General features: G+C 55.8%; 61 protein-coding genes, 5 long non-coding RNA genes and 1 pseudogene across 139 annotated transcripts; 33 read left to right on the plus strand and 34 right to left on the minus strand.

Annotated features, from left to right (window-relative positions):
• The first annotated feature begins 5,152 nt into the window (after positions 1-5,152).
• TACR1 (tachykinin receptor 1) lies at positions 5,153-15,359 on the plus strand. The gene is made up of 6 exons (XM_064400530.1): positions 5,153-6,460; positions 6,492-6,975; positions 9,639-9,833; positions 11,681-11,831; positions 12,226-12,422; positions 13,082-15,359. The coding sequence occupies exons 2-6, from the start codon at positions 6,578-6,580 to the stop codon at positions 13,374-13,376; spliced, it is 1,236 nt and encodes a 411-aa protein (XP_064256600.1). The 5' UTR covers positions 5,153-6,460; positions 6,492-6,577; the 3' UTR covers positions 13,377-15,359.
• Positions 15,360-19,802: 4,443 nt separating this feature from the next.
• On the plus strand, positions 19,803-27,269 carry NCAPH (non-SMC condensin I complex subunit H). Of its 3 annotated transcripts, none has more exons than XM_064400526.1 (17): positions 19,804-20,042; positions 20,321-20,411; positions 20,596-20,688; positions 20,860-20,998; positions 21,420-21,538; positions 22,009-22,198; positions 22,594-22,685; positions 23,085-23,257; positions 23,549-23,697; positions 23,859-23,965; positions 24,168-24,290; positions 24,492-24,599; positions 24,903-25,058; positions 25,436-25,534; positions 25,729-25,811; positions 26,204-26,279; positions 26,854-27,269. In XM_064400526.1, exons 1-17 carry the CDS (start codon positions 19,840-19,842, stop codon positions 26,911-26,913), a joined length of 2,061 nt encoding a protein of 686 aa, XP_064256596.1. In that variant the 5' UTR covers positions 19,804-19,839; the 3' UTR covers positions 26,914-27,269. The 3 variants fall into 3 exon arrangements, with proteins under 3 accessions (XP_064256598.1, XP_064256596.1, XP_064256597.1); XM_064400527.1 differs by having other exon boundaries at positions 23,862-23,965; XM_064400528.1 differs by lacking the exon at positions 24,903-25,058 and having other exon boundaries at positions 19,803-20,042.
• A 1,761-nt stretch (positions 27,270-29,030) lies between these two features.
• ARID5A (AT-rich interaction domain 5A) lies at positions 29,031-34,118 on the plus strand. Of its 2 annotated transcripts, none has more exons than XM_064400414.1 (7): positions 29,031-29,215; positions 30,673-30,760; positions 31,625-31,814; positions 31,904-31,956; positions 32,326-32,423; positions 32,518-32,653; positions 32,778-34,118. In XM_064400414.1, the coding sequence occupies exons 2-7, from the start codon at positions 30,707-30,709 to the stop codon at positions 33,930-33,932; spliced, it is 1,686 nt and encodes a 561-aa protein (XP_064256484.1). In that variant the 5' UTR covers positions 29,031-29,215; positions 30,673-30,706; the 3' UTR covers positions 33,933-34,118. The 2 variants fall into 2 exon arrangements, with proteins under 2 accessions (XP_064256484.1, XP_064256483.1); XM_064400413.1 differs by lacking the exon at positions 29,031-29,215 and adding an exon at positions 30,317-30,457.
• Positions 34,119-35,182: 1,064 nt separating this feature from the next.
• KANSL3 (KAT8 regulatory NSL complex subunit 3) lies at positions 35,183-51,926 on the minus strand. Of its 2 annotated transcripts, XM_064400412.1 has the most exons (20): positions 51,663-51,926; positions 49,975-50,145; positions 49,398-49,488; positions 48,690-48,875; positions 48,447-48,578; positions 47,790-47,906; positions 47,390-47,491; positions 47,213-47,284; positions 46,415-46,489; positions 45,523-45,680; positions 44,984-45,047; positions 44,351-44,551; positions 43,706-43,859; positions 41,142-41,327; positions 39,731-39,809; positions 38,763-38,905; positions 37,885-37,997; positions 36,968-37,184; positions 36,675-36,799; positions 35,183-35,446 (listed from the first exon to the last, which is right to left on the minus strand). In XM_064400412.1, the coding sequence occupies exons 1-20, from the start codon at positions 51,887-51,889 to the stop codon at positions 35,444-35,446; spliced, it is 2,616 nt and encodes an 871-aa protein (XP_064256482.1). In that variant the 5' UTR covers positions 51,890-51,926; the 3' UTR covers positions 35,183-35,443. The 2 variants fall into 2 exon arrangements, with proteins under 2 accessions (XP_064256482.1, XP_064256481.1); XM_064400411.1 differs by lacking the exon at positions 41,142-41,327 and having other exon boundaries at positions 35,187-35,446.
• A 1,001-nt stretch (positions 51,927-52,927) lies between these two features.
• On the plus strand, positions 52,928-71,486 carry FER1L5 (fer-1 like family member 5). The gene is made up of 49 exons (XM_064400217.1): positions 52,928-53,030; positions 53,149-53,204; positions 53,283-53,374; positions 53,446-53,554; positions 53,625-53,747; positions 53,824-53,952; positions 54,028-54,090; positions 54,187-54,237; positions 54,693-54,723; positions 55,021-56,012; positions 56,099-56,167; positions 56,262-56,305; positions 56,398-56,474; positions 56,549-56,625; positions 57,100-57,213; positions 57,294-57,438; positions 57,850-57,974; positions 58,349-58,440; positions 59,043-59,751; positions 59,837-59,950; positions 60,349-60,512; positions 60,601-60,703; positions 60,790-60,892; positions 61,069-61,223; positions 61,411-61,584; positions 61,852-61,930; positions 62,129-62,206; positions 62,277-62,458; positions 62,988-63,146; positions 63,234-63,338; positions 63,831-63,980; positions 64,047-64,245; positions 64,492-64,580; positions 64,675-64,716; positions 64,846-65,019; positions 65,415-65,528; positions 65,601-65,756; positions 65,833-65,924; positions 66,318-66,488; positions 66,927-67,075; positions 67,694-67,833; positions 68,432-68,520; positions 68,611-68,706; positions 68,893-69,034; positions 69,136-69,235; positions 69,616-69,956; positions 70,031-70,140; positions 70,212-70,350; positions 70,422-71,486. Exons 1-49 carry the CDS (start codon positions 52,946-52,948, stop codon positions 70,494-70,496), a joined length of 7,167 nt encoding a protein of 2,388 aa, XP_064256287.1. The 5' UTR covers positions 52,928-52,945; the 3' UTR covers positions 70,497-71,486.
• A 152,530-nt stretch (positions 71,487-224,016) lies between these two features.
• Positions 224,017-226,147, minus strand: BOLA3 (bolA family member 3). The gene is made up of 4 exons (XM_064400419.1): positions 226,052-226,147; positions 225,689-225,812; positions 224,808-224,896; positions 224,017-224,167 (listed from the first exon to the last, which is right to left on the minus strand). The coding sequence occupies exons 1-4, from the start codon at positions 226,079-226,081 to the stop codon at positions 224,102-224,104; spliced, it is 309 nt and encodes a 102-aa protein (XP_064256489.1). The 5' UTR covers positions 226,082-226,147; the 3' UTR covers positions 224,017-224,101.
• An 8,015-nt stretch (positions 226,148-234,162) lies between these two features.
• Positions 234,163-259,619, minus strand: TET3 (tet methylcytosine dioxygenase 3). Of its 3 annotated transcripts, none has more exons than XM_064400197.1 (10): positions 259,489-259,619; positions 243,020-245,243; positions 240,646-240,736; positions 240,259-240,352; positions 239,653-239,861; positions 238,892-239,042; positions 238,430-238,519; positions 238,200-238,337; positions 237,525-237,861; positions 234,163-237,207 (listed from the first exon to the last, which is right to left on the minus strand). In XM_064400197.1, exons 2-10 carry the CDS (start codon positions 245,196-245,198, stop codon positions 235,472-235,474), a joined length of 5,025 nt encoding a protein of 1,674 aa, XP_064256267.1. In that variant the 5' UTR covers positions 245,199-245,243; positions 259,489-259,619; the 3' UTR covers positions 234,163-235,471. The 3 variants fall into 3 exon arrangements, with proteins under 3 accessions (XP_064256267.1, XP_064256266.1, XP_064256265.1); XM_064400196.1 differs by lacking the exon at positions 259,489-259,619 and adding an exon at positions 255,991-256,155; XM_064400195.1 differs by lacking the exon at positions 259,489-259,619 and adding an exon at positions 254,868-255,161.
• Positions 259,620-261,144: 1,525 nt separating this feature from the next.
• Positions 261,145-265,729, minus strand: DGUOK (deoxyguanosine kinase). Of its 3 annotated transcripts, XM_064400590.1 has the most exons (8): positions 265,593-265,729; positions 264,795-264,907; positions 264,198-264,394; positions 263,037-263,184; positions 262,053-262,168; positions 261,850-261,949; positions 261,571-261,703; positions 261,145-261,510 (listed from the first exon to the last, which is right to left on the minus strand). In XM_064400590.1, the coding sequence occupies exons 1-7, from the start codon at positions 265,672-265,674 to the stop codon at positions 261,614-261,616; spliced, it is 846 nt and encodes a 281-aa protein (XP_064256660.1). In that variant the 5' UTR covers positions 265,675-265,729; the 3' UTR covers positions 261,145-261,510; positions 261,571-261,613. The 3 variants fall into 3 exon arrangements, with proteins under 3 accessions (XP_064256660.1, XP_064256659.1, XP_064256661.1); XM_064400589.1 differs by having other exon boundaries at positions 261,145-261,703; XM_064400591.1 differs by lacking the exon at positions 264,795-264,907 and having other exon boundaries at positions 261,145-261,703; positions 265,593-265,698.
• Positions 265,730-266,535: 806 nt separating this feature from the next.
• On the minus strand, positions 266,536-269,581 carry LOC135287224 (actin, gamma-enteric smooth muscle-like; annotated as a pseudogene).
• A 3,812-nt stretch (positions 269,582-273,393) lies between these two features.
• STAMBP (STAM binding protein) lies at positions 273,394-287,564 on the minus strand. Its single transcript, XM_064400592.1, is given in 13 exon segments — positions 273,394-273,859; positions 274,380-274,479; positions 275,051-275,163; positions 277,040-277,177; positions 278,261-278,278; positions 278,280-278,386; positions 278,954-278,976; positions 278,978-279,279; positions 279,875-279,971; positions 280,833-280,907; positions 285,812-286,018; positions 287,432-287,510; positions 287,513-287,564. Coding segments are annotated over 13 exon segments (1,353 nt in total). The 5' UTR covers positions 287,550-287,564; the 3' UTR covers positions 273,394-273,802.
• Positions 287,565-287,741: 177 nt separating this feature from the next.
• Positions 287,742-299,691, minus strand: DUSP11 (dual specificity phosphatase 11). 13 transcript variants are annotated; one of them, XM_064400576.1, is made up of 8 exons: positions 299,586-299,691; positions 298,413-298,488; positions 296,739-296,870; positions 294,843-294,966; positions 294,433-294,493; positions 292,990-293,036; positions 292,397-292,469; positions 287,742-290,124 (listed from the first exon to the last, which is right to left on the minus strand). In XM_064400576.1, exons 1-8 carry the CDS (start codon positions 299,618-299,620, stop codon positions 288,069-288,071), a joined length of 2,604 nt encoding a protein of 867 aa, XP_064256646.1. In that variant the 5' UTR covers positions 299,621-299,691; the 3' UTR covers positions 287,742-288,068. The 13 variants fall into 13 exon arrangements, with proteins under 13 accessions (XP_064256646.1, XP_064256645.1, XP_064256654.1 ...); XM_064400575.1 differs by having other exon boundaries at positions 294,843-295,008; positions 298,413-298,458; positions 299,586-299,633; XM_064400584.1 differs by lacking the exons at positions 294,433-294,493; positions 294,843-294,966; positions 296,739-296,870; positions 298,413-298,488; positions 299,586-299,691 and adding exons at positions 293,246-293,299; positions 293,432-294,322.
• A 1,915-nt stretch (positions 299,692-301,606) lies between these two features.
• On the plus strand, positions 301,607-308,713 carry PROM2 (prominin 2). Its single transcript, XM_064400478.1, has 23 exons — positions 301,607-301,982; positions 302,592-302,641; positions 302,757-302,959; positions 303,054-303,174; positions 303,358-303,421; positions 303,500-303,589; positions 303,693-303,892; positions 303,974-304,048; positions 304,135-304,198; positions 304,302-304,461; positions 304,572-304,724; positions 305,045-305,168; positions 305,659-305,750; positions 305,824-305,908; positions 306,013-306,159; positions 306,243-306,314; positions 306,387-306,479; positions 306,566-306,619; positions 306,934-307,014; positions 307,782-307,850; positions 307,968-308,057; positions 308,163-308,269; positions 308,518-308,713. Exons 1-23 carry the CDS (start codon positions 301,763-301,765, stop codon positions 308,579-308,581), a joined length of 2,478 nt encoding a protein of 825 aa, XP_064256548.1. The 5' UTR covers positions 301,607-301,762; the 3' UTR covers positions 308,582-308,713.
• Positions 308,714-320,430: 11,717 nt separating this feature from the next.
• Positions 320,431-326,356, plus strand: PRNP (prion protein (Kanno blood group)). The gene is made up of 2 exons (XM_064400350.1): positions 320,431-320,579; positions 324,241-326,356. The coding sequence occupies exon 2, from the start codon at positions 324,243-324,245 to the stop codon at positions 325,014-325,016; it is 774 nt and encodes a 257-aa protein (XP_064256420.1). The 5' UTR covers positions 320,431-320,579; positions 324,241-324,242; the 3' UTR covers positions 325,017-326,356.
• Positions 326,357-333,797: 7,441 nt separating this feature from the next.
• RASSF2 (Ras association domain family member 2) lies at positions 333,798-352,808 on the minus strand. The gene is made up of 12 exons (XM_064400417.1): positions 352,651-352,808; positions 352,144-352,284; positions 347,180-347,263; positions 345,683-345,758; positions 344,692-344,843; positions 343,450-343,538; positions 341,190-341,335; positions 340,039-340,140; positions 338,250-338,301; positions 337,174-337,295; positions 335,869-335,966; positions 333,798-334,836 (listed from the first exon to the last, which is right to left on the minus strand). The coding sequence occupies exons 3-12, from the start codon at positions 347,230-347,232 to the stop codon at positions 334,767-334,769; spliced, it is 960 nt and encodes a 319-aa protein (XP_064256487.1). The 5' UTR covers positions 347,233-347,263; positions 352,144-352,284; positions 352,651-352,808; the 3' UTR covers positions 333,798-334,766.
• A 3,737-nt stretch (positions 352,809-356,545) lies between these two features.
• On the minus strand, positions 356,546-411,223 carry SLC23A2 (solute carrier family 23 member 2). 3 transcript variants are annotated; one of them, XM_064400559.1, is made up of 16 exons: positions 411,085-411,223; positions 390,352-390,623; positions 389,286-389,384; positions 386,389-386,505; positions 384,810-384,967; positions 379,768-379,856; positions 378,504-378,574; positions 377,198-377,379; positions 373,188-373,308; positions 371,437-371,593; positions 368,030-368,177; positions 367,408-367,513; positions 364,582-364,711; positions 363,980-364,117; positions 361,752-361,847; positions 356,546-361,017 (listed from the first exon to the last, which is right to left on the minus strand). In XM_064400559.1, the coding sequence occupies exons 2-16, from the start codon at positions 390,484-390,486 to the stop codon at positions 360,785-360,787; spliced, it is 1,980 nt and encodes a 659-aa protein (XP_064256629.1). In that variant the 5' UTR covers positions 390,487-390,623; positions 411,085-411,223; the 3' UTR covers positions 356,546-360,784. The 3 variants fall into 3 exon arrangements, with proteins under 3 accessions (XP_064256629.1, XP_064256630.1, XP_064256631.1); XM_064400560.1 differs by lacking the exon at positions 411,085-411,223 and adding an exon at positions 397,182-397,200; XM_064400561.1 differs by lacking the exons at positions 390,352-390,623; positions 411,085-411,223 and adding an exon at positions 390,152-390,171.
• Positions 410,741-426,205, plus strand: LOC135287203 (uncharacterized). Of its 6 annotated transcripts, none has more exons than XR_010351025.1 (6): positions 410,741-410,880; positions 411,692-411,745; positions 413,879-414,093; positions 414,613-414,730; positions 422,056-422,127; positions 423,056-426,205. It is a non-coding gene; the product is annotated as an uncharacterized LOC135287203 (long non-coding RNA). The 6 variants fall into 6 exon arrangements; XR_010351023.1 differs by lacking the exon at positions 410,741-410,880 and adding an exon at positions 411,214-411,312; XR_010351028.1 differs by lacking the exon at positions 410,741-410,880 and adding an exon at positions 411,228-411,312 and having other exon boundaries at positions 411,698-411,745.
• TMEM230 (transmembrane protein 230) lies at positions 422,223-425,818 on the minus strand. Its single transcript, XM_064400562.1, has 3 exons — positions 425,685-425,818; positions 425,307-425,429; positions 422,223-423,318 (listed from the first exon to the last, which is right to left on the minus strand). Exons 1-3 carry the CDS (start codon positions 425,781-425,783, stop codon positions 423,178-423,180), a joined length of 363 nt encoding a protein of 120 aa, XP_064256632.1. The 5' UTR covers positions 425,784-425,818; the 3' UTR covers positions 422,223-423,177.
• Positions 426,206-429,505: 3,300 nt separating the features above from the next.
• On the minus strand, positions 429,506-434,163 carry PCNA (proliferating cell nuclear antigen). Of its 2 annotated transcripts, XM_064400503.1 has the most exons (7): positions 433,863-433,878; positions 433,473-433,742; positions 432,609-432,706; positions 432,150-432,217; positions 431,048-431,242; positions 430,097-430,220; positions 429,506-430,009 (listed from the first exon to the last, which is right to left on the minus strand). In XM_064400503.1, exons 2-7 carry the CDS (start codon positions 433,691-433,693, stop codon positions 429,927-429,929), a joined length of 789 nt encoding a protein of 262 aa, XP_064256573.1. In that variant the 5' UTR covers positions 433,694-433,742; positions 433,863-433,878; the 3' UTR covers positions 429,506-429,926. The 2 variants fall into 2 exon arrangements, with proteins under 2 accessions (XP_064256573.1, XP_064256572.1); XM_064400502.1 differs by having other exon boundaries at positions 433,473-434,163.
• Positions 434,164-434,303: 140 nt separating this feature from the next.
• On the plus strand, positions 434,304-455,264 carry CDS2 (CDP-diacylglycerol synthase 2). Its single transcript, XM_064400245.1, has 13 exons — positions 434,304-434,434; positions 441,448-441,590; positions 442,746-442,842; positions 443,535-443,632; positions 444,059-444,198; positions 444,569-444,627; positions 445,413-445,495; positions 446,728-446,815; positions 447,527-447,595; positions 448,238-448,390; positions 449,520-449,639; positions 450,834-450,937; positions 451,652-455,264. Exons 1-13 carry the CDS (start codon positions 434,372-434,374, stop codon positions 451,779-451,781), a joined length of 1,347 nt encoding a protein of 448 aa, XP_064256315.1. The 5' UTR covers positions 434,304-434,371; the 3' UTR covers positions 451,782-455,264.
• LOC135286987 (uncharacterized) lies at positions 451,079-457,271 on the minus strand. The gene is made up of 3 exons (XR_010350923.1): positions 456,784-457,271; positions 455,266-455,362; positions 451,079-451,200 (listed from the first exon to the last, which is right to left on the minus strand). It is a non-coding gene; the product is annotated as an uncharacterized LOC135286987 (long non-coding RNA).
• A 134-nt stretch (positions 457,272-457,405) lies between these two features.
• On the plus strand, positions 457,406-473,410 carry ARHGAP25 (Rho GTPase activating protein 25). The gene is made up of 11 exons (XM_064400244.1): positions 457,406-457,792; positions 461,896-462,065; positions 463,034-463,121; positions 463,866-463,985; positions 465,282-465,489; positions 466,526-466,658; positions 467,647-467,720; positions 468,518-468,639; positions 469,497-469,681; positions 470,094-470,653; positions 471,508-473,410. The coding sequence occupies exons 1-11, from the start codon at positions 457,732-457,734 to the stop codon at positions 471,716-471,718; spliced, it is 1,932 nt and encodes a 643-aa protein (XP_064256314.1). The 5' UTR covers positions 457,406-457,731; the 3' UTR covers positions 471,719-473,410.
• Positions 473,411-483,697: 10,287 nt separating this feature from the next.
• Positions 483,698-492,686, minus strand: BMP10 (bone morphogenetic protein 10). The gene is made up of 3 exons (XM_064400534.1): positions 492,564-492,686; positions 487,944-489,180; positions 483,698-484,641 (listed from the first exon to the last, which is right to left on the minus strand). Exons 2-3 carry the CDS (start codon positions 488,275-488,277, stop codon positions 483,698-483,700), a joined length of 1,278 nt encoding a protein of 425 aa, XP_064256604.1. The 5' UTR covers positions 488,278-489,180; positions 492,564-492,686.
• A 916-nt stretch (positions 492,687-493,602) lies between these two features.
• GKN2 (gastrokine 2) lies at positions 493,603-529,734 on the minus strand. Of its 9 annotated transcripts, XM_064400492.1 has the most exons (9): positions 529,380-529,734; positions 504,244-504,363; positions 501,846-502,043; positions 501,246-501,299; positions 500,618-500,749; positions 500,062-500,172; positions 499,151-499,304; positions 498,677-498,845; positions 496,521-496,953 (listed from the first exon to the last, which is right to left on the minus strand). In XM_064400492.1, exons 3-8 carry the CDS (start codon positions 501,855-501,857, stop codon positions 498,754-498,756), a joined length of 555 nt encoding a protein of 184 aa, XP_064256562.1. In that variant the 5' UTR covers positions 501,858-502,043; positions 504,244-504,363; positions 529,380-529,734; the 3' UTR covers positions 496,521-496,953; positions 498,677-498,753. The 9 variants fall into 9 exon arrangements, with proteins under 9 accessions (XP_064256559.1, XP_064256566.1, XP_064256561.1 ...); XM_064400489.1 differs by lacking the exons at positions 501,846-502,043; positions 504,244-504,363 and adding an exon at positions 493,603-495,482 and having other exon boundaries at positions 496,912-496,953; XM_064400493.1 differs by lacking the exon at positions 501,846-502,043 and having other exon boundaries at positions 496,520-496,953.
• On the plus strand, positions 527,643-537,753 carry LOC135287146 (homeobox-like protein HDP1). Its single transcript, XM_064400485.1, has 17 exons — positions 527,643-527,744; positions 528,210-528,362; positions 528,585-528,695; positions 529,202-529,349; positions 529,515-530,020; positions 530,466-530,618; positions 530,838-530,948; positions 531,459-531,600; positions 532,427-532,530; positions 532,996-533,148; positions 533,371-533,481; positions 533,994-534,141; positions 534,309-534,904; positions 535,394-535,579; positions 535,802-535,912; positions 536,827-536,968; positions 537,486-537,753. Exons 3-17 carry the CDS (start codon positions 528,636-528,638, stop codon positions 537,590-537,592), a joined length of 2,778 nt encoding a protein of 925 aa, XP_064256555.1. The 5' UTR covers positions 527,643-527,744; positions 528,210-528,362; positions 528,585-528,635; the 3' UTR covers positions 537,593-537,753.
• Positions 533,344-534,561, minus strand: LOC135287150 (uncharacterized). Its single transcript, XR_010350995.1, has 2 exons — positions 534,349-534,561; positions 533,344-533,554 (listed from the first exon to the last, which is right to left on the minus strand). It is a non-coding gene; the product is annotated as an uncharacterized LOC135287150 (long non-coding RNA).
• A 5,635-nt stretch (positions 537,754-543,388) lies between the features above and the next one.
• Positions 543,389-556,805, plus strand: LOC135286964 (uncharacterized). The gene is made up of 23 exons (XM_064400218.1): positions 543,389-543,450; positions 543,613-543,682; positions 545,761-545,814; positions 546,250-546,390; positions 546,611-546,721; positions 547,689-547,827; positions 548,652-548,767; positions 549,216-549,395; positions 549,538-549,648; positions 550,140-550,278; positions 550,702-550,790; positions 551,251-551,430; positions 551,573-551,683; positions 552,175-552,313; positions 552,696-552,784; positions 553,242-553,421; positions 553,564-553,674; positions 554,155-554,293; positions 554,675-554,763; positions 555,170-555,319; positions 555,539-555,649; positions 556,141-556,279; positions 556,693-556,805. The coding sequence occupies exons 1-23, from the start codon at positions 543,389-543,391 to the stop codon at positions 556,803-556,805; spliced, it is 2,763 nt and encodes a 920-aa protein (XP_064256288.1).
• A 1,343-nt stretch (positions 556,806-558,148) lies between these two features.
• LOC135287148 (uncharacterized) lies at positions 558,149-568,058 on the plus strand. 2 transcript variants are annotated; one of them, XM_064400486.1, is made up of 14 exons: positions 558,149-558,283; positions 558,699-558,787; positions 561,278-561,457; positions 561,675-561,785; positions 562,272-562,410; positions 562,834-562,922; positions 563,396-563,575; positions 563,793-563,903; positions 564,412-564,550; positions 565,099-565,202; positions 565,664-565,804; positions 566,027-566,137; positions 567,154-567,292; positions 567,841-568,058. In XM_064400486.1, the coding sequence occupies exons 1-14, from the start codon at positions 558,241-558,243 to the stop codon at positions 567,927-567,929; spliced, it is 1,665 nt and encodes a 554-aa protein (XP_064256556.1). In that variant the 5' UTR covers positions 558,149-558,240; the 3' UTR covers positions 567,930-568,058. The 2 variants fall into 2 exon arrangements, with proteins under 2 accessions (XP_064256556.1, XP_064256557.1); XM_064400487.1 differs by lacking the exons at positions 558,149-558,283; positions 558,699-558,787 and adding an exon at positions 560,717-560,804.
• A 1,963-nt stretch (positions 568,059-570,021) lies between these two features.
• GKN1 (gastrokine 1) lies at positions 570,022-573,025 on the plus strand. Its single transcript, XM_064400594.1, has 7 exons — positions 570,022-570,065; positions 570,517-570,765; positions 571,375-571,428; positions 571,569-571,709; positions 571,839-571,949; positions 572,268-572,409; positions 572,811-573,025. The coding sequence occupies exons 2-7, from the start codon at positions 570,754-570,756 to the stop codon at positions 572,897-572,899; spliced, it is 549 nt and encodes a 182-aa protein (XP_064256664.1). The 5' UTR covers positions 570,022-570,065; positions 570,517-570,753; the 3' UTR covers positions 572,900-573,025.
• A 2,125-nt stretch (positions 573,026-575,150) lies between these two features.
• Positions 575,151-641,148, plus strand: ANTXR1 (ANTXR cell adhesion molecule 1). The gene is given in 19 exon segments (XM_064400386.1): positions 575,151-575,805; positions 582,816-582,887; positions 583,560-583,631; positions 586,383-586,464; positions 587,397-587,430; positions 588,143-588,222; positions 590,489-590,557; positions 592,368-592,448; positions 598,398-598,458; positions 600,655-600,753; positions 605,560-605,629; positions 606,107-606,185; positions 607,983-608,078; positions 620,701-620,742; positions 626,483-626,578; positions 627,680-627,847; positions 633,386-633,466; positions 637,526-637,636; positions 637,638-641,148. Coding segments are annotated over 19 exon segments (2,157 nt in total). The 5' UTR covers positions 575,151-575,653; the 3' UTR covers positions 638,250-641,148.
• A 4,462-nt stretch (positions 641,149-645,610) lies between these two features.
• On the minus strand, positions 645,611-676,314 carry GFPT1 (glutamine--fructose-6-phosphate transaminase 1). Of its 2 annotated transcripts, XM_064400198.1 has the most exons (20): positions 676,161-676,314; positions 670,813-670,920; positions 670,324-670,431; positions 669,812-669,937; positions 668,993-669,051; positions 668,075-668,209; positions 666,929-666,990; positions 666,169-666,248; positions 663,404-663,457; positions 661,305-661,410; positions 659,581-659,744; positions 658,416-658,511; positions 658,074-658,171; positions 656,894-657,014; positions 655,728-655,885; positions 653,526-653,640; positions 652,501-652,628; positions 651,226-651,393; positions 650,770-650,931; positions 645,611-648,725 (listed from the first exon to the last, which is right to left on the minus strand). In XM_064400198.1, the coding sequence occupies exons 1-20, from the start codon at positions 676,165-676,167 to the stop codon at positions 648,681-648,683; spliced, it is 2,100 nt and encodes a 699-aa protein (XP_064256268.1). In that variant the 5' UTR covers positions 676,168-676,314; the 3' UTR covers positions 645,611-648,680. The 2 variants fall into 2 exon arrangements, with proteins under 2 accessions (XP_064256268.1, XP_064256270.1); XM_064400200.1 differs by lacking the exon at positions 663,404-663,457.
• A 2,341-nt stretch (positions 676,315-678,655) lies between these two features.
• NFU1 (NFU1 iron-sulfur cluster scaffold) lies at positions 678,656-685,832 on the minus strand. The gene is made up of 8 exons (XM_064400513.1): positions 685,721-685,832; positions 683,827-683,933; positions 683,392-683,527; positions 682,836-682,902; positions 682,292-682,406; positions 682,031-682,094; positions 680,447-680,621; positions 678,656-679,954 (listed from the first exon to the last, which is right to left on the minus strand). The coding sequence occupies exons 1-8, from the start codon at positions 685,765-685,767 to the stop codon at positions 679,907-679,909; spliced, it is 759 nt and encodes a 252-aa protein (XP_064256583.1). The 5' UTR covers positions 685,768-685,832; the 3' UTR covers positions 678,656-679,906.
• Positions 685,833-686,668: 836 nt separating this feature from the next.
• Positions 686,669-749,077, minus strand: AAK1 (AP2 associated kinase 1). 4 transcript variants are annotated; one of them, XM_064400509.1, is made up of 22 exons: positions 748,662-749,066; positions 748,287-748,585; positions 728,210-728,328; positions 726,353-726,461; positions 724,198-724,340; positions 720,862-720,983; positions 719,453-719,534; positions 717,626-717,758; positions 716,493-716,596; positions 715,498-715,577; positions 714,641-714,795; positions 714,283-714,560; positions 713,900-714,100; positions 713,131-713,339; positions 710,478-710,635; positions 710,011-710,127; positions 708,379-708,474; positions 703,051-703,152; positions 702,147-702,248; positions 701,316-701,426; positions 698,409-698,513; positions 695,307-697,388 (listed from the first exon to the last, which is right to left on the minus strand). In XM_064400509.1, the coding sequence occupies exons 2-22, from the start codon at positions 748,447-748,449 to the stop codon at positions 697,294-697,296; spliced, it is 2,784 nt and encodes a 927-aa protein (XP_064256579.1). In that variant the 5' UTR covers positions 748,450-748,585; positions 748,662-749,066; the 3' UTR covers positions 695,307-697,293. The 4 variants fall into 4 exon arrangements, with proteins under 4 accessions (XP_064256581.1, XP_064256578.1, XP_064256579.1 ...); XM_064400510.1 differs by lacking the exon at positions 708,379-708,474 and having other exon boundaries at positions 748,662-749,067; XM_064400511.1 differs by lacking the exons at positions 695,307-697,388; positions 698,409-698,513; positions 701,316-701,426; positions 702,147-702,248; positions 703,051-703,152 and adding an exon at positions 686,669-691,387 and having other exon boundaries at positions 748,662-749,077.
• Positions 711,650-712,552, plus strand: LOC135286959 (putative RNA polymerase II subunit B1 CTD phosphatase RPAP2). The gene is given in 3 exon segments (XM_064400214.1): positions 711,650-711,666; positions 711,780-712,164; positions 712,166-712,552. Coding segments are annotated over 3 exon segments (789 nt in total).
• Positions 749,078-756,723: 7,646 nt separating the features above from the next.
• ANXA4 (annexin A4) lies at positions 756,724-768,098 on the plus strand. Its single transcript, XM_064400512.1, has 13 exons — positions 756,724-756,825; positions 760,446-760,501; positions 761,579-761,654; positions 762,024-762,118; positions 762,372-762,485; positions 762,627-762,717; positions 763,375-763,454; positions 763,907-763,963; positions 764,358-764,451; positions 764,915-765,010; positions 765,448-765,506; positions 766,303-766,425; positions 766,682-768,098. Exons 2-13 carry the CDS (start codon positions 760,499-760,501, stop codon positions 766,739-766,741), a joined length of 948 nt encoding a protein of 315 aa, XP_064256582.1. The 5' UTR covers positions 756,724-756,825; positions 760,446-760,498; the 3' UTR covers positions 766,742-768,098.
• A 1,097-nt stretch (positions 768,099-769,195) lies between these two features.
• GMCL1 (germ cell-less 1, spermatogenesis associated) lies at positions 769,196-785,053 on the plus strand. Of its 2 annotated transcripts, none has more exons than XM_064400269.1 (14): positions 769,196-769,492; positions 769,746-769,869; positions 772,531-772,627; positions 773,486-773,583; positions 774,081-774,193; positions 774,658-774,723; positions 774,891-774,975; positions 775,154-775,244; positions 775,486-775,626; positions 778,483-778,552; positions 781,673-781,748; positions 782,419-782,564; positions 782,711-782,798; positions 783,812-785,053. In XM_064400269.1, the coding sequence occupies exons 1-14, from the start codon at positions 769,317-769,319 to the stop codon at positions 783,938-783,940; spliced, it is 1,500 nt and encodes a 499-aa protein (XP_064256339.1). In that variant the 5' UTR covers positions 769,196-769,316; the 3' UTR covers positions 783,941-785,053. The 2 variants fall into 2 exon arrangements, with proteins under 2 accessions (XP_064256339.1, XP_064256340.1); XM_064400270.1 differs by lacking the exon at positions 769,196-769,492 and adding an exon at positions 771,893-772,037.
• Positions 785,054-787,342: 2,289 nt separating this feature from the next.
• LOC135286992 (hexokinase-2) lies at positions 787,343-814,757 on the minus strand. 2 transcript variants are annotated; one of them, XM_064400257.1, is made up of 18 exons: positions 814,600-814,757; positions 806,916-807,078; positions 800,781-800,929; positions 800,552-800,671; positions 797,799-797,894; positions 797,584-797,683; positions 797,003-797,186; positions 795,938-796,093; positions 795,584-795,817; positions 794,266-794,570; positions 793,584-793,732; positions 792,789-792,908; positions 792,609-792,704; positions 791,744-791,843; positions 791,447-791,630; positions 791,048-791,203; positions 790,379-790,612; positions 787,343-789,326 (listed from the first exon to the last, which is right to left on the minus strand). In XM_064400257.1, exons 1-18 carry the CDS (start codon positions 814,660-814,662, stop codon positions 789,182-789,184), a joined length of 2,754 nt encoding a protein of 917 aa, XP_064256327.1. In that variant the 5' UTR covers positions 814,663-814,757; the 3' UTR covers positions 787,343-789,181. The 2 variants fall into 2 exon arrangements, with proteins under 2 accessions (XP_064256327.1, XP_064256328.1); XM_064400258.1 differs by lacking the exons at positions 795,584-795,817; positions 795,938-796,093; positions 797,003-797,186; ... (4 more) ...; positions 806,916-807,078; positions 814,600-814,757 and adding an exon at positions 795,284-795,348.
• LOC135287008 (uncharacterized) lies at positions 814,758-818,815 on the plus strand. Its single transcript, XR_010350931.1, has 2 exons — positions 814,758-814,874; positions 818,167-818,815. It is a non-coding gene; the product is annotated as an uncharacterized LOC135287008 (long non-coding RNA).
• Positions 818,816-830,752: 11,937 nt separating this feature from the next.
• LOC135287079 (beta-adducin-like) lies at positions 830,753-844,605 on the plus strand. Its single transcript, XM_064400397.1, is given in 17 exon segments — positions 830,753-830,876; positions 832,596-832,770; positions 833,323-833,461; positions 834,184-834,335; positions 835,582-835,662; positions 835,739-835,888; positions 836,983-837,126; positions 837,191-837,265; positions 837,267-837,290; positions 838,725-838,853; positions 838,855-838,905; positions 839,628-839,885; positions 840,393-840,512; positions 840,597-840,686; positions 841,187-841,337; positions 841,417-841,506; positions 842,297-844,605. Coding segments are annotated over 16 exon segments (2,127 nt in total). The 5' UTR covers positions 830,753-830,876; position 832,596; the 3' UTR covers positions 842,596-844,605.
• An 841-nt stretch (positions 844,606-845,446) lies between these two features.
• On the plus strand, positions 845,447-848,934 carry SNRNP27 (small nuclear ribonucleoprotein U4/U6.U5 subunit 27). Of its 2 annotated transcripts, none has more exons than XM_064400516.1 (7): positions 845,447-845,535; positions 845,683-845,819; positions 846,533-846,653; positions 847,796-847,905; positions 848,020-848,099; positions 848,181-848,245; positions 848,631-848,934. In XM_064400516.1, exons 2-7 carry the CDS (start codon positions 845,783-845,785, stop codon positions 848,683-848,685), a joined length of 468 nt encoding a protein of 155 aa, XP_064256586.1. In that variant the 5' UTR covers positions 845,447-845,535; positions 845,683-845,782; the 3' UTR covers positions 848,686-848,934. The 2 variants fall into 2 exon arrangements, with proteins under 2 accessions (XP_064256586.1, XP_064256587.1); XM_064400517.1 differs by lacking the exon at positions 845,447-845,535 and adding an exon at positions 845,565-845,667 and having other exon boundaries at positions 845,698-845,819.
• Positions 848,935-850,028: 1,094 nt separating this feature from the next.
• MXD1 (MAX dimerization protein 1) lies at positions 850,029-858,801 on the plus strand. Of its 4 annotated transcripts, none has more exons than XM_064400277.1 (6): positions 850,029-850,188; positions 850,272-850,371; positions 854,185-854,214; positions 855,180-855,294; positions 856,935-857,094; positions 857,173-858,801. In XM_064400277.1, exons 1-6 carry the CDS (start codon positions 850,092-850,094, stop codon positions 857,358-857,360), a joined length of 690 nt encoding a protein of 229 aa, XP_064256347.1. In that variant the 5' UTR covers positions 850,029-850,091; the 3' UTR covers positions 857,361-858,801. The 4 variants fall into 4 exon arrangements, with proteins under 4 accessions (XP_064256347.1, XP_064256348.1, XP_064256349.1 ...); XM_064400278.1 differs by having other exon boundaries at positions 857,176-858,801; XM_064400279.1 differs by having other exon boundaries at positions 856,938-857,094.
• A 2,174-nt stretch (positions 858,802-860,975) lies between these two features.
• On the plus strand, positions 860,976-865,328 carry SFTPB (surfactant protein B). The gene is made up of 6 exons (XM_064400219.1): positions 860,976-861,024; positions 861,641-861,798; positions 862,242-862,310; positions 863,272-863,370; positions 864,092-864,457; positions 864,942-865,328. Exons 1-6 carry the CDS (start codon positions 860,976-860,978, stop codon positions 865,326-865,328), a joined length of 1,128 nt encoding a protein of 375 aa, XP_064256289.1.
• Positions 865,313-872,447, minus strand: USP39 (ubiquitin specific peptidase 39). The gene is made up of 12 exons (XM_064400452.1): positions 872,096-872,447; positions 871,237-871,306; positions 871,055-871,149; positions 869,957-870,093; positions 869,353-869,505; positions 868,406-868,631; positions 867,763-867,840; positions 867,622-867,689; positions 866,582-866,913; positions 865,876-866,011; positions 865,708-865,794; positions 865,313-865,596 (listed from the first exon to the last, which is right to left on the minus strand). The coding sequence occupies exons 1-12, from the start codon at positions 872,430-872,432 to the stop codon at positions 865,549-865,551; spliced, it is 1,767 nt and encodes a 588-aa protein (XP_064256522.1). The 5' UTR covers positions 872,433-872,447; the 3' UTR covers positions 865,313-865,548.
• Positions 872,448-872,503: 56 nt separating this feature from the next.
• On the plus strand, positions 872,504-876,455 carry C28H2orf68 (chromosome 28 C2orf68 homolog). Its single transcript, XM_064400453.1, has 5 exons — positions 872,504-872,739; positions 872,839-872,957; positions 873,603-873,742; positions 874,555-874,727; positions 876,445-876,455. Exons 1-4 carry the CDS (start codon positions 872,630-872,632, stop codon positions 874,675-874,677), a joined length of 492 nt encoding a protein of 163 aa, XP_064256523.1. The 5' UTR covers positions 872,504-872,629; the 3' UTR covers positions 874,678-874,727; positions 876,445-876,455.
• On the minus strand, positions 875,149-878,391 carry LOC135287121 (vesicle-associated membrane protein 5-like). Its single transcript, XM_064400454.1, is given in 4 exon segments — positions 875,149-876,331; positions 876,334-876,511; positions 877,458-877,589; positions 878,205-878,391. Coding segments are annotated over 4 exon segments (384 nt in total). The 5' UTR covers positions 878,208-878,391; the 3' UTR covers positions 875,149-876,260.
• Positions 878,392-879,078: 687 nt separating this feature from the next.
• VAMP8 (vesicle associated membrane protein 8) lies at positions 879,079-880,971 on the minus strand. 2 transcript variants are annotated; one of them, XM_064400283.1, is made up of 4 exons: positions 880,734-880,958; positions 880,114-880,154; positions 879,859-880,020; positions 879,079-879,284 (listed from the first exon to the last, which is right to left on the minus strand). In XM_064400283.1, the coding sequence occupies exons 1-4, from the start codon at positions 880,735-880,737 to the stop codon at positions 879,141-879,143; spliced, it is 351 nt and encodes a 116-aa protein (XP_064256353.1). In that variant the 5' UTR covers positions 880,738-880,958; the 3' UTR covers positions 879,079-879,140. The 2 variants fall into 2 exon arrangements, with proteins under 2 accessions (XP_064256353.1, XP_064256354.1); XM_064400284.1 differs by lacking the exon at positions 880,114-880,154 and having other exon boundaries at positions 880,735-880,971.
• A 58-nt stretch (positions 880,972-881,029) lies between these two features.
• Positions 881,030-889,233, plus strand: GGCX (gamma-glutamyl carboxylase). The gene is given in 16 exon segments (XM_064400259.1): positions 881,030-881,126; positions 881,243-881,455; positions 882,006-882,164; positions 882,768-882,933; positions 883,333-883,411; positions 883,488-883,594; positions 884,562-884,725; positions 885,304-885,563; positions 885,797-885,928; positions 886,548-886,699; positions 887,619-887,788; positions 888,005-888,135; positions 888,211-888,342; positions 888,344-888,359; positions 888,783-888,972; positions 889,042-889,233. Coding segments are annotated over 16 exon segments (2,247 nt in total). The 5' UTR covers positions 881,030-881,107; the 3' UTR covers positions 889,199-889,233.
• Positions 889,234-889,634: 401 nt separating this feature from the next.
• Positions 889,635-894,981, minus strand: MAT2A (methionine adenosyltransferase 2A). 2 transcript variants are annotated; one of them, XM_064400268.1, is made up of 10 exons: positions 894,735-894,981; positions 894,352-894,537; positions 892,977-893,054; positions 892,775-892,897; positions 892,583-892,695; positions 892,362-892,505; positions 892,065-892,283; positions 891,629-891,811; positions 891,400-891,533; positions 889,635-891,063 (listed from the first exon to the last, which is right to left on the minus strand). In XM_064400268.1, exons 1-10 carry the CDS (start codon positions 894,964-894,966, stop codon positions 890,961-890,963), a joined length of 1,515 nt encoding a protein of 504 aa, XP_064256338.1. In that variant the 5' UTR covers positions 894,967-894,981; the 3' UTR covers positions 889,635-890,960. The 2 variants fall into 2 exon arrangements, with proteins under 2 accessions (XP_064256338.1, XP_064256337.1); XM_064400267.1 differs by having other exon boundaries at positions 894,352-894,639.
• A 712-nt stretch (positions 894,982-895,693) lies between these two features.
• Positions 895,694-900,167, minus strand: LOC135286947 (histone H2A.V-like). Of its 2 annotated transcripts, XM_064400191.1 has the most exons (5): positions 899,964-900,167; positions 897,255-897,332; positions 896,419-896,532; positions 896,214-896,343; positions 895,694-896,012 (listed from the first exon to the last, which is right to left on the minus strand). In XM_064400191.1, exons 1-5 carry the CDS (start codon positions 900,150-900,152, stop codon positions 895,951-895,953), a joined length of 573 nt encoding a protein of 190 aa, XP_064256261.1. In that variant the 5' UTR covers positions 900,153-900,167; the 3' UTR covers positions 895,694-895,950. The 2 variants fall into 2 exon arrangements, with proteins under 2 accessions (XP_064256261.1, XP_064256260.1); XM_064400190.1 differs by having other exon boundaries at positions 896,214-896,532.
• A 3,460-nt stretch (positions 900,168-903,627) lies between these two features.
• On the minus strand, positions 903,628-907,579 carry PURB (purine rich element binding protein B). The gene has a single exon (XM_064400187.1). It carries the CDS (start codon positions 907,562-907,564, stop codon positions 906,557-906,559), a length of 1,008 nt encoding a protein of 335 aa, XP_064256257.1. The 5' UTR covers positions 907,565-907,579; the 3' UTR covers positions 903,628-906,556.
• Positions 907,580-908,740: 1,161 nt separating this feature from the next.
• On the minus strand, positions 908,741-910,016 carry LOC135286948 (cytochrome c oxidase subunit 5B, mitochondrial). The gene is made up of 4 exons (XM_064400192.1): positions 909,838-910,016; positions 909,664-909,737; positions 909,339-909,438; positions 908,741-908,963 (listed from the first exon to the last, which is right to left on the minus strand). The coding sequence occupies exons 1-4, from the start codon at positions 909,929-909,931 to the stop codon at positions 908,851-908,853; spliced, it is 381 nt and encodes a 126-aa protein (XP_064256262.1). The 5' UTR covers positions 909,932-910,016; the 3' UTR covers positions 908,741-908,850.
• Positions 909,930-915,271, plus strand: LOC135286966 (calsenilin-like). Its single transcript, XM_064400221.1, has 9 exons — positions 909,930-910,211; positions 911,035-911,125; positions 912,924-913,048; positions 913,127-913,196; positions 913,272-913,342; positions 913,574-913,681; positions 913,765-913,857; positions 913,958-914,020; positions 914,229-915,271. Exons 1-9 carry the CDS (start codon positions 909,930-909,932, stop codon positions 914,274-914,276), a joined length of 951 nt encoding a protein of 316 aa, XP_064256291.1. The 3' UTR covers positions 914,277-915,271.
• A 323-nt stretch (positions 915,272-915,594) lies between these two features.
• On the plus strand, positions 915,595-918,426 carry LOC135286946 (fumarylacetoacetate hydrolase domain-containing protein 2-like). Of its 2 annotated transcripts, none has more exons than XM_064400189.1 (8): positions 915,595-915,640; positions 916,037-916,209; positions 916,646-916,862; positions 916,938-916,997; positions 917,711-917,873; positions 917,957-918,065; positions 918,135-918,222; positions 918,304-918,426. In XM_064400189.1, the coding sequence occupies exons 2-8, from the start codon at positions 916,040-916,042 to the stop codon at positions 918,364-918,366; spliced, it is 870 nt and encodes a 289-aa protein (XP_064256259.1). In that variant the 5' UTR covers positions 915,595-915,640; positions 916,037-916,039; the 3' UTR covers positions 918,367-918,426. The 2 variants fall into 2 exon arrangements, with proteins under 2 accessions (XP_064256259.1, XP_064256258.1); XM_064400188.1 differs by having other exon boundaries at positions 915,603-915,644.
• On the minus strand, positions 918,424-926,079 carry LOC135286967 (glycerol-3-phosphate acyltransferase 2, mitochondrial-like). Its single transcript, XM_064400222.1, has 22 exons — positions 926,071-926,079; positions 925,814-925,957; positions 925,108-925,224; positions 924,300-924,373; positions 923,329-923,439; positions 923,100-923,219; positions 922,284-922,383; positions 922,078-922,211; positions 921,901-922,000; positions 921,609-921,815; positions 921,313-921,426; positions 921,056-921,141; positions 920,888-920,982; positions 920,717-920,787; positions 919,946-920,177; positions 919,522-919,670; positions 919,347-919,427; positions 919,140-919,268; positions 918,939-919,059; positions 918,801-918,851; positions 918,648-918,703; positions 918,424-918,568 (listed from the first exon to the last, which is right to left on the minus strand). Exons 1-22 carry the CDS (start codon positions 926,077-926,079, stop codon positions 918,452-918,454), a joined length of 2,418 nt encoding a protein of 805 aa, XP_064256292.1. The 3' UTR covers positions 918,424-918,451.
• Positions 926,080-928,107: 2,028 nt separating this feature from the next.
• Positions 928,108-933,836, minus strand: ELMOD3 (ELMO domain containing 3). Of its 3 annotated transcripts, XM_064400273.1 has the most exons (12): positions 933,756-933,836; positions 933,373-933,480; positions 933,037-933,106; positions 932,684-932,746; positions 932,440-932,531; positions 932,213-932,336; positions 931,522-931,644; positions 931,337-931,411; positions 930,817-930,947; positions 930,277-930,353; positions 929,658-929,785; positions 928,108-929,055 (listed from the first exon to the last, which is right to left on the minus strand). In XM_064400273.1, exons 2-12 carry the CDS (start codon positions 933,475-933,477, stop codon positions 928,898-928,900), a joined length of 1,146 nt encoding a protein of 381 aa, XP_064256343.1. In that variant the 5' UTR covers positions 933,478-933,480; positions 933,756-933,836; the 3' UTR covers positions 928,108-928,897. The 3 variants fall into 3 exon arrangements, with proteins under 3 accessions (XP_064256343.1, XP_064256345.1, XP_064256344.1); XM_064400274.1 differs by lacking the exon at positions 931,337-931,411 and having other exon boundaries at positions 928,109-929,055; positions 933,756-933,834; XM_064400275.1 differs by lacking the exons at positions 930,817-930,947; positions 931,337-931,411.
• A 633-nt stretch (positions 933,837-934,469) lies between these two features.
• On the plus strand, positions 934,470-941,573 carry RETSAT (retinol saturase). The gene is made up of 11 exons (XM_064400262.1): positions 934,470-934,739; positions 935,354-935,536; positions 936,417-936,661; positions 937,147-937,348; positions 937,822-938,019; positions 938,105-938,224; positions 939,002-939,140; positions 939,274-939,383; positions 939,625-939,791; positions 940,202-940,361; positions 940,724-941,573. The coding sequence occupies exons 1-11, from the start codon at positions 934,571-934,573 to the stop codon at positions 940,867-940,869; spliced, it is 1,839 nt and encodes a 612-aa protein (XP_064256332.1). The 5' UTR covers positions 934,470-934,570; the 3' UTR covers positions 940,870-941,573.
• Positions 941,574-945,314: 3,741 nt separating this feature from the next.
• TGOLN2 (trans-golgi network protein 2) lies at positions 945,315-952,131 on the minus strand. Its single transcript, XM_064400393.1, has 4 exons — positions 951,969-952,131; positions 949,424-950,880; positions 947,960-948,043; positions 945,315-947,486 (listed from the first exon to the last, which is right to left on the minus strand). The coding sequence occupies exons 1-4, from the start codon at positions 952,036-952,038 to the stop codon at positions 947,481-947,483; spliced, it is 1,617 nt and encodes a 538-aa protein (XP_064256463.1). The 5' UTR covers positions 952,039-952,131; the 3' UTR covers positions 945,315-947,480.
• A 151-nt stretch (positions 952,132-952,282) lies between these two features.
• On the plus strand, positions 952,283-953,504 carry LOC135287212 (uncharacterized). Its single transcript, XR_010351034.1, has 2 exons — positions 952,283-952,552; positions 953,062-953,504. It is a non-coding gene; the product is annotated as an uncharacterized LOC135287212 (long non-coding RNA).
• Positions 953,505-956,599: 3,095 nt separating this feature from the next.
• On the minus strand, positions 956,600-975,042 carry TCF7L1 (transcription factor 7 like 1). 4 transcript variants are annotated; one of them, XM_064400265.1, is made up of 12 exons: positions 974,767-975,042; positions 974,628-974,688; positions 973,790-973,920; positions 963,057-963,140; positions 962,697-962,829; positions 961,642-961,744; positions 961,326-961,409; positions 960,299-960,442; positions 960,052-960,211; positions 959,204-959,311; positions 957,898-957,976; positions 956,601-957,810 (listed from the first exon to the last, which is right to left on the minus strand). In XM_064400265.1, exons 1-12 carry the CDS (start codon positions 974,965-974,967, stop codon positions 957,389-957,391), a joined length of 1,710 nt encoding a protein of 569 aa, XP_064256335.1. In that variant the 5' UTR covers positions 974,968-975,042; the 3' UTR covers positions 956,601-957,388. The 4 variants fall into 4 exon arrangements, with proteins under 4 accessions (XP_064256333.1, XP_064256335.1, XP_064256336.1 ...); XM_064400266.1 differs by having other exon boundaries at positions 956,601-957,807; positions 974,767-974,982; XM_064400263.1 differs by having other exon boundaries at positions 956,600-957,810; positions 974,628-975,042.
• A 2,627-nt stretch (positions 975,043-977,669) lies between these two features.
• Positions 977,670-989,970, plus strand: DBNL (drebrin like). 2 transcript variants are annotated; one of them, XM_064400460.1, is made up of 14 exons: positions 977,670-977,825; positions 978,621-978,676; positions 980,095-980,207; positions 981,086-981,160; positions 981,463-981,609; positions 982,038-982,115; positions 983,254-983,405; positions 983,999-984,053; positions 984,606-984,674; positions 984,767-984,869; positions 986,557-986,667; positions 987,768-987,871; positions 988,618-988,723; positions 988,954-989,970. In XM_064400460.1, the coding sequence occupies exons 1-14, from the start codon at positions 977,743-977,745 to the stop codon at positions 989,091-989,093; spliced, it is 1,392 nt and encodes a 463-aa protein (XP_064256530.1). In that variant the 5' UTR covers positions 977,670-977,742; the 3' UTR covers positions 989,094-989,970. The 2 variants fall into 2 exon arrangements, with proteins under 2 accessions (XP_064256530.1, XP_064256531.1); XM_064400461.1 differs by having other exon boundaries at positions 983,257-983,405.
• A 1,131-nt stretch (positions 989,971-991,101) lies between these two features.
• On the plus strand, positions 991,102-998,487 carry AEBP1 (AE binding protein 1). The gene is made up of 21 exons (XM_064400256.1): positions 991,102-991,362; positions 991,469-991,870; positions 992,068-992,127; positions 992,552-992,623; positions 992,697-992,783; positions 993,265-993,381; positions 993,484-993,573; positions 994,030-994,098; positions 994,178-994,252; positions 994,330-994,439; positions 994,950-995,089; positions 995,179-995,263; positions 995,340-995,484; positions 995,573-995,661; positions 995,907-996,030; positions 996,104-996,300; positions 996,525-996,704; positions 996,776-997,115; positions 997,205-997,344; positions 997,418-997,517; positions 997,600-998,487. The coding sequence occupies exons 1-21, from the start codon at positions 991,146-991,148 to the stop codon at positions 998,148-998,150; spliced, it is 3,390 nt and encodes a 1,129-aa protein (XP_064256326.1). The 5' UTR covers positions 991,102-991,145; the 3' UTR covers positions 998,151-998,487.
• Positions 998,435-1,005,494, minus strand: POLD2 (DNA polymerase delta 2, accessory subunit). 2 transcript variants are annotated; one of them, XM_064400272.1, is made up of 11 exons: positions 1,005,354-1,005,494; positions 1,004,726-1,004,955; positions 1,001,024-1,001,145; positions 1,000,406-1,000,529; positions 1,000,223-1,000,337; positions 999,854-1,000,052; positions 999,679-999,759; positions 999,243-999,400; positions 999,010-999,137; positions 998,832-998,933; positions 998,435-998,755 (listed from the first exon to the last, which is right to left on the minus strand). In XM_064400272.1, the coding sequence occupies exons 2-11, from the start codon at positions 1,004,943-1,004,945 to the stop codon at positions 998,598-998,600; spliced, it is 1,407 nt and encodes a 468-aa protein (XP_064256342.1). In that variant the 5' UTR covers positions 1,004,946-1,004,955; positions 1,005,354-1,005,494; the 3' UTR covers positions 998,435-998,597. The 2 variants fall into 2 exon arrangements, with proteins under 2 accessions (XP_064256342.1, XP_064256341.1); XM_064400271.1 differs by having other exon boundaries at positions 1,005,331-1,005,487.
• Positions 1,005,495-1,005,544: 50 nt separating this feature from the next.
• On the plus strand, positions 1,005,545-1,008,240 carry LOC135287005 (prosaposin-like). Of its 3 annotated transcripts, XM_064400282.1 has the most exons (6): positions 1,005,548-1,006,151; positions 1,006,999-1,007,123; positions 1,007,198-1,007,224; positions 1,007,279-1,007,407; positions 1,007,487-1,007,659; positions 1,008,143-1,008,240. In XM_064400282.1, the coding sequence occupies exons 1-5, from the start codon at positions 1,006,109-1,006,111 to the stop codon at positions 1,007,652-1,007,654; spliced, it is 492 nt and encodes a 163-aa protein (XP_064256352.1). In that variant the 5' UTR covers positions 1,005,548-1,006,108; the 3' UTR covers positions 1,007,655-1,007,659; positions 1,008,143-1,008,240. The 3 variants fall into 3 exon arrangements, with proteins under 3 accessions (XP_064256351.1, XP_064256350.1, XP_064256352.1); XM_064400281.1 differs by having other exon boundaries at positions 1,005,545-1,006,151; positions 1,007,002-1,007,123; positions 1,007,198-1,007,407; XM_064400280.1 differs by having other exon boundaries at positions 1,005,547-1,006,151; positions 1,007,198-1,007,407.
• A 2,024-nt stretch (positions 1,008,241-1,010,264) lies between these two features.
• On the minus strand, positions 1,010,265-1,016,395 carry GCK (glucokinase). 2 transcript variants are annotated; one of them, XM_064400260.1, is made up of 10 exons: positions 1,015,905-1,016,395; positions 1,013,961-1,014,123; positions 1,013,470-1,013,624; positions 1,013,147-1,013,266; positions 1,012,959-1,013,054; positions 1,012,569-1,012,668; positions 1,011,784-1,011,967; positions 1,011,421-1,011,576; positions 1,010,616-1,010,849; positions 1,010,265-1,010,526 (listed from the first exon to the last, which is right to left on the minus strand). In XM_064400260.1, exons 1-10 carry the CDS (start codon positions 1,015,947-1,015,949, stop codon positions 1,010,382-1,010,384), a joined length of 1,398 nt encoding a protein of 465 aa, XP_064256330.1. In that variant the 5' UTR covers positions 1,015,950-1,016,395; the 3' UTR covers positions 1,010,265-1,010,381. The 2 variants fall into 2 exon arrangements, with proteins under 2 accessions (XP_064256330.1, XP_064256331.1); XM_064400261.1 differs by lacking the exons at positions 1,012,569-1,012,668; positions 1,012,959-1,013,054; positions 1,013,147-1,013,266; ... (1 more) ...; positions 1,013,961-1,014,123; positions 1,015,905-1,016,395 and having other exon boundaries at positions 1,011,794-1,011,931.
• Positions 1,016,396-1,018,233: 1,838 nt separating this feature from the next.
• Positions 1,018,234-1,027,898, plus strand: YKT6 (YKT6 v-SNARE homolog). 2 transcript variants are annotated; one of them, XM_064400557.1, is made up of 8 exons: positions 1,018,234-1,018,350; positions 1,020,131-1,020,253; positions 1,023,075-1,023,157; positions 1,024,802-1,024,902; positions 1,025,736-1,025,840; positions 1,025,989-1,026,054; positions 1,026,379-1,026,480; positions 1,026,736-1,027,898. In XM_064400557.1, exons 2-8 carry the CDS (start codon positions 1,020,150-1,020,152, stop codon positions 1,026,769-1,026,771), a joined length of 597 nt encoding a protein of 198 aa, XP_064256627.1. In that variant the 5' UTR covers positions 1,018,234-1,018,350; positions 1,020,131-1,020,149; the 3' UTR covers positions 1,026,772-1,027,898. The 2 variants fall into 2 exon arrangements, with proteins under 2 accessions (XP_064256627.1, XP_064256628.1); XM_064400558.1 differs by having other exon boundaries at positions 1,018,235-1,018,354.
• CAMK2B (calcium/calmodulin dependent protein kinase II beta) lies at positions 1,027,541-1,050,925 on the minus strand. Of its 12 annotated transcripts, none has more exons than XM_064400545.1 (21): positions 1,050,761-1,050,925; positions 1,048,188-1,048,282; positions 1,043,726-1,043,785; positions 1,043,526-1,043,580; positions 1,043,370-1,043,435; positions 1,040,701-1,040,773; positions 1,040,183-1,040,285; positions 1,039,690-1,039,773; positions 1,039,202-1,039,296; positions 1,038,901-1,039,023; positions 1,038,735-1,038,818; positions 1,037,844-1,037,886; positions 1,037,314-1,037,388; positions 1,034,990-1,035,030; positions 1,034,829-1,034,900; positions 1,032,942-1,032,986; positions 1,032,689-1,032,737; positions 1,030,335-1,030,410; positions 1,030,142-1,030,236; positions 1,029,058-1,029,292; positions 1,027,541-1,028,987 (listed from the first exon to the last, which is right to left on the minus strand). In XM_064400545.1, exons 1-20 carry the CDS (start codon positions 1,050,823-1,050,825, stop codon positions 1,029,060-1,029,062), a joined length of 1,632 nt encoding a protein of 543 aa, XP_064256615.1. In that variant the 5' UTR covers positions 1,050,826-1,050,925; the 3' UTR covers positions 1,027,541-1,028,987; positions 1,029,058-1,029,059. The 12 variants fall into 12 exon arrangements, with proteins under 12 accessions (XP_064256615.1, XP_064256613.1, XP_064256616.1 ...); XM_064400543.1 differs by having other exon boundaries at positions 1,032,689-1,032,740; XM_064400546.1 differs by having other exon boundaries at positions 1,034,990-1,035,027; positions 1,050,761-1,050,923.
• On the plus strand, positions 1,044,571-1,047,104 carry LOC135286960 (mucin-12; the record flags this gene model as incomplete). Its single annotated transcript, XM_064400215.1, has 1 exon — positions 1,044,571-1,047,104. A coding segment is annotated over exon 1 (2,523 nt), but the record flags the coding sequence as incomplete, so codon positions are not given.
• Positions 1,050,926-1,052,280: 1,355 nt separating the features above from the next.
• On the minus strand, positions 1,052,281-1,078,077 carry NUDCD3 (NudC domain containing 3). Its single transcript, XM_064400555.1, has 6 exons — positions 1,077,855-1,078,077; positions 1,076,429-1,076,721; positions 1,063,022-1,063,154; positions 1,058,833-1,058,976; positions 1,053,759-1,053,947; positions 1,052,281-1,053,317 (listed from the first exon to the last, which is right to left on the minus strand). Exons 1-6 carry the CDS (start codon positions 1,078,044-1,078,046, stop codon positions 1,053,207-1,053,209), a joined length of 1,062 nt encoding a protein of 353 aa, XP_064256625.1. The 5' UTR covers positions 1,078,047-1,078,077; the 3' UTR covers positions 1,052,281-1,053,206.
• Positions 1,078,078-1,078,230: the final 153 nt, after the last annotated feature.

Here is a 1,078,230-nt window from a genome sequence, read left to right on the forward strand (position 1 = left end):
AACCAAGTGAAGATATCCAAGGAAAACACCCCAGGGATGGGAATAAAAATGGAAAATCCAGGGAAAAATCCTAAAAATCCAGGGGGAGCAGGGCATGGGATTAAGCATTCCTTGGGGAACTCCCCCTTTTCCCATCCAAACCTTTTCCTGCACAAAATCCAGGATATTTTTGAAGTCCAGGTCGTCGTAGTAGTGCCGGATTCCCTCCTGGATGTTGGAGTGGAAAACCTCGTGCATCTGGGATGGAGAAACCCAAAAGTTGGGAAAATTCATGGAAAACAGCCCAAAATTCCATGGTTTCCATACCAGAGGAGGGATTTAGCCCATCCCAGGGTGATTTTTTTGATAAAATCCACAATTTTGGAGCTGCCTGAATCCACTCCCGGCACGAATTTCCATCCACCTGACTTTTCCTGTTCCTCATTTGCATCTCAACCAAGCTGATTTGCATATTGCAATTAATTCCTACCTTGCTCTCGAAGATGATCTCCAGGAGGATCAGCAGCAGCTCCGTCAGGAAGATCAGCAGCAGCACCCAGAAGAACTGCAAGGAGGAGAGGACGGGACAGCCGGGAAATGAGGGATTCGCCTCCGGAATTCCGGATTTTCCTGGAATTTTTGGCCAAAATTCCGCCTTGGTGTCCCCAGGTGTCACTGTCCATTGGGAGGGACTGGGAAGGAGATTGGGAAGGATCAGGAAAGATTGGGAGGGATCGAGAAGGGACTGGGAAGGGACTGGGAAGGATCCAAAAGGGACTGGGAAGGAGATCAGGAAGGGACTGGGAAGGATCCCGAGGGTCTCCCCCAGCACAAAGCTCCAAAGCAATTCTGGATTTCTTGGAGAAACTTCCCGAGGAAATCTTTCTGCGGCCCTGCATGCTGAGTCAGGAAGAGCTGCTCGATTCCGATTCAATTAACGCGGCCGCTAACGAGCTCATCAATCCCAATTCCCGCAGCAACCTCGGGAATTGATGAATCCCTCTGGGAGCTGCTCCTTCCCTCCCTTAACGACCTCCGAGGTTTTGTTCCTCGTTAACTATTCCCAAATCCGGACGTTCCAGCCCCAAGACACCACATTCGGGTGGTTTAACTCCCGTCCCTCCGGAGCAAACTTGGGGTGAATTCCTCCCCCTCCGGAGCCCAGATCCCGTGGGCTGGGGTTGGGGTTTCCAGGCCGTGGATCCCGGGGATTTGGGGCCGTCGGGACCGGCGCGTTCCCACTGGATAAATGGGAACGGAGCGGCTGCGGAGGCGGAGATGGATGGAGCTGCCAGGATGGGCTGGAATTCCAGAGGGAATTGCACCAGAGATGGATGGAGCTGCCAGGATGGGCTGGAATTCCAGAGGGAATTGCACCGAGGGGCATAAATCAGCCGAATTCCAGCAGGAATTCCACTGAGAGGGGCACAAATCAGCCAAATTCCAGAGGGAATTGCACAGATCAGCCAAATTCCAGCAGGAATTCTACAGCCTCGGGAGAATCCACGGGAGAAACCAGCCCGGCTCCTACTGAACACCAATCCCAGATCCTTTAAAACACAAATCCCAGATCCTTTAAAACACAAATCCCAGATCCTTTTAAACATAATCCCAGATCCTTTAAAACACAAATCCCAGATCCTTTAAAACACAAATCCCAGATCCTTTTAAACATAATCCCAGATCCTTTAAAACACAAATCCCGATCCTTTAAAACACAAATGTGGATCCTTTAAACCACAATTTCCCCGTTTTCCATAAAAAACCCAAAAGCTGCAGCTGCCAGCCCAGCTCGGCTCCAAGAGCTCTCCAGGGCCTCTCTCCCTGATTGCTTTTGTTCTGGAATTCTCCTGGAGGGACAATTCCCGGTCCCACAAGGGCTCTGATTGCTCCTTCCCTTCCCGGCTTTTCACGGCCCCAATCCCACAAAACCCGGCTGGGCACGGAGCAGGAGGAGCTGCTCCTGGGAATTCGATGTTCCTGGGAATTCTCCTTGGGAATTCACATCCCGGGATGGACCTCGGGAGGGAAAATATCGGGAATTTCCTCCACGGATCCCCAAACCACGGAGACGACTCCAGATCCATGGAATTCCCAGACCATGGAGGTGACCCTGGATCCATGGAATTCCCAAACCATGGAGATGATTCAGAATCCATGGAATTCCTCCTTAGGAACTCCCAAACCATGGAGGTGACCCTGGACCCATGGAACTCCATGAAGATGACCCTGGACCCATGGAACTCCATGAAGATGACCCTGGATCCATGGAATTCCCAGACCATGGAGGTGACCCTGGATCCATGGAATTCCTCCTTAAGACCTCCCAAACCATGGAGGTGACCCCGGATCCATGAAACTCCATGGAGATGACCTCAGACCCATGGAGGTGACCCTGGGTCCATGGAATTCCCAAGCCATGGAAATTACTCTGGATCCACGGAACTCCATGGACATGACCCCAGATCCATGGAATTCCACAGAGGTGACCCTAAATCCCTGGACATGACCCTACATCCACGATACTCCATGGACATGACCCTGGAACCATGGAGGTGACCCTGGACTCATGGAATTCCCAAGCCATGGAAATTACCCTGGACCCATGGAATTCCACAGAGATGACCCCAGATCCCTGGACATGACCTTAGATCCATGACACTCCATGGATGTGACCCTGGACCCATGGAACTCCACGGAGATGACCCCGGATCCATGACGATGACCCCAGATCCATGGAACTCCACGGAGATGACCCTGGATCCACAAAGGTGACCCCGGACCCACGGAACTCCACGGAGGTGACCCCAAACCCCTGGACATGACCCCGGACCCACGGAACTCCACGGAGGTGACCCCAGACCCCTGGGACGCCCCCCGGGGCGCTGCCCTCCTCACCGTGCGCAGCAGGGCGCGGTTGTCGCGGAGGCTGCCCACCATGCCCACGAAGGACACCAGGAACATGCCGGATCCCAGCAGGAGCAGCAGCACGGCCGGCGCCAGGAAAATCCCCTCCAGCGTGCGGTGCCGCTGCCGCTCCGCCTCGGCGTAGATCCCCACGGCCAGCAGCAGCAGCCCCAGCAGCTGCACGGGGAAATCCGGGATTGACTCCGGGATTTATGGGGTTTACGGGGCGGTTTGGGGTTTTTGGATTCCCACGGCGGAATTGGCAGGAAAATCCCACAATTCCTTCAACACCCCAAAAACCTGTGGGAAACCCCAAACTGGGCGGGATCGGCTCCTTGGGAACCCAAATCTTGGGATTTGCCCCGGATTTGTTTGGAATATTGCACAAATCCCACCCAAAACCACACCCTGAGCCAGACACGTGGGAGAAATCTGGAATTTTTGGGGTTTATGGGAATATCACAGAGGTCTGGCCCCTCGGGGTTTTCCCACCTGACAGAGCCTGGAAAATCTGGGAGATAATCCCAAAAAAATCCAAATTTTGGTGATTTTTGGCCTTGGCCGAGCTCATTCACAGGTCAAGAATCAATAAAAAGCGAAATCAAAATCATTTCCGGGCACCTGCAGAGGAATTTCTGCGCTCACACCTGAAAAAACAGCCCCACCCCGGGGTTATTTAACCCTGAGGAGGAAATATTCTGAAATAAAGTCAGAATTACCCAAAATAAACCCCAAAAAGAGACCCCAAAACGGGCGGAATTCCCGGTTTTCACCTCCCCTCTCCCGCAGGTGTTTGCACCTCCCAGGTACGGGGAAATCCCGCCCCGAGCAGAGTCCAGGGCTTCAAAACCGCCTAAAAATCAATTTATTTGGGATTTTTCCGACAAAAAGGCGGCTGAAACCACCTCGATGTCTGCAGGGGGCACCTGGGGGGTGAAAAAAATGGGATTTTCACGGTTTTTTTCTGGTCCAAACGGGACTCGCAGCCATAAAGGAATCACGGGGGAGGATGTGCTTGGGAAAAAAAAACCAAAACCCGGGTTCACCCCAAAATCGCCAGGTTTGGAGCCCAAAATCGTCCTAAATCGCCACGTTTGGAGCCCAAAATCGCCCTAAATCGCCCAGTTTGGAGCCGGCCCCGGGGGTTTGGAGGCACCGCGGGTTTTCCTGAAGGATTTGGGGTTTGGGAAGGGGAAATTGGGACACAGGGAAGCGAAAGGGGCTGGAAAAGCCAATTCCGGTTGGGAAAAAACGGGAAAAACGTGGTGAAAATGGGGAAAATCGGACAAGTACGTACCGAGAAGAGCGTGGCGTAGGCGGAGAGCGAGAATTTGATGCCGTAGTAATAAAAATGGGACTCGCGGCAGGTCCGGGCCATGCCCGGCGCCTCCCGGCTGCAATTCCTGCGGGGAATTTCAACCCCCGGCTCTTCCCGCTGCAATTCCTGCGGGGAATTTCAACCCCCGGCTCTTCCCGCTGCAATTCCTGCGGGGAATTTGAACTTGGGGCCGATTTCCGCCCGCAGGGGCCGAGCGCGGCCGCGTTAACCCCTGCAAGGCTGCGCGCTGCGGGAAGGCGCGGCCGGGGAGGGATTTTGCAGCGGGGATAATCCCGGGAGCGCCTCAGGAATCACCGGCGCTCCCAGGGAATTCCAGCGGCTCCTCCTCCCCACGCGCGGCTCCCAGCCCGAACTGCTGCGGGATTTACCTGCCCAAAATCCGGGATTTGGGATCAGCCGCGGCCACAGCGGAGCGGCTTTCCCGGGAGGAAAAGCGGCGGCGCATCCCGAGGGAGGAGCAGAATTCCCGAGGGAAAAAAGCTCCTGGCAGCATTCCCGGCTGGAGCAGCAGGGCCGGGATGGATCTGGCAGCAGCGGAGCTCAAATCCCTGGATACGAACCCGGGCTGCGGGAAGAAACCTCAGATTAATTAAATTAATTAGGGAGAAGACGGAATTTCAGGGAGAGGGATTTTCATGGAGACGGATTTTTATGGAGAGGGATTTTCCAGCCCTTTTTTGGGGAGGCTGAAAAGGTTCGGGATAAATAAAGATAAAACCAATCAATAATCGATAAAATCATCGATAAAACCGCGGAGCTTTGCCGTTACCGAGATCTTTAATTCCCGCTGGAGTCGGGCCCCAAAAATGCTCGGGGAGATTTGGGGGGGAAGAGATGGGAGAGGGGATGTGGGGGGGAAATTTGGGATGGGGGCGCCTGGAAAGGCGGAGGAGCCGCAGCCGGCGGAGCTCGGAACGGCAGCGGGGCCTGCGGAGCCCCGGGAGCGGGACTGGGGGACCGGGGAGGGGACCGGGACCGGGGGGGCTGTCCCCGGCCGGCTCTGCCCACCCCGCTCCGGCACCGCCCGCGCCGCCCATAAAAGCCCCGCTCGTGCCTCGCCCGCCGCAGTCGGGTCCGCGGCACCGGCTGCGCCCCGAGCCCGCGGCGGGGCCGGGCGGAACCGCCGGCGGCCGGGAGCCAGCGCGGATCCGCAGCCCGAACCGGGGAATCCGCAGCCCGAACCGAGCGGGGATCCGCAGCCCGAACCGCGGAATCCGCAGCCGGAACCGGCTACATCCCGAACCGGGGAATCTGCATCCCCAACCGGGGAATCTGCATCCCCAACCGGCTGCAGCAGGTACCGACAGGAGCCGCATCTCGAACCGGCTGCTTCCCGGAGCGACTGAATCCCGAATCGCGAGGGATCCGCACCTGCTCTGCTGCACCCGCATCCCAGTGCGGTGCCGAACCGGGCGGGACCCGCGCCCCGAACCGGGCGGGACCCGCACTCCGAACCGGTAGGAATCCGAACCGTGGGGAAGCCGCAGCCGAGCCCGGAGGGAGCCGGACCCCGAACCAGCCCCGCAGCCCGAACCAGCCCCGCAGCCCGGGCCAGCCGTGCCCGAGCCGGGCGGGACCCGCAGCCCGGGCCAGCCCCACACCCCGGGCCAGCCGCGCCATGGCCGCGCTCCCGGCTCCAGCTGCCCCCGGGCACCGGAGGGACCGGCACCCCAAAGCTGCTGCACCCTGACCCAGACGGGTTCTGCACCCCAAAGCTGCTGCACCCTGAGCCAGACGGGTTCTGCACCCCAAAGCTGCTGTCCCCAAAGCGGGAGGTGCCCATGCCCTGAAGCAGCCACGCACCCCAAAGAGGCTGAGCCAGCAGGGATCTGCACCCCAAAACTGGCTGTGCACTGATCCTACTGCACCCCAAACCAGCAGGGATCTGCACCCCAAAACTGGCTGTGCACTGATCCTACTGCACCCCAAACCAGCAGGGATCTGCACCCCAAAACTGGCTGTGCACTGATCCTACTGCACCCCAAACCAGCAGGGATCTGCACCCCAAAACTGGCTGATCCAGGTCCCTGCACCTCAGATTGGCTGATCCCAGTTCCTGCACCCCAAACTGACTGATCCAGAACGTCCCTGCACCCCAAATTGGCTGATCAGGAGGTCCCTCACCCCAGTTTTGCTGATCCAAGAGGTTCCTGCACCCCAAGTTGGCTGATCCAGAAGGTCCTTCACCCCAGTTCTGATCAGGAGGTCCTTCACCCCAATTCTGCTGAGCAGGAGGTCCCTGCACCCCAAATTGGCTGATCAGGAGGTCCCTCACCCCAAATTGGCTGATCAGGAGGTCCCTCACCCCAATTCTCCTGATCAGGAGGTCCCTCACCCCCATCTCCCGTGGCCATGGATGAGGCCCCGCCGCTGGCGGCCGAGCTGGAGCTGGAGCCCCTCAACGCCTCCCTGAACGAGTCCTGGAGCAACCCGTTCGTGCAGCCGCCGTGGCAGGTGGCCCTGTGGGCCGTGGCCTACGCGCTCATCGTGGTGGTGGCCGTGGTGGGCAACGCCGTGGTCATGTGGATCATCCTGGCGCACAAGCGGATGCGCACGGTCACCAACTACTTCCTGGTGAACCTGGCCTTCGCCGAGGCCTCCATGGCCGCGCTCAACACCGTGGTCAACTTCAGCTACGCCGTGCACAACGAGTGGTACTTCGGGCACGCCTACTGCCGCTTCCACAACTTCTTCCCCATCGCCGCCGTCTTCGCCAGCATCTACTCCATGACGGCCATCGCGCTGGACAGGTCAGTGAGGGATCATCCATCCCTGGCCAGAGAACGGGGACAGGTCAGGGAGGGGTCATCCATCCCCGGCCGGAGTGGGACAGGTCAGTGACCAGGATTGGGTTTTCCCTGCCCAGTTCCTGCCAGATCCCACTGGGGCCATGATCCCAAGCTCAGCTGGATCCCAGATCCCACTTGTGCCATGATCCCGGATCCCACTGGAGCCATGATCCCACTGGGGTTTTGATCCCAGATCCCACTGGGGCCATGATCCTAGATCCCACTGGGGCCATGATCCCACTGGGGCCGTGATTCCAGATCCCACTGGGGCCATGATCTCCTTGGGGTTATGATCCCAGATCCCACTGGGGCCATGATCCCAAGCTCTGCCGGATCCCAGCGGGACGGGGGGACCCCAAAAGCCGCAGGATGTCCCTTCCCTCTCCCAGGAATTTGGGGTCATTTCCCCCTGGAGCCCCGGGACAAACCCCGGTTCCGGAGCGGCCCCGTGGCTCCCTCCGAGCCTTTCGGGTTTTTCCAAGGCCGCGTTCCCGGAGCCAGCCAGGCTCTGCCCCGTGCCTGTTCCCAGGGAATAAAGGGAATTCTGGCAGGGATCCGGGGGGGGAGGACGCTTCTCCTGCCTTTTCCAGCGCCTCTGGAGCTGCTGGCTCCGGGATTCCCTGCGGGAAGCGGGGCCGGGGCTGGGTGAGGCTCCCCGGGTGTCAAAAACAGCCCCAGGTTTGGTTTTGTCACCAAATCCTCTCCCCAAAATCCACGGGAATTTAGGCAACCATCAATAAAAACCGGGATATTTCCAGTTCCTCTCCCATGGTGCTGTTCCAAGAGGATCTTTGGGATTGGCTGGAAAAGCCCCTTTGGGGCTGGGATGAATTCCAGAGATTTTTTTTTGGGGTGAATAATTTAATTTACAGCCTTTGATCCACCCTGAAAATCCAGGAAAGCAAATCCAGGGAAGCTGCAGTAAAACAGGGAGGTCTGGGAGGCTGGGGCTGGAATTTTTTGGGGATTAGCATCCCAAAAAAAACCTTCCTGCACCTGCAAACCCTGAAGATGGGCTTGGTTTTCCAAAGAAATCCAGGCTCCCACCTGGAAGCTGCAGCTCCAACTGCATCCCAAACTCCAGCCAGGCATGGGGAAGGGAACAAACCCCAAATCCCCTCCAAACGTTGGGAAAATTGCTCTTTTTCCTGTGGCTGGGAGCTGCCAATGGAGCTGAAAGGCAGGAAAAGCAGATTTGTACCAGGAGCCGGGGAAGGGAGAATTGCTCCAGGGCAGCAGCAGGATCTGGGGGAATGGGGAGAGCTGGAAATGGGATTGGGGAAAACTGGAACTGGGAATGGGGAGAGCTGGGATTGGGAATGGGGAGAGCTGGGACTGGGATTGGGAATGGGGAGAGCTGGGACTGGGATTGGGATTGGGATTGGGAATGGGGAGAGCTGGAACTGGGAATGGGCAGAGCTGGAACTGGGATTGGGAATGGGCAGAGCCAGGACTGGGAATGGGCAGATCCAGGATCAGGAGCAGCAGGGCAGTGTGGGGGCTCCAGGCTGGAATTCCCAATTCCCACCAAAAATCAGGGAAGCAGCATGGAACGAGCCTCATGTTCCCAAAGTCCTGGGATGGGTGGGATTGGGAAGGACCTCAAATCCCACCCAGTGCCACCTTCCCCATCCCAGGCTGCCCCAAACCCCTCCAGCCCGGGATCCAGGGGAACCCCATGGGATTTTTTGTGGGATCCATCACGGATCCATGCGGGATTTTTGCTGGAAGTTTCTCCATCCCCTCCTTCCCCTGGAGCTGCTCCAGCCCTGGGCACGAAAGAAAAACAGCCGGAAGTTGTTCCAAACACTCGGGACAATGGCAGGAAATTCGGGATTGGGGCTGGCACTGCGAGAAGTGCATCAGGAAAATCCCAAAGAATTCAGGGCCTGGCAGCTCCCTCGGCTCCCAAATTCCCACCCCATCCTTTGTTTTCCCGAAGGGAACACGGGGATTTCCCAGCTCCCATTCCCACTGTTCCCAAAACTGGAGAACACTGGGATTTTCTGGCACTAATTCCTGCTGTTCCCAAAGCTGGAACATTGGGATGTTCCAGCTCTGATTCCCCCTTTTCCCAAAGGGAACACTGGGATTTTCCAGCCCTGATTCCCACTGTTCCCAGACCCAGAACCTCGGGATTTTCTGCCCGTATTCCCTCTGTTCCCAGACCCAGAACCTCGGGATTTTCTGCCTGTATTCCCACTGTTCCCAGAGCCAGCACCCCGGGATTTTCTGGCCCTGATTCCTGCTGTTCCCAGAGCCAGAACCTCGGGATTTTCTGCCCATATTCCCACTGTTCCCAGAGCCAGCACCCGGGGATTTTCTGGCCATATTCCCGCTGTTCCCAGACCCAGAACCCTGGGATTTTCCAGCCCTGATTCCCGCTGTTCCCAGAGCCAGAACCCCGGGATTTTCCGGCCATATTCCCGCTGTTCCCAGAGCCAGAACGCCGGGATTTTCTGGGATTTTCCAGCCCCAATTCCCGCTGTTCCCAGACCCAGCTCCCCAGGATTTTCCAGCCCTGATTCCCGCTGTTCCCAGAACCAGCTCCCCAGGATTTTCCAGCCCCAATTCCCGCCGTTCCCTGCGCCAGCCCCCCGGATTTCCCTGTTTTTCCCGCACAGGTACATGGCCATCATCCACCCGCTGCGGCCGCGCCTCTCGGCCGCGGCCACCAAGGCTCTGATCGGGCTGATCTGGCTGCTGGCGCTCCTGCTGGCCTTCCCACAGGGATATTTCTCCATCACCCACGAGCTCCCGGGACGCCTCGTCTGCCTCGTGGAGTGGCCGGAGCCCGGCGGAGCCGTGTCCGGGAAAACGTGAGTGGGAACGGGGAAAATGGGATGGGAACAGGGAGAAATGGGGTGGGAATGAGGAAAAATGGGGGGAAATGGAGGAAATTCAGGGGGGAAAAGGGGGGGAAAGGGGGAGGAAAAGGGACGGAAGGAAGGAAAGAAAGGGGAAAGAAAAAGGAAAAGAGGAAAGAAAGGGGGGAAAAAAAGAAAAGAGTTAAAAAAGAGGAAAATATGGAAAGAAGGGAGAAGGAAAAGAGGATGGGAAAAAGATGAAAAAAAGAGGAGGAAAATAGGACAATGCCACCGCTAAATCCACAAGGGATCCGCATCCCACACTCAGGAAATGGAAAACTGGGAAAGGAGATCCCCGGCAGCTTTGGGATGGCAAATCCCAAAGAATTTGGGGATTGGGAGGAACTCATGGCTCGGTGGCGGCTCCAGTCCTCGGGAACCCCGCGAGCAGATCCCAGGATGGGATTTTCCTGCCCTAAATAACTCGGGACAGGTGTTTGGGTCATTCCAGAGGTGTCATTCCAGCCCTTCCCCGCTCCATGGCCTCGGGGTGGATATTCTGGGAACGCTCCAGTGGCAGCTGCTCCGTTTGTGGCGCCAGGAGGAAAAAATTCCATCCTTTTTCCAGTTCCCAGGGAAAACAGGAGGAAAAACAGGGAAAACAGGAGAATTCCAACACTTCTGGGGGAATTCCTTCAGAAAACCTCTGGGAAGCACAACCCGGGTGTGCAGAGGGTACCAGAGCTGATTTCCCCTGGAGAACATCCCTGGTTTTGGCCGGAATGACAATTCTGCAGGATGGGATCCAGCCGTTGATCCCTGCTTCCCAAAGGGTTCAGGAATTCCCTTTGGGGTTTTGAGGGAAGGGAGAAGCCACCCTGGATCCCCTGGGAATTCAGGGATGTCCCTTCCATGCCAACACTGCCGGGATTCCCAGGGAAGGGAGGTGGCAGCTCCATCCTCCAGCATTCCACGATCCTCCATCCCACACCAGCTCCTAAAACCCTTCCAGCTGCAAACCCCAAATCTCCCGCAGCGCTGCGATCCCGGGAATGCTGCAGGCAGAGCAATTCCTAGTGCTTTTCCACCCTGGCATCCCAGAAGGATTCCTGGAGCTGTCTGGAAGGGCTCTCGGAGCCCAGACCCCTCTGGGAATGGGGCTCTGCGCTGCTGACGTTATCCCGCAGCTCCTCCAGACATTCCTGCAGCGCTCTGAGGATCCGGAATTCCATGGGAACCGCAACAAAATCCTCCTGCGGAGCCGCCAAGACGCCTCTGGAATGAGGCAAACAAAGTCCAGCCCCGCCAAGGCCATCCCAAATGGAATTAGGGCCGGGAAAATCAGATTGCGGTACCGAGCAGCAGCGGGGCCGGGGCCAGCCCCGTTCCCTGCGGGAGAATTCCCGGAGCCGCTCCTCACCCCCTGGAGCTGGGATTCAACCCGAGCTCCCGGGAAGAGGAGCGGGAGCAGGGCCTGGATTGGAGTCCCAATCCTTGGAAAGACAGAGGAGCAGGGAGCCCAAAAATATTTGGAGCCCAAAAATCCACCCAGAGGCCCCAAAGCCTTGGGAATAAAATCCCACTAACCAGGCAGGATTTGGGAAGTTTTCCAAGCCAGCTCCAGCCACATTTGTGGACTCGGTTTTTAGGGAAGAGAGGATTTTCCAGGATTTTCCCCAGGGTTGGAGCCTCTGCCCCTCTTGTGGTTAAACCCAGAATTATTGGATTCCCACTTAAACCAACTCCTCTCTAACAGAAGTCCTCACTGATCCACAGCATTCCCAGACTTCTCACGGCATTCCCAGTGCTTCCATGGCATTCCCAGTGCCGGATCCTCAGGGATTATCCCATTTTTCCAGGTACCACTTTTCCATGACCGTCCTGCTGTACGTGCTGCCGCTGCTGGTGATCGGCTGCGCCTACGCCGCCGTCGGCCGCACGCTCTGGGCCAGCGCCATCCCCGGAGACTCCTCCGACCGCTACCACGAGCAGGTGTCGGCCAAGAGGAAGGTGAGGGACTCCGGGAGGGGCTGGATCCAGAATTCCTGGCCAATCTCCATGAGGTGAGGAATTCTGGGAGGGGCTGGATCCAGAATTCCTGGCCAATCTCCATGAGGTGAGGAATTCCAGGAAGGGTTGGATCCAGAATTCCTGGCCAATCCCAACCATAAGCAGTCTTGGACAAGAAAATGGTGAGGAATTCAAGGAAGGGCTGGATCCAGAATGCCTGACCAATCTCCATGAGGTGAGGAGTTCCAGGAGGGGCTGGATCCAGCATTCCTGGCCATTCCCAACCATGAGGTGAGGAATTACAGGAGGGGCTGGATCCAGCATTCCTGGCCATTCCCAAACAAAGGCCATTCCCGAGGCGGGAGTGGCTGCAGGATGGCTCTCTCCTTGGCAGGTGGTGAAGATGATGATCATGGTGGTGTGCACCTTCGCGCTCTGCTGGCTGCCCTACCACGTCTACTTCACGCTGCAGTACCTGCGGCCCCAGTGGTACCTGCAGAGCTTCATCCAGCAGGTCTACCTGGCCGTCATGTGGCTGGCCATGAGCTCCACCATGTACAACCCCATCATCTACTGCTGCCTCAACGACAGGTGGGAGCGCGCGCAGCTCGGGAACGCGGAGGGGGTCCTGGAGGAGAGGATGGATGGGGTTTTTTGGGATGGTTCTGTCCCACCCTCTGCCTCTTTCAGCAGAGGTGGGGAGGCACAGTTCTCACCTGGAGTCTTTCCTAACCCTGTGGATTCTGAGGGCAAACATCAACTGAAGCAATCCCAACTCCTAATTGGTGTTTACCGGTGGGGGGGGGGGGGTCTTCCATTTCTCAGTGGATTTTTTCATTTCTTGGGGCGTTTTTCCTCCCCTCTGTGAAAGATCACAATTTTGTCATGTTTAGAAAAGCTCAGCTTTATTTCTCCCGTCCTTTGCCCATGTCTGTGTCTTTCCCCATTCCATTGGCCATGTCCATCCCATTCCTTCGGCCATGTCCATCCCATTCCTTCGGCCATGTCCTTCCCATTCCTTTGGCCATGTCCTTCCCATTCCTTCGGCCATGTCCATCCCATTCCTTTGGCCATGTCCTTCCCATTCCTTTGGCCATGTCCATCCCACTCCTTTGGCCATGTCCATCCCATTCCTTTGGCCATGTCCATCCCATTCCTTCGGCCATGTCCATCCCATTCCTTCGGCCATCTCCACATCCTTCCCCGTCCATGCCCGTGTCCATCCCACGCCCGTCCCGTCCTGTGGCCAGGTTCCGGGTGGGATTCAAGCACGCGTTCCGGTGGTGCCCGTGGGTCAGCGCCGGCGAGTACGAGGGGCTGGAGCTGCGCTCGGCGCGCTTCCTGCACACGCACAGCTCCGTGTCCAAGCTCAGCCGCATGGACACCACCACCGTGGCCTCGGCGCTCGGCGCGGCCGACGAGGAGCTGGACGAGCCCGGCCGGGCCAGGCGGCTCTCCCTGGACATGACCTCCAACGGCTCCTCCCGCAGCGACTCCAAGACGGTCTCCGAGAGCTTCAGCTTCTACTCCAACACCCTGACCTAGGGATGTCCCCTCAGTGCCACCCTGGTGTCACCGCCCTGCTTGTGCCATGCCGGCGCTCCCCGTGCTGTTTTCCCATCTCTTTCCTTGGGATGAGTTCTGTTGTGGGGCCAGACACCAGGAATGTTTGCACTGCCTGGTTGGAGATGGAGGGGATGCAGGAACGGGACAGAGCCGGGTTTTCCTCCGGAATTCCAACACTGGCCGGCACTTCCGTGCTCTCTCCAGGGCAGGAGGGACCTCTCGGTGCATCCCACCCCATGGAAAACGACCCCATCCTGCACCTCCCTCCTCCCATCCTTAATTTCATTCTCCCTGCTGGATATCCAGGGGGATCTTGAATCCCTAAATCCCAAAAAGGCTTTTCCAGCTCCATGGGGAGTCATTGGCCACAGCGCAGATTTTGGGATTCAAACAGGCCTGGCCCTGGTTCGGGTCTGTTTGGCAGAAAAACCGCGGCGCCTTTGGAAGCCGCAGCCAAGGATCCAGCGGCGCCTTTGGAAGCCGCAGCCAAGGATCCATCCGGGAGCCATTCCCATTGTTCGGAGCGTTTTTTCTGGGATTGCTGTGGATACAAGGCCAGCCCCGCCCATCCTTGTCTTTATTGTTGTTTTTATTTTCTGTCCCTCGAGGGCTCCTCATGGCCGAGCGTTCCAGGATGGAAGCTCAGGATCCGCTGTTTATGGAGCGTTCCCCCAGGGAATGACGGGATTTGGGTTTTTTGGGATTTCTGTGTCCTTGCTTGAGCCCTCGTGTGAGGTCACAGAGCCCAGCCTGGGAGCTCCGGGGGTTTATTTCCCATTAAAATCACCACAATCTGAAAGAAATCCAATTTTCAGCCTTCAGGACCCACTATGGGCCTTCCAGCCTTCCCCATTCTGGGATTTTGGGATTTATTCCTCTCCCAAACCCTGCCCCAAAATCCTGTGTCCAGCTGAAAATGGACACAATCGTTATAATGCAAAGTTTAGCACGGGAAACCCCTTTTTCCTTGGAATATCCAGCCCAAACCCATCCCTGCAAAATATCCACCTCAAATCCCATTCCTGCTGGAATATGCACCCCAAATCCTATCCCTGCAGAATATCCGCCCCAAATCCCATCTCTGTGGAATATCCACCCCGAATCCCATCCCTGTGGAGTATCCACCCCAAATCCCATTCCTGTGACTCTGACATCCCTGGGGAATTCAGGATGGCGGCAGCTGGAAGGAGCTTTCCAGGAAGTTCTTCCCATGGGAGCATCCCAAGAAAGAGGGAACCCAACCGTCCTTCCCAAAGTGTCTCAGGATTGTCCCAGCATGGATTTTCATGGATAAATATTCCTTTGATGTGGAGAATGGTTCGTTATCCCTTAACGAGGGGAGGAGGGGTGGGAGCGGGAAGAGGTGGAAAAGCTAAAATTCCATAAAAAATATGGATGATGGGTTTGGGGCACCTTCAGTGGGAGGGGTTTGCCCTGAAATTCACCGACACAGGAAAAGGGATAATTCCCAAAATTCCTCCTCAAATTCAGGGCTGGGAGTGCGGCACTGACTCCCAAATCACAGAAAAGGCTCCGATCCCTCCCGGAGCGCAGGCAGGGCTCAGGGCCGCTCCGTTCTCCAGGCGATTCCTGGCATTTCCAGCGTCCCTGATGGATCCCAGCTCCCGTTCCCGGGCTGGGCTTCCCCAGTCCCGCTGCTCCGCCAGGAACACGCATTCCGTGTTTTTCCAAGCGCGACATTCCAGGTGGGAATTGCGGGAGCATCCCGCCCCCGCTGGCGGTTCTGGCTGGCTGGAATTCTGGATTTTAATTAAAGCGGCGTTCCCAGGATCAGCTCAATCCCACAGGCCCAGTAAACTCCGGCTGTTGGTTTTCCATCAGTGATTTTATCCAGGATAAAGGAGGGAAGCGATAAACATCCACATGTTCCTGGCCGAGCTTCCCGTGAACACCAGGCTGGATCCCCTTTCCCAGCAGGATTCAGATCCCAACCGAGCCATTTGGGATCATCCCTTCCCAGCAGGATTCAGATCCCAACGGAGCCAATTGGGATCATCCCTTCCCAGCAGGATTCAGATCCCAACGGAGCCATTTGGGATCATCCCTTCCCAGCAGGATTCAGACCCCAATTGAGCCATTTGGGATCATCCCTTCCCAGCAGGATTCAGATCCCAACGGAGCCAATTGGGATCATCCCTTCCCAGCAGGATTCAGATCCCAACGGAGCCAATTGGGATCATCCCTTCCCAGCAGGATTCAGATCCCAACGGAGCCATTTGGGATCATCCCTTCCCAGCAGGATTCAGATCCCAACGGAGCCATGGGGATCATCCATCCCTTTAACACGGCCGTCCCTCATGGGGAATTTCCCCCCCACCCCATAAAATGAGGTACAAAAGTCCCCCTCAGCCACACACAGAAAGGGAATTCCACATTCCCAGGGCTTTGGGTCATTCCTCCATCTCCAATTCCCAGGAAAACCCCAAAATCAGGGATGATGCAAAAAACCCCAAATTTTGTCGTGTTTGGTGCTTTCCGAGCGGGATCTGCAGCTCTGGGTGAGCCCATCCCGCTGAATTCCCTCTCTGGTTCAACCTCATTTCCATGGATGCATTCCAGCGTTTTGCATAAATGTTTGCTTAATGCAGAGTCCAAAATATCCCGGAAAATAAAAAACCCCGGGAACTCAAGGCAGCTCCCGGCTCCCGGGGCGGATCCCGCAGTTTCCATGGCACCCGGGGGGCTCTGGGATGCTTCCCCAAAAATCGGAGCTCAGGGAGGAACGATTTGGATTCAGGACATCTGGATGGAAGTGAATTCACGTTTTTCAGGAATGCCCAGTTTCATTTTTGGGGCAGATTCCGGCAGATTTGGGGTTGCTGGAAGGTGGAGAATTCCAGCTTGTTCCCAGCAGTAATTAGCATTAATTACCCTGGTAATTACTGAGCTCTGAGCAGGAGCTGCCAGCAGATTGGGAACCAACCCCGGCTGGTGAGAATTTTGGGGTGGCAAATAAGGAATTCAATTGGATTTGGTGTTTCCAGGGCTGAGGAACCTCCTGGGCATCAGGAATTCCAGAAGGAAGGAAGGGAAAAGGGGAGAGAGGGAATTGCTTGCATAAGGATGGGCTTAATTAGAAATTAATTACTCATTGGAGCAACCAAAGGGTTGCAGGAGGATTTAAGGAATCCTGGGGGGATCCACGCTCTAGCCAGGATTTTTTAGGAAGAAATTCTTCCCTGAGGGGCTGGGATGGAATTCCCAGAGGAGCTGTGGCTGCCCCTCGATCCCTGGGAGTGTCCAACGCCAGGATGGACAGGGCACCAAAAATCTGGGAAATCCTGGGATTTGTGGCACAAGAATAAAAAACACAGGGGATAAAACACAGGGGATAAAACACAGGGAATGAGAGCACCAAAGGTCAGATCCTCACTGTTCATTGGGAATGAGGGGCAGGAGAAGGGATTGGGGCCATTCCCAGGGAATTGGGAGCAGAAGGGATTGGGGCCATTCCCAGGGCAGGGAAAAGGGACTGGGGCCACCCCGAGGTCTGTGACTTTTCCAGAACATTCCCACTAAAGGGAAAAGAATCCATCCCAGCTGGACACGAGCGACGCGTGCAGCAGCCAGGCAGAACAGAGCTTCCAATGAAATCTTGGAAAGATCCAACCCCTTTCCCTCTCCTGAGCTTTCCCTCGCGGCCATGGAGCCGCAGCTGGAGGGGATGGACACGGGCCTGGAAGGGGAAAGCAGGGGAGAATGCCCTGAAACCCCAAATCCGAGGCTTTTCCCAGGCTTCCATTCAGGGAATGATCCATGGATGGGCAGGGAATGGTCAGTTGGTCCCAGGGTGGGATTCCCTGCCCATTCTGAGGTCATTCCCTGACCAATCCCCACCCATTCCGTGGTCATTCCCTGCCCATTCCAGGCAAGGTCTCCAATCCCTGTTCCCTCCCCTTTTCCCAAGTTTCCCACCCCACAGCTTGGGGAACATCCCAGTGTCCCAAATCCTCCCAAGCTCAGCTGGAAAAGCCCCTGCAGCTCCAGAAGGAAACCTCTCCCTGCACCCAGGAGCATCCCCACATCCTCCCGGGCTTTTGGGAATGCAAACCCCTCTGCAATGTGGGGAGCTGGGAACTGCAGCTTTCCCAAGTCCTAGCAGGGATTTCTGGAGCCAGGGAGGGATCGCAGCCCTTTGCAGCACTGCTGTCACAGTGATCCATTCCCTTAATTCCCTCTTCCATCAGGGAACGTTCCTGCTGCTGCCGGGGGAAAATCCGATGCCGTTGCCAGGGCAGGAATGATTTATTCGGGCATAAAACCCGTCAGAATTCCTTGGAGTCTCCTCCGGGATGGGCTCAGCTGCAGAGATTGATTTGTTTACAGCAGCCACGGAAAGCGGGGGCTGCTCCCGGGAAAACACATCCCAGACTCAGCTGGGGATTTTCCAGCCTCTCCCGAATATCCTGGAGCAGCCGAGGGAAGGGACCGACCCCATTGCTCAGCCCCTAAATCATCAGGGGGACAAAAAAACCCCAAAGATTTTTTGGGATTTTTTGAGATTCAGATCCTCCAGGTTTGGGAGCCAGCCGGGGCCTCCGGGGTGCTTGGAATCTTCCAGGGAGATTCCGGGCTGCTCTTCCAAGGAGATTCCAGCTCCAAGCGTTGATTCCTTTGCCATTTTTGGGGTTGGGTGAAGGCAGAGCTGAGATCCCTCTGGCTCCGTCCTGGCGGGAATGGAGCCTGGCTCCAGAGGGATGGATGGAGCCAAAATCAAACTGGGATTTTGGGGTTAAGGACCACCTCTAGATCCACACATTCCTTAGGAAAAATTGGGTTTTCCTTCTTTGGTTAATGGATGGCTGTGTGTGGAATTCTATAAAAATCCAAGCGTGGATCAAGCTCAGCTCCAGAGGGATGGATGGAGCCAAAATCAAACTGGGATTTTGGGGTTAAGGATCACCCTAAATCCACACATTCCTTGGGGAAAATGGGATTTCCTTTGTTTGGCTGATGGATGGCTGTGTTTGCAAGGGGTTCTATGGAAACCCAGCTGTCACTGCTGTCCTGGGGACAGGGCTGGGCGGCGTTTCCTTGGATCAGCCCTTCCCGGGAGCCTGGAATAACCTGGATAGGGACATCATTCCCTAAATCCGGATTATCCCCCCACATCAGGGAGATCCCGCGGCTCCATCCCGAGCTGGAGCTCGGATTTGATGATCCCAGAGGTGTTTTCCACCCTCAGCAATTCCATGGCTCTGTGACTCCTTGGCTCCTCCTTCCGAGAACCATTCCTGCGGAGATCAATCCACGGCTTTTCCTCCTGCTCCATCCAGCGGCTCGGCCGGGAAAAACCACCGGGAAAAACGGCGGCACCCAGTCCCTAAACCCTAAATTCCGTCTGGGAATGCCAGAAAAGCTCCTGCTCCTGGTGGAGTCAAACCCCGCTTCCCAAACTTCGGAACGCAATGGGATTCCCAAGCTTTGGGGACGGATCTGGCACCTCCAGGCCATCCCAAATTTTTCCTAAAGCTCCCAGAGCACGAGGGATGCTCCAGGAGGGAAAACCATGGATTTCCTTCCCTCTTGGTGGAGCTTTGCCTCAGGCACAGAGCTCGGGGCTCTCCCAGGGATGTGGGACCTGGAGCCAGGAGAGGGGCACGGGGAATGGGAATTACACCTGGAGAATGATGGAGAATGTGCGAATACACCTGGAATCACAGGGAATGTGGGAATTACACCTGAAGAATGAGGGAATACACCTGGAATCACAGGGAATATGGGAATTACACCTGGAGAATGATGGAGAATGTGGGAATACACCTGGAATCACAGGGAATGTGGGAATTACACCTGGAGAATGATGGAGAATGTGGGAATACACCTGGAATCACAGGGAATGTGGGAATTACTCCTGGAGAAGGATGGAGAATGTGGGAATACACCTGGAATCACAGGGAATGTGGGAATTACACCTGGAGAATGATGGAGAATGTGCAAACACACCTGGAAGGGCAAAGAGAATATCGGGACCCACCTGGAGGGGAAGGCCTGGACGTTGCACTCAGTGACAAGGTGGGGATCGGGCCCACTCGGTGATCCCAAAGATCCCAACCTCAGCGATTCCGGGATAAGCGGCTCCTCCTCCTACCGTGGGGGGTTCCAGGGCAGTACCGGAGGCTGCTGACCCCGCTCCGGCTCCGGAATTGGGGGGGAAAGGGGGAAACAGCGCGGCCGCCCCTTCCCGTGCCGGGCCCCCTCACGGCTCCCTCAGAGCGCAGCCCCGCCCCCTTCGCCCTCGCGACCGTTACTGAGCGCGCGCCGCCGTTCAAACCCGCCTCGGGGGCGGGAGCGCCCCGCGCGCTGATTGGCTGGCGGGCAGGCGCCCCGCGCGCTGATTGGCTGGCGGGCAGGCACCCCGCGCGCTGATTGGCTGGCGGGCGAGGCGGGGCCGCCCGGAGCGCGGCGCGGAGCGGCAGCCATGGCCGCCCGCAGCCCCCGCGCTGCCGCCGCCGCCGCCGTGCCCGCCGCCTTCCTCTCCCCGACCCCGCGGGCTCCCGGCAGCACCGGCACCCCGGTGCTCGCTGAGTGCCCCGGCAACGACGATGAGCGCGAGAGGCGCCAGCGCCGCCGCTCCAGGGTTGTGGACTCGTCGCTGCAGGGCCTCGGCTCCCCATCACTTAGGTAGGGCCGGTGCGCTGGGCCCGGCTGAGGGGAGAGCCCAGCACCGACCCGGGCTGAGGGGACCCCCGGGCACCGACCCCGCTGTGTGCCGGGCTGAGGGGACCCCTGGGGCTGAGGGGACCCCCGGGCACTGACCTGGGCTGAGGGGAGAGCCCAGCACTGACCCGGGCTGAGGGGAGAGCTTGGCACTGACCCGGGCTGAGGGGATACCTGGGCACCAACCCTGCTCTGTCCCGGGCTGAGGGAACCCCGGGCACCGACCCCGCCGTGTCCCGCAGGAATGAGAGCTGGCAGCAGCCGCTGCCCCAATGGACCAACGCGCAGATCGCGGAGCACTACAGCACCTGCATCAAGCTCTCCACCGAGAACGTGAGTCGGGGCAGCCGCCTTTGGGCCCTGCAGGGTTTGAAGTCTCTCAGATCTTCTGATGAACTTCTGACAATTCTCTGCCCAGCTCTCGCTCCCCTTCCAAGGGGAAGCCGTGGCCACAGCCGTGTCCACGTTGTCCCCTCGGTCCCCAGGGTGTCAGGGTCCCAGCTGTGCTCTCTTGCAGAAAATCACCACCAAGAACGCCTTTGGGCTGCACCTGATCGATTACATGACGGACATCCTGAAGCAGAAGAACTCGGAGGTCACCAACTTCCAGGTCAGAGGGGTCCCTTGGGGGAGCTCATAGCTTTCCCTAAACCCTTTCCCTGTTATTTCATTCCTTTATCCCGGTTTTCCCAGGGGTGCTGAGCCCGGGGGTGGCCCGGCTGGGCAGTGCCCTGTGCGGGTGGCAGTGCCCTCTCCAGCTGGGCATTCCCGTTCCCTGCAGGTGGCAGCTGGCACTCTGGATGCCAGCGCCAAGATCTACGCCATGCGCGTGGATTCCGTGCACGCCGACACCTTCAGGGTCCTGGGCCACCTGGGCAAGGAGGCAGCCCCTGCCCGCGACCCCGGCAGCCCCCAGGAAGGTGGGAATTCCCTCTTTTCCTCCCAAAAAATCCTGCGATTCCATCATTTCCCACACGGGATCGGGGGAGCCTCGGCGCTCTTGGGAGTTCTGAGGAGGTTTGGGATTCATTTCCCAAGGGTTGGGAGATCCCAGATTGGTTCTCCTGGAATGCTGGAGCAGGGAGGGCTGGGAGGAGGAGCTGCATCTGTCGCTCAGTGATTTTAGATTTCAGTTTGGGGCTAAACAGGGGCACTTTGGGATCAGATAGGGGCAGTTTTTTGCCAAACAGAATCCATAAAAAGGCAGCAGAACGTTGCTGTCAGCAGATCCTGAGGAATTTCAATGCTTGCTGTAGTTTGCTGCACAAATTCCAGGTTTTCTCCCTCCTTTGGGGTATCCCAGCCCTTCTGAGGTGGAATTTGTCCCTTTTCCCATTCCAGACTCCAGCCCGGCCCCCGAGGCTGCCAGGAAGGCTCAGCCAAAGAAGAAGCAAAGCTTCAAAACCATCGAGCAGAACCTGAGCAACCTCAACGTGCCCGAGGGCAGCCGCAGGGCCGAGGTGGGCCTGGGCTGCTCCTCACCCTCCTCTTCCTCACTGCCCTGCTCCTCCTCCTCCCTGCCCTTCTGTCCTGCTTTTCCATCCCTGATTCCCTTCTCCATTCCCTAATTCCTATTCCCAGATTCCCATTCCCCGATTCCCCTCTCCACTCCCCCATCCCTGCTCCCTAATTCCCCCATCCATTTCCTGACTTCCTATCCCTATTCCCTGATTCCCACCTCCATTCCTGGGTTCCCTTCCCCATTTCCTAAGTCCCCCCTCCATTCCTGGGTTCCCATTCCCTGATTCCCCCCTCTGTTCCTGGGTTCCCATTCCCTGATTCCCCCCTCCATTCCTGGGTTCCCTTCCCCATTCCCTGATTCCCCCCTCCATTCCTGGGTTCCCTTCCCCATTCCCTGATTCCCCCCTCCATTCCCGGGTTCCCATTCCCTGATCCCCATTCCCTGACCCTCTCCGTTCCTGGTTTCCAGGTGGATCCCATGTTCCAGAGGGCAGTGGCCTCCTTTGACGAGTGCAGCTCTGCCGGCATTTTCCTGACGGGGCTGCGCTCCCAGGGCTTCCAGAGCCGGCTCCTCTTCCCCTCTGAAGTTGTCCCTCTGTCCTCCTCGGAGAGCCTGGCCCTGCCCAGCTCCCACCCCCTCACCGTGCCGGATCTGAAAGGTGAATCCCAGCCTTTCCCAGCCTTTGCCCTGCTTTTCCTGCCCTCCTTTTCCCATGTGTTCTCTGCTTGCATCGCTGGGATCTGGAAAACTGCTGGAAAACTGGGAATTTCCAGGCTGCTGAGAAACTGGGAATGTGAGAGGTTTGGGGTCCTGAGCCAGGTTTGGAATTCCAAAGCCAGGTGGGAATTCCTGAATTTGGGATCCTGTGCAGGAATTTTGGAGGTTTGAGGTCCAGAGCCAGATTAGGGATTCCTGAGGCACATAAGGAATTCCTGATTCAGGTGGGGATCCCAGAGCCGGGGGGGAATTCCTGATCCAGGCTGGGGATTCCTGACCCAGGTGGGAGTTCCTGCTGGGACCCCAGGAATTCAGCTGTGTCCCACCTCTCCGCAGCCCTGCTGGCCCCGTGCCTGGAGAAGCGCCGGATCTGCTCCTCCCTGGCCGGATTCCAGTTCACCAAGTGGGACGAGGAGTCCCACGACGAGGTGGGTGGGAATCCCTGAGCCAGGTTAGGGATTCCAGAGCGAGGCTGGGAATCCCTGAATCAGGTGGGAATTCCTAAGCCAGACTCCTGAGCCAGTCTGGACATTTCAGAGCCAGGTTAGGGATTCCAGAGCCGGGTGGGAATCCCTGAACCAGACTGGGAATTCCTGAGTCAGATTCCTGATCCAGGCTGGGAATTCCTGATCCAGGCAGGATTCCCAACCCAGGCTGGGAATCCCTGACCCAGGCAGGATCCCTGACCCAGGCTGGGAATCCCTGACCCAGGCTGGGAATCCCTGACCCAGGCTGGGAATCCCTGACCCAGGCAGGATCCCTGACCCAGGCAGGATCCCTGACCCAGGCAGGATCCCTGACCCAGGCTGGGGCCTCCTGTGTTGCAGTCGGTGTCGGCGCTCCTGGAGAAGTTCCGGATGAGCGAGCAGGCCTTCGATCCCAACGTGGATCCCGACAGCGAGGAGGGCGAGGGCTGGGCCCCCTCCCCGCCCGCGTCCCCAGCTGGGGATGGGACCCAGGAATTCCAGCCCAACGGAGACTCCCTGGGCCACAGCCAGAGGTGGGGCTGGGTTCCAGGGATGGAGGCTGGGCTGGGTTCCAGGGATCCCAATACCTGGGAGGAATTCCCAGTGCCAGGGAGGGAATCCTGGGAATGCCAAGGGAATTCTGAGCAGGGATAACAAATCCCTTGGGAGTACCCAGGCAATTCTGAGTAGGGGTAGCAAATCCCAGGAATTCTCAACAGGGATAACGAATCCTGAGAATGCCAAGGGAATTCCGAGCAGGGATAACAAATCCCCCAGGAATGCCGGTGGGATTCTGAGCAGCTGCCATTCCTGTCCTTTTCCAGGAGCACTGGAGCTCCCCTGGGCGAGGGGGACATTGGCACGCTGAGCCTGCACGTGTCCCTGAATCCCGGGGAATATTCCTACTTCAGCCCCCGCGTGCTCTCCATGTGGGCCGGCCCCGAGCACTGGCGCTTCCGGCCCCGCCAGCCCCGTGAGTGCCCAGGGCAGGGAATCCTGGAATTCTGGGCTGGGAGGGGCTGGAATCCTGGAATTCTGGGCTGGGAAGGGCCCAGTCCTGGAATTCCAGGCTGGGAACGGCTCAGTCCTGGAATTCCGAGCTTTCCCTTTCCCCCTTTCCCTGCTGTCCCTCAGCAGCCCCAGGCCTGGAGAAGGATTCCCGGCAGAGGATTCCCAGGAAGGTTTTCGAGCTGGATTTCCAGGAGGACATCAACTTCCAGGCCCATTTCCAGAAGACCAAGGTGCCCACGGAGCCCTTTTCCCACAGCAGCCTGGAATTCCCAGGATTTGGGCAGCTCCAGCTGCGTGTCCTGGGGGGCACCTCCCACCCTGCCCCTTCCCAGGCAAAACACTCCCTGGAAAGCTGGTGGAGCTTCCCATTTTTCCATGGAAAACTGGTGGAGCTTCCTGTTTTTCCATGGAGCTGTCCGATCCCATTCCCAGGCATCCACAACTTTGGCCAAATCCATCCTGGAAAGCCAGAACAGAAGGAGCACCACACTCCCTGAAGACTTCAACTACGACCCCCAGAACCTGCGGCAGCTCTTCCTCAAACCCCTGATCAAGGTGAGAATTCCCAAAAGAACTCCAGGGAATCATCCCAGGGAATCATTCCCAGCACCAAAGGTCTCCTCACCAAACCCTGGGAATGTTCTGGACGTTCCCCAGGGCTGCTCTCACCACAAACCCTCCTGGAATGGCAAAAAGGGGGATGAAGGGCCACGGCCCAGCCTTTTCCCAGGAACATTTTGGAATGTTTTCCCCCAGCTCAGCCCGAGCCCGGATCCAGTGGGAGCCTTGGACAGCGAGGCTGGAATTGGGGATTACGACTACAACAACCCCAACGACACCTCCAACTTCTGCCCTGCCCTGCAGGTACAGCAGGGACTGGGGAGCTCCTGCTGGGACCAAACCCACGGCCAGGGAACTCCTGAGGGGAGCAGTTGGAGCTGCAGGGCTCTGCTGGCATCCAGGCCTGGATATTCCCAGGGGTGGGAAGACTTTGGGATTTCTGCCCCCTGCAGCTGCCTTGCCTCAACCTTGCCTCAGTCCCATGGGGATAAACCCCAATCCCATGGATAAACCAATCCCAGGGGGAAGCCAGGCTGGAATTCGCACCCTCCTTCTGCCTCTGGCTCCTCCCAGGTGACTCTGGTGTCCCCCCGTGTCCCCTGGCAGGTCCCTGACAGCGATGACGATCCCGATCCCGCAGAATTCCCAGGCCAGGCGGGGCCGTTCCCGCTCCCGGCTCATCCCGAGGCTCCGGAGGTCCCCGGGATCAACGGGAATGGCCCGGCCTGTGGGGAGCTGGAGCTGATCGCCGAGCCCCACAAGGTCACTGGGAGCACTGGGAGGGACTGGGAGCACTGGGAATTCCTCGTTAGAACCGGGAATTCTTCCCTGGGCTGGGCTGGAGCAAAAACCTCTCAGCACCTCCAGGGTTAAAAATTCCAGGACACCGCTGTGATTCCAGGGATTGCCAGGATTGACATTCCCAGATTAAACACTGGGATTGGCATTCCCAGAGGAACAATTCCCAGATTGAGCACTGGGATTGGCATTCCCAGAGGAACAATTCCCAGATTGAACACGGGAATTGGCAGTGAGGCTGCACTCGCTGTTATTCCCACGGAAAATCGGGAATGCCAGTGGCTGTGATCCCAGTGATGATCCAGACGATGATCCCGGACAATCCTGGATTCCTCCCTCAGATCCACAAGATCCCCATCCAGTACGCCAGGACGGCCAAGAGGATGGACATGAGGAGACTGAAGAGGAACATGTGGGAGCTGCTGACGGAGCAAGGAGAGGTCTGGAAGGGAAATTCCTGCTGGGAATTCTGCAGGGGGTCCTTCCCAGCCCCAGGGATCAGCCCCAATCCCACAGGATAAACCCCAATCCCATGGGATCAGTCCCAAGCTTCCCATCGGCCAGGAGGGGCTGAGGTTCCCAGGGGTTTTCCTTGGAATTTCGGGGCTCTGCATTCCTGGATTTTCCCAAGCAGGGGGAGGAGGCCGAGGAAGGGACGGATGCGAAGGTGGCCGGAGAGAAAATGCTGAGTGACCTCATCAAGGATCTGCAGCCCAGGTCGGGAATGGGAACAATGGGAATGGGAAAATCCCAGATGGGAGTGGGAAAATCCTGAATGGGAATGGGAAAATCCCAGATGGGAGTGGGAAAATCCTTCGTGGGAATCAGAATGGGGCAGGGAAAATCTGAATGGGAAGGGGACAAGGAAAATCCCTCCTGGGAATGGGACAGGGAATGGGAAAATCCCTTATGGGAATGGGAGTGGGACTGGGAAAATCCCAAATGGGAATGGGAGAATCCCTCTGGCTGTTGGGATGGGACAGGGCAAACCCCTGTGGGTGTTCCCGGGAAGGGCAGAGCTGTGCCCACTCCCTGCTCCTGGGCATTCCTGGGCATTCCTGGCTGCTCTGGCATTCCCGGGCTCTGATCCCGATCCCGCTTTTCCACAGGCTCCCTCCTACCATGGCCACCAACCTGTCGGTGCCCTTGGCCTTCCTGTGCCTCCTGCACCTGGCCAACGAGAAGGTGAGAGCAGGAGCCATTCCCACCAGTCCTGGAATTCCAGGGAATGCAGCTCATCCCAACAATCCTGGAATTCCAGGGAATGCAGCTCATCCCACCAATCCTGGAATTCCAGGGAATGAAGCTCGTTCCAAATCCATCCCGGTTTTTCCATGGAATGCAGCTCGTCCCATCCATCCCAGTTTTTCCATGGAATGCAGCTCATTCCCAGTTTTTCCAGGGAATGGGAACATTCCCAGCTCCCAGTGCAGGGTTTGTCCCTCAGAGCCACCCTGCGCATTCCAGACTCTGGGTCAGGGAACAGCATTCCAAAATCCCAGAATTCCTGAGGCTGGAAGAGCTCTCCGAAGTCACAATGTGCCCAATCCCCACCTGGATTCCTTCCACATCCAGGAATTCCTTGGAATTCCTGCAGGGATGGAGACTCCAAGCCCCCCCTGGGGGCCCCTTCCCGTGAGGAAATTCCTGCTCTGTTCCTATTCCCTGGAAAAGCCCCGGGCGGGGCAGGAGGGGCTGGGATTGTTCCTGAGCCTCATCCCAGGGATTTCATTCCAGAGCTTTTCCTTCTCATTCCCAGAACCTGAAGCTGGAGAGCACCGAGGACCTGTCAGATGTCTGGGTGAGAGCAGGGGACTGACCCTGGAGCCACTCCAGATCCAGCAGGGAATGCTGAGAATTCCCAAAATCCCAAATCCCTGGGAAGGTTGGGATTTGGGGATGTCCTGGCTGGACACATCCAGCAGCTTTTCCCTGGGACTGGGAATTCTGCACTTCACTGTGAACCCAGGCTGCTCTGTGTCCCAAAATTTCCTCTGTATCCCGAAATTTCCTCTGTGTCCCAAAGTTCTGTCTGTCCCAAAATTCCTTCTGTCTGTCCCAGAATTCCCTCCCTGTGTCCTTCCCAGTCTGTAACTCCCAGTTTGGACTGTTACTCCTGGCCCCCATTCCCTTTTTTTACTGTTTCTAAGGATAATAAATTTTGCACACTTTGGAGAGGGGCCTGGAAGGAATAACCCTGGGAATAACGCGGGGTGGGGCAGGAAATGAGGACAAATCCCTAAAAAATGGGAATGAGGGATCAGAGCCTGGAGCAGCAGCTGGGAACGGGATCCAGGAGCCAAATTGTGGGGTGGGATCAGTTCTGGGGTGGGATCAGTTCTGGGATCAGTTCTGGGATGGGGATCCCGGGTCCTTCCTGGTGCTTTTGGGGGTGCTAGTGGGATTTGGGGCCGTGTCAGGACCTGGATTTTCCTCTTGGATTTTCCTCTTTGAGCTCTTCCCGCAGCCCCAGGATGAGCTGGGGGTCCCCAGGGGAGGGGTCTCCTCCTCTCCTGCCTTTCCTGGGATAAGGATTCCCAGAGGAGGGGGTCTCTTCTTCCAGGACCGCTGCTTTTCCTGGGGCTGGAACACCCAGAGCCGCAGTTCCCGACCCGCCGGGCTCCGCCCGCGCCTCTCCCCCGCTCTTCCCGGGATTTCTGCGCTCCGCTGCCCCCCGGGGCTCCGCGGGGGTTCCGGGAGGGATGTGCGGCCCTTCCCTCGCTCCTCCCGGGATGGGAATGCCAGGGGCTGCGGCTGCTCCGGGGGATGATTTACCAGGAATTGGTGCTCCAGGCATTGATGTTCTAGGAGCTGCTGCTCCAGGAATTGTTGTTCCAAGGGTTGATATTCCAGGGGTTGATATTCCCGGTGCGGGGGGATGCCAGGGCAGAGCTGAGGCTCCGGGACTTTCGGGCAGGGCTGGAGCGATCGAAGGCACCGGACCTTCCTCTTCACCTTCCTCCTCCTCCTCGCCGTGTCCCGAGCCCGGCCACGAACGGGTGCGGGGGCAGCACCGGAGAGGGTCCCAGAACCAGGGAAGGGGTCCCGGGAATGGGGAGGGGGCTCTGGGGGCTCCCCCCTGCAGCCGCTCCCCCGGCGCCCCTCGGGGCTCCTCCCCGGGCACCTCCTCAGGAAATCTTGGAAGGATTTCGGGATCTTCCACCCTCAGAGCTCTGGGGTCGGGACGGTTCCCAGCAGCGGCCTCGCCCAGGGGTGCTCAGCTGGCTCTGGAACCCGAGCTGTTCCTAAAAATCCCTTTATTTATTCCTGAAACCCGAGCTGTTCCTAAAAATCCCTTTATTTATTCCTGGAACCCGAGCTGTTCCTAAAATCCCGTTTATTCCTGAAACCCGATCTGTTCCTAAATCCCTTTATTTACTCCCGAAATCCCTTCCATCCCAGCGCCGACGGAGCTGGGAAGGCTGGACCGGGAGCGAGGGGAAACTGAGGCAGAGCCGCCCCTTCCCGCAGCTCCGGACAAAAACGGGGAATAAAACCCCGAGTGGGGCTTTTTGGTGTTTCTTTCACCCCTTCTCGCTGAATCCCGCATTTATCCCGGGAGGGCGGGGAGGGGGGGTCGGGGCACCCGCGGCTCCTTCACCCCCGGGAGGGGGACAGCGGCCCCGGGCCCGCCCGCCTTCCCCCGCTGCTGCTTTCTCGGGTTTTTGGCCCAAAATGAGTCACCGGGGGATTTTTTTTCTCTTTTTCTCTCATTTTTCGGGACTCTCACGAGTCGAGGCGGGGGGGGATTCTCGGGGGGCTGAGCCCCGGCTGTCCCCGGTGCCGCGGGACGGGGGCTGGCAATCCCGGGACAAGGGACAAGGGACAGGATTCCTGGAGCGCCGGGGAGCCCCGGCGGGGAGCGGGACGCGGAGCATCCCGCGTGTGCCCGCCCTCGGGGCGGCTCCGCCGCGGCCGGCGGCGCTCGGGGGCCGGGAAAGTCCGGCCCAGTCATTCGGGGCGCGGGGGGAGAAGCCCCGAAACGCGTCCGTTCCGGGAAGGAAGGAGTCAATGGCTGCGGCTCGCACACGCCACTTCCCCGAGCGGGGCTGACTCATCCCGGGCTCGGTCCCGCTCCGACACCCGCGCCGCGCTCCGGAGCCCGGCCCGAGCCTCCGCCGGTGAGTCCGGGGGTCCCGGGGGGCCGGGGGGGCGCGGGGCCCGCCCCGAGCCGCGCGTCCCGAGCGGGACCGGCCGGGAGCCCCGGAATGCCGCGGGGGTCCCGGAGCCCCGGAATGCCCCCGGGGGTGTCGGGGGGGTTTGGCCGGCCCGGGATGGGGAGGGCAGGATGACTCCAGCCCGTTACTCAGCCCCCGTCACGCCTGGCAGCGCTCCCGCGCCGTTCCGGGCCGTGACGCTCCGGCCCCCCCGGTTTGGGCCTAAACCGGCCGGGTTTGGGTGCCCCGGGGGGAGCGGCGGCCCCGGGGCCGAGGAGCGGGGCGGGTTCGGGAGGAGTTCGGACAGAGCCCGGAATTAGCGCTGCGGTAATGACTGCTGTTAGCTCATTACGGGTGTAATTAGAGCGCGGTGCCGGCTCGGGGGTGTCGTTCAGCCCCGAACCGGCCGCGTTTTGCCCCAAAGCCGCGGCGGCTTCCTGCGCTCGGGAAAGGAGGAAACCGCGGCAGCGGTGCCGGGAACCGAACCGGGGCCGCGGGGGCGGGACACGGGGACACCGGCACCGGGACCGGCACACACAGGGGCGTGGGGGACACCTGTACGTGTGTGTGACACCTGTACCTGTGTGTGACACCTGTACCTGTGTGTGACACCTGTACCTGTGTGTGACACCTCTACCTGTGTGTGGGACACCTGTACCTGTGTGTGACAGTGTAGCCACACACCTGTGTGTGGCACCTGTACTTCTGTGTGTGTGTGTGTGTGGCACCTGTACCTGTGTTTTACACCTGTACCTGCACACACAGGTGTGTGGGACACTGTAACTGCACACCTGTGTGTGACACCGGTACCTGTGTGTGACACCTGTACCTGCACGCCCCTGGCGCCCCCGTGCCCCGCACATGCGCACAGAGCCCCCGCGCTCACCTGCGCTCAGGTGCGCTCACCCCCCGCCGTGCGCGCTGCCGCTTCAGGACTACAGCTCCCAGCGTGCCTCTCGCGGGGGGGCGGGGACAGACGGCGCGACTGCCCAATGGGAGAAGGGGCGTGTTGCCGCCAGCCAATGAGAAGCGCGGGAGGCGTGTCGGCCCCGCCCCTCGGGCGCGGCCCGCGGTCACGTGGCGCGGGCGTGGCCGGTGAGCGCGGCGGGCCCGGGGGGCACCGGCGGGGCTCGGGCGGGACCGGGGGGCGCGGGGAGCACCCGGGGACCCCCGGCACCCCCTCTGCCCGCCCCGCGCCGCCCCCAGGTCCGCACCGCCGCTTTTCGCCGCTTTCGCGGGGTTTTCCCTCAAAAACCGGGGGGGATTCGGGGGCGGCGGGCCCGGAACGGGGGCGGCACGGGCGGAGCAGCCTCGGGCCGGTCCCGGTGCCCGGCGGGCGCCCCCAAATCCCCGCGATGGCCCCGTCATGGTGGGGGAGCAGCAGAAAGCCGGGGTCTCACCCTGCCCGTTCCCCCGGCCAGGTCCCGTCCCGAACGCGCCGGCGGCGATTCCCCCATGGAGACGAACCAGGAGCCGCGAGGAGACCCCCGCGACCCCCCCAGCCCCGCCGTGAGTGCCCCCCGGGGGGGGTTTGGGGTGCTGAGCGCCCCGAAATTCGCGGGAGGGAGGGAGGAGGGCGAGCAGCGCTTTGGGCGCCGGTGGAAGCGAGGATGAGGCAGAGAAATGAGGAATTCCAGCTCTGGGTGGGGGGCGAGGGGACCCAAAATGGCATTTTTGGGGGGAGAGGTGAGCGGGCCCGTGGGAACAGGATCGGTTTGTAATTGTTTTTTATCCTCGTGAGGAAAAGGGGTTTGGGGTTTGTGGCGCTGGAGCTTTTCCCTCCCCCCAGCAGCTTTTTATTTCACACACACACACAAAAAGAAAAAAAAAGCAACCCAAAAAAAGAAAAGAAAAAAAGAGAAAGCTTTGAACTCTTTCAGCCGCTAAAATCCGGTGTCTGTCACAAGCCGTTAAATGAATAGAAAGAACAAAAAAAAAAAAGAAAAAAGAAAAGACTGAAAAAAATAGAAAAGGACGGACTTGGGAGCCGAGCAGCTTCTTTGCCCAAAAATAGCAACAAGTTTTATAACTCCGGAAAATGTAGAACAAACAAACGAGGAACATTTTTAGCTGAGAAAGGCGGCGGCGCGGGGGGGGGGGCTGAATTTCGGAATTTCTGCGCGTCTGTTTTCCTGGAAGCCGCTCCTCGCGTTCTCGCCCGCTTCCAGCGCTCTGACCAACTTGGCCGCGGGCCCGGGGCTGCGGGGAACGGGCCCGGGGCTGCGGGGAACGGGCCCGGAGCTCCCCGGGGAAGGGGTCCGCTGCTCCCCGGAGCTCCCCGGGACCGGGCCCGGAGCTCTCCCGGCTGCAGAGAACGGGGGGCCCGGGAGGAGCGGCCGCAGCTCCCCCAGAACTCAGCCCCGTGTCCCGCAGGACGCGCCGGGGGCCGGGGATGGCGCCGAGAGGGACGAGGCGGCGGGACAAGGTGGGGACAAGGACAAGGAGGAGGAGGACAAGCAGAAGGAGAAGGAGGAGGAGGAGGCTTTCCTCGTCAGCCTCTACAAGTTCATGAAGGAGCGGCACACGCCCATCGAGAGGATCCCGCACCTCGGCTTCAAGCAGAGTATGTCCCCAGCCCGGGGACAGGGACAGGGACAGGGACAGGGGTGGCCTGCTCAGGACCCTCAGCATCTCCCCTTTAACTGTTCCCAGTTAACCTCTGGAAGATCTACAAAGCCGTGGAAAAGCTGGGAGCCTACGAGCTGGTGAGTGCTGGCCGGGGAGTCCCCCGGGCACCCCAGTGTCCCCTGGGTGCCAGGATGTCCCCTGGGTGCCAGGGTGTCCCCTGGGCACCAGGATGTCCCCTGGGCACCTCAGTGTCCCCTGGGCACCAGGATGTCCCCCGGGCACCCCAGTGTCCCCTGGGCACCTCAGTGTCCCCTGGGTGCCAGGGTGTCCCTTGGGCATCCCAGTGTCCCCTACATGCCCAGATGTCCCCTGGACATCAGGGCTGGACACCAGGGTGTCCCACAGGTGCTGGGGTGTCCCCTGGGTTCCAGGGTGTCCCCAGGGTGCCCCGATGTCCCCGGGGTGCCCGGGCTCACCCCTGCCTCTGTCCCTCTGTCCCGCCGCAGGTGACAGGCCGCCGGCTCTGGAAGAACGTCTACGACGAGCTCGGGGGCAGCCCCGGCAGCACCAGCGCGGCCACCTGCACCCGGCGCCACTACGAGAGGTGGGGCCGGGCCGGGCCGGGCCGAGCGCGGCCCCGCCGCGTGCCTCAGTTTCCCCCGGCGCGGCGCTGACCGCGCTCCCCGCTCGCCCCGCAGGCTCGTCCTTCCCTACGTGCGGCACCTCAAGGGCGAGGAGGACAAACCGCTGCCCCCCAGCAAGCCCCGCCGGCAGTACAAGGTCTCCAAGGACGACAGGAGCAAGCGGGCCCGGAAGGAGAAGGGCCGCGAGCAGGTGCGCGGCCCCTCGGGGGCACGGGAGCGGCACCGGGGGAGGGATGGCCCGGGAGGGAGAGCGGGGGTGGCGGCCGGGACCCCGGCCGGGGTGCGGCACCCACAGCCCGGCCCTCGGCTCGCAGGCGGCTCCGGAGCGGGCGCGGACGGAGGAGGCGGCGGAGCGGGGCCGGGGCACGGACGGACGCTGCAGCCCGGCCGCGCCGGCGCCCAGCCCCGCGGGGAGCTGTCCCAGCCCCTGCAGGAGCCACAGCGAGACCTACAAGCGCCTCTTCTCCAGCTTCTACTCCAGCGGGAACCACCCCATCATGTCCCCGCTGGCCAAGAAGAAGCTGCTGGCGCAGGTGAGCGAGGCCGAGTCCCTGCACTGCCACAAGCGCCGCTGCCCCGAGAGCCGCCGGCCACCGAGCCACAGCGGCCCCGCGCCGCCCGGGCCGGCGGAGCAGAGGAGCCCGGAGCCGTGCGGAGCTCCGGACAGAGCTCCGAGCGTGGCGAGCGAGGCGGGCCCGGCTCACAGTGCATCCCCGGCGGGCAGAGACGGCCCGGGCTGCCCGCAGGACGGGAGCGCGGCCCCCGCCGTCTTCACCGGCTACTTCCACGCGTACCGCAGCGAGGGCCCGCAGCCCGGCGGCTGTGCCCCGCTCTGGGGGTACTTCTCCAACCTGAAGGATTTTTTGGAGCCGCCCTGCGCCTTCCCGGCGCGGCCCGAGGAGCCCGAGCAGCCCGCGGAGCTGCGGAGCCGCCGGGCCGCCGCCGTCCAGGGCTGCTGGGTGCCCCCCGGGGCCACCTTCGGCCCCGCCGGCCACCAGGAGGAGGAGGAAGATGATGATGATGAGGATGAGGAGGACGAGGAGCCCTTCCGCCCCAGTGCCCAGACACGCGCCGCGTCCCCCTCGGCCAAGGAGGGCAGGGACAGGCGGAGCCGCTCGCCCGGGGGCCACCGAGTGCTGGCCAAACCCAAGGCCGTGGTGGCCGCCCCGGCTTTCACCGCGCCGCTGCCGCCGGACGCTTTCACGGGAGCCTCGCTGCGCTTCCCGGGCGGCCTCGGGAGCCCCCTGGAGCACCTGCGACCCCCGGGCGTGCCGCTGGCCCCGGCGCTCTCCGGGAGCCCGCTGGTGATCCCGGCCTTCCCCAGCCCCTTGGTGGTGGCCCCGGGCGCCGGCCGCTTGCCCGGCTCCTTGGGCAGCTCGCCGCGGCTGTTCCCGGCGGCTCCGTGGCACGGGCAGCGCTCCTGCGGCTCCCCGCACGCCCCGGCCTTCCCGCACCACGGCCGGCCCTAGCGCTGGCACGGCGGGGACAGCGCGGGGACAGCCCGAGGACAGCGAGGGGACAGCCCGGGGACAGCCCGGGGACAGCCCAGGCTGGGCCGTTCGGATCGCCCCGCTCAGGGCTGCTCATGGCACGGGCAGGGTTCTCTCTGTTTTCTATATATGCACACAGAAATCTATAAAAAAGGGAGCAACGGCGCTGCTGGAGGTGTCTGTTCGTGCCAGGGGATGGCTGTTCCCGGATTTGGGGTTTGGGTCACTCCGTCGGGGCTGGAAAGGGAACAAACGTGCCTGGCTGCTCCCCAGCTGGCAGGCTGGGCTGTCCTGGGATCAGGGCAGGGCTCGGGGGAGCCTCTCCCTGAAGCCAGAGCCGTGGGGCTGAGAACTCGTCTGTGGGGAGGGAAGGAGGAGCTTTTCCACCTCACTTTTGGGGGAATGTCCATGGAGCAGCCACGAGTCCAGGTGGGAACCAGCCCAGCAGCAGCTCCGGGTCCTTTGTGCCTCCAGGTCCTTTTTGGCTTCAGGTCCTTTTTTGCCTTCAGGTCCTTTTTGCCACCAGGTCCCTTTTTGCCTCTCCAGGTCCTTTTTGTCTTCTGGTCCTTTTTGCCACCAGGTCCCTTTTTGCCTCTCCAGGTCCTTTTTGTCTTCTGGTCCCTTTTTGCCTCCAGAATCCTTTGTGCTGCCCAGATCCTTTTTGCCTCCAGGTGCTTTTCCCCTCCAGGTGCTTTTTGCCCCCAGCAGCTCCACTGGAGCCGTTCCAGACCACGCCAAGGCTCTGTGGGAGCTCCAGGCCTCGCTCTGCCCCTGCAGGGACAGCGGGCAGGGCACAGGGACGGTGGCACCTCCTTGTCCCCAGGGCTGTGACAGCTTCAGGGGGAGCAGGAGCTGTGAGTCAGTGTGGAAGGGCCACAGAATCCATGGGAAGGCCAAGTTTGGGGACAGAAATTGGGAATAAACTGGATTTTGGGAAAGGTTCTTCCTCAGAGGGTGCTGGGCACGGCCCTGAGGCTGCCCAAGCTCAGATTTTGGGGTGTCTGGGCAGGGCCAGGGGCTGGGTTGATGATCCCAGTGGGTCCCTTGCTGCTCAGGAGATTCCAGAATTCCCTGATTATTTCAGAGAGCTGCCCAGTGTGGATCATCCCCTGCTCTGTCCCTCCATCCCTTCACTGTTCACAAAACCCACCCCCAACAAAAGCCACCCCTGGAGTGGCCACAGCCACAAACTCAATCCAAAAGCACAACCAAATTTAAAAAAATATTTTAAAAAAGGAGTTTTTTTATTAAACAACGACAAACCCAGAAAAACACCTCCCCTTTCCCACCCCCCAGGAGTTCTGGGGGTCCCCACGGCCCCCAGGCCAGCGTGGCTGCTGCTGGCCAGCCCCACAGTGTCCCCAGCATGTCCCCGCAGTGTCCTGGAGGTGCCACCTTGGGGTGCCCAGGCTGGCACGGGGCAGCCTCAGCAATGCCACAGCAGGCCAGGGCTGCCAGCCTGGCCTCCCACACCACGGGGCTCCGTGTGCTCACTGTGGACAAGGGGACAGGGTCAGTGCTCTGGGGACATCGTGCCCACCCTGGGCTGCACAACTGCCCCCCCCCGAGCCTGGTTCATCCCCAGCACTGGCACAGCCCAGGCAGGGCAAGCACAACGCCCAAACTGGCACAGCTCCATGCCCAGAGCACCCAAACTGGCACAGCTCCATGCCCAGAGCACCCAAACTGGCACAGTTCCATGCCCAGAGCACCCAAACTGGCACAGCTCCATGCCCAGAGCACCCAAACTGGCACAGCTCCACTGCCAGGGCACCCAAACTGGCACAGCTCCAGATCCAGCACCCAGATCCAGCTCCAGATCCAGGGGGAAGGAGAGGGAAGTGCCCACCCCGAAGCACAGCTCAGCCCCAAACTGAAACCCCAGCTTGCTGCAGAGCCCTGAGCTGGGGCTGCAAGGGAACCTCAGCTCTGGCTGTGCCCAGGCCTTTGGGGAAGGTTACGTAACCCCGCTGATGTCAGGGCTAAAATTAGGAACAAACCTCATTTCCTGTCAGAGCTGCTTTCAGTTTGCTCTGGAGCAGCCCTGGCACGGGTTGAGCCCTGCCTTGAACACACAACTCAGAGTTGTAAGCAAAAAATTAACCCCTTGCTGGATGGCCTCAGCCTGGAGACCAGGTCCAGCCCTGCTCCTGGGGGGGACAGGGACACCAAGGGGACAGGGACACCAAGGGCAGCACAGCAGCTCCGAGGGGCACTGAAAAGCACCAAAGCTGCCTCTGACACGGAATTTCAGACCTTTCCCCACTACCTGAGGGGCACCAGCTCTGGGCTGCAAGCTCTGAGCTCAGTGAGTGCAAGAAACCCAGGGAAGTCAAGGGAAGAAAATCCCAAAATCCTGAGATTTAGCCAAGACTCTGCCTGGAAACTCCTGGACACGACAGATGCAGGGTCAGGTCTGGGGCAGCAGGAGCCAAACCAGCCTGGCACAGTGGGAGGTGTCCCTGCCGTGGTGGGGGTGGCACTGGTGGGATTTGAGGTCCCTTGGAGCCCAAAGGGGCACTGGGTGGGATTTGAGGTCCCTTCCAGCCCAAACCATCCCACAATTCCATGGGATCAAGGACAATCAAAGCTGGACAGACACAGTGACACAATGACAATGCCCTGGCTCCTGTCACCCCTTCCTCACACCCCAGCCATGGAACAGCCACACCTGGCAGGGCAGGAGCTGCCCAGGTGAGCAAGGAGGGGTGTCCCCCTTACCTGAGGGCCCTGGGGCTGCTCCTCCAGCTGGGGCTGAGCTGTGCCCAGCCCTGCCTGGCTCAGGGTGCCCACGCGGCCGGGCTGTCCCCGCAGTGTCACCGTGATGGTGGCCGGGGCCTTGAGGCCTGCAGAGCACACGGAAATGTCCCTGAGACCCAGGGATGGTGGAGGCCACCTCCAAACTGGGCTCAGAGGGGCCTCTTGGGAAGCACCAGCCCGCAGAGCAGGAGGAGCTTGGGGAAAAAAGCTCCAGGAGCCAGCAGCACCTCCCTGCCTCCCTCCCTGCTGCTCACCTGCAGCCTGGTTGGAGATGTGGGCCAGCCCGGGCAGGCTGCTGGCCAGCTTGGCCAGCCCCCCGTTGCTCAGCAGCTGGTGGATGGCCGTGGGCTTGCCGCTGGCCGAGGCGCCCAGGGCCAGCGAGGTGGCCACGGGGATGGTGCGCACCAGGGCGGGCTCGGCGCTGATGGCAGCCAGGCTCTGCAGCGCCCCCGGGGCCTTCAGCGCCGAGCTCTGCAAGAGAGGGCGGCCTGAGCTCCTGCGGGGCCGGCTGAGCCGAGCTCAGCAAGGACAGGGCAGCCCTGCAGGGCCGGCTAAGCCGAGCTCTGCTAGGACAGGGCAGCGCTGAGCTCCTGCGGGGCCGGCTGAGCCGAGCTCAGCAAGGACAGGGCAGCCTGAGCTCCTGCAAGGCCGGGCTAAGCCGAGCTCAGCAAGGACAGGGCAGCCCTGCAGGGCCGGGCTAAGCCGAGCTCAGCAAGGACAGGGCAGCCTGAGCTCCTGCAGGGCCGGGCTAAGCCGAGCTCAGCAAGAGAGGGCAGCGCTGAGCTCTGGCTTCCTCACTGTTCCCTCCTGGAACTCTGAGTGATTCAAAGAGGGACCCTGGGAGGTGCCAGGGTGGCTTTTCCCAGGGAATTATCACTGATCCCTCCTGGAACTCTGAGGGGGACAAAGAGGGACCCTGGGAGGTGCCAGGGTGGCTTTTCCCAGGGAATCATCACTGATCCCTCCTGGAACTCTGAGTGATTCAAAGAGGGACCCTGGGAGGTGCCAGGGTGGCTTTTCCCACTGATCCCTCCCAGCGCAGCAGTCTGGGGCTGCCTGCACAGACACGGCTCCTCACAGAGCCCTTTGAGGAGCAGCCCTGCTCTCCCACCAGGCTCCCTGTGCCCCCCAGAGCCCCCCCTGCCCCGTGGGGTCTCCAGGGGCTGCTCACCTGCACAGGTGAGCCGGCGGCGGCCGCGCTGGGGGCCAGGCTGGAGGCCTTGGTGCCCATGTCCTGCAGGCTGAAGCTCAGCCCCTGGAGCAGGCTGCTGGCAGAGGCTGCTCCTGAAAACCCCGGCAAGGACAAGGTCAGCCTGGGAGGGGTCACCAGCACCAAATTCTGGGGCTGCAGAGCTGTTCTCCAACCTGAGGGCACTGGGGACCCTCCCACAGCTCCTTTATGGGATCTGGGAATGTCCTGAGCAGGAAGGGACCCACTGGGATCATCCAATCCAGCCCTGGGACACCCCAAAATCCCCCCCTGGGACCCTGCACAGACACTCCAAAATCCCACCCTGGAACCCTGCACAGACAACCCAAAATCCCACCTGAGACCCTGCACAGACACCCCAAAATCCCCCCCTGGGACCCTGCACAGACACTCCAAAATCCCACCCTGGAACCCTGCACAGACACCCCAAAATCCAAAGGCTCCTGGAGCTCTGGCAGCCTCGGGGCTGTGCCCATTCCCTGGGCAGTGCCCACACCCTCTGGAGCAGAACCTTTCCTAAAATCCACCCCAAACCTCCTCCTCTCTGGGCACAGACCCTTGCCCAGATCCCACCCAAACCTCCTCCCCTCTGGGCACAGACCCTTGCCCAGATCCCACCCAAACCTCCTCCTCTCTGGGCACAGACCCTTGCCCAAATCCCACCCCAAACCTCCTCCCCTCTGGGCACAGACCCTTGCCCAGATCCCACCCACCCCCTGCCCAGCTCCGTTCCCTGCTGCGGGCACAGAGCGGGCTGTGTGGCACAGCAGGATTTGGGGTTCTGCTGTGTGACACACACGTGCCACCATGCCCAGGGCTGAGGGAGCTGTCCCCGGTACCTGGCAGGCCCGGGGCCGGCGGGGCAGGCAGGCCGTGGCCGCTGCTGGCCACCAGCCGGCTCTGCAGGGCGTGGAAGGCGCTGGGGGTGGAGCTGCTGGGGATCTGAGCCGGGCTCAGCGAGGCCTCCGCGCTTGAGCTCAGCCTAGAAGGGAAGGGAGAGACCGCGGTGAGGGCTGGGACACAGAGCTGGCACTTCCCCAGGGCTGAGGGAGCCGAGCTGGGCTGGGAAAAACCCTAAAAATCATCAGTTCCAGGAGAAGCTTCCAGGGCAGCAGCCAAATGCAAGGATTTTCAGACTGGGAGAGCTTGGTGGCTGTGTGCACCTCCCAGGTCACCCTGTCCCTGCCTAAACCCCACTTCTGATTTATTTAAAATATAAAATTTAATTTTATAAATAAAATCATTTTATTTATTTCTTTAAAACCAGCTCTTCTTCCTCTCCTATTACAGAATCCTGGGATGCTTTGGGTTGGAAAGGGCCTTAAAGCCACCCAGGGCCACCAGCAGGGACACCTCCCCTGTCCCAGGTCACTCTGAGCCCTGTCCAACACCTCCCTGGCTCCTCTGGGAATGGGATCAGTCAGAGCCCAGTTCCCCAAAGCCTGAAAATGTTTCCATTTTAGGATGAAAAAAAGTGTCAGTGTGAGATTTACAACAGTGCACAGTTCACACCCTTTATGAGCTGATTTGAGGCTCCTTTACCCTGTCTTTGCAACAAAAATGTTCTTTTTATTGCAAAGGTGCCAGAAGGGAAGGATTAAACACAGAATTTCTGCCAAAGCCACCACAAAGACAGAGAGAAGCAAACCTGAGGCTGGGAAATCACAGCAGCCACAGCCACAGCCCCTCCACTCCACTGGAGTTTCCAGGAGCCCCAGAGCCTCCCCCATGCCAGAAAACTCCAGCGGGGAGCAAAGTTCCACGTGCAGGAGGGAAAGAGCCCCCAAATCCCCAAATTCCCACTCACTTGGGGGTGGAGAGCAGCCCTGAGAGCTCCTTGGTGCTGGGCACGGCCTGGCCCAGGGGCAGCGGCTTCCCGGAGACAACTGCAAAACAAAGAGGAGAACGCTCAGCTCCTGTCCCCACAAGGGATCCCCCTTTTTCCAAACACCCATCCAGCTCCCAGGGCATCTTCTGCAGGAATCCCAGACTGGGAGGAGCAAAATCCAGTTAGAGCACACAAAATGTGGGATTCCAGAGCCAGGAGGGAGGGAATCACCTCCTGAAATCCCTAAGGAACCTCAGGCCCCTGCCATCAAATGCAAATCTCTCTCCTGAAGGTTCTCTCCACTAATCCCCTCCTGTTCCTTGGATGGATTGCTGGGATCTGGGTGATTTTGTAAGGATTCTTGCTTCAAGACACTTTACAAAATACACAGGGATGCGACAGGTCACGGAATTTGTTTATTGCAGCACTGGGGGATACAACTGCATTCCTTCCTCGTGCATTCCTCCTGGCACAGAGGCAATTCTCGTTTGGGTTCATGTTTACTTCTGCAACTCATTTCCTTTCTGTGGAAAGAAGTAAAGTTTGGAAAATTAAAAATAATAATTTAGAAAACTGCTTCTGGAAAGCAGAGGTTTTCAAAGCTGCCGGAAGATCAAGTGAAACCTTCCAGAAGGAAGTGGATTTGTGTCTTGTGGCAGGAGGATGGAGCCCACCAGCTCCTCTGGGCATTGTCCAGGTGCAGAGGCAGGATGGGAGCTGGGATTTGCTGGGATGGGAACCCCAGGGGTGCCTGGCACACTCCAGCCCCAGGGGGACCAGCAGAGCTCGGCTGGGTGGGGAATCTGGAGGGCACAGAACTCTTCCAGAGGGAGCAACTTCAGCAGGATCCCTCAGGCAGCAGCGGGGTCCAGGCAGGAGGAATGTGGAGAGAGGGGTCCAGCACACCAGCAGCACCAGAACCCTGCTCAGAACCCTGCTCCCAGCAGCACCAGCAGCACCAGAACCCTGCTCCCAGTAGCACCAGTATCCACCCTGCTCCTACCAGGACCAGCATCCATCCTGCTCCCAAGCAGCACCAGTGTCCACCCTGCCCCAGCAGCAGCTCCAGGCCTCCAGAGGAAGGTGCCTGACCAGAGGGAGGTGCAGGATCCCCTCCCAGCTCCAGGCTGTTTCTCAGGAGTGCAGAATTCCAAGCCCGTGGAAAAATGGCTCCTGCCAAGCCCCTCCAGCCACTCACACTGCGTGTCTCCACCTTTCCCTGCAGCTAAATCCTCCAAAAAGCAGGGCTGAGGAAAAAGCCAGGGCTGAGGAAGGCGGGATTAAGGAAGCCAGGACTGAGGAAGCCAGGGCCGAGGAAGCCAGGGCTAAGGAAGCCAGGGCTCCCTCCCCACCAGGCCCTGCCAGGTGCCACAGCCAGGTGCCAACTCACTTTCAGCCTGGGTGCTGAGGGCTGCTCCGGGGCCCGTGGCATCTCCGTGGGAGACAATGGTCACCTTGATTTTGGCTCGTTTGGAGGCTTTGGTGCACGGGGTCGGGCTGGGGCTCTGCTGCCTCTTCAGCTGCACTCTCACATCATCTCTGTCAGCCCCCTCCGAGTGCTCGGGGGCCACAGGAACTGGGGGACACAGAAGGGGCTTCTGGAGTGCCCAGAGGGGAGCGTGCCCACAGCTCCCTGGTGCCAGCCTGCCCAGCTGCCGTGCTCAGGAACCCCTGAGACCCCAGAGCTGGGCGGGTGCCAGGGCTGCCCTGGCTCTGCACGGCTGCCACAGCTCCACGGGGCCATTTTCACCCCAAAATCCTGGGGTCAGCCCCTCCAGCAGCGCTGCTGGCCAGCTGAGGGGACGAGGTGAGGGCCTGCAGGGACAGAGGGGCAGAGCTCAGCTCCAGCACAGGCACAGGATCCCCCAGCTCCCCTCCTGGAGCTAGGCAGGCTCTGAGAGGCACCAAGCAAAGCAGAGGAGGAGCTGCAGCAAAGCCAAGCCCCAAAACCCCACACTGCAAGGGATGGGGGCAGAAACCCCACAGCTGAGAGCTCCCTGCCCCAAACACAAGCTCCCCGAGGCCAGGGCGACCCCAAAAAGCACAGAGGAGCCACAAGTGCAGTCCCCAGACACAGCTGCCAAGCCACATCTGCCACCACTGGGGTACAGCCCCCCGGCCCAGGCTGGAATGCTGAGAATTCCCAACATTCCCAAGGGGCATCCAGAGCACCCAGGAGAGCCCTGCAGGCCCCAGGGCCAGCAGCCAGGCAGGAGCCAGTGGCACATGCACAGGCACCAGGTGTCCATCCGTGTCCCCCTGGGACCCAGCTGTGTCCTTGTGTCCCCTGGGACCCAGCTGTGTCCTTGTGTCCCCAGGGACCCAGCTGTGTCCCTCTGTGTCCCCATCCCATTCCCCAGTCAGAGGCTCCACCCAGGTCCTGTCTCACAGCCGAGGCAGCACTAATGAACCCAGAGCTCTTAATTAGCCCCTGATGGCACAAGCAGGCAGGCCAGGCTGGGGCCAGGCTCTCCTGAGGTGTGTCCCCTGCAGGGGTGTCCCCTGCAGGTGTGTCCTGCCCTGGTGGCACAGGGGAGGCTCACAGGAGCTCCAGGGAACAAGGGATGTTTCAATCAGCCTGGAGAAGAAAGGAAGCCCCAAAAGCAGCAGTGGGGGCAGTGCCAGGCTCAGGAGAACACTCAGGGTGCCCAGGGGCAGCCCAGCCCTGGGGCCACCCCACAGGAGAAGTGACAGCCACAGCTCCAGTGACACCTGCAGCCTCCCAGGGCCTCGGGTCTGCACTCTGCTCCCTCTGCTGACCCCACAGCCATGGGCACTGAGGGTGGCACAATGTCCTGGCACAGCCTGGGCCCCTCCATCCCCCAGAGCAGGCATTGGGAATAACGACAGCGTTTCCAACAGAACCAGGCACTGGGAATTAACCCCAGCATTCCTGACAGAACCAGGCAGCAGGAATCACCACAGCACTCCTGAATCACCACAGCATTCCTGAATCACCACAGCACTCCTGACAAAACCAGGCACTGGGAATCACCACAGCATTCCCAACAAAACCAGGCACCAGGACACAGCTCCACCACAGGAGCACAACCCTTCAGGCTGAGGAATGAAGGCAGATCCAGGCTCCAGCTCCCCCTGGAGCCCATCCCTGAGCCAGGATGGGTGTGCAGGGTCACTGCAGGTGGCACTCAGGGACCTGCAGGGTCACTGCAGGTGGCACTGAGGGACCTGCAGGGTCACTGCTGCAGGTGGCACTCAGGGACCTGCAGGGTCACTGCAGGTGGCACTGAGGGACCTGCAGGGTCACTGCTGCAGGTGGCACTCAGGGACCTGCAGGGTCACTGCAGGTGGCACTGAGGGACCTGCAGGGTCACTGCTGCAGGGGACACCCACCAGCCTGTCCAGGTCTGTCCCGAGCACAGCAAGGAGAGGAGGGAGGATGCAGAGCCATCCCCAGGTGCTGCTGGGATTTGCCAGGAGGGATCTTCAGCCACAAAAGCAGTCCCTGAAGTCCCCAGGTTCACCCAAAGACTGAAGGTTTTTAACCAGCCTCTAACAGGACACAAAACCCCACAGCTCAAGCTGGTTCCTTCTCCACAGCAGCTTTTCCACAGGATAGTTCTGGAATTCCCCAAATCTCACAGTTTCCACGTCAACTCAACAGCCTCAACCATCTCCTGAGCACCTTCAGGGTGTCCCCAGGCAGCCCTGAAGGAGACACCAGCCCAGGGTGTCCCAAAAGGATCAGAGCACGGCTCCAGGGGGTTTGGTCAGCCAGAGAGAGAATCCTTCCCAGTCCCAACAGCAGCAAGGCTCCCCAAGCTGCAGAAACACCATTTCCAACCCCCCAAAGCAGTGACAGGCGCTGAGCTGCAGAGAAAGCTGCCACAGGGAGCCTGAAATTCAACACAGCACAGGGAAAAGGAAAACCTAGAGAGAAAGAAACCCCAAAAGTGCAGCTGCTGGAAGGGTGGGGGAGCTGCAGGGAGTTACCTTGTGCCTGCTTGTGGGTCAGGACAGCGTCTGGCCTGGGCACCTGCCTCCTCTGCAGCTGCGTGGGGCCCACCTGGCTGGCCTTGGGCAGGGCCAGGGCGGCCACCTTGGTCTTGGGGCTGGACGTGGGGCTGCTGGACACGCTGGACAGGTCCTGCAGGGACAGACGGACACTCAGCCCACGCCTGCCTGGGGCAGCCCTGCCCCTGAGCACTCACTGCCCTCACCGCGAGAATCCTGGGATTTTTAAGGCTGGAAAGACCTTCAGGATCAACAGCAGGGTCACCAGCAACCCCTGCCCCCCAGTGCCACATCCTGCTGTGTTTTGAACATCCCAGGGGTGGTGACTCCACCAGCCTGTTCCAAAGCCTTGCAACCCTTCCCATGAGACAATTGTCCCAAATCTCTCACCTAAGCCTCCCCTGAGGCCACATCCCCCCGGCTACCCTCTCCCAACACTCAGCACAGATTTGGGAGATTTAATTTTCCAAAATCTCTCACCTAAGCCTCCCCTGAGGCCACATCCCCCTGGGTACCCTCTCACCTCCCTCTCCCAACACCCAGCACAGATTTGGGAGATTCTGGCGGCACACAACCCCCAGTTTGCACACCCCCAGCTGGAGTTAGGCTGGGCAGAGCCCCCACCTCGGAGCCGGAGGGCGAGGCTGGCACTTTGGCTGCAGGGGAGGTGGGTCTGCTGCTCCTCTCGGGCAGCTCGAAGGACAGATCCCTCCTGCTGCACTCACGGGGCTTCTTCTTCCTCTCAGCGTCCAGGTCGCGCGGCTCGGAGCCCGAGTGGCTCTCGGCCCGGGTCAGCACCCCTGTCAGGAAGTCTGCAATCTCATCCTGGGAATTTTGGGAGAAACAGCAGGATTCAGTGCTCAGCAGGTGTCTGAGCAATGGATCTGCACAGCTCGAAGCAAGGGAATGAAGCATTCCCAAGGGGATACACGGGCAAGGCTCTGTGGGGTTGGTACTCTGCAGGAAATCCTCAAAACCTCACAGAGAGAATGTAGATTCCTCAGGGAAGCTCACAAAGCATTGATTTAGGACTTGTGGGGAAAAATCACAATGGCTCCTCCCAAAATGCTGCTGCGCCCCCAAGCAGGTGTGTTGGGACACTCAGGAAACTGCTCAGGTTAAGGGGCACCCCCAGGGATCTCACACCTCCCTTCCAAACCCCCCTCAGGAGAAGATTCCCTCCAATCCAGCCCATCCCTGCTGTAACCTGGGACACTCCAGCACAGACTCCTTCCTTTTCCTGATCCCTGTGGATACCTGGATGCACCTGTCCACCATGCTCTGGGTCAGGCCTTCTGACTTCTTTTTGGCTTTGCTTATCCTGGGGGAAAAAAAGAACCAAAACAGGTGGAAATCCACACTCTTCCATGAGCACACTCCCACCATTCTTCACCTGATCAAGACAAAGATCCTTTTTGCACCTCCCCAAAGCATTCTGCAAAGCCAACCTGACATTTCAGAGCTCTGCCTCCACACCCAGTGTCAGTTCAAGGTTTCTCTTTCCTCTCCTTTATGGATTTTCACTGCTAGAGATTCCTGACTCCTGTGATGCTCCAAAACCTCCTCTGTGCTGCTGGCTGCAGCCAGAAACCAAGCCCAGCCCTAAACCAGGCCCAGCCCTAGGTCAGGCCCATTCCCATGCAGGTTTTTCCTGCAGTTATTCCCAACACACAAGCCTGGAGTATTTCCATGCAATTCCCACCTTGTTCCTGCACCAGATTTGGGGCTGGCACCCCCAGCAGGCTCAGGTGCTGCTCAGAGTTCCCAGGAGGAGGGAGCCAGCTGGCAGAGCTCACCTGAGGTTGTCATCTGCTCCTCCCACCACCACCAAGCTGTTGTCCGCCCGGATCTTCTCCCGGAAATCCTCCATGGCTTCCACGTTGCACTGCAGGGAGTTCTGCCCGATGACGAAGAGCACCGGGGTCTTCATCTCCAGGAGGGGATCATCCACGTCCTGCAACAGGGCAGGGATGGAGCTGCAGCCCAGGATGGGGCTGAGGAGCTCCCAGGGGTGAGGCCCGCCGGGATCCACTGAGGCCAGAGGGAAACTCTGCTTGAGCTGCAGCGTGCTCCAGGAAATGGAGCAGGAGATGCCTTTCCAATGGAATTCCACTGCCCCTGGAAGGAGCCACTTCCCAGCCTGGCTGTGGCCATCAGCAGGCCCTGTCCAGTCACACCCAGAAGGGACAAATCTGGGCTCCGTGGAAATGACACAGAAAATGAGGGATACAGGACAGGGATGAGGGAGCCGGGACAGAGATAGTGAGGGACACGGGACAGGGATAAGGAGGGACACGGGACAGGGATAAGGAGGGACACGGGACAGGGATAGTGAGGGACACGGGACAGGGATAGTGAGGGACACGGGACAGGGATAGTGAGGGACACGGGACAGGGATAGTGAGGGACACGGGACAGGGATAATGATGGATCCAGGCCCCCTGGAAGGAGCTCCAAAACCCCACCACAGCAGAGACAAGCCAAGAGCACTCCTCACACCAGCCATGGATCAAGAATCCCATCAGGGCTGCCACAGCCCCTCCTCTGAGAGCAACAGCTCCTCCAAACAACAGTCACACCCACATTCCCCCAAAAACTCAGCCAGTTATCCAAGAATCATTCCACAGAACAACCCAGGGAGGTTTAAAGACAAGCAGAGCTCCTTAAGCAGCCCCATCTGGTCCTTACCCCTCTGGGGCCGTCCACGGTGAGCAGTGGGAAGCCAAGGCACACAACAGCAGTGACATATTCCATCACAGAAACCTGGGCAGGGAGAGAGCAGTCAGCATTCCCAGGGCACAGCACATCCCAGGAATGAAGGCTGCTGTGCCAGGCACAGAAAGACCTCAATAGCAACACCTTGGTAATTAACACAGTGATTAAATGACTCAAATTGCAAAGGGCCCACGATACAGAGGTCAAAGCCAGGCCCTGGGATGAGCACAGGGACAAAGAGAACCCCAGGAGTCATTGAAATCCAGCTCTGAGCCGAGGCTGCCAAGGGGCTCTGGGAGAATCACAGAACCCTGGAATGGTTTGGGAAGGACCTTGGAGCCCATCCCATCCCATCCCTGCCATGCCTGGACCTTCCACTGTCCCAGGCTGCTCCAGCCTGGCCTGGGACACTTCCAGCCACAGCTCCTCTGGGAATTCCAGCCCAGCCCCTCCCCACCCTCCCAGCCAGGAATTCCTACCCAATATCCTACTTAAATCTCCCCTTTCCCAGTGGGAAGCCATTCTCTGTGTCCTGTCCCTCCATCCCCTGTCCCCAGTCCCTTTTCAGCTCTCCTGGAGCCCCTTCAGGGCCTGGAATGTGCTGGAAGCTCTCCCTGGATCTTTCCCTTCTCCAGGGGAACATTCCCAGCTCTCCCAGCCCAGCTCCAGAGGCTCCAGCCCTGGAGCAGCTCCGTGGCCTCCTCTGGACCTGCCCTAAGAGACCCTCACCCCTCCTGTGCCCCCAAAGACACAGAGCACTGGGACACTCACGTGACAGGCCACCAAGGCACCCGTGTTCCACCCGATCAGGATGATCTGCTTGTGAGAGAAGTGGTTGTGGATCTGTGGGACACAAAACGAAGCTGGAGACACCGGGACAGACACGGGGACGATGCCCAGGGTGGGACAGCTCCCCCGGGCACAAGGGGACCTCCTGCTGTCCCTCACCTCGGCCACCTTGCCCCTGACGGCGCCGATCATGTGCTCCAGGCACTGCAGCACCCCCACCCCGCTGCCGTTGTTCAGCAGGGACGTGGAGATGGGGATCACCTGCAGGGAAAGGGGACATCAGGGACGGCCAGCAGGGCTGGGGAGAGCAGGGACGGCCAGCAGGGCTGGGGACAGCAGGGACAGCCAGCAGGGCTGGGGACAGTGTTGGGAACCCCACAGATCCAGTCCCACAGAGCAGCCCCACAGATCCAGCACCGCAGAGGAACCCCACAGAGCCGGCACCACAGAGGAACCCCACAGATCCGGCCCCACAGAGGAACCCCACAGAGCCGGCCCCACAGATCCAGCCCCACAGAGGAACCCCACAGATCCAGCCCCACAGAGGAACCCCACAGACCTTTCCCAGGCAGGAGAGCTGGGACTGCCAGAAGCGGTGCCGCCGGGACGTGGGGAACAGGGAGTTGGCGGGGCCGGAGGAGGCGATGAGGATCAGGGGGGATCCGGGCAGTTTGCTCTGCAAGGTCCAACAGCAGCCGGGTCAGGGACAGCACTGCTCCCAGGAAAGGCCTCCCTGCCCCACAGGGAAGAGGGAAGGATCTTGCACAGCTCGTAAACTGTGTTCCCAAGCCAAAGCTCCCTCAGGACACCCAGGAGAATTTCTCCAACAGAAGCTGTCCTGTCTGAGGGACAGCTCCAGCCTCTGATCCCTGGGACAGGACCCAGGGAATGGCTGGAGCTGGGCCAGGGCAGGCTCAGGCTGGGTTTTGGGAAAGGTTCCGCCCCAGAGGGTGTGGGCACTGCCCAGGGAATGGGCACAGCCCTGAGGCTGCCGGAGCTCCAGGAGCCTTGGGATTTTGGGGTGTCTGTGCAGGGCTCCCAGGGACGCTCAGGGTGGGATTTGGGGTGTCTTGGGGATTGCATTGATGATCCTGGTGAGTCCCTTCCATTCACAGAGCAGGTCTAAATCAGGGGCAGAAGAGCCCAGGGAGGGGACAGGGGCAGATCACGGGAAGACTGAAGCTGCCATGGGACCCCACACCCCCGGGGCACTCACTGGTTTATTATGGGACAGGACACCCACTGCTGGGTCCCAGGGTCTCTTGAGCAGCAGGGACAGCGCCTCAGCCCCTGCTGCTCCCGTCTTGGCCGTGGAGGAGAGCAGCATCCTGTCGATCAGCGCGGGGATCTGCAAGCACAGGCCAGGGGGCACTGAGAAACCGCACCCAAACCACGGGACAACAATTCCAGCCTCTCCCTCTGCCGGCTGTGACAGCCAGGCCTCCCCTGCTTTCGTCACCTTTCCCTTCAGGGTCTGCAGGGCATCCAGGTACGCAGCCAGCACGGGCAGGCTCAGGGTCTCCACCAGCGTGGTGTGGAGCCACTGGATGAGTTTGGTGTCCCAGTTGACGCTGGCCAGGGCCTGGCGCACCCTGCGGGCGCATTTATCCACGGCGATCCTCCTCAGCACGGGCTCGTTGCAGGCCTGCAAGCAGGAATTCCCAAACAACAGTTCAGGAGAAGGAAGATGGAGCATGGCACTGCAGCCCTATCCCCAGGGAAATGCCAGCATGGGCTGCCCAAACATCTGGAGTGAGGACAACAGCTGTTTGAGGGGAGCCCTCAGAGCAACCCAAACCTTCCAAGGGAAGCTCTGATCCCTGGGACAGCGACAGGACCCAGGGAATGGCTGGAGCTGGGCCAGGGCAGGCTCAGGCTGGATTCTGGGAAAGGTTCTGCCCCAGAGGGTGTGGGCACTGCCCAGGGAATGGGCACAGCCCTGAGGCTGCCGGAGCTCCAGCAGCCTTTGGATTTTGGGGTGTCTGTGCAGGGCTCCCAGGGGCTGCCCTGATGATCCACATGCGTCCTTCCAGCCCAGGACATTCTATAATCCCATAAAACCCACAGCTCAGGGGAGCTTGGGGAGCCCTCAAGGCCACCGCAGGGCCACATTCCCCTGCTGAGCAGCCCAGGTTTTGTGGCCAGGCTGGAGCCCAGCCCCTCTCACCCCTTCGTTGGCCAGGCGGGCCAGCCTGTCGGACTGCAGCGCTTTGTGGATCTTGTTGAACAGCTTGTTCTGGGCCATGGTCCAGCCCGTCCTGTGGGGACAGACACCCAGGTCACCCAGGGAAACACCAAACCATCCCTGCTTCCTCTGCCCTGGAATTGCCACCCCACTTCTTGATGTGCTCCGCTAGCCTGGACTCCCATTCCCTGGAATTCCCAGCCTGGACTCCCATTCCCTGGAATTCCCAGCCTAGACCCCCATTCCCTGGAATTCCCAGCTTGGATCCCCTTTCTCTGGAATTCCCAGCCCATACTCCCATTCCCAGCCCACATTCTCATTCCCTGACTGTATCCCCTGCCATTCCCAGCCCACATTCCCAGCTCATATCCCCTGCCACTCCCAGCCCATGTTCCCATTCTCAGCCCATATTCCCATTCCTAGAATGTATCCCCTGCCATTCCCAGCCGATATTCCCACTCTCGGCCCATATTCCCATTCCCAGCCCATATTCCCATTCCTAGCCCATATCCCCTGCCATTCCCAGTCCATATTCCCATTCCCACACTCCCATGCCCACCTGTTGACGTGCTCCTCCCAGTCGTCGGGCGGCGGCGGCGCGTCGGCGTCGGTGCGGGCGAACATGACGTGCCGCTCGCACTCGTTCATCACGCTCCGAGCCTTCTGGTTGTCGTACAGCGGCACCGGCGTGGGCGTCACCGTCTCCACGTCGATGGGGACATCGGCCTCCCTGCCACCCACATGGGGGTCAGGGCACGGGTGGGACATTCGGGGGGGTTGGAGCTCCAGGGGGTTTGGGGTTCCAGGGGGTTTCAGGAGGTTTGGGGTTTCAGGGGGTTTGGAGCTCCAGGGAGGTTTGGGGTTCCAGGGGGTTTGGGGCTCCAGGGGGTTTGGGGCTCCAGGGGGTTTCAGGGGGTTTGGGGTTTCAGGGGGTTTGGGGTTTCAGGGGGTTTGGAGCTCCAGGGGGTTTGGGGCTCCAGGGGGTTTGGGGCTCCAGGGGGTTTCAGGGGGTTTGGAGCTCCAGGGAGGTTTGGGGTTCCACGGGGTTTGGGGTTCTGGGGGGTTTGGAGCTCGAGGGGGATTTGGGGTTTCAGGAGGTTTGGGGTTTCAGGGGGTTTGGGGCTCCAGGGGGTTTCAGGGGGTTTGGGGTTCTGGGGGGTTTCAGGGGGTTTGGAGCTCCAGGGGTTTTGGGGTTCCGGGGGGTTTGGAGCTCCAGGGGGTTTCAGGGGGTTTGGAGCTCCAGGGGGTTTCAGGGGGTTTGGGGTTCTGGGGGGTTTCAGGGGGTTTGGGGCTCCAGGGGGTTCCAGGGGTTTGGGGTTCCAGAGGGTTTGGGCAGTGGTCCCAGGGATACACAGGGCAGGATTGACCCAGGGACCTCGGTACTCCTGGGCCACCAACTGGCGGCCCCTGGAGCACCAAACCAAGCACCTTGGACACCCCAAACTGAGACCTCTGGGCCCCCAAACCAAACCTATCCTGCACCCCCAAAGCCATCTCCCTGAAGCCCCAAACCAAGCATCCTGATCCATCAAAACTAGAGCCCCAAAACGGGGATCCCATGGAGCCCCAAACTGAGACTGCTGGAACCCACAAACGACAGCCCCTGGACCCCCAAACCATGGCACCTGGACCCCTCTGGACACCCCAAACCGAGACCTCTGGTCACCCCAAACCGAGACTCCTCACCACCCCCCTAACTCATCAGAAGCCCCCCCAGTACCCAGTTTCCCCTCACAACTCCCCCACTCGCCCTTATGACCACCCCCAGCCCCACAGGAGCTCTTCCTTTCACCTTAAATCCCTTCAGCCCTACAGGAAACCCCAAATTTCTCCCTCAGCCTCACAAGACCCCCTCCTTTCCCCTCACAACCCCACAAGACCCCCTCCTTTCCCCTCACAACCCCACAAGACCCCCTCCTTTCCCCTAAGGCCCCTCAGCCCCACAGGACCCCCTCAATTCCCCCTTCAGCTACACAAGGCCCCCTCACAGCCCCACAGGACCTGCTCCTTTCCCCACACAGTCCCCTAAGCCCCACAGGACCCCTCAGCCCCACAGGACCCCCTCAGCCCCACAGGACCCCCTCCTTTCCCCTCACAGCCCCACAGGACCCCCTCCTTTCCCCTCAGAGCCCCCTCAGCCCCACAGGACCCCCTCCTTTCCCCTCACAGCCCCCTCCGAGCCCCACAGGACCCCCCAGTTTCCCCCTCCGAGCCCCCGCCGTCCCCCCCGCCGCTCGGGGCTCTCACGGGGCGCTGCCGAGGTGCCTCCGCGGCGTGAGGAAGAGGAGCCGGGCGGGCCGGGCGGCGCTGGCGTCGGGGTGCGCGCTCCAGGGCTTGGCGTAGCTGTGGTCGAGGCACACCAGGTCGAGCTCCCGCTCGTGCGCCGACAGCTGCAGCAGCAGCGAGGTGCCCATCCTGCGGGCCGACCACTGCAGCTCCCGGTCGCGGTCGCGGTCCCCGGCCCGCTGCGACATGGCGGGAGCCCCGCCCCCAGCGCGCGTGCGCGGGGCGCGCTCCCGCCCCGTCCGGCCTGCCCCCCTCCCCAGGGCGCGTGCGCGGGGCGCGCTCCCGCGGGATGTCCCCGTGGGAACCCGGGAGTGTCCCTGGGATTGTCCCCAGGGATGTCCCCGTGGGAACCCGGGAATGTCCCTGGGATTGTCCCCAGGGATGTCCCCAGGGATGTCCCCGTGGGAACGGACCCCGGAATGTCTCTGAGATATCGCCAGGGATGTCCCCGTGGAAGGGGCCCGGGAATGTCCCTGAGATATCGCCAGGGATGTCCCCGTGGGAACGGACCCGGGAATGTCTCTGAGATGTCCCCGTGGGAACGGACCCCGGAATGTCTCTGAGATGTCCCCGTGGGAAGGGGCCCGGGAATGTCTCTGAGATATCGCCAGGGATGTCCCCGTGGAAGGGGCCCGGGAATGTCCCTGAGATATCGCCAGGGATGTCCCCGTGGGAACGGACCCGCGGGGACCCGGGAATGTCCATGGGATGTCCCCAGGAATGTCCCCGTGGGAACGGACCCGCGGGGACCCGGGGACGACTCTGGGATGTCCCCAGGAATGTCCCTGAGATGTCTCCGTGGAAGGGACCCGGGAATGTCTCTGGGATGTCCCTGCGATGTCCCCAGGAATGTCCCTGGGATGTCCCCAGGGATGTCCCCGGGCTGTCCCCGCGGAAGGGCCGCTCCAGGCTCACCCAGCCCCGCAGAGGTCCCTGAGGGGTCGCGCGTGGCGCGCGGGGACGCGGGGCCGCGGCTGGCGGTGACAGCGCCGCCCGCGCGACAGCCCCCGCGACAGCGCCGCCGTTGGCACCGGGACACGGCGAGCCAACGGCCGCGCTGCGGCCGCGGGGCTGGTGCCACTGCGGCTGGCACTGCTGTGGCACCCCCCGGTGGCAGCGCCTCGGGGTGGCCCGCTGGTGGCACCCCCGAGGTGACAAACCTGCGGCCATCCCCGGTGGCAGCGCCTCGGGGGCGGCCCGCTGGCGGCACCCCCCGGTGACAGCCCTGTCCCCGCTCGGTGGCCATGCTGCGGTGCCACGTTGTCGCCGCCCGCATCCCCGGGGCCACCGGCTTCGGTCCCGGTGTCCTGCTCTCCGTCTCCTTCCGAGGTACCGCGGGCTTGGGGACACCGCGGGGGCTGTCCCCACGGCACCGGGTGGCACCGCCACGCTGCCCGTGCCCCGTGTCCCCATCCTGAGGTGCCACCCCCCCTCCTGTCGCACGCAGGTGTCCCCAGGAGAACCCAGGTGGTGCCCGAGGAGCGCAGCCCCACCTGGAACGAGGTGAGGCGGCCCCGGGGGTGACCCGTGGTGGCACAGGGACACCGGGTCCCCCCCCCTGAGCCGTGCCACCCCCCTCAGGAGCTGGCGTGGCCGCTGGACGCGTGTCCCCTGAGTGCCACCGACGCGCTGGCCCTGCGCCTGCGGCGAGGGGACTGCCCGCTGCCCCAGGGGTGAGTGCCAGCCCCGAGGGGACACCCCGCGGCCACCGCGGCCACCCTCACCGTGTCGCCCGCCCCCACAGGGACCTGGGCGCCGCCACGGTGTCGCTGGGCGAGCTGGCGGCCACCCCCAGCCTGCCGCTGGCCCTCGGGGACATCCCGCTGCTGGACCACCGCGAGCGGCCCACGGGGGTGAGCCCTGCCCCGCCGCGCCCCGCCGCGCCCCGCGTGCCACTGTCCCCGTGTCGCTGTCCCCTTGCAGTGCACCGTCACCCTCTGCTGCTACCACGGCCCGCGCGGGGACGTCGCTGTCACCAGCGAGCAGGACCAGGTGGCCCTGGAGCCGCCCGCGGTGGCACCCGCCGACAGGAAAGAGGATTTCCAGGTAGGGCACCCGCGGGCGCGGTGGCACCGCGGGGGTGACGTCCCCTCGCGGCCAGCACGCCCGTGGCACCCCGCAGGTCCGGGTGAGGGTCATCAGGGGCCGCCAGCTGCGGGGCAATGGCATCAGGCCCGTGGTGCGGGTGCAGATCGGGAAGCGCCACTTCCGCAGCCGCAGCCGCAGCGGGAACAACCCCTACTTCGACGAGGTGACAGCGCCGAGGGGACGCGGGCGCCGCCGCTGTCCCTCGGCCCGCGCTCACCCTCCTTTCTCGGGGTTTTAGGTGTTCTGTCAGAATTTCCGCATGACGCCCGAGCAGCTGGTGGCACAGCCCATCCACATCCAGGTGGGGCGAGGGGTGGCACTGGGGGACAGGGACAGGGACAGGGACACGGGGACACAGGGACACAGGGACAGAAGGACAGCCGTGTCCCTGTCCCAGGTGCTCCGTTCACCAAACATCTGCACCAAACCCGTCATCGGCATCTTCGAGGTGAGGAGTGGGGGGATTGGGAATGGGGTTTGGGGAGTGAGGGATTGGGATTTTGGGATTGGGGTTTGGGAATGGGGTTTGGGATTGGGATTTTGGGACTGGGGGATTGGGATTGGGGTTTGGGAAGGGGAGTGAGGGATTGGGATTTTGGGAATGGGGTTTGGGAAGGGGAATGGGGGATTGGGATTGGGGTTTGGGAATGGGTTTTGGGATTGGGGTTTGGGAATGGGTTTTGGGATTGGGGTTTGGGAATGGCGTTTGGGATTGGGATTTTGGGATTGGGGTTTGGGAATAGGGCGCTGGAAATGGGATTTTGGGAATGGGGGATTGGGATTGAGGTTTGGGAATGAGGTTTTGGATTGGGGTTTAGGACTGGGGTTTGGGATTGGGATTTTGGGACTGGGGTTTGGGAATGGGCTGTCAGAGCACTCTCACCCCCTTTGCCGTTCCCACAGCTCGACATCGGCACCGTCTACTCTGCCCCAGGTAACGACAGGGTTGGGGTGACACTGGGTGACACTGGGTGACACATTTTGGGGTGCCACATTTCGGGGGGTGTTTCTGGCAGGGGTTAAACCTCATTTTGGGTGCACACCGTGCGTTTTGGGGCGGTTTTAGCCATGCCCTGGCGTGCCACGCTTTGGGCGCTGTTCCACGTCAGCACCAGCCAGGGGCGAAGCCTCATTTTGGGGGAGCCCCGCGCGTTTTGGGGAGGCGCCAGGCGGGGTCCGGGCGCGGCCCCGGTGCCACCGGGAGGTGACGGCGGTGTCCCCCGCGGGGCAGGGCGCAGCCTGAGCGGGAAGTGGCTGAGCCTGCAGCACCCGCGGCTCCGCGACGGCCGCTCGCAGGGCTGGCTGCAGGTCAGCCTGGTGGTGCGCCGAGCCGGAGAGAGCGCCCAGGTGAGCCCCGCGCCCCGAAATCCCCCAAAATCCCCGATGGGGCGTCCCCGCGCCGCCACCTCCATCCCTGCACGCCAGGAGCAGGAGGTGCCGGCGGGGGACGAGGATGTGGAGGCCAACCTGCTGCGGCCACCGCCGTGCGCCGCCACGCTGCAGATCCGCGTGTTCCGCGCCGAGCTCCTGCCGCTGGGTGGGGACACCGGGGATTGGGGTGGGGACATCGGGAATTGGGGTGGGGACACCGGGAATTGGGGTGGGGACACCGGGAATCGGGGTGGGAACTCCGGGGATTGGGGTGGGAACAGCGGGGATTGGGGTGGGGACATCGGGAATCGGGGTGGGGACACCGGGAATTGGGGTGGGGACATCGAGGTTAGGGTGGGAACCTCGGGAATTGGGATGGGGACATCGAGGTTAGGGTGGGAACACCGGGAATTGGGGTGGGGACATCAGGAATTGGGGTGGGGACATCGGGGATTGGGGTGGGAACCTCGGGAATTGGGGTGGGAACCTCGGGAATTGGGATGGGGACATCGGGATGTGGCGTTGGGACATTGGGGTTTGGAATGGGGGTGGTTTTGGGGACCCCCCCTTTCCCATCACAAGGTGGGCATGGGGGAATTTGGGGCAAAGGGTGGATTTGGGGACCCCCCCTGCTCACCACAGAGTGGGAACACTGGGATTTGGGGGCAAAGGGTGGAATTGGGGACCCCCCTGCTCACCACAGAGCAGGAGCTGGGGGTGGTTCGGGGTGGGGGTGGCTCTGGGGACCCCCCCAATGTCGCTGCTGGCCATCCCCGCGCAGCGGAGCCGCGCCTGGGCGGCGCCGCGGGCTCGCTGAAGGCGTCGGTGCGGGTCGGCTTTGCGGGCAGGACGGTGAGCGCCGGAGGGGAATTTGGGGTGCCCGGGGGGCCCTGGGGGTGCCCAACCCTTCCGGGGGCTCACGGGTGCCCCCGCCGCAGCTCTGCACCCGCTGGGTGCCCGCCGATGCCAGCCCCGAGTGGAACGAGGTTTTGTTCTTCCCCCTGCGGGTGAGGAGCGCCCCCGGCCCTAAAGAGGGGCACCCCAAAAAGGGGGGATGTCCCAATTTCCACTGCCACGCTCGGCGCTGTTCTGTCCCCGCAGCTGCCCCCCATCTGTGACGAGATCCTGCTGGAAATCCTGCGTGGGTGAGCGGGGGACACCCCGAGGGTTTGGGGGACACCCGGGGGGTTGGGGGACACCCCGAGGGTTTGGGGACCCTTGACCGTGCTCCCTCCAGGTCGTGCCGCAGCAAAGCCGTGGGCAGGGCCACCCTGAGGCTGTCCCAAATCTCCCGGGACCCCGACGAGCTCGAGGGTGAGCGGGGCTGTCCCTTTTTGGGGTCCCCGATAGCCCGAGGCCACCCTGAACCCCCTTTTCTCTGCCCCCAGAGGGGACCCCCGGGTTTTTCCCCTCCTTCGGGCCCAGCTTCCTGCCCTTCTACGGCCCCCGGGAGGACGCGGCCAGGGTACGGAGCAGGTTGGGGGGCAGTGGGGTTTTTGGGGGAAAATCAGGAGTTACTGGGGCAAAGGAAGGATTTCTGAGGGCCGTGGGATGTTTGGGGTGAGAACGGGGCAGCGCAGGAGGAAGTAGGGGGTTTGGAGGGGGAATGGGGTTGTGGGGCTTGTCAGAGGGTTTGGGGAATGGGAAAGGGAATTTGGGGTGTTGTCAAGGGCAAGTGGGACTTGTGGGGTGAAATGGGGTGGGGGGAACTGAGAATGGGGTGGAAATGGGGTGGAGAAATGGAGAATGGGGTGGAAATGGGGTGGGGGAAATGGAGAATAGGGTGGGGGAAATGGAGAACGGGATGAAAACGGGATGGGGCTAACTGAGAACGGAGCATTTAAGGGAAAGCAGCAAACGCTGGGGCAGGACTTTGGGGCACAGCGGGACATTTGGGGCGCCCCATGGGCCACCCCCCACGCCGGGGCTCCTTTCCCAGGACTCGGGGCCGGTCTATGGGGGCCGCCTGCTGCTGGAGCTCTGCACCCACCCGGGGTCCCCCCCCGGCCGCCCCCGCGACGCCGCGGCCCCGGTGGACGCCGAGCGGGCGCAGGTGGGGACAGGAGGGGACGCGGCGGGCCGGTGCCACCCGCGGGGCCGGCTGAGCGCTTTTGGGGTCTCTCCCGGCCGCAGAGCCGCCTGCCCCGCTGCCGCCTGGGGCTCTGTGGGGTTTTCTACTCGGCCACCATGGTGCCCGGCGGCCCCGAGGCGCTGAGCCTGGAGCTGGGCATCGGCTCCGCCGCGGCCGCCACCGCGCCCGCCCTGCCCGCCTTCGACGGTGAGCGGGGACAGGGGGACAGCGGGACAGGGGGACAGGGGGACAGCGGGACAGGGGGACAGCGGGGACAGGGGGACAGCGGGGACAGCGGGACAGCGGGGACAGCGGGACAGTGGGGACAGGGGGACAGCGGGGACAGCGGGACAGTGGGGACAGGGGGACAGCGGGGACACTGCCACCCGCCCGGGGCCTGGGGGGCGGGAGGGGGCGGTGGGACAGCGGGGCACTGATTGATTGTTGGGAGTGCTTGGTTAGTGGGGTTATTAAAGGGTTTGGTGGGCGTGGGTGGGAGGGATTGGGTGGTTTGGGGTTGTTTGGGGGGATTTTAGGGCGTTTTGGGCTGATTTTGGGGTGTCTGGGGGGTTTTTAGGGCGTTTTGGGCTGATTTTAGGGTGTTTTTCCCGGATTTAGGGAACCTCTACCACCACCTGCCGTGGTTCCGGGACAAGCCGGTGGTCGCTGTCACCTCGCTGTGGGAGGACGCCGGGCACCGCTGGGACAGCCTGAACCTCCTGCGAGCCCTGTGCCAGCGCCTGGTGAGACCCCAAATCCGGCTGGGAACGACCCCAAATCCGGCTGGGAACGACCCCAAATCCGGGCGGGACTGACCCCAAATCCGGGCGGGACTGACCCCAAATCCGGCTGGGAATGACCCCAAATCCGGCTGGGAATGTCCCTAAATCCAGGTGGGACTGACCCCAAATCCAGGCAGGACTCATCCCAAATCCAGCTGGGACTGATCCCAAATCTCTGCGGGGTTGACCCCAAATCCAGCTGGGATTTATCCCAAATCTGGATGGACTGATCCCAAATCCGGGCGGGACTGACCCCAAATCTGGCTGGGATTGATCCCAAATCTGGCTAGGACTGATCCCAAACCCATGTGGGGACATTTTGGGGCCGTTCCCAGGAGAGGAACCTGTCCGAGCTGCAGGGACACCGCGGGGACAGCGCCGGGGACATCGGGACAAAGCTGCTGCAGGAGCTGGAGCAGGACTGCGAGTGAGCCATCCCAAATCCCAAAATTGGGGTTTGGGGCCAGGGGATCCCGAACCTGGGGGGAAACGGGGCTGGCAGTGGGGGATTGGGACATTTGGGACACTTTGGGGGACAGGGGACATTCAGGAGGGGATTTGGGGTGGAAATGAGATGAGGGGGACGTGGGGATTTTGGGGTGGAAACGGGGTTTTTGGTGGGAGGATGGAGCGCTGGGGGAAAAAAAACTGAGGAATTGTTGGGGCAAAGAATTTTAGGGGTGAAACTGGGGATTTTGGGGTAATCCTGAAGGTTTTGGGGTGTTTTGGGGCACTGCAGGGATGCCCTGGGCTGGGGTGATTTTAGGATTATTTGGTGGTGATTTTGGATGTTTTGGGGGTGATTTTGGGGTAATTTTGGGGTGTTTGTGGTGGTGTAGGGGTGCCCTGGACTGAGATGGTTTTGGGGTGATTCTGGGATGTTTTTGGGTGATTTGCGGGTGGTTTTGGGCTGTTTTGGGCGCTGCAGGGCCGCCCTGGACTAGGACGTTTTTGGGGTGATTCTGGGATGTTTTTGGGGTGATTCCGGGATGTTTTTGGGTTGATTTTGGGCTGTTCTGGGCCCTGCAGGGCCGCCCTGCAGTGCCTGGAGGAGCAGCCCGCTCTGACCGCCCTGGACCAGCAGCTCCGGAGCTGCCGGCGCCGCCTCCTGCGGCGGCTGCGGAGCGAGGCCGGGGCCGGTGGCGGGCACGGGGACACCCTGGCGACAGTGGCCCAGGGCTGGCTGCGGCAGGCGGCCGCGCTGGCCGTGGAGGTGACACCCAAAACCCCAAAACGGGACAAATCCAAACCCCACAAGGCTGAGGCTGGGAGTGTCCAGGCTCCCTGTGGGGCCGTTCCTGTCCCCGTTGTGGCACCGCTCTCACCCCTGTCCCCTGTCCCCGTGTCCCCGCAGCCGCAGGCCGGTGTCCCCGACGTGCAGCTGTGGCTGCTGCGGGGCCAGCTGCGGGTGGCCTCGGCCCGTGTCGCCGCCACCGATGTCCTGCACTCGCCGCGCGGCCCCGGCGCCTGCGGCCGCCTCTGCGGGAGGATCCTCACCCTGTTCCTGGTGGGAGCTCCCCTGCCGTCCCTGCGTGTCCTCCTGGTGTCCCCTGGTGTCCCTTGGTGTCCCTCCGTGTCCCCTTGGTGTCCCTTCGTGTCCCCTCGGTGTCCCCACAGCCCTTCGTGTCCCTCCATGTCCCCCTTCCTCTCTGCTCCCTGTCCCCTCCGTCCCTGCTCCATGTCCCCTCCACACCCCCTCTGTCCCCTCCGTGTCCCCTCCGTGTCCCCATGTCCCCCTGTGCGTCCCCCCGCGTGTCCCCGCCCCTCGGTGGCACTGTGCCACGCTCTGTGCCACGCTCTGTGCCACGCTCTGTGCCGCGCAGGGCTGCGGGGACAGCCAGGCGCAGGTGCGGGTCCGGCTGTGGCTGGGGCGAGTGGCCGAGAGCGGCGAGCTGGCCGCGCTGCTCGGGGGGAGCCTGCGCTTCTACAGCGAGACGGTGGGGACAGCACGGGGACAGCGAGGGGACAGCGGGGGGACAGTACGGGGGACAGCGGGGGGACAGCGGGGGGACAGCACAGGGGATAGCAGGGGGACAGCGGGGGGACAATACAGGGGACAGCGGGGGGACAGCGGGGGGACAATACAGGGGACAGCATGGACACAATACAGGGGACAGCAGGGGGACAGCGAGGGGACAGCGAGGGGACAATACTGGGGACAGCGAGGGGACAATACAGGGGACAGTATGGGGACAATACAGGGGACATCATGGGGACAGCACAGGGTACAGAGGGGAAGGGACAGTGCCTGGTACGTGACAGCGGGGAGGGGACAGCATCGGGAGGGGACAGCGCCCCACCGTGTCCCCGAAGGCCAGCCGCTCTGTCCCCGCAGTACGAGCACCAGACGCGGCTCTTGGGGAAATGGGGCCCCCGGGGGCTTTTGGGGCGCCCCGCGTTCTCCGACAGCTCCGGCCGGGCCGCGCCCCCCCCGGACGAGCTGCGGCCCCCCAAGGGCTGGCGCTGGGACGGGCCCTGGAGCGTGGAGCGGCCGCGGCGGTGAGCCGAGGGGACAGCCAGCCGCCCCTGTCCCTGTCCCCGTGTCCGGAGGGCGCGGTGACGCCAGCCGTGTCCCCCGTGTCCCCAGGGTGCCGGCGCAGGGCGCGGGGAGCGCGGTGCTGGAGGAGCTCTACGAGAACCAGAGCCGCGACCCCAGCGGGGGCTGGGCCAGCACGGCCACCACGGACGCCGTGAGTGGGGGACAGCGCGGGGACAGCGCGGGGACAGCGCGGGTGACACCGGAGCGTCGCGGCTCAGCGCCCGCCTGGTTTCGCAGAAGGGAGTGGCGGTGCCACCGAAGGAGGAGGTGGCCTGTCCCCAGGGCTGGCGTGTCACCAGTGACTGGCACGTGGACGTGGAGGGGACCGAGGATGAGGACGGTGAGTGGGGGGTCCCCGGTGGGCACAGCATGGGTGGGGGGGACAGGGACAGGGGGAACGGGGGGAACAGGGGGTGACAGAGGTGAGGGTGGCAGGGACAGGGTGGCAGGGACACGGTGGCAGGGACAGGGTGACAATAACAGGGTGGCAGAGAAGCAGCTGACCCGTGCCCGCAGGTTGGCAGTACGGGGTGGGCACGGAGGATGGCGGCCCCCCGGCAGCGTGGCACAGCAAGGGACAGCAGTGCCACACGCTGCGGCGCCGGCGCTGGCTCCGGGTCCGCCACAGGGACAGCAACAGCTGGACACAGGAGCAGGACACGGACACCCTGGTGACACACGCGGGGACAGGGACGGGGCGGTGGCGGTGGAGGTGGCAGGGATGGGGGTGACAGAGGGGGGTGACAAGGATGGGGTGGCAGGGATGGGGGTGGTGGGACGATGATGACAGGGAAGGGGGTGATGGGGATGAGGGTGGCTGTCCCCGTGTCACGCTGTCCCCGCGCCCTGCCCCTCCAGGACCCCGAGGAGCTGTGGGAGGACGAGGCCTGGCAGCCCGAGTGCTTCTGGGGCTGCTCCTTCCAGCCCCCGGTTCCGGCCGGTCCCCGGTGCCGCCGGCGGCGCTGGCAGCGCAGCCTGGTGCCCGCCGAGCCCGCGGCCGTGGCGCCGCTCTTCCTGCTCCAGGGAGCCCCGGTAGGAGCGGGAGCGGGGCAGCGGGAGCGTCCGGGGCAACGGGAGGGTCCGGGGGAACGGGAGGAGTCCGGGGGAACGGGAGGAGTCCGGGGGAACGGGAGGAGTCCGGGGGAACGGGAGGGACCCGGGGGAACGGGAGGTGTCGGGAGGCAGGGGAGATGGAAGGGAGGGAAGGGCGAGGGATGGAGCCCTGTGGAGCGAGGCCACGGTGGGACACAGGACACGGGGACAGCAGCGTCCCCCCAGCCCGGCCCTGTCCCCTCCCAGGACACCGAGGAGCCGGCCCAGGACGGTGCAGCCGCGGTCCTGCAGCAGCCGCCCGTCTTCATCCTCTGCAGCTTCCAACGTGAGCCCGGGGCCGGCAGGGACCGGCAGGGACCGGGAGGGACCGGGAATGACCGGGAGTGACTGGAGAGAACCCGGGAGGGACCAGGAAGGGACCGGGAGTGACCGGGGAGGGACCGGGAGTGACCGGGAGTGACCGGGGAGGGACCCGGGAGGGGCCGGGGGCTCGCAGCCCCCCCTGACCCCCGGCTGTCCCCAGGGCCCGGCCGCTTCCAGCTCCGCTGTTACATCTTCCAGGCGCTGGATCTGGCGCCCGGCGGCTCCAGGATCTCCATAGGTGGGACCCCCCCGGCCCCCGGCGCCGCCCCCGGGGCAGCCCGGGGCGCTGACGGTGTCGCTGTCCCCAGATGCCGCGGCGCAGGTGTCGTTCGTGTCCCGGAGCCAGCGCACGCGGGCGGTGCGCGGCGCGCTGGACCCGCGCTGGGAGCAGACGCTGCTCTTCGCCGGGGTGCCGCTGTGCGGGGACCCCCGGGGCGTCCCGCGGGACCCCCCCGCCGTGGTGGTGGAGGTGTGCGAGCAGCGGGGACAGGTACGGGACACACCGGGAGAGAGGGAGGGAGGGATGGGAGGGAAAAGAGGGAGGGAGGGAGGGATGGGAGAAGAGGGAGGGATGAGGAATGGGACGTGGATAAGGATGGGGGATGAGGGATGGAAGGATGGAGGGAGGGATGGAGTGATGTGGGAGAGAGGGATGGATGGATGGATGGATGGATGGATGGATGGATGGATGGATGGATGGATGGATGGGGGAGGGAGGGATGGATGGAGGGGCAGGGCTCAGAGATGGAAGAATGGGGGTGTCAGGGACAGAAGGATGGAGGTGTCAGGGCCAGCCGGGTCAGGGAAGGAGGGGCAGGGGGCTCAGGGTTGGAAGGACAGGGAGTGAGGGATGGAAGGATGGGGGTGTCAGGGATGGAAGGATGGGGGTGTCAGGGATGGAAGGATGGAGGGGCAGGGATCAGAGGTGGAAGGATGGGGGTGTCAGGGCCAGCCGGGTCAGGGAAGGAGGGGCAGGGACGCCCCGGCCGGGCCGGCCCGCGCTCAGGCTGTCCCCGCAGGGCCCCGCGGCGCTGCTGGGCCGGTGCGTGGTCGCCCCGCGGGTCTGGCTGGACGCGGCGCTGCGGGAGCCGCCCCGGCTCCAGCCCCACCCGCTGCGGGGCCCGCGGGGCGCGGCCGGGGAGCTGCTGGCGGCCTTCGAGCTCCTGCACGAGCCCGAGGTGAGGCGGCGACAGCGGCCACGCAGGGGGGACACGGAGGGCACCCAGGGCCGGCGTGGCATTGTCGCGGTGTCCCCCCCACGGCAGGACGGGTCCCCGGCTCCGCTCAGCCCCCCGCCCCTGAGGAAGGACGGGCTGGGGTTCGGCATCCCCCCGGAGCTGCGGCCGCGCCTGCAGAGGGTGGCGCTGGAGGTGGGAGCCACCGGCGGGGGGGGGACAGCGCGGGGACAGCGCGGGGACAGGGGTGGGGACAGCGTGGGGACAGCGCGGGGGGAGCAAGGAATGGGATGGAGGGGGGGCTGGGATGGACACAGGGATAAAAGTGAATTTGGGACAGGGATAAAAGTGAATTGGGGACAGGGACAAAGGTGGGATGGGGACAGATGGGGACAGATGGGGACAAAGGTGAATTGGGGACAGGGATAAAGGTGGGATGGGGACCAGACTGGAGATGGAGCCTGGGCGTGGCACGGGCTGTGGGCAGAGCTGAAGCTCCTGGGGATGGGGACAAGGACAGGGGATGGGGACAGGGCAGGGACAAGAAGAGGAGGGACGATGAGCGTGGGCACGGGGGGCAGAGGCAAGGCCAGCACAGGGGTGGCGACAGGGACACGGATGGGGCCAGCAGCTTCAGGCTGGCGCCGGGGGAGCCCCGCGGGTGACAGGAGCCCGGTGTCCCGCCAGGTGCTGGCCTGGGGGCTGCGGGGGCTGCGCGGGGCCGTGCGGGAGCCGCGGCTGGAGCTGCAGTGGGGGGAGCAGAGCCTGTGGACCCCCCCGATCCAGGACACGGCCACCAACCCCAACTTCCCCAGCAACGCCTTCCTGCTGACGCTGGTGAGGGCGGCGCGGGGCGGGGGGCGGCCCGCGGGGTGGCCGCGGGTGACCGCGCTGTCCCCGCAGGCGCTGCCCGAGGAGCAGCGCTTCGTGCCGCCCATCCGCCTGCGGCTCTGGCACCGCGCGGGCTCCGAGCGCCGGCTGCTGCTGGGCCAGGCCAGCGTCAGGGACCTGCGCCAGTACCGCTGCCACCCGCCCGGCCAGCAGCAGCTGCTGCGCCCCGGCGGGCCCGGCAAGGGCCCTCACACGGCTGTGGCAATGCCAGGTGCTGACCGTCCCACCCCTGACCGTCCCTGGTGCCGCCTGTCCCATCCCTGGCATCACCTGTCCCATCCCTGCCCATGCCAGGTGTCCCCAGCCCTATTCCAGGTGTCTCCTGCCCCATCCCAGCTGTCCCCACCCCGTGCCAGCTGTCTCCTGCCCATCCCAGGTGTCCCCAGTCCCATCCCCAGTGTCCCCAGCCTGTCCCAGCTGTCCCCTCCCTCACCCCTGCTGTCCCCGTGTCCCTCAGACCAGCTCCTTCCCGCGCGGGTCCCCTGCAGCCCCTGCAGACGCTGGTGGTGCCTGCTCCTGGCCACAGCCCCGGCCAGGATGGCTCAGGTGAGTCCCCCCGGTCACCTGGCACCAGCCCTGGCACCGCGGGGCGCTGGCACCGCCCGGCCCTGTGCCTCAGTTTCCCCTTTGCTCCCTGCAGGGCCTGCTCGGCTGCCTGAGGAACAAGCGGGCTGAGGACGAGGTGGGCACAGGAACGGGGCGGCCACCAGGGCCACCAGGGCCACCAAGGCCACCAAGGCCACCAGGGCCACCAGGGCCACCTGTGCCCACCTGTGCCCACCTGTGCCCACCTGCTTCTGCTCCCCACCAGTACGAGGAAGACGAGGAGGAGGAGGAGGAAGATGATGATGATGATGAGGAGGACGAGGATGAGGACGAGGAGGACGAGGAGGAAGAGGAGAGGGACTGGTGGAGCAGATTCTACGCATCCATGGAGGACAAGGACCCCAAATCCCCGTGGAGAACCAACGGGGACAGACTGAAGGTGAGCCTGGGACAGGGACAGGGAAGGGACAGGGATGGGGACAGGATGGGGACAGGGATGGGGACGAGGATGAAGCTGGGGGGGACAAGGATGATGAAGCTGGGGAGGGAACAGGGATGATGATGAAGGTGGGGACAAGGACAAGGATGATGATGAAGGTGGGGAGGGGACAAAGATGGGGATGAAGCTGAGGAGGACAAGGATGGGATGAAGCTGAGGACAAGGACGGGGATGAAGCTGGGAGGAGGGACAGAGATGACGAAGCTGCAGAAGGGACAGGGATGAGGATGAGGAGGGAACGGGCACAAGGAGGAAGAAGGGGCCGGGCCAACGGTGGGGAGCAGCCCGGGATGGACCGGGCCCGGGGCTGATGCGGGGCCGGCCCTGCCCCGCAGATCTACGGCTGCGAGCTGGAGGCGGTGCCCGAGTTCCAGGGGCTGCAGGATTTCTGCCAGACCTTCCCCCTCTCCAAGCCCGGCCGCGCCGCCGAGCCCGTGGGCAGCTTCAAGGTGGGTGAACCCCCCCTCACACACCCCGACGGCACCCGGGGGACCCCCGGAGGGCACCGGGGGGTCTCTCAGGGGCTGTTCCGCATCTACCCCGTGCCCGAGGGGGCGGGAGCGGCCCCCGCCCCGCTCTGCTTCCAGCGGCTGCCCCCGCGCCAGCCGCAGCCGTGCCTGGTGCGCGTCTACGTGGTGCGAGCCTTCGACCTGTCCCCCCGCGATGTCACCGGCCTGGTGAGGACAGCGGGGACCCCCGCGGGGCCGGGCGGGCCGTGCTGGCCGCGGGGTCACCGCAGCGTCCCCTCCGCAGAGCGATCCCTACGTGCGGGTGGCGCTGGGCAAGAAGACGCTGGGGCAGCGGGACCAGTACGTGCCCAACACCCTGGAGCCCGTCTTTGGCAGGTGCGGCCGGGTGGCCCTGGCACTGTCACCCCCGGGGAGGGTGGCCCTGGCACTGTCACCCCCGGGGAGGGTGGCCCCGGCACTGTCACCCCCGGGGAGGGTGGCCCCGGCACTGTCACCCCCGGGGAGGGTGGCCCTGCCACTGTCACCTCCAGGGGCCACTGGGGGCGTTCACCAGGTCGCCATTCCCAGTGCTGTTGTGCCATCAGATCCCTGTGCCATTCCCTGTCCTGCTGTGCCCCTGTGTCCCCACCTGTCCCACTCCCTGTCCTGCCATTCCCTGTGTCCCCCCTGTCCCATGTCCCTGTGTCCTCTCCCCGTCCTGCCATGCCCCTGTGTCCCCATGTCCCAGTCCCCATGCCAGCCCCGGGCTGATGGCACTGCCACCGCCAGGATGTTCGAGCTGACGGCCACCATCCCCCTGGAGAAGGACCTGCGGGTGACAATCATGGACCACGACAAGGTGCCACCGGACCAGGAGATCGGCAGCACCACCATCGACCTGGAGGACAGGCTGCTGTCCCAGCGCCGCGCCCACTGCGGGCTGCCCGCCCTGTACCACACGTGCGTGGCACGGGACACGGCAGGGGACAGGGCAGGGACACGAGGGGACACGGCAGGGGACACGGGAGGGGACACGGGGAGGGACACGGGGGGCTGGGAGGGGGGACAGGAGGGGACATGGTGGGCACGCAGGGGCACAGGAGGATGGCACGGAGCGGGCACAGGGGGATTTGGGACACGAGGAGGGGGCACAGGAGGGTTTGGGGGACACAGGAGGGTTTGAGGGGCACAGCAGGATGGCACGGAGAGGGCACAGGGGGATTTGGGACACGAGAGGGGCAGGATGGGGGGCACAGGAGGGTTTGGGGGGCACAGGAGGGTTTGGGGGGGCACAGGAGGGTTTGGGGGGGCACAGCAGGATGGCACGGAGCGGGCACAGGGGGCCGGGGGCTGGCACAGGGCTCGCTCCCAGCTGAGGTGCCACTGCCCTGTCCCCAGCGCGGGCCCCGCGTGCTGGCGGGACCAGCTGTGCCCCAGCCGGGCCCTGGAGCTGCTGGCGGGCACCCGGGGGCTGCCCGGGCCCCGCTTCAGCCGCGGGGGCACCGCCCTGAGCCTGAGCGGGCAGCGCTTCGAGCTGCACCACTTCGGTGAGGGCAGCCAGGGGCCGGGGCTGGGGGGGCTGGGGGGGGGTTTGGGGGGGTTTGGGGGGTTTAGGGAGGGTCTGATGGGGATTTGGGGGGTCTGAGGAGGGTCTGGTGGGGATTTGGGGGGTTTGGGGAGGATCTGATGGGGATTTGGGGGGTCTGAGGAGGGTCTGGTGGGGATTTGGGGGGTTTGGGGAGGGTCTGATGGGGATTTGGGGGGTCTGAGGAGGGTCTGGTGGGGATTTGGGGGGTTTGGGGAGGAACTGGGGGGGGTTGGGGGGTTTAGGGAGGGTCTGATGGGGATTTGGGGACTTTGAAGAGGGTCTGGTGGGGATTTGGGGGGTCTGAGGAGGGTCTGATGGGGATTTGGGGGGTTTGGGGAGGGTCTGGTGAGGGTTTGGGGGGTCTGAGGAGGGTCTGTTGGGGATTTGGGGAGATCTGGGGAGTTTGGGGGGTTTTGAGGTGTCTGGGGTGGTTTATAGGGATCTGGGGAGTGTCTGGGGAGGATTTGGGGGGTCTGGGGAGTTTGGGAGAGTTTGGGGGGTCTGGAGGGGCTTTGGGGGGATCTGGCGGCTCTTTGGGGCGGCTGTGGGGCGGGTGGCAGGCGGCTCGGTGTCCCAGAGCGGGGCCACCCCCCGGCGCGACACGCGGGGCCCCCCCGGGAGCGCCTGGCCCTGCACGTGCTGAACCTGTGCGAGCTCGTCCCGGAGCACCTGGAGACCCGCGGGCTGCAGAGCCGCGCCCAGCCCGGCCTGGAGCAGGTGACAGCGACGCGGGGACAGCGACACCGGGACAGCGACACCCCGGGGACAGCGACACCGGGACAGTGACACCCCGGGGACAGCGACACCGGGACAGGGACACCGGGACAGGGACACGGGGACAGTGACACCGGGGACAGCGACACGGGGACAGGGACACCGGGACAGCGACACCCCGGGGACAGCCACACCCGGGACAGCCACAGCGGGGACAGCCACACCCCGGAGACAGCCACACCCGGGACAGCCACACCTGGGACAGCCACACCTGGGACAGCCACAGCGGGGACAGCCACACCCCGGAGACAGCCACACCCGGGACAGCCACAGCGGGGACAGCCACACCCGGGACAGCCACAGCGGGGACAGCGACACCGGGCTGGGGGTGTGGTGGGGACTCTGGGGTGACAGGGACACTGCAGTGACAGGGACACTGCTGAGGGCGCCAGGGAGCCCCGGAGTGCGTGATGGGGCCGGGGGGTGACAAGGACAGACGCTGGTGGGACAAAGGGACCCCGTGGTGATGAGGAGCCGTGGGGACAGAGAGGGGACACTTGGGGACGCTCGGGCCGGTGCCAGCCCGTGCCGCTGTCCCCAGGGCAAGGTGCAGATGTGGGTGGACATTTTCCCCGCCAGCCTCGGCCCCCCCGGGCCCCCGGTGAACATCGACCCCCGCAAGGCCGAGGGGTGAGTGAGGGACAGGGACAAGCCCCGAGGGGACAGGGACCAGCCCGCGGGGACAGCGCCACCCCGTGACACGTCCTGTCCCCTCCCGAGGTACGAGCTGCGCTGCGTGGTGTGGAACGTGCGGGACGCGGACCTTGGCGACGTCAACCTGCTGGGCCAGCGCATGAGTGACATCTACGTGTCGGGGTGTGTCCCCAGCGTGTCCCCTGTCACCCCCCAGTTCTGCCCTGCTCCCCCCAGAGCCTCTGGCACCCACCCGCGGGTCCTTTGTCACCCCAGGTCCCTGTCACCCCAGGGTCCCCATCCATGTGGGCACCGAGGTGACAGCGCTGTCCCCGGGGATGGCACACGGTGACAGCGCTGTCCCCGCAGGTGGCTGGACGGGCTCCCCGAGCAGCGGCAGCACACCGACATCCACTACCGCTCCCGGAACGGCAGCGGCGCCTTCAACTGGCGCTTCGTGTTCCCCTTCGAGTTCCTGGCGGCCGAGAAGCTCTGCGCCATCCAGCGCAAGGTCAGCCACAGCCGGGGCGGGACAGGCTTGGGGACACGCCTGGGGACACGCCTGGGGACATTCCCTGGGGACACGCGCGACCTTGCCGTGTCCCCGGGCAGGAGCACGTGTGGAGCTTGGACGCGACGCTGCTGAAGGTGCCGCCCAAACTCATCCTGCAGGTGTGGGACAACGACAAGTTCAAGGCGGACGATCTGCTGGGTGAGAGAGCCCGTGTCACCGCCGGGGGGACACCGCGGGGGACAGGGGACAGCCACTGGGGACAGGGGACAGCCACTGGGGACAGGGGACCGCCAGTGGGGCAGGGAACGGCCACAGGGGCAGGGAACGGCCAAAGGGGACAGGGGACATCCAGCAGGGACAGGGGACAGCCAGCGGGGACAGGGGACAGTCAGAGGGGACAGGGAACGGCCACAGGGGACAGGGAGCACCCATTGGTCATAAGAAGGACCCATAAGAAGGACGATTGATGATAAGAAGATCTCGTTGATGATAAGAAGTTCCCAGTGATGATAAGGAGCTCCCATTGGTGATAAGGAGCTCCCCCAGGTGACAGAGCTGTCCCCTGGCCTGTCCCGCAGGGATCCTGGAGCTGGAGCTGCTGCGGCTGCCCCGCCCGGCCCGCAGCCCCCGCCTGTGCCGGGCCACGCCGCCGGAGCTGCCCTGGCTCTCCTGGCCCTGGCTGTCCCGGGCCTGGCTCTGCCTGCCCCGCTTCTCCCGGGGCTGGCTGGCCCGGGCCTGGCTGTCGCTGCCCCGCTGCTCCCGGGGCTGGCTGCCGGTGGCGCGGCTCTCCCGGCGGCTCTCCCGGCGCTGGTGCCGGGCCCCGGCGCTGCAGCGCTCGCCGCTGAACCTGTTCCGCAGGAGAAGGGCCCGCGGCTGGTGGCCCTGCACCGTGCAGGAGGACGGCGGCCAGCGGCTCTCGGTAGGCTGGGGACAGGCTGGGGACACCCGCGCGGGGCTGGGGACAGCGGGGACAGATCCAGCCGGGCTCCGCAGGGGAAGCTGGAGCTCAGCCTGGAGCTGCTGACGGCGCGGGAGGCGGAGGAGCGGCCGGTGGGGAAGGGCCGGGAGGAGCCCAACAAGCACCCGGCACTGCCCGAGCCCAGGTGAGCCCGGGCCGGGCCAGGAGGGGCCAGCGGGAGGGCACAGGCGGTGGCTGAGCCCGGTGTCCCCACAGGCGCCCCAAGTCGTCGTTCCTGTGGCTGCGGTCCCCGCTGAGCCTCGTCCGCCACGGCATCCGCTGGCGCTACCTGCTGTGGCTCGGCCTGGGGCTGGCGGCGCTCCTGCTGCTCCTGCTGATCCACTCCTTCTTCCCGGTGAGCACCGCCCCCCGAGCGCCCCGCTGCCACCCCCGGGCGCGCCCTGAGCCCCCCGTGTCGCCCCGCAGGGCTCGCTCACGGTGAGGGTGGCTGAGCCGCGCCCGCTCCCGCCGGGCACGGAGCGTCCCGGAGCGCAGCGCTGAGGAGCAACCGCCCGGCCCCGCCATTCCCCGGCTCCGAGCCCCCTCCGGGTGTGCTCGGTGGGTTCTGCGGCCAGGAGGGGATGGCCCCGCTCCGGAGCCGCTGTCCATCCACGTTTCCCCCTAACAAAGCCGTGTCCGAGGAGCCCCGGAGCATCGTTCCCGTCTCTGGCGGTCGGGGGGGACAGGGACGCGCTGAGCCCAGCCCCGATCCCAAATCCAGCCCTAACTCCAGCCCCAGCCCCAGCTCCAGCTCCCAAATTCCTGCCCGAACCCCGATCCGCCACCAGCCCCCAGCCCAGCGCCAGCCCCGGTCCCCGGAGCGGGGAGGGAGGCGGGAGCGGCGCCGGCCCCGCTGCTCCCGGTGCCGGATCGCGGCGGGCCGTGGCGGCGGAGAGCCAGCCGGGCTCCCTGCCCGCCGGGCCGGGCCGGGCCGGCGGAAGCACGGACGGACACCGGCCGGAGCATCCCCCGGGGCGAGTGCAACAGAGACAGCACCGGCACCGATAATTCCCGGGAATGAGGAGGGCGGAGATCCCCCGGGGAGGGGAAAACGAACACCGGGGCGAGCATCCCGCCGGGACAACGACGATGCACGCCGGGGCGAGCATCCCCCCGGGGAAACGGCTGCGGCCACCGGCAGCCGTGCCCGCTCCGCACCGGAGCCCTGGGCCGACCGTGCCGGGGCAAGGCCGGGCCCCGGCCGGAGCACCCCCGGGGCCGGAGGGCGGAGATGCCCCGGCCCTGCCCCGGCCCTGCCCCGGGCCGAGCCGGACGCTCCCGGTGACCGGGCCCGGTGCGCCCCGGCCCCGCCCCGCGGAACCCTCCCAGCCAATCGCATCGCTCCGTCTCGCTCCGGCCCCGCCCCTCATTGTGTCCCAACAATGCAAAACGCGCTATGCCCCGCCCCTCCTTGGTGGCGCTCGGCTCCCATTGGCTGCCGCCGAGGGGGGGCGGGGCTAACCTGACTATATAAAGCGGCTGCGGGGGGGGGGGGGGGGGGGGGGGGGGGGGGGGGATTGGGGTCAGTCCGGCTCCAGCGGCGGAGCGGAGCGGAGACCCCGGCACCGGAGCTCCGGCAGCGCTCGGGACCCCCAACACCGGAGCTCTGGGAGCGCCTCGACCTCGGGGTCCCCAACACCGGAGCTCCGGCAGCGCCCGGGCCCTCGGGACCCCAGCCCGGAGCCCCTCCGGGGGTCGTGGGAGGGATGGGAGGGAGGTTGGGAGGGACAGGGATGCGCCGCTTCTCGCCGCCCTTGCGCCTTTTCTCGCCGCCGCCTTCCCGGTACCGGCACCGGCCCCTCCGACTGGCACCGGCGCCGCCCCCGGCCCAGCCAGGGTAAGGACCGAGCACCGCCGGGGCACCGAGGGACCACGCCGGGCTCCCGGAGAGAGACAAAAATAAAATTGGCAAAAAAATCCCCCATTAAATGGTGTGGCTGGTCTGTGCTGTCCCCACGAGCCGCGTGGCACCCACGTGAATCACAAAGACCCCCCAAAGTGGGGGTGGGACCCTCAAAAGTGGGCAGGGGACCCTCAGAGACCCCTCCCCGCGGGCCTGGGCACCCCAGAAATGAGGCTGGGAGCCACAGAGACCCCTCCCCATGGGCCCAAGACCACCAGAAATGGGCCTGGGTCCCTCCGAGACCCCTCCCCATGGAGCTGGGACCCCCTGAGACCCCTCCCCATAAACCTGGGCACCCCAGAAATAAGGCTGGGGCTGCCAGAGACCCCTTCCCATGGGGCTGGGCACCAAAAAATGGGGCTGAGACCCTCAGAGACCCCTTCCCATGGGCCTGGGCACAAAAAAATGGGGCTGAGACCCTCAGAGACCCCCTCCCATGGGCCTGTGGCCCGGAGTGGCCGGCTGCCTGCTGAAATTCCGCACGGATCAGGATACCTCCCAGATGCAAGGTGCCCCCACAGACAGCTGTGTCTGGTTTGAGAGTGCCAAGTGCCTCCTGCAAACTGACATCAGGAACCTGGCCTGGTGAGTTTTGTTTCTCAGGGGAAAGGGCATCGTTCGTGTCCAGGGCCCGGTGGCCCGGAGTGGCCGGCTGCCTGCTGAAATTCCGCATGCTTCAGGATATCTCCCAGATGCAAGGTGCCCCCACAGGCAACTGTGTCTGGTTTGAGAGTGCCAAGTGCCTCCTGCAAACTGACATCAGGAACCTGGCCTGGTGAGTTTTGTTTCTCAGGGGAAAGGCCATGGTTCGTGTCCAGGGCCCGGTGGCCCGGAGTGGCCGGCTGCCTGCTGAAATTCCGCATGCTTCAGGATATCTCCCAGATGCAAGGTGCCCCCACAGGCAACTGTGTCTGGTTTGACAGTGCCAAGTGCCTCCTGCAAACTGACATCAGGAACCTGGCCTGGTGAGTTTTGTTTCTCAGGGGAAAGGCCATCGTTCGTGTCCAGGGCCCGGTGGCCCGGAGTGGCCAGCTGCCTGCTGAAATTCCGCATGCTTCAGGATATCTCCCAGATGCAAGGTGCCCCCACAGGCAACTGTGTCTGGTTTGAGAGTGCCAAGTGCCTCCTGCAAACTGACATCAGGAACCTGGCCTGTTGAGTTTTGTTTCTCAGGGGAAAGGGCATCGTTCGTGTCCAGGGTCCGGAGGCCCGGAGTGGCCGGCTGCCTGCTGAAATTCCGCATGCTTCAGGATATCTCCCAGATGCAAGGTGCCCCCACAGGCAACTGTGTCTGCTTTGACAGTGCCAAGTGCCTCCTGCAAACTGACATCAGGAACCTGGCCTGGTGAGTTTTGTTTCTCAGGGGAAAGGGCATCGTTCGTGTCCAGGGCCCGGTGGCCCGGAGTGGCCGGCTGCCTGCTGAAATTCCGCATGCTTCAGGATATCTCCCAGATGCAAGGAGCACCCACAGGCAACTGTGTCTGGTTTGAGAGTGCCAAGTGCCTCCTGCAAACTGACATCAGGAACCTGGCCTGGTGAGTTTTGTTTCTCAGGGGAAAGGGCATGGTTCGTGTCCAGGGCCCGGTGGCCCGGAGTGGCCGGCTGCCTGCTGAAATTCCGCATGCTTCAGGATATCTCCCAGATGCAAGGTGCCCCCACAGGCAACTGTGTCTGGTTTGACAGTGCCAAGTGCCTCCTGCAAACTGACATCAGGAACCTGGCCTGGTGAGTTTTGTTTCTCAGGGGAAAGGGCATCGTTCGTGTCCAGGGTCCGGTGGCCCGGAGTGGCCGGCTGCCTGCTGAAATTCCGCATGCTTCAGGATATCTCCCAGATGCAAGGTGCCCCCACAGGCAACTGTGTCTGGTTTGAGAGTGCCAAGTGCCTCCTGCAAACTGACATCAGGAACCTGGCCTGGTGAGTTTTGTTTCTCAGGGGAAAGGCCATCGTTCGTGTCCAGGGCCCGGTGGCCCGGAGTGGCCGGCTGCCTGCTGAAATTCCGCATGCTTCAGGATATCTCCCAGATGCAAGGTGCACCCACAGGCAACTGTGTCTGGTTTGAGAGTGCCAAGTGCCTCCTGCAAACTGACATCAGGAACCTGGCCTGGTGAGTTTTGTTTCTCAGGGGAAAGGCCATGGTTCGTGTCCAGGGCCCGGTGGCCCGGAGTGGCCGGCTGCCTGCTGAAATTCCGCATGCTTCAGGATATCTCCCAGATGCAAGGTGCCCCCACAGGCAACTGTGTCTGGTTTGAGAGTGCCAAGTGCCTCCTGCAAACTGACATCAGGAACCTGGCCTGGTGAGTTTTGTTTCTCAGGGGAAAGGCCATCGTTCGTGTCCAGGGCCCAGTGGCCCGGAGTGGCCGGCTGCCTGCTGAAATTCCGCATGCTTCAGGATATCTCCCAGATGCAAGGTGCCCCCACAGGCAACTGTGTCTGGTTTGACAGTGCCAAGTGCCTCCTGCAAACTGACATCAGGAACCTGGCCTGGTGAGTTTTGTTTCTCAGGGGAAAGGCCATGGTTCGTGTCCAGGGCCCGGTGGCCCGGAGTGGCCGGCTGCCTGCTGAAATTCCGCATGCTTCAGGATATCTCCCAGATGCAAGGTGCCCCCACAGGCAACTGTGTCTGGCTTGAGAGTGCCAAGTGCCTCCTGCAAACTGACATCAGGAACCTGGCCTGGTGAGTTTTGTTTCTCAGGGGAAAGGGCATCGTTCGTGTCCAGGGCCCAGTGGCCCGGAGTGGCCGGCTGCCTGCTGAAATTCCGCATGCTTCAGGATATCTCCCAGATGCAAGGTGCCCCCACAGGCAACTGTGTCTGGTTTGACAGTGCCAAGTGCCTCCTGCAAACTGACATCAGGAACCTGGCCTGGTGAGTTTTGTTTCTCAGGGGAAAGGGCATCGTTTGTGTCCAGGGCCCGGTGGCCCGGAGTGGCCGGCTGCCTGCTGAAATTCCGCATGCTTCAGGATATCTCCCAGATGCAAGGTGCCCCCACAGGCAACTGTGTCTGGTTTGACAGTGCCAAGTGCCTCCTGCAAACTGACATCAGGAACCTGGCCTGGTGAGTTTTGTTTCTCAGGGGAAAGGTCATCGTTCGTGTCCAGGGCCCAGTGGCCCGGTGTGGCCGGCTGCCTGCTGAACTTCCGCATGCTTCAGGATATCTCCCAGATGCAAGGTGCCCCCACAGGCAACTGTGTCTGGTTTGAGAGTGCCAAGTGCCTCCTGCAAACTGACATCAGGAACCTGGCCTGGTGAGTTTTGTTTCTCAGGGGAAAGGGCATGGTTCGTGTCCAGGGCCCGGTGGCCCGGAGTGGCCGGCTGCCTGCTGAAATTCCGCATGCTTCAGGATATCTCCCAGATGCAAGGTGCCCCCACAGGCAACTGTGTCTGGTTTGACAGTGCCAAGTGCCTCCTGCAAACTGACATCAGGAACCTGGCCTGGTGAGTTTTGTTTCTCAGGGGAAAGGGCATGGTTCGTGTCCAGGGCCCGGTGGCCCGGAGTGGCCGGCTGCCTGCTGAAATTCCGCATGCTTCAGGATATCTCCCAGATGCAAGGTGCCCCCACAGGCAACTGTGTCTGGTTTGACAGTGCCAAGTGCCTCCTGCAAACTGACATCAGGAACCTGGTCTGGTGAGTTTTGTTTCTCAGGGCAAAGGGCATCGTTCGTGTCCAGGGCCCAGTGGCCCGGAGTGGCCGGCTGCCTGCTGAAATTCCGCATGCTTCAGGATATCTCCCAGATGCAAGGTGCCCCCACAGGCAACTGTGTCTGGTTTGACAGTGCCAAGTGCCTCCTGCAAACTGACATCAGGAACCTGGCCTGGTGAGTTTTGTTTCTCAGGGGAAAGGGCATCGTTCGTGTCCAGGGCCCGGTGGCCTGGAGTGGCCAGCTGCCTGCTAAAATTCCGCATGCTTCAGGATATCTCCCAGATGCAAGGTGCCCCCACAGGCAACTGTGTCTGGTTTGAGAGTGCCAAGTGCCTCCTGCAAACTGACATCAGGAACCTGGCCTGGTGAGTTTTGTTTCTCAGGGGAAAGGCCATGGTTCGTGTCCAGGGCCCGGTGGCCCGGAGTGGCCGGCTGCCTGCTGAAATTCCGCATGCTTCAGGATATCTCCCAGATGCAAGGTGCCCCCACAGGCAACTGTGTCTGGTTTGACAGTGCCAAGTGCCTCCTGCAAACTGACATCAGGAACCTGGCCTGGTGAGTTTTGTTTCTCAGGGGAAAGGCCATCGTTCGTGTCCAGGGTCCGGTGGCCCGGAGTGGCCGGCTGCCTGCTGAAATTCCGCATGCTTCAGGATATCTCCCAGATGCAAGGTGCCCCCACAGGCAACTGTGTCTGGTTTGACAGTGCCAAGTGCCTCCTGCAAACTGACATCAGGAACCTGGCCTGGTGAGTTTTGTTTCTCAGGGGAAAGGCCATCGTTCGTGTCCAGGGTCCGGTGGCCCGGAGTGGCCGGCTGCCTGCTGAAATTCCGCATGCTTCAGGATATCTCCCAGATGCAAGGTGCCCCCACAGGCAACTGTGTCTGGTTTGAGAGTGCCAAGTGCCTCCTGCAAACTGACATCAGGAACCTGGCCTGGTGAGTTTTGTTTCTCAGGGGAAAGGGCATCGTTCGTGTCCAGGGCCCGGTGGCCCGGAGTGGCCGGCTGCCTGCTGAAATTCCGCATGCTTCAGGATATCTCCCAGATGCAAGGTGCCCCCACAGGCAACTGTATCGGGTTTGACAGTGCCAAGTGCCTCCTGCAAACTGACATCAGGAACCTGGCCTGGTGAGTTTTGTTTCTCAGGGGAAAGGCCATGGTTCGTGTCCAGGGCCCGGTGGCCCGGAGTGGCCGGCTGCCTGCTGAAATTCCGCATGCTTCAGGATATCTCCCAGATGCAAGGTGCCCCCACAGGCAACTGTGTCTGGTTTGACAGTGCCAAGTGCCTCCTGCAAACTGACATCAGGAACCTGGTCTGGTGAGTTTTGTTTCTCAGGGCAAAGGGCATCGTTCGTGTCCAGGGCCCAGTGGCCTGGAGTGGCCGGCTGCCTGCTGAAATTCCGCATGCTTCAGGATATCTCCCAGATGCAAGGTGCCCCCACAGGCAACTGTGTCTGGTTTGACAGTGCCAAGTGCCTCCTGCAAACTGACATCAGGAACCTGGCCTGGTGAGTTTTGTTTCTCAGGGGAAAGGCCATCGTTCGTGTCCAGGGCCCGGTGGCCCGGAGTGGCCAGCTGCCTGCTAAAATTCCGCATGCTTCAGGATATCTCCCAGATGCAAGGTGCCCCCACAGGCAACTGTGTCTGGTTTGACAGTGCCAAGTGCCTCCTGCAAACTGACATCAGGAACCTGGCCTGGTGAGTTTTGTTTCTCAGGGGAAAGGCCATCGTTCGTGTCCAGGGCCCGGTGGCCCGGAGTGGCCGGCTGCCTGCTGAAATTCCGCATGCTTCAGGATATCTCCCAGATGCAAGGTGCACCCACAGGCAACTGTGTCTGGTTTGAGAGTGCCAAGTGCCTCCTGCAAACTGACATCAGGAACCTGGCCTGGTGAGTTTTGTTTCTCAGGGGAAAGGCCATGGTTCGTGTCCAGGGCCCGGTGGCCCGGAGTGGCCGGCTGCCTGCTGAAATTCCGCATGCTTCAGGATATCTCCCAGATGCAAGGTGCCCCCACAGGCAACTGTGTCTGGTTTGACAGTGCCAAGTGCCTCCTGCAAACTGACATCAGGAACCTGGCCTGGTGAGTTTTGTTTCTCAGGGGAAAGGGCATCGTTCGTGTCCAGGGTCCGGTGGCCCGGAGTGGCCGGCTGCCTGCTGAAATTCCGCATGCTTCAGGATATCTCCCAGATGCAAGGTGCCCCCACAGGCAACTGTGTCTGGTTTGACAGTGCCAAGTGCCTCCTGCAAACTGACATCAGGAACCTGGCCTGGTGAGTTTTGTTTCTCAGGGGAAAGGGCATCGTTCGTGTCCAGGGCCCAGTGGCCCGGAGTGGCCGGCTGCCTGCTGAAATTCCGCATGCTTCAGGATATCTCCCAGATGCAAGGTGCCCCCACAGGCAACTGTGTCTGGTTTGACAGTGCCAAGTGCCTCCTGCAAACTGACATCAGGAACCTGGCCTGGTGAGTTTTGTTTCTCAGGGGAAAGGCCATCGTTCGTGTCCAGGGCCCGGTGGCCCGGAGTGGCCGGCTGCCTGCTAAAATTCCGCATGCTTCAGGATATCTCCCAGATGCAAGGTGCCCCCACAGGCAACTGTGTCTGGTTTGAGAGTGCCAAGTGCCTCCTGCAAACTGACATCAGGAACCTGGCCTGGTGAGTTTTGTTTCTCAGGGGAAAGGGCATGGTTCGTGTCCAGGGCCCGGTGGCCCGGAGTGGCCGGCTGCCTGCTGAAATTCCGCATGCTTCAGGATATCTCCCAGATGCAAGGTGCCCCCACAGGCAACTGTGTCTGGTTTGACAGTGCCAAGTGCCTCCTGCAAACTGACATCAGGAACCTGGTCTGGTGAGTTTTGTTTCTCAGGGCAAAGGGCATCGTTCGTGTCCAGGGCCCAGTGGCCTGGAGTGGCCGGCTGCCTGCTGAAATTCCGCATGCTTCAGGATATCTCCCAGATGCAAGGTGCCCCCACAGGCAACTGTGTCTGGTTTGACAGTGCCAAGTGCCTCCTGCAAACTGACATCAGGAACCTGGCCTGGTGAGTTTTGTTTCTCAGGGGAAAGGCCATCGTTCGTGTCCAGGGCCCGGTGGCCCGGAGTGGCCAGCTGCCTGCTAAAATTCCGCATGCTTCAGGATATCTCCCAGATGCAAGGTGCCCCCACAGGCAACTGTGTCTGGTTTGACAGTGCCAAGTGCCTCCTGCAAACTGACATCAGGAACCTGGCCTGGTGAGTTTTGTTTCTCAGGGGAAAGGGCATCGTTTGAGTCCAGGGCCCGGTGGCCCGGAGTGGCCGGCTGCCTGCTGAAATTCCGCATGCTTCAGGATATCTCCCAGATGCAAGGTGCCCCCACAGGCAACTGTGTCTGGTTTGACAGTGCCAAGTGCCTCCTGCAAACTGACATCAGGAACCTGGCCTGGTGAGTTTTGTTTCTCAGGGGAAAGGCCATCGTTCGTGTCCAGGGCCCGGTGGCCCGGAGTGGCCGGCTGCCTGCTAAAATTCCGCATGCTTCAGGATATCTCCCAGATGCAAGGTGCCCCCACAGGCAACTGTGTCTGGTTTGAGAGTGCCAAGTGCCTCCTGCAAACTGACATCAGGAACCTGGCCTGGTGAGTTTTGTTTCTCAGGGGAAAGGCCATGGTTCGTGTCCAGGGCCCGGTGGCCCGGAGTGGCCGGCTGCCTGCTGAAATTCCGCATGCTTCAGGATATCTCCCAGATGCAAGGTGCCCCCACAGGCAACTGTGTCTGGTTTGACAGTGCCAAGTGCCTCCTGCAAACTGACATCAGGAACCTGGCCTGGTGAGTTTTGTTTCTCAGGGGAAAGGGCATCATTCGTGTCCAGGGCCCAGTGGCCCGGAGTGGCCGGCTGCCTGCTGAAATTCCGCATGCTTCAGGATAACTCCCAGATGCAAGGTGTCCCCACAGGCAACTGTGTCTGGTTTGACAGTGCCAAGTGCCTCCTGCAAACTGACATCAGGAACCTGGCCTTGTGAGTTTTGTTTCTCAGGGGAAAGGGCATCGTTTGTGTCCAGGGCCCAGTGGCCCGGTGTGGCCGGCTGCCTGCTGAACTTCCGCATGCTTCAGGATATCTCCCAGATGCAAGGTGCCCCCACAGGCAACTGTGTCTGGTTTGAGAGTGCCAAGTGCCTCCTGCAAACTGACATCAGGAACCTGGCCTGGTGAGTTTTGTTTCTCAGGGGAAAGGCCATGGTTCGTGTCCAGGGCCCGGTGGCCCGGAGTGGCCGGCTGCCTGCTGAAATTCCGCATGCTTCAGGATATCTCCCAGATGCAAGGTGCCCCCACAGGCAACTGTGTCTGGTTTGACAGTGCCAAGTGCCTCCTGCAAACTGACATCAGGAACCTGGCCTGGTGAGTTTTGTTTCTCAGGGGAAAGGGCATAGTTCGTGTCCAGGGCCCGGTGGCCCGGAGTGGCCGGCTGCCTGCTGAACTTCCGCATGCTTCAGGATATCTCCCAGATGCAAGGTGCCCCCACAGGCAACTGTGTCTGGTTTGAGAGTGCCAAGTGCCTCCTGCAAACTGACATCAGGAACCTGGCCTGGTGAGTTTTGTTTCTCAGGGGAAAGGCCATCGTTCGTGTCCAGGGCCCGGTGGCCCGGAGTGGCCAGCTGCCTGCTAAAATTCCGCATGCTTCAGGATATCTCCCAGATGCAAGGTGCCCCCACAGGCAACTGTGTCTGGTTTGAGAGTGCCAAGTGCCTCCTGCAAACTGACATCAGGAACCTGGCCTGGTGAGTTTTGTTTCTCAGGGGAAAGGCCATGGTTCGTGTCCAGGGCCCGGTGGCCCGGAGTGGCCGGCTGCCTGCTGAAATTCCGCATGCTTCAGGATATCTCCCAGATGCAAGGTGCCCCCACAGGCAACTGTGTCTGGTTTGACAGTGCCAAGTGCCTCCTGCAAACTGACATCAGGAACCTGGCCTGGTGAGTTTTGTTTCTCAGGGGAAAGGGCATCGTTCGTGTCCAGGGCCCGGTGGCCCGGAGTGGCCGGCTGCCTGCTGAAATTCCGCATGCTTCAGGATATCTCCCAGATGCAAGGTGCCCCCACAGGCAACTGTGTCTGGTTTGAGAGTGCCAAGTGCCTCCTGCAAACTGACATCAGGAACCTGGCCTGGTGAGTTTTGTTTCTCAGGGGAAAGGGCATCGTTCGTGTCCAGGGCCCGGTGGCCCGGAGTGGCCGGCTGCCTGCTGAAATTCCGCATGCTTCAGGATATCTCCCTGATGCAAGGTGCACCCACAGGCAACTGTTTCTGGTTTGACAGTGCCAAGTGCCTCCTGCAAACTGACATCAGGAACCTGGCCTGGTGAGTTTTGTTTCTCAGGGGAAAGGCCATGGTTCGTGTCCAGGGCCCGGTGGCCCGGAGTGGCCGGCTGCCTGCTGAAATTCCGCATGCTTCAGGATATCTCCCAGATGCAAGGTGCCCCCACAGGCAACTGTGTCTGGTTTGACAGTGCCAAGTGCCTCCTGCAAACTGACATCAGGAACCTGGCCTGGTGAGTTTTGTTTCTCAGGGGAAAGGGCATCATTCGTGTCCAGGGCCCAGTGGCCCGGAGTGGCCGGCTGCCTGCTGAAATTCCGCATGCTTCAGGATATCTCCCAGATGCAAGGTGCCCCCACAGGCAACTGTGTCTGGTTTGACAGTGCCAAGTGCCTCCTGCAAACTGACATCAGGAACCTGGCCTGGTGAGTTTTGTTTCTCAGGGGAAAGGGCATCGTTTGTGTCCAGGGCCCGGTGGCCCGGAGTGGCCGGCTGCCTGCTGAAATTCCGCATGCTTCAGGATATCTCCCAGATGCAAGGTGCCCCCACAGGCAACTGTGTCTGGTTTGACAGTGCCAAGTGCCTCCTGCAAACTGACATCAGGAACCTGGCCTGGTGAGTTTTGTTTCTCAGGGGAAAGGTCATCGTTCGTGTCCAGGGCCCAGTGGCCCGGTGTGGCCGGCTGCCTGCTGAACTTCCGCATGCTTCAGGATATCTCCCAGATGCAAGGTGCCCCCACAGGCAACTGTGTCTGGTTTGACAGTGCCAAGTGCCTCCTGCAAACTGACATCAGGAACCTGGCCTGGTGAGTTTTGTTTCTCAGGGGAAAGGCCATGGTTCGTGTCCAGGGCCCGGTGGCCCGGAGTGGCCGGCTGCCTGCTGAAATTCCGCATGCTTCAGGATATCTCCCAGATGCAAGGTGCCCCCACAGGCAACTGTGTCTGGTTTGACAGTGCCAAGTGCCTCCTGCAAACTGACATCAGGAACCTGGCCTGGTGAGTTTTGTTTCTCAGGGGAAAGGGCATCGTTTGTGTCCAGGGCCCGGTGGCCCGGAGTGGCCGGCTGCCTGCTGAAATTCCGCATGCTTCAGGATATCTCCCAGATGCAAGGTGCCCCCACAGGCAACTGTGTCTGGTTTGACAGTGCCAAGTGCCTCCTGCAAACTGACATCAGGAACCTGGCCTGGTGAGTTTTGTTTCTCAGGGGAAAGGGCATAGTTCGTGTCCAGGGCCCGGTGGCCCGGAGTGGCCGGCTGCCTGCTGAAATTCCGCATGCTTCAGGATATCTCCCAGATGCAAGGTGCCCCCACAGGCAACTGTGTCTGGTTTGACAGTGCCAAGTGCCTCCTGCAAACTGACATCAGGAACCTGGCCTGGTGAGTTTTGTTTCTCAGGGGAAAGGCCATCGTTCGTGTCCAGGGCCCGGTGGCCCGGAGTGGCCAGCTGCCTGCTAAAATTCCGCATGCTTCAGGATATCTCCCAGATGCAAGGTGCCCCCACAGGCAACTGTGTCTGGTTTGAGAGTGCCAAGTGCCTCCTGCAAACTGACATCAGGAACCTGGCCTGGTGAGTTTTGTTTCTCAGGGGAAAGGCCATGGTTCGTGTCCAGGGCCCGGTGGCCCGGAGTGGCCGGCTGCCTGCTGAAATTCCGCATGCTTCAGGATATCTCCCAGATGCAAGGTGCCCCCACAGGCAACTGTGTCTGGTTTGACAGTGCCAAGTGCCTCCTGCAAACTGACATCAGGAACCTGGCCTGGTGAGTTTTGTTTCTCAGGGGAAAGGGCATCGTTCGTGTCCAGGGCCCGGTGGCCCGGAGTGGCCGGCTGCCTGCTGAAATTCCGCATGCTTCAGGATATCTCCCAGATGCAAGGTGCCCCCACAGGCAACTGTGTCTGGTTTGAGAGTGCCAAGTGCCTCCTGCAAACTGACATCAGGAACCTGGCCTGGTGAGTTTTGTTTCTCAGGGGAAAGGGCATCGTTCGTGTCCAGGGCCCGGTGGCCCGGAGTGGCCCGCTGCCTGCTAAAATTCCGCATGCTTCAGGATATCTCCCAGATGCAAGGTGCCCCCACAGGCAACTGTGTCTGGTTTGAGAGTGCCAAGTGCCTCCTGCAAACTGACATCAGGAACCTGGCCTGGTGAGTTTTGTTTCTCAGGGGAAAGGGCATCGTTCGTGTCCAGGGCCCGGTGGCCCGGAGTGGCCGGCTGCCTGCTGAAATTCCGCATGCTTCAGGATATCTCCCAGATGCAAGGTGCACCCACAGGCAACTGTGTCTGGTTTGACAGTGCCAAGTGCCTCCTGCAAACTGACATCAGGAACCTGGCCTGGTGAGTTTTGTTTCTCAGGGGAAAGGCCATGGTTCGTGTCCAGGGCCCGGTGGCCCGGAGTGGCCGGCTGCCTGCTGAAATTCCGCATGCTTCAGGATATCTCCCAGATGCAAGGTGCCCCCACAGGCAACTGTGTCTGGTTTGACAGTGCCAAGTGCCTCCTGCAAACTGACATCAGGAACCTGGCCTGGTGAGTTTTGTTTCTCAGGGGAAAGGGCATCATTCGTGTCCAGGGCCCAGTGGCCCGGAGTGGCCGGCTGCCTGCTGAAATTCCGCATGCTTCAGGATATCTCCCAGATGCAAGGTGCCCCCACAGGCAACTGTGTCTGGTTTGACAGTGCCAAGTGCCTCCTGCAAACTGACATCAGGAACCTGGCCTGGTGAGTTTTGTTTCTCAGGGGAAAGGGCATCGTTTGTGTCCAGGGCCCGGTGGCCCGGAGTGGCCGGCTGCCTGCTGAAATTCCGCATGCTTCAGGATATCTCCCAGATGCAAGGTGCCCCCACAGGCAACTGTGTCTGGTTTGACAGTGCCAAGTGCCTCCTGCAAACTGACATCAGGAACCTGGCCTGGTGAGTTTTGTTTCTCAGGGGAAAGGTCATCGTTCGTGTCCAGGGCCCAGTGGCCCGGTGTGGCCGGCTGCCTGCTGAACTTCCGCATGCTTCAGGATATCTCCCAGATGCAAGGTGCCCCCACAGGCAACTGTGTCTGGTTTGAGAGTGCCAAGTGCCTCCTGCAAACTGACATCAGGAACCTGGCCTGGTGAGTTTTGTTTCTCAGGGGAAAGGGCATCGTTCGTGTCCAGGGCCCGGTGGCCCGGAGTGGCCGGCTGCCTGCTGAAATTCCGCATGCTTCAGGATATCTCCCAGATGCAAGGTGCACCCACAGGCAACTGTGTCTGGTTTGACAGTGCCAAGTGCCTCCTGCAAACTGACATCAGGAACCTGGCCTGGTGAGTTTTGTTTCTCAGGGGAAAGGCCATGGTTCGTGTCCAGGGCCCGGTGGCCCGGAGTGGCCGGCTGCCTGCTGAAATTCCGCATGCTTCAGGATATCTCCCAGATGCAAGGTGCCCCCACAGGCAACTGTGTCTGGTTTGAGAGTGCCAAGTGCCTCCTGCAAACTGACATCAGGAACCTGGCCTGGTGAGTTTTGTTTCTCAGGGGAAAGGGCATGGTTCGTGTCCAGGGCCCGGTGGCCCGGAGTGGCCGGCTGCCTGCTGAAATTCCGCATGCTTCAGGATATCTCCCAGATGCAAGGTGCCCCCACAGGCAACTGTGTCTGGTTTGACAGTGCCAAGTGCCTCCTGCAAACTGACATCAGGAACCTGGCCTGGTGAGTTTTGTTTCTCAGGGGAAAGGGCATAGTTCGTGTCCAGGGCCCGGTGGCCCGGAGTGGCCGGCTGCCTGCTGAAATTCCGCATGCTTCAGGATATCTCCCAGATGCAAGGTGCCCCCACAGGCAACTGTGTCTGGTTTGACAGTGCCAAGTGCCTCCTGCAAACTGACATCAGGAACCTGGCCTGGTGAGTTTTGTTTCTCAGGGGAAAGGGCATAGTTCGTGTCCAGGGCCCGGTGGCCCGGAGTGGCCGGCTGCCTGCTGAAATTCCGCATGCTTCAGGATATCTCCCAGATGCAAGGTGCCCCCACAGGCAACTGTGTCTGGTTTGACAGTGCCAAGTGCCTCCTGCAAACTGACATCAGGAACCTGGCCTGGTGAGTTTTGTTTCTCAGGGGAAAGGCCATCGTTCGTGTCCAGGGCCCGGTGGCCCGGAGTGGCCAGCTGCCTGCTAAAATTCCGCATGCTTCAGGATATCTCCCAGATGCAAGGTGCCCCCACAGGCAACTGTGTCTGGTTTGAGAGTGCCAAGTGCCTCCTGCAAACTGACATCAGGAACCTGGCCTGGTGAGTTTTGTTTCTCAGGGGAAAGGCCATGGTTCGTGTCCAGGGCCCGGTGGCCCGGAGTGGCCGGCTGCCTGCTGAAATTCCGCATGCTTCAGGATATCTCCCAGATGCAAGGTGCCCCCACAGGCAACTGTGTCTGGTTTGACAGTGCCAAGTGCCTCCTGCAAACTGACATCAGGAACCTGGCCTGGTGAGTTTTGTTTCTCAGGGGAAAGGGCATCGTTCGTGTCCAGGGCCCGGTGGCCCGGAGTGGCCGGCTGCCTGCTGAAATTCCGCATGCTTCAGGATATCTCCCAGATGCAAGGTGCCCCCACAGGCAACTGTGTCTGGTTTGAGAGTGCCAAGTGCCTCCTGCAAACTGACATCAGGAACCTGGCCTGGTGAGTTTTGTTTCTCAGGGGAAAGGGCATCGTTCGTGTCCAGGGCCCGGTGGCCCGGAGTGGCCCGCTGCCTGCTAAAATTCCGCATGCTTCAGGATATCTCCCAGATGCAAGGTGCCCCCACAGGCAACTGTGTCTGGTTTGAGAGTGCCAAGTGCCTCCTGCAAACTGACATCAGGAACCTGGCCTGGTGAGTTTTGTTTCTCAGGGGAAAGGGCATGGTTCGTGTCCAGGGCCCGGTGGCCCGGAGTGGCCGGCTGCCTGCTGAAATTCCGCATGCTTCAGGATATCTCCCAGATGCAAGGTGCACCCACAGGCAACTGTGTCTGGTTTGACAGTGCCAAGTGCCTCCTGCAAACTGACATCAGGAACCTGGCCTGGTGAGTTTTGTTTCTCAGGGGAAAGGCCATGGTTCGTGTCCAGGGCCCGGTGGCCCGGAGTGGCCGGCTGCCTGCTGAAATTCCGCATGCTTCAGGATATCTCCCAGATGCAAGGTGCCCCCACAGGCAACTGTGTCTGGTTTGACAGTGCCAAGTGCCTCCTGCAAACTGACATCAGGAACCTGGCCTGGTGAGTTTTGTTTCTCAGGGGAAAGGGCATCGTTTGTGTCCAGGGCCCGGTGGCCCGGAGTGGCCGGCTGCCTGCTGAAATTCCGCATGCTTCAGGATATCTCCCAGATGCAAGGTGCCCCCACAGGCAACTGTGTCTGGTTTGACAGTGCCAAGTGCCTCCTGCAAACTGACATCAGGAACCTGGCCTGGTGAGTTTTGTTTCTCAGGGGAAAGGTCATCGTTCGTGTCCAGGGCCCAGTGGCCCGGTGTGGCCGGCTGCCTGCTGAACTTCCGCATGCTTCAGGATATCTCCCAGATGCAAGGTGCCCCCACAGGCAACTGTGTCTGGTTTGAGAGTGCCAAGTGCCTCCTGCAAACTGACATCAGGAACCTGGCCTGGTGAGTTTTGTTTCTCAGGGGAAAGGGCATCGTTCGTGTCCAGGGCCCGGTGGCCCGGAGTGGCCGGCTGCCTGCTGAAATTCCGCATGCTTCAGGATATCTCCCAGATGCAAGGTGCACCCACAGGCAACTGTGTCTGGTTTGACAGTGCCAAGTGCCTCCTGCAAACTGACATCAGGAACCTGGCCTGGTGAGTTTTGTTTCTCAGGGGAAAGGCCATGGTTCGTGTCCAGGGCCCGGTGGCCCGGAGTGGCCGGCTGCCTGCTGAAATTCCGCATGCTTCAGGATATCTCCCAGATGCAAGGTGCCCCCACAGGCAACTGTGTCTGGTTTGAGAGTGCCAAGTGCCTCCTGCAAACTGACATCAGGAACCTGGCCTGGTGAGTTTTGTTTCTCAGGGGAAAGGGCATGGTTCGTGTCCAGGGCCCGGTGGCCCGGAGTGGCCGGCTGCCTGCTGAACTTCCGCATGCTTCAGGATATCTCCCAGATGCAAGGTGCCCCCACAGGCAACTGTGTCTGGTTTGAGAGTGCCAAGTGCCTCCTGCAAACTGACATCAGGAACCTGGCCTGGTGAGTTTTGTTTCTCAGGGGAAAGGGCATCGTTCGTGTCCAGGGCCCAGTGGCCCGGTGTGGCCGGCTGCCTGCTGAACTTCCGCATGCTTCAGGATATCTCCCAGATGCAAGGTGCCCCCACAGGCAACTGTGTCTGGTTTGAGAGTGCCAAGTGCCTCCTGCAAACTGACATCAGGAACCTGGCCTGGTGAGTTTTGTTTCTCAGGGGAAAGGGCATGGTTCGTGTCCAGGGCCCGGTGGCCCGGAGTGGCCGGCTGCCTGCTGAAATTCCGCATGCTTCAGGATATCTCCCAGATGCAAGGTGCCCCCACAGGCAACTGTGTCTGGTTTGACAGTGCCAAGTGCCTCCTGCAAACTGACATCAGGAACCTGGCCTGGTGAGTTTTGTTTCTCAGGGGAAAGGGCATAGTTCGTGTCCAGGGCCCGGTGGCCCGGAGTGGCCGGCTGCCTGCTGAAATTCCGCATGCTTCAGGATATCTCCCAGATGCAAGGTGCCCCCACAGGCAACTGTGTCTGGTTTGACAGTGCCAAGTGCCTCCTGCAAACTGACATCAGGAACCTGGCCTGGTGAGTTTTGTTTCTCAGGGGAAAGGCCATCGTTCGTGTCCAGGGCCCGGTGGCCCGGAGTGGCCAGCTGCCTGCTAAAATTCCGCATGCTTCAGGATATCTCCCAGATGCAAGGTGCCCCCACAGGCAACTGTGTCTGGTTTGAGAGTGCCAAGTGCCTCCTGCAAACTGACATCAGGAACCTGGCCTGGTGAGTTTTGTTTCTCAGGGGAAAGGCCATGGTTCGTGTCCAGGGCCCGGTGGCCCGGAGTGGCCGGCTGCCTGCTGAAATTCCGCATGCTTCAGGATATCTCCCAGATGCAAGGTGCCCCCACAGGCAACTGTGTCTGGTTTGACAGTGCCAAGTGCCTCCTGCAAACTGACATCAGGAACCTGGCCTGGTGAGTTTTGTTTCTCAGGGGAAAGGGCATCGTTCGTGTCCAGGGCCCGGTGGCCCGGAGTGGCCGGCTGCCTGCTGAAATTCCGCATGCTTCAGGATATCTCCCAGATGCAAGGTGCCCCCACAGGCAACTGTGTCTGGTTTGAGAGTGCCAAGTGCCTCCTGCAAACTGACATCAGGAACCTGGCCTGGTGAGTTTTGTTTCTCAGGGGAAAGGGCATCGTTCGTGTCCAGGGCCCGGTGGCCCGGAGTGGCCGGCTGCCTGCTAAAATTCCGCATGCTTCAGGATATCTCCCAGATGCAAGGTGCCCCCACAGGCAACTGTGTCTGGTTTGAGAGTGCCAAGTGCCTCCTGCAAACTGACATCAGGAACCTGGCCTGGTGAGTTTTGTTTCTCAGGGGAAAGGGCATCGTTCGTGTCCAGGGCCCGGTGGCCCGGAGTGGCCGGCTGCCTGCTGAAATTCCGCATGCTTCAGGATATCTCCCAGATGCAAGGTGCACCCACAGGCAACTGTGTCTGGTTTGACAGTGCCAAGTGCCTCCTGCAAACTGACATCAGGAACCTGGCCTGGTGAGTTTTGTTTCTCAGGGGAAAGGCCATGGTTCGTGTCCAGGGCCCGGTGGCCCGGAGTGGCCGGCTGCCTGCTGAAATTCCGCATGCTTCAGGATATCTCCCAGATGCAAGGTGCCCCCACAGGCAACTGTGTCTGGTTTGACAGTGCCAAGTGCCTCCTGCAAACTGACATCAGGAACCTGGCCTGGTGAGTTTTGTTTCTCAGGGGAAAGGGCATCATTCGTGTCCAGGGCCCAGTGGCCCGGAGTGGCCGGCTGCCTGCTGAAATTCCGCATGCTTCAGGATATCTCCCAGATGCAAGGTGCCCCCACAGGCAACTGTGTCTGGTTTGACAGTGCCAAGTGCCTCCTGCAAACTGACATCAGGAACCTGGCCTGGTGAGTTTTGTTTCTCAGGGGAAAGGGCATCGTTTGTGTCCAGGGCCCGGTGGCCCGGAGTGGCCGGCTGCCTGCTGAAATTCCGCATGCTTCAGGATATCTCCCAGATGCAAGGTGCCCCCACAGGCAACTGTGTCTGGTTTGACAGTGCCAAGTGCCTCCTGCAAACTGACATCAGGAACCTGGCCTGGTGAGTTTTGTTTCTCAGGGGAAAGGTCATCGTTCGTGTCCAGGGCCCAGTGGCCCGGTGTGGCCGGCTGCCTGCTGAACTTCCGCATGCTTCAGGATATCTCCCAGATGCAAGGTGCCCCCACAGGCAACTGTGTCTGGTTTGAGAGTGCCAAGTGCCTCCTGCAAACTGACATCAGGAACCTGGCCTGGTGAGTTTTGTTTCTCAGGGGAAAGGGCATCGTTCGTGTCCAGGGCCCGGTGGCCCGGAGTGGCCGGCTGCCTGCTGAAATTCCGCATGCTTCAGGATATCTCCCAGATGCAAGGTGCACCCACAGGCAACTGTGTCTGGTTTGACAGTGCCAAGTGCCTCCTGCAAACTGACATCAGGAACCTGGCCTGGTGAGTTTTGTTTCTCAGGGGAAAGGCCATGGTTCGTGTCCAGGGCCCGGTGGCCCGGAGTGGCCGGCTGCCTGCTGAAATTCCGCATGCTTCAGGATATCTCCCAGATGCAAGGTGCCCCCACAGGCAACTGTGTCTGGTTTGACAGTGCCAAGTGCCTCCTGCAAACTGACATCAGGAACCTGGCCTGGTGAGTTTTGTTTCTCAGGGGAAAGGCCATGGTTCGTGTCCAGGGCCCGGTGGCCCGGAGTGGCCGGCTGCCTGCTGAAATTCCGCATGCTTCAGGATATCTCCCAGATGCAAGGTGCCCCCACAGGCAACTGTGTCTGGTTTGACAGTGCCAAGTGCCTCCTGCAAACTGACATCAGGAACCTGGCCTGGTGAGTTTTGTTTCTCAGGGGAAAGGGCATCGTTTGTGTCCAGGGCCCGGTGGCCCGGAGTGGCCGGCTGCCTGCTGAAATTCCGCATGCTTCAGGATATCTCCCAGATGCAAGGTGCCCCCACAGGCAACTGTGTCTGGTTTGACAGTGCCAAGTGCCTCCTGCAAACTGACATCAGGAACCTGGCCTGCTGAGTTTTGTTTCTCAGGGGAAAGGTCATCGTTCGTGTCCAGGGCCCAGTGGCCCGGTGTGGCCGGCTGCCTGCTGAACTTCCGCATGCTTCAGGATATCTCCCAGATGCAAGGTGCCCCCACAGGCAACTGTGTCTGGTTTGAGAGTGCCAAGTGCCTCCTGCAAACTGACATCAGGAACCTGGCCTGGTGAGTTTTGTTTCTCAGGGGAAAGGGCATGGTTCGTGTCCAGGGCCCGGTGGCCCGGAGTGGCCGGCTGCCTGCTGAAATTCCGCATGCTTCAGGATATCTCCCAGATGCAAGGTGCCCCCACAGGCAACTGTGTCTGGTTTGACAGTGCCAAGTGCCTCCTGCAAACTGACATCAGGAACCTGGCCTGGTGAGTTTTGTTTCTCAGGGGAAAGGGCATAGTTCGTGTCCAGGGCCCGGTGGCCCGGAGTGGCCGGCTGCCTGCTGAAATTCCGCATGCTTCAGGATATCTCCCAGATGCAAGGTGCCCCCACAGGCAACTGTGTCTGGTTTGACAGTGCCAAGTGCCTCCTGCAAACTGACATCAGGAACCTGGCCTGGTGAGTTTTGTTTCTCAGGGGAAAGGCCATCGTTCGTGTCCAGGGCCCGGTGGCCCGGAGTGGCCGGCTGCCTGCTGAAATTCCGCATGCTTCAGGATATCTCCCAGATGCAAGGTGCCCCCACAGGCAACTGTGTCTGGTTTGAGAGTGCCAAGTGCCTCCTGCAAACTGACATCAGGAACCTGGCCTGGTGAGTTTTGTTTCTCAGGGGAAAGGGCATCGTTCGTGTCCAGGGCCCGGTGGCCCGGAGTGGCCGGCTGCCTGCTGAAATTCCGCATGCTTCAGGATATCTCCCAGATGCAAGGTGCCCCCACAGGCAACTGTGTCTGGTTTGAGAGTGCCAAGTGCCTCCTGCAAACTGACATCAGGAACCTGGCCTGGTGAGTTTTGTTTCTCAGGGGAAAGGCCATGGTTCGTGTCCAGGGCCCGGTGGCCCGGAGTGGCCGGCTGCCTGCTGAAATTCCGCATGCTTCAGGATATCTCCCAGATGCAAGGTGCCCCCACAGGCAACTGTGTCTGGTTTGACAGTGCCAAGTGCCTCCTGCAAACTGACATCAGGAACCTGGCCTGGTGAGTTTTGTTTCTCAGGGGAAAGGCCATCGTTCGTGTCCAGGGCCCGGTGGCCCGGAGTGGCCGGCTGCCTGCTGAAATTCCGCATGCTTCAGGATATCTCCCAGATGCAAGGTGCCCCCACAGGCAACTGTGTCTGGTTTGAGAGTGCCAAGTGCCTCCTGCAAACTGACATCAGGAACCTGGCCTGGTGAGTTTTGTTTCTCAGGGGAAAGGGCATCGTTCGTGTCCAGGGCCCGGTGGCCCGGAGTGGCCGGCTGCCTGCTAAAATTCCGCATGCTTCAGGATATCTCCCAGATGCAAGGTGCCCCCACAGGCAACTGTGTCTGGTTTGAGAGTGCCAAGTGCCTCCTGCAAACTGACATCAGGAACCTGGCCTGGTGAGTTTTGTTTCTCAGGGGAAAGGGCATCGTTCGTGTCCAGGGCCCGGTGGCCCGGAGTGGCCGGCTGCCTGCTGAAATTCCGCATGCTTCAGGATATCTCCCAGATGCAAGGTGCCCCCACAGGCAACTGAGTCTGGTTTGACAGTGCCAAGTGCCTCCTGCAAACTGACATCAGGAACCTGGCCTGGTGAGTTTTGTTTCTCAGGGGAAAGGCCATGGTTCGTGTCCAGCGCCCGGTGGCCCGGAGTGGCCGGCTGCCTGCTGAAATTCCGCATGCTTCAGGATATCTCCCAGATGCAAGGTGCCCCCACAGGCAACTGTGTCTGGTTTGACAGTGCCAAGTGCCTCCTGCAAACTGACATCAGGAACCTGGCCTGGTGAGTTTTGTTTCTCAGGGGAAAGGGCATAGTTCGTGTCCAGGGCCCGGTGGCCCGGAGTGGCCGGCTGCCTGCTGAAATTCCGCATGCTTCAGGATATCTCCCAGATGCAAGGTGCCCCCACAGGCAACTGTGTCTGGTTTGACAGTGCCAAGTGCCTCCTGCAAACTGACATCAGGAACCTGGCCTGGTGAGTTTTGTTTCTCAGGGGAAAGGGCATCGTTTGTGTCCAGGGCCCGGTGGCCCGGAGTGGCCGGCTGCCTGCTGAAATTCCGCATGCTTCAGGATATCTCCCAGATGCAAGGTGCCCCCACAGGCAACTGTGTCTGGTTTGACAGTGCCAAGTGCCTCCTGCAAACTGACATCAGGAACCTGGCCTGGTGAGTTTTGTTTCTCAGGGGAAAGGTCATCGTTCGTGTCCAGGGCCCAGTGGCCCGGTGTGGCCGGCTGCCTGCTGAACTTCCGCATGCTTCAGGATATCTCCCAGATGCAAGGTGCCCCCACAGGCAACTGTGTCTGGTTTGAGAGTGCCAAGTGCCTCCTGCAAACTGACATCAGGAACCTGGCCTGGTGAGTTTTGTTTCTCAGGGGAAAGGGCATCGTTCGTGTCCAGGGCCCGGTGGCCCGGAGTGGCCGGCTGCCTGCTGAAATTCCGCATGCTTCAGGATATCTCCCAGATGCAAGGTGCACCCACAGGCAACTGTGTCTGGTTTGACAGTGCCAAGTGCCTCCTGCAAACTGACATCAGGAACCTGGCCTGGTGAGTTTTGTTTCTCAGGGGAAAGGCCATGGTTCGTGTCCAGGGCCCGGTGGCCCGGAGTGGCCGGCTGCCTGCTGAAATTCCGCATGCTTCAGGATATCTCCCAGATGCAAGGTGCCCCCACAGGCAACTGTGTCTGGTTTGACAGTGCCAAGTGCCTCCTGCAAACTGACATCAGGAACCTGGCCTGGTGAGTTTTGTTTCTCAGGGGAAAGGCCATGGTTCGTGTCCAGGGCCCGGTGGCCCGGAGTGGCCGGCTGCCTGCTGAAATTCCGCATGCTTCAGGATATCTCCCAGATGCAAGGTGCCCCCACAGGCAACTGTGTCTGGTTTGACAGTGCCAAGTGCCTCCTGCAAACTGACATCAGGAACCTGGCCTGGTGAGTTTTGTTTCTCAGGGGAAAGGGCATCGTTTGTGTCCAGGGCCCGGTGGCCCGGAGTGGCCGGCTGCCTGCTGAAATTCCGCATGCTTCAGGATATCTCCCAGATGCAAGGTGCCCCCACAGGCAACTGTGTCTGGTTTGAGAGTGCCAAGTGCCTCCTGCAAACTGACATCAGGAACCTGGCCTGGTGAGTTTTGTTTCTCAGGGGAAAGGCCATCGTTCGTGTCCAGGGCCCAGTGGCCCGGAGTGGCCGGCTGCCTGCTGAAATTCCGCATGCTTCAGGATATCTCCCAGATGCAAGGTGCCCCCACAGGCAACTGTGTCTGGTTTGACAGTGCCAAGTGCCTCCTGCAAACTGACATCAGGAACCTGGCCTGGTGAGTTTTGTTTCTCAGGGGAAAGGTCATCGTTCGTGTCCAGGGCCCAGTGGCCCGGTGTGGCCGGCTGCCTGCTGAACTTCCGCATGCTTCAGGATATCTCCCAGATGCAAGGTGCCCCCACAGGCAACTGTGTCTGGTTTGAGAGTGCCAAGTGCCTCCTGCAAACTGACATCAGGAACCTGGCCTGGTGAGTTTTGTTTCTCAGGGGAAAGGGCATCGTTCGTGTCCAGGGCCCGGTGGCCCGGAGTGGCCGGCTGCCTGCTGAAATTCCGCATGCTTCAGGATATCTCCCAGATGCAAGGTGCCCCCACAGGCAACTGTGTCTGGTTTGACAGTGCCAAGTGCCTCCTGCAAACTGACATCAGGAACCTGGCCTGGTGAGTTTTGTTTCTCAGGGGAAAGGGCATAGTTCGTGTCCAGGGCCCGGTGGCCCGGAGTGGCCGGCTGCCTGCTGAAATTCCGCATGCTTCAGGATATCTCCCAGATGCAAGGTGCCCCCACAGGCAACTGTGTCTGGTTTGACAGTGCCAAGTGCCTCCTGCAAACTGACATCAGGAACCTGGCCTGGTGAGTTTTGTTTCTCAGGGGAAAGGCCATCGTTCGTGTCCAGGGCCCGGTGGCCCGGAGTGGCCGGCTGCCTGCTGAAATTCCGCATGCTTCAGGATATCTCCCAGATGCAAGGTGCCCCCACAGGCAACTGTGTCTGGTTTGAGAGTGCCAAGTGCCTCCTGCAAACTGACATCAGGAACCTGGCCTGGTGAGTTTTGTTTCTCAGGGGAAAGGGCATCGTTCGTGTCCAGGGCCCGGTGGCCCGGAGTGGCCGGCTGCCTGCTGAAATTCCGCATGCTTCAGGATATCTCCCAGATGCAAGGTGCCCCCACAGGCAACTGTGTCTGGTTTGAGAGTGCCAAGTGCCTCCTGCAAACTGACATCAGGAACCTGGCCTGGTGAGTTTTGTTTCTCAGGGGAAAGGCCATGGTTCGTGTCCAGGGCCCGGTGGCCCGGAGTGGCCGGCTGCCTGCTGAAATTCCGCATGCTTCAGGATATCTCCCAGATGCAAGGTGCCCCCACAGGCAACTGTGTCTGGTTTGACAGTGCCAAGTGCCTCCTGCAAACTGACATCAGGAACCTGGCCTGGTGAGTTTTGTTTCTCAGGGGAAAGGGCATCATTCGTGTCCAGGGCCCGGTGGCCCGGAGTGGCCGGCTGCCTGCTGAAATTCCGCATGCTTCAGGATATCTCCCAGATGCAAGGTGCCCCCACAGGCAACTGTGTCTGGTTTGACAGTGCCAAGTGCCTCCTGCAAACTGACATCAGGAACCTGGCCTGGTGAGTTTTGTTTCTCAGGGGAAAGGTCATCGTTCGTGTCCAGGGCCCAGTGGCCCGGTGTGGCCGGCTGCCTGCTGAACTTCCGCATGCTTCAGGATATCTCCCAGATGCAAGGTGCCCCCACAGGCAACTGTGTCTGGTTTGACAGTGCCAAGTGCCTCCTGCAAACTGACATCAGGAACCTGGCCTGGTGAGTTTTGTTTCTCAGGGGAAAGGGCATCATTCGTGTCCAGGGCCCAGTGGCCCGGAGTGGCCGGCTGCCTGCTGAAATTCCGCATGCTTCAGGATATCTCCCAGATGCAAGGTGCCCCCACAGGCAACTGTGTCTGGTTTGAGAGTGCCAAGTGCCTCCTGCAAACTGACATCAGGAACCTGGCCTGGTGAGTTTTGTTTCTCAGGGGAAAGGCCATGGTTCGTGTCCAGGGCCCGGTGGCCCGGAGTGGCCGGCTGCCTGCTGAAATTCCGCATGGTTCAGGATATCTCCCAGATGCAAGGTGCCCCCACAGGCAACTGTGTCTGGTTTGACAGTGCCAAGTGCCTCCTGCAAACTGACATCAGGAACCTGGCCTGGTGAGTTTTGTTTCTCAGGGGAAAGGTCATCGTTCGTGTCCAGGGCCCAGTGGCCCGGTGTGGCCGGCTGCCTGCTGAACTTCCGCATGCTTCAGGATATCTCCCAGATGCAAGGTGCCCCCACAGGCAACTGTGTCTGGTTTGACAGTGCCAAGTGCCTCCTGCAAACTGACATCAGGAACCTGGCCTGGTGAGTTTTGTTTCTCAGGGGAAAGGGCATAGTTCGTGTCCAGGGCCCGGTGGCCCGGAGTGGCCGGCTGCCTGCTGAAATTCCGCATGCTTCAGGATATCTCCCAGATGCAAGGTGCCCCCACAGGCAACTGTGTCTGGTTTGACAGTGCCAAGTGCCTCCTGCAAACTGACATCAGGAACCTGGCCTGGTGAGTTTTGTTTCTCAGGGGAAAGGCCATGGTTCGTGTCCAGGGCCCGGTGGCCCGGAGTGGCCGGCTGCCTGCTGAAATTCCGCATGCTTCAGGATATCTCCCAGATGCAAGGTGCCCCCACAGGCAACTGTGTCTGGTTTGACAGTGCCAAGTGCCTCCTGCAAACTGACATCAGGAACCTGGCCTGGTGAGTTTTGTTTCTCAGGGGAAAGGGCATCGTTTGTGTCCAGGGCCCGGTGGCCCGGAGTGGCCGGCTGCCTGCTGAAATTCCGCATGCTTCAGGATATCTCCCAGATGCAAGGTGCACCCACAGGCAACTGTGTCTGGTTTGACAGTGCCAAGTGCCTCCTGCAAACTGACATCAGGAACCTGGCCTGGTGAGTTTTGTTTCTCAGGGGAAAGGCCATGGTTCGTGTCCAGGGCCCGGTGGCCCGGAGTGGCCGGCTGCCTGCTGAAATTCCGCATGCTTCAGGATATCTCCCAGATGCAAGGTGCCCCCACAGGCAACTGTGTCTGGTTTGACAGTGCCAAGTGCCTCCTGCAAACTGACATCAGGAACCTGGCCTGGTGAGTTTTGTTTCTCAGGGGAAAGGGCATCGTTCGTGTCCAGGTCCCAGTGGCCCGGAGTGGCCGGCTGCCTGCTGAAATTCCGCATGCTTCAGGATATCTCCCAGATGCAAGGTGCCCCCACAGGCAACTGTGTCTGGTTTGACAGTGCCAAGTGCCTCCTGCAAACTGACATCAGGAACCTGGCCTGGTGAGTTTTGTTTCTCAGGGCAAAGGGCATAGTTCGTGTCCAGGGCCCGGTGGCCCGGAGTGGCCGGCTGCCTGCTGAAATTCCGCATGCTTCAGGATATCTCCCAGATGCAAGGTGCCCCCACAGGCAACTGTGTCTGGCTTGACAGTGCCAAGTGCCTCCTGCAAACTGACATCAGGAACCTGGCCTGGTGAGTTTTGTTTCTCAGGGGAAAGGCCATGGTTCGTGTCCAGGGCCCAGTGGCCCGGAGTGGCCGGCTGCCTGCTGAAATTCCGCATGCTTCAGGATATCTCCCAGATGCAAGGTGCCCCCACAGGCAACTGTGTCTGGTTTGAGAGTGCCAAGTGCCTCCTGCAAACTGACATCAGGAACCTGGCCTGGTGAGTTTTGTTTCTCAGGGGAAAGGCCATGGTTCATGTCCAGGGCCCGGTGGCCCGGAGTGGCCGGCTGCCTGCTGAAATTCCGCATGCTTCAGGATATCTCCCAGATGCAAGGTGCCCCGAAAGGCAACTGTGTCTGGTTTGAGAGTGCCAAGTGCCTCCTGCAAACTGACATCAGGAACCTGGCCTGGTGAGTTTTGTTTCTCAGGGGAAAGGCCATGGTTCGTGTCCAGGGCCCGGTGGCCCGGAGTGGCCGGCTGCCTGCTGAAATTCCGCATGCTTCAGGATATCTCCCAGATGCAAGGTGCCCCCACAGGCAACTGTGTCTGGCTTGACAGTGCCAAGTGCCTCCTGCAAACTGACATCAGGAACCTGGCCTGGTGAGTTTTGTTTCTCAGGGGAAAGGCCATCGTTCGTGTCCAGGGTCCGGTGGCCCGGAGTGGCCGGCTGCCTGCTGAAATTCCGCATGCTTCAGGATATCTCCCAGATGCAAGGTGCCCCCACAGGCAACTGTGTCTGGTTTGACAGTGCCAAGTGCCTCCTGCAAACTGACATCAGGAACCTGGCCTGGTGAGTTTTGTTTCTCAGGGGAAAGGCCATGGTTCGTGTCCAGGGCCCGGTGGCCCGGAGTGGCCGGCTGCCTGCTGAAATTCCGCATGCTTCAGGATATCTCCCAGATGCAAGGTGCCCCCACAGGCAACTGTGTCTGGTTTGACAGTGCCAAGTGCCTCCTGCAAACTGACATCAGGAACCTGGCCTGGTGAGTTTTGTTTCTCAGGGGAAAGGGCATGGTTCATGTCCAGGGCCCGGTGGCCCGGAGTGGCCGGCTGCCTGCTGAAATTCCGCATGCTTCAGGATATCTCCCAGATGCAAGGTGCCCCCACAGGCAACTGTGTCTGGTTTGACAGTGCCAAGTGCCTCCTGCAAACTGACATCAGGAACCTGGCCTGGTGAGTTTTGTTTCTCAGGGGAAAGGCCATCGTTCGTGTCCAGGGTCCGGTGGCCCGGAGTGGCCGGCTGCCTGCTGAAATTCCGCATGCTTCAGGATATCTCCCAGATGCAAGGTGCCCCCACAGGCAACTGTGTCTGGTTTGACAGTGCCAAGTGCCTCCTGCAAACTGACATCAGGAACCTGGCCTGGTGAGTTTTGTTTCTCAGGGGAAAGGGCATGGTTCATGTCCAGGGCCCGGTGGCCCGGAGTGGCCGGCTGCCTGCTGAAATTCCGCATGCTTCAGGATATCTCCCAGATGCAAGGTGCCCCCACAGGCAACTGTGTCTGGTTTGACAGTGCCAAGTGCCTCCTGCAAACTGACATCAGGAACCTGGCCTGGTGAGTTTTGTTTCTCAGGGGAAAGGCCATGGTTCGTGTCCAGGGCCCGGTGGCCCGGAGTGGCCGGCTGCCTGCTGAAATTCCGCATGCTTCAGGATATCTCCCAGATGCAAGGTGCCCCCACAGGCAACTGTGTCTGGTTTGACAGTGCCAAGTGCCTCCTGCAAACTGACATCAGGAACCTGGCCTGGTGAGTTTTGTTTCTCAGGGGAAAGGGCATCGTTCGTGTCCAGGGTCCGGTGGCCCGGAGTGGCCGGCTGCCTGCTGAAATTCCGCATGCTTCAGGATATCTCCCAGATGCAAGGTGCCCCCACAGGCAACTGTGTCTGGTTTGACAGTGCCAAGTGCCTCCTGCAAACTGACATCAGGAACCTGGCCTGGTGAGTTTTGTTTCTCAGGGGAAAGGCCATCGTTCGTGTCCAGGGTCCGGTGGCCCGGAGTGGCCGGCTGCCTGCTGAAATTCCGCATGCTTCAGGATATCTCCCAGATGCAAGGTGCCCCCACAGGCAACTGTGTCTGGTTTGACAGTGCCAAGTGCCTCCTGCAAACTGACATCAGGAACCTGGCCTGGTGAGTTTTGTTTCTCAGGGGAAAGGGCATCGTTCGTGTCCAGGGCCCGGTGGCCCGGAGTGGCCGGCTGCCTGCTGAAATTCCGCATGCTTCAGGATATCTCCCAGATGCAAGGTGCCCCCACAGGCAACTGTGTCTGGTTTGACAGTGCCAAGTGCCTCCTGCAAACTGACATCAGGAACCTGGCCTGGTGAGTTTTGTTTCTCAGGGGAAAGGGCATCGTTCGTGTCCAGGGCCCAGTGGCCCGGAGTGGCCGGCTGCCTGCTGAAATTCCGCATGCTTCAGGATATCTCCCAGATGCAAGGTGCCCCCACAGGCAACTGTGTCTGGTTTGACAGTGCCAAGTGCCTCCTGCAAACTGACATCAGGAACCTGGCCTGGTGAGTTTTGTTTCTCAGGGGAAAGGCCATCGTTCGTGTCCAGGGCCCGGTGGCCCGGAGTGGCCGGCTGCCTGCTGAAATTCCGCATGCTTCAGGATATCTCCCAGATGCAAGGTGCCCCCACAGGCAACTGTGTCTGGTTTGAGAGTGCCAAGTGCCTCCTGCAAACTGACATCAGGAACCTGGCCTGGTGAGTTTTGTTTCTCAGGGGAAAGGGCATCGTTTGTGTCCAGGGCCCGGTGGCCCGGAGTGGCCGGCTGCCTGCTGAAATTCCGCATGGTTCAGGATATCTCCCAGATGCAAGGTGCCCCCACAGGCAACTGTGTCTGGTTTGAGAGTGCCAAGTGCCTCCTGCAAACTGACATCAGGAACCTGGCCTGGTGAGTTTTGTTTCTCAGGGGAAAGGCCATGGTTCATGTCCAGGGCCCGGTGGCCCGGAGTGGCCGGCTGCCTGCTGAAATTCCGCATGCTTCAGGATATCTCCCAGATGCAAGGTGCCCCCACAGGCAACTGTGTCTGGTTTGACAGTGCCAAGTGCCTCCTGCAAACTGACATCAGGAACCTGGCCTGGTGAGTTTTGTTTCTCAGGGGAAAGGGCATCGTTCGTGTCCAGGGCCCGGTGGCCCGGAGTGGCCGGCTGCCTGCTGAAATTCCGCATGCTTCAGGATATCTCCCAGATGCAAGGTGCCCCCACAGGCAACTGTGTCTGGTTTGAGAGTGCCAAGTGCCTCCTGCAAACTGACATCAGGAACCTGGCCTGGTGAGTTTTGTTTCTCAGGGGAAAGGCCATCGTTCGTGTCCAGGGCCCGGTGGCCCGGAGTGGCCGGCTGCCTGCTGAAATTCCGCATGCTTCAGGATATCTTCCAGATGCAAGGTGTCCCCACAGGCAACTGTGTCTGGCTTGACAGTGCCAAGTGCCTCCTGCAAACTGACATCAGGAACCTGGCCTGGTGAGTTTTGTTTCTCAGGGGAAAGGTCATCGTTCGTGTCCAGGGCCCGGTGGCCCGGAGTGGCCGGCTGCCTGCTGAAATTCCGCATGCTTCAGGATATCTCCCAGATGCAAGGTGCCCCCACAGGCAACTGTGTCTGGTTTGACAGTGCCAAGTGCCTCCTGCAAACTGACATCAGGAACCTGGCCTGGTGAGTTTTGTTTCTCAGGGGAAAGGGCATCGTTTGAGTCCAGGGCCCGGTGGCCCGGAGTGGCCGGCTGCATGCTGAAATTCCGCATGCTTCAGGATATCTCCCAGATGCAAGGTGCCCCCACAGGCAACTGTGTCTGGTTTGAGAGTGCCAAGTGCCTCCTGCAAACTGACATCAGGAACCTGGCCTGGTGAGTTTTGTTTCTCAGGGGAAAGGCCATGGTTCGTGTCCAGGGCCCGGTGGCCCGGAGTGGCCGGCTGCCTGCTGAAATTCCGCATGCTTCAGGATATCTCCCAGATGCAAGGTGCCCCCACAGGCAACTGTGTCTGGTTTGAGAGTGCCAAGTGCCTCCTGCAAACTGACATCAGGAACCTGGCCTGGTGAGTTTTGTTTCTCAGGGGAAAGGCCATCGTTCGTGTCCAGGGCCCGGTGGCCCAGAGTGGCCGGCTGCCTGCTGAAATTCCGCATGCTTCAGGATATCTCCCAGATGCAAGGTGCCCCCACAGGCAACTGTGTCTGGTTTGACAGTGCCAAGTGCCTCCTGCAAACTGACATCAGGAACCTGGCCTGGTGAGTTTTGTTTCTCAGGGGAAAGGGCATCGTTTGAGTCCAGGGCCCGGTGGCCCGGAGTGGCCGGCTGCCTGCTGAAATTCCGCATGCTTCAGGATATCTCCCAGATGCAAGGTGCCCCCACAGGCAACTGTGTCTGGTTTGAGAGTGCCAAGTGCCTCCTGCAAACTGACATCAGGAACCTGGCCTGGTGAGTTTTGTTTCTCAGGGGAAAGGGCATCGTTCGTGTCCAGGGCCGGGTGGCCCGGAGTGGCCGGCTGTCTGCTGAAATTCCGCATGCTTCAGGATATCTCCCAGATGCAAGGTGCACCCACAGGCAACTGTGTCTGGTTTGACAGTGCCAAGTGCCTCCTGCAAACTGACATCAGGAACCTGGCCTGGTGAGTTTTGTATCTCAGGGGAAAGGCCATGGTTCGTGTCCAGGGCCCGGTGGCCCGGAGTGGCCGGCTGCCTGCTGAAATTCCGCATGCTTCAGGATATCTCCCAGATGCAAGGTGCCCCCACAGGCAACTGTGTCTGGTTTGAGAGTGCCAAGTGCCTCCTGCAAACTGACATCAGGAACCTGGCCTGGTGAGTTTTGTTTCTCAGGGGAAAGGCCATCGTTCGTGTCCAGGGTCCGGTGGCCCGGAGTGGCCGGCTGCCTGCTGAAATTCCGCATGCTTCAGGATATCTCCCAGATGCAAGGTGCCCCCACAGGCAACTGTGTCTGGTTTGACAGTGCCAAGTGCCTCCTGCAAACTGACATCAGGAACCTGGCCTGGTGAGTTTTGTTTCTCAGGGGAAAGGGCATCGTTCGTGTCCAGGGCCCGGTGGCCCGGAGTGGCCGGCTGCCTGCTGAAATTCCGCATGCTTCAGGATATCTCCCAGATGCAAGGTGCCCCCACAGGCAACTGTATCGGGTTTGACAGTGCCAAGTGCCTCCTGCAAACTGACATCAGGAACCTGGCCTGGTGAGTTTTGTTTCTCAGGGGAAAGGCCATGGTTCGTGTCCAGGGCCCGGTGGCCCGGAGTGGCCGGCTGCCTGCTGAAATTCCGCATGCTTCAGGATATCTCCCAGATGCAAGGTGCCCCCACAGGCAACTGTGTCTGGTTTGACAGTGCCAAGTGCCTCCTGCAAACTGACATCAGGAACCTGGCCTGGTGAGTTTTGTTTCTCAGGGGAAAGGCCATCGTCCGTGTCCAGGGCCCGGTGGCCCGGAGTGGCCGGCTGCCTGCTAAAATTCCGCATGCTTTAGGATATCTCCCAGATGCAAGGTGCCCCCACAGGCAACTGTGTCTGGTTTGAGAGTGCCAAGTGCCTCCTGCAAACTGACATCAGGAACCTGGCCTGTTGAGTTTTGTTTCTCAGGGGAAAGGGCATCGTTTGTGTCCAGGGCCCGGTGGCCCCGAGTGGCCGGCTGCCTGCTGAAATTCCGCATGCTTCAGGATATCTCCCAGATGCAAGGTGCCCCCACAGGCAACTGTGTCTGGCTTGACAGTGCCAAGTGCCTCCTGCAAACTGACATCAGGAACCTGGCCTGGTGAGTTTTGTTTCTCAGGGGAAAGGGCATCGTTCGTGTCCAGGGCCCGGTGGCCCGGAGTGGCCGGCTGCCTGCTGAAATTCCGCATGCTTCAGGATATCTCCCAGATGCAAGGTGCCCCCACAGGCAACTGTGTCTGGTTTGAGAGTGCCAAGTGCCTCCTGCAAACTGACATCAGGAACCTGGCCTGGTGAGTTTTGTTTCTCAGGGGAAAGGGCATCGTTCGTGTCCAGGGCCGGGTGGCCCGGAGTGGCCGGCTGCCTGCTGAAATTCCGCATGCTTCAGGATATCTCCCAGATGCAAGGTGCACCCACAGGCAACTGTGTCTGGTTTGACAGTGCCAAGTGCCTCCTGCAAACTGACATCAGGAACCTGGCCTGGTGAGTTTTGTTTCTCAGGGGAAAGGCCATGGTTCGTGTCCAGGGCCCGGTGGCCCGGAGTGGCCGGCTGCCTGCTGAAATTCCGCATGCTTCAGGATATCTCCCAGATGCAAGGTGCCCCCACAGGCAACTGTGTCTGGTTTGACAGTGCCAAGTGCCTCCTGCAAACTGACTTCAGGAACCTGGCCTGGTGAGTTTTGTTTCTCAGGGGAAAGGGCATGGTTCGTGTCCAGGGCCCGGTGGCCCGGAGTGGCCGGCTGCCTGCTGAAATTCCGCATGCTTCAGGATATCTCCCAGATGCAAGGTGCCCCCACAGGCAACTGTGTCTGGTTTGACAGTGCCAAGTGCCTCCTGCAAACTGACATCAGGAACCTGGCCTGGTGAGTTTTGTTTCTCAGGGGAAAGGGCATCGTTCGTGTCCAGGGCCCAGTGGCCCGGAGTGGCCGGCTGCCTGCTGAAATTCCGCATGCTTCAGGATATCTCCCAGATGCAAGGTGCCCCCACAGGCAACTGTGTCTGGTTTGACAGTGCCAAGTGCCTCCTGCAAACTGACATCAGGAACCTGGCCTGGTGAGTTTTGTTTCTCAGGGGAAACGGCATCGTTCGTGTCCAGGGCCCGGTGGCCCGGAGTGGCCGGCTGCCTGCTGAAATTCCGCATGCTTCAGGATATCTCCCAGATGCAAGGTGCCCCCACAGGCAACTGTGTCTGGTTTGAGAGTGCCAAGTGCCTCCTGCAAACTGACATCAGGAACCTGGCCTGGTGAGTTTTGTTTCTCAGGGGAAAGGGCATGGTTCGTGTCCAGGGCCCGGTGGCCCGGAGTGGCCGGCTGCCTGCTGAAATTCCGCATGCTTCAGGATATCTCCCAGATGCAAGGTGCCCCCACAGGCAACTGTGTCTGGTTTGACAGTGCCAAGTGCCTCCTGCAAACTGACATCAGGAACCTGGCCTGGTGAGTTTTGTTTCTCAGGGGAAAGGGCATCGTTCGTGTCCAGGGCCGGGTGGCCCGGAGTGGCCGGCTGCCTGCTGAAATTCCGCATGCTTCAGGATATCTCCCAGATGCAAGGTGCCCCCACAGGCAACTGTGTCTGGTTTGACAGTGCCAAGTGCCTCCTGCAAACTGACATCAGGAACCTGGCCTGGTGAGTTTTGTTTCTCAGGGGAAAGGGCATCGTTTGAGTCCAGGGCCCGGTGGCCCGGAGTGGCCGGCTGCCTGCTGAAATTCCGCATGCTTCAGGATATCTCCCAGATGCAAGGTGCCCCCACAGGCAACTGTGTCTGGTTTGAGAGTGCCAAGTGCCTCCTGCAAACTGACATCAGGAACCTGGCCTGGTGAGTTTTGTTTCTCAGGGGAAAGGCCATGGTTCGTGTCCAGGGCCCGGTGGCCCGGAGTGGCCGGCTGCCTGCTGAAATTCCGCATGCTTCAGGATATCTCCCAGATGCAAGGTGCCCCCACAGGCAACTGTGTCTGGTTTGAGAGTGCCAAGTGCCTCCTGCAAACTGACATCAGGAACCTGGCCTGGTGAGTTTTGTTTCTCAGGGGAAAGGCCATCGTTCGTGTCCAGGGCCCGGTGGCCCAGAGTGGCCGGCTGCCTGCTGAAATTCCGCATGCTTCAGGATATCTCCCAGATGCAAGGTGCCCCCACAGGCAACTGTGTCTGGTTTGACAGTGCCAAGTGCCTCCTGCAAACTGACATCAGGAACCTGGCCTGGTGAGTTTTGTTTCTCAGGGGAAAGGGCATCGTTTGAGTCCAGGGCCCGGTGGCCCGGAGTGGCCGGCTGCCTGCTGAAATTCCGCATGCTTCAGGATATCTCCCAGATGCAAGGTGCCCCCACAGGCAACTGTGTCTGGTTTGACAGTGCCAAGTGCCTCCTGCAAACTGACATCAGGAACCTGGCCTGGTGAGTTTTGTTTCTCAGGGGAAAGGGCATCGTTCGTGTCCAGGGCCCGGTGGCCCGGAGTGGCCGGCTGCCTGCTGAAATTCCGCATGCTTCAGGATATCTCCCAGATGCAAGGTGCACCCACAGGCAACTGTGTCTGGTTTGACAGTGCCAAGTGCCTCCTGCAAACTGACATCAGGAACCTGGCCTGGTGAGTTTTGTATCTCAGGGGAAAGGCCATGGTTCGTGTCCAGGGCCCGGTGGCCCGGAGTGGCCGGCTGCCTGCTGAAATTCCGCATGCTTCAGGATATCTCCCAGATGCAAGGTGCCCCCACAGGCAACTGTGTCTGGTTTGAGAGTGCCAAGTGCCTCCTGCAAACTGACATCAGGAACCTGGCCTGGTGAGTTTTGTTTCTCAGGGGAAAGGCCATGGTTCGTGTCCAGGGCCCGGTGGCCCGGAGTGGCCGGCTGCCTGCTGAAATTCCGCATGCTTCAGGATATCTCCCAGATGCAAGGTGCCCCCACAGGCAACTGTGTCTGGTTTGACAGTGCCAAGTGCCTCCTGCAAACTGACATCAGGAACCTGGCCTGGTGAGTTTTGTTTCTCAGGGGAAAGGCCATCGTCCGTGTCCAGGGCCCGGTGGCCCGGAGTGGCCGGCTGCCTGCTAAAATTCCGCATGCTTTAGGATATCTCCCAGATGCAAGGTGCCCCCACAGGCAACTGTGTCTGGTTTGAGAGTGCCAAGTGCCTCCTGCAAACTGACATCAGGAACCTGGCCTGTTGAGTTTTGTTTCTCAGGGGAAAGGGCATCGTTTGTGTCCAGGGCCCGGTGGCCCGGAGTGGCCGGCTGCCTGCTGAAATTCCGCATGCTTCAGGATATCTCCCAGATGCAAGGTGCCCCCACAGGCAACTGTGTCTGGCTTGACAGTGCCAAGTGCCTCCTGCAAACTGACATCAGGAACCTGGCCTGGTGAGTTTTGTTTCTCAGGGGAAAGGGCATCGTTCGTGTCCAGGGCCCGGTGGCCCGGAGTGGCCGGCTGCCTGCTGAAATTCCGCATGCTTCAGGATATCTCCCAGATGCAAGGTGCCCCCACAGGCAACTGTGTCTGGTTTGAGAGTGCCAAGTGCCTCCTGCAAACTGACATCAGGAACCTGGCCTGGTGAGTTTTGTTTCTCAGGGGAAAGGGCATCGTTCGTGTCCAGGGCCGGGTGGCCCGGAGTGGCCGGCTGCCTGCTGAAATTCCGCATGCTTCAGGATATCTCCCAGATGCAAGGTGCACCCACAGGCAACTGTGTCTGGTTTGACAGTGCCAAGTGCCTCCTGCAAACTGACATCAGGAACCTGGCCTGGTGAGTTTTGTTTCTCAGGGGAAAGGGCATGGTTCGTGTCCAGGGCCCGGTGGCCCGGAGTGGCCGGCTGCCTGCTGAAATTCCGCATGCTTCAGGATATCTCCCAGATGCAAGGTGCCCCCACAGGCAACTGTGTCTGGTTTGACAGTGCCAAGTGCCTCCTGCAAACTGACATCAGGAACCTGGCCTGGTGAGTTTTGTTTCTCAGGGGAAAGGGCATCGTTCGTGTCCAGGGCCCAGTGGCCCGGAGTGGCCGGCTGCCTGCTGAAATTCCGCATGCTTCAGGATATCTCCCAGATGCAAGGTGCCCCCACAGGCAACTGTGTCTGGTTTGACAGTGCCAAGTGCCTCCTGCAAACTGACATCAGGAACCTGGCCTGGTGAGTTTTGTTTCTCAGGGGAAAGGGCATCGTTCGTGTCCAGGGCCCAGTGGCCCGGAGTGGCCGGCTGCCTGCTGAAATTCCGCATGCTTCAGGATATCTCCCAGATGCAAGGTGCCCCCACAGGCAACTGTGTCTGGTTTGACAGTGCCAAGTGCCTCCTGCAAACTGACATCAGGAACCTGGCCTGGTGAGTTTTGTTTCTCAGGGGAAAGGGCATCGTTCGTGTCCAGGGCCCAGTGGCCCGGAGTGGCCGGCTGCCTGCTGAAATTCCGCATGCTTCAGGATATCTCCCAGATGCAAGGTGCCCCCACAGGCAACTGTGTCTGGTTTGACAGTGCCAAGTGCCTCCTGCAAACTGACATCAGGAACCTGGCCTGGTGAGTTTTGTTTCTCAGGGGAAAGGGCATCGTTCGTGTCCAGGGCCCGGTGGCCCGGAGTGGCCGGCTGCCTGCTGAAATTCCGCATGCTTCAGGATATCTCCCAGATGCAAGGTGCACCCACAGGCAACTGTGTCTGGTTTGACAGTGCCAAGTGCCTCCTGCAAACTGACATCAGGAACCTGGCCTGGTGAGTTTTGTTTCTCAGGGGAAAGGCCATGGTTCGTGTCCAGGGCCCGGTGGCCCGGAGTGGCCGGCTGCCTGCTGAAATTCCGCATGCTTCAGGATATCTCCCAGATGCAAGGTGCCCCCACAGGCAACTGTGTCTGGTTTGACAGTGCCAAGTGCCTCCTGCAAACTGACATCAGGAACCTGGCCTGGTGAGTTTTGTTTCTCAGGGGAAAGGCCATCGTTCGTGTCCAGGGTCCGGTGGCCCGGAGTGGCCGGCTGCCTGCTGAAATTCCGCATGCTTCAGGATATCTCCCAGATGCAAGGTGCCCCCACAGGCAACTGTGTCTGGTTTGAGAGTGCCAAGTGCCTCCTGCAAACTGACATCAGGAACCTGGCCTGGTGAGTTTTGTTTCTCAGGGGAAAGGGCATGGTTCGTGTCCAGGGCCCGGTGGCCCGGAGTGGCCGGCTGCCTGCTGAAATTCCGCATGCTTCAGGATATCTCCCAGATGCAAGGTGCCCCCACAGGCAACTGTGTCTGGTTTGACAGTGCCAAGTGCCTCCTGCAAACTGACATCAGGAACCTGGCCTGGTGAGTTTTGTTTCTCAGGGGAAAGGCCATCGTTCGTGTCCAGGGCCCAGTGGCCCGGAGTGGCCGGCTGCCTGCTGAAATTCCGCATGCTTCAGGATATCTCCCAGATGCAAGGTGCCCCCACAGGCAACTGTGTCTGGTTTGACAGTGCCAAGTGCCTCCTGCAAACTGACATCAGGAACCTGGCCTGGTGAGTTTTGTTTCTCAGGGGAAAGGCCATCGTTCGTGTCCAGGGCCCGGTGGCCCGGAGTGGCCGGCTGCCTGCTGAAATTCCGCATGCTTCAGGATATCTCCCAGATGCAAGGTGCCCCCACAGGCAACTGTGTCTGGTTTGAGAGTGCCAAGTGCCTCCTGCAAACTGACATCAGGAACCTGGCCTGGTGAGTTTTGTTTCTCAGGGGAAAGGGCATCATTCGTGTCCAGGGCCCAGTGGCCCGGAGTGGCCGGCTGCCTGCTGAAATTCCGTATGCTTCAGGATATCTCCCAGATGCAAGGTGCCCCCACAGGCAACTGTGTCTGGTTTGAGAGTGCCAAGTGCCTCCTGCAAACTGACATCAGGAACCTGGCCTGGTGAGTTTTGTTTCTCAGGGGAAAGGCCATCGTTCGTGTCCAGGGCCCGGTGGCCCGGAGTGGCCGGCTGCCTGCTGAAATTCCGCATGCTTCAGGATATCTCCCAGATGCAAGGTGCCCCCACAGGCAACTGTGTCTGGTTTGACAGTGCCGAGTGCCTCCTGCAAACTGACATCAGGAACCTGGCCTTGTGAGTTTTGTTTCTCAGGGGAAAGGCCATCGTTTGTGTCCAGGGCCCGGTGGCCCGGAGTGGCCGGCTGCCTGCTGAAATTCCGCATGCTTCAGGATATCTCCCAGATGCAAGGTGCCCCCACAGGCAACTGTGTCTGGTTTGAGAGTGCCAAGTGCCTCCTGCAAACTGACATCAGGAACCTGGCCTGGTGAGTTTTGTTTCTCAGGGGAAAGGGCATCGTTTGTGTCCAGGGCCCGGTGGCCCGGAGTGGCCGGCTGCCTGCTGAAATTCCGCATGCTTCAGGATATCTCCCAGATGCAAGGTGCCCCCACAGGCAACTGTGTCTGGCTTGACAGTGCCAAGTGCCTCCTGCAAACTGACATCAGGAACCTGGCCTGGTGAGTTTTGTTTCTCAGGGGAAAGGTCATCGTTCGTGTCCAGGGCCCGGTGGCCCGGTGTGGCCGGCTGCCTGCTGAAATTCCGCATGCTTCAGGATATCTCCCAGATGCAAGGTGCACCCACAGGCAACTGTGTCTGGTTTGAGAGTGCCAAGTGCCTCCTGCAAACTGACATCAGGAACCTGGCCTGGTGAGTTTTGTTTCTCAGGGGAAAGGGCATCGTTCATGTCCAGGGCCCAGTGGCCCGGAGTGGCCGGCTGCCTGCTGAAATTCCGCATGCTTCAGGATATCTCCCAGATGCAAGGTGCCCCCACAGGCAACTGTGTCTGGTTTGAGAGTGCCAAGTGCCTCCTGCAAACTGACATCAGGAACCTGGCCTGGTGAGTTTTGTTTCTCAGGGGAAAGGGCATAGTTCGTGTCCAGGGCCCGGTGGCCCGGAGTGGCCGGCTGCCTGCTGAAATTCCGCATGCTTCAGGATATCTCCCAGATGCAAGGTGCCCCCACAGGCAACTGTGTCTGGTTTGAGAGTGCCAAGTGCCTCCTGCAAACTGACATCAGGAACCTGGCCTGGTGAGTTTTGTTTCTCAGGGGAAAGGCCATCGTTCGTGTCCAGGGCCCGGTGGCCCGGAGTGGCCGGCTGCCTGCTGAAATTCCGCATGCTTCAGGATATCTCCCAGATGCAAGGTGCCCCCACAGGCAACTGTGTCTGGTTTGAGAGTGCCAAGTGCCTCCTGCAAACTGACATCAGGAACCTGGCCTGGTGAGTTTTGTTTCTCAGGGGAAAGGCCATCGTTCGTGTCAAGGGCCGGGTGGCCCGGAGTGGCCGGCTGCCTGCTGAAATTCCGCATGCTTCAGGATATCTCCCAGATGCAAGGTGCCCCCACAGGCAACTGTGTCTGGTTTGACAGTGCCAAGTGCCTCCTGCAAACTGACATCAGGAACCTGGCCTGGTGAGTTTTGTTTCTCAGGGGAAAGGGCATGGTTCGTGTCCAGGGCCCGGTGGCCCGGAGTGGCCGGCTGCCTGCTGAAATTCCGCATGCTTCAGGATATCTCCCAGATGCAAGGTGCCCCCACAGGCAACTGTGTCTGGTTTGACAGTGCCAAGTGCCTCCTGCAAACTGACATCAGGAACCTGGCCTGGTGAGTTTTGTTTCTCAGGGGAAAGGCCATGGTTCGTGTCCAGGGCCCGGTGGCCCGGAGTGGCCGGCTGCCTGCTGAAATTCCGCATGCTTCAGGATATCTCCCAGATGCAAGGTGCCCCCACAGGCAACTGTGTCTGGTTTGAGAGTGCCAAGTGCCTCCTGCAAACTGACATCAGGAACCTGGCCTGGTGAGTTTTGTTTCTCAGGGGAAAGGGCATCGTTCGTGTCCAGGGCCCGGTGGCCCGGAGTGGCCGGCTGCCTGCTGAAATTCCGCATGCTTCAGGATATCTCCCAGATGCAAGGTGCCCCCACAGGCAACTGTGTCTGGTTTGACAGTGCCAAGTGCCTCCTGCAAACTGACATCAGGAACCTGGCCTGGTGAGTTTTGTTTCTCAGGGGAAAGGGCATCGTTCGTGTCCAGGGCCGGGTGGCCCGGAGTGGCCGGCTGCCTGCTGAAATTCCGCATGCTTCAGGATATCTCCCAGATGCAAGGTGCACCCACAGGCAACTGTGTCTGGTTTGACAGTGCCAAGTGCCTCCTGCAAACTGACATCAGGAACCTGGCCTGGTGAGTTTTGTTTCTCAGGGGAAAGGCCATGGTTCGTGTCCAGGGCCCGGTGGCCCGGAGTGGCCGGCTGCCTGCTGAAATTCCGCATGCTTCAGGATATCTCCCAGATGCAAGGTGCCCCCACAGGCAACTGTGTCTGGTTTGACAGTGCCAAGTGCCTCCTGCAAACTGACATCAGGAACCTGGCCTGGTGAGTTTTGTTTCTCAGGGGAAAGGGCATGGTTCGTGTCCAGGGCCCGGTGGCCCGGAGTGGCCGGCTGCCTGCTGAAATTCCGCATGCTTCAGGATATCTCCCAGATGCAAGGTGCCCCCACAGGCAACTGTGTCTGGTTTGACAGTGCCAAGTGCCTCCTGCAAACTGACATCAGGAACCTGGCCTGGTGAGTTTTGTTTCTCAGGGGAAAGGGCATCGTTCGTGTCCAGGGCCCAGTGGCCCGGAGTGGCCGGCTGCCTGCTGAAATTCCGCATGCTTCAGGATATCTCCCAGATGCAAGGTGCCCCCACAGGCAACTGTGTCTGGTTTGACAGTGCCAAGTGCCTCCTGCAAACTGACATCAGGAACCTGGCCTGGTGAGTTTTGTTTCTCAGGGGAAAGGGCATCGTTCGTGTCCAGGGCCCGGTGGCCCGGAGTGGCCGGCTGCCTGCTGAAATTCCGCATGCTTCAGGATATCTCCCAGATGCAAGGTGCCCCCACAGGCAACTGTGTCTGGTTTGACAGTGCCAAGTGCCTCCTGCAAACTGACATCAGGAACCTGGCCTGGTGAGTTTTGTTTCTCAGGGGAAAGGGCATCGTTCGTGTCCAGGGCCCAGTGGCCCGGAGTGGCCGGCTGCCTGCTGAAATTCCGCATGCTTCAGGATATCTCCCAGATGCAAGGTGCCCCCACAGGCAACTGTGTCTGGTTTGACAGTGCCAAGTGCCTCCTGCAAACTGACATCAGGAACCTGGCCTGGTGAGTTTTGTTTCTCAGGGGAAAGGGCATCGTTCGTGTCCAGGGCCCAGTGGCCCGGAGTGGCCGGCTGCCTGCTGAAATTCCGCATGCTTCAGGATATCTCCCAGATGCAAGGTGCCCCCACAGGCAACTGTGTCTGGTTTGACAGTGCCAAGTGCCTCCTGCAAACTGACATCAGGAACCTGGCCTGGTGAGTTTTGTTTCTCAGGGGAAAGGGCATCGTTCGTGTCCAGGGCCCGGTGGCCCGGAGTGGCCGGCTGCCTGCTGAAATTCCGCATGCTTCAGGATATCTCCCAGATGCAAGGTGCACCCACAGGCAACTGTGTCTGGTTTGACAGTGCCAAGTGCCTCCTGCAAACTGACATCAGGAACCTGGCCTGGTGAGTTTTGTTTCTCAGGGGAAAGGCCATGGTTCGTGTCCAGGGCCCGGTGGCCCGGAGTGGCCGGCTGCCTGCTGAAATTCCGCATGCTTCAGGATATCTCCCAGATGCAAGGTGCCCCCACAGGCAACTGTGTCTGGTTTGACAGTGCCAAGTGCCTCCTGCAAACTGACATCAGGAACCTGGCCTGGTGAGTTTTGTTTCTCAGGGGAAAGGCCATCGTTCGTGTCCAGGGTCCGGTGGCCCGGAGTGGCCGGCTGCCTGCTGAAATTCCGCATGCTTCAGGATATCTCCCAGATGCAAGGTGCCCCCACAGGCAACTGTGTCTGGCTTGACAGTGCCAAGTGCCTCCTGCAAACTGACATCAGGAGCCTGACCTGGTGAGTTTTGTTTCTCAGGGGAAAGGCCATGGTTCGTGTCCAGGGCCCGGTGGCCCGGAGTGGCCGGCTGCCTGCTGAAATTCCGCATGCTTCAGGATATCTCCCAGATGCAAGGTGCCCCCACAGGCAACTGTGTCTGGTTTGACAGTGCCAAGTGCCTCCTGCAAACTGACATCAGGAACCTGGCCTGGTGAGTTTTGTTTCTCAGGGGAAAGGCCATCGTTCGTGTCCAGGGCCCAGTGGCCCGGAGTGGCCGGCTGCCTGCTGAAATTCCGCATGCTTCAGGATATCTCCCAGATGCAAGGTGCCCCCACAGGCAACTGTGTCTGGTTTGACAGTGCCAAGTGCCTCCTGCAAACTGACATCAGGAACCTGGCCTGGTGAGTTTTGTTTCTCAGGGGAAAGGCCATCGTTCGTGTCCAGGGCCCGGTGGCCCGGAGTGGCCGGCTGCCTGCTGAAATTCCGCATGCTTCAGGATATCTCCCAGATGCAAGGTGCCCCCACAGGCAACTGTGTCTGGTTTGACAGTGCCAAGTGCCTCCTGCAAACTGACATCAGGAACCTGGCCTGGTGAGTTTTGTTTCTCAGGGGAAAGGGCATCATTCGTGTCCAGGGCCCAGTGGCCCGGAGTGGCCGGCTGCCTGCTGAAATTCCGTATGCTTCAGGATATCTCCCAGATGCAAGGTGCCCCCACAGGCAACTGTGTCTGGTTTGAGAGTGCCAAGTGCCTCCTGCAAACTGACATCAGGAACCTGGCCTGGTGAGTTTTGTTTCTCAGGGGAAAGGGCATCGTTCATGTCCAGGGCCCGGTGGCCCGGAGTGGCCGGCTGCCTGCTGAAATTCCGCATGCTTCAGGATATCTCCCAGATGCAAGGTGCCCCCACAGGCAACTGTGTCTGGTTTGAGAGTGCCAAGTGCCTCCTGCAAACTGACATCAGGAACCTGGCCTGGTGAGTTTTGTTTCTCAGGGGAAAGGCCATCGTTTGTGTCCAGGGCCCGGTGGCCCGGAGTGGCCGGCTGCCTGCTGAAATTCCGCATGCTTCAGGATATCTCCCAGATGCAAGGTGCCCCCACAGGCAACTGTGTCTGGTTTGAGAGTGCCAAGTGCCTCCTGCAAACTGACATCAGGAACCTGGCCTGGTGAGTTTTGTTTCTCAGGGGAAAGGGCAGCGTTTGTGTCCAGGGCCCGGTGGCCCGGAGTGGCCGGCTGCCTGCTGAAATTCCGCATGCTTCAGGATATCTCCCAGATGCAAGGTGCCCCCACAGGCAACTGTGTCTGGCTTGACAGTGCCAAGTGCCTCCTGCAAACTGACATCAGGAACCTGGCCTGGTGAGTTTTGTTTCTCAGGGGAAAGGTCATCGTTCGTGTCCAGGGCCCGGTGGCCCGGTGTGGCCGGCTGCCTGCTGAAATTCCGCATGCTTCAGGATATCTCCCAGATGCAAGGTGCCCCCACAGGCAACTGTGTCTGGTTTGAGAGTGCCAAGTGCCTCCTGCAAACTGACATCAGGAACCTGGCCTGGTGAGTTTTGTTTCTCAGGGGAAAGGGCATCGTTCATGTCCAGGGCCCAGTGGCCCGGAGTGGCCGGCTGCCTGCTGAAATTCCGCATGCTTCAGGATATCTCCCAGATGCAAGGTGCCCCCACAGGCAACTGTGTCTGGTTTGACAGTGCCAAGTGCCTCCTGCAAACTGACATCAGGAACCTGGCCTGGTGAGTTTTGTTTCTCAGGGCAAAGGGCATCGTTCGTGTCCAGGGCCCGGTGGCCCGGAGTGGCCGGCTGCCTGCTGAAATTCCGCATGCTTCAGGATATCTCCCAGATGCAAGGTGCCCCCACAGGCAACTGTGTCTGGTTTGACAGTGCCAAGTGCCTCCTGCAAACTGACATCAGGAACCTGGCCTGGTGAGTTTTGTTTCTCAGGGCAAAGGGCATCGTTCGTGTCCAGGGCCCGGTGGCCCGGAGTGGCCGGCTGCCTGCTGAAATTCCGCATGCTTCAGGATATCTCCCAGATGCAAGGTGCCCCCACAGGCAACTGTGTCTGGTTTGACAGTGCCAAGTGCCTCCTGCAAACTGACATCAGGAACCTGGCCTGGTGAGTTTTGTTTCTCAGGGGAAAGGCCATGGTTCGTGTCCACGGCCCGGTGGCCCGGAGTGGCCGGCTGCCTGCTGAAATTCCGCATGGTTCAGGATATCTCCCAGATGCAAGGTGCCCCCACAGGCAACTGTGTCTGGTTTGACAGTGCCAAGTGCCTCCTGCAAACTGACATCAGGAACCTGGCCTGGTGAGTTTTGTTTCTCAGGGGAAAGGGCATCGTTCGTGTCCAGGGCCCCGTGGCCCGGAGTGGCCGGCTGCCTGCTGAAATTCCGCATGCTTCAGGATATCTCCCAGATGCAAGGTGCCCCCACAGGCAACTGTGTCGGGTTTGACAGTGCCAAGTGCCTCCTGCAAACTGACATCAGGAACCTGGCCTGATGAGTTTTGTTTCTCAGGGGAAAGGGCATCGTTCGTGTCCAGGGCCCAGTGGCCCGGAGTGGCCGGCTGCCTGCTGAAATTCCGCATGCTTCAGGATATCTCCCAGATGCAAGGTGCCCCCACAGGCAACTGTGTCTGGTTTGACAGTGCCAAGTGCCTCCTGCAAACTGACATCAGGAACCTGGCCTGGTGAGTTTTGTTTCTCAGGGGAAAGGGCATCGTTTGTGTCCAGGGCCCGGTGGCCCGGAGTGGCCGGCTGCCTGCTGAAATTCCGCATGCTTCTGGATATCTCCCAGATGCAAGGTGCCCCCACAGGCAACTGTGTCTGGTTTGACAGTGCCAAGTGCCTCCTGCAAACTGACATCAGGAACCTGGCCTGGTGAGTTTTGTTTCTCAGGGGAAAGGCCATCGTTCGTGTCCAGGGCCCGGTGGCCCGGAGTGGCCGGCTGCCTGCTGAAATTCCGCATGCTTCAGGATATCTTCCAGATGCAAGGTGTCCCCACAGGCAACTGTGTCTGGTTTGACAGTGCCAAGTGCCTCCTGCAAACTGACATCAGGAACCCGGTCTTGTGAGTTTTGTTTCTCAGGGGAAAGGGCATCGTTTGTGTCCAGGGCCCGGTGGCCCGGAGTGGCCGGCTGCCTGCTGAAATTCCGCATGCTTCAGGATATCTCCCAGATGCAAGGTGCCCCCACAGGCAACTGCGTCTGGTTTGACAGTGCCAAGTGCCTCCTGCAAACTGACATCAGGAACCTGGCCTGGTGAGTTTTGTTTCTCAGGGGAAAGGGCATCGTTCGTGTCCAGGGCCCGGTGGCCCGGAGTGGCCGGCTGCCTGCTGAAATTCCGCATGCTTCAGGATATCTCCCAGATGCAAGGTGCCCCCACAGGCAACTGTGTCTGGCTTGACAGTGCCAAGTGCCTCCTGCAAACTGACATCAGGAACCTGGCCTGGTGAGTTTTGTTTCTCAGGGGAAAGGTCATCGTTCGTGTCCAGGGCCCGGTGGCCCGGTGTGGCCGCCTGCCTGCTGAAATTCCGCATGCTTCAGGATATCTCCCAGATGCAAGGTGCCCCCACAGGCAACTGTGTCTGGTTTGACAGTGCCAAGTGCCTCCTGCAAACTGACATCAGGAACCTGGCCTGGTGAGTTTTGTTTCTCAGGGGAAAGGGCATCGTTTGAGTCCAGGGCCCGGTGGCCCGGAGTGGCCGGCTGCCTGCTGAAATTCCGCATGCTTCAGGATATCTCCCAGATGCAAGGTGCCCCCACAGGCAACTGTGTCTGGTTTGACAGTGCCAAGTGCCTCCTGCAAACTGACATCAGGAACCTGGCCTGGTGAGTTTTGTTTCTCAGGGGAAAGGCCATCGTTCGTGTCCCGGGCCCGGTGGCCCGGAGTGGCCGGCTGCCTGCTGAAATTCTGCATGCTTCAGGATATCTCCCAGATGCAAGGTGCCCCCACAGGCAACTGTGTCGGGTTTGACAGTGCCAAGTGCCTCCTGCAAACTGACATCAGGAACCTGGCCTGGTGAGTTTTGTTTCTCAGGGGAAAGGGCATCGTTCGTGTCCAGGGCCCAGTGGCCCGGAGTGGCCGGCTGCCTGCTGAAATTCCGCATGCTTCAGGATATCTCCCAGATGCAAGGTGCCCCCACAGGCAACTGTGTCTGGTTTGACAGTGCCAAGTGCCTCCTGCAAACTGACATCAGGAACCTGGCCTGGTGAGTTTTGTTTCTCAGGGCAAAGGGCATCGTTCGTGTCCAGGGCCCGGTGGCCCGGAGTGGCCGGCTGCCTGCTGAAATTCCGCATGCTTCAGGATATCTCCCAGATGCAAGGTGCCCCCACAGGCAACTGTGTCTGGTTTGAGAGTGCCAAGTGCCTCCTGCAAACTGACATCAGGAACCTGGCCTGGTGAGTTTTGTTTCTCAGGGGAAAGGCCATCGTTCGTGTCCAGGGCCCGGTGGCCCGGAGTGGCCGGCTGCCTGCTGAAATTCCGCATGCTTCAGGATATCTCCCAGATGCAAGGTGCCCCCACAGGCAACTGTGTCTGGCTTGACAGTGCCAAGTGCCTCCTGCAAACTGACATCAGGAACCTGGCCTGGTGAGTTTTGTTTCTCAGGGGAAAGGGCATCGTTTGTGTCCAGGGCCCAGTGGCCCGGAGTGGCCGGCTGCCTGCTGAAATTCCGCATGCTTCAGGATATCTCCCAGATGCAAGGTGCCCCCACAGGCAACTGTGTCTGGTTTGAGAGTGCCAAGTGCCTCCTGCAAACTGACATCAGGAACCTGGCCTGGTGAGTTTTGTTTCTCAGGGGAAAGGGCATCGTTCGTGTCCAGGGCCCAGTGGCCCGGAGTGGCCGGCTGCCTGCTGAAATTCCGCATGCTTCAGGATATCTCCCAGATGCAAGGTGCCCCCACAGGCAAATGTGTCTGGTTTGAGAGTGCCAAGTGCCTCCTGCAAACTGACATCAGGAACCTGGCCTGGTGAGTTTTGTTTCTCAGGGGAAAGGCCATCGTTCGTGTCCAGGGCCCGGTGGCCCGGAGTGGCCGGCTGCCTGCTGAAATTCCGCATGCTTCAGGATATCTCCCAGATGCAAGGTGCCCCCACAGGCAACTGTGTCTGGTTTGAGAGTGCCAAGTGCCTCCTGCAAACTGACATCAGGAACCTGGCCTGGTGAGTTTTGTTTCTCAGGGGAAAGGGCATCGTTCGTGTCCAGGGCCGGGTGGCCCGGAGTGGCCGGCTGCCTGCTGAAATTCCGCATGCTTCAGGATATCTCCCAGATGCAAGGTGCACCCACAGGCAACTGTGTCGGGTTTGACAGTGCCAAGTGCCTCCTGCAAACTGACATCAGGAACCTGGCCTGATGAGTTTTGTTTCTCAGGGGAAAGGGCATCGTTCGTGTCCAGGGCCCAGTGGCCCGGAGTGGCCGGCTGCCTGCTGAAATTCCGCATGCTTCAGGATATCTCCCAGATGCAAGGTGCCCCCACAGGCAACTGTGTCTGGTTTGACAGTGCCAAGTGCCTCCTGCAAACTGACATCAGGAACCTGGCCTGGTGAGTTTTGTTTCTCAGGGGAAAGGGCATCGTTTGTGTCCAGGGCCCGGTGGCCCGGAGTGGCCGGCTGCCTGCTGAAATTCCGCATGCTTCTGGATATCTCCCAGATGCAAGGTGCCCCCACAGGCAACTGTGTCTGGTTTGACAGTGCCAAGTGCCTCCTGCAAACTGACATCAGGAACCTGGCCTGGTGAGTTTTGTTTCTCAGGGGAAAGGCCATCGTTCGTGTCCAGGGCCCGGTGGCCCGGAGTGGCCGGCTGCCTGCTGAAATTCCGCATGCTTCAGGATATCTTCCAGATGCAAGGTGTCCCCACAGGCAACTGTGTCTGGTTTGACAGTGCCAAGTGCCTCCTGCAAACTGACATCAGGAACCCGGTCTTGTGAGTTTTGTTTCTCAGGGGAAAGGGCATCGTTTGTGTCCAGGGCCCGGTGGCCCGGAGTGGCCGGCTGCCTGCTGAAATTCCGCATGCTTCAGGATATCTCCCAGATGCAAGGTGCCCCCACAGGCAACTGCGTCTGGTTTGACAGTGCCAAGTGCCTCCTGCAAACTGACATCAGGAACCTGGCCTGGTGAGTTTTGTTTCTCAGGGGAAAGGGCATCGTTCGTGTCCAGGGCCCGGTGGCCCGGAGTGGCCGGCTGCCTGCTGAAATTCCGCATGCTTCAGGATATCTCCCAGATGCAAGGTGCCCCCACAGGCAACTGTGTCTGGCTTGACAGTGCCAAGTGCCTCCTGCAAACTGACATCAGGAACCTGGCCTGGTGAGTTTTGTTTCTCAGGGGAAAGGTCATCGTTCGTGTCCAGGGCCCGGTGGCCCGGTGTGGCCGCCTGCCTGCTGAAATTCCGCATGCTTCAGGATATCTCCCAGATGCAAGGTGCCCCCACAGGCAACTGTGTCTGGTTTGACAGTGCCAAGTGCCTCCTGCAAACTGACATCAGGAACCTGGCCTGGTGAGTTTTGTTTCTCAGGGGAAAGGGCATCGTTTGAGTCCAGGGCCCGGTGGCCCGGAGTGGCCGGCTGCCTGCTGAAATTCCGCATGCTTCAGGATATCTCCCAGATGCAAGGTGCCCCCACAGGCAACTGTGTCTGGTTTGACAGTGCCAAGTGCCTCCTGCAAACTGACATCAGGAACCTGGCCTGGTGAGTTTTGTTTCTCAGGGGAAAGGCCATCGTTCGTGTCCCGGGCCCGGTGGCCCGGAGTGGCCGGCTGCCTGCTGAAATTCCGCATGCTTCAGGATATCTCCCAGATGCAAGGTGCACCCACAGGCAACTGTGTCTGGTTTGAGAGTGCCAAGTGCCTCCTGCAAACTGACATCAGGAACCTGGCCTGGTGAGTTTTGTTTCTCAGGGGAAAGGGCATGGTTCGTGTCCAGGGCCCGGTGGCCCGGAGTGGCCGGCTGCCTGCTGAAATTCCGCATGCTTCAGGATATCTCCCAGATGCAAGGTGCCCCCACAGGCAACTGTATCGGGTTTGACAGTGCCAAGTGCCTCCTGCAAACTGACATCAGGAACCTGGCCTGGTGAGTTTTGTTTCTCAGGGGAAAGGGCATGGTTCGTGTCCAGGGCCCGGTGGCCCGGAGTGGCCGGCTGCCTGCTGAAATTCCGCATGCTTCAGGATATCTCCCAGATGCAAGGTGCCCCCACAAGCAACTGTATCGGGTTTGACAGTGCCAAGTGCCTCCTGCAAACTGACATCAGGAACCTGGCCTGGTGAGTTTTGTTTCTCAGGGGAAAGGGCATCGTTTGTGTCCAGGGCCCGGTGGCCCGGAGTGGCCGGCTGCCTGCTGAAATTCCGCATGCTTCAGGATATCTCCCAGATGCAAGGTGCCCCCACAGGCAACTGTGTCTGGCTTGACAGTGCCAAGTGCCTCCTGCAAACTGACATCAGGAACCTGGCCTGGTGAGTTTTGTTTCTCAGGGGAAAGGGCATCGTTTGTGTCCAGGGCGCAGTGGCCCGGAGTGGCCGGCTGCCTGCTGAAATTCCGCATGCTTCAGGATATCTCCCAGATGCAAGGTGCCCCCACAGGCAACTGTGTCTGGTTTGACAGTGCCAAGTGCCTCCTGCAAACTGACATCAGGAACCTGGCCTGGTGAGTTTTGTTTCTCAGGGGAAAGGGCATCGTTCGTGTCCAGGGCCCGGTGGCCCGGAGTGGCCGGCTGCCTGCTGAAATTCCGCATGCTTCAGGATATCTCCCAGATGCAAGGTGCCCCCACAGGCAACTGTGTCTGGTTTGACAGTGCCAAGTGCCTCCTGCAAACTGACATCAGGAACCTGGCCTGGTGAGTTTTGTTTCTCAGGGCAAAGGGCATCGTTCGTGTCCAGGGCCCGGTGGCCCGGAGTGGCCGGCTGCCTGCTGAAATTCCGCATGCTTCAGGATATCTCCCAGATGCAAGGTGCCCCCACAGGCAACTGTGTCTGGTTTGACAGTGCCAAGTGCCTCCTGCAAACTGACATCAGGAACCTGGCCTGGTGAGTTTTGTTTCTCAGGGGAAAGGGCATCGTTCGTGTCCAGGGCCCGGTGGCCCGGAGTGGCCGGCTGCCTGCTGAAATTCCGCATGCTTCAGGATATCTCCCAGATGCAAGGTGCCCCCACAGGCAACTGTGTCTGGTTTGAGAGTGCCAAGTGCCTCCTGCAAACTGACATCAGGAACCTGGCCTGGTGAGTTTTGTTTCTCAGGGGAAAGGCCATCGTTCGTGTCCAGGGCCCGGTGGCCCGGAGTGGCCGGCTGCCTGCTGAAATTCCGCATGCTTCAGGATATCTCCCAGATGCAAGGTGCCCCCACAGGCAACTGTGTCTGGCTTGACAGTGCCAAGTGCCTCCTGCAAACTGACATCAGGAACCTGGCCTGGTGAGTTTTGTTTCTCAGGGGAAAGGCCATCGTTTGTGTCCAGGGCCCAGTGGCCCGGAGTGGCCGGCTGCCTGCTGAAATTCCGCATGCTTCAGGATATCTCCCAGATGCAAGGTGCCCCCACAGGCAACTGTGTCTGGTTTGACAGTGCCAAATGCCTCCTGCAAACTGACATCAGGAACCTGGCCTGGTGAGTTTTGTTTCTCAGGGGAAAGGGCATCGTTCGTGTCCAGGGCCCAGTGGCCCGGAGTGGCCGGCTGCCTGCTGAAATTCCGCATGCTTCAGGATATCTCCCAGATGCAAGGTGCCCCCACAGGCAACTGTGTCTGGTTTGAGAGTGCCAAGTGCCTCCTGCAAACTGACATCAGGAACCTGGCCTGGTGAGTTTTGTTTCTCAGGGGAAAGGGCATCGTTCGTGTCCAGGGCCGGGTGGCCCGGAGTGACCGGCTGCCTGCTGAAATTCCGCATGCTTCAGGATATCTCCCAGATGCAAGGTGCACCCACAGGCAACTGTGTCTGGTTTGACAGTGCCAAGTGCCTCCTGCAAACTGACATCAGGAACCTGGCCTGGTGAGTTTTGTATCTCAGGGGAAAGGCCATGGTTCGTGTCCAGGGCCCGGTGGCCCGGAGTGGCCGGCTGCCTGCTGAAATTCCGCATGCTTCAGGATATCTCCCAGATGCAAGGTGCCCCCACAGGCAACTGTGTCTGGTTTGACAGTGCCAAGTGCCTCCTGCAAACTGACATCAGGAACCTGGCCTGGTGAGTTTTGTTTCTCAGGGGAAAGGCCATCGTTCGTGTCCAGGGTCCGGTGGCCCGGAGTGGCCGGCTGCCTGCTGAAATTCCGCATGCTTCAGGATATCTCCCAGATGCAAGGTGCCCCCACAGGCAACTGTGTCTGGTTTGACAGTGCCAAGTGCCTCCTGCAAACTGACATCAGGAACCTGGCCTGGTGAGTTTTGTTTCTCAGGGGAAAGGGCATGGTTCGTGTCCAGGGCCCGGTGGCCCGGAGTGGCCGGCTGCCTGCTGAAATTCCGCATGCTTCAGGATATCTCCCAGATGCAAGGTGCCCCCACAAGCAACTGTATCGGGTTTGACAGTGCCAAGTGCCTCCTGCAAACTGACATCAGGAACCTGGCCTGGTGAGTTTTGTTTCTCAGGGGAAAGGCCATCGTTCGTGTCCAGGGCCCGGTGGCCCGGAGTGGCCGGCTGCCTGCTGAAATTCCGCATGCTTCAGGATATCTCCCAGATGCAAGGTGCACCCACAGGCAACTGTGTCTGGTTTGACAGTGCCAAGTGCCTCCTGCAAACTGACATCAGGAACCTGGCCTGGTGAGTTTTGTTTCTCAGGGGAAAGGCCATCGTTCGTGTCCAGGGCCCGGTGGCCCGGGGTGGCCGGCTGCCTGCTAAAATTCCGCATGCTTCAGGATATCTCCCAGATGCAAGGTGCCCCCACAGGCAACTGTGTCTGGTTTGAGAGTGCCAAGTGCCTCCTGCAAACTGACATCAGGAACCTGGCCTGTTGAGTTTTGTTTCTCAGGGGAAAGGGCATCGTTTGTGTCCAGGGCCCGGTGGCCCGGAGTGGCCGGCTGCCTGCTGAAATTCCGCATGCTTCAGGATATCTCCCAGATGCAAGGTGCCCCCACAGGCAACTGTGTCTGGCTTGACAGTGCCAAGTGCCTCCTGCAAACTGACATCAGGAACCTGGCCTGGTGAGTTTTGTTTCTCAGGGGAAAGGGCATCGTTTGTGTCCAGGGCCCAGTGGCCCGGAGTGGCCGGCTGCCTGCTGAAATTCCGCATGCTTCAGGATATCTCCCAGATGCAAGGTGCCCCCACAGGCAACTGTGTCTGGTTTGAGAGTGCCAAGTGCCTCCTGCAAACTGACATCAGGAACCTGGCCTGGTGAGTTTTGTTTCTCAGGGGAAAGGGCATCGTTCGTGTCCAGGGCCCGGTGGCCCGGAGTGGCCGGCTGCCTGCTGAAATTCCGCATGCTTCAGGATATCTCCCAGATGCAAGGTGCCCCCACAGGCAACTGTGTCTGGTTTGAGAGTGCCAAGTGCCTCCTGCAAACTGACATCAGGAACCTGGCCTGGTGAGTTTTGTTTCTCAGGGGAAAGGCCATGGTTCGTGTCCAGGGCCCGGTGGCCCGGAGTGGCCGGCTGCCTGCTGAAATTCCGCATGCTTCAGGATATCTCCCAGATGCAAGGTGCCCCCACAGGCAACTGTGTCTGGTTTGAGAGTGCCAAGTGCCTCCTGCAAACTGACATCAGGAACCTGGCCTGGTGAGTTTTGTTTCTCAGGGGAAAGGCCATCGTTCGTGTCAAGGGCCGGGTGGCCCGGAGTGGCCGGCTGCCTGCTGAAATTCCGCATGCTTCAGGATATCTCCCAGATGCAAGGTGCCCCCACAGGCAACTGTGTCTGGTTTGAGAATGCCAAGTGCCTCCTGCAAACTGACATCCGGAACCTGGCCTGGTGAGTTTTGTTTCTCAGGGGAAAGGGCATCGTTCGTGTCCAGGGCCCAGTGGCCCGGAGTGGCCGGCTGCCTGCTGAAATTCCGCATGCTTCAGGATATCTCCCAGATGCAAGGTGCCCCCACAGGCAACTGTGTCTGGTTTGAGAGTGCCAAGTGCCTCCTGCAAACTGACATCAGGAACCTGGCCTGGTGAGTTTTGTTTCTCAGGGGAAAGGGCATCGTTCGTGTCCAGGGCCCGGTGGCCCGGAGTGGCCGGCTGCCTGCTGAAATTCCGCATGCTTCAGGATATCTCCCAGATGCAAGGTGCCCCCACAGGCAACTGTGTCTGGTTTGACAGTGCCAAATGCCTCCTGCAAACTGACATCAGGAACCTGGCCTGGTGAGTTTTGTTTCTCAGGGGAAAGGGCATCGTTCGTGTCCAGGGCCCAGTGGCCCGGAGTGGCCGGCTGCCTGCTGAAATTCCGCATGCTTCAGGATATCTCCCAGATGCAAGGTGCCCCCACAGGCAACTGTGTCTGGTTTGAGAGTGCCAAGTGCCTCCTGCAAACTGACATCAGGAACCTGGCCTGGTGAGTTTTGTTTCTCAGGGGAAAGGGCATCGTTCGTGTCCAGGGCCGGGTGGCCCGGAGTGACCGGCTGCCTGCTGAAATTCCGCATGCTTCAGGATATCTCCCAGATGCAAGGTGCACCCACAGGCAACTGTGTCTGGTTTGACAGTGCCAAGTGCCTCCTGCAAACTGACATCAGGAACCTGGCCTGGTGAGTTTTGTATCTCAGGGGAAAGGCCATGGTTCGTGTCCAGGGCCCGGTGGCCCGGAGTGGCCGGCTGCCTGCTGAAATTCCGCATGCTTCAGGATATCTCCCAGATGCAAGGTGCCCCCACAGGCAACTGTGTCTGGTTTGACAGTGCCAAGTGCCTCCTGCAAACTGACATCAGGAACCTGGCCTGGTGAGTTTTGTTTCTCAGGGGAAAGGCCATCGTTCGTGTCCAGGGTCCGGTGGCCCGGAGTGGCCGGCTGCCTGCTGAAATTCCGCATGCTTCAGGATATCTCCCAGATGCAAGGTGCCCCCACAGGCAACTGTGTCTGGTTTGACAGTGCCAAGTGCCTCCTGCAAACTGACATCAGGAACCTGGCCTGGTGAGTTTTGTTTCTCAGGGGAAAGGGCATGGTTCGTGTCCAGGGCCCGGTGGCCCGGAGTGGCCGGCTGCCTGCTGAAATTCCGCATGCTTCAGGATATCTCCCAGATGCAAGGTGCCCCCACAAGCAACTGTATCGGGTTTGACAGTGCCAAGTGCCTCCTGCAAACTGACATCAGGAACCTGGCCTGGTGAGTTTTGTTTCTCAGGGGAAAGGCCATCGTTCGTGTCCAGGGCCCGGTGGCCCGGAGTGGCCGGCTGCCTGCTGAAATTCCGCATGCTTCAGGATATCTCCCAGATGCAAGGTGCACCCACAGGCAACTGTGTCTGGTTTGACAGTGCCAAGTGCCTCCTGCAAACTGACATCAGGAACCTGGCCTGGTGAGTTTTGTTTCTCAGGGGAAAGGCCATCGTTCGTGTCCAGGGCCCGGTGGCCCGGGGTGGCCGGCTGCCTGCTAAAATTCCGCATGCTTCAGGATATCTCCCAGATGCAAGGTGCCCCCACAGGCAACTGTGTCTGGTTTGAGAGTGCCAAGTGCCTCCTGCAAACTGACATCAGGAACCTGGCCTGTTGAGTTTTGTTTCTCAGGGGAAAGGGCATCGTTTGTGTCCAGGGCCCGGTGGCCCGGAGTGGCCGGCTGCCTGCTGAAATTCCGCATGCTTCAGGATATCTCCCAGATGCAAGGTGCCCCCACAGGCAACTGTGTCTGGCTTGACAGTGCCAAGTGCCTCCTGCAAACTGACATCAGGAACCTGGCCTGGTGAGTTTTGTTTCTCAGGGGAAAGGGCATCGTTTGTGTCCAGGGCCCAGTGGCCCGGAGTGGCCGGCTGCCTGCTGAAATTCCGCATGCTTCAGGATATCTCCCAGATGCAAGGTGCCCCCACAGGCAACTGTGTCTGGTTTGAGAGTGCCAAGTGCCTCCTGCAAACTGACATCAGGAACCTGGCCTGGTGAGTTTTGTTTCTCAGGGGAAAGGGCATCGTTCGTGTCCAGGGCCCGGTGGCCCGGAGTGGCCGGCTGCCTGCTGAAATTCCGCATGCTTCAGGATATCTCCCAGATGCAAGGTGCCCCCACAGGCAACTGTGTCTGGTTTGAGAGTGCCAAGTGCCTCCTGCAAACTGACATCAGGAACCTGGCCTGGTGAGTTTTGTTTCTCAGGGGAAAGGCCATGGTTCGTGTCCAGGGCCCGGTGGCCCGGAGTGGCCGGCTGCCTGCTGAAATTCCGCATGCTTCAGGATATCTCCCAGATGCAAGGTGCCCCCACAGGCAACTGTGTCTGGTTTGAGAGTGCCAAGTGCCTCCTGCAAACTGACATCAGGAACCTGGCCTGGTGAGTTTTGTTTCTCAGGGGAAAGGCCATCGTTCGTGTCAAGGGCCGGGTGGCCCGGAGTGGCCGGCTGCCTGCTGAAATTCCGCATGCTTCAGGATATCTCCCAGATGCAAGGTGCCCCCACAGGCAACTGTGTCTGGTTTGAGAATGCCAAGTGCCTCCTGCAAACTGACATCCGGAACCTGGCCTGGTGAGTTTTGTTTCTCAGGGGAAAGGGCATCGTTCGTGTCCAGGGCCCAGTGGCCCGGAGTGGCCGGCTGCCTGCTGAAATTCCGCATGCTTCAGGATATCTCCCAGATGCAAGGTGCCCCCACAGGCAACTGTGTCTGGTTTGAGAGTGCCAAGTGCCTCCTGCAAACTGACATCAGGAACCTGGCCTGGTGAGTTTTGTTTCTCAGGGGAAAGGGCATCGTTCGTGTCCAGGGCCCGGTGGCCCGGAGTGGCCGGCTGCCTGCTGAAATTCCGCATGCTTCAGGATATCTCCCAGATGCAAGGTGTCCCCACAGGCAACTGTGTCTGGTTTGACAGTGCCAAGTGCCTCCTGCAAACTGACATCAGGAACCTGGCCTGGTGAGTTTTGTTTCTCAGGGGAAAGGCCATCGTTCGTGTCCAGGGCCCAGTGGCCCGGAGTGGCCGGCTGCCTGCTGAAATTCCGCATGCTTCAGGATATCTCCCAGATGCAAGGTGCCCCCACAGGCAACTGTGTCTGGTTTGACAGTGCCAAGTGCCTCCTGCAAACTGACATCAGGAACCTGGCCTTGTGAGTTTTGTTTCTCAGGGGAAAGGGCATCGTTCGTGTCCAGGGCCCGGTGGCCCGGAGTGGCCGGCTGCCTGCTGAAATTCCGCATGCTTCAGGATATCTCCCAGATGCAAGGTGCACCCACAGGCAACTGTGTCTGGTTTGACAGTGCCAAGTGCCTCCTGCAAACTGACATCAGGAACCTGGCCTGGTGAGTTTTGTTTCTCAGGGGAAAGGCCATGGTTCGTGTCCACGGCCCGGTGGCCCGGAGTGGCCGGCTGCCTGCTGAAATTCCGCATGCTTCAGGATATCTCCCAGATGCAAGGTGCCCCCACAGGCAACTGTGTCTGGTTTGACAGTGCCAAGTGCCTCCTGCAAACTGACATCAGGAACCTGGCCTGGTGAGTTTTGTTTCTCAGGGGAAAGGGCATCGTTCGTGTCCAGGGCCCCGTGGCCCGGAGTGGCCGGCTGCCTGCTGAAATTCCGCATGCTTCAGGATATCTCCCAGATGCAAGGTGCCCCCACAGGCAACTGTGTCTGGTTTGACAGTGCCAAGTGCCTCCTGCAAACTGACATCAGGAACCTGGCCTGGTGAGTTTTGTTTCTCAGGGGAAAGGGCATCGTTCGTGTCCAGGGCCCGGTGGCCCGGAGTGGCCGGCTGCCTGCTGAAATTCCGCATGCTTCAGGATATCTCCCAGATGCAAGGTGCCCCCACAGGCAACTGTGTCTGGTTTGACAGTGCCAAGTGCCTCCTGCAAACTGACATCAGGAACCTGGCCTGGTGAGTTTTGTTTCTCAGGGGAAAGGGCATCGTTTGAGTCCAGGGCCCGGTGGCCCGGAGTGGCCGGCTGCCTGCTGAAATTCCGCATGCTTCAGGATATCTCCCAGATGCAAGGTGCCCCCACAGGCAACTGTGTCTGGTTTGACAGTGCCAAGTGCCTCCTGCAAACTGACATCAGGAACCTGGCCTGGTGAGTTTTGTTTCTCAGGGGAAAGGCCATCGTTCGTGTCCCGGGCCCGGTGGCCCGGAGTGGCCGGCTGCCTGCTGAAATTCTGCATGCTTCAGGATATCTCCCAGATGCAAGGTGCCCCCACAGGCAACTGTGTCGGGTTTGACAGTGCCAAGTGCCTCCTGCAAACTGACATCAGGAACCTGGCCTGGTGAGTTTTGTTTCTCAGGGGAAAGGCCATCGTTCGTGTCCAGGGCCCGGTGGCCCGGAGTGGCCGGCTGCCTGCTGAAATTCCGCATGCTTCAGGATATCTCCCAGATGCAAGGTGCCCCCACAGGCAACTGTGTCTGGTTTGACAGTGCCAAGTGCCTCCTGCAAACTGACATCAGGAACCTGGCCTGGTGAGTTTTGTTTCTCAGGGCAAAGGGCATCGTTCGTGTCCAGGGCCCGGTGGCCCGGAGTGGCCGGCTGCCTGCTGAAATTCCGCATGCTTCAGGATATCTCCCAGATGCAAGGTGCCCCCACAGGCAACTGTGTCTGGTTTGAGAGTGCCAAGTGCCTCCTGCAAACTGACATCAGGAACCTGGCCTGGTGAGTTTTGTTTCTCAGGGGAAAGGGCATCGTTCGTGTCCAGGGCCCGGTGGCCCGGAGTGGCCGGCTGCCTGCTGAAATTCCGCATGCTTCAGGATATCTCCCAGATGCAAGGTGCCCCCACAGGCAACTGTGTCTGGCTTGACAGTGCCAAGTGCCTCCTGCAAACTGACATCAGGAACCTGGCCTGGTGAGTTTTGTTTCTCAGGGGAAAGGGCATCGTTTGTGTCCAGGGCCCAGTGGCCCGGAGTGGCCGGCTGCCTGCTGAAATTCCGCATGCTTCAGGATATCTCCCAGATGCAAGGTGCCCCCACAGGCAACTGTGTCTGGCTTGACAGTGCCAAGTGCCTCCTGCAAACTGACATCAGGAACCTGGCCTGGTGAGTTTTGTTTCTCAGGGGAAAGGGCATCGTTCGTGTCCAGGGCCGGGTGGCCCGGAGTGGCCGGCTGCCTGCTGAAATTCCGCATGCTTCAGGATATCTCCCAGATGCAAGGTGCCCCCACAGGCAACTGTGTCTGGTTTGACAGTGCCAAGTGCCTCCTGCAAACTGACATCAGGAACCTGGCCTGGTGAGTTTTGTTTCTCAGGGGAAAGGGCATCGTTCGTGTCCAGGGCCCGGTGGCCCGGAGTGGCCGGCTGCCTGCTGAAATTCCGCATGCTTCAGGATATCTCCCAGATGCAAGGTGCCCCCACAGGCAACTGTGTCTGGTTTGACAGTGCCAAGTGCCTCCTGCAAACTGACATCAGGAACCTGGCCTGGTGAGTTTTGTTTCTCAGGGGAAAGGGCATCGTTCGTGTCCAGGGCCCGGTGGCCCGGAGTGGCCGGCTGCCTGCTGAAATTCCGCATGCTTCAGGATATCTCCCAGATGCAAGGTGCCCCCACAGGCAACTGTGTCTGGTTTGACAGTGCCAAGTGCCTCCTGCAAACTGACATCAGGAACCTGGCCTGGTGAGTTTTGTTTCTCAGGGGAAAGGCCATCGTTCGTGTCCAGGGTCCGGTGGCCCGGAGTGGCCGGCTGCCTGCTGAAATTCCGCATGCTTCAGGATATCTCCCAGATGCAAGGTGCCCCCACAGGCAACTGTGTCTGGCTTGACAGTGCCAAGTGCCTCCTGCAAACTGACATCAGGAACCTGGCCTGGTGAGTTTTGTTTCTCAGGGGAAAGGGCATCGTTCGTGTCCAGGGCCCGGTGGCCCGGAGTGGCCGGCTGCCGGCTGAAATTCCGCATGCTTCAGGATATCTCCCAGATGCAAGGTGCACCCACAGGCAACTGTGTCTGGTTTGACAGTGCCAAGTGCCTCCTGCAAACTGACATCAGGAACCTGGCCTGGTGAGTTTTGTTTCTCAGGGGAAAGGCCATGGTTCGTGTCCAGGGCCCGGTGGCCCGGAGTGGCCGGCTGCCTGCTGAAATTCCGCATGCTTCAGGATATCTCCCAGATGCAAGGTGCCCCCACAGGCAACTGTGTCTGGTTTGACAGTGCCAAGTGCCTCCTGCAAACTGACATCAGGAACCTGGCCTGGTGAGTTTTGTTTCTCAGGGGAAAGGGCATGGTTCGTGTCCAGGGCCCGGTGGCCCGGAGTGGCCGGCTGCCTGCTGAAATTCCGCATGCTTCAGGATATCTCCCAGATGCAAGGTGCCCCCACAGGCAACTGTATCGGGTTTGACAGTGCCAAGTGCCTCCTGCAAACTGACATCAGGAACCTGGCCTGGTGAGTTTTGTTTCTCAGGGGAAAGGGCATGGTTCGTGTCCAGGGCCCGGTGGCCCGGAGTGGCCGGCTGCCTGCTGAAATTCCGCATGCTTCAGGATATCTCCCAGATGCAAGGTGCCCCCACAGGCAACTGTATCGGGTTTGACAGTGCCAAGTGCCTCCTGCAAACTGACATCAGGAACCTGGCCTGGTGAGTTTTGTTTCTCAGGGGAAAGGCCATCGTTCGTGTCCAGGGCCCGGTGGCCCGGAGTGGCCGGCTGCCTGCTGAAATTCCGCATGCTTCAGGATATCTCCCAGATGCAAGGTGCCCCCACAGGCAACTGTGTCTGGTTTGACAGTGCCAAGTGCCTCCTGCAAACTGACATCAGGAACCTGGCCTGGTGAGTTTTGTTTCTCAGGGGAAAGGGCATCGTTCGTGTCCAGGGCCCGGTGGCCCGGAGTGGCCGGCTGCCTGCTAAAATTCCGCATGCTTCAGGATATCTCCCAGATGCAAGGTGCCCCCACAGGCAACTGTGTCTGGTTTGAGAGTGCCAAGTGCCTCCTGCAAACTGACATCAGGAACCTGGCCTGTTGAGTTTTGTTTCTCAGGGGAAAGGGCATCGTTCGTGTCCAGGGCCCGGTGGCCCGGAGTGGCCGGCTGCCTGCTGAAATTCCGCATGCTTCAGGATATCTCCCAGATGCAAGGTGCCCCCACAGGCAACTGTGTCTGGCTTGACAGTGCCAAGTGCCTCCTGCAAACTGACATCAGGAACCTGGCCTGGTGAGTTTTGTTTCTCAGGGGAAAGGGCATCGTTTGTGTCCAGGGCCCAGTGGCCCGGAGTGGCCGGCTGCCTGCTGAAATTCCGCATACTTCAGGATATCTCCCAGATGCAAGGTGCCCCCACAGGCAACTGTGTCTGGTTTGACAGTGCCAAGTGCCTCCTGCAAACTGACATCAGGAACCTGGCCTGGTGAGTTTTGTTTCTCAGGGGAAAGGCCATCGTTCCTGTCCAGGGCCCGGTGGCCCGGAGTGGTCGGCTGCCTGCTGAAATTCCGCATGCTTCAGGATATCTCCCAGATGCAAGGTGCCCCCACAGGCAACTGTGTCTGGTTTGACAGTGCCAAGTGCCTCCTGCAAACTGACATCAGGAACCTGGCCTGGTGAGTTTTGTTTCTCAGGGGAAAGGCCATCGTTTCTGTCCAGGGCCCGGTGGCCCGGAGTGGCCGGCTGCCTGCTGAAATTCCGCATGCTTCAGGATATCTCCCAGATGCAAGGTGCCCCCACAGGCAACTGTGTCTGGTTTGACAGTGCCAAGTGCCTCCTGCAAACTGACATCAGGAACCTGGCCTGGTGAGTTTTGTTTCTCAGGGGAAAGGGCATCGTTCGTGTCCAGGGCCCGGTGGCCCGGAGTGGCCGGCTGCCTGCTGAAATTCCGCATGCTTCAGGATATCTCCCAGATGCAAGGTGCCCCCACAGGCAACTGTGTCTGGCTTGACAGTGCCAAGTGCCTCCTGCAAACTGACATCAGGAACCTGGCCTGGTGAGTTTTGTTTCTCAGGGGAAAGGTCATCGTTCGTGTGCAGGGCCCGGTGGCCCGGTGTGGCCGGCTGCCTGCTGAAATTCCGCATGCTTCAGGATATCTCCCAGATGCAAGGTGCCCCCACAGGCAACTGTGTCTGGTTTGACAGTGCCAAGTGCCTCCTGCAAACTGACATCAGGAACCTGGCCTGGTGAGTTTTGTTTCTCAGGGGAAAGGCCATCGTTCCTGTCCAGGGCCCGGTGGCCCGGAGTGGCCGGCTGCCTGCTGAAATTCCGCATGCTTCAGGATATCTCCCAGATGCAAGGTGCCCCCACAGGCAACTGTGTCTGGTTTGAGAGTGCCAAGTGCCTCCTGCAAACTGACATCAGGAACCTGGCCTGGTGAGTTTTGTTTCTCAGGGGAAAGGCCATCGTTCGTGTCCAGGGCCCGGTGGCCCGGAGTGGCCGGCTGCCTGCTGAAATTCCGCATGCTTCAGGATATCTCCCAGATGCAAGGTGCCCCCACAGGCAACTGTGTCTGGTTTGACAGTGCCAAGTGCCTCCTGCAAACTGACATCAGGAACCTGGCCTGGTGAGTTTTGTTTCTCAGGGGAAAGGGCATCGTTCGTGTCCAGGGCCCGGTGGCCCGGAGTGGCCGGCTGCCTGCTGAAATTCCGCATGCTTCAGGATATCTCCCAGATGCAAGGTGCCCCCACAGGCAACTGTGTCTGGCTTGACAGTGCCAAGTGCCTCCTGCAAACTGACATCAGGAACCTGGCCTGGTGAGTTTTGTTTCTCAGGGGAAAGGTCATCGTTCGTGTCCAGGGCCCGGTGGCCCGGTGTGGCCGGCTGCCTGCTGAAATTCCGCATGCTTCAGGATATCTCCCAGATGCAAGGTGCCCCCACAGGCAACTGTGTCTGGTTTGAGAGTGCCAAGTGCCTCCTGCAAACTGACATCAGGAACCTGGCCTGGTGAGTTTTGTTTCTCAGGGGAAAGGGCATCGTTCGTGTCCAGGGCCCGGTGGCCCGGAGTGGCCGGCTGCCTGCTGAAATTCCGCATGCTTCAGGATATCTCCCAGATGCAAGGTGCCCCCACAGGCAACTGTGTCTGGTTTGACAGTGCCAAGTGCCTCCTGCAAACTGACATCAGGAACCTGGCCTGGTGAGTTTTGTTTCTCAGGGGAAAGGCCATCGTTCGTGTCCAGGGTCCGGTGGCCCGGAGTGGCCGGCTGCCTGCTGAAATTCCGCATGCTTCAGGATATCTCCCAGATGCAAGGTGCCCCCACAGGCAACTGTGTCTGGCTTGACAGTGCCAAGTGCCTCCTGCAAACTGACATCAGGAACCTGGCCTGGTGAGTTTTGTTTCTCAGGGGAAAGGGCATCGTTCGTGTCCAGGGCCCGGTGGCCCGGAGTGGCCGGCTGCCTGCTGAAATTCCGCATGCTTCAGGATATCTCCCAGATGCAAGGTGCCCCCACAGGCAACTGTGTCTGGTTTGACAGTGCCAAGTGCCTCCTGCAAACTGACATCAGGAACCTGGCCTGGTGAGTTTTGTTTCTCAGGGGAAAGGGCATCGTTCGTGTCCAGGGCCGGGTGGCCCGGAGTGGCCGGCTGCCGGCTGAAATTCCGCATGCTTCAGGATATCTCCCAGATGCAAGGTGCACCCACAGGCAACTGTGTCTGGTTTGACAGTGCCAAGTGCCTCCTGCAAACTGACATCAGGAACCTGGCCTGGTGAGTTTTGTTTCTCAGGGGAAAGGCCATGGTTCGTGTCCAGGGCCCGGTGGCCCGGAGTGGCCGGCTGCCTGCTGAAATTCCGCATGCTTCAGGATATCTCCCAGATGCAAGGTGCCCCCACAGGCAACTGTGTCTGGTTTGACAGTGCCAAGTGCCTCCTGCAAACTGACATCAGGAACCTGGCCTGGTGAGTTTTGTTTCTCAGGGGAAAGGGCATGGTTCGTGTCCAGGGCCCGGTGGCCCGGAGTGGCCGGCTGCCTGCTGAAATTCCGCATGCTTCAGGATATCTCCCAGATGCAAGGTGCCCCCACAGGCAACTGTGTCTGGTTTGACAGTGCCAAGTGCCTCCTGCAAACTGACATCAGGAACCTGGCCTGGTGAGTTTTGTTTCTCAGGGGAAAGGGCATGGTTCGTGTCCAGGGCCCGGTGGCCCGGAGTGGCCGGCTGCCTGCTGAAATTCCGCATGCTTCAGGATATCTCCCAGATGCAAGGTGCCCCCACAGGCAACTGTATCGGGTTTGACAGTGCCAAGTGCCTCCTGCAAACTGACATCAGGAACCTGGCCTGGTGAGTTTTGTTTCTCAGGGGAAAGGGCATGGTTCGTGTCCAGGGCCCGGTGGCCCGGAGTGGCCGGCTGCCTGCTGAAATTCCGCATGCTTCAGGATATCTCCCAGATGCAAGGTGCCCCCACAGGCAACTGTGTCTGGTTTGACAGTGCCAAGTGCCTCCTGCAAACTGACATCAGGAACCTGGCCTGGTGAGTTTTGTTTCTCAGGGGAAAGGGCATCGTTCGTGTCCAGGGCCCGGTGGCCCGGAGTGGCCGGCTGCCTGCTAAAATTCCGCATGCTTCAGGATATCTCCCAGATGCAAGGTGCCCCCACAGGCAACTGTGTCTGGTTTGAGAGTGCCAAGTGCCTCCTGCAAACTGACATCAGGAACCTGGCCTGTTGAGTTTTGTTTCTCAGGGGAAAGGGCATCGTTCGTGTCCAGGGCCCGGTGGCCCGGAGTGGCCGGCTGCCTGCTGAAATTCCGCATGCTTCAGGATATCTCCCAGATGCAAGGTGCCCCCACAGGCAACTGTGTCTGGTTTGACAGTGCCAAGTGCCTCCTGCAAACTGACATCAGGAACCTGGCCTGGTGAGTTTTGTTTCTCAGGGGAAAGGCCATCGTTTCTGTCCAGGGCCCGGTGGCCCGGAGTGGCCGGCTGCCTGCTGAAATTCCGCATGCTTCAGGATATCTCCCAGATGCAAGGTGCCCCCACAGGCAACTGTGTCTGGTTTGACAGTGCCAAGTGCCTCCTGCAAACTGACATCAGGAACCTGGCCTGGTGAGTTTTGTTTCTCAGGGGAAAGGGCATCGTTCGTGTCCAGGGCCCGGTGGCCCGGAGTGGCCGGCTGCCTGCTGAAATTCCGCATGCTTCAGGATATCTCCCAGATGCAAGGTGCCCCCACAGGCAACTGTGTCTGGCTTGACAGTGCCAAGTGCCTCCTGCAAACTGACATCAGGAACCTGGCCTGGTGAGTTTTGTTTCTCAGGGGAAAGGTCATCGTTCGTGTGCAGGGCCCGGTGGCCCGGTGTGGCCGGCTGCCTGCTGAAATTCCGCATGCTTCAGGATATCTCCCAGATGCAAGGTGCCCCCACAGGCAACTGTGTCTGGTTTGAGAGTGCCAAGTGCCTCCTGCAAACTGACATCAGGAACCTGGCCTGGTGAGTTTTGTTTCTCAGGGGAAAGGCCATCGTTCGTGTCCAGGGCCCGGTGGCCCGGAGTGGCCGGCTGCCTGCTGAAATTCCGCATGCTTCAGGATATCTCCCAGATGCAAGGTGCCCCCACAGGCAACTGTGTCTGGTTTGACAGTGCCAAGTGCCTCCTGCAAACTGACATCAGGAACCTGGCCTGGTGAGTTTTGTTTCTCAGGGGAAAGGGCATCGTTCGTGTCCAGGGCCCGGTGGCCCGGAGTGGCCGGCTGCCTGCTGAAATTCCGCATGCTTCAGGATATCTCCCAGATGCAAGGTGCCCCCACAGGCAACTGTGTCTGGCTTGACAGTGCCAAGTGCCTCCTGCAAACTGACATCAGGAACCTGGCCTGGTGAGTTTTGTTTCTCAGGGGAAAGGTCATCGTTCGTGTCCAGGGCCCGGTGGCCCGGTGTGGCCGGCTGCCTGCTGAAATTCCGCATGCTTCAGGATATCTCCCAGATGCAAGGTGCCCCCACAGGCAACTGTGTCTGGTTTGAGAGTGCCAAGTGCCTCCTGCAAACTGACATCAGGAACCTGGCCTGGTGAGTTTTGTTTCTCAGGGGAAAGGGCATCGTTCGTGTCCAGGGCCCGGTGGCCCGGAGTGGCCGGCTGCCTGCTGAAATTCCGCATGCTTCAGGATATCTCCCAGATGCAAGGTGCCCCCACAGGCAACTGTGTCTGGTTTGACAGTGCCAAGTGCCTCCTGCAAACTGACATCAGGAACCTGGCCTGGTGAGTTTTGTTTCTCAGGGGAAAGGCCATCGTTCGTGTCCAGGGCCCGGTGGCCCAGAGTGGCCGGCTGCCTGCTGAAATTCCGCATGCTTCAGGATATCTCCCAGATGCAAGGTGCCCCCACAGGCAACTGTGTCTGGTTTGACAGTGCCAAGTGCCTCCTGCAAACTGACATCAGGAACCTGGCCTGGTGAGTTTTGTTTCTCAGGGGAAAGGGCATCGTTTGAGTCCAGGGCCCGGTGGCCCGGAGTGGCCGGCTGCCTGCTGAAATTCCGCATGCTTCAGGATATCTCCCAGATGCAAGGTGCCCCCACAGGCAACTGTGTCTGGTTTGACAGTGCCAAGTGCCTCCTGCAAACTGACATCAGGAACCTGGCCTGGTGAGTTTTGTTTCTCAGGGGAAAGGGCATGGTTCGTGTCCAGGGCCCGGTGGCCCGGAGTGGCCGGCTGCCTGCTGAAATTCCGCATGCTTCAGGATATCTCCCAGATGCAAGGTGCCCCCACAGGCAACTGTGTCTGGTTTGACAGTGCCAAGTGCCTCCTGCAAACTGACATCAGGAACCTGGCCTGGTGAGTTTTGTTTCTCAGGGGAAAGGGCATCGTTCGTGTCCAGGGCCCAGTGGCCCGGAGTGGCCGGCTGCCTGCTGAAATTCCGCATGCTTCAGGATATCTCCCAGATGCAAGGTGCCCCCACAGGCAACTGTGTCTGGTTTGAGAGTGCCAAGTGCCTCCTGCAAACTGACATCAGGAACCTGGTCTGGTGAGTTTTGTTTCTCAGGGGAAAGGGCATCGTTCGTGTCCCGGGCCCGGTGGCCCGGAGTGGCCGGCTGCCTGCTGAAATTCTGCATGCTTCAGGATATCTCCCAGATGCAAGGTGCCCCCACAGGCAACTGTGTCTGGTTTGAGAGTGCCAAGTGCCTCCTGCAAACTGACATCAGGAACCTGGCCTGGTGAGTTTTGTTTCTCAGGGGAAAGGGCATCGTTCGTGTCCAGGGCCGGGTGGCCCGGAGTGGCCGGCTGCCTGCTGAAATTCCGCATGCTTCAGGATATCTCCCAGATGCAAGGTGCACCCACAGGCAACTGTGTCTGGTTTGACAGTGCCAAGTGCCTCCTGCAAACTGACATCAGGAACCTGGCCTGGTGAGTTTTCTTTCTCAGGGGAAAGGGCATCGTTCGTGTCCAGGGCCCGGTGGCCCGGAGTGGCCGGCTGCCTGCTGAAATTCCGCATGCTTCAGGATATCTCCCAGATGCAAGGTGCCCCCACAGGCAACTGTGTCTGGTTTGACAGTGCCATGTGCCTCCTGCAAACTGACATCAGGAACCTGGCCTGGTGAGTTTTGTTTCTCAGGGGAAAGGCCATGGTTCGTGTCCAGGGCCCGGTGGCCCGGAGTGGCCGGCTGCCTGCTGAAATTCCGCATGCTTCAGGATATCTCCCAGATGCAAGGTGCCCCCACAGGCAACTGTGTCTGGTTTGACAGTGCCAAGTGCCTCCTGCAAACTGACATCAGGAACCTGGCCTGGTGAGTTTTGTTTCTCAGGGGAAAGGGCATCGTTCGTGTCCAGGGCCCGGTGGCCCGGAGTGGCCGGCTGCCTGCTAAAATTCCGCATGCTTCAGGATATCTCCCAGATGCAAGGTGCCCCCACAGGCAACTGTGTCTGGTTTGAGAGTGCCAAGTGCCTCCTGCAAACTGACATCAGGAACCTGGCCTGTTGAGTTTTGTTTCTCAGGGGAAAGGGCATCGTTTGTGTCCAGGGCCCGGTGGCCCGGAGTGGCCGGCTGCCTGCTGAAATTCCGCATGCTTCAGGATATCTCCCAGATGCAAGGTGCCCCCACAGGCAACTGTGTCTGGCTTGACAGTGCCAAGTGCCTCCTGCAAACTGACATCAGGAACCTGGCCTGGTGAGTTTTGTTTCTCAGGGGAAAGGGCATCGTTTGTGTCCAGGGCCCAGTGGCCCGGAGTGGCCGGCTGCCTGCTGAAATTCCGCATACTTCAGGATATCTCCCAGATGCAAGGTGCCCCCACAGGCAACTGTGTCTGGTTTGACAGTGCCAAGTGCCTCCTGCAAACTGACATCAGGAACCTGGCCTGGTGAGTTTTGTTTCTCAGGGGAAAGGGCATCGTTTGTGTCCAGGGCCCGGTGGCCCGGAGTGGCCGGCTGCCTGCTGAAATTCCGCATGCTTCAGGATATCTCCCAGATGCAAGGTGCCCCCACAGGCAACTGTGTCTGGCTTGACAGTGCCAAGTGCCTCCTGCAAACTGACATCAGGAACCTGGCCTGGTGAGTTTTGTTTCTCAGGGGAAAGGTCATCGTTCGTGTCCAGGGCCCGGTGGCCCGGTGTGGCCGGCTGCCTGCTGAAATTCCGCATGCTTCAGGATATCTCCCAGATGCAAGGTGCCCCCACAGGCAACTGTGTCTGGTTTGAGAGTGCCAAGTGCCTCCTGCAAACTGACATCAGGAACCTGGCCTGGTGAGTTTTGTTTCTCAGGGGAAAGGGCATCGTTCATGTCCAGGGCCCGGTGGCCCGGAGTGGCCGGCTGCCTGCTGAAATTCCGCATGCTTCAGGATATCTCCCAGATGCAAGGTGCCCCCACAGGCAACTGTGTCTGGTTTGAGAGTGCCAAGTGCCTCCTGCAAACTGACATCAGGAACCTGGCCTGGTGAGTTTTGTTTCTCAGGGGAAAGGGCATCGTTCGTGTCCAGGGCCCAGTGGCCCGGAGTGGCCGGCTGCCTGCTGAAATTCCGCATGCTTCAGGATATCTCCCAGATGCAAGGTGCCCCCACAGGCAACTGTGTCTGGTTTGAGAGTGCCAAGTGCCTCCTGCAAACTGACATCAGGAACCTGGCCTGGTGAGTTTTGTTTCTCAGGGGAAAGGGCATCGTTTGAGTCCAGGGCCCGGTGGCCCGGAGTGGCCGGCTGCCTGCTGAAATTCCGCATGCTTCAGGATATCTCCCAGATGCAAGGTGCCCCCACAGGCAACTGTGTCTGGTTTGAGAGTGCCAAGTGCCTCCTGCAAACTGACATCAGGAACCTGGCCTGGTGAGTTTTGTTTCTCAGGGGAAAGGGCATCGTTCGTGTCCAGGGCCCGGTGGCCCGGAGTGGCCGGCTGCCTGCTGAAATTCCGCATGCTTCAGGATATCTCCCAGATGCAAGGTGCCCCCACAGGCAACTGTGTCTGGTTTGAGAGTGCCAAGTGCCTCCTGCAAACTGACATCAAGAACCTGGCCTGGTGAGTTTTGTTTCTCAGGGGAAAGGCCATCGTTCGTGTCAAGGGCCGGGTGGCCCGGAGTGGCCGGCTGCCTGCTGAAATTCCGCATGCTTCAGGATATCTCCCAGATGCAAGGTGCCCCCACAGGCAACTGTGTCTGGTTTGACAGTGCCAAGTGCCTCCTGCAAACTGACATCAGGAACCTGGCCTGGTGAGTTTTGTTTCTCAGGGGAAAGGGCATCGTTTGAGTCCAGGGCCCGGTGGCCCGGAGTGGCCGGCTGCCTGCTGAAATTCCGCATGCTTCAGGATATCTCCCAGATGCAAGGTGCCCCCACAGGCAACTGTGTCTGGTTTGACAGTGCCAAGTGCCTCCTGCAAACTGACATCAGGAACCTGGCCTGGTGAGTTTTGTTTCTCAGGGGAAAGGGCATGGTTCGTGTCCAGGGCCCGGTGGCCCGGAGTGGCCGGCTGCCTGCTGAAATTCCGCATGCTTCAGGATATCTCCCAGATGCAAGGTGCCCCCACAGGCAACTGTGTCTGGTTTGACAGTGCCAAGTGCCTCCTGCAAACTGACATCAGGAACCTGGCCTGGTGAGTTTTGTTTCTCAGGGGAAAGGGCATCGTTCGTGTCCAGGGCCCAGTGGCCCGGAGTGGCCGGCTGCCTGCTGAAATTCCGCATGCTTCAGGATATCTCCCAGATGCAAGGTGCCCCCACAGGCAACTGTGTCTGGTTTGAGAGTGCCAAGTGCCTCCTGCAAACTGACATCAGGAACCTGGTCTGGTGAGTTTTGTTTCTCAGGGGAAAGGGCATCGTTCGTGTCCCGGGCCCGGTGGCCCGGAGTGGCCGGCTGCCTGCTGAAATTCTGCATGCTTCAGGATATCTCCCAGATGCAAGGTGCCCCCACAGGCAACTGTGTCTGGTTTGAGAGTGCCAAGTGCCTCCTGCAAACTGACATCAGGAACCTGGCCTGGTGAGTTTTGTTTCTCAGGGGAAAGGGCATCGTTCGTGTCCAGGGCCGGGTGGCCCGGAGTGGCCGGCTGCCTGCTGAAATTCCGCATGCTTCAGGATATCTCCCAGATGCAAGGTGCACCCACAGGCAACTGTGTCTGGTTTGACAGTGCCAAGTGCCTCCTGCAAACTGACATCAGGAACCTGGCCTGGTGAGTTTTGTTTCTCAGGGGAAAGGGCATCGTTCGTGTCCAGGGCCCGGTGGCCCGGAGTGGCCGGCTGCCTGCTGAAATTCCGCATGCTTCAGGATATCTCCCAGATGCAAGGTGCCCCCACAGGCAACTGTGTCTGGTTTGACAGTGCCATGTGCCTCCTGCAAACTGACATCAGGAACCTGGCCTGGTGAGTTTTGTTTCTCAGGGGAAAGGCCATGGTTCGTGTCCAGGGCCCGGTGGCCCGGAGTGGCCGGCTGCCTGCTGAAATTCCGCATGCTTCAGGATATCTCCCAGATGCAAGGTGCCCCCACAGGCAACTGTGTCTGGTTTGACAGTGCCAAGTGCCTCCTGCAAACTGACATCAGGAACCTGGCCTGGTGAGTTTTGTTTCTCAGGGGAAAGGGCATCGTTCGTGTCCAGGGCCCGGTGGCCCGGAGTGGCCGGCTGCCTGCTAAAATTCCGCATGCTTCAGGATATCTCCCAGATGCAAGGTGCCCCCACAGGCAACTGTGTCTGGTTTGACAGTGCCAAGTGCCTCCTGCAAACTGACATCAGGAACCTGGCCTGGTGAGTTTTGTTTCTCAGGGGAAAGGGCATCGTTTGTGTCCAGGGCCCGGTGGCCCGGAGTGGCCGGCTGCCTGCTGAAATTCCGCATGCTTCAGGATATCTCCCAGATGCAAGGTGCCCCCACAGGCAACTGTGTCTGGCTTGACAGTGCCAAGTGCCTCCTGCAAACTGACATCAGGAACCTGGCCTGGTGAGTTTTGTTTCTCAGGGGAAAGGTCATCGTTCGTGTCCAGGGCCCGGTGGCCCGGTGTGGCCGGCTGCCTGCTGAAATTCTGCATGCTTCAGGATATCTCCCAGATGCAAGGTGCCCCCACAGGCAACTGTGTCTGGTTTGAGAGTGCCAAGTGCCTCCTGCAAACTGACATCAGGAACCTGGCCTGGTGAGTTTTGTTTCTCAGGGGAAAGGGCATCGTTCATGTCCAGGGCCCGGTGGCCCGGAGTGGCCGGCTGCCTGCTGAAATTCCGCATGCTTCAGGATATCTCCCAGATGCAAGGTGCCCCCACAGGCAACTGTGTCTGGTTTGAGAGTGCCAAGTGCCTCCTGCAAACTGACATCAGGAACCTGGCCTGGTGAGTTTTGTTTCTCAGGGGAAAGGGCATCGTTCGTGTCCAGGGCCCAGTGGCCCGGAGTGGCCGGCTGCCTGCTGAAATTCCGCATGCTTCAGGATATCTCCCAGATGCAAGGTGCCCCCACAGGCAACTGTGTCTGGTTTGAGAGTGCCAAGTGCCTCCTGCAAACTGACATCAGGAACCTGGCCTGGTGAGTTTTGTTTCTCAGGGGAAAGGGCATCGTTTGAGTCCAGGGCCCGGTGGCCCGGAGTGGCCGGCTGCCTGCTGAAATTCCGCATGCTTCAGGATATCTCCCAGATGCAAGGTGCCCCCACAGGCAACTGTGTCTGGTTTGAGAGTGCCAAGTGCCTCCTGCAAACTGACATCAGGAACCTGGCCTGGTGAGTTTTGTTTCTCAGGGGAAAGGGCATCGTTCGTGTCAAGGGCCGGGTGGCCCGGAGTGGCCGGCTGCCTGCTGAAATTCCGCATGCTTCAGGATATCTCCCAGATGCAAGGTGCCCCCACAGGCAACTGTGTCTGGTTTGAGAGTGCCAAGTGCCTCCTGCAAACTGACATCAGGAACCTGGCCTGGTGAGTTTTGTTTCTCAGGGGAAAGGGCATCGTTCGTGTCCAGGGCCCAGTGGCCCGGAGTGGCCGGCTGCCTGCTGAAATTCCGCATGCTTCAGGATATCTCCCAGATGCAAGGTGCCCCCACAGGCAACTGTGTCTGGTTTGACAGTGCCAAGTGCCTCCTGCAAACTGACATCAGGAACCTGGCCTGGTGAGTTTTGTTTCTCAGGGGAAAGGGCATCGTTTGAGTCCAGGGCCCGGTGGCCCGGAGTGGCCGGCTGCCTGCTGAAATTCCGCATGCTTCAGGATATCTGCCAGATGCAAGGTGCCCCCACAGGCAACTGTGTCTGGTTTGAGAGTGCCAAGTGCCTCCTGCAAACTGACATCAGGAACCTGGCCTGGTGAGTTTTGTTTCTCAGGGGAAAGGCCATGGTTCGTGTCCAGGGCCCGATGGCCCGGAGTGGCCGGCTGCCTGCTGAAATTCCGCATGGTTCAGGATATCTCCCAGATGCAAGGTGCCCCCACAGACAGCTGTGTCTGGTTTGACAGTGCCAAGTGCCTCCTGCAAACTGACATCAGGAACCTGGCCTGGTGAGTTTTGTTTCTCAGGGCAAAGGCCATCGTTCGTGTCCAGGGCCCGGTGGCCCGGAGTGGCCGGCTGCCTGCTGAAATTCCGCATGCTTCAGGATATCTCCCAGATGCAAGGTGCCCCCACAGGCAACTGTGTCTGGTTTGACAGTGCCAAGTGCCTCCTGCAAACTGACATCAGGAACCTGGCCTGGTGAGTTTTGTTTCTCAGGGGAAAGGGCATCGTTCGTGTCCAGGGCCCGGTGGCCCGGAGTGGCCGGCTGCCTGCTGAAATTCCGCATGCTTCAGGATATCTCCCAGATGCAAGGTGCCCCCACAGGCAACTGTGTCTGGTTTGACAGTGCCAAGTGCCTCCTGCAAACTGACATCAGGAACCTGGCCTGGTGAGTTTTGTTTCTCAGGGGAAAGGGCATCGTTCGTGTCCAGGGCCCGGTGGCCCGGAGTGGCCGGCTGCCTGCTGAAATTCCGCATGCTTCAGGATATCTCCCAGATGCAAGGTGCCCCCACAGGCAACTGTGTCTGGTTTGAGAGTGCCAAGTGCCTCCTGCAAACTGACATCAGGAACCTGGCCTGGTGAGTTTTGTTTCTCAGGGGAAAGGGCATGGTTCGTGTCCAGAGCCCGGTGGCCCGGTGTGGCCGGCTGCCTGCTGAAATTCCGCATGCTTCAGGATATCTCCCAGATGCAAGGTGCCCCCACAGGCAACTGTGTCTGGTTTGAGAGTGCCAAGTGCCTCCTGCAAACTGACATCAGGAACCTGGCCTGGTGAGTTTTGTTTCTCAGGGGAAAGGCCATGGTTCGTGTCCAGGGCCCGGTGGCCCGGAGTGGCCGGCTGCCTGCTGAAATTCCGCATGCTTCAGGATATCTCCCAGATGCAAGGTGCCCCCACAGGCAACTATGTCTGGTTTGAGAGTGCCAAGTGCCTCCTGCAAACTGACATCAGGAACCTGGCCTGGTGAGTTTTGTTTCTCAGGGGAAAGGGCATCGTTCGTGTCCAGGGCCCGGTGGCCCGGAGTGGCCGGCTGCCTGCTGAAATTCCGCATGCTTCAGGATATCTCCCAGATGCAAGGTGCCCCCACAGGCAACTGTGTCTGGTTTGAGAGTGCCAAGTGCCTCCTGCAAACTGACATCAGGAACCTGGCCTGGTGAGTTTTGTTTCTCAGGGGAAAGGGCATCGTTTGAGTCCAGGGCCCGGTGGCCCGGAGTGGCCGGCTGCCTGCTGAAATTCCGCATGCTTCAGGATATCTCCCAGATGCAAGGTGCCCCCACGGGCAACTGTGTCTGGTTTGACAGTGCCAAGTGCCTCCTGCAAACTGACATCAGGAACCTGGCCTGGTGAGTTTTGTTTCTCAGGGGAAAGGGCATCGTTCGTGTCCAGGGCCCGGTGGCCCGGAGTGGCCGGCTGCCTGCTGAAATTCCGCATGCTTCAGGATATCTCCCAGATGCAAGGTGCCCCCACAGGCAACTGTGTCTGGTTTGAGAGTGCCAAGTGCCTCCTGCAAACTGACATCAGGAACCTGGCCTGGTGAGTTTTGTTTCTCAGGGGAAAGGGCATCGTTTGAGTCCAGGGCCCGGTGGCCCGGAGTGGCCGGCTGCCTGCTGAAATTCCGCATGCTTCAGGATATCTCCCAGATGCAAGGTGCCCCCACGGGCAACTGTGTCTGGTTTGACAGTGCCAAGTGCCTCCTGCAAACTGACATCAGGAACCTGGCCTGGTGAGTTTTGTTTCTCAGGGGAAAGGGCATCGTTCGTGTCCAGGGCCCAGTGGCCCGGAGTGGCCGGCTGCCTGCTGAAATTCCGCATGCTTCAGGATATCTGCCAGATGCAAGGTGCCCCCACAGGCAACTGTGTCTGGTTTGAGAGTGCCAAGTGCCTCCTGCAAACTGACATCAGGAACCTGGCCTGGTGAGTTTTGTTTCTCAGGGGAAAGGCCATCGTTCGTGTCCAGGGCCCGGTGGCCCGGAGTGGCCGGCTGCCTGCTAAAATTCCGCATGCTTCAGGATATCTCCCAGATGCAAGGTGCTCCCACAGGCAACTGTGTCTGGTTTGACAGTGCCAAGTGCCTCCTGCAAACTGACATCAGGAACCTGGCCTGGTGAGTTTTGTTTCTCAGGGGAAAGGCCATCGTTCGTGTCCAGGGCCCGGTGGCCCGGAGTGGCCGGCTGCCTGCTGAAATTCCGCATGCTTCAGGATATCTCCCAGATGCAAGGTGCCCCCAGAGGCAACTGTGTCTGGTTTGACAGTGCCAAGTGCCTCCTGCAAACTGACATCAGGAACCTGGCCTGGTGAGTTTTGTTTCTCAGGGGAAAGGCCATGGTTCGTGTCCAGGGCCCGGTGGCCCGGAGTGGCCGGCTGCCTGCTGAAATTCCGCATGCTTCAGGATATCTCCCAGATGCAAGGTGCCCCCACAGGCAACTGTGTCTGGTTTGAGAGTGCCAAGTGCCTCCTGCAAACTGACATCAGGAACCTGGCCTGGTGAGTTTTGTTTCTCAGGGGAAAGGGCATCGTTCGTGTCCAGGGCCCAGTGGCCCGGAGTGGCCGGCTGCCTGCTGAAATTCCGCATGCTTCAGGATATCTCCCAGATGCAAGGTGCCCCCACAGGCAACTGTGTCTGGTTTGACAGTGCCAAGTGCCTCCTGCAAACTGACATCAGGAACCTGGCCTGGTGAGTTTTGTTTCTCAGGGGAAAGGGCATCGTTCGTGTCCAGGGCCCGGTGGCCCGGAGTGGCCGGCTGCCTGCTGAAATTCCGCATGCTTCAGGATATCTCCCAGATGCAAGGTGCCCCCACAGGCAACTGTGTCTGGTTTGACAGTGCCAAGTGCCTCCTGCAAACTGACATCAGGAACCTGGCCTGGTGAGTTTTGTTTCTCAGGGGAAAGGGCATCGTTCGTGTCCAGGGCCCGGTGGCCCGGAGTGGCCGGCTGCCTGCTGAAATTCCGCATGCTTCAGGATATCTCCCAGATGCAAGGTGCCCCCACAGGCAACTGTGTCTGGTTTGACAGTGCCAAGTGCCTCCTGCAAACTGACATCAGGAACCTGGCCTGGTGAGTTTTGTTTCTCAGGGGAAAGGGCATCGTTCGTGTCCAGGGCCCGGTGGCCCGGAGTGGCCGGCTGCCTGCTGAAATTCCGCATGCTTCAGGATATCTCCCAGATGCAAGGTGCTCCCACAGGCAACTGTGTCTGGTTTGAGAGTGCCAAGTGCCTCCTGCAAACTGACATCAGGAACCTGGCCTGGTAAGTTTTGTTTCTCAGGGGAAAGGGCATCGTTTGAGTCCAGGGCCCGGTGGCCCGGAGTGGCCGGCTGCCTGCTGAAATTCCGCATGCTTCAGGATAACTCCCAGATGCAAGGTGCCCCCACAGGCAACTGTGTCTGGTTTGACAGTGCCAAGTGCCTCCTGCAAACTGACATCAGGAACCTGGCCTGGTGAGTTTTGTTTCTCAGGGGAAAGGCCATCGTTCGTGTCCAGGGTCCGGTGGCCCGGAGTGGCCGGCTGCCTGCTGAAATTCCGCATGCTTCAGGATATCTCCCAGATGCAAGGTGCCCCCACAGGCAACTGTGTCTGGTTTGAGAGTGCCAAGTGCCTCCTGCAAACTGACATCAGGAACCTGGCCTGGTGAGTTTTGTTTCTCAGGGGAAAGGCCATCGTTCGTGTCCAGGGCCCGGTGGCCCGGAGTGGCCGGCTGCCTGCTGAAATTCCGCATGCTTCAGGATATCTCCCAGATGCAAGGTGCCCCCACAGGCAACTGTGTCTGGTTTGACAGTGCCAAGTGCCTCCTGCAAACTGACATCAGGAACCTGGCCTGGTGAGTTTTGTTTCTCAGGGGAAAGGCCATGGTTCGTGTCCAGGGCCCGGTGGCCCGGAGTGGCCGGCTGCCTGCTGAAATTCCGCATGCTTCAGGATATCTCCCAGATGCAAGGTGCCCCCACAGGCAACTGTGTCTGGTTTGACAGTGCCAAGTGCCTCCTGCAAACTGACATCAGGAACCTGGCCTGGTGAGTTTTGTTTCTCAGGGGAAAGGCCATCGTTCGTGTCCAGGGTCCGGTGGCCCGGAGTGGCCGGCTGCCTGCTGAAATTCCGCATGCTTCAGGATATCTCCCAGATGCAAGGTGCCCCCACAGGAAACTGTGTCTGGTTTGAGAGTGCCAAGTGCCTCCTGCAAACTGACATCAGGAACCTGGCCTGGTGAGTTTTGTTTCTCAGGGGAAAGGCCATCGTTCGTGTCCAGGGCCCGGTGGCCCGGAGTGGCCGGCTGCCTGCTGAAATTCCGCATGCTTCAGGATATCTCCCAGATGCAAGGTGCCCCCACAGGCAACTGTGTCTGGTTTGAGAGTGCCAAGTGCCTCCTGCAAACTGACATCAGGAACCTGGCCTGGTGAGTTTTGTTTCTCAGGGGAAAGGGCATCGTTCGTGTCCAGGGCCCGGTGGCCCGGAGTGGCCGGCTGCCTGCTGAAATTCCGCATGCTTCAGGATATCTCCCAGATGCAAGGTGCCCCCACAGGCAACTGTGTCTGGTTTGAGAGTGCCAAGTGCCTCCTGCAAACTGACATCAGGAACCTGGCCTGGTGAGTTTTGTTTCTCAGGGGAAAGGGCATCGTTCGTGTCCAGGGCCCGGTGGCCCGGAGTGGCCGGCTGCCTGCTGAAATTCCGCATGCTTCAGGATATCTCCCAGATGCAAGGTGCCCCCACAGGCAACTGTGTCTGGTTTGAGAGTGCCAAGTGCCTCCTGCAAACTGACATCAGGAACCTGGCCTGGTGAGTTTTGTTTCTCAGGGGAAAGGGCATCGTTCGTGTCCAGGGCCCGGTGGCCCGGAGTGGCCGGCTGCCTGCTGAAATTCCGCATGCTTCAGGATATCTCCCAGATGCAAGGTGCCCCCACAGGCAACTGTGTCTGGTTTGAGAGTGCCAAGTGCCTCCTGCAAACTGACATCAGGAACCTGGCCTGGTGAGTTTTGTTTCTCAGGGGAAAGGGCATCGTTCGTGTCCAGGGCCCGGTGGCCCGGAGTGGCCGGCTGCCTGCTGAAATTCCGCATGCTTCAGGATATCTCCCAGATGCAAGGTGCCCCCACAGGCAACTGTGTCTGGTTTGACAGTGCCAAGTGCCTCCTGCAAACTGACATCAGGAACCTGGCCTGGTGAGTTTTGTTTCTCAGGGGAAAGGGCATCGTTCGTGTCCAGGGCCCGGTGGCCCGGAGTGGCCGGCTGCCTGCTGAAATTCCGCATGCTTCAGGATATCTCCCAGATGCAAGGTGCCCCCACAGGCAACTGTGTCTGGTTTGACAGTGCCAAGTGCCTCCTGCAAACTGACATCAGGAACCTGGCCTGGTGAGTTTTGTTTCTCAGGGGAAAGGGCATCGTTCGTGTCCAGGGCCCGGTGGCCCGGAGCGGCCGGCTGCCTGCTGAAATTCCGCATGCTTCAGGATATCTCCCAGATGCAAGGTGCCCCCACAGGCAACTGTGTCTGGTTTGACAGTGCCAAGTGCCTCCTGCAAACTGACATCAGGAACCTGGCCTGGTGAGTTTTGTTTCTCAGGGGAAAGGGCATCGTTCGTGTCCAGGGCCCGGTGGCCCGGAGTGGCCAGCTGCCTGCTGAAATTCTGCATGCTTCAGGATATCTCCCAGATGCAAGGTGCACCCACAGGCAACTGTGTCTGGTTTGACAGTGCCAAATGCCTCCTGCAAACTGACATCAGGAACCTGGCCTGGTGAGTTTTGTTTCTCAGGGGAAAGGGCATCGTTCGTGTCCAGGGCCCGGTGGCCCGGAGCGTCCGGCTGCCTGCTGAAATTCCGCATGCTTCAGGATATCTCCCAGATGCAAGGTGCCCCCACAGGCAACTGTGTCTGGTTTGACAGTGCCAAGTGCCTCCTGCAAACTGACATCAGGAACCTGGCCTGGTGAGTTTTGTTTCTCAGGGGAAAGGGCATGGTTCGTGTCCAGGGCCCGGTGGCCCGGACTGGCCGGCTGTCTGCTGAAATTCCGCATGCTTCAGGATATCTCCCAGATGCAAGGTGCCCCCACAGGCAACTGTGTCTGGTTTGAGAGTGCCAAGTGCCTCCTGCAAACTGACATCAGGAACCTGGCCTGGTGAGTTTTGTTTCTCAGGGGAAAGGGCATCGTTCGTGTCCAGGGCCCGGTGGCCCGGAGTGGCCGGCTGCCTGCTGAAATTCCGCATGCTTCAGGATATCTCCCAGATGCAAGGTGCCCCCACAGGCAACTGTGTCTGGTTTGAGAGTGCCAAGTGCCTCCTGCAAACTGACATCAGGAACCTGGCCTGGTGAGTTTTGTTTCTCAGGGGAAAGGGCATCGTTCGTGTCCAGGGCCCGGTGGCCCGGAGTGGCCGGCTGCCTGCTGAAATTCCGCATGCTTCAGGATATCTCCCAGATGCAAGGTGCCCCCACAGGCAACTGTGTCTGGTTTGAGAGTGCCAAGTGCCTCCTGCAAACTGACATCAGGAACCTGGCCTGGTGAGTTTTGTTTCTCAGGGGAAAGGGCATCGTTCGTGTCCAGCGCCCGGTGGCCCGGAGTGGCCGGCTGCCTGCTGAAATTCCGCATGCTTCAGGATATCTCCCAGATGCAAGGTGCCCCCACAGGCAACTGTGTCTGGTTTGACAGTGCCAAGTGCCTCCTGCAAACTGACATCAGGAACCTGGCCTGGTGAGTTTTGTTTCTCAGGGGAAAGGGCATCGTTCGTGTCCAGGGCCCGGTGGCCCGGAGTGGCTGGCTGCCTGCTGAAATTCCGCATGCTTCAGGATATCTCCCAGATGCAAGGTGCCCCCACAGGCAACTGTGTCTGGTTTGACAGTGCCAAGTGCCTCCTGCAAACTGACATCAGGAACCTGGCCTGGTGAGTTTTGTTTCTCAGGGGAAAGGGAATCGTTCGTGTCCAGGGCCCGGTGGCCCGGACTGGCCGGCTGCCTGCTGAAATTCCGCATGCTTCAGGATATCTCCCAGATGCAAGGTGCCCCCACAGGCAACTGTGTCTGGTTTGACAGTGCCAAGTGCCTCCTGCAAACTGACATCAGGAACCTGGCCTGGTGAGTTTTGTTTCTCAGGGGAAAGGGCATCGTTCGTGTCCAGGGCCCAGTGGCCCGGAGTGGCTGGCTGCCTGCTGAAATTCCGCATGGTTCAGGATATCTCCCAGATGCAAGGTGCACCCACAGGCAACTGTGTCTGGTTTGACAGTGCCAAGTGCCTCCTGCAAACTGACATCAGGAACCTGGCCTGGTGAGTTTTGTTTCTCAGGGGAAAGGGCATCGTTCGTGTCCAGGGCCCGGTGGCCCGGAGTGGCCGGCTGCCTGCTGAAATTCCGCATGCTTCAGGATATCTCCCAGATGCAAGGTGCCCCCACAGGCAACTGTGTCTGGTTTGACAGTGCCAAGTGCCTCCTGCAAACTGACATCAGGAACCTGGCCTGGTGAGTTTTGTTTCTCAGGGGAAAGGGCATCGTTCGTGTCCAGGGCCCGGTGGCCCGGAGTGGCCGGCTGCCTGCTGAAATTCCGCATGCTTCAGGATATCTCCCAGATGCAAGGTGCCCCCACAGGCAACTGTGTCTGGTTTGAGAGTGCCAAGTGCCTCCTGCAAACTGACATCAGGAACCTGGCCTGGTGAGTTTTGTTTCTCAGGGGAAAGGGCATCGTTCGTGTCCAGGGCCCGGTGGCCCGGAGTGGCCGGCTGCCTGCTGAAATTCCGCATGCTTCAGGATATCTCCCAGATGCAAGGTGCCCCCACAGGCAACTGTGTCTGGTTTGAGAGTGCCAAGTGCCTCCTGCAAACTGACATCAGGAACCTGGCCTGGCGAGTTTTGTTTCTCAGGGGAAAGGTCATCGTTCGTGTCCAGGGCCCAGTGGCCCGGAGCGGCCGGCTGCCTGCTGAAATTCCGCATGCTTCAGGATATCTCCCAGATGCAAGGTGCCCCCACAGGCAACTGTGTCTGGTTTGAGAGTGCCAAGTGCCTCCTGCAAACTGACATCAGGAACCTGGCCTGGTGAGTTTTGTTTCTCAGGGGAAAGGCCATCGTTCGTGTCCAGGGCCCGGTGGCCCGGAGTGGCCGGCTGCCTGCTGAAATTCCGCATGCTTCAGGATATCTCCCAGATGCAAGGAGCACCCACAGGCAACTGTGTCTGGTTTGACAGTGCCAAGTGCCTCCTGCAAACTGACATCAGGAACCTGGCCTGGTGAGTTTTGTTTCTCAGGGGAAAGGGCATCGTTCGTGTCCAGGGCCCGGTGGCCCGGAGTGGCTGGCTGCCTGCTGAAATTCCGCATGCTTCAGGATATCTCCCAGATGCAAGGTGCACCCACAGGCAACTGTGTCTGGTTTGACAGTGCCAAGTGCCTCCTGCAAACTGACATCAGGAACCTGGCCTGGTGAGTTTTGTTTCTCAGGGGAAAGGGCATGGTTCGTGTCCAGGGCCGGGTGGCCCGGAGTGGCCGGCTGCCTGCTGAAATTCCGCATGCTTCAGGATATCTCCCAGATGCAAGGTGCCCCCACAGGCAACTGTGTCTGGTTTGACAGTGCCAAGTGCCTCCTGCAAACTGACATCAGGAACCTGGCCTGGTGAGTTTTGTTTCTCAGGGGAAAGGGCATCGTTCGTGTCCAGGGCCCGGTGGCCCGGAGTGGCCGGCTGCCTGCTGAAATTCCGCATGCTTCAGGATATCTCCCAGATGCAAGGTGCCCCCACAGGCAACTGTGTCTGGTTTGACAGTGCCAAGTGCCTCCTGCAAACTGACATCAGGAACCTGGCCTGGTGAGTTTTGTTTCTCAGGGGAAAGGGCATCGTTCGTGTCCAGGGCCCGGTGGCCCGGAGTGGCCGGCTGCCTGCTGAAATTCCGCATGCTTCAGGATATCTCCCAGATGCAAGGTGCCCCCACAGGCAACTGTGTCTGGTTTGAGAGTGCCAAGTGCCTCCTGCAAACTGACATCAGGAACCTGGCCTGGTGAGTTTTGTTTCTCAGGGGAAATGGCATCGTTCGTGTCCAGGGCCCGGTGGCCCGGAGCGTCCGGCTGCCTGCTGAAATTCCGCATGCTTCAGGATATCTCCCAGATGCAAGGTGCCCCCACAGGCAACTGTGTCTGGTTTGACAGTGCCAAGTGCCTCCTGCAAACTGACATCAGGAACCTGGCCTGGTGAGTTTTGTTTCTCAGGGGAAAGGTCATCGTTCGTGTCCAGGGCCCGGTGGCCCGGAGCGGCCGGCTGCCTGCTGAAATTCCGCATGCTTCAGGATATCTCCCAGATGCAAGGTGCCCCCACAGGCAACTGTGTCTGGTTTGAGAGTGCCAAGTGCCTCCTGCAAACTGACATCAGGAACCTGGCCTGGTGAGTTTTGTTTCTCAGGGGAAAGGCCATCGTTCGTGTCCAGGGCCCGGTGGCCCGGAGTGGCCGGCTGCCTGCTGAAATTCCGCATGCTTCAGGATATCTCCCAGATGCAAGGTGCCCCCACAGGCAACTGTGTCTGGTTTGACAGTGCCAAGTGCCTCCTGCAAACTGACATCAGGAACCTGGCCTGGTGAGTTTTGTTTCTCAGGGGAAAGGGCATGGTTCGTGTCCAGGGCCCGGTGGCCCGGAGTGGCCGGCTGCCTGCTGAAATTCCGCATGCTTCAGGATATCTCCCAGATGCAAGGTGCCCCCACAGGCAACTGTGTCTGGTTTGAGAGTGCCAAGTGCCTCCTGCAAACTGACATCAGGAACCTGGCCTGGTGAGTTTTGTTTCTCAGGGGAAAGGCCATGGTTCGTGTCCAGGGCCCGGTGGCCCGGAGTGGCCGGCTGCCTGCTGAAATTCCGCATGCTTCAGGATATCTCCCAGATGCAAGGAGCACCCACAGGCAACTGTGTCTGGTTTGACAGTGCCAAGTGCCTCCTGCAAACTGACATCAGGAACCTGGCCTGGTGAGTTTTGTTTCTCAGGGGAAAGGGCATGGTTCGTGTCCAGGGCCCGGTGGCCCGGAGTGGCCGGCTGCCTGCTGAAATTCCGCATGCTTCAGGATATCTCCCAGATGCAAGGTGCCCCCACAGGCAACTGTGTCTGGTTTGACAGTGCCAAGTGCCTCCTGCAAACTGACATCAGGAACCTGGCCTGGTGAGTTTTGTTTCTCAGGGGAAAGGGCATGGTTCGTGTCCAGGGCCCGGTGGCCCGGAGTGGCCGGCTGCCTGCTGAAATTCCGCATGCTTCAGGATATCTCCCAGATGCAAGGTGCACCCACAGGCAACTGTGTCTGGTTTGAGAGTGCCAAGTGCCTCCTGCAAACTGACATCAGGAACCTGGCCTGGTGAGTTTTGTTTCTCAGGGGAAAAGCCATCGTTCGTGTCCAGGGCCCGGTGGCCCGGAGTGGCCGGCTGCCTGCTGAAATTCCGCATGCTTCCGGATATCTCCCAGATGCAAGGTGCCCCCACAGGCAACTGTGTCTGGTTTGAGAGTGCCAAGTGCCTCCTGCAAACTGACATCAGGAACCTGGCCTGGTGAGTTTTGTTTCTCAGGGGAAAGGCCATCGTTCGTGTCCAGGGCCCGGCGGCCCGGAGTGGCCGGCTGCCTGCTGAAATTCCGCATGGTTCAGGATATCTCCCAGATGCAAGGTGCCCCCACAGGCAACTGTGTCTGGTTTGAGAGTGCCAAGTGCCTCCTGCAAACTGACATCAGGAACCTGGCCTGGTGAGTTTTGTTTCTCAGGGGAAAGGGCATCGTTCGTGTCCAGGGCCCGGTGGCCCGGAGTGGCCGGCTGCCTGCTGAAATTCCGCATGCTTCAGGATATCTCCCAGATGCAAGGAGCACCCACAGGCAACTGTGTCTGGTTTGAGAGTGCCAAGTGCCTCCTGCAAAGTGACATCAGGAACCTGGCCTGGTGAGTTTTGTTTCTCAGGGGAAAGGGCATCGTTTGTGTCCAGGGCCCGGTGGCCCGGAGTGGCCGGCTGCCTGCTGAAATTCCGCATGCTTCAGGATATCTCCCAGATGCAAGGTGCCCCCACAAGCAACTGTGTCTGGTTTGACAGTGCCAAGTGCCTCCTGCAAACTGACATCAGGAACCTGGCCTGGTGAGTTTTGTTTCTCAGGGGAAAGGGCATCGTTCGTGTCCAGGGCCCAGTGGCCCGGAGTGGCTGGCTGCCTGCTGAAATTCCGCATGCTTCAGGATATCTCCCAGATGCAAGGTGCCCCCACAGGCAACTGTGTCTGGTTTGACAGTGCCAAGTGCCTCCTGCAAACTGACATCAGGAACCTGGCCTGGTGAGTTTTGTTTCTCAGGGGAAAGGGCATGGTTCGTGTCCAGGGCCCGGTGGCCCGGAGTGGCCGGCTGCCTGCTGAAATTCCGCATGCTTCAGGATATCTCCCAGATGCAAGGTGCCCCCACAGGCAACTGTGTCTGGTTTGAGAGTGCCAAGTGCCTCCTGCAAACTGACATCAGGAACCTGGCCTGGTGAGTTTTGTTTCTCAGGGGAAAGGGCATCGTTCGTGTCCAGCGCCCAGTGGACCAGAGTGGCCGGCTGCCTGCTTAAATTCCGCATGCTTCAGGATATCTCCCAGATGCAAGGTGCCCCCACAGGCAACTGTGTCTGGTTTGACAGTGCCAAGTGCCTCTAGCAAACTGACATCAGGAACCTGGCCTTGTGAGTTTTGTTTCTCAGGGGAAAGGGCATCGTTCGTGTCCAGCGCCCAGTGGACCAGAGTGGCCGGCTGCCTGCTTAAATTCCGCATGCTTCAGGATATCTCCCAGATGCAAGGTGCCCCCACAGGCAACTGTGTCTGGTTTGACAGTGCCAAGTGCCTCCTGCAAACTGACATCAGGAACCTGGCCTGGTGAGTTTTGTTTCTCAGGGGAAAGGGCATCGTTTGTGTCCAGGGCCCGGTGGCCCGGAGTGGCCGGCTGCTAGCTGAAATTCCGCATGCTTCAGGATATCTCCCAGATGCAAGGTGCCCCCACAGGCAACTGTGTCTGGTTTGAGAGTGCCAAATGCCTTCTGCAAACTGACATCAGGAACCTGGCCTGGTGAGTTTTGTTTCTCAGGGGAAAGGCCATCGTTCGTGTCCAGGGCCCAGTGGCCCGGAGTGGCCGGCTGCCTGCTGAAATTCCGCATGCTTCAGGATATCTCCCAGATGCAAGGTGCCCCCACAGGCAACTGTGTCTGGTTTGACAGTGCCAAATGCCTCCTGCAAACTGACATCAGGAACCTGGCCTGGTGAGTTTTGTTTCTCAGGGGAAAGGGCATCGTTCGTGTCCAGGGCCCGGTGGCCCGGAGTGGCCGGCTGCCTGCTGAAATTCCGCATGCTTCAGGATATCTCCCAGATGCAAGGTGCCCCCACAGGCAACTGTGTCTGGTTTGACAGTGCCAAGTGCCTCCTGCAAACTGACATCAGGAACCTGGCCTGGTGAGTTTTGTTTCTCAGGGGAAAGGGCATCGTTCGTGTCCAGGGCCCAGTGGCCCGGAGTGGCCGGCTGCCTGCTGAAATTCCGCATGCTTCAGGATATCTCCCAGATGCAAGGTGCCCCCACAGGCAACTGTGTCTGGTTTGACAGTGCCAAATGACTCCTGCAAACTGACATCAGGAACCTGGCCTGGTGAGTTTTGTTTCTCAGGGGAAAGGGCATCGTTCGTGTCCAGGCCCCAGTGGCCCGGAGTGGCCGGCTGCCTGCTGAAATTCCGCATGCTTCAGGATATCTCCCAGATGCAAGGTGCCCCCACAGGCAACTGTGTCTGGTTTGACAGTGCCAAGTGCCTCCTGCAAACTGACATCAGGAACCTGGCCTGGTGAGTTTTGTTTCTCAGGGGAAAGGGCATCGTTTGTGTCCAGGGCCCAGTGGCCCGGAGTGGCCGGCTGCCTGCTGAAATTCCGCATGCTTCAGGATATCTCCCAGATGCAAGGTGCCCCCACAGGCAACTGTGTCTGGTTTGAGAGTGCCAAGTGCCTCCTGCAAACTGACATCAGGAACCTGGCCTGGTGGGTTTTGTTTCTCAGGGGAAAGGGCATCGTTTGTGTCCAGGGCCCGGTGGCCCGGAGTGGCCGGCTGCCTGCTGAAATTCCGCATGCTTCAGGATATCTCCCAGATGCAAGGTGCCCCCACAGGCAACTGTGTCTGGTTTGACAGTGCCAAGTGCCTCCTGCAAACTGACATCAGGAACCTGGCCTGGTGAGTTTTGTTTCTCAGGGGAAAGGCCATCGTTCGTGTCCAGGGCCCGGTGGCCCGGAGTGGCCGGCTGCCTGCTGAAATTCCGCATGCTTCAGGATATCTCCCAGATGCAAGGTGTCCCCACAGGCAACTGTGTCTGGTTTGACAGTGCCAAGTGCCTCCTGCAAACTGACATCAGGAACCTGGCCTGGTGAGTTTTGTTTCTCAGGGGAAAGGGCATCGTTCGTGTCCAGGGCCCAGTGGCCCGGAGTGGCCGGCTGCCTGCTGAAATTCCCCATGCTTCAGGATATCTCCCAGATGCAAGGTGCCCCCACAGGCAACTGTGTCTGGTTTGAGAGTGCCAAGTGCCTCCTGCAAAGTGACATCAGGAACCTGGCCTGGTGAGTTTTGTTTCTCAGGGGAAAGGGCATCGTTCGTGTCCAGGGCCCGGTGGCCCGGAGTGGCCGGCTGCCTGCTGAAATTCCGCATGCTTCAGGATATCTCCCAGATGCAAGGTGCCCCCACAGGCAACTGTGTCTGGTTTGACAGTGCCAAGTGCCTCCTGCAAACTGACATCAGGAACCTGGCCTGGTGAGTTTTGTTTCTCAGGGGAAAGGCCATCGTTCGTGTCCAGGGCCCGGTGGCCCGGAGTGGCCGGCTGCCTGCTGAAATTCCGCATGCTTCAGGATATCTCCCAGATGCAAGGTGCCCCCACAGGCAACTGTGTCTGGTTTGAGAGTGCCAAGTGCCTCCTGCAAACTGACATCAGGAACCTGGCCTGGTGAGTTTTGTTTCTCAGGGGAAAGGCCATCGTTCGTGACCAGGGCCCGGTGGCCCGGAGCGGCCGGCTGCCTGCTGAAATTCCGCATGCTTCAGGATATCTCCCAGATGCAAGGTGCCCCCACAGGCAACTGTGTCTGGTTTGAGAGTGCCAAGTGCCTCCTGCAAACTGACATCAGGAACCTGGCCTGGTGAGTTTTGTTTCTCAGGGGAAAGGCCATCGTTCGTGTCCAGGGCCCGGTGGCCCGGAGCGGCCGGCTGCCTGCTGAAATTCCGCATGCTTCAGGATATCTCCCAGATGCAAGGTGCCCCCACAGGCAACTGTGTCTGGTTTGAGAGTGCCAAGTGCCTCCTGCAAACTGACATCAGGAACCTGGCCTGGTGAGTTTTGTTTCTCAGGGGAAAGGGCATGGTTCGTGTCCAGGGCCCGGTGGCCCGGAGTGGCCGGCTGCCTGCTGAAATTCCGCATGCTTCAGGATATCTCCCAGATGCAAGGTGTCCCCACAGGCAACTGTGTCTGGTTTGAGAGTGCCAAGTGCCTTCTGCAAACTGACATCAGGAACCTGGCCTGGTGAGTTTTGTTTCTCAGGGGAAAGGGCATGGTTCGTGTCCAGGGCCCAGTGGCCCGGAGTGGCCGGCTGCCTGCTGAAATTCCGCATGCTTCAGGATATCTCCCAGATGCAAGGTGCCCCCACAGGCAACTGTGTCTGGTTTGACAGTGCCAAATGCCTCCTGCAAACTGACATCAGGAACCTGGCCTGGTGAGTTTTGTTTCTCAGGGGAAAGGCCATCGTTCGTGTCCAGGGCCCGGTGGCCCGGAGTGGCCGGCTGCCTGCTGAAATTCCGCATGCTTCAGGATATCTCCCAGATGCAAGGTGCCCCCACAGGCAACTGTGTCTGGTTTGACAGTGCCAAGTGCCTCCTGCAAACTGACATCAGGAACCTGGCCTGGTGAGTTTTGTTTCTCAGGGGAAAGGGCATCGTTCGTGTCCAGGGCCCAGTGGCCCGGAGTGGCCGGCTGCCTGCTGAAATTCCGCATGCTTCAGGATATCTCCCAGATGCAAGGTGCCCCCACAGGCAACTGTGTCTGGTTTGACAGTGCCAAATGACTCCTGCAAACTGACATCCGGAACCTGGCCTGGTGAGTTTTGTTTCTCAGGGGAAAGGGCATGGTTCGTGTCCAGGGCCCAGTGGCCCGGAGTGGCCGGCTGCCTGCTGAAATTCCGCATGCTTCAGGATATCTCCCAGATGCAAGGTGCCCCCACAGGCAACTGTGTCTGGTTTGACAGTGCCATGTGCCTCCTGCAAACTGACATCAGGAACCTGGCCTGGTGAGTTTTGTTTCTCAGGGGAAAGGGCATCGTTTGTGTCCAGGGCCCGGTGGCCCGGAGTGGCCGGCTGCCTGCTGAAATTCCGCATGCTTCAGGATATCTCCCAGATGCAAGGTGCCCCCACAGGCAACTGTGTCTGGTTTGACAGTGCCAAGTGCCTCCTGCAAACTGACATCAGGAACCTGGCCTGGTGAGTTTTGTTTCTCAGGGGAAAGGGCATCGTTTGTGTCCAGGGCCCGGTGGCCCGGAGTGGCCGGCTGCCAGCTGAAATTCCGCATGCTTCAGGATATCTCCCAGATGCAAGGTGCCCCCACAGGCAACTGTGTCTGGTTTGAGAGTGCCAAGTGCCTCCTGCAAACTGACATCAGGAACCTGGCCTGGTGAGTTTTGTTTCTCAGGGGAAAGGCCATCGTTCGTGTCCAGGGCCCGGTGGCCCGGAGTGGCCGGCTGCCTGCTGAAATTCCGCATGCTTCAGGATATCTCCCAGATGCAAGGTGCCCCCACAGGCAACTGTGTCTGGTTTGACAGTGCCAAGTGCCTCCTGCAAACTGACATCAGGAACCTGGCCTGGTGAGTTTTGTTTCTCAGGGGAAAGGCCATCGTTCGTGTCCAGGGCCCGGTGGCCCGGAGTGGCCGGCTGCCTGCTGAAATTCCGCATGCTTCAGGATATCTCCCAGATGCAAGGTGCCCCCACAGGCAACTGTGTCTGGTTTGACAGTGCCAAGTGCCTCCTGCAAACTGACATCAGGAACCTGGCCTGGTGAGTTTTGTTTCTCAGGGGAAAGGGCATGGTTCGTGTCCAGGGCCCAGTGGCCCGGAGTGGCCGGCTGCCTGCTGAAATTCCGCATGCTTCAGGATATCTCCCAGATGCAAGGTGCCCCCACAGGCAACTGTGTCTGGTTTGAGAGTGCCAAGTGCCTCCTGCAAACTGACATCAGGAACCTGGCCTGGTGAGTTTTGTTTCTCAGGGGAAAGGGCATTGTTCGTGTCCAGGGCCCGGTGGCCCGGAGTGGCCGGCTGCCTGCTTGAATTCCGCATGCTTCAGGATATCTCCCAGATGCAAGGTGCCCCCACAGGCAACTGTGTCTGGTTTGAGAGTGCCAAGGGCCTCCTGCAAAGTGACATCAGGAACCTGGCCTGGTGAGTTTTGTTTCTCAGGGGAAAGGCCATCGTTCATGTCCAGGGCCCGGTGGCCCGGAGTGGCCGGCTGCCTGCTGAAATTCCGCATGCTTCAGGATATCTCCCAGATGCAAGGTGCCCCCACAGGCAACTGTGTCTGGTTTGAGAGTGCCAAGTGCCTCCTGCAAACTGACATCAGGAACCTGGCCTGGTGAGTTTTGTTTCTCAGGGGAAAGGGCATCGTTCGTGTCCAGGGCCCGGTGGCCCGGAGTGGCCGGCTGCCTGCTGAAATTCCGCATGCTTCAGGATATCTCCCAGATGCAAGGTGTCCCCACAGGCAACTGTGTCTGGTTTGACAGTGCCAAGTGCCTCCTGCAAACTGACATCAGGAACCTGGCCTGGTGAGTTTTGTTTCTCAGGGGAAAGGGCATCGTTTGTGTCCAGGGCCCGGTGGCCCGGAGTGGCCGGCTGCCAGCTGAAATTCCGCATGCTTCAGGATATCTCCCAGATGCAAGGTGCCCCCACAGGCAACTGTGTCTGGTTTGAGAGTGCCAAGTGCCTCCTGCAAACTGACATCAGGAACCTGGCCTGGTGAGTTTTGTTTCTCAGGGGAAAGGGCATCGTTCGTGTCCAGGGCCCAGTGGCCCGGAGTGGCCGGCTGCCTGCTGAAATTCCGCATGCTTCAGGATATCTCCCAGATGCAAGGTGCCCCCACAGGCAACTGTGTCTGGTTTGACAGTGCCAAGTGCCTCCTGCAAACTGACATCAGGAACCTGGCCTGGTGAGTTTTGTTTCTCAGGGGAAAGGCCATCGTTCGTGTCCAGGGCCCGGTGGCCCGGAGTGGCCGGCTGCCTGCTGAAATTCCGCATGCTTCAGGATATCTCCCAGATGCAAGGTGCCCCCACAGGCAACTGTGTCTGGTTTGACAGTGCCAAGTGCCTCCTGCAAACTGACATCAGGAACCTGGCCTGGTGAGTTTTGTTTCTCAGGGGAAAGGCCATCGTTCGTGTCCAGGGCCCGGTGGCCCGGAGTGGCCTGCTGCCTGCTGAAATTCCGCATGCTTCAGGATATCTCCCAGATGCAAGGTGCCCCCACAGGCAACTGTGTCTGGTTTGACAGTGCCAAGTGCCTCTAGCAAACTGACATCAGGAACCTGGCCTTGTGAGTTTTGTTTCTCAGGGGAAAGGGCATCGTTCGTGTCCAGCGCCCAGTGGACCAGAGTGGCCGGCTGCCTGCTTAAATTCCGCATGCTTCAGGATATCTCCCAGATGCAAGGTGCCCCCACAGGCAACTGTGTCTGGTTTGACAGTGCCAAGTGCCTCTAGCAAACTGACATCAGGAACCTGGCCTTGTGAGTTTTGTTTCTCAGGGGAAAGGGCATCGTTCGTGTCCAGCGCCCAGTGGACCAGAGTGGCCGGCTGCCTGCTTAAATTCCGCATGCTTCAGGATATCTCCCAGATGCAAGGTGCCCCCACAGGCAACTGTGTCTGGTTTGACAGTGCCAAGTGCCTCCTGCAAACTGACATCAGGAACCTGGCCTGGTGAGTTTTGTTTCTCAGGGGAAAGGGCATCGTTTGTGTCCAGGGCCCGGTGGCCCGGAGTGGCCGGCTGCTAGCTGAAATTCCGCATGCTTCAGGATATCTCCCAGATGCAAGGTGCCCCCACAGGCAACTGTGTCTGGTTTGAGAGTGCCAAATGCCTTCTGCAAACTGACATCAGGAACCTGGCCTGGTGAGTTTTGTTTCTCAGGGGAAAGGCCATCGTTCGTGTCCAGGGCCCAGTGGCCCGGAGTGGCCGGCTGCCTGCTGAAATTCCGCATGCTTCAGGATATCTCCCAGATGCAAGGTGCCCCCACAGGCAACTGTGTCTGGTTTGACAGTGCCAAATGCCTCCTGCAAACTGACATCAGGAACCTGGCCTGGTGAGTTTTGTTTCTCAGGGGAAAGGGCATCGTTCGTGTCCAGGGCCCGGTGGCCCGGAGTGGCCGGCTGCCTGCTGAAATTCCGCATGCTTCAGGATATCTCCCAGATGCAAGGTGCCCCCACAGGCAACTGTGTCTGGTTTGACAGTGCCAAGTGCCTCCTGCAAACTGACATCAGGAACCTGGCCTGGTGAGTTTTGTTTCTCAGGGGAAAGGGCATCGTTCGTGTCCAGGGCCCAGTGGCCCGGAGTGGCCGGCTGCCTGCTGAAATTCCGCATGCTTCAGGATATCTCCCAGATGCAAGGTGCCCCCACAGGCAACTGTGTCTGGTTTGACAGTGCCAAATGACTCCTGCAAACTGACATCAGGAACCTGGCCTGGTGAGTTTTGTTTCTCAGGGGAAAGGGCATCGTTCGTGTCCAGGGCCCAGTGGCCCGGAGTGGCCGGCTGCCTGCTGAAATTCCGCATGCTTCAGGATATCTCCCAGATGCAAGGTGCCCCCACAGGCAACTGTGTCTGGTTTGACAGTGCCAAGTGCCTCCTGCAAACTGACATCAGGAACCTGGCCTGGTGAGTTTTGTTTCTCAGGGGAAAGGGCATCGTTTGTGTCCAGGGCCCAGTGGCCCGGAGTGGCCGGCTGCCTGCTGAAATTCCGCATGCTTCAGGATATCTCCCAGATGCAAGGTGCCCCCACAGGCAACTGTGTCTGGTTTGAGAGTGCCAAGTGCCTCCTGCAAACTGACATCAGGAACCTGGCCTGGTGGGTTTTGTTTCTCAGGGGAAAGGGCATCGTTTGTGTCCAGGGCCCGGTGGCCCGGAGTGGCCGGCTGCCTGCTGAAATTCCGCATGCTTCAGGATATCTCCCAGATGCAAGGTGCCCCCACAGGCAACTGTGTCTGGTTTGAGAGTGCCAAGTGCCTCCTGCAAACTGACATCAGGAACCTGGCCTGGTGAGTTTTGTTTCTCAGGGGAAAGGGCATCGTTCGTGTCCAGGGCCCAGTGGCCCGGAGTGGCCGGCTGCCTGCTGAAATTCCGCATGCTTCAGGATATCTCCCAGATGCAAGGTGCCCCCACAGGCAACTGTGTCTGGTTTGAGAGTGCCAAGTGCCTCCTGCAAAGTGACATCAGGAACCTGGCCTGGTGAGTTTTGTTTCTCAGGGGAAAGGGCATCGTTCGTGTCCAGGGCCCGGTGGCCCGGAGTGGCCGGCTGCCTGCTGAAATTCCGCATGCTTCAGGATATCTCCCAGATGCAAGGTGCCCCCACAGGCAACTGTGTCTGGTTTGACAGTGCCAAGTGCCTCCTGCAAACTGACATCAGGAACCTGGCCTGGTGAGTTTTGTTTCTCAGGGGAAAGGCCATCGTTCGTGTCCAGGGCCCGGTGGCCCGGAGTGGCCGGCTGCCTGCTGAAATTCCGCATGCTTCAGGATATCTCCCAGATGCAAGGTGCCCCCACAGGCAACTGTGTCTGGTTTGAGAGTGCCAAGTGCCTCCTGCAAACTGACATCAGGAACCTGGCCTGGTGAGTTTTGTTTCTCAGGGGAAAGGCCATCGTTCGTGACCAGGGCCCGGTGGCCCGGAGCGGCCGGCTGCCTGCTGAAATTCCGCATGCTTCAGGATATCTCCCAGATGCAAGGTGCCCCCACAGGCAACTGTGTCTGGTTTGAGAGTGCCAAGTGCCTCCTGCAAACTGACATCAGGAACCTGGCCTGGTGAGTTTTGTTTCTCAGGGGAAAGGCCATCGTTCGTGTCCAGGGCCCGGTGGCCCGGAGCGGCCGGCTGCCTGCTGAAATTCCGCATGCTTCAGGATATCTCCCAGATGCAAGGTGCCCCCACAGGCAACTGTGTCTGGTTTGAGAGTGCCAAGTGCCTCCTGCAAACTGACATCAGGAACCTGGCCTGGTGAGTTTTGTTTCTCAGGGGAAAGGGCATGGTTCGTGTCCAGGGCCCGGTGGCCCGGAGTGGCCGGCTGCCTGCTGAAATTCCGCATGCTTCAGGATATCTCCCAGATGCAAGGTGTCCCCACAGGCAACTGTGTCTGGTTTGAGAGTGCCAAGTGCCTTCTGCAAACTGACATCAGGAACCTGGCCTGGTGAGTTTTGTTTCTCAGGGGAAAGGGCATGGTTCGTGTCCAGGGCCCAGTGGCCCGGAGTGGCCGGCTGCCTGCTGAAATTCCGCATGCTTCAGGATATCTCCCAGATGCAAGGTGCCCCCACAGGCAACTGTGTCTGGTTTGACAGTGCCAAGTGCCTCCTGCAAACTGACATCAGGAACCTGGCCTGGTGAGTTTTGTTTCTCAGGGGAAAGGGCATCGTTCGTGTCCAGGGCCCAGTGGCCCGGAGTGGCCGGCTGCCTGCTGAAATTCCGCATGCTTCAGGATATCTCCCAGATGCAAGGTGCCCCCACAGGCAACTGTGTCTGGTTTGACAGTGCCAAATGACTCCTGCAAACTGACATCCGGAACCTGGCCTGGTGAGTTTTGTTTCTCAGGGGAAAGGGCATGGTTCGTGTCCAGGGCCCAGTGGCCCGGAGTGGCCGGCTGCCTGCTGAAATTCCGCATGCTTCAGGATATCTCCCAGATGCAAGGTGCCCCCACAGGCAACTGTGTCTGGTTTGACAGTGCCATGTGCCTCCTGCAAACTGACATCAGGAACCTGGCCTGGTGAGTTTTGTTTCTCAGGGGAAAGGGCATCGTTTGTGTCCAGGGCCCGGTGGCCCGGAGTGGCCGGCTGCCTGCTGAAATTCCGCATGCTTCAGGATATCTCCCAGATGCAAGGTGCCCCCACAGGCAACTGTGTCTGGTTTGACAGTGCCAAGTGCCTCCTGCAAACTGACATCAGGAACCTGGCCTGGTGAGTTTTGTTTCTCAGGGGAAAGGCCATCGTTCGTGTCCAGGGCCCGGTGGCCCGGAGTGGCCGGCTGCCTGCTGAAATTCCGCATGCTTCAGGATATCTCCCAGATGCAAGGTGCCCCCACAGGCAACTGTGTCTGGTTTGACAGTGCCAAGTGCCTCCTGCAAACTGACATCAGGAACCTGGCCTGGTGAGTTTTGTTTCTCAGGGGAAAGGGCATCGTTCGTGTCCAGGGCCCGGTGGCCCGGAGTGGCCGGCTGCCTGCTGAAATTCCGCATGCTTCAGGATATCTCCCAGATGCAAGGTGTCCCCACAGGCAACTGTGTCTGGTTTGACAGTGCCAAGTGCCTCCTGCAAACTGACATCAGGAACCTGGCCTGGTGAGTTTTGTTTCTCAGGGGAAAGGGCATCGTTTGTGTCCAGGGCCCGGTGGCCCGGAGTGGCCGGCTGCCAGCTGAAATTCCGCATGCTTCAGGATATCTCCCAGATGCAAGGTGCCCCCACAGGCAACTGTGTCTGGTTTGAGAGTGCCAAGTGCCTCCTGCAAACTGACATCAGGAACCTGGCCTGGTGAGTTTTGTTTCTCAGGGGAAAGGCCATCGTTCGTGTCCAGGGCCCGGTGGCCCGGAGTGGCCGGCTGCCTGCTGAAATTCCGCATGCTTCAGGATATCTCCCAGATGCAAGGTGCCCCCACAGGCAACTGTGTCTGGTTTGACAGTGCCAAGTGCCTCCTGCAAACTGACATCAGGAACCTGGCCTGGTGAGTTTTGTTTCTCAGGGGAAAGGCCATCGTTCGTGTCCAGGGCCCGGTGGCCCGGAGTGGCCGGCTGCCTGCTGAAATTCCGCATGCTTCAGGATATCTCCCAGATGCAAGGTGCCCCCACAGGCAACTGTGTCTGGTTTGACAGTGCCAAGTGCCTCCTGCAAACTGACATCAGGAACCTGGCCTGGTGAGTTTTGTTTCTCAGGGGAAAGGGCATGGTTCGTGTCCAGGGCCCAGTGGCCCGGAGTGGCCGGCTGCCTGCTGAAATTCCGCATGCTTCAGGATATCTCCCAGATGCAAGGTGCCCCCACAGGCAACTGTGTCTGGTTTGAGAGTGCCAAGTGCCTCCTGCAAACTGACATCAGGAACCTGGCCTGGTGAGTTTTGTTTCTCAGGGGAAAGGGCATTGTTCGTGTCCAGGGCCCGGTGGCCCGGAGTGGCCGGCTGCCTGCTTGAATTCCGCATGCTTCAGGATATCTCCCAGATGCAAGGTGCCCCCACAGGCAACTGTGTCTGGTTTGAGAGTGCCAAGGGCCTCCTGCAAAGTGACATCAGGAACCTGGCCTGGTGAGTTTTGTTTCTCAGGGGAAAGGCCATCGTTCATGTCCAGGGCCCGGTGGCCCGGAGTGGCCGGCTGCCTGCTGAAATTCCGCATGCTTCAGGATATCTCCCAGATGCAAGGTGCCCCCACAGGCAACTGTGTCTGGTTTGAGAGTGCCAAGTGCCTCCTGCAAACTGACATCAGGAACCTGGCCTGGTGAGTTTTGTTTCTCAGGGGAAAGGGCATCGTTCGTGTCCAGGGCCCGGTGGCCCGGAGTGGCCGGCTGCCTGCTGAAATTCCGCATGCTTCAGGATATCTCCCAGATGCAAGGTGTCCCCACAGGCAACTGTGTCTGGTTTGACAGTGCCAAGTGCCTCCTGCAAACTGACATCAGGAACCTGGCCTGGTGAGTTTTGTTTCTCAGGGGAAAGGGCATCGTTTGTGTCCAGGGCCCGGTGGCCCGGAGTGGCCGGCTGCCAGCTGAAATTCCGCATGCTTCAGGATATCTCCCAGATGCAAGGTGCCCCCACAGGCAACTGTGTCTGGTTTGAGAGTGCCAAGTGCCTCCTGCAAACTGACATCAGGAACCTGGCCTGGTGAGTTTTGTTTCTCAGGGGAAAGGGCATCGTTCGTGTCCAGGGCCCAGTGGCCCGGAGTGGCCGGCTGCCTGCTGAAATTCCGCATGCTTCAGGATATCTCCCAGATGCAAGGTGCCCCCACAGGCAACTGTGTCTGGTTTGACAGTGCCAAGTGCCTCCTGCAAACTGACATCAGGAACCTGGCCTGGTGAGTTTTGTTTCTCAGGGGAAAGGCCATCGTTCGTGTCCAGGGCCCGGTGGCCCGGAGTGGCCGGCTGCCTGCTGAAATTCCGCATGCTTCAGGATATCTCCCAGATGCAAGGTGCCCCCACAGGCAACTGTGTCTGGTTTGACAGTGCCAAGTGCCTCCTGCAAACTGACATCAGGAACCTGGCCTGGTGAGTTTTGTTTCTCAGGGGAAAGGCCATCGTTCGTGTCCAGGGCCCGGTGGCCCGGAGTGGCCGGCTGCCTGCTGAAATTCCGCATGCTTCAGGATATCTCCCAGATGCAAGGTGCCCCCACAGGCAACTGTGTCTGGTTTGACAGTGCCAAGTGCCTCCTGCAAACTGACATCAGGAACCTGGCCTGGTGAGTTTTGTTTCTCAGGGGAAAGGCCATCGTTCGTGTCCAGGGCCCGGTGGCCCGGAGCGGCCGGCTGCCTGCTGAAATTCCGCATGCTTCAGGATATCTCCCAGATGCAAGGTGCCCCCACAGGCAACTGTGTCTGGTTTGACAGTGCCAAGTGCCTCCTGCAAACTGACATCAGGAACCTGGCCTGGTGAGTTTTGTTTCTCAGGGGAAAGGGCATGGTTCGTGTCCAGGGCCCGGTGGCCCGGAGTGGCCGGCTGCCTGCTGAAATTCCGCATGCTTCAGGATATCTCCCAGATGCAAGGTGTCCCCACAGGCAACTGTGTCTGGTTTGAGAGTGCCAAGTGCCTTCTGCAAACTGACATCAGGAACCTGGCCTGGTGAGTTTTGTTTCTCAGGGGAAAGGGCATGGTTCGTGTCCAGGGCCCAGTGGCCCGGAGTGGCCGGCTGCCTGCTGAAATTCCGCATGCTTCAGGATATCTCCCAGATGCAAGGTGCCCCCACAGGCAACTGTGTCTGGTTTGACAGTGCCAAATGCCTCCTGCAAACTGACATCAGGAACCTGGCCTGGTGAGTTTTGTTTCTCAGGGGAAAGGGCATCGTTTGTGTCCAGGGCCCGGTGGCCCGGAGTGGCCGGCTGCCTGCTGAAATTCTGCATGCTTCAGGATATCTCCCAGATGCAAGGAGCCCCCACAGGCAACTGTGTCTGGTTTGACAGTGCCAAGTGCCTCCTGCAAACTGACATCAGGAACCTGGCCTGGTGAGTTTTGTTTCTCAGGGGAAAGGGCATCGTTCGTGTCCAGGGCCCAGTGGCCCGGAGTGGCCGGCTGCCTGCTGAAATTCCGCATGCTTCAGGATATCTCCCAGATGCAAGGTGCCCCCACAGGCAACTGTGTCTGGTTTGACAGTGCCAAATGACTCCTGCAAACTGACATCAGGAACGTGCCCTGGTGAGTTTTGTTTCTCAGGGGAAAGGGCATCGTTCGTGTCCAGGGCCCAGTGGACCAGAGTGGCCGGCTGCCTGCTGAAATTCCGCATGCTTCAGGATATCTCCCAGATGCAAGGTGCCCCCACAGGCAACTGTGTCTGGTTTGAGAGTGCCAAGTGCCTCCTGCAAACTGACATCAGGAACCTGGCCTGGTGAGTTTTGTTTCTCAGGGGAAAGGCCATCGTTCGTGTCCAGGGCCCGGTGGCCCGGAGTGGCCGGCTGCCTGCTGAAATTCCGCATGCTTCAGGATATCTCCCAGATGCAAGGTGCCCCCACAGGCAACTGTGTCTGGTTTGAGAGTGCCAAGTGCCTCCTGCAAACTGACATCAGGAACCTGGCCTGGTGAGTTTTGTTTCTCAGGGGAAAGGCCATCGTTCGTGTCCAGGGCCCGGTGGCCCGGAGTGGCCGGCTGCCTGCTGAAATTCCGCATGCTTCAACATATCTCCCAGATGCAAGGTGCCCCCACAGGCAACTGTGTCTGGTTTGACAGTGCCAAGTGCCTCCTGCAAACTGACATCAGGAACCTGGCCTGGTGAGTTTTGTTTCTCAGGGGAAAGGGCATCGTTTGTGTCCAGGGCCCGGTGGCCCGGAGTGGCCGGCTGCCTGCTGAAATTCCGCATGCTTCAGGATATCTCCCAGATGCAAGGTGCCCCCACAGGCAACTGTGTCTGGTTTGAGAGTGCCAAATGCCTTCTGCAAACTGACATCAGGAACCTGGCCTGGTGAGTTTTGTTTCTCAGGGGAAAGGCCATCGTTCGTGTCCAGGGCCCAGTGGCCCGGAGTGGCCGGCTGCCTGCTGAAATTCCGCATGCTTCAGGATATCTCCCAGATGCAAGGTGCCCCCACAGGCAACTGTGTCTGGTTTGACAGTGCCAAGTGCCTCCTGCAAACTGACATCAGGAACCTGGCCTGGTGAGTTTTGTTTCTCAGGGGAAAGGGCATCGTTCGTGTCCAGGGCCCGGTGGCCCGGAGTGGCCGGCTGCCTGCTGAAATTCCGCATGCTTCAGGATATCTCCCAGATGCAAGGTGCCCCCACAGGCAACTGTGTCTGGTTTGACAGTGCCAAGTGCCTCCTGCAAACTGACATCAGGAACCTGGCCTGGTGAGTTTTGTTTCTCAGGGGAAAGGGCATCGTTCGTGTCCAGGGCCCAGTGGCCCGGAGTGGCCGGCTGCCTGCTGAAATTCCGCATGCTTCAGGATATCTCCCAGATGCAAGGTGCCCCCACAGGCAACTGTGTCTGGTTTGACAGTGCCAAATGACTCCTGCAAACTGACATCAGGAACCTGGCCTGGTGAGTTTTGTTTCTCAGGGGAAAGGGCATGGTTCGTGTCCAGGGCCCAGTGGCCCGGAGTGGCCGGCTGCCTGCTGAAATTCCGCATGCTTCAGGATATCTCCCAGATGCAAGGTGCCCCCACAGGCAACTGTGTCTGGTTTGAGAGTGCCAAGTGCCTCCTGCAAACTGACATCAGGAACCTGGCCTGGTGGGTTTTGTTTCTCAGGGGAAAGGGCATCGTTTGTGTCCAGGGCCCGGTGGCCCGGAGTGGCCGGCTGCCTGCTGAAATTCCGCATGCTTCAGGATATCTCCCAGATGCAAGGTGCCCCCACAGGCAACTGTGTCTGGTTTGACAGTGCCAAGTGCCTCCTGCAAACTGACATCAGGAACCTGGCCTGGTGAGTTTTGTTTCTCAGGGGAAAGGCCATCGTTCGTGTCCAGGGCCCGGTGGCCCGGAGTGGCCGGCTGCCTGCTGAAATTCCGCATGCTTCAGGATATCTCCCAGATGCAAGGTGCCCCCACAGGCAACTGTGTCTGGTTTGAGAGTGCCAAGTGCCTCCTGCAAACTGACATCAGGAACCTGGCCTGGTGAGTTTTGTTTCTCAGGGGAAAGGCCATCGTTCGTGTCCAGGGCCCGGTGGCCCGGAGCGGCCGGCTGCCTGCTGAAATTCCGCATGCTTCAGGATATCTCCCAGATGCAAGGTGCCCCCACAGGCAACTGTGTCTGGTTTGAGAGTGCCAAGTGCCTCCTGCAAACTGACATCAGGAACCTGGCCTGGTGAGTTTTGTTTCTCAGGGAAAAGGCCATCGTTCGTGTCCAGGGCCCGGTGGCCCGGAGCGGCCGGCTGCCTGCTGAAATTCCGCATGCTTCAGGATATCTCCCAGATGCAAGGTGCCCCCACAGGCAACTGTGTCTGGTTTGAGAGTGCCAAGTGCCTCCTGCAAACTGACATCAGGAACCAGGCCTGGTGAGTTTTGTTTCTCAGGGGAAAGGGCATGGTTCGTGTCCAGGGCCCGGTGGCCCGGAGTGGCCGGCTGCCTGCTGAAATTCCGCATGCTTCAGGATATCTCCCAGATGCAAGGTGTCCCCACAGGCAACTGTGTCTGGTTTGAGAGTGCCAAGTGCCTTCTGCAAACTGACATCAGGAACCTGGCCTGGTGAGTTTTGTTTCTCAGGGGAAAGGGCATGGTTCGTGTCCAGGGCCCAGTGGCCCGGAGTGGCCGGCTGCCTGCTGAAATTCCGCATGCTTCAGGATATCTCCCAGATGCAAGGTGCCCCCACAGGCAACTGTGTCTGGTTTGACAGTGCCAAATGCCTCCTGCAAACTGACATCAGGAACCTGGCCTGGTGAGTTTTGTTTCTCAGGGGAAAGGGCATCGTTTGTGTCCAGGGCCCGGTGGCCCGGAGTGGCCGGCTGCCTGCTGAAATTCCGCATGCTTCAGGATATCTCCCAGATGCAAGGTGCCCCCACAGGCAACTGTGTCTGGTTTGACAGTGCCAAGTGCCTCCTGCAAACTGACATCAGGAACCTGGCCTGGTGAGTTTTGTTTCTCAGGGGAAAGGGCATCGTTCGTGTCCAGGGCCCAGTGGCCCGGAGTGGCCGGCTGCCTGCTGAAATTCCGCATGCTTCAGGATATCTCCCAGATGCAAGGTGCCCCCACAGGCAACTGTGTCTGGTTTGACAGTGCCAAATGACTCCTGCAAACTGACATCAGGAACCTGGCCTGGTGAGTTTTGTTTCTCAGGGGAAAGGGCATGGTTCGTGTCCAGGGCCCAGTGGCCCGGAGTGGCCGGCTGCCTGCTGAAATTCCGCATGCTTCAGGATATCTCCCAGATGCAAGGTGCCCCCACAGGCAACTGTGTCTGGTTTGACAGTGCCATGTGCCTCCTGCAAACTGACATCAGGAACCTGGCCTGGTGAGTTTTGTTTCTCAGGGGAAAGGGCATCGTTTGTGTCCAGGGCCCGGTGGCCCGGAGTGGCCGGCTGCCTGCTGAAATTCCGCATGCTTCAGGATATCTCCCAGATGCAAGGTGCCCCCACAGGCAACTGTGTCTGGTTTGACAGTGCCAAGTGCCTCCTGCAAACTGACATCAGGAACCTGGCCTGGTGAGTTTTGTTTCTCAGGGGAAAGGCCATCGTTCGTGTCCAGGGCCCGGTGGCCCGGAGTGGCCGGCTGCCTGCTGAAATTCCGCATGCTTCAGGATATCTCCCAGATGCAAGGTGCCCCCACAGGCAACTGTGTCTGGTTTGACAGTGCCAAGTGCCTCCTGCAAACTGACATCAGGAACCTGGCCTGGTGAGTTTTGTTTCTCAGGGGAAAGGCCATCGTTCGTGTCCAGGGCCCGGTGGCCCGGAGTGGCCGGCTGCCTGCTGAAATTCCGCATGCTTCAGGATATCTCCCAGATGCAAGGTGTCCCCACAGGCAACTGTGTCTGGTTTGACAGTGCCAAGTGCCTCCTGCAAACTGACATCAGGAACCTGGCCTGGTGAGTTTTGTTTCTCAGGGGAAAGGGCATCGTTTGTGTCCAGGGCCCGGTGGCCCGGAGTGGCCGGCTGCCAGCTGAAATTCCGCATGCTTCAGGATATCTCCCAGATGCAAGGTGCCCCCACAGGCAACTGTGTCTGGTTTGAGAGTGCCAAGTGCCTCCTGCAAACTGACATCAGGAACCTGGCCTGGTGAGTTTTGTTTCTCAGGGGAAAGGCCATCGTTCGTGTCCAGGGCCCGGTGGCCCGGAGTGGCCGGCTGCCTGCTGAAATTCCGCATGCTTCAGGATATCTCCCAGATGCAAGGTGCCCCCACAGGCAACTGTGTCTGGTTTGACAGTGCCAAGTGCCTCCTGCAAACTGACATCAGGAACCTGGCCTGGTGAGTTTTGTTTCTCAGGGGAAAGGGCATCGTTCGTGTCCAGGGCCCGGTGGCCCGGAGTGGCCGGCTGCCTGCTGAAATTCCGCATGCTTCAGGATATCTCCCAGATGCAAGGTGCCCCCACAGGCAACTGTGTCTGGTTTGACAGTGCCAAGTGCCTCCTGCAAACTGACATCAGGAACCTGGCCTGGTGAGTTTTGTTTCTCAGGGGAAAGGGCATGGTTCGTGTCCAGGGCCCAGTGGCCCGGAGTGGCCGGCTGCCTGCTGAAATTCCGCATGCTTCAGGATATCTCCCAGATGCAAGGTGCCCCCACAGGCAACTGTGTCTGGTTTGAGAGTGCCAAGTGCCTCCTGCAAACTGACATCAGGAACCTGGCCTGGTGAGTTTTGTTTCTCAGGGGAAAGGGCATTGTTCGTGTCCAGGGCCCGGTGGCCCGGAGTGGCCGGCTGCCTGCTGAAATTCCGCATGCTTCAGGATATCTCCCAGATGCAAGGTGCCCCCACAGGCAACTGTGTCTGGTGTGAGAGTGCCAAGGGCCTCCTGCAAAGTGACATCAGGAACCTGGCCTGGTGAGTTTTGTTTCTCAGGGGAAAGGCCATCGTTCATGTCCAGGGCCCGGTGGCCCGGAGTGGCCGGCTGCCTGCTGAAATTCCGCATGCTTCAGGATATCTCCCAGATGCAAGGTGCCCCCACAGGCAACTGTGTCTGGTTTGAGAGTGCCAAGTGCCTCCTGCAAACTGACATCAGGAACCTGGCCTGGTGAGTTTTGTTTCTCAGGGGAAAGGGCATCGTTCGTGTCCAGGGCCCGGTGGCCCGGAGTGGCCGGCTGCCTGCTGAAATTCCGCATGCTTCAGGATATCTCCCAGATGCAAGGTGTCCCCACAGGCAACTGTGTCTGGTTTGACAGTGCCAAGTGCCTCCTGCAAACTGACATCAGGAACCTGGCCTGGTGAGTTTTGTTTCTCAGGGGAAAGGGCATCGTTTGTGTCCAGGGCCCGGTGGCCCGGAGTGGCCGGCTGCCAGCTGAAATTCCGCATGCTTCAGGATATCTCCCAGATGCAAGGTGCCCCCACAGGCAACTGTGTCTGGTTTGAGAGTGCCAAGTGCCTCCTGCAAACTGACATCAGGAACCTGGCCTGGTGAGTTTTGTTTCTCAGGGGAAAGGGCATCGTTCGTGTCCAGGGCCCAGTGGCCCGGAGTGGCCGGCTGCCTGCTGAAATTCCGCATGCTTCAGGATATCTCCCAGATGCAAGGTGCCCCCACAGGCAACTGTGTCTGGTTTGACAGTGCCAAGTGCCTCCTGCAAACTGACATCAGGAACCTGGCCTGGTGAGTTTTGTTTCTCAGGGGAAAGGCCATCGTTCGTGTCCAGGGCCCGGTGGCCCGGAGTGGCCGGCTGCCTGCTGAAATTCCGCATGCTTCAGGATATCTCCCAGATGCAAGGTGCCCCCACAGGCAACTGTGTCTGGTTTGACAGTGCCAAGTGCCTCCTGCAAACTGACATCAGGAACCTGGCCTGGTGAGTTTTGTTTCTCAGGGGAAAGGGCATCGTTCGTGTCCAGGGCCCGGTGGCCCGGAGTGGCCGGCTGCCTGCTGAAATTCCGCATGCTTCAGGATATCTCCCAGATGCAAGGTGCCCCCACAGGCAACTGTGTCTGGTTTGACAGTGCCAAGTGCCTCCTGCAAACTGACATCAGGAACCTGGCCTGGTGAGTTTTGTTTCTCAGGGGAAAGGCCATCGTTCGTGTCCAGGGCCCGGTGGCCCGGAGCGGCCGGCTGCCTGCTGAAATTCCGCATGCTTCAGGATATCTCCCAGATGCAAGGTGCCCCCACAGGCAACTGTGTCTGGTTTGACAGTGCCAAGTGCCTCCTGCAAACTGACATCAGGAACCTGGCCTGGTGAGTTTTGTTTCTCAGGGGAAAGGGCATGGTTCGTGTCCAGGGCCCGGTGGCCCGGAGTGGCCGGCTGCCTGCTGAAATTCCGCATGCTTCAGGATATCTCCCAGATGCAAGGTGTCCCCACAGGCAACTGTGTCTGGTTTGAGAGTGCCAAGTGCCTTCTGCAAACTGACATCAGGAACCTGGCCTGGTGAGTTTTGTTTCTCAGGGGAAAGGGCATGGTTCGTGTCCAGGGCCCAGTGGCCCGGAGTGGCCGGCTGCCTGCTGAAATTCCGCATGCTTCAGGATATCTCCCAGATGCAAGGTGCCCCCACAGGCAACTGTGTCTGGTTTGACAGTGCCAAGTGCCTCCTGCAAACTGACATCAGGAACCTGGCCTGGTGAGTTTTGTTTCTCAGGGGAAAGGGCATCGTTCGTGTCCAGGGCCCAGTGGCCCGGAGCGGCCGGCTGCCTGCTGAAATTCCGCATGCTTCAGGATATCTCCCAGATGCAAGGTGCCCCCACAGGCAACTGTGTCTGGTTTGACAGTGCCAAATGACTCCTGCAAACTGACATCAGGAACGTGCCCTGGTGAGTTTTGTTTCTCAGGGGAAAGGCCATCGTTTGTGTCCAGGGCCCGGTGGCCCGGAGTGGCCGGCTGCCTGCTGAAATTCCGCATGCTTCAGGATATCTCCCAGATGCAAGGTGCCCCCACAGGCAACTGTGTCTGGTTTGACAGTGCCAAGTGCCTCCTGCAAACTGACATCAGGAACCTGGCCTGGTGAGTTTTGTTTCTCAGGGGAAAGGCCATCGTTCGTGTCCAGGGCCCGGTGGCCCGGAGTGGCCGGCTGCCTGCTGAAATTCCGCATGCTTCAGGATATCTCCCAGATGCAAGGTGCCCCCACAGGCAACTGTGTCTGGTTTGACAGTGCCAAGTGCCTCCTGCAAACTGACATCAGGAACCTGGCCTGGTGAGTTTTGTTTCTCAGGGGAAAGGGCATCGTTTGTGTCCAGGGCCCGGTGGCCCGGAGTGGCCGGCTGCCAGCTGAAATTCCGCATGCTTCAGGATATCTCCCAGATGCAAGGTGCCCCCACAGGCAACTGTGTCTGGTTTGAGAGTGCCAAGTGCCTCCTGCAAACTGACATCAGGAACCTGGCCTGGTGAGTTTTGTTTCTCAGGGGAAAGGGCATGGTTCGTGTCCAGGGCCCGGTGGCCCGGAGCGGCCGGCTGCCTGCTGAAATTCCGCATGCTTCAGGATATCTCCCAGATGCAAGGTGCCCCCACAGGCAACTGTGTCTGGTTTGACAGTGCCAAGTGCCTCCTGCAAACTGACATCAGGAACCTGGCCTGGTGAGTTTTGTTTCTCAGGGGAAAGGGCATGGTTCGTGTCCAGGGCCCGGTGGCCCGGAGTGGCCGGCTGCCTGCTGAAATTCCGCATGCTTCAGGATATCTCCCAGATGCAAGGTGTCCCCACAGGCAACTGTGTCTGGTTTGAGAGTGCCAAGTGCCTTCTGCAAACTGACATCAGGAACCTGGCCTGGTGAGTTTTGTTTCTCAGGGGAAAGGGCATGGTTCGTGTCCAGGGCCCAGTGGCCCGGAGTGGCCGGCTGCCTGCTGAAATTCCGCATGCTTCAGGATATCTCCCAGATGCAAGGTGCCCCCACAGGCAACTGTGTCTGGTTTGACAGTGCCAAATGCCTCCTGCAAACTGACATCAGGAACCTGGCCTGGTGAGTTTTGTTTCTCAGGGGAAAGGGCATCGTTTGTGTCCAGGGCCCGGTGGCCCGGAGTGGCCGGCTGCCTGCTGAAATTCCGCATGCTTCAGGATATCTCCCAGATGCAAGGTGCCCCCACAGGCAACTGTGTCTGGTTTGACAGTGCCAAGTGCCTCCTGCAAACTGACATCAGGAACCTGGCCTGGTGAGTTTTGTTTCTCAGGGGAAAGGCCATCGTTCGTGTCCAGGGCCCGGTGGCCCGGAGTGGCCGGCTGCCTGCTGAAATTCCGCATGCTTCAGGATATCTCCCAGATGCAAGGTGCCCCCACAGGCAACTGTGTCTGGTTTGACAGTGCCAAATGACTCCTGCAAACTGACATCAGGAACGTGCCCTGGTGAGTTTTGTTTCTCAGGGGAAAGGCCATCGTTCGTGTCCAGGGCCCGGTGGCCCGGAGTGGCCGGCTGCCTGCTGAAATTCCGCATGCTTCAGGATATCTCCCAGATGCAAGGTGTCCCCACAGGCAACTGTGTCTGGTTTGACAGTGCCAAGTGCCTTCTGCAAACTGACATCAGGAACCTGGCCTGGTGAGTTTTGTTTCTCAGGGGAAAGGGCATGGTTCGTGTCCAGGGCCCAGTGGCCCGGAGTGGCCGGCTGCCTGCTGAAATTCCGCATGCTTCAGGATATCTCCCAGATGCAAGGTGCCCCCACAGGCAACTGTGTCTGGTTTGACAGTGCCAAGTGCCTCCTGCAAACTGACATCAGGAACCTGGCCTGGTGAGTTTTGTTTCTCAGGGGAAAGGCCATCGTTCGTGTCCAGGGCCCGGTGGCCCGGAGTGGCCGGCTGCCTGCTGAAATTCCGCATGCTTCAGGATATCTCCCAGATGCAAGGTGTCCCCACAGGCAACTGTGTCTGGTTTGAGAGTGCCAAGTGCCTTCTGCAAACTGACATCAGGAACCTGGCCTGGTGAGTTTTGTTTCTCAGGGGAAAGGGCATGGTTCGTGTCCAGGGCCCAGTGGCCCGGAGTGGCCGGCTGCCTGCTGAAATTCCGCATGCTTCAGGATATCTCCCAGATGCAAGGTGCCCCCACAGGCAACTGTGTCTGGTTTGACAGTGCCAAATGCCTCCTGCAAACTGACATCAGGAACCTGGCCTGGTGAGTTTTGTTTCTCAGGGGAAAGGGCATCGTTTGTGTCCAGGGCCCGGTGGCCCGGAGTGGCCGGCTGCCTGCTGAAATTCCGCATGCTTCAGGATATCTCCCAGATGCAAGGAGCCCCCACAGGCAACTGTGTCTGGTTTGACAGTGCCAAGTGCCTCCTGCAAACTGACATCAGGAACCTGGCCTGGTGAGTTTTGTTTCTCAGGGGAAAGGGCATCGTTCGTGTCCAGGGCCCAGTGGCCCGGAGTGGCCGGCTGCCTGCTGAAATTCCGCATGCTTCAGGATATCTCCCAGATGCAAGGTGCCCCCACAGGCAACTGTGTCTGGTTTGACAGTGCCAAATGACTCCTGCAAACTGACATCAGGAACGTGCCCTGGTGAGTTTTGTTTCTCAGGGGAAAGGGCATGGTTCGTGTCCAGGGCCCAGTGGCCCGGAGTGGCCGGCTGCCTGCTGAAATTCCGCATGCTTCAGGATATCTCCCAGATGCAAGGTGCCCCCACAGGCAACTGTGTCTGGTTTGACAGTGCCATGTGCCTCCTGCAAACTGACATCAGGAACCTGGCCTGGTGAGTTTTGTTTCTCAGGGGAAAGGCCATCGTTTGTGTCCAGGGCCCGGTGGCCCGGAGTGGCCGGCTGCCTGCTGAAATTCCGCATGCTTCAGGATATCTCCCAGATGCAAGGTGCCCCCACAGGCAACTGTGTCTGGTTTGACAGTGCCAAGTGCCTCCTGCAAACTGACATCAGGAACCTGGCCTGGTGAGTTTTGTTTCTCAGGGGAAAGGGCATCGTTTGTGTCCAGGGCCCGGTGGCCCGGAGTGGCCGGCTGCCTGCTGAAATTCCGCATGCTTCAGGATATCTCCCAGATGCAAGGTGCCCCCACAGGCAACTGTGTCTGGTTTGACAGTGCCAAGTGCCTCCTGCAAACTGACATCAGGAACCTGGCCTGGTGAGTTTTGTTTCTCAGGGGAAAGGGCATCGTTTGTGTCCAGGGCCCGGTGGCCCGGAGTGGCCGGCTGCCAGCTGAAATTCCGCATGCTTCAGGATATCTCCCAGATGCAAGGTGCCCCCACAGGCAACTGTGTCTGGTTTGAGAGTGCCAAGTGCCTCCTGCAAACTGACATCAGGAACCTGGCCTGGTGAGTTTTGTTTCTCAGGGGAAAGGGCATGGTTCGTGTCCAGGGCCCGGTGGCCCGGAGCGGCCGGCTGCCTGCTGAAATTCCGCATGCTTCAGGATATCTCCCAGATGCAAGGTGCCCCCACAGGCAACTGTGTCTGGTTTGACAGTGCCAAGTGCCTCCTGCAAACTGACATCAGGAACCTGGCCTGGTGAGTTTTGTTTCTCAGGGGAAAGGGCATGGTTCGTGTCCAGGGCCCGGTGGCCCGGAGTGGCCGGCTGCCTGCTGAAATTCCGCATGCTTCAGGATATCTCCCAGATGCAAGGTGCCCCCACAGGCAACTGTGTCTGGTTTGACAGTGCCAAATGCCTCCTGCAAACTGACATCAGGAACCTGGCCTGGTGAGTTTTGTTTCTCAGGGGAAAGGGCATCGTTTGTGTCCAGGGCCCGGTGGCCCGGAGTGGCCGGCTGCCTGCTGAAATTCCGCATGCTTCAGGATATCTCCCAGATGCAAGGTGCCCCCACAGGCAACTGTGTCTGGTTTGACAGTGCCAAGTGCCTCCTGCAAACTGACATCAGGAACCTGGCCTGGTGAGTTTTGTTTCTCAGGGGAAAGGCCATCGTTCGTGTCCAGGGCCCGGTGGCCCGGAGTGGCCGGCTGCCTGCTGAAATTCCGCATGCTTCAGGATATCTCCCAGATGCAAGGTGCCCCCACAGGCAACTGTGTCTGGTTTGACAGTGCCAAGTGCCTCCTGCAAACTGACATCAGGAACCTGGCCTGGTGAGTTTTGTTTCTCAGGGGAAAGGGCATCGTTTGTGTCCAGGGCCCGGTGGCCCGGAGTGGCCGGCTGCCAGCTGAAATTCCGCATGCTTCAGGATATCTCCCAGATGCAAGGTGCCCCCACAGGCAACTGTGTCTGGTTTGAGAGTGCCAAGTGCCTCCTGCAAACTGACATCAGGAACCTGGCCTGGTGAGTTTTGTTTCTCAGGGGAAAGGCCATCGTTCGTGTCCAGGGCCCGGTGGCCCGGAGTGGCCGGCTGCCTGCTGAAATTCCGCATGCTTCAGGATATCTCCCAGATGCAAGGTGCCCCCACAGGCAACTGTGTCTGGTTTGACAGTGCCAAGTGCCTCCTGCAAACTGACATCAGGAACCTGGCCTGGTGAGTTTTGTTTCTCAGGGGAAAGGGCATGGTTCGTGTCCAGGGCCCAGTGGCCCGGAGTGGCTGGCTGCCTGCTGAAATTCCGCATGCTTCAGGATATCTCCCAGATGCAAGGTGCCCCCACAGGCAACTGTGTCTGGTTTGACAGTGCCAAGTGCCTCCTGCAAACTGACATCAGGAACCTGGCCTGGTGAGTTTTGTTTCTCAGGGGAAAGGGCATCGTTCGTGTCCAGGGCCCGGTGGCCCGGAGTGGCCGGCTGCCAGCTGAAATTCCGCATGCTTCAGGATATCTCCCAGATGCAAGGTGCACCCACAGGCAACTGTGTCTGGTTTGACAGTGCCAAGTGCCTCCTGCAAACTGACATCAGGAACCTGGCCTGGTGAGTTTTGTTTCTCAGGGGAAAGGGCATCGTTCGTGTCCAGGGCCCGGTGGCCCGGAGTGGCCGGCTGCCTGCTGAAATTCCGCATGCTTCAGGATATCTCCCAGATGCAAGGTGCACCCACAGGCAACTGTGTCTGGTTTGACAGTGCCAAGTGCCTCCTGCAAACTGACATCAGGAACCTGGCCTGGTGAGTTTTGTTTCTCAGGGGAAAGGGCATCGTTCGTGTCCAGGGCCCGGTGGCCCGGAGTGGCCGGCTGCCTGCTGAAATTCCGCATGCTTCAGGATATCTCCCAGATGCAAGGTGCACCCACAGGCAACTGTGTCTGGTTTGAGAGTGCCAAGTGCCTCCTGCAAATTGACATCAGGAACCTGGCCTGGTGAGTTTTGTTTCTCAGGGGAAAAGCCATCGTTCGTGTCCAGGGCCCGGTGGCCCGGAGTGGCCGGCTGCCTGCTGAAATTCCGCATGCTTCAGGATATCTCCCAGATGCAAGGTGCCCCCACAGGCAACTGTGTCTGGTTTGAGAGTGCCAAGTGCCTCCTGCAAACTGACATCAGGAACCTGGCCTGGTGAGTTTTGTTTCTCAGGGGAAAGGGCATCGTTCGTGTCCAGGGCCCGGTGGCCCGGAGTGGCCGGCTGCCTGCTGAAATTCCGCATGCTTCAGGATATCTCCCAGATGCAAGGAGCACCCACAGGCAACTGTGTCTGGTTTGACAGTGCCAAGTGCCTCCTGCAAACTGACATCAGGAACCTGGCCTGGTGAGTTTTGTTTCTCAGGGGAAAGGGCATGGTTCGTGTCCAGGGCCCGGTGGCCCGGAGCGGCCGGCTGCCTGCTGAAATTCCGCATGCTTCAGGATATCTCCCAGATGCAAGGTGCCCCCACAGGCAACTGTGTCTGGTTTGACAGTGCCAAGTGCCTCCTGCAAACTGACATCAGGAACCTGGCCTGGTGAGTTTTGTTTCTCAGGGGAAAGGGCATGGTTCGTGTCCAGGGCCCGGTGGCCCGGAGTGGCCGGCTGCCTGCTGAAATTCCGCATGCTTCAGGATATCTCCCAGATGCAAGGTGCCCCCACAGGCAACTGTGTCTGGTTTGAGAGTGCCAAGTGCCTCCTGCAAACTGACATCAGGAACCTGGCCTGGTGAGTTTTGTTTCTCAGGGGAAAGGGCATGGTTCGTGTCCAGGGCCCGGTGGCCCGGAGTGGCCGGCTGCCTGCTGAAATTCCGCATGCTTCAGGATATCTCCCAGATGCAAGGTGCCCCCACAGGCAACTGTGTCTGGTTTGACAGTGCCAAGTGCCTCCTGCAAACTGACATCAGGAACCTGGCCTGGTGAGTTTTGTTTCTCAGGGGAAAGGCCATCGTTCGTGTCCAGGGCCCGGTGGCCCGGAGTGGCCGGCTGCCTGCTGAAATTCCTCATGCTTCAGGATATCTCCCAGATGCAAGGTGCCCCCACAGGCAACTGTGTCTGGTTTGACAGTGCCAAGTGCCTCCTGCAAACTGACATCAGGAACCTGGCCTGGTGAGTTTTGTTTCTCAGGGGAAAGGCCATCGTTCGTGTCCAGGGCCCGGTGGCCCGGAGTGGCCGGCTGCCTGCTGAAATTCCGCATGCTTCAGGATATCTCCCAGATGCAAGGTGCCCCCACAGGCAACTGTGTCTGGTTTGACAGTGCCAAGTGCCTCTTGCAACCTGACATCAGGAACCTGGCCTGGTGAGTTTTGTTTCTCAGGGGAAAGGGCATGGTTCGTGTCCAGGGCCCGGTGGCCCGGAGTGGCCGGCTGCCTGCTGAAATTCCGCATGCTTCAGGATATCTCCCAGATGCAAGGTGCCCCCACAGGCAACTGTGTCTGGTTTGACAGTGCCAAGTGCCTCCTGCAAACTGACATCAGGAACCTGGCCTGGTGAGTTTTGTTTCTCAGGGGAAAGGGCATGGTTCGTGTCCAGGGCCCGGTGGCCCGGAGTGGCCGGCTGCCTGCTGAAATTCCGCATGCTTCAGGATATCTCCCAGATGCAAGGTGCCCCCACAGGCAACTGTGTCTGGTTTGACAGTGCCAAGTGCCTCCTGCAAACTGACATCAGGAACCTGGCCTGGTGAGTTTTGTTTCTCAGGGGAAAGGGCATCGTTCGTGTCCAGGGCCCGGTGGCCCGGAGTGGCCGGCTGCCTGCTGAAATTCCGCATGCTTCAGGATATCTCCCAGATGCAAGGTGCCCCCACAGGCAACTGTGTCTGGTTTGACAGTGCCAAGTGCCTCCTGCAAACTGACATCAGGAACCTGGCCTGGTGAGTTTTGTTTCTCAGGGGAAAGGGCATGGTTCCTGTCCAGGGCCCGGTGGCCTGGAGTGGCCGGCTGCCTGCTGAAATTCCGCATGCTTCAGGATATCTCCCAGATGCAAGGTGCCCCCACAGGCAACTGTGTCTGGTTTGACAGTGCCAAGTGCCTCCTGCAAACTGACATCAGGAACCTGGCCTGGTGAGTTTTGTTTCTCAGGGGAAAGGCCATCGTTCGTGTCCAGGGCCCGGTGGCCCGGAGTGGCCGGCTGCCTGCTGAAATTCCGCATGCTTCAGGATATCTCCCAGATGCAAGGTGCCCCCACAGGCAACTGTGTCTGGTTTGAGAGTGCCAAGTGCCTCCAGCAAACTGACATCAGGAAGCTGGCCTGGTGAGTTTTGTTTCTCAGGGGAAAGGGCATCGTTCGTGTCCAGGGCCCGGTGGCCCGGAGTGGCCGGCTGCCTGCTGAAATTCCGCATGCTTCAGGATATCTCCCAGATGCAAGGTGCCCCCACAGGCAACTGTGTCTGGTTTGACAGTGCCAAGTGCCTCCTGCAAACTGACATCAGGAACCTGGCCTGGTGAGTTTTGTTTCTCAGGGGAAAGGGCATGGTTCGTGTCCAGGGCCCGGTGGCCCGGAGTGGCCGGCTGCCTGCTGAAATTCCGCATGCTTCAGGATATCTCCCAGATGCAAGGTGCCCCCACAGGCAACTGTGTCTGGTTTGACAGTGCCAAGTGCCTCCTGCAAACTGACATCAGGAACCTGGCCTGGTGAGTTTTGTTTCTCAGGGGAAAGGGCATCGTTCGTGTCCAGGGCCCGGTGGCCCGGAGCGGCCGGCTGCCTGCTGAAATTCCGCATGCTTCAGGATATCTCCCAGATGCAAGGTGCCCCCACAGGCAATTGTGTCTGGTTTGAGAGTGCCAAGTGCCTCCTGCAAACTGACATCAGGAACCTGGCCTGGTGAGTTTTCTTTCTCAGGGGAAAGGGCATCGTTCGTGTCCAGGGCCCGGTGGCCCGGAGTGGCCGGCTGCCTGCTGAAATTCCGCATGCTTCAGGATATCTCCCAGATGCAAGGTGCCCCCACAGGCAACTGTGTCTGGTTTGACAGTGCCAAGTGCCTCCTGCAAACTGACATCAGGAACCTGGCCTGGTGAGTTTTGTTTCTCAGGGGAAAGGCCATCGTTCGTGTCCAGGGCCCGGTGGCCCGGAGTGGCCGGCTGCCTGCTGAAATTCCGCATGCTTCAGGATATCTCCCAGATGCAAGGTGCCCCCACAGGCAACTGTGTCTGGTTTGACAGTGCCAAGTGCCTCCTGCAAACTGACATCAGGAACCTGGCCTGGTGAGTTTTGTTTCTCAGGGCAAAGGGCATCGTTCGTGTCCAGGGCCCGGTGGCCCGGAGTGGCCGGCTGCCTGCTGAAATTCCGCATGCTTCAGGATATCTCCCAGATGCAAGGTGCCCCCACAGGCAACTGTGTCTGGTTTGACAGTGCCAAGTGCCTCCTGCAAACTGACATCAGGAACCTGGCCTGGTGAGTTTTGTTTCTCAGGGGAAAGGGCATCGTTCGTGTCCAGGGCCCGGTGGCCCGGAGTGGCCGGCTGCCTGCTGAAATTCCGCATGCTTCAGGATATCTCCCAGATGCAAGGTGCCCCCACAGGCAACTGTGTCTGGTTTGACAGTGCCAAGTGCCTCCTGCAAACTGACATCAGGAACCTGGCCTGGTGAGTTTTGTTTCTCAGGGGAAAGGCCATCGTTCGTGTCCAGGGCCCGGTGGCCCGGAGTGGCCGGCTGCCTGCTGAAATTCCGCATGCTTCAGGATATCTCCCAGATGCAAGGTGCCCCCACAGGCAACTGTGTCTGGTTTGACAGTGCCAAGTGCCTCCTGCAAACTGACATCAGGAACCTGGCCTGGTGAGTTTTGTTTCTCAGGGGAAAGGGCATGGTTCGTGTCCAGGGCCCGGTGGCCCGGAGTGGCCGGCTGCCTGCTGAAATTCCGCATGCTTCAGGATATCTCCCAGATGCAAGGTGCCCCCACAGGCAACTGTGTCTGGTTTGACAGTGCCAAGTGCCTCCTGCAAACTGACATCAGGAACCTGGCCTGGTGAGTTTTGTTTCTCAGGGGAAAGGCCATCGTTCGTGTCCAGGGCCCGGTGGCCCGGAGTGGCCGGCTGCCTGCTGAAATTCCGCATGCTTCAGGATATCTCCCAGATGCAAGGTGCCCCCACAGGCAACTGTGTCTGGTTTGACAGTGCCAAGTGCCTCCTGCAAACTGACATCAGGAACCTGGCCTGGTGAGTTTTGTTTCTCAGGGGAAAGGCCATCGTTCGTGTCCAGGGCCCGGTGGCCCGGAGTGGCCGGCTGCCTGCTGAAATTCCGCATGCTTCAGGATATCTCCCAGATGCAAGGTGCCCCCACAGGCAACTGTGTCTGGTTTGAGAGTGCCAAGTGCCTCCTGCAAACTGACATCAGGAACCTGGCCTGGTGAGTTTTGTTTCTCAGGGGAAAGGCCATCGTTCGTGTCCAGGGCCCGGTGGCCCGGAGTGGCTGGCTGCCTGCTGAAATTCCGCATGCTTCAGGATATCTCCCAGATGCAAGGTGCCCCCACAGGCAACTGTGTCTGGTTTGACAGTGCCAAGTGCCTCCTGCAAACTGACATCAGGAACCTTGCCTGGTGAGTTTTGTTTCTCAGGGGAAAGGGCATGGTTCGTGTCCAGGGCCCGGTGGCCCGGAGTGGCCGGCTGCCTGCTGAAATTCCGCATGCTTCAGGATATCTCCCAGATGCAAGGTGCACCCACAGGCAACTGTGTCTGGTTTGACAGTGCCAAGTGCCTCCTGCAAACTGACATCAGGAACCTGGCCTGGTGAGTTTTGTTTCTCAGGGGAAAGGCCATCGTTCGTGTCCAGGGCCCGGTGGCCCGGAGTGGCCGGCTGCCTGATGAAATTCCGCATGCTTCAGGATATCTCCCAGATGCAAGGTGCCCCCACAGGCAACTGTGTCTGGTTTGACAGTGCCAAGTGCCTCCTGCAAACTGACATCAGGAACCTGGCCTGGTGAGTTTTGTTTCTCAGGGGAAAGGCCATCGTTCGTGTCCAGGGCCCGGTGGCCCGGAGTGGCCGGCTGCCTGCTGAAATTCCGCATGCTTCAGGATATCTCCCAGATGCAAGGTGCCCCCACAGGCAACTGTGTCTGGTTTGACAGTGCCAAGTGCCTCCTGCAAACTGACATCAGGAACCTGGCCTGGTGAGTTTTGTTTCTCAGGGGAAAGGCCATCGTTCGTGTCCAGGGCCCGGTGGCCCGGAGTGGCCGGCTGCCTGCTGAAATTCCGCATGCTTCAGGATATCTCCCAGATGCAAGGTGCCCCCACAGGCAACTGTGTCTGGTTTGACAGTGCCAAGTGCCTCCTGCAAACTGACATCAGGAACCTGGCCTGGTGAGTTTTGTTTCTCAGGGGAAAGGGCATGGTTCGTGTCCAGGGCCCGGTGGCCCGGAGTGGCCGGCTGCCTGCTGAAATTCCGCATGCTTCAGGATATCTCCCAGATGCAAGGTGCACCCACAGGCAACTGTGTCTGGTTTGACAGTGCCAAGTGCCTCCTGCAAACTGACATCAGGAACCTGGCCTGGTGAGTTTTGTTTCTCAGGGGAAAGGCCATCGTTCGTGTCCAGGGCCCGGTGGCCCGGAGTGGCCGGCTGCCTGATGAAATTCCGCATGCTTCAGGATATCTCCCAGATGCAAGGTGCCCCCACAGGCAACTGTGTCTGGTTTGAGAGTGCCAAGTGCCTCCTGCAAACTGACATCAGGAACCTGGCCTGGTGAGTTTTGTTTCTCAGGGGAAAGGGCATCGTTCGTGTCCAGGGCCCGGTGGCCCGGAGTGGCCGGCTGCCTGCTGAAATTCCGCATGCTTCAGGATATCTCCCAGATGCAAGGTGCCCCCACAGGCAACTGTGTCTGGTTTGACAGTGCCAAGTGCCTCCTGCAAACTGACATCAGGAACCTGGCCTGGTGAGTTTTGTTTCTCAGGGGAAAGGGCATCGTTCGTGTCCAGGGCCCGGTGGCCCGGAGTGGCCGGCTGCCTGCTGAAATTCCGCATCCTTCAGGATATCTCCCAGATGCAAGGTGCCCCCACAGGCAACTGTGTCTGGTTTGAGAGTGCCAAGTGCCTCCTGCAAACTGACATCAGGAACCTGGCCTGGTGAGTTTTGTTTCTCAGGGGAAAGGCCATCGTTCGTGTCCAGGGCCCGGTGGCCCGGAGTGGCCGGCTGCCTGCTGAAATTCCGCATGCTTCAGGATATCTCCCAGATGCAAGGTGTCCTCACAGGCAACTGTGTCTGGTTTGAGAGTGCCAAGTGCCTTCTGCAAACTGACATCAGGAACCTGGCCTGGTGAGTTTTGTTTCTCAGGGGAAAGGGCATGGTTCGTGTCCAGGGCCCAGTGGCCCGGAGTGGCCGGCTGCCTGCTGAAATTCCGCATGCTTCAGGATATCTCCCAGATGCAAGGTGCCCCCACAGGCAACTGTGTCTGGTTTGACAGTGCCAAATGCCTCCTGCAAACTGACATCAGGAACCTGGCCTGGTGAGTTTTGTTTCTCAGGGGAAAGGGCATCGTTTGTGTCCAGGGCCCGGTGGCCCGGAGTGGCCGGCTGCCTGCTGAAATTCCGCATGCTTCAGGATATCTCCCAGATGCAAGGTGCCCCCACAGGCAACTGTGTCTGGTTTGACAGTGCCAAGTGCCTCCTGCAAACTGACATCAGGAACCTGGCCTGGTGAGTTTTGTTTCTCAGGGGAAAGGGCATCGTTCGTGTCCAGGGCCCAGTGGCCCGGAGTGGCCGGCTGCCTGCTGAAATTCCGCATGCTTCAGGATATCTCCCAGATGCAAGGTGCCCCCACAGGCAACTGTGTCTGGTTTGACAGTGCCAAATGACTCCTGCAAACTGACATCAGGAACGTGCCCTGGTGAGTTTTGTTTCTCAGGGGAAAGGGCATGGTTCGTGTCCAGGGCCCAGTGGCCCGGAGTGGCCGGCTGCCTGCTGAAATTCCGCATGCTTCAGGATATCTCCCAGATGCAAGGTGCCCCCACAGGCAACTGTGTCTGGTTTGACAGTGCCATGTGCCTCCTGCAAACTGACATCAGGAACCTGGCCTGGTGAGTTTTGTTTCTCAGGGGAAAGGCCATCGTTTGTGTCCAGGGCCCGGTGGCCCGGAGTGGCCGGCTGCCTGCTGAAATTCCGCATGCTTCAGGATATCTCCCAGATGCAAGGTGCCCCCACAGGCAACTGTGTCTGGTTTGACAGTGCCAAGTGCCTCCTGCAAACTGACATCAGGAACCTGGCCTGGTGAGTTTTGTTTCTCAGGGGAAAGGCCATCGTTCGTGTCCAGGGCCCGGTGGCCCGGAGTGGCCGGCTGCCTGCTGAAATTCCGCATGCTTCAGGATATCTCCCAGATGCAAGGTGCCCCCACAGGCAACTGTGTCTGGTTTGACAGTGCCAAGTGCCTCCTGCAAACTGACATCAGGAACCTGGCCTGGTGAGTTTTGTTTCTCAGGGGAAAGGCCATCGTTCGTGTCCAGGGCCCGGTGGCCCGGAGTGGCCGGCTGCCTGCTGAAATTCCGCATGCTTCAGGATATCTCCCAGATGCAAGGTGCCCCCACAGGCAACTGTGTCTGGTTTGACAGTGCCAAGTGCCTCCTGCAAACTGACATCAGGAACCTGGCCTGGTGAGTTTTGTTTCTCAGGGGAAAGGGCATCGTTTGTGTCCAGGGCCCGGTGGCCCGGAGTGGCCGGATGCCAGCTGAAATTCCGCATGCTTCAGGATATCTCCCAGATGCAAGGTGCCCCCACAGGCAACTGTGTCTGGTTTGAGAGTGCCAAGTGCCTCCTGCAAACTGACATCAGGAACCTGGCCTGGTGAGTTTTGTTTCTCAGGGGAAAGGCCATCGTTCGTGTCCAGGGCCCGGTGGCCCGGAGTGGCCGGCTGCCTGCTGAAATTCCGCATGCTTCAGGATATCTCCCAGATGCAAGGTGCCCCCACAGGCAACTGTGTCTGGTTTGACAGTGCCAAGTGCCTCCTGCAAACTGACATCAGGAACCTGGCCTGGTGAGTTTTGTTTCTCAGGGGAAAGGCCATCGTTCGTGTCCAGGGCCCGGTGGCCCGGAGTGGCCGGCTGCCTGCTGAAATTCCGCATGCTTCAGGATATCTCCCAGATGCAAGGTGCCCCCACAGGCAACTGTGTCTGGTTTGACAGTGCCAAGTGCCTCCTGCAAACTGACATCAGGAACCTGGCCTGGTGAGTTTTGTTTCTCAGGGGAAAGGGCATGGTTCGTGTCCAGGGCCCAGTGGCCCGGAGTGGCCGGCTGCCTGCTGAAATTCCGCATGCTTCAGGATATCTCCCAGATGCAAGGTGCCCCCACAGGCAACTGTGTCTGGTTTGAGAGTGCCAAGTGCCTCCTGCAAACTGACATCAGGAACCTGGCCTGGTGAGTTTTGTTTCTCAGGGGAAAGGGCATTGTTCGTGTCCAGGGCCCGGTGGCCCGGAGTGGCCGGCTGCCTGCTGAAATTCCGCATGCTTCAGGATATCTCCCAGATGCAAGGTGCCCCCACAGGCAACTGTGTCTGGTTTGAGAGTGCCAAGGGCCTCCTGCAAAGTGACATCAGGAACCTGGCCTGGTGAGTTTTGTTTCTCAGGGGAAAGGCCATCGTTCGTGTCCAGGGCCCGGTGGCCCGGAGTGGCCGGCTGCCTGCTGAAATTCCGCATGCTTCAGGATATCTCCCAGATGCAAGGTGCCCCCACAGGCAACTGTGTCTGGTTTGACAGTGCCAAGTGCCTCCTGCAAACTGACATCAGGAACCTGGCCTGGTGAGTTTTGTTTCTCAGGGGAAAGGCCATCGTTCGTGTCCAGGGCCCAGTGGCCCGGAGTGGCCGGCTGCCTGCTGAAATTCCGCATGCTTCAGGATATCTCCCAGATGCAAGGTGCCCCCACAGGCAACTGTGTCTGGTTTGACAGTGCCAAGTGCCTCCTGCAAACTGACATCAGGAACCTGGCCTGGTGAGTTTTGTTTCTCAGGGGAAAGGGCATCGTTCGTGTCCAGGGCCCGGTGGCCCGGAGTGGCCGGCTGCCTGCTGAAATTCCGCATGCTTCAGGATATCTCCCAGATGCAAGGTGCCCCCACAGGCAACTGTGTCTGGTTTGACAGTGCCAAGTGCCTCCTGCAAACTGACATCAGGAACCTGGCCTGGTGAGTTTTGTTTCTCAGGGGAAAGGGCATCGTTCGTGTCCAGGGCCCGGTGGCCCGGAGTGGCCGGCTGCCAGCTGAAATTCCGCATGCTTCAGGATATCTCCCAGATGCAAGGTGCACCCACAGGCAACTGTGTCTGGTTTGACAGTGCCAAGTGCCTCCTGCAAACTGACATCAGGAACCTGGCCTGGTGAGTTTTGTTTCTCAGGGGAAAGGGCATCGTTCGTGTCCAGGGCCCGGTGGCCCGGAGAGGCCGGCTGCCTGCTGAAATTCCGCATGCTTCAGGATATCTCCCAGATGCAAGGTGCCCCCACAGGCAACTGTGTCTGGTTTGAGAGTGCCAAGTGCCTCCTGCAAACTGACATCAGGAACCTGGCCTGGTGAGTTTTGTTTCTCAGGGGAAAGGGCATCGTTTGTGTCCAGGGCCCGGTGGCCCGGAGTGGCTGGCTGCCTGCTGAAATTCCGCATGCTTCAGGATATCTCCCAGATGCAAGGTGCCCACACAGGCAACTGTGTCTGGTTTGAGAGTGCCAAGTGCCTCCTGCAAACTGACATCAGGAACCTGGCCTGGTGAGTTTTGTTTCTCAGGGGAAAGGGCATCGTTCGTGTCCAGGGCCCGGTGGCCCGGAGTGGCCGGCTGCCTGCTGAAATTCCGCATGCTTCAGGATATCTCCCAGATGCAAGGTGCACCCACAGGCAACTGTGTCTGGTTTGAGAGTGCCAAGTGCCTCCTGCAAATTGACATCAGGAACCTGGCCTGGTGAGTTTTGTTTCTCAGGGGAAAAGCCATCGTTCGTGTCCAGGGCCCGGTGGCCCGGAGTGGCCGGCTGCCTGCTGAAATTCCGCATGCTTCAGGATATCTCCCAGATGCAAGGTGCCCCCACAGGCAACTGTGTCTGGTTTGAGAGTGCCAAGTGCCTCCTGCAAACTGACATCAGGAACCTGGCCTGGTGAGTTTTGTTTCTCAGGGGAAAGGGCATCGTTCGTGTCCAGGGCCCGGTGGCCCGGAGTGGCCGGCTGCCTGCTGAAATTCCGCATGCTTCAGGATATCTCCCAGATGCAAGGAGCACCCACAGGCAACTGTGTCTGGTTTGACAGTGCCAAGTGCCTCCTGCAAACTGACATCAGGAACCTGGCCTGGTGAGTTTTGTTTCTCAGGGGAAAGGGCATCGTTCGTGTCCAGGGCCCGGTGGCCCGGAGCGGCCGGCTGCCTGCTGAAATTCCGCATGCTTCAGGATATCTCCCAGATGCAAGGTGCCCCCACAGGCAACTGTGTCTGGTTTGACAGTGCCAAGTGCCTCCTGCAAACTGACATCAGGAACCTGGCCTGGTGAGTTTTGTTTCTCAGGGGAAAGGGCATGGTTCGTGTCCAGGGCCCGGTGGCCCGGAGTGGCCGGCTGCCTGCTGAAATTCCGCATGCTTCAGGATATCTCCCAGATGCAAGGTGCCCCCACAGGCAACTGTGTCTGGTTTGACAGTGCCAAGTGCCTCCTGCAAACTGACATCAGGAACCTGGCCTGGTGAGTTTTGTTTCTCAGGGGAAAGGGCATGGTTCGTGTCCAGGGCCCGGTGGCCCGGAGTGGCCGGCTGCCTGCTGAAATTCCGCATGCTTCAGGATATCTCCCAGATGCAAGGTGCCCCCACAGGCAACTGTGTCTGGTTTGACAGTGCCAAGTGCCTCCTGCAAACTGACATCAGGAACCTGGCCTGGTGAGTTTTGTTTCTCAGGGGAAAGGCCATCGTTCGTGTCCAGGGCCCGGTGGCCCGGAGTGGCCGGCTGCCTGCTGAAATTCCGCATGCTTCAGGATATCTCCCAGATGCAAGGTGCCCCCACAGGCAACTGTGTCTGGTTTGACAGTGCCAAGTGCCTCCTGCAAACTGACATCAGGAACCTGGCCTGGTGAGTTTTGTTTCTCAGGGGAAAGGCCATCGTTCGTGTCCAGGGCCCGGTGGCCCGGAGTGGCCGGCTGCCTGCTGAAATTCCGCATGCTTCAGGATATCTCCCAGATGCAAGGTGCCCCCACAGGCAACTGTGTCTGGTTTGACAGTGCCAAGTGCCTCCTGCAAACTGACATCAGGAACCTGGCCTGGTGAGTTTTGTTTCTCAGGGGAAAGGGCATGGTTCGTGTCCAGGGCCCGGTGGCCCGGAGTGGCCGGCTGCCTGCTGAAATTCCGCATGCTTCAGGATATCTCCCAGATGCAAGGTGCCCCCACAGGCAATTGTGTCTGGTTTGAGAGTGCCAAGTGCCTCCTGCAAACTGACATCAGGAACCTGGCCTGGTGAGTTTTCTTTCTCAGGGGAAAGGGCATCGTTTGTGTCCAGGGCCCGGTGGCCCGGAGTGGCCGGCTGCCTGCTGAAATTCCGCATGCTTCAGGATATCTCCCAGATGCAAGGTGCCCCCACAGGCAACTGTGTCTGGTTTGAGAGTGCCAAGTGCCTCCTGCAAACTGACATCAGGAACCTGGCCTGGTGAGTTTTGTTTCTCAGGGGAAAGGGCATGGTTCGTGTCCAGGGCCCGGTGGCCCGGAGTGGCCGGCTGCCTGCTGAAATTCCGCATGCTTCAGGATATCTCCCAGATGCAAGGTGCCCCCACAGGCAACTGTGTCTGGTTTGACAGTGCCAAGTGCCTCCTGCAAACTGACATCAGGAACCTGGCCTGGTGAGTTTTGTTTCTCAGGGGAAAGGGCATCGTTCGTGTCCAGGGCCCAGTGGCCCGGAGTGGCCGGCTGCCTGCTGAAATTCCGCATGCTTCAGGATATCTCCCAGATGCAAGGTGCCCCCACAGGCAACTGTGTCTGGTTTGAGAGTGCCAAGTGCCTCCTGCAAACTGACATCAGGAACCTGGCCTGGTGAGTTTTGTTTCTCAGGGGAAAGGGCATCGTTCGTGTCCAGGGCCCGGTGGCCCGGAGTGGCCGGCTGCCTGCTGAAATTCCGCATGCTTCAGGATATCTCCCAGATGCAAGGTGCCCCCACAGGCAACTGTGTCTGGTTTGACAGTGCCAAGTGCCTCCTGCAAACTGACATCAGGAACCTGGCCTGGTGAGTTTTGTTTCTCAGGGGAAAGGGCATCGTTCGTGTCCAGGGCCCGGTGGCCCGGAGTGGCCGGCTGCCTGCTGAAATTCCGCATGCTTCAGGATATCTCCCAGATGCAAGGTGCCCCCACAGGCAACTGTGTCTGGTTTGAGAGTGCCAAGTGCCTCCTGCAAACTGACATCAGGAACCTGGCCTGGTGAGTTTTGTTTCTCAGGGGAAAGGGCATGGTTCGTGTCCAGGGCCCGGTGGCCCGGAGTGGCCGGCTGCCTGCTGAAATTCCGCATGCTTCAGGATATCTCCCAGATGCAAGGTGCCCCCACAGGCAACTGTGTCTGGTTTGACAGTGCCAAGTGCCTCCTGCAAACTGACATCAGGAACCTGGCCTGGTGAGTTTTGTTTCTCAGGGGAAAGGGCATCGTTCGTGTCCAGCGCCCGGTGGCCCGGAGTGGCCGGCTGCCTGCTGAAATTCCGCATGCTTCAGGATATCTCCCAGATGCAAGGTGCCCCCACAGGCAAGTGTGTCTGGTTTGACAGTGCCAAGTGCCTCCTGCAAACTGACATCAGGAACCTGGCCTGGTGAGTTTTGTTTCTCAGGGCAAAGGGCATCGTTCGTGTCCAGGGCCCGGTGGCCCGGAGTGGCCGGCTGCCTGCTGAAATTCCGCATGCTTCAGGATATCTCCCAGATGCAAGGTGCCCCCACAGGCAACTGTGTCTGGTTTGAGAGTGCCAAGTGCCTCCTGCAAACTGACATCAGGAACCTGGCCTGGTGAGTTTTGTTTCTCAGGGCAAAGGGCATCGTTCGTGTCCAGGGCCCGGTGGCCCGGAGTGGCCGGCTGCCTGCTGAAATTCCGCATGCTTCAGGATATCTCCCAGATGCAAGGTGCCCCCACAGGCAACTGTGTCTGGTTTGAGAGTGCCAAGTGCCTCCTGCAAACTGACATCAGGAACCTGGCCTGGTGAGTTTTGTTTCTCAGGGGAAAGGCCATCGTTCGTGTCCAGGGCCCGGTGGCCCGGAGTGGCCGGCTGCCTGCTGAAATTCCGCATGCTTCAGGATATCTCCCAGATGCAAGGTGCCCCCACAGGCAACTGTGTCTGGTTTGACAGTGCCAAGTGCCTCCTGCAAACTGACATCAGGAACCTGGCCTGGTGAGTTTTGTTTCTCAGGGGAAAGGCCATCGTTCGTGTCCAGGGCCCGGTGGCCCGGAGTGGCCGGCTGCCTGCTGAAATTCCGCATGCTTCAGGATATCTCCCAGATGCAAGGTGCCCCCACAGGCAACTGTGTCTGGTTTGACAGTGCCAAGTGCCTCCTGCAAACTGACATCAGGAACCTGGCCTGGTGAGTTTTGTTTCTCAGGGGAAAGGGCATCGTTCGTGTCCAGGGCCCGGTGGCCCGGAGTGGCCGGCTGCCTGCTGAAATTCCGCATGCTTCAGGATATGTCCCAGATGCAAGGTGCACCCACAGGCAACTGTGTCTGGTTTGACAGTGCCAAGTGCCTCCTGCAAACTGACATCAGGAACCTGGCCTGGTGAGTTTTGTTTCTCAGGGGAAAGGCCATCGTTCGTGTCCAGGGCCCGGTGGCCCGGAGTGGCCGGCTGCCTGCTGAAATTCCGCATGCTTCAGGATATCTCCCAGATGCAAGGTGCCCCCACAGGCAACTGTGTCTGGTTTGAGAGTGCCAAGTGCCTCCTGCAAACTGACATCAGGAACCTGGCCTGGTGAGTTTTGTTTCTCAGGGGAAAGGCCATCGTTCGTGTCCAGGGCCCGGTGGCCCGGAGTGGCCGGCTGCCTGCTGAAATTCCGCATGCTTCAGGATATCTCCCAGATGCAAGGTGCCCCCACAGGCAACTGTGTCTGGTTTGACAGTGCCAAGTGCCTCCTGCAAACTGACATCAGGAACCTGGCCTGGTGAGTTTTGTTTCTCAGGGGAAAGGCCATCGTTCGTGTCCAGGGCCCGGTGGCCCGGAGTGGCCGGCTGCCTGCTGAAATTCCGCATGCTTCAGGATATCTCCCAGATGCAAGGTGCCCCCACAGGCAACTGTGTCTGGTTTGACAGTGCCAAGTGCCTCCTGCAAACTGACATCAGGAACCTGGCCTGGTGAGTTTTGTTTCTCAGGGGAAAGGCCATCGTTCGTGTCCAGGGCCCGGTGGCCCGGAGTGGCCGGCTGCCTGCTGAAATTCCGCATGCTTCAGGATATCTCCCAGATGCAAGGTGCCCCCACAGGCAACTGTGTCTGGTTTGACAGTGCCAAGTGCCTCCTGCAAACTGACATCAGGAACCTGGCCTGGTGAGTTTTGTTTCTCAGGGGAAAGGCCATCGTTCGTGTCCAGGGCCCGGTGGCCCGGAGTGGCCGGCTGCCTGCTGAAATTCCGCATGCTTCAGGATATCTCCCAGATGCAAGGTGCCCCCACAGGCAACTGTGTCTGGTTTGACAGTGCCAAGTGCCTCCTGCAAACTGACATCAGGAACCTGGCCTGGTGAGTTTTGTTTCTCAGGGGAAAGGGCATCGTTCGTGTCCAGGGCCCGGTGGCCCGGAGTGGCTGGCTGCCTGCTGAAATTCCGCATGCTTCAGGATATCTCCCAGATGCAAGGTGCACCCACAGGCAACTGTGTCTGGTTTGACAGTGCCAAGTGCCTCCTGCAAACTGACATCAGGAACCTGGCCTGGTGAGTTTTGTTTCTCAGGGGAAAGGCCATCGTTCGTGTCCAGGGCCCGGTGGCCCGGAGTGGCCGGCTGCCTGCTGAAATTCCGCATGCTTCAGGATATCTCCCAGATGCAAGGTGCCCCCACAGGCAACTGTGTCTGGTTTGACAGTGCCAAGTGCCTCCTGCAAACTGACATCAGGAACCTGGCCTGGTGAGTTTTGTTTCTCAGGGGAAAGGGCATCGTTCGTGTCCAGGGCCCGGTGGCCCGGAGTGGCCGGCTGCCTGCTGAAATTCCGCATGCTTCAGGATATCTCCCAGATGCAAGGTGCCCCCACAGGCAACTGTGTCTGGTTTGAGAGTGCCAAGTGCCTCCTGCAAACTGACATCAGGAACCTGGCCTGGTGAGTTTTGTTTCTCAGGGGAAAGGGCATCGTTCGTGTCCAGGGCCCGGTGGCCCGGAGTGGCCGGCTGCCTGCTGAAATTCCGCATGCTTCAGAATATCTCCCAGATGCAAGGTGCCCCCACAGGCAACTGTGTCTGGTTTGACAGTGCCAAGTGCCTCCTGCAAACTGACATCAGGAACCTGGCCTGGTGAGTTTTGTTTCTCAGGGGAAAGGCCATCGTTCGTGTCCAGGGCCCGGTGGCCCGGAGTGGCCGGCTGCCTGATGAAATTCCGCATGCTTCAGGATATCTCCCAGATGCAAGGTGCCCCCACAGGCAACTGTGTCTGGTTTGAGAGTGCCAAGTGCCTCCTGCAAACTGACATCAGGAACCTGGCCTGGTGAGTTTTGTTTCTCAGGGGAAAGGGCATCGTTCGTGTCCAGGGCCCGGTGGCCCGGAGTGGCCGGCTGCCTGCTGAAATTCCGCATGCTTCAGGATATCTCCCAGATGCAAGGTGCCCCCACAGGCAACTGTGTCTGGTTTGACAGTGCCAAGTGCCTCCTGCAAACTGACATCAGGAACCTGGCCTGGTGAGTTTTGTTTCTCAGGGGAAAGGCCATCGTTCGTGTCCAGGGCCCGGTGGCCCGGAGTGGCCGGCTGCCTGCTGAAATTCCGCATGCTTCAGGATATCTCCCAGATGCAAGGTGCCCCCACAGGCAACAGTGTCTGGTTTGACAGTGCCAAGTGCCTCCTGCAAACTGACATCAGGAACCTGGCCTGGTGAGTTTTGTTTCTCAGGGGAAAGGGCATGGTTCGTGTCCAGGGCCCGGTGGCCCGGAGTGGCCGGCTGCCTGCTGAAATTCCGCATGCTTCAGGATATCTCCCAGATGCAAGGTGCCCCCACAGGCAACTGTGTCTGGTTTGACAGTGCCAAGTGCCTCCTGCAAACTGACATCAGGAACCTGGCCTGGTGAGTTTTGTTTCTCAGGGGAAAGGGCATCGTTCGTGTCCAGGGCCCGGTGGCCCGGAGTGGCCGGCTGCCTGCTGAAATTCCGCATGCTTCAGGATATCTCCCAGATGCAAGGTGCACCCACAAGCAGCTGTGTCTGGTTTGACAGTGCCAAGTGCCTCCTGCAAACTGACATCAGGAACCTGGCCTGGTGAGTTTTGTTTCTCAGGGGAAAGGCCATCGTTCGTGTCCAGGGCCCGGTGGCCCGGAGTGGCCGGCTGCCTGCTGAAATTCCGCATGCTTCAGGATATCTCCCAGATGCAAGGTGCCCCCACAGGCAACTGTGTCTGGTTTGAGAGTGACAAGTGCCTCCTGCAAACTGACATCAGGAACCTGGCCTGGTGAGTTTTGTTTCTCAGGGGAAAGGGCATCGTTCGTGTCCAGGGCCCGGTGGCCCGGAGTGGCCGGCTGCCTGCTGAAATTCCGCATGCTTCAGGATATCTCCCAGATGCAAGGTGCCCCCACAGGCAACTGTGTCTGGTTTGACAGTGCCAAGTGCCTCCTGCAAACTGACATCAGGAACCTGGCCTGGTGAGTTTTGTTTCTCAGGGGAAAGGCCATCGTTCGTGTCCAGGGCCCGGTGGCCCGGAGTGGCCGGCTGCCTGCTGAAATTCCGCATGCTTCAGGATATCTCCCAGATGCAAGGAGCACCCACAGGCAACTGTGTCTGGTTTGACAGTGCCAAGTGCCTCCTGCAAACTGACATCAGGAACCTGGCCTGGTGAGTTTTGTTTCTCACGGGAAAGGCCATCGTTCGTGTCCAGGGCCCGGTGGCCCGGAGTGGCCGGCTGCCTGCTGAAATTCCGCATGCTTCAGGATATCTCCCAGATGCAAGATGCCCCCACAGGCAACTGTGTCTGGTTTGGGAGTGCCAAGTGCCTCCTGCAAACTGACATCAGGAACCTGGCCTGGTGAGTTTTGTTTCTCAGGGGAAAGGCCATCGTTCGTGTCCAGGGCCCGGTGGCCCGGAGTGGCCGGCTGCCTGCTGAAATTCCGCATGCTTCAGGATATCTCCCAGATGCAAGGAGCACCCACAGGCAACTGTGTCTGGTTTGAGAGTGCCAAGTGCCTCCTGCAAACTGACATCAGGAACCTGGCCTGGTGAGTTTTGTTTCTCAGGGGAAATGGCATCGTTTGTGTCCAGGGCCCGGTGGCCCGGAGTGGCCGGCTGCCTGCTGAAATTCCGCATGCTTCAGGATATCTCCCAGATGCAAGGTGCCCCCACAGGCAACTGTGTCTGGTTTGAGAGTGCCAAGTGCCTCCTGCAAACTGACATCAGGAACCTGGCCTGGTGAGTTTTGTTTCTCAGGGGAAAGTCCATCGTTTTTGTCCAGGGCCCGGTGGCCCGGAGTGGCCGGCTGCCTGCTGAAATTCCGCATGCTTCAGGATATCTCCCAGATGCAAGGTGCCCCCACAGGCAACTGTGTCTTGTTTGACAGTGCCAAGTGCCTCCTGCAAACTGACATCAGGAACCTGGCCTGGTGAGTTTTGTTTCTCAGGGGAAAGGGCATCGTTCGTGTCCAGGGCCCGGTGGCCCGGAGTGGCCGGCTGCCTGCTGAAATTCTGCATGCTTCAGGATATCTCCCAGATGCAAGGTGCCCCCACAGGCAACTGTGTCTGGTTTGAGAGTGCCAAGTGCCTCCTGCAAACTGACATCAGGAACCTGGCCTGGTGAGTTTTGTTTCTCAGGGGAAAGGGCATGGTTCGTGTCCAGGGCCCGGTGGCCCGGAGTGGCCGGCTGCCTGCTGAAATTCCGCATGCTTCAGGATATCTCCCAGATGCAAGGTGCCCCCACAGGCAACTGTGTCTGGTTTGACAGTGCCAAATGCCTCCTGCAAACTGACATCAGGAACCTGGCCTGGTGAGTTTTGTTTCTCAGGGGAAAGGGCATCGTTCGTGTCCAGGGCCCGGTGGCCCGGAGAAGCCGGCTGCCTGCTGAAATTCCGCATGGTTCAGGATATCTCCCAGATGCAAGGTGCCCCCACAGGCAACTGTGTCTGGTTTGACAGTGCCAAGTGCCTCCTGCAAACTGACATCAGGAACCTGGCCTGGTGAGTTTTGTTTCTCAGGGGAAAGGGCATCGTTCGTGTCCAGGGCCCAGTGGCCCGGAGTGGCCGGCTGCCTGCTGAAATTCCGCATGCTTCAGGATATCTCCCAGATGCAAGGAGCACCCACAGGCAACTGTGTCTGGTTTGAGAGTGCCAAGTGCCTCCTGCAAACTGACATCAGGAACCTGGCCTGGTGAGTTTTGTTTCTCACGGGAAAGGCCATCGTTCGTGTCCAGGGCCCGGTGGCCCGGAGTGGCCGGCTGCCTGCTGAAATTCCGCATGCTTCAGGATATCTCCCAGATGCAAGATGCCCCCACAGGCAACTGTGTCTGGTTTGAGAGTGCCAAGTGCCTCCTGCAAACTGACATCAGGAACCTGGCCTGGTGAGTTTTGTTTCTCAGGGGAAAGGGCATGGTTCGTGTCCAGGGCCCGGTGGCCCGGAGTGGCCGGCTGCCTGCTGAAATTCCGCATGCTTCAGGATATCTCCCAGATGCAAGGTGCCCCCACAGGCAACTGTGTCTGGTTTGAGAGTGCCAAGTGCCTCCTGCAAACTGACATCAGGAACCTGGCCTGGTGAGTTTTGTTTCTCAGGGGAAAGGGCATCGTTCGTGTCCAGGGCCCGGTGGCCCGGAGTGGCCGGCTGCCTGCTGAAATTCCGCATGCTTCAGGATATCTCCCAGATGCAAGGTGCCCCCACAGGCAACTGTGTCTGGTTTGAGAGTGCCAAGTGCCTCCTGCAAACTGACATCAGGAACCTGGCCTGTTGAGTTTTGTTTCTCAGGGGAAAGTCCATCGTTTTTGTCCAGGGCCCGGTGGCCCGGAGTGGCCGGCTGCCTGCTGAAATTCCGCATGCTTCAGGATATCTCCCAGATGCAAGGTGCCCCCACAGGCAACTGTGTCTTGTTTGACAGTGCCAAGTGCCTCCTGCAAACTGACATCAGGAACCTGGCCTGGTGAGTTTTGTTTCTCAGGGGAGAGGCCATGGTTCGTGTCCAGTGCCCGGTGGCCCGGAGTGGCCGGCTGCCTGCTGAAATTCCGCATGCTTCAGGATATCTCCCAGATGCAAGGTGCCCCCACAGGCAACTGTGTCTGGTTTGACAGTGCCAAGTGCCTCCTGCAAACTGACATCAGGAACCTGGCCTGGTGAGTTTTGTTTCTCAGGGGAAAGGGCATCGTTCGTGTCCAGGGCCCGGTGGCCCGGAGTGGCCGGCTGCCTGCTGAAATTCCGCATGCTTCAGGATATCTCCCAGATGCAAGGTGCCCCCACAGGCAACTGTGTCTGGTTTGACAGTGCCAAGTGCCTCCTGCAAACTGACATCAGGAACCTGGCCTGGTGAGTTTTGTTTCTCAGGGGAAAGGGCATCGTTCGTGTCCAGGGCCCGGTGGCCCGGAGTGGCCGGCTGCCTGCTGAAATTCCGCATGCTTCAGGATATCTCCCAGATGCAAGGTGCCCCCACAGGCAACTGTGTCTGGTTTGAGAGTGCCAAGTGCCTCCTGCAAACTGACATCAGGAACCTGGCCTGGTGAGTTTTGTTTCTCAGGGGAAAGTCCATCGTTTTTGTCCAGGGCCCGGTGGCCCGGAGTGGCCGGCTGCCTGCTGAAATTCCGCATGCTTCAGGATATCTCCCAGATGCAAGGTGCCCCCACAGGCAACTGTGTCTGGTTTGACAGTGCCAAGTGCCTCCTGCAAACTGACATCAGGAACCTGGCCTGGTGAGTTTTGTTTCTCAGGGGAAAGGGCATCGTTCGTGTCCAGGGCCCGGTGGCCCGGAGTGGCCGGCTGCCTGCTGAAATTCTGCATGCTTCAGGATATCTCCCAGATGCAAGGTGCCCCCACAGGCAACTGTGTCTGGTTTGAGAGTGCCAAGTGCCTCCTGCAAACTGACATCAGGAACCTGGCCTGGTGAGTTTTGTTTCTCAGGGGAAAGGGCATCGTTCGTGTCCAGGGCCCGGTGGCCCGGAGTGGCCGGCTGCCTGCTGAAATTCCGCATGCTTCAGGATATCTCCCAGATGCAAGGTGCCCCCACAGGCAACTGTGTCTGGTTTGACAGTGCCAAATGCCTCCTGCAAACTGACATCAGGAACCTGGCCTGGTGAGTTTTGTTTCTCAGGGGAAAGGCCATCGTTCGTGTCCAGGGCCCGGTGGCCCGGAGTGGCCGGCTGCCTGCTGAAATTCCGCATGCTTCAGGATATCTCCCAGATGCAAGGTGCCCCCACAGGCAACTGTGTCTGGTTTGAGAGTGCCAAGTGCCTCCTGCAAACTGACATCAGGAAGCTGGCCTGGTGAGTTTTGTTTCTCAGGGGAAAGGGCATCGTTCGTGTCCAGGGCCCGGTGGCCCGGAGTGGCCGGCTGCCTGCTGAAATTCCGCATGCTTCAGGATATCTCCCAGATGCAAGGTGCCCCCACAGGCAACTGTGTCTGGTTTGAGAGTGCCAAGTGCCTCCTGCAAACTGACATCAGGAACCTGGCCTGGTGAGTTTTGTTTCTCAGGGGAAAGGGCATCGTTCGTGTCCAGGGCCCGGTGGCCCGGAGTGGCCGGCTGCCTGCTGAAATTCCGCATGCTTCAGGATATCTCCCAGATGCAAGGATCCCCCACAGGCAACTGTGTCTGGTTTGACAGTGCCAAATGCCTCCTGCAAACTGACATCAGGAACCTGGCCTGGTGAGTTTTGTTTCTCAGGGGAAAGGGCATGGTTCGTGTCCAGGGCCCGGTGGCCCGGAGTGGCCGGCTGCCTGCTGAAATTCCGCATGCTTCAGGATATCTCCCAGATGCAAGGTGCCCCCACAGGCAACTGTGTCTGGTTTGAGAGTGCCAAGTGCCTCCTGCAAACTGACATCAGGAACCTGGCCTGGTGAGTTTTGTTTCTCAGGGGAAAGGCCATCGTTCGTGTCCAGGGCCCGGTGGCCCGGAGAAGCCGGCTGCCTGCTGAAATTCCGCATGGTTCAGGATATCTCCCAGATGCAAGGTGCCCCCACAGGCAACTGTGTCTGGTTTGACAGTGCCAAGTGCCTCCTGCAAACTGACATCAGGAACCTGGCCTGGTGAGTTTTGTTTCTCAGGGGAAAGGGCATCGTTCGTGTCCAGGGCCCAGTGGCTCGGAGTGGCCGGCTGCCTGCTGAAATTCCGCATGCTTCAGGATATCTCCCAGATGCAAGGAGCACCCACAGGCAACTGTGTCTGGTTTGAGAGTGCCAAGTGCCTCCTGCAAACTGACATCAGGAACCTGGCCTGGTGAGTTTTGTTTCTCACGGGAAAGGCCATCGTTCGTGTCCAGGGCCCGGTGGCCCGGAGTGGCCGGCTGCCTGCTGAAATTCCGCATGCTTCAGGATATCTCCCAGATGCAAGGTGCCCCCACAGGCAACTGTGTCTGGTTTGAGAGTGCCAAGTGCCTCCTGCAAACTGACATCAGGAACCTGGCCTGGTGAGTTTTGTTTCTCAGGGGAAATGGCATCGTTTGTGTCCAGGGCCCGGTGGCCCGGAGTGGCCGGCTGCCTGCTGAAATTCCGCATGCTTCAGGATATCTCCCAGATGCAAGGTGCCCCCACAGGCAACTGTGTCTGGTTTGAGAGTGCCAAGTGCCTCCTGCAAACTGACATCAGGAACCTGGCCTGTTGAGTTTTGTTTCTCAGGGGAAAGTCCATCGTTTTTGTCCAGGGCCCGGTGGCCCGGAGTGGCCGGCTGCCTGCTGAAATTCCGCATGCTTCAGGATATCTCCCAGATGCAAGGTGCCCCCACAGGCAACTGTGTCTGGTTTGACAGTGCCAAATGCCTCCTGCAAACTGACATCAGGAACCTGGCCTGGTGAGTTTTGTTTCTCAGGGGAAAGGGCATCGTTCGTGTCCAGGGCCCGGTGGCCCGGAGTGGCCGGCTGCCTGCTGAAATTCCGCATGCTTCAGGATATCTCCCAGATGCAAGGTGCCCCCACAGGCAACTGTGTCTGGTTTGAGAGTGCCAAGTGCCTCCTGCAAACTGACATCAGGAACCTGGCCTGGTGAGTTTTGTTTCTCAGGGGAAAGGGCATCGTTCGTGTCCAGGGCCCGGTGGCCCGGAGAAGCCGGCTGCCTGCTGAAATTCCGCATGCTTCAGGATATCTCCCAGATGCAAGGTGCCCCCACAGGCAACTGTGTCTGGTTTGAGAGTGCCAAGTGCCTCCTGCAAACTGACATCAGGAACCTGGCCTGGTGAGTTTTGTTTCTCAGGGGAAAGGGCATCGTTCGTGTCCAGGGCCCAGTGGCCCGGAGTGGCCGGCTGCCTGCTGAAATTCCGCATGCTTCAGGATATCTCCCAGATGCAAGGAGCACCCACAGGCAACTGTGTCTGGTTTGAGAGTGCCAAGTGCCTCCTGCAAACTGACATCAGGAACCTGGCCTGGTGAGTTTTGTTTCTCAGGGGAAAGGCCATCGTTCGTGTCCAGGGCCCGGTGGCCCGGAGTGGCCGGCTGCCTGCTGAAATTCCGCATGCTTCAGGATATCTCCCAGATGCAAGGTGCCCCCACAGGCAACTGTGTCTGGTTTGAGAGTGCCAAGTGCCTCCTGCAAACTGACATCAGGAACCTGGCCTGTTGAGTTTTGTTTCTCAGGGGAAAGTCCATCGTTTTTGTCCAGGGCCCGGTGGCCCGGAGTGGCCGGCTGCCTGCTGAAATTCCGCATGCTTCAGGATATCTCCCAGATGCAAGGTGCCCCCACAGGCAACTGTGGCTGGTTTGAGAGTGCCAAGTGCCTCCTGCAAACTGACATCAGGAACCTGGCCTGGTGAGTTTTGTTTCTCAGGGGAAAGGGCATCGTTCGTGTCCAGGGCCCGGTGGCCCGGAGTGGCCGGCTGCCTGCTGAAATTCCGCATGCTTCAGGATATCTCCCAGATGCAAGGTGCCCCCACAGGCAACTATGTCTGGTTTGACAGTGCCAAGTGCCTCCTGCAAACTGACATCAGGAACCTGGCCTGGTGAGTTTTGTTTCTCAGGGGAAAGGGCATCGTTCGTGTCCAGGGCCCGGTGGCCCGGAGTGGCCGGCTGCCTGCTGAAATTCCGCATGCTTCAGGATATCTCCCAGATGCAAGGTGCCCCCACAGGCAACTGTGTCTGGTTTGACAGTGCCAAATGCCTCCTGCAAACTGACATCAGGAACCTGGCCTGGTGAGTTTTGTTTCTCAGGGGAAAGGGCATGGTTCGTGTCCAGGGCCCGGTGGCCCAGAGTGGCCGGCTGCCTGCTGAAATTCCGCATGCTTCAGGATATCTCCCAGATGCAAGGTGCCCCCACAGGCAACTGTGTCTGGTTTGAGAGTGACAAGTGCCTCCTGCAAACTGACATCAGGAACCTGGCCTGGTGAGTTTTGTTTCTCAGGGGAAGGGCATCGTTCGTGTCCAGGGCCCGGTGGCCCGGAGTGGCCGGCTGCCTTCTGAAATTCCGCATGCTTCAGGATATCTCCCAGATGCAAGGTGCCCCCACAGGCAACTGTGTCTGGTTTGAGAGTGCCAAGTGCCTCCTGCAAACTGACATCAGGAACCTGGCCTGGTGAGTTTTGTTTCTCAGGGGAAAGGCCATCGTTCGTGTCCAGGGCCCGGTGGCCCGGAGTGGCCGGCTGCCTGCTGAAATTCCGCATGCTTCAGGATATCTCCCAGATGTAAGGAGCACCCACAGGCAACTGTGTCTGGTTTGACAGTGCCAAATGCCTCCTGCAAACTGACATCAGGAACCTGGCCTGGTGAGTTTTGTTTCTCAGGGGAAAGGGCATCGTTCGTGTCCAGCGCCCGGTGGCCCGGAGTGGCCGGCTGCCTGCTGAAATTCCGCATGCTTCAGGATATCTCCCAGATGCAAGGTGCCCCCACAGGCAACTGTATCGGGTTTGACAGTGCCAAGTGCCTCCTGCAAACTGACATCAGGAACCTGGCCTGGTGAGTTTTGTTTCTCAGGGGAAAGGGCATCGTTCGTGTCCAGGGCCCGGTGGCCCGGAGTGGCCGGCTGCCTGCTGAAATTCCGCATGCTTCAGGATATCTCCCAGATGCAAGGTGCCCCCACAGGCAACTGTGTCTGGTTTGAGAGTGCCAAGTGCCTCCTGCAAACTGACATCAGGAACCTGGCCTGGTGAGTTTTGTTTCTCAGGGGAAAGGGCATTGTTCGTGTCCAGGGCCCAGTGGCCCGGAGTGGCCGGCTGCCTGCTGAAATTCCGCATGCTTCAGGATATCTCCCAGATGCAAGGTGCCCCCACAGGCAACTGTGTCTGGTTTGACAGTGCCAAGTGCCTCCTGCAAACTGACATCAGGAACCTGGCCTGGTGAGTTTTGTTTCTCAGGGGAAAGGGCATCGTTCGTGTCCAGGGCCCGGTGGCCCGGAGTGGCCGGCTGCCTGCTGAAATTCCGCATGCTTCAGGATATCTCCCAGATGCAAGGTGCCCCCACAGGCAACTGTGTCTGGTTTGAGAGTGCCAAGTGCCTCCTGCAAACTGACATCAGGAACCTGGCCTGGTGAGTTTTGTTTCTCAGGGGAAAGGGCATCGTTCGTGTCCAGGGCCCGGTGGCCCGGAGTGGCCGGCTGCCTGCTGAAATTCCGCATGCTTCAGGATATCTCCCAGATGCAAGGTGCCCCCACAGGCAACTGTGGCTGGTTTGACAGTGCCAAGTGCCTCCTGCAAACTGACATCAGGAACCTGGCCTGGTGAGTTTTGTTTCTCGGGGGAAAGGGCATCGTTCGTGTCCAGGGCCCGGTGGCCCGGAGTGGCCGGCTGCCTGCTGAAATTCCGCATGCTTCAGGATATGTCCCAGATGCAAGGTGCCCCCACAGGCAACTGTGTCTGGTTTGAGAGTGCCAAGTGCCTCCTGCAAACTGACATCAGGAACCTGGCCTGGTGAGTTTTGTTTCTCAGGGGAAAGGGCATCGTTCGTGTCCAGGGCCCGGTTGCCCGGAGTGGCCGGCTGCCTGCTGAAATTCCGCATGCTTCAGGATATCTCCCAGATGCAAGGTGCCCCCACAGGCAACTGTGTCTGGTTTGACAGTGCCAAGTGCCTCCTGCAAACTGACATCAGGAACCTGGCCTGGTGAGTTTTGTTTCTCAGGGGAAAGGGCATCGTTCGTGTCCAGGGCCCAGTGGCCCGGAGTGGCCGGCTGCCTGCTGAAATTCCGCATGCTTCAGGATATCTCCCAGATGCAAGATGCCCCCACAGGCAACTGTGTCTGGTTTGAGAGTGCCAAGTGCCTCCTGCAAACTGACATCAGGAACCTGGCCTGGTGAGTTTTGTTTCTCACGGGAAAGGCCATCGTTCGTGTCCAGGGCCAGGTGGCCCGGAGTGGCCGGCTGCCTGCTGAAATTCCGCATGCTTCAGGATATCTCCCAGATGCAAGGTGCCCCCACAGGCAACTGTGTCTGGTTTGACAGTGCCAAATGCCTCCTGCAAACTGACATCAGGAACCTGGCCTGGTGAGTTTTGTTTCTCAGGGGAAAGGGCATCGTTCGTGTCCAGGGCCCGGTGGCCTGGAGTGGCCGGCTGCCTGCTGAAATTCCGCATGCTTCAGGATATCTCCCAGATGCAAGGTGCCCCCACAGGCAACTGTGTCTGGTTTGAGAGTGCCAAGTGCCTCCTGCAAACTGACATCAGGAACCTGGCCTGGTGAGTTTTGTTTCTCAGGGGAAATGGCATCGTTTGTGTCCAGGGCCCGGTGGCCCGGAGTGGCCGGCTGCCTGCTGAAATTCCGCATGCTTCAGGATATCTCCCAGATGCAAGGTGCCCCCACAGGCAACTGTGTCTGGTTTGAGAGTGCCAAGTGCCTCCTGCAAACTGACATCAGGAACCTGGCCTGGTGAGTTTTGTTTCTCAGGGCAAAGGGCATCGTTCGTGTCCAGGGCCCGGTGGCCCGGAGTGGCCGGCTGCCTGCTGAAATTCCGCATGCTTCAGGATATCTCCCAGATGCAAGGTGCCCCGACAGGCAACTGTGTCTTGTTTGACAGTGCCAAGTGCCTCCTGCAAACTGACATCAGGAACCTGGCCTGGTGAGTTTTGTTTCTCAGGGGAGAGGCCATGGTTCGTGTCCAGGGCCCGGTGGCCCGGAGTGGCCGGCTGCCTGCTGAAATTCCGCATGCTTCAGGATATCTCCCAGATGCAAGGTGCCCCCACAGGCAACTGTATCGGGTTTGACAGTGCCAAGTGCCTCCTGCAAACTGACATCAGGAACCTGGCCTGGTGAGTTTTGTTTCTCAGGGGAAAGGGCATCGTTCGTGTCCAGGGCCCGGTGGCCCGGAGTGGCCGGCTGCCTGCTGAAATTCCGCATGCTTCAGGATATCTCCCAGATGCAAGGTGCCCCCACAGGCAACTGTGTCTGGTTTGAGAGTGCCAAGTGCCTCCTGCAAACTGACATCAGGAACCTGGCCTGGTGAGTTTTGTTTCTCAGGGGAAAGGCCATCGTTCGTGTCCAGGGCCCGGTGGCCCGGAGTGGCCGGCTGCCTGCTGAAATTCCGCATGCTTCAGGATATCTCCCAGATGCAAGGTGCCCCCACAGGCAACTGTGTCTGGTTTGACAGTGCCAAGTGCCTCCTGCAAACTGACATCAGGAACCTGGCCTGGTGAGTTTTGTTTCTCAGGGGAAAGGGCATCGTTCGTGTCCAGGGCCCGGTGGCCCGGAGTGGCCGGCTGCCTGCTGAAATTCCGCATGCTTCAGGATATCTCCCAGATGCAAGGTGCCCCCACAGGCAACTGTGTCTGGTTTGACAGTGCCAAGTGCCTCTAGCAAACTGACATCAGGAACCTGGCCTTGTGAGTTTTGTTTCTCGGGGGAAAGGGCATCGTTCGTGTCCAGGGCCCGGTGGCCCGGAGAAGCCGGCTGCCTGCTGAAATTCCGCATGCTTCAGGATATCTCCCAGATGCAAGGTGCCCCCACAGGCAACTGTGTCTGGTTTGACAGTGCCAAGTGCCTCCTGCAAACTGACATCAGGAACCTGGCCTGGTGAGTTTTGTTTCTCAGGGGAAAGGGCATCGTTCGTGTCCAGGGCCCAGTGGCCCGGAGTGGCCGGCTGCCTGCTGAAATTCCGCATGCTTCAGGATATCTCCCAGATGCAAGGTGCCCCCACAGGCAACTGTGTCTGGTTTGAGAGTGCCAAGTGCCTCCTGCAAACTGACATCAGGAACCTGGCCTGGTGAGTTTTGTTTCTCAGGGGAAAGGCCATCGTTCGTGTCCAGGGCCCGGTGGCCCGGAGTGGCCGGCTGCCTGCTGAAATTCCGCATGCTTCAGGATATCTCCCAGATGCAAGGTGCCCCCACAGGCAACTGTGTCTGGTTTGACAGTGCCAAGTGCCTCCTGCAAACTGACATCAGGAACCTGGCCTGGTGAGTTTTGTTTCTCAGGGGAAAGGGCATCGTTCGTGTCCAGGGCCCGGTGGCCCGGAGTGGCCGGCTGCCTGCTGAAATTCCGCATGCTTCAAGATATCTCCCAGATGCAAGGTGCCCCCACAGGCAACTGTATCGGGTTTGAGAGTGCCAAGTGCCTCCTGCAAACTGACATCAGGAACCTGGCCTGGTGAGTTTTGTTTCTCAGGGGAAAGGGCATCGTTCGTGTCCAGGGCCCGGTGGCCCGGAGTGGCCGGCTGCCTGCTGAAATTCCGCATGCTTCAGGATATCTCCCAGATGCAAGGTGCCCCCACAGGCAACTGTGTCTGGTTTGACAGTGCGAAGTGCCTCCTGCAAACTGACATCAGGAACCTGGCCTGGTGAGTTTTGTTTCTCAGGGGAAAGGGCATCGTTCGTGTCCAGGGCCCGGTGGCCCGGAGTGGCCGGCTGCCTGCTGAAATTCCGCATGCTTCAGGATATCTCCCAGATGCAAGGTGCCCCCACAGGCAACTGTGTCTGGTTTGACAGTGCCAAGTGCCTCCTGCAAACTGACATCAGGAACCTGGCCTGGTGAGTTTTGTTTCTCAGGGGAAAGGGCATCGTTCGTGTCCAGGGCCCGGTGGCCCGGAGTGGCCGGCTGCCTGCTGAAATTCCGCATGCTTCAGGATATCTCCCAGATGCAAGGTGCCCCCACAGGCAACTGTGTCTGGTTTGAGAGTGCCAAGTGCCTCCTGCAAACTGACATCAGGAACCTGGCCTGGTGAGTTTTGTTTCTCAGGGGAAAGGGCATCGTTCGTGTCCAGGGCCCGGTGGCCCGGAGTGGCTGGCTGCCTGCTGAAATTCCGCATGCTTCAGGATATCTCCCAGATGCAAGGTGCACCCACAGGCAACTGTGTCTGGTTTGACAGTGCCAAGTGCCTCCTGCAAACTGACATCAGGAACCTGACCTGGTGAGTTTTGTTTCTCAGGGGAAAGGCCATCGTTCGTGTCCAGGGCCCGGTGGCCCGGAGTGGCCGGCTGCCTGCTGAAATTCCGCATGCTTCAGGATATCTCCCAGATGCAAGGTGCCCCCACAGGCAACTGTGTCTGGTTTGACAGTGCCAAGTGCCTCCTGCAAACTGACATCAGGAACCTGGCCTGGTGAGTTTTGTTTCTCAGGGGAAAGGCCATCGTTCGTGTCCAGGGCCCGGTGGCCCGGAGTGGCCGGCTGCCTGCTGAAATTCCGCATGCTTCAGGATATCTCCCAGATGCAAGGTGCCCCCACAGGCAACTGTGTCTGGTTTGAGAGTGCCAAGTGCCTCCTGCAAACTGACATCAGGAACCTGGCCTGGTGAGTTTTGTTTCTCAGGGGAAAGGCCATCGTTCGTGTCCAGGGCCCGGTGGCCCGGAGTGGCCGGCTGCCTGCTGAAATTCCGCATGCTTCAGGATATCTCCCAGATGCAAGGTGCCCCCACAGGCAACTGTGTCTGGTTTGAGAGTGCCAAGTGCCTCCTGCAAACTGACATCAGGAACCTGGCCTGGTGAGTTTTGTTTCTCAGGGGAAAGGGCATCGTTCGTGTCCAGGGCCCGGTGGCCCGGAGTGGCCGGCTGCCTGCTGAAATTCCGCATGCTTCAGGATATCTCCCAGATGCAAGGTGCCCCCACAGGCAACTGTATCGGGTTTGACAGTGCCAAGTGCCTCCTGCAAACTGACATCAGGAACCTGGCCTGGTGAGTTTTGTTTCTCAGGGGAAAGGCCATCGTTCGTGTCCAGGGCCCGGTGGCCCGGAGTGGCCGGCTGCCTGCTGAAATTCCGCATGCTTCAGGATATCTCCCAGATGCAAGGTGCCCCCACAGGCAACTGTGTCTGGTTTGACAGTGCCAAGTGCCTCCTGCAAACTGACATCAGGAACCTGGCCTGGTGAGTTTTGTTTCTCAGGGGAAAGGGCATCGTTCGTGTCCAGGGCCCGGTGGCCCGGAGTGGCCGGCTGCCTGCTGAAATTCCGCATGCTTCAGGATATCTCCCAGATGCAAGGTGCCCCCACAGGCAACTGTGTCTGGTTTGAGAGTGCCAAGTGCCTCCTGCAAACTGACATCAGGAACCTGGCCTGGTGAGTTTTGTTTCTCAGGGGAAAGGCCATCGTTCGTGTCCAGGGCCCGGTGGCCCGGAGTGGCCGGCTGCCTGCTGAAATTCCGCATGCTTCAGGATATCTCCCAGATGCAAGGTGCCCCCACAGGCAACTGTGTCTGGTTTGACAGTGCCAAGTGCCTCCTGCAAACTGACATCAGGAACCTGGCCTGGTGAGTTTTGTTTCTCAGGGGAAAGGGCATCGTTCGTGTCCAGGGCCCGGTGGCCCGGAGTGGCTGGCTGCCTGCTGAAATTCCGCATGCTTCAGGATATCTCCCAGATGCAAGGTGCACCCACAGGCAACTGTGTCTGGTTTGACAGTGCCAAGTGCCTCCTGCAAACTGACATCAGGAACCTGGCCTGGTGAGTTTTGTTTCTCAGGGGAAAGGCCATCGTTCGTGTCCAGGGCCCGGTGGCCCGGAGTGGCCGGCTGCCTGCTGAAATTCCGCATGCTTCAGGATATCTCCCAGATGCAAGGTGCCCCCACAGGCAACTGTGTCTGGTTTGAGAGTGCCAAGTGCCTCCTGCAAACTGACATCAGGAACCTGGCCTGGTGAGTTTTGTTTCTCAGGGGAAAGGGCATCGTTCGTGTCCAGGGCCCGGTGGCCCGGAGTGGCCGGCTGCCTGCTGAAATTCCGCATGCTTCAGGATATCTCCCAGATGCAAGGTGCCCCCACAGGCAACTGTGTCTGGTTTGACAGTGCCAAGTGCCTCTAGCAAACTGACATCAGGAACCTGGCCTTGTGAGTTTTGTTTCTCGGGGGAAAGGGCATCGTTCGTGTCCAGGGCCCGGTGGCCCGGAGTGGCCGGCTGCCTGCTGAAATTCCGCATGCTTCAGGATATCTCCCAGATGCAAGGTGCCCCCACAGGCAACTGTGTCTGGTTTGAGAGTGCCAAGTGCCTCCTGCAAACTGACATCAGGAACCTGGCCTGGTGAGTTTTGTTTCTCAGGGGAAAGGGCATCGTTCGTGTTCAGGGCCCGGTGGCCCGGAGAAGCCGGCTGCCTGCTGAAATTCCGCATGCTTCAGGATATCTCCCAGATGCAAGGTGCCCCCACAGGCAACTGTGTCTGGTTTGACAGTGCCAAGTGCCTCCTGCAAACTGACATCAGGAACCTGGCCTGGTGAGTTTTGTTTCTCAGGGGAAAGGGCATCGTTCGTGTCCAGGGCCCAGTGGCCCGGAGTGGCCGGCTGCCTGCTGAAATTCCGCATGCTTCAGGATATCTCCCAGATGCAAGGAGCACCCACAGGCAACTGTGTCTGGTTTGAGAGTGCCAAGTGCCTCCTGCAAACTGACATCAGGAACCTGGCCTGGTGAGTTTTGTTTCTCACGGGAAAGGCCATCGTTCGTGTCCAGGGCCCGGTGGCCCGGAGTGGCCGGCTGCCTGCTGAAATTCCGCATGCTTCAGGATATCTCCCAGATGCAAGATGCCCCCACAGGCAACTGTGTCTGGTTTGAGAGTGCCAAGTGCCTCCTGCAAACTGACATCAGGAACCTGGCCTGGTGAGTTTTGTTTCTCAGGGGAAAGGGCATCGTTCGTGTCCAGGGCCCGGTGGCCCGGAGTGGCCGGCTGCCTGCTGAAATTCCGCATGCTTCAGGATATCTCCCAGATGCAAGGTGCCCCCACAGGCAACTGTGTCTGGTTTGACAGTGCCAAGTGCCTCCTGCAAACTGACATCAGGAACCTGGCCTGGTGAGTTTTGTTTCTCAGGGGAAAGGCCATCGTTCGTGTCCAGGGCCCGGTGGCCCGGAGTGGCCGGCTGCCTGCTGAAATTCCGCATGCTTCAGGATATCTCCCAGATGCAAGGTGCCCCCACAGGCAACTGTGTCTGGTTTGACAGTGCCAAGTGCCTCCTGCAAACTGACATCAGGAACCTGGCCTGGTGAGTTTTGTTTCTCAGGGGAAAGGGCATCGTTCGTGTCCAGGGCCCGGTGGCCCGGAGTGGCCGGCTGCCTGCTGAAATTCCGCATGCTTCAGGATATCTCCCAGATGCAAGGTGCCCCCACAGGCAACTGTATCGGGTTTGACAGTGCCAAGTGCCTCCTGCAAACTGACATCAGGAACCTGGCCTGGTGAGTTTTGTTTCTCAGGGGAAAGGGCATCGTTCGTGTCCAGGGCCCGGTGGCCCGGAGTGGCCGGCTGCCTGCTGAAATTCCGCATGCTTCAGGATATCTCCCAGATGCAAGGTGCCCCCACAGGCAACTGTGTCTGGTTTGACAGTGCCAAGTGCCTCCTGCAAACTGACATCAGGAACCTGGCCTGGTGAGTTTTGTTTCTCAGGGGAAAGGCCATCGTTCGTGTCCAGGGCCCGGTGGCCCGGAGTGGCCGGCTGCCTGCTGAAATTCCGCATGCTTCAGGATATCTCCCAGATGCAAGGTGCCCCCACAGGCAACTGTGTCTGGTTTGACAGTGCCAAGTGCCTCCTGCAAACTGACATCAGGAACCTGGCCTGGTGAGTTTTGTTTCTCAGGGGAAAGGGCATCGTTCGTGTCCAGGGCCCGGTGGCCCGGAGTGGCCGGCTGCCTGCTGAAATTCCGCATGCTTCAGGATATCTCCCAGATGCAAGGTGCCCCCACAGGCAACTGTGTCTGGTTTGAGAGTGCCAAGTGCCTCCTGCAAACTGACATCAGGAACCTGGCCTGGTGAGTTTTGTTTCTCAGGGGAAAGGCCATCGTTCGTGTCCAGGGCCCGGTGGCCCGGAGTGGCCGGCTGCCTGCTGAAATTCCGCATGCTTCAGGATATCTCCCAGATGCAAGGTGCCCCCACAGGCAACTGTGTCTGGTTTGACAGTGCCAAGTGCCTCCTGCAAACTGACATCAGGAACCTGGCCTGGTGAGTTTTGTTTCTCAGGGGAAAGGGCATCGTTCGTGTCCAGGGCCCGGTGGCCCGGAGTGGCTGGCTGCCTGCTGAAATTCCGCATGCTTCAGGATATCTCCCAGATGCAAGGTGCACCCACAGGCAACTGTGTCTGGTTTGACAGTGCCAAGTGCCTCCTGCAAACTGACATCAGGAACCTGGCCTGGTGAGTTTTGTTTCTCAGAGGAAAGGCCATCGTTCGTGTCCAGGGCCCGGTGGCCCGGAGTGGCCGGCTGCCTGCTGAAATTCCGCATGCTTCAGGATATCTCCCAGATGCAAGGTGCCCCCACAGGCAACTGTGTCTGGTTTGACAGTGCCAAGTGCCTCCTGCAAACTGACATCAGGAACCTGGCCTGGTGAGTTTTGTTTCTCAGGGGAAAGGGCATCGTTCGTGTCCAGGGCCCGGTGGCCCGGAGTGGCCGGCTGCCTGCTGAAATTCCGCATGCTTCAGGATATCTCCCAGATGCAAGGTGCACCCACAGGCAACTGTGTCTGGTTTGACAGTGCCAAGTGCCTCTAGCAAACTGACATCAGGAACCTGGCCTTGTGAGTTTTGTTTCTCGGGGGAAAGGGCATCGTTCGTGTCCAGGGCCCGGTGGCCCGGAGTGGCCGGCTGCCTGCTGAAATTCCGCATGCTTCAGGATATCTCCCAGATGCAAGGTGCCCCCACAGGCAACTGTGTCTGGTTTGAGAGTGCCAAGTGCCTCCTGCAAACTGACATCAGGAACCTGGCCTGGTGAGTTTTGTTTCTCAGGGGAAAGGGCATCGTTCGTGTCCAGGGCCCGGTGGCCCGGAGAAGCCGGCTGCCTGCTGAAATTCCGCATGCTTCAGGATATCTCCCAGATGCAAGGTGCCCCCACAGGCAACTGTGTCTGGTTTGACAGTGCCAAGTGCCTCCTGCAAACTGACATCAGGAACCTGGCCTGGTGAGTTTTGTTTCTCAGGGGAAAGGGCATCGTTCGTGTCCAGGGCCCAGTGGCCCGGAGTGGCCGGCTGCCTGCTGAAATTCCGCATGCTTCAGGATATCTCCCAGATGCAAGGTGCCCCCACAGGCAACTGTGTCTGGTTTGACAGTGCCAAATGCCTCCTGCAAACTGACATCAGGAACCTGGCCTGGTGAGTTTTGTTTCTCAGGGGAAAGGGCATCGTTCGTGTCCAGGGCCCGGTGGCCTGGAGTGGCCGGCTGCCTGCTGAAATTCCGCATGCTTCAGGATATCTCCCAGATGCAAGGTGCCCCCACAGGCAACTGTGTCTGGTTTGAGAGTGCCAAGTGCCTCCTGCAAACTGACATCAGGAACCTGGCCTGGTGAGTTTTGTTTCTCAGGGGAAATGGCATCGTTTGTGTCCAGGGCCCGGTGGCCCGGAGTGGCCGGCTGCCTGCTGAAATTCCGCATGCTTCAGGATATCTCCCAGATGCAAGGTGCCCCCACAGGCAACTGTGTCTGGTTTGACAGTGCCAAGTGCCTCCTGCAAACTGACATCAGGAACCTGGCCTGGTGAGTTTTGTTTCTCAGGGGAAAGGCCATCGTTCGTGTCCAGGGCCCGGTGGCCCGGAGTGGCCGGCTGCCTGCTGAAATTCCTCATGCTTCAGGATATCTCCCAGATGCAAGGTGCCCCCACAGGCAACTGTGTCTGGTTTGACAGTGCCAAGTGCCTCCTGCAAACTGACATCAGGAACCTGGCCTGGTGAGTTTTGTTTCTCAGGGGAAAGGGCATCGTTCGTGTCCAGGGCCCGGTGGCCCGGAGTGGCCGGCTGCCTGCTGAAATTCCGCATGCTTCAGGATATCTCCCAGATGCAAGGTGCCCCCACAGGCAACTGTGTCTGGTTTGACAGTGCCAAGTGCCTCCTGCAAACTGACATCAGGAACCTGGCCTGGTGACTTTTGTTTCTCAGGGGAAAGGGCATCGTTTGAGTCCAGGGCCCTGTGGCCCGGAGTGGCCGGCTGCCTGCTGAAATTCCGCATGCTTCAGGATATCTCCCAGATGCAAGGTGCCCCCACAGGCAACTGTGTCTGGTTTGAGAGTGCCAAGTGCCTCCTGCAAACTGACATCAGGAACCTGGCCTGGTGAGTTTTGTTTCTCAGGGGAAAGGCCATGGTTCGTGAACAGGGCCCGGTGGCCCGGAGTGGCTGGCTGCCTGCTGAAATTCCGCATGCTTCAGGATATCTCCCAGATGCAAGGTGCCCCCACAGGCAACTGTGTCTGGTTTGAGAGTGCCAAGTGCCTCCTGCAAACTGACATCAGGAACCTGGCCTGGTGAGTTTTGTTTCTCAGGGGAAAGGGCATGGTTCGTGTCCAGGGCCCGGTGGCCTGGAGTGGCCGGCTGCCTGCTGAAATTCCGCATGCTTCAGGATATCTCCCAGATGCAAGGTGCCCCCACAGGCAACTGTGTCTGGTTTGACAGTGCCAAATGCCTCCTGCAAACTGACATCAGGAACCTGGCCTGGTGAGTTTTGTTTCTCAGGGGAAAGGCCATCGTTCGTGTCCAGGGCCCGGTGGCCCGGAGTGGCCGGCTGCCTGCTGAAATTCCGCATGGTTCAGGATATCTCCCAGATGCAAGGTGCCCCCACAGGCAACTGTGTCTGGTTTGACAGTGCCAAATGCCTCCTGCAAACTGACATCAGGAACCTGGCCTGGTGAGTTTTGTTTCTCAGGGGAAAGGGCATCGTTCGTGTCCAGGGCCCGGTGGCCCGGAGTGGCCGGCTGCCTGCTGAAATTCCGCATGCTTCAGGATATCTCCCAGATACAAGGTGCCCCCACAGGCAACTGTGTCTGGTTTGAGAGTGCCAAGTGCCTCCTGCAAACTGACATCAGGAACCTGGCCTGGTGAGTTTTGTTTCTCAGGGGAAAGGGCATCGTTCGTGTCCAGGGCCCGGTGGCCCGGAGTGGCCGGCTGCCTGCTGAAATTCCGCATGCTTCAGGATATCTCCCAGATGCAAGGTGCCCCCACAGGCAACTGTGTCTGGTTTGACAGTGCCAAATGCCTCCTGCAAACTGACATCAGGAACCTGGCCTGGTGAGTTTTGTTTCTCAGGGGATAGGGCATGGTTCGTGTCCAGGGCCCGGTGGCCCGGAGCGGCCGGCTGCCTGCTGAAATTCCGCATGCTTCAGGATATCTCCCAGATGCAAGGTGCCCCCACAGGCAACTGTGTCTGGTTTGACAGTGCCAAGTGCCTCCTGCAAACTGACATCAGGAACCTGGCCTGGTGAGTTTTGTTTCTCAGGGGAAAGGGCATCGTTCGTGTCCAGGGCCCGGTGGCCCGGAGTGGCCGGCTGCCTGCTGAAATTCCGCATGCTTCAGGATATCTCCCAGATGCAAGGTGCCCCCACAGGCAACTGTGTCTGGTTTGACAGTGCCAAGTGCCTCTAGCAAACTGACATCAGGAACCTGGCCTTGTGAGTTTTGTTTCTCGGGGGAAAGGGCATCGTTCCTGTCCAGGGCCCGGTGGCCCGGAGTGGCCGGCTGCCTGCTGAAATTCCGCATGCTTCAGGATATCTCCCAGATGCAAGGTGCCCCCACAGGCAACTGTGTCTGGCTTGACAGTGCCAAGTGCCTCCTGCAAACTGACATCAGGAACCTGGCCTGGTGAGTTTTGTTTCTCAGGGGAAAGGCCATCGTTCGTGTCCAGGGCCCGGTGGCCCGGAGTGGCCGGCTGCCTGCTGAAATTCCGCATGCTTCAGGATATCTCCCAGATGCAAGGTGCCCCCACAGGCAACTGTGTCTGGTTTGACAGTGCCAAGTGCCTCCTGCAAACTGACATCAGGAACCTGGCCTGGTGAGTTTTGTTTCTCAGGGGAAAGGGCATGGTTCGTGTCCAGGGCCCGGTGGCCCGGAGTGGCCGGCTGCCTGCTGAAATTCCGCATGCTTCAGGATATCTCCCAGATGCAAGGTGCCCCCACAGGCAACTGTGTCTGGTTTGAGAGTGCCAAGTGCCTCCTGCAAACTGACATCAGGAACCTGGCCTGGTGAGTTTTGTTTCTCAGGGGAAAGGGCATGGTTCGTGTCCAGGGCCCGGTGGCCTGGAGTGGCCGGCTGCCTGCTGAAATTCCGCATGCTTCAGGATATCTCCCAGATGCAAGGAGCACCCACAGGCAACTGTGTCTGGTTTGAGAGTGCCAAGTGCCTCCTGCAAACTGACATCAGGAACCTGGCCTGGTGAGTTTTGTTTCTCAGGGGAAAGGCCATCGTTCGTGTCCAGGGCCCGGTGGCCTGGAGTGGCCGGCTGCCTGCTGAAATTCCGCATGCTTCAGGATATCTCCCAGATGCAAGGAGCACCCACAGGCAACTGTGTCTGGTTTGACAGTGCCAAGTGCCTCCTGCAAACTGACATCAGGAACCTGGCCTGGTGAGTTTTGTTTCTCAGGGGAAAGGGCATCGTTCGTGTCCAGGGCCCGGTGGCCCGGAGTGGCCGGCTGCCTGCTGAAATTCCGCATGCTTCAGGATATCTCCCAGATGCAAGGTGCCCCCACAGGCAACTGTGTCTGGTTTGACAGTGCCAAATGCCTCCTGCAAACTGACATCAGGAACCTGGCCTGGTGAGTTTTGTTTCTCAGGGGAAAGGCCATCGTTCGTGTCCAGGGCCCGGTGGCCCGGAGTGGCCGGCTGCCTGCTGAAATTCCGCATGCTTCAGGATATCTCCCAGATGCAAGGTGCCCCCACAGGCAACTGTGTCTGGTTTGACAGTGCCAAATGCCTCCTGCAAACTGACATCAGGAACCTGGCCTGGTGAGTTTTGTTTCTCAGGGGATAGGGCATGGTTCGTGTCCAGGGCCCGGTGGCCCGGAGTGGCCGGCTGCCTGCTGAAATTCCGCATGCTTCAGGATATCTCCCAGATGCAAGGTGCCCCCACAGGCAACTGTGTCTGGTTTGACAGTGCCAAGTGCCTCCTGCAAACTGACATCAGGAACCTGGCCTGGTGAGTTTTGTTTCTCAGGGGAAAGGGCATCGGACCACCAGAAATGAGACTGGGACTCTCAGAGACCCCTCCCCATGGGCCCAAGATGACAAAAAATGGGGCTGGGACCCACAGGGACCCACGGAGACCCCTCCCCATAAACGGGAACACCCCAGAAATGGAGCTGGGACCCCCAGAGACTGTCGCCCTGATTTTGTAAGATTTTCTAAGCCCTCTGATGTTTGCATTCTTATATCAAACTTTCTCACACGCTCTCTGTAAACCACTTATTGTTTTGCATTCTTTTATGGAGGAGGAGAACCTTGATGGGCTGTTGGTTTGTGGGCCTGGAGAGGTGGCACTGTCACCCTCCAATCCTCTGTCACCTTTGGGAATCTATAAATGCTGGAGTCAGAAAATAAACCGCCTTTTTTCTCCTGTCCCGAGAGCAGCAGTGTCTCTGTGTCCTGTTGTCTTGTGTCCTGCAGCGACAAGAGACCCCTCCCCATGGGCCTGGGCACCCTTAAAATGGAGCTGGGACCCTCAGAGACCCTTCCCCATGGGCCTGGGCACCCCAGAAATAAGGCTGGGGTCCCAGAGCCCCCTCCCCATGGACCGGGGCCACTCGGTCCCACGGGGTTCCGTTGTCATGACGCCGCCCTGGTGCCACCAGGCGTGGAACCCCTGCGTGTCACAACAGAGCCTGGGTTCCATCATTCCTGGCTCTGTGACATCATGGGATTCCATGGAGCCCGTGGGTTCTGTCATCGTCCTGGTGTCAGGGAAGCTTGAAATGGAAATGGGATTTAATGGCCTGAGTTTCCCTCCTTTAGGATTGCGATAGTCCCAATTTCCGGTGATCCAGTTGCAGTTTCCAATAATCTAATTCAAATTTTCAATAATTCAGCCCCAATTTCCAATAATCCCAATTTCCGTAGCGAAGAAATGAGGAGATGAAAGTGAAAAAAAATAACAATCTTTTATTAACAGGCAGGAAATTCCCCCCAAATCCCGGTTTTAGCATCGCCCCGCCCCCACCCCGCCCCCTCGGCTCGGGCCACGCCCCTTTTGGAACGCCCCGCCTCCCGACCAATCAGATCGCTCGGCTGCGCTTTGGTCCCGCCTCCCCGCTGTTTGCTCACAACGTGGAACGCTGCTTGCTCCGCCCCCACGCTGTTTTCTCGACTCCCATTGGCTGTCGTCCGGGGGCGTGGCTCAGGCCGGGTATATAAGGCGCCGGCGGGAGCGGGGGTCCCAGTTCGGCACCGGGAGCGGCGGAGGAATGGAACGGGGCGGAGCGGGAGGAGACCGGGCCCGGCGGCGGTGGACACGGGGAGACCGGGGCGGCCGGACACCGCGGGATCGCGGCAGTGGACACCGGCGGACCGGGGACCCGAGGGTCGCGGCGGTGGACACCGGAGCGGTCGGAGCCCCCCGGGGCGGCGGACATCGGAGGATCGCGGCGGTGGACGCCGGGGGAATCGGTCCGGCCGGACATTGGAGGATCGCGGCGATGGACACGGGAGTGGCCAGAGCCCCCGGACCGGGCGGCCGGTCACCCGAGGATCGCGGCGATGGACATGGGAGGATCGCGGCGATGGACACCGGGGCAGCCGGAGACCCCACCGGACACGGAGCCCACCCCAGCCCGCACTCAGGTAAGCACCAACCCAGCCAGGCGGCAGCCAGGGATGCCCTACTAACCCTCTCCTTTTTCTCCACAGCGGGTGCAGACGGCCCCGGCCCCCGGTAACTGCACGGGCGCGGAGACCCCACCGCTGACTCCGCTCCATGGAGACCGCCCCCCGCCCACATCACGGTAAGCACGGACGGAGGCGACCCGGCCCCCTCCCGGTAACGGGAAGGAGGCCGGAGATGACCCGATCTATCCCCTCGCAGTGGGCGCAGACGGTGCCGGTTCCCGGTAACCGACGGTGCGGCGATCACACCGGACACGGCTCCAGCGAGACCGGCCCCAGCCCAGGTTAAGTTAAGCAGAACTGGGACGCCCCAGGTAATGGGGGGAGGACGGAAATGGTCGGACCCCCCCGTTCATCCCCGCACAGGACGGGAGTGGAGCCGAACCGGCCCCTCTGTAACGGGGAGAACCGGGACGGACCGGCACCTCCTTAATGGAGGAGAACCGGGACCGCTGGCCCCTCCTTAACGGGGGAGAACCGAGACGGACCGGCCCTCCCATGACGGAGAAGGACCGAGACCGCTGGTCCCTCCATCCCGGAGGAGGACCGAGACTTTACCGGCCCTTCCATGACCGAGGAGGACCGAGACCAACCGGCTTCTCCATAACGGGGGAGAACCGGGACCCACCGGCCCCTCCTTAACGGAGGAGGACCGAGACCGACCGGCCCCTCCTTAACGGGAGTGGAGCCGAACCGGTCCCTCTTTAATGGGGAGAACGGAGACTTTACCGGCCCTTCAATGAGGGAGGAGGACCGAGACTTTACCGGCCCTTCCGTGACCGAGGAGAACCGAGACCGACCGGATTCTCCGTAACGGGGGAGGACCGAGACTTACCGGGCCCTCCTTAACGGGGGAGAACCGAGACCATCGGCCCTTCAATGACGGAGGAGGGCCGAGACCACCGGCCTCCCTCTGTAAGGGGCGAGGACCGAGACTTTACCGGCCCTTCCATGACGGAGGAGGACCGAGACGGACCGGCCCCTCTTAACGGGAGTGGAGCCGAACCGGTCCCTCTTTAATGGGGGAGAACCGAGACTTTACCGGCCCTTCAGTGAGGGAGAAGGACCGAGACCGCCGGTCCCTCCATCCCGGAGGAGAACCGAGACTTACGGGCCCTTCTGTGACTGAGGAGGACCGAGACTGACCGGCCCCTCCTTAACGGGGGTGGAGCCGAACCGGGACCACCGGTCCTTCTGTAACGGGGGAGATCCGAGACCAACCGTCTCCTGAATGGGGGTGGAGGCGAACCGGCCTCTCGTTAATGGGGGAGAACCGGGACGGACCGGCCCTTCAATGAGGGAGGAGGACCGAGACCACCGGCCTCCCTCTGTAAGGGGCGAGGACAGAGACTGACCGGCCCTTCCATGACCGAGGAGAACCGGGACCGACCGGCCCCTCTGTGTAACGGGGGGGATCTGAGACGGACCGGCCCTTCCATGAGGGAGGAGGACCGAGACTGACCGGCCCCTCTTAACGGGAGTGGAGCCGAACCGGCCCTTCTTTAATGGGGAGAACGGAGACTTTACCGGCCCTTCAGTGAGGGAGGAGGACCGAGACTTTACCGGCCCTTCCGTGACGGAGGAGAACCGAGACCGACCGGATTCTCCGTAACGGGGCAGGACCGAGACTTACCGGGCCCTCCTTAACGGGGGAGATCCGAGACTGACCGGCCCTTCCGTGACTGAGGAGGACCGAGACTGACCGGCCCCCCTTAACGGAGGAAAACCGGGACCGCCGGTCCCTCTGTAACGGAGGAGAACCGAGCCGGACCGGCCCTTCAATGACTGAGGAAGACCGAGACTTTACCGGCCTTTCCGTGACTGAGGGGGACCGAGACCGACCGGATTCTCCTTAATGGGGGAGAACCGAGACTTTACCGGCCCTTCAGTGAGGGAGGAGGACCGAGACCACCGGCCTCCCTCTGTAAGGGGCGAGGACCGAGACTGACCGGCCCTTCCATGACCGAGGAGAACCGGGACCGACCGGCCCCTCTGTGTAACGGGGGAGAACCGAGACGGACCGGCCCTTCCGTGACTGAGGAGGACCGAGACTTTACCGGCCCCTCTGTAACGGGGGAGATCCGAGACCAACCGTCCCTCCTGAACGGGGGTGGAGGCGAACCGGCCTCTCGTTAATGGGGGAGAACCGGGACGGACCGGCCCTTCAATGACTGAGGAAGACCGAGACTTTACCGGCCCTTCCATGACCGAGGAGGACCGAGACTTTATCGGTCCTTCCGTGACTGAGGAGGACCGAGACCGACCGGATTCTCCATAACGGGGGAGAACCGAGACCGGCCCCTCCTTAATGAGGGGAACCGAGCCGGACCGGCCCTTCCATGACTGAGGAGAACCGGGACCGCCGGCCCCTCTGTAACGGGGGAGAACCGAGACCGACCGGCCCTTCAATGACTGAGAAAGACCGAGACTGACCGGCCTTTCCGTGACCGAGGGGGACCGAGACCGACCGGATTCTCCGTAACGGGGGAGGACCGAGACTGACCGGCCCCTCTTAACGGGAGCGGAGCCGAACCGGTCCCTGTTCAATGGGGGAGAACCGGTCCGGACCGGCCCTTCAATGAGGGAGGAGGACCGAGACTTTACGGCCCTTCCGTGACCGAGGAGAACCGGGACCCCGGCCCCTCTTTACCGGAGGAGAACCGGGACACCGGCCCCTGTACCGGGAGGGCCGAGGCCGCCCGGTGCCCCCAAACGGAGACCCCAAAAGCAGAGACGGGCAGCGACCCCACCCCGTGAGCAGCAGGAGGACGGAGACCCCCGGTAACCCGGGAGGGGCAGACGGGGGGAGACCCCCCGGGAGCAGCAAATGGTGCAAAAAGCAGTTTTAGATGGGGAAAAATATCCAAATTTACAAAAATCCAGCTTTGCAAAAATCAAAATTTTACAATGCATGGAAAAATATCCAACTTGACAAAAATCAAAATTATGCAATGCATGGGAAAAAAAATCAAATTTTACAAAAATCAAATTTTAAAATGCATGGAAAAATACCCAACTTGACAAAAATCAAATTTTAAAATGCATGGAAAAAAATATCAAATTTTACAATGCATGGAAAAATATCCAACTTTACAAAAATCAAAATTTTGCAATGCATGGAAAAATACCCAACTTGACAAAAATCAAATTTTACAATGCATGGAAAAATATCCAGCTTGACAAAAATCAAAATTATGCAATGCATGGAAAAAAAAAATCAAATTTTACAAAAATCAAATTTTAAAATGCATGGAAAAATACCCAACTTGACAAAAATCAAATTTTAAAATGCATGGAAAAAAATATCAAATTTTACAATGCATGGAAAAATATCCAACTTTACAAAAATCAAAATTATGCAATGCATGGAAAAAAAATCAAATTTTACAAAAATCAAATTTTACAATGCATGGAAAAATATCCAGCTTGACAAAAATCAAAATGTTACAATGCATGGAAAAAAATCCAAATTTACAAAAATCAAAATTTTACAATGCATGGAAAAAAGAAATCAAATTTTACAATGCATGGAAAAAATCCATTTTTACAAAAATCAAATTTTACAATGCATGGAAAAATATCCAACTTGACAAAAATCAAAATTTCGCAATGCATGGAAAAAAAATCAAATTTTACAAAAATCAAAATTTTTAATGCATGGAGAAAATCCAACGTGACAAAAATCAAAATTCTACAATGAATGGAAAAATATACAACTTTACAAAAATCAACTTTCGCAATGCCTGGAAAAAAATCCAAATTTACAAAAACCAAAAACTTACAACGCATGGAAATAAAATCCAACTTTACAAAAATCAAAATTTTACAGCGCATGGAAAAAAATCAAATTTTGCAAAAATCAAACTTTACAACGCATGGAAAAAAAATCCAACTTTACAAAAATCAAACTTTACAATGCATGGAAAAAAATCCAGTTTTGCAAAAATCAAACTTTGCAACGCATGGAAAAACTCCAGTTTTACAAAAGGCCGAAAGCTTTGCTGATTTTGACTCCCCCAGGGAGTCCCCGAGGTGGAAACTCCAACAAACGAAATCCAAGGAAGGGCCCGGAGCTCCCTGGGCCGGGCCGTCCTTGGGAACGGGAGTCAGAGTCAGATTTATCGATTACTAATTTAATTTAAGATGTTAATTTGCCTTATTATTGGGCTGATTGGTAATTTGACTGATAATTGGGCAGATTGACAATTCAGCGGATTGATAATTTGGCTAATTGATAATTTGATTTATAATTAGGTGGATTGGTAATTTGGCTGATTCATAATTTGACTGATAATTTGGCTAATTGATAATTTGGCTTCTAATTTGGCTGATTGATAATTTGGCTTATTGGTAATTTGGCTGATTGATAATTGGGTTTATAATTTGGCTAATTGATAATTTGGCAGATTCTTAATTTGGCTCATTGATAATTTGGCTCATTGATAATTTGGCTCATTGATAATTTGGCTCATTGATAATTTGGCTCATTGATAATCTGGCGGATTTATAATTTGGTGCATTGATAATTTGATTAATAGATAATTTGGCTGATAATTTGGCGGATTGACAATTTGGCTGATTTATAATTCGGCTAATTGATAATTTGGCTCATTCATAATTTGGCTTACAATTTGGCTAATTGATAATTTGGCTCATTGAAAATCTGGCTGATACTTTGGCGGATTGATAATTTGATTAATAGATAATTTGGCTGATTGGCGATTTGGCTAATTGATAATCTGGCTGATAATTTGGCTCATTGACAATTTGGCGGATTGACAATTTGGCAGATTTATAATTTGGCTGATAATTCGGTTTATAATTTGGCTGATTGATAATTTGGCTAATTGATAATTTCGCTGATAATTTGGCGGATTGATAATTTGGCTAATTGAAAATTTGGCTGATTGATAATTTGGCTGATTTGACAATTTGGCTAATTGATAATTTGGCTCATAATTTGGCTAATTAATAATTTGGCTAATTGATAATTTGATTAATAGATAATTTGGCTGATTGACATTTTGGCGGATTGACAATTTGGCTGATTGACAATTTGGGTAATTGATAATTTGGCGGATTGATAATTTGGATAATTGATAATTCGGCTATTAATTTGGCTGATAATTGGGTTTATAATTTGGCTGTTAATTTGGCTGATAATTCGGTTTATAATTTGGCTGATTGATAATTTGGCTGATAATTCGATTTATAATCTGGCTGATAATTTGGCTAATTGATAATTCGGTTTATAATTTGGCTGATTGATAATTTGGCTGATTGATAATTTGGCTGATAATTTGGTTTATAATTTGGCTGATAATTTGGCTGATTGATAATTCGGTTTATAATTTGGCTGATTGATAATTTGGCTGTTAATTTGGCTGTTAATTTGGCTGATAATTCGGTTTATAATTTGGCTGATTGATAATTGGGTTTATAATTCGGCTGCTGATTTGGCTCACAATTGGCTTTCCAGACAATCTGGCTGTTAATTCGGTTAATACTTTAGCCGATAATTAGCTAATTATTTAGCCGATAATTAGCTAATTATTTTGCTGATGTTTGCTCTCCCAAGTGGCTCTTGCCATGAAAAGCAAATCCCAAACTGTGGGACTGGGAGCCCGGCCAGCCAGAGCTTCCATCCCTGTCACACCGGGGCTTTCAAGTGTGGAATTAAGTAATTAATTAATTAATTGTTAATTGTTGTGTGGGTTTAGAGGCACAGGGCACCCTCCCCCAGTCCTTAGTGCCCGCAGTGTGAGACGGACGGAGGCGCCCAGAGCATCCCCCGGGCTCTGAAAGAAATAAAAATAAAAGCTGAGAGCACAAAAGAGGCTTGGACTCATTATTTGTTATCAATTTTTATTTTGGTTATTTATTATCAATTTTTTATTTCAGTTATTTATTATCAATTTTTATTTTAGTTATTTATCATAATTTTTTATTTCAGTTATTTATTATCAATTTTTATTTCAGTTATTTACTATATATATTTAATATATTTTTATGTTTTATATATTTTTAATGTATTTTATATATATTTTAATATATTTTATATGTTTTATGTATTCCTATATTATTATTCATACACTACTTTACATATATATGTATATATATTATATTTTAATCTATTTTGAATATATTTTAATATTTTAAAATATAATTTAGACATTTTAAATTTCATTTATATATTTATTTATTTTTATTTTTTATCCCATCCCCACTTTTGTGGTGCCCAGCCCCACGGGGAGGGCTCTCTGGGGGTCCCAGCCCCACTTTTGGGGGTCCCAGCCCCATTTTTGGGGTCCCGGTCCCATTTTTGGAGTTCCCGCGCAAATTTGTTGCCCCGCCCCCGCGTGGGCGTGGTCACGCAGCCACTCCCAAGGCACGGCCACGCCCCCTTTGGCGAGATTCCCGCCCTTTCCTACAGCTCTCGCGAGAGTTGGCGGAGCGGGCCGGTCCTAGCCGGAGCGGCCGCCGCTCCCTCAGAGCAGCGCGGCTCGGTCCGGTGCCCTCAGTCCGCTCCCCTCAGCCCTTCCCACTGTCTCAGTCTGCTTCCCTCAGCCCTTTCCACTCCCCTCAGCCCTCTCCCTCATTCCTCCCCGCTCCCCTCACTCCGCTCCCCTCAGTCCTCCCCGCTCCCCTCAGCCCTCTCCCCTCAGTCCTTTCCCTCAGCCCTTCCCGCTGGGGAACAGACCCCCCTGCAATGACCCTTCTGGGCACCAAGCCTTAAAACAACAACAACAATAATAACAATAACAAGAACAGCCATCCCGCAGGGATCGAGCACACGGCACAGGGTGGGTTCAGGCCCAGGGGGGCGGCCCTGGGCCCCTCCTGGCGCTCTTTATTGGGGCCGGGGCAGCCTCAGCCCTTGGGGGCCGAGGTGAAGATGCGCAGGCCGTGCATGTGCTTGATCTCCTCGCTCAGCGCCTGCGGGGCACGCGCAGCTCAGCCCCACAGGTTTCCTCTCCCCCATTCCATTTCCCCACTCCCTCTTTCCCATTCCCTCATAACCCGTTCCCTCACATCCATTCCCTCTCACCCATTCCAGCTGTTCCCGTTCCCTCCCTCCCATTCCCTCTCTCTCCATCTGCTCTCCCCATTCCCTCACCCCTGTTCCCTCTCTCGGTCTCCTCTCCCCATTCCCCTCCCTCTCTCCCCTGTTCCCTCTCCCTCTCTCCTAGTTCCCTCTCCCCATTCATCTCCCTCTCTCCTCTGTTCCCTCTCCCCATTCCCCTCCCTCTCCTCATTCCCCCTCTCCCCTCCTTCCCTCTCCCCGTTCCCTCTCCCCATTCCCTCCTTCCCTCTCCCCGTTCCCTCTCCCCATTCCCTCCTTCCCTCTCCCCGTTCCCTCTCCCCATTCCCCCGTTCCCTCTCCCTGTTCCCTCTTTCCCTCTCCCCGTTCCCTCCTTCCCTCTCCCCGTTCCCTCTCCCCATTCCCTCCTTCCCTCTCCCCGTTCCCTCTCCCCATTCCCCCGTTCCCTCTCCCTGTTCCCTCTTTCCCTCTCCCCGTTCCCTCCTTCCCTCTCCCCATTCCCCCTCTCCCCGTTCCCCGTCCCCTGCCCCAGACCTGGGTCACCATCCTGTGCTGCTGCACCGTGCGCTTCTCCCGGAACTCCTCCGACTCCACGTGGATCTCGTACATGGCGCCGCAGCCTCCTGCCAGCCCGCGCCAATTAACGCCAATTAACGCCAATTAAAATAAATCACAAAGCCAGTTCAAGCCAAGGCTTGGGCAGCCTCACACTCCTGCCCCTTCTGGGGGTGCCCGCAGCCCACAGGGGCTGGAGACTGACTGGGTGCCCCCGAAAACCAGGTTTGGGCAACCAGGAGCGGGTTTGGGGCAATAATGGTGGGGTTTAGGGTGATAAAGAGCGGGTTTAGGAACACAAAGAGTGGGTTTAGGAACACAAAGAGCGGGTTTGGGGCAATAATGGTGGGGTTTAGGGTGATAAAGAGCGGGTTTGGGGCAACCAGGAGCGGGTTCAGGGTGATAAAGAGTGGGTTTAGGAACACAAAGAGCGGGTTTAGGATCACAAAGAGCTAGTTTAGGGCAACCAAGAGCAGGTTTAGGGCAATAATGACGGGGTTTAGGGTGATAAAGAGTGGGTTTAGGAATACAAATAGCGGGTTTAGGATCACAAAGAGCAGTTTTAGGATCACAGAGCGGGTTTAGGATCCCGAAGCAGTTTCAGGATCACAAGCAGGTTTAGGATCACAAGCGGGTTTAGGATCACAGGAGTGGGTTCAGGCCCCCAGAAGCAGTGTCAGGAGCACAGAGCGGGTTTGGGATCAGAAGCAGGTTTAGGATCACAAGCGGGTTTAGGATCAGAAGCAGGTTTAGGATCACAAGCGGGTTTAGGATCACAAGTGGGTTTAGGATCACAAAGAGCGGGTTTGGGATCAGAAGCAGTGTCCGGAGCACCGGCGGCCCAGCCCCACAGCCCCTACCTGAGATGTCCACCACCTTGATGGCCGAGGCCCGCGGGAACCGCTCCCGCAGCAGCCGCGCCAGGCGCGCCTCCCCGTCCGTGCCGGAGGCCAGGCCCCGCCAGCAGCGGCAGCGCAGGAACAGCTGCGGGGACACGGCCCTGAGACCGGGGACACCGGGAACAGCCCGGGAACAGCCCGGGAAGGGCGAGGGGAGCACGGGAACCGGAGCTGCCATCACCCCAGGGCCCGGGGCTGAGACAGCGGCCCGGGTTCAGCCGTGCCCGGGGGGCATTGGGAGGAGAGGAAGCACCGGGAGCGGCGCAAGGAACGGAGGGACACCGGGACAAGGACAGAGGGACAGAGGGACCGACGGACACTCACCGGGCCCCGGCCCAGCGCCGCCGCCGCCATCCCGGGGGCGCGCCGGGGTCACCTCCGGATCAGCCAATCAGAGCGCGCCGCTGGCGAAAGGGGCGGGGCCAGCGCTGCGCCGCCACAGCGCCCCCTGGCGGCTCGGAGGACCAGGAGAGGCCCCCGATGCCCCCACGAGGGTCCCCAAAAAGGGTCCCCTAATGACCCCACAAAGGGCCCCCTAATCACCCCAAAAAGGATCCCCTCATGACCCCAAAAAGGGTCCCCTCCTGACCCCACAAAAGTCCCGTCCTCCCCCCCCCCCAATTCCCATATCCAGAGTCCCATCCCGACCCCCAAAAGGATCCCAAAATAATCCCAAAAGGATCCCATCCCCTCTCTCATCCCACAGATGGACCCCCCCCATCCTTTTCCTCCCTAAAGGACCCCAATTCCCATACCCAGAACCCCATCCAGACCCCCCAATCCCAAAACCACAACCCCAAAACCCCCAAAAACCCCAACCCCAAACCCAATCCTACCCCCAATTCCCATACCCAGACTCCCCAAAAAACCCCAACCCCAAAAATCCCAACCCCAAAAACCCCAAAAATCCCAACCCCAAAACCCCAACCCCAAAAACCCCCAAAACCCCAATCCCAAAACCCCAACCCCACAGGAACTGCAGCCGAGCCTGGTGTTGAGTGCAAAAAATAAATATAAAATTTATTAAAACACCCACAATATTTTAAAGGTATCGGGAATAATAACACAGCCCAACTCAGAATAAAATACAAATTAAAAATAAACAACAACAGAACAAAAAAACCCCAAAAAAACAAAACCAAAACCGGAGGGGAGGATCCAAACTTGCGATTTTTAGGAATCCTAAAAAATAAATTTATTGAAACACTGGGGAGAAAGAAAAGGAGGGAAAAGGGGGAAAAAAACAACACAGAGAGAAAGGGAAAATGATACAAAATAAAATTATCGGCATCGATTTCCTGTCCTAGGAGTATCTACAGTTTAATTACATGTTAATTAATTCATTAATTAATTAATCCTATTGCCTTGAGACGTGGGAAAGAAATTCTAGCGCTCCTCATCCGCCCCGAAATCTTCATTTCAAGTAACCCCAGACCGAGCCCAGCCAGGAACCCCAAAAGGGTCTGGGACCCCCCGGTGCCTCCCCCGCAGCGCCGCCGTCCCCAGGACACCCCAAAGCGCCGGGAAAACCCCAAAATAATCCTCAAAAAGAGCTGGGACACCCCCGAGAAAACCCCAAAATAATCCTCAAAAAGAGCTGGGACACCCCCGAGAAAATCCCAAAAGAAATCCCAAATAACGCCGGAATACCTCAGAGAAAATCCCAAAAGAAACCCCAAAAAGAGCCGGAACACCCCAGGAAAAATCCCAAAAGAAATCCCAAAATAAATCCCAAATAACGCCGGAATACCCCCAAGAAAATCCCAAATACCCCAGAAAAAATCCCAAAAGAAACCCCAAAATAAATCCCAAATAACGCCGGAATACCCCCAAGAAAATCCCAAATACCCCAGAAAAAATCCCAAAAGAAATCCTAAAATAAATCCAAAATAACGCTGGAATATCTGCAAAAAAATCCCAAAAGAAATCTCAAAAAGAGCTGGGATACCCCAGAAAAAATCCCAAAATAAGCCCTAAAAGGAGCCGGAATACCCCAGGAAAAATCCCAAAATAAATCCCAAAAAGCGCTGGGATACCCCAGGAAAAATCCCCAAAGAAATTCCAAAATAAATCCCAAATAACGCTGAAATACCCCCAAGAAAATCCCAAATACCCCAGAAAAAATCCCAAAATACACCCCAAAAGCGCCAGGATACCCCTGAGAAAAATCCCAAAAGAAACCCCAAAAAGTGCCAGGATACCCCAGGAAAAATCCCCAAAGAAATTCCAAAATAAATCCCAAATAACGCTGGAATATCCGCGAAAAAATCCCAAAAGAAATCCCAAAAGAGCTGGGATACCCCAGGAAAAATCCCAAAAGAAACCCCAAAAAGTGCCAGGATACCCCAGGAAAAATCCCCAAAGAAATTCCAAAATAAATCCCAAATAATGCTGGAATACCCCCAAGAAAATCCCAAATACCCCAGAAAAAATCCCAAAATACACCCCAAAAGCGCCAGGATACCCCCGAGAAAAATCCCAAAAGAAACCCCAAAAAGTGCCAGGATACCCCAGGAAAAATCCCCAAAGAAATTCCAAAATAAATCCCAAATAATGCTGGAATACCCCCAAGAAAATCCCAAATACCCCAGAAAAAATCCCAAAATACACCCCAAAAGCGCCAGGATACCCCCGAGAAAAATCCCAAAAGAAACCCCAAAAAGACCTGGGATACCTCAGAAAAAATCCCCAAAGAAATCGCAAAATAAATCCCAAATAACGCTGGAATATCCGCAAAAAAACCCCAAAGGAAATCCCATAAAGAGCTGCAATACCCCAGAAAAAATCCCAAAATACACCCCAAAAAGAGCTGGGATACCCCTGAAAAAAATCCCCAAATAAACCCCAAAAACTGCCGGAATACCCCAGAAAAAAATCCCCCAAAAAAATCTCAATTAATGCTGGAATACCCCAAGAAAACCCCCAGAAGAAATCCCTCAATAAATCCCAAATAACGCTGGAATACCCTCAAAAAAATCCCAAAATAAATCCCAAATAACAGCAGAACAGCCCAGAAAAAATCCCAAAAAAATCCCAATAAGCACCGGAACACCCCTAAAAAAATCCCCAAAAAAATCCCCAAAAAGTCCCCAAACCTACAGGAATAACCCCAAAATAAATCCCAAAAGAAATCCCAAAAGAAATCCCCAAAAAAATCCCAAAAGAAATCCCCCAAAAAATCCCAAAAGAAATCCCAACGTGCCGGAAGCGCCGCCCCAGCTCCGGCCGAATTCCCGCATCCCACAAGAAACGCGCTCAGGTTGTAATTTTGGAATTGCCACGGTGCTAAAAAATAAAATAAAATAAAATAAAATAAAATCTAAAAAAATGAGAATTAAAAAAAAGAATTTCCAAATAAAGTAAAGTAAAATAAAATAAAGTAAAAAAATTAGAATAAAAAATTCTAAATAAAATAAAATAAAATAACTCAAAAAAATTTCCAAAAAAAAGGAAATAAAATAAAATAAAATAAAATAAAATAAAATAAAATAAAATAAAATAAAATAAAATAAAATAAAACAAAAATCCCACCAAGCCCAAATCCCTCCTCACTCCCGGAACCCAAATGAGGAAATTGCGGCGGGGTCGAAAATCCCTGAAGGAGGCGCAGAAATGGGGAAAACCCGGGTGGGAAAGGGAAAAGGGAAAAGGGAAAAGGGAAAAGGGAAAGGAGGGGAAATGGAGAGGATCCCTGACCCCAGAAACGCAGGAGAGGATCCCAAAAACGGGACAGGATCCCAGAAATGGGAGAGATGATCCCAAAATTGTGGGACAGGACCCCAGAACTGTGGGACAGGACCCCAGAACTGTGGGAGAGGATCCCAAAATGCGGGACAGGATCCCAAAACTCTGGGACAGGATCCCAGAACCGTGGGACAGGACCCCAGAACTGTGGGAGAGGATCCCAAAACTCTGGGACAGGATCCCAGAACCGTGGGACAGGACCCCAGAACTGTGGGACAGGATCCCAGAACTGTGGGACAGGATCCCAAAATTCTGGGACAGGATCCCAAAATGCGGGACAGGACCCCAGAACTCTGGGACAGGACCCCAGAACCGTGGGACAGGACCCCAGAACTGCAGGAAGGATCTCGGAGATGCGGGGGAGGATCCCTGATCCCGGACACGCCGCACCCGGGGCTGGGGCTGAGGTATCTGCTGGGGGGCGCGGGGGCGAAGTAGCACCAAGAAACCCCAAAAAAAGGAAAACCAACCCAAAAAAAGGGGAAGGGGAAAAGAAAGAGGCGGGAGGAGCGCAGGGGAGGCAGGAGGGGATGAGAGCGAGGAGCTGTGGGGGCCTGCACAGGGCTGGACACGGTGCTGGACACGGCATGGACACGGGATGGACACGGGATGGACATGGGATGGACACACTGATGGACACAATGATGGACATGGGATGGAAACACTGATGGACACAATGATGGACATGGGATGGACACGGTGATGGACACAAGATGGAAACACTGATGGACATGGGATGGACACAGTGCTAGACATGGGATGGACACGGTGATGGACATGGGATGGAAACACTGATGGACATGGGATGGACACAGGATGGACACGGTGCTGGACATGGGGCTGGCACGCTGCTGAGCACCAGGAGTGCAGGGTTGGTTGCTCAAGGTTGGTTGCTCAAGGGCCAGGACCAGGCCTGGCCAGGCAGTGCCATGGCGGTGCCCAGTGCCCGAGCAGCACCGAGCTGTGCACCGTGCAGGGTGGGCAACCACCGTGTCCATGCTTCGTGCCCAACCACCGTGTCCATGCTCCATGACCAACCACCGTGTCCATGCTCCATGACCAACCACTGTGTCCACGTTCTGTGCCCAACCATCATGTCCACGCTCTGGGCAACCACTGTGTCCACACACCATGTCCAAGCACCATGTCCATGCTCTGTGCCCAACCATCATGTCCATGTTCTGGGCAACCACCGTGTCCATGCTCTGTGCCCAACCACCATGTCCATGTTCTGGGCAACCACCGTGTCCATGCTCCATGCCCAAACACCGTGTCCAAGCCCACGACTGAGCGCTGTGTCCACACACCCAGCTCAGCACCATGTCCACACATCAAGCACCGTGCCCGGGGTGTGTGGCCAAGTGCCGTGCCCACACACCGTGCCCGAGCACCACCATGAGCACCACGCTCAAGCACCGTGCCCACAACACGTGGTCAAATCACGCCGTGGCCGAGCACCACGGCAGAGCACGGGCCCAGGAGCCATGGCCAAGCACCGAGCCCAAGCACCAAGCAGAGCACCTTGTCCATGTGCCACGTCTGAGCACCGTGTCCACCCACCACGTCCGAGCACCACGTCCACAGTGCATGGCCAAGCACCAGTGTCCACTCAGCATGTCCGAGCACCAATGTCCGAGCACCATGTCCACTCAGCATGTCCATGCGCCACGTCCAAGCACCAATGTCCAAGAACCAATGTCCGAGCACCATGTCTGAGCACCACGTCCATGCACCATGTCCACACATCATGTCTGAGCACCACGTCCAAGCACCACGTCCATGGTGGCATGGCTGAGCACCGTGCCCGAGCACCATGTCCATGCACCATGTCCGAGCACCATGTTGAACACCACGCCCTTGCACCGTGTCCGAGCACCGCGGTCAAGCACTGTCCACACATCAGGTCCACACACCACGGCTGAGCACCACGTCCATGGTGCATGGCTGAGCACCATGCCCGAGCACCATGTCCATGCACCATGTCCTAGAACCATGTCTGAGCGCTGTGGTCAAGCACCGTGTCCACACACCATGTCCATGCACCATGTCCGAGCACTGGGGTCAAGCACCACGTCCACACACGATGTCCGAGCACCACAGCAGAGCACCGTGCCCAAGCACCATGTCCATGCACCAAGTCCAAGCACCAAACACAGCACCATGTCCACACACCACGTCCATGATGTGTGTCCAAGCATGGCATCCAAGCACCGCGGTCAAGCACCATGTCCGAGCGTCACGTCCATCACGCGTGGCCAAGCACTGGGACCAAGCACCATGTCCAAGCACCACATCTGAGCACCACGTCCATCATGAGTGGCCAAGCACGGGGACCAAGCACCACGTCCACGCACATCTGAGCACCGCACTGAGCACCATGTCCGGGCACCGTGTCCACAAGGAGTGGCCGAGCACCGTTCCTGAGCGCCACGCCCATGACCACGCTATGTCCATGACCTGTGGCCGAGCACCACGACCGAGCACCACGCCCATGACCACGCTATGTCCATGACCTGTGGCCGAGCATTGAAGCCTGAGCACCGAGTCCGAGCACCGCGTCTACGATGCGTGACCGAGCACCGCATCCGAGCACCACAGCCACCACGTGTGACCGAGCACCGTGTCCGAGCACTTATGTCCACACCCCACGTCCGAACAGCCTGTCCAAGCACCGTGGCCCCACACCTGTCCAAGCACCACGACCACACACCTGTCCAGGCACCATGACCACACCCCTGGCCGAGCGCTGCGGACACCTGGCTGACCCCTACAGCTGGACATCACCTGCAGCACCTCATCCCGGGGCCACACCCGCCCCGGACCCGCAGGGAACGGCTCCAGCCCGGCGGCACGCCTCGGACGCGGCGCCTCTTTCAGTTTGCATAAACCCAAAACCGGCTCCCGGCACGCCTCGAGCTGTCGCTCCGGAAAAGTAAACTTCCTTCTCAACGACATTGCTTAAATTTTGTTTTTTTGTTTTTGTTTTTTTTTTTTATCTTGGTTCCTTAATTTGATATATACATTAGTAGCACCTCAGCGAGATGGAATCAGGCAGAAGCGTGATACAGTTTGTTAAAACACCATAGCACCGTTTGTATTACAAGATTTCATTTCATAAAAATATGCCTTATAGAGCCCACAAAGCGTACTCCAGTATTAAAAGGAAAAATCAGCACTTGAGGCACCTCAGGGATTCTGGTTTCCTTCTCCTTCCCATGCCTCATCCCGAGAGCATCGAGATGGAGGGGGACCCAAATTGCATCCCCCGTTTCCTGCCCGAGGCGAAGCACCGTGGCCAGAAAAACCAAAGCGGGACGGAGGAGCCGGTGGGGGCTCCCCGTGCCGAGCCCTCCCTGGGGTTCCCACCACGGCCGTTGTTCTAGCACCATTGTGGCCATGACCTGCTGCAAAACCAGGTCCCCACATCCCACTCGTTAAAAACATCCCTCCCCCCCGAGCTCCGCGACCCCCGCGGCTTCGGCACGGGCGGGACGAGCGCGGCCGCCGGGACGGGGAAAGGGAAAAGATTTTGCTTGGAAACAGCCTCTCAGCAGCAAGGGGTAAAGAGCTGTGCATAGATTTCGAGTTTGTGTAGAAGTCTGAAGCGTGCGAATTCGTAATGACTGAGAGTTGAGGTAGGTTAGACAAAGTTGATGTAGTGTAAAAACGTTGAGACTGCAGCAGTTCTCGCTCCCCGACCCGCGGCGCCGGCAGCTCCCCGCTCTCCCGGGCCGAACCCGCCGCGCCGACCGACCCCTCCCTGCACCGAAAAACCTCTGAGGAAGCAGGACTTAGACAGGTTACACGGACCATCGCCTTCTGCCAGCGCTCCTTCTCCTCCAAGGCACCCCCGTCACCGTCACGCCAGCCAGAGAGCCCGGGCGACACCAGCGGGGCCGGCACCCGAACCCGGCCCCGCATCGTCCCCGCTCCGCGTTCCGAACCGCGGCGGGTCCCCGGCGTCGCCCGCCGGCGTCCCTAAAGTCTGACTCTTACAATCCTGATATGCTATTGGGTATTTCTAAGAAAAGCGGGAATAGCTCGTTGAGTTTCCTTGTCAAATATACGCGACTTTACAGATTACGGTTAAAAAACGAACAGAAAACAAAAAAAACAAAAAAAAAATCATTAATGATGAAGGACGGACAAAGCATGTTAAATATTCTGCCAGTATTTACAGTTCTCCCACGATAATCTTGTTTAAAACATACTGCTTCAAGTTGGGGGGGAGTGGGGGGAGAGGAAAGAGGGGAGTTGTTTGCTTTTTTTAAGTTTCGCTTTCATTCTTTTTTTTTTGTTTTGTTTTGTTTTTAAATCTAGGTGAAAGTGCTTTTAAAAAAATTTCTTTCCCTATTTACAGGTTTAAAATCAGACCACGTCAATGTTCAGGCTGTTTTACCGAGATCCTGCTGATCCGTGCCCGTGCGCGAGGGGGGAGGAGGGTGACGGTAAACACGAGGTGATCCCGCACGGCGACGGCGTCGGCGCTGCCTCGCTGGCTCTCCAAAAGGCACCTCAAAGTGCAAAAGCAACGACCCCGGCCGGGGACGCCGGCTCCGGCCACGCCGCGCTGCCGGGGGCAGCTCGGCCGCGCCGCGCCCGTCCCGGTGCCGGGCGGGAAGCCTCGACTGAGAGTGTTCGAAAAGCACCACGCGGTTGTCGTCGTTGCTGGGTTGTTGGTTGGGTTGGGGTTTTTGTTTTGTTTTTTTTTTGTTTGTTTGTTTTGAGGGAAGAACGGTGATCCGTAGGAAGGAGGGATGGCACCCGGGGAGAGAAAAGAGCACCGAGCCCCGGCGGCGCTGCCGCGGCTCGCCGGCACCGGCGGGGAAGGCGGACCCGGCGGGGTTTTGGCCAGCCAAGTCTTGGGATTCGCTCTTCCCGGAGCCGATTGCACGGAGAAAGTCCCCCAGAGACGGAAAGCACCAGACTTTAGCAACAGTGATGTACAGAGAGCAACACTCGCTATTCACAGTTTGGGGTTGGTTTGTGGTTTTTTTTCCTGTTTTTTGTAATTTTTTTTTCTTTTTTTTTCTTCTGTTTTTGTCCCGTCGGCTCCTACGGAGACGCCGCCGCTGCCGCTCGCCCCGGAGGCCGTGGGCAAAGGAGCCCCAAGTCCGAGCCCGAGCGTGGCCCCCCGGCAGCGGCGTTCCCCAGCCCGGACGTGTCCTGAGGTCTCCGGCGCCAGGAGAGACGCCGGCTTTGCTCCGCGGCGGCAGAGCCGATCCCGCCAGAGGCGAGAGCCGGGCGGAGATGCGCCATCCCGGGACGGCCCGCTCGCTCGCGGGCTCCCGTTGCTGTGAGAAAGGTCTCCTCGAGCTGCAAAATTGGTATTTTTAGGTCCTTGGAATAAAAATAATTGGATGTTCAGCGTGTCCAGCTGACAGTAAAGCACACGGTCCCAGCAGCCCCCACGCGGCGGAGCTGGAGGGAGTCACCTCTTGCCTTTGAGCTGGTTTGGTGTTCAAGTTGGTTTGGATTCATGATTAGGGTGGTTTCTCAACGTTGGCTTCTCTTTCGAAGATCGGCTTCGTCGTTGTCATCGGAGTAAAAAATAAAATAAAATCAAATCCAACAAACAGGCCATTTGAAGTGGAATTAAAAACCTCTCCTTGCGAAAGGACGCTAGGAAATTCATCCGAGGCTAGATTAAAAAACATGGAGATATAAATATGAGATTACCTAAAATCATCAAACAGCATCGTTCCTCTTGGGTTTTTCACCCAAGTTTTGCTTGCTTTGCCAACTCCTCGCCGGGCGCAGCTCTCCGACGGCGTGAGCCCGCGCCGGCTCCGCTGCTCCCAAGCACACGCGTTGGGTTCGTTTCCTATGGGTTGGATTTTTTTTTTTGTTTTTTGTGGTTGTTGTGTTTCGCTTCGGTTTCGTCTATTTACTTTTGTTTTCTTCTCCCCCGCGCCCGAGGAGAAAGCACCACGAAGCAACGCCGGGCCGCGGCGCTGCCGAGGGTTGAGGTAAGATGGGGCCATGGCGGTCGCCTCGGTCTCAGATCCAGCGGCTGTAGGGGCCCGTCACCTTGGTGTAGGCGTAGGAGGACACAGTGATGGCGGAGTTGGTGGGGATTGCCACCGCCTGCCGCGTGGGGACTGAGTCCCTCCTCTCCTTGCTGGGCGCCTCGGTCGCCAACGCGCCGCCCCACTTGCGCTTCTTGGCAAAGGCTTTGGCGTCCGGCGGCAGCCCCAGACGCGCCGCCTCCTCCTGCCGGGCCCGAGCCCGCTCCGCCAGCTGCTTCACCTTGGCCTCCCACAGTGCCAGGCCGTGGTTGGGCTGGTTCAAGTTCTTGTGTTGGTAGAAGACGAGGGAGATGCGGGTGGGGTGGCAGCGGTTGGGTTTCTTCAGCGGGGTGGTGGCGTGCAGCTCGCGGCGGGCACACTCGATGAGGATGGAGCCGTGGGCGGGCGCCACGGCCACGCCGCCGATGTTCTCGTCCAGGAAGTTGTGCTCACTGTCCGACCACTCCTCTTCCTCTTCCTCCTCCTCTTCCTCCTCCTCTTCCTCTTCCTCCTTCACCGCCTTCTCCGGCAGATCCTCCTCCAGGCCAAAGGGGTCCCACGGCTTCTCCTGGCGGGGCCCTGCCGCCCCCTTCTCACCCGCCGCTGCCTCCCACGGCTTCTCCGCCAGCCCCGGGCTGGGTGCCGGTGTCCTCCGCTCCTCCACCTTCACGGAGCCCCACGGCTCCTCGGGGAAGCCGGGGAGCCCTGGCAGAGCCGAGCTGAACCCCAGCGACCCCAGCAGGCCCGGGGTGCCCGTGCCCGCCAGCGCCGTCTCCCCCAGCTTGCAGGGGCTCCACGATTTCGGCAGCAAGCCCGAGCCGTGCGCCGCCGCCGCCGTCTCTCCAGCCAGGACGTTGGACCACTGCTTCTCCGGCGGCGGCAAGCGCACGGCGGCATCGAAGGCGCTCAGCTTCTCCCGCCCGCCCGAGCCCGGCGCCAGCGCGCTCCACGAGCCCTCAGCCGTGCTAGTCCTCTCGGGGGAAGCCGTGCCCTGGGGAGCCTTGAAGGGGCTCCACCGCTGCTCCGGCGCTGTGCCGTGCGCGGGGACGGCCGGCAGCGTTAAACCAGCGCCGGGCACGGCCGCAGCGCTGGGAAGGGGCTCGATGGCAGGCGGGGGGTCGGGGGGCTCCTGCTTGATGGGCCTGCTGCCAAAACAGTTCTGTGCAAACGCCGGTGCCTCCTCCGAGCCCGAGCTAGTCCTGTGCGCCCCGGGCGCTGCCGCCGCCGCTTTCTGCTGGCTGGCGTAGCGGTTGGCTCGCTCGTAGGTGCGCTGGTGATGGTTTTTGCTCCGCACGCTGTGCGGGATGGGCTCGGGGAAATTGGTGTTCCCGTAGCTGTGGTTGAGGTTCTCCTGCAGCGCCGAGACGTCGGGCTTCTTCTCGTAGCCGTTGCTGACCCAGCTGCTCCCGCTCCTCTCGGGCGCCCCGTAATTGAGAAACTGCGAGGGGAACACGTGGTTGCTGGAAAAGCCGTAATACCCGAAGGAGGGAAGCGCGAACTTGGAGTGAAACCCGTTCACGGAAGGCAGATTGGGCTGTGCATAGTAGGAATGGTAAGAGTAAACACTGTTCATGCTGTACGGGTCGGAGGGCCGGCAGCTGCCCAGCACCGAGTAGCTCTCCACCACGGCGTTGCCGTTGTACTTGAAGGCGTTGTAATGGCTCTGGGGTTCCACCTTGATGGAAGGTTTCAGCGGCTGCGGGGCTATCCCGCCTTTCAACGCCATACCTGTGGGACAGCACACACAGCCCCCGTGACCTGCCGGCCGAGGGAGCCACCGGAGGGGAACCAGGACCCCAAAACAGTTGGCCAGACTCAGAAATCCCATGGTGATAGGTTTGCCAGCCTGCTGCAGAGGCTGGCATCACCTGCCATCAGCTGGCGCACCGACATCGATTCGCACCTTCGTGAAAACCCAGGTGGCACAGAGATGCCATCCAGCACCACAACACAGCGGCCCAAAAACATCCCCAGCCACACCCCCACCCCCTCACGCGCTTTCCGGGCGGCTCGGGGTGGCAGGACCTCACCTCTGCCCCCGTTACCTGCATTTGGCTGGAGCGTGGGGAGCTCCAGCGCTTCCTGCTTGATCTTCTCTGGTGTCATCAGCTTCTCTTTCTGCAGCTTCTTCCTCTCGGCAGCAGCTCTCCTGGCCTCCAGCTGCCGCTGCCGGCAGGACTTGGCGGGCTCGGGCAGCTTGCGGACCTCGCGGGGGAAGGACGTGAGCACCTGGATGGCCCCGCTGCCCACCTTGGCGTTTTGGTTCTCCTCACTGCCAAACTCATCTGTGCTGGACATCTTGTAGAGGGGGAGGACGTGCAGCTGCTCATCTTCAGGAATTTTCCCCACCACACGATTGTCTTCCTTCGTCAGCGTGCAGACCTGGCCAGAGCACGTGCTGTCAGTGGGATGCTGGTGGATGTGGCCCGTGCTGGACGAGCCAAACCTCACACTTCTTCCCCACACTGATGTGAAGCCACACCAGCCTGGCATCCCCCCAGCCTGCTCTGGTCCCCAGCTGGTATTTGGAAACCTCCCATGGGGTTTGGGTTGGACAAAAGGAGATGCTGGTCCCTGTTAGACCTGAGCAGCTCATGTGAGGTGCGCCCACACCAAACACCTGGAGTCACGAGGGTGGGACTGGGGATGGAGCCTCTCAAAAAGGAGCACCCCAAATTAGGGGGGAGCACCCCGAAAAGCCCTGCCAGGTGCCTGCTTACCACGGTGCAGCCGTTGTAGAGGTTGTGCTGGTCCTTGTGAGCATGAGCACAGAAGTCCATGCACGCCGTCACCCCCGAGAACGGCCTCCCCTCCTTCAAGCCCAGCCGGCAGTCGATGGCTACATCCTCATTGGTGACCTGTGGAAGGAGGAGCTGGTTACCCAAAATCCCCCAACAGCACCACCCCACACCCACTCCAGCTGTGTGCCAAGGGCTGGGGTGAGCAGGACCTGGTTTTGGTAGGCTTGCGGCGCCAGCCTCTTGTAAAGCGGAGCAACCTCGGTGGCCAAGTCCTGAAAGCTTCTCCGGAGCAGCTCTTCCTGTGGAAGGGAAAAGAGGAGGATGTTACCGAGGGGTTTTGGCAGCAGGGATGGAATTGGGGACAGAGCCCACAGACACCACACAGCAGCCAACCCTTGCCACGATATCCACCACGGCACCAACCCTTGCCACGATATCCACCACGGCACGAAGCATGTGGTTTAAATTCCTCGTGAGGATTTGGCCGTTCAAGCTCCAGCCTCTCTGTCTTCTGGGATTTCTACAGAGAATGGCATTCGTGCCACCTTTCCTTTCCTCATCTCTCGCCCATAAAAAACCCCACAAGGAATCCTATTTTCAGAGTCCTGACAGGAAAGGAGCTCCAAACCACTACCCCGGCGGCGCTGCCCCGCTCCACCTCCATCACCCACCTCTTTGGGGTTGTCTCCCACCAGCCTGAACTTGCGGGGAGTTTTGCTGCGGGCGTATTTGCAGCCGTTGAAGTACATGCTCCAGGAGCAGCCGAAGGAGAAGGAAGCTCCGCAGGTGTTGGGGTCCTTGCCTTGGCACGCGCAGGTCCGGCTGGGTGGGGACATGGGGTGGGAGCGTCAGCCGCCGGTGCCGCGCGGTGACGGCAGCTCTGGGAACGGGAGGGAGCCCCGCATCCCATTCCCACGCCCTGTTCCCGTACCCCGTTCCCATACCTAATTCCCCTACCCTATTCCCACATCCCATACCCTGCTCCTGTACCCCATTCCCGTACCCTGTTTCCACACTCCATATCCCGTACCCCGTATCCTGTTCCCACATCTCCTTCCCACACCCCGTTCCTGCACCCCATATCCCACACCACATTCCTATACCCCATTCCTGTACCTCATTTCCACACCCCATACCCACATCTCTTTCCCATACCCCCTTCCCACACCCTGTATGTTGTACTCCATATCCTGTACTCCATACCCCATACCCCATTCCTACACTCCATTCCTGTACCTCATCTCCCGTACGCCGTTCCCGTACCCCATATTCCGTACCCGTTCCTGTACCCCACATCCCATGCCCCATATCCTGTACCCGTTCCCGTACCCCATATCCTGTACCCCATTCCCATACCCCATATCCCGTACCCCACATCCTGTACCCGTTCCCACCCTGCCTCCCCACCCGGGGCGCTGCCGGTGGGACTCACTCGTCGTTGAGGCCGCAGCGGCGGCTGGTGGGGTTGCCGTACTTGGTGAGGGTGTCGGTGAGCTCCTGGTAGAGCGTGTCCCCCAGTGTGCGGGGGATGCCCTCCCAGGCCAGGATGAGGATGATGATGACGGCGTTCTGGCAGTGGTGGCCGGCGCGGTGCCGCACCAGGCACAGCAGCTTCTCCTCCTGGTTGTGTCTGCGGATCACCTGCGAACCAGAGGGGCCGGGTCAGACCTCATGGGATGGGGAGTCCCACAAGTCCTGGGGTGCCCTGAGCTGGCTGTGCCAGAAGGAGCTGCTGGCACTGGACACACCATTCCCTGGTGCCGGGTGTGGGGAGCCCCAAGGGGTTTCCCTGGGGGTGGATGTGAGTGAGGTTCCTTCAATTCCTTCTAGCCATAAATCCAGCATCCCTCCCCTGGCCATGGTGGAGCTGCAGCTCTGCTGGGTGGGAGATTCAGACTCCAAACCCCCTCCTCATCCTCCTCACCCTGCTCCCTACAGCTCCCACTGGGTTCTGCTGGGTGGGAGATGATCCCTCACCACAGGGACCTGCTGGTGGCCAGGCACAGAGGGGACAAGCCCGGGGACGAGAGGCACTCACCCACTTGGCGATGGGGCAGCCCCGGGAGCTCTTGCCCTCCTTGCCCGTGTAGATGACCTTCTCGATGCGGATGGCCTTGCCCTTCTCACCGTACCTGCCGGGGCACAGCCGTCAGCCCCACAGCCACACACAGTCCCACTCACCTTCACGGGCCCCTCAGGAGCCCCCAGGCACCCTCAGGAGCCCCCAGGCACCCTCACAAATCCCCACTCCCCTGACAGGACCCCACGCACCCTCTCAAGCACTCCTCTCAACAGGACCCCAGTCACTCTCCCAAGTTCCCACTCCCCTGACAGGACCCCAGCCACTCTCCCCACTCCCCTGACAGGACCCCAGTCACTCTCCCCACTCCCCTGACAGGACCCCAGCCCCGTGAGGGGCTCTCACCTCTCCTCCATGAGCTCCCGGATGGAGGCCACGGTGGGCCCCGAGCCCAGGTGGGTGTAATAGGGCCCCTCATCCTTCTCCACGATTTGCTCTGCAGAGACAGGAGGGGAACAGAGATTTGGGGTTTGCACCCTGGCCAGCTGCCCTGAAGGATTCCAAACACTCAAATCCCCTCAAACCGAGCAGTTCTGCACCAAAAATCAAGGGTTTGTTAACAGCAGCTCCTCATTCCCTGCTCTGGAGGATCCTGCCAGCACTGAAACGCTGCTGGAGAACCCTCACCCATTGATATCCACCCCTTTTTGGGACCCAAAACCCCCTGAGGAGCCACAGCCCTTGGAAGCAGCCTGGCACTGACCACAGCTCCATCCAGGGAATCTGGTCTGACCGCTGCAGCTCTGCTGGGTGGGAGATTCAGATCCCAAACCCCCTCCTCACCCTGCTCCCACCCAAGGTTCCTGTCCAGGACCTCTCACGGGCACCAGCCCAGCTGGATGCTGCCATCATGGGATGATTTTGGGAGCAGGAAGCTCTTCCAGCCTGCTTTAGGCTTTCCCAGAGGATTTGGGGGTGCTCACGGGATGCCCTGAGCTGGCTGAGCCCGTGCCAGGAAAGAGCTGCTGCATGGGGAAGGGTTTGGGCTGCAGGGGAAGGATTTGGGCTGTGGGAGAAGGGTTTGGGCTGTGGGAGAAGGGTTTGGGCTGTGGGAAAAGGGTTTGGGCTGTGGGAGAAGGGTTTGGGCTGTGGGAGAAGGGTTTGGGCTGTGGGAGAAGGGTTTGGGCTGTGGGAGAAGGATTTAGGCTATGGGAGAAGAATTCAGGCTACAGGAAAAGGGTTTGGGCTATGGGAGAAGGATTTGGACTACAGGAGGATCTTGGGGGTTGCAAGGAGAGGATCCAGGGGCTGCAAGGAAAGGATCCTGGAGCTACAGGAGTTGGATGCTGGAGCTGCAGGAGGATCCTGGGGCATCAAGAGGAGGATCCTGGGGCTGCAGGAGAAGGACACTGGGACACAGCCCTGCACACAGCAAACCCCCAGGGGCTTTCAGGGCATGAAGGAGCCGGGGTGGGAAGTGATGGATGCCCCAAGCAGCCCCAGCACACGGGGATGCTCCAAAACCACCAGCTGGGATGTGGCCTGCACCACGGCCAGGGCTGGTTTGTCTTTGCATCCCTCTGCTCTCACCACCCTGATTTTCATTCCCATCATGTCCAGCTGGCCGCGAGCCAGGCTGAGGAGAAAGCCAGGCTCAGCTGGGCTGCAGCTGTCCAGACAGGGATCAATATGGGATGCTTGGAAAAAGCTCATTTTGTTACAGCCTCCAACAGCTCCCGCGCCCAATAAAGCACCGAGCCCTCTCCTGCTGCATTTCTTTCTTCCACAGCTTTTCCTTGAGAAAACAGAGAAGGGCAAGGGGGGGAATCCCCCCTCTCACAGCCCCTAAACAAATCTTTTCCTGGCAAACTCTGAGGATGGGTTTGAGTGGCTTCAGGAAAGCTTTCCCTCCTCTCCATGGAGTTTGGGCTCATTCCTGCTGCCATTCACGAACAAATAAATAAAAAATCACAAGCCCCACTGATAAAGTGCAGCCTGTGCTTAGCCCAGGGCATCCCCTCCCAGCACTGGGGGGGTTGTTTTTCCAGCTGGATGCCCCCAAATCCTCACCCTGCTGCTCCCAGGCCAGCACACATGTCCACTCTAAATTTTGGGGAGGGAATATCCAGCTCCCCACGCTCGGATGGAGGTGGACTGGAAGGACTGGGCAGGAATTCTCTAGCACTTGCTGCAAAGTCTAACAAATGCCAAAATAACCACAAAAAAACACACAAATCCAAGAGTTTGGTGATTTTTCAAGGCACCCTGGTGGGACTGGCCAGTGAACAAGGCAGCATCCCAGCAGCAAGTATTTCTCCAGTGATAAGCACAAGCATCAAACCAAAGTCTGGGTTACTCAAAGCACCCTGAACCAGCTAATTTGGCTGAAAACAGCAGAAATAAGCAGGTGAGAGGGAGTTTAGGTGGGTATGGACACTGGGAGCACCATGGATTCAGGGGATTCAGCTGGTTAAGGTTAAATAGGAGAAAAACCCAAGAGCTCTTTGGTTTTGCTGCTCATCCAACCCCCAGCCCCAGCCCAGCCAGTGACACCAGTGCCACCCCCGTGGTGACACAGCCATTTCCATCCAACCTTAAAAACAAGAGAGGAGAAGAGAAAGCAAAAGGGAGCTCCACAGCACCAGGGTTTCACCACGTGAGGGCCTTTCCTCCCCACAAATCGGGGCTTTGCTGATGCCATCCTTCCGTTACCTTCCCAAGTCAACCCCACCCTGCACAGCCACCTCTGCCACCCTCCCCAGCTCGGCTGCTGGCTCACCAACGCAGTCACAGGTGGGGAATTCCGCCTGTGCCCTCTTGGCAGGGGTGTCCAGGAGGCTTTTGGTCGGCGTGTCCAGGTATTTCAGCGGAGACTCCAAGAAGCCGCTCAGGGTGGGCGTCAGCGGCACCTCGTCCTTGGTGGGCGTTCTGTCGACGTCGTCCACGTCTGGGTTTTGGCTTTCCTCAGAGTAAAAACACGTGGTAGACACCACGGTGATAGCACCAGAAGACTCGATTTTGATCTGTTTGGGGGAGCGGGCAGTGAAGGGTGGCTCTGACAGCGGCCCCTTCCCTGGAGAGACGCTTTTGGGTCCGGCTTGGGGAGCGCTGCCGGGAGCCGGGGCGGCGGTGGCCGCGGTGCTGGCCGCGGTGGGGGACCCTTGCGGGGCTGGTGCTGGCCCCCCCGGCAGCTCGGCAGCCCCGGCGGCGAGCGGGGCAGGCGTCTCGGGGGGCGGCAGGTTGAAATTCTCCCCAAACTCGGCTTCAAATTGTCGGATGAGCTCTTCCAACTTGTCATCCACCATGATGGGAGCCGAGCTGGCCGGCGGCGGGGCAGCTTCCTCCGAGCCAGTTGAGCCCGCCGGCGCCGAGTGAATGTGGGGGCCCCCCCCGGGGGCACCCCTTTCCTGAGAGTCGGGAGCCGGGGGGACGCCGTCCGGGGGGTTTGGTGGCGGGGGGCATGCGGCGGGCTGGGGTAGTGCAAGAGGCTGGTGCGGGAAGGCCGGCGGCGGCGGCGGCTCCGTTTGCATCTCTTCGGCGGGGGGTTCGGCGGGGGGCTCGGCGGGCGCCCGAAACCCCTCCAGGCTGATCTGCCAGAGGGGAGGGAAGAGCGGCTGCGAGTCCTTCTGCTTGGCCTTCTTGATCTGCACTTGCTTGCGGAGAGGTTTGGCCGGCGGGGGCTTTTCGGGCGGCGTTTTCTTCTTCTTCTCTTTGGGCTGCTTTTCCAAGGGCTTGGGGGGCGCGGCGGGGGCGCCGGGAGCCCACCAGCCGCTCGGCCGGTCCGGGGGTGTTGGTGCCGCCGCCGCCAGGCTTTGCTCGAGGAAGAGGCTGCGCTTGTGGTGGAGATGCTGCTGCAGGACCAGCTGTGTCTTCTTGTGCAGGTCAGGCTCCTGCGGTGCTGGCACGCGGGGGCCGCCCGGTGCTTCTTTGCTGGGTGCTCGCTCGGGGGGCTCTGTTTTGGGAGCTGTCACTTTGCCGGCCGTCGCTTCGGGTCTCTTGAAAGCCGCCTTGATGTAGTCGTCAGCATTCCCCAGCAGCTGCTCCAGCTCGGCCATGGGGTCTCCAGCCCCCGCTGCCCCCTCGGCCTCCAGCCCCCACGGGGCCGCGAAGTTCCCCCGCGGAGGTGCCGCGCCGAAAAATGGCTCAGGTGCTGCTCCCGGCTCGGGCGGGTACCGGGGCTCGTCCCCTCGCTGCCACGCGGCCCCCGGCGGGCCGAGGGGGCCGGGGCCGAAGGGGACGGCGGCGGGCGGCGGCAGCGGGGGCTGCCCATCGCCCGCGGGCTGGGGCAGGGCGGCCGACAGCTGCGTCAGGGCTTCGATGGCTATGGCGGTCTGCAGGCTGATGTTCTTCTCCTTGGCGATGGTCAACGCGCTCTGGGAAAAGGGGAGGCCGTCGGGAGGGCACGGCTCGGCAGCCTCAGGCACCGGCTGGGGGTCGATAGCACCTTCAGGGGGAGGAGGCGGGGGGATGGCGGCGGCGCGGGGACGAGGTGACGCCAGCTCTTCTCCAAGAGCCGTCTTGATCTTCTGCTCCAGCCATTCCAGGTAGTCGGGGCACTCGGGGCCGTCGCAGTTGCAGTTGGGGGGCTTCACACCGTGCTTGGCCAACGCCAGGGCGGCCTTGAGGGCGTGCAGGTCCTCTCCTCGGGGCACCCCGTCCGCCGTGCCCAGCCCGCCCCGGCTCATCTCCGAGTCGAACTTCTCGTAGAGCAGCGACGGCGAGCCCGGCGGAGGGAGCCGGTACGAGGAAACGGCTTCGGCCACCGCGGAGAAGGCCACCAGGTTCCGGACGTCTTCCAGGTGGACTTTGCCAGTGGTGGGCGGCTGGCCCGGCGACCACCCGCTGGGCTCCATCAGCACGGTACCCCCCGCCTCCGGCCGGCCCCCATTCACCAGGCTGAGCCCGCTGCCCTCCTTCAGCCGCCTTTCTTCCACATAATTAATTGGCCCTTCTTCCATTTGGCTTCTGCTGGGTCCATCAACCGCGCTGCCCGCCGAACCTGTCTGTGAGGAGGGACAGAGAAGAGACATGAGCATCTCCACGTGCCCCAACCCTAATTCTTCCCTTCTGTTTTCTTTAGTTCCCCTTTCCCCATCTCATTTTGTGACCGGGGGGATGAAGACGCAGATGAGCCACGCGAGGAAGTGCCACCGGCAAAGCCACGCGGGTTCTGCCCGGCTTGGCTGGGAGGACAGCCACTTTCCACCGTGCCACCCACGTCCCCACCCCGCCGCCCGCTTTCGAAATCACTCACGGGACCGTTTGGGATTTCCACCACCCGCCCAGGGCGCCACGCACGCGGTGGGACAGGCAGGGTGTCCCTGGCTGCGGTGGCACGGTTTGCCCGCACTGAAGGAAGCAGCACAAGGAGGAGAGGGGGGTTTTGGAGCCGTGCCAGGAGCGAACATCCCGGCCGGGAGCAGCCGTCCTTCGCCGGGGGCCGCGGCACGGCAGGAAGCCGCCGAGTTGGCCACGCCGGTGCCAGGGGCTGTTTCACCTCAAATAACCCGGCGTCTGTATCAACACACACACCAAACACACCCGGCCGCGCCAGCGCCGGCTGGTGGCACCAGGGGAGCCCAGCACTGGGTAAGACCCTCCAAGGGGGTCTGCCAGGGATGGAGGGGGTCTCTGTGCTGCTGTCCCACCTCGGCACTGGGGATTTCGGTGCTGGCAGCGCATCGAGCCGTTTGCTGATAAGCACGGGGAGCTTCCGGCAAGCTAAAAATACAGCAGAGTTCACTGGAAAAACCATGCCAAAGCAAGCAGAGGCTGTGGGCAGAGCTTCCTGCCCCTGGACGGGGCCGCCAGCAGCCCGTGGGAAGGATCCGCAGCTCAGATTGGGGAGAGCCGAAATACAGAGTTAAATACAGAGTTAAATACAGAGTTAAATACAAAGTTATGGCTCTGGGTGCTCAAAGTGTCCCTGTGTGGCTCCTTTAACCTTTCAGGCACCACGGCTTCGGCGCAGAGTCCTTCACCCTTGGCGGTGAGAGCGTGAGCAGAGCCACGCTGCAGAGATAAGAACGAACGCTGCAGAGATAAGAACGGCTGCTGACTCCGGCGAAACCTCGCAGGAACCACTCCCAGCACGACTCTTTCCAAAAAAAACCCCTTTTCCCCCGCGCAGAAATCCCCCAGGGCAGCACAGTGCCGGCATCACCCCGTGATGTTTTCTGAGGGTGTTCAGAGGGGCTCCGGTGCCTTGGGGGAGACGGGACCGGTCCGGCAGGTCCGGGGAGAAAGCGCAGCCGGGCAGGGTGGGGACAGCACGCCTCCGCTCTCCTTTGCAAACCCAGCAGGGAACGGCCTCGCCCGTCCTTCCTCCTCCTCCTCCTGCCCAGCCAAAGGGGAGATAACCGCCCCGAGCTCCCCCTCTCAGGGGCTGCGGGGACACCCGGTGCCCCAAGGCTCGCCAGCCCAGGGAAATGACACAAACCTGTTCTGCTCCGCGTGGGGAGCGGCCCCAAGGGTTTGCCCAGGGGAGAACCTGCTGGGAAAAGGGCAGGGGAAGCCCCAGAAATGAGCCGCAGGGCCAGGGAGGCACCTTGGGCTGCTCCAGCCCGTAAACTGGGTTAGGGAACCGGGCTGGGAATGCAGGAAAATAGTTCATCGTGTGAACTGAGGGAAGGAGCAAACATCCCCCGCTGCTCCTAAAGGGTTAACCCGAAAGCCACAACCTTCCCCAGTTCAGTGGAGGGAAAACTTCACACACACATATACCTATATATACATTAAAAACCAAATTTTTTCCTGGCTGTCCCATCCAGCTCCTTTTGATCCTGGCCCTGCTGGCTGGGGGATGTTAAGACCCCGCAGCTTCTCCCCAAAAATCGATCCTCCCTCCCCATCCCCAGGCACTCCCCGCAGCAATCTCCCCTCGCTGCCTTGGCACCAATTCCTCCGCCCTCAGCTTATTTTCCTCGGAAAAAGTTCTGCCTGCCCAAAGCTCCCGGACCTCCTTCCATTCACCCCGAGAAAGGATAAAAGCTGGGGAGGCGAGGAAATAAATTAAAATAAAGAGAAAACCAAGCGATATGGTCGGGGTTAACCCGGCTGCTCCTGCACATCCCCCTCTGCATCCTCCGGGCGCTACAAAAGGGGAAAAAAATCCCCGTGAGCACAACAACTTTAAAAAAACAATCCGTTTTCCCTCCCTCTTTAAATCCCCCCCAGTTTAAATGCCTTAAACAGAAGGAAGAGAGAGGGAAAAAAAAAAAAAAAGTCAAGCACACACAGGCTGAGCCCGGCTTGGAGCGGTTCCAGCCTGGGCTGCGCTCCCTGGGAACAGCCCGGAGCCGCTCGGACGCGGCGAGCGCGGCTGCGGGGCCCGGGACGCGGCTGCGGGGCTCGGGGCGGGCCCGGGACGCCTCCGGCCCGGCGGCACTTACGGGGGCAGGGCCGGGAGGCGGCACCGGCACCGTGCGGGGCAGGAAAGAGCGAGCGGGGCCCCGGGAGCCCCGGCCCTCCCCGCCCCCCGCCAGAGCAGCTGCGGGAGCCATGAGCGCCGGCGCCGCGCGCACGTACGGACCGGCGGACGGACAGACAGACGGACAGAAGGAGGAGAAGGAGGGATGGATGGATGGATGGATGGATGGATGGATGGATGGATGGATGGATGGATGGATGGATGGATGGAGGGATGATGGATGGATGATGGATGCATCCATCCATCCACCATCCATCCATCCATCCATCCATCCATCCATCCATCCATCCATCCATCCCTCCTTCTCCTCCTTCTGTCCGTCTGTCTGTCCGTCCGCCGGTCCGTACGTGCGCGCGGCGTTTGTCAAAGTTTGTCAAACCCCTTGGCAGGAGCAAAACGGGTCAGGCGCCGCAGAGAACGGAGCACACACACAGCCTGGTGCCATCCCATGCAAAAACCACACGATTTGAATAAAAGTGGAGAATCTGGGGGCAGAGGAAGCTCGGTGGCAATGCTGAGCCCTTTCACCGGCACCGGGGTGGCTCTGGGGGCACCTGGGTGGCTCTGGGGGCACCGGGGTGGCTCTGAGGACACCGGGGTGGCTCTGGGGACACTGGGGTGGCTCTGGGGACACTGGGGTGGCTCTGGGGTGGCTCTGAGGACACCCGGGTGGCTCTGGGGGCACCGGGGTGGCTCTGGGGACACCGTGAGCCAGGGCTGCAGCGAGGGCACGGCCCGGAGGTCAGCGGGAGCCGCTGCCAGCCGGCGGCACGGGCCGGCCAAGAGGAGCTTTGGCTGCCGGCCCCGCTGCGGTGGAGCCCGGCCAGCCCCGGCGCTCGGATTGTGGTTTTCCTCCTCTGGCACCCACCCCGGGGATCCTCCTCCGTTGGGATGGTGGCTTTGGGGCACGGCCGGGGGAAGCCCTGAGCGCTGCAGACACGACAATAACAACCCCAGGGCTGTGCCAGGGACGGGAACGCTGCTGGGATCACACCGGACAGGAGGAGGAGGAAGGGGAGGAGGCAGAGGAAGGAGAACAGGGGGGTGGAAGGAGAACGTGGGGAAGGAGATTAAGGCAAAGAGGAAGGCGATGAGGGGAAGGAGATGAAGGGAAAGGAGAAGCAGGAGGCAGGCCGCAGAGGAGCAGGTGACCTCAATCCAACTTGTCACCCCTGAGAAGGGGAATTCAAGGAAATGTGGGAAGGCGGAGTGCCGAGCGAGGGCAGGGAGAGCCCGGGGTCCCCCCGGGGTCCCCCCCGGCCCGCCGGGGTGCCCGCCGCGGTCCCGCCCCTCTCCCGCCCTGCTTCCCGAGCTGTTCCGTGGCCCTGGCTGACCCCGGCTGAGCCGCTCCTGTCCTCGTTTAGCCCCGAGAAAAGCCGGAGTAGCCGAGGGAGCTGAGCTGATTTCCCCACGGGAAGCACGGCTCTGCTCTGCTCCAGTCCCAGGAGCGCTTCTGGAGACCCCCATGGGCACGGCCCTTCCCACACAGCCACCACTGCACCCCCTTTTCCTCCTCCTTTAGGGGTATGACCAGCTGGAATGTGGTATAGTCCCACTCCCCATCCCACCAGTACCAGGGGCTTCTGAGGGAGATGGAGGGTTTTTTTCAAGGTGGAAAAAAAGATTTGTTCCCACCTCCAACGACCTCGTTTCCTCCAGGAAAAGTGTTTTCCCTTTTGGAAGGGATGTTTGAGGTGGGGATGTTCGGGGTCAGGATGGCTGGGGAATGGAAGGAATGCTCAAGAGTGGGGATGCTTGGGGTTGGGGTGTTTGGGGTGAGGATTTTGGGGTCAGGAATGCTCAGCAAGGGGATGTTCGAGGCAGGAATGCTTAGGGTTGGAATGTTTGGGGGGGGATGCTCGGGGTGAAGATGATTGGGGTCAGGACACTTGGGGCAGGGACATTCAAAGAAGGGACACTCAGGGCAGGAAAACTCGGAGCAGGAGCACAGAGCAGGGACACGGAGAAGGGACACTCGGAGCAGGACACCCGGCACAGGGGCACTCGGGGATGCTCCCAGCGGCCGCTCCCAGCAGAGCAGCTTTTGGGGAGCCACGGCGGGTGCTCCCAGCACTCTGTGCCCTCCCAGCGCGGCGCCGAGCCCAGCCGGGAGCCGCCAGCTGGCGCGGGCACGGGGGAAGGCTTGGCACGGCACAGCTGCCGGCCCCGGCCAGGAGCCGAGCTCTTGAAAAGGGAAAAAAAAGGAGGGGAAAAAAATGAAAACCACCCCACGGGACTATTTTTGTTTCTCGAAGCGGTTTTTTCCTTAAACACAGCTGGCTGCCCTCGTGCCGGCTCCCAGATTGGCAGCGGGGCTGGCTCGGCAAGGCTGAACCACCGTGCCTGCTCCGAGCCGGGGAAGGGAAAGCAGGGATGGAGAGCAGGGGAAAGGAAGGGAGAAGGGAAAGGGGAAGGGGAGGAGGCACAGGAAGGGAAAGAGGAAGAGGGAAGTGCAAGGAGAATATGGGGCAGGAGATGAAGGCAAAGAGGAAGGAGATGAGAGGAAGGAGATGAAGGAGGAAGGAAAGGGGAAGGAGAAGGGAAAGAAGGGGATGGGGAATGAAGGGAATGAAGAGAAATGGGGAGAAAGGTGAAAAAGGGAAGGAAGGGGAAAAAGGAATGGGAGAAAGGGGACGGGCAAGGAGGGGAAGGGGGGATAGAAAAGGAAGATGGGGATGGGGAGGAAGGGAAACAAGGGAAAGAATGGGAAGGGGGATAGGAGGAAGGAGGCAGGGACAGGGAAGGATGAGGACAGACATGGGAAGGAAGTGGAAGCACACGAGCTGTGTGGGGAAGGCCTGAGGGCTCTCCTCACCTGCCACCTGGTCCAGCTGCACTTCCCATCCCACTCCAGCCCAATTTCACAGTATTCCCCACAGGACAAGGCTCCGTCCCCTCCCAGCCCCTCCAGCCCCCCGTGGGGGCATTCCCATCCCTCCAATCCCTTTGGTGAAATCAGGGGGAAAAGCCAGATTTGGATGAGTGAGGAGGAAAGGTTTCCCACAGCCACACTGACCAAACTGCACCCCGGTTTCCAAGGCTTGGAACAGAGAAGGAATCCCTGCACCCTCCTTGTCCCCAGGTGCAAGTCAGGGATGTGCCAGCCTGCACCCATGGGTGCTCACCTCCCCTCCAGGTCATCCCCATGCTGTCATACCTGGGGGATGCTGCCGTGCCCCCCCTCCCTGGGGCTCCTCACACCACGCACAGCCCGACCTTCGGCAGAGGAGGAGGAGGAAGAGGAGGAGGAGGAGAACCACGTGTGCCGCCGCCCTCCCACCTGGCAAGCACGGGCAGGTCGCTGGCGCGACGGCCGGCGGGCAGGAGCCGGGAGATGAGTGGGAGCCGGGCCCTGCCCCGCCTGGCAGCCGGGAAAACGCCTCCCCTGCCAAACCCGCAGCTGGTTTCGCCGCCACGGCCCGCTCCCCGTGGGGAACAGCATCTCTGGCAGGCAGGAGACGCTGCCCCTTCAGATGAAATCCCTTTCCCCAAGCTGGAGGAAGGCGCACGGGGAGGAAAAATGTGTTGGCAGCACGGCACCAGCAAAGTGCAGCACGCTGTACAAAGAAATCCCTTTTTCTACCCAAAAATTTCAAGCTCTCCCGCTATCGCGGCGGCTCCCGGGGGCTGGGGCCGCTGAGTCAGCGCGGGCTCTGCTGAGTCACCGGGGCCACCTCAGCCATGAGCTCAGCGCGGGGGTTTGGCATCTCCACTGCCGGGCCCCCAGGAGTCTCCTGCCAACATTTTGGGGTCTCGGCAGCTCCTTCTCAGCCATCCCCAGAACCGCAGCGATCGGCGTCGCCGCAAACACGACGCCACAGAAACACGACCAGCAAAGGGTGAGGACGCCGGGGCAGCCGGTGACGTTCCAACCCTTCCCACCCTCCGACCACGCCGTGGTCCTCGCCAAAAACACCTCACCGCAGACCACCCACGGTGGGATGGCAGCCACCCTCGCCCTCCCCATCCTGCTCGCCAAAAGAGGAAACGGGAACGGTGAAAGGACAGCAAAATGAAATCTGGTTTTGCCTTTTTTTTTTCTTTTCCCCCCCTCGCTGGGGTCAGCAGCACCAAGGGGGGGAAGACGCCAAACGGTGAAAGAGCGGCAAAATGAAATGTGGTTTTGCCTCTTTTCCCCCACCTTGCTGGGGTCAGCAGCAGCACGGGGGAACGCCGGAGCCGGGGCTGATGACTCACGGGGAAGGAAGGAGGGGGAAGCGGCGCGTGCACGGGGCCGTGGTGTTTGTAAACCTAAAAAAAGCCATGTGCGGGCAGGCAGCGTGCTCGGCCCGCCAGCCTCGGGGAGGCGGGGAGATCCAGGGGCAGGCGTGATCCCAGTGGGATCCCAGTGGGATCCCAGGGAGATCCAGGGGCAGGCGTGATCCCAGTGAGATCCCAGTGGGATCCCAGAGGGATCCAGGGGCAGGCGTGGTCCCAGTGGGATCCCAGTGGGATCCAGGGGCAGGCGTGATCCCAGTGGGATCCCAGTGGGATCCCAGGGAGATCCAGGGGCAGGCGTGGTCCCAGTGGGATCCCAGTGGGATCCAGGGGGGATCAGGAAGATCCAAGGGCAGGTGGCGTGATCCCAGTGCGATCCCAGTGTGATCCCAGTGGGATCCAGGGGGAGCAGAGAGATCCAGGGGCAGGCGTGATCCCAGTGGGATCCCAGTGGGATCCCAGGGAGATCCAGGGGCAGGCGTGATCCCAGTGGGATCCCAGTGGGATCCCAGTGGGATCCAGGGGGAGCAGGGAGATCCAAGGGCAGGTGTGATCCCAGTGGGATCCCAGTGCTGTCCCAGTGGGATCCCAGTGTGATCCAGAGGGCAGGCGTGCTCCCAGGGTGATCCCAACGTGATCCCGAGGGCAATCCAGAGGGCAGATAGGATGCTCCCAGTGCACTCCCAGTGCTCCCAAGCTGGCACAGGCTGCTCCCAGCGTGCTCCCACACCAACCATCCCAACCAGGGAGGTTTACGGCACAGCTGGGAGAAGCCGGCACTGCCACCAGGACTGGTGCAGCCAGGGGGTTAATTAAGTGCCGGGCCTTTAATTGCAACGGCGTTAATTGGTGCGGGTTTAGGCGCCTGAGCTTTAACTGCAGTGGCTTCAAAATGGCCTCAAGTGCAGAGGCTTTAATTGCAACACCAGTGGGTTCCTTTGGAGCCCCTCACTCATCCTGCCCCAGCTCTGGAGCCCCTCACTCATCTGCCTCACCTCTGGAGCCCCTCACTCGTCCTGCCTCACCTCTGGAGCCCCTCACTCATCCTGCCCCACCTCTGGAGCCCCTCACTCGTCCTGCCCCACCTCTGGAGCCCCTCACTCATCTGCCCCACCTCTGGAGCCCCTCACTCATCCTGCCCCACCTCTGGAGCCCCTCACTCATCTGCCCCACCTCTGGAGCCCCTCGCTCATCCTGCCCCACATTTCCTGCCCCATCCCAGCTCCTGGGATGTTTCTCCATCCTTTCCAGCCAGCCTGAGAAGCAGAGCAGACAGTGCCACCAGCCCTGAGGTGACAAACCCTCCGGCCACCCCATGGCTGACAACTGCAGCATTTACAACTTGCTCCAAAATCAATTTCTTTTTTTTTAACAGCATTTTCAGGGCTCAGGGTGGTTCAGGTTTTTTTTTCCCCTCGTTTGGCTGCGATGGGAACTGCAGGCTCAGGAGCTCGTGGTCCCCAGCTCCCCCCTTCGACAGCAAAATCTCATTTAATCAAAAGATGCGGCGACTGGATGTGCAGAAGCACTTGGCTCTCGCTCTCTTTTTCTCCCCTTAAGAACTGCCATTTTAGCTGTAGCAAACAAACACGCTGCATTGTCCCCGGCTCCCTCCGACAGCCCTGCCAATCCCAGCCCAGGAAAAGGGGATTTTGGCCCGGGGACAGAGGAGCAGAGGGCTGAGCCGGGCGTGCAGGGCTGGCAGAGGTGTGGCGGGCAGATGTGCAGCGGGGACGGGGCCCATCGCAGCTGTTTCACCTCCAGCCTCTTCCCGTTTCATTGCATCTCCCCTTGGACGCCGGCCCGGGGAGCGGGGGATAAATAAAAAAAGCTCTTTCATCCCCAGAAACGGTCTGGCACCCTTCTACACAGAGCTGACAGCAGCGAGATGAAAGCGCTGGCACGGGAGGGAGCAGGGGGTGTCCCCAGGGGGGTCTGGGGGCATCTCCCTCGTGCACAGTGGGGACAGCGAGGGGACAGGGACGCTGGGTTTGGTGCTGGCCCCTTGAGGGGACACCCTGAGCACACACGGAGAGAGGGACACGGCAGGGACAGGGAATGGGGACCCCAGTGCCACAGGGACAGCTGGCACGTGCTGGGACCGAGGACCCCAATGTCACAGGAACAAGGGAGCCCAGCACACCAGGAAGGGACCCCAGGGGGATGGGGATGGGGACAAGGGAGCCCTGTCCATGCAGGGAAGGGACCCCAGGGTAACGGGAATGGGGACAAGGGACCCTGCACAGGCAGGGAAGGGATCAGGAATGCCAGCTGCAGGAGCAGGGAGCCAAGCGTGCACAGGAGGGGGACAAGGGACACCGCTGCCATAGGGATGGGGACACTGGCACACACAAACAGGGAACCAGGGATGCAGCACGAATAGGGACTGGGAGATTCCCACAGGGAGCCCCAGGGCTGTGGGGACAGGGACACACACTGCCACGGGGACAGGGCACCCTGGCACACACGGGCCGGGGACGGAGCACGCCCATGTCACACGGATGGGAACCGGGGATCCGGGAATGGGAACACTGGAACGTGCAGGAAGGAGTCTGAATATCCCAAAGGCACGGAGAGAGGGAGCAGGCACCCCAGCACACACAGAGAGGGCACCAGGGACCCCAGGAGGACAAGAACTGGGGACTGCAGCGTGTGCAGGAAGGGGATTGGGGTCTTTGATGCCATGGGGACAAGGACTGGGGACTGCAGCACATGCAGAACCACGACCAAGGACCCTGGCGCCATGGGGACAAGGAGTGGGGACCCCAGTGCCATGGGGACAGCTCACCCCCAGTGTGCCAGCACCAGGGACACCCCAGCAAGGCCTTTTTGGGACACAGACCCGAAGCACAACCACATGTCCCTGAGCCATCGTGCCACCACTTTGCCATCCCCATTCCCAGCTGGGCCAGCAAAGCCCCTCAAAGGACAGGCCAGAACGCTAGGGGCCCCACCAGAGCCACCTTGCCCCCTTAATTACCTTCCAGAAAGAGTCCATGTCGGGCAACCCGAAAAACAAACCTCGTCCCGGCTAACGAGGAGCCAAAGGCCAAGAGCGGGGCTCCTTTATGGGGCCACCACAACAACCTGGAGGACTCTGCCCAGCCCTTCCCAGCATGATGCAACCTCGGGGCTCACCGCATCCCACCGCCCCGGCACCTGCCGGCGGCTCTAGCGAGGATTTCTGATTTTTGGGGTTTTTTTTTTTGGTTTTTTTTTTTGCACGGCATCCGGAGGCAGCTCCGGCGTTGGCGGGCGCACGCGCCGGCCGCGAGATGCCAAGCAGCATCCCCGTCCCCTGCCGAAAGCACGTGCTGCCAAAAAAGCCGCTCACCGCCGGCTCCCAACTCCGGTTTTTGGCAACGCTGACCTCGGCGACGTCCCCTGGAGCCACCAGCACCCGCTGGGGATGTGGGACAAGCGAAGTGCCGGGATAACCAAAATCACCGCCTGGGCGGGTGGGTGGGACCCCCCTGAGCAGGAGCAGCTGGTTTTTCTGCCCACCACCGTGACGGGAAGCGGGGGGTGCCCGCGCCGGACCCGGGGACTTCGTCACGGCGAGGGATGACAGCTGCCACCGGCGCGGGTGACGTCACGGTGACGTCACGGCGGGGAGCCTCATCGCCCTTGTTCGCATCACCCCCCCCCCCCCCCCCGCCGCACCTCTGAGCTCAGCACATTTCGGGGCACGGCCGGGAGGGGTTGATGGAAATAATGGTTAATAAAGGAGAAAAAGCACACGGGGGAATAGCGATATGGGGGGGCGAGAATGGGGGGGGGGGGGGTGCACCTTTATCGCCCTCCCGCCCCTATCCGCCACCCCCACCTTCCCCCCCCCCCCCCACCACGAAGCGATGCTGGAGGGAAATTAAAGGGATAAAAGAAGGAAAACAGCCCCAAATCGGGGGCGGGGGCGCGGGGCCCTCCCCAGGCCCCGCCGCTTTGTCCTCTCGGCCCCGCGGGGCCGCCAGCACCGCGGGGGGGGGGGGGGTCTTTAACCTCCCCCGCACCGCCCCGCAAGCCCAAGGAGAGATTGGGGTTTTTTGGGGGGATTTGGGGGGGTGGAAGGGGAGTGTTTTGGAGCGGGGAAGGGGTGCGCTTACCTCGCCGCTGCCCCCGCGCTGCCCCGCAGCCCCCGCCGGCCCCGCACGGCTCCGGCCCTCAGGAGGAAGCCATCTTGTCTCCCTCTCCTCCGCGCTCCCTCACCGCCGCCCCGCTGCAGCCGGGGGGGGGAACGAGCGCCGCATCCCTGCTCCCCCCCCTCTCCTCCTCCTCCTCCTCTTCTTCTCCCCTCCTTCCTCCTCCTCCTCCTTCCTCCTCCTTCTTCTTCCTCCTCCTCCTCCTTTCCCCCCCCACGCGCAGCCCCCCCCCCTTTCCCCCACGCAGTGGCACCGCCCGCCCGCTCCCTGCGCTGCGCAGGAGCGGGCCATGAGGGGGACGCGGGGGGGGACGCGGGGGGATGTGGGGGACACCAGGGGGACATGAGAGGGGACAAGAGAGGGGACATAGGAGGGGGACATGAGAGGGGACACGGGGGTGGGCATGAGTGGGACATGAGAGGACATGAAGGGGACACAGAGGGGGACATGAGAGGGGACACGATGGGGACACGGAGGGGACATGAGAGGGGACATGAGAGGGGACACAGAGAGGACATGAGGGGGGACATGAGAGGGACATGAGGAGGACATGGGGGGACATGAGGGGGACATGAGAGGGGACATGAGAAGGGACATTGGGGGGACATGAGAAGGGACATGAGAGCGGACACAGAGGGGACACGGGGGGACATGAGGGGGAACATGAAGGGGACATGAGAGGGGACACGAGAGGGACATGAGGGGGACATGGGGGGACATGAGTGGGATATGAGAGGACATGAGAAGGGACATGAGAGGGGACACAGAGGGGACACGGGGGGACATGAGGGGGAACATGAAGGGGACATGAGAGGGGACACGAGAAGGACATGAGGGGGACATGGGGGGACATGAGTGGGATATGAGAGGACATGAGAAGGGACATGAGAGGGGACACAGAGGGGACACGGGGGGACATGAGGGGGAACATGAAGGGGACAGGGGGATGGACATGAGGGGGGACATGAGAGGGGACACAGAGGGGACATGAGGGGGACACGGGAGGACATGAAGGGGACACGGCGGGGGACACAAGGGGATGTGGGGACACGAGGGAGGTGCAGGTGGCACACAAGGGGGACGCGGACAAGGACACAGCCACGCGATCCCCAACCCCAAAATGGGGTCACGGGACCCCCAAACCACGCTCTTTGTGTCACTGTCCCCCAGGGAACTGCGGCAGGGGTGGGAGCAGCCAAAAACCCCAAACGCAGCCGGGGCAGCCCCAAAAAAGCTCTTTACACCCAACCCCAATATCCTCCTGCCATTAAACCCCCGAGAACATCATTAATTGTTAATTTGGGTGCGTTAATTGGGGAACATTGGTCATTTGGCTTGGATAAACCTGAGTCCAGGCTTGGATAAATCTCAGTCCAGGCTTAGATAAACCCAAGTCAAGAGCTGGATTAACCCAAGTCCAGGTTTGGATTAACCCGAGACCAGGCTTGGATAAACCTGAGTCCAGGCTTGGATAAATCCAAATCCAAATCCAGGTTTGGATAAACCCGAGTCAAGGCTTGGATTAACCCGAGTCCAGGTTTAGATAAACCTGAGTCCAGGCTTGGATAAACTTGAGTCTAGGCTTGGATAAGCTTGGATTAACCCAAGTCCAGGGCTGGTTCCTGCTGGGAATGGGGATTTCTGTGGGGTTTATTTAGGATTTATCACCCAAACTCATTTAGGGGATCTCGTTTGGGGGATGAACGGGAATTCCCAACACCGGGAATGCTCTTGAGCTGCCCCTCATCCCATCCCCGGTGGTTTTGGGGCCGTGGTGTGCCCGTCCCTGCTGGGAATGGGGTTTTCTGTGGGGTTTTATTTAGGATTTGCTCCCCGGAGCTGAAGGGGTCGGCCCGGAGCATCCTCCCCTCGGCCCGCGCTAACGAGCGGCTTCCCAAGACGCTGATTAGTTATGCAAATGAGCGGGAAAGCCACCCCGGGAAGGCAGGAGAGGGTCTGAGAGCTCAGCCTCGCCCTGTGCCACCCTCCTCCTCCTCTTCCTCCCTCGGGATGGGGAAAAAGCTGGAAATGAGCCCCGGGGGGACAGAGGAGCCGCAGCGGGGCTGCCCGAGCCGGAGGAACTGGTGAAACTGGTGGGACTGGTGCTGGGAGAGACTCCGGGCCGTGGGAACCGCGGCACGCCCGGCCCGGGCCACCGGCACCAAGGGAACGTCCCAAAAAATCCTCTTTTTCCCCCAAAAATCCGCCTGGAAAAGCGCCGCGGACGAACAAACGCTGGGGTTTCGGGTTCTTGCAGCAAGGGCAAAGTCCTCGCCCTGCCCCGCCGAGCCACCCGTGCCAAGGTCCGTGCCAAGATCCGTGCCAACCCGTGCCAGCCTCCCACGAGGGAAAAACCCCGCGATTCACCTCAAAAGCGCCCAAAAAAAAGCGCAAAGCAGCACCGGATTTGGGGTTTTTAGAGGGGGAAAAGCAGCGAGATCAACGCCGGGCAGACGTTTGTCCCTCCCGGGCAGATGTTTGTCCCTCCCGGGTGGGGACCCCCAGCTGGAGCAGCTCTCCCCCTTTTTTATTTTTTGCGTGGGCACAAAATGTGAAATCGCGGTTCCACCCCGGGCACGGCGCTGCCTTCCCCTCCCTTGGCACCCCCTCGTTTTTGGGGGGCCCCCGGGCAGCGTTTTGGGAGAAATCCCCGGGAATTCGGCTCAAAGTTGGGTTTTGTTCCGCCCGTCCCGCGGCGCTGCTTTGGGGATGCCCCGGGGACGAGCTGAAATTTTTATTTTTTTATTTTTTTGGGGGTGTGTTTAAGGCACCCAAGTGGCCTTTAAGGCAGCAGAAAGTCCCATTTCCCACGGAAATACCCTTAAAAAAAACCCCACAAACCCAACCACCGAGGGGGGGGCTTTCCCTGCCCACCCCCCCAGCCCCCTCCGAGCGGCGCGGCCGTGACAAAGGGGTCACAAATCCCCCCAAAAAGCGGGCACGACGGGGGGCTCGGGGGAGCCGGGGGTCGCTCACCTCCCTGCCGAGCCTCTCCGTCTCCATCCCGGGGGGGGGGGGGCAGCGTCACATTTGGGGGCTCCCCCCGGCCGGGGGGGGCGGCTGGCCCGGGCTGCCCGAGCCCCCGGCCCGGCGACAGCGACATGGCGGGGTCACCGCGACCCCCGGCGCGGGGACACCGCCGCTTTCTGGGGGACAGAGCCGCGGGTCACCCCGAGTTTTAATCCCCAGCTCGGGGGGGGGGCGGCCCCGCTGTCTCCCCACCCCTCCCGCCCCACACCCCCCCCAAAAACCGGGGTGCTGCCTCGCCGCCTTCAATCCCACCCCTCCTTTCTTCCACCCCCGTTTTCCTTTTCTCTCTTTCCTATTTTTTCCCCCCCTTTTTTTTCCTCCTTCCCCCCCCCCCCCCCCCCCAACCTCAACTCCGCGCAACTTCCCAACTTCAGCCGGCAACTTTCCGCCTCCCCCAAACCCCCGAATTTCCACCAAAAAAAATGGATTTACCGGCAAAACCACCCAAAGCAGGGGTTCGCCCGCTGTGTCCCGAGGGGTCCGGCGGGGCCGGGCGCGCTGCCGGCGGCGGGGGGCGGCGGGGACCCCGGGGGTGTCGCCGGTGCCCCGGGGGGAGCCGCGGAGCCGCCGCACGCCGCTGCCGCCGCCGCCGCTCTGCAGCTCCTTTGTTCTGCAGCGCCCGCTCGGGGGGACCCGCCGGCAGCACGGGGGGCTCCGGGCCCGCGCGGGGTAACCGGGAACCGGCAGGGGGGGAGAGCCGGGGGACCGGGAGGGGAGAGCCCGGGGGGGAACGGGAGAACCCCGGGGGAACGGGGGGAACGGGGGGAATGGGGGGTGGGAGAATCCCGGGGGGAACGGGGGCTCCGGGCCCTCGCGGGGTAATGGGGAACGGGAGGGGGGACCCCGGGGGGAAACCGGCAGGGGAGAGCCCGGGGGAACCGGGAGAAAGGGGAGAACCCCGGGGGAACGGGGGAAATGGGGAGAAAGAGGGGTGGGAGAATCACGGGGGGAACGGGGAGAACTGGGATAATGGGGATAATGGGGAGGGGGCGAGCCCCGGGGGGAACGGGGGCTCCGGGCCCTCGCGGGGAACCGGGGAATGGGAGGGGGGACCCCGGGGGGAACCGGCAGGGGAGAGCCCGGGGGGAACGGGAGAACCCCGGGGGAACGGGGATAATGGGGAGGGGGCGAGCCCCGGGGGGAACGGGGGCACCGACAGGGGGGAACCCCGGGGGGAACGGGAGGAACAGGGAGGGGGGGACCCCCGGGGGGAACGGGGATAATGGGGATAATGGGGAGGGGGAGAACCCCTGAGGGAACGGGGAGAAAGAGGGGTGGGAGAATCACAGGGGGCTCGGGGGGAACTGGGATAATGGGGAGGGGGCGAGCCCCGGGGGGAACGGGGGGAACGGGAGAACCTCGGGGGGAACGGGGATGGGGAGAGCCCCGGGGGGAACGGGGAAAACCTCGGGAGTAACGGGGGGAGCGGGGATAATGGGGAGGGGGCGATCCCGGGGGCTCGGGGGTAACGGGGAGCAAGGGGGGGTGGGCGCTGAGTGGGGTTCCGTTGCTGTGGGGTCGCTGAGCCCAGCCGTGCCGGGCTGTTTGTGGGAGGCTGTTGCGGGGCGGGGGGCGTTGGGTGACCCCGTGGGGTTTGTGGGGCCGTCCCTGCGAGTCCCCTGGTGGTGCTGGGGGATTTTGTGGGGTCGGCAGCGGGGTCTGCGCGGGTCTCGCTCTGTGTTACTGTAGGGGCACTGGGGAACATCCCGGGGGGGCTCCTGTGCCCCCCTGCCCCACCCACATCGTGTTCCACAGCCCCAAAAATCCACCTACCCTGCCCCAGATTCCCCCATATCCCACCCCACAAATCCCCCAAATCCCCCCTAGCCCAGATTCCCCCATTCCTTACCCCATATCCTGTTCCACAGCCCCCCAAATCCCAAAACCCCACCCAGTGTTTTTGTAGGGTCTCACACCAGGCCGAGCTCCATCCCCCTTCCCCCTTTTAGGACCCAAATCCCCGTGGTTTTCCCCCAAACCCACGGGGCACTGCCCATCACAACACCCCAAAACTGGGGGAACAACGTCCCCCCGTGTCCCGCAGGGCCACCCCGACCCTCCCCACCCCGAGACACAGAGCAGCTCCTCAGAGATTCAATCTTAATTCAAGGGAAAAAAATGAAATATAAATTAACAAATGATGGGAGTCGGGTCCAACCCGGGGATTTTCCACGGGAATTCCACCCCAAAAACGGGCAGGGGTCACAGCAAGGACCTGGGCACCCCCTGAGCCCCAAACCCCACACGGCTCTGAGGATCCAGCCCCAGCCAGGACAGAGGGGCTGGGGGGACCGTGGGGACCAGGACGTGTCCCCTGTGCTCGGGATCGTGTCCCTTCTCCTTGGAACTGTGTCCCTTGTCCTGGGGATTGTGTCCTTTGTCCTCGGGACTGTGTCCCTGGTTTTTGGGATCGTGTCCCCTGTCCTCTGGACCGTGTCCCTGGTCTGTGGGATCGTGTCCCCTGTCCTCAGGGTTGTGTCCCCTGTCCTTGGGATCGTGTTCCTTCTCATGATTGTGTCCCCTGTCCTCGGGGTCGTGTCCCCTGTCCTCGGGGTCTTCAGGCAGACGCCGTCCCCTGCCCGTGGCCGAGGGGGTCGGGATGGGATGGCACAGGGTGGGCACCCAGGGATCTCACAAAGGCCTCCACCTGCAAGGACAGCCTGGCTGAAGGGGTGGCACCAGGGCGGGGCAGGGGTGGCACTGGGATGGGGCAGGGATGGACTGGGGTGGCACTGGGATGGTATCGGGGCTGTGCCACCCACCCCACCTGTGCCACCCCCCCGTGGCACCCACCTGTGCCATGAGCAGCCCCTGCCTGGCCACGTCGTGCTCGAAGTCCTGCTCCACGTCCAGCACCAGGACGGGCGCGTTCTGCGCCGCTGGGAAATGGATCCTGCACAGGACAGCGGGGGCTTAACCCAAAAAAACCCCCAAAACAAACCAAAAACCCCAAAAAACCCAGGGCACCCCAAAGCTGGGCGTGCTCTGGGACTCACTCGGTGGCCCTGGCCACCAGCCAGCACTCGTGCTGGCCGTGCAGCTGCTGCAGGTAGCCCAGCTGGATCCCGGCCTCCTCGCTCCTCGCCCGCCGCCGCAGCCGCTCCAGGCACGTCTGGGGGGGGGAAAAAACGGAATTTCACCCGTTGGAAAATGGTTTGGGCAGCCCCGGAGTGGAATTGCAGGTGTGGAACCCCAGGTGTGCAATTCCAGATGTGGAATCTCAGGTGTGGAATCTCAGGTGTGGAACCCCAGCCCTGGCAGCCCTGGTGAGCAACCCCAGGTGAGCAATCCCAGATGTGGAACCCCAGGTGAGCAATTCCCAGGTGAGCAATTCCAGGTGTGCAGCCCCAGGTGTGCAGCCCCAGGTGAGCAGCCCCAGGTGAGCAATCCCAGATGTGGAACCCTAGGTGAGCAATTCCAGGTGAGCAATCCCAGGTGTGCAGCCCCAGATGTGCAATTCCCAGGTGAGCAATTCCAGGTGTGCAACCCCAGGTGAGCAGCCCCAGGTGAGCAATCCCGGGTGTGGAACGCCCGTACCCCGCCATGGCAGCCCAGGTTTGGAACCCCAGGTGTGCAATCCCATGTGAGCAATCCCGGGTGTGGAACCCCAGATGTGCAGCCCCAGGTGTGGAACTCCAGGTGTGCAATCCCAGGTGTGCAAGCCCAGGTGTGCAGCCCCAGGTGTGGAACTCCAGGTGTGGAACTCCAGGTGTGCAATCCCAGGTGTGCAGCCCCAGATGTGCAGCCCCAGGTGTGGAACTCCAGGTGGGCAATCCCAGGTGTGCAAGCCCAGGTGTGCAGCCCCAGGTGAGCAATCCCAGGTTCCCCCCAGCCCTGGCAGCCCCAGGTGTTCAGCCCCAGGTGTTCAGCCCCAGGTGTTCAGCCCCAGGTGAGCAGCCCCAGGTGTGCAGCCCTGTGCCCTGCCTGCCCAGATGTGCAATCCCAGATGTGGAACCCCAGGTGTTCAGCCCCGTGCCCACCTGGGGGCTGGCGCGCAGGTACAGGAAGGCGTGGGGGGCGGCGCGGGGCCCCAGGTGGCGCAGCAGGAACCCGTGCCAGTCCTGGTAGATCGCCCACTCCAGCGGCTGCAGGTGCCCGGCCTCCCACAGGCTCTGGGCAAACACGTACCTGGGCACGGAGGGCACAGGGCAGCGCCACAGCCCCCTGCACAATCTCTTTTTGCACAGATTTGGGGTTTTTTGGGGGTTTTTTGTGCTCGTGAGGAGATGCGGGTGCTACTCTTTGGTGTGTATAAAATAGATATTAAAAATATACTATATGTAAAATGTTTATATATATATGTTGTATATATATATAAAAAACGATTTTTAAACCATTAAAATATATAAAATATAAATGAAATATATACAGAATATAAATAAAAATATAAAACACATAAAAATATATTATATATAATATACAATATATATAGTGCATTATATATATTTTATATATAATATATAATATATTATATATTATAAAGATATTATATATAATACAGATTATATATATTACACATTACATACAATATATTATATATATAATATAAATTACATGTTTTATATATATAATATATAATATATATATTGTATATTATGTATATAAAAATATAAAAATATATATAAAATATATAAAAATATATATAAAAAACCAAGGAGCTGCAGTTGCTTCTCCTTGGCGTTTGTAAAATATATATTAAAAACATATAAAATATATATTAAAAATATAAAATAAATTTAAAATACAAAAATATATAAAATATATATTAAAATATTTAAAAATATATTATATATATAATATAGAGAAAACATATATGAGTATATATAATGTAATAGATAAATATAATATGTTAAAAATATATATAAAAATATAAAACATATACAATATTAAAAATAGGTATAACAACATAAAACATACACAATAAAATATATAAAAATTACATGTTTAAGCTACCAAATGGCACGAAGACAAAGCTTAAACCCAAAGTTAAATTAAGTTAAAAACCCCCAATGTGGGGCACATTTGGTGCCCACTGAGCCTGGCATCCCCCAAGCACCCCCAAACGCCATTCCTGCCACTCAACACCCCCTGGGCACCCCCCGTGCCCCCCTGGGCACCCCCCCGTGCCCCTTTTGGGGTACCTGTCACTGAAGAGCGAGCGCTCAAAGACGCGCACGGGCCGGGGGGTGCCGGGGGTGCCGGGGGTGCCCCCGCCCTCCTCGGGGGGCTCCAGGGCCGCCCTGAGGCGGCTCAGGCACGACAGGGTCTGGAAGGTGTAGGACCAGCGGGCAGGCTCCTGGTACATCAGCTGCAGCAGGTTGGCACTGCCCCCGGAGCCCTGGGGGGACACTTGGGGTCAGGGGTGGCAGCAGGTGGCACAGCCCTGGGACTCCTGCAGGGACATTTGGGGTCAGGGGTGGCAGCATTTGGGGTCAGGGGTGGCAGCAGGTGGCACAGCCCTGGGATTCCTACGGGGACACTTGGGGTCAGGGGTGGCAGCATTTGGGGTCAGGGGTGGCAGCAGGTGGGCACAGCCCTGGGACTCCTGTGGATTTGGGGTTAGAGGGTGACAGCAGGTTGGCACAGCCTTGGGACACCTGCAGGGACATTGGGGTGGCAGCAGGCTGGCACAGCCCCCCAACACCTGTGGATTTGGGGTCAAGGGTGGCAGCGGGCTGGCACAGCCCCCTGGGACACCTGCAGGGACATTTGGGGTCAGGGTGGCACCGTGGCGTTACCTGGGCAGTGCCAGCGGCCGGCACCTCGCGCCACTGCGCCACCGGCTCTGTCACCAGGTGCCACCGCGGGAAGGTGGCAGCCAGCAGCTTCAGGAAGGTCGATTTCCCCACGGCTGCGGGAGGGGAGCGAGGGACGGAGGGAGGGAGGGCAGCGTCAGCCCGGGCTGGGGGGCGAGCCCGGGGTCCCCAGTCCTGGCCCTAAGGGACGTGGGGTCAGCCCGGGGTCCCCCATTTCTGCTCCTGGGGCTGTGGGGTCATCCTGGGGTGCCCTGTCCCTAAGGGATGTGGGTGTCCCTCCTGTCCCTGGGGATGTGGGGTGATCCTGGGGGTCCCCTGTCCCTGTCCCTAAGGGATGTGGGGTGAGCCTGTGTGTCCCCCATCTCCGGACTCTGGGAATGTGGGGTGTCCCCCTAGACAATCCCAAAACCACGGGGTGAGCCGGGGTGTCCCCCTTTCCCAAACCCCGGGGTGAGCCTGAGTGTCCCCCCCGGGACACGGGCTGAATCTGGGGGTCCCCCCACCCCAAATCTGGGAATATCGGGGTGAGCCTGGCGTTTCCCCACTGCGGCTGCGGGGCAAATCTGGGGGTGCCCCTTCCTGGAATTCGGGGTGACCCGGGTGTCCCTAGCCCCACCCCCGAGAACTCGGGGTGACCCGCGTGTCCCCAACCCGGGGACACCCCCTGTGTCCCTCTCCAGCTCCCCGCAGCTCGGGGGTTTTGGGGCGCGCCCCCAGCAGCGCTAATTAAGCTAATTACACATTACCCCGCACCCCGAACCCCGCCGTGCCCCCCGGTACCGATGTTCCCCTCCAGGGCCAGCCGCAGCGCGGCCCCGCTCCGCCCCATGCCGCCGCCGCCGCCGCTTCCTGCGCGCGTCATATGCTAATGAGATGCTAATCAGCAGCGCGCGCCGCCGCCCCGTGACGTCAACGCGCGGGAAGTGGGCGGGGGGAGGAGGCGGAGGGGGCGGGGACAGCGGGGAGGGGGCGGGGCGTGGGCGGTATGGTAATTTATGCAAATGAGACGCTGCGCGCAGCGCGTCCCGGCAGCGCGCGGGGCAGGGGCACAAAATGGGGGGTCGGGGGCACCAACGAAGGGTAAAGGGCACCAAAATGGGGCTGGGGTCACCAAAACCACATTGGGGTCACCGATACGAAATTGGGGTCTCCAACAGGGTTTGGGGTCAAGGGTGTGGGGTCAAGGGCATGGACATGTGGTTGAGGTCCCCAGTGTGGGACTGGGGTCACCAGCTGAGGGTCGGGGGCATTGAAATGGGGTTGGGGACATCCCCTGAGGGTGGCATCGATGTGGGGCTGGGGACACTGTGGGGAGGCTGAGGGTATTGAGGGCTGGGGGCATCAGCCAAGGGTCGGGGCCACCAACACCACACTGGGGTCACCAACATGGGGTCGGGGGCATCATCTCAGGGTTGGGGTCACCAATAGGGGGTTGGGGGCATCCTTGCAGGGTGGGGTCACCAGCATGGGGTTGAGGGCATCATCTCAAGGTTGGGGGCACTGATATGGGGTTGGGGCCATCATCAAGGGTTGGGGTCACCAGCATGGGGGTTGGGGGCATCATCTCAGGGTTGGGGCACTGATATGGGGTCAAGGGTGCTCCTATGGGGTTGGGGACATCGCTGCCATCAGCAGGACACGCCGCCAGGGTGAGGCGAGGGCTCCTTCCCCCCGACCCCCCCCAGTTCCCCCCAGCCCCCCAGGAACACCCCGAGCTGGAGAAAAGGCTTTTAATGCGCGGTGGGCGGTGGGGAGGAGCAGCGGGGGTCACGGGAGGAGCGGGGCACCCCAGCCTGGGCACGGGGGGCCCCGGCGGGGCGGGGAGGGGGCTTAGAAGCATTTTCGGTGGACGATGGAGGGTCCGGCCTCGTCGTACTCGGGTTTGCTGATCCACATCTGCTGGAAGGTGGAGAGGGACGCCAGGATGGAGCCGCCGATCCACACCGAGTACTTGCGCTCCGGCGGGGCGATGATCTGCGGGGACACCTCCTGCTGGTCACCCCAAAACCCCGCGGCAGGAGGGGATCCGGGGGTGCTGGCACGCCGCTTGGGTCAGCCAGGGCCCACCTTGATCTTCATGGTGCTGGGCGCCAGGGCGGTGATCTCCTTCTGCATGCGGTCGGCGATGCCCGGGTACATGGTGGTGCCCCCCGGACAGGACGTTGTTGGCGTACAGGTCCTTGCGGATGTCGATGTCGCACTTCATGATGGAGTTGTAGGTGGTCTCGTGGATCCGGCCGGACTCCATGCCTGGCGTGGCAGGGGGCTGTCACCTCCCCGTGCCCCCACCGGGGCTCCCCAGAAGAGCAGCCCTGGGTGCCGAGGGCGTGGGGGAGGCCCCAAAAACGTCCCCGGGGGGTTGGGAGAGGCCAAAGGGGCATTTCCCGTTTGTCTGCTGCTGGGGATGGGGGCGGCCACGCCCGGGGGGAGTTGGGGGTGGGCTCGGTGAGGAGGGAGGGCTGCAGGAGGGTCTGGGGGCAGTGGAGGAGGGTCTGGGGGCAGTGGAGGGAGGGTCTGGGGGCACTGGAGGAGGGTCTGGGGGCACTGGGGGGCACTGGAGGAGCGTCTGGGGGCACTGGGACGGGGTCTGGGTGCTGGGACAGGGGTCTGGGGGCACTGGGATGGGGTCTGGGGGCATTGGAAGGGGGGTCTAGGGGCTGGGACAGGGTCTGGGGGCACTGGGATGGGGTCTGGGGGCATTGGAAGGGGGTCTAGGGGCTGGGACAGGGTCTGGGGGCACTGGCAGGGGGTCTGGGGGCACTGGCAGGGGGTCTGGGAACACTGGCAGGGGTCCTGGGGGGGCACTGGGGTCATTGGAAGGGGGTCTTGGGGGCTGGGACAGGGTCTGGGGGCACTGGAGGCACTGGGACGGGGTCTGGGGGCACTGGCAGGGGCTCTGGGGGGCACTGGGACGGGCTCTGGGGGCTCTGGGGGCACTGGGGGCACTGGCAGGGGGGTCTGGGGGGCACTGGGGGGCACTGGCAGGGGCTCTGGGCTCACCGATGAAGGAGGGCTGGAAGAGCGTCTCGGGGCAGCGGAAGCGCTCGTTGCCGATGGTGATGACCTGCCCGTCGGGGCAGCTCGTAGCTCTTCTCCAGCGAGGAGGAGGAGGCGGCCGTGGCCATCTCGTTCTCGAAGTCCAGCGCCACGTAGCACAGCTTCTCCTTGATGTCGCGCACGATCTCGCGCTCCGGCTGCGGGGGCAGCCTCGCCTCAGCCCGGTGCCAGCGCGGGTGCCGGCGCCGCGTCCCCGTGCCCACGGCCCCCTCCCGCGCCCTACCGGTGGTGACGAAGGAGTAGCCCCTCTCGGTGAGGATCTTCATGAGGTAGTCGGTGAGGTCGCGGCCCGCCAGGTCCAGGCGCATGATGGCGTGGGGGCAGCGCGTTAGCCCTCGTAGATGGGCACGTTGTGGGTGACGCCGTCGCCGGAGTCCAGGACGATGCCTGGGGCAGGGGGGAGGTGAGGGGGGACGCTCCAGGCCGGGTCCCTGTCACCCGCGGTCACCCAGGGTCACCCAGGGTCCCCCAGGGTCCCCCGCTCACGGTGGTGCGGCCGGAGGCGTAGAGGGAGAGCACGGCTTGGATGGCGACGTACATGGCGGGGGACGTTGAAGGTTTCAAACATGATCTGGAGGGGAGAGGAGAGGGGCAGGGGAGGGCACGGGGGTCACCAGAGCACCCCCACCCCAGCCCCGTGCCTTCCTGGGGTCAGGGCATGGCGTGGAGGAACAGGGGGTGGTTGTGGGGCAGGGAGGAACGATGGAGATGTGGGGCAGGGAGGAATGCTGGATGGTGGAGATGTGGGGCAGGGAGGAGAAGGGAACACGTTGGTCGTGGGAGAACGTGGGCCAAGAGGTGGAAACGTGGGTGATGGCAGCGCACAGAGCCACGTGGGGCCGTGCATGGAGTGGGGAGCACGAGGGCCAAGGGATGGATTCAAACGTGGGTCACCACAGTGCACAGAGGCACAGAGTGGGGAGCACATGGTGGGGCAAATCCTGCAAGAGCACATGGTCCACGGCGCTGCCAAGAGGACCCCTGGGGCCACCAGGCACAGGAACTTCCCTCTGGGATCTCTGACCTCATCCTGCACCCTCAAAACCCCCCACATCCCACCCCCCAGCCCTTCAACCTTCCACCTTCCACCTTCAACCTTCCAGTGTTGGAGGGTCCAGCCCCACCCGGGGCTCCTCTCCAGGGCCCTACCTGGGTCATCTTCTCCCGGTTGGCCTTGGGGTTGAGGGGAGCCTCGGTGAGCAGGGTGGGGTGCTCCTCGGGGGCCACACGCAGCTCGTTGTAGAAGGAGTGGTGCCAGATCTGAGGCGGGCAGAGGAGCAGGGGGCCGTCACCCCAAACCTCAGGCCGGGCTCGCCCCCCCTCCCCGCCCCGCCGGGGCCTCACCTTCTCCATGTCATCCCAGTTGGTGATGATGCCGTGCTCGATGGGGTACTTGAGCGTGAGGATGCCCCTCTTGCTCTGCGCCTCGTCGCCCACGTAGCTGTCCTTCTGCCCCATGCCCACCATGACGCCCTAACCGGGGGGAGAGGCCTCGTTAGCCCGGGAGCAGCTCGGGCTGGGGGGCTGCCAGGGCCCCCCCGGTACCCACCTGGTGCCGGGGGCCGGCCCACGATGGAGGGGAAGACGGCGCGGGGGGGCATCGTCGCCGGCGAAGCCGGCCTTGCAGAGGCCGGAGCCGTTGTCGCACACCAGGGCCGTGGTCTCCTCGTCGCACATGGCGGGGCGGCAGCGCTCGGAGCTGGGGGGGACCTGGGGGAAAAGCTGCCCGGGGGGGGAGAGGGGGGTTACGGAGGCTGGCACGGGGGCTCGTGCCGCGCCAGCGCCGCCGGGTTTGGGCTCGGAGGTGTCGAGTCCGTGGGTGGGCAGCGCTGTAAAATCCTCCGTGGGCCGGGCCCCGCGTGGCGATGCTCGTGCCCGCGGGTGCTGCTCCACGCCGGGGGTGCTGCTCCATCCTCCTGCAGCCTCTTCTTGGCCAAAATCGGTGCTGAAACCTTCCCCCGGAGCTGCGGTGCTTGCCGTGCCCGGGCGGTGCCCCCCAAAGCGGGCAGGGGGGTGCCAGGTGAGGCTCACTCATCTTCTGTCTCGGCAGCTTTTTGCTGCCCTGACCCTCGCATCCGCTCCCAAAAAAGCTGCCCTTCCCAGGGGGTGCTCCCTGTGCCAGAGGGGGGAGCTCCCCGATCCGGAGGGAAACGGGCAAAACCTCGCAGGAGCCCAAAAAGCCAAAAATAACCCCAAAATCACGGAGATTTAAACCCCAAAATCACGGAGATTTCTGCGAGAGCACCACCTGCTCTGGCCTCAGCCCAGCGAGGCCCTCGGCTGCGGGGCCGTGCCCAGCTTGGCACCCCCTCCGTGCCACGAAACCCAGCTGGGGGCACGCCATAAAAACTGAGGCACCCCAAAAAAACCCCCCGGGGTGTTTTTGCTGCTCGCTGCCCTCCGAGGGAGAAGGGAAGCAGCGCAGTGCAGTACTCACCACGGAGGCGAGGGAGCTCCTTTCCTCTGGGAGCGAGCCCCGGGCAGCCTGGGTTTAAATACCAGCGAGCCCAGGAACCTCAGAGGCGGATCCGCTCTAAACAAAGACCCTAAATAGGCTCAGTGATGGTGCGTCGGCCATATGGCCATATAAGGTGTTTTATTTCATTAAATTGACCTCGGGCCGGTGGCAGGACCCGGCAGGGTTAATTATTGTAGGGAAATGTATGGTAGGGGTGCTTGGGAGGCGGCGGAGCGCGTTCCTTTTATGCTGCGCTGCGATAAACAAGCGAGACACAAGTCCTTATAAGCGACGGGCTGGGGAGAAGGAGTGGAAGCACCTCCGGGTCCCGGGAGAAGCCAGCCCGGCGGGGGTGGAGGTGCCCTGGGGGCTCTGGGGACACCCCGAGCTGCCCCGGCTCCTCCCGGCCTCGCCCCCCCGGCGCTCCTGGGATGCCTCTCCCCGTGCTCTTCTCTCTCCGCCCCCATTTTTGGGCTTTTGCTGTCCCAAAGCCCCAAATCCTCGGCCTGAGGCAGGCTGTGGGTCCAAACCCCGATCCCGCACTGAGGGGAGCCGGGCTCTGACCCCTCCCGGGGGGATTTGGGGGGGGTCGGCTCAGACCCCCCCAGGTGGGAGCTGTCCCCGAGCCCGGCCACAGCCCCGGCCCCCGGCCCGGGCAGAGGCCAACCAGAGGCTCCCGAACTCCCGGCTGCCTTTTTAAGGACAACGGGCCCTGACCAGGAGCCTCCCGGAGCCAGGGAGGGCTCCAGGGAAACTGAGGCACGGCGGGCCCAGCTGATCCCCAGCCGTGCCCGGGGCGGGGACATGCCAGCACTGGAGCAGTGACCAGGAGCTGTGGGTGCCACCACAGGCACGGGACACAGAGGTCCTGGTGTCCCCACCATGGTTCCAGAGGGTCCATGGGGCAGGACAGGGACTCGGTGTGTCCCCAGCACTGCCAGTCCGTTCACAGCCCCGTGTCCCCAGGGCTGGCTCTGCCAGGTCCCTGTCCCCGTGAAGCAGCTCAGATGTGTCCCCTGCCCTGCCCCTGGTGTCCCCCAGCCCCGGGGTCCTGCTGCCACCTCACCTCCAGCCCGGCTGACAGGAGGTCACCGAGGGGAGAGGCTGCCAGAGACGGCACGCAAAAAAACCCTTTAAAATGAATCACAAATTAAACTGAATCACAAATTACACTGAATGACACCCCAAAGGCACAGAGCAGGGAGGGCAGAGGGGGTGATGGAGGCAGCAGCCGGAGACCCCCGTGTGCAGGCAGGACCCCCCCCGAAGCCCGAGAGCCCCCGAGCAGCCCCAGCTCTCAGCCCCGGGGCATCCCCGAGCGCAGCAGCCCCGAGCCGGAGCCAGGCGCAGCCTAAAAAGGCAAAGTTTGGCCCCCGCAGCCAATCCAGCGGGCCCGGGATGCTCGCAGGAACGCCAGGCATCCCCGGCACCGGCCCCGGCACCGACACCGGCACCGACACCGGGGGAATGTTCACCCCGGGGATGCTGCCAGGACGGGAAAGGCGTGAAAAGAGACATCGGGATGAGTTCCCTGTGCTCGGGGGAGCATCGCATCGCCCGTCGCTCCCTGCGGCGGGATCCCCCCGAGCTCAGGGGATAAATCGCTCCTGAGCTCAGGGGATAAATCGCTCCTGAGCGTGGCTCACCGCCGGCTCAGCTCCTCCCTGACCCGGTCTGGGTGGTTTTAAGGTGTGGCGGGCACAGCTGGCACAGCTGGCGAGCCAGGCTGGGCAGCAGGGGCGGATATCGGCATTTACTGAGACACAAAGTGAGGATTCGGGAGCTGGGGGGGAAAATGGGATGGAAGAGCCGGGAGCTCAGGGAGGCAGAGCCCGACCTGAGCAACTCCTGCTCCTGGAAAACTCCCTGGGAAGGTTTGCCAGCCACCGGGACAGCCCAGAAGCGTGAGCAGCTGACACTGGGATGAATCCCCAGGGAGGAGAAGGGATCGCTGCTCTGCGAGATGCGATTTCCCCCTCGCTGTCCCCAGGGTGAGGAGCTGGACACCGCGGGCACTGCACCCCCTCCCGAGCACGGAGGATTAATTCATTAATTAATTAGGGCTGAAAACGAGTTCCCCGAGATGCCCCAAAGGCTCTCCCTCCCCTCCCAGCCGGGGCCAGCCCGTTCCCTGGAGCGGGCTCGGCACCCCAAAGGAAGCGATGCCCCGAGGCCGCCCCGCCCCGCAGAGCTCCGGGAAAGGGGAAAAACCGGGATAATCCCATCCGTGTGCGCCGGGCAGCCGCGCAGGGGATGTCTGCACGCCGGCTGCGAGGGCCGCTCCAGCCCCCTCCCCTCCCTTCCCTCCCCCTTCCCCACCAGCCCCACCCGCCCTGCGGCACGCCTGGCACAGCTGGCACAGCTGGCTGCCACCTTGGAATGCCGCTGCTTCCCCCCTCCGAGGGAGGGAAGGGAAAACCTGGGCTTGGCACCCGCTGGAAGCAGCTCCAGGAGGGTCCTGCTCGAGGGCTGAGCTCGGCTTGGGCAAGGCCAGGCTTCCTGGGCCGGGCTTGCTGCTGCTCTGGGTGGGCACAGGACGCCAGGGCAGCTGGGAAGTGGCCAAAGCTGCTGGAATTCCATCTTGGAATGGGGTGGGAATGGTCAGAGCTGCTGGAAATTCTCTTGGAGTGGGATGGAAGTGGCCAAAGCTGCTGGAAATCCCATCCTGGAGTGGGATTGGGGTGGTTAAAGCTGCTGGAATTCCATCTTGGAGTGGGATTGGGGTGGTCAGAGATGATGGAATCCCATCCTGGAGTAGGATTGGGGTGTGGTCAGAGATGATGGAATTCTATTTTAGAGCAGGATTGGGGAGGTCAGAGCTGCTGGAATCCCATCCTGGAGTGCTGGTGGCAGCCAGACCGAGCTCCTCCAGGGTAACACCAGGCCAGGAAGAGGGATGAGTGCCCAGACACCCCTGAACACTGCTGGGGTGGATTTCCAGCCCTGAAAGGCTGACAGAGGGATCCCAAAGGAGCTTGGGCCCTCCTCCCTCCCCAGGCAGACACACGAGCAGAAGGAAGCAGCCCTGAGCTGGTGTGGGGCTCAGAAGGCTCAGCAAGGTTTGGGTTGAAAGCACAGGAAAGGTTTATCTGCTCCTGGAAGCTCTGCTGAGACCAAGAGCCCAGAATGAGGGACACAACAGGGCACGGGTTAACGTGGCAAGTCCCACAAGCACCTGAAGAGGTTTCCACACCTCAGGGCTGCAGCAAGTCACAAAGAACCTCCCCAGGAGGCCGTGGCTTAGAGTTAAACATCTGCTTTAGTGTTGGCTTCTGTCTCTGAGCCCCCAGCTGGCTCCTCCCCACCCCTGGAGCCAGGCACGGAGGTTGCAGGGCCCCCCTGAGGGCAGGGACCTGACTGCACCTTTGGAGGGAGGAGGATCACTGCGTGGTGGAAATCATCTGCTGCAGGAGGGGAAAAGACTCCCTAGGCCTAGAGGAAGGTGGCTGCTCCTGAGAGGGGCAAGGCAGGAGGATTATCGCAGGTCCAGCAGCACCACGTCCCTCTCCACCACTGACACGTGGCTGCAGGTCTGCAAGAGAGGACAGAGGGGACAGGGGTCACTCAGGTGCTCCCACAGCTCAGCTGATCTCCTCCACCTCCTGGCACAGCCTGTGCTTCCCCAGAACAGCCCCTGGAGCCGGCTCTTGCATCAGCCCAGCTGCTGGCTGGGATCATGGCAGGCCCCACACGGATCCCCCCAAACAGCCCTGGGCTGTGCCGCCCTGGGCTGTGCCTCGCTCTGCTCCTGCAGCCAGCAGCTCTGCAGCACCTCAGGAAGCTCCTGCACCTCCTCTATGGGAATGGGAGAGCAGCCCTGGCCAGGCTGAGCCTCCCAGCCCAGCCCAGCCCATCCCATCCCATCCCATCCCATCCCATCCCATCCCATCCCATCCCATCCCATCCCATCCCATCCCATTCCCATCCCATCCCATCCCATCCCAGCCCAGCCCAGCCCAGCCCAGCCCAGCCCAGCCCAGCCCAGCCCTTCAGGGTGGATTTAACCCCAGCCCAGTACACAGGCACTCTCCCCAGAGCCCCAGGGAACTCACTGTGAACAGAGGGGGGTCTTTGGGGTGGGGGTGGAACCCCTTCTGCCTGCAGGATGAGATCTCCTCCAGGCCATGCTCTGTCAGCCTGAAGAACCCTGTCCTGGAGCAAGAACAGCAGCTCTAGCTGCAGCCCCTGCAGCCCATCCCATGGATCCCATCCCATCCAATCTCATTCAATCCCATCAGGATCTGAGGGAGGAAGGCTGTGCCTGACAGCCCAGGCAGAGGAACAACCTCCCCAGCCCACACTCCTGGCACCCCTCACTCCCTCCTGGCAGCCCTCACTCCCTCCCGGAGCCCCCCACTCCCTCCTGGCAGCCCTCACTCCCTCCCGGAGCCCCTCCCTCCCTCCCAGAGCCCCCCACTCCCTCCTGGCAGCCCTCACTCCCTCCCGGAGCCCCCCACTCCCTCCTGGCAGCCCTCACTCCCTCCCGGAGCCCCTCCCTCCCTCCCAGAGCCCCCCACTCCCTCCTGGCAGCCCTCACTCCCTCCCGGAGCCCCCCCACTCCCTCCTGGCACCCCCCCACTCCCTCCTGGCACCCCTCACTCCCTCCCGGAGCCCCCCACTCATTCCTGGAGCCCCTCACTCATTCCTGGAGCCCCTCACTCCCTCCTGGAGCCCCTCAATCCCTCCTGGAGCCCCCCACTCCCTCCCAGAGCCCCCCACTCACTCCTGGTACTTGGGGGAGCACACGATGGCGATGGACTCGGGCAGCATCATCTGGTAGGAGCAGTGGGTGTGCAGGTCCACGCTGGACAGGAAGGCTGTCTGGGTGGGGTGGGTCTGGCCAGGGACAGGGGACAGCACTCAGAGGCTGGCAAACCCTGCCAGGCCACCCTGTGTGCCCAGGGAGCCTTGTGGCAGAGCAGGCACAGCGCCCTGCAGGGCACAGGGGGCACGGCTGGGCTGGAATTCATGGAATTGTGGAATGCTTTGGGTTGGGAGGGACATCAAAGCCCACCCAGTGCCACCCTGCCATGGCAGGGACACCTTTCACTGCCCCAGCCTGGCCTTGGGCACTGCCAGGGATCCAGGGGCAGCCACAGCTGCTCTGGGAATTCCATCCCAGCCCCTCCCCACCCTCACATGGAGAATTCCTTCCCCATTCCTTCCTAACCCTGCCTCTGGCACTGGCAAGCCTTGTCCTACCACACTCCCTGCTCTTGTCCTAAGTCCCTTCCAGCTCTCTTGGTTTTTATTCTCTCTTTCTTTTTTTGGATTGTCCCAAAACGTGTGCTCCTCTTTTCCATGGGGAGTTACCTACAAAAGGAGCTCCACATTCCTGCCACATCCTATGGAAAAAAAAAAAAAATCACACCTTGAAGCCACAACCATGTCCTATGGAAAAGAAAATCACACCTTGAAGGCACAACCATGTCCTATGGAAAGAAATCACACCTTGAAGGCACAACCATGTCCCTGCAGGCCACTTCACACCTTCCTCCAGGGCAGGAGTGCAGCTCCTGGGGCTCAGCACAGCCCCAGGTGCCAGAGCACTGCATTCCATGGGGGACACCAAATTCCATGGGGACACCCCATTCCATGGGGACATCACCTTCCTGGGGGACACCCCATTCCATGGGGATATCACCTTCCATGGGCACACCACGCTCCCTGGAGGGCTGGGCAGCCCCTGGCAGCTCAGCCAGCCCCTGCTGCCAGGCACGTCTCACCCCTCAGCCCCTGCTGCCAGCCCTGCCTGGGGTTTTGCTGGCAGCACCAGCCTCTGCAGGGCTGTCACTGCACAGGTGGCCCTGCAGAGCCTCCCTGCACGGAGCAGCCTCTCTGGAGCTGCAGCAGCTCCTTGCCCGAGCCCTCAGGCAGCTGCTGCTTTCCAGAGATTACTCAGCTTTGCTTGGCAGGGATCCCACTGCCAAGGGCTCCCCGGGGACAGGCGGGAGGAGCCTGCACTGGCACAGCTCCCAGGGCTGCTCAGGGACAAGTGTCCCTCCAGCAGAGCAGCCTGGGGTGTCCCCACAGAGCCACCAGAGCTGGCTCTTAGCTGGAGGGAACGTGAGCTTCATGGCTGAGATGCCACTTCCAGGGAATCCCAGAATGGGCTGGGTTGGGAGGGATCTTAAAGCCCATCCAGTGCCACCCCTGCCATGGCAGAGACATTTTTCACTGCTCCAGGCTGCTCCAACCTGGCCTTGGGCACTGCCAGGGATCCAGGGGCAGCCACAGCTGCTCTGGGAACCTGTGCCAGGGCTCCCCACCTTCTCAGGGAAGAGTTTCTTCCCAGAATCTCATCCAAACCCCTCCTCCTTCCTCTCATGGAAAAGTTTCTTCCCAGTATCTCATCTAAACCTTTCCTCTTTCCTCCCAGGGAAATTTCTTCCCAGGATCTCATCTAAACCTTTCCTCTTTCCTCCCAGGGAAGTTTCTTCCCAGGATCTCATCTACACCTTTTGTCCTTCCTCACACAGAAGTTTCTTCCCAGGATCTCATCTAAACCTTTCCTCTTTCCTTCTCAAAGGGCTTGATGCTTTGGAAAGGACCCCAAACACTCCCCAGGCCTGGATTTCCCCCCCAGGGCAGTGAAGGAGGCTGTACCAGAGGGAGAACCAGAGGCTGCTGCCCATTCCCTGCCATCTCCTGCCCCAGCAGCCCTTCCCCTCGGCCAGGGAGTGCCAGGGAGTGCCAGGGCAGGGAGACTCACGTGGATCCAGCCCAGGGTGACGAGGCCATGCTGGTCCTGGATGACAAAGAGCTCCTCCTCGCTCTCCGTGGTGCAGGAGTCGGGGCCCCCCAGCTGCTTGGGGACGATGACGTGGGTGATGGTGAACTCGTTCCTCATCTGCAAGGCAGGGCCACCACGGGCAGCTGTGAGCCCCAGGCCAGGGACCTTCCTGGGCCTGGGGCCAAGCCCCTGGAGGATGGCTCTCTCTTTGAGTTCTGAGAGGATTTATTGCACCTGAGATAGCTCAGCTGCTTTGAATGGCGGAAAATGAGCAGGATGGCTTCTGAGGTGGTGTTGGAAACAGAAAAATGTTATTTTGCCTTCTATTGAAACAAGTTCTCACAGAGAAAAACTGAGCTAAGGGCAAGCGGTTCTTGCTCCTGATAAAACACCCCACAAAAGGGATTATTTCCTTTGTTCTCTTCCTTTTCTAGTGAATTTCCTAGGCCAGACCTCTCGGCCTCTGTCCAGTTGGGCAGCCCCAAGTTTAAAGTGAAGTCTCAAAGGTTTTATGAGGGTCTTTTTACCAAATCGAGGAGAAAAACTTCTGGGCTTTTTGCTTTTTTTAAGGAGACAAAGGATAATTTGGTTGCTCCATCAACAGAGGGCACATTCCTTCATCCACCACCCATCTGCAGGTGCAGCTCCAAGAGTTCCAGGATTTTTCCAAAGGAGTTGCAGGATTTTTTTCCTGTTCCATTCTCCCTGCTGTGCAGAGCACCTGCAGGAGCTCAGAGAAGCCCTGGACACCCCCAGACCCAGCTCCCCACTCCAAGGGGAGGATGCCTCATCCCTAAAGCATCCCCAGAGTCTGGAAGCAGCTGGACTGCAGGAAGCTGCTACGTCAAACAAACTCCATTTCAAAGCAAACTTCTGGGAGTGGCTCAGGGCAGATGGGCTGGAGCTGCCAACAAAACCTGGGCACGCAAAGTCTGGGGGGAACAGCGTCCTGTCAGCCTGAGGGCCACCAGCTGGGACACCCAAAGCACAAGGAATGCCACCAGTGGGAGAGAAGAAGCTGGGTGGGGACTCAGGGCGGGGAAACCCAAAAACGAGGAAAGGGACAGAGGCACGTCCTCCTGCACTCACATGGAAGCCTGACAGCACGCTGAAGAATCCAGGACACAAACCAAGCCCCTTCCAAAGCCGTGGCAGCGTGCCAGGCAGCCCTTTTGGGGTGCCCAGGGGCTGTTTCCTTACCAGCTTGCCGCAGAGGAGTGCCGCAGGTCTCGACGCCCCGCGCCGTGTTGGCGTCAGCCAGCTGCAGGAACTTGTGGCACAGCTCCCTGGGGACAATGACCTGCCGCAGGACGTCCACGCCTGCACCTGTGGGCAGCAGGCAGCACAGTCAGCAGGGGCAGGAAGGGTCCCTCAGGGCAGGATGGGAAGGGAGAACACGGAAAAAATCCAGCTGGGAAGATAAAGTCACCTTTGCCTCAGGGAATTGTGTCACTGTGACACTTGCAGCACCTCTCTCAGAACAGGGAAAGGGAGGTGGAAAAGGGAAGGATGCTCTGGCAGGGGGCAAAAGGAGTGTTTTGTGACTAAAAATGAAACCACACACCCTCAGGAAATGTTATTTAAAGCAGGACGTGTCACTGGGCACTCAGCCCCTGGATGTGTCTGAATCAGTATTTTGGAACACGGTTGGTGGGATTTGGTCAGGAGGAGGATTCAGCCAGCCCAGCCAGGAGCTAAAGCCCAACCTCCAGCAAGTATTTGGAACAAGGAAAAGCAAACAGGCTGCAGACCCTGGAAGAGCAGAGAGGACAACACCCAGTGACCCAGGAGAGCAAACCCCCACGATCAGGAAACTCCAAAAGCCTCCCAGAGAAGCTGGCTGTGTTTGGCTCGGCCCCAGCAGGGAGAAGAGCTGCTCCAAGAGGTACTAACTGTTCTCTGTGCTCCCAGAGCACTGGGCTTCAAGATCTGTCCACAACAGGAGGTTTGGAGGGCACAGTCCCCGCTGATGGACTTGCTGGGTGAACTGGAGAGACTGGAACCTTTGGGGTTAAATCTGTTGGGGGCTTTTCTATGCCAGGGATGAGGGGTCCATCCACAGACTCTGGCTCTGGCTTCCCAAACTCCTGCACGATCCTGAGGCGCTCCTTCTCCAGCTCCTGCTGCCGGATCATCTCCTCAAAGGCGTGGAACTGCTCCTGCTCTGCCTGCTGCTGCTTCATCAGGGCCACCCGAGTCCTCTCCTCCTCCAGCTGCTGCTGCAAGGCCACAGGATGTGCAGGTTACTCTTCTTGCCCCTCCTGCTGCGAGGAGGAACACGCCAGGGACAGCAGCAGAGAGGGGGACACCAGCCCCAGGCAGACCCCCAGCCATTCCAGGTTATTCCCAAAGGTCACCAGCACACAGCATTTTCAGCTTGCAGGGCACAGATCCACAGCCAGCTGCACCAGGGCAGGAAAAGCACTGCTCTACCCTCCCTCTTCCATGAATTCCAATCCCAGGTTGATTTCCCTCTATCCTCTGAAGTCCAGAGCCAAACCGACTGCAGAGGTGACTGCTCTGCCCACACAGATCCTGGGCTTGTGGTGGAATTCCAACCCTCCACCCTCCCCCTTTTTAAAATTTAATTTCTGCTTCTAATTTCCCGTTGCGTGGTGCTTTCCTTTCGTGGGGCAGAGAGGAGAAACCAAGCACAGAGCCCAGCTGGGGATGCACGGGGAGCAGGGCCACCTGCAGTGACATTGGGGCCACCCAGCCTGAACATTCCCCAGCCCCCAGGGAGCCCTGGAGCTCCCAAAGCCTCGAGGCTGAGGGGCTCCAGGTGAGCACAGCCTGCAGCGTGCTGTCACTCACCTCCTGCTCCTTGTACTTAGCATAGTCCTGGGCGTACCTCTTTAGCAGCTCCTGCTTGAGCTCTTCGGCTCGGGGAAAGGCTACTTCCTTACAGTTTCTGGGGAGGAAACTCAGCATCAGCCTGGGCCAGCCCCGAGGCAAGGAAAACAAAGCCAAAGGCACCGCCAGAATCACTGAGCAAGAGCTGGGGCAGAGCTGGGCTCTCTTCTGGGCAGAGCTGAGCAGGAGCTTCTGGGGCTGGAGGAATCTCCAAGGATTCCCTTGGAGAAAAAAAATCACCAGCCAGCACTCGTGTCTTTGAAAAGCAGGGAGTTGAACAGGGAGAAAGGACACCCCAAGTGGACACCCCAAGTGGACACCACAGCCAGCCCAGTGCAACGGGTGAGAACCCCCCAAAGGTAACCCAGAGAATCCTGGAGCTGTTTAGGCTGGAAACACCTCCAAGATCACTGAGTTCAACCTTTCCACGGCTGTCCACCACTAATCCGTGTCCCCAGGTATTTTGGAACACTTCCAGGGGTGGTGGAAGCCAGTGCCAGGACGGGACAATGCTTTTGGGCAAGAAATTTCCCCAGTATCCAGCTTAAGTGGTGGATACTCCACTCTGGTGCAAGGCGAGGCCGTTTCCCCTTATCCTGTCCCTGCTCCCTGGGAGCAGAGCCTGACCTGGAGCAGTGCCGAGCCAGAAGGGCACCCCTGATCCCCCTTTTCTCCTTCTGAGGCCCCTTCCCAGCTCCCTCAGCCCCTCCTGGGGCTCAGCCCCTTCCCAGCTCCCTCAGCCCCTCCTGGGGCTCAGCCCCTTCCCCGGCTCCAGCCCCTCCATGGATTCCCTGGAGTGAGGGCCCAGAGCTGAACTCCCGAGGGCTCAGCACTGCCTGGCCCTCAGCCTTTGTGAGGATCCCTCATGGCAGAGGTGGGAAGCCCCAGGCTGGTGAGGCCTGAGCACGGCCCCACTCACCCTGACCGTCTCCCTCTTCTCAGGATGACGGCGCTCTTGTAGTCGCGGTGCTGCGGCAGCTTCTCGATGAAGAGCCTGCAAAAGGGGACACGAGCTGCACTCCAGGGCACTCCCTGCTGCCCTGGGCACCCTGTGCTGCCCTGGGCACTCCCTGCTGCCCTGGGCACCCCGTGCTGCCCCTGCCTGGCTGCAGCAAGGCTCCATCCTCTTAGGTTCTGTTTTGTCGGGCCAGGGTTTTGTGAGCTTTCAAAAGGGAACCTAATACACCAAGGATGGCTCAGCTATTGCCTTTGGAGGCAAAGAATGAGCAGGATGGCTTCTGCTGCAGTGTCAGGAACAAGAAGGTTTAATAAAAGGCAAAATAACAAACAGAAAATCCGAGCCAGGTACAGAGGTCTGCTCCTGGTACGAACACCTTCACAAAAGCAGTTCAGTTCTTTGTTCTCTCCTTTTCTACCTGATGGCCCAGCCGGACTTTCTGGCTCCTATCCAATGAGGTGACCCCAAGGTTTTGGTGAAGCCTCTGGGGTCCTGTGAGGTGGCTTTTCACCTGATCGTTGGAGAAACTTCTGGGCTTCTTTCCTTTTTTTGGGGGACAAAGGCTAGTTTGCCACTCTCATCAGGGGCACTCTTCTCACTCTGCACCATCCCACAGCCCTCTGAGCTCCTCCTGCACGGGGATTTTGTGCAGCTCAGACCTCGGCCAGGGACAGGTCAGCAAAAAGCTCAGGCAAAAAGCCAAGCAAGTGTGGAAAAAGCAAGTTCCCAAGAGCCCCAGGTGCTGCTGCAGGAGCCTCTGGGCTCTGCAGCTGAGCTCCCCAGGTAGCCCAGGCAGGAGGGAGAATTCTGGGCTGGGCCTGGGGAGGGAGATCGAGATGAGCTCAGCATCCTCCCACCCAGCTTCCCCTGTCCCAGGGAGTAATGAAAGGGATAAAAAAGGAAAAAGGGGAAAAAAAGGGGAAAAAAGGGGGGAAAAAGGGGGGAAAAAGGGGGGAAAAAGGTGGGAAAAGGGGGGAAAAGGGGGGGAAAAGGGGGGAAAAGGGGGAAAAAGGGGGGAAAAGGGGGGAAAAAGGGGAAAAAGGGGAAAAAGGGGGAAAAAGGGGGAAAAAGGGGAAAAAGGGGGAAAAAGGGGGAAAAAAGGGGGAAAAAGGGGGGGAAAAAGGGGGGAAAAAAGGGGGAAAAAGGGGGGAAAAAGGGGGGAAAAAGGGGGGAAAAAGGGGGGAAAAAGGGGGGAAAAAGGGGGGAAAAAAGGGGGAAAAAAGGGGAAAAAAGGGGGAAAAAAAGGGGGAAAAAAGGGGGAAAAAAGGGGGAAAAAAGGGGGAAAAAGGGGAAAAAGGGGGAAAAAAAGGGGGAAAAAAGGGGGAAAAAGGGGGAAAAAAGGGGGAAAAAAGGGGGAAAAAAGGGGGGAAAAAAGGGGAAAAAAGGGGGAAAAAAGGGGGGGAAAAAAGGGGGGGAAAAAGGGGGAAAAAAGGGGGAAAAAAGGGGGAAAAAGGGGGAAAAAAGGGGGAAAAAAGGGGGAAAAAAGGGGGAAAAAAGGGGGAAAAAAGGGGGAAAAAAGGGGGAAAAAGGGAAAAAAGGGGGAAAAAAGGGGGGGAAAAAGGGGGGAAAAAAGGGGGGGGAAAAAGGGGGAAAAAAGGGGAAAAAAGGGGGGGAAAAAGGGGGAAAAAAGGGGGAAAAAAGGGGGAAAAAAGGGGGAAAAAAGGGGGAAAAAGGGGAAAAAGGGGGAAAAAAGGGGGAAAAAAGGGGGAAAAAAGGGGGAAAAAAGGGGGAAAAAAGGGGGAAAAAAGGGGGAAAAAAGGGGGAAAAAGGGGGAAAAAAGGGGGAAAAAAGGGGGAAAAAAGGGGGAAAAAGGGGGAAAAAAGGGGGAAAAAAGGGGGAAAAAAGGGGGAAAAAAGGGGGAAAAAAGGGGGAAAAAAGGGGGAAAAAAAGGGGGAAAAAAGGGGAAAAAAGGGGGAAAAAAGGGGGAAAAAAGGGGGAAAAAAAGGGGGAAAAAGGGGGAAAAAAGGGGGGAAAAAGGGGGGAAAAAGGGGGGAAAAAGGGGGGAAAAAGGGGGAAAAAGGGGGAAAAAGGGGGGAAAAAGGGGGAAAAAAGGGGGAAAAAAGGGGGAAAAAGGGGAAAAAAGGGGAAAAAAGGGGAAAAAAGGGGGAAGACACACAAGGCCCCGAGCCTGCCAGCAGCTTGGGATCCAGATGAGGGATGAATAAGGCAGGATTAGGAGCAGATGCTGCCCTGGGCTGGATGGAGAGCAGCAGAGCCAGCTGGCTTTGCACAAGCCGGGAAGCAGAAAGACGTGGGCAGGAGCAGGAGAGGAGGGCTCAGGCAGGCCGAGGAAAAGCCCGGGCAGAGGAGGGCTGGAACAGCTCCTGACAGCCCTGCTGGGGCCTGGCAACACCAAACCCTCCCCAGCCAGCAGCTCGGGGCTGCTGCAGAGCCCTCGAGCCCAGCAGAGCAGCAGCTGTGCAGCAGCCAGAGCCAGGACTATTTTTAAGCCCAGCTCTGGTGCCCAGGCCAAGGCAGTGGCTCTCGAGGCCCTTGTGACACCCCCACGAGCCCCTGGAGCTGATCCAAGCAAACTGAGCAGCCCCAGCACCACAGAAAAGTTGTGTCTTGCTCCTTTTTCCTTTCTTATTTGGCTCAAAATTGTCCCTTATTCCTTCTGTCCTTCTTACTTGGCTCAAAGTTGTGTCTTGGGTTTTTTTTTCCTTCTTACTTGGCTCACAGTGGTGCCTTATTCCTTTTCTTTTTTATTTGGCTCAAAGTTGTGCCTTATTCCTTTTGTTTTCTTTTTTATTTGGCTCAAAGTTGTGCCTTATTCCTTTTTTTTCTTTCTTACTTGGCTCAAAGCTGTGTTTTATTCCTTTTCCCCTTCTCACTGGGTTTACCACACCAGCCCAGTGCTCCTGCTGGTGATTCAAACACCCTTTTGGGTCAGGGCAGGAGAAGCTGCTCAGGACCACGGGCAAGGAAGGACTTGCAAGGTGACAAGACACAGGTTAAAAATCCTGGAGAGAGTTCCAGAATCCTGGAATGGCTGGCATGGGATGGGGAGGGACCTCAAAGGCCATCCTGCCATGGCAGGGACGCTGTCCCAGGGTGGTCCAACCTGACCTTGGGGACCCCAGCTGCTCTGGGAATTCCCTGCCACCCTCACAGGGAGGAATTCCTTCCCCAAATCCCATCCAGCCCTGCCCTCTGTTGGTTTAAAACCACCCCCTGTGGCCCGACACTCCCTGCCCCTGTGAAAATCTCTCTCCTCCCTTTTCAGAACCCCTCTCTGGGCAGCAGAAGGGACCCCCAGGTCCCCCCAGAGCCTTTTCTCCCCAGGCTGAACACGCCCAGCTCCCCCTTTCCCAAGGCCAGCACTGCAGAAACCCCAGCAGGGCCGGGTTTTCCCTGGGGGAGATGATTTCCCTGGTGGAAAAGGTTTCCAGGCAGGCTGGAACTGCCAGCAGAATCACTTGAAAGCAGCTGGGGACACGAGCCAGCACCTCTGGCTGCTGCAGTGACCCGAGCAGCAGCTCATTTGTTTACTTCAAACGTTTCTCCTGCAGCCCCAGCTGGGAGAGGGGCCTGCAACTCTTGCCAAAGCTTTGTTGGGAACCTTTCCCAAAGGTTTTACACTCCCCAGCAGCCTCCTGGCCTCGCCACCATGCCCATAAAAGCTCAGGAAGGGCGAGGCAGGGAGCAAAGCTAATCAGAGAAAAATGTGCTGGGTGTGAGGGGCAGCAGCCCTGCTCAGGGGGGCAGGCAGGGAAAATGCCCACGGAGATGCCAGGGCTGTCTGGGCACAGCACTGAGCAAAGCAGCAGGGGCAGGTTGGAGGGAGAACCTGCAGGAACAGGGCACGGCCCCCTTGGGATCGGGGCTTTTACCCTTTTAAACCCCCAGAGATCTCTTTGAGGGGGCAGGGAGCTCCTCCACAGCAGGGAGCTCTCCTTTGGGACCATCTGAGGATTCATTTCCTTTACACCTTTTAATGTTAGTTATTTTTACACCTCAGCAGCAGAGCACCCCAAAGCCCTCAGGGCAGAGCACCCCAAAGCCCTCAGGGCAGAGCACCCCAAAGCCCTGAGCAGCAGATCCCTGGCCAGAACCCAGACCTGTGGGGCTCTCCCACCTCCCCAAGCCCTCACAGCCACCCCAAACCCCTCAGGGAGCAGAGCACCCCAAACCCCACCCCAGTTTGGCACCCCAAAGCCCTGAGCAGCACATCCCTGGCCTGAACCCAGACCTGTGGGGCTCTCCCCCTCCCCAAAGCCCCCAAACCTGTGCCCAGCTGCCCCTGGCTGCCCTCCTTACGTGATGTACTTGTGGTAGAGGATGAAGGCGTGCTCCAGGTTCCCCTCCTGGCACCCCAAACCCATGTTTTGCACCCCCTGGCAGTGTCCCGTACGTGATGTACTTGTGGCAGAGGATGAAGGTGAGCTCCAGGCTGCCCTCCTGGCATTCCAAACACCCCAAACCCCCCAAAGCCACACTCAGCCCGTGTCCCTTACGTGATGTACTTGTGGCAGAGGATGAAGGTGAGCTCCAGGCTGCCCTCCTGGCATTCCAAACACCCCAAACCCCCCAAAGCCGTGCCCACCCTGCCCAGCCCGTGTCCCTTACGTGATGTACTTGTGGCAGAGGATGAAGGTTCCCCTCCTGGCACCCCAAACCCATGTTTTGCACCCCTGGCAGTGTCCCTTACGTGATGTACTTGTGGTAGAGGATGAAGGTGAGCTCCAGGTTGCCCTCCTGGCACCCCAAACACCCCAAAGCTGTGCCCACCTGTGCCCAGCCCGTGTCCCTTACATGATGTACTTGTGGTAGAGGATGAAGGTTCCCCTCCTGGCACCCCAAACCCGTGCCCAGCTCCCCTGGCAGTGTCCCTTACGTGATGTACTTGTGGTAGAGGATGAAGGTGAGCTCCAGGCTGCCCTCCTGGCACCCCAAACCCCCCAAACCCCCCAAAGCCACACTCAGCCCGTGTCCCTTACGTGATGTACTTGTGGTAGAGGATGAAGGCGTGCTCCAGGTTGCCCTCCTGGCAGTAGACCGTGGCCATGCGCAGCAGCTCGACGCCCGAGCGGAAGTAGCGGCGCGGGGGCACGTCCTCGCTGACCTGCACGCTGCTGCCCGCCCGCACCAGCCGCCGCACCCGCTCCTCGGGGGCCAGGCTGGCACCGCCCGCCGCGCCCGCCATGCTGCACCGCTGCGGGGGGACAGCACGGAGTCAGGGGATGGGGATGGGAATGGGGAATGGGAATGGGGAATGGGAATGGGGAATGGCACCGCCCGCCGCGCCCGCCATGCTGCACGCCTGCGGGGGAGACGGCATGGGAGTCAGGGGATGGGAATGGGGATGGGAATGGGGAATGGCACAGCCCGCCGCGCCCGCCATGCCGCATGCCTGCCAGGAGACAGCACGGGAGTCAGGGGATGGGGATGGGGATGGGGGAATGGGGATGGGGGAATGGGGATGGGGGAATGGGGATGGGAATGGGGAATGGGAATGGGGAATGGGAATGGGGGATGGGAATGGGGGATGGGAATGGGGGATGGGAATGGGGGATGGGAATGGGGGATGGGAATGGGGGAATGGGGATGGGGAAATGGGAGGTCATGGAAATCAGGGGATAATGGAAATGAGGGGATCAGGAATAATGGAAATGAGGGAATCACAGAGATCAGGGAATCATGAATCAGGGAAATCAGGAAATCACAGAAATGGAATCACAGAGATCAGGGGATCACGGAGATCAGGGGATCATGAATAACAGAAATGAGGGAATCACAGAGATCAGGGAATAACAGAAATCAGGAGATCACGGAAATCGGGGGGTCACAAATAACAGAAATGAGCGAATGACAGAGCTCAGGGAATCACAGAGATCAGGGAATCGGGAATAAGAGAAATGAGGGAATCACAGAAATCAGGGGATCATGAATCAGGGGAATCAGGCAATCAGGCAATCACTGGGTCACAGAAATCAGGGCATCAGGCAAGCAGGAAAATCACTGGATCGGGGAATCACTGGATGAGGGAATCTGGGAAATCAGGGCATCATGGAATCGGGAAAATCACTGAATTTGGGAATCACTGAATATGGGAATTAGGGAATTGGGGAAATCACTAAACCCGGAAAACCTGGAACCACGGGGCTCCAGGATCTCCCCAGACCCCTCCCAGATCCTGTCCCCACCGCGGGGCAAAGGAGCCCGAAACGAGCCCCCTGTCCCGAGGGGGAACACGCCCAGCCCCGAGCAGATCCCCTTCCCATCAGACATGGCGGTTACGAATTAATTTAGGTTACAAATTGATTTAGGATAGGAATTAATTTAGGCTAGGAATTAATTTAGGATTTAGGACAGGAACCTAAACGAAGGCTCCCACAGCCCCGCCGCGATGGGATCCCCTTCCTGAGGTGAACCCCCCGCGGCCGGAGCGCTCCGGGCGGGTCCCCCTGTCCAAGGGGGGAAGACTCCAGGCCGCGCTGCCGCCATAGCGGAGCCCCCACCCGGAGCCCTGCTGCCGGGGCAGCTCGGGACGCCTCGAGCCGCCCCCGGCGCCCAGAGGGAGCCCCCATCAGCGGCCGGGCCCCGCCATCCCGCCCGGCCCGGCCCGGCCCGGCCCTGACCTGGCGCGGGCCGCCGCCGCTCCCCTCAGCACTTCCGGGTTCTTCCCCACCGGCCGCGGCCTCGCTCTCGCCACCCAATCAGAACCCGCCTGCACATCCGGGTACGCAACACACACCGCCCTGACTTCCGCCCGGTTGTGAAGCGGCTTCCGCTCCCTTAGGGCAGCGTCGTGACGTCATAGCGGCGCGTCTTAAAGGGGCCGCGCCCCGCCCGACCCAAACCCGGCCGTTCTCGCCCCAAAAGCGACCCCGACCGCCCCCCGCGGGAATCACTGCTCCGCAGCCAGGCTGGGGTTTGCACAGCGTGGAAATTTACTTTAGCAAAAGTAGAAATGTTTTACGCGGGTGAAAACGCCGCTGATGTCACCCGTGAGCAAAAAACGGGTAAAAAAGGATAAAAATTGAGTTTTCGAGTCCTTTCCTCGCCCTGCCCTGAGGAAATAACAAAAGCCGGTTTTGTTGCAGGGCCTGAGGATGTTCATGTGGGGTCACTCAGCACCCCCACAGCACCGAGTGAAAAATTCTGCAAAGGCACCAGAGCTGAGAGAAAAACCAGAAGGAAACCTGATTTTTGTAAAAAACCCGCTGCCTGGCAGCTCCGCGGGGCTCTCCTGGCTCAGGACACGTCCTGCTGCTGCTTCTTCTTCTTCCTGGGCGGTGGGGAGAGGCAGCAGTTCCTGGGGGGCAGCTCCAGGGCCCCCCGCTCCTCACGGTTCTGCTCCTGATGTTCCAGTTCCAGATGATTCTGCTCCTGATGTTTCTGTTTCTTTTTCTTCCCCTGCTCCTGCTGCTCTATTTCCAGATGATTCTGCTCCTGATGTTTCTGCTTTTTCTGCTTCCTCTGTTCCTGATGTTCCAGATGATTCTGCTCAGGATGTTTCTGTTTCTTCTGCTTCCTCTGCTCCTCATGCTCCATCTCCACATGATTCTTTTCCTGATGTTCCAGCTTTTTCTTTTTCCCCTGCTCCTGCTGCTCTATCCCCACATGATTCTGCTCCAGGTAATTCTGCTTTTCCCGCTCCTGGTGGCTCTGCTTTTTCTGCTCCTGATTATTCTGTCCCAGATGATTCTGCTGCCTCTTATCCAGCTTTTTCTGCTTCTTCTGCTCCTGATGTTCCATCTCCAGATAATTCTGCTTTTCCTGCTCCTGGTGGTTCTGCTTTTTCTGCTTCCTCTGCTCCTGATTATTCTGTTCCTGGTGTTCCAGCTTTTTCTTTTTCCCCTGCTCCAGCTGCTCTATTTCCACATGATTCTGCTCCAGGTAATTCTGCTTTTCCTGCTCCAGGTGTTTCTGCTTTTTCTGCTTCCTCTGCTCCTGATGCTCCATCTCCACATGATTCTTTTCTTGATGTTCCAGCTTTTTCTTTTTCCCCTGCTCCTGCTGCTCTGTCTCCACATGATTCTGCTCTAAACAATCCTGCTTTTGCTGCTCCAGGTGTTTCTGTCTCTTCTGTTTCCTCTGCTCCTGATGATTCTGCTCCTGCTGCCCCAGCTTTTTCTTTTTCCTCTGCCCCAGCTTTTCCTGCTTCCCCTGCTCCTGCTGCTCCATCTCCAGATGATTCTGCTCCAAATAATTCTGCTTTTCCCGCTCCTGGTGGCTCTGCTTTTTCTGCTCCTGATTATTCTGTCCCAGATGATTCTGCTGCCTCTTATCCAGCTTTTTCTGCTTCTTCTGCTCCTGATGTTCCAGCTTTTTCTGCTTCCTCTGTTCCTCATGTTCCACCTCCAGGTAATTCTGCTTTTCCTGCTCCAGATGTTTCTTTTTCTTCTGTTTCCTCTGCTCCTGATGTTCCAGATTTTCCTGCTTCCTCTGCTTCTGATGCTCTGTTTCCAGATCATTCTGCTTCTTCTGCTCAGGATGTTCCAGTTTTTTCTGCCTCCTGTGCTCCAGCTGATTCTGCTCCACCTGATTCTGCTTTTTCTGCTTCCTCTGCTCCAGCTCCTCCAGTTTTTTCTGTTCCAGGTGATTCTGCTCCTGATGTTCCAGCTTTTTCTGCTTCCTCTGCTCCAGCCGCTCTGTCCCCAGATGATTCTGTTCCAGAGGTTTCAGCTTTTTCTGCCTCTTCTGCTCCTGATGCTCCATTTCCACATGATTCTGTTCCTGATGTTCCAGCTTTTTCTTTTTCCCCTGCTCCAGCTGCTCTATTTCCAGATGATTCTGCTCCAGGTAATTCTGCTTTTCCTGCTCCAGGTGTTTCTGCTTTTTCTGCTTCCTCTGCTCCTGATGTTCCCAATGATTCTGCTCCAGGTAATTTTGCTGATTCTGCTCCAGATGTTTCTGTTTCTTCTGTTTCCTCTGCTCCAGATGCTCTATTTCCACATGATTCTCTTCCTGCTGCTCCAGCTTTTTCTTTTTCCTCTGCCCCAGCTTTTCCTGCTTCCCCTGCTCGTGCTGCTCTATTTCCAGATGATTCTGCTCCAGGTGTTTTTTTTTCTTCTCTTTCCTCTGCTCCTGCTGCTCCAGCTTTTTGTGTTTCCTCTGCTCCAGATGTTCTTGTTCCAGCTGTTTCTGCTCCTGCTGCTCCAGCTTTTTGTGTTTCCTCTGCTCCAGATGTTCTATCTCCAGCTGTTTCTGCTCCTGCTGCTCCAGCTTTTTGTGTTTCCTCTGCTCCAGATGTTCTATCTCCAGCTGTTTCTGCTGTCCCTGCCTCTGCCTGGCACTGCTGGTGTTCCTGCAGGGAAATTTGGGATCAGCACCCAAAGAGGGCTGGGGGAGCACCCAGAGCCTTTCCTGCAGCCTGAGCTCCCAGAGAGGCTCACTCCTGATTTCTGGGGGAAATTTCAATTTCAAATTCATCAGGGATTTTCAATTTCCATCCTGAATTTTTTTTTAAATTTCCATCAGGGATTTTTTTTTTCAATTTCCATCATGAATTTTTTTCAATTTCCATCAGGGATTTTTTAAAATTTCCAACAGGGATTTTTTTTTTCAATTTCCATCATGGATTTTTTTTTTTCAATTTCCATCAGGGATTTTTTTCAATTTCCATCATGGATTTTTTTTTTCAATTTCCATCAGGGATTTTTTTTTCAATTTCCATCAGGGATTTTTTTTCAATTTCCATCCTGAATTTTTTTTTCAATTTCCATCCTGAATTTTTTTTTTCAATTTCCATCAGGGATTTTTTTCAATTTCCATCATGGATTTTTTTCAATTTCCTTCATGGATTTTTTTCAATTTCCATCCTGAATTTTTTTTTTCAATTTCCATCATGGATTTTTTTCAATTTCCATCAGGAATTTTTTTAAATTTCCATAATGAATTTTTAAAAATTTCCATCAGGGATTTTTTTTCAATTTCCATCAGGGAATTTTCTGATTCTCAATTTCCACCAGGAACTGGGGAGGAGGGGAAGGAGCCACAGCTGTGCCCAGAGCTGGCAGGGGCTGTGCCCAGAGCTGCCAGGGGCTGTGCCCAGCCGTGCCCTGGCGATGCTCTGGGAGCTCCCCCAGAGCCAGGAGGTGCCAGAGGCTCCTCAGTGCCCAGCTGCCTCTCCTGGCACTCCCCTCCTGGGAATTCCCAGGGCTGGCATCCCCAGGCACAGGAGCCTCACGTTGGCATTTTGGCCCCGAACTTTGGGCAAGGCAGCTTGGAAAGCCCAGCCTGGGTTGTGCCAAGGGGAGGGGGCAGCTGCTGGGCCAGGGGAGGGGGCAGACACCTCCCTGGGCACTGCCAGGGGGGGCTGGGGCTGCTCCGGGGGCTCTGCCCTTCCTCCCGAGAGCTGAGCCCCGGTTCCTCAGCTCACAGCTGCTTTGGAAGGAGAATTCCAGATGTTTTCAGTGGGAAAGGGGGGTTCTTCACCCACGGAGTGATCCCACAGCTCCTGCACACCCTGGGAGGAGACCTGGGGGGTTCCACTCCCCAGAGGGGTTTGGGATGGAAAGGACCCCAAACCCCCCCAAGGACAGCTCCCCCAGCCCAGGCTGCTCCCTGCACACTGCCAGGCACGGAGCAGCCTGGATTTCCTGGGAATCCCTGGAACGTCCTGGGAATGTCCTGGGAATCCCTGGGATGTCCTGGGAATGTCCTGGGAATCCCTGGGAATGTCCTGGGAATCCCTGGGAATGTCCTGGGAATGTCCTGGGAATGTCCTGGGAATGTCCTGGGAATGTCCTGGGAATCCCTGGGAATGTCCTGGGAATCCCTGGGATGTCCTGGGAATGTCCTGGGAATGTCCTGGGAATGTCCTGGAATGTCCTGGGAATGTCCTGGGAATGTCCTGGGAATGTCCTGGGAATGTCCTGGGAATGTCCTGGGAATGTCCTGGGAATGTCCTGGGAATGTCCTGGGAATCCCTGGGATGTCCTGGGAATGTCCTGGGAATCCCTGGGATGTCCTGGGAATGTCCTGGGAATGTCCTGGGAATGTCCTGGGAATGTCCTGGGAATCCCTGGGATGTCCTGGGAATGTCCTGGGAATCCCTGGAATGTCCTGGGAATGTCCTGGGAATGTCCTGGGAATGTCCTGGGAATGTCCTGGGAATGTCCTGGGAATCCCTGGAATGTCCTGGGAATTGCTGGAATATGCTGGGAATTCCTGGACTATCCTGGGAATTCCTGGGAATTGCTGGACTATCCTGGGAATTGCTGGAATATGCTGGGAATTGCTGGCAATTCCTGGAATATCCTGGGAATTGCTGGAATATCCTGGGAATTGCTGGAATATCCTGGGAATTGCTGAAATATCCTGGGAATTCCTGAAATATCCTGGGAATCCCTGGAATATGCTGGGAATTGCTGGAATGTCCTGGGAATCCCTGGAATATGCTGGGAATTGCTGGAATATGCTGGGAATTGCTGGAATATCCTGGGAATTCTGGGAATATCCTGGGAATTGCTGGAATATGCTGGAACATCCCGGGAATTCCTGGGAATTGCTGGAATATGCTGGGAATTCCTGGGATTTCCCCCCCAGCCCCGCTGTCCCCCCGCAGCCGCGCTCACCCCGGCGCCCTCCTCTGCAGGTCCTGGATGTAGTTCCTTCTCTCCATGCGGTGCCCTCGGGCTGTGTTGAACACTGGGGACAGACAGAGCAGCTGAAACCACCCCAAAAATCTACTTTTCATTTAGTTTTTAGCTAACTAAAACAAAAAAAAAGGTCCCTGAACTACAATTTTTCTTTTTTTTTTAAACTGTTCAAAGCTACTCTGAAGTAAAAACCCAAAAAAGCACCTACAACCCACTAAAGCCTAAAACATGCATTCCAACAGCAAAAAAATAATAAAAAACTAAGCAAACCTAACTACAACCCACAAAAAAACTTTCTAAATTTAATTTCTCTTCAAAAAACCAGTTTTATTAACACTATTCATCTTTCATACTTAGAAACACTTTGTTAAATAAACTATTTTTCCCACTTTTCTCCCCCAAAAAAATCATCTTACACTTTGTTAAATAAACTGTTTTCCCCACTTTTCTCCCAAAAAAATTAATCTTTTCCCAAATAAAAAGTAAAGCCACTTCAAGCTACTTTTTAAAAGAGTTCTTTTAAAAGTTTCCTCCCCAGATTTGCCCTCCCCACCCCCCAGGATGCTCACACTCTATGGCAGCATTTGGCTCCATGCCTTCAACATCAATCAGGTACCTGAAAGAGCAGCAGAACACCTCTAATTAACCAATTAATTATGAAAACACTGATGGGTTGGTGATGGTGCAAACAGAAAAAAAAAGACTGGGGAGTTCTAAAGCTTTTATTTATGGAAAATCAGCTTTACTGATGGATTTGGGGGTGAAAAATGCCCCCTAAGGAAAGCTGTGAATCCTTGCAGGTTTGGGGTCGCAGAAATCACTCACTCTGCTTTCCTCCTGCAGGGCCAGCCCTGAGCCCAGTGGGCAAGGAGAAGTGACCTGGAATTGTCACAGAAGTGACCTGGAAGTGCCACCAGTGAGCTCACCTGGGCAAGGAGAGCTCACCTGGAATTGCCACCAGGAGAAGTGACCTGGAATTGTCACCCCTGAGCCCAGTGGGCAAGGACTCACCTGGAACTGTCACAGGAAGTGACCTGGAATTGTCACCACTGAACCCTCTGGGCAAGCACAACTCACCTAGAATTGCCACAAGGAGAACTGACCTGGAATTGCCACCACTGATCCCACCTGGACAAGAACTGACCTGGAATTGCCACCAGTTGAGCCCCTCTGGGCAAGGAGAACTGATCTAGAAGTGCCACCACTGATCCCTCTGGTCAAGAACTGACTGGAATTAGCACCACTGAGCCCAGCTGGGCAAGGAGAATTCACCTGGAATTGCCACCAGTGAACCCATCTGGGCAAGGAGAAGTGACCTGGAATTGTCACAGGAAGTGACTTGGAAGTGCCACCAGGAGATCTCACCTGGAATTGCCACCACTGAGCCCACACGGGGAAGGAGAACTGACCTGGAAGTGACACCATTGAACCCATCTGGGCAAGGAAAACTGATCTAGAAGTGCCACCACTGATCCCTCTGGTCAAGAACTGACTGGAATTAGCACCACTGAGCCCAGCTGGGCAAGGAGAACTGACCTGGAATTGGAACAAATGAAGACATCTGGGCAGGAACTCACCTGGAAGTGCTACAAGGAGAACTCACTTGGAATTGCCACCACTGAACCCATCTGGGACAGGAGAACTGACCTGGAATTGCCACCAGTGAGCCTTGTGGCCAAGAACTGACCTGGAAGTGCCACCAGTGAGCCCTGAGGGCAAGCAGCACTCACCTGAAGTGTCACCAGTGATCCCCTCTGACCCAGAACTGACCTGGAAGTGTCACCAGTGATCCCCTCTGACCCAGCACTCACCTGAAGTGCCCCAGGGACCCCTGGGCACAAGCAGCACTCACCTGCAGTGCCCCAGGGAGCCCTGGGCACCAGCAGCACTCACCTGAAGTGCCCCAGTGACCCCTCTGACCCAGCACTCACCTGCAGTGCCCCAGGGACCCCTGGGCACCAGCAGCACTCACCTGCAGTGCCCCAGGGACCCCTGGGCACCAGCACACTCACCTGCAGACCAGGTAGCCAGTCCTGTTCAGGCCATGTGTGCAGTGCACCCCGATGAGTTTATCTGCAACACACACAGGGCACCCCGAGCTGCCTCCCCTGCCCCACAAGGAGCCCCTCTGCCCCACCCCCACAGCTCCAATTAGCGCTCGGCTCGTTAATTGTGGCTCATCTGCTCAGTGCCACGGCTCAAGCCCAATTAACAGCACCCTGCAGTGCTCTGGGCACCAGCCAGGGGAGCTCAAAACCCCCCAAAATCCAGGTGAGCTCTGCCTCCCTCCCTGCCCAGATGGGAGCCAGGGGCCATTCCCTGCCCAGGAAAATCCAACTGAAATCCAATTTATTGCCTGGGTGTTCCCAGGCCAAGGGCAGGGAAGGAAATCCCTGCTGGGCAGGGGGGAGCCCGGGCTCACCGTTGTCTCTGTTGGCCACCAGGAAGTTTCTCACCAGGTAACTGAACCTCTGGAAGGTTTTTGTGCTGGGGATCTCGTGGCCCATGGTCAGGATCTTGGAGTAGCACAGCGTGGGGGGCAGCTCCTGGGGGACAAGGCAGCAATTGCCAGGAAAAGCACCAAAATCCTGATTAATTACACAATCACAAAGTAATAAAGCAGAAAAAACCAGTTTTCCTCACACAAAAATTCTTATTAATTACAAAATCACAAAGTAATAAAGCAAAAAAAACCAGTTTTCCTCACACAAAAATTCTTATTAGTTAAGGAATCACAGGTAATAAACTAGAAAAAGAGAAATTTTCCTCACACAAAAATTCTTATTAATTAAACAATCACAGGTAGTAAACCACAAAAGATCAGCTTTCCTCACACAAAACCTCTTATTAATTAAAGAATCAGAGGTAATAAAATAGAAAAAGAGAAATTTTTCTCACACAAAAACTCTTATTAATTACAAAATCACAAAGTAATAAAGCAGAAAAAACCAGTTTTTGTCACACAAAAATTCCTATTAATTAAAGAATCACAGGTAGTAAACCAGAAGAGATCAGTTCTCCTCACACAAAAATTCTTATTAATTAAAGAATCACAGGTAATAAACTAGAAAAAGAGAAATTTTTCTCACACAAAAATTCCTATTAATTACACAATCACAGGTAATAAACAAAGAAAAGATGAGTTTTCCTCACACAAAAACTCTTATTAATTACAAAATCACAAAGCAATAAAGCAGAAAAAACCTGTTTTTGTCACACAAAAATTCTTATTAATTAAAGAATCACAGGTAGTAAACCGAAGATAAATTTTCTCACCAAACCCTAAAGAGCAGCTACACAGTTTTAGGTAAGAAAAGTTCTGTTTATAAAACTCAGTTTACATAACAATCTGGCTTTTTAACAATCTGCTTTTGTGAAAAAACAGGCTAAACCTGCAAAAATAAAAAATCCGTCCTGTGAAGAGCCCATAAACAAAAAGTATATATTAAAAATTATATAAATATATTTATTTACATATGTAAATATATTTTAATATAAAAAATTATAAACGTACCCAAAACAAAACAATTTGACATGAGCCATCACCAACCAATCAAAATTCAATTTACTAACCTATCAAATTCAAATTAAAGTCAATAAAGAAAAAATAAATAAAATAAAAATATATATACCTAAATAAAATAAATATATCTAATTATAAATATACCTAATAAATATATACATACCTAATAAATATATATACCTAATAAACATATACATACCTAATAAATATATATATACCTAATAAATATATACATACCTAATAAATATACCTAATTATAAATATACATAATTATAAATATATCTAATAAATATTTATATATCTAATTACAAATATACCTAATTTCTTTAAAAAAAAAATCAATTTAATAGACATGGACAGCAGCCATCACCAACCACATTACAATGATTCACCAACCTATAAAATTCCAGTACAGCACCTTCCAATACCATATAAAAATATTAAAAAAAAAAATACAGAAAATATAAAATCTACCATAAAGATTCAGCTATTCTACTCAAAAAAAAAACAGTCTGTCTGATTTCTAACTCTAATAAAAAATCAGACTAACAGCCAGGGTGTTGTTTTTGAGGAGAATTGCCCAGTTTTGAGCTCTTCCTTTAGGAGACCCCACGAACCCCACCTGAACATCACCCCCAAATTTGGGCTGGATGAGAGAATTTGGAGGTTGCAGAATTGATCAGAAGCACCCCCCTGGCCTGCAAGGCTCCAGCTCAGCCCCTGGCAGAGGATTCCAGCCCTGCCCCTCTCCAGGGAGGTGTTTTTGGGGAGAATTCCCCACTTTTGGGCACTGACCTCGGGGCCGTAGTAGCGCGTGGTGCAGGTGAGGTCGATGATCAGCCCCAGCTCCTCCTGCCTCTCCTGCACCCTCCTGATCAGGTCGTGAGGGGAAAACCTCTCCCTTGGCCGAAGGTTCTGCTCAAAGCACTGCGGGAAACGAGGGGTAAAATCTGGGGCTGGGCAGAGCCTCCTGCTCCGGAGAGCAGAGACAGCAGCCAGGCAAAAAACCAGAAAATCACATTTTGGTCGCTCAATTCTGGGATGGTTTGGGTGAAAATGGCATCAAAATCACCCAGGTCACTGATTTTTTTGATTAAAATCACCCAGTTCATGGATTTTTTTTTATTAAAACCACCCAGTTCATGGGTTTTTTTGATTAAAATCACCCAGTTCATGGATTTTTTTGATTAAAATCACCCAGTTCATGGGTTTTTTTAATTAAAATCACCCAGTTCATGGATTTTTTTGATTAAAATCACCCAGTTCATGGATTTTTTTGATTAAAATCACCCAGTTCATGGATTTTTTAATTAAAATCACCCAGTTCATGGATTTTTTTAATTAAAATCACCCACTTCATGGATTTTTTTTTTATTAAAATCACCCAGTTCATGGATTTTTTGATTAAAATCACCCAGTTCATGGATTTTTTTGATTAAAATCACCCAGTTCATGGATTTTTTTGATTAAAATCACCCAGTTCATGGATTTTTTGATTAAAATCACCCAGTTCATGGATTTTTTGATTAAAATCACCCAGTTCATGGATTTTTTTGATTAAAATCACCCAGTTCACGGATTTTTTTTATTAAAATCACCCAGTTCATGGATTTTTCAATTAAAATCACCCAGTTCATGGATTTTTTGATTAAAATCACTCAGTTCATGGATTTTTTGATTAAAATCACCCAGTTCATGGATTTGCTCGGGGCCTCAGAGCCTTGGGGCTGCTCAGCAGGGAGCTGCCAGGGGCGAGTGACAATTTTCACAGTGACAAACTCACAGCAGCTCTGCTGTGGGAATCCAGCCCAAACACACAAATGCCTGCCCTTCCCAGGAAGAAATTCCTCCTGGAGCTGATTTTTCTTCTCTTTTCCCTGTCCCAACCCTCCCTGGGCAGCTCCATCCCCTCCCTGCCCTTCCCAGAAAGAAATTCCTCCTGGAGCTGATTTTTCTTCTCTTATCCTTGTCCCAAACCTCCCTGCCTTTCCCAGGAAGAAATTTTCCCCGATTTCCATCCTGGAGCTGATTTTTCTTCTCCTCTCCTTCTCCCAACCCTCCCTGGGCAGCTCCATCCCCTCTGTGCCCTTCCCAGGAAAAGATTTCCCCTGTCCCAACCCTCCCTGGGCAGCTCCAACCCCCCCTGCCCTTCCTAGGAAGAAATTCCTCCTGATATTCATTCTGGAGTTGATTTTTCTCCTCCTCTCCACAGTCCCAAACCTCCCTGTCGTTCCCACAAAGAAATTTCCTCCTGATTTTTCTTCTCTTGTCCCTGTTCCAGCCCTCCCTGGGCAGCTCCATCCCCTCCCTGCTCTTCTCACGAAGAAATTTTCCCTGATTTTTCTCCTCCTGTCCCCGTTCCATCCCCTCCCTGCCCTTCCCAGCAGGAATCCCCCCCAGTTCCTCTCCCCCTGCCAGGCCCAGCTCAGCATTTTGGGGTCAGCAATCCCCCAGGAACCCCCCCCTCACCTTCTTGAGGGGCACCTTGAAGGCCACGAAGCGCGTGCCCGGCATCCTGCGGCCCAGCGGGGTGTAGGCTGTCCACCTGAGCCGGGGGGGGTCAGGGGGGCAGGGACCCCCAGCCTCCCCCCGCTGTGAGACCCTCACAATCCCCACGGCCAGGGAACCCCAAATTCCCAGCCCAGGGGCCCCAAAATCCCAGCCCTGGGACCCCCAAATTCCAGTGCTGGGGACCCTCAAACTCTGCCAGCCCAGGGATCCCCCAAATCCCAGCCCAGGGACCCCCAAATCCCCCCAGCCCTGGGGACCCTCAAACTCTAGCCAGCCCATGGACCCCCAAAATCCCAGTCCTGGAACCCCCAAATCCCAGCCCAGGGACCCCCAAAAATTTCAGCCCAGGGACCCCCAAAATCCCAGCCCAGGGACCCCCAAATCCCCCCAGTCCTGAGGACCCTCAACTTCTGCCAGCCCTGGGACCCCCAAATCCCAGCCCAGGGATCCCCAAAATCCTCCCAGTCCTGGGAACCCCCAAAACCCCAGTGCTGGGGACCCCTCAAACTCCCCCAGCCCAGGGAGCCCCAAATTCCCAGCCCTGGGACCCCCAAATTCCAGTGCTGGGGACCCTCAAACTCTGCTGGCCCAGGGACCCCCAAATCCCCCCAGCCCTGGGGACCCTCAAACTCTAGCCAGCCCATGGACCCCCAAAATCCCAGTCCTGGAACCCCCAAATCCCAGCCCAGGGACCCCCCCAAATTTCAGCCTAGGGACCCCCAAATTCCAGTGCTGGGGACCCTCAAACTCTAGCAAGCCCAGAGACCCCCAAATCCCCCCAGTGTTGGAGACCCTTTAAAACTCTGCCAGCCCAGGGACCCCCAAATTCCAGTGCTGGGGACCCCTCAAACTCTGCTGGCCCAGGGACCCCAAAATCCCCCCAGCCCTGAGGACCCTCAAGCCCACCCCAGCCTGGGAAGCACGGCCCGGCTCTGGGGACCCTCAAACCTCCCCCGGGCCCGGGACCCCCAAATCCCCCCTGGCTCGGGGACCCTCAACTCCCACCCGGGTCAGAGACCCTCAAGTGCCTCCAGGGGCCGGGGACCCTCAAACCTTGTGGTCCCAGAGCCCCTCACCCCCTGTATCCCCTCACGCCCTGTGTCCCCTCAGCCCCGCCCGGGCCGCGCTCACCGCTCCGGGACGCGGCAGGCCCCTCTGCGCGCCATGATGGTGACGCCGTCGCGCCCGCGCGTGACGTCACTTCCGCGCCCGCCGCGCGAGGCGGAGGAAGGACAAGAGCCACGCCCCCCCAAGGTGAGGCCACGCCCATCGCGGGGAGGTCACGCCCATCGCGGGGAGGCCACGCCCCCCGGGTGGCGCCCTGGGGCGCGCGCGCCGCGCAGCGGTCACGGGAGGTACTGCAGGCACCGGAGCGGGACAGAACCGGGACCGGACCGGGACAGAACCGAGATAGAACCGGGATAGAACAGGGACCGGACCGGGATAGAACAGGGACAGAACAGGGACAGAACCAGGACAGGACCGGGACAGAACAGGGACAGAGCCGGGACAGAACAGGGACAGAACCGGGATAGAACAGGGACCGGACCGGGATAGAGCCGGGACAGAACAGGGATAGAACCGGGATAGAACAGGGACAGAACCAGGACAGGACCGGGACAGAACAGGGACAGAACCGGGATAGAGCCGGGACAGAACTGGGACAGAACCGGGACAGAACTGGGATAGAACAGGGACCGGACCGGGATAGAGCCGGGACAGAACAGGGATAGAACTGGAACAGAACCGGGATAGAACCGGGACAGAGCTGGGATAGAACCGGGACAGAACCGGGATAGAACCGGGACAGAACAGGGACAGAGCTGGGACAGAACTGGGACAGAACTGGGATAGAACTGGGACAGAACAAGCACTGAACCAGGACCAAACCGGGGCCACTGAGCCGGGACAGAACCAGTGGGAAATCATGGTGGGAGTGGGGAATGATGGTGGGGATGGGAAATCTCATTGTGGACATGGAAGTCAAATGGGAACGGGGATGGGAATTCCTTACGGGGATGGGAAATGATTGTGGGGATGGGAAATGAGTGTGGGATGGGAAATCATCATCATGGACATGGAAGTCAGGGTGGGATGGGAAATCCTTGTGGGGATGGGAAATGATCGGGGGATGGGGAATCCTCGTGGGGATGGAGAATGATTGTGGGATAGGAAATCCTCATGGACATGGAAGTCAAGTGGGAACGGGGATGGGAAACCCTCGTGGGGTTGGGAAATCCAGGCTGGGCTTAGGAAATCACGGTGGGAACGGGAAATGGAGGCTGTGGTTGGGAAATCCCGGTGGGAAATCATCCCTGCCATCCCCATCCCTGCCCAGCACCAGCGTGCCCATCCGGGACTCCTTGCTGGGCACACAAAAACCTGAAAACCCCAGGAATTCCTGACCCAGCACGGCACAAACCAAGGCGAGGCAAGATTTTCCCGTCCCCAACACCCCAAGCGGGTGGTGGGGATAAACCTGGAACAAATCTGGGATAAAGAGGGGAGGGCAAGGCCCGGATTAGCATCGCCGCCGGGGCGCCGGGGACGGGCCGGTCGGACCCGCCGCGCCGAGCGGGGCCGCGGCTCTCGGGGTGCCCCGCGGCCGTCTGGGCACCGCGGGGCCGCTCCCCAGCTCCCGGAGATCCGGTTGGACCTCCTGAGCTCCCAGCCCAGCCTGTAATTAGCGCCCGAGGAGGATCCGGGCCCTGGGAAGGAGCCGCGGCACCTCGGGGTGCGGGGCGGGCGCTGGCCGAGGCTGCAGAACTCCTCTCACACCCGGCTGGGGCTCAGCGCCCCCCTCCACGTGCCCCTCCTGGATTTGTCTCCCTGTTGCCCCCCCAGCTCTCAGGATGTTTTCCCAAAGGGTGGTTCTGACCCCTGGGCGCCCCATCCACACACCAGCATCCCCCACAAGGCCGTTCCCACCCCGCAAAGATCCCAAATCCCTCCTTCCAATCTCTCTGCGGCGTCATCCACCACAGGGGGTTCAGCGCCCCCAATCCCCCTCCCCAAAACCCCGGGGGAGGCTTTGCCACGACTTTGGGGACCGGCCTGGACGGCGGGGACCCCGCGGCGGTGACTCAGGGGTGCCGGGGCTTGCGAAACAGGCCCGGGATGGTTTGGGAGCCGCCTCCACGCAGCCGCCCCGGCGAGCCCGTGGGGGGAACAAGCCACGGCAGCGTCTGGGCTCCGCTGACCCGTCAGGCAGGTTTCCCCGAGCAGCAGCCCAGCCGCGGCGGGGCCGGCCATGCCCCTGTGCCCGCGCCGCGCAGGCTGACGGAGCCCCTCCGTCCCCTCGCGGAGCCATGCGGGCGCCAGGGCTGCTGCTGGCCTGGGCGCTGCTGCTGCGTGGGGCTGGCGGCCAGCAGTGCCAGGCGGGCAGCGCCGGGGCCGTGCTGCGCTTCACCGACAGGCACGCCGAGATCCGCGTGCCGGCGCTGCACCGCGTGCCCAGCTCGCTGGACCCCCTCTACGGCCTCGTCCGGCGCTGCCTGGACCTCATCCAGCAGAACCCGCTGCCCACAGGTGAGCCCCGAGCCGCGGGGAAGGGCTTTGGGGTCGTCAGATGCAGTGGGTTTGCAAAGGAATTAGATTAATTATTTTATTTTTTTGTCGCTCTAAGTTACAGATGAATAATGAATGGCAGAGGGATTCACCCCAAAATAAATGTTTGTTATGAATATCCCCATTCCTGGCCTGGGATGTGGATGGATTAAAAATGGGAGGATCTTTGAGTTAATGGCAAATCCCCCACAAATAATCCAGAAAAATTGTCCTGAACCAAATGCAGGGCACTCTGTTTACTGGGGGGAAAAATACAAAGTGAGGATGAGCTGGATGATGATTCCTCACCTCAGGCAGAGCAACCCCACTGCTGCCAGGACCTCGGGCGTTCTGCTGGCTGAGATCCCCGTGTCCCAGAGCAGCCCAGGGGTCCCCAGGGGCTCACAAGAGGGTCCTGCCCCTGTCCTGGGATGGCCCCAGGGGTTCAGAAGAGGGTCCTGCCCCTGTCCTGGGATGGCCCCAGGGGTTCAGAAGAGGGTCCTGCCCCTGTCCCGGTGCTGCTGCCCCAGGAAGGTTGGGGATGCACAGGGTGGGGCCTCCTCTGCCTGTGCCATGATTTATTTTTCGCAGAGCTGCTCAGGACAGCCCTGAACGACCCCGGCTCGGTGCGGACGTCGCAGGTGAGCCGGGCCGTGGGGCAGGGGATGCCATGGGGGTGTTTTCCGCCTGGCACAGGGCACCCGCAGCACCCCTGGCTCGGTGCAGAGGTGCCAACAGGGCTCTCCCGTGGCGCAGGTGGTGCAGTACGAGCTGGGCTATGTCGTCTGTGCCGCCGTGGCTCTGCTCTTCACCGTGGCCATGCCCGTGGCCGGGATGTGCTTCTGCTACTGCCGCAGCCGGCGGCGCTGCGGGGGCCGCCTCCGCGCCCACCGGCGCTCGCTGGGCTGCCGCCGCCGCTGCCTGCTGGCCTGCCTGTCCTTCACCTCCCTCGTCATCCTGTGAGTCCCCCAAATCACCCCCCAAACCTCGAGGTGGGCGGGGGGGACCCTGTGCTGCCAGGCAGGGCCGTCACCGCCTGCTCGTTGCCCGCAGGGTCAGCGTCACCTGTGCCTTTGTGACCAGCCAGCGGGTGAAGGGGCAGATGGAGCCGGGGCTGGGGGCCGTGCCCTCCACGCTGCGCACGCTGCGGCAGCACCTTGCCAACGTGCCCCAGGTGGGTCCCCGAGCGGCCTCGCCCCCAGCCGCGAGGGCATGGCCGCGTTTCCCTCGGGGGTGGCTTGGCAGGCAGGAGGAGATGACGTGGCGGCGTTAAAAATGTGTTCCGAACGGCAACGCGGGGCTCCCTCCCCTCCCGGCGGCTGCTGCCCCCGGCTGACCCGCTCCTCTTTCCCGGCAGGGCGTGCAGATGGTGGTGGACAAGTTCGAGGTGCCCCGAAAGCAGATCATCTCCGACCTGGGCGGTAAGCGCGGCGCTGGGCAGCACCCCGAGCTTCCCCCGGGGATGGACGCGGTGCTGACGGTGCCGCGGTGCCTTGCAGGGCTCAGCAGGAGCGTGGGGCTCTCCATCCACGCGCAGCTCAAGGCCATGACCTACGCGGCGCTGGCCGACCTGCAGGACAGGGCCGGAGGTAGGGCCGGAGCGCCGCTGTCGCCGGCACCGCCAGCGGGGCCGACGCCTCGCCGGGCCTCCGAGCGGAGCAGCGTGACCTAGCCCTGGGCTTTCTCTTTAAGACCTACAGACCTCGCTGCACCATTTACAGATCGTGCACAGGACGGCGCAGGCGCTGGCGGCGGCGCGGGCCGAGCTGGAGCCGGCGCTGCGGGAGCGGAGGAGCCGCGTGCTCGCGCTCCTGGACGACCCGCGCTGCACCTCCTGCGCCAGCGTCCTGGGCAGGGCACAGGGCCTGCAGCTGGGTGCTGACTACAGCAAGGTGGGCACGGGCTCCTGGTCCCCCTGGTCACCTCCCCACGCCGCTGCCCCGGGGCTCACGGGGTGCTTTCTCCACCCCAAGGTGCCGTCGGTGGAGAAGGTGTTGAAGGCGCTGGCCGGCCTGCCCCGAAGCGACTTTGCGGAGATGATTCGCCAGGTTGGGGGGTCGGGGTGAAGCGTGGGGGGTCCTGCACGTGCAGGCAGCTCCAGCTGAGCTGCTCAGCACCCCCTCTTTCCCTGCAGGGCAACGGCACCTTCAACTCCATCCCGGAGCTGGCCGTGGAGAGGATGGCGCAGGTCATCCAGGGTGAGCGGCGCTGCCACACCGAGTGGGGACATCCCCAAAATTTTGGGGACACGGGGCGGGGTGCAGGGACCATTCAGCCCTCCAACCCAGCCTTCCCCTGCAGATCTGCGGGCGGATCTGGCCCGCACGGCGGAGAAGGTGCAGTCCATTGCTGACAGCTTCCCCCTCCCCGACTACACGCGGCCGGCGAGCGAGGCGCTGCTGGAGGCGGAGCACCGGAGCCGGCCGTACCTGCGGGAGGCCGCGCGCTTCGAGCGCTACAGGTGGGCGCGGGGGCACGACGGGCCGCAGGGGCTGCAGCACAGCAGGGCCCCCAGCCCCACGTGCCTCGGCCCCGCGTCTCGAGGCTGTGCCCTGCTGCTCTTCCCTCCAGGTGGATCGCGGGCACGGTGCTGTGCTCCATCGTCCTCCTCATCCTCGCCTGCAACGTGGTGGGAATGGCTCTGGGGGCGTACGGCCTTTCCAAGCGGGAGGACCCCAGTGACTACGAGTGCCGGGGAGAAGCTGGCGCCAAGTTTCTCCTGGTGTAAGCGCCTCTCTGCGTGCTGGGGGGCTGCTCCATCTCACACACCCCCCAAAAAAACCAGGCAAAGCCATGGGAGGGACTGGGAGAGGTCCCAGTGGAAAAACTTTTGAAGCCACCGCCTGCGCCGGCAGCTTTGGGAGAAGCTGCTCCTCCCTGGGAGCTGGCAGCTCCCGCTGCCCGGCACGCCCCGCTGCCGGCCCTGCCCAGCCCGGCGTGCCCGGGCTCGGGAAGGAGCCGCGGGGCTGCAGCTGGACGGGCAGGTCCCTTCCTGCCCGCTCGGGGCTGCGAAGCCACCAGGGCGCCTCCTCTCCCTCTTGCAGCGGCGTGGGCTTGGCTTTCCTGTTCTCCTGGCTCCTCATCCTCCTGGTTTTCGCCACCTTCCTGGTCGGGGGAAACATCCAGACGCTGGTTTGCAGGAATTGGGTCAACCAGGAGATTTATAAGGTGGGTGGCCACACATCCACCCTGGAAACCTCTCCTTCCGTGCACCAGAACACCTCCAAAGGCTCTGTGCCCTCCCCCTACACCCGAGTGGAAAAGCCCCGTCCTAGACCAGAAGATTAAGTTTAGGATTAGCTCCTTGGATTTGCATCATCAGCTGGGAATCGCCTTTGTGCTGTTAATTCACCTCCTGATTGCTCCATGGGCACCCCTGGGGTGCTTGGGGTGGGCAGACGGGTGATGGGGCTGGGAAAGGGAGTGGGGCCGTGGGGCTGGGGTCAGGACTGTTGCCATGGCCGTGCCACACACGGGCAGGCCCCTCCAAACACACCCGGTGAGGTTTCACAGTGGGGAATGTCCAAATAAACCCAAAATTACTTCAGGCTGCCGTGAGCTCCCCCAGGATACCCCAGCGAGGGCAGAGCACCCCCAGAACCCCTGCTGGGAGCGGCCCTGCCTTACCCTGACCCTGTTTTTGCTCCTTTTGGCCCAGTTCATCGACACCCCCGGGAACCTCCCTCCATCCATGAACGTCACCCGCCAGCTCAACCTCCGCAGGGACTCCAACCTCAGCTCGGCGTACCGGTGAGCGCCGCGGGAGCCCCCAACCACCAGGGCGGCTTTGGGGTCACTCTGCCAACGCCCCTGTGCCTTGCAGGGAGTGCAAGAGCGGCGCGGGGCTCTGGGAGGTGCTGCAGCTCGACGGCTCCTACGACCTGGATGAGCACCTGAGAACCCCCCAGGTGAGGGCCGGCGAGGGCCGGAGCTGCTGGTGGCGGCAGGGGGGACGCTGGAGCTTTACTGGGGTTACTGGGAGCCCGGCAGAACGCCTTGCCCGACCCTACAGTACACGGCTGACTTCCAAAAACGCCTGGGCGACTTCACGGCGGAGCTGGGGGACGTGCGGCTCCTGCGCAGCGAGGGCAGGCAGGACCTGGAGGCCTTCGCCCGCAGCGGGGTGGACGAGGTGGACTACGGGCGCTTCCAGGAGGAGGTGAGGGGTGCTCGCCATGAGCCGGACCCGCTGCAGGCCGTGGGGCTGCATTTTGGGCAGCCCCCGACTCCGTCTCCCCGCAGATGAAGAACCCTGTGGTGCAGACCAGCCTGCCCGGCTTGGCCAGGAACCTGGAGGGGCTGCAGAAGATGCAGGTGAGCGGTGGGGTGGGCACAGGGGGAGCCCTGGGTGGCCACGGGGCCGGGCTGAGCCCGCTGTGCCCGCAGAGGAACAGCACGGTGGCCGGGCGGCTGGCAGCGGAGGCGAGGGCGCTGTGGCACATGCAGAACTCCACGGTGCAGTCGCAGGAGGCTTTGGTGGTGAGTCCGTGCTGGGCTGGTGGCAGGGTGTCCCTTTGAAGGGGACAACGAGGTTTCTGAACCTTTCTCACCTCCCTGTCCTGCAGGCAAAGCTGGGGGAAAGCGTTCAGTTCCTCTCCCGCTTGGCGCCGCACCTCAAGGTACTCACATGTCTCTTCCTGCCCCAAAAAACTCGTGGTGCTCCATGGGTCCCATCTGCCAAAAACCCCCAAAACAACAGCTGCAGGGTGATGGGAGAGCCAGGACAAATGGCAGCCAGAAGATTCAGTTTTCTTTAGGAATCAGATTTGCTGTCACAAAGCAGAAATCCCGCTGCAAAGGGGTTGTCCTGCTCAGGGCACATCCCCCTTTCCCTGGCACCCAGAGCCAATCTGGGGCTGCTCCCTGCACCCCCCGGGCACCCCCCGGCCTCTCCGGGCCCTAAGGGTGCTGTGCCCTCCCTGTGCTTCCCCAGGAGCGGGTGAGGAGGACGCTGGCCACCACGGCTTCCGTGGAAGCCCGGCTGCCCCTGCAGGCCCAGCAGATCCTGCGGCAGGTGAGGCGGGGCTGGGCGAGCCAGCGGGGATGGAATGGGATGGGATGGGATGGGATGGGATGGGATGGGATGGGATGGGATGGGATGGGATGGGATGGGATGGGATGGGTGGGATGGGATGGGTGGGATGGGATGGGTTGGGTGGGATGGGATGGGATGGGATGGGATGGGATGGGATGGGATGGGATGGGATGGGATGGGATGGGATGGAATGGGATGGGATGGGTGGGATGGGATGGGATGGGATGGGATGGGATGGGATGGGATGGGATGGGATGGGATGGGATGGGATGGGATGGGATGGAAGAAGAGGGAGAAGAGGGCACCGGGAGCCTTCAGCCCTCATTTCCCAGCCTGCATTGGCCTGGAGAGAGGCTGGAGCCGGGCTGGGGAGTGCAGGGATGGAGCTGGGATGGGAAATGCAGGGATGGAACCAGGCTGGGGAACTCTGGGATGGAGCCGGGCTGGAGAATTCAGGGATGGAGACCAGGATGGGGAACGCGGGGATGGAGCCGAGATGGGAAATGTGAGGATGGAACCAGGATGGGAAATCTGGGGATGGAGCCGGGCTGGGGAATTCGGGGATGGAGCCGGGATGGGGAGTGTGGGTTAAATCCGGGCTGGGAATTGCAGGGCTGAATCCGGATTGGGAAATGAGGGTTAAATCCGGGCTGGGAAGTGCGGGGCTGAGTCAGAACTGGGAACTGGGGTTAAATCCGGGCTGGGAAGTGTGGGATTCTCCCCCCACGCTGCCTCCCCCCGCGCAGGAGCTCGGCTGCTTCACCAGGAAGGAGCTGCGCTATTTCACCCAGTACCTCAACTGGGTCGGGCAGACGGTGAGAGCTCCCCGTAACCCTGCGGGGATTTTTGGGGCCCATGGATCCCCCCCACAAGCAAAATGCAGGCCAGCAGCCAGGCGTGGGCTGATGCCGTGTCTCCGCTCCTCCTTGCAGCTGAGGGAGGACGTGGCCTCGTGCCAGCCGCTCGCCACGGCCCTGGACAACGGGCGGGTCATCCTGTGCGACCGCATCGCTGAGCCCTGGGTAGGGATCCCCCTCCTCGGGCACCGGGGCTCCCCGAGCCCCTCTGGAGCCCCGGGGCTGCCCGTGGCCCCCCGCACCGCTCAGCCCCGCGGGTTCTCCTTGCAGAACGCCTTCTGGTTCAGCCTGGGCTGCTGCACCTTCTTCCTCATCCCCAGCATCATCTTCGCCGTCAGACTCACCAAACACTTCCGCCCCATCCGCAACCGCCTCATGTAAGGGACACGGGGGACATGGGGACACGGGGACACAGGGGCGAGGGGGACACGGGGCAGGAGGACAAAGGGATGGGGAAGACACAGGGACAGGGAGGACAAAGGAATGGAGAGGACACGGGGACAGGGAGGACAAAGGGATGGGGAGGACACAGGGACAAGGAGGACAAGGGGATGGGGAGGACACGGGGATGGGGGTGTGGACCCCTGCCTGACCATCCCTCGGGCTCTCTCCATCTCTTCTGCAGCTCCACGGGGTCAGAGGAGACCTGTCCCTTCCACATCCCGCGTGTCACAGCGCTCAAGCTCTAGGACGGGGCTCTGCCGGGTGCAGCGCCCCAGGAGCTGCCACAAACCCAACCCAAACCCAAACCCAAACCCGTGCCAAAGCTCCGGATCCCTCTGGCACCCCTCAGGGCTTTGGATCCCTCTGACGTGTCCCCTTTCTCGGTGTCCTTTGGGGTCTGGCGTCCTTCCTGGGTGTGGGACACCCGGAGATTTGGGATCTCTGGGGGGCTCCCGGCTGGAAGGGAAGGCTCCCCCACCCCTCTCACACCCCACAGCAATCCCCCACTCCCTGCACCCCCGGGTGGTGTGGGGCACATTAAAACTCTCCCCTAAAATCTGCCTCTGGCTCTTTTGTTCACTCCCTTCATGTTCCCGTTATCCACAGGGAAGGTTCTGAGGGGCTTTGGGGTGAGGGGGCTGTACGGCCGAGGGTTTTTGGGGTGAGGGGAGCCCATGGCTCAGGAGCTTTGGGATGAGGGGAGCCCATGGCTGAGGGATTTTGGGGTGAGGGGAGCCCATGGCTGAGGGGTTTTTGGGGTGAGGGGAACCCATGGCTCAGGGGTTTTGGGATGAGGGGAGCCCATGGCTGAGGGGTTTTTGGGGTGAGGGGAGCCCATGGCTCAGGAGCTTTGGGATGAGGGGAGCCCATGGCTGAGGGGTTTTGGGGTGAGGGGAGTCCATGGCTGAGGGGTTTTGGGGTGAGGGGAGCCCATGGCTGAGGGGTTTTGGGGTGAGAGGGCCCAGGATGTTGCTGTGATCAAGGGGGGCTTTAGGGTTGGGGCTTTTGGGGTCTGAAGGGGCTCTGGGGCTGAGGGAACACCATGGTTTTGTGTTTGAAGGGGTTTAGGGGGACTTCAAGGCTGAGGTTATGGCTGAGGGGGCTCCAGGACTGAGGGGGGCTCTGGGGCCAGGATTGTGGCCAGGGGGGTTCAGGAGCTGAGGGGGCTCCAGGACTGGGGTTGTGGCTCAGGGGGTGACAGGGACGTGGGGACGGGCCTGAGGTGGCTCCAGGGCCAAGGGGGTGACACAGCCATGAGGGATCCAGGGCTGAGGGGGTGACACGGCCATGAGGGGTCAAGGACCAAGAGGGTGACGGGGCCATGGGGGCTCAGGGACCAGGCCTAAGGTGGCTTCAGGGCCAAGGGGGTGACACGACCATGATGGCTCAAGGGCCAAAGGGGACCCTGGGGCTGAGGGAGTGACACGGCCATGAGGGTCCAGGGCCAGGCCTGAGGTGGCTTCAGGGCCAAGGGGGTGACAAGGACATGGGGGTGACAGGGCCAAGAGGGTGACATGGCCATGAGTGCTCCAGGACCAAGGGGGTGACACGGCCATGAGGGTCCAGAACCAAGGGGGTGACACGGCCATGAGGGCTCCAGGGCTGAGGGGGTGACATGGTCATGAGGGCTCCAGGACCAAGGGGGTGACATGGCCATGAGGGCTCCAGAACCAAGGGGGTGACACACGGCCATGAGGGCTCCAGGACCGAGGGGCTCTGGGCCCGAGGACATGGATGGCCCAAACCCCATGGGACCCCCATCTCCATCCCCAATAACCCCACTGCAGGGGTGGGGGCCCTCCTGGTCTCGAGGTGCTGTTAATTAGAGCTTAATTTGTGCTTAATTAGAGCTGGGGGCTCCAGGCTGAAACTGCAGGTGAAGGGGGGGTTGGCTGTGGGAACAACCGTGGAATGGTTTGGGTTGGAAGGGACATTAAAAATCATCTTGATCCATCCCCTGGTGTGGGCAGGGGTCTCTGCCCCCATCCCAAGGAAGCCCAGCCCTTTATCTCCCAATTTGTGAAATTTTTTTGGCGTGAAATTCCTGCTTTTCATTCAGATCCTTCTCCCCCTGGTTTGGCAGGGCTTTGTCCAAGAAAATTATTCACAGAATCCATCCAGGGGTTTGCAGATCCATCAAACGAGGATTTCCCTCCCCATAAATGCTCTCTGTCTGCCCGCAGAGAGAGAAATGCCCCATTTTTATGCATTATTTATAGGGTTTTTTATTTTATTATAGGCTTTTCCTGCCCACAGCCAGCAGCAGTAAAAACACCTGCTTTATGCATTATTTAGGTTATTGCTGCCCGGGGTTTTAAGCAGTTCCTCAGCCTGCAGAGGTCAGCACTGGAAAGTTTTTTTCTAAAGGGATTTAGAGTGGAAACCCTAAAAGGATTTCTGCAGGAACCCCCATCCCGAGGGCTGTCCTCAGCCCACACAGAAACCATCTGATGGTACCAAAAATCAGCGTTAAAATGGAGGATTTTGGGGTCAGAGGGGGTTATAGTGGGGAGGGGTGTGTGGAAAATATTCTTGCCTGGGGTTCAGCCAGGAAATATAAAGCTCCCAGATGGATGCATTTTGAAGGCCTAAAAATTCTGAGATTATTAAAAGAAGATGCTTGTCTTATTTAAAAAATCATAAATTTTAATAAATTATTATAATAAATTAATATAACAATACTTTTATAGCTTTATTTTATAAATTTATTGTTTATACTTTATTTTAGAACTTTATTTTTTATAATATTTTTTTATACTCTCCACAGCAGTGCCATATTTTAAATACTGTAATCTCCACTTGGTGGTGCAGGAGAGCAAAAAGGGATTATGGACTTTTAATGTTAAATAGCATAAAAGCAATAACATTTACTGAACCTATTCACTGATTAAACAAATCAGAGACAAACCTGGAGTTGTTTAGGCTAGAAAAGACCTTTGGGGTCACCAAATCCAGTGGGTTTGCAAAGAAATTAGATTAATTGAGCTGGATCTTTTTGCTGAGATTATTTCTGGTAGCTGGGCCACTCTAAATTACAGATAAATAATGAATGGCAGAGGGATTCACCCCAAAATAAATGTTTGTTATCAATTCATTAATATCCCCGTTCCTGGCCTGGGATGTGGATGGATTAAAAATGGGAGGATCTTTGAGTTAATGGCAAATCCCCCAGGAATAATCCAGAAAATTGTCCTGAACCAAGTGGAGGGCACTCTTTACTAGGGGAAAAAATACAAAGTGAGGATGAGCTGGATGATGATTCCTCACCTCAGGCAGAGCCAGGATTTTTGATTAACCTGCAGCCCCACCCTCACAGAGGCACCTTGTCTCCTTTCATTATTGTACTGATAAATTCCAGACTGAATCAGCTCATTGCCAGCTGCTGAGTGGATTTTTGAAATGATTTGGTGTCTCCTCTGTCAGAGGGGTTTGGTTTTTTCTATCTCAGTTAGGATTTGTGTCCTATGAGGGTTTTTTTCCTATCTCGCTATGTCTGGAGCTGTGTTCTTTGAAATGTTTTTTCCTCTATCTCACTTTATCTGGATCTGTGATCTCTGAGGTGTTTTTTCCTCTACCTCAGTTTATCTGGATCTGTATCTGTGAGGGGTTTTTTTTCTCTCTATCTCACTTTATCTGCATCTGTGTTCTCTGAGGTGTTTTTTTCTCTATCTCTCTTTATTTGGATCCCTGTTCTTTGAGGTTTTTTTTTTTTTTCTCTATCTCTCTTTATCTGGATCCCTGTTCTTTGAGTTTTGTTTTTTTCCTCTCTCACTTTATCTGGATCTGTGATCTCTGAGGTGTTTTTTCCTCTACCTCAGTTTATCTGGATCTGTATCTGTGAGGGTTTTTTTTTCTCTCTATCTCACTTTATCTGCATCTGTGTTCTCTGAGGTGTTTTTTTCTCTATCTCTCTTTATTTGGATCCCTGTTCTTTGAGTTTTGTTTTTTCCTCTATCTCACTTTATCTGGATCCCTGTTCTTTGAGTTTTGTTTTTTCCTCTATCTCACTTTATCTGGATCCCTGTTCTTTGAGTTTTGTTTTTTCCTCTATCTCACTTTATCTGCATCCCTGTTCTTTGAGGTTTTTTTTTTCTCTATCTCTCTTTATCTGGATCCCTGTTCTCTGAGTGTTTTTTTTTTGTTTGTTTGTTTTTTGTGTTTTTTTTTTTTTTTGTTTGCTTGTTTGGTTTTTTTTCCTCTCTCTCACTTTATCTGGATCTGTGTTCTTTACCTTCTAAGCACTTAACCATCTGGTGTTGATTAAACCATTTCCCTTCTCCAACCCCCCTTGGAATTCAGCCCCTCACCTCGCTCCTGCTGCCCCGGGAAGTGTCAATAATCCATAAATAATCAATAATTCAGAGGGCTGCAGCTCTGGCAGCTCTGCTCAGCCAGCTGCTGCTGCCCAGCTCCTATTTCAGGGCCCAAATTGTTCATAAATTTCCCATTTCAGGCCACAAGTTGTTTATAAATTTCCCATTTCAGGGCCCAAATTGCTCTTCTCTATTCCCGGAACGGAGCAGAAATGCAGGAAAAGTCCAGGCAGGCTCAGCTCATTCCTGCAATTGTAGCAGCATTCAATTTCCCCATTCTTCCTCCATTTCCCCTGATTTTCCTCCCTGTTTGCATGAACACCAGCCTCTTTTTCTTCTCCACAAAAAGGGTCTGTGACCTCTTCCATCCGTTTTTCTCGTCATCCCCTAAAAACAGCTCGGGAGGCTGAGACACAAAGCAGCTGCTGTGGGGAATTGTTCACAATTTCATCCCCAAAATGCTCCTTTTAAAGCCCTTTCTGCAGCAAGGAGTGAGGGAGGGACAAGATCCCAATTCCCGAATGGATTTTACTCAGTGAGGGACAAAATCCCAATTCCCAGCTGGATTTTACTCAGCGAGGGACAAAATCCCAATTCCCAGCTGGATTTTACTCAGTGAGGGACAAAATCCCAATTCCCAAATGGATTTTACTCAGTGAGGGACAGGATCCCAATTCCCAGCTGGATTTTATTCACTGAGGGACAAAATCCCAATTCCCAGAGGATTTCATTCAGTGAGGGACAAAATCCCAATTCCCAGAGGATTTTATTCAGTGAGGGACAAAATCCCAATTCCCAGCTGGATCTTATTCAGCGAGGGACAAGATCCCAATTCCCAAATGGATTTTACTCAGTGAGGGACAAAATCCCAATTCCCAGCTGGATTTTATTCAGTGAGGGACAAGATCCCAATTCCCAAATGGATTTTATTCAGTGAGGGACAAAATCCCAATTCCCAGAAGGATTTTACTCAGTGAGGGACAAGATCCCAATTCCCAAATGGATTTTATTCAGTGAGGGACAAGATCCCAATTCCCAGAAGGATTTTACTCAGTGAGGGACAAGATCCCAATTTCCAGCTGGATTTTATTCACTGAGGGACAAAATCCCAATTCCCAAATGGATTTTATTCACTGAGGGACAAGATCCCAATTCCCAGCTGGATTTTATTCACTGAGGGACAAGATCCCAATGCAGTTTTTCCTAAATAAATTCAAATTTTCCTGAATAAATCCCTTTGGAACCCCAAAGCCCTGAGGGAAACCCCACAGCAAGGCCTCACAAAATGCAGTTTTTCCTTACAAAATCCCACTTTTCCTGGATAAATCCCCTCGGAGCCGCAGCTCCAGCCCAGCTAAGCCTGCGGGGGGTTCTGAGCCGGGTTTATCTCCAGCAGCCGCTCCTGCATCCCTCGGTAGCCATGGCAACGGCCCCGTGCCCATGGCAACGCCAGCAGCATCCCCGGAGCCTCCCCCGGGATTCTGCTCCGGGTTTGGGCTCCTCCTTCCCGGGCCACAGGCTTTGGGATTTAATCATGGGGTGATATTATTAAAATATAATATAATATGAAAATTTAATATAAGAAATATAATATAATATAATATAAAAATATAATACAAAAATAATACAAAATAATATGAAAATAATATTAAAATAATATAAAGATAATATAAACATATAATATAATATAATATAATATAATATAATATAATATAATATAATATGATATATAATATAATGTAATATAATATAATGTAATATAATATAATATAATATAATATAATATAATATAATATAATATAATATAATATAATATAATATAATATGATATAATATAATATATAAAAATAGAAAAATAAATATTAAAATAAAAATAATAAATAAATATAAAAATAAAAATTAAAAATAAATATAGAATAGAATATAAAAGATTATATATTATATTATATTATATACTATTATTATGAAATATTAATTTAATAATTAATTAATATTTGGTGTATAAAACTCCCCTGGAGTCTTTATAAAGGGCCTCGTGGGCATCTCTTCCAGGGTCAAAGGGGACATTTAATGATGGATTAATAGAATTAAACAATAAAAATATATTATATTATATTATATTATATTATATTATATTATATTATATTATATTATATTATATTATATTATATTATATTATATTATATTATATTATATTATATTATATTATATTATATTATGTTATATTATGTTATATTATATTGTATCATAATATATTATAATTTTTTTTTTTTTAATTTTTGGTGTATAAAACTTCTCTGGTGCCTTAAAGACAAACTTTATAAAGAGCCTTTCAAGTGCTGGGAAATTTCCTCTCCCTAAGAGGATTTGTTGGGTTGAGTCACCTCGTCCTCCCCGAGAATCCAGGTCAGGGCAGGAGAAAACTTGTTCAGTCCTCAGGTGAATAAACAAGGTGGAGACCTGGGCCAGAACCCGCTGCAACAAAGAAAAATATTGTTAAAAATAGATGTGAAAGTTAATTTTTATCTTATTTTTAAAATTATTTTTCTTATTATTTAACTTATTTTAAAAATGAATTAATTAACTTATTTTTAAAAACCTGTTCTTTAGATTTAAAATTATTTAACTTTTTATTACTTAATTAATTGACTTATCTATATTATATATATATAAATATTATTTTAAAAATGATTTCTCTCATTATTTAACTTATTTTAAAAATTAATTAATTGATTAACTAATTTATAAATATTATTACTTGGTTTAAAAGTAATTTCTCCATTTCAGTCTATCTCCTGACTTAAAAAAAAATTAAAAATTAAAAATTTAAATTAAAATCTGCATTTTTTGGGATCCAGCTCTGCCCAAAACCCCTTTTCCCAGGGGGAAATCTGATTTTTCCTGCCCTTTTCCTGCCCTTTTCCTGCTCTTTTCCTTCCCAGCCAGGAGAATCACCAAGAATTCCCCTCCCAGGATTGAAATCCCGAATTTCCGCGGCTCCCTGTGTCCGAATTTCCAAGCCCCGAGCTCACCCGGGGCTGCACCGGGAGCTCCCGGGCCCATCCCGGGACATTTCCGTGCCTCTGACCTCACCGCTGGCACCTGATGTCCCCGATCCCTGCCAGGGGTGGCAAAATTCCAAATAAATGGGAGGAAAAAAAAAAGGGAGAAGCTCCCTGTGAGTCACGCGTGACCCGGGGGGAAAAAAGAAAAAAAATCCGATTTTGCTGCCAAGGAGCGATGGAATTTCGGGGGAGGTTCTGGGAATTTCGGGGGAGGTTCTGGGAATTTCGGGGGAGTTTTTCTGGGAACTGAGGCGTTTCTGGGAGAGGGTTTGTTCCCGGAGCCTGGGCAGGAACGCTGTGCTTGGGGACGCTGTGTTTGGGGTTTGTTCCAGCAGAAAAAGGAGATTTTTCTGCACAAGGAGCCCTTTCTGGAAGGGCAGGCACAGCAGGGGATTGTTGGCGTTGTTGTTCCCAGGCACTGCAGTTATTTTTGTCTTTATTTTTGCCTTTATTTTAATTTTTATTTCAATTTTTATTTTATTTCAATTTTTATTTTATTTTTATTTTTATTTTTATTTTTATTTTTATTTTTATTTTTATCTTTATCTTTATCTTCATTTTTATCTTTATTTCAGTTTTTATTTTTATTTTTATTTTTATCTTTATTTCAGTTTTTATTTTTATTTTTATTTTTATTTTTTTAATTTTTATTTTTATTTAATTTTTTATTTTTATTTTTATTCTTATTCTTATTTTTATTCTTTTTTTTTATTTTTATTTTTTTATTCCACTATTTATTTTTATTATCTTTATTTTAATTTCAATTTTTTTAATTATTATTTTTATTTAAATCTTTATTTTTATTTTTATCTCCAGTGCCAGGCTGCAACTGGAGCAGGCAGCAAACAAGGACTGGCTGCTCCCATCTCCCACCACCTCATCCAGAAAGAGCCTCAAAAACTCCATTTTTCCCCACTTCAAAGCACTTTTATTACCAATTTTTGTCCCTAAATTCAATTTTTTTTCCCCAAACGAGCATTGTAATGTTATTTTTAAATAAAAGCCTCAAAAACTCAATTTTTCCCCACTCCAAAGCACTTTTATTACCAATTTTTGTCCCTAAATTCAATTTTTTTGCCCCAAACGATCACTATAATGTTATTTTTTTTAATAAAAGCTGGTTTTGTCTTTGGGGGGGACCGAGGCGTTCCGGGGCTGTGTCCCCTGCGGTGACGCCTGCCCGGCCTGGCTGAGGAGCTGAGCCCGGGGCCGGGGCTCAGCTCTGCCCTGAGCGGATCGGAGCAGCTCAGGGACATTTATATCCCTGGGATAAAGATCCTGACCCTAAAATAACCATAACCCCATTTATTACCCGGGGATAAAGATCCTGACCCTAAAATAATCATAACCCCAATTAATGAACATTTATAACCCCATGGATAAAGATCCTGACCCGAAAATAACCATAACCCCAATTAATGAACATTTCTGTCCCTGGGATAAAGATCCTGACCCTAAAATAATCATAACCCATGGATGGACATTTATAACCCCATAGACAATGATTTTAAACCCCAATGGATAAAGATCCTGACCCTAAAATAATCATAACCCCAATTAATGAACATTTATAACCCCATGATGGACATTTATAACCCCAATGGATAAAGATCCTAACTCTAAAATAATTATAACCCCATTTTTTACCCCATGGATGGGCATTTATAACCCCGGGGATAAAGATTCCTAACCCTAAAATAATTTTAACCCCAATTAATGAACATTTTTAACTCCATGGATGGACATTTATATCCCTGGGATAAAGATCCTGACCCTAAAATAATCATAATCCCTGGATGGACATTTATAACCCAAACAGATGAACATTTTAATCCCAATGAATGGATATTTTTAATCCAAATAAATGAACATTTTAATCCAAATGGATGGACATTTTTATCCCCAATGGATGAACACTTTTAACCCAAATAAATAAACATTTTAACCCCAATAAATGAACATTTTAGCCCAAATAAATGAACACTTTAACCCCAATGGATGGACATTTTTAACCCCAATGGATGAACATTTTTAACTCCAATAAATGAACATTTATAACCCCATGGCTGAACATTTTAACCCCATGGATGGACATTTTTATCCCCAATGGATGGACATTTTTAACCCCAATAAATGAACATTTTAACCCCAATAAATGAATATTTTAGCCCAAATAAATGAACACTTTAACCCCAGTGGATGAACATTTTTAACCCCAATAAATGAACATTTTAACCCGAATAAATGAACATTTAAACCCCAATAGATGAACACTTTACCCCCGTGGATGGCCATTCTAACCCCAAACGGGTTAAACATTCACCGTGCCTTGCAAAGCCAGGCCTGGCTGAACAAAATCCCTTCCAGCGAAGCCAAAGAACAAAACCCAACACGAAATGAACGTGGGGCCGCGGAGGAGATGGACTTTGCTCCCCCGACACCTCGGGCAGCATCTCCTGAGGAAATCTCCTGCCACCACGACTGCTGGGCACCAATCCCACCCTGGATGCAGAAGGGCCAAAGCTCCCGAGAGGAGGCTGAGATTTTGAAACAGAAATTTCACCCCGGGATGCCAAAAATCCATTAAAGAGCTTCAGCCCCGAGGAGCTCCGCAATGAATTAAAAATCCATTAATAATCCATGCTCCTGCTTGGTGTGCAGCTGGGAGCTGGCAAAGTGTCTCTGTCGATGCAAACGGGATTTTTGTTCCTTGAAAAAAAAAATTGTTTATTTTTCAGTGCTGACCACAGCACAATTATCAGTAAATGTTCTTTTCATTTGAATAATTTTCCCTTGTTGTTGTTCTCCTGGAATAAATTATTCCGGCAAACCCCTGATTTTTAGATTCATGCAGGATTAATCCACCATTCCTGGTTTCTTCCTTTTCCTTGGCGTGGCATTTGGATGAATATTTAAACCCCAACCATCCAAATATTTGGGTGAATATTTAAACCCAAACCAGGAGCCATCTGCACATCCACGCTCGGAATGAATCCCTGCTGCAGGGCAGGGCTTCCCCAGACCTCAATCCTGCTTATTCCATCTTCTCCTGCCTGCATTAACGTTCGTGTTTCCCATTTCCCTGCCAGGGAGAAACCACTTTAATTTCATTTTGTTGAAACATAACCCAGATGGACACAGCGGAGGAAAAATCCCTTTTTTCCATCCAGAGGTGGCCCAGGACGGTCGTTCCTGGCCCAGCATTTTTGGGCAGCCTCGGGAGGGTTTGGGGTGGGTTCAAACCATAAAATCCTGGGATTTGGCTTGGAAGGGACCTTAAAACCCATCCGTGGCAGGGACACCTCCCAGGACACTTCCTAAAAGTTGGGAAAAACCCGAAGATTTGGGGAACCCCCCCATTCTGGCCTTCAGATCTCTGTCTATTCCACTCCTGTATCTTTACCCACCAAACCCTCCCCATTTTTGGGATTTTTATTTGCTTTCTGTGGCATTTCCTCCCGTTGGGTTTCAGGATTCCTGGACACAGTTGGAGGTGGCAGGAGCTCTCTGAAGCTTTGAGAGGCAAACCCCTCCTTTCTCCCAGAGCTCTGGAGTTTGATTTCCCCTCCACCAGCCCTGGGAGCAGCTCTGCCCCACGGGATCATGGATTTGGGGCTGCAGGCAGCAGCTGCTAAAAGCATCCTGGCCTCTCCCACATTCCAGGAGATTTCCAGCCCGCCCCAAACCCTGGTGCATCTTCCTTTAAAAATATCCAAGCGTTGGGATTTTCCAAGGTTCCCAAAACGGCCCCAAACCTCCTCATTCCGTTCGGTATTTCTTCAATGAACCACCAAGGTGTTGCAATTTCCCAGGATTTTCCAAGCCTTGATATCCCTTCAGTACAAAATCCAAATGCTGCGATATTCCAGGATGTTCAAATCAGCCTCAAACCCTGATAATTCTTCCATAAAATCATCTGGGTTCTGCAGTTTACCAAGATTTTAAATCAGCCTCAAACCCTGATAATTCTTGAATAAAACCATCCATGTTCTGCAGTTTTCCAAGGTTTTATAATCAACCTCAAACCCTGATAATTCTCCAGCAAAACCATCCATGATCTGCAGTTTTCCAAGGTTTTAAGATCAGCCTCAAACCCTGATATTTCCTCAGTATAAAATCCAGTTGCTGCAATATTCCAAGATTATATCACCAGCCTCAAACCCTGATAATTCTTGAATAAAACCATCCATGCTCTGCAGTTTTCCAAGGTTTTAAGATCAGCCTCAAGCCCTGATAATTCCTCAATAAAACCATCCGTGTTCTGCAGTTTTCCAAGATTTTATAATCAGCCTCAAACCCTGATAATTCTCCAATAAAACCATCCGTGTTCTGCAGTTTTCCAAGGTTTTTGCATCAGCCTCAAACCTTGATAATTCCTCAATAAAACCATCCGTGTTCTGCAGTTTTCCCTGATTTTTAAATCAGCCTCAAGCCCTGATAATTCCCCAATAAAACCATCCATGCTCTGCAGTTTTCCCTGATTTTTAAATCAGCCTCAAGCCCTGCTAATTCCCCAATAAAACCATCCGTGCTCTGCAGTTTTCCAAGGTTTTAGGATCAGCCTCAAGCCCTGCTAATTCCCCAATAAAACCCCAACCCCGCGATTTCCCGGCTCTCCTCCGCCTGCGGCGCTCGGGGGATGCTCCGGGCGAAGCTTTGGGGTGAAGCCGCGGGTTTCGGGGAGCCGCCCGCGGCTTTCCCGGGGGAGCGGCACGGGTGAGGGATGACGATGATGATGATGATGGTGATGATGGCTCAGCGGGGCCGGGCTGCTCTGGAGCAGCTCCTCCCTCTCGCTATTTATTCCTGCGCGGAGCTCCGCGGCTGAATCACCTCGGAGCGAGCGCGCAGCGCCTTCCCAGCCGGTGAGTGCCGGGGAAAAACGGGACCGGGAGGGGAAAACCGGGAGGCGAGGGGGGTTGGAGCCCCGGGGCTGCGGGGCTGCCTCTTTTCCTGCCCAAAAATTGACATTTCCAGCGGCTCCTCCAACGCCAGCGCCCTGCTCCTGCCCGGTTCTTGTTTACTCAGCGTTTGCTCAACGTCGGGAATTTCTCCTCCGAGGGTTCTGCCTTTCCCCCGAGCGCCAGCCGCTCCCCCGTTGTTTGGGGAAGGGAAAGAAAGGGGCGAGGGGGAGATTTCTAAACCCAGGCGTGGCATTTTCAGGGAAAATCCGATTTATTTTCCAATTCCCCCGAACCCCAGGCCGGGATTTTCAGCGCAGGAGGGTCCGGACTCCCCCGTGCCCGAGCATCTTCTCACCGCCACCTTCCCCGCTCCCTCTCCGCCTCCCCGGGGACCTCCCCGAGGTTATTTCCAGCCATATTTTGGCACTCGGGTGTTGGTTTTTCCCCTGCAAGCGAAACCTCCTCCTTGCCAAGGCTGAGCACGTAATTGCTGCCTCCATTTTCCGCTGCGGGAGCGCAGGGTTCCTCCGGCACGGATGAAAACCACCCGAATTAATTCCTCATTTCCAGCATCCGCCGGGCGCGCCAATCTAGGCGAGGAAGGTCAAAAAAAATTCAAAAAAAAAATCCCTGTGAAGTCACTCGATCTGTCATTTAATATTAATGCCATGGTCAGGCCATAAATAGCACCTCGAGAAATCTGGGATTTTTTTTTTATTTTTTTTTTTTTTGTCCGGGGGAAAATCCCGGATTCCCAGGAAGCAGCTCCTTCAGGGCTTTGGCCGGGCAGCTCATTTATTTGGGGCGCGCTAATTAGCGCCCGTATCCTGTTTATCAGAGCAATAAAGGCAATTAGAGCAGCAGCTCAGCGCTGCCAGATCCCTGAACCAGCCCCAAACCCCGCGATTTCCTCACTAAAACCATCGCAGTGCTTTGCCACAACCCCTCTCCAACCAGGATTTTTAATTTTTAATTCAACCAAGGCCCGGTTTTTAACCCCTCGGAGTTAATTTTTAATTTTTGATTTTTAATTTTTAATTTTTAATTCAACCAAGGCCCGGTTTTGAACCCCTCGGAGCTCACAGCGGGGAGCGACACCTCCAAAAATCTATTTAAAAAATGCCCATTTCTCTGGATTTTCCTCCCCATGTCTCGTTTTGCCGAGCACCCGAGGAGCCGGGTGTTTTTTCCAGCCTTTTGGCTATTTTTAACCCCCCTGATCTCATCCCTGCCCCCAGCGGGTGGGTGCTGCGGGGTGAGGGAGGCGAGGAACCCAAAGCTGCTCCTTGAGCCGGGATTTTTCCATGAAGGAGCAAATCCCACACCTGGAATTCCTCCCCATCCCCCCGAGGTTTTATTCAGGGCCTTGCCAACGATCCCACCCAAACCACTGGGCTCGGAGGGCCTTTCATTTCAATATTTCTGGATATAAACCCAGATTTCCGCCTGGAAAAGGGGAGAAAAAAGCGTCACTAAGAACCCAAAGAGATGAATTTGATTTTTGTGGCCCACAAATCCGTGTCCAGGTGGCAACAGAAGAATTTCTGCCTTCAGCAGGGGCTCCTTTGGCCTTTTTGGCTGTAGGAAAGTTCAGCATCTCCTGCCTGTGTTATGATTATTCCTGGGACAACTCCATAATCGCTGGAAAAAAACAAATTTAGGACCCAAACCGAATTATTTCCACAGGCAGGAAGGCGCATCCAGGGATGCTGAAAAGCCCACCCACGCTTTTTTTGGGGGGCAGGATGGAAAATCCCTTTTTTATGGCACGTCGAACCCAGTGCCCCTGGCATTGCCAGGAGGCGTTAAAGAGGTTTGGCAGCTTGGGCTTTTTGGGGTTTTTTTGGTCTTTGAGGTGTTTTCCAAAGGATTTGCAGCCCCGGGGGGGATTGTCCCTGGGGATTGTCCCTTGTCCCGGCCGGATTATGCACAGAGGGGTGAAAATGGGATTTATCCCCCTTGGAAATGGGATTTATTCCCCCAGGAAATGAGATTTATGCCCCCTGGAAATGGGATTTATCCCCCACAGAAATGGGGTTTATTCCCCAGGGAAATGGGGTTTATCCCCCCCGGAAATGGGATTTATCCTTCACAGAAATGGGATTTATCCCCCCTGGAAATGGGATTTATCCTTCACAGAAATGGCATTTATCCCCCCTAGAAATGGGGTTTATTCCCCCTGGAAATGGGGTTTATTCCCCACCGAAATTGGGTTTATTCCCCAGGGAAATGGGATTTATCCCCCCTGGAAATGGGGTTTATCCCGCCTAGAAATGGGATTTATTCCCCCTGGAAATGGGGTTTATTCCCCCTGGAAATGGGGTTTATTCCCCCTGGAAATAGGATTTATCCCCCACGGAAATGGGATTTATCCCTCACAGAAATGGGGTTTATCCCCCACAGAAACTGGGTTTATTCCCCAGGGAAATGGGATTTATCCCCTCCAGAAATGCGGTTTGTCCCTCCTAAAAATGGGATTTTTAGGATCCCCCGGGCAGTGTGGGAGGTGCCCGGAATGCCAACAGCAAACTGGCATTCACTGAGTCACTGCGTGCTGGCAGAGTCTGAGTCCCAAAAGTGCCCATTAATGAGCAGGAATTTGGGTAAAACACGCAGATTTTGGGAAAAGAACCCCCCGGGGCCTGGCTGGGCGTTGCCTCCCTGCAGCACCAGAGCCCAAAAGCTTCGGGGCTGGGCTGGATCCATCCTGGCACCGAGGGTGGCACGCAGGGATCTCGTTCTGCCCACGCTGGGTAGGGCGGGCTTGACAAGCGGGGTTTTATCTCAAAATCGGGTGGAGCAATTTCTCCCCAGAGCTTTTCTTTCACCACTTGAAGCTGCCATTGCCAGCAGGGGTCCTGTTGGGGGATATATAAAAACAACAACAACAACAACACCAAATTAAAAAACCCCAAAACACGAAAACAACAATAAAAATATATATAATATATATATATTTCTACACACAAATATAAATATAAATATAAATATAAATATAAATATAAATATAAATATAAATATAAATATAAATTTCTATACATATATTAAAAATAAATACATACATATACATATATTAAAAATAAATACATACATATACATATATTCCTATACATACACTAAAATAGAAATCAATGTATATACATCTATAAATACATATATTAATATATTAAAAATACATATATATACACATATATCAAATATATGCATATATAGCTATATATGCATATATGTAAATAGATAAAAATAGATAAAAATAAAACAAGCATATATACAATAATAATACATGTAAATACAAGAATAAATAAAAAATATCAATACAATAATGACTAAATTTTTATATATATACATATATATATAAATACACATACACACATATCTATATCAATATCAATATCAATATAGATATAGATATATAGATATATAGATATAGATATAGATATAGATATAGATATAGATATAGATATAGATTTTTTTTCCAAAAATATTTTATATTTAAGTATAAATGAAGGGTCTGGGGTGGGGATGAACACACCTTCAGTCCAACGCCGTTCATTCTGCAGCCGTGTTTGCGGGGCCCAGCCGTGTTTCTGTGCCCTGCCCTGACGTGTCCCTGTCCCCGCAGCCATGGCCCGGCTCCTGGGCACCTCCTGCCTGCTGCTGCTGCTCCTGCTGGCCGTCTGCACCGACCTGGCCTGCTGCAAGAAGGGCAAAGGCAAACCCGGCTGGGGCGCGGGCAGCCGCCAGCCCAGCTACCCCCGGCAGCCCGGCTACCCCCAGAACCCCGGCTACCCCCACAACCCGGGCTACCCCCACAACCCGGGCTACCCCCACAACCCCGGCTACCCCCAGAACCCTGGCTACCCGGGCTGGGGCCAGGGCTACAACCCGTCCAGCGGAGGGACTTACCACCAAAAGCCGTGGAAGGCGCCTAAACCCAAGACCAACTTCAAGCACGTGGCGGGGGCGGCGGCGGCGGGCGCCGTGGTGGGGGGCTTGGGGGGCTACGCCATGGGCAGGGTGATGTCGGGGATGCACTACAGCTTCGACAGCCCCGACGAGTACCGCTGGTGGAGCCAGAACGCCGCGCGCTACCCCAACCAGGTCTACTACCGCGACTACCGCGGCCCAGTGCCGCAGGACGTCTTCGTGGCCGACTGCTTCAACATCACCGTCACCGAGCACAACATCGGCCCCGCCGCCAGGAGGAACGCCTCGGAGGCCGCCGCGGCCCTCAACCAGACGGAGGCGGAGCTGGAGACGCGCGTGGTGACCAAGGTGATCCGCGAGATGTGCATCCAGCAGTACCAGGAGTACCGGCTGGCGTCGGGCGCGCGGCCGCGCCCGGCCGAGGCCTGCCTGCCGGCCCTGCTGCTCCTCGTCCTCCTCGCCCTGCACTAGACCACCCTAAACCTTGCTGGTGTCACCCGTGTCCCCCCCTGGTCTCGGTTGGTTTTGGTGAGGAGCCTCCGGTTTGGGCAACGGGATGAGAATTTCCTTTTCTGCCCCGTAACCGCGGCCTTCGCCTCCTCCTCCTCCTCCTCAGGGCCGCCCCGAGAGGGACCAGGCCGAGGGGGAGCTCTCCTTGGCAGGAGCTTTTCCAAAAATCCTCGTGGGTAGCGGGCAGGGTCTCATCTCGGCCCCCCCGGGGGGGTCTCGGAGGGGCTTTTTCAAGCTGCCAGGTTGCAATTTGAAGCGTTCCATCCTAAAAAAAGCCCCTTCCCCGTGTACATCAGGAGCTGCCGCTCCACCCCCTGCATGCTGCAAAACCCCTGCAGCAACTCACCAAAATAAAGTCATTTTTTACTCCCTGCCACAGCCAGGCTGAGGCACCGGTCGGTCTTTAGGGGCAGAAAGTGCTGCTGAATGCCCTAAACACCCCCAAAAAGGTGTTACAGCCCGGGAAAAAGCTGGTTTGGGTGCTCCAGGTGCCAAGTCGTGCTCACGCTTCGGCACCTGGGCCTGAAGGACGTTAAAATGCAGCACAAAGGATTCTCAGGGGGGCCAGGCACAAGCCTGAAACCAGCTAAACCACGCCGGTACAGCAAACAGCACCGGGAAAAACGGGGCTGGGAAGGGAGATGCTTTTAAAAAATCACATTTGCGAGTAATCCCTTTGCCCTGTGGAAGCAGCGGGTGGAATTCTTGCTGCTCGAGCTGTAACACCCGCGGCGCTGCGTTTGATATCTCTCGTGTGTTTTATTTTTGCAAGGCACTGAATAACACTGTCCTAAACGAGACTTTTTTTTTTCTTCCCCCTTTTTGCATCGTTGTAAGCTAAGTGAAGATATATATTATATATATATATAAAAAAAAATACCTATAAACAGAGAGCAAAGAAGCCTTTTGGGACAGCCACCGGCAGAGCAGGGCTTTGAGGTGCCCGTCCTTCCGCGGATGTTTTGTAACCCCGTCACGCTGCATGCCCGCCGGGATTTGCCGTGCTGAGCCTTTTCTAAGTGTTCCACGTCTGGTACCAATTAAAACGGATCAAGCCAAGGTGCCCGGCAGCCTCCTTTGTGTGCCAGCCCCGCGGCATTTCTGCATTTCCCGCATTTCTGCATTTCCCGCATTTCCCTGAGGGAGCTTTTGTTCCCTTCCAGCCCCAAATTTGGCCCAATCCCCACAGTCCCAGTTAACCTTTTCTCCTCCTCTGCTCCCACCGATGGCACCGCTGCAGTCCAAGAGTTTTCTAATTTCTGTCTCATTCCACTTTCTGTTCTAATAAAGGAGTTTTTACATTTGCTGTTTCGGTGGCGTTAAGCCCGACCCAAGCCCTGCTTCATCCTGGGATCCTGGACACTTAATCGTGGGATCCTGGACACTTTGTTGTGGGATTCTGGAGTGGTTTGGGTTGGGAGGGACCTTAAATCCCATCCAGTGCCACCCCTGCCATGGCAGGGACACCTCCCGCTGTCCCAGGGGCTCCAGCCTGGCCTGGGGCACCTCCAGGGACGTGGGGCACTTCCAGCTGCTCTGGGAATTCCATCCCCGCTCCTCCACCCTCATTCCATCCCAAAATCCCATCAAATCTCCCCTTTCCCAGTGGGAGCCATTCCCTGTGTCCTGTCCCTCCATCCCTTATCCCAAATCCCTCCCCAGCTCTCCTGGAGCCCCTGCAGGGCCCAGAATGTGCTGGAAGCTCTCCCTGGATCCTTCCCTTCTCCATTTGAACATTCCCAGCTCTCCCTGGAATTTCCCTTCTCCATTTGAACATTCCCAGCTCTCCCTGGAATTTCCCTTCTCCAGAACACTCCCAGCTGTCCCAGCCCAGCTCCAGGTGCGCTCCCAGCCCTGCAGGTGCGCTCTCACCTGAGCGGCCCCGGGCAGAGCCCCCGGAGCTCGATGCCAATCCATCTCCAAGGGATTTATTTCCATTTATTTCCATTTATTTGCATTTCACACCGGCAGGACCCCTCCTCCGACAGCCCCGGCTCTGACCAGCTGCGGCCCCGTGGGAGGAGGAGAAATTCCCCCAAAAGCAGCAAGGAAAATCTTCACCTCGTCCAAAGGAAGGGAAAAAATTGATTGGTTTTAAACGCCCACATTTCCTGGGATGAACTCATGGGTATTTCCAGGAGGAGGCACCCAGCACTTGCACCATGAACTCCCCTGGGGAGGGTTTCACTACAAATTTCTCATTTTTAACCCCAAAACCTTCAACTCCCTCCCTCCCAGTCATGGGAAACACATTGAGGAGCTCAAAAATAACATTTTCCCCTCCCTGCACAGGCAGCCCCTCGGTTTTTTAACCCTCCACGGGGATTTTTGGAGCTCAGCAGGGAAGGTCAGAACTTTCCTGGCTCTGGGAACACCCAAGTGGGGTGACACTCTGAACCCTTGTGTCTTTTAAGGACAGCTGGATCAAATTACCCCTCTGCAGTGATCTGCTGAAGCAGAGAAATTAATGAACTAATGAGCTAAATACTCCAAATCCTGCAGCGTGCACAGGAGCCACGCATGGAGGAGTTTCTGAATTACCAGGGTGGTAATAAATGCACCCCAAAATGTAAATACACCCCAAAAATGTAAAAACTCCCCCAAATGTAAATACCCCCCAAAATGTAAATACACCCCAAAATGTAAATACACCCCAAAGTGTAAATACTCCCAAAAATGTAAAAACTCTCCCAAATGTAAATACACCCCCAAAATGTAAATATCCCCCAAAATGTAAATACACCCCAAAAATGTAAAAACTCCCCCAAATGTAAATACCCCCCAAAGTTTAAATACCCCCCAAATGTAAATACCCCCCAAAATGTAAAAACTCCCCCAAAGTGTAAAAACTCCCCGAAGTTTAAATACCCCCCAAAGTGTAAAACCTCCCCAAAGTGTAAAAACTCCCCCAAAGTGTAAATACAACAAAATCTGATTTTTTTTTTAGAGTTTTCTCCAAATCTCTCATCACACAGCCCTTGGCATCCCCCCAGATACCCCCCAAAGTGTAAATACCCCCCCAAACTGTAAATACCATAAAATCTGAGGTGTTTTTTTAGGGTTTTCTCCCACTCTCTCATCACACAGCCCCTGGCACCCCCCCCTCCCCAGATAAACCCCCCCACCCGGGCAGACCAGCCCAATACGTTTTTCCTGCCTGGAAAAAGCCCTAAAAAGGGGAATTTTGGTGCACAGTGCCCGGTTTGCAGGGAGCTGGAGGAGGAATATTCTGATTTAGAGGCTCGGAGTGCGCCGGGAGCCCAGACCTCGGCCGGGGCTGGTTTTATCCCTGCGGGCTGGGAATCCCGGGCCAACAGCTCCATCTCCCGTCCGAGCCGGGTGAACATCCCAAAAATCCGCTCCGATCCCCGGCTTTGTGCTGCCCCGGAGCAGGGAAATTCCTGGATTTGGCTTCTCCCTCACCTGGAGCAGCGCATCCCCGCCCGGAGATTCCCAGGGCCAAAACCCACGGGTTTGGTTAAAATCAGCGGATGTCTCAAGGCCAAACTTTATTGCGGGCTGAGCCCCCCTTTCCCAGCCCGCAGCCCCCTCCCCGCAGTCCCGCCGCTCCTCGGGGGGAAGGAGCGGCTCTGGGTGAGCCGAGAGCCGGCATCGCTTCCACAGGTCCTGGCAGGGATGGGTTTGATCGCACAGGTCCTGTCCCGGGTGGGATCCCTCCGGTCCCGGGTGGGTTTGCAGAATTCATCCAGTCCCGGGTGGAATTGCAGGATCCATCATGTCCCGGGTGGGTTTGTGGAATCCACCCGGTCCCAGGAGGGTTCGCGGGATCCATCAGGTCCCGGGTGGGATCCATCCAGTCCTGGGTGGGTTTGCAGAATTCATCCGGTCCCGGGTGGAATTGCAGGATCCATCCAGTCCCGGCTGGATTCACGGGATCCACCCGATCCCGGGTGGTTTTGCAGGATCCATCCAGTCCTGGGTGGGTTTGTGGGATCCCTTCGGTCCTGGATGGGTTCACGGGATCCCTCCAGTCCCGGGTGGGTTTGTAGAATTCATCCGGTCCTGGGTGGGTTTGCGGGATCTATCCAGTCCCGAGTGGGTTCATGGAATCCCTCTGGTCCCGGGTGGAATTGCAGGATCCATCCGGTCCCGGGTGGGTTTGTAGAATCCAGCCGATCCCGGGTGGGTTTGCAGCATCTATTCCAGTCCCGGCTGGATTCACGGGATCCCCCCGGTCCCGGTTGGGTCCCGCAGGATCCTCGCAGGTCCCGGGTGAGGTTCTGGATCCGGCCCCGGGAGCGCCTCTCCCACCTCCCCAAGCCACATCCACTCCCCCAGGAAAGTCAATTCTCCCCGAAACGCGGGCCGGGGGTGCCCGAGGGGGGTCCCGGGGGTGCCCGGGGGGGTACCCGGGGTCCCCTCAGCGCTGCATCCCGTGGCTCACCAGGCAGGCTCCGCACGCCAGCAGCAGGGCGAGCCCGAGGCCGGCTCCCCTCTCTCGGGGGGCTCTGCTGGGGGCTCCCCGCTTCCCCCCGAGCTCGGGCCACCCCCCGGCGTGGAAGCCCCCTGCTCCCTGCGGCTGCCTGCCCGCCGGCACGCCGTGGCCCAGGCGGGACGGCCGCGGGCGCCCCAGCACCCCCATGCCGTACCCCGCGGCGGCTCCGGCCGCGATGGCTCCGGCCACCCTGGAGCCGCGGCCCGGGGCGCTGCCGGCGCGGGACACGGCGCGGAAACCCCCGCGGAGCCCCCCGGAGCCGCGGCGGCCCGAGGCATCGCTGAGCAGGGCCAGCAGCAGCAGCAGCAGCAGCAGCGCCCAGCGCCGGGCGCGGTCCCGCATCCTGCCGCACCTGCGGGGCGAGGAGCGGGTGAGGGGCTGCGGGGTCCCTGCGGGGTCTGGGGGGGTCTGAGAGGGGACGGAGAGGGCGGGGAGGGGGTCTGGGGTGGGGTCTTGGGGAGCTCGAAGGGGTTTTCCGGATTTTGGGGGGGTTTTGCGAGGGGTCTGTGGGTGGTTGGTGGAGATTGGTCTGTGAGGATGGGGGGTTCTGAGCTGGGGGTTCTGTGGGTGGGGGGTTCTGTGAGCATGGAATTCTGTGAGTGTGGGGTTCTGTGAGTCTGGGAATCTCTGAGTGTGGAGTTCTGAGTGTGTAATTTTGTGAGTCTGGGGTTCTGTGAATGTGGGGTTCTGTGAGTCTGGGATTCTGTGAGTGTGGGAATCTGTGAATGTGGAATTCTGTGGGTCTGGGATTCTGTGAGTGTAGAATTCTGTGAATCTGGAGTTCTATGAGTGTGGGAATCTCTGAATGTGGAATTCTGTGAGTGTGTAATTCTTTGAGTCTGTAATTTTGTGAGTCTGGGGTTCTGTGACTTGTAATTCTGACTGTGTAATTGTGAGTGTGTAACTTTATGAGTGTGTAGTTTTATGGGTGTGGAATTCTGTGAGTGTGGAATTCTGTGAATCTGGGATTCTGAAATTCCGTGAGTCTGGGGTTCTGTGAGTGTGGGAATCTCTGAGTGTGGAATTCTGTGAGTGTGGAATTTTATGAGTCTGGGATTCTGTGAGTCTGGAATTCTGTGAGTGTGTAATTCTGTGAATGTGTAATTCTGTGAGTGTGGAATTCTGTAAGTCTGGGGTTCTGTGAGTGTGGAATTTTGTGGTGTGGAATTCTGTGAGTGTGGAATTCTGTGAGTCTGGGAATCTCTGAGTGTGGAATTCTGTGAGTCTGGGGTTCTGTGAGTGTGGAATTCTGTGAGTCTGGGAATCTCTGAGTGTGTAATTTTGTGGTGTGGAATTCTGTGAGTTTGGAATTCTGTGAATCTGGGAATTTCTGAGTGTGGAATTCTGTGAGTCTGGGGTTCTGTGAGTGTGGGAATCTCTGAGTGTGCAATTCTGTGAGTGTGCAATTCTGTGAGTGTGTGATTCCACGAGTGGCACAGGCAGAGCTCAAAGCCCCAAACTCGGTGTCATTAGCACCAAGCCAACCCCCCCAAAACGAGGAGTTGTTCTGGCTGACCTTCAAGGCCCCTCCCGCCCACCCCACTCCAGAATCCTGCCATTTAACCCATAATTTCACATTTTCACCTCATCCCACTCTCCCAGCAAGCAGCGGCCGTGGGCACCACGCGGCAAACCACCCCAAAAAAATCCCCAAATTCGGGATGGGACCCCCCCCGCGCCCCTCCCCCGGGGCTGAGCAAACACATCCCCATTGTGCTGGAGCTGCTGAGCCATCGCAGACAAAAAGACAAGACAAAAAGCCCGGGGACAAAGCAGAGCCCCCCTGGCAGCGACATCCCCGTGTCAGCGATTTTCTCCCCCCTGGAAGCTGCCAGGCCTGGCCCCCCCCGCCCGTCCCAACCCCAGCCCTTCAAAAATAAAAATTCATTTAATTCGCCTCGTTTTCCTGCCCCATTCTGTCTGTTTTTGGGGTTATTTTAGGGAAAATAATGAGAAGTGTCCCCCCCTTCCAGCTGTTGGCACAAACACCACAAAAATGGGTGGAAAATCCCACAAAAAAAAAAAAAAACCGAAATGAGGATGGAGTATCTGGGGAAGCACAGGGATAAAAAAAAAGGAATTTTCAACCCTGAAATAATGCAAACCCCGCTCTGGGGATGCCAAACCCCACTTTGGGAGGAAACACCACAAAAACGGGCAGCAAATCCCACCAAAAAACCCGAAATGAGGATGGAGTATGTGGAGAGGCACGGGGATAGAAAAGGATTTTTCAACCCCAGAATAATGCAAACCCCACTGTGGGGATGCCAGACCTCATTCTTGGAGGAAACACCACAAAACTGGGCAGCAAATCCCACCAAAAAACCCTGAAATGAGGATGGAGTATCCAGGGAGGCACGGGGATAAAAAAGGATGGAGTAATGCAAACCTGGAATAATGGAAATAATGGAATAATGCAAACCCCGCTCCTCCGGGGATGCCAAACCCCACTTTGGGAGGAAACACCACAAAAACCAGCAAATCCCACAAAAAAAACCCCGAAATGAGGATGGAATATCTGGGGAGTCACGGGGATAAAAAAGGATTTTTCAACGCTGGAATAATGCAAACCTGGAATAATGGAATAATGCAAACCCCGCTCCAGGGATGCCAAACCCCACTTTTGGGAGGAAACACCACAAAAACCAGCAAATCCCCCCAAAAAACCCCAAAATTAAGATTCCCCCCTCCTGTTTTCCCCTCCTCTCCACTTCCCCAAGTTCAGGGATCACCATGCAGGAACCCCGGCGCTGCTGTGCCCACGCCAACCCCAGCTCAGCTTTGTCCCAAACAAACCCCAATGATTTTTCCCCTCTCTCCAGACCCGATTCCGCCCGTTTTCACCCCAGAAAGGCGAGCTGCTGCCTTACCCGTGCGCCGGGGCTGCCGCGGCTCTGCCCGGGCTGTTCCCGCTGGGCTCAGCTCAAATCCTGCCCCCCGGGAGGGGAGGGAGGAAAAACCAGCCCGGGTTTCACCTGCTGGGAGGGGACACCCACGGGACTGGGGGTGAATTATCCCGGGGGTGGGCAATGCCCAGGGGGGAACGGATCCTGGCCAGTGCCCCCAAAATCCACCAGAAATTTGGGTGGGGGTTAAATCTGGGAGGGGAGAGCTCTGGGAGCTTCTCCACTTGGGTTCAGACAGATTTTACTTTTCTTACTTATATCTATAGTGGTTCTATGCACAAAAAAAGTGATTTATTTTTGACAAGCCAGGCCCTAAACCAACTCAATATTACCCAAAAATCCACCAGAAATTTGGGTGGGGGTTAAATCTGGGAGGGGAGAGCTCTGGGGGCTTCTCCACTTGGGTTCAGACAGGTTTTACTTTTTTTACTTATATCTATAGTGGTTCTATGCACAAAAAAAGTGATTTATTTTGGACAAGCCAGGCCTTAAACCCTCAATGTGACCCAAAAATCCACCAGAAATTTAGGTGGGAGTTTAAATCTGGGAGGGGAGAGCTCTGGGAGCTTCTCCACTTGGGTTCAGACAGGTTTTACTCGTTTCTGTAGTGGTTCTATTCACAAAAAGTGATTTATTTTGGACAAGCCAGGCCTTAAACCCTCAATATGACCCAAAAATCTGACAGAAATTTGGGTGGGGGTTAAATCTGGGAGGGGAGAGCTCTGGGGGCTTCTCCACTTGGGTTCAGACAGATTTTACTTTTTTTACTTATATCTGTAGTGGTTCTATGCACAAAAAAAGTGATTTATTTTGGACAAGCCAGGCCTTAAACCCTCAATGTGACCCAAAAATCCACCAGAAATTTAGGTGGGAGTTTAAATCTGGGAGGTTTCTCCTTGGGGAGCTTCTCCACTGGAATTTGACTCTTTTCCCTCATCTCATTTTTTACCTATTTCTATAGTGGTTCTATCCACAAAAGGTTATTTATTTTGGAAAGCCAGGCCCTAAACCAGCTCAATATGACCCAAAAATCTGCCAGAAATTTAGGTGGGAGTTTAAATCTGGGCGGTGAGAACATTTCTCCTTGGGGAGCTTCTCCACTGGGGTTTGACTCTGTTCCCTCATCTCATTTTTTACCTATTTTCTAGTGCTTCTAGCCACAAAAAATTGATTGATTTTGGAAAGCCAGGTCCTAAAACAGCTCAATATGACCCAAAAATCCACCAGAAATTTAGGCGGGAGTTTAAATCTGGGAGATTTCTCCTTGGGGAACTTCTCCACTGGGATTTTCCTCTCTCCCCTCCTTTTTTACTGAATTCCATGGCATTTCTATCCACAAAAAGTGATTTATTTTGGAAATCCAGGCTCTGACTCAGGAGATTTCATTCTGCATGAATGCTACATATTTTATTTTATTTTATTGTATTTTCTTTCCTTGTTAATCCACGCAGCAGTGCCACAATCATCCTTCAAACACACCAAAAGCTCCTCTCGCTGTACAACACTTTCCCCCAACGTGAGCCAAAGGTGGAAAAGGTACCATTAAAATTAAAATTAATAATTAAAAAAAATTTTTTTTTACAAAGATGCATTGCAAAAACTCGAGGGGAAGGGGGAGGAAGTCAGAGGTTTAGTTCACATCGAGGTATAAAATGGGTATTGCTGGTTTAGCCTGGGAGGAAAGAGGATTTTTCCTGCTCTCACCAGGATAATTCCCTGGGGAATGGATTTGGAAAACAAATTCCTCTTCATTTGTGCCTCTGCCCCTCTCGGCGAGTGCTATTTGGCATTTTCAGCTCCCAGAGAGGTTTGACATCGTGGTTTGCTTCAAAATCCCTAAATATTAGTGCAAATGACAGCGGGGCTGGGGAAAATGGGATTTTCTGCTGGGCTGGAAATGCCTCCACGAGCCCCCAGGTCGGGGTAAACCCCCCAAAATCTCAGCCGACCCTTTGGATTTATAAAATCCTCCCGACACCGGGGAATTATTGCGGTGACAGGGCAGGAATGTGCTTTTTTCTATTAAAAAAAGGATTTTTTGTGCTCTCTCGCTGCCGAGCAGCAGAACCTTCCCTGGGAGCCACCTCGGGCATTCCCAACCCGAGCCCCCCAGAATTCCAGCTCCGCAATTCTGGCAGCTGCTCACTGATTTCCTCTTTTTTCTCATTTTTTGTATTTTTTTCCCTGTGTTTTCCAGGGATTCGAGGTTTTTGCTGGTGCTGCTGCCAGCCAGAGCCTTGCTGGAAGAACCCCCAGGATTCCTGGGGAGGGGGCTGGGCCGGGGGCAGCCAGGGGGACACCGGGAGCGGTTTTGGGGTGGGGGTTTGGTGCAGCACGTCCCAGGGACGCTCACATGGCCGTGGGGCCCTCGGAAATCTCCTCCAGCCTCTGCTCGATCATCAGCCGCAGGGTGGAGTACCTGGGAGGAACAGGGATGAAAAATAAATCGATTTTTCAATTCTGGAGTAATGCAAACCCCGCTCCGGGGGTGCCAAACCCCACTTTGGGAGGAAACACCACAAAAACCAGCAAATCCCACAAAAAAAATCCCGAAATGAGGATGCGATATCTGGGGAGGAACAGGGATAAAAAAAAAATTGATTTTTCAAGCCTGGAGTAATGTAAACCCCACTCTTGGGTTGCCAAACCTCACTTTGGGAGGAAACACCACAAAACAGGGCTGCAAATCCCATAAAAAATCCCAAAATGAGGATGGAGTATCTGGGGAGGCACAGGGATAAAAATAAAAAAGGATTTTTCAACCCTGGAATAATGCAAATCCCAGTCCGGGGATGCCCAACCTCACTTTGGGAGGGAACACCACAAAAAACACCAAATCCCACCAAAAAAATCCTGAAATGAAGGTGGAGTATCTGGGGAGGCACAGGGATAAAAATAAAAAAGGATTTTTCAACCCTGGAATAATGTAAATCCCAATCCAGGGATGCGCAACCTCAGTTTGGGAGGGAACACCACAAAAAACAGCAAATCCCACAAAAAAAATCCTGAAATGAGGATGGGATATCTGGGGAGGAACAGGGATAAAAAAAAAAAAAAAATTGATTTTTCAGTTATGGAATAATGCAAATCCCAGTCCGGGGATGCCCAACCTCACTTTGGGAGGAAACACCACAAAAACCAGCAAATCCCATAAAAAAAATCCCGAAATGAGGATGGGATATCTGGGGAGGCACAGGGATTAAAACAAATTGATTTTTCAAGCCTGGAGTAATGAAAACCCCAACCTGGGGATGCCAAACCCCACTTTGGGAGGAAACACCACAAAACCGGGCGGCAAATCCCATAAAAAATCCCCAAATTGGGATTTCCCCCTCCTGTTTCTCCCCCCCCTCCACTTCCCCAGCTCGGGGATCACCAGGCAGGAACACCCCGTGCCGGGGCTGCACAAATGAGGTTTTTTTGGGATGTTTTCCCCCCCAGCCCCACGCACTTGTGCTTCAGCTTCTTCACCTCCCGGTCCTCCTCCTCCTCGAGCTTCTGGATGAAGCTCCTGAGGGTGGGCATCTCGAATTTGATGTACTGGGCCACCTGGGTGGGACACGAGAGGAAGAGGATGGTGAGGAAGGGGCTGAGCCGAGCCGCCCCCCACCCACTGCGTGGATTTAGCCAAAGATCCCAAAATTTTACAGCAAACCCTAAAAAAAAAATGATGTTTGTGACCATCAGCTCATGGGTAATTATGGGGGAAAGAGCCACTTCATGATTATTTGTTTTGGCTGCTGGAGGTGGCTCTGAGCGCCCCCAAAGCCTCGGGGTTTCTGAATCCCAAATTCACCCCAAAAGCGCCGGGTTTGGGATTTCGGGCTGGGAACAGTTCGGGAATTCCGGGGATTTGGGGTTTTCATGGACAGACCCCACAGCAGAGCAGCCCCTGCTCACCGGGGATAAACCCTGCCAGGGTGAGGAGGGGCTGGCTGGGAATTAATGCAGAAATAATGCAAAAATAATGCAAAAATAATACAAAAATGCAAAAATAATACAAAAATAATATAAAAATAATAAAAAAAATACAAAAATAATACAAAAATAATGCAAAAATATTACAAAAATAATACAAAAATACAAAAATAATACAAAAATAATACAAAAATACAAAAATAATACAAAAATAATACAAACATAATACAAAAATAATGCAAAAATAATACAAAAATAATACAAAAACACAAAAATAATACAAAAATATAAAAATAATACAAAAATAATACAAAACCACAAAAATAACACAAAAATAATACAAAACCACAAAAATAATACAAAAATGCAAAAATAATACAAAAATAATACAAAACCACAAAAATGATACAAAAATGCAAAAATAATACAAAAATAATACAAAACCACAAAAATAATACAAAAATAATACAAAAATAATACAAAAATAATACAAAACCACAAAAATAATACAAATATAATACAAAAATAATACAAAACCACAAAAATAATACAAGAATAATACAAAAATAATACAAAACCACAAAAATAATACAAAAATAACACAAAAATAATACAAAAATAATACAAAAATACTACAAAACCACAAAAATAACACCAGAATCCCCCCTGGCTGTGCCCTGGCCAGGCCGGGCAGCGCTCGGCGCCGCCGGGGACAGCGGGGCCGACCCTGCCATGGCACGGGTGGCACTGGCCGGGCGTTGGGACCCCTCCCCCCAACCCCGTGCCTCCCCCACCCCAAACCCCCCGACCCCCTCCCAGTGCCCCCTGGCACACTCACGTCGTAGGTGACCTCCTCCACCTGGTCCTTGTCCATGAGGAACACCTTGGCCACCTGCTCGCAGGGGCCCTGCAGCACGCGGGCCAGCAGCGGGAAATCGCTGCCGCGCAGCCGCTGCTTCTCTGCAAGCACAACGGGCTGGGCACGGCGGGCACGGTGGGCACCGCTGGGCACAGCTGGGCACCGCTGGGCACCGCCGGGCACGGCGGCACTGGCACTGCCAGGGCGGCACCGGTGCTGCCAGGGTGGAACTGGCAATGCCAGGGTGGCAATGGTAGTGCCAGGGTGGTACCAGCATGACCAGGGTGGAACCGGCACTGCCAGGGTGGCACTGATACTGCCAGGGTGGCACTGGCACTGTCAGGGTGGTAATGGCACTGCCAGGGTGGCACTGGCACTGCCAGGGTGGCACTGGTAGTGCCAGGGTGGTAATGGCAGTGCCAGGGTGGTACTGGCACGACCAGGATGGTACCAGCAGGGTGGTACCGGCACTGCCAGGGTGGTAATGGCAATACCAGGGTGGTAATGGCCCTGACAGGGTGGCACCAGCACTCCCAGGGTGGTATCAGAACTGCCAGGGTGGAACTGGCACTGCCAGGGTGGTACCGGCACTGCCAGGGTGGTAATGGCAGCGCCAGGGTGGAACTGGCAGTGCCAGGGTGGTACCAGCAGTGCCTGGGCAGCACCGGGGCAGAGGTGGCAGCACCAGGGGGATTCGGGGCACTCCTGGCCAGGGGTCCAGGAGAATTTGGGGCATCCAGGGGTTCGGGGCACTCATGCCCGGGGGTTACAGGAGAATTTGGGGCACTCATGCCCGGGGGTTTGGGGCACCCTGTGGGGGTACTTTGGGGCACCCTGTGGGGGTGCTTTGGGGCACTCATGCCCAGGGGTTCGGGGCACCCTGTGGGGGTACTTTGGGGCACTCATGCCCGGGGGTTACAGGAGAATTTGGGGCACTCATGCCCGGGGGTTCGGGGCACCCTGTGGGGGTACTTTGGGGCACCCTGTGGGGGTACTTTGGGGCACCCTGTGGGGGTACTTTGGGGCACCCTGTGGGGGTACTTTGGGGCACTCACCTCCGCTCGTGTGCACCATGTACAGAGCAAACTCCTCTGCGGAGTTCTCGATCTGGGGAGACACAAAGCGCTGACACAGGCACTGCTTCTGCTATGCCTTAGATTTGTATTTATTTTTATATTTATATTTGTATTTATATTTGTATTTATATTTGTATTTATATTTATATTTATATTTATATTTATATTTATATTTATATTTATGTTTATGTTTATATTTATATATTTATACTTATATTTATATATTTATATTTATATTTATGTTTATGTTTATATTTATGTTTATATTTATATATTTATGTTTATATTTATGTTTATATTTATATTTATATGTTTATATTTATATTTATGTTTATGTTTGTATATTTATATTTATATTTATATTTATATTTATATTTATATTTATATTTATGTTTATGTTTATATTTATGTTTATGTTTATATTTATGTTTATATTTATATATTTTTATATTTATATATTTATATTTATATTTATATTTATATTTATGTTTATATTTATATTTATATTTATTTATTTATATTTATGTTTATGTTTATATTTATATTTACATTTATATTTATATTTATGTTTATATTTATATTTATATTTATATATTTATATATTTATATTTATGTTTATGTTTATGTTTATATTTATGTTTATATTTATGTTTATATTTATATATTTATATATTTATATATTTATATTTATATTTATGTTTATATTTATGTTTATATTTATATTTACATTTATATTTATATTTATGTTTATAGTTATATTTATATTTATATTTATATTTATATTTATATTTATATTTATATATTTATATATTTATATTTATGTTTATATTTATATATTTATATTTATATTTATGTTTATGTTTATATTTATATTTATATTTATGTTTATATTTATGTTTATATTTATATATTTATATATTTATATTTATAGTTATGTTTATATTTATATTTACATTTATATTTATATTTATGTTTATATTTATATTTATATTTATATTTATATTTATATTTATATTTATATTTATATTTATATATTTATATATTTATATTTATGTTTATATTTATATATTTATATTTATATTTATGTTTATGTTTATGTTTATATTTATATATTTATATATTTATATTTATATATTTATATTTATGTTTATATTTATATTTATATTTATGTTTATATTTATATATTTATATTTATATTTATATTTATATAAATACATGTACATATGAGGTATACCATATATATATGTAATCTGAATGCAGATTTTATACATATAAAGATTATGTATATGTATAATGTACGCACTTTTGTATAATATGAATATTTTCATATCGTATAAATATTCAGACATATGCATCTGCAGGTTTTATATATAAAATGTAAAGATTATATATATATAACATAAAGATTGAAATACAAAAATTCATCTCGAATCTGAATGGAAGTTACGTGTATATAACGGAAAGATAAATAAATAATACGAATATAAATTTAGAAACATATAATATATATAAATATAAAATATAAAGAATAATTTAAAAGAATCAATATATGAAAATATAATATATAAATATATATAATATATATTTTTATATAAATATAAATATATATTTATATAAAATATAGATTTTTAAAAATTCATATAAATACATATTTTTATATAAATATAAAACTATATGAACCAGAACGCAGATTTTATACCCAGAATAAAAATGTTTTTATTTATTGTAAGCACAGCAGAGCCTCGCTCGGAGCACGGGGTGCGCGTACCTTGAACTTGCTGAGCAGCAGTTTGAGCACCTGCGGCGTGGTCATGGTGCTGTTGATGCGCACGTTGGTGACGGAGCCGTAGGCGGGCGTGAACACCGCGGTCTGCGGGCACAGGCGGCACTGGGCCCTGCATCCCTGGATCCCCCTGGATCCCCCCAGAACCCCCTGGATCCTCCTGGATCCCCCTGGATCCCCCTGGATCTTCTGATCCCTGGATTCCTGGATCCCCCAGACCCCCTGGATCCCCCCAGAACCCCCCAGATCCCCCTGGATCCTCTGATCCCTGGAGCCCTGGATCCCCCAGATCCCTCTGGATCCTCCTGGATACCCCAGACCCCCCTGGATCCTCTGATCCCCGGATCCCCTGGATCCCACTGGATCTCTGGATTCCCCTAGATCCTCCTGGATCCTCTTGGTCCCCCTGGATCCCCCTAGATCCTCCCGGATCCCCCTGGATCCACGGATCTCTGGGTCCCCCCAGATCCCCTGGATCCCCCCGATCCCTGGATCCCTCTGGATCCCCCTGACCCCTGGATCCCTCAGATCCCCCTGCATCCCTGGATCCTCCCAGATCCCTCAGACCCCTGCATCCCCTGGGATCCCTGCATCCCCCCCCAGCTCCCTGGATCCCCTTGATCTCTGGTTCCCCCCAGACCCCTGGATCCTCCTGGATCCCTCTGGATCCTCTGGATCCCCCTGATCCCTGGATCCCCCGGTTCCCCCTGTATCCCCCTGATCCCTGGATCCCCTGGATCCTCCTGCATCCCCCCAGATCCCTGGATCCCCTGGGATCCCTGGATCCCCCCAGCTCCCTAGATCCCCCTGATCCCTGGATCCCCCAGATCCCCCTGGATCTTCCTGGATCCTTCTGGATCCCCCAGATCCCCCTGCATACCTGGATCCCCCGGTTCCCCCTCGATCCCCCTGATCTCTGGATCCCCCCCAGAGCCCTGGATCCCCCTCGATCCCCCTGATCCCTGGATCCCCCGGTTCCCCCTGGATCCCCCTGCATAACCCCAGATCCCTCAGATCCCTTGGGATCCCAGGATCCCCCCAGATCCCTGGATCTCCTTGATCTCTGGTTCCCCCCAGACCCCTGGATCCCCCTAGATCCTCCTGGATTCCCCTGGATCCCCCGGCCCCCCGCTCACCTTGTGGTTGTAGAAGTGCCCGTTGATGGAGAAGCGGTGCCGCCGCAGGCGCCGCTGCTCGCCGGGCGTGCGGGCGCTGCCGCGGGGCCGCACGCCGACGTCGCTGCGGGTGCGCAGCAGCTGCGGGGCCTCGTCCGCCCGGGGGGCTGCAAACAAAACACAGCACAGCACGAGGGCCCCTCACAGCGCCTGCAAACGCCTCGAGACAACCCCACGCTGAGCTTGCCTCAGAAATCGGCGTTCCCACAAAGCCCGTGCGCCTAACTTCAAATACATTTCAAATAAATTTCAAATAAATTTCAAATAACGGTAATAATTCCATTTTTTTTTTTTTGCACTTCTGTTGTGCCATCATGGTGTTTGCTGGGAAAACTCAGGATTCTTTTCTGGGGAGCACTCCCAGCACACGGTGGGATTGTTGAATTTTGTCCAATAATGCCAGCACGGGGTGGGATTTTTGATTTTTGGGCAATGCTCCCAGCACATGGTGGGATTGTTGATTTTTTGGGAGCATTCCCAGGGTGGGATTTTTGGTTTTTTATACCAAATAATCCAAGCACATGGTGGGATTGTTAATTTTTGGGGAACACTCTCAGGGTGGGATTTTTGGTTTTTTATACCCAATAATCCAAGCTCAGGGTGGGATGGGTTGTTGATTTTTGGGGAAAAATCCCAGGGTAGGATTTTTGGTTTTTTATACCAAATAATCCAAGCTCAGGGTGGGATTGTTGATTTTTGGGTAACCATCCCGCAGTGGGATTGTTGATTTTTGGGGAGCACTCTCAGGGTGGGATTTTTGGTTTTTTATACCCAATAATCCAAGCACAGGGTGGGATGGATTGTTGATTTTTGGGTAACAATCCCGCAGTGGGATTGTTGATTTTTGAGCAACGCTCCCAGGGTGGGATTGTTGGCGTGTTAGGTCAAAGATCCTTGTGGTCCCTTCCCGCTCAGGACAATTCTGTGATTCCAGAATTTTCCTGCTCCCAAACAGCCACTGGGAGGATGCAGAAATCCCCACCCCAAGATAAATTTCCTCACCCCCCTGAACTTTCCTTTAAACCACAACAGCCGGTTCATTCTGGCCCAGCTCCCGAGGACGGTCATTAATTCAGAATTAACCTCCCAAATCCCTGCTGCCACCCGGCTCAAACCCCTTCTCCCAGGAGCTCGAGCATCTTCCCTCTCTTTTCCATAATTGAACTTCCTCCGTTCTCCTTCCCCTTAACGAGAGCAGGCAAACGAGGGCACAGCCTCAGATCTCTGCCTGAAAACTGGCCTGCGTCCAATTATGATAAACCAGCTCTTCATCCATTTTTAATGGAGCTCTCAGGCTCCGGCTCCGGGGGTTTTAATTCAGGCCGTGTCTGCAGAGGGAGGAATCTCTGGCAGGAGCAGCTCCAGCTGCACAAACGACAGCTGAGCACCCCCAGGGGCACGCCAGGCACTGATTTTTGCTGGATTTTAGGGAAAAAAATGGAATAAAAGGCTTTTTTTTTCCTTATGTGCTGGCAGAGGATTGAGGGGAATCGTGGTGGGGTGGGCACTGCCTGGGAATGATTTAATTCAGGCGGGAAAAGTGTCCTGAGCAGAAATGGGAAAAGCTGGAGGGCCACGGATGGGGGTTCCTGGATGGAGATTTGCAAGGGCTCAGCTCCTGGTGGATCCCAGCCTGATCCCGGTGGATCTGAGCCTGATCCCAGTGGATCCAAGCCCAATCCTGGTGGATCCCAGCCTGATCCTGGTGGGTCTGAGCCCTTGGACCATCCCCAGTAGATCCCAGCCCAGTCCCGGTGGATCCGAGCCCATGGATCACTCCTGGTGGATCTGATCCCGGTGGATCCCAGCCTGATCCTGGTGGATCCAAGCCCCAGCACCATTCCCAGTGGATCCCATCCCAGTGGATCCAAGCCCTTGAACCATTTCCAGTGGATCCAATCCCAGTGGATCCAAGCCCCAGTCCCACTCCTGGTGGATCTAAGACCTTGGACCATTCCTGGTGGATCCAAGCTAAATCCCAGTGGATCTGGGCCCTGGGACCGATCCCAGTGGATGTGATCTCGGTGGATCCGAGCCCTGGTCCTGCTCCTGGTGGATCCAAGCCCTTGGGCCATTCCTGGTGGATCCAATCCCGGTGGATCCCAGCCTGATCCTGGTGGATCCAATCCCGGTGGATCCCAGCCCGGCCCCGTTCCCAGTGGATCCAATCCCGGTGGATCCCAGCCCGGTCCCGCTCCCGGTGGATCCCAGCCCGGCTCACCCGTGCCGTTCCCGGGATTCTCCGTGGCCCGGCCGCTGTCCCCGTCTGTCACCTGGATGTCCGGCAGGGTGCTGGGCTTCAGCACGGACCTGGGGGGACAGAGAGGGGTGGGTGCCCTGCCCGGGGTCCCCGCGGGGCCGCAGAGGGAAGGGCAATCCCGGGAATCTCTGTCCCTCACCCCTGATTCCTTCTGGGACAAAAATCCTGGAGGAGGAGGCTGGGGGTGCACAGCCTGCCAGGCTGGGGGGTTTGGGGCTGTCTGTGGGGGTTTGGGGCTGTGTGTGTGGGTTTGGGGCTATCTGTGGGGGTTTGGGGCTGTCTGTGGGGGTTTGGGGCTGTCTGTGTGGGTTTGGGGCTGTTTGTGTGGGTTTGGGGCTGTCTGTGTGGGTTTGGGGCTGTGTGTGTGGGTTTGGGGCTGTTTGTGTGGGTTTGGGGCTGTCTGTGGGGGTTTGGGGCTGTCTGTGTGGGTTTGGGGCTGTGTGTGTGGGTTTGGGGCTGTCTGTGTGGGTTTGGGGCTGTGTGTGTGGGTTTGGGGCTGTCTGTGTGGGTTTGGGGCTGTTTGTGTGGGTTTGGGGCTGTTTGTGTGGGTTTGGGGCTGTCTGTGGGGGTTTGGGGCTGTCTGTGGGGGTTTTGGGGCTGTCTGTGGGGGTTTGGGGCTGTCTGTGGGGGTTTGGGGCTGTCTGTGTGGGTTTGGGGCTGTCTGTGTGGGTTTGGGGCTGTGTGTGTGGGTTTGGGGCTGTCTGTGGGGGTTTGGGGCTGTTTGTGTAGGTTTAGGGCTGTCTGTGTGGTTTTTAGGGTGGTGTGGTTTTGGGGCTCTTTCCCCTTTTTTGGGTCTGTGTATTTTTGGGGCTGTTTGCACCTTTCTGGGTCTGTGGTTTTTGCAGCTGTGTTTTTAGGGCTGTATCTTTGGGGCCGTGTTTTTGGGTCTGTGTGTCTTTGGGGCCGTGTTTTTGGGTCTGTATTTTTGGGGCCGTGTTTTTGGGTCTGTATCTTTGGGGCCATGTTTTTGGGTCTATCTTTAGGGCTGTGTTTTTGGGGGTTATGTTTTTGGGGCTGTGTTTTTTGGGGCCGTGTTTTTGGGTCTCTCTTTGGGGCTGTATTTTTGGGTCTGTGTTTTTGGGCCTGTGTTTTTGGGTCTGTGTGTGTTTTAGGGCTGTATTTTTGGGGCTGTGTTTATGGGTCTGTGGTTTTGGGTCTGTGTTTTCGGGGCCGTGTTTTGGGGCTGCCCCTGCCCGCTCTCACCCGTGGGCGCCCAGGTTGCAGCCCGAGTGCCAGGAGGAGGAGGAGGGCGGCGGGCGGATGCGCTGGTTGTCGTCCTGCATCTGCAGGCGGATGGGGCGGCGCAGCCCCCACGAGATGTTCAGCAGCCCCTCCACGATCAGCTCCCCTTCCTCCTGCAGCCACATTTACACAAAAATACAAGGGTTTTACACACAGAATATCAGGATTTAATACATAGAATATAAGGATTTTATACACAGAATATCAGGATTTAATATGCAGAATATAAGAATTTTATATACAGAATAAAAGAATTTTATATATAGAATATAAGAATTTTATAGGTAGAATATAAGGATTTTATATGCAGAATATAAGAATTTTATATACAGAATATAAGGATTTTATACACAGAATATAACAGTTTTATATGTGGAATATAAGAATTTTATATATAGAATATAGGGATTTTATACACAGAATATAAGAATTTTATATGTAGAATATAAGGATTTTATATATGTAACATAACCATTTATATATAACATAAAGGTTTACATATCATATAAAAAATCAGCTATATGCCTATAATTTGAATGCAGATTTTATATATATAATGTAAATATTTTATATCTAGAAAGTAATGCAAATATATATAATATATAATATAAATATTTATATGTTAAAAATTATATATATATAAAAAATGTGAAAGCAAATTACATACATATAGAAAAATAATATATGTATATATTATATATATACATATATACAATAATATATAATGTAATATGATATGATATGATATGATATGATATGATATGATATGATATAATGTAATATAATGTAATGTAATATAATATAGTATAATATAATAATAAAGTTATATATATATATATAAGATATATTATTTATATTATATATAGAAATAATATTCTCTATCTAACATAAATGTGGGGGGTCCCTCCCCACCCGAAGCCAGCCCTGGCTCCTCAATCCCCTGGGCTCTCACCTCCCGGTGCCGCAGCTGCAGGTTCTGCCCCTCGTAGTAGATGTTGTAGGTCTTGAGGTGCAGCAGCAGCTCATTCCTGGGGGGAAAAAACGGAAAAATGGGAAAAAAGTGCTGAGATGGGGGTGGGTGAGGCACCACCAGCGCCCCCCGAGCTGCTGCCGGGGGTCAGGAGCTGCTGGGGTTCAGGAGCTCCTGCCCCGCCTGAGGACCCCCCGTGCTGCAGGAGACCCAAATTTGCTTGATTTGGGGCAGATTTGGGTCTTTTCCCTCCTCCCCCGCTGCAGGTTTTGCCGGGGCTCCAACGTTCTGCAGCCACAACGAAGGGGAGAAGCTCCCGTGGGGTGTCCCCCAGAAATGTCCCGAAAAGAAACCCCAAAGGGGCTCGGGGCAGGTCACAAGGCTGAGAACGGAATCCTTTTATCCTTTATCTTTTTATCCTTTCATCATTTCATCGGTTTATCTTTTTATAATTTTATCTTTTTATCTGTTTATAATTTTATCTTTTTATGTTTTTTTCAATTTTATCTTTTTATATTTTTATAATCTTATCCTTTTATCTTTTTCTCCTTTCATCATTTCATCATTTCATCATTTTATCATTTTATCATTTCATCATTTCATCATTTTATCATTTTATCATTTTATCATTTTATCTTTTTATCTTTTTATCTTTTTATCTTTTTATCTTTTTATCCTTTTATCATTTTCTCCTTTCACCATGTGATCAGGTTTCTGGGTCACGCCTGTGTCACGAGTGGTCATGGGGGGGGAGGTCACGCCGGCCTCGCCCAGCTCGGGACAAAGCTCTGAGGGGCAAATTGGTGTCCCCCCCTTGTCCCCCCGTGTCCCATCCATGTCCCACCCATGTCCCACCCATGTCCTGCCCCATGTCCCCACCCGTGTCCTGCCCTTTTCCCCCCATGTCCTGCCCGTGTCCTCATCTGTGTCCCACCCGTGTCCCTCCATGCCTGCACCTGTGTCCCCTTGTGTCCCCCACTGTGTCCCCACCCGTGTCCCCCCATGTCCTGCCCATGGCCCCCCTGTGTCCCCTGTCCTCTGTCCCATGTCCCCCCATGTCCTGCCCATGTCCTGCCCCATGTCCCATGTCCCCCTGTGTCCCCTGTCCCATGTCCCCTGTCCCCCCATGTCCCCCTGTGTCCCATGTCCCCCTGTGTCCCATGTCCTCTGTCCCATGTCCCATGTCCCCACTCATGTCCCGTGTCCCCCCCATGTCTCGTGTCCCCCCATGTCCCGTGTCCCCCCCATGTCTCGTGTCCCCCCATGTCCCGTGTCCCCCCCATGTCTCGTGTCCCCCCGTGTCCTGTGTCCCTCCCAGGTCCCATGTCCCCCCGTGTCCCTCCTGTATCCCCATGTCCCGTATCCCCCTGTGTCCCATGTCCCCTGTCCCGTGTCCCCCCATGTCCCGTGTCCCTCCCCAGTCCCCTGTACCCCCGTGTCCCTTCCGTGTCCCCCCGTGTCCACCCGTGTCCCCGGTACCTGGAGATGAGCCTGTCCTTCCCGCAGGGCACCGCGGCCGCTCCCGGCTCCATGGCGGGGCCGTGTGGGCATGGGGGGGCTGGGCTGGGGGGACACGGGGGGTCAGGGGGGTCAGGGGGGGCAAGGCAGCCCCGCCACCCTCCCGAGAAAATAAACATGGGAATGGAAATGGAAAAAATAAAAATAAAAATGGAAGTAAAAATAAAAATAAAAATAAAAATAAAAATAAAAATAAAAATAAAAATAAAAATAAAAATAAAAATAAAAATAAAAATAAAAATAAAAATAAAAATAAAAATAAAAATAAGTGGAAATAATAAATGGAAGTAAAAATATAAATAAAAATGGAAATAGAAATAGAAATAGAAATAGAAATAGAAATAGAATAGAAATAGAAATAGAAATAGAAGTAGAAATAGAAATAAAAAAATAGAAATAAAAATTGAAATAGAAATAAAAATGGAACTAAGAATAGAAATAGAAATAGAAATAGAAATAGAAATAGAAATAGAAATAGAAATAGAAATAGAAATAGAAATAGAAATAGAAATAGAAATAAAAATGGAAATAAAAATAAAAATGGAAATAAAAGTAAAACTAAAACAAATTAAAAATGAAAAAAATTACAAATTAAAATACAGTGACAATAAATAAAAATAAGAAAAAAATAAATAATAACATTTTAAAAATAATCTAAAAACTAAATTAAAAGCAATACAATTAATAAATTAAAATTAAAATTAAAAATAATAAATTAAAAGTAATTAAAAATAAATTAGAATTAAAAATAAAAAATCAATTTTGAATAAAAAATGAATGAATAAATGAATAAATAAATACATTAAGAAATCTAAAAATGAATACATAAGAATTTAAAATAATAAGAAAATAATTATAATTTAAAGAAATATAATAAATAAATATATAAAACCCCAAACGAAACCTATAAATGAATCAATAAACAAATGAAAATTCCCCCAGGGCGGCTCCTGGCCGAGATCAGACAAGGGCGGAGCTGCCAAGGAGATCAGATAAGGGCGGAGGCGCCGAACTCACTGAAAATTTAATCCCGGAGCGATCCTTGTGCAAATTTGCATTTGCAGCGCCCGGGGCTGGCCGGGGAATGGGAATTGTTCCTTTTCCCGGTTTTTTACCCCAAACCCGCCGCTCGGAGCCCCCAGCGCTGGCAGGGGCGGAATTCCCAGGGGGGATTTCGGAGCAGCAGAAACTCGGGGGGGATCCCTGGCGGATTTTGTGATGCCAGCAGGAATTTTGGGTCACACAAACGTTTGGGAATCCCAAAATCCCACCCGAGCTCCGGGCTTGGATTTTTGGGTGGAATTGAAGGGGGTTTGGGGGTTGGGTTTGGGATTTGGGGTTTGGGGGTTGGGGTTTGGGGTTTGGGGATTGGGGTTTGGGTTTGGGGTTGGGGGTTGGGGATTGGGGTTGGGGTTTGGGGTGAAGCCCTTGGGATGCTCAGTTTGGAAACTGGGCCTAAAAAGGGCTCGGAATGGGGAACTGGGGAGGTTTGGAATGATGAGAAAAGGGGTTTTTGGGGTCCTGCTCTGCCTTGGATGGAAAAATTTAATTTTTCAGGGTTTTTTCCCTCCCTCCCCTTCGCCTGGAAGGGAAACTGAGGGAGCAAAAAGCGTTTGCTCCTCAGGGCACTGATTTCCTCCCATGTGCTTCCTCCCAGCCCCCTGGGACACAAAACCCCTTTTCCTGAAAAAAAAACCCCAAATCCACCCCAAAATCCAGGCCAAGGCAGTAAAACCTGCCAGGGATGAGCCCAGACCCCAAAGCCCCTGCAGGGCAGCAATGCTGGGGATCCATCCCACACCTTGGGAGAAAAACAGGGGGAAAAAATTGATTTGCAACAGCCAAAAAACCCCTCAGTGGCAGCAGGGGAAGGGCAGGAAATCGGCCCAGCCCAGCCTGGGGCTCCGAGAAAAAGCAGAAGGAGAAGTGAGGACAGAAAAACCGCGGAAGAGCTGACAAAGCTCCGGGTTTCCTGAGGAGCTGAGGGAGTGTTGTGGTAAAATTGGGTAAAATCCGGCGAGATTTGGCAAAAATCCGGCACCAGCTCTGCTCCTGCAGCCGCCTCCCAGGGGAATAATCTCATTTATCCGCCCCAAAGGGGAGCAGGGGGGGTTCTGCAGCTGGCTCAAGGGTTTGGGGTGAGGCCGTGGGGTTTTGGGGCAGCAGCTGCTCCCGGGGTTGGGGGGAAGGAGCTTCCCCTGGCAAGGGCTGAACAGCTCGGGGATGCTCAAGGAGGATTAAAGGACGTGGCAGATGTGAAAATGGTGCCAGAAACACCCAGGGGAGTGAAAAAAACCCTCCTGGAGCAGGAAAAATACCAAAGGGAGTGAAAAAAAAAACATCCTAGAGCAGCAAAATCATGAAAATGAGTGAAAAAAACCCTCCTGGAGCACCAAAAACACTGAAGTGAATTGAAAAAAACCTCCTGGAGCAGTAAAAACAGCAAAGGGAGTGGAAAAAACCATCCTAGAGCAGCAAAAGCATCAAAATAAGTGAAAAGAACCCTCCTGGAGCACCAAAACCACTGAAGTGAATTAAAAAAAAAACTCCTGGAGCAGTAAAAACTCCAAAATGAGTGAAAAGAACCCTCCTGGAGCATCAAAAACAGCAAAGGGAGTGAAAAAAACCCTCCTGGAGCAGCAGAAACTCCAAAGGGTGGGGGAAAAACCCTCCTAGAGCACCAAAGGGAGTGACAAAACCACTCCTAGAGCAGCAAAAACACCAAAATGAGTGAAAAGAACCCTCCTGGAGCAGCAAAATCACCAAAGAGAGTGAAAAAAAACCTTCTTAGAGCAGCAAAAACTCCAAAGGGAGTGAAAAAATCCTCCTGGAGCAGCAAAAACAGAAAAAGGAGTGAAAAGAACCTGTCCTAGAGCAGCAAAAACAGCCAAGGGAGTGAAAAGAACCCTCCTGGAGCAGCAAAAACAGAAAAATGAGTGAAAATAACCTGTCCTAGAGCAGTAAAAACTCCAAAATGAGTGAAAAAAACCTGTCCTAGAGCAGTAAAAACTCCAAAATGAGTGAAAAGAACCCTCCTGGGGCAGCAAAAACAGAAAAAGGAGTGAGAATCCCCTCGTGGAGGGGCAGGGCGGAGCCTTTGGTGCTCCTGGGATCTCTCTCCGGAGCATCCCGGGGTGCCAAAATCCCGAGCCTGGAAGGGCTCGGGGGGCACCGGAGCCTTTGAGCTCCCCGGGCTCGCCCTCCCGTGCCGGGGTTCCCGTTCGTGCTCCGGCAGCACATCCCCTCCCCGGCCGAGAAAGGGGCAAATTCTTCCGTTTTTGGGTCTGGAGAGAAACCCGGGCTGGGACGGGAGGGGAGAGGCGGCTCCGGGAGAGCCCCGGGCACTGCCGGCCCCGGCAGCCCGGAGCGGGTCCGGGAGAGACCGGGAGAGTCCCGGGAGAGGCTGGGAGTGACCCGGGACAGGCTGGGAATGACCCGGGAGAGGCCGGGAATGACCCGGGACAGGCTGGGAATGACCCGGGAGAGGCCGGGGATGACCCGGGAGAGGCCGGGAATGACCCGGGACAGGCTGGGAATGACCCGGGAGAGGCCGGGAGAGACCCGGGAGAGGCCGGGAATGACCCGGGACAGGCTGGGAGTGACCCGGGAGAGGCTGGGAATGACCCGGGACAGGCTGGGAATGACCCGGGAGAGGCCGGGGATGACCCGGGAGAGGCCGGGGATCACCCGGGACAGGCTGGGAGTGACCCGGGACAGGCTGGGAATGACCCGGGACAAGCTGGGAGTGACCCGGGACAGGCTGGGAATGACCCGGGACAAGCTGGGAGTGACCCGGGAGAGGCCGGGAATGACCCGGGAGAGGCCGGGGATCAGCCGGGACAGGCTGGGGATGACCCGGGAGAGGCCGGGAATGACCTGGGAGAGGCCGGGGATCACACGGGAGAGGCCGGGAATGACCCGGGAGAGGCTGGGAATGACCTGGGAAAGGCCGGGAAAAACCTGGGAAAAGCCGGGAATAACTCGGGAGAGGCCCGGGAAAGGCTGAGAATATCCTGGAATATCCAGGGCCAGAGCCGTGCAGAGGGAAAGGCTGGGAATTACCCGGGAAAAGACGGGAATTACCCGGGAAAAGACGGGAATCACCCGGGAAAAGACGGGAATCACTCGGGAAATGCCTGGAATGACCCGGGAAAAGCTGGGAATCACTCGGGAAAAGCTGGGAATCCCCGGGAAGGGCTGAGAATGACCCCAATGAAAGCGCTGGCGAGGTGGAAGTCGCTGCATTGCTCAACCCCGGCAGCGCGGGGCCGTGCCCGTTCCCGTGCCTCAGTTTCCCCCCCGGAGCTGACGCGGTTCCGCCGAGCCCAGCCCGGCCCGGGACGGTTCCGGCTCAAACCCGGGACGGTTCCGGCCCCCTCGGGCTCCTCCCGGGCCCGACGGAGCCCGGGCTCGTTCCCCTCCCCAAAAACACTCCCGGACCCCCTCCCGGGGGAGCCCGGCCGCATCCACAGCTCCCACACAACAAAACAAGGAAAAAAAGCACCAAAACCCCCCCAAAACCCCCTTTTCAGGAGGAAAGAGATATTTTTCTCCGGCTCCAAAGCAATCTGCGGTTTTTGGGGAGGTTTTTGCCGCCTCGCTCCCACCCCACCCCGGCAGCATCGGGAGCGGGAGGCGCGGGTTTGGCGCGGCCGGGGCATTGTGGGAATATCCCGATCCCCGGGGGAGGCCGCGGTGCCCCGAGCATCCCCCCGGTGCCCGGAACATCCCCCCCGGTGCCCCGAGCATCCCCCCGGTGCCCGGAACATCCCCCCGGTGCCCCGAGCATCCCCCCGGTGCCCGGAGCATCCCCCGGTGCCCCGAGCATCCCCCGGTGCCCGAAGCATCCCCCCGGTGCCCGGAACATCCCCCCGGTGCCCGAAGCATCCCCCCGGTGCCCGGAGCCCCGGGACGCGAGCGCTCACCCGGTGCCGCGGATCCTGCGCTGCCGCCCGCGGTTCCTGCGCTACTCCCGGGCCCGGATCCGCGCCCCGCGTCCGGCCCGCATCCCTAGGCGGGGGAGCGCGGCCGCCCCATTGTTCTGCACGCCGCTATTGTTCTCCGGCCTGCGGGGACAGGGAAGGGCAGCGCTGAGGCCCGGGGGAGGGGTCGGTGCTCGGGACAGGGGGGTCGCACGCAGGGTGGAGCCCCCGGGAGGGGCCGGGGCCGCCGGGGGGTCCCGGGGGTCCCGGGGGGCGGGGAGAGGAGGTGCCGGGGCCGGAGGAGCCGCGGGCGCTGCGGCCCCGGAGGGCGATGCTGGGGCTGGGGCGGCTCCGGGGTGCGATCCCGGGGATCGCGGAGGTTTTCCGGCAGCTCCCGGAGGCGGCGGGGCCGCGGCTCAGCCCCGGGGCCGCTCCCGGCGCTGCGGGGTGGGGATGGGGGTGAGGATGAGGATGAGGATGAGGAGGATGCCCCAGCCCGGCCGCACTCACCGCTGCCGGTGCCGCTCGCTCGCTGCCGGTGCCCCGGGGCCGCCCCTGGGCGGGGCGGGCAGGGCCGGGGCGGGACCGGGGGTGGCAGCGCGGGGGACAGGGACAGCCCCTCCCGCATCCCGGAGCTATCCCGGAGGGCATCCCGGGCCCTTCCCGGTGCCGCCGCCGGGAGCCGCGCTGTGCCCGCCCCGAGGTCCCGAGGGATGCTCCAGGAGCGGCCCTGGAAGGATTCTCCATCCCTGGTGCCACGAGCAGAGTCCCAAGAGATGGCCTGTCCCCACTGTCACAACCGGGATCCCAAAAATGCCCCAATTCTGATGTCAGGAATTTGATCCCAAAACATCCCGCATTCCCAATGGCAGGATCAGGATCCCAAAAATGCCCCAATTCTGACATTAGGAACGGGATCCCAAAAGATTCCCCACTCCCAATGCCAGGATCAGGATCCCAAAAATGCCCCAGTCCCAGTGGCAGGAACTGGATCCCAAAACATCCCCCATTCCTGATGCCAGGAACAGGATCCCAAAATATCCCCCATTTCTGAACAGGATCCCAAAAGATTCCTCATTCCTGATGTCAGGAACAGGATCCCAAAAATGCCCCAATTCTGATGTCAGGAACAGGATCCCAAAATATCCCCCACTCCAGTGGCAGGATCAGGATCCCAAAAGATCCCCCATTCCTGAACAGGATCCCAAAAGATCCCCCATTCCCGATGTCAGGAACTGGATCCCAAGGGACTCTCCAGCCCCGCTGCCAGGACCAGGATCCCAAAGGAATCCCCGTCCCACGCAGCCGGGCTGGAAACGCTCCCACAATCAGCCCCAGCTTCGTCCAGAACTCCCCGAGGGGATTTGTGGGCTGCACCCCACGGGCTGGAGCGGCTGCTCCTGCCCCAAAAAGCCCCAAAATCCTGGAATGTCCAGGGCCAGAGCCGTGCAGGGAGCACGCTAGGCTGCTGCCCTCGCCTCGGGACCCAAACCCGCTCCCGAGCAGGGGCTGGAGGAGGAGATAAACCCAAATAAAACCCGCCTGGAGCAGCAGCTGCAGCTGGGAGCATCCCAGGAGCGGGGTCCCATCCTGCCTGTCCAGTCCTGGGTGGAGTTTGGGGCACTTTGGGGGAGTTTGGGGCACTTTGGGGGAGTTTGGGGGTGTTCAGTATTCCAGAGCAGCAGCAGCCCTGTCCCTCCTCCTTTGTCTGCCCCTGACCTTTCCCAGTGCTTTGTGGCTTTTTTTCTTTTGAAGGAATTTGCCTAGAAACAGCCCACACGAAAGGAGAAAAAGAAAAAAAAAAAAAAGAAACAACCCCAAAACAAAGAAATAATCAAAGCAGCTGCTGGAGCCAAACAGGCACAGACTGCAGCAGGCCTTTTTTCCCAGATTTTCTTGGATTTCTGTGGAAAACATGAGAAGTTCTGGAGGAGCCATGTGGCTCAGGGAAGCACTGACTCGGCGAAAGCAGCGGGGCAGGGGCAGGATTGATATTCCAGCAGCATCCCCAGGGCTGCCGGGGATGAGAGGCCCTTTGTGGTGGGGAGAGAGGACAATGGAGCCGGCCCCGAACGCCAGGATTCGGCCCCAAAAATGGGGAGAGCTCCCCCTGAGCCTCGGCTCCTGGGGTGGATGTGAGCAGAAAAATAAAAATAATAATAATTTTAAAAAATAAATGTGGGGTTTGGGGTGGGCACCTGCAGGAGCACAGGGAGGAATTGGGGTTAAATTCTGATTTTTGCCACGTCCTGCTCGCTGCCACCAGTGCAGGGGCAGTGGGGGGAGGCTGGAGCCTGCAGGGGGGATTGATTTCCCAAATTAAAGGAATCTGACCATTCCTGCCCCACTGCTGCAGGGGGGATTGATTCCCAAATTAAAGGAATCTGACCCATTCCAGCCCCACTCCTGCAGGGGGGATTGATTCCCAAATTAAAGGAATCTGACCCATTCCTGCCCCACTCCTGCAGGGGGGATTGATTCCCAAATTAAAGGAATCTGACCCATTCCTGCCCCACTCCTGCAGGGGGGATTGATTCCCAAATAAAAGGAATCTGACCATTCCTGCCCCACTCCTGCAGGGGGGATTGATTCCCAAATTAAAGGAATCTGACCCATTCCTGCCCCACTGCTACAGGGGGGGGTTGATTTCCCAAATTAAAGGAATCTGACCCATTCCAGCCCCACTGCTACAGGGGGGGGTTGATTTCCCAAATTAAAGGAATCTGACCCATTCCAGCCCCACTGCTACAGGGGGGGGTTGATTTCCCAAATTAAAGGAATCTGACCCATTCCAGCCCCACTGCTACAGGGGGGGGTTGATTTCCCAAATTAAAGGAATCTGACCCATTCCAGCCCCACTCCTGCAGGGGGGTTGATTCCCAAATTAAAGGAATCTGACCCATTCCAGCCCCACTCCTGCCCCCTGAGGCTCCCTGCAGCCCCACGGTGACCCACGGCAAGGGCAGCAGAGCTCCCAGCCCTGCCCCAACCCCCCCGAGAGGTGCCCAGGGTGTCCCAGCAGCTTTTCTGCGCTGAGCACCCCGCAGGGATCACTCCTCGGTGAAATGGGTGGATTTTCTCCTGCCAGGGACCTCAGCCAGGCCCCAGCTCCAAAATTCTCCAATATTCAGTGATTTCCCCCCCAGACGGAGCAAGCAGCCAAAATTCCCTTTTTTCCCACACTTGCAGCTTCTCACGGTTTCAGCTTTGAGCCCCCCCGGGTGACTGCCAGGAAATCCAGAGCAATTCCAGAGCAATTCCAGAGCAATTCCAGAGCAGTTCCAGAGCAGTTCCAGAGCAGTTCCCGGCACGTGGGAGCTCTGGGAGCTGCCTGGGAAGCAGAGGAGGCTCTGGAGGAGCCTCTCGTGTCCCCGAGCTCTGTCACACCCTGGGGCTTCTGGCTGTTCTGAAAATCCCCAGATTTGGGGATCCCGCCCAGGATTTGCCCACCTTGGGATCAGCCTGGACTGGGATCAGCCAGGATTGGGATCAGCAGGACTGGGATCAGCCTGGACTGGGATCAGCAGGATTGGGATCAGCAGGATTGGGATCAGCAGGACTGGGATTGCCAGGACTGGGATAAACCAGGACTGGGATCAGCAGGATTGGGATCAGCAGGATTGGGATCAGCCAGGACTGGGATCAGCCAGGACTGGGATCAGCCAGGACTGGGATCAGCAGGATTGGGATCAGCAGGATTGGGATCAGCAGGACTGGGATCAGCCAGGACTGGGATCAGCAGGATTGGGATCAGCAGGATTGGGATCAGCCAGAACTGGGATCAGCAGGACTGGGATCAGCCAGGATTGGGATCAGCAGGACTGGGATCAGCCAGGACTGGGATCAGCAGGACTGGGATCAGCAGGACTGGGATAAACCAGGACTGGGATCAGCCAGGATTGGGATCAGCCAGGACTGGGATTGGGACTGGGATCAGCAGGACTGGGATCAACCAGGATCGGGATCAGGTTTCCATCCCTGCCCTGACCCCACAGCTGCTCTCAGCCCCTCGCTGTGGATTTGGGGCATTTTGGGCTGGTTCAGTGCCATCCTCTCCAGCACTGCTGCACTCAGCCACGGGCCCCAGCCCAGCTCGGGGGTGCTGGGGGTCCCCGAGGCAGGGGCAGCCCTGGGGGGTCCCCATGTCCCCAAAGCTCTGGGGGGTCCCCAAAGGCAGGGGCAGTTTTGGGGTGTCCCCATGTCCCCAAAGGCATTTGGGGCTTGTGGTTTTGGGCAGCTCTGGGTTGGGTCTTGCCATCACCTGGATTCTGACATAAATCATCCATTAATTAATTATCCATTAGGAAGAAATCAATCAATTAGGGAGGGATCCTTCCCTTCCCACCCAACCCACTCCAGGGTCCTCTGACCCCAGCACTCGCCACCAAAGAACTGTGACAATCACTGCATCTATGCCCGCGTTTATTTATACTGAACAGCTTTAAAAATACAGAATAAAATAGCTTTATCTACTATTATTCACAACATCTGGTCCAAATATTACATTTTTTTAAATATTTAGTTGTTTAATGAAGCAATGTTAGAAAAAAAAAAAGAAGAATTAAAAAAAATCTATAAAAGAATTACACATCTTGGAAGAAGAACTAAAAAAAAAAAAAACAAAAAAACCAAAAAAAACAAAAAAAAACCCCAAAATAAACTTTTGCTGTTGAACAAAAAAAGTTTTACAGCCAAAGTCAGTCACGAAAAGTCATGGAAAAAAAAAGGAAATTTATCCCCACCGCCCAAGAACAGTCAATAGTTTGTTACACCAGAGGTTGTTCCGAACAGACAAACACAGGAATTGCTGGGGCTGGCACAGGGGAGTGCCCAGGGCACAGAGCCCCCCGGGGGGCTCTGCCAGCCTGGGACCCCCAGAACACAAACTGCACCCAGCCCTGGGGCTCTGCTGCGAGAAATGAGTGACCCCCCGGCCCCGCTTGGAAAAAGGGGAGAAAAAGGGAGAAAAAAGGGGAGAAAAAAGGGGAGAAAAAGCTGATTTTGGCTGGAGAAGGCCACGGAGAGCGGAGGTGAGGGTGGTGCTGGTGTCAGCTCGTGCAGGGCTCGGCCAGAGCAGCACACCCAGCCCTGCTCGCACCCAAAATCCCAGGGTTTGCGCTTTTTTTTGGGGTGTGAATGACTCGCTGAGGGGTTTTCTCCAATTCTGCCCCCCCCCCCTCCCCCGGGAGCCTGGAGGGCTCAGCGGGGAGGGAACAACAAAAGCCTCCAGTTTTGGGTAGGAACACAAGGATGGGTAAATAAAGTATACACAACCACTATAGATTCGTCAATGAAGAAATTCTACCATCACATGACATTGTCATGACACTCATACCACTCCCTCCCAGGAAAAGGCTCCTCCTGAGCGGAAATGTTATTTTCTTAATATATGGAAATAAAATACTGCAATATTCATGTACAAACCAAGTTGTCATATTTCAAGTCAGTATTAAAAGGCAATAAAAGCAAATTTGGGGTTGAAAAGGTCGAGCTTTCTGAGCTAAGTCCCTCCAATATGACAACATTAATCACTCATAGCTGGCAGCTACGAAACCTAAATTTCTATAGGCATCATTTGCAAGTATTTGCTTTAGAAAACGTGTTTCAACATGTCAGCAAGAACCCTTAGTCGAACCTAAAAAAAAATACAAGAGAAGATCAATTACAAAAATCCCAAGTTACTTTTGTTTGTACACACTGATGCCACCTCTGATATGACAAAATGAGATTTCTACCATGAATATTTGCCCTTCCCTCTCCAAATCTGGTTGGAATTTCTCATCACCTCTTCACTCACCTCTCAGCTGCCAACTTCCCTGGGTGCTTGGAAAGGCAGGGGAGGACAGGGAGGAAAATCCAGCATGGCACTGGCAGGTTTGCACCTGGACGTCCCCAGCACACACAACCTGGGTTTAATTCTCACAATTTGGGTTTAATTCTCACAATCTGGGTTTAATTCTCACAATTTGGGTTAAATTCTCACAATCTGGGTTTAATTCTCACAATTTGGGTTTAATTCTCACAATTTGGGTTTAATTCTCACAATTTGGGTTTAATTCTCACAATTTGGGTTTAATTATCACAATTTGGGTTTCATTCTCCCCAAACGTGCAGCCTCATCCTCTCCACCCCTGGCAGGGGCACCCAAATCCCTGGAATATGGGATTTTAGTGCTCCCCAAACCTGCACCTCATCCTCTCCACCCCTGGCAGGGGCACCCCACCCCTGGAATCTGGAATTTCACAGCAGCCACTTGGCCAAGCGACAGGAGAAAGGAAGGACTGAAGGTCCAGAGTGGCCCCTGCTCCTGCACAAACCCGGGGTGAACTCAGGGATTTTTCTCCCCCCAAAAAAGAAAATCCCTGCTCTCCTCCCCCCGGGGGGCTCCAGGAGGGGACAGGGCAGCTCCTCTTCCCAAAATTCACCTCCAACTTCCCAACCCCAGCTCCTCCTGCACGCCCAGGGCTCAGCTTGGAGCACTCGCCCTGGGAGAAGGGGGGCTTGTCCCCCTGCCCCAAAGTGACCCAAAAAATGGGCACAAACCACAGAAAGAATTAAATCCAACAGGAAACTGGGCTGCACCTGCCTGGAGAGTGCTGTGGGGGAGTTTATTCCAGGGAGGAGGGAGAATTGATCCCGGATTTGCTGCCCTGGGGCTTGGAGTGCCTTGGGAATGCCCGGTGGGAACTCAGCAGGGTGAGACAAACTCTGCTCATCCCCTCCTCCCTCTGCAGCTGGAAATGAAAAGCTTTTCCTCCCTTTCTCCGCTTTTGCAGGATTACCAGCTGTGGCATCTGCCACCAGCAGAAGCCCTCGGGCTGCAGAGCCCCCGAGGTGCTTTTGGGGCGTTTTTAACCCCTCCACGCCTGGCACAGACAGCTGGGGAACGTGGAAGCAGAGCTCCCACACCCAAACCGTGTGCAGGCAGGCAGGGGAACCCAACACCTCACTCCCCCGGGGGAGGAAACACCGAAAAATGAGCAAAAAAAAAGACTTTTTGTTTCACGGGCAAACCAAACACAACGACTCCTCCGAGCAGCTCCGAGTCCGAGCGACCCCAAGGCTGCAAACTACTGAAAGTTCCCCGAAGGAAGCAGGAACAAAGGCATGCTTGGACACGGGAAAAGCGGGGTAAAACAGTTTCTGGAAACAGCCATGGCATGCTGGGAACGACCTGCACGGGGCCATTCCCACTCTACACTACTCAGCACTGATCCGCCAAGCTCCGTCCTTGCCCTCCCCACCCCAACCCGTCCATGCTTCAAGAACCCAGAACAAATTCCCCTGGGAGCAGACTCAGAGAAAACAAGAGCTCCTGTGCTCCTGTCCAGTAGTCAAACTTGGATAAATAGATCAGGGGGTCACAGGATCTACTGGTATGGTTTTCCAGGAATACAAAACGCAAGCACCGAGAGCATTACTGGCCTTGAAGTTACATTACACAACATTTCCCTGATGATCTCCACAGCTGAAAATGCTTTTTGGGGCCACACTGAAGTCTAAAACTAACTTGCAATAGTAAGAACATTAAACAGGAATAAAACTGTTAATCATGAATGCATGATGAGCGTGAACACCCACGTAACGGCAGAGCTGAGACTATTCCAGGAACACAAAAAAAGAGATTTGAGTGGTGCCCTGATTGGACCCGATACCCGTGAACCCATGGCTGGGTGAGGCTGCAGGTGCAGTGTCTCTGCTGGCCCAAACCCTCCCCAGCCTCTGGAGAAGCCCCACAAGAGGAGAAGAGCCATCAGCAAAAAAAAAAAAAATCCTGCTGAGACCCGAGCGTGGCTGTCCCTGCAGGGAACAACTGTTAATTGTTAATTGGAGCTGCTCAGCTGATTAGTATTTCTGGGCAGGAAGCGTCCTGCTGGACAGGCACTGAGCCCAAAGGCTGCCTGCAGGTCCTGGGTGAGCTCAGCTTTGCCATCCCTGGCACTGCCCAGGTCTGGGTGAGAGGAAATCCTGGTGGGGAGAAGCAAAATGAGAAATGCTGCCAGGAGAAGAAGGGGCTGCTGCAGCCAGCCGAGGCTCCCAGAGGCAGAGTTATTCCAGAAACTTCCTGGCTGAGCACTGATGTGCCACTGAAACCAGGGGCTGCTCAGAATGGAGCTCTCCTGGTTTGGCAGCATCAGCTGAGCCCGTTTCCAGGGCTCTGAGAACATGGAATGTGCAAATCACTGAGCAGCACAGCAGCACCCACAGGATCTGACATGGTCAGAAGGAACAGTTCTCCTTTTCTCTCTCTTTTTCCCCTCCTCCTTCTCCAAGGTTCAGCTTTCCTGGCGTAACCAACGCTGAGGGCTCCAATAAAATCACCATAAAAATGAAAAATCTGCAGCAGCACCTCCACACCTCCACCTAAACCTATTAAAACCCAACAGAATCAGGTGCACAGCTCTCTCCAACTTCCTAAAATCAGCAGGATTTGCCCCAGAGACACTAGACCTGGCTCCCACCACCCACAGCAGGAAAAGCTTTTTTTTTTTTTAAATTTTTTTTTCTTTTTTTAAATCCGTCTCAGCTCTGGTTCCAGAATTTAAATGCAGATATACAAAACATATATTTTAATGCTTCTTAATCAGCAAGAAACTGCAAATACATCTTTGACTACAACTAGGGAATAGAATTTCAGCTAAGGCTATACTGTAGCTTCTGAGTCTTCGTCTGAACTCCTGCAGCTGCTGCTTTTCCTGAAGCCTTTCCACGTGTACCCCACGAAGGTGGGGCTGACGGGCAGGAAGCTGAAACACCTGTACTTTTTAATGAAGTTCATGCCAAAAGGCAGATCGTAGGTCTCCATGCCATCCAGGGATTTGCTTCCTTTGGCAACCCCTTTCTTCCACTTGCGAATTCCCCTTTCTTCGGGGCTTCCTAGGAAATCAGAGGGAAAAGTATTTATATATAAATATAAAGATATTAAATATAAATACAAAGATATCCATGGATATCTTTACCCGAAGCAGAGCCTAAAAGAAGAAATGAAAACACCAAGGCTCTGCCACCAAGTTCGGCAAAGCTCTGGGAAGATCTCCCAGGCTCCTCAAAAAGGGGGGAAAAAAACCAAAGTTATCTGCTTTGTTTTGTAACTGGAAGGCAAATTTCTCCTCTGGAATGAAAGCAGGTTTGGGTCTCAAACCCAGTTTTGCTGGAGACAGTTTTACTCTGTCTCCTGGAGACTGGTTTGGTATTTATGAGGTTTTTTAGGTGTCTCACAGGATGGGGTTTTAACCTGAGGTGTCCTCAGGGGAAGGGAGGGCAGGTGTAAGGACTCTGCTCCTGCTGTGGGAGCAGCCAGCCCCAAAAGCAGGGATCTCCTGCTCGTGCTCTGCCCCAAGGGATGCTGCTTTTACCCAGGGAATTCTGCCTTTCTCCAGGGAATGCTGTCTTTACCCAGGGAATTCTGCTTTTACCCAGGGAATTCTGCCTTCACCCAGGAATTCTGCTTTTTTTCCAGGGAAAGCTGTTTTTTTCTAAGGAATTCTGCTTTTCTCCAGGGAAAGCTGTTTTTATCCAGGGGATTTCTGCCCCTCCCCAGGGATTGCTGCCCCTCCCCAGGGATTCCTGCCCCCCTCCAGGGCACTGCAGGGCTCCCAGCTCGGGCTCACCTGGGATGGTGTTGTCCAGGACAAAGGCCACGCAGCCCCCGACGAACATGGCCGTGGTGAGCAGGACGTTCAGCACCTGATCAATGCCTGCAATTCCTGCAGAAACAGGGAAAACCTGCTGGGATTTCCACCACCCAGATCCCCCTGAATCCCCCCTGATCAATGCCTGCAATTCCTGCAGAAACAGGGAAAACCTGCTGGGATTTCCACCACTCAGATGCCCCTGAATCCCCCCTGATCAATGCCTGCAATTCCTGCAGAAACAGGGAAATCCTGCTGGGATTTCCATCACCCACATCCCCCTGAATCCCCCCTGATCAATGCTGCAATTCTTGCAGCAAGAGGGAAAATCTCCTGGGGATTGTCACCACCCTCATCCCCCTGATCAATGCCTGCAGTTCCTGCAGCAAGAGGGAAAACCTGCTGGGGATTTCCATCACCCACACCTCCCTGATTTCCCCCCTGATCAATGCCTCAATTCCTGCAGAAACAGGGAAAACTTGCTGGGAATTGTCACCACCCTCATCCCCCTGATTTCCCCCTGATCAATGCCTGAAATTCCTGCAGAAACAGGGAAATCCTGCTGGGAATTTCCACCATCCTCAACCCCCTGGTTCCCCCTGATCAATTCCTGCAGAAACAGGGAAATCCTGCTGGGATTTTCACCACCCAGACCCCCCTGGTTCCCCCTGATCAATGCCTGCAGAAAGAGGGAAATCCTGCTGGGATTGTCACCACCCAGACCCCCCTGGTCCCCCCAGGCTGAGCAGGAGCTCCCGTGTCTGAGCTCAGGGGTTTGTTCAGGGATTTGCTCCCAAAGGGCTCTGGGAGGCACAGGGGTTTGGGGGTTGATGCAGAACTTCCCCCCGAGGCACCAGCACGGGACATTGTTCCCCAAAATGCAACTTTCAGGAACTCCCAGCTGCTCACAGAAATGTCACAAAGCACCATTTCAGTTCCTACTGCAGGCACAGCTAATCTGAGCTAAGCAGAAAAACGTGGAGAGCAAAAGAGAAGCGTTCAGATTGTAAAATTGTAACTTCTGATATAATCATTAATTTAGAAATATTTTCTGTAATTCTTATAGAAATAAATGGTAATTTTGGTAAATTTCTTAGACATAGTTTTTATTTTTATAAAATTTTTATATAAAATAATTTTTATTTTTTACAAAACAATTTTTATTTTTTATAAAGTAATTTTTAAAAAATTTTTTTTAATGAAATCTTTACTTTTTAAAGGGGCAAGGATTCACAGCCCCAGTTATGGAAGAACACTGCATTAACCACATAAAGCTGGAGGGATCTGCTTTTCTAACCACTTACAGCAGGACAGATATGCCCTTAAATCCTGGTCTGAAGGCATAGTGGAAAGAAAAGTCAGTTAATACTTTGCTTAAAAACCCCCAAACAAAGCCAAAGCAGTGAAATATTTCCTTTGAGTCCATCTCTGCTGACACACACTGGCATGAGCAGTCACATGAACACAGAAAACCTTCCCAGTGAACTCCCCAAAGCTCAATTCCATTAACAGTGTGCTGAAGGGAATTCACCAAAATTAAAATTCACACCCAGAACCGTCTGAGTGACAAAGTTTCAAATAATTCCCCACCTTGCAAACCCTGCCTTGGTGTTTGCCCTTAATCTTTTAGCATCATTTTCAGCTCACATTCACCCTTCCAGTTTTTCTTTCAGCCCAGTTGGTAACTGCACCCAGAGAAAGCAGGAAAGCTCCAGCTGAGTACCACTGGAACATCCCAAAAAATTCTCTGAACACACACACAGAGCTTGTCTGGACCTACAGCCTTTCCTGTCGGCATCATTTGGGTTTTTAACTCCACCATTTGGGGGTTTTCCTCCACAATTTGGGGGTTTTCCTCCACAATCTGGGGTTTTTCCTCCACAATTTGGGGGTTTTCCTCCACAATTTGGGGGTTTTCCTCCACAATTTGGGGTTTTTCCTCCACAATTTTGGATTTTTCCTCCACAATTTTGGGTTTTTCCTCCACAATTTGGGGGTTTTCCTCCACAATTTGGGGTTTTTCCTCCACAATTTGGGGTTTTTCCTCCACAATTTGGGGTTTTTCCTCCACAATTTAGGGTTTTCCTCCACAATTTGGGGGTTTTCCTCCACAGTCTGGGGTTCCTCTTCCTGCCCCTCAGTACCTGATGGATTTCCCACGTGAGCACAGGGCAGAAACGCTGATGTGGAGCAGGAGGAGCACGTACCTGTGACCAGGGGGTTCTGTTTGAGATAGCTGGGCAGCACGAGCCCAAAGAAGATGGAGAATCCCAGCACGAAGAGATTCCGAGAGGAATTCAGATCGATGAACTGCAGGTTGGACAGACCCACGGCCGTGATCATCCCTGGACACAAAACACCCCAAAACCAGCTTTTAAGTCTTTTTCCTCAAAAAAAAACCCCAAACAACCCAGCAAAAATATCCCTGGAGACACCTCCCAGTACATTTGGAATCATTTGTCAGAGAAGTGTGTGGAGTTTTGTTAATAGCACAGCACCTGCTTTTTCTTCTTTTTCCTTTGAATCTGTGTTTTTAGAAACTAGCAAACCTGAGAATCAGTGCACCATGAAACCACATACCACTGCAACCAGAAAGAAAAGATTTTGGAAGATTTTTAGGACAGCAGTGTTACTCCTTTCTCTGGGAATTTCCTCCTGCTAAGCCGATGTAAAGCACTAACATCACTTTGTATTTTTGGATATTCCTTTGCACAAAAACACTCTTTAATTACCCAAAACAGGCTTGGAGGAGCACGGAGGTTCCTATTATCAAAAATCCCTTAGAAGCAGCAAACAAGAAGCCCCTTACCAAAGAGGGTGCAGAAGAGAGCCCCCAGCACGGGGTCGGGCAGCGATGCGAAGAGCGCGCTGAACTTGCCCACCATGCCCAGCAGCAGCATGAAGGCAGCTCCATACTGGATCACCCTGCGGCTGCCAACCTGCAGGGAAACAGGACAGACAGGGGTCAGGGCTGTCCCAGCCCAGCCTCACTCCTGGCTGCTTTGTTCTGTCATTTATTCTGTCATTTATTGGGTCATTTCAGCTCGTTCCTGGCTCCTGTGTGTGTTTCGTTTTGGTGCTGGAGGGTTTGGCTGAACCAAAGCTGCTCTCAGCCCAGCCTCACACCTGGCTGCTTTCTTCTGTCATTTATTGTGTCATTTATTGGGTCATTTCAGCTCGTTCCTGGCTCCTGTATGTGTTTTGTTTTGGTGCTGGAAGGTTTGGCTGCTCTCAGCCCAGCTCAGCCTCCCCAAGCCAGCCCTAAAACCACCTGGGACTGCCACAATCACCAGGAAAGGTGGTGCAAACCACACCAAGGAGAGGTGGCAAATGGAAAATACCAAATTCAGTGTGTTGCTGCCGTGGGATGCTGGAATAAATTAAAGTTCCCAGGTCGTGGAGGGAGGGGCAGGAGTTTTAGGCTTAGATTAGCAGATTTGTGACACCCTCAGAGCAGGGCTGAATGCAAATCAGGGCTGTGCTAACACTGAAACCAAGGGCCTGCACTTCCTTCCCAGTTTTATTTTAAGCATTCAAGAGTCAAGCAGGCAGTGGCTCTCCGTGGGGCAGGGGTAGTGGATAAACCTGAAGTTGGTTTTTAACATTTTAACATTTTTTATTGCCATAAGAGGTGCCCCAGGGACAGCAAAAACTCCTTTACACTAAGATGGTTTCTAGAAAAGCCCTTTGCAGGTCCCCTGGTACAGAGCAGCAGGGTTCAAAAAGGAAATATTCATTTGTTCATCAGGAGTGACTGAGCTAAATGAGAGAAATGAGGAACTACAGATGCAACAGGTCTGAGGAGGGGAAAACCCTTCCTTGCCCCCATTGCTCACTGCTGAGCTGCAGGTGAGCTCCTTCCCCTGCAAACAGAGTTCTGCTACACCATCAACTGGATTTACACCAGAATTCAGCTGGCAGCTTTCTCTGCTCTTCACAGAAACATTCATTTCTGCAGGGCCACTGAGATCCTGCCCTGCAATTCTGCTCCTGCCAGAAACAGGCAAATCCTTTGAAATCCTGCAGGACAGTGACATTTATTTATGCAAACAAATTAAAGCCACTGAAAACATCCCAGGCAGCATTTAGCTCAGGCTCTGTATTCATCCCCAGCACACACACTTATTTTGGAGTGATTATTTTGGAATTATTATTTTGGAGTGTATCAAATGGTACCTGGAGCCTCCATTCCAGCATCACCACCATGCCAAGAGCTGCTTTAGCCCCAGCTAATCAGAGCTAATTGATCTTGCTCTCATCAAGTAAAACACACACAGTGGCTCAAAGGCTTTGCAGCACCTCCATCCAGCTGAATTTAAATTTAAGTGTAATTACACACCCATTTCAAGGGAGGGAAAAGCCCTGGTGATGCAGCACTGAAGATTTCCTCTCCCAAATGAACAGCAGAGCATCTCAGTGCCAAAATTCAGTCTGGAGCTGAGGAACTGCTGGGTTTTGGGGAATGAATGTGCAGCAGGGGAAATGAGCCCAGCCTGCTGCAGAGCCAGCCTGGGCAGCTCCACTCCCTGCACAGCCTTCCACTGCTCCAGCATCAAATGCACACTCATTTCTGTGGGCTGCTCATAAAAAAAAGTCTGTTAATTCATCTCAACCCCCGTGAAGAAACAATGGGAAGGGAGCAGAACAGAATAAACCTTTCTTTAAGGGTTTTTTTTCTGAGCAGAACTCTTCTAGGAGGTTTCCATGAGCTGGCTGGTGACTGGTACAGACAGCAGATGGTGCTGTTAGTGCTGAATTGCACCCCAAGGCAGCAGAATCACCCTCTGTGCAGCACAAGGGAGGGCTGAGGACAAACACATCGTTTATTACATGGGATCAGCCCAGGGGATGAGTTACTGCACGTGGAGCACAGACATTTCTACCCTTGCACAAAGGATTTATGGCTCCCACGTTCAACACCCAGCAAGGTGGAACTATTTACAACACAAATCACTCCTAGCAGAGCTGCTGCTGCTCCTGACCAAGGTTAAATGAACATTATCAGGCAGATCTCCCTGCAGCCAAGGCCTCCCAGCTCAGCCAGGCACAGACCCAGCCCCACACGTGAGCAAAGGAGCTCCTCAGGCACTCACACATTTTTTGTTGAGCAACATCACCAGAAATACATAAACCCCTAAGCCTTAAACCCAAACACTGAGGGTCCTTTTAACTCTGAAATGACCTTGGCTGCAGCCCCTGGGCCAGGGCCATGTCCCAGTACAGACAGAGATAAAGCCCAAACACCTCACGTTGCATTTTCACATTTTGTGTGTGAGGCATTAAAAAGTCACTTCCTACTGAGGCTTTCAGAGCCAAGGCACCCAAAAACCAGCAATTTCTACACAGTTTACAGTGTTTATGCCTCAACTCAAAGCATCCCAGAGCCCTGGAATGCTGCCTGGGTTTTCCAAGAGACAGTTTATGCAGCAGCATCTGCACTATGGGGGATTCTAACTCATTTTACTCTGAATAAATGGATTTTTGAGGTCCTGATGTACAATAATGCATTTCCCTCAGACAAGAGCTGGTACAGACAGTCAGGTACACTCAGAATGATCTGGGAAGTTTGTGTGCACAGGAATGGAGCAGAATGGTCTCCTGGAAGGGGATAAAGAACACAAGGAAAGCACTTCACCTTTGTGATGCCCAGGACCCCAATGTTGGGGCTGGAGGAGGTGGATCCATTCCCTGTCCCAAACACTCCATCCAGAACACAGGAGAGGCCCTCGATGAAAATCCCCCTGGAATGCCAAAGAGAACACAGGAGTTGGCACAGGCACACATTCCCTGGGGGGTCCTGCATGCCTCAGGGGCAGCTGCTCCACCATGGAATTACTGTCATTCATGGCTCAAGCTCCAACACACCTGGAAAACACACTGCAGTTCTGTTTCCTGAGCCTTAAATCCCCCCGTTCTTAAACTGAGGAAATTGTATTAAAAACTCAAATAAAGCTTCAGAGCTGCTCTGTTTCCAAACTGCACTCCAGGTGATTTTGACAACCCCAATTCCAGAACCAGTTCAGAGCTCTCTTTCCCTGTGGAAACTGCTGGTAACTCCCACAGCCTCCAGCAGGAACAGCACTGGGATTCAAATGTAACAACACAACCCCAGATCCCATTCCCACCCTGCACTTCACACCCTTGGCCCCGGAGTCTGACCCACCTGCACCACCCCACCTCCGAGCACATTCCAAAGGGGAAAAAACCCCTAAAAAGCCAAGCAGCAGTGAGCTGCAGTGCCTCTGGCTGGGACAGACCTGTTGATGGCGTGGATGGGAGGAGGAGGAGCACAGGAGAGCCTGGCACAGGCGTAGTAGTCGCCGATGGACTCGATGATGCTGGCCACCACGGCGCTCAGCATGCCGATCACGCCCGCCGCCGACACCGTGGGCAGCCCCCACTGGACTGTGGAGAGAGCACAGCTCAGACCCCCTGCCCCAGCACACGGCCTGGCCAGCCAAACCAACACAAACCTGGGGGATTGGAGAGTGGTTGGGCTTGGGAAGGGGTTTTAGGGTCTCTCAGCACTGCCCCAGGTCCCCAAGTGTCACAGCCACAGTGCTGCTCAACCCCAGGGATGGGGACTCCAGCACTGCCCCAGGGCTGGGCAAGAAACATTCCCCAGTATCACCCTGAGCCTCCCCTGGCACAGCCTGGGGCTGTTCCCTCTCCTTCTGTTCCCTCTCCTCCTGTCCCTGTTCCCTCTCCTCCTGTCCCTGTCCCCTAAATCCTCCTGTCCCTGTTCCCTCTCCTCTTGAACCTGTTCCCTCTCCTCCTGTCCCTCTTCCCTCTCCTCCTGTCCCTCTTCCCTAAATCCTCCTGCCCCTGTTCCCTCTCCTCCTGTCCCTGGCCCCTCTCCTCCTGTCCCTGTCCCCTAAATCCTCCTGTCCCTGTCCCCTCTCCTCTTTAGTCCCTGTTCCCTCTCCTCCTGTCCCTGTTCCCTCTCCTCCTGTCCCTCTTCCCTCTCCTCCTGTCCCTGTCCCCTAAATCCTCCTGTCCCTGTCCCCTCTCCTCTTTAGTCCCTGTTCCCTCTCCTCCTGTCCCTGTCCCCTAAATCCTCCTGTCCCTGTTCCCTCTCCTTTGGTCCCCGTTCCCTCTCCTCCTGTCCCTGGCCCCTCTCCTCCTGTCCCTGTCCCCTCTCCTCCTGTCCCTGTCCCCTCTCCTCCTGTCCCCTACCCCCGTTTGGGCTAAGATCCCAAATCCCCCCGGCTGTCCCCTCCTGTCAGGAGTTGTGCAGAGGCAGAAGTTCCCCCGATCCCATTTTCTCCCTCTGAGCCCCTTCCCAGCTCCATTCCCTGCCCTGGACACGCTGCAGCCCCTCCACGGCCTTGTCCTGAGGGGCCAGAAGTGACCCTGGCACTGAGGGGGCCCAGCACTGCCCCAGGCACTGTTTGTTTGTCTTTGATGGCAACAACAAACTCCCTTCACTCTAACACAGCCTGGCAAGTTCAAGGAGATGAAAGGAACAAAGGAAAAAACGCCACACAAACTGCTTTGATCACACTTGGAAAAATCCCAGAGAGCCATAAAACCCCATTAAAAAAAATAAAAAAAAATTCCTCCTGTTCAGGAATCAGGAATTTGAGCTACAGCTTGTGAGAAAACAATCCTAGCCAGTGAGGCAAATGCCACTGTGTTATCATTGCTCCAAAAAGTCCCTTTGGTCACAAGTTTAGTGGAGCAAAGAGGATGGCAACAAGCAGCTCTGATCACTGCACAAACACCTCCCAGCTCCAAATTTTTGTAGCAGAGAAAATAAAGATTAATTTAAGCCTGCAGAAAAGCCTGGCAGGTTTTCCACAGCAATTGCCTCGATGCTTTTATCTCTTTGAAATAGATGAGCCTCCTGCAACAAAGGCTCTTCAGTCACACAGGAGTGAATGAACCTCCCAAACACAAACGGGCTGATCAGGGTGGGGAAGTTTTCCTCCTCTCCTTTCCCAAAAGCTTCTGTTCTTCATCTGCTGCTTTAGAAGTGGGTTGTTTTTTTTTAACCAAAGCATATGCAAAACCACAATGAAGCTGCCTCATCACCATGTGGTGGCATGGCTGATAATTCCTGTATTTCTATTCTAAAATAATATGATTCCCTAATTACCCAGTTAATTTCTGAAGGGTGAGCCAGTTGTGCAACCTCACACCATAAACCCAGCCTTTAACAGCTTTAAACCTAGAGGTGGCCAACATAAAAATACACCCAAAAACACTGTGTGAAGTGTTTGGTGCCCTCCTGTAAATGATCTCATTGCTCTCTGATAAGCAGGGCCTGGCATTCCCTGACTTGCCCGTGCCAGCAGTGCCTTGGCAAGTCAGGGCATCTTCTGCCAGGAACTCTTGTGCTCAGCCAGGAATGGGTGTGTTTGGGGCAGGGAGGGTGTGTTTGGGCAGCAGCCTGGGAGGAACTGCCCAGGAGTGATTCTTCAGACAGTGAGAGCCAGGGACTGCAGCAGAGCTGTGAGAACCTGTCCCTGGCACTGGGACTGAGGAACCAGCCAGCCTTCATCTCCATGTCAGGGGGGCATCAGGAGAGTCACCCAGACCAACCCTGCACACTGCAGCTCCACAACCTCAGCCTGCCTTGGGCGACACCTTAAGGTATCAGCTGAGGACGAAAACAAGGGAAAAAAAAAACCAAAAAAACACCAGCAGACAATGAGAGTGGTGTGTGCTGGGACTGTGGAATGGCTTGGACTGGGAGGGACCCTCAGAGCCACCAGCAGGGACCTCTCCCACTGTCCCAGGCTGCTCCAAGCCCTGTCCAGCCTGGGACACTGCCAGGGATGGGTCATCCAAGCACCCAAAGGTTATGGAATAAACTACTGAGAGAGAGCCAGCAGAGCTGTGGAACAGGAGGAATGGCACTGCTGGGCTCTGGGGAACCAGGGCTATGGAATAAACCACTGAGAAAAAGCAGAACTGTGGAGCAGGAGTGACCCTGCTGGGTTCCGGGGAGCCAGGGCTATAGAATAAACCACTGAGAGAGCTGGCAGAGCTCTGGAACAGGAGGAGTGACCCTGCTGGGTCTGGGGAATCAGGACTAAGGAATAAACCCCAGGCAGAGGCAGCAGGCTGTGGAACACGAGGAGTGACTCTGCTGGGTTCTGGGGAACCAGAGCAATGGCCCTGCTGGGTTCTGGAGAAGCAGGACTAAGAAATAAACCCCAGCCAGAGGGAGCAGGCTGTGGAACAGCAGCAATGACCCTGCTGGGTTCTGGGGAACCAGGACTAAGGAATAAATCACTGAGAGCCAGCAGAGCTGTGGAACATGAGGAATGGCCCTGCTAGGTTCTGGGGAGCCAGAGCAATGGCACTGCTGGGTTCTGGGGAGCCAGGACAAAGGAACAAACCCCTGCCAGAGGCAGCAGGCTGTGGAACAGGAAGAACGACCCCGCTGAGCTCCTGGGGAGCCAGGGCTAAGGAACAAACCCCAGGCAGAGGCAGCAGGCCGTGCCCAGCAGCAGTGGCTGTGCTGGGTTCTGGGGAGCCAGAGCAATGGCCCTGCTGGGTTCTGGGGAAGCAGAGGAATCACCCTGCTGGGTTCTGGGGAGCCAGAGCAATGGCCCTGCTGGGTTCTGGGGAGCCAGGACCAAGGAACCAAGCCCAGGCCGAGGCAGCAGGCCGTGGCCAGCAGCAGTGCCCTGTGGGCCCCGGGGCAGACACTTACAGGGGTAGGGCACCTTGAACCAGGGGGCCACCAGCAGCACGCCGCGGCGCGCGTCCGTGCGCGCGTAGAAGCCGTACTTGGAGCTGTCCGGGGGGAACACGTCTGTCACCGTGAAGATGAAGCACAGCAGCCAGGACACCAGGATGGCCAGGATGATCTGGGGACACGAGCACACGGCGGGGCAGTGAGCTCACAGCTCCTGCTCGGGGGGGGGCTGCACGGCCCGCAGCCTGAGCTGGGGGAAAGGGATCTGTGGGGGGTGTGGGGGCTTGGGAGGAGGGTTGTATGGTATGGATTTGTGTGGAAAAGACATGCCATGTACAGATACTGCACGGATTTGTGTGCAAAAGACATGTTATGAATAGATACTGTATGGATTTGTATGGAAAAGACATGCTATGAATAGATACTCCATGGATTTGTGTGGAAAAGACATGCCATGTACAGATCCTGCATGGATTTGTGTGGAAATGACATGTTATGAATAGATACTGCATGGATTTGTGTGGAGAAGACATGTTCTGAATAGATACTGCATGGATTTGTGTGGAAAAGACACGCCATGTACAGATATTGCATGGATTTGTATGGAAATGACATGCCATGTACAGATACTGCATGGATATGTATGGAAAAGACATGCCATGTATAAATATTGTATGGATTTGTGTGGAAAAGACATGCTATGAATAGAAACCATATGGATTTGTATGTAAAAAACATGTTATAGAGAGATACTACACGGATTTGTATGGAAAAGACATGCCATGTACAGGTACAGAATGCAAATAGTATGCAAAATACATACTGTATGTAAATAGTATGTAAAATACACATTATATATATTGCATGTATTTGTATGTAAAATACATATGTATATAGATACTGTATGTAAATAGTATGTAAAATATCTACTACAGATACTGTATGTATTTGAATGTAAAATACATGTTACATACAGATACTGTATGTAAATAGTATGTGAAATACTATACAGAGATTATGTATTTGTGTGTAAAATACATATATGCATAAATATGTATATAGTATGCAAAATGCTATGTACACTGTATGTAAAATACATACTATATATCCTATATTATTATGTAAAATACATATTATATATACTGTATCTAAATTGTATGTAAATACATACTATATGTAGATGTTGTATGTAAATTGTATGTAAAATACATATGTATATATTTTGATATAAATGCTCATTCAGAAATGTTATGGGACAGCACAGATGTTGTTGAGAGAGAAATGGATGGAAGAAAGTTTTGAGGGATGGTTTTGTAAGTAAGATGAGGTATTCTGGAGAAACAGAATTATGAAAGGTGGATTGCAGTAGGATTTGTGAGGGGCAGTTTTAGGTGATTGGTTTTGAGGTATTTATAGTACAGTGTGGTAAAAAGTTGATAGTTAAGAAATGTTTCTAGTGTTTTGTCTGATTTGTTGGACAATACCCTTTTTCTAACCCAAAAATAAAATAATTAAAAACCATTTTCCCCTGTGTGCACAAAGTTCCCTTCCCCTCCCCATCACTCCCCCAGCTCCTCAGCACAGCCACAAAATCTGAATATTTCCTGTGGCCAATAATCCATTACATTCCAATAAATCCATTAAAGATTTATCTCACCTTTGTGAGTAATCTATTGTGAAGAAAAATCAAAACCAACACCCCCCGCTCCCAAAACAGAATTTTAATTTTTTTTTTTGCTAAAGGAAGAAGAAGTTCAACAACTTACAGGGAACATCTTGAACAGCTGCAGCCTGTATGCTGTCCATCCTTTCTTGGATTTATAAATGGGCAAGGGAAATTTGACATTTCTGGCATACTGGGAGAACAACAATACTAGGAAAATAGTCCTGAGGAAAAAAAGGAGGATGAGGAGGGTGGGACAAGAGAGAAATGTTATCAGCACCAATAGATGATAAATTCTTTTTAGCACAAACCTTTGGAGGCAGAACATAAATGCAGATTTTCAATTTGAGCAGAAGACAAGGCAGCAAAATTATTAAAATTGTTATTCCTCAAATGCCAAAAGAATTTGAATTCTAAAGTGCTGCAAAACTCAGCAAGGAGATAAATGGACCAGGGACAGGCCCAGACTGAGGGGGAATTTCAGTCCAAATTCCTGTGCTGCCCCTTCCTTGCTCCCAGCTCCACCTGTGGGCCAGGCTTTGTGTAAAGCACAAAACCTGCTGCCAGCACCTGGCAAGAGACAGCAGAACTGTAAAAACAGATTTCTACATTTCAGAATTTGCAATCCAACTCCAAAGCACGTAAAGAAATTTGTGTCAGGGAAATTTTTCTGTTCTTAAGAATCCATTTTTTTTAATATAAATCTTTTATTATTTAGCTGCAAACAAAGAAGAATGGAGCCCAAGCCCCAAGATTTGCTGCCAGTGCAGTCCATCAGTATCAAATGTCTCAATTATTATGCATTACTCCCATTAATGAAACTGCCAAGCTCCTCTAGACATTAACCATTATTTTTTACAGCTAAAATAAGCCCCCACTGCCCTGAAAAATCAGCAGCCAGGGCACATTGCTCAATTGTGAAGGAGCAATTCTCAATTCTCAACCCAGCCCTGCTCTGCAAGGGCCTCCCAAAGGCTGGAGCTGTGTGAGGAGGCAAAGCTCTGCTGAAATCTGAGATTATGTTTTTATCAGCTGACTTGAAAAATAAAAGGAGGATTGTCAGCCTCTCTTCTGCCCCGGATCAGACACAAACCAGTTTTGCTCTCCCTCGGTCTCCAGGAAAAGGAGGAGCATTTACAGCCCTCAGCAGTGCAGGAGAAAAGCAAAAGGCACATCTCATCCATGCAGGAAACCCCAGAATCCCCCCAAAATCCCCCCAAAATCCCCTCCCTCCCACACCCTGAGGACAGAGAGCTTTGGATTTGATTTAGCACCGAGCTGTAAAAAATCCAATATTCAATTATTGCAGTGGATTTTCCACTGGCAGAGGGGCTGTGAAACAGCACCAAACCCATGGATGCCCCAGGAAAATCTGGAGAAACAGGCAAAGCCCAACTCAGGAATAATTTACAAATATCAGTGCAAATGTCTGGTGGAATAAAGCACCTACAGAATAAGTTAAGTCAGGAAACTGGGAATCCTGCAGTTCCCAGCTGATCCTGCAGGGCCAGGGAGAAATGCAGGACCTTGATCTCCTCAGAACATCCAGGACAATTCCAGGAGCCACATCTCCCAGGGCTGGAGTCACTCCTGATGGCTCCCCACAGCTTGGAGCTGTTTTGAACCACCCAGTGCCCATTTCTGCATGGCAGAAGCCAGCAATACTTTATTGATGGGTAACATTTAAATCCCACTCCTGAATCGATTTATTTTTTTTTCCATCTGCAAAAATGTCAACTTTAATTACACGTTTCCATGTCCAATTCAAAGATGTGCTTCATTCATTTAATGGTAGCCCCAACTTGCACAGAAATTCATTTTGCAGACAAATAAAACGTTCCTTTGGATCAGCTGCTTAATACAATAGAATCACAAAAATACTCCTGATGCCAACATGCAAGATAAAAGAGAATTAAAGAGCCCTTTTAATCATAAGCTGCACTTACAGAATACTTTACATGTTCAAAGCACTGTGCAAACAGATTAGTGAGATCACAATCTGACCTCACCAAGGCATTCCTCCTGCTCCCAGGGCCAGCACAGCTGGGTGCTGCACATGGAGCTGCTCCAGCCTCTTTCCTCCCAAAAATGGGGTTTACATGAGCTGCTTCAGCCTCTTTTCTCCCAAAAATGGGGTTTACATGAGCTGCTCCAGCCTCTGTTCTCCCAAAAACGGGGTTTCACAAGGAGCTGCTCCAGCCTCTTTTCTCCCAAAAATGAGGTTTCACAAGGAGCTGCTTCAGCCTCTTTTCTCCCAAAAATGGGGTTTTACATGGAGCTGCTCCAGCCTCTTTTCTCCCTAAAATGGGATTTCACATGAACTGCTTCAGCTTCAGCCTCTTTTCTCCCTAAAATGAGGTTTCACAGAGAGCTTCTTCAGCCTCTGTTCTCCCAAAAATGGGCTTTACATGAACTGCTTTACCCTCTTCTCTCCCAAAAATGGGGTTTACGTGAACTGCTCCAGCCTCTTCTCTCCCTAAAATGGGGTTTCATATGGAATTGCTCCAGCCTTTTCTCCCTAAAATGGGGTTTCCAGCCTCATTTGCTCTTACCCACATGGGGATCTTTTGTCTTCATTTAATTTCATTTCCCTCACTTATTCCTTTTCATTCTTTCATTTCCCTGGCTCCTGCATCTGATGGCACACACACCCCAGGCCCTGAAATTCCCTCTAAAGCTTTTTTGTCCCCTGGCAGAATCTCTGCTCAGGGCTCAGCCTCTGCTGGTGTGATGGCAGTATCTGTGCCCTCTGCCATCACACACAGGAACTTCTCTTGGGCACAGGTAACCAAACCAGTGCCAGTGGCACAGGGAGCAGCAGCACCAGTGGGGTTCAGCTGCTGCTGCAGGAGAGGGAGCAGGCAATGCCAGCCCACAAACACAAACTGTTTGAAGCATTTCATCTCCCTGGTGTTCTGCTAAATCAGCTTTTCTACAGCACTCAACTCCACCCAGACAATGGCTCCTGCCTGATAAAATTCTGCTCTCCACACCTCATTTTGGCCACTGTCCCTTGGTCTCTCCTCGAGCTCACATTATCATGGAATGGTTTGGGTTGGAAGGAACCTTAAAGCCCTTCCAGGTCCACGAAGGAGCCATGGGCAGAGACACCTTCCACTGCCCCAGGCTGCTCCAAACCAAGCTGGCCTTGAGCACTTCAGCTGCTCTGGGGCCTCCCCACCCTCCCAGGGAAGGATTTCAGGGAAGAAGCAGGGGAAAGCTTCAGGCAACCCCCCTGAACTGCTCTGCCCTTGTTCCCACACTTCCAGCTGACCTCATCCAGACTCTGGGTGTTTCTCATGGTGTGCCTCTCAGGGTGTGTGTCCCTCAGGGTGTTTGTGTGTCCCTCAAGGTGTGTGTTTCTCATGGTGTTTGTCCCTCATGGTGTTGTATCTCAGGGTGTTTGTTTCTCATCGTGTGTTTTCCTCATGGTGTGTGTCTCAGCGTGCGTGTCCCTCAGGGTGTTTCTCAGGCTGTTTGTTTCTCAGGGTGTTTCTCATGGTGGGTGTCTCTCATGGCGTGTGTCCCTCAGGGTGTGTGTTTCTCATGGTGTTTGTCTTTCAGGGTGTTTCTCAGGGTGTTTATCTCTCATGGTGTGTGTTTCTCATGGTGTGTGTTTCCCAGGTGTTTCTCATGGTGTTTGTCTCTTTCTCATGGTGTTTCTCAGGGTGTTTGTCTCTCAGGGTGTTTCTCAGGGTGTGTGTCTCTCAGGGTGTTTGTTCCTCAGGGTGTTTCTCAAGGGTGTGTGTTTCTCAGGGTGTCTGTCTCTCAGGGTGTCTGTCTCTCAGGGTGTCTGTCTCTCAGGGTGTCTGTCTCTCATGGTGTTTCTCTCTCATGGTGTCTGTCTCTCATGGTGTTTGTTCCTCAGGGTGTTTCTCTCTCAGGGTGTTTCTCTCTCAGGGTGTTTCTCTCTCAGGGTGTTTCTCTCTCATGGTGTTTGTTTCTCAGGGTGTTTCTCTCTCAGGGTGTTTCTCTCTCAGGGTGTTTCTCTCTCAGGGTGTTTCTCTCTCAGGGTGCTTCTCCCCACCCGCAGCACCGATGCAGCCCCGCTGCCTCCATCTTCCCCCCAGCCCCCCAAACCTCCGCGTGCCCAGCAGGAAACGGGGTACTCACAGCATGGCGATGCCCCAGTGCTTGCCAGCTCTCTCCCCAGCAGCCTGGAAGCCCGAGAGGCCGATGAGGGCCACGGTGGGGGTGATGGTCAGGGGCCCGATGTAGCGCAGCAGGGCCCCGGGCAGCCCCAGCAGCCCGATCACCACCTCGATCAGCGAGGACATGATGATGGCACCTTGGATCTGAACACACAACAGGGCAGAGAGGCAGCTCAGTGCCATCTGACAGGCAAAACCCTTTGTTTTTCTGCTCTGGATTACAAACTGCAGTTAAAAGAATTCAGTGACACAGAAGAACTCAGCAAAAAAAAAAAAAAAAATTTTTTTTTTCCCGTCATAAAACAGCTCATTATGTTTAAGTGACTTATTGCTTTAAAGCATAACACTTATGGTTTTCTCCACAAAACTATTACACAACAGACCAGTGGGCCAGTCTGGAAGCTGTGTGGAAAGCACATCACACTGTCAGACAGGAGACCTGGGGTCCAGGCTAACCTTTAAGCTCTCAGATCGAACGGCAAGGGTTGGTGCGCCACGAGGTGATGCTCCTAGCTCCTAGGGGCAGAGTGTGTGCTGCATTGGTCACAAGTGCTCCTTAGAAGCTGGATTAGAGCAGCGTTGTGGTCTCAGGAGACTGTCAGCCCTCTTGGCTGCAGGGCTCTTGGCAGGATGTAGCTATGGTTTGAACATGGGGAAGAGAGAGGGGTTGTTTTTAATTAAGAAAAAGTTGGCAGCCCAAAGCAACGGGATGGGAGATCAATTCCATGACACACGCCTTCATTTGGACTACTCTAGCTGCCACCCTGGCGTGGCACAGCCCTCAGCCTGCCCTGCAGGGCACCACGATTCACACGGAGTGGAGAAGGAGCTCCAGGTATTTCAAAAGTCTTTGGGGAGAATCGACCTCTTATCAAAGAGTCTCCAACTCAATGCACTTGGGAAGGAAGCAGATTTCCTAACTGCAGATTCACCTTCCAGGGCCAGCCCCACTGCACAGGACAGCAGGCAAGGGGCCTGGCAGCAGCTGAACTGCTGCCAGCGAGCACAAATCAGGGTTACAAGAAGAGTTTTCATCTCCCTTGAGCATTTCAGCTTTTGGGATGTGGTAACTAACTCCTGGTATTTGCTGTCCAGCAATGAACGGGTGGAAAAGATGAAGACTTCCATGAAATGAGTAAAGGGATATACTCAAATGGAGATCGCAGTGACACGAGAAATTACCAACTTAAAGACAAGAACACACAGATGATCCAAGCGAGGAACTTAACTGGAGCAGGAGAGTGAGAGCAAAGCAAGTCCCACATTACCTCTCGTATCCGCGGGTACCAGATGTGCTCCGTGTGCAGCAGCTCTGCTGTTCCGTTTGCAACTGTTACATCTTCCAAAAGGGACAAAAAAGGGGATTTCTTTTATTGCCCAGCCACTCCGCCGCCGTTCCACACAAACCAAATCCCTCCCCAGGCTGCCAAAGGAGCCCCAGTTCACACAGAGAGCAAGTTCTGCTCAAATGAAAGCCCAAGAACCGACCCCTCGCTTCTCCCTCTGCTCCAAAATTCCCAGCAACCAGGGTTCCAGCAGGAAAACACCCTGATTTCCACACAGAAAGGTCAATCTCCCCTCTCCTGCACCCCAGGGATCCCAAACTCCAGTGCCTGCTGCTCCCCAGTGGAGGTCACTGAAGGGGCTGACCCAGGGACAGCCCCGCCTGGCAGCTTTGGGAGGTGAAAAGGTGCAGCAGGAAGGTGCAGCAAAGCTCTTTTTGACAACCTGGAGCCCTGGGGAAAATGGCTTTGCCACCCAGGGTTACCAGAAAGTTTCTTTCAACGAGCTGGGTGTTAATCACATTTTGAATGCGAGTTAACAGAGATGTATATAATAGAAATTAAATTATTAGAGAGTCCAAAGGAGCCCTGGGAAGAGCTCCAGTCAGGAGGGAGCAGCCTGATTATTCCCTGTGCTGCTGCTTCCCACTGCCCACAGCCTTGGTAATGAATAACCACCCCTCACTGAGCAGAAAACTGCCAGAGTCATTTCCAGTCCAACCCAAAGCAAAAGCTCCCATCCCAACCAGGATCTCTTCCCTCTGAAGCTCAAACCTCCCAGGATGACGACAGCAGCAGAGAGAGAGTGAAAAAGAACATCCAAATCTTGTCAAAACCTGTCAGGTATGACTTCAGCAGGGGAAAATCCTGGTCTGGAGGTGATGCTGTACATTGCTCAAACTCCCTCCCACTCACAACTTCAAAGGTTCACTTGGACTCGCTGTTTCCAAATGTTTGGAACATTATGGGAAGGAACACTTGCAGATGTAAATGAACAGGAGAATTACTTGGTGCCACAGTTACAGCTCCTTTGTCAACGTTTCTGTATTAAAAAATCCCCAGAAACAGAACTCCACAAGGGCATTTTAGGCATCTTCTGTGGCAGAGTATTTTAACACTGTAAGAAGAGAGGCTTTCCATATTCCCTGCTCATTACTCCCAGTTTTTACAGCAGAAGCTGTGGCAGCTGCACTCCACGTGACCTGGCCCATTTGTCACCTCAACCTGAACAAGGATAAACAACAATTACCTGTGTTATTGCACTTCCACTTCTCCAGAGAGAGAATTGCTCTGGCAGGTGCTAAGAATGCAAAAGCGCTGGCTTGGAACAGGGGTAACCTGGTGGGGAGGGAGAGGAGAGATGTGACATTCTGTGGGGTGGGATCTGTGGGATTCTGTGGGGTCACTGCAGTGGGTGGGCACTCAAACCACCCCTCACTGAGTTATTACACTGGGAAACAAGAGGATTCCTCACCAAAAACAACCCAGTCAGAGGAATACAGAGAGCCAAAGAGCTGACAGCAGCTGCCTGGAGGTGTCAGCCAGGTGACTCCAGGGGCCAGGCTGTGACAGCAGACAGGGACACAGGTGGACACTGAGCTGGGGCAGCAGAGTGCTGGAGGTGCAGCTTTACCACCCCAGCACAGGGAACTGTGCTCTAAAAGTGCAGTTTTTACCATCCCAGCACAGAAACTGCTCTCTCAAGGTGCAGTTTTACCCTCCCAACACAGGAACTGCTCTCTCAAGGTGCAGTTTTACCATCCCAGCAAAGGAAATGCTCTCTCAAGGTGCAGTTTTTACCATCCCAGCACAGAACCCTCTCTGGAGGTGCACTTTTACCATCCCAGCACAGGGAACTGTGCTCTGAAAGTGCAGTTTTTACCATCCCAGCACAGAAGCTGCTCTCTCAAGGTGCAGTTTTTGCCCTCCCAGCACAGGAACTGCTCTCTCAAAGTGCAGCTTATACCATGCCAGCAAAGGAAACGCTCTCTCAAGGTTCATTTTTACCATCCCAGCACAGAACCCTCTCTGGAGGTGCAGTTTTTACCACCCCAGCACAGGAACTGCTCTCTCAAGGTTCATTTTTACCATCCCAACACAGAACACTCTCTGGAGGTGCAGTTTTACCATCCCAGCACAGGGAACTGTGCTCTGAAAGTGCAGTTTTTACCACCCCAGCACAGGAACTGCTCTCTCAAGGTTCATTTTTACCATCCCAGCACAGGAATTGCTCTCTCAAGATACAGTTTTTGCCCTCCCAGCACAGGAACTGCTCTCTCAAAGTGCAGCTTATACCATGCCAGCAAAGGAAACGCTCTCTCAAGGTTCATTTTTACCATCCCAGCACAGAACCCTCTCTGGAGGTGCAGTTTTTACCATCCCAGCACAGGAACTGCTCTCTCAAGGTTCATTTTTACCACCCCACCACAGGAACACTCTCTGAAGGTGCACTTTTACCATCCCAGCACAGGAACTGCTCTCTCAAGGTGCAGTTTTACCATCCCAACACAGAACACTCTCTGGAGGTGCATTTTTACCCTCCCACCACAAGAACTCTCTCAAGTGCAGCCTGCAGGCTCCATCCCTCCCCTCTGCATGCCTCTGAGCACACTCACTGTGGAGTGCATGTGTCAGTAAGTGCTGGGCTGATGGCAGCAGATTAGATGTTCCCAGTGGTTGCCACCAATAAATACAAACACCACAAGAATTTCAAGATGACATTCTTAGCATTGGTGTTTATGCTTCCCAAAAGGTTTCAAGACCTGAAGAGAGCAGGTATGAATTTACTGACCTCACTGCACCTTGTGTAACAAATATCCCAACATTACTGAACTGCAGATGCACTCTGAAGTGCTCTACAAATATTGACATGAATGCACTGCCAGGAGATTCCCTTTAACAGGAGATCCCAAGGTGTGACACGGGGAATGAGGGCAGGAAAAAACTGCTCAGGTTCAGGTGAAGATCAGGAAATGCTCTCAGGAGGAGAAGTGATGGGGGAGATGGTGTACAGTGAGCACAGGAGTCAAACTCAGCCTTGTTATTAATGGGAGCTGCCAAGTTCACAGCAGTTTGGGCCATGGGCAATTTCAGAGCCACCAAATGTTGAAAAGTGCATTGGAAACTCCAATTTCATGAAGTCCATGAGCCATGCAAGCATGGCTGGGTGGTCAGAACCCCCCTGGGAGCTCCTCCCTGCAGAAATGCCAGCTCTGTCTCTGGGAAGCCAGGGCTGGTGGCTCAGGAGTGACTCAGCCCACGCTGCCAGGCTCACCAAGCAGAGCTGGTGCCCATGGCAGGGCTGCAACACCTGGAACAAGCTGCTACTGCTCCATGCCACCTACACAGCCCCCTGAGAGCTGTGGTAAACACACACTGCAAACACATTCTCCAGTGCTGAGCTCACTGCTGCCAGCTTGGGCTGCTCTGCATCCCATGAAAGGCCAGCACAGGGCTGGAAAATCACACCTGCTCCTGCTCCACTTCTGTGTGACTCCCAAAAGGTCCCCAAAATCCCGAAATAGTGGGGATTTTTTCCCCCTAAGCCAGCCAAAAAAAAAAAAAAAGAGTAATTTAATTTTTTTTTAATTGTTGAAGATCAGTCAAGCAAGATCTGCCTCTTTCTCAGGTGACAGCTGCAGGCTGGGAGCCACTTACAGATTTTAAAGCAGCCACTCACTGCCAGCCAGCTGAAGCACCAAAGCTCCTGAGTGGGGCATCATTTCAATTTCGTGTCTAAATCATCCAGCTGCTCCATTTTGGCACGGATGTGAAGAAAAAGAGTTTTTCTGCAGGCAAAAGCATCTGGAAATGTGTCATTACCTTGCCATGTCCCACATGTGTGAGAGAGCTGAGCCAGAGCAGGGCACAGCACCAGAGCTGCCACCCTGGCTGGGTTAAAGCTGTGTCTGATGGTCTCAGTGCCACTAATTACCCACTAATGAACCCTGCCAGAGCCGGGGCTCACTGCACAACCCAGTGAATAGCTGGAATTCCTAGAACTGGTCTGGGTAGCCAACCTGCCCCAACCCCACCTCGGAATTGAGCTAAATCCATCTTTAAGAACCCTTAAAGCGTGGAATTTGACCTTTTGAAACCTTTATTTGCTGAAATACTTTGCAGTTGCCAGAGTTGCCAATGAATACTTGCAAATCTCATGGAGAGGCCTGTGCTGCTGTATCCCATTCCCAGCCTTACATAAACCCCCCATCACATGGGCAACAGTTATAAAACATCCCAGAGTGGAAATTTCCTCCCTAAACACGAGTTATTTTCAGACCCAAACACAATCTGGCCTTCAGGGATATGACAATGTAAGTACAGTGCAAGTGGGAGCCACTGAAAAGGGAAAAATCCCAGCAGGGTGGAGGGCAGGGTGGGATTACACAGCAAGAACAGAGCATTTCAAAATGATTGGCACTGTAATTTGGGCACCCTTCTCTCTAAATGAGCCCCAAATCCCTCTCTAATAAGTGATTGAAAGCCAAGATTAGTGAGGGAGAAAAAAATCCCCAAATATGACAAACTTCCAGACAAGGTACATGAGGATTTATGGCTCCAGCACAAAGAGCCAACCAGGCTGGAAATCAGATTATTGACTCTGGGGAGTCTTTAGTGAAAGAAAATACCCTGGGGAAAGAAAGTTTGCTTTCCCAACAGCTTCCACTCTGTTGTTTTGCCATCAGAGTGAACCTTTCAAGACAGAGGAGTGAGCTCCTAAGTCCAATAAGACAAAAAAAAAAGAGGGAAAGGTTTTTTTCCCCCAAAGGAAAAAGTGAAGCAAAGGTAACTGAACCAGCTGTGCAGGGGAACACAGGTTTGGAAAGATTTATATTTATATTTATATTTATATTTATATTTATATTTATATTTATATTTATATTTATATTTATATGTTCTTGCCAGATTTACACAAGGATTTTCCAGCTGGGCTCTTCCATCCCCCTAAGGGGAGGTGAGAGCATCCCTGCACACCTTTGTGTGTGTTCCAAACTCCTGGAATGATCATTGCCCGTAACTCAGAGCAGCTAACAAATAAAATTATTTCATGGGCTGGGAGGTAACAGAGAGTGACAAATTTCCCTCATCATTTTTCCCTGCCTTTCTCACTTGCCAAGCCCTTCACAGGATGCAATTTGCTGTGGGACTGATCACCTAAAAACTGCCAAGAATTTAATTGAAATTAATTAATTTCATAAGAAATTAATAAAACCACCACGGTCAGCTCCTCTTTACCAAGGTGTGTGGATTTTTCCTCTCCCTCCCAGGAACTCCTCTGCCCTGGAAGCCCCAGATTTCCCTGCCCAGATCTCACCTGCAGCCAAAATTAATTAAACCACCACTCTTTACCAAGGTGTATGTATTTTTCCTCTCCCTCCCAGGATCTCCTCTGCCCTGGAAGCCCCAGATTTCTGTGCCCAGATCCCACCTGCAGCAGAGCTTAATAAAACCAGCATGGTCACCTCCTCTTTACCTAGATGTGTGAATTTTTGCTCTCACAGGAACACTTCTGCCCTGGAACCCCCCATTTCTGTGCCCAGATCTCACCTGCAGCCCAAGGTGGTCTGCAGCAGGGATTAATGAAACCACCACTCTTTACCAAGGTGTGTCAATTTTTGCTCTCCCAAGAACACACCTCTGCCCTGGAACCCCAAATTTCTTTGCCCAGATCTCACCTACAGCCAAAATTAATAAAACCACTACTCTTTACCAAGGTGTGTGGATTTTTCCTCTCCCTCCCAGGAACTCCTCTGCCCTGGAACCCCCCATTTCTGTGGCCAGGCTCACCTGCAGCCAAAGGTGGTCTGCAGCAGGGATTAATGAAACCAGCACTCTTTACCAAGGTGTGTGGATTTTTCCTCTCCCTCCCAGGAATTCCTCTGCCCTGGAAGCCCCAGATTCCCCTGGCCAGGCTCACCTGCAGCCAAAGGTGGTCTGCAGCAGGGATTAATGAAACCACCACTCCTTACCAAGGTGTGTGGATTTTTCCTCTCCCTCCCAGGAACTCCTCTGCCCTGGAACCCCCACATTTCTGTGCCCAGATCTCACCTGCAGCCGAAATTAATAAAACCACTACTCTTTACCAAGGTGTGTGGATTTTTGCTCTCCCTCCCAGGAACTCCTCTGCCCTGGAAGCCCCAGATTCCCCTGGCCAGGCTCACCTGCAGCCAAAGGTGGTCTGCAGCAGGGATTAATGAAACCACCACTCCTTACCAAGGCGTGTGGATTTTTCCTCTCCCTCCCACGAACTCCTCTGCCCTGGAAGCCCCAGATTCCCCTGGCCAGGCTCACCTGCAGCCGAAGGTGGTCTGCAGCAGGGTGGTGATGCCCACGCAGAAGAAGATGGTCCCGATGAGCTGGCTGGTGGCCCACTGGTCGAAGCCCACGCACATGGCATCGGCCAGCAGGAAGGGCACGGCGATGGTCCCGCTGAAACACGTCAGGTAGTGCTGGGGGCACAGGGGTTAGAGCTGCAAACCATCCATCCCCAGCTGCTGTGTGCCTGCTGGCCCGGCAGCAGCTCCTCTGAAAGCCCCAGCAGAGCTCTGAGCTTTGCTTTCAGCGTTTCTGGTGATGCCGCTGGGGGGGGTTTCTGATTTTTGGGATTTCTGGGGGATCCACAGGCTCCTGAAACACCCCACAGCTGCTCAGGTAGCTGTGCTGAGAGCTGCCTCCAGCCCAGAAATAATTCCACTCACATCTCCTGGCTCACACACAAAGGACTCCTAAATTCTTCCTCGACCCAAGCGCATCAAAAGCAAAACAGCCAAGAAATTTTCACCATACTCCACACACAAGTAAAAATAGAATTCCTACAGAACTGCCTGTCCTTGAGGAAAAGGCAGCAATAAAAAGGATGTTTTGGAATGTGTTTGTTTGGGGATCTCAAGGTCCTTCACAGAGATGACCAAATTCTCAGCATTCCTGGGGGCCAGATGTTATTCCCACTGGAGAGGGAAGGAGATGGGACTGGAGCTGCCCTGCTGCCCACAAGCAGTGGCTGAGCTGCAGGAAGCACCTGCAAGGAGCCTCCCTGGCAAGGCAGGTGCAGGGTGGTGCTCTCAGGGCTGAAATAACTGCAGTAGCAGCTTTAATATTCAATATTTCAGGGCTAAACCCTTCTCTCTCCCCATTTTTAACTCCAGAGGTGCCCAATGTCCCTGGTGAAGGCCTCCCCTGAGCCTTTGCTCACTCATTTACCAACAGCAGCCTTTAACTCAATAAATGTTTGAGTGACTCTCACAAATGCATGAGCTGAAAACTGAAATCATTCTCAGAGCAATGACCTGAGTGTGAGCAGCCTCAGAAACCTCCCAACATCTTCAAAATCATTCTCAGAGCAATGACCTGAGTGTGAGCAGCCTCAGAAACCTCCCAACATCTTCAAAATCATTCTCAGAGCAATGACCTGAGTGTGAGCAGCCTCAGAAACCTCCCAACATCTTCAAAATCATTCTCAGAGCAATGCTCTGAGTGTGAGCAGCCTCAGAAACCTCCCAACATCTCCAAAATCATTCTCAGAGCAATGACCTGAGTGTGAGCAGGCTCAGAAACCTCCCAACATCTTCAAAATCATTCTCAGAGCAATGACCTGAGTGTGAGCAGCCTCAGAAACCTCCCAACATCTTCAAAATCATTCTCAGAGCAATGACCTGAGTGTGAGCAGCCTCAGAAACCTCCCAACATCTTCAAAATCATTCTCAGAGCAATGACCTGAGTGTGAGCAGCCTCAGAAGAAACCTCCCAACACCTTCCTCAAACAGGTGGGAGTGGAGAAGGATAAAACACCCAACCACACTGAACTGCACAGAAAATCCCCAATAACTCTGAAAGCTCCAGAAGAAAAAGCTGCTTGTGTTTGGGGATGTACCTGCAAGCCCAGGAAGATGCAGAGGTACCAGGGAGGAACATCTTCAATGGTGTAAATCATGTCAGTCCTCTGGGCATCCAAACTGCCAGTGCTGTCCAGGGTCTCTGCCAGGGAGCTCTGCAGGAAAAGGGGCAGCAGCAGGTTAGTGCTGCACAGAATAAAGGGAATTTCAACTGCCAGGCCCTCCAAGGCTGCTCCAGCAATGCTGATTTGTGGCAATTTCAAAGCCTTTCACATCCAGCTCCTGAATTTGTAGCCAACATGTTCCCTTCTGAACACTCCCTGCTTATTTATTTATAATTGCTGATTTATGACAGAACTGATCTAGCAGCCAAAAGGTGCCCAAAAATGGATTCATCATGACAAGGCTGTTAAAAAACCCCACCAAACCCCAAACCACAAAAACAAACAGAAAAAAAGAAAACAGGGAAGAATTGGAACTAAGAAGAAGAGCTCTGTCCTTGCATTGCTGGCAAAAATAAATCCTCATTATGATAATTGCTTCCCTGCTTTGCTCTTACCCAATTCCATCTTGGTTAACCACTTTTAGCCAAAGAATTTATAATTCCCCTTCTTCCCCCTCACTTATGCAGTCGGGAAAAATGCTAATTATTACACCCAAATTAATCCCCAACCAATTTCTGTCAGCCAAGCAGAATTCCTCCAGGAATTTCAATTCCCCAGGAATTCAGGCAAGGCCACGCTGTGCCAATGGACAAGTGAGCACAGACATTCACACATCAACACCCCTGCAGATGAAACAACAGGGAAATCTGTTTTTCTCTGCCACAAAAAGTGTTTGGAAATTCCTGAGGACAAACCCACAATGCTCCAAAGGCCCAGCACAACAACAGCAGAAGCAGGAGGAAGTATCAGATTTTGTAATTTCAGACTGAGCAGCTAAAAAATGACCTTACACAAGAGCTGCTCTGCCCTAACCCAGCCCAAGACACCCTGAGCCCTCGTGGAGCTGCCTCACACAGAGCCTGGCAGCTCTGCCAGACTCGTGACTGCCCCAAATGGTCTCAACTTCTCCAAAAAAACCCACCAGATCCAGGGGCTGTGCTGAGCTAATCTGTGCTGTGCCACCTGCAAGGCCAGCCGGGCAAACTGAGCCTGGCACTGCCCTCCCACCTCAGCCTTCTGCTGGGGAAACAAATCCACTGGGGAAATTCACACCCAGGGGGGAGTGTGGGTCACAGCAAAATGCAGAAACTCCCACGTGAGAGAACCTTGAAAGCACTTTGAGCAATGCCCTCCCCTCCTGCAGCACCATGACAGCTTTTCATGGACTGCAAGAGGAACAAACTCTCTCCTGAGCCAATTCTCTAAAAAAAAAGTGAAAAAAATGAATTTGAACCATGGAATGGCTGAGGTTGGAAAAGCCCTTTCAGATCCTCAGGTCTGACCACCAAAACAAATCTCCAACTGCCACATCAATATTTTTAAACATCTCTGGGGATGGGGACTCCATCACTGCCCCTTCCAAGCCCTGACCACCCTTTCCACAGGAAAATTCCTCCTGATGTCCAGCCTGGCCCTCCCCTGGCTGGGCTGCAAGGCCCAGTGCCACCCCTGCCATGGGCAGGGACACATTCCTTGCATGTGCTGAACAATTCCCACACATTCAGGAATTGCATTTTTCATTTTTCTGTCCTATGGATAATTCTGGATTTATTATTAAACAATATCCTACAAATTTAAAATAGCAAAAGAAGCCAGAATTGTTTTGTTGCCATGAGGGAAGGAACAGGGTGATGGTTTAGCTGACTGAGGGGTTTATTTTGGATCAGGATGTGGGTTGAGGGCTTTTTTTTGAGATTTCTGGAGAAAACAACAATGAAAACAACAATTCCACTGTCCCAGGGTGCTCCAAGCCCCATCCAGGCTGGCCTTGGGCACCTCCAGGGGCAGCCAGAGCTGCTCTGGGCACCTGTGCCAGGGCTCCCCACCCTGAGCCCTCACTGGCAGCCACAGCAAAGCTTTAACTCAAGCTAGATCTGCTTACTCCACAGCTCAAGGTCTCTTTTGGGTGAATTATTCTCCATCACCCACAGCTCTGCTCCCGTGGGCCAGCTGGGAGGGAGGGAAGCACACGTTTGGAGAAGCAGGAACACTCTGGTGTCTGGAGATGGCTTATCTCATTGCACAACTCCACCCAAACACCTCTGGCTCAAGGCTTTTATCAGATTGTGCCTCTCCACTCCAGCCCCAGCATGCTCCAGAAATCACAGGCTTTCAGGGGGAACAAGGAGCTGGCCATGAAATGTGAGAGACACCTGGGCAGACTGAGCTGGGGGGCAGCAGGCCCAGGCTCCAGCCCTGACAGACCTCTGGCTGCTCAGGGGATGTTTAAACCTGAAATTCAGGAGTGAAAACATCAACTGCATCCCCTGGTGTCATCCCTGCCCCAGGAGAAACCATGGCCTTGAAGGGAGGAGCATCATGGTGCCCCTGCTTGGAACCAGGGGTTTGTTCCTGTTTCAGTCAGGACATTTGAAAAACTTGGGTCAGGCTGAGGCTTTTCAGACAAAAAAGCCAGAATTTCACAAGTTCAGATTTATCATAATCCTCATCCTTATTTTAAACAAAAGCTCAGATTCACACCACCTCAGCTTGCAGGATCATCACTGAACAGACCTGGGGAATGAAGGAATGGAGAAAAAAGCTGGAAAAATCCCAACCAAGGGCATGAACTGCTCCCACCATTTCCTGAGTCACGGCCCAAGAGCTGCACCCAAAGTGTGTGACCAGCAGTCATGAGGGCAGAGCTGCCTGAGGGGATGTGGATCTGCAAGTCAGCAGCTGTGGGACAGCAAAGCTCCCAGGCAGGGCAAAGCAGGAGCTCAGAGAGCAAGAGAGAGCTCCCAGGCAGCCCAGCAGGGCAGCCCCAGTACCTTCTCTGCTATGCCATTCTCTGTGGTGTAGATGGCCATCAGCTCCGTGTCCTCCGTGTCCTGCTCGCCGCTGGACGTGGCCCCGCCGTTTATAACAACCTTGAAAAGGGAGAAAAAAGAGAAAAGGGTGAAGGTCTGTCACAACCTTAGAAAGGGAGAAAAAAGAGAAACAGGTGAAGGTTCATCACAACCTTAAACAGGGAGCAAAAAGAAAAAAGGGTGAGGGTTTATCACAACCTTAAAAAGGGAGAAAAAAGGGAAAAGGGTGAAGGTCTGTCACAACCTTAAAAAGGGAGCAAAAAGCGAAACAGGTGAAAGTTTGTCACAACCTTAAAAGGGAGCAAAAAGAGAAATGGGTGAAGGTTTATCACAACCTTAAAAAGGGAGCAAAAAGAGAAACAGGTGAAGGTTTATCACAACCTTAAAAAGGGAGCAAAAAGAGAAACAGGGGAAGGTTTGTCACAACCTTAGAAAGGGAGAAAAAAGAGAAAAGGGTGAAGGTTTGTCACAAGCTTAAAAAGGGAGAAAAAAGAGAAATGGGTGAGGGTTTATCACAACCTTAAAAAGGGAGCAAAAAGAGAAACAGGTGAAGGTTTATCACAACCTTAAAAAGGGAGCAAAAAGAGAAATAGGTGAAGGTTTTTTAATCAATGTTTCCTCTGCCATCACACCTCATATGTAGTTTTCTCTCTTGGTATTTGACATCTGGCTCTGACATTTAGCCAGAAAGCAGAGGAGCATGGCAAGGCATCATTTCTGTAACACAGGGCTGGCTGTGCTACACACAAATATTCAGTTTTATCACTGACTGCCCATGGAAATGAAGGGTTTGTACACCTGGAGCATCATTCCCTGGGCTCACTCACAGGCAGGGTGAAGAAGGTGAGGTGCTTGGACTCATCCTCATATCTGCCCTCTGTGGTGCTCTGACCATGGGGCACTGCACATTTTGGGAATGAGCACACCCAGCAGGGCTGCTGTGCTACACACAAATATTCAGTTTTATCACTGACTGCCCATGGAAATGAAGGCTTTGTACACCACATTATTCCCTGGGCTCACTCACAGGCAGGGTGAAGAAGGTGGGGTGCTTGGACTCATCCTCGTATTTGCCCTCCGTGGAGCCTCCTCCTGCCTCCACCGACTTGGACGTGGTGTTCTTGCCGATCCCCATGGTGTCCAGCACGTCCAGGACCTGCATGCAGCACCCACGAGGTGCCTCTGGGACAGGCCAAGAAGGAAGGACAGCTCTTTATTCCAGCAGCAGCAGCTCCAGGAGTCACTGAGGAGCTCAGTAATCCAGCTGGGACATCAGTGTGTCCTTCCCATCAACGGCTCCTGGGAGGGAAGGGAGAAATTGGGATTTTTAGGAGTGTCATCCTGAATTTGTTTCTCACCCCAACATTCTCAGCTGTATGAAGAACACTCCAAGCAATCTGCCTGCTGCTGAAGGAACTGTTTGAGGATAAACCCTGTATTTTAATGAGTTTCACTTCTCTTTTGGCACAAGAACTGGAAAGGTCAGACACCTCAGTGGGTCACTCCAGTACAGTTTTCCCACATTTTCTCCTTAAATCAGACCAGCCAGTCCATTGTTATCCCACATTTTCCATTTCCAAGACAAAAGAACAGGAATTACCATATTTGAACCTGAACTCCCTACAGGACAGCACAGAAAATCCAAGTTTTGCAACCTGTGGTTACTGAGCTTTAAACAGAGAATGCAGCTGCCAACAGCTGCAGGTGAAACCAGGTCAGGTACAGGTGAAAGTACAGGACACAACCTGCAAAAATGGCCTCTTGAAAGCCACAAAAGGTGGAATTTTCTGCACTCAGAACCCACCCACACTGGAGTCACTTCAAAAGCAGGTTAATGATGGGTTCAGCTGAACCCTAAGGTGGAAGCAGAGCTCATGGACACTCAAATACAGGTTTGGATTGGAAAAAAAGCAGCAGAACTTGGGTTTTTCCTGAAGTCTCCATCCAGATGCTGCTCAGGAAATGCCAGCAGCTCCTGCCTACTGTAATTGCAATAATAACTGAACCTGGGAAAGACTGCTGAGGGCAATTCAGGGCTGTACCAATATACGAATGCTAATATTTTAGAACATCTTAATAGATGTTAATTGCCCATTTGCTGGGAAATTCTGGTTCCTTGAGGTGAAAGAAATATTAAAACTTTCAAAGCAATGTAGGTATCTCCTGAAAAGTTACACAAAAAAGACAATTTGGGCACTGAGATCCCTTTGAAGCATTAATTAAACCAAGATGGGATGGAAGGCAGTGCCTGCAAATCAGAGTTAAGGTTTGTTTATGAGAGTAAATATTACGGTAGCATAATTAATTATTTCTCACTTGAAGACTGGTTTGAACACTGCTTTGCTCTGGGAAAAACCTGCCATTGAAGAGGAGCTCTGAAAATGGCAAAGAGCAGCTGAGGGCAGAGAGGAGGCAGGTACTGGTTAAAGGTTTGGGGGCACTGGGGGGTCTGGGCTGGGATTTTTGGAGGGTTTTTTGTTTGCTTTCACTGTAGAGCAATGAGATTTGTTTTTGTTTTTTTTTTCCTAGCACACATGAAATAAGAGAAAAGAATCTGCCTTTTTCTGTCATTGCAGACGTGTTTTATTCTCCAAGAAAATCAGAGATGGAGACGGGCGAGGTTGAGTCTGGCAGCTTTATCCCCTGGGACTGGGAAGGGAAAGGGCAGCAGGACACCTCCCTCAGCCAGAACCAACAAATAAATGTGAGCCAGGCAAGCTGCCAGGCCCAGGATGTGCTCCAAGGTGCCCTGAGCAGCATCCCTGCCACCCTGCACAGCAGCAGGGCTGCAGCAAAGCAAAACCCCTGGGACCTGCAGCACAGCAGCAAGGCTTGCCTTGGATCCAAGGATGGCTGAAAGCTCACCCACCATAGCTGAAATAACAATTCCCAAACAGGCAACTCCCAACCCACAGGCCAAACCCCCTCAGTGCTGCTTTTCCTGAAGAGAGGGAGGGTTTGTGTCACCAGGGGTTGCTCCAAGACAAACCAGGAGAAGGAATTTCCCAGCTCTTCTTGCTTCCACCCAGCAATTAAAGTTGCACTTCATGGCACAGATGATCATCAGAGGTTTCTGGAATGCTTTGATTCCAGAGGAGAAAAACTCTGCTGCTGCCTGAAGCTATCAGGGAGAGCTCACTCCTTATCAGCCCCTGTCCCACCACATGACTCAGGCATTTTTACTGCCCTCCAGAGCAAATCCAGCCCCCCAGGAGCTGATAAATCCTGCAGAAAGAGATAAAGCAGAAGAGATAAAACCCATTCAGCACGGGGCAGGTAAGCTCAGTACAACCCATCACCTGCAGGCTGGGCTCCAGTGGAAGGGCTGGAAGTGAAATTTCTGCCAGGACTCACCTTTTCCCACATGAATTATCCAGTGCACACCTGTGTCTAACACAGAAGGCCAGGAGAGGCCAGGCCTTTACAGTGCTGCAGATAAGATTAGCATTTACACAAAGGGCAGGGGAGAGCCCAGGTGCAAGTTCAGGAGGAAAAGCCACTCTGCACCTCCAACATCTGCCTGTTCTCCAGCAAACAGCTCCTCCAGCCTCAGAGCCACCAGGAGGGGACAGGGAGAGGTGGCAGGGTCTGGTGTGACACAGCATCTCCTTCTCCACATCCTCCCTTTTGCCAAGGTCGCTGCTATTTTATTTAAACAAATCAGGAAGTGCTGCAAAGCTCATGGAAAAAAGATAAAACCCATCGGAGATACTGAGATGTGTGATGCAAGACTGTGTTTAAATGCTATTTTTTATCCCTGCAAGCCTCTGCTCTGGAACCTCCACCACAAATAAAAACAAGCACTGGAGCACAGAGGTTTTCCTGCAGGAAAATCTGCCCCTGAAAAGCTCCCACTTCCCGAGGTACCCAACTGCCTGTGAGTCAGTAAAAAACTCTTCAGGAGTTTTTTACTGACTCACAGTAAAAAACTGTGAGTCAAGGGTTATCCTGGGCAGGACAGAAGGTGCAGACACACATAAAGGGCTTTGGCAGGGAAAATAAATTGCCATAAATTAAATTGCCATAAATAAATTGCCATGGAGGGAAAAGTGGCCACGAACCCCCCCAGGAGCAGGCAGTGGGACAGAGACACCTCCCCTACATGTACTGTTTCCTTCCAAAGCACTGCATGGAGCTTTTGGCTGAAGCACACCACAAACATTCCCTGGATCAGATTTGCTGCTGTGGCAGCTCCTCCCTACCCTGCTGAACACCTTCAACATCAATATTTGAATCCAGAGCCTGGCAAAGCAAAGGCTGGGGAGAACAAAGCCCACCTGACCTCCAGGCTGTGAATTCCTGGCAACTGGCAAGTTCTTGGGGCTCTTCTCTCAGTTTGGGTTGATTTGGGGTTTTTTAAACTCTTAGAAGAGCCCTGGCAGCACCAGGACTGGGCATGGGCATGGTCAGGACATGGCAGGGCTGTTTGAAGCTCATTTGAAATGAGCAGATCTAGAGATTAAACCCCTGGAGGAAGCTCAGGCTCTCCCATGACTTCCAGCCCTGAAAATTACAATTTTTCCAAAGTGAAAGGATGCAGCCCTGTGTGTTCCCTTATTTGCCAAACTCAAACCAGAGGCTGAATTCCAGCTGGATCCTGAATTTCCCTCAGCTGAGCCGAGCCCACCACCCAGTGACAACCAAAATCATTTACACTTTCCCAGCGCCTTCAGACAATCCCTGCAGGGAATCAGGACTGGCCTGAATCTGCTGCACAAGGGGAATATTCCCAAAGGAAGCACCACAAACAAAGGCAGCTGGGGGTGGGACAGCCCACGCCTGGGTTTGTCCCATGTCACACCCCCTGGGGAAGGAGTGGTGGCACAGCACCAGGACCTTCCTGGCTGTCACAGACGGCTGAAGAGCCAAAAAACCTCTGGCTGTTGCACCCACTGAGGAGATTAGAATCAAATTAAGGTCACTGCTTAATTACCATCATCAATTTATAATTTTAATGAGCTGTCAGGCTCGTGTGAACAGACCAACTTTCTCCTGCAAGCAGAGATGATGCTCAGCCAGCGTTTGTCCCGCCTCAGGTGCCTCTGGAATTTCAGCACCTCTCTGGCACTGCCAAGGCTTTGGCACCTCTGGAACTCGGGCACATGATGGGTTTTAACACAACCAAGGCATCCTCTAGGCCTGAGATTGGATTTTTGGCAGCAGAGACGTGGAAAGGGACACGGGCTCCCTTCAAAAGAGAACTTTGCTGCTCAGAGGTGTCCAAAGGGTGCTGGATGCTTTCCTAGGAAAAAAGGTTCAGTTAAAAACATTCCACAAACCTCTCATCACCCAGGTTTAAAAAGCTCAATAAATCCTTGAAGGGTGCAATCAAAGTCCTGTCTGCAGAGCCACAGCCACAAATCCAACGTCTCCATCCCAGATCTGAGCCTGGCTACTGCACCTGTGAGGTCCCAGCCGCTGTCCACAATGCAGGCAGTGCCTCAAAGTGGTTTTTCTGCCTCCCAGGGCATTTTCACCACCTCACAGATGTGAAACAGGTGCCCAGAACCCACACATTTGATCTTCTCTTGTAAAAACCACCCTCCTGCTTCAGTCTTGGAGGGGTTTTTTTTCTTGGAGAGTTTGGAGCAGCCTCTGTGGTCCCAGGAAACTCCTGATTTACCTTTAGCAGGGGCCTCCCCAGTTCCTCCCCACTGAAGCTGCACTGAAATGCCACCACATCCTAAAGGCTCCAGAGATTTCCCCCATCCACAACAAGAAAAGCAGACTCCAAACTTAATTAACACAGTTCATCTTTACCTGCAGCACAGACAAATAAAATGCTGCTACACCCCCAAGCTTCCTAACATCCGAGTTCTAAAAAACTCCATTTCTGGTTTAAAAAGAGCTGATGGACACTTTAAGAAGTTTCTCTCTTCACAGCTCTTCAAAGCACAAACATATTCTTTCTTTGGAGGCACTAATGAATTTTTAAGTAGTTGGGATTTTGACTGCCACCCAGAACGGTGCTTTAATAACTGACCAACGTTATTGGGGCAAGTCTACACAAAGCTAAGCAGGAAAGTTATGCCGAGCTCAAACCTTCCACGTATTTAAAGCACATTAGCTAAATCTCATTAACTTCCTGAGTGAATGAGCTTGTTGAGAAGGGGACTTAAACCCAGCTGAATGAGGTGTTTACCAAAGGATCTCACAGCTTTCAAAAACCACAAGTTTGGTTAGTCAGGTTATTAACTGAGAACTTAGTTAGGCTGGGATTCTAAGCCAGAAGAGCTGAAAACTCTAAACTAGAAGAGCTGAAAATTCTAAACCAGAAGAACTGAAAACTCTAAACTAGAAGAGCTGAAAATTCTAAACCAGAACAGCTAAAAATTCTAAACCAGAAGAGCTGAAAATTCTAAACCAGAACAACTGAATATTCTAAACTAGAAAAGCTGAAAATTCTAAACCAGAAGAGCAAAATTCTAAACCAGAAGAACTGAAAATTCTAAACTAGAGCACCTGAAAATTCTAAACCAGAAGAGCTGAAAACTCTAAACCAGAGCAGCTGAAAATTCTAAACCAGAAGAACTGAAAATTCTAAACCAGAAGAACTGATTCTTAACCAAAACAGCTGATTCTAAACCAGAATATCTGAGTGTTTCCAGCAGCAGCCACCCTGCAGGGTGTTTGATCAGAACACTGCTGGCCAAGCAGCCCCCACTCATCCTTCAGCCATGACTCCCATTTTCCTGTCCCAAAAGGCAGCAGTTTTGCCCCAGTTTTTGTGCAGTGCATTTGCCACCCTCCCAGAGCCCCCACCAGTGGGCAGGGATGAGAAGCTGCGAGATGAAATTCCAAAGCAGTGCCAAGCAGAAGGTGGGAAACGACAATTCAGCAGACCCTGCTGGGAGCTGACACCTGCAGAGCTCTCCAGACTCAGGGTAAATAAAAATTAAATAATTAAATCCGTCTCGCTGCTCCCTCAGCGCGCCCTGGAGCTCAGCACACCTCGCAGGGTATGGCACACAGCAATTTGATTTATAATGCTATGGAATCCTTACGGTCCCCCTGGGGAGATTTAATAATTTGGGCATTCCGATAGCTCGCTGTTATTACTGATATTAATTAATACACAGCTCGTTAAGCTCCTTCATGGCCCTCAAAGCAACCTGAGCTCACACTGGCTCCTTTCTCAGCCTGCTTTGTACTCGGACTTGGCACTTTGATGAAAGCTCCCTTCTTTCCAAGACTTTAATCACGTTAAAACAAAGGTGGAGTTAGAGACTCAGCTAGGAAAAATTCCACTTATTAAATCGAGGTAATGTGCCAATTTTTCAGCTCTGCATGTGCAGCTCCTTCCCAAGGGCTGAGGCATCCCTGTGGCTCCTTTGGAAAGGGAGCTGGAGCCCAGGGATCAATACAAACCCCCACACCCGAGAAGTTTTACATTGAGTTATCTATTAGGCTTGTCTGGAAATCAACATTTCCATTTAGCATAACTTATTAGGATTACACTGAGTTATCTATTAGGCTTGTCTGGAAATAAACATTTCCATTTAGCATAACTTATTAGGATTTGGAATTCATAAACTTTCAGAAACTAACCAAGATGCTGTACCTCTGTGCTCAAGCTTTCTTAAAATCTCTTTTAGTATATAAATATCATATAAATTTGTTCTGTTTTAAAGATGAAAAGGAAAGCAAAGTTTACAGATAAACAGAAAAGAGCAAATACTTCTGAAACAGTAAATATCTCTTTTTACACTGCTAGCAATTTCAAAATGAGAAATTAAGCCCTCAAACCTTTAAGATACAGAAAGTTAGTTATTAACACCTGCAAACACAAGTTTTTAAAGTTTCTTATTCCATAATGCCGACACCAAAATTTTTGCAACCATCCCCACCAAGGCAAACCTGCACCGAGCTCTCGGAGGCAGCTCCCACAGCAGCAGCAGCCTGGAGGATGCAGACATCCATCCCCCAGGAGCACTTTTATACTCCTTTTGTACTTGCCCATTGTGTAACTGCTCCCAGCCCACGCTTACACAAGGGCAGGGCAGCAGCAGCACCTGGTTACTCCTCGGTTACTCCCCCGTTACTCCACGCCTCCGCGGGGTTTACGCAAAGCAGCCCGGCCTGGCAGCTTCAGCTCGGCCACAAAATCGCGGGGAGAACACCCAGCCACAGCCCCCAAATGGCAGAAATATTTCCAGCAGCAGCTGCAGTCAGGACAGGGATCCTCTCTGAGTGTTCCTCCCTGGCGCAATCTGCACGGAAATGTTTTTATCAGCACACTGGGCAGATTTTCCAGAGGTCCCCGACCTCAGAGACAAGGGTCAGCGATCCACAACCTCACAGGGAACTGAAACACAGCAGGACTCTGCTGGGCTCCTCCATCTCCCTGGGGAAAACGCTGAGTAACAATGATGGGCACAGGGCAAAGTGGGACAGAAAGGCATGAAGGAGAAGAAGTGAAAGCCTTGAACCAACAACAAAACCAACAAGAAATAAAACCAGGGTTGCCAAGCACTGGAGCAGGTTGCCCAGGGAAGTGGGTGAGTCCCCGAGCCTGAATGTGTATAAAAGCCATGGAGATGTGGCACTCAGGGCACGGCTCAGTGCTGGATGTGGCACTGCTGGCTTCGTGACTGGACTCGATCTTAAAGGTCTTTTCCAGCCCAAACAATTCAAGGATTCTCAAATTGCTTCCCATGGATCTCCTCCTTGCCCCGCTGCCCTTCTGTGGGAGCACAGCCCTGCCTAAGGCTGTCCTTACATCCTGAATATCACCTTGGCATTTTACCCATCCCCATTTCCCTTTTCAAAGGATTAACGAGACACCATCACCCTACAGCTGATCCTGAAGCCGTAACCAGAACAGGCCACCACAAAGAGCAGATTCTGCCTGAATTTACCTCAAAGAGCACCCAGAGAGCAGCTTCTGCCTGAATTTACCTCAAAGCAGCACCCAGTGAGCAGCTTCTGCCTGCATTTACCACAGAGAGCACCTAGTGAGCAGCTTCTGCCTGCATTTACCACAGAGAGCACCCAGAGAGCAGCTTCTGCCTGCATTTACCACAGAGAGCACCCAGTGAGCAGCTTCTGCCTGAATTTACCGGCAGCAGCTCCACCCCTTGCACCCAACCCAGAGCAGGCCAAGAACATGGAGCTCCAGGGCACGAAGGTGAGCTCACCGTACCTGAAATGCCCTTTTTGCACCCCAGTGTGTGGAGGCAGGGACAGGCTGCCAGTGCTGTCCAGTCCCCCAAGTCCATCCAGCCCCCCAGGTCCATCCAGTCTCTCAAGTCCATCCAGCCCCCCCCCATCTCCATCCAGGCCCCCAGGTCCATCCAGTCTCTCAAGTCCATCCAGCCCCCCCCATCTCCATCCTGTCCCCCAAGTCCATCCAGCCTCCCATCTCCATGCAGCCCCCCCCCCAGTTTCATCCAGCTCCCCTAGTCCATCTAGCATCTAGCCCCCCAGGTCAATCCAGTTCCCCAGGTCCATCCAGCCCCCACCAGCTCCATCCAGCCCCCCCAGATCCAGGAGCCCCCCAGATCCAGGAGCCCCCCAGATCCATCCAGGCCCCGCAGGTCCAGGAGGCCCCAGATCCATTTAGCTCCCCCAAGTCCATCCAGTCCCCCATCTTCACCCAGTCCCCCAGCTCCATCCAGCTCCAGGAGCCCCCCAGCTCTATCCAGCCCCCCCAGATTCATCCAGCCCCCCAGCTCCATCCAGCTCCAGGAGCCCCCCAGCTCTATCCAGCCCCCCCAGATTCATCCAGCCCCCCAGGTCCATCCAGCCCCCCAGCACCAGGAGCCCCCCAGATCCATCCAGGCCCCCCAGGTCCATTTAGCTTCCCCAAGTCCATCCACCCGCCTAGATCCATCCAATCCCCCATCTTCACTCAGCCCCCCAGCTCCATCCAGCTGCAGGAGCCCCCCAGCTCTATCCAGCCCATCCCCACCCAGCCCCAGCATCCTGGCACAAGGCAGATTTGCCCGGGGCTGGCTCCGGGCTCGGTCCCCCAGCAGAGCCAAGGCCTGAGCAGATTCTGCAGTTAATGGAGAGCCGAGCCTGTCCCATGCCATGCTCCTCATCCACCCCTCGCTCAGGTCCCTGGCAGAGCTCCACGGATCTCCACTGATTCCTCTGTGCTCACACAAACCCACAGGATGGGCCAGCCGCTAATCCTCGCTGCAAAGAGATGCTGAAAAGATTCCCCCTCTGCTTGCTCCTTTTCCCATTATTAGATCCTTTCCCTTCCTCCTTCCTTCTGACTTCCAAACGTTTTCATAAACACAAATATCTGAATTTCAACATAAAGAAATCTTAGAGTGATTAACACAAACATCACCAAACTTGAAGACCACAAAACATCAACTGCTGTACCCAGACTGGCAGAAGATCACTGATCTGTAACACTTTAGGGGGAAAAAGTGCTGGAAATTGTTTTAGATTCAAGGTATTAGATGTGCCAACAGGGAGCTAAAGAACTGAGTGATCAAGAGCAGGAGGAAAACTTTAGGTTTTGAAAGAAGTAAGCCACTTGCTTTTTTTACTCCAATGTCCAACTTTTGTTGAATCCAACTTGTTTTTTTAATATCTGGATTAAACAATGCCAGGGACTCAAATACTTCTGCCCTGAACATCACAGTTCAAAGTATAACTGAGTTCAATGCAATTAAAATTCTTCAGTATGCAATCAAAGACTTGTCTATTTACCTTGCAATTAAAACTAATCGCTGCAAAATTCATCATCAGCGAGTGGAGAATTTCAACATTCGAACAATTAATTTCTGATTACTCTGCATTTACACTCAATCCCAAGAAACCACCAGCTAATCTGGGTACCTCCACTTCAATCCCAGCTGCCAGGGTTGATGTGGGGACAGATCCAAGCGTGGGTTGTGGGGTTACAATTCCCTGGAGTGAGCAGGGACTGGGAGCACTGTCACACCACAGAATGCCAACTCAAAATGCACTGGAATATTTCACTGTGCAGCTCCCAAACTGCTGTGAAGCCCAGCAGGGGGAATGAACAGCTGAGAGCCGTGTGGGGCTGCACTTCACTGTGGGAGGGGAGGCACAGCAGAGGATTTATCTCAGCCTGCTTCAGCCCAGGGAGCCTGGTCGTGGTGGTCCCATTTTTATTTCCTGCTTAACATCTGAAATGCAAACTGGTGGAAGTATTCCTGCTGCTTGGAAATGTTACTCCTAGGAGGAGTTCACTCTGATTATTACAAGAAAATCCGATTTTCTGCCTTCTCAGACACTCAAGTGTTCAGTCTGAGGATGAACCAAGACTTCTGAGTGCTCCAGCCAAATGCTTGGACACACATTGGTAAACTACTGACAGTGCTCCCAGCTGGAATAGTTATTCTGAGGATTTATTCTCTGCAGTTTTGCAGCATTTGGGCAAGATAAAATCCCTCTCTGAAGCCCCCTATTCCCCCTGCACTGGGGTGCCACACAATGGTTATGTCCCACCACCAAAATAACAATAATACAACCCAGGCACTGCAAACACCTGCAAACCAAATCCCTCCTTTGACCCTTCAGCAAGAACAAGAAAAACACCCAGAAGGAAGAGTGATGCAGTCAGCAGTGCTCAGGGAGAGGCACAGCTCCCTGCAAGAACATCCTGTTACATCCTGAGGGTGAGCTGGAGCTCCTTTCTGACAGCTCAATGAGCCCCCTCACTACATTTCTGCAGCCATCTCCTAATTTAAGGTTTCTTCCTCCCAAAGCCACAGCGAATACGTGATCTTTTACATCAGCTTATTTAATCAGCAGCCTGCCATGAACATCCTCCAGAACACACTTAACATAACACAGCAAAGCCAGAAAATAGCATCACACACGAGCACAATAAATAGATCCACTTCCACCCACGACTGGGAACGGCAGAGAGACTCGGCGATTAAGTCTGAACTTCCAGTGATGTTTATAAATTATTGAATTATGAATTGAAAAAGCACTTACCAGAAGATCTGCTGTAATACGAAAACATCTAGTGCTGACTCAAAGCGACACCAGAATTACTGGAACTGCTGTGAAAGCTCCCCAGGTAATGCAGGGAGCGATGCCCAGCCCTGGCTCCTGCTCAGGGTGTCCCCCTGAGCCCCCAAATGCCCCTCTCCCAGAGAAAGGACACCTTGGGGCAATCCATGGCCAAGGAATCCCACTTTTCCAGCTTGTGGCCAACTTCTGGTCTTAAATCTCTAATTCATCTACAGCCTGTACTGGTAAGGTGTTTGTTAGGACTTCTCCTACCACAGTATAGTTTTAAATACTTGCAAGAAGAACCCAGGATCTGAGATGTACATCAAAGCAGACACAGAGTTGTGTGTAAAAAGGGAATTACAAGAGGGAAGTGCCTTTAAGAATACCTGTGGCTGATTTCTGGGCAAGAAATAAGGAATCATTGTCAAGAAAGAACAACAGAAGAATAGTGAAGCCACAGCCCTGCACTCCACAGGCAGAGATCAAAGCACTTCCAAAATTACTGGAGAAAAATGTGCTTTTTGGGACCTGTTATTCTATTCACCCTGTTAATAAACTAAGTCAGACTCCCTTCCTGGAGCTCCAGGTATTCTGTAATTACAGGCAAAAGCTCAAATCCTTTGTCTTCCAAGAAAAGACCGAAGCAAAGGCTGAGCAGCAGCGCAGGGTGAGAGGTGATGAACCTTAAAGTCATTACCTGGTGTGTTCCCGGATCATCCCAACACATCATCACCCCGTGTATTCCCGGAATCCCCACCCCTGGAAGTGCCCAAGGCCAGGGCTTGGAGCACCTGGGACAGTGGGAGATGTCCCTGAAGGCACGGGGTGGGTCTGGATGGGCTCTGAGGTCCCTCCCAGTCCCAATCCTACACACAGCCAGTTTGCACACTCATATTTCACCTTTCTCTCCCTATTTTTGTGACTGCTAATCGTTTCAGAAGGGTGGGCTAAACTCCTGTACAGAAAAATCCAGCAGGCTGTGCAAAGAACATGCAGAGTCCCACCCTTCAGCCAAAGCTGCTATTGCTATTTTAATTTTCCAAAGGCAAAACACTTCTACACAAAATCATTTGTTTACTTTTTCATTCAAGACGTCATTTGCTTGGATGCCTAAAAATCACCCTGCATTGCACAGTGAGCAGCCAGGCTGAAAACTCCAGCTGCAAGGCTAAATGCTTTAAAAAGTGGGGGGAAAGAGCAGATATCCATCGTTTTTGGGCAGTGATCCTGGGATCTCGTTCACAGCTCGGCAATTCGCAGCCCAGCTCCTCCTCCCACCAATCCCAACCTCCTGCATCCAAAATGAAAAACCCTTTTAATCTTCAAAGCACGGCCACAAGTCAATCTCAACTTAGCACACTTTTTAATTTTCTTTTTAATTATCCAGATGGGAGAGTTATGCCCTTCTTGCTCAGTGACCTTTCGCTCCTTTGGGATTTACTTCAAAATCTCTTCTGGGAATAATCAGGGAATTCACACCACTTGCAGAGGAAACGTTCCAAGGCAGAGGCAGGGCCAGAGGGGCTCTCAGGAGTCTCTGCTGGGCTCCCAGGACAAATCCTGTGGCTCCAGGACTGCAATCCTGGCACGGCTGCCGGGTTTGGCGTTCTCACCTGGAGCCAAAGCCAAAGCAACAGCAGGAGAAGTTTCTGCTGGAGCTGGCACGACCAGGGCACAGGCACAGCAAGAACAGATGCCATTATTCACTGTCCTAGCAATCAGAGGTGCTGATATTCCCACCAAGAGCTGTTTGCCCCAGGAGCTCTGGTCACCAAGCACAGCTCGGTTTCCCACAGCCACCGGGGAAAAATTAAATCATTATTGCCATTAATGATATTTAAGCCAAAGCAGCACTCCTTACTCCCCTGCCCACACACACCAAACAACTGCAAGCAGCCCTGCGTTTGATTCCCACACGTTAAGCCAAGCAATTACTAATTTATTAATTTCACAACAAGCCTGGCAGTGTCTCTGTGCTCAGCCAGACTTGCTGTGTCCTGCTGGAGGCAGGCTCAGGTGAGAGCAGCTCTGACCTCCCCAGAAATGTTCATTTTTTGGCCCCTGCACCCTCTGAATCCATGGGGCAGCAGGAGGGGACAGCTGCCACCTCACCCCTGTGCCACCAGGCAGAGATGGGGATGTCACTTAGTGCAGTGGCTTTGAAGATTTCCCTGCCTGTGTGAGTGGGTAATTAAGGATGCATTAAATAGATATTAATGCATTAAATATCCCTGCGAGCAACAGAACTGGTAAAGAAGGTTAAGTGGCTTCTCCCAGTGAAGGGACAGAAATGGAACAGCCCGTTTAACACCCAACTGGCTGCTCAGGAAAAGCACAAAGAATCGTAAAATCTTCAGAGTTCACACTACTTACAATAATATTTATACCAGCTATAGGTTATTGAAGGAAAACCTCTTGGTTTTGGGGAAGACTTTTTAAAAATGTTCTTTGGAAAATTTAGTACAATAAGCCTCTAGTTTACCTTTGTGATTTCTGCCAGCAAACCAATCCTCTTTTAACCAATATACTGCGGGTTTAATGTCGTGCCTTAATGGCTGCCTCATCTTCGGGGCTCTTTGGCAGATGTGTTTCAGCACTGCTTCTAACAAAATAATCTCAATTATTCTTACTTAATTGGCATCAGATAAATGCAAGACTTCTTAGCCGCTGCTATCTGAAGGAACAGCACTTGAGCACACGCTCTGCCCTTTGAACAATGAGGAGATGCAGATGGAGTGTACCTGAGTGAGCTCCAAAACCGGGCTAACACTGATCACAAAATCTTTCCCAAAGCCAAGGAGGGCAGCTCAGACAGCGCTGTGCCTTCAGGCTCATTTACAGCCATGAAGAACAGAAGCTTTAATTGACAGCTTTGCTCGCTTCCATCGTGCCTGATTAGGCGTCTCCATGAGAAGCATTAGCGGTGTTTGATCCCCTCCAAAGCAGAGCAGCTCATTAGCAGGGATGTTTACAGCAGCCGCAGCTCTTGCCCTGCTGCAGGAGGGGTTTTCACACCGTGTTTTCGCCAGCAGGATCACGACTCCAAGGGAGCTCAGCCCTCCATCCTTTGCCTTTCCTGCTATTTGCCAACAGGACAGATGGACAAGGAAAACATCTGACAGGACCCCCAACATTGGGTATTAAAAAACCCAATCCTCTCCCTCATCCCCTCATCCATTCTTTTTTTTTTTAGCTTTAAAAGCATCTATCAGTGAGCTGAAATAATGACAAATAACAAGTGTCCAACAGGCTGAATAAACCAGACCAGAGCCCTGTGAAATTATGTTGGTAATAATGACTCTGGCTCAGCACAACCTCCCAAAATTCCACACACAAAATTAAATGGCACCCATGCAAATACATCCAATATCAGCAAATGACTGGTAATTGTTATTGCTCCCAGAGATGAAAGGACACGGAACAGTGTGAGAATACAGCGATTATTTCCTGCACTCTGAGCCTATGACAGGGACCTGCAGCTCCAATTTCTTTCTTGCCAGTCTCAATCCAAATTACTCCTTAGGTTTGGTCTTAACACAACAAAATGCTCGTCAGGAAACCGTGATCTCTCAGCTTTTACCAAAACTCCAACCTGTAAAAATATGACCAAGCAAATGCTGCTTGCATCAGGAAGACTTAGTTACCTTTCAGAAACAATTAATTCTGCACAAATAATGAAAAAAGGGGGGAAAAAAGCTGCTGTAACCTGTGAAGAGCTGGTGCTTTAGAGCCTGCAAAAACAAGGATGTGTTTCCTTTGCTTGGGTATGATGAGGGTCTGGATACAGCATTCTCCACACAGAGGACAAGTAATAAACAGAGCAAAATTTGTTTTTTCCTGTCACGGGGACTCAGAGACTCCACAAAAATTCAAACCTTCCCACAGCAGAGTCCATTAAGTGCTATTAGCTGCGAGACAGCTTCCTTTCAAGCAGCACACAAAAGAAAAGGCTGCTAACTTCGCAGTGCAGTTTTATTTCCCTCCCAAGCCCCTAAATAAAAAGTGAAAGTCACGACATGGAGTCACGACACGCAGTCACATGCCAGCTTCATGGGATCCCCTCGGTGACCTTGAGTGCTGCTAAGAGCATTTATTCACAATTCCCTGCAAAAAGCACAACACAGCAGCACCCGAGCTCAGCTTCAGGAATTCCAGACGCTGCAGGTGAGTGGTAAAAAGAGTAAGAGAAATATAGGAATATTATATGAGAAATATAGGAATATTATATGAGAAATATAGGAATATTATATGAGACATATAGGAATATTATATGAGAAACATAGGAATATTATATTATATATATGAGAAATATAGGAATATATTATATATATGGAATATAGGAATTATATTATATATATGAGAAATACAGGAAGCCCTTCAGATGGGGGCTTCTGGGCTAGAAAACAGGGTGATCAGCAAAGCTGGCCTTGGTGGGCAAAGGCTTCCAGCATTTCCTTGCCACTGCCAGCAGCAGATCCACGGGACTTCCAGAGGGCTGGGATAAATTCCCATTAACCACGCAGGCACATAAACACTGCCAAGCGCATTAGTGTTTAAGGTGCCTTCCTATTAAAGCTGCACTTTGTTCTGTTAACTTTTACAACCTCACAAGTGGGTAACAGCCAGCTAACCACTAAAATCCACATTATTGCCCTGGGCTGCCACTTCACGGCCGTGCAAAACACGAGTAAAGCCAATTAAAATGTGTCGCTCCACTGAGAGCCCCAACTGCTGGAAGCTCACACCCGAGGCTGAGGTTAAAGCCCAGCAATGTCAGTGCACTTCAGAGCCCCCCTGAAATCGCTTTTCACTCACTTTCCCACTACCCTACATTCCCAAAATCCTTCAGCCAACTGCTGGAACGGCACGAGCCCTGCAACGGTTTGATTTAAATAAAAATTCACACAACGAACTGGGGGACAGGGAGCCATTCAAAATCAAATTCCAAATCAGTTTGGTGACTCACATTTCCCAACAGTCAAAACCAACAAATAATGAGTCAATCCCCCTTCACCATCTCATCTGAGGCCCATTCTTCCAGCAGATTTCCTCTACAGTGAGCATGAAGTGGGTGACAAATCCAAGCAGTGCCTCTGAGCAGGAAGGGCACACGCTGGTCTAACCCAAACACACAGAAACCAGGGCAGGTGTTGTTTCCAGAGCTTGGGAAGTTCAGACACTCCCAGGTACTGTGGGACAACAGCTCCTTCACCACAACTGGACCCCTCTGCTCCTAAAAATACAACTATCAGACAAAGCTTGTTTGCTCAGGCATTTTGTGGTGCAAATCCAAGATCAAAACATTCCTGGTTCAGAGGACAGAGATGCACCAGTCTCCAAAATCCAGCCATGCCATCCCCCCAAGGTGCCTGGGACACTCTCAGAAACACACATCGATTTATTACTGCTTAGTAATGTGCATTTTGGGGGAATAATAAAATATTCTGGCTGCTTGAATGTGTTGAGAAGGAACTCTGAAAATTCCCTGTCAGCAAAACAGGATAAAGTTTATTCTTGCTTGACGCTATTTGAAAGTAATATTAAAATGAAATAAGTAAGGGCAGACACTTGGATGTTAAATGCATTCCCTGTCCCCTCCTTAACCAGCACTTGCATCTTCTGGCCTGAGAACTGAGACACGGGCAAGATTCAGATCATTGAATTTCTAATTACAAACTCATTAAAATACTAGTTTTACAGTGACCTCGAGCCCAGCCATTCCCCAGCAACCAAACGGAGCTGCGGGATGGGAACAGAGCGTTTGATGCCAGGAGGGACACACCCAAACCTTGGAGGAGCTCCCTGGGCACGGCCTGGTGGCCAATCCATCCTTCCCAAAGCCAGCCCTGCCCCGGGGACAGCCACAGCTCCCAGGGTGACACCAGTGGGGACCACAAAACCCAAACTCGGCTCCTCTGGAGAAACCCAGGAGCTGTGTCGGGAATTCCCGACGCTCCCAAAACAATTCCCGGCAGAGATGAACTGGAGTGGAAGGGATGGAATTACAACAGGAGCTACAAGCCCAGCTCTCCCTCCTCCTCCTCCCTTTCCCCACCGAGTGCCAGCGATGTCTCAACAGCCCAACTGCCTTTCCAAGGAAGTAGCTCTGCTCCTTTCCGGGCCAAATTACCATGGCAAGAAATCCCTGTGTAGATTCATCTCCAACAGAAAAACATTCAGGCGGCAAACATTTCCTTCCCACAACCTGAAAACAGCCAAATATCATCAGATTTCTTTCCTGCCATCAAAGAAACCCTGTCCTGAGACAGCTCGTAACAACTAAAAACATTTGCCCATAAAGCAAATGTGCTCCCCAAGCACTGACAGAAATATTTCATGCACCCCACGAAGCTGGCTGTGCCTGAACACACTTCACCCCCGGGAAGGCTGCAGAACACAGCAAGAACTTTCATTTGTAATGATTTATTTTACTCCTGCCTTCACTGCATCAGGATGCTCGTCTCTTACTCATCCTGTCTGTCAATATTGTCTTCCTGCAGCTTTTAAGTAAAATAACCCCCATGGTAACTGTTGTCAGGCCATGTCATGACCACTGAGGCTTCATAAATAACACTTGATATAAATAGATTTTCCAGCAACATGTAAACCATCAGCTCCAATGGAAATAGAAAGATTGTGTGCAACCATCTGCATGTTGTCCTGTAAGGATAAACACATAAAGAAGTGTTTGAAAGCAAAATAAATCTCTTGAAGAAATGGCCCTAACAGAAACCTCTGGGGCATGAGATTTCTTACATGACTCACACAAAGACATTGACAGGAGCAGCTACAGCAGAACAAGAACCTCCTGGGAAGAAACCCTTCCTTGGGAGGGGGATGAGGCCCTGGCACAGGATCCCTGAAGAGTCCAAAGCCAGCCCGGGACAGTGGAAGGAGTCCCTGCCCCTGGCACTGGGTGGGCTTTGAGGTCATTTCCCACCCAAACCACTCCAGGATTCTGTCACCTTCCATCAGCTGGTGGTGGGAGCAGCTCCCAGGGGTGCCAGCTGCCTTCCCCTGCCCTCAGGATCAGGAGAGGTTTAATCTGAGAGCAGCCACTTCTGCAGGAATCCATATGGACAATGCCTGCAGTCTCACCCATTTTCCTTTCAATGGTCTGCAATCAACTTCCACAACACAGCAAGGCCACGTCACAGCCCTCAGGACACCCCTGCATGCTGAGGAAGTTGGCACATTTGGCTACACCAGGAAGAAATAAACCCCCAAACATAGGGACAGAATGAAGACAAAAAGCTCGGTTTAATTTTAAGTATTTGAAATAGGAGCTGCATACAAATGCAGCATTTTTTACAGGTTCTTCTAAACAAGTGTGGGGGAAATCCACAAAGTTTTCTGTCAGGAAAAAAAACAATCCTCCAACACTGCCATTATCTCAAGCTTTCCCTGAAGAAGTCTCCAACCAAGTAATACCAACAAAGAAATTATTTCTATTTCTCCACTGGAATTCAACTCCCTGTCAGACGACCTCGAGATAGAAATTCTCATACTAGCAAGGTTTAAACCCACCCACACAGCACCCAGTGTGGACTTCGGGAGGTACACTCAGGTCTGCCTGGCCTCAGGGGGGGCAAAGAGCACAACAATTCCCCAAACTGAGCTGGCTGCCATAGGAACACGAGGCTTTTGTGGGCTAACCCCTGACTGGGACACTGCCAGGGGGTGAGGGATGGGATGTTTAAATTGCTGCTGTCACCCAAGGAAACGCCCAAATCCTGCCACTGACTGAGGAGTTGCTTCTCCTCCAAATCCTTGGATTTGCTTCCATGCTGAAAATGCTGAAGAAGCAACAGGCCCGTGCTCTGAGGAGCTGATTCCCATCCTGCTCCTTCCATCTGCTGAGGGCTGTGTGCTTCCAGAGCTCAGCAAAGCTCAGCCTGGCTCAGGGCAGGGCTGACAGCCACTGGGATGGATCTTCGTTAAGCCCCAGCAGGAGCACAACCCACCCCTGAGAACCCCACTGTGACCTCCTCTTGTCCCCAGGGCTCTGACACGACATCTTCAGCTCCTCTTCACATCCTGACTAAACCAAAGGCTTGTTTAAATCCATGATAAAAATCTCACGGCTTGTTTAACCTCCTTGCTAGCCCAAGGTTGAATTTGTTTCAGTGCATCTCCACGTTAACACTGCTCTAATTTCAAGGCATCTGGATCATGACTGGGAGCTAGGAGTAGGGGTACAAGAGCTCATCAACTAATCCAATTGTTCCACACATCTCAAGGATTATTTTCCAGTTTGCTAACCTGAGCTACTTGTTGCAGTAATCCTTTATCTACACTGAAATCACCTGCCAGATAAGGCGTGCAGTTGAGCCTGGCTCTGGCACTGTGCAGCCCATCACTCCAGCATTTGTTCTGCTTCTCCACTTCGTTTTACAGCCTGCATCAAACTCCACCTGCCAGGAAAAACACTACCCAAACCAGCTCTTTCTTCAAGCTTAAACTGGGTAATTTAAAGCCTGCTCAAGCCTGGCAGCACTACGCTGCAGTGAGGACACACAGACGTATGAAGGTCCCTATGAATGCAGAGCATTTGGTGTTTTTATTGAAAATTAAAGCTCATCAGCAACAAGGAGTCTGGCATTTACCTGGCACTGAACTCACACCAAGAGTCAGCTGCGTGTGGGAGATGACAAGGCGGAAAAAATTAACAGGCCAGGTCTTTTACCTTGTCTTAAACACCTCGGGGGATTTCCTTCCCTGCCAGAATCTTCCACCGGTTCTGCTGCTGCCTTCGGGGTCAGCCCAGCCTGCACTCACCTAGCCAGGAGAGCCCCAAAGTGCCTCAAGGGCTGCTCTCCCCTGCCTACAAAATGACAACGACGGCTCCAAAATGAAGGGATGGAATAAAACCTGAAAGCCTCTGCCTCATTCCCAGTTTTTATGGAAAAAAGGCAAAAGGCACCAATAACAGGAATGCATGATAGTGGTTAGTCCTTATTCTAGGAACCCGAATAGGCTTGCAACAAGCTTTGTTCAGGCATTTTTCTGCACCACGTACATCACTTCTTCCTACCCAAAATGTACCTTAAAACAAAAGAAAACCACACAGGATATCGAACGGGGCTTGCAAATTAAAACCAGAAAATTGAAATATTTACTTCCTCGATGTGCACTGAAAAATAAAAAGGCAAATAATTTTTTAAAAGGGGGGAAAAAAAAAAAAAGCTTTAAAGCGTATCACGAGAACGGGATCAAGGAAGAGCGAGGCCACCCCTTCAGGACCAGGGGAGAATTAACCTGCATTTCTCCATCCCATCTGCAAGCTTAAGGCTCTGCCACCCATTTTGTCTCAGATTAAAGAGGGGAAAAAAAATTTTAAAAAAATATAATAATGATCTCAGCGGCACAGAGAAAAGACCCCACCCGGGGATGGATGCCCGAGCGGTGCTGCCGGCCGGGCAGGTGACCCCGCCGCAGGTGCCACCCCGAGCATCCCCCGCGCCCCTTCCCCATCCCCTGGAGACGCTGCCGAGCCAGAAAACGCCGGCGCGGCGCCCGGGGAAGGCTTTATTCAACCCGCAAACGCGAAATGAAAGGCAGAGGGGGAGCGCAGAGGTGCGGACGGCGCGGCAGCCGCGCGGCCAAGGTGAAGCGCGGCCGGCTAACATGGTGGAGGCTGCGGGGAGCCGCGACCCTCCGGCAGCCGGGGCCGAGCCGCGGGGATGCGGGGCCGGCGCGGAGCTGACAGCGGGCGGGAGGCGAGGGGCGGAAAGCGCTGAGGGCAGAGCGCGGCGGGGCAGCGCTCCCTCAGGGCTGCTCCCTCGGGGCGGCAGCGGGAGGACGGGCTCACCTGCCATGGCGGGCTGAGGGCGGCAATGGCGCTGGGGGCTGCGGCTCCGCTCCCCTCGGTCTCCGCGGCGAGTGCGGCGGGGCCGGGCGGCCCCGGCAGGCAGAGCACGGGGCGGGACGGGTGCTTCCTCCGCCCCCGACAAGATGGCGCGGCCCCGCTCCCTCAGGGCTCGGCCGCCATGGCGGCTCCGGGGCTCGGCAGGGGGAAGCCGCCCCGTGTTCGCTGAGGGTGAGAGGCCTCCAGCCGCAGGGATGCGTGAGGGGTTTACGCGTGAAGGACACAAATGGCGGGATGGGGCGGGTTGAAGGGGCTGCGGTGGGGTGTTGTCTGGTCCGACCTCTGTGCTGAGGAAGGGGCATCCCGGAGCACATGGCACGGGATTGTGTCCAGACGGGGTTGGAATTTCCCCGGTGGGGGACATTCCACAGCCTGTCTGGGCAGTGGGGCACCGAGCAGGCTCCCCAGGGAATGGTCACGGCCTCAGGGATGGCAGAGCTCCAGGAGGGTTGGGACAAGGCTCTCAGGATTGTTGGGGTGCGCTGTGCAAGGCTGAGAGCTGGATTGGGGGTCCCTTCCAAATCAGGGATGTGTAACTCTGTTATTCCAGTTCTAGGAACCAGTGCTGGGTCACCCGCACAGCAAAGTTCTTCCTCATGTTCAGGTAAAACATTCCGTGCCTCAGTTTCTGCCCATTGCCTCTTGTCCTGCTGTTGGGCTCCAGGGAGCAGAGCCTGCTCCATCTCTGACACCTCCCTGCAGATATCGATGGATATCAATGGATATCGATGGATTAATGTATATTGATGGATTTTGATGAGGTCCTCAAACAAAGCCCCTTGGGCCCCTCATCTGGGGGTCCCTCTGCAGCCCCTGGTGCTCACCTGGTGCCTCCAGCCCTGGCCCTCCTGGCGTTTTGCTTTGGGTTGGTTTTTTTTTTGGTTTTTTTGTTTTTAATTATTATTTTTTAGGAAAAATCCAACTTTTACAATAGGAGAGTGAGTTTAGGGAGGAACAAAAGAATCACAGAATCATTGAGGTGGGAAAAGACCTCTGAGGTCGAGCTCAGCCTGTGCCAAATCATCACCATCCCAAGAGAGCACTCAGTGCCACATCCAGTCATTCCTTAAACCCCTCCAGGGTCAGTAACTCCACCACCTCCCTGGGCAGCCCATTCCAATGTCTAATCACCCTTTCTGTGAAGAAATTCCTCCTGCTGGCCAACCTAAACCTCCCCTGTTGTACTAGAGGAGGCTGAGTCCCCCAAAATGACACCTCCACCACATCTGCAAACCCCGTTTTTCTGAGATTTCCAGTTTTCTGGTGGGGGCCGGGACCAATGTGACACAAATGTGACACAAATATGACAAAAATGTGACACAAATATGGTACAAATGTGACACAAATGTGACAAATCCCCCCTCCCAGCCCACAGAGCTGGGTGTTTTCAGGCACTGCTGACGTCTGGTTCCCAGCTCTGGACTCTGGCTCTCTCACGTCCCTCTCGGCAGCATCTGACATCCCTAATGGCTCCTGACAACGTTAACTCTCTCTAATTTGTGTGCTGCCCTTCCCAGAACGTGCAGTTCTCAGACACATCACTCGTGGCTCCTTCCCTTGCTCGGGGCTGTGTGGGCAGCCAGGGCTGAGCCCCTCAGCTGATTCCTGCCCTTTTTCCTTGCACTGGCTGTCCTTGGGGAGATACTGACCCTGCTGGGCTTGCTCCCCCAGCCCTGCTGCTGTTTAATGAAGGTGCAGCCCCGGGTGATGGCAGTGCTCCCCAGCTGGGCCCTGTTCCACCCAGACCTGCAGCTCTCTGTTGATCTTTTGGGTCCTTGCTGCTGGTGCAGTGTTTGGCAGGCAGGAATGCTGGCAGGGCGTTTGCTCACCAGCTGTCCCACCCCCCCACCAAGAGGGTTTCATCCGATCCCATTAAAACCCAGCAGCTTACTTTTAAGACCAGAGACCCCAGGAGGCCTCTGGAGCATTTGTGCTTATCCTCCCATATTTTTTTTTCCACTGCATCACTCTCCTGGTTAAGCTTCTGAAAGGTTTTTCCAGTGAGACATATGGAGAACTATAGAGGGCAGGGCTGAGGCTTGATTATGGATATTGATCCCAGGCATTATTCAATACCTGGCCTTGTCCCAAATGTAGGCACAGGCTTCAGTGCAGCTTTTAAACCTTAAAAGCCTTTGTTTGTCAGGGTGGGGAGGTGACAGGAGGGACATTTCAGTGATGCCAGGTTGATGGAGGCTGCAGCAGTTGACAGGAGTTTGTGTGTGCTCAGGATCAGGGACAGAGACACAGCTCTATTTTATATTGGATTGTTATCATTTTCCAACCTGCCCTACCCAGGTGAAAGGTGGCAGAGGGAAAACACATCAGGCAGATTGGAATGTAACAGATAAAGACCTCAGGGTCCTGATAATCCCAAGGACAAGCAGGGGAAGGATGATGAAGGTGGATTTAGTGCTCTAAAAATTGAATTTGACACAGCTAGACCCCCTGGAACCACGGGCTCAAACCTAGTAAAGCCTTTTGCAGTCCTTTTTCCTCTTAAATTGATAAATTCCCTTCCAGGTGGCCTCCTGTGCTGCGGAGTTTGAGCAAATTCCCTGGCATTTCCCTTCTTCAGGGAGTCAAAGCCCATTTTATGCCATCACTGTCCTGCTGCAGAAGCAGAAGCTTTACTGGGATTATTGGCATATATATAATTTGTGTTAATAAAATGTAGCAAAGAACCCTGAGGTATTTATCTAAACATTCAATCCCTCTCTGCCTGAATGATTCACAGATAAAAGCTGGAAGAATTGACCATGGGATGTGCACCATGTGTCCTTCATGACCACGCAGCAGGAGAAATTAGCATCATCAATCATCATCATCAATCATTTGGTGTGCTGACCTTTGAGATCCAAAAGGAGACACATTCCCTTTGTTTTCTCCATCCTGGAGAAAGTCTGGATTACCTGAGCTCCCCAAAGCTCACTCAGGGATTTACCTGAACAGGTGAGGAGGCGTTGCTGCACCCTGTCAGCCCAAGGAAGCTTTACTGGGGACATTCCCCAGCTTTATTTGGGTTGTTTCTTCGTGGCTCTGTGTGGATCAAGGGACAGGGCTGCAGGTCAGGGTTTTCCTCAGATGCAGCACAAATATTACTGGCATAAATTTCAAGGCTGAAATGTTTTTGGCCGGCGTCTCTTACTCAAAATTTCCATTTTAACCCCAAGTGTTGTCTCGGCTGGGATGTGAATCATTGATCTGAGCACAGCATGTCCCAAAGACCAAATCAAAACTTCACATCCAGGGATGGCATCTGGTGAATGGCATCCTCACCCTTGGCAGGGGAGTGGAACTGAGATGGTCCCTTCCAATGGACCCAAATAATCCTGTAATTGGTTTGGGTCTGGGATCCTTAGCTCATTTCCAATCTTGTTTTCTTGGCATGCTTTGAGTTTAGTTTTTATAATATAAAAAAAGAAAAAAAAATAGCCTGCCTCACAATAACATTCTGTGTGAATCCCACAGATGCAGTCCAGCAATTAAGAAGAATCCAGCACTCCTGTGCATGGATAACAGGAATATTTTCCACTGGATTACACAAAATAAAAATGAAACCCCTGCTATTTCAACAGCAGCCTAGGAGGTGAGTGGAGACTCCCCCACAAAAGCCCAAAAAAGTTAACAAGTGTTTTTTTTTGTTTCTCCCTCTGGAATATGGAACGGTAACTGAGGGGAGGAGCTGGGCAGAGCCTGGGTTTCACTCTGTGGGGTGAGGAAAGCAAGTGTGAGCAGCCCTTGGTGGAAATGCCACCTCCACCAGCTGGTGGGAAACTCCTGACCCACAGGAATTCATCTTTACCTCGGGACACCCGTGACTTGCTGCTGCCCTCAGTGTCAGGTGGAAATCGAGGCAGAAAAAACCGTGTTTCTTTCTCAGAAAAAAGTTTCTTTCTCAGAACCGAGATGGGCTCTGCCAGCCCAGCTCAACCCCCTGGTTTGTCACCTGCAAAATGGAGAATTTTTACAGAGTTTAATTAGTGCAAAGTGCTCTCGGTTCGAGCATCTCGGGCCAAGTTCTCAAATTACAGCGGCTCCCACTCGGCTGAGCCCCTGCGGTGCCGGGGGAGGCTCGGCAGGGCTGGATTCTTAAATTGACAAATTTAAGTGAATAAACCGTGTCGTGAATAAAGCAGGAGGTGAGCAGGACAGGGATCTGCGGGCTGCAGGGCTCTTGGGTCCCTGCTGGTGCTCTCACGGTGCTTTCCCCTCTGGCAGCTTTTGGAAAGAGGAGACATTCCTTCAGCTTTGGGTTTGCAAAATGTTTTGGGAGTGGGGAGGAGGTTGTGGGAGCCAGGAGAGCACAAACAACCAGGAGAGCTACAAACAACCAGGAGAGCCCAAACAACCAGGAGAGCCCAACCAACCAGGAGAGTTCAAACAACCAGGAGAGCCCAAACAACCAGGAGAGTTCAAACAACCAGGAGAGCCCAAACAACCAGGAGAGCCCAACCAACCAGGAGAGTTCAAACAACCAGGAGAGCCCAAACAACCAGGAGAGTTCAAACAACCAGGAGAGTTCAAACAACCAGGAGAGCCCAAACAACCAGGAGAGCACAAACAACCAGGAGAGCCCAACCAACCAGGAGAGTTCAAACAACCAGGAGAGCCCAAACAACCAGGAGAGCACAAACAACCAGGAGAATGCAACCAGGAGAGTACAACAACCAGGAGAGCACAAACAACCAGGAGAGCACAAACAACCAGGAGAGCACAAAGAACCAGGAGAGCACAAACAACCAGGAGAGTTCAAACAACCAGGAGAGTACAAACAAGGAGAGTACAACAACCCATCCCAGGTCCCTCCTCTTCTCCCAAGCTGTCAGGAAGCCAGGGCAGGGAGAGTGCTCCAGAGTGCTCCCCGTGTTGCTAACTCAGCTGGGCAGCCCGTGCTCTGCAGGAGAAGGCAATTTTCTTGCTGCTGTGAGTCTGGTACCTCGGGGCTGTACCAAAGAAATGAGATTTCACTTGCTGAGTCAGGGGCAGTGTTTGACAGGAGGAGGAGGAGATGGGCTGAGTCACCTCTCCAAGTTCATCCCCAGGCTGCTTCCCAAAAGCACAGCTCCTGAAATGAGCCCGTAAATCCTGGGAGAGTGGGGGCAGGAGGGGGCCAGGAGAGCAGCCTGTGTTTGTCCTGCCTGCTGTGTTCTCCTGCAGGGCTCTCCTTGTCCAGGTGTCTCTGCAGCCACATCTGGCTCTGAGGTGGTGTGGCAGCAGCCCGGGGCTGATGGCTCCTGGTGGTTTTGCTCTCCTGGGCACTCTCACCCTGGAGTTCTGTTCCATTAGATCTTCTCCCCACCAGATCAGCCCTGAGGCATCTGCAGGGATGGTCTCCAAGGGGGAGACAAGCTGGGATTGTCACCTTGTGTCTCGTTCACGAGGGGCTGTTCAAAGCTCTGGGAATACAGAGCAGCTGCTGTGGGCAGATCTGGGTAAGCAGGACCAGAGCAGCTCATTGCCACTTAAACTACTTCCAAAATGAGGTGGACACGGTGCACTAAATCATTTTGAAGTCCATTAGAGGAATTTTATAGCACAGAATAAAAGGTCCTTGACTGCACAGCAGTGCCTGGTGGCTGCTTACTGATCCCTCAGCAGAGAAGTGAGAGCAGACACAGTCTCTGCTTTCACCCCCTGGCAAGGCATTCCTCAGAGAGGAAGGATGGAGGGCTTGGGCCACTTTTAGTGACTCACTTAATCCCTCGTGTGAGCACAGCACACGGTGACATCAGCAGTGACACAGCCAGGGCCACAAGGCAAAATAAACAAAGGTGCTGAGGCAGGAATTAGACCACGAGCCCTCTACAAAGCAGCTGCTGAAACTGAGCTGCCCAAATCCCACTGGGCACACACAGGAGTGGTCACACACACAGAGGAAAAGCAGAACTCCCCGAGGCAGAGGGAGAGAACTCCAGGGGCTGGGGCTGACTGGGGGGGCTCCCTGCAGCTCCTCCTTGCCCTGACAGCTGGAGCAGGGCTCGTCACGGGGCGCAGAGTGGCAATTATAGCACACGGATGCCACAGGGCTGGCCAGGCTCTCTATTTATAGCTGCCAGCCAGCACAGCTCCCCTCTGTGCTCCTGGCACAGGTGAGGGCACAGGCCGTGCCCCGAGAGGCTCACAGGCCAACAAAACCAGGGGAAGCACTCATCCCTTGATGAAGAATCACAGGTGAGAGGACAAAACAGAAATCCCCAGAGAGCCTGGAACAACGAACTCCAACTTCTCCCCCCAAAACTGCCCTGTGAGTTGTTTAACCCCTTCCCTGCCTGGAGTGCCACCTTATCGGTGCCAAGCAGTGTCACTGAAGTGTTCTGCAAGCTCTGGCCCCTCACATTGCTTCCAGCAGAGGTGGCAGAAGGGCTGTGGGCCTGCCTGGCCCTCTGCAGCCCTGGGCCCGTGGCCAGGGTGGGAGGCAGCACCTCAGGGTGGGAGGCAGCAGCCCAGGAGAGCAGCCCAGGGTGGGAGGCAGCAGCCCAGGAGAGCAGCCCAGGGTGGGAGGCAGCAGCCCAGGAGAGCAGCCCAGGGTGGGAGGCAGCAGCCCAGGGTGGGAGGCAGCAGCCCAGACACTGCCCCTGCCCCAGGGATGCTCCATCCCAAGTGAGCTCTGCCAGCTCCAGGGGCTCAGGGTGGCAGCTGACCATGATCCCAGCCACAGAGCTGTCTTTGTTTCATGGGGAGGATTAAACCACGACCTGCTTGTGAGCTGAACTTTGAAGTGGCTCCTCAGTGATCTGAAACTCGATCATGCAACAAAGAGAGACCTCCACAAATGCTCTTTTTGTGCTTGAAGCTGGAGACCATCCACTGGTTTATTTTTAGGCACACATTTGCACTGGCCCTGTTACAATCCTGCCTCTGTTCTTGTGCAATAAAAGGCAGAGAGGATTCTCCTGACCTCCAGTATCAAATACAGAGAAAATAAGGCATTTGTCTGGAAAAGAACCACCCAAAATAGCAGGGAAGAGGTCATGCTGTGCTAGGGACTGTTAGTGTTGAGAGACAAGAAAAATGAGGATTATAGGTGCTGGCAGACTTCTTCTAATGAAAACTGCTAGAAAATTGTATGGTGATGCTGATTAGTATTTGTAGGTTTAAGGACCTGAGATCTTTCCCTTTTACACCAAACATTTGCCTGAGAGTAAGAAATAATCCCTGCTGAGGTGAGTTCTGTTTTCTTTAAGGGTTTGTTCTAGATCCTGAGCATTTCCTTTGCTACCCACGACTTTTAATTCAGAAACTGAGGCTCCTGCATGACCCAGGTGATGTTCCCTAAATCCTCACAGCCCCTCCTCAGCCTCTGAACACCCTGATGCAGACAATTATCACCACGTGCATTTTCTGGCTTGCCTTTCCTTGAAGAAGCTGGGAAAAGAGCCCAGAGGACCCGAGTGGATGTTTAATTTCTGTCACATCAGCAGGGCCGTCTGCAGCAGGCATTTCCCACTGACAAGAGAAGGAAGGTTAAAACCTCTCCTGACAGGTTAACAGCATGATTTGCAGCAACAGCTTAAATAAATGGTTGCAGGCACGAAAGAGTAGCAGGCAGCTAATCCTTTAAAGACTTAAGAGCAGCTACTACTTCAGCCCAAGCAAATATTTCAAAACAGAATTAATTAGTGGTGACTAGTGGATTTGCTGCCCTTTGCTTTAACAGCCCAGGGTGAAACTGTGATTCCTCCACAGAATTTTTGCTCCAGTGCCAAACCTGCTGTTTCACGGGGGCTGAAAGTCCTCTCCAAGATTCATCACAGTTCTGGAAAAGAGAACAGAGGGGAGGTCCCTGGCTCAGCATCCAGCCCAAGTGCAGGTGCAGGAAGGAAATGTCACTTCCTGATCCTTATCACAAGAAAGCTCTCTCCATGCGGGCCACACAACAACTCCCACTAATTGCCTTTCTTCTGATTAAAAGCAGTTCCTGAACACCTTCCTAAGCAGGGAAGAAAAGGCCTCAGGGGTGCCAGCACAAACCTGAGCCCAGAGCAGCAAAGCAGACAGTTCAATCCATTGCAAACAATGATTTCTAATCAAAAATCGAGTTTTCCACCCCCTGACCCTTGGCTCCAGCACAGAACAAAGGCAGCTCTCTTGGGAGGCTCTGTCGTGGTCTTGCAGGACTGTCTGGACTATTTTTAGTCAAATCCAGCATTCCTAAAAATCCTCAGGCTGCTTTTGTGCTCAGGAAGGGGAGAGGAGCTGCTGTGCATGTGCACTTCCACATTCCACACAGGACACAGGAGTGGGAGCAGGGGGGCACAGCTGGGTCAGCACAGAGCCCTGGGAAAAGGGCAGAAATCTTCTTTTCATCAGGCTCAGGAGGCAGGAAGTGAAGGCAGGACTGCCCTGAGCTGGGAGGGGGAAACCAAAGGTGTCTGCAGTGGTTGGGAGGGCCAAGGGCTGGGTGATGTCCCCTTTGGGGTTTGTGGCACCATTTGCACAATACTTTGGATTATTCTGGCTTTGTTCACTCAAAAAAAAAAAACCCAAAAAAAACCCAAAAAACCAAACCAAACCAAAACAAATCCCCCCAAAAAAAACCAAAAAAACCCCCCCCCAAAAAAAACCCCAAACCCAAAAACAAACAAACAAAAAGAACAAAAAATAATCCAATAATGAGAGTGCCTAAAATTTTTTATAACAAATACAGCAGGAGGATTTCTTGGGCACTGCTGGCAGCTCCCAGGACTCCAGAATCACCTTTCCAAATCTTTCCAGCAATTCCACGGCATTAAATGAAGCAGGTAATTAAGTGTGTAACTACACCCTGCAGCAGCAGTGGAAGAAGGGCATTGAGAGGCACCAGTGCAAGCACTCACAAAGCAGAGAAGAGCCTGGGATGTGGCTGCCTGCTCTTTCTGCAGAGCTCCTGTGCAAGGTAACACCATCAGGCTCTGTGATGCTGCCTGCTCCTCCCTGAGGCAGCTGCCTGGCCCAGAACAGAGGATGCCCCACAAAGGGAGCAGCTATGCAGAGTTATCCTCATCCATCAGTGCCTCATTTGTCATTCCAGCCCTGCTCTGGAACCACAAACTCCTTCCCAGGCCTTTTCCCATTCCCCTCGTGCTGCAGGAGTCAGTCTGGGCTCCCCAAAACCTGCATGTCCTCTGCATCCCTGTATTTCCAGTGCTCAGAATCCCCCTTTCTCTCCTAGAAGTGTTTGAAGAATGAAGTCCTCTGCATCCCTGTATTTCCAGTGCTCAGAATCCCCTTTTTCTCTCCTAGAAGTGTTTGAAGAATGAAGTCCTCTGCATCCCTGTATTTCCAGTGCTCAGAATCCCCCTTTCTCTCCTAGAAGTGTTTGAAGAATGAAGTCCTCTGCATCCCTGTATTTCCAGTGCTCAGAATCCCCTTTTTCTCTCCTAGAAGTGTTTGAAGAATGAAGTCCTCTGCATCCCTGTATTTCCAGTGCTCAGAATCCCCTTTTCTCTCCTAGAAGTGTTTGAAGAATGAAGTCCTCTGCATCCCTGTATTTCCAGTGCTCAGAATCCCCTTTTTCTCTCCTAGAAGTGTTTCTTTTTTCCCCAATTAGATATAAAAACCCCTGCAGAGAGGACTTTTTCATCTGGCCATCCCTCACAGGGCCCTGCTTATTTATCCACAGCTGCCTGAGGACTTTTCCTCTTGTCAAAGCAAAGGAAATTCATGAATTCCTTTCCTCCAGCATGTTCTCAGAATCACAGAATGCCCTAAGTTGGAAGGAACCCACAAGGATCATCCACCTCCAGTTCCTTCTGCTGTCCCCTTCATCCATCCCACTTAGGTGACCCCCCTTCCCAAACTGCTTCATCTCCTCCCTCCCTCTTTGCTTTTCCCATCCAAACTCCCCTTCCACTTCCTGTGCCTGCTCCCCAAACCCAAATAAACACAATTCTTGTCCCCTAAGAGAGGCTGATTCATGTTTGACGTCAGCAGGAGCTCTCCTGGCCAAACTGCCACATTCCAGCTGCTGCCAGCAGCACGTGTGTCCCTTGTCCCCTGTGCCCCCAGCTGGGGCTGGCAGCAGGAGGGAACCTCCAGAGGTGGAAAGGGACATGCTGAATTTAACAGTTCAACCAGTTCTTCCTCAGTGCTGGGGAAGTGCACACAAGTGAAGGGTTAAAAAACCACCTTGGCTCAGGGTTTGGGTTTGATCTGGAGCACTGAAGGAGGAAAAAAGGCAGTTCTAGGAGGAGGTGTTTGTCCAGCCACTGGCAGTCACTCCTGCCCCCTCCTTCTGGAACGTTCTGCCCACCTGGGCTCGGGTGGCAGCTGGGCAGTGCCTGGCACTGCTGGGGCTGCTCCAGCTCTGCCTCCTGGGAGCTGCAGGCAGCAGCAGCCAAAGCCCAGCAGAGTTTTTTGTGCACTCTGGCACCTGTGAAGGCGGGAAGGACAAACCTGTGGTTTCAGAGAACACAGAACTTTATTCATGTTCAGTGCACCCACTTGCATCGCTGCTCCTCGTCCAGGCCTGGCCTGACCTCACAGAAGTGGAGCCATCTCTGTTTTCCCTGAATGCACATCAGCAAAGCAATCCAGAGGGGGTTTGGTCACAGAACTTCTCTTCACTGGCCTGGGCAGGTCTGCACAGCAAATTATCTGCGCGAGGACAAAAGGACTCAGACAGCTGCAGTTCAAGGTCTCCAACACCCACAGCAGTCAAGCCCAAGAGTGTTGGTATTTGGACCGTGGAGTCTGGGTTCCAATCCCTCTCCCAGTACCCATTTGGTTGTTTAAATGACAAGCAAACTCCAGCACCAGTCCTGTGCAGGACAAGCAGATTTTGCCAACAGCAGCAGTGGCACAAGGAAAGCTTGCTCGGGGAAGAGGTGTTTGTTTGGGGGAAATGAGCTTGGCCAGTCTCACAGGGAGCTGTGCAGGTGGAAACCCCTTCCTGCTGCTTTCCCCACTCTCATCAGACTTTATTTACTGCAGGGCCAGTGGTTTGGAAGCATTTCTGGTGGACAGAGAGCAAAAGGAGAGTTTAATGATGGTCTGTCTGCAAAGGTAACCCAACAATAACCACAATCTCATGGAAAGCTAAAATAAATTCTAGAAAACACTTAGAGAAAAAAAAAACCAAACAAACAAAACCAAACAAGTATCTGCAGCTGAAACCAGCTCATCTATTTTTGGAAAATTGCAAGGATTGCCTCGCCCAGGAGGAGTGGAATTATGCAAGCCCGAGAGGAAAAAATCCCATAAATCCCAAATTCTTTGCAATTCCTTTTGGTCAATTCCAGCCTGGATTCCCCCAAACCCCCAAACCGGAGAACCTGCAACACCGCGAGGCCAGAAAAAACCCCACAAACCCCAAATTCTTTGCAACTCCTTTTGTTCAATTCCAAGCTGGGAACCCCCAAAGTGCAACACCGCGAGGCCGGAAAAAACCCCACAAACCCCAAATTCTTTGCAATTCCTTTCGTTCAATTCCAAGCTGGAAACCCTCCAACCCCCCAAAGTGCAACACCTTGAGGTCAGAAAAAACCCCACAAATCCCAAATTCTTTGCAATTCCTTTTGGTCAATTCCAAGCTGGGAACCCCCAAACTGCAACACCGCGAGGCCGGAATAAAATCCCAAAATCTTTCCAATCCTTTTGGTCAATTCCAAGCTGGGAACCCCAAACTGCAACACCGCGAGGCCGGAATAAAATCCTAAAATCTTTCCAATTCCTTTTGTTCAATTCCAAGCTGGGAACCCCCAAAGTGCAACACCTCGAGGCCGGAAAAAACCCCACAAACCCCAAATTCTTTGCAATTCCCTTTGGTCAATTCCAGGCTGGGAACCCCAAACTGCAACACCGCGAGGCCGGAATAAAATCCCAAAATCTTTCCAATCCTTTTGGTCAATTCCAAGCTGGGAACCCCAAACTGCAACACCGCGAGGCCGGAATAAAATCCCAAAATCTTTCCAATCCTTTTGTTCAATTCCAGGCTGGGAACCCCAAACTGCAACACCGCGAGGCCAGGACGCCGCGCCGGGGCCGCGCCCCGCCAGCACCCAGGGGGAACTACCAGCTGTGAGCAGCCTAATTAGCGCGGGGTTAATGAAGAGCTCAGTCGTCGAAGTCGGGGATGTCGTCGTAGGAGTAGCCCCGGTAGCCCTTGGAGGCGTAGTAGGCGATGCGCAGGTGGTAGAAGCCGGGCAGGAACACCAGGATGCCGATGATGAGCACCGGGATGGCGCGCTCGGTCTCCTGCAGGGACACGGCATCAGCACAGGGCAGAGGGTGCCCCAGGGCAGCAGTGCAGGGCACCCTCAAGACAGGAAATTCTTTGTGTCTGACTCAAATTTGGAATGCTGAACGCTCGCTTTGGTAAAAAACTGGTTTATATTACATTACAACTATATTATACTGCATCATACCAACTGAAAAACTTGTCACTGTCTGCAGACTGACAGTCCACACAGCTTGGACCCCATAGGTTAATTAACATAAACAATCTCCATCAGAATCTAATGACTGAATTCCTTCAGGTAGACAGTCTAATTACTAAATTCCTTCAATCTTCCCAACGCATTCTACGTGTGCAAAACAGGAGGAGCAGCAAGCAGAGGTAAAAATTGTTTTCCCTCTGTGCTTCTCCAGGAAAAAACCTGAGAGAGAGAATGATGTCTGTCTCTGTTCAGAGAATGTGAATGCCACACCTCAGGGTTCAGCTTTTTATGTTTTTCAGCTTCTGTGCTGCTTTAGTGTGCAGTTCTGAGCTTCGTGTGAAGTGTTGTAAGCTCTCTGCACAGGGTAGGGAGACAAAACAATTCCTTCTCTAGCTGGGGATTAAGGACAACCACCCAAATCCCACCCAAGAGCACAAACAACGTGGAATGAAGAGGGAAAAACAAGGATGGGACTTATAAGCTAAAGCTGTAATTGGACAATTAACTGCAATATGCAAATGGAGCAGAACTGATCAAAGTCACAGACCTTGTGACCTGTCGTGCATTTTGTGCCCATTTTGGTTCATCTTGGGTTCATTTTGGTTCATCCTGGGTTCATTTTGTGCCCATTTTGGTTCATCCTGGGCTCATTTTGGTTCATCCTGGGTTCATTTTGTGCCCATTTTGGTTCATCCTGGGTTCATTTTGTGCCCATTTTGGTTCATCCTGGGTTCATTTTGGTTCATCCTGGGTTCGTTTTGTGCCCATTTTGGCTCACCTTGGGTGCAGCCCTGGCTGGGCTCTTGTGCTGCCCAAGGTGCATCCATTGAGGAGATCCTTTTCATAAATCCCTGCTTTATTCTGTAACCCTGCTCCAGCTCAGCCTTGCCAAGGCACCACAGTGACATCTCTGAGAGGGGCTCTCCTCCCTCTCACACCCTGCCTGGTCCAGGGGAAGGCTGCCCTGCCCAAGGCAGGTGAGATGTGAATGAATTCTGAGAACCAGCTGATCTGGAAGGTTCTCTGAACCCAAACCATCCCGTGGTTCTGTGATCCATCCCCAAGGCCTGGCGAGCTGAGCAATAAAAACCCATCTTCCACCAGGAACAGCTCAGCTGTCATCAGGCTGAGCCCCTAATCCCACCCTGGCCTCTCCTCCTTGCTGCAGGACCCCTCGAGGGACCCCATCCTTCACCAGGGACCCCCTGGAGGTGCAGGCAGGGCTGGGAGCTGCGAGCACGAGCCCAGGGATCTGTGCCTGGAGCTGTGCTGATAGCCCCAGGAGCTGCTGCTGCTGCCAGAGATAAGGCAGAGCTGCCAACCCCCCTGAGCCCAGGCAGCAGGGGGAGAGGCACCCAGAGCTGCAGGAGCAGATCCCTGCCCATGGATCACCCACAGCCAGATGGGGAGGTGGTGCTGTGCCCCACAGAGGGTCTGGCAGCTCCTCCCTGTCCCTGAGACCTCTCCAGGACAGGGCTGTGACCTCCCCAGGGACACTCAGCCCTCCTTGGAGATCCATTCCCTGCTCACTCCCCGTGGCTCTGAGGTTCTGCACTGATCCATCACAGGATCTTTGAGGCTGGAGAAGACCTTCAAGGTCATCAAGTCCAAGCAAGACCCAGCACCACCCCCAGGGTCACGTCCTGAGTGCCACATCCTCGTGTTCTGAACCCTCCCAGGGCTGGGCACTGCAGCAGGCATTTCCCACATCAAACCTTTCCTAATTCTGAATTGAAACCTCCCCTGGTGGGCAGTGGGGGCTCGGGGCAGTGCAGGACCAGTGCCAGGGGTGTCTGAAGCACTCACCCCTTTGCTGATGTACCCTGCCAGCAGCAGGGCCCCGATGATGATGAGGAAGGTCCCGATCATGAAGAGCACCACAGCCAGCGCGATGGCCTTGTAGGGGATTTTGGGTGGGCTCTTCTTGAACTGGGTGGAAAAACCCAAACGTTGAACGGCTGAGCTCGGCACGGCTCCCCTCCCACCACAGCACACATGGGACCCCAGAGCTGGCACAAAATTCTGCTCCAGAGCTGCCCTCCAGGGGGAATCTGCCCTTGAGGCCCTGCTGAGCCAGCCCCTGCTCCCAGGAAGGTTCTTTGGGCTCTCCAGAGGGGCAGGGCTGAGGTCTGGCTCCCTCCTGGCTCTGCCCTCGTGGATTCACAGCCTCCTTCCCCATTTTACCTGCAGGTCAATGTATCCATCATCGGTGCTGGCGAGTTTGGAATATTTCACTTTGCTGCTGGGGATCCCAGCGGAGAGATTGGTCCTGGATGGCATCATTCCAGGGGGGCCTGGGCATCAGCTACACCCTGGGAGGCAGGGCCAGGGGCAGAAACAGGAGAGGAGACTGAGGGATGGCAGTCTGAGAGACAGAGCTGAAGTTCCAGAGGAGAAACTCCCCTGTCAAGGCTGTGCCACCCACCACAGCTCTGCTCCCGTTTGTAAATTAACACTTTTCCCACAGAGGAGCTAAGCATTTCATTTGAAGCCTGAAATACAAAATGGATCGAGCTGCAACAATGTTTGGAGTCAAGGGAGAACCTGTGCTTAAACCAGCTGGAAATTCCAGGGCAGGGCCCAGGAATGACCCAGCTCTCACACATGTCCAAGCTTTGGCTCTTTCTGAACAGGACACCAGCAAACCAACCCAAACCAGAGCTAAACAAAGCAGCTTTTCAACCACCAGGAGACTTTGCAAGAGAGCAATTTGGGAAAAATAAATAAATAACCAACCCAAAGAACCAGCCAAACACAAAAAGCAACGCAAACCACTGGAAGGAGATGGAGCTGCCATGGGGACAGCAGGAGACAGAGGAGCAGGACAAGGAGACAGAGAGAGGTGAGGGCACACCAAGGTGTGCAGAGCAGGGTGCCAGTGGCAGGGGACAGCTTGGGGACAGGGAGCAGAGCCAGAGCTGCCCAGGAGCCTCCTGCCAAGCTCCCCCTGCCACCCTCCCAGCAGGACACAGATCCCCAGGGGACAGGCAGGGAAGGGCTCCCCACACCCCCCAAAGCCTCAATGGAGCTTTTATTGTCTGAGAAAGTCTGGAACCAAGGGAACAAAAGTAGATATTCCAGCGGTGCCAACAGGAAGGGATAAAAATTCTGTTTCCACAACATTTTTCATCATCAGAGGTGATGCATCCACTCAAATACTGAGTCTCCATTGAACTGAGCCCTTTGTCACTAAGTGCTGGCACATTCCCCACCCAGCTTCGTTCCTCCTGCTGTAAAATTGACTTTTATAAAATCCCCTCTGATCTGAAATTTCCACCACTGAACCTTTGGCTTGAACTTTGGGCTTTTGTTTTAGTGGCAAAACCCAAACACGGACAAAACGTTTTTGGCCCTGTGGATAATGGAAACACCTGCAGGGTGGATTCCCTGCTCCGCACACATCCTTGTTGACCCAAACACCCCCAGGCTCGAGGGTAGGTGCACAGCAGGGGAAACAGCCAGAATAACCCCAGCTTTCTGAAAGGTGCCAGATTTCCCACCTGTGCCCCGTTCTGCTCTCTTTTCTTCCCCACTGGCCCATTATTTACCAGGCTCTTCTGAATCCACCTACATCCACTTAAAATGCCCCAAATCCACCCGGAACACACCAAAGGCAGTCCAAATAAACCCAAAACGCCCAAAATCCACTCCGAATCCACCTAAATCCACTTAAAACGCCCCAAATCCACCCGGAACACACCAAATCCACCCAAAACGCTCTAAATCCACCCCAAATGCACCCAAACCCACCCTAAATCTATCCAAAACACCCCAAATCCACCCCGAATCCACCTAAATCCACCCAGAACACCCCAAATCCACCCAGAACACACCAAATCCACCCAAAACACTCCGAATACACCCAAATGCACCCAAACCCACCCTAAATCCACCCAAAACACCCCAAATCCACCTGAACCCACTTAAACGCACCCAAACAACCCCAAGTCCACCTCGAATCCACCAGAACCCACTCAAACCCACCCAAACCATCCAAATTCACCCAAACCCACCCAAATCCACCCCGAACCCCCAAACCACCCTAAATCCACCTGAACCCACCCAAATCCACCCCGAACCCACTGGAACCCACCCAAACTCCAACTCAAACCCACCCGAACCCACCCAAATCCACCCCGAACCCCCAAACCACCCTAAATCCACCTGAACCCACCCAAATTCACCCAAACCCACCTAAACCACCCCAAATCCACCCTGAACCCACCCAAACTCCAACCCAAACCCACCCCAAACCCACCTAAACCCACCCCGAACCCCCACCCAAACTCACACCAAACCACCCCGAATCCACCTGAACCAGCCCAAATCCATCCCGAACCACTCTAAATCCACCTAAACCACCCCAAATCCATCCCGAACCACCCTAAATCCACCTAAACCACCCCAAATCCACCGGAACCCACCCAAACTCCAACCCAAACCCACCCCAAATCCACTCAAACCCACCCCGAACCCCCACCCAAACTCATCCCAAACCACCCCGAATCCACCTGAACCACCCCAAATCCATCCCGAACCACTCTAAATCCACCTAAACCAGCCCAAATTCATCCCGAACCACTCTAAATCCACCTAAACCACCCCAAATCCACTGGAACCCACCCAAATTCCAACCCAAACCCACCCCAAATCCACCTAAAGCCACTCAAACCCACCCCGAACCCCCACCCAAACTCATCCCAAACCACCCCGAATCCACCTAAACCAGCCCAAATCCATCCCGAACCACTCTAAATCCACCTAAACCACCCCAAATCCGCCCTGAACCCACCCAAACTCCAACCCAAACCCACCCCGAGCCCCCGCCGAAGCCCATCCCGGCCCATCCCGGCCCGGCCCGGCCCGGTACCTGCCGCCCGCCCGCTCCATCCCGGCCCCGCCTGTTCCCCCCGGCCCCGGGAAGTCGATCCCGGTGACGCCGCTTCCCTTCCAGGTCACGGCGGGGCCGGGCCGGCCTCCTGTGCCCGAACAGCCCCGGATGGAGGGGAACAGCCCCGGGTGGACGGGGAACAAACCCGGGTGAACGGGGAACAAACCCGGGTTAATGGGGAACAGCCCCGGGTGAACGGGAACAGCCCCGGATGGAGGGGAAAACAGCCCCGGGTTAATGGGGAACAGCCCCGGAACGGCTGAACAGGCCGGGTGGAAGATGTGCCTTGCCAGATGTTTTCCTGGAGGTGCTGGAGGACAAATCGGGGAGGATCCGGAGGCAGCTCAGCAAGGGAAGCAGCTAGAAATGTGCCGTAGGGGGGACACCTGGCACTGTCCCTGAGTGTCCCCTCCAGGCTGGCCTGGGACAAGGCCAGGGACGGGCAGGAGAGCGGGTCCCAGCAGGAGCCCAGCCCCGAGAAGGGATTGTCCCCAAACCCCAGGACCGAGCAGGGATTGTCCCCGGGGCCAGGCAGGCATTGTCCCCAGGGCCGGAGCAGGGCTGTCCCCAACCCCGAGAAGGGATTGTCCCCGGAGCCGGGGGAATGCTGTCCCCAACCCTAAGTAGCGACTGTCCCCAACCCCAAGCAGGAATTTTCGCCAACCCTAAGCAGAGACTGTCCCCAGCCCCGAGCAGGGACTGTCCCCAGGGCCAGGGCAGTGCTGTCCCCAACCTCGAGCAGGGACTGTCCCCAACCCCGAGCAGTGCTGTCCCCAACCCCGAGCAGGGATTGTCCCCAAGGCAGAGCAGCGCTGTCCCCAGCCCCGAGCAGGGACTGTCCCTCCCAGGCAGCGGCGGGGCTCGCTCGTGGCCGGCACTGCCACCTGCTGCCACCCTCTGTCACCTGCCGGGCACAGCTTCCCAGGCGGTTTGTCCCCGGGAAAAAAAATCGGGCAAAGGTTGGGAAAAGCCTTCACAGGACCGGGAATTCCAGCACCACGGCCAGCACGAGCCCCTGTCCCCAAGTGCCACACCCAGGGAACAGAGTGGCACCTCCCACATCTCAGAGCTGAACCCTGGGCTTGAGGACTCACCACATTTAAACACGACAAACTCCAGGAAATTATATTTTTTATTTCCATTTTCCAAGTTTCAGTCAAAATATCGGCTTCAAAAATAAATGAAGGAAGGTCACATAAATTGGTGGGGTAACAAAACAGCAACCCTAAGCTACAGCTCCCCAGGGGAAACTCCAGGATACAACTTGACCCATTAAATATTGCCCCTCTTCTCCAACAGCAGCTGAAAGGAGTAAGAAATTTCACCTGCAACAGCGTCCAAGAGACTGCTGGGAGTACAGGAACAGACTAAAAAAACTCAGCTTTCCTATTTCCAATGATACCAGGATAGCAAAACGCAGAGTTGAAAAATATTTACAAAGTTATCTACAAGACACAGCTACAGTGCTCCCAGGACTCCCAGGCTCTGGAATTGCTGCCTCCAGGCGGGAGCAGATCTGCCCAGTGCTGCTCCAGTTAAGAGCCATCCTGCTGGTCCTCGATCTTGGGGGCCAGGTAATACTTCAGGTGTCCCATGTCAGCGATCTTGTACTCCACAACTGGGGGAGAGAACGGAAAAAAAGGGGTGTTCAGAGGGTGCTGCACCAAATCCAGCCTCAAGTTCCACTTCTGCTGGTGGCACTCACCCAGAGGAACATCTGCAGACATGCTGAGTGTCACCGTGGGGGACAGCGGGGTGGCTTTGGTGAAGAAGTTCAGGTACCTCAGGGCGAAGGTCAGCTGCACCGGCTCGTTCATCTCGATTGTGACCTGGGCAAGCAGGGCAGGAGTCCAGAGCCCTGGCACACAGGCCAGGGCCAGCAGGGCTGCTCCTGCCTGCCCAGCACTGCTGAGCCCCCAGGTGACACTGCAGGGGTCCAGGGGAACCAGAGGGGCTGGATTTGGGGGCTCCAGAGGGGCTGGATTCGGGGGAACCAGGGGGACACACAGCCCTGTCCTTGCTCACTGCAGGGCTGGCACTCGGTGAGCTTCCAACCCAAACAATTCCCCAGTTCCAGGATGCCCCAGAGGGCAGAGAACTGGCTTTGTAGGTGAGCCCTGCATCAGGGGGGCTCCAGAGGGGCTGGATTTGGGGGAACCAGAGGGGCTGGATCAGGGGAACCAGAGGGACACACAGCCCTGTCCCTGCAGGGCTGGCACTTGGTAACCTCTCAAATCCAAACCCATCCCCAATTCCAGGCAGAGAACTGGCCCCCCAGGGCAGAGAACTGGCTTTGTAGGTGAACCCTGGAGCATCAGGGGCTCCAGAGGGGCTGGATTTGGGGGAACCAGGCGCACACGGCCCTGTCCCTGCTCACTGCAGGGCTGGCACTCACTTCCAACCCAAACCCTTCCCCAATTCCACGATCCTCCCCAGGGCAGAGAGCCAGCTCTGCAGGTGAGCCCTGCATCAGGGGGGCTCCAGAGGGGCCAGATTAGGGGAACCAGAGGGGCTGGATCAGGGGAACCAGAGGGACACACAGCTCTGTCCCTGCAGGGCTGGCACTTGGTGAGCTCCCAACCCAAACCCTTCCCCAATTCCAGGATCCCCCCCAGGACTCTGCAGGCGAGCCCTGAGCCCTGCACCCCCCACTCACAGCCTCCTCCTCCTTGTCCACGTTGCTGGTCTGGGACAGTTTGATGTTGCCGTTGCCCAGCTCGCCGTTGGCAGAGAACTTGACGCCGTCCTTGGCGCAGGAGATGACCACGGCGTCGCCGATGTGGCTCAGGTCCCGGCAGATGCGCGCGAACTCCGCCGAGGGCATCTTCACCACGCAGCTGTACTCCTGCTCCTGGGGGACAGCGAGCCTGCCAGGGCTGGGACAGCCAGGGGACAGCCACAGGGGGCTGGGCACTGCCAGGGACAGCCTGCCAGTCCCTGGGCACTCACAGTGACACCCTGCCAGGCTGGGACACCCATGGTGACACTCGCAGGGACAGCCTGCCAGGGCTGGGACACCCAGGGTGACACCCACAGAGGGCTGGGCACCCACAGGGACAGCCTGCCAGCCCCAGGGCACTCACAGTGACACTGTGCCAGGGCTGGGGGATCTGCAGTGACACCCACAGTGACACCCTGCTAGGGCTGGGCACTCCCAGTGACAGCCTGCCAGTCCCTGGGCACTCACAGTGACACCGTGCCAGGGCTGGGGTACCCACAGTGACACTGTGCCACCCCCTGGGCACTCCCAGTGACACCCACAGTGCTACCCTGCCAGCCCTGGACACTCCCAGTGCCACCCTGCCAGCCCCTGGGCACTCACAGTGACAGCCTGCCAGGCTGGGGCACCCATGGTGACACCCGCAGGGACAGCCTGCCAGGCTGGGGCACCCATGGTGACACCCGCAGGGACAGCCTGCCAGGGTTGGGGCACCCAGGGTGACACCCTGCTAGGGCTGTGTCACTCCTAGTGTCATTGTGCCACCCCATGGGCACTCCCAGTGCCATCCTGCCAGCCCTGGACACTCTCAGTGACACTGTGCCAGTCCTTGGGCACTCACAGGGGCACCCACAGTGCCACCCTGCCAGCCCTGGGCACCCACAGTGACACTGTGCCACCCCTTGGGCCCCCCCAGGGACACCCACAGTGCCACCCTGCCAGCCCCAGGCCTGTCCAGCGCTCCCAAGGCCGTTGTGTTCCAGGCCCTGGTGTGAACCCAGCTCCACAGCAGTGCCCCCAGTGCCAGGCTGTCACTTACTGGGATTCCCAGCTGCTCCACGTCGAGATCCATCAGCTTCATCTCGTAGTCAGAAACCTTCTCCTGGTCTGGAGAAGCAAAGCTCAGTGGCACCAAGTGGCAGTGACAGAGGGCAGCTGCACTGCTGGCACTCCCCACGCCCCCCAGGCAGCACCACCTCAATCCTGGCACTGAGATTTCCCTCTGCTCCTCAGGGCTGGCACTCTGGGAATGCCCTGGCAGCCTTTACAGGCTCTGAGGATAAAACCAAAATGTCTGTGTGCAGCCTGAAAGAGCCTTCCTCTCACAAAGGAAATATTTATCAACCTGATCAAGTTTTAATCTCCAGACTGTTCCAAGAAGCAGGAGTCCCTCCCACTCCTACAGGACCCACTGCCATTTCCCCCCTCCTGCATCCCCGTGGCTTCTGGAGCTGCTGAACACATCCCAGCCAGAGAGGAGCTCCAGAACCCAACTCACTGGGTGCCTCGAACACCAGGGCCAAGGTGTCGGCGTTGTCCTCGGCCCGCAGGGTGATGATGTCCTCGTTCCCTGCACATTTCAGGATCTTGGACATGCTGCAGGGAGAGAGGCAGGTGACTCATGGCAGAGCAGCAGGGGATGTGACATTACAGCGAGCAGGATCTCCTTCTAACACTTCTAACACCCTGGCAAAGTGTATGGGGAGACTGCTTGGTCACCCACAGAGCTCTTCCACATCCACGGGGTGGAACCTCCCGTGCCTCAGCTCCTGCCCGTTCCTCCTGTCCCACGGCTGGGCAGATCCTGGATCCATCCTGACCCCTCCCGTGGATATTTACACTCAGCAGTCTCCTGAACCTCTCCTCATAGACATGGACACGCTCCAGGCCCCTCATCTTTGTCCCTCCGCGGGAGCTCCGTGTCTCTCCCGCAGAACCTCACCGCGGGGCAGGAAGCACCCCCAGCCGGAGCCGCTGGCAGCGCCCATCGTGCCGCAGCCCTGCCAGGACTCTGCGTGTCCTGTCCCGAGAGCTCCGGGGCTTTAACGCTGTCGCCGCTCGCACCGGGGGCCATGGCGGCCCCTCTCCCTCAGCGCCGCCTTTTCCCGCCACTCGCCGCCGGCAGTGACGTCACGGCCCCGGCGCGCGCCGCGAAAAACGGCGCGAGAGCCGTGAGGGGAATGGCGGGGGTGGGCGGGCAGGGCAGAGAAAGGCTGAGGGGGCTCCGAGCGGCCCCGGGACCCCCCGCACCTCCGGGGCGCCGCCGCATCGCCCCTCACAGCCGCTTCCCCCGCTGCCCCGAGCGCCGCAGCCCGCCGGGCCTGCCGGGCCGCCCCACGGCAGCGCCCCGCGAGAGGCTGACCTGGACAGGTTGACGCCCATGGCGATGTTGCGGTCGCAGCGGTAGGTGTCGAAGCCCTCCGAGCGCAGCGTGAGCTGCACCAGCGAGACGTGCGAGGAGTCCATGCTCTGCAGGCTGATGCCGCCCGAGCCCAGGTCCCAGCAGGCCTCGGTGATGAGGTCCTTGAGAGCCTCCAGCACTCGCTTGAGCACCGAGCCCTGCACCAGCCGCGCCTCGAACATTTTGGCAGCACCAGCGGGAGCGGCTCTTTCCCAAGCCCAGACGGAAGAACTGAAATAGAGCGCGGCGGCCCGCCGAGACCCTTTTATGCACTCTGTCGCCCTGCCCACCGCCGCGCAGCAGCCAATCAGCAGCGCCGCTCTCCTTCAGCCCAACCCACTCCCAGCTCACATGCAGATCCCCGCCGCGCTCCGGCCAATCCCAGCGTTGCTATTCCCCTTAGCCCCGCCCCTCCGTGAGGCGGGAGCCAATCACCGCGCGGCTTACACAGGCCCCCGCGTCCCGCCTCGCTGCGCAGCGATGGCGGCAGGGCCCGGTCCCTGCAGCGCCGCCGGTGCCGCGCACGGGGCCTGGCCGTGGTGGCGCGCCCGTCCTCAGGCCCCGTGCGCTGACCGGAAACCGGCCATAACCGGCTTGTCCCTAAAGACAAACCCCTCACGGGGACCTTCCCGCGCGCTCTCTCGCGCCACACATCATGGCGCCCCGCACCATCCGGGTACACCTGGGCGCCGCCATACCTCCCCCCTAAACCCCGCCCCTCACCAATCCCACGCCTCCCATTGGTCAGCGGCGCCGCGTGGCCACACCCCCTCTCTCCAGCCCCGCCCCCCGCTCTATCGGCGGCGCTGGCGGAGCGGTGTCGCCCCCTGGCGGCGCGGCGCGGCGGGCGCGGGTCCGGCATGAGCGAGGCGCGGCTGAGGGCCGGGCGCGGCCCCGGCGGGGCCCGCGACCCCCAGGACAAGGCAAGGAGCGGCCCCGGGGGGCGTCAGGGGGCGAGGGGCACCGGGGGTGCCGGGGGGAGCCGGGCGGCGCCGGGCCTGCGCGGCGCGGGGTGCCGGCGGCCCGCGGCGAGGCCGCTGTGAGGGCCCGGGGCCGGGGAGCGAGGGGCGCTCGGGCCGCGCTCGGTTTGTGCGCCCCGGGGCAGCGGGTGCAGCCCCCGGGGGTGTTCGGAGGAGCGGCCCCGGGGCGAGGAGGGCTGGGCGTGGAGTGGGATGTGGGGATGGCTCCGGGGAACGGCGCGGTGCCCGCCAGGCCGGCCCGGGGCGTCCAGACCGCCTTGGGACCCCCTGAACCATCCCCAGGGAGTGATGGGGGGGTCCAGACTGCCTTGGGACCCCTGAACCATCCTGAGGGAGTGATCGGGGGGGTTACAGACCTGGCTTGGGACCCCCTGAACCATCCCCAGGCAGTGATGGGGGGGCAACAAATCTGCTTTGGGACCGCCTGTACCATCCTGAGGGAGTGATGGGGGCGTTACAGACCGCCTTGGGATACCCTAAATTATCCCCAGGCAGTGATGGGGGGGTCCAAACCTGCCTTGGGACCCCCTGAACCATCCCCAGGGAGTGATCAGGGGGGTTCAGACTGCCTTGGGACCCCTGAACCATCCCCAGGGAGTGATGGGGGGGTCCAAACCTGCCCTTAGGGAACCTTAAACCATCCTGAAGGAATGATGGGGAGTCCAGACCTGCCTTGGGACCCCCTGAACCATCCCCAGGGAGTGATCAGGGGGGTTCAGACTGCCTTGGGACCCCCTAAATCATCCTCAGGCCGTGATGGGGGTGTCCAAACCTGCCTTGGGACCCCCTAACCATCCCCAGGGAGTGATCGGGGGGGTTACAGACTGCCTTGGGACCCCCTAAATTATCCCCAGGGAGTGATGGGGGGGTTCAAACCTGCCTTTAGGGACCCCTAAATCATCCCCAGGCAGTGATGGAGGTTACAAAGCTGCCCTTAGGGAACCCTAAACCATCCCTAGGGAATGACAGGGGGGTTCAGACTGCCTTGGGACACCCTAAACCATCCTCAGGGAGTGGTGGGGGGGTCCAAACCTGCCCTAAGGGATCCCCTAAACCATCCTGAGGGAATGATGGGGAGTCCAGACCTGCCGTGGGACCCCCTAAACTATCCCCAGGGAGTGATGGGGGTTACAAACCTGCCTTGGGACCCCCTAACCATCCCCAGGGAGTGACGGGGGGTTCAAACCTGCCCTTAGGGAACCTTAAACCATCCCCAGAGAGTGACAGGTGGGTTCAAACCTGCCTTGGGACCCCTAAACCATCCTCAGGGAGCAATGGGGGTGTTACAGACCTGGCTTGGGACCCCTAAACCATCCCCAGGGAATGACAGAGGGGTCCAAACCTGCCTTTAGGAAGGGTTTGGGACCTCCTAAATCATCTCTAAGGACTAGCAGGGATGTTCTAAACGTGCCTTTAGGGGAGAGTTTGGGACCTCCTGAATCATCCCTAGGGAATGACGGGGGGGGGTTCCAAACCTTAGGGATGGGTTTGGGACCTCCTGAATCATCCCTAGGGAATGATGGGGGGGTTCCAAAGCTTCCCTCAGGGAAGGGTTTGGTGCCTCCTGAATGATCCCTGGGGCAGGAGCTGGGGGTCCCAAACCCCTCAGGCTCCCTTAGGGAAGGGTTTGGTGCCTCCTGAATGATCCCTGGGGCAGGAGCTGGGGGTCCCAAACCCCTCAGGCTCCCTTAGGGAAGGGTTTGGTGCCTCCCAAGCCATCCCAGGGAGTTGCCTGGTTTGGTGAGGGTTGGCATTGCCTTTGTGCCAAGGGAAAAGTTTCATTCTCCTGGCAGGAGAGGCACGGGCAGCAAAGCTGGCTCATTTCCCCGTGCCATCCCTCAGCCCTGCCTGGAGGCTCAGGGCTGCTCGTGAGTCATTTGTCACCTTTGTCACCTCTGCTGCTGCTCCTCCCCGAAGAGGAGGGGACCAGGAGGGATGAACGGCCAGGGGAGCTCGCTGAATGACATTTGCAGGCTGTGACAGGAAGCAGGAGCTGCAGGGAGGAGCAGTTCTGGCTGTGCTGGGACTGCTGCATCAGCCCCCAGCAGCAGCTAATTGATGTTTTCTCCATTAGTGCACAGGGCTGCAGCCCTGAGCAGCACAAATCATCAGGCAGAGCTCTGCTGCAATTCGAATGCAATTTTAATGTGATTTTAGGGCGATGTTGATGCCAGTTAAACACCTGCTGGAGGCTCTGTGGGCAGGTTTGGGGGAACCTCGTGGTGCTGGTGTGCTCAGGGACAGAAGAGCTGGGAATTTGTCACCCTGGGGTGGCTCTGGAGCTCTGTGCCACTGGGGAAGGAGCTCTGAGAGCCCCTGAGGTGTGTTCCCCTCAGCTGGGATTTGCTGGGCAGCAGAAAACCTTCAGGGAGTTTTGTATTCCATTTCTTTGTGGTGGGACTTGGAGGACTGGCAGGGCTGCTGCAGCACAGACGGGCTGGGCCACGCTGGGATTGGCTTCAGCTGCCCCTAAAGGAGGGCAGGGGACAGTCCTGTGCCCCTAAAGGGGGGCAGGGACAGTCCTGTGTCCCTAAAGGGGGGCAGGGGACAGTCCTGTGTCCCTAAAGGAGGGCAGGGGACAGTCCTGTGTCCCTAAAGGAGGGCAGGGGACAATCCTGTGTCCCTAAAAAAGGTCACAGTGCAATTCTGTGACCTTAAAGGAGGTCACAGTGCAATCCTGTGTCCCTAAAGGAGGTCACAGTGCAATTCTGTGTCTCTAAAGGAGGGCAGGGGACAGTCCTGTGTCCCTAAAGGGGGGCAGGGGACAATCCTGTGTCCCTAAAGGAGGGCAGGGGACAGTCCTGTGTCCCTAAAGGGGGGCAGGGGACAATCCTGTGTCCCTAAAGGAGGGCAGGGGACAGTCCTGTGTCCCTAAAGGAGGGCAGGGGACAGTCCTGTGTCCCTAAAGGGGGGCAGGGGACAATCCTGTGTCCCTAAAAAAGGTCACAGTGCAATCCTGTGTCCCTAAAAAAGGTCAGGGGACAGTCCTGTGCCCCTAAAGGAGGTCAGGGGACAGTCCTGTGTCCCTAAAGGAGGGTAGGGGACAGTCCTGTGTCCCTAAAGGAGGGCAGGGGACAATCCTGTGTCCCTAAAGGAGGTCACAGTGCAATCCTGTGTCACTAAAGGAGGGCAGGGGACAATCCTGTGTCCCTAAAAAAGGTCAGGGGACAATTCTGTGTCCCTAAAGGAGGGCAGGGGACAGTCCTGTGTCCCTAAAGGAGGGCAGGGGACAATCCTGTGTCCCTAAAAAAGGTCACAGTGCAATTCTGTGACCTTAAAGGAGGTCACAGTGCAATCCTGTGTCCCTAAAGGAGGTCACAGTGCAATTCTGTGTCTCTAAAGGAGGGCAGGGGACAATCTTGTGTCCCTAAAAAAGGTCACAGTGCAATCCTGTGTCCCTAAAGGAGGTCACAGTGCAATCCTGTGTCCCTAAGGAAGGTCAGAGTGCAATCCTGCACAATTCCCCAAAATTTCCAGGAGCAGCAGAGAATTCCCCAAACTTGCCAGGTGCAGCTCAGGGAGGTGCAGTTTTGGTTTTGGTGCTGGAGAAGCCTGGCTGTGATATTTTCAGAGACCCCCAAAAATGACTCTGACTCCCTGTTCTCAGAAGGCTGATTTATTATTTTTATTACTATATTATATATTATTATTCTATATTACTGTATTATATATTATTATTCTATATCACTATATTATATATTATTATTTTACATTACTATATTATATATTATTACTTTATATTACTATATTACATACTATTATTTCATATTTCTATATTACATATTATTATTTTATATTACTATATTATACATTATTATTTTACATCACTATATTATATATTACTTTATATCACTATATTATATATTATTATTCTATATCACTATATTATTATTTTATATTACTATATAATATATTATTATTTTATATGACTATATTATATATTATTATTTTACACCACTACATTATATATTATTATTTTATATCACTATATTATATATTATTATTTTATATTAGATATTATTATTTTATATCACTATATTATATATTATTATTTTATATGACTATATTATAGATTATTATTTTACATTACTATATTATAGATTATTATTTTATATTACTATATTATATATTATTATTTTATATTACTATATTACATAAAGAACTCTATACTAAACAATACAGAAAGGACACAGACAGGAGGCTAAAAATACAAAAATAAATCTCCTGACTCTTTCCAGAGCCTTGACACAGCCTGGCTGTGATTGGTCATTAAATTAAAACAATTTAGATGAACCCAATGGAGCCATCTCCACATTCCAGAGCACCAAACACAGGAGAAGCAAGGAGATAAATTATTTTTCCTTTTTCTCCGAGGCTTCCCAGGAGGAGAAATGTTGATTTTTCAGCAGATGTGATGGTGGCAGCGCAGGAGTGTGGCAGGGAGGGGACGTGCCATGCTGCTGGCCACCCTGGCAGCGTGTTTGCTGGGACAGGAGCAGCCCTGCAGGCTTCTGGAAGGTTCTGTGCTGCCAGGGGAGCTGGGAGCAGCACGGAGCAGCTCTGGGCTCCGTGCCACCTCTGTGCTCTGGCAGAGCTCGGGCTGGTTTCACTTTGTGCTGCTCTGCCCCGGAGATGCTGGCTTGGTTTAAAATGGTTTTATTTTTGTTAGAACTGCTCTGTGTGAGGGAGTGAGGCAGCACCTGCTTGCTCTGCTCGGGGAGCTCCTGATCCCTGTGTGGAAATCCAGGGGTTTTCCTGCATTTTCCTGGAAAACCCAGCATTTATTCACAGCTTTTTGTTAAAGCGGGCAGGAAATCGAAGTCAAGCAGAGCCTGGCTCCCAGGAGAGCTCCTGAAAAATGGCATTTCTGGGGTGGCTCACCTGCCAGCCCTGCTGGGCACGGGGGTTTGGGCAGGGACAGAGCAGCCCCGTTTCCATGGCAACTGGGATGTTCGTGGGATAAAACCAGCTCAGGGTGAGCAGAAATGTGTCCCCACCTCCTGGAGTGGAGCTGGTTAAAGAGAGCTCCAACCAACTCAGTTTCCTGGGTGTCTTTCCTTCAGGGGGTGAAATATCTGCTGGCAAACGTTGCTCAGAGCTGTGGGTTTCATTTACATAGAATTTTATATTAAAAAAAAAAATATATTTATATATATATAAAAATAAATATTTCTATTTATTTACATGTATTTGCATATATATATTTATATATATATAAATAAATATTTCTATTTATTTACATGTATTTGCATGTATATATTTATATAATATATATTTAATATTTATTGATCTATACTTTAGATACAAATATATTATATCTGTATATACATTTGTATAAATTGATAATATATATTTATAGATATATATAATATAGTTTATATAATAAATGAGTTATTTAGCACCCACTCAGCTGAGGATTTGGAGGCTGATGGGGGCAATTTGCATAAAAGGTACAAAAATAGTGTCAATTACCCAGTGCTAGGCTGTGTGTGGCACAATGAGCTATAAAATCTCAGGGGTTCAGGGGGATCTGGGGAGGGACCAGGGTGTGCCAGGGACCAGGATGTGACAGGAGAGGAGGAGGTGGCACTGGGTGACACTGGGTGACACTGGGTGACACTGGGTGCTGCTGGCTGGAGCTCTGCACGAAATCTCAGGTCCAAATGGGTTTTCTGGGTCATTTAAAAAACCCAAACCCTCCATTCCCAGTGATGGATGGAGAGGAGGAGGTGACACTGGGTGACACTGGGTGACACTGGGTGGCACTGGGTGACACTGGGTGACACTGGGTGCTGCCTGGAGCTCTGCTCATCCCTGGCAATCATCTCTGCCATCACCCAGGTATTTTTGGCTGCCTCCCTGTCCTTGTCTGATTTCAGACCTGGCCTGCAGCCACTGACACGTCCCAGCTTTGTTAAATTAATTTATTAATTATTCCAGGGGGGATAATTAGCTTTTCCTGCTTCAAATACGGGAGCAGCTCCAGCCTTTCTGAGCTGCAGGCAGCAGATTTGGTTGTTCTGGAGCTCTGCAAAGAAGGAGCCTTCATCCCCTGCAGCCAGCATGTGTCAGCTCAGCTCCCCCTGTGCTTTTCCTGCTGGCAGAGTCACTTTTCAGGGGCCAAGGGCATGGACTCTGCCTTGCTGGATGCTCCCCAGGGAGTGGCTTTTCCTTCCTCCCTTCCTTCCAGGAGCAGGATGGAGCTGAAATCAGGGGCAGGCTGTGGAGCTCTGGGCTTGTCTCTGCTCCGGGGCTGGGTCAGAGGGAAAAGTCCTGCTGGGAAGAGCCAGGACTGCCCTAAATCCCCTTCCCAGCCCTGGTTTGTTCAGCCCCAGGCACAGGACTTTGCTCAGGGCTGGGTGTGGAGCAGTCCAGGGGCAGGGAAGCACAGCAGTGTGTCCCTCTGTGTCCCTGCGTGTCCCTGGTGTCCCTCCTCAGCCCCTGGGCTTCCTGCTGGCCTCAGGGATGCCTGGGCCAGGGTGATAAGCCAGGTGATAAGCCAGGCTTTTCCTCCCCAGCTGCCTGGGGATGGGCTCAGTGCTATTTTTAGTGTCCTCAAGCAGCCAGCACTTGACAAGGCTGTCTGCAAGCCGTGAGCCTGCCTGCTTGGAGGCTTTTCCTGGCTAATTTGGGCAGTGCTGCATTCTCTGGGACCTGCCTGGGGATTGGGACCTTGTAAAATTTCCTGTTGACAAGCCCTGGAGCACTTGGAGGGGTCATGAATCAGCCTGGAGGCATCTGTGCTGTGCAGGGGAGCAGGCCCTGTGCTGTGCCTGCTGCTGAGGGACCAGCAGAGCCCTCCTGGATGGCCCTGAAACGCCTCAGGGTGGTTCTCACCCCGGTGACAGCCAGCATGTTTCCTTCTTGTCCCTCCTGGTGCAGAAGCAGAGTGCTGGGGGGTGTTGGAGGCAGCCCAGGGTGGCTGCTAAAGCTGCTGGGCTCTGTGTGTGCTGCAGGAGTCGGAGTCTGAGAGCAGGCTGGATGGAGAGACAGCGTCAGACAGCGAGAGCAAGTCTGAGTTCGGGGGGTCCTCCCCAGTGCCCACCTCAGATGACACCCCAGAGGTGCTGAACAGGGCCCTGTCCAACCTGTCCTCGAGGTAAAAACACTCCCTGAGGGGGCTCTGTCCGTCCATCCTGTCCATCCTGTCCGTCCATCCTGTCCATCACTCCCTGAGGGGGCTCTGTCCATCCATCCTGTCCATCCTGTCCATCCATCCTGTCCATCATCTGTCCATCCATCCTGTCCATCACTCCCTGAGCAGGGCTCTGTCCATCCTGGGGCTGCTGGAAGAGCAGCCTCTGTCCCACCCCACCTCTCTCCATCCCCTCTCCCCATCCCCTCTCTCTCCCCATCCCCTCTCTCTCTCCACCCCCAGCTCAGTCCCACCCTCAGATTCCTCATTCCTGGAGCTTTCCTTCCATCCCCTCTTGGCCAGGACTGGGAGTGAGGAAAGCACAAGTTCTCTTTCCCTTTCTTTCTTTTTTTTTCCCTTTTTCTTTTCCCTCAGAGCACTTTGGGAAGCTGCTGATCCTGCTGGGCCCAGGAATTCCTGCTTTGCACTTTGGGGTGTAAAACCCAGGGGTGCTGCTTGGGTGGGAAGGGAGGGGACAGGATTTGGGTGGGAAGGGAGGGGACAGAGCAGCTCCAGGCCTGCTGGGGCAGAGCCTCAGAGCTCCTGGGGGGTTCAGCCCCTGCTGCAACTCTGATAATGCTGAGTTCTGCAGGAGTTCTTGCACAGTAAGGCCAGGATGTGGGAACAAGCTGGGGATGCTCTCCACACTCTGCCTGGGAGGAAATGTTTGTGTCACGGGAGGAAATGTTTGTGTCACAGGAGGAAATGTTTGTGTCTCAGAAGGAGGTGGCACCTCCCTGAGTGTGCTCTGGGGGTGGCAGAGGCAGGAAAGCAGGAGGGTGCAGCAGCCAGGGGCCATCTCTGCCCCTGCAGAGCCTGTGAAGAGGGGGAATTCTCCCCATTCCGTGGGAATTCACCCTGTCCAAGGGTGGCAAAGCTGCAGAGCAGGAGCAGGGCTGCCCTGGCCCCTCTCAGAGCCCTGGCTGGTGCTCAGTGAGGCTGAGGTGCAGCTGCTGCAGCCAGGCCTTTATCTCTCAGCACATCGAGGTCTCTGCAGCACTGAGGGGAAATTTGGGGTGTCAGGGCTCGCTTTCCTGCCTGTGGCACAGAGAGCAGAGTTGGTTTGGCTGCTGTGCTCTGCCTTGCCTTTCTCTGATGTTTTCCTTCTCTGTGGCCCAGATGGAAGAACTGGTGGGTGAGAGGCATCCTCACGCTGGCCATGATCACCTTCTTCTTCATCATCATCTACCTGGGCCCCATGGTCCTGATGACAATAGTGAGTGCTCCAGGGAGGGGTGCTGACCCTCCCTGCAGTGGGGGAGGTCCCTGCGGGGCTCAGGGCCCCGTGGTCTGAGATCCTGGATTCCTCTGCCATGGAGGAAACCTGGGGGGAAAATCTGCTCAGGGTGTGGAACTCACCCAAGGGTGTGTGTGCAGAGGAGAGGGGAGGGAAAAACAGCATCCAGGTGGGATTGGGAGGGAAAAGTGGGATTGGGAGGGGAAAACAGCATCCAGGTGGGATTGGGAGGGAAAAACAACATCCAGGTGGGATTGGGAGGTAGAAACAACATCCAGGTGGGATTGGGAGGGAAAAGTGGGATTGGGAGGGGAAAATGCCATCCTGAGCATCCCAGGTGGGACTGGGAGGGAAGAATGACAGCTTGAGATTCCCAGGTTGGATTGGGAGGGAAAAATGACACCAGGTGGGATTGGGAGGCTCCTGCAGGGCTGGTGGCAGCTGCTGGAGGGGCTGGGGTCTGCAGGTGCCAGGAGGGGCTGGGCTCTGCAGGTGCCAGGAGGAGCTGGGGCTCTGCAGGTGCCAGGAGGGGCTGGGCTCTGCAGGTGCCAGGAGGAGCTGGGGGTCTGCAGGTGCCAGGAGGGGCTGGGCTCTGCAGGTGCCCGCTCCTCCCTCCTGGAGGGCAGGGTGTTGCACCAGGGGGTTCATGCCTGCCTGTCCTTCCTGTGCAGGTGATGTGTGTGCAGATCAAATGCTTCCACGAGATCATCACCATCGGCTACAACGTGTACCACTCCTACGACCTGCCCTGGTTCAGGACCCTCAGCTGGTGAGTGAGGGCACCCACCTGGGCACCCACCTGGGCACTCACTCACCTGGCTACTCATTCACCTGGGCTCTCACCTGGGCACCCACCTGGGCACCCACCTGGGCACTCACCTGGGCACTCACTCACCTGGCTACTCATTCACCTGGGCTCTCACCTGGGCTCTCACCTGGGCACCCACCTGGGCACTCAGCTGCCCAGGTACTTCCAGCTGTGTGTGAATTATTTGCTCCAACTGTGTGTGAATTATTTCCCCCATCTGTGTGTAAATTAAATTATTTCCCCCTTCCCCAGGTACTTCCTGCTGTGTGTGAGTTACCTGCCCCAGCTGTGTGTAAATTAAATTATTGCCCCTGTCCAGGTACTTCCATCTGTGTGTGAATTATTTCCCCCACCTGTGTATAAATTAAATTATTTCCCCCTGCCCAGGTACTTCCTGCTGTGTGTGAATTATTTCTTCTACGGGGAGACAGTGACAGATTATTTCTTCACGCTGGTGCAGAGGGAGGAGCCGCTGCGGATCCTCAGCAAATACCATCGCTTCATCTCCTTCGCCCTCTACCTGACAGGTGGGCACAGCTGGCTGGGATGGGCACCTGGCAGTGGGCACACCTGGGCTGGGTGGGCACCTGGGCTGTGTGGGCACCTGACAGGTGGGCACACCTGGGCTGGGTAGGCACCTGGGCACACCTGGGCTGGGTGGACACCTAGGCACACCTGGGCTGGGCACACCTGGGCTGGGCACACCTGGGCAGGCACCTGGGCAGGGTGAGCATCTGGCAGTGGGCACACCTGGGCTGGGCGAACACCTGGGCACACCTGGCAGGGCTCCTTTAGCCCAAATAAAATGATAATAAAATACAATAAAATTTAATAATTATGATAAAGTAGAGCAGCAGGGTCTGTGGGCAGCTCTGACTGTGCTCGTGTGTCCCTCAGGGTTCTGCATGTTTGTGCTCAGCCTGGTGAAGAAGCACTACCGCCTGCAGTTCTACATGGTGAGTGCAGCTTGGGGGGAAATCTGGTTTTGGTGAGCTGAAATTCACGTTTTGGTGAGCTGAAATTCAGGTTTTGGTGAGGTCAAATTCACGTTTTGGTGAGCTGAAATTCAGGTTTTGGTGAGCTGAAATTCAGGTTTTAGCAAGGTTAAATTCGGGGGCTGCTGGGAGGAAAATTCATGTTTTGGCGAGGTTAAATTCAGGTTTTAATGCGGTTAAATTCAGGTTTTGGGAGGTTAAATTCAGGTTCTAGCAAGGTTAGATTCAGGTTTTCGTGAGGTTAAGCTGCTGGGAGGAAAATTCATGTTTTGGTGAGGTTGGATTCAGGGCCTGGTGGGGTTAAAAATTCAGGTTTTGGTGAGCTGAAATTCAGGTTTTGGTGGGGTTAAATTCAGGGTTTTCTGACTAATTAACAAATAATAAATAAACAAATGAGCTGTGGGCGGGGTCCTGAGGAGGCGCTGTCCTCTCGTGAGGTTTGACTAATTAACAAACAGATAATTAATAAATTAATGAGCTCTGGGGGGGGGGCTCTGTTGCAGTTTGGCTGGACCCACGTGACGCTGCTGATCGTGGTCACCCGGCTAATTAACAAACAGATAATTAATAAATTAATGAGCTCTGGGGGGGGGGGCTCTCTTGCAGTTTGGCTGGACCCACGTGACGCTGCTGATCGTGGTCACCTGGCTAATTAACAAACATAATTAATGAGCTCTGGGGGGGCTCTCTTGCAGTTTGCCTAATGAACAAACAGCTAATTAATGAATTAATGAGCTCTGTTGCAGTTTGGCTGGACCCACGTGACGCTGCTGATCGTGGTCACCCAGTCCCACCTGATCATCCACAACCTCTTCGAAGGAATGATCTGGTGAGTCCTGCCTGTGCAGCTGGAGCAGCATCCCTGGTGTGTGCTAATTAAATCCGAATTATTAACGAGTTATTAATAATCAGTAAATTAATAAATAATAAAGTAACAAAATTTGTTAATATCAATAGTAAGACAATTAAATATTTAATCATATAATGAATTATATGTGTTAAATTAGTAAAAATTTTAAATAAATAATTATTTTAATTAATTAAAATAACAATAATAAGGATGTTAATTACTTGTTATGAATTAATTTATAAATTAATTTATTAACACAATTATTGATTTAAATATTTTTACTCTATCACTAATAAATGTAATCTATTTTTTAATCAATACAATTTTTTGATCTATTAACTTTTATTACTAAATACTACAATTACTTCTATCACTAATCACTTATATTTTTATTCTACATATTCATATCACAATGCATCTTTCACAATTCTGATTCTCCAAAACACTTCATCTTTTTCCAAAACCATATTTTAAAACTTGTCAAAACTTACTCCTGCTTCAATCTCTGTCTCAACAGTGTCATCTCTATTCTATAATTTCAATCAGAGCTTAATTTAAAAATATAGAATAAATAATGTCTATTCTGTAACTTCAGTCAGTGCTTAATTTAAAATGTAGAATAATTAATCTCTATTAATTATTTAATTTTAAAATATAGAATAAATAATCTCTATTATAAGAAATAATAAATAATCTATTAATTATTTAAACTTAAAAATATAGAATAAATAATCTATATTCTGTAACTTCAATCAGTACTTAGTTTAAAAATATAGACTAATTTATATCCTATATCTTCAATCAGTACTTAATTTCAAAATACAGAATAAATAATTTTAATTTCATATTTATTTAAAACATTCTAATTTTTATTGATTTTTCTCAATTATTAAAATATTTAATAGTACATTTAAATTAATTTCAATATTATATTTATTTATATTACTTATTAAAGTATATATTAAAGTATTAAAGTATTTATTTCTATTACTTATTAAGTACATTTGAATCAATTTCAATATTAAAAACATTAAAACAATTTAAAATACAGACTTTCTGGAGAGCACGGATATTTTCGATAAATACGAAAAATAAAAATATCGACATATTTTTATTAAAATAATGTATAAATCATTAAAACATGAAAAAACCTTAGTTTAATTGAGATGTGCAAAGAGCTTTCAGTGATGTCAGCCCGGCTGTGCCCGCAGGTTCATCGTGCCCATCTCCTGTGTCATCTGCAATGACATCATGGCCTACATGTTCGGCTTCTTCTTCGGCCGCACGCCGCTCATCAAGGTGGGCTGGGGGGAAAATGGGATTTGGGGCTGGGAGCCCTGCTGCTCTGGGGGAAAAAATGGGATTTGGGGCTGGGAGCCCTGCTGCTGCTCCTGGGGGAAAAATGGGGATTTGGGGCTGGGAGCCCTGCTGCTGCTCTGGGGGAAATGGGGATTTGGGGCTGGGAGCCCTGCTGCTGCTCCTGGGGGAAAAAATGGGGATTTGGGGCTGGGAGCCCTGCTGCTGCTCCTGGGGGGAAAAATGGGATTTGGGGCTGGGAGCCCTGCTGCTGCTCCTGGGGAAATGGGGATTTGGGGCTGGGAGCCCTGCTGCTGCTCCTGGGGGGAAATGGGGATTTGGGGCTGGGAGCCCTGCTGCTGCTCTGGGGGGAAATGGGGATTTGGGGCAGGGAGCCCTGCTGCTGCTCCTAGGGAAATGGGATTTGGGGCTGGGAGCCCTGCTGCTGCTCTGGGGGAAATGGGATTTGGGGCTGGGAGCCCTGCTGCTGCTTCTGGGGGGAAAAATGGGGATTTGGGGCTGGGAGCCCTGCTGCTGCTCTGGGGCTGGGGCAGGGCTGGAGTCAGAGCTGCATCCCCTCCAGCCCTGGCTGAACCATTTTGGGGTGCTGGGGTCCCCCTCTGCCCCAACTCCCTTTGTGTGCCTCAGGAAGGGCTGCAGACATGTCTCAATAATTTGAATTTTGGTTGATTTTATTTCTCTGCTCTCTGGCAGCTCTCCCCAAAGAAGACCTGGGAGGGTTTCATTGGAGGATTTTTTTCCACCGTTCTCTTCGGGCTGCTGGTGAGTGTCCATCGTGGGGCTCCTCCCCTGGGCTTCCCTTCCTGGGGTGTTTTTGTAAAAATGCACTCAGCCTTGACTCTGGCAGGTATTTCAGCTTTTCTGGCTGACAGGGTTTGAATTTCTCAGATATTTCACCTTTTCTTGTTGCCATGGTTTGAATTTCTCAGGTATTTCCCCTTTTCTTGCAGCCATGAATTTCTCTCAGATATTTCCCCTCTTCTTGACTAAATTTCTGTCAGATATTTCACCTTTTATTGCTGCCAGGGTTTGAATTTCTGAGATATTTCACCTTTTCTTGCAGCCCTGAATTTCTGGCAGATATTTCCCCTTTTTTTGATGCCAGGGTTGAATTTCTGTCAGACACTAAACTTTTCTTGCACCCAGAGTTTTCAGCCTTCTCTAGGTATCCTTTCTGTATTTTAGTCTAGTTTAGCATAGCATTCTTTATATAATACATAATAAATAATACATAAATTACTAAATTACCTTTCTGAGCACACGGGGTCACATCCATCATCCCTCCCTTCACCTGAGCACCCCACAAACACAACAAGAGCTCTTCCCCCTCCTCGCATAGCCTTTCCCCCTGGAGAAACCCCTGAAACAACCCCAAATCCTGCTTTTTTTCCCCTTTTTGTGCAGCTGTCCTACGTGATGTCGGGCTACCGCTGCTTCACCTGCCCCGTGGAGTTCAACAACGACACCAACAGCTTCACGGTGGACTGCGAGCCCTCCGAGCTCTTCCAGCTGCAGGAGTACAACCTGCCCGAGCTGCTGCACTCCGTGCTGGGCTGGGTAGGGATTCCTCTGCCCCTTGGTTTCTTTTTTATGGGGTGGGAGCAGGGAGGAGAGCAGGGCTGGGTTCTTCTGGCTCACGACAAAGTGGGAGCGAATTCTGTGAGATCCCAAAGGAATTATCCCAAATCTGCAGGGCTGTGTTTTTCTGGCTCATGACAAAGTGGGAATGAATTCCATCAGATCCCGAAGGAATAATCCCAAATCTGCAGGGTTGTGTTTTTCTGGCTCATGACAAAGTGGGAATGAATTCCGTGAGATCCCAAAGGAATAATCCCAAATCTGCAGGGCTGTGTTTTTCTGGCTCATGACAAAGTGGGAATGAATTCTGTGAGATCCCGAAGGAATTATCCCAAATCTGCAGGGCTGTGTTCTTCTGGCTCACAACAAAGCAGGAGCAAATTCTGTGAGATCCCAAAGGAATGATCCCAAATCTGCTGGGCTGTGTTTTTCTGGCTCACGACAAAGTGGGAATGAATTCCATGAGATCCCAAAGGAATAATCCCAAATCTGCAGGGCTGTGTTTTTCTGGCTCATGACAAAGTGGGAGCGAATTCCGTGAGATCCCAAAGGAATGATCCCAAATCTGCTGGGCTGGGTTCTTATGGCTCACGACAAAGTGGGAATGAATTCCTTGAGATCCCTAAGGAATAATCCCAAATCTGCTGGGCTGTGTTTTTCTGGCTCATGACAAAGCGGGAATGAATTCCTTGAGATCCCTAAGGAATAATCCCAAATCTGCTGGGCTGTGTTTTTCTGGCTCACGACAAAGTGGGAATGAATTCCATGAGATCCCAAAGGAATAATCCCAAATCTGCAGGGCTGTGTTTTTCTGGCTCATGACAAAGTGGGAGCGAATTCCGTGAGATCCCAAAGGAATTATCCCAAATCTGCAGGGCTGGGTTCTGCTGGCTCACGACAAAGTGGGAATGAATTCCGTGAGATCCCGAAGGAATAATCCCAAATCTGCAGGGCTGGGTTCTTCTGGCTCACAACAAAGCAGGAGCAAATTCCGTGAGATCCCAAAGGAATAATCCCAAATCTGCAGGGCTGTGACCCCCCCTGAAAGCCCCGCGGGGGCAGAGGAGGGGGCAGGCCCTGAGGTGCTGCTGTGCTCTTTGTGCTGCAGAGGACCGTGAGGATGTACCCCTTCCAGATCCACAGCATCGCCCTGTCCACCTTCGCCTCCCTCATCGGGCCCTTCGGCGGCTTCTTCGCCAGCGGCTTCAAGAGGGCCTTCAAGATCAAGGTGGGCACGGGGGCTTGGGGGGCACGGAGGTTTTGGGAAGAGGATGGAGGTTTTGGAGAGGGCACGGAGGTTTTGGGGAGGGCACGAAGGTTTTGGGAAGGGCATTGAGGTTTTGGGGGGTTCACAGAGGTTTTGGGAGAGTCATGGAGGTTTTGGGGAGGTCACGAAGGTTTTGGGGAGAGCATTGAGGTTTTGATGGGGTCACGGAGGTTTTGGGAGAGTCAAGGAGGTTTTGGGGAGGTTCTGGAGGTTTTGGGGAGGTCACGGAGGTTTTGGGAAGAGCATTGAGGTTTTGAAGGAGTCAGGGAGGTTTTGGGGGAATCAAGGAGGTTTTGGGAAGAGCATTGAGGTTTTGGGAGGGTCCTGGAGGTTTTAGGGGAGTCATGGAGGTTTTGGTGAGGTGAAGGAGGTTTTGTGGGGGTCCTGGAGGTTTTGGGGAGGTCACGAAGGTTTTGAGAGAGTCAAGGAGGGTTTGGGAAGGGCATTGAGGTTTTGGGGAGGTTCTGGAGGTTTTGGGGAGGTCACGAAGGTTTTGGGAAGGCCTGGAAATTTTGGCGAGGTCACAGAGGTTTTGGGAAGGGCATGCAGGTTTTGGGAAGGTCACTGAGGTTTTGGGGAGGTCCTGGAGGTTTTGGGAGGGTTCTGGAGTTTTTGAGGAGGTCCTGGAGGTTTTGGGAGGGTCACTGAGGTTTTGGGGAGGTCCTGGAGGTTTTGGGAGGGTCACTGAGGTTTTGGGGAGGTCCTGGAGGTTTTGGGGAGAGGCACAAAGTGGGTGCTGCCCCTCGAGGCAGTCCCAGAGCCCCAGGGGAAGGGAGCTTTGCTGCAGCAGGATCTGGGATTTTTAACCAAAAAGGAGCAGACCTCAGGATTTTGAAGTGTGACATTCCAAACCCTGCTGTGCTGCAGGCAGAGGAAGGAGGAGCCGGGCAGGAAATGTTGCAAGCTGAGGTTTCAAACCCTTGGTGCCTTGCAGGCTGGTTTCACACACACACCAGGCAGGGCAGGGTGGCAGCACACAAACATTTCCCTGAGCTGAGCCTCACTGCCCCTCAGCCATAAAGCAGAAACTTCCAGAAGCAGGGAGACATTTAAACCAAACATTTCTAGGTCTGCCTTTGCAACTGGGGCAGGGGGTGAGTGTGGTGTGGGTGGGGATGCTGCCAAGGGCTCAGTGCCACCCCTGTGCCCTGCCAGGACTTTGCCAACACCATCCCAGGCCACGGGGGCATCATGGATCGCTTCGACTGCCAGTACCTGATGGCCACCTTTGTCAACGTGTACATTGCCAGCTTCATCAGGTAAAGAGGAGCACCCCACCACCACACTGGGCTCATTCACCTCCCTGTTGTTTTATTGTTATAGGAAACCCATTGTTCTTATGGACAGTTATGATACAGGCAGGTGTAATTAATCCTGTGCTTAAAACACTAAAACCTGGGAGGGTTTTATTATTTTATTTTTCCCCTTTTTATTAGAGGATTTCTGGTCTCTTTGGGTTGCTGGTGAGTGTCCATTGTGGAACTTCCTCCACTGCAGCTTTCCCTTCACAGGGTCCTGTGTTCTGTTAAAAAATGCAGTCAGGTTTGAATCTCTCTCAGATATTTCACTTTTTCTCGCTGCCCAGGTTTGAATCTCTAAGATATTAAACTTTCCTTGCTGCCCTGAATCTCTGTCAGATATTTCCCCTTTTCTTGCTGACAGGGTTGAATTTCTGTCAGATATTTCACCTTTGCTTGCTGCCCAGGTTTGAATCTCTATCAGATACTAAATTTTTCTTGCTGCCCTGAATTTCTGTCAGACTTTCCATCTTTTCTTGCTGACAGGGTTTGAATTTCTCTCAGACTTTTCCCCTTTTCTTGTTGCCCAGGTTGAATTTCTGTCAGACATTTCCCCTTTTCTTGCTGACAGGGTTTGAATCTCTCTCAGACATTTCTCTGTCAGGCTCCCAGGGGCATGGACAGCCCAGCAATGACCATTCTGGTGGAATTGCTGACCCTCATTTTGTGTTCCAGGGGCCCCAACCCGAGCAAACTGATCCAGCAGTTCCTGACCCTGAGGCCGGAGCAGCAGCTGCACATCTTCAACACCCTCAAAGCACACCTGGTGGACAGGGGAGTGCTGGGCAGCCTGGAGGATGCATAGGCAGGAGGTGGGAGCAGGACTGAGAGCACACAGGCCTCCCCCAGGGCACCCCCTGATTTAAGACAATAACAAGGCCTCATTTCACTGTAACTTTTCTTCCTTTCTCGGTAAATGTTCGCATTCGTGGTTTATTTTATTTTATTATTTTTTTTTTCTAAATAATATATTTATAGAGCTTTGGTTCAAACGAGCAAATCTTGGGTTTGTAGCTGAGGAGGAGGTGAGGGTTGGGGGGAGCAGAGGGGGTGGCTGTCCTGCTGGGCTGCTCGGGGTGGCAGCTCTGGGGTGCTGAATTGTCCCAGCAGCTCCTGCCTTGCACCAGGCAGAGGAGCCTGTGCTGAGCCCATCCCACCTGCAGCTCCTGCAGTGCCTCTCACATTCCCTCCCTCCTGGGCAAATTCAGATTTCTGTGAGCAGCCAAACCAGGAGCAGGCTGGGTGCAAGGAGCCCAGGAAGTGGCAGCTGTGGGTGGGAATGTGGGAGCTGCAGATTCCTCCAAAACCAATGGCAGTAAATGAGATTTAAAGAGCATTGAAGCAATTCCTGCCAGGTGAGAGGAGCTCCTCCACACCTTGGTTTGTTTCCCCCATTAAATAACCTTTAGAAACCACACTTCATTTCTCCAGGGCTGCAAAGCCCACCGTGGATATTTGAAGGAGCCTGGGGAGCAGTTTCCAGCCCCTTTCCTTGCTGGGTGGGCTCCAGCTGCAGCTGGGGCTTTGTTTTCTTTCAGGGATCATGTCTGTTTGTTACTTGAGTTGTAGAAGTCGTGCTGCTGAGTTTACCAAGGTCTGTGTTGCATTTCAGTCTGGGTTCATTTCTCTGCAGGCTTCTGTCACTGAATCTTGTCAGAAGTAGTTTCAGAAGTAGTTTGGACTTTATAGCTGCAGGTTTTATTGAAGTACTTTCCTTTATTTTGTCATACTTTTTTTTTATTATTTAAAAACGAGAGCCCTGAAGATTGTAAAACTTTCCTTTTTTTTTTTTTTTTTTTGTGACCAGATAGTGAAAATTTCCCCATTTACACCTCGTGCAAACACAAGGGAACTCTGATTTTCCTTCTTTCCATACTTTGTGCACGGGAGAGAGAAACTTTCCATTATTTTAACCTGGGGAGTGAGGGACAGGGCAGAGCTCCTGCAGAAATACATTGGAGTTTAAGAGGTTGCTGCCACAAACCTTCAGCCATACGTGAGCCCTGCACCTGCTTGGCACCAACAGAGAACAAACCACCTGAAAACGCCCCAAATTCCGAGCTTTTCACAGCCTGAGTGTGTGTACATCACAGCACAGGTGCCAGCCTCTCTCTGTGGCTGTGCCTCTGCTCCCTGGGCAGGGTTGGGTGGAGAGACAGGCTCAGAGCAGGCTCTGCTCTCACTGAGCTTTCTGTTTCTGCTGGCAAAGCCCTGCCCTGAGCAGTCCAGGCTGGCTTTGCTGCTCATACGCATTCCCCTGGTTGTGGATTTCCCCTGTGGTTGCTCCCTTCCAGCTGGAATTAGGTTTATTTTCTATCCATGGAGCAGATTTTACTGCGAGACACAGAAACTGCAGAGGAGAAGGGAGTGCTTCCCCCTGGCCCTGCCCAGGGGCAATATTTGGGCTGTGTTTGATGTGGCAGTGCCCGGGGGCTCTCAGGATTCTCCTGCCCTTTGCCCAAACCCCTCCCGTGCCTGTGGCTCCCAGGCAGAAGTGACAGTGTTGATAAATATCCCAAAGCTGTGCTCTGTCCTTAGTGAGAAATCCCTCCGTGGGTTTTTAGTCTCCTGCTCGTCTGCTTTAACCCTTTAGTTCCTCTGCTGCTGTGAGCAGCAGGGCAGAGCTTTGCTGCAGCTTTGGGGCAGGGCTGTCAGTGCTGGCTGTGGGCACTGGAGGGCAAAGCAGCTCCAGGGAGCAGCTGAGAGAGAGCAGCAGCTCTGCCTGGGCTGCCTGCCCTGTCAGAAATTCAGAAATGTCCTGGTCAGGAATGAATTGCCTGGTCAGAAATGTCCTGAGCAGAAATGTCCTGGTCAGAAATTGAATTCCCTGAGCAGAAATGTCCTGAGCAGAAATGTCCTGGTCAGAAATGTCCTGGTCAGAAATTGAATTCCCTGATCAGAAATTGAATTCCCTGATCAGAAATGTCCTGGTCAGAAATTCATTCTGTGATGAGAAATGTCCTGATCAGAAATGTCCTGATGAGAAAATTTCCTGATCAGAAATTAATTCCCTGATCACAAAAATCTCTGATCAGGCAATGCCCTGATTAGAAAATTTCCTGATCAGACATTCCCTCATCAGAAATTCCCTGATCAGAAATTCCCTGATCAGAATTCCCTGACCAGCTTTATTCCTGCCCTTCCCTCCAAACCCGGGCTGCTCCTCAGGGGCAGAGCTGTCTGGGAAGGTTTTCCTGCATGGAAAAATCACCTTTAAAAGCCATGAAAGGGTGGAACAGTGGATGCAGGGAGGAGGAGGGAAGGCAGCTGTATTTGGGGTTGTTGCAGGTTGTGCAGCTGAGCTCACAGGGCTGGGAGCTGCCTTTGGGATGGAGGGGGGATTAAAATCTTCTCCCACCTCCTTTGCCATGGGCAGGGAATGTCCTGCAGGTCTGGTCTGAGCCTGGATGGGGAATCTGGGGAGGATGGAAGCTGCCGTGCTGGCTTGGGCTGTCTCTGGTGCCCAGGGGTGCTGAACCTGGGGAGTTTGGGTGACAGAGTGACCCAGGCAGGGCTGGAGCTCAGCCTGGACAGAAGGTTGAGAGCAGGAGAGGAGCTGGGCTTTGTGTGGGCTGGGAGGAGGGGACAGCCCCCCTGGCAGGGTCCCAGCCTGCTCTGGGGCCACCAGAGGTGGCAGTGCCCACAGGGGTGGCACACCGGGCACCCCCAGGTGAGCTTTGGGTTTGGGGCACAGCTGTGGACACCTGGGTGGGAATTTTGTCCCCTTCCAGGGAATGTGACATCCCAGGGAATTGCCATCCCAGGGAATGTCACACTCCAGGGAATGTCACATCCCAGGGAATGTGACCCTCTAGGGAATGTCACATCCTAGGAAATGTCACCTCCAGGGAATGTCACATCCTAGGAAATGTCACATCCCAGGGAATGTTACCCTCCAGGGAATGTCACATCCCAGGGAATGTCACCTCCAGGGATTGTCCCCTCCCAGGGAATGTCCCTGTGTCCCCTGTGTGCAGGGAGCCCCAGGCCTGCCTGGGGGGTCCTGCCCTCTCCCCCTGCCCTGGCTGGGGGCAGGGCAGGGCTGGGTGTCCCCCCTGGGGACAGCTCTGTCCCCAAAGCCCCGTGGCAGCTCTGAGCTCCTGTGCAGCCCCTGCTCTGCAGCCCTGGCTGTTCTTTCTCTGTGCTTTGTTTTTGGTTCCAGTTCTAGCTGCACACGTAGAGTTGCCTTCCTTTGACCGAATGTTCGAATGTGAAATATTGTATATTTTAAAGTATTTACCCTATTTATATACTGTATGTTACTGTTAAATAAATATAAATTCCATTACCTCTGGGGGAGTTTCATTCAGCGCCGTGGCGTGCTCCAGGCTTTCCAAATTCACATTCCCTGTTCCCTGCCCTGTGCTCTCCTTCCTGAGGGATTGCCTGGAGAAAAATATTCAGCGACATTAAATATTCAGCAGTGTTCAATATTCAGCAGTGTTCAATATTCAGTAACATTCAGTATTCAGCAGTGTTCAATATTCAGGAATATTCAGTGTTCAGCAGTGCTCAATATTCAGCAGTGTTCAGTATTTAGCAACATTCCATATTCAGAGTTCAATATTCAGAAATATTCAATACTCAGTAACGTTCATTATTCAGCAGTGTTTGATATTCAGCAATATTCAATATTCAGTAACGTTCAGTATTCAGCAGTGTTCAATATTCAGCAATATTCAATATTCAGCAGTGTTCAATATTCAGCAATATTCAGTATTCAGTAGTGTTCAGTATTTAGCAATGTCCAATATTCAGCAAGGTTCAATATTCAGCAGTGTGCAATATTCAGCAATATTCAGTATTCAGCAGTGTTCAATATTCAGCAGTGTTCAGTATTCACCAATGTTCAAAATTCACCAACATTCAATATTCAGCAGTGTTCAGTATTCACCAATGTTCAAAATTCACCAACATTCAATATTCAGCAATATTCAGCGTTCAGCAATGTCCAGTATTCAGCAATGTTCAAAATTCACCAACATTCAATATTCAGCAGTGTTCAGTATTCACCAATGTTCAAAATTCACCAACATTCAATATTCAGCAATATTCAGCGTTCAGCAATGTCCAGTATTCAGCAATGTTCAAAATTCACCAACATTCAGTATTCAGCAGTATTCAGCAATATTCAGTATTCAGCAATGTTCAATATTGACCAATATTCAATATTCAACAACGTTAAATATTCAGCAGTGTTCAGTATTCAGCAATGTCCAATATTCAGCAATGTTCAGCAATGTTCTATATTCTGGAAAATGCAGATTCCCCTGCTTTCCCCCATCCTGTGCCAATTTAATCTGCATTTTTAGACCTGGAAAAAAGCAGATTTGCAGAGGGAATCCTGCTGCAGCCCCAGAGTGATCCCCCACTCCCTGAGAGCTGCTGCTGGGACAAAAACCGACTTTGTGGGGCTGGGAGTTGCCTGTTGCAGGTCCTGCAGGCTCCGGGTGGATTTTGGGGAGAAATTCAGGGTTTTGCTCGGGGCTGTGGCCGAGCTGCAGCTCGGGGCTCAGGCAGAGTTTCCGTTTGTGCCTCGTGACATCCTGCGGTGACAGGGCTGGGAAAGGGCTGCTCCAGAGCCAGGCTGGGCAAAAAGAGCAAAATGTGGGAGCCCAGGCAGCTCCCGCAGCTGGAAAAGTCAAATTGAAAAATTTAAAAAAAAACCCAAAAAACTGTAAAAATTAAAAATTAAATTTGAAATGAAAAGTAAAAATTAAACCTAAAATTTAAAAATCAAAATTAAAAATCAAAATGAAAATAAGTTGGTACAACAAAATAAGTGGCACCAACACCGTGGTGCTCACCCTCTGGTTTCCTTTCGTCCTTTCCTCCCAGAGCTGCCCCGTTCCACCCCTTTGGCTGCAGAGCCTCCGCCACCATGGCTGGGCCATGATTTATGGAAAATCCTTTGCTGGGATTGTTCTGTTCCAGCTGAGAATCCTCAGGAAAGAAACGAAAACAATGAGCAGTATGATGGCTGTGGAGGTGCTCTGGGCGCTGTTACCAACAGGTTTCTGTTGGTTGTTCCTAATTAACGGCCAACCCCAATCAGCTGGCTCCGACTCTCGGAGTCGCTTTTGCTATCGTTCCCTTTTTGTCCTTTCCAGCCTTCTGATGGATCCTTTGCTCTCTATTCTTTTAGTGCAGCTTTAATATATCATTTTAATATAACATATACCATAATATAATAAATCAGGCTTCTGAAATATGGAGTCAAGATTATTTTCTCTTCACTCCTCACACGAAGGGCCCACCACCCAAGAAGGGGAGCAGCCAAACCCCGAGCCCGGCGGTGCCCAGGACGGGCCCGGAGCCCACCCCGGGCTCACCCCCAGCCCTGCCCCGGCCAGGCCGTGCCCAGGGCCCCGGGCTGGGCTGGTCCTGCTCGGGGCAGCGCTGCCAGCTCGGGGAGGACACACGGAGCTCCCACAGCACTTCCTCAAATGCCCCGAGCGGCCCCGGGGAGCGGCCCGGGCTGGGCTGGAGGGCCCCGGGCCAGGACGGGGGACAAGAGGGGACCAGAGCGGGCACCACGGCGCAGCAGGGCTGGGGAAGGCAGAGCCGGGCAGGAAAGCGGGGCAGGAAAGGACTTTTATGGGGTTTGTGCTGCTCTCAGAGGCAGGAAGCTCGCTGGCAAAGCGGCGCTCGCCGAGCCGCGACCCCACGGGACCATCAGGGCGTGGGTCCAGCCCCGCTCCTAAACAACTCACCTTGAGGAAGGAAGGAAAACAAAACGACTTTCCTGAGCCAGAATGTCCCTGAAGCTGCCAAGGAACTGGGATTTCAACCTGAAGATGGACGCTGCAAAAATAGGTACCGTGAGGGCTCCTTGGCGGCCTTCCGTGTCCGCGGGGCCGGGCCCGGCTCAGGTTCTGCCTCTGTGGGGACACCGGGCCCGGTGCCACTTCTGGGACACAGCAGATGATCTGCAAGTGATTTACGAGAAGGGATTTGCAAATTTGTCAGCGAGGGGTGCTGCCCCCCAAAATCCGGGTTTGGGGGGGATTTAAACCACCCAGGCCCCTTGGGGATTTAGGGGTGATGGTGGTGAGGTGAGGGAGAGGATTTAGGGGTGATCATTTACGGGTGGTCATGGTGAGGTCAGGAAGGGGATTTAGGGGTGATCATTTACGGGTGGTCATGGTGAGGTCAGGAAGGGGATTTAGGGGTGATGATGTGGACGGGGGGGGATTTAGGGGTGATGGTGGTGAGGTCAGGGCGGAAATTTAGGGGTGAGGATGGTCAGGGAGGGGATTTAGGAGTGTTCATGGTCAGGAAGGGGATTTAGGGGTGATCATTTAGGGGTGATCTTGGGGTAGATAGGGAGGGGGTCAGGGAGGGGATTTAGGGGTGATGGGGGGGTCAGGGAGGGGATTTGGGGTGATTTAGGTGTGGTCAGGGAGGGGATTTAGGGGTGATCATTTAGGGGTGATCTTGGGGTAGATAGGGAGGGGGTCAGGGAGGGGATTTAGGGGCAATGGGGGGGTCAGGGAGGGGATTTAGGGGTGATGATATGGACAGAGAGGGGATTTAGGGGTGATGGGGGGTCAGGGAGGGGATTTAGGGGTGATGATATGGACAGAGAGGGGATTTAGGGGTGATGGGGGGTCAGGGAGGGGATTTAGGGGTGACAATGGACAGGGAGGGGATTTAGGAGTGATCATTTAGGGGTGGTCTTGGGGTAGATAGGGAGGGAGTCAGGGAGGGGATTTAGGGGCAATGGGGGGGTCAGGGAGGGGATTTAGGGGTGATGATATGGACAGAGAGGGGATTTAGGGGTGATGGGGGGTCAGGGAGGGGATTTAGGGGTGACAATGGACAGGGAGGGGATTTAGGAGTGATCATTTAGGGGTGATCATGAGGTAGTCAGGAAGGTGGTCAGGGAGGGGATTTAGGGGCGATGGGGGGGTCAGGGAGGGGATTTGGGGTGATTTAGGTGTGGTCAGGGAGGGGGTTTAGGGGTGAAGATGGTCAGAGCCCAGCCTGAGCCCAGGCCATCCAAAAATCCACCCTGGGCCTGGGGTTGTCCCCGAGCAGAGCCGGGCCCAGCCGGTCTCTGCCTGGCTGGGTTTTCCCACCAAGAAACTTGGATTTCTGTCTGAAGCTGCTTTTCCCAGGCTGGCCGAGCCATTCTCTGCACCCAGAGCCCCCAGGGAAGGGGTGGAAGCCCCAAATGAGGCCTGGGATGGCCCAGAAGCTCCAGCTCAGGGCCATCCCCACACTCTGGGCGAGAAATCCCCACGGATTATCACAGAGGCATTCCCAGGATAATTAATATTTGTTTTGCCCAGAGGCAGTGGGTGAAGTCAAGGCACAAAAAAATGCCAGGGCACGCCAAGGGTGCTGGGGAGCAGAGGGTGGAGATGGGGCAGAGGCTTGGGCCTGTGTTGGTACCAGGAATTGCCTTTTTTTGGAGAAAATCTGCTTGTGATGAAAGCCCCGGTGCTTTTTGCAGCTTCCAGCTGCTGGGTGAGCGTGACTTTGTGTGAATGTTTTGTGAGTTTGTGTGACTTTGTGTGAATTTTTCTGTGACTTTTTGTGTGAGTTTTTCTGTGAGTTTGTGTGAGTTTTTCTGTGACTTTGTGTGAATTTTTTTGTGAGTTTGTGTGACTTTTTGTGTGAGTTTTTCTGTGACTTTGTGTGAGTGTTTCTGTGACTGTGTGAGTTTTTCTGTGACTTTTTGTGTGAGTGTTTCTGTGACTTTTTGTGAGTGTTTCTGTGACTGTGTGAGTTTTTCTGTAACTTTTTGTGTGAGTGTTTCTGTGACTTTGTGTGACTCTGTGTGGCTTTGTGTTTTTGCGCTGCCTCCGGGGCTGCTGTGGCTTCATTTGCAGAGATGTGAAAGTCACATTTGCAAAAGTTTGCAATATTTGCAGCTTGCCCCCACCCTCGCTGGCTCCTCGTGGCCTGGGGACACTTCCCCTGCTCACCCAGCCCTGCCTGTGGCAGCGTTTGGAGAACTGCAAAAAATTGATTTCGGTGAAACAGAAATTCCCTGGTGAAACCTCTTTTCTTGTTTTTTTTTGCCAGTTCCCAGCAGTGGGGGTGCCAGGGGGGGCTCCTGCCCAGGCCAAGGCTCTGGGCCAGTGGTGGCCACGGTGGCCTCTGTCCTGCACTCCTGATTTTGGGGCAGGCCAGGGGCAGCTCTCCCTGCTGGGGGAGGTTTTGGAGGAAATGCCCAACCCCGGAGGCCGTTGCTGCAGGAAATGTTTTGGGGGGCACCCCCAAAGGGGCTCCTCGCCCTGGGGGATGTGGGGAGGGGAAGTGGGGACACCTCTGGGGTGAAACTGGAGCTCTGGCTCGGGTCTTCCAGCTCAGGAAATCACCAGTGCAGACCCCAGTGAATTCCCTGCCAGTCACGGATTTGTTTTTGCCCTGCAGCCATAAATGCAAACTCTGCCCAGCTCTGGGGGGCTGCAGAGGCAGAAATCCCCCCTGGAAGTGACCCCTGCCAGGCATTGCTGTCCCGGAGCATTTGGGGATGCCATAGGGCCGTGCCACCAGTGGGGCCATGCCAGCAGGTGACAGGGACACTGCTCTGCCCAGTGCCAAACCTGCTGGTGGTTTTCCATCCCTGGAGATTTTCCAGCCCCACAAATGTGAGTTCTGCCCCGCTGGCACCACCCCACAGCAAAACTGGGACCTCCAAAGCCTTTGGGTCACTCTGCTGTCACTGCTGCTCTGGAGAGGGGGCAAACCCCTCACAAGCCATAAAAAACCCCCCCAAAACAGCCCCAGCAAGGTTTGGGTTCTCACTCGTGAGGGAGCTCACGCTGGCAGCCGCTGCAGCCACTTCCTGCAAACGGGGCGAGAGCCTGGCCCGTCCCTGTGTCCCCACTCTGTGTGCCCTGTCCCCACTCTGTGTGCCCTGTGCCCCCACTCTGTGTCCCCTGTCCCCACACCTGTGTCACTGTGCCCCTGTACCTGTGTCCCCTGTCCCCATATCCTGTGTCCCCACACCCCTGTCACCGTGTCACCTGTCCCCACATCCGTGTCTCTGTCCCCAGCCTGTGTCCCTGTCCCCACTCCCCTGTGGCTGCGTCCCCATCCTCAGTGTCCTCATACAGTGTCCCCGTGTCCCCACACCCCTGTCCCTGTGTCCCCAGCCTGTGTCCCTGTCCCCAACCCGTGTCCCTCTCCCCACTGCTGTGTCCCTGTGTCCCCACATCCCTGTCCCTGTGTCCCCAGCCTCTGTCCCTGTCCCCAATGCATTTCCCCATGTCCCCACTGCTGCGTCCCTGTCCCCATTGCTGTGTCCCTGTGTCCCCAGCCCCTCTTCCCGTGTCCCCACACCCCTGTCCTTGTGTCCCCCCACCCCTGTCCCCATGTCCCCAGCCCCTGTCCCCATTGACCTGTCCCTGTGTCCCCAGTGCTCTGTCCCTGTCCCCACACCCGTGTCCCTGTCCCCATTGCCCCTGTCCCTGTGTCCCCAGCCCCTGTGCCCATTGCCGTGTGCCCATTGCCGTGTCCCCGTGTCCCCATTGCCCTGTCCCTGTCCCCACACCCGTGTCCCTGTCCCCATTGCCGTGTCCCCAGTGCTGTGTCCCCGTGTCCCCATTGCCCTGTCCCCGTCCCCACACCCCTGTCCCCAGTGCCGTGTCCCCATTGCCGTGTCCCCGTGTCCCCATTACCCAGCCCCTGTCCCCACACCCCTGTCCCTGTGTCCCCAGCCCCTGTGCCCATTGCCGTGTCCCCATTGCCGTGTCCCCGTGTCCCCATTGCCCAGTCCCTGTCCCCACACCCGTGTCCCTGTGTCCCCAGCCCCTGTGCCCATTGCCGTGTCCCCGTGTCCCCATTGCCCAGCCCCCGTCCCCACACCCGTGTCCCTGTGTCCCCATTGCCGTGTCCCCATTGCCGTGTCCCCGTGTCCCCATTGCCCAGTCCCCGTCCCCACACCCGTGTCCCTGTGTCCCCAGCCCGCTCCCGCAGTGTGGTGGCCGCGGACCCCTCCGTGCTGCCCCCTCCGCAGAAGCTGGGCTGGCTGCGCAAGCAGCGCGCCCTGGTGCGGAACTGGCAGCTGCGCTTCTTCGTGCTGCGCGGGCAGCAGCTGCTCTACTACAAGGACGAGGAGGAGGCCAAGCCGCAGGTGGGGCCGGGACCCCCCAGGGGCTCCGGGGTTGGGGGTGGCCCGGGAGGGGTGGCCCAGTTAGGGATGTCACATTAGGGCTATCCCAGTTGGGGGTATCCCATTAGGGGTGTCCCAGTTGGGAGTGTCCCAGTTGGGGTGTCCCTGTTGGGGGTGTCCCAGTTGGGGTATCCCAGTTGGGGGTGTCCCATTAGGGGTGTCCCAGTTGGGGGTGTCCCAGTTGGAAGTGTCCCAGTTGGGGGTATCCCAGTTGAGGGTGTCCCATTAGGGGTATCCCAGTTAGGGGTGTCCCAGTTGGGAGTGTCCCAGTTGGGGTGTCCCAGTTAGGTGTGTCCCAGTTGGGGTATCCCAGTTGGGAATGTCCCAGTTAGGGGTGTCCCTGTTGGGGGTGTCCCAGTTAGGGGTGTCCCATTAGAGGTGTCCCAGTTAGGGGTGTCCCAGTTAGGGGTGTCCCAGTTAGGGGTGTCCCTGTTGGGGGTGTCCCAGTTAGGGGTGTCCCATTAGAGGTGTCCCAGTTAGGGGTGTCCCAGTTAGGGGTGTCCCTGTTGGGGGTGTCCCAGTTAGGGGTGTCCCATTAGGGGTGTCCCAGTTGGGGATGTCCCAGTTAAGGGTGTCCCAGTTAGAGGTGTCCCAGTTGGGGTATCCCAGTTGGGGTGTCCCCTCTGGGGGTGTCCCTGCCCGGGATGTCCCACCTGGGGGTGTCCCCAGCCATGTGGGGATGGGGAGGGCTGGGATGGAATTCCCAGAGCAGCCGTGGCTGCCCCTGGAATGTCCCAGGCCAGGCTGGGACAGTGGAAGTGTCCCTGCCATGGCAGGGGTGGCACTGGCTGGGCTTTTCCCACCCAAGCCGTTCTGGGATTCCATGATCCCATGAAATTTTTTCCTGGAAGGCGTGGGAGGGCAGCGCTGCCCCCCTGGTGCCACCCTGGCCTGGCACAGGTGGCACTCAGGGCTCTGCTCTGTCCCAGGGCTGCCTGGCTCTCCAGGGGAGCTCCATCAACGTGCTGGCCACAAACCCCGAGGAGGGAGGGAAATTCATCTTTGAGATCATCCCGGGTGAGGGTGTTAAAGGTGTTCCTCTGCCCAGTAAATGTATTTTCTGCCTAGTAACTGTCTATTTTCTGCCCACTAAATGTGTTTCTCTGCCCACTAAATGTGTTTTTATGCCCAGTAAATGTTTTTCTCTGCCCAATAAAGGTGTTCCTCTGCCCAGTAAATGTATTTTCTGCCCAGTAAATGTGTTTCTATGCCCAGTAAATGTATTTTCTGCCCAGTAAAAGTGTTTCTCTGCCCAGTAAATGTGTTTCTATGCCCAGTAAATGTATTTTCTGCCCAGTAAAAGTGTTTCTCTGCCCAGTAAATGTGTTTCTATGCCCAGTAGTTGTATTTTCTGCCCAGTAAAAGTGTTTCTCTGCCCAGTAGTTGTATTCTCTGCCCAGTAAAAGTGTTTCTCTGCCCAGTAAATGTGTTTCTATGCTGACTAAATGTCTTTTCTGCCCAGTAAATGTATTTTCTGCCCAGCAGAGGTGTTTCTCTGCCCAGTAAATATGTTTTCTGCCCAGTAAATGTGTTTCTATGCCCAGTAAATGTATTTTCTGCCCAGTAAATGTATTTTCTGCCCAGCAGAGGTGTTTCTCTGCCCAGTAAATGTATTTTCTGTCCAGTGAAAGTGTTTCTCTGCCCAGTAAAGGTGTTTCTCAGCCCAGTAAAGGTGTTCCTCTGCCCAGTAAATGCATTTTCTGCCCCGTACCTGCATTTCTGCCCAGTGAAGGTCCCTCTGCTGCCCCACTGTGTCCGCAGGGCCGGCGGGCGAGCAGCCGCGGCCGGCGCAGGAGCCCTGTGTGCTGATGGCGAGCTCGCAGGCCGAGCTGGAGGAGTGGGTGACATCCATCCGCAGGGCGCTGGGCTCGGCCTCGGGAGGTAAAACCAAGGATGGACATTTCCTGGTGGCTTCTTCTTCAACCTCCTTTCTGACCCTGAAAATCTTCAGAGAAACTCCCATTCAGGGATAGAAGCCTTGGAAAAATGTTATTTTTCACCTGCCAAACTCCTCACTTTGCTTTTCCCCTGCCAAACCCCTCACTTTGCTTTTCCACTGCCTTTTCTTGCTCCCCTGGTGCTGGGGCTGCTGCAAGCAGGGGCAGTGCTGAGGAGAGCCAAGGATGGACATTTCCTGGTGGCTTCTTCTTCAACCTCCTTTCTCACCCTGAAAATGCTCTTAACAGCAATTCCCATTCAGGGATAAAGCCTTGGAAAATGTTGGTTTTCACATCGTTTTTCCCCTGCCTTTTCTTGCCCAGCCCATCCTTGCTGTGAATTCTGTGGATTTTGTGAATTCCATCCTTTCTGCCCCCGTTTTTTCTCCACCTTCCCTCGGTCTCAGCCTCACCCTCCTCACACCCAGCCTTGGGGCTGTGCCAGGGTCTCCTCACCCTCCCAGCTGGGAATTCCTCCCCAATATCCCAGCTGAATCAATCCTCCTTCAGCTGAAGGCCATGCCCTGTGTCCTGTCCTTGTCCCCAGCCCCTCTGCAGCTCTCCTGGAAGGGGCTCTGAGCCCTCCCTGGAGCCTCAATTTGCTCTTTGCACTTTTTGGGCCTGAAGCTGCAGTGGTGTCCTTGGTTCTGGGCTGGAAAGGGTTGGGAGAAGGGTTTTGTCTGGAATGGGAGATGGGAGAAGGGTTTTCCTTGGAATGGGAGATGGGAGAAGGGTTTTCCTTGGAATGGGAGATGGGAGAAGGGTTTTGCCTGGAATGGGAAGATGGGAGAAGGGTTTTTCTTGGAATGGGAAGATGGGAGAAGGGTTTTGTCTGGAATGGGAGATGGGAGAAGGGTTTCCTTGGAATGGGAGATGGGAGAAAGGGTTTTGCCTGGAATGGGAAGATGGGAGAAGGGTTTTTCCTGGAATGGGAAGTGGGACAAGGGTTTTGCTTGGAATGGGAGATGGGAGAAGGGTTTTGCCTGGAATGGGAGATGGGAGAAGGGTTTTGCCTGGAATGGGAGGTGGGAGAAGGATTTTGCTTGGAATGGGAAATAGGAGAAGGGTTTTCTTGGAATGGGAAATAGGAGAAGGATTTTGCTCCCTTTTCCTTGGTTCTCCACCCCTGTGAGGAGCACTGCAGCCACTTTTCATGAAGTTTAGAGTTTTACCCCAAAGCAGCCCAGAGCGTGCAAAGCACAAACGCCACGCCCCGAGCTGAGCTGTGCCCTGTCCCCAGCGGTGTTCGGGCAGTGCCTGGCACAGACCATGGCCCACGAGCAGAAGTTTGGGCAGCACCTGGTGCCCCTGGTGGTGCAGAAGAGCGCCGAGTTCATCCTGGAGCACGGCGTGGCCGAGGAGGGGATCTTCCGCCTGCCCGGCCAGGACAGCCTGGTCCGGCAGCTCCGCGACGCCTTCGACGCCGGCGAGAGACCCTCCTTCCACAGGTGACTCTGCTGCCCCCAGCCCACCCCAATCCCAGGGGAAAACAGCCTGGGCCACCCCCAGAGCCCTGCAGGAACCATGGACCCTGCGGAGGGGCGCGAGGGGGAGAGGGGATCCAGCAGGAACCTTCCAGAAGGGCTTGGGGAGGAGAGGGGATCCAGCAGGAACCTTCCAGAAGGGTTCAAAGACAAGGAGATTCAGCAAGAACTGTCCAGAAGGGCTTGGGGAGGAGAGGGGATCCAGCAGGAACCTTCCAGAAGGGCTCAAAGAGGAGGAGATTCAGCAAGAACCGTCCAGAAGGGTGTGAGGGGGAGAGGGGATCCAGTAGGAACCCTCCAGAAGGGCTCAAGGAGGAGGGGATCCATCAGGAACCCTCCAGAAGGGCTTGAGGAAGAGAGGGGACCCAGCAGGTCTTGAGGAGTAGAGGGGGTCCATCAGGAACCTTCTAAAAGGGCTCAAGGAGGAGAGGGGATTCAGAAGGGCTTGAGGAAGAGGGCTGGATCCACCAGGAACCCTCCAGAAGGGCTCAAAGAGGAGGGGATCCACCAGGAACCCTCCAGAAGGGCTCAAAGAGGAGGGGATCCATCAAGAACCTTCCAGAAGGGGTTGAGGAGAAGGAGATCCATCAGGAACCCTCCAGAAGGGCTCGAGGAGGAGAGGATCCATCAGGAACCCTCCAGAAGGGCTCGAGGAGGAGAGGATCCATCAGGAACCCTCCAGAAGGGCTCGAGGAGGAGAGGATCCATCAGGAACCCTCCAGAAGGGGTTGAGGAGAAGGAGATCCATCAGGAACCCTCCAGAAGGGCTCGAGGAGGAGAGGATCCATCAGGAACCCTCCAGAAGGGCTCGAGGAGGAGAGGATCCACCAGAAACCCTCCAGAAGGGCTCGAGGAGGAGAGGATCCATCAGGAACCCCCCAGAAGTTCACCCCCTGGCTGTGGCTCCCCTTTCCCAGCTCCCTGTGCCCGCAGCAGCCCCAGAGCTCAGGCAGAGCCTCCTGGGGACCTGCTGGCCCTGAGTGTCCCTTGCTGGCTGCAGGGACACCGACGTGCACACCGTGGCCTCCCTGCTGAAGCTGTACCTGCGCGAGCTGCCCGAGCCCGTGGTGCCCTGGCTGCAGTACGAGGATTTCCTGCTCTGTGGGCAGGCCCTGGAGGCTGACGAGACAAAGGTACAGCTGCTTTTGTCTCCAAAAAATCAGTTCCAGCGCCAGGGAATGCTGTGGGCTGGAGGGGACAAGGGTACACAGCAGTGCCAGCCGAGGGGATTTGGAATCTGGGGAGAGAAAAAGGGAAAAAAGGAAAAAGAAAAAACTCCCCCCAAAGCCAGTGGGGTTTTCCAGCCTGGCCGCGGGGGTTTGTGAATTTTAAAGCTTCAGTTTCTGCTTCTCTTTGGGGTTAAAAATGTCCTGACTGTCCACAAGGTGCTGGAGGAGTCTTGTCTTGGCAAGGACGCCTTGTGTGAGGACACGAGGCTTGACTCCATTTTCATCAGAAGGCTGATTTATTATGTTATATATTATATTAAAATACTACATCAAAACTATACCAAAAGAACAGAGAGAAGAAGATCAGAAGGCTACAAAGACAAGAATAGAATAGGAATGAATAACAAAAATCCTGTGCCTGCTCACAGCCTTGGCAGAGGTGGCTGTGATTGGTCACTGATTGAAAACAATCCACATGGACCAATGGAAGATGCACCTTTGGGCATTCCACAGCAGCAGATAGTTATTGTTTGCATTTCTTTCCTGAGGCTTTCAGCTCCTCAGGACAGGAAAAATCCTAGCAGAGGATTTCTCACTAAAATATCATAGCTCCAGAGGAGGTGAGGCAGGACCAGCTCTTCCCAGAGCTTGTCCCACACAGGCTGGGCTGGGCTGGGGGGGACCCTGCTGGGGCTGCCCCTCCTTGCTGAGCCCTGCAGAACCTTCCGTGCAGAGCTGGAGCTCCAGGGGCAGCAAACCAGGAGAGCCAGAGCCATGGAATAGCTGAGTTTGGAGCAGACCCCCAGGGTCACCCCCGAGCCCTGTCCCCAGGTGCCACCACACGTGTGTGGAGCCCTCCCAGGGCTGGGGACACCCCCTGCCCTGGGCTGGGGTCACCAGGAGCAGTCCTTGGCTCCTGCGGACCCTCCTGGAGCTGTTTCTCACCACCCAGGGCCAGCAGGAGCTCGTGAAGCAGCTGTCCCTCCTCCCCAGAGACAACTACAACCTCCTCAGCTTCCTCTGCAGGTCAGTGCCCTGCCCGGGCCGTGGCAGCTCAGCTTTGGGGCTGGGGAGCACAAATGGCCCCCCAGGGGTGCCCCTCCAGGCAGAGCCTCCCTGAGCGGGGCTTTGCTTCCCTTCCCTTCCAGCCCTGATTGCTGCAGAGGAGAATTCCAGCCCCTGGGATGGACCCCCTGGGAATGGCTGGGCATCAGTCCCTCCAACTCACTCACAAATCCCTGGCAGCTCAAACCAGGTGTAGCTTTCCTGGGGTATTTTTCACAAAAAAAGGGGTTTTTTTCCTTTTTTTTTTTTTTTTTTTTTTTTTTTTTTTTTCCCCATAAAAGCCTTGTCCACCAAAACCTCCAGGCTTCTTTTTCACAAAAAGGTTTTTTTCCCTTTTTTTTCTACAAAAGCCTTGTGCACCAAAACCTCCAGGCTTCTTTTTCACAAAAAGGTTTTTTTTTCCTTCTTTTTCCACAAAAGTCTTGTGCACCAAAACCTCCAGGCTTCTTTTTCACAAAAAGGTTTTTTTTCCCTTTTTTTTCTACAAGAGCCTTGTGCACCAAAACCTCCAGGTTTCACCCAGCCTGGGGTGGGGATTTCTTTCCTTTCTGCACTAAGGGGAGCAACTCCTCTCGTGCTGGTTTTTATTCTGGTACCAGTCCTGAGCCCGAGGGTTTCTGTCCTTGTGACTGAGAGGAGGAGCTGGGAGGATAAATCAGGATTCTTTTCACCAGGATTTTTTGCCATCTCCCACCTCTGAAACGTGAAATACTCACATATTTCAAATATCCAATGTGAAATATGTGGAATTCTGGCAGGTTTCTCTATGAAATCCAACTGAACTCCAGCGTCAACAAGATGAGCGTGGACAACCTGGCCACAGTGATGGGGGTGAACCTGATCAGGCCCAGGGTGGAGGAGCCTGCAGTCATCATGAGAGGTAAAAGGAACTCCTGGAGTGATTGCAGGGTCCTGGAGGACATTTCAGTTTTGGGGTATTTGGAGTAATTTCAGTATGCTGGAGGATATTTCAATTTTGGGGCATTTGGAGTAATTTCAATATCCTGGAGGATATTTCAGTTTTGAAGCATCCACAGGCTCCAAATGAAAGATTTTCTGTGGTGGAGCTGAAAGAAAGGCAGAAATGTGCCTTTCCACAGAATTGTGAAGGGGAGATAATATAGATGTTATAATTTCTGTTATTACAATTAGAAGTTAATTATTTTTTATTATATAAAATATAAGTGTTATATTTTAAGTGTTATATAATATATTATGTCTATAATATATAATATACATAATATATAATATCTAATATATTATATATAATATATTATGTATATAATATATATAATATATATTATATATATTGGCCATATATTTTATATATAATATATATTATATATTATATATATATTGGCCATATATATATTTTTTTTTGCTTTATTAGTTATATATTATAAGTGGTTTTTGCTTTATTAGTTTTACACTATGTTTTGTGCATTATAAGTTTTACACTATTCGTTTTACACTTTTTTACACTATGTTGTAAATGTTTTAAAGTCAATAATTTAAAATAATTTTTTCTGGGTCTTATTATGATGTATTTTTTATTGTTCTATTTTTAAAAAGTATTTAGTAATTTTTTTTTTGGAACTTGTTTTCAGTTTAATTTTTTTTTTCAACAATGTTTGTGTTATTTTATGGTATTTTTAAGTCAGTATTTTGTATCTTAAGGTTTGTGTATAGTTGTACACTATGGGAGGGCCCCCCCAGCCTGACCCTGTGTCCCCCCAGGCACGCCCCGGGTGCAGAGGGTGATGACAGCGCTGATCAGCCACCACCAGCAGCTCTTTCCCCCCTCCAAGGATGTGCCTCCCTCCCCACCTGCCCCGAAACACGAGAAGAAGGCTCCTGTCCCTCGCAGCTCCGTGGGCTGGGGGGCTGCAGAGGACCTCCGAGGCTCCACCCAAAGGCAGAGGGTAAGGCTGGCTTTATCCCCAAGAAATCAACCTACGTTCATTAAACGTTCGTTAGAATTAAAATTGTGGCAGGCTCTGGCAGGTCAGTGAAGAGTTTGCTATTTATAGGTTCCAAAGCTCTAGCTGTCACCCCTGGAATATTTACATCAGGAAAATGATGTGGATAAACTTCCCACTTTCCTGTGGAAAATCTGCTGCTCTGGGGAGTCTGAAAACTCCCCAAGCTTTTTGGCCCAGCACATGAAACCTTTCCAGCTCAGGGGAAAACGTTGAGGGCTACAGGCTTTTCTTCCAAGGGATCCCTGCAGAAATGGTAAATTGGGTGCAATTCCAAGTGGGTTTAGTGGAAAAGTGTGGCCAGCATGTCCCAAAGTGCCCTTTGTAAAGCTGTGGCTGTGCCTGTCTGCTCCAGGGCTCTGCTCTGCAGAGGGATCACCCCAACTCCAGCAGCACCCCTGCCCCAGCTGCCACCTCCAGCATCCCCGGGGAGGACACAGAGCCCACAGCCACGCTGGGCACCTGGAAAACTCAGCCAAGGAAAAGAACCCAGACCTTGCCCAGCAGGAAATCCTTCCTGGCAGCCCCGGGGGACAAGGGCAGCAGGGACCGGAGTGATGTCCTCGCCAGTGACTTCTGGAAGGGCAGCCCACGCCCCGCGGCCTGTGAGGGACACAAGAGAACGTTGTCCCATGACCTCTTTAAGCTGCTGGACCTCCACAGGGCTGCAGCCTGCGAGGACAGCGTGGCAGAGAGCGCGGAGGGCAGCGGCTCCAGCCCCAGCCCTGCCAGCAGCACCTCTGAGAAGGAGTTCCTGCCCTGCTTCAGCCCCTGCCACGAGCCAAAGGAGCCTGGCAGCCCCAGCAGCAGCCCTGCTGAGGAGCCCAGGGCTGAGCAGGACAGCAGGGAGGTCCTGCAAGGCGTCATCCACAAGCTGGAGAAGGATCTGGAGGAGCAGAGGAATGATTGCAAGGGGTAGGTGCAAAGGTACCTGCTGTGCCAGCAGGCACTGCACACACCATTCCCCAGCAGGGAATGCAGGATGTCACAGCAGGGATCCTGATAAAACACAGCTTCAGCAGCTCTCTGGCCATCAGTGTGCTGTGCTGCACGGGCTGTGGGTGATGCATTATCCCAACATCAGTGATCCATTATCCCCAAATCAGTGCTCCACAGGATGTCACAGCAGTGATCCCTGATAAAACACAGCTTCAGCAGCTCTCTGGCCATCGGTGTGCTGCACTGCACGGGCTGTGGGTGATGCATTATCCCCACAGCTCCCACACGCCATTCAGTGGCACTGCAGAGTTCCTGCAGTCCTCTGCATGATTCCTGTCATCATTCCTGTTGTCACCACAGCATTGGACCATCAGGCTCTCCAGAATTCACCAGCAGCATTGTCACACCGTTGGCTGTAACCGTCAGCCCCACATAATGTTATTATGTTATGATTATATCCCATTATCAATACACATGTATTAATTTATTGATGTATTGGATCGAGTTATGATCCAGTTACTGAAGGGCTCAGGGCAGCACCTCTGGCTTGTCTTGGTGCTGGGGGAGTCTGAGGTCAGACTCCCTGGGAGCCAAATGATTTCCCAGCCCTTTTCCAACCCAATCCAGTCCAATCCAACCCAATCCAATCCAGTCCAACCCAGTCCAATCCAACCCAATCCAACCCAATCCAATCCACCCCAATCCAATCCAATCCAATCCAATCCAATCCAATCCAATCCAATCCAACCCAATCCAATCCCACCCAGTCCAACCCAATCCAATCCCACCCAGTCCAATCCACTCCTCTCATGCTCTGTTTCCCTTTGCAGCCTCCAGAAGGAAAACTACGAGGTGTGGGCCAGGGTGGTGAGGCTGAACCAGGACCTGGAGCAGGAGAAGAAGAGGAGGGAGGAGCTGGAGCTGAGGCTGAGGAACGCAGAGCGCTCGCGGGAGGAGCTGGAGAGGAAAACCAGGATGCTCGAGGAGGAGATAAAAAACTTAACTAAAGCCACGAGTCAAAGTGGTGCCAAAACCAACTAGGAGGAGACACCCAGCTTTTCACAGACACCAAAAGCAGGAATGCTCAGGGATTGCAGGTTCAGAGCCAGGGGCTTGTATTGCCCAGGGTCCTGCTCCTGCCCACAGGCCGGGGGCAGGAAGGAGAGCAGGGCTGGTTCATGCTCTGAACCAGGAAATGTCAGAAATATCCTTTAGCTTTTTTTGGCTGTGTTTAGTTCAGCTCTTCTGTCAGCTGCTCAGGTTACCTGGGGAACAGGCCAACACTTCTGCTGCTCAGTCGGGATTGCACACGGAATTTTGGGTTCTGGACCCACTGTGCCTTCACAAGGAGGAACCAGAACTGTCCCTCCTCCAGCTGCCTGTCTCCCTGCTGAGATACCCCAGGCAAAACATCCATGGATCCCACACTGGGGCTGAGAGGTTCCAGAGTGCCTGCCACCACTTCACAGCTGCCACTCACGAGTCTTTCCTGTGATTTCAATGACCTTGACAGAGCTGCTTCAGTGTTTATTTGATTTTTTACCTCTGCAAGAAGCTCCTCACCAACGAGTGGTTAGGGAGAAACTTCTCCATCGTGGACATCTGGGCTGGAAATGCCACACGCTCCTTTCTGCAAAGATCAAAAGTGTGAAGAGGCCAATAATTCCTTCACAGCAGACTGCAATGACGTGCAAAGGCCTGGCTGAGGCTCAGAAACCCCCACGATTAGGACAAGTGCACGTTATTTAAAATAAACTGCGCATTCCTGCGCTTCCGCTCCGATAGGCAGAACAACCCCGTGGCTGCAGGATCAGAGGCACTCTTTGAAGATATTCCACCCATTAACATTTGCAGAGGTCATCTGGGAAAGAGAGACTTTCCAACAGAGGTCAGGTGGGCTGGAAGTCCCTGAGAGCCGGGAGGGGAGAGAGCCACGGGCACCTTGAGCTGGAAGGCAATGAGGAGTTCTTTTCTTTAAAATGAGCTTTTTCCAGAGAGAGAGAACCATTAACTGCCCGTGTCAGATCTGTGAAACTGCTCCCTTTTCATCCCCGAGGGGCTGGGTGTCCTCTCTGCTCAGCCCAGAGCCTGCTCTGGATTTTCTGCACTTGCACGTCTCCTGCTGGAGACCCCACAGCGTGAGACCCCCAAAAACTGCCTGGTGCCCGGCCTGCATTTCCTCCCTGCCTCTATTTCTGCAGCCAGGAAGCTTTTTGGGGTGGCAGCAGCAGAGAACCCCTCCTGTTCCTGGGGCAGGGGCATTATAAACTCACGGTGGGGTTTTGGGGCCTTTCAGCTCAGCAGGTTTTGGGCACTGACTCTGGATCCCCTGCAGAGGGTGATGCTGCTCCTGCCATGTGAAAGCACAACAGACTGTCTACCACTGAGAAAAAAGATCCTTTCCAGCCGTGCCCTGTAGGCTTGGAAACCTCCAAAAAGACAATTTTTCACCCTTTAACCCTCCCACTGCACCGTGAGGACACAAGAGCTTTACCAAGGTGATAACCCTGAGATCAGGCTGAGGATTTTCCTCTCCCTTTAAATGTGACATGGATTTCCAAATTAACCACAGATCCCACTGCATCCAAACCTGCTCAGCCATGCAGTGTGGGATGGAAGTAAGAGACCATTCAGGCCATCCTCTCAGCCCCCTCACTGCATTCTTTGTGCTAGAGCAGAAAGTCTGTTCTGCTCTTCTCAGGTATTCACTAAATAAATTCATTTAGGAATTCACTCTGCTGTCTCCAAGGGTTTGGTAGGTGCGAGAGGCAAGAAAACAAAACTTTCCTTCCCACATTGTTGTGTTTGGATCCCAAGCCAGTCACCCTTTTTGTGGCTTATCCCCTCACATTTATCACAGTTTTGGTTTTGGCACGATAGGAAGTTTCCTTTTTTAGCCTGGCCGCTGCCCAGAGGAGCACGTTGCTGGGGGAGGCGAGGTGGACGTGCAGGAAGTGTCCAGCCCTGCCTGGGCTGGCCTTGTCCAGGCCCCAGGAGCAGGGAGAACATGTTGTTCTCCCCAGGATTCCAGAGTGATGCCGTCCATCCTCCCTTCCTTTACGTGGGAGCTCAAAGACACCCCCAGACCAGGCAGAAAACACGCCAGGCTGGGTGTACCCACAGCTGTTCACCCAGGTGGGGAGGAAAAACTGTCCCAGTGCCACTGTCCCTCTTTCCCTGGGTTTTCCTGCCACCTTGCTGCAGCTCCAGGATCAGCCCCAGTGGCCTGCAGGAAAAATAACCTGGACAAAAGGAGGGTTCTGATGATGCCAGGGAGAAAGAGGTGTCCAAATGGGCTCTTTTTTGGAGAAAATCATCTGTTCCAGCCCCAAACCCCACAGGTTTAGGAGCTGGGAGATGTCCAAGCAGGCCCTGGTGCTGGTGTGCTCCAGTCCTTGGAGGATTTGACTCACTGCATTTATTTTGGAGGATCCACGCTGCCAAAATCTCCCCACCAAGGGCAGCAGGAGCTTCCCCAGCAGGTAATTCCCTCGAGCAGGGCTGGGTTTCTCCAGTAATGAGGTTTTTAACTTCAGACACGGGGGGTTTTGTGGGGCAGAGCAGAGGTGGTGCTGCCCCTGCAGGACTGCAGGCTGTGCTCAGCAGAGGATGCAGCCAGGTGAATAGAGAAGGAAATGCCCCGTTTTCTTTCTCCTGAGCCCACCAGCCCCACAAAAAGCCCTTTTCACCCAGAGCCCTGTCCCTAAGGTCCCCCTGCACCCCTGTGTGGCCGAGGCCCATCAGCAGCCGCTGGTGTGGCTTGTGAAAATTTGCTTTATCACGCGTAAAAACACGATGTGATATTCCAGCCCTCTTCACACAATGTCCCGATAAGGGGCTGGGAACAGGGCAGGTTCCTGTAATCTCAGCACCCAGGCAGAGATTCCCCCCAGCCAGGGGGGCAGGGGCCAGGCTCTGACCCCTGGCTAACGAAACGAGGATAAATCCTGGCCTGGCACTGCACTCTGAGCATGTGAGAGGTAAATCTTCCCTCTCCCTGGCAGCGTTTCCTTCCTCATCTCCCTGATAAAGGCTGGCCCAGGCTGCCATCCAGCTCCCCTTGAGCTCCACGTGCTCTGGGTGAGATCCACACTCAACCCCTCAGGCCACCGGGGGTTTTTGAGTCTTTTCAGCGACACCTTTACCCCGCCCGTCCCTTCCTGGAGCTCCAGGGATGGATTTCTCAGCGCTGTCAAGTGTTCCCTTCACATGCATCCACATTTCTGATGCCACTAAAGGTCTGGTGCTGGTTTGAAGTGCTGAGAGCTCCATGGAAATGCCTTTCCAAAAGGAGTCAGGAGGTCAGCCAAGCACCCCAAGGACAGTTGTTCCCAGCACAGCAGCTACAGACAGCGCTGAGGAGGGAAAGGTCAAAACACCCACTGGAAACTGGAGTGTTGTCACACCCTGGGAAGGGATGTTTCCACTGGGGGGACTGGGAATGCGGTGCTGCCTTCTGTATCCCTCCCACCCAGGGTAAAGAAAGCTCTGGAAAGTGTGAAACGGGGATAAATCACATTTGCACTTTGCGGGAGACGTGGGGCGCGTGGTTAGAGACTCACTGCACCCTCAGAGCTGGATCTGTCCCTTGCTGCAATTCCTCATTCCCAGAGCTTTCCCTGTGCCCCAGGGACTCCTAGGCCCTCGGGGGCTGCTGTGGGCTGGATTAGACTGGATTAGACTGGGTTGGACTGGGTTGGATTGGATTGGGTTGGGTTGGGTTGGGTTGGATTGGATTGGACTGGATTGGAGTGGACTGGATTGGATTGGGTTGGATTGGATTGGACTGGGTTGGACTAGATTGGATTCGATTGGACTGGATTGGGTTGGACTGGACTGGACTGAACTGGATTGGATTGGACTGGATTGGATTGGACTGGGTTGGATTGGATTGGGTTGGATTGGGTTGGATTGGACTGGACTGGACTGGACTGAACTGGATTGGATTGGGTTGGATTGGATTGGGTTGGGTTGGATTGGACTGGGTTGGATTGGGTTGGACTGGATTGGATTGGATTAGATTGAGCTCTGTCCAGGGTTGATGCAGCTCTGGAGCTCGTTAGTGCTGTGCCCTGAGCAGAGTCAGGGCTGGCGAGGGGCAGCCCCGCTCCCCTGCCATTAACTGCCTGCTCATTATCTCCAACGCACTAATTAGGGCCCGCAGAGGAAGCACAAGACACACAATCAATATTATTGGGCCAAATTTGCAGTGGGTGTAAATTGTCCATGGGCAGAGAAGGAGAAATGCCCAGGGGAAGGAGGGAGCTCGGGCACTGGGGGTGAGGAGTTGCTTTCCCTGCCACAGCAGCATCAAAAAGGGTGCAAAGCTCCAGGGAATGTTTGGGATTGCAGGCTGCATTTGCATGATGCTGATTTGTGTCTGTTTCAGCAGTAATTACTGCTGAAAATCAAAATTGAATCATTTCAACCCTTCCCAGCCTCTGCATCAGCCCGTGGGTCTGCAGGAGTGTGGGCTCACATTCCTGTGGATAACAGGGGGGACTCAAAGCCCACCCAGTGCCCCCTGCCCTGGCAGGGACACCTCCCACCATCCCAGGTGCTCCAGCCCCAGTGCCCAGCCTGGCCTTGGGCACTGCCAGGGATGCAGGGGCAGCCCCAGCTGCTCTGGGCACCTCTGCCAGGGCCTCACACCCTACCAGGGAACAATTCCTTCCCTACATCTCACCTAAATTTATTTAATCTAACAAATTTTAACACAGATTTTACAAAACGTTATAAATCTTAACAACACAGTTTTTAAATCTAAATTAATTTTAACACGAATTTTTTATCAAACCTGGCCGTGCTGCAGCTCTGCCCTCCCAAACTTTGCATCCCCAGCGTGCCCACAGCCCTGGTGACAGCTCAGGAAACGGATTCCACCAAATCCCACAACAACTGATGGGAGCTGCTCTAATCTCTGCCAGATAAGGAGTTGCTACAGCAAAGCCAACATAAACCTGAGCTCGCTGGCAGGCTGGGCTGTTGTTTAGCTGCTGTTGCTAGCCAGCTACTGTACCTGATTGCAGAGACCACCCTGTGTCCCAGCCTTCTCACTTAACTCGACACATTCGTTTTCAACACCATGTGAAGCTCCCAGCCTGGACAGGCTCAGCCACACAGAGCTGAAGGACATTGTTTGGGGAGCTGGAGAGCTGCAAGGAGCATCCCTCAGCCTCCTTACAACGTTAATATTGGATATTTCTTAATGTTAATATTGAATATTCCTTGCTGTTAATATTGGATATTCCTTACTGTTAATATTTAATATTCCTTGCTGTTAATATTGGATATTTCTTACTGTTAATATTTAATATTCCTTGCTGTTAATATTGGATATTCCTTACTGTTAATATTGAATATTCCTTGCTGTTAATATTGGATATTTCTTACTGTTAATATTGAATATTCCTTACTGTTAATATTGGATATTCCTTATTGTTAATATTGGATATTCCTTACTGTTAATATTGAATATTTCTCACTGTTAACATTGAATAAATGCTGCTGCAGCATTTATTCCAGCTAAACCCAGCTAAACCAAGACACAGAGTGTTGTCTCTGTTGGTCATCACAGAAAGCAAAATATTTGGAGATAGGGAGCAGGCCAACAGCCTCCTGTTCAGGAAGCATTGCTCTGTGCCACGGAAATCCATTCCTCTGGTATAGTTTCCTTTATTGCAGCCTTGTTGAGTGCTTTTATCCCTCCTCTTTCCTGTCTTTAGTTTAAAAAATACAATCAGAGTCTTGCTAATGCTGAGCAGGAGGTGGGTCAGCTTGTGCTGGGAGCAGGATCCCACTGAACGTGTCCTCAGGGCCAGAGACACCTGGGTGGTTCCTGGGCCACGCCAGAGCTCAGCCCCAAACCCTTCCACACGCAGGAAAATCCCACCATCACCCAGGAAATCCCACCGAGGAATATCCACCATCACCCAGGACAATCCCACCCAGGAGAATCCCACATCACCCAGGAAATTCCACTGAGGAAAATCCCACCACTATCCAGGAAAATCCCACTGAGGAAAATCCACCATCTCCCAGGAAATCCCACCCAGGACAATCCCACCACCACCCAGGAAATCCCAATGAGGAAAATCCCACCACTACCCAGGAAATCCCACCCAGGAAATCCCACTGAGGAATATCCACCATCACCCAGGAAATCCCACTGAGGAGAATCCCACCACTACCCCGAAATCCCACCGAGAAGAATCCCACCATTACCCAGGAAATCCCACCACTACCGAGGAAAATCCCACTGAGGAAAATCCCCCCATCACCCAGGAAATCCCACTGAGGAATATCCACCATCACCCAGGACAATCCCACCCAGGAGAATCCCACATCACCCAGGAAAATCCTACTGAGGAAAATCCACCATCTCCCAGGAAATCCCACCCAGGAAATCCCACCATTATCCACAAATCCCACTGAGGAAAATCCCACCACTACCCAGGAAAATCCCACTGAGGAAAATCCACCATCTCCCAGGAAATCCCACTGAGGACAATCCCACCACTACCCACAAATCCCACTGAGGAAAATCACACTATCACCCAGGAAATCCCACCACTATCCAGGAAATCCCACCCAGGAAATCCCACCCAGGAAATCCCACCAAGGAGAATCCACCACTACCCACAAATCCCACTGAGGAAAATCCCACCACTACCCAGGAAATCCCAATGAGGAGAATCCCATCATTACCCAGGAAAATGCCACCACTACCCAGGAAATCTCACCCAGGACAATCCCACCCAGGACAATCCCCCATCACCCTACATGGTCAGTACAGGTGAAAACCTCCGCATTTCTCCTTTTAGCATCAAGGCAGGGGTTGGCAGTGAGATGGGGGTGATGTTTGGTGGCTGTTTTCTGCTCCCCGTGACAGCCCCTCCCTGCTGCCCTGGCACTGCCTGGGCTGGGGACACCCAGCTGTGGCCCGAGGCACCAATACCCAACAATAATACTCTGCACATCATAAACCTCTCCTTCCATGGGGTGCTGATAAGAATTTCCATTTTTAGTCGAGGGCAAATGAACCATTCCGCCTTTATTTGTTGCTGTTGCACTTGAAGAGGGAGCAGAAGCTAATTTTTTAACTTTTCCTGTAAATAATGCATTAATGAAGACAGATGGGTCAGCAACATAAACAAAAGCTCTATCTCAAGCTGGTTTTGTTCTGGTTTTGTTTCCCAATATAGCAAGCAAATCACCACCACCCCAGTTCCCATCCTATTAACAGTGTTTGCACTCCAAATGTTGAACTGGGTTATAAGGAAGTTTAAATTAACACTGGGCTGTAGTTTTTCAAATGTTTGAAGCAGATGTTCAAGTGCCACGAAATCTTTTTTTTTTCTTTCCTTTTTTCCCCCTCTCTAAAATCCCAGTAGATTTTGCAGGGCTTTGGCTCAGTGTGTGTCACAGAAAATCCTAAACTCCAGCTCTGCCATCGTGCTGTGGGTAACCCACACACCAGACTGCCCGGGGCTGTCAAAAATCACATTTTCCTTTGGGAATTCTGCACTGCTGCAGGCTCTGCTTTGCCTTGCTCTCTGAGCAGAGCAGTGGCTTTGGGGAGGAGAAATTTGGAATAAGTTCTGGCTGCTGCTTCAGATGAATTTTCCTGAGTGAGCTCAGTTTTGGGGAGGTTCACCCCATGCCTTTAGAGGGTGCTGCTCACCTGGCAGGGCACAGAGATGCGACCACAATATTGAGAAATGTCATTTCCCCCCAAAGGCTGGCACTTGGGCACCCCCAAACGGGATGGGCAGGGCAGGGAGAGGGGTGCCCTGCTCTCCTGGCTGAACAGCTCCCTGTGACCAGGCTCTCAGAGCACCCCAAAGAGCCCAGGGCCAGGAGAACCCTGCTGAGCTGGCATGTGTGGCCCTCCAGAATTGGGAATCCAATCCCTCCTCCATCAGCTGCCCTGCAGAGAGAGCCCGGGCACAGCCCAGGGAGGGACAGCCAGGGAGGCTCTGGGCAGAAATCTATTTGAGGAACTGTGGCCCACGTGCAGAGAGCTCCGAGATAGGGATCCCTTAAGGGAACCTGAGCCTTCCAAGTGCTTGGTGAAATCTGCCCTGGGTGCTGAGTGTTGGCTCAGGAGACACAGCTGTCACTGTGCTTGCACAGCCCCAGCAGGGACCAGGATGTCTTGAGGGTCAGGCTCTCCTGGAGGCTCTGTGTGTGTGGATTTGAGAGCAGCACAGCTCTTCCCTCAGCTCCCTCGCTGAGCTGCTCTCCAGCCTCTTCCTCTCTGGGATGATTTGTTTTGCTCCCACGCCTTTGCCTGCTCCTGCCTGCAAAGCCTGGAATTTTATACAGCATCCAGCAAAAACTCACAATTCCTTATACATGTTCACCTAGAAACAGATGAAGGAAAAAATCCTACTGATGCTGATGGTTTTGGTGAGACAGGGTTGCTTTAGTGGCTTACAATAATTCAGAGATGGATGGATGGAGGGAGGGATGGATGGATGGATCCATGGGTGGATGGATGGATGGATGATGGATGGATGGATGGATGGATGGATGGATGGATGGATGGATGGATGATGGATGGATGGATGGATGGATGGATGGATGATGGATGGATGGATGGATGGATGGATGGATGGATGGATGGATGATGGATGGATGGATGGATGGATGGATGGATGGATGGATGGATGGATGATGGATGGATGGATGATGGATGGATGGATGATGGATGGATGGATGGATGGATGGATGGATGGATGGATGGATCCATGGGTGGATGGATGGACGGATGGATGGATGGATCCATGGATGGATGGATGGATGGATGGATCCATGGGTGGATCCATGGATACTTCCACAGTGAAGCCATATTTTCCAAAACCTTTCTAAAATGAAGATTGAATTGAAGATTTAAGTCAAACATCTGCTAATATGCTGAGATGAAATAGATCAGAAATGAAAGGAGAATCAATGCACACCCGAATTTAATGTGACAAATAAAGTCTTTTAGAAACAGAAGTCACAGTACTAATGTGGATGGGTGGAAGGAAGGAACACAGAAACAAAGAAAATGAAAATATGCAGTGGAACATTTTTTCAGGGACTCCTGGGACTCCCAGCTTGGCAGCCCTGGCTCTTGTCACGCCCTCACCCTGTTGTTTGTGAGTGTTGTGTCTACTTGGACAGGGGCTTTAAAGCCAAACACTTCTGAACTTGCAGAAACAGCCTTGATTTGCTGCTTGGGGAAAGCTCTTTAGGAAATAAGTGCCCCCATGGTTTTTTGCTCTGATCTCTGTCATTGAACCGCATGAACATCCAAGCAATGCCTTTGCATGGTTATGTTGAAAGGGGCAAAGGGAGGATTTTGCTCATGAAGCAGCGGTGGAACCCTGACAGACACCCTGATAAATGAAACACCACTCCCAGGAGTTCTGATCTCAGGTGCAGCTGAAGGATTCAGGAGATGCTCAGTTTTCTCCCAGAATAGCACAATGAGACACAGCTTTACTTCCTTCCCCACAAACTCTGCCTGAAATCCTCCTCCCTCAGCAGGAGAGACCTCATTTCTTTATGAAGAAAAGTTACATCACCAGGCTGGCTGCCCCTAGTTCTGAAGGACCACCTTTGGCATTTATTGACAATTTTACTGATCTTGTAGACGTTCACACATGCAGCTGATCAAATGACACATGGCCTGTGTTTGCTTGGTACCTGAACACTCCACAGGCTCTGCTGTGCTCCAGCAAATCTCTGCCAGACAAGGACAGAGAGTGAATCTGACAGACACAGAGGGCAGGCACTGCTCTGCTTTCTGGTCCCTTGAGAATTTACAGTGAGACCTCCCATATTTATGGGCGATTGCAGGGGGTTATTTATTGTTTTTGAGGCCCAGCTTTCCCTGCAGCCAGGGAAGGACAGGGGAAGGCAGGGAGGGCAGATCTCTGCCACGGCAGCGCCCGCAGAAATGAGATGATAAAAGCAAATGTCGGATTATCTCCCTAATGCTGGATTATCACTCCTAACAAGGTGAATGGCTTGTCTTGGCAAATGGCTTCAGAAGAATCGTGGATGGTTTTGAAAGGGTCTGTGTGGTCACACTTGAAGCGTTGGCTGCTGCAGCTGATGTCAGCAGAGCAAATGTCACACCTCGCCCGAATTCCTGCAGCGTGCCATGAGCCACGGGCCCTGATTGCAGAGTGCCTCGGGGGAAAGGTCTCTCAGGGGTGTCACTCACTCACAGGGCGAGCAATAAAGCAATATCACAGCCCAGGGTGCAGGCCACTATCTGCAGGCTGCATAACTCTACAATAAACGACACAGCTGAGCACTTAGAGCTGTGATAGCCCCGCAAGAGGAGCTGTAAATTGGATGAGCCCATACTCCAAACTCCACTGAAAGCACTGCAGCGAGGGAGCAGCTCTGCAAGACAGGGGGGAACTGAGCCGTGTGGAGCTCACAAGCATCCAGTAAGTCAGCAGCCTCACTCTCTGTGCCACACAACTCAACAGAGAGGTTCCGTGTAAAGCAGGATTGGTTTTATCCAAGTGGGGTTACACACGAGCACAAAAATAAAACATTCTGTATTCTACATTATATTACAAAGGCAGGCAGTCAATAAATAGGTCAATAAATTATGGGAAGCATAGAAGAGTATGTGTGAAAATGGGTGAAATTGGGTTTAGTTGGTGCGTGATAAAGTCTTGGGTGTTCATTCCCATGAAGTGTTGGAGTGATTCTTTCAAAGACCCTTATCACTTCCAGGGAAGATAACTTTCCCTTAAAAGTGTAAAACAGATGCAGGGACAGTACAGTAGGCTCTGGTACAGGCTAAAAGAGTCAACATCACTTACACTTTCCCAAGAATCTGACAAATTTGCAGCTTAGTATAAATAAAGTGACGGGTCTATTGTTTCTCAGCTCCGACACCTCCTTATCACCACGATTTGTTGCAGAAGAGTGGTGGAAACATGGCATGTGACTCCATCTGAAGAGTCTGGGGGGAGGAATATCCCTGCGAATCCACAATTCTGCACTACAGAAAGGGAAGATGCTCGTGTCCCAGCGGCACCAAGGGCTCTGCTGCTCTGCCTGCCACTGCTGGGCCGTTCCAGTGGGATTGTGCAGCTGCATCTCTTGGGATTTGCTGGCTGGGAATGGGCACTGCTTCTTAGCTGGTAGGAATTTCATGGACAAAAATTTTAGCTGGTGAAATTCCAAGGGTTCAGGAAATTTATTGCACTTCCTTCTGCCACCTAAAGCTCTGGGCCTTGAGAGCCAACCCACGGCTGCTGCAGCAGCAAAGCCAGAGCTGCCTCAGAGTGATTTTGTAATAAACCTGCAAGGGGGAATTTCGTGCACTGCTCCTGGGCCTTCTGCTTTCCTAAGAAAGAGGGGAAAGGGAATGGTGCCCTTCTGCTCCAGAAGCCAAATCATCCCTGCCAGTTTCCTTTGACTGAAACGGGCAAAGAGTGAAGAAAGTATTAAGAAAAAAGGAAAACAAACCACCTTGTTTGTGCCTTAGTGATTCAGGAGCTTGAGAATTATCAGGATGTAAGATCTACAGAGATAAATTAAGAAAAAAATGAGCACATAAAGACCTTTATGAAGATATTACAGAACACTGAACAATCTAGGTGTGATTGCCCATCACTCTGGTACCTTTAACAGCTCTGGAAAGCCCTGGAGATGCCAATCAACATCGATAAAGTACAAAAATATGCCTTTATTTCCATGAATTTGGATGTGCCCTTTTGGCACCGAGAGCCCTCCCAAACAATCCAGTGATCAGCTCCATGCCCTGGCAGGAGGAGAGACTCAGTCGCGATCCGGACAGCGAAGAGCAGCGAGAAGGAAGCAAAGGAACAAAATATACAATCCCTACACAACGTGCCCATTCCCCGTGGCAGGAAACATACAATTATCTGTACAGGCCTCATTAAATAACCTCATTAAATAGCAGATCCCAAATGTACAAATTTACAGACTGAATCATTAAATACTCCCCCCGTGCCCTCCCCGCACGCGCGTTCCCCCCTACTATCTGCAGCCGCACTCTGACACCACCATGCCCTCGTACTTGAACTTGTAGGTGACCACCCCTGCATCCAAGTAGAGGATGGAGATGGGGTCGAGTTTGGTGGGCACGCAGCAGGCCTTGGAGGCTTTCTGGGGGTTCTTCAGGTGAACCAAAGTCTTGACTATGGCGTGCTTGGTTGGCGTGACGTGCTCCGTCAGCGGGTAGGCGCACACCCCGTGGCACTCGTAGGCTTCGTAGCCCGCCGGGGCGATGATCCAGGAGTCCCAGCCAATCTCCTTGAAGTCGATGTAGAGAGGAGTCTTTTTGCAGTAGTTGCCCTTGGCGTTCCTGCGGATGCGGGCGGTGGAGTCGTAGATGATGTTGGAGCGCATCTGCAGCAGCGCCTCCTCGCCGGGCTGGTCGTGGAAGTTGCCAACCTCCAGGTTCTCCAGGCCCAGGAACTGCTCGTGGTCTATCATCTCGTTCAGCTCTTCCTTCTCCTCCTTTTTGTCGTTGCTTTGGTCGTCGGAGTACACAACCAACAGGGGCAGGTGCTTGGCCTCGGAGTTGATGTCGATGTCGAGTTTCCCTTCCCCGTTCTGCTCCTCCCCTTCGCTGCTCTCGATGTGAACCTCCAGCCTGTGCGTGGTCAGCCCTGCCCTGCGCCAGCGCCGGATGGCCTCGGTCACCTCGAAGCTCTCCCACTCGCTGCTCGTGCCGTAGACGTGCCTGGAGGCCAGGGCCACCATCTTCCTCTCCTCCCCAGCCCCCACGTGGATGTTCTCCAGCACTTCGAAGATGGTGACCTTCCTGTCGAGCCCTTCGTAGAGCCTCTGGTCCCGCTCCACCAGGGTGTAGAGCCTCAGCTCGGCCATGGTGATCTCCTCGTGGTGAGGGATGGACACGTTGAACAGCAGCGGGTACCTCCGAGTTCCTGGCACGCCTGTGGGGTGGGAATCCAAGTCTGGAAGGGACAAAAATCAAAAGTTTTAGGAGAGTCGAGGCACCCACAAACACAGGGTCATCCAACATGCTGGGTTTCACCTGGACAGCTCCAGGAAAATGGTTTTTTTTCAACACTTCCCACAACTGTGCTTGGATTATTTTAGATGTGTAAGGACTGCAAGGTCCCAGACATGCTACAGACCTGGATTTACTGATCCTTCTGTTCCCAGGCTTTCCAGGGACTTCCTTGCCAACTGGAAGGTCTACATACTAAAAATGTGTTGCCTAATAATGACATACAAATCACTTCCAGGTTGCTGCACAGCAATTAGGTAATTAAAAAAAGAAAACATTCCTTGGTGCAGGAAGGCAGAAGGACGTGGCGCTGGGGCCAGCATGAAATGGACAACACACAGTCTGCAAACACAGGACATGTGTGTGCTGCAGTGCTCCTGTGCTGGCAGGAATTCCCTGCTGCTCAAACACCCCTCAGACATGGAGAGGGCCAAGGAAAAGCTGCTTTGGAAGATGTTTGACATCAGGCAGAGCAGGTGGTGGCAGCCACAGACCCCGTGGGCTTTGGGTGAGCACTCAGCCAGGCCCCGGGCACCTTTAGCAATGGCACAGGTGAGAAGGACAAGGTCTGGTGTCCCCTGGGCTGCCTGTCCTGGCTGCACAGCAATATTCATTTCCTGGGGAGCAGGATCTGCCCACAGAGCAGGATCTGCTCAAAGGCTGCATTTGCTGCCTCCTCGCAACCCAGCAGGCAGACTGGGACACAGAGACTGCAACTGGAATTAATGCAAAGGCAAACTGTTTGTGACCTATTACTCCCTTCATCTCTGCCCTCCCCAATTTTTCTGTGTTTGTAGAAAAATGACTCTGATAAAGCCACAAGGCCTGGCCATGCTCCACCAGTGCACTTAGGCAAGCCATGAACTTCAGCACACGACTTGTGCTGTTTGACTCCAGTTTTGAGGCTTTGAGGCACCTGCCTTTTTTCTTGTTTTTTTTTTTTTTCACTTTGCATTTGCATCTCTTCACAAATAAAATAAAAAGAGGGGGGATTCTGCTTCCATTTCCCTGCCAGGTGGTGAAGGTGGGAGCAGGACCCCCAGGAGCAGACCCTGAGCACCTCTCACACAGCCAGGATGTGACTCTGCTCTCCAGCTGGGACATCCATAGGGTGCCAGACCTCCTGCTCTTTCCAGTACACCCCTGGGAGGGTTGGGAAGGGAGATTTGGAGTGCATAGGAATAGGAAAATTTCCCTTAAAACTTTATTTCAAGAATTAAGCACTGATTACAGCCCCATTTACAATTAAACTCTTATGGTCCATGGGTTAAAACAAAGAGCTAATTCCAGCCATGCCACCTGGTGTATTTCTATAATAAAGGATTTAATGGATAGTTATGAAACTGGGATTTCTGCCAGTTTTCAGCAGGCAGGTGAACAGAACAATTCCATGCTCTGTTTCTCCTTGTCCTTCTCATTGCAAGCAATTAATTTCTGTATCCAAAGAGCTCTTTAGCATGAAAGGAATGGTTCTTAATTATCCAGACTTCGGGGACACATGAAAATCATGAATTACACAGTCCCTAAACTGCAAGCATTCGTGAAGCTGTGTTCCCATCAGCGGTCTCGCTTTGCATCTTGCTGGTTTGGATTGGAAGAAGAGAGAGAAAATCGGAAAGGGCAGAAATTTAGGGCGAGTTTTCCCCATTTGCTGCAGAACTTCTGCAAGAGGCACAGCTGGACAGCAGGGAGCTGCCAGCACCACCTGGCAAAGGCCAGTCCGTGCCATTTCCGTGCTGCAAACCTGAATTTTTGCAGGTGGAACGATTTCAGGTTTGCATCACTAAACCACAGGGTGTTTTACTCCTCACCACGCTGCACTTGGCAATCTCTGTGCTTATTTGTTAATGGTTTCTTTTCCAAATGGCACAAAATGAGAACAACACCTCCCACGTGTGCCTTCACTCCTGCTGCTGAGCAGACACAGCGAGGCCAGGTGAGCAACTGGCTGCAACTGGTTTGCCACCAACCCTCCAAGAAATACCTCCACACTGGAAAAAAGGAGATGTAAAGGAACTTTAAACCACAGTGCAGAGTCTCTTCACAGCATAAATTCACTGCTGTAAAAGGTGCCTGAGCCTGGCAGGAGATGGGAGCAGAACAGAGCTTTGGGGTTCTCTCCTGGCATCTCACTGCCCTGCCAAACTCAAGTGACTTCCACTCAGCCTCTCCTCACAGCTCATCATTTTGAAAGTGCAAATGTTGAGGAAAAAGCAATAATGTCTTTAAGTTCATTAATTAAATGAACAGAGGATGGGAGAGGCCCCATGGCAGCTTGAACAGCCACGTGTGCCCCATGGGAACTGAACATGAATCAAAGCATTTGCATTTGCCATGTGGATTAATGGATACTTGGAAATGTTCAGTTGAAAAACGTTTTTAGTATAAAAATTCTTATTTAGTTTAATGTGTTGGTGTAAAAAGGTATTGCAAAATTATTGAATATTAGTGCTGAAGCCTTAGCTCATCCTTGCTGAACTGAAGGGAATGTGGGAGGAAAAACAGGAAAAAAGAGAGGGAAATGGCACAGGGTGTTCATAATGCCAAGGTTATGCCTTTGATCCCTGTGTGGGCCATCCACTTGAGAGCTGGATTTGATGATCCTTGTGGGTCCCTTTCCACTCACGACATTCTGTGATAACCAGGTTTCTTTGGGTTTTGTTTGTTTGTTTTTATTAGGATATAGTCTGGTACTCCAAAGTAAAACCTGTTGATTATCCAAAATTCCTCTTCACTTACTTTCGTGTATTTTCTGGACTGTGTGCTGATCCAAAGGAAGAAAACTTTACAAATGCCACGGGGATCAACAGTGACAAGGCATTAACAGAAAACTGTACCTGGTTAAGCTCATAATTTAAAAATATTTCACTTGAAAATACACTTTGAACAGTGTGTAAAAATGAGTTTTGCCTTAATTTCAAATATTACTTAAGGTAAAAAATCAATCAGCTGATAACAAATGATATTTGTCACTACTGGGAATAAGAAATTGATGAACTGAAATTACACTTGGTGCTGCCCCAGTGTTAAAGACACACCTTAAAACCCTAAAACCCTCCAGTCTCCAGAGCAAAGGACAAGGACTCTCTCACCACAGCTGGGGTCTGGGCAGCCCTGGCACAGCTGCTGATTTCCAAGGCCATGCTCACCAAAGGCCTTTTCCCCAGCACGCTCCATGCTCCCCACCTGCTCAGGACATTTCCCACTGCCTCTAAGGACATTCTCCCAGAGATGAGCAGCTCTTACCTTCGTTTTTGAAGCTCCTGATGATGTTTGCAGAAGGCATCGATGTCCTGTCTGTGGCAAACCTGTTGTACAGCTCTAGCATGTACTCTGGCGGGTCCACCTTGGCCGACTCGTGCAGGGGGATGTCGGAGAGGTTCAACGTCTTCAAAAACTCATTTTTCATGTTCTGGAGCAGCGTGTTGAAATCAACCCCATCTTGCTCGGAGAGGATCTCGTCAAAAAGAGGCACGTCTTCCTCCAGGGAAGAGTGCTCCAAGCTGAGGATGGGACTGCAGGCTGCAAGGTGGACCAGGAGGGAGAGGACAGCCCAGAGCTGGAGGACGACGGAATCCATGGCTTCGGCTCCAACCGCGCTCAACGAGCTCTGCCTCTGGTGCGGGCTCGGTGGCGGTTTTATCCGCTGGGCTGTGTCACGGAGGGATGACAAGTTTGGAAGCTCTTGTCTTGAAACTTGTGATCCGTCCTGTCTGTCTGCCCCTTCCCCCTCCCCAAGACCAGGTCTCGGTAATTGGATCTCGCTCTCCTCTATGGCCGCCTTGCCTCTCTTATCTCGGCCAGTGGAAGCTGCTCACCAGATTTGTTGCTATCTCGCCATCCCCTCTCCCTTAATGAGCGTTTTGTAAACATTCTGCGCGGGGCTCTCAGAGATAGGACAAGTTTCTCCTCGGAGAGGAGCTGCCCTTCCTTTCTCCCTCCCGGTAGCTGACTTTGCCTGCTGTCCGTGAACCGCTTCCATCCACACGAGAATCCCACAGGGCCTCTCTCCAAAGGCACCCATTTCCCACCAAGGGCAAACAACAGCTCCATCTGCCCTTCTCAAAACTGTTTTAGAGTCAGGTCTTTACGTTAAGAAGGAATTTATTTGGGAAAAAATCTGCTCTTCTGCAAAGGCTGGGAGAAGAGCTTTGGTGCTGCCACCAGGCCCTGGATGCAGAGAGGAGCCCAGGGTGAGCAAGGAGAATCACATCCCTCAAGGAGCAGGGAGTTGGACTTGGTGATCCTCCTGCTTCCAGCTTGAGGTGTTCCATGATTCCGTGACTGGAGTATTTGCAAACCATTCAGGAAATCTTTATTTCATTCATCTTTCATACGTGACTTGGCAAATCATGGTTATACTTCATTTAGTCACAGAACTGCTAAATAAAAAAATTCTTGAAAACACACAAAGGCCAACAGGTGACTCTGGTTTCAGGTTCTCATCAATTCAAGCAGCTCAGTGGAGAACACAGAAGTGACTCTGCAAAAACACGTGCCAAAATTAATGGCGCTTTTCGCATTATCGTGAAAATTTCAACAAAATTGAGCAGTGTGAGGACAAAAATTGTTCTGGTTCAGAGATAACAATGCCCACTTAAATCTCCCTGTTCTCCACAGACTTTCCAAAGTGCTCCTGTTCTGGCAGCGTGGCCAGAGCTCGCTGCCTGTCCCCGAGGGGTTCAGCACTCAAGATAAAGAGGCATTTCTGCTCGTGCTGCAGAGCTTTTCCTTGCGAGCACTAAGAACTTCACCCAAGGACTAAACCACTGACCTGCTGGGTTTTCTGGACTCTGCTTTTTGTCTGAGCACATCCACTGATTTGCTGCCCCATCTCTGTAATTTTCTTCCTTTGTCACTCCCCAAATCTATCACAAACAGCCACAACAATGAGAACCATGCTCAAGGCATGCCTGTTTCAAATTAATCCTCCATGTTTTTATTTAAATACCAATATTTTTAGTATTTAAAAATCATGTGCAGTGTGGCTGTCACAGAGGCAGACACCAACATGGCATTTTAACTTCATTTAATTCAACTTTTCTTCTTCTGAATGTGGGAAACCTGATGCTGGAGGAAAAGGGTGTGATTGAGGTTACTGCTACACCACATTAGAAGCAGATATTTGACCTTAGCAAGATTAATTTAGACCTCACTGTGGAGTTCATGGCTATCTAGAAATCCTCCACAACTTTATCAAATCTGATCTTTGCATATTTTGGCTTCCCAGAAATCTTGGGGAAATTTTGGAGCAGTTTGAGTAATTTCTGCTAATTAAGAGAAAAGTGCAGTCTTATTTTGTTGATGTTTCATCACCACATTAAGGTCTTTACTTCCACGGGAAGTGAGGTTAACATCAAAAACCCCAGAGAATTGGCTTAACCATAACTCTCTAAAGCAGCACAGCAGTGAGTCATGTGAAGGAAAGTTTTTGGGGCTGCCTGTGACACAGGACATTGGTCATGAGGGTGGAAACACCTCGGGAGTGTTTCCTTTTTTAGTGCTTCAATATTCGTTTCAAAAATGCACTGATTTCATATATTTATACACAGACACACATACATATATTTACACACACACACATCCATGCAGGGGTAGGGGTTTTCTGTGAGGTTCAGGGCTGAAGATTTTGAATTTAAAAGGATTTCTTCAGCATTTGCGTCACTCTGATTTTTTTAGTTGTGTCTCATCTCTCACTAGGAACACACGGAGTATTTTGGGGCCCTTGGTCAGAGGCTGAGTGAAATTCTCTGTTGCTCTGCTGGTGCAGGTGAGCAGTCCCAGAGCAGAGGAGCTTTTCTAGGTTTTTTCCCCCCATTTCCTACCAGCTAAACCTCAGCCTGCAGCGCAGCCTGGGTCTCTGGGTGCCAGCCCTGAACAGCATCACTCATTTCAGCTGCTCTGGGGCTGGGCTGGCACCTCCCTGAAGTGTTCTAAAATCTCCTGATGGATGCAGTTCTGGCCCTGCCACTCCCCACCCTGCAGGCATGACTGTGTAAAGCAAAAAAAGCTTTACACAGTCACACAAAATTCACTGCCCAGCGCAGGGGATGTGCCACCCATCTCCTCACCCCGCAGGGGCTGCTTGCCTCAGTGGCTCATTAGGAGCACAACTGCTGCTCAGACATCCCGAGGGGTTTCACATTTCCGCTCCGGTTGGGATAAGTCCTTGAACAATGGCAGAGTGCAGGGGTTGTGCACAAAGCAGCTCGTGCTGGGTTTTCCTGGCTTATTCCATGCAGGGCCAGCTGGGGATGTGCCACATGAGGGGTACCCAGAGAGCACGTCTGATAGAAAAGCAGCTTCCTGTTTCCTTAAGCTGATGATTTTAACACACTGATAATTATTTATTTTTTTTTCTGAACTGAATTGTGTAACAGAAGGGCTTTATTTCATGGTTTGTCTTTTTTTCCCCACTTATGCACTGCAATTTACAGTATCCTAGAAAGAAGCTGCTTTCCAAAAAATCAATGCTAACTAGATCACCTGATGTACCTGAGGTTCCTGCCGTTAATTAATTAAAAATTAATCTGTAGCACCAACAGTGACCCCATTTCATCAGCAGTAGGGGCTCATTGGGCAGCCTGGGTTGCAGAGAGGTCACAGGAATGTCCCTTGGCCAAGGGACACACGAGATCCAGAGGGTGTGGTGCTCCTCAGAAGAAGAATGTGAAGTGGTTTTGAAGCATCCTCACCCTTTTTTAGCCTGGTTTTTGGGAGGGAGGAACACCTGCCCTCAGCCAGAGCCTTGGAGCAGCCTCACAGGGGGAACCTTTCCCAGGAGAAGGTGATCAGTGTTTGCTTTAGTGCCCGCCTGGGCTTTCTGGGCATGAATAGTTCCCCAGGGGACAAAAAGTCTGTCACATCTAATTTCCCCACGTGTGGGTTTTGCTTCAGCAGTCTATACCTTCAAAATGTCATTAAATTTTTACTGCATAGTAGGCTTCTTTTAAAATGTATAAAAATGTTCCTCTGGTCCTTCTTTTTTTTATTTTTTCAGGAATTTTGGGTCAAGGCTGCTCCCTAATCAGGGACCTCAGTCACAGCACTGCAGGGAAGCAGCAGAGGGATGCAAACGTGCTGTGGCAACCACAGCATGTGATTTGAGGTTTTCCAAAATACAGGGATGGAATTATTGCAAAAATGCCCCACAACGGTTCCTGTCAGGAGATAGCTGTGGCATGAGGTAACTGCTGGGTGTGAGATGGGAGATAAAGAGGAGTGTGACACTGACAGTGTGATGAGCTTGCAATGGAATAACTAAAATTAGTTTCCATTCCTGCATCTGCCCAAGCCCTTATTCCCGTGTGCCTTGGTTCATGGCTGCTCTGGATTCCCTGTCCATAAATGGGCTCTTCCCAGGGGCTCTATTCCCATTTCAGATGGCACTGGGAAATGAAAGGATGGCATTTATTGGAAGGGTGTGGGGGCAGAAACATGGCAGTGCATTACAGCCCGTGTGACCAAGGGAAAAAATCAGGGAGAAGAAAGAAGGGGAGAAGGACGGGCAACCACTAGGACAGGAACTCCTTAAACTGAGGCAGCAGCTCCTCCTGGCCCAGGGAATTCCTTAACCTGTGTGAGAACATCTCCTGACCCAGGGAATTCCTTAAACTGAGGCAGCAGCTTCTCCTGGCACAGAGAATTCCTTAAATTGAGGCAGCAGCTCCTCCTGACCCAGGGAATTCCTTAACTTGTGTGAGAGCAGCTCCTGGCCCAGGGAATTCCTTAAACTGAGGCAGCAGCTCCTCCTGACCTGGAGCACCACTGGCTTCCTGTGGGGAGCCCAGGGCTCATCTCTCTCAGCCATTCCCAGGCAAGTGAGAAGGATGGGGACCCCACAAACCAGCAGGGCACACAAACTACCTGCAGCACCTCTGGAAATTCCCTTTCCCCCCTCCTTCCATCCTGCCGAGGTGGCAGAAGCTGCAGGGAGGGATTCCATCCACGTGCCTGTGCTCCAGAGCAACCTGGGCTGGTGGTGGGTCAGCAGCCACAGGGAAACGAGGAGAAGCTGTGAGCTCCCAGCCAGGGCAAAGCCTGAGGAACTGAAACAGAAAGAAAAGAGCTGGAAAAAATAGCTGGACATGGCCTTGCTGTCAGTGTCCTGTCAGTCACGTGCAGCACAGGCCCTACGAGCTCCTGGTGTCCTTGCTGCTGTTTGGAGGAGCTGCCACTTCCATGGCTGGGCTTTGCACCCAGCTGGGAAATTTGTAGCACCCACAAAATTCACTGCCCAGCCCATTTAAATGATATAATTTATCATTATGTCATTTATGGGATGAGAAATGTCTCAAAATCTCTTGATTTGTCTCCCCTCCTGTGAGCTTGGTGCATGCCTGGGTAAATATAGATGCAGTCTCTAATAATATTAAAAATTTAATACCTGTTATAGTCACACATTTTATTAATTCAGTCCCCAATTAATTCAAACCTGGTGAGACATGGTCAAAAATAAATTAATTCCTGTTTGATATCTTCACACAAAGTGAGAGCAGTGCTAATGAACAGAGAGGAGCTGCTGTTTAATCCCAGGGGTTTGGACTCTGCAGGCTTCTTATCACACTCCCTTCACAGAACAGTCTGACAGAAAAAGGTCAAGAGAAAGTTTTAATTTTACATTTTTGAAATTCTTTCTCTCGTCACGCAGTTGTTTTGTGGTGCTTTGGTATTCATGTGGGTGTTAAAGTCCAGGAAACTCTCTGAGCAGCTCGGTGACACTGACAAAAACAAGACTGCAGAACAAAACCTTTCCGAAGCCTCCCAGACTTGTCCCCTTTCCTTGTCAGCTCCATGTCCAAGCAGGTTTTTTGAGGGATACCATTCTTTTCTTAATCAGAGCTCCATTTAAAAGCTCTAAATGTACCAAATTCTTGAGAATAATCTCTAAATTTTGTCCTTGGGTTTGAGAACTGAGGAGTCCAAATCTTCAACAATGGGGAAAAAAACCAGACTTGGGTCAGCAGAAATTATTTTGCTGACAATTTTGATTAATAACATGGAATTATTAAACTGACAACTTGAGTGCTAAGCAGAGATGGAATATTTTCTGGCAGTGTTAGCTGATATCTCAGCATGAGATATTAATGACTAAGTCAACAGCTTGTAATCACATCAGCAAAACATGAGGAAAAATTAGACAAGCATGTCTAATATTTGCTCTGTTTATTTAATGTTAGGGTTGGAATCAGAAAGAGAAAGCAAATTGCACATAGCAGTAGAGAAGATTGATTAATTAAAAATACTTGTTTAAGTTTAGCTTAAAAATTCAAAGATGAAAGTGTATTATATTGTATTTTTTGTAACTCAAGGACTGGAATTGTACTGGGTAAATTAAGGCCTCTCTCTGCTTTGACTGCCATGCAGCTGAATATCAAATTTTTTCTTTCCCATCCTTTTGGTTAAGGGAAGCTGGTCCAAACACCTCACTAATTTTGACTTCAATTGCAGCAAAGATGACAAATATGTTCTGTTTTGGTTTCTGCAGATTTTGGCTGGGATGCTCAGAGTGGCTGTGCATGCTCAGGGGCCTGGCCAGAGCTGCTGCTCAGTGCTCCTCACCTGCAAAATCTTACATTTCTCCAGGACAACAAGCTGAAGCACTGATTCCTCTCTGAATTTCACCACCACATCAAAATGGCTTTTTTTTCTTGACACCTGTTAAAAAACAGCTCACAAAAGAGCAAATGAGGGTGCAGTGGCAGCAGCTCCTCAGATTTTACAGAATTGGGAATTTCAGGGATCCATGGCTTGGTTTGTGAGGAGCCCACATCAGTCCTCACCCCAGCAAATACAAACTGATTTTTAAAAGGTGTTTTCTGCTCCTTCAGCACTGCTACAAAAGGATTGACTTTAGTCCACACTTGGTTTTCTACCCAATAAAAAACAACCTTGAGTAGGTCTGAATCACCATCCTCTCCTGGCACACACCCTCAGAAAATTAAATAAAGGGGGAGCTGCCTCTGGTGAGCTGCAAAAAAGGGCAGAGAAAAGGACTGGCAGGGGTGTGAGAGACACAAACCCAGCAGAGGATGGGCCATGCAAAGGCAGTGTCTCATTATAGAACAGAATATATAAAAACATATAAATATATCTATATATACTAAAAATATAGTTAATTATTATATCATTAACAGTATTAATATTAATTTAGTTATATTATTAGATTAATTATAGATATATTTGTATTTTATATTTATATTTTTAAAAATTACATCTAAATATGTAAGAGAGAAAAATTAAAATCATTAAGAAATCAAAAAATAGTTCCGTTAATCACCAAATGGGGCATAATTACAAGTGAAAATAAACATCCCACTGGATTGGAAACCCGAAAGAATGAATTCTTATGCTTTGTATCCCAGCTCAGATTTTACTTCCTGAGGAAAAGGGTGACAGGATTAAATCTGTTTTATTTTTGAGCCGTGCTTGGCTGGCAGTTGGTGTTTTTAGCACTTCTCAGAGCCTGGATCCCGAGGCTGCTGTCACCCTTTGCCATCTAGTGGACAATGGGAATCTCTCTCCAGCAGAAAAGAATAAAGAATTGGGGTGTATTCCTTGGAAATCTGGCCTGGCTCACCAGCCAAGACATTCATTTATTTTAAATAAGCAATGCTGCAAGACCCAGCTCACCCCTGATAATTTATAAACTCAGTGTTTCAAACCAGGCACCTTGGTTGAAGCTGCAGTGAGGAATTTTTCCTCTTCCTCTTGCACATGGATCTTGCTGGGTTGGACCTCAGCAATTTGTAGTGGTTGCAGACACACACTCCAGGGGCAGATTTTCTAAAATAGATTATATATAAATATATCTTGATGTTCCAGCCAGGAATAAATATGGTTTTAGTTTACACACACACACAGATACTGAGGCACACCCAGACACTCCCACTGAGCTCTCCAGCTCTCTCAGAATATTCTGCCATCAAATAAATTCCTTGTTTTTTACAGAACCAGCCTGGCTAGGAAGTTAGATGATAATGTGATAGATGAAGTTAGATAATAACCAGAATGTGCCATGTGGTGGAGAGGAGCTCTTGGGAAGATCAGGTAACTTCCAAGACAATGAATCTCATCCTTTCTCCATCTCCAGGCTCTTCCAGCCAGTGTGTTTTTAGGATCTAAGCTCGTGCACTGGCTCCTTTTTCATTTTGGTGGCAGCTCTGGGTTCCAGCCCTGCCCCTCTCCCCCTCTGCCAGGGGCTGTGCTGTTCTCCAGGGGTTCAGTCAGTGCCAAGGAGCTCCACCTTATCCACCTGCACGTTGACCTTGGGCGTTAATCGGGACGAGCTGTGGGCTTTGTGCGCTGGGAACACAACTCCACCATTGTTCCCGAGATTGCCTGCTGGGCTCTGGGTGCCTCCGAGGAAATCTCTGGGAATTTTCCATCCATTCCCCTGGAAAACCTCACAGTGCAAGGAGGAATCACAAGGGATCACAGTGCAAAAGGATCCTCTGCCCGCAAAGGGCCCACAAAGATTCTGATTCCTAATGAGCTCCAGGCCAGCAGGGTTCACATCAGACAGAGCATCTCTAGGTTAACTGATTGATAGAATTAAAGGTTTAATATGTAAATGTATTAATTATATGAATAAATTTTTCGCTCCTTGTGGCAAGAAGGGCATTGAGAGGATGGAGCATGTCTGGAGACTGGAATGGAGCAGGGAAGGGGCTGGAGCCCCAGGAGGGGCTGAGGGAGCTGGGAAGGGGCTCAGAGAGAGACAAAGGGGATCAGGGGGGACCTTGTGGCTCTGCACAGCTCCTGCCAGGAGGGGACAGCTGGGGGGGTCAGGCTCTGCTCCAGGGAACAGGGACAGGAGGAGAGGGAATGGCCCCAGGCTGGGCCAGGGCAGGCTCAGGGTGGATTTTGGGGAAAGTTCTTCATGTGAGGGTTGTAAAGCTCTGGCACAGCTGCCCAGGGCAGTGCTGGAGTCCCCACCCCTGGAAATGCTCAAAAAACTCGTGGATGTGGCACCTGGGGACGTGGGTTGATGGTGACCATGGGGGTGGTGGTGGGTTGATGGCTGAACTTGAAGAACTTAAACTTAACTTGATGAACTTAAACTTTTCCAACCTTAACAACTCCATGATTCTGAGATTCCTTCACATCATGAACATTCAGAGCTGACAGAGGGTGGATTTAAAGGCTGGCATTTTCAGACTGCAGTTACTTCAGGCAACAACTGGATGTGATTTTACCTGTTGCTGATTTTTACCTCTTTGGTCTTTCCCTGTAGTCCAGTTTTAATATCAAGCACCTGCAAGATAAGAAAAACAGATTTATTATAATCCAAGACAGGTCCATAAAGCATACTGTAAACTGTGGCCTAGCCAACAAAGAATGAAATGGCAGGAAATAGCAAGGGCAAATACAGTATAAATAAATAAAATATCAAACTTTCTCCTGCCTAAGTAATTTTCTCTGGTTTGTTCAAAGCTGGCTGTACATTCCTGTTTGCCCTGTGATTAGTTATTTTAAATCTAGAATAAATTTCTTTTGCTCTGCAGCCCTTTCTAGCCTGATCTTTGTGGTTGTTGGTGATACCAACAGGGAGGCTCAAGGGCTCTGAATTCTGAGCTGCAGTTTGGGAACAGAGGGAAAACTTTTCCAGAGTTTTTCTCTGGAAAACTGGGGGGATCAGAGCATGGCCACATGGGTTGTGTGGTTTATGGTTCTTCCTGTGCTTCCTCCTCTCTCCCAAGAGGTGCAGCAGCCCCAGCACAGATTTGCCCCTGGGGTGCTGCATCCAGAAGTTTCCCCTGAGCTGGACACCTGGACATGGGCGGGGCTGGGACAGTGGATGGAGAGCTGAAGCTTTATTGACTAAACAACAAACACAAAGTGCAAATTTAATATATAAAAAATATACTCCTCACAGGCCTGACTGATCCTGTGAGACCACAAACTAAAATTAAGTCTAGAAGCAATATTCTTCCATTTGAGAGGAAGGCCAGGACCACTATCTCCCTAGCTCAAAATGAAATGGCAGATAATGAGGTGTTGAGACTGGTTTCAGGGTCCACAGAACACAGAACAATTATTTGTGGATTTAACTAACAAAGTTTGACCCTCCAGAAATGTTTTTTGGACCACCAAGAACCTGCAGCCTGTCATGAATACAATTAATCTACAAAAACAGCTTCACGATGTGGTGAAATGCTCTTTTATTATCTAGCAGATGGTTTGACCAGGAGCCTGATTTGAAAATCACAAACTGCAGACCTGGGGCCATTTTCCTCCAAAGGAAGTCCTTGCCCTCTGGCAGCCACTCAAGGCTCCAATAAACAGTAAACATTGAGTCTTCATCCCCAAAACACACACCCCTTGCCGGCCCTGGAGGGAGGGCTGTGAGAGTCCAAGCACCCCTGGGATCTGCTCCCCAGCCCTGCCCCATCCTGGATTTCCATCGGCTCCTGACACAAAGCACACGTGGCACACTCACCAAGCTCTTTGTGCCACTGTGTGAAAGGAAAACTTTATTCCAAGGCACAAATCTCTCAGGGCTGGGACAGTGTCCTCTGCCCAGGCTTGGGAAATCTCTCTGGCCCACTGCACTCATTCAAACTGCTGCAAATTCCCAGAGGCCCTGCAGGATTCGAGCTGCTTTGCAAATGTGTGGATCTGCTCCCTCCCTCCACCTTCATTCACCTGCCTGCTCACTCCCCCAGCCATCCTCCACAAGGGTGCTGATGCCAAAGTGAAGTTCTCCACTGAAAAAAATCAATTCTGTTTCTGTTTCTTCTCTTTATGAAGCACAAACCAATGCCTGGGCCATGCTGCAGCCCCAGCACAGGAATGGACCAAGGGGGAAATTCGTCTTTTCTGCAGGGCAACTCACAACGCCCACTGTCATTGTGTTCTGAGTTTGGGCACAAGAAACAGACAAAGAATTCTGTTTATTTATTAAAGCGTTCTATTTATTTGTATGTCATAGGCTTGTTATGCATCAAAGCTTTGCATAGGCAGGTTGAGCCTCATACCAGAGTTCTGTTCCAGCTGGAGAACGTGGTTACCATCACTAAAACATTCAAAAAGGCATTTCCTTGCAACAGAAATGTCAATATTCAGTTGCAATGAGTTCTTCACAGATTTTAAGGCCCAGAATGCTTGGAATGCCGGCACTGGCACAGCCATCATCATTTGCTGGTGCTAAAAAATCCCAAGAAAATAAAGATAGTATCAGTATATCAGTATCTATCTCAGTATCAGAGTCTCCTTACCAGATGAGCTCCCTGTATCCAGCTAGGAAAAGCCTTAAATTAAACACACAAATCTCAATCCCCAATTATGGCCCTACTCAAGGCTTCTGTTTGTGTCAGAACTCTGCAGAACATTTGTGGTGCAGCTCAAGGGGAAGAAATGCCTGCAGAGCTGCAGGGTGCCAGGAGGGTTTGGGTTCCAAGGGGAGGAGGGTGCCCTGGGGCAGAGCCACAAGGCCCTGACCTGTGACTTACGTTCAGTGGCCACCAGCTCGTAGAGAGGCAGCCCCGTGCAGAGATTTTCAATGTATTTCCCATAGAGAATCCAGTCTTTAAAGTGCCCCAGCCTGGAGCTGCCAGCTTGGAACTGGGCCCACACATTATTTGGAGAGTATACATCCCTCATGGTCTGAGAAGAAAAGGTTAAACACCATCAGAAATGTAGCTTTAGCTTCACTCCACTGGGACACCCTTGAGAAGGCTCCCAAACCCAAAATCACCTTCCTTTGCCTCATAAAAGAACATTAGATAAAGAAATTTCATTATTTAAAAAAACAAACAAGCTATTCAATAACAAAATTCACCAGATGTTGATTGTGCCAGCACAGCGAGCCTGAGCTGTATTTCTGCCATAAAAACTTATATTATTGGCAGCAAGTTTTGCTGTAAATGTGCTACTGGGCTGACACAAAACAGGCCACAACTCCAGTTCACCTCCAGGCAATACTTCCAGTCTCCTTCTGAAACCTCAGCCTGAACAAGGAAGTCAAAATCTAGTCAAAGTAAATCGATCTCTACTTTTTGTTCTGAAAAAAAAATAAATAAATTCAGGCAATGTCAAGGTCAAAATATCAGCAGGACAATGAATAAAGGGAAAGTTTGCCTGAACTTGTATTGTGATCACGTCAAAATGGCCAAAGGACATCAGTTCCAAGGCCAGGATTGTACAGCTCAAGACACCTCAACAAAACTGCAGGGGAGCCATGATGGTTTGTTATCTTAAAATAATGTTCTGCATGACATTCCCCTCAAGCTGTGTCTTGTCAGAACAGCCCCATCATTGCTAAGACAGCACAAGTCATTCCTGAGCTGCTTTAGGGGCAGAGGGGAGGGTCCCCCTGCCACCACACTGCTCCCACCCTTCCTTGCCAGCCCCCCAGAGTCACCTCTCTCTCAAATGCCAGGCGTCCAATCTCTTCCAGGTCTGGGATCAGTTCCTTCTTTATTTTCATGATAAAGCAGGCATTTCGTGAAAACAGCCTGGTGGCAATATACCCCTGGGATGGAAAGAATTGAGGTTAAATCGTCAGAAATTATTTAACTAACGCCGACATTGCTCTCTACTCTTTGGGGCAACCCGGAAGGAACAGCAAATGGCTGCAGAGGTTGCTGCTGTGGAATGAATGCATTTCCTTTCTCTCCTGTCCTGGTGCCTGTCCCTGAATCATTTCTGACAGATTTCTGCTGCCCATGAGTGCTGGCAGCCCATCCCCACCTCCAGCCCCACTGAGGTCAGGGACCTTCTTCACTTCCAGGAGCTGCCACCATGAGTTTCATTTCAAGTCTTTTAAACTGCCCCATTGTAGGGGTGAAGAAAGGTGCTGGGAGCCCTCAAAGAAACAGTGTTCTGGGACAAGATGTGGCAAGAACACACTAAAATAATTTCTGATTTTAAAGACTTCCTCAGAGGTTAATTGGAGGCGGATCCCTGGATTTACTCACGTGTGTGTAGTCAAAGATGGTGTCAGAGGAGTAGACGCCCGAGCGGACGTGCACGTCGACGATGTGCTCCTCGCTGTGGATGGTCATGGTCCCAGTGACATAGTTGTTGATGGGATCTCGCAGCACAAAGGTCTTTGGTAAAAAGCACAAAGTCATTGTTTACCACCTGGCTTCCATTTTTAGCAGGCACAGCAACCCCCAGTGCTTTCTGCTTCACGTAAATACCAAATCCCTTAAGAACGCTTGGTTCTTGGGATTTGGTGTTTGCTGCACCCTGGAGCAGTCTGAGGAGGCTCTTGAGATGGAGGTCAGTTATAAAACAGGCCCTCCTGCAGGCTGGGGAAAACCTGCATGGGACATCCCAGTCATTCTGGGCAGCAGGGACTGGCAGGAGACTGCTCCAGTCTCCAAATGTTGGATTGAGCTAAGGGGACCTCTGTCACCCTGACTTGTTACTTTGCACCTGTACAGAACCTCTGGCAAAAGCTCTTTTTCTCTACACTTGACAATAAGCAATTTGTTGGTTTTAGTTTCTTCTGTGGTTTTCTTCCTGTTCTGTTCCCCCTGCCCAGGGATCCAACACATTTTGAATGCTCATGTGCAGGACAAGGCTCATCAATCTACTCACGTTCAATGCAGAAATGTGAGCCCAAAAGACTCCCAGGCAAATGAGGACTGCAGCCTGTAAGAGGAATCAGAATTCTCACTCATCAGAAACACCAGGCAGTGCCATAAAAACACCCAGTCCATCAGCTGAGGGAGGGAGCTGGAGCATCAGTTTGAAAAACCACCCACTTAGCATGTATATTAGCTGAAAACAACTGCAATTCCTCATTGTAAAGTTTTTTCTATCAGGGTCTCCTTTGCCTGTAACTGAAAAAGCAGAATAACTTGACCATGGCATTTCTGCAGTTTTCAGAAGTCCCTCCTTGATGCCATGTTCCCTCTTGATTTGCCTCTACAACTGCATTCATTAAATCACAACCAAACCCCCCTTCTGAACTGTAACCACTTCTGCATTCTTTGCTCCAATGAGTCTTCCACTGACTTTGCTGACCCAAGAAATGCAAGTTCTCCTCTTTCGACCCGAAGAAACAACACACAGATCATGTTATTGCTCCACTGTATTGTACCACTCACTTGAGCATCTTCTTCTCTATCCTTCTGTTTTTAAAAGCGAGGAACTCACAGTATTTATTAAAAGTTCAACAGAAATGGATATACTCACAAATCTCTTCATTTTTCTTTCAGATGAGAGCAAGAGGCTGCAGAAGGTAAGAACGCAAGGAAGTCCCAGAGACCTTCAACTTTTATATCTTGCAGGAGGTGTGGGAAACACTTGACAGAACTTTCCTTCATGACTCGAACAAGTCCATATCTACATGTCGTAAGCCTCCTATCTGAATTTTGGGTTGGCACAGATAACCTGACCCAGATATATTTAAAGCACTCAGTAAGTCTCAGTAAATCAATCACTCTGCAAATGGCCATTATTCACTGGTTTAAACTTTAGTATTGCTGGTGCTATTTTTTTAAATATTTAACAGGATGTTGTGCAGAATTAAATGGCATTGGGAATAACACTGCTATTTATTCACACAAACTGCATTTTGTCTTCTGAAACACAATCCCTAACAGCCTGATTGACAGAAATTGCAGAGAAATGTTGGGAAGGAACACCTGTGCCATGGTGGCCTCCATGTCAGCCAACAAACAGACCAATTCTTCAGCCATTTCTTTCACTGAAAATATTTCATGGAGCCCTGAGCCACCTGGCAGTGAGGGGCATCCCTGTCCATGGCAGGGGGCTGGAACTGGAGGATCTTTAAGGCCCCTTCAACCCCAACCATTGTGGGACTCCATGACCCCATTCCATTCTGTGTGCAGGGACTCTTGGCAGGAGGTGCTGCTCATTTTTGGTCAGTGACCCCCATGGGCAGAGCTGAAATGAGAGAGAGAGTTAGGAATAGCAGATGTGCTTCACGGGACAGCCTGGGGCACTTCTGGCCTGCTCAGCTCAGGAGGGAACAACACAAAAACCCCGAGGCTCCGTGGTGTGCACAAGGTCACAAACAAAAGGAGCAGCATGGGGATTCCCCCTCTGAATCCCCACTGATTTCTGCATTTTGTGAGAATGCCAATGACCACGATGTCGCCACGAGAATGTTCTCTGGTGTTGCCAGGAGATTGCAGCCTTGCCTGGACTCCTCCTCATCCGCTGTCCCGCACCAGCCAGTGCTGGCACCTGGATGAATCACACTCTGCTTTCTGCTAGAAGGTCATAATCGAGGCTGGTTCCCTCCCAATAAAACAAGAACCCAAACTAACGGCAAACACATTTCTGTAATTTCTCTTATCAGAAAAAAAAAGGAGAAGGAGATTGTACAGAAATATCTCTCAGCAAACAGGCCTCAGTGGAAAAAGAAAAAAAGGAAATTGCACACATTTGCTTTATGCCACCTAAGTCCACATGAGAAAAAGTTATCTCAAGCATAACAATGCTGTGCTGCTAAGCAATATATCAGAAAACACATAAACAGATATCAAATTCTGCTAAACCCAGGTAGACTAATTAGGTTGATGTTACACTCCTCTTGAAAGCTGGCTCTGTCCCTTCTTCTCAAAAGATTCTTTATTTTTAAGATTACAGGTATGTCAGAAATACTCAGCAGAGATGTCGACAGTAAAGTCGAAATCACAGCAGGACTCTAACAGGGTTCAGGCACCACAAGTTAAAAAAAAAAAAAGCTTAATTTAACTTTTGCTCAGGGATTATGCCTTCATGTACTCATTTTCTTTGAAGAACACTCGAGAAGCAGCAGCTCCTGCTTCCCTCAGCATCCGATTGCTGAGGCACAGCTAAGGGCAGAGCAGCAGGAGAGATCAGTATTTATTTACTGAAGGAAAACTACAATAGCCATGATCTGCACCTTGCATTGCACTGACTGAGCTCTGCTGATCCCAGCAGACAAGGACAAAAACTAAAGGTTAATTTCTAAAAAGCATTTGCTAATTAATGTGATTGTGACACAGCCTGAGCTGGTTGTCTCGGGCAATGCCTTCGATGTATTTCCAATAGGCAAGCCTTGCTTTTTGGAGACTTTTTGCCCACAGTTCACCACACATCTCCCTGGAACACCCCTGAAAGCAGCAGGCATGTGTTTAAACACAAGCCCCACAGTCCTAGAGGCACCCTCCAATAGGAAGTAGCTGAAGCTGCCTAAGAAGGGTTTAAACCCCTCTAATTTCACCTTTGCCAGTCCTCAGGCAGTGAGGCTGAGTTTACAAAGCTGTGACTCAGGATCCCTCGGTGAACCTTGCTACCTAAAATTTATGGTCCCTTTCTCAAATCAGCCCTTAGTCCATAATCAGGTGTTACTCTCCTGAAGAGGCTCTGTGAAGATTCAGAGCTATGTCTTACAAGAAGAAACTTAATATTTTTCACATAGCAAGATTCCCACCCCCTTGGCTTGAATGGTGCTTTTGGTCAGGGGCACAACTTCAGGCTGAGTCCTTTGCCACCTTGGCACAAAGCATCACTGCAAGTTTACTGGGAATCTCTGCTCTGCTTCTGCTTATAATTTCTTTTTTCATGTAAAAGTGGCTGTTTAATATACTGAGCTTACCATGAGCACTTTTCTCTCAGCTCCCTGTATGCCATGAATTCAATCAGGCAGGTATCAAAGCCTCCTCTTATCAGAGCACTTCCCCAGGAAACTCGTCATGCTTCTGTGAACACAGGGCACCTGCCAATAAGGTAAACCCATTTTCAGATTTAACTTGGGGATATTATGTATAAAAAGTAAGAGTACACATCAATTAGCAGCAGAGCTGGCCTGGCTTGCCATCCAAATGAAGTTCCCTGTAAGTATATCTATCACTTTCTCATAAAACTCTTAAGGCTGGGCACCTTTTAAGTGGTTTTGAGCTTTTCTTGGCACTGAGAGAACTCTTAGTGATTTCTGACAAAGTGAACATGCCAAAGGGCATTTTCAAAGTGAAAATGCAAAAGGGGTGGGGACTGCAGGGGAGAAATTTCCCTTTTGGCAGGGATGGAACTCCACATGCTGAAACATGAAAGAGAGAAGGGCTCTGCTCCAGGGGCGACACACACTCGTGACACGTCCACAGGACAATATTCTCGCTCTCCTTCAGCACTCAGAGGCAAATCAACAGTCTCAGCAAGTCACATAAAATTAAGGCTCAGCTGTTTGCTGAGAATGTGACACAAGAGACTCCAAGTGCAGGATGGTGACACTGAGGTATTTACAGCAGCCTGAAACTGGTGTAGGAAAAATTCCCAAGCATTACTTCTAAATGCTCTGAGTCGGACATGGACCTTTTTCATCACAGTCCTCCTTTGAAGGAGATAAAATCTGGGACCAATTCAATATTCATAGGATTGTCTTCAAGAGAATAGTTGTTCACAATAGTTATCCCAAAAGAATTTTTCATCATAACAATAGGAAATCTCTCCAAAAGGTATCAGCCTAGTTCGGACAAACCCGAGCAACAGCGGGCTCGTGAGTTGTTGAAACTCTGGCTTTATAAAGGGTAACAAATGCTTGATATCCCAGTTTTCTGAAGTGCCTGTGCCTCCCTTTAGACTATTAGTCCTGTATTTGGAGGGTGAGATCACTGTGAAGATGCTCAGGTGCCTTTCTGCTGTGTTCCAGGGCTGGAATGTGCCCCCATATTCCAGCTCTTCACAACAGATGCACATGGACGTTTCTCAGATCTGCTCCATGTCTGACATCAAAAGCTCGAGGTGAATAGCTCAGTCTTGCAAAGAAAATATCTCAGAGAACATTTTTTCCAATAAGTTGATGAATTGGGGCAAGTTTTAGAACCCACTGTGTTTGAATGACCTTCTTGCCTGGGCAAGGTGCAGTGCTGGGGCTACGAGCCATTTCCATGCATGTGAACTCATCAACAAATAAATCTCCTGCACATTTCAATCCTCTTCAGCTGGACCCCACTGCAGAAAATGCTGAGTCCGTACACAAAGTAAACAGGAAGTCAAAATTATTTTAAGACAGCGAATAATTTGATGCAAGATAAGCAGCATGATCTTCAGGTGTTCTGAATTCCAAATGTTCATTTCAGATTGTGATTGCTTCTCTACTTGGAGTTTTCCTGGCTCCTGCTCTTGCCGACTATGTAAGTATAGAGCTACACACAGCTGCTCACTACTGCCACAGGAACCACTGGCTTCAGCTCTTACCTCTGAGAAATGGGTTTCTGGAAGTGAAGCTGGTTTTTAAATCTGATATTTAGACAAAAATTGCATTTTAATTTTTCTGTGATAACAAAGAAATTATTTCCATGCTTGATGTATCAGTTTGCCATACATGGAATCAGGGAAGTCTGGTCCTGAGATGAGCACAAACACTGAAAATAATGGTATGGAGAGAAACAAATATTAACACGATTGATCTGACCACAAAATACAGTAGAATACTCTAAATAATCTGGTGCCAGCAAGGAAGAAACAATAAGGAATTATTTTGATTACTTAGAAAGTAAAGGTTCCCATCATTCTGAGCCAAGAAATCATCTCCCCTTTAATCTGATCTCCAGGAAAAGTAATTTCCCAAAAGATGGTTACTGTAGCTAATGTTTTATTGAGTGAAACACTGCTGGGAATCCACAAAGCTAAATCCTTACCTCTTTTAATCTTTTCCAAAAATCAGAACATGGAGAATAACTTTAATGAGCAGCCCAGTGAAAACTCAATCTACTCTGGGATCAGGGTCAGCACCACCCCAAAGGATGGGTCTGAGGCCTGGAAAACCGTCTGGGACTTCAAGGCTGTAAGTAGCTGCCACCATGGCACAAGAAAAATGGTAAAAAAGACAAATGTTTTCTAAAAACCACCAAAGCTTCAACTAAATTTCATTGTATTTTAAAGGAGATGCTTGAAAATGCTCCTTCAGCCTTAGGATTGTTTCTGCTGGCCACTGTGTGCTGCATTAGCTTTTCAGCAGCAAATTCCTTCACCTTCCCTAAGCAGGAGAACACACCATACACGTGGCATTACAGGAGGAGGCAATTTACCTTTTACCAAAGTCTCCTGTCAGCCTCCATGACACATTTGCCAAAACAATATAATTGAAAAGACCAATATTTTCTTTCCCTGTGACTATTTGCACTGTAGGAAGCCTTTCATTTAACCAGTGCCTCTCTCTAGCAACGCACTTCTCTTTCCCTGTATATTGTTTGCAACAAAAAGGGGTTTTTGTTTAACTTTAACAGGGCTACGTTGCAACCAAGGTGTTTTCAAAGAACACCTGCATCATTGCTACAACCAGCAAGAGGTTTTGGCTTGGCAAACCCTTTCCTACACCACCTCCAGGAGACGAGGTAGGATGGTGGTTGAAAGTGGGGCAAAAGATTGTCGGTGAAAAGCCCTTGTTCCTACACAAGCAGGAGAAAAGGCTCCAGGAACCGAAGAGAACTTTCTCAGCAGGGCCGAGTCGCTATAAAAGTTCCTTCAAAAGTTGCACTGCCCAGGAATAACCCCAGTTACTGTTCAGCCTGGCTTTGGACACTTCCAGGGATGAGGCAGCCGCAGCTTCTCTGGGCAACTTGTGCCAGGGCCTCCTCACCCTCATGGGGAATAATTTATTCCCAGTATCCCATCTAACCCTGCCCTCTGGCAGTGGGAAGCCTTTTCTCCTTGTCCTTTCACTCCACACCCTTATAAATGGTCTTGCCCAATCTTTCCTATCTGCTCCTTCAGGTACTGGCAGGCCATGATGAGGTCACCTGAAACTTCTCTCCTCCAGGATGAACAATCCCCATCACCTCAACCTTTCCTCACAGCACAGCTGCTCCATCCCTCTGACCATGCTGGTGCCTCCTCTGGGCTCTGTCCTGCTGCCCCAGGTCCTTCCTGGGCCCCAGGGCTGGGGGCAGCTCTGCAGATGGGTCTCACCTGAGCAGAGGGGCAGAATCCTCCTGGAGCTGCTGTCCATGCTGGGGCTCAGCCCAGCACGTGGAGGGTTCCTGGGCTGTTGGTGCATGTTGGTGGGTCATGTGCAGCCTGTTGGGTCCAGGAGGACCAGATCCAGGAGGACCAGGCCCCAGGTCCTTCTTGGCAGGTCTGGTCTCAACATGTGCATTGCCAGTTCTGAACTCCGGGTTTGGTTTTCCTAAATGCTGTTTTCTGGATTTGTTTCTTTGATTCTCAGGTACTCGGGCCTTACCAATTGCCACCCAGAGAGAATCGCTTCATCATCTCCAGGAACAGACTCCAAAGCTTGAGCCCGTATGGAAAACGCATCCAAGCCCTGTGCAGAGGAATTCCCTCCTACCTCGCCTACCCAGCTCCTGGTGAGTCTGCTACTGACAGCCCTGCGGCTCCAAAACTAGCACAGGATTAAAAAAAAGGATTCAAGCAAACATGAGCATGCCACTTAGTGAGATCTTGTGGTTTTCTATGGCTTTTTATACACCCATGTATAAAACCTAAGGAAACCCAGCAAGTCTGTCAGTCTCAGCTTTCTCAGGAAGCTTCTGGGCTCTAGCTTTTGACATAAATCTGGAATTTTGAGGCAACTCATTGGAAGCATTTCAGCTACATTTTTATCTTCATATTTTCTCAGTCCAAATCTAATTGGTTTTTTCTTCTTCTCTCAGGATCAAACTTTTTAAGAGGATCAAACTTCTCATCAGGATGAAACTTCTTGGAGTGAGATATTTCATGATTGAAATTTAAGATTAATGAACTGCCTGTTTATTACTGTGGTTATTCCTGACAAAGTTTGCAGAAGAAAATTCATAGAATTGTGTGCACATTAGTAAGATTTTTCGCCTTGATAATCTTCTCTTGATCATATTTTCAATCATTTATCTTTCTTCTGCTCTGTATGGAAGCTGTTGAGTCTCAGTAAAATTTATCATCAACCTACAATGGTCTGTGCTGTGTTTTCACAAACCCTTTGAAAAAGCAGAAGCAAGTCCAAAGACAAGTTGCTAAACTAACGTCCTTGCAAAATCCCAATTTTGGCATTTAAACCTCTTCCAGTGCAACTTCTTGGGGCGAGTTCACATGCTGCCTTGAGTTCAGTCAATTTATCAATACTAGAAGAAAATGGTGCTACACCTACCACATTACCCATATTTAAGACAACATGAGATCAGCATAACTGATTTTTATCTTGACTTCTAATTAACAGTAAAATGCAGTAATGTGACGCAATGTGAAATGTTTTGCTTCAAAAATAAATATTGTCAATTGCAAATAGAGAGATGCACTGTTGCTCTGACCAGCTCAAAAACTGAATTGCAGATAACAGAATTAAGAGGTGTATTAAATGAAGTCTGGGGTTGAGAACAGGTGTTAGGACAAAAGTAAAGCAAAAAGCCTGAGCCTACTTTCTTCATCGAAAACTTCAGCAACTCTGTCTGGAAAACACCACATCTTCCCCTGCCCTCCTCCCTCAGGGGCCCTTTCGTTGCTCTTTGAAAGGAGTTACTCCAAGAGACACTTTACCCACTCGGGAACACCCCAGGGTTACTCCAAGGAAAAGGGTGCAGCAGCCCGTTCTCTTCAGGAAAGGCCTTTTGGGGACTCTAAGGGTCAACTGACGTGAAAACCAAAGCAAAACTGCACCCAAGAATTTTTTAGCACCTCCAAAGAAAAGCAACCGTAGGGTTGCAGCACTTAAAGAATCGTTCCTGTCTGCCTTGCCTGGGGTTTCTGGACACACTCTCCTCTCCTCTCCTCTCCTCTCCTCTCCTCTCCTTTTTCAACCTGACACTGCATTTTCCTTGAGGTGCCACAGGCACAGGCGGATCACACACAGAATCACACACAGGATCACACACGGAATCACACATGGAATCACACACAGAATCACACATGGAATCACATAATCACTAGGTTGGAAGAGACCTTCAAGATCATCAAGTCCAACCCAGCCCCAACACCTCAGCTAGACCATGGCACCAAGTGCCACATCCAGTCTGGTTTTAAACACATCCAGAGATGAATCCACCACCTCCCCGGGCAGACCACTCCAGTGCTTTTCCACCCTATCTGTAAAAAACACTTTCCTAATATCCAAGCTATATTTTCCCTGTTCTCCAGGCAGGGAATAACAGGTCACAGCTGCTCCTGGAAAGGGACAATGCCTGCTGCAATACTGTCCCCAGGAGAATAAAACGCCAGCAGCAAGGTCCAACTGCTCGCAAAACTGCTTTAACTTCATGCACTTAAGAGGAAAAATCTGTCAACAACTGTAAATTAACAAAGCTGGAAAGGTGTAAATGTCTCAGGGCTCCTTTGACAAGCCCACAGAGGCACAGATCCCTCAGCCCTCAGCGCCGCATTTGAGTGGGTGCTATGGTGACCCGATAACATACAGTATATTTTGGAAGGTAAAAAGGCTTTCACATATTTTGCCTAATGCAAAGCTTTTCATGTTCTTGTTTAAGCCCTAGGATATCTCCGGTCTTAAGTTTGATGTGAATTTTCAAAAGTAAATAGTACATGTTAGAAAAATACTAGAAACATATTTAATTTTTCACTGCAAATGGATTCCTATTTGATAACTATCAGACTCCAGGAGGTCAAATGGTTCAGAAATACAATTCCCATGTTTATCAAGTAGTTACACCAGGAAATAATTTTCAGGGACAAGTGACAGGGAAACAAATGACAAAATAATTTTATGGCAACACTCAGCATTTTTACACTGATTTCTGAAAACGTATAAAAGGTGGAGGGCTCACACTGCTCATTCTACCTGCAGGAGCATCAGCTCTGCAGTCAGGATGCATCTACCTGTAAGTATGCATGCTTTTCTTCCTTAGGAACTGAAACTTTGACTCAGACCCATTCCTTTATCTCTCTGAAGGGCTCAGAGGAGCTGAGCAGGGAAGGCTTTCTTCACGGCTTGGCTGTACATTATTCAGAAAGCAGGAAGCCTCATCCATGCCCATTATTGCCAACGCTTTTGCACCACTGCAGCACTGCACCAGTGCATCAAGCCCTTCCTGCAATGCCAGAGCAGAAGAAATGGAAAAGCTTTCTCCTCTTTACTCTTGTAGAATGCCTGTGTGTGCCTGCACAGCTCTGAGAAACAACTTGAGGTTCAGCTCTTGAGAGAGCAAGTGTGAAATGTGTCTACTGTGAGCACCCTGGGGTACAGCGAGGGTGCCTCCCTTTGGGGGCACGGATGCAATCCCAGGCTGAAAGCAAAAAAGGGATCCAAGGAGGACCCTTGAACATCAGATTAGGAAAAGGGAAGGAGGAGTGTCATGACCAGATTTGTCAGCCAGAGTTGCAGTTTCATTTTGTATTTGATTTTCATTTCAGATTTGGACTGCAGTCCTTCTAGGACTCGTCCTGACCCCAGCCCTTGCTGATTATGTGAGTATAAATGAACAATTTCCACATGCATGGCTACTCTGTCTCTATTCCCTGCTTCATGAAATCTCCTTGATTCTTTCTCCAACACTTTGAAGTAAAAGAATTGAAGTCTTCTCAAACAGATGAATCTCTAAAGGAACCAAATCACAGGTGTCAGATGCAGCAATGATTCATGGAATCCTTGAAAAGAATTCTTATGGGTACTGCCCAATACCAATGCCTTGATCTGGGTCTATTTGAAAATACTGATGCCACTTCTGGCTCTTAGGGGGGGGACAGAACTTCTTCTATTGTAGCAAGGGTTTTTTAAAAGCAGTGGAGACAACACTGACTAATGTTACCATCTAAAAGTGCTGCATTTGGTTTTCCAGTCTCAGAAGACAAATGGAGACCAGCAAATCATCTTTGGAGGAGACTCTCAAATCACTATCACCGGTATCTCACAAGGTGTGAAGATCAATAGTCAAACAAGGGTGGCAATCATCGAGCAAAAAACCCAAAATTTATCATGGAAAACCATCTGGAACTACAACAGGGTGAGTGGATGGGAGTGGGATTGTTAAAAAGGTGACCCAGGGATGGGGCTTGTTTCCGTATTCTGATCATCTGAGTAAACAACGTGGGGTAGAAACTCATTGTATTTGTTACTGCTTCCATCCTGACTTTGAACCAACCTCAACAGTTGGAGAACCTGAATTGTGAATGCTAAATACTTTTATTTTACAGGGTGTGATTGCAACCAAGGTCACGCAACAGAACACCTGCTACATTTCCATCATGAACAGAACTGATATACCCAGTTTTAATAATCTGGCCCGCCTGGCGGCAGAGAGCAGGGTAAGAAACCATGTTCCTGACCCTGGAATTTATTAGCTCATTTCTTCTTCTGCTTCTATCTGGAGAGGATCGGGTTGTGTCTAGTGGCAGGATTTCCCTTCACTCAACAGTAGTGTAGATTGGAAATTTGTTGCAGAAATGTTTTGCCAAAAGAAAGGAGCTGCATTATTCCCTCACCCAGCTCCACTTTCTCAGAGTATGTTGAGCTCAGCAGATTCCTGGGCAAACCATGTACTTTTACTGCTGCCTTCAAGGTTTGCTAGTGGTCCCACAGACCACAAGGGATTAAAAGTTTCCCCTAAAGGCAGTTGGGACTCAAAAAAACAGCTCCAAGCCCCTTCCCAGCTCTAGGAATATCTCAAGCAGGAGCCAGCTCCTGACACTGAGCTTGATGAATGCTGGTTTTTGATGTTTAGAACATGATTGGTGTTCTTGGAAGACCTACCAAGGAGATCACCTTTGTCACCAATGGACTGGTCAACAACCTCAACTCCTACGGAATAGAAATCTCAGCTATGTGCAGTGGACTCACCACCTACATGGCTTACGAGGTTCATGGTGAGTGAATTAACGGAATTCTCAGTGTTCCTGACCTGGCCTTTTTGTCTCCTGGGGCATGTCTGAGGCAAAATTGCTGCTCTTCCACCTCCAAACCCACACAAATCAAGGGCTGCAGCAGTTGCACAAAGGGTTCGGCACCTTGGCAGATTGAGACAGGGTGGGGTGACAGCCCCCAGAAATCACCCAAACCAAACCCTGACAGTGCCTTTCTGGGAAGCTTAATGAGTGTTTTGGCCCACACCTGAGCTGCCCTGTAACACCCAGTCAAGCAGAAGTGTTGTTCCAGGAACCACTGTCCTTTAGGTCAGAGCTTGCTGAGTTGATCCAGGCAGCCTCCAAAGCCTTGTGCTTCACAACACTAAATCTAGTGGTTTCCTCCCCTGTAAGTTTTTCCCTGAGACAATGATCCCGTTCCCCAGGGTTTAATGACCTACACATGGTAGGATTCTTCCAGAACATCACAGCCCATGTGACTGGGCCCATGAACTGGCAGCTGCCTTCCCATGCTATACTCAGCCATTGGGACTGTCAGGACAAAGTGCGACAGAGCCTCGATCTCTGCACAGGAAATCCCCAAGGGTGTTCAAGAGCAGGTCTTTGTGAGCATTCCAGGCTGAGCCACAGAGCCAGTGCTTTTAGGGGAATCCAAGAGAATCTGTCAATTGTGCAGCTCAAATATTCCCAGAGCAGCAATTCTTCATACCTGGTGTGCTCTGAGCAACACCACCAGCTTTCTGGAGAAAGGCAGCCAAGATCATTAGAATTAGCTCATGGGATTTTGTTTCTTCCTTTCCTGAATTCCAAGGACTCCAAGTGAATCTGGGATCCTGCATTACCCTCAATGTCTTGAGAGCTGTGGATCTGAGGTACTGCAATAGCAATGGCAATTGGAATGGCAATTGGAATGGCAATGGTGATTGGAACAACAATTGGAATGGCAATGGCAATTGGAATGGCAATTGGAATGGCAGTGGCAACTGGAATGGCATTTGGAATATCACTGGCAATTGGAATGGCAATGGTCAGGTGAGAAAACCTTAGCCCTTAGTTGTCATTAAGAAAATGGGGAGGCCTCCAAGCTGCTGCCCAAAGCCAACCCTGATGTCCTTCTTGCCTGGAATCTTCTCTTTTTGAGAGGATCCTGCTTGAGGGTGCACATGCTGAAAGAGAGGAATGAGTGAGCAATGAAACGTCTTCTTTCTTTTGGCTTTTCAGTCTCAGCAGATTCCAGGCATCATCTTCAACAACACGCAAGGCGGCATCTTCAACAACACACAAGTCATCATTGGTGGCCAGTCCCAGATTGTGACCATCAACAGGCAATGGCATGTGGCCATCATTGAGCAGAAGAGCTTCAGCGGGTCCTGGAAAACCATCTGGAACTACAACACGGTGAGTGCCAGGGACAGGGCTTGTTTAATACATCCAAGGAGATTGGCCACTGGTACAGCTGGCCCAGGGATGGTGATTGTTTCTTTATTGTGAATGTTTGGAGTACGCGATGCAGGGTTGAAACTCAGAATTTGTTATGGTTTCCATCCCAACTTTACCGAGTGTAAACTGCAGAAAGAAACTGAATTTTGAATGCTAAATTACTTTAATTTACAGGGTATCATTGCAACCAAAGTCACGCAACAGAACACCTGCTACATTTCCACCATGAACAGAAATGAGATGCCCCGCTTTGATAACCTGGCCCACCTGGCAGAAGAGAGCAGGGTAAGGCTCCAAGGAGCTGCAGTTTTTGGGCCCTGGAGATCATCGGTCCATTTCTTCATGTGCTTCCTCTTTCTGGGCAGGATCAGGTCGTGTCTTGTGGCAGAGTTTCCAATTTCTTAATAGTAATGCTGAGTAGGAATTTATTGTAGGAATACTTTTCCAAAAGAAAGAGGCTGCATTATTCCCTCAACCAGCTCCACTCTCACTGAGGATATTGAGCTCTGCAGCTTGCTGGGCAAAGCCTTGCTCTGAGGAGCCATTCAAGGGTCTTAATCCTATTGCCATGCCAAGATCTGAAAGTCCTTCACAGATTTTTCATGACCAATTTGCATTGGTCAGCTCAGAACTTAGCCTTTTAGTGGCTCTTGGCCAGACTCCCTTTTCAACTGGGGCATGAGAGATCATTTCTCCGTTCCTCAGCTTTTCTCCCACATTCATGGGATGAGCCACAACAGGAGATTTCTGGCCCTAGCTGAGAGAACAGAGGGAACCAAGGGTCTCAGAGGAAAGGGCTGGAAAGCAGGCAGCCAGGCCACAAAGCAGGCCAAGAGGAAAGCAGAGTGGCAATTCATTTGAAATGAATTGAAATTTGAAATGAATGCTCACAGTGGGCTTTCAGAAAGACGTGTCCCACTCAAGCAACCAGGGTCTCAGTGAGGGGCCCTAAGCACCATCTGCCAATAGTCTGAGAACAAATGTATCTGCCCAGGCTTGCTGCTGTCCTCTGTGGTTCCAGATTAGAATGGGCTGCGGGTGGAGACTTCTCCTGCCAGCTTTCCATTTGACAGCCTGGGTGCCCCGAGGGGCAAGGGCAATGACTGAGGAAATGTCTTGAAAGGTGCTCTGGCTCCACGGAGCGGCTGAACTCCTCTTCACACCAGCTCTTTCCTTGTGCTGCCACTTCCCCTCAGGCTCCAGGCACCTTGACTGCCTTGGAAACATCTGCCCTTGAAGCTACCTTCGAGGCTTCCCTGTGGTCCCACAGGCCCCCCCAGGAATTAAAAGGTCTCCCTAAAAGAAAATTTAGACCCAAACACCCAGCCATGAGGCATCATTCCACAGCTAGGAATAGACCAAGCAGGAACTAGCTCCCAGAAATGAGCTTGCTGAATGTCGGTTTTTCGTGTTTAGAACCTGATCGGTAGTTTTGGAAGACATACCAAGAGGATCACCTTTGTCACCAATGGACTGGTCAACAACCTCTACTCCTATGGAGCAGACATTACGGCTATGTGCAGCGGACTCACCACCTACCTGGCTACTGAAGTTCACAGTGAGTGCAAGCATGGGAGTTCTAAGTGTTAATGACCTGACCTTGATTTCCCTTGGGATGTGCCTCAGGCACAGATGCTGTTCTTCCACCTCAAAACACAAAGAAACCCTCCTGCAGAACATCAGCAAATGCCTTAAGAATTAGGTAATGGGGTTTTGTCTTTTCTTTTTCAGCTTTCCAAGGCCCCCAGGTGACTCTGGGATCATGCATAACCATCGATGTCCTGAAAGTTGTAGAGCTGAAGTACTGCAACAGCAATAGCAATTGGAATGGCAATGGCAACTGGAATGGCATTTGGAACGGCAACGGCAATGACAACTGGAACAACAATTGGAATGGCAATGGCAATGGTAATTGGAATGGCATTTGGAATGGCATTGGCAATGGCAGCTGGAACAACAATTGGAATGGCAGCTGGAACAACAACTGGAATGGCAATTGGAATGGCCAGAACAACTGGAATGGCAATTGGAATGGCAACTGGAATGGAAACTGGAATGGCAATTTCCCGGTGAGTAAACCTTAGCCCTTAGATTTCTTGAATCAAAATGAGGAGAACCCAAGTGGCTGCCCAAAGCCAATTCTGATGCCCTTCTTGCCTGGCATCTCCTCTTCTGAGAGCTTCCTGCTTGAGGGTTCAGATGCAGAAAGAGAGCAGTGAGTGAGCAGTGGTTTCCATCAAAGCCCTAGAGCGTGGGTTTACTCTGGCAAGTGATCCAGCATGCATCAACCTCTAAGGGTACCAGATGCAGCAAGGATTAACTGAATCCATGAAAAGAATTCTTACAGCCTCTGCCCACTGTCACAGCCCTTATTCTGGGTCCTTTGGAAAACACTGAGTGCAGGGCAGGCACTCCCCAGAGGGCAGCACTTCTTCCATTATGGCACGATTATTTGGGAAGATTTGGGGAAATCACTGTCTCCCTTTAAAGGGGAAACATCTTCTTTCCCTTGGCTTTTCAGTCTCAGCAGATTCCAAGCGGCATCTTCAACCACACTCAAGTCATCATTGGTGGCCAGTCCCAAATTGTGACCATCAACAGGCAATGGCGTGTGGCCGTCATTGAGCAGAGGAGCTTCAGCGGGTCCTGGAAAACCATCTGGAACTACAACACGGTGAGCGGCAGGACAGGAGTTCCTTCAAAAAGTATGCATGGTATCTGGCTGCTTGCACAGCTGATGCAGGGATAACCATTGTTTCTTTATTCTGAACGTTTGGAGCCTGCAATGTGGGGCAGTGAAACACAACATTCGTTATGGTTTTGATCCCACCTTTATGCCACCATTAATACTTGGAAGAAACTGAATTGTGAGTGCGGAATACTTTTCTTTTACAGGGTGTCATTGCAACCAAAGTCACTCAACAGAACACCTGCTACATTTCCATCATGAACAGAAGTGAGATGCCCCGCTTTGATAACCTGGCCCACCTGGCACAAGAGAGCAGGGTAAGATTCCAAAGGTCTAGCAGATTCCTGGGCATCATCGGTCCATTTCTCCATGTGCTTCTTCTTTCTGGGCAGGATCAGGTTGAGTCTTGTGGAAGACATTCCTTTCACTTAACAGAAATGTAGATGAGTATTTGTTTTAGGAATGCTCTTCCAAAATGAGAAAGGGGTGGTATCATTCCATATTCACGTTCCAGGATGATGTTGAGTGATGCAGCTCACTGGGCAAACCTCTTCTTTGTGGAGCCCTCCAGTTCTTTCTTTGTGCTGCTATTTCCCCTCAAGTTCCATTCACCGTGACTCCCTTAGAATGAGCTCTGCCTTTGGAGGTCCCTTCAAGGCTTGCTAGTGATCCCACAGGCCCCCCAGGAAATTAAAATCCCTCCTGAAAATCAGGTGGGATTCAATCTGCAAGCCTTCAATCATCATTGCAGAGGAAAAGGCCTAGCAGGAACCACCTCTGTGCACTGAGCTTGCTGAATGCTGATTTTTCATGTTTAGAACCTGATCGGTGCTTTTGGAAGACACACCAAGAGGATCACCTTTGTCACCAATGGACTGGTCAACAACCTCAACTCCTACGGAATAGACATCACGGCGATGTGCAGCGGGCTCACCACCTACCTGGCTTACGAAGTTAACAGTGAGTGCAAGCATGAGAATTCTGAGTGTTACTCATCTGGCATGTTTTCACCTTGGGTCATGTCTGAGGCACAACTGCTGCTCTTCCACCTCCAAACCCACAGAAACCAAGGGCTGCAGCAGTTGCACAAAGGGATCGGCCCATCGGCAAATGGAGACAGGAACAGGGTGGGATGACAGCCCCCAGAAATGACCCAATCCAAAGCCATAGAGTACCTCTCCAGCAAGCTTAATGTGGCTTAAATTTGGGCCCAGAATGTTTATACTCACCCTGCACTGTCCTGATATAGCCAGTCAAGAAGTGTTGTGCCAGGAACCACTGTCCTTCAGGTCAGAGCTTGCTAATGAGTTGACTCAGGCAGCCACCAAAGCCTGTGCTTCACAACACTGAGCCAAGTTCCTCTGATCCCTGGAGGTTCTCCCCTCACACAATGATCCCATCTCCCAGGGCTAAAATGACCTACACATGGTAGGATTCTTCCAGAACATCACAGCCCATGTGACTGGGCCCATGAACTGGCAGCTGCCTTCCCATGCTATACTCAGCCACTGGGACTCAAAACAAAGTGCAATAGAGCCTCAATTTCTGCACAGGACATCCCCATGGGTGTTCAGGAGCAGGTCTTTGTGAGCATTCCAGGCTGAGCCATAGAGCCAGTGCTCATTGGGGACTCCAAGAGAATCTGTCCCTTGCATGGCTCGAACATTCCCAGAGCAGCAATTCTGCTGAACCTGGTTGGCTCTTAGCGACACCACCACCATCCTGTAGAAGGTCATGCAAGATCTCAGGCATCAGCTCATGGAGTTTTCTCTTTTCTTTTCCAGCTTTCCAAGGACCCCAGTTGAATCTGGGATCATGCATTACCCTCGATGTCCTGAGAGTTGTGGACCTGAAGTACTGCATTGGCAATGGCAGTGTCAATTTCCCGGTGAGAAAACCTTAGCGCTTTGCTTTCTTGAACCAAATGGGGGGGGGATCCCGCAGTGCTGCCCAATGCCAACCCAGATGCCCTTCTTGCCTGGCATCTCCTCATTGACAGCTTCCTGCTGGAAGGTTCAAATGCCTTGAAAGGGCAATGGGAGAGCAGTGGTTTCCATCCAAGCCCTAGAGCATGGGTTTTCTCTGGCCAGTGCTCCAGCATGCATCAGCCTCGAAAGACACCAGCTGGCAGCTGTCAGATGCAGCAAGGATTCACTGAATCCATGAAAAGAATTCTTACAGCCTCTGCCCACTGTCACAGCCCTTATTCTGGGTGCTTTGGAAAAGACTGAGTGCAGGGCAGGCAGTCTCCAGAGGGCAGCACATCTTCCAGTCTGGCAGGGATTTTTCAGAAAACTTTCGGACATCACAGGTCTTCAAACATCTTTCTCTTGGCTTTTCAGACTCAGCAGATTCCCAGCGGCATCTTCAACCACACTCAAGTCATCATTGGTGGCCAGTCCCAAATTGTGACCATCAACAGGCAATGGCGTGTGGCCGTCATTGAGCAAAGGAACATCAGTGGGTCCTGGAAAACCATCTGGAACTACAACACGGTGAGTGGCAGGGACAGGGCCTCCTTCAAAAAGCATCCATGGAATCTGGCTGTTCCTACAGCTGACCCAGGGATGGCAATTGTTCCTATATTTTGTACATTTGGAGTCCACAGTTTGGGGCATTTACACTCAGCAGTGGTTATGGTTTCCATGCTAACTTTATCCCAACATTAACAGTGGGAAAAAACAAAATTGTGAGTGCGGAATAATTTCATTTCCCAGGGCGTTATTGCAACCAAAGTCACACAACAGAACGCCTGCTACATTTCCATCATGAACAGAAGCGAGATGCCCCGCTTTGATAACCTGGCCCACCTGGCACAAGAGAGCAGGGTAAGATTCAGGAGGAGCAGCAGACTCCTGGTCCTGGGGATCATCGGTCCATTTCTTCATATGCTTCTTCCTTCTGGAAAAGTTCAAGTAGTCACTAGCAGCTGACTTTCTCTTCTCTTAACAGAAATGTAGATGAGTATTTTGTTTTAGGAATGCTTTAGAACAAGCTCGGCCTTTGAAGCTAACTTCAAGGCTTCCCGGTGGTCCCACAGGCCCCACCGGGGATTAGAAGGTGTCCCTAACGGCAGTTGGGAATCAAACACAAGTCCAGAGTCCTCCCAGAGCTAGGAATAGCCCTAGCAGGAACCAGCTCACAGGAATGAACTTTCTGACTGCTGGTTTTTGGTGTTTAGAAACTGCTTGGCATTTTTGGAAGACATACCAAGAGGATCACCTTTGTCACCAATGGACTGGTCAACAACCTCTACTCCTATGGAACAGAGATCACGGCTATGTGCAGCGGACTCACCACCTACATGGCTACCGAAGTTCACAGTGAATGTAAGCATGGGAACACTAAGTGTTACTGACCTGGCCTGTTTTCACCTTGGGGCATGTCTGAGGCACAATTGCTGCTCTTCCACCTCAAAACATAAAGAAGCCCTCCTGCAGAACATCAACCAAGGCCTTAGGCATCACCTCATGGGGTTTTTCTTTTCTTTTCCAGCTTTCCAAGGCCCCCAGGTGAATCTGGGATCATGCATTACCCTCGATGTCCTGAGAGTTGTAGAGCTGACATACTGCAATAGCAATGGCAATTGGAACGGTAATGGTAACTGGAATGGCCAATGGAACGGCAACGGCAATGGCAACTGGAATGGCATTTGGAATGGCATTGGCAATGGCAACTGGAACAACAATTGGAACAACAATTGGAACAACAATTGGAATGGCATTGGCAATGGCAACTGGAACAACAACTGGAATGGCATCGGCAACAACAACTGGAACAACCACTGGAACAACAACTGGAATGGCAATGGCCAATGGAATGGCAACTGGAACAACAACTGGAATGGCAATAACAACTGGAATGGCAACTGGAATGGCAATAACAACTGGAATGGCAACTGGAACAACAATTGGAATGGCAATAACAACTGGAATGGCAACTGGAATGGCAATGGCAACTGGAATAGCAATTGGAATGGAAATTTCCCGGTGAGTAAACCTTAGCCATTAGCTTTCTTGAACCAAAAGGGGGGAACCCGACTGGCTGCCCAAAAGCCAACACTGATGCCATTCTTGCCTGGCATCTCTGCTTTTGTGCGGGTGCAGATGCTGGAAGAGAGCAATGAGTTAGCAGAGGTTTCCATCTAAGCCCTTGAAGGTGGATTTACTCTGGCCATTGCCCTAGCACGAGTCAACCTCTAAAGGCACCAGGTGGCAGCTGTCAGATGCAGCAAGGATTCACTGAATTCAGGAAAAGAATTCTTACAGCCTCTGCCCACTGCCACAACCACCATGCAGGGTCCTTTGGAAAAGACTGAGGGCACTTCCCAGGGTCTAGTACTTCTTCCATTGTATCAGGAATTTTTCAGAAAATTTGGGGAAATCACTGTCTCCCGTTCAAGGTTAATATCTTCATTCCCTTGGCTTTTCAGTCTCAGCAGATTCCCAGTGGCATCTTCAACAACACACAAGTCATCATTGGTGGCCAGTCTCAAATTGTGACCATCAACAGGCAATGGCGTGTGGCCGTCATTGAGCAAAGGAGCTTCAGCGGGTCCTGGAAAACCATCTGGAACTACAACACGGTGAGTGGCAGGACAGGGGCTCCTTCAAAATATACATGGTATCTGGCTGCTCTTACAGCTGACCCTGGGATGGTGATTGTTCCTTTATACTGAACGTTTGAAGTCTGCAATGTGGGGCAGTGAAACACAACATTAGTTATCGTTTCCATCCCACCTTTATGCCACCATTAATACTTGGAAGAAACTGAATTGTGAGCGCGGAATACTTTTCTTTTACAGGGTGTCATTGCAACCAAAGTCACTCAACAGAACACCTGCTACATTTCCATCATGAACAGAAGTGAGATGCCCCGCTTTGATAACCTGGCCCACCTGGCAGAAGAGAGCAGGGTAAGATTCCAAAGGTCTAGCAGGTTCCTGGGCATCATCGGTCCATTTCTTCATGTGCTTCTTCTTTCTGGGCAGGATCAGGTTGAGTCTTGTGGTAGTGTTTCCTTTCTCTCAACAGTCATGCTGATTAGAAATTTGTTGTAGGAATGCTTTTCCAAAAGAAAGGGGTGGCATTATTCCGTCCACCACTTTCCAGGACGATGTTGAGCTGCGCAGCTCACTGGGCAAACTGGTTCTCTGTGGAGCCCTCCAGTGCTTTCTTTGTGCTGCCATTACCCCTCAAGTTCCATTCGCCTTGACTCCCTTAGAATGAGCTCTGCCTTTGGAGGTCCCTTCAAGGCTTGCTAGTGATCCCACAGGCCCCCCTGGGAATTAAAATCCCTCCTGAAAATCAGGTGGGATTCAATCTGCAAGCCTTCAATCATCATTGCAGAAAAAAAGGCCTAGCAGGAACCACCTCTGTGCACTGAGCTTGCTGAATGCTGATTTTTCATGTTTAGAACCTGATTGGTGCTTTTGGAAGACCTACCAAGAGGATCACCTTTGTCACCAATGGACTGGTCAACAACCTCAACTCCTATGGAATAGACATCACGGCGATGTGCAGCGGGCTCACCACCTACCTGGCTTACGAAGTTAACAGTGAGTGCAAGCATCGGAATTCTCAGTGTTACTGACCTGGCAGGTTTTCATCTTGGGTCATGTCTGAGGCACAATTGCTGCTCTTCCACCTCCAAACCCACAGAAACCAAGGGCTGCCGCAGTTGCACAAAGGGTTCAGCACCTCGGCAGATGGAGACAGGAACAGGGTGGGATGACAGCCCCCAGAAATGACCCAATCCAAAGCCATAGAGTACCTCTCCAGCAAGCTTAATGTGGCTTAAATTTGGGCCCAGAATATTTATACTCACCCTGCACTGTCCTGATATAGCCAGTCAAGAAGAAGTGTTGTGCCAGGAACCACTGTCCTTCAGGTCAGAGCTTGCTAATGAGTTGACTCAGGCAGCCACCAAAGCCTGTGCTTCACAACACTAAGCCAAGTTCCCCTGATCCCTGGAGGTTTTTCCCTTTACACAATGATCCCATGTCCCAGGGCTAAAATGACCCACAAATGGTAGGATTCTTCCAGACCGTCACAGCCCATGTGACTGGGCCCATGAACTGGCAGCTGCCTTCCCATGCTATACTCAGCCATTGGGACTCGAGACAAAGTGCAATAGAGCCTCAATTTCTGCACAGGACATCCCCATGGGTGTTCAGGAGCAGGTCTTTGAGAGCATTCCAGGCTGAGCCACAGAGCCAGTGCTCACTGGGGACTCCAAGACAATCTGTCCCTTGCACAGCTCAAACATTCCCAGAGCAGCAATTCTGCTGAACCTGGTTGGCTCTTAGCGACACCACCACTTTTCTGTAGAACATCAGCTAAGGTCTTAGGCATCAGCTCATGGGGTTTTGTCTTATCTTTTCCAGCTTTCCAAGGACCCCAGTTGAATCTGGGATCATGCATTACCCTCGATGTCCTGAGAGTTGTGGACCTGAAGTACTGCATTGGCAATGGCAGTGTCAATTTCCCGGTGAGAAAACCTTAGCGCTTTGCTTTCTTGAACCAAATGGGGGGGAATCCCGCAGTGCTGATAAATGCCAACCCACATGCCCTTCTTGCCTGGCATCTCCTCATTGACAGCTTCCTGCTGGAAGGTTCAGATGCCTTTAAAGGACAGTGGGAGAGCAGTGGTTTCCATCCAAGCCCTAGAGCATGGGTTTTCTCTGGCCAGTGCTCCAGCATGCATCAGCCTCTAAAGACACCAGCTGGCAGCTGTCAGATGCAGCAAGGATTCACTGAATCCATGAAAAGAATTCTTACAGCCTCTGCCCACTGTCACAGCCCTTATTCTGGGTGCTTTGGAAAAGACTGAGTGCAGGGCAGGCAGTCTCCAGAGGGCAGCACATCTTCCAGTCTGGCAGGGATTTTTCAGAAAACTTTCGGACATCACAGGTCTTCAAACATCTTTCTCTTGGCTTTTCAGACTCAGCAGATTCCCAGCGGCATCTTCAACCACACTCAAGTCATCATTGGTGGCCAGTCCCAAATTGTGACCATCAACAGGCAATGGCGTGTGGCTGTCATTGAGCAAAGGAACATCAGTGGGTCCTGGAAAACCATCTGGAACTACAACACGGTGAGTGGCAGGGACAGGGCCTCCTTCAAAAAGCATCCATGGAGTCTGGCTGTTCCTACAGCTGGCCAGGGGATGGCAATTCTTCCTATATTCTGTACGTTTGGAGTCCACAGTTTGGGGCATTTACACTCAGCAGTGGTTATGGTTTCCATCCTAACTTTATCCCAACATTAACAGTGGGAAAAAACAAAATTGTGAGTGCGGAATAATTTCATTTCCCAGGGCGTCATTGCAACCAAAGTCACGCAACAGAACGCCTGCTACATTTCCATCATGAACAGAAGTGAGATGCCCCGCTTTGATAACCTGGCCCGCCTGGCAGAAGAGAGCAGGGTAAGATTCAGGAGGAGTAGCAGGCTCCTGGTCCTGGGGATCATTGGTCCATTTCTTCATATGCTTCTTCTTTCTGGAAAAGTTCAAGTAGTCACAAGCAGCTGAATTTCCTTTCACTTAACAGAAATATAGATGAGTATTCGTTTTAGGAATGCTTTTCCAAAATGAGAAAGGGGTGGCATCATTCCCTCCCCCACTTTCTCTGAGGATCTTGGCTCTGCAGCTCCCTGGGCAAACCTGTGCTTTGCAGAGCCATTCAGTGCTGTTGTTGCGCTGCCACTTCCCCTCAGGTTCCCTACACCTTGACTCCTTTAGAACAAGCTCGGCCTTTGAAGCTACCTTCAGGGCTTCCCAGTGGTCCCACAGGCCCCACAGGGGATTAGAAGGTGTCCCTAAAGGCAGTTGGGAATCAAACACAAGTCCAGAGTCCTCCTCCCAGAGCTAGGAATAGCCCTAACAGGAACCAGCTCCCAGCAATGAGCTTGCTGACTACTGGTTTTTGGTGTTTAGAAACTGCTTGGCATTTTTGGAAGACATACCAAGAGGATCACCTTTGTCACCAATGGACTGGTCAACAACCTCTACTCCTATGGAACAGAGATCACGGCTATGTGCAGCGGACTCACCACCTACCTGGCTACCGAAGTTCACAGTGAATGTAAGCATGGGAACACTAAGTGTTACTGACCTGGCCTTGACTTCCCTTGGGGTGTGACTCAGGCACAGATGCTGCTCTTCCACCTCTCATCCCAAAGAAATAGTCCCGCAGAGTGCCTTAAGCATTATGTCAGGAGGTATCATCTTTTCTTTCCCAGCTTTCCAAGGTCCCCAGGTGAATCTGGGATCATGCATTACCCTCGATGTCCTGAGAGTTGTAGAGCTGACATACTGCAATAGCAATGGCAATTGGAACGGCAATGGCAACTGGAATGGCCAATGGAACGGCAACGGTAATGGCAACTGGAATGGCATTTGGAATGGCATTGGCAATGGCAACTGGAACAACAATTGGAACAACAATTGGAACAACAATTGGAATGGCATTGGCAATGGCAACTGGAACAACAACTGGAATGGCATCGGCAACAACAACTGGAACAACCACTGGAACAACATCTGGAATGGCAATGGCCAATGGAATGGCAACTGGAACAACAACTGGAATGGCAATAACAACTGGAATGGCAATAACAACTGGAATGGCAACTGGAACAACAATTGGAATAGCAATAACAACTGGAATGGCAACTGGAATGGCAATGGCAACTGGAATGGCAATTGGAATGGAAATTTCCCGGTGAGTAAACCTTAGCCATTAGCTTTCTTGAACCAAAAGGGGGGAACCCGACTGGCTGCCCAAAAGCCAACACTGATGCCATTCTTGCCTGGCATCTCTGCTTTTGTGTGGGTGCAGATGCTGGAAGAGAGCAATGAGTTAGCAGAGGTTTCCATCTAAGCCCTTGAAGGTGGATTTACTCTGGCCATTGCCCTAGCACGAGTCAACCTCTAAAGGCCCCAGGTGGCAGCTGTCAGATGCAGCAAGGATTCACTGAATTCATGAAAAGAATTCTTACAGCCTCTGCCCACTGCCACAACCACCATGCAGGGTCCTTTGGAAAAGACTGAGGCCACTTCCCAGGGTCTAGTACTTCTTCCATTGTATCAGGAATTTTTCAGAAAATTTGGGGAAATCACTGTCTCCCGTTCAAGGTTAATATCTTCATTCCCTTGGCTTTTCAGTCTCAGCAGATTCCCAGTGGCATCTTCAACAACACACAAGTCATCATTGGTGGCCAGTCTCAAATTGTGACCATCAACAGGCAATGGCGTGTGGCCGTCATTGAGCAAAGGAGCTTCAGCGGGTCCTGGAAAACCATCTGGAACTACAACACGGTGAGTGGCAGGACAGGGGCTCCTTCAAAATATACATGGTATCTGGCTGCTCTTACAGCTGACCCTGGGATGGTGATTGTTCCTTTATACTGAACGTTTGGAGTCTGCCGTTTGGGGCAGTGAAACACAACATTAGTTATCGTTTCCATCCCACCTTTATGCCACCATTAATACTTGGAAGAAACTCAATTGTGAGTGCGGAATACTTTTCTTTTACAGGGTGTCATTGCAACCAAAGTCACTCAACAGAACACCTGCTACATTTCAATCATGAACAGAAGCGAGATGCCCCGCTTTGATAACCTGGCCCACCTGGCAGAAGAGAGCAGGGTAAGATTCCAAAGGTCTAGCAGGTTCCTGGGCATCATCGGTCCATTTCTCCATGTGCTTCTTCTTTCTGGGCAGGATCAGGTGGAGTCTTGTGGTAGTGTTTCCTTTCTCTCAACAGTCATGCTGATTAGGAATTTGTTGTAGGAATGCTTTTTCAAAATGGTAAAGGGGTGGCATCATTCCCTCCCCCACTTTCTCTGAGGATGTTGGGCTCCGCAGCTCACTGGGCAAACTGGTTCTCTGTGGAGCCCTCCAGTGCCTTCTTTGTGCTGCCATTACCCCTCAAGTTCCATTCGCCTTGACTCCCTTAGAATGAGCTCTGCCTTTGGAGGTCCCTTCAAGGCTTGCTAGTGATCCCACAGGCCCCCCAGGAAATTAAAATCCCTCCTGAAAATCAGGTGGGATTCAATCTGCAAGCCTTCAATCATCATTGCAGAGGAAAAGGCCTAGCAGGAACCACCTCTGTGCACTGAGCTTGCTGAATGCTGATTTTTCATGTTTAGAACCTGATTGGTGCTTTTGGAAGACCTACCAAGAGGATCACCTTTGTCACCAATGGACTGGTCAACAACCTCAACTCCTATGGAATAGACATCACGGCTATGTGCAGCGGGCTCACCACCTACCTGGCTTATGAAGTTAACAGTGAGTGCAAGCATCGGAATTCTCAGTGTTACTGACCTGGCAGGTTTTCATCTTGGGTCATGTCTGAGGCACAATTGCTGCTCTTCCACCTCCAAACCCACAGAAACCAAGGGCTGCAGCAGTTGCACAAAGGGATCGGCCCATCGGCAAATGGAGACAGGAACAGGGTGGGATGACAGCCCCCAGAAATGACCCAATCCAAAGCCATAGAGTACCTCTCCAGCAAGCTTAATGTGGCTTAAATTTGGGCCCAGAATGTTTATACTCACCCTGCACTGTCCAGATATACCCAGTCAAGAAGAAGGGTTGTTCCAGGAACCACTGTCCTTCAGGTCAGAGCTTGCTAATGAGTTCACTCAGGCAGCCACCAAAGCCTTGTGCTTCACAACACTGAGCCAAGTTCCTCTGATCCCTGGAGGTTTTCCCCTCCCGCAATGATCCCATCTCCCAGGGCTAAAATGACCTACACATGGTAGGATTCTTCCAGAACATCACAGCCCATGTGACTGGGCCCATGAACTGGCAGCTGCCTTCCCATGCCATACTCAGTTACTGGGACTCAGGACAAAGTGCCATAGAGCCTCAATTTCTGCACAGGAAATCCCCAATTGTTTCCAAGAGCAGGTCTTTGAGAGCATTCCAGGCTGAGCCACAGAGCCAGTGCTCACTGGGGACTCCAAGACAATCTGTCCCTTGCATGGCTGAAACATTCCCAGAGCAGCAATTCTGCTGAACCTGGTTGGCTCTTAGCGACACCACCACTTTTCTGTAGAACATCAGCTAAGGTCTTAGACATCAGCTCATGGGGTTTTGTCTTTTCTTTTCCAGCTTTCCAAGGACCCCAGTTGAATCTGGGATCATGCATTACCCTCGATGTCCTGAGAGTTGTGGACCTGAAGTACTGCATTGGCAATGGCAGTGTCAATTTCCCGGTGAGAAAACCTTAGCCCTTAGATTTCTTGAACCAAGTAGGGGGGATCCTGAGCTGCTGCCCAATGCCAACCCAGATGTCCTTCTTGCCTGGCATCTCCTCATTGACAGCTTCCTGCTGGAAGGTTCAGATGCCTTTAAAGGACAGTGGGAGAGCAGTGGTTTCCATCCAAGCCCTAGAGCGTGGGTTTTCTCTGGCCTGTGCTCCAGCATGCATCAGCCTCGAAAGACACCAGCTGGCAGCTGTCAGATGCAGCAAGGATTCACTGAATCCATGAAAAGAATTCTTACAGCCTCTGCCCACTGTCACAGCCCTTATTCTGGGTCCTTTGGAAAAGACTGAGTGCAGGGCAGGCAGTCTCCAGAGGGCAGCACTTCTTCCATTGTTGCTGAGATTTTTCTGAATAATTCGGCATATCACAGTCTGCTTTCAAAGGTCTTCAAACATCTTTCTCTTGGCTTTTCAGACTCAGCAGATTCCCAGCGGCATCTTCAACCACACACAAGTCATCATTGGTGGCCAGTCCCAAATTGTGACCATCAACAGGCAATGGCGTGTGGCCGTCATTGAGCAAAGGAACATCAGTGGGTCCTGGAAAACCATCTGGAACTACAACACGGTGAGTGGCAGGGACAGGGGCTCCATCGAAAAGCATCCATGGAGTCTGGCTGTTCCTACAGCTGGCCCAGGGATGGCAATTCTTCCTTTATTCTCTATGTTTGGAGTACACAGTTTGGGGGATTTTCATTAAGCAGTCATTAAGCTTTCCATGCTAACTTTATCCCAACATTAACAGTGGGAAAAACCAGAAATGTGAGTGCGGAATAATTTCATTTCCCAGGGCGTCATTGCAACCAAAGTCACGCAACAGAACGCCTGCTACATTTCCATCATGAACAGAAGCGAGATGCCCCGCTTTGATAACCTGGCCCGCCTGGCAGAAGAGAGCAGGGTAAGATTCAGGAGGAGTAGCAGGCTCCTGGTCCTGGGGATCATCGGTCCATTTCTTCATATGCTTCTTCCTTCTGGAAAAGTTCAAGTAGTCACTAGCAGCTGACTTTCTCTTCCCTTATCTGACATGTAGATGTATAGTTTGCTTTAGGATTTCTTCGTCAAAATGAGAAAGGGGTGGCATCATTCCCTCCTCCACTTTCTCTGAGGATATTGAGCTCAGAAGCTCGCAGGGCAAACCTGTTCTTTGCAGACCCCTTCAGTGCTGTTGTTGCGCTGCCACTTCCCCTCAAATTCTCTACTCGACTTCTGTAGAGTAAGCTCTGCCATTGAAGCTAACTTCAAGGCTTTCCAGTGGTCGCACAGGCCCCACAGGGGATTAGAAGGTGTCCCTAAAGGCAGTTGGGAATCAAACACAAGTCCAGAGTCCTCCCAGAGCTAGGAATAGCCCTAGCAAGAACCAGCTCCCAGCAATGAGCTTGCTGACTACTGGTTTTTGGTGTTTAGAAACTGCTTGGCATTTTTGGAAGACATACCAAGAGGATCACCTTTGTCACCAATGGACTGGTCAACAACCTCTACTCCTATGGAACAGAGATCACGGCTATGTGCAGCGGACTCACCACCTACATGGCTACCGAAGTTCACAGTGAATGTAAGCATGGGAACACTAAGTGTTACTGACCTGGCCTTGACTTCCCTTGGGGTGTGACTCAGGCACAGATGCTGCTCTTCCAGCTGAAAATAAGGAAGCCCTCCTGCAGAACATCAACCAAGGCCTTAGGCATCAGCTCATGGGGTCTTGTCTTTTCTTTTCCAGCTTTCCAAGGTCCCCAGGTGAATCTGGGATCATGCATTACCCTCGATGTCCTGAGAGTTGTAGAGCTGACATACTGCAATAGCAATGGCAATTGGAACGGCAATGGCAACTGGAATGGCCAATGGAACGGCAACGGCAATGGCAACTGGAATGGCATTTGGAATGGCAACGGCAATGGCAACTGGAATGGCATTTGGAATGGCATTGGCAATGGCAACTGGAACAACAATTGGAATGGCAACTGGGACAACAATTGGAATGGCAACTGGGACAACAATTGGAATGGCATTGGCAACAACAACTGGAACAACCACTGGAATGGCATCGGCAACAACAACTGGAACAACAACTGGAACAACATCTGGAATGGCAATGGCCAATGGAATGGCAACTGGAACAACAACTGGAATGGCAATAACAACTGGAATGGCAACTGGAATGGCAATTGGAATGGCAATAACAACTGGAATGGCAACTGGAACAACAATTGGAATGGAAATTTCCCGGTGAGTAAACCTTAGCCATTAGCTTTCTTGAACCAAATGGGGGAAACGCGAGTGGCTGCCCAAAATCCAACACTGATGCCATTCTTTCCTGGCATCTCTGCTATTGCGAGCGTGCAGATGCTGGAAGAGAGCAATGAGTTAGCAGAGGTTTCCATCTAAGCCCTTGAAGGTGGATTTACTCTGGCCATTGCCCTAGCATGGGTCAACCTCTAAAGGCACCAGGTGGCAGCTGTCAGATGCAGCAAGGATTCACTGAATTCATGAAAAGAATTCTTACAACCTCTGCCCACTGCCACAGCCTCCATACTGGGTCCTTTGGAAAAGACTGAGGGCACTTCCCAGGGGCTAGTACTTCTTCCATTGTATCAAGAATTTTTTCAGAAAATTTGAGGAAATCACTGTCTCCCTTTGAAGGTGAAACATCTTCATTCCCTTGGCTTTTCAGTCTCAGCAGATTCCCAGTGGCATCTTCAACAACACACAAGTCATCATTGGTGGCCAGTCTCAAATTGTGACCATCAACAGGCAATGGCGTGTGGCCGTCATTGAGCAGAGGAGCTTCAGCGGGTCCTGGAAAACCATCTGGAACTACAACACGGTGAGTGGCAGGACAGGGGCTCCTTCAAAATATACATGGTATCTGGCTGCTCTTACAGCTGACCCTGGGATGTTGATTGTTCCTTTATACTGAACGTTTGGAGTCTGCCGTTTGGGGCAGTGAAACACAACATTAGTTATCGTTTCCATCCCACCTTTATGTCACCATTAATACTTGGAAGAAACTGAATTGTGAATGCGGAATACTTTTCTTTTACAGGGTGTCATTGCAACCAAAGTCACTCAACAGAACACCTGCTACATTTCCATCATGAACAGAAGTGAGATGCCCCGCTTTGATAACCTGGCCCACCTGGCACAAGAGAGCAGGGTAAGATTCCAAAGGTCTAGCAGGTTCCTGGTCCTGGGTATCATCGGTCCATTTCTCCATGTGCTTCTTCTATCTGGGCAGGATCAGGTTGAGTCTTGTGGCAGAGTTTCCTTTCTCTCAACGGTCATGCTGATTAGGAATTTGTTGTAGGAATGCTCTTCCAAAATGAGAAAGGGGTGGCATCATGCCCTCCCCCACTTTCTCTGAGGATGTTGGCCTCCGCAGCTCACTGGGAAAACCTCTTCTTTGAGGAGCCCTCCAGTGCTTTCTTTGTGCTGCCATTTCCCCTCAAGTTCCATTCGCCTTGACTCCCTTAGAATGAGCTCTGCCTTTGGAGGTCCCTTCAGAGCTTGCTAGTGGTCCCACAGGCCGCCCCTGGGAATTAAACGACCTCCTGAAAATCAGTTGGGAATCAATCAGCAAGCCCTCAATCATCATTGCAGAGGAAAAGGCCTAGCAGGAACCACCTCTGTGCACTGAGCTTGCTGAATGCTGATTTTTCATGTTTAGAACCTGATCGGTGCTTTTGGAAGACCGACCAAGAGGATCACCTTTGTCACCAATGGACTGGTCAACAACCTCAACTCCTATGGAATAGACATCACGGCAATGTGCAGCGGGCTCACCACCTACCTGGCTTACGAAGTTAACAGTGAGTGCAAGCATGAGAATTCTGAGTGTTACTCATCTGGCATGTTTTCACCTTGGGTCATGTCTGAGGCACAAGTGCTGCACTTCCACATCCAAACCCACAGAAACCAAGGGCTGCAGCAGTTGCACAAAGGTTTCAGCGCAACGGCAGATGGAGACAGGAACAGGGTGGGATGACAGCCCCCAGAAATGGCCCAAACCAAAGCCATAGAGTACCTCTCCAGCAAGCTTAATGTGGCTTAAATTTGGGCCCAGAATGTTTATACTCACCCTGCACTGTCCTGATATACCCAGTCAAGAAGTGTTGTGCCAGGAACCACTGTCCTTCAGGTCAGAGCTTGCTAATGAGTTGACTCAGGCAGCCACCAAAGCCTTGTGCTTCACAACACTGAGCCAAGTTCCCCTGATCCCTGGAGGTTTTCCCCCTCCCACAATGATCCCATCTCCCAGAGCTAAAATGACCTACACATGGTAGGATTCTTCCAGAACATCACAGCCCATGTGACTGGGCCCATGAACTGGCAGCTGCCTTCCCATGCTATACTCAGCCACTGGGACTCAAGACAAAGTGCAATAGAGCCCCGATTTCTGCACAGGACATCCCCATGGGTGTTCAGGAGCAGGTCTTTGAGAGCATTCCAGGCTGAGCTATAGAGCCAGTGCTCTTAGGGGAATCCCAGAGAATCTGTCCCTTGCACAGCTCAAACATTCCCAGAGCAGCAATTCTGCTGAACCTGGTTGGGTCTTCGCGACACCACCACCATCCTGTAGAACGTCAGGCAAGATCTCAGGCATCAGCTCATGGAGTTTTGTCTTTTCTTTTCCAGCTTTCCAAGGACCCCAGTTGAATCTGGGATCATGCATTACCCTCGATGTCCTGAGAGTTGTGGACCTGAAGTACTGCATTGGCAATGGCAGTGTCAATTTCCCGGTGAGAAAACCTTAGCCCTTTGCTTTCTTGAACCAAATGGGGGGGATCCCGAGCTGCTGCCCAAAGCCAACCCAGATGCCCTTCTTGCCTGGCATCTCCTCATGGACAGCTTCCTGCTGGAAGGTTCAGATGCCTTTAAAAGACAGTGGGAGAGCAGTGGTTTCCATCCAAGCCCTAGAGCGTGGGTTTTCTCTCGCCAGTGCTCCAGCATGCATCAGCCTCTAAAGACACCAGCTGGCAGCTGTCAGATGCAGCAAGGATTCACGGAATCCATGAAAAGAATTCTTACAGCCTCTGCCCACTGTCACAGCCCTTATTCTGGGTGCTTTGGAAAAGACTGAGTGCAGGGCAGGCAGTCTCCAGAGGGCAGCACATCTTCCAGTCTGGCAGGGATTTTTCAGAATAATTGGGGACATCACAGTCTGCTTTCAAAGGTCTTCAAACATCTTTCTCTTGGCTTTTCAGACTCAGCAGATTCCCAGCGGCATCTTCAACCACACTCAAGTCATCATTGGTGGCCAGTCCCAAATTGTGACCATCAACAGGCAATGGCGTGTGGCCGTCATTGAGCAAAGGAACATCAGTGGGTCCTGGAAAACCATCTGGAACTACAACACGGTGAGTGGCAGGGACAGGGCCTCCTTCAAAAAGCATCCATGGAGTCTGGCTGTTCCTACAGCTGGCCCAGGGATGGCAATTCTTCCTTTATTCTCTATGTTTGGAGTACACAGTTTGGGGGATTTTCATTAAGCAGTCATTAAGCTTTCCATGCTAACTTTATCCCAACATTAACAGTGGGAAAAACCAGAAATGTGAGTGCGGAATAATTTCATTTCCCAGGGCGTCATTGCAACCAAAGTCACGCAACAGAACGCCTGCTACATTTCCATCATGAACAGAAGCGAGATGCCCCGCTTTGATAACCTGGCCCGCCTGGCAGAAGAGAGCAGGGTAAGATTCAGGAGGAGTAGCAGGCTCCTGGTCCTGGGGATCATCGGTCCATTTCTTCATATGCTTCTTCCTTCTGGAAAAGTTCAAGTAGTCACTAGCAGCTGACTTTCTCTTCCCTTAACAGAAATATAGATGAGTATTTTGTTTTAGGAATGCTTTGCCAAAATGAGAAAGGGATGGCATCATTCCCTCCTCCACTTTCTCTGAGGCTGTTGGCCTCTGCAGCTCCCTGGGCAAACCTGTGCTTTGCAGAGCCATTCAGTGCTGTTGTTGTGCTGCCACTTCCCCTCAGGTTCCCTACACCTTGACTCCTTTAGAACAAGCTCGGCCTTTGAAGCTACCTTCAGGGCTTCCCAGTGGTCCCACAGGCCCCACCGGGGATTAGATGTTGTCCCTAAAGGCAGTTGGGAATCAAACACAAGTCCAGAGTCCTCCTCCCAGAGCTAGGAATAGCCCTAGCAGGAACCAGCTCCCAGCAATGAGCTTGCTGACTGCTGGTTTTTGGTGTTTAGAAACTGCTTGGCATTTTTGGAAGACATACCAAGAGGATCACCTTTGTCACCAATGGACTGGTCAACAACCTCTACTCCTATGGAACAGAGATCACGGCTATGTGCAGCGGACTCACCACCTACCTGGCTACCGAAGTTCACAGTGAATGTAAGCATGGGAACACTAAGTGTTACTGACCTGGCCTGTTTTCACCTTGGGGCATGTCTGAGGCACAATTGCTGCTCTTACACCTCAAAACATAAAGAAACCCTCCTGTACAAGGTTAGCCAAGGCCTTAGGCATCAGCTCATGGGGTCTTGTCTTTTCTTTTCCAGCTTTCCAAGGCCCCCAGGTGAATCTGGGATCATGCATTACCCTCGATGTCCTGAGAGTTGTAGAGCTGACATACTGCAATAGCAATAGCAATTGGAATGGCAATGGCAACTGGAATGGCATTTGGAATGGCATTGGCAATGGCAACTGGAACAACAATTGGAATGGCATTGGCAATGGCAAGTGGAATGGCATTTGGAACGGCAACGGCAATGGCAACTGGAATGGCATTTGGAATGGCATTGGCAATGGCAACTGGAACAACAATTGGAATGGCAATTGGAACGGCAACTGGGAGAACAACTGGAATGGTATCGGCAACAACAACTGGAACAACAATTGGAATAGCAATGGCCAATGGAACAACAATTGGAATGGCATTGGCGACAATATCTGGAACAACAATTGGAATGGCATTGGCAATGGCAACTGGAATGGCAACTGGAATGGCAATAACATCTGGAATGGCAATTGGAATGGCAATAACAACTGGAATGGCAATTGGAATGGCAATGGCAACTGGAATGGTATTTGGAATGGCAACAGCAATTGGAATGGCAGTGGCATCTGGAACGGCAGCTGGAATGGCAATTTCCCGGTGAGAAATCCTTAGCCCTTAGATTTCTTGAACCAAATGGGGTGGGAACTTGGGCTTGCCAAAGTCAACCCCGATGCCCTGCTGGCCTCAAATCTCCTCTTTTGAGAGGATCCTGCTTAAGAGTTCAGATGCTGGAAGACAGCAATGAGTGAGCAGAGCTTTCCTTCCAAGCTCTTGAGTGTGGATTTAATCTGGGCAGTGCTCTTGCGTGCATCAACCTCTAAAGGCTCCAGATGGCAGCTGTCAGCTGCAGCAATGATTCACTGAATCTATGAAATCTATTCTTATGGCCTCTGCTGAATGCCACAGCCTTTTTCTTTGTTTGCTGTTTTAAATATCTCTCCCTCCTTTGAAAATACATCTCTACTGCCATCCCTCCCTAGATCAGAGCACTTATTCTTTTCTTGCAGGGATTTTTTGTAAATATATGTTGTGAGACCTACCTACTTGCACAGTCTGAAAATATTTAATGTGGTTTTCTTATCTCAGCAGTCAGATAACAACCAACAAATCATCAGTGACGGAGATTCCCACATCTCCATCTCTGGCGGAGACTCTCATATCTCCATCTCTGGTGTCTCACAAAGCATAAGCATCAATAGCCAAACACAGAAGGCAATTATGGAGCAAAAGAGCAACCATTTGTCCTGGAAAACCATCTGGAACTACAACACAGTGAGTGGCACGGGGGGGGGCTTGTTCAAAAAGTATAGAATGAGACTGGCTGCTCATATAGCTGGCCCAGTGACTGGGATAGCTGCCTTTATACTGAATTTGTGTCTACCATATTGGGTAGACATTAGCAGCATTTCCTATCGTTTCAATCCAAACTTTATTCAAATGTTAAACAGCTAAAAAAAAACTGAATTGTGAGTGCTGAATAATTTAATTTTACAGGGTATCATTGTAACAAAAGTGATGCCAGAGAGAACGTGCTACATTTCCACCATGAACAGGAGTGAGATGCCTACTTTTGCTGTACTTGTCAGAGTGGCTGCAGAGAGGAGGGTAAGAATTTCATGGAGGAGTCACTTGGAATGTTGCTCAGTATTTGAAAATAAGCAGATGTGGAAGCCTGCTATTTTCAAAGCCTTTTAAACCATTAGGTGTTTAGAAGTGATTTCTATCACACTGTTAATTACATAGTTCAATTTATTTTGAATTACATTTTATTTTAAAAGGTTCAAAAATAAGAATAAGCTCTTTAAGGTAAAGATTTCACATTTTTAATTAATGTTGTAGACATCCTGGGTAATTTTCACATAGCTTTCAATGAGTTTTTATACTGATCTCTTTTTAATACTCTCTTATGACCCAAAAATGTAGATATGTGGTAAGGTAACCTTTATAATCTTCCACTACTTGCATGGTAAAAAAATTTATTTCTTTGGTTTAGGTGTAGTTGATTAAGAACAAATACCCCAATAACCTGGAAAATTTTAAACTATCTCTCAAAACGTTTGCAAATAACTACCATGTTAGCATGAGCTCCACCCACTAAATTAACACAGACATTTAAAAAATGGTATCAGCATTTACCATACTCACCTTTGGTAGGCACTGGCTTCCACTGAAGATTCAGAACTGAGTCCTTAAAAAGACCCAAGGCTTTAAAGAACAAGAACAATTAGGGAGAAGAAGAAAACCAGCAGTGTTATCAGTAAAGGCGTAGAAAAATGACTCAGCTTTATCTATAGATCATGGGTCGCCTCAAGGCTTGACTCTCTTAGAACAAGCTCTGCTTTTGCAGCTGCCTTCAAGGCTTGCCACTGGTCCCACAGGCCCCCAGGGGATTAAAGGGTGTTCCTAAAGGCAGTTTGGACTCAAACACCCAGCCCTGAGTCACCATTGCAGTGCTAGGAAGAGGCCTAGAAGGGAACCAGCTCCTGAGAGATTGCTGAATGCTGGTTTTTGATCTTTAGAACCTGATTGGCGTTTTTGGAAGACCTGCCAAGGAGATCACTTTTGTGACCAATGGATTGGTCAGAAACCTCATGTCTTATGGGTCAGATGTCTTCTCTATGTGCAGTGGACTCACCACCTACATGACCCATGAAGTTCACGGTGAGTGCAAAAAAAAGAATTCTGTCTTTAAGTGACCTGGCATTTGTTTCCCTTGGGGAATGAACAACGCACAATTGCTGCTCTTTCACCTTGAGCTGCACAGAAACCAAAGGCTTCAACAGTTGCACAACGGGTTTGACATCTCCAAAGCTCAGGACGGAAACAAGGGTAGAGTTTCAGCCTCCTTAAATGACCTGATCTATACCACTACTACCCCTTTCTGTGAAGTTTGAGGTGGCTTAAGTTACCGTGTAGGATTTTACACACTGATATCCTCTGCAATGCCTACACTAATAGAAAGGATAGCTCTAAGCACCATTGTTCTCTCATTTCTGTATTATAGACTCAGTGTTGTTTCATGACTTCAAAGAGATTCTTTGTCTATTCAATGATTTCTTATGCAGCAGCTATGGACAACCTAGTCCACTTCAAGCAACAAAAATGAGCTCTTATCGATTACCTAAGAACATCTTCCCCCTGAACTAATTGTAATTTTTTGTTTGTTTTTTTTTTTAAGTACCCCAATACAATCAACGATCATGCACTGCACTTAACGTCTTGAGACTTGTGGAGCTAAAGTACTGCAATGGCAATGGACAGGTCGGAAAATCTTACATTTCTTGAACCAAGATCCAGCCTTCAAAGCTGCTGCCCAAAGCCAACCCTGATACCGTTCTTCCCTGATATCTCTTCTTTCAAGAGTTTTGTTTTTCATGGTTCAGAAACTTAAAAACAGATAATTTGTTGACTAAAGCTTTCAATTAAAAAACCTTTTGCATAGATGACTTCTGGCTTGTTTCTCATTACTCTACCCTTCAATCATCCTTGAAACTTACATGGGAATATTTTTATTGTCTCCTATCTGCCCCATTTAAGCCCTTCAAATGCTCTTTTGATTGCCAGCTCTCAGCACAGGACACAGACAAAGAGCTGGGCAAGCCCCAGGGTGTGTATGCTACAAACAAGGCATTCACAGTTAAGACCTTCCTTCCCTGTTTGGGGAAAGATGCCTCACATTGAGAATCTTGATTCAGGTGGCACAAGAGGCAGAAAGAAAGAAGGGTAAAGCATTGAATTTGCCTTTTTTAGGGGAGGAGGAGTCTCTGTGGAACTTACCATGTTGTTCTTATAAAGCCCTCCATTTTGCAGTGCATAGCAAAGACTGGTTACAGGGTATTGTTTGAACACTGACGTGGATGAAAATGTGCTCCAAAGATACATACACAGTATAAACACAACTGTTGATCCCTTGGGACAGTGCAAGATTCCCACTCATCTCCTCCCAAAGGCCTTTAGTTCAGACATGGACATACAAAAAAACCCCCAAAAAACAACAACAACAAAAAAAACCCTGTCTTCCTTAATGCTGTAATGGTACCTACAAAATGAAAGTTTTCTTCCATTTTTGCTGCCAGGAACATGTCTCTTTCCTGATAGCAAATTCCAGATTCTCTCTATAAGATCCTCCCAGTGTTCAGGAGTATGAATTGGACAGAAACCAAGCTAAGAATAGAGTCATGTTTCTGCTGAGCTAATAAGAGCAATTGAAAAATGTCAGTCCCCATCTACTTCTACATTATAAAGCTACAGAATTATTCTTAACTTATAAAATTGCCAGCAAAGTCTGACCCATTATTTGACACTAAAAACCACTAGTCATCCACTAAAAACCAGGTAAACAGGAGAACCCTGAGCATCAAGTGAAAAGTAAAACTGCAGCATTTCAGTTCAAGTCTGATTAACAAACAGAAATTTAAACATGTAAAAGGAAGATTCAGTCAAGTTATGCTGAGATTATATGATTACAATAAACTCTCACGGGGGACACACGGGGTTTTTCTCCAGGTACTTTTCATAAATATTTACTTTATCAGGGAGTCAGCAGGTAGTGGGAGAAAAGATAAAGAGTGAAGCAACACCTCTAAAAACCAACATAATTCTGCATGCTCCCATTTGCACACAGGTGGGCACGCCGTGCTCTAGATAAAGGCAGTGTGACATAGCCTAGAAAATTGTGGCTCAAGGACAGAATGAATCACGTTCCATAGTTAAAAGAAAACCCTCAAGCTCCAGCTTCAAGGATGAAACCAGAAATAATTTCATCAGTTCTACCCTTGCCAGACAGCAAGGAGCAGAAAAAACACACAAAATGTAAAAATTAAGCAGGAATTTGAGGAAAGGGTGAAATCTGGAATGTTTCTTACCCTTGGGAGGCTGCTGCACAGTGGGACAAGAATTTACTGTAGAAACAGAATGCCTTGAGCAGAGCTTTGAAAATGACACAGAGACAAATCTGTACTGAAAGAAAACAGGGTCTTTTATGCAAAGCCCTGTACAGTAACTGCCCTTTTTCCTGGCTACTCTACTGCTGTCACTAGTTACATAAGCTGTGCTTAATGGCAAGTGCCTGAGCTGTACATTTGCCACACAAACTGCTCAAGCACTCAGAGGCTGAGGGAAGATGTGGAGGGTCAGGGTTCCAAGGGTGATGCATATCTGAAATGGCCAAGTTGGCTTGGATTGGTGGAAGCTAAGAACAAAACTGCTTTCCAACTCGTTGCTAGCGACACTGGAGGGAAGAGGATTGTACAGCTTGGTTTGTCTTGCCTTTCGTGAGGAGGGCTCAATTTATGGAATTTCCAGAGGCTAAAAGAGGACCTTCTTACCAAACATAAATAATACACAAAATACGACTTTGATGTGTATTTGGTATCTTGGACATACCCTGTCTCCATCTGGCCTCCACAAATCAGTGTGATTAGAAGATGTATAAATCTTCCCCCTTGGTAGTTTACCACTTTCATTCACTGTATTTGACACCTCGAGTAAAGTATGAAGTGGAGGTGAAACATGAAAAGCTGAGTGCTCCGCTCACAGTGCTGGCAGACTGCTGCACCTCCTCAGCACTCACAGAGCTCCAGCAAGGCACCAGGCAGGAGCACAAGGACAGAGTGTGGCCCTGAGCTGCACAAGTGACTATTGGGCCTCCCCTTCCCAAACAAAGATCCCCTGGCTTTTCCAGGAACAGCTGCAATAATGATCCTCTGCAATGGATGGCGGAGGAGAAGAGTGTTCAGAGAAATCAGATCAGAGACACTGAGTCCCCATCGTGCCAGTCTGGCACTGCAGAGGAAGCTTCAGTGTGCAAACCCACCCTGAACTGCAGCCAAGGGAACAATCAGCACATGGGGACTGGCAGAACTGCTGTCAAACACAAAGCACTTGGGGAGTTGGGAAGTGAGCTCCTCTGGGAGTGCTGCTTCTGGAACCTGGAAAAGGCACAGCAAAAAAGCAAATCCAAATTACCACAGGCTCCTGAGCCATGTCTCTGTATATCAAATTCAGAGAAAGATAAAAATATATTTCCTAAATAACAGGGGATATAAAATGCACCATGTCACTGCCCCTCCCTCACACATGTTTTGCTACCTCTACTAGAGGTCCTTTTCCCAAATCAGCCCTTGGTGCTACTCTCCTGAAGAGACTCTGTGAAGATTAAGGGCCATATCTGACAAGAAGAAAGCAGATCCTAAATGAGCTCAGAAAGACAGGGCAGTAAAAGAACTCAGCAATTCTTATGATTTAGAACCAACCTTGTGATCTCTAGGGACCCACGTAACATTTTTAACATAGCAAGATTACCACCCCCTTGGCTTGAATGGTGCTTTTGTTCAGAGGCACAACTTCAGGCTGAGTCCTTTGCCACCTTGGCACAAAGCATCACTGCAAGTTTACTGGGAATCTCTGCTCTGCTTCTGATGATCATTGTTTTCCATTTAAAAGTGACTGTTCAATACACTGAGCTTACCATGAGCACCTTTCTCTCAGCTCCCTGTATGCCATGAATTCAATCAGGCAGGTATCAAAGCCTCCTCTTATCAGAGCACTTCCCCAGGAAACTCGTCATGCTTCTGTGAACACAGGGCACCTGCCAATAAGGTAAACCCATTTTCAGATTTAACTTGGGGATATTATGTATAAAAAGCAAGAGTACACATCAATTAGCAGCAGAGCTGGCCTGGCCTCCCATCCAAATGAAGTTCCCTGTAAGTATACCTATCATTTCCCACAAAAGGGAAGGAGGTTGAGATGCTGGAGTGTGTCCAGAGAAGGGCAACAAGGCAGGCAGAGGGTCTGGATACACAAGCCCTGTGTGGAGGGAGCTGGGGGTGTTTAGCCTGGAGGAGGCTCAGGGGAGATCTTACCACTCCTTACAGGTTAAAAGGGTGAAGGAGGTGGGGTTGATCTCTACTCCCAGGTAACTTGCAGTAGGATAAGAGGACTCGGGGGAAGTGTAGGCTGGACAACAGGAAGAAATTCCTCATAGAAAGCATGACTGGGCATTGGAATGGGCTGCCCAGGTAGCTGGTGGAGTCACTGTCCCTGGAGGGGTTTAAGAAAAGATTGGATGTGGCACTCAGTGCCACGGTCTTGGTGACAAGGAGGTGTTAGGTCACAGGTTGGACTCGATGACCTCAAGGGTCTTTCCAACCTGGTTGATTCTTTGATTCTGTAAAACTTCACCAAATTTCAGAGGAGATGCTTAAAAATAAAAACATGCTCCCACAACCTTGGGGCTGTTTCTGGTGCTGCATTAGCTTTTCAGCAGCAAATTCCTTCACCTGCCCTAAGCAGGAGAACACACCATACACGTGGCATTACTGGAGGAGGCAATTTACCTTCTACCAAAGTCTCTTGTCAGCCTCCATGACATTTACTTAAACAATATAATTGAAAGGACCAATATTTTCTTTCCCTGTGACTATTTGCACTGTAGGAAGCCTTTTAACCACTGCTTCTCTCTAGCAATGCACTTCTCTTTCCCTGTATATTGTTTGCAACAAAAAGGGGTTTTTGTTTAACAGGGCTATGTTGCAACCAAGGTGTTTTCAAAGAACACCTGCATCATTGCTACAACCAGCAAGAGGTTTTGGCTTGGCAAACCCTTTCCTACACCACCTCCAGGAGACGAGGTAGGATGGTGGTTGAAAGTGGGGCAAAAGATTGTCAGTGAAAAGCCCTTGTTCCTACACAAGCAGGAGAAAAGGCTCCAGGAACCGAAGAGAACTTTCTCAGCAGGGCTGAGTCGCTCTAAAAGTTCCTTCAAAAGTTGCATTGTCCAGGAATAATCCTTTCCCCCATACCAAAGCATTGTGTAGAAGCTCTGAATTCCACTGGTTTTCCTAAATGCTGTTTTCTGGCTTTATTTCTTTGATGCGCAGGGACCTGGGCCTTACCAATTGCCACCGAGAGAGATTCACTTCATTGTCTCTAGGAACAGACTCCAAAGCTTGAGCTCATTTGGAAAGTGCATCCAAGCCCTGTGTGGAGGAATTCCCTCCTACCTCGCTTACCCAGCTCCTGGTGAGCCTGCCACTGACAGCCTTTGTGTTCCAAAATAAACAAGTGCTCGCTGTATACGTTAAGAATGATGCAGTTCAGGTTTTAAGTGACTTTTCCTGGTACGTCTCCAAAACTAAGTTGGAAAAATTTCCACTACAATGTTCTCTTATTTTCTCAGTCTAATCAGTTTTTCTTTTTCTTTCAGGATCAAAGTTCTTATCAGGCTCAAACTTCTTAAAGCAAGATAACTCACACCTGAAAGTTAAGATAAATTAACTGCCTATTACTTTGCTATATCTTCTACATTAACCATTTAAAATCAGGTGAACTAAAATCTGGTTTTATAGAGATCATCATAACTAAGGAATTTTTATTTTAACATCTTACCAACATATTGCAATAGTTTATTTTAGAAATAAGCATTGTCATGCCATCTGGCCAATTGCAAACAGACAGATGCACTATTATTCTGATCAACCCAGAAATCAAGGTGCAAATAACAGACTGGAGTTGCACACACATGCTATTTAAGAATGTTTCATAAAGGTTAAACACAGGAGAAAATAAGCATACTCTAAGCAAGTGTAAGTTGGAAATTTGAAAGAGTCAAATTACAGTTAGGTTAAAAGTGAAGCAAAAAGCCTGAGCCTACTTTCTTCATCGAAAACTTCAGCAACTCACTCTGTCAGCAAAACACCACATCTTCACCTGCCCTCCTCCCTCAGGGCCCCTTTCCTTGGTCTTTGAAAGGAGTTACTCCAAGAGACACTTTACCCACTTGGGAACGCCCCAGGGTTACTCCAAAGAAAAGGGTGCAGGAGACCATTCTCATCAGGAAAAGCCTGCTGGGGACTCTAAGGGTCAACGTGAAAACCAAAGCAAAACTGCACCCAAGAATTTTTTAGCACCTCCAGAGAAAAGCAACCGTAGGATTGCAGCACTTAAAGAATCGTTCCTGTCTGCCTTGCCTGGGGTTTCTGGAGAGACTCTCCTCTCCTTTTTCAACCTGACACTGCATTTTCCTTGAGACGCCACAGGCGCAGCCCTCTTCCCTGATCCTGCTGGCAGGCACTGGGAATGTGTCCCTGCGAGCCCTTCACAGATGAGGATTCCTCCCTCACGCCCCAGGCAGCCAGGATGTGACCTGAGCAGAGTCTGTGGGGCCCATCTCGCACCCCCGCGGTCACCGCGCAGCACAGAGAGTGCCATTAAAATGCCAGCACACAGTCTAATAAATATGTCTTAATTCCCTCATGTATTTTAAGACAAATTGGAGATTTTGAAAGAACCTGACTTCTGAGGGATTTTTTTTTTTTACGCAAAATTGATATTCTGATTGGACACACCACCAGCAGGCCTAACACCCCTCTTGTGAGTAAAGATTACCTCAAGAACTGTAAATTAACCCAGCTGCAATGACGTAAATGTGCCAACGCCGCTCTGCCGGATCCGCTGAGGCGCCGCCGCCTCAGAGGGGCTTTCCCGCCCTTTTTCCGCCCTCCCGTGATCCTCTCCTCCCCCGCTGCCTCAGCGGGGCTTTCCCGCCATTTTCTGTTCCCCTCAGAGCCCGGCGCCGCCTCAGCCCCGCTCCCTCCGGCCCTCTCAGGCCGTGCCTCACCGCAGCAAAACACAATGGTTTATTCCTTGAGCAAAGGGCGAGTTCCTCACGGGCAGCACAGGGGTTTTCTTGGTGTTTCTCGTGGGGCAGCAGTGAGGGAGGGAAAGCGAGGTCTGCCCCTCACAAATCCACACCGGCGCTGCTGCTGGTAAAGCAGCCTGTTGAAGGTAACGCCCGTTTGGTGTAGCTGTATGTATCAAAAATACCGCTTCGGGCTTGCAGATTCAAAAAGTGAAACTGAGACAAGTATTCCATTTCATATTGCACGTGCAACAGCGTTTAGGCCTTATTTTTATGTATAAACCCCCACACCTAGCCATACTGCAGGATTGAAGCTGAGAAGTAGTTTCCATGCCCTAGAGCCGGGTTGCTCACAGAATGAAATTGAAAACTTGGCATTGGGATATGAAGACGGTCTCAAGGAGAAGCCATGGGAGGAACAACCGAGGGTATCTGGTGTGTTCAGCTGGAGGAGACCAAGGGGAGATGGAGTTCTTCAACATCTTCCCAAGGGGCGGTGGAGAAACAGCTCTCCTCTCTCTCTGCTGTCCATAATCAGTGACACGACCTGAGGGAATGGCTGGAGCTGGGTCAGGGGAGGTTTAGGTTGGATATTAGTAAAAGGTTCTTCACCCAGAGGGTCTCTGGGAGCTGGAACAGGCTACCCTGAAAAGTTGTCACAGGAGCAAGCCGGATGGAGCTCAAGGAGTGTTGGGACGATGTTCTCAGGTGGGACCCCTGGGGATTGTTCTTGTGCAGGCCCAGGAGCTGGACCTGATGATTCTTGTGGGTCCTCTGTGATTCTGTGATTCTTGTAAAACAGTTTTCAGTGGCCATGTAGTACATAGGGCATGTATTTTCATGGGTACTATGGTTACAAAGAACATAAAGTGCATTTTGAAAAGTGCAAAGGCTTTTATTTATTCAAACTAATTGAAAGCAGGGGTTTTTTTGTTTGCTTAAAGCCAAGGCTATCTCTGATTGTAAGTTTGATGTAAAGTTTCAGAAGTAATTAGTACATGTCAGAAAGTTACTACAAAGCATATTTAATTTCTTACAAGAAATGGAGCTTTATCTGATAATTATTGGGTCAAAATCTGCAGAAGTACAACCCACATGTTTATCAAGTAGTTACAGCAGGAAACAATTTTCAGTGAAATGCAGCAGGGATACAAATCACAAAATAATTTTATTGCAACATTCAGTCCTTCCACACCTAATTCTGAAAACATATAAAAGGTGGAGGGTTGACATTGTTCTTCCTACTTGCAGCAGCATTAGCTCTGCAGTCAGGATGAATCTACCTGTAAGTATGCATGCTTTTCTTCCTTTTAAACTGAAACTTTGACTCAGACCCATTCCTTTGTCTCTCTGAAGGGCTCAGAGGAGCTGAGCAGGGAAGGCTTTCTTCACGGCTTGGCTGTACATTATTCAGAAAGCAGGAAGCCTCATCCCTGCCCGTTATTGCCAACGCTTTTGCACCACTGCAGCACTGCACCAGTGCATCAAGCCCTTCCTGCAATGCCAGAGCAGAAGAAATGGAAAAGCTTTCTCCTCTTTACTCTTGTAGAATGCCTGTGTGTGCCTGCACAGCTCTGAGAAACAACTTGAGGTTCAGCTCTTGAGAGAGCAAGTGTGAAATGTGTCTACTGTGAGCACCCTGGGGTACAGCGAGGGTGCCTCCCTTTGGGGGCACGGATGCAATCCCAGGCTGAAAGCAAAAAAGGGATCCAAGGGGGACCCTTGAACACCAGATTAGGAAAAGGGACTCTCATGACCAGATTTGTCAGCCAGAGTTGCAGTTTCATTTTGTATTTGATTTTCATTTCAGATTTTGACTGCAGTCCTTCTTGGACTCGTCCTGACTCCAGCCCTTGCTAATTATGTGAGTATAAATGAACAATTCTACAATGCTGCTCTTTCTATGTTCCCCACTTCATGAGATCTCCTTTTTCTTTCACCACCCCTTTGGAGGAAACAAATTAAAGTCATCTCAGACAGATGAAACTCTGGCACTCTCTATGTGGTAGAACTTACTCTAGTTTAGCAAAGATTTTTTGTAAAAATTTTAGGACATCCCTGACTAACTTGAAAATCTAAAAATGTTTCATTTTTTAATTGAGTCTCAGCAAAGAATTAAAAACCAGCAAGTCATCCTTGGGTTAAAGACTGAGGTCCCCGTCACTAGTGGCCAATCACAGATTGTGATGGCACTTACCAGAGAGCAGCCCTTCCAAAGTAGTAGGGATTTTTCTAAAACTGTGGGGACATCACTGCCTCCCTTCAAAGACTAAACATCTTCTTTGCCTTGGCTTTTCAGTCTCAGCAGTCGGATAACAACTGCCAGGTCTCTGTTGGTGGAGTTTTCCAAAATCTGACTCTCAGTAGTCTGACACGTGTGGTGGTTATTGAACAAAGGAGTGAGCAATTCTCATGGAAAACCATCTGGAACTACAACACGGTGAGTGGCAGGGAGGAGCCTTGTTCACAAAGTGTGTGAGGAGACTGGCTTCTGGAAGAGCTGGCCCAGGGATGGGGATTGTTTCCTTATTCTGACTGTCTGCAGCCCATGGTTTGGGGTAGCAACTCTTGCCATCCATTCCTGTTTTAACAAAGGGTTTCCTCCAATCCCAATTGTGGAAAAACTGAATTGCAAGTGGTCAATAACTTTTTCTTTACAGGGTGTCATTGCAACCAAATTGGTGCAACAGAACACCTGCTACATTTCTGTCATGAACAGAAATGAGATGCCCAGCTTTGAGAATCTGGCCCACCTGGCTTCACAGAACGGGGTAAGATTCAAAATCTGTTACTGTAGTTGGTAAGCATTTTTTGTTTGAGACACTGCTATTTTCCAAAACTTCTTAACCAATGGACATTTTATTGCTGATATTTTTGGTAATATTTTTCAGTTACATTATTTGTGAACACTCAAAAACTACGATATCCTTTTTCAAAAGCCTTTAGGACAGGTTCATCATATTGAGCCCAACTCCCAGATTAGATTATTTTTACAATTATTTAAATTATTGTACAACTGACTCTTTTTTGACCATCTTAGTATCTACGAATCAGATTTTTCATTGTTTTATAATTTCACATCCTCAAAGTGTAAAAAAAAGAATTTTTCTTCAGACATTCTAAATGAGGAAGAACAAATATTGCAGTATTACAGAGAAAATCTTTAAGTAAGCTTTCAAATATTTTGAAGAAAATTATGCACCATGTTTCTTTAGTTCAGCCATGCACATTAGCACAGACATTATACAAATGATCTCAGCATTGAGCATATTTGCTTAACACAAGCTTCCCTTGAAATCTTACAGCTGAGTTGGTAAAAAACCCACACTTTAAACAGCAGGAAGAGCTGTAGGGCAGAAGGGAATCAGGAGGAGACTTCTCCTGCCAGCTGACAGCCCGGGTGCCCCTGAGGGGCCAGGGCAGTGACTGAGCACATGCCTTGCAAGGAGCTCTGGCTCCACAGAGTGGCTGAACTCCTCTTCTCCTCTTCAGCACTCTCCTTGTGCTGCTGCTTCCCCTCAGGCTCCTGCACCTTGGCTCCCTTAGAACCATCTGCCTTTGGAGCTGCCTTCAAGGCTTGCCAGTGGTCCCACAGTCTCCCAGGGACTGAAAGGTGTCCCTAGAGGCAGTTGGGACTCCAAAACCCAGCCTTGAGTCATCCTTCCTGAGCTAGGAATAGACCTAGCAGGAACCAGCTCCCAGCAATGAGCTTGCTGAATGCTGGTTTTTGTTCTTTAGAACCAGGTTGGCCTTGGAAGACCTACCAAGAAGATCACCTTTGTCACCAATGGACTGGTCAACAACCTCTACTCCTATGGAACAGAGATCACAGCTATGTGCAGTGGACTCACCACCTACATGGCTACTGAAGTTCACAGTGAGTGCAAGCATGGGAAATCTGAGTTTTCTGACCTGGCCTTTTTGTCTTCTGGGGCATGAGTAAGGCACAATTGCTGCTTTTCCACTTTGGGCCACACAGAAACCAAGGTCTGCAGCAGTTGCACAAAGGGTTTGACACTCCTGCAGATCAAGACAGGAACAGGGTGGGGTGACAGCCCCCAGAAATGACCCAAACCAAACCCTTACAGCTACTCTCTAGGAAGCTTAATTGGGCTTAACAATGAGCCCAGAATGCTTTGGCTCACACTGTGCTTCCCTTTAATATCCAGACAACAAGAATGGGCGTTCTAAGAAGCGCTGTCCTTCAGGTCAGAGCTTGCTGAGTTGACTCAGGCAGCCACCAAAGCCTTGTGCCTTGCAACACAAAGCCAAGTGGCTTCCTCACCTGTAACTTTTTCCCTGGGGCAATGATCCCATTTCCCAGGGCTAAAATGACCTACACATGGTAGGATTCTTCCAGAATGCCACAGCCCATGTGACTGGGCCAATGAGCTGGCAGCTGCCTCACCATGCCATGCACAGACATTGGGACTCTCAGGACAAAGTGCAATAGAGCCACAATTTCTGCACAGGAAATCCCCAAGGGTGTTCAGGAGTAGATCTCTGTGAGCATTCCAGGCTGAGCCACCAAGCCAGTGCTCACTGGGGACTCCAAGAGAATCTGTCCCTTCCACGGCTCAAACACTCCCAGAGCAGCAACTATTCATACCTGGTGTGCTCTGAGCAACACCACCACCTTCTGTAAAAGGTCAGCCAAGGTCTTAGGCATGAGCTCATGGTGTATTTTCTTTTCTTTTCCAGCTTCTCAAGGACACCAGGTGAATCTGGGATCATGCATTACCCTTGAAGTCCTGAGAATTGTGGAGCTGAAGTACTGCAATGGCAATGGCAATGGCAATTGGAATGGCAATTTCCCGGTGAGAAAACCTTAGCCCTTAGTTTTTCATGTGTAAAATGTTGGAGGCTCAACAGCTGCTGCCCCAAGCCAGCCCTCATGCCCTTCTTGCCGAGCATCTCTTCTTTTGAGAAGTTCCTGCTTGGGGGAGCAGATGCTGAAAGAGAGCAATGGGTCAGCAGAGATTTCCATCCAAGACCTTTCAGAAGGGATTTACTCTGGCCAGTACTCTTGCACACATCAATGTTAAAGCCACCAAATGAGATACAGCCATGATTCACTGAATACATGAAAAGAATTTTTAGGACCTCTGCCCACTGCCACAGGCTTAATTCAAGCTCCTTTGGAAAAAAACCTGAGGCTTCTCGGGGGCAACACTTTCTCCACTACAGCAATGATTTTTCGGATACTTGGGGGACATCACTGTCTCTGTTCAAAGAAGAAATGTCTTCTTTCCCTTGGCTTTTCAGACTCAGCAGATTCCTGGGGACATCTTCAACAACAACACGCAAGGCGGCATCTTCAATCACACTCAAGTCATCATTGGGGGCCAGTCCCAAATTGTGACCATCAACAGGCAATGGCATGTGGCCATCATTGAGCAAAAGACCTTCAGCGGGTCCTGGAAAACCATCTGGAACTACAACACGGTGAGTGGCAGGGGTGACTTGTTCACAAAATGTATGAGGAGACTGGCTGCAGGGACAGCTGGCCCAGGCATGTGGCTTGTTTCCTTCTTCTGACCATGTTGAGACATGAAAGAATGAAGTGCTGTATAATATCATTTCACAGGGTGTGATTGCAACCAAAGTCACTCAACAGAACATCTGCTACATTTCCATCATGAACAGAAATGAGATGCCCAGCTTCAATAATCTGGCCCGCCTGGCAGAAGAGAGCAGGGTAAGGTTCCCAGCGAGTAGCAGAGTCCTGACCCTGGAGCTCATTGATCTGTTTCTTCATGGGCTTTTTCCTTCTGGACAGGATGAAGTTGTCACAAGTGGCAGGACTTTCTTTCTCTCAAAAGGAGTGGGGAATTTTTTCATAGGAATGCTTTGCTGAAAGAGGAAAAGGGTTGCACATTCCGTTTCCGAGTTCTGATTTCTCTGAGAATGTTGAGCACTGCAGCTTGCTGAAAACAATTTTTCTGAGAGCAGCTCTTTGAGAGCCCTGATTCTTTTGGCACGCCAGGATCTTAAAGTCCTTTGCAAGACTTTCAATACCAATCTTTTTTGGTCAGCTCAGAACTTTGCATGGCAGCTTGGCCAGACTCCCTTTTCCTTAGGGGTGTGCAAGAGAATCTCCCTATTCCTCAGGTTTTCCCCTAGGAAATGTACCTAGCAGGAGCCAGATCACAGCACTGATCCTGCTGAAGGCTGGTTTTTGTTCTTTAGAATCAGATCGGTTTTGGAAGACCTACCAAGAAGATCACCTTTGTCGCCAATGGATTGGTCAGCAACCTCAGGTCTTATGGGTCAGATGTCTTCTCCATGTGCAGTGGACTCACCACCTACATGGCTTATGAAGTTCATGGTGAGTGCAAACAAAGGAATTCTGTCTCTAAAGGACCTGGCATTTGTTTCCCTTGGGGAATGACCAATGGACAATTGCTGCTCTTCCACATTGAGTCAGACAGAAAACAAGGGCTTCAGCACTTGTACAAAGGGTTCAACGTGTTTGCAGATCAGGAGTGGAACAGGGTGGTGGCACAGCCCCCAAAAAAGACCCATACCAAACCCTTACAGCTCCTTCCTGGGAACATAAAGGAGGCTGAAATTAGGGCCCGGAGTGTTTCAGCTCACACTGGGCTACCATGTAATGCCCAGTCAATAAAAAGTGTCACCCTAAGTGTCACCAGCTGTCCTTCAGGTCAGAGCTGACTGATGATTTAAATGGCAGCCAATGTTTTAGGCATCAGCTCATGGGGTTCTGTTTCTTCCTTTCTGTCTTCCCAAGGAGTCCAAGTCAATCTGGGATCATGCATTACCCTCGATGTCCTGGGTGTTGTGGATCTGAAGTACTGCACTGGAAATGGCAATGGACAAGTGAGAAAACCTTGCCCTTACCTTTCTTCAAACAAATTGGCGGGGGGGGCTTCAGAGCTCTTCATCCCTGATGCCCTTCTTGCCGGGCATCTCCTGTTTTGTGAGGTTCCTTCTTGAGGAATGCCATTGCTGAAACAGAGCAATGGTGAGGACAGGTTTCCATCCAGGACATTGAGCATGGATTAACTGTGGCCAGTCCTAATGAGCTGGTCAAGTCCTAAAGGCTCCAGATGACAGCTGTCAGATGCAGAAATGATTCAGTGAATGCTGAAAAGAATTCTTACGGCCTTTGCCCACTGCCACTGCCTTCATTCTGGGTCCTTTGGAAAAGACTGAGTGCAAATCCAGTACTTCCAGGGGGCAGCACTTCTTCCATTGTAGCAGGAATTTTTCAGATGCTTTTGGGGACATCAGTGTCTCTGTTCAAAGATGAAATGTCTTCTTTCCCTTGAATTTTCAGTCTCAGCAGATTCCTGGGGACATCTTCAACAACAACACGCAAGGCGGCATCTTCAACCACACACAAGTCATCATTGGGGGCCAGTCCCAAATTGTGACCATCAACAGGCAATGGCATGTGGCCATCATTGAGCAAAAGACCTTCAGTGGGTCCTGGAAAACCATCTGGAACTACAACACGGTGAGTGGCAGGGATGGCTTGTTCACAAAATATATGAGGAGACTGGCTGCAGGGACAGCTGGCCCAGGCATGTGGCTTGTTTCCTTCTTCTGACCATGTTGAGACATGAAAGAATGAAGTGCTGTATAATATCATTTCACAGGGTGTGATTGCAACCAAAGTCACTCAACAGAACACCTGCTACATTTCCATCATGAACAGAAATGAGATGCCCAGCTTCAATAATCTGGCCCGCCTGGCAGAAGAGAGCAGGGTAAGGTTCCCAGCGAGTAGCAGAGTCCTGACCCTGGAGCTCATTGATCTGTTTCTTCGTGGGCTTTTTCCTTCTGGACAGGACAATGTTGTCACAAGTGGCAGGACTTTCTTTCTCTCAAAAGGAGGAGAGAATTTTTCCATAGGAATGCTTTGCTGAAAGCGGAAAAGGGTTGCACATTCCGTTTCCGAGTTCTGATTTCTCTGAGAATGTTGAGCTCTGCAGCTTGCTGAAAACACTTTTTCTCAGAGCAGTTCTTTGAGAGACATAATTCTTTTGGCACGCCTGGACCTTGAAGTCCTTTGCAAGCCTTTCAATACCAATCTCTATTGGTCAGCTCAGAACTTTACATGGCAGCTTGTCCAGACTCCCTTTTCCTTAGGGGTGCGTGAGAGAATCTCCCTATTCCTCAGCTTTTCCCCTAGGAAATGTACCTAGCAGGAGCCAGATCACAGCACTGATCCTGCTGAAGGCTGGTTTTTGTTCTTTAGAACCAGTTTGGTCATGGAAGACCTACCAAGAAGATCACCTTTGTTGCCAATGGATTGGTCAGCAACCTCAGGTCTTATGGGTCAGATGTCTTCTCCATGTGCAGCGGACTCAACACCTACCTGGCTTATGAAGTTCATGGTGAGTGCAAACAAAGGAATTCTGTCTCTAAATGACCTGGCATTTGTTTCCCTTGGGGAATGATCAGTGGACAATTGCTGCTCTTCCACCTTGAGTCCGGAAGAAACCCTGGGGGCTTCAGCACTTGTACAAAGGGTTCAACATCTTTGCAGATCAAACTAGATCCTTCCAGCTCCTTTCCAGAAAGCTTATGGGGGCTCAGTTTTGGCCCAGACTGTTTCAGCTGACACTGAGATCCCATGTAATGCCCACTCAATAAAAAGTGTCACCCTAAGTGTCACCAGCTGTCCTTCAGGTCAGAGCTGACTGGTGAGTTAAATGGCATCCAAAGTCTTAGGCATCAACTCATGGGGTTTGGTTTCTTCCTTTCTGTCTTCCCAAGGAGTCCAAGTCAATCTGGGATCATGCATTACCCTCGATGTCCTGGGTGTTGTGGATCTGAAGTACTGCACTGGCAATGGCAATGGACAAGTGAGAAAACCTTACCCTTACCTTTCTTCAAACAAATTGGCGGGGGGGCTTCAGAGCTCTTCATCCCTGACGCCCTTCTTGCCGGGTATCTCCTGTTTTGTGAGGTCGTTCTTGAGGGTGCATGTGCTGAAACAGAGCAGTGGGTGAGGAGATGTTTCCATCCAGGACATTGAGCATGGATTAACTGTGGCCAGTCATAATGCACTCACCAACCTATAAAGGCTCCAGATGACAGCTGTCAGATGCAGAAATGATTCACTGAATGTTGAAAAGAATTCTTACGGCCTTTGCCCACTGCCACTGCCTTCATTCTGGGTCCTTTGGAAAAGACTGAGTGCAAATCCAGTACTTCCAGGGGGCAGCATTTCTTCCATTGTAGCAGGGATTTTTCAGATGCTTTGGGGACATCAGTGTCTCTGTTCAAAGAAGAAATGTCTTCTTTCCCTTGACTTTTCAGTCTCAGCAGATTCCTGGGGACATCTTCAACAACAACACGCAAGGCGGCATCTTCAACCACACACAAGTCATCATTGGGGGCCAGTCCCAAATTGTGACCATCAACAGGCAATGGCATGTGGCCATCATTGAGCAAAAGACCTTCAGTGGGTCCTGGAAAACCATCTGGAACTACAACACGGTGAGTGGCAGGGATGGCTTGTTCACAAAATGTATGAGGAGACTGGCTGCAGGGACAGCTGGCCCAGGCATGTGGCTTGTTTCCTTCTTCTGACCATGTTGAGACATGAAAGAATGAAGTGCTGTATAATATCATTTTACAGGGTGTGATTGCAACCAAAGTCACTCAACAGAACACCTGCTACATTTCCATCATGAACAGAAATGAGATGCCCAGCTTCAATAATCTGGCCCGCCTGGCAGAAGAGAGCAGGGTAAGGTTCCCAGCGAGTAGCAGAGTCCTGACCCTGGAGCTCATTGATCTGTTTCTTCGTGGGCTTTTTCCTTCTGGACAGGATGAAGTTGTCACAAGTTGCAGGATTTCTTTCTCTCAAAAGGAGGGGGGAATTTTTCCATAAGAATGCATTGCTGAAAGAGGAAAAGGGTTGCACATTCCGTTTCTGAGTTCTGATTTCTCTGAGAATCTTGCGCTCTGCAGCTTGCTGTAAACACTTCCTCTGAGAAGCTCATTGAGGGCCTTAATTCTTTTGCCATGCCAGGACCTTGAAGTCCTTTGCAAGCCTTTCATTACCAAACTGCATTGGTCAGCTCAGAGCTTTGCATAGCCACTTGTCCAGATTCACTTTTTTCCGTAGGGGTGTAAGAGAACTTCTCCCTATTCCTGCTAGGGAATGTGCCTAGCCACAAGCACATCCCAGCACTGATCTTGCTGATTGCTGGTATTTGTTCTTTAGAACCAGTTTGGTCATGGAAGACCTACCAAGAAGATCACCTTTGTCGCCAATGGATTGGTCAGCAACCTCAGGTCTTATGGGTCAGATGTCTTCTCCATGTGCAGTGGACTCACCACCTACATGGCTTATGAAGTTCATGGTGAGTGCAAAGAAAGGAATTCTGTCTCTTAATGACCTGGCATTTGTTTCCCTTGGGGAATGACCAATGGACAATTGCTGCTCTTCCACCTTGAGTCCGGAAGAAACCCAGGGGCTTCAGCAGTTGTACAAAGGGTTCAACATCTTTGCAGATCAAACTAGATCCTTCCAGCTCCTTTCCAGAAAGCTTACGGGGGCTCAGTTTTGGCTCAGGCTATTTCAGCTGACACTGAGATCCCATGTAATGCCCAGTCAATAAAAAGTGTCACCCTAAGTGTCACCGGCTGTCCTCCAGATCAGAGCTGACTGACCATTTGAATGGCAGCCAGTGATTTAGGCATCAGCTCATGGGGTTTTTTTTCTTCCTTTCTTGCTTCCCAAGGAGTCCAAGTCAATCTGGGATCATGCATTACCCTCGATGTCCTGAGAGTCGTGGATCTGAAGTACTGCACTGGCAATGGCAATGGACAAGTGAGAAAACTTTACCTTTACCTTTCTTCAACCAAGCTGGGGGGGGCGGTGGGTGTAGAACCTGAGCTACTGCCCAGAACCAGCCCTTATGTCCTTCTTGCCTGGAATCTCCTCTTTTGTGAGGTTCCTTCTTGAGGGTGCAGATGCTGAAACAGAGCAATGGGTGAGGAGATGTTTCCATCCAGGACACTGAGCATGGATTAACTGTGGCCAGTCCTCCTTATAGCCTCTGGCCAACACCACAGCCTTGGTTCTGGGTCCTTTGGAAAAGATAATGGCAGTTCCTGGGGGCAGCACTGGAAGGGGGGTAGAACTCCATTGCTTGTAACAGGGATTTTCCAGAAGCTTTGGGGACATCACTGGTTCCCTTCAAAGATGAAATGTCTTCTTTCCCTTGGCTTTTCAGTCTCAGCAGATTCCTGGTGGTGATGGCAACACACAAGTCATCATTGGGGGCCCGTCCCAAATTGTGACCATCTACAGGCAATGGCGTGTGGCCGTCATTGAGAAAAAGGCTGGCATTGGGTCCTGGAAAACCATCTGGAACTACAACACGGTGAGTGGCAGTGAAGGACTCTTGTTCACAATGTGTATGAGGACACTGGCTCCTGGTAGAGCTGGCCTAGGGATGGGGTTTGTTTCCTTCTTCTGACAATGTTGAGTGCACAGTTGGGGTAGGAACACTCAGAATTTGATTCTTTTTTAACAAAGGGTTTTCTCCAAATCCAATGGTAGAAAGACTAAAGTGTGAGTTCTCAATACCTTGGTTTCACAGGGTGTCATTGCAACCAAAGTCACTCAACAGAACGCCTGCTACATTTCCATCATGAACAAAAATGAGATGCCCAGCTTCAATAATCTGGCTCACCTGGCACAAGAGAGCAAGGTAAGGTTCCCAAGTTCTAGCAGATTCATTACCCTGGAGTTCATTGGCCCTATTTCTTCATGTGCTTTTTCCTTCTGAACAGGAGAATGTTGTCACAAGTGGCAGGATTTTCTTTCTCTCAACACTAGTGGGTCTTGAGACTTTTGCATAGGAATGCTTTGCTGAAAGAATAAAGGGGTCTGCAGCATTTCCTTCCACCTCTTCTCTTCCTCAAATGATATTGAGCTTGCTGGGCAAATACATTCTCTGAGAAGCCCATCAAGGTTCTTGATTCTCTTGGCATGCCAAGATCTCAAAGTCCTACACAGACTATTCCATCCCAAACTGCATTGGCCAGCTCGGAATTGTTCATGGCCGCTTGGCAAAACTCCCTTTTCCTTACGGGAGAGGGAGAGCATCTCCCAATTCCACAGCCTTTCCCCTAGGGAATGTGCCTGGCCACAAGCACATCCCAGTACTGAGCTTGCTGATTGCTGGTATTTGATCTTTAGAACCAGTTTGGTCATGGAAGACCTACCAAGAAGATCACCTTTGTCGCCAATGGATTGGTCAGCAACCTCAGGTCTTATGGGTCAGATGTCTTCTCCATGTGCAGTGGACTCACCACCTACATGGCTTATGAAGTTCATGGTGAGTGCAAACAAAGGAATTCTAAGAGACCTGGCATTTGTTTCCCTTGGGGAATGATCAGTCTACACTTGCTACTCTTCCACCTTGAGTCAGGCAGAAAACAACGGCTTCAGCAGTCGCACAAGGAGTTTAAGATCTTTGCAGATCAGGACTGGAGCAGGGTGGTGGCACACCCACTATAAATGACCCAAAGCAAATCCTTACAGTTCCTTTTTGGGAACATAAAGGAGGCTTAAATTAGGGCCCAGAGTGTTTCAGCTCACACTGGCCGCCCGTGTAATGCCCAGTCAATAAAAATTGTCACCCTAAGAACAGCTGTATTTCAGGTCAGAGCTGACTGACCATTTGAATGGCAACAAAGGTCTTAGGCATCAGCTCATGGGGTTCTGTTTCTTCCTTTCTGTCTTCCCAAGGAGTCCAAGTCAATCTGGGATCATGCATTACCCTCGATGTCCTGAGAGTCGTGGATCTGAAGTACTGCAATGGCAATGGACAAGTGAGAAAATCTTACCCTTACCTTACTTGAACCACATATTGGGGGAGGATTTCCGAGCAGCTGCACAAAGCCAACCCTGATGCCCTTCATGCCTGGCACCTTCTCTTTTGAGAGGTTCCTTCTTGAGGGTGCAGAATCTGAAACAGAGCAATGGGTGAAGACAGGTATCCATCCAGGACTTTGAGCGTGGATTAACTGTGGCCTGTCCTCATTACAGCCTTTGCCCACTGTCACAGCCTTGGTTCTGGGTCCTTTGGAATAGACAGAGAACAGGGCTGGCATTTCCCAGGAAGCAGCACTTCTTCCATTGTGGCAGGGATTTTTCAGAAGCTTTGGGGACATCACTGGTTCCCTTCAAAGATGAAACGTCTTCTTTCCCTTGGCTTTTCAGTCTCAGCAGATTCCTGGTGGTGATGGCAACACACAAGTCATCATTGGTGGCCAGTCCCAAATTGTGACCATCAACAGGCAATGGCTTGTGGCCGTCATTGAGAAAAAGGCTGGCATTGGGTCCTGGAAAACCATCTGGAACTACAACACGGTGAGCGGCAGTGAAGGACTCTTGTTCACAATGTGTATGAGGACACTGGCTCCTGGTAGAGCTGGCCTAGGGATGGGGTTTGTTTCCTTCTTCTGACAATGTTGAGTGCACAGCTTGGGGTAGGAACACTCAGAATTTGATTCTGTTTTAACAGAGGGTTTTCTCCAAATCCAATGGTAGAAAGACTAAAGTGTGAGTTCTCAATACCTTGGTTTCACAGGGTGTCATTGCAACCAAAGTCACTCAACAGAACGCCTGCTACATTTCCATCATGAACAGAAATGAGATGCCCAGCTTCAATAATCTGGCTCACCTGGCACAAGAGAGCAGGGTAAGGTTCCCAAGTTCTAGCAAATTCCTGACCCTGGAGTTCATTGGCCCGATTCCTTCATGTGCTTTTTCCTTCTGAACAGGAGAATTTTGTCAAAACAGGCAGGATTATCTTTCTTTCAACATAGTGGAGCTTGGGAATTTTTCCTAGGAATGCTTTGCTGAAAGAACAAAGGGGGCTGCACCATTCTCATCTCCACTTTCTCTGAGGTTGTTGAGCTCTGCGGTTTGCTTGGCAAATACATTCTCTGAGGAGCCCATCAAGGGTCTTGATTCTCTTGGCAAGCCGAGATCTCAAAGTCCTACAGAGACTATTCTGTCCCAAACAGCATTGGCTGGCTCTGAACCTGGCATTGCAGCTGCTCTTGCCCAGACTCCCTTTTCCTTTGGAGTGCGGGAAAGGATCTCTTTATTCCACAGCCTTTCCCCTAAGGAATGCATCTAGCAGCAACCATATCCCTGTCCTGATTTTGCTGATTGCTGATATTTGTTCTTTAGAACCAGTTTGGTCACGGAAGACCTACCAAGAAGATCACCTTTGTTGCCAATGGATTGGTCAGCAACCTCAGGTCTTATGGGTCAGATGTCTTCTCCATGTGCAGTGGACTCACCACCTACATGGCTTATGAAGTTCATGGTGAGTGCAAACAAATTCTATCTCTAAATGACCTGGCATTTGATTCTCTTGGGGAATGACCAATGGACAATTGCTGCCCTTCCACATTGAGTCAGGAAGAACCCTGGGGGCTTTAGCAGTTGTATGAAGGGTTCAACATGTTTGCAGATCAGGAGTGGAACAGGGTGGTGGCACATCCACTCTAAATGACTCAAACCAAACCCTTACTGCTCCTTCCTGAGAAACTAAAGGAGGATTAACTTAGGGCCCAGAGTGTTTCAGCTCACACTGGCCTCCCGTTAATGCCCAGTCAATAAAAAGTGTCCCGCTAAGAACAGCTGTCCTCCAGGTCAGAGTTGACTGATCATTTGAACGGCAGCCAAGGTCTTAAGCATCAGCTCATGGGGTTTTGTTTCTTCCTTTCTGTCTTCCCAAGGAGTCCAAGTCAATCTGGGATCATGCATTACCCTCGATGTCCTGAGAGTCGTGGATCTGAAGTACTGCACTGGCAATGGCAATGGACAAGTGAGAAAACCTTACCCTTACCTGTCTTGACCCTCATTTGGGGGGACGCTTTGTGAGCTGCTGCCCAAAGCCAACCCTGAAGCCCTTGTCTGGCATCTTCTCTTTGTGAGGTGCCTTGTTGAGGATGCCGATGCTGAAACAGAGCAATGGGTGAGGACAGGTATCTGTGTGGGATTTTGAGCATGGATTGACTGGCCTGTCCTCCTTACAGCCTTTGCCCACTGTCACAGCCTTGGTTCTGGGTCCTTTGGAATAGACAGAGAACAGGGCTGGCATTTCCCAGGAAGCAGCACTTCTTCCATTGTGGCAGGGATTTTTCAGAAGCTTTGGGGACATCACTGGTTCCCTTCAAAGATGAAACGTCTTCTTTCCCTTGGCTTTTCAGTCTCAGCAGATTCCTGGTGGTGATGGCAACACACAAGTCATCATTGGTGGCCAGTCCCAAATTGTGACCATCAACAGGCAATGGCTTGTGGCCGTCATTGAGAAAAAGGCTGGCATTGGGTCCTGGAAAACCATCTGGAACTACAACACGGTGAGCGGCAGTGAAGGACTCTTGTTCACAATGTGTATGAGGACACTGGCTCCTGGTAGAGCTGGCCTAGGGATGGGGTTTGTTTCCTTCTTCTGACAATGTTGAGTGCACAGCTTGGGGTAGGAACACTCAGAATTTGATTCTGTTTTAACAGAGGGGTTTCTCCAAATCCAATGGTAGAAAGACTAAAGTGTGAGTTCTCAATACCTTGGTTTCACAGGGTGTCATTGCAACCAAAGTCACTCAACAGAACGCCTGCTACATTTCCATCATGAACAGAAATGAGATGCCCAGCTTCAATAATCTGGCTCACCTGGCACAAGAGAGCAAGGTAAGGTTCCCAAGTTCTAGCATATTCCTAACCCTGGAGTTCATTGGCCCGATATCTTCATGTGCGTTTTCCTTCTGGACAGGAGAATGTTGTCAAAAGTGGCAGGATTTCCTTTCTCTCAACACTAGTGGAGCTTGGGAATTTTTCCTAGGATTGCTTTCCTGAAAGAACAAAGGGGGCTGCACCATTCTCATCTCCACTTTCTCTGAGGATGTTGAGCTCTGCGGCTTGCTTGGCAAAGCCTTTCTCTGAGAAGCCCATCAAGGGTCTTGATTCTCTTGGCATGCCAAGATCTCAAAGTCCTACACTGACTATTCCATCCCAAACTGCATTGGCTGGCTCTGAACCTGGCATTGCAGCTGCTCTTGCCCAGACTCCCTTTTCCTTTGGGGTGCGGGAGAGCATCACCCTATTCCACAGCCTTTCACCTAGGGAATATATCTAGCAACAATCAGATCCCTGTACTGATCTTGCTGATTGCTGGTATTTGTTCTTTAGAACCAATTTGGTCACGGAAGACCAACCAAGAAGATCACCTTTGTCGCCAATGGATTGGTCAGCAACCTCAGGTCTTATGGGTCAGATGTCTTCTCCATGTGCAGTGGACTCACCACCTACATGGCTTATGAAGTTCATGGTGAGTACAAGCAAAGGAATTCTGTCTCTAAAGGACCTGGCATTTGTTTCCCTTGGGGAATGACCAATGGACAATTGCTGCTCTTCCACATGGAGTCAGGAAGGAACCCTGGGGCTGCAGCACTTGTACAAAGGTTTCAACGTGTTTGCAGATCACGACTGGAACAGGGTGGTGTCACAGCCCCATATAAATGACCCAAAGCAAACCCTTACAGCTCCTTTCCGGGAAGCTAAAGGAGGCTTAAGTTAGGCCCCAGAGTGTTTCAGCTCACACTGGCCGCCCGTGTAATGCCCAGTTAATAAAAAGTGTCACCCTACGTGTCACCAGCTGTCCTCCAGGTCAGAGCTGACTGACCATTTAAATGGCAGCCAAGGTCTTAGGCATCAGCTCATGGGGTTCTGTTTCTTCCTTTCTGTCTTCCCAAGGAGTCCAAGTCAATCTGGGATCATGCATTACCCTCGATGTCCTGGGAGTTGTGGATCTGAAGTACTGCACTGGCAATGGCAATGGACAAGTGAGAAAATCTTACCCTTACCTTTCTTCAACCACATTTTGGGGGGAGGGTTTCTGAGCAGCTGCCCAAAGCCAACCCTGATGCCCTTCATGCCTGGCATCTTCTCTTTTGTGAGGCTCCTGCCTGAGGGTGCAGATGCTGAAAGAGAGCAATGGGTGAACAGATGTTTCCATCCAGGATCTTGAACATGGATTTATTGTGGCCAGCCCTCTTGCACTGATCAATTTCTGAATGCACCAGATGGCAGCTGTCAGATGCAGCATTGATTCACTGAATTCCTAGAAAGAATCCTCACGGCCTCTGCCAAACTCCACAGCCTTGATTCTGGGTCCTTTGGAAAAGAATGAGGGCAGTGGCAGCACTCCCCAGCAGCCAGCACTTCTTCCATTGTGGCAGGAATTTTTCTGTAGCTTTGCTGACATCACTGTCTCTTTCTTCAAAGATGAAATGTCTTCTTTCCCTTGACTTTTCAGTCTCAGCAGATTCCCGGGGACATCTTCAACAACAACACGCAAGGCGGCATCATCAACCACACTCAAGTCATCATTGGGGGCCAGTCCCAAATTGTGACCATCAACAGGCAATGGCGTGTGGCCATCATTGAGCAAAAGACCTTCAGTGGGTCCTGGAAAACCATCTGGAACTACAACACGGTGAGTGGCACGGGTGGGACTTCTTCAAAAAAATCCAAGGAGTCTGGCTGTCTGTACAGCTGGACCAGGGACGGTGATTGTTCCTTCATTTTGGCCATGTTGAGTGCACAGTTTCAGGCATGAATATTCTGCACTCATTCTGGTTTTCAGAAAATGCCTTCACAATCCCAAGGGTTGAAAGACTGAAATGTGAGTGCTAAAAGCTTTTATTTCACAGGGTGTCATTGCAACCAAAGTCACTCAACAGAACGCCTGCTACATTTCCATCATGAACAAAAGCGAGATGCCCCGCTTTGATAACCTGGCTCACCTGGCTGAACAGAGCAGGGTAAGATTCCAGGGGAATAGCAGATTTATTATCCTGGAGTTCATTGATCCATTTCTTCATGGGCTTTTTCCTTCTGGACAGGAGAATGTTGTTCACAAGTGATAGGATTTTCTTTCTCTCAACACTAGTGAGGCATGGGAATTTTTCCTAGGAATGTTTCGCTGAAATATGAAAGGGGGATGCACCATTCTCATTTCCAATTCCTCTGAGGATGTTGAGCTCCACAGTTTGCTTGGCAAAGCCTTTCTCTGAGGAGCCCATCAAGGGTCTTGATTCTCTTGGCATGCCAAGATCTCAAAGTCTTACTCAGAGTATTCAGTCCCAAACTGCATTGGCCGGCTCTGAACCTGGCATTGCAGCTGCTCTTGCCCAGATTCCCTTTTCCTTTGGGTTCTAAGAGGGCATCTCCCTGTTCCACAGCCTTTCACCTAGGGAATATATCTAGCAGGAAGCATATCTTACTCATTGCTGGTTTTTGTTCTTTAGAACCAGTTTGGTCATGGAAGACCTACCAAGAAGATCACCTTTGTTGCCAATGGATTGGTCAGCAACCTCAGGTCTTATGGGTCAGATGTCTTCTCCATGTGTAGTGGACTCACCACCTACATGGCTTATGAAGTTCATAGTGAGTGCAAACAAAGGAATTCTGTCTCTGAGTGACCTGGCATTTGTTTCCCTTGGGGAATGACCAATGGACAATTGCTGCCCTTCCACCTTGAGTCAGGAAGAACCCTGGGGGCTTTAGCAGTTGTATGAAGGGTTCAACATGTTTGCAGATCAGGACTGGAGCAGGGGGGTGGCACAGCCCTCAAAAAAGACCCAAAGCAAACCCTTACAGCTCCTTCCTGGGAAGCTAAAGAGGCTTAAATTAGGGCCCAGAGTGTTTCAGCTCACACTGAGCTATCGTGTAATGCCCAGTCAATAAAAAGTGTCACCCTAAATGTCAGCAGCTGTCCTCCAGATCAGAGCTGACTGACCATTTAAATGGCAGCCAAGGTCTTAGGCATCAGCTCATGGGGTTCTGTTTCTTCCTTTCTGTCTTCCCAAGGAGTCCAAGTCAATCTGGGATCATGCATTACCCTCGATGTCCTGGGAGTTGTGGATCTGAAGTACTGCACTGGCAATGGCAATGGACAAGTGAGAAAATCTTACCCTTACCTTTCTTCAACCACATTTTGGGGGGAGGGTTTCTGAGCAGCTGCCCAAAGCCAACCCTGATGCCCTTCATGCCTGGCATCTCCTCTTTTGTGAGGCACCTGCCTGAGGGTGCAGATGCTGAAAGAGAGCAATGGGTGAACAGATATTTCCATCCAGGATCTTGAACATGGATTCATTGTGGCCAGCCCTCTTGCACTGATCAATTTCTGAATGCACCAGATGACAGCTGTCAGATGCAGCATTGATTCACTGAATTCCTAGAAAGAATCCTCACGGCCTCTGCCCAACTCCACAGCCTTGATTCTGGGTCCTTTGGAAAAGAATGAGGGCAGTGGCAGCACTCCCCAGCAGCCAGCACTTCTTCCATTGTGGCAGGAATTTTTCTGTAGCTTTGCTGACATCACTGTCTCTTTCTTCAAAGATGAAATGTCTTCTTTCCCTTGACTTTTCAGTCTCAGCAGATTCCCGGGGACATCTTCAACAACAACACGCAAGGCGGCATCATCAACCACACTCAAGTCATCATTGGGGGCCAGTCCCAAATTGTGACCATCAACAGGCAATGGCGTGTGGCCATCATTGAGCAAAAGACCTTCAGTGGGTCCTGGAAAACCATCTGGAACTACAACACGGTGAGTGGCACGGGTGGGACTTCTTCAAAAAAATCCAAGGAGTCTGGCTGTCTGTACAGCTGGACCAGGGACGGTGATTGTTCCTTCATTTTGGCCATGTTGAGTGCACAATTTCAGGTATGAATATTCTGCACTCATTCTGGTTTTCAGAAAATGTCTTCACAATCCCAAGGGTTGAAAGACTGAAATGTGAGTGCTAAAAACTTTTATTTCACAGGGTGTCATTGCAACCAAAGTCACTCAACAGAACGCCTGCTACATTTCCATCATGAACAAAAGCGAGATGCCCCGCTTTGATAACCTGGCTCACCTGGCTGAACAGAGCAGGGTAAGATTCCAGGGGAATAGCAGATTTAGATTTATTATCCTGGAGTTCACTGATCCATTTCTTCATGTGCTTTTTCCTTCTGGACTCCATTATGTTGTTCACAAGTGGTAGGATTTTCTTTCTCTCAACACTATTGGGGCTTGGGAATTTTTCCTAGGAATGCTTTGCTGAAAGAACAAAGGGGCTTGCACCATTCTCATCTCCACTTTCTATGAGGATGTTGAGCTCTGCAGTTTTCTTGGCAAAGCCTTTCTCTGAGGAGTCTATCAAGGATCTTTATTGTCTTGCAAGGCATGCCAAGATCTCAAAGTCCTACACTGACTATTCAGTCCCAAACTGCATTGGCCGGCTCTGGACCTGGCATTGCAGCTGCTCTTTTCCAGACTCCCTTTTCCTTTTGGGTATGAGAGAGTGTCTCCCTATTCCACAGCCTTTCCCCTAGGGAATGTGCCTAGCAGGAACCAGTTCCTGATAATTATCTTGCTAACTGCTGTAATTTCTTGTTTAGAATCAGATTGGTTTTGGAAGTTCTACCAAGAAGATCACCTTTGTTGCCAGTGCATTGGTGAACAACCTCAGGTCTTATGGGTCAGATGTCTTCTCTATGTGCAGTGGACTCACCACCTACATGGCTTATGAAGTTCATGGTGAGTGCAAGCAAAGGAATTGTGTTTCTTAGTGATCTGCATTTTTCTCTCCTGATGAATTACCAATTGCTGCATTTCCACCTCAAGTCAGGCAGAAACCAAGGCCTCAGCAGTTGCAGAAATAGTTCAACATCTTTGCAGATCAGGACTGGAACAGGATGGTGTCACATGCCCCATAAATTATCCAAACCAAACATTCCAGTTCCTTTCCAGTAAAGCTTAATGAGTTTGGGCCCATGAACTGGCAGCTGCCTTGCATTGCCATACTCAGCCATTGGGACCCTCAGGATAAAGTGCAATAGAGCCACAATTTCTGCACAGGACATCCCCAAGGGTGTTCAGGAGCAGGTCTTTGTGAGCATTCCAGGCTGAGCCACAGAGCCAGTGCTCACTGGGGACTCCAAGAGAATCTGTCCCTTGCACAGCTCAAACATTCCCAGAACAGCAACTATTCATACCTGGTGTGCTTTGAGCAACATCACCCTTCTATAGAAGGTCAGCCAAGGTCTTGGGCATCAGCTGATGGTGTATTTTCTTTTCTTTTCCAGCTGTGCAAGGACCCCAGTTGAACCTGGGATCATGTATTACCCTCGATGTCCTGGGAGTTGTGGATCTGAAGTACTGCACTGGTAATTTCCATGGCAATGGACAGGTGAGAAAACCTTAGCTCTTACCTTTCTTGAATCAGTTTGGGGCGTTCAAAGCTGCCCAAAGCCAGCGCTGATGTCCTTCTTGCCTGGCATCTCCTCTTTTGAGAGGTTCCTGCCTGAGGTTGCAGATGATGAAACAGAGCAATGGGTCAGCAGAGGTTTCTGTTCAGGACCTTGAGTGTGGATTTACTCTGGCCATTGCTCCAACATGCATTGACCTCTAATGGCACCAGATGGCAGCTGTCAGAATCAGCAAGGATTCACTGAATTCCTAGAAAGAATCCTTACAGCCTTTGCCCAACACCACAGCCTTGATTCTGGGTCCTTTGGAAAGAATGAGGGCCATGGCAGCACTCCTCAGCAGCCAGCACTTCTTCCATTGTGGCAGGGATTTTTCAGAAAATTTGGGGACATCACTGTCTTTCTTCAAATGCTAAATATCTGCTTTCTCTTGGCTTTTCAGTCTCAGCAGACAGGTAACAACTGCCATTTCTCTGGTGCCTGTGTTTTCCAAAACATGACCCTCAGCAGTCAAACACGTGAGGTGATTATTGAGCAGAGGAGTGAGCAGTTCTCCTGGAAAACCATCTGGAACTACAACTCGGTGAGTGCCAGGGAGGGGGCTCCTTCTAAAGCCCTACTGGCAGACTGGCCCTTGGTACAGCCCAGGGACAGGGAATGTTTCTGTATTCTCACCATCCAGAGTCCAAGATTAGGGGTAGAACCTCTCAGCATTTGTTACTCTTGTTAGTCTGAGTCTATCCCATATTTTTGGGTGGAAAACCAAGCTGCAAGTGCTCAATAAGTTTTTGGGTTTTTTTTACAGGGCATCATTGCAACCAAAGTGGTGCAAGAGAGAACGTGCTACATTTCCACCATGAACAGAAATGAGATGCCCACCTTTGATGCTCTCATCAGATATGCTTCAGAGAACAAGGTAAGGTTCAAAATTAGCAGTTGTTTGGAATATTGTACTGTATTTGAAATTGCTTTTTTTGCCTGAAACACTGCTGTTTTCAAAGTCCTCTTAACCAACTGGTAAATTAAAAGCCATTTTAATGGCTATTTTCATGGATATTTTCAGTGATATTTTTCAGGTACATCGTTTGAAGGCTTTCAGAAATTACAATATGCTCTTTTGGATGCCTTTTAGTGCAGGTTTATTTTGAGTCCAAGTCCCAAATTAAATAGATTATTTTTACAATTATTTAAATCAGTATTTCAATTGACTTTTTATATTACCTCAGTAACCAAGACTTTAGATTCTTTGCTGAGTATGTTTCAGCAAGTCTTATTCTCAAAGTCTAGAAAAATATGTTTTCTTCAGAATATCTAAATGAGGAAGAAAAAATATTTCAGTTTTGTAGAAAAAATATTTTAATAAGCTTTCAAACTTTTTGAAGAGGACTACACACCATGTTTCTTTAGTTCAGCCATCCACATTAGCACAGGCATACAAATGATCTCAGCATTCAGCATATTCACCTTTGCTAAACACAAGCTTCCCTTGAAGTCTGAGGACTGAGTTGGTAAAAAACCACATTTTCAATAGCAGGAAGAGCTGTAGGGCAGAAGGGAATCAGGAGGAGACTTCTCCTGCCAGCTGACAGCCCGGGTGCCCCTGAGGGGCCAGGGCAGTGACTGAGCACATGCCTTGCAAGGAGCTCTGGCTCCACAGAGCGGCTGAACTCCTCTTCTCCTCTTCAGCACTCTCCTTGTGCTGTTGCTTCCCCTCAGGCTCCTGCACCTTGGCTCCCTTAGAACCATCTGCCTTTGGAGCTGCCTTCAAGGCTTGCCAGTGGTCCCACAGTTTCCCAAGGACTGAAAGGTGCCCCTAAAGGCAGTTGGGACTCCAAAACCCAGCCTTGAGTCATCCTTCCTGAGCTAGGAACAGCCCTAGCAGGAACCAGCTCCTTGCACTGAGCCTGCTGAATGCTGGTTTTTGTTCTTTAGAACCAGGTTGGCCTTGGAAGACCTACCAAGAAGATCACCTTTGTCACCAATGGACTGGTCAACAACCTCAGGTCTTATGGGTCAGATGTCTTCGCCATGTGCAGTGGACTCACCACCTACCTGGCTTATGAAGTTCATGGTGAGTGCAAACAAAGGAATTCTGTCTCTAAATGACCTGATATTTGTTTTCCTTGGGGAATGACAAATGGACAATTGCTGCTCTCCCACCTTGAGATTGACACAAAGTGAGCAACAAACGTGCATCATTGTAGAAGAGCAGCTGTGGTTATGGAGATGTGTATAAATCTCCTGAATCATTGTCAGTTGTCAATCACAGAGGTTCTTCTACTGAGGTCAAAAACGATTCTTTTGAAATATATTCAAGTAATTCTTTTACTCAGAGGGGTTAATCCTGAGGGACCATCCAAGTATTCTGAACCTTTCTCCAAGCTGATGGTCTCCAATTCTTTCTTGGAAAGCCAACTCAGGCTCCAGCTGTTGCATTCTGCCTTAGCAGTAGCTCCATGGACTCACTGCTTGCTTTGCTTTAGGCTTGCTTTGGCAGCTGAAAGGGCTCAATGGGATTGAAAAGGCTCATGCAATGTGAATGCACAGAGCACTTAAAATCATCTAAGCCAGTGCCTCTTTTTTTTTCCCCTTTTTTTACTATTTTTGATGTTTGTATAGGACCCCAAGTGAATCAGGGATCATGTATCTCACTTGATGCCCTCAAACTTGTGAATCTGAATTACTGTGGTGGCAATATCAAGGCCTGAAAACCTTACCTTTCTTCAATCAAGAACCGAGGATCCGAGCTGCTGCCCAAGGCAAACCCTGGTGCAATTCTTCCCTCACATCTCCTTTTAGAGATGGTCTTGGGGATTTAGTGCTGACACAGATCAACTGGTGACCACATCTTTCAAATAAAGTCCTTCATTATGTATTAATTCCAGCTTGTTTCTCATTACTGTACCCTTTTTCATTTAAGAACTCCTCTAAAAATATTTTTATTGTCTCCTATCTGCCCCATTTAAGCCCTTCAAATGCTCTTTTGATTGCCAGCTCTCAGCACAGGACACAGACAAAGAGCTGGGCAAGCCCCAGGGTGTGTATGCTACAAACAAGGCATTCACAGTGAGGACCTTCCTTCCCTGTTTGGGGAAAGATGCCTCACATTGAGAATCTTGATTCAGGTGGCACAAGAGGCAGAAAGAAAGAAGGGTAAAGCATTGAATTTGCCTTTTTTAGGGGAAGGGGACTCTCTTTTGTGGGATTTTTGTGGGATTTACAGAGTTGTTCTGTTCCTAAAATGAGGCAAGGTTGGGATTCCTGTTGCTCAAATCTTTACAATCAAGATTATTTCCTTTTCTCTAACAAAAATGGCAGGCTGCCCCAGGTTAACCAGGTGAATACAAATCTGCCTTTAGCACCAACATCCCTCAGTTTCTGGCATACTCAAATCAGCCCTTAGTCCATAATCAGGTGCACATTGGCACAAAGCATCACTGCAAGTTTACTGGGAATCTGCTCTGCTTCTGATGATCATTGTTTTCCATTTAAAAGTGACTGTTCAATGCACTGAGCTTACCATGAGCACCTTTCTCTCAGCTCCCTGTATGCCATGAATTCAATCAGGCAGGTATCAAAGCCTCCTCTTATCAGAGCACTTCCCCAGGAAACTCGTCATGCTTCTGTGAACACAGGGCACCTGCCAATAAGGTAAACCCATTTTCAGATTTAACTTGGGGATATAATGTATAAAAAGCAAGAGTACACATCAATTAGCAGCAGAGCTGGCCTGGCTTGCCATCCAAATGAAGTTCCCTGTAAGTATATCTATCACTTTCTCATAAAACTCTTAAGGCTGGGCACCTTTTAAGTGGTTTTGAGCTTTTCTTGGCACTGAGAGAACTCTTAGTGATTTCTGACAAAGTGAAAATGCCAAAGGGGTGGGGACTGCAGGGGAGAAATCTCCCTTTTGGCAGGGATGGAGCTCCACATGCTGAAACATGAAAGAGAGAAGGGCTCTGCTCCAGGGGCGACACACACTCGTGACACGTCCACAGGACAATATTCTCTCTCTCCTTCAGCACTCAGAGGCAAATCAACAGTCTCAGCAAGTCACATAAAGTTGGAGCTTAGGAGAACCATGAGCACTCAGATCCTCCTCATCAAAATCCTTTAAAATGAAAGTTTGGACCAATTCAACATCCAAGGGAATGTCTCCATGATAATAACTGTCCACAACAGTTAACACAAATGAATTTATCATCATAACAAATACTTCTCCTGCATACTTAAATCCTCTTCAGCTGATCCCACTGCAGAATGGCATACACAGAGCCCAGGGGTGCAAAGGGTGAGGGTGCAAAGGGTTTAAGAGCATTTAAACACTGACTCATTTACAAGGCGATTCAATAGCGTTGACTACAATTACAACAAAGACTGAGATATAGATTCAAGGTAGCAGCATTCATACCCTAATCACTCCTGGACACACACACAGGCCCAGAGCTGTTTACATCTCTATCTATGTGTGCAGAAGGACCTGTTAAAAATTCCCCTGGAGTTCACTGAAAGGGGTCAAATGCCTTTGCACTTCTCAGTGGGTGAGGGTTGAGTCTCAAGGAGTGGGGAATACCAGCCCAGCCTTCAAGGAATCAAATTTTGACTGCAAACCTGAGGCTTTGCAAGCTCCAGGAGACATCCCACTCCACAGGAGAAGCTTGAGGAGCCCACTGCAGTCCAGGGCAGCTCAAAGGCCCCACTTAGCACTGCTGTTTGTGAGTCAGGATGAGATGATTGTCCTTAATTCCAGGAGATTTCCACCCTGGCCTGTCCCGAGTTGGTAACAATGGTCCTGTTCCGCTCAGGCTGTGGCACGGGTAGATAATGTTCCAAGGCTGTCAGGGGTGAGTGATTATCCCTTGTTCCCTGCCTGGGTCAGGGAACCAATATTCCTGATATGAGCAGTGTCACTCCCACGTTTCCCTCTGAAGTTCCCAGTTGGGGTAAAGCCTGAATGTAAAGCCTGACACAAGAACACTGATGGCTCTTGTAGCCTTCCCAGCCTCCCCTCTGAGGCCACAAACCATCTCCCCTTTAATCTGATCTCCAAGAGCAATAATTCCCCAAAACATGGCTACTGCAGCCAATGCTTTATTGAGAGGAACACTGCTGGGAATCCACAAAGCTAAATCCTTACCTCCTGTAATCTATCCCAAAAATTGGAACATCAAGAAAAGCTCCAATGAAAGTTCACACTGCTCTGGCACTGGGGTTATGCTTGAGCAGGAGAAACATCATACACGTGGCATTGCTGAAGGAGGCAATAAAACATTTTCTTTTTTTGCCTACCAACAGATTCCTACCTCATAATCATCAGACTCCAGCAGATCAAAACTTCCAAAAGTACAATCCCCACATTTATCAAGCAGCTACACAAGGAAATAATTTTCAGGGACATGCAGCAGGGAAACAAACGACAAAATAATTTTATTGCAGCATTCAGCCCTTCCACACCTAATTCTGAAAACAAATAAAAGGTGGGAGGCTCACATCATTTATTCTGCCTTCAGCAGCATCAGCTCTGCAGTCAGGATGGATTTCTCTGTAAGTATGCATGCTTTTCTTCCTTTTAAACTGAAACTTTGACTCAGACCCATTCCTTTGTCTCTCTGAAGGGCTTCTGCCTCTCTGCAGCACTAAGGCTTTCTCTGGGGACACTGTGCTCCTCCAGAAGGAGCAGCTCAGCCCCTGTTCCCCAGAGGAGCTGAGCAGGGAAGGCTTTCTTCACGGCTTGGCTGTACATTATTCAGAAAGCAGGAAACCTCATCCATGCCCGTTATTGCCAACGCTTTTGCACCATTGCAGCACTGCACCAGTGCATCAAGCCCTTCCTGCAATGCCAGAGCAGAAGAAATGGAAAAGCTTTCTCCTCTTTACTCTTGTAGAATGCCTGTGTGTGCCTGCACAGCTCTGAGAAACAACTTGAGGTTCAGCTCTTGAGAGAGCAAGTGTGAAATGTGTCTACTGTGAGCACCCTGGGGTACAGCGAGGGTGCCTCCCTTTGGGGGCACGGATGCAATCCCAGGCTGAAAGCAAAAAAGGGATCCAAGGGGGACCCTTGAACATCAGATTAGGAAAAGGGAAGGAGGAGTGCCATGACCAGATTTGTCAGCCAGAGTTGCAGTTTCATTTTGTATTTGATTTTCATTTCAGATTTTGACTGCAGTCCTTCTTGGACTCGTCCTGACTCCAGCCCTTGCTGATTATGTGAGTATAAATGAACAATTCCACAATGCTGCTCTTTCTATGTTCCCTGCTTCAGAGAAATCCTTGAATCTTTCATTTTTCTAAAGCCTTGGGGAGGAAATCACTGGAAAGCCTAAGTGTTCTTTCATTTCTTTTTCTAGCATCAACAGACTGAAGTAAGCAAGAAAATCTCCATTAGTGGGGGCTACCAAATCATGACCATCAATAGGAAATGGCTGGTGGCAAGTATTGAGCAAAAGACCAACCATGAGTACTGGAAAACCATCTGGAACTATGACACAGTGAGTGCAGTCTCTTGTTCAGAGAGCAGCTCATACATCTAATAAAAACTGGTTTTTACTTTAAAAAATATGTATGAAATTCCAGTATTAATGATTAAATTCCATGTGGTCAATAACTTCATTTTCCAGGGTTTTATGGCAACCAAAGTGCTGCCAGAGAGAGCTTGCTACCTTTCCATCATGAACAGAACAGAGATGCCCAGCTTTGATGCACTTCCCCAGCTGGCTGCAGACATCAGGGTAAGATTGAAAAGGAGCAGCTACTTGGAAAGCTGTTCTTAGTGCAAAGTGAGACCTTGCTGTTTTCAAAACCAACAGGTGCTTTAAAGACCAGGTTCATCACACCATTAATTAGATATTTTTGTCAATTTCAATTATATTTTACAACAATGTAACTTTCAGCTTTTGAAAATTGGAATACCCTTGTTCAGATGCTTCCAGCGGAGGGTTTACATGTTTGGCCAGTTAGATTATTCTTAAAATGTTTATAACAACTAAAACTAGGAGTTGAATAGAGCAGGGCATTGATCCTGCTGAATGCTGGTGTTTGGTGTTTAGAACCAGAACCGTCCAAGACCCCCTGCAAAGGAGATCACATTCACCCTCGTCAGGAGAACCATCCGTGACCTCGAATCTTATGGGCCAGACATCTTCTCCATGTGCAGAGGGCTCTCAACTTATGTGGGTTATGAAGTCCACGGTGAGTGCAAACAGAGGCATTCTGTCTCTAAATGACCTGGCATTTGTTTCCTTGGGGAATGAATAATGCACAATTGCTGCTCTTCCACCTCGAAACCCACGGAAACCAAGGGCTGCGGCAGCTGTACAATGAATTTGACATCTTTGCAGATCAGGACTGGCACAGGGTGGGGTCACAGCCCCATAAATGACCCAAACCAAACCCTTACAACTTAATGGGGCTTAATTTTGGGCTCAGAGTGTTTTGGCCACACTGAGCTCCCCTGAAATACCCAGTCAAAAAATGGTGTTTCTAAGCACCTCTGTCCTTCAGCTCAGAGCTGACTGATGACTTAACCCAGAGCACTTAACAGCATCTTAGTCTGTCCGGTGGTAATTGTTTTTCTTTCCTTGTTTTTGAAGAGCCCCAATTCAATCTGGGATCGTGCCTCAAGCTCGATGTCCTTCAATATCTGGCCCTCACCTACTGCCACAACAAAAACTTTGTGTAAATCCTTTCCTGAGCCTTTCCTGAGCCTCGTGGGATGCTCCAGCAGCAGCCTCGTAGCTGCTGCCCAAACCCAACCCTGCTGGAGTTATTCCCTGGCATCTCTTCTTTCAAGAGGTTCCTTCCTGAAGATTGAGAACAGATCAGTTGGTGAGCAGAGCTTTCAATTAAATTCCTTCATCATGGAATAACTCCAGCCTGTTTGTCATTACTCTACACTTTTTCATCTAAGAACACATCCACGAAAATATTTTGCCCCATTTGAACCCTTTCATTGCTCTTTTCACCCCAGCACAGCCAGAGAGCTGGGCAAGGCACAAACAAGGCATTCACAGGCAGGACCTTCCTTCCCTGCCCGGGGAAAGATGCTTCACATTAAAAATCTAGGGGGCACAAAAGGCAGATAGAAAGAAGTGAAAAACAATTAATTTATCTTTTTTTAGGGGAAGGGAAGTCACCTTTGTGGGATTTACAGAGTTGTTTTGTCCCTAACATAAAGCAAGGCTGGGATTCTTGTTGCTCAAATCTTTGAAAAATTACAGCAGTCCAGGGAAGAAAAAAACCCTCTTGGCCACTGAGTGTCAGCCTCGAGTTGCACAGCTGAGATGGAAAAGGCCCTCGATCCCACCCAGAGGAGCCTGCAATGCCACAGCACCAGGGGAGTGCAGTGGTGCCAGTTCCAGCTCAGCACTGGAGACACAGCCAGAACTCCAAGGTGTCTGCAGGAATTCCTGTGCTGAGATAATTTCATTGCCAGAACAACACTGGGAGTGTGGGGAGCTTCCACACGGTGCTGTAGCAGCTTCCTGAGGTCCCCAGCAAAACAGGGAGTGGGATTTTTAGATCTTGACAAAATCCATTACCCATCAGCCAGGTCAGACCCCTGGGAGCCAAAGGGAACCAGCCCAGAGTCACCCAAAGGTGCTCCCAAAGCCAAAGGCACCAGCTGGAGCTTGACTTTGCACCTCTGTGTGCAATTAAAACACCTCATTATTGACCAGAACACACTCAGCCTTCCCAAGGTCTCTCACACACAACCTGCAATCTTCATAATTTGTCTTGTTTCTGGCATTTTTAGTGAGGAGGAGAAAGGGCAGACAAATTGCATCACCCCTCCTGTGTCCCACGTGGGTGTTGGTGCTGCTCTTACCAGATCACAAACAAAAATACACACCCGAGGATTAGTCCTGGAGGAATCCAGAATTTCAGGATGAAGCTCGGTGCTCCCCTTGGCCAGCAGCTCCCTCCATCTCAGAGCCCTCACAGCTCCACCTGATGCTTCATTCCTTGGCTTTTCCCCAAGCTCTCCTGGGCCTCGTGTCACCCTGACCCCACAGAGAACCTGATCTCCTCCTCCAGCTTTGCTCAGGGATGTTTTAAAGACAGATGTAATGCTTTGAGCAGTGCAGGGCAGCTGCAAACCCTGACACAGGGGCATTGCATCCCCTGGAAGCTGCTCCGCTCACCAGGGGTTGGCACTTAGGAGATTGGGGTTGTTGGTGTGGCCTGAGGGTCTGGGAGGGAAATTTGGGAGCCCCTGGCACCTCCAGTTCAGCTTTTACTGGTACAGGGGCTCCCTCAGTGGGGAAAGGTGCTCCTTGTGAGCTCTCCTGTCTGCTTTTGGGGCCTGTGGTGCTCGTGGAGGGAGACAGGAGAGGTGAGTGTGGACGGATTTACATTTCCCACTGAGTTTCCTCGGAAAGGGAGAGTTTAGGCTTTAGGGGTTGAACTGAGGCTGGTGATTTGGGGCAGGCTTTGATAAGCCCAGGCACCCCTCAGGAGTGAGAAAATGCCAGGCAGGAAGCCTGGCATGGCTTTGCACTCCTGGGAAGCTGCCCCAAGATTGGAAAGGTCTTTAAACTCAGGTGTTGCCTGTGTGGGGAGCAAAGATGAGTGTGTACATGTCTTCTGTCTTTGTGGGGACAAAGATGTCTGTGCACATCTCTTCTGTCCTCTGCACATCTCTTCTGTCTGTGTGGGGAGCAAAGATGCAGTGACAGGATGGGAGGAATGGCCTTGAAGGCAGGCTTAGGTGGGATTTTGGGAAGGAATTCCTCCCTGTGAGGGTGGGATGGAATTCCCAGGGCAGCTGTGGCTCCCCTGGGTCCCTGGCAGTGCCCAAGGCCAGGCTGGACAGGGTTTGGAGCAGCCTGGGACAGCTGGAGGTGTCCCTGCCAGGGCAGGGGTGGGATGGGCTGGGCTTTAGGTCCGTCCTAACTCAGCTTAAGCTGAGATTCCATGCTGGGAGAGCTCAGTCCCGTGCAGCTGTGAACGTGCTGGAGTTGTGGCCACGAGATGGCATTCTGTGAGCTTCTCTTGCTGAGGAAAAGCAGAGCTTGCCATCTTTAATAATAACAATAATAATTAAAGGGGGGGGAAGCCACAAACCCTCCCTGTATTTTCTGAAGTCCGTGACAAAGCGAGATTTGTGAGGAGGCTGCTGCTGCTCCTGGCAAACAATGGTGCTGCTTTCCCAGAGCTGCGAGGGAGACTGAGGGTCAAGTCCCTTTAAAAAAAAAAAAAAAAAGTGAAATACAGTATTGTGCATCTTGAAATCTGAAACCAAGAAACAGAAGTGCGAGGGAAACAAGGGGGAAAGTCTTGCAATTCCTGTGGACAACTGTTGCGAGTGGAGTTTTAAGGAATACAATATACATCTCTGCCTTTTAAAGGTTATTGAATGGCTTTTGTGGAGAAACCTGGGAAATAAAGGAGCCTCGGAAGAAGAGATTTCTTTTTCTCCTCCTCTCTGGATATAATGGCCATTGCAAAGCAGAGCATCTTGAGATTTGGCTTCCAGTGTGCCTTCCTCGCAGTTTTTACCCTCACCTGTGATGGCCAAGGTGGGAAGAGAGAGAACGGTGGCCCTGCCTGCTACGGGGGCTTTGATTTGTATTTCATCCTGGACAAGTAAGTCAGCCCTGCTTTGTTCTTCCCCACTGAGCTCTTTCCCTGGGCACGGGCTGGTACCGAGGAGGTTTCCTTTGGGTTTGGGTTTTGTGGGAGCCACTGTGTCCCCAGGGGAGCTCTGCAGCTCCCGACTCTTGCTCTGTTATTGTTGTGGTAACTCTTTGGTAGGTCGGGTGCCTAAATCCCTTTGTGCTCTGTGATCACAGCGTTACAGGCTTTCCCAGGGTGGGAGCTTTGTGTCTACTGAGCTGAGTGTGCTCCCGAGGTTCTTCAAGCAGTGCCTGGGAGCAGGGCAGCACCCGGGACCCCTCTGCCCTCCCCAGAGCCGGGGGTGCAGAATTGTTCCTGCAGCACCAGCTCCAGGGCTGGGATGTGCAGAATTGTTCCTGCAGGCACCAATTCCAGGTCTGGGATGTGCAGAATTGTTCCTGCAGGCACCAGCTCCAGGGCTGGGATGTGCAGAATTGTTCCTGCAGGCACCAATTCCAGGGCTGGGATGTGCAGGGAATGCAGAATTGTTCCTGCAGGCACCAATTCCAGGTCTGGGATGTGCAGAATTGTTCCTGCAGAGACCAATTCCAGGTCTGGGATGTGCAGAATTGTTCCTGCAGGCACCAATTCCAGGGCTGAGAGGTGCAGGGAATGCAGAATTGTTCTTGCAGAGACCAACTCCAGGGTTGGGATGTGCAGAGAATGCAGAATTGCTCCTGCAGAGACCCGCTCCAGGGCTGGGATGTGCAGAATTGTTCCTGCAGCACCAGCTCCAGGGCTGAGAGGAGCAGGGAGCTCTGCTCGTGCCCCCGGGCTGGGTCCCTGCCCCTGTGCCCCCCCAGCTGCCCCCACAGCAGCAGCTCCAGGTACAAACCAGCCCAGAGAGGGGCTACTCCCTTGGGAGGGGGCTGAACTCAGCTGCTGGGATGGAGAGCAGCTCGAGAGCCTCATTTAAAGAGCTTTATTTCCCCTAGCTGAGTCACACTTTCTTTGTTTCTTCAGTTAATCAAATGCATATTTTGAGTGTTTAGCTGTTTGTGCAGAAGATAACTTCCTGCCTCACTTTTTCATCACTAATTGTGGCACTGTCACCTCCTTGGCACTGCAGCAGTGCTGCTCTTTGCAGATGTGGATGGAGCAATGTGGAATCATTTTGTGCTGAGCTTTGGAAAGCTTCATACCAAAGCAATACGACAATTAAATAAAAGAAAGAAAAAACTTTAAAAAATACTAGCTGAAATGGTTGTCCTGATTTTCTTGATCAAGAGCAGCTCTTTTGAACCAAAGGCTTGGAAACAGTGGAGGTGATGCCTGCCAGAGCCATGGCACTGCCATGAACAACCATCAATTTCAGAGACAGGAAAGTATTTGCAAGTTGCCAAAAGCACTCACAGACAAAGTTTCTGACTGATCCTCTGGAGTGTTTTGCAGTAGCTCCCACATTCCATCAGTACAAATGACTTGGAATTACATAACCCCTTATTACAAAATACTGGGTAAAACCTAACACTGACACACTGGCTGCTTCAGTGTGCCAGTGGTCCTGATGCTCCAGGGGGAAGATTTATTTCATTTATTCAGTGGCAAGACCTACCTGGCTCATTCATTTTCAGTAATTAATTGGAATAACTATTGCTACAAATGGAAAAAGGCTGAACCCAAACAAGCCCAGAGCATGATTTGTGCTGCAAAGAGCTTTTGTCAGCTGCATTTCCCTGGGAGCTGAAGCAGGACTGAAGGACTGCTCACATCTCATGGATGTGCTGTTACCTCTGAGCTAATGCAACTTCAGCAGGTCCTTCATTCCAGTTCTGTGCTGTTCCCCCAGTAAAATCCACGAGTTCTGAGCCTCCCTCACAGGATGATGGATTTGGGTGCAAACATGAGCTTTAAAGCAGGCAGCCTGGCCCCAGTGTGGATATCAAGGTATCCAAGAAAAGCTGCCTGCTTTGGCAGCTGCAGAATTCCTGTTCTGGCATTTTTCTGGTGCAGAAATGACCAGGAGCTGATGTAAGAATTTCCTTGGTCTCCAGTGGAATTCTGGAGGAGCACTGTGGCTGTTCAGCTGTTCCTGAGTACAATGCACCCCTGGACCTGCTTGTTTAACCACTGGTGAGAGATTTTCTGTGGTGGAGCTGGTTATCACATTTCCTTCAACACTTGGATGCAATCACAGCATGGTTTGAGCTGGGAGGTCCCTAAAGATCATCTGGTTCCACCCCATGCCCTGGTGAGGAACCTTCCAGAGACCATGCCTCTTGTTCTTTGATGGCCAAATCCCAAACTGTGTCTATTTTCTCAATTTAGACTCAAGTTTTAGGTTATTTGGAGTAGCTTTATGTTATTTGGAGTACCTTTATGTTATTTGGAGTACCTTTATGTTATTTGGAGTAGCTTTAATTTTGCTGTTTGGAGGTGCTGCTTGCCCTTTGGAGGAGCTGTTTGCTGTTTAGGGCTGTGTCCTCTTTGCTGCTTGGGTCCTGTGCAGGTGCTGAGCAGCCCAGGGTGAAGCTCACACCAAGATCAGCCCAGTGCTGTGGAAGGTAGGCCTGGCTTACTGGCTGGGCCAGGGTGGTCTCTCCTTTTGTGTTCTGTGAGAGGATTTGTGGGCTCAGGCTCCACACGCTGGTGCCAAGGAATTGGCACAGAGTGAAAATTCAGATACAGAACAATGAGGGAAGCAGTGAGATGTTGCTAAAAAGCCCAAACGTTTGTCCTTGCTGACAAATTGTACATTTTTTGTAAAAATATTCCCAGTGTGATTAATTACCGCTGGCTGTGGCCACCCCAAGCTGACTGCAGTGAGCAAACCTCCCCTCTCCCAGCACAGCTGGAATATTTGGGATTTTCCCAGCATCAGGATTTTCCCTGCATCCAGAGCAAGGTGTGCATTTTGTCAGGGTGGCAGGAGCTTGCAAGGATGCGGAGGGATGATTTTTCTCTGTTAGCATGAGGGCTGAGGGACGCCAGCAAGGCAGGGTGGAGAAATTTGTGCATTTTTGTGCCTTTTTGCCTGAAGGAACGTAATTAACTCCCAATTCTGCCAAGGGCAGGCAACAGCAGAGAGCTGAGCTCATGTGTGAAATCCCTGCCAGTCAGGACCTGTGGATGTGTTTTTTACCCTGTGATGCCTCTGGGATGAGCATTCCTGGTGGAAGGAACGGGCAGCAGCTCCCTTCCAGCCAGGACCGAGTGTGTGCCTGCAGCACTCTGCACTTCATCTGCTGATTAACAGAAATTAACTCATGGCTACTTGTTTATTGGTTGGGTTTTTTTGCATACCCCCTGGCAGCCAGGAGGAGAGGAATGTTCTTGGACTGAGGCTGGGCTTGGAGGCTTGTCCTGCTCTGCCCTGAGCCCCTGTGGGTCTGTGACCTGCAGGGTTTGGCAGTGAGCTCTCTGGTGTGGAGTGTGGCACGAGATAACAGCGTTTCCTCCAAGGATTGCATCACCCCTCAGAGCCTCTGTGCTCTGGAGGCCTCTCAGAACTGCTCCTGCAGGATCTGGGAAGGCAGAAGATGCTTTTGGGCTGGTTTGTGTTATTTTTGAAGAGCTAATAAAGAGATGCTGCACAGCTTCTCAGGTAAATGGCATCTGTGAGAGCCACGAGACCTCTGGCAGCCAGTCCAAACCCAGGAAAGCTTAAGGAGGTTTTTGGATCAACAGCAGCCTCTGAACCAAGTGTCTTCATGTCCTCCTGCCAGCTGCAGAGCACTCCACTCACCTGAGGTCTTGGTGTAGAGTGTGGGCTCCATTCTGTGACCCTTCTGGTGGGGGCCTGGATAAACCCACAGCTCCCCTGAGAGGTGCAACAGCAGAAATGGAAAAGTGGAGTCTGAAAAAGTGCCAGGAGGACCAAGGCTGGGGAGGCTTGAGCTGCTGCAGCTTTGGGTTCTGGAGCACCTTGTCCCAGTGAGGAGGAGGAGGGCACCTGCTGAAGGGCAGGAGCCACTGCAGTGTCTCTCTCCACACCTGCATTCCCCTCAGGGGTGCAAAACTCTGGAGATGGCCCCTGAATGTCTCACTCTCTTGTTAAAGAAGAGAATGGTTTGCTTGGGTTTAATTTCCATTTATTGGGCCCTTCTCCAGAAGAGATTTTGGCATGCTCAGGATGAGTCTTCTCCTAAATTGCAACTTTAAAGCATCAGCCACTCAGCTGCAAAGGCTTGGCTCGCTGATCGTCTTGTTCCTTCTGGGAATATGAGGAGAGAACTATTTGAAAATTGGCTTTTCTTATCTTACAGTTGGACTTTAGAAACACTCATGCTACTCAGAGTTCTTGGCCTGCCTCACTGAGCAAAGGAAGTGTCTTTTACAGTGTGGCTGCTGAGTGACACAGCTCAGGGAGCTGGGCACTGCGAGCTGCTGCTGCTTTTGTGAGCTCTGCACCGGCTGCAGAAAGCTTGGTTGTGCTGGCTTTGTCCATTTTTGCTGGTTGTGTTGGGTTTGTCCATTTTTTCTGGTTGTGTTGGGTTTGTCCATTTTTGCTGGTTGTGTTGGGTTTGCCCATTTTTTGCTATTTGTATTGGGTTTGTCCATTTTTGGTTTTTGTGTCGGGTTTGTCCATTTCTCCTGGTTGTGTTGACTTTGTCCATTTTTGTTTGTGTCGAGTTTGTACATTTTTTCTGGTTGTGTTTGGTTTATCCATTTTTGCTGGTTGTGTTGGCTTTGTCCACTTTTGCTGGTTGTGTCGGGTTTGTCCATTTTTTTCTGGTTGTGTTGGGTTTGTCCATTTTTGTTTTTTATGTTGGCTTTGTCCGTTTTTGCTGTTTGTGTTGAGTTTGTCCATTTTTTGCTGTTTGTGTTGAGTTTGTCCATTTTTCCTGGTTGTGTTGGCTTTGTCCATTTTTCCTGGTTGTGTTGGGTTTATCCATTTTTGGTTTTTTTGTTGGGTTTGTCCATTTTAGGTTTTTGTGTCAGGTTTGTCCATTTTTCCTGGTTGTGTCGGATTTGTCCATTTTAGGCCGAGTGAAGAACATGAGAAGTCTGAAGTGTGATTCAGAAAATGCATTTTATTTACAAGGAGTGCTTTTTCCTAAGTGCAGGCCTGGGCATTTCTGGCCCCTGACAGCAGAGGAAGGAAAGAACTGCAGGCAGGCTGAGCTGCCTGGCCAGGTGGGAATGGCTGTGCAGGAAGGACAATGTGTGCTCAGCAAAAGAGTGAACCTTCATTTTGGGAGGTGAATGTATAGTCTAAAGTGACATTTGGTTCACTGAAGGAAGGATTAATTGGTTTCTGATTAACCAAGCCTTGCTCTCCGTGTCTTCTGGAGACTGATGTGACCTTTGCTATAAAGTCAAGTGGGTTTTTATGCCCCACCACCTAAAGACAATAAATACTTCTTTTCCAGGCCAGTTCTAGGAAATGATTTGTGCCTGGAGTGCCTGTGGAATTCAAGCTCTCTGAGTTATCCCATCCATCCAGGGGGAATTTGCACCTGGGGCTGAGCTCTGCGTGTCTCTGTTCTCTCAATTTGGGGTTTGCATGCAGCAGGGTTTGAGTTTCCTGACTGAGAGCAAGTCCTGATGTGTGTCACCCCTCACCTCTCAGGGTGCCAACTTTCCCTCTTGATTGGGTTATCAGGAGGGAAGGAAGGAAGGAAGGAAGGAAGGAAGGAAGGAAGGAAGGAAGGAAGGAAGGAAGGAAGGAAGGAAGGAAGGAAGGAAGGAAGGAAGGAAGGAAGGAAGGAAGGAAGGAAGGAAGGAAGGAAGGAAGGAAGGAAGGAAGGAAGGAAGGAAGGAAGGAAGGAAGGAAGGAAGGAAGGAAGGAAGGAAGGAAGGAAGGAAGGAAGGAAGGAAGGAAGGAAGGAAGGAAGGAAGGAAGGAAGGAAGGAAGGAAGGAAGGAAGGAAGGAAGGAAGGAAGGAAGGAAGGAAGGAAGGAAGGAAGGAAGGAAGGAAGGAAGGAAGGAAGGAAGGAAGGAAGGAAGGAAGGAAGGAAGGAAGGAAGGAAGGAAGGAAGGAAGGAAGGAAGGAAGGAAGGAAGGAAGGAAGGAAGGAAGGAAGGAAGGAAGGAAGGAAGGAAGGAAGGAAGGAAGGAAGGAAGGAAGGAAGGAAGGAAGGAAGGAAGGAAGGAAGGAAGGAAGGAAGGAAGGAAGGAAGGAAGGAAGGAAGGAAGGAAGGAAGGAAGGAAGGAAGGAAGGAAGGAAGGAAGGAAGGAAGGAAGGAAGGAAGGAAGGAAGGAAAGGAAGTTCTTCCTGGGAAGTGAAAAACCATCTCAAACATTCACCTTTTCTTCCTCAGGCTGCAGATCAGTGAAGCTTCTGTTAAAGCTGGAATGGTTCTTTCCCCAATAAATATTTCTAATTGTGCTCAATGAATTGAATAAGTGATGACACATTTATTTTCCAACTCTAGGAAAGAAATTTTTTTCCCCCAATATTAATATTCCAGTGTTCACAGAAGTGTTTATGCCAGAAGGGGCATTTTGTGCTGAAAGATTCTGATTAACCTAATTTTTTCCTCCTTCTTACAACATAAAGAAGAATAATCCAACCCCATTACATCCCATGGTTTATTCTCCTGAGGAGCAAAATTAGTTTGTTTTGTCTTTAACGGAGGTGTGAAAGAATTAACCAGAGCAGCTGAGATGTGGACTAAGGTGTTTTACTTCTCCCAGTCTCTGGCACAGTGGAAACACTGGAGGAGTTTAATAATCTGTTCCTCCAGCTGCTGTAATTCTCAGAATACACTCGAGCTGAAAGCTCTGTGCAGTGGTTTGGAAGTGAGTGGGTGGAATTAATCTGAAACGTTGTGCAGAGCTCCTCACTCACAGAGGGTTTGTTTGGTTAAGGCTGTGTTAAAGCCCAGCCTAACTGCCCTGAGCTGCTGCCTCAAAGCCTTGCATGGGGTGGGAATGATTCCTGATTTTTAAAGTCGAGTAGGAAATGTTGATTACAGTTTGATGTCTTTGGAGGAAGGGCACGGGCAGTGAGTGCTGAACAAAGTGAGGCAAACGCCTCAGTGAGCAGTGTGGGACAGGGCAGTGACCCTGACTGTGCTGTCACCCTTGTGTCCCCAGGTCAGGCAGTGTCCTGCACCACTGGAACGAGATCTATCACTTTGTGGAGCACCTGGCCCGCAAGTTCATCAGGTAAGGAGGCTCCTGGGGGCTCCCAGTGCCTCCCAGTGCCTCATCTGCTGCTTCCCGTGGTGCAGAAAGGGCTCCGGTGCTTTCCTCCCATCCTCCCCTGACTGCTCCTCCCCATGTTCCTGTTCTGTGCCCAATGGGGGCAGATAAAATAAATATAAAATATATATAAAATAAAAATCCATTTATTCCTGCCTGCCTTCCCCGGATCAGCTCTTGGGGGGCAGATAAAATAATTCCATTTATTCCTGCCTGCCTTCCCCGGATCAGCTCTTGGGGGCCAGATAAAATAATTCCATTTATTCCTGCCTGCCTTCCCTGGGGGCAGGAATCCTCCTGTCCCTGAGCTGCAGAATTTGGGGCTGCAGGGAGAGCCTGTGGCTGTGGCTTCCAGGCCCTGGATGAGGAATCCCTGGGGATGTGTTGTGACAAACACAAGGAGCCCTCCCTTGTCTCAGGGTGCATTTAAGCCTTTCTTGCTTTAACAATCCCAAGGCTGTGACACCAGTGTTCTCTGCATCCTTTACAAGGGTTCCCCAAGGTTTCAAACGCATTTTCAAAACCACATTTTCATCCTGTCGAGGTGTAACTGGGCTGGCAGGGGGTGATTGTGTTACACACACAGAGCTCTGCTCTGACCACCACATTAATTCACTTTTTTTTTCTCTCCTCCAGCCCTCAGCTGAGGATGTCCTTCATTGTTTTTTCAACCAGAGGGACAATTCTAATGAGGTTAACAGAAGACAGGTAAGGAGAGGTTTAAAGGTCAACAGCAGGTTCTGTGTCCTTGGAGCTTCCTTCACCCTCCTCAGTGATTTCCATCCCACTGGGAATGTGTTGTGGCACCTCTGAGCTTCCCAACTGGATGGTAGAGCCCATCCTCACTGCTGGAATGCTCCAAGGCCTCTCAGGGCAGGGCTTCCCTGCTTAATTTCAACTCCTAAAAGTCCTTCAGCCAGGGTTTCAGCTCACACTGGTTTCCTTCAGGGATTCAGGATTTTGCCAGAGAAGCAGACTCCGTGCCTGTGGAGCATCCTCTGGCAGCTTCCCCTGCAGATGGGTGAAACTCCCTTCCCATAAAAGCAGGCTTGGAAGGCAGAGGTGACACCCACACTCCTGGCTAGAGGGGAATGTGATTTCCTCGAAGGTCTGAAGGTGTGTCACAGCCAAAGAGAGTTTGGGGTGGATTTTTGGCAATACCAGACTGCCTTGTTTGTGAAGCTTCCCTGCCACCCCCTTACAGACCCCAAGTTAATCCCAGGAAAATCCACAGGATGGATTTTTTTTCTTTTTTAATTTTATTATTTTATTCTGACTTCCAAGGAGAGCTGGATGAGGTCCTTAAATCGCTCTCGCTTCCTCTGTTAACTTCATTGCCACGTGGAGCAAAAATATACATCCCACATGTGTGGAGTGTATAAGCCAGCATGTGTTTTACATATTGCATGTCTGAAATCACATACCAGAGCAGCTGCCATGGGGAGGAAGCTTGGCTGCCTTCCCACAGAGCAGTGCACGCTCACACCAGCCTTGAAAATGCCCTCAAGCCCAGCCAGCCTCAGCATCTCCTGCCACTTCCCGCAGGGATGAAAAGAATAAACCACGTTTATTTCATGGGTGCCAGAGCAAAACCTGTTCCCTGCCTCTTGCTGTCCCACCCTGGGAGCAAACCCCACTGCAGGGATCTCCTTTCTGCCCAGGCTCTGAGGCTGGAACGTTCCCCGTGTGGGAATGTGTTCCATATTTACCCAGCTGTCCCAGAAATGCTGCCTGGCAGCAGGATGCTGCTGTGGGATTGCTCCCAGAGCCAGCTGGGTTTTACTGGGCAAACAAAGGCTGTGCTGGCCCCTCTCACCTGGGACAGCTTCCCTGCCTCTGTGGGGTGTTTCATCTGAATTTGAGGGTGCTGGGCATTGCTTTTGGCAAAACTCAGTGCCTATAACGGGTCTGGACTGACAAACTTTAATGACTTTGGCTGCATGCTTTAAAATGTCAGTATTAACCTCTCAGAAATAGTTTTGATCACAGGGAATGCTCCATTTTACACCCAGCTTTGGTTTGTCCTGAGAGGAGGAACCTTGTATCTGACCAGTCTGGGCTCTCACAGGTACAAAAAGGGTTTTTGGAAGTTTGATAATTCAGGCAAAAGCAGTCTTTGCTCCCCAGGGAATCTCTGCTGTGCACGCTGAGCAGAGCAGCCAGCCTCTGAGTGTGAGCTCTGGGTGTGTGACCACATTGACTGCCCTCTCTGAAAGGGTTAAAAAGTGGCTCCTGGCACACCTGTGTGTGAGCAGTTTGCTCAGGTACACCCCCCACACTGCAGGCTTTTGTCCTGCTTTGAGGGCTCCTGGCCTGTGCTTGGCACCCAGAGCTTGGTGTCTGCCACCAGAGGAACAACAAATCACTGCCCTGCTCTGCCACTGTGCCTGGCACTCCTGGAAAGAGCCAAACCACACACCCTGATCCCAACAATCCGTTGGGAAAGGCTTCAGCCTCCCAGGCAGCTGGACCAGGAGCTGGAGGTGCAGCTCCACATAAACTGGAGGTGCCAGCATGCTCTGTGTCATTTTCTGCAGCTGCCTGATGATGTTTGCGTGCTCAAGGCAGCAAAGGTGTGAGGAAAGGGAGCCAGGTGCAAGTCAGCTGCTGGGGTTTGAGCAGGGAATATTTATTTAGGAAGAAATGTATGAAATGTGTGGATATTGCCCTCGGGGATGGTGCTGCTGGGCTGCTTTCCCCAGGCACTGGGAGCACTGGGAGCACTGGGAGCACAACTCTGTGTTCCACATCCTCGGAGAGGCACCCACCCTGTGCAAACACTGGGGTAACTCCTGTGCCCCAACCTCTGTGCCCTGCATGCCAGGACACCCTGGGTCCATCAGCCACTCTGCTGGGTGCCAGGACACCCTGGTGGCTTTCTCCTGGATGTCACACTACCTGGACACCCTGGTGGCTCTCTGCTGGGTGTCACAGTGCCAGGACAGCCTGGTGGCTCTCTGCTGGGTGTCACAGTGCCAGGACACCCTGGTGGCTTTCTGCTGGCTCTGACAGCGCCAGGACACCCTGGTGGCTCTCTCCTGGGTGTCACAGTGCCAGGACACCCTGGTGGCTCTCTGCTGGGTGTCACAGTGCCAGGACACCCTGGTGGCTCTCTGCTGGGTGTCACAGTGCCAGGACAGCCTGGTGGCTCTCTGCTGGGTGTCACAGTGCCAGGACAGCCTGGTGGCTCTCTGCTGGGTGTCACAGTGCCAGGACACCGTGGTGGCTCTCTGCTGGGTGTCACAGTGCCAGGACAGCCTGGTGGCTCTCTGCTGGGTGTCACAGTGCCAGGACACCCTGGTGGCTCTCTGCTGGATGTCACAGTGCCAGGACAGCCTGGTGGCTCTCTGCTGGCTCTGACAGTGCCAGGACACCATGGTGGCTCTCTGCTGGGTGTCACAGTGCCAGGACAGCCTGGTGGCTCTCTGCTGGCTCTGACAGTGCCTGCCTTCCTTGCAGGGAGCAGATCCGCCAGGGCCTGGAGGAGCTGCAGAAGGTGCTGCCAGGAGGGGACACGTACATGCACGAAGGATTTGAGAGGGTAACTGGGGCAGGCTCAGGGCTGGGCAGGGTCTCTGCCCCTCAGGGGCTGCTCAGCACTGGGGATGGGTGGAAATTCCCTGGTGGGTGAGTGGGACCCTGTCCCTTTGCTGCAGCCAGGACAGGGAGTGCAAGGGCTCAGTGCTGGGGCTGCAAACTCTGCTAATTCTCTTTATTTCTGCTTTTTTTCTGCTTAGGGGAAGGCTAAGTGGCATTGAATTCCTGTGGCTCTGTGTCCAGGACGGGTGGGAAGCTCTCAGCCCCACCTGGAGCTGCAAACTCTGCTAATTCTCTTTATTTCTGCCTTTTTCTGCTTAGGGGAAGGCAGTGGCATTGAGTCCTCGTGGCTCTGTGTCCAGGAGGGGTGGGAAGCTCTCAGCCCCACCTGGGCTGAGCTCACAGCTCACACCTGGGGTGCCCAAGTAACTGCAACCTTATTGCCTTCTCCTCTGGGCATGTTTTTTATATATTTCACCAGCTCAGGAGTTTCTCTGAAGCTGAGCTCCTGCACTCCCTCCCTCCTCTGTCCCACGTGGGTACCTGGGAGGTTTTTGGGCTGTTGGGAGTGCTGTCCCAGCACTGAAATGTGAACACACAGCAGAGCCTCGGCTGACCGAGCAGAGCTGCTGGTTTATTTGCAGCTGGAATAATTGAGCTGGAGCTTGAGGAATATTTAGCACTGGGCCTAGGACGTTTCTCAGGGATGAAGGTGGACAGGGTTGTCAGAGTGGGAGACAGCTCTGGGGCTGGTTTGGCCGCTGGGGCCTTGCAGGAATGCTGTGAACCCTGCTCTGTGAATGAGAGAGCAGAGCTGGTGTGTGAGCTGCAGATGTGACACCCCCTGCCACTGTCCCTTCCTTTCTGCTGCACAAACTGCTGTTCACAAGGCCCTGTTGTTGATTTGTTGCTGATAATCCTCTGCTCTGATTTCAGGCAAGTGAACAGATTTACTACGAGAATGTTCACGGTGAGAGCCCTTCTTGACCCGTTTAATTTTTTTTTCTCTTTCTTTTTGACTGAAAACTTTTAACAGATCTCAAATGCAGCTTTGCTGTGGGAAGGGTGGGGTGGCTTCTGTTCTTGCAGGGATGTGATGCTAGTCAGGGAAGTGTTCCTGAAAGGGAAAAAGAGCAAGTGGAACTTTGAAGAGCTGGAATGAAAATATTTCAGGCCAAAAGGGGGAACCAGGCTGGCTGCAGGTGCCCACCCTCACCAAAACTGGCACCTCACTTTTTCTGGAGGACTCAGCCATTTCTTCTTCCTTCTGAAACAAAAATACATGGACAAGCTGTTAGGTAAAAGATTTTTTTTAACCAGCAATTATTAAAACCAGCACTAAGTGCAGAAAAATGTCCTTTCCTTCCCTGTAATTGATGTAAAAACTTTCTGGTTTGGAAGGGAAGGCTGCAAAGGTTTAATGATGTTCCTGAAATGTTGCTCAGGAATCCTGAGGATTTTAGGCCCTTTCCCCACCCTCTTTGTTTAAATCCCAACTGAGCTTTCTGTCACAAGCTGAAGAAGCCCCTCTGGATTTCTGAATAAAACCAGGAGCAGACTGCCCTGGGTTTTTGGTGGCTGCAGTCTCATTCCCTGGCCTGAAGCAGCACCAGGGCTGTGCCCTCGGGCAGGATGTTTCCTGAGGTGGTTTGAAGTGGTTTAAAGGAGGTTTGTGTGTTCAGGTTACAGAACTGCCAGTGTCATCATCGCATTGACAGATGGAGAGCTCCACGAGGATCTATTTTTCTACTCTGAGAGGGAGGTAAGTGACTTGCACTTGGTAGTCAGGGAGACTGCAATGTCTGGGCTTGCTGCAAAGGATGAGGAAAACCTTTTTGAGTGAGAAATCTCCACTTTGGTGCTCTGCAGGCAGGAATGCAAAGGATAACCACTGACAGCAGCAGCCTCTGAGTCACCACAGCTGAGACTGTTCAGGGAAAGGAGAGGGGTTAAAACTTCCAGTTAAAAATAAACACAGAAGGAGGAATTGTTCACAGCTGAAAAGTTTCAGTGTTTACTGGATTGCTCTGGGAAAATGCTGAATATTTTCACTTTCATTTTTTTCCCCTCTCACACAAAGTCACGACTGCAGAAAGGGGCTGGTGCCTTCTGTCACATTAAAAAATCCCTCAGATCACCAGGTCTGACATTGCCACAAACATCCCTGAGGTTCAAGCACACATTCTCAACATCCTCATTAAATTAGTGGACTGTGCAAAGTGTTAAGCAGAGGGGTGAGCACTGAGAGCTTTGCTGCAGAATGTTCCCTTGGATGTCCTCCCTGCAGAGATGAATTGGCACTTGTCAGTCAAACCAGGATGACCTAAACTTGGCAGAGGCAATTTCTGCATGGGTTTGCTATGGACAGGATTTTTCCTCTCAGTCTGTCCAAAGTGCAGCATTAAATCCAATAACAACAAAAGGAATGGGTTTGTAGAGTAAAACCAGCAAACATTCTGAATCTCCAGCTCCTGTCCTTACACTTCATCTCTTTTTATTTCCCTCCTGAAATACAAAATCCACAAGAAAAACAAGTTTGTTTTTAGAGGTGAGTGAGCAGGTTGAAAGGTCAGCAGTGTTATATTTGTTTTGGTTTGGGGAGGAAGAGTTCTGGGCTGTGGCAGGAGATCCTGAACTCGCTCTGTGAGTTGCTCCAGGAGTTTGGGCTGAAGCTTCCCAGAGTAAAACTGGGATGATGCTTTTCTGCTCAAAAAGCTCTTTGCTGTTGGACTTGCAGGGCTGCAGTCTTCCCACCCAGTCTGACTCACCAGCATCTCTTCTGGGAAGGAGTTTTCAGTCAAGTGTTCTTGTTCTGCTGAAAGAAAATTAAATTACTGCACTCATACCCAGGCATTTGGAGCAAAAATAAATGCAAGTGAGGCAGCAGGAAAATCAAACCTGTGGCTGCTCTCCCTTCAGCTCAGGATGCTGTGAGCACTGGAGTGATGCAGTTTTGGGGCAGGTGGAATGGAGCCTCTCTCACCTCTGGCTGTCAGGCACACCTGTCTGAAATAACACACAAAAGCATTTTAGGTCACTGTTATATGGGATGGGCCCTAAATGGGGAAAAGAAAATGGATTCAGCCTGTCTGACGTCTCTTGGGAAAAGAAAATTGGGGAAAAGAAAATTGATTCAGCCTGTCTGACGTCTCTTGGGAAAAGAAAATTGGGGAAAAGAAAATGGATTCAGCCTGTCTGAGGTCTCTTGGGATGCTGGAGGAGCTAGAAAGGTGAACTGATTAGGTTTTAAAAATCCCCCAAATACCTGGGAGTTGCTTTACTAAACAACAGCAATTCTTGCAGGAGATAAAACCCTGATTTTACACAATCGGGGAGGAAAACTTTTCAAGTGCTCTTCTGCTAGGCTCCCCCTTTGCTCATTCTACAGAAGAAGGGTGAATTTATGGCTGGGAGCTCTGGGGAAGCCTCGCACAGGGCACCCCTCATTGCTGGCCAGGGTTTATGTACAGATCACAGCTGGGGTGGGACTGCTGGGGAACACCTCTGGAGCTGTTTTATTTTCCAGCATCAGCCTCACTCCATGGTTATGGCAATGGGAAGATGCCAGCAGACACAGAACTCAGTGTTACAACTCACTTTAAAAGGTTTTTGGCCAATCACACAAAGCAGAAGCACACTGACAGTGGCTCCACCCAACCACTATAAGCACGTGTATCTTTGGTTAAAGCAATGCTTGCTTATTTTGAATACAGTCCCTGCTTGTGAGCATTAAAACACAATGCACAGAGCTCCATTATTAAGCTTAGAACTTGCTAATATCTTAGATAGAATTTTCTGCAGCTTAGGGAGTTTTTCTAGACAAGCATTAATCCACAGACCATTGTTCTATTCGTCCTTACTTTCTACATCTCATATCATTTTTCTGCTGGCGGATTTTGTGGCTCCTGCTTAGCTCTGAGTGCAGTCCTGCTGTGTGTGAGGCCTGCCCTCTGCAGCTTTCCCAAACCCCTGTGATTTTGGGGTTCCCACCCGGCTGGTGACCGTGCTGTCCCTCCTGTCCTGTGCAGGCCAACCGCTCGCGGGACCTGGGGGCCACCGTGTACTGCGTGGGGGTGAAGGACTTCAACGAGACCCAGGTGAGAGCCCCAGCCCTGAGAGCCTGCCCAAGCCTGCCCCAAAGCCTGCCCCACCCCCTGAGCCCCCTGAACCCCCTGAGCCCCCTGCCCAGGGCTCCTCCAGGGTTTCCTCTCCTATTCCTGGCTGAAGGCAGCGCCCGGCGTGGTCGGGTCCTGTTGGGTTTGGTCGTTTCTGTCTGAATCTGCCCCTCTGCCTCTCCCAGCTGCTCCTGCTGGAAGAGGAAAAACCAGGGCAAAGGCACAGGGGGAGCAGCAAATTGTCTGAGCTGGAGGCAGGAAGATGTGGGGATGCTTTTCCCCATAAATCTGAAAGGTCACCATAAAACCCTTCAGCTTCAGTGCAGCTTTTCTTTCAGGGGAAAGCCATGCTGTAAAATCAGCTTCCTTAGTGAGAAATATTTCCCAGGGTTTTGTCTGAATTCTAAGTTCCTCATTTGAATATTGCTGTGTCCATGAATTCTATTTCACACAGTAACAACTGACATTTTTCTAAATGAGTGAAACACCTGCACACAAGCAGGGGCTGGAAGACTTTTCCCAGGTTTTTCAGCTTTTAGAAAAGGAGTCAAACCACACTGGCTTTAGAACAATCTCCCTTGGATCAAACCCAGAGATTGGTGTGACCCAAAGTCACAGGAAGAGCCAAGAGGGGATAAAAATGTCTCAGAGACCAGGCCTGAAGCAGCAGACCCCAGACAGCTGCTCCTTAAAGCATTCAGGTGGTGAAAAATGAGCTGGAATTACACGGCTGTGTCTGAAATCCCAGCATGGATGAGGACTGGGGGGGATGAGCTGTGAACATCCAGCTTTTCTCCAGCAGCCCAGGAAGAGTGAGCTGCCTCCCTGCCCTCCTGGCTCCTCTGGGTGCCAGGGGCAGCCCGTGGCCTTGGGCAGGAATCTCTGGCTGCTCTGCTGCCTCCAGGACCTGCAGAGAGCCTCTGGTACCTCTGCCAGGGGAGATTTACTGGAACAAAGCCTGGCCTTGAAGCACTCCAGCAGAGGCATGGAGAGCTCATTACTGCTGGGCTGGCCTTGGAGCTCTGCCTTAACCCTTGGTGTGCTGCTGGCAGCTGAAGCTGCAGGCAGGTGATGTCCTGAGCTCAGGCAGGTGATGTCCAGGCTGCCCTGAGCTCAGGCAGGTGATGTCCAGGCTGCCCTGAGCTCAGGTGGGTGATGTCCAGGCTGTCCTGAGCTCAGGCAGGTGATGTCCTGGCTGCCCTGAGCTCAGGCAGGTGATGTCCAGGCTGCCCTGAGCTCAGGTAAGTGATGTCCAGGCTGTCCTGAGGTCACCACCTCCTCAGGAAGGCTCCTCCTCCTCATCACAGAGGTCTCTGAATCTCCTCTGGGACCTTTCAGCCTCCTGTCAGAAAACATCCCCTGCTGTGTCCCTGACTCCTCTCTGAACACAGGCCCAGGACCAACTCTCTGTCCTGGCAGGAGAGGTGAATCAGGCCTGTGATGTCATTTCAAAGAACTGTGGAAGAGTTCAGGTTGGAAAAGACCTCCATGATTATGGAGTCCAACCTTCTTTGGGTTCAGCCCTTGCCCTAAAGGCCATTATCCCCCGGGGTACAGTGAAAGCCACACTCTGTCTTGTCTCCAAGTCCTTTCTGATCCCTGATATGGAATTTTATAAAGCAAATCGTGCTAACAAGACAAACATTTTGCTAATTAATAAACCACAGTACAGAGGCAATCCAGAGAGAGTGTTTGAGGGTTTTATTTGCAAGTGGAGAAGTCTTAATTAGCTGCCTGCAGCCTAATTGATCTGACCTTTGCATTTCTGTTCCTTTTCCTCCCCCTGTGGCAGCTGGCCCGGATTGCTGACAGCAGAGATCATGTCTTCCCTGTCAACGATGGCTTTGAGGCCCTGCAGGGCATCATAGACTCCGTGAGTATTTTCAGCATTTTCACCCCTCTCTTGGTGTCACCCTGAGGTTTGCTGTTCCTGTGTTCGCCAGAACCTGCTGGAAAATAATTCACTGAATCCCTCAGTCCAAGGGAACCAGCCTTGGTCTGGGCTAAAATGCTGCTTTGAGGTGGAGTTTATCAACAGGGCCTCAGGTTTCCCTGTTCCCAGTTCCTGTGGTGCCTTGGCAAGGCTGAGCTGGAGCAGGGTTACAGAATAAAGCAGGGATTTATGAAAAGGATCTCCTCAGTGGATGCACCCTGGGCAGCACAAGAGCCCAGCCAGGGCTGCACCCGAGGTGAACCAAAATGGGCACAAAATGAACCCAAGGTGAACCAAAATGGGCACAAAATGAACCCAGGATGAACCAAAATGGGCACAAAACGAGCCCAAGATGAACCAAAATGGGCACAAAATGAACCCAGGATGGACCAAAATGGGCACAAAACGAGCCCAGGATGGACCAAAATGGGCACAAAACGAGCCCAGGATGGACCAAAATGGGCACAAAATGAGCCCAGGATGAACCAAAATGGGCACAAAATGAACCCAGGATGAACCAAAATGGGCACAAAATGAACCCAAAATGCACGACAGGTCACGAGGTCTGTCACTTTTATAAGTTCTGCTCCATTTGCATATTGGAGCTAATTGTCAATTACAGCTTTAGGTTATTATGAAGTTCCATCTGCTTGTTTTTCCCTCTTCATTCCACGTTGTTTGTGCTCTTGGGTGGGATTTGGGTGGTTGTCCTTAATCCCCAGCTAGAGAAAGAATTGTTTTGTCTCCCTACCCTGTGCAGAGAGCTTACAACACTTCACACGAAGCTCAGAACTGCACACTAAAGCAGCACAGAAGCTGAAAAATACAAAAGTTAAAGCTGAAGGCATCAGCTGGCATTTCCTGCAGGGACTGGGAGCAGCTCCAGTGGCTGGGCTGATTTGGGTGCTTCCCCTGGCTCCAGAGGGTGGGAAATCCCTCTGTGGGGATTTGTGTGTTCTCATTTTGGGTGCCAAAACCCAGAGGAAAGCTCCAGCGTGGAGCTGGGCAGGGGGCACTCCCTGGGGGGCTCAGATTTCTGTGTTTGCTGTGCTCACACACTATTTGGACAATGCAATTGCAGCAGAACCCTTCCCTCAGCACAGGCTCAGTTTCCCCAGTGCTCTCACATGGACATGGAAGCCAATCCTGCTTTATTGGTTTTCCTGGCACTGGCTGAGCCTGGATCTGCTGCCTGAGCTCTCTTGGACAGTCAGGTGCTGCTTGTCATTTCAGAAAGCAGCACAACAACAACAGCAAAGCAACGGTTTGCTTTCCCAGCCCTGCATTCCCCCTGCAGCTGCTTTTAATGAATCCCAGCTCTGCCTTCCCTTCCAGTTGTGCTGAGCAGGATTTCAGCCTCCAGGCAGCCAGGCAAGCTCCAGCTGAGGGGGGCAAGATTTCCCAGCCTGGCAAGGAGGGTCACAGGGAAGGGCAGGGGTGGGTCTGTGACCTGAGCCCTGGAGAGGAGTCCCTGCAGCAGCCTGGCAGAAGGGAAGTGGTTTTGTGTGTGAAAGGAATGGCAAGAGGGCATGAATCACCCCAGAGAATAACAAACAATCTGCAGATTCCTGTTCTAGCTGGGAAATCAGGGCCCTCTTCCCTGCTTCTCTCCTCCTTGCCAAAAGCACCCCTGAGCTGGAGCAGCTGTGGTCACAGGGAGTGTTAATGGTGGAAGGGATCTGGGATCTGGAAACTCCTCCAGTTCCTGTGCAGGAGCTGGCACAGCAAGGATGCAGAGCCCCGTGGAGAGAGGCTGCAGCACGGGATGTGACAGGAGAGCTGCAGAGATGATCTGGAGCAGCTCAGGAGCTGTGCACACCTGGCTCTGCAGGGATTTGGGGCGAGCTGCCCTGGCTCTCCCCTCCTGCCCTGTCTGGGTGGGGTTTTTCTGCCCCTCTGTGTGTGCAGGTGGGCTTGGAAGCCCCTCTGGAGCTGGGAGGGCTGGAGCTCAGGGCTGGCCCCAGCTCCTGGGGTGGTGGGGCTGGGAATGTTCCTGAGCACCTGCCCTTCCCTTGCTGGGGAGCCAGAGGGGCTGAGGGAGCAGCTGCAGATCTGCTCCTGCTGTTCCAGCAGGGACTGACCCCTCCAAGCCCTGGAAAGTGAGAGGAAAATCCAATCCCACGCTGAGGTCATGTCTAAAAACACAATTCTTGCAGTGGGTGTTCAGTGGGGTATGGTCCTTTCCCTCCCATGAGTTCTAATGTGACTTTTTTATTAAGCAAACAATTTTTTTTTTCCTTCCTCATCATGCAAAAGCCACTGCTGAAACTCCAGCTTCCCCCTGCTAATGATTGAGTGGTTTGAGTTTGTCAGGAGAGAACAATCTGGAGCAGGAGCAGATCTGACTGATTGCTGCAGGCTGGGAAACCAATGGAAGGAACTGAATTATCCTACTGAATTTTCCTTTGCTGTGAAAAATTTCTGAAAAAGATCACAACCCATCAATTTAAAGCAAATGAAGCAAGTCTTAGAAGAAAACCTGAAATTCAACCTAATCTCCTGGCTTTGGTAGGAGTGCTGGAGGCAAGGAACGTGAGAGTCAGGGTGGGATCCTGTCTTCACCTTGCTTCGAGCTGTGACAGGAGCTGGCTGAGGAGCAGCTCTTGGGACAGGAAAATCCTGATTTTTGCTGTGTGTTAAACCATGGCACCAGCCTGGAGCTCATCTCAGGCCAGGGGTCTGGGAGCTGCAGTGCTGATGGGTGAGAAGTGAAGCAGTCTGGGACTGGCTTGTATGAATCCACAAGTGGTTCATCCTTTGGGGTTTAACTTCTTTGTGCTCCTTTTGGGTCATCCTTTCCCGTTTCATTTCTGTCTCTGCTCCTTTTGGGTCCTCTTGCAGTGGTGCTCAGCTGCTCTCTGTTTTCCAGCTCCTGCCTCAGCTCAGGATTGATGTGGCAGCTCAGGAAGTTTTAGCTTGGGAATTCACTGAAATTCTCCTGTTACACAAATGTACTGAATGCACTGAATTCTGTTACAGAATTTCACTAAATTCACTGAATTCTGTTACAGAATTTCACTAAATTCACTGAATTCTATTACAGAAATTCACTGAATGCACTGAATTCTGTTACAGAAATTCACTAAATTCACTGAATTCTGCTATAGAAATTCACTAAATTCACTGAATTCTCCTCTACACAAATGTACTGAATTCTGCTACACAAATGTACTGAATACACTGAATTCTCCTGCTACCCAAATGTACTGACTACACTGAATTCTGTTACAGAAATTCTCTAAATTCACTGAATTCTGTTACAGAAATTCACTGAATTCACTGAATTCTCCTGCTGCACAAGTCTTTCCTGGGGCACTGTGAGGAATGTGCTGATGGCTTTGTGTGCCCACCCTGAGCTCCAGACCTCAGTGGAGCAGGGGGAGGGCTGAGACCCCTGAGGGGGACAGGGATGAGGGGGAGTTCATCCCAGGCATTCCTGCAAGTGCAGATCCCACACTGGACACAGGACACGTTTTACCCCACAGTGCTCCTTGTTAATTTTAATGGTGTATGATCAGCTCTCTGCTTCTTTCTTCCCCCAAATGCATCTTTAAGAAGGGCCTGAGGGTATTTATTTTACTTATTTCTTTTACTTAGCTCGTGTGGCTGTTACTGGACAGGAAACACTCCATAAATAAATGGCTGGTTTTTTTATTTGCAGCAGACTTTGGCACTCAGTAATTGAACAGAGCTTGCTAATGAGCACCTGGCATCACGCTGAAGGTCATTAACACTGACACTAATTAGCTAACAATCTTCTAGGACACTTCTGCTGTTTGCTGGCTGGAATTTTCAGATTTGGGGGAAAGGATGTTGAGGAGAGTGGTGCAGAATGTCCAGTGGGAGCTTCCAGCAGCTGCAGAATTTCACTGCCCTCCTTGCCTTGGGCTCCAAAAGGGCCCAGTGACCTCCAGGGGAGTGAGTCAGGGGGTGGCATGAAGGCTTTGAATCCTTTTTGAGTATTTTTTTCTAGTGAGAGGAGACATAAGGGTTTGGGGTTTTTTTGCAATGGTTCTGCCTTTTCTGCCTGGTGTTCACTTTAAGTAAGGGCGTGTGCTTGGAACATTGGGAACTTTATCTAAATCAAAATAAATATTGCCATTGGCACCATGGAAGTGTTTAAGGGCAGGTTTTATAGTCATGTAAAGGGATTAGACTGGGCTGGGAGATGTGCATCACCCAACTGAGCCACCTGCCATTTACTTCATTAAAAAAGTGCTGATTGTATTTTACACTCTCTGTGTTTTTCCTTATTCTGTCTATTTTAAATTCCTCTGTTTAAAATTCTTCTCAGTTCTGTTCTCAGCTGTTGACTTTCTCTTTTTTTCCACTTGACAGTTCCTGTAGAACCTTGTTCCTGCAAAGCTCCTCTCTCCTCACCTGTCAGGCTGCCACCAGCTCAGAGCATCCTGCCTCCTTCAGCCCCTTGGTACTTTCAGCTCTGCTTTCTGAGTAAAACTTCTGCCTAAACGTTTTAAAGCTTCAAACTTCTGTTTAAATGTTTTAAAAAGCAAAGCCTGGCTCTGTGAGTAGCTTTTGCAATTTGAGGCAGGGAGCTGTGACTGTGGAGAAAACAACAACAACAAATTCTCTTTTCCTTACAGGGTTTATTGTATTGGTTGCTGTTCATTCCTTACAGATGTTTCAATTTAAAGTTGGGAAAATAGTTTTCATGCTGGATTTGAGTCACCAGAGGATGCTTGGCTGACATTTGCTTGCCTCTTGGAGCTGAGCTGAGTTTTGCTGGGTGTCCCCTGGAGCTGGGGCTGGGGCTGAGCCCCCCCAGCTCTGCCCAGGCTCAGCTCTGGCTGGGCAGGAGGAGCTTATTATTTATTATATAAATAATAAATAAATATTCTATTATTTATTTATAATAAATAATAAAGAAATCATAAATAAATAATAAATCCCCTGCTCTGAGAGCCAAGCCCGAGCCAAGCAAATCACTGCAAAAAGTTCTTAAAGCCAGGGCCAGCCCTCCCAAAGACTCTGCTCTGTTAAGCCTGGCTTAAATGGAGGAGAATTGTCTGTGCTTGGTCTGAGCAGCCTCGGGTGAGCTCACAAAACCAGGTCCAAACAGAAATCCCAGCCCCTGGGGTGGGGCTGGAGGGCTCTGTGGGAATTTCTGGGATGATTTAGGGCAAAGCTGAACAGCTCAGCTGAAACTGGAGATGTTGGAGTGGAGCTTTGGGCCCAGAGCTGCTCTGGAGAGGGAGGTGGGGCTGCCCAGGGGGGGCACTGATGGTCTCCACAGCCCTGGGAGTGCTTGGGGGGCTGCAGATAATGAGAAATCATTTCAGAATTATTGCAGAATCCAGAGAGGGCACTGATGCAGCCCTGGGAGGACCTGAGGGCTGCAGATAATGAGAAATAATTTCAGAATTATTGCAGAATCCATGGAGGGCACTGATGGTCTCCACAGCCCTGGGAGCACCTGGGGGGCTGCAGATAATGAGAAATAATTTCAGAATTATTGCAGAACCCAGGGTGGGCACTGATGCAGCCCTGGGAGCACCTGGGGGCTGCAGATAATGAGAAATCATTTCAGAATTATTGCAGAATCCATAGAGGGCACTGATGCAGCCCTGTGAGTGCCTGGGGGCTGCAGATAATGAGAAATCATTTCAGAATTATTGCAGAATCCAGGCCACAAAGCCCTGGGACAGGGGACAGCCTGGCACCCCTCACCTTGGCACCCTCACCTTGATTCCCCTCACCTTGGCACAGCTCAAGGAGGGCAGTGCCACCCTCCTGGGGGGTTTAGAGTGGGAAGTCAGGAGCTGCAGTTGTGCCCCCAGTGCAGGCTGCTCTGGTGGGTTAAAGGTTTATTTCCATGGCTGTGTCTCAGTGGAAACAAGGCTGAGGGATTTCACGTTTTGCCTCTTGCAGATTTTGAAGAAATCCTGCATAGAGATCCTGGCAGCAGAGCCCTCCAGCATCTGTGCAGGGGGTAAGTGTGAGCAAGGCCATGTTCTCCCTGTTGCCTAAAATACAATTTTCAGTCCACCCCTGGTCGCTGATTCATTAATTACCAGGGGCTAAATATTTCACTTTTGTTTTGGGGTGAATTTCTTTTTCACCTCAGTTTGCGCTGCCCCACTTCTGCCAAGTGATGTCAAGTGGGATTTTCTTGCAGCAAAGGCCTGAATTCCAAAGTTTTGCAGAAATGTTCTCCTGTCAAACCACTCTGCCTTACTTGGCTGTGGATGCTTGAAGTCGATGCACTTGAAAAGATATTTACATACTTACTCAAGTGATAAACAAGGATGCTTCTAGAACACAGATGGCTTAAAATCATCATTTATAACCATCTTTAACACTTTCTGAGGGCTTTGATCTTCTCACTGCCACTCCTTGAGCCTGAGTGGAGGACAGGGGTAGGAGCAGCTGTGCCCAGAGAGGAAATGCAGAGGGTTTACAAAAGCTCTTTGCATCAGAATTTGGCCAGGGCTTCACAAGAGGAGCAATCCTTGGAAAACCCATCAGTTTTTTGGATGCTCACTTCAGAACCTCCAAGTTTGGGCACACAGTCCTTGCCCTTGGCCTGCAGGGAGTTCAATCCCTTTGGGACTGATGGAAGTGCCACTGGCCACACAAATAATGTGAATTATTGTCCTTCAGATCCGTGTTTGCAGGCACAGCTGAGACACCTCTGCTTTTCACGTTGCTGTGCACGTCCCTGAAGGATGCTGGAAGCTTTTTCCTTTTATTTTCTTGTTTGCAAGGAGGGCTCTGTGTCACCTGAGGCCACTCTTGCACTGCTGGCCTGTCCAAGGTGGATTGCAGCACAGCCATCCCTCTGAAATGACAACTCTGGGGGGTTTGGCCATGCAGGGGCACTGGACTGATATTCCAGCCCCAAGAGGTGCTGCTGATATCTCTGATTTTTGTTCTTTTTGCTTGAACCCCCCAGAGCCTGAGGATTCTGTGATTCCCCTCGGATGTTCAGCAGCCCAGAGCTCTTGTGCCCTTCCCAAAAGCTGTCCCCAGCACACAAAGGGCCTGGAGCAGCTTCCCTGCATGTGCTGGGATGGTTTTCAGCTTGGCTGCAAACCAGTGGGGCCTGGAAGGGAGCCCAGATTCCAGAAATCTGCTTTTCCTGACAAATGCACTGTGCAGGCCCCGGGGGAGCTGAGGGGAGATGGGGGCTGTGAAATGCAAGGGCAGAGAGCTGAACCTGCCCAAAAAGGAGCTTCCTTGGTGCTCCTGGGGGTTTTAAATGCGGGTTTAAATCCTGGGGGTTTAAAATCCTGTCCCTGATGCTCTGGGGTTATTCCAAATTTGTGTTCAGGTCCCATTCCCCAGGCAGGCTGCAGTGGGGATGAGCCCAGTGCCTCTCCCAGAGTTCTGCTTCCTTTGCAGCCCCCTGGGAAAGGAGCACTTAAACTTCTCCAAATTATCTCTCACTAGAAGGTTTTTTTGCCTTTCTTCACCCAAATTTGCTGCCATTGAAAAGGGCTCAGTGTCCTGGAAGCTTTGTGCTCCCACTGCAGCCAAGTGTGTCTGTGCTCAATTCTTCCCTGCTGCCAGAAATCCAAGCTGAAATTGGGCATGTCAGGAAAATGAATCCACAAACACCAGAGATTTATGTCCAAAAAGGAGACAGAGGAGTCCTGTAACTTTATTCCAATAAAGGGAGAGGCCATGGGGCATCCCCCTGGGGTGTCTCGGATTTTTGGAGGACTCAGCCTCCTTTTTATCCCAATTTCCCTTCTCTCTTTCCCCGTTTCTGAGGTAGTTGAGAGGTTCAGACTTCCCAGAACACCTGATACCAGAGATTTCCCTCTAATGTACAGCCCTCCCTTTTAATTTTTCATTCTTACAGAATTTGGGGGTTTTCCTTCATTGTTTCTTTCACCTTTAATGCCCAATTTCATTTATCTTTTTGTAAAAACAAATCTCTTTTTCCATTCACCAGTCAGTGGAACCCTTCCCATTGCTCCTCTCATCTCTCAGTGCTGGTTTTATCACCAAACTTTATTTGTTTTACAGACAAACCCCTCACTCCTCTCAGGCAGCGAGAGAGCAGAATCCCATTCCCAGCATGTTTCAAATGGTGAAACAGCCAGTTTCATCAGCTGTAAACCCCACAATGCCCCTTGCCTGGCTGCTGTGCATCCCAAATAACCCGCTGCTCTTTTGGCAGAGTCCTTCCAGGTGGTGGTGAGGGGGAATGGCTTTCGCCACGCCCGCAACGTGGACCGGGTGCTGTGCAGCTTCAGGATCAACGACACGCTCACCCTCAGTAAGGAGCACTCAGACTGCCCCTGCCTTCCCTCTGCTGCCCTCCTGCCTTCCCCCCGTCCTGTGGACCCTCAAACTCCTTGGCTGGGAGGGCAGAGGCTGTGGGATGAGATTTGGATGTGCAGGGGGCAGGAGGGATTCTTTTGTGAAAGGGAGATGGCTCAGAGCATCCCTGGCTGGGCTGGGAGCAGGAATCAGTGTGGTTCTCTCATTATCTGAAATTTGGGGTGCTCAGAGAATCCCTGGCTGGGCTGGGAGCAGGGACCAAGTGTGGTTCTATCCCCACCTGAAATTTGGGGTGCTCAGAGCATCCCTGGCTGGGCTGGGAACAGGGACCAGGTGTGGTTCTATCCCCACCTGAAATTTGGGGTGATCAGAGCATCCCTGGCTGGGCTGGGAGCAGGGACCAAGTGTGGTTCTATCCCCACCTGAAATTTGAGCATCCCTGGCTGGGCTAGGAGCAGGAATCAGTGTGGTTCTCTCATTATCTGAAATTTGGGGTGCTCAGAGCATCCCTGGCTGGGCTGGAGCAGGGACCAGGTGTGGTTCTCTCATTATCTGAAATTTGGGGTGCTCAGAGCATCCTCAGAGCTGTGATCAGGTTTGGTTCTATCCCCACCTGAAATTTGGGGTGCTCAGAGCATCCCTGGCTGGGCTGGGAGCCGGGACCAAGTGTGGTTCTCTCATTATCTGAAATTTGGGGTGCTCAGAGCATCCCTGGCTGGGCTGAGAACAGGGGATCAGGTTTGTTTCTCTCCCCAGCTGTGTTTTGGGGTGCTCAGAGCATCCCCCAGTGCCTGGCTCAGGTGCTCACAGTTTGGTTCTCTCTCCAGCTGTGTTTTGGGGTGCTCAGAGCATCCCCCAGTGCCTGGCTCAGGTGCTCACAGTTTGGTTCTGTCCCCAGCTGTGTTTTGGGGTGCTCAGTGCCCTGCTCCTGCAGCTCTGCTGAGCAGGGGATCCCCAGCCTGGGATTTGTTCAGAAAATGCCTGATTGCTTTGGAGGCAGTCCTGGCCCTGCTCAGTGTAAAATAAATGCATTTTTTTGCTCTGGAAAGTGCAGGTCTCAAGGCTCAGTGTGTTTTGAGCATCTGGGTAACTTGTTCCTTGGAGCAGGGGGAGTTTGCTGAGGCAAGGCTGGAAATAAAATAGAAATAAATGTAGAAGTGGATATGTAAAGAATTTCTCCTTGCTCTTACAGCAGTGCATCTCAGGGACAGTTGTGATAGATAATTTTTCCTTTCATTTGGTAGTTTCTTGGTAGGTGGGGCAGAGAATTGGGGAGGTGTTTTGGCTCATCTGAGGTGACACAACTCAAACCCTCTCCCTGAGAGAACTGAAGCAGGATTTTATGGAAACCTCATGGAGGTTGGAAAGCTCAGCTGTCTTTGTTTGCCTCAGACCTCTGCGCCTCTGATTGCATCAGGGAGGGAGGTATTTTTAAAGATAACACTAAGCCAACAGTTCCTGAAACCTTAAATTATCCCAGAAGAGATGCAGTGAGCAGGGCTAGGACGTGCTGAGGTTAAAGGCATGAGCTAATGGGGTTTTATTGGGATTATTGGCAGGGAAAAGGGGCAGGTGAAGAGAGCAGCGACTCATAATGTTCAGAGCTGTGGGATAAAAAAAAAAAAGGGGGAACATCTGTAGAAAGCATGAGGGATATTTGGCTGAGCAGAGCTGCATGTTCAGCAGCAGGCTGTCCTTGCCAGCAGCAGGAGCTGCAGGCTTGGGTTCAGCCTGCACAGGGTTAAAAGTGATTCTCCAGTGCAGGGATTCAGGCTGCTGTGTGTGCTGAAATGTCTGAGTGTGCCCACACCTGCAGGAGCCAGCCCAGCCAGCCCTGGGCAGAGAGGCTGGGCTCTGTGCTGGGATGGAAGCACAGCAGGGCTGGGCTGGAGCTGCTGCACTCCCTGGGTGCTGCCCCAAGCCCATCCTTGGCACAGAGAGGCCTGGCTGTGCTCTGTCCAGGCTTCAGGGCAGCATCCAGCCCTGGGGAGTGTGGGGCTGCATCCCCAGCCAATGGCTCCTAAAGGCTGGCTCCTGATTTAAAGCCTGGCAGATCTTTCCTTTTCCCCATCTTCCCTTTCTGCTGGCAGCACAGCTTTGCCTGTGATGCCCTCTGTGCTCTCCTGCAGCCCTGCCACTCTCTGCACAGGAATCTTTGTTTGCAGTTCCACTCTCTGATTTCCCTGCTGATCAGACCACTGTAACCCTCCAGTGAATCTTTCTAACTCCTTTCCTTTCCTTCCTTTCCTTTCCTTTCCTTTCCTTTCCTTTCCTTTCCTTTCCTTTCCTTTCCTTTCCTTTCCTTTCCTTTCCTTTCCTTTCCTTTCCTTTCCTTTCCTTTCCTTTCCTTTCCTTTCCTTTCCTTTCCTTTCCTTTCCTTTCCTTTCCTTTCCTTTCCTTTCCTTTCCTTTCCTTTCCTTTCCTTTCCTTTCCTTTCCTTTCCTTTCCTTTCCTTTCCTTTCCTTTCCTTTCCTTTCCTTCTTCCCCTTCCCTTTTGTTTGTTTTTGTTGTTATTTTTTGGGGGTTTTTGTTTGGGGTTTTTTTTAGGCTTGCTCTTAAAGCATCCTGCATACATTGGGACCTTTTTTATTATTATGCTTAGGAAATATTCCAAGTCCTTGCTTGCCAGAAGGTTCCACCCTGCTAATGGCAGAAGAAACTATTCCCTCTTGCTGGGAATGATGGGTTTTCCAGGCTGCACTGAGCTGCTCAGGTGCAGGAACACTGGGGATAGAATTGCAGGAGCCTGAGCAGTGTCAGGTACCTGCTTGGAAGGGCACCCACAGGGCCCAGATGTGTTTTTTGTGGGAGGATTGACCCTCCTGTGCTCCTGCACACTGCTCAGGCCCCAGGAATGGCCAGTCTGGGTCATCTGGGGGGTTTATCCTGCAAACCCCTCTCTGGGGTGCAGGAATCTGTCCTGCAGCAGAGCAGGAGATGGGAAGTGTTGTTTTGTTTGCTTTCCCTGGGTGAGTTTTCAGGCAGGAGTCAGCTGGGCCAGAGTTATGCAAACCAAATGGATGCTCCTTTGTTCAGAGCACAGCTCGTTTTTGTGGTGAAACACAAAACATTCTCCAAACAAAACTGATCTGGCCAGCCTGGAGCTCACCCAGAGCTGATAAACCTTCTAGAGAGGCTTGGACTGATGGCAGTGGGCAGGGAGAGAAAGAGAAACAAAAACCTGAGGAGAGCTGAGTAAAAGGCCTTGCAGGATGAAGCAGCTTTTGTTTTGTGGATGCTGGCACGGAGCAGCCTTTGGCCTCCTCTCCTCAGCCAAGAGAAAACAAGACACTGATCTTCATTTTCTTGGCATGTGTGCGCTGAGACAACGTGATAAATTCATGGGGGTTCATGATATGCTCATAAATCAGGGTGAGGACAGCCCAGAGGGAGCAGATGTGCCAGCACAGCACAGGCACACAGCTGGAAGAGGGGCTGGGCAGCTCCTGGGGTGCCCCAGAGTGTGGTGGGGCAGAGCCTGGCCCCAGTCTGCAGAGGAGGAAAGCACTCAGTGCTCCTGCTCCTCAGGCCTCCTGGGAGCTTCTCTCATCACTTTTGAAATCTGTAATTCAGGGTGGAAGGTGTAGCTGAGGTCCAGATGTTTCTGCCTTAAAATGCTAAATTTTCCATAATGCACAGATATCCTAAATTCTGTAATGTAGAGATATCCTAATGTACAGTTATCCTAATGTACAGATATCCTAATGTACAGATATCCTAAATTCTGTAATGTACAGTTATCCTAATGCACAGATATCCTAACTTCTGTAATGTACAGATATCCTAAATTCTGTAATGTAGAGATATCCTAATGTACAGTTATCCTAATGTACAGATATCCTAATGCACAGATATCCTAAATTCTGTAATGTACAGTTATCCTAATGCACAGATATCCTAAATTCTGTCATGTACAGTTATCCTAATGTACAGATATCCTAATGTACAGTTATCCTAATGTACAGATATCCTAACGTACAGATATCCTAAATTCTGTAATGTACAGATATCCTAATGTACAGTTATCCTAATGCACAGATATCCTAAATTCTGTAATGTACAGTTATCCTAATGTACAGATATCCTAACTTCTGTAATGTAGAGATATCCTAATGTACAGATATCCTAAATTCTGTAATGTACAGGTATCCTAATGCACAGATATCCTAAATTCTGTAATGTACAGTTATCCTAATGTACAGATATCCTAATGTACAGATATCCTAACTTCTGTAATGTAGAGATATCCTAATGTACAGATATCCTAAATTCTGTAATGTACAGGTATCCTAATGTACAGATATCCTAAATTCTGTCATGTATAGATATCCTAACTTCTGTAATGTACAGACATCCTAATGTTCAGATATCTTAAATTCTGTAATGTTCAGATATCCTAAATTCTGTAATGTACAGATATCCTAATGTACAGATATCCTAAATTCTGTAATGTACAGATATCCTAATGAACCTATATCCTAACCTGGATATCTCTGTTGCAACTGCACCTGTCCCCCTGCCCAGAGTGTCCCTGTACCCCTGCCCAGAGTGTCCCTGTCCCCCTGCCCAGAGTGTCCCTGTACCCCTGCCCAGAGTGGCCCTGTCCCCCTGCCCAGAGTGTCCCTGTCCTCTGACCTTCCAGAGAGCTCCACACCTTCAGCCCTGCTGTGGCTCACACACGAGGCATCTCCTCATCCCCCATCCCATTTAGGCACCAATGGCAAGGAAAACCCTGGTTTAAACTTGCTCTTTGAGGCCTGTGTGAGTGATTTGGCACTAACCCCATCTTTCCCCTCTCCAGATGAGAAGCCTTTCGTGGTGGAGGACACCTACCTGCTGTGCCCAGCACCTGTGCTCAGGGAAGTTGGCATGTACGTTTCTGTGCCCAATATTCACCCTGCCTCGGGGAGATGGGGCTGGATCTCTTCCCTAAGTTCTCTTTTTCCCTTTGGATCCCATTTGGGATATCTGCCATCCTCTCATGTTCAGTGCCAGCTGAACACTCTGCCCATAGGGAGATGGGGCTGGGTCTCCTCCCTGAGTTCTGATTTTCTCTTTGGTTTTCTCTTTTTTCTCTCCAAGCTGCCATCCTCTCATGTTCAGTGCCAGTTGAGCACTCTGCCCACAGGGAGATGGGGCTGGGTCTCCTCCCTGAGTTCTTTCTTTCTCTTTGGTTTTCTGTTTTCTCTTTCCTCTCCAAGCTGCCATCCTCTCGTGCTCGGTGCCAGCTGTGCTCTGGAGCACAGGGAGCAGTGGGAATTATCTGTACAAGAGGATTTCTGAGCACCCAGGGCATCAGACAGAGGGCTGGCCATGAGCTGCCCTGACTTGTTTCTGGTTTTTTCCAGGGAAGCAGCCCTTCAAGTCAGCATGAACGATGGGCTGAGCTTCATCTCCAGCTCTGTCATCATCTCCAGCACGCACTGTGTAAGTTGTGGCTCCTGAAATGCTTCTGGGGGTGCTGGGATTTGACTCCAGGTGTGTGTCCCAGCAGCAGCAGGGCTGCCAGGCTGGCTCTGAAGGACGTGTGCCCCCCTCAAAGGGGAGTTTGAACATGTGGCAATGTGACATTTTGGGTGTGCCACAACGTGGCCAAGCCTTCAGTGAACACCTCAGGCTCCAGATCTGTGCCTGGGGAAGGCTGAGCTGGAGCAGAGTTACAGAATAAAGCAGGGATTTATTAAAAGCATCTCCTCAATGGATCCACCTTGGGCAGCACAAGAGCCCAGCCAGGGCTACCCCAAGATGAACCAAAATGGTCCCAAAATGCGTGACCTGTCACAAGGTCTGTCACTTTTATAAGTTCTGTTCCATTTGCATATTGGAGTTAATTATCTAATTATAGCTTTAGGTTATTATGAAGTCCCATCCTGCTCATTTTTCTCTCCTCAGCCCATGTTGTTTGTGCTCTTGGGCAAAGATCAGGTTGTCTTGGTCCAAGTTCTCCTGAAATTCCACCTGCACCAGCAGAGGGTTTGGAAAACGCTCTCAGAGCTGCTTGTTCTTCCATTACTCTGCATCCTGGAATGGTGGCAGGTCCTCAGGCCCTTGGGCTGCAGGGATTCAAGCAGGCACACATTGCTCACTCACCAGGTCAGCCTGTCCCTGGCCTGTCCCCAGTCTGGCACCGTGGCCCTGACGTTGGGTGGGGTTTGGATGCCTGGCTCCTGCAGCAGGGACATCTCAGAGAGGTTTAGGTCAGGTCTGGGAGCAGCAGGGAGGCTGGCACAGCTCAGGGAGGCTGGCACATCTGCTGTGGGTTAAAGCTGAGCACCAGGAGTGCTGCAAATTCGGGGCTGAGCTGGGCTGGGCAGCATTTGCAGTGCTGGTCAGCACTGGAGAATTGCAGAAAATGGGTTTGACCTGGGAGAAGTGTCCCAGCCCGAGAGGAGGGGACCTTGTGGAGTTAATGATGGGGAAACTCCCTGTGTGTCCTTGTGCTGGATGCTCAGAGCTCTTGGAAAGCTCCTGGCAGAGCTGCTCTGAGTCAGCACAGCTGAGAGGAGCAGCAGGACCTGGGTCACGGGCCCTGGAGATCTCTGAGTTTGGAGTCAGCTCTCACACCAACATCTGGCACGTTTGGGCTGCAGCAGGGAAGAGCTGCAGGGAAATTGCTCAGACTGCAGTGAATCCTTGCCAGGATTGTGGCTGCCCCATCCCAAGGCCAGGCTGGACAGGGTTTGGAGCAGCCTGGGACACTGGCAGGTGACCCTGCCATGGCACTGGGTGGGCTTTGAGGTCCCTCCAACCCCAACCCACTCCACGATTCCATGACTGTGTTGTGAGCTCTTCAAATCTTTACTTCAAGCCCTCACCTCAATGTTCTGGGGGATGTTACATGATTTTAACCTGAGTTAAGTGATGAAAGTGCAGGGGTCAGAACAAAATGCGTGATGTGAACGATGCCAAACCTGTGAGGGCAAGGAGAGGTGCCAGCCCCTGTGCAGGGAGGTGCTGGGGAGGGCAGGTGCCACCTTCCCTGTGTGAGGAGAGGGGAGGGCTGCACCTGCTCTGACAATTACATGGGTATAATAATAATAATAATAATAATAATAATAATAATAATAATAATAATAATAATAATAATAATGTGGCAGCAAATAGAGAGGGGCCTTGGGGACACATCTGGGGGCAGGATGTGTGAGGACAGCTGTGTGTCAGGGGTGTCACAGGTGTCACAGGTGTCAGGGGTGTCACAGGCTGTGCTCTCTGTGTTCTCTCCAGTCCGACGGGACCATCCTGGCCATCGCCTTGCTGATCCTCTTCCTCCTGCTGGCCTTGGCTCTGCTCTGGTGGTTCTGGCCCCTGTGCTGCACCGTGGTAAGTGACACAAATCACCAGCACAAGCAGCATCTGAGGAAGAAATGAGGGGGAGGAGGCAGAGTTTTCCACAGGGCTGATCCCAGAGTTTCTGCCATGGGCTCCTGTTTCATCTGCCCAGCCATGGATTAGACCCATGTTGCCAACACCCAGACCTTCTCAGGAGCCTTTCAGCCTTGTGTTCTGGTCACAAAATGGAAATAGTTTCAAGAAATTAATTCCTTGCCATGCCTGGTGTGGATTTTGCACCATGTTGTAGCAAACCTGCAGTGCAGGGGAGGGAGCTTTGCAGCCCCACACTGCAGCAGCCACTCTGTGCTGAGATGTGTTATCCAGAACGAGGATGGAAATCTTGCAGGAAAAATCTCAGTTGTCTGTTTCTGTTCCTGGCTGAAAATGGGGATAAAACGCTTCTCCTCACACTAGTTTGGCACCTCTGTCCCAGGATGAAAACCAGAATGGAAAAAATATTTATTTGGACTTTCAGAACAATTAAAAAAAAAAAAAAGGTTCTAAAATTGGCCAGAGGATTAGCAGCGTGGTAGGTTGCTCAGAGTTATTTGTCTAAACTAGATGGCACATTCCCAAGAGAGCTGGGCCAGCTTTTTGTTGGCACATCTGCATGGAAGCCAGAGGAGATGTGCCCTGTGCAGACTGGGATCTGGAGCACAGAGGGAAAATGCTCTCAGTGATGCTGCTGGTTTAAGGTTCTGTGAAGCAGAAAGATGGAGCTGGTGAGAAAAAGGCATAAATAAGAGCAGCAGGGCATGGAGGGGATGTGGAGCTGTCATTGTGAGGGCACCTGGCTCTGCTGCAGTGGAATCATGTGAGGACAGTGCTCATGTAACAGCCCTGAGTGTGAAAAATAGTCCTGATAAGCAAGGTGGGTGCAGCAGAGAGAGGGAATCTCTGGTCCACATGAAACTTTAAAAGCTTAATATTTTCCAGATTTAAATTCTCCTCTTAAACTCTTTGCTGCAGATAAAAGCTTTTCCTCACTCTCCTCCTTTACCTCCCACGTTCCCTCCTAGCAAGGTCTGCAAGTGGGGACTATCTCACTGACATTTTTCCAATGTAGTCAAACACTTCCCTGTGGCTGTTGGAAAGATTTCATTCCAAGAGGCTGTAGGAAATCTCTTCCACCTCTCTGGGAGGGCATGCAGTGTGTTTGGCAGGGGGACAGCAGCCAGGATGCCTCCCTGTGCACGCTCACCCCAAAATGCTGTGAAATCAAAGATAAACCATGGAGGAGTGCCCAGCCTGTCAGGGATGGGGACAGGGAGCCCAGCAGAGCTCTGGCTGGGCTGGAAGTGGCACGGGGAGGAATGCAGTGCTGTCAGAAGTGAATTGAGGGCAGAGGAACTGCTTTGCACAACAGCCCAGAGCTCCAACCTCGAATAACCAAACCGCAGACCCGGAGACATCGCCGTGGATTCCAGCCCAGGGACGTCTCTGAGATAATTGGGGATGTGTCAGGGGAAAAAAGGGAAAAAAAACACAACAAACTCTTCTCTTACCAAGTATAAATCTGTTTCTGAGCGACAAGCACATTTCTAAACCCTGAAATTCCTCTTGGCGTGCTTTTTAATTGAATAGGAGTCATTACTATCCAGCAGTTCTTCAGGAAAGACACTGAGCCAGCTTCATCCCTGGAGTAAATGGACTGGAGTCAACAGACTCACTCTGGAGGTTTATCTGGAGCCCAGTATCTCCTTGGCACTCATCCATGAAGGAATGCTGTTTCCAAATGCATCCAAGTTTATTGGTCCCAGAAGGATTCTGGGGTGAAGTCTGGAATTCACCACTCAGTTTACAGTAGAGGCAATTGTTGCTTAGTAGATCAGAACAATAATAACTCTTTGCTGTGCCTGATGTACCAGCACGGGCAGAATTCCCCTGGATACCTGTGCAGGATGTTACAAAAGCATGGGAGGCAGGAGGAACCTCTCCAAAGGTTGTAGGAGGTTCATTGAATAACAGAAAACAAAGGAACAATTCTGCTGGGCTGAACTCCCCAGCACCGTGCTCATAACAAGAAGGATGGCAAGAAGGAAGCCAGTACACAGACACCTCCAACGGGGTCACCCCGCCTTTCCTGAGCTGAGCAGGTCTGCCAGGCAGCAGATCCCAGCAGATCCCAGCAGATCCCAGCAGATCCCAGCTCCTGGCTGCTCCCAGGCACTGCTTGCCCTCCCATCCCTCCTCTTTCCTGAGCCCAGTGCAGACATCCACAGCAGGAACCGTGTGTGCAGGAGGCTGTTCAGCTGCCCAGGGCTGGAATTGTCCCGGGCAGGAGGCCAGCATGAGCCTCAGGTTTAATGGTGATATAAATCAAATAGCTTTTCATGTAAGCCAAGGAGATAATAAACCTCCAAAACTGGCTTAAGGAGACACGTTGGGAATGGAGCTGCTTCGAGTGTTTGGATGTACAGTGAAGGAAGAATTAGTGTAATAGCTGGAAGGCTTGGCTGTGCTGGGATGGTTTCCCTTCACTGGGATGGTCTCCCCTTGCTGGGATGGTCTCCCTTCACTGGGATGGTCTCCCTTCACTGGGATGGTTTCCCTTCACTGGGATGATCTCCCCTTCACTGGGATGGTCTCCCCTTGCTGGGATGGTCTCCCCTTCACTGGGATGATCTCCCCTTCACTGGGATGGTCTCCCCTTGCTGGGATGGTCTCCCCTTCACTGGGATGGTTTCCCTTCACTGGGATGGTCTCCCTTCACTGGGATGGTCTCCCTTCATTGGGATGGCCTCCCCTTCACTGGGATGGTCTCCCCTTGCTGGGATGGTCTCCCCTTCACTGGGATGATCTCCCCTTCACTGGGATGGTCTCCCCTTGCTGGGATGGCCTCCCCTTCACTGGGATGATCTCCCTTCACTGGGATGGTCTCCCCTTGCTGGGGTGGTCTCCCTTCACTGGGATGGTCTCCCTTCATTGGGATGGTCTCCCCTTGCTGGGGTGGTCTCCCTTCACTGGGATGCTGCTCCTCCATCACACTCCTCCATGCCTGAGCCTTTTCCTCCCCTGTGCAGCCATCCAGGGTGGCCCGAGGGGCTGGGCTGGGTTATTTGCCCACAAAATCTGCCCCACCTCGCTCATTTTCATCCTACAGCGATTTTAGATGCAGGGGTGTGGCCGGCAGATAAATGAGGTGTTGGTATTTGAGCATCTAGCAGCAGTTTTTAACTTTAAAGCTGTTTTCTGGAAGTAAGCTTGGAAGAACCCAGCAATCTGTTTGGCTCTCTGTACTGCAGCTGACCAGAAGTTTTGGAAACAAAAAGCTGGATGGAGAAAATACAGAAAATATAGATTGAAACCACATGGCTAAACTGGTGGAAGAGAAGGGGAGGAAATGCATAGGCTCTGCAGAGCTATAAAATGGCAGGGTCCCTGCTGGCTGGCTGGATGGATGGATGGATATTCCTTGCAAAGATCCCTGGATTCTGGTTCCCACCCTCTCCCACGAGCACAGCTCCTCTCGGTTGTGCTGCTCTGGGGAGAAGGGAGCACAGCATCACTCAGGCAGAAAATTCCCCAGGAGCCAGTGAGGGAGGGCAAGGGCTCCTGTGCACAGCTCCAGGTGGTTCTCCTCTGCCCAGAAAAGTGATTTCATGTCTATAAAATTTCATTTCTATAAAATTTCATTTCTGTCTCTAAGGAGAAGATTGTGTTTTATTGCAGCTGAAGAAATTGGGGCAGGCCCCTGCTTGTGTTAGCTTTGAAGTGTAGAGCAGATCTCCAAGGAGAAGACACAGAAGATATGACAGAAATAAAAAGGAAATGTTCCTTTACCCAACTCATACCTCAAATATGAAGCAGTCACAGGACTGAGAGGTCAAAACTATAAATATGTAAGGGGAGAAAAATAGGAAATTAGTCAGATGGATCATGGTTAATGCTATTAAAAATCCTTGTTTATTAAGACAGCAAGAATATATGTTCGGTGTTTTCCAGAAGAATGAAGGTAATTAAGGACAAAAATAATCTGCCCAGTTAACAGCATGCTTTCAAACTCCAGTCCTAATTAGAGGCAAAGTCGTTTATTTCTTATTTTGCACTGTTTGCTTCGTTTTAAATGATGATCTGTCCCATCCTAAAGCAGATATGCTCCTCTGACAAGAAACATATTGCCCCAATTTATCATCTGAAACTGCAGGGATAGTCTCTGTGGGATTGCTGGACACAGAGCTGGTGGAGATTTCTGGGCTCCCAGGGCGGAAAACATCCCAGACACATTCCTGGAATATGCAAAATTTGGACTCAGCCTGTGCTTTCTTGTGACTGAATGGCTACAGAAATTTCAGGGCAACAGAAAATTCATCCTTCCCAATGTTTTTAACCTTCCTGGAGGTGGCTAATGGCATTCCTCTGCTCTGCCACTGGGTTATCCATCAGAAACAGCTGCTTCTCCATGGATCTGGAGTTCAGCTAGCAGGGACCTGTCCTTCACCTTGAGCTCAGGTGTTCCTCACCTAAAGAGCAAACCCAGGGCTGAACCTGGAACAGAGACTCGACAAAATGGACAAAATAAGTATTTCTTGCAAGGCCTTAAAAGGACACAACGTGGGCAGCACAAGGGCCTGGCTACACCCAGGTTGAACCCAAGATGGATCCTGGTCATGAGATTTTCCACTTTTAGAAGTTTTGGTTCATCTACACCTTGGGTTCAGTTGTCCAGTTACAGCTGCAGGTGATGAAGTCTCAGCCTCCTGGCTCACCCCTTTGTCTTTGCCGTTGTTTGTGCTTTTTGGGCAAGGTTGTCTTTGATTCTCCAGCTGTGAGGGGACTGTTTTGTGAAGAGAACATACCAACGCCTAACGTGAAGTTTCAGAGTAACACACCAGGCAACAGAGAATATGAGAAGTACAAAAGCTAAAACTAAAAGCCTCAAACTATTGTGTTCTCCTTCTCCCCAACACAGGGATGGCTTGGGCCCACCCAAGCACTGATGGACAAACAGCGCGGCCTTGCCAAGCCAAGCCTAACCAGGCCGGGCTGGGCCTGGCGCGCTCCCAGCTGCTCCTCCAGCAGCCCCTGGGGCTCATCTGGCCCAGGACGAGGTGGCCATGTGGGCTGTGTCCTCACAGGGTCCCTGTGACGGCCTTTTTCAGTCTTTTGGGTTGGTTTTGGTTGTGCCGAGCGAGCCTGGGGCCTGTGGGCCTGCTGGGCCCAGTGCTGTGGGATGGCGCCAGGTGCCATTGGCTTCACTGCCTTCCGTGTCCCAAAATGAGGGTCTCAGAGCCCCAGAATGAGGGTCCCACTGTCCCAAAATGAGGATCTCAGTGCCCCAAAACGAGGGTCTCACTGTCCCAAAATGAGGGTCTCAGTGCCCCAAAATGAGGGTCTCACTGTCCCAAAATGAGGGTCTCAGTGCCCCAAAATGAGGGTCTCAGTGCCCCAAAATGAGGATCTCACTGTCCCAAAATGAGGGTCTCAGTGCCCCAAAATGAGGCTCTCAGTGCCCCAAAACGAGGGTCTCAGTGTGAGCCCCAAAATGGGGATCTCGATGCCCCAAAATGAAGGTTTCAGTGTGCCAAAATGAGGGACTCAGAGCCCCAAAATGAGGGTCTCACTGTCCCAAAATGAGGGTCTCGGTGCCCCAAAACAAGGATCTCAGTGCCCCAAAACGAGGGTCTCACTGTCCCAAAACAAGGGTCTCAGTGCCCCAAAACGAGAATCTCAGTATGAGCCCCAAAATGGGGATCTCGGTGCCCCAAAATGAAGGTTTCAGTGTCCCAAAATGAGGGACTCAGAGCCCCAAAATGAGGGACTCAGAGCCCCAGAGTAAGGATTTCATGCACACAGAGCTGTAGCTGTAAGAATCCAAAGGGGAGAAGGAAAAGCTTTGTGCTGTTTGAAGGCATGGGCAGCTAGACAAAAATTAGATTTTTTTTTTTTTTTTTTTTAAGGCTTGAACTTTAGCGAGTCAGAAATGAGAAAATTTTTTTTGTATGACTTGAACTTTGAAAGGTCGTTCGGGCTCAAAGGCACATGAGACTGAACTCCCCCATCTCCATCCTTGTCCAAATTAACCAATCCCTGCTGCCAATTTAGGGGCAGCTCAGTTGCTCTTAGAAGTGCAAAGCGCTCAAAAATGGGAGGAATGTCCTTTTTTTCCCCCTTTTGGCCTGGGATAGAAAACACTTGATCTGTTTACAGAAGTCACTCAGTTTGTGTGTACGTGTGTGCCTATGGGAAGGAATGCAAATGTATGGAAAACAGCCATCTCCTCACTTTCCAAGTGTGTAATCTGCACTGATACTGGCTGAGAAGTTGGGCTTGGATGCTTGGCTGGACCAAAATTGGATGATTTATTCTGATTCATTCCAATGTCAATGAGAGGAACTCCACTGGAGCCCAGGGGATGCTGCAGGAGGGAGCCAGGAGGTGCAGCAGGTACATTTTGGATCAGATATCTGAATTTTCTCAGTGTCTGATGGGTTTGTGCTCAGGGATTTGGAGCCTGTTGGCAAATGCCACCCTTCAAACGGACCGAAATTAATCCAGAAATGTCTCCTGGGTCTTTTGGTGCGTTGAACACTCTGTTTTATTTAGTATTTGTCAAGGGACACAGAGGGGATGGTGCTGTCTCCATTTTACACCTCTGATGATGCTGACATCCAGAATTTCCTTTCCTGCCCTGCAGGCAGCTTTTCATCCACTTTGCACAGAATCCCAGAGTTCTTCAGGTTGTAAAAGACCCCTGAGGTCACCAAGCCCAGCCTGGGGCTGATCCCCACAGGGCACCGAGTGCCACATCCAGGATGGGGACTGCAAACCTCCCTGGGCACATATCCTCAGCTATTTTTCATCATTTTGGGTCATTTTCTGAGTTTTCATCGTTTTTGGTCACTGTCACAGTTTTTATCACTTTGGGTCATTGTCACAGTTTTCATTGGTTTTGGATCATTGTCACAGTTTTCATTGGTTTTGGTCGTTTTTATAGCGTTCATAATTTTTGGTCATTGTCATAGCTCTCATAATTTTTGGTCATTTTCATAGTAAAATTTGGTAATTTTATCATTTTTGGTCATTTTCACAGCTTTCACTGGTTTTGGTAATTTTCATAGCTTTCATCATTTTTGGTCATTGTCATAGTTCTCATAATTTTTGGTCATTTTCATCGCTTTATCATTGTTGGTCATTTGCACAGCTTTCATTGGTTTTGGTCATTTTCATAGCTTTCATAATTTTTTATCATTTTCACAGTTTTCACCGTTTTTGCTCATTGCCACAGTTTTTATAATTTTTGCTCACTGTCACAGTGTCACTGTGGCCAGGAGCAGGTGGTGGCAGAGCCTGCTCCAGCCCTGTCTCCTCCCCAGCCCGAGGCACATGCTCCTCATTAATGGAGCTTTGCATGACTCGGGCTCTGCAGAGCAAAATAAAAACAGTGAGCTCATCACAGGAGGAAAAACACGAGTGAGAGGAATTGCTGTAAATATTTATATCTTCAGGGCCTTTAAAGTGATTGAGATTTTCCCTTTCTGCATTTAAACGGCCAAGCTGTTGCTGGCTGGGACTGTATTTTTATTTTTATTTTTATTTTTATTTCTGGTTTTATTTCGAGTTTTATTTCTAGTTTTATTTCTATTTCTATTCCCGTTTTATCTTTTCTTTTTCTATTTTATTTTTAATTTTTATTTTTATTTTTATTTATTTTTTTGGTTTTATATTTTTAATTTTTGTTTTTATATTTTTATTTTTTTATTTTTTAAGTTTTATTTCTATTTCTATTCCTATTTTGTCTTTTATTTTTCTTTTTTTTATTTTTTTAATTTTTTAATTTTTTTGGGGGGGGGTTGTTTTTATATTTTTATTTTTTGGTTTTTTTTTTTTTTTAGTTTTATTTCTATTTCTATTCCTATTTTCTATTTTATTTTTCTATTTTTTTTTGTTTTTATTTTTATTTTAGGGTGCTTTTGAAGCCCACACACGTGTCCCCCAAGCCAGGGCAGCTCTGCCCTGAGAGCCAGCTCAGGACACTCCGTGTCACCTCCCCTGGGGCTCAGACAGCCCCATCGTGGGGGTGGCACTGCCCTGGCAGGCCAGGGTGAGGGGTGCCAGGGTGAGGGGTGCCAGGGTGAGGGGTGCAGGGTGAGGGGTGCAGGGTGAGGGGCACCAGGGTGAGGGGCGCAGGGTGAGGGGTGCAGGGTGAGGGGCACCAGGGTGAGGGGTGCAGGGTGAGGGGTGCCAGGGTGAGGGGTGCAGGGTGAGGGGTGCAGGGTGAGAGGTGCAGGGTGAGGGGTGCCAGGGTGAGGAGTACCAGGGTGAGGGGTGCAGGGTGAGGGGTGCCAGGGTGAGAGGTGCAGGGTGAGAGGTGCAGGGTGAGGTGTGCAGGGTGAGCGGTGCCAGGGTGAGGGGTGCAGGGTGAGGAGCAGCAGGGTGAGGGGTGCAGGGTGAGGGGTGCAGGGTGAGGGGCGCCAGGGTGAGGGGTGCAGGGTGAGGGGTGCAGGGTGAGGGGTGCAGGGTGAGGGGTGCCAGGGTGAGGAGCAGCAGGGTGAGGGGTGCAGGGTGAGGGGTGCAGGGTGAGGGGCGCCAGGGTGAGGGGTGCCAGGATGAGGGGTGCAAGGTGAGGGGTGCAGGGTGAGGGGTGCAGGGTGAGGAGCAGCAGGGTGAGGGGTGCAGGGTGAGGGGTGCAGGGTGAGGGGTGCAGGGTGAGGGGCGCCAGGGTGAGGGGTGCCAGGGTGAGGGGTGCAGGGTGAGGGGTGCAGGGTGAGGGGTGCAGGGTGAGGAGCAGCAGGGTGAGGGGTGCCAGGGTGAGGGCAGCAGGGTGAGGGGTGCAGGGTGAGGGGTGCAGGGTGAGGGGTGCAGGGTGAGGGCAGCAGGGTGAGGGGTGCCAGGGTGAGGGGTGCAGGGTGAGGGGTGCCAGGGTGAGGGGTGCAGGGTGAGGAGCAGCAGGGTGAGGGGTGCCAGGGTGAGGGCAGCAGGGTGAGGGGTGCAGGGTGAGGGGTGCAGGGTGAGGGGTGCCAGGGTGAGGGGTGCAGGGTGAGGGGTGCCAGGGTGAGGGGTGCAGGGTGAGGGGCACCAGGGTGAGGGGTGCAGGGTGAGGGGTGCCAGGGTGAGGGGTGCAGGGTGAGGGGTGCCAGGGTGAGGGCAGCAGGGTGAGGGGTGCCAGGGTGAGGGGCGCCAGGGTGAGGGGTGCAGGGTGAGGAGCACCAGGGTGAGGGGTGCCAGGGTGAGGGGTGCCGGGTGAGGGGTGCAGGGTGAGGGGTGCAGGGTGAGGGGTGCCACGGTGAGGGCAGCAGGGTGAGGGGTGCCAGGGTGAGGGGCGCCAGGGTGAGGGGTGCAGGGTGAGGGGTGCAGGGTGAGGGGTGCCACGGTGAGGGCAGCAGGGTGAGGGGTGCCAGGGTGAGGGGCGCCAGGGTGAGGGGTGCAGGGTGAGTGGTGCAGGGTGAGGGGTGCCACGGTGAGGGCAGCAGGGTGAGGGGTGCCAGGGTGAGGGGTGCAGGGTGAGGGGTGCCAGGGTGAGGGGTGCAGGGTGAGTGGTGCAGGGTGAGGGGTGCCACGGTGAGGGCAGCAGGGTGAGGGGTGCCAGGGTGAGGGGTGCCAGGGTGAGGGGTGCCAGGGTGAGGGGTGCAGGGTGAGTGGTACAGGGTGAGGGGTGCAGGGTGAGGGGTGCCAGGGTGAGTGGTGCAGGGTGAGGGGTGCAGGGTGAGAGGTGCAGGGTGAGGGGTGCAGGGTGAGGGGTGCCACGGTGAGGGCAGCAGGGTGAGGGGTGCCAGGGTGAGGGGTGCCAGGGTGAGGGGTGCCAGGGTGAGGGGTGCAGGGTGAGTGGTGCAGGGTGAGGGGTGCAGGGTGAGGGGTGCAGGGTGAGGGGTGCAGGGTGAGGGGTGCCAGGGTGAGGGGTGCAGGGTGAGGGGTGCAGGGTGAGGGGTGCAGGGTGAGGGGTGCCACGGTGAGGGCAGCAGGGTGAGGGGTGCAGGGTGAGGGCAGCAGGACGTGCCTGGTGTCGCTGCCCTCCCCTTGGAGCCCTCTCCGGCGCTCCTGGATGCCCTGCTGGCAGCCAAGGCCTGCCAAGGCCTGCGTGCAAAGTTTCTGCATGAAATCACGGCCTCACACCCACAGCAGCTGGAAGGGTTTGTAGGGAGAATGTCCTGGAGCAGGCTGCAGCCTCACCCTGCTGGCTTTACTAGCAACTCAGGGAGCCATGTATCTGTGTGTGTATTCATATTTATATTATATTTATGTTTATGTTTATGTTTATGTTTATGTTTATGTTTATGTTTATTTATATTTATGTATATTTATATTTATATTTTTATTTTTATTTTGTATTTATGTTTATGTTTATGTTTATGTTTATATTATTTATATTTATATTTATATTTATATTTATATTTATATTTATATTTATATTTATGTTTATGTTTATGTTTATTTATATTTATGTTTATGTTTATTTATATTTATATTTATGTTTATGTTTATGTTTATGTTTATGTTTATGTTTATGTTTATGTTTATGTTTATATTTATGTATATATTTTTATTTATATTTTTATTTTTATTTTTATTTTTATTTTTATTTTTATTTTTTATTTATATTTATGTTTATGTTTATATTTATATTTATGTATATATTTTTATTTTTATTTTTATTTTTATTTTTATTTTTATTTTTATTTTTTATTTATATTTATGTTTATGTTTATGTTTATGTTATTTATATTTTTATTTTTATTTTTATTTATATTTATATTTATGTTTATGTTTATGTTTATTTATGTTTATGTATATTTATATTTATATTTATATTTATATTTATGTTTATGTTTATGTTTATATTTATATTTATGTATATTTTTATTTTTATTTTTATTTTTATTTTTATTTTTATTTTTTATTTATATTTATGTTTATGTTTATGTTTATATTATTTATATTTTATTTATATTTATATTTATATTTATATTTATATTTTTTCTATTTTTATATTTATATTTATAGATATTTTTATATATTTATATTTACATTTTTATTTTTATTTTTATTTTTTATATATATTTATATTTACATTTACATTTATATATTTTATTTTATTTTATTTTATTTTATTTTATTTTATTTTATTTTATTTTATTTTACTTTATTTTATTTTTATACATTTGTATTTTTTAGTTTATGGCAGTGAGCTGTATTAGCCTGACGATGTGAAGAGCATTATGAGGTGGCAGAGCCTCCTGGAATGGGAAAGGAGGAATGCTCTGGGGGCCAGGCTGGGGGTTATCGCTGCTTGGCAACTTCCCCAGGGCAGCTTTGCTTCCTTTCTCCGGCTTGGCTCAGCCCGGCAATGACCTGGGCAGGGTGTGGACAGGGGGCAGGAGAGGGAGCTGCTCATTTCCTGTGCCTGCCCACTGAGGCACCAACAGAGGCAGCCCTGACTGCGGCAGCCGCTGGGGCCGGAGGCTCGGGGGTAGCAGGTTTGGGATTTTCTGTGGCCTCACACGGGCACAGGCCACCCCGTGAGCAGAGGGAGTGTGGGGCTGGCTTTGGGACACTCCTGCTCCCCTGTCGTGGATTTTCTGAGACCCCAAGGAAGTCGAGGAAATTATGAAACTGACTCCATGTTCTTAGAAGGCTAATTTATTATTATATTCTATTAAATATTATATTATATTATATTATATTATATTATATTATATTATATTATATTATATTATATTATATTATATTATATTATATTATATTATATTATATCATATCATATTATATTATATCATATCATATCATATCATATTATATCGTATTATATCATTATATCATATTGTATTATTTTATATTATATTATATTACATTATATTACATTATATTATATTATATTATATTATATTATATTATATTATCATATTATATCATTATATCATATTATTACATTATATTACATTATATTATATTATATTATATTATATCATATCATATCATATCATATCATATCATATCATATCATATCATTATATCATATTATTATATTATTTTTATTACATTATATTATATTATATTATAGCATTATATCATATTATTACATTATATTATATTATATTATATTATATTATATTATATTATATTATATTATATTATATTATATTATATTATATTATATTATATTATATTATATTATATTATATTATATTATATTATATTATATTATATTATAGAATGCTGTACCACAACTATACTAAAGAATGCAGAAAGGATACAGACAGAAAGCTAGAAGATACTAAAAAAAACTCATGACTCTTTCCACAGCCTCAACACAGCTTGGCTGTAATTGGCCAATAAGTAAAAACACTTCCCATGAAACCAAAGAAATAATCACCTGTGGGTAAACAATCTCCAACCACATTCCAAGGCAGCAAAACACAGGAGAGGCAAATGAGATAATTATTGTTTTCTTTTTCCTCTGAGGCTTCTCATCTTCCCAGGAGAGAAATCCTGGCGAAGGGATTTTCCCAGGAAATGTGACAGTGACACCCCAGAGTGACAGAGGCACCCCTGACACCCGGGGTTCTGACAGAGGGGTGCCAGCAGCACATCCTCTTGTTTCCTCCTGTGGATGTGGGTGGTGCTGCAGAACACAGCATGAATTTATGGTTCTCTCTCTCTTTGATCCTTGCAGATCATCAAGGAGCCTCCCCCACCTCCTGCAGAGGACAGCGAGGTGAGTGACCCTGCCCCCTGCTCTGTGTTGAGGACAATGTTTCGTTCAGAAAAAAGTGATTCAACCACCTCAGAAAAGCTGATTCAACCACCCCAGAAAAGCTGATTAAATCCGTGGGTTCACAGGTAGGAAAGGACAGCTCAGACAATCCCTCCTCCCTCGGCCAGAGCAGTCAGGCTGTGATTCACACAGGGACAGCCCTTAAGCCTGGGTTTAACTCTGAGTTAGTGGAGCCTAAAGCTGTGCTTAGCTGCCTTCCTGGAAGGGCATGTCATGATTTTGGTGGTTTGGGATCTAGAACCACCCCTGGCAGGAGTGCTGAGCCCTTGGAGCTGTGGGAAAGGGGCCTTGCACTGTGTGAGGCACACTGAGATTTAAAACCCCAGCAAAATCCTCTGGACACCAGCAGAGCTGCACAAGCCAGGGAGATTTTAATGGAGAGTACTCAGAAAATGCTAAATCAACATTGAAGCTTCCATCTTACAGGTTTTAGATGAGCCTTGCCACAAAGGGTTAAAGCTGTGCCACCATTCTGAGCTGACTTTTCCTCCTCCTGTGTGTGTGTGCTCCTGTTTGAGCACACAGTGAGTGCCTGCCCTGCTGCCAGGGCTTTCCCTGTGGCATTTCCTGGGCTCTGTGCAGGGCACTCCGATGCCAAGGGCACTTTTTCCATTTTCTGCACTGGGCTTTGGATCAGTTCCCTTAACCAGGCAGCAGAATGAGCCTCAGCTCTGTGTCAGGGCGATCTGCTGGGCTAGCTTGCCCTGTTTTCTGCTTCTGGAGACAAATCCAGGGTGTTTTTCAGCTGGCAGGTGGAAAAGCTGGTGAGATGGGGCTCTGCTCTAAGCCTGGCCCAGGGAGAGGGGCTGAGCCAAGGCCAGGAGAGCTCAGGGCTCTGCAAGGAGCAGGCTCCAGCCTTGCTTCTCCCTGAAGCAAACTCCAAATTAAACCATTCCCAGAGGCAGGGGGGCTCACTTTGGGACCCTCTCTCTGCTGGCTCATCTCCCTGAGCAGACTTTTGTCTGGGCTGGGTGAAAACCCACCAGCTTTGTCAGCTCCTGTCCTCTGAATGAAAAAGGAAAATATGAACCTCAGATTGCACGTGCTTGGTTCTGCATCACACATGCCTCCGAGCCAAGGGATTCAATTGCTGAAATTAATTAAAAGACATCACTCTGGAATGCTGGCTCCCTGGCCAAGAGCTGGAGGGGGAAATTGCATCCCCTAAGAGGGAAGAGTGTGTCACCTAGAAGGAAGCCTTTTGTCAGCCCAGTAAGTGCTGCAAAAACAGAGCAATCTCTGCAAAATCACAGCTGCAGCCTGAAATTCAACCTGTGCAGGCTTTGGTGGTACCCTGAGAGGGCCCTGCAGGGTGACTGAAAAGTGGCATTCAGCAGGATGGGCTTTCCCTGCTGCCTCGCCCATCCAGGAGGGGATCTGGACATTTTTTGGGTGTTGTTCTCCTCTTTGGGGGCCTGGGCATGGCAGGGTTTGGTTACAGCACTCATGGATTGTTGGAACTCTGATGGCTGAAAACTTGGAGCTTTCTGAATTTAAGGAAACATCTTGTTTGACCTGAGACCTTGGAAAAGGCTTCAAAAACGGAGTGATAGCACAGAAACTCTGTGTGTGCAGTTCAGACAGAATCGTTTTGATATTGGGCAATATTGCTTTGGGTTGGAAGGGAGCTCACAGCTCATCCCATTCCAGCTGCTCCAGTGGTACCATTCCACCTGTGCTTCCCACCAGAGCACTCCCCCAGCTCAGTTAGCCCAAGGTTTAGCAGCCAAAGGCTTTTTAAGAAAGGAAAATGTCATTTATATTATTTTCGAAGCTGTGCAGCAGCAGGGCAGTGCTCAGAAATCAGCTGATTTTTTGCAGCTGTGACTTGCACTGGTTTTTTTGCCCAGACAGAAGAGCTTCCCACTAGTGACAAACTAGCAGCAGCTCTGGAAAGATGCATTTTGTGGTGCATTTACTGCTGGAGAGGACTGACAGTGGTGTGCTGCATTCTCAGAAGATTGAAGCCTCGAGATTTTCTATTTTGCTCTAAATGAATAGAAGATGGAGTTGATTTTCTGTAATCCGTTTTTTTAGGTGTTGCAGCTATCCCCCTCCCCTGCAGGACTCCAGCAGGAGGGATTGCTGGTCCCTTCAGCAGCAGGGTTACAGTTGGATTTTTTCCTTCTCACGAAATCCTTGGCCATAAAAGGGAAATTTAAAAAAAAAAGGAATTCTTGCATCAGCAGGTTTGGGAGCTGAAGGCCACAGGAGGAAGGAGAATGCATTACACTCTAACAAGGAGGGGAAGCAGCCTCTGCTGTCAAAGTTTCACTGAACTCTGCTTCAGAGCCCCTGGGAGACACTTCAGTGCTGGGGAAGGAAACCAGCCCTGGCCAGAAACTCCCAATTAATTCATTCAGAAGTTGCAAATGTTGTCAGCTCCTGCTGGGCTGCTCGGGGAGCTGGGGATGCTGAGGATGCTGAGGCGAGGGCCAGGGCAGGACAGCTGCTTTCACTTAGGCCAGCAAGGACTGAGTTAATGCCAAGAGGAAGAGGTGAGTGCCTGGGGGAGGCAGGAGCACCTTTCTGGCCTGGATTAGTGGATCAGAACCACGTTGTTCTGCCTGCAGTGAGCAGCAGGGCTTCATTGCCAAATTTCAGTTTCATGGCCAAATTTCAGCTCCATTGCCAAATTTCAGTTTCATTGTCAAATTTCAGCCTCTTGGCCAGTTTCATGTAAAACATCCAGAGCAGTGCAGGGGCTGGGGGGGTTGGTTTAGTCCCATCCTGGTGCTGATTGCCCTGAGCTGATGGGAATTTCACCTTCCTGGAGCTCAGGGGCTCTGGAGTGGGAGCAGCTCAAATCCTCCTTTCACCACAACCAGCTCTTGGAGCCTTCACCTCAGGCAGCACCTCCCAGGATCTGGGCCAGGACAAATGTGGAATTTCTGTGGTGATCCAGACCACCAAAGGCTGGTTTGAGAAACATTTGTGTCTCGAGGATGAGATTATATGAAGCTGAAATTGTTCAGGCTGGAGAGGAGAAGATTCTGGGGAGCTTTTAGAGGCACCAAGCAAAACCTTCCCCAGCAGGAGGGGAACAGCAAAGTGTCCCCAAAGTGGCACAAGGCAGCTGAGAGGTGCCCATGGGATTTGGGGATGGCTCCAGTGGTGGGAGAAGGGGCAGAAGGGAGTCTTGAGGACAGCTGGATTTGCTCTGTGCTCTCTCAACACTGAAATTCAATGAGAACATCTCTGACACATTGTCGTGCCGTGGCTCAGCCCTTGGTGCAGGCAGAGCTCTCCATAAATGCTGAATTCTGACAAAATTCAGGCACTGCAGAGACAACTGGGAAAATAATTATAAGGGTGGGGAGGGGGGTAAGTTGTCCAATTTTTTTTTTTTTTTAATATCTGGCCAAATTTCGTTTGAATTCTTACCCTGAGTGGTTCAGCTGTCCCTTGTGGAGCCTGAATTACCCTTGTGTTACCCACAGATGAGGTTCCCTCAGGTCAGGGTCACAGTATCCAGAGCCCAGCCTGGCCCCTGAGATAAACACAGATCTTTGTTTTCTGCAATCCAGCACTTCTGGATCTGGATCTCTGACTGTGAAATGCAGCTCTGTCCTGCTTCTTCTTGCTTGTTAAAAGAAACTCTAGCTCCATCTAAAGCAGATTTTGGGGGTGGAAAGCTGCCACGTTCTGTACAGTCAGTTTCCAGCATCCTCAAATGCACTTGGATTTTCCGGGGCTGCTTTTGGGTCAGAGCTGGAGCTCCTCAGGTACCAACCCCAGGAGGAAAATCCACCTGAGGCAGGCAGGGAATGAGAATCCATCCCAATTTGGGGTGCTGGGTGTGGGCTTTGGGTGCCTTTTCCCTCCCATTTCCCTGCCCTGCCTCCCTCAGCCCATTCCCAGCTCCCCCAGAGTGCTGAGCACACAGCCAGGGGTGCAGGGGGGTTTTTCTTGTCTTGCAAAACCTGCCCTGCCCTTCCAGGGATGTAAACAGGCTCCTTCTGCAGCAAACTTGTGACTCCTTTGTTTGTCAAGTGTGCTGCTGCCTCTCCGTGCGTGTGCTGCTGTCCTGGGCTCCCAGGGCTTTTAAGGCTTGTGGGGAAAATTTCCTAAACCTTGGTATTTCCTGTTGTGAGGAGTCCAGTCTGTGCTGAGCTGAAGGGAGAGAAAGAGAATTGCTGAAGGAAAATATTTAGATGGCTTCTCTTCCACTTTTTTTTCTTTTTTTCCTTTTTTTTTCTTTTTTTTTTCTTTTTTTTTCTATTTTTTTTCCTTCTTTTTTTTTTTTTTTTTGCAAGAAAATCCTCATGGCAAACTGGCAAACTCCATGCAGAGATATTGAGTTCTTGGGTTGCAGCAAAGAGCCTCTGCCTGGGGCCAGAGAGAGAGGTCAGCTCTGAAGAGGAGAACCTGGTACTTGTGACCAGTTGTTCACCCTTCCCTTGGATCAGGACACGTTTTGCAGCCCAGTTTCTGTGTTTTGATAAACTGAAATGCTTTTGGTTGCCATGAAAACCGGAGTTTTTCTTGGATTTTTTTTTTTCCCCCCACCCAGTTTTCCAGTTTTCCTGATGGGGAGTTTCAATTTCAAAGTATTTTTGGCTTTTCCAGTTTTGGAAAGCTCCTAAGTTTTGGAGTTTGGCCAAATCCCTGTGAAAAATTAAAGAAAGAAGAAGAAAAAAGAGTGAGGGACCATTTTTCTTTTCTCTCCACGTTTTTCACAGGAAATACTTCACATTTTTGATGAACTCTGCTTTTCTGCTTTGCCAGTTCACAGCCTGAACTGTAGAAATTAAAGGGAAAGGCACTACAAGTGTTCACTCTGACCTTACAGAGTGCAGCAGAGAATTTACCACACCTTGAATTTCACTGGAGCTTTAGCAGGCTCATTTTAAATAAACTGAAGGGAATCTTCTTGACCTGTTAAGTCACCAATATCTGAATGTCACCAAGGGGTGGCAGAGGTGAAAAATCCCAAAATCTCATTCCTGCTGGAGCTGGCCTGTCCCTTCCAGGTGTGGTGTTTATACCATGAAACATTGTCCTTTCACAAGTATTCATCCTCTGGGAAAGAACGAGGGACAGACCAGAAGCTGGCCTGCCCTGCAAGGACAAGGCAGCCTGGGACTGTTCATCCCTTCCCATCCCTGTTCAGTCCCTTCCCATCCCAAAATCTCATTCCTTTCAAAGCCTGTTCATCCCTGCCCATCCCTGCTCATTCCCTTCCATCCCTGTTCATTCCTTCCCATCCCTGCTCATTCCCTTCCAATCCCTGCTCAACCTTTCCTATCCTTTCCATCCCTGTTCATTTCTTCCCATCCCAAAATTTCATTCCTTTCAAAGCCTGTTCATTCCCTTCCATCCCTGTTCATTCCTTCCCATCTCTGCTCATTCCCTTCCATTCCTTCCCATTCCTTCCCATCCCTGCTCGTTCCTTCCCATCCCAAAATCATTCATTTCAAAGCCTGCTCATTCCCTTCCATCCCTATTCATTCCTTCCCATCCCTGCTCATTCCCTTCCCATCCCTGCTCAACCTTTCCCATTCCTTCCCATCCCTGCTCATTCCCTTCCCATCCCAAAACCTCATTCCTTTCAAAGCCTGTTCATTCCCTTCCATCCCTTCCATCCCATCCTTTCTCATCCCTTCCCATCCCTCCCATCCCTTCCACCCCTTCCCATCCCTTCCGCCCCTGACAGAGCCACCCCTGCTCTGTTTTGCAGGAGGAGGATGATGATGGGCTGCCAAAGAAGAAGTGGCCAACAGTGGATGCCTCTTACTACGGAGGGCGAGGAGTGGGCGGCATCAAACGGATGGAGGTGAGGAAATCAGGGCTCAGGTCTGGGCACAGCCCCCCAGCAGGGCACCCAGGAGACAGGCACAAACTTCTGGAGGTTTTTAGGAGTGCAGATCGTTTTTGTGTGGGAATGTTTGAGAGGCAGACACAGATTTGTGGGGTTTAGCAAGGTCCTGATCCGTGCCTGGGACACAGGGCAGCACTGCCACACAATTTACCAGGAGATGGTTTTAGTTCTCCTGAAAAGCTCCCCCCACTCCCACATTTCTCATAAACCACCACAAAGGACAAGCTCAGAATTTGGGCTGCAGCCTAGAAACAAACCTCCCAGCCTGTGCATTGCTGTTCAGCTGGGGACACCCAGAGGCAGGGCTGTTCCTGCAGTAGGGGTGGCACAGCCTGACCCTGACCCCCATCAAGATCCTGATCCTGACCCTAACCCTGATTCTGACCCTGATTCTGACCCCAATCCTAATCCCGACCCTGATCCTGACCTTGATCCTAATCCTAATCCTGGTCTTGATCCTAATCCTGACCCTGATCCTGATCCTGACCCTGATCTTGACCCTGATCCTGATCCTAACCCTGACCCTGATCCTGATCCTGATCCTGATCCTGACCCTGATCCAGATCCAGATCCTGACCCTGACCCCAATCCTAATCCTGACCCTGACCCCAATCCTGACCCCAGTCCTGATCCTCATCCTCATCCTCATCCTGACACTGATCATCATCCTCATCCTGACTCTGACCCTGATCCTGACCCCAATCCTCACCCTGATCCTGATCCTGACCCTGACCCCAGTCCTAATCCTGACTCTGATCCTGACCCTGTCCCTGACCCTGATCCCGCCCCTGACCCTGATCCTGATCCTGACCCTGATCCTGACCCTGATCCTAATCCTGACCCCAATCCTAATCCTGACCCTGACCCTAATCCTGACCCTGACCCTGATCCTGATTCTGAGCCCAATTCTGACCCTTATCCTGATCCTGACCCTGATCCTGATCCTGATCCTAATCCTGACCCCAATCCTAATCCTGACCCCAATCCTGACCCCGATCCTAATCCTGCCCCTGCCCCTGCCCCCAGTGCTGACGCTGCCCCGATCCCTCCCTCCAGGTGCGCTGGGGGGAAAAGGGCTCCACGGAGGAAGGTGCCAAGCTGGAGAAGGCCAAGAACGCCCGGGTGAAGATGCCAGAGCAGGAGTACGAGTTCCCCGAGCCGCGGAGCCCGGGCAGCAGCATGCGCCGGCCCTCGTCCCCTCGCAGGTGGTACTCCCCCATCAAGGTGAGCCCGGGGGCACAGCAGCTCCTTTTTGTGCTTTGTGCTCACTTCAGGGTGAGATCTGCCCCCAGAGCTGAGATCCCAAGGCTGCTGCAGCCTGGGAGCTGCCCCTCTGCTTGCTCAGCTTTGGGAGTTGTGTTCTGGGGAAGGAGGTGAAGGAAAACACGGGCTTGGCTGCCCTGCTTCCTCCCTGCCCAGCAGCAGCCGTGGGGTCGGGGGGAGATGGGAGATGTCCCACCCTGCAGAGCTCCCTGCGCTGCCTCTGGCTGCTCCAGGTTCTCCAAGGAGCCAGGACAAGCCTCGAGTCTGGGCTCTCCTCAGTCCTGACCCTGCAGAGCTTCACAGCCAGGGCAGGATGGCAGCCCAGGTGCTTTCTGAGGATCCCAAACGTGGGCCTCCTTGGAGACTGGGTCCAGTACCTTCTCTCTTTTCCCCCTGGAAGATTGTCATCTCATAAACAGAGGCTCCCAACAAGCCATTGCTGATCCCAGCCCCAGGAGACTCTCAGTGAATTTCCAGGGTTTGTTCTGCATGCTGGAAATCAGCTCTGAAAAGAGGAATTGGGTCTGTTACAGATCTCTGTCCAGGATGGAAATTCTCCAAAGCTCAAGAGAGGCCTGGAGAGAGAATTCAGTGTAGGGCTGAGGCTCAGTTCTGACTCTGGAGCAGCTTTTGTTCATAACAACAAGAATTCTGTTACAATGCTGCCTGCAAGTATTAGCAGCATCTCATGGGTGATATTCTTAATTCCTTTAGAAGCCTCTCTCTTATCTACCATTCCAGTTGTGTGCAGGACAGGGTCAGTTCCAACCCAAAATGCTGCAAAATTCAAATACTCCCAAAACCTTGCAGTGTTCCACAGCTGGATAGCATTTAGCAGCCTGGAGAAGAATTTACCTAATTATTAATTGGCACCACACCCTTTACTGAGCTGCACCCAGCAAGAGGATGGAGACAGGAGAACCCCAACCCCTCATGGACAGCACTCAGCAAACCCAGCAGGATCATTCCTGAGGAGCAGGAATGCTGCTGCTCTCCCTGGGCAGTAAGGAATGAGCAAAACTGGCAAAATTCCTGCTCAGTCTTGGCAGAGAGGTGTGAGCACACAAGATGGATGTGCAGGGAAGGTGGGAACAGCCTGGGACCCTCGGCCAGGGCAGCACTGCCTGGCATCCATCCTGCATTTTAAAACAAATCCCAGCACTTCTTGGGGGGATATTTCCCAGAGCTCACCCATTGAAATGGCTCCTGATGGTGCTCCTGAGTTTTCCCTCATGCCCACGCTCCCAGAGCACCGTGGATAAAGCAGATGTTGGATTTCCACCCCTCCCTGGGCTGGTGGAAGCACCCCTTGGGAAGCAGATAAACATGGCTGTGACAAGCTGCTTAAAAAAAAAATCACGGGTGGAGGAGAAGGGCGAGGAATTGAACTTCAGGAACAAGGGTGCTTGAACCTGGTGAAGAGCCAGGAAATTCACATTTTAGGACAAGTCATCTTGCTGGTCACAGGTCCCCTCTTCTCCATACTGCACTGCCCCTACTTAGAATATTCTGCATTTTATGATGGAGTTCTTTTTCCCTCTATTTTTCAGTCTTCCCAGAGTCATGTCTGTAAGTAGAGCTGAGAGTGGATAGATTGATGGGGTTTTTTTTAAATGCTCCAGAGATTTATTTGCTACCAAATGCGTCTACTGACACTTAACAGATTGGGGTTATTATTGTTGTTATTCTGGTTTGCTGCTGTTGCTCCTCAGCACGGTGCCAACTGGATTATCCTGCTTTTAAAATGTCATTTCAACTGTCTGAAAAGCCAGGGCAGATAATCCAAGGGGAATGACAAATCTGAAAACTTCCTGAGGACCTCAGCAAACCCTCGGTTCAGCTGACAGGGAGGAGCAGCACAAAATGTGGATGGAAGTGAATCAGAGTCCCAGAATCATTAATTCTGGAAAAGCTCTGCAGGATCCTCATCCACCACCACGTCCCCCATGAAACCACAGCCCTGCCACAGGTTTTTTAGGAATGGGGACCCCACCACTGCCCTGGGCAGCCTGGGCCAGGCCTCTCCAACCCTGGCAGTGAAGGAATTCTTCCCACCACCCAACCTGAACCTCCCCAGGCACAACCTGAGGCCGTTTGCTCTCATCTTCATTACCTGGAACAAGAGGCTGAGCCCAGCCTGAGGCTGGAGCAACCAGTGGTGGTCTTCAGGGAGAGCTCAGGTGATCCCAGGTGATCCCAGGTGATCCCAGGTGGTCCCAGGTGGATCACAGGTGGTCCCAAGTGGTTCCCAGGCGGATCCCAGGGGGTCCCAGGTGGATCCCAGGTGGTCCCAGGTGGTTCCCAGGTGGTCCCAGGTGATCCCAGGTGGATCCCAGGTGGTCCCAGGTGGATCCCAGGTGGATCCCAGGTGATCCCTGGTGGATCCCAGGGGGTCCCAGGTGGATCCCAGGTGGTTCCCAGGTGGTCCCAGGTGGATCCCAGGGGGTCCCAGGTGATCCCAGGTGGATCCCAGGTGGATCCCAGGTGGATCCCAGGTGGTCCCAGGGGGTCCCAGGTGGTCCCAGATGGTCCCAGGGGGTCCCAGGTGGATCACAGGTGGATCCCAGGTGATCCCAGGGGGTCCCAGGTGGTCCCAGATGGTCTCAGGTGGTCCCAGGTGGATCCCAGGTGGTTCCAGGTGGATCCCAAGTGGTCCCAGGTGGATCCCAGGTGATCCCAGGTGGATCCCAGGTGGATCCCAGGTGGTCCCAGGGGGTCCCAGGTGGTCCCAGATGGTCCCAGGTGGTCCCAGGTGGATCACAGGTGGTTCCAGGTGGATCCCAAGTGGTCCCAGGTGGATCCCAGGTGATCCCAGGTGGTCCCAGGTGGATCCCAGGTGGTCCTAGGTGGATCCCTGGGGGTCCCAGGTGGATCCCAAGTGATCCCAGGGGGTCACAGGTGAATCCCAGGTGATCCCAGGGGGTCACAGGTGAATCCCAGGTGGATCCCAGGTGGTCCCAGGTGAATCCCAGGTGGTCCCAGGTGATCCCAGGGGGTCCCAGGTGGATCCCAGGTGGTCCCAGGTGGATCCCAGGTGATCCCAGGGGGTCCCAGGTGGATCCCAGGGGGTCCCAGGTGGTCCCAGGTGGATCCCAGGTGGTCCCAGGTGGTCCCAGGTGGATCCCAGGTGGTCCCAGGTGGTCCCAGGTGGATCCCAGGTGGATCCCAGGTGGTCCCAGGTGGATCCCAGGTGGATCCCAGGTGGTCCCAGGTGGATCCCTGGGGGTCCCAGGTGGATCCCAGGTGGTTCCCGGGTGATCCCAGGTGAATCCCAGGTGGTCTCAGGTGGATCCCAGGGGGTCCCAGGTGGATCCCAGGTGATCCCAGGTGGATCCCAGGTGGATCCCAGGGGGTCCCAGGTGGTCTCAGGTGGATCCCAGGTGGTTCCCAGGTGGTCCCAGGGGATCCCAGGTGATCCCAGGTGGATCCCAGGTGACCCCAGGTGGATCCTAGGTGGATCCCACTTCTCCAGCTCTGTCCCTCCTGTCTGTCCCCAGAGCTGCTGGGGCCAGCTGTGCTCCCAGGATCTCCAGAGGTGCCTGTGCCTGACCCCAGCAGCTCTCAGGAGCACTGAGGTAACTCAGGGTCAGTGCAGGGCTGCCTTCACCCTGAATTCAGAGGAAATTCCAGGGCTGGAGCCGTGCTCTCCTTCATCTGTCATGTGCCCTGTGTTTCTTCTCTCTGGGCTTCAGATCTAGCAGGACTCTAGGCTTTTTTTGCCTTCAGATCTTGCTTTTTTTTTTTTTTTTTTTCCCTCCAAGTGACCTCGTGCTGGAGCTGTGGAGCAGTTCCAGACACGGAGACACATCCGTGGAGAGCAAGGAGGGTTTCTGCTTCCAGACAAAGCCTTGCCATTCCATTTCTCCAGCCATCATCCTTTCCATGATGCACACTCCCTCTCTTCCACCCCGATGTCTCAGAGGCTCCCAAAGATGGAGCTCTTGGCTTTCCCCAAGAAATCATGGCAGGCTCTTGGAAATTGGGACTGCAGAGTAAAAGGAATTTTATTTTTTTTTTAAATCTGTTCCATGGAAAGTTGTCGCTTTGCCTCTGCTTTCCTAAAGGAGAAATGGAAGGAAAAGGTGCTTATTTCTAAAGCTGTCAGGGTGGACAGGAGATCAAGAGCTTCAAGCAGCTCTGCTGCAGAGGGAAGATGGATTGGAGCAGGAGGGATGGTTTCCCTCAGCTCCGAGGAGTTCCGTGTCCAAATGCAGAAGAATCTGACAGAGGAGTTTCTTGCTCCTTCCTCTGAGAATCCCAGACTTTCCTGGCTCTCACCTTGGGAAGGATTCTCCTCCGTGCACAAGTTCCATGCAGTCATTTTACGTGTCTGCCTCCACCCACGTGTCCCTGCAAGGCCCAGGTCAGCTCTGGAGCTTTGGCTGAGCACAGGAATCCAGATCCCAGAGGGAATTACAGCCCTGGGGGGTCCCTGGAAGGGGAAGAGGAGGGCTCTGCCCCATGGAAAGGAGTCTTGGTTCAGCACCAGGGACCTGGGGTCACACAGAGCTCCCAAACACCCCCAGAGTCACCTCTGGCCCTCCCAGACTGGGGTTCCCACACCCAGAGCAGGAGAATCAGAACTCTCAGTCCTTCCCCAGCACCTCTGCAACGCCCAGCTCACATTTCCACCCATGAATCCAGCCCCAGGACACTTCCACCAGACATTCCTGCCCTCAGCAGAGTTTTGCAGCCCTCGTTTCCAGGCAGGAGCTCCTGCATCCAGCCAGGGCTCAGTCTTTGGCTTTGATGCTCCTACCTGCAGAAAACAGCTGTGCACCAAGGGATAACGTTGTGCATTCTCAGAGTGCCTTATCTCTGCAGGTACAGCAAAATTTGCTGGTAGGTGTTGTGCTTGTAGTTCTGCTTTAATATCCCAGCACTCAGAGCACTGGGAAAATAATAATGGAAACATTAATAAATACTGCCTGATGTAGACAATACAGTAGGCAGGAATTCTGTTTCTCCAGAAAACAGAAATCCCAGAAATTCCTACAAATCTCAGGGTACTGATTTCTTCACAGACCAAGGATGAAATTAAGACAGTTGGATCAAATCAATAATCATGGAAACATTAAATACTGCCTGTTGTAGACAGTACAATAGGCAGGAATTCTGTTTCTCCAGAAATCCCAGAAATTCCTACAAATCTCGGGGTACTGATTTCTCCACAGACCAAGGATCAAATGAAGAGAGTTGGATTAATAAATCCTGCCTGTTATAGACAATACAGTAAGCAGGAATTCTGTTTCTCCAGAAAACAGAAATCCCAGAAATTCCTACAAATCTCAGGGTACTGATTTCTTCACAGACCAAGGATGAAATTAAGACAGTTGGATCAAATCAATAATTTTGACTCGTGAGCCAGAACCCCACGAGTTCTGTGAGAGGGAGCCTTGTCCCCCAGCCTGTCCTGCAGGCCCTGGGGCACAGCCTGGGGGTCTGGGCACTGCTCCTGGCCCAGAGCATATAAAAAAACCCCTGTTTGTGTCATTGCAGGGGAAGCTGGATGCCCTCTGGGTCCTGCTGAGGAAGGGCTACGACCGCGTGTCCGTGATGCGTCCGCAGCCCGGAGACAAGGTACAGAGCTGCAGAGCCCTGCAGCAGAGCCCTCTGTGCCCAGGGGCAAATTCTGTCCCCCTTCTGTCCCCTCTGTCCCCTCGGGGGGTTTGGCTGCTGTGGGTCCCAGCCTGAGCTGTGCAGGGAGCCCTGGAAGAGCCCAGCCTGGAGCATGGAGCTGCTGCCCACCGGTTCCAGGGGAGGTGCCAGGACAGTGAGGGACATTCCTGCAAGTTTTGGCAGGACCTGAGGGAGGGGCTGGAGCTGTGGCAGGGGAGGCTCGGGCTGGGCACCAGGATATTTGGGATTCTGGGATTTTTCTTTGTTAAATCACCCAAGTTCATCCCAGAGCTGCAGGGGACCAGGTCACCCAGCACCCTCACCCCAGGAGGGCTGAGCTCTGCTTTGTGTCCCAGAGCAGCTCCAGGCTGGATTTCTGAGTGAACACCTCGAGTTTTCCAGCCACAAACCAGCAGGTGCCCAGTGCCAGCCCTGGACAAGCTGGGGGCATGCCCTGGGAATGAGAGAACCAGGGCTGGCAGAGCATCCCACAGGAACCAGGGATTAGCAGGGCACCCCAGAGGAACCAGGGATTAGCAGAGCACGCCAACCAGCAGCCCCAGAGGGAGCCCCCAGATCCTGGTGGAACCTTCTCAGGCTGGATAAATGCCCAAAGCCTTGCAGGCAGCACGTGTGGGTGGTGAAGAGGGGTTTGGGCTTTGCAGCAGGAGCCTCTGAGCACGGGAGCTGCTTGACAGCAGTCTGTGCCTCCTTCTTTCCCCTCTCCTTCCCGAGCAAGGGAAGCAGATTTCAGACTCAGGGCTCCTTAATTCACCCCCTGATGGAGATAAAATAGTGAAGCCAGATGAAAAATAACTGAAAGGCATTTCTGTTTGCTTTGGAGCCCGGGACGGAGCTGGGCTGAGTCCCAGGCTTACATCATTCCCATAGAGAAGCCATCCCTTGCTGAAATCAGGCACTTTATCCCCTCCCAGCACAGAGCTGGGCTGCTCAGAAGATTCCTTGCACAGAGTGAAGCACGGGTTCCACCTCAAGCCCTGAGCTGGGTTTTGCTGCTGTGAGCTGTTTTATCTGCTGCAGCTCCCAGGGGTCCCTGGGGGTCCCTGGGGCTGCCAGGACAGGCGTGCCCAGCCCCAGGGGAGGAATTGGGATTGAAGATTTCAGTTCTCCTGCTCATGTCCCTCTCAGGAAGGTGGGGATGCCTGTCCTGTTCCTGCCCCAGACTGAGCTGGGGGTCCCTGGGGGTCCCTGGGGCTGCCAGGACAGACATGCCCAGCCCCAGGGCAGGAATTGGGATTGAAGATTTCAGCTCTCCTGCTCCCTGGGAGCTCAGCCCTGCTCATGCCCCTCTCAGGAAGGTGGGGAAGTGCTGATGGATTGATGAGGAACATCACACAGCACCCCTGCAAAGTCTCCCTCTCACCCTGGGAAATCCCTGGCTGCTGCCTCGTTGGGAATCAGGAGCCTGGGTCAGAAATTCCAGGAAATTCAGACAGCAGGCAATTGTGTGATTTCAGTGGTGGAGGAACAGGCAGAAACCAGGAGCTGGGATTTCAAATCCCCCTGGTCTGAACACCAGCCAGGGTCCCTTTTCAGACCTGAGAGCAGCACCAGCTCACCCTGAGGTGTCCCTGCTGTGTGCCCCATCCCTCCACCCCAGCCCAGGCTGCTCCTGCCAGAGCCTGGGAACACTCCCCAGCCTTTCCACACCTTCTGCTGCACTTGCTTTTCCATTACCAGTGGAAAAGTTAACCTAAAGATGAGCTTTGTTCCTGGAACTGGCAGCAGGGCTGGGGGAGCCCAGCAGGGCCTGCAGCAGCTCCAGGCTCACCTGGCCAGGGCAGCGTTTGGCCAGACAGGGTGGGAGTTGTGCCTTTGATATTGGCGTCAGAGGCTGAGGAAAAGCTGGCCCCAGGGACTGTGGGGTGGGGATTTTTGCTGACCAAAAGATGTGGGAATTAATTATTCCTGACCAAAAGATGTGGGAAATATTCCTGACCAAAAGCTGTGGAAATTATTCCTCACTAAACTCTGTGGGAATTATTCCTCACCAAACTTTGTAGGAATTATTCCTCACCAAAAGATGTGGGAATTATTCCTCACCAAATTCTGTGGGAATTATTCCTCACTAAACTCTGTGGGAATTATTCCTCACCAAATTCTGTGGGAATTATTCCTCACTAAACTCTGTGGGAATTATTCCTCACCAAATTCTGTGGGAAATATTCCTGACCAAAAGATGTGGAAATTATTCCTCACTAAACTGTGTGGGAATTATTCCTCACCAAACTTTGTAGGAAATATTCCTGACTAAACTCTGTGGGAATTATTCCTCCCCAAAAGCTATAGGAATGACTCTCTACCAAAAGCTGTGGGAATTAATCCTCACCCAACTCTGTGGAAATTACTCCTCACCAAACTTTGCAGGAATTACTCCTCACCAAACTCTCTGGGAATTATTCCTCCCCAAAAGCTGTAGGAATTACTTTATACCAAAAAGCTGTGGGAATTATTCCTCCCCAAAAGCTGTGGGAATTATTCCTGACCAAACTCTGTGGGAATTATTCCTCACCAAAGGCTGTGTGAGGTTCCAGCTTAGCTGAGTTTTATTTTGGGACCCAGCCTGGCTGAGGTTTTGGGATCCTGCCCCAGGGGTTCCAGCCTGGCTGAGGGGTTTTTTGGGGGATCCAGCCCCAGGTGAGAAGTTCCAGCCTGGCACTCCTCTGCCTGTAAAATCCTAGATTTAGGTGAGAGACCAAACTCAGACTCTTCTGTTGGGCTCTAAAACCCCAGATTTGGGTGAGACTGAACCCAGCCCCTCCTGTTTGGGTCACCCTGAGCCGGGGGCAGCCCAGAGCCCTGTGAAATCTCTGGTTTTGTTCTCCCCAGAGGAGGGCTGAGCTCAGCCTGCCCGGGCCAGGAGCCCTTTCCCTCTCAGACAGATGTTCCTCCCCATGCACAGCTGGAGGAGCTCTCTGGACACCTCTGTGTCCCTTCCAGCCTGGGGACAGCAGGGAGGAGCTGTGCAGGGGGTTAAAAACCTGCCAGAACCCCCAACAAATCTGCTCCAGCCCCCAGGGGCTCCCTGCTCCATTTGGCTTTTTTTTTTAATTTCACCAGGAAAAACATTTGCTTTGGGAGAGGAAAGAGTAAAACAGAAAATAAGCTCATGCTCACCCAGGCCAAAAATAAAGAACGGGTCCAGAAATCCTCTGGTGCCTTTTGGGGATGATTTCATAGCTAAAGGAATGAATCCATAATACAGTAATGCTGATTCTGACATTTGAGTATTTACAGTGGGATCTTTTGCAGGTGGAACTTGTGAGGGGAAAAAAAAAAAAAGAAAATAATAGCTCAGAGGGCAAAGGTTTTGTTTAAAACTGTACAACAAACTGTAGCTTAGCACCAAAGAGCAAGAAAAGCAAAAATTCATTGGCTCCTGGGGTATGGGGACATCCTGGTGGGGAGTGGATGCATTTCAGGAAAAGTTGTGGGCAGGAAAACGTCCCAGTTAGAGAAACCTTCCCTTTGGCCTGGGAAATGGGGGGGTGGGAGGTCCCAGCTGGGCCAAGTGGGGACAGGGCTGGGACAGGGTGGTCTGGGAGGTCCCAGCTGTGCCATGGTGGTGGTCAGGGGTAGGACAGGATGGTCTGGGAGGTCCCAGCTGGGCCATGGTGGTGGTCAGGGGTAGGACAGGATGGTCTGGGAGGTCCCTGCCATGGCATGGTGGTGGTCAGGGTGGGATGGGAAGGTCTGGGAGGTCCATCCCGTGTCGTGGTGGGGGACAGGGGTGGGACAGGGAGGTCTGGGAGGTCCCAGCCACCCCATAGTAGTGGTCAGGGCTGGGACAGGCTGGTCTGTGTGTCCATCCCATGCCGTGGTCCCCCACCAGGGTGGTCTGTGGTGTCTCAGCTGTGCCATGGTGGGAGACAGGGTGGTCTCTGGGGGTCCATCCCCTGCCCTGGTGTGGGTCAGGGTGGTCTCTGGGGGTCCATCCCCTGCCCTGGTGCTGACAATTCCAGTCCCAGTGACCCCTCTCCCCCTCCTGCTCCCTTCCAGGGCCGCTGCATCAACTTCACGCGGGTGAAGAACGCGGAGACCCCCCCCAAATACCCCCTGAACAACTCCTACCCCCCCGCCCCGCCCCCGGCGCCCATCTACACGCCCCCTCCCCCCCGCCCCCATCTACACCCCCCCTCCCCCCAGCTCCCCCCACGCCCCCTCCCCCTCCTCCACGCTGCCCCCGCTGCCCCCCCCGCCCCAGGCCCCCCCCCCGGGCCGGGCGCCCCCCCCGTCCCGGCCCCCCCCCCCGCCCCACGGCCTGAGGGGTCCCCCCGCCCCTCCCGGGGCTCTCCCAGCACTGCCGGACCCCCCCCCGGCTGGGGGACCCCAGCCCCGCCCGGGGTGGCAGCAGCTCCCCCCGGCCCCTTCTGGAACCTCCTCCCCCCTCTCGTCCCCCCCACACACCCCCCCCGAGCATCAGTGCCAGGAACTCGGGGAGCTCCGGCCGTGCCAGCTGTGCCAGCTGTGCCAGCTGTGTGTGCCCTGTGCCAGCTGTGTGCCCAGTGCCACCGTGGGAACGCCCTGCAGGAAGGGCACGGGGGACAGGGAGGGTCCTGGGCACAGCATGGCACAGCATGGCACGGCATGGCAGGGCAGGGCTGCCAGCAGTGCGGGACCCCGGCCAGCTGCCTGGCACACCTGGGCACACCTGGGCACACCTGGGACCATCTGGCACACCCGAGAACACCTGGGAACATCTGGCACGCCTGGGAACATCTGAGCGCCTGGCACATCTGGACACGGGGGCACACCTGTGCAAACCTGGGCACCTGGGAACGCCTGGACACCTGGCAGACCTGGACACTCCTGGCCACGCCTGGCACACCTGGGAGCACCTGAGCACCTGGCATGGCTGCACCTGGGCACACCTGGCTCACCTGGACACACCCGTGTGTACCTGGGCACACCTGAACACCTGGGCACACCTGGGCACACCTGGGCACACCTGGCTCACCTGCCCCTGGGCCCAGCAGCCCCTGGGGTGGCCCAGGTGGTGCCAGGCACCCTTCCCTCCCACGGGAGCCCCAGCAGGGAAGGCGGTGCCACCTCCCAGCGAGGGTGGGATCAGGAAATCAGAGCGCAGGGAAACCCCAAAACCACCCCTGGGCACGGGCACACCCAGCCCGGGGGCACCAGGAGCCCCAGCACCGCTGAGGCTGGCACAGCTGTGGGCAGCAGAGGGGGCTCTGTCCGTCTGTCCGTCCCCCACGTGCTGCAGTGTGGGTCAGTGCTGCTCCCCACCCAAGGGAAGGGCTCTGAGTGCCACCCAGAGGGGTTTGGGGGCTGGGGATCCCCAGATCCGCTCTGCTGGGGCTCCTTGTTGCTGAAAAGGTTCCACTGATGCCTCCCTGTCTGTCTGTAAATTGAATTTTTTCGCCTTAAAAATGTTTCCACATGGATATTTTGGGTGGGTTTTTTTGGTTGGTTTTATTTTGTTTTGGTTTTTTGGGGTTTTTTTTTTTTTTGTTTTATTTTGGGGGTTTTGGGGGGTTTTGGAGTTTTGGGGGTTTTTTTTGGATTTTTGTTTTGTTTTGTTTTCCTTCCCTGAACAAGCAGCAGCTGCCTCCCCAGCCCCGAGTGAAGAAGAGCCAGTGTCCCTGCCCACCCTTGCCAGCTCTCAGCAGCAGGGACCGAGGCAAACCCCCCTGGGGCCGGCCAGACGGGAATCAGCCTGCCAAGAAATGCACTGGCTGCATTTCTCCTGCTTCCTCCTCCCCTTCAGGGGACCCCAGCACCCCCAGGGCACCCCCTGCCTCCTGCAGCCCAGCCCCAGAGCCCCCAGAGCCCCCCAGAGCCCCCCAGAGCCCCCCAGAGCCCCCCCAGAGCCCCCCAGAGCCCCCCGAGCCCCTCCAGTTCTCACAAATCTCCCAGGAGACAAACCCACCTCTGGAGCTGCACTGCTGTCACAGCAAAGGGTTCTCACCCCCTTGTGGTTTTTTACCAGGTAAAGAAATGCTTTGCTGAGTGCTGCTTTTGGAAATAGCAGTTCTAGCTTTTCTAGAAAAACAAAGTGGGGGAAAAAAAAGAAAAAATAAGATCTCAAGGAGGAAAGGGAATGGAGGAAAGAGACTCAGTGGAGACCTGCCCGGGGCAAGGGGAGCAGGGGACCCCTCCCTCCCTCCCTCCCCCTGCCCTTGGTGGGACAAACCCTGAGGTGCTGAGGAGCTGGGACTGCAGGGGCTGAGCTGGGCTGAGCCCCCTGTCCTGGCTGCAGCAGGGCTCCCTTTGTCCCTTTGTCCCTTTGTCCCTTGGTCCCTTTGTCCCTGTCCCCTGTTCTGGCTGCGGGCAGCACGGAGCAGCCCCCCCCCAGCCCCCCCTGCCCCCCAGCCCAGCTGCACCAGCTCCAGCCCCACTGCTCCCAGGGGGGCAGGGGCAGCGTGAGCCCCCCTCGAGCTGGGGGGGTCCCTCGTGGGTGGACGGGATCTGGTCAGGAAAAGAGCTCCTGGCTTGGCTTGGCTTGGCTTGGCTTGGCTTGGCTTGGCTTGGCTTGGCTTGGTTTGGTTGGTCTTGGTTGGTTTGGTTTGGTTGGCTTGGTCTTGGTTGGCTTGGTTTGGTTGGGTTTGGTTGGTTTGGTAGGGTCTGGTATGGTCTGGTTTGGTTTGGTTGGGTTTGGTTTGGTTGGGTTGGTCTTGGTTGGGTTGGTTTGGTTTGGTTGGTCTTGGTTGGTTTGGTTTGGTTGGGTTTGGTTTGGTTTGGTTGGTCTTGGTCTTGGTTGGCTTGGTTTGGTGATGTTTGGTTGGTTTGGTTGGTTTGGTCTGGTTGGGTTTGGTTGGTTTGGTCGGGCCTGGTATGGTCTGGTTTGGTTGGTTCAGTTTGGTTTGGTGTGATTTGGTCTGGATTGATTTGGTTGAGTTGGGTTTGGTTTGGTCTGGTTGGGTTTGATCTGGTTTGCTTTGGGCTGGTTGGCTCTGGTTGGCTCTGGTTTGCTCTGGTCTGATCTGGTTTTGTCTGGTTGGCTCTGGTTTGCCCTGGTTTGGTCAGGTTTGGTCAGGTTTGGTCAGGTTTGCTCTGGTCTGATCTGGTTTGGTCAGGTTTGCTCTGGTTTTGTCCGGTTGGCTCTGCTGTGATCTGTTTCCACGGAAGGGGTGAAAGCTGGCCCAGTGCAGCACGGGACCCACGGCCCCGGCAGATCCTCAGCATCTCAGAAACCTTTGGGGAGGAAATGGATTTTCCACAAGACAGCTTTGAGGATTTTCTTTTTTCAGGTGTCAGTTAGCCAATAAGTTGGTTAATTGGCTAATTAGCAATAAACCTCCTGCTGGGGGACAAAATAAAAGCAGTGTATTGTCCATGACGTTTTTGCAGATGTACAGAGAAATTCTCATTCTCCCCAAACTAAGGAAAAAAACCCCAAACCCTGCAGATTTAAAGAAGCAAAATAAAGCCTAGATCAGGCTAGGGGGAAAAAAAAAAAAAATCAGAATTTTCAAATGCTCCCTTTGTAATCATCCAGCTTAAAAATAAAAAACGAGCTCCAAATTTGTTGTTGTACATATTGTTGCTGCATGCTTACCATATGTTAGATGGAAGCATTTCCTATCCCTTGTGGATAAAAGAACATTTTTCAAGTTGTAGTAAATTATTCTAAAGCCAATGACATTTCATGGCATGTTATCGTATCAAGCTGTGCTTGTTGTATTTTTTTTTTCTTTATGGTTGTATTGCTTTTTTTTTTTTTTTTATAAATGTACAAATATTTCCTGTAGTGACGAGCACCTGTTTTACATGGCATTAACTGGGGCAGCTCCCAGCCCATTTTGGGTGGGATTTGGATTAAAAAAAAACCATAATTCTGCCCAGGATGGGCTTTGGTGATGTTCCCACAAAAACCAGAGCCTGTCTGGGGGGGGAATTTTATCCCTGGTTTGAATTTGGGGAGGAATTCTCCCCTGTGAGGATGGGGAGGGGCTGGGATGGGATTCCCAGAGCAGCTGGACCCCCGGGAGTGCCCCCAAGTGTCCCTGGCATGGCAGGGTGGCACTGGCTGGGATTTAAGCCCCCTCCCAACCCAACCAAGCCCTTCTGGGGGTTTGTGATTTAGGACCAGCCTAAATCTGGCTCCAGAACGGCTCCCAAAAGTCCCTCAGGTGCCTCTCCAAGCCCCACTCCCTCTGTGCCGCACCCCAAAGATGAATTTTGGGACTCCACAAAAGCCTGGGAGTGAAACCTTGCTTGTTCCTAGATCCCAGCCGGCTGCCCCGGCCAATTAATGAATTAATTAATGCCATGTAAATGAGGTCGAAGAGCTGCAGCACCCCTGTGGTGCCCTCTGTACCCTGTGTGACCTCCCCCTGCCCGCCCTGGGTGAAATATCCCCCCAAAAATGCCTTTTCTCCCCTTCCTCCCAGCTCTGCCAGGGCCTGGCAGCCTCCAAGGGCTCTGAGCTCCAGCCTCTGGTTTATTTTGCTTTATTTTATTTTATTTTCCATGCTTTTGGGGGCTCTGGCAGGTTTTGGGGTGATTTTGGGAAGCTTTGAGGGGCAGGGGGAGCAGAGGGGGGCTGTGCAGGGATGTTTCACCCCCTGTGTGTTGCATGTTAATTGTGTCCTCTGTTAAATCCAGTCATTACTCTTGATTGCTGGCCTTGATGTTATTATTAAAGAACTACACAAAGCTCCTGTGGGCTCTGAGCGTTCCTTGCTGAGCTGAGGCAAACCCTGGGCACGGAATTTTCACTGATTTTCACTGATTTTCACCGATTTTCATTGATTTTCACATATTTTCACCAATTTTCACTGATTTTCACTGATTTTTCACAGATTTTTTTTCACTGATTTTCACAGATTTTCATTGATTTCCACTGATTTTCACATATTGTCACATATTTTCACTGATTTTCATTGATTTTCATTGATTTTCACAGCTTTTCACTGATTTTCACCGATTTTAACAGATTTTTCACTGATTTTCACTGATTTCCACAGATTTTCACTGATTTGTCACCGATTCACTGATTTTCACAGATTTTCACTGGTTTTCATTGATTTTCACTGATTTTCACTGATTTTTCACTGATTTTCACATATTTTCACAGACTTTCACTGATTTTCATTGATTTTCACTGATTTTCACAGACTGGTGCTGGGGACTCAGACTTGATGGTTTTCCTCCCAAAACCCAGAGCACTCCTGACACAAAAACTGATTTTTTGGGGCCTGGCAGAGCCTGAAGTGTCCATTCCTCCCAGAATGGATTTCACACAAACTGTTAAAAACCTTTAACAGGGCACAGCCACCACCAGGAATAACCAAGCTTCTGCCAGGGAAAGAAATTGCTTTTTTTTTCCCCAAATTTGGCAGAGAAAGGCCCAAATGTGAGTCAGACATAAGGGTTTGTGTGGGGCTGATGGAAATGCCAGGGGAACAGAGCATCCTCTCAGTGGGTAATGCATCTTTTCACGTCAGAAACAGCTATAAAATAACTTGTAACAAAAATAAAATAAAAATAAATCATCCTGGATGCAGACAGTGGCTGAAAGTCTGAAGCAGATTGTCAGAACTTTTCAGATTCTTTATTTAAGTGGTTTTTAATAAAGAGAATCCCTGCAGACTTTTATTGCTTAAAACTACAGAGGAGAGAACTCCAGGAAAAACACAAAGAGCGAGCAGTGACCTCTGGGGGTGTCACCTCCCCCCAATTTGTGCCACCCCCCAATTTGTGTCACCTGCCCAGGGTGGCTCTGGGCTTTGTTCAGTGCTCAACACTCACATTTAGGGGGTTGGGGAGCAGAGAATGGGGGCTCAGGGGGGGCCTGAGCCGGTGCCACCCCTGGGATGGCATCACCTCAGTGCCAATGTCACCCTGGGATGGTGCCACTACAGGGCAGGTGTCACCCCTGGGATGGTGTCACCCTTAGGATAATGCCACCCTTGGGATGGCATCACCTCAATGCCAGTGTCACCCCTGGGATGGTGCCACTATAGGGCTGGTGTCATCCCTGGGATGGTGCCACCCTGGGGATGGTGTCACCCTTAGGATAATGCCACCCTTGGGATGGCATCACCTCAATGCCAGTGTCACCCCTGGGACGGTGTCACTGCAGGGCTGGTGTCACCCTGGGGATGGTGTCACTCTTGGGATGGTGCCACCCTTGGGATGGCATCACCTCAATGCCAGTGTCACCCCTGGGATGGTGCCATTATAGGGCTGGTGTCACCCCTGGGATGGTGTCACCCTGGGGATGGTGTCACCCTTAGGATAATGCCACCCTTGGGGTGGCATCACCTCAGTGCCAGTGTCACCCCTGGGACGGTGTCACTGCAGGGCTGGTGTCACCCTGGGGATGGTGTCACCCCTGGGGATAGTGCCACCCTTGGGATGGCATCACCTCAATGCCAGTGTCACCCTGGGATGGTGCCACTCTTGGGATGGTGCCAGCCTTGGGATGGCATCACCTCAGTGCCAGTGTCACCCCTGGGACGGTGTCACTGCAGGGCTGGTGTCACCCTGGGGATGGTGTCACCTCAGTGCCAGTGTCACCCCGGGGATGGTGTCACCCCAGTGTCACCCCGGGGATGGTGTCACCCCAGTGTCACCCCGGGGATGGTGTCACCCCTGGGATGGCATCACCTCAGTGCCAGTGTCACATCAGGGCTGGTGTCACCCCAGTGCCAGTGCCACCCCCTGGCTGATGTCACCCCCTGGCTGGTGTCACCCTGGGGATGGTGCCACCCCGGCCGGTGCCCCGGGCAGGAGGGGCTGCCCCGCTCACCGCTGGCTCCGCTCCCTCCTCCGGCAGCTCCGGGGCAGGGCCGGGCTCAGTCTCTGGAGGCAGCGATGCGATCCACCTGCAAAAGGGAACAAGAGCAGCTCCACCTGCAAAAGGGAACAAGAGCAGCTCCACCTGCAAACGGGACAGGGGGCCCCAAAAACAACAACTGCTGCCTTTGCTGGGAATAAACTGCAGCTGGGGCTGCTCCCCTGGACATCCCCGAGGAAATGAACCCGTGAGGAACAGCGGGTGGAAATCCAGAGGGAAAATTCCAGGGGTGGAAATTCCTGGGGTGGAATTCCAGGGATGGAATTCCAGGGGTGGAAATGCAGGGTGGAATTCCTGGGGTGGAAATCCAGGGATGGAAATCCAGGGGTGGAAATTCCTGGGTGGAATTCCAGGGGTGGAATTCCAGGGGTGGAAATTATTGCGGTGGAAATCCAGGGTGGAAATTCCAGGGGTGGAAATCCAGGGGTGGAATTCCAGGGGTGGAATTCCAGGGGTGGAAATTATTGGGGTGGAAATCCAGGGGTGGAATTCCAGGGGTGGAAATTATTGGTGTGGAAATCCAGGGATGGAATTCCAGTGGTAGAAATCCAGGGGTGGAAATTCAGGGTTGAAATTCAGGGTTGAAATTCCAGGGGTGGAAATCCAGGGGTGGAAATTCCAAGAGAGGAAATCCAGGGGTGGAATTCCAGGGTTTTATTCCCTGACAAAAGCAGCCAGGTGTGTTTTAGCCCTGAGCTCCCTGCTCTGACCTGACCCTGGGGGTCCCAGCCCAGCCAGGGCCCCTCCAGGAGCTGGGGAAGGTGGGTGACACTCCCTGAGCACGGCCAGGGGTGGGCTGTGCTCTCTCAGTGATCATTCAATAATCATTCAGTAATAATTAAGGTACAGGAACAGCTCTGCCTTAGGGGGATCTCTTGTTAAAGTGGGAAAAAGCCCATTTAGGACAGGGCAGTGAAATATGAGAGATGAAATGCAGAATCTCTGCCCCAGAACAGCCTCACTGGGCAGGACAGGGCTGAGTTCATCCCTGAGTTTTCTGCTTTGCCCACCCAGCCCCAGGGGTCACCTGTCCTCAATGGATTTAACTAAAGACCAGGAATTCCGGTTGGTTAATGTAGGGCACTTGATTTTATTCAAAGGGTGAGATACAAAAAAAAGTAAGCAAAGAGACAAAACCCGAATGATGAACACTACAGACAGAAAGAAGACAGCTCCTGCTACAGCACACAACAAACACGGTGCAGTCTGGTCCCCACAAGCCCAGCCAGCTGGATATGTACAGCACAGAGCATCTACACAGGGGAAATGTGGGTTTGCCACTCAAATGTCTATTTACAGAAACTGAATTGAAGGCAAAGAAGTTTTCTTTCTTTTTTTTTTTCTTTTTTTTTTTTTTTTTGCCAACCCAAATATTTTTGTTTCTTCTTCTTCTTCCTGTCCTGGTGAAGAGGAGGGGACTCCATGCTTTGAGGCAAGTTTGGTACATTCAGGTAGGATCTAAAATTAGCCACAGCTAAACACTGACCTGCTACTTGAGCTACTTAATTCCAGCCCCTCCCTCCCTCCATCCATCCACCAGGCACCTGCTTGTGGCACCAGGGACAGCCAGGGAGGGGACAGGCCCAGCTCTGCTCTGCTGTGTGTCATTTGTGCCCCCAGAGGCTTTGGGCTGGGCTTAAGGCTCAGGCTGAGGGTTCTGCTCGTGCCAGGAGGCTGGGAAAGGCTCTGGGGGGTGGTTTTGGAGATGGCCCTGCCCAGGGACAGCCCCAGGCACTGATGGGCTCTGCACAGAGTGCTGGCTGTGAGAAATCTGGGGGGAAAAGCTGCCCCCAGCCCTTCTGCAGCAGAGCCAGGGGGATACAAAACCTTTCTGGCTGCAGCAAACTCCACGTGCAGCTCAGTTTGAGTGAGTGTGGAACTGGGCAGAAAGGTGTGCTGGGCTGGGAGCTCTCTGCTTTTTTTTTGGGAATTAAAACCCTCCAGGAGCTTCTGCAGGTGAGGGGCAGAGCTACTCACACCAAAATAAGCTGTGGCCACGGGAGGAGCTGCTGGTCCAGGTGGCAAAGGCCTCCCTTTGTATTTACCTGTGGCTCAATTTTAGAGACAGAGCTACTGAATTTTGCAACACCTCAGTGAGGAAGGAGAGAATTTCACTGGCTCAGTAAGCAAAACATTCATTTGGGAGAGCAGAAGACTGACTGGCTGTTAATAAATACCACGAGACATCCTAAAAGCTTCCCAGGGGAAAGAGAAACATCATCTGCTCAGAAATGCAACACGGGGACAGAATGAGGTAAGGAGAGCCAGCAGAGTCCTGTGTGCATCCCCACTTCACACTGCATGGCAACAACAACCACCAGGAGATGCCAACGAGCTCCCTGCCGTGCCCAGCAGGGCAATTCTCCCTAAAAATGTGCTGCAGAGCATCCTTGAGGGGCTGAGCCCACAGCATCCCCCTTTGGGTTTGGCAGCAGAGGAGGGGGCACCGCCTGTGCCAGGAGCCATCCGTGCCCCCAGCTGCAGGGGCAGGGCTTGGTGTGGCACAGGGCACTGCCAGGGAGCTCAGCACACCCCCCTGGGCACTGCCAGCTCAGCTCTTTGGTCCTGTTTGCAGGCAGCTCCCAGCAAGGTGTGCCACTGGCACGCTGCCACTGCCCCCTGCTCTGTGCCAGGCAGCAGGAAAGCAGGGCTGGCTGCAGGGGGAGGAAAAGGGCCTTGAAGCACCCCCTCAAGGGGATTATTGACTAATATTAATTAACAGATGCTGTTCTGAGAGCAAAGGATGGGGCACTGCACAGACCCAGCCCTGCAGGGGCTCTGAAGCAAGCTGAGGAGGAGGAGGAGGAGGAAGAGCACCTCCCTCCCACCTGTGATTGCAAAATCCTTGGTTTTTTCCTCAATTCTCCTCCTCCAGGGAAGCAGGGAGGGGGTACAGGTGGTGTTTAGGCACAGCTGTGCCAGGGCAGTGCCTCACACACAGCTCGTGCTGAAGCAAAATGCAGAATTTACCACTTTGTTCTTCAACAGACACTGGCAGCACGGTGTGTTCCCAAATCAACAGCTGTGACAGGTTAATAAACACATGCACTGCCTTGGAGAAGCTTTTCCAGGCACCCAGCATTTCATTCCATTTCATTTCATTTCATTCCATTTCATTTCATTTTTCGTTTCATTTCAGTCTCATCATCTGAGCCTTTGCTGGCACTGAACTGAACTGAAGGAGTCCCTGTGGGTTTAGACCAAGCAGAATTGCCACAGAGTCTTTGGAATATTCCCCTGTGCCAGGGGAACTGGGCACTCCTCAATTTGCTAAAGCCATTTTTCAGGGGCAGTAAATCCCCTGGAACAGTCACCAGCAGGTTTGACAGTGCCTGTGGAAAGCCAATTCAAAACCCAGCAAGATGGGAGGAAATTCACCTTTCCACATTAGGAAATGCATAATAACTGCCCCTGGATGACTCTGAAAAAGTCAGGTTTTCAGTCCTGAAGGTGTTATTTTCTGTGTCATTTCTGATTCTCTTCAACCTTGTTACAGAAATATGGCCAAGGTAATTTCTTTAGGCAATTTCTTTATTACCAAGGCAATTTTCAAAGGTTGTTTCTGTTGTGTTTATGGAGCCTTTTTATCCCTTTCAGGTGTTGCACAGAGCTGGGTCACTCAGGTGTGTCACCCCCAGGTGTGTCACCCCCAGGTGTGTCACAGCCAGGTGTGTCACCCCCAGGTGCTCTCAGTGCCCCTCAGTTCCAGGGCAAATCCTCAGCACAGGAAAAGCTCCTCTTGTTTTCACAGCCCCAAGCAGCAGCAGCAGCAGCTCAGAGCCAGGTCCCGTGGCCACCATGGCCAGGAGATTGTCACTTGCTCTGGATTTGGCATGGATAAACCCCCCTGGAGCAGCATCACCTCCCTGGCAGGCTGTGCCAGCTGAGTTCCCTCCTGCTCCTGAGGCAGGGGTGCACCCCAAGGCTTGCCTGCAGCTTCCTTCACTGCTAAAATTCCTGCCCAGGCGTGAGCAGTGCCAGCTCTTGTTCCAGTGGTGTGTCCTGGTGTCCTGCTTCACTGCCTGAGAGCACCACAGGGCACTGGGAATTCCTTCAGAGCTTCCCCAGCAGAGACTGGGCTGAGCCACGTCGGGGAAGGGACAATGACACCAGCTCAGAGGAACCCCTCACCTAGAGGACTCAGCAACCTTTAAGGAAAACCATTTAACATCTTTCATGGAAGTATTGATCAAAAAAAAAATCCAGAGCTATTGATGTAGCACGTGGAATCAACTGGACAATCACTAATGCAATGGAATTATGGTGATCTTGTACACAAACAACGATTTACCAAAATAAGATTTACCTAGGGGGCTTTAAAATCGAGTTATTTTGGTACCAAAAAAAGTCTTTCATTTAATTCCCCTTTGCCCCTATGATTCAGATGATCTTTCACTCTACAGTTACGGACTTGGCCAGATTTCTTGGGAAATCAACCTGCAGAGAGGGAGGAGAAAGAACAGGCTGGTGAGTATTCACACCCTGGCTTGGCTTGTGTATCACTTTGTAACCTGTGCAACGTCTGCTCTGCCTTCCAACTGAAAACAATCCAGCAAATTCTCACCCTTTAGGCCAATTAATGTATAAAAAAATGTCTACAACCCTGCTTGCTGCATCTCCTGGGTCAGAGCTTTAGTCCAGGCTGTGCCCAGAGGTCACTGCTGACAGCCAGGGGCTGGTGCCTGCACAAAGATCAGAGCTCACACCAAACTGCCCATCAGAGAGCTCACACCAAACTGCTCCCCAAAGAGCTCACACCAAACTGCTCCCCAAAGAGTTAACACCAAACTGCTCCCCAAAGAGTTAACACCAAACTGCTCCCCAAAGAGCTCACACCAAACTGCTCCCCAAAGAGCTCACACCAAACTGCTCAAAGAGCTCACACCAAACTGCTCCCCAAAGAGCTCACACCAAACTGCTCCCCAAAGAGTTAACACCAAACTGCTCCCCAAAGAGTTAACACCAAACTGCTCCCCAAAGAGCTCACACCAAACTGCTCCCCAAAGAGTTAACACCAAACTGCTCCCCAAAGAGTTAACACCAAACTGCTCCCCAAAGAGCTCACACCAAACTGTTGCCAAACACCTCCGAGGGTTGCCACCCTCCCCTCAGCTGCCCTGCAGCCCTGCCTGCCCCTGGCACACGGGCACACGGGCCTCTGCAGCCCTGCATGGCTCCCTGCAGCCCTGCATGGCTCCCTGCAGCCCTGCAGCAGCTCAAGCAGCGGCACAGAGCAGCCCCAGCCCCGCAGCAGCCCCAGGGGGTGGGACAGGGGGTGTGACACAGGGGGTGTGACACAGGGGGTGTGACACAGGCAGGGGGTGTGACACGGGATGTGACAGGCAGGGGGTGTGACACAGGGTGTGACACAGGCAGGGGGTGTGACACAGGGTGTGACACAGGCAGGGGGTGTGACACAGGGGCTGTGACACAGGCAGGGGGTGTGACACAGGGTGTGACACAGGGGCTGTGACACAGGGGCTGTGACACAGGGGCTGTGACACAGGCAGGGGTGTGTGACACAGGGTGTGACACAGGGGCTGTGACACAGGCAGGGGTGTGTGACACAGGGTGTGACACAGGGGCTGTGACACAGGGTGTGACACAGGCAGGGGGTGTGACACAGGGGGTGTGACAGGCAGGGATGTGTGACACAGGCAGGGTGTGTGACACAGGCAGGGTGTGTGACACAGGCAGGGATGCTGTACTCAGGGTGTGACACAGGGTGTGACACGGGGGTGACACAGGGGTGCTGTACCCAGGCTGTGTGACACAGGGGTGACACAGGGGTGACACAGGGGGGTGACACAGGGGGTGTGACACAGGGGCTGTGACACAGGGGTGTGACACAGGCAGGGGTGTGTGACACAGAAGGTGTGACAGGCAGGGGTGCTGTACTCAGGGTGTGTGACAGGCAGGGGTGTGACAGGCAGAGATGTGTGACACAGGGGGTGTGACAGGCAGGGATGTGTGACACAGGCAGGGTGTGTGACACAGGCAGGGATGCTGTACTCAGGGTGTGACACAGGGTGTGACACGGGGGTGACACAGGGGTGCTGTACCCAGGCTGTGTGACATGGGGGTGACACAGGGGTGACACAGGGGGGTGACACAGGGGGGTGACACAGGGGGTGTGACACAGGCAGGGGGTGTGACACAGGGGCTGTGACACAGGGGCTGTGACACAGGGGGTGAGACACAGGGGCTGTGACACAGGGGCTGTGACACAGGCAGGGGTGTGTGACACAGAAGGTGTGACAGGCAGGGGTGCTGTACTCAGGGTGTGTGACAGGCAGGGGTGTGACAGGCAGAGATGTGTGACACAGGGGGTGTGACAGGCAGGGATGTGTGACACAGGCAGGGTGTGTGACACAGGCAGGGATGCTGTACTCAGGGTGTGACACAGGGTGTGACACGGGGGTGACACAGGGGTGACACAGGGGGGTGACACAGGGGGGTGACACAGGCGTGCTGTACTCACATCGTAGCCCCTGAGCACGGCCAGGTGGAAGGCCAGCAGCTGCAGGGGGATGACGCTCAGGATGCCCTGCAGGCAATCCACCGAGTGGGGCACTTTGATTGTCCTTTTGTTGTTCTTGATGGTCTCGATGTCCTCCTTGTCACAAATCACCACAGGCCGGCCCTGCAACACAGGGGAGGGCTGAAGGGCAGCACACCTGGGGGGTTCCTCCCTCACTGCTGTAATAAATTTTCCCAGGGGCAAAATTTATTACTTAAATTAGAATCAAACAGCTTCACATCCCCTGAGGGGATTTAAAAGTTAAACAGACTCCTGCAATTGCTGCGAGGACTGCTGTGAAATGGGCACAGTGCTCAGGGAGCTCACAGGGGGGCAGTGACAGCCAGCTGAGCACTCTGGGGGGCTGTGAGTGACTTTGCTCTCAGAATCAGCAGCCCTGCAGCCCCCAGCCCTCACCTGGCGTGCAATGACCTGCTGCAGGGCGTTCTGGCACTTGGCATAGGTGTGGTCTCTCATGATGATCATGATCACAGGCATCAGCTTGTCCACCAGGGCCAGGGGGCCGTGCTTCAGCTCCCCAGCCAGGATCCCCTCCGAGTGCATGTAGGTGATTTCTTTGATTTTCTGCAGTGGGGGGAAAAGAATTCATTACACTTTGAGCCACCTTGTTGTGGTTTTTAACCTCCCTTTGCCCAGATCCAGCTCTGCTAGGCTCCCCCTGCCCAGATCCAGCCTTGCTGACCTCTCCCTGCTCAGACCCAGCCCAGCTGAATTCCTGAATTCCTGCACTTTGGAAAGCTCAGCCCTTCTCAGGTGTAGGTGAGGCAGAACACAAGGCCAGATCCAAGCAGAGCCCCTGGGCTGGGCTGTTTGCAGCCAGCTGTGGCTTCCAGCTGTGGCTTCCAGCTGTGGCTTCCAGCTGTGCCACCAGAGCCCTCAGAACGTGCCCTGAGCCACCCCCAGGCTGGCAGGGCAAAGTTTGAGGACACCTCTGCATGGCAGTGGGGACAGCAATGGAACAGGAATGGCCTCCAGTGTAAAAACTGCAGTGCAGGGGTTTGGAAAGTGCACGCTGAGTTTTGTATTGGTGAGGGTGCTAAATGTCCAGGAAAGCATTCCCAGGAAATGGAAAATACACCGTGCACCCCACGGCAGGCTGGGGTGTGGGAATCTGACAGTGACTTCTAGGTATTGGTAATTCTAGGTAATAGTAATTACTTAAATTTTAAATTTGTAATTTTAAGTATTTGTAATTTTAGGTATTTGTAATTTTAGGTAATAGTAATTACTTAAATTTTAAATTTGTAATTTTAAGTATTTGTAATTTTAGGTATTTGTAATTTTAGGTAATAGTAATTACTTAAATTTTAAATTTGTAATTTTAGGTATTTGTAATTTTAGGTAATACTAATTACCTAAATTTTAAATTTTAAATGTGTGATTTTAGGTATTTGCAATTACCCAAATTTTAAATTTTAAATGTGTAATTTTAGGTATTTGTAACCATGGCACAGTTTGGGTTGGAAGAGAGCCTGAAGCCCACCCAGTTCCACCACCCCAGGCTCTCCAAGCCCCAATGCCCAACCTGGCTTTGGGCACTGCCAGGGATGCAGGGGCAGCCCCAGCTCCATTTAACCCCGTGTTGGCCAAAATCCAGAGCCACGGAGCAGATTTGCTCCCTGTTTGGTTTGACACGTGTGTTTTTGTGTGAGCTATTAAATCAGAACATACCAGGGCTCCCTCCAGACACGTGGCGTAGTGGTAGCCCCGTCCCATGATGAGGACAGACTTCTGGTGGTACAGCTCCGTGGCCAGCTTCTGGATCTCATCATCCATGCTCAGCACCTCCTTGATCAAGTCTGGAGGGAGGTAAAACCCAACTGAGTGTGCTCACACCCTGCTCACCCCCAGCCAGCAGTGACCTGCAAACCCCTGGGCTCAAAGCTTGGCTGGCCCAGCTTGGCCTGGAGACACCTGAGAGGAGGTGGCTGAGAGGAACTGTGACAGCTCTGCCACCCTCCCTGCAAGGTCCAGCCCTGCTGAGCTCAGCAGCCCTGAGATCCAGCTCTGCTGGGCCCTCTCTGCCCAGACCCAGCCCAGCTGGGCTCTCCCTGCGCAGATCCAGCCCAGCTGAGCTCCCCCTGCCCAGACCCAGCTCTGCTGAGCTCCCCCTGCCCAGGCTCAGCCCAGCTCAGCTCCCCCTGCCCAAACCCAGCCTTGCTGAGCTCCCCCTGCCCAGGTCCAGCCCAGCTGAGCTCCCCCTGCCCAGATCCAGCCTTGCTGGGCTCCCCCTGCCTAGACCCAGCCCAGCTGGGCTCTCCCTGCCCAGATCCAGCCTTGCTGAGCTCCCCCTGCCCAGATCCAGCCCAGCTGAGCTCCCCCTGCCCAGACCCAGCTCTGCTGAGCTCCCCCTGCCCAGGCTCAGCCCAGCTGAGCTCCCCCTGCCCAGGCCCAGCCCAGCTGGGCTCCCCCTGCCCAGGCTCAGCCCAGCTGAGCTCCCCCTGCCCAGGTCCAGCCCAGCTGAGCTCTCCCTGCCCAGGCCCAGCCTTGCTGAGCTCCCCCTGCCCAGGCCCAGCCCAGCTGAGCTCCCCTGCCCAGATCCAGCTCTGCTGAGCTCCCCCTGCCCAGATCCAGCCTTGCTGAGCTCCCCCTGCCCAGACCCAGCCTTGCTGAGCTCCCCCTGCCCAGATCCAGCCCAGCTGAGCTCCCTTTGCCCAGGTCCAGCCCAGCTGAGCTCCCCCTGGCCCAGGTCCTACCTGGCAGCCCCTTGAGCCCCCTCATGATCTCCTTGCGCCGCTCCTGCATGGAGATCCTGTCGTCACACATCATCAGGGCAAACATCACCAGGGACACGAACTGGCTGGTGTAGGCCTGGGGGGCACAGGGAGGGTCACTGCTGCACCCAGCAGGTGCCACCTCAGCCCAGAGAGGCAGGTCAGCAGCAGAAATGAGCCTGGGCTCACCAGGCCGGGCTCACCAGGCTGGGCTCACCAGGCTGGGCTCACCAGGCTGGGCTCACCTGGGATCTCCTCACAGCCCAGAAAATTCAGACACAACAACCAAGATTTGATATTCTGCATGCCCTGCTGACTGCCCAACCCTGTTTTGTGACTCTGAGAGCACGGGGAGCAGCAGAGCACTGCCTGGAGGTGTCTGGGGGACGCCCACCCCACCCCATCCCAACCGGATGGGATTTTTTTTGGGCCACACTCAGGGAACACAAAGGCAGCTGTGATTTCCCAGCTCCCCTCTTTAGGAACATCCTCTCCCCTGCCTGAAAGAGATGTCCCTGCCTTTGGGGGGAATCCCTGGAGGTGACAAGAGGGGTCACACCAGGGCAGGAAGGTCACAGGGACACCTGAGGGACACCTGAGGGACACCTGAGGGACACCTGAGGGACACTACAGCTGCTGTTTGCCCTCTGAGCTCCTCCCAAGACCAAAGTTCTTGGGGCCAGCCCGGTCCTGAAGGGCTGCAGAGCTCAGAGCAAGGTGTGGAGTGGTTTTGGCACTGAGCAATGAGCAAAGTTCCACGTGGCTGCTCTGGGGTGGCTCTGAGGAAGCAGAAAAGCTGCATTTGTTCTGCCTGGAGGAGCTGCTGGGGAGTGGGAGCTCTCTGCTGTCACATCAACATGCCTGGGCTGTTTAGAATATTCCCAAAAGAAGCCCTGGGCAACCTCAGGGCAGAAACTTCTCAAGTTCTTATTTCCTCTATGCACAGCTTTGGTAACTCCCCACATGGTCAGAGGGAAAATGGCATTTATCTCCAAGCTGGCCATGTGAAAACAACAGGGACAAACAGCTCCTTCAAGAGTTTCTTGTAGGAGACTCATGAATTTTCCATGATCCAATCCCCCAGTGAACTATTAAACTCAAATGTGGTTTTTGGCTGGATTTATGTAACAGATTGACATCATCTCGCCTCTAAATTTAACTAAACCAAAGCAGATTTCACCATGCAGAAACACTTCACCAAAGTGAAAGGCAGCAAAGTTCTCTTCTACTGTATCTCACCCAGCCAGAACAATCCTGTTATCTGCACACAAATAGTGGGATTTTGTGAAAGACCATTCCCCCATTTGTTAAAAGGATAGTTTTAATGTCCCATTTTCTTTGGTAAAGCACAGCCAGTGAGGGAGTTACATGCAGACAAAGTTTCCTTTATCTTATCTAAAAAAATTAGTTAATTAAAATAAAATAAAATAAAATAAAATAAAATAAAATAATTTAAGCAAATTTTAAAAATTAAAAAATAAAATAAAAATAAAGAAAATAAAATAAATTAAAATCAAATAAACTAAAAAAATTTAATCAATTTTTTTAAATTAAAAAAAGAAAATAAAAATAAAATAAAATAAATTCAAATAAAATAAAACAAAAATATTTTAATCACTTTTTAATTAAAAAAGAAAATAAAAATTAAAAATAATTTAAATTAAATAAAAATCAAATTAAAAAAATAAGTTTTTTAAAAACAGTTTTTAAAAATAAAAAATAAAATTAACATTAAATAATATAAAATAAAATAAAAAAATTTTAATCAGTTTTTAAAAATAAAAATATAAAATTAACATAAAAATATTTATAAAATAAAACTCAAGTTTTACAATTTAAAAAATAAAATAAAAATTAAAATTAAATTAAATTAAAAATCAAATCCAATTCAATTAAATAGAATCAAATTTTAAAAAGTAAAAAATTAAATCAAATTTAAATTTAAATTAAATAAATATCCAATTTTAATAAATAAAAATAAAATAAAATAAAATAAAAGAAAATAAAATAAAAGAAAAGAAAATAAAAGAAAATAAAAGAAAATAAAAGAAAATAAAAGAAAATAAAAGAAAATAAAATAAAATAAAATAAAATAAAATAAAATTCAAAAATAAAAGTCAATAAAATAAGAAATCAAAATGAAATCAACTGCAAGGCAAAGGCAGCAGGAGCTGTGGGGCCCACCTTGGTGCTGGCCACGCCGATCTCGGGGCCCGCGTTGATGTGCACGCCGCAGTCGGTCTCGCGCGAGATGGAGCTGCCCACGGTGTTGGTGATGCCCACGGTCAGGGCTCCCCTCTCCTTGCAGTACCGGAGGCACATCAGGGTGTCTGCAGTCTCCCCTGGGCACGGGGGACACGGGGGGACAGGGGGACAGGGGGACACACGGGGGACACACACAGGGGGAGACACACGGGGAGACACACAGGGGACACGGGGGAACAGGGGGACACACACAGGGGGACACACAGGGACACGGGAGACACAGGGGGGACACAGGGGGGACACGGGGGACAGGGGGACACACAGGGGGACACAGGGACACAGGGGGGACACACAGGGGACACGGGGGGACAGGGGGACACACACAGGGGGACACACAGGGGACACACACAGGGGGACACACAGGGGGACACAGGGAGACACACGGGGGGACACACAGGGGGACAGGGGGACACAGGGAGACACACGGGGGGACACACGGGGGGACACACGGGGGAACACACGGGGGGACACACGGGGGAACACACGGGGGGACACACGGGGGGACACACAGGGGGACACACAGGGGGACACACAGGGGGACAGGGGGACACAGGGAGACACACGGGGGGACACAGGGACACGGGAGACACGGGGGACACAGGGGACACAGGGGGACACACAGGGGGACACGGGGGGACACACACAGGGGGACACAGGGACACAGGGACACACAGGGGGACACAGGGGACACAGGGATGGGTGCTCAGTGCTGCTGCCACTGCTCGTGGGCACTGCCCACACTGCCCAGGGTTGGTGCTCCCTGCAGAGCCAGCCTGAGCCCTGAGCCCAGGGCAGTGCCACCACAGAACCCACCTGCAGCTTTTGGTTAACAAAAGGCAGCTCTGGGGTTGTCCCCTCAACAAAAATCAGCTTGATTTGTTTCCTGGTTAATGAAAATTCATCTGGGCCAGGCTGCTGCGCTGCCCAAGGTGGATCCATTGAGGATTTAATAAATTTATTACTTTATTGTGTAACTCTGCTGTAGGTCAGCCTTGCCAAGGCACCAACGCCACCCCACAGAGGCACCAAAGTGGGCCCTGCTGCCTCCCCCTCGGCCCTGGGCAGGGAGGGGAGCCCAGGAGTACCTGACTGGCTGAGGAAGAAGCAGACATCGTCCCTGAACACGGGGGTGTTCCTGTCCAGGAAGTCACTGGCCAGCTCCACCATGACAGGTAACTCCGTCAGCTCCTCCAGCACCTGGCGGGTCTGGCAGGAAGGCAGGGATTATTACATCATGTTTAGAAAAGCAAAAAAAAAAAGCTTTCTAGCTGCCACACACGCTGGAAAGTATTACTGTTAAAACCCTATATGACAATTAGTGCTGGATTACACTTTAATTACTCATATTGCCCACACTCAAGTCACCACCAACCCCTGTGAGAAGCAACCTTGCCTTGGCACCACCACCAACTTTATTTGTTTTCCTGGTTAATAAAAATTCCCCCCTCCTGGGCAGGGAGGGATGGGGGGAAAACACACTGGCCTGTGGGGCCAACTGCTCCCTCAAATGGAGATTTCTCTAATTCCTACTTGTTATGTAACCCTCCACATAAATTATGTAATGCTGGGTGTCCTGTGTGTGTCCCAGCCTGAAGAACCCAAATGCCCACCCACATCCAGGCCCAGCTGGACCCCACCTGGCCCCTGGCAGCCCCTGCCTTGCTGCAGCTTTGCATTCTGCTCCTGCAGCTGCCTTTTTGAGCACAGCAGGTTTTGTTTTCCAAAGCCTTCCACAGCCATGGAAGTCACAGGAGCCAATTCCCTAAGTTCAGCTTCATCAGCTTTTATTTCCTCTTGTTGCTGCTGTGAACTGAGCCTGGTGTTTGCAGCTTTCACTCACCTGTGTGCACTGATTGAGGTTAAGAACCAATCCCTAACCCGAAATCAATCCTTAATCTGCTTGGCACACACCAGGGAGAGCTCAGAGCCTCCTGCAGGGCCTGAAGGGGCTCCAAGAGAGCTGCAGAGGGACTGGGGACAAGGGCTGGAGTGGCAGGACAAAGGGGAATGGCTTTAAACTGAGAAAGGGTAGACTTAGGTGAGATTATTAGGAGGAAATTCTTCTCTGAGAGGGTGGGCAGGCCCTGGCATAGGGTGCCCAGAGCAACTGGATCCCTGGCAGTGCCCAAGGCCAGGCTGGACAGGGCTTGGAGCAGCCTGGGACAGTGGGAGGTGTCCCTGCCATGGCAGGGGTGGCACCGGGTGGGCTCTCAGGTCCCTGCAGCCCACCCCAGCCCTGATTCTGGCCCTGGGCCCAGCACTCACTGCCACTCCTGCGTGGTAGCTCGTGCCACAGGCGATGAGGATCAGACGCCGGCACCTCTGGATCTCCTTGATGTGATCCTTCAGCCCACCCAGGTTCACTGTGGGCACAGCAGAGAGACAAATCAGGGTGGCCAGGCAGGAGGAGCTCCCAGGTCACTGGTGCCAACAGCCTGCCACCATCTCCATCACCCACTGAGCAGAAAACCAGCACAAGTGGGACCTTGCCAGCAGCACAGGGAATTCTGGAGGCACTGTGGCACACATTTTATCTCACCCAGCAAGGTTTCCACCCCCTCCCTCCCTGCAACTGCTGGACCCTGAGTGAGGATCAAGCTCAATTACCAGTGTAGTCATCAAAGTTGACCCTTCCTCTCATGGTATTAACAACAGATTCTGGCTGTTCAAATATTTCCTTCTGCATGAATGAGCTGAAGTTACCTATGAAGAGAGAGAGAAAACAAATTAGAACACTTTATCACCTGATAACTTAAATTTTAAATTACCTCCTGCTAATTGCCATTTTTCCCGTGTATGTAGAGAAAAGCTTGGGCCAGCCAAAGATTATTAAACTGGTTTTCTGCCAAAACACCAGCTCATGATGAGAGCTTGATTCGAGTTTCTGGAAGGCAGTGAAGGGCAGATCCAGACTGGCAACTTTGTGAGGGATCAGTCTTGGATAAAAACCAGATGGGTTCAAAGAAGGAGGCAAAATCCTCAGCCCCACAACTCTCCTCAGTAAGGAATCAACAACAAGAGGAGAAATCCCATGACATGTAAGGACTTTTTTCCCCATGAAGATGACCCAGCACCAGACCAGGCTGTGGAACCTCAGACCTTGGAGATGCTCCAGACCAGAGCAGAGCCTGTCCCCACCTAGGGCAGGGGTGGCACAGGGTGACTGCAGCCCCAAGCTGACCATTTTGCCCTCAAGCAGGAGGCAAAATCCTCAGCCCCACAACTCTAGACTAGAGGGGAAGTCCCATGACACCAAGGACTTTTAACCCCATGAGGATGACCCAGCACCAGACCAGGCTGTGGAACCTCTGGAGATGCTCCAGGCTGCTGTCCCCACTCAAGGCAGGGGTGGCACAGGGTGCCTGCAGCCCCAAGCTGACCATTTTACCCTCAAGCAGGAGGCAAAATCCTCAGCCCCACAACTCTAGACTAGAGGGGAAGTCCCACGCACCAAGGACTTTTAACCCCATGAGGATGACCCAGCACCAGAGCAGGCTGTGGCACCCCTGGAGATGCCCCAGGCTGCTGTCCCCACCCGGGGCAGGGGTGGCACAGGGTGACTGCAGCCCCAAGCAGGAGGCAAAATACTCAGCCCCACAACTCTAGACTAGAGGGGAAGTCCCATGACACTTGAGGACTTTTAACCCCGTGAGGATGACCCAGCACCAGAGCAGGCTGTGGCACCCCTGGAGATGCTCCAGGCTGCTGTCCCCACCAGGGGCAGGGGTGGCACGGGGTGCCTGCAGCCCCAGGAGGCAGGCAGGGCTCTCACCCTTCATGATCTGCTGCAGCTCCATCTGCAGGGTCTGCACTGCCCGGCCCGGGTGGTCGCCGGCCGTGCGCTTGACGCGGTGGATGGACAGACGGCCGTCCACCACGGCCGCCACGTCGTCGTCCTCCAGGAAGATCACGCGGTTGGTGTGCTCGATGACCGCGCTGTGGGGACATGGGGACATCACAGCCTGCTCACGGGGACACCACAGCCTGCTCACAGGGACACACTGCAGCCCCCCAGCACTCCCAGGGGTGAGCAATTCCCTGCTCTGTTAAAACCCATTGTCCTGGCAATGGTGCCATAAAGGGGATAATTAGCATTGACTCCGTGATTGCAGAAGGCTGATCCATTGCTTTATTAAGCTATATTATACTACACTATCAAGATATACATTATACTATATTATATAGTATATAATATGTACTCTATTATATTATATTATCAAGATACACATTATACTATATTATATAGTATGTAATATGTACTCTAGTATACTATACTATTAAGACATATATTATGCTGTATTATATAGTATATAATATATATTCTATTATACTATACTATCAAGATATATATTACACTACATTATATAGTATATAATATGGACTCTAGCATACTATACTATTAAGACATATTATATTATATAGTATATAAAATAGACTATATAATATGTACTCTATTATACTATACCATTAAGATATATATTACACTATATTATATAGTATGTAATATGTACTCTATTATACTATACTATTAAGATATGTAATATATTGTATTATATAGTATATAATGTATACTCTATTATACTATACTATTAAGATATATAATATATTATACTATATTATATAGTATATAATATATTCTATGTTATACTATACTGTTAAGATATATAATATGCTATATTATATAGTATATATACTATATTATACTATACTATTAAGATCTATATTATACTGTATTATATAGTATATAATATATACTCTATTATACTATTAAGATATATATTATACTATGTTATATAGTATATATGTACTATATTATACTATACTATTAAGATATATAATATATTATATATTGGCCAGCTCATTATTAATTTTCATTAGTAATTTTCTCTGCCCACCTGTAAAACCAGGGCAGTTTTGTGCCCTGGTAAGGCAGCTGAGATCTGCTCAGCAGCACACCTGGAGTGTCACTGAAAAGCCCTAAAACCAGAGCACATCAGGGTGTGCTGAGAGCCTGCACAACCCTCTGATGGAAGGAGCTGCAGAAACCAACCACAGCAGTGTTTCCACGTTCCTGGAGCAAGCATTTCCCATTCCTCTGGAACCAGAGAACCCCAAAGACTGCTAAGGCTGCTGCCAAGCTGGTCTCTCCTCACTCCTCTGGGATTACCTTTGATCATGAAGGAATTGCACGAGTGCAGAGACCCCTGGAGAATCAACACAATTCTCCTCATAATTAGCACCTGGCCTGCTAATTTAGGTCAGGACTCTCTCAGGTTTCCTCTCACTGGGAAATCTTACCAACAGATGAGCCTGAAGAATGGCAACACTCTATTCCAAGGCCAGTGCTCATTACTTTAACAGCAACTCTGTTCTGGTTAGCATTTGTGAAATAATCAGTAAAGTAATTCACAAAGAAACCCCAGCCTCCCCCTCTCTTGTTCCAGAGGCCTTTAAACAGGATATTTCTACACACACCTGGATGCTGGAAAACCCTACCTGGCATCAGAAGCAAAGTAATATTCCACAGCTTTCTCCTCCACGGGGAAGAGGCAGGTGGTGCTGTCCACCCGGGACAGGTTGCAGCTCCCCTTCTTGTCCTTCCCTAGGAGACAGTGGGCTCAGGGGCTGCCCAGGTGACAGCCCTGGGCACAGGTGACACCCAGCACAGCCCCCAAAGCACGGTACCAACATGAAGCACTATTTTCATGCCTGCAGGTGGGCACAGCAAAAGGAGCAGCAGCACCTGTGCCCATCCTCAGCTGGCTTGCAAGGGTTTTGTTGCTTTTTGAGAAGTGTATTACTAGTGCAGTCTGGAGTTTAGAGGAAAGTATCAGGAGAAAATCCAAATTGTGAGGCTCCACTGGCAGAGAATTCAAGGTGCTTTATGAGCAGCCACATTTCCCTGTTAAACCTGCCCTGCTGATCATTTTAAGTTTCTCCCCTGTTCCTCTCTGCTGAGCCCCCAGAGATGGAGCAGCACTGCTCTTTCTTTGTCTGCTACCCTCAGCACTGGGGGAATTCTTTCAGAGCTGCCACCTGTGTGCCCACCCAGCTCCCCTGAGCAGCAGGGGAAACCCAAACCTATTTCTGTCTGCCTGAGCTCCCTGTCAGACACAGCTCAGGAAATCCAGGATTAAGAGCTCGGCCTTGTTCCTGCACTAGCAAACAAAGCCACCTCACCCTGACCAGGAAATCCCACCTGTGCTCTGGCCAGGGAGGTACCCAGGGGTGCTGGAGGACACAGCACTGAGGGCCAGCTTTGGAAAAATCTGCCCTCAAAGTTCAGCCTGTCACCAGGGATCCTTTCTGGAGTACTCTGGAAATTCCCAACTGTCTCCTCTTCCTCCTCCTCCTCCAAACTGCTGCTCAGTGGTGAAGCTCATCAGGGATGCAGATGAGGCACCCAACACCTACTGCTCAGCACCAGCCTCCAGCAAAATTATTTGCCAGTCATTGTGCAGGGTATGGGGAGGGAGGGGGTGGATTAATCAGCTTATCTCCCAAAATGGGACTGTTGCTGAAGAACAGGAACTCTGAGGTTACTCCATCCTATATTTATTGCACAATCCTGATGCTGTTTCACCTACTAGACACTGATCTGATTCAGTGATGCAAGCAGAGCTCGTGGTGCTCTGGCTTCCACTTCTGCAGATGAAAATGTGAAGGAAAAATACTGCTTTCATGTTGATACTCAGTGAGAAAGGCCCACTCAGGCAGTGATTCAGAGCCTTCCAGTGCAGTTATCAGGTCAGTAAATGAGGAAAACAATGCCTTTGCTGTTGAGCTGAGACAGGACAGACTGATTTGGTGTTGAGAAGGGACAGAGCAGAGCTGCCAGTGGCCACTCCCCCACAGAAGCACCCAGACCTGATCAGAACATGCAAATTTGGGTTCTCAAAATAGAGCATTTCCCTGCATTGGCTTCATTATGTGGCACTGCTTTCCTGCACAACAGCTTCTGCAGATGCAAGCACATCCTCCCCCTCACAGAAAAGGGTTCTCCTGCCTCAGATGTGAGCTGCTCCATCCCATCCTGTCATGGGCTGGCCTTTAAAGTACCTCAGGACAGTACCAGATGGTTCTCCCTGATAAATGAGCAGGGGAAGGAAGGCCCAGCTCAGGCCAAGCTTAGTGCAGCCCCCAGAGGCTGCAGCTCAGCCTCTCACCACAGCCAGGGAGAGGACAGGGCTCTGACAACCCCAACTCCAGAAGGAATTTTGGGCAATGCTTGCATTAGGACTGGCAGCAGCCTCCTGCTTTAGTGGGGGTTATTTTTAAGGTAATTCACTGTGTCCTTCTGCAGCCAGAGCTGCAGGAACACTCAGTACAAGCTGCACTGTCATCAGTTTTTGCACATATGCTGAGCATTATGTCCCAATATTTGAAGTGGGATGGGTGGATTTTCCTGTGTGCTGCTCGTGGTGTTTCTGATCAAGAAGGAATTTTGATTTTCCCACATGTTTCACTACACTACACGGAAAGCAATAGCCACATATTAAAAAGACAATGCATCTTGGTCCCATTCATGATTCCTTTTCTAAGGAGCTGGAGGATTTGTCTGAAATTTCAAGTGTTAGCTTTTCTCTGGTGGGCACCTTCCTCCATTTTTATGGATATTCCATCAAAAGAATGATCCATAGATTGTACGGCTGGAAGTGCAATTGGAAAAAAAAAAACAAACAAACAAACCAAATTTGAGATATTTAGTAAAAAAACCACAGTGTTACATAAATACATTAATGTTACTGCTAATCATGCAATAAAAAGGCAAAGCTGCTGGGCCTGGCTCTTGCAGCAGGACAGGAGAGCAGCTCCTGGGACCCCTGCACTGCTCAGAACACAAGTCCAGCTCCCAGGCACTGGGCAGGCTCAGACCCCTCTGACCACAGGGAATTACAGAGAAATTCTCAGTACTTTTCATTTCCAAGGGTGTCTGTGAGGGCAGGACGGACAGACAACACCACCAGGCATTGTCCCATGAAGGGTGACAGCTCCCACAAAGGAGGTGGGGTGGCAGGGCAAGGGTTGTGGCAATGCCAAGGGACAAACCAGGGCTGTGGCAGTGCCAAGGGACAGGCAAGGGTTGTGGCAGTGCCAAGGGACAAACCAGAGCTGTGGCACTGCCAAGGGACAAACCAGGGTTGTGGCACTGCCAAGGGACAAACCAGGGCTGTGGCACTGCCAAGGGACAAACCAGAGCTGTGGCAGTGCCAAGGGACAGGCAAGGGCTGTGGCACTGCCAAGGGACAAACCAGGGCTGTGGCAGTGCCAAGGGACAGGCAAGGGCTGTGGCACTGCCAAGGGACAAACCAGAGCTGTGGCAGTGCCAAGGGACAGGCAAGGGCTGTGGCACTGCCAAGGGACAAACCAGGGCTGTGGCAGTGCCAAGGGACAGGCAAGGGCTGTGGCACTGCCAAGGGACAAACCAGGGCTGTGGCACTGCCAAGGGACAAACCAGGGCTGTGGCAGTGCCAAGGGACAGGCAAGGGCTGTGGCAGTGCCAAGGGACAAAGCAGGGCTGTGGCACTGCCAAGGGACAAAGCAGGGCTGTGGCACTGCCAAGGGACAGGCAAGGGCTGTGGCACTGCCAAGGGACAAACCAGGGCTGTGGCACTGCCAAGGGACAGGCAAGGGCTGTGGCACTGCCAAGGGACAGGCGAGGGCTGTGGCAGTGCCAAGGGACAAACCAGGGCTGTGGCAGTGCCAAGGGACAAACCAGGGCTGTGGCACTGCCAAGGGACAAACCAGAGCTGTGGCAGTGCCAAGGGACAGGCAAGGGCTGTGGCACTGCCAAGGGACAAACCAGGGCTGTGGCAGTGCCAAGGGACAGGCAAGGGCTGTGGCAGTGCCAAGGGACAAACCAGGGCTGTGGCACTGCCAAGGGACAGGCAAGGGTTGTGGCACTGTCAAGGGACAAACCAGAGCTGTGGCAGTGCCAAGGGACAAAGCAGGGCTGTGGCAGCCCAAGCCCCAGCTGCAAAGCTCTCTCTTTGTTCCTGAAAAGCACCAGGCTCACAAATGCCCAGGTGCCACGTGCAGAACAGACTGCAGCTGAGCTGCACTGTTTCATTTCCTACACTGAGCTGTTCCACCAGCCCTGGAGTGGCCCAGGCCAGGCTGGACAGGGCTTGGAGCTCCCTGGGACAGTGGGAGGTGTCCCTGCCATGGCAGGGGGGGTGGAACAAAATGGGCTTTAAGGTCCCTCCCAACCCAAACCATTCCACTACTTCATTTTTCTATACTAAGATGTATTTTTCTCACAGTAACTGGACATTAAAGCTGTGGTTACAACCCCAGAGGCCAGCCTGAGGTATGAGATGGGTGAAATAAATGGTTAACAACTTGCTTTTAAAAAAAAAAAACCTCTCTAACAGTGGTTTAATTTCTGATTATCAGCTGAAAGCTGCATTTCAGAGCACACAGCTGTGCGTGCCCTGGAGCCCCAGGGTCAGGGCTGGGGTTGGGTTTGGGGTTGGGGCTAGGGGCAGGGTCAGGATTGGGGCTGTCCCCTCTCACCTGTGCGGTACAGGATGGGGATGGGGTTTAGGGCTGGGTTTGGGGTCAGGGCTGGGATTTTCCCCACTCACCTGTGCGGTACAGGATGGGGATGGGGTTTAGGGTTGGGTTTGGGGTCAGGGTTGGGGCTGTCACTCTCACTTGTGCGGTACAGGATAGGGTTAGGGTTGGGGTTTAGGGCTGGGTTTGGGGTCAGGGTTGGAATTTTCCTCTCTCACCTGTGCGGTACAGGATGGGGATGGGGTTTAGGGTTGGTGTTTAGGGTTGGGTTTGGGGTCAGGGTTGGGATTTTCCCCACTCACCTGTGTAGTACAGGATGGGGATGGGGTTCAGGGTTGGGTTTGGGGTCAGGGCTGGGATTTTCCCCTCTCACCTGTGCGGTACAGGATGGGGATGTGGTCAGTGGATTGGGGTTAGGGTTGGGGTTTATGGTCAGGGTTGGGGCTGTCACTCTCACCTGTGCGGTACAGGATAGGGTTAGGGTTGGGGTTTAGGGCTGGGTTTGGGGTCAGGGTTGGAATTTTCCCCACTCACCTGTGTAGTACAGGATGGGGATGGGGTTTAGGGTTGGGTTTGGGGTCAGGGTTGGGGCTGTCACTCTCACCTGTGCGGTACAGGATGGGGATGTGGTCAGTGGATTGGGGTTAGGGTTTGGGGTTTAGGGCTGGGTTTGGGGTCAGGGCTGGGATTTTCCCCTCTCACCTGTGCGGTACAGGATGGGGATGGGGTTCAGGGTTGGGTTTGGGGTCAGGGCTGGGATTTTCCCCTCTCACCTGTGCGGTACAGGAAGGGGATGGGGTTTAGGGCTGGGTTTGGGGTCAGGGCTGGGATTTTCCCCTCTCACCTGTGCGGTACAGGATGGGGATGTGGTCTGTGGACAGCTTGTGCTCGCTGCGCACGCCGATGAGCAGGGGGCTGCCTCGCCTGCAGGGACACAGGGACAGCTCAGCCCTGGGGACACCCCCACGCCCCACCCAGGCCTCGTGCCCCCCTCAGCTGCAGCAGGGCACAGCCAGAGCCCCCCAGAGCAGCTGCTGCAGACAGTGAAACGATCATGGGATAAAGAACACAAGAAGGAACACAAGAAGGTGAGGAACCTGCATCAGGGTTGGAGAAACTTCCCCAGAGTCACTGCACCCCTGAACCAGGGGCTGCCCCTCACTGCACACGCCCACACACAGCTTTTGGCACTGGAGCTCAAGCCCAGCTGATGCTGGTGTTGAAAAGTGGGACAGAAAACCTGAACACGAGGCTGGCCCAAATTCCAGGCCATGTGGAGAACATGTCCAAGTGCTGCCACAAAGGCAAGCACAAAGGAAAAGGTAAAATCCTCTCCTTTCAGGTCATCCCCAGAGGATACCAAAACAAAGCTGTTCCAGACCAGGTGTGGTACAGCTGGCCAGGAAGAAATTTCCAAAATCATTCTGGGAACTTTCTGTTATGACAGATGGAAAACAAGAGAAAGGAAATTAAAAACAACAACCACCCTCTCCCCAGCACATAGAGTGTGATGAGAATGATCTCCACGCTGGCTTCTAACTTGGGGGTACAAAAACAAGTGCCAGACAGGGTGCAAGGGTGTTCCTTCCCATGGCAACACTCACCTGGTACCAACTGCCTGCCCAGGGTAATGAACACTCTTGAACACAAGGGCAAAAGCACCTTCCTGCAACAAGAGAAACAAATGTTTATCCCCTCAGCACTGGCACTGTCTCAGTGTTCCCAGCACAGAAACTGCTCCTGTGCTTTTGTGGACACAAAAGATACACCAAAGAGGTTCCACAGATGTTTCCAGAACTGCCTGTAGCTCCAGTCCCCCCTGAGCCTGGCAGCACATCCTCAGCCACTGAACCCCAGAGACACATCCAGACTCCCCTGGTTACCCAAGTGGCTCCTGCTTTAGCTCAGGGTGCAGTGAGGGCACCTGCAGAGGCAAAGATCTGCCAAAAGCAGCACCAAACTTGAGGGTGTTTGCTCAGCTGAGGTGTCACAACCAACAGGAGTTCCTGGCAGGTAACCCAGAGAAAACCCAGCTGAGTGCTGTGGGTGGGAGGGGAGCTGTGGTGGGCCCTGCTCCTGCACACCAGCAGGCACTGGAGGCAGAGCAGCTCCCAGCAGGGGTCAGCAGCAATCCCTGGAATGATGGAGCTCTGGGAAGGACCGGGAGCAGCTTTGGGAAGCACTGGGAGCAGCACAGACCCTCCCAGGCTGGGGTTTTGGGAAGGACTGGGAGCAGCTTTGGGAAGGACTGGGAGCAGCAGACTCTGCCAGGATTGCTGGAGCTCTGGGCAGGACTGGGAGCAGCACAGACTCCCCCAGGTGAGGTTTTGGGAAGGACTGGGAGCAGCACAGACCCTCCCAGGCTGGGGTTTTGGGAAGGACTGGGAGCAGAACAGACTCCTCCAGGATTACTGGAGCTCTGGGAAGGATTGGGAGCATCACAGACCCTCCCTCCCCACTCCCACCACCCCAGCCAGGAGCTGGCAGCCTCCAGCACTGCCATACCCAAGAGCTGAGCCCCTTCCTAGATGAACACTGCCAAACCTCCCAAAAAACCACACACCCCTGAGCTGAGCAGCCAGAGGCAGCAGACACAAAGCCCTGCCCTGGCAGGTGCCCCGAGCCCCCCGCAGCAGCAGCACGGCCACGCTGCAGCTCCCTGCCAGCTCTGGGGTGCAGGGGGCATTTCTGGGGGTGCGTGCCCGCTGTGCCCGTGCCCAGCTGCCCTCCCTGCGTGCCCCCAGCGTTACCAGCTGCTGGATGACCCTCTCCACCAGCGTGGAGAAGCTGATGTCGTCGCTGTCGCGGTTGTCGTACATGTACTTGACCAGCTTGACGATGCTCTCCGTGTCCGTCTCCGACTCGAAGTCGTAGCCCTTGCTCTCCTGCAGGGACAGCCCTGTGGGTCACCAGCCCTCTGCCTCCCCTCCTTCCCACCTTCCCTTCCTTTGCTTTCACTACTCCTTTCCCTTCACCTTGCCTTTGGCTTTTTCTTCCCTCTTTTTCTCATGCTTTTTCCTTTTCTCTGCTCCTGCCTTCCTCCCTCACCTTTCCTTTCTTTGCTTTCACTACTCCTTTCCCTTCACCCTGCCTTTAACTTTTTCTTCCTTCTTTCTCTCAGGCTTTTCCCTTCCTCTGCTCCCTCACCTTTCCTTTTCCTTCCCACCTTTCCTTTCTTTACTTTTACTACTTCTTTTCCTTCACCTTTTTCTTCCTTCTTTTTCTCATGCTTTTCCTTTTCTCTGCTCCTGCATTCTTCCCTCACCTTTCCTTTCTTTGCTTTCACTACTCCTTCACCTTGCCTTTGGCTTTTTTTTTCCCTCTTTTTCTCATGCTTTTTCCTTCCTCTGCTCCTGCCTTCCCCCCTTCACCTTTCCTTTTCCTTCCCACCTTCCCTTTCTTTGCTTTTACTACTCCTTTTTCCTTCACCTTGCCTTTGGCTTTTTCTCATGCTTTTCCTTTTCTCTGCTCCTGCCTTCCTCCCTCACCTTTCCTTTTCTCCTTCCCACCTTTCCTTTCTTTGCTTTTACTCCTTTTCCTTCACCTTGCCTTTGGCTTTTTCTTCCCTCTTTTTCTCATGCTTTTCCTTTTCTCTGCTCCTGCCTTCCCCCCTTCACCTTTCCTTTTCCTTCCCTTTTCTTCTTTTCTCACCCCCAGGGGTCACTCACCAGGAATTTCTGCAGGTCCTTGTAGTTGGTGATGATGCCGTTGTGGATGACGATGAACTCTGGGGACAGAGGAAAAGCCCTGCTCAGCCCCAGGAGCTGCAGGGGAGCCCAGGAGGGGCTGCAGAGGAGCCCAAGGCCCCAGGAGGAGCTGCAGGGGATCCCAGGAGGGGCTGCAGGGGAGCCCAGGAGGGGCTGCAGGGGAGCCCAAGGCCCCAGGAGGAGCTGCAGGGGATCCCAGAGCACCAGGAGGGGCTGCAGGGGATCCAGGAGGGGCTGCAGAGGACCCCAGGCCCCAGCAGGAGCTGCAGGTGTTCCCAGGAGGGGCTGCAGGGGACCCCAGCAGGAGCTGCAGGGGACGCCAGGAGGGGCTGCAGGGGAGCCCAGGCCCCAGCAGGAGCTGCAAAGGATCCCAGGAGGGGCTGCAGGAGTTCCCAGGAGGGGCTGCAGAGGACCCCAGACCCCAGCAGGAGCTGCAGGGGAGCCCAGGAGGGGCTGCAGGAGTTCCCAGGAGGGGCTGCAGGGGAGCCCAGGCCCCAGCAGGAGCTGCAGGGGAGCCCAGGAGGGGCTGCAGGAGTTCCCAGGAGGGGCTGCAGAGGACTCCAGTCCCCAGCAGGAGCTGCAGGAGTTCCCAGGAGGGGCTGCAGAGGACCCCAGGCCTCAGGAGGGGCTGCAGGGGATCCTAGGCCCCAGCAGAAGCTGCAGAGGATCCCAGGAGGGGCTGCAGGGGAGCCCAGGAGGGGCTGCAGAGGACCCCAGGCCCCAGCAGAACCTGCAGGGGAGCCCAGGAGGGCGGCAGGGGAGCCCAGGGAAGGCACTGACCGTTGTTCTTGTCCGAGCGCTGCGGGTGGCTGTTCACAGGTTTGGGCTCGCCGTGCGTGGCCCAGCGCGTGTGGGCGATGCCCAGGTGCACGTCGAACTCGATGTCCAGGTCCATGTCCTGTTGCTCTGCAGCAGAAAGTTTCACTCCTGAGGGGCTGTCCACACCCCAGGTCAGCCTGGGAGTCTCACCAGGCCTCGGGGGATACGGGACAGCAGTGCTGGCAGGGCCAGCAAACCCCACAGGACACAGGAAAGACCTTTAGGATCAACAAAGGCCAACAAAAACCTCGAGGAGTTTGAGGGCAGATGCACACAGAAAACAGCCCTGCACTCCTCACTCTGCCAAAACAAAAAGCAGCCTCTAAGGAAGAGCCCATGCCTGGATCACCAGGCTCTTCACATTCATCCCTGAGCTTTACAGCTCATCCCTGAGCTTTACACCTCTGGAAATCCACGTTTGTGGGTAAAACAGGGGATATTCAAAACAAAAATGAGGAAAGGGAGATACTCACTGTGAACCTCTTCATCCAGAGCCTTCACTTTCCCCGTCTGCTTGATAATGTGGATTTTGCAAGCATTGGCCTCCCAGTCTTTGTCATTTCCTCCGTCCAGTCCCACACCTGAACCCCACCGTGGAACAGGGAGAAAGAGGGTCAAGTGCAGAAGTTATTGCAGTGTTTTATATCAACAAATTCTGCCCTTTTTGATTCTTCCCAAGCCCTTTCTCCAAGAGCTGGCCTGCCACATAAAGGCAAGAAACCCTTTATGTTAGAATTAAGTTTTCCCTTTGTCGTCTTGTCAGTATTTTAAAGACTTTTGGGGGGAAAAAAAAAATCAAGAATGCTTATAGAAATCTGTACATTGAAGTTAATCCAAACCTCTGACCACGGGCACAGGTTGTGTTCCAGCTTTCTTCAACAGCAGAAGGTGGCAGAACCCATTGACATGACAGCAGGAGAAACCCCCCAGCAAGGCCAGAGCCCCAGCAAGGCCAGAGGTACCTGCAGAGTCGTAGCCCCGGTACTCCAGGCGCTGCAGCCCCTTGATGAGGGTCTCCAGGATCTCCCTCCTCGTCCTGGGCACATGGTAGTTCAGGTAAGCAAAGATGCCTGTGTGGGGAGAGGAGAATCAGGGCCCAGCTTGGTTAAATCTGACCCCAAAACACACAGATGTTGTTTTTCCTGCAGATTTCAGCAAGCTCAGTCACACCTGAATTAAAAAAAAAAACCCAACCAAGAGCCCAAACCCTGGCTCCTTGTCCCAGATCCCAAATGCTGGCAGTGCACAAGAAAATGGGCACGGAGTGGCAGTGGCTCCCCACAGGGAGGGGTGGGAGGAGAGGGAAAGGCAGAGTGTTTATCCCTGCCTGTACTGCAAACAAACACTGAACACCCATCCAGGAAGGAGCCAGCTTGGCACTGGAAACAGCTATTAATTACAGCACAATTATATTAACATTATTCATGAGGCCTGTGGAAAAAAACCCTGAATCCAAGGCTAAGAACGGCATGAAAAAACCCTCAACCCTCCCAAAAAACCAACCCAAGGAATTCAGTGCTTCTCAGAAAACACACTATGAAAACTAAGGGAACCAGAAGAAACACAAATACAGTGGTAATGCTGTGAAATATGGACATGCTCTTCCAAAAACCAGACCCTGGGAGATCCAGTTTTGATTCAGTTCAGCTTTTAGATCCTGAGAGGAAAATAGCAAGAATGATAATGGAGATGCCACTGGGAAAATGAAATTCTAAGAACTCATCTGTGAGCAACACATTTCACAAATGAGAAGGCAAGTAAGACAGGGATGTTTAAAACTCACCTTGGAGAAAACAGGAAAAAATGAAATAAAAATAAATATGCTTAAATGACGCATAATTAAAGTAAAAAGTGAGACCATAAGGCTCCTGTAAAAGAACACAAGTCTTCCTAAATGTATGACTTACTAATCTGCAGGCCAATATCCAATATTTGAAGGCTTATCACCTATTTGTGATACTTATCATGATGAACTATGTGTAAATAAACTTCATTTATTGGAAATATTTACAAATGTGTTTCATTTTCCCCTTTCCAAACATCCTGTAATGATGTAATACCTCATAGCTGGGGAAAGTTTGAATCCCCACGTAGAAAACAGCATTTTCTCTGTCTCTTAACCACTGGATCATTCACATCTGAGCAGCCACACCTTGTAACCACTTCCAATTTTAAATCCAGCTTCCAAATACACTTCCCAGCCCAGAAAAGACTTTTGTCACACCCCAGAGCCACAGTGCCCTGTTCAAGCCTTGCTCTCCCCCTCCCTGAGCTGATATCTGAATCAATCAAGACATGAAAAGACACCAAGTGTGTCAGGAGCCCTCTCAGCAGTGACAATTTCTCCCTCAGAGTGACAACTCTTTGAAATCCCCAATGGAAACGTTGTTTTTGGGTGGAATTCCATGGAGCTGTGCACCACCAGCCTGGAAGAAACCTGCTGGAGATGCACAAACTCAGAGCAGAACCTGAGTTTTGGTTCCCCAGCAGACCCAAAGAGGAGTTTTGGGTTCAGTGCACATTTAGATGCCTTTCCAGGCAATGCTTTCCACACCTGCCCACACAAAGAGGAAGCACTCCAGAAAACCAGGATCTCCAGTGACATTTAATCACTCTGGCTGGCATTGTTGGAGGTGAAACACACATGACACAAAAACACACATGACACAAAAACCCAGCCCTGGGACCTTCCCTCTCTCCAGCTCTGCAATTGAGAATTCCCAGCTGCAAGAGGAAAGAGCAGCAAGGTGTGCAGGGATCCCCAGCTGGCAGAAAACACAACTCCCCTGCCTGCAGCACGCTGACAAACTCAGGACTCAAGGCCAGTGCAAGTCAGAATGAGACCAGCAGTGACACTTCCCAGCACAATAAAACATTTCAGCTGCTAACCCCACACAGCACTTTGCATGTGTGGACTGGAAAGAGCAACTCAAAGCATGTCAGCTCATAGACAGCTCTTGAATCACGCTGAGATCCACATCAATAAGGTCTCTGGAGTGAAATATCTTGAATAATATAATCTAGAATATAAAGCATTTCCTTTCTTGCAGGTTTGCCTTAAACATCCCACCAGAACAGGCATTCAGCTGCTTCTGACACTCAGCTCTCTCACGGAGCTGATTTTTAACACTCAAGCCCAAATCCTAGGCCTTCTGAACACCAGCTACATAAGGAATTCCCTACAAAGAGTTGGCATTTTTAACAGAATAACATTTCCATCAAATAGGCATTATTGATTTCTACAGCTGACAGTCACAATACTTCTTCTGAGAACTTTATTTTCCCCATGAACTTTTTTGGAGCTCAGGTTCCTTAATTTCATGTTCACAGGCAAATGAAATGCATCACCCCTTCCAGGTAAATTATTGAGATACATGAAGGAATTGCTTCTTGCAATCCTCTCCCTACAAAAGCAGAAAAGCCTTCAGGCCGGGTTTACTTCCAAATTCCTTTTCCTATTACTGTTAACTCATTTCCATAGCCATTGTTATCAGTACATCCACCTGGCAGTTGCAAGGAATCCTTTATCCCAGAATGCTGCTCATCCCTGCTGGAGGAGCCTCTGGAGGTGCCCTGTGCCCCAAACCATCCCTTTTTCTGCCCAGTCTGAGGAGCACAAGGTCAGGCCAAGCTGGCTGGCACTGTTATGTCTGGGAGCTGCACAGGGAAGAGCTGACACTCAATTCATCACCTCCAGGCTGGAAAAAAAAAAAAAACAAAACCAGACAAACATTGCTTGGGGATCCACATTTGTCCACTGGACACTTCTCTCGCTGCCCACGCTCCCTCTCCAGCCAAAAAGGGCAGGATTTCTCCTGGTAAACAACCAGAGCAGCAATTGCAGGACTCACTGAGGCACAGCTCCATGCTCCTCTCCAAGGCAGGCACCAGGCACAGCCAGGGGTAACAGATGGGGAAGGGCTGAATGCAACCCCAGAACCAGAAACTCAGGTCTTTCCTAAGCCCATTTTTATCATCAGGAATCACTAGTAAAGCAAGACCTGAATTGTACCATCCCAGACCTGAGTTCTGCCACCCCAGACCTGAGTTCTGCCACCCCAGACCCGAATTCTGCCACCCCAGACCCGAATTCTGCCATCCCAGACCTGAACTCTGCCACCCCAGACCCAAATTCTGCCATCCCAACCCCAGACCTGAACTCTGCCATCCCAAACCTGAATTCTGCCACCCAGACCCAAATTCTGCCATCCCAAACCTGAATTCTGCCACCCAGACCCAAATTCTGCCATCCCAAACCTGAATTCTGCCACCCAGACCCAAATTCTGCCATCCCAAACCTGAACTCTGCCATCCCAAACCTGAACTCTGCCATCCCAAACCCAAATTCTGCCATCCCAAACCCAAATTCTGCCATCCCAAACCCAAATTCTGCCACCCACACCAAAATTCTGCCATCCCAAACCTGAACTCTGCCACCCCAGGCCCGAACTCTGCCACCCCAGGCCCGAACTCTGCCACCCCAGGCCCGAACTCTGCCACCCCAGGCCCGAACTCCACAATCCCTTTTGCTCATTAAATCCAGCCACGGCAGATGACAGGTTTACTGATTTACAGAATGGTCTCTGGAGCCCTGGAAAAACCAGTTTCCTGAATGATCTCACAGATACCACTCGGACCAAAGCACACGCAGCTCACACCTGGCCAGGTGTTCAGACTGCAGGTGTCTAACACACAAGCAAGCACAAACCCTGTTTTTCACTGAGACTCTTAGAAACAAACCCCCAGCACATCCAAAAGTGCTCATGGCAGGCTCCAAGGCACTGGGAGGCTCCTTTCCCTCACCTGTCCAGCAGCAGCAGCCCACCAGATTTTGTAAGGTGACAAACTTCAACATCAGGCTGAAATCACTGCGTTGGTAATTCCAGTCTGGAAGGTGGAATCCCTTCAGACTGAGGTGTCTGAGAATTCAGGTAACAACAGCGCCATTGTCACATTTGTTTCCTTTAAAATTCATCTTAACCTTTCTGTGTGAATTGGATAGAACTCTGAAGGTGGGCGGCAGGACATCCCCAGCCACAATTCCATGACAGAAATGTTGTGTTTGAGGCCCTGGGAAATCAGACCCTGCTCCAGACAAACCAGCAGCTCTCCCACTCCAGGATACATCCCAGAGCAACCCTCTGCAACAGAGACAATAATCCCCAGTGCTTTCCTCACTCTTTCCATAAAATGTTTCAATATCCAAGAAGAACTTCACTTGTATCAAAAACACGTTAAATCCTGAGCCCAGCTGAGGAACTGCCCTGTGTTTTCAGAGCAGGAAAGACAAAGAGCACAATGTTAATATTGCACATTTCAAAGGCAGGACCTCAAATACGGCAAGCAAGAGGCACCAAAACCACCTCTATTCTCGCAGCAAGCTATTTATAATAATAATTATCCTTTCTATTCTTAGCTTTGCTCCGCTTTGTACTTTCAACACGAATTAACATGGTGTTAAATGTGAGCTGAGGTACGAGTCTCTGATTCTCCACAGCTTGACAGCTTGAAGGCAACGCCGGTTCCATCCCACAAAAAACAATGAGAGAAATGGCAACTTGCACATTAAGTGTAAAACACACAGTCTCGCTGACAGCGTGATTTTGCACACAAAAATACATGGGGGGGGAGGAAAAAAAAGAGAAGGTAGTGTGGAAAGAAAATATGAAAATCCAAGAGATTGCTGTTGCATAGATTTCCATGGGAAAACAGGAAGACAGCGGGATAAAAGGATAAATAAATGACATTCCTGCGTGTGAAGGATGGGGCAGGGTGGCTGCACTGCCATGGGAAGCGGAGTGGAAGGAGAGGAGAACCAGAACCAGAAGCGGCCCACAGCCGGGCCAGGCCGGACCCAGGGCCCCCCTGCCCCACACCGAGCCAGCCCGGCCCGAGCTGCGGAAATTACCGGCACTAGCAACGCCTGAGAAACCGCACCGGCAGCCGAGTGGGAGTGGTGCCGCCGGCAGCGGCAGGGCACGGCCGGCAGCGCCGCTCCCCTCCGGCCCTGCCCGCCGGGGCCACGCCGGATTCCCCCGGCCCTGAGGCAACCCCAGGGCACGGCATGGGGCACGGCCCTTTGTCCGCCGCCTCACATCCCCACGGCCTGCCGGCAATTCGCCCTTTAAGCGAACTGACGGTGTGCGAGCCGCCTCCCCGCACCCGGGATAACGGGGCCGGGCCGCCTCTCTCCACAGCCGGGCCGGCCGTGCCCGCCCGGCCGCGGCCTCACAGCGCCCGCCCGGGCGGCTCCTCCCGCCGGCTCGGGGCCGGCCCCGGCCCCCGCCGTGCCCCCCGGCCCGGTGCTCACCGCACATGGTGCGTCCCGCTCCGCAGCCGCGCTGTCTGTGCCGCCGGGGCCGCGCCCCTCGCGCCAGGCCCAGCGCAGGCCCCGGCCCTCCCCGCCCCGGCCGCGCCCGCCATTGGCCGCGCCGCCGCCCGCCCCGGGACGTGGCAGCCGCTGCCGGGGCCGCGTCCGCCGCGGGGGCCGGGCGGACGGAGCGGGGGCCGGGCGGCGGAAACACCCCGGGCACGCCGGGATGGGGTTCCCGGCCCCCTGACCCCGGCCGGGGGGAGACCGGTACCGGATCCTTCCCGGTGATTCCCAACCCCAGACCGGGGAATGCCCGTTCCCAGTCCTTTCCCGGTAATTCCCAGCCCCAGACCGGGGGATGCTCGTTCCTAAACACTTCTCCGGAATTCCCAACCCCATACAGGGGTATCTCTTTTCCCAGACCCTTCCCGGTAATTCCCAGCCCCAGACCGGGGAATGCCGGTTCCCAGTACTTTCCCGGTAATTCCCAGCCCCAGACCGGGGGATGCCCGTTCCCAGTCCTTTCCCGGTAATTCCCAGCCCCAGACCGGGGGATGCCCGTTCCCAGTCCTTTCCCGGTAATTCCCAGCCCCAGACCGGGGAATGCCCGTTCCCAGTCCTTTCCCGGTAATTCCCAGCCCCAGACTGGGGGATGCTCGTTTCCAGTCCTTTCCCGGTAATTCTCAGCCCCAGACCGGGGGATGCTCATTCCTAAACCCTTCTCCGGAATTTCCACCCCCATGCAGGGGTATCGCTTGTCCCAGACCCTTCCCGGTAATTCCCAACCCCAGACCGGGGTATTCCCGTTCTCAGACCTTTCCCGGTATTTCCCAACCCCAGACCGGAGTATTCCCGTTCTCAGACCTTTCCCGGTAATTCCCAGCCCCAGACCGGGGTATCCCCTTTCCCCGGACCCTTCCCGGTATTTTCCAGCCCCAGACCAGGGTATTCCCGTTCCTAGACCCTTCCCGGTAATTCCCAACCCCAGACCGGGGTATTCCCGTTCTCAGACCCTTCCCGGTAATTCCCAACCCCAGACCGGGGTATTCCCGTTCTCAGACCTTTCTCGGTAATTCCCAGCCCCAGACCGGGGTATCCCCTTTCCCCGGACCCCTCCCGGTATTTCCCAGCCCCGGGCAGCGGAGGGGAGGTGTTCCCCCGGTAAATCCCACTGGGGCCAGGCAGGAGCAGCACCCCCGGGATCAGCCCCAGGCGCTCCCGCAGCACTCAGTGTATCACCGGGTGAGGAACCAAGGCTGCTCCGGGCTAGGGCAGGGACCAGCGGCCAGCCAGGCTGCCTGGTTCCACCCTTCCCCAGCCCTGCTCTATAACAGCACCCATTCACAGGCAAGAGAAAGAAAGCATTAAGATGAATCTGCAAAGCAAACTGGGACAGGCGCAAGTGACCAAGGCGTGACATCCGTGCAGCTGGAGAGCTCCGGGATGCTGTCTGTCCGCAGCCACCCCCATCAAACCCTGCTTGGAAACTTATTACAGCCTAAGGCTGCAAAAGGCAGCAATGCCTCGAGAGAAATACCATTCATTCAACTTTATATTACACTAAAATGTCAACAAAGAACTATTTCCTTTAAAAGCACAACCCACAACATCAGGACACATAAAAGAACGGTATTTTGAGCTTGCTGCCAGAACCTGGCTGGGCACGGAGCAGAGAGGAGGAGGTCACCGGATCTCAGGGACATGAGAAGCCTGCAGCCAGCCCGCAGCCCCCTTTGTTCCACGGCGAGGACACACCGGGACAAGCCCGGCGGGGATCCCGGGACTCTCAGCGCTCCATCCCCTCCTCACTTGGGAAAATGACTTCACACCCCGATTTCCAGCCGGCAGGCGAGTGCCCCTCTGCAGTGGGAGCTGATCTCCCAGGAGCAGGGAAGCGCTGAGCCCTGGAAGGTGTGAGGGGCAGGAACACACACCCTGCAGCAGGCACAGAGCCCTGGAAGGGGCAGGAATGCACACCCTGCAGCAGGCACAGCAGTGCTGGGAGGTGTGAGGGGCAGAAATGCACAGCCTGCAGCAGGCACAGAGCCCTGGAAGGTGTGAGGGGCAGGAACACACACCCTGCAGCAGGCACAGAGCCCTGGAAGGTGTGAGGGGCAGGAACACACACCCTGCAGCAGGCACAGAGCCCTGGAAGGTGTGAGGGGCAGGAATGTACACCCTGCAGCAGGCACAGAGCCCTGGAAGGTGTGAGGGGCAGGAACACACACCCTGCAGCAGGCACAGAGCCCTGGAAGGGGCAGGAACACACACCCTGCAGCAGGCACAGAGCCCTGGAGGGTTTGAGGGGCAGAAATGCACAGCCTGCAGCAGGCACAGCAGTGCTGCTCCCCTCCAATCTCACCCTGCCCCCCGGCTTTCCTTCCCTGCCCTGCAGCAGGGAATTCTGTCATCAACAGCACCGAGTACTTCATCAGAGAGTCAAAGAAAACATGGTAATTTCACACCGATTTCCACACTCAAACAACTGAGGGTTATTATTGAAAGCTGAAGAAATATTTAGCTAAAATCTTTATTTTCAAATTTCTACCAATAGGCAGTGTATGGTTACCAGATGCTGACGTGGTGCTATAGAGGAGATTCTCCACCAGCTGAACTGATCCTGTTTAGGGACTTTATCAGTGGAATAATCACACTGGCAAGGGCTGAAAGAGGGGAACACATCAGAAGCTGTCAAGTCAATCATAAGCCAAACGAGGACCACAAACTCTGCTCCGTGGTGGCAGCAAAAAGGAACAGAATTCCTGGTCACAGAGCCGGGCACCAGGAAGAAATCATTCCCACACACAAAAGTAAACAGAGCTCCTTGCAAAGCCCCATTTACGTGTTCCAACGTCAGAACAGCAAACACTGCCGTGCCGTGGCGTGCAGGACTGCAAGGAGCCCTGCTCTGCCACGTACAAGGCAAACAGGATGTGGCAGGAGCAGCACAAACACAGCCCTCCTTGCCCCTGGCACCCTGCACAGGCAGCCTCCAGCACTGCGCCTTCCTCCCAGGGCTGGGAAATCAGCTCTTGCATGGTGCCTGAACGATTTTACTGCTAAACGAGCTCATTTACTCATAACGAGTCTACTTACTGAAGCTGATAAGGATCATTCTTTTCTAACATTTGCTTTAGAAGGTATGATTTTTATAACATGTTTTTTTTTGTTTCTGTTGCTATGGTTTGCACAGTGGTAATGAGCAAGGAGGTAACTTCCCACAAGCCATGGCAGTGTTACATCCCCCAAAATGAACAGTTGATATTATAGGTTATCTTCCACACACACAAAAAAATTGATAGGAATCAGCAGCTTTTTAACAAGACTTGATAAAATTAACATTCCTGAAGCTCCCATTTACAGAGTAAGGGCACACAGTCCTGTCAGTCCCACAAGCTGGGAGAATAAACATTTAATATTGCTATTGCACAAAAAAAGCCAAGGAACTTCTGCCTTCTCTTTTTTTCAGTACTGAAGTTTCTGTATGAAAAAAAAAAAAAAACAAAAAAGAAACACATCACTGTTTTCTGAGCCCACCATTTCTTTCTAAAGACATGGCAGAAGAATCTTTTGGTAATCCAGGGCATTTAATAAATGAGTGGATGAACTGCTTGAACTGATGGTGCATTCTCACAGTAGCTACAAACTGTTTTTCTGACAAGGCAGATTTGGTTGCTCCTCAGCACAAAGATGGTTTACATGCAGCAGGAGGTAAATGTTTATTTGGCCACAGATGACGAAGCTCAAGTAGAATTTGCTTCTTTCCCCACGTCATCATCGTCGTCAACAACCTGAAATCAAATCCAGAAGTAGTTTAGATAAACAGGTTAAGCTCTCAGTCCTGCAGGATTTATTACATTAAATCCCTGCTGGGCCCAAGGAGAGCAGCAGTTGTTCCACACCACTGAACAACAACGGGCTCAGGAGGAAGGTAAGAAAAACTGGCAATCCAAAATGCCAGGAGGAAATGAGCTTTAATTACAGGAGCTGGTCAAGCTACCACAAAGGCCACAAAATGGCTCCAGAGATCAGATATTCCATGAGAAACCCAAAGGATCTGCATTTCAGGGGACAAAGCTCGTTGCTTTTTATCACATCAAGTCACCAAAGCACAAGGGTATCAGCAAGTGTGTCCAGCTCTGGGCACAGGACCCTGCAGAGCTCTCCAGCTGACTTGGGAAACCTGCATCCACACACCCCTGGTTTTCCAACCTGCCCCCACTGGAAAGGGACAAAGATCTCCTTTTCCCCAGAAAAGAAAACCTCAATGTCTCCCAGCCCACCTGCTCAACGCCTTCCACCTCAGGGATGTAGAACTGGAGCATGTTCTGTATGCCACTCTTGAGGGTGATGAGGGAGCTGGGGCAGCTGGTGCACGACCCCTGCAGCTTCAGCTGCACAATGCCATCCTCAAAGCCTTTGTAGATAACATCACCACCATCTTCCTGCACTGTGGGCCTGAGGGAACACAACATTCCACCTAAAGCCCATGAGCTGAGACAGGGATCCTTCCAGAAACCCTCAGGAAAGCAGTATTTAATATTTACAATAACTGTGAAGGCACAGGGATTTAGGCACTATTTCTCCTGGTTCACATTTCCAACTCCTGCTCTGCTGGGCTATCTAACACAGAAAGCTTTTCTGTAGACAGTGAGGTTTTAGGGTACAGTGAGCACCCTGGGGCAGAGCTCAGCTGCACAGGCAGCCCGCTGTCCTCAGTTGTGCCAATAAATTCCTCAGGGGCGTGTCCCCCAGGGTGCAGCACAGCTGGCACCTGTGATAAGGAGCCCTGCTTCCATAAATAAATACCCAGTTCTCCACAATTCACACAGGACAGAAAACAGCCCCAACTACAAAAGCTCAATCCTGCTCAGGGGTGAAGGAAGCAGCTCCTGATAAGCTCACCCCAGTGCCACGAGCATTTCTGCAGCCTCTCTCCCTCACAAATGCCCAGCATTGCAGCTCTGTCCCCATAGCAACATTTTCCAGACCAAGTTAAAACCATCAAGTTACTCTAACAGAAGCTCTTTATACTGATTTCCAAAATAACTCTGAGAGCTACAGTCCTCACAGAAAAATCTGTGAACCTGACACATTTATAAACTCACCACAGCAAATTATCTCCATTCCAGGAAGCCAAAGATCATGATTTAAAATTCCATTTTTCTTACTTGAATTAACTTTTTGACACACTACAGGACCTTTCAGATGTACATTGCCCCCATCCTGCACCTTCTGACAACTGCTCTGCATTTAATTTTGATCTGCTGGACAATAAATGTGTGTAGCCTGGTTGATGGATAATTTCTGAGAATACCCTGCTAGAAAATGAAGGAAGATACACCACTGCTGATATTCTCATCAGCAGCTTCTTGGTGCACTGATGGGTGCAGGGGGAGGAAATTAAAGAAATGAAAAGATGAGAAAAGCAGAATTTTGGGCAGAAACTCCATGCCTGTTACAAAAGGCCCTGGGAAATCAAGGACTGACACTAAACATCCAGGTACTCAGCAGGAGCATGAACATTTCTGTCACAGCTTTATACAACATTGTACTTGGCTTCTGGTTTCAACACTTAGTACAAATGTTTGGGAAACATGTTCCAGTTTATTTCTACTTTTCTTGCTTTTTCAAAAAAATTAACCAGCACCATGTGTCTGTCTGAGATAAAGAAACTTGTAAATAACATATCAGTTTAAATGCAGCAGCTAAATAAATAAATATTAAAAAAAAAAAAGAAAAGTACAGTTTCTGGTTTCTAAATTCAAGCTGTGTTAGGGCACCAATAAAATCACAGCAGAGTGCAAGGCCAAAATCCATTGAGGGCCAGGATTTTCCAGGAAATCTTTCTCTGGAGTATAAACTACCTGATTCTTGTATCCAGCAGCTCCTTAATCATCAGTACCACTTCATCATCTTCTTCTGAAGCAGCTTGGGAAAAGAAAAAATGTGCAAGTGAGAACACTGAGAGAATTCCAGACTGCAAACTCCTGCCTGTGCTCACCTTAACATGTTTTAAATTTAAATTCTCCTGCATGCTTTTCTGAGGGAGAAGTGGAGGCTCTTGTGGATGTCACAAAAGCAAAACCCAAAGGCAGACTTGGCCTCCCCCTGAAGATTTGATTTACCTGTGTCTGTCCTGGGTGCCTCATCAGTAACTACAGGTAAGCCAGAGGCAAAGAAATCCATTATGGTTGCATAAATATCTGGTTTCAGTAAGTTCCAATCCAGGTCTTCACTGTCCTGTGAGAATCAGAGGAGGGGAAGGAAAAAGAATGAAGAGTACCTGCCTGCTGCTGCTAGGTTGCACAGAGGTTCTCACATTAAAAATGCCATCATGGACTCTCACAGACTGGACTTTATGTTCCCTCAAGTCTGGCTTTGCCAAAGATGTTTAGTCAGACTCAGACTGTGACAGCCAAAGAAAGGTCTCCTTGTTTGCAAGCCAAGCAAGCGTTCTTCAAGTATTAGCTAAAAAGGTGTGAAAGTCTCCAAAAGACATTATTATTTGGCAGATATTTTTATAAACTCTTTCAGAGACTCAAGAGTGTCAATATACCAATTTATCATCCCCTAAACTTATTCTGTTTTCTGTTAAAGGCACTTGTGGACACCTCTCTGGAACTGCACTGTGCCTGTCTGGATCTGCTCTGTGACCATTCCACAGCTCACCTTGGTGATGGTGATGAAGTCTGGCCCAAAGAAAACACTTTTAACTCCTTCAATCCGGAATAACTGTCTGTTAAGGACACAAGGGGGGAAAAAATGGGCAAAAATGCACTCAATCTGACAAACTGAGTTTTAATTTGAACAATTAACAATATGGTTAAGCCAACAATTTCATCTGCAGAAAAAAAAAAATTAAACTCTGGTGAACAGTGTAAGGCTGTAAGAGTGTTTTTGTAATTACAGAGGGGAAAATATATTCTCTTGGAAGACTGGAAAACATCAAAAATGCAAAGACTGAAGGAATCAGAAATCTTAGCACAAATGGAAAATTATAAAAGTGGTTTCACAATACCCACCTGAAACAGTTGTATGTGCACTGAGCACTTGCATCACTAAATCAACTGGATTTTGAAAAGACTTAAGCCATGGAATTATGCAAGTGCACAAAACTATCTGAAATAAATTAAATCATTCTCTTTCCTCCCTCTCCTCCAGGGAGCTTCTGCTAATTCTTTGGAAATTTTTATTCCGAATTCTATTTGAAAGGGAATAATGATACCTTGCTAAAGGTGAGCAGTAGGCTGCAGCTGGTGTGGCAAACTCCATGGTCCTCGACCCCAGCACTTCCCTTCCTGGAATAAACTTCAAGCTATTTGGATTTGGTGTGTCCTGGGTTTGAATAAACATGCCTCTCACTGCAAAGACAAAAACAAAGGAAAAAAGTAACATAACCAAACCTAAGGAGATTAAATGAAAGTCAAGTCCTTGATTACTTGACTTGATTGATTGATTGCTCAGCAAGCCCAGGGTGATCCCAGACCACAGGAACACTGCTGAGCACGGGCACGTCATCTCACAGGAGACAGCAGGACAAAAGGAACCTTGGCTTAGCTTCTTTTGCTCACTTTTATTTATTAAAAAGCAAATTTTCAGCATTGCCACGGGAGCTAAGAACCCACAATGTGCTCATCTGTTCATTTGGGCTGGTATTTACCTGCACGATGCCATGCTGCAGAGGGAAGAGATGGCTTCTTTTGCAGAAGCTGGTGGAAAGGCTGGCAAGTTGTCACACGATGATCTTTTAACAGCATGTGACAGAACCTAGAGAAAAAGAACTTTACTAGCAATTTCCAAATTCCACATTTGCTCTGTCCCCAAGAGAGAGCATTGCACATGCTTTTAGCTGCCCTGGGACTCAGCAAGGCACACCTGGGGTGGTGTCATGGGTCAGGCAAAGAGGGGAGAGCAGCAGGGAAAAAAGGAAAAAAACATTAAAAAGGAAAAGCAAGATGGAGTGATGGAGTAACAGGCTTCAGTTTCACAGCTGTGAATACCTGATTTCTCTAACTGTATGCACAGCCAATGGCATCAGGGTATTTCAAAGCAAAGTTTCCATCAAAAATTGAAAACAAAACCCACCTCACATCACAGACTAATTATTATATACTACAGATCAATTATTATCTAGTTCCTCTCCTCCTTATCAGCTATATGAGAGGAAAACTGATAAACTCAGTAAATCCCATCTTCAATAAGAGGCTGGTTCTCTCTGGGGGTCATAAACCAGAACACATCACTGCAGAGAGGCCCAGCCTCAAACATGGAACAGGAGAGAAACTCTGTCTCATGAAATGAACATGAGCACAGGACACAGGAATACAGAAAAAGGTCTAAATCATGTTATTTGCTTACTTTTGTGGGCTTGGGAGCAGGGATGAACAACAGGATGTGTAAGGAAGGTCCCCTGGAAGCTCCCTTTAGCTAATGATGATTATATCCCATTTTACAGTGCTCAGCACAGAGCAGGTGTGCCCAGCACTACAGGGTCCTCTAAATTCCCCTTTACTGCTTAATCTTGAGCCAGTTGTGGGGGAGGAATTTCCTCTTCCTTCATGGCCCTGAACATATATGAGTGTAACAGCTCCTCATTGCCTGTACACACGTGGGGGTGCAGAATTACCCCTCATTGCAGCACCCTGAGCATATGTGAGGGGAATTACACACGGCTGCAGTGTCCTGAGTGTGAGGGGAATTACCCCTCAGTGCAGGATCCTGAGTGGGTGTGAGGGGAATTACCCCTCAGTGCAGGATCCTGAGTGTGTATGAAGGGAATTACCCCTCAGAGCAGGGTCCTGAGCTGCGTGTGAGGGGAATTACCCCAGTGTGCAGGGTCCTGAGTGTTTATGAGGGGAATTACCCCTTGGAGCGGGATCCTGAGTGTGTATAAAGGGAATTACCCCTCAGTGCAGGGTCCTGAACCAGGGGTGAGGGGAATTACCCCTTGGAGCAGGATCCTGAGTGGGTGTGAGGGGAATTACCCCTCGATGCAGGGTCCTGAGTGTTTATGAGGGGAATTACCCCTTGGAGCAGGATCCTGAGTGTGTATGAGGGGAATTACCCCTCATTGCAGCATCCTGAGTGTGTATGAGGGGAATTGCCCCTCAGAGCAGGGTCCTGAGCCGGGTGTGAGGGGAATTGCCCCTCAGAGCAGGGTCCTGAGCCGGGTGGGAGGGGAATTACCCCTCAGTGCAGGGTCCTGAGCGTGTGTATGCAGAATTTTCCCTCACGGTTCTCCCCGGGTGCACAGGGCTGAGCACCCAGGGGCTGCGTATCAGGGAGAGCTACCAGCTTGCGGCGTGAAAGGCCTGAGAAGGAGAAACAGCCTCTCGCTGCCTGCCAGGAAAAAGCGTCACCCCGTCCGCGGTGGAGAAAGGAAGGGGAAGAGCAAGGAGCACCCTGGAGGTCGCAGTGCCGCCAACTGCGACGCGGCTCCCTTTCAGCCGCGTGGGGAAGGGGCGGGAGGGGGCCCCCATGGGGAATAAACCGAGCTCCCTCCGGCAAAAAGCCGTGCCGGGGCAGCGGGAGCCGCGGGCCCCGCGGTCACCTACCGCCCGCCCAGCCCCGCCGCCGCGCAGAGCCGCCGCGCCGCCGCCATCTTGGCGCTCCCCGGGGCCGCTCCCGCCGCCGCCCGGGCACGGCGGCGCCCCCTGGCGGCAGCGCGTGAGGGGGACAGCGGCCGTGGCGGCGGCGAGCGGGACGGGACCGGCTCCGACCGGGACCACCGGGGCTACCGGGGCCACCGAGTGCGGCTCCCGGCTCGGCCAGGGCCGCCACTGACCCGTGTGACCGTGTGCCACACACACACGCGGCTGTTAAATGCCCCCAGATGGGGGCATGGCGGCTCCAGCGCTGCGCGCGGCAGGCTGTGCCAGGGCCGGGCAGCCCTTTGCAGGAAAGAATTTTCCCGATTTCCTGGAAGGAATTTTCCCAGTTTCCTGGAAGGAATTTTCCTGATTTCCAGGAAGGAATTTTTCCAGTTTCCTGGAAGGAATTTTCCCAGTTTCCAGCCTGAGGCCGTTTCCTCTCTCCTGTCCCTGGAGCAGAGCCCGACCCCCGGCTGTCCCCTCATGTCAGGAGTTGTGCAGAGCCAGAAGACAGCACAGAATCTCTCTCAATGGATTTACACCAAGACAGAAATTAAATTAACAAGTGCAGCAGAGCCCAAATAATATTTTGCACTTAAGAGAGTCTTGGCAGCTGAATGATACTGAAAAATATGTTTAACCAGCACACAACGAGCGCTCAGGGCTGTCCTGCCCTGTATGAGAAGAGTTCTCTTTGGAATATAAACTGGATATAAACTGAAATATCCTCTGCTTAAAGCAGCAAGATCAGTTTGACTTCACAGCTGCCAGATAAAACAGCCAAACCCAGTTCAGCACTTAGGTAGGAAGGAACCATTAAAACCCAAGAACTCATTAAAACCCAGATTCCCTGTGTCCAGCAGAAATATTTTCCACGGGGAGGGGAGAAGGAAGGCACAATGGAGACAGTGCTTGTCATCAGATACAGTTTTAATAAAATGTACATTAAGTTTACAAGTGGAACATTTCTTCATGATTACCAGGAACAGTCGATCCCAACCGGAGTGCAAAATTTGAGCCCGGGGATCTGCCAGGCATGGGGGGAACGGAGGGGACTGTGGGGACAGAAGTCACCGTGTGTCACTGTGGGGATCACGGACACCCCCAGCTCCGGCTCCTCCCGGACACAAAGGAGGTTTTCTCGGGGTGTGGGATGCTCCACCTGCTGCATCCCACACCAGAGCCAGCCCCCTGCTCTCCCACCCCATCCCTTTGGAGGCACGGGATGAGGAACGCTGATCAGCGATATCCCTGTGGCTCCACAGGGACATTTCTAGGGGTGTGTGAGGGTATTTACCCACCTACAGCAGGAACTACAGGCTGAGGGTTATTTCTAGAAACGCTAATGCAGCTGATCAGGTTTCAGGAATGTGTTTGAGAACTCGAGCAGGGTTTCAGTGTCATGGTACTACTGTAAAAGTGCTTTGGGGGTCTGTCAGTGTGCTCGAAGGCATTGATTTAACACCGTGAGGAAAGAAACAAAAACCCACAAAATTCAACTCCCCAACACAAGAGTCTTTGGTGGAAGCTGAGTTAAAGTCACTGATTAGCACTTTGGAGTGATTGAGTTCAGCAATTAAGCAGATCTCACCCGGTTTTGCTGCTGTGGCAAAAGGAGGACACGATCAGGCCAGTGCCCACTCGGGGTCGGGGTCACGGCAGGAGAGGGGACACTGGGGACAGTCCCCACAGTCCTGCAGCAGTCATGGCAGTGAGCACAGAGCCAACCGCTTGTTTTACTGATGCAGAAACTCTGATTAATCGCTTTGAACAGAGGCTTTAGTGCATTCAGGGGGTGAGAACCAGGAGCCAGTCCCTCTCCCAGCAGGATTCCGGGATTGTCACGGGGATGTGATAACCAGAGGACCCAGGGCAGTGAACACCTTCTACTACAGCATCACAAAAGATGTGAAAGCAGTGGCTCTTTTCAGAAAACCGATTTCAAAACACCCCATTGAGTCTGTATGAGCCTCACTTCATTAAGATCACTGATTGTGTGGGAAACAATTAGCGTGATTCTTCCACATTCATTAAAACAGTAAGCTTCAGATGCTATGGAAATTAAATTTCCACTTACAACTCATCACGCTGAGGCTGCAGCAGTGGTAGTGCAGGATTAGGAGGAACACAAGCTGGAAATGAGAAGGGTATTAGAGTAACAGGCACTGAAATTGAGTTTTCTGACCATAACCAGAAGTCCCATTACCTTATGAGTCACATGCAGAGATACAAACGAGCTGCCTCCACCCCCAGAAGAGATTTAAAACCGTCTAAGCACGGGATGTGTCTGGCAGGATCATGGGCTCTGGGGCACAGTCAGGCACTGTAAAGTGCCTGAAGGACAGAAAAGCTGCCAAAATGCCAGCTGGAAATTGAGCCTGCCCTGGCTGAGCAGGACTGGAGTCAGCCTGCACAGCTCAGTGCAATTCCCTTTCTCCCAGCGCGAAGGGACAGGCTGATGCTCCTCCAGCATCAGCTCCGTGCTGACAGGAGCTGCACTGAATTATTCAGAAGCGATTTTTCAAGTACAAATGAAGAGAAGGAAGGAGAAGCTCCAGTGAGCAGAGGCAACACCTTGAAGCCACGCGGCTCACACAGGGTACCTGCTCACTGCAGCAGAGCATCTCCCTGTTGCACAGGTTCATCCACCAAGGCCTGGCCTCCCTTCCAGCAGCTTCTGAGCACTTTGCAGGGCTCAAGGGCACTCCTGGCTCAGTGTGGCTGTGACACAGCCTGCTGGCTGGGCCCTCACACTCACGGCCCTTGAATTCACAGTTTGCTGTCACAGTCATTCTCTGTGTCTCTCACTGATTGCATCCAGCAACAACCGACTTGGGGGAACATGTACTTAAAACTAAAACCACCTTTTGGGCGTATGTTTAAACAGAAAACTAAACAACAAAACATAATAACAGCGTCAGCTTTGCTGAAGAATCATCTCAAGAGAAACGCAGAAATTCTCTACAGTACTTCTGTTTTCAGGAGGTGGTGATGGAGGGCAGAGAGCCCCATAGGCACCACCAGGCATGGATATTTATGAACTCCGAGCACAGCCACGCAGGGCAGGGGGTCCCGGCTCCACGAGCCCCCCAGCCTGGGCTGGGCACTGCACTACTCACCAGCTACTCCTGGGAGCCAATTCCTCCCCCATTCCAGTGTTCTCCCTCCCACCCCAAGGCTCCAACACCGCACTCCAGGCTTTTCCCTCTCCCTTCCAGGCAATCCCCACATCCAGCACAACACTCGGCTCGTCTCTTGCAGCTGGAGAGATTTTGGGGGGAACTGAATTTCACCTAGAAAAAGCTCAAGTATTTCTTAAGAATCCTGAAAGTGGAAAATGGGAAGGTCCCTTTCCATTAATAACCTAGGGGGAGGGTGTGCTTATGGTTCCACAGGTCCTGGTGCACGAGGGGTACCATCTGAGGAAATACTGTATCTTTTAGAAGGGTATAAAAAGAGTTTGCCTTTCCTAATAAAAGCCTCAGTTTCTCTGCCAGGCTGAGTCCATGCCTCAGTCATCACAGTCCTGCTCTTGGGAACAGGATAGAAAACAGCACTTCATAAGGAGAGCAAAGGGGTTTTGTTTAGGTTCATCCTTAACCAACAGGAAAGCAACAGGCTGAATTGGGTTTGAGCAGAGCTCTGTGCCAGTATAAACCAGTCTAGGGGGCTGTGGCCTCTGCTGAGTCACACCACATGAGGTACATCAGGACAGTTATGGAGCTGCTCACATCACAAATGACCCCGCAAGGTCTGCTTTTAATACTGTAAATACACATTTCTCCTTCACCATAAGCAGATTTCCAGGTGCTACACTTTGGCATAGACCAGACAGGAAACACATGTGTAAAAGTGAAAGCTTTTCCTGATTGTTTGCACGACCGTTTGATTTTCCAGCAACAGTAACAGCCTGATTGCTTCACACCACCTTCCCTGCCTGCAGCCCTGGGGCAGCAGCACTGCCTCGTGTTCCCCTGGCGGGGAGCAAAGCTGTGCTGCTGCCCTGGCTCTGCTTTGCCAGCACTGCCCAGACTGGCACCAGACACCCCAGCACGGCTCTGGCTCTGCGGGCACAGCACCCACCTGCACATCCAGAGCTGTGGCTGCCAGGGCAGCAGGAACATCACTGAGAGCAAAAGTCACAGTAACCCTTGAACCTGTGAAATCGTGTCCTTTCCAGAGCATTAGCAAGTCCTGCTTGACTCGCTCTGTAATTAATAAACCTTTTAATTCATCTTGTAGTGCATTTCTCCACCCAGGACCAGAAAATATGGAATACTGCTGGTTTGAGAAAAGCATCTAAAAAAAAAGAAATAAATGGAGGGAAGACAGTGAGAGGAGGAAGGTGAGAAGCAACTGGAAAGGATACGAGGATCCTGAGAGGCAGGCATTCAGACAAACATAACTTAAACGGTTCAACTATATATCACTGCAAATAGAGTTCTGACCAAAAATAATAATTACTTTATATATATATATGTATATATTGCTATGTCATTCAGTTCAGCTAAGAGGTCTGAGGTCCTCACGGGGTGCTCCTGCAGGCAGCACAGCCCGAGCTCCTGCAACATTAAGGCTTCTGCTTTGCTGCTTTGGAAGGGAAGGGCGCCGAGGCGAAGGGATCCGCGGCGGGCAGCTCCGTAGTCCTGGCAGACAGTGGGACAAGGGACACAGAGCCCGCTATGGCCTGCCTGTTGGTCTGAGACACCACCTTGTAAGCAGCTATGGGCTTGGCCTCCAGCCCCGGCCCATCCTCGGGGCTGTAGTGCCGGGAATACTTGGCCAGGGACTGCGGACGGAAGGGCTTGCTGGCCACGGAGCCCAGCGCGTCGCCCTGCTCCGGCAGCGCTGCCTTAGCAGGGCTGCTCTCCTGGGCCTCCACGGCTCTGGCCGAGCAGGGTTGGAGGCTGCCTGGCTGAGCAAAGGCAGCAGGAGCATGTGGAGCTCTCACCGAGGCCGCTGGATCCAGGAACAGGGGCTGAGCTCGGCCGTCGCCTCCCTGGCTCAGGAACACGGGCGGCGTGAATGGCTCCTTGTGGGAAGGCAGCTCTTCCACGCTCTTCTTCTTAGTGAAAGGGGCTCTCAGAAACACGTCTGCTTCCTCTGGGTGCCGTAGAGCTGCGCTGCCCTTACAGATAAAAGGAGCTTTGGTAAAGACATCCACTTCATCGGGGACCTTCCTGGAGCTGCGGAAAGGAGCCGTGGCAAACACATCGGGTTCGTTGAAAACCTCCCCGCTGTGCGACTGGAAGGCCGGGAACAGCGGCTCCCCCGCTCTGGCCTGGGACTGGGCATCCTCCTTGGAGGCCTCGTGCCTGGCCACAGGCTGCAGGAACCCCGGGCACAACTTGCACGTCTCCTCCTCCTCTTCTGAATCCATCAGTAAAGGCCTGGAGCCGCTGCAATCCAGAATATCTCCCTCGTGGTCTGTCCCCTCTCCTTCGCTGCTGTAGAAGGAGCTGTTGCTTGAAGGACCATCTCTGGCCAGGTACTCTGACTCCGAGTTGTGCTGCACTTTCCCCTCCAGCATCTCGGGCTGGCCCTTGTACAAGGTGAGTCCATCTCTGCCAGGATCTCCCTTACAGAGCTGGAGAGCTGCGGCTGGGAGGCGGCCTGGATCCCTGTGCACACCTACAAACACAAGAGAAGGGCGTTACTGACACAGCTCAGCAAGCACAGCAAAGGACACTGCACAGGAATGTCAGATGGAAACCACCACCATGCATGGAAAATGGGCAGGAGAGGGAGGGCAAATCAATGAGAAAACAATGCCAGGGAAGGTGTTGGCGACACGGCCCAGGGGCACCACGGGTACCCCTGCTGAGAGAGAGAGCATGAGAGATGTCTGACACACACGTGGGCACACACAGCACCCTCAGCACCATCCCACCAGGTCTCTCCCACCCACCCCTGACAGCAGCCACCAGCACAGAGTGTTTTCCCTTCCCAACGTGCTGCCCGAGGGAAGCTCCAGCAGACAGACAGGTTCTGTCCTTCCAGCTGCTCTCCAAGCACATCTACTGCTTGGCCTGGCCTCTCTTCCTGTGGGCCAGCCCACAGATAGGTGGAATTGCTTGTGGAACACGTGGGGATGCCCCAAAACCTGCTAAAATAACAGGCCCATTTCAAAGACTGAAGGTCAGCTTGCAGCTTTTAGTGAATCCTAAGTAGCAGCTATTTTAGTAGCAGCTATTCTTTTACACCACTGCCAGACAAATGGTTTTTACACACTCCAGGAGCCACCAGGAGGCCAGGTTTGCCTTAGGACTCACACAGACAAAACAGAAGATCTCTTACCTTCACAGAACTACTGGCAGCTTAGAAGTGTCATTGGACTCGTTAGCAAGAGGAGAAAATCACATGAAAACTAAAACAGCAGGAATTGCAGGAAGAAGGAGGAGGGTGAGGAGGCTGGTGGTACCCAGGGTCAGCAAGGCACCAACAACACACCCTGCAGTGCCAGGACCTCACCCAGGGAAAACTCTGCCCAGGTTAATTGGTCATGTTTACCATCACAGCCCTGGGGCACCAGAGACACAAAACATCCCCTTCTCCATCACTGCTCACAAGGAAAGACACAGCAGCCATTCATGAGGCATCAGAAGCAGCATTTATTGGGAGCTCTTCACCTGGCAACATCACACTGCTAAATACAGACAGCGCAGGAATGAGCACATGGGAGCAGGAACTCCACCAAAATCCCCTCTCTCTCCTGCAGCCCGTGCTGTGCACACTGGTTTTCCCTCAGGGGCCACTCTGGGATGTCAGGAGCAGCAGAGCTCCCAGGGGACTCCCACCCTGGCCAGGGGTCACTGACAGGCTGAGCCAGAGCAGGACCAGCTGAAGGACCATGGAAACATGGAAAGGACCATGGAAGGACCATGGAAACCCCTCTGGATCCACCCTGAGCCAGGGGAAAAGGCATTCAGCACGAGAGCAGGGGCAGGCACAGCACCAGAACAGCACAGCTGGGTGGAACCTTCCTTCTGACTTGTGTAGGCCTGTGCCCACCAAGCCACGACATCTGGGACAGGGTAAGAGGGAGGACAGCACCTGAAGCCACCTGCTCAGCAGCACCCAGCTCTGAATGTGGGGACACTGCACAAGAATAATGCCCTGTTGTGGGAAAAATTCCCTTTTCTGATGTTGTCTCTGCCCACTCATGTGAGAAGGGCACCAGATGCTCAGCAGCAGTTTTCTCCTGCACAACACCAGTGTGTGTAATATTTGATTCCAGGGTCAGACACACACACTAAAGAAGATTTCAAACTATACTCAGGCTCTTTTTCAAGAGGGAGAACCTTAAAAAACCCCTCAGATCACTCAATACCCCAGGAACACACTCTGCAGGTATTCAGAGAGCAACCTGGGAGAGCTTTACCCCAGGTGGCAGCCCTGGCACCTGGAGTTTCCCCAGCTTCAAGGAAAACAGTGCCCTGGAGTGGCAGAGTACTGAAATAACAAAGAGGAAGACCAGAAAAGATTTACTCCCTGTTAACAAGAGGCAGAGCAGTCACTACAATGGTGAGGATCTCACTTCTGGAGCAGAGCCCAAAAAAAAAAAAAAAGGTGAGGGGAGACAGAGAAATTCCTGGAATCTAAAGCTCCCCTTCCACCAGGAAACTCCTGATTTCATCAAGCCAGGCAGGACTCAACACCCAGGAAGAGGCAGCTCAAGATCAGCACAGTTACCAGTGTGCAGAATTACTAGTTTGGAATTTTTAATCACTCCTTCATTCTTGCACCGTGCAGGTTTTCCTTGCACTCCAATTCCTGGAAGCAGACTGTTCCAGTTTCTAGAAGCAATCCCATGAAACAACAATCCAGAACAACCCCACCCAGCCCTTCCAGCAAGGAGGAACAGCACAGCCACAAAGGTCAGGGACACCTGTGGCACTGCACAATTTGCAGGATCAAGTGTTTGCTCAGAGCCACTCACAGTGGGAAACCTGGAGGCAGATCCAGAGCCTCCAGCTCCAGAGGATGAGCAATTTAATGCTGTAATTCTGCCACACCTGCACCTGGCAGGAGTTCAGCACACCAACAGCTCAGGAACAGCCTGACCCCTGAACAACAGGAGCAGCCTCATTCTGGGAGATGTCCCCAGAACAGAGATGTCCCCAGAGCAGAGATGTCCCCAGGACAATCCCAGCCCCAGAACTGGCATGTCCCCAGAGCAGGGATGTCCCCAGGACAATCCCAGCCCCAGAGCAGGGATGTCCCCAGAGCAGGGATGTCCCCAGAACAATCCCAGCCCCAGAGCAGGGATGTCCCCAGAGCAGGGATGTCCCCAGGACAATCCCAGCCCCAGAGCAGGGATGTCCCCAGAGCAGGGATGTCCCCAGGACAATCCCAGCCCCAGAGCAGGGATGTCCCCAGAGCAGGGATGTCCCCAGGACAATCCCAGCCCCAGAGCAGAGATGTCCCCAGGACAATCCCAGCCCCAGAACAAGCCCAGCCCCTCCGCCCCTCCTGGCTCCCCAGGCCCAGCACAGTGAGTGAATTTTTAAACAAGGTGGTTTTGCACAGCTTTTAGGCCAAAGAGCACCACTAGTGCTCCTTTACAAGAAGCTCCCTCTAAAAGTGATTTTGCTCCCCAGACTGGCTCAAGCTGCCCTGGCCTGGGCTGGGGGGGCTGGAGGAGGATGCAGATCACACAGAGCCAGGATTCTCCCACCCACTGTCCCAGCACCTCAAGCCCTGGCCAGGGAGGTCCCAAGGGATCCTGAGAACACTTGGACAGCCCAAAGCCAGGGAGCTGCACCTTCTGTTTTGGGACAGATGCTCCCAACACAGTGGGTGGTGTCAGAAATGACTGAACTCATCTGGTTAAAGAGGAACAGGAGGTTTTCCAAGGGCAGGGCCCTTCCCAGCCTGAGCCCCTCCGAGTAAGCAAGAACCAACACCAAAATTCCAACCATTCCTTTGAACCTCTGCCACCCAAACCCAGAGCTTGTTCCTGCACCCAAAGCACCACCCTGAGGTGAAGAGAAATTGCTCCACGTGCTGGGCTTGTGTTTGACCCTGCCAGGAGATCCACCAGAACAGGCACTGGCAGCTCCAGGCACGAGGGCACTGCCATGGGCAGAGCAGCACAGCCCTGCTGGGGTGGCACTGGGCACCCCTGAGCCCTGCAGAGGGGACAGGAACCTGCCCAGCCCCAGGCACGAGGGCACTGCCATGGGCAGAGCAGCACAGCCCTGCTGGGGTGGCACTGGGCACCCCTGAGCCCTGCAGAGGGGACAGGAACCTGCCCAGCTCCAGCACTGACTCTCAGCCCCCCAGGGGACACCAAATGTGTCCCACGGGACCCAGGGTGAAGCTGTCACACAAACTCCTCAGACTGAGCAGCACCAGCACCAAGCAGAGCCGTGGGACACTCAGAGTTCCTGGAGAGGCTCAAATGAATCCCCAAACTCCACTCATCCCTCAGCTCCATTCGCTCTGCAAGCACAGGGCGAGCATTTTCTGATGAAGGAGGTCTAAGAACACTCTAAAACATCGGATTTCCACCCACACCCATGAACAGCTACTTGAAAAAGCAATAAAATAAACATTCACATCTGCTTATTTAATAGCATTATTAACAACCCAGTGCATTTGTCATTTTTTCCAGAACCCTTGAACAAGCGCCATTAGATTTAAAATCTTAAACATTCTTTAAAAGTACTTTAATTCACAGAAATCTTTGTTTCTAATATACAGTAGATGGTTACTTTTTAAAATCCATTCTCTTTTCATATAATCTCAGTATCTGACTATACAATAACTTTCTATCTATAGCATCTTCATGTTTTCCAGTCCAGCTCGCCTGTGCTTTAGGAATATAAAACAAAAAAATAATAAAGTTTCTATCCACAATTTTCCTAAGGTCATTTCCATAGTTCTCATGTAAAGCTTCTCCTGGAAAGTGCAGTATACACATGTAATGATACAACACACGTAAGCAATACTTTTATTAGTAAGTGTAGGTTTTAAAAGAAGAGTAATTAATGTAGAGACACAACCGATGGGAGCTCTATGTACAGAATTTGTTCAACTAAGTCTTGGGCTGGGGGGGAGATGGAGAGAGGAGAGGAGGAGTCACAAACGTGGGGTTCTTCCCTTCCCAGCGAGGTCGGCACAGACATTCAGTCGCTCGCACTTTCGCACGTGGGAACTGCACTGGTACTAATACAGCTACAAACACAAACACGGGGAGCAGGAAGCTGGGGAGAATTCCACTAAGAGGAAGAGTCCTTCTGCTCACAGAGGGCTTTCAAACACGAGATAGAAATTCCAGGCTTCGTGGTAAGCCAAGGAGAACGAGCTGAGCGGATCCAGCTACGGACAAACCAAGCGAGAGGGGGAAGGAAAAGGGAGAACCCATCGAGTTGTAGCAGCACTGATTTCAAACCACCTGAACCCAGGGCATGCGTGGTCACAGAGACTGGGGTGGAGAAAGGCCCACAGGAATCTTTGTCTACTGAAACAATGGCTCCATACTGAACTGGGGTGCACTATAGCAGTTACAAGAGAAAATGGAGAACCCAGAACAGATACCAGATGCTTGACTAAAACCAGGATTAAAAATAGACAAACAGCCGTAGGACAATTTGTTTCATACACCATTTACAGTAGGTTGAAGGGATTTTCTTTTTTTCCCAGTCAAACACAGAAAAGAAGTCACAGAAAATACATCTGCTGCTGCCCTTTTCACCCCAAAAAAGGTCAGTGAAACACTAGTCACAGCCATACTCACATGGATTTGGTTCAAAACCTTGTCACGCTTCACTTAGGGTCATTTCTGCAGCTTTAACAATCTGTTTTGTTTGGTTTTTTTTTTCTTTTTCCTTTTCTCTTTTTTTTTTCCTTTGCTCTGTTTTCCCTCCCCCAGGAAGTGCAGTTTGTTCCCAGCAGGATTGTCAAACAGCAAACCATCATCTGGGGGCAGCTGGAAAACTCTTCACGTGCACCATCACCAGAGTATGGCCGGGAGGAACTCGGGGCTTCCTCCTCCTCTGAAGCAACTCAGGGCCACCAGCTCTCCCACCCCGTGTCCTGCAGCTGAGGGATGTCCCTGCCACTGTCCCCTGGCCCCTGCTCCTGGGGGAACAGAACCAGAAGCAGAAGCAGAGCCCAAAGCCAGGTGGGGCCACGCTGCTCACGCCCTGCCCGGGGACAGGAGTGGGGCAGGGTCCCAGAGCAGCCCCAGCTCCCTGAGCAGGGCCAGGGGGCTCTCAGGGGGCTCCCCTGGACACGGCCATGGGTCAGGGGGCTCCCCTGGACACGGCCATGGGACAGGGCAGAGGGAACCCCCAGGGCTCTACCAGCCTGAGAGAGACCAGAACTGAGCCAGAACCTTCCCCAGGGCACGGCAAGACAGCGAGAGAGGTGGCTGACTGTCTCCTGTTGGCAGATTTTTCTCTTAATTAAAGGAAAAAAAAAAAAAAAAAAAAAGAAACGAAAAAGCCCCAAAGAAGCACAAGGAAGGAAACTCTTCTGGCAAGGAAACCGGAGGTGTGGGTACAGAAACTGCATCTGCTACTGTGTCACTGCTACAGGTCTATGAGCTGATCCACCAGCAGCAGAGACCTGGCTATGTTGGGAAGACTGGACTCAGAGCTTCCACTGTTGTTTCTAGAATGCCCACCTGAAAGTGTGAGAGACAGGAGTTCAGTATTGAGCAGGACACACACACGCACGACAGTTTTCAGAAGTTCAAGATCAAGAAAGAAAGAAAAAGTCAAAGCAAAACAGAATTTGCTCAAGTTGTTCTTGTTATTTGTATCACCCAGAAGTGAATCCCCTGCTGCTGCTCACCCTCTCCCTCCAAACCAAATCAGCAAAGCAAATCCCTACAAACCCATTCTTTCCACAAATTTATCCAGAACCCTGTCCTTGCTAAGGGATCTCTAAAACAAATTCAAGGATTCCCACAGGCCACAGGTCAGAATTTTAAATCTTGAAATCAATTTTAGGAGCACCTTTGGGTGCTTTGAGCTGCTTCCAGGAGAACTGGGCTATCATGGGACTGGGATACTAAAGGAGAGACCCACAGAATGGATTGGGCTGGAAAGGACCTTAAAGTCCACCTGGTTCCAGCTTATCTTGGCCCAGCCTCGGGAGAAATCCCTGACTTCCAGAGGAGTTTGTAATGCCTGAACTGCTCCTAACGAGTGTCAGCCTCTGAAAGCCAAGCCTAGTGCAGAGCAGGGTTCAGCACTTCCTGCTCAGACCAAAAATGGGAGCGAGGGAAGCCAAAAGGTTCTGGGAGAAAAAAAAAAAGGCAAAAAAGCCTTTAAAAAAAGTCTTGGATTTGTCTTTACACCTCCCCAAGTACATCAAAGCTGCAATCACAAATCCTCTCAGTGGGACCCAGCTCAGTGATCCTTCCCTGCCTGCTGCTGCCCCTGGAGAGCTGAGACCACAGCTGGGCTGCTGCTGGCAGAGATTCCCCAGGGGATCTGGGGCCAGGATAAGGAAATGAGCAGCTGCCCCCTCACTGCCCTACAGGCTCTGCCTGCCCAGAGCTCCTCAGGGAGGTGAGACAGAGAGCAGACTTCTGGTATTTCACAGCCCATGTGCTGCAGCACCACTGCCCAAAAACTAATTCATATCTCCACTGTTTGCCTTTTTTCCTTCCCTTTTTCACTCCCACATCCTGGCTTACCTTGTGAATTTTTGGATATCAACACTGGAATTGGGTCAAACTCATCTTCTGTCACTTTTTCAGAGCCCTCAGGAGCATCAAAGCCTGATATCAGGTTAGTATCTTCTGCAGCATAGAAGAGAAATAAGGGTAAAGAAGCAAAGACAGCAGAGAGGCTGGTTAGAATTGCCAGGAAGTGTTAGAACATCTGAATGTTTTCAGAGACAGCACTTAGAAGCAGGAGTTTTATTTCAAAGGTGAAATGAAGTTGGTAAGTCTGGGCAGGAAAGAAGAGAGGCAATGAAACACAGAAGGGGAGGGGATCAAACCAAACCAAGCAAGACCCAGAACAAAACCTGAGCAGTCTGAAGGCTCAGCTGGACAGCTGGAGCTGTGGCAGAGGCCTGGGTAAGCTCCCAAGGACTGAAGGTGTTCTTGGTCATGAGCATGGTGTGAGAGCTCAGGCTGCCTCTCTGGCTCTCATGCACAGGGAGAGGAAAAGGGCTGGGGGAAAAAAACAAACCACAGGAGAAATTCCAGTCATCGACGTGAGACAAACCCCTGAGCTTTCACCCACAGCAATAAAACAAGAAGGGCAGCATGGAGTCAGATTATTTCCAGGGAGTTTACCTGCCTGGAGAGTGCTGTGAGAGGTTTTCTAGAGGCCCCCAGGGCAGTCTGGGAGATAATTCCACTGATTTCAAACCACATCAGCTGCAGTTCAACACGTGGGAGAGGCACTTTCAACCATCTCCAGGGATGAGATGATTTATCCACCTCATCAGGCAATTATGTACTTTCAGAGTCTCTCACACTCCCTGGCCATCACTACTTGTTCCTTCAGACACCTCAAATACCCTCCCAAATCTGCTCCTCAGCTCCTGCATGAAATGTTCCTGAAAGCTCAGCAAGGACACATCCACCCAACAGTTTTCATGGGCAGAACATTCCTGCCTGACTCCTGCTGGGAATAAAAGATTTCCACCTAAAGCTGACCAAGGTTGAACAGGTTTGGGGAGAGGTGAGGCAAGAAAGCACTTGTGGAACTGCTCTGGGGGATCAGACCCAGGGAAAACAACCCCAAAATGCTGCAGGAGAGCAGTGCAAGTGTCACACACACACACAGGTCCACATGAACAGGAACTGTCACTGTCACCTCTCTGTCCCCAGTTATTTATTTGTGCCTCTTCCACCACCCTGGGAGCTCCTGCAAGGTTCCCATTGCCATGGCATTCCTACTGCCATGGCATTCCCACTGCCATGGCATTCCCACTGCCATGGCATTCCCACTGCCATGGCACTCCCACTGCCATGGCATTCCTGCAAGGATCCCACTGCCATGGCATTCCCACTGCCATGGCATTCCTGCCAGGCTCCCACTGCCATGGCATTCCCACTCCCATGACACTCCTGCAAGGCTCCCACTGCCATGGCATTCCTGCCAGGCTCCCACTGCCATGGCACTCCCACTGCCATGGCACTCCTGTCCCCAGCTCCAGAGGCTGCTGCAGGAGCTGTGCCCAGCTGTGCCCAGCCCTGAGGACAGGGACAGGCTGGCCAATGTCACACAGCCCCTCACAGTGACGTGTGCCACCCCAAGCAGAAACGTCCTGAGTTCTGCAAATGCAGGTTCAGGGACCCTGAAGGCTCAGCACCAATTCCAGCAAAGGACAAGGAAAGGCTGCAGTGGCAGGGCTGAAGGGTCAGCCCCAGATCCCACTGATAAGGGGTCACAGCAGGGCTGCCTTTCCATGATCCCACTGATAAAGGGTCACAGCAGGGCTGCCTTTCCATGATCCCACTGATAAGGGGTCACAGCAGGGCTGCCTTTCCATGATCCCACTGATAAGGGGTCAGACCAAAAATAAAAAATGAGTCTGATGTTTAATTATAACCACACCCAGAGCTAAAAGTGAGGTTTGCAAAGAAGCCATCAGTGAGTTCTGGAAGGTTTCAGCACCTTGCCCCAGCCCCTGCTAACTCTGTCTCACCTTCCCCAGCACACGTGAGCCTCTCCCATCCCAGAGGGAAGAGCAGGGCAGCCCTGGAGAGCCATGCAGGAAATTCATTTTCTCAGTAAGCCACAGCAGCACACCTGGGCTCTGCTGTGCCCCAGGATGGAGCTCCACACACATCTCAGTGCAAAGTGAGGTGGCACAGGGGTGGATCACAGCCCTGAGCAATCAGAATGACTGCCTGTTTAACCCAAAAGCTCTGTGGAAAGCACAAACTCATTCTGAAGTGGCATCAAGTGTAAAAATTGATTCCAGGCTGTTTTTGCAGCAATTCCTCTGAGGCCAGAGCATTTCTGTGGCTGTAGGGACACTCACCAAGTGAGCCAAGCACCCCCCAGCTCTGAGGGGCACCAGGAATCAGCTCTGGGCCTCCCTTTCAGGGCAATAAACAGCCCAGGAGCCCTGGCCCTCCCCCTCAGGCTCCCATTCACAGCTGGGCTCAAGAACTTCTCCTGGTAAGGACAATGTTCTCTAGGGCTGGAAGAGCTCATCTGCCTGGGATGCTAACTGCCACAAACCACAGAAAATTCCTTTTGCTCCAAAACCTTGTGACAGATGATCATCAGGCTCCCTTCTGGAATTAATGATGCAGAAAAACCACAAATCTCAAATGCCACGTGGAAAAAGCAAACCCAGGATGCATTCAGTGAGGAAGGGCTGCACACAGAGCCCACCCTTCCTGCCTGCTGGATCCCCCCATGGAAAACAACTCCACTTTGGACAAACTCTGTCTTTACACTGAATAATTGGGGTTTTTTTCTCCCTTAGAACATCAGTGAACATTCCAAGTTTGAGCAGCTTGGGAAGCAAACAGAGCAGTGGCTTGGGGACAAAAATAAAACATCAGAACAGGTCAGAGCACGTGTGTCTGTAAGACAGAAGGGCCAGGGCTCAGAGCAGAGGGCCAGTTTACCTTTGTGAGGCTGAGCTGTGAAAGCTACAGGAGCAAACTCATCCACGAGGTCAGCAGCAGGGTTAGAGAGCAGAGAACAGTCAAGCAGAGAGTCTTCCCCAGTGAGAGAGTCTGGATCCAGGTGAGCATCCCAGGGTGGCATTGGACAGGACACAAACAGTGTTAAGCTCTCGTTGCCACATCCCCCTCACCCCCAGGCAGGGGGGAGCACAGCTTTTGTGCAAAGGCAGCACAAAAACTGCTGTTGCTTGTGATGGAGGAGATCCCACTGCCCCCAGGGAGGGCACACAGCCCCAGCACCTCCAGCAGGGCTCTGTCCCTCTGAAGCTGAGCAAAGGAACCCCACAGAGCCAGGGGAGGGGCAGAGAGAGGAGCTGCAAGGCCAGGGCACTCCCAGCACACACCTCTGAGAAGAGCTCGAGCCCATCTGCTGGGGGAAGTGGCCCAACCAAGGCTGCAGGAGCAGAATGTCCCAGGGGGGCACAAATCAGCTCCTGGCCCTTTCAGGGACTGCTCCTGAGCTCTAAACCACTCCACTCAGCACCTGCAGCTCAGGGAACACTGGCACAGACCCACAGAGCCTCCTGAGTGGGAAGGGACCCCCAGGGATCAGAGCCCAGCTCCTGGCCCTGCACAGACACCCCAAGCCCACCCTGGGCACCCCTGGCAGCTGTGCCCAAAGGCTCCTGCAGCTCTGGCAGCCTCGTGCCCATTCCCTGGGAGCCAGTGCCAGCACCCTGAGGGGAAGAACCTTCTCCAGTCCCCCCAGGGAGAGCAGGAAGCCCAGAGCAGCCCTGGGGGAGCAGCCTGAGCCCCCAGAGCCTGACCAACCTGTTCTGTTGGAGGCCACGGAGTCGCTGTGGGACACGAGGCGCTGGGCCAGAGGGGCCTCCAGCCCCGGGATCAGGCTCTCCACAGCCACAGCAGCTTTGCCTTTCCAGGAGAAGCCAGAGGTTAGTTTGCAAGGAAAAGCAGAAGGAAACTGAGGCAGGAGTTGTCTGAATCTTTTACTGACTCTGTAGTGAGTGTCAGCTCAAGGGTTTGGTTGGTTTTGTTTTTTTGATTTCAGCTTTTGTTCACTGGGATTTGTACAAGGCCAATTTGAAACAGCCAGAGATGGAACAGCAGGTTGTTGACACCTGCCCTGCAGCTGAACAGGAAGGGAATATCCACGAGATCCTTGTCCAGCAAAAGGAGAGCAGTGAGCACTGGAGTCCCCTTGCATTCAGAGTAACTGATCATTAAAATTCAGACAACTGCCAGAAACTGCCAAGGTAGAAGGAGTTTTAATGGAGTGATGTCCTTCCTTTCTGTGAGAGGCACAGGGCACCCCCAGCTGGGACCCACCCCCCAGCAGCACCAGCCTGCACAGCACCTGCCAGTAAATCACAAATCTGCAGCACCCCAGAGCCCTGACCTGCCTGGAGCCTGCTGCAGCCCAGCTTCATCCCAGCTCCTCATCCTCCCCTTCCCCTCATCCTGCTGAGGCCACGGCCACAGACCAGGTCAAACACCAACTCTTGACCACAAATAAAGGCATTTTTAGCATCCTCCTCAATCAGCAACCACCTTGCTCCTCCCAAGAGAACACCCAGCAGTGCCACTGCCCCCTGCCCAGTGCCCACCCCACGGGGAAAGGCAGCTCAGCCTCAGCACCAGCCAGGGGCTGCTCTGGGAGCCAGGGGAGCATGCAGGGGGCACAGGGGGGCACAGGGGGGCACAGGGGGGCAGTTACCATTGGCAGACTCTGCCGTGCTGCCGAAGGGGTCAGCCAGAGGCAGCAGCTCGGGGAGCAGCAGCGCAGGCTCGGGAGATTTGAGGCCCTCAATCAGTTTTTCTGGGGCAAGCAGCAAAAGGAGGAAAGGAGGCAACAGAGAGAAAAGCAGAAGAAAGAAGAAGACACCATTAATGAGGAGCTCAGGGCTGGCTGTGCTGTGGGAAATGGCTCCAGCACAGAAGCCTGAGTGCCCTGGGCAGGCACCCCTGCCATGCCAGGGACACCTCCCAGAGCCCTGGGCACTGCCAGGGATCCAGGGCCTCACCTGCTTCACTGCAGAAATTCTCTCTTGAACCTAAACCCACCTCCCTCAGCTCAGCACCTCCATCCCCTGCCCCAGCACAAGAGGCCCTGCCATGAAGTTTGTCCCCCAGCATCACTCAGGGCCATCAGAGGAGCCACCCAAGAGAGGTGAGGACATCCTCACCCACCCAGGGAGCCACTGCAGAACAGCCCACGGCTCTGCCACAGGTTTTACAGATCTATTTTTATATAGATATAGAGATATAAGCACACAGATTCTGGGAACAGCCATGGTGCTCTCCCCACAGCTTCATTTTCCCTCCTGCCCCAGGGCACAGCTGGTTTTATGCACAGCTTTAGGCTCTCAGTGGTTCTTTGCCTGGTTTTGTTTCTTGTCCCACAAGATGTCCTCTCAGGACATCCCACAAGAGCTCCTCCTGGCCCAGCTCAGGAGGAGCTGGCTGCTGCTGTTTCATTTTCTCTTGGCTTTTCTGCTCTGCCCCAGTGCAGCCAGGTTTGCTGGGGCTGGGCAGCAGCCAGGGAGACCATGGCCAGCTTTTAGAAGGTGTCAGAGCTTAAAAGCACAGAGGGGGATTAAAAAGTGCCCTCCCAGCCTGCTCCTGAGGTAGAGCCCAGCCACACATTGCAGCCTTTAAGATTTGTCAAGTTCTCTGTTCCTCACAGTAAGAAATTACTGATTGTTTCCTGTCAGAGCAAGGAAAGCAGCTGCAGAAGGAGCAGAGCAAGAGCTGCAGCTGATGGGTCTTGGAGCATCCCCAGGAGGCTGATGGTGGCTCCAGAGCCTGCAAAACCAAATCACTTCCTCCAGGAATGAAAGCAAGAGCCTCTCCTCTGCCTTGCACCAGCACAAGGAGGAGCTGCAGCCACTGAATTAACTCTGGGTTTGAACCTTGGGATTAGCAAAGAGGCCAAACCCATCATGCAGTGGCTGAGAAGCTTTGGGCAATCCAGTGCTGGCCTTTCCTCCAGACCCTTTTCCCACACATGCACACACCTGATGGAGTTTACAGTCAGCCAGTCTGCTCAGACTTTGAGCAAACTGACTTTCAACAGCACTGCCAGAGATTCTGCTGCCATGCTGCTTTTACTGCTGGCCACACCCCCCCCTTCAGCCACAAATACTCAGAAAGCATTTTAGGAAACAGCAGAGTTAGGAAAAAACACCAATCAAGGTAATATCAATCACATCAATATCAAAAATATCAATCAAGAGATGAGAGAGGCAAAGGGGCTGGGGGTTAGAGCAGGCTATTAGAAAGAACAGGGACTCCTGAAAACTTGCAAGTTAAAAGGGAGCAGAGGGCAGAGCTGTGTGCCAAGGTGAGGACACAGTGCCCAGCAGGCACGTGGCCAAGGCAGGAGGGGCACACACAGGGCTGGTACTCACTGCAGGGCTGGCACCCACTGCAGGGCTGCCCTGGACAGCACCCAGAGCTCAGCAGAGCACACAGCAGAGTCCTTTCCTTGGGGGGGCAGCTGGGGGAGAGAGACACGGCGCTGAAAATCCTGCAGGGACATCACCAGCTGGGCAGGGATTGGCACAGCTGGGCAGGGATCTGCCCCTGGCACAGCTGGGCAGGGATCTGGCACAGCTGGGCAGGGATTGGCACAGCTGGGCAGGGATCTGCCCCTGGCACAGCTGGGCAGGGATCTGCCCCGGGCACAGCTGGGCAGGGATTGGCACAGCTGGGCAGGGATCTGCCCCTGGCACAGCTGGGCAGGGATCTGGCACAGCTGGGCAGGGATTGGCACAGCTGTGCAGGGATCTGCCCCGGGCACAGCTGGGCAGGGATCTGGCACAGCTGGGCAGGGATCTGCCCCTGGCACAGCTGGGCAGGGATCGGGCACAGCTGGGCAGGGATCTGCCCCTGGCACAGCTGGGCAGGGATTGGCACAGCTGGGCAGGGATCTGCCCCTGGCACAGCTGGGCAGGGATCTGCCCCGGGCACAGCTGGGCAGGGATCGGGCACAGCTGGGCAGGGATCTGCCCCTGGCACAGCTGGGCAGGGATTGGCACAGCTGGGCAGGGATTGGCACAGCTGGGCAGGGATTGGCACAGCTGGGCAGGGATCGGGCACAGCTGGGCAGGGATTGGCACAGCTGGGCAGGGATCGGGCACAGCTGGGCAGGGATCTGCCCCTGGCACAGCTGGGCAGGGATCTCTCACTGAGGAGAGGTTCTGCCCCTGGACTGATGAAGGTTTAGCAGGCTAAAACAGCCCTGCATGGCGCTCCCTGCACTAGGCCAGGGAAAGCACTGCACTCCCATTTATAAACTCTCCATTAATAAATTGATAAATGGCATTTACTCCACACTCCCATTTATTCCCGCTGCCCTGCTGAAATGGGATTGGTTCTCACACAACAGGGGCAGGAAGAGAAGGGGGATAAATGGAATCAGGGCTCTGCAAACACCACGGGGGTAACACTCAACAGTTGTGGATGTGGCAGCCTGCTCAGAGAGGGAAAGCCACAAAAGCTTTCCCAGAACTGGCCTGGGAGACTTTAGGGGAGCTGGAGATAAACAATGATGGCCAATTATGATCAACAACCTGTAGGTGTTGCTTCCCTATTATCTGTTTTCTTGTTATTCTCAGAAGATTGTTTAAAAATTGGTGTCTTGTTAATTCTTCAATCGAGTGAAATGAATTGATTAAATGACCAATCAGTTGTTAATTCTTCAATCAGAAGGGATGAATTGATTAAATGACCAATCATTTGTTAATTCTTCAATCAGAAATGAATTGATTAAATGACCACTCAGGCCCACCTGTCTCAGACAAGTGGCTCAGTAAAGACTGAGGCACTTGGGCCACTCAGCCTGATGATTCAGTGTCATTTCTTTTTAAACAGTGACAAACAGTGGCTCCTGAAGACAGCAAAGCAATTTCAGTTCCACGTTCAAGACCTCAAACATTTGTAAAATAGAAAATTGTCCCCCTTAAGATCAAACTGAAAGCCCAGACAGAAGAACACTGGATGCTCTTCACACTCATTTAGCTGGGATTCTCATGGTCTGCTGGCTTTGTTGCTTTAAATCATCACACCTCCAGCTTGTCCTCTCAGTAAATACAGCAATAAATCCATCAGGTTCCCACATGAGCCCTTTTGCATCTTCCCAGCTCAAGATGTAAACTCAGCTCATTAGTGCACGCCCACAGCTGCTAATTGTGCATGTGCAATTACTTTATCTCAATGTGTCATCTTGGTGCAAATAAATCCTCAGCAGCAATCCAGTTGTTTATTACAGCTGTGACAAACTGGGCACCCAGTTATCTGCTCAGAATTTATGGGCCTGCAGTAGATTTATGGTGATTAAAAACATCTCATCCAGTGTTTTGTTCCCAAAAAAAAAAATAAAATGCCCTCCTACATCAGCCAGAGTGACCCACAGAGAGAGTTCCCCTGACCAACCCAGGATTAGTCAGTGGTGAAGCCTGAAATAAGCTCATTAAGAAGAACTTGGCTCATTTTCCTGCACATACACAAGGAAATATGTTTTCAGCATGAATATTTAATTCTCCCTTATTTTAACAGATGTTTTGCCATATTTTTCACATCCCTCTTGCCAGCTCCTCTTCCTAGTTACAATTCCATTAAGAACTGCAGCCATGACACAGGGGAGGAGGAGGAGGAGGAGGAGGAGGAGGGACACACTGACAGCACCCACTGCACCTGGGCTCTGCAAGGTCCTGACAGGCACCCAGGTGATGCCACCTGCTCCTCCAGGTGCCAGGGGGAGGAGGTTGGAGCTGAGCTTTAGGTGAAAAAGCTGAGCTCAACTCCATAAAGTTTGATTTTTTTTTCTGCTGAATTTATAAGCAGACAAACCCCCTCAGTTTCAAAGCTAAGGGCTGCTCTGTAGCTCTAGTCCTTGGAAATATTCATGAGCTCCTGGCCTCAGGTTTTACTTTAAAACAAACAAACAAATGAAATCTTCTTTTTTGGGTCCTCCAAAGCAGCAGTGACCCAGAGGCTGGGCTAAGGACAAGGATGGAGTTGTGCTCTGGGGCTCACTGGTGTGGGACCTGTCACACACCTTCACAGAGGGCTGAGAGAGGATAAAAACATCCCCATATTCCAAATCCCACTGATTTGCAAATAAGCTCCTAAGCACTTACATAATCTGTGCTAAAAAGTGTTGGCTGCTGCAGTCAGAAATGTGCACAGAGAAGGCTCAGAAGCAGCACTGCAAAGTAAATGAAATAGCACCAACTGCACTGGAAAATCTTGCCAAATCAGAAAAGGTCACATGGAACTTGTGCTTCACAAGATGCTCAGATTTGCAAGAGACTTTGGAAGCCAAAGAAGCACTGACTCTTAGAGGAAAGAAAGATTAACAATAATAAAACCTACAATTTCAAGGTTGGAAGCCATTTGAAAACAGCTTAAGTCAGAACAGGTAATTAATCACCTGGGGATTATTCCTCATAGAATCCTGGAATGGTTTGTGTTGGGAGGGACCTTAAAGCCCATCCCATCCCACCCCTGCCATGGCAGGGACACCTCCCACCATCCCAGGTGCTCCAGCCCCAGTGCCCAGCCTGGCCTTGGGCACTGCCAGGGATCCAGGGGCACCAACAGCTGCTCTGGGGATTCCATCCCAGCCCCTCCCCACCCTGCCAGGAACAATTCCTCATTCCCAATCTCCCATCCAGCCCTGTCCTCAGGCAGTGGGAGCCATTCCCTGTGTCTGTCCCTCCTTGCCTTGTCCCCAGCTCTCCTGGAGCCCCTTCAGGCTCTCTCTGCTGCAGGCTGAACAACCCCAGCTCCCTCAGCTTTCCCTCCTAGCAGAGGTGCTCCAGCCCTCCCATCACTTTTGGTTCTGAATGCTGAGCTTCTAAAAACACCCACCCACACTTGTGGCATAAGGAACAAGGAGATAACCCCATGAAAACCATCCCCAGTGCCAGTGAGCCCAGCAGAGCCCGGGATTTCAGGTGTGCCTGAACAGCAGCAGAGGATTCAGAGGCCCAAACAAAGGCCAGGACTCTGCCCCGCTCCTCCCCCCAGCTCAGGTTACCTGGGGTGTCAGATAACGGGAGAGGAATGAAAGGATCAGGCACAGTCAGAAGAGGAGGGCTAGAGTCCAAACTCAGAATGTCTTTCGTTTTTTCAGCTGGTAGAAAAGAGGAAAGGGAAAGAAAAGAGAAGGCAGAGTGAACAGAGAAAAGGAGAAAGCACAGAACAAAACCCCAGCACAGGCACAGCCCCAGCTGTGGCCTGACACAGCCACACACAGGCACACTCTGACCAAGTGTGCTACTAAAAAGAATAAAAACCCAAACAAAACGACTGTTACCATGCAGCTCTCCAACACAATTTGACCCACAGATCTCAGAACATTCCCTGGCAGGGAGGAACTGTTATCTGCCTGCACAGCAGCACAAAAGGTGAAAGGTTTCACAAAGAACACACAGTCTGCAATAAAATCGGCAGCACTTTGCACCAGCCAGGCTGGGAGAGGCTCCTGTCTCTGAGAAAGAAAGAGAAGGGCTGGAAGTGCCCAGCCCAGCCCCAAGATACCTTCCTGTGCCAAGCCCCTGGGAAATCAAGGGGCACATTTTGAAGACAGACAGTGCAGGAACTGACCAGGGTACAGCAAGCACAGAGCCCAGGGCACACAGATGCTCCTCAGGCTGTGCAGAAGGTGCTTTACAGCTCAACGTGGAGCTGCTGCTGCTCAGCATCATCCACAAAGGCTGATGGAACACCACAAACTGCTCACAGCTGGACAAACCCAGAAAGCAACTCCCCAGGAGCACTCCTGTGCTAGGGACTTCAACTCCTTAATTCTCTGGTAAGAACCAGCACACCAGGCTCAGTTATAAGCTCTCCTAAATCTCCTTTTATAAATAGAAATAAGCACAAATGGATTTGTCACTCCTTGCCCCACAAAGGCTTCTTCAGCCTCTTCCCAGACTCCTCTCACCAAGAGGTGTTTTGTTTCTGTGGGGAGGCATCAGCCAGGAGCATTTGTCACCAGGGGGAGGATCCCTGGCTTCTGGAGCTGCTGGGAGCAGCTTTGCACCTCTGTGCTTGGCAGGTCTGAGCTGCCCCAGTGAGAACTGAGGCTGAAGGAGCACAAATGGGCAGCAGCACTCACCAAAGGTCTTTGGCACAGAAGGGGCTGCTCACAGCAAAACCTTGGGACACAAGGACCAGAGGAGAACCAGACAAGGTCCCACAGGCAGAGAAACTCCTCAGAGCAGCCAAGGTGGAGCCACACAGCCCAGCCAGTGCAGAAATTACTGTTTTCATCACTTCACATGTCAATTATGAGACTGTGCTCTCCTCCAAGGACTTTCCCTGCTCACTCATCCCTGCTGCAGAGATGTTATCCTTGTTCCTCTGTCCTCCAAACAGATCAGAACACCTCCCAGCCAGTTCCCTCACTGCACCTGGCAGGTTTTACTCCTTGTTATGAGCTCCATGGAACTTCCACATGCTAAAAAGCTTCCTTGGGAGCTCAGGGCTCAGTTTCTTCCCACCCCTGCTTCCCCACACTGTCCTGTCTCTGCCACCCACCTGTGACATTCCCTCCTCTCCAGAAGTGCCAACCCTATTCCCTGCAGTGCCCATACACTCAGTTTGTACCAGTTTTCCTTCCCTTTCCAAGAGGTTCTGGCCATGCTGTCCATGCTCCCAGACTCACCTGGCCCAGCAGGGAAGGAGGAGCCACCAAAGGCATCTGCTGGGGCTGTGGGGGCTGCAGGCTGGAAACCTGGCATCAGGTTCTCTGTGGAGCTGCCTGCCTTTTCTGGAGCTTTCCCTGGAAAGCAGACCCAGAGTTAGGGGGAAACCATTCTGAAACTTCTATTCTGAAAGTAGGCTGCTCATCTGTATTTCAGGCCACTGTTCCACTAAATGACTCAAGGCCCTTGCTGCAAATCCCAGCTTGCAAATAAAGCAGAGTTTAAACTGCAGCTTCCACAGATACTTGAGTACCAGTCAAATTAGCCTGGTACCTCTGCCTTGGAGGCACCACTGAACTGCAAACAGAAAGAACTTGGAAGGATTTAGCCAGAGGATTGTAAAAATCCAGAGCACCAAAAGCATCCCCAGCCCATGGCACCTTCCCCTTCCAGAGCAGGCAGGTGTTAGAGCACCCTGTGCACCTACCATCCCCCAGCTTTGCAAAGTCCTTGTTCAGCAGCTCCTCAGCTGTCAGCTTGGAGAAGTTGTCATCATCAAAAGGGTTCCACGTGGACACGTCAGGGGGGTTGTAGACATTCTGCTGTGAGGTCCTTGGCGAGCCCGAGGGCGTGGTGGAAGCAGATCTGGATGGGATCACCCCAAACAAGAGCCATTAGCCACCCATCTGAAACCCCCTGGCCAGCACCATCAGCTGGTCCTAGCCACTACACTCTAATGACTTCTAATGCCTACACTCCTCTAATGACTTCCCAATTAAAACATGCAGTGTAAGTTACTGCAGTCCCACGCTCAGAAGCCTGAGAGCAGCCACAGCTCAGGGATTAAAACCAACAGCCAAAAGGCTTCTTGCCTGTAGACACTGTAAAAGTGACCTAGCAAGCACTCCTCAGGAATCAGAGCTCCATTAAGATCTCCAAGACCATCAAGTCCAAACTTCAGGAAGTCCTGGTGTCAAGCAGTGAGAACAAAGTGCACACCAGGGCTGTGGCTGAAATGCCACTGCCTTTTGTGAGCCAGAGAAGGCCCTGGTCACCCAAAGCTTTTTGGGAGCTCAGACAATTCATCAGGACTTTGGGGCAAATTTTCCAGTGTAGAGGATTTTGTGGACAGCTGGCTAGCTGACAAAGGTCACACTGACATAATACCTTTAGTTAAGCACGAGGGAGACAAAGACAGGAGTCAGAAATCAGTGTCCATGAGTTTGGGGGAGAGGATGGTTAGCTAGAAACATGAAGAAAAGACAAGAAAAGCTCCAACAGAACAACCACAAGGATGTAGAAGTAGGCATAGTTAGCTGCTAAGTAACTAACCAATAATGAGCTCGCCTTTTGCAGTATGCATTAGCCTCATTAACACCAATAGAACCACGTGTGCCTATCAATAAGCTCCAGGGATTTGCTGATCACTCGCGTTGCGTGCCGCATTTCTCCCGCCGACCTCAACAAGTGGTGACCCCGACGTGATACCAGTAATGGCAACCACGGTGCATTGGTGACGAGTTCAGGTCCTGCAGCAGCAGGGATGGTGAATAAGCACTGCTGAGAAAGCAAAAGGTGCTGCACCTGAGTGATCTCGTGGCAGAGCCCGGCCAAAACCTTTGTAGAGGCTGCATCAGCGCCGAGATTCTCAATACGGAAATGGAAAGGCAAGCAGCGTATGATTGATTTACTTGCTTTTTAAAAAAGCAGCAGGTTAAGGGCATAGATTTGCAGAAAGAGCTCCCCCAGCTGTATGTGCAAGGACTTTTTCAGCATCCTCACACAGTAGATGGATTAAGAGTGGTGGGGACAGTCCCAAGGGAGCGGCGGTGACGGCGGCCGGGACGGGCGAGCCCCGCTGGCGGCGCGCAGGAAATCAGCATTCAGCTGCTCAGAAAAACAAAGATGCTGCTCAGAGGAAGGCAGATGTGGAGGCTGCACTGAGAAACAAGACTGAATGTGAGAAAAAAGCGTTGTCTGTTGTTGAGCAGCTCCTGGAAGAGGACATTACTGAGGAGTTCCTTCTGAATTGTGGAAAATGTTTTACTCCATCTCACCATAAAGACGTTGTTGATGAACGGTCTGTCATCAAACTGTGTGGTTATCCTCTGTGTCAGAATAAGTTGGAAAATGTGCCAAAGCAGAAGCACAAAATTTCAACAAAAACAAACAAACAGAGTTTATGATATCACTAAAAAAAAGTGCTTTTGCAGCAACCTTTGCTATAGAGCATCTAAATATTTTGAAGCTCAAATTTCCAGAAGTCCAGTGTGGATGAGAGAAGAAGAAAAACCTCCAGACACAGAGCTGCTGAAGGAGGCACGGAGTGGACGGTCTGGAGAAGAGGTGAAACTACATGATGAAGTAATTAAAGCATCTGACATTGAAAATCCTAGGATATCTTCAGATCCATGTGAGTCTGGTTCTCACGACACAGCCAGTGACAGCAGTACTGATACTGAACAAGATTGCCAGTCCTGTGGTTCCTTTCAATTATTATTTCAGAAGTACTCCAGCAGAGAATTCAAGAAGTTTGCTGTGTTTGGAGAATCTCTATCCTGACAGAGGCTTTGAAAGTGTGCCTATCAATAAATTCCAAGATTTGCTGATCACTCCTATTGCGTGCCACATTTCTCCGTTGATCTCAACATTCCAGTACTTCTTGCCAAGCCCTAAACTGAGGTCTTGAAGGCAAAGACTCAGAGTTTTGTGCCTACCTCCATTCAGAGCACCCAACACCTCCCAGAGCCTGACCCAGCCTTCACCCCACATGGGGCCCTGGGACTACTGGGACTTGCTGAGGCTGAGCCCCAAAGCCCTGAGTACACTTGGACTTGTTGAAGCTGAGCCCCAAAGCTCTGGGCACCTACTTGGAGTTGCTGAGCCTGACCAAGAGCTGATCCCCCAGGCCCTGGGCACCTACTCAGACATGTTGAGGCTGACCCCCAGGCCCTGGCACCTACTTGGACTTGTTGAGACTGACCTCCAAAACTCCTGAGCCCCTACTCAGACTTGCTGAGGCTGAGCCCCAAAGCTCTGGGCACCTACTTGGAGTTGCTGAGCCTGACCAAGAGCTGACCCCCAGGCCCTGGGCACCTACTCAGACATGCTGAGGTTGACCCCCAGCCCCTGGCACCTACTTGGACTTGTTGAGGCTGGCCTCAGCAGCCGCAGCCTGCAGCAGCTGGGTGGATTTGCTGGCGGGCACGCCGAACACGGCGCTGTGGGTGACGTCACTGAGGATGCGGCGGTGCCCGGCGCGCTGCGCCTTGGGCGAGGACGGCGGCGTCAGGGAGCCCAGCTTCTGCCCCTGAGCCTGCTGCTGCTCCCTCTGAGCCTGCACCTGTGCCTGCCAGGGGGGGAAAGCACAGTGAGCTCGCTTAGAATGGTGGGCACGGGGAGAAAACAGCTCCTGCTGCAGCACCCAGCATGCCAGTCATGGACTGGGGGAGAAAACAGCACCCAGCATGCCAGTCATGGACTGGGGAGAAAACAGCACCCAGCATGCCAGTCATGGACTGGGAAAAAAACAGCACCCAGCATGCCAGTCATGGACTGGGGGAGAAAACAGCACCCAGCATGCCAGTCATGGACTGTGGAGAAAACAGCACCCAGCATGCCAGTCATGGACTGGGGATGGTCTGGAGGGGAAAAACCAGACAAACAAAGGGATTTGCAGCTCTGCAGTGTTTCAGGATTACTGAAATGGCACAGGCAGAGTCTCCCCCTTTCTGTGGTGCAGCTCTGGAGGTAAAACCTCCACTAGGACTTGGCAAAGGCTGGCTGGGCTCAAATCTGCTCAGGGGTAGAGAGGCTGAGATCCAGAGCAGAGGTGGAAAGACTCAGATCAGCACTCAGGAGCTGGCAGAGGAGCATTTGTACCCAAGTCCCAGTGCCCCAAGGTCTCACCCCCTGCTCCTGTGGCTGTGCTGGCGGTGCTGCGCTGGGCTGGGCCTGGGGCTGCTGCTGCTTCTGCTGAGCTGCTGCTGCTGTGGTCTTCTGCTGCATAGCTGCCTGCTGGGCCAGCAGCTGCTGCTGCTGCTGCTGCTGGTAGTAGTTCTGCATCAGCTGCTGCTGCTGTGCAGGCGCTCCTTGCTGCATCACTGGGAACTGGGAAACAATTGCTGGTTGGAGGTGTGGAGGACCTAGACCAAATCCTGCTGGAGGACTGGGGACACACAGGAAATGCCTAAAAGCTGCACCCACTCCCCCCAAAAGAGCAGGAACTTGCCACGAACACAAAGCTGCAGCCCTGCAGACACAGCTGTGACAAACCCGGCGCGCACACCCACCTGCTGTGCCTGCATCATCTGCTGCTGCTGCTGCTGGAAGTAGGCAGCCTGCTGCTGCTGCTGCTGCTGCTGCTGCTGCAGGAGCTGCTGCTTGAGGAAAAGCTGCTGCTGCTGATGCTGAGGGGTGGCCTGGGGCTGTGTCGAGGGGACCTGGGGCTGTGCCTGGGGCGCTGCTGCCGCCTTGGCCTGGGGCTGGGCTGGAGGCTGCTGGGGGGCTGCTTTTGGCTGGGGGGTGCTGGCAGGGAGAGAGGGCTGGGCACTGCCAGCTGGACCTGCAACTGGACAAGAAGCCAAAGGCAGAGTTAGGCCACTGGCCGAGGCACACAGGGAGCAGGGAGCACAGGGACACGTGGCTCACCCTGTGGCTGAATGGCTGCCTGGGCTGTGGCTCTCTTCCTGGGTGTCAGGGCTGGCTGGATGGGCAGAATCCCAGGGTTGGGCTGGGTCTGTCCTGCTTTAGGTCTCTGCCGGGGTGCTATGGAGGTTTCTGTCGTGGGGATGGGGTCTGTGAGCCTGTTAAGGAAGGAGGAGAAGGAAGGGCAGTGAGCACAGCCTGTGAGCTGGGCAGCTGCTGCACAGAACACACAGCAGGGGAAACACTCACCCACACCTCAGCTGGGTGTGACTGACACAGGTGAAACACTCATGGGCACACCCAGGCACAGTAAAACCTCCTGCATGCATCCACAACAATTAATCCAACACTCATTCTGACTTCTCTGCCAGCCGTGGCATCTTCTGCTGGTGGACAGCTGGGACTTGTCAAAACCACTCAACTTATATCCAACTATTTCCTACAACATATTGCTGGAAACCACTCAGACTTCTGAATGAGCACATGAAGGACACAAATCAGCTCATGAGCAGCTGGTACCTTTGGGCAGAGTTGTCTGAACTGCCATCTTTAGATGCACTTTAACTTTGGTACATCCACCCCAGAATCAGGTCACTGAGCTCTCCTGATCTGTGCTCAATGTTTACTGAGCTCCAGAAATGCACAGCAAGAGAGAGGAGCAGCCATGCCCCCAGCCTTCTGTGGTTTGGAGATACCAAATTGATAACTAATGGACCTGATATCAGGTTGTTTCTGAGTCAGGGACAGTAACTGTGCTCAGTCACCACGTGGCAACTGAAGGAAGCAGCTAAATCCACCTGTGCTAATAACAGCAGAGACAACAGGCAACAAAAGAGGGAGTAAAAAGCAGGTGGGGTTACCTGGCCTTTGGTTGACTCTTCTTTGCAGCAGCTTCGCTTGCTTTAACTGGGTCTGGGAGTTTAGCAGGGATTGGAGAGTTCTGCAGATCCCAAAAATTTGGGATTTCGAGGGCAGAAAACAGAGTCAGAAATAATGTGCTAAAACATCACAATAAAACTGGGAGATCTGGGGATCCCCAAAGCAATTACTTCTCATGTGGACACATAACAAACACCACAAGGTTCATGTCATGGGGAGACAGGAGTTTGGGGGAGTCTTTACAAGGGAAGAAAAGAGGGCTCAGCTTTTTGACCACTGAACATGGAATATGAACACAAAGCTCCACAGCACAAATGTTTAAAACACATGCTATTTTTAAAAGACAACCAGGGGACAGTAGTGACAAAATTCATTAATGCTGCTATAAAAACACAGGCATAATAGAACCCAAACTACCTCTTATTCATAAAGACCATAATTAAGCACCTGAACATGGGGAAAAACCCCTAAGTTTCTATTTATGTAGAAACAACAAAATAAAATGTCTGTCAGTGTCCATAACAACATAAGAAAATAACTGTCAAGTCCATTTTTCATCTGAAGTCTCTGAAGACACACCAAGAAGGGGCAGATGGTTGTGCAAGGTCTGATGCAGCTCAAATGCCAAGTCCCAGAACTGCTGTGCTCAGACCCAAGTGCAGGCCAAATGACACATGCTATGATGAGGGTGCCTGGAAATCAAATTGGTTTCCCAAGCATGGCCTAATTTTCCACGTTCACATGCACAAAATCTCTTGGTTGGCCTCACACTGGTGACTGGGTGAGGAGGTAAATCAGGGACAAACAGAATGAGAAACCCTGGTTTCTGACCCCAAAAAATCCAAACCAAACTGCACTGTTAGGAACAAACAAGATCCTCCTAATGACAGGACTGGGGCACAACCAAAGGACAGAGGGAAATGCTCAGTGTTCATCAGCAGCCCCCCAGAGCCCCCTCAGCCACCCCCCTGCTCACCTGCACATTCTGCACTGGGCAGTCCTTCTTGGCCAGTTTGAAAGCAAAGTAGGAGACCTGATAAATGTCAGGTCTCTTATCAGGGTCTGGCTCCAGCATGTACCCTTGGAGAGATGGAGATGCAGAGATCAGAGCAGCAGGACACACAGACAGGGCAGCACATCACACTTGATCCAGCACAGGACTTTTCTGTGCTGAGGGTGGGGAGCCCTGGCAGTGCCCAAGGCCAGGCTGGGACAGTGGGAGGTGTTCCTGTCACGGCAGGGGTGGCACTGGGTGGGCTTTAAGGGCCCTCCAACCCAACCAACTCCACATTTGGTACAACCAGGTGTTAACAGAGTCCTGCCTCCTCCAAAGCAGTGCAGGCTGAGCAGGGCTGTGGGCTCAGCTGGGAACAGGGCAGCACAGCCAGCATGGACCAGGACAGATCTTCCACCAGAGCTGGGACCTGCAGCTGCTACCCAAACCTCTGGGGCAGGGAGGGAAATGCTGCCTGGCCAGGGAACAGCACTGGGTGGGACTGGGCACTTCAGGTGAAGCACAGGAAAAGGGTTGATCCAGCCCTGGTGTGCCAGCAGGGCAGAGACAGGGCAGCCACAGGCACCACTGCAGACAGAAAAGAAAATACCAGCCTGCTCTGCAAACAATCCAACTCTGTGTGAGTCAAGACTGTGGCTAGGGAAAGGAAAAAAAAAATCAAAAGCTGTGCTGGAAACAAGAGAGCTGCCCCAGCTTTGCCAAGAGTAGTGCATTGTACACTTAATTACACATTCACTCTAGTCAGTGGGATATTTATAAATCATTTCAGTTCTGTTGCCCAGTTTACAGGAGATGAATTCTTATCACTAGCCTAAGTCACTGTGATCTTTTCAGTTCCCTATCCAAACAGATTTATTACAGCAGAAATACGTTTCTGCATAAACAGGCTGATTGTGCAAGCTCCTGCAGGACTCACACCAAACTGCTGTGTGTGCTCCACAGAGCTCCACAGCCTGGCCAGACAGGAATCTCACTGCAGGAGTGATCTCCTAAACCAGTCCAGGATCACTTTAACCACCTCAGTGTGCAAGGAAGCTTCTGGAAGGGAGAGGAACTCGTGGCTGAGCTGCAGGACAGAGCCTGGGGACACTCACGGATGAGGCAGTGCATGTCCTGGGAGTGCCTCGAGTTGTCTGGGATGGTGAAGTTGCCATCACAAATGGCCACCTGGCTCTCCCCAAAGGGCAAGGTGAAGTAGCACAGCTTGTACAGCAAACAGCCCAGGGCCTGCAGAGAGAGAACAGGGCAGGGATTCACCACGCTGAGCCCAGCAGGGTCCTGGGTGCTGCTGGTGTCAGGCCTGCCCCAGCACCCTGTGAGGGAGCTGGGACAGCACAGCTCCAGGGGAAGATGAAGATGCAGAGCTCTCCCTCATCAGACTGATCTGGGGGATTGCTCATCATCACACGACCCTGCAAGTCACTGAACCCTTCCTGCCACACACTGTGAGGAAAGAGCAAAGCAACAGCACAAGTAAATGGCAACCACCATCATTAATACATCCATTCTGACAAAGAGAAAACCCAAACTGTTTCCAAGATTAAGTCCAAACAACCTTTCGAGTGCTATAAATAAATGCCAGGGAAGTACAGCTCATTCTGCAGGCTGCCAGGTTCTGCCACCCTTCCCTCTACTGCCACGCTGCTTTTGGCACCAAGAGCCACCACCTATTGCAAAAGAAAACAATTTTTGCACAAAGGCCTAATTATGAAACACTCCCACCACCTCAGAGGGGGGAGCAGGAAACATTTCCTAATCCTAAGAAACTCACCATCAGCTCGTCTCTTTTGTCACAGGATTTCACAATGAAACTGCACGCTGGCTTAAAGCAACCCTGGCTTAAAGCAACCCTGATAAGGTTTCAGGGAAAGGGAGGTTTCCAGCAGGACAAGCACTGCAACAGGCCTGGAAGCTGAGGCCCCAGCACCACACACTGCTCTGGACACGCTCCAAGTGTCACTGGAACACAACTCCTGCCATGCCAGGAGGAGCAGAGCCTTTGGATCTCCCCTTTCCAGGAAGGAGAGCAAATCCTGGTTCTCCTCTGGCTGCTTTTGGGTCTTCCCACTGTCCAGTGGGTCCTTTGCCACTGGCACAGCTGTGGCCTCCAGGCCAGTGACCCTTCCCAGTGCAGGGCTGACCCCACAGACCCCTGGTTCCACCTGCTCCCCCAGGAGCTGCTCACTGAGGGGACTTTCAGCAGGTGTCACACCAGCAATCCTCCCTCTTGTAGATGCAGAACTATTGAACATAGATCAAACTCTCTTTCTCTGCTTCTGCCACGTTACCTCCTAGCTCAGAGTTCCAAAAACACAAAACATGCTCCCAATTAGCATTTTAAACACTTTTAAAATGCTGAACTGCCACTCCAAACAGCACAGCCTCTTTTTCACCTCTGTCCCACCCAAAGGAGACCAGGTGAGCCAGGAATGGATTCCACCACAGCTGGATTTTGTTCCCACCATGAAGAGCATGGCAGGATTGCCCTGGCCACCAGAAACAGTGCAGAAGTTTGGCCTTTGGCCAGTGTGACAACTCAGCCCTGTGTCACACAGGATGGGCACACTGCTGCTGCTGGGGCAGGGCCATTTTCTCAGATTTCTTCTCAATTCTGACCAGAACTTTGATTCCACATACCAACAACCCAGCCCAGGCACAACGTACCACAACACCCTGAATTTTCTGGTTTAACTCTTATGATACAAAAGCAGGTTTGCCCCATTCAACCCTGGAGTTTCACCCATCTCTAAAGTGAAAGCACACAAGAGGAGCACACAAGTTTGCTGCACCAGCCTCCCTGCTCAGCAGGAGCTCATCAGAGGAATTCTGCACTCAGAGACTGAACAGGCTCCCAGAACACCAGGCCAGCCCTGTTTCCATGCCATGGCAGTGAAAGGATGCCCAGGGGATTGCATACATACCCAAATGTCTGCTTTTGTGGTGATGAGTTTGCCACTGTACAGGTTCACCATCTCTGGTGCTCTGTAGGACAACGTCGTGTACCTGCAGGGAAAGGTGGATCAGGGATTTCAAAAGGGGGATAGCAGGCATGGCACATTCCCAAATAATCCCAAATTCATTCTTTCCCTATTCATTTTAAGGAAAAGGATGCTAAAGATATCTATTGGAAAAATGTTCTAACAGCATCACCTGCTACACACCTCAAACAATAAACCACCCCTGGGAAGCCAAAATAGTAACCACAATCCTCTCTAAAGCACAGAATTCACCACAAAATGTGCAGTCATTTTAAGAACAGAAACATTTGAGGATTCAAAGCATTAACAAGGTCAGTAATCAAATGTCCTCTGCAATGCCCTCACTGCAGGGCTGTGGCCAACTGTATTACAGAGATTGGGACTGGATATGTGGCTCCTAAAAAGAAGATTTCCACACCAGGAGTCCTGCTCAGATCCCAAGGGATGGGTCACTGTGTGCCTCAAAGCACAGTGAGAATCTGCCTCATCTTAACAGATCACAACAAACAGAAAAGCTGCAAACTGCTCCACAGATTATGAGGCTCTTGTGATAAGATTTCCTGCCAGCAGGTCTGTCATTGCTGCCTGCTGCTTACCCTGATCACAGGAAAGCATTGCCAAAGGCAAAGGTTTTGTAGGCTTAAGTGTACAAGTAGGGCGCTCCAAGGGGACTGCAAGGCTGGATTAGGAGCCTGAAAACTCAAAAAAAGCCTAGGAAATCCAGGCAGGTGTAGCTGAATCCCAGCAAAAAGGCATCTGTACCCATTCCTGACTGTGCTAACAGCAGTGGCCAGTCTGCAGGGTGTTGTTAAAGTAAGGCAAGGACCTGGAGTGTGCTCCAACCCTGACTCACTGAACTGCAGGTGAACCCCCTTTTAAAAAGCACCAAGGGGCACCAGAGATGCTGCCAGGACAGCTGGCAGTGTGTGGGGCAGGAGGAGGAGCTGGACTGAAGCCCTCCAGGAGCTGGAATTTCCTGGGATCAGCCCCAGTCAGTGCCCAGCTCCGTGGGGAAGGGAGCTCAGCCAGGATGGGACTGTGCCAGCCCAGCCTGGAGCTCAGAGAAGCCAAGACAGATGAAGGACAGCCAGCCTGACCCTGCACAGGACAGAACAGGTCACTGCCTCGCCGAGGTGGGGCTGCTGCTCTGCATTAATCTCAGGTCCAAAGCAATTACATCAAGCTCAATTTATTGTTTCACCTTCCCCAGGGCACTCATTCACCTGCAGCAGACACTGCCATGCAGCACAGCCAATCTGCTGCAACAGGCTGAGCAAAACCAAGCCCAGCTCAAGAGAAAATTACCCTTCAAACACAAATACAGCTGAGCTGGAAAGGCAAAGCACACTCACTTCTTGATCTCCTCCTCGACTGCATTCACCCCCTCGGTTTGAGGGTTCTGGAATTTGTTGGTTGCACTCCCAAAGTCACACAGGACGTAGTGGCCACGGTCATGCAGCAGGATGTTTTCAACCTGGGAGCATCACAGACAGACACAGAATCACTCAGACAAAAAAATATTCAGGGTTTGGTTTGGTTTTTTTTTTCAGATGAGTCAAGGTTTTAAGTGCCTGAAGACATATCAGACATATCTGACACTAAAGCCTGAAGTGACAGCAAAGAAAACAGGCATCAAAACTGTCACATCTCCTAAAATAGACATCAAATCATGGAAGCACAGCTGTAACTCTGCCTTCCATCCTGCCACCCCTCCCTTCTCCTCCTGCAAGCACATCTCCTTGCCTCTTGTAAGACTTCAGTGCCTTTGGAGCTCAATGTTCCTGAGCTACTGTGGCCCTGGGCTGGCATCTGAACTGGGGACAGGAAATCCAAGCTGTCCCAGCTTTACAAAGGGCTGTAACTCCTCACAGTCTATGGAAGAGGCAAACAAATAACACACACACTTCCATATTTATAAAATTAAAACACATCTCCAGCTCTTTGCCTGCATCTCACCTGTCCCTGAGGGTCTCATTCAAAACAAACCTCAGCTCATGCTCACATTTATTTGCCTGCTCTCAGAGTCTGCTGGGTGCCCACAGTCCCTAAACAGAAGCTGTAGCAGCACAGGCTGCTGAGGACACCCTTTTCTTTCAAATATTATTTGGTACCTTCAATCAGGCCACAGAAACAAATACAATCAGCAGAAACCTTTTCTCCTCCACACTCACAACTGTGCATTAACAAAACTCTTACCTTGCACCCACCTAAGGAAATTGCCTCTTCCAACACTGACTTTAAATGTGTGAAACCCTGTGTTCAGATCTTTGCTTTGGCAGAGCATCCCTGTGTTCCAACTCCTCATCTGTGCAGCAGCACTAACAGCATGTTCTCTCAAGGGAACACACCATTTTTCATGTCTTTATCTTCAATCAGTGTCAAATGCTCAGATACAACACCGAGATAAAACACACTGCTCATAGAGCTCAAAATAAATAAAAAAATCACCACATAAGCGTTTGCTAACAAAACCCTTTGGAAGCAGAGCTCCCCATCAAGGATGGTCTTTACAAGAAGGAAAGAAAAAGAAGGAGTCAGCATTTTAAGCATCAGAAAATGCAGCCAAATTAGAGCAGCTGAGGGGGAGAAGGCTGGCTTGAAACCAAGGGTTAAACACGCCCCTTCCCCTGTGCCATCCATCTGCTTTGAATAAAGCACTGCACACAGATGTTCTCCCCAGCACATCAACACTGGCCCTGTTATTCCCTGCTCCCTGCAAGTACTCTCCAACACTTCCCCAAGAGTCCTCCCTCTTTATCTGCCTGAGCAGTCTGATTTCTCACTCAGACACCCTGAAAGGTTTGTTAGACACCAGCACAGGACCATCCAGCAAGCAGGTTTGATCAGCAAAGGCCAGGAGAAGGAAAAAAATAAACACAGCAAAAGAAATTACTGCTACCACTGCCAGGCCAGAGAAAAGTGGCTTTAAAAGGAGTATGAAGGTGTCTTCTTCTGGTCAAACACCCAGGGGGTGACACAGGATCTTTGTGTGCCCCCACTCACAGTGCCATGTCCCCTTTGCTGGGTAAAGGTGCTGCTGTCCCCAGCTGTTGGTCACCTCTCAGCAGCTGGGGGCTGTGCCAGCAGGAGGCTGCTCTGCTCCAGGCAAAGCCTCTGGGTTAATTCAAAATCAGAGCCAGGGGCCGGTGAAACTCCTCCAGCTGCACTTGTGTGAATGGCTGAAAGCTCATTCACAGCCTCCTTCTGCTGGCAGGAACCTCCAGCTCCAGAGCAGCATCAAAGAGCTGGAAGGCAAAAAAGGCCCCCAGACCCCCAGCTGCCTGCAAAGCCAACATCTGCCCCCTCCTCAGCAGGGTGATATTCACCCCAAGAAAACACCCACGTGTCCTTCCTGACACCCAGGACTTGTACTGAACTTCTCTGGCCCTTCATCTCTCTTGGCTCTGCAACTGCCCCTTGACAGTGTTACATTTTAACACAAATAAAGTCAAAATATATATAAATATGAATTCTGTGTTAGTGCTTAGATGCCCAGAGGTCACCATGACAGAAACAATACACTGCTCAAGCAGAAAACATGTCTCCAAGCAGAGAAGAGCCAACCCTGACTCTGGGCACAGCTTACCAAGAGTCAAGCCTTGCAAAACCTCCCCTGGCCTAGGCTGGACACCAGCCCCAAGAGCCCATTTCAACTGCAACTCAGGAGAAAGTAACACCACAGATCAACTCACTAATCCAGCACAGATGTCCCAGATTTACTCCCCTGCAACACACGGAGTTTGTTCTGCATGAACCCCCCAGGGATTCACCAAAAAGGTAAGGGCAGGGTTAGTGTCAGCTGGGGAGGCTCCTGGTCCTCACCCTGCTTTTCTGACCTAGACAAACTCCTGCAAGCTGCCCACAGACTTTACAGCCTTAAATCCAGGACTCAGATTGGTAAGAGATCACCCCTGGGAACAGACACAGGAGCTGTTCCCATATCCAAAGTGACTAAGAGTGGCATCACTGTCATTCCAAACATGCCACAGCACACCAAACCCTGAGGATGTTTTCCCCTGCTCTACCTGGCTCTCCTTGGTACACGTGGCATGTAAAACAATGGCCAGTGGCACAAACAAACATCTGTGAGGGCTCTGAAAATAGAACCTGCCCCACAGAGCACATCTGAATTTCAAATGCACGCAGCAGCCTCCTTCTTGGCTCAGTATTTCATTCCAGCTCGCTGAGAGCAAAGGGAACATCTTTTTGTTTGCTGGATTACAGGTGGGGGATTTCCCCCAAGCTGGCCCAGCTCTGTTCCCAGCTAAGCACACAGAGTTTTAGAACACACTTTCATGGTCAGAGCTCCAGAGGCCACTTTCAAAAGCTCCTAAGGATTCCTGCCCCAAGGCCAACACTTCTGAAGTGCTCCTTCTAATGTGGAAACAATTTTGTGAGCTACCTTAAATAAGCAGTGTTTCAGGTCACTGTGAATAATTCATCAGGTACATTCTGGCACGTGTGCAAGCCACAATTATTCACAAACATTTGTGTTTAAGTAGATCTATAGATGGCAAGCATATGGTAAGCAGCAGTGAGAGGCTCATTTCTTTTTTTATCTCCCAGCAGAGGTGTGTTTATGCCCACTTTCCCTCATTACCAGCAGCAGAAGCACAGCGTGGGCAGCTGGCAGACAGGCAGGAGGATGCACCTTAGCTCCCTGCTGCAGCCCTGGGGGCACAGCTCACCTTGAGGTCCCTGTGGATGATGGGGGTCTTGCACTGGTGCAGCCTGGCCACGGCCTCGCAGGTGTCACAGAAGATCTGCAGCACCTCGCTCTCGGTGAAGCCGGTCTGCAGGCGCTGGTTCATCAGGTTCACCACCTGCCCCCCTGCAGGGCACAGCAGCAGCACAGTGAGGTGTGGGGAGACAAACCGTGGCAGGGACACAGCTCTGACCATCCCCAGACACAGCTCTGACCATCCCAAACCCCAGCAGCAGGACAGTGAGGTGTGGGGAGCTAAACCATGGCAGGGACACAGCTCTGACCATCCCCAGTCACAGCAGGGACACAGCTCTGATCATCCCAAACCATGGCAGGGACACAGCTCTGACCATCCCCAGACACAGCTCTGACCATCCCAAACCACAGCAGGGACACAGCTCTGATCATCCCAAACCCCAGCAGGGACACAGCTCTGACCATCCCCAGTCACAGCAGGGACACAGCTCTGACCATCCCAAACCCCAGCAGGGACACTGAGCTCTGGGTCCCCAGTGACATCAGGGACAGTGAGGCATTTGGGGCACCCACAGCCCACAGATCAGTCTGCCTCACGTAAGCAAGAGGAGGGAGGAAGGGAGACACTCGGAAAACCCACACGTTAAGTGGCTTGGCTGAAGTTGCTGACTGCAAAGAATTAAAAATCCATCTGTAACAAGGGAAACTCTGGACAAACAAAAGCCAGTTTTCATGAACGAGTCCTGAATTTGTCTCAGCTTTGGGGTTTTGTTGCTGTCAAGGCCTTTCCAAAACAATCCTGAGGGTTTTTTCTCCTCTAAACGCCCTAGACAGACAGAGAAAAACTCTTTTCTGAAGCTCTGGTGAAGCAGTACTGCATCATTCCACATCACAAGTGCTGGAAAACTTTCGTGGTAGGAAAGAAAAGCTCAGTTTAATGAATACTACAGCTGTGAACATTTTACACCCAAAATGAATGCAGCTCTGCACACAAAGGCACTGATTTGGTTTGGAAAGTGTCGGCCACAAAAGGAAAGTAACAAGGGAAAATCAGTGTGTAACAACCATTGCAGGGGGAGGGCTGCAGGCAGCACCACAGCATCTGGCAAGAGCCATGTGAGAAAAGCCACCTCCTTCCAGATGGAAGGAAACTCCTCAGAAAGGTGGGCTTTACTTCTTCTTCAGCCCAAAATGTGGCTACTGCAGCTGGGGGGTGCCTGTGAACAGCTCAGGTTTGTACCTCCCCCACACTGGGCTCTGCACTTGGGGCTGAGCAGGGATTTGCCAGCACTGGTCATGCTTAGCTTGAAGCTTAAAGAGATTTTATGGGTGATTCCTTCACCAAAACTGCCCAAAAATTCCTGGTCTCACCAGCAAACAACCCAGGGCAAGGCAGGCCAGACTCCTGCAGCAAAACACAGCAGCAAAGAGGACGTGGCAGAGCAGAAGCCTGCACTGGGCCTGTTTACACACATCTACAGGTGTGTAAATGCTACACTGCTTTTCAGTTCAAAGCCAGACAGGCCCAAAAATACCCATTTCCATCAGCTGCCACCATCCAAAGCAGCCACAGGCTCCTGAAGTCACCTGGCCAAAACATTATTTTTGCTGGACACTCTCCTGCAAGAAGTATTTGAGCCCAGCACATGCATCATGCTCCAAACACCACGTTCCAACCACAAAGATCAAAGCTTTGGCACAGCTGGAAGAGCCTGTCTGGCTACAGACAGCCAAGCAAAAAGGTCAGAGGTAACAGGAATGCTTTTTGGCTTCCCTTTATCCATGTCTTGCTTCTTCCAGAACAATCCTAAGCCAGGCTGATGTGGAACAAAGCTTGCAATGAGACTAAAGTGAAGAAAAATTACATTCCTGGCTGCTTTAAGAGGAACCACTTCTTGTGTGGAGCATTCTAAAGACAACAGCAAGATGTATTTAAGGGTTCTCCTTCACAACAGAAGGGTACAGGACCACCCTGGGCAGCAGCAAAGATGGTACCAATGCCACTGGCAGAGTCAACAGAGCCCACTCCTGGCTTTGCTCAGCCCAGAACACCTTCCTGGCAGCTTAGGGACAGCTCTTTTTCCCAAAGGAAGATGTGCCAGGTCCCTGGAGGCACAGAAGGACAAGCCCACCCACGAGCAGCCCCACAGAGCCCCACTCACCACGGCAGAAGTCCATGAGGATCAGCACCTCCCACACGTCCCCGCTGCTGACGGAGTTGATGCTCGAGTCGATGTAGCCCACAATGTTCTTGTGGCCAGACAGATCCCGCTGCAAGACAGACAAATCCACACGTGGAGCAGCCAAATGTACACGTGGAGCAGCCCAAATCACAGTCACACCATGGACCAGCCCAAATCACACCGTGGAGCAGCCAAAACCATGGACCAGCCACATCCACACATGGACCAGCCACAATCACACCAGGGACCAGCCACAATCACACCAGGGACCAGCCACAATCACACCAGGGACCAGCCACAATCACACCAGGGACCAGCCACAATCACACCAAGGACCAGCCCAAATCACAACAAGGACCAGCCCAAATCACAACAAGGACCAGCCCAAATCACACCAAGGACCAGCCCAAATCACACCAAGGACCAGCCCAAATCACACCAAGGACCAGCCACAATCACACCAGGGACCAGCCCAAATCACACCAGGGACCAGCCCAAATCACACCAGGGACCAGCCCAAATCACACCAGGGACCAGCCCAAATCACACCAAGGACCAGCCCAAATCACACCAGGGACCAGCCAAAACCACACCAGGGACCAGCCCAAATCACACCAGGGACCAGCCCAAATCACACCAGGGACCAGCCCAAATCACACCAAGGACCAGCCCAAATCACACCAGGGACCAGCCCAAATCACACCAGGGACCAGCCCAAATCACACCAGGGACCAGCCACAATCACACCATGGACCCTCCTCACCCTCACTTTCCATTAGCCACCATTCCAAAGGCACCAAAGACAGGGAGACAAGAGAAAGCAGCAGCAGGTGAAACCCAAATAAACAAGCTTTGATGTGAGATCTAATCTCACCTTTTCCCTCGTAGCCCAAAGCTTCCCTGCACTATCACAAACTACAGCAGTTCACTTAAAAGGTATTAACCTAATTTAATGCTTCTGCAGAAATCACACTCAGAGTTGCTACAGGTAGGAGTTTCTGACATCCACCCCAAACCTGTACCTCGTGTGGTAAATTCACAAAATGAGGATTTTATGTTTATTTCCCCACCTGGCAGCTGCTCTAAATGCTCACCAGTATCTTTGAATACGACTTCAAAAGTGGCACTTCTATGTTTACCAAACAAGATTAGGCAAATCTAGTTGGATCACCTCCATTTTGTCTTTGTTTAGGGAAGCTGAGTTTGAAACACCTATTAAAAATAGCTATCCCATCATATAAATCCCTGTGTCCAATAATCTAGAGAAACATCCCAGAGCTTATTACAAATATTTTACATTTCAAAAGCCCTGGCAGCAGCTATCCCACAAATAGTGTTTTAATCTACCAACCTCAGCGATGCAGAGATAACCTTCAGCCCAGCCCAAAGGATTAGAAGATGCTGTGATACAGATTTATCTCAGGATGGAGGTCTGCCATTCATGCACTGATTTCAGTTCAGAGGTATCAGAATATCAGCCTTTTTTCACTGAGTTTAAAAGGCTGAAGTCTTGAGATCTCAACTGAAGATTGCAAGACTGAATTCCAACATCCCCAGCCATCCTTCAGCCCTTCCTTTTCCCATTAAGCCATGCAGCTCTCCCCTCCTGGAATTCCCTTTTTTTTCAGCTTTTCCTTGTCCACTGGACAGGAAGTTTTAAAACAGGTCAGGACCAGATCTTCACACAACTCCAGAGGTCAGGTTTTCCCACACAAAAGCCATTTTTGCTAGGAAAACACACCATTTGTGCCCTGGTGCCACAGAGCTCCCAAGCAGAAGGTGCCCAGGCTGCCAGCCCTGCACTGCAGCCTGGCCCAGCACAGAGCAGGCACTCACCATGATCTGGATCTCCCTCTTGCAGACCTGCAGGTCGTACTCGTTGTTGACATACATCCTCTTCAGGGCACACTTCACCCCATTGCTCGTCCTCACCAGGAACACGATTGCAAAGCCACCTGGGGAGGACACAAAATCACAAAATCATTAACAAAAAATTATCTGCTGCCAACCCTGGCCCTGCCAGGGGGTGCAGCTGGGACAGGGGGGCACTGAGCAGCTCCCACGGTGGCAGTGCTCCTTCCCTGCCCCTCTCCCATGGCAGTTATCTCTAGGAACTCACAGGGATCCAAGGGGGTAATCTTCAATTAATGGCAACGAAGTTAACACTTAACATCTCCATAAAAACAAGCAATTACACCAGTTCCTGATCCTGCCAGACAGTCCTTCATTGCTCCATTAATTCCCATTATGAAGAAGAAAGCTGAAGGACAGCAATGCTGCCTTGGACAGAAATCAGAGCTACAGATCACCCACTGAACCACCAAAGGCCTCAGCTTAAAAAGGCTCTGCAACTTTGAAGCATCTAAGTTACATTACAAAGCTGATTTGTGCAAGAAGCAGAAGAAACATCTCCCACAAGCAGTTTGATGTTAATGCTTTTAAATCAGGACACAAGAACAAGGGAAAAACCCACAATTCATTCTGTGGTCATTGCTATTAGTAAAGTCAGGATTCCCAGGATAAATTGACTTGTTTCAGATGAAAGCCTTTCATCTCTGTCAGCTCTCCATCCAAATACACAAGTTTGCATTTGTAGTCCTGGCAGAAATAGGAGGCTGAAGGAGGATGGAGGGGTAGAGGCATCAAAAGTTTCACACCGGGCTCTGCAGAGGGAATGATTTTGGGCAGAGTGGCACAGATCCAAGCAGCCACAAGTGACAAGGGAGGCACAGTGACACTGCTGGTGCCACAGCCCAGCAGCACCTCACACTGCACACATCTTTCTTTTATGTTTTCAATGTTTTTTATGACCTTACAGCTCCTCTTCCACCTCGACACAGGAGTTACACACACAGGTAACTCACCTGCCAGCACGGGAACTGCTCAGCAGGAATCTCTCCTGGCAGGCAAACCCCTCAGTTTTACACAGCACAGTCTGCCACAGAACTGGAGCAGCCTTTCCAAGGAAGCCCCACTGACTTCTAGAAACAGCCCCAGAGATGCAGCAGAAAGATGGGACAGAAAGAAGAAACAAAAAAAAACCATTCCTGCTCCATTCCCTCCCACAAAAAAAAAAAAAAAAAAAAAAGCATCATCAAGACTTCAACTAAAGGTCTTCAAAAGTACAGCCAGGCTGCAAAATGGACACTCAGACTCAGAAAAGTGGGACATGGCCCTGGGATGCAGCACGTCACAGCTGCTGGAGCCCCCTCGCAGCTCTGGAGGGGCCTCCGTGCACAGAGCTCGATTCAGACCCAAAAATAACCCTGACTCTGCCTGGAGCTGCCTCAAGTTGAGGATCTCAAATTACAAGTCATTTTTAAGAGCTTCTGAACCCACAGCAGTAGCCTTCTTGTTCTCCCCAGCCACATTTGTCTCGTTTTTGGAGAACAAATCTGCACATCCCGCTGTGAATCTTCAGCCCAAAGGGTGCCAGTGGAAAAGAGTAACAGCACTGCACTGATTTTTCTTCCCCTTCTTATAACCCACAACAGAGGCAGGAAGAAATAAGGGACCATACCCAACACAATTTTCCCAACCCCTACGTTGGTAACAGCCTATATTTTTCAGAATCATTGGAGAGATCAGGCTTGGAAGAATTTTTTAAAAATTTCTATACAGTATTTCCATGGATCTCAGAAAATATACTAGAAGGGAAAAAAAAAAAAAGCCAGAGCTGTTTTTTCAAAGTTTATTACAGTCCCAATTTTGGTTTTGGTAATAACAACACTTTTGGGTTTCCCTCCCCGCCAAAACGAGCAGGAGAAGCCCCTGGGGTGGAGCAGGGGCTCAGTTCCCTTTCCCCAGCTCTGGCCAGCAGGATATGGGATCTCTGTTTGCAGTGCTGTGCTCAGCAGAAAGAAACACGAGCTGAGCAGCAAAAATACATGAATTAAACTTCTTTTTTTTTAAAAAAAAAAAAGCAGCTTCACTAACCTCAAGAAGCTCCTCCTGCTCCCAAACCTTTGCTTCAGCTGAGTGGGACTGGAGCCTCTTCAGACCCCCTGCCATTCACAGGTCCCTTCCCTCTACCAGGATCCTGGGCTAATTAACAGAGTCACCTCCATTAGAGCACCCTGGTTAGAACATGCACATCCTGCACAGGCCAGCTGGCACAGAAAACTCCACTCTGTGCAAGGCTGAACACAGATCCAGCATCCCAGGGGGAAGAGACCTCCCCAACCCCAAAATGTTCATTACTGACTGCTCAGGAACTGTGCAGAGATAAAGGAAATGGCCACAAAGTGTGGCACTGCACAAAACCTGCAGAGTTTTAAGGCTGGGGGCAAACACACCTGAAGCACTGAAGGACCTGAAACCCTTTCATTGGCAGTTGTGGCCATCAAATGCACAGCACAAAGGAGCTGAGAAGGAGCTGTGCTCCTCAGGAGCACTCACAGCTCAGGTGTGACAGCACAGGGCAGCAGGACCCAGCAGATGGCCCAGAGTGTCCCTTGGCAGCAGCAGCCAGCCCAGGGAGGGGCTGAGCTACCCAGAACTGGGCTGCAGCCAGCACTGCTCATCCAGGACCTTCTGATGGATTTCAGAGCCCCTTCACCCAGCACTGCTCACCCAGGACCTTCTGATTCAAATTCTGAAGGATTTCAGAGCCCCCTTCATCCAACTCTGCTCATCCAGGAACTTCTGATTCTTCTGGTTCAAATTCTGATGGATTTCAGAGCCCCCTTCACCCAGCACTGCTCATCCAGGACCTTCTGATTCAAATTCTGATGGATTTCAGAGCTCCCTTCACCAAACACTGCTTATCCAGGACCTTCTGATGGATTCCAGAGCTGCCTTCACCCAGCACTTCCAGCAGAGCAGGGGCTGCTCCCAGAGGCTGGTGGGTGTCCTGTGGGCTGCAGCCCTGCCAGGTCACTGCCCACTCCACAGCCAGGCTTTGCCCAGATGTGTCACCCATCTGAACTCTGTTTTTCACTGTTTTTTTCTTTCTGTTTTTGTCAGCATCATGCTGAAAATCACACATTTACCTTATCTTTTAACTGCTGACAGCTGCCTAACCCTTCCTCCTTGCCCACTGCACATCTACACCACCACCAGCACCTCCTCCTCAGCCTCCGGAGCTCCAGACCACAACCAATTTCTCCCTCATTATTCCAGTCCAACCCCCAACTTGGCTAAATCCGGGTGAAGTTGAAAGGAAACAGATCAAAGACAAATTTCCAAGCAATTATGGTGAAGCCCTGCCAGATGCACATTACAGGACCATTTACTCCTCTTCCCAGAGAACAGCAAGACAACAGCAGGCACTGCCAGCTCCAACATAAAGATGATCATCCTGGGACCTGAGCAGCTCCCAGCAGCCAGGGTCAGCTCAGGAGCCTGTGCCACACGTGCCCAGGGAGGGTGGGTCACACACAGGCACAGCTTAGAGGCAAAGGATTCCAGGCACCAGGAAAATCCTCATATCTCTGTGGTAAATCCTCTTTTCCAGTGCACGTGTGGAAAGCAAAGGCACGAGACCAGTGCAGGCTTCAGCTGCAACAGAAGAAATAAATCCAGAGACTTGCAAGTGCCAGAAGGGACAAGAGCAAGAGCTGAGAGTCACCTCAGAGGAGTTTTCTCCTGCACATGTGCCTCTGATTTAAGGTTCTGAAGGAAATTCAACTCTCTTCCCACACCAGCCAGCAAAAACTAAAATACCCTTCCCATTCTAAAACGTGAGAAGTTATTTCTGTGTTCACCCATAAGACATATTGATGTTGTTGAGCAGGCAGCACTGGGATCACCATCAGCTCAGAGCCAGGGGGTCTCTCTGGGGAAACTTCTTTTTGTGTCTCTTTGGCACTTCAGGCTGCATGGAAACATGGTTATCCTGCTACACACTGCTGCCTGACTGTTGTTCTTGCTAAAAGGTTTTAGGATAAGCTGAAAAAATACTGGGAAGTTCCAATTATCTCCAGTCACTACAGATGCCAAAGCAATTTTCCATGCAGGTTTGTGTCAGGGCACGGGCCAGCTGCCTGCTCTGGTAGTTATGTTTTCAGCCCTTCTGTAATTTCAGCAGGATGCACAACTCCTCACAGCCAGGAAAGCACTTCTAAACCAGGTAAGAGAGCTGCACGTGATCCCTCCCAGCTCCTGTAAGGTAAGGAGATAGCTGTGCTGACTTCAAGGCATTCATGCTGGACTGCAGGCTGCAATGCTCCTGCAGCCAGCAGTGCCAACCAAGCATGGAATTTGCACCAGCTGCCCCCCCAGTGCTCTGCATGCAGCCAGCCCACTGTGCCTCAGCACTGCAGCTGAGGGGAAGCCAAGTGCTGCTCAGATGTCCCCAAAACTGCCCCAGGAACATTCAGCCTCCAGGGACAGCCAGCGAGGCATTTTAAGCTGCAGCTGTACCAGCAGGCACTTAATTTTAAGTGCTCTGCTGAACCAGGCACAAAGCCACTCCATTTGCACAATTCCAATACTCACTGATCCTTATCCATCAAGAATTATGTCATATTTTGCCTTATCTCACCAGCCAGAAGAACTTCCTTAGCACTTACCTCCCTAAGTACAAGGGCAGGCTCACTCAGGTTTTGTTTTTTCCCCACAGTCAGGATGCTGTGATCCAGCTACAGGAAAACCACAGTGACTCCCTTGCACGGGGTGTTTCCAGCTCACCATTCCCAAAGCTTTACTGAAGCACAGAAATGTGGTTTTCCCCCAGTCAGAGCCACAAGCAGCTGTCACAGCCACTGCACATCACCCATCACTGGACATCATCACCTGCCAACACCAGAACCATTTTCTCTCTGCTGCTGTCCTGAGGAAACCATCCTGCACCTCTGGCTCCTAACTGGAGCAACATACAGTCATTCAAAAATAAAAATAAAAAGTTTTTCCCCAAGTTGTGTACACACAGTAGTTACTCCTTTCAACCCAAACTATTCTGTGATGTGATTCTTGATCCTAAAGCACCAATGGTTTTGGGCATCTCTTCTAGAGACCCAGGTGCCCTGGGAACCTGAGCTGCAGAGACCCCAAAAACACTGCTGGAAGTGCCACTGGGAGCCCACCAGGAGTCTCAAGGAGACCCCCCAGCAGCTCCTCCAAAAAGCAGCACGCTGTCCCACAAAGCCAGCAGGGATGGGGAGGAGAGCCAAGGGAAGCAGTCCCACACTCCTGCCTTGTGCCACGCTCTGCTGTGACCCTCCACACGAGTAAATATTTGCTGGTGTATTTTAATATGGGCTTTTTATCTCAATAATAGCTCCCCATGATTTGCATTAGGATTACAGAGCTATTTTTGTGCCTATTAATCTGCACCAATATATTCTTTCTGCTGCCTTTATTCCACTCTTCCATTGCCCAGCAGGAGGGTATTGCTGCACGTACCTGCTGAAAACACACCAATTCAAATCCCATTTTCCCTGGTTTTATGCCACTTTGGAGCTCTTTGTTTCCAGGACAGGATATTTCACTCCAAATTAAGCTTTCTGTTCCAGCATTATTCCTTGTTATTACTAAATGTGCCCACAAACCAGAGGCAGCACTGTCAAGTGTTCTGCTGTGATACGTAACGAGGGGTTGGAATGAACAGGATCACTGCACATTGCTTTTTCTGCTTTGTGAAGCATCTGCAACACCTTTCAAGTCACAGTGTGTCAGCATTAACATCTTTACAGAAAAATACAACTTCTGAAAGTCGTTTGAGGCATAATTCAGAAGGCACAGTAATGAGGCAGACTTTGCATTAGGGCTGTAATATCCAAGATCATGAAAATACCAAAGGAAGTGAAGACAACTGGTACAATCCATGATTTACTGAGTTTAACCTGGAACATTATCTCTTCTCACCCTTCCTTTGGATGGAGACAGTCAGAAACACAAGCAATTTGTAAGTAATTTCTCTGCTCTTCAAGCCATGGTGTTAAAAAGGATGTTAGTGTGGAGGGAAAACCTGTGATTAACAAAAAACTTAGAGAACATCTGGATCAGTTTGCCAACACCACTGAGAGCAGCAGGGTGAGCTACAGGCCCTGCTCACCCAGCTCCCCTCCCCGAGACCTCCTCTCACACAGGAGCTCTGCAGCCTGGCTCCAGAAAGCAAAACCTGCACCTTCAGGTGTCCCAGCCCAGGGCTGACCCCTCAAACCACAGCATCTCCTGGTCAGAGACAGCAGCAAGTCACCCCAAGGATGGGACTGAAGGTTCACCCTCTCCTGACACCTTGTTCCACAGGAAGAAATGCTTTTAGAGGTTTCCCAGCACTGCCAGGTACCACAAAGGATTTTTGGTGACTGACACTGCCCACAGTCCCTCCCAGCACCTCTCCTAAGCTGTTCTTTCTCCACTCTGCTCACACTCCCCACGTGCTCTGCAGCAATTGTTGTCACCCTGTCACCACCAGGACGTCTCACCAAAATCTCCTCTGGATTTCAACCCCAAGTTCTTCCCCAAGTGTAGCTGTAACCCATCTTTCCTCCACAGCCTCCTGGAAGGATGCTCTCCAGAGTCTTTTCCAGATGATCCAGCAGCAGAAGGGCTCAGAGCAGTGGTGGTTGTACTGATGTTCTCCTTTGTGTTTGCATTTTGTTGTTTTAGTACTACATGTTGGAGAGACACGACACTTGGGGTTTGGGATTTAATTAGTGCCTGTGACTCACTCCCCCACCCAGTTCCATAATCCTCTGCTTACAGTAGGGTATTTACATGTCATTTTATAGCCATATAAGTGAAGATTATTCACCCTCAAGCTGCAGGCACAGAAAACACACAGTCTGTCCCAAGGCACAGGCTTGCATCACCTCTCAGGAGTACATGGACAAAACCAGTGTTTGTTCCCCATAATCCAGAAAAAAACAGGATTTTCTGCACCTGAAGTAACTGTGTCAACAGTCAGCATGCTGAAGCACAAAGCACTGACAGGTGTGTCAGCCACAGGCTCACACACAGACCCACAGGAGTACCTGCACAACCGTCTGAAGGTGGCACTGGGGACAGAGGTGACACTCAGGACACACCACACACACCAACAGCAGCAGGCTCTGCTCCAGGAGGGCCTGAATGTGGATCTCCTGGTCTTACTACACCCAAATGTCTGTAAACAGTGCATGTGTTTGTGTACATGTGTGTTATAAACCAGAGCCCAGCTCTGAACGAGAACAAAACAAACCCTCACGTCCTGCCAAAAGCCTCCCCAGCTGAGAAGAGCAGATAATAACACTAAATTAAACAGGGCCTCTCTCAGCCCAGATTTTCTACCTCAAAGGAAATAACAAGCTTTACTTAGTTGGTTTTTGTTGCATTAAGTCCCTTGACTTATCTAAGCATAACAGTGCCTGGCCCAGCATCTCCCAGAGCAGTATTTCAAGGAGCTCTCAGTGCCTGACCTCACCAAACTCACCTGAACAGGGAGTTAAACACACTAAAACCAAGCAAAAACCTGGGTGCTTCACTGAGCTTCCAGCTGTGGCTTTGTTTGTTCCTTTGGGCTGATTCCACTGCCCCTAAATAGCATTTTAAAAGGTTTCACCCTGGAGTGGAGCTAGAACTGCTCTGGGAAACTTATCAAATCAGATCTTGAAACATCAACCGCCAATTAAATAGTCTGAACATTTAAGTTTTATCTTGAGGGCAGAAAAGAAAGGGCACACCACTAACTCCAGCTGAAAGAGCTTCATCTCTGTAAGGAGCAATGGTCACAGTAACTCAAATTTCAGCCCTGTTCTGACCATTTTAAGTGGCTGTAGGAGGCAATCAGAGCTCCAGAACTGCAGGGAAAGTAGATAGCACCTAGATAAAGCATAGAGGACATCTAGTATTTCATGACAGGAAACCTGAAACGTGCACAGTATCAGGAGAATCAGCTGAATCCTGCATCCCCCCAGATGGAAAATTAGCTAAAAAAGGTATTTTTGCAACAAGATCAGGAATTTAATAGTGAACATATTTTAAAGAAGATTGTAACAGTCATAACTGCAAAAAGTCAGGAGAGCTCAGAGCTAAAGTGACAGGAAATGCAGCTATTTTGTATTTCTAGTGATACTTTAGTTGAAGAAAAAACACAGGGAACACAGATACAGGTTGTGTGTCAAGCCAGCCAAGGACAGAATCCTCCTGGCATAGGACAAACTCTTGAAGAATATTCAAGCTTTGCTGGGCAAATCACCAGCTGCCCCTCCCTCCCTGCAGAGCAATGTGCTCCTCAGCTTGTTTTCTCCTAGCAAATGCTGGGGCTTCCCAGGCTTCATCCTGCTGCCAGAGGAAAGCTGTGCTGGGAAATTGGTGGATTCTGTGCTCACCCAGACCATATCCACAACAGCAGCAGCTCTGAGCAGGGCAGGTAACAACTCTCTGCTTCATACTCCATAGCACAGAAATACATGTCAGCCCTACAGCTCCCAAAGTTAGGCACTGTCCTTCCAATAATCACCATTCCAAGCAGCCAGAAATTCTCCACACAGCTCACATTGGAGCTGGGAAGAATTTGACCTGCACAAAGTCCATCTGCACAGAAGTAACAGTTTCCACAAGGAAGCAGCAAGGAGAGGAGCTCAGACTGAGCTCACATTGGAGCTGGGAAGAATTTGACCTGCACAAAGTCCATCTGCACAGAAGTAACAGTTTCCACAAGGAAGCAGCAAGGAGAGGAGCTCAGGCTGGCCAGCAGAAATCCCTCGGGCTGAGCGAGCTCTCCAGGCACGGAAAGCCCAGCACCTGCCCACACAAAATGCAGCTGGGACTCAGTGAGAGGAGGGAAGAAAAAGAGAAAAAAATTAAACAACCAGCTTTAAATATACCTCCAAAGTCCACGAGACAGCAGCCATCATCAGGGCAAAGGTCTGCTCCCAAGAGAGCAGAACAGCCCAGGCAGAGCCCTGCTGATCACAAACCCTTCTGACTCCAGCTCCAGAAAGCAGCAGCTCTTCCATTTCCAGCACTGCTTAAGCTTTGTGCTTTAAATACCACCAGGAAAACTTTAACAGAACATCCAGCACATCTGAGCAAAGCACTTCTCCCCAGGTAAAACAAAGGCTTAAGCTTCCACAGAGCTCATGGGTCACTCTCAGCCAGGGGAAAGCAGGGCCATAGTCAGCCCTACACAGATTTACCATAGCTGAGAATCCTAATGTGATTATCCAATATTACCAACATAATTATAGGGCCCTTGCTTAATGTCACTGCTGCAATATCTAGGCCATGACAGGACAGATTTAGATCTACAAGCTCCACCCTCTCCTTTTAAATAGGCAGGACGTCACCATGGTTAATGTTGGTGTGGCAGCCCCAGCCAGGAGTGCCTGAACTGTGCAAAATAATACAGCCAGGAACCTCACACAACAGCAGCACAGCCTTTGCCTCTCCTGATTTTAGGAGAGCAAGACTGGTTGTCTGGGGATTGTGGCAGTTTTGGGAGGGAACATTCAGTCTATCAGCTGTGATGCTCACAATGGCAAACAGACACAAATAATTATACAGTTACAGGCATTTTCATTGCATGGACAACGTGGGAAAAGCATAACTGCCTCTTGTCACTTCTCAGGGGGTTATTTTGATAGATTAAGGCTGATTTCAAACCATCCAGCTTCATTTCTTTGCATGTTTCAGGACCCCAACTCATTACAGACCTCTAGGAGACACCTCACTCCCCACACAACTCCCAGCCAGGTCCATGGAGAAGGACAAAACAGGAAGCTGTAAATCACAACACAGCAGAGAAAGAAGGGGAAGGAAATGAATCTCTGCCATGCAACAGCATTTTAAAAGCCTAAAATAATCACTGGGCAAGATCCAGGCTGTGCATTAAACCCACACTCTTGTCAGAAGCTCCAGTCCAAGGGCAGCAGGAGCTTGGCACTCCGAGAGCAGCGCAGACACCCCAGCTCAGGGGCTGTAAAGTCTCCCAGTCTTTGCAGTATTTGTGACAGCAATTTCATAACAAACAGCAGCTCGCTGGAGGCGCTGGCACCGTGCTGGCTGTCACAGCAGGAAGCACGTTTAGGTGTTCACGTGGGCAGATTTGCTGGGCATGTGCTCTGTGCACAGCCCTGTGCATCCACTCCATTACTCCCTGACAGGCAGACTTGCAAAACCCAAGCTGATAGAGCAGTGTTTTATTACTATGGCAAGACACGCTGCCTCCAAATAGATTACTTGGCAAGGCAGACTCAGTCCCTCTCTATTGTAACAATTTTAGTCCCTGAACTTTCACTGTAAGCCCGAAAAAAAAATAAAAATTAATGGGTCATGAATAACTCACGGCTTAAAAAATTTTTAAAAGAATCATTTGTTTAGTTATCAGTCAGCCCTTTAAAAAGCACATTTCAGCTGCTATTATTCCCAGCAGCTGCTAATAGCATCTGAGCCCTTGTTCATCTCCAAGTGAAATTAGCACTGGCATCAACATGCTGTGGAGCATGACGGGCTGAGTGAGCACGGCTGGAACTGCAAAGCCAGCAAGAAGCTGCAGCCACTGCAGGCAGCTGAAGAGCTCCCCTGGAAAGGCAAGGAAGCTGGAAATCAGGCAGGAGAGGAGAGAAAAAAGGAAAACTAGTCGAGCAGAGAGCAGGTTGTAGCTGGAGGTGAAGAGGAGGGAGAAAGCAGGATGAAGGCCAGGGCTGGGACTAACTGGGCTGGCTTGCAAGGGCCAGGCAGAGCAGGCCATGGAGAAGTGTCATGGTGACAGCACACTCCATTTGGGAAGCAATCATGCAAGGATCCTAGGAGAGCTCACAGCAACAGACAGGTCAGGCATTGAGGAATTCTGATTCCAGCATCTGGGAATTCTGATTGCTGGGGCAGCACCTGGACATGCTCCTGAGCACAGCAGCAGGGAAAGCACAAGCAGAATTCCACATGTTCTAGGAAGAGCCCAGACAAGTCTGGCATTGAGGAATTCTGGTTCCAGCATCTGGGAATTCTGATTGCTAGGGTAGCACCCGGACATGCTCCTGAGCATGGCAGCAGGGGAAGCACAAACACAACTCCACATGATCCAGGAAGAGCCCAGAGATGTCAGGCATTGAGGAATTCTGGTTCCAGCATTATTCCTAGGGCAGCACCTGGACATGCTCCTGAGCATGGCAGCAGGGGAAGCACAAACACAACTCCACATAATCCAGGAAGAGCCCAGACAAGTCTGGCATTGAGGAATTCTGGTTCCAGCATCTGGGAATTCTGATTGCTGGGGTAGCACCTGGACATGCTCCTGAGCACAGCAGCAGGGGAAGCACAAACACAAATCCACACGTTCCAGGAACAGCCCAGAGAAGTCAGGCATTGAGGAATTCTGGTTCCAGCATTTGGGAATTCTGATTGCTAGGGCAGCACCTGGACATGCTCCTGAGCATGGCAGCAGGGGAAGCACAAACACAAATCCACATGTTCCAGGAACAGCCCAGAGAAGTCAGGCATTGAGGAATTCTGGTTCCAGCATTATTCCTAGGGCAGCACCTGGACATGCTCCTGAGCATGGCAGCAGGGGAAGCACAAGCACAACTCCACGTGTTCCAGGAAGAGCCCGAGCTCACAGCCAACAGGACCCTGCCAGAGCTCCACAGCAGTGCATGGAGGCTTCTCTCCTCTCCCCAAACCCAGGAATGCAGAGCTCACCTTTCCAGGAATGCCAGATAACCACAGGTTGTGGCCACCTGTGTAACTACAGGTTACAGGTAGCCCTGGGCCACTGAAGTGCCACCCCCCTGAGTAACAGGAAACACAATTTAGGGACACATCCCATTCCTCTGCAGGGCATATGCTCATCCCCCCTGAAGACAGCAATGAACTTCTCAACTCCTGAGTACATGCCAACCATCCAGAGAGGTATCCACTATCCCACCAGGCAGGTCTTGGGGAATGTAAACCCCCAGGTACAGCCAGGAGCACAAAGCATCCATCATGCAGCATTTAATGGGGAAAAATATCAGCTCTACATGGAACAGGGCTTTGAGTTTTCCACACATGCACAGGTGAGGAGGGAGAGGAATGAACTGTTTGTCTGTTCATTTGTCAGATGTCTAGGAACAGGAAACAGCTGCAGGAGTCCAGAAGCTGCAGTCTTGTGGCTGTTACTCACCAAGCCTGTAACCACTGGGGATTGGATTCATCAGCTCAAATGAACCTAAGTAACTGCTTTATTTATTTATATCCCAATTTAAATAATAAAGATATCACTAAATGCATCAGCTGCAGAAAAACTTTCAAAGGTACAGTGTAAGGCCTTCTTATGTTAAGTTTAAAACAAAAGGTAGAAAACAACCACCTGTCCCCCTTCAAAACTAGCAAAATTTAAAATTTTTTAAAAGTCCAATACATTTAAACCTATCACATGTGCTGCTGAAAGCTGGGTGAGCAAGGCTGAGTTTGTGTGTTTCTGTGGTCTCTGAACAATACCAGATCTCCAGAAGATCCTGTGTGTCAGCTCTCACACCATCACAGCTGCTTGCTCCTCACCCTCTCTCTGAACAGGCCTCCTGAGGGAGCAGCACAGAGTTTGTTCTGGTACCAAGGGAAGGGCCAGGAATCTCCAAGGAGCAGGAGAGCCTTTGTTCTGTATTTGCATTATGTGACACAGGGCCCTGGTCCATGATAAAAGTTCCTGGGTACTATGGTGACATGAATATTAATGACCCTGTGATTAAAACACCAGGCAAGGAGTTATATTTGCATTTAATACAAGACTGTCCCTGCTCTCCTACACAGCCCTTATCAAATGGCTTCATCTTCATGGGCTTCAGCTTCTCATTTGTGAAATAATTTGATAAGCCTCCCTGCCACCATCTGCCTGTCTGCTCTGCAGAGAGGGGACAGGCACAGAACCACAGGTTGTGTCACACCTCACACTCAGAGCCTTTGTGCTCTGCAGAACAGCTCAGCAGCTCAAACTGCAACTGCAGCACAGAAACAGAAGGGCAAACTCATGTTCACATACCCAAGTACATCTGCTGACTCAGAAGCAACAGGTAAAGGCTGAAAGAAAGGCTCTGACATTCAGCACATGTGTTCTTCCCACGTGCCCAAGGATGACAGGACAGTGTGACCTGCCTGCACTGCCCTCTGTCCCACACTGTCCCTGCTCCAGCCCTTGCCACCCCACACATCAGGGCCCTGGCATGCATTCCTTCATTTCCCTACAAACACAACCAATAAAACATAAGAACCAGCAGGATCTCATCAGCTGGGTGAGAAGGTGAGTGTGGCTGAACCTGAGTCCCTGCACACACACAGGTGCTGCCACACATCTCCCAACTCCAGAGAGTGTTTTCTTTACCCATCTCAGGGTACTGCAATGCCACCAGCCATCTGCACACCCCTGCTACCCCACACTTCTTGCCAAAGGTCATGAGGAGAGTGATCAGAGCAGAGCCCTGGGCCAGCAGCAGCCACAAATAACCTTCTTGTGGCCACAGTGCAGCCAGGAGGGAGCACTGCCCATCGACCCAGCTCCCTCCTCCCAAGCAGCAGCTCAGTGCCAGGGAGGTTTTATGGCTGAAGCACTTCCCAAGTCAGAAGCCATTAATCCTTCAGAGGTCACAACAGGTAACTGAAGCATCACTGAATTAGCAGGTAGGTCATGCAGAGAAGGCACAGAAGGTCTCCATTTCTGTGCTCCTCACATCAGCACTGATTTCTTGTGTTCCTTTTAAGAATTTCAAACCACTTTGGAAGTCCACATTTTGCATCACTCTCATGAACACTTTAATAGCACCCCTATACAACCTGGGATAGCAATGAAATCACAAAATCATGTACAACACACCAAAGCAAGGGCTCCTCCTGCTTACTCTGTGCCTTGAAAGGACACTGATGTTCAGTGACAGCCACAGGAACCAGGCACATCATGTCCTCATGGAGCACTCTGCACATCTTTGAGACAAGCTTGAGTTTATTTCACTGCTGCCATTTGTGCAGCAAAAGCACACATCAGCCCTGCAAGCATCATTTTGCTTGCAGGAGGAGACACAAGCTAAGATGATATCTGAACAACAGCTGTGCAATTAGAGAGCCTCAGAAGATCTTGCATTTTGCTCTCACACCCTCGAGAACAGTCAGATTGCTTTGTAAATTCACACAGGCACATTTTGGGGCCCCCTACCACAGGCCCATGGGAAGAGAAACTGGTGTGTGACTAACAGAGAATGGAGATCAGCTCTACCTGCCCTCATCACAGCACCAGCCAGCTTCCAGCTCAGCTGTGAGGGGATGCACACGCAAATCCCTGCTCAGGGAACTCAGCTGCTGATGGCTTTTTTTATTTTTAATCTATGAGATCACCCGTCGCTGGTTCGTAATTTCTTTCTGCAAAATCATGAAGCAAACCAGATGCTATGAGCATCTTGTTCCAAAAATGCCTTTAATCCAATCCTGCAACACATGGCCCAGGGTCCTGGTGTCAGCAGGGGTTCTGCCACAGAGCAAGTGTGAGTTGACACCCAAATCACACGTGTGCCAAGAGGTTCACTGAAATCACAGCGAGGCAGCACTTGAGAGGAAACACAGACTGCAATTAAAGCACCCAATCTGGGAGGCCAGAGATCAATTCCTGACTTGGCCACACATGCTCTGCATTGCTTCACCTCCCTATCTGAGTTGCCAGCAGCCCTAAAAGGGGTGGAAGGACACATTGACAGGCTGTGCCAGGGCTCAGATACTCAGGGTAGTGAGAGCTCCTCGCATTAGAGGAGCTGCAGCAGCTCCCCTCTGTTTCACTCTGCTGCATCACACTGAGGGCAGCTAACAATAACCTTCATTTCATTTAGTGCCAATTCCTGGACCTCCTACAAAAGGAGAAAGTTTCCATAATGACAAAAAGCCACAAATGAGAATTACCTTGCAGTGCCTCACTTAAGCCCTTCCAAATCTTTTCCCTGTGCTTGTAAATCACTGTCAGTATTGTTCCTACTCTCAAGAAGTACAGCAGCCAGTATCTGATCCAAGGAGGTTTGTTTCCAGCAGGATACCACCACAAGGACATCCTGTGCTTCCCCCATCCAAGGAAGCCAGCACCCCTTCCTGGGAAACTTACTTAGTTACCTTTTGCTATCAGAAGATAACTCCTCCATAAACCAATTTTGCTTATGGCATGTTCTCCTCAGAGACTTCCTGTCTCCTTCCACACACAGAACACAAGTAAACACTTAGCACAAGACAAGGCAAATTGGTTGTGACTTTCCAGAGAAGCAGCAGCAGCCCTGCAGCTGGCACACTGCCTTCCCAACGGGCACAGCCTCAGCCTGCCCAGAACATTTACCCTGAAAAAAGTCACCTTCAAGGGAAGCAGCTCCCAGTCCCAAGACAAGTGTGCAGCACCTAGCCAGTGCTGACCCCTATTAGCCATGATTAATGCAGGTGGGTGAGCTTGGAAGGCAAGAAGTGCTAAATCCAGAGTGGATTCCAGCTTGTCTTCAGCACATTTGTAACTTCCCACCTGCTCTCCTCAAGCTGCTGACAAGCTCCTGCACAAAGGGGAGAAGGCTCATGCCACAATAAAAACATGATGCACATGCAACCTGTTCCTTTAAAACTACTACAACACTTGTGCAAGACCCCAGCTGGAGGGTTAAACCATGGATTACCCCCAGCCAGAATCCCCAAATAAGCTTTCTTACACTGACAACTTCATAGCAGGACTGCTTGAAACAGAAACTCCCCTGGTTTCACATGGAAGGTTCCTTCCTGGGATGATGATGGCTGGGCTAACACTGCCTTTAAACCAGCTTTTAGCTGCCACAGCTGCTCCATAAGGATCCTGCCCCCCTGGGTACAACCCAGACCCCTTCTGTGACAGGCAGCACAAAGCCCACGAGCCAGGCCAGGCCAGCCTCTGGCCCACACAACTTCTTACACACTTAAATCCACTAACACCTGCTTTTCCTCCCTGATTACATCTCAGGACACAGCACACACTGTCCCAGCAGAAGCTGTGCTGCTAAAAGCACCAAAACAGTTGGGATACCTCAGCATTTAGCAAATAACTCCCTTGGGATTCTTCACAAGTTGCCCTAGCTTCTACTCTCAGAAAAACAGACACAGAATCAAACATCCTACCTGGCAGAGCAGAGTGCAGAGTACATGTTCTGCTTCACAAGAAACAGGAAAAAAAAATCACATGTCCCATTCCAAGAGGAGAAACAGTTTAATTCCTAATCCAAATGTCCCTGGTCAGGTGATTAGCAGCTGGCCCTTGGCTGAAGCTGGAAAGCAATAACTCACAAAATACACTTCAAAGCAATGTCTTGAACCCAACCACGCTGGAATTGGGTTGAGGATCACATAAATCTGCAAAACGTTCCTCAGATGGGGTTTGCTTTAAAGTGAAATTATTTCAGAAGTATATTTTCAGTGACTTCAGGTAATGGTGCTGCAGGGGAAGGAGGTGCCAAGGGAGAGCAGGGCAGGGGTCAGCAGAAACCCTCTGCACTCAGGCCAGCACCCTGGGCAGCTCAGGACACCCCAATCCCTCAGGCTGGGCATTCCCAGCCTCTCCCAGCTGCTTCCCACATGCACTGCCCTGCAGCTCTGGATGGATCCCACAATGTCCCTCTTTTCAAAACAGAGGAAAAAGTACAGCTGGCAAACGTGAGATGATTCTGTGCCTTTGCACTGGTTGGTAATACCAAGCACTAAATGCTTTCAAATCAACACTAGATACAGCACAGAGGCACGTGCCTGAAAAAATCACTGAGATATCCACCAATTATTAAACCTGAATCCCTTATTTACACATTTGAAGAGGAAAAGACCTTCAAAAAATACTACTCATTTTAAAACTTTTCACAGACCTGCAGCCTGTGCTTTTTGCTAGAAGCAGAGCAAGACAAAACCCTGCTCAAACACGTGCCCCATCAATGTTTGCACACCTCGGGTCAGCTCAGCACTCTCTCACAACACTGTGAGCAGAGTCACACAAAACACAGAGGCCCTCAAAAATGGGACACTGGGGCAATCCCCAACCTGTTTTAGCTCACCCATGCCTTGTGGTACTTTGCCACACACACCTCTCCCAAACTCCTGAGCAAATTCCTCATTTATGGCAACATCCTTCTCAATGTTCTTGCTGCTTTGGTCCCCATCAGAGGGGCACCAATCTCCCCAGAGCTCCAGCACAGGGCTCTGGGGTGGGGGTTTGTTGTTTTGGTTTTTCCCCTACACAAAGGCAGAAACAAAGAGCAGTATCTGATTTGGTCCAACACTCTTTTGATTTATTTTCAGAAAGAAAACAGCCAGACAGCAGCCTGACTCAGCCCCACACTGATAGAGCTCCTGGGCATCAGTTTCAGCTCTGTGAAACACCACTCACCCCAAAACCAGTCACAACACCCTCATACTGGGGCACTGTGTGACTTTAAACCTGGCCCTGCAGACCCCCAGGGCCAGCAGCATCACAGATAATCCTTGTGCAAACTTTGAAGGGAATTGTTCAAGAGCTTATTTGTGCTATTATACGGATTAGAGCAGGAGAGCTACAAGGACTCAACTAGGAATCACCTATTGCAACACCCTGTTTGTAAAAACCCCACTGATTCACCATATCCTAACACCACAACCAACTCCTCAAATTCCTTCTGCATTATTCCCATCTACTTCCTTCCAAAAGGAAGGGATGCTCCTCCCTGCCCAGGCAGGCAAGTATCCAGACAAAACTATTTTTCAGGGGTGCAGGGGGGGTACACCTGACCACAGCAGGTATTTTGGGGGATCTACACAAGAGCCCAGAGGCACGTGGAGCCATTTGCCACCTGGCACAGGCAGTGCTGCAGCCAGGGCACACACACTCCTCATCAGCAGGGTTGCTCAGCAGAATTCAGGGTGACCAGGCAGGCAGAGGCAAATCCCAACACTTCAGTTCCAAAACTTCTGGTTCAACTCAAGTCTCCTCCTCGCCGTTCATCACTTCATTGGTTCTCTCTTTTAAGCCACTTTTACATCTCATTTTTTTTCATGTTTCACAGGCTGCACCTAAACACAGGCCTCCCCACTCCCTCCTAAAGCAAGGGGATGAGAGATCCTTCCTTCCCAGGCAGGATACTCCTCCTACCAAGTGCTTCCCAGGGGACTTTTCCTTTTAGCAGAAATAGCCAGGAGTTGCCTCTTCAGCACTGCTGAAACACCACTGCAGCTACAGAGAGGTTTTCCAGCCGAGGTTTCAGACATCAGGAGCGTGGGGAGCGGGCTGCCCACGAGCTCCCCAGGTCTCCAGCTGAGTCAGGGACATAAGGCTGTTTAGCAGCACCCCCAGCCAGGGGCATGCAGCACTCCTGACCCACCCTGCTCCCCAGCTGGCCCAACTTTCCTGCAGAGGAAAAGGCATTTTCACTGCTGCCAACCTGCAAAGCAACCCACTGCCCTGCTCATGTCCCCTGGCAGGGTCCACTCTGCACACAGAGGATTTCACACTGCCCACAGCAGAGCCTCACTTTTCACCTTTCACCACAACTCCCTCTGCCTCACAGGAACTGTTTCACAGGTGGAAGGAAGGAACCCAGAGCTGCAGGCCATGCTCCATCCCACAGACAGAAACAGGAGATGCAGGGAAAAGCCCCCACAAGCAGCAGCTCCCTCAGGCCAGAGAGGCAGGGAAGGGAGGCTCTTCTCTCCCAGGCAATCTGTGCTCCCACCTCCACCTCTGCTGCAGCAGGAGAGCCCGGTGACACATGGCTTTGCTTCCCGGGGCAGAACCTGCCAGCACATTACTCATCAGCAAAAAAAGCCTCTGCCTTCCCATGTTACCAGGATGAGGCCATCCTGCATTAAAGAGAGACTGACAGCTTCTCAAGTTTAGCTCATGTAGGTCCTAAGCTTCCAGAGCCAAAAGGGCCTTGGAAATATCAGTGCAGGCAAACCTACACTGCAAATATCAAGGAAAAAAAGAAAATCACTATAGTTGCTAGGTAAGAGCCTGGTTTCAGTGCTCCTCTCAGCACAGCACATCAGCAACCAAGTCTAAAAAACAGCCACAGACCTATTTTCTTGCACACCGTGGTGAATTCTTACAAATCTGAACACAGGCAGCGTACACAGAGTCCCTTTTCCATTTTAGGGCTCTTTCTGTAAAAGCCAACACAGGTCCTCCCACTCAGCTCTCTCCCAGCAGCTCTCCTCTCCTTCGCCATCAAAACAAAACACTGTTTGGACTAAATTTGCCCAGGATGCTGCGCAGGAGGGACCAGGAGCAGCTCTAAGGAGGCCAACACCTCTCTGAAGGTCGAGGCTAAGGTTACCAGGCAGAGCCATTCAGGAGGTTCCTTACAGCCCCAACAAATGAAATGTAAAATGATAGTTTGAGCAGCAGAGCTGGTCACAATTAAACAAATGCCACCAGCACTGCAAGGCCTGCACACGTCATGAGTTCTGTAACGCCCAGGATTCATTTTTAGGTCTCTAACTGTTTTATTTGGGGGGAAAAAAGGGCAATTGGGATCACCACTTCCTCTTGCAGACATCCCACACACAGAGAAATCCCTCATCCCAGGTCACAGCCAGTCCTGCTCAGCCTACCTGTGTGCATAACACAGCTACAAGGAATTTACTCCAGCGTTTTAATCCTCTCTGCTTGAGGTGGAAAACGAGGTAACAGCTGAAGAAAGTTTAAGACTGAAAGACACTGCTTTCTTTATTTACAGCACCTTGTTCTGCACCGAAATATTTGACAATTTTGGTTTGGCTGTTTCTTTAGGTTTTTTTAACTCCCACTTTAGGAGAAGTGGGAAACAATTAACTTCTGAAAATCCCCCAATTAAAAAAAAAAATCTACCAAACCTACACTGGATTTACAGATGGGAAGACCAGACACATCAGCTTACAGACACCACCACACTGCAATTCTACCAAGGACAATGAAATATTCAGCAACCTGGGGGTCAAGGAGGCGGCTGGGTTCCCGGGACAGCTCAAGGCCTCCCTTCCAGCTTGGGGAAGAGAAAAGCAGCATCCCCGAGCGCTCAAAAAGGCACCGGGACCTTACCTTCCGCCAGCACCTCATCCACGGTGACCTGGTGCCGGCCGATGCTGAAGACCCGGCCGATGTAGCCGCTGCCCGGGCCGCTGCTGCCGCCGCCGCCGCCGCTGGTGCCCGAGCCGGGCCCGGAGCCGCCCTGCTCCCGGCGCGAGTCGAAGAACTTCTTCATGGCTCAGGAGGCGGCAGCCGCCGGCGGCGGGGGCGATGCCGGTGTCACTCCCGAGCCCTCCTGGCTCCTGCTGAGGGGGGCCCGGGGCCGCTGGCCTGGCGGGGGCCGAGCCGCGCTGTCCCGCGGGGAGTCACACCTGCAAAAGCACCGGGGATAACGGGCCTGCGGCGCTGCCCCCGCGAGCCCCGACCCGCAGGGACCCTGCCCGCTACCTCGCAGAGGGCGGCGGGAGCCTCCATGCGCCCCGCGGCGCCGGCGTGCGCAGCCCCACCGGGTCACGGCGGCGGCCGGCTGCCGGCAGGGCCCGGGGCCCGCATCGCTGCCTGGCGGCGTCACCGGCGACCACCGAGCCCGTCAGGGACAGGGACCGACCCCGCCGCCGCCGCCCCCCGCCGGCCCCATCCGACCAGGAAATGGGCCGTCACAGGAAGTCCCGGCTGCCGCCGGGAGCACCGCCCCCGCTCCTCCGCCGGCTGCAGGGCCCGGCCCCGCCGCACCGGGCTGTTCCCGACCCGGGATGTCGCGCTCCGAACCGGGATGTCGCGCCCCCCAGAACGCCCCGTCCCGCAGCCCTCAGAGCGCCCCCCGCCTCACGGTGCGGCGGGACGGGGAGAGGGGGCTCGGCGGGATGGCGGCGCCGCGCGCGGCACGCTGGGGGCGGTAGTTCGGCGTGGCCGGCGGAGTGTGGTGCCCTGTGGCAGTGGGGACTACAAGTCCCGGCATGCCGCGCGGCTCCGGCCGGCAGGGGGCGCTGTGGCGGCGGGCCGTGAGGGGGCTGTGGCGGAGCGCCCGGGCCGGGGTCGCCCCTCAGAGCGGCCGGGACCGGAGCCGCCCCAGGGACAGCGGACGAAGCCCTGGGGCTCTGCGTCCTCCTCGCCCTGAGGGATGACTGCAGGAATCCTGTCCGTGAGGAACCACGGCCCACATTAGGGCTTTGCATGGTGACGGGTATTTATGTTTGTTTTTGAAATAATGCGCTAAAGTCGATGTTTTTGTGGTGTAGTAATAAAAGGCCACTGCTGTGACATCTTGGGATTAACCTGAAGCACGAGGCTTATCTTCACAGAGGCCCTGCTTTGAGAGCCTAAGAAAAAAATCCTGAAAGCAGAGATATCCTTCAAAATGTCTTTAGTTTTACACCTGGTAGCTGGTTTTGTAAAACCTGTGCCTTGGAATTGCTGTTAAATTACAGGTTCCTCCTCTTTCTTGCCTGGCAAGATGCTCCTCAGGGGCACTGCAGCTCCTCCAGAGCCCAGAGCCATTGGGTCAGGCTTTGGAAAGGTTTAGTTTAGCTCAAATCTTGGGAAACTCGCATTAAATGCATTTTGGGTTCCTTTCATCATTTTTTCCTTAGAAATGAGAGATTTTCCCAGCTTATGGCATCCAGAGCAGCCAACTCCTCTCCTCATACACTATTGAAGGCCAGAGCAGGGATTTCAAACAGCAGAGGGAAATGTTAAAATGGCAAAAATGGCAAAAATTGTTTTTTCCAGAATGAAACACCACAATACAAAACCCAAGCAGCACTTGGCTGCCAAATTAATACCTCCATGACAGCACCCCTCTCCTTCCTCCCTTCTGACTGGGATGGAAGAGGAAACCAAAGCATGGTCCCATTTTCCCAATGACTATCATTTCCTATATTATGGTAATAACTACAGCCACCCTGCTGCCAGCCCCTGTCCCCAGGGGTTGCTTTGGGGTAACAAAAATGTTTACCCTTCCCACAGCCCTTGGCCTTGATGCCAGTGAGATTGGATCAGCCTGCTGTAAATGGGCCTAGTTGGGTTTTTCCTCACAGTGTTTGAAGACTTTTAAGATGTGTATGGCTCTGAGAACAGGCAGGTAAGATTGCTGGTGGTAATATTTAGCAATACACAGATGCACAGATCTGCCAGCACATCACTACAGTTGTTTTTCTGCTGAGCCTCTTCACTGTGGATCATGCTACACCTTTCCATCATCCTTGTCCTCAGCAGGTCTTAAAGGTGTAGGCTCACAAACCCACCCTGCAGACCCCAAAGTCTTCTTTTGACCACCTCATTTCCAAGTACACCCCAAGTCCCCACAGCTGGAGCTGCAGTGCTTTCAGCCAGGCAGCCAGCACGTGTGAGAACAGTCCTTTTTCATTTGCAGGCTTCAATCTGCATGAAACATGCTTGGCTGTGCTTTGGGGCTCTGTGATGAATTAACTGCCAGAGATCAGTACAGAAGGTTCACGTGCCCTTTGGAATAAATACGAACTGAGTGAAGTCTCAGTTGTTTCTATCCGTTATTTTGAATTATTTTTTAAAATTTCTCTAACCTGTGAAAATCTCCGGTGCAGGTAAAACACCCAGTGCAAAAAATTGGGTCCCATCACTGGGGATTTCTGGGGACTCTGCAGAACTGAACAATTTCCAAGGAAATTGGGCATCTCTGTACAGTACAGGGAAATGACTCATTTCCAAGTAAAGAAGATAAAAGCCACTGCATGCAGAGAGCTGCAGATGCACTGCTGAGCCTCCTCCCTGGCTCCGAGGGCTTTTTTTAACCGTACCTGCAGTGCAGTGCAGGCAGTGTCAGACCCACGCGTGGCTGGGGGCTCTGGTGTGCGACCCACGGGCACGCAAACCCCACCCATGAGCATTTTGGGGGGCAGAAGCACAGCAGGAGCCATCCCCGCCTGCAGACGCCGGGGATATTCTTTATTCCACAAGGCACCAGGCTCGGCTGCGCTGCTGCAATCCCAGTGACCTTCACAGGGATCAGAGGGAGCTGAGCCTGGAAGCTCCAGGGGAAAAAGCTGATCCGTGGCCACAGCACAGACAGGGCCTGGTGCTTTTCTCATGTCAGAGTGACTCCAGAGCACTCCCGGGCTTGTCCTGCTGCAGAGAGGAACCTCTGACTAATGCACTCAATCCTAAAAAGCAAATTTGAAGCTGCTGAAATCCCATGACGCGAGGTTTAAAATATCCGAGTGTGGTCAGCAGAGCTGCTTCCCTGCACATTGTCTCCCTGATCCCTGGTCCTTCTGCACTGCTCAGAAAATGCATTCAAATCCCCAGGAAGAAGCACATTAATGCAGCTGCATCCCTCTTCATCAAACTTTCCAGACAGCTCAGCATTTTCTAAATAAAAACTCAGGCCTGGGCAGGTTTGCTGCGGCCCCGAAAGGCGAGGGCACACTGGCCCCTTCTGGAGAGCTCGGGGAGCAGCAACGGCGGAGAGCAGAGCTGGCCCTGTGCTTGCTGGCACTTAACCGGCCAGGGGAAACGCAGCCGTGCTCACATTTTCCTGAATTCACCGCATAATAATGAGGTCTTAATCACACGGTAATGTTTATCTTGATGAGGATGTTGGGAGAGCCCTTTTTACACAGTGATTGGGGTAAGTGTTTCAAAGTAAGGGAGGAGATAGTCGGTTAGATATAAGAAAGGACTTGTTCCTTTGTGAGGGGGATGAGGCCCTGGCACAGGGTGCCCAGAGCAGCTCTGGCTGTCCCTGGATCCCTGCAAGTGTCCAAGGCAAGGTTGGAGCAGCCTGGGACAATGGAAGTTGTCTCTGCCCATGGAGGCTGGAACAAGATGAGCTTTAAGGTCGCTCCCAATCCATTGCATTCCACAATTCTATGTCTCTTTAAATATAAATTTACTGCAAAAAACTCTGTTGAGCTTCTCACCAGCAAAGAATAGAGCCACTGTTCTATCATCTCTCTACCTGTGATTTCCTGGATTTCAAGGATTTATTTCCAAGTGCACAGTAGTGGCCCCCAGAAAAACCATCACTGATCTCCATCACCCCAAGAAAAGGTCAGTTCTCAAGCACACTATTGTGGAGCTGGGCTTTACTGGGTTCAGACTTGTGCAGAGGAACAAAACCACTCCAGAACTCAGATCTGTACTTCACATGTTTAAGAACTGGAAGCTTCCACCTCCTTGGTGCTGGTGTTTGCCCTTGCAGGACATCCTCACTGGCTCCAGCAATGGCTCTGCTTCCTGTGGCTGGAAGCCAATCTTCCCTCCACAGCAGTGGCACACCCAGAAATAATGGAGCTGATGGAGCTCTGCAGGCTCACACACTGGGATGCAGCAGCCTGGATTGACCCTGAGCACAGCCTGGGTGGGACAGAGCCCTGTTTCTCAAGGAGCAGGACTGCACCACAGCTCCACTCTGTCCCTTACACTAAGGGAAGTTTGCAGGTTGGGTTCTCCCTGAGAAGGGATTTATCAGTTGTGTTTCCAGTGTCAGGATCCTGTTGGGGCTCCTCCTGCCCTGGCTACCTCTTCCAGGTCTGCCCACACCCTTTGCTCGGTTCTGTTGAAATGCAGGGTCAGGAAAAGTCATCCTGAGCTGGGCTGTCATGTCTCTGTTTCCATCCCCTACAGCTGGGTCATGGCCAAATTGCAGAGCAGCTAAGTAAGATTAAACCACATTGAGGCAATATTAATTAAGAAGAAAAAGTGAAAGCTACTCTTTTCCTCTTCAGAATTATATGTATGCTAATGAAAGTAAACATTCGTTAAGCCCCCTCCCTCTCTGGTGGTTTTTGCTGACTCCTGTTCCCCTTTGGATGGATTCAGGGCCACAGGCAGCCAGCGAAGCCATCAGACCACCGATGGCCCCGGGCTGCTTGCACTCCCTGCTGTTTATAGCTTTCGTGGAGAAAAGAAAACAGCAGACTGGGCCCGTGGCCAAGTGCAGCCTTCAGTTTCTCTGTGGGAGAAAGGCAGAGTGGGTGGGCATCTCTGAGGCAGTGTCAGCACAGCATATGCTGGGGGACAGCAGTGTGGAGAGCCCCCCGCCGCCAAGATCTGCTAGAGCTGCCAGCGTGAGGAGCTGTGAGAGCAGCTGGGATCCCCTCCTGCGTGAACACGAGCATCCCCACCTTGAGAACCTGGTGATTGAAGCACACTTGAAACGGGAATTCGACTCCTTGCAGTGCTCATCGCTGTCTCCTCTTACAGCTCATTGTCTCAGCCCTGTGGGCTCCCCCTGTGTCCAAGTGCTTTCTTGTTTTAAAGGCATCTTGGGTTACAGGAATTTTCTCAAATCAGTTCTGCTCCCCCAGTTCCTTCTTGGCCTTGTGTGACATTTATGTTTATGTAATCTACCCAGAGAGCCTTTGACTTGCATAGCAGTGCTGGTATGCTGTGCTCAGGGTTCTAAATCTTGTCTGGATTGCTAAAAGGGAGAGTGCTGCACATTCCCCTGATAATGCTGAGTGCACAGTGTTTCTAGTGGTTATGAAGAGTTAAGAACACTCCAGTTTCTTATGTAAGCTGGAATAGTTCAGTTTTCCCACTCAAATAAGCACTGCTTACCTAGGTCTGGCAGTGTTTCATCTTCCTTCCTCTCTTTGTGTTAAAAGGGCTCTACTCCAATCATGGATCAACAGCTCCAGGCTGCCTCTTCCTAAGTTCTTCCCCAAAGCAACTCTTCCCAAAACACCTGTGATTTGTGGCTGCTTCCACAGTGCTGAACAGCAGGTAAGGACACACCCTGGCTCTAAGGGTCAGAAGTGCCCCTGGATGTCTGCAGAGAACCCTAACAACTGCAGTTCACTTTGGGACTATTGTGATATTAACACAGGGAATGAGAGAATTCTTCACCCTCTTACAAGCACACAGAACCCAGTGCTCTGGAAAAGCAAGGGCTGGTTTTCAGCCTCCACCCTACCTTCGGGTACTGCTGCTATGGAGACAACACTGACTGAGCTACAGCATCCAACACCCTCCCACAGCACTTGTGCAACCCTTGAATAACCCCATTTTCAGGGGCTGTTTGCAAACTGCCAGTGCTCAGGTAGGAAAATGAGCACTTCCCTTGTGCACCTCCTAAAAACACTGGCTTAATCCCCAAAGGCCCAGATTCTGACCCTCTCTTGGTGGATGACTTCATTAGTGTCAGAATTTGGAGCTCAGTGAGTGAGGTGAGGCTGGAGCTCAGTGAGAGAGTTAAAGGCAGGTACCTGCTGATGAAAGGACACACTGAAAATCTCTCCTCCTAGCACAAGGCTCCTTTGCTCTCTGAGATGCAAATTTAAAAGGTCAGGTCCTTCAGGCAAAACCAAATGCTGCCATTTTCTAGAGGTTCAGCTCTGTTCTCCTTGTGGGACTGAAGAAATACCCCTACCTAAAGGGCTGCTGTTTGAGCCCGAGTTATTTACTTAATGCACACTGCCCTCCCTGTTTTTCTGTGACCTTTAATTTTCGTAAGGTCTTTTGTAGAGGGGAGAACAGCAGGATGGAGTGGGAATAGAAAGCATGTGTGTAACTGAGTAAAGTCTGGGGGGTTGAGAGCTTCAAACCAAGGGTGGTTAAAATAATTGACAGGACAAATGAAGTATCTGTGACCAGAAGAGCAACGTGCTCTGTCACTGCACTGAGGGGGACTGTGGGCTTGTCCCCTGCTGTCCCTCTTCTGATGCAAGGACAGCAAAGCTATGCCAGCCAGTGATATCCTTCAGCTGGAGATACTGGAGGATAACCATAGCCTTCCCCTCCTTTCAGAGATGAAGACAAAGCTGAAAGTTGAGCAGACCCTGCACAAAGGACCCCTGGAGAGACAAAGCTTTGTCACCTGAACCTTGTCTAGGAAAATACAGCAACAACCCTTCACCTTCCTGAAGGGAGCAGCTCCTATAGCAAGGTAATAACAGGGTTCCTTAAACCCCCTGTCATTCTATCCACCTTCCAGAGAAACTCAGACCACTCTCAGCATGCTCAGAAGCTTTTGTGCCTTTTTGTTTTCCTTTCTGGTCCAAATAACTGACTGAATCAGATGGCTCTGGAGCCAGCACCCATAACCAGCCATGATTGCAGGGAACTTGGCTGTGTGATGTGTCAGGATCTGCCTGCTGAATGGATTAGGTTTACATGACTAATTCCAGGTGGCCAAAAAACATCCACACAAACACTTTGTATCTTCAAGTATTCCTCCTCCTTGGTGCCTCTCCCAGGGGGAAAGAAAAGGTTAAATTGTGAAAATAATGAATGGGAGGATTGGTGCAATATTTAACTAATTTGGAAAGAAAAGTAATAACTCATGGTATTCAATAATTACTGTTGCATATACCAGTGACTGCAGAGCCTTCCAGTTCTGGGGGCTGAAGAGACTGGAAAGCAAACAGGATGAAAACACACAGGCTAAAAAAATCACTGGCAAGCTAAGATGGAGAAACACAGCAGTTCTGCTGGGGGATTAAAATGGGCCCAGAGCAGGGACTGCTGACGTGAGAAGAAGGGCTGAGAATGGAAACTTTCACAGATGTAGGAAAGAGAAAAGTTTCTCCTTAGCAACAGTTTATATGTGCTGGTCCACACTGAATCCTGGGCAGGGTCAAGTGCCAGATTTTCCACGGAAAGAGGCTCTGCAGTGCAAAAGGAGAGGGCTTGAGGCTTGAACCTGGATTTTCTGTTCCCCTGGTCCATCCCCTTGCATCAGCAGTAGGTGCTGGGCTCCGTGGAGCTGTTTTGGGAGCTGAGCTGCAGCAGGAGCTGCAATAAATAACCCACACAGACATGCTCACTGAGGCACAGCCTGCCCGCATCCAGGCTGCTAAATTTAGATCCCTTCCAGCAAAGGAGCATGGGCAAAGAGGCAGGGATGAGACAGAGCTGGAAAAAACTGAGAGGCTTGGTTTACCCGTGATAATAAAAACATGTTTGGCATCAGAGGAACCAAAGGTCCTGAGGATAAACATTGGAAGACAAGATACCTCTATTGCAAGGTTGATTTCCCTCTGTCAGCTTTGTGATCACGTCCATGGCTGATCCCAGCAGGGTCACATCGGGGTAAAACAAAGTCCCTTTGCCTGAAGGGTTTTGGCTTGAGGGCACTGCCATTTATCGGGGCAAAAAGAATAATCGTTATGCAAAGAACCATCCTAAGTGAAATAATGGCTGTTTGCAATGCAAAGCGCTTAGACGAGGGCTGAGGATGCTGAAGAGCCAGAGAGGTGCTGTGGGAGCATAGGAGGCACGATACAGATCAGAAATCCTCACAAACAACACCGGGGGAGGAACAGGACTTCTTCCTCGAGGGTGTTTCTGTCTGTATCCCCCTCACTCCCCCCTGCTGCAGGCAGGAGGAGAGAGCAGAGCCTGCAGGCAGAGCCCCTCTGCTCCCAGGGATTTTACAGGGAATGCCCTCCCAGCCTGCCAGCCCTCCGTGTAACCCCAAAAGTGCAGTTTGGGGTTCCACCCCAAACCCGCAGTGCGAGTGAGCTTCCCGAGAACACCCTGCTCTGGATCACAACCAACGCTCAGGGATGGGCAGGGCAGGGCTGGAGCTCCCTCACGTCACTGCCGCGTGTCGCCAGGGCGGGGACTTCGCCACCCAGGACAGCCACCAGAGCTCTCCCCACCTGTGCCAGGGACCCGCGCGGGACAGCAGGTGAGTGCCAAGCGTCCCCCTTGGCATGGGGACGGCGCTGCATGGCCGGAGGTGCCCGGGAAGGTGCCAGTCCCCGCTTTCCACGCACAGCGCGGCGCTGCGGGAGCGGCAGCCCCGGGCTGGGCGATGCCAGCGGTGCCGCGGCACTGGGGCAGCCCGGACTGGGCTGAGCCAGGACGGGGCAGCTGGGATGGAGGAAGGGCTGACCTTTCCCTGTCACAGAGAGAACAAGCGGCTTTTGGTTCCTGTTTGTGCCGTGCCAACGCTGGCACGTCCTGGCCGCTGGAGCGCCGAGGGCACGGCAGAGGGTGTGCGCACAGGCTGAATGAGGCGCACAACGCTGTAAGAATCATGTTTTTATTCCTTCCGAGGGCAGTGGCAGATAAAGGTCATTGTGTGGGAGGCGCTGGGATACCTCAGCTGTCTCGGGAGATCCTTTCTGGAGCTGCGATCTCGGAGTCGGTGGCCCTGCGGTGAGCCCCAGCCCCAGCCCGGGCACCCCGGGAGCGCAGCCAGGGCTGCATCCCGCACACCGGCAACAGCTGGCGGTGGCCGAGCTCTGGAAAAGCTGATTCGGCGCTGGGTGTGGGTTGTGTTTGGGTAAACGTGCACCCAGTGAAGGAACTCGTTGAACAGGTCCAGTGTTTGCCTCGCGAGGAAAAGGGTCACAAAGCGGTGGGCTTCCATCCAGGTCCGAGGTGTAGGACTGGCAACGCTGCGAGCTCAAACTGGGAGGGGGAAAGCCGTGTGTTTATATCCTGTTAAGCTGTTGGAACTTTCCTTGGTGGTTCCTGTGTGTGTGTGCTCTGAGCACAGTCAGGAAAACCTGACTGTGTGCAAGCCTAAACTTGAACTGGCCAGCACATGCAATAGTGTCAGCACTTCCCTGATAAATCAAGTTTATTCAGCTTTTAGAGGATGTTTGATATGGACTTAAAACAGGCTGTTTAGCTGATAAAGCCTGCCAGGGAAAGATCATCCATGGAAAAAAAATCGAGTAATGGGAGGGATGCCTCCTACACTTGCACTCTGTCACCTGGGCAGAGTGTTTTGTGCTTGTTCTCTGCCAGGTTTATTGTGAGAGTCCTTTATTCTGGGGTGAAGCAAACAACATCAGGATCATAGCACTGCCTGGCTGACTCTTGCATGCAGTTTAATTCTTCAAAACACAGAGCAAAGTATTGTTCCTGTCCTGGAGCTGTTTTTCCCTGATTGAGCTGCAGGCCAGGAATTGTTTTAAGCTGCTGAGCACTGGCAAATCTGCTGAGCAATTCCCTCTCTCTGCTTGCCAAGGGGTGGCTTAGGAGAGTTTCATTCATGTAAAGCCCCAGTTCCTGCAGACCCCTTCAGCTGTGAAAGGGTTACAGGGGACAGCCTGGCTGGGCTCTCCCACCTGTAACCTCAGAGGCTCATTCTCACACAGAAATGCACCAGGAACAAACCAGCACTTGCAGACTGAGCAGTGGCTTTGCACTGCTGCCTTTCCAGTGCTCTGCTCTTTCAATTCCCAGTGGTGTTCCCAGGATGGAGAAATCAGTCTTGCAGTCAATACTCAGTGTGGTATTTCTGCTGTTAATGGATGTTGCGAGAGGATTTGCCCTGAGTGCAGTACACGCAACCTCTCCTCATGGTTTGGTTTCCTTCTGCCAGCTCATTTGCGCTCAGAATTTCTCTGCTTCCCTTTCCCTTGCTACTGACCTTTATTTTGCCCTCTAATTGACTTGCTCAACCAGCCTGTCTGATATTCCTGCTTCTGTGTACCAACCAGCTCCATCACAAAAACAGCAGTGAAATTTGGAGCCTTCATTTAGTGTCTGACCAAAGCAAACAAAATTGGCTTTTTACTTCTGTAAAAAGATTAGAGAAGAGCAAAGATGACTTTTCTGAGGTCTAGGTCATGCTGTGATTGCTGGAATTCGAGACCAGATGAAAGGAAGCAAACTCAACACTAATAATTGCTGTGTGTTGCCTGATTGCAGAGGGTGTAGTAAGTTAGAGGTGCACCCGGGAGTGCCTGTGCATAACAGGTCCATGGCAAGTGCCACACAGAGTTAACTGGCCTGAGCAGCTCCTGTGCATTCCAGGTCTGTAGGAGTCATGTGGAGCAGGAGCAAACACACTCCTGGTCTTGCACAACTCTCTGGGCTCGTGGATAGCAGCTATTAAGCACCACGAGGAGAATTAGGAAGAGATGTTATTCACTGCTGGCACCTCTGCTTCTGCTTCAGGGCTTTAATGAGAGAACTCGCTCAAGCCTGGAATAAAACCACACATTTGGTGGGTGGACTTGACTTGCTGTCACTGTGTTTGCATCTTTTGAGTTTATTTTTTATTTAATTCAACCCTACTGTATGTAGGTATCTCTTTGAGTCTGCCTTTCCTAACTCCTCTGCTGTGATGCTGAGGTGAACTTGGGTTGTGGGGAAGTGAACTTTGTCCTGGTACGTGACATCCTGTCAAGGGATCTCAGGAAAATTTGGGTGTGTTCATGCAAAGGCTCTCTGATTGCAAACAAAAATGTGAACAGAACTAATAACCCTGGGCAGATGGCAAGGAAGCTTTGGGGATTTTTGAGGGTTTTGTCAGTTAAAACTACAGCCCTGCAAGGAAGGACACAGTGCACCAAATTGAGAGGATGTTGAATATAAAATGTTCTATTAAGATAAAGGAGGGAAAGTGATTGTCCTGCCCTGTGTTCAAGTGAGGTTCTCCTTTGTGTGCTCACCTACACCATGATGTCTCTGCCTCCCAGGCAGGATCCAGGAAGGGTTAGGGCTGTGTGGGCAATCTCAGCCTGCTTCATCCTCAGCCTGCTTCATCCTCAGCCTGCTTCATCCTCACCCTGCTCACCCTCACCCTGCTCACCCTCACCCTGCTTCACCCTCACCCTGCTCACCTTCACCCTGCTTCATCCTCACCCTGCTTCATCCTCACCCTGCTCACCCTCACCCTGCTCACCCTCAGCCTGCTTCATCCTCACCCTGCTTCATCCTCACCCTGCTCACCCTCACCCTGCTCACCCTCACCCTGCTTCATCCTCACCCTGCTCACCCTCACCCTGCTCACCCTCACCCTGCTTCATCCTCACCCTGCTCACCCTCACCCTGCTCACCCTCACCCTGCTTCATCCTCACCCTGCTCACCCTCACCCTGCTCACCCTCACCCTGCTCACCCTCACCCTGCTTCACCCTCACCCTGCTCACCCTCAGGCTCTCACCTGCCAAGGTCAAAGCCATGCATTTTGGAGGACATGGGAATCAAGTCTATTTTCTTTGCTCCAGGGCAGCACTGTCTGCTTCTCCTTGTAGCCTCAGCCAGGCTGTCACGCAGGCAGTAGAGAAGAATCATTAAATTACCAGTGCTAATCACCTGTGTGTCCACCACATCCCTCCCAGCCTGGCCCTGGCCCTGTGCTGTCGTGATCCAGCCTTTGCTCAGCACAAAGCAGGGCTGGACACTCTGAGAAGCTGCCCTGGGCGTTCACTTGGGCTGCTCAACCTTGCTTTAGTCCTCAAAGAATTAGATGGTTATTTAACCAGCTTCATTAACCTTCGAGGGAAGGTGTATTCTATTAATAATTTGCTAGAAAACTAACACTCCCTGTGTTTTATTATTGCAGCTGTCTCAGTGCCCTGGACACAGACAATAACAGATTGACCAGATCCGAGCAGGATGGTGAGTGAGTGTGTTTGCTGTGCCAGGCTGTGCCAAGCCTTTGCTCTGACCTGATAAATGTGGGGAGTGGAGCTCAGATAAGGACACAGCAGGAAGAACACTGTCACTGTCTGTCCCTTCAAGGGGGTGAATTGATCACTTCTTTCTGCTTCCTCATTGTAGGGGAGAATGACCCACACATACAGGCTTTTGCCTTTGGGGAGTTAATGGAAAACCAGATCAGATATTCAAATAATCCAAAGAACATTAATTTCTCCAGATAAACTTCCTAGGCATATTATTGTTTCCAGGTTGAGCCTACAAGGCAGCCATTTCTGTGGTTGTTATTACAGAATCTTGGAATGGTTTGGGTTGAAAGGAACATTAAACATGATCCAGTTCCATCTCCAGCCATGGGCAGGGACACCTCCCACTGTCCCAGGCTGCTCCAAGCCCTGTCCAGCCAGGCCTGGAACACTTCCAGGGACAGGGGAACACTTTTCTGCCCATTGAGTGTTAAGTGGTACTTTTACCACTGATGATTTTCTTGGGAACATGAAGAGCTTTGCAAGAAAAGTGTATTTCCCCAGAAATTGCACCAGAGCAGGGGCAGGAGAAACCTGTTTGTGAATCCCCATTTCGGGTAAAACACTGCACTTGGTGTGTTATTGAACACAATGATGGTCCTTGACTGCTCTTAGAGAAGTCAGGATGGGGCTTTGCTGAGAACAGCTTCTATGATTTACATGGAAAACTGCTAGGAAACAGAGATGTCAGGCAGTGTGCCCTAATTTAACTGGAAAACAGATACTGCATGGGCAGCCACATTAAGATGTTTTCTCCTTTCAGCTGAGTCCCTGCAGCTTATTTCTTATGTGGCTGGGAACAAACCATTTCATTTTTGGAATGGATGGAACCTGGTATGAAATCACTCACGTTTGGAGGGTGGACTTTACTTGCTGTCACTTTCCAAAAGAGATGTTTGCATCTTTTGAATTGTTTGTTTTTAGTTTTTTGGGTTTTTTTTTAAATTCAGGTCTACTCTGTGAATGTCTCACTTTGTGACTACTTTTCATAACTCCTCTCCTTTGGCTTTAGGCAACAATCAAGGGTGTCTCAGCTTTCAGTGCTGAGCAAGAAGCACAGGCTCTAAGGAAGGCCATGAAGGGCCTTGGTAAGTTATCTCCCTCCACTGTTAAACCTTCTTTTTCAGCTCTGCTGGTTGGGAAGGTTTTTACTGGTGTTTTTTTGGAGGGGATGTTCAGCTATTTGCATCACCTTGTGAGGGCACTGGAGGGAATTGGGCAACTTGAACCCCACTGGAAATCCAAGTCTTGGCCACAAAAATGTCTTTAGTCAGGCTCTTGTTTTCTGTGTCTGTGGTGTGGTGCTGCTGGGCTGAGGCACTCATGCACACATGAGACCCAGGTTGTGCAAGGATGTGTGTAAGGCTGTGTGGCCAATGGCACACCCTGGGCAAGGCCAGAGCAGGCCTCTGGGTCTGGTACAAGCAGCTTGACTGGTTTTCTTTGGTTCCTTCCAGGCACAGATGAAGATGCCATCATTGAGAGCTTGACCAAACTGAACGTTTCCCAACGTCAGCAAGTTCTGATCACCTACAAAAGCACTATTGGCAGGGTAGGTGCTCTTCAGAGATCAGTGCCTGTGCCTCTAATTGGGACTTTTTTGGGTTGTACCACTCGGGTGAAATGTGAAAAACATCCTAGTCTCCACAAGAGCATGATTGGCACTGAGCACAAGCTTTCCTTGGCCAAGATTTTTGTTTTTGTTCACTTCAGAGTAACTGTTTGTCCAAGAAAAGTATTGACCGAGTTCTTCCTCTTCTCAAAGGCTGTGTCTTTTTCTCCTTTCTTCTCTTTCTGTCTTCTAGGATTTGATTGATGACTTGAAGTCTGAGCTGAGTGGGAATTTTGAAAGGGTGATCATTGGTTTGATGACTCCTACCACCATGTATGACGTGCATGAACTGAGGAGGGCTCTAAAGGTTTGGAAATCCTTTTTTACCTCACATGACTTACGGTCAATTCAGTATGCAATGCCATAATTGTATACTAATTATTAATTTCTTATTAAGCTACATCTAATAAAAGTCCTGGTTGTCAGAGTTTTGTCTCTGGTTCCCCAGGGAGCAGGGACAGATGAAGGCTGCCTGATTGAAATCCTGGCCTCTCGCACCAACGAGGAGATCCGGCGCATCAATGAGAACTACAAACTCCGTATGTGACACGCTCTGCAATTTCTTACTGGCTCAGAAGCCACCTGTGGGTGTGCAAGGGTGTGTGGAGAGGCAGGAGAAGGGTCTGTCAGCACCAAGGACAAGAATTACACCCAGAAATTGAGTTGTTGTAAATGTAATGGGGTGGGGTGGTTCTGTCTGTCAGCTGGAGGTCTATCCATGGTGGATCTTTTGCCAGTTTTATCCTGGCTGTGCTTTTTAATTTTGCTCTGTACCACTGTCGTGGTCAAACCATGACAACCACTCAATATGGTGGCTGGATTGCTGTCATGAAAGCCAAGAAGGGCAAGGGCATCCTGGCTTGTCCTAGCCACAGTGTGGCCAGCAGGACATGCCTGTCCCCCTGTGCTGCACTGCTGAGACAACTCGAATCCTGAGGACAGTTTAGGATGGATGTTAGAAAAAGCTTCTCCACCCAGAGGGTGGCTGGGCACTGGAACAGGCTCCCTACAACAGCAGCAATCCTGATGGAGCTAAGGGAGTGTTTGGACAACGTTCTTGGGCACATGGTGGGACTCCTGGGGATGGTTCTATGCAGGCCCAGGAGTTGGACTTGCTGATGCTTGTGGGTCCCTCCTCAGTCAGCAAATCCTGTGATTGTGTGAGTAACAGATGTGCTGTGTGTGTGCCCTGGCAGAGTATGGCTCCACCCTGGAGGACGACATTGTCTCTGACACATCCTCCCTGTTCCGCAGGGTCCTCGTGTCCCTGGCCACGGTGAGTCCAGGCTGGGGAGGTAACAGGGCTGAACATCTGCTGGACACCTCTCACTCATTTCTGATCCCAAAGTTGGCATACAGATTGTGAGCCTTCTGTCAGGCTTTGAGAATTTTCTATAAATCCATTTCCCACAGAGGTGCTTCAGGCTGGCAGCTGTTTCACTTCCCTTGCATTTCACCTTGCCAGCACTTCACACCAGCTTCTGCAGGGAGAGCAGCCTCACTCTGCCATGCCTTGATGCCATGTGCTCTTTTTAATAAAGTGGATGGCTGCTAGTTTCAAAAGAACAATCACATCTGAATCATGTTTTGCTGTATTTCTAACCCATTACTCAATGTTAACAATCCCATTATACATCTCCAGTAACTGGTTTTGAATGGGGATTTTGCAGGACTTACTTCCATTAGTTGCTCTGTTGAAATGAGTTTTTCATCCTTGTATTACTGCAGGGTAACAGAGATGAGGGAACATTTGTGGATGAAGCCCTTGCTCAACAAGATGCTCAGGTTTGTAGCAATTTGCTTCCTGGGAAGGACTGTCTGGGTTTGTATGTGATGTGTGGTGAATCCCTGCTGTTGATAGACCTCTTTTTCTCAAGGTAAATGAGTAAACCTGAAGTTGTGCTAGTCAGCAGTGCCCCAGGTGAAGACTTGGATATTAGGAAATATTTTTCCCCCAAAAGAGTTGTCCAGCTCTGGCACAGGCTGTCCAGGGAAGGGGTGGAGTCCCCATCCCTGAGGGGATTCAACAGCCATGTGAATGTGGCACTTGGGGACATGAGTTAGTGGTGAACTCAATGGCCTTAGAGGGCTTTTCCAACCCAAATGGTTCCATGAAGTAAAAATCTCATTATATACACCTGATGTTCTCAGTTATCCCCACTTTGTTCATGTCTTCCAGGCCCTGTATGAAGCTGGGGAGAAGAAATGGGGAACAGATGAGGTGCAGTTCATGTCCATCCTCTGCACAAGGAACAGGTGCCACCTGCTCAGAGGTAGGACCTCTCTGGTGGGCTGGGTTTTTCCCCTGCTTTGAGGACAGTACTTTTGTAAGAGCTTTGTACTTGCTCATTAACTGGTTGTGATCCCTTCCTGAGACAACAGATATTCTCAGGGCCAGTTGATTCAAAATGGGAGTTGAGTAAAACACCCATACAACCTCCTCTAGCCTGTAAATTGGAGATAATGAAGTGTGACTCCCATGGGACAGAGCTAAGCATGGAAACTGCATTAAATAGCAGTTCTGGAAAATCCTTGCAGCAGTGGTAGGCTAATTAGCAAGACAGCTGATAATTAAAATGAGTTATTTCTGAGGGGCAGCCCTGATTTAGCTTACAATGTCATGGTAATGGTGCAGTGTTTGTACAGGCTATGAGGAGCTTGATCTTGCAAAGTGATCCTCGGGGGTTACACACTGAAGCAGCTCACTTGGCTCTTTTATCCAACTCTTCCTCCTAGTTTTTGATGTGTACAGAGTGATTGCTAATAAGGACATCACAGACAGCATTAAATCTGAGATGTCAGGAGACCTTGAGGATGCTTTGTTAGCTGTGGGTGAGTTCCCTGCTTTTAATCTTTGTCTACAAGCTAATTAAATAATTAAAAATACTGTCTCTTGCCCTGACTGTTTGCACAGCTTCAGGAGGCACATTCTTTTTCACTGTTTTACAAGCCACAGTGTTTTAATCTTTGCAGATGCAAAGACCTGGTAAGAAGGTTCTGTGCTTTGTATTTCTCTGCCAAGGGATGCTTTGGCAGATGACATTTGCTGTCTGGAAGCTTTAAAGCCTTAAAAATATTTTATTGCTGTGCACTGGGCATGGAGACATCAATTGACAGCAGGTCACTGACTCTGGATGTCTGCACTGTGCTTGTTCAGTTGCATTTTTACAGAATAAATGTCTGCACTGAGAAAGTGCTGGAAGGGTTTGGAAGACTTTATCCTTCAGTGTTTATTGGTTTTAATTATCTTGCTCTTGTCTCCCTTACAGTAAAGTGCATGAGGAATAAACCTGCTTATTTTGCTGAAAGACTGTACAAATCCATGAAGGTAAAGAGATTTTGCTATTTCCCCCCCTGCCTCTCCATGCTCAAGTCAATTAGAGAAAAAGAAACTGTGTTAATTGGAGGGAAAAAAAAGAAAGAAGTCTGAGCTTTTCTGTGGAGGTGTTTTCCTCCAGGAAGCTCAGAGCTTTTCTGTGGAGGTGTTTTCCTCCAGGAAGCTCAGAGCTTTTCTGTGGAGGTCTTTTCCTTCAGGAAGCTCAGAGCTTTTCTCTGGAGCTCTTTTCCTTCAGGAAGCTCAGAGCTTTTCTGTGGAGGATTTTTCCTTCAGGAAGCTCAGAGCTTTTCTGTGGAGCTCTTTTGCTTCAGGAAGCTCAGAGCTTTTCTGTGGAGCTCTTTTCCTTCAGGAAGCTCAGAGCTTTTCTGTGGAGGTGTTTTCCTTCAGGAAGCTCAGAGCTTTTCTGTGGAGCTCTTTTGCTTCAGGAAGCTCAGAGCTTTTCTGTGGAGCTCTTTTCCTTCAGGAAGCTCAGAGCTTTTCTGTGGAGCTCTTTTCCTTCAGGAAGCTCAGAGCTTTTCTGTGGAGCTCTTTTCCTTCAGGAAGCTCAGAGCTTTTCTGTGGAGGTGTTTTCCTTCAGGAAGCTCAGAGCTTTTCTCTGGAGCTCTTTTCCTTCAGGAAGCTCAGAGCTTTTCTCTGGAGCTCTTTTCCTTCAGGAAGCTCAGAGCTGGTAATGGATGCCTGCATTAATGCAGAAATGGTCTAGTCAGGAGTGGATTCCATGGAAGGCCAGGCTCAGTGCCTGTCCCTGTGTGTCCCCAGCCTGTGCAGTGCTGTTGTGTCCCCTCAGGGCCTGGGCACTGATGACAGCACTCTGATCAGGGTGATGGTGTCCCGTGCTGAGATTGACATGCTCTACATCAGGAGGGAGTTCCTGGCCATGTATGGAAAATCACTGCACTCCTTCATTAAGGTGAGCTCAGAGTCTTACACACACCTGGCTTTGCTAAGCAGCACCTAGGAGATCCTCAAAACAACATTTGGGTGTTTTAGAGGAGGTGGAGTTAAGGAGACTTTACATTTATGTACTGAAAACCTTCCTGAATGTTCTTGCTTATGAAGTTGTCTAAGAGGATACAAACACTACAGTCAGTCATTTATGCTGAAAGGAATCCTGCTTTCCATGGAGCTGCAAAATTAATGGTGTTTCTTTTTTCTGTTCTCTTTAGGGAGACTGCTCAGGGGACTACAGGAAGGTTCTGCTCAGGCTGTGTGGTGGGGAGGATTAAAGGAGGCCTGGGGAACCTGCTGGGTGATGGGAAGCAGCTGATCATGGAATGGTTTAGGTTGGAAAAGACCTTTAAGATCATCGAGTCCAATCATGATAAAGATTCCTTCCTTTTATCTTTTTTTTTTCCCAACTGCCTTATTAATTACTCTGATTATTGACTTAGGTTAGTTCATGTTCTGGTTGAAAGGTTGACCCTTTTGATACACTTTTATGCTTGGAACACCCATTTGCCTACTAACTGGGCTGGTGAAGCCCAACTTACACAGAATGCTGTAACCAAAGGTATAAAAGTTGTTTCCTGAGCAGCTGCCCTCCTGCTGTTGTGCTCACCAGCAAAATGCATCAACTAAAGCAAACCTGAGAGTGAGAGGCTGCCCAGGGAAAAGCCAACCTCATTGGTACATGGAGACTGCAGAACACAGGTTTGCTTCAGTTTTTCAGTAGAATTAAACCACAAAGAAACCAAATATCTAAAATACAAACACGTTTACATATTAACTTGCCTCTGTTAGTGTGGAGCATTAACAGCCTGGCTGTGCTGTGTGTTTATGTTGCCTGTAAGTGGGGAATTGTCACTGGTGACATGAGAAAAACCTTTTTCTGCCCTGGTTAGAGCAGCCCTGTGATTTTGGTCTGTCTGCTGGATCATGGAAATATAAATAATGTGGGTTATATTATAAACCTGCTCTGGATAAAGTGCTGTCATTGGAATGGTGCCTTTTAAGGAATGACCTGTCCCCAAAACCCCACCTCACCAGCCTGCTGCTGGGGTAGCTCCCCAGATTTTCCTGGGACACATTCCCAAATATCCCTGAGGGGATTCTCCAGACCTGCCTGGGACAGCTGCCCACATCTGCCCACACTGACTGCCAGCTGCCCTGTGTCACAATCCCAGAAGGGACCTGTGTTTGTGCCTGGGCCTCACGGGGTGTCCCCATCAGCCTCTGGGAGAGACTTCTCCCCCAGACCTCCAAAAATGGGACTCTGCTTTGCCTTAGCAATTTATTTTTTGGATAATCCTGTTGTGAAGGATCAGCCTGAGGCTGCTTTGGCCAAGCTCCAGCACTGAGGTGGCTGCACCCCAATCCCGTCCCTCATGTTCCTCTAAAACAGGCTGGAGTAGGAGATGCCTCTGTAACCTCCAGTAAAATAATTTTCTCGTTCTCTGGGCTGCCACTGGAGACACATTCCTGAGTTTTGCCAGCAGAGGAGGCAGAGCTTTATCCAGTTCTGAGGGGAAAAGCCCAGCCCAGCCCAGCAGCTGCAGAAGTGCTGGCTGGGTGGGTTCAGTGCCTTGGGTCAGGTTGGGTTTCAGAGCGTTGGAAAATAAAATGAATAAAGAATTTGTTTCTGTACTTCCCATCGCGGTGGTGTGCTCTGGGAGGGGACACGGCTGGAATTTGTTTTGACCCCAGTCCTGGGTGGGGAGTGGCTGCAGCGCTGCTTCTTATGCTAATTCATCCACGGTTTTCCTCTTCTTTGTATCCTTTTCCCCCGGTAAGGACTTCCCAACACATGAACTCAGTATTTGTCTCCTATTTATGGTCTGGTTTCTGGAAATCGTCCTTTTGTCCATACATTCCACACTCCAGATGTCCAACCTCAACAATACGTTTCTCTCCCAGGCTGTGTTCATTGAACTCCATCAGTGTGTTTATGTTTCAGTAAGTTTCAGTAAGGTTCAGTAAGGTTCAGTAAGGTTCAGTAAGTAAGTTTCAGTAAGTTTCAGTAAGTTTCCCAAGCTGTTTTTCTACAAAAGCAGCTTATGGCAACTTTGCTAAACACTGGCTAGGAGTAATTTAATAATAAAGCACCAGATATATATATAGATAGATAGATATATAGATATACACACACACACACATATATATATACACACATATATATATACACACACACATATATATATACACACACACATATATAAATAAAAGTACATATACACATATTTATTTATTTATTTATTTGTATATATATTGCTTTATTCTTAAATATCTAGATATACACTATATATAATACAAATAATATAATCAATTAAATACATATTAAATACAATATATATTATATAGATAATATAGAAATAAAATATATAAATAAATATATATAAGAAATATATCTATTTCTGAAACATTCCTTAATATTTCTTAAATATATATTTCTATTTCTTAATCATTACCTATATATAGAGATATATATAGGCTATGTGTATGTATATAGATATATATACACACACATATATATACACATATACACACATACACACATATATACATATATATACACACGCACACACATATATATAGGTGATGCTTAGGAAAATTATGGTTAAGAAAAGCAACCCAGCAGTCAATTTAAACCATGAACACGAATCCCAGCGAGGCCGCAGCGCTCGCGGCGCAGGAGCAGCGCCCGGCCGGGCCCGCCCGCGCAGGCGCGGAGCCGCGGGGCCGTGGAGCTGCGGGGGCCGCGGAGCTGCGGAGCTGCGGGGGCCGCGGCCGCCGCCGGCCGGGGCTGAGGCGCCGCTGCCGCTCCGGCCCCGCTCCGCTGCGGCCCCATGAGGCGCTGGAGCGGCCATGGGCTCGCTGGGCAGCCGCGTGCTGCGGCGCAAGGCCGGGCTCCCGCGGGGCGAGGCGGCGGCCGCGGGCAGGGGCGGCAAGAGGAAGCGCGGCGGGGCCGAGGGAGCCGGGGACAGCGACAGCGACGGCGAGGCCGAGCGGGAGGAGCGGCTCCTGCACCTCCGCGGCCGCAGGTCTGAGCGGCGGGCCGGGCTGAGGGGGGCCGGGGGAGGCAGGGCCCGGCCCGGCCTCCCCTCGGTGCCCGCCGTGAGGAGCCGGGCTGAGCCTCATGGGGCTCCGGGGGCAGCGGTGCCGGTCGGGGGGACACGGCTGCCGGGCCGGGCCGGGCCGGGCCGGGCCAAGCCCCGAGCGCTCGGGACCGACTGTTGATGCTGTAACGGAGGATCTCAAGGGGTGTGTGTCTCACTGTTGTTTTGTTTTCACTAGGAAAAAGTTGAAAAGCACGTCGAAGTATATTTATCAGACGCTGTTTTTGAATGGGGAGAACAGTGATATCAAAATTTGCGCTCTGGGAGAGGAGTGGAACTTGCACAAGATTTATTTGTGTCAGGTAAGTGGCTCCTTTCTAACTCCCAGTAGGAACTGTGTTTTTAATGAAAGGATGTCTGAGAACTGTGAAGTATGACTGGAGATCTTCTTTTTTTTTTTTTTTTTTTGTTCTTCCACTTTATATTTAGGACTTTAACTGTTTTTGTAGATGTTAACATTTAACCAGCTCCTGTTAGCAACAAGAGTTCCTGTTGGGAAGCAGAGCTGTAGGATCATATTTGAAAAAGTTTTTGCTTCTCATACTGCTTAATTATTTTGTTTAATTTATTTTATTCCTAATCTTGGCGCATCATCTGTGAAAACAGTCCTGACAGTTGTCTTTCATGTCCTGAGAACATGTTCTTGTTTGCTGAACAAGTGGCTGAGAGACTCCTGTGATGTGAATGTTCTTGCTGGACATAGGAGGGATTCCAGGAGGGATTTGTGGTGCCCCAGCTCAGTTTTACTGTCCCCTGGACACTGTGCAGGGACCTGCAGGGAAATTGCTGCTGCTGGCTCTCTGCAGGTGTCAGGTGATTGTTACCTGCCTTCACAAAAGGATCCTTGCAGCATCCCTCCTGCTGCAGGAGGAGGGTTTCCTCAGGAGCTCTGAAAAGGAATAAACCCTGGTGCACAGCCCAAAAAGGATGCTGTTTCCACAACCATTTCCTGCTGGGCTTGTGTTGAGGTGGAGTCTGTGTGTCTGTGTTGTGGGGGTGCAGAGGTGCTGGTGGCTCCGCTGTCTGTGCTGTGTCACTCCTGCTGTGGGAGGAGCCCTGGCTGTGCCCTGAAACACCAAATTCTCTTGTGCCTGTGCCTTTCAGGGGGTCTGGACTCAGCAGGGTTGGTGTGAAGCCCTCAGGTGCTGTACCTGGACAGGAGGGCCCTTGTGTGTCAGCTGCAGGGGAGCAGGGCAGGGGTGTGACACGGGGGCACTGGGGGATGCTCCACACGTGGCTGCACTTTCTCTGGTGCAACAAGTGACAGGAAGAGCCAATTCTGGGGTTTTTTTGTGGCTGTTGCTGTGTCAGTGCCCAAATTCCAGAGCAGCTTCAGCAATTACTTGTGTGGTCCCAGCGAGGGGAGTGTTCCATTGCTTTCATGTCAGAAAAAAACTTTTATTTTTGGAGTGTGAGAACCTTTAAGGAGCATAAAAAGGCAGAGCAGTGACCCTGAGGGGCCGTGGGGTGTGTGACAGGAGCAGAGCTGGCAGGCACATCTCCCACTGCCACTGTGCACCCAGGGAGGGGGACAGGCAGCCTGGCTGGTGCAGGCTGGGCACAGCACTGCTGGTGTTTTCTGTCTCTGTGGCTCTGTGTTTGCTGCATCTGATATTGGTGATGCTGTTCCTGAGGCCTTAGCATGGATTGCTGACTGAACTTGGGTGTGCAATCCCTTCTGTGGGTGCAGCTCTTTAGAGGGTTTGAAAGTTGTGATGTTGTCTGTAGAGGCCTTGTAGCAGCAGTGGTTTTGGGACATGAGCCTTGGAGGGAGATGACCATTCTCCTCAGGCAGGTTCTGTTCCTGCATTGCACTTGTGTTACTGTAGGTAAAGTGGTGTTGGAGGTTAGGAATAACTCCATGTAAATGACTCTTAATGCCGTTGATGAATGACTCTTAGTGCCCCAAAGCAGACTCAGCCTGGCTGTTTCTGCTCCCCTGCTCTCCCCAGGCACAAGTTCCATGGAGGACATGGAACCTCAAGGTCCAGGAAGGACAGTCAGGTGCTGGTCACAGCAGCTCTGAGAAGTGGGGCATTTCTTTCTCATGATGCTGTTCCAAAAATGATAAATCCCTATGGAACTGGGGAGGTGATCTCTGTGGCAAAGCTGAGGCAGCCTCGTGAGGAAGACAAAGATGAGTGAGGCCCTGGGTTTGGTAGGAACATCAGAGTTAGGGATATGCCAGGGGTACAGAAATACTGACCTGATCAAATGAAATCAAAACTGGGGTTTGTTATTTTGCTGCCCTGAGCTGATATGCTGAGGGAAGAGGTCAGGGGATGCGGTGCTGTACAAATAGACTTTATTTTTTTGATCTCTCAGGTAAACTTCATTGATAGCATCTCATAATGGGCACATCTGCTGCTGGGAAGGAAAATCAGGAACCCTAGTAGAGCATTATCTTTCCCTTCCTTTGGATGGAAACCTCAAATTCTAGTTTTATGTGCTTTTCACTTAATAATAAAAGGTATATTGCCGTAAATGGTGTGTGTGTCTGTGTCCTTGGTATGAGGCTACAGCCTTGTACAGTAATTTGTATGTCTTGCATGCCTTTTTTTTTTTTCCCACCCCTAACTGGCATTCCCTAATGCCTGCAGGATTTGTTGTTTGCTAGTAACATTAAGCACCTAGTTTTTGCACTAATTCTGTCCCCACTGGTGACGTGGTTTGTGGGAAAAAGAGCTTGTGTAGCTTTTCTGGCCTTTTTCAAACTCTTTCCTTACTCTGGTTACACACACATAGCCCAAACTTTCCTGTAGGCATTTTGAGTGTCAGAAACAGCAGCTACAGTCAGCCCCTCGAGTCTGTCAGAATGTTTTAGCTTGTGAAAGCTCCCTTAATATATTTTGTTCTGCATAAAGGTAAATATTAACTGTGTTTGGTTCCACGTGCTGCTTTTGGCAGTTCTAAGTGGGATGCAATCTCTTAGCTGAGTTCTTTTTCTCTCTTCCTTCATACAGTCAGGCTACTTTTCCAGTATGTTCAGTGGCTCTTGGAAAGAATCCAGCATGAATGTCATAGAGCTGGAGATTCCTGACCAAAATATTGATGTAGAAGGTAAGTGGGAGCCTTTTATTTCAAGGGAGGGAGGGGTTAAGTTAAACCTGGTGATGTTCAGAGAAGGCTCATGAGGTCCAGCTTCTCTTTGTGCAGTTTTTCAGCTCTCAGGGGTGCTGAAGAGTTTGTTTAAATTATAGAATTTAATGTAATGGATTGGTTACCCCATGTTGTGTTTTCTGTGTGGTCAGTTGCTTTAGATGAGGAGCCAGCACTGAGACTTTAGAGAAGGTGTGCAGTGAGGAGCTTTAGTTGTGTTTGAGGACTCCTCATGCCCCGAGCTCTGTGCAGTGTTTAAGGATTCCTCATGCCCCATGCTCAGTGCAGTGTCTGGTTGTGTTTAAGGATTCCTCATGCCCTGTGCTCTGTGCAGTTTCTGGTTGTGTTTGAGGACTCCTCATGCCCTGTGCTCTGTGCAGTGTTTGGGGACTCCTCATGCCCCATGCTCTGTGCAGTGTCTGGTTGTGTTTGAGGACTCCTCATGCCCCGAGCTCTGTGCAGTGTTTGAGGACTCCTCATGCCCCATGCTCAGTGCAGTGTTTAAGGATTCCTCATGCCCCATGCTCTGTGCAGTGTCTGGCTGTGTTTAAGGATTCCTCATGCCCCAAGCTCTATGCAGTTTCTGGTTGTGTTTGAGGACTCCTCATGCCCCATGCTCAGTGCAGTGTTTGAGGACTCCTCATGCCCCATGCTCAGTGCAGTGTCTGGCTGTGTTTAAGGACTCCCCATGCCCTGTGCTCTGTGCAGAGTTTAAGGATTCCTCATGCCCTGAGCTCTGTGCAGTTTCTGGCTGTGTTTGAGGACTCCTCATGCCCCGTGCTCTCTGCAGTCTCTCTCTGACTCCTGTTCCCTCTGCAGCCCTGCAGGTGGCTTTTGGCTCTCTCTACAGAGACGATGTGCTGATCAACCCCAGCCGCGTGGTGGCCCTGCTGGCAGCAGCCTGCATGCTGCAGCTGGTAAGTCAGAAATGCCACAATGCCAATCCTTCTGGCTTTACCTGAAAGAAACGCAGCAGCTCAGGGTATCCTCACCCACGTGGCCTTTTTCACCCAGAGGAATGAATCAGAATGAATCAGCTTTTCAAGCTAGCTGGGGAAAAAGCCAAACATAAAGCAGTGGGTTTATTGAAAAATATTGTGACTAAGATTGAGGTGTGAGATTAAGTGATTTGTGAGTGATATCTAAAAGTAGATTAAGTAGGTTTTGGAGCTTGCTTGCTGTACCCTGGAGGCATTCAGAACTCTTTTCATTCACAGGAAATATTCTTAAGGAACATCTGTGTTTCTGAGGAATGATGATTTAAATGGTTTGAACAGTGTAGCACCAGTCACTGCAGCCTGTGGGACTTGGGGGATGGCTCAGGCATGAAAATCTGTATGAACAGCACAGTGTCTGACATTTCCTGTTGGGAAGTGAACACTCAGAATGTCTGTGTGTTTTTTCCTCCCTGCAGGATGGCTTAATCCAGCAATGTGGTGAAACGATGAAGGAAACCATCACTGCCCAAACTGTGTGTGGTTATTATAATTCTGCAGGGACATATGGGCTGGACTCCGTGAAGAAAAAGTAAGAATTGCTGTCTGCAAGCTGCTTTGGACATTGGCAATTAACTGTGAATTTACACAGTACTTACAAAATGACCAGGTTAATTGCTTTAATGTCTTTAGAATAGAGCCTTAGAACATCAAGGTTGGAAGAGACCTGTAAGATCATCCAGTCCAACCATGCACCCAGCACTACCACTGAAACCACTAAACCACATAATCCAGAGCCAGATTCCCACCTCCAGGGTGGAGGTGTGACTGTTCCAATGCCTGACCACCCAAACAGGCTAAAAAATAAATCAAGTACCTAATCTGAATGGATTGAGTCTGTCCAGATCTTTCTGCAGAACCCTTCTGCCCTGCAGCAGATCCACAATCCCACCCAGCTTAGTGTTGTCTGCAAATTTGCTGAGGGAGCAGCTGTTGCAGGAATGTTGACACAGAGAAGAAACAAGCAGAGGTCCTAACTCCTTGCTTTCCATGCAGGTGCCTTGAGTGGCTCTTGAACAATCTGATGACTCACCAGAGTGTTGGACTCTTCAAGGAACTCAGGTACTGGGGCTGCACTTCCCTTGCAGGGAGGAAGGACAGTCCCTGCCCAAGTCTGGAGCCCACTGCAGATCACTTTTTGGGCTTTTGCTGGTTACTTGTTCCCTACCTCCCCTTCTCCTTTTTATCTTTTCTGTCTCACTGACCTGCTGCAATTGATTTTTTTCCAGCATAAACCTCATGAAGCAGCTGATCAGCTCCTCCAACCTGTTTGTGCTGCAGGTGGAGATGGATGTGTACACTGCTCTCAAAAAGGTACTGGCCTGGGGCTCAGTGCAGTGGAACCTTTGTGGGATTGACTGGAAGTATTTAATGGAGCAGCAGAACTTCTATAGAAATTAGTGCACTAATTAGTGGAAATGTCTCCTGTTGGCATGCAGATTTCTTATGTGAGACTTCAGCTGACTCACTAGAATTTATTTGTTTTGCCCAGTGGATGTTCCTTCAGCTCGTGCCTTCTTGGAATGGGTCTTTCAAGCAGGTGTTGAGTGAAGCTGATGCCTGGTTTGCTGAGCGCAGGAGAGGTAGGAGGAGCTGGCCAGCCCTTGCTTTGGGGTTTGAACACGAGTCATTTCTCAATTTTAATGGCAAAAGCCATTTTGGAAATAACCCTAATAAAAATAAAATTAAAAAATAAATAAAAAGAAAATAAAAGCCATTAAACACCCATACAGCTTTTTCTAACCAATAAGTAAAAACTGCAGTATAAACAGGGTCTGGGAAAGCTTTAGGGAGGCAAACCACAGTGTGGGTGCTGTGTTGCAGAGTCTGGGGGCGACGCTGCCTTCCTGGAGTCGGCGCAGGGCAGCGCCTTCGTGCCCGTGTTTGCACACCTGAGGCTGCAGTACATCATCAGTGACCTGGCCTCGGCCAGGATCGTGGAGAGGGATGCCCTGCTGCCCTCAGGTGAGTGAGGGAGGGAGTGCTGGGCACAGCTGAGCACTCACATCCACTCCTGCCTTCAGTTTCTCCACCCCGGGAGAGACAGGGAGGAGCTGGGCGTGTTCCAGGAGGGACAGAGCTGGGAAGGGCCTGGAGCTTGAGTGTGGTGAAGGAGGTTCAGGGGGAACCTTCTCACTCTCTACAGCTCCTGACAGGAGGGGGCAGCCAGGGAGGTCAGGCTGTGCTCCCAGGGAACAGGGACAGGACAAAAAGAAATGGTCTCAGGGGAGGTTCAGGTTGGATATTGGGAAAATTCATTCTGTCATGGAAAGGGTTGTCCAGCTCTGGCACAGCTATCCAGGATAGGGTATGAAGTAACTATAATCCATCTCACTTCAGAGTGACACTGGTACAGGCTATAGGCAAAGTCATTATAAAAAATAACATTGGGTGAATGACTATTTAAATCCTTAATGGTGACACAGGAGAACAGTGGATTTGTATCCCTGTGAAGTGGCTTTATCAGCATGTCAATAGGATGCAAACTAAAAGTTTTCTGGAGCTACACTTGATTTCCTTCTCCTCCTGTCTGCTGTTAGCACTTGCAGTGTGATGGGCAGCCTTTTCAGAGTGCTCTTTGGTGGGTAAATGTTGTGTCTGGTCTCAAACCCTGAAGCCTTCACCCATGTCTGGCAGAGGAGGAATTGTTCTGAGATTATTGCATCTTTGAGGCTGATCTCCTTGTGCTCATTGGAAAAGAGTGACATTTGGGCACAGCTCACAGGTGGTGGCTCTGCAGGGAGGCAGTCCCTGAGCCACGAGGAGCACCGTGCTGGCTGGGTGGCACTGTGGTGACAGGGAGAGGGGACACAGGACAGCTGGGTGGCACTGTGGTGACAGGGAGAAGGGACACAGGACAGCTGGGTGGCACTGTGGTGACAGGGAAAAGAGGCACAGGACAGCTGGGTGGCACTGTGGTGACAGGGAGAGGGGACACAGGACAGCTGGGTGGCACTGTGGTGACAGGGAAAAGAGGCACAGGACAGCTGGGTGGCACTGTGGTGACAGGGAGAGGGGACACAGGCAGCTAGGTGGCACTTGGGTGGCAGGGAGAGGGGACACAGGGCATGTGGTGACAGGGAGAGGGGACACAGGACAGCTGGGTGGCACTGTGGTGCAGAGAAAGGGGACACAGGGAGGCAGGGAAAGGGGACACAGGGCAGCTGGGTGGCACTGTGGTGACAGGGAAAAGAGACACAGGCAGCTGGGTGGCACTGTGGTGCAGGGACAGGGGACACAGGGCACGTACTGCATGCAGGAGGATCTTTGTTCTGCAGGAGGATCTTTGTGCTGGGAGTGCTGTAGTTTGGTACTTGCCTGCCCCTGTAATCTCTTGGTGCCAGGGTGCAGCCACGAGCTGTGTTAAGATCAGAACTTTTGCTCTTCATTTACAAGGAGGTTGAGATAAATCCTGGGCTGCACTTTGGAGCAGGCTGTTGGCTGCCAGCATTCAGTGTTTGAGGGGATGCTCTGTACCTGAGAGGCTCAGACAGGGCCTTTGCTGGGTGGTTTGTGTTCTGCTGGAAGATTATTCCAGATGAAATTGTTCTCAGGGAGGTAGAGAAGCAAATCACAACAAGTAGTTGAAAGCAGTGCTGTGATTGTTTATTTATTTATTTTTATACTCTGTGTGTTTAGGTCCTGGAGGGGAGAACTGAAATTCTGTGTTAGGAGTTCACAGCAGTCTGATCTTTGTGCAGAAAAGGTGCAAGGGACAGGAATACATAATGTGTCTGTGTCAGCACAGTGTTTGTTGTTCTGTTTTATTGGTGGCTTCTGAACATTTCCTCAGCTGTGCTTTCCCTCTTCATAGATCAACATTCAGCTGAAATGTGAGATAGGAATAGATGCACAAATAGAGAAGATGCTCTCCCTCCTGATATTTCTTCCTTCCCTTCTAGCACATCCATTCTCTGTTCCTTGCCTGTGTAGGTTTCCTTAATTCATTTTTTATTTTCAGTTGTACTTTGGTTGATGCCCAGTTTGCTCCTATCACAGCCTGTACTTTCACTCTAGAGTCAGTGGGACAAAGGCTGGTTTTCAGTTTGCCATCCATGATCTGGCCTCTGCTCCCTTCTGTCACATTCACCAGCTTCCTGGATTGTTTTTGGTCACATTGGCTCTCCCTGTTCTCTCACCCAGCCCATTTCCCAGAGGTGGTTCTCATTTCTGACCTTGCCCCCTTGCCCCATTTGTTATCTTGACTAAGAACTTCTTACACCCTGTGATTTTGGGATCCCTTTTGTGTAACTGCCTGACAAACCACTGAGTTTTGTTCTGTTTTATCTCTTGGTTGCAACATTAAATTAACACAGCCAATAAAATCTTTGTGTGTTTTCCAAGGAAGACATGATTTATGTTTATTCTTAGCAGGGTACAACTTCTGTTTGTTTTACCATATTTGTGCTAAGTCACTGTTTCCTTTTATCCCTTGATTGTGTTTTCTCCTTCTTTGACTTACGTAGAACTCCCCTGGGCATTCAGAACCTTCTCCCCAGAGCTTGTTAAGAAGCTCCTAGGCTGAGCAGAGCTGTGTGTGCTGAGAAAACATGTGGAGTTGCATCACTTGTGGCAGCAGTGGGTGTTTGAGGAGGTGAACATAGTCTGGAGTGCCTGTTAGCTGTGGATGTTTATCCTTCCCCTGTGCTTGGGGCTGGGAGCTGCAGGACACAGGGAGTAGCAGGGGTGGGTTGCATAGTCCAGTTCATAAGTGTAACTTCATTATTTCTGTGTCATTTTATTTCTCTATTTAGAATGTATATGACCATCCTCATTCCCAGCTCCAAAGACAACACCAAGCTTTTTTTTTTTTAATTTTAGAATGGCTGTCCTCTGTTTACAAACAGCAGTGGTTTGCCATGCTCAGAGCAGAACAAGACAATGATATTGGGTAGGTATATTACAGGCTTTATTTCTCTCTTCAATTAGAAACCTTCCTCTCATAGAAATTCTGACGTGAATTATTTTGGAGTTGACATTAAAAGGAGGGGGGAAGCATTATCTCTGTGGAGCTCTCAGTTCCCCTGGGCTGCCTGGTCTCCCATCCCTCAGCCAGCAGAACTCTGGAAAACTGGTCTGGTGGGACCAGAGGGAAATCCTGGGTGGGGAACACGAGTTCTGTATTTTTCTACATGTGGTCACTAGCACTTCACCTGGAAATCTGTGTTGAGGCTGTGGAAGGGTGATTTCTGAGCCTTCATTTCAAGGATGCTTTGGTCAAACTGTTCCTCTTCCTTCTGCTTGCTCTTGGCCCTGCTGCAGTGAGCCAGGTCCTGGATTTAACACCAAAACTATGGCAAAATGTAGCTGGGGGAGTTGATCCTGCCTTTGTCTTCTCTGCTGGCTCCTGGCGTGCTTTGAGGTGAAAAAATGCCAAGTCAGGCAGCTGCAGAATGCCTGTTACCTCCCCAAAGGCAGCAGGCTGACTTGCTCCTTTGTCCTGTCACCCAGCGGGTGACACTGTGCACAGAGACGTGTTGGGTTGTAACAGGAGCTTCAAAAAAGCTCCAAACTCTGGGCTGAAGCATAGCCAAGATCTTCAGAACATTGTTCTCACAGGCAGCAGACCTTTAGGAAGTGGTGGGGCTAAGGTGCAGAATTGAGGCTCTCACATGCAGTTCCTGCAGGTGAATTTTGGGTGGCTGTGACCTGTTTCTGATCTGCTCTCCTGGGAAGGCTTTTGCAATCTGCTGTGGCTGTGGCTGAGAGCAGTGTCACCTCCTGGCTCATGGGAAACAGGCTTCATAGGGAAGTGAGTCCCCACAATTCTGAGATAAGATGCAGTATTTGCTAATTTTGATGTGTTTTGGTAGTTCAGTGCAGTGGGAGCATTTGAATTCTCAGCCACTGGATGCACATTCTTCTGGAAAAGGGAGTTCCCACAGAGCTGCAGTGAGGATGATGGGGGTCATCCAGCTTGGAAAAGAGCAGTTTTAACATTCAGCTACAGCTGAGGATTTCAACAGCGCTTGGAATGGGCAGAGTATTTTTCCACATTTTTCTTCCTTGTCTAGTTTTCTTTTTTGCAGTATGGGTTGATTATTTCTTTTAAGACAGTGAAAAGCAAAGGTCTCAGCCTCAGAAGGGCACACATGCAGCTGTTCCTTTGTGTTAGTGCAAATGTTTTGGCCTTTTGGCCAACGTGTAGCTGCAGGAAAAGAATTCAGGTTTTATAAGCCCATGGTTTATCCAGCCCTGCTGCTCTTCCTCTCACACCTACTGCCTGTGTCAGCACCAAACACATGTTTTCCCTCAGGGGTGAGGAGGCAGACTTAGGAATCAGAGCAAGACGTGAATCTGACTCCTCTGAGCTGAAGTAAGGCTCTATTTCCATATCCCACCTGGTGCAGGGTATAATTGCACCTGCTTCTAGCACTGCCAGCATGGAAATGGCACTGCTGGAAAATGTGTGATGTGGTTTGTCATGGTGGCTTTATAGAGAGGAGAAGAAAGTGCTTCCCTTCTGCTTTGAGTTTGCATTTAAAAGGGTTAAACATCTTATTCACTGTTCAGAATTGGAGAATTTTTTAGTGTTAGCAGTGGAGTTTGTGGCTTTGAACTGTAGCTGCTCGGGGTTTACTTGTGTTAAAGTGGATCACTTTTTTTTTTAATTAAACATGTGTTTCGTGGCAGAAGCCAGACACATCTTTCAAGTCTGGGGCTGGAATCACTTCTGCTCTTAGCAGTCTCTTTGGCAGTGTGTGAGAAGGAAGCAGAATGACTCCACTGTTCACTGTGTGGCAGCTGGTGGAAGTGGTTCAAGCTGAAGTTCTGCATTGTCTGAGGCTGCTCGAGGGATGGAGAGGGGAATGTTAATGTCAGTCTGAGCATTATGGACTAATGTTTGTGAAATTTGTCACTAATTAAACAGAAATAAATCCTTTATCACCATTACTGCATTTAGGTCAGCCACAGAACCAGTTCAGCTGGAAGATGTGGAAAAGCACACGGGAGGTTCCTGGGTGAATTTGTTGAAGTGTGATGAGTTGTATGCATAACCTGTTCTTTGAACACTTCACCTCCCAGGATTGGTTTTTACAGAAACAAGAGGGCTGAGTTTATAAAAGATTTAGCTGTGAGTTGCTGTGGAGTGGGAGCAGCAGGAGGAGAACAGAGGCTGCATCTCTTCTGGCTTGGAGGGCACTGCTGGCCCTTGTGGCTTTGCAGTTGAACCTGTGGGCATTGATGTCCCTGGGATTAATCAAGTTCACTGCCAGCCCTCAGCCTGGTGTAACTTGGACACTTCCCTGCAGTGGGTGTTGGGTTCATGCTGTCATGGAGTGTGAAGCAAAGTGAGTAACACTGCTGTGGAAAGTCAGGGCTGATCTCACCCGTGCTGCCTCTGCAAGCTGTTCTACGTGCTGGCTGAGAGGAGCTGACCTTGCTGTGGGGTGGCACAGCCCAGGGTCTGGGTCTCAGGAGCTCTGAGAGGCCCTGGCACTCCTTGAGCACTGAGGGGAAGTGGCTTTTTTTGTGAGCACTGAGGGGAAGTGGCTTTTTTTTCAGTCAAGTTGCATAACCAGCCCCTTGAGAAACCTCTCCCAGTGTCTCGTGGCTGCTGCTTCATAGCACTGCTGTTGTGCAGAGCCCTGCAGCTGTGCCCCAGCACTTGTCTCTGGTTGTGTCTAAGTCAGCCTGCTGTGTTTAAAAAACATTTGGGTTTTTACAAGGCTGGGAGAATGTAGTTCATTGCAATAGCTATTATTTTATTATCTGGAAAAGTTCTTTTGTAGAAGTCCTGCCTAACTGAGGTGTCACAGCCTGGTTTATATTGCAGCTTTGTAGTGCAGGTGGATGTTTATGGGACAGTTTGGGATGGAAGAGGCTCTGGGAGCTCATCCAGTCATGCCTCTGCTCAAAGAGGGTCAGTTGTGAGTCCCTTCCAGCTCAGGGTATTTCATCATTGTGTGGTCAGACAAGTTTACTCCAGTCCATTCATCTTCCCCACATTAAGGTATCACACAGAGCTGTTGAAGTCTCCTTAAACATGCTGGTTTGTGGTTTTTTTCAGCCCTCAAGAAATCAATAAGGAGGAACTGGAAGGAAACAGCATGAGGTGTGGTCGCAAACTGGCCAAGGATGGTGATGTAAGTGTGGCACGTGGCAAGCTGCAGGGCTGGCATGGCTGAGGCAAGTCAGGCATTTCCAAATCTTGTAGGTCCTCATTGTCAAACTGCATCCAAAAGATAACATGGAGAAAGATACCATTTTTTTGCTCCCCAGAGAGATGGAAGCCATGTCTCTGTAAGGAGCAAGGAGCTGGTGTTTCATTGTGTTCTTGTGCTGTGAGACTGGGAAAGCTGTTGGTCCAGGCAGTTAGATACAGCTCTGATCACTGGATTAGCTGGAGAAGGAAGTTCTGTAGATAAAAAGTGTAACATTCAGAGCCAGGGCCCCTCGGTGTCTTTAGGTAACAGGTCTTGTGAAATGAACCAAGACCATGAATTTTTCCCGTTGCAGTCACACAACCCAAGGCGTTCTCTGGGGCCTCACAGATCAGCCCCATTACCCAGTGCTGAGTATTTGATACCCATTGCTGTGCCGTGTGTTCTGCCTGTCTGGGAGGCAGCTGACACTCAGCTGCTGTCACACAGCCCCCTGCAGTGTCCAGTTGTCCCCAGGGAGTTCCCTGAACCCCCCAGCGCAGCTCAGACCCCGCGGAGCTGTCGTGGCCCTCCCGCTGCGTGTCACAGCCCATCCTCAGGCTGTGTGCCCCCTCTGTGTGTGTCCCCTGTGCGTGTCCCCTCTGTCCTGCAGTACTGCTGGCGCTGGACTGGCTTCAACTTTGGTCTGGACCTGCTGGTGACCTACACCAACCGCTACATCATCTTCAAGCGCAACACGCTGAACCAGCCGAGCAGCGGCTCCGTCAGCCTGCAGCCGCGCCGCAGCATCGCCTTCAGGTGCACCCAGCCTCCCTCCCTCCCTCCCTCCCTCCCTCCCTGCTGCCAGCCCTGCTGGTTTTGTCAAAAGTGTCACCCTGTCCTCCTGGGGAGGAGCTCCTCGTGCTGGAACTGGGGAGGCTGAAGCGGCCCGTGCTCACCCCCAGGTTGCGGCTGGCCTCGTTCGACTGCAGCGGGAAGGTGATTTGCAGCAGGACAACGGGGTACCAGATCCTCACCCTGGAGAAGGACCAGGTGTGTCTGTGGGCTTGGGTGCTGCACTTCAAGGCATGAAAAAAATGCTGAGAAGTCACCAGTGCTTTTGAAGGGGAGTTGCTGTTCCTGTTGTCGGTGCTTATGTGGAATCTCAGGCATTCCTGTTAGAGGCAGTGGGTAATTAAGCTAATTTGTGAAGTGGATCTAGAGGAGGGTAGTGTGGGTTTCATGAGTGTTGATAATATGGAATTAGTTCCCATATTAGTGAAATGAGTGCCTGTGGTGCTGCTGTCTGCTGCCAGTGCCATGTTCAGCTGCTCTTCAGCATCACCCTCTGTATAATCTGGCCATCAGACTCCTCATTTAGAGGCAAATTCAGAATGTGAAGACTCTCATAAACTGAGGAGTTAAAAGAATGTCTGCATGTTGTTTAAGGGTTAGATTTATTACTCTATTAAATGAAGAAAGCTCCAGAGAGGAGTGGAGTTTTCTTAGAGCAAGTGCCCTTTTCCACCCATTGCTGACAGCAGGATTTACTGAGGCATGTATGGGACTTGTTAATCAAGTTTCTCAAATGCCAGCCAGCAGTGATACAAAGGTGGTGAGAACATAGAAAACATTCCCTTGTCAGTGCCATCCTTACTGGAGGGTGAAGTTTCAGTTTTGAAGTTTCACTTATTTTGCATCCTCACGAGGTTGAAGTTTCAATTTTGCTTCCCCAAAACCAGTTCCTAGAGTGGAACCAAAAAATTCCTACCCACGAACTGAAGTTTGCTTTCTCTTGTGGAATGCCTGGTTGGTGAAATCTCCCACATCTGAAAATGGTCCCTTTCCCCTCAGCATGTTGGGGGGGAAATTGGCTCCAGCATTTCCTGTGGCTGTTCCCTGTGCTGCAGAGGGCTGGGAGCTGTGGGCACCCTGAGGATGTGCCAGTGTTACAAACCTGAGGTGAAGGGGAGCTGCCTTTGCTTTATTTTTCCATCCTGATGTAAAGTGAGTGAGTGCTGTGGCTTCTGCTCCCCCTCCCCACACGAATGTCCTGTGTGCTCCAGGAGCAGATCGTGATGAATTTGGACAGCAGACTCCTGACCTTCCCCCTCTACATCTGCTGCAACTTCCTCTACACATCCCCAGAGAAGAGGGCAGACAGCGAGGCACAGCTGGAACATCTGGAAGCCTGAGAGCTCCCTGGGGGCTGTGGCAGCAGCCCTGGCCTTAGTGCTCTCCTATGCAGCTCAGACATTAAGCAGGCCAAAACCAGTCGTCCTTTTTAATTTTTTTAAAATTTTATTTCTGTTCTGCATCGTCAGGCAGCAGCCATTCCGTGTTTGAGAAGTGTTGTTACACTTGGGCTTTTCTGGGTGAAAACTGAGCCAAATTGGAAATAGAGAATTTGTGTGGATGACAGCTTAGGAAATGACCTGAGCACACATTGTAGGTTGTGTGGGTTTTGTTAGTGTGGGTTTTGGTTGTATTATTTGTTGGGTTTTTAAATAACTGATCTGTAAATAACAGATCCATATTTTGCTTTTTTTCTGGTCCTTTTGTCTTAGGGCCAAACAATCTCTGTAAATGTGGCATCTCAGCTTTGGTTATTTAACTGCACAGCCTTTCCCACCTGATGGGTTTAAGCTTTTTTTGCATCTCACACACACACATTTCCTTCTTGGTCTTGTTCTAACGCTGCAGCCAATAATTCTCTGTCTTTTAGCAGGTTAATTTACTAATGAGGATATTCATCAATGAATTATTTTTCCATGTACAGCAAGTACTCCAATGTCCTCACCAGTACTTGCTGCTGTCAGCAGCAGCTCTCAGCTGGAGTTCTGCTGAGTGCTGACTCTACTCACACAAACCAAATACCAGTTTTTAAACATTTTCTGTGGCTTCTTTTAGCTGTTACCTTGGGAATACATCCCATGTTAGCTCAGGAACTTGTGACTTTCCAGTGCCTTTTGAGTTGTATGTGTAACACCAACTTCACATCAGTTCAGCAAGGTCACAGGATCCAAAGGCAGAGCTGGGAACAAGAGATTCCTCTCCACTTGCTGTGATGGATGAGTCGTGTCATGGTACACTCTCTTCAGTCTTTGTTGGGTTTTATGTTTGTCTCTTACAATTTTCAATTCTTACAGCAGGATTTTTTGATTCAAACTGGGAATTTTTCCCTCATTAGCCTATTTTTTTAATGTCAGAAAAATATAAAACCATTTGTACTTTATAACAAGGGTAAAAAATGTGTTGGGCGAGATAGAAAAACGTGGCAACGTGTCAGTAAATGATTTCAAGTGGAATATTTGTCCATGTGTGTCCTTTCCTGCTGGGAGCAGCTTTTTGTGCTGTGGATTCAGCACCTCACTGTGCTCTTGTTGTGTCACAGCAGAGAGCAGCAGCATTTTCAGCTGTTCAGCATCCAATTTACTTACAGAATTAACTGTATTTAGATACTTAACTCTGGTTTTAATTAGGAGTTAAGATTGATCCTGTGGAAAGCAGCAGGGGCAGCTGGTTAATGGCAGAGGGAGCAGCTACCTCAAATCCAGGTGGATTTTTTGCAGCACCTCAAAGTCTGAGCTGTGCAGGGCCTGACCCCCAGGGCTCCCCCCACACCCACCCAGGACGTGGAGCAGGAAACTCATCTTGGTTTTTATTTTCCAGGCAACAACCCCTTCCCTTGATCCCTGGCTGTCCCAGTGCCCTGCTGGCTGTGTGGCACTGCCAGTGCCAGGGGACAGCCCCTTCCCAGGGCCAGCATCAGGGATTTGGGATTGCTGGGGGGCACAGGGGCAGAGACACACGACACTGAGCCCAGCAGTGGCTGGTGGTTGTTTTTCTCTGGTTTATTGTCACTGAGGAGCAGCAGTGGTGGCCGAGGGGAGCTGAGCAGTACAACACCACACTCAGGAGAACGGTATGAAAAGTACAAAAATAAGGAGGCCTATATATAATATCATTGCAGTCAATTGCTAAAAATAAATATTGTAAACACGAGAGAACAACATCAGGTGAATCTACAGCACTGGTTTCTGCCAGCAGCCACACAGTCTTTGGCTTTAGCACTCCCCTGCCCACTCTGAGATGCATTTTCTTTGCTTCAGGCCAGAAAGATCTCACACTGGTCAGGGATGTCACAAGAGAAAAAAATTTTCCTTGAGAACAGGAATTGCCTCTTTTTGCCTTCAGTGCCCATTTTTGTGCCAGAGCAAGCAAATGATCAGCCCAAAGCATTTTCCTTGTCTGGAGGGGCCTGGGGTGAGGCTTTGTTGTTACCTTGTACCTCCCAGCCCTGCACGCTGCATTTTGCCAGTTTTGCACCTCTGCCATGCACTTGGACCTTTCACCCCCTTATCTCTCTGACAGCCAGATGGGTTTGGATTGCCTGATAAGGGAGAGCAGGCAGGGAGTTATCTCGGGTCAAACTGCACCTGAGCTGCTGCCAGGCCAGAGATCTGTGCCCCACTGATACCCTGGGGCCACTGAGCACGAGCTTCTCCCTGCCAGCCTTGGACTCCAGGAAGGGAAGAGGCAAATTCTGCTTGCAAGTCTCAGTAATTTGCTGATTGTGTTCATATAGATCTACATATATTTTAACAGCCCCATAAAATCCTGTCCAAAGTATCAAGGAAAGAGAGATTTGCCAGGGAGGGAAGGGCAGAGACTCTGCTCCCTGCATGGCCAGAGAACATTCCAGCACCCCAGGACAGCAAAGAAAATGCATCCAGATGGGAACAACCAAGCAAAACAAAACCATCCTAAACCCACAAAGCAGCACTTCTTGCTGCAGGGAAGACAAATCAGCCTGAGCAGTCTGTCTGTCTGTCCCCACAGATAATCATTTGATCTTCCCTTCATATCAGTAATTAGGATTTAATCTTCCCTTCTTCATTTTAAACACATTCACAGAACATCCCATGGCGACGTTTATGGCGTGAGGATCTGCTCCCAGCTGGGCTGGACACCCAAAACCTGCAGGGCTGGTCACCCTGGGGAGCCCAGGGAGCACAAAACCCCTCCAGGGGCTCCCCAAACCCTCCAGGGGCTCCCCAAACCCCTGGCCCTGCACCCACAGCTGTCCTGCAGCGCTCTGAACTGGGAACATCCCAGGCCCTGCTTGATTCTGAGTCTAACCAAAAGCTTTCCTGCATTAGGGGAGTCTTGGGGGGGGTCCCTCTGACCAAACCCAGCCAAAAATCCTCCACCACCACCCCCAAGGGTGATGGATCCTGCTCAGCCCTGTGGAGCTGCAGCCTCTCCTTCACCCCAGGCAGGTGAGGGGACTCTGGTGACCCTGCTCCCTGCCAGGTATCTCCAATTTCCCTCTCACCCTCTCATTTCCCTGCTGCTCAGCTCCCCATCCTTCCCCTTCTGCCCCCAGAACTGCTGTTGTGTAAAATTTCACTCACTGACAGATGAAAACGCTATGGATTTCAGAAGGGGCACAGCTGGCTAAGAGTAAAAACAGCCACTAATGCAACTCTGCACAGTGCAGCAGCTAAAAAGATTTCTGTTTTCATTTTTTCAGTAGGCAAAATGCTGGTTTTCTGAGGAAAAAAAAAAATCACACAAAACTGCTTGGTACCAGATTAGAGGATTTCTGTATCATCCTTCAAAGATTTATTATTTGACAGCTTCTAAAACTTCCACTAAACTTGGTTTCTTACATCATTTCTATACACAGGTTGTATTTGTTATCATTGTCTTGAGGCTTATAAAAAAATAAGCATTTAAAATGCCCAAAAGAGTAATTTTCCTTTAAAATTGTGCTACTGAACTTGACCCCCAACACAGAAGAGAGACTTTTGGTAATGAGGTTACCCCAAGCAGTATAAAAATATACATAAAAATAGACAAAAGCTCTATCCTCCAATCTGAAGGGCTGTTTGTGGGGTTTATTAGTTATATTTTTTTTTTTGTACATCACTGAAATTTCATTAACTTCTGCTAAATATTTACAGAAAACCCCCCCACCCTCTGTCTGCCTCCTCTCACCGAGGCAGAGACCTGCAGCTTTTAGTTCATCCAGAGTTTTCTGTTGGCAAAAAATGGATCCCTGCACTGGGCCATGGCACACAGGTGATGCTGAGGGCACAGGGGACCTGCAGGGCCCTGGGTTGTGTCATGCCCCCATGGATGTGACCTTCCAGAGCACAGCTGGGGACAAAACAAAACCTGTCCTAAGGTTAAACCCAGCCTGAAGCCCACAGCATCACCACAGGGCCCTGCTGCTCCTGCACACCCTGGCTTTCTGCTTTCCCTTTTGTCCTGGTGATAAAGTCAGAATGCCCAAACCTCTTGTACAACAGTCCTCAGGTATTTGGGTCTCTTCCTCCAGTCTACCCCAAGAAAATTTTAAATTAAAAAAAAAAATTACACGACAGAAAAAAAAAAAAAAGAAAATAATTACTCTGTACTCTTCTTCAACAACATGAAAAGGTTAAAACTAAGTGACACAATCCCCCCCCCGAGACTATGTACATAAAAAGACATCAGATCTCTTAAAACATAAATATACAGTGTATAAATCCAGGTGCCACCTAAAGGCTGCGGCCGCAGAACTATTTCACAGACACAAAGCAAACCAGACTCTCCACGCCAAGGGCAGACACGGCGAGGGTTTGGGGCTGGGCAGGGGGGCAGAGCCCCGTGGCAGAGGCTCCTGGAGCCCACACATGCACCAGGGAAGGGGTGGTGGTGGTGCCCGGGGGTGAAACATGACCCTACACACGCCACGGTCCTACAGGGTGGGGCTGAGAGGGCAGGAAATGGGATCAGACCCTGAGTCCCCAATTATTTCCAGGCACGTGCTCTGCTGGGGCTGCCCAGGGGCTCCTGCAGCCTCCTCCAGCTTTGCTCACCAAGGGAGGCACGTGGCACCTCCAGCGCAGCCCGTGCAACTCTGCACCCTGTGCTCGAAGGGTTACCATGACTTTCATGGAAATAATACAGCCTTGATCAGGGTAAAAGCCTAGTGGAGGTCTTTAGCCCAATCTTAGAGGTTTGCTTCTACAGCACGGACAGCTACGGCTCCGACACACACAAATAGGTTCTGTTAAAGTGACGATGCAGTGTCTGAATTATCCGAGTGTTATCCCTACTGCTGCTAGGGGAGGGCCAGTGGTCGGGGGTGTGACGGAGGTGGGACAGCTCCAGCTCCACCTGGAAATGCAGGGAGAAGCCAAAAGACACTGTGAGCTTTACTCGACAGCTGGTTTTATGGCATGCAAGGAAACTCCTACGACAACACTTGGTACAGAGCCCACGGCGTCTCCGGTCCCACCGTGGTGCCTCGGAGGACGAGTAAAGCTACGAGTCTGCTCGGAGGGGAGGGGGTGTGTGAGTGTGTGCAGAGAGGGAGGGAGGGGCTGGGTGAGGAAACGTCCTTCTTCTGCTGAAGCCAAGCTCCTGGGCAAAGCTGCTTCCCTCTACCGCTGGCCGGCCTCGCGGATGCGGCAGGCCACGGCCGTGATCAGCGCGGCGCCCTTGCCGCTGCCGTCCTCCGACTGCAGGAAGGTCACTTCACACTTGGGGGACAGCTCCCTCACTGTGTCCTGCAGCACCGTGGAGAAGCTGCGGGGCAAGGAGAGGGAGAGGTCCTGAACTGACCGGCCACGGGGTGGAAGTGTCAGTCCCAACCCCTGAGCTGCTTTCATAGAGACTGGGAGAGCAACGCAGAGCCCGAGGGGAAGGATGGATGGATGGATGGATGAGGGATGGATGATGGATGGATGATGGATGGATGGATGGATGGATGGATGGATGGATGGATGGATGATGGATGGATGGATGGATGGATGATGGATGGATGGATGGATGGATGGATGGATGGATGGATGGATGGATGGATGATGGATGGATGGATGATGGATGGATGGATGGATGGATGGATGGAGGGATGATGGATGGATGGATGATGGATGGATGGATGGATGGATGGATGGATGGATGGATGGATGATGAATGGATGGATGAATGAATGAATGATGGATGGATGGATGGATGAATGATGGATGGATGGATGGATGGATGATGGATGGATGGATGGATGGAGACAGAGTTGCCAGGGATGAAGCTTAGAAAGCCCAAGTCTCCACACTTCAGCCCAAGCATAACACAACCGTGCTGTGCCTTCACTCAGGACTAAACCCAGCCCCTTCTCGAGGCCCACCAAGCCCTGGGAGCACCAATGAGCCTCAACAGCCCTGACCAGCCCCACCTGGGGGGAGTTTTCAGTGCCTCCCTTTGCCCATGGGCTCTGAGCCCTGTTTAAGCTCAGCCCAGTGCCTTAGTCCCTGTCTGAAGCTCCAGTGCCCAGCAGCACCAGCCGGCACAGGCAAGTTTTTGTGTGGCCATGAACTTTCATGACCCAGCTCATTGCTGGTCAGAGCTGCCTCATCCCTGGAGCCCTGGCTGAACCTGGTCACCACGTCTGGGTCAGGCCAGTGGGACTGGAGGAGCCTCTGTCCTTAAGGGAGCAGCTGACTCCTGCTGGGCCTCAAGTTTGTGTCAGCGAGCTCCCGGCAGCCTCAATCCCCCAAAACACCCCAAATCCTCCCCCATTCCCCCTGAACCTTCCCCCCGAGCCCCTCACCCTCCCAAGGAGCCCAACCAGAGGCACTCACTGAGGGTGCAGCTTGTAGAGCGTGCCGTCCACACCGACGGTGATCTTGAGGAAGTCCAGGCCGCGGTTCTCGCGGATCTTGTCCACCACGGCGGCCATGCCGGCGCCGCAGAGCTGGGCCGCGCGCCGCGCCACCACCGCGCACACCTCCTTGACGATGATGCTGTCGTCGCACGTGGACTCCAGGCCCAGGTGCTGCAGGATGGAGCGCACCTGCAGCAGGGCCAGGCAGTCGCTGCGGGGACACGGCGGGGACAGCGTGAGGGACGTGAGGCCTCCTCTTCCTCGTCTACTGCCCGGGCAGTCGTGGCTTGTGACAGTGCCTGGGGTGGCCCTACAGCCCCCCTCAGCCTCAGCTTTCAGACCTGGACGTGGCCTGGTGTCACATTCTAACCAGGGAGGCTTTTTCAGGACAAAGCCAGCGGAGTGTGACACCCCTGCCACCCACCCCACCCGCTCCGTGCCCAGGGCAGGGGATAAAGAGCCATCTGTGCTGCCAGCCTCCTTGTCTGTGCCACAGCCACGTGGGCTCTGCTGATTTATCCCTGTGGCACCATCCTGGCTCCACACCAAGCACGTGGAGCTTCTCCCACCAGCCCTGGGGGCACGTCCCCCAAATTCCACCCCTGCTCTGACCGGCAGCTGGTGCTCACTCCCTGCTGGAGCTCACCTCTCTATCTGGGACAGGAACTTGGTCTCAAAGATCCCTCTAGTCTTCAGCCTCTCGGAGATCCGTCCCCGGAAGAGCAGCCCTTTCTTGGTGAAATCCATCAGGATGTTGCGGACGATTTCCCCCAGGTACATCCCACTGATCATCTTCTCAAATCTGGGCAGGAGAGGACGAGGCCGGACATCAGCACAGGAAGGGACACTGGGGCTGGGTGGGGATTCCAGCTCTGCCAGCTGCCCTGGGCACAAGCCCAGCAGCACGGCCCCCACCCACGGGCAGGGGACAAGGCACAGGTCACTGTCCTGCCCATCATCCCCTGGATGCACCAAGGGGCTGGTGGGGCTCCTGCACCCTCAGCCCCACTGGGGTCCCTTCCAGCCCCCCAAAGCCAGCACCCACCTCTGCTTGCCAGGGTTGAGGGACAGCTCATCCACTGCCACGTCGAACTCCGTCCGGATGTCATCCAGGCAGCCGCTGTCCCCGAAGGCCCCCCACTCCATGTTGACACACATCCTGCCCTCGTCCCCCTCCACCAGCTCCACGTTCCTCATCTCCTCCATGTAGCAGGCGTTGCTGCCCGTGCCTGTGGGGAGCAGGGGGATCAGAGGGACAGCTGGGACACCTCCTGTGCCCCCCAGGGCAGGGCAGGGGTGGCAGCACGGAGCAGGAGCTCCACAGGGAGCGTTCGGTTCTCACCAACAATCAGCCCAACTTCACAGTAGGGATCCTCGTAGCCACAGGTCATCATGGTGCCAACGGTGTCATTGACCACTGCCACCACGTCCAGGTCGAATTCCTGCAGAGGGATTGCAAGAGTTATTCCTGGAGGGCTTGGGATTCCTGCTGAGTCTGCTCCCACGGCTGGGGAAGGAGCTGGCTGGCTGGTGAGTGTGGCAGGCAGAGTCACAGAATCATGGAATGGTCTGGAAAGGTCCTTAAAGCCCGTTCCATTCTCCCTCTGCCATGGGCAGGGACACCTTCACTGTCCCGGGTGCTCCAAGCCCTGTCCAGCCTGGCCTTGGGCACTGCCAGGGATCCAGGGGCACCAACAGCTGCTCTGGGCTCACACCCTCTGCCCTCAATGCCCTCAAAGGGGGGAACTTCTTCCTAAAATCCAACCTAAATCTCTCCTCTATTAGTTTAAAACTGTTCTCCCTTGTCCTCCACGATCATCCACCATCACAGACACAGAGCTACCCCAGGTGGGGGCTCCCCCCAGCCCCACCTGCCTGCAGGTAGAGCTCAGACACCTGCAGTGGGCCAGCCCTGCCAGGAGCAGCCCCCGGGCAGCAGCTCGGGGTGGTCTGTGCTGAGGAAACGAGCCGGTGTCTCCTGAGCTCAGGACCAGACAAGTCTGCTCCAGCCCTGGCCAGGAGCCAGCCCGTAGCCCCAGGGTCTGAAAATCCAACCTCAAGTGATGAGTAAGGGCGGCTGTGAAAATTCCGACACTCATTACGCTGAGCTCAGCCCACTAATTTGTTTTACAGGCCAATTAATGATGCTGAAGAGAGCCAGGATGTGGGAGCAGCCGCTGGCTTCTCCCAGCCCTGTGGCTGCTCACCTCTCTCCTGTGAATGGCCTCCTTCAGCAGCCCCACCACGTCCTCTCCCTCGCAGCCTGTCGCCTTGAAACCTTTTGTCCACTTCAGGAGAATTCCCTGTGGTGGGAAAAAGCCCCCAGTGAGACCCCTGAGCGGCAGGTGGGAGGCAGAGCTGGGGTGCTGCCAGGAGGGTGGGGTTACCTCGTCCAGGTTGTTCTGCTGGCAGGGGAAGGAGAAGGTGAATCCCAGCGGGAGCGACACGCCCTTCATCCCCATGTACTCCAGGAAGTCAGAGATGCAATGGACAATGTGGTCAAAGAGCTGCACAAGAAAAGCCAAAAAGTTACCAACACAGCCAGAGCCCAGCTGGAAGCCAAATTTCTGAGGGTTCTGACCCATTCCCAGGGCTGCTGGAATGTTTAAATCACTACCAGGACTTTGAATGGAGCAGGACATGGCTCAGCTGCACTGTGGGAGGTGAGCAACCCCAAAAAGCTCAGTTCACTCTCTTCCCCACCCACAGCATGGCCAAAGCCCTGCATTATCTCCACCTCACAGGTCCCTGGAGGGGTGGGAGCCAGCAGGGAGGTGAGACAGGAATCCAGTCCCTCTGCAAGGGATCCCCAGGGCCCTCCAGCCCAGTCTGCTGGAGGTACTCCCAGCCCCCAGGCACTGCCTGGAGTGCTTTGCAAAACTCTTTCCAAACGTGCCTCACTGCTTGTGTTGTGGTTTCCCTATCTGGGAAATGGGGATGATGCTTATCTGCCCTTGTGGAGTGTGTGGGATCAGGGGAGGCTCGCTCATGCCTGGGAATAACACCTAAAAACCAGACTCCAGCTTCCCAAACTCCAGAGCCCTGGGCACAATCGCTGCTCTAAGGGCAGGGCAGCACCCCTGCTTTCCCTCCCTGGAGAGGCCAAACCAGCTCAGTGGTCAGCCCTGCTGCAGCCAGGCAGGGAAGAGGCCCCTTTCCCCTTTCCCTGTGCCCAGGCTGACCTCCTCTCCCGTGCCCTGCATGATCTCCACGGGGATGGAGTAGATCTTGTTGTGCATCTCCACGCCGCGCCGCATGCCGTTCCTGACGCGCACCAGCAGCACGCGGAAGTTGGTTCCTCCCAGGTCCAGGGCGAGGAAATCTCCCTTTTCTGCAAGCCAAGAGAGAGGATCATCAGCAGAGATCCCAGCACGGGGCATGCAGGGTGGGGCACAGAGCAGAAGTGGACCTGCCCTCCTCCAGGGAGAGGGATGGGAATGGAGACATGGCTGGGGATAGGCAGGAACAGGGCTGCAGGGAGGAAGAGGATGGAGAGGTTTCGAATCATAAACTTGAATTGGAAGAGACCCACAAGGATCACTGAAGTCCAGCTCCTGGCCCTGCACAAGCTTCAAGCCAAGGTCAGGCACTGGCCCAAGCCACAGGAAGAACCAGGAGCACAGCCCAGGGTGAGGATGAGGGTGGGGAGGATCCTGTGGCAGGATCTGTGGCCACGCAGAGCCAGGCTTTGTGCTAAGTCAGGTGCAGAACGTCCCAGAGGCTCAGTGCTCTGCCCAGTACCAAACTGGAGGCTTGTGCCACAACCACCACAGAGGAACCGGCCACAGCAAGGGATCCAGCCCCTCCCAAGGATGCAGGACATCCACGGGCTCACACACAGAGGTTTTACACAGCACACATCACCTGTTCCATCAGGAGTGGAGCACACGTAGGTGGGCAGCATTTTCACCGTCGCCTCCTCGTGCGTCTCCTTGCCCAGCCCCTTCTCCATCTCTATCCTCATCCTTTCCTTCACCTCCAGCAGCTGCTCGTGGCTCAGCTTGAGGGGCTCCAGGATCTTCTGGCGGGCCTGGTGCTGTGCAGCCAGCCTGTAGGCCACGGCTGTCACCATGGCCGCCCCTTTGCCGCTCCCGTCCTCGGAGCGGATGAAGCGGATCTCGCAGTCTGGCAGCAGCTTCCGCACGGTCTTGTGGAGGCGTCGGGCAAAGCTGGGGAGGAGGAGGAGAGGGGACCTCAGCATGACCCTCTGGGGACCCCCTGGCATCCAAACGAGGGGCCCGAGGGGATATTTGGAGGTGCTTCTCTTGTGCCAAGCTGTGCACACTGCTGGAGGCAGCAGATCCCTCTCTGGCGCTGTCCCCAGCACCCCCAGATCCCTGTCCCCAGCACCCCCAGATCCCTGTTCCTGTCTCCAGCATGCCCAGATCCCTTTCCTTGTCCCCACCACCCTCAGACCCCTGTCCCCATCCCTGTTCCCAGCCCCTCTGTTCCTGTCCCTATCCCTACCACCTCCAGACTCCTATCCCTGTCCCCAGCACACCCAGATCTCTGTCTCTATCCCCAGACCCCTGTCTCCAGCACTCCCCGTCTCTGTCCCTAAATCCCTGTCCCCATCTCCAGCCCCCTTTGTCCCTGTCCCCAGCCCTCCTGTCCCTGTACCCATCCCTCACTCACTGTGGGTGTTTCTTGTACACGGAGCCGTCCACGCCCACAGTGGAGCGTGGCCTGTCACTGCCCTTGTTTTCCCTGTCCCCATCCCTGTCCCCAAATCCCCATCCCTGTCCCCATCCCTGTCCCCATCCCTCACTCACTGTGGGTGTTTCTTGTACACGGAGCCGTCCACGCCCACGGTGGAGCGCGGCCTGTCACTGCCCATGCTGTCCCTGTCCCCAGATCCCCATCCCATCCCATCCCCACTCACTGGGGGTGTTTCTTGTACACGGAGCCGTCCACGCCCACGGTGGAGCGCAGCCTGTCACTGCCCTTGCTGTCCCTGTCCCCATCCCTGTCCCCAAATCCCCATCCCTGTCCCCATCCCACCCCATCCCCACTCACTGGGGGTGTTTCTTGTACACGGAGCCGTCCACGCCCACGGTGGAGCGCAGCCTGTCACTGCCCTTGCTGTCCCTGTCCCCATCCCTGTCCCCAGATCCCCATCCCTGTCCCCATCCCTGTCCCCAAATCCCCATCCCTGTCCCCATCCCACCCCATCCCCACTCACTGGGGGTGTTTCTTGTACACGGAGCCGTCCACGCCCACGGTGGAGCGCAGCCTGTCGCCGCCCTTGTTGTCGCGGATGCGGCGCAGCACGGCGGCCAGCGTGGCCCCGCAGAGCGCGGCCGAGCGCGTCGACACGATCTGGCAGATGCGCAGCGTGGCCACGCAGTCCTCGTGCGACGGCTCCAGCCCCAGCTTGCTCAGGATCTCGTGGGCTTTCTGCAGCCCTTCCTTCTCCCTGCAAGGACAAAAAGGGGTTCGTGCCTCGGAGGTTTTTTTTGCTGGGTTCTGACCTGGGTTGGCTCGGTGCTGGTCCGTCCACGGGCTGGGAGCCAGGAATCCCCTGGATCTTACTCACTTCTCAATGGCAGAGACGAATCTGGTCTCAAAGTGGCCCGTGGTGAGCAGATCTGGCGTGAGCCTTCCCCCAAACAGCAGCCCGTCCTTGGCCATCTTCACCAGGATGAGCCTGACCAGCTCCCCCATGTACATCCCGCTGATCATCTTCTCAAACCTGCCCGTGGGGAGGCACGGGGTGCAATCAGGGAATGGTTTGGGCTGGAGAAGCCCTCCAAGGTGGTCAAGTCCAGCCATTCCCCAGCTCTGCTGAGGCCACCACTAACCCCAAGTGCCACATCCACAGAGCTGTTAAATCCCTCTGAGGTGGTGACACCACCACTGCCCTGGGCAGCCTGTGCCACATCTGATCACCCTTTCAGAGCAGAAATCTTCCCAAATATCCAACCTAAACTCTCTCTCCATAAGCTCCCCCCGAGCCTCCTTTTCTCCAGGCTAAACAATGTGTGTGTTTGGCTGTGTGTGCCACAAGGTGGCCACAGGCTGACCTGAAAACCCCTTGGCAGCCTCCCACCCCAAACAGAATCTGGGTAATCTCTTCCCAGAGCAGTTTATCCCATCACTGAGAATATGGGGCCATGTGGACACGACCATCATCCTGCAAAGAGAACTCATGGCCACCTGAAGAGGCTCAGTCCGTTTGCAGGGACCCCCAGGCCACAGCAGCCCTGTGGGGAAGGGGAGATCTGCAGGACTGGGATGTGGATGTTAGGTGAGGGTGTCTGCCTGGGCTGGTGGGAACTCTGCTGGCCAGGAAGGGGACAGGAATCATTCACAGGAGGGGGTCACAAGGGCAGCAGGTGGGGCAGACAGCCCTGGTTTGGGACACAAACCCAGGTTTGGGACATAACCCTGCTTTAGGACAGAACCCTGCTTTAGGACAGCCCTGTTTTAGAACAGCCCCAGATTTGGGACGCAGCCCCAGGTTTGGGACACAGCCCCTCTCTGCACCAGTGGCAGAGGACACAGTGACCCAGTTAGCTGGGCTGACCTCCCCAGTCCCAGCAACTGTGGGAGGATGGACAATGCAGAGCAAACCACGAGGCCGAGCCAAGAATCTGCTCACAATTGTTTGCCAGGGTTGAGCGAGCCCATGTCGATCTCGCGGTCGAACTCGGTGCGGATGTCGTTGAGCACCCCGTCGTCCCCAAAGGCTCCCCACTCCATGTTGATGCACATCCTGCCCTCATCCCCTTCCACCAGGTCGATGTGCCTCATCTCCTCCATGTAGCAGGCGTTGGTGCCAGTTCCTGGGCCGAGCAGGGGCACAGGGTGAGCGAGGACACTGCCTTTCCTCATTCCCATTGTTCCCCATTCCCACTGTTCCCCATTCCCCTTATTCCTCATTCCCATTGTTCCCCATTCCCATTGTTCCTCATCCCCACTGTTCCCCATTCCCATTTTTCCTCATTCCCACTGTTCCCCATTCCCATTATTCCTTATTCCCATTATTCCCACTTTTCCTTTGGCCACAGCCCAACACATCAAAGAAAGAGCAAACTGGACAATGCTGCTTTTCCAGCCCTGGTGTCCCCCTCTCTTTTTTCCCCCAAACACCCCAAGGCCTGCAAGAAGCAGGATCTCCCTCTGGCTCTGCTGGAGCCCAGGAAGCAGCCCCAGGACATCTTCCCCCTGGCTGCAGCTCACCAACAATGAGGCCAACTTCACAGTTGTGGTCATCGTAGCCACAGGTCATCATGGTGCCCACGGTGTCGTTCACCACGGCCACGATGTCAATGTCGAAGTCCTGACGTGGTGGAAACAAGACAGGCTGACCCCACAGAGACAAAACTGCCCAAAACACCTCCACGGAGCCAAGGTGTCCTGGGCAGGAGCCGTGTGCCCCCAGCCCAGCCCCTTACCCCTCTCTTCTTGATGGACTTGCGCAGCAGGGACACCACGTCCCTCCCCTCCACGCTGCTGCACTTGAACCCCTTCGTCCACGTCACGAGGATGCTCTGCAGGGGAACAGCAAGAGGGAAGCTCCAGGTGACACCTGGCTCCTGGCACGGGGGACATGTGGCCCTGCAGGGGGGGAGCCCCCCGTTATCAGCTCACCAGCTGCGCCATCAGCCGCAGCTTCCGTGTCAGATAAAGTTTATGGCCACCAAACAAAACACGTGAGCTGCTCACTGCTGCCCCGCCAGCAGGAACATGCTTCCCATGACCAGCTTTGATTGAGCCCTGCAGCAAAACTTGTTCACAAGCCCAAGGAATGCTCCTTGACCCATCCCTGAGGGGCGGATGGCTGGCTGTGCCTATGGAATGCTCCTTGACCCAGCCCTGTGGGGTGAGAGGCTCATTGTGCCTTTGGAATGCTCCTTGACCCAGCCCTGTGGGGTGGGGGGCTCCTTGTACCTATGGAATGATCCCTGAATCATCCCTGACCTATGGAACGATCCCTGAGCCATCCTGGGGGGGTGGGGGGGCTCCTTGTACCTATGGAAGGATCCCTGAGCCATCCCCATGGGGTGGGGGGCTCCTTGTACCTATGGAATGATCCCTGAGCCATCCTGGGGGGGTGGGGGGCTCCTTGTACCTATGGAATGATCCCTGAGCCATCCTGGGGGGCTGGGGGGCTCCTTGTACCTATGGAATGATCCCTGAGCCATCCTGGGGGGCTGGGGGGCTCCTTGTACCTATGGAATGATCCCTGAGCCATCCTGGGGGGCTGGGGGGCTCCTTGTACCTATGGAAGGATCCCTGAGCCATCCCTGAGGGGTGGGGGGCTCACAGCCCCCTGTGGCCAGAGGCACCTGGCCAGGGGCTGAGCTGAGCCCTGGGGGAAGGAAAATAACTCAATTCCAAGATTTGGAATCTCCAACCCTCTGGGCACAGCCCTTAGGGAGGCAGGCACCCGCCCTGCCTTAGAGCTGGGGAAACTGAGGCACTGAGCGACCCGACCCCGGTGAGGACGGGGGGCACAGACCCTCCCTGCTGCCTCTGCTGCTTTGTGCCGTTCTCCCCAGCCCCGAGTCTGCAGGAGGAGAGTGTTAATCCCTCCCGGAGCCGCTGGAGCTCCACTGAGCACCGGGAGGACGTGCAGGGGCTGCTGCGCTCCATGGAGCCGGCCCCTGTCCTTCCCGGGGGGAGAAGAGAGCCAGCATCACCCCCAGCCCATTCCAGGGTGGGAAAACAGCATCACCCCCAGCCCCTGCCCATCCTGGGGGGGACAAAGGGACAAGGACAGCCAGCATCACCCCCTGCAGCCCCTGTCCTTCCCGGGGGGAGAAGAAAGCCAGCATCACCCCCAGCCCCTGCCCATTCTTGGAGGGACAAAGGGACAAGGAGAGTCAGCATCACCCCCAGCCCATTCCAGGGTGGGAAAACAGCATCACCCCCAGCCCCTGCCCTTCCTGGGAGGGAGAAGAGAGCCAGCATCACCCCCTGCAGCTCCTGCCCTTCCTGGGGTGGGGGGAAACAGCATCACCCCCAGCCCCTGCAGATCCTGGGGAAAATAAGAGCAGGGAGGAAAAAAGAGCAGGGACAGCCAGCATCACCCCCTGCCCCTGCCCATCCTGGGGGGACAAAGGGACAAGGACAGCCAGCATCACCCCCTGCCCCTGCCCATCCTGGGGGGGCAATAAGGGCAGGCAGAGCCAGCACCACCCCTCAGCAGCAGGGCCCACGTGCCTCGCTGGGCTCAGGGATGTTTGGTCTCCCAGCAAGGTCACAGCTCAGAGCTGACAGTGACAGTGACAGCCATCGGTGCCCGGGGCTGGCAGAGGGGACACGACAGGACAGGGGGCTGGGATGCCCAGGGTGGGATGCCCAGGGTGGGATGCCCAGGGTGGGATGCTCAGGCTGGGATGCTCAGCACGTCTGGCTGCAGCTCTGGTGAAAAAGCTGCTCTCCATGGAGGCATCCCATGGAAACATCACCCCCAGAGCCCTGCAGCTGCCAGCACGCAGCCCTGGCTCTGCCAGCACCACGCCCTGCTGGCACACACGGTGACCCTGGGACACAGGACCTTGCCAAAGGTCACACAGAGGTGGTGGCTGAAAAGTCTAAAGATAAATTAGGGGAAATGCAGAAACCCAGGATTGTCCAGAGCAGCTGTGGATGCCCCTGGATCCCTGGAAGTGTCCAAGGCCAGGCTGGACAGGGCTTGGGGCAGCCTGGGACACTGGAATGTGACCCTGCTCTGAACTCTGAGTGGTCCTTAAGGTCCCTTTCCCCTATGAAAACCTGGCCAGATGTGTTTAGAACAGGAGCTCCATCACCACTTATTGTCATCAAACAGCTTTTAAAAAGGCAGTCTGGCACATAACCTTAGCAGACATTGATTTTCTTTTAAACTGGGGGTCAATAGTGTGTTTGGAGGAGATGACAAGCAACGGGGTTATTGGAAGTGATGCCAAGCTCTGCATTCCCTGAAGGAATGTTCCATCCTCTGTGTCCCTGCAGCCCCTGAGCTGTCACACCAACAAAAAATATTCACAAAAATAAAAGGACAGTGCTGTTCCTGAGCTCCTGTCACCCAGAAATGGCTTTACAGGGGTGGGAGATGTGGCACTTCAGGAAAGGTCAGGGGACCCAAAATCAACGAGCCTAATTAACAGCCTGAGCTTAAATTGGTGTGGAACCCACAGGGAGAGCCCAGCCCCTTACCCACCTCATCCAGCTTGGTCTGGTGGCACGGGAAGGAGAAGGTGAAGCCAAGGGGGAGCTTCTTGTCCTTGATTTGCAGCTTGTCCAGGAAATTGGCCAAACACTCGGCAATGTGGTCGAAAAGCTGGAAAAAAAAAAGATAAAGAGTGAAAAATAAAAACAACCCCTACTCCGAGGGCTTCACAGCAGGATCCCCCAGGCCAGGACACATCAGGGGTCCCCCAGGAGCCCACCTGCACCCCGCTGCCCCTCATGAGCTCCTCGGGGATGGCATAGATCTGGTTCTCCATCTCCACCTTGCGCAGCCCGTTGTCCGACACCTTCACCCGCAGCACTCGGAAGTTGGTGCCACCCAGGTCCAGGGCCAGGAAATCCCCGTCCTCTGTGGGGTCAGGACAGGGACAACCCGTTAATTCCTCTGGCCACAGAGCCCTGAGGCCACCCCCTGCCCCCAGGTACCAGGATAAGGTCAGATTTTTTATTGTATTTCATCATTTTGTCCTTTTTTTCGGTATTTTATTGGAGCGGTCGCTGTATTCTCTGCCACCACAGAGGATCAATATTTTACCCATCATCGAGGCAGATCCTCATGCTTTAGGACACAAATCCCACCAGCCCCCCTAGAAAAGCCCAAGCCAACAGGAAGATGAGCTCCAGCCTCAGGCTCCACCAGGAAGAAGGCAGCAGAGCCATCCCTGACCCTGCTGAAGCTCTTGGAAGCTCCTAAACCTCCATCCAAGGGGTTCAACCCTGGTGGCAGCTGTGGGAGCACCTCAGCCTGGCTCAGGTTTTGCTGTACTAAAAACCCCTGGTGTCCAGGCTCAGCCCAGCCCAGCTCCAGGAATGCCACACACTCCTGGCATGTGGCAGCAGGAAACCAGGGAGGGAGAAGATCCCAAAGAGCTGCTGTGGAATCTTTGCTCCTTTTTTTTTTTTTGCCAGGGCTGGGATTAAACGTGCAAGACAGAATTTCTTGCTGGGACTCAGATGTTTATTGGCTCTTATCTTTGTTGTACTCTCACAAGCCCTGAGCTCTGCAGCACTTCACTCCAACAAACTAAAGCTGGAGCCCTGCCTCTCTCTCTCTCTGTCTCCAAGGCCTTTTAAGGATAAGCTGTCCAATTAAGAAATGACACCGAAATTATCTTTACTTTTAACCCAGTAACCAACCACCCATGGCCTGCAATGGGGACTTTTCATCCAATTACACAAAGCCACCCAAACCCGTGGAGGAGAAGGAGACAGGGGAGGAAGAAGGGGAGGAAGAAGGGGAGGAAAAAGGGGAGGAAAAAGGGGAGGAAAAAGGGGAGGAAAAAGGGGAGGAAAAAGAAGGACCAGCCTCCATCCTAAAACCTCCATCTTGCTTTATAGATTTTCCTATATTCTAAACCCTTAAACTCCAAGTTTCCCACCCTGTGATATCACACACTTCTACCCAAACTCCACACCCACAATCCCAGTGCTATCACTCAATTTTGGAAGTTTTCCCCACGGCCTCAGGACAGTGCAGAGTTCTCCTGGAGGTCAGTGCCTGGCAGCACAGAAAATCCCAAATTCTCAGCGCCCAGGGCTCCAAGCAGGCTCCTCCAAGGGAGCCCAGGGCTGTGCCCGGCCCCGAGCATCCCCTCCCGGCTGTTTTGGGGCAGGGAAAAGCGCCCAGCTGGCTGTTTTGGGGTGGAGGGGCCGGGGAAAGCCTCTCTCAGCACCGTGAATGTGCTGCGCTGGCTGCCGGGGCCGCTTTGTGCCGCACAAAGGGAACAAAACCCGCGGGACATTAGTATGGGACATTAGTATGGGACATTAGTATGCACCCGCCTGCCACCGCCAGGGACCAGGGCTGGAGGGGCAGAGCCGGCCCCAGCCCCAAAGCCAGCCCCAAAGCCAGCCCCAGCCCCAAATCCTGCCCCAAAGCCAGCCCAGAACTGGCTCCTGCCCCAAATCCAGCCCCAACCCCAAATCCAGCCCCGGCTCCTGCCCCAAATCCAGCCCCAAAATCCAGCCCCAAAATTCAGCCCCGGCTCCTGCCCCAAATCCAGCCCCAAATCCAGCCCCAGCCCCAAATCCTGCCCCAAAGCCAGCCCCATTCACAGCTCCTGCCTCAAAGCCAGCCCAGAACTGGCTCCTGCCCCAAATCCAGCCTCAAATCCTGCCCCAAATCCTGCCCCAGCCCCAAATCCAGCCCCAGCTCCTGCCCCAAATCCTGCCCCAGCCCCAAATCCTGCCCCAAATCCTGCCCCAAATCCTGCCCCAGCCCCAAATCCAGCCCCAGCTCCTGCCCCAAATCCTGCCCCAGCCCCAAATCCTGCCCCAAATCCTGCCCCAAATCCTGCCCCAGCCCTAAATCCAGCCCCGGCTCCTGCCCCAAATCCTGCCCCATTCCCGGCTCCTGCCCCAAAGCCAGCCCAGAACTGGCTCCTGCCCCAAAGCCAGCCCCAAATCCAGCCTCAGCTCAATCCCCAGCTCCATCCCCAGCCCCAGCCCCAAATCCTGCCCCAAATTCTGCCCCAGCCCCAGCTCCAGATCCAGCTGGGCACGGAGAGGGCGGAGGGGCACTCGGGGGGTCGGTGCAGCCCCTTGGGGGCAGAACAGAACCAAAAGAGGGGCCAGAGCATCACATCCCTGATGTGATGAGCCATCCCCGAGGGGCACAGGGCCATCCCCAAAGGGCACAGGGCCATCCCACCACCAAGGGGCACAGGGCCAGCGGGGCACTGAGCTCCTGCACGGCTCCAGTCAGTCCCTGGATATCCCTTTCTCCTCCTCCCCTTGACCCCTCGCAGCTGTGAGCCTCAAACCAGTTTGGCAGCTCCTCTGGCAGCCTGTCTGCCAGCCACGGGGCACGGTGGCCCTTCCACAAACACGCCAGGAGAAGCTTGGAGGAGCCCAGCACGGGCACCACCCTCAGCCACAGCAGGGCAGAGCTGGCCCATCCATGGTGTCCTGCCCCTCACGGGTCACAGCTCCCTGGCCATTGGCACTGGGAGCAAGGAGAGCACCTCAGGGGGGCAATAAATCCCCCAGGGTACAGAGAACCCCTCAAGGGGGTGATAAATCCCCCAGGGCATGGAGAACATCTCAGGGGGATAATAAATCCTCCAGGGTACAGAGAACCCCTCAAGGGGGTAATAAATCCCCCAGGGCATGGAGAACATCTCAGGGGGGTGATAAATCCCCCAGGGCATGGAGAACCCCTCAGGGGGGTGATAAATCCTCCAGGGTACAGAGAACCCCTCAGGAGGGTGATAAATCCTCCAGGGTACAGAGAACCCCTCAGGAGGGTAATAAATCCTCCAGGGCACAGAAAACCCCTCAGGAGGGTGATAAATCCCCCAGGGATAAGGGCACTGCAGCCAAGAGGGGCACAGGGTCTCAGCTCCTTGGAGGTGACCCAGGAGGATCCCAAAAAAAAAGAGCAGTTTGGGGGGAATTCCTGGGAATTCTGGGTGGATCAGCTTTGCAGGAGGAACAGGGCAGCCCTGGGGAAATTCCCAGCCATGCTGGGAGCACGTGGTGGGTGCCAGGGCTGGGCACTGCCCCCCAGTTTGGGCTCCCAGGTCCTGTGATAAGGTATCAGCACTGGTGCTGAGCCCTCAAGCCAAACAGGCAGGGCAAACACAGAGCCCTGGCTCCAGGGGCTGTTTGCTCTGGGCAGGGTGAGAGCTGAGAGCCTGATGTGCTGCTGGTGTGTGGGATCATGTCCCTGCTCACCCCAGGGATCCCCCCCATCAAGGCTTCCAACCCAATTCCAGTGTGCAATTCCACTGCTCTGGCAAGCTGGATTGATGAAAAATAAGAGGAAAAGCTGGGAGGGCCAGACTCCAGGGAGATGCAGGACAAGGTGGAGCTGCAGACCCTGGCACTTCCCACTGCAGCTTCTCCCTCCTTCCAGATAATTCATGGGATCAGGGAATGGGAAGGGACCCCAAGGACCTCCCAGTTCCATCCCCTGCCCTTCCACGGGACCTGTGGCCCACCCAGCCTGGCCTTGAGCCCTTCCAGGCAGACACAACTTCCTTGGGAAGCCTTGCAGGGAACCCCCATGTTTTCTGGGCATGAAAACAGCCTTTTCTCCCAAGCCTTTCAAGGCTCTGTGCCACACGAGCCGAGGCAGGAAAAGAGCTGAGCCCCCCAGCCAAGGGAAAGGTGCTGCCAAGAGCCATCCTTTGGATTTCCAGGGATTTGATCCCCAAATCCTGCAGCACCCTCCTGAAAGCTGCACAAGATCCTTAAATCAACACCACTGTGGAAACCTGGGCACCCAGAAGAGCCTGGGAACAGCAGCAGTGGAGCAGGGAGGAGGATGATGGTTGCACTGAGCAGGGAAACTCCTCAAAAGAGTCACTGGGGCTCCAAGGAGAAGCTGATTTGGGATCAGCTTCCCCATCCCCTCGCTGCCAGCACTGCATGGTGCTGCTCCAGTGGGTGCCAGAGCCAAGCAAAGTTGATTTTAGAAGAGCCTCTGCTTTCAGAGCAGAATTCCCCCTCTTCATCACCCCACACTGGAATGGCAAAGCCCCTGAGAGCCAGGGCTGGGCTTTGGCTCAAGCTGCAGGTGTGACCTTGTATCTGCATAAGCACCTCTCATCCCCCAGAGCTGGGCATTAGACGGGGTCTAATCCCACCCAGAGACACAGGAGCAGGGCAGGGAGGACACAGATCCCACAGCTGCGTGGTTGGCAGCCCTGTGGCACCAGCCCCAGCCCAGAGCAGGGCTGGAGCACAGGAACAACCCATCCTTGGACTGGGAGCAGCTGGCACAGGTGCCCAGCCCAGGTCAGACTTTGCCCAGGAGCTTTGAAAAGAGGGAAGAAGGAAGGACACGGCCCTGGGCAGTGAGATCCTCCCCAGCTGCTGCCACACTATCCGTGCCAGGGCTCTGGCACCAAGCCCCCAACCCTGACTTGCCCCCTCCCCAAAACCCTGATGGTTCAGGGAATCCCAGCTCTCATTTCCCTGGCATTTGCTCTAAACTCCCTCATTTTCCAGCCCCCCCTGGGCAGCTGCAGTGCCGTGACTGCCCCAGCATCCCTCTCATGTGACATTTTCCATGCTGCTGCTCCCCTTTCCCCCCCTCCCCCGGGGTGAGAAATGCCAGCTGGGACACTGGAGAGGCTGGAAACAGGGAAAGGAGCCAAGGATCTGTCTTGTAAGGGCATGGGGAGGGATTGCTCCCTCTCCCAGAGGCGGGCCAGGGTGCTGGAAGTGCTGACACACGCTCCACCTGCACCCAGCACCTTTGGCTGCAGCAGTTCCCATGCCCAGGGGCGGCTCCTGGCCGGCCCTGTAATTAAAAATATCCTCCAACATTTAAATAGATGGGAATCTGGATCCCAGGGCAGGCAGCCAGGTCCAGATTTTGGGTGTAGGTGCAGCTTGGGGGGGCCAGGATCAGGGGGTGCTTTGAGGATTAGAGGGGCTCAGGGGGAAGGTGGAGACACTTTTACCAGGGGAATGGTTTCAAACTGGAAGTTTAAAGTATATACAAATAAAAATATAAATTGTCTGGGAAATTCCTTCATGGAGAGGGCAGTCCAGGCCTGGCACAGCTGCCAGGAGTGCCCGTCCCTGGGGGGATTTAGCAGCTGTGTGGATGTGGCACCTGGGGACACGGGGCAGGGATGGATTGGTTGGGTTTGACCAACTTAGGGGCTTTTCCAGCCCAAACCATTCCATGGCTGAGTGATTCCATGGCTGTGTCACTTGTGTGCCTGCCCCCAGGGAGCAGCCAGCCAGCAGCCACGAGGGTTTTGGGCTCTGTCCCTCTCTGTGCCCCTCTCCTGTGGGTGACCAGCAGCTTCTGCCACCGAGGTTTTGCACATATCCCTGGCACCAGGGCAAGCCCAGCCCTGAGTAACTGCACCCAGCACAAGCTGGGGCCCTCCAAGGCTGCTGTGGGTCTGGAGCAGCCAGCACCAAACACTTGGAGGGTGCTGGCCACACCTGAGGGCGAGGGGTGATGCTGCAGGGATGGAGTCGAGCTCCCTCCCACATCACCAGGCTGGGAGAGGGAGCAGGAGAGGAGGCTGTGCCTGGCTGGAGCGTGCCCTGGGCAGCTCGGGGAGAGGCAGAAAGGCCACATTGTGAGGGCCCAGCTCTGCCCAGTGGCACTCAGACAGCGCTGGCACCGCTGATGAGTGCAATCTGATGAGCAGGACCCGTGACTGTCTCTGTCCTGCCAGCAAGGGCACGCGAGGGCGGCTTCCCTCCCTCCTCCCTCCCTCCTTCCCTCCTCCCAGCAGGAACTGGGAGCCCCTCCAGCCCCAGCACGGAGCAGGGAGCCAGGCCTGTCCCCACACTCAGCGAAGGTGGCAGTGCCACCCCTGCCCTGGCAGCGCCAGCAGGACGGGTGTCCCCAGCCCCCAGGGTACCTGTGCCATCCGGGGTGGACCTGACGAAGGTGGGCAGCATCTTCACGGAGGCGGTGGGGTTGGTGTCTGCCCCCAGCCCCTTCTCCATCTCCTTCTCGAAGCGCTGGGACACCTCCAGCAGCGTCTCGTCGGAGAGCCGCATGTGGTACAGGTACTTGTCCACCTGCAAGGGGCACACAGAGCCCAGGGCTCAGGCAGAGGGCTGGGGACAGGGGCACAGGACGGCTCAGGACAGCGCCCAGCCCTTCCTGAGGCTGCTGGGTGGACACGAGGAGCTGGAGCAGGTTCTGACCCATCCCAGAGCGCAGGACGGGGCAGCGTGGCTGGAATTGCTCATGCCAGGAATCATCTCCTGCAGCTCTCCCAAGGTCACCCTGCATCCCCTCCCCAGGCTCTGCCAGCCTGGGAGTCACAGAATCACAAAATCACAGAAAAAAGAGGTTGGAAGAGACCTCTAAGATCATGAAGTCCAACGTGTGCCCTCACACCATAGCACCAAGTGCCATGTCCAGCCTTTTTTTAAACACACCCAGAAATGGTGATCCCACCACCTCCCTGGTGGTGGAATCTTCCCTGGGACGATTCCTTCCCAATCTTCCCTGGGAAGAGCATTCCAGTCTGTTGTTATTCTTTCGGTGAAACATTTTTTTTCCCCAATATCCAACCTATCCCTTCCCTGACTGTGTCCTCTGGTGCTGCCCCATTGCTCCTGGAGCTCCTTCCCTCTGAGCCACCTGCAGACACCCAAACAGGTTGCCACAGAAGCAGGAATCCCAGCTCAGGGGTGAGTCAGGAGGTTCTCCAGGTGCAAAGCCCTTCCCTCTCCACACACCTTGACCTTGACCCCCAGGGCCTCTTCCTGCACCGAGGGTGCTGGGCAGGAATCCACTGCCCTGTCATTTCTGCACTGCTGAGATCACCCCAGGAGCCCAGAGCTACTCAACAGCCTGGAGCAAACCACGCTGAAGTGACAGAAGTGGCAGCTGGAGTGACACAAGCGAGGCTGGAATGACACAAGCGCGTGCCACGGATGGAGAGGGAAGAAACCCAGCCCCCTATTCCTGGAAATTGCTGTACCCTGGTGTGGAGAACGCTCCTAAAAATGGCTTTAAAGCACCTTGTCCTGCCTGGGGAAGGCGTGGAAAGGCTCCTCCCCAGCCACCAGCAGGCTGGCCGGAGCAGGGAGCGGGAGAGGCGGACACTGCCCGCTCCCAGACCGTGCCCTGCTCCAATTAGCTCCACTCAGCATTAATTAAAGGGCAGCTGCAAGCCCTGAGAAGTCCAGGAGGAAAACTCCACCCCGTGTGCTCACCTGTCTGCAGGCACGTAACGCCGGGTCGCCGGAACCGGGCCCGGCTGCGCTTTTATGGGGCTGAGCTGCAGGAAATGGGCATTTTGTGGGCGACTAATTGCACCAGGGCCAGTGTGACCTGGCCAGGGATGTGCCATCCCACCCTGGGCCGGACACGACAGCCCCGCTGCGGTTTTGCCCGCCTGTGTTTCAGGCTCAGGGTGCTCCAGCACATCCTTGTTTCTCCCCCACCTCGAGTTCTGTTGGAAGTTTGGGAGCTGAGATCCCCTGGGTGAGGTCAGGGATGGAGGAAAGGGCAGCCCAGCACCTTCCAGGAGTGATGCTGCATCCCCTGAGGAGCAGCACGCTCTGAGTAAAACCTTCTCCCTTCTCCTGGTGCTTCCAGCTCCTTTCCAAAATCAGGAGCTAAACACGAGGGAAAGGCCAAGGAGAAGGAAACCTGGAGATTTCCTGGCTCCAGGTGTTTACCAGCTTGTCCTTATCCAGCCCAGCAGCAGGAAGTCAAACACTCTCCTCCCTCCCCTCCTGTTTGCTTTCACCTGCTGAAAATCCCCTCCTGTGTGCTGAGGCTCTGGTCACTGGCACCAGTAACCTCCAGTAACTGGTTCAGAGGGGGCTCTCCCAGGGTAGGAAACCTCCCCTTGAGCTGTGCCAAAGGTTACCCCAAGGGTTATCATCATCCCAGAGAAGCTGGGTGCTCTGGGAGCTGCTCAGCAGTGAAGACCCCCCCCAAAAAATCCCAAAAATCCCAATCCAGGGAACCCCCCTGGTGCTTCAGCCCCTTCTCCCGGGCCAGGCCCTGCTCTGCACGTCCCCCATGTCCTCCAGGCTGCAGCACACCAGAATAACCTCAGCCTGAGGAGCAGGGTGACCTCCCCCTAATCTCCAAAGCCCTTAAAACCTGGATCATCTTCTCCCGAGGTGGATATCACCCCACTTGGCAGCTAAAGCAGGTCAGGGCGTGCTGCAGGACAGCTCCTTCCCCACTGAATCCACCCTGGGAAGAGCCATGGCCACTGGTCTTCCCAAAACTCCCCAGCCCCCTGTCTGGTTGGTTACTCTGAGCACCCCTCAAATTGTTACCAAGATGGGATAAAACAGGGAATTCAGCCTGCAGGGCCAGAGTTTGGGCATCTTCCAGCACAAAACACCTTCTCAGCTGCTAATGCTGTTGGAGAGCGTGTGGAATAGTTTGGGTCAGGTTGCCAATTCCAAACAAAGTCACTAGGCTGGGATCCTGAAGGGGGCAATTGAGTTTCTGGAAAGCTCCCAGCCTAAGCAGTGGTGTTTCCTCGAGGAAATCGAAACAAAGCAAAGGGAGAAGGAAGGATGGGAGCCGGGAAGCGCCGGGCATGCCCCAGCCCAGGACACCGTGTTAAAGCTGCGGATCACGGAGTAGCTGTGGGTGTAATGAGCTCAATGCCACGCTTTTGAACCCAGCCCCAGCAAATCCCCATCCCCTGGCTCAAGGCTGTCTCCAAGGCTCAGCTCATTTCCATGCCGGATGCTGGAGAGGTGCCCAGGGTCGCCTGTCCCGGCTGCACCGCTGGGAAGGCTCAGCCTGCCCAAATTCTGCTGCTGTGGGACCTGAGCTGAGCCAAGCCGGGCTTAAAGCAGCCCCAAAAAAACAGCTTTTGTTTCCAGCCTCACGGCCCCAGTGCCAGCACTGCAGCTGGACACAGTTCTACCCCTCAAGACTCCTCTTAAGGAGCCTGGGCCCCAAGGGATCAGAGCTGTGGAAATATTAATTAACTGATCTTCAATTAGCTCAATTCCACTTCAGTGCCATTCTCCATAGAAAAGAGTTGGGGCTGCTCAGCCTGGAGAAGAGAAGCCTAAAGGGGCTCCAGGAGAGCTGGAGAGGGAATTTGGCCAAGGGATGGAGGGACAGGACACAGGGAATGGCTTCGAAGTGACAGGGCTGGGTGGGATACTGGGAAGGAATTCCTCCCGGTGAGGGTGGGGAGAGGATGGGATGGAATTCCCAGAGCAGCCCCAAGGCCAGGCTGGGCAGGGCTGGGAGCAGCTGGGACAGTGAAAGGTGTCCCTGCCATGGCAGGGGTGGCACTGGGTGGGCTTTGAGGATCCTGGAAATCCTTTGGCTCACACTCTGCCCTTGAAGAGATGCTGGGGAGCCTGTCCCCATCTCCTGGGGACACGGGGCAGGGCTGCTGAGGGTGACAGCGCTCCTGGCACCGCAGCAGGAAGGACAAGGGGAAAGGGAAGGGGAAAGGGAAGTCCCAGGGAGTTTTGCTCCCGTGGGTCCCAAACTCATTTTTCCCACTAATGACCCCGGGTTCTGAGAAGGGGAAGCTGTCTGCCTTTTGTTTTCGTTTTGCTCTGAATCCTGTCCCACGTGGCTGCCAGGAAGCGGGGCAGGAGCACGTGCTCCCCATCCCTCAGCGTCTCCTGCTGCAGTTTGCAGCTGGATGTGACTGATTCCTGCAGATTTTGGAGCAAAAGCAGAGCACTGGGAGAGGGTGGCTGCTTTCTGGGACGGATTCTTTACTTTTTGGCAACAAAGCCAAGCGTTTGTTGACTGCAAGATGACAGAGCAGTGCTCAGATCTGGGGAAGGTTGCAACACCCCAAAACCCACGGCTTGTGCTGTCACTCCTCTCTCCGGGGAAATTTGTGCTGGGAATTAGATTTTCTTTAAATTACCTCCCTCCCCATCGCAGTTTCTAACTTGAAGCATGCTGTTTTGTAAGAACCCCTGACGTCTGAGGGGTTGGGCTCCCTGGCAGGGGGATGCTGTGAAGCACCAGCCGTGCTCCCACCCACCAAACCCATGAAGGGACGTGATGAATTTGGGGACAGCGAGGCCGAGGCAGCAGCAGAGGCTGCAGGGGGAAGGTCTGAAGGGTTTATTCCCTGCTCCACATCCTCAGCCCCTGCACTGCCCGTGCCTGTCCCTGCCTCCCACCCCGGGTGACTCAGGGCAGGGAACCGGCTCGTCCCCTCGCCCCAGCTCCCCCGGGTGACACAGGGCTGATGCTGGGCTGCCCTGGTGGCACCCACGTCCCATCCTGTCCCCTCCTTCAGCTCCTCCACGCCGGCTCCAAGGCCACGTGTGCCCTCCCTGCTGGGATGACACACGCCCGGAGTCATCCTCACCCGGGTGAGTCAGATGTTTCCTGCTCGGCCGGTTCCTCCTCATCCTCAGCCCCGGGCCAGCAGCTGGATCCACGCCGGAGGTGGAGCCGGGTGCTGATGGTGAGGAAGTGACACCGGGGAGCATCCACCGGCCCATCCTCAGGTGACCCAGAGCCCCAGAGCCCCAGTGAATCCCAGTTCAGCCAGGAAAACACTCTGCCCTCCAGTTCTGGAGACACCCAGCTGCTGCTGTCCTTCCCCCCGTGTTAAACCCACAAGGTCTTGGGGATGCTGGATGGCAAAGCCATGAAAACCCCCTGGGATGGTGGGAGCATCCCCCTGTGGAGGGAAACTGAGGCTGGGCAGCTCTGGTGAGGAAGGAGACACTTGGGTGGCTTCCCAAGGTGGGACAAGCCACCCTGCCCTTGACCTTGGCTCCTGCCACCGACCTGGGCAGCCTCAGGGGAAGATGTTAACTTGGTTTTCCAGGAATTTGCCAAAGGTGCCCCTCCCATACCCACAGAGGCAGCCAGCAGGGAGGAATCAGCTGGGTAAAACTAATCTCTTGGCAAAGGGAAAAATTAAAAAAAAAAAAAAAAAACAAAAGAAAACAAAGAGGAAAAGCTGCCCCCTGCTCAATTCCATCCCAGATTTTCCCTTTTGAAGGAGGGATGGGGGAGAGGAGAGGCTCAGCCCCACTCCCGGTGACGAGGCTGAGGGATGAGGAAGGCCAGGGTGAGCTGGCACATCCCAGGGCAACGCAGGGCAGCAGCGGCAAACTTTCAAGCTGGGATCTCAAAGGACGCTGCCGAGGTTAATTAAAGTTTGCACAATCCCTTGGGGGTTAGATAAGTCTGGACAACCCACTTTCCAGGCAGGAGCTGGGGAGGGAGGGAATATGCCCCCAGATAGTGGCAGAGCAGGTAAAGCTGCTCCATGGCAAGATTGGGAAGAAAAATCCCATTTTTGAGGCTATTTCCAAGGCCTTGAGGTGGGCACTGACCACAGCTCTTGGAAAAGGCATTTTTTACACCAGCTGAGCTCCTTTTCTCCCTGATCCAAAGGTAAAACACATCCCAGGCTACCACCTACAACCTTTTCTCCCAAATACAGGGTTTGATAAGAAGACCCAACCGAACAAATCACAGCTTTCCAAGGATTTCACCACCCTGTGCTGGGGACTCCCTGCCTTCTCCCTTTGCCTGGGGAGTGTTGTACACCAGGAATGATTTTGACACGCAGGGTGGAAGCAGCCAGGTCAGACAGCTTCTCCCCCTCTCCCTGAGCCCAGCTCAGCTCCCAGCTTCACCTCATGGGACGATTCACAGGAATTTGTTTAAAAACACCCCAGAAAATCCAGTTGTGGAGGCAGCCAGCAGGGCAGTGCCGCGTCCCGCAGGATCCCATCTCCGGCCAGCAGCTCCTGGATATTTTTTTTTGTCCTCCCTCACATCTCAACCACCTTTTTTAATTTGCGTTTGGGAGGCACGACGGGCTCCCGAGGCTCCGCACACCCTCCTCCCGCTGGCTGGGGAAGGAGAATTCCTCCAGCCCGGCTTTCCCCCTGCATTATCCCAGCTCTTCCCGATAAGGAAGGCGTGAGCAGCCCGAGCCGGGCCCGGGCTGTGCCGCTGGCCTATTTCTGCCCGGGTTACACAACACAACCCCTTCCCTGCCGGGGATGCGGCTGTTGCACAACCCCGGGGCCAGCGGCGAGAAGCCGAGCCCGTATTTCCTTGCGGATCGCTTTGCCTTGGGAACTTTTCCCTGCACTTTGTTTAGGTTGGGGCTGGGGTTTTTTATTTTTTATATATTTTTTTTAATGTTCTGCCTCGGTTTCCTTGCTATCTAACCCCGCTGAAGGGCCAACGTGGCAAGTTTCGCTTCCCCGCCAGCATCTCCAGGGTTATCCCAGGTCTCTCCGAGCATTTCCCTCAGGTTTTTTTACGGCGATTTTCGCAAATCCCGACCGCCTCAGAGTGGGACCAGCAATCCCGGCCATTCCCGAGTCGGGAATCACAGACAAACCCTCTCTGCCCTGCTCAGGATGCCAGCGGAGCCTGCAGGAGCAGCCTGAGCTCTCCGCTCGCTCCCACCCAGCGTTTTTCCCCCTGGAATAATTCATTAAGCGCAGCCTAAGCGCTGTCCTGGCCAGACAAAGGAGCCACGGAGAGCAGCGACCCTCGAGCTCCGGATCGGGGGGCGACCCGCACCCTGGGAACCCCCCCGGGGACCCCAAAACCCCTGGAACAAGAGACGGGGGGGTGTCCCCACCGCTGCCACCCTGGGAACCCCCCGGGGACCCCAAAACCCCTCGAACAGGAGACGGGGGGGTGTCCCCACCGCTGCCACCCTGGGAACCCCCCCGGGGACCCCAAACCAAGCAGGCAGAACCCCAAAACCCTGCGAACAAGAGACGGGGGGGTGTCCCCACCGCTGCCACCCTGGGAACCCCCCGGGGACCCCAAAACCCCTCGAACAGGAGACGGGGGGTGTCCCCACCGCTGTCACTGCGGCCACACGTGCGCGGCCACCGCGTGGCCCAGGCGACCCGAGGGGCGAGTGCCACCCCCGGCGCCGGTGGCCCGGGCTGACCCGGGTCCCCGCGGGGGCTGCGGCTGTCCCGGCACGGCGGGGAGCGGAGCAGCGGCGGCCGGGGATGCTCGGCGCCGGCGGGAAGCGGCGGCACGTGCGGCGCGGGGGTCCCGGCGCGGAGAGCGCCCTTCCTCCTCCTCCTCCTCCTCCTCCTCCTGCTCCGCCGCCCGGCCACGCGGGGTCCCGCGGCACGTACCGCACGCGGCCCCGGCCGGGCAGCGCCGGGGCCTCCGCCCGCCCGGCGCGGCCCCGCTTATCTCGCCTCCTGGTCCCTTTTTAAAAAGTTTATAAGGTTTTTTTCTCTTTTTTTTTTGTTTTGTTTTTTTTTTCTTTTTTTTTTCCTTCCCCTTTTTTTTCTCTCTTTTTACTCCCTTCCTCTCCTTCATCCCTTTTCTGCTTTTTTCTTTTTTTCCCCATTCCTTTTACTTTCTTTTTTCAACTTTTTTACTCATCCTTTTTCCTTCCCCTCTTCACTTTCCTTTTCCGCTTTTTTCTCCCTCTTCACTCTCCCCTTCTCCTTTTCCCTCTTTTTTTGTTTTGTTTCTACTTTTACCCATCCTTTCTTTTTCTTCCCTTTATCTCTCCTCTTATTTTCTCTTCTTCCCCCCAACTTTTTTTTTTTTTTCCTTTTTTCCTTCCCCTTTTCCTCTTCACTTTCCCCCCCGGCGGGACCCCCCCTCACCTTCTGCGCCTGGTCATGGCTGAGCTCGGTGAAGAAGTAAGCGAGGAGGTGCGAGGCGATCATGGCGGGAGCGGCTCGGCTCGGCTCGGCTCGGCTCGGCTCGGCTCGGCTCGGCTCGGCTCGGCTCGGCTCGGCTCGGCTCGGCTCGGTGCGGTCGGAGCGGAGCGGCCCCGGCAGCGCCGCGCGCTCCCCGCGCCAATCGCGCTCATTGAGGAGCTTCCCCCGCGCCCGTGACGTGGCCGCGCCGCCGCTCCGCCATTGGCCGAGCCGCGAGGGTGTGTGCCCGGCGCGCGCGGGGGGGCGGGGCCCGGCCCGGCACCGGGGGGGACAATGGGGTGACACTGGGGGGACAATGGGGGGGACAATGGGGTGATACTGGGGGGACAATGGGGGGACACCGGGGGTGATACTGGGGGGACAATGGAGGGACAATGGGGAGACAATGGGGTGATACTGGTGGGACAATGGGGGGACAATGGGGTGATACTGGGGGGACACTGGGAGACACTGGGGTGATACTGGGGGGACAATGGGGTGACACTGGTGGGACAATGGGGGGACAATGGGGGGGACAGTGGGGGCACAATGGGGAGACAATGGGGTGACACTGGGGGGACAATGGGGTGACACTGGGGGGACAATGGGGTGATACTGGGGGGACAATGGGGGGGACAATGGGGGGACAATGGGGTGATACTGGGGGGACACCGGGGAGACACTGGGGTGATACTGGGGGGACAATGGGGTGATACTGGTGGGACAATGGGGGGACACCGGGGGTGATACTGGGGGGACAATGGGGGCACAATGGAGGGACAATGTGGGGACACTGGGGTGATACTGGGGTGACAATGGGGGGACACCAGGGGTGATACAGGGGGGACACTGGGGAGACACCGGGGGGACACTGGGCGGACACTGGGGTATACTGGGGGGACAATGGGGTGACACTGGTGGGACAATGGGGGGGGATACTGGGGCGACAATGGGGGGACACCGGGGGGACAGTGGGGGGGACACTGGGGGGACTTTGGGAGGGACACTGGTGTGATACTGGGGGGACAGCGGGGGGACAATGGGGTAATAATGGGGGGACACTGGGGTGACACTAGGGGGACACCGGGGGGTGCATTGGGTGGGCACTGGGGGCACACGAGGGGGACACTGGGGTGATACTGGGGGGACATTGGGGTGATACTGGGGGGGGGCACTGGGGGACACTGGTGGGGGGACATGAGGGGTGCACTGGGTGGGCACCGAGAGGGCACTGGGGGGACACTGGGGTGGGTACAGAGGGGGCAGGGAATGCACTGGGATGCACTGGGAGTGCACTGGGAATGCACTGGGAATGCACTGGGAGTGCACTGGGAGTGCACTGGGCAGGGCTGGAATTGCACTGGGCGGTGCGTTGGGCTGTACTGGGCGGGTACCGGGGGTCATGCACTGGTTTGTACTGGGGAGCTGTACGGGGGGGGCTGCGGTGCCCCGGGGGGGTCGCACTGGGGGACACTGGAGGTTGGGGGTGCACTGGCGGGGTGCAGTGAGGGTGAGGGGGCTGCATTTGGGGTGTATCGCACGTGTGCCACAGCCCGTGTGCATGTCTGTGTGTCTGTCCGTGTGTCTGTCCATGCCTGCAGCCTGTGTGTGTGTTCGTGGCTGTGTCCGTGTGTCCATGGCTGTGTCCATGTGTCCATCCCCGCAGCCTGTGTGCATGTCCATGTGTCTGTGGCTGTGTCCATGTGTCCGTGTGTCTGTCCATGCCCACAGCCCCTGTGCATGTCCATGGCTGTGTCCGTGTGTCTGTGGCTGTGTCCGTGTGTCTGTCCGTGCCCACAGCCCGTGTGCGTGTCCGTGGCTGTGTCCGTGTGTCTGTCCATGCTCACAGCCTGTATGTGTGTCCGTGGCTGCGTACGTGTGTCCGTGGCTGTGTCCGTGTGTCCATCCCTGCAGCCCGTGTGTGCGTCCATGGCTGTGTCTGTGTGTCCTCGGCTGTGTCCGTGTGTCTGTCCGCGCCCACAGCCCGCGTGTGTGTCCGTGGCTGTGTCCGTGTGTCTGTCCATGCTCACAGCCTGTATGTGTGTCCACAGCTGTGTCTGTAGCTGTGTCCGTGTGTCCATGGCTGTGTCCGTGTGTCCATGGCTGTGTCCGTGTGTCTGCGGCTGTGTCCGCGGCTGTGTTCGTGTGTCCATGGCTGTGTCCGTGTGTCTGCGGCTGTGTCCGTGTGTCCGTGGCTGTGTCTGCGGCTGTGTCCGTGTGTCCATCCCCGCAGCCCGTGCCCGCCGCCGCCCCGCCCCGCTGTGCCCGGCGCTGTGGCTGTGGCTGTGGCTGTCACATGCGTGTGAACGTGCGCGGCCCTGTGCACCCGTCAGGTCGCATCCATCACCCCGCGGCCCGTGGCGCTCGCCGCTCCGCCCGCGTGTCCCGCTCCCCGTGCGCAGCCACGGACGGCGGGGGGTGGCCCTGCTCCCCCAAAACCTCGGGAAGCCTCAAAACCTCGGGAAGCGTCCTTCGGGAGCACCACCGCGGCTGGGCTCTGCCTGCAGCACGCCGCCTTCCTCCTCGCCTCCATCCCTGCTCCATCCCTGCTCCATCCTGGCTCCAACCCTGCTCTATCCCTGCTCCATCCCTGCTCCATCCCGGCTCCATCCCTGCTCCATCCCTGCTCCATCCCTGCTCCATCCCTGCTCTATCCCCGCTCCATCCCGGCTCCAACCCTGCTCCATCCCTGCTCCATCCCTGCTCCATCCCTGCTCCATCCCCGCTCCATTTCAACTCCATCCCTGCTCCATCCCTGCTCTATCCCTGCTCCATCTCAGCTCCATCTCAGCTCCATCCCTGCTCCATCCCTGCTCCACCCCTGCTCTATCCCCGCTCCATCCCGGCTCCATCCCGGCTCCAACCCTGCTCCATCCCTGCTCCATCCCCGCTCCATTTCAACTCCATCCCTGCTCCATCCCTGCTCTATCCCCGCTCCATCTCAGCTCCATCTCAGCTCCATCCCTGCTCCATCCTGGCTCCATCCCTGCTCTATCCTGGCTCCATCCTTGTTCTATCCCTGCTCCATCCCTGCTCCATGCCCGCTCCATCCCTGCTCCATCCCTGCTCTATCTCTGCTCCATCTCTGCTGTATCCTCGCTCCATCTCAGCTTCATCTCAACTCCATCTCTGCTCCATCCCTGCTCTATCCTGGCTCCATCCCAACTCCATCTCTGCTCCATCCCTGCTCGACCCCTGCTCCATCCTGGCTCGACCCCAGCTCCATCTCTGCTCCATCCCTGCTCCATCCCGGCTCCATCCCGGCTCCGTCCCGGCTCCGCGGGCCACACCGGGCGCTGCTGGCCCCCAGCCCTACGAGGGCCGCGGCACGTCCTGGCCCTCCGGAGCGGCTCCGCTCCCTGCTGCCAGCAGAGCCGGTCCCAGCAGCCCTGGGGCAGGAGTTACCCAACCCGTCTGCCCGCTCCCGCCGCTTTCCCAACCAGTCCCCAGCAGCTCCGGCTCCTCTCGCCGTCACCCTCTCAGGAGCCCTTTCCGCGCGGCCATTTACATCGTTTTGGTGTTTCTGCTCAGGGAATTGTAACTCCGTTTCAAAGGAAAGAGGGCGAGAAGCAACCAAAGCCGGAGGCGAGGCAATGCTGCTACCAGACACCTTTTCCTGCAGGATCCAGTCCTGCCGGCCCCACCACGGATCTGTCAGGCATTCCAGTTCAACCCCCAGATCGTGACCTGATGCATTTCAGGATTTGGACTCAATGATCCTTGTGGATCTCTTCCAACTCGGGATATTCCATTAATCTCTGTCGCTGGCCCTACATTTCAATTCACCCTCTGATCCAGCTTTTTTTTTTTTTTACCCCTGAAAAGGCAAATTCTCCGTGGTCATGTTGAAATTAAAGCAGCGTTTGAGCCTAAAAATAGCTGGACACATCTGTCTGCCTTCCCCATCTGCCACCAGCCTGGCTGGATGAAGGAAGCGACTGTCTGTGCAAAATGAGGGACCTGTCTCATCCTTCTGTCCCGTAAAATCAGTTTATTCAGGGAAAATAATCCCCAACACTCCATTGATTTGCCAGATAACGCCCTAGTCAAGGAAAGACAGGAGGAGCTGGGCTCTGCTCAACCAGCTCCTCTAAATAAAGTAATTTTTTTTTTTGATTTGAGGTTTTTCAGTTGGTTTTGGAAGCCCTTTCACAGAATAAAACTCCCAATGGAAATCCTATCAAGGCATCCCAGCTCCACATGGGCTTGTAATAATCCATTGGCATTTAACGCTGCGTTCCTTGGGAAAAGGAAGCGGCTGATTGTAGGGATTGGAGCTGGAACCAGCTCTAATTTCTCTAATGTGATCCCTTAAGGACGAGTGGTGCAGTAATAACAACGTGGAGCGGGAGGAAGAGCCGTGCCCAGCGGCCAGAGCAGGGCCAGAGCAGCCTGGAGCCCTGGGACCAGCCAAGCCCCCCATCCCGTGGAGTGCTGCTCTCCTGGGGACCCCCAGGACACCCTCAGGAACCCGCTGAGGGTCATAACCCACTTTTACACTGGGGAAACTGAGGCACGGGTGGGTACAGAGGAACGGGGAGCCAGCAGGGAGCAGCTGGGATGACCCTGGAGCTGCTCCAGGAGAGGCGTGAACTCATCTGGGATCAGCTGCCTCGTGATTCACGGCTGCAGCGCTGCTCCACATACTTTCCAGCGAGGTTTCATCGCTTGCACGGCCACTCAGAGCGCCACGGACCCACCGTGACACCGGTGACCAGCTATTGACTTTGCCCTGTCACCCAAGGCACCGGAAACCCGGAGCTGGGCTGGACCCAGCCCTCGCACGGGGCCGGGAATAGAAAACCGGTCGGAGAACTTTTCTTCCTTCGGCAGCCGCAGGACGAGCGCGTGACCCGGGGCTGAGCCGGGTGAAACAGCCTTGCCCCGGCCCTGCCGGCAGCGAGGGGGCTCGCCCAGCCCAAACTGGGAGGGGAGGGTTGTGCCCTGCCCGCCCTGGGGGTGGTGGGGATCCATCCTTCCTTCCTTCCATCCTTCCATCCATCCTGTGGCTGCTCCTCCGCAGATCTCGGTGCTGGCGCCATTTCCAGCCCATCCCATTCCCAGTCCATTCATCCCCGTGGATACCTCACCCCAAAAGAGCCAAGGGGGTTCCCCGGGGGTCCCTGGGCTGGGCTGCCCCACAGCCTGGCTTCCCACCCCGCTGGTGGGGCTAATCCCCGGGGAACGGACGGAAAAGGGGAGATTAAATTAGATTAGCTGGAGCCGCCTAATTTTAGCGTCCTCACGTGTCACTGACACACTGCTCCAGCTCTTCCCCTGCTCCCCCAACCCCACATGACCCCCAAAGCCACCAAGGCCACCAGTCAGGACAGGAGGCATCCAAAGGGGGTTTGGCTGGGTGGTGGCACCCAGAGTGGGTGGGCATGGGGGTCACTAGAGCTGTGCCAGGAGGGGACTGGGCATGATGGCCACATTCCACTGGCCACGGCCACCCTGCAGTGGTGCTGGCCACCCTCCATTAGTGACAGTCACTCTCTATCAGTGACAACCATCCACCTCCAGCGATGGTCACCGTTCCTCACTTGTGGCCACTGTCCCCTCGTGGTGGCCACCTTCCCCTTGTGGTGGCCGCTCTCCACTGGTGATGCTAACCCTCAATCCTGGGATCATCTCCTCCCCAAGCAGCCCCCTCTGCCCAGGGGGATTCTGTAGGGGAACACTCCACCCTGGCACATCCTCTTTCCCCCATCCACTCCCTGCTCCTGCCCTGCCTGTCCTGTTCACCACACCATGAAGATGACCTTGGCCTGGCCAGACCTCCCTCGGGGCAGTGCCAGCTCATCCAGCTGTGCAGGAGCCCTCCAGCTCCATCAAACATCCCCTGATCCATTGGATGCTTCACGGGATCTGCCCCGTGACACCACAGCCAGAGGAGATGTCTGGCCCCTTCCATTGCCAGGAGCCACGCTGTCCCTAACACCCCAGGAAGGTCCCCAGCATGCCAGAAAGATCCCAAAAGTCCCAGGAAGGTTCCCAACATCCCAGGAAAGTCCCAACATCCCAGGAAAGTCCCAAAATCCCAATCCAGCACCCAAAGCCTGGATGCTGGAGCTGGCAGGAGCTGTGGCAGGAGGGAAGGTGTCCCCAAAAGCCAGCACAGCCTGGCAGGAAGAGCTGAGGACCATCCTGCACCCCAGAGGGGCCATGCCAGGTGCCACCAAACCTGGCACAGCTCCGAGGTCAAAAGTCCCGGTCAGGACACGGGACCCTGAGTCACTGTGCCCTGGCATGAGCAACTCCCATGTGCAGCACTTTCCCAATCCCAGCGGAAAGGGGAGGTTTCTCCTGCGTCCCTGGGGCACTTTCCGTGGGCACTGCCACGTCCCACGGCGTGGGACACGCCACGTCCCTGATGCCACCAAACTGGAGCAGGAATACGGGCAGGGAATGCTCGGTGCCAGGGGCTTTTCCCTTCTCTCTGCCCACCCTCATCCTCTCTCCCAGAGCTGTGGGTGTGGGTGAGCTGGATCCTGGGGGTCTTGCGGGGGTGGGAGAGCTGCCCTGATGGTCCCATGTCACAGCCAGACCCAGCTTGCCCCGACCCCAAGAGATCCTCCCCAGCCCATGGCAGGAAACTCAGATTTGGGGAAGGTAGAGCTGTGACAGAATCCCACCCTCAGCCCTGTGCTGTCCTGGCAGCGTCCACACCAGCGTGGCAAAGCCACGTGCGGGTGGATGTGCCCGCCAGCCCATCCTCGTGCTGGGTGAGGCACAGGGAACAGGGGGCGAGGGGCTGGGAGCCCCCTCCTGTCCCCCTAAACCCCAGCCCAAAGCCACGGCGCTGCTGGGGCAGGGAAGGATTGAAACCTCCCAGTCCCCCAAGTCCAGAACGATTCCTGAGTCCAGCCCAGAGCTCTCTCTGGGATGCAGGAGCAGAGCTGGGCTCTCCCAAAGGATCTCTGCTCATCACAGGCAGCATCTCCCTTGCTCCCTGGCAGAATGATCATACCTCAAAGACCCAAATCACATGGATTTCCACCAACTCACTCTGACAGGCAGAAAATCACCCCAAATATTACATCCCACCTTGCTCCAACATCGCTTCACCCGGTGGAGGCTGAAGATTTGAGGAACTCCACCCCGCCATCAGTCATTCCCCAGCACCCATCCTGTGATCCCTTGACACCAAATATTACATCCCACCTTGCTCCAATGTCACCCCACCTGGTGGAGGCTGAAGATTTGAGGAACACCACCCTGCCATCAGCACTATCCCGTGATCCCTCGACACCCTCAGCTGCTCCCCTCTCACCCCTTTGTGCTTCACCCACCGCAGGTCCCAGTCCAGGCACAGGGAGCACAAACTCCCTCCCTGCCCCAAACCCAGCGTGAAAATCCCCTTACCTGGGCGAAGCTCTCCTCGTCCATCCCGTTCTCCGTGTGCATGGACGTCATCCTCGGAGCATCCACCATGGTTTGCTGAGACAGAGCTGCACAGAGCTGGCTCTGGGAGGGCTTTATCATCTCTGGTCCCCGCGGAGGAAGGCCCTGCGTGCCAGCGCCGAGGTCATTGGCTGGGCACGGCGCGGATGAAGACGGGATTTGAGCAGCAGCGCTGTAATCCCGGAGCCCTGGCGTGGCACTGACGGAGCTGTCTGGGCTGAGATGCTCTGCCCAGGGGCTGGGCTGCTCCTGCCCCACCCTGGCAGCCCCACGGGGCACCCCTCTGCTCCGGACCCCTCCGCTCGGGACCCCCGGGCACGGCAAGAAGGAGCAGCCAGATCATGGATGGAGCATCACCCTCTCCCCGCGGGGGTGACCTCGCCTGCCCCCAGCCCCAATTCCAGCGCAGAGAGTTTGGCTGAGAGACCCCCTCTCCTTCCTCCCGGATCTCTCCAATAAATGGAGAAGCCCCCACAAGCTGAGGTGGGATGGATGTGAGAGGGGCTGGGAGCCCCGAGGTGGAACGAGGCCGCACGGCCCCGAGCCTGCTGGAGACTCATCATGCGTGTGCAAATGTGTGCTGCGTGTGAGGGCACACGTGGGACGGGCACACGTGGCCTCCCCCGAGGCTCTGACCCGGCAAAGGGCTTAATTGGGATCGGCAGCATGTGCCACGGCAGCGACAGCTCCCGGTGCTTAGGAGGAGCTTTGAGAGTCCCGGAGAATTCCAAAAACCCGGATGGGGGATAAAAGAGGGGGAAAAGAGCTGCCTGGCTCCTCCTCCACCGCGTGGCTCCGTGGGTCCATCCCTACGTGACAGTGGGCACGCAGGGCCCCTCTCCCTGCTGCTGGAGAGGAGCTGCCGGGCAAAGAGGGTTAAGGTCGATTCATTGATTCATTCTAACGGAGATTATCCAGCTCGGAGGGCCCAGCAGCACCAGCAGCCAGTGTTATCTGGGATATCTGGGATGGGAAAGGCAGGAATTGCTGTCAGGGAGGAGGAGGATGGAGCTGCAGCCCCAGGTTTTCCCATCACAGAGAGGGATGAGCTTGAGAGAAGGGGTAAAACTCGGATTTGGGAGCAGCAGGCTCCAGGCTGGATTTAGGAACTGCCTGGATGGGCTAAAGGTTAAGACCAGGCCTAAATCTTCATCCAGGTGCTGAGCTCAGCCCCAGCCCTTGGTCGGGTGCTGTGGGAGCTGGCAGGGCAAGGCAGAGCTGAGCTCCAGCCTTGGTCCCCTCCCTGCCCCGTCCCCATCCTGATCCCTGTCCCTGTCTCATCCCTGCCCCAATCCCTGTCCCAATCCCATGCCCATCATCATCCCTGCCCTGTCCCCATCTCAAACCTGCTCCCATCCCTATCCCTGCCACCACCTCTGTCTTGGTTCCTGTTCCCTCTTCAACACCATCCTGATCCCCGTCCCCATCCCACTGATCCCATCCCATTGATCCCATCCCATCCCATCCATCCCATCCCATTGATCCCAACCCATCCCATTCCCAGGGCCATCCCATCCATCCCATCCCATCCCCAGGGCACCTGGCCACCGGTGACAGTCCAGGGCTCACCCAGACCCTGGGACAGGGGACCCCCACCCCGGGCTGTCCCCACATCCACCTGCCTCACGACGGGGCTTCGGCAGCGCCTCCATCCAATGGAAACTCCTTTCATCTCCAAAAATTCCTGTGCTCTCGCACGGGGAAGCTCCGGGCTGGGATCCTCCCTGTGCCGCACAAAGGCTCCTTCACCGCACGGACAGAGCCGGCTTTGTTCAGCCCGCTCCGGCCGGGCGGCACCGGCCCGCCGGCCCCGGCTCTCCGGGAGCCTCCGGGAGTGAGAAAATCAGCGAACCGCGAGCGCTGGCCGGTGGGAGATGAGCGCTGGGCATCGCTGCTCGTCCTGGATTTACTCCCTCCCGCCAGCCCCGGTGGGATTTTAGGCGTTATTTGGATTTAAGCAAGGCAGGATTGTTTAATATCCCCCCGGGATGATGGGGGGGGGTGGAGGGGATCCAAGCGATGCCTGGCTGTGCCTGCCCGAATCCTCCGTGACAATAAATCCTTTTATTGTTATCCTGAGGGATAACCCGGGCATGGCCGGGTAAGAGTGGCCCCTTCCCAGCCCGGGACCCCCGGAAATCGCGGTGGGTGGCTGGGACAATTCCCACCCCCTGCCCTTCAGCACAAAAGGGGGATAAATAATCCTCTCACAAGGGGGGTTGGAGGAGCTGGTGCCTGAGATACAGCAGGATGGCAATGCCCCCTGGGATATCCCCTGGGATGTCCCCTGGGATGTCCCCTGGAATGTCCCCAGGATGTCCCCTGAAATGTCCCCAGGGTGTCCCTCGGACCCCCGGGCATTGCACTGGGAACCTCCCCAACCACAAATCCTACACCATCAACCCCAGGGCTGGGTTAGGGGCAAAAGCAGCCCCTGGAACTCCCTCCCAGATCTCCCTTCAGCCCTGTGGGTGAGCTGGGGAAACTGAGGCAGGAGAGATGGCTGTGTCACATCAGGGCACCGGGATATTGGGGTGCTGATGCCCCCAGCAGCACGGGCAGCAGCAGGAGAGAGCATTCCATGACCGTAAGGACAGGACCAAAGTTCTCCAGGAGCCTCCCTGTCCACGTGGATTCCTGCTCTCCCGCATTTCCCACCCCTGGGGAACATGCTGGAAACGGGACGGGGATCCCGGTGCCAGCCAGGCTGGGCCTTGGGGAGCTCAGGGAGCAGGCTGTGAACGATGCCCGAGGTTCCAGGACACATGCCAGGTGCCCTGGGATGTGCCTGGCAGCACGAGGAGGAGGAGGAGGAGGATGGAGGTGGAAGCGGCCACAGGCGTTGTCACATCTCCATAAACCCCCTTTGGAATATTTCACTCCCCATAAAATATTTTATCATTTCATCCGGGCACCACGAGGCTGGCACGAGGCTGGCAGCCCTGGCAGGCACCGAACCCTCCCCAGACTTTTGGGACCCTTGGAATATTTCACTCCCCATAAATATTTTATTATTTTATCTGGGCACCACGAGGCTGGCATGAGACTGGGAGCCCTGGCAGGAACCAAACTCTCCCGGGACATTTGGGACCGTGCCAGGAAAGATCGGGTTTAATCCCGTGCCAACAGCTGCCCCAGGCCCAGATTAGCCCTGGCACCGTCCCCCTTCCCTGACCTTCCCTGACCTTCCCAGGCCACCCCATGGGAGTTCCCAAAACTACACCCGGGGTTTTGGGATGGTGTTTCACAGGGGTTCAGCCTTTTCCAAGCTCCCTCTCCTAACCGGGACCCCTCATCACCCTGTCCCTCATTACTGCCACCCTAAAAACACAAAATCCCTGAAAAATAGGTTCTTAATAACAGTGACCCCAAAAAATAGTGACCCATAAAAAATGGAGGGTCCTAACAACTGTGACCCTTTAAATCCCTAATAACCCCAAATGCTAATTATTGTAACCCCTAAAACTGTAACCCCAAACATAACCCCTATTGTAACCCCTAATGACCCCAAACCCTATTAACAGTGACCCCTAATAACTGTGTCCCCTAATAACCCCAAATCCCAATAACCATGACCCCTAAAACAAGGTCACTAATAACTGTGACCCCTTAAAACCCTGACCCTAATAACCCCAAATTCTAATTATTGTAACCCCCAAAACTGCCACCCTTGCAAACCCCATTTCCACCAGCCTCTTCTGCACCCCCACCCCTCATTTTCCCCTCAATATTTCATCCCCCTCTGTTGAACTTGGGGCATTTCCCAGCTTTTCCCAAACCCCACGGGGGGGGGTTCAATGCCCCCAGGTGCTCCCAGGGGTGATCCCAGGTGAGCAGCTGGGCACAGACCCGTTTTTGGGGTGATTTTACACCTCCCTGCCCTCAGATTAATTTGTCAGGCACCAGAATTGTGCCCAGATCGGGGCAGGAATAATGGGATTATCCAGAGCCTGCTGCGGGACAGGGAAGCTCATTACAGAGCATTAAAGAGAAGGAAATTGGGTTTTTCTAAGTTCTTAGGAAAAACCTCAATTAACTTCCAGGTGCCTCTTGTTTTAGGGTCATTTTGGGGTTTCTTTGGAGTTTCCTCTGCACTCTCGCTCTCCTTATGGACACAGAAAGAACCTCCAGGATGCAGGAGCAGCTGGGGGTGGTATCCAGGGGCTTCCAGGTTTGGGGAAACTGAGGCAGGGCACCCCAGCCCTGCACAGGGGACACGTCCATGCCCCACACACACCTCAGAGCACCCGCTGGAGCCCCCAAATCCCCCAGGAAAACCGGGATGAGCCCTTGGAGGGCTCAGGGAGGGGAAATCCACCCGGTGGTGGGATGATAATCCCCCCTTGGTGGATAACCCGAAATGACCTGCCTTTTTTTGGAGGAAAAAGGGCGGTTTTACCGTTTTATTTCCAGCCTCCCCGAGTTTTGCGGCATGTCAGGGACTGACACTGCCACCTACCGAGCCAGGCCCGTGTCATTAAACATCCTTCTGCTTTCCCACCCAAAAGTGGCTTTAGGAGCACACCAAGTCTCTCAAACCCACCCACTCAGGTGTCCGTCGGTGCCAGGACCCCGAATATCCCAAAATATCCCCAAATACCCCAAAATATCCCCAAATATCACCATCCCAAATATCCCTCAGCGCGTTTTTGGGGCCTTTTTTGGGCTCAGGGCTTTGTGGGTACCAGGTTGGGATGGGGAGAGGGGACAGCTGAGGCACAGCCAAGGATCAGGATTTTGGGATGGTGAATGGGGAAACTGAGGCACAGCCAGGAATCAGGATTTTGGGGCCACCAGGAATCAGGATTTTGGGGGTAAAAGGCAGGGACAGTGAGCAAGGAAACCGAGGCACAGCCAGAGCTCGTCAGGCCCCGATGGGTCCCACCTGTGCCTCGTTTGCTCCCGGGTATTTAAGGGCCCTTTTTGCCCAAATTCCTCCATTTTTGAGACTCATCTCAGTGGGTGCAGCCTTGGGCTTTTTGTGGGATGGGGGAGCCCAGCAGAGCTGGGGGGTGGCTGGGGGTCTTACAGGCCTCAGGGGTCCCAGGGCCCTCAAGGGATCCAGATCCCCTGGGGGTCCCGGAGCCCTCAGGGATCCCAAAGCCCTTGGAACCTTTGGGGGTCCAGGAGCCCTCAGGGATTTTGCAATCCTTGGATTCCTCAGGGGTCCTGCAGCCCTCAGAGCCCTCAGGGATCCTGAAGCCATTGGAGCCCTCGGGGGTCCTGGAGCCCTCAGAGATCCTGAAGCCATCGGAGCCCTTGGAGGTCCTGCAACCCTTGGAATCCTCGGGGGTCCCACAGCCCTCAGGGATCCTAAAGCCCTCAGGGGTCCTGCAACCCTTGGAATCCTTGGGGGTCCTGCAGCCCTCAGAGCCCTCAGGGGCCCCAAAGCCCTCAGGGATCCTGAAGCCCTTGGAACACTCGGGGGTCCCAGAGCCCTCAAGGATCCTGAAGCCCTCAGGGGTCCTGCAACCCTTGGAATCCTCGGGGGTCCTGCAGCCCTCAGGGATCCTGAAGCCATCGGAGGTCTTAGGGGCCTTGGAGCCCTCAGGAGTCCTGCAGCCCTCAGAGCCCTCAGGAATCCTGAAGCCATCGGAGCCCTCAGGAGTCCTGCAACCCTTGGAGCCCCTGGAGCCCCTGCAGCCCTCAGAGTCCTTGGGAGCCCCGGAGCCCTCGGGGGTCCCGGAGCCCCCGGGGGCCCTGCAGCCCACGCCGCCCCCCGAGGTGCTGGAGGGGCTCCTGCAGCAGCGCTTCGGGCCCCTGCCCCGGCCGGCCACCATCGCCCGCCTGCGGCGCGGCCCCGCCGGGGCCTACGAGCCCACCGGAGACCCGGCCGAGGTGCTGGAGCGGCGGCAGGTGGCCAACGCCAAGGAGAGGGAGAGGGTGAGCGACCCCAGAACCTGCTGGAACCCCCAAAGCACACCCCAGGGCTGGGTCACATCGGGGGGACCCCCAGGGGGGGACACTGGCAGTGCCACCGTGGGGGGACTTTGCGTTTGAGGGGTGGATTTAATCCCCAGTTGAGTTTTACCAAGGCCTGGTTTAATTCTGTGTGGGTCGGTTTAGTCCTGGGGTCGGTTTAATTCTGAGTTTAATTGTGGGAGGGTCATGTTTAGTCCTGGTGAGTCCAGTTTTACCTGAGTTTAAAGGTCCCAATTTAATCCTGGAGGTCCTAATTTGATTCTGTGAGGGGCCCACTTTAATCCTCAGGGGGCAGCTCAATCCCGAGGGGTTGGTTTAATTCGGGGGGAGACCCCAATTTTGGTTATGGGCAGGTCTGGTTTAATCAGCTGAGCCCAGCTGAACCCTGGGGGTGGTCCCAGTTTAAACTTGAGAGATCCCAGTTTGGTCCTGGGGGGATCCTGGTCTAAGTGGGGGCTCTTGGAGTAACCTGGGGGTCTCTGGGGTCCCTTTGGGATCTCTAATGGGGGTTTCTGGGGTCTATTGGGGGTCTCTTTGGGATCTCTAATGGGGGTTTCTGGGGTCCCTTTGGGGTGTCTAACAGGGGTCCCTTTGGAGCCCTTTTGGGGTCTCTAATGGGGTCCCCTCTGGTGTCTCTGACTGGGGTGCCTTTGATATCTCTAACCCGGTTCCCTTTGGGGTCCCCTCGTCCTCTGACGGGGTCCCTGTGTCCCGCAGATCCGGAACCTCAACAGTGGCTTCTCCAAGCTGCGGACCCTGGTGCCGCTGGTGCCGCGGGACCGCCGGCCCAGCAAGGCGGACACGCTGCGGGCAGCAGCGCAGTACATCCGGCTGCTGCGGGGCGTGCTGCGGGACTGCCAGGTGGGCACCCTAAACCTGACCCTAAAACTGTCCCTAAAGCTGCCCACAAACCCCTGAAACATCCGGCTGCTGCGGGGCGTGCTGCGGGACTGCCAGGTGCGACCCCAAAACTGACCCCAAAACTGCCCACAAACCCCCTGAAACCTTCAGCTGCTGTGGGACTGCCAGGTGTGACCCCAAAACTGACCCTAAAACTGTCCCTAAACCCCCTGAAACATCCACTGCTATGGGGTGTGCTGCGGGACTGCCAGGTGGGCACCCTAAACCCAACCGTAAAACTGCCCACAAACCCCCTGAAACATCCAGCTGCTGAGGGGGATGGGTGAGCAACCCCAGAACCTGCTGGAACCCCAAAGCTGTGCTGCTGGACTGCCAGGTGTGACCCCAAAACTGACCCTAAACCCCCTGAAACATCCACTGCTGTGGGACTGCCAGGTGTGACCCTAAAACTGACCCCAAACCTGTCCCTAAGCCCCCTGGAACATCCACTCCTGCAGAACTGCCAGGAGGGCACCCCAAAACTGACCCACAACCCCCACCCTATAATTTGGGGGCCTGGTGGGGATTTTCCTGCCTGAGCTTTTTGAGGCTGGAATTAATTTAATAATTAATTTGATTTATTTTGGGGGTTTATTATCGGAGGGGGTGTTTGTTATTGCTGGGGGGGCACCCCCCAATTCTGATACGTTTTTTAAATTCCCCTTTTCCCAGGAGCTCGGCGCTGGGCAGGAGTTGGGGGGCACTGCAGGGGGGGCACCCTGAGCCTGGCCTGGCAGTGCCCCCCCGTGCCTGTGGGGACCCCCCCAGCCTGAGGGACGGTGAGTGGGGGGGAACACCCCGGGAATTTGGGGGAGCACCGGGATGGGGGTGGGTCAGCCCTACCTGGAGGGGGGACAGAGCACCTTGGGGGGTTCAGGGACACAGAAAATTTTGGGGGGATCACAATGGGGTCCAGGTTTGGGGGAGCATCTGAGTAACACCATCATAAACAAGGGAGGCTCGGGATTAACTTTTCCCCCGAAATAGTCCAATATTTTAAAATATTCAAATTTTTTTTTTTTTTTAGGTTTTTCCTGACGCCCCTAAAAGTCCGTGGGGGGGGTCTCCCCCGAAGGCCGAGTCCAAGGCTCCAGCCCCCATTTTTGGGGTCACGTTCCTGTCCTGAAGACCTGCACCCCATAAAACCCACACCCCAAAACTGGGTGGGGGGGGACAGGGGGTCTGTCACCCCTCAAACACAGAGGTTGGGGGGGGGCGCAGAGCTGTAATTAATTTCTTTATAAAACTGTAATTAGCAATTAGCTCCTCCCCCCCCCCCCCAGGTAAGGCCTTATTAACGGTCGTTAATATGAACCCGGTTAATTGCACAATAAAAAGGCATTGCGGGAGCGGCGGGTTTGGGGGTCCCCCCTTGTCGGTGGGCAGGGATTGAGCTGCCGGGGGGGTGCGGGGGGAGGGCGGGGCGGGGGGAGGCGCGGGGACACGCGTGGTGTGCCGGGGGGGGGCGGCCCTTTGTCAGGATGCTCTGAGGAGGAGGAGGAGGAGGAAGGTGGGTGATGGCAGCAGCGCCCGGCCGCAGCACCCCTCGCGGGAGGGGGGGGATTTTGGGGATGGGGCGGGGGGGGGGAGGCTGGGTGACCCCCTCCCCTTTTTCCTCAGCCCACCCCCAGCTGGCCGCATGCAGGTGTGGGGGGGGGCTGCATCCCACCCCTCCCCCCGTGCCGGGGCCTTCATCCCCGGCTGGTACCCGAGCCCATCCCTCCCTCATCATCCCCTGAGCGGGGGGCGATGCTGCGGCCCCCCCGCTCCAGCCCGGTTTCCAGCCCGGTTCCCAGCCCGGTTCTCGCTCCCCCCCCGCCCTGCGGCTGCCGCAGCGGCGCTGGGCGCGGCGCGGGCGGAGGCGGGGAGGGGAGGGGGATGCTGGGATGGGGAACCAGGGTGGGGGGTCCCGGCCCAGCCCCCCAGAGCCCCCCACGCCTTCTCCGGGGGCTGTCCGGGCCCTGCGGCCGGGGGTCACCGCGGCCCCCCCGGATTTATCCCACCCGGTGAGACAGGTGCGCTCCGAGCAGCGAAATCTGGGGGTCCCCTCCTGCCCTGAGCGGGGGGGGGGGACTGGGGGTCACCCCCGGGTGTGGGGGAGCGGCCCCGCCCTGTGTTTTGGGGGGGCCCTTGGCAGCAGCATCCCCAGAGCGCTCGGTGACCTGGAGGAGAGGGGAGGGGTCTTATCGGGGCCGTTTTGGGGTCGCTGGGCCGGGAACCTCCCCGCAGCGTGGCGCCAAGCCCCCCATAGTGGGTGACCCCAATTTGGGACTGGGGTCGTGGGGTGTGCCCATCAGTGCCACGAGCTGTGCCCATTCTCAGCTCCATGGATGTGCTGAGCTGTGCCTGTTCTCAGCCCCATCCCTGCACTGAGCTGTGCCCGTTCTCAGCCCCATGGATGTGCTGAGCTGTGCCCGTTCTCAGTCCCATCTGTGCCCTGAGCTGTGCCTGTAATCAGCCCCATCCGTGCCCTGAGCTGTGCCCGTTCTCAGCTCTCATCAATGCCCTGAGCTGTGCCCGTTCTCAGCCCCCATTCCTGCCCTGAGCCGTGCCCGTTCTCAGCCCCATCCGTGCCCTGAGCTGTGCCCGTTCTCAGCCCCCATTCCTGCCCTGAGCCGTGCCCGTTCTCAGCCCCATCCCTGCCCTGAGCTGTGCCCGTTCTCAGCCTCATCCCTGCCCTGAGCTGTGCCCGTTCTCAGCTCCATGGATGTGCTGAGCCGTGCCCGTTCTCAGCTCCATGGATGTGCTGAGCCGTGCCCGTTCTCAGCCCCATGGATCTGCTGAGCTGTGCCCATTCTCAGCCCCATCCCTGCCCTGAGCTGTGCCCGTTCTCAGCCCCATTCCTGCACTGAGCTGTGCCCGTTCTCAGCCCCATTCCTGCACTGAGCTGTGCCCGTTCTCAGCCCCATCCCTGCACTGAGCTGTGCCCGTTCTCAGCCCCATGGATCTGCTGAGCTGTGCCCATTCTCAGCCCCATGGATGTGCTGAGCCGTGCCTGTTCTCAGCCCCATCCCTGCCCTGAGCTGTGCCCGTTCTCAGCCCCATCCCTGCCCTGAGCTGTGCCCGTTCTCAGCCCCATCAATGCACTGAGCTGTGCCCGTTCTCAGCCCCATCAATGCCCTGAGCTGTGCCTGTTCTCAGCCCCATCCCTGCCCTGAGCCGTGCCCGTTCTCAGCCCCATCCCTGCCCTGAGCTGTGCCCGTTCTCAGCCCCATCAATGCACTGAGCTGTGCCCGTTCTCAGCCCCATCAATGCCCTGAGCTGTGCCTGTTCTCAGCCCCATCCCTGCCCTGAGCCGTGCCCGTTCTCAGCCCCATGGATGCCCTGAGCTGTGCCCGTTCTCAGCCCCATCCGTGCCCTGAGCTGTGCCCATTCTCAGCCCCATGGATGCCCTGAGCTGTGCCCGTTCTCAGCCCCATCCGTGCCCTGAGCTGTGCCCGTTCTCAGCCCCATCCCTGCCCTGAGCTGTGCCCGTTCTCAGCCCCATCCCTGCCCTGAGCCGTGCCCGTTCTCAGCCCCATCCCTGCCCGTTCTCAGCTGTGCCGAGGGCTGTCACCCAGCCTGGGCAGTGTCCCCTCCCCGGTGTCCCCAAGCTGTCCCCTGGTCCCGGCCAGGGCGGCTCCCCTCTGCCCTTATCAGCGGGCCGCAGCTGCTCCGTGTTTTCGGTGCTTTCCCCCCAATCTGTACCCGGGGGTGCTGACGCCGCGTGTCCCCGCGTGTCCCCGTGTCCCCAGGATGAGCACGGCCGCCAGCCCCGAGCCCCTGCCCGAGCCCCCCGCCCCGGGGCCGCGCTGTCCCCCCCAGGAGGACGCCGAGTTCCTGCGGGCGCGGAGCGGGGCCGGGGACCTGCGCCAGGACTTCAACCTGATGGAGCAGAAGAAGCGGGTGACAATGATCCTGCAGAGCCCGGTGAGCCCCCTGCCCGCGCTGGCCCTGTCCCCGCCGCCATCCGCCTGTCCCCAACCCCATCTACCTGTCTCCATCCCTGTCCCTAAACTCTGTCCCTGCTGTCCCCAGCCTCTTCCTTTACGTCCCACAACCCATACCTCTTGTCCCCAAACCCCTTCCTTGTGTCCCCAGCCCCTTCTCTTCTGTCCCCCACCCCACCCCTCCTGGCCCAAATCCCGTCCCTCCTGTCGCCAACCCCTTCTTGTCCCCGCCCCATCCCTCCTGTCCCTAAGCTAACAGATGTCACCACACGGTGGTGCGTGTCCCCACCTGGCAGTGCCACTGCCACCGTGAGCTGCCAGTGCCACCGTGCCAGCAAGCCAGCGGTGTCCCCGACACCAAACTGCCAGCGTCACCTGCACCGTGCCACCAATCTGGTGGTGCCACCATCGCCACTGTGGCACCAAGCTGGTGACGCTGTCCCCACTGCCATCGCCGTGCCACCAAGCCAGCGGTGCTGCCCCCGCCCCAATGTGCCACCCAGCCTGTTGTCACCCTGTCCCCATGCCACAGTCCTTCCGGGAGGAGCTGGAGAGCCTCATCCAGGAGCAGATGAAGAAGGGGAACAACTCGTCACACGTGTGGGCGCTGCGGCAGATCGCCGACTTCATGGCCACCACGTCCCCTGCCGCCCTGCCCACCTCCCCCATGGGTACGTGGGGCTCTCTGGGGACGGGGGCCGGGGTGGGAAAAACCCCAAAACCTTGGGGGGCACCAAATCTTGGCAACATTGGGACCTCCAAATCTCACAAAAACCTTTGGGACCTTCAGGGGCCTCAAATGCTTTGGGACCATCAAACCTGTGGGACCTTGAGGACCCCAAAAACCTTTGGTGTCATCAAACCTTTGAGACCACCAAACCTTGGGACCTTGAGGACCCCAAAAACCTTTGGGGGTCATCAAACCTTTGAGACCACCAAACCTTTGGGACCTTGAGGACCCCAAAAACCTTTGGGGGTCATCAAACCTTTGAGACCATCAAACCTGTGGGACCTTGAGGACCCCAAAAACCTTTGGGGTCACCAAACCTTTGAGACCACCAAACTTCGGGGGCCCCTAAACTTTTGGCATCTTGGGGACTCCCAAACCTTTGGAATCATCAACTCTTTGGGACCTTGGGGTGCCACCCAAACCCCTGGGATCCCCCAAACTTTTTGAGACCCACCAAATCTTTGGGCCCATCAAACCTGGGGGACCACCAAACCTTTGATGCCTCAGGGACCCCCAGATTTTTTGTGGCCACCAAACCTTGATGTCCAGCAAACCTTTGGATCCACCAAACCTTGCCAGCCACCAAACCTCTCCCCACAACCTGGTGAGCCCCCCATGGTTTTGGGGGGGTCCCACGGCTGACAGGGGGTCCCCAATCCCCAGGGCTGGCATCTGTCACCCCCATCAATGACCTGCACGGGACAGAGGGGCCGGCACTGGCCAAGGGCGAGCGGCTGATGCGCTGCAAGGTGGGCAGCATCCACCGCCTGCTGGACCTGTACGGCTGGGCACAGCTGGGACACGCCGCTGTCACCGTGAGCACCCCAAAAAAACCCAAAATTAGGGGGCCTGGGGTCGCCCTGGGGGGATTTGGCGTTGTTTTAGGGGGATTTGGGGTTGTTTTGGGCGTTCAGGGGACTTTCAATACCTCCTGGGCTGGTACAGGCTTGGCACACCTGGGACATGCTGTTGTCACCGTGAGCACCCCAAAAAAAAACAAAATTAGGGGGCCTGGGGTTGCCCTGGGGGGATTTGGGGTTGTTTTAGGGGGATTTGGGGTTGTTTTGGGCGTTCAGGGGACTTTCAATACCTCCTGGGCTGGTACAGGCTTGGCACACCTGGGACATGCTGTTGTCACCGTGAGGACCCCAAAACCAGCTCAGAGGGAATGGGGAGGGCTGGAAAGGATTTTGAGGGTGTTCAGGGTTGTTTTGGGGGGATTTAAAGGGGTTTTTTTTTGGGGGGTGGGACCTGCTGGGCCTGTACAGACAGACACAGCTGGGGCACATCATGTCACTGTGCGCACCCCAAAACCCCAGGGAGGTTTGGGGTTGTTTGTGGGGGATGTTGGGGGAATTTTTAGTTATTTTGGTGGGATTTGTTGGGGTTTGGGACCTGCTGGACCTGTTCAACTGGGCACAGCTAGGGCACACCACCAGCACCCCAAAACCTGTACGGGGGGACAGGAGGGTTGGGGGTGCTTTGGGTTTGAGAAGGAGTTGAGGGAGTTTGTCGAGGAGATTGTGTTGTGGTTTGAAATGTGGGATTTTGGGTGGATTTTGGATTGGGAGCGGCCATTTTGGGGGTTTCTTGGGGGGAGTGGAGTTTTGGATGGTTGAAATTTGTGGAGTTTTAGAAATTGGGGTTCTTTTGCAGGATTTTGGGGGGTTTGGTGGATTTTGGAAGGTTGGGAGCTGTTGGGCTCTTAGAGAGATGTTGGGGATTTTGGGGGGTTCTGGACATTGGAGGTGGGTTGGGATTTTGAGGGTTTGTGGGTTGTTATTTTGGGGGTCAGTTGGTGGGGTTTTGGGGTTGTTGTTGGGTTCCTTCAGAGAGCTGCTTTGGGTGGGTTTTGGGGTTGTTGTTGGGTTCCTTCAGAATGTTCTTTTGGGGGGCAGTTTGTGGGGTTTTGGGGTTGTTTTCGGGGTGTTGGCTTGGGGGGAAGTTTCCGAGACTTTTTAATGATTTAGGGGCAATCAGAGAGGTGTGGGTCTCTCGAGGGATGTTCATTTTGGGATTTTTTTGGTCTGTTTCTCCCCCCCACCCTTTCCCCCGTGGCAGCTGCGGGTCAGCAAGGAGCAGGAACACTTCTTGGTGGCCCCACAGGGCCTGGCGTGCAGCGAGGTGACAGCAGCCAGCCTGGTGAGCCCCCCACCACCCACCCACCCTCCCTCCCGGGGCTGGAGCAGCCCCCTGACCCCCTCCACGTGCCCCCCAGGTGAAGGTGAACGTGCTGGGGGCCGTGGTGGAGCAGGGCAGCACCGGCTTCGCTCCCGACGCGCGCAGCTTCAGCCTGCACGCCGCCATCTACGCGGCGCGCCCCGACATCCGCTGCATCGTGCGGCTGCACACCCCCGCCGCGGCCGCCGTACGCGGGGGAACGGGCTGGGGACAGGGGGGCGGGGGGCTTGGGGGGCAGGGGAACGTCGGGGGTTTGGGGGGAGGTTGGGTTTGGGGGGGATTTGAGGACATAGGAGTTATGGGAATGTGGGGGGTTTTGGGGGAGGTTGGGTTTGGGGGGATTTGAGGGCTCAGGAGTTAGGGGAATGTGGGGGTTTTGGGGGATTTGAGGGCCCAAGAGTTATGGGAATGTGGGGGCTTTTGGGGGAGGTTGAGTTTGGGGGGATTTGGGGACTTAGGAGCTAGGGGAATGTGGGGGATTTTGGGGGAGGTTGGGTTGGGGGGGATTCGGGGGCTCGGGAGTCAGGGGGTTTTTGGGGGAGGTTGGGTTTGGGGGGATTTGAGGGCTCAGGAGTTATTGGAATGTGGGGGATTTGGGGGAGGTTGGGTTTGGGGGGATTTGGGGACTTAGGAGTTAGGGGAATGTGGGGGGTTTTGGGGGAGGTTGAGTTTGGGGGATTTGAGGACTCGGGAGTCAGGGGAAGGTGAGGGCTTTTGGGGGAGGTTGGGTTTGGGGGCATTTGAGGGCTCTGGAGTTATGGGAACATGGGGGTTTTTAGGGAAGGTTGGGTTTGGGGGGATTTGGGGACTCGGGAGTCAGGGAGTTTTGGGGAGGTTGGGTTTGGGGGGATTTGAGGGCTCAAGAGTTATGGGAATGTGGGGGGTTTTGGGAGAGGTTGGGTTTGAGGAGGATTTGGGGGTGGTTTGGGTGTTGGGGAACATGGGGGTGCTTAGGGGGGATTTGAGGGCTCGGGAGTAAAGGGAATGTGGGGGATTTTGGGGGAGGTTGGGTTTGGAGGGCTTTTGTGAGGGTGGAAGGATGTTTTGGAAGGGTTGGAGGGTTTTATTGGACTGTCGGTGGGTTTTTTTGGGGGGCTGTCAGTGGGGTTTTTTAGTGGCTGTTGGTGGTGGTTTTTGGGGCTGTCAGTGGGTTTTTTAGGGGCTGATGGTGGTGGTTTTTTGGGCTGATGGTGGGGTTTTTTGGGGCTGTCAGTGGGGGTTTTTTGGGCTGCTGTTGTTTGGGGTTCCTCGGCCCCCTGCCCTGTCCCCCCCCGTGCCCAGGTGTCTGCCATGCGCTGCGGGCTCCTGCCCATCTCCCGCGCCGCCCTTCTCCTGGGCGACGTCGCCTACTTCGACTTCCGCGGCGAGGTGGAGGACGAGGCCGATCGCGTGGAGCTCCAGAAGTGCCTCGGGCCCACCTGCAAGGTGAGGGCACACCTGGGGGCACGCGGGGGTGGCCCCGCCGTGCCCCGCTGACATCCTGCCGCAGATCCTGGTGCTGCGGAACCACGGCGTGCTGGCGCTGGGCGACACGGCCGAGGAGGCTTTTTACAGCATCTTCCACCCTGCAGGCGGCCTGCGAGGTGCAGGTGAGTGCGGGGCCAGAGCCGGGCTGAGGGTGGGGCTGGAATTGCGGGAATGTCAATGTCAGCTCAGCCAGTGTGCCCCGGGAGCATGGCATGAGCTGGCACAGCTTTCAGCCCCTCATTTCCATCCCTGTGCCCTCAGCTGTGCCAGTCTTAGCTCAGCCAGAGTGCTCCAGGAGCATGGCATGAGCTGTGCCAGGTGTCTGCCCCGCATTTCCATCCCTGTGCATTGAGCTGTGCCAGTCTGAGCTCAGCCAGAGTGCTCCAGGAGCATGGCATGAGCTGTGCCAGGTCTGAGCCCTTCATTTTCCATCCCTGTGCACTGAGTTGTGCCAGTCTCAGCTCAGCAAGAGTGCCCCAGGAGCATGGCATGAGCTGTGCCAGGTCTGAGCCCCTCATTTCCATCCCCATGCCCTGAGCTGTGCCAGTCTCAGCTCAGCAAGAGTGCCCCAGGAGCATGGCATGAGCTGTGCCAGGTGTCTGCCCCCCTCATTTCCATCCCTGTACCCTGAGCTGTGCCAGCTCTCAGCCCTGTTCCACTCCATGCCATGAGCTGTGCCAGCTCTCAGCCCCTCATTTCCATCCCTGTGCCCTGAGCTGTGCCAGCTCCCCATTCCTCCCCATGTGCCAGCTCTCAGCCCCTCATTTCCAGCCCTGTACCCTGAGCTGTGCCAGCTCTCAGCCCGTTCCCCCCCATGCCAGCTCTCAGCCCATTCCCCGCTGTGTGCCAGCTCTCAGCCCTGTTCCACTCCATGCCATGAGCTGTGCCAGCTCTCAGCCCCTCATTTCCACCCCTGTGCCCTGAGCTGTGCCAGCTCTCAGCCCCTTTCCCCCCAGTACCAGCTCTCAGCCTGTTCCCCCCCCCCATGCCAGCTCTCAGCCCCTTTCCCCCCTTGTGCCCTGAGCTGTGCCAGCTCTCAGCCCCTCATTTCCACCCCTGTACCCTGAGCTGTGCCAGCTCTCAGCCCGTTCCCCCCCATGCCAACTCTCAGCCCATTCCCCCGCCATGTGCCAGCTCTCAGCCCCTCATTTCCACCCCTGTGCCCTGAGCTGTGCCAGCTCTCAGCCCCTTTCCCCCCTTGTGCCCTGAGCTGTGCCAGCTCTCAGCCCCTTTCCCCCCAGTACCAGCTCTCAGCCCGTTCTCCCCAGTGCCAGCTCTCAGCCCCTTTCCCCCCTTGTGCCCTGAGCTGTGCCAGCTCTCAGCCCGTTCCCCCCCATGCCAGCTCTCAGCCCCTTTCCCCCCAGTACCAGCTCTCAGCCCTTTCCCCCTTTGTGCCCTGAGCTGTGCCAGCTCTCAGCCCCTTTCCCCCCAGTACCAGCTCTCAGCCCTTTCCCCCCCATGCCAGCTCTCAGCCCTTTCCCCCCCGGTGCCAGCTCGGGGGTGCCCGCGGGGCTGTCCCCGCTGTCCCCAGCCCAGCGGTGCCCGGTGCCCCGCAGGTGTCGGCGCTGGCGAGCGCGGGCGGCGCGGAGAACCTGATCGTGCTGGAGCGGGCGGCGCAGCGCGGGCCCCACGGGCCGGGCGCCGTGCGCCGCGCCGGGGCCACCTTCGGGCCCCTGCACAAGAGCCCGCCTGGGCGAGCACGAGTTCGAGGCCCTCATGAGGATGCTGGACAACCTGGTGAGCGCCAAAACCCGCCCGGGCCGCCCCAAAACTGTGATAAAACAGGACTCAGTCTCTTCATGCAGGAAAGGCCCCTGCTCTGTTCTATTCCCATAGAAATATCAGAATGCACTGGGTTAAACCCAAGTGCACAGCAGCGCAGTGAAACCAGTTCAGTGCTTGGTAAGGGCTGTGGAAATATAACCAAATTTTCTTTTTCTAGATATGTTCACTGATTTTCATGGGACAGACCTGTCACTCTGGTGCTGAGAATAACACAGGAGGCAGTATTGTAGAAAGAGCAAAGCAGCTTTATTCAAGAGAACTGCGAGGTTTTTATACAGTGATATGATAGGTTCTATTTGATTGGCTAATTAACAAAAACACCTTCCTCACACACCGTCCTTGAGAAGAACAGAAAGATGAAGTAGAAAAACGCCACCCTGCAGATTGTTTATACTTAACAAGTTATCACATCCTTACAACACCCTAAAAATTCTCACAAGCCACTGTGACAAACGCTTGCTGTTTCTCCTCTGTTCCATTGCAGACCTATAGTTTATGCAGGTACAAAAGGTGCTTTCACTAAAATAGGTTATTGTGCTAGCTGTTTCCTCATTCCTCTAATTCTTCTTTATGGAATAAATCCTTTTCTTTATAACATCTCTGCCTGTAACAAAAACATGCTCCAAGGCCTCATTTACCCCCCGTGGCTGACTCCCCTCTCGGTGCTTTCCCAGGGCTACCGCACGGGGTACACGTACCGCTACCCCTTCGTGCAGGAGAAGAGCAAGCCCAAGAGTGACGTGCTGATCCCCGCCACCGTCACGGCCTTCGTCTTCGAGGAGGAGCCCGCCGGGACCCCCGCCCTGCGCCAGCACGCCCAGAAGCAGCAGAAGGAGAAGACCAGGTGGCTCAACACGCCCAACACCTACACCAGGGTCAACCTGGCCGAGGAGCAGCAGGGCAGCGCCGGTGGGCAGAGGACAAAGACCACGGTGAGGGGCACGGGGGGCAGCAGGGGCCTGGGGATGGACGGGCAGGGAGGTGGAGGGTGTGCTGGTTATGGATCCCGTGAAAATCTGGGGTGTAGGGAGGTCTGGGGACCACCTGCATCCTGCAATAATGATTATTTTGAAATGCCACCAATGATTATTTTGAAATGCCACCACCCCATTCTAGTGGGGCCGAGTGCCGTTGGCTTTATCGGGGTCTTCCCTCTGTGCAAGTCCATTTATTGGGGTCTCTCCTCCATGTAATACCTGTTATTAAGATCTCCCCTCCACACAAGATGCTTTTTTGGGGTCTTCCTCTATTATTGGGGTCCACCTTCTGTGTATGATGCACTTAGTCAGGTCAACAAGGAGTGTTTATTGGGGTCTCCCTGTATTTATGGTGCTTCCCCTCTACACTGCGACCTTCCCTCCATACAAGTTGCATTTGTCGGGGTCCCCCTTCCATCCTGGGGGTCTCCTCTTCCCCAAACCTCTTTCCTGGCTTTGCAGTGGCTGCGTGCAGACGAGGTGGAGAAGGGCAGCAGTGGGACCCCCATCCGCATCGAGAACCCCAACCAGTTCGTGCCGCTCTACACGGACCCGCAGGAGGTGCTGGAGATGCGCAACAAGGTGGGCTGGGCTGGGGGACAGAGGGGCCTGGGGGGGCTCAGCCCTGTCCTTGGAGGGGGGATTGAGCCCTGTCCTGCCCCACAGATCCGCGAGCAGAACCGCCAGGACGTGAAATCAGCCGGGCCCCAGTCGCAGCTGCTGGCCAGCGTCATCGCCGAGACCAGCCGCAGCCCCGTATGGCACCTGGCACCTGTGTCACCCCGTGTCCCTAGCCCTTTGTCATCCCCTGTCCCCAGCCCTGTGTCACCCGCTGTCCCCAGCCCTGTGACACCCCATGTCCCCAGTTACAGCTGCTGGCCAGTGTCATTGCTGGGACCAGACACAGTCCTGTCCCCCCGTGTCACCCCCCTGTCCCCGCTATATCTCCAAGCCAATATCACCCCGTGTCACCTCTTGTCCCAAGCCCCACATGCCCAACCCCAAGTGCCCCTGCCCAGAGCACCCAGCCCTTCCCTGGTTCCACAGCTCTGGGGCAGTGACACCACTCTGAGGGCAGAGGGGACACTGCTCAGGGGTGGGGGACACTGCTTGGGGGGGACACACTGCTTGGGGTGAGGGGTGGGGCTGTTGACACAGTTCCAGAGGGTGTGACACCACTCTGGAGGGGTGACATCTCTCCAGAGGGGGTTGACACTGCGCCAGGGATGTGACACCACTCTGGGGGTCTGTTTCAGTCCACCGAGAGCCACCTGGGGGACACAGAGGCCAAGGAGGGCGGGGAAGAGGCTCCCCCCGAGCCAGAGCCCCCCAACCCCTTCAGCCAGCTCACGGACCAGGAGCTGGAGGAGTACAAGCAGGAGGTGGAGAGGAAGAAGCGCCTGCAGGGTAGGAGAGACCCCCAAACCCCCAGAGAGCCCCGGGTGGCACTGAGGGGACCCGGGGCCAGCGCGTCTCTCTGTGGCAGGCGAGAAGGACGCGGCCGCAGAGGACAGCGGGGCTCCCCCCCCAGAGCCACCCCCTCCGGAGCCCCCGGCGCCTGCGGAGCCCACGGAGGGTGAGTGGGGTGACGAGCACCCCAAAACGAAGGCTGGGGTCCCAGTGAGCAGCAGGAGTGGGGGGACAAGGGCAGCTGTGGCCGAACGGCGCTGAGACGCAGCTCGCTGTCACCTCGTGCCACCTCGTGTCACCTCGTGCTGTCACCCCGCTCCAGAGGGGCCGATGGCGATGGTGGCAGGAGGACGTGAGCTCTGCCGGTGGCTTTGTGGGGCGCAGGGGACAGCCCTGTCCCCCGTGCCAGTCCCCACGCTCCGTTCCCATTGTTCCGACCCACAGCGGGTGCCGGGGCGCGGCTCGGGGCTGCTGGCTCTGCCATGGTGTCTCGTGGTGTCCGTCTGTCTGTCTGTCTGTCTCCACAACGTCTCCTTTCTCTTTCCTCCCCGTGTGCCTGTCACCCAAGGAGTTATCCCTGAATCCCTGGCGCCGTAGTAAGTACGGAGAGGCCACCCCGGATGAGGGACGAGGGACAGGGGCTCGGGGGGATCTTCGGTCTCCATGGAAATCCCGTAGGAAATCCCCTGGGGGATCCCTCCTCGTTGTTGCTTCCTGCTTCTCCCGCTGCCTCTTCCCGGCTCTCCATCCCACATCGCTTGTCCCGCAGGGAGGGGGCGGCTCAGGGGGCTCAGGGGAGCGGTGCCTGGGGCAGGACGGGATCAAATCCCAACCTTCTCCACTCGTGGAGGCCAAATCCTGCTCCTGCCCAGGCCCCACTGGACTTTTGGGGGACAAACCCCCCTACAACAGCGGTGCTGCTGCCCCAATTCCCTGTTCCCTCTCCCCTTCCCAAGGTGATAAGAAGGCCGATGGTGGCCAAGCCCCCCCTGATTCCACTGCCAAGAAGGAGCCACCGGCGGTGGTGAACGGGAAGGATGAAGAGCAAAGCACTGAGGAAAACCTTGGAAAAGGGGGGACAGACCGGACAACCACCAACGCTGACCAGGACGCCCCCAAGGAGAAGGAGACAGTGACCAGCAACCCCGTGTCCCCCGACGGTTCGCCCTCCAAATCACCCTCCAAAAAGAAGAAGAAATTCCGGACCCCGTCTTTCCTGAAAAAAGGCAAAAAGAAGGAAAAGATCGAATCCTGAGCCTCCCGAGGCCTCGCGCGTGGGATCCCCGGGATCTCAGATCCCTGGAACCTGGCTGATTTCCAGGCCCTCCTGGCACAAGGCACCTCGTCCCCCTTGTCACCCGCCTCTGGGGGCGGTCACCGAGCTTAGAGAGACTGTGGTCCCCGTTTGGGGAGACTCCCGCTGCACCTCCCTCCCCCCTCTCCCTCCTGGGCTCCGGCCCCTTCCCACCGCGGGCCGAGGGTTGGATTTGCTCCACCAGAGCCCAGGTGTGCTTGATTTGAGGAAGAAAAGGGTGTTTTGTGGTTATTTTCTTCACCTTCTGTTTCAAGCTCTGCTGGAATGGCGCTGGCTTCATCCCCAGGGAAAAGTGTCCATCGCTTTGCCAGGAGAACGGGATCGAGCTGAAGGCGGGGGATCGCTTTTCCTCAAGGAGGAGCTGAGGTTTTTCCTCCCTGGATATTGTAATCTTCCTCTCCGTGGGCTCAAGAACCACTTCATCCCCTTCTCCTGGTACTCCCAGCCCGTGTTTTCCCCACACAAGGAAGAGCAGCAGGATTTCCCACCGCTGGAAAAGCCCCCACCTCACTGCACGACCCGCACCTGGGAAAATAGGGGAAAAAAAAAAAACCCCTCCGGGAATTGTCTGTGTTATTTAAAACTGAGCAAAACTCACTCACTAAGTGCTACTTCGGGATGAACACACGCTGCCAGCTCCTGCTGGCCTCTGCTCACGGCCACGCTGGCCCCCCTGCTTTTCCCAGCTCTGGAATTCCCAGCACAAGTCCCATCCTTCCTGGCGTTCCCTTCCCTCCCAGAGTTACAACCTCCTGGCCACCCCCGTGCCCGTGTCCCCCACAGCCCTTCCAGCGCTGGGATTTGGGGATAAATCACCGGGATCAGGCCCCACATCCTCCCCCTTTCCTGGGGGGCTCGCCCTGAGCCTTGCTGTGTCTGTGGAGCCCTGCCCAGGAGGTCTGGAATGCCCCAAAATCCCCTGTTTGGGGTTCCCCCAGCCCAGCAGGATTTTCCATCACTGTGGTTTCAAATCCTTTCACTGCTGTGAGACAGCTCGTGGGGGTTGGAGACCCTCTGGAAGAGCAGGAAGCCCATGGAACGGGGGTTTAGGAAACAGCAGGGAGAGCCCAGGCAGGGATGTTGCCAGAGCTCCAACCTGATCCTGGATTTTGGGAAGAGCCTTTGCCCTGCCCAGTGTCCCCCCAGAGGTCCCCATCCCACTCCTGCAGGATGGGGGGCACCGAGGGGACACTCTGAGCCCCTAAGCCCCGTCACTGGGGGGGCTGTTCCTCACTGCCACTGATTTTAAGGCTCTTTGAGGCCATTTTTGCCCCCTGGGCCTGTTCCACCCGGGTGAGCCAGGGCAGCAGAGCCTGCAGAGACAGCTGTGTCACCTTGCTGGGGTAGCACTGTCACACCTGGGGGCAATTCCTGAATGACAGCACTGCCACACCCCCAGCCCAACCCGGGGCCTCCGGGTTTTGTCCCTGAAAGTGTGGCCCCAGGGCCTCTGTCACCCCTTTTCTCCCCAAGGTTCTGTCCCTGGGGCCTTTGTCACCCCTTTCCCAAGGGGCACTGGCTTTGCAGGGATTGACTTCCCCCTCCATGAAGTTCCAGGTAGAAAGGGACGAAGGCTCCAGTGCCGCCATCATCACCACGATGGAGGGCAACAGAGCCAAGATCACACCCCGGGACCACCCATCAGGAAATTCCCCCAGCTCCCCCTCCCCTCACCCCAGCAAGGCTCAGGGTGAGGCAAATCCCTGATCCTCCACATCCACACCTCCGCTGGAAAACAAAGGCTGAAAAAACCTTGGCAGCGGGGAAGGGCGAGTCCAGCCGGGCTCAGCACCTCTCCTCCCACCCACGGGGGAAGGTCTGGCTGGCAGGGTGGGTGCTGGACCCCCGGAGTGGCACCGGGAGGAGCCGGGGTGTGGCACGTCCCCCGCGTGTGACAATCGCGGCCGGGAGCGCGCGGAACGCCGGTGTAAATAAACCCCGTGTTTGGCACCCGGCAGCTCGGAGCCTGAGGGATGGGGACGGGCATTGAAATGGGGAGGGGAGAGGTGGGAATGGGGATGGGGATGGGAGCGGAGTGGGGAGGGGATGGGGTGAAGATGGGGATGGTCATGGGACAGGGATGAAGGTGGGAATGGGATGTGGATGGAGGTGAAGGTGAGAATGGGAAGGGGATGATGGGGATGGTGATGGGACAGGGGTGGAGGTGGGGATGGGGTGAAGATGGGGATGGTGATGGGAATGGGATGGGGATGGGAATGGGATGGGGATGGAGGTGGAGGGGATGATGGGGATGATGATGGGACATCATCCCATCATGAGGAGGGGATGGGGTGAAGATGGGGATGGTGCTGGGCTTGGGATGGGGATGATGGGGATGGTGATGGGACAGGGACGGAGATGGGAATGGGATGGAGGTGGAGATGGGATGGGAATGGAGGTGGAGGTGGGAATGGGGAGGGGATGATGGGGATGATGGTGGGACAGGGGTGGAGGTGGCAAGGGGGATGGGAATGGAGGTGGGAATGGGAAGGGGATGATGGGGATGGGACAGGGACGGAGCTCAGGGGAGGACAGCACGGTCCCACGGTTCAGGAATGGGGCTCCCCCGGAGCTGCTGGCACGGGGTGTGCCGGACACCGGGAAGGCTCCAGCAGCTTCTCAGAGAAGCCTCTCCTGAACCCCCGGCTACCGAACCCGGCACAGCCGCAGCACGTTCGGACTCCGGGCTGGGCCGGGCCGGGACAGAACCGGGCCGGGCAGGCAAAGAGGACACCGGCCTGCGAAAGGAGCCGCTGACGGCCCCGCCTTCCTGCCCTCCTCTTCCTGCCCTTCCCTCTTTCCAGCCCTCCTCTTCCTCCCGGCCCTCCCCTCGCACTCCGGCCTGGGCGGGCTCTCGGGGCGAGCGGCGGGACCGGGCCGGTGCGTCCCGATGCGGTGCTGACCTGACCGGCCCCTCGGGCCCGGTCCCCTCGGTTCCCTCAGGCCGGGTTCCCTCAGGGCCGGTCCCCTCAGGCTCGGTCCTCTCGGTTCCCTCAGGGCCGGTCCCCTCAGGTTCGGTCTCTTCAGGCCGGGTCCCCTCAGGTTCGGTCTCTTCGGGCCCGGTCCCGGCCGGGTCCCCTCGGGCCGGGGCGCCGTGGGAGCAGCAGCGCGGGGCTGAGGGGCGGCCATGGGCCGCAGCCGCTCCCGGTCACCGCCGCGGCGGGGTGAGGGGGCACCGGGGCACCGGGGGGATCCAGGGAGGGACGGGAGCGGCGGGGAGGTCAGGGGGAGCCCGGGGGACGGGGCGCGGGAGGCCGGGGTGGAAGGGCCGGGGCTGGGGGGACCGGGACCCTGCAGGGCGGGCAGGCCCCGGTTCCTCGCTCTGGGGGAGAGCAGAGACTGCTCCCTCATCCTCCTCTTCTTCCTCCTCATCCTTCTCTTCTTCTTCTCCTCCTCCTCTCCTTTTCCTCCTTCTCTCCCTTCCCATCCTTCTCTATTCCTTCTCTTCTCCGCTTTCTTCTCCTCTTCCTCTTCTCCTCTTCCTCCTCTCCTTTTCCTCCTTCTCTCCCTTCCCATTCTTCTCTATTCCTTCTCTTCTTCTCTGCTTTCTTCTCCTCTTCTCTTCCTCCTCTCCTTTTCCTCCTTCTCCCCCTCCCCATCCTTATCTCCCCCTCCTCTCCTTCTCTTCCTTTCCTGCCACCCCTCTCCACCTTGCTCAGGTTTTTGGGGACCCTCACCCCCTCCCGGCTGATCCCCCCCGGGTGATTTCCCCCTGGATCATTTCCCCGCTCCAGCTGGAGCATTTTCCTGCTGCTCCTTCCCTCCTGGGGGTGCCCAGAGGGGTGGGCAGGGCAGTCGCGGGGTCTGCGGCGGGATTTTCTGTGGGATTTGCTTCGGGAAGCGGGCAGGGAGCAGCAGCTGAGCCTTCCCCGGGCAGAGCGCCGGCGCTCGCGTTCCACGTCCCGGGACAGGGACAGGCGGCGGCGGGAGCGATCGCGGTCCCGGGACAGGGACAGGAGGAGGAGCCGCTCCCGCTCCCCGCACCGGAGACGGTCCAGGTGAGGGCTGGGGCATCCAGGTGAGGGTGGGGGACATCCAGGTGAGGGAAGAGACATCCAGGTGAGGGTAGGGATGATCCAAGTGAGGGTAGGGACATCCAGGTGATGGCAGGGGTGATCCAGGTGAAGGCAGGGACCATCCAGGTGATGTTAGGAATGATCCAGGTGATGGCAGGGTTGATCCAGGTGAGCGTGAGCACTGTCCAGGTGATGGCAGGAATGATCCAGGTGAGGGAAGAGACATCCAGGTGAGGGTAGGGATGATCCAAGTGAGGGTAGGGACATCCAGGTGATGGCAGGGGTGATCCAGGTGAAGGCAGGGACCATCCAGGTGATGTTAGGAATGATCCAGGTGATGGCAGGGTTGATCCAGGTGAGCGTGAGCACTGTCCAGGTGATGGCAGGAATGATCCAGGTGAGGGAAGAGACATCCAGGTGAGGGTAGGGACATCCAGGTGATGGCAGGGACATCCAGGTGAGGGTGGGAACTGTCCAGGTGAGGGCAGGGATAATCCAGGTGATGGCAGGGGTGATCCAAGTGAGGGAAGAGACATCCAGGTGAGGGTAGGGATGATCCAGGTGATGGCAGGGACATCCAGGTGAAGGCAGGGATGATCCAGGTGATGTTAGGAATGATCCAGGTAAGAGCAGGGACATCCAGGTGATGTTAGGAATGATCCAGGTGAGAGCAAGGACATCCAGGTGAAGGCAGGGATGATCCAGGTGATGGCAGGGGTGATCCAGGTGATGGGAGGGGTGATCCAGGGTGATGTTAGGAATGACCCAGGTGAGGGGAAGGACATCCAGGTGATGTTAGGAATGATCCAGGGGATGGCAGAGATGATCCAGGGGATGGCAGGGGTGATCCAGGTGAGAGCAAGGACATCCAGGTGATGTTGGGAATGATCCAGGTGATGGCAGGGACCATCCAGGTGACATTAGGAATGCTCCAGGTGATGGCAGGGAGAATCCAGGTGATGTTAGGAATGATCCAGATGAAGGCAGGGGTAATCCAGGTGAGGGCAGGGGCACCAGCGAGGGTGGGCCCAGCTAGGTGAGTGAGAGCACCCAGGGCGGCCCAGGGGCAGCAGGAGCTGCAGGGGGGGATTCCAGGTGGGAATTGCAGCCCTGTGCCCCGGCAGGTCCCCGCGCCGGCACCGCTCCAGCTCCTCGTCACCAGCACGGCCCAAGGAGCGCCGCGACGAGGAGAAGAAGGAGCTCAAGGACTCCAAGAAGGAGAGGCAGATCACAGGTGAGGGGGGGTTCCCCTCCTGGAGCACCCCCAGGTGCCCCCTGCACGCAGGGACACCCGGATTTTTGGGAATCCCAGCACCCCGCTGCTCAATCCCCGATTTTCTCCCCTCAGAGGAGGATTTGCAGGGCAAGACAGAGGAGGAGATTGAGATGATGAAGATGATGGGCTTTGCCTCCTTTGATACCACCAAGGTGAGCGCCACGCCGGGGGCTCTGCGGCGTCAGCTGCCCTGTTTGGGGAGAATCCATGGGATTTTGGGGTTTTCTCCTCAGGGGAAGAAGGTGGACGGCGCTGCCAATGCCTACGCCATCAACGTGTCCCAGAAGAGGAAGTACAGGTGTGTCCCTGCTCTGGGATAGGAGTTTGTTTTGTGAGGTGGCTGTGGCCACTGTCCCACCGTGATCCGGCTTCCAGGCCTGGGGAAAGGGAAATTGGGTGAGGTTCAGACCCAAAAGCAGAGGTGAGAGTTCTCCAGGTGCCCGTGGGAATGGGGAAATGAGGAGGAGGAGGAGTGAGGAGCACTTTAGGAACAGGTGGGGTGTGCCCAGCGAGGCCTGGGCAGGATCAGAGCCACACTGCTCACCTGCTTTATCCCAAAAAAACACCCACATTGTCAATTCTGCTCCTTTCTGGGCTCCTCTGAGCCGCTCCTGCCCCCCTTTTGCTCAGATCCCTGGGGAATCGTGTTCCCTGGGGCTGAGCCTGGCTCCATGCTCACCCAGGCAGTACATGAACAGAAAAGGAGGATTCAACAGGCCCCTGGATTTCATCGCCTGACGCTGGCACACGCCTCCCTCCACGGCGGATTTCGCTGCCCTGCACCCTCCTGGGTGGCTCCAGTGCTGGATTCCAGTGGGACTTGGGTTATTCCCAGCAAACCCCACAGCCAGAGCCGCCACCAGTTCCCAGATATTTGTTATTTTATTTTATTTTTAACAACAAAGGTCAGTTTCTGGCTGGGATTTTGCTGTGTTCTCCCCGGGCTTTGGTTTGTTTCCCTGTTAATAAAACCCCGGATGTATTTTTTCCCTTTCATTTCTATCATTCAGAGGATGAAGCGGGGCCTCCATTCCCCCTTCCACAAACCCTTGGGGTGACACAGGGTCTGTCCCTGTCCCAGGGGTCCCTGTCCCCATCCTGGGGGTCTCTGTCCCAGGGGTCCCTGTCCCCATCCTGGGGGTCCTGGTCTCTGTCCCTGTCCCCATCCCAGGGGTCTCTGTCACTGTCTCTGTCCCCATCCCGGGGCTCTGTCCCCATCCTGGGGGTCCCTGTCCAGGGGTCCCTGTCCCCATCCTGGGGGTCCTGGTCTCTGTCCCTGTCCCCATCCCAGGGGTCTCTGTCACTGTCTCTGTCCCCATCCCGGGGCTCTGTCCCCATCCCGGGTGTCCCTGTCCCCATCCCAGGGGTCCCTGTCCCTCTCTCTATCCCTGTCCCCATCCCGGGGTCCCTGTCCCCATCCCAGGTCCCTGTCCCCATCCCGGGTCCCTGTCCTTGTCCCCATTCCCGGTGTCCCTGTCCCCATCCCGGGGCTCTGTGCCCATCCCCGGTGACACTGTCCCCATCCCTCTCCTTGTCCCCGTCCCCATCTCGGGTCCCGATCCCTGTCCTTGTCCCCATCCCTGGTGTCCCTGTCCCTCTCTCTGTCCCCATCCCGGTGTCCCTGTCCCTGTCCCCATCCCCGGTGTCACTGTCCCGGGTTCCTGTCCCCATCCCGGGTGTCTCTGTCCCTGTCCCCACCCCGCTGTCCCTGTCCGTGCTTACGTTGCCCGACGTACCCGAGGCCCCGCCCCCTCCCCGTTCCGGCCCCGCCATTGGCCGAGCGGCAGGAAGTGAGTCAGGGCCGAGCGTGCGGCCAGCGGGGCGGGGCCGGCCGCGTGGGCGGGGCGCCGCGGGGAGGGTCGGACCAATGGCAGGAGGGCGTGGCGCTCTCATCCAATCGCACCGGGCGGTGGGCGTGCCCTCAGGCGCGGCCACGCTCCCTCTCCGCCGCTCGTGGCGGCGCTGGGCGTGGCCTCCCCTCCATCCTCCAATCGTCAGCGGCGATGGGCGTGGCCTGACCCGTCCCCGACCAATGAGCGGCGGCGGGGGCGTGGCGCGCGCGGGGTCTGGCGGAGCGGCGCTCGGGGCGGGCAGAGGCCGCCGCTCCCCCCGCGCCGCCGGTCGCGGCCCGTCCCGGCCCCGCCATGGCCGCCCCCGCCGCCGGCCCCGCCGCCCCGCCACCCCGCCTCGGCATCCAGATGCTGCTGGAGGCCGCCGAGTTCCTGGAGCGGCGGGAGCGAGGTACCCCCCGCGCCCCCCGCCGCGCCGCCGGTGCCCCCGGCCGGGCCCCGCGCTGAGCCGCGCCCGCCGTTGTGTCTCCGCAGAAGCCGAGCACGGTTACGCCTCGCTGTGGCCCGGCGGGAAGGACGGCGAGGCCCCGCGGCGCCGCGCCAAGGCCCGGAGGAGCGGCGGCGGCGGCGGCAGGTGACGGCGGCACCGGGCGGGGCGGGGGGAGCGGCCCGGGGGAGCCCCGCCGGCACCGGCCGGGCTGACAGCGCCGGGGGGCCCCGTGGGCCCGCTGCTCCCGGGCCTCCGGCCGGGCCCGGCCGGCTCCCGGTGCCCGGGCTCTGCTGGGGCCGTCCCGGGGGTGCCACAAGGCCGGGACACCTCCTGTGCCCGGTGTGTGGGGGACAGGGCGCTCCTGCTGTCACTGGGGGTGTGACAGCCCTGGGGACCCTGCTGCCATCGGGTGACACGGCTGAGAGAGCTCCTGTTGTCACTGGGTGTGTGACAGCATTGGGGACACTGCTGCCATGGGGTGATACGGCCCAGGGAGCTCCTGTTGTCACTGGGTGTGTGACAGCATTGGGGACCCTGCTGCCATCAGGTGACACAGCTCAAGGAGCTCCTGTTGTCACTGGGTGTGTGACAGACCAGGGACCCTGCTGCCACCCTGTGACCCGGCCCAGGGAGCTCCTGTTGTCACTGGGTGTGTGACAGACCAGGGACCCTGCTGCCATCGGGTGACCTGGCTGAGGGAGCTCCTGTTGTCACTGGGTGTGTGACAGCCCTGGGTGGGGCTCTGCTGTCACCAAAGTCCACCTGTCAGCGGGTGTGACACCGTGGGTGGCACCTTTCTGTCCCTGCCTGACCGGCCCAGAGAGCTCCTGCTGTCCCAGCCCTGCCAGGGGACCCTCCTGTCCCCTCCTGAGTCCCCCCAAACCCACCCAGAGCCTCCCCCTCCCTCCGTGCTCCTTCCCCCCCTCGCTCCTGGCACTTTTCCATCCTGAGCCAGGATGAAAAGCTCTTTTTCTCCAGATCCCAGGATCAAACCCCACGCCCTGGAGCCTCCATTCCACCTGCAGGACGTGTCCCCAGCTCTGAGGGGCAGCAGCTCCGTGCCCAGGTGCCAGGGAGGAGCCGGGGCTTGGTGGCAGCACATCTGTCACCCTGTTCCTGCTCGGGAGCGCTCCCGTCTGCGCGACGCCACCGCCCGACCTTTGGCTGCTGCCGGGGCTGGGGCTGATTCCAGGGATGGGTTTGTGATCCCTGGGATGGGTTTGTGATCCCTGGGATGGGTTTGTGATCCCTGGGATGGGTTTGTGATCCCTGGGATGGTTTGTGATTCCCAGGATGGGTTTGTGATTCCCAGGGATGGTTTGTGATTCCCAGGGCTGGGTTTGTGATTCCCAGGCTGGGTTTGTGATTCCCAGGATGGGTTTGTGATTCCCAGGCTGGGTTTGTGATTCCCAGGATGGGTTTGTGATTCCCAGGATGGGTTTGTGATTCCCAGGGATGGTTTGTGATTCCAGGGATGGTTTGTGATCCCTGGGATGGTTTGTGATTCCAGGGATGGGTTTGTGATTCCCAGGGCCGGGTTTGTGATTCCCAGGGATGGTTTGTGATCCCTGGGATGGGTTTGTGATTCCCAGGGATGGTTTGTGATTCCCAGGGATGGTTTGTGATTCCCAGGGATGGTTTGTGATTCCCAGGGATGGTTTGTGATTCCAGGGATGGTTTGTGATCCCTGGGATGGTTTGTGATTCCCAGGGATGGTTTGTGATTCCCAGGGCCGGGTTTGTGATTCCCAGGGATGGTTTGTGATTCCCAGGGCCGGGTTTGTGATTCCCAGGGATGGTTTGTGATTCCCAGGGATGGTTTGTGATTCCCAGGGCTGGGTTTGTGATTCCCAGGCTGGGTTTGTGATTCCCAGGGATGGTTTGTGATTCCCAGGGATGGTTTGTGATTCCCAGGGCCGGGTTTGTGATTCCCAGGCTGGGTTTGTGATTCCCAGGCTGGGTTTGTGATTCCCAGGGCTGGGTTTGTGATTCCCAGGGATGGGTTTGTGATTCCCAGGGATGGTTTGTGATTCCCAGGCTGGGTTTGTGATTCCCAGGGATGGTTTGTGATTCCCAGGGCCGGGTTTGTGATTCCCAGGATGGGTTTGTGATTCCCAGGCTGGGTTTGTGATTCCCAGGGATGGTTTGTGATTCCCAGGGATGGTTTGTGATTCCCAGGGATGGTTTGTGATTCCCAGGCTGGGTTTGTGATTCCCAGGCTGGGTTTGTGATTCCCAGGGATGGTTTGTGATTCCCAGGGCTGGGTTTGTGATTCCCTGGGATGGTTTGTGATTCCCAGGGATGGTTTGTGATTCCCAGGGATGGTTTGTGATTCCCAGGGCCAGGGCTGCTCCCGCCGGGTCCTCTCAGGGTCAGGAGCCCCTCGGGGGGCAGAATCACCCAGGCTCCAGGGGTTTGTCCTGCCCGGACACACTTTTCTATGAGTGTTTGGTTTGCTTCAGGGCAATCTTTTGGGTTTTTCAGGAGTAAAAAAGCAGATTCCGGAGGGAGAGCTGGTGGTCAGCTCAGGTTCAGGGTGCTGGGGATCCAGACCAGAGGCTCTGTGGGCATGGAGGGATGTGGGAGCCACAGATGTGGGAGCTCCACCTGCCCCCCGTGGGGGGAAGCTGCCATCCCCTCTGTCCCTGTTTGTTTTATCCAAAATTCAAATCCAGTTTTTTCCCCTCGAAATGTTGGTGGTGGTGAAGTGCAGAAGAGGAAACGGCCATTCCAGGAAGGATCCAGGCAGAAAAGAGGATGGATTTGTAATTAAGGGGTTGTGGAGGTGATGGGGGCTTCACCCCTGTCTGTACCAGTGCTCAGGAAGTGTTTGGATAATTTAGAATTAAGGAAAAAGTCACAAAGCTGCAGCCCCTGGGTAAAGGGCTGGGTGTGAAACGTGCAGTGGGACATTTCTGGTGGCCTGGGAGATGTGGCCCAAAAGCCACTGGAGCAGGGTGATCCATCAGGAAGGGCTGGAAAGGGAAGGAGACCTTGGAGAGCATCTGCCACTGCTCTGCTGGTGACATCCCAGCCTTCCCTTTGGTGACATCCCTGGATTTCCCTTTGGTGACATCCCTGGATTTCCCTTTGGTGACATCCCTGGATTTCCCTTTGGTGACATCCCAGCCTTCCCTTTGGTGACATCCCTTGTTTTTCCAGCACTCCCAGGTCCTGTGGGGCCATCCCAGCAGACATCCTCACCCAAGCAGCCTTGGGTTATTCCCAGTTTATGTTTTCATTTTTATGGTTTTTTTTCACTTCCCAGCCTCTGGGTTATTCCCAGTTGATGTTTCCATTTTCCCCCAAACTGAGGGAGCTTCTCGAGGCCTCTGGAGGTGCTGGGAAGGCAGGGGGCAGGGAAGCAGCTCATTCCTGGGATTGTGGCCTCCCGTGGCTTCCTCCTGGATTTCAGTGGAGGGAAAGCCAGTCCCAGCTTGTGTTTTCCACCTTTTCCCAGCTCTGTGGAAGCTGGGAGCTTCAGGGGGGTTTCTTGTGAGTTTGATGTGTTTGGGGTCTGCTCCAGAGCTGCTCTGTGCTGTTGGACACAGGGAAGGCTTTTTCCAGTTTATGTCCTGGATTGAGGGACAGGGATCCTGTTGATCCCAACCTCAGCTCCAAAACTTGGTTTTAAATCCCATTTTGTGGTTTTCCTGACCCTTTTATTGCCACTCACCATCCCCAGCTCCAAAACTGGGGTTTAAATCCCATTTTGTGGTTTTCCTGACCCTTTTATTGCCTCACTCACCATCCCCAGCTCCAAAACTCGGGTTTAAATCCCCTTTCATGGTTTTCCTGACCCTTTTATTGCCTCGCTCACCATCCCTGGGTGGGGAGCTCTGGAAGCCCCCCAGGCCTGCAGCTTTTCCAGGGAGCCTTTATTAATTCCCACGTGCTACTCCCAACTGCTGATCCCATACAAGCCAGAGGAATTAATAACTCCTTCCTTCTTTTCCAGGTCGACACACAATGAGATGGAAAAGAACAGGTGAGTGCCAGGGGGTGTCAGGAGCTGGGCTGGGGGGAATTATTGCTTTTCCAGGGGTGTTCCACCATCCTGAGGTGGCTTGGGAGGGAAGGAAGGGGATGAAGGACACCAGGGATTAAAGCATTCCCTGTCCTTGGTGGTTGGGAATGGCATCCACCTCCACAGCCCTGCTCATTCAGGAGAATTACCTTTCACAGGCTCATCTTTGAGTAATTTACCCTGAGTAAATCCCACTTTTTTTGGCTGCAGTGTCATCCCGAGGCCCTTTGGGTGAGGAAATCCCTGTTCCCTCCCAGCATATCCCAAACAAGACCAGCAGGTCGTTGCAAAATCCCTTGGGATCAGGTGGCTCAGGGGTGGCTGTCACAACCCCTTCCCAAGGACCTGATTATTAATTCCTACATGTCGGGCTTGGGAATGGACACAGGGAAACTGGGATGTGCTGGGAGCACATTTGGAAATGTGCTCAAATTTCCCTTTTGGAAAAGGGATTTCCTTGAGGAGCTGGAGTTCCCCTCCTGCATTAACCTGTTAAAGCAGGGAAAACCCAGATGTTACAGGAAGAGGGAGGATTCCTGGAGAACAGCCAGTGCTCCTGCAGGGATCTGGGGGGTTTTGTGTCCAAAACCACCCTGTTCCTACTAAAAATAAGGAAAGGAAGCACTCTCAAGGGATTTGCAGCTGGGCAGCTTCAGCTCTTAGCAGGAACCACCTGAGATGGAAGAGAATGACCAAAAGTGGATATTCTCACCCAGAATCACGAGGTTATTGGCATTTTGTTGACTGGGCTTCCCCCAGCAGGATTCACCCAGCAGGTTCTCCCAAGGCATCCTCTGGCCTGGCTGCAGTTCCCTCCCAGTTTCTGGAAGCCCCTGGAGGCTGGGGATGCTCCTGGCGGGGTTTAGCTCCCATTTCCCCCAGCGTGGCCCCGGGGGAGCTGTCCCAGCGGTGTGCTCCCGTTGCAGGCGTGCCCAGCTGCGGCTGTGCCTGGAGAGGCTGAAGGGGCTGGTGCCGCTGGGGGCGGCGGCCGGGCGGCACACCACGCTCAGCCTGCTCACCAGGGCCCGCCTCCACATCCAGGTGAGGCCGCAGCCGGCACCGCCCTGGGGGCTGCCGGGGCTGGGACAGCACTGGGAGGGGGCTGGGGGAGCGCTGGGATGGGGCTGGGGTAACTGGGAGGGCACTGGGATGGGGCTGGGGGAACGCTGGGATCATGATGGGATGATGGGGAGAGCACTGGGATGGGGCTGGGGTAACTGGGAGAGCACTGGGATGGGGCTGGGGGAGCGCTGGGATGGGGCTGGGGTAACTGGGAGGGCACTGGGATGGGGCTGGGGTGACTGGGAGGGCACTGGGATGGGGCTGGGGGAGCGCTGGGATCATGGTGGGATGATGGGGAGAGCACTGGGATGGGGCTGGGGTAACTGGGAGGGCACTGGGATTGTGATGGCATGATGGGGGAAGTGCTGGGATGGGGCTGGGGTAACCGAGAGAGCACTGGGATCGTGATGGGATGGGGCTGGGGTAACTGGGAGGGCACTGGGATGGGGCTGGGGGAACGCTGGGATCATGATGGGATGATGGGGAGAGCACTGGGATGGGGCTGGGGTAACTGGGAGAGCACTGGGATGGGGCTGGGGGAGCGCTGGGATGGGGCTGGGGTAACTGGGAGGGCACTGGGATGGGGCTGGGGTGACTGGGAGGGCACTGGGATGGGGCTGGGGGAGCGCTGGGATCATGGTGGGATGATGGGGAGAGCACTGGGATGGGGCTGGGGTAACTGGGAGGGCACTGGGATTGTGATGGCATGATGGGGGAAGTGCTGGGATGGGGCTGGGGTAACCGAGAGAGCACTGGGATCGTGATGGGATGGGGCTGGGGTAACTGGGAGGGCACTGGGATGGGGCTGGGGTGACTGGGACAGCGCTGGGATGGGGTTGGGGTAACTGGGAGAGCACTGGGATCGTGATGGGCTGATGGGGGGAGCACTGGGATGGGGTGACTGGGGGAGTTCTGAATTGGGCTGGGATGACTGGGAGGGTTGGAATCCCCACAGCTCCACATCCCAAAGGGGCTGAAGGTGGGAGCCCCTTGGGAGCCAGGGTGGATTGGGCAGGGAATGCCGGGGGTGGATCTGAGGGAATCCTGAGTGGCTCCAAGGGAATCCCAGGTGGTTCCAAGGGAATCCCAAATCCTGGGTGGTTCTGAGGGAATCCTGGGCTCAGGGTGCTGTGTCCTGGGTGGCTCCAAGTGGATCCCAGGCTCAGGGTGCCATGTCCCGAGTGGTTCTGAGGGAATCCCGGGTGGCTGCAAGGGAACCCCGGGCTCAGGGTGCCGTGTCCCAGGTGGTTCCAAGGGAATCCTGGGTGGCTCCAAGTGAATCCCAGGCTCAGGGCGCTGTGTCCCAGGTGGTTCTGAGGGAACCCCGGGCTCAGGGTGCCGTGTCCCAGGTGGTTCCAAGGGAATCCTGAATCCTGAGTGGTTCTGAGGGAACCCCGGGCTCATGGTGCCCTGTCCTGGGTGGTTCCAAGGGAATCCCGGGTGGCTCCAAGGGAACCCCAGGCTCAGGGTGCTGTGTCCCGGGTGGCTCCGAGGGAATCCTGAATCCCAGGTGGTTCTGAGGGAATCCTGGGTGGCTCCAAGGGAATCCCAGGCTCAGGGTGCCCCATCCCGGGTGGTTCTGAGGGAGCCCCGGGCTCAGGGCGCCCTGTCCCCCGCAGAAGCTGGAGGACCAGGAGCGCCGGGCCCTGCACCAGATCGAGCAGCTGCAGCGGGAGCAGCGGCACCTGCAGCGGCAGCTGGAGAAGCTGGGCGTGGAGCGGCTCAGGATGGACAGCATCGGCTCCAGCCTCTCCTCGGAGCGCTCCGACTCGGAGCAAGGTGAGAAACCCCCCCGGGGCACAGGAGCAGGGAGGCCTGGCCCCGCCACGGCCCCAACCCTGCCCGTTGCCCCGGCAGAAGAGATGGACGTGGACGTGGAGAGCACGGACGACCTGCCGGCCGAGCTGGACTGGAGCAGCAGCAGCCCCAGCGACTCGGACGAGCGCGGCAGCCTGCAGAGCCTGGCCAGCGACGAGGGCTACTCCAGCTCCGGCGGCGCCCGGGCCAGGCTGCCCGGCGGCCACAAGCTTCCCGCCGGCGTTTAGGGAGCTCTCCCCGGCTCCGTGCCCTCGGGAATCCCGTTAGCCAGCACAGCGACCCCGCCAGCGCTCCCTGCACGGAACCCTCCCAAAGCCCGGCTGCTCCCGGGGCTCCGGCCTCTCTGCTCTGCTCTGGAATGTTCTGGCAACAGCAGCGACCTCAGGAGCTGGCACTGCCCGGTGTTCCCCGTCTCTGGCGTGCTCCTGGCTCTCAGGACGTTTTCAGGTGTTTTTTTGGGAGCAGACCCCTCGAGGAGCCGGAGTTTGTGGATTTCCATCCTTCCAGCCTCAGTCGCGGCTCCTGGCCCCGACTCTAAATCTTCAGGGAGCCCGTGCCAGCCCCGCCGTGCTCCCGGAGCGTTCCCGGCCGGGCTCGGGGCCGTGCCCAGCCCCGGGGTCCAGGTGCCCCTCCTGGAACGTGGCACGGCCCTCCAGACTCCTGCAATTCCCTTCCCGCACCCTCGGGGACCTTTTCTTCTACCTCGGAGGGAGCCCAGGGCCTCTCTCCACCCCTTCAGCACAAAGGTGATGCCTCTGCTCAGCAATAACCCCGCGGGATTTCCCGGCTCCGTCCTCCCAGGATTGCTCCAGGCTCGTGGAAGGTTCCAGAAGCCCCCAGAGGGAGGGCAGGGGGTTCCCAGCCGTGGTGTGGATTCATTTCCCAGTGCCCCGGAGGGAGCATTCCCACCCCTCCCTGCTCCGGAGGTGCTCTGGGAATGTTGGCGTGTAGAGAGCTCTGCTTCCAGCACCTTCCTTTTCCCCTGGGGCTGCTCCAGGGCTTTTCCAGGCCCTCCCGGGGCTGGGATGGAGCCCCGACCCTCTGCCGGTGCCTCTCAGGAAATGCAGGTGCTGGAAGGCTTCAGATGCTCCGTGGAGTGCAAGGGGATGGAGGAGCAGCAGGAGACTCCAGTGCTTTTTCCTTTCCTTTGTCCTTTCCCTTCCTTTTTTCTCCCCCCCTTTTTTTTTCTTTTTTTTTTCCTTCCCCCCCCTTTTTTTTTCCTTTTCTTTTTCCTTTCCTTTGTCCTTTCCCTTCCTTTTTTCTTCCCCCCGCCTTTTTTCCTTTTCTTTTTCCTTTCCTCCTTTCCTCCTTTCCTCCTTTCCTCCTTTCCTCCTTTCCTCCTTTCCTCCTTTCCTCCTTTCCTCCTTTCCTCCTTTCCTCCTTTCCTCCTTTCCTCTTTTCCTCCTTTTTTCCTCCTTTCCTCCTTTCCTCTTTTCCTTTTCTTTCTTCCCTTTTCCCCTTCTCCTCCCTCCCTTCTTTTCTCCTTTTCTCTTCCCCTTTCCCCCTTTCTCATTTTCCCCCTTCCCTTCTTGCCACCCCAATCCCAATCCTGGCTCACATGGGGACGTGGGGAATCACCCACAAGCCCCACAAATTGCCCAAATCCCCCAGGTTTCGGCTCTTTTTTTTTTCCATGTGCTGGCTCATAAGAGGAAAAAAAAAAACAAACCACAAGGAATTTTCCTTTAAAGCTGCTGGAATTTTCCACCCTCTGGCATTGTCACAGACCCTGGGCACCCGAGCTCAACCCCCTGCACCGCCAAAAAGAGGGAAAAAAAGGCAAAAAGATGGAAAACACAGAGAAAAAGAGGAATAGCAGCCCCTGGGGGCCTTTTGCCTTCACCTGGGGAATCCCAGCCCTGGGCAGGCCCTTCCAGAGGCACAAAACGTTGATTTTTGGTTCCTTTTGGACACTCTGAAGGTTTGGCCTCAGCACAAACGAGGGGTTTGGGCGGGTTTGTGCCTTTCTGAGTTGCCAATGCCTTTTTTTCCCCCTTTTTTCCCCTTTTTTCCCCCCTCCTAGCCCAGCCTGCCCCTTCCCAGCCCTTTGCACTGTGGGGCCGTGCTCCGGGACCCCCAAAATTCTGCACTAAAACCCGGATCCCCCCGGGTGCCCCGAGGTGGTGCCAGCCTTTTCCTGGAATTCACTGATCCACCAGCATTCCTATCAAATAAGCTGCAGGAAGGACTTTTTTATTAAAAAAAAAAAAACCAAACCCAGGGAGTGGGGGGAGTGGGATGGGGGCACGGACGGGTGGGAACCAAACCCACCTAATTTTGGGGCTGTTTTTCCTTTCTTTTTTCCTTTTGGAAGGCAGATCCCCAAGCACCAGCTCCCGGGAAGCACCAAAATGTTCTTTTCATCCTTCATTTTTCCAGCTCCACTCAAGCTTTCCTTTGTTGTTCTTGGGGACACCTCTTCTTTGTGCTTTTCCCATCCTTTTTTTTTTGTTGTTTTTTGCTTCCCCAGCAGTGGCTCCAGCCCAGCCTGGCTCCCCTGGGCAGCTGGGAGTGGGCACAGCTCCATTTCCAGCCGTTCCTGCTGTAAATACCCAAATTTCCCACTGCAGGGCTGAACCCCGTGTCAAGCCAATAGAATGGTGCTTTTTTTTTTTTTTTCTGCTTTTTTTTTTTTTTTGCTTATTTTTTGGTTTTTTGGGTTTTTTTTGTTTTGTTTTTTTTTTTTTTTTTAATTCCGTGTTTTAGGAGATCTTTGCTGTGTCCATGGATATTTCTGTTCTTGTTTGATTGTTAGGAAATAAATTATTTCGTTACGAAAGAGCCGGGGCTGCTGCGGGAGGGGAGGGGACCCCGAGGGTGGCACAAGGACAGGGTGGCACCGGGGGGGACAAGGACAGGGTGGCACACAGAGGGACACGGGGCCACCTGGGAGCCATCCCAGCGCCTCACCTGGGGCAGGTGCCCCGCCCCAGGGGCCACGCCTGCCCTGAGGGCCCTCGAGTGACAAGTGGGGTCACGGTGGTGGCCGGGGAGGGACCTGCCGGGAAGGGAGAGGGGGAGGGGACAGGGGGCACAGTCAGGGGGTGGCACAGGGCTGGGGGAGGGGCAGGACGGGGGGGATTGGGGACTTGGGGGGACACGGGGGTGGGGGGACGTGGGACGGGAGCAGGAGGGCGTGGAGGGGACACGGGGGACAGGGAGGACATGAGGGACACAGGGACAGAAGGGACATGACAGAATGGGGGACATGGGGGACGGGGACATTGGGGACACAGGGGACAGAAGGGACATGACAGAATGGGGGACACAGGGGACATGGTGGACCTGAGGGACATGGGGGACTCAGGGGGCACAGGGGACATGGGGGACATGAAGGACAGGGGGACAAGGGAGGACATGAGGGTTTGGAGCCATGGGGACGTTGAGGATTTTGGGGGGGGACATGAAGGGGAGCAGAGGTGGCTGGGGACGTTGGAGGGTGACAGAGGGGACATGGAGGGACATTGGGGTGCGGGACTGTGGTGGCACAAAGGGGACACGGGAACATGGGGACACAGCAGAGGGCAGAGGGTGGTGACATGGTGGGGGGACCTGAGGGGGTGTGGGGACATGGGGACCCCAACAGGGACCTCAGGGACAGCAGGGGGGACATGGGGACATTGCCAGGGGTCCCTGCTGGGGACATGGGGCCCTTGGGTGGGGACACGGGCGTGGGGCCAGCAGCAGAGTGGCAGGGCGGGGGTGGCAGGCCCGCGGTGTCCCCACGGGTGTGGCACACCTGTCCCCGTGAGCTGGCGCGGTGCCACCTCCCGCCTGCCCTGCGGGGCTTTAAGAGGCCGCGGGCCCGGCCGTGCCAGCGCTGTCCCCGTCCTGTCCCCGCCATGGCCCTGGCACTGCCGCTGCTCCTCGCCCTGCTCGGGACCACCCCAGGTAGGGCCGTGCCCCCGCACCTGGGGCAGCTCGGGGCACCCCCGGAGCTGGGCACCCCCAAACCTGGGCACCCCCAAACCTGGGTTTCCCCAAAGCCGGGTGTCCCCAGAGCTGGGTGTCCTCAAACCTGGGTGTCCCCAAACCTGGGTGTCCCCAAAGCTGGGTGTCCCCAAATCTGGGTGTCCCCAGAGCTGGGTGTCCCCAGAGCTGGGTGTCCCCAGAGCTGGGTGTCCCCAAAGCCAGGTGTCCCCAAACCTGGGTTTCCCCAGAGGTGGGTGTCCCCAGAACTGGGTGTCCCCAAATCTGGGTGTCCCCCTCAAGGACCCCGTGCACAGACTCCTGACAAGGGGGGAAGGGGGCTCTTGGGGGGGGGGGGGGGGGTCTGGGACCCCTCTTGGGGTATGGGGGTGTCCATGGGGGGTCCCTTCCAGCCGGGTCCCCCCCTGAGGGCAGGAGTGGGGTTTGGGGGTGCTGTGTGGTATGGGGGGGTCTCGGTGCCAGGGCCCCCCGGGATGGGGGTGCATTGAGGGGTCCCCCAATCGCGGTGTCCCCAAGAGGGCTGGTGTTGGGGTGGGGTGACGCCGGGGGGTGTCCTGGGGGGGTCCCGGCTCGCCAGGTGCCCCTGGCCGGGTGCTGACAGTGTTCACAGGTCTGGGGGCGCCGGGGGGGGGCTGTGGGGTGCCCCCCTCTGCCTGGTGCCAGGACTGGGTGACGGCGCTGCGCTGCGGGGCCCTGGGGCGCTGCCCCCACCTCACCCAGCGACCCTCCGGAGTGGTGAGAGACCCCCCACCGTGTCCCCAGCACCCCTCTAATGTCCCCCCGCCCTTCCCTCCGTCCCTGTGCCCCCTGTGTGCCCCCAGAACCCCACAGGGGTCCCAGCACCCCCACCGTGGTGCCACGCCAACGAGTCCACTGGCATCCCCCTTGGTCCCCATGTCCCCATTCCCCACATCCTCATTCCCCCATGTCCTCGTGTCTCCATGTCCCCATTCCCCCTTGTCCCCATGTCCCCATGTCCTCACTTCCCCATACCCTGTGTCCCCATGTCCCACCTCCCAGCACCCCTGTGCCACAACATGCCCGTGTCCTCATGCTCCCCATGTCCCTGTCCTCCTCTGTGGCCATTCCCCAGTGTCCCAGACCCCTGTGTCCCCGTGTCCCCGTGTCCCTGTGTCCCCATGTCCCCGTGTCCCCACGTCCCCTGTCCTCTCCTGCAGGACGCCTGTGCCGTGTGCCAGTACTTCATGGACTGCCTACGCAAAATCTCCAACGAAACGGCCTTGGAGGTACTGAGGGTGAGGGACAGGTGCCACTGGGGGTGAGGGACAGGTGCCACTGGGGGTGGGACACAGGTGCCACTGGGGGTGTCACGGTGGGTGCCAGCAAGTGCCACTGGGCACAGGGAGGTGCCCCTGGGAGTGCCACTGCCGCTGATGAGGTGGTGGCTGCCACTGAGGGCGCCAGGTCACAGATGCCACCGTGGTGCTGTGTGTCACTGCGGGTGAGGTGGTGGCAGGTGCCAGCGGGTGCCACGGTGCTGAGGGGACAGGGGGGATGCCATCGTGTGTGCCATGGCCACAGGTGCCATGCCACAGGCACCACCCACGGGCACCAGTGGTGACAGGTGTGGCTGGGGTGTGGTGGTGGTGGTGAGGATGGCGGTGGTGGCTGTCACTGTGGGTGTCACTGTGGGTGTCATTGTAGGGTGTCACTGTCACTGTGGGTGTCACCATGGGGTATCATTGTGGGTGCCACTATGGCTGTCACTGTGGGTGTCACCATGGGGTATCATTGTGGGTGCCACTATGGCTGTCACTGTGGGTGTCACTGTGGGTGTCACTGTGGGTGTCATGGTGGGTGTCACTGTCACTGTCACTGTGGGTGTCATGGTGGGTGTCATTGTCACTGTGGGTGTCACTGTCACTGTCACTGTGGGTGTCATGGTGGGTGTCATTGTCACTGTGGGTGTCACTGTCACTGTCACTGTCACTGTCGGTGCCCGGTGCAGGAGGTGCTGGAGCACGTGGTGGGGTTGGTGTGCCCACACCTCCCTTTGGGGAACACCTCGTGCCACGACCTGGCTAAACTGATGGTCAGTTTGCTCCTCTGGGACATCCAGCACCTCGTGAGTGGCAGCGGGGCACACGGGAGGGGCTTTGGGGACACTGTGGCCCCCAGGGACATGGGGGCATCCAGGGGCACCCCGGGGGCTTGGGGACAGCTGTGTCACACCGTGCTGCCCCGCAGGAGCCCCGCCAGGTCTGTGTCAACCTGCAGCTGTGTCCTGCAGAGCCCGGCGCCGCGCTGGCCCTGCCCGTCCTGGAGCTGCCCGGCGGCCACCGGCAGGTACGGGGACACGGGGACAGCAGGGCTGGGGGGGGGGGGACACAGCCACGCAGTGTCCCCAGCATGGCTGCAGTGTCCCTGCACTGGCAGCAGTGTCCCCAGTACCACGTGCAGTGTCCCCTGTAGTGTCCCCTGTCCCCTGCAATGTCCCCAGCACTGGTTGCAGTGTGCCAGCAGCGGGTGCAGTGTCTCCTGTCCCCTGCAGTGTCCCCTCTCTGCTGCAGTGTCTCCTGTCCCCTGCAGTGCCCCCTCTGCCCTGCAGAGTCCCCAGCACTGGCAGCAATGTCCCCTCTCCTCTGCAGTGTCCCCAGTACCAGGCGCAGTGTCCCTTCTGGCTACAGTGTCCCTGCACTGGCAGCAGTGTCCCCTGTCCCCTGCAGCGTCCTCAGTAGCAGGTGCAGTGTCCCCTGTCCCACTGAAGTGTCCCCAGCACCAGCTGCAGTGTCCCTGCACTGGCAGCAGTGTCCCCTGTCCCCAGCAGTGTCTGCTGTCCCCTGCAGTGTCCCCTGTCCCCTGCAGTGTCCCCTGTCCTCTGCCGTGTCTCCTGTCCCCTGCAGTGTCCCCAGCACTGCCGCAGTGTCCCCCCTGCCCTGCAGTATCCCCCGTCCCCAGCAGTGTCCCCTGTCCCGCAGGGCTCTGAGCTGTCCCCAGCAGTGTCCCCTGTCCCCTGCAGTGTCCCCCCTGCCCTGCAGTGTCCCCAGCAGTGTCCCCTGTCCCGCAGGGCCCGGGGCTGTCCCCGCAGGCGCTGCCGCTGCCGCTGCCGCTGTGCTGGCTGTGCCGCTCGCTGGTGGCGCGGGCCGAGGCCGCGGTGCCGGTGGGCTCGGTGGCGGCGGCGGTGGCCGGGCTGTGCCGGGCGCTGCCGCTGCCGGTGGCCGGGGCGTGCCAGTGCCTGGCCGAGCGCTACGCGGCGCTGGCGCTCGAGGGGCTGCTGGGCCGCCTGGGGCCGCGCCTGCTCTGCCGCCTCTTCCTGGCCTGCCGCAGCGGCGACAGCGGCGACAGCGGCGACAGCCAGCTCGCGGGGACGCTGCCACCGCCCTGGCTGCTGGAGACCATCGTGGTGCGCCTGGCAGACTGCGTCAGGGAGGAGGTGAGGATGGCCCCGGGGGGAGACAGGGCACGCCAGGGTCACACGACACTGAGGGGACACGTCCAGGAGTGTCACAGCACCGAGGACACACCACTGAGTGTCCAGGTCCCCGGGAGCCACGCCAGGGACACAAATGTTGGTGCAGCCCCAAAGGGACACACCGTGGGTGTCACAGTGCTTGGGGACACATCGTGGGTGTCACAGTCTTTGGGGACACATTGTGGGTGTCACAGTCCCTGGGGACACACTGTGGGTGTCACAGTCCTTGGGGACCCATCCTGAGCTGTCACAGTCCCTGGGGACACATCCTGGGTGTCACAGTCCTTGGGGACACATCCTGGGTGTCACACTTCTGTCAGTGAGACCCCCAGTCAGTGCCACCCTCCCTCCAGTGCCAGAGTCCCAGCCTGGGGAAGGGGCTTGGGGGGTCCTGGGGGTGCCCCCACCCTTGGGGGAGCCCCTCATGCCTGTGTCCCCCCCCCAGGACCCCAAAGGTGCCGCTGTCCCTGCGCTGTCCCTGTCCCTGGGCCCCTGTGCCCTGGGCCCCATCTTCTGGTGCTCGGGCCCGGAGGCGGCGCGGCGCTGCCAGGTGAGTGGGGACACAGGGGACACGGGGGACACGGGGGGCTGGCACCCCCTGCGCCCCCCGCTGACCCCTGGGCCCCCTGCAGGCCCTGCAGCACTGCCGGGAGCACGTCTGGCTGTAGGGGGGCACCAGGACCCCCCAGCTTTCCCCAATAAAGCTTGGATGCAGCTCTGCCTCAGCCTTTGGGGGTGTCGGGGCTCACGGGGGGCTGGGAGGGAAGCAGCAGAAACCACAAACCCCCAAAACCCACAGAAGAAAAGAGGTGAAAATGAGTTACAAAAATAGTGGGTGGCATTTACTGGAACACAGGGGGACTGGGGGTGTCCCCAGGTGGGCATTGGGTGTCCCTGCGAGTCTCTGGGTGTCCAGGGGGAGCTTGGGCTGCTCCTAAAGGGGGCTCAGGGCACCCCTAGGGGGGTGGGGATACCCCCGAGGGGGAGCTGGGGGTGTCCCCAAGGGGGTTTCTGGGTGTCCCCAAGGGGGTTTCTGGGTGTCCCCAAGGCTCTCAGGCGCCTTGTTGGTTCGTCTCATCCTCCTCGCGTCGCTTCCAGATCTGCAGGAGAGCAGGAGGGGGTTGTGGGGGCACAGGAGACGTTTGGGGGTGTCAGGGGACATTCAGGGGGGGTCACAGGACATTCTGGGGGTACCCCCTGTGCCCCCTCACCTGGATGTAGGCCTCGGACAGGGTGATCATCTGGGGCAGGATGTCGGTCACCTGCAGGTCCTGCAGCTCGTACCACTTCCCTGTGCCCTGCCAGGACCCAGGAGGGGACAGGCTGACTCGGGGGGGTCCCCGTGGTCCCCCCGAGCCCCCCGGGGAGGGGACACTCACGTGGTGCAGGACGTGGATGCGGTAGGAGCCCTCTGAGGGCTTGCCATCGTGCACGATGTTGGCGATGAGGTCGTAGGTGGTGTGGGAGTGTGCAGCCTGCACCTCCTCCGACAGGTACTCCCGCAGGTCCACGTTCCTGGGAGCCCACAGCACCCTCAGACAGCCCCACGGGGCTCCTGTCCCTCCTGCATGCTGCAATCCCCCCCAGCTGCCCACCCACAGCACCCCCACATATCTACATCCCCATCCCAGGTGTCACGAACTCCCTGACACACCCAGGTGCCTTCAAATCCCTTTTTCATGCCTAAAAACCACTCAAAACCCACCCTGGATGCCCACATACCACTCTTCAAATCCCTGGACACTTCTACTCCCCTGGCTCAGGTGCTTCCAAAGCCCCTCTAGATGTTTCCAGCACTTCACAGACATTTACACCACCTCCAGATGCCTTCACCACCCCCCAGATACCCCCAATCTCCTCTTAGGTGCTTTTAACCCTCCCCACAACTCCCAGCCCCCCAAAGCAGGGGGCACAGAAAGGATCCCCTGGCACATACAGGGGGGCTGTGCCCGTTGGAGCTGCCCCAGCAGCCACCCTGTCCCTGGGTGTCCCCATGGTGTCCCTCCCCAGGCATCCTCTTTGCACCCCTTGGCAGCAGCCTGTCCCCTGGGTGTCCCCACAGCCCTGGGTGTCCCCACAGCTCACGTGATGGGGAAGTTGACAATGGTGGGGTTCTTCTCCACGAAGAAGTTGTTCTTGGTGAAGCGCTTGATGCAGAAGATGAGGTAGGGGGGCAGGCGCGTCAGCTGGAAGCGCTTCAGGAAGTTCTCCTTGTAGGTCTTGTACTCCTTCTCGGTGCTGCCGTTGAACTTGGCCAGGATGCTGAACAGGGGCACCTGGGGGATGATGAGCTGCTCCTTCTCGTCCTTGTAGAGCGGCGCCGTGGGCAGGTCCAGGGTCAGGTACAGGAAGGTGGACTCCACCATGCGCTCCTGGTACTCGCTGTTCTGCAGCAGCTGCGCCTTCTCCTCCGCGGGCTGGGGGCACCCGTGGGGGCACGTCAGCCCCGTGGGGCACAGCAGCCCCGTGGGGCACAGCAGCCTGCTGGACCCCACATTCCCACTGGACACAGCAGCCCTGCTGGATCCATCACCCCCCAACCAGACCCAACACCCCCCCACTGGATCCATGACCCCCATCGGACCCAACACCCCTCACTGGATCAAACATTCCCCACTGGATCCATCACCCCCATTGAACCCAACGCCCCCCACTGAACCCAACACCCCCCACTGAATCCATCACACCCCACTGGATCCATCACCCCACTGACCCTAACACTACCCCATACGACCCTGCCACCCTCACTGGACCCTAACACCCCTTTGTTGTACCCAAAGATCCTCCCACCATACCCCAACACCCCCTCCATCCATCATTTAACCCCCTCACAACACTCCTCATTTGACCCAATCCTCTGTCAAAACCCCATCACTCCCAAACCACCCCCCACCAGACCCCAACACCCCTTTTTCTGACCCCAACACCCCTTTTTCTGACCCTGCCATTCCCATTGCACCCCAACTCCCCCCGCCAAAATCCCATTGGACACTGGCAGTTCACACTGCACCCCAAAACCCATCAGTGCCCACCATACCCACACTGCACCCCAACACCCAGCACTGCCCCCATACCCTGACACCCCCCACTGCACCCCAACACGCCCCATTCCCCCCCAGTCCCACCAGGTCAGGGTGTGGCAGCTTCTTGGTGAAGATGCGCATGGAGCCCTGGAACACGTCGGTGACAATGGCTGGGGGGACAAGGGGGGCTCAGTGTGGGGACAGCAGCCCCCAAAGGCCCCCCCAGAACCTGCCCTCACTCACTCTTCTTCTTCCTCTTGGTGCCGCCCAGCGCGGCGTGCAGCGCGTTCAGGAACCAGGACAGGAACTCCACCCCATCCCCTGCAAGAGCAGAGCTGGAGCTGAGCCTGCATCCTGCTCTGCCCCTGCACGCAGAGACCCCAGACCCTGCACCCCCACACCCTGCACCCCAAATCCAGAGACCCCAGACCCTGCACACCCAGACCCTGCACCCTGAATCCAGAGACTCCAGACCCTGCACCCCCAGACCCAGCCCTGCATCCCTGAATCCACAGCCCCCAGACCCAGTCCTGCACCTCCAACCCAGCCTTACACCCCTGAATCCAAAGCCCCCAGACCCATAGCTGCCTCCCCAGCCCAGCCCGGCACCCCCAAATCCAAAGGCCCCAAGATCCAGCTTTTCCCCTCAAACCCAGCACTGCACCCCAAACCCAGCCCTGCACCCCCAAACCCAGAGCCTCCCAGGCCCAGCTCTTCCCCTCAAACCCAGCTTTGCCCCCCAGCCCTGAACCCTCAAATCCACAGCCCCCAGACCCAGCCCTGCCTCCCCAACCCAGCCCTGCACCCCCAAATCCAAAGGCCCCAAGATCCATCTCTTCCCCTCAAACCCAGCACTGCCCCCCAGCCCTGCACCCCCAAACCCCACCCTGCTTGGTGATCTGGAAGTTCTTCTTGCTGCACAGCACCACGGCCTGCAGCATCTCGTGGGGGGACACGTGTGCCTTGAAGTTCCTGGGGTTCCAGAGCTTCCTCATGAGCTCCCCGAAGCGCTGCACCAGCAGGAACATGATGTCCCCGGGCGGGCGCTGGATGCGCCGGTAGTTCTCCTCCTCCAGGAAGTAATTCCTCAGGGGAGGCACGTTGGACAGGGCCTGGGGACACGGCAGGGGGGATTCAGCCCTGGGACCCCCATGGTGGGGGATCTGGGGGGTGTGGGGCAGACCCTGCGCTGCCAAGGGTGGGGAATCCCAAACAGTAAGGAACAGAAAGGATCTAGAGGTGGGGACGATCCCTGCTGGCCTCACAGAAGGGTTTGGGGCAGACCCTGCACTGCTGTGGGTCAAGAATCCCAGAAGAACCTGAGCTGGAAAGGATCCAGATGTTGGGATGATCCCTGCCAACCCCACAGAGGGGTTTGGGGCAGACCCTGCACTGCTGTGGGTAGGGAATCCCAAACAGTATGGAATAGAAAGAATCCAGATGTTGGGATGATCCCTACCAGCCCCTCAGAGAGGTTTGGGGATGGTTATGGGGGGCTTTCACCCTAAAAGGCCAGCTGCACCCCACAGGTGTAACGCCTTCAGAATAGAAGGGGTGATCCACCCTCAGGAGTGGGATTTTAGAAGGATTTCAGAAGGAATTCAGCCCAAAATGCAGGCAGCATCCCCCACATGCATATGCTGTGGGAAAAGAGGTGGGACTCATCCCCGAGACCCCCAGAGCAGGATTTTGGGAGGGTCTGAGCCCAGAATGAAGCCTGAACCCCCACACAATGCACAGCCCATGAGAGGAAAGGTGTGATTCCTCCCTGTCAGACCCACAGCAATGTTCTGGGGGGTTTCAGCCCCGAAGAAGCCCCAACCCTGGTGTCACCTGCAGCACAGCGTTGGCGTAGTCGTTGGCCTTGATGTTGTTGAGCCCCACGATGCCAGGCAGGTACGTGGTGCCATCGTAGGCCCGCGACAGCTTGGCCTGCTTGTCCAGGTGGGCGATGTGCTGGGCTGTGAACGTGGGCTTCAGCACGTACTGTGGGGGCAGAGACCCTCAGAGCCTGGCACCCCAACCTGAACCCCCAGAGCTGGGACCCCAACCTGAACCCCCAGAGCTGGGACCCCAACCTGAACCCCCAGAGCTGGGACCCCAACATGAACACCCCAGAGCTGGGACCCCAACCTGAACCCCCAGAGCTGGGGACCTCATCCCAAACTCCTCAGATCTGGGCGTGATCCCCACCCAAACTCCTCAGGTCTGGGGCAGATCCCATCCCACAAACCTCAGATCCCCATCCCAAACCTCTCAGATCTGGGGCAGATCCCATCCCAAACCCCTCAGATCTGGGGCAGAGCCCATCCCAAACCTTTCAGATGTGGGCAGACCCCAACCCAAACCCCTCAGATCTCCATCCTAAACCCCTCAGATCTGGGGCAGACCCCACCCCACACCCCCCAGGTGTGGGCAGACCCCCCAGCCCCAGCACCGTGATGTCCTCCAGGGAGGAGTCGATGATCTCGTAGTTGTCGGGCAGGCAGTAGAACTTGAGCGTGTGCAGGTTGAGGAACACGTGGTGGCTCAGCTGCACGCTGTGGATGTAGGCGTGCGACTTCAGCCCGCGGCCTGTGGGGGACACGGGCACCAGGGGTGGCACCGAGCACCGTGCCAGAGGCAGGGGCCACACAGAGGGTCCCTGGGCTGCCCCAGCAGCCACCCTGCCCCTGCTGTCCCCATGGTGGCACTCCCCAGGCATCCTCTTTGTGCCCTTTGACAGCTGCCTCTCCCTGGCTGCTCCCTGTCCCTGGGTGTCCCCACAGTCCTGGGTGTCCCCACAGCCCCGGGTGTCCCCAGAGCCCGGGGTGTCCCCAGCAACACCCCAGACCCCTTGTGCCCTGTCCCTGGGTGTCCCCAGCAACACCACCCCTACCCCCAGGTGTCCCTCACAGCAGCAATGGGGTGTCCCCCACTGTCCCCTGGCTGTCCTCCGTTGTCCTGGCTGTCCCCTGGCTGTCCCACATCAGTCCTAGGTGTCCCCAGTGGTGTCCCCCATCAGTCCTGGCTGTCCCCCCATCACTCCTGGGTGTCCCCTCGCTGTCTCACATCACTCCTGGCTGTCCCACGACTCCTGCCTGCCCCCTGGCTGTCCCCCCATTGCTCTTGGCTGTCCCCCATCACTCCTAGGTGTCCCCTGGGTGTCCCCCCGTCACTCCTGGGTGTCCCCCACCACTCCTGGCTGTCCCCTGGCTGTCCCCCATCGCTCCTGGCTGTCCCCTGGCTGTCCCTAGTGCTGTCCCTCATCACTCCTGGCTGTCCCCCATCACTCCTGCCTGTCCCCTGGTTGTCCCCACATCACTCCTGGCTGTCCCCACATCACTCCTGGCTGTTCCCTGGCTGTCCCACATTTCTCCTGCCTGTCCCCTGGCTGTCCCCCATCACTCCTGGCTGTCCCCCATGACTCCTGGCTGTTCCCTGGCTGTCCCACATTTCTCCTGCCTGTCCCCTGGCTGTCCCCCATCACTCCTGGCTGTTTCCTGGCTGTCCCCTGCCGTCCCCATGCCCCAGCAGCCCCAGAGGGGGGTCTCACCCTGGAAGTACTTCCCGCAGACCAGGCAGGCGTAGACGTTGATGTGGGACAGGGAGATGGAGCAGAGCTTCTCAAAGTCGAAGTCCAGGACGCTCCTGGGGGGAGAGCGGTGTCACGGGGCTGGGGGGCAGCGGGGGGCACCCCCAGGGACAGGGACACCCCAAAGCAGCCCCGTCACCCACTTGTTGATGGTGTCCAGGTAGGGGCAGTGCCGGCTGCGCTGGTCCTCGGGGTCGAAGCGCCCGTAGCGCACTGGGGAGGGGCAGGAGGGTGAGAAAAGGGGGGCACAGGGACCCCAAAACCACGAGGATGACCCCACCCAGCCCCCTCTCTGTGACAGCTCCCCGGGGCCGAGCCCCAGCTGCTCCCAGAGCCTCCAAACCCTGCGCAGAGCCGAGCTCAGGACCCCAGGGGCAGTGACCCCCCAGTCCCAGAAACCCCAGTGTCATTTCAGAGTCCCCCCAGACACCCCAGTGTCATTTTAGAGTCCCCCCAGACACCCCAGTGTCATTTTAGAGTCCCCCCAAACACCCCAAGTGTCATTTCAGAGTTTACCCAGACACCCTAGGGTAATTTTAGAATCCCCCCAGACACCCCAGTGCCATTTTAGAGTCACCCCAAACACCCCAAGTGTCCCTCACACCCCAGTGTCCCCCGATCCTCAATGTCCCCCCACACCCTCAGTGTCCCCTCACACCCCAATGTCCCCCCATCCTCAATGTCCCCTCACACCCCAATGTCCCCTCACACTTTCAGACCCCCTCATACCCCCCATGTCCCCTCACACCCCAATGTCCCCTCACACCCCCAGTGTCCCCTCACACCCCCAGTGTCCCCTCACACCCCAATGTCCCCTCACACCCTTAATGTCCCCTCACACTCTCAGTGTCCCCTCACACCCCAATATCCCCCCATCCTCAGTGTCCCCTCACACCCCAATGTCCCCTCACACCCTTAATGTCCCCTCACACTCTCAGTGTCCCCTCACACCCCAATGTCCCCTCACACCCCAGTGTCCCCCCCGTTCCTCCCGGTCCCCACCGGCGGGCTCGGGCTCAGGGTCGGAGTCTCCATCCGGCTCCCGCTCCCGCTTCACCCGCACGGGCGCGGCGGTGCCGGCTCCTCCCCAGACGCCGCTGCCGGTACCGGTACCGCTGCCGGTGCCCGGCTCCCGCTTGACGCGCGCGAGATCCACCGGCAGCGCCTCCGCCGCCTCCCGCCGCGCGCGCTCCCGCTCGGCGTCGCGGCGGCCCCGCGGGCGGTCGCCGTCGGCGTCGCGGCGGCTGCGGGAGGAGGCGCGGGCGGCGGAGGCCCCGCGGGGCTCCCGGGGCTCCCGGGGCTCCCGGGGGTCGCGGTCCCGCCTCCCGCGGCTCGACATGGCGCCGGTTCTGCCTCTCTGCGCATGCGCCGCGCCAGAGGCAAACCGTTTTCCTCACCCTGCGCATGCGCGGCCGCCGCTGAGGGGAGAGGCGCGGCCGCGCCTGCGCGCTGCGGCGCCCCCTGCCGGCGCGCGGCGGCACCGGGGCTCTTAAAGGCGCCGCGCCCCCGGTACCGAGCCCGGCCGCCGGTACCGGGATGGAGGCGGCGGCCGCAACGGCGGCCCCCGGCTGGCGCTGCCGGCCGGGGGGGCGGCTGGACATGAGCCACGGCTTCGTGCGGCACATCCGCCGCAACCAGCTCGCCAGGTAGCGGCGCGGGCCCGGTGGGTGGGCCCGTGTCACCGGGCCGGTTTGGCCCCGGTGCTGCCGGGTGCCCTCACCTCATAAGGTTTCCGCCGTGCCCAGGGACGCGTACGACCGCGCGGTGCGGCAGGCGCGGGGCCGAGCGCGGACGCGGCTGATCCCGGGCCCGGCGCGGCCCCGGCGGCCCGACCAGCAGGTGTACCGGCCGCAGCGGGGCCGCGGTGAGCGGGACGGGGACGGGAACGGGGGCGGGAACGGGAACGGGAACGGGGGGTGTACCGGCCGCAGCGGGGCCGCGGTGAGCGGGACGGGAACGGGAACGGGGAACGGGAACGGGGACGGGAACGGGAGAACGGAGGGAACCGGGACTGGGGTGGGTGGGGACGGGGCGACAGCCCGGGCGACACCGGGGGATGGGGACACCGGGGACACCGGGGATTGGGTCACCGGGGGACTCGGTACACCGGGGGATGGGGACACTGGGGACACCGGGGATGGAGATACCGGGGACACCGGGGATGGGGACATGGGGGAATGGGGACACCGGGGGATAGGGACACCGGGGGAATGGGGACACCGGAGATAGGGACACCGGGGACACGGGGGATAGGGATACCGGGGATTGGGGACACCGGGGATACCGGGAATGGGGATACCCGGGATGGGGACACCGGGGATGGAGAGACCGAGGACACCGGGGATGGGGCCACCGGGGATTGGGTCACCGGGGGACTCGGTACACCGGGGGATGGGGACACCGGAGATAGGGACACCGGGGACACCGGGGATTGGGGACACCGGGGATTGGGGCCCCCGGGGGTGCGGTCCCGGTGCCCCGGTGCCCCGCTGAGGGCGCGGTGCCGCAGGCGGGCCCGGGGGCGATGCCGGCGCGGGGCCGCCCCCCGAGAGCCGCGGGGACGCCCCGGACGCGGCGCGGGGACCGCGGCTCTTCTGCCTCGAGTACGAGGGGGACGACGGGCGGGTGACGGCCGTGATCGTGCACCAGGTGCGGGGCGCCCGGGAACGGGGGCGGGAGCGGGGCTGAGGGCACGGGGGGGGCCGGGGGGGGCCCCACGGGACAGGGGACGGGGTGGGGGGTGTCCGGGGGGGTCCCTGGGGACAGTGGGGGGTCCTCGGGGACAGTGGGGGTACCCTTGGGACAGTGGGGGTGCTCTATGGGATCCCTGGGGGCACTGGGGGTGTCCCATGGGTGGGTTCCTGAGGACAGTGGGGTGCCCCGGGGGGGTCTCTGGGGACAGTGGGGGTGCTCTGTGGGGTCCCTGGGGACAGTGGGGGCACCTCGGGGACAGTGGGGGTGCCCTGGGGGGATCCCTGGGACAATGGGGTGTCCCATGGGTGGGTTCCTGGGGACAGTGGGGTGCCCCGGGAGGGTCCCTGGGGACAGTGGGGGTGCTCTGTGGGGTCCCTGGGGGCACTAGGGGTGTCCTGGGTGGGTTCCTGGAGCAATGGGGGTGTCCTGGGGGGATCCCCGGGGGCAGTGGGGTGTCCCATGGGTGGGTCCCCGGGGACATTGGGGGTACCCTTGGGACAGTGGGGGTGCCCTGGGGGGATCCCTGGGGGCAGTGGGGGTGTCCTGGGTGGGTTCCTGTGACACTGGGGTGCCCTGGGTGGGTTCCTGGGGCAGTGGGGTGTCCCATGGGTGGGTTCCTGAGGCACTGGGGGTGTTCTGGGGGGTTCCCCGGGGGCAGTGAGGGTACCCTTGGGGACAGTGGGGTGTCCTGGGTGGGTCCCTGGGGCTGCCCCGGCGCTGCCCGGGGCCGGGCCGGGCGGGCAGGCAGGGTGACCCGGCTGTGGCAGGGGGACAGCGCCGAGGAGGTGACCCGGCGGGTGTGCGCCCGGAGCCCGCTGGAGCCGCCGCTGCGGCGGGCGCTGTGCCAGCGCGTGCAGGACGAGCTCAGCAAGCGCCGGGGCACCGGGTGACACCGCCGCAGCCCCGGGCACTGCCACCCCCGCCGCCGGCGCCGCCCCCCCGGTGTCAATAAAGGTGCTGCGAGGCTCTGGTGTCGCTCACTGCTCGGGGAAACTGAGGCACGGCACGGGGAGTGACGCGGCTAATGGGTACCCAGGTGTCACATTCCCCCAGCTGGTCCCTCCCAGGTGCCACCATGTCCCCTCCCTGGAGCGGCCACCCCCTCCTCAGGTGTCACTGTGTCCCCAGGGTCCCCTCTGTGTCCCCCTCCTGTCCCCAGCCCAGGTTGGTGGCACCTCTGACCAAGGCCAGGAGTGCCCAGGGTGTCCCCAGGGTCCCCTCCGTGTCCCCTTCTGTGTCCCCCTCCTGCCCCCACCCAGTTTGGTGGCACCTGTGGCCAAGGCCAGCTGTCCCCAGGGTCCCTGTGTTGTTGTGGGGTGTCCCCAGGATGCCCTGAGAGATTTATTTATTGTTTATTATTTATTTATTTATTTATTTATTCATTTATTACTTCAGGGCCTTTTGTCCTTGTGGGGTCACCCCGGGGATCACCCCACTGCTCTGTTTTTTTTTTTTTATTTTAAAATACCGCTCTGCATTTTATTTTTATTAACCGTGGGCTCTCCCCGGAGGGTCTGGCACGTTGTAAGATCTTCCTGGAAATCATCCCGTTGGTTTGGGATTGTGGGGTCTGCCCTGGGCTGGTGCCACTGCTCTGTTCTGGTGGGGTCTTCCCAGAGAGCTCTTGGTGTTTATTTCTTCTAGGATTCCCTCAAAACAGATCCTGGTGTTTATTGATTGTAGGGTCTACCCAAGAGTCCATCCTGCTGGTTTCTTATTGTGGGATATTTCCATGTCAGATTCTGGTTTCTCAGTTCTTGTAGGGTCATCCCAAACCCGATCCTGGTATTTATTTATTGCGGGTTCTCCACAGAACAGATCTTGGTGTTTATTTCTTCTAGGATCCCTTCAAACCAGATCCTGGTGTTTATTTATTTCTTGCAGGGTCTCCCCAAACCAGATCCTGGTGTTTGTTTATTGTATGATCTCCCCAGAACAGATCCTGGGGTTTGTTTATTTATTTATTTATTTATTTATTTATTGCAGGGTCTCCCCAGAACAGATCATGGTGTTTGTTTATTGTGGGGTCTCCCCAAACCAGATCCTGGTGTTCACTTCTTGCAGGGTCCCCCCAGTCCATGCTTTGGTTTGGGGTTGCAGGGTCTCCCAAACCAGATCCTGGTGTTTATTTATTTATTGTAGGATCATCCCAAGCCAGTTCCTGGTGTTTGTTTATTGTAGGATCTCCCCAGAACAGATTCTGGTGTTTATTTATTTATTGCAGGGTCATCCCAAACCAGACCCTGGTGTTTATTTATTTTAGGGTCCCCCCTAGTCCATGCTTTGGTTTGGGGTTGCAGGCTCTCCCCAGAGAGCTCCTGTGCTGTTTGTGGTGTTTCCCCCCAGTGGGTTTTCGCTGTGGGGTCCCTTCAGAGCAGATTTTGAGTTCGTTCCTTGTGGGGTCTCCTCGAGGATCGTCCCACGTTCGTTGCTGTCATTGCAGGGTGTCCCCAGGAGCCCTGCTGTTCATTTGTCACTTGTCACTGTGGTCCCCCCGTCCTCGCGGGCTCCCTGCAGCGCTGGGGGGGTGCTCGGTGCCCCCCGCGGGGTGGGGACAGTGCTGGTGACAGTCCCGGGGGACGAGCGCGCCAGGGCCAGCGCCAGGGCCAGCCCCAGGATGAAGAGGAGGAGGAGGCCGAGGCCGAGGGCCAGCAGATGCCACCGGCGCTGTGCCCTGCGCTGGCGCCGCGTCACCGCGCGCGTGGTGCGGGTGAAGGCCTCGCTCTGCGGGGACAGGGGCAGTGCCAGGGGCTGCTCGGGGGCTGGGGGACACCTGGGGACACACGGACACCCCCCGGAGCCTCTCCTGCCCAGGCTGGGTGTCCCCAGTGTCCCCACGGTGTCCCCAGCCCCTGGGTGTCCCCACAGTGTCCCCAAGATTTGGGTGTCCCCAGTGTCTGCAGTGTTCCCAGCCCTTGGGTGTCCCCAGTGTCCCCACGGTGTCCCCAGTGTCCCCACAGTATCCCCAGCCCCTGGGTGTCCCCACAGTGTCCCCAAGCTCTGGGTGTCCCCAGTGTCCCCAAGGCCTGTGTCCCCACAGTGTCCCCAGCCCCTGGGTGTCCCCCAAGCTCTGGGTGTCCCCAATGTCCCCACAGTGCCCCCCGTGTCCCCACAGTGTCCCCAGCCCTGTCTGTCCCCACAGTATCCCTGGGTGTCTCCACAGTGTCCCCACAGTGTCCCCAAGCTCTGGGTATCCCCAGTGTCCCAAGCTCTGGGTGTCCCCAGTGTCCCCACAGTTCCCCAGCCCTTCTGTGTCCCCCCAGTGTCCCCCAGCACTCTGGGTCACCCCAGGGCTCTGTGTCCCAATAATTTGTCCCTCCTGGGGCTCTCCATGTCCCCTCCCAGGGTTCAATGTCCCTGGGCTGTCACCCCAGCTGTGTGTCCTGTGACAGGTCCTCCCTTCACACCCTGCAGTGTCCCCTGGGCTCTGTGTCCCCAGGTTTACGTGTCCCCATAAAGCTCCACTCCCCGTCCCTGCTGTCACTGTGTCCCCAGTGTCCCTCCGTGTGTCCCTTCAGTGTCACACCCCATCCCCGGGCCGTGTGTGTCCCCAATGTCCCTCCAGTGTCCCTTTAGTGTCCCCCATCCCCGGCTCCGCAGCTGCTCCAGGTGTCCCCGCAGTGCCACCCCCGTGTCCCCGCAGTGCCACCCCCGTGTCCCCGTGTCGCACCGCCTGTCGCAGGTCCTGGGCGCGGCTCTGCAGCTGCTCCAGGTGTCCCTCCCGCTCCAGCGCCTTGGCCACGTTCTGTCGCATCAGCTCCGTCACCTCCTCGGCCTCGCGCTGGCACCGCGCCAGCCCCGCCTGGGGACACGGGGGACACCGTGGGGACACCGTGGGGACACGGGGCAGCACCGGGGATACGGACACGGGGACAGGCGGGGACACCGTGGGGAAAGGGGGACCGGGGAATGCGGGGACACAAAACCACGGGGACGGGCCCGGCGGGGACATGGGGACAGCGGGGACCGCCCTGGGGACAGAGCCTGACCCTGGGGACACGGGCACGGCAGGGACAATGGCACCGCCAGGGGGGCACACACGGAGCGCGGGGACAGGAAACCGTGGGGACGGGGACAGGACCGGGATGGGAACCGGGATGGGACCGGAGGGGACACGAGCACTGAGGGGACACCGGGACCGCGGGACACGCAGGGACACTCGGGGACACGGAAAGTGCCGCTCGGGCCACCTCCCGTCACCCCCGGGACCGCGTCCCTCCCTTCGGCAGGGAGAGCCCGGCGGGCGGACCGGCACCGGCACCGGGACCGGCACCGGGACAGGCACCGGCACCGGGACCGGGACAGGCACCGGCGCCGGCACCGGGGGTCCCGGGCCCGGCGGCTCCCGCGGCTCCGAGCCCGCTCTGCCCCTCGCAAAGCGAAAGCGAAAGCGGCGCCAGCGGCGGCCGGGACTCACCATGGTCCCGGTCCCGCGGGTCGGGGCCGGTGCCGGTACCGGTGCGCCCGTTCCTGTACCCGTCCCGCCTCGGGCCCCAGCGGCCGCCCCCGCCGGGAGGGACCGGGACCGCCCCCCCGCCACCCGCGAGTGACCACGGCCCGGGACACCCCGGCCACGCCAGGACGGGGCTGCCCGGGACCCCCCAGTGCCACCCCCCGGCTGCCGGGCCCCCTGTCCCCATATCCCCCTGTCCCTCTGTCCCCCTGTCCCTCCTGTCCTGCAGCCCCCCATGTCCCCGTGTCCCCCTGCCCCCCTGTCCCCAGGACCCCAGACTCGTGTCCTTGGCACTGCCCTGTCCCCCAGGAACGGGACCCCACAGATGTCAGTGTCCCCAGGTCCCAGGGGACCCCCGTGTCCGGGTCCCTGGGGACCCCCCCCATGTCCCTGTCCCCACCCCTCCCTTCTTCCTCCCCTCCTCCTCCAGCCTCCGAGGGTGGCAGTGCCACCACAGTGTCCTTTGTCCCTCGGTGCCTGGCACGGCCCCCGGCGCCCTGGCACGGCCCCCCCCCTTCCCCCCACATGCCAGTGTCCCCACACGTGTCCCCCTCGTGACCCCACGGGAGTGTCCCCACATCCCTGGGACCTGTCCCCACTGTGTCCCCATGCCTGTGTCCCCTCATGTCCCCATGTGTCCCCCCACATCCTCATGTGTCCCGCCATATTCCCCTGTGCCCCCCATGTTCCTGTGTCCCCTCCATGTCCCCCTGTGTCCCCCCCATGTTCCTGTGTTCCTCCATGTCCCCCTGTGTCCCCGTGTCCCTCCATGTCCCCCTGTGTCCCTCAATGTCCCCGGTGTCCCCCACCCCACACACACACACACACAGACAGGTCCCTGGGCTCCCCCCATCTGTATTGGTGCCCGGGGGTGGCCGTGTCCCCGTGGGGACAGTGGCTCTAGGTGGGGATGGTGCCGGTGGCCAGGAGGATGATGAGGATGAGGACGATGACGCCCACGAGGCCGAGGATGACGAGCAGCTTCACGTTCTTCCACCAGTAGCGCCGGGCCATCTTCTGGGACGTGGTGCGGAAGTGCTCCGACTGCAGGGACAGTGCTCAGGGACCTGGGGACAGGCTGGCAGCCTGGGGACAGCCCTGACACCATGGGGACAGACTGACAGCCTGGGGACAGCCCTGCCACCATGGGGACAGGCTGGCAGCCTGGGGACAGCCCTGACACCATGGGGACAGCACACACTGCCACCCCAGGGACAGCCCTGACAGCCTGGGGACAGCCCTGACACCCTGGGGACAGACTGACAGCCTGGGGACAGCACACACTGCCACCCCAGGGGACAGCACACTGCCACCCTGGGGACAATCCTGCGCACCTTGGTGACCTTGTGCCCACCCTGGTGACCTCATGCCAAATGTGAGTACCATGTGCCCACCCTGTTGACCCTGTGCCCACCTTGGTGTCCTCGTGTCCACCCTGGTGACCCCCTGCCCACCCTGGAGACCCTGTGCCCACCCTGGTGACCCCCTGCCCACCCTGGAGACCCTGTGCCCACCTTGGTGTCCCCATGTCCACCCTGATGACCCCATGCCCACCCTGGTGACCCCGTGCCCGTTGCGGGTGCCCCGTGCCCCCTCCATGCCCCCCGTGCCCCCTCACCGTGGCCTCCAGGTCCTGGCTCTTGCTGTGCAGCTGCTCCAGGTTCTCTCCCCGGGCCAGGATCCTCTCCACGTTCTGGCTCATGATGGTGGTGACGCCCTGCACCTCCTGCTGCAGCGCCCGCACGCGCCCCGCGCCCCCCGCGCCGTCCGGGACCCCCGCCTGGGCACGGGGCACGGTCAGGGGGCACCCCCGGACCCCCGGGACCCCCGCCTGGGCACGGGGCAGGGTCAGGGGGCACCCTGGGACCCCCGCCTGGGCACGGGGCACGGTCAGGGGGCACCCTGGGACCCCCGGGACCCCCGGCTGGGCACGGGGCAGGGTCAGGGGGCACCCCCGGACCCCTGAGACCCCCGCCTGGGCACGGGGCACGGTCAGGGGGCACCCTGGGACCCCCGGGACCCCCGGCTGGGCACGGGGCAGGGTCAGCGGCGCCCCCGGGACCCCAGACACCCCCATGACCTCGTGCCCACCCTGCTGACCCCTGCCCACCCTGCTGACCCCCTGCCCGATGCGGGTGCCTCACGCCCACCCTGGTGGCCCCGTGCCCCCATAAACACCCTACAGACACCCCCTGTATGCCCGGGGCACCCCCGGCACCCTCCAAACACCCCGGGCACCCCAAAGGAACCCGCCAAGCCCCCCACGCTGGGCACCTCCGCGGGCACCCCCATGTGTACCCCAGACCCCCCATGAACACCGAAACCCCACAGAGACCCCGGGGGCGCCCCGAAACCCCTTATGGACACCCCATTGCAACCAACGCACATCCCGGTGACCCCCGTACCCCCCTCCGGTGCCCCCCGTAGCTGTCCCCCGGTGCCCCTCCCGTACCCCCCCCGGTGCCCCCCGTGCTCCCCGGTGCCCCGGCCCCACCATGGTCCGTCCGGCCCCGCTCGGCTCCGCTCCCGCGGCGGCCCCGGACCCGCCCCGCCTGCCCGGGGCTTCCGGGAGCGGCGGCACCGCCGGGGGCGGGCCCGGGGCGGGCCGGGGGCGCGGCGGGGTCAGGGGGGTCAGGGCGGGGCGGGGGTCGCGCAGAGCCCGGGCGGGCCCGGGGGGCTTGGGGCGGGCCGGGGGTCCTGGTTCGGATCCCGGTTCCGGTCCCGGTGCGGGTCCCGGTTCGGGGTGGCGGGGGCGGAGCCTGAGTGTGAATGGGCGTGGCTTGATGGGGTGTGGTCCAATCGCCCCGCCCTCCTCGGCGCTGATTGGCTGCCGCGGCTGTCACGCGCGGCGGGGCGGGGCCGCGGCGATGGCGGCGGCGGCGGCGGGTGCGGAGCGGGGCGGGGGGCGCGGGACCCCCGGGACCCCTGAGACCCTCCGGGGACCCCCGGGACCCTCCGGGGACCCCCGGGACCCGCGACCGCTGACCGCTGACCCCCGGCAGGCCCGGCGCGGCGGCGGCGGCCGGAGCGGGAGGAGGCGGCGGAGCCTCCGCCGAGCCCCACCGGGTCCCCCAAGAGCGCCGGTAGCGGGCCCGGGCTGGCGCGGCGGCTGCTGGGGTTCGAGCTGCGGGAGCTGACGCGATGGCAGCGCTTCGTGCGGCTGCTGCACCGGCCGCAGGACCCCGCCGCGCTCGGGGCTTTCCGCGCAGCCTTCGGTCAGCGGGGACGGGGCACCGGGGGGGCACCGGGGAACCGGGGCTGGGACGGACCGGGAGGTGCTGCGGGGGCACGGGGAGAGCGGGGGAGCAGGGAGACCGAGCGGCTCTGAGGGGCACCGGGACAGGGAGACCGCGCACGGGGGGACACCGGGGGAACACCGGGAGACACCGGGGCACGGAGCGAGCGGAGGCTCCGGGAGACCGGGCGGCTGGGAGGGATGCGGGGGCTCCGTGGGGACTCGGGGGGCACAGGGAGGCTGGGGCTGGGGTGGCTCAGGGAGTTCGGGGGCAGCGGGACCTTGGGAGGGTTCGGGGGCACCGGGACTTTGGGGGGCTCGGGGGCACCGGGACTTGGGGGATCGGGACCGGGAGCCTCCCATCCCCGTGGCCGGCGGTGTCCGGCCGTGACACGTCAGCACCGGAGCGAAGGTTGGGATGGGGCGGGTGGAGGGGTCAGTGTCCGGCCGGGCTGCGGCCACTGCCCGGTGACCCCCGCCCGGTGACCCCCGCCCGGTGACCCCCGGCCGTGTCGCCCCCGTGTCCCCAGGGCTGCTGATGGCCCTGGACGTGCCGCAGGAGCGCGGCCTCGGGCACCTGGACCAGCGGTACCTGGACGGGCTGGAGGTGTGCCGCTTCCCCCTGCTGCCCTTCCTGGCACCGCTGCCTCTGGACTGGATGTACCTGCTCTACACCGTCATGTTCCTGGGTACGGGGGGCACGGGGCATGGGGGGGACTGGGGCAGGGACGGGGGTGACACTGGGGCAAGAACGGGGATGGCACTAGGGCAGGGACGGGGGTGGCACTGGGATAGGAATGGGGGTAGCACAGGGACAGGAATGGGGGTGGCACTGGGGCAGGAATGGGGGTGGCACTGGGGCAGGGACAGGGGTGACACTGGGGCAGGGACAGGGGTGACACTGGGGCAGGAGTGGGGATGGCACTGGGTTAGGAATAGGGGTGACACTGGGACAGGAATGGGGGTGGGATGTGGGCAGGAACCATGGCAGGGGCTGGCACTGGGGTGGGAATGGGCACTGGGGTGGGCACTGGGACTGGCAGGGGTGGCACTGGGACAGGAACGAGGGTGACACTGGGTCAGGAATGGAGGTGGGGTGGGCACTGGGACTGGCAGGGGTGGCACTGGGACAGGAACGAGGGTGACACTGGGTCAGGAATGGAGGTGGGATGGGCAGTGGGGTGGAAATGGGCACTGGGGTGGGCACTGGGACTGGCAGGGGAGCAGAGGCCGGCTGGGGACAGGCAGCAGGAGGGGACAGGGGCCACCCCAGGGCTCTCCTGTGCCCGCAGGAGCGCTGGGCATCATGCTGGGCTGCTGCTACCGGCTGAGCTGCGTGGCGTTCCTGTGCCCCTACTGGTACCTGCTGCTGCTGGACAAAACCTCCTGGAACAACCACTCCTACCTCTACGGGCTGCTGGGCTTCCAGCTGGCACTGCTGGGCGCTGACCGCTACGGGTGGGCACCCGGGGGGACACGGGGGGCACGGGGGATCCCCCACTGGGGCTCTGCGAGGCAGCAGGGTGGTGACACGGGGTTCCCATGGGGTGGCAGAGGTTCTGGGGTCCCTTGTGGCACCAGGGTCCCAGCGGGGCAGCCCAGACCCCACGGTCCCCTTGGCACTGGGTCCTCAGAGGGGTGGCACGGGTCCTGGGGACCCCTGTGGCATGGGGTGGCATAGGCTGTGGTGTCCCCAGAGGGTGGCACGGGTCCTGGGGTCCCCATGGCGCTGTGTACCCACCTGGTGGGACAGGTCCAGCTGCCACCCCCGGCTCTCTGCTCTGTCCCCAGTGCGTCCCCAGGGCTCTGGCAGTGGGTGACACACTGGGGACAGTGACAGTGGCCTCGTCCCCCCAGCTCCGTGGACGGGCTCTTCCGGCCCCAGAAGCGGAATGCCCACGTGCCGCTCTGGAACTACGCCCTGCTGCGTGCCCAGGTGGGTGCCCCTGCCCTGGGTGACCCCCCGGGACCCCCCGGGAGCCCCCCGGGACCCCCTGACCCTGCCCCCCCAGGTGTTCATCGTGTACTTCATCGCGGGGCTGAAGAAGCTGGACGCCGACTGGGTGGGGGGCTTCTCCATGGGGACCCTGGCCCGGCACTGGCTCTTTGCACCCTTCAGGTCAGGGCAGGGCAGGGGACAGGGACAGGAGGGGCACGGGGAGGGGACGGGGACAGGAGGGTGAGGAGGAGGAGAAGGAGGGTGAAGGGGGTTGATGAGGGTGCAGCGGGATTGAGGGGTCCACGGGGAGGATGGGGAGGGGACACAGTGAGGAGGGTGAGGGGATGATGGGGAGGGGATGAGGATGAAGGTGGGGCTGGGATGGGATTGGGATGGGATCCATTAGATGGGATGGGATTGGGATGGGATTGGAATGGGTTAGGATTGGGATGGGATGGAATCCATTAGATGGGATGGGATTGGGATTGGGATTAGGATAGGATAGGATAGGATACAATAGGGTTGGGATTGGGATGGGATGGAATCCATTAGATGGGATGGGATTGGGATTGGGATTAGGATAGGATAGGATAGGATAGGATAGGATAGGATAGGATAGGATACAATAGGGTTGGGATTGGGATGGGATGGAATCCATTAGATGGGATGAATGGGATGGGATTGGGATTGAGATTAGGATAGGATAGGGTTGGGATTGGGATGGGTTGGGATTGGGATGGGGAGGGTTATGGGGTTGGAGGATGAGGTTAAGGAGGTTTGATGATGATGATGATGGGGAAGGGAGTGGGTTTGACAGACTGGAGTTAGGATGGGGATGGGATGAGGAGGGGCACAGGGGATGGTTTTGGGATGAGGATGAGTAAGGGCACAGGGGGTGGATTTGGGGTGAGGATGAGGAGGGGCACAGGGGATGGTTTTGGGATGAGGATGAGTAAGGGCACAGGGGATGGTTTTGGGATGAGGATGAGGAAGGGCACAGGGGGTGGATTTGGGGTGAGGATGAGGATGGGCACAGCAGGTGGGTTTGGGGTGAGGATGAGGATGTGGTGCCCAGCAGGAGGAAGGTGAGGGAGGTGATGTGATGGGGCTGGGGCGGGGCCGATGCCGAGGAAGGCTCCGTGGGCAGGCTGGTGCTGTCGGAGGAGCTGACCAGCCGGCTGGTGGTGCACGGGGGCGGGCTGCTGCTCGACCTCTCCGCCGGCTTCCTGCTCTTCTTCGACGCCACGCGGCCCCTGGCCCTCGTCTTCGTCACCTACTTCCACTGCATGAACTCCCAGCTCTTCAGCATCGGTGAGGGGGGGAAAGGCACCCCCAGACCCCTCCAGGGCACCCCCAGACTCCTCCAGGGCACCCCCAGAACACCCCAGGACAGCCCCAGACCCCCCCAGGGCACTCCCAGACCCTCCAGGGCACCCCCAGACCTCCCCAGAGCCCCAAAGAGCACCCCCAGACCCCTCCAGGGCACCCCCAGACCCCAAAAGAGCACCCCCAGACCCCAAAAGAGCACCCCCAGGCCCTCCCAGGGCACCCGCAGACCCCTCCAGAGCACCCCCAAATCCCCCCAGAGCACCCCCAGAGCCACCCAGGGCACTCCAGACCCTCCAGGGCACCCCCAAACCCCACCAGAGCACCCCCAGGGCACCCCCAGACCCCTCCAGGGCACCCACAGACCCACCCAGGGCACCCCCAGAGCATTTCCAACCTGGACATAGGACCCCTGGGTACCCCCAAACACCCCCAAACCCAAACAGGGGTGCCCAGACACCCCAAAATACCCCGACCCTGCACAGGGACCCTCCCCCCAATCCCAGAGAGGGACACCCCCCACCCCCGGGTGCAGCGGGGGTCCCTAAGTGTCCTCCCCCCAGGCATGTTCTCCTACACCATGCTGGCCACCAACGGGCTCTTCTGCCGGCCCGAGTGGCCCCGGGAGCTCGTGGCCCGCTGTCCCCCCCGGCTGCAGGCCTGGCTGCCCACCACCAAGCCCCCCCAGCCCAGCCCCGACTGCCTCTACGGGGGCCGGAGGGCCCGGGGGAGCCTTCGGCCTCGGCAGCACTTGGCTGCAGCCTTCACCATCCTCTACGTGCTGGAGCAGCTCTTCCTGCCCTACTCCCACTTCATCACCCAGGTGGGCACGGGGAGGGACTGGGGACAAGTTTGGGGACAAGGGGGGCGTCTGAGGAGGGTGAGAAGGAGTTTGGGAGACACAGGGAGGGGACTGGGGAGGGCAGTTTGGAGGATGGGGGGGCATTTAGGGTGGTAAAAGGGGGCTAGTGGTGGGTTTGGGGTGCCTGTCACCTCCTTGTCCCCTGGGGTGGGGACACCCCTGTGCTGTGTGACCCCCCCCCAACGTGTCCCCAGGGCTACAACAACTGGACCAACGGGCTCTACGGCTACTCGTGGGACATGATGGTGCACTCCCGCTTCCACCAGCACGTCAAGATCACCTACAGGGACGGGCTCACCGGGGAGGTGGGCTACCTGAAACCAGGGGTGAGCGACCCCCGGCGCTCCCAGAGACGGGCACTCCCCCGTGGGCCTCAGTTTCCTTCATCCCTCCTTTTCTCCCTGGGCCTCCGTTTCTCCATCACTCATGGAACAACCCCTGTGCTTCCCCCTATCCCTCATTGCCTCAGTTTTCTCTATCACTCATTGCCTGTTTCCCTGTGTCACTGTCCTGTGCCTCAGTTTCCCTGTCCCTCACTGCCTCAATTTCCCCATGGTGCTACCCCATGCCTCAGTTTCCCTGTGCCTCAGTTTCCCCATGCCTCAGTTTCCTTGCACCTCAGTGTCCCCGTGCCCCAGTTTCTCTGTGCCTCAGTGTCCCTGTGCCTCAGTTTCTCCGTGTCTCTGTGCCTCAGTTTCCCCATGCCTCAGTTTCCCCGTGCCTCAGTGTCCTCCTGCCTCAGTGTCCCCATGCCTCAGTGTCTCCGTGCCTCAGTTTCCCCATGCCTCAATGTCACTGTGTCTCAGTTTCCCCGTGCCTCAGTTTCCCCGTGCCTGTGTCTCCATGCCTCAGTGTCACTGTGCCTCAGTGTCCCCGTGCCTGTCTCCATGCCTCAGTGTCACTGTGCCTCAGTGTCCCCGTGCCTCAGTGTCCCCGTGCCCGCAGGCGTTCACGCAGAGCCGCCGCTGGCGGGACCACGCCGACATGCTGAAGCAGTACTCGGCCTGCCTGAGCCGGCTGCTGCCGCGCTACAACGTCAGCCAGCCCCAGATCTACTTCGACGTCTGGGTGTCCATCAACGAGCGCTTCCAGCAGAGGTGACACGGGCACAGGGGACATGGGGGACAGGGACACGGGGGTCAGGGGACACGGGGGACATGGGGGACAGGGGACACGGGGGTCAGGGGACACGGGGACAGGGGACACAGGGGTCAGGGGACACGGGGACAGGGACACGGGGACAGGGGACACGGGGGTCAGGGGACACGGGGGTCAGGGGACACGGGGGTCAGGGGACACGGGGACAGGGACACGGGGACAGGGGACATGGGGGACATGGGGGGACAGGAGCCATGGGGGACAGGGGAGAGGGGACACGGGGGACAGGAGCCACGGGGGACAGGGGACACGGGGGACATGGGGGACAGGGGACACGGGGGTCAGGGGACACGGGGGTCAGGGGACACGGGAACAGGGACACGAGCCATGGGGGACAGGGGAGGGGACACGGGGGACAGGAGCCACGGGGGACAGGGGACATGGGGGACAGGGGACACGGGGGACATGGGGGACAGGGGACACGGGGGTCAGGGGACACGGGGGTCAGGGGACACGGGAACAGGGACACGAGCCATGGGGGACAGGGGAGGGGACACGGGGGACAGGAGCCACGGGGGACAGGGGACATGGGGGACAGGGGACACGGGGGACATGGGGGACAGGAGCCATGGGGGACAGGGGACACGGGGGACAGGGGACACGGGGGAGAGGAGCCATGGGGGACAGGGGACACGGGTGCATCTGTGCTGGGAGCTGTGGCTGCTGCTGCTCTCAGCTGAGGTTACAGAGGACACAGGCTTTGGGGACACATTGGGGTGCCACAAGGGGGTGGCTTGTCCCCACAGCTGGACCCCATGTGCTCTTAAGGTCGCCCGTGCTCTGAGCACTGTCACTGGGGTTTGGGGGCACCCAAGGGATTTGGGGGCGCTGTGGGGTCCTGACACTTTGTCCCCTCAGGCTCGTGGACCCCCGGGTGGACCTGGTCCGTGCCCCCTGGTCCCCGTGGACCCCCACGCCGTGGCTGCTCCCGCTGCTCGTGGACCTGTCGCCGTGGCGGCAGCGGCTGCAGGAGCTGGAGGCGCAGCTGGACGGACACACGGACACCGTGTTCATCGCAGACTTCCCCGGTGCGGCCGGGGCTCCTGGGGGCACGGAGGGGTCACTGGGGGGCACAGGGAACAAAAGGTCCCAGGGGTTCAGGGGCTGGTACAGGGTGTGGGGGATTTTGGGGTACAGGGGTCCCTGCAGTCAGTGTGAGGGTGGAGCAGAGGACATGGGGGGTACCTGGGGTTTGGGGGGGCACAGGGGGGTTTAGGGTGGGGGTACAGAGCCGGCTGTTCCAGGCCTGCACCTGGAGAACTTTGTGAGCGAGGACCTGGGCAACACGAGCCTGCGGGTGCTGCGGGGGCAGGTGCTGGTGGAGCTGGTGGAGCAGCAGCAGAACCGCTCTCTGCAGGAGGGCGAGGCCATGCAGGTGAGGCTGGCTCGGGGGGTCACCCCGGGGGGTTTGGGGGGGGTCCCTGGGGGTGCTGACGCCCCGCTGCCCCAGCTGCCGGCGGGGCAGTACCACAAGGTGCACACGGTGTCCCCCGAGCCCTCGTGCTACATGTACCTGTACGTGAACACCACGGCGCTGGAGCTGGAGCAGAAGCTGACGCGGCTGCGGGAGCTGCGGGAGCGCTGTGCGCAACGGCACCGGTGAGACCCCCAAACACCCCAAACACCCTCGGCCCCGGGCACCCCGACAGCTCCCACCTGGGAGTCTCAAAATCCCTGAGGATTCCTGGGACACCAAAATCGCCTCGTGCCCTGGGGGACCCCAGAAGCTCCGTCAGCTCAGCCCCCGGTGAGCAGCGGGCTGAGGGGATCAAGGATGGCCCCAGTCGCTGTCACTGGGGTGGGGGGGACAGCACATCCCCAAATTCCCGTCACCTCACTCTCTGGTGAGCAGCAGCACGGGAGGATGACAGGGACAGCCAGTCGCTGTCACTCGGGTGGGGAGATCACGGCGACATCCCCCGTTCCCATCACCACACTGTGGGGATCACGGGGACCCCCAGAATCCGCTGAGCCGGGGAGGAATCAATCACCCCCCAACCCGCTCCACCTCTGCCCCCCCAGAAGAGTCCCCGCTGCCCCCCGAGCTGCGTCCCCTGCTGGGGGAGCCCCTGCCCGCGGGGGCCCCCCTGGACCCGCTGGTGTCGCTGTTCCTGCGGCGGGAGCAGCGCCAGCAGCGCCGCGAGCGCCACTCCAGCCCTGCCCAGCGCCTGCGGCGCTTCCTCCGCAGGAAGTTCTTCCTCTTCCGCCGCAGGTCAGTCCCCACGCCCCCCGTGCCCCTGGTCCCCGCTGTCCCCTCGTGCCCACCGCTGTGTCCCCGCAGTGCCCTGATGACAATGATCGCGCTGCGGAACCTGGCGCTGGGCCGCCCGTCCCCGGAGCGCCTGGCACAGGAGGTGGCCTTCGCCAGCTGGCGCGGCGAGGAGGAGGAGGCTCAGCCCGAGGCCGATGGGGGGGCCCAGAGGGGCCCCGAGCTCTGAACACCCCAAATAAACGCAGTTTTGTAAGCCAGAAATGCTCCCGTGCCTCGGTTTCCCCCGGTGCCCCAGATTCGTTCCCCACCCTCTGTGCCCCTTTCCCTCCATCCCTCAGCCACGTTCCCTTCCTGCTTCCTCCACCCCATCTCCCCCTGTGCCTGTTTCCCCTCACACCCTGCTTTCCCCCGAGCTCATTTCCCCCACATCCCTTTTCCCTTTCCTCGGTATTCCCCCAAACCCCGATTTCCCCCACACCTGCTGCCCCAATACTCATTCCTGCCTCTTTCCCCCCATTCCAGTACCCGTTCCCCCACACACTTTCTCCCTCTCTACTCCCCCACATCCCACCTTCCCTCGTACCCCAATTTCTCCATCTGCAGTGCCTCAGTTCCCAAAATCCCTCAGAGCTCCCCCCGTGTCCCCCACACACTCAAGGTGGCACCGTCTAACCCATCGCTTTTATTGAGATTCTTTTCTTTTTTTTTTTGAGTTCATTTTTTTTTGGATTCAGTGGATCAAAACATTCGGACGAAACCTCCCGAAAATAGTAAAACCAAGAGAGAAAAAAAAAATAAAAATAAAACCCTCGAGGGCAGGAGAAAGCCCCCCCTGCCCCTCCCCAAGGCACTCTGGGGGCCGGAGCCCGGGCGGGCAGTAAACAAGCCGGCTTCTCTGTACCACACCGGCCACCAGCGCCACGCCCGGGCACCCCCGGCGCTCCAACAAACCCAATCCCCCCCTTTTTCACCCCAAAACGCTGGGGGGGGGGGGGGCGGGGGGAGGGGAAGGGGGGGCTTTCAGGGATCAGGAGCTGCCGGCTGAGCGCGGGGACTTCTCTGTACTCACGCCCCCGCCTCGGCGCACAATAAATACACCAAACCTTCAAGTATCAAGCGCCAAATGCCCCCCCTTTCCCCCCAAAATCCGGGCAAAGTTGGTGGGGGGGGTGGAGGGGTTGTGCAGTTGGGGAGTTGCTTCAGCTTTTGGATTAAAACCCCAGAAAAAAAAAAAAAAAAAAGAAAAAGAAGAATGTAAAATGTTTTCCTCTGGTACCGAACCCTCAGGGGGGGTTTGGGGGTCGGTTTTAGCGTGTTCCCCCCCGAAATGTGCATTTTTGGAACAAAAAGAGGTTAAAAATGAGGGTTAAGAACCAAACCCAGCACCAGCGAGGTCCCAGGGGGGTGGGGAGGTGGAATGGGAAGTGTCTTCCCCACCAGTGGGACTGGGGGAGCCAGAATGAGTGTCCTCCCAGTGGAATGGGGACTGTGGGGGGGACACACGGGGAGCCAGAACGAGGGGTTCGTGTGTCCCCCCCTGCAGCAGGATGGGGGGGACTGCGGGAGCCAAAACGGGGGTCCCCCTGATGTAGTGGAATTTGGGGAAAAAAGGAGAATGGGGAGTGATAAAATGGGGGTTCCCCCCACAGCAGGACTGCTGGGACCCAAAACGGGGTGGCCCTTGCCACAGAGGGACTGTGGGGGCACGAGGGAGGGTGAGAGAGGGCACTTGGGCCTTTTTCCCCATCTCACAGCTCGGAGTGACGAGATACCTGTTAAAAACCATCCAGAGGGAACTGGGGGGAACACAAGGGGGGGCTCCAGGAGAGGCACGTGGTCCCCACACAACCAAAACGATGGTGAGAGACAATGGCGGGGCCGGGGAGCCTGGGGGGGGCCGGGAGCTCTTTCCCCCAGAGCCCACGGGCTTCTCTGTAACCTACGCCCGCGGGAGTGGGGGGAAAAGCCCTAACAATGCTTTTTTTTCCTTAGTATTTTAGCTTTTTGGGCACTTCCCAAGGGAAACTGTCCCTACCAAAGTGGCCATAGGCTGCGGTCCTCTGATAGAGGGGCTTCTTCAGATCCAGATCCCTGGAATACACAATTCCCGACTCAGTGAGGCTGCCCCGGGCTCCTGCCTTCGCCCCTTTCCTTCCCTGCCTGGCCGGGGGTTCCTCAGCGCCGCCTCCGCCCCCTGCCCACCCCGCGGGGCGGTTGGAGCTTCCCCGGAGGTTGCTCCAGGCTGCTCCGGGGAAGCTCCAAGCGCTCGGCTCCGGCGGATACTTACCCCGTCCGCGCCCCGAGCGCGCCTTCTCCGTCCGGCCGAGCGGCTCCGCGCCGGGTCCAGGCGCCAGGCGGTCCCCGGGCTGCTCCGGGAGGGACCCCCGCCCGCCCCGCCCCCCGGCACAGCCCCCCAGCGCCCGTTACCTGACGATGACCCCGGGGCGCAGGTCGAAGTTCTTCTTGACGATCTCCAGCAGCTCGCGCTCGCTCTTCTGCGAGGTGCCGTAGTGGAAGATGGAGATGGACAAGGGGTGCGAGACCCCGATGGCGTACGAGACCTGCCGGGGGGAAACGCGGGGCTGTGGGTCAGCCTGGACCGCCAACAGCCTGGATTGGGGGCCCGGCGCCCACCTGGAGGCAGAGCAGCACCCACCTGGACCAGCACCCTGCGGCACAGCCCGGCCTTCACCAGAGACTTGGCCACCCAGCGCGCGGCGTAGGCGGCCGAGCGATCCACCTTGGTGTAGTCCTTGCCCGAGAAGGCGCCGCCGCCGTGCGCGCCCCAGCCCCCGTAAGTGTCCACGATGATCTTGCGGCCGGTCAGCCCCGCGTCACCCTGGTGGGGACAGCAGCGTCACAACCCTGTCCGTGTTGTCACCTGTGCCATCACCGTCTTGTGTTACCGTCACTATCTTAATCACACCACCTCTGTGCCATTCTCACCACCGTCCAACCATTCTGCTACCATAAGTGTCACCATCATCACATCAGCACTGCCACCACGTTGTCACCAGCCCTCAGCACAGCACCATCACTGTGCCACCACCGTGCCATCACCACTGTCACCACCACAGTGCCCCGGGCCGCACCTGGGGCCCGCCGATGACGAAGCGGCCGCTGGGCTGCAGGTGGTAGATGGTGTCGTCGTCCAGGTACTTGGGGGGCACCACGGCCTTGATGACCTTCTCCTTGAGAGCGTCACGCATCTCGTCCAGACACACGTCCTCGTCGTGCTGCACCGAGATCACGATGGTGTGCACGCGGATGGGGATCACGGCCCCGCGGTCCTGCATGTACTGCACTGTCACCTGCCGGGGGACACCAGTCAGAGGCCAGGCGGGGAACACGGGGCTCCCCACGGCTCTCTGGACCCCGTGGCACCTCACCTGTGTCTTGGAGTCGGGGCGCAGCCAGGGCAGGGCCCCGCTGCGGCGCAGCTCGGCCAGCTTGGCGTTGAGCTTGTGCGCCAGCACGATGGTCAGGGGCATGCACTCCTCCGTCTCATCCGTGGCGTAGCCAAACATCAGCCCCTGTGGCACGGGGACAAGGGGGTCACACCCAGCCCTGGGTCACGCCGCAGCGACCCCACGGTGACCCCGGGGCTCACCTGGTCACCAGCACCAATGTCCTCCTCGCTGCGGTCCAGGTGCACGCCCTGGGCGATGTCCGGGGACTGCTGCTCCAGGGCCACCAGCACGTTGCACGTCTTGTAGTCAAAACCTGCGGGGACAAAAGGGGGCTCTGGTGAGCCCGGTGCCACCCCGCGCTGTCCCTGAGGCGGTGGCAGCCCGGGACACACCTTTGGAGGAGTCGTCGTAGCCGATGTGCCGGATGGTGTCCCGGACCACCTTCTGGTAGTCCACGTTGGCCCGGGAGGTGATCTCCCCCGCCAGCAGGATCATCCCGGTTTTGGCGACCGTCTCTGCAGGGACAAGGGTGATGTCAGCGCCGTGTCACCTCCACGTCACCCACCGGCTGTCCCCTGGTGCCCTTACACTCACCACAAGCCACCTTGGCATCGGGGTCCTGCTTGAGGTGGGCATCCAGGACAGCATCGCTGATCTGGTCACAGATTTTATCTGGGGACACGGAGAGCAGGAGGCGTCACGGTGGCGTGGGACAGCCCGACACGGCACAGCCCTTCCTTCCGGAGCCTCCAGCCCAGGGATCCCGGCCCCATAATCCAGGAGCCCCCCAGGGTGCACACAGCCCTTGTCCCCAGGCTGGAATTCCAGGCATGTCCCAGTTAAGCTCCAGCTCCAACTAAGGCTGAGCCCCGTGGCACCACTGAGGGGATCAGACCCGTGTGCCAGCTTCCCAAATCTGCAGCATGCCAGCTCCCAGCAGCTCTGCCTCCAGCCAAAGCTGCTCCAGCCATGCCCCAGCAGACACCCAGCTCCCTCCTGCTCCCGGCGTGTTTTGCGTGGGTGGGGGTGTCCCCAGGGCCACCCGTGTCCCCGGGACTGCGGGTGTCCTTGGCAGCGACCTTCCGGGCAGGATCTGGGCGAGGACAAGGCAGCGCCCAGCTGGGGTGAGGGGAGGAGCATCCCCCGGATGCTTTTTGGTGGGAACAGTGAGGAATTGGAGCTCAGAACCCCCTCCCTCAGGCAGTGTGGGGACAGCCCCACAGCACCCACGGGTTGTGGGTGCTTGAGCCAGAAGGTGCAGAGCTGCGGGGCCTGAGTGGGATCCGGAGCTGATGGGAACTCGGGACGTGCTGAGTGTGCCCTGGGTGCCGGAGCTGAGAGGCTTCAGGGGTACTGGGTGTGCCCAAGCAGCGGGCACTGGGCGTTGGCAGCCGCCTCCGCAGATTAACGGTCATATGCCCCAAACCGGTGAAGACAAAGACCGGGAGAGACCGGCACCGGCTGGTACCCGGCTTGGGGGGCTCCAGCTGCGGCGAGGGCACATCTGGGCAGACCCACGGGACTTCATCACCGGCACCGTCGTGGGGTGTGGGGCGGCCCTCCGGTGTGCGGGAGAGTCACCGGGCCTGCCTTACCGCCGCCATCCACGCGGGGACGGAGCCCACGGCGGTGGGGGGGGGGGGGGGGTCCCGTGGGGGTTGCGGGGGCACCGGGAGCTGCTTAGTCACGGCTGAGTCACGGCGGCACCGGGCCCCGTGTCCCGCCCCACGCGGGCAGCACGTGCGCGCCGGGCCCGCAATGCGGCGAGCGCGCGCCCGCCCCGCGCTGCGCGCGCGCCCGCCCCGCGTCACCGCCCGCCCCCCCACCCTCATCCCCATCCATCCTCATCCTCGCTTCCTTCGCCTTCGTCTTCATCCTCGCCACCCTCCTCCTCCTCTCCCCCCCTCCCGCTCGCCCCCCGGCCGCGCCTGCGCGATCGCCGCCCCGCCCAGCCCCGCGCGGCCCGCACCTGGGTGCCCCTCGCCCACAGATTCGGAGGTGAAGAGGAAGGTGCCCTCCTCGATGAACACCTCGTGGAAACCGTTGAGTTGCCCGTTCATGGCGGCGCGATGGGCGGCGACAGGCGGAAGGGCAGAGCGGGAAAGCACCGGAGCAGCAGAACCCGAGCGCGGCAGCGATGGACTGAACGCTGCCCCTACTGCGCCGCCCCTAGTTATAGCCTCCTCGCCCCGCCCCGCTGCTGCTCCCAGCCAATGGCGAGCGCAATACGGGCCATGGGGGCGGGGGGACAAGACCACTGCAGTCGGGTAGGGGGAGCACGTTACGTAACGCGGAGATTCGGATCAAGGTCCGGGGCTGCCCGTAGGGCCCCACTGCCAGCCTCGCACTTACCGGAGTTAAACCGCCGGTCAGACCGTGTCCTCCGCCCCGCACGGCGCAACGTTGCGGTCGGACACCGATGCCCCCGCCGTACTCCCCCGTGCTGTGCGCATGGTGCCTCCCGCGCGGCCCGGCGGCTCAAGGCGCGCGACAGCGCACGCATGCGCCCGGCGGCGGAGCGCAGCGCGCATGCGCAGTGCGCGGCCCGCGGGCAGCGAGGACGGCGCCGCCTCCCCGCCGCCATCTTGCGCAGACCGGCGTCGCCATTGTGCGACCTCGGGCCCGCCAGCACCGACCCCGGCCCGGCCCCGGCCCCTGCCCCCGCCGCAACCGCTCCCGCGGCTGTCCCAAGCACTGCGGGCCGGCGGGGCGCGCCTGAGCCCGGGCACGGCCCTGAGGGTGCCCTCAGCCGTTAGCGCCACTTGACGCCTGATGCAACCGGCGCCCGGTGTTGCCAGTGCAGGAGCCGGCCCGGCTGCGGTTCCCCCCGCCGCCGCCTCCGGGCCCGGCTCGGAGCACCCCCGCGTCGAGCTGCTGCGGCCAGGGCTCGGCGGGAGCTCGGGCAGGACCCGCGTGGCCGGGACAGAGGGACGCCCAGGAGTGACAGAGCCTGACAGGCACAGACAGACAGACACACACACAGACAGACAGACACAGATGCGGCCCCCACACAGCCAGAACTGTCTGACATGCACGCTCCCGGCATCCATTTGCTGCCCGCTGTCTGTCCCCCCGGGCCCGGGGACGGATGGACACACAGACACTCCCGTGTTGGGCCAGGACAAACTGACACCTCCACGGCTGGACAGACGGACAGAGCCGGCCATGTGCTCCCGGGAGGCGGGGCCTTGCGGCACGCCCCACCCACCCAACATTTGCATAGTGGGCGGTGCTTATCCCTCGGTACCGGGGTGGTCCCGACGCCCCCTCCCAACGCCCCCTTCCCCCCTGAGCACTGGAGCCGGTGCGGATTTTTGTAAAAAATGGTTTATGGGTTCCACTTTTGTATAAAACGTGCGGGCGGCCGAGCCACTCGCCCACCCCCAGCTGCCGCCCCACAGCCCGCGGTGTGTCCTACTCAGAACCTAACCCCATCCCAAAGCTCCCTCTACAGCCGATCCTCTATGCTCTCCCTGTCAACTATTCCTTAAAAAAATCCCTCGTATCCCCGAGATGTTCCTGTGCCAGGTACAGTACGGTGACGGGGGGATCCGCTGCTGTGCTCCCTCTACGCCGTCTTCTGCTGTCCCTTCTTTCCAATCAGAGACTTGTGGATGTGGGGGATGACACCTGCAGAGAGAGGAGGGGGAGAAATCCTGTCAAACCACCCGCGGAATTGCCAAGAAACTCCAAAATCCCCCATTTTGCGAGCGCCAGGCGGATCCCCCTGAGCGTGAACTGACGCAACCAGCCAGCCCACGTGCTGGTGCCAAATTCCTGCTTGCATTCCCACGTTCCCCAGGCCAGGTGGAGCAGGGGAAGCAGCCCCACCTCCTCCAGCGATGGTGGCTTTGATCAGCGAGTCCAGCTCCTCGTCGCCGCGGATGGCCAGCTGCAGGTGCCGGGGCGTGATCCGCTTCACTTTGAGATCCTTGGAAGCGTTCCCGGCCAGCTCCAGCACCTGCAGGGTGAGAGGAGGAGGTGGGAACGGCCGGGGCAGGGCTGGGGGGCTGCAGGGGGAGGGAGGGGGTCCTACCTCAGCGGTCAGGTACTCGAGGATGGCCGCGCTGTACACGGCCGCCGTGGCTCCCACACGCCCGTGGCTGGTGGTCCGGGTCTTCAGGTGCCTGTGGATGCGGCCCACTGGGAACTGGGGGGGTAATTAACAGCCTCGTTAGCACCTACAGCCCGCCCAGTGTGCACACATGCACCGTGCAGGGCTGATTTGGGCTGCAGCTATCCAAACAGACCGCTATCCAATTTATTCATTACTAATTAATATCAACATTAACGTAAATTATAATAATTCATTATATTGTTATGACATATATATCATAAAAATGTCATTTAGTAAAATGTCATTATATCTAGTAAGCATAAAATAATTGCATTTTAATTATAATTACTACTTATAAAATATAACTATATTATATTTTATAAAATATATTTTATATATATTTATATGTTTATATATATTTATAAGTATATTATATTATATAAAATATAAATATATATATTTAATTTTTTAAATATATATGTATATTTTTAAATATATATATATTTAAAATATATACATTTTTAATAATTTTTAAATTATTTTTACTTTTTAAATTATTAAAAAATATTTTTTAAAATTATTTAAGAATAATTTTTTAAATATATATATATTTTATATATATATTTTTTATATATATATTTTTTTTTTATATATATATATATGTATGTATATAACTTCACCCAATTAATCCTCCCATCCTCAGTCCCACCTGACAGCAAACCCCCTCATGGCTCCACACGCCTCCCAGTGCCAAAACACCCCGTTCTGACCCCAAAGCAGGGCTTTGGGGGTGCCCAGCACTCCCTGAGCCATACCTGCAGCCCGGCCCTCTGGGAGCGCGACACGGCCTTGGCCTTGGCCTTGCCGCTGTCCTTGCCCGCCTTGCCGCCAGCCTGGGGGAGAAAGGGCCCGTTAATTAATCTAATCAGCCCCTGAATCCAAACAATCTCGTTAATTCTAAGCCAGAGGGACCTGCTGCAGGATAAGCTGCAGCTCCCCTGGCAACTCGGGGCCTCGAGGGGATGAACAAGGGAGGTTTTCAGGGTGCAGCAGCTGCTCCTCGCCCAGGGGTCTCATCCTGCTGCCGCTGCTCCCAGTGTTTTCCAGGAAATGCCAAATGGGGGGAAAACAGCCCAAAATCCCACTGTTGAGGGGTTTTTTCCCAGTGAGCCCAGTTTGTTTTCAGATTTGATTTCTCCACACGCTGGGCAGGGCACTGTTCCTGCACAGGGGAATGGAATCCTGTGGGATCCAGGGGCAATTCCCCTCCTGCTCCAGAGTGGGAACTCACCAGGAGCCCCTGGATAAATCCACCAGAAATGGTGGATTTAATGCACACCACGTTGGAAGGGGTGGAAATGCCAAAGCCAAGAGTTTGGGAGTTGCTGAGTAACGAGGAAGAGGGAACACAAGTTTGCTGGGCTCTCCCATCCGCTGCCAGGAAATCCACGGATTCCAGGCACATGGGAAGACCCCATGACGTCATTAACCACTAATGAGAGCTGTTCCTAATGAAGGTGAGAGCTGTGGGTGACGCAGGAAGGTAGAGGGAGCTGCACCCTCCCCGTGGGAAAGACGTCAGCAACCCGAAATCTGCTCCAGGTAAAAATAAACAGGGATAAGAATCCCCAAAACAAAGTTTTCCAGCCCACAGAAAGACAAGAAACAACAGCAGAGGGAGATGGGAGCCTGAAAAAAACCCTGGATACTCACAATCCCTGTTTTTCTAGAATATATTGATCCCACAGTCCCTATCCCCTCTAAAAAGGAGGAATTTTGGGTCATGGTGAGGGAGCTGAAAGGATTCAGACACACCAGGGGAGCAAGTGGAGCACATTAACCCTAAAAATAAGATACTGTTTCACCTGGGATTGTCCAAGATTGGGGTCCCATCCCAGCCAGGTGGGAGTTAACACAATGTTCAGTGCAAACATTGGAAAAAAAATTAGTCACGAGGGGGCATTAATGAATCCCGAGGTGATTAAAGCAAGCAGAGGGCGCTGGGTGAGGCCACGGGGGACCCAGCAAATCCACTCTGTAGGAGTTACTTTGATCAGGAGAAAACATCACCAAACTGCTCAGCTCAAGGAGGGCGTGCTGGGGGGTGGATTTCAGGGGTGGAAGGGGAGATTTATGGGAAAAAAGGGGGAGGCGAGGGGGATTTGTGTATATTTCCTTGCTCTAGGAATAAAAAGCAGCGTTGGGAAAAGCACTGGCTGTTCCCACTGCGGGCTTTTATCAGCCAGCTGTGAACTTTCCCACTGCCCCAGCAGGTTTTCCAGCTGCCCGAGACATCTTCACGGGGTTTGGGGTTGACTACGAAGAGCAAGAAAGGTCTCGCCGTGGAAATCCCGAGGTTTGTCCCGATTTCCCCCAGCCCAGGTGCCTCCAGCTCCCTCGGGGAGTGAGGGCTCCTGGACTCCTCCCTCCCGAGGGGCAATCCCGAGGAATTCTCTCCTCACCCTCCTGGTTGGGACCACCCTTGTGGCATCTCCATCCCTTCTCTCCACCTCGCTGGGAGCACAATCCCGTGCTAAATCCTCCCTGCCTCTGACCCGCTGGGCTCTTCACAGCAAACTTTTTTTTTTTTTCCTCTTATTGCTTTAAACAGGATAAAACCCCTCCAAGCAGCAGCTCCTTATCTCGTGCCGCACATTCCCAGACATCCCCGAGCACAAGTTCTTGGCGGCGGCAGCAGTTGCATAACCCAACGGTGTTTGCATTACCGCGGGGGGATCGGGGCCTCACCGCCGGCTCCGGAGCCCCCCACGGACCCCGCCGAGCCCACCGGTGCATCCGCAGAACCCCCCAAGCCCCCTGCGGAACCACAGAACCTGTCCTGTGGATGCTCGGAGGACGACAGAGCCGCCCGAATCCCCCACAAATTCACCTGTGGAAGCACAGAACGCTCCCGCGGACCCTCGGAACCCCCTCACGATCCTGCAGATCCACGGGACCCCGTAACGCACATCGCCCTGCCCGCCTGCGCTGACAGCTCCGCACCCGGCTGCCCCCATTCCCCCCACGGGGCCACAGGACCGGGCCACCGGGGAGAATAAACCCCCGTTTTTTCCCCGCACCGGGCCGTTTCCCCGGGAAGCGGGATGATTTGTATCCGGGTAGCCCCGGAGCAGGCGCCGGGCGGTTGACAGAGCCAGCTCGGGCCGCTCGACCGACGTTCCCCTCACGACAGCCGCTTCCTCCCGTCCAACCGCCCCGCAACCGGCACAACCCGCGGCCGGGCAGACAGCGGCCGGCACCGCAGCGCTCTGACAGCGCGGCGGGGCACCGGCGGCGCCGGGGCTGGAGGGCAGCGCAAACCTCCTCCCCGGGAACCAGGCGGCAGCGGGCACGGGGCACCGGGGGAGCGCCGGGCCGGAGCCAAGGTCACGGACCGGGCCCGGCCCGCTCCCCCCGCCCGGCCTGGGCTGACAGCGGCGCCCATTGGCGGCCCCACGGGGCCCGGCCGCGCTGTCCCGGCCGGCCCCCCGAGTCCCGAGCCGCGCTGCTGCCCCTGCCCTCACCATGGTACCGCCGCCGCCGTCCGAACCCCAAAGCCACCGCCGCGCCCGACCCGCCTCAGGAGCCGCCAGACAATGACCCGCCCGGGCGGGGGCGGCGGGCCGCGCCGCGTCGCCGCCAATCACCGCCTCCCATACTAGTTTGAACATCCCGCAGTGCCCAATAGGCGAGCCGCTTCTTTTGCCGTCCATCGCTGGCTCCGCCCCGCGGCTCGTTTAACGGCTGTGTTGCCTTTGCACACGGCACGCAGCGGTGCGAGGGCGGGGCTCGCCGGCGTCGCTGACGTCACCGCCCGGCGAATAGCAATAACGATCACCGCGATGAGGGGCGGAGTTATGATGATAGACAGCTGGATGAGCCAATGGAAAGCAGGCGCTGTTTCCCGCCCATTCCATGGCTCCGCCCCCGGTCGTGTTTGTGTGAGGGAGCCGGAGAGGAGGGGCCGGGCCGTGAGGGGAGCGCGGGGCTTGGCGGCTCCGGGGCTTCGTTCCTGCTGTAGCCCGGTCCTCCCCGGGGCTGAGAGGGGAGCCCGCCCGCGGACGGCCAGCTCCGGTGCCGCTGACCCTCCGTGCGTGTGTCCGGGGCGGTACGGACGTAGCCCGGCGCTGCCCCGTAGGATGAGTGAGAAGGGCACGGGCGTGAGGTAACACGGACCCCGCCGCCGGACGCTGAGAGGCCGCAGGGTCTGTCAGTGCTGAGGGCAGGGGTCGAGTGTGGCCAAAAAGCCCAAAAATTCACGGCGCTGCTGGGGGGAAGAGCGCGCCTTTTCCGAGCAAACGTGAATAAAAACGGAGTTCCTCAGTGCCAAATGGAACGGGGCGAGCTGAGTTGGTAAATGGCACCGGGGGCTCGCGGGCAGGTGGCAGGGCAGCGTTCGGAGCTGGCGGGCCCCGCACAGCCCGAGCCCCTCAGCCCGGCTGCCCGCGGCCGTGGGGGTGCTGCCGGCCGTGCCTCAGTTTCCCCGGAGCAGCGGCCGCGGTGCGCGGCCCCGCACTGCGCCCGCTCCTCGCCGCGCCGCCGGGGGCTCAGCGCGGCCCCAGCCCCGCTGCGGGCCGGCGGAGCGCGGCACCTGTTCCTGGTCCCGTTCCTGGTCCCGTTCCTGATCCCCCGGCTGTCCCTCCGTGCCAGTTTCGCTGCACGGGGCAGGCCCGCGCAGCCCCCGCTGCAGCTGCCGGGGGGCTCAAGGCGGCCCCCGTCCCCCTCCCTGCCCCGGCCGCACGGCTGGGAGGAGCAGGAGGAAGAGGAGGAGGGTGACGGAGGCGACTGTGGGGTGCCCGCCCCGCCCCGTCAGTTTCCCCCCAGCACCGGGCGGGGGCTCCGCGCATCCCCCGGGGAGGCTCGGGCTGCCCGCACCCCGCACGCCGCAGCTGCTCCCGGCACCCCGGGAGCGCCGCACCTGCCCCGGCAGCAACTGCCGCGGGCTGCGCCCCCCCGGCTCCATCCAGGGGCCCCTCCAGCTGTCCCCAGCTCCCCGAGGCCGGCCGGGGGGAGCCGGAGCAGCTGCGGGGTGGGATGGGGCCGCGGATGGGGCCGGAGGAGCCGCTCCCCCGGCTGTCCCCGCGGGCTCGGGATGCAGAGGAGCCGCGGGCGCTCGGGGGTCGCGGCGGGCCCCGGTGGCGGTGACAGCGATGGCGGTGACGGCGGCTCATGCGCAGGCGGGTCCCCGCGTGTCCTCAGATGAGCCCGAGCCCGCAGGGAGCCGCAGCGCGGCGGGCGGGGGCTGCGGCAGCGCCGGTGGGGACACGGCACGGGCACGGCGGGACACGGCACGGGCACGGCTGTGATGGCACCGCACCTGGCACACACCAACCGCGCAGTCGTGTGCGTGGCACGCCAGCCTTTCGCATCTGTGCACGCACACCTGCCCGAGACATGGCGCGCACACCGCGCACGGGCCACGCCGAACCGTGCCAGCCCTACACCCGCACACGGCAGGCAGCCATGCGGTGGCACAAATGCCTTACACACATTTTACACACACACAGCAGGCAGCCATGTGATGGCAGAAATGCCTTACACACACTTTACACTCCCACAGCAGGCAGCCATGTGATGGCAGAAATGCCTTACACACACTTTACACACACACAGCAGGCAGCCATGTGACGGCACGCACTCCTTACACACACTTTACACACACACACCCACAGCAGGCAGCCATGCGGTGGCAGAAATGCCTTACACACACTTTACACACACACACAGCAGGCAGCCATGCTGCCATACACTCACTTTACACACACCTCACACACGGAGCCGTGATAGCGCGCACACCTCGCACACGCCCACACACACACACACGTTGCACTGTGCACACACCAGCCCCAGCTGTGACACAACACGCCTACGCCACACCAATCCTCCTCCCTCCCCACCACGCTACCTCACACCCCCAGCTCCCCAGGGTCAGGGGATCCCCTCGGGACACCCCAATTCCCCGTGTGTGCCTTCAGGACACCCTAACCCCGGGGTGACCACCCCAGCCCTCCCCACCCTCCACGGCCCCCCACGGCACCCCCAAGGAGCAAGCCGGGCCCGGGCTGGTTTTCATTCACTTTTCCGCATACTTTATTTGTTACAAACATACAATTCTTTAAATATAGACTGTAAAACTCCATTTGCAAAAATCTGCTACGTCAGGAGTGCTCGGAGCAGGAGGAGTTCGTCGCGTCGGCCTCGTCTGCGCTAGTGGTAACACCCAGGACCTGCCTCCGGCCCCTGGAGCCGCCCCGCCGGCCGCAGGGAAGGGACACGGGGGCCCCGGCCCCCCCGGCCGCCTAAAGTGCAGGTTTGCTTTAGTTTTTGTTTTTCTTTCATTAAAAAAATAACAGGAATAAAACTTTCTTTTTTTTTTTTTTTTTTTCTCTCTCTTTTCGGCAAAGGGACGTCGTGGCGAGCGCTCGGGGAGGGAGGCGGCGCTCCCGGGATCTGCTGCTCCCAGAGGATCCGGGGCTCGGAGGAGGATCCAACATTCACAGGATCCAGTTCTCAGTGAGGATCCAACTCTCCGAGGAGGATCTGCTGCTTGGAGAAGAACCCAGCTCGAAGAGGAGGGTCTAGTGTTTGGAGGATCCAACTCTCAAGAGGATCCAGCTCTTGGAGGATCCAACTTGGAGGAGGATCTGGCTCCTGGAGGAGGATCTAGCACTCAGAGAAGGATCTGGAGCTCAGAGGACCCAGCTCTTGGAGGATCCAGTTCTTGAAGGATCCAGCTCTCCGAGGAGGATCGGGCACTCTGAGGATCCATCTTTCAGAGGATACAATTCTTGCAGGACCCAGCTGGCAGCAAATCCAGCCCTGGGAGCGCGTGGCTCTTGGAGGAGGATCCAGCGCTCTCCCCAGCGACGCCGTCCCAGGCCAGAGCCCCGGGGCTGCAGGCTCCGTGCTCCTCCCGCCCGGATCTGCCTCGTCCCGCCAACGCCCAGCCCCGGCTCGGCGCGGCCCAGCCCCGGCGCCGCTGGCTCTACCGGCTCCGCGAGGATGAGGAGGGCGAGGAGGGCGATGGCCTCGCCCTGCAGGAACACCTGGGAGCATCCACGGAGCCCGCTGGGATTTCCCACTGGGAATACCTGCCGAGCTCCGTGGCGCACCGCCCTGCACAGCCCCAGTGCTCCCTCAGCTGCTTTGTTAAAATCTTTTCCAGTTTGTTTTTTTTTTTTTCTCCACTTTTTGCTTTTTTTATGAGAGGCCAGTGAGGGGCTGGGTTGGTTTTGTCATCGATGTGAGGAGCCGCCACTGGCACGGCCCCCCCAAACCACCCCCCACTGCCCCCAAATCGCCTGGAAACAAGGCAGGAGAATCCGAATTTTCTTTTGTGTTTTTTAGGGCAAAAAGAACTGAAGCTGTTTGAACTTGCCCTGGAAGCACCACCCGCTCCAGACCCAGCCATTTGGGGTATTTTCCAGTGGGTTTTGGGGCTTTGTACAAGACTTCCAATGTTCTGTCTGTACAGCCATCATCGCGTTCTCCATCAGCCCCTCTGGGGCAGCAAAGCTGGAAGTACCAGGAATTCGGGATATTTTCCCCCTATGTGTGGATTAAAAATAAAATAAAATAAAAAAAAAGAAAGCAATTTGCCCATTTTCTACAGAATTCAACCCAAAACCCAACCGAATCTGAGCTATGTACACACAGCCATGTCTATACACACAGAGATGGGAAGGGGGTTCAGGGGAGATGCCGGCGTTGTCCCGCTTTCCTGGGAAACACCCAACGCCTCCTGGGGGGCTCCAAGAGGAAAAAAAAACCCCAAAACTGCCCCCCAGGATCCCCTCCCCCATGGCCGCTCCCCTCGCTCACGCTGGCACCTCAAATCCCCTTTTTTTCCCTATTTTATCTCATTTTGGCTGTTTTTTTCCGCTGTCTTCCCCCGACGTGCTCTGCTCTTCCCACCCAAATGGAGCTGTGGGAGGTTGTGTCCATGGATCCAGCGCTTCTCTGGCCGGGAAAGGCTCCCTGAGCCAACGCCGGGAGCTGCTTTTTTGGGTTTATTACTGGATTTTGGTGGTTTTGCCTTTTTTTTTTTTTTTTTTTTCCTCTTCCATGTATTTCTAGCCAGCTCCCCAGAGCTGGGCCGGGCCGGCAGCGATTCCGCCGCTCTCCCAGAGTAGAAATAAGGCTAAATCACCGCAATTCAGCCAAAAGAAAGAAACCCAAAGGAATATATATATATTTTTTTATATATATATATATATATATATCTCATCCTCTTCAAAAATAAAAGGAGAGGTCCCGCGGCTGGACGCCGGTGAGTCCCGCGGAGCTGGGAGCGTTTTTTTCCCCCCAAATCCGTCGTCGCCGTCGTGGTTTATGGTTTTTCTCCGTGGCAAAGAACACAGGACCAGGAGGATGGGTGGATACAGCAGGAATTCACCGGAAAGAGCTGCCTGAGGGTACAAAATACAGTACAGGACACATCGGCCATCGAGGAAGGACTATTGCTCCCGAGTGAGTGAGTGAGGGATCCGGGTCCTTTGCGACGGAGAAGGCTTAAAAACGGGATAAACGGAAGAAATTCGCTTTTAAAAATCCCTTTAAAAAGAGCGACGGCAGCGGGAGCGGCGGGAGCGGCGGGAGGGGGCCGGACGGACGGACGGACAGATGGACAGCGGCGTGGGGGGTCCCCCAGGGGGCTGCGGCTGTTCCTCACTTCCCAATAAATATGGAGAGAGGGAGATGCCGGATCCGTGGTAATAAATTAAGGAGGCAGCTGATTGGGCTCCCAAAAATGGATTAAAAGGGAAAAAAAAAAAAAAAAAAAAAGGAAAGTCCTACAAGTGGTGAAACCGTTGGAGAAGAAGAGGCAAAACTTTGGAATGAGAGCGATGGAGTTCAGAGTTATGGGAAAACGGGGTGAAAAACCGGAATTCTGTACAGGGCAGGACTGAGCTGAGGGAGTGAAAAAGAATTAAAAAAAACAAAAAAAAAAGACTATTTGAGAGTGGAAAAATGTGTTTAATAGGAGGTGGCTGGAGGGACCAGGCGGCGCCAGGGCCGGGCCCAGGGGGGCAAAAAAAGACAAAAGGAGGCAAAAAATAACAATAAACCTCCAAAATCCACCCCCAAGGTGCCGGGGCCGGGCGTGGCCACGGATTTGGGGCCGGAAAATCCAATTTGGGTGAAGCCAAGGGGCGGATTCCGGCGGGTCCTGGTGAAACGGGGCCGGAGGCGCCTTATTTGGAGAGAAGGGGAAGATGGTTCGCCCCGTCGAGTTTTTCCTTGTGCTTTGTGCCGGCGCCTCCCCCTTCCCGGCGGGAAACGGGGAGGGGGGGGGGAAAAACGGTCAGAAATCGGCAAAACCGAGGAAATCTTCCCTAATTGTCAGGGAGCCGCCAGCTCGGGGCGGGTTCCAGTTCGGGCGCCTGGAGTTTGCATCCCGGGAAGAAAAAAAAAAACCAAAAAAAACCCAAAAAAACCCAAAAACCAAAAAGAACCCCCCCAAAAAAAAAGACTCGTGGAAAGAGAAAAATAGGAAAAAAAGAAAAAAAAAAAAAAGGAAAATGAAGGGAAAATCACAAGCCGAGGGAACGGCCGTTGGTCCAAGGTGCCTCCGCTGCCCCCCCCCCCCGCCCCCGGCGCTGCCGCCGCCGCTCGGCCCCGGGGCCCCGGCGTGCTGGTTTGGGTGGGGGGCACCGGGAGGGGAGGGGGCTGCGGGTGACCCCCGTCCCCCCCCCAAAGCAGCGAGTCCTGGGGTGCGGGGGTCCCACGGTGGGAGCCGGGGAGGGGCCGGGGGTGGGCAGCGGCACGGTCGGGCCGGTTTCTCTCTCTCCGGTGGCGGCAGGAGGGGGGGGCGCGGGGGGCTCGGGGACCCCCGTGCCCCACCGCTGCTGGGGGGGGGGGGGGCTCGGGGACCCCCTCCGTCCCGTTGCTGGGAGCGGAGACCCGGGGGGGGGTTTGGAGACCCCTTCACCCCGTCGCTGGGAGGGGGCAGGGGGGCTCAGGGACCCCTCGGCCCCGTCGCTGTTGCGGGGAGGGGGGTCAGGGGACCCCTGTGCCCCGTCGCTGGGAGGGGGGATCGGGGACCCGCTCGCCCCGGGGCTCGGGGGGGGTGGTGGGGGGCCGGCGTCGGGGTCGAGGGCTGGGGGGATCGATCGGCTCAGTCGTCGTCCACGTCGTCGCCGTCGGAGTCGTCACCGGCGCCGCTGCCGCTGCCGGGTCCCGGCGGGCCGGCGCGCCGGTCGTAGAGCTTGTCCCGCTGGCGCTCCTGGATGTCGCGCATCTCCTCGGCGTAGCGGCAGAAGGCGCCGCCGAACTTGGCCCAGGCCTTGTAGGGCACGGTGATGGCGTTGCGGTAGGACGGCTTCACCTCGCTGACCCGCAGGAACACGCCGTACTTGTTGCAGCCCACGTCGAAGAAGAAGCGCTTGGAGTCCACGGTGATGGACGTGCCCTCGGGCAGCTCCCCGTAGAGCCCCCCGCCGCCCGGGCCGCCGCCGCCGGGGCCGCCCAGCTCGTCCTCCTCGCCGCCGTAGTCGTCGATGAGCTTGGCCAGGGCGTCGCGGAACTCGATGAGGCCCTGCGCGGGCAGCGCGATGGTCTGGCCGCTCTGCAGCCCCGGCGGGCCGCCCGCGAACCCCCCCGGGCCGCCGGGGCCGCGGTTCACGGTCTGGCGGATGCGCAGGAAGCGCCCGCGCTGGTTCTCCTTCAGGTCCAGGTAGTACTTGCGGTTCTCCCGCACCAGGAACTCGCTCTTGAGGGCGCGGCGGGGCCCGGCGCCGTCCTCGCCCGGCGGCCCCGCGGCCTGCGCCAGCTGCTCGGGGCTGGACGGGCCCAGCTGCGCGTAGTGCTCGATGAAGTCGCCCAGGTAGTCGCGGAACTCGGCGGCCACGGCCATGGAGAGCGTCAGGCGGCTCTTGGAGCCGCCCGCGCCCACCTCGGCGATCTTGAGGAAGCGGCCCTTGGCGTTCTGCTTCACGTCCAGGTAGAAGCGCTTGTTCTGGATGTCCAGCCGCTTGGACGCCAGCTCCTGCGTCTCCTGCTCGGGGCCGGCCGCGCCGCCGCCGCCGGGCCCCGCGGCCGGGCCGGCCCCCCCCGCCCCGCCGCGGGCGGTCCCGAACCCGCCGCCGCCGCCGCCGCGCTCGCTGCCGCTGTCCCCGTCCGCCATCTTGTCCGCCCGCCCCGCGCGCCGCCCGCTTCCGGCCCCGCTGCGACACCGCTGACGTCACCGCCGCACCGCCGCCGTCACGTGCGCCGCGGGCCCCGCCCGCCGCGTCCCCGCGCGCCCCCGGAGAGGCTCCGCCCCCCTCCCCGCCGGGCCACGCCCCGGAGCCCCCGCTCCCCGCCAATGGCATCGCTCCGAGTCGCGCCCCCAGCTGTCAGTCAGCGCCGCCACGCCTCCCATTGGTCGCTGGGTCGGGGCCCCGCCCCGCAGCCCCCTCCCCTCCATTGAGCGCAGCGCTCCGCTGCCGGGCTGTCAGTCACGGCCGCAGCCGGCTCCTATTGGTCAATGCAGCCCAGGGCCCCGCCCCCGTGGTTGTCAGTCACGGCCACAAGCTGCTCCGATTGGTCACTGCAGCCCAGGGCCCCGCCCACCTCGGTTGTCAGTCACGAGCGGCTGCAGCTCCTATTGGTCCCTGATGCCCCGCCCCCAGCTCCTCCCTCCATTCAGCAGATTCCCGCCCTCCCTCCTGTCAGTCACAGCCTCCCGCAGCCCCCATTGGCCCGCCATGCCCGAAGCCCCACCCCCAGCTGTCTCTCACCGCCCCCATTGGCCGGTAAGGCTCACAGCCCCGCCCCCTCTGGCTGGGGCTGCATGACGTCATGGCCAAACAGCGTGACATCACGGGTGACATCATGGCCGGCCAGCGGCACTGGGGCCACTTTGGATGGGCAACCTCTGACCCGAACCCTGAGCTGGGCCTGGAGGGCAGAACCCACTGGAACCTTCCAGAACCCGGCCTGCCCCCAGGCTGGGCTGAGCTGCCCGGGGGGACTCCCCCAGTCTGGTCCGTGGCCGCCCCCAAGGGACACCCTGGGCCGCCCCTGGCCCCGGTGGTCTCTCCCCGTCCCCCCGAGGGAGGAGCAGGGCGGGATCGGCACCCAGGGGTGACACCGAGGGACAGGCCAGCACAGCGTGAGGGGACAAACAGCCCCTGTGTGTGTGTGGGGGGCTGTGCGGCCCCCCCAGCCTCCCGGAGCCCACAGGGGACACAGCACCCACGGGACCCCCCCGGCGCAGAGGCACAGTGAGGTGGGGTCCCCCCCTCCCCAAGCAGCGCCCCCCAGAGCCCCCCGCCCCCTCCCCAGCCACGGGGACCCCCCAGCACAGACACAGCCAGGCTCTCACACAACCTCTTTATGGGGGGAGCTGGGGGTCAGCGGGACCCGGCCCCCCAGCGGTTTTGGGGGTCCCAGAGCCCCCTGGGGGGGCGGTGTTGGGGCGGGGGGCCCTCAGTGGGGCAGCTCGTGCGGGATCAGTTTGTAGTGGGCGCCGCAGGAGGGGCAGCGCTGCGCCTCGCCCTTGTGCAGCCAGAACCAAACCACGTAGCTGTTGTCCTCCTCACCTGGGGGACGGGGACAGCGTGGGACGGGGGACAGGGACAGGGGGACAGGGGACAGGGGGATGAGGGGACACGCACGGCGGAAAGGGACAAAGGGACACGGACAGTGTGGGACAGAGCACAAGGACAGAAGGGGACAGACAAACGGACAAGGGGACAGGAACGGGTGGGAGGACGGACACAGGGACAGGGGGGGATGGTCAGACACACGGACAGACACACAGACAGCGAAGGGACAGACACGGGGGTGGTCAGACACAGGGACACGGGGACAGACTGACACAGGGATGGACGCACAGGCGCGGGGGTGGTCAGACACGGGCACAGACGGACACACGGACACGGGGACAGACGGGCGGGCGGGCGCGGGGCACTCACAGACGCAGCCCACGATGCGCTTGCTGCCCACGGAGGGCACGAGGTTCGGGTCCTCCCGGGTGCCCGCGTAGCGCTTGGGCCGGAACATGCTGTACGGGTCCTGCGGGCACCGCGGCTCTCAGCGACCCCCGGGACGCCCCGCGCCCGACCCCCCCCCAGCCCTGCCACCCCCCGAGCACCCCCAAACCCCCGGGACCCCCTCCCCGCCACGGGCACCGAACCCCCGAGCCCCCCGAGCCCCCCGGGCCCCATCGCCAACCCCCGCCCCTCCAAGGGCAGCCCAACCCCGAGCCCGCCCCGGAGCCCCCCCGGCCCCGGCACTCACCAGCCCCTTGTTCATGGCCTCCATCACCTTCCGCTCCAGCCCGGTCGCCTGCTCCTCATCGCTGGCCAGGTTCCCTGCGGGGCGCCGTCACAGCGGGCTGCACACGCCCCGCCCCGCCCCGCCCCGCTCCCCCCCGCTGTCCCCCCGCCTCCCCGCTCCCCCGTCCCCGCTCACCGGGCACGCCGAGGTGGCGGGCGGGCGCGGCGCGGGCGGTGGCCGCGGGCAGGAGCCGCAGGGCCGCGCTCACCCGCAGTAACCTTGAGGCCATGGCGGCGAGACTGGCGGCTCTTCCGGCGCGGGCGGAAGCGGAAGTGACGGCGGGCGGGACGGCGGGAGCGGCAGAGGCAGCGGCGCGCCAACACCGGGGCCACGCCCACAGCCCACAGAGCCACGCCCCTGATGGCCCCGCCCTCGTGAATGACCCCGCCCCTGTCGGTGGCCCCGCCCCCGTGAATGACCCCGCCCCTGTCGGTGGCCCCGCCCCTGTAGGTGGCCCCGCCTCTCCTGTGGTGGCCACGCCCTTTTATGTGGCCACGCCCCCAGAGCGGGTCCGGTGGTCCCGGGGGGGGCTGAGATTTGGGATGGGAGATGGGACCCGAGGGGACAGGGACACTGAGGGGACAATGGCACTGAAGGGACAGGGACACTCTGGGGACAGCCCTGGGGACGGGGACACTGTGGGGACAGGGACAGTTCTGGGGACAGGGACACTCTGGGGGGACGGGGACACTGAGGGGACAGGGACAGCCCTGGGGACAAGGACACTGTGGGGACAGGGACACCCTGAGGGCACAGGGACAATCCTGGGGGGACAGGGACACTGCGGGGTCAGGGACACTGGGCACAGCGACAATGTCCTCGGGCCCTGGCCATGGGCCACCTCGGCACTGGGGGCACTGGAGGTGACAGCGACACCCCCGAGGGACAGACGGACAGCGCCATGTCCCCAGGCTGCGGGACCCCCCCCCCCCCCCCGCGCGCTCCGTGCCTCAGTTTCCCTCCCGCGCTGCTTACTCACGGCCATCGATGCCATCGATCCCCGGCCGGGGGGGGCACACGGGAGCCTCCCCCCCCCCGGTGCCACCGTCCCGCTGCCACCGCCACACCCGCGGCTGCTGCGGGGGCGCGCCCGAACCCCCAGAACCCCCTCCCCAAAAAAAAACCCAACCCCCCAAAAAACCCCAAAAGTTTCTTTGGGAAAGTGCAGAAACCACGGCAGGGCCGGGCGCCAGCGGAGGAGGAGGAGGAGGAGGAGGAGGAAGGGGAGGAGGGCAGGACGGGCACGGGCAGCAGCGGGCGCGCTCCCGCAGCTCCGCAGAGCCCCGCCGGCTTTGGGGGACCCCCGGTGCCCCCGGGGCCATGGGCATCCAGGGCATGGAGCTGTGCGCCGTGGCCGTGCTCATCCTCCTCTTCATCGCCGTGCTCAAGCAGTTCGGCATCCTGGAGCCCATCTCCGCCGAAGGTACCCCCTCCCCGCCGCCCCCAGCCCCAATTGGCCACGGTTATTAATTAATTAGGGATAATTAATGAGGGTTCCGCGAGCTCCCCGGGCAGCGCGAGCGGGGTTTGGGGTTGGGGGGAGAGGGCAGGGACCCCCAACCCCCCCTGCAGCCCCTCAGGGAGGGGGGACCCCCGAGAGCGCCCCAAAATAGCGGGGAGGGGGACCCCCACCCCAAAACACCGGGATGGAGACCCCCACCCCCGGGAGCGCCCCAAAACCTGGGAATGGGGACCCCCCACCCCAAAACACGAAGGTTGGGGACTCGCAGAGACATCCCCAAAATACCGGGAATGGGGACCCCCGAGACCGCCCCAAAATACCGGGAATGGGGACCCCCCCACCCCCGAGACCACCCCAAAACCTGGGAATGGGGACCCCCCACCCCAAAACACCCGGGATGGGGGGACCCCCAAGCCCTCCCCAAAATACCGGGGATGGGGATCCTCACCCCAAACTATCAGGGACGGGGACCCCCAGAGACCCCCCCCAAACACCCGGGGATGGGGACCCCCACCCCAAAACACGCAGGATGGGGACCCCCACCCCCGAGACCTCCCCCCCACCCCGCGAACCCCCAGGAGGGACCCCCAGAGACCCCCCCAAACCTCCCCAGGGTGGGCCGGGAGGGCTCTGAGCTGGCGCTGACCCCAAGCAGCCCCCCGAGGTGGGGGGGTCGCGACCCCCAAACCCCCTGAGATTGAGCGCAGGGACCCCCCCAAAACCCCCCCTCACACCCCGAGCCGGGGGTCTCCCCCGGGAACGCTCCGGGCTCGCGGCCCCGTCCCAAAAATCGCTGAGCAGGGGCTCCCCGGGCTGCAATTATTAATGAAGCATCATTTATTAATTACCTTCCGCCGCGCCGGGCGGCCGAGAGGCGGCTCGGGAACGTTCGGAGCCCCGGGACCGACACCCGCCGGGGCCGGGGGTCCCTAAGGGGGTCTTTGGGGGGAGGAGATGTCCCTAAGGGGGTCTTTGGGGTTTTTTTGGGGGAAGGGGCGTCCCAAAGGGGTTTTCCCTGGTGGATTTGGGGTACAGGGGTGTCTCTAAAGGGGGATTTGGGGCACAGAAGGGGTCCCTAAGGGGGTTTTTCCCGGTGGGTTTGGGGTGCAGGGGGATCTCTAAGGGGGTCTTTGGGTGTTTAGGGGCACAGGGGGTTTCCCTAAGGTGTTTTTCCAGGTGAATTTGAGGTGCAGGGGTGTCCCTAAGTGGCTATTTGTGGTTTTGGGGCGCAGGGGGGGGTCCCTAAAGGGTTTTTCCAGGTGGGTTTGGGGTGCAGTGTGTGTTCCTAAGGGGTCTTTGGGGTACAGGAGGGGTCCCTAAGGTGTTTTTCCAGGTGGATTTGAGGTGCAGGGGTGTCCCTAAGTGGCTATTTGTGGTTTTGGGGCGCAGGGGGGGGTCCCTAAAGGGTTTTTCCAGGTGGGTTTGGGGTGCAGGGGGATCTCTAAGGGGGTCTTTGGGTGCTTTGGGGCGCAGGGGGGGGGTCCCTAAAGGGTTTTTCCCGGTGGGTTTGGGGTTCAGGGGTGTCCCCAAGTGGGTATTTGTGGTTTTGGGGCGCAGGGGGGTCCCTAAGGGGTTTTTCCCGGTGGGTTTGGGGTTCAGGGGTGTCCCCAAGTGGGTATTTGTGGTTTTGGGGGGCAGGGGGGTCCCTAAGGGGTTTTTCCCGGTGGGTTTGGGGTGCAGGGGTGTCCCCAAGTGGGTATTTGAGGTTTTGGGGCGCAGGGGGGTCCCTAAGGGGTTTTTCCCGTGTCTCCCCCCGCAGACACCATCGACGCCGACGTGGAGCTGCCGAGCGCCCGGCACCACCCCGAGGAGCTGGAGCAGCTGCTGGCTCGCACCAAGTTCACCAAGGCCGAGCTGCAGTCGCTCTACCGAGGCTTCAAGAGCGTGAGTCGGGGGTCCCCGCGCCCCCCGACCCGCGGCTCCCCGCGGGCCCCGCGGTCACCGGCGCCGCTCCCTTGGCAGGAATGCCCCGGCGGGCTCGTGGATGAGGAGACCTTCACGCTCATCTACTCGCGCTTCTTCCCCCAAGGCGGTGAGTCGGGGGTCCCCAGAGCCCCGGGGAGGGGGACGGGGGGGACAGCGGGGTGTCACCGTGCCGTCCCCGCAGACGCCAGCTCCTACGCCCACTTCTTGTTCGACGCCTTCGACGCCGACCGCAACGGGGCTCTGCGCTTCCAGGTGGGAATTCCGGGTGGGAACGGCGCTGCCAGCAGCGTGATTCATCACATCCTTCGTCCCCCCTCCTCCTCCTCCTCGTCCTCGTCCTCCTCTCCCCTCCCCGGCTGCGGCCGGGCTCTCCGGGATAAAAATACCGGGATCAATAGGGGCTGAAGGGCCTGGGGCGGCGCGGATCGGGGCGGGGGGCACGGCCGGGGTGCGGTGAGGGTCCCTCCCGCCGCCCCCCCGCAGGATTTCGCCGTGGGGCTCTCGGTGCTGCTGCGGGGCACGGAGCAGCAGAAGCTCCGGTGGACCTTCGACCTCTACGACGTGAACAAGGACGGCTGCGTCAGCAAGGAGGTGACACTTGGGGACACTGTGGGGGGGGTGGGGACGGGCAGAGGGGGGGCTGCCAGCGCGCTGTGTGCCCCCCCCCCCCCCAGGACATGCTGCAGATCATGAAGGCCATCTATGCCATGATGGGCCGCTGCAGCGAGCCCGCCGCGCCCGCCCTGCACGTGGAGCTGTTCTTCCAGGTGAGGCTGTCCCCAGGCGAGGCTGTCCCCAGGCGAGGCTGTCCCCGTGTCCCCAGGGCCACCCCCGGGGCCGCCCCGCTGAGCCCCCGCTGCCTTGCAGAAGATGGACAGGAACGGGGACGGCGTGGTGACCTTCGAGGAGTTCCTGGCTGCGTGCCAGGAGGTGAGTGGCCTTCTCCTCCTCATCTCCTCCTCATCCTCCTCCTCCTCATCAGCAGAGCAGGGACATGGCGGGACAGGCATTGAACTGGGGCTGGAGAAGGATTCGGGCAGGCAGGAGGGGGCGAGTGTGGGACGCTGGGGGCAGGGAAAGGGTGACAAGAGGAGGGGGCTCACAGGGGGGGTCTCCGGTCTCTCTCCCCCCCACCCAGGACAAGGACATCATGAGCTCCATGCAGATCTTCCACAGCGTGCTCTAGAGCTTCGGGCAAACGGGAGGCAGGAGAAACGCAGCACGTGGCTCCCGGGACAGGACCAGGACCAGGACCAGGACGATGCCACCAGAGCCCCCCGGGCACGGTGCTGCCACCCGCCAGCCTGACCCCTTCTGGGGGGCTGAGCCTCCCCTCGAGAGACCCCCACCCCCCGGCGGTGCAGGGACCTGGCACGGCACAAACCCACCCAGGGGGGACCCCGGGGCGTGGGGACCCCCAGAGCTGGGACCCCCGGGTGGGGTCTCCGTGTGGCAGCCGTGGATGGAGCCCCCAAACACCAACCCAGAGCACAGCCCCTGCTGCCCCAGCCGCGCGGGGAGGGGGGTTTTGTAAATAAACAAACGGAGACGGTTCAGGGCTGAAAGGGAGTCGGGGGGCGTGAGAGGGGCGCGGTGCCCGGTCCCAGCCCTGCTCCGGTCCCCTCTCCCAGCCTGTGTTCCGTTCCCAGTCCCATTCCCGTTCCCAGTTCCCAATCCCGGTCCCGTTCCCAGTCCCATTCCCCTTACCCTTCTCATTCCTGTTCCCTTTCCCTCTCCCGGTCTCGTGCCCGTTCCCGTTCTCTCTCCCATTCTCGGTCCCGTTCCCCGTCCCATTCCTGTTCCCTCTCCTATTCCCTCTCCCGGTCCCGTTCCCTCTCCCGGTCTCGTTCCCGTTCCCTCTCCTATTCCCGTTCCCTTTCCCACTCCCAGTCACGCTCCCAGTCCCGTTCCCCCTCTCATTCCCGTTCCCTTTCCCGGTCCCGTTCCCATTCCCGGTCCCAGTCTCGTTCCCTCTCTCATTCCCATTCCCGTTCCCGGTCCCGTTCTCTCTCCCATTCCCGTTCCATTCCCAGTCCCGTTCCCGTTCCCTCTCCTATTCCCGTTCCCTTTCCCACTCCCGGTCCTATTTCCAGTCCCGTTCCCGTTCCCAGTCCCGTTCCCCCTCTCATTCCCAGTCCCGTTCCCTTTCCCAGTCCCATTCCCAGTCCTGTTCCCGTTCCCGTTCCCGTTCCCTCTCCTATTCCCAGTCCCGGTCCCGTTCTCTCTCCCATTCCCGTTCCAGTCCCGGTCCCGTTCCGTTCCAGTCCCGTTCCCGTTCCCGTTCTCTCTCCCATTCCCGGGACCGTTCCCATTCCCGGTCCCGGTCCCGGTCCCGTTCTCTCTCCCATTCCCATTCCCGTTCCACTCCCGGTCCCGTTCCCGCGGCCCCGCCCCCTGCACTCTCTCCTCTCATTGGCTCTCATTGAAAATTTGGCCCCGCCCCCCCCGCGCCCTCCCATTGGGCGGCCCCGAACGGGAGGGGGCCGCACGTGACGCGGCACGTGACGGGGCGGGGCCCGCAGCGCCCCCTGGCGGAGCGGGGGAGCGGCCGTGTGTGAGACCCCCGGGACTGGGGGGGGCGGGAACGGGGGATAACCCTGGGAACGGGGGATAACCCTGGGAACGGGGGGGACCCCCGGGAATGGGGGGGGGGGGCTGGGAACGGGGGATAACCCTGGGAACGGGGGGGACCTCCGGGATCGGGGGTGTCTGGGAACGGGGGGAATCCTGGGAACGTAGAATGCCCGCGATCGGGGGGATCTGGGATCGGGGGGATCCCCTGGATCGGGGCTGGGGGCATTGTGGGGTCGCTGGAGAATCCCTTGCGACCCGACTGAGCGGGCGAGAAATGGGGGGTGACCCCCGGGACCGAGCGGGGCGGGGGGCGCATCCCGGGGGGTTGCGGGGGTCCCCCCGGGCCCGGGGTTCAGCCGAGCCCCGCCGCAGGCGATGCTGCGGCTGCTGCGGTTCCGGGGGGCCGCGGGCGGGGGGCCCCGGCTGGGGCTGGAGGCGGCGCCCGGGGGGGACCTGGTGGATCTGAGCGCGGCGGAGCCCGAGCTGCCCCGATCCATGCGGGACTTCCTGGAGATGGGACCCCGCGGGCTGGAGCTCGCCCAGAGGTGGGTGAGGCCGAGGGGGACCCCCAGAAAAGGTGAGGGACCCCCAAAGGTGGGCGATCCCCAAAGGTGGGGGACCCCCAGAGAAGGTGGGGGACCCCCAAAGAAGGTGGGGGACCCCCAAAGGTGGGTGCTGCAAATCTCGCTCCCCCCCCACAGCTCTTTTGGGGGAGCCACCAAAAGGAAAGGGAGCCCCAAAATCGGGGGGATCCCCAGAGGAGTGGCCACCCAAAGTGGGTCACCCCCCCCAAGAGCTGTCCCCCCAAATGGGCACTCCAAGCCACGGGTGACCCCCCATGATGTGGGACCCCCCAAGAGAGCCTGACCCCAGCCAGTGTGTCCCCTCAGCTGTGGGTGTCCCTAAAAGGAGCCCCTAAAATGCAGCTGCAGCCCCCCCAGAGGCGCCCCCAGGGCGGGTGATGCCCCCGTGTCCCCCCAGAGCGCTGCAGTCGGGGCGGCACCGCGTGCCCCGGGGGGCGGCACGGCTGCTGGCCCCGCTGGGGGACCCCCAGAAGGTGATCTGCGTGGGGCTCAACTACCACGACCACTGCCGGGAGCAGGCTGCCAGCGTGCCCCGGGAGCCCCTCATCTTCAGCAAGTTCCCCAGCGCCATCGCCGGCCCCTTCGATGACATCGTGCACCCCCAGGACACCAGCGTGGGTACCCCGGTGTCCCCCCCAGCCCCGGGAGAGCCCCCCGGGATGGCGCTCCCAGCCCCGCTGTCCCCGCAGGAGCTGGACTGGGAGGTGGAGCTGGCGGCTGTCATCGGGAAGAGGGGGCGGCACATCCAGGTACCCCTGCCCGCCTCGAGGGTGTGCCCTGGGAGTGTCCCCTGGGTGTCCCCTGAGTGTCCCCGCCTCAGGGAGTGTCCCCTGGGTGTCCCCCGAGTGTCCCCGCCTCGGGGGTGTCCCCTGGGAGTGTCCCCTGGGTGTCCCCTGAGTGTCCCCGCCTCAGGGAGTGTCCCCTGGGTGTCCCCCGAGTGTCCCCGCCTCGGGGGTGTCCCCTGGGTGTCCCCCGAGTGTCCCCGCCTCGGGGAGTGTCCCCTGGGAGTGTCCCCTGGGTGTCCCCTGGGAGTGTCCCCTGGGTGTCCCCGCCTCGGGGAGTGTCCCCTAGGTGTCCCCTGAGTGTCCCTGCCTCGAGGGCTCCCTGGGAGTCTCCCCTGGGAGTCCCCACATCAGGGAATGTCCCCAGGGTGTCCCCTGGGAGGGTCCCCTGAGTGGCCCCTGGGTGTTTCCCTGGGTGTACCCTCCTCGGGGCCTCCCTGGGAGGGTCCCCTGAGTGTCCCTGCCTCAGGGAGTGTCCCCTGAGTGTCCCCTGGGTGTCCCCGCCTCGGGGGCTCCCTGGGAGTGTCCCCAGGGTGTCCCCTGGGAGTCCCCACCTCGGGAAATGTCCCCTGCGAGTGTCCCCTGAGTGTCCCCTGAGTGTCCCCCGGGTGTTTCCCTGGGTGTCCCCGCCTCGGGGGCTCCCTGGGAGTGTCCCCTGAGCGTGTCCCCGCTGTCCCCAGGAGGAGGTGGCCCTGGAGCACGTGCTGGGCTACACGGTGGCCAACGACGTGAGCGCCCGGGACTGGCAGATGCGGCGCAACGGGCGGCAGTGGCTGCTGGGGAAAACCTTCGACACCTTCTGTCCCCTGGGGCCGGCCATTGTCACCAAGGAGGCGGTGCCAGGTGGGGCGGGGGTGGCACCCTGACCCTTCCTCAGCCGCTCCCGCCGTGGTTTTCGGTGGCACTGTCCCCCGTGTCACCTGCAGACGTGCACAAGCTGTGGATCCGCTGCAGCGTCAACGGGCAGCGCATGCAGGACAGCAACACCCAGCACCTCATTTTTGGGGTGCCCGCCCTGGTCGCCTGGGTGTCCCGGTAGGAACGGGGGGCCTGGGGACCCCCAAAGCCGCGGGGGCCGTGGCTGACACCTCCCGTGCCCCCCAGGTTTGTCACGCTGGTGCCTGGGGACATCCTGCTGACGGGCACCCCTGCGGGAGTGGGGGTCTTTCGGAAACCGCCCGTTTTCCTCAAGGTGAGGGGAAATGGGGGCTCGGGGTGGGGGGCACACGGTGCAGCCCAGTGGGGCAGGTGTCACCCTGTCCCCCCCTTGCAGCGCGGTGACGTGGTGCAGTGTGAGATTGAGGAGCTGGGCAGCATCTGCAACAGGGTGGTGTGATGGTGGCACCCCAGGTCCCACCACCCCCCCAGGTCAATAAATTCAGGAGCCTTTGGGTCACTGCGCCCGTTTATGGGTCTGGGGGCTACAGCTGGGTGAACTGGTGGATGAAGGCTGCCAGCTTCTCCCGGTTGGAAGCAGACTGGAAAGGCTGGGAGAGCTGCAGGGCGGGTCCCGTGGGGGTCTGCAGCTCCTCCAGCACCTGGGGGGGCACAGGGAGGTCAGGAGGGGAGGGAGAGGGGGGCAGCACAATGCTGGGGGGCTGGGGGAGCCGTGCTTACCCCCATGTCCTTGAAACTCTGCAGGGAGCTCAGGGCCAGGCTCCTGTCAGGATACCCTGTGGGGAGAGAGACCCCCAGATGCCAGCTCTCAGGAACCCTCAGCTGGGTTTGGGGGTCACTAAAAGCAGGACCCCCCCCCTCTCTTTGACTCACCATCCTCATCCTCAGCCAGGAATTCCAGCAGCGCCTCCACGTAGTCTTCCTCTGCAGTGGGGAGGGGGAGTCAGATCCTGTGCCTCAGTGGTCCCGGGGAGTCCCAAGGGGTTCCCCACGTTGGGGGGGGGGTCCTACCGGGCTGGGGCCAGGGGGGTCTCTGCAGGAACTGCACGGCCCGGCCGTAGGTCTGCAGCACGGGGCTCAGCAGGCGGCAGAGGAAGAGGAGGAAGCCGGGGAAGCCCTGGGGCTCACGGAGCTGTGGGGGGGACACACAGCCAGATTTGGGGGAGACCACCCTCTCCCCAGCCTGGGGGGCAGCGGGGGGACCCCCGGTACCTTGTAGCACTGCTTGGGGACGCCGTGCTCGCCGTCACTGTCGCTGTCATCGCTGAAGAAGCCCAGGGACTGTCCCCGCCAGGAGCGGCGGCGCGGGGCCACGTCACAGCCCCAGCGCTCGCTGTCCACCTAGGGACAGCAGGCTGTCACCTCACCCCGCTGCCACCCTGCCCCCGTGCCCCAAGAGAGCTCCTGGGCGTCACCCACCTCCTCCTCCTCCTCCAGCAGCCCCCCGAGGATGAGCTTGTCCAGGATGTGCAGGCTGTGGCAGTCGGGAGGCTGGCAGGGCTGGGGGCACAGCAAGGGGGTGGCAGGCCAGCCCCGTGTGCCCACCCGGAGCCCCAGCAGGGCTGGGGGTGACGGGCCAGCCCCGTGTGCCCACCTGGAGCCCCAGCAGGGTGGGGGGCAGCAGCTGCAGCAGCTCCAGGATCTTGTGGAGCAGCTCGGCCCGGCTCAGCACGATCCTGGTGGGGCTGGAGGGCGGCCCCACGATCGGCAGCACCTCCAGCAGCAGGGCACGGATGGCACAGGCTGATGGGACAGGGGTGTCACCAGTCGTGGAGTCACTGAACCCCCCCAGTGTCATTAACACCCTGCACACCCAATGTCCCCAGTGCCACCGAACCCCCAGTATCACCAATCTCCCTGGCACCACCCACCCCTGCTGCCCCAAATCCCGCTGCCATCAACCCCCACGACACAAACCCCACCCCTGGTGCTCTCCAGGCTGCAGCCACCACCCCTCCACCCATTCCCCCAGGGTCTCTGCTCCCCGGTGCCACCCGTGTCCCCCTGTCCCCGCTCACCTCCCGCGGCCTCCCCGGCCAGGTGGTGCCGGACCCCGCCCGCCAGCCGGCCCAGCCGTGCCCGGGCCGAGGCCTCGGGGGGCCCGGGCATGGCCCTGGGGGGCTGCAGCAGCCGCAGGCTGTGCCCCAGCAGCGCCCGCAGCTGCCCCGAGAAGCCCACGGCCCGGCCCCGCAGCAGCAGCTGCTCCAGCAGCTCCGAGAAATCCCACATCAGCCGGGGCAGCAGCACGGCCTGGGACACAGGGAGGCTGCTTCAGGGGAGGCATTCCCACTGGGAATGATGCTTGAGGGGATTCCCACTGGGAATGCTGCTCCGAGGGAAGGGGATTCCCACTGGGAATTCTGCTTTTAGGGGAGGGGGATTGCCACTGGGAATGCTGCTCTGAGGGCAGAGGGGGATTCCCACTGGGAATTCTGCTTTTAGGGGAGGGGGATTCCCACTGGGAATGCTGCTCTGAGGGGAGGGGATTGCCACTGGGAATGCTGCTCTGAGGGCAGAGGGGGATTCCCACTGGGAATTCTGCTTTTAGGGGAGGGGGATTGCCACTGGGAATGCTGCTCTGAGGGGAGGGGATTCCCATTCTGTTACTGGAATGCTGCTCCCAGGGAAAGGAGGGTGATTCCCACTGGGCACACTGCCTTAGGGGAGGGGCAGTCCTGCTGGGAATGCTGTTCTGAGGGCAGAGGGGGGTTCCCACTGGGAATGCTGTTCTGGGGGGGTTCCCACTGGGAATGCTGCTCCGAGGGGAGGGGATGGAAGCCTTCTCCCACCTCCTGGTGCCTGTGGAGCAGCAGCGCCGCGGTGATTCCCACGGCCATGACGGCAGAGCAGGCTCTGGAATCTGCAGGGGGGGCAGAGGCACTCGTTATCCAGGGGGGATCAACCTCCACCCCATTCCCGAGCAGGGAACACCGTCCCAAGGGAGGCAGGGACCCCCTCACCGCTCAGGGCGTGCAGCCCCAGCGCCGTCACCAAAATCTGCTCTTCGCTCCCCAAACTGGGACTCGGAGCCCCCACGGTGCCCACGTCCAGCGGGCTGGGAAGGCAGGAAGAGAGGGGTGAGGAGAGAGCCAGGAGCAGAGATCCAGGGGGAAAATTCAGCTCCTCACCTCCTGCCCAGGATGGTGGGAAGCAGCAGCTGCTCCGGACGATTCCCGGTGAGGATTGGCCCCACCAGGTTGTTGTCCACAAATTCCTGGGAATGAGGATGAAGGAGCCTGTGGGTGCCCACAGCCCTCAGCACCTGGAGCTCACCCAGGGCTGGGAGGAGCACAGATTCCCCCGGGATGGATTCCAGATCCCCCCAGGCAGCCCAAACCCCACCAAGAGCCTCCCAGTGCGGGATGGATGCAGGGATCTGCCGTACCCGTAAGGAGAAGGGCTGAGAGAAATCCACCTGGGCACAGCCACGGTGCTGGCAGCTCAGCAGGGCCTGGAACGCTGCCCGGAGACAGGAGCCGACCCCGAGGGGCTGAGGGGGCTGCCAGGCATGGCATGGAGGGATCAGCAGCACATTTGGGGGATGCCACTCCCCAGGGATGCTCCCGGAGATCTGGGCTACGCCGCTCCCTAGGGACCGTGCTTCCCAGAGGTTTTGGGGAACACTGATCCCCAAGGGGCAGCGCCAGCGATTTGGGGGGGACCCCCCTGAGCCCCTCTCACCGCTCCATCCCTCTCCGCTCTGCCAGGAGCCAGGTCGTAGGCGATGCCCACCGGGAGCAGCAGCACGTCGGGCACGGCGCCGTCGCGCAGCGCCCGCAGCAGGCGCAGCAGCCAGCGCCGCGCGGGCTCCGCCAGCCGCAGGGCGGCCCAGGGCTCCTCCAGGAACAGCACCAGCGGCTGCCGGCCCCGCAGCACCTCCTGCACGTACTGGGGAGAGGCCGGGAGTGCTGGGAGCTGCCAGAGCCGCCACCAGCACAATCCAGAGGGGATTTTCAGCCCAAGCTGCGCTTACCGCGTCCAGCACAGCCCCAGGGAGCCCCTCATCCTGGTCGCTCCGTGCCGGTGACATTCCTGAAGGCAGGAAAATCCCTCCCAGGCGTTGCAGCAGGGATCTGGCGAGGCAAGGACAGCGTGGGCAACGCCTGCACGGCCCTGGGTGCCCGGGGAGCACCCCAGGGTGCTGCCTCACCGCAGGCCAGGGCTGGTGCCGGCGCTCACGGCCACCCGGGGCAGCCCGATGCCCTGGGACAGGAGCAGGAAGGACAGCAGGGGCCCGTCCACCAGGGACTGGTGGCTGCACAGGAACACCAGCGGCACCTCGGGCTGCAGGCAAGGGTTGCTGGGGTGAGTTGCTGGCGGTGGAAGGGGCTGGGAGGGCCCGGCGGGGCTGCCTACCGTCCTGGCAGCTCGCAGCACCATCTCCAGCTGCCCCCGGTGCAGCTGCACGCCCAGGAACAGGCGGGTCAGGAGCTTGGGGAGCAGCCAGTGGCACAGCCTGTGGGGAAACTGGGAATGAAGAACCCTGCCGGGGATGGGGCTTCCCCAAACCCTCCCTGCCTCAGTTTCCCCCTGCTCAAAATTCCTGCTTTTACCACATGTGAAATGCTGTGTGTGATGAGACGTCCTCCTTTCCACTGGCAGCCAGAGCTGCCATCGGGAATCCTGCCTTCCCTCCACCTTCCTGTCCCACTTTGGGATCCCAAAATGCTCTTACTCCCAGGGGAACACCTGCCCTTTAACAGCTCAAAAGTACTCTTTATTCCCACTGGATCAGACAAGCAATGAAGCCCTGGATTCCCAGTTGTCAGTGATGGAACGGGGAAAAGAAAATGAAAGTTTTCTCTGCGTCCCTCCCTCCTGTGAGGCTTGGATTTTCCCACCCAGCTCCTCAGAAGGAATTGGGGGAATGGAACTAGAGAGGACCTGGAGGGCAGCCAGCCAAAGGATCTGTGTGCAGCCAAAGGATCCCAAAATATCCCCCAAAAGGCTCCCAGGAAAGCACCCAATGGACTTACGTGCATCCCCCAGAATCCCAGAATGCTCCAAAAAGGACCCCAGGAAACCACCCAACGGATCCATGTGCATCCCCCAAAATCCCAGAACACCCCCAAAAGGACCCCAGGAAACCACCCAACGGATCCATGTGCATCCCCCCAAACCCCAAAAGGATCTGTGTCCACCCCCAGAGAGTTTCCCCAGAAGATGCGTGACCTCAGCAGCAGAGGGGAGAGCGGGGCCTGGATTTCCCTCAGGATCTGGCAGATCTCCTCCTTGCGGGATCCCTCGTCCCCTCCAGAGCCAGGCTCCCGGCTGGAGGCAGCATCCTGCACCCTGAGGGGGAGAGCAGGGCAGGGGGGAGCCCCCAGCACCCACGTGTCGGGGTGCAGAGAGCTGGGCTCCAAAGGGATGGGCAGGGATGGCCCCGGCTGCTCCCGCCCACCTCCTGCTGCTGCAGACCCGCGCCAGGAGCTCCCCGGCGCTCTCTGCTGGAATCTTCCACTCCCAGGCTGCCAGGAACCCACAGACCCTCCGGACCAGCCAGCCCCGGAACCTGGAGGGGACACACGGTGACATCCTGGCCGGGGAGGGGGGGTTCCCACCAGGATCAGAGCCCCCCAGCCTGCCCCTCTGCCAGATTCAGGACATTGCTCCCCATTTCACAGCTGAGGCATGAATTGATGCTTCAGGCTGCCCAGCAGGAAGGAAAGCTGGGATTCAAACCTGGGATTCCCAAATCACAGAAATTTCCTAATCTAGCCCCAAATGTGCACTGAGGGCAGGGTGGGAGTGAGCGGTGGGACATCTCAGAGCATGCAGGAAGGGCTGGAGTGGGACAGAGGAACTGCATTCCCTGTGATCCCAGTGGATTCTTCCAAAGTTCCAAAGCTGAAAATGGGAACATTTGGAACTGAATGGAGGACAATGACCCGACTTGGGAAGGAGAAAAGCAAAAAATGGATAATCCAGGGATTGCTGTCTAAAGGGGAGTGGAGCTAAAGCAATCTGGCACCTCAAAAATGAAAATATCTGGAAATGGCTCTGTGGCAGCTCCTGCCCAGAAGAAAAGGGGGAATAACCACAATTTTGCCTTTCCTGGTATTTTTCCTTCCAGGGGGAAGTGGCTGTTTTCCCTTTTCCCTGTGAGCCAAGAGAAGAACAACCCTCCACCTCCTTCTTCCCACCCAGACTCCAAACAAAGGCACGACCCCAAATCCCCAACCCATGAGTGGAGCACATCCCAAACCCTCGGAAGCGCCACTTCCACCCTCCCAAAACCGATTCACGAGCTTGGTTTGTGACAACGACAAACCAGGGAGGATGGAGGGGGCTTCCCACAGGCATTGTGGTGAAATATTTGGGGGGAAAAGTGGTTGTGCAGGTGTTTTCTGCACAGAGCTCCTCCCTGCTCACCGCGTGTCCGCCTCCGTCAGGCGGCTGGCGTCGCGGAACCCCAGCGCGGCCAGGTCCTCGGGGTAGAATCCATCCTGGCAGGAAAAAGGGAATAAACCCCTAATCAACCCCTGTCGGAAGCCAGGACATCTCTCTGGATGCCCTGGATGTCTCAAAGCCCTGGCAGGGGCTCGCAGACCCTGGCAGGAAGCCAAAGACACCTGGAAATTCGACCTTAATTCATGGAGCAAATTGCCAGCCTTATATAAAGAATTACAGGCCACAAAACTTTAAGTAATAATCACAAGGTGAAGGGAAAAATTTTGGAGCACTGTACAGGGGGGTTTTGTATGTTGTACAGGGAGGTTTGGAATTCTGTACATGGGGGTCAGGAGTCCCAAGATGGAGGGATTTGGGCGTGCCCTGTCCTTCTTCTCTCTTCTCCTTGGCATCCATGTTCAGGGTGATGTTGGCACGTGTGGATTGGTTCATGGTGAAGGTACACTTGTTAACAAGGGTGAAAAGTATTGGAAATAGAAGGTAAATATCTTATAGGTAGTTTTTACTATAAAAGTGACAACTGCCCCGTGGGTGGGAGAGTGCTTTGGGCTGTCTTGCTGATCAGACCTCGGCTGGACAGACAGAAAAACTTTGTAGATAAGGAACAATAAACTCAACTGAAGACAAAAAGCAAGAGTCCAGGCTCACTCTTCAAAGCACGGCCTGCCCAGAACCACCTTTTCCCGTGCTGGGGCAGAGACAAGTAACAGCTGACCTCAACAAACCCCTGCAGGTGCAGACCCCTCCCCAGCACCCCAAAGTGTCCTACCCAGCTCCTGGGGGTGCAGGTCTGGCAGCAGCGCCCCGAAACCGGCCGGTGGTACTTGCCCAGGAAGGGGATGAACACTTCCAGCTTCGGGCCCGAGCGCCCGCTCCACGTTTGGATCTGAGCAGGGAAAGGAAAAGGGGAAGGGGCGTCGGGGAATGCCAAATGTGGGTGGGAACACCCCGAAACACGCTTGTGGTGTGGGCAAGGAATAAGGGAATTTTAGCTGGGACAAGCTGGTGGCACTTTTGGGTGACTCTGTGGACCTGGATCAACCTGGTGCAGGAGAATTAACCTGGCTGTGGGAGATCAGCACCCTGGCACTGGGTATTCCCTCCCTCAGAGACACAAATCCAGTGGGATTATCCCAAATCCACTGGGATCAGCTGGGAAATATGGGCCTGGGGGGGCTCAGTGGGATGTGGGGAGACCCCAGACCCCTCATCAGCCCTTCCCATCCCCACCTCCAGAGTCAGGGGGATTCCAATTCCTTGGCCCCTAAATCAGGATCCCATTTCCCTGAGGGGTGGGGCTAACAAATTTAATTTTCTAAAAAAAGAAGGGGAAAAAAAAAAAAAAAGCAAATTTGGTTTAAAATGTAGCTGGGGAGAAGAAAAGAAGGGGAAAATGAGGAGACCCCAGTATGATTTTGGAGAGGATTCACGAGGGGCAGGCTGGTGGCACAGAGGGTCCCTGTGGTGTCACATACCTTGGGGGGTGTCATGGCTGAGGGGACACCCCCAAACTGGGGAGAAGGAGAGGCACTGGTGCTCAAGGGTCCTGGGAAAAATCCTGCAGACACAAAAAAACTCCTATGGAACTGGGGGTGGTTGAGGGGGTTACACACCCCACACTGACCCCTCACATCTCACATTCCCTACAGAATTTGAGGGATTACACCCCCCACATCCCCTGCAGGATTTGGGGGATTAAACACCACATCTCCTAGAGGATTTGAAAGGTTACACACCCCATACCCCCTATAGGATTTCAGGGGTTACACACCACATCCCCTACAGGATTTGGGGGCTTATACACCCCACACTGACTCCTCACACCCCACATCCCCTACAGAATTTGAGGGGTTATACACCCCACATCCCCTGCAGGATTTGGGGGGTTACACACCCCATATCCCATACAGGATTTGAGGGGTTACTCACCCCACACTGACCCCTCACACCCCACATCCCCTACAGGGAATTTGGGGGGTTACTGACCCCACATTCCCTACAGAATTTGAGGGGTTACACACCACATCCCCTACAGGATTTGAAGGGTTACACACCCCATATCCCATACAGGATTTGAGGGGTTACTCACCCCACACTGACCCCTCACACCCCACATCCCCTACAGGGAATTTGGGGAGTTACTCCCCCACCACACTGACCCCTCACACCCCACATCCCCTACAGGGAATTTGGGGTGTTACTCCCCCACCACACTGACCCCTCACACCCCACATCCCCTACAGGGAATTTGGGGGTTTTCCCCCCCCCACACTGACCCCTCACACCCCACATCCCCTACAGGGAATTTGGGGAGTTACTCCCCCACCACACTGACCCCTCACACCCCACATCCCCTACAGGGAATTTGGGGAGTTACTCCCCCACCACACTGACCCCTCACACCCCACATCCCCTACAGGGAATTTGGGGGTTTTCCCCCCCCCACACTGACCCCTCACACCCCACATCCCCTACAGGGAATTTGGGGGGTTACACACCCCACAGTGACACCTCACACCCCACATTCCCTGCACGATTTGATGGGTTACTCACCCCACATTTCATACATGGAATTTGGGGTGTTACTCCCCCCACACTGACCCCTCACACCCCACATCCCCTACAGGGAATTTGGGGGTTTTCCCCCCCCCCACAATGACCCCTCACACCCCACATTCCCTGCAGGATTTGAGGGGTTACTCGCCCCACACTGACCCCTCACACCCCACATGCCCTGCAGGATTTGAGGACTTGCCCCTGCACACCCTCAGGGCCCGCCAGGCCCAGGTGTGGGGCAGCACCCCGGCACAGCCCCACAGCAACCCCCTGGCCCGGCCCCACGCCCGGCTCGGCCCGGGGGATGAGCCCGGGGGATGAACCCGAGGATCAACCCGGGGGATGAGCCCGGGGGATGAGCCCGGGGGTCGCGGCCCCGACCCCGGCCCCGCTCACCGCAGGCCCCGCGCTCCGGCCCGGCCCCGCTCCGCCCCCGGCCGGAACCGGGCCCGGCCCCGGCGGAACCGGCCCGGGACAGCCCCCGGCCCCTCCACAGCCCCCAGCCCCACCACGGCCCCGACCCGGGACAGCCCCCGGCCCCTCCACGGGTCCCGGTCACCTCTGGGCTCCCAGCACCGCTGCGGACACCGGGGCAGCCCCGCCGTGCGCGCCCGGCCTGTCCCCGTCCCTGTCCCGTTCCCGTCCCTGTCCCGTTCCCGTCCCTGTCCCTGTTCCGTCCCTGTCCCCGTCCCTGTCCCGTCCCCCCAGGGCCAGCAGCCCCGGTGTCCCCGTCCCCAGCCTCCGAAGCCCCGGGGCTGCAGCGGCCTGGGAAGGCCCAAAGGGCCGCGGTTCACCTGCAGAGGGGCGAGGGCCTCGCACCTCCGGGACCGCGCCTGGAAAGGGGGAAACAAAGGGAAAGGAGGGGAGAAAGAAGAGGCAAAATGCAAATAAACAAGCTAGGAAAAGGGTGGTGGAGCCTCTTTCCCTCCTTTTTTTTTCCTCCTTTTTTCCTTGTCCTTTCTATTTCTTTCTTGGTTTTTCCCACCTCCTTTTTTCTTGTCCCATTGCTTTTATTCTCCTTTTTTACCATCATTTCTTTTTCCCTTTTCTCTCATCGTTTCTATCCCCCCCTTATCCCAGATCTCAGATACCACTCCCAAATGTGTTCCCACTGGTGCAAGACTGCCCCGACCCCCCAACACAATTTTGTTCCCCCAAAACACCTGAAAAGAATTCCCCCTTCAACTTCCACAATAAGTCAAGATCAGGACAGCAAACCCCAACTCCAGGCTTCTTTTTCTCCATTTATTTTATTTTATTTTTTCCAATCCAGGAGCATTCCCAGCCCCCAGGAATCACTGTCCTCTCAAAGGGGCTGGGGCCACAACATTCCATTCTCCCCCAGCTCCCACCCCTCCAAACCCCTCATTTCTCTCCAGATTTGGGCTTTGGGGGCTGATTTCCCCCATTTTTAGGGGCCTGGGGACACTCCCAAGCACTGGCCCTGAGCTTCCAGAGGGAATAACCCTTGCCCTCCTTCCTGGAGCTCTCAACCCTCATTTCTCTCCTCCACAGCACCTTTTTCACCCCAAAGTGGACTCTGGGCACCCCCAGTGACAAATCCAAACCTCTTTCCCACCAGACCCCTTGTCTCCCCCCTTTAATAACTTTTTTGGGTGCTGACAGCCCACAGTGGCCCTGGGGGGTGTGACACAGCCCCCCAAAGTGGGGGGATGCCCATTGCAGGCCCTGCTGGGGCCAGGATGGGATCCAGGAGCCCAGCTCCACCTGGGGAGGGTCAGGACCCAGGTGGGACCCTGGATTTGGGGTGGGGACAGCGACTGTCCCAGCACCAGGCTGGGTGGCTCACGGAATGCCCTGCTCTGCCACCTCCTCCTCCTTTGCTTCCAGAAAGTTCCACCTGGAGCAGGCAAAATCCCAGCTCTGTGACCTCTCCCAGCCTTTCCTGAGCCCCCTAACCAGGGGAACACCGGTGTGTCTCCCTCCAAGGGCTGATCCACCAGCAGAATTCCCTGTGCAGCATTCCCTCCATGTCAGCCTGGTCAGGAATCTCCCTCCAGCTCCACGCCAGGGTCACAGATGCTGGTGAATTGGATCTGGGAGGAGGAGGGAGGGGAGGGAGGCCGAAGGCTGCGGCTCAGGTAGGCTTCCAGGGATTTCAGCAGCTGCCTCGGCTTCTTTTTGGCGGATAATTCCAGCTCTGGAAAGGTCAGAGGGGGAAGAGGTTGAGGGGAGCAGGCCTGGATGGTGTCAAGGGTTCAACACATCTGTGTCCTTACATTTTCCCTTGGGAAAGGGCAGGCTTGTGCTTTCCTTGGGAGGAGGGAGCACAGTGCCAGCCTGAGCACCTAAAATTGTAGTGCAGGGAAGGTGGGGTGAAGCTGGGGCCCAGCAGGATCCTGATTTCTGAGGGATTCTGAGTCCCACTGACAGCAATCCTCTCTAGAGTAACCAGCCTGAGCACCCTAAAATTGGAGAGCAGGGAAGATGGGGTGAAGCTGGAGCCCAGCTGGATCCTGATTTCTGAGGGATACTGAGGGATTCTGAGTCCCACTGACAGCATTCCTCCCTGGAGTAAGTAATTCATGGACAGGGGCTAAGCTATGGCACCCTGCCTGTGGAGCAGGGAGTGTCACCCACCTCAAGCATCCCCCTGGGCTGGAAAACAGGAGGCAAAACACCCTTGGTATAGGGAAAACCTGGAAAAACCTCAGCATGGGGATTAAACTGGGACTGTCTGCGCTTCCTGTGCTTTGCAGCCCGTGTGACTGGGGCGGGGAGGGAGCAGCTGGGAGGACACACCCTTGAGGAAGAAGGCAGCGTTGGCCACGGTGCCGTGCTGCTGCTCCCAGAGGCGGGAGAGGCGCAGGAAGGCGGCGGCGTAGAGGTCGTTGAGCACCCCGATCACCTGCTGCCGCCGGTTGCACTCCCTGCACGGGGGAGCACAGGCATTACTGACCACTCAAAGTGTTACAGAAATCTTTAAAAATGTGGTTTAGGCCCTGCTAGTCTAGCTCAGCCAGCAATAGGTTGCGTGTTCTCATGTGGGACAATGCTGGGAGTGAAGAGTCCATTCACACAGACAACTGTTCTGGAGAAAATGGAAATCTGCACTTCCATGAACAATAGGTCTGTCCCATGAGAATCCATTAAGGAAATATGGAAACACTTGTAGATGGAGAGAGTCTTACACACACAGGCACTTTTAAACTAATTAACTGATTAACAAGAAAACTACCAGCCAATTGGAGCTACTCGCATAACTCTGCATAAAACAAGTTATGTGAATAAATTGGTTTTTCTGCATGAAGAAACTGAGTCCCAACTGATTATTATTACAGCAGGAGAGGGCTCAGCCACCCCTCTGGGCAGGGGAACAACCTGGGATGCAGCCTGAGAGCCCAAAACCAGCCCTGCTCACCGGGAGAGCCGCTCCTCCTGCAGCGCCTGGATCACGATCCGGGTGATGTTCACAGACATGATGCAGAAGGGAAAATTCTGGAAAACAGCCACAATTCCAGCATTAAGGAAGCTCAGCTGGAAAACCCTCCTCCCCCCTCTGGCACCTCTGGCCCTTTGACACTGCATCCATGCATCCACAAATCCATGGAATGCATGCACTGGGATAACAGCCCTACAGACCAGGCTTGGATGGATGCTGAGGGCTGAGCCTATCTTGTACCCAGGCTTAAACCCGGACTAAAATGGCTCCACTCACTCCCATTTTCCTGTTGCCCAATTCTCCAGCCTGTTTATCCCGCTCCAAGCCAGTATCAAATCCCTAAAATCCCATTCCCAGCATAAATCCAGCACTTGGAGCTCTGCTCCAGCCTGGATCGGGGCTCTTGGCTGGTTCAGCATCCCAAAAATCTCAGAAGAGAAGGTTTTTGTTCTTCCCTCTCCCAGAGCATGGGGAATTCCAAGGGAGACCCCCTGGCAGGGAGCAGGGGGAAGGTCATGCCTGGGTTTCATGCTGGGAGAGCTGGAAAATCTCCCGTGCCAGCGGCAGCGTGCGGGAATCCAGGACAAAGAACAGGATCTGCATCAGCCCCAGCATTCCCGTCCCACGCAGGTCAGTCCCGGGGTCTGCACCTGGAAAGGTGAGCCTGGAGTCACCCCCTGCCTCCTTCCCACTTCCATGGGCTGTTATTCCCTGTACTCCCTGTCACTGCACTTCCAGAGTGCAACAAAGCTGGGGACTCCCTTTCCTGAGGGAAAGCTTTCAGGCCATTTCCCTGGTGGGGCCATCACCTGGCTCACCCGGGCATTACCCAGCCCCTGCCCCACCCCTCCCACTCCCACACCTTTCCAGGAATCACCAGATTTTTTAGGAACATGGTACTGGTGTGACCCAGCCAAGCAGTCCACATGTCCTACTGGGGCCAGTTTGGTTTAATTCTTCTGTGGATTAAGGGACTGAGAGCGCCTCTGGGAATTTTGTAGGGATACGGAGAGGAGTGGGAGGATTGAGGTGATCAAACCTGGGATCAATTTTGGGGTCCAAGAAGGACACTGAGGTGCTGGAGCATGTCCAAGGGAGGCCAGTGCAGCCGGGTCTGGAGCACATGGAGTGCCTGAGGGAGCTGGGCTGGAACGGGGATGTTCCAGGGGGGGTTTGAATGGATTTTGGGGATATCCCCAGGCAGAGGGCTGCTGCCTGTCCTACCCTGGAAGCCCAGCTCCTCCCAGTGTGCCCCGTAGCGCGGGCAGCCCAGCCTGGAGCGCGTCAGCTGCCGGTAGATGGTCTGCAGGATGCGCATGTGCACCCGCTCCGAGTCATCCAGGGCACCTGCAGGGAGGGAGCCACACCCGGGGGCTCAGGACACTCCTGGCCTCTGGGAAACACCCCTCGCTGCCCCAGGAACACCCCCTGGCCCACAAAAATGTTCAGTGGAATCTAAACTCCCCCCCTTGTTAGATAAAAATGCCCCTTGGCACTGTAAAACCCTCAGCAGCCAAACCCATGCCCCGTGGCACCCTAAAAATCTCCCCCGTTTCTCAAAAACACCCCTCAGCACCCAAAAGATGCCTCCTGGCGCTCAAAAGACCCCAAACTCACCCCTCAACGCCCTAAAAACCCCAGAAAAAGTCCCTCAGTGCCCAAAACCAAACCCACCCCCTGCAAAAACACCCTCACAGCGCCTAAAAAAATCACAGCTTGGCACCTTAAAACCCCCTCGGTGCCCAGAGAAGGCCACTCGCCCCCCAGACCCACAGGCCCGAGGTTTCCATGTGTGTGTGCCCCCCTCCTGCCAAGGGATTCCCACCCCTTGCGCCCCTGGACTGAGGGGCAAAGGGCCGTGGAGCCGTGCCAGCAGGGAGCGAGCAGGGATGAGACGCAGCAGGGCAGCACTCACACTGCGCCATGGCCAGCGCCAGCTCCCGCTCCCCGCGGAGCTGCGGGCGCAGCCGGGGGGGCCCGCAGAGGCGGCGGAGCAGGGCGGCCAGGATCCCGCGGCGCCGCGGAGCCCGGAGCTTCCCCTGCGGGAGGAACAGCCCGAGGCGCTCAGGGAGCGCGGCCGGCGGCGGGGCAGCGCCTGCCGGGCCCCTCCCGGCAAGGAGCGGAGCCGGAGCCCGGCCGTACCCGGGGGCAGGGCAGCTCCGCGCTCTGGAAGTGCTGCAGCGCCTCGCTGAAGGAAATCGGAGGGGGGGCCGCGCCTGAGCTGCCCCCCAACCCTGCAGGGGAGGCGGGGAGCGGGTCAGAGCGCCGCGGAGCCCTGAATGAGCCGCGGTTCCAGAATGAAAAGGAACTGCCCGCCCCGTCTCGCCCCCACCCGTCTGTCCTGCGGTTTCTTTCCCCCTTCCCAGCCCCCTGTCAGTCCCAGTACCTGACTGGATCTCCTCCAGAGCCTCCCACTCCTCCCGGGCCTGGCGCTGCTCCTCGCTGATCCCTGCCCAAGGGAAGGGGTACCGGAGTCACATCCGGGGGGCAGACAGGGAGTGGGGGGCTCCCCCAGCCCCCCTCAGTACACCCTGGGGCTGTGCTTCCTCTTTTCCAAGGAAAATCCCAACTGGCACACCCCGGGCACCACAAGGTTTGTCTTGGGTGAGCTTGGGGAATGATCTGGGACCAGACAGATTTGACTGAGACATCCCCTGCTCTTTGATCCCTGGGGGCTCGTGGGTGACTTTCCCACCGGGAAAAGCCACGACTGATCCAAGGGAAGCAGGAAAAGCTCACCAGCGTCTGGGGGCTGCCCCGCTCCGAGCATCAGCTCCTGCAGGACACCTCCCTGCCCCACGGCTGGAATCTGATGGGGACAGAGGGAGCACAGTGTCACAGAGAGACCCCAAACACCAGCCCACCCCCAACCCCAAGCTTTTCCCCCAGGGAACAGCCCCCGTGTCCACGGGGAAGGTGGCTCAGGCCCCTTCAGGGAGGGTCTGTACCCTCAGGACGATTTTATGTGGTTTTAACGGCAGAAATGGAGCAACGAGGCTGGCACCCCTGAGGTGGGGGCCCCGCGGGTCTCGGCTGGGGGAGCTCCTGAGGACACGGCCGCAAAGAGGAACTTGCCGGGGGGACAACGCGGGGCGGCTCCTCCGGCCGCGGCTCCGACCTCTGCTCCGGCCGCTGCTCCGGCCGCTGCTCCGGCCGCTCCGAGCCCCCGGCGCCGCTCATGGCCTGCGGGACAGAAGGGGATCGGCTGCTGGGAATGGGGGAGTCCCGGCGACCGACACCCCACAGCCACCCCAGCCCCTCAGGATCCCCTTCCAGCCCCGTCCCAGCCCCTCAGGAGCCCCTTCCAGCCCCGTTCCAGCCCCGCTCCAGCCCCTCCGGAGCCCGTCCCAGCCCCGTGCAGCCCCTCAGGATCCCCTTCCAGCCCCTCAGGAGCCCCGTTCCAGCCCCGTTCCAGCCCCGTTCCAGCCCCGTTCCAGCCCCTCTCCAGCCCCTCAGACCCCTCAGCCCGAAGCGGCCGCGCTGCACGCCGGGAGCTGTAGTCCGCACCTCCGCCCGCCAGGGAGCGCACGCGGGACTACAACTCCCGGCGCGCACCGCGCCACGCGGAACCGGAGGCGCGCGGGGCGGAGGCGTGGCCCGGCGGGCGGAGCGAAAAGGGCGGGGCGGGGCGAAAAGGGGCGGGGCCCGGAACGGGGCTCGGGGCTGCCGGGGTCGGCGGGGGGCGACCGGTGCCGGGGCCACCGCCGGTGTCGCCAGCTCCCGGTGCCCAGCGTCAGCTCTCACTTCCCAGTCCCCGCTCCCGGTGCCCAGGACCGGCTCCCGGTGCCAAACGCCACTTCCCAGTGCCCAGTCCCAGCTCCCAGTCCCAGCTCCCGGTGCCCGGGACCAGTTCCCGGTGCCCGGGATCACCTCCCTGTGCCCCGATGCCACTTCCCAGTCCCATCTCCCGGTGCCCAGTCCCATCTCCCGGTGCCCGGGACCAGTTCCCGGTGCCCAATGCCACTTCCCAGTCCCAGCTCCCGGTGCCCAGTCCCAGCTGCCGGTGACCAGGATCACCTCCCGGTGCCCCAATGCCACTTCCCAGTCCCAATTCCCAGTGCCCAGTCCCAACTCCTGGTGCCCAGTCCCAGTTCCCAGTTCCACTTCCCAGTCCCCGCTCCCGGTTCCCAGTCCCCGCTCCCAGTTCCCGGTGCCACTCCCAGTGCCCGCCCCCGCTCCTCCCCCGGTCCCCCCGCCCCGTGCCCGCCGTTCCCGTCGGTGCCGTGCCCGCCGTTCCCGGCTCCGCGGGGCAGAGCGCGGCTCCCGCGGCGCCATGTGGCTGCTCTTCCTCGCCGCCCTCCTCCTCCTCCTCCTCCTCGTGCTCCTCTCCCTGGTGCTCCTGCGGCTCTCGGGCGGCCGCAACCCCTTCGCCACCGACAGCCGCCGCCCGCCCGCGCCGCTGGTCACCGACAAGGCTGTGCGCAGGACGGTCGTCAAGACAGGTACGGGACCCCCGGGGCCACCGGGCCCGGGGTGGCACCAGCAGCGCGGGGTGCCATCGCCACCCCCAGGGGGGATCATCCCCCGGCACAGCACAGCCGGGCTGGCATCGACTGCCCGGGCTGGCAGCGCCCCCGGAGCGGCATCCAGGTGGCATTGTCACCCCCAGTGTCACCCCGGGCTGGCAGAGCCCCGGAGCAGCATCCCCCCAGGGTGGCATTGTCACCCCCAGAGTGGCACCACCACGAGTGTCACAGACCCCCCTAGGGTGGCATTGTCCCCCCAGGGTGGCACCACCACGAGTGTAATGGGTCCCCCAAGGGTGGCATTGTCCCCTCCAGTGTCACTGTCCCCGGAGTGACATCCCCCGGGGTGGCACCACCACGAGTGTCACGGACCCCTCCAGGGTGGCATTGTCCCCCCAGGGTGTCACCACCCCGGGTGTCACAGACCCCCCCCAGGGTGGAACTGTCACCCCAAAAGTGGCACCACCGCGAGTGTCACGGACCCCCCCCAGGCTGGCATTCTTCCCCCCGCGGTGCCACCCGCTCGCTGCGATTTCGGGGGTCCCCCATTCTGTGGGGTGCCCCCCGCTGACGCCCCCCGTTGCCCGCAGTGTTCTCGGCGGACAAGGTGCCCGCGCAGCTCGATGCCATCGTGGTGGGCAGCGGCATCGGGGGCCTGGCGGCCGCGGCGCTGCTGGCCAAGGCGGGCTGGCGGGTGCTGGTGCTGGAGCAGCACGGCAAGCTGGGCGGCTGCTGCCACACCTTCACCGAGAGGGGCTTCGAGTTCGACACCGGTACCGTGAGGGAGGGGCGCGGGATGCCCTCGGGGGGGGAGCTGCCCTGCCCTTCACCCCCAGACCCTCTGGGTGTGGGATGCCCACCCCCCGAATTCCCCACAGCCAGCCCCCGTGTGCGGGGTGTCACCTCGGGACACTTTGTCTTGCTGGCAGACTTCTTGTGGCAAGACAAAGTCCGGCCCTGTGTGTCCCTGAATGGCTGGGTTTGATTATTTACAGCAGAGGTGGGTGGCAAAGTGTGGCAAAACTCCAAAATCACCCGCTAAAAACACTGGTCAGCTGGGTGAATCCCAGATTTTCCCTTTCCCTTCCAGTGCCATCCACCCCAGCTGGGTGAATCCCAAATTTTCCCTTCCAGTGCCATCCACCCCAGCTGGGTGAATCCCAGATTTTCCTTTTCCCTTCCAGTGCCATCCACCCCAGCTGGGTGAATCCCAGATTTTACCTTTCCCTTCCAGTGCCATCCACCCCAGCTGGGTGAATCCCAGATTTTCCCTTCCAGTGCCATCCACCCCAGCTGGGTGAATCCCAGATTTTCCTTTTCCCTTCCAGTGCCATCCACCCCAGCTGGGTGAATCCCAGATTTTCCTTTTCCCTTCCAGTGCCATCCACCCCAGCTGGCTGAATCCCAGATTTTCCCTTCCAGTGCCATCCACCCCAGCTGGGTGAATCCCAGATTTTCCCTTTCCCTTCCAGTGCCATCCACCCCAGCTGGGTGAATCCCAGATTTTCCCTTCCCCTTCCACATGGAGCAGATGGGGTGGGGGAGGATGAATAAGAGGTGGGTTTGGTGTGTCCTGGAGTGGGAAAATTAAATAAAAAAGAGGTGAAAATAAAGGAAAAAAGAGGAAAATTAAGGAAAAAATGTCTATTTTAGGGATCCACTATGTGGGGCAGATGCAGGAGGGCTCCCTGATGCGGTTCCTGGTGGACCAGCTGACAGAGGGGCAGCTGGAGTGGGCCCCCCTGCCGGCCACCTACGATGCCGTGGTTTTGGGGGACCCCCAGGGCGCTGGCAAGACCTTCCACATCCATGCTGGGGAGAGGGAATATTTCCAGAGGCTGAAGGAGCAGTTCCCCGGGGAGGCGGCGGCCATCGACGAGTTCCAGCGCTTGGTGAAGGTGGGGGAACACCAGGGGAGTTTGGATCTGGGGGGGTCACACAACGAGGGGAGCCCCCCTGGCACCTGCATGCTGGGCACCCCCAGGGGATGATGCATCACCCCAAAAGTGCTGGGGAACACACCAATCAGCAAAATCAGGCAAAATCATCCCTTTCTGCCTCAAAAACGCAGTGTCAAGGATGTTTCGGGGGAGATTTCTTTAAAGGAGAAGTTGTCTGAGTTGGGGTGGAGTCTTTTTCCCGAGAACCATATTTTTAGGGCAACTTTTTGGGGAAGCTTTTTGGGAGGACCTTTCTGGAGAAGTTTCGATGGGGAAGGTCATTTACAGAAGCTTCTCTTGAAGGAGCTTTTTGAGGGAAGCTTTTTTTGGGAGCCAGCCTTGCCCACATCTCCCCAGGCTGCCTGGCAGTGAATTTAAGGGGAGAGAAAAAAATGCTTTGGAGCACCTTTGGGGTGTGTCTGAGCCCCCTGCTCTCCCTGCAGAGCGCCGGCCGTGGGGCTGTGCTGCTGGGGACCCTGAAGATGCTCCCCAGGCTCGTGGCCAGGCTCCTGACCCGCTCCAGGCTGCTGCCACGCCTCTGCTCCTTCTCCCAGCTGGCCTCACGCAGCCTCAAGGAGGTGGTGGATGGTCTCACCCCCAACCCCGAGCTCCGGGCTGTCCTCAGCTACATCTTCCCCACCTATGGTAGGTGACCAGGAGGCCCTGGGATGATGTTAAACCCTTTAGAAACAGAAAAAAAAAGGTAAGAACCCATTTTGTGGAAGGTTTGCAGGGATTTTCTGGTGGATGTTTCACCAGCATCCTTGTCCCCATGTCACTGGCAGGTGACACGTCCCTGTTGCTCATCTCCATCTCTTTCCCTCTGTGTTCCTCATCTTTCCTGTGGGGTGACATCATTCCTGTACAAGGGAATGTTCCAGAACCTCTCCCTTCCCTCCACCCCCTCACCTGGGCTTTGCTCCCCACGCCTTGGTCAGGTTGGTGACCACGGGCTTTGCCACAGGGACACCCACACCCAATGTCCTCCCTACTCCTCCAGGTTCCTCACCTTCCTCTCAGTGTCACGTCCAGGGTGTTCCTCATCCTAAAACACTTAGGATGAGCTCCAAACCCGTGATTTGCCCAAACCCCTGGTGTGGATTTGCCCCTTTCCCCAGGTGTGCTCCCCTCCAAGGCCAGCTTCTCCATGCACAGCATCCTGGTCAACCACTTCCTCCACGGCGCCTGGTACCCCAAGGGTGGGGCGGGGGAGATCGCCTTCCACACCATCCCGGTGATCCGCAGGGCTGGAGGCAACGTCTTCGGGAAGGCTCCGGTGCAGAGGATCCTGCTGGACGCCCAGGGCAGAGCCTGCGGTGAGCACCTGCCCCGGGGCTGCCCCCAAAGCGGGGCTCCTTCCACCAGCGCCTCATCCTTCCCCCTCTGCCTCTCCCCCGCCAGGTGTGAGCGTCAAAAAAGGCCAGGATTCGGTGGATATCTTGGCTCCCGTGGTCATTTCGGATGCCGGGATCTTCAACACCTACGAGCGGCTGCTGCCGGCGGCGGCGCGGGCTCTGCCGGGTGCGGCTCCGCCTGGGTGACAGCGTTAATCCCCCCCGAGCCTCGGGGGAAAGCCGATTTGCCAGTTAACACCGGCAAACCCCCGCGGCTCCTGTGCCGCAGCCCTCAAAACCCAGCCCTGGCCCGCTCGTTTTGTCGCGGGGGTTTTTCATTCAGCTTAAGTTAATTGGCCCAAATCGGCTGTGGTTGGCGAAGTCCTGGTTTGGTGCGAGGGTTCCCTAAAAAAAACCACACTGCAGGGCCCCGAAATTGGTGGGAGTTGGTGGAATGTCCTAGAAAATCTTCTGGAAGGGGAAAGGATGGGGGAAAGGGGACAGAGGTGCTTGGGAAGGGTCACAGTTGGGTGGAAGGGTCACGGGTGGAAGGGTTACAGGTGGAAGGGTCACAGTTGGGTGGAAGGGTCATGGGTGGAAGGGTCACAGTCAGGTAGAAAGGGGATGGTTGTGTGGGTGAAAAGGGTCAGGGTTTGGTGGGAAAGGACCAGGACTGGAGAAACCACTTCTTTGTAGGCGAGGATCCTAGAAAAGCCAGATTTCCCCCAGAACAGAATAACTGCCCCGATCTCCCCAGAACACACTAACTGCCCTGATCTCCCCAGAACACACTAACTGCCCTGATTCCCCCAGAACACACTAACTGCCCCGATCTCCCCCAGAACAGAATAACTGCCCTGATTCCCCCAGAACACACTAACTGCCCCGATCTCCCCCAGAACAGAATAACTGCCCTGATTCCCCCAGAACACACTAACTGCCCTGATTTCCCCTGCACGTGCAGAGATCCAGTCCCAGCTCCACATGCTGGCCCCTGGCGAGGGGGGTTTCACCGTCTTCGTCGGCCTCAGCGGCTCGAGGGAGGAGCTGGGGCTGGAGCCCACCAACTACTTCATGTACCCAGGGAACGACCTGGATGGAATGTAGGTTTGGCTTCCCCTTGGATGTGCTCGGTTGAGCGTAAGGAGATGAATTCCTGGGCAGTGACTCAGCCCCAAAGGAGGATTTGGGGGAGCTGTGCCCTGAAGGGCAGCTCAGCCCTTCCCTCTCGTGCAGGATGAAGCGTTACCTGGCTTCCTCCAGAGAAGAAGCTGCCAACAACATCCCTGTGCTCTTTGTCACCTCGCCGTCAGCCAAGGACCCCACCTGGGAAATGAGGCACCCAGGTGAGGCTGACACCCAGCCACGAATGCTTGTGAGGGGTTTCAAAACTCCTCTTGGGGTTTGTGATCCCAAATGAGGAGTTTCCACTCAGCTATCCATGGCCAAAGCCAAAGCTTTGGGATGCCTGGATGAAGGACACGGAACCCCAAAGCTCTGGGGACATCCCCTGGGTTTGGATGGGGAGGGTTGGGGCAGCAACAGGGTGGGCAGAGGGCCAAGCACCCCAGCCTTGTCCTCCTGCAGGTAAATCCACGCTGGCCATCGTCACCTTCGCCAGGTACGAGTGGTTCGAGGAGTGGAAGGACAAGCAGGTCCACAAGCGGGGCGATGACTATGAGGACCTGAAGAAGACTTTTGTGGATGCCATCATGCAGACTGTCTACAAGCTCTACCCTCGCATTGAGGGCCGGGTGAGGAAACACAGGCGTCAGGGGTCCTAAACTCAGGGTTCAGGGGTCCTAAATATGGGGTTCAGGGGTCCTAAATATGGGGTTCAGGGGTCCTCCAGCTCCCCTCTACCCAAAGACCAAGGAGTCGTGGAATGGTTTGGGTTGGAAAAGACCTTGAAGCTCACCCAGTTCCAGTTCCCATCATTGGCAGGGACACCTTCCACCAGCCCAGCTTGCTCCAAGCCCCATCCAGCCTGGCCAGACCTGGATGACCATCCCAGGATGATCCTCCAGAACCATCCTGGGACAAAACCTGGCCAGACCCACCAGCCAGGGTCTGCCAGAAAATCCATCCCAGCCAGGTTCTGCAGAGACCCCCCCATTCTGCTGCCCCTGCAGACCACCCTGTCCCTGTCCCTGTCCCCCTGCAGGTCGAGTACCTCTCGGGGGGCACTCCCCTCACCAACCAGCACTACATTGCCAGTCCCCACGGCGAGCTCTACGGCGCTGACCACGGCATCCCCCGCCTGCAGGCCGAGGCCATTGCCACCCTGAGGGCAGACACGGCCGTGCCCAACCTCTACCTGACAGGTGACAGGGCCACCAGCGTCCCCAGAGGAGGAGAGCTCCGGGGGAGCGGGGTGTGGGTGGGCAAAACCTTCCTGAAGTGGAATAAAGGGAAGGGCTGCTGTGGGGCAGTGGGATAACGCCTGGAAAAGCAGGGGAGGAGGGAAGGGCTGTGCTCCCCAAACTCTGGGAGGTTGTCCCCCTGCCCAGGGCACGGTGGGGATTTCCTGGGAAGGTCAGACAGGGAGGGGGTTGTGGGTTCAGACCCCAGGGATGGCGTGGGGCAGCTGCAAGGTGATGCCCACACCACCACGGATGGCTGGGGTGGAGTGGGGAGTGAGAACTGCTCACAGGGGGACCCCTCCTCTGCTGCTCCCTCCTTTCAGGGCAGGATTTGTGCCTGGAGGGTTTCATGGGAGCCCTGCAAGGAGCCATCATCTGCGCCAGCACCGTCCTCAAGCGCAACCTCTACGCGGACGTGGCGTGGCTGAAGCTGCGCTTGCAGGCCACCAGCTCCAAGAAGGGAGACTGAAGCCTGCCATCCCCCCACCAGGGACCCCGGCCCCCCAGCACACCCCCCCACCTCACTCTCAGCTGCCACACACCTGTAGCAGACCTGTCTCTGTGCCAAGCTGAGGGATTTCAACCAGGACGACGCCGTTCCCAGACAGATTGTGTTGGACCTCACCCCCACCAAAAAAATGCATCCCCTTCCTCCAGTGCTGGTCCCTGGCCATGAAGGGAGTCCCCAGGAGCTGTTGTGGCCAGGAGGGAAGTCAAGATAACCCCAGATGGGGTGGCACCAGCAGCTCCAAGGGCTGCTTGATCCCATCAGGGTCACTGACCCCAGCCAAAGCCCACCTTACCTGCAGCCCCCAGCCAAAGCCCACCTCCAGCTGCAATCCCAGCCAAAGCCCACCTCCCCCTGCAGCCCCCAGCCAAAGCCCACCTCCCCCTGCAGCCCCAGAGCTGTCTGAGAGCCTGCAGGCTGCCCAGTGCTTCCAGAGCCATTCCTGGCAGCAGCAGGAGACCCCAGCCCCCCCAGTATTCCCACGTTTGGGTGCTGCTCTCCCCCACTGCCCCAAGGCAGCCGTGGCACAAGCTCACGCTCCTTTAGCCACAACAAAGTCCTTCTGTCTGCTGGTAAAAGCTTGGGAAGGGGATGAAAGTCCTCTCCAGATGGGAAGGGAAGCACGTGAGACTGGAAGTAATAAAATAGTGATCGTGATCCTGGGATTTGTGACTCATGATGGCTCAGTGGGGCTGGGGGTGTGAGGGAGCAGGGGAAGCAGAATGGAACGTGGAACAGAATGGAAGGGGAAGGGAGCTGTGGCTCAAAGCCCATGAAACTCACACAGATATTCCAGATTTGGTCACAGGAGAAGTGCCCAGTGCTCACCAAAATCCCCTGAAACATCTTTGTCCAGGTAAAGCAGACAAAGATGAGAACTTCCCACTTTTTCCTAGATTTTGGCAGAACTGGACTGGCACAGCATGAGATTTTCAACTGCTGCCAGTTAAATCTGGTTTAATTGTGGGTTTTGGTACCTCCTTGAACATTTCCTCACTCCCCAGCTTGCCACCACAGCCCTCCATCCCAATTCTTTTATGCCCCATGCCTCCTTTTTGGTGCTTTCCCTACAGGTGTCTCTCCTCCAGGGTACAGCCTTGGTCATCTCCATCTCTCCTGGGGGTCTGTGCCCTTTACTGGGAGTACTGGGGCTGAAACCACCCTGTGTGCCATGACACAGGACACCACTGGCAGCAAATATTCCTCCCATAATATTCCTATTCCAAATATTCCTAACCCTAACTGGATGTCGATGAGTTGATAGAAATTGGCCTGAGATCCCCCCACGGTGACATTTGGGGACAGAAACCCCCCAGAGCAGGGCAGGGCTGGGACTGAGCCCCTTGGCAGAGCCTCAGCTCCCCTGAGGCAGCATCAGCCTCTGCAGCTGCTCCCTCCACCAGCTCCAGGACAGCCTGGGAGGGGGAGCAGAGCCACCTCCACCACTTGAATTGGACACCAAAACCACTAAACTGTGCTAGACATCGCAGCTTTGAAACTTTGCTTCAGTATAATTAATAATTAAAAATGGCATTCTTAAAAAATAATTGAAGAATAAATAAAGGGTTCCTTTCATCATCATCATCATCATCCTGCTGCTGGAGCAGGAGGAAAGCAAGGGCCAGGGCCAGCTGCTGAGCAGTGAGACCGTGCTGGAAAGGAGCCCTGGAAGAGGCTTGAAGGCTGATCTGGCAAAGAGGATTAGATCACTGAGCAGGGAGATAATTCAGTGATGGGATGGAATTTGCAGAGAAGGTGAGCTCTGCCAGGAGAGATCACCCAGAGGCAGCACCCTGGGGAGCCCAGGGACACAGCAGGGACTGGGGAGGCAGCTCTGGCACCTCCAGCCCAGGTGAGACCCCACCTGCAGAGCTCCCCCAGCTCTGGTCCAACACCAGAGGGACGTGGAGCTGCTGGAGCAGGTCCAGAGGAGGCCACGGAGCTGCTCCAGGGCTGGAACCCCTCTGGAGCCAGGCTGGGAGAGCTGGGGTGTTCACCTGGAGAGGAGAAGCTCCAGGGAGAGCTCAGAGCCCTTGCAGGGTCTGAAGGGGCTGCAGGAGAGCTGGAGAGGGACTGGGGACAAGGATGGAGGGACAGACACAGGGAATGGCTCCCACTGCCTGAGGACAGGGGTGGATGGGAGATTGGGAATGAGGAATTGTTCCTGGCAGGGTGAGGAGGGGCTGGGATGGAATTCCCAGAGCAGCTGGGGCTGCCCCTGGATCCCTGGCAGTGCCCAAGGCCAGGCTGGGCACTGGGGCTGGAGCAGCCTGGGATGGTGGGAGGTGTCCCTGCCATGGCAGGGGTGGCACTGGGTGGTCTGTAAGGTCTCTCCCAAGCAGGACACAGTGTTCCTGTCCCTCCTCTCACCCTGCAGGCTGTGCATCCTTCCTCAGCCCTGAGGATCCACGCTCCTGCCTCACTCCCAGCCTGCTGCAGACACAGGGCTCCTGAGGGGCAAAACCTCAGTGACCAGCAGCAGCCTGTGCCCTGCCACACGTGGAGAGAAAGGGCCAAGTTACAGGAAAACCAACCAAAAATTCCTCTGGGAAGGTGAGAGGTTCAGCCTGCTGTGGGGAGGGTTTAACAAGCCAGCTCCTCTTCCCAGGGACCCGCTGCAGAGCAGGAAAATCTGATTTAGGCCCAGTGACACCCAACCTTCCCCCAGCAGCTCCGAGGAGACCCAAACCTGCCTCTCCTCCTGCTTTTCTCACCCCAAAGAGCTCCAGCCTTGCAAATGCCACCTCAGCCATTTTGGTGGATTTTTAATCCAAACCAATGGTCCCAGGCCGTGGAATTTGCCACGCAGAGGCAAAGCTGATGTGTTTGCTTGGCTGGTGCCCTGCCCGTAAGGAAAATACCTGCTGTGAGATCAGCTCAGGCTCACCTGTTTGCTCAGGAGGCCGTGCAGGACTCAGAGCCCTCAGGAGAAATGAGATAAAACAAACCCAGGGTGGTTCTCATGGGGTTTGCAGGCTGGGAGTGGCTGCAGCATTTCACACAACCCTGGAATCATCTGGGCTGGGAAAGCCCCGAGACCACCAAGTCCAGCTGCCAAGGCCACCACTGACCCCAAGTGCCACAACAGCTGCTGAACCCCCAGGGATGGGGTCCCCACCCCTGCTAGGGCCTGCTCTGCTGTTTCCACAGAGGAATCTTCCCAAAATCCAACCTGAGGCTGTTTCCTCTCATCCTGCTCCCTGCCAGCACAGCCCAAAACCCAGCTGGGAAGAGCTGCACTCTCTTGAGCTGCACTCCAAGAGGGTTGAAGGGCACAGCCCCGTGCCCAGGCTCACCCAGTCTCACCCAGTTTCACCCAGTTTCTCATGCATGAGAGCTCCTCCACCCCCAGGGCCTCTCTGCTGAGCTGCCTCTATCAGAATGTCTCAATCCTGCCCCGATAAGCAGAGCCCAACCCAGCTGGCAAAGCATTTCTGATTTTATTTTATTTATTATTTCCACTCATGGACTTTGACTTTGACCCCCACATGACCCCAGGGGCACTCCCCACCCCTGGGTGCCCCCTCTGCTTCCTGCACCAGGGACAGGACCTGACCTCAGGGCTGCTCCTGCCCCACCACGCCTGCCAAAGCATTTTGGGGCCTTTCCAGCCCTCTGAGATCAGGGTGAGGGCAGGCAGGGGGTCCTGGAGCACATTGCAGTGGGGTTTTTTTGGGAAATCACCCTAAAGACACAAAGCACAGCAGTGCTTTGAGCCCCTGGCAGCAAGGCTTGGAACTGGGGGGGTCTCTAAGGTCTCTCCCACCCCCCCCATCCCAAATTTTCACCCTTTTTTCCTCCTGCAAGCTGTCAGCAGCCCATCCCCAGGAAAACAAGCGGCCCTGCCTGCTCCCAGCTGGGACTGGAGGGGAGTGGAAAGCAGGATTTCCTCCTGGGAGGGAAAGGAGGTGGGGAAAGGAAAGATTTTGTTCCACTCCCAGCAGGAAACACTCCCCAGAGCAGCCTCAGCCTCCACTGGGGGCCAGGCACCTTCTTTTCCCTGTTCACACCACTCTTTTCCAGCCTCCAGCTGCTGCTCCAAGGAGCTGGGACACCCTGGCATTGCCCTCTGGGGCTCCCTGCAGGAGGAAGAAGAAATCCAAGAGCAGAGCTCAGGACTAAGCTGCGTCCAGAGCAGTTTAATCTCCTCTTGGGCCCTGACCTCACGGCACCCAGTGGAGCTGGGCTGATGCTGGGCCCTGGAAATTTCAAATCCGCTCTGGCTGGGCCTGTCTGGGCTCCTTCCGGCTGCACACGGAGCTCTGAGCACAGACAGCTCCACAAAAATGGTGTTTGTATCAAAATCAAGGGGTTTTGCATAAAGAGGAGCCACCCTGCACCTTTGGTGCCAGGTGTCAGTGAAAACCACGCAAAGAACAGGAAAAAAAAAAACCAGAAGCAAGAGAGAAGTGAAAACTCAACCTTTTGGGTGTTTTTTAATCCATTTGCTGATTTCACCACACAGAAAATAAAAAAGAACAGTACAAAGAACTGTAAAAAATTCTGATCCTTCCAAGCAAGGTGCATTGCACTGCAGCAGAAAACAAATCACGTGCTGGTTCAAGCCTAGAAAGTAGGAATATTTGGCAAAAAAACCCTCTGTACCAACAGACAGCATCCGTGGGAAGCACGTGTGTCCAAAGGGAAAAGGTTCTGTGCACCTTGATCCTTTGGGACACGTTGCACAACCACCACAACACTCAACACACTGGGAGCAAACCCCAGAGGTTTGGGGCAGCCCAGACTGTTGGCACATCACCCTTGGGAAGTGCTGGTGGGGGGATTTTGGGGGAAAAGCCCTCAATTCAGCCTGGTGTGAGAGGTGCCTCTCCCCAGACCCACTCAGGAATGCTTGGCTCAGCCTGGGATCCAGGTGCTTGAGGTCCAAAATTCCATTCCCACAGCCTGGGGCAAGAGAGGGGTTGAAACAGCTCCCAGGATAGAAAAGGAAGCAGATGCTGAGAAAAAATAGAAAGCCTTTCTAAATTATTAATCAGTTTAAAAAAAACCACAAACCAGGACAAAGCAAGCGCAGAGCACTCACACTCCAAAAAGAGCACACACTCCAAAAAAACCCTGGCCAGAGCAGGCCAGGAACCCCAGACACTGCAGCAGGGTTTTCTCCCTGCTGTGTCCAAAAGCCACTGTGCCCTCCCCAGGCCTGGCTGACCCCTCAGGAGGCTGTTTTGGGGCAGGAGCTTCCCAGCCTTTTTCCCCAGAGCTGCATTCCCAGCCCTGTTTCCCTTTCCCTCCACCCTCCTGCTCTCCAAACAACTCCTGGAAGTCCTTTTAGCATCCTAGCATTCCTAGGGAAACCCTGAGAGCTCTTTAAAGCCAACGGGGACTCTCAAGCTTGCCAAGAGCCAGCAAAAAGGGAAAGGATGGTTTTAGGGTTTGGAGAAGGCCAAGCCCTCCCTCCCCTCTTGGAATGAAGCGTTAGGAAATCAAAAGTAGAGCTGCAGCTTTCACAGTGACCAGCAAACAGCCCTGCCCTTGTGCAAGGTGACCACAGGGCAAGGAGCTGATTGCTCCCCAGCCTGGCACGGCCAGAAAAAAGCCCCCCAGGAGGGAATTGAACCATTCTGGGACTCTCCCCGTGCAGTCAGTCAGCAAGTGTGGGACTGGCACACGCCTGGCACCTGATGTGGCACAGCTGGGTGCCCACCTGAGCAGCTCTGGGCTCCTCAAATCGTTTTTTTTCCCCTGGAAAAACCCAAAGCAGGAGCCAAGCAGGTACTTTGTGCCCCCTCCAGAAACCTCTGGGGAGTAGAAGTGCAGGAATGAAAATCACCTCAGAGGTGTAAGTGGGGCACCAATCCTTGGGCTGCCCAGTGCCAGCCCAAACTGGAGGGACTGGGAGCTTCCCTCATCCCAAACTCCTCAGGGATTTACATTCCTTCCTTCCCACACCTGACAAGGGCAGGAAGCAATGTTCCCACCTGAATCCCTGACCCACCAGGGCATGGAGCCCCCTCAGCCTGACCCCCTCCACAACCAACACCCCCAGTGCAACAGCTGAACTGGGAGCACTGGGAGGGAAGAGAGCTGCATGGAGCAGGAATCAGAGCTACAAAAACTGCTCCAGCACGGCCAAAGGGGTGTGTGGAAAAGGGAATCTGGGTGTGAGAGCTGATCAGGGAGAGAAAACCCAAATCTGAGCCTGTGCTGGGTCAGTTCCAAAGGAGCACAGGAGAACTCAGATGCTCCCAACCTGAGCATCCAAACCCAGGAGCTGGAGAAGGGGCAGGAGGAGAGCAAGGCAGCTTTGCTCCCAGGCAAGGGACAGTCCCATGGCTCATTGTGCAGCAGATCCTTAATTTCCCCCCCCAGAAGGAGGGGTCAGTCCAGCAGATGGCAAATTCCATTGCATTGGGACACACAAGTTCAGGGTCTGGCTTTTCCAGCAGCCAGACACCCAGGGGGAAAACAAGGCAGCTGGGAAAGGAGCGATTTAGGGAAGTGAGAGGTTTTATCAAGGTGCAGGTGCAAAACAAAAAGCGTTTCCCCTCCTTCCCGTGGACTGGAATCCAGCTGTGGCAGCACTGCATCCCCGCCAGCATCTGAGGAGGAATCTAGATCTGCAAAGGCAAGAGGAAAGGTTGGGACCTCCTGAAAGCTCAGAATCACCCTGCTGCTCTGCCCAGACCTGAGAAGCAAAGCAAACACAAGCTCTTGCCTTTGTCTTCCTAACTCTCCTCTTCCTATGGCAGAAAATAATGACAGGCACATCTGCCCTGAAGGGCAAGAGGTGGAGCAGGGTTTAAAGGGACTGAAGAAAGGGATTTCTCCCCAAATCCTACCCTTTCTCCCACTAAAATCCTCTCTGACAAGTCGTCTGGATCAGTGCCAAAGCCATTCAGCACAGCCCAACTCTGTGCCCTGGGTCAGCTCTGCCAGCACTTCTCAGTCTTATTTCTCCATTTCCTGGCAAAACCCTGTTTCTGCACCAAACTGTGCTCTCCCAAACTCCTGACTGGGGCTTTGGGACCCTTTCTAATGCAAAGGGACACTATTTTGGGTTTCCAACCCCCACTTTGGGCTGGAATCTCACCTTCTGATCCAGTCTCTGATAATCACCAGATTTGGGCCGTCGACCAGTTTTTGATCTTTTTCCTTCCAGAGCAAAAGCAATGATCTTTGGAGAGAGAAAAATGGAGACAGGGTGAGTGGAACAGCAGCTTCCAGCACAGGCTCACCTCTGGTTTCTTGCTCATCTGCTCCCACAACCCTTTTCCTGTGCCCAAGCATTGAAACATTAAATGCCAGCAGTCAACCATTCCTGAGATGGATAAGGAGGTTTGCTCAGCAGAAAACAGTAAGAATTTTCTTTTTTTTAATCCTCCCTCAAAGCCAGCTTTATGTGAGAAAAAACAACCCCAACCTCATGTTGCTGCTACAGAAAACTGCCAGCAGGAAACTGTCAGAGATAAGATGGAGGGATCTCACACCCCTTTGTGGCTTCACCTCTGAAAACCAGCAGCAGAGCTGAGAACACCCAGTTCCCACCAGACACGGCCCCATTCCTGGCCACAACCCTCCTGTGGGACCACACAAACGTGGATCAAACTGGGAGATACTGGTGAGAAACCAGTCAGGACAGGGGGAAAGGGCTGGTCCCGCCTGCCACCAAGATATTTGATGAAAAATCCCTTTGCCCAGGAAGATGAGAAGCCTCAGAGGAAAACAAAAACAATATTATCTGATGGCTTCTCCCCGTGTTTTGCAGCTTTGGAATGTGGCAGGTGCATCTTTGGTTGGTTCCATGTGAATTGTTTTTACTTCATGGCCAGTCCCAGTCCAGCTGTGTCAGACTCTGCGGTCTGTCAGGGGTTTTTATTATTCTTTCCTGTCTAGCCTTCTGTATCCTTTCTCTATAGTTTAGTATAGAATTTTTATTATAATATCATAATATATTCATGTATTCTCATATAATTATGATATATTAACATACATTATGGCTGATGCTTTGTGTGAAGAGACATGAATCTTCACTCCATGTTTCAGAAGGCTGATTTATTATATTATGATATATATTATATTAAAATTATATATTAAAGCTATACTAAAAGAATAGAGAAAAGGATCCATCAGAAGGCTGGAAAGGACAAAAATGGAATGAATAACAAAGGCTTGTGACTCTGAGAGTCCGAGCTAGATGATTGTGATTGGCCATTAATTAGAAACAACCAGACACAGCTGCACCTGTTGCATTCCACAGCAGCAGATTGTAATTGTTTATACATTTCTTTCCTGAGGCTCCTCAGCTTCTCAGGAGAAAAATCCTAGCAAAGGACTTTTCATAAAATATAATGGCTACAATATATAATATATTATCCTATAATAATAATAATAATAATAATAATAATAATAATAATAATAATAATAATAATAATAATAATACTACAACAATATATTAACATATTATGATCTATTCAATAATAAATCATCCTTCTAAGAAATATGGGCTCAGATTGCTGTCCCCCCTCCTCCTGGGACCCCCAGCAGGGCTGCTCACCTTGCGCTTGTTGTGGTAGGCCACGTACAGGGCAGCCACAATCACAGCCGTGCTCACCAGGTAGGCAAAGAAGTGGCTGCTCTCCGAGCGGGCCCTGGGCAGGGAGGGGACACTCTGGTCCCTGTGCAGGTCCAGGGAGGTGTCACTGCCCTCCTCGGCCTTGGCCACCTCCTCCGCGGCGCTCTCTTCGTTTTCCAAGGAGCTGTCACCCTCCCCGGGGGAGGGAGCTGGCTGTGACACAGGGCCCTGCTCCTCCTGGGGCTGCTGCGCGCCATCCTGGCCCTGAGGCTGCTCCTCAGCAGCGCTGCCCTGGCTCTCAGCCTGGGCCTGCTGCCCGCCCTGGCTGCTGGCCCCGTTGCCAGCCTGGTTCCTGTCACCATTGCCCTGGCTGCTGCCACCCTGCGTGTTGCTCTGGTCCTGGGTGTTGATGTTCTGGTCGTTGATGTTCTGGTTGGTGCTGCCACTTGTGTTCTTGTCCTTGCCATCACTGCCCTGATTGGTGCCCTGCTCCTTCTTGCTGTCGTCCTGGTTGTTGCTGTTCTGGTTGTTGCTGTTCTGGTTGGTGCTGCCATTTTTGTTCTCGTCCTTGCCATTGCTACCCTTGCCACTGCTCTCCTTGCCCTCCTTGCTGCCCCTGTTGTCATTGTCCCCTGCCTGGCTGCCACCCTGGCTGTTCTGGCTGACACCGTTCTGCCCATTGTTGTTGTTGTTCTGGCTGCCACTTTCGCCATTAATGCTGGTCCCTGTGTTGCCCTGGCTACCAGTGCCACTGCCTGTGCTGCTCGTGCCTCCAGTGCTGGTCCCTGCGTTGCTCTGGCCATCACTGGCACTGTTGGCATTGCCCTGGCCATTACTGACGCTGTTGGTGCTGCCCTGGCTAACAGTGCCACTGCTTGGGTTGCTCTGGCTATCGGTGCCACTGTTGGTGCTGCTCTGGACACCAGTGCCACCGTTGGTGCTGCCCTGGCCATTATTGACACCGTTGGTGCTGCCCTGGCCATTACTGGCACTGTTGGCATTGCCCTGGCCATCACTGGCACTGTTGGTGTTGCCCTGGCCACCGCTGGCACTGTTGGCATTGCCCTGGCCAGCGGAGCTGCCCGCTGTGCCCTCCTGCCCACCATTGCCTGTGTCACCACCGTTGCTGCCCTGGCTCACAGCTCCTTGCTGCCCTGCTGCCCCGCCGCTTCCAGCACTGCCATTGGCACCTTGGCCATGCTGAGCAGCCTCTGAGCCTTTCTGGGACTGTTTCTCCTTCTCCTCCTCGGTGCCCTTTTCAGTCAGGCTGCTGTCCTGCTGGCTGTTTGCCGTGTTCTCATCCGCGCTGCTCGGGTTTGTTTGCGTGTCACCACTGCTGAGCTTTCCCTCGTTGCTCTGCTCGTTTCCGTTTGCCGTGTGCTCGTGGCTGCCAGCCGCTCCGGCTCCCTCCGAGCCGCCGGGCCCGGTGTGAGAGCTGTCTGTGGTGACAAACACGGGGAGCGCGGTCAGCGGGCACCGGGGGCACCGGGGAGAGCCCCGAGAGGGGCACAGGGGAGACTCCAGAGGGGCACAGGGGAGACCCTGAGGGGCACAGGGGAGACTCCAGAGGGGCACGGGGGAGACACCCGGGGGGCACAGGGGAGACCCTCGAGGGACACAGGGGAGACCTCCGGGGGGCACAGGGGAGACCCTCGAGGGGGCACAGGGGAGACCCTGAGGGGCACAGGGGAGACTCCAGAGGGGCACAGGGGACACCCCCGGGGGGGCACAGGGGAGAGCCCCGAGAGGGGCACAGGGGAGACTCCAGAGGGGCACAGGGGAGACCCTGAGGGGCACAGGGGAGACTCCAGAGGGGCACGGGGGAGACACCCGGGGGGCACAGGGGAGACCCTCGAGGGACACAGGGGAGACCTCCGGGGGGCACAGGGGAGACCCTCGAGGGGGCACAGGGGAGACCCTGAGGGGCACAGGGGAGACTCCAGAGGGGCACAGGGGACACCCCCGGGGGGGCACAGGGGAGAGCCCCGAGGGGCACAGGGGACACCCCCGGGGGGGCACAGGGGAGAGCCCCGAGGGGCACAGGGGACACCCCCGGGGGGGCACAGGGGAGAGCCCCGAGGGGCACAGGGGAGACTCCCGAGGGGGGGCACAGGGGACACCCCCGAGGGGCACAGGGGAGAGCCCCGAGAGGGGCACAGGGGAGACTCTGAGGGGGGCACAGGGGAGACCCCCGAGGGGCACAGGGGAGAGCCCCGAGGGGGGCACAGGGGAGACCCTGAGGGGGGCACAGGGGACACCCCCGGGGGGGTACAGGGGAGAGCCCCGAGGGGGGCACAGGGGAGACTCCCAGGGGGGCACGGGGGAGACCCCGAGGGGTACAGGGGACACTCCCGAGGGACACAGGGGAGACCCCCGAGGGACGCACCACCGGAGCCGAGGGGCACGGGGAGCTCGGGGCAGCGGCGCTGCCAAGGGCGGAACCCCGGTGACCCAAGGGCAGCGGGCGCCCCCCACCCAGCGCGGTGCCCGACCCCCCGCCTCTCCCGCCCCCGCGGCAGTGCCGTACCGGCGGCGCAGAGCCCCAGGAGCAGCAGCAGCAGCAGCGGGAGCAGCGGCAGCGCCCGCGGGGCCTCCATGGCGGGCGGGCCCTCAGCGCCGGCTCGGCCGCCTCCCGGCACGGCTCTCGCGAGAGCGAACGGCGCGGAGCGAGAGCGGCCGCGCGGGGGCGGGGTTTGGGCGTTTGGGCGGGGCCTCGGTGTGCGGGGAGGGGATTGGTTGTGGGCGTGGCCGCGCGGGTGGGGCGGGGCTTGTTCCGGCTGGGGGCGGAGCTTGGGAGCCCCTTTGGGGGGCGGTTGGCGCCCCCTGGCGGGCACAGCCCTGTGCGGTCGCAGCCGCATTTTGGGGTAAAACCCCCAGGTTTGGGGTAAATCCCGCCTGTTTGGGGTAAAACCCGCCTGTTTGGGGCAAAACCTGCCGTTTGGAGTAAAACCCGCCGGTCTGGGGTCTGCTTCCCGGCCCTGAGAGCCCGGGGATGGGAATCAGTGAAGACAGGCAGCAGGAAATCTGGGCTCCTTTTCCTTTTCCTTTTTCCTTTTCTTTTGCTCCAGGACAGCTCTGGATGCTGCTTTTGGATAACCTGCTATTTTTCGGGTATTAACTATTTATTCATTTATTTTTAATACCCTGGGGTTTTTTCGGATTTTATTTACTTTTTTTTTTATAACCTGCTATTTTTCGGGTATTATTTATTTATTCATTTATTTTTAATACCCTGGGTTTTTTTCGGATTTTATTTACTTTTTTTTTCGGATAACCTGCTATTTTTCAGGTATTATTTATTTATTTATTTTAATACCCTCCTTTTTTTTTTTTTAAATTTTATTTACTTTTTTTTTTTTTAATAACCTGCTATTTTTCAGGTATTATTTATTTATTTATAATACCCTGTTGTTTTTCGGATTTTATTTCCTTTTTTCCGGATAACCTGCTATTTTTCCGATGCCGTTTCATTTTTTGGGATAACCTGCTGTTTTCCTTTCTTGCCCTGAGCGCGCCTCCTGTTCCAGAGCATCAAACTGGCCGTGCCCACCAGCAGGCACCCAGAACTGTTCACTTCTTTCAGTTTCTCCGGTTTAGTCTGTCAAATCTCCCTTCTCCAGGCTGAATATCCATTCTCCAGCAGCAATCACACCCTTCCACGGGTCCACTTAACCCTAAACCACAGGACAAACATCCCAAGGAAACCAGCGGGGCCCCACACGGCGACTGGGAACGATCCTGCCTTGGATTGAGGCTGATTTTCTCCTCTCCTGGGTTTGTTTTTCCCCATCCCTGGGGGATCTCAGCTCAGTTCAGCACGCTCCAGCCATCCCTGCTGCCCTGCCCTGCCCGTGCCAGCCTTTCCAAGGAGACCAGACCCGCTGGGCCGAGGATTTTTTGGGATTTTAGCAGAGCACCGAGGCTGTTTCTCCCCCTGCGAGCCAAGAGGGACAGAGCAGAGGCCAAGCTCGTGCCCCTGGGGATGGAATTGTGCCCACGGGAGCAGAATTCCCCTCACCTGGCGGCAGCTGCTGCTCCTGGATCCCGGATTCTGGAATACCCCCCCGAGGACCACGGCACACCCCAACACCTGAGCAGGGTTTTACCTGAGCAGGGCTCTGCATCCCACCTCCGGTTTTGGGGCGTTCCTGGTGCCCTCTGCTCCCACCAAGCCCCGCAGATTCACTTTTTGGGGGTGGCTCTTTCCCTGAGCCGGCTGGACAGGCGGATCTGGCCTTAATTAACGCTAATTGGGGTGTTTTACCGCGCTGTCCCCAGGCCTGGTGTCAGGATAATAAAGTCCTCACCTCGCCCCGACGTGTCTGCATCCCCCATCCCGCCCCTTCCCCCCCGAGGGCTAATCTGGGCAGGATAAAGGATCAAAAGGAGAAACAATTAGCAAATGGAAGAATTTAATGATGCTAATTAAAATGTATTAAGTGTAGCCACTGCCTCTGCACCAGCTGCTCTGGCAGGAGCCCTGAGGACGGGAGCAGCAGCCTTACCCCGGACATCTGGCGCTCCCTCCCCTCCAGCCCCCGAAAAAAAAAGAGGTTTGAAGAAACCTCGGAGCTCGTGGTGCAGCCCCTAATTAGCTCCATCTCTGCAGGAGACCCCTGGGACCTCATTAGGCTTTTCAATTAGTGCCTGGCCAGCCTGCAGGGGGGCAGGGCTGGGAAGGGAGGGGGGGCTGGGATGGAAAAATCGGGTTTTGGGGACGGGAGGAGCCCCCAGACCCAAGAACAGCCCCCCAGGTGCCCCCAGCCCTGGCCAGGCACCCACGGGGCAGTGGCCACGGGACAGCTGGGGAGGGTCCCTGACCTTTTTATGCACTCAGGGAAGGGTTTGGGCTGGATGGAATCGTAAAGGTGACCTCGTCCCACCCCCCTGCCATGGCAGGGACACCTCCCACCGTCCCAGGTGCTCCAGCCCCAGTGCCCAGCCTGGCCTTGGGCACTGCCAGGGATCCAGGGGCAGCCCCAGCTGCTCTGGGAATTCCATCCCAGCCCCTCCCCACCCTGCCAGGATCAATTCCTCATTCCCAATCTCCCATCCAGCCCTGCCCTCTGGCAGTGGGAGCCATTCCCTGTGTCTGTCCCTCCATCCCTCATCCCCAGCCCCTCTCCTGGAGCCCCCTGAGGCACATCCAGAGAGGCTGGGGACTACCCCAGGCCCCCCACATCCCGGGCTGCCTCCATTTCACCTCCTGGCTCTGAGGACAGGCTAAATCCTGGGGAGCATCACCCAAAACTTGTCCAAAGCTGAGCAGTGGAGCCTCCAGCCCTCCTGGTCACACCATCCCCAACGGAAACACGCAGGATGTCCAGGTTTTTTCCCCACAACGAAGACAAACCCCAGAGTTTTCCTCTTGTAGAACCACGGAATGGTTCAGGTTGGGAGGGAGCTTAAAGAACAGCTTGCTGCAGTCCCCTCCTGTGGGCAGATACACCTGTAGGAGTATTCCAGGGGACAAGGAAAACCCATTTTCCGTGGACAGCCACCCTGAATGCAGCATTGTCACCCAGCTGCGGGGGACACGGGTCCCACCATCTGTTCCAGAGGGCACCCAGGGCTGGGGCTCTGCTCCCCTGGTGTCACCTCCTTCCCCAGGAGCAGGGCTTGGTGGCCAATGGCTCCTGGCAGGGATAATCCCACCCTGCCCCAGCCCCAGAGCACCCCGAAAGCTTTGGAACAGATGTTCCTTTTCCGTATGGGAAAACACTGAGGCAAACAAAGGAATATTCTCCTGCTGAAGCCCAACATCTGTTTGAAGCTGTCTGGCTCTGGCTCGGATTTAATCCTTGTGACAGGTCTCTCCATGCCTCTAATGTCCCATGAAATCCAATTCAAGGGGCTGTTTGTGCACAGCCTGCTCCTGGTGCTGGGGAGAGCGGGGCCGCGCGTCCTCCGGGCGCTGCTCACCAAAAAAAAAACCAAAAAACTTTCTTGGAACAGTTTCTCTCAAAAAAGCTCCGTTTTGCCTCTTTTCAAGCCACGGCCACGCACGTTCTGGGTGACACCCTAATCCCCTGTGCCCCAGCTGCACGACACGTGGCTGCTCCTCCCCAGCAGCAATCCTGCTCCAGCCCCGGAATTCACGCAGCTTTTTCTCTCTGGAAGCAGGAAATCTTAAATAATTTGGAATGGAAGCACCTCCCAGATCTGGGGCTGGGCACAGCAGGGATGCTCGGGGCACGGGGAGGATTTGGTGGCACCCAACACCCGTGTGAGCTGCACTCTGCTCAGCTCTGGGTGCTCCAAGGTGGCAATTCCAGCTGTCCACACGATGCTCCTCAGCTGGACAGAGCAGCCGTGCTCCTGCTGAGGTCCCACTGCTGCTTGCAAAGGCATCAGGAGCTTTCTCAAGGTTTGGGAGCCAGCCCCAGGTGTGGCCCCAGGGCTCACGTGGCTGGGGCCTGGCTCAGGTGTGAGTTTTTGTAGTTCTGCCCAGCTCTGGTGTGAAAATCCTCAAATCCGGGTGTTTTCTGCTGCAGATATGGATGCCACATCTGGAAAACACAGATCCTCAGTCCCTGTGAGGTTCCCTTTCCCCTCTACCTGCAGACAGCTGCTCTGCTTCCTTAAAAATACTTCCCTGGTGGCTTCTCAGCACTGGAAAGGAGAAGAGAAATGTCACAACAGGAGGAAAAAGTGTCACAGATGCCCCAAATGCACCAGAGTCCCACCAGGCCCAGCAGCTACGGGATGGGCTCAGCCACCACCACGCCTGGGAATGGGGGACACCGTGCTCCCCAAAATGCAGGAGGGGTGAGGGTGGAGAGCAGCCAGGCAGGGCAGGGAGATCCAGAGGGGATGCAACAGGACTGTGAACCCTGTAAATCAGCTCCAGGCACGTGCAGCTCCAAGCCAGTCTGCAACAGAAACAAAATCGTGAGTTACAGGGGGAAAATTGTGTTTTTTTCCTGCTGAAATACCAGGAGAGGGAAGAGTCCTGATACAGCCAATGTGGAACTGACTGAGGACTCCAAATGGGTTGAAAATCCATCAGGTTGGTGTTCTGCTGGTCCTTTTTCATCCCTGGTTTGGAAGCAGCAGGCCCAGAGGACCCAGTACACACCAGTAACTCCCAGTCCTCCCCGGCTTCTCAGGCATTGGTTCACCCACCCCCCCGTGTCCTGATGCCTGGGTAACTCCAGCAAGCTGCACACTGCTGGTGGGCACCCCAAAACCCCCCTGAGCCCATCGACAGAGGGGCTGGACCTCAGGAGAAGGAGTGGGATTCCATCCCGAGGTATTTCCCAGGAAGGTGGCAGAGGAACAGTGGCGAGCGCTTCCCACACAGACCACACTCACACCGCCAGCTGCAGCTGTAGTTTTATTTCCTTTTGTGAAAAATAACAGGATTTTGAGGTGATAAAAACACAGCCCCTCCCAGGGCTCAGCCCCAGACCCTGCCCACCCCGGCGCGAGCGCGGGCAGGAGCAGCACCGACGAGGCAGCATCCCCGGGGCAGGGCCAGCTCCCTGCCAGGACGGAGCTGGGCACGGGGGCAGGATTTTGGGAGCAGCTGGAGGCCTTCCTGCTCCTGGAGCCGGGATGGAGTGCCAGTTCCAGTCAACTCCTGCCGTGTTTGGTGCTGGCATCACCGTGCAGGGCTCATCCCCGTGCCCCACGGCAGCGACGGGCACTCAGCTCATCCCAGAGACCCCCGTCGTCGGCACCTTGTGGAGGGTCTATTCCATTTTTTTTTTTCTTCTCCTTTTTTTTTTTCTCCTTTTTTTTAATAAAAACAGTCTTTAGGTCGACTGCTGGCAGCAGCTCTGAGCAGAAAGCCCCTTCCTCCAGAGTCTGCTTCCAAAGAGTTCAGAAAGGGTCAAATATTGACCAATAATGATTTTGGCTGCGTTTGAATCTTGATTGTGGCTTCTGCAATGTACAGCGGGGAGGGGGCGCGGGGGCTGGAGGGCGGGGGGCCAGCGCTGTCCCTCAGTCAGCAGGTTTGGTGACCAGGGACAGCGGCTGCGTCTGCAGCGCGGCCAGGCCGGCCGGCACGGCGCCGGGCGGGGCGGCCAGCAGGGCCGCGGGGCTCACCGAGCCAAAGGGGACAGGCCTGGAGAGCAGCGAGGCCGGGCTGCCGAGGCTGGAGGAGGAGGAGGAGGAGGAGGAAGAGCTGGCTTTGCTGGCGAGGACGGCGAGCTGGGCCCTGGCCTCGGGCTTGGTGGTGAGCGAGAGCGGCTGGGCCTGCTCGGAGTGCGTGGCGGCCGGCGCGGCCGGCGAGGCCAGCGCGGCCGACGGCGTGGCCGGCGAGTCCAGCATGCTGCCGTGGGACGAGGCCGGGCTGGCGCACGGCTTCTCGGCCGGCAGGTAGGGCACGCAGGGCTTCTTGCTCCGGGAGGGCAGCGAGCCTGCTGGGGGGGCACGGGCAGGCCGTGAGGGGCACGGCGCGGCGCAGGCCGGGCGGGGGGTACTCACTGTCAGCGTCGGGGGGTACTCACTGTCGGCGTCGTGGCTCTGCTGCTGCTGCTGCTGCTGCTGCTGGGCCAGCTTCTCGCGCTTCCGCTTCTTCTTCTTGCCCTGCAAAAGAGAGTTTGGCTCCTCTCGCGGCTGCTGGGGGGCTGTGGTGGGGAACATGGCTGGCGGAGGAGCTGGAGGGGCTTGGCACTGTCAGTCATAGTCCCAGCAGCCTGGATTCTGTCCCCCGAGCACAGCCAGCACCCCAAATTCTGTCCCCCAAGCACAGCCAGCACCCTGAATTCTGTCCCCGAGCACAACCAGTCCTCCCCAGCACACCAAACTCTGTCCCCCAAGCACAGCCAGCACCCTGAATTCTGTCCCCGAGCACAACCAGTCCTCCCCAGCACACCAAACTCTGTCCCCCAAGCACAGCCAGCACCCTGAATTCTGTCCCCGAGCACAACCAGTCCTCCCCAGCACCCCAAACTCTGTCCCCCAAGCACAGCCAGCACCCTGAATTCTGTCCCCGAGCACAACCAGTCCTCCCCAGCACACCAAACTCTGTCCCCCAAGCACAGCCAGCACCCTGAATTCTGTCCCCGAGCACAACCAGTCCTCCCCAGCACCCCAAACTCTGTCCTCTGAGCACAGCCAGCCCCCTTCCCAGAACCCAGACCAGAGGAAGCACAGCCAGCCCCCTCCAGCACACCGAATTCTGCCCCTCAAGCACAGCCAGCACCCCAAATTCTGTCCCCCGAGCAGAGCCAGTCCCCCCAAGCAGCCTGAATTCTGTCCCTGAGCACAGCCAGCGCCCCAAATTCTGCTCCCCTGAGCACAGCCAGCCCCCTTCCCAGAACCCAGACCGCAGGAAGCACAGCCAGCCCCTTCCAGCACCCCGAATTCTGCCCCCCGAGGACAGCCAGTCCCTCCCAGCACCTCAAACTCTGCCCCTCAAGCACAACCAGCCCCCGCCAGCACCCCAAATTCTGCCCCTGAGCACAGCCAGCCTCCCCAGCACACCAAACTCTGTCCCCCAAGCACAGCCAGCACCCCCCAGCACCCCAAACTCTGTCCCCCAAGCACAGCCAGCCCCCTTCTCAGAACCCAGACCACAGGAAGCACAGCCAGCCCCTTCCAGCACCCCAAATTCTGCCCCCCGAGCCCAGCCAGAACCCCAAACTCTGACCCCCAAGCACAGCCAGTGCCCCAAATTCTTTCCCCTGAGCACAGCCAGCCCCCTCTCAGCAGCCTGACCCTGGGAAGCACAGCCAGCCCCCTCCCAGCACCCCAAATTCTGTCCCTGAGCCCAGCCAGCCCCCAGCCCAGCCCCGGGGGTCCCACACGTACGTAGTTGTCCCGCGCCGACCAGGTCGGGTAGAGCTGCGAGTGCAGCTGCCGCTCCTTCCGCGCCAGCTCGTAGTACTTGGCCTGCTCCTCCCGCGAGAGCGAGTGCCACTGCGGGGCAGAGCACGCTGGGGACACCGGGGCCACCCCAGGAACCCCCAGATCCACGCTGGAAACCCCAGGGCCACCCCAGGAACCCCCAGATCCATGCTGGGAACCCCCAGATCCACACCAGAGACCCCAGAGCCACCCCAGGAACCCCCAAATCCACACTGGAAACACCAGAGTTGCTCTGGGAACCCCCAGATCCACACTGGAGACCCCAGATCCACACTGGAGACCCCAGGGCCATGTTGGAATCCCCAAATCCACACTGCTGACCCCGAGGACCTGCTGCCCACCCCAGCCCAGGTCACCAGCAGTTCCCTGGGGCTCCCCGGGCTGGCAGTGCCCAGGGGTGGGGTCTGATCCAGGGGGGAAGGAATCCAGGGACTCTGAGGGGTCTCAGGGCTGGCAGTGCCCAGGGGTGGGGTCTGATCCAGGGGCAGAGGGAAGCCAGGAGCTCTGAGGGGTCCTGGGCTGGTCTGATCAGGGCAGAGGGATTCCAGGGGCTCTGAGGGGTCCTGGGCTGGCAGTGCCCAGGGGTGGGGTCTGATCCAGGGGCTGAGGGAAGCCAGGGGCTCAGGGGGGTCTCAGGGCTGGCAGTGCCCAGGGGTGGGGTCTGATCCAGGGGGGAAGGAATCCAAGGACTCTGAGGGGTCCCAGGGCTGGCAGTGCCCAGGGGTGGGGTCTGATCCAGGGGCAGAGGGAAGCCAGGAGCTCTGAGGGGTCCCAGGGGGTCCCCGCCGTACCCGCCGCCCCAGGATCTGGTTGATGGCCGCGCTCTCCTTCAGCGTGCACTCAGCCACCACCTTGGCCCTCATCTCCTTCATGTACAGCATGAAGGCATTCAGAGGCTTCTTGATGTGGGGCTTCTTCTCCTCCTCCTTCTTCACCGCCACGGGGGATTTCCTGCCACGGCAAGGAGCGGGATGGGGGGGTCAGGACCCTTCCCCCGGGAGCAGCCCCCACCCCCAGGACCCCCCGGCCCCCACTCACGAGCTGCCTGCAGGGCTGGAGCTGGGCTGGGAGGGCTCCTGCTTGACGATGGGCGAGACGATGGTGGGGTGGGGGATGCCCGAGGGGTGCAGCCCGTGCGCGGGCGGCGGGACCATGTGCGGGGAGAAGCGGCTGGACATCAGACTGCAGAGGGGGGACACGCAGGAGGGGGGGTCACAGGCAGCCAAGGACCCCCGCCCCGAGCACCCCCTGGCTTCAGAGAGCACCTGCCTCAAGCCAGCCGAGCTGGAAAGGCTGGGAACGTGCTGGAGCCCCAAAGGCACGCTGGAAACCCCAGAACTGTGCTGGAACCCCAAATGCATGCTGGAAACCCCGAAACTGTGCTGGAACCCATAATCCACCCTGGGAACCCCAATGCACCCTGGAAACCCCAAATCCACCCTGGAAACCCCAATGCACCCTGGAAACCCCGAAACTGTGCTGGAACCCCAATGCACCCTGGAAACCCCAAATCCACTCTAGAAACCCCAATGCACCCTGGAAACCCCAATGCACCCTAGAAACCCCAATTCCACCCTAGAAACCCCAAATCCACCCTAGAAACCCCAAATCCACCCTAGAAACCCCAATTCCACCCTAGAAACCCCAAATCCACCCTAGAAACCCCAAATCCACCCTAGAAACCCCAATTCCACCCTAGAAACCCCAATTCAACGTATAAACCCCAATCCAACCTGGAAACCCCAAATGCACTCTAGAAACCCCAATCTACCCTGGAAGCTCCAATCCACCCTGGAAACCCCAAATCCCCTCTGCACTCCCCAAAGCCACCCTGAGTCCCCCCGCAAGCCCCCAGGTCCCACCCCAGCTCCGAGACGGTGACACCGCTCCAGCCCCAGCGACGCCCTGAGCCCGTGGGACGTCCCACTCCTCCACCCTGGGGACCACCCTCGCCCTCCGGGGGCATTTTCAGCGTCCTGGCCACGCTCTGTGGGGCAGCCAGGTGTCCCAAAGGCAGTGCCAGCTGCGGGGTGGCCCCGAGGGTCCCTGTCCCCCCGAGACCCACCTGGACATGGAGGCGTTCATGGCCAGGGCGGGGTAGGGGTGCCGGAAGCCGCCAGCAGGAATGGAGTACACGGGCTGTCCTTGCCTACAAAAACACAAGTTTTAGGGGGAAAAAAAGATCTTTCTGCTTCAGGGGCAACCTTTGGAGTGGCCTTCAGCTGATTTTCATCTGCCAGGCTCCCAGATTTTCCAGCAGCGGGGAGTCCCTCCCTTCCCACCCCGCCAGGAGCCTGCAGAAGTGGAGAGAGGAGGAGGAGGAGGAGGAAGGTCTCAGTGAGGCCCCCAGGGTCCCCGTGCCAGGGCCAGCCCGTCCTTACTGTGGCACCAGCCAGCCCAGCGGGTGTGGCAGCTGCCCCACGGCTCCAGGTGACAGCGGGTAGTAGGGGGGCAGCTCGGGGGGGTGCGGCGGCCGGGGGATCCCTGTGGGGGGAGAGGGGGGGTCAGAACAGGGGCACGCAGCCTCAGAGCCCCCCCTGCCCTGCAGCACCTTTCCCCTGAGCACCCCAGATCCCCCTGAGCACCCCAGATACCCTCTGAGCACCCCAGATCCCTCTGAGCACCCCAGATCCCCTCTTTGAGTACCCCATTTCCTTCTGAGCACCTCACATCCCTTTGAGCACCCCCTTTCCCTGCTTTGAGCACCCCAGCTCCCCTCTTTGAGTATCCCATCTCCCCCTCTGAGCACCCCAGATACCCTCTGAGCACCCCATCTCCCCTCTTTGAGTACCCCATTTCCCTCTGAGCACCCCAGATCCCTCCGAGCACCCCACATCCCTCTGACCACCCCATCTCCCCCTCTGAGCACCCCAGCTCGAGCTGTCCCTGGGCAAGGACTCCCCACCCCAGTCCCTGCCTGCACCCCCAGCCCTCTCCCAGGCTGGGCTGAGAGACAGAGGCAGCATCCATGGGAAAGCCCCCCATTCCCAGCCCACTCCCCACAGCTCCCCGTGCTCCCCCAGAGGGTGTCCCTCATTCCCTACTCCCCCAGGTGTCCCCCACCCATGTCCCCCATTCCATTCCCCCTGCTCCCCCAGCTGTGTCCCCCAGTCTTGCTCCCCCAGAGATGTCCCCCACCCCATTCCCCTGCTCCCCCAGAGGTGTCCCCCATCCCATTCCTCTGCCCCACCAGGTTCCCCCAACCCCATTCCTCTTGCTCCCCAGCTGTGTCCCCCAGCCCTCCTCCCTGAGGTGTCCCCCAGCCCCATTCCCCCTGCTCCCCCAGCCGTGTCCCCCAGCCCTACTCACCCTCTGCTCCCCCAGAGATGTCCCCCATCCCATTCCCCCTGCTCCCCCAGCTCTGTTCACCCCCTGCTCACCCCCTGCTCCCCGAGGTGTCCCCCACCCCATTCCCCTGCCCCCCCAGCCCCCTCACCCGTTTTGGGGTCGATCTCAGGGGAGAGGTGCGCGGGCGGCGACCCCGGCGGGAAGGGCTCGCTGCTGTAGGTGATGAGCGGCGTCAGCGGGTGCATGTGGTGGGCGTGCTGCACCACGGGGACCTTGTTGGACTGCGGGCAGAGCGTGTGGCAGGGCTCACCCCTGGGCACAGCCCTGGGCACCACCCGGGGCACCACCCCGGGGCAGCACGGCCGGGGCGCCCACCAGCCCTGCACGCGCCCCAGTGAAGGGGTTTTTACCCAAACCACCCCTGAACTCCCCGTGGAATGGGAAAGGATCCTCGGCAGGAGCACGGGGGTGCTGGGAGCCCACCCCCCGGGCTGGGGGCTGCTCTCACCAGGTGGGCGGGCGAGGGCGAGCGGCTGTCCTTGAGCGTGGCCCCGGCCGGCACGTCCAGCAGCGGCCACTTCATCTGCAGGTACTGCGGGAGGGACGGGACACTGCCCTCCAGGAACCTCGCACAGCCCTGCCCCAGCCCCAACACGGCCCCCCCAGCACCAAAACCACCCCAGCCCCGGCCCCAAACACCCCCTGATCCCAAAACATCCCCTCACCCCAAAACATCCCCAGCCCCAAAGATCCTCCTGATCCCAAAACACACCCTGATCCCAAAACACGTCCTGATCCCAAAACACCCCAGCCCCAAATACCCCCTGACCCCAAAACATCACCAGCCCCAAAGCACCTCCTGATCCCAAAGCATCCTCTGACCCCAAAACACCCCCCAACCCCAAAACACCCCCCAACCCCAAAGCATCTCCTGATCCCAGAACGCCCCCAGCCCCAAAGCACCTCCTGATCCCAAAACATCCCCAGCCCCAAAGCACCCCCTGACCCCAAAGCACCTCCTGATCCCAAAATATCACCAGCCCCAAAGCACCCCCTGATCCCAAAGCATCTCCTGACCCCCAAACACCCCCAGCCCCAAAGCACCTCCTGACCTTAAAACACCCCCCAGCATCAAACACCCTCTGACCCCAAAACACCTCCAGCCCCAAAGCATTTCCTGATCCCAAAACACCCCCAGCCCCAAAGCACCCCCGACCTTGCAACATCCCACTCAGCACAAAACATTCCTACACCCCTCCAAAAAAAACCTATCCCCAAAAGATTCCCCAGCCCCAAAACTTCCCCCCAATCCCAACATATTCCCTAGCTCAGAAACAACCCTCTGACCCCAAAATATTCCCTGGCCTCTCCTGCACAGCCAGTCGAGGACATCGCAACCATGGGCAAAGAGGTTTTGGGGTTTTTTCTCCCTTTCTGAGCTAACATCTCGCTGTGACAGCGGGGTGTCCCCTCGGCACCCCAAAGAAAGGGGCTTTGTGCAGTGTTTGGGGGGACAGAGGCACTTCCCCAGGACAGAGCAGGGAGGGAGGGTCCCTGGAGATGCCAGGGCTGGAGAACGTGGGAATGTGGGAATGTGGCTGCAGCAGCTGCCTGCAGGAATTTCCCCAAACACAAACCCTCCTGAGCTGAGGCAGCTGCAGGGAAAACCCAGCAGGACTTTGGGGGAGCGTTAACTCTTCCAGGGCTGGGGGGTGCCTCCCCCCTGTCACCCCCAAAGTGTCCCCTGTGCCCCCTGCACCCCCATCCCATCCAGCACCTCCTCGGGAGGTTTTGGGCATCCCCCGGGTGCCACAGCTGGATTTGGGCATCCCCTGGGTGCCACAGCTGGATCCATCCCCTGGCAGGGGCTGGCACAGCTGGGACCCCACGGAGCCAGAGCACACCTGGCATGCAGGTGGCCCCACGACCCCGGGCTCACCCTGAGCTGCGGCCCCACAGCACCCGTGGGCTGGCTGTCACCTGCCAGCTGTCACTGTCACCCATGGGCTCACTGTCACCCAGGGTCACTGTCACCCATGGGCTCACTGTCCCCCGTGGGCTGGCTGTGACCTGCCTGCTGTCACTGTCCCCCAGGGTCACTGTCCCCAGCACTCCCTGGGATGCAGGAGCTGTTCCCCACGGGGCAGCTTTGCTGCACCCTCCAGATCCAGCTCATCTACAGGTCCAGGGCAGCCACAACGTCTCTGCAGCCCCAGGACAGCCACAATGTCCCTGCAGCCACAATGTCCCTGCAGCCTCAGGACAGCCACAATGTCCCTGCAGCCACAATGTCCCTGCAGCCTCAGGACAGCCACAATGTCCCTGCAGCCACAACGTCCCTGCAGCTCCAGGACAGCCACAATGTCCCTGCAGCCCCAGGACAGCCACAATGTCCCTAACACCTCCAGGACAGCCACGATGTCCCTGAAGCTCCAGGACAGCCACAATGTCCCTAACACCTCCAGGACAGCCACAATGTCCCTGCAGCCACGATGTCCCTGAAGCCCCAGGACAGCCACAATGTCCCTGCAGCTCCAGGGCCACTCCTGCAGCCACACTGGGGTGGCACTGGGGACCCCCCACCAGTCCCCAGCCTAGACCCCCACTCTGACCCTCGGTGCTCCCCCCGTGACCGTGCCCAGGGCAGGGCAGGAGGTGCCCCCAGCCCAGGGGGCTCCCCCAGCCCAGGGGGCTCCCCCAGCCCCAGCCCAGTCCCCTCCCACCACAAAGGGCCTTTCTGGGCTGCCCTGTAAGCAGAGAAGGCGCCAGGGGACGGGGACAGGCGACGGCACCGGGGGAAGGTTTGGGGCATAAAAGGCTGATTCTCATTTCGAGGCCATTTCGGGAGCCTGGGGAAGGGAAAGGGGAAGGGAGGGGGAGACTCTTTCAAAATATACAAAGCGGGGGGAGCTGGTGAACGGTTCAGTGGTGATGTGGAAAAATGAACCCCTCCTCTCCCCTCCTTTTCCTCCCCATCCCTCGGCTCCAGCTGGGACACAGCCCCCACTGTCCCCCCAGTGGGGATCCGAGCTGTGAAACAGCAGCGAAAAAATAAAGGAGGAAAATAGTTGAAAATCGGTCACATTCCAGAGAGATTAGAGCCAGTCCCGGGTCCTCCTCGTTACCAGCCAATTAAAAGCAGGGATAACCCCTTCCCTGCTGGAGCCCATCCCCCTGGGAGCCCCCAGACCCCAGGGGAAGGGGCCAGGGCATCCCCTGATGTCCCCTGGGGGCGTTCACCAGAGGATTTCCTCCACAGGCACCAGCCCAGCCGTGCTGCTCTCCCTGGGAAGGGGAAGAGCCCTGCCTGGGGCTGTGTCCCACTCTGTGTCCTGGTGTGGCACATCCCAGGGCTGCAGGTCCCGTGTGCCACATCCTGCTGCTGTGTCCCACCCCAGGACTGCTCCACATGCTGATGTCCCCTGTCCCAGCGGGGTTTGTCACCCTGCCCCAGGATTCCATCACCCAGCTGCGTGTCCCATCCCCTCTGTCCTCATCCCAGCGCAGGAGAGAAGGGATTTCTGAGGGAAATGGGTGTTCCAGGCTGGATTCCAGGTGTCCCAGGATCCCCCACCCCAGCACGGCCCTGCTCTCACCCCAGTGCTGCTCATTCCAGCCCTGGTCCCACTGCTCCTGCCCAGCACAGGCTCCTCTCTGCCGGGCCCAAAGCCTCAGCCTCGGCGCCCGCTGGCCTCATTTTGGGGCACAAAAAGTCTGTTTGGGGCCATTTTGCCAAGATCTGTCTCTTCCCTTTGCCTGCAGAGCTCCAGCCCAGAGATGATGCCACAGGAAGCACCGTGGAGAAGACCCAGGTGATCCCAGGATGGGAGTGCTTCACCCCATCCCCAAACCCCCAGGTGAGCTGGGGGTACCCAGGAAGATTCCCACAGGCAGTTAAACATCCATCCTTTTGTCCCAGAACAGGAGGCAGGGAATGGTCACCCACCCTTCATGCCAATCCCTTTTCCAGCCCAAATTCCCAGGGCTCTGCAAAGTCCCCTGAGCCCCTCCAGAGACCCCCAGCCTGTTTACACAGCTGCAGGATTACCAACAGCCCTTCCCCCTGCTGCCTCTGCTCCCTTTTCCCCCAAAATTCATCCCAAAATCACGCCAGGTGAGACAGGACAGGCCAAGCATTAGGGCAGAAAATGGGGCAGAAAAATAGGATGCTTAATAGATCCCCCCAAAATCTTTGTCCAGGTGTGGCCACTGCAGCCCCATGGCATCCCAAGATCCAGCTTTGAGCAGTGGCACTGGCTTGTTTGGGAGAAAAACACCCAAATTTGGCTCCAGGAGTGACAGGGAATGGGATTTTTGAGAAAAATGGCGATTCTGGGCTCAACGCATCATCCAGTTCCTTAAAACTTTGTGCTTGGGCATAAGAAGTTGGGAAAAAAAACCCCAAATCTGCCCTGGCAGAAGGGTCTGGGGCTGCACCCAGGGATGCTGCAATGGGGGAAGCCCAAAACAGGGAAAAAAGGGGAAACAGGGGCAAGTGGGGACCTGGCCTGTCACCCTCCTGAGGCAGGACGGGGTGTCCTTCACATCCCAGCAAATCACCCCAAAATGAGGGAGAAGAGCCAGGAGCATCCCGGCCCCGCCGAGCCCGTCCTGCAGCTGCTGCATTCCCCTGCCCTGGGATAACTGGGGAGGCAGAAATCCCAATTACAGCTGGATTTACAGCCCAGGCAGCGAGACATAAATCTCTCCCCCACCCCCGCCATCCATCCGCTTCCCAGCCAAATAATCTCCTCCAGATGTTGCCCACGAACACCAGGATGACAAATCCCAACCAGGAGAGTTTTGGGAGGGTCTCCTGCACCCCCACATCCCGGGGAGAACCCCAAAAATTCCTGACCAGAGTTATTTTCCCATCAGGATTTAGGGTTTCTATGGGCTGACACGGGGCTGATGCAGGAGACATCACCACGTTCCCTTTTGGCATTTTTTGGGTGACACTGGCCAAGCAAAGTGTGTCCCAGGTGGGGACAAGGATTTGTGACACCCCAACACCAGATGTTTTCCCATAACACAGCCACAGATACCGGGTGGGAAACGCCAGTGGGGCTGGGATGGGAAGCTGGGAGATGAAAAATAAGATAAAAAAAACTATATTTGGGATGAGCTTGGAGAGGTGGCACTGGCGCAAACCTGATCCCCACCCACAGAGCCCATGTCCCCACCCTGGGGACACTGATGGCATCTGCTGGAGAAGTGGGGGCCAGGTGTGCAGAGGAGGGTGGGAGGGGAGGGGATGGATGGGATCAATGGGATCCATGGGATCCATGGGATGGGATCCATGGGATGGGATCCATGGGATGGGATGGGATGGGATCCATGGAATGGGATCCATGGGATGGGATGGGATCAGTGGGATGGGATCCATGGAATGGGATGGGATGGGATCCATGGAATGGGATCCATGGGATGGGATGGGATCAGTGGGATGGGATCCATGGGATGGGATGGGATGGGATCCATGGGATGGGATTCATGGGATGGGATGGGATCCATGGGATGGGATGGGATCCATGGGATGGGATGGGATCAGTGGGATGGGATCCATGGGATGGGATGGGATGGGATCCATGGGATGGGATTCATGGGATGGGATGGGATCCATGGGATGGGATGGGATGGGATCCATGGAATGGGATCCATGGGATGGGATGGGATCAGTGGGATGGGATCCATGGGATGGGATGGGATGGGATCCATGGGATGGGATTCATGGGATGGGATGGGATCCATGGGATGGGATGGGATCCATGGGATCAATGGGATGGGATCAATGGGATGGGATCAATGGGATCTATGGGATGGGATCCATGGGATGGGATCCATGGGATGCTGGGGATGAGGCTGCAGCACTGGCAGTGGGGACAGCAGTGGGGACAGCCCAGGGTGGCCCTGGCACTGCTCCACACCGGGTGCCTCGAGCCTCCCCCACCCACGGGTGCCCCAAGCACCCTTTCCCCACTGAGGACCCCCACTGCCAGCCCCCTCCTCCCTGTCCCCAAACCCTGCTGCTGGCCCAGGCTTTTGTCTGCAGCTCCCGGGCCTCAATGGATGCATTCATGTCCTGCATCCTCCCGGGGATCCCGGCAGGAGCAGAGCACAGCCTGCCCCAGCTCCAGGAACCCTGTCCCAAAGCATCCAGAGCCTCCTGGGGGGGACAGAGCACAGCCAGCTCCTGTCCCAGAGCACCCAGAGGTGACACAGCACAGCCAGCTCCTGTCCCAGAGCACCCAGAGGTGACACAGCTCAGCCAGCTCCTGTCCCAGAGCACCCAGAGGTGACACAGCACAGCCAGCTCCTGTCCCAGAGCACCCAGAGGTGACACAGCTCAGCCAGCTCCTGTCCCAGAGCACCCAGAGGTGACACAGCACAGCCAGCTCCTGTCCCAGAGCACCCAGAGGTGACACAGCACAGCCAGCTCCTGTCCCAGAGCACCCAGAGCTGACACAGCTCAGCCAGCTCCTGTCCCAGAGCACCCAGAGGTGACACAGCACAGCCAGCTCCTGTCCCAGAGCACCCAGAGGTGACACAGCTCAGCCAGCTCCTGTCCCAGAGCACCCAGAGGTGACACAGCACAGCCAGCTCCTGTCCTGCCCCTCCCCTGCCCTCTGCCAAGCCCTGAGCAGTGTCCCCAGGGTCCCCAGCATCCCCAGGGATCCCCGGACCGAACACACAGGGTGAAATCCTTGCCAAAAAAACACCAGAAAAAGGCAAACCGGGAAGGGGCACATCAGCCCTCCTCCTCCTCCTCCTCTTCCTCCAGCCTTCCCACAGTCCATCCCTTTCCCCAAGCTCCCAGAACACAACACAAGCACTCCTAGTGCTGACCCTTCTTCCCTTATCCCTCCTCTTCCTCCATCCAGGATGCACCGGGCACTTCCCCCCGGGTTCCTCTTCCCTCCCAAGCTCCCGCCAGCGACTTCAAGGAAGGAAAACTAATGAAAAGCAGCTGCTGGGAATTCCAGAAGGATGATGAATGCGCCTCAGTCCCGGAACAATCCCAGGGCTGAGCAGAGGCGCCCCGAGCACTTACTTCATCGCTTTAATTTGGGAATCGTGTTAGAAAAGGAGGGAGGAGGGAGGTTTGGGGGGTGGCGGGGAGTGGAAACCTCCTGTAGGTCTGCAAACTCCGCCCGCAGGGTAATTAGCCGAAGAGCATAATTAAGGAGCGGGGATAAAGGGGCCATTGTGTGCGGCAGCTCTGCAGAGCGGGGCGGGAGTCTGGGAGTGGGGAAACTGAGGCACGGGGAGGGCTCAGGGCCGGGGAGGACTGGATCAGCCCAGCAGCTGCACAGAGCAACAGGGACAAGCCAAAAAGTGTGAAAAAAAACAGGGCTTTTCCTTAATATTTACCAGGTGGGGAAGGAAGGCGGCGCTGACGGGGGGCAAATCCCAAACAAACCAGAAAATCCCAAATTAGTGCAGCAGGAAGGAGGAACTGCCGAGGTCCGAGGATGCTGAGCATCCAGCGAGCCCCCACGCCAGAAAAAACCCCCCCATTCCAACACCTCCATCCGCATCCCAGTGCCAAAAACCCTCCAGGCTCTGCCAGAACCGCCAGCGAGACCCGCCCGGTTTTTGGAGCAGCCCTTTTTCCTGCCAAAAATCCGTATTTTAATCATTTTCCTTGGCAGCGGCGCAGTTAAGGATCTATTTTCTTTAGGAGACAGATACGGCTCTGTATCCTCGGGAATTCATCGCAGGAGTGGCGCAAAAAAAGCCGGAATAAGCCCAGGTTATGGATTTTTCCCTCATTTATTTTGGGATCGCAGCCTGCCGAGGCGCATTAATTACACCGAGGTGCATTAATTACACCGGCATGGCGTCGGGAGAGCTGTTTGGATGGAATTCCACGCCCGAGGAAGGTTTGGATTTATTTAAATCCTCGCCTCCAGACTCGAATTCCTGGGGTTAAACTGGTTTTTTTTGGGAATAATGCCAATCCTGTGCGTGGTCCCGGCTTCGCTGCTCCGGCAGCGCCGTGCCTGCTTCCCATCCACTTCCCAAGCAGGAGGAGGATGCTGGGATGAGGTTTTATCCCTGTGTGGATCCGTCTCGTTCTGGGTTTGGGGTAAAACCCATCAACTCCACACCATCCTGGTGGAATGGATCCGGCATCACAGAAACAGGGATTTGCATCCATGCAGCTCGTGCACATCCAGAGTGTTTCCTCTCCATCCACCTGGGAGACCTTTGTGTTGTTGGGAACGATCCCAAGGAGCCAAACAGAGCCTCACAGGTCCCCAATTCCTGATTCACCACGAGGAAAACCAGGCAGAAACGCTGCTCCAAACAACGCCGTCCTCGGATTCCAACAAATTCCTTCACCATCAGAGCAGAGCCCCAAAAATTCTCCCTGCACAGAAACTGCCAGGAAAGTGATGCTGGGGACCACAGAGAATTCCCAGATTCCAGGATCCCATTTGGAAGTAAGCCAAGTGAATTCACACAGATGGAAGAGCAGGAGCATCCATCCATTGGGGCTGGCACAGGGATGGGGCTTCTCCTGGTTTGGAGTGTGGGAAAGCACTGTGTAACCAGATTCCCAAATATTTCCCAGATTTCCATAGATATCCCAGATCTCTGAAGATTTTGGAGTGGAGAAATGCAGAATGCTCAGTATTCCAAATAAATCCTCCAGCTCTGGCTGTCAGATCAGTCCTGGCACCTGCAGCCTCATCCATGCCCAGGATCCACCACCTTCCTGGCCACCTCCTGGCCCTGGAGATGATTTGGAATTTGTGATTCTTCTCCCAAAACCTTTCTTCTCCCTGCGGTTCAGTCTGGACGCCACGGCCACCAGGATGGCTGGGTGCTGCAGATCAGCTTGTTCCCTCCAATGCTGGGGCAAAAACGAAGAAGGAAACGAGGAGAAGATGGTTCCCAAGGCAGCCTGTGCCTCCTGCCACCCCGGAGCTCCGCGTGTCCAGGCTCATCCAGGGCCTCCCTGGGGATGGGATGAGGGTGGGAGGCGGGTTTGGAGCTCGGTGTCCTCGGGCTGTGGGGATCCTGCAGCCTGGATCCAGAGGGATTGGGAGCTGCTTCCAGCAGAGGGCTGGGAGGGCTGAGCCTGGATGTACCCGGGAGGGGATCGGGGTGCTGTGTCCAGCTGGATCCAGGATGCTGTTCCAGAGGGCTGTGGTGTGGATCGAGGATGCTGAGCCTGCATGGATCCAGTTCAGACCCAGGATGCTGTGCCCAGATAGATCCATGGGATCAGGGGTGCCTGGATGGATCAGGAACAGGACCAACAATGCCGTGCCCAGCTGGATCCAGCAGGAGTTGTGCCAGCAGGGTCTGATGTGGGATTGAGGATGCTGAGCCTGCACGGATCCAGGGTCACATCCAGGATGCTGTGCCCAGATGGATTCAGATGGATTCAGATGGATCAGGGGTGCCTGGATGGATCAGGAACAGGACCAACAACGCTGAGCCCAGCTGGATCCAGAGCAGGACCAAGGATGCTCTGTCCTGCATTCTTCTGTTTGATTGAGGATGCTGAGCCTTGCTGGGTCTGCTGCAGGATCAGGGATGCTGTGCCCAGACAGATCCATGGGATCAGGGGTGCCTGCATGGATCCAGGTCAGACCCAGGATGCTGTGCCCAGATGGATCCATGGGATCAGGGGTGCCTGGATGGATCAGGAACAGGACCAGTGATGTTGAGCCCAGCTGGATCCAGCAGGAGATCAAGGATGTGCCAGCAGGGTTTGGTGTGGATCGAGGATGCTGCACAGGATCAAAGGTGCTGTGCCCAGCTGGATCCAGAGCAGGACCAAGGATGCTCTGTCCTGCATTCTTCTGTTTGACTGAGGATGCTGAGCCTTGCTGGGTCTGCTGCAGGACCAGGGATGCTGTGCCCAGATGGATCCAACACGGGACTGGGGACACTGTGCCCACCCAGGGGCACGATGCCAGCCTGGGATCTGGGAGCTCACGGGAGCGGGGCTGGTGCTGGGCACAGAGCTCGGCTGCTCTCTGTGCTGCAGTGGGATCCAGCAGCAGCACAAAACTCACCCAGCATCCCCAGGCCATCCCCACACAGCCCTCACTGCCTGGAGGCCCCATTCCATGGGAATCCAGCCCCAATCCGTGCTTTCCCAGCCCCAGCCATCCCTCTAAAACATCCGGGAGGCGACACCCCTCCAGCCCCCGTTAATTAATCCCCTTTCTGGGATTCATTAAATCATCGTTAGTGGCCGCCGGTGACGGATCCCAAGCCCAATCCCTTCTCATTATCCCGGATTCCTCGCCAGTGTTTGGCACCGCGGTCAGTCCTGCTTCATCCCCAAAACCTCATAATCCCAGGAGTGACAAATTGGGAATACAACCTTTATCCAGCCGCCGGCAAAACACCGGGATAATTAGCTTATCTGCCCTCCCTCCCCATCCCGGCATCTGCACCTCACGGCCACCCCGACCAGTTGCTCCCAGGAAAGCAAAAGTGGGAAAACCCCGAAAATACGGAAAACTCTCCACGGGAACCAGCCGGGTTCCGGGATTTCCGACCGTCCCAAACGCTGTTATCCCACACGGGATAACACGGGTGGAAAAGCATCACCGGAGCGAGAAATGCACCGGGACAAGCGGCAGCGAGGGGGGCTCGCTGGGTACCGCTGTCAGCATCCCTCGGGACCCCCGGAGGGCTGAGAATTCCCTCCTCCCCCGGGGTGGGGGGCTGAGAATTCCCTCCTGCCCCCGGGGGGCTCAGAATTCCTCCCAGGATGGCCCCGTGGGGCAGCGCAGGGAACACCTTGTGTTCCTAAAACACCTTGTGCTCCTAAAACACCTCCACATCCCTCAAACGCCTTTAGGGCGCTGCCCGAGGGGTTGAGTGCCACGGTTTGGGGGTCGAGGGGCTCTGCTGAGGGGAGGGGGTCGCTCCCCCTCTCCCACCTCCCCCCCAAGTTCTCGCTCAATTTGCTTAATCACTTCTCCCCCCGCGGCCAATGTTGGCCCATTAACGGCTTTAAAACCCTTTTAAATGAGAAAAGCAGCAGCTCAGGGTCACATTTCGGGGCGGGTCCCCCGGAGCGAAGCCCCCCCAAACTCCCCACCCCCCCTCCTCAAAACTCCCCCCTACAAAAGGGGCAAAGCGAACCAAAAATCAAAGAAATAACCCAAATTTCTTGGCTTTTTTTTCTTTAGCATCAGGTGGTCGCTGTCCTGCAGGACGGGCTGTGAGGCTCGGGGGGGTCTGGGGAGGGTCCGGGGGGGCACTTACGGTGCGAGCTCCGCCGGGGGAGAGGGCTCCATTGGCGAGGTAGGGGCTGCCCAGCTCCGGGAGCATCAGGAAGGGGTAGCCGGGGTAGGGGGGGCCCTTAAAAAAGCCCCCATCTTGCTGTCGTCTGACCACTGGGGAGAGAAGGAAGGGGGGCGTCAGGGTGGGGGGCAAGGCTGGGGGGTGAAGCCCCTCTGGGGATGCCCAAGTTCCCCTGGTTCCTCCGGGGGTCTCCGCTCGGGGGAGAGCGCCCGAATCATTTTGGGGGAGTCCTCGGTTCTCCTGGAGGGTGGGTGGGTCCTTATGGGGGGGCCTAAATCTCTTGGGGTGGGGGTCCTTGATTTTTTAGGGGTTCCCACTTGGGGGGCACCTGGGCACGTCCCTCTGGGGGTGCCCAAGTCCCTGGGGGGGGTCTTTTGGGGGATCCCCGCTGGGGAGGGGCCCGGACGGGTCCCTTGGGGGTGCCCGAGTCTCTTGGGGGGGGTCCTTGGTTCTTCTGGGGGGGGGTCCATTGTTCTTGGGGGGGTCCCCGGCGCTGCGGAGCGCGGGCCCCGCGGGAGGGGGGTCCCGGTGCCGCTCGCTCCCCCGGAGGCGTCCCGAGCCCGGCTGCTCCGTGCGGCGCCGGGGGGCACCGATCCATGCCCGGGGAGCGCCCGGGGCCGGTTACCGGGGCGGGGGGGCGGGAGAGGGGACACGGGGGAGGGGGGACACACACACGGGGGGGGGGCGGGGGGGCACACAAGGGGTCCCGCCCGCGGCCGGGGGCGGAAACAAAGAAGTTGGGAAGTGTCGGCGGGTCCCGGGGGATGCGGGGGGGGCGCCGGGAGGGGGGGTCCGGTACCTTCTGCCAGAGAGTCCCGCGGCTTCTGGAAACTTTCCCGGGGCGGCGGGGGCCGCTCCGCCTGCGGGGAGAGGCGGTGAGCGGAGCGGGGCCGGGCGGGGGGCGCGTCCCCCCGGCTCCCCGCCGCCCCCCGCCTCACCTCGGGGCCGGGGCCGGCCGCGGCGCCGGGGCCCCCCCGGTTCTCGGTCTCGCTGACCAGCGAGGACTTGAGCTCGTCCAGGTCCCCGTGGGCCGAGCCGCGCCCCGCGCCCTTGTCCTGCTCCTCGCCCTCGTCCTGGAAGGCGATGAGCTCGTCGGGGGCCCCCAGGTCGTCCCCCCCCGTCGGTTCCAGCTGCGGCATCGTGGGGTCCCGCCCCGGCCCCGCCGGGCCCCCGCCGCCGCCGCCGCCACCGCCCGGAGGGTCGGGAATGCGCGGGGCGGCGGGGCGGGGAGGAGCCGGGATGCAAACCGACACCGGGGGCCGGGCAGGGGCTCGCACCGCCCCGCCGGGCCCGCACCGCTCCGCTCCGCTCCGCGCGGGTCCCGCACCGGCCCGCGGGGCGCAGCTCGCTCCCGGGGCTCCCGGCTCCTTTGGGGCACCCCCATCCCGTCCGGGCTCCCCCCCATCCCGTCCGGGCTCCCCCCATCCCGCCCGGGCTCCCCCATCCCGTCCGGGCTCCCCCCATCCTGCCCGGGCTCCCCCCATCCTGCCCGGGCTCCCCCCATCTCGTCCGGGCTCCCCCCATCCCGTCCGGGCTCCCCCATCCTGCCCGGGCTCCCCCCATCCCGTCCGGGCTCCCCCAATCCCGCCCGGGCTCCCCCCACCCGGGCCAGGGTGCCCCGGTCCCACTGGGGGTGTCACCCCCCATCCCAGCCGGGGTCCCCCCCCGTCCCATGCGGGGGTGACACTTCGCACACATCGGCTGCCTCACGGTGCCCCCCGTGTCCCCCTGGTGTCCCCCTGGTGTCGTGCGTGTCCCAAGGTGTCCCCTCCCCTCTGGGTGCTCGCATCCTGCCCCCCACCCTGTCCATCTCCCGGGGGGACCCCAGCCCACCGTGTCCCCATCCCACCGTGTCCCCATCCCACCGTGGTGACCCCAGCCCACCGTGCCCCCACCCCCGGGACTGCTCCAGTTTGATGCCGCCCCCTCCCCACACCGGGGCAGGGTCCTGCCGTGATGGGAGCAGCCACCCCGCGGCACAGACTCATCCAAAAAAAAAAAAAAAAAAACCCTTTTTCCCCATTTTTTTTTTTCTTTTTAACAGGGTGGGCTCGCTCCCCCGCGGCGCTGGTGGGGTGGCACCAAGGGGGGCTCGATGCGCCCTCCCCGGAGCATTGTCCCCGCGCTGTCACCCCCAGCCTGACCGTGAACCCCGACGTGCAGCCCCCAAAGCCCCGCAGGCTCCGCCGCCCCCCGGCCGCCCCTCGCTCTGCGCCACAAAGCTCCTTCAGTTGCTTCGCCTCAAATACTTCATGAAAAGGCTTTTGTACCGTCGAAATCGCTGGTGACCCCGGTCCCCCCTGCCCAAGATTCCCAAGGAAAAGCGGGAGGCAGCTGCGGGGGGTCGTGCCGGCTGGCCCTTCCCCGCTCGCAGCCCTCCAGATGTTTTATTGCCCTGCGTTTAATTAACATTTCCAGCCGCGTGCGGAATGGGGAGCTCACATCTGCCCCTTCTTTCCCCTCGTTTAGGGGCGCACGGAGCAGGGCTCGGGGGGCTGCGTGAGTCCCGGCGCGCTAAAAAATATCAATAATCCTAATAATGCGTTATTTTCGCCCATTTTTTCCCCGTAAATCACACGGGGTGAGGCGTGAGGGGGTGCCCAGCAGGGGACAGGGGGGTGAGCGCCCCGTGCTCCCCCGGTGCCCCCAAACCTCCCCCTGCCGTGACCTCGTAAATGATAAAAAAAAGGGCAGCCCCACAGTTTTGGGGCGTTTTCCAGCATTTCCGTGGGTCCCGCAAACACGCGGGAGCCTCCTCAGTGGGTACCCCACCCCAATTTCCCGTCCTTGCTGCTCTCCCCACTTTAGGGACCCCCCGAAGCCCCCCCGGGCGACCCTTCCCCACGCGGTGCCAGCCGGGCGGTGGCAGCGGGGGAGGGCAGGAGGGGACAACGAGGCGCTAAATGTCGCATTGGCACGTCCTGGGGACAGCGCGCGGGCCTGGCCCTCCGCCTGGGGTCACCCCCCGTGCCCCCCGGGTCACCCCCCGTGCCCCCCGGGTCACCTTCTGTGCCCCCAACCCTCCTCCCGTGCCCCCCAGCCACCTCCTGCCCCCCCGAACGCCCCTTCGGGAGGGTCCTCACCACGGGGGGGGCGAGAGGCAGAATTTTGATGATTTGGGCTAAAATTGAGGCGCATTTACACCCCAAAAATCGCCCGGTGTGCCCCCTCGGGCACGGAAATGGGGGAAATGCCCGGAAACGGCGATTTTCTGCCCCCGGGGCTGCGGGAGGGCTGGGGAACCCCGGGGAGCGGAGCGGGGGTCCCGGAGGGGCGGGGGTCCCGGAGAGCCTGCCGGATTCTGGTTTTTTTGGAGGGGGTCTCCCTTTCGGGGTCTCTTATTTGGGGGGGGTCTCCATGTCGGGGTTTGCTATTTTGGGGGGGGTCTCCCTGCCGAATTCTGTTTTTTGGGGGGTCTCCTTTCGGGGCTCTGTTACTTGGGGGGGGGGGGGTGTCTCCGGTATTTGAGGGGGGGCTCTATCGGGGGCGTGGCCTATACATATAGGGGCGTGGCCTAGCAAGTAATGGGCGTGGTGTACCGTGCCGTGGGCGTGGCTTGGTGAGGCGGGGCGGGGCCGGGCGCTTCCGGGGCGGGGCCGGTATCACCGGGGGCGGGGCCTGCATTACCGGGGGGCGGTGCCATTGCGGTGGGCGGTACCGGGGGGCGGGGCCTGCATTACCGGGGGGCGGTGCCGTTCCGGTGGGCGGTACCGGGAGCGGGGCCTGCATTACCGGGGGGCGGTGCCATTCCGGTGGGCGGTGCCGTTCCGGTGGGCGGGTACCGGGGGCGGTGCCGATGTTACCGGAGGGGCGGTACCGGTGTTACCGGTGGGCGGTGCCGTTCCGGTGGGCGGGGCCGGGGCGGTACCGGCAGCACCGGCGGGGCGGGCCCGGCGTGCGGAGCGGGCGCGGCCATGGCGCTGAACCTGGCCAAGAACGGGCGGGCGCTGCAGGAGGCCTACGGGAGCGTGGTGGCCGCGGGGAGCCGCACGGACTGGTGCGGGGGGCCCGGGGAGGGGAGGGAGGGGAGGGGAGGGGCTGGGGGGGTGTGGGTGGGGGATGGGGATGGGGGGAGGGGGAGGGGAGGGGCAGGTACGGCGGGGCCGGTGGCTTTGGGGACATGGGGGGGGGGCAGGGGACAGAGTGGGGGGGGATGTGGGGTGGGTGAGAGGGGCGATGGGGGGATCAGGGGGGTCCCTGGGGGTCCCTGGGGGATCAGAGGTCCCTGAAGGATAAGGGGGGATCAGGGGGTCCCTGGGGGCATCAGGGGGTGTCTGGGGGGGGGATCAGTGGGAATCAGGGGGTCCCTGGGGGGGATCGGGGGGATCAGAGGGTCCCTGGGGGGATCTGGGGGTCCCTGGGGGGATTAGGGGGTTTCTGGGGGGATCAGGGTTCCCTGGGGGGATCAGGGGGGTGTCTGGGGGTCCCTGGGGGGTCAGGAAGTCCCTGGGCAGATCAGGGGGTCCCTCGGGGTGTCTGGGGTAGGTCAGGGGGTTCCTGGGGGGATCAGGGGGTTCCTGGGGGATCAGGGGGTGCCTGGAGGTCTCTGGGGGATCAGGGGGTCCCTGGGGGGTCAGGGGATCCCTGGGGGTGTCTGGGGTAGGTCAGGGGGTTCCCTGGGGGGGATCAGGGGGTCCCTGGTGGATCAGGGGGTGTCTGGGGGTCCCAGGGGGATCAGGGCTCCCTGGGCTGGGGCTGGCAGGTCCCCGTGGGGCTCTGTGCCTCAGGGGTGTGTGACCCCCCCAGACGAGCGCCGTGCTGGCTGAAAACCCCATTTCTGCCCCAATTTCAGGGCTCTGTTCACCTACGAAGGCAACAGCAATGACCTGCGAGTGGCTGGCTCCGGAGGTGAGGGGTCTGGGGCTCCCAGGGGGCTTCCAGGGCTCCCCTGCCTGAGATGTGGGGGGGGTTTAACCCCCCGAGGGCGTTTTGGGGGTGCCCTTGGTGGTGGGAGCTGTGCTGGGGTGTCTGGTGGGGTTTTGGAGTCAGGAATGCACATTAGAGCCTCTCTGCCTGCTCTTCTTCTCCTTCCCTGCCGTTTTCCCCCTGTCCAGAGCATCCAGAGTCTGGCTCCTGGCTGCTCCCTGCATCCCTGGAGTGATTAAATCCCAGATTTGGGCAGCACCAAAGCCCCTCACTCAGCCAGGGCTCAGTGCCCTGAAAGCCCCTCAGTCCAGTTCCCTTCTTCCTGCCATTCTTTTTGGGTTTATTTTCTGTCTGCCTGCTGGTTCCCACCCGGGCACCCCTGGCTGGGGAGCTGGAGCCTGCAGGGAACCATCCAGGCTGGTTTCCCCACGCTTGGAATTCCATCCTCTGCTCCCTCCTGAATTTCCAGGTGCTTTTCCCAGCCTGTGGGAGCCTCTGGGATGCTCCACAGGGTCTGGCCCTGGAGAGTTTTGTTGTGGAGGCTTTTGCTGGTTTGGGTTTGGGGGGTTTTGGGGAGCTGCAGAGGGTGGGCCCCGTGCTCATTCCCTCCCCATCCAGCTCCAGACTTCCAACCTTCAGCTTCCCTGCCGGGTTTGGAGCTGAATTTAGAGCCGAGCCATAAATATTTAATGGGGAGGAGGAAATGATCCGGGTGGTGCTGCAGAGCAGGGCGAGCTGTGTTGGCCCCCGTGCTCCTGCCAGGGGTGACAGGGACCTTCTCCCCCCTCTGGGGGCTCAGAGAGCCCAGCACAGGAGCAGCTGTGGTCTGGGGGGTGTTTTTGGGGTGGCAGTGTGCTTTTTTTGCTGGTTTTCCTCCTTTCCTGGTGGTTTATTGGGTGGTGGGAGCACTGTTATTTATTGGGGTGGTGGGAGCGCTGTTCCCTTCCCCTGCCTGAGCCCTGTGTGGGATTTCCCCTCTGGGGTTCTCTCCCAGGTCCCCAAAACAGCCCCGAGGCCACTCCAGGTGGGTGTGACGGGGAGGGAACCTTGAGGCAGCACCAGCAGGACCTTGCCCCGCGCTCCTCTTTTGGTTCCTCCTCCAGGAGAGCAGGAACAAGGCCGGGCCAGCTCCCGCCCTTCCTCCCGCCCTCTTCCTCCTCTCCGGGCTGTCCCTGAGCGTGGCTTTGTGCAGGAACCTGCGGGCCAGCCTGGCAGCTGCCTGCTCCCACTGCAGCCCCTTCCCCGAGGCCAGCACCTCCCCAGGAGGAGGAGGAGCGGGGGATGAAGGCTGCTGGGGTGGGGGGGTGCTCTCAGAGCAAGCTGGGGGTCCTGCAGGGGCAGGGCTGGGGGTCTGGCTGCCCAGGGCGGGCAGGCTGACCCCTGTGTCCCCCCCCGGGCAGAGGGGGGGCTGCAGGAGATGCTGGAGGAGCTGAGCAGCGGGAAGGTGATGTACGGCTTCTGCCGCGTCACCGACCCCAACTCGGGGCTGCCCAAATACGTCCTGGTCAACTGGGTGAGTGGGGACAGGGGGACAGTGCTGGGGACACCAGGGACACTGGGGATACCGGGGACAGTGCTGGGGACACCAGGGACACTGGGGACACGGGGGACAGTGCTGGGGACAGGCCTGGGGACAGCTCCGGGGACACTGGGGATAGACCTGGGGCACTGGGGACAGTGCTGGGGACACTGGGGATAGTCCTGGGGGCAGCTGGGGACATTGGGGACAGTGCTGGGAGCAGCTGGGGACAGCTGGGGCACTGGGGACACTGGGGACAGCGCTGGGGACACTGGGGATAGACCTGGGGATAGACCTGGGGACACTGGGGACAGTACTGGGGACACTGATGACAGCACTGAGGGCAGCTGGGGACAGCTGGGACAGACCTGGGGACAGCCCTGGGGACACTGGGCACAGCTGGGACAAACCTGGGGACACTGGGGATAGACCTGGGGACACCTGGGGACACTGTTGGGGACAGCTGGGACAGCTCTGGGGACAGTGCTGGGGATACTGGGGACACTGGGGACACCTGGGGCACTGGGGACAGTGCTGGGGGCAGCTGGGAACACTGGGGATAGACCTGGGGACGGCTGGGACAGCCCTGGGGACACTGGGGATAGACCTGGGGACACTTGGGAACACTGGGGACAGCTGGGGACAGACTTGGGGAAACGAGGGACAACCCTGGGGACACTGGGGACAGTGTTGGGGACGGCCCTGGGGACACTGGGGACAGCCCTGGGGTGTCCAGCCTGGAGAGGAGACAGCTCTGGGGCATCTCAGAGCTCCTTGGGGGGCTCAGGGGGGTTGGGGAGGGGCTCAGGGGGGGCTGGGGGGGGCTCAGGGGGGCTGAGGGGGGGCTCAGGGGTCTGGGGTCTCTCCTGCAGACGGGTGAAGGCGTCAATGACGTGAGGAAAGGAGCCTGTGCCAACCACGTCAGCACTGTGGCCAACTTCCTGAAGGTCTGCCCCCCCTCCTGGTGCCCCCTCAGGCACTCCCTGATCCCCCCTGTGTCCCTCTGGGACCCCCAGTGTCCCCAGGATCCCCCACGTGTCCCAGCTTTACCCACACACGACCCCCCATGTGCACCCCCTGTACCCCTCAGGACATCTCCCAGCACACCAGCTTGCCCCAAACCCCCCTCTGGGTGTTCCCTCCTCTTCCTCCCCTCGGCAGCGCTGGGAGCAGGAGCCCCCGGGTGCTGCTGTGGGTCTGGGGGCTGCCAGGGCCCCCCCTGAGCCCTGTGCTGCCTCCTCCTGCCCAGGGGGCCCACGTCACCATCAACGCCCGGGCAGAGGAGGACGTGGAGCCCGAGCTCATCATGCAGAAGGTGGCCCAGGCCTCGGGGGCCAACTACAGCTTCCACAAGGAGAGCAGCAAGTTCCAGGACTCGGGGCCCCAGGCTCCCGTGGTCAGTGGGGGTTTTGGGGCCCCTCTGGGTTGGGGGGGAGCTCTGGGACCCCCCTCGTGCCACAGTGGAAGGGGCACCCTGGTTGGTGAGACCTCTGTGGGGTGTTCAGGGGAGGGTCCAGGGAGAGCCTGGAGCCCCTTCCAGTGCCTCAGGGGGTTCCAGCCCACCCAGTGCCACCCCTGCCATGGGCAGGGACAGCTCCCACTGTCCCAGGCTGCTCCAAGCCCCATCCAGCCTGGCCCGGGGCACTGCCTGGGTGGGGCAGCCCCTGTGCCAGGGTCAGCAATTCCCCTTTTTTGGCACCCATTGCTCACCCAGCCCTCCTTTAAACTGTGGGGCAGAGCATCACTTGTGGGAAGGCCCCAGACTGGGCTGATTTGGGCTGGTTTTGGGCAAAAGGTGCAAGGGAGGTTTTTGTGTCTGCTCAGGGCTCTGTGTACCAGAAGACAAACGCCATGTCTGAGATCAAGAGGGTCAACAAGGACAATTTCTGGGCCAAAGCAGAGGTGAGAGAAGGCGTGCCTCGGGGCACAGGGGGTTTGGCTTCAGCTGGAGATTGTCCTCCAGTCCCAGTGTCCAGGGGCTGGGCAGTCCTGCCCGGGCTCAGGGCTCAGGGCAGTGCAGGGGAGGGGCTCAAGGTGCTGCTTTATCTCCTTTATCTCCCCTGAGTCTGGCCCAGGGCTCCATCCCAGCTCCCAGGCAGCCCCAGCTGGGAGGGGAAACTGGGAAACTCTGCAGGGCTGCTCCATTTCCTTCCCTGCACCTTGGCTTTGGCAACAACCCGTGACCCTCCTGGCTGGGAAAATGCCCTGGGGTCCTCCAGGAGCCCCTGGGATGTGCTGTGTTTGTGCCCTGGGATCCCCTGTGTGCCCTGGGATGTGCTGTGTGTCCCTGGAATCCACCATGAGCCCCAGGATCCCCCGTGTCCCTGAGGACCTGCTGTGTCCCCCTGGATCCCCCGTGTGTCCCTGAGATGTTCTGTGTCCCCTGGATCCCCCATGTGCCCCCGGGATCCCCTGTGTCCCCCCGGATTGTGCCGTGTTCCCCAGGATCCCCCATGTCCCTTGGATCCCCCCCGTGTCCCCCTGGGATCCCCCATGACCCCTGAGATGTTCTGTGTCCCCTGGGATCCCCCGTGTGTCCCAGGATCCCCCGTGTCTCCTGGGATGTTCTGTGTCCCCTGGATCCCCTGTGTCCTTTGGGATCCCCTGTGTGTCCCTGGATCCCCTGTGTCCCCTGGATCCCCTGTGTCCTTTGGGATCCCCTGTGTGTCCCTGGATCCCCTGTGTCCCCTGGATCCCCTGTGTCCTTTGGGATCCCCTGTGTGTCCCTGGATCCCCTGTGTCCCTGGGATGTTCCATGTCCCCCCGGGATCCCCTGTGTCCCCCCAGATTGTGCCGTCCCCCCGGGATCCCCCACGTGTCCCAGGATCCCCCGTGTCTCCTGGGATGTTCTGTGCCCCCTGGATCCCCCGTGTCCCCCTGGGACCCCCCCATGTCCCCCCGTATCCCCCGTGCCCCCCGGCCCGTGCCGCGTCCCCGCTCGTTCCGCGCTCCCCGCTTCGCATCCCCCCGGGGGCTGCTGCAGCTCCCTCAGGGGACCCGCAGGCCTCGAGGGCAGCCCCCGCGGTGTCCCTGTCCCCAGAAGGACGAGGAGGAGCGGCGGCAGGCGGAGCGGCGGCGGGCGGAGGAGCAGCGGCAGCGGCTGGAGCGCGAGCGGCGCCAGCGCGAGCTGCGCGAGGCCGCGGGCCGCGAGCAGCACTTCCAGGCCCGCGCCAGGGAGATCGAGGCCCACAGGTCGGTGGGGCTGCGGGGTCACAGCCTGGCCTGTCCTCTGGGGTGTCTGGGTGCCACTTGTCACTGTCACTGCCCTCAGTCCAGCGGGGTTCATCCCCAGTCCAGCGGGGTTTGTCCCTCAGGTGTTTCGCTGGGCCTGCAGGCCCCGGCGATCCCGATCCACCTCCTGGCTGCTTGTCCAGCATCACCCCTGCCCATGGATCCTGCTCCAGGATTTCAGGATTCCTCCCCTTTTGCTCCCCAAACTCTTTCCTGGCCCCCATGCCCCCGTTTTTGGGGTGTCGGAGGTCCCGGGAGCTCCAAGCCCCACATGGGTGGCTCCAGGGGAACCTGCCCAGCTCCCACATGAAGGTGCTCGTGTCCCTGTCCCCCAGGAAGAGATTTCCCTGGGGTGACCCCACTTCTTGGAGCAGCTCCTGCCCCTCTCACCGTGCTCCTCTCCTCGAGGGTGACCCCCCAAGGGTCACCTTGTGTGGCCTGAAGTGGGGGGGAGCATTACCAGAGTCAGGGATGGCCTTCATGTCCAATTCCCAGGGACCTGCAGCAGTGGGGTGGGGTCTCAATGCTCGATTTTTACCCATTTGTGCCCCCAGGAGACTCCAGCAGCAGCAGGAGGCTGAGAACAGGGACAGGGAGCAGCAGCAGTGGGTGAGCTCTGGTGCTGGCCCTGGCTGGGAGGGACAGAAACCTGGGACAGGGCAAGAGGGAATGGCCCCAGCTTGCACAGGGGAGGTTCAGGTTGGACACTGAGGAAATCCCTTCGTGGAAAGGGCAGTCCAGCCCTGGCACAGCTGCCCAGGGCACTGCTGCCATCCCCGTTCCTGGGGGGACGTGGCAGCTGGGGGGATGTGGCACTTGGGGACGCGGCTCCGTGGTGGCCCTGGCCATGCTGGGGAGCAGCTGGGCTCTGCTCTGAGGGGTTTTTTCCCCCAAAAATCACTCCCTGACCCCGTGGCACCAAGTCTGTGCTGGGGAGCAGCTGGGCTCTGCTCTCAGAGGTTTTTTTCCCAAAAAATCATTCCCTGACCCCGGGGCACCGAGTCCCTGCTCGGAATTCCCGCAGCTTCCTCCCAGGCTCAGGGCTTCCTCCTCATCCTCCTCCACCGCAGCTCCTCGGGTCCCGGGGGGGCACAGGGGGCTGGGGGGGCTCGGGGGGTGGCTCTGGGGGGTCTGGGGGCCCAGCCCTGCCCCGTGCTGCAGGCGGAGCACGCCGAGGAGGACGAGGCACGCCGGGGCGTCAGGAGGAGCGAGTCGGTGGAGAAAGCCCAGGTGAGGAGGTGCCCGGGGCACGGGGGGGCTGCCTGGGCCCTGTGCCCCCCGTGCCCGTGCCCTGAGTGGCCCTGTGCCCCCTCCCCGGGCAGGAGGCGGCCACGCTGATCGCGCAGAGAGCCGTCAACCCCCGAGACATCTTCAAGCAGAGGGAGAGAGCGGGGCCGGGGGACACGGGGCTGCCAGCACAGCCAGGTATGGCTGGGGACAGGGACACGGGGCTGCCAGCACAGCCAGGTATGGCTGGGGACAGGGACACGGGGCTGCCAGCACAGCCAGGTATGGCTGGGGACAGGGACACGGGGCTGCCAGCACAGCCAGGTATGGCTGGGGACAGGGACACGGGGCTGCCAGCACAGCCAGGTATGGCTGGGGACACAGGGCAGGGGCTGGGGACACAGCCAGGGGACACAGGAAGGGGCTGGGGACACAGAGACGGGCTGGGGACACGGCCTGGGATCAGGACAGGGGTTGGGGACACAGCCTGGGGACAGGGCAGGGGCTGGGGACACAGCCAGGGGACACAGGAAGGGGCTGGGGACAGGGCCTGGGGACAGGGCAGGGGCTGGGGACATGGCCTAGGGACAGGGCAGGGGCTGCCAGCACAGCCTGGGGACAGGACAGGGGCTGGGGACAGGGTGTGGGGACAGAGCATGGGCTGCCAGTGCAGTCTGGGGGCAGGACAGGGGCTGGGGACAGGGCCTGGGGACACAGGGAGGGGCTGGGGACAGGGCAGGGGCTGGGGACACAGCCTGGGGACACAGGGAGGGGCTGGGGACAGGGCAGGGGCTGGGGACAGCCAGGTCTGGGCTATTGAGAAGCCACAGCAGGCAGCTCCCAGCACACTGCTGTTCTCTGCTGGGCTGTGTCAGGCTCCAGCCAAGTTTTACTCAAAAAGACAGCAGATTTCCAAACTCTGCTTCCCCTTCTGAGCCTTGAAGTTATTTATTTTTTTATTTAATTAGAGTTCGATCTGTTAACACCAGGAAAAGATCACTATTGCACTCTGTCCCGGCTGGATGAAATCTCACCCAGATTTTTGCACTGCCCCAGCCAGGCAGAGCCTCGTGCTGTCAGAAGGGCCTGATCTGATCTCTCAGATAGAAATCAGGAAGTTTGCAAGGCAGAGCTGAGAGCAGCTGAGGAAGTAGCTGTGACACGGGCGCGTGACACCCCTGGGTGGCTGCCTCTGCCTCCTCCTCCTCCTCCTCAGCCCGGCCCCCTCCAAAGCACCTTGAATTGATCCAGAATAATCACTTCCACTTGCTGATAGGAGCAGGAATTCTACTTCCTTGGGCATGGGTGGGAGAGGAGGGGATGCCAGGCTGGGAAAATGGCTTTTTTGATGGGTGAAAATGTCTTTTTTGATGGGTGAAAATGGCTTTTTTGATCATGAGGAGAGACTGACTTGGAGGTGTTTCATTAGGATTCCATGGTTTTCACAGAGATAAATGCCTTGGAACTGATCAGAGATAAGAGCAGGCAGGAGCCTTGGTGCTGTAGGGCTGCTCTGGGAGATCTCCCCAGCTTTTGTTTGGTTTGGAGGTGGAGATGAGGAGATAGCAGCTCAGTTCCCTCCCGCCACAGGAAGTGCCCTGGCAGAAACCAGTTTGCATCGTCCCCTCCCAGTCTGGTGTCTGTGGATTTCCGGGTGCTCCCGGGGTCACCCTGGAGAGCCAGACCCTCCAGCCCTTCCTCCTCTACAAAAACCAATTTATTTCTTTTTTAATTTCCCCCTTGGCTGCCGCTTCAACCAGTTACCCAACTCGTTTTCCTCAACCAGGAGCTGGAAAATCCTGCCCGGGCGGGTGAGGCAGCAGTGTGTGGGTGCAGGGCTGGGCTGGCAGCCCCCCCTGAGCAGCCCCCTCCCCTCTCTCTGCAGGGAAGCTGCGCAGCCCCTTCCTGCAGCAGGAGCTGAACTCGGTGCCCAGCCCTGCCTCCCCCAGCCGGGACCTCTGGGGGTCCCCCCCGGCCTCCCCCGTGCCTGCAGCAGGTACCTGCTCTCCCCACAGCTTCTCTCCTTGTTTTTCCCACCTGCATCTCCCAAAATTGGGCGTTTTGGGGGTTTTGGGGGTGGGGATTTCCATCTGGTTTTCCCCCATCTGTGCCTGATGCTGAGGATGAGGATGGTTCCTGCCTGTCCCCAGCTGAGGGCTCAGTGCCAGGGGCACGGGGGTGGCTCCTGCTGGGGTTTGGCTCTGTGCCCCCCCAGAGCTGCCCCAGGGCTGGGACAGGCTGGCACAAAGTGCCCGGGGTGGCTGCACCCCCAGCCCCAGGGGCGCCAGAGCTGCTCTGGGCTCTCCCCCTGTGCCAGTGAAGCCCACAGGGAATGCCCAGAGGGCAGGGATGGGGGGGATACTGGGGAGGGATGGCCCTGAGAGGGTGGCAGGCCCTGGCAGAGCTGCCCAGAGCACCTGGCAGTGCCAAGGCTGGGCTAGGTGTCAGGGTCTGGACCCCTGGCAGTGCCAAGGCTGGGCTGGGCAGGATTTGGAGCCCCTGGAGCCCTGGCAGTGCTAAGGCTGGGCTGGGTGTTGGGGTTTGGAGCCCCTGGGGCAGTGCCAAGGGCAGGCTGGGTAGGGTTTGGAGCCCCTGGAGCCCTGGCAGTGCCAAGGCTGGGCTGGGTGTTGGGGTTTGGAGCCCTGGCAGTGCCAAGGCTGGGCTGGGCAGGGTTTGGAGCCCCTAGGGCAGGGGGAGGTGTCCCTGCCATGGCATTTCCCAGTGCTCTGGGGGGGCAGGGATGCCAGGGCAGGGCTGGCCTTGTCCCCAAACCAGTCACCGACTGGCCGGGCTGGGCTGGGATCTCAGAGATCACCCAGCTCCACCTCCCCTGCCCATGGGCAGGGAGCAGGGACGTGCTGGGCCAGCTCTGCTGTCCCCAGGCCACTGTCACCACTAGATGCTGCTCTTGGCCAGCAGCTCTGCTGCAGCCCTTCCCTCCCGAGCCAGCTCATCCCTTCCCCTGCTCCTCCCTCTGTCCTTTCCCCTGCCCCCCAGAGCCCTGCTCGCTCACCCTGGCTGCACGGGGACCTGGGCACAGCCTGCTGTCACCCCAGCCTGGCCAGCTGAGGGGACAGAGCCCTGGTTTCTCCTCAGGACGAGACTCTGGGTACAATTCTGGTGTGCCAGGGTCCCAGGTGGAGGAGAACTTGTACGAGGAGCCCCCGGAGCCCTCGGCCATCTACGAGGAGCCCCCCCAGGTGAGTCTGGGGACCCCAGCCTGGGAGAGCCTGGCTTGTCCCACCCCTGGGATGAGCCTGGAACTCAAAATCTGAGCTAAAATGATTGGAAATGGTGGAACCCCAGAGCTCGGGGGGGCTGCTGTGTCCCTGGCACCCCTCCTGCACCCCTGGGCTGCTCCAGCCAGGAGGATGTGTCAGAGCCACATCCCAGAGCCAGTGTGGGGAGAGGATCCATCAGCCTCTTCCAAAGCCCCTTCTCCTCCTCCTCCTCCTCCTGAGGCTCCTCCTGGGGCTGTGCTGTGCTCCATCAGCATTCCAAGCATTTTCTCCTTCTGGAGCTTGTCTGGAGGTGTCCAGCAGGTTCCAAAGGGTCCCAGAGGAGATGGGCTCGTGATCCCCTCAGCCTTTCCTGAGGAAAGCAGACCTTGGCCAGCTCAGGCTCTGGCAGAAATATTTCAGGAGCTTCAGGGATCTTTCCTGCTTCAGGCTCCTGAAACATGTTTCAGGAGCTGCAGCAGGGATCCCTGGGCTCTCTGCCTCTGGTGTTTGCCCTGGGGTGAGCTCCCCAGGCACAGGCACTGCTGTTGAGGCTCAGAGCTGCTGTGGCTGGCAGGTGGCACAGCTTCCCTGGAGCCCAGCTTTCATTCCAGAAGGCACCCAGACCCTCCAGCCACACCTTCCCAAGCCTGGGGGCTGATGGATGCTCCTGGGCACTGTTGTTCACTGTTCCCCTGCTAATTCCTGCTCTCCTCTCCTCCCTGAAGGAACAAGGTGACGATGCCAAATACGACTACAGGGCAGAGTACCAGGAGCCCCCAGACCTGGCAGGGAAGGGGCTCTGTGCCCGGGCACTCTACGACTACCAGGCTGGTGAGACCCTTGTCCTGTCCCCCCATCCCTTGTCCCAGCTCTCTTGGAGCCCCCTCAGGCACTGGAAGGGGCTCTAAGGTGTCCCTGGAGCTCCAGGGGAGCATTCCCAGCCTGGCTCCGTGGCCCCTCTGGGCTGGCTCCAGCAGCTCCACATCCCCCTAACCCTGCAAACCCCAGGGCTGGGGGTGCTTTGGGCGCCCTGAGCCCTCTGTCCCTCTGTCCTGCTGCAGCTGACGACACCGAGATCTCCTTTGACCCTGAGAACATCATCACCCACATCGAGATGATCGACGAGGGCTGGTGGCGCGGCTACGGCCCCGACGGCCACTTCGGGATGTTCCCCGCCAACTACGTGGAGCTGATCGAGTAGGGGGGCTGCTGGGGGGCTGCTGGGGGGCTGCAGACCCCCGGGGCTGCTCCAGACCCCGAGCCCACCCAGCTCCTGCCCGGCTCTTGCAGCGGCACGTGGCTTTTTCTCTGTTTTTCTCTCTCTCTCTCTCAGTGAAGTGCCATTCCCCAGTCCCTCGGCAGTGGGGGCCCCCCCAGCGCTGCCCCCCCTGTCCCCCAAAGCTGCCCTTGGGTGAAGGAAGGGTCCCATCCCACCCTGAGCCCGCAGTGCTGGTCTCCCCCTCCTCCCTCGGCTCTGGAGTGGGAGGGAGGGTGTGACAAATCCCTCACGGGAATTTTCAGGGAACAAATTACCTCCCCCCCCCCCCCCCCCCCCGTGCTCCCTCCCTCCCTCTCTCCCCGTGACCTCGGACCTGCTGCAGCCACACTGGAGCAGCCACTTTCCCAGGCTGATTTCATTGGAAAAGCTCTTCAGGACCGTGCTGGGGTCCTGCAGGGTCTGGCGTGGCCGGCAGAGGTGAATCCTGCTTCCCAAAACCCTGAATCCTGCTTTCCCAGCACCCTGAGCACAGCCACGTGTGATCCCGTGCTCTCCTCCCTGCTCCCTCCCCTCACCCCAAACGTGCTCCGGGGGTCTGAACTGGGGGTGGAACCCCCCCTGCAGCACAGATCCAGCGTGGGACCCCCTCCCCAGCCCCAAACTCACTGTGAACACGGAAAAGCCCAGCCCTCTCTCAGCTCCCTGCCCTGCTGTCCCTTTAGGAATGGAAGGAAGGGTTGGGGGGTCCCAGCTCGGCCCCCCTCCTTGTGCTGGGGGCCGTGGTGGCTTCTCTGAGTCCCTCCCCCGAGCTCCTTCTCCTCCTCCCTCCCCAGCATCAATAAAAGGGCTTTTCTTTGGTGATGGATGCAGCAGGTCCTGGTGGGGAGCGGGGAGGAGTGCCAGGGGTTCGGTGCCAGGCACGGGGAGGTGCAGGTGGGGCCCCCCCAGCTCCGGGCCGGCCCCGGCATTGCTGGGCAGTGACTCACGGCTGGGGGGGGACACGCGTGTGACGCTGCCGGAGCTGCCACGTGGCCCTGCCACCGGCGGGGCCCGGGGAGCCTGCGGGGCCGCCCGGCTGGGGACACCCCCAGTGCCCCCCGGTATCACCCCCAGCATCACACCCAGTGCTCCCAGCATCACCCCAGCTCCCCCAGCATCACCCCCCCTGCCCCCGCCATGGGCAAAGTGTGACCCGTGTGTGGGATCCCATGTGCAGGGTGTGTGTCCTGTGCGTGTTCCATGTGTGGGATCCCGTGTTCTGTGTTCCATGTGTGCAATCTCGTGTGCAGGGTGCGTGTTCCGTGTGTGGGGTCTCACCTGCAGAGTGTGTACAGGGAGCACAGGGAGTGCCAGGTTTGGGGGCACAGGGGGTGCCGGGTTTGGGGGCACAGGGGTTTGGGGGCACAGACGAACAGGCGCTGCCGTGTGCCCGCCCGTGCTGCGAGCCCGCTGCCGGTGCCAGCCCCGGGGCCGGGCCCTTTCACGGCACGGGGTGGCACAGGGCTGGTGGCACCGGTGTCCTGCTGGTCCCCGGGCCGTGCGAGCGCTGCTGCAGCGCCAGTCCCGGTCCCGGTGCCAGGCAGCGCCAGCCCCAGGCAGTCCCGGTGCCGGTCTCGGTCCCGGTGTGGGTCCCAGGCAGTCCCGGTGCCAGTCCCGGTGCCAGCCCTGGTGTCGGTGCCAGGCAGAGCCAGCCCCGGTGCCAGTCCCGGTGCCGGTCTCGGTCCCGGTGCCAGGCAGCGCGGATCCCAGGCAGTCCCGGTGCCAGTCTCGGTCCCGGTGCGGATCCCAGGCAGTCCCGGTGCCAGTCCCGGTGCCCGTGCCAGGCAGCGCCGGTCCCGCGCGGTGCCGGTGCGGGTTCAGCAGTCCCGGTGCCGTGCCAGCGTCGCCGCCCGCCCCGCCCGGAGCCGCGCCGGTGCCGGTGCGCGGCGGTGCCGCCCCGGTGCGCGCGGATCCCGCCCCCGGGCCAGCGCCGCCCCCGCCCGCCCGCGCGGGGCTCCGGGGCTCTCGGGAGCGGCGGCGCCGCTGCGGAGCGCGATGGTCCCGCCGGGGCCGCCCCGCTCCTGCCTCCTGCTGGCGGCCGCGCTGCTGCCGCTGCTGCCGGTACCGGCACCGGGAGCAGCCCCGGGCCCCCCCGCGCTCACCGACGCCGAGATCGAGGAGTTTCTGCGCGGCTTCCTCGCACCCGGGGACCGCGACGGGGACGGGACGGAGCTGGGCTTCGGCACCGAGCTCAGCACCGGCACCGGCACCGGTGAGCGATGGGCCCGGGGTCCCCGGGAGCGGGGTGCGGGACGGGGCTCCCCCGGGCCGGCCCCCGCTCAGCCCGCCCCGGGGCTGCTCCCCCCCTGCCCCCGCAGGAGCTCCGGAGCCGCTGCCCGAGCCTGAGAAACCCAGGAAGGGGAAGAAGGAAAAGCCCCCCAAGAAGCCCAAGGAGAGACCCCGGGGCCCCAAGAAGGACAAGGACAAGGAGCGGGGCAAGAACAAACCCCCCAAGAAATCCAAGGAGAAGCCACCGAAAGGCTCTGAAAAACCCCCAAAGGGCTCTGAAAAAAACCCAAAAGGCTCTGAAAAACCCCCAAAAGGCTCCAAAAAGCCCAAGGAGAAGCCCCCCAAGGCCACCAAACCCTCTGGCAAGAAGCCACCAGTGCCACCGAGCCCCCCCACTGTCCAACAGCCCTCCCGGGGCAAGGAGGATGAAGAGATACCCGAGTTCCTGGAGCCTTCTCACAAGGAGGAGGAGGAGGATGGAGGGGTCCGAGGTCAGTTTTGGGGACACCCATCTTGGGGTTGGGGTGGGAGGTGCCAGCCCAGCAGAGCTTCACCCCAAATCCTGCCAGCTGCCCTGGCAGCAGCAGAGGGGGCTTTGTCCCCTCTGTCCCCCCACTTGTGGGGCTGGGGGGGTCAGGACAGGGCCGGGGGGGGCCGTGCCAGCCCCTCGCTCTGTCTCTGTCCCCAGGAGAGCTGGAGGAGCCACCAAATGAGCGCTGGGAGGACTGGAGCCCTGAGCCCCAGCCAGGTGAGTGCCCAGGGCCACCATGCCGTGTCCTGGGGACACTACTCTGCACCCTGGGGCTACCTCCCAGCGTCCTGGGACTACCTCCCTGTCCCCAAATGCCACCTTCCTGCACCCCAGTGTCACATCCCAGCTCCCCAGGGCCATGCTCCTGCAACACGGGCCACCTCCCTGTCCCCAAATGCCACCTTGCTGCGCCCCAATGTCACCTTCCTCTGTCCCAGCACCACCTCCCTGCATCCCACTGCCACCCTCGCACTCCAGGGCCACCTCCCTCCTCCCTGGTGTCCCTTCCCTGCCCCCCAGTGTCACCTCCTGCGTGCCCCAGGGCCACCACCCTCACCTCGGGGCCTCCTTCCTGTCCCCAAGCGCCACCCCCCTGCTCCCCGCTGTCCCCTGGCTGCAGCCCTGTGTCCCTTGTCCGCAGAGGTCCCCGAGGAGCCGGAGCCCCCCACCCTGGACTACAACGAGCAGCTGGAGCGGGAGGACTACGAGGACTGTACGGAGCTGGGCAGTGCGGGGGGCGCGGGGGGCACGGGGACATGTCACACAGCCACCCTCTGTGTCCCCAGTCGAGTTCATCCGGCGGCAGCAGAAGCCCCCGAAGCCCCCGGGCAGGAGGAGACCGGAGCGGGTGTGGCCCCAGCCCGAGGAGACGAGTACGTGCATGGGGACAGGGGGCTGGCACCACCCAGGGGACACCGGGGGACAGTCCCCAGCCTCGGGAACCCAGAGCATTTTGGGGCAGCCTGTGGTGGGGTGGACATGGGGACAGCGTTAGGGACCCTGTAGGGGTGTGGGGATCTCGTGGTGGCACGGGGGTCCTGTGGGGATGTAGAGGGGTCCTGTAGGGACACAGAGAACCCTGTAGGGACATGGGGACCCTGCAGGGACATGGGGACCCTGTAGGGACACAAAGAACCCCATAAGGACATGGAGTTCCCATTGGAGCATGGGGAGCTCTTGGGGGGACACTTGTGGGGGTCCCTGGGGGGCACGGGCATCCCAGTGGGGACATGGGGACCCCACGGTACCAAAAGGGAAATGGGGCATGCTGACCCCAGAGGGGACCCCGCAGGGCCATGGGGACCCCCGCTGCCTCCCCAGCTCCAGCTCAGCCCCTTCCCCGTCCCCAAGCAGAGCCCGAGGAGCCCCCCCCGCGGCCGCCCCCGCAGCCCCTCCCGCCGCCCCCCGTGCCCGGCCCGGTGACCGAGGGCGACTACGGCGAGGGCTTCGAGCCGCCGGACTACGACGACTGTGAGTGATGTTCCGGGAGGGACGGGGCACCCCCCAAACATCCCCACCCCTGCCCCCCCCCTTCCCAAAAGCTGCCCCAGCCCCCCACCCTGTGCCCCCCAGGGTCCTACGGGCTGCCCCCCCCGAGCAAACCCCACGAGCACCCGGACAAGGAGGACGGGAAGGAGACGGAGGAGGAGAAAATCGGAGCCTGTGAGAGGGGTGGAGGGGCTGGGGGCGTGGGCAGGGTGCGGGGGGGTGTGCCCATGGTGGGCAGTGTGCGCCAGGGTCAGGGCAGAGCCACAGGGAGGGTGGCATGTCCCTGCGATGGGTTCCATGGGTGTCAAATCCCCACGGTGGGTGGCACATACCACACATCACATCACGTGTCCCATGGTCAGTGGCATGTCCCTGAGACAGGTGACACGTCTGCGTGGTGAGTGTCACCCCCCCCGCAGTGGATGTCACCATCATGTCCTCAGGGATGGTGGCACATCCCTGGAGTGGGTGGCATGTCCCCGGGGTGAGTGACATGTCTGCATGGCGAGGGAGGTGGCGTGTTCCCGGGGTGGGTGTCACACCCCTAGCACCAGTGGCATCTTCTTGGGGTGGTGGCACGCTCCTGGGACCGGTGTCACGTCCCTGGGGTGGGTGTCACCTCACCAACAGCGAAGCCCAAGAAAGAGGAGGAGGAGGAAGAGGAGCGCTGGGCAGAGGAGAAGGGCCAGGACCGCAAAGGTGGGTGCCAGCCCCGGTTCCTGTCCCCTCACACCTGTCCCTGTCCCTGCCCCCCTCACTGTGCCTTTTCCTTTGCCAGGAAAACCCAAAAAACCAGGAGGAAAGAAGTGGGACCCGGATGAGGAGGAATGGGCCCCTCCAGCAGAGAAGAAAAGTGAGTGTCCCCATTCCTGGGGTGACAGGGACACCCTGCTGGGGGGGCTGAAGCCCATCAGCCCCCGCTGTCCCCAGGGTGTCCCCCAATCGGGCTGGAGTCCCACCGCATCGAGGATGACCAGATCCTGGCCTCCTCCATGCTGCGCCACGGGCTGGGCGCCCAGCGCGGCCGCCTCAACATGCAGGTGAGGGTCACGTGCCACGGTGACACCCCAGCCCCTGTCCCATGGCCGTGGTGACACCCCTGTCCCATGGTGACACCCCCAGCTCCTGTCCCACGGGCTGTGGTGACACCCCCAGTGCCCACCTAAGGGTCACGGTGACATCCCCAGCACAGGGGCCACAATGACACCCCCAGCCCCTGCCCCATGGCCACAGTGACAACCCCAGCTCCTGTCCCACGGCCACGACGACACCCCCAGCTCCTGCCCCCCGGCCATGGTGGCACCCCCTGCCCCACAGTGACACCCCCAGCACCCACACATGGGTCATGGTGACACCCCCAGCACACAGGTCACAGTGACACCCCCAGCCCCTGCCCCAAGGGTCACAGTGACACCCCTAGCACATGGGTCATGGTGACACCCCCAGCGCCCACCCATGGGTCACGGTGACACCCCCTGCCCTCCGGGTGACGGTGACACCCCCTGCCCTCTGGGTGATGGTGACACCCCTGCCCACGCCCCGCTCCCCAGGCGGGCACCAACGAGGACGATTTCTTCGACGGGGCGTGGTGTGCCGAGGACGACAGCCGCGCGCACTGGCTCGAGGTGGACACGCGCCGCGTCACCATGTTCACCGGGGTCATCACCCAGGGCCGTGACTCCCAGATCCAGTACGGGCACCTGGGGCTGCTTCTGGGGACGTGGGGCAGGGGGAGCAGCGTGGGGACCCCTGTCCCAACCTGTCCCTGTGCTCCCACAGCGATGACTTTGTCACCAGCTTCTACGTGGGCTTCAGCAACGACAGCCAGCACTGGGTGATGTACAGCAATGGCTACGAGGAGATGGTGGGGACCGTTCTGGGGGGTGACGTGGCAGCCACGGGGAGGGAGCCTCTGGGGTACATCTCTCCCTCCTGGGCAGATGTTTTATGGCAACGTGGACAAGGACACGCCGGTGCTGAGCGAGTTTCCCGAGCCGGTGGTGGCTCGATACATCCGCATCTACCCCCAGCGCTGGAACGGGAGCCTCTGCCTGCGCCTGGAGGTCCTGGGGTGCCCCCTCTCTGGTAACAGACACCCCAAAGCAGCCTGGGGGCCAGGGGGGTGGGACCTCTGCAGCCATCCCCCGCTGCTGTGTCCCTGTCCCCTCCACAGCTGTCAGCAGCTACTACACCCAGCAGAACGAGGTGACCTCCACGGACAACCTGGACTTCCGACACCACTCCTACAAGGACATGAGGCAGGTGGGCACTGCTGGGGGGCAGATCCAGCGGGGGGTGGGATCCTCTGTAGGGGATGGGACACCCGTGGTTGTGAGATCCTTCACGGTGGTGGGATCTTCTGTGAGGAGTGAACACCTCTGTGGTGGCGGGCACATCTTCGGGGCATGGAATTCTCTGTGGTTGTGGGACCCTCCATGGGCATGGGATTCTCTGCAGCTCTGGGCTCGTCCCCCCTAGCACTGCCCCCGTGTCTCCCCGCCCTGCAGCTGATGAAGGTGGTGAATGAGGAGTGTCCCACCATCACCCGCATCTACAACATCGGCAAGAGCTCGCGGGGGCTGAAGATCTACGCCATGGAGATCTCCGACAACCCGGGCGAGCACGAGACGGGTGAGGGAGGTGTGAGGGACAGGGACCCCCAGCCGTGGTGCTGGGTGTTTGCTGACCCTCCCGGACCCCCCAGGTGAGCCCGAGTTCCGGTACACGGCGGGGCTGCACGGCAACGAGGCGCTGGGCCGGGAGCTGCTGCTGCTGCTGATGCAGTTCCTGTGCAAGGAGTACCAGGACGGGAATCCCCGCGTGCGGGGCCTGGTCACCGACACCCGCATCCACCTCGTGCCATCCCTCAACCCCGACGGCTACGAGCTGGCCCACGAGGCGGTGAGGGGGCCGTGGGGCAGTGGGGTGGGAGAATGGAGCCGTGGGGCAGTGGGGTGGGGTGGCAAAGCCCCCCACTCACAGCTCACCAATGCCCTGGGCTGGCTGAGGGCTCCAAGCTGGGCACCTTGTGTCAGAGAAGGGGATGGCACCAGGAGCAGTGGGATGGGACGTGGGTGGTGGGACGCAGCCCCCCTGAACTCACCAGTGCCCTGGGCTGCCCGCAGGGCTCCGAACTGGGCAACTGGGCGCTGGGCCATTGGACAGAGGAAGGCTTTGACCTCTTTGAGAACTTCCCCGACCTGGCCTCAGCGCTGTGGGCAGCCGAGGAGAGGCGGCTGGTGCCCCACCAGTTCCCCAACCACCACATCCCCATCCCGGAGCACTACCTGTCCGAGGACGCGGCGGTGAGTGTGGCACAGGGGCCGGGGAGAGGGTGCCAGCGGGTGACACCTCACGCCCTGTGCCTGCCTCACAGGTGGCAGTGGAGACACGGGCTGTCATGGCGTGGATGGACAAGAACCCCTTCGTGCTGGGAGCCAACCTGCAGGGTGGGGAGAAGCTGGTGTCCTTCCCCTTCGACACGGCCCGGCCCAGCCCGCCGACGCCGGCAGCCGCCCCTCGCCCGCTGGACTACGAGGACGAGCACCCCGAGCTGCAGGAGACGCCCGACCACGCCGTGTTCCGCTGGCTCGCCATCTCCTACGCCTCGGCACACCTGACCATGGCCGAGACCTTCCGCGGGGGCTGCCACACGCAGGACGTCACCGACGCCATGGGCATCGTGCAGGGCGCCAAGTGGCGGCCCCGGGCTGGCAGTAAGATGGGGCCAGGGGCCTGGCTGCCGCATAACCCGGCCGCTGGAAGGTGAGCAAGGGGCTGGGTGGGCGTGTATGTGCTCTTGCAGGTATGAATGACTTCAGCTACCTGCACACCAACTGCCTGGAGCTCTCCATTTACCTGGGCTGTGACAAGTTCCCCCACGAGAGCGAGCTGCAGCAGGAGTGGGAGAACAACAAGGAGTCTCTGCTCACCTTCATGGAGCAGGTGCGTGGTGGGACACGACCACAGCTGCCCCAGCCGCCCCACACCGTTCCACTCATCCCTCTTCCCCACCCAGACCCACCGGGGAATCAAGGGCACGGTGACAGACCAGCAGGGAGAGCCCATTGCCAACGCCACCATTGTGGTGGGGGGCATCAACCACAACGTCAGGACAGGTAGGTACTGTGGGGTGCTGGCAGGGCGCTGGCAGCACCGTGCCCACCCCACCCACCCACCCTGCTGCCCCCGTGCCCGCAGCCAGCGGCGGGGACTACTGGCGCATCCTGAACCCGGGCGAGTACCGCGTGTCGGCGCGGGCCGAGGGCTACAACCCCAGCGTCAAGACTTGCCACGTGCTCTACGACATCGGGGCCACCCAGTGCAACTTCGTGCTGTCCCGCTCCAACTGGAAGCGCATCCGGGAGATCATGGCCATGAACGGGAACCGGCCCATCCGCCGCGTGGTGCCCGGCCGGCCCATGACGCCCCGCGAGCGCCTGCGGCTGCGGCAGCGCCTGCGCCACCGCATGCGCCTGCGGGAGCAGATGCGGCTGCGGCGCCTCAACGCCACCACGGCCGCCGCCGGCCCCACGGCCCCGCCGCCCACCACGGCCCTGCCCTTCCCCTTCAGCAGCACGGCCTACACGCCCTGGAGCCAGGAGCCACCCACTGCTGGCACCTGGGAGATGGACACCGAGACAGAGGTGGTCACCGAGCTGGTGACAGAGACGGAGGGCTGGGAGTTGCACACGGGCACAGCGCGGCCGCTCACCACGGCCGAAACCTACACCGTGAACTTTGGGGACTAGGGACACTAGAGTGACCCCTCACTCTGCTTCAAGCTGTGGTCGGACGCTTTGGCATCCGCTTCCAACACCCTCCCTGAGCCCAGGCAGCTGTTCCAGGTGGGCTCCAGCCCCTCACCTTGCTGCTTCCAAGGACTGCAGGCATTGTCGCCAACAGCTGGGTGCTGTCAGGGACATGCTACCCCATCCCTCGGAGCCGGGCAGTGCCAGCCCACTGTCCGTGTCCGAGTGGGGTGGCAGGGGTGGTACTGCTCTCCTGGGCAGGGCCCATGGAGGCGGGCACAGCCTTTCTCCCCTCCATACAGTTTTTGTTACACAAATAAATCGAGTTATATTGGTACGAACATCTTGTCCCTCCAGTGCTTCCCCAGCTCTGTCACCTCCCAGAGGACAGACAAACGCAGGTGGTGCCAGGACCCCTTGAGGGCTGGGGGCTTGTGGAGTCTGTGGTCAGTGTCCAACTTCCATGTCCCCATCCTCGCTGTCAGCCCCGAAGCTGGAGAAGGCGATGGGCTGGCAGCTGAGGTCGCGCAGGTTGACGAGGCAGGCGGTCTGCGTGGCGCTGAAATCCGGCACCGCCACCAGCAGCACCCGCTGCCCCTCCTTCCCTGCAAACACAGCTGGGTGTCAGGCACAGGAGCCCCCCGGCAGCCCCAGGAGGATCTGGGGGTGCTGCAGACCCACCTTGGAGCAGCTTGGACTGGAAGCGGGGCGCGTTGCCGCAGAAGTAGACGTGAGGGCACTCGGTGAGGATAAACGGGTCGGATTTGTAGAACGGGTAACAGCCTGGGGAAGATGGGAATTAGAGGGGAAGGCCCTGGTAAAGACCCCCCACTCAACAACCCCCCAGCCCTCACCATACCCAGGGTGTCTGGGGCCGTGGGGCTGATGTGTCCTGCCAGCAGTGTCCACTCCAGGATCTCCAGGTAGTCATCCATGCTGCTGTACTTGAAGATATCACTGATGTTTTGTCCCGATGTCCCTAAAAACCTGAATTATGGAGGAGAGAAGGGGAGCCTCAGATGGTGGACGCCCCGGGACGTGTCCCTTGGTCCCACGGCGCTGACAGGCAGCAGAGCTGGTGGGTTTGTTTACCTGACCCCGTCCAGGCTGGCCTGGTAGGGGTTGGTGACGAGGCGCAGGGTGGCGTAGGCGCTGGCCAGGGGCAGCATGCAGCGGTGCAGCGGCTGCTGCGGCAGCGTGTAGTTGGTGGGGTCAAACTCACCAGGCATCACATCCACGGGCACCGAGGTCTGTGGGTACAGTGGGATCAACCGTGTGGCCAAAGTGCCCTCCAAGAGGGCTCAGAGCAAAGCCCTGGTGTCACTGCTGCTCCTTTTCCCCAGGACACCCTGCTTGGCTTCACTGAGGATCCCAGGAGGATTTGGAGCTGCTGCTCCATATGGGGTGCTCAAAGGGAAGCTGGGTGCGGGGGTTTTGCCACCCTGCACCCCAGACTGCTACCCTGCCTCAGGAACAAGGCTCCCTCCCCCAGAGGAACCCGATTCCCTGGCCAACCCCGAGCACTCACACAGAGCTGCAGCAGGATCTCATCCAGCATCTTCACAGCCTCCACACTTGCAGCCTGCGTCTTTTTGGTCAAGTACTTGGCCTGGGTAAGCAGGAGGACAGTGAGGGACAGCCCTGCACCCTCTCTGCCCCCTCCCCACGGCCCAAGGCAGGCCGCAGCCCCCTCCTTGCCTTACCTTGTTGATGGTGTCTCGGCTCTGCGTGTTCTGGCTCAGCAGATTCCCAGCCAGAATGACACGGGTGATGTGGGCAGCACAGCTCTGCTCGCCCTCTGCCCCCAGCTGCCCTGTCACCACATCCACCAGCAGCTGAGTGCTCAGCAGGGCCTCCCCACTGACGCTGCCCAGCCCCAGCCCCGAGGCCAGCAGCACGAACCTGCACGGATGGAGAGGCTCAGGCAGTGTGCCACACTCCCAAACTGAGGGGGGCTTCAGAGAGCCAGGGCAGGGGACCCAGACCCCCTGGCAGCCCCCTGGGCATCAGGGGCTCAGGGACACAGCAGGGACACAGTGCCAGCCCCAGCTGTGCTGCTGCTGCTGCCTCACCGGTCGGAGCTGGGCCCGCTCCAGGGCAGCGCGGGCGGCATGTCAGCGAAGCAGTGATCCTCCACCACGAACCTGCCATCGTCCTGCTCACAGCCACACACGGCCACGATGGTCCCTGCAGCACAGCAGGCACTCAGCCCCAGGCAGCCCTGCAGGCCGGCTGCCACCAGAGCTGTCCCTTACCTGTCACCAGCCTCTGCACGTCGATGGCTCCGTCCAGCTTGATCCGCTGCAGCTCGTCCTCCAGCATCAGCTCGTCACAGGGCTGGATGTACTTGGGCAGGGGGGGCTGAGGCACCAGGTTGTGCTGCGAGGGCACAGGGACAGCTCTGATGGCCTCAGCAAGGACCAGCAGCCCCAGGGACCCTTCCCAACCCCAGCCCCCCACCACCAGCACAGCCAACACCCCAGCTGGGGTCCCAGCAGCTGGAACCCCCCGGGTGGGCTGGTTTCACTCACTGAGCAAGAGTGGGCAAGTGGGCAGGGAGAACAGATGGACAAAGGGTGGGGAAGGAATGTGAGGGTAGTGAGGCCCTGGCACAGGTTGCCCAGAGCAGCTGTAGCTGCCCCTGAATCCCTGGAAGTGTCCAAGGCCAGGCTGGATGGGGTTTGGAGCAACCTGGGCTAGTGGAAGGTATCCACACACGCTGGCACCAAGGTGGCACCCAGGGCCAGGCCATCCTGCTCAAATCTCTGCCAGTTCCCTGGCTACAAGGAGCACAGGGAAGCCGTGGTGAGCTCTCAGGTGTGCTGGCACAACCCCCCGGAGCTGTGTGGAGGAGGAGGGGGCGAGCCCATTACCTCCTCACTGATCTCCTGCAGGATGGAGGGCTGCAGCTGCATGACCTTGAAGAGCGTCCCCACCACGCAGCACTTCTCTCCCTCCTGCAGCTCCGAGAGCCTCCGCAGTGCAATGTCCTCCCCTGTGGAGACATGGGGGTCAGTGGCCTTGGGGTGACATGGGGGTCAGTGGCCTTGGGGTGACACGGGGCTCAGTGGCCCTGGGGTGACACGGGCACGGCGCAGGAGCAGCGGCAGGGCCCCAGCGCCGAGGTGCTGGGGAATGTTGGGAAGCCTCCTGCTTCTCCTCGAGGCACGGCGCCCAGCAGACATGTGTGGGCCAGATGGGGCCGAGGAGCATTCCAGAGCCTGCAAGCCTGCAGGCATTTCCTCTGTGCTGGGGGGAAAGCTGGGTCACGATGGTGTGTTCAGCTCCCAGTAACAGCTCTGCCCGGGGAGGGCCCAGGATGCACCCTGGGCACGGGGGCTGCTGATCCTGGGCTGAGGATGCACCCTGGACATGTGGAGCTGCTGTTCCTGGGCCTGGGGGGCTGCTGTTCCTGGGCCTGGGGGGCTGTTGTTCCTTCTCTCCACCCAGGGGATGACCCAACATCCCACCGGGAGCTGACAGGCAGGAGATCACTTGACACCCCAAACCTGATCTCTGCCAGGGCCACATCCTCTGCCCCAGATCCCTGCTGGAATTCAGGATCCCCATCACTTCCAGAGAAGGCCCTGGCATGCTGACAGGTCCCTGGGCTTTAGGCGGGGAGAACCTCGGGAGCTGCAACAAGCATCACAGCCCCAGCTGCATCCACTTTGTGGCTGAGGAGCAAAAATCTCCCTCACCACAAGGTGAGCCCAAAACTGGGGAGCCAGAGGTGCTCAGCCCCATCCAGTGCGTGTCCTCCCACCCAGTATGGGGCTGTCATTCCCTGCTTAAACCAGCCTGTGAAGTCCACCCTGAGCCTGAGGCCCTGGAGAAGAGCGAGGAACCTGCTCCTGGTCTCCTCTCCCACAACAACACTGCCTGCACCAGCTCCTCGCCCTTTCTGGGTGACACTTCTCCTCCCAAAAATCCCACTCTGCTCATCACGCGCTGCTGAACGTGACTCTTGTCCCAGGGAGAGCACCCCGCTGCCATCCCTGGCACCCCACACTGGAAACGTGGATTCCCGAGCCCAGGAATGCAAACACTCTGAGTCAGAACAAAAACAATCCTGTCGAAGTCTCTTATTTTTGGCTCAAACTCCCCAAAATGTGTGTTCGGGGGGGAGGGGGCTGTGCTCTCCAGATTTTTGCCTGCAGGCGCTTCCTGCTGGGAAACAAACCCCAAAATCTGGTCCCGTCCCAGGGCTCCAGGAGGTGGAGTTTACAAACCACTGGGTCCTGTCACACTCGGCCAAGCCCAGGGTGGCCAACCAAGGGATGACACCCGCAGTGGGACCAGCACTGGCTTTGCTTCCACACAGCCCAGGGGGCTGGGGAGAGCACAAGCACGGGCGTCCAGCCCAAAAAAAGCTTCCACTGAAGGGGATTTTGCCCATAGAAGGGCAAAGCTGAAGGAAATTTGATCTCAGGCCGTGCCCAGGCTGGGGAGGGAGGGGGGCACAGCCCCAGCAGCGTTGCTTCATCCCGCGGACGGAAACTCTGAGCACGAGGGTCCCACCCGCAGAACCACAGGCCCCCCAAGGCAGGAAACAGCCCCCCCAGAACCTCTCACCCCCCTGTGCCCCACTTCCTGGCCTGGGCCCCACAGCCCCACAGCCTGACAAACCTCACACTCAGCTCCTGCTCCCCAAAGCGTGTGGGGCAACGTGGCAACCTGCACACACCCCCCTGCTGTCAGTGATGGGGATGCAGCTTGTCCCAAGGGCAGCACCCCAGTGGGAGCTGCAGCAGGATTACCCCATATCCAAATGGGTTATCCCATCCTTCCTGGGGGGCTGAGCTGCTTGTGTGCTGCACAGCCCCTGTCAAGGGTAAAACGCTGCTGGGGACTGGCACAACTGGGTACACTGGAGCTGCTCAGGTTGCAGGAAGGCTCTGGGTGGATCACAGCCCCCAACAGGGATGGATTTTGTCCCCAGGGATGCCTGCAGGGAACATCCAGCCTGGGGAACACTCACCTCTGGACTCCAGACACAAATCTGAGATAAAATCCAAAAGCACCTCCACACATGTTGGTGGCCAAGGCCACCACTAACCCATGTTCCAAGTGCCACATCCACACAGCCATTATGTCCCCACAGGGATGGGCACTCCAGCACTGCCCTGGGCAGCTGTGCCAGGGCTGGACAGACCTTCCCATGAAGGAATTTTCCCAATATCCAACCTGAACCTCTCCCGGTGCAATTTCAGTTTGTGTTCTCTTGTTCTGTCCCTGTTCCCTGGGAGCAGAGCCTGACCCCCTCGGCCAGGAAATTGTGGAGAGCCAGAAATTCCCCCCTGAACCTCCTTTTCTCCAGCCTGAGCTCCCCCAGCCGCTCCTGCTGCTGCAGCTTTGTGCCCACCCCTGGACACACTCCAGCCCCTCAGTGTTTTCCTGGGGCAGTATTTCCCTGGGGTAGTGCTCTCCCTGGGGCAGTGCCTTTCCCCTGGGCAATGTTTTCTCCTTTTCTCTTGGGCAGTGTTTTCCCCTTTTCCCCTGGCAGTGTTTTTCCCCCTGGGGCAGTGCCTTTCCCAGGGCAGTGTTTCCCTTTTCCCCTGGCAGTGTTTCCCCTGGTGAAGTGCCTTTCCCCTGGCAGTGTTTTCCCAGTGCAGGTTTCCCTTTTCTCCTGGGAGTGTTTCCCTTTCCCCCCAGCAGTGTTTCCCCTGGGGCAATGCCTTTCTCCCCCCGCAGTGTTTTCCTGGGGCAGTGCCCTTCCCCAGTGCAGGTTTCCCCTTTCCCCTGGGAGTGTTTCCCTTTTCCCCTAGCAGTGTTTTTCTCAGTGTTTCCCCTTCCCCCTAGCAGTGTTTTTCTCAGTGTTTCCCCTGGGGCAGTGCCTTTCCCCCAGCAGTGTTTCCCTCTCCCCGTGCAGTGTTTCCCCCAGCAGTGTTCCCTTTCCCCGTGCAGTGTTTCTCCTGGCAGTGTTCCCTTTCCCCTGGCAGTGCTCCCCTTCCCCAGGCAGTGTTTCCCCAGTGCAGCTTTCCCCTTTCCCCTGGGAGTGTTTCCCTTTCCCCCTGACAGTGTTTTCCCAGGGCAGTGTTTCCCCTGGGGCAGTGCCTTTCTCCCCTGGCAGTGTTCCCCCTTCCCCAGCAGTGTTTCCCCTGGGGCAGTGTTTCCCTTTCCCCCTGCAATGTTTCCCTTGGCAGTGTTTCCCTTTCCCCTGGGGCAGTGCCTTTCTCCCCTGGCAGGATTTCCCTTTCCCCTGGGGCAGTGTTTCCCATTCCCCGGGCAGTGTCTCCCTTTCCCCTGGGGCAGTGTTTCCCCTGGGGCAGTGTTTCCCTTTCCCCTGCAATGTTTCCCTTGGCAGTGTTCCCCTTTCCCTTGGGGCAGTGTTTCCCCTGGGGCAGTGCCTTTCTCCCCTGGCAGAGTTTCCCTTTCCCCAGGCAGTGTTTCCCCAGTGCAGCTTTCCCCTTTCCCCTGGCAGTGCTCTCTTTCCCCGGGCAGTGTTTCCCATTCCCCGGGCGGTGTCTCCCTTTCCCCCGGGGCAGTGTTTCCCCGGGCAGTGTTTCCCCCGGCACTGTTTCCCTTTCCCCGGGCAGCGTTCCCCCCGCAGCGCTCTCTCCCCGCTCGCTCACCCCACCGGCGGCGGGCGCGCTGCTCCAGGCGCGGCCGCATGGCGGCCAGGCGCACGGCGTAGATGTGAGCGTACTGCCGGCAGAAGCTGCGCTCGCCCAGCTGGAAGGGCTGCGAGCAGTCCGAGTAGGCGCCCGCCGCCACCCGGGGGAAGGTGGGGGGCTCGCCCGCGGGGGGGGCCAGCAGCCCCTGCGCCGTGGGGGCCGCCTGCTCCGAGAACATCCTCGGGGGTCTGGAAAACAAACCGGCAATTGAGGACCCTGGAAATGGCCATTCCCACCCCAAAATGCAAACCACGGCTGGGTCTGACCCCCCCTCTGCATGCTGCACCCCTCAGCCCCGCTTCCTCCAGCCCAGGGCATCCCAAGCTCATCCTGACCGCAGCGTCCCTCCCGCGATCCCCCCAGAGCAGGACACCCACAAAGCGCACCGCGGGTCCCGCAGGCCGCTCTGCCCCCGCACAGCCCCCAGCACACACGCTCGGGCCGGTGCCACCCTCCTCCCGCGGCACCGGGACCCCCGAGGGCACGGCAGCGCCCCCAGACCCTCAGGCCCCTCAGGCCCGACAGGCCCGGGACCCCACAGCATCCCCCAGCCGGGCACGTACGGGGTCAGAGGCCGATCATGTACCGGGTGAGGGGTCACAGGCCGGTCCGTGAGGGGTCACAGGCCGGTCCGTGCGGGGCGAGGGGCCACAGGCCGAGGGTGGCCGCCGGTACCGGGGCCCGCCATGGTGGGCGGCGGGAAAAGGCGCGAACGCCGCGAGCACCGGAGTTGTGCGCCGCGCCGGGAAATGACGTCAGAGCGGCCGCGGGAGCCGCTGTGGGGGGAACATGGCGGGGACCGGGACACCGGGACACCGGGACACCGGGATACAGGGACAGCGAGGGACCGGGACACAGGGATACAGGGACACCGGGACAGCGGCACCGGCCCGCGGCCCCTCGGAACCCATGGGGTGAAGGGCGCACCGTGACCGACCCCGGAGGTTGGACACCGAGCCCTTGCGCTCCCCAGAGCCCCGAGGGGACCCGGGAGGAGCCGGGACAGACCCCCCGGTAGACCCTCGGGGGTCTTGCCAGGCCCTCCCCGCCACACCTTTGTTATGGGCAGTGTCCCTGAGGGGGTGAGGCTGGGGGTGCTGAGCCCCCCGTGTCCCCCTCATGTCCCCCCCGTGTCCCCCCCGTGTCCCTCCGTGTCCCCCCCCCCGTTCTCCCTTCCTGCGGGGTGGAGCTGTGAGGCAGGAAGGGCTCGGGGAGCAGCCGTGTTGGGTTTTTTGGGGGTTTTGGGGTTTCGGTCCCCCACCCGTGGCCCCGCTATAAAAGGTGCCACACGCAGCAGTCAGGCAGGGCCAGTCACCTGCTGTCACCGGCTGCGGGCTCGCCATGGCTGCCTTCTTCCTGCTGCTGCTGCTGCTGCTGCTGGGAGGTAACGGGAGCCTCCTGCCTCCCCCGGGGGACGGGCACCCCGAGTGGAGGGGATGGGACACGTGGGGACAATGGGGTGGCAGCCTGGATGACTGAGCTCGGGGGGCTGGGGTCTGTGTGGGGACCTGTGTGTGGTGGGGATGGGGTCTGTGTGGGGTCCTGTGTGTGGTGGGGCTGGGGTCTGTGTGGGGTCCTGTGTGTGACGGGATGGGGTCTCAGGCACTCAGGGCTGTGGGGAGGGTCTGTGTGGGGTCCTGTGTGGGGTGGGGATGGGGTCTCAGGCACTGAGGGATGTGGGGAGGGTCTGTTTGGGGTCCTGTGTATGGTGGGGATGGGGTCTGTGTGGGGTCCTGTGTGTGACGGGATGGGGTCTCAGGCACTCAGGGCTGTGGGGAGGGTCTCTGTGTAGTGGGGATGGGGTCTCAGGCACTGAGGGCTGTGGGGAGGGTCTGTGTGGGGTCCTGTGTGTGACGGGATGGGGTCTCAGGCACTGGGGGATGTGGGGAGGGTCTGTGTGTAGTGGGGATGGGGTCTCAGGCACTCAGGGCTGTGGGAGCAGGACAAGGGGACAGGCAGGAGGGGTGGTGGGGGCCTGCAGGGATGGGGTCTGATGGGTACCAGCACCTGGGGGTGGCAGGGATGGGGTCTGCATGAGGACCCAGGGATGGCGGGCATGGTGCCCACGCTGGGACTGGCACCTGGGGACGTTTGGGGACAGGGTGTGCAACAGAAGGGTGTGAGTACAGGCAGGAGGGATGGCGGGGATGGGGCTGAGTACCTGGGGCTGCTGGTTTAGGGGGTCTGGGCACCCAAAATGCAGCCACGCTCACCACCCTGTCCCCGTGCAGCAGCCCAGGCCACGGCCCCCGCGCCCTGCCAGGGCGACGCCAGCTCGTGGTGCTGGGACACGGCCACGGTCACGCGCTGTGGCTGGGAGCAGCAGTGCCAGCACCTGCGTGACAGCCTGGCCCTGGTGAGCACCCCAGCCCCGGCACTGCCAGCGCCACCCAGGGGTGCAGGCAGCCCTGAGCGTGTGTGTGCCCTCAGGGGAACGTGGGTGACGGGGACAGCGTGGCTGATGGGGACAGCATGGCTGACACAGCTGATGGGGACAGCGTGGCTGACACAGCTGATGGGGACAGCGTGGCTGACACAGCTGACGGGGACAGCATGGCACAGCGCAAGGTCATCAAGTGCTTCCTGTGCACCAAGGTCTTGAAGAAGATACAGAAGCTGGCAGGTGACAACCCTGACGAGGTGAGGGGTGGTGAGGGGCTGGGGGGCCGGGCCCGGGGGCCTCTCCCTGTGGCCCCCTGACCCGTGGTGGCTTTGGCAGTCGGCGGTGGCAGCAGCGCTGCAGAAGGGCTGCCAGGCGCTGGGCAGGGTCGTGGGCAGGGTGTGCCAGAAGCTGGTGAAGAGCTACCAGGAGCAGATCACCAAGGGGCTGCAGAACGGGGACATGCCCCGGGACATCTGCGCTGCCATGGGCATCTGCCAGTCCTGAGCACGGTCAGTGCCCCCCTGCATCCTGATCCTGCATCCCCATCCCGTGCCCCGTGTGCCCTGTGCTCTGCCCTGCACCCCACATCCCCATCCTGCATCCTGCACCCTGCATGGCAATCCCACCCCCCCTGTCCTGCACCCTACAACTTGATCCTGAACCCACATCCTGCACCCATATCCTGATCCTGCACCCCATGTCCCACTCCTGCACTGTGTCTTGAGCCCTGCATCCTGCACCCCACATCCTGATCCTGAACCCTTCGTCCTGCACCCCACATCCTGATCCTGAACCCTCCATCCTGCACCCCACATCCTGATCCTGAGCCCTCCATCCTGCACCCCACATCCTGATCCTGAACCCTCCATCCTGCACCCCACATCCTGATCCTGAACCCTCCATCCTGCACCCCACATCCTGATCCTTCATCCAGGGGGAGGGCTGGAGCAGCCGTTTCCACTGACACCCCCTGCTCTTTCCTTTCTCCACAGGCTCAGCCCCGAGTGCCCCCAAACCCTGATGCCCCTCCAGCCCCGATGACCCCACAGCCCAGCCATCCCCCCCCCACAATAAACTCTCTTCTCTGGCACTGGGGTCTTGTTTGTCTGCCCTGGGGGGACATGGTGACAAGGGTGACACCAAAGGCACTGGCAGGGGACAGCCTGGCCAAGGTGACACCGAAGGTGCCAGCAGCAGGGTGGGGATGTGTCCCGTGTGGGTCAGGGTGAGTGTTCCCTTCACACACCCGGGTGGTGCTGGCTGTCACTGTCCCCTCCCTGTGCACCCCATGCCTGGCACTGCATCTGTCTCTGCACTTGGCAGTGTCACTTGTCACCCGCTTGTCACCGGTGCTGCCATGGGTTTGGGATCCTCCTCACTGTCCCAGCTGAGCACAGGGCACCCCTGCTTCACTCCCAGCCAATCAGAGCACAGGAAATCCCACACCCCTTTTTTTTCCTGCAATTCCAGCCAATTGGAGTGCAGGGAATCTCTTCTGTTTGCCCCCAGCCAATCAGAACAGAGGGACTGCAGGGCTCTGAGGGCTGCCACCAATCAGAGCCCAGGATGTGTTCTGGTGTGAACCAATCAGAGCTCAGGGAATCCCACACCCCTTTTTTTTTTTTTCCTTTAATTCCAGCCAATTGGAGTGCAGGGAATCTCTTCTGTTTGCCCCCAGCCAATCAGAACAGAGGGACTGCAGGGCTCTGAGGGCTGCCACCAATCAGAGCCCAGGATGTGTTCTGGTGTGAACCAATCAGAGCTCAGGGAATCCCACACCCCTTTTTTTTTCCTTTAATTCCAGCCAATTGGAGTGCAGGGAATCTCTTCTGTTTGCCCCCAGCCAATCAGAACAGAGGGACTGCAGCACTCTGGGGGCTGCCACCAATCAGAGCCCAGGATGTGTTTGTGGTGTGAACCAATCAGAGCTCAGGGAATCCCACACCCCCTTTTTTTTTTTCCTTTAATTCCAGCCAATTGGAGTGCAGGGAATCTCTTCTGTTTGCCCCCAGCCAATCAGAACAGAGGGACTGCTGCCACCAATCAGAGCCCAGGATGTCCAGAATGTGTTTGTGGTGTGAACCAATCAGAGCTCAGGGAATCCTGCAGGCCGAGGGCAGAGCAGAGGGATCCCAGTGCCACCTGCAAGGGGAGCTCTGGGGGTCCCAGTGCCACCCCTGGGGCCCTCAGGGGCAGCCCCTCTGGGTGCCTTTGTCCCTTGGGGTGACACGGACACCCCCCGTGCCCCCAGCCCCTCAGCGTGGCCCTGCACTTTGTGAGGACACCGAGATCCCTCGGTGGTCCCAGCCCCACTCCCTGTGGTGATCCACTCCCCCCAGGTGGCCCAAGAGTTGCCCCAGCACCCTGAGATGTCCCTGGATCCCAGGTGTCCCCGTGTCCCAGGGGCGCCCAGACCCCAAATATCACAGATACAACCCCAGACCATAAAGATATCCCATACCTTCAGGCTGACACCAACACCCAGAGTGGGCCCCAGACCCCCAAGTGTCCCCAACCCCCAGGGGGATCCCAACACCCTGTGGTGTCCCGGGAGGACCCCTCCACCCTGGGGTGCTCCAGACCCTCAGAGTGGCCCAAAGCCCTGGGTTGATTCCAGAGCCTTCAGAGAACCACGATATGCTCTGGCACTGCCAGATCCCTAAAGGAACCCCCACACCCTGGGCTGCCCATGAACCCCAAAGGGACCCCAATACTCTGCTCCAGAGCTCTGGTGAGCTCAAACCTCTGGGGTGCCCCACACCAGGGGACACGGGTGGGCACATGGCTGGAGGGGACCCCCCTCCATCTGATCTGGCCCATTTCTGGTGCACTCTGATCAGCCTCTGCACCCCAGGGATCGCTGGTGGGGAGCTCCTCTACCCTGACATCCCCCCCAAGTACCCCCAAAAAACTCCTTATCTCTCGGCCACCTCCTTGGGGGGGTTTTCTCCCAGCAAAGGGGCTGGAGCCCCCCTTGCTGCAGCTGTGTGAGGATGGGGGGAGGGAGATGAGGGCACGGGAAGCTCCTTGGCCGCCCCATAGGTGTGGGGCAGCCCCGTGGGGGTCTCTCTACCAGCACGGGGAGAGAGGAGCGCTGGCCCGAGCGGGCCCCAGAGAAGTCCACACACACCCCGTTTATTGGGGGCCGGAGCCGCCTCCTTCCCGTGGCCGTGTCTGCTCCCACAGCTCTCCGGGAGGAGCCGCGGCCCCGCCATCCCCCCTGAGTCCAGCTCACTGCCCCATCATGCAGGCCATCTTGCAGGCCACGGCGGAGATGAGGGCGGCCCCGCGCCCGCTGCCTTCCTCGGACTGGATGAAGGTGATGTCGCAGCCGGGCGTCAGCTGCCGCACCGTGGCGTGGAAGTGATCCTTGAAGCTGGGGAGCGACAACGCGGCGTCACGGCCGGGCTCGGGGAGAGGGGAAGAAAGGAGAGGACGGGGAGACGTGGCCGTGGGGATGCCCACCTGGGATGGAGCTTGTAGACGGAGCCGTCGACGCCGACCGTGATCTTGAGCGTGTCCTGGCTGCGGCTCTCCCGCATGCGGTTGATGACGCCGGCCAGCCCGGCCGAGCACATCTGGGCCGCGCGCGTGGACACGCTCTCGCACACCCGCCGCACGATCTCGCAGTCCGCCCGCGACGGCAGCAGCTCGAAGGCAGACAGGATGTTGTAGATCTGCTTGCGGTCGTCGGAGTCGCTGAGGGAAGGGGAGAAAAGGGGGTCAGTAAAGGGGGGAGTGGGTGAGGCGGCTGGAGAGGGATGGGGAGTGATGGGGTGGGGGATCCTCACACGGGACTGTTGTATGGGGTCACAGCACGGGGAACCCCAGCTGGGTCAGTCAGAGCAGGTTGGTGTGGGGTGATAAGATGGGGGACCCCAATGTGGGGCTGCTGTGATGGGACAGAGGGACCTGGAAGTGGACCCTCCTAATGTGGGGTGATGGGACGTGGGGACCCCAATATGGGACAGAGGAGGCAGGTACGGAATGATGGGACCATGATGGGCCTATGAGAGGGGACACTGTGGTTTGGGTGGCACAATGCAGATGGACAGTCAGACTAGATTGGTGTAGGGTAACAAGATAAAGGACCCCGAAATGAGGCAGTCAAAGCAGACTGGTATGAGATGATGGAACTGTGGGACAGCCAATGCAGAGCGAGAGCACAGACTCCTCAGTACACCCAGACCAGTGTGGAGTGAGAGCACAGAGCTCCCAGTGCCATGCAGCCTGGCGGGTGGTTTGGGGGTGCCACGCCCCAGCCTCGTACCTCTCAATCTGGGACATGAAGCGGGTCTCAAAGGTCCCGCGGGTCTTGAGCTTCTCAGAGGCCTCCCCATTGAAGAGCAGGTTCTCATCCACCAGCTTCAGCAGCACCAGCCGCACGATCTCCCCCATGTACTTCCCCCCAATGATCTTCTCGTACCTGCGGGGGGGACACAGGCGAGGGGGCGGCATCAGAGCTGGCATTTGAGGGGTCACATCCCACAGCACCCCCTCTTTCCTCCCCCCTCCTCGCTGGATGTGCTCCCGTGCGTGGGCACGGCCCAGGGCGAAGGACGCCGGGGCTGAGCCCGGTGCAGGGTGGGGTGGGAGGGACGCCCAGAGGAACTGGATCTCTCCTATTCCTTACAGTTGCTGACCGGGGTTAAGTGAGGTCTCGTCCACCACGCGGTCGTACTCCAGGAGGAACTCGTCCAGCTCCCCCGAGGCACCGAAGGCCCCCCACTCCGTGTTCACGCACATCCGCCCCTCGTCGCCCTCCACCAGCTCCACGTTGTGCATCTCCTCCATGTAGCAGGCGTTACAGCCCGTCCCTGCCAGGAACTGGGCGTGGGTCTGGGCAGGGGGGCAGCAGGGACAGCCCCCAGCACAGCCCTCCCGTCCCTGGGATAGAACTGGGATGGTGTCCTGGAGCAATGGGGAAGGACTGGAGGGGGTCCAGATGTGCCAGGGCAGGGGTTGGGACCCGTGTGGAGCCTGAGGGATGTTCCCCAGCCTGGTGACTGGCACCATGGTGTGCCACTGCTTCAAGGGTGGCTCCAGGACATGGGGGAAAGGCTTCAGACTAAAAAAGGGGAGATTTAGATTGGATACTGGGAAGAAATCCTTCCCTGTGAGGGTGGTAGGGACCAACACAGGCCAGAGCCACCAACAGCCTGGGGGCAGGGCAGCCCTTTGGGGACCAGCCCTGTTATGGTGACCACCCCCTTTCCACTCCCAAAGTGCCCCAACCCACCACGCTGGGGCCAGGCAATGCCACCGGGTGTCCCAGCCACCGGACACCTCAGCAGAGTGCCACTGCCACCCCCCTGTGGTTGGGGTGTCCCCCCAGAAGGACGGGGGAGCAGCAGGGGAGCGGGCCCACGGACAGTTCCCTGTGCCCAGGCACGTGTCCCTGTAGAAGGGGCATCTTACCCACAATCATCCCAACCTCGCACCGGTGATCTTCGTAGTAGCAGGAGATCATCGTGGCCACCGTGTCGTTCACCATCGCCACCACGTCCATCTCGAAGTCCTGGGGGACAGGGACCATGGTGGGCTCCTGGGGGGCCAGGCTGTCCCACAACAGCTGGATGGTCCCCAAGGATGAGGGCCTGGGCACGTGTCACGCACGCATGCGTGCACACACATGGCACAGCCCTGCCCAGAGACACACTCGGCTCCAGCAGCCCCGTGGTGGGGACAGCTGCTCTCCTTCCTGGGGACACTGCAGTGGCCCTGTGGCAGGCACAGGCAGGCTGCAGCGAGCCCCTGGCAGGCACAGCCGGGGTGCCACGGGGTGCCAGCACGGTGACATCCTCTCACCCCTCGCCGTTTGATGGCGTCCCTCAGCAGCCCCACCACGTTGTTCCCTTCCGCGCCGGAGGCTTTGAAGCCCTTGGTCCAGTTCAGGAGGATGCCCTGCAAGGTGGGGGTCACACCGAAACGGGGCTGTGGGTGTAGCTGAGGCTTGGGGAGCCCCGAGCCCTCGTGCTGCCCGCACAGCCCCTCACCTTGTCGATGTCCTCGTGCCGCACGGGGAAGGAGAAGGTGAAGCCCAGGGGCAGCTTTTTGTGCTTCATCTGGTGCTTGTCCAGGAAATCAGAGATGCACTCGGAGATGTAGTCAAAGAGCTGGAAGACAGGAGGTCCAGCCTTTCCCCAGGGATGTCCCCACCCTCCCGCTGCCCTTGTGGCTGTCCCCCACCACGGGTTCCCCAGGCCTGGCCACCCCCCAGCTTCTGCTGGCTGGATGAATGGGGATGTGTGCTCCCCACTGAAACACACACGAGGAAAGGTTCTGGGACGGGATGGGACGCCCCGTGTGCTCCACTGACCATCTCAGCCGTGCCAGTCATGGCATCCTCCGGGATGGAGTACATCTGGTGCTTCGTCTTCACCTTCCACTGCCCCTCCTCGCCCTCGCCCACCTTCACCAGCATCACACGGAAATTGGTGCCGCCCAGGTCCAGCGACAGGAAATCTCCCACCTCTGCAAGGCCAGGGAGAGTAGGAGAAGGTGATGGGCTCTTGGTAGGCCCAGCCTTGCACGTGGAGCTGGAAGGGGTGGCACACAAGGGACTGGGGGTGGCACACAAGGGACTGGGGGTGGCACACAAGGGACTGGGAATGGCACACAAGGGACTGGGAATGGCACACAAGGGACTGGGAGTGGCACACAAGGGACTGGGAATGGCACACAAGGGACTGGGAGTGGCACACAAGGGACTGGGGGTGGCACACAAGGGACTGGGGGTGGCACACAAGGGACTGGGAATGGCACACAAGGGACTGGCGGTGGCACACAAGGGACTGGGGTGGCACCCACCTGAGCCCTCGGGGGTGGAGCGCACATAGGTGGGCAGCATCTTCACAGAGGCCTCCTCGTGTGTCTCCAGCTTGAGCCCCCGGTCCATCTCCTTCTGCATCCGGTACATCACCTTCTTCAGGTCCTCCTCCTTCAGACGGAACTCCGACAGGATCTGCTCCACCTGCACGCAGCACAGCCTCAGCCAGGGACCGGGAGTTTGGGGTGCAAGGGGCCTGAACTGCAAGAATTTCAGGAAACTCCAAGTTTCCCTTGCTCTGTTTTCACCCTGAAATGATTTATCCCGTCGCTCTGTTATTCTCCTGCTGAGCAGGGAATCCACAGGACCCTCATGAGGCACCAAGGCCCTTCTGGAGCTGCCTGTAGGTCAGCTCTGGTGTCCCTGGGCACGGGGCTGGCACTGGGCTTCTGCCACCCCTGTCACCCAGCTGAATTGTTGGGGTGTAGAAGCCAGCACCATTCCAGCAGCGACCTGGGACCTCCCATGCTGGTCCTTCCCAGCAAGGAGTGCTTCTGGCCGTGCCTCTGAGGAGCACAGCATCTCCCACCAAGGACATGGATCCTTTCATGATGAAGACGCTGGTGTGCCCTCCTTGCCCCCCTGGGAGCATCCCTCTCCCCGTACCCCACTGGGAATCGCGGGGTTCCACCCACCAACCGTGGGGCTGAAATGGGGCAGAGGGCAGGGACACTCCCGGGGATTGCTGCCTGGCCTCGCTGCCAGGGAGAGCCGCAGGGCCCACTCCAGGGAAGCACCTGGCGAGCAGGATCCGTGTTTATCCTCTCCGTAGCAGCCTCCATTAGGCGCCAGGGCTGGGGCCAGGGCTGTCAGATGGAGCCGGAGCTCATTAGTCACCGGCTCAGGTGTTTGCCTCGAGGCTGCTGCCTTTTCCTGACAGGTTTGGGGGGTAGGGGGCTCAGCAAAGCGTTTGGGGTGTGGTTTGGGGCGCCCCAGCTCTGGGGGCAGCCCTTGGCGTGGCTCAGTGCAGCTGTCCTCCATCCTGGCACGTCCCCTGGCCCCCAGGGCCGGGGCTGCAGCACGGAGCCCCCCAGAATGGGGCTGGGCACCCACAGCAGCTTGATCCTGAGGGGCTTTGGCCCAGAACGATTGGGAAAATCCTGCCAGGAAAGCACGGAGCTGGGTCTGATCATCCCTCCTGCGTGCTGATCCACCCCGTGGCACCACCTGGCATGGGAACCCCCAGTCTGCCACGGCCGGAGGGTGCCCGTGCCAAGGCTGGCACCCAGGAGCCCCAGTTTTATTTCTCCACTGGTTTTCCCATCTCAGCACCACGTGTTCCCACTCATCTCTCCACTGGCCCTCAAAACCACGGGTTTGGCCCTTCCCCGGCAGGATTTGGGTGTTCCCACGTGACGTTGTTGGCTCTCAGCTCCCCATGGCAATGGTGTGCTGCAATGCCTCCCACCAAAGGGACGAGCTGGGACCCCCGTGGCTGCTGGCCCCCAGTGACACCCATCTCTCTGGTCCAGCATGAGTCCCCTCGGTGCCCCCCCGGTGTCCCTTGGTGTCCCAGCTGGCAGCAGGGCACGTCTCACTGTCCTCACCCGTCACCCCCTGAGCTCCATCCATCTGGCAGAGGATCACTCCCACAAACATCTGGTTTTTTTGGCCGGGGATGAGCCCGGTGCCACCCCGCTGGGCGCCTCGGTGACAGCCAGCTGAAGGAGGTGACAGGCCCCGTGTCATCCTGGGGATGGCTGCAAGATGCCTGGGGCCATGCTGGGATGGCAGAACGTCCCACAGACACTCCCAGCTCCACCACGAACGCTCCCAGCTCCATCACGAGCCCTGGGGCCTGTGCTGGGGGGTGGCCTCAGGGATGGAGACCCCCACCAGCCATGCCCTGGGCTGGAACCTCGGGAGGGCTGGACCCCTGTGAGGATCCCCACTCTTCCCCCAGCCCCTGAGCAGGGCAGCCTCACCTTCTCCCTCCTGCTGCTCTCCATCCTGGCTCGGTGATCCAGCATGGGGGCCGGCTGCGGGCCGAGCCGTGCCCCCCTCAGCGTGCCCACCGCGGTGCCAGGCTGCGGGCGAGCCCCTGCCCTGCCCTGGAGGCTGTCCGCGGGTTGTGCCTCTCTCCGCGCGCGGATGCTCCACTTTCGCCGCCCTACCTCATCCGCCGGCCCCGGGGGGCTCCGGCGTGAGGGGCAGGCGGCGGGGCCCGGGGCCCCGGCGGGCTCAGCCCCACATCCTCCGCTCCGCTCCCCTCCTAGCACAGCCTCAAGAGCCGCGGCTGCCCTGGGGGGGTCCCGGCCCAGCTCGGGGGGCTGCGGCAGCCCCTGGGGACCCCTGGGTGCGCTCGGCCCGGCTCGGGCAGGACCCTCCCCGCCCGCACCCCGCCCCGGGCCGGCCGTGTGCCCGTCGCCATGCCAACGGCTCGGTGGCCGTGGCAAGCACTCCAGCGGCCGGCTTGGCAACCGGGGCGCTCCATGGAGACCGCGGGGAGCGGGCATGGGGTGGGGCGGGGCCGCCCCATGGCCCCCCGCCACCCCGGGGCGGGGAAATGGGGGGCCCAGGGGGGTGAGGGGACCCCGAAGGCGCCCCCCGGGATGGGCTCGCACCGGCCGGGGTGGGAGGTGTGTGGTTTGCGGTTGGGTTTTTGGCGAGTGTTGAAGTGAGTGTTGTGTTGTGCTAGGAGGGTGTGAGGTATTAATTGTGTTAAGTAGTTTGTTAAATAAAAAAATTATAATATATATATATAATATATAATATATATAATATAAAATATATAATATATAATATATAATATATAATATATAATATATAATATATAATACATAATATATTATATATTATATATTATATATTATATTTTATATTTTATATTTTATTTTATATTTTATATTTTATATTTTATATTTTATATATTATATTTTATATATTATATTTTATATATTATATATATCATATACATAATATATAAAAATATGTATATTAATATATAATATATAAAAATATAAATATATGAAAAATACAACATATAATATATATATTTAATATATGCAGTATATATAATATACATAATTTATAAAATATACATTAATATGCAATATATGAAATATAAATATATATAAAAATATAACATATAATATATAATATAAAATATATTATATATATAATGTATACAATATATATTATAGATATACTATATAAAATTATATATTAATGTATAATATATAAAAATATAAATACATAAAATATAATATTTAGTATATAATGCATAATATATATTATATATTATATATTATGTATATTTATACAATATATAAAATTATATATATTAATATATAATATTTTAAATATATATATAATATAGTATAAAAATAAAAATAAAATAAATAAATAAATAAATAAAATATAGTGTTAGGTATGTTAAAATAGAAACTATGCTATGCAAGATATTTGTTTAAGAAAGGACTCGCACCAGGTAGGAGCCGCAGGACACCTAAATCTTTCAGAGAAAGGGAATTCATTGCCTTATCAGCAGAAAACTAACTTCTTCCCACCTCGCTCACACTGGAACATGGCATAAGGATTAAGAGGAAGAGGTTGACAGTGGCCAGACAGAATCCTGTGTTTGAATGGAATTTATGCATCATGTATGAGATGTATGAATATGCAACAGGCGATTGTTTTTAAGGGTTAATCCTCTGTTAACGGGGGTCCTTTTTCGGGCTTGTGCTGCCCAGAAAAAGGTACCCGGACTGTCTGTAACTCTTTGTTTTTATTGTCTCATATTGTCCTAACCTCAGATGTTCACATTTTATTACTCTAATTACATTACTATTTTTATAACCATTTTATTACAGGGGACAGGGCACACACGGGGACAGGGGACACACGGGGACAGGGGACACACAAGGGACCCCCGCCCCACACACGGACCCCAACCCCACAGAGAGACCCCGCCCACAGAGCCGAGCAGGCCACGCCCCACAGAGAGACCCCGCCCACAGAGCCGGGCAGGCCCCGCCCCACAGAGAGACCCCGCCCACAGAGCCGGGCAGGCCCCGCCCCATAATGAGATCCCGCCCCGAGCATATCAGGCCCCGCCCCACGGTATGACCCCGCCCCCAAGACCCATCAGGCCCCGCCCCGCGGCCCCGCCGGGCACAGCGCCCCCTGCCGCCCGCCCCAGGAACGAGCCCCGCCCCAGCGCGGCTCTGATTGGTCGCCCGGCTGGCACCGGAGTGAGGGGAGGCGGGCGCTGATTGGTCAGAATGCCGAGGGCAGGGCGGAGCGAGCCCGGCGCCTGCGCAGGGCGGGAGGCGTCCCGTGGCAGCGCCGGCACTTCCGGCCGCCGCGTTCCACTTCCGGGTCGCGCCCACCGCCGCCCGGCCGCCGCCTGCGCCGAGCCGCGACCGCAGCGTCGGTACCGGGGCGGCCCGGGGGCCGGGGGGGCCGGGGGGGGCCGGGGGCTGCGTTGCAGGGGGTTGTGCCGCGGGGTGGCGGCGTTGCGCTGGGTGCAGGGGCTGGGTTGTACTGGGGTGGGGTAAACAGGGGTGTACTGGGTTATACTGGGGTAAACTGGGTTATACTGGGGTGTACTGGGATGAACTGGGCTGTACTGGGTTATACTGGGGTATACTGGGTTGTACTGGGTTGTACTGGGGTGTACTGGGATGAACTGGGCTGTACTGGGTTATACTGGGTTGTACTGGGGTGTACTGGGTTGTACTGGGGTGTACTGGGATGAACTGGGTTGTACTGGGTTATAGTGGGGTATACTGGGTTGTACTGGGTTATACTGGGGTGTACTGGGATGAACTGGGGTGTACGGGTTATACTGGGGTATACTGGGTTGTACTGGGTTATACTGGGGTCTACTGGGTTGTACTGGGTTGTACTGGGGTGTACTGGGATGAACTGGGCTGTACTGGGTTATACTGGGCTGGGTTTCAGTAGGGTGTACTGGGTTGTACTGGGGTGGGGTAAACTGGGCTAAACTGGGGTAAACTGGGTTATACTGGGTTGTAGCGGGGTAAACTGGGATGAACTGGGCTGTACTGGGGTGTACTGGGGTGGGTTATGGTGAAGTGGGTTATACTGGGTTATACTGGGCTGTACGGGTTTTCCTGGGGTTGGTTTTACTGGGTTTTACTGGGGTGGGTTATACTGGGTTTTACTGGGTTCTACTGGGCTGTACTGGGGTATACTGGGTTGGGGTGGGGTATACTGGGTTATACTGGGTTTTACTGGGCCAGGCCGGGCCGGGCTGGGCTCAGGGTGAGGAGCTGGGGGGGGGGGGGGGCTCTGGGGGCAGCAGAGCCTTGGGGGGAGCCCTGGGGGGGTCAGGGGGTTCCCCAGGGGGGTCTGGGGGTGTCTCAGGGGGTGTCTCTGGGGGATCAGGGCGTATCTCTGGGCTCAGGGGGTCTCTCCAGGGCTGTCTCTGGGGGTGTCTCAGGGGTCTGGGGGTGTCTCTGGGGGTCGGGGGGGGGTCTCAGGGGGGTCTGGGGGTATCTCCAAGGTCTGGGGGTGTCCCCGGGGGTGTCTCAGGGGGTGTCTCAGGGGTCAGGACCCCAGCCTTGTCCCTGTCCCTGTCCTGTCCCTGTCCCCAGGCCCCCAGCCCTGTCCCAGCCCTGTCCCATCCCTGTCCCTGTCCCTGTCCCTGTCCCTGTCCCAGCCCAGCCCTGTCCCTGTCCCTGTCCTGTCCCTGTCCCTGTCCCTGTCCTGTCCCTGTCCCTGTCCCTGTCCCAGCCCTGTCCCTGTCCCCAGCCCTGTCCCTGTCCCTGTCCCAGCCCTGTCCCTGTCCCAGCCCTGTCCCAGCCCTGTCCCAGCCCTGTCCCAGCCCTGTCCCTGTCCTGTCCCTGTCCCTGTCCCTGTCCCTGTCCCAGCCCTGTCCCTGTCCCAGCCCTGTCCCAGCCCTGTCCCATCCCTGTCCCCAGCCCTGTCCCTGTCCCTGTCCCAGCCCTGTCCCTGTCCCAGCCCTGTCCCAGCCCTGTCCCAGCCCTGTCCCTGTCCTGTCCCTGTCCCTGTCCCTGTCCCTGTCCCAGCCCTGTCCCTGTCCCTGTCCCAGCCCAGCCCTGTCCTGTCCTGTCCCTGTCCCCAGGCCCTGTCCCAGCCTGTCCTGTCCCTGTCCCAGCCTGTCCCAGCCCAGCCCTGTCCCTGTCCCTGTCCCAGCCTGTCCTGTCCCTGTCCCTGTCCCCAGGCCCTGTGCCAGCCCCGCCATGCGGCTCTACAGCCTCAGTGTCCTGTACAAGGGGGACCCCAAGGTGCGCCTGCTCAAGGCCGCCCACGACGTCTCCTCCTTCAGCTTCTTCCAGAGGCCCAGGTGGGTCTGGGCAGCCCTGCCCAGCCTGGGGGGGCTCGGGGGGATCCTGGGGGGTGCTGGGGGGCTCTGGGGGGTGCTGGGGAGGGGTCTGAGGCACTGGGGCTGCGGTGGCAGCAGGGAGAGGCTTTTCCTGACCCCAGAGGTGTCCCTGGGGAGCCTCAAAGGGGGTCAGGGAGCCCCCAGACAGGATCAGGGATCTCCCAAATGGGGTCAGGGGATCCCAGACAGGGTCAAGAGGCTCCCAAATGGGGTCAGGGGGATCCCAAATGTGTCAGGGATCCCCTAAATGGGGTCAGGGGGATCCCAAAGGGGGTGAGGGAGCTCCACAGGGGGGTCAGGAGGCTCCCAGATAAGGTCAGGGAGCCTCACTTGAGGTCAGGGACCCCTCACAGGGGGTCAGGGGGCTCCCAAATGGGGTCAGGGTGCTCCCAGATGGGGTCAGGGATCCCCCAAATGGGGTCAGGGAGCTCCACGTGGGGTTAGGGAGCCCCCAAACAGGATCAAGGATCCCCCAAATGGGGTCAGGGACCCCTCACAGGGGGTCAGGGGTATCCCAAATGGGGTCAGGGATGCCTCAAAGGGGATCAGGGATCCCCCAAATGTGTCAGGGGGCCCCCAAATGGGGGTCAGGGGGCTCCACAAGGGGTCAGGGGGCTCCCAAATGGGGTCAGGGGGCTGCAGCAGCTCCTCAGAGCCCCCCGGGGCTGGGGCACAAAGCAGGCAGTGCTGTGGGACACGTGGGGGAGTTGGGAAATTCCTCTGGGAGCCAAACTCTCCGTGCCAGGGTTCTGTAACTGCAGGGGTGAAGGAAGGGCTGAAACTGCCCCAAAAAAAAGCTTTTTCTGAGCCAGATGTGCGAGTGGGACCTGCAGCAGTGCCAGCCCAGTCATTTGGGGGCTGGAATTTGGGGAGAGCAGGGCTGCGGAACCTGCTGGGCAGGAGCACAGGGCTGGGCTGAGCTCCTGCCAGGGAATTTGGCAGGGCCAGGGAGGCACTGGGAGCCCAGATCCTCCTGGAATGCTGGGAATAAACCCAGGACTGCAGTGCAGGAGCTGGGGAGGATCCCGTGGGACGTGGGACCCCCGAGTGTTCTGCGTGGTGGGTGTGACACCCCGGGGGAGAGGAGGCTGTGCTCCCTCCCTGCTGAGGCAGGGATGCTCGGGAGTCCCTGGGCTGGACCAGGAGGTTCAGGATCTTCAGCAATCCTTGGGTTGGATCAGGATGCTCAGGATGTTCAGGAGTCCCTGGGCTGGATCAGGATCTTCAGGATTTTCAGGAGTCCTTGGGCTAGATCAGGGTATTCAGAAATCTTTGGGCTGGATCAGGATGTTCAGGAATCCTTGGACTGGATCAGGATTTTCAGGATCTCAGGAGTCCTTAGACTGGATCAGGATTTTCAGGAGTCCCTGGGCTGGATCAGCATTTTCAGGGTATTCAGGAATCCTTGGGCTGGATCAGGATTTTCAGGATTTTCAGGATGCTCAGGAGTCCTGGGCTGGATCAGATTGTTCAGGAATCCCTGGTCTGGATCAGCATTTTCAGGATGTTCAGAAATCCTTGGACTGGATCAGGATGTTCAGGAGTCCCTGGGCTGGATCAGCAGTTTCAGGGTATTCAGGAATCCTTGGGCTGGACCAGGATGTTCAGGATGTTCAGGATGCTCAGGAATCCCTGGGCTGGACTCTCCCTGCAGTTTCCCCTCCCTGGAGCTGTGTCTGGGCCGGGGGGGGCTCTCAGCCCCCCAGGGGGTGTGAACTGGGGGCAGTGTCCCCTCTGGAGCTGCTCCCAGCCCTGGGGGCTGCCAGCAGAGCACAGTGCCACAGCAGGGCGTGTGCAGTGAGGTGTCCTTGTCCCCACGCCACCCCCGGGCAGGGCTGTGCCACTCCTGGCTGTGTGGTGGCTCTGTGACCCCTCCCTGGTGAGTGTCCCTGGGGATTCCAGCTGAGCTGGGCGTGTGTCACCCGCAGGCTGGGCCCAGGCTGAGCCCAGGGTGAGCCCAGGGTGAGCCCAGGCTGATCTCAGGATGATCCAGGCTGATCCCAGGCTGATCCCAGCTGAGCCCAGGCTGATCTCAGGGTGATCCAGGCTGATCCCAGGCTGATCTCAGGCTGATCCCAGGCTGATCTCAGGGTGATCCAGGCTGATCCCAGGGTGATCCCAGCCTGCCCACGCTGATCCCAGGCTGATCCCAGGCTGATGCCAGGCTGATCCCAGCCTGTCCAGGCTGATTCCAGGCTGATCCCAGGCTGATCCCAGCCTGTCCAGGCTGATCCCAGGCTGATCCCAGCCTGTCCAGACTGATCCCAGGCTGATCCCAGCCTGCCCAGGCTGATCCCAGGCTGTTCCCAGGCTGATCCCAGGCTGATCCCAGCCTGTCCAGGCTGATCCCAGGCTGATCCCAGCCTGCCCAGGCTGATCCCAGGCTGATCCCAGGCTGAGCCCAGGCTGATCCCAGCCTGCCCAGGCTGATCTCAGGGTGATCCAGGCTGATCCCAGGCTGATCCCAGGCTGATCCCAGCCTGCCCAGGCTGATCCCAGGCTGATCCCAGGCTGATCCCAGCCTGTCCAGGCTGATCCCAGGCTGATCCCAGCCTGTCCAGCCTGATCCCAGCCTGATCCCAGCTGATCCCAGCCTGATCCCAGCCTGATCCCAGCTGATCCCAGCCTGATCCCAGCCTGATCCCAAGCTGGGGGCTCTGGGGGCTGCCTGAGCTGTCCCTGGGGCAGGGGGGCTGAGGCTCAGCAGTGTCCCCAGCCTGTCCCCAGCATGTCCCAGCGTGTCCCCATGTCCCCAGCGTGCCCTGTGCCCGTGTCCCCACAGTGTGCAGGAGTTCATGACCTTCACGAGCCAGCTGATCGCGGAGCGCTCGGCGCTGGGCAGCAGGGCCTCGGTCAGGGAGCAAGGTGAGAGCTTCCCCTGCCCCCACCCGGGGAAAAACCACCCCAAAACAGAGCCTGGGGGGCTGCTGGGGCTGCTGGGGGGGGTGAGAGCCTGGCACAGCGTGGCAGAGGCTCTGCAGGGGACCTAGGGGGGTTCTCCAGGACCTGGAGAGGTTCTCCAGGACCTGGGGGGGTTCTCAGGGACCTGGGGGGGTTCTCAGGGACCTGGAGGGGTTCTGTAGGGTCCTGGAGGGGTTCTCAAGGGTCCTGGGGGGGTTCTCAGGGGTCCTGGGGGGGTTCTCAAGGGTCCTGGGGGGGTTCTCAAGGGTCCTGGGGGGGTTCTCCAGGACCTGGGGGGGTTCTGTAGGGTCCTGGGGGGGTTCTCAGGGGTCCTGGGGGGGTTCTCAAGGGTCCTGGGGGGGTTCTCCAGGACCTGGGGGGGTTCTGTAGGGTCCTGGGGGGGTTCTCAGGGGTCCTGGGGGGGTTCTCAGGGGTCCTGGGGGGGTTCTCAAGGGTCCTGGGGGGGTTCTCCAGGACCTGGGGGGGTTCTGTAGGGTCCTGGGGGGGTTCTCAGGGGTCCTGGGGGGGTTCTCAAGGGTCCTGGGGGGGTTCTCCAGGACCTGGGGGGGTTCTGTAGGGTCCTGGGGGGGTTCTCAGGGTCCTGGGGGGGTTCTCAGGGTTTGCAGGGACCTGCAGGAGTTCTCAGGGACCTTCAAGGACCTCCAGAGGTTCTCAGGGACCTGGAGAGGTTCTGCAGGACCTGGGGGAGTTCTCAGGGACCTGGGAGGGTTCTCAGGGTCCTGGGGGGTTCTGCAGGACCTGGGGGAGTTCTCAGGGGATCAGGAGGGGTTCTCAGGGACCTGGAAAGGTTCTGCAGGACCTGAGGGGGTTCTCAGGATCCTGGGGGGGGTTCTCAGGGACCTGCAGGACCCACAGAGGTTCCCGAGGAACTTCAGAGGTTCTTGGGGACCTTCAGGGACCCACAGAGGTTCTCAGGGACCCACAGAGGTTCTCGGGGACCTGCAGGACCCACAGAGGTTCTCAGGGACCTGCAGAGGTTCTTGGGGACCTTCAGGGACCCACAGAGGTTCTCAGGGACCTGCAGAGGTTCCTGGGGACCTGCAGGACCCACAGAGGTTCTCAGGGAGCTGCTGCAGTGCCTGTGCTCTCCCTGGCCCCCTCGGGACCCCCGGAGCTCTTGGGTTGCAGCCCCCCCAGCTTCCCAGGCCACCCCAGTGCAGAGTGGCTGTGCCAGCTTTGCCCTGCAAGCCCAGCTCCACATCCTGAATGCCCACCTCGTGCCAGCCTCCCTGTCCTGCTGCACACCCTCCTGAGCCCCAGCACGTGGGGGAGGCAGCCTGGACTGGCTGCTGGAGCCCTGGAATCACACCCCAGCCTTGTAATTAGTTAAAATGAGTCAAAATCAGGCTGAGCTCTTCCCCCAGTGGTTTTTATCCCTCTGGCTACCGTGGCATGTCACTTCTGACACGTGTGTGCCCTGGCCACAGCACAGTTTGGAGCTGAGCCCCAAATTCTGAGCCCTTCCTCCTTTCCTGACAGAAAGTGCAGGTGCCCCTGCAGGGTGGTTTGGGGGAAGCAGAGGGGCAGCTCTGGGGTGCTGGGGTGGGCTCGGGGTGGCCCTGCCTGTGTGACAGCATTTCCTTGCAGAGTACCTGTGCCACGTGTACGTGCGGAGCGACGGGCTGGCTGGGGTGGTGATTGCAGACAATGAGTACCCCCAGAGGGTTTGCTTCACCTTGCTGGACAAGGTGAGGGCTCCTGCAGCCTCCCTGCCCTCCCCACCAGGGCTTTGGGGCAGGCAGGGCTGCCCACCTCGGCCTGGGCATCGTTTGCCAAGACTGCTCACATCTGCTGGGGCTGCAGCCCCTTCCCCAGCTCTGGGCACCCCCAGCCCCTTCCCCAGCTCTGGGCACCCCCAGCCCCTTCCCCAGTTCTGTTCCTGACACCCCCAGCCCCTTCCCCAGCTCTGGGCACCCCCAGCCCCTTCCCCAGCTCTGGGCACCCCCAGCCCCTTCCTCAGCTCTGTTCTGACACCCCCAGCCCCTTCCCCAGCTCTGGGCACCCCCAGCCCCTTCCCCAGCTCTGTTCCTGCTCTGGGCACCCCCAGCCCCTTCCCCAGCTCTGTTCCTGCTCTGGGCACCCCCAGCCCCTTCCCCAGCTCTGTTCTGACACCCCCAGCCCCTTCCCCAGCTCTGGGCACCCCCAGCCCCTTCCCCAGCTCTGTTCTGACACCCCCAGCCCCTTCCCCAGCTCTGTTCTGACACCCCCAGCCCCTTCCCCAGCTCTGACACCCCCAGCCCCTTCCCCAGCTCTGTTCTGACACCCCCAGCCCCTTCCCCAGCTCTGCCCCTGGAACAGGGCAGTTCCTGTCTCCCTCAGGCTCCCAGAACTGGGCCCAGCCCTCGAGGGGAGGTGGCAGTGCCAGCCCAGGGGATGGTCACTGCCCTGGTACCAGCCCAGGGCTGTGCATGAGCTGGGAGCTCCCTTCCCAAAAACCTCCAGGTCTATTTGGATGAGCAGACCCCTTGCAGCCCCTGTGGCCCCACGGCTGTGGCTCCTAAGTGTGTTTCCTCCCTGGCAGGTGCTGGAGGAGTTCTCCAGGCAGGTGAGCAGGATGGACTGGCCCTCAGGGTCACCTGCCACCATCAGCTACTCCGCCTTGGATGGGTACCTCAGCAAGTACCAGGTGCAGAGCCCAGGACCCTGCAGGGCTCCTGTGTTCCCCCAGCCCTGGGGCTCTGTTCCCGTTCCCCTGGTGTCCCTGGGGCTCTGTTCCCGTTCCCCTGGTGTCCCTGGGGTGGTGGCAGCTCTGTCACCCTGCTGTTTGTCCCCAGAACCCCCGGGATGCTGACCCCATGACCCGAGTGCAGGCGGAGCTGGACGAGACCAAAATCATCCTGGTGAGGCTGCAGAGGAGGCCCTGGGCTGCTTGTGGGGCAGGGTGGAGTCACCCCAGGCCCTTCCCAGAGACCTCCCTGGCCTGGGGGCTTCCTTTCCTCTTCCCCTTTTTGCTCCTTGGGCTTTTCCCAGCTGGACACAAGCACCAGGGCTCGGCCCTGCTCCCCATGCCAGCCTCCTCCCTGTCCCTGCCAAGCTCCATCTCCCCTGGGGCTGCAGGGCTGGGGGGGCTGGCAGGAGGTGCCTGGGGGGTGCTGGCAGCTCCACCTCGTGCTGCAGGCTGCCCTGGGGCTGCTGCTGGGGCTCAGCACACGTTTCTCTGGCAGCACAACACCATGGAGTCACTGCTGGAGCGTGGCGAGAAGCTGGACGACCTGGTCTCCAAGTCCGAGGTGCTGGGGGCACAATCCAAAGCCTTCTACAAAACGGTGGGTGTGGGGTGAGCCCCTCCCTCAGGGGCATCCCTGGGGGGGCACAGCTCGGGGGGCCAGGCAGGGATCCCCCTGTGCTGCAGGGAGGGAGCTGGGTGCCCCAGTTCCAGCTGCAGGGCTGGGGGGTCCAGCTGTGGCCACAAGGAGAGGACCCCCGGGGCTCTCAGCCAGCACAGGGGCGGTGTGGGACCCCAGCTGGGACCCCCCAGACCCCCGGGCAGCTTCACAGAGGGGTTTTCCTTCTCTTCTCAGGCCCGAAAGCAGAATTCCTGCTGTGAGATCATGTGACATGGAGCCCGGGGTCTGCACCTCCGGACCACCAGCCCTCCACACCCCTCCACAGCCCCCCCAGGGCTGCTCCTGGGGCTGGGCCGGGGGTCCCCAGCCCCCTGGGCTGATGTGACTGTTGTCCACCTTGAGGGGACACCAAGGCTGGCACCAGGCCGGCACCCAGGGGGGGTGGTCCACATGGAAGCCCCCCCAGCCTCGCTGCTGCTGGGGCAGCTGGGACCAGGGGCTGCCTGGCCAAGCACTCCCCTGCCTTCACAGCCCCCCAGAAGCCTGGAGGAGCCCCCCACTGCTGTCCAGGGGCTGAGGGGGCAGGCAGAGCCCCCACTGCCAGCCCAGGCAGCTTTTATGTATTTGTGTCCTAAGGGTGAGCTGGGGGTGGGAAGGGGAAAAGGTTTTTTTGGGTGGGGGGTGCCTTCTGCCCTCCCTGGGCAGCTCCTCCCAAGCTTGGAGCTGTGTCCTGGTGCTGGGGGAGGGGGCTGCACCTCAGAGCCCCTCCCCTGCTCCCACCAGCCTGGGTGGGGGGCTCAGCAGCTGCCAGGGCCCCGCTGCCTCCTCTTCCTCCTCCTGGGGAAGGGCAAGGTCGGGCTCGGGCTGTAGCTGGGCTTGTTTCTGTGCCCTGGCTGCACGGCCAGGGGATAAAGTGGTCTTTGGCAATTCCTCTGTTCCTTTCTGCGGCGTCCTGGGTGGGATTTCAGACAGACAGACAGACAGACAGACACATCCTGGGCACCCAGGTGCACCTGGCCTTGCCTTACTTCAATGATCATTGGTTTTTCCTCATAATTTATTTGCAGTTTTCCCGAGACAAAAACGAAATCAGAGTCATCTTTTACACTTACAAGGCTCAGAAAGAAAAGACAAAGGGGATTTTTTTTTTTGGGGGGGGGGAGGAGGGGCACGGGGGGGGGGGGGATATGCTGGGGAGGGGGGAGACAGAAAAAGAATGAGAGAAAAGGGGAGGAAGGAGAAAAATTTTGGCAACGATCCACCAGCATTCATGGGACAGGAACAGCTCAGCTCCTCAACATACAGCGTTAGCGCCCGAGGGTTGCTCCCGCGCAAAGGGCATGCAGAGAAATCATCGGAATAATTAAAAAATAATTAATATCCCCCGCCCCCCCCCCCCTCCCCCCCAGCCAAAACCAGCCCTCAGCGTGGTGGGGATGCCCTGGGGAGTGGCGTGGGGAGTGCCTGGAGTGGAGCGAAGCCTCCCCGGGGTCGGGGGGCTGGGGGGGGGGCCGGGTCCCCCCGAGCGCCGGCCGTGGGAGGGGGGTGCAGGGTGTGCTGCCGGTGCCCCCCGAGCTGGGGGTGCCCGGCGGAGCAGCCTGTGCCCCCTAAGAGACCCATTCTCTTAGTCTAAAGTGCTTTCGATGCTGCGTCAGTGCTGGCTGGATCGTCCTGAGCCCCCCACCCCCGGCCCCAGCACCCCCCGGCTGCCCCCTGACGTGGCACCCACGTCCCCCCTGCCAAATCCTGCCGGCACCCCGAGCTGGCACCTGTGGCAGGGGGTGCTGGGGACACGGGGGTGCCCCTGCAGGGTGAGCCTGCCCTGGGCTGGCAGCGCCCAGGCTCAGCGCTCCCAGGGCAGGGCTGGAGGGGAGAGAGTCTCTGTGTGTGTGTGTGTGTCCCCCCCCCCTCACCTCGCTCACCCCCCGGCAGCCCCCCGATGCTGGGGACCCCCGTGGGAATTCAAAAATAAATAGCTCTCTCTATGTACAGGGGCTGGGGCAGGACAGAGCAAAGCGGAGCCCAAAGAACAACATCCACCACCAGCGACAGCAACACGCCACGAGCACAGCCGGGAGGGGGGCCGGGACCCCCCTTCCCCCCCAGCAGAGACGGGCCAAGGGGGGGGGCTGAGCCCCCCAGCGCCCTCGCCTGTGGCCGAGCGGCTGGGTTGGGTTTGGGGGTGTGGGTGGGGGTTTGGGATCGGGGTGGGTTTTCCCCCTTTTTTTCTTTTTTTTTTTTTTTCTTTTTTTTCTTTTTTTTTTTTTGTGGTCTTCTTTCGGCTTTTTTTTTTTTTTTTTTTTTTTTTTGTCTTTTTGTTTTCTGCAAACACAGGCACCGGAGGAGGGAGGGGGAGCAGGGGCTGGGGTAAAAAGGAGGGGGGACAGGCATGCGGACGCGTGCTTCGGGGGGGCCGCAGCTCCGGCTGCCGCTCGGCTCCCATCGCCGTCTCCGTCGGGCTGGAACCAGGACAGCCACCGCCAGCTCTGCGGGGACACCCCGGTGAGCCACCCAGCAGCGCTGCCCGTCCCCCGTGAACACCCTGCCCGGCCTCACCTTCACTGCAGCGGGGCCACGGGGGCCCCCGAGCCGTGGAAGTGCACGTTCTGCCACTTGCCGTCGCGGCGGTGCCACACGCGCGTCTCCTCGGACTGGCTGGTGCGCGGCCGGCCCTGCGCGTCCAGGTACTGCGTCAGGCGGATGTAGGCGATGCACGCCGCGTCCTCGCCGATGACGTGCACGTGCGGGTTCAGGATGGTCGTGTGGATCGGCTTGTTGTTCTTGGAGAGCACTGCGGGGCGGCCGCGTCAGCGCCGCTGCAGCGGGGAACGGGCAGGGGACGGGCAGGGGAAGGGACGGGGAATGGGCAGGGATGGGGAGAGAGAATGGGCAGGGAACAGGCAGGGAAGGTGGCAGGGATGGGGTAGGGAATGGGCAGGGATGGTGACAGGGATGGGGACGGGGAATGGGGAGAGAATGGGCAGGGGAAGGGACAGGGAAGGGGCAGGGAATGGGCAGGGAACAGGTAGGGAAGGTGGCAGGGATGGGGCAGGGAATGGGCAGGGATGGGGACAGAGAATGGGGACGGGGAATGGGCAGGGATGGGGACAGGGATGGGGCAGGGAACAGACAGGGAAGTGGTAGGGATGGGGCAGAGAATTGGCAGAGAAATGGACAGGGAATGGGCAGGGATGGTGGCAAGGATGGGGACAGAGAATGGGCAGGAAAGGGGCAAGGAATGGGCAGGGATGGGGAGAGAGAATGGGCAGGGAACAGGCAGGGATGGAGACAGAGAACGGGGAAGGATGGGGCAGGGATAGGGACAGGGAATGGGCAGGGATGGGGCACGGATGGGGACAGAGAATGGGCAGGGAATAGGCAGGGATGGGAGCAGGGAATTGGCAGGGAACAGGCAGGGATGGAGGCAGAGAACGGGCAGGGATGGAACAGGGATGGGGACAGGGAACGGGCAGGGATGGGGACAGTGCAAGCAGACAGATGGCCCAGCAGGGGCAAGCTGGGGACAGGCAGGCGAGGTGACCAGGATGGGCAGGCAGTGGGCAAGAGAAGGAGGCAGGCAGGGAGACAGGAGGGCTGGGCTGGGGGGGAGAGGAGGGGCAGGGGCAGCTCGGGTACTCACAGTTCTCGAAATAGAAGCGGTGGAAGTCCATCCCCTCCACCAGGTTGCCCAGTGCCTCGGGCTCAAAGGAGGTGAGCCCCGGGTCGCAGATCTTCCTGCAGGCAGCAGGTGAGAGTGGCCCCGCCCTGCTTGGCCCCGCCCCTCCCGGCCACACCCTGCTTGGCCCCGCCCCTCCCGGCCCCGCCCCACTCACGCGTAGGCCTCGAAGTCGCCGTTGTTGACGGCCTCGATGAGCTGCTCCGTGATCTTGATGATCTCCTGCTTGCGGGCTGGGGGCACGCCACCGTCACCGTCACCGCCACCGTCACCGCCACCGCCCCAGCCCCCGGGGACACCGCGGGCGGGGGCGTGGGACGTGAAGGGGAGGCATGGGGACAGACACGGGGACGGACAGACAGACCTTGGGGGCAGAAAAACCTTGGGGACAGACAGACAGACCACGGGGACAAACACGGGGACCGTGGGGACGGACAGACAGACCATGAGGGCAGACAAGACAGACCACAGGGACAGACACAGGGACCTCGAGGACAGACACAGGGACTAGGGGGACAGATGGACACGCCTTGGGGACAGATAGGGACCCCCCCAGCTCTGCCACACCAGTATTCACACGTGTCACTGCTAGCCCAGTGCCACCCCTGCATGGCCCAGTGCCCTCCCAGTGCCTGCCCAGCATGGCCCAGTAGCTCCAAGTGGCTCCCAGCCCCACTCCCCCGAGTCCCAGTACATCCCACTGCCACCCCAGCACACCCCAAACAGCCAGTGCCATACTGGTGTGTCCCAGTTCCATACTGGTGTGTCCCAGTGCCATACTGGTGTTTCCCAGTGCCATACCAGTGCATCCCAGTGCCCTCCCAGTTCCATGCATCCCCATACATCCCAGTGCAATCCTAGTGCATCCCAGAGCTGCTCGTGTGCTCTGATGTGTCCCAGTGCCATCCCAGTGCATCCCAGTACACCCCAGTTCAACCCTCCTGCACTCCAGTGACAGCCCAGTACACTCCAGTGCCATTCCAGCTCCATTCCACTCCTCTCAGTCACATCCCAGAGTGTTCCAGTACCACCCCAGGGCATCCCAGCACGCCCCAGTTTACACCAGTGGCTCTCCAGAGCCATCCTACTGCATTCCAGTACAACCCAGTGCCAATCCACTGTGTCCCAATGCCCTTCCAGTATATTCCAGTTCACCCCAGTCCCATCCCAGTGCATCCCTGTGCATTCCAACACCGCCCATTTCCATCCCAGTATGTCCCAGTACTACTCCAGAGTGTAAGAGTTCACTCCAGTTTGTGTCAGTGACTTCTCACCACGTCTCAGTGCCAACACTGAGTGTCACTGCTATCCCAGTACAGCCCAGTATGGCCCAGTTCTATCCAGAGCAGCTCTTGGTCCCACCCCGCTGTGTCCCAGTATCACTGGTGCCATCCCAGTGCCTTTTCAATAACCCCACTGCCATCCCAGCATGTCCCAGTCTATACCATTTCCATCCCAGTGCCCCCCAGTGCATCCCAGCATGCTCCCAGTGCCATCCTGGTGCCATCTCAATGAATCCTGGTGTCAGCCCAGCACAGCCAGATCAATTCCAGTGTGCTGAACACTCTCCCAGAAAAGTCCCAGTGCCACCCCAGTGCATCCTGTTGCCATCCCAAATCCCACCCAGTGCATCCCAGTGCTGCCCCAGCACCCCAGAGTGCACCAGCTGCACCTTGGTGCCGTGCCACTCCCAGCCCAGTTCATCCCAGTGCAGTTCCAGTGCAATCCTGGTGCCAGTGCATCCCAGCTCTACTCCAGTGCATGCCACCCAGCACGGTGCTCCCAGTGCATCCTCGTGCCACCCCAGCGCGCCCTGGTGCCATCCCAGTGCATTCCAGTGCCATCCCAGTGTATCCCAGTGCCGCCCCAGCTCCGTCCCTGTGGATTCCAGTGCTGCTCCAGTGCATCCCAGTGAACCAAATGCATCCTGGTGCCATCCCAGTGCCATCCCAGTGCCATTCCAGTGCACCCCAGTGAACCAAATGCATCCTGGTGCCATCCCAGTGCCATCCCAGTGCCATTCCAGTGCACCCCAGTGAACCAAATGCATCCTGGTGCCATCCCAGTGCCATCCCAGTGCCATTCCAGTGCACCCCAGTGAACCAAATGCATCCTGGTGCTATGCCAGTGCCATCCCAGTGCCATCCCAGTGCCATTCCAGTGCATCCCAGTGAACCAAACGCGTCCTGGTGCCATCCCAGTGCCATCCCAGTGCCATTCCAGTGCACCCCAGTGCATCTTAGTGTCACCCCAGTGCATTCTAGCACATTCCCAGTGCATCCCAGTGCATCCTTGGTGCCACCCCAGTGCATTCCACAACCGTCCATCACAGTGCCACCCCCAGTGCACCCTGAAGCCACCCCGGGTCACCCCAGCACCATTCCAGATGCACACTGGTGCCCCCCTAGCACCACCCCAGTGCATTCCGAGACCCTCCCACTGCATCCCAGCGCCATTCCAGTGCAACCCAGTGCATCCTAGCACCCCCCCAGCCGCCCCCACGCCCGTCACCTTTGGTGTCCTCGTCCTCAATGGTGGTGTTGGTGCTGTCGGAGGACTCCTGCTGGCGGGAGGGCGGCGGTGGGGGAGACACAAACAGGGGGGGTCAGACCTGGCGCCGGGGAGGGGACGGGGACGGGGGGGGCAAGCCCGGGCAGGGCTCGGCAGGAGCCCGGCGATGCTGGAGGGCGCGGGGGGGACCCCGCTGGCACGGGTGCCAAGGCTGGTGCTGGGGGAGGATGGAGCGGGAGGCGGGCAGCGGTACCTTGGCGCCGTCCCCGGGGTTATGGATTACGGTACTTTGAGGCTCCTAGGGCAGAAGGGAGAGAGACAGGCGGGGTGGGGGGAAGCGAGAGAGCCCGGAGGGGACAACGAAAGGGGGACGGACGGATTGAGCAGCACGTGGACAGGGGCGAGGAGAGACCCAGAGCGGATTCGGGAAGGGGATAGAGAGGGGGGAGAGAAGCAGAGAGTCATTAGTCCAGCAAAGCCAAATGGTTTAATTCACAGACATGGAGGGGGGAAGAAAGGGGGGAAAGAGGTGGGCAGAGCCAGGGGAGAGACGCAGTGAGGCCAAAAGGATGGGCTGGGCTGGGGGGCAGCTCCGTGCCCCTGTCCTGCACCCCGGTGCCCAGGGGCTGCACTCACCATGCATCCTGGGCATCCCTGTGCCTGAATCCCAACCATCCTGCTGCCCTGCCTGGGGCAGCTCCGTGCCCCTGTCCTGCACCCAGTGCCCAGGGACTGCACTCACCATGCATCCGAGCATCCTGGGCATCCCTGTGCCTGAATCCCAACCATCCTGATGCCCTGCCTGCATCCTGAGCACTGCCTGCATCCCTCAGCTTGCCCCCAGACCACTGCTGTGCCTGCATCCCAACTATCACTGCCTGCATCCCAAGCGTCCCTGTGACTGGATGCTGAGCATCTCAGTGCCCACGTCCTGAGCAGTTCCATCCACAGCTCACCGTGTGGGGTGGGCACCCCTTTCTCCATATCCTGCACGCACTGACCAGCCAGGCTCACCTTCCCCAGGGCACAGCACTCTGTGCCAGCTGGGCATCACCCTGCCTGCGTCCTGCCCTTGTTGTTGTGCCATAAAGGTCACAACGGGCACACCTGCACCCACCTTGCTGCTGGCATTGCCACAGCACCCCCAAATCCAGCACCTGCTGTTCCAGCCAGCCACGCCTGTACCGTGCCAGCTGGGCAGGCCTGGATCCTGCACTTACCTCACCTGCAAGGTCAGTCAGCAGCCCTGTCCTTGTGAGCTGCACCTGCCTCGCCACTGGCACCGCAGGGTGTCCCCACCCCTTCCTTCAGCCACCTCCCCACCTGTGCCACCAGGCTCCTCCTGCCTGTGGCTTGTCCCCATGACAGGGACAAGCACCCACCTTGCTCCCATACTCGTGTCCTGCAGCCACCTTGCTGTCCCCATGGCACAGGACATCCTCACCCTGCAGCCACCTTGCTGTCCCCACGGCACAGGACATCCTTACCCTGCAGCCACCTTGCTGTCCCCATGGCACAGGACATCCTTACCCTGCAGCCACCTTGCTGTCCCCACGGCAGGAACATCTCTGTGTCCGTGTCCTGGACCTACCTTGTCCCTCCGTGGGACACCCGCGTGACCGTGTCCTGCACCCGTGTCACTGTCCCCACGGCTGAGGGAGACACGGGGCTGTCCCTTCACCCACCTGCTCTGTCCAGCGGGGTCACCCCGTGCCCAGGTCCTGCACGCCCCTTCCTATGACGGGACACCCCCTCCCCAGCGACCCAGGACCAGGCGTGGGGGGCACACGGTGATGGGTGGGGTGGGGTGGGATGGATGGGGTGGGATGGGGTGGGATGGGGTGGGATGGGATGGGATGGGGTGGGATGGGTTGGGATCCATGGGATGGGATGGGATGGGATCCATGGGATGGGATCCATGGGATGGGATCCATGGGATGGGATGGGATCCATGGGATGGGATGGGATCCATGGGATGGGATCCATGGGGTGGGATGGGATGGGGTGGGATCCATGGGATGGGATGGGATGGGATGGGGTGGGATGGGATGGGATCCATGGGATGGGATGGGATGGGGTGGGATGATGGGATGGAGCTGCCGGGTGGGGGTCTGGGGGCGCAGGGCAGGGGGGCACCTACCAGAGCAGTGGGTGGGAGGGTCCCCTTGGGGCTGGTGACGCCGGCACTGCCTTTGGTGCTGTTGGTCTGGGGCTGCAGGGACACACGGAAGGGGCTCAGTGGCTCCGTGGGGAGGGGGGAAGGAGCCCCCCTGGCCCCCCCCGGCCCCCCCAGCCCCTCACCTTCACGCCGTCCGCCTTCTTGTTCAGTAAGCTCTTAGCTGCTGCGGGGGGAGACAGAGTCAGTGCTCCCCCTGCTCAGGGCACACTGCAGGACCCCCCAAACCCAGACTCCTCCCTCCTCCCCCCGAGCCCACCCCGGTGTCAGAGAGGGGAGCACACGAGCAAGGCGCTGTCCCCGTCCTGGGGGAGGTCCCCATTTCAGAGGGGTGGTCCCCATGCAGGGAGGGGTGTCCCCATTCTAAGGGGGCTCCATTTTGAGGGGTGTCCCCATGCTGGGGGTGTTCCCTTACAGGGGGGAGGCCCCATGCTGGGTGGGGTGTCCCCATCCTAGGGAATTCCCCATTTTGGGGGGGTTCTCCATGCTGGGAGGGGTGTCCCCCACCTGGAGGAGTCCCCAACCTCAGGAAGGTCCACATCCTGGGGTAAGAGGGCATCCCCACCCAGGGAGGGCTTTCCCCAACCTTGTGGGGCCATCCCCATCCTGGGGGGTGTCCCCCTCCTAGTGGGAGGTTCCCGAACTCAGGGGGGTCCCCAACCTTGGGGAGCTGTCCCCACCCTGGGAGGGATGTCCTCAACCCCTGGAGATCCCCATCCAGGCAGGGTGTCCCCATCCTGGAGGGAAGGGCCCCCCAAACTCGGTGGCTCTCAGACTGGGGGAAGGAGGTGCCCCCAACCTGAGGGGGGTCCCCATCCTGGTGGCCCCCACGTGGGGGGGGGAGGGCTGGCTTACCTTGGAGAAATGCAGAGAGGAAAGCGAGAGAGAGGAGTGGGGAGGGGGGCAAGAGAGAAACGGGGAGGGGGGGAGAGGAGGAAAAGGGGGAAAACATAAAAAAAGAACATAAAAAAGATGAGTTGAGTACAGGGGGCGGGGACAGCCGCCTGTGCCCCCCCTGTCTCCCTGGAGGGGGGACAAGGACGGGCACGGGGATGAGCATCTGTCACTGCTACCACGATCTCTGGCCACTGGGGGAATAGGGGGACACGGTGGGGCACGAGTGGCTGTGGAGGGCAGGGGGCGTCACCTCGAGCATCCTCGTCATTCCTCCACACCGAGGGACCCCTCCCCTGGTTGGCGTCACAAGTCGGGGGGAGATGTGTGGTGACAAGTCCGGTGACAGCAGGGTGGCACCCCTGGGCACCGGAGGAGGGGGAGGTGACCCACACATCCCTCCCCCGTGGGAGCTGTGTCTGCTCAGGAGTCCCTAGCGGGGCGTCCCCAAGGGTCCCGGTCCCTCCTCCGAAAGCAGGCGGGCGCTGAGAGGTGGGGGTTTAAACCAGAGCCAAACTGGGGGGGCGGGAGAGGGGGACCCCTGGCAGGGGGGCCAGTGGTAGCCCTGGCTGTGGGGGTGGTTTAAGACCCGCCGAGTGTTTCACGGCACCACAAACACCGGCTGCAGCTCTCAGAAGCCGTGGGGAGGCACATGCTGGGGGCCATGCGGGGGGCACATGCGGGGTGGGGACGCAGGGGGGGCACGGGGGGACACAGGACATGCAGCCCGTCTGCCCCCCCCCCCTCCTCCATGCACCGTGTGCCCCCCCTGTGTGCAAGAGGGGGGTGGCAGCAGTGGGGGAGGCACCCCAAAATCATCCCCCCCAACCCCAGCTCCCTGTATTGACCCCGATGTGGGCTGGGGGTGACACCAGCGTGCACCTGGGGGTGACACCAGAGTGCACCTGGGGGTGACACCAGCTTGGAGCTGGGGGGTGACACCAGAGTTCACCTGGAGGTGACACCAGCATGGAGCTGGGGATGTCACCTGTGTGCACCTGGGGGTGACACCAGAGTGCACCTGGGGGTGACACCAGCCTGGAGCTGGGGATGTCACCAGTGAGCACCTGGGGATGTCACCAATGTGGAGCTGGGGGTGACACCAGCATCCACCTGGGGATGCCACCAGTGTGGAGCTGGGGGTGCCACCAGCCTGCACCTGGGGATGTCACCATTGTGCACCTGGGGATGTCACCAGAGTGCACCTGGGGGTGCCACCAGCGTGTCCCCTCCAGGAACCACCTGCCCAGGTCGGGCACTCAGCAGCCCCGCCTCGGGGCTGGGGGCTGCTGCAGAGAGCCCTGCCCGGGGGCAGCAGGGGGACAGCGGCGTCTCCTGGTGCCAGCGGGGGATGGAGAGGCTGCGGGGGCAGTGCAGTGCCGGGGTGGGGTGGGTGGGGGGCCATGCATGCGCTGCCATTTCCGAGGAGGGCGCCCGAAACCCGTTGGGGAGGTGGGGAGGCAGGGAAGAGGATGGTCGGGAGAAGAAGGATCTGGGGACACACAGAGACCAAGCGGGGCTGGGACGGGGGGGGGCCCTTTGCGGACGCGTCTACCTTGTTCCACCAGCCCCAGGGGGGCCCCGGCAGCGGCCGCCGACATGGTGGGAGGAGCGGTGGTCTGTCTGCCCACTGCGGGCCGGGAGAGAGAGAGAGGGAGCGGAGCTCCTGTTAGGGGGGCGCGGAGGGGCTGCAGCCGGGACCCCCGCCGTCCCCCCCCCCCCAGAGAGAGCTCTCGGGGCGCCCATCACCCTGGCCTCGGGCCGGGGGGGGCTGGTGTTGTCGTGTCCCCCTCCCCGTGTCCCCCTCCCCAGCCAGCAGACGGGGGGGGGGACACACGGGGAGCGGGCACTACCTGCTGCTGTGTGCGTGGGGCGGGGGGGCCGCGTCCTGCCCCCACCTGGGCTAGCACATGCCCCGTCCTCACCGATGGGGGGGAAAAAATGGGTGGGGGGGGGGTTAAGGAAGGGAGGGGAGAAAGAGAGAAAGACAGCGAGATAGAGAGAGGGGGGCACCGGCCCGGGGGGGGGCGTGGAGGGGGGGACTGCGGCCCCCGGCCCCCCCGGCCACGGGGAGCCCCCCCTTACCTGAGAAGTTCCTGGTGGCCAGCATGGTGGTGAGGATGGCACCCTGTGGGGAGGGACAGCGTGAGAGCCGGGGGAGGATGGAGGGGGACAGATGGGGGGTGGGATAGTACAGGAGGGGGCCCACAGCACTGGGAACTGGGAATTATTGGGAACTGGGAACTGGGAATTGGGAACTGGGAGTTGGGAATTGGGAGTTGGGAATTGGAAATTGGGAATTGGGAATTGGAAATTGGGAATTGGAAATTGGAAACTGGGAATTGGGAATTGGGAATTGGAAATTGGAAACTGGGAGTTGGGAATTGGGAATTGGGAATTGGAAATTGGAAACTGGGAGTTGGGAATTGGGAATTGGGAATTGGAAATTGGGAACTGGGAATTGGGAACTGGGAATTGGAAACTGGGAACTGGAAACTGGAAATTGGGAACTGGGAATTGGGAACTGGGAATTGGGAACTGGGAATTGGGAACTGGGAATTGGGAACTGGGAATTGGAAATTGGGAACTGGGAATTGGGAATTGGAAATTGGGAACTGGGAATTGGGAACTGGGAACTGGGAATTGGGAACTGGGAGTTGGGAATTGGCAGAGGGGTTTGCAGGACGAGGAGCAGGATGGAGCCCTGGAGCAGGCAGTGGGGCACAGGGTGTGGGTTGTGGGGCAGGGACAGGGTGGGACTGTGCCACACTCTGTGCCACCAGGATGGCACCAAAGGCAGCAGCAGGGCACCAGGCACAGCAGTGGGGCTGCAGCCCCCCATGGGAAGGGACTGTGCCCCATGGAAGGGCACGGGAAGGCCCTGAGGGGTGCTGGGGCAGGGGTCCCCCAGGAGAGCCCCAGGGAGGGGCAGGGTGGTGCTGGCAGGACAAGCACTGCCCCCAGCAGCCCCCTCACCTTGAGCTTCCTCCGGGCGTTGAACTTTTTCAAGCACTCCACTGTCTCCTGCCTGTGCATCATGGAGGCCACGGTGGAGCGTTGCTGCGGGGGACAGCGGGGTCAGCACGGGGTGCCAGGGCCACTGGCCTGGGCTGCCACCCCCGGGGGGACACCGGGCACTTACGCAGACCCACGGGTGCTTGAGGGCCTCGTGGGCTGTGATGCGCTTGGCGGGGTTGATGGTCAGCATCTGGTTGATGAGGTTTTTGGCTTCGGGCGTGACCGTGTCCCACTCGGGCGAAGGGAACTGGGGGAGCACAGGGACACGGGGGTGACAGCTGTGGAGGGGCAGCCCCATGGCGTCTGTGCCGCTCCACACCCCCAGCCAGCCACCAAAGCCACCCCGGGCTCTGCCTGCTGAGGAGAGCTGCGGGTCCCAGGAGGTTCCAGAGCTCACATTCTACACGTTGGTACCGGGCACTTACATCGTAGGCCCCAGCCTTGATTTGTTGGTAGAGTTTGTGCTGGTCCTCGTCCCAGAACGGCGGGTAGCCCACCAGCAGGATGTACAGGATGACCCCTGAGCCAGGGAGAGGGGGGTTAGGGCAGTGCAGGGACCCCAGAGCACCCCAGGCTCCCTCCAGCCCTGCGGTGTCCCCGTGACAAAGGGATCATTCCCAACGTGGGCTGTTCCCTGTGCTGCCAGGGTGGCACAGACAGGGGACAGCGTGGCACTGCCAGGGCACATGGCACGGGATGGCCCCAGGATGGGGTCAGAGCTGGAGCAGGAACTGGGACCAGCATAGAAGTGGGATGGGAAGGAGGGTGATACGAGGATGGGAATGGGATAAAACTGGAATGGAGCCCGGCAAGTGCCAGAATGGGAGTGGGATGGGATCAGAAAGGGACTGGGCAGTGATGGGGCAGGGATTAGGATGGGATTGGCAGGGGCTGGGCAGGGACTGGCTCTTACCACACGCCCAGATGTCCACTGGTTTGCCATAGGCCTCTTTGCGCAGCACCTCGGGGGACAGGTAGCCAGGTGTGCCCGCAAATCCTGGGACAGGGACACGGAGAGGGTGAGGAGACAGGTGAGCCACCAGGGGAGGGGACAAGGACACGGGACTGGGACAGGGGGCAGGATGTGCTGGGAGGGGCGGGCACAGAGGACGTTGGGGGCACAGGGGCATGGACATGCTGGGAATGGGACAGGATGGGGTGGATGCTGTGGGCACAGGGGCACAGTGGGTATGGGATAGGGCAGGGTGGGCACGGGGGCATGGACACAGTGGGTATGGGACAGGATGGGGTGGATGCTGTGGGCACAGGGGCACGGTGGGTATGGGATAGGGCAGGGTGGGCACGGGGCAGACACAGCAGGAACAGAGCAGGGATTTGGGGGACGTGGAGGAACACTGCAGACACAGGGCAGGGGCTGTGGGTGCCAGGGGGGCAATGGCACTCACCAAACCAGGCCTGCTGGTCCCCCTGCACCTCGATGGCGAGGCCAAAGTCTGCCAGCTTCACTGCTGCCCCTTTGCACTTGCTGGCCAGGAGCAGGTTCTCGGGCTGCGCGGTCACCGGGCACGGGCAGCACCGGGCACAGACACGGGGAGGGGGGGACACTCAGGGTCTTCCTGTGCCTCGCTGGCCTCATCCCAGCATCCCCCCCATCCCACCCACCCTCCTGCGCCCTGCCCTGAGCCCCCAGCCAGGCTCCAGCTGCTCCCAGCCCCGTGCCCCCCGTGCCAGCAGCTCACACTCCCCCCGGGGCAATGTGAGACCCCCCCAGCAGCACACACCCTGCCACAGCTGGGGCACACGTGTGCATCCCCAGGAAAGGCAGATGGCAGTGCTGAAGGCTGAGGGGATCCCCAAAGCCCAGCACGATGTCAGTGAGTCCCCAGAAGCCACCAGGCCACCCCCGGCTTGTGGAACTGGGCAGGGGGACAGGGATGGCTGGGGGGTGGGGGGACACGCTTACCTTGAGGTCCCTGTGGACCACCCCCATCTGGTGACAGTGCAGGACAGCCTCCAGGATCTGCTGGATGCAGTGGCTGCGTGCAAACGGGAGGGGGTCAGAGGCACGCTGTCCCCCACCTGCCACACCTCCTGTCCCCCACCTGCACCTCCAAACCCTCCTGCACCCGGGGGGGGCTGGCAAAAACAACAGTGGCCTCGGGTTTGTGTGCAGGACAACCCCTCTGTGCCCTGCCAGGGGGTCAGCCTTGGGGCATCGCCCCTGGGGGGTCACACAGAGGGGTCACCCTCGGGGACAGCCCCACCAGGGGTGGGTCACTGCCCAGGGGACGCCTGTGGGGGTGTCACTGCCTGAGGAGGGGCCATCCCTGAGGGTGTCACTGCTTCCTGGGGCACATCCCTGCCTGGGAGGGACCCCTCGGGGATCACCCCTGGGGTGGCACCCCAGGGCTGGCACTGACTGGGGTCACAGCTGTGGGGTCATCCCTGGGGGGTCACTGTCTGGGGGGCATCCTGGGGGTCATCTTGGGGGTCATGGTCACCACTTGGGGGTCATGGTCACTGCCTGGGGGTCATCTTGGGGGTCATGGTCACTACCTGGGGGTCATGGTCACTGCCTGGGGGTCATCTTGGGGGTCATGGTCATTGCCTGGGGGTCATGGTCATTGCCTGGGGGTCATCTTGGGGGTCATGGTCACTGCCTGGGGGTCATGGTCATTGCCTGGGGGGCATCCTGGGGTCATGGTCACTGCCTGGGGGTCATCCTGAAGGGCATGGCCACTACCTGGGGGTCATCCTGAAGGGCATGGCCACTGCCTGGGGGGCACGGTCACTGCCTGGGGTCATCTTGGAGGGCATGATCACTGCCTGGGGGTCATCCTGAAGGGCATGGCCACTGCCTGGAGGTCATCCTGGGGGCCATGGTCACTACCTGGGGGTCATGGCCACTACCTGGGGGTCATCCTGAAGGGCATGGCCACTGCCTGGGGGTCATGGTCACTGCCTGGGGATCATCCTGGGGGTCATGGTCACTGCCTGGGGGGCATGGTCATTCCTGGGGGTCATCCTGGAGGGCATGGCCACTGCCTGGGGGTCATCCTGGGGGTCATGGTCACTGCCTGGGGATCATCCTGGGGGTCATGGTCACTGCCTGGGGATCATCCTGGGGGTCATGGTCACTGCCTGGGGGTCACGGTCACTGCCTGGGGGTCACAGCCACTGCCCGGGCACCCCTCAGTGCCCACCAGGTGAGCTCCAACCGTGGCACAGAGCCCCGGGGGCCACGCCAAGGGTGCTTTTGTGCCCACCCCTGTCCCCCCCGGGAGCCCCCCATCCCTGCTGCCGCCCAGACACTGGGATCCCCCAGACAGGACTCACGGGGGAAGGGGGGAACAGGGCATGGGGGGGCGGATGGAGACGAGACAAGAAAGAAAGAGGGAAGGAGCGAGGGGATGAGAGCCTGAAATGGGGGTGAAGGGGGGCCCCGCCTGGCTGGGGGAGCAGGGGCATTGGGGAGGGGGGGGGCAACATCCCTGTGAGGGGTTGGGGGGCAAAAAAGGGGGGTCAGGGAGAAAAAAGAGCGAGGAGAAAGGCCCACAGCGGGGTCCTGAGGAGCGGAGGGGGCCGGGAAGCGGGGGCAGCGAGGGGGAAATGGCCCCCCCGGCCCCCCCCAGATACTGACCTGCGGCTCCCTCTGCTCAGGGGCAAAGTGATGGGTGGGAGGAACGCGGGCAAAGAGCTCATGGACACAGTGACTGCAAAACAGAACGGGGGGCGGGGGCGGGGGCAGGAGGGAGGGTTAGGGGTGGGGAGGGGGCAGGGCACGGGGCAGGGCAGGGCAAGGGGCGTGGGAGGGGGCGGGATGGAGGGGTAGGGGCAGGATGAGGTAAAGGGGGTGGGAATGGGGGGCGGGATGAGGTAAAGGGGGTGGGAGGCAGGAAGAGGGGGGTCGGGGTGTGGGGGCAGGTCGGGGGCAGAGGGGTGGGAGGAGAGGCAGGAGAGGGGGGTGGGAGGAGAGGAGGCATTTCGGGGGCAAGGAGGCAAAACAGAGGGCAAGGGCCGGGGTGGGGCAGCGAGCGGAGGGCAGCGGTGGGACGGACGGACACACAGATGGACACACGGACACGCACAGAGCCCGAGCAACGTGTGATGGGAGACGAGAGGGACAGAGGGATGGGGCGGGGGGGGGGGAATGGATGGAGGAGGCGAGGGGCACGAGGGGCACAGGGACGGGGCGGGGGGCGGAGATGGGGGGAACGAGAGAGGGGGAGAAACAATGTTGTGAAAGCCCAGAGACCACGGGGAGGGGCACACGGCGGCACACAGGGCACTGGGGGGCTGGGGGACAGCACACCAGGGGCCCTGGGGACCCCCACCTGCCACCAGCACCCCCCAGCACAGCTCATGACAGTGCCGGGGGGGGCAATGGGGGGGTGGGAGGTGGGATATGGGGGTGCCCCAGCTGGGGGCCCCACCCCACCCAGCAGCAGCACGGAGCCAGCGGAGGGGTGACAGGAACACAGGGGCCGAGGGGGTGCACCCCCATCCCGCTGGGTGCCCCCCTGCCTGCCTTGCTGCAGCTGCCCCGTCCCTGCAGCCCCCCCAGGGCACAGGGCAGGGTGGCTGGGGGCGTCCAGGGCTTTGGGGGGGTGCTTGGAGGGGGGGAAGTCTCACCTGGCGTCGGCCTCGCTGTAGTACTCCCGTGCCACGATGTCCTCAAAGAGCTCTCCGCCCGTCACCCTGGAACACAGCCGGGCACCGCGTCACCCTGAGAGCCCCAGCGCCCCCCGAGACCCCCCCCCAGCCCTGGCAGCCCCCTGCCCCACTCACAGGTCAAAGACGAGGTAATGGAACCCCTCCTCGGAGATGCTGTCGTGGAGCCGCACTGTGGGGAGCACACGGGGACGGGCACAGGCTCAGTGCCAGCCCCTGGTGCCCTGTCCCAGCCCCTGCAGGTGGCACCCGCGGGTGTCTGTGCCCCCCCCGGGGCGTCCCCGGGCGCTGGGAGCCCCCAGCCCCCGGCCACTCACCGATGTTGGAGTGCTTGAGCAGCCGGCAGATCCGCGCCTCGCGCTCCAGCTTCTGGTGGTCTGGGGGGGCAGTGGTCAGGGGGCGCCTGCCCGGACCCCCCCAGCCCCCCAAACCTGCCCCCAGCCCGGCCCTGGGGGTGTGCGCTGCGGGCAGGGCTGGGGGCTGCACCTGCGGGCTGTGCACGCGTGTCGGGGCGTGCAGGGGTGTCAGGTGTGTGCATGCAGGGATGGGGTGGGCATGTGGGTACAGGCAGGAACATGCTGCAGCTGTGCACAGGTGTGTGCAGGGGTGTGCAGGGGTGTGCAGGGGTGCATGTAGGGGTGGGGTGGGCATGTGGGTACAGGCAGGAACACGCTGCAGGTGTGTGCAGGTGTGTACAGCTGTGTACAGGTGTGTGCAGGTGTGCACAGCTGTGTGCAGGTGTGTGTGTGGGTACAGGCAGGTACACGCTGCAGGTGTGCACAGGTGTGTGCAGGTGTGTGTGTGTGGGTACAGGCAGGCACACGCTGCAGGTGTGCACAGGTGTGCAGGTTCACCTGTGGGCCCGTGTGTGAGGCTGTGCATGCCTGTACACAGGTACAGATGTGTGCACGCGTGTGCAGGTTCACCTGTGGCTGTACCTGTGATGGGTGTGCAGCTGTGATGGGTGTGCGTGTCCTGCAGCTGTGCACACACGTGAGTGTGCCTGCAGCTGTGTGCACCTCTGTGTGCTCCGTGGCTGTGTGTGCACAGGTGTGTGTGCGTGTGGCTGTGCCTGTGTTTGTACGTGATGTGGAGTGTGCAGCTGCTCCCTGTGCGTGGTGGTTCCTGCATGTGTGTGCAGGCGTGTGCAGGCGTGTGCAGCTGCACCTCTGGATGTGTCTGCACTCAAGGGCACACGGACACGTGCACAGGTGTGCACACAGCTCACCCACACACATAAACACACGTGTGTGCACTGCTCCACTCACTGCTCACACCTGTGCACACAGCTCACACACACAGCTCACACACACAGCTCACACACACGTGTGTGCACTGTTACACTCACTGCTCACACTTGTGCACACAGCTCAAACACAGCTCACACACACAGGTGTGTGCACTGCTCCACTCACTGCTCACACCTGTGCACACACACTCAGGTACCCTCACTGCTCTCGTGTGCACACACACACAGCTCACACCCCCACGTACACACTGCACACACAGGGCTCACACCTGCACACACACCAAGCACACACACACACACCTGTGCACACACACTCAGGTATCCCTCACTGCTCATGTGTGCACACACACACCCCCATGTACACACTGCACACACACACAGCTCACACCTGTGACTGCACACACACACACCTGCACACACACAGCTCACACCTGTGCACACACACAGCTCACACCTGTGCACACACACAGCTCACACTGCACACACACAGCTCACACCTGTGCCTGCACACCAAGCACACACACACCTGTGCACACACACTCAGGTACCCCCACTGCTCATGTGTGCACACACACACACCCATGTACACACTGCACACACACAGAGCTCACACTGCACACACACAGCTCACACCTGCACACACACACAGGGCTCACACCTGTGCCTGCACACAGCTCACACCTGCACACACACACACACCTGTGCACACACACACAGCTCACACCTGCACACACCCAGCTCACACCTGTGCACACACAGCTCACACCTGCACACACACACACAGCTCACACTGCACACACACACAGAGCTCACACCTGTGCACACACACAGCTCACACTGCACACACCCAGCTCACACTGCACACACCCAGCTCACACCTGTGCACACACACAGCTCACACTGCACACACACAGCTCACACCTGTGCACACACACAGCTCACACCTGTGCACACACCCAGCTCACACTGCACACATACAGCTCACACCTGTGCACACACCCAGCTCACACTGCACACACAGAGCTCACACCTGTGCACACACCCAGCTCACACCTGCACACACCCAGCTCACACCTGCACACACACACAGCTCACACCTGTGCACACACCCAGCTCACACCTGTGCACACACCCAGCTCACACCTGCACACACACACCCATGTACACACTGCACACACACAGCTCACACTGCACACACACAGCTCACACCTGTGCACACACACAGCTCACACTGCACACACACAGCTCACACCTGTGCACACACCCAGCTCACACTGCACACATACAGCTCACACCTGTGCACACACCCAGCTCACACCTGCACACACACAGCTCACACCTGTGCACACACACAGCTCACACTGCACACACACAGCTCACACCTGTGCACACACACAGCTCACACTGCACACACACAGCTCACACCTGCACACACACACAGCTCACACCTGTGCACACACACAGCTCACACTGCACACACACAGCTCACACCTGTGCACACATACAGCTCACACCTGTGCACACACACAGCTCACACCTGCACACACCCAGCTCACACCTGCACACACACACCCATGTACACACTGCACACACACAGCTCACACTGCACACATACAGCTCACACCTGTGCACACACAGAGCTCACACCTGTGCACACACACAGCTCACACTGCACACACAGAGCTCACACCTGTGCACACACACAGCTCACACCTGCACACACACAGCTCACACCTGTGCACACACACAGCTCACACTGCACACACACAGCTCACACCTGCACACACACACAGCTCACACCTGCACACACACACAGAGCTCACACTGCACACACACAGCTTACACCTGTGCCTGCACACCAAGCACACACACACCTGTGCACATACACTCAGGTACCCCCACTGCTCATGTGTGCACACACACACACCCATGTACACACTGCACACACCCAGCTCACACCTCACACACAGGGCTCACACTGCACACACACAGAGCTCACACCTGCACACACACAGCTCACACTGCACACACAGAGCTCACACCTGCACACACACAGCTCACACCTGCACACACACACAGAGCTCACACCTGTGCCTGCACACAGCTCACACCTGCACACACACACAGGGCTCACACCTGCACACACCCAGCTCACACCTGCACACACACACAGGGCTCACACCTGCACACACACACACAGGGCTCACACCTGCACACACCCAGCTCACACCTGCACACACACACAGCTCACACCTGTGCACACACACAGAGCTCACACTGCACACACACACACAGCTCACACCTGCACACACACACAGGGCTCACACCTGCACACACAGAGCTCACACCTGCACACACACACACAGCTCACACCTGCACACACACACAGCTCACACCTGCACACACACACACAGCTCACACCTGCACACACACACAGGGCTCACACCTGCACACACACACAGCTCACACCTGCACACAGCTCACACAGCTCACACACCCAGCTCACACCTGTGCCTGCACACCTGCGTACCTGCAGGACGCCCCTCAGGGACAGGTGACACACAGAGGGGCCCCGGGGGACACAGCAGGGGGACAACGGGGATGGACAGGGCCAGACCCCACCCCTGGAGCACTCACCCCTCCCTCCCACCGCGCCCGCTGTCACCGCTGGGGTCACAGCTGTCACACGTGCAGATCAGAGGCATCACGGGCACCAAGGGTATCAGAGGTGCCAGGGACACCAGGGGTATCAGAGGTGTCAGAGGTGCCAGGGGCACCAGGGGTGTCAGAAGTGCCATGGGCATCAGGGGTATCAGAGGTGCCACGGGTATCAGAGATGCCAGGGACACCAGGGGAATTAGAGGTGTCACACGTGCCATGGACACCAGGGGTATCAGAGGTGTCAAAGGTGCCAGGGGCACCAGGGGTATCAGAGGTGCCAGCGACACCAGGGGAATTAGAGGTGTCACACCTGCCAGGGGCACCAGGGGTATCAGAGGTGTCAAAGGTGCCAGGGGCACCAGGGGTATCAGAGGTGCCAGCGACACCAGGGGAATTAGAGGTGTCACACCTGCCAGGGGAATTAGAGGTGTCACATGTGCCATGGACACCAGGGGTATCAAAGGTGTCAGAGGTGCTAGGGGCACCACGGGTATCAGAGGTGCCAGGGGCAGCAGGGGTATCAGAGGTGTCACACGTGCCAGGGGCACCAGGGGTATCAAAGGTGTCAGAGGTGCCAGGGGCACCAGGGGAATTATAAGTGTCACACCTGCCAGGGGCACCAGGGGTATCAGAGGTGCCAGGGGCACCAGTGGAATTAGGGGTATCCGAGGTGCCAGGGACACCAGGGGAATTAGGGGTGTCACAAGTGCCAGGGACACCAGGAGTATCAGAGGTGTCACACATGCCAAGGGGTATCAGAGGTGTCACAAGTGCCAGGGACACCAGGGGCTATCCCAGGCACCATCCACGTCCGGGAGTGGCCCCCAGGGGTGCCAGGGGGGTGCTGGGGGTGGTCCCGGGGCTCCTACCTCTGGCTGAGAGCTTTTTGGTGTTGATGATCTTCGCAGCGTACTCATGGCCGGTGCAGAGCTTGACGCAGCGCCGGACGACTGAGAAAGCTCCCCTGGGGAGGGACGGGCTCAGCACGCCCCGCAGCACCCCGGGGTGCGTGGGGGGGCCTCCCACCCGTGACTCAGCACCCCGGGGCAGGGGGCTGCGCCCACCGTGACTCAGCAGCGGGGGGTGAACCCCGGCACGGGTGGGAGGGAGGCCCTGGCACACGGGGCCCTGCTGGGGGGGCAGCGGGGGGTGGCAGGGCGGAGGGGGGGGGCTCGGTGCCACGCAGCGCCGCGGGAGGGAGGGGGGGGGGTCGCAGGAAGGATCCAGCACCGGCAGCTCGTTGCCATGGGAACAGTGGGTGGCCCGGATGGCAGCAGTGGCCGTGGTGGCGGTGATGGTGATGATGGTAGTGGCGGTGGTACAGGGGCACAGGACCCAGCTCCGAGTGTGGACAGCCACCAGCTGTCCCCCCCCAGGGACAGGGACAGAGATGAGAACAGCAGGGTCGTGCCCGTGCCAGGCAGAAGCACCGGCAGCCCCTCCAAGTGCCACCAGCCCCTGTCCCCCCTCCAGGACCCTTGTCCCTGCCTGGCAGGCCCCTCCCTTGCTGGGCACGCACAGGAGATCCCCAAAACAGGCTGGGGACAGGGCTGAGAGCAGCAGCACCCCAGGCCTGCCGCGGGGAGGGAGCTGCGTGGGACGTGTGCCCCGGGAAGGGTTCAGGGCCTCTGCTGCCACCGCCCCGTGTCCCCATGTCCCCAGCACCAAGGGCCCCGTGCTGGCCCCAACACTGGGGACCCTCTCACCACCAGGGGAGCAGAGGGGGCTCCCAAGTCCCTGACCCCTCCCTTCCCCATGTGGACAGGGGGGACACGGTGGGTGCCAGTCCCTGAGGGGGGGCACACCGCTGTGGCCCGAGCCGTGCCTCAGTTTCCCCCCGGCGAGAGCAATCCCCCCTCCCAGCCCAGAGAGGGGGGGACACATGCGCGATGGCTGGCAGGCTACACCGGGAGATGGGAAGGGGGAAACAGGACCACGTTGCCATGGCAACCAGGATGGGCTGGATTTTGGGCAGACCGAGAGAACAGCCCCCGATCGGCACCGTGTTCCCCCTGCTGGCACCCCCAGAGGGACTACAGCCCCCCGACCTAGGCAGGTGGGGGTGCGCCCCCCCAAAAAAGCTCTGACCCCCTCCTGCTCCCCTCATTTTACCCCCAGCCCGTGCACGGGGGGGAAACTGCAACCCCCACGGCCTTGGGGGGCAAATGAACCCCCCAAAATCGGCCCCTCTTCAGCTCCCCACAACACCCACCCGAGGGGGCCACGATGGGGGGGCACGGCTGGGGGGCTTGGAAGGATTCAGGGCAGCAGAGGGGCCCTGGGAGGCTTTAGGGCCCGGGGGGGCCCGGGAGGGCTGGAGTCTGTAAGGACCCGAAGGGGGAGTGGATTTGGGGAGTTATATAAGGCCCAAAAGGGTCTAATAGGGGATGGGGGGGAGTATGGTCTGAAAGGAGCAGAGGGATGGGGGGAATGGGGGGGCTCTGTGGAGATGGGGGAGGGTCTGTGGAAATGGGGGGGCTGAGGGATGGGGAAATCCATCAGGGTGAGGGGCAAAGGGGGCTCTGAAAAGGGAGGAGATCTAAAAGGAGCAGGTGCCTATAAATACTCAGTGATGGTCTGGAAAATGGGGGGTGTCTGTAGGGGGCTGTAAGCACCAGGGAGGGGGATTGGGGGGGCTATAAGGGCTGGAGGGGGTGGGGGTTTGTGGGAGCTTTGGGGGGATCTGGAGGGATGGGGCTCTATAAGGAGCAGGGAACTTGGGGGGTGGTCTGTGGGGATGAGGGGGTCTGTGAGAATGGGGGCAAGGGGGGCTTTAAGGATGAGGGGGTCTGCAGGAGGCAGGGGCAGGATTAGGTGTGCTGGGAGAACCTGTGAAAATGGTGGGGAGGGGTTGGGGGGTCTGCAAGGATGGAGTGCCCACAGGGTCAAGGGCAGCTGTAAGGACTGAGTGAGTGGGGGGTCTCCAGGGACGGGGGATTGGGGACTGCAGGGCATCGGGAGGGATGGAGGAGGAGTCTGGGGTCTCAGGGCTGGCCGATGAGGACACAGCAGGGCAGCCTAAAGGTGGGGGTCCATAAGGATGGGTGACACGGGGGGGGCTATGGGGAGGGGGTCCCCCAGGAGCTGAGGGGTCCGGGCTGCCGGGGAGGGCTGGAAGGCCCCAGGAGGGGGGCGGTATAAGGGGTGGGGGCCATGGGGGGGGGGGGCAGGGCCAATACCGGGGGGAGGGCAGTACCGGGGGGGTGGGGGCTGGGCAGGGCCGGTCCCGGGGGGGGGGGGGCAGTCCCGGTGGGGGGGTGGGCTTGGGGGGGGGGGGCCAGTCCCGGGTGTCCCATCCCGGGGTGGGGGGAGGAATGGGGGGGGGGGGGGATGCGTCACGTCTGCACCGAGCGGCTTCCCGAGCCCCGGGCAGCGCCCCCCACCCCCCCCTCCCCAAACCGGGGCCGGAGCCGGGACCGGGGCCGGTTGCCGCCGCCCTTACTTGCCGATCTCCTCGTAGAGCTGGTACTCGTCGGTGAAACGGGTGCAGGGCACGGTGGTGGCCATGCTGCCGCCGCGGCGCGCCGCAATGAGCCGCCCCGGCACCGGCTCCGCTCGGCTCCGGCTCCGCCCGGCGCGGGGGGGCGGGGGGAGGCGCCGGCCCGGGGGAGGCTCCAGCCCGGGACTGCCCCCGCCGCCCCCCGCCCCCCGCCCGGGATCCCCCCCGGCCCCCCTCCGCCGGGCACCCCCACCTCGGAGCTGCCCCCGCGCGCCGGGGGATCCCCCCTGGATCCACATTGCCCCCCCCCCCCCCGCACCCCAAAGCCCGGGACCCCTTTATCCCAAATTACCCCCGGCAGTGGGTAATTAACCCCCAGCCCTAAAGGCCCCGTATCCCGACGTCCTTTCCTGGGTGTCCCCCCACAAACAGCCCCGTGGCCAGACTCCCCCCAAGACCCCAAAGCCAGACTCGCATCCACACTCCCCCCAAAAGGACTCAGACCCTCTCAAAAATCTTACACGCCCCCCCCCCCCAAAAAGGACCCCAAACCCGCACCCCCTCCGGACCCCATATTCTCCCCTAAAAAGCCCCAATATGGTATAACCTGCTCAGAGACCCCCCATCCACACCCTGCCTTCTCCCCCTCGGGGAATCCCCCCCTGTTCCCCCCAGCACCCAGCTCCCTCCTCCCGCACCAATGTCACCCCAAACAACCCCTCCGGCTCCAACCCCTCCCCAGGCAAAACACCCGGGAGGGGTCGGGGCGGGACAGAATCGCCCCCCCGCCTCCCCCAAGGGCACCTTGAAGCCCCCCGGTGCCAGCGGCGTGGCGCGGGGGTGGATTTTGCTGCGGGGGGACACACAAAAAGGCCACCCCGGAGGGCAGCAGCGGCACCCCGGGGTGTCCCCCCCATCATCCCGGAGGGGTGGGTGGGTGGGTGGGCGGCGGGCGGCTGGCGCTGCCGTTGCCATGGGGACCGTGGGCGGCCCGGGGGGGGCCCGGTGTGCGCATCGGCACCGGGAGATGCCGGCACCGGTGCAGGGGGAGAGAGGGGTGGGCGACACCTCGGGGGTGGTGTCCCCGCAGCACCCACCCCGCGAAACCCAGCCAGTTTTGGGGGATCCCACAGGCACCCCCCCAGCCCCAAGGACGCAGAAATGCAGCATTTCTCCCCCGGGGATCTCATACCACACCCCCGAGGAGTCCAAAATCTAGCCCCCCACCCTGGGATTCCACATCCCCGCATCCCCACACCCGAGGAACCCATAAATCCGGGGCATCCTACACCCAGCCCCTCCCAGGGATCTCAAAACTCACTCCCTCCACCCCCAGGAATCCTATAGCCACACCCTGAAGGACCCCCAAATTCTGCTCTCCCCACATCCACCACAACGCCCACCCCGGTGTGGGAGACAGACAGACAGACAGCTCAGTGTCCCCATCCTTGTCCCCTAAGCGAGGTGATGGAGAATGGGCACACTCAATCCCCCCCCGGTGGCACCGAATCACTCCGAGGCCCCACGGTGACATGTGTTTATTGCAGACAGGGGTGGGGGGGTGGGCAATGGCCGGGGACCCCCCAGCCCACACACCCCAGGGTGGGGGGCTGGTGGGAAGCTGTGAGAGCCAGGCTGGGCTTGCTGGGGCCTCCTCTGCCAGGCAGTGCCCACTCTCAGACCCCTAAGTTCCCCTAAGCCAGGGAAACCCGTATGTCTCAGGGGCTCCTGCCCAGCTGCTGGCCACGAGGGGTGGGCCTGCAGCCCCCCCAAAATGCCAGGGCTGTGGGGAGCACCCCTGCTGCTCCCTGGCACAGGGGGTGCAAACCCCAGGGCATGGCTGTGGTCTCTGCCCACTCCCGGGTGTCCTGACAAGCCTCCAGTGAGGTGAAGGAGGGGGAAGGCAGGAGAAAGCCTCCCCGGGGCTGGGCAGAGGGCAGGGCCAGCACAGCCCCCTGGGGACACCCTGGAGTGGGGCAGGAGAGGATTTGGGGGTGCCAGGTGGGCAGGGTGCTGGCGGAGGCAGGCAGGGGCAGGCTCCCCCATCCCCACTGCCCATCCCCAGCACCCATCCCCACCCGTGAGGGGCAAAGCTGCCCAGTGCCAGGGCAGGGAGAGCTCCACATCCCCAGAAACCCCAGAAGCAGCATCCTCCTCCACCAAAACCAGTAATTATATCACCCAACACGCTCCCTCTATTCCAGCAGCTCGAGGTGAGGGGAGGGGAGAGGAGGGGAGGAGAGGGGTCCTGGCGCCCAGGTTGCCGTGGTGACAGGATGTAAATCTGCCCACTTGCTCAGGCATCCCCACACAGCACGGATGGGTGCTGGCAGCGTGGATCAGTGAGTCCCGGGCACGGCGCTGGCTGTGAGGGTCCTGGTGGGCATCCAGGGGCCGGCAGGTCGCCTCTCCCTGCTTTATTTTTCAAGTTGTTTTTTTTTTGCCACTGTCAAAACTGGACGGCGCCGGGGGAGATGTTGAACATGGAGGGGTCGAATTTCTGGCCGCGGAACGGCGAGCCCTCGGTGTCCCAGCCCTTCTTTAACATCTCGTGCACCTTCTGCAAAGAGGCTCCCGTCAGCACGGGGTGAGGCCACGCTGCTCCCCACACCCTGCAGCCCATCCCACAGCCCTGTCCCCCTTCGTCCCTGGCTGGCAGTGCTCATTGCCAAGGGCACACAGCACTTCTGTGCCTGGGGAAGGGCAGCCAGCACCCAGGGCAGCTCCATGTGGGCCAGCTTGGGAGGGATGCAGGGATGTGGGGCCCATCCCTGGCACAGGGGGTCTGGGCTTACAGGGTACCAGGAAGGGGAAGACAGGAGTGCATGGCAAAAGATCAACCAGCAGAACCTCACCCCCCAAATTTTGTTGTGGGGGGACACGTGAAGAGGAGCTCTGAGATGGAGCAGAGCCATGGGGCTGCTTCTCCTGGGGATGGGACCCTTGAAAGGCAGGTGGGAGGGCCAGGCTGGGCTGGTGGCACAAGGTAGCCAGCACCTACCAGCTCGTGGCTCTGGGGCTTGCCCTGCAGCTTCTGGTGGTAGTCAAAGGTGAGGCGATCCAGCACGGCGTGCTCCTCCTCGTCCACCGTGGCCATGGAGCGCTCCTTGTTGATCTTGTCAATGTCGATCTGCTCCTCGCCCTCCAGGATGGCGTTCCACCAGTACTCATCCCCCTTGTTCAGGCTGATCTGGGGACAACGTGGGGGTCAGCCAAGGTGGGGAGGAGCCCCCGTGCTGCCCAGGTGGGACCCCTGCCCACCCCACAGCTCCACGGTAGGGGTGCAGAGCTCCGACAGGAGCACGGCGCTTGCCCACGAGTGCAAGTCAAGCTCCTGCTAAGCCTCACAGCTGGCAGAGGGGGAGGGATGCTTGTGCCTGCCTCCCTCAGCAGCCAAAGGCTTTGCACAGCCCTGCTGTGGGCCCCCACAGCCCCGAGGAGGAAATCTCAGCCCACGCTACGGCTCAAAGTCAGGACCAGTGTGCCCAGCAGTGCCTGCCTGGGGGTGACACTGGCCCGGGGCCACACGGCTGACACAGCAGCAGTGACAGAGCCCAGGACTGCTGGATGAGGAGGCTGTGTCCAGTGGAGTGTGGGGCCAGGGCCCTGATGTGGCAGTGCAGCCATTTTGCCTTTCCCTAACCCAGAGGGAACCTTGGCCTCCCCTGGCACCGGCTGGGTGGGTGGCACGGGAGGCAAGGACATCACCTGCTGCCCTGTGCCACCCCTGCTGAGTGCCAGCACCTGCTCCCCGTGGCACCACAGCTCAGCAGCAGCCCTGGAGGGGTGGACAAGGACAGGGATGTCTCCCTGCCCCAGCCAACATCCTGACTGGGAAAAGCCACCTGCTGTAGTCACAGGCATCCCGATGGCAGTGCCATGCACAGAGCTGGCAGGGCAGCAGGGCTCTGCTGGGCCAGCATGGGGCATCCTGCAACGGGAACTCCAACTTAAAGCTTTTAGCTTTTCCAGGAAGAGTGGGCTGCTTCCTCCCCTGTTATTTCAGCACTAATCCCAGCAGCAGGGCAGATTTATGGCATTCGTCGGCCTCTGCAAAATCATCAATAAAGGCAGACAATACAATTTGCTCAAACCTCCCAGGAAGCTCAATAGCTCCGGAGGGGAGAACACGGACAGCCATTCCTGTTACGGAGCCAAGCTTCTCTGTGGTGTGAAGAAAAGGAACCAATTAATACAGGAGGGGGTGGCTGGGGTTTAATCCTTCTGGGAGAGCAGAGCCGGTAAAATATTCCAGCTTGGGGAAGGCGTTAGTTTTTCCAGCTAGACAGGCATGCTTGTTCTCTTTTTAATTGCACAGTTCCACTTTGGAGGGGAGGGAGAGCCACCGAGGGTTTGCTCCTGGGCTTTCCAAGCCTGGGTGGGCAGGTGGGGGAGAGGAGGAGCCCCCAGAACGTCACCCTGAGGCAGAAAGCAAAGGGAGGGGCAGCAGCCTCGACTGTCCACCCTTGCAGCAGGAGCAGCCTTCAGGCTCCTCAGGTTTGGAACATGAGGGATGACTCCATGGTGCTGCTGGCAAGCTGTGAACTTCCCCAGCTCTGCCTGGTGGATCCCAACGGGGTAAAAGCCCAGCTGGGTCTTTTGGGGTGCACAGGGAGGCAGGAACAGCCTCTGCAACAGCGGCCTGAGGAGAGGGAGGCTTGCAGGAGGCATAACCCCTGCTGTATCTGAAACAGTGTCCTCATGTGTCTAAGATATGAGCTCTCAGGATGGGCTGTTCCCTGGAAAAACACCAGGGCAATGATGGAGTGCAAGGAGGATTGCTGCAGGGACAATGGGACACTCGGCAGGACAGACCCTCCAGCAGGTGACAGCAGGTGACAGCAGGTGACAGGCACCACTGGCATGGACACAGTGTCACATCCCATGTCCACACCCCACTGGGAAGGTCACAACCCCTCACCGTCGGTGCTGGGCTTCACAGCAGCACAAGGTTTCCTCTTTGATGCCAAATGCCGTGTCAAACCTGGAGAGATGCTGCCGAGGGGTGTAAGTAGGTCTTGGGAGGACAACCTCTACCTGCTGGCTTTGCTGTTGGAACCACAGCAGCCAAAGTCACCTCCAAAGTCACTGTGAGGGTTTAGGGGCACAGAGGAGGCAGCAAGGCCGTTCTCAGCAGTAGGGGAGGGCAGGGCTGAGCACCACTGAACTGCACCCCTCAGCCTCATGGCTCACACGATGGCAAGCAAGACTGCAATCAATGTTCAAGGCAGGACTTGCTGACAAAAGCCCAAGCGTGGAAAACAAAGGCTGAGAGGAAGAGAAAAAGAGAAGGAATGGGAGAAAAAATCCTCCACAACGAAAATAATACCAAAAGGAGTTGTGCACAACACCCAGTGGGGATTGCTAAAAACAGCGAGGTTATTTTAATCTCACTTTCAACAAGCAAGCGGGTGTGACAGAGAAGGGAGAGCACAGGGATGACACCCAGGACCAGGGGACCGTGCAGCATGCCACAGGCAGGGACACGATCCTGAGCAGGAGGAATGGACAGGCCCCCACCCCACGTCACCAGAGCACTGAGGAACAATACCAGCTGGATTGTGCTGCCGTGCACACGGGTGTGCCAAAGGATGAGATGAGAAACGTGTTGGTGTCAGGCTGGGCTCCAGCTGGGAGAGCTCCACGGAGCAGGAGGCGGAAGGCAGAGTGGTCTCTGAGTGCTGGTGAGGGGAGTTCTGGGGCTGCTGGAGTGCCAGTGACATAATGAAGATGATATATGAATAGGAACACTGAGCAGGATGGGGGAAGCAGAACTAGGGTGGGTTGTAAGGCAAAAAAACCTTCCCAGGTTAAGAGGTGGAGGAGAAGGGAGTCTGCTCGTGGCACACCCAGGGATGGCATCCCAGAAGGGAGCTGAGAGGAGGCCAGGGAGGCTGAGGACAGTGAAAAAGCTGTAACTGCAGCCACCTGAAGAATCTGGGGATCTTGATGGTCCCTGGCATGTGCTGCAAGAGGACACAGGACTCAACAGCCTCTCTGCACAGAACTGAGACCTCTTCAGACAGACAGGACCAAGCAAGAGAGATTCCACCTGCTTGGCACCAAGACCCAAGTTCTGCTGCAGGGATCACCTCAATTCACAGACCAGGAACACGCAGCATGGACAGGGCCACCAAGGTGCCCCAAGCAGCCCCCAAGGCAGGCAGGATCTCCTTGGACCCCAACGCTGGCACTGGGTGAGCTCAGTTTTGGCCACATCCACACCCTTCCAAGAATGGTCCCACAGGGAAGGCAGGTGGCACCTTGCAGCATCCTGCAGGAGGGGGACAGCCCAACTGCTGCACTTGGAGCTCACACAGAGCAGCACACAAACTGGGGCACAGAGAGGGCCCATACACCCCACAAGCTCCAAATAAACCCCAAAGGCCCCATCCAGGCACTGAATGAAGCAATGCATTCCCACGGGGTGGGTGTCCCCTGATGAATGAATGGGGAGGAGGCACAAACCACTCCTGGCTACTCAGCTCACAGAAAAAGGAGATGCTCTTGGGCGAGGATTACTCACTCTGCTCCAGTTACCTTACAATTCTTCAAGCGAGATCTCATCCCACCATCAATATGCTGGCAGCCAGCTGGAGATCCTCACAAGCCTGGGCTCGTGCCATTCGAGGCAAGACCCAGCTCTGGGCTTGGGGCTGAAGGGCTCACTCTGCTCCCCACGCTGCCCGTGGCCACTCCAGGAGGCAGCCAGCCTCGCTCCACCCCTGCCATTCCCAGCCTCTGACGGGTGCTGCAGAGACACTGCCTCCCCTGCTGAGGCTGGGAACACCCACCAGGGACTTCCAGACTTCCATGCACACCGAGGAGCAGCCACCCATTAGGCCACCTCCTCTTCGACGGGTTTATGCCTTTCCAGGATTTTTTTTTTGTCCCATATAAGCTAATTTGGAAGATGCTTATGAATATTTACAAGATGCAGGTTAAGGATGCTATTATCACATCCCTTCAATGGCCTAGCAGCATTGGAGAAGCTCCTCTCCCTTGCAGGGACCTCACTCAACCCTTTGGCACCAGCCTGTCACTCGAGGTACATCCCTGAGGATTGGCACTGGTCAAGTGGCACTGTGCAGCCTCCCCAGACACCATGCACAGGATTCCTGACTCTGGCAGCACATTGCCACTCCATTTTCCACTGTGAGGGCTTGGATATGGGTGCTCATCTGCTGCCACCCTTGTGCCACAGGGAGAAAAGCTTGGAGCCAGCTCACTCCCTTCCAGGAGCCAGCGTGTGTCCCCTCCTGGGTCTCACAACAGCTTTGGGACTCCTGAAACTCTCCTGGAAAAGCCTCTGGGTGGAAAAGAATAGGGCAAAGATGGTCACAGGTAGCAAAATCCTGCTCCTAGCACAATCCTGGCTCCCAAAGTGGCATATAAACTTTGGAAACTGTTTGACACTCAAGATCCCAGGGTGAAGGGCAGAACTCCTGCAGCAGCTCCAGCTGTGAGCACAGCTGAACTCACACCCTCAGCCTGAACATCTGGAGCACTTCAGAAATGAGGCTTGGGGCTGGGAACCCACCAAGAACACACAGCTGGGCATCAGCTGCCCTGAGACCTCCTCTACAGGGGTGATTTGGGACAAGAGGCACACAGCAAACCACAGGCCTGCTGTGGCACAGGAGCCACAGTGTCCACCTCAAACAGGGCAAGCAGCAATCCCCTGACAGGACAGGAAGGAATGGTGGGGAACAGGCACCTGCCAGGATGCTGGGGTCAGAGTGGGGCCAGAATTGGCAGGCAGAGCCAGCAAGGGCAGTCACTGCAGTGCAGGGCCCCACGCTGGGACTGAGCACAGTGACCACCCTCAAGTGACAGCTGTGCTGCCCCCTCAGCTGGAGCTGGGGACCATTTCACCCAGCCTGACAGTCATGCTGCCCAGCCCACACCCTGACAGCCAAGTCAGGAGCAGGAGGCAAGGGCAGCATGAGCCAGACGTTGGACAAGCAAAGGCAGACACATCTAGAGCTGGCTCAAACCTCCAGCTGCTCCAGTTTCCTAGGTTGAGCATGGCAGAGCTGAGCCAAGGAGACACAGCTGGTGTGGACCACCCTTACCAAAATACACTTCCCAGGCTCCAGGCTCCACAGGGAACTCTCCGTGTTGATCTTGTGGGTGAGTTTCCCTTCCATGAGGACGTGTTGGCTGCTTCCCTCCAGCACTGCTACACGAATTGCACCACTGCTGATATCCACAGACACCTGGAAACAAAGACAGACACAATAACCCCAAAGGCTCCTGCTTCCCTTCTCACTCTGCGAGCTGGGGTCAAGTGCACTTGCAGGGGATGAGAGAGAGAAGAGCTTCCAGCCCTGCCTGTAGCAGCAGGGTGAGAATCCTGCTGTTCTCTCATAGCAAAAAGCAACGGTTTGGAGGAGAGAGGGAACCTCTTCAGGGAAGGAAAAGCAGTACAGCCCTGCAACTGAGGGAACCCTGAAGGTTCACGGCAGCTGGTTCTACCCCATGCCTCAGTTTCCCCTCACAGAAGACCAGTAATGCTACAGGCCTCCAAAGAGCATTCAAAGGTTGGACATCTACTCGCTGTGAGAGCTCTTCAGGGGTGTGCTGTCACTGTGACAAGCTGGGCACGAGTGTGTGTGATGCTGATAGCTGAGCAGGGGCTGATGGTGTGTGGCTTCCTGCACTAGGGCTGCAGCAGGTCGTCCCCTATTTGCTGCACCACGCTGAAATTTGCTCCTTGGCTCTGCCTCTGCTGCTGGAGCCAGCGCTGGGCTCGGCCCAGGCCTCCCATCGGGTGTGTGAGGAGGGGCCTCCTGTGTGCAGGAGGAATGCTGCAGCACGCTGCCCTGGCTCCCTGCTACAGGGGCAGCTCCGTCCCCAGGAACGGGGCCAGCTCCCGCCCACAGCAGCCATATGGGGAACCCTGCTCCGACCTGCCAGGCAGGTGACATGGCTGTCCCCTGGGGAGACAGAGGCAGGCTGTGAGAGGCACGCAGTACCCTCGGTCTCTACAGAGACCATATGTTCTCTCCTGTCCCCTCCAGCCCCGAGGTGCCGCCAGCAGAGCCCGTGCCAAGCCAGGGGAGGCAGGGAGGGCCTGGCTGGGAAGGGGCAGGATTGTGGCCCCCAGCGCTGGCCCGAGAGGAGGAGACTGCAGTGAGATTTGCCTGCATTCTCTCCCAGAGTTCCCCCAGATCTTCCTCCTGCTCTGCAGATCTCATTTGAAATGTTATTACATTATCCATTACCTAGGAGACTTCCAGCAGCTCACTAGCTCCACGCAGGCAGAAGACAGGCAGAGCTGCTCCAGGCAGGCAGGGCTGTGTGTGACTGATGTCACCAGGGCACAGCCCCAGCCTGCTGGGTGCTCCAGCAGGAGCAGGGCAGGCCCAGCACACCCAGCACAGCCTGATGTTGGACTGAGCTCCCGTGGGAGCTGGAGCAGCACCCTGCTCACAGGGGATCAGGGACCTGAGGAGGGCAGAGGACAGCAGGCTGCCAGCTGGCACGTGGCTGTGGCCAGCCTCTGCAAGAGCAGCTGCCCTGGGATGAAAACACCTCCAGAGGAGGTGCTCCCTCCATGGAGCAGCTCCCTGCAGCCCAGTGCTGAGCCTCACTGCAGAGAGGAGCCATGGGGATGAGGCTGTGCCCTCCACCACCATCTGCTCAGGCTCCTGGGTGCAGGGACACAGCTACTGAAGCTGGGCCTGCCCAGAAAGCACCAAGGGGAAAAAGGCAAGGTGGAGACATGGAAAGCACAGGTCTGTGGCAGGCATCGTGTCTGTGGGTTCTGCATGGACAAGAACAACCAAATGTGAGAGGGTTTTATTCACAGGGGGCTGCACAGGATATCTGGTGGGGCCAAGGGACACTTTTTAGGTAGCTCTGGGACCAGAGTTGGGAGAGGGAGCAGAGAAATCCAAACAGAAGAGATACAGTCTGGAATGACTTCACCTGGCCACTTTGCTGTGCAAGTAGACAACATGAGAAGCAATTGCAACACCTGCTTCTGCCTGCACCTAGCAAGAAGGTCCCACCCAGCACATGAGCCCCCAGGAGGAGGGACAGGGGCAGCACATGTCCTGCTGGAGAGCCCTGCCCCTCCCTGCATGGAGGGACATGTCTGAGGGGACTCACGTGTGGCACCTGTGGACAGCCCACCCCTGGGCAGGAGGTCTGAAGCTTCTTGTCCCTGCCCCTGTGCTCCCTGTGAGCACCTCTGCTCCCCAGAACACCTGGCTGCCCCCAAGCAAAGCTGGCTCTGGTCTGTGTGCTGTGGCCTCCTCACCACAGTGATTTCTGTGCTCTCTGCACACCCACGCCCGCCCACACAGCTCAAACAAGCAAATAAAACTCAGAGAGGAATCCAGCTTGTCTCCTTTTGAGTTCAGCAGAGAGGTCTGGAGTCATCATCTCTGTCTGAGTGCTCAGATCCACGGGCCTCTGTTGTGCCCACAGCAGATCAGAGAGGGGGGGACCATGCAGGAAGATGCTCTCACCCACCCAATCACCCATTCCTGCTCCAAGGACACCTGAGCTCCATACAAGGAAACCTTAAGCTCACCAGAGCAAAATGTGCCATAGCAACAGCCTGAAACCCAAAAAGTGTCATAAGGAAGACTGTGAGCAGCATTAGAGGTGGGTGCACTCTAAGCCCAGGGACCAAATGGGGAAATTTTTAATTTTGCCTTGGCAGGTAGAAGCCAAAAACCAATTTTTTTTAAAATATTAAGTTGTCTGAATGCAAGATAATGTTGCTGTTGTGCAAGTACCCATGAACAACATGTTCAAAGTACATGGACTGAATTTTACATGGACTAAATTGCTCTGAGTGCTCCTGCTGTGGCCCAAGACCCAGCCTGTCTGTCCTCATTCCCCCAAGGCTGGGAATACACAGAATCATTTGGAAATGGAAACTCAGCTGCCAAGAGGAGCCCCAAGAAGTTCAGATGAACAAAACACCAAGAAAAAGAGTGCAAGGAGAAGGGAAGTCCAGCATGTGAACAACCAGCTGCTTCAAGAGGCAGCGTGGGCAGGTACTGGGCAAGGGTGGGCAGAGCCATGCCCGGGCACTGCCATGGGCAGGGGGTGTCTCAAGGCCCCTTTGCCCCCTCTGAGGTGCAGGGACTCTTCCACAGTGGTGGCACCTTCCTGAACCAAGGAAAGATCAGGAAACCATATCCTGTCCCCACTCCTGTGAGCTCCTGCAGGCTCCTGAACCTCTCAGGGCCAAGGATGGAGCAGACAGAGCCCTGTGTGGGGTTTTTGGCAAGAACACAACTTCCCTGGCATGGAGGAAACTTCCCTAGGCAGGGAGAGGAATCGTGATCAAAGTTTGAGGCGGAGGGATGGAATATCCATCTGGACACCCCAGAATCCTTTCAAGGAACAGTCTGGGTTTGCTTTAGAGACCCACTGGGAGAAGATGCATCTTCCTGGCGCCCTGCTGTGCCTGTGACAGCCGTGTGCCCCCTCACCCCTCTGGCCCGAGCTGCTGCTGCTGCTGCCAGTGACATTCCTTGGCATGCTGAGGAGCTGTGTAGGCTGAAGCCAGTGACAAACTCCAGCGTGCTCCTTTCAGCCACCCTGGAAGCAGAGGAGAGCAGGAGGTGGGGGAGCACAGGCTTCCCAAATGGAAAAGTACAGAGGGGAAGGGCAGCACTTGGCAAAGAGTTCTCAGTCCAGCCATGGGCACAAACCTTTTGCATCCCTGACCAGGAGGGAACAGAAGGGGTGCAGGAAAAACAGCGTGGCCACAAGCAGAAGAGGGAAGTTCCTGCCTGAGCCAAAGAGAGAGGCAGACCTCTGTGTGCAGGAAGCCAGCCAGGGGGAGGGGCTGGCCCGCAGCCTCCACCCCAGGCCGGCTCCCTTCCATCTAGAGCAGGTCAAGCCACACAGGGGCTGTGCCTGATCCAGCTCCCCAGTGCCAGAGGAGCCGTTCCAGCAGCTCCTGCTCCAAACAGAAGGCAGAAGACACTCAGAGCCAGAGGAAGGGCGTCCATCCCCAGCCAGGCTCCAAAACACACGTGTGAGTATGCAGGTAGGGGAAGCAGAAAGAAAAAGCACAGAAAGGGTGAGGCAGTGGCAGGGAACCTAGCTGAGGTGGAGCACAGGACACTGCAGCACAACAGGAACACGGACAGGCTGTGATCTCAGCTCTCACCAGACTCACACTGTGGAATAAGGCACAACCACATCTTGGTCCTTCAGTACAAAACACAGCCTCCCAGGAAAGCTGTGCACCTCAATGGAAATGCTAAAGAGATGCCACTCACATCACTTTACCTGTTTGCCTTTGACAATGTGCTTGGGCACAGGCACTTTAATTTCCAGGTCACTGTAATCTTGGGACCAGGTGTAATTCTCTCTCACAGCTCCATTGTAGCTGTCAGGGTTGGTCTGGAACTGCTCCTGTCTCCTGGTGGGGGGAGAAAGGGGAGACAGGTTAAATGTCAGAAAGATCAGAGCCTGGAGAGAGCAGGGAGCCTGAGAACAGGATGCAAGAAACCAAAAGGGAGGGCACAGCCTCTGCTTGGTCCTCCTACAGCATCTCCCAGGGTGGGCTCCTGCCCAGTCTCTCCTGCACTGCTGGCTCTGTGGAAGGCAGCAGGTCCAAGAAAGCAGCCACAGGACAGAGGGACCCCAGCCACCCTGCCCACTGTGGGTGATTCACAGTTCCATCTCCCCAGTCTGCTGCAGCAGCAGTCAGGAGGCTGAAAGGACAGCAGGGTGAGACACACGATGGTTTGGCTGCCCAAAAGGTGCAGAGTTGGCCCAAGGTGCCTTCCTGGCCACCTCTGCTCCAGGGCAGAGTTCCTCATTCCCTCCATGCTGGCACGTGCTGGGTGTGAGCTGTCCCCCAAGCCACTGTCATGGCTGCAGAGGTGGTGGCCTGTGCTTGTAACCTGAAAACACAGCTCTGGTTCTCCTCTCCCTGATTTTAACGTTTGGGAAGAGCAGCAGCTGTTATGAGCAGGACAATTGCTCACATGGAGGTGATGGAGCTGGGCCCAGGATGCCTCAAGAGCCATCCCAGGGTGCCTGGACAAGTGAATAATGAGCAACACTCTGAGCACAACGCTCTGAGCACAACACTGCCCCTTCCAGCTGTGGAAATGCCAGAAAAGCTGAGGAGGTGCCTGCAGGGGTAAGATGGAGTTTATCAGATCGATAAGCAATAATCAATACAGTGTTTCCAGCTAAGAAAGGAGATCACCTACAGCCCTTTAAACTGCTGGGCTGGGGATCTATTCCACTGAACCCTCACAGAGAGGGCTTTCAAATAAAATCAAATCTCTTCTAAAGATAGCTGTGGTGCTAACAAAAGGCAGAGTTATTTTAAAATGTTTTGATACCCACCTAAGCTTCAATGTAGAGCTGGATAAACATGGGGCTCAGGGACTTACATAAAGGGGGGGCTGGAGAAGAGCAGCCCCAGGGCTGGCTGTGCCCTGGGGAGCCTCTCTCCCTGTGCCCCACTGCCCTTCCTGGCACCCCCACTCTGGGGGGCCCTCACTGGCATGAGGTGGGGCTGGCTCCAGCAGCACAGTGCCCTGAGGGTTATGTAAGAGCCATCTATTTAAATTAAATTAGGCTGGAAGACAGCCGGAGGGGGCTGTGGCTGTGCACAGCTCCCCATTTTTTATCTCCTTGGTTTCACCGGGTGCACCAAGGGCTCCACCTGCCCAGCTCCACCTGTGCACTGGGTGCTCCTCATCCACTCAGGCACCCAAGGCTCTGCTCCAGGCAGCACTCACAGGCTCCCCAGCCTCAGCTGCCCATTTCAGGGGGCATCTCATCATTTTTCGGGCATGTTGGCCTTGCCTGGCAGTCGCCCATTGGGTGCCCATTGCCATGGAAACAGGGTTGGCATGGCAGCAGCACCGGGCTGGTGCGTTGGCTCCAGCTGTCGCTTCCCAGCCGCCCCCGGATTGTAGGAGTCAGGCAGGCTGGGTGGTGCAGCGACCAGGGGCTGTGCAGACAGGGGCTGCAGGGCCCACAGCTCACCCCCGAGGGAAGCAAACGTGCAGGGCCACGGCCCCAGGCACTGTCTCGTGTGTTGCCACCCAGGAACAGCCCAGTGGGGGCATCCAGCTCGGCTCTCAAGGCACAGAGACCACCCTGCACCAGCCCCTGTGTGCAGCCCGGCTGGTTAAATGCCCTCACAAGATGTTTAGCCATGCTGTGGCATCTGCCCAGGCATGGCACAGCTTTGTGGGACTCCTGCCCTCCACCCCAGCTTGGCCACAAGGCCACACGGTGAACCAGAGGACAAATCTGACCCGATTTTAAACCCAGCTGGGTTTTTTTGGACTGGGTGTTGGGGAGGAGAGGAGTGGAGAAGTGATGGCACTGGAACTCACATCTCCAGAACAAGCAGCCATGGCTGGAGAGAGGTTTAGGCACAAGAGGGATCTTCTCCCCCAGCTTGGCCACAAGGTGAACCAGAGGACAAATCTGACCCGATTTTAAACCCAGCTGGGCTTTTTTCCTCCTAAATGTTTCCTTCTAAACAGTGTGGGCCACTTTCTGTTCTTCTGTGACCTTCAGGGGCAGCAGCATGGAGGGGGTTTTACACCCCACAGTCCTTCCTGCACCACCCTTCAGTTCTCTGTCCATGAGAAGCCCAGCTTTCTGGCCAAGGCAGATCTCCTCCCAAATCTGCCAGCAACTCACCTGGAGGAAGCTGGGAATTGCCATTCCAGCAATCACAAAAGAACCAGAAAAGAACCACCAAACACCTGTTTCCCCATGCCTGCTCCCCTCCCAGCCTCTCCTGGGAAAAACTCAACGGGGAGCAGGAGGAGGCAGTGGGCTTGTGCCCAGCCAAGGCTCGTGAGACCAGATGCAGATCATCAAAGATGGGAGAAATCCACTGCACACACAGTGAGATGCCAGCTGCAAACACCACCCGGGCTCAGCATGGATAAATACAGCAATCCCTCACTGCCACAAAGCCACCAGGTCTGCCCTGGACCTGCCTTCTCCTCAGAAGAAGAAGAGCACCAGGGCAGGACAGGTCCCAACCAGGCAGTTCTGGATGTTTTAGCCCCACTCAGAGATTACCAAACACAATCTCACTGCCTGTGAGGGCACGAGTGGATTCACCAGCCCCACAGCCAGTGTTAGCTGTGCAACAGGGAAACTGAGGCAGGCCTTGCTCTGCAGGGACTTTGTCCAATGTCTCTCTGCACAGGTGACAGCAGCCTCAGGCTGGTGTCCCAGCCCAACTGTCCCTGTGGGACAGCTCTGCCATTCTCCAGAGCTGCCACTGTGCCAAACTGGAGCACAGCCAGCTGAAGGTGTCACTGCCACCTCTGCCACCACGTGCAGCTCACTGGACAAGCTCAGCCCCACTGCCTCAGCCCTGCAGTTCCTCATCCAGCTTCAGGGGGAGAAGTTCCCCCTTGTGCCTAAACCTCCCTCCAGCCATGGCTGCTCGTCCTGGGGATGTGAGTTCCAGTGCCATCACTTCTCCACTCCTCTCCTCCCCAACACCCAGTCCAAATCCCTCCAGATGTTTGCCAAGACACCACCAACCTCTGCTTCAGCTCTGTTTCCAACATTAAAAATCCATGCAATGGGCTTTGCACCCCTGAACAGGATCACGGGAGGACTCACGAAGCCTGGATAATTTCATGCCAGTGTAACAGCCAGCTCTGGAGCCATGGAGGATCCAGGCTGGTGAAGGCAGGCCACAGCCTTGTTAGGCACTGCTGACAAACGGCTGACAGCTCTACCACCTCCTGGAGCAACTCTTCCTTTCCTGGACGTTTTCCAACCAGATCTCTGCCTGGTCCAACTGTGCTTAGCACACACCAGTGGCACTCCAGAATTGGACCCTGCTCCTTGGCTGGGAGGCAGCTTCCCTCACCATTCACAGGAGGCAGCTCTGGCTCACAGCAGGCTGGGCCAAGCCATGCCACCACGCTGGAGGTGGCTCTCCTGGCCAAAGGCATCTGTCACGTTGTCTCAAGAGCACTCTGTGCAGCAGGTGAGAGAACCTCTGCACCAACACCACGGTTCCTGCTCTCATTCCCAGAACCACAGATGAAGAGAGAGGTCAGATGCAGCCCACGGCGTGGGTTGGGTGGTGACTGTCCCAGCAGAACGGCTGCTCCTGGTGTGATGGTCACTCACCAGCCTGCCTGAATGCCTGCTGGGCCGGGGCAGGTGGTGGCAGGACCGAGGGGAGGGAGGGTGACAAAGCACCAGCTTTTAAACCCAAGGGTTTGGCACTGCGTGCACTTGGCTGCCGGGTGGTGGGGATGGTGGGGGTGGGTCTATGTGTTCTGTCTTGTTCTATTTTTTGCTCGCAATGTGTCATTTTGGGGGAGGTGAAACCTTTAACAATGCACCGTCGAGAAGCAGCCGATCTGTTTCCCACTCCTCGGAGCCACATGGCGCTGTCCCCAGAGCCACTCCCTCCCTACACACACCGAGACCCTCAGCAGCCACACAAGGCTCCCTGAGAGGTGGCACTGCTGTCCCCGTGGACGCTGAGGGTTGAGCTGTATGTCCATACAGAGATTTCTGGGCATTTCTCACTCCGGGATTCCCGGCTCCGTGGGCTGGTGACGCACGATGAGCTGAGCAGTGTGGAGATGGCAGCAGCACTCCTCGCTCTCTGGACAGTCAGCTGAACACGTTTTTCTGTCCTTGGAGCTCAACAGCTGCAGCACCAACTCTGTGAACACGGTGCTGGACACAAACGAAGAGCAGGAACCAAGCACACCAAAGGATCTGCTTGGTTGAGCTGAGAAGAAGCAGGGCAGCTCACCGAGTTCCTCTTCACTGAGGAGTTTTGGTGCAAGCATGCAAAAGTTGGGGAAAAGACACCCAAAGTGCCTCAAGCTACAGGAAGGTCTGTGCACCCCAAAAAGCTGCTACCACGCTTCAGCCAAAGCTAAAAAAAATCAGCTTCTAAGATGATTTTGAAGAGGGTAAAGTGTGCCTTCTGCTCCTCAGGGTTCCAGTGTGGGTGCTGTAGCAACAGGTAGGGAAGCCAGAGGTTTAACCTCATCAGAAAGCTGCAATCCCAAAGCTGCAGGGACTGTGTGCACGGAAAATCCCAGCTTTGCACTCCTTCTGCAAGCAAGCTGCAAAGGAGCCTCCCCCCCACCTCCAGATTTAACATCTTCTGGCATCAAAACATCAGGACAGTTGCACTTTCTGTCTCTGGGTTCTGCCTGGGAAGTGCAAAATGTAGACTGCAGCTCCCAGGCCTTCGCTGGGGTCCAGGAGGCACCCAGGGCTCCACAAAGGTTTCTTTGTACCAGCACTTCAACTAATGAGGGCTCTGGCACAGCACTAAGCAAGCTGAATGCCAAATCCTTTACAGTTCAAGTCACTCTGCAGTCAATAAGCTTCAGGATCCACTCTGATCCCCTGGGATCCACCTCTGACACTCCTTGTCCAGCAGCAAGCTCCAGCCCTGAGCAGCAGTGGTCCAGGGCCCTCCCAATCCTCAGGGTTTCTTCCAATCCAAGTGTGTTTGGTCTGCTGGAGAACCACCCAAATCTAGTTTTGGAAAGTCTTCTTCACCCCCAAAGTGGGCAGAAGTCTGTCAACAGTTCCCCATAGCCCATTATCCCTGGGGTGCTCAGCACACACCTCCAGGAGTGCACTGTGCAGTTTGGGGATCCTGCTCTCAGAAACAGAAAGTGAAAAATGCAAGCCAGTGCCTTCCTGCTCACTCTGAAACCTGAGGCACAGCCCAGCCAGAAGTGCAGGCCAGGCTCGAGCCTGCAGTGCCCACCATCACCCTCACAAGGATCACAGAATTATTTTGGTTGGAAAAACCCTCTGAGACCATCAAGTCCAATTGTGTCCCCAGCACCATCAAGGCACCACTAACTCATGTACCCAAGTGCCAAATCTGCACGTTTGTTAAACCCCCCTGGGATAAATATTCCATCATTGCCCTGGGCAGCCTGTGCCAGGGCTGGGCAGCCCTTTCCATCAAGGAATCTTTCCAATATCCAACCCAAACCTCCCCTGGCACAACTTGAGGCTGTTTCCTTTTGTGCAGTCCCTTGTTGTCCAGGAGCAGAGCCAGATCCCCACCTGGCTCCTCCCTCCTGTCAGACAGCTGTCAGAAGTAAGAAGGTTCCCCCTGAGCCTCCTTTTCTCCAGGATAAGCCCCTCCAGCTCTCTCAGCTGCTCCTCATATGACTTGTACTCCTCAGAGCTTCAACTTACCACCAGGATGGCACCAACAACCAAAAATCAAGCCCAGCAAGACACACTCCCCTAGATGCCACTGTGTCACCAAGCCTGGGTGATGCAGTGGGAAGGGGTCAAGGTGCCCAAGACACCACCCACACAATGCCTTTGCTGTACCCAGCAGCCAACCAACAAACCCATCCACCTCCTCTGCATGTGGAGCCCCCACCAGCCCCACCGAGATGCCCTGCTGGGGGACAGCCTTGCTCTTTCCCAAGCTGGCTCACTCCAGGAGAGCTTTTAGCCTTCCCTTTTGCGTCCCGAGTTATTTACAGAGCTGTTCCACAGCGCCAGCTTAGTGACATTAGGCGAGTGGAAATGCCACCACCAGCTTGCAGAAGAGTGCTGGAGTGCCAGCACCAGGGGGCTAAATTTCACTGCTGCTGGGATATTTAGGTCAAGGACAGCAGGACATGCCACTGTCTGGAAAAGACCCCTGGGATCTTCATTGTTTGCACAGAGCTTATCCAGCCTTGGGCTTCGGAGATCTCCTGAGAGAGAGATCTGCACGCAGGCAGCCAGGCTGCCCTGGGAAAGGGGGAGAGGCCAAAGGAAGCCAGTGGGACTGAGCTGTGGGAGTAAGGGACAAGGTGGCCTCCTCTCAGACCCCTGCACCACTAACATAACCTGCCCAGTCCAGGTAGTTTTCCATGTTAGGCCCCTTCTGGTGAACACTGCAATATTAAACCAAGCACACGGTGATTGCTTTTTTACCTAAGAATTGGGCACATGCTGTCCCTTGGTTTCCAGCCCTGGGATTTTCTGCTTGTTGAGAGAAAAATTTATAGGTTTTAATTTAGTTATTTTTGGTCCCAGGACCTAATTTTGGAGCTCAGTACCTTGGTAGGGCAACCAAAAGCCTTAGCAGTTCAGTGCAGCACAGGGAAGCTGGCACTCTGCTGCTGATCTCAGCTACCCAAGCAGAGGGGCCTGGTTCTCCATGAGAACACTGGAAAATTGGACCCTGACTGTTCCTCATCATCTGCAAAAGGCCTGAGTGACAAGGGCTGCACCACAAAGGGCTAAGGGATTTCACCCTCAGCTCAAGTGTTTCAGCCCTTTGAAAGGAGCAGTTAAATTCCCACCACCATGGGAGAAAGCGTATGGATTAAAATAATTCTCCCAGCAGGAATGGCTTCTCTCCATTGCAAGAAAGACTCCACTTAGCAAAGATGACTTAAGTTACATTTCCCTGCTTCCCTCAGCATTTACTTGGGTACATTCCTCCCAGAAACCAAACACAAGAGTGCAGTGCTGCAGACCCTGAGGGCCAAAGACAAGGACACGCTGGGGTGTGTCAGCAGAAGGAGGTTTCACCAACACAGAGCTCCCACGAAGCTCTTTCTCCCACCTGAAAATGCTGCCAGCACTGGGGAGAGCTGGGAAGGGAGGAAAAGGGGTTGGAGTGATGGCACTTTACTGTGAGAGGTAGCATGTGGCTGGGAGAGGATTTCCTGGCCTTGCTGCAAAAACCAGGACAGCCAAGGAGAAAAGAAACAGGGTAGGAGGCAGAGAACACCAGTGAGTCCACATACAAGCATGGGGATGGCCCTCAGAACACTGGAGGAGCACAGGGATGCTCAAGTGAGAAACAAGCATGGAAATGATGACCCTTCAGCCCAAAAACAGACTGAAAGGGGAAATGGACATGACAGAAAAACCCCACAGAGGGTGGAGAAGGGGACTGGGGACCCACTCAATGCCTCTTCACCTGCACAGAGAAAACAGCCCCACATGGCAGTGCTGCATGACAGGAACCTGCTGCAGGATGCTGAAATTCAGAAAGAAAAGGGAAAATAATCCCCCCAAAGGGCTGAAGGACCAAGTGTTTAGAGAGCTGCTGAGCCACTATGCATCAGGGTAGGGTGAAAGCACAGAGAAAGCATCACTGCACTGCTCATTCTGTTCTTCTCCTCTTCCCCCAGCATCTGCTGCTGGTGGAGACAGGATATGGGGCCAGATGGAGCCCGGCTGGATCAGGTCAGGCCGTTCTCTGAGCTCTGACTCCTGCTCCTGACAGGCCTTGGCCGTGCTGGAGGAATTCCCTGTGCACAGCCCCACGTGCACAAGAGGAATCGGAACCAGGACAGATTCTCCTTAAATATGGATCAAGATCAACTCCTTTCTAGGTCAGGCTGGAAAAACAGGCACGGACTCTGAGGTGAGCTCATCAGGAAAGTCCAGAGGGGCAGTGGGGAAGGAAACCAGTTGAACTGGCTTCTGGTCTGGACAATCCCAGACAAAACTGCTGAGCACCTAAGGGTTCCCCTCCCTTCTGAATGGAAAAGGTCTGAGAGGAGAAACCTTGGGACAACACAGTCTCCAAGACAAACAAAACCAGCCTTGACTTTAGCATCAATAGCTCCTCTTCATAGCCCTGCTCCTCCACAGAGGGTGACCAGCAGTGAAATTCCTGTCCTCGGCACCTCAAGGAGGATGCAGCCATGCCAGGAAGCCCATCCTGCAGGCACCTCACAACAAAATGCCATCTGGGCTCCCAGCAAAGCCAAGCCGTTGCTAAGTTGAGTTAGATTCACACAGGCGCCTCATGGAAATTTCCCAGAGCACTGCTGTGTCATCCCAGGGATGCTCCCAGCACGGCTCACAAAGGGTTAACTCCAGGTCTCCAGGGGCTCTGGGAATGGGAGTGGAGGGTCTCAGGAGCTGGAATGTTAGGAGTCAGCTCACCAGCTCAATCCAGGGAGTACCCCAGGGATTTCTGAAGGTCACTGCTGAGCCCCATCACCACAGGGACACCGGCCTGGTGGGGGGCTCACCTGGCCCAGGTGAGTGGGGCACTCAGCGTGGCCAGAGCTGCCCAGCAGCAGCCTGTCTGCCCTTTCCTTGGCACAATGGCACTGTGTGCATGGGGTGCAGGGAGCCCCTTCCCCAGTCAGAGTCCAGAACACCTGAAGGGTCTCCTTCAAGGCCTCACAAAGTGGGGAGCCATGAAGAGCCCCCTCCTCACCTCAGCCCACTCCTCTTGCTGCCTCTTTCCTCTCCACACCACAGAAGGTGAATGGCTGAGGCCACAGAGACCCCAGGGTTTCACTCTGCCCTCATGTTGCTGTGCCCAGCAGCAGCCAAAGGTTTCCTCAGGAACGAGGCACTGGCACATCCTGCTGGGCCCCCCTGGCACAGTGTTCTGTGCCCCAGTGGCCCTGCTCCCAGCCCTGGCTGTGCTGTCCACACCCAAAGATCCTCCTCTCAGAGACCTCACCTGCCCAGATATCTCCAAGGTACAGACCAGAGCTGCCCCATCCTGAGCACACCTGGCTGGAGCACCTGGGAGAGACACAAGAGCTGGAGGCACAAACACCTGAAGGTGAGACATTCACCATCATGCACAGGCTTCCAGGACTGCCCTTCCCAGCCTCCTGCACATACATGGAGTAAGAAAAGGGACTCACAGGACAGGGGGATGAGAGCTTCTCCCCCAGTTCACACTGGGAGAAAGCAAGGAGCAGAGGGAAGCCAGGAACCAAAGTCATAAAGCACAAGCACAGGCCGGGCTGCGCAGTGCCACACGTGGGCTGCCAGGCTCTATTTTAAATGCTGTGTGGCAAATATATGCAGGATGGAATCCAAGCTGGGGGAAGGGGAGGGTGCTGGGCAGCAGAGGTGTTCAAAATTAGGAGCTGAGCTCAGGCAAGGATGGCTTCTGGGAGCAGATGGGGGAAGAGCCAGAGCTGGGACTGTGCAGCTGCAAGGCGAGGAAGAACAGCCCCGTGGTGAGGTGTGAGGAGGGCTGTGCCCTGCTGCCCTCCTGGCAAGGCAGGGCCTGCAAGAGAGCTGCAAGAGGCAGCTGCAAGAGGAGCCTGGCTGCTTCTGTGGCACAGAGACCTCTGTCCCAGCTCCTGGCACGAGAGCCACCCCAAAGACACCTCAGTCGTCGGCACAGCAACATGCAGGGCAGCAAAGAGGAATTGATTCACCTGCCTTTCCCAAGTGAGGAGGATGAGGGAGTTGGGGAGACCTGGCTGAGCCCCAGACTGAGCCCTGAAAACCTCCACACCTGCAAAACAGGCTTGATTCATCTGGATCGACCCTGAAAAAGCTGCTACCATCTCCCCGTGCTCTGTAGGATGTTCCCAAGCAGCACCCGGCGTGCGGGCGCGGCGCGAGGCTCTGATGGGAGCTGGCAGATCTGGGATGGTACCTGCCCTACATTTCCAGAGCCGTCAGGTTGACAGAATGAGCAAGTTTTTATATAGATTCTAGTGGCAGCGGTTTTCTTCACCAGCGGCTGGAGGGGCGGGGGGGGGGGGGGGGGGGAAGGAAGGGAGATGGAAAATATTTTTGTTTAAGCTCTTTTCTGCATTCCTGCTGCCAGAGTTGTGCATTACTCATGCGCCCCTCGTACCCAGGCTGGTAGCTCTGGGTTTTGCTCAGAAGGAAGGGGCTGTGGAGAATTAAGCAGTTGGTTAAATTATTAATAGTCTGTCGGGGGGTGCCCGCCCGGCCCCCACTGCCTTTCCGGGGGCTCCAGTGCCCCCCAGAGGCATCAAAACCAACTACAGCACCCTGACAGACCCGCGGGCTCCTCTGCCCTACTTCAAGCCCGCAGACACCCCACTCTCCTGGCCTGGAAAGCACCAGCCTGCTGCACCTGGCCTCACCCACCACCAGTCTGAACTGGGCAGGCACTGGGGGCTGTTCCACCCCAGCAGCGAGTGTGGGGTGGTGGGAGCAGTAAAAGAGGGAGAAGAGCCCATTGGGGAGGGCAGAAGTTGCAGTGGCAGCTCTGTGCAGCAGAAGGCACCTTCTATTCGTGGCAGCACCCAGGGGAGAGCAGCCACGGCTGCAGGCTGTGAAACAGCACCTGGGTGTCTGAGGGCTGACAGGGGCCAAGCTGCAGCAGTGCCAGGACACACTCAGAGGGTGGCGCATGCAAGGGTTGAGTTTTAACCAGGCTCTCAGCAGACACAGCAGAAACCATCCCTCTTGGCTCCACCACGCTCGCTGTCAGACCAATCCTGCTCTCACACGAGCCCCCACCTTCCTTCCTGCTCCCTCCAGTTTCCTTCCTGCAGCCCTGACATTTCTTTCAGGCAGCTGAACTCTCCTCACACCAGCTGCTGCCCCACAAGCAAAGTCCTGAGGTGAAACCCCTCGGGGCAAAGCACGGCAAAGTGTCCTGCACAGGGACACGAGCAGCTGGCACTCAGCCCAGCCCAGCTCCCTCTGCCCACGGCTTCACTGGGGCTCCAACCTCTCCCTCTCTTCTCCACTGGGAGAAAACTGGGCTGGACACACACCCAGGCCTCTCCGTGCACTCTGGCAGGGCTTTTTTTGACTTGCTAGTTTTGCCCAGGGATCGGGGTCAGACTGGCAGCCCCAGGGACAATCCACCTTTACCAAGGGAGCTCCAGCACACGCATTGCAGATGATTTCATTTTTGCCTTCTGGCTTGTCTTTATCCCATGGGATACACACCGGTTACACACAAGTCCTTTCTCCTCCTCCCACTGGGCTGTGTGAGTCCCCAGGCACCTTGCTGGTCCCCTTTCACCCTCCCCCAATGGTGGCCACTCCAAAGCTCTCCCCCAGCACAGAGCTCAGGCTCTTCTCCAACACGGCCCCCAGCCAAGGCTGCAGACCCTCACTCCACCATTGCCCTAGAATAATGGAATCATGGAATACCCAGAGGTGGAAGGCACCCACGAGGATCATCAATTCCAGCTCCTGCCCTTGCACAGGACAACAACAATGCCACCTTTTGCCCGAGAGCATTGTCCAAATGCTCCTTGAGCTCTGGCAGCCTTGAAGCCGTGACCATGGAGCCTGTTTGAGTGCCCAGCCATCTCCTGGGGGAAGAACCAAACCTCTCCTGCCACTTACCACTCCACTGTTGCCAAGATTTTGTTCCCCAGACTGTCCTTGGAATATGGAATATGCCCCAAAGTCTGAGCTCTGAATTCCCCATCCCCTCAGGGGCATCAGCCATCCCAGTCCTTACAGGATTTGGGGTTTTTCCAGTGGTTCATTTCCTTCTGGAAGCTTGCTCTTCCCAGTGACATGTCCAGAACCGGCTGGGAGGAGGGATCACCAGCCCAAGCTTCCCTCCTCACCAAGCACCAGTGGGACAGCAGGACAAGGCACAGCAAAGCCCCACACATGGTCAGGACCGTGGTGGTGATCAGAGAGGGTGAGCACAGCCACCACAAGGCTCTGACCACAGCACACACCCGGGAGGGGAGCAGGAGATGGGATCTGCACAGCCAGCTCACAGCACTGCTCCCCAACCTGGTCAGCAAAGAAACACAGGAGTCTGAGCCTCAGTGAGGCATCAGGGCCCTGAGCGAGGGCTGGGCAGCTCTGACCTGGCTCAGGTCAAGGTGATGCCAGGGAAGGACGAGTGAAGCCTGTCCAGGAGCTGCATTCAGGTACCTGGCTCAGAGAGGCCATGCTGGCCCTCCACAGCTCCCATCTGACTGCAAGTGCCCCAGGAGCTGTGGAAGGACTTTGACACAAAGACATTTCTGCACAAACGGAGGCAGCTTGGCACTGCTGGAAAGCCACCAAGCCCAGCTAAAGAGAAAACTCTGCAGCACTTGCTTGATCTTCAAAGCTGGCCCTGCTCTGAGCCAAGGGCTGGGCCAGAGACCTCCAGAGGGCTCCAAACTCCTGCTGCTGCAGCCCCCTGTCACACGGGCAGTTCTACCAGCACCAACTCCCAGGTACTGCAGGTGCACACTCCCAGCACCAACCTGCAGGTGTTGCAGGTACCTGTGCACACTCCCAGCACCAACTCACAGGTATTACAGGTACCTGTGCACACTCCCAGGTGTTGCAGGTACCTGTGCACACTCCCAGCACCAACTCACACGTGTTGCAGGTACCTGTGCACACTCCCAGCACCAACTCACAGGTATTACAGGTACCTGTGCACACTCCCAGGTGTTGCAGGTACCTGTGCACACTCCCAGCACCAACTCACACGTGTTGCAGGTACCTTTGCACACTCCCAGCACCAACCTGCAGGTGTTGCAGGTACCTGTGCATGCTCCCAGGTGTTACAGGTACCTGTGCACACTCCCACACAGCTTCTGGGATGTCTCCCAGCACACCAGGGAGTCCAGCCCTAACAAAAAGGTTGCAGGCTGGTGCCAGGACTTCCTGTGAGCCTTAGCAGGTGCCAGTGCACACCATAACCAGTTTGTGGAGGAGCTGCACAGCCCAGCCCAGCTCTGTTGGGCCGTGTACAGGACATGCCACCTCCCCTGCTCAGAGCAGAGTGGGAAACCCTGAACCACCCACAGGACAACAACTGCTGCCCTTCTGGGGAGTCACACAATGCCTGCAGCCTTGGGAGCCCGCAAGGGACATCCTCACAGCCCCCTGACGGGCTGAGTGCCTGCAGAGCAAGGCCAAAACCCCAAAAGAGCTGTGCAGGGAACACTGGATCCCCTGCCCATGGCTTTGCCTCCCCCCGTGAGGATCATGAAGAAAGTGAGAGACCCTTACGTGGGCAGCTCAGCGGGGGCAGCAGCCCCTGGAGGCTCCAGTGCCTCGGGGCTGGGGGCTGCAGCTCCCTGGGCTGCAGCTGATTCCTCTGTGCCTTCAGCTTCCCCAGCACCCGCGGCTGGGATGTGCTCCGACGTCTCCACCTCAATCTCCTGGGCTGCAGGACACAGCTTCACCCTCTCGGCGGCTGCGGCTGCCTCCTCCTCCTCCTCCTTCTTCCTCAGCCTGGCCTCCAGCTCGCGGCGCCGCTTCTCGTCGTCCTGCCGGGCCATGCGCTCAAACACACGGAATGCCTGCCAGGGGGAGAGCAGCCAGCTCACCCCGGCTCTGCCACACCAGCAGGGCAGCAGCACCACCCCCCCGGGCACCTGCTCCTTCCTGCCCGCGCCTCACAGCTGCCCCGAGGGGCTGCAGCCACCACACAAGCAGCTGGTGGCTCTGACAAACCCGCCTGGGAAACCCCTGGGGGCGTTTTGGGATGGTTTTGGGATCGTGCTCTCAGAGCCAGCCTGGGAAGAGGGCTGGTTACCCCAGGGGAAAAGCAGAGGGGTGAGGTTCAGCTCTTGGCTCCAGGAAAGCCCCTCCTCACCCCACGCTGCAGGGCTCAGGGACCTTGTGCAGCTCCTCAGATGGACCCAGGCACCACCTGCAAGCCTGGACTCAGAGTCTCCAGCAGGCAAGCAGGGTGAGCTGCCCCAGGAGGAGCTGCAGGACAGCTCAGCTGGCACTGGCCGTGCCCAAACTGACAGGTGCAGGAGGTGTGATCCCAGGAGATGCAATCCTACCCCTCGCCCGGCCTGCAGCCAAGCCTGCAGCTCAGACGTGGGGTGATGGCCACTCACAGCCTGGCCCTGCTTCCCCAGGGGGCTGCCAGGCTGGGCACACACTCTAAAAGCGTGCAGGCATCCAACACAGCCCTCCTTTTGGAGGCACACTGAGTGCTTCCAGCAGTGGGCTGGCGCAGCTGCTCCATCTGAGCCTTGCTCTGGGTCCTGCAAGTGCAGGACAAAGGACACGGCCCAGGGAGGGCTCCTGCCGGCACAGCCACCACAGGACACGCTCACCTCCCCAGGCAGGAGGGTGTGGCAGGGCTGAGCACCCACAGAGCAGCACCTCAGAGAGGCAGCTCAGCGAGGATGAGGAGGGACAAACCCCTTCCACCCTGTGGGTAGCTCCGGCCGCCGCCACGAGGCCGCCCTAACTCCTTCCCACGGCTGCCCCTCCCTCGCTGTGCCCAGCCCGAAGCTCCCGAGGGGACCCCGGGCAGGAACCGGAGCTCGGCCAGGCTCCGAGCTGATATCGCAGCCCGGCTCTTCCCACCCGCGCGGGGCTCGCCCTCCTCCGCTGCCCCTCATCTTTCCCCCGCTCCGAGGAGCCTGCCCTGCCTCCTCCCGGCAGCGCCGGCCAGGCCGGGCCGCGCCGGTACCTGCAGCGCCATGGCCTGCGCCGCGCCGGGCGGGAAGCCCAGGCGGTCGCCGGGCCGCAGGAGGAGCCGGTAGAAGTCGGTCTTGCGGTAGAGGAAGCCGAAGAGGACGCGCAGGAACTCCTCCACGTTGCCGACGTGCTGCAGGATGCCCAGCAGCGCCTGGTCGTACATGTCGGTGAGCGCGGCCTCCATGGCGGCCCCGGGCCCCGCTGTCACGGCAACGGGTTCGGCCGCACTTCCGGTCCGCCCGGAACACGCCCCGCGCACTTCCATTCCGCCCGCCCGGGAGGCCCCTCCCGCCCGCCGAGCCTCCCCGGTGCCCCCGGTGCCCCCGGTGTGCCACAGCCCGGACCCTCGGTGCCCCCCGCGCCCCGGC

Source organism: Passer domesticus, chromosome 28 (assembly GCF_036417665.1).
Source record: "Passer domesticus isolate bPasDom1 chromosome 28, bPasDom1.hap1, whole genome shotgun sequence".
NCBI classification, from domain to species: domain Eukaryota; kingdom Metazoa; phylum Chordata; class Aves; order Passeriformes; family Passeridae; genus Passer; species Passer domesticus.

What these genes read in the sequence shown, in the direction of transcription:
- SFTPB (XM_064400219.1), top strand. Translation starts at nt 860,976, where the DNA reads ATGGCCCTGGCACTGCCGCTGCTCCTCGCCCTGCTCGGGACCACCCCA. An exon ending in CCCAGCGACCCTCCGGAGTG is followed by an intron (nt 861,799 to 862,241) that starts GTGAGAGACCCC and finishes CCTCTCCTGCAG; the next exon opens with GACGCCTGTGCCGTGTGCCA. An exon ending in CCAACGAAACGGCCTTGGAG is followed by an intron (nt 862,311 to 863,271) that starts GTACTGAGGGTG and finishes GCTGCCCCGCAG; the next exon opens with GAGCCCCGCCAGGTCTGTGT.
- DUSP11 (XM_064400575.1), bottom strand. Translation starts at nt 299,620, where the DNA reads ATGGCGCGCAGAGGGGCCTGCCGCGTCCCGGAGCG. An exon ending in TCAAGGTGCCCCTCAAGAAG is followed by an intron (nt 296,871 to 298,412) that starts GTGAGGGGGGGG and finishes CGTTTCCCGCAG; the next exon opens with TGCTTTGAGCAGAACCTTCG. An exon ending in CGCGCTACTACGGCCCCGAG is followed by an intron (nt 295,009 to 296,738) that starts GTCAGTGCCCAA and finishes GTAATTAATCAG; the next exon opens with GATTTTGGTGCTTTTCCTGG.
- AEBP1 (XM_064400256.1), top strand. Translation starts at nt 991,146, where the DNA reads ATGGTCCCGCCGGGGCCGCCCCGCTCCTGCCTCCTGCTGGCGGCCGCG. An exon ending in CAGCACCGGCACCGGCACCG is followed by an intron (nt 991,363 to 991,468) that starts GTGAGCGATGGG and finishes CTGCCCCCGCAG; the next exon opens with GAGCTCCGGAGCCGCTGCCC. An exon ending in GAGCCCTGAGCCCCAGCCAG is followed by an intron (nt 992,128 to 992,551) that starts GTGAGTGCCCAG and finishes CCTTGTCCGCAG; the next exon opens with AGGTCCCCGAGGAGCCGGAG.
- TGOLN2 (XM_064400393.1), bottom strand. Translation starts at nt 952,038, where the DNA reads ATGGAGGCCCCGCGGGCGCTGCCGCTGCTCCCGCTGCTGCTGCTGCTG. An exon ending in CCTGGGGCTCTGCGCCGCCG is followed by an intron (nt 950,881 to 951,968) that starts GTACGGCACTGC and finishes TTGTCACCACAG; the next exon opens with ACAGCTCTCACACCGGGCCC. An exon ending in CCTACCACAACAAGCGCAAG is followed by an intron (nt 948,044 to 949,423) that starts GTGAGCAGCCCT and finishes CTCTCTCCAAAG; the next exon opens with ATCATTGCTTTTGCTCTGGA.
- ANXA4 (XM_064400512.1), top strand. An exon ending in CAATGAGAACTACAAACTCC is followed by an intron (nt 762,718 to 763,374) that starts GTATGTGACACG and finishes GTGCCCTGGCAG; the next exon opens with AGTATGGCTCCACCCTGGAG. An exon ending in CAGGTGCCACCTGCTCAGAG is followed by an intron (nt 764,452 to 764,914) that starts GTAGGACCTCTC and finishes TCTTCCTCCTAG; the next exon opens with TTTTTGATGTGTACAGAGTG.
- ELMOD3 (XM_064400273.1), bottom strand. Translation starts at nt 933,477, where the DNA reads ATGAGCGGCGCCGGGGGCTCGGAGCGGCCGGAGCAGCGGCCGGAGCAG. An exon ending in GGGGCAGCCCCCAGACGCTG is followed by an intron (nt 932,747 to 933,036) that starts GTGAGCTTTTCC and finishes TCCCTTGGGCAG; the next exon opens with GGATCAGCGAGGAGCAGCGC. An exon ending in GACCCCAAAATTGATCCCAG is followed by an intron (nt 930,948 to 931,336) that starts GTTTGATCACCT and finishes TCACCTTTCCAG; the next exon opens with GTGCAGACCCCGGGACTGAC.
- SNRNP27 (XM_064400516.1), top strand. Translation starts at nt 845,783, where the DNA reads ATGGGCCGCAGCCGCTCCCGGTCACCGCCGCGGCGGG. An exon ending in CCGGTCACCGCCGCGGCGGG is followed by an intron (nt 845,820 to 846,532) that starts GTGAGGGGGCAC and finishes TTCCCCGGGCAG; the next exon opens with AGCGCCGGCGCTCGCGTTCC. An exon ending in CCTCCTTTGATACCACCAAG is followed by an intron (nt 848,100 to 848,180) that starts GTGAGCGCCACG and finishes TTTTCTCCTCAG; the next exon opens with GGGAAGAAGGTGGACGGCGC.
- LOC135287005 (XM_064400280.1), top strand. Translation starts at nt 1,006,109, where the DNA reads ATGGCTGCCTTCTTCCTGCTGCTGCTGCTGCTGCTGCTGGGAG. An exon ending in GCTGCTGCTGCTGCTGGGAG is followed by an intron (nt 1,006,152 to 1,006,998) that starts GTAACGGGAGCC and finishes GTCCCCGTGCAG; the next exon opens with CAGCCCAGGCCACGGCCCCC. An exon ending in TGCGTGACAGCCTGGCCCTG is followed by an intron (nt 1,007,124 to 1,007,197) that starts GTGAGCACCCCA and finishes GTGTGCCCTCAG; the next exon opens with GGGAACGTGGGTGACGGGGA.
- DGUOK (XM_064400590.1), bottom strand. Translation starts at nt 265,674, where the DNA reads ATGACGCGCGCAGGAAGCGGCGGCGGCGGCGGCATGGGGCGGAGCGGG. An exon ending in CGCTCGCTCTTCAGTGACAG is followed by an intron (nt 263,185 to 264,197) that starts GTACCCCAAAAG and finishes CTCCGTGCCCAG; the next exon opens with GTACGTGTTTGCCCAGAGCC. An exon ending in ACCTGCGCGCCAGCCCCCAG is followed by an intron (nt 262,169 to 263,036) that starts GTGGGCACGGGG and finishes TCCCCCCCCCAG; the next exon opens with ACGTGCCTGGAGCGGCTGCG.
- PROM2 (XM_064400478.1), top strand. Translation starts at nt 301,763, where the DNA reads ATGCGGGCGCCAGGGCTGCTGCTGGCCTGGGCGCTGCTGCTGCGTGGG. An exon ending in ACCTTGCCAACGTGCCCCAG is followed by an intron (nt 303,175 to 303,357) that starts GTGGGTCCCCGA and finishes CTTTCCCGGCAG; the next exon opens with GGCGTGCAGATGGTGGTGGA. An exon ending in GCTTGGCGCCGCACCTCAAG is followed by an intron (nt 306,620 to 306,933) that starts GTACTCACATGT and finishes GTGCTTCCCCAG; the next exon opens with GAGCGGGTGAGGAGGACGCT.
- RASSF2 (XM_064400417.1), bottom strand. Translation starts at nt 347,232, where the DNA reads ATGGAGCCGGGAGCGGCCGCGGTGCCCTGCGGGAAGGACAGGCTCATC. An exon ending in GAATCCCGGGAACGGCACGG is followed by an intron (nt 341,336 to 343,449) that starts GTGAGCCGGGCT and finishes TTTTGTTTGCAG; the next exon opens with CCCCCCGGGCGGACGAGGCC. An exon ending in CATGGTGCACACGAGCGGAG is followed by an intron (nt 337,296 to 338,249) that starts GTGAGTGCCCCA and finishes TTGTGCTTGCAG; the next exon opens with AGAAGCAGCGGCTGCGCGGC.
- GKN2 (XM_064400489.1), bottom strand. Translation starts at nt 529,463, where the DNA reads ATGTTCTGCAGGAGGGCTTCCTTATTTTCAGCTGGAAGAGCAGCATCT. An exon ending in CCAAGGGAAGTCAAGGCCAG is followed by an intron (nt 501,300 to 529,379) that starts GTCAGTAACACT and finishes TTCCTCTTACAG; the next exon opens with GCTGCAGTCCTCATTTGCCT. An exon ending in CGAGCTGGTGGCCACTGAAC is followed by an intron (nt 498,846 to 499,150) that starts GTAAGTCACAGG and finishes GGGATTTTTTAG; the next exon opens with CACCAGCAAATGATGATGGC.
- KANSL3 (XM_064400412.1), bottom strand. Translation starts at nt 51,889, where the DNA reads ATGTCGCAGCGGGCCGGGGACCGCGACCGCGACCGGGAGCTGCAGTGG. An exon ending in GTGCCTTGGTGGCCTGTCAC is followed by an intron (nt 46,490 to 47,212) that starts GTGAGTGTCCCA and finishes CTCCCTGCCCAG; the next exon opens with GTTTCTGTGATGGAATATGT. An exon ending in CCTCAGCACCCAGGCTGAAA is followed by an intron (nt 39,810 to 41,141) that starts GTGAGTTGGCAC and finishes TTTGTTTTGCAG; the next exon opens with TTGTCTCCGGGAAGCCGCTG.
- BOLA3 (XM_064400419.1), bottom strand. Translation starts at nt 226,081, where the DNA reads ATGGCGGCGGCGGCGCTGGGCCGGGGCCCG. An exon ending in CAAGGTGGTGGACATCTCAG is followed by an intron (nt 224,897 to 225,688) that starts GTAGGGGCTGTG and finishes GCGGGCTGGCAG; the next exon opens with GAGGCTGCGGCGCCATGTAC. An exon ending in AGCACAGGATGGTGACCCAG is followed by an intron (nt 224,168 to 224,807) that starts GTCTGGGGCAGG and finishes CGTGCCCCGCAG; the next exon opens with GCGCTGAGCGAGGAGATCAA.
- MXD1 (XM_064400276.1), top strand. Translation starts at nt 850,092, where the DNA reads ATGGCCGCCCCCGCCGCCGGCCCCGCCGCCCCGCCACCCCGCCTCGGC. An exon ending in CCTGGAGCGGCGGGAGCGAG is followed by an intron (nt 850,189 to 850,271) that starts GTACCCCCCGCG and finishes GTGTCTCCGCAG; the next exon opens with AAGCCGAGCACGGTTACGCC. An exon ending in GGGCCCGCCTCCACATCCAG is followed by an intron (nt 855,295 to 856,934) that starts GTGAGGCCGCAG and finishes TGTCCCCCGCAG; the next exon opens with AAGCTGGAGGACCAGGAGCG.
- DBNL (XM_064400460.1), top strand. Translation starts at nt 977,743, where the DNA reads ATGGCGCTGAACCTGGCCAAGAACGGGCGGGCGCTGCAGGAGGCCTAC. An exon ending in ATTTCTGGGCCAAAGCAGAG is followed by an intron (nt 982,116 to 983,253) that starts GTGAGAGAAGGC and finishes CCCTGTCCCCAG; the next exon opens with AAGGACGAGGAGGAGCGGCG. An exon ending in GGGGCTGCCAGCACAGCCAG is followed by an intron (nt 984,870 to 986,556) that starts GTATGGCTGGGG and finishes CTCTCTCTGCAG; the next exon opens with GGAAGCTGCGCAGCCCCTTC.
- GFPT1 (XM_064400198.1), bottom strand. An exon ending in CCGGGGCTACGACTCTGCAG is followed by an intron (nt 670,432 to 670,812) that starts GTACCTCTGGCC and finishes GGTGGGGTTCAG; the next exon opens with GTGTGGGACTGGACGGAGGA. An exon ending in CAACTTTGATGACTACACTG is followed by an intron (nt 658,172 to 658,415) that starts GTAATTGAGCTT and finishes CTGTGCCCACAG; the next exon opens with TGAACCTGGGTGGGCTGAAG.
- FER1L5 (XM_064400217.1), top strand. Translation starts at nt 52,946, where the DNA reads ATGCTGCGGTGCCACGTTGTCGCCGCCCGCATCCCCGGGGCCACCGGC. An exon ending in TTTTGTTCTTCCCCCTGCGG is followed by an intron (nt 56,168 to 56,261) that starts GTGAGGAGCGCC and finishes CTGTCCCCGCAG; the next exon opens with CTGCCCCCCATCTGTGACGA. An exon ending in CCGTGTCCCCATGTCCCCCT is followed by an intron (nt 59,752 to 59,836) that starts GTGCGTCCCCCC and finishes TGTGCCGCGCAG; the next exon opens with GGCTGCGGGGACAGCCAGGC.
- NUDCD3 (XM_064400555.1), bottom strand. Translation starts at nt 1,078,046, where the DNA reads ATGGAGGCCGCGCTCACCGACATGTACGACCAGGCGCTGCTGGGCATC. An exon ending in ACATTGTCAAAGGCAAACAG is followed by an intron (nt 1,058,977 to 1,063,021) that starts GTAAAGTGATGT and finishes CTTTGTTTCCAG; the next exon opens with GTGTCTGTGGATATCAGCAG. An exon ending in AGCCCCAGAGCCACGAGCTG is followed by an intron (nt 1,053,318 to 1,053,758) that starts GTAGGTGCTGGC and finishes GCCTCTTTGCAG; the next exon opens with AAGGTGCACGAGATGTTAAA.
- CAMK2B (XM_064400543.1), bottom strand. Translation starts at nt 1,050,825, where the DNA reads ATGGCCACCACCGTGCCCTGCACCCGTTTCACCGACGAGTACCAGCTC. An exon ending in ACGCCCGGAGGAAGCTCAAG is followed by an intron (nt 1,037,887 to 1,038,734) that starts GTGAGGGGGCTG and finishes CCCTCCCCACAG; the next exon opens with GGTGCCATCCTCACCACCAT. An exon ending in TGAGGACGAGGACACCAAAG is followed by an intron (nt 1,030,411 to 1,032,688) that starts GTGACGGGCGTG and finishes GCGTGCCCCCAG; the next exon opens with CCCGCAAGCAGGAGATCATC.
- ARID5A (XM_064400414.1), top strand. Translation starts at nt 30,707, where the DNA reads ATGGAGACGAACCAGGAGCCGCGAGGAGACCCCCGCGACCCCCCCAGC. An exon ending in GCGACCCCCCCAGCCCCGCC is followed by an intron (nt 30,761 to 31,624) that starts GTGAGTGCCCCC and finishes CGTGTCCCGCAG; the next exon opens with GACGCGCCGGGGGCCGGGGA. An exon ending in ACCCGGCGCCACTACGAGAG is followed by an intron (nt 32,424 to 32,517) that starts GTGGGGCCGGGC and finishes CTCGCCCCGCAG; the next exon opens with GCTCGTCCTTCCCTACGTGC.
- YKT6 (XM_064400557.1), top strand. Translation starts at nt 1,020,150, where the DNA reads ATGCGGCTCTACAGCCTCAGTGTCCTGTACAAGGGGGACCCCAAGGTG. An exon ending in AGCTTCTTCCAGAGGCCCAG is followed by an intron (nt 1,020,254 to 1,023,074) that starts GTGGGTCTGGGC and finishes GTGTCCCCACAG; the next exon opens with TGTGCAGGAGTTCATGACCT. An exon ending in GCTTCACCTTGCTGGACAAG is followed by an intron (nt 1,024,903 to 1,025,735) that starts GTGAGGGCTCCT and finishes CCTCCCTGGCAG; the next exon opens with GTGCTGGAGGAGTTCTCCAG.
- VAMP8 (XM_064400283.1), bottom strand. An exon ending in TGACCGTGCCCCGTGCCCAG is followed by an intron (nt 880,021 to 880,113) that starts GCGGGGGTCCCA and finishes CCCCGTGCCCAG; the next exon opens with GCGGGGGTCCCGGACGGCGC. An exon ending in GCCAGGACCTGGAGGCCACG is followed by an intron (nt 879,285 to 879,858) that starts GTGAGGGGGCAC and finishes CTGTCCCTGCAG; the next exon opens with TCGGAGCACTTCCGCACCAC.
- LOC135287146 (XM_064400485.1), top strand. Translation starts at nt 528,636, where the DNA reads ATGAACAGAAGCGAGATGCCCCGCTTTGATAACCTGGCCCGCCTGGCA. An exon ending in TACCGAAGTTCACAGTGAAT is followed by an intron (nt 529,350 to 529,514) that starts GTAAGCATGGGA and finishes TTTCTTTTCCAG; the next exon opens with CTTTCCAAGGTCCCCAGGTG. An exon ending in CCATCTGGAACTACAACACG is followed by an intron (nt 533,149 to 533,370) that starts GTGAGTGGCAGG and finishes TTCATTTCCCAG; the next exon opens with GGCGTCATTGCAACCAAAGT.
- GKN1 (XM_064400594.1), top strand. An exon ending in CCATCTGGAACTATGACACA is followed by an intron (nt 571,710 to 571,838) that starts GTGAGTGCAGTC and finishes TTCATTTTCCAG; the next exon opens with GGTTTTATGGCAACCAAAGT. An exon ending in AGCTGGCTGCAGACATCAGG is followed by an intron (nt 571,950 to 572,267) that starts GTAAGATTGAAA and finishes TTTGGTGTTTAG; the next exon opens with AACCAGAACCGTCCAAGACC.
- C28H2orf68 (XM_064400453.1), top strand. Translation starts at nt 872,630, where the DNA reads ATGGAGGCGGCGGCCGCAACGGCGGCCCCCGGCTGGCGCTGCCGGCCG. An exon ending in CGCCGCAACCAGCTCGCCAG is followed by an intron (nt 872,740 to 872,838) that starts GTAGCGGCGCGG and finishes CGCCGTGCCCAG; the next exon opens with GGACGCGTACGACCGCGCGG. An exon ending in CCGGCCGCAGCGGGGCCGCG is followed by an intron (nt 872,958 to 873,602) that starts GTGAGCGGGACG and finishes GCGGTGCCGCAG; the next exon opens with GCGGGCCCGGGGGCGATGCC.
- LOC135286946 (XM_064400189.1), top strand. Translation starts at nt 916,040, where the DNA reads ATGCTGCGGCTGCTGCGGTTCCGGGGGGCCGCGGGCGGGGGGCCCCGG. An exon ending in GGGCTGGAGCTCGCCCAGAG is followed by an intron (nt 916,210 to 916,645) that starts GTGGGTGAGGCC and finishes GTGTCCCCCCAG; the next exon opens with AGCGCTGCAGTCGGGGCGGC. An exon ending in AGAGGGGGCGGCACATCCAG is followed by an intron (nt 916,998 to 917,710) that starts GTACCCCTGCCC and finishes CGCTGTCCCCAG; the next exon opens with GAGGAGGTGGCCCTGGAGCA.
- TCF7L1 (XM_064400263.1), bottom strand. Translation starts at nt 974,967, where the DNA reads ATGCCGCAGCTGGAACCGACGGGGGGGGACGACCTGGGGGCCCCCGAC. An exon ending in GCGGGACTCTCTGGCAGAAG is followed by an intron (nt 973,921 to 974,627) that starts GTACCGGACCCC and finishes TTCTCTCCCCAG; the next exon opens with TGGTCAGACGACAGCAAGAT. An exon ending in GCAGAGCCACGACGCCGACA is followed by an intron (nt 957,811 to 957,897) that starts GTGAGTACCCCC and finishes GTGCCCCCCCAG; the next exon opens with CAGGCTCGCTGCCCTCCCGG.
- MAT2A (XM_064400267.1), bottom strand. Translation starts at nt 894,966, where the DNA reads ATGGCGGCGGGGAGGCGGCGCCGTCCTCGCTGCCCGCGGGCCGCGCAC. An exon ending in CGATGCCAAGGTGGCTTGTG is followed by an intron (nt 892,898 to 892,976) that starts GTGAGTGTAAGG and finishes TTGTCCCTGCAG; the next exon opens with AGACGGTCGCCAAAACCGGG. An exon ending in TCGTCATCGGCGGGCCCCAG is followed by an intron (nt 891,812 to 892,064) that starts GTGCGGCCCGGG and finishes TGTCCCCACCAG; the next exon opens with GGTGACGCGGGGCTGACCGG.
- LOC135286967 (XM_064400222.1), bottom strand. An exon ending in CTCTCCCCTCTGCTGCTGAG is followed by an intron (nt 922,384 to 923,099) that starts GTCACGCATCTT and finishes GTTTCCCCACAG; the next exon opens with GCTGTGCCACTGGCTGCTCC. An exon ending in GGCCGGGGAGGCCGCGGGAG is followed by an intron (nt 919,671 to 919,945) that starts GTGAGCGGGGAC and finishes CTGTCCCATCAG; the next exon opens with CCTGTGCCATCCGTGCCCTG.
- LOC135286992 (XM_064400257.1), bottom strand. Translation starts at nt 814,662, where the DNA reads ATGATCGCCTCGCACCTCCTCGCTTACTTCTTCACCGAGCTCAGCCAT. An exon ending in TGAGGGGCAGCGGGGTGCAG is followed by an intron (nt 800,672 to 800,780) that starts GTGGGCTCCTGG and finishes TTTTTTTTCCAG; the next exon opens with CTTTTCGACCACATTGCCGA. An exon ending in TGAAGTTGGGCTGATTGTTG is followed by an intron (nt 791,631 to 791,743) that starts GTGAGAACCGAA and finishes TGCTCCCCACAG; the next exon opens with GCACGGGCAGCAACGCCTGC.
- LOC135286948 (XM_064400192.1), bottom strand. Translation starts at nt 909,931, where the DNA reads ATGGCCTCAAGGTTACTGCGGGTGAGCGCGGCCCTGCGGCTCCTGCCC. An exon ending in CCGCCACCTCGGCGTGCCCG is followed by an intron (nt 909,738 to 909,837) that starts GTGAGCGGGGAC and finishes GGCGCCCCGCAG; the next exon opens with GGAACCTGGCCAGCGATGAG. An exon ending in GCGCATCGTGGGCTGCGTCT is followed by an intron (nt 908,964 to 909,338) that starts GTGAGTGCCCCG and finishes CCCGTCCCCCAG; the next exon opens with GTGAGGAGGACAACAGCTAC.
- LOC135286947 (XM_064400190.1), bottom strand. Translation starts at nt 900,152, where the DNA reads ATGGACGGCAAAAGAAGCGGCTCGCCTATTGGGCACTGCGGGATGTTC. An exon ending in ACGGCGGCGGCGGTACCATG is followed by an intron (nt 897,333 to 899,963) that starts GTGAGGGCAGGG and finishes TTTCTCCCCCAG; the next exon opens with GCTGGCGGCAAGGCGGGCAA. An exon ending in AGCCACCATCGCTGGAGGAG is followed by an intron (nt 896,013 to 896,213) that starts GTGGGGCTGCTT and finishes CTCTCTCTGCAG; the next exon opens with GTGTCATCCCCCACATCCAC.
- GCK (XM_064400260.1), bottom strand. Translation starts at nt 1,015,949, where the DNA reads ATGCTGGATCACCGAGCCAGGATGGAGAGCAGCAGGAGGGAGAAG. An exon ending in CTCCACCCCCGAGGGCTCAG is followed by an intron (nt 1,013,625 to 1,013,960) that starts GTGGGTGCCACC and finishes CTGGCCTTGCAG; the next exon opens with AGGTGGGAGATTTCCTGTCG. An exon ending in GGCACGAGGACATCGACAAG is followed by an intron (nt 1,013,055 to 1,013,146) that starts GTGAGGGGCTGT and finishes CCCACCTTGCAG; the next exon opens with GGCATCCTCCTGAACTGGAC.
- GMCL1 (XM_064400269.1), top strand. Translation starts at nt 769,317, where the DNA reads ATGGGCTCGCTGGGCAGCCGCGTGCTGCGGCGCAAGGCCGGGCTCCCG. An exon ending in GTTTGCTGAGCGCAGGAGAG is followed by an intron (nt 775,245 to 775,485) that starts GTAGGAGGAGCT and finishes GCTGTGTTGCAG; the next exon opens with AGTCTGGGGGCGACGCTGCC. An exon ending in AACTGGCCAAGGATGGTGAT is followed by an intron (nt 781,749 to 782,418) that starts GTAAGTGTGGCA and finishes TCTGTCCTGCAG; the next exon opens with TACTGCTGGCGCTGGACTGG.
- TACR1 (XM_064400530.1), top strand. Translation starts at nt 6,578, where the DNA reads ATGGATGAGGCCCCGCCGCTGGCGGCCGAGCTGGAGCTGGAGCCCCTC. An exon ending in GGAGCCGTGTCCGGGAAAAC is followed by an intron (nt 9,834 to 11,680) that starts GTGAGTGGGAAC and finishes CCATTTTTCCAG; the next exon opens with GTACCACTTTTCCATGACCG. An exon ending in AGGTGTCGGCCAAGAGGAAG is followed by an intron (nt 11,832 to 12,225) that starts GTGAGGGACTCC and finishes TCTCCTTGGCAG; the next exon opens with GTGGTGAAGATGATGATCAT.
- PCNA (XM_064400502.1), bottom strand. Translation starts at nt 433,693, where the DNA reads ATGTTCGAGGCGCGGCTGGTGCAGGGCTCGGTGCTCAAGCGAGTGCTG. An exon ending in CCTGGTGTTCGAGGCACCCA is followed by an intron (nt 432,218 to 432,608) that starts GTGAGTTGGGTT and finishes TTGCTTCTCCAG; the next exon opens with ACCAGGAGAAGGTTTCTGAC. An exon ending in GTCTGCAGATGTTCCTCTGG is followed by an intron (nt 430,010 to 430,096) that starts GTGAGTGCCACC and finishes TCTCTCCCCCAG; the next exon opens with TTGTGGAGTACAAGATCGCT.
- LOC135287148 (XM_064400486.1), top strand. Translation starts at nt 558,241, where the DNA reads ATGTGCAGTGGACTCACCACCTACATGGCTTATGAAGTTCATG. An exon ending in CCATCTGGAACTACAACACG is followed by an intron (nt 561,458 to 561,674) that starts GTGAGTGGCACG and finishes TTTATTTCACAG; the next exon opens with GGTGTCATTGCAACCAAAGT. An exon ending in CCATCTGGAACTACAACTCG is followed by an intron (nt 565,805 to 566,026) that starts GTGAGTGCCAGG and finishes TTTTTTTTACAG; the next exon opens with GGCATCATTGCAACCAAAGT.
- LOC135286964 (XM_064400218.1), top strand. Translation starts at nt 543,389, where the DNA reads ATGTGTCCCTGCGAGCCCTTCACAGATGAGGATTCCTCCCTCACGCCC. An exon ending in ACGCCCCAGGCAGCCAGGAT is followed by an intron (nt 543,451 to 543,612) that starts GTGACCTGAGCA and finishes CTGACTTCTGAG; the next exon opens with GGATTTTTTTTTTTTACGCA. An exon ending in ACCTGGCTTCACAGAACGGG is followed by an intron (nt 546,722 to 547,688) that starts GTAAGATTCAAA and finishes TTTGTTCTTTAG; the next exon opens with AACCAGGTTGGCCTTGGAAG.
- USP39 (XM_064400452.1), bottom strand. Translation starts at nt 872,432, where the DNA reads ATGTCGAGCCGCGGGAGGCGGGACCGCGACCCCCGGGAGCCCCGGGAG. An exon ending in CTGCGGGAAGTACTTCCAGG is followed by an intron (nt 870,094 to 871,054) that starts GTGAGACCCCCC and finishes TGTCCCCCACAG; the next exon opens with GCCGCGGGCTGAAGTCGCAC. An exon ending in GCATCCACGTCCTGCACCAC is followed by an intron (nt 865,795 to 865,875) that starts GTGAGTGTCCCC and finishes GGGTCCTGGCAG; the next exon opens with GGCACAGGGAAGTGGTACGA.
- BMP10 (XM_064400534.1), bottom strand. Translation starts at nt 488,277, where the DNA reads ATGGATTCCGTCGTCCTCCAGCTCTGGGCTGTCCTCTCCCTCCTGGTC. An exon ending in CAGGAGCTTCAAAAACGAAG is followed by an intron (nt 484,642 to 487,943) that starts GTAAGAGCTGCT and finishes TGTCCCTTCCAG; the next exon opens with ACTTGGATTCCCACCCCACA.
- SLC23A2 (XM_064400559.1), bottom strand. Translation starts at nt 390,486, where the DNA reads ATGCAGGTCCTGGACGTGCTGGACACCATGGGGATCGGCAAGAACACC. An exon ending in GCATCTTCCTGGGCTTGCAG is followed by an intron (nt 384,968 to 386,388) that starts GTACATCCCCAA and finishes CTGTGCCCCCAG; the next exon opens with CACTACCTGACGTGTTTCAG. An exon ending in CACTGGGGCATCGCCATGCT is followed by an intron (nt 373,309 to 377,197) that starts GTGAGTACCCCG and finishes TTTTTTCCTCAG; the next exon opens with GACTATTTTCCTAGTATTGT.
- TET3 (XM_064400195.1), bottom strand. An exon ending in TGGGAGACAACCCCAAAGAG is followed by an intron (nt 238,520 to 238,891) that starts GTGGGTGATGGA and finishes TCCCTTCCACAG; the next exon opens with GAAGAGCTGCTCCGGAGAAG. An exon ending in CGCAAGCCTACCAAAACCAG is followed by an intron (nt 238,338 to 238,429) that starts GTCCTGCTCACC and finishes CTCCTTCCACAG; the next exon opens with GTCACCAATGAGGATGTAGC.
- NCAPH (XM_064400526.1), top strand. Translation starts at nt 19,840, where the DNA reads ATGGCCGCCCGCAGCCCCCGCGCTGCCGCCGCCGCCGCCGTGCCCGCC. An exon ending in ACTTCTGCCCTGCCCTGCAG is followed by an intron (nt 24,600 to 24,902) that starts GTACAGCAGGGA and finishes GTCCCCTGGCAG; the next exon opens with GTCCCTGACAGCGATGACGA. An exon ending in TGATCGCCGAGCCCCACAAG is followed by an intron (nt 25,059 to 25,435) that starts GTCACTGGGAGC and finishes TTCCTCCCTCAG; the next exon opens with ATCCACAAGATCCCCATCCA.
- TMEM230 (XM_064400562.1), bottom strand. Translation starts at nt 425,783, where the DNA reads ATGATGCCATCCAGGACCAATCTCTCCGCTGGGATCCCCAGCAGCAAA. An exon ending in ATGGATACATTGACCTGCAG is followed by an intron (nt 425,430 to 425,684) that starts GTAAAATGGGGA and finishes TTTTCCACCCAG; the next exon opens with TTCAAGAAGAGCCCACCCAA. An exon ending in CAGGGTACATCAGCAAAGGG is followed by an intron (nt 423,319 to 425,306) that starts GTGAGTGCTTCA and finishes GTGTCCCTGCAG; the next exon opens with GAGACCGAGCGCGCCATCCC.
- PURB (XM_064400187.1), bottom strand. Translation starts at nt 907,564, where the DNA reads ATGGCGGACGGGGACAGCGGCAGCGAGCGCGGCGGCGGCGGCGGCGGG.
- AAK1 (XM_064400511.1), bottom strand. Translation starts at nt 748,449, where the DNA reads ATGAAGAAGTTCTTCGACTCGCGCCGGGAGCAGGGCGGCTCCGGGCCC. An exon ending in CTTTGCAAAGCTGGGGGATG is followed by an intron (nt 710,128 to 710,477) that starts GTAGGTGCACAG and finishes TCTGCTTTCCAG; the next exon opens with GGAAAGCTCCAGAAAAGGCA. An exon ending in CCCGTTATCTGACACCCCAG is followed by an intron (nt 691,388 to 708,378) that starts GTAACCTGAGCT and finishes TTGTGTTTGTAG; the next exon opens with GTGTGCACAGGGATCCAGGC.
- LOC135286966 (XM_064400221.1), top strand. Translation starts at nt 909,930, where the DNA reads ATGGCGGCGAGACTGGCGGCTCTTCCGGCGCGGGCGGAAGCGGAAGTG. An exon ending in GGAGCCCATCTCCGCCGAAG is followed by an intron (nt 911,126 to 912,923) that starts GTACCCCCTCCC and finishes CTCCCCCCGCAG; the next exon opens with ACACCATCGACGCCGACGTG. An exon ending in ACGGCTGCGTCAGCAAGGAG is followed by an intron (nt 913,682 to 913,764) that starts GTGACACTTGGG and finishes CCCCCCCCCCAG; the next exon opens with GACATGCTGCAGATCATGAA.
- ARHGAP25 (XM_064400244.1), top strand. Translation starts at nt 457,732, where the DNA reads ATGTCCCTGAAGCTGCCAAGGAACTGGGATTTCAACCTGAAGATGGAC. An exon ending in CTCCTCAGCTTCCTCTGCAG is followed by an intron (nt 467,721 to 468,517) that starts GTCAGTGCCCTG and finishes GAATTCTGGCAG; the next exon opens with GTTTCTCTATGAAATCCAAC. An exon ending in CAGAGGAATGATTGCAAGGG is followed by an intron (nt 470,654 to 471,507) that starts GTAGGTGCAAAG and finishes TTCCCTTTGCAG; the next exon opens with CCTCCAGAAGGAAAACTACG.
- POLD2 (XM_064400272.1), bottom strand. Translation starts at nt 1,004,945, where the DNA reads ATGTTCTCGGAGCAGGCGGCCCCCACGGCGCAGGGGCTGCTGGCCCCC. An exon ending in TGCAGGAGATCAGTGAGGAG is followed by an intron (nt 1,000,530 to 1,001,023) that starts GTAATGGGCTCG and finishes GTGCCCTCGCAG; the next exon opens with CACAACCTGGTGCCTCAGCC. An exon ending in GCCAGCCTGGACGGGGTCAG is followed by an intron (nt 999,138 to 999,242) that starts GTAAACAAACCC and finishes TCCATAATTCAG; the next exon opens with GTTTTTAGGGACATCGGGAC.
- CDS2 (XM_064400245.1), top strand. Translation starts at nt 434,372, where the DNA reads ATGAGCGAGGCGCGGCTGAGGGCCGGGCGCGGCCCCGGCGGGGCCCGC. An exon ending in ACCGCCTGCAGTTCTACATG is followed by an intron (nt 444,628 to 445,412) that starts GTGAGTGCAGCT and finishes GCTCTGTTGCAG; the next exon opens with TTTGGCTGGACCCACGTGAC. An exon ending in GCCGCACGCCGCTCATCAAG is followed by an intron (nt 446,816 to 447,526) that starts GTGGGCTGGGGG and finishes GCTCTCTGGCAG; the next exon opens with CTCTCCCCAAAGAAGACCTG.
- NFU1 (XM_064400513.1), bottom strand. Translation starts at nt 685,767, where the DNA reads ATGGCGGCGGCGCGGCGGCTCTGCGCGGCGGCGGGGCTGGGCGGGCG. An exon ending in ACTTCATCACCATCACCAAG is followed by an intron (nt 682,407 to 682,835) that starts GTGAGCTGTGGA and finishes TGATTCTCACAG; the next exon opens with GACAGTGAAGACCTGGATTG. An exon ending in AGGTGGAAGGCGTTGAGCAG is followed by an intron (nt 679,955 to 680,446) that starts GTGGGCTGGGAG and finishes ATTTGATTTCAG; the next exon opens with GTTGTTGACGACGATGATGA.
- RETSAT (XM_064400262.1), top strand. Translation starts at nt 934,571, where the DNA reads ATGTGGCTGCTCTTCCTCGCCGCCCTCCTCCTCCTCCTCCTCCTCGTG. An exon ending in CTACATCTTCCCCACCTATG is followed by an intron (nt 937,349 to 937,821) that starts GTAGGTGACCAG and finishes CCCTTTCCCCAG; the next exon opens with GTGTGCTCCCCTCCAAGGCC. An exon ending in GGCGGCGCGGGCTCTGCCGG is followed by an intron (nt 938,225 to 939,001) that starts GTGCGGCTCCGC and finishes CTGCACGTGCAG; the next exon opens with AGATCCAGTCCCAGCTCCAC.
- PRNP (XM_064400350.1), top strand. Translation starts at nt 324,243, where the DNA reads ATGGCCCGGCTCCTGGGCACCTCCTGCCTGCTGCTGCTGCTCCTGCTG.